Source organism: Triturus cristatus, chromosome 7 (genome assembly GCF_964204655.1).
Source record: "Triturus cristatus chromosome 7, aTriCri1.1, whole genome shotgun sequence".
NCBI classification, from domain to species: Eukaryota; Metazoa; Chordata; class Amphibia; order Caudata; family Salamandridae; genus Triturus; species Triturus cristatus.
The window spans coordinates 956738587-957892019 of record NC_140590.1 but is presented as its reverse complement, the minus strand read 5'-3'; the positions used below and the strand labels follow the sequence as shown (position 1 = coordinate 957892019).

At 44.8% G+C, this 1153433-nt stretch overlaps 3 protein-coding genes across 4 annotated transcripts; 1 reads left to right on the top strand and 2 right to left on the bottom strand.

Moving 5' to 3' along the window:
- Window positions 1-326767: 326767 nt before the first annotated feature.
- On the bottom strand, window positions 326768-817214 carry PCBD2 (pterin-4 alpha-carbinolamine dehydratase 2). The gene is made up of 4 exons (XM_085617991.1): window positions 817041-817214; window positions 734574-734708; window positions 403245-403325; window positions 326768-327792 (listed from the first exon to the last, which is right to left on the bottom strand). Exons 1-4 carry the CDS (start codon window positions 817146-817148, stop codon window positions 327697-327699), a joined length of 420 nt encoding a protein of 139 aa, XP_085474117.1. The 5' UTR covers window positions 817149-817214; the 3' UTR covers window positions 326768-327696.
- A 126576-nt stretch (window positions 817215-943790) lies between these two features.
- TXNDC15 (thioredoxin domain containing 15) lies at window positions 943791-1053405 on the bottom strand. The gene is made up of 5 exons (XM_085617990.1): window positions 1053113-1053405; window positions 1019495-1019991; window positions 992190-992353; window positions 954374-954504; window positions 943791-944114 (listed from the first exon to the last, which is right to left on the bottom strand). Exons 1-5 carry the CDS (start codon window positions 1053177-1053179, stop codon window positions 943918-943920), a joined length of 1056 nt encoding a protein of 351 aa, XP_085474116.1. The 5' UTR covers window positions 1053180-1053405; the 3' UTR covers window positions 943791-943917.
- A 46648-nt stretch (window positions 1053406-1100053) lies between these two features.
- On the top strand, window positions 1100054-1149505 carry C7H5orf24 (chromosome 7 C5orf24 homolog). 2 transcript variants are annotated; one of them, XM_085617989.1, is made up of 3 exons: window positions 1100054-1100304; window positions 1101727-1101878; window positions 1147222-1149505. In XM_085617989.1, the coding sequence occupies exons 2-3, from the start codon at window positions 1101750-1101752 to the stop codon at window positions 1147798-1147800; spliced, it is 708 nt and encodes a 235-aa protein (XP_085474115.1). In that variant the 5' UTR covers window positions 1100054-1100304; window positions 1101727-1101749; the 3' UTR covers window positions 1147801-1149505. The 2 variants fall into 2 exon arrangements, with proteins under 2 accessions (XP_085474115.1, XP_085474114.1); XM_085617988.1 differs by having other exon boundaries at window positions 1100054-1100311.
- The last annotated feature ends 3928 nt before the right edge of the window (window positions 1149506-1153433 follow it).

The window sequence follows — 1153433 nt, the reverse complement described above, 5'->3', positions numbered from 1 at the left end:
TTAATTGATAAAAGTGTTGTGTCAATTATTTGAAGAAACTAGAATAAGAAATGAGTATAGATAAATAAATTGGATCACTAAATCATATATACAACTAACTGATTCATCACCCATTGAGGGGAATATCACAAAGTTGGAGTTAATAAAAGTACTCAATGTGCAGTAGGGTTTAGGTGAAAAGATATTCCTTTCATGTCAGCGTTTGGAAACTTATCTCTCTAGGGAAGCAGATCAATGAAGTGTGAGTGTTGGTGTTATGGGCCCCACCAATGAATGTATTTGAGTGAATGTGTTATTGCGATATTTGGTCTGTGACGAAGGGGGAATTAGACATTCCACGCTGCAACACAGGGCGTGTTTACACAGTGGGGAAGGGAGGGAACGGGGCCTGAGGTGACGTGTGCAAACACGTCCTGTGGCGCGTTTTAAATTGGGGAAATAATTCCCCTTCAATCCTGAGGGTCCCTGGGGGCTGCTAGCCCACCAGGTGCTTCCAGTAAGTGCCACTGCGCTGCGTTGCAGAGAGGTGGACTAGGCCGTGCCCCTTTTTACACCTCTCTGCAACGCAGCTCTGTGGCGCTTACTGGAGGTACCTAGTGGGCTAGTTGGACCCTAGGGACCCTCAGGATTCAAGGGGACTTAATCTCCCAACTTAAAACGGCCACAGAGCGTGTTTGCACATTGGTGAAGGGAGGGGACGGGGCCTGGGGTGACGTGTGCAAACGCGCCCTGAGGCGCGTTTTAAGAGGTCGTTTTAATCCCCCTGCTCTATTATATACGAGGGGCTTACAGAAGAGGTCATGCTAATCACAGGGGGACCCCAACGCATAGTGTTCCCTAGTGTATGTAGGTGTTTTCACTGTATTCTAAGTGTCTTTTAGAATAGCACTGGCTCTAGGCCTGGTTAGTCAGACTCAGTTACCACCAGTATCCATCTGAAAAAGTTGAGGGTACAGGATGATTTTGCAACAAGGCTTCTTTCTGCTCTTCTGTTTGTTCTTTTTGCATGTTTTCCTTATTCCTGCACTTTTCTTCGTCTTTGAGGACTTCTGTTGCTTCTTTCTGCATTTCTTTTTTTTCTTTCAGTGCATTTTTTCTTCTTTCTTCACATGTCCTATCTCTGTAGGCATAGTTAGAAATTAGCATTTAAAAAACCTTTGAAATTCACTGACAAAACCATAGGTTTCAGGCATGTTATAGTTAGGAATTAGCATTTAAAAAACCTTAGAAATTCACTGAAAAAACCATAGGTTTCAGGGGCGTTATAGCTAGCTGGATATTTCACTCATACAAAACCATTGAAATTCCCCCATTATAGTTAGTTCAGCTAACTATAACTTGCGTGCCCGCAATGCACTGCGGATGACGTCACATATTACATCACTCATGACATGGTCAGTGACATCTCTCATGACATCACTGATGACATCTCAAATGACATCACTGATGACATCACTCTTCACATCATCCTTGTGAGAGAGTGGCAGACCTCCTCTCACCCTAATTTAACCTTTCATACACACATTCAAAAATAGAAACTAAAATTTTCAAAACAATGGACATACCAATACCAGTTACAACAACCTATTCAGTAATTATAAGATCCACATACACATACACTCATTCACCAACAGTCCTATACAGTCACTCATACATGTACTCATGCATCATATGTACTCATACACCTATACATCCTGTTACACACCACCACTCATCCATAGAGTTACTCACACACATCGTCACTCATGCTAATACAGAAGCAAACATCTATTTACTTGCATTTACATTTATACACATAGCACCACACTTACTTCTACAGCAACTTACACATACTTAGTCTTTTAAACAATCCCTTATAGAAACACATACTTATTCATACAGGAACTCTTCCAATCTCTCACTCTCACAAATACTCACTTATATACACCAATAGACACATATACTAGTTTAAAACATATGTAGTTACTCATAAAGACACTATTGAGACAGTCATTCACTCACTAACACACCCATACACACACTCATCCACCCATACAGTCCTGCACACATGCTGTCTTCAACACATACAAACAGTGAGTCACTCATTCATGTACCTATGCACTACGTAATACCCCCCACCGAACCATGCAGACACTCAGACTGATACTCAAAAAACCAACTAATAACCTATATAGACACCCATGTAGCCACTCACCAACCCATGCAGCCACTTATACACAAAGTGAGAGACTGATACAGATATTTACATATTTAAACATTACTCACTAACCCATGTATTCACTAAGATACACTTAATCAGTCAGTTTTACGATCAATTTTGCAACAAAAAAATCATCCATTTAGACACTTATATACCCAATCATTCTTCCATCGACCTTGAGATATACATATATAAAACATATTTAATTTTCAGAAAAACACACATTCACTGGATGATGTTACCAGTGATGTCATCAGTGATGTCATTTGAGATGTCATCAGTGATGTCATGAGTGATGTCACTGACCGTGTCATGAGTGATGTAATATGTGACGTCATCAGCAGTGCATTGCGGGCGTGCGAGTTATAGTTAGCTGAACTAACTATAACGGGGGAATTTCAATGGTTTTGTACGAGTGAAATGTCCAGTTAACTATAACTTGCCTTAAACCTATGTTTTTTTCTGTGAATTTCTAAGGTTTTTTAAATGCTAATTCCTAACTATAACTTGCCTTAAACCTATGTTTTTTTCAGTGAAAATATATATATATATATATATATATATATATTATCTACTGGCGGTCGCCAGTAGATAGTTATAGTTAGGACCCTGTTTCCATAGGAAATCCGCAACATTCTATTTGGAATAACTTTGGCGCCGGTCGATGAATCCTCGCAAAATTTTCAAAATAGGTGGGGCGCTACGCTCCGCTCCTACCCTGAAAGTCTCGGGGGGATTCGTCAAGCGGGGGCTGAGAAAAAAGGGGGGTCCCAAAACGCGTTTTTCCCATGCATTTTTCCATAGGACCTTTAGACACAGCTACAGCCCGAACGGCTGAACAGAGTTACTTGAAATTTGGCAGAGAGGTAGTCCTCAGGTCAAGGAAGTGCCTTTTGTAGGTCTGGTGTAAATCTGTTCAGTAGTTCCTGAGAAAATAGCATTTAAATCAATATATATATGTGGGCGGAGCCTAACCACACATCTCATCCTGAGATCTGATTGGCTGTCAGCACTTCATCCAAGAAGTGTTGGCAGCCATCTTGGGACCAATATACATGATAGCACCTCATTAAAAAGCATTGCAGTTAATAGAAGGTTTTAAGACTTTAGTTACATTATAAATCATTTGTTGATGGTACCATACTCATTTTAGGAATTGTGGTATGTTCTAAGGTGATTTCACCATGTGAAAAAGCCTTCTGCTGGGATATCATGATTGAGAGAAAAATATTTTCTCATGCTTTTACCACAGAGGTTTGGAAGGTGATCTATAAGCTAAACTGAGAGCTTATTTTCTGTAAATTCACATTATCTTTCTCAGTCATGTGAGAATGAAGTCTGACATTCTCAGTAAAACATGTACATCCAACAAGGGCAGAGACTGTCAGTTGATTCCTTTGTGTTCTACTGCAGCTTTCCAGAGTGTTCCAAAGAACTACTAGAGCGCTAACCGTCCTACTTATGATAAATGTATGGCACACCTGAAGCCATCTTGCTTGGATTAAAGTGGTAACTCTTAAAACATTTAATTTAAAAAGGAACAAAATGAGGGGGTTCATTTTTCCATAAAAAGTATGATTAGTGCTGCAGAAAGAAAAATTAGGGCACATTTTGAGTGACTTCTCAAATCCTCTTCTCTTACTTTAAAAAATTCTGACATGCAGACTGAAACATGCACTTTCAATACCAGCAGCAGTTTTCCCTGGTGAGCAGTAGCTTTACTACAGTGATCTAATGAGCAAAAAGAGTGCTAACATTCTGATTTTATGGCAAATGTGTGACACATTTGAATGCCTTCTTGATGGAATCAAAGTAAAAAACTGAAAGTATTTCCTACTGAGGAGACTGCAGTAAATGAGGAAATTAGGAAACTTCATAACAAATAAGTCTCCCAAGATGGCCACCAGAGACAAAAGAGCCCAAATGTAGCCCAAATATCACCCAGATGTAGCCCAAGTATAGCCCAATGACAGAATGTCCAAGAATGTTCTTAAAAACAACTAGAGCACTTACTGTCTTCATTATGACAAAAGTATGGCACACCTGAAGCCATCTTGATTGGAATAAACTGGTAACACTTAAAACATTTAATTTAAAAAGGAACACAATGAGGGGGTTCATTTTGCCATAGAAATTATGATTAATGCTGAAGAAAGAAAATGAGGGCACATTTTGAGTGACTTCTCAAATCCTCTTCTATTTCATTAAAAAATTCTGACATGCAGACTGAAACATGCACTTTTAATACCAGGAGCAGACTTCCATGGTGAACAGTAGTTTTACTACAGTGATCTAATGAGCAACTAGAGTGCTAACATTCAGAATTTATGGCAAATGTGTGACATATCTGAATACCTTCATGATGGAATCAAAGTAAAAAACTGAAAGCATTTCCGACTGAGGAGACTGCAGTACATGAGGAAATTAGGAAACTTCATAACAAATAAATCTCCCAAGATGGCCACCGGAGACAAAAGAGCCCAAATGTAGCCCAAAATCACCCAGATATAGCCCAAATATAGCCCAATGACAGAAGTGTGCAAAACACTTATTATTTTGTGTTTTTGCAGTGTTATATAGTGCAGACTTGTCAGGTATTGGAGTGCTTTACATGAGCATTGGTTACATCACACAAGAACAAATTCATTTTGGTTGTAGACATGGGGAGACTAAGTGATTTGACCAGAATCACAGAATGTCGAGCTGAAGCAGAAACTTCAACCTGGTTCCCCAGTTGCAAAGTCTGCAGTTCTGGAAGTAACACCACATCCTCTCCCCTAAGTGCAACATTTAATCAAGTTGTCAACTAGATAAAAAAACATAAAGATAACAAATAATTTAAAAGTGCTTTGTCGCTATTTGAAAACTCAGAAAATATGTCCTTATTTTAGTCTTTTAGAGCACTAACCATAATTTTGATGCCAATAAGACCCTCTCATATATGTAATTTCTAAAGGAATGCTCTAAGTATTACAGTTTTGATTACATCAAGATGATGTCAGGCGTTCCACACTTTTGTAATAAATATAGAATGTTAGCAATCTAGTTGTTCATTAGGATACTGTTGAGAGGCAGAGGCCAGGGGCACGGACTCTGAAAATTGAAGGCAGGTAGGAGGGTGCAAAGGCAACAATTTAACCACACTGAGCAGGCAGGAAGGGCCGTGGAAGCACAACAGACTATGGAGGGCAGTGGAAAGGGGGGCAGGGGCAACAAACCAACAATACAGGACTTGCAAAAGAGGCTGTTGGAGGGAAGATCTATTACGGGTCAAGGAAGCTAGGGGCGGTCCCCAGAGCCCCGGGAGCCACCACAGAACTGAGCAGGAGAGTGAGTCAGGGACAAAAGGGGCACCTTAATTTGAGCCGGGGTGCCTAGGAACGCTTGCTCCAAAAATGAAGAAAACAGACATATGAGACATGGAATTGGAGGCAGAATACAATGGCAGTTTAATGAGAAGATGCAACTTCAAAGAAACCGCAGAATAGAGACATAAAGTACAAAATACAGAATCCAGATAATCATACAGCTGTCATGATATTCTCTGTATCTCAATTAATGGACTGACAGAGAGAGAGAGAAAACACATCTATAAATGCATCATGAGAAACAAGTTACACCAAGGAAAATGTTACCTAGGGACACTCACATTTACTCTTAGAGCAAGCATTCCTGCAATTACAATACAACATCTTTTAAATGCAAAAGTAAAGAGAACAATGGTTAAACATAACATGACATTTCATATAGGTAAAATAGAATAAGATACTTCAAGCAAAGCAGAGCAAGACATTTTAAGCAAAGGAAGACAAGAGCTCCCAGTTCTTGGGGAAAACCTGCACAGCCTGTTAACCTACATACAGACGGCGAGGTTGTCCGTCGATATCTGTGGGTGCTCCCTTTTTATATCATTTTGTGGGCTCCTTTGCACGCTACATCTACCTACGTATGCTACCCAAAAGCTTCGTCTGCAGATTTTACCAGACATTTCGTCATTTACCCACTTAATGCTGACAATGGACTGGGTGAAAAGGTCAGTCTCTCAGGCCAATCGCTTATCGTAAGTTCCATAGAGCAAGCAGAAAATAATGGGTATTGTACAGGAATTCAATATATTCATGTATAAAATCTCCTCAGTTCTCCTAACTTGACGCTCTGCGGTTGCCACTTCCTTAAAAGCGGGAAACCTGCCCAGGAAGCAAGTACCAGTCCAGGATGCAGCCTACTGTATGTCGACAGCTTCAGGGGGATGTTGAACTTTGATACCGAGCACGGAGCACTCGGGTAGGGTGGGGGCTACTAGTTTGGAGCAGAAGGCCTCGCAGACCTGCCTTCAGACTGCTATACACTAAAATTGCAGAGCTATGGTCAATTTAACAAAGAGGCCTACATATTGAACAGAAGGGCCTACACAGGGGTTTTATGCTGGCTGAGTGGTAAGGATGTCTCAGGATAATTATATAGCAACACAGGACCCGCTGGTCAATTTAATACGGCCTACAAATGCGGCTGGCAGGGCAAGGACAAGGGTCTCATACTTCAGGTGTGGACAGAACGGGCCAGGGGCCCCCTGTGATACAAAATCTACCCTCCTTCAAGGCTGTGGCAATGTAATAGACCATTGTGGGCAGAAGGAAGAGGCAATGGTAGTACAACCATACATGCCAACAGACCCGATTCAGCCAGGAAACGTCCAATGTTTTTAAGCTCAAATGGGCTTTATTTGATCTGTCTCCTGTCTACAATATCCTCTTTTTCAATGTAACTCAAAGGGGAAAATCAATACCCCAGTTTTTTTTCAAAATCTCCCTCTTACCAAGTTCAAAATGTTCGCAAGTATGGTACATTGGATCATGGAAGGAAATGGGATAGGGACATGGACTTGGATAACAGAGGACAGGAGAGACATGGAGAGGTGCACCAAACTGACCCTGCAGGGCAGGCATCAGGGTTTGCAGCAGCACAATACACCACACAGGGCATGCAGGACGGGAGTGCAGCACAACAATCCATAGAAAGCAAGAGGGAGGGGACAGGACCATGCACATGGACAACAGAGAACAGAGGGGCAAGAGGCAATGGTAGCTAGCTGACCATAATGGACAGACAGGAGAGAAGGCTGCAGCATAACAGACCATAAAGGGCAGGAGGGACGGATCAGGGGCATTACAATGGAACAGACAAGCCAGGAGGGAGGGAGTAGGGGTCTGCACATGTAAACAGAGGGCTGGGGGCAAGGGGGCAGGGCAGGAGCAGCAAGATAGCCATGGAGGTCAGGCAGGATGGGCACTAGAAGCAAGACACAACATGAAGAGCAACAGTGAGACTGTGATGGCATACACACAGACCATGGAGGGAAGGTGGGAGGGGGTCAGGGGCAGCTAACTGACCACACAGGGAAGGTGGGAGGGGCCATGGCAGCACAGAAGACCATGCATGGCAAGTGGGAGGGTTAGTGGCAGCACAATGGCTATGATGGGCAAGAAGGAGGGTGCAGGGGCATGCACAAAGGACGATGGAGGATAGAAGGGAGGGTCAGGACCTGTGCACAGACAAGAAAGTTCAGGGGAAGGGGCCTCACAACAGACCACACGGGGCAGGCAGGAGGAGCAGTTGCAGCACAACAGACCAGGGAGGGCAGAAGGGTGTGGCAGTACAATGGACCATGTAGGACAGGAGCAAGAGGATAGAGGCATGGCATGTGGACAGGCAGGGTGGAGGTGGCAGGGACAGGTTACAGTCATCTGACAATGCTAGGCAGGTGGGAGGGGAGTGGCAGCTCAACAGAACACTCAGAGTAGATAGGAGTGGCAGGTCCATGGGACATGGTGGGCAAAAAGGATGGAGCAGGGGCATGCACAAAGACATCGGAGGGCAGGGGGAAGGAGAATAGGGGCAGCAAGCTAAGCACAGAGTTTAAGCAGGAGGTCAATGATGGGGCATAGAATTGGGCAATGGAGGAGTGGACTGGTACATCATACTAAATTGAGGGCAGTGGCAGCACATCAGACCATGCATGGCAGGAGGGAGGAGGCTAGTCCATGGATTCACACAACAGAGGATAGGGAGGAGGGGGATGGGGCAGCAAGCTAACTGTTCAGAGAAGGCGGGTATTAGAAACTTTATTGTTTTTAAAACATTTTGTCTGTGCAAACTACTTAAAATATGAACAAGTATGCAGCATAATCTCACTTTTATTCAGGAAGAAGAAGACGTTAGTGACTGTGACTCCGGGCTCACTTGGCAAAAACACCCCCTGACCCTCCACCCCCTATCGCAAAATGTAATGCCCGTGAAAAGGGTAGGTGAACACAGTGTTATATAGAACATAGTCCTGAGAGCACGATTGAAAATGAAAACTAGATATAGTGTATGGTATAAACTATGCACCAAAAAGTGTGATATAAGATGAACCAGGCGTGAAATATAATATGCAATACATTGTGCGCAATGACAGATTCATTGGAGAGCGCGAGATAGCACAGGCACTAGCGCGTGCTATGCGATATGCGCCTTGGAGTGTAATATGCACAGGGCAGTGTTGTGTAACCTAACTAGTCTCTAAAGTTGTAAAATATGTGCTGGGGAGTGTAACGTTGCATATGCACTGTGACAAAGATATGGATCCCAAATTGTAATATGTATGGCATAGCACTGTGCGTTATAACATAGGCATCGAGGAAGGCACGTTAGATGGGGCAATATAACCCGTGCGAAGACAAGTGTGGCATGACATTTTCACGGGGTGGTGTTACAGTGCACATGGGCTAGAGAGTGTCATAGCATATGCACTAGCTAGTGGAATACAATACAGAGGTGTGTGGCACTCGGCAGGCAATGGTGGGTGTAACACAGCATTGGGCTCTGTCAGGAGCGCGCTGTGACTCGCAAGTGATGTTCGTCCCCTTTCCAGAGAGTAAAATAAAAAGTATTACACATCCGGCAGTGGATGTGTGTTTTATTAACTGTGAGGGGGGTTTCTTGCATAGTTTTGGTCGAATTTTTGTCGAATCCCCTTTGAATGGCTTGGTGTGCATGTGTATTAAATGTGCCCATCAATAGCTACCCATGTTTGTATAAATAAACGACAAGGGTGTCTACCGGGATTAGGCACGGTAGAGCATCAGACATGTCAGAGCTTCACTAGTGGTGTAAATACATTCCACGTGGATTAATTGCATGCATAGTCGCCTTTTAATGAATATCACGCAAATCGTCATGGTGATAGGTACGTACGGTTTGTCCAGCATGTCCTAGGTGTGTCTATAAATATATATTTTTAAAAAATAATAAAAAACAGTGGCCGGCCCTGGGGATTGGGGTCAAAAAAATATAATTAGGAGACAGGCCCTGGGGGATGGGGTCATCAGGGCCAATAAATTAGAATAAGAAGGGGAACCACACAGCCCCCCTTCTTAAAAAAATAAAATAAATAAAAGACTGGCATCTTGCCGGAGGCCATGCCCCCTCCATGCAGCACTCTGCAAACGCGCCCCCAACAGGCATCTCCAGTATGCGCCAGGGAGCTGCGCTGCAGACAGGTGTTCTGAGGCCAAGCCCCTTTTTACACCTCTCTGCAACGCAGCTCTGTGGCGCTTACTGGAGGTACCTAGTGGTCTAGTGTGACCCTAGGGACCCTTAGGATTCAAGGGGACTTAATCTCTCAACTTAGAACAGCCACAGGGCGCGTTTACACAGTGGTGAAGGGAGGGGACGGGGCCTGAGGTGACGTGTGCAAACACGCACCATGGCGCGTTTTAAATTGGGGATATAATTTCCCTTCAATACTGAGGGCCCCTGGGGGCTAACTAGCCCACCAAGTGCTTCCAGTAAGCGCCACTGAGCTGCATTGCAGAGAGGTGGTCCAGGCCGTGCCACTTTTTACACCTCTCTGCAACGCAGCTCTGTGGCACTTACTGGAGGTACCTAGTGGGCTAGTTGGACCCTAGGGACCCTCAGGACTCAAATGAACTTAATCTCCCAACTAAAAACGGACACAGGGCGTGTTTACACAATGGTGAAAGGAGGGGACGGGGCCTGAGTTAACGTGTGCAAAAACGCCCTGTGGCCTGTTTTAAGAGGTAGTTTTAATCCCCATGCCCTATTATATACTAGGGGCTTATAGAGGAGGTAAGGCTAATCACAGGGGGACCCCAACGCATAATGTTCCCTAGTGTATGTAGGTGTTTTCACTGTATTCTAAGTGTCTTTTAACATAGCACTGGCTCTAGGACTGGTTAGTCAGACTCAGTTACCACCAGTATCCGTCTGAAAAAGTTGAGGGTACAGGATGATTTTGCAACAAGGCTTCTTTCTGCTCTTCTTTTTGTTCTTTCTGCACGTTATCCTTCTTCCTGCACTTATCTTCGTATTTGAGGACTTCTGTTGCTTCTTTCTGCACTTCTTTTGTTTCTTTCTGTGCATTTTTTCTTCTTTCTTCACATGTCCTATCTCTGTAGGCATAGTTAGAAATTAGCATTTAAAAAACCTTTGAAATTAACAGAAAAAACCATAGGTTTCAGGCACGTTATAGTTAGGAATTAGCATTTAAAAAACCTCAGAAATTCACTGAAAAAACCATAGGTTTCAGGGGTGTTATAGTTAGCTGGACTTTTCACTTGTACAAAACCATTGAAATTGCCCCGTTATAGTTAGTTCAGCTAACTATAACTCGCGCGCCCGCAATGCACTGCTGATGACGTCACATATTACATCACTCATGACATGGTCAGTGACATCACTCATGACATCACTGATGACATCTCAAATGACATCACTGATGACATCACTGATGACATCATCCTTGTGATAGAGTGGCAGACCTCCTCTCACCCTAATATAACCTTTGATACACACATTCAAAAATAGAGACATACCAATACCAGTTACAACAACCTCTTCAGTAATTCTAAGATCCACATACACATCCACTCATTCACCAACAGTCCAATACAGTCACTCATACATGTACTCACTCATCATATGTACTCATACACCTATACATCCTGTTACACAATGCCACTCATCCATAGAGTTACTCACACACATAGTCACTCATGCTAATAAAGAATCAAACATACATTTACTTGCATATACAGTTATACACACACCACCACACTTACTTCTACAGAAACTTACACATACTTAGTCTTTTAAACAATCACTTATAGAAACACATACTTATTCATACAGGAACTCTTTCAACCTCTCACTCTCACATATACTCACATATACACACCAATAGTCACATATACTAGTTTAAAACATATGTAGTTACTCATAAAGACACTATTGAGACAGTCATTCACTCACTAACACACCCATACACACACTCATCCACCCATACAGTCCTGCACACATACTGTGTTCAACACATACAAACAGTGAGTCACTCATTCATGCACCTATGCACTACGTAATACCCCCCACCGAACCATGCAGACACTCAGACTGATACTCAAAAAACCAACTAATAACCTATATAGACACCCATGTAGCTACTCACCAACCCATGCAGCCACTTATACACAAAGTGAGAGACTGATACAGATATTTACATATTTAAATATTACTCACTAAGCCATGTATTCACTATGATACACTTAATCAGTCAGTTACACAATCAATTTTTCAAAAACAAATCATCCATTTAGACACTTATATACCCATTTATTCTTCCATCGACCTTGAGATATACATATATAAAACATATTTAATTTTCAGAATAACACACATTCACTGGATGATGTCATCAGTGATGTCATCAGTGATGTCATTTGAGATGTCATCAGTGATGTCATGAGTGATGTCACTGACCATTTCATGAGTGATGTAATATGTGACGTCATCAGCAGTGCATTGCGGGCGCGCGAGTTATAGTTAGCTGAACTAACTATAACGGGGCAATTTCAATGGTTTTGTACAAGTGAAAAGTCCAGCTAACTATAACACCCCTGAAACCTATGGTTTTTTCAGTGAATATATATATATATATTCCTTGGAGATATATATTTATATGTCCAAGGAATTATGTCAACACTCATTAATTCAGAAAAAACAGACCGTGGTGCAAATTCGATTTCAAGCGTGCTTTTAATCGTGCAAAGATATTTCTCTACACGTTTTGGAGTGCGAGGCTCCTTGTTCATGAGTAAACAAGGAGCCTCGCACTCTGAAACGCGCAGAGAAATGTCTTTGCACGATGAAAAGCACGCTTGAATTCGAATTTGGGCCGTGGTGTGTTTGTTCCGAATGAACGTTGACACGATTCTTTGGATGTTTTAGGGGGCTCGTTACCCCGCCGCGGAACACCGTTACCAAGAGGGTCGATACTTAGCAACACTTGTTTGGTGGAATATATATATATATATGTATATATATATGTATTCACTTAAAAAACCATAGGTTTCACACATGTTTTAGTTAGGTGGATATTTCACTCGTAAAAAACCAATGAAATTCCCCCGTTATAGTTAATTCAGATAACTATAACTCGCGCGCCCGCAATCCTCTGCTCATGACGTCACATATTACATCACTCATGACATGGTCAGTTGCATCACTCTTGACATCACTGATGACATCATCCTTGTGATAGAGTGGCGGTCGCGCGAGTTATAGTTATCTGAATTAACTATAACGGGGGAATTTCATTGGTTTTTTACGAGTGAAATATCCACCTAACTATAACATGTGTAAAACCTATGGTTTTTTAAGTGAATATATATATATTCACTGAAAAAACCATAGGTTTCACACATGTTATAGTTAGCTGGACATTTTACTGATAAAAAACCAATGAAATTCCCCCGTTATAGTTACTGTAGGCAACTATATCTCACGCGACCGCAATCCTCTGCTGATGCTAATACTGTATTTAGACACTTATTTGCCCATGTCTTCTTCCATTAAATTTTAGCTATACATATATTACAAATATTTTTTTTTCATAAAGACACATATGTCATCAGCAGAGGATTACGGTCGCGTGAGTTATAGTTGCCTACAGTAACTATAACGGGGGAATTTCATTGGTTTTTTATCAGTAAAATGTCCAGCTAACTATAACATGTGTGAAACCTATGGTTTTTTCAGTGAATATATATATATATATATATATATATATATATATATATATATATATATATATATATATATATATATATATATATATCTTGATATGTTGAATCATAAATAGCAAATGGTAAAAAGCAAATGTATCATTACACATCTGCAATAAAAATGCATTCATATCTAACTAATCCTTTAAAAATCAACTTGTTTGCACTTTTCTATTTTCAGGGCAAAAGTGCCCCAGTTTCTGACTTTTTTTCCAGCTCATATGAGAGGGAAACATTGTATCTTCCATCCTTCACTTCTCACATTTGAATCCATGTTGGCATCCAACACAGTTCTCAAATTGTTGGCGCACCCGGCACGTGCTTTACTTTTAGGCATGGGACTCTCTTGGTGCCCAGTCCCTTCATTCTTATTAAGGTTCCTCCTGTCCATAGGAAGTAGTTCTGTGGTGCCTGCACGATGAATGGGGGCCTTGTCTCTTGTCAGCGCATGGCATATGCATGCACAGGCCCTCCTTGCTTGCCAGGTCCGGACCTTTCATTGTTTCTCAGCTCCATCACTCCCAGCACTCACTATGTAGTGTACAAGAACTTTTCATTATTGTGTTTGCAGCACCAAAGTATATTATTGCCTTTTTAAAGGATTATTTTATTTTTATTCTTCTATTTTTTTATTCAACATTTTTAATCTTTTAAGACTCGCCTTTATAGGAAACATGTCTAGTGTGCTTGAAAGTTTTGTTTTTTGTAAACCAGAATAATATTATGATTCTAGCCACATCAATTCTAATACTGTACATTGATTTTTAGCAACTAAATATATGTTGGCGTAGCAATATTTATTGTTAAGGTAGTTATTTTACACAATTTCTGTTCAACTTATTATTGTAAGATCTGAGAGTTACTTAAGAATTTGATCTAGGTGGTAGGTTGTTCAAAACAAATATCCAAACTAAAATAAATAAAAAACAAATAAAGTGAATAATACCAGTCTAGCTCCCTTGATGTCTATTTCAGTGTAGAATTCCCTACTATGAGATTAAAACAAACAAAAGCGCAGTGTGAGGCTGTCTTTAGCCCCATACAGAATCAGCCCAGGTTTATTTATTTCTAGACCTCCATTAAAACATTTGCTAAACAGTCCGCGGTCTTCGTGTGACAGACTAGCCCTTGCAGGGTGTTTTTTAAACGATTATGTACTCGAGCCAATTGAAGACTTGAACAATTGCAACCAAAATTCTGCTCTCTGATCAGTTCCTGTGCAAAATTCCACATACACTGGGCCTGATTGGCAAAGGACTAGGCCAGAATGTCTTCTCTGCCTAAGGGATTATTGCTAAATTTGAATAAATTTTTTTAGGGGTAGACAAACAATCCCAAGAGTACTTCAAGAAAATCTGGTGAGTATTGATGTATTGGAGACAAGGCCGTAGGGAAGCACCCGCTATACCAGCGTAAGTGGAGGGGCTTGGGACAGATCAATTGTTTTACAGCCCTTATTAACTTTCATCTGTGGCTGCAATGTCTTTGGAAGTCAGAAGGAGAAACTTATAAACAGTGGAAGAATAAAGTACCAGGATATAACTGTGTCTCAAATAAGCTTAAAACAGCAACAAAAGGAAGAGAATTTATTTAAATAGAAAAGGAAAAATAAGTTAGGCACAAATGAAATGCGGCAGCAGGATGGAAGGAAAGCAGAATGCAAATTAGAAAAGAAGGAAATCTAAAAGGAAGCATGATGGAACATAAGTACAAAAGAAAAAGAGAAAGGAGAATGAAAACCGAAAAAAGGAAGGGAAAGGGAGAGAATAAAATAATGAAGCTTGGAAAGAAGGATAGGAAAAAGAATAAAGAAAGGAACAAACACATTAAAGATGGATGGAGAGAAAGAAAGAAGGAAAGCAGAAAAATAGAATGGAAATTGTAAATGAGTGATGGGTGGAAGGGCAAACGAAGACAAGAAGAAAATGAAAGAATTCACAAATGTAAGGACCACAAAAATAAAGAAAGATGGAAAGAAGGGGGAAAGAAGGCCAGGAGGTTGATAAAAAAAAAGGACGAACCAAGAAGAGAAGAATGGGAAGATGGAAAGTAGCAATGAAAATTAAACAAGAATATTGAGAAGGACAGAAAGCTAGAAAGGTGTAAACATGAAATGAAAAAAGAATGGACAGAAGGAAAGGAAGAGAAAAAGAAGTAATGAGGGAATGGAAATGGAGGGAAAAAATATAAGGTAGGAAAGAAAGACAGAGAGAAAAAAAGGTAAGAATGAAAGAAAGAAGTTAATACTGGTAAATGTGCAGTTTTACCTAATTCTTTCAAAATGATGCTGCAAAATGCATCATTTTAAAGCATTGTACTAAGAGGAGCAAATTCCACGGATACTTTAACCCCTTCTGTGCCCATGACGAGATAGTCTCGTCATGGAGCGCGGTTGCGCTGTGCCCATGACGAGACTATCTCGTCATGGACCCCGCCCGCTAATGAAAGGGCCGGCACAGGAGGGGGAATGGGCGGGGCACTCAAGGGGTTAATAGAAAGTGTTGGTATCAATAACTTTGATAGGATATTTTGTTACTTGAGGCTCAAAGTGGGGGGTGTTTTATTTTGCTGGCTACTCCCTTGCTTGGAGGAATCCAATGCACTAAATTAACTTGTGGATTTTCTGCAAAGTGAACATTTCTGAGAGCATAAAAGGGATCAGAATATGCTTTGGCTGAGGTGATCTGTTTTTCCATTGGCAAAATATTTTTTCCAGCAGAGAAACTCCTTCCTTTCTCACAGCCAACTTGCATGAGATGAAACTACCACCAAGGAATGCTTGAATACTGACAAACCTGCAAGTTTTCAGGTGTTCACCTACTTTTGCAAGGTGCTGCTCCCTTAAACCCCACACTGGTACAATTATATGGCCCCACACTGGCCAAATATCCACTTTTGTATTCCAAAAGTAAAATTCATTCATTACTGATTCTGCGAACCAGGATTTAGACTTTACACTTATAAAGAGCTTTCTTATGCACCTACATTTTAGGTAGGTATGTTAAATGCTTTGTGAACCAGACCCACTGTTCATAATAGCGTTTGCAACATTGGTTCTACAATTGAAGGATCCACTTTCATTCAAAATATACATATATGTATTCTTGCCAGAAGAGTTTGGTAAATTCTTAAGACGTGTGGAAATCATTCCCAGGTCTCCATTACAAACCCTGGAGATATGCAAGTGTCTAGAAAAATAATGGCGCAATACCAAAGACCCCTCCGACCGAACCGCCTTCAAATCAGCCCTCAACAGGTACCACCAATGCATCAAGGACACAAAAAAAGACACCCTCACACACTGCCTCGAACCAAGTGCGAGCCACACCAAGGAACTCTTTAACACATTTAAAGAATTCTCCTGCCCATCAGCCACCAAAAACACGATCGACCCCTCCTAAGAAATCTGCGACACCCTGTCGGACTATTTCCACAGCAAGATAGCCAGCATCTACATCAACTTTGACCCTCAACCCATCGACTTCAACTTCAACAACATTCTCCCACCTACAGACATCTGCCACTCGATCACCACATGGAATCCACTAACCACACAGACCACCACAGCCTTCATCTCCTCCATGCACTCTGGAGCACCCACGGACCCCCGCCACTATCACTTCTTCAAACTTAGAACCAAAGAAATCAGTGAAAAACCCACCAACATCCTCAACACCTCCATCACCACTGTGGCCCTCCCTAACAGATGAAAACACGCCAAAGTCAAGCCCCTCCTGAAGAAACCCTTCTCCGCACGCAGCAAACTAAAAACCACCATTAAGGTCTGCGTGGCACGACTGCAACATTTTTATAATTAAAGCCCCAGGGAGGTGGTGGTTCCCTGGGACCAGGGGTCTGTGCGCCCCCCCCCCCCCACAACAATACATAAATAAACCCTGGGGAGGTGATTGTCCATTGGGATAAAAAATCCCTAGGAGGGGGGCACCATGCGCCCCCTCCTTTATTTTAAAAAATGTGTGCACATGCTCCCAGGACCGGTTTTAGTATAAACAAGTATGTGAGCCTGCGTTTGTTTTGTTTTTTCATTTTTCACAAATTTGCTGCAAATTTTACTTTTTAGAAATGCTTTTTTGCTCTGCCGGGGTATTCCTACCCTGTCCCCTTTTCTTTTTTGTTTTTACAGTTTTTGGGGCGGATTTTTGACTGAATCTGAGTCCCAAAGCGGCTGCCAACTCTTCCTGGTAGAAGTGTTGGCAGCCAATCAGAGCTCTGCATTTCCCTGCATTAGCTTGTTATTATTTGCAAATTAACCACAATCACGGATGAGCAAATTTGGATTTCCTAGAATTTTTCAACTACTACTAAACAAATTTACACCAAACAACAAAAAGCACAATCGCGGGCGACAAGCTACCTCTCTGCTGAAATTGGTGCAATTCCGTCCAGCGGTTCTGGCTGTAGCCATGTTTAAAGCTCCTATGGGAATTAACATGGCCCTCGCTTGACGGATCACATCAAAAATCTCCATGCACAACAAGAATCATTGGCACACATTTATAGGCAAGTCAACATTTTTCCTATGAAAACAAGGACTTAACTATATATATTCCTGAGCTAGCGGCATGAAATACATCACTGCGATTTTTATTGACATTGTACTGCGACTCAAGGTGAATTATGGGAGATGGAGTTTGGCGACAGTGAGAAACTTACCATCATCAATTTCACCTGGGACACTACGCACACGTGATAAGAAAACCTTTGATAAAAGCAGTTTGCTGAAACGCGTCAGGTTTATCATACCTTGTTTGTGTCTGCGTCAATCGAAATAAAGCTGTGTTTTTCCAGAACCGGGGCTTGGTGCTTTGCTTCTTTGGATTGAAACGTTGGGAAGTGCTGTCTCCCACTAAGTCAGGCCCACCCTGCAGGGTTGGGGGCCCCCGACAACAGCGTTTACTTTTGGACTTTAATAAGGGGGGGCTTGACCTGCTCGCCCCATGCAAGCCTTTGGATTTACCAGCGAGTATTGCATTTGGAGGTGAGAAAGGGAGTCGAAGGGGAGCCGAATGAGGCTATCACCTCCATGTGGCAGGTTCTGGACACAGGCGTATTATTGACATTGTGGGGTTACTTACGAGTGGATGTTTGTGCACTAGCTTTATCATACTGGCCATACTTACCTGCAAGGCCATTCCTGAGCTAGCGGTATGCAATACATCACTGCGATTTTTATTGACATTGCACTGCGGCTCAAGGTGAATTATGGGAGATGGAGTTTGGTGGCTGTGAGACACTTACCATCATCAATTTCACCTGGGACACTACGCACACGTGATAAGAAAACCTTTGATAAAAGCAGTTTGCTGAAACGCGTCAGGTTTATCATACCTTGTTTGTGTCTGCGTCAATCGAAATAAAGCTGTGTTTTTCCAGAACCGGGACTTGGTGCTTTGCTTCTTTGGATTGAAACGTTGGGAAGTGCTGTCTCCCACTAAGTCAGGCCCACCCTGCAGGGTTGGGGGCCCCCGACGACAGCATTTACTTTTGGACTTTAATAAGGGGGGGGCATGACCTGCTCGCCCCATGCAAGCCTTTGGATTTACCAGCGAGTATTGCATTTGGAGGTGAGAAAGGGAGTCGAAGGGGAGCCGAATGAGGCTATCACCTCCATGTGGCAGGTTCTGGACACAGGCGCATTATTGACATTGTGGGGTTACTTACGAGTGGATGTTTGTGCACTAGCTTTATCATACTGGCCAAACTTACCTGCAAGGCCATTCCTGAGCTAGCGGTATGCAATACATCACTGCGATTTTTATTGACATTGCACTGCGGCTCAAGGTGAATTATGGGAGATGGAGTTTGGTGGCAGTGAGACACTTACCATCATCAATTTCACCTGGGACACTGCACACACGTGATAAGAAAACCTTTAATAAAAGCAGTTTGCTAAATCGCGTCAGGTTTATCATACCTTGTTTGTGCCTGCGTCAATCGAAATAAAGCTGTATTTTTCGAGAACCGGGGCTTGGTGCTTTGCTTATTTGGATTGAAACGTTGGGAAGTACTGTCACCCACTAAGTCAGGCCCACCCTGCAGGGTTGGGGGCCCCCAACGACAGCGTTGACATTTGGACTTTAATAAGGGGGGGCATGACCCACTCGCCCCATGCAAGCCTTTGGATTTACCGGCGAGTATTGCATTTGGAGGTGAGAAAGGGAGTCAGAGGGGAGCCGAATGAGGCTATCACCTCCGTGTGGCAGGTTCTGGACACAGGCACATTATTGACATTGTGGGGTTACTTACGAGTGGATGTTTGTGCACCAGCTTTATCATACTGGCCATACTTACCTGCAACACCATTCCTGAGCTAGCGGTATGAAATACATCACTGCGATTTTTATTGACATTGTACTGCGGCTCAAGGTGAATTATGGGAGATGGAGTTTGGCGGCAGTGAGACACTTACCATCATCAATTTCACCTGGGACACTGCGCACACGTGATAAGAAAACCTTTGATAAAAGCAGTTTGCTGAAACGCGTCAGGTTTATCATACCTTGTTTGTGCCTGCGTCAATCGAAATAAAGCTGTGTTTTTCCAGAACCGGGGCTTGGCGCTTTGCTTCTTTGGATTGAAACGTTGGGCAGTACTGTCTCCCACTAAGTCAGGCCCGCCCTGCAGGGTTTGGGGCCCCCAACGACAGCGTTGACTTTTGGACTTTAATAAGGGGGGCATGACCCGCTCACCCCATGCAAGCCTTTTGATTTACCGGCGAGTATTGCATTTGGAGGTGAGAAAGGGAGTCGGAGGGGAGCCGAATGAGGCTATCACCTCCGTGTGGCAGGTTCTGGACACAGGCGCATTATTGACATTGTGGGGTTACTTACGAGTGGGTGTTTGTGCACCAGCTTTATCATACTGGCCATACTTACCTGCAACGCCATTCCTGAGCTAGCGGTATGAAATACATCACTGCGATTTTTATTGACATTGGACTGCGGCTCAAGGTGAATTATGGGAGATGGAGTTTGGCGGCAGTGAGACACTTACCATCATCAATTTCACCTGGGACACTGCGCACAAGTGATAAGAAAACCTTTGATAAAAGCAGTTTGCTGAAACGCGTCAGGTTTATCATACCTTGTTTGTGCCTGTGTCAATCGAAATAAAGCTGTGTTTTTCCAGAACCGGGGCTTGTCGCGTTGCTTCTTTGGATTGAAACGTTGGGAAGTGCTGTCTCCCACTAAGTCAGGCCCGCCCTGCAGGGTTGGGGGCCCCCGACAACAGCCTTGACTTTTGGACTTTAATAAGGGGGGCATGACCCGCTCGCCCCATGCAAGCCTTTGGATTTACTGGCGAGTATTGCATTTGGAGGTGAGAAAGGGAGTCGGAGGGGAGCCGAATGAGGCTATCACCTCCGTGTGGCAGGTTCTGGACACAGGCGCATTATTGACATTGTGGGGTTACTTACGAGTGGATGTTTGTGCACCAGCTTTATCATACTGGCCATACTTACCTGCAACACCATTCCTGAGCTAGCGGTATGAAATCCATCACTGCGATTTTTATTGACATTGTACCGGCTCAAGGTGAATTATGGGAGATGGAGTTTGGTGGCAGTGAGACACTTACCATCAATTTCACCTGGGACACTGCGCACACGTGATAAGAAAACCTTTGATAAAAGCAGTTTGCTGAAACGCGTCAGGTTTATCATACCTTGTTTGTGCCTGCGTCAATCGAAATAAAGCTGTGTTTTTCCAGAACCGGGGCTTGGCGCTTTGCTTCTTTGGATTGAAAATTTGGGAAGTGCTGTCTCCCACTATGTCAGGCCCGCCCTGCAGGGTTGGGGGCCCCCGATGACAGCCTTTGGATTTACCGGCGAGTATTGCATTTGGAGGTGAGAAAGGGAGTCGGATACATATATCAATTGCTTTTTTCAGATAAAAGCATATCAATGAAAGGACAAATCACATTTCAACATAGAAAATTTACAAGTGCATCATAATATCAGATATAAAATCAAATCAAATACATGAAAACATTATTCATACAAATGCACATCATATTGCGGGCTAACACAGCAGTTTTCAGAAAAGCGGAATGCCAATTTATCATCTTCCAGGAGGAGGATAGATCTATATGGAATTTCAAGGTGAACAGGTGAATTGTTTTTAAAATAAGGTATTAAAAGCCATTTAGCATACTTTATATAAAGCTTACAAAAGAATAAAACGTGTAATGTAGTTTGCCCACTCTCGCCATCACACGGACATGGCAAAAGACCAAGATTAGCATGAAAACCGAGGGGAAAACAAAGTAAATATTTCCTGGTACCCGCTCTTAAGCGAAAAAGGAGTCTCCACTCCCACCAACCTATAGGCTTTGTAAGGTAGCTAGCCAACTGATCAGAAGTATTATTAATTGACATAAAAACAACTACAGTTGGTTTCTTGGACTCACTGTCTAGTCTTGACTTACTGTAATGCATATAGAGTGCCGTTCGAACTTCATTTTTGCTAACGGTATCTGTCTCATTTGGGCTTGCAAAAATGTGTTCGTAATTAACCCTACTTAGACTTGAGCGTACCTCTGCTAGCCACGAAATGTCCATTGCCTTTTCACATTTAAGGCAATCTCCTATAATCTCTTGTGTGAAGGTCCCGCTGGGTTTTTCCAAATGGCTAGCCAGAATAGGGCGGGGCGTGCCTGTATGTAGTCTTCAATGTAATATAAATTCAATTCGCTATGGCAAGCATATTGGGATGTGGAGATGGGGGCACCTAAAAGTTTATGGCAAAACCTGTTTTTATCACGCTGGATGCTGCAGCTCCTAGAGAAGCCCCAGACCTCCCACCATAGGTTGCTGTTGGAATACACTGAAGTTAAAAAAAAATTCAAATAGCTAAAACAGCCCTGTCATCCTAGGTTTTGGTAGGCTAAGAACCGAGTTAATAGCTTTGGAGAACGTGCTCCTACAAATGCCATGTGGTCAGACCAGGAACCAATAGCAGCAAAAACCAGCCACAGATAGGGGAAAGTGTTTGTGCATTGTAAACTTTCATTTCCCACAGAGATAGAGTTTAAAAGGAGCTTCCTTGGTTCACAAGCCATTCTAAAAGATTTTTTTAAATTAGTGCATAGATCTAAAGTGGCCATAAAATCGACAAAACCCCACACAAAAAGGAGTAGAGCATTAGGTGGGCGGCCCACCGCGTCATCGGCGTATAATAGGGCGGGAAGTATATTGCCATTAACTCTAGGAACATCATTGGTTAGCTCGATCAGTGTTTTATGTAAGTTATTATTATATATGATGAAGACTAGGGGGGCCAGTACACATCCTTGCCTGACCCCTCTGCCAACCCTGATGGCATTAGACACCTCACCCCCAATATTGATCCTAACCTGAGCTCTCAGATCCTTGTGCAAATATGCTAAGAAATGTACTAAGGCCTCGTCTAGCCCATATTCTAATAGATTGACCACAGCCGCGACTGGTTTACATAGTCGAAAGCTGAGGTCAAGTCTATGAAAGCCAAATAAATAGGAGACCTCTGTGCAATAGTGTATTTCCCAATTATTAGATTGAGGTTTAGACGTTGCTCGATGGTGCCTACTCTACTCCTAAAACGTAGTTGGCATGGTTGTAAAAAAAGATTGTCTTCGGACCAAGTTTTATTCTTATTATACTAAACCCTCCCTAGGATTTTCAGTGTATTGTCAATCAGGGAAATGAGTCTATAATAACTTGGTTGGGAGCGGTCGTCCTTCTTAAAAATTGGGATGATGATGCTAGTTGGCCAAGTACCAGGTAATGGCACATTGGTTAAATTGTTAAAAACATTCAGCAAGAGTGGAGCCCAAAAATCAGGTTTGTACTTAATAAGGTCAATAGGTAACCCATCAGGGACTGGGGCTTTATTGCCCAGGCTCTGATGTATGTCTTCCTCAACTTTGGGTAGGGATATTAATCGCCCTATGGGGGCTTGAGGCCCAAACAGGTCTTCTTCATATGGGGTGGCCGTATAGATCTTCGAAAATTGAGCTTCCCAGGACTTACTGGTTATGTTATAGATAATCGTAGTTAGTGATTGTCCCATTGCTCTCATGTCTTTAACGGCAGCCCAAAAAGTTTTCCCATTCCTTAGGCTGGCAGCATTGGCGAGAGCAGCCCATCGATCAGATAATAATTCATCCTTCCTATGCGATGTAACCGGCTTGTACTTCTGTCTGAGTGACTTGATTAAAGGGGGGAACCTTGGGTTAGTTGATTGGGCCTTCTGTAGTTGTCTATTAATCGCTGAGCACTTGCTACTGAACCATCTGGGACCATGCTGCATAACAGCAGCAGGTTTTGATAGCGCAGTTTTTATATTACTAGAGACATAGGTCCCTACTAAGGAGTATAAAAAAGCATAGGCACAGAACCACGAATTAGTGCTGTGTTGATGTATCCAAATGGAAGAGATTATGTTGATTCAACATACATAAAAAGGAACAATACATTGACAGTTTAGTGGGTAGCGTAGCATGATGTGGAAATCAACAGATTACCAGACCTCAGGCATTCACTTATAAAAGTGTCATTAGCAGTACATTTTCAAGCCAGTCACAATGCGAAAGGACAACTCGTGCTTCACATAAATTATCATACATTTGGAGTCACGGTGTGGGTGTCGACAACGTTTCAATCCCTACTGATAGGTAGGGGGATCATCATCAGGACAAAAGGTTATTTTGATACCTGAGAGTGCCTAAATAATGGCAAGGAAGGAAGGAGGGAAAAAACAGAAAAAAAGAGAAGAAGAAAAAAAGAAAATGAAACAGGGTTTGGAGAGGGCGGTTGAGTGGTTACAATAATTGCAAGACCATGCTTCTGTTTGTGAGGGGAGAAGGGTCAAATTGGCCTGAGAGTAATCCAAGGCCAATTGTGAAGGGACACTCTAGTGAGTACACATGCCAACTTAACAAGAGCGGTGAGTTGGGAGCGAAAGTTGCTCAAGTGAATGGGGATATACTATGTCCGGTGTGGTGGCGGAGTAGGGTGTCCTACTACGTGCAAAATAGACAGATGATGGGACCAACCATGATACACACTGCAACCTCCACATTTAAAAAGGCCTAACACAGGTGGTATGCCCCACATCTAAGTCAGTGTCTTGGTAGTTTTTCTGTTGGGTAATGCTGCTCTCACCAGATGGTCTTTGATGTTGTTTTTTCTGAATGCGAACAGAGAACATTCTAATTCTATATTGCCTGCATTCAGTATAGGCCAGTGCTTTAGGATACATTTCCTCACTTGGTTGGAAACTAAGGAGAAAGTGGTCCCACACACCATGCGATTGCTGTCAGCGTTAGATTTGGGGATCAAAGGAGCATCCCTAAGGCAATACCATGCACGTTTTAGAGATTTCTTAACCAGTTTACGATGATAGCCTCTACTGATAAGTTTGTTAGTTAGAGTTTGCGCTTCACAGAAGTAGTCGTACTTGCAAGAACAACTCCTTCTGATGCGTAGAAATTGTGAGAAAGGTAGGCAGTCTCGTAATGCCCTGGGGTGATGGCTGTTGTATGCGAGTAAGGTATTTCGCTCAGTGGGTTTACAGAAAAGTGTAGTGTATAGCTTGCCTTCATGGGGTATTATCAGAAGGTCAAAGAAGGCAATCTGGGTTTTGCTATGTGAAAGTGTGAACTTGAGTCCATTGCTGTGGGCATTGATCCACTCAAGGAACTGGAGCAGTACGGTTTCACAGCCCTTCCAAATCATAAAGATATCATCAATGTATCTTCTCCATTCTAAAATGTTGGGAACAAAGGGGTTAGCCCTTGGCAGGATCATATTAGTCTCAAGCCAATCCATGTATAGAATGGCAAATTGAACACCACCCCCATTGATATTCCTGTGACTTGTTGGTAAAATATGCCATTGAATAAAAAGTAATTCCGGGATAGGCAAATCTTGAGTCGGTGCAGGATAAAGGAAGAGGGAACCGAATGCGGACGGGTTCTTGACTCAAGGATATTTTGGATGACATCAAGTCCCTCATCCTGCGGAATGTTAGTGTATAATAATTCGACATCCAGGGTACATAGAATACAATTCATGGAGTCTAATGGGAGAGCTTCTTCTAAATTGATCATGTCCATGCTATCTTTTATGTAACAGCGTGTGTTTGGGACAAAATCTCTGATGAAGTGGTCTACATAGCACCCAAGGGCTTCTAAGATGGACCCACATCCAGATACAATGGGACATCCTTGTGTAACTTGGGTAGAGTGTAAATAACAGGTGTCTTGGGTGACTTGGTATTGAGATATAGACATTCATTCTGGCTGAGAAACACTTCTGCCGTGCCTGCCTCGGTGATGTCATGAATCAGTGTCTGTATTTCTTTTGTGGAGTCAGAGGTAAGCTTCTTGTAATGATCTGTGTTAGAAAGTTGTCTCAAAATGTCAGTTTTGTAAGTATCGGTATCTTGGAGAATAATCCTCCCACCCTTATCAGCGGGTTTGATAACTATGTTTTCATTCAGTTTGAAAATTCATCAATGCATTATTTTCTTGTAGGGGTAAGTTGTAAGGGAAGAATCTACGTTTTTGGTCTAATCCTAAAACCTCCTTGAGAATGACTTTCTCAAAAGTCAGTACTTCAGTAGGTATGCTACTCTGTGGAGGTGAGAATTTGGAAGGTGGGCGAAATGAAGTATAAGCTGTGTTGATAGTGGTAGGTTTGTCTTGAAAGAAGGCCCTAAATCGGTTCTTTCTAAAGAATCGTAGTAGTTCAATCTGTAGATCCAAAAAGTTGGGTCTGACAGTCGGGACAAACGAGAGGCCTTTGCTTAATAATGAGTTTTCTTCTTCAGATAGTTGGCATTGAGATAGATTAAAGATCGGTATGGTTGTTTGGTCAGACATGTTGCACAGTTGATTGGCTGATGAGGTGTCAGTATTTTGTGATTGTAGAGTACCTCTATTCACCACTGGTAGTATCTCTGTCATGTTTGCAGATCCCCTGGTGCGCTGTACCATCTGTGGGGGGCGGTTTGTTCCGCGGTTGGTGGGGCATCCCTGGTCCTTGTCTAAAAAATGTGCAGTATTCTTATTTCTCAGGGTACTAGAGTCTTCACCTGAGTCACAGTTCCCGGATGACTCAGCAGATGTATCTGAAAAGCCTACAATACTCTGCTGTTTGTTAAATCTTCCCCAGGGGCGTGGTGTTCCTTGGGGCTGTGTATATAAGTTCTTTCAGCCTTGTAGTTCCTAATATCCATTTTTACTTCAGTTGTTTTCTTGTTTTGTTCTATCCTGTGGAATTCTGTAAAAAATAAATGCAACTTTTTCAATCAGAGTTTTAGCATCAGTAATGGTGCTGCTTTCGTAAATTTGTTTCTCTATACTGTCTATTTCAAGTAAGACTTTGCTGATTTCTTCTGTGGCGATGTCAATGACTAGTACCATCCAGTGCCTAGATCAAGTTGACCCAATGTAGCTGAAACCATTGAGATATTTCTTGCTATCTGTAAATACGCCTGGGATGTTCTTAACCTGGAGACCAACTGGTATGACATCTGCGTTGAGGTATTCAGTCAACATGCGAACCATGAGTTGAAGTCTAATGAGTTTTTTCTTTATTTTCTCCAATTGATCAAATTTGAGCTTTCTGTTTGATTGGAAGTGTCTAAGGTCTCTGAGAAGAGAGAGGGACCTTCAAGGATTGTTTTAATGTATTCATCAGAATACAAAAGAACGTGGTGTGTCATGCTAAGGATAGTAGAAGCGGGGGACCCAACCGGAGATGGGGAGTGGGAACAGAGTAGGGGCAGGAAAGGAGAGAGGAGGGATAACATAAAGAGAGACAAGATTTTATGACATCACAAAGTTTAGCAAATTCTCTAATAACCTCAGATTGGATTCCCGTCCGGACAAACTAGAATCGAAAAGTTCCAAGTTGTCCCTAACTACCATGTGGAACAGGTCAGCATTATTAACCCCTCACCACACTAATCTTAATTTGTCATTTGAGGGTACCAGATCCCTGACGCTGCATTCTATTTTGTGCATGATGAATAAAAGCAATTCCTGACACATGTTTCGCTGTCATTACAGCTCTTCAGAGAAGTTTAGCTTTGTCCAGACACAAGGGAGCACCCAGTATAAGTCAAAACAATACCCTTGCAGGCATAGAGTGACACATAAATTATGCAAAAAGAAAGCAAAGAACTCTGAGCAGTTCCCAAGTTTAGGTGGAAGGCAGTATTTTGCCATTTCTAGAGCAAAGTCTTTAAGCATAGGATAAGCACAGTACTATCCATGCTGAGCTGAAACGAATAAAAGTCAAACAATACCCTTGCCTATCTTGGCGTGGATAGCACTGTGCTAATCCTATGCTTAAAAACTTTCATAAAATAGCAGATATTTGAGGTGAGCAAATTTAGAGTGTCGCTGTTGTTGAGGGCGCTTTATACAGAAGCTGCCTTCCACCTAAACTTGGAAACTACCCAGAGTTCTCTGCTTTCTTTTTTGCATAATTTATACGTCACTCTATGCCTGCAGGGGTATTGTTTTGACTTATACTGGGTGCTCTCTTGTGTCTGGACAAAGCTAAACCTCTCTGAAGATCTGTAATGACAGCGAAACATATGTCGGATTGCTTTATTTATTTCAGGCAGGCTTGGATGGTATTTTACAATCCAAAACTGTAATACTGTGCCTGGAGTGGTAAATGACTTTTGTCATTTTACAGCTTGGCATGGCTAGTACTGTGCTAATCCTATGTTTAAAGACTTTGCTGTAGAAATGGCAAAATACTTTGATAGAAAAACAGACATTTGAGGTGAGCAAATTTAGAGTGTCACTGGTGTTGAGTGTGCTCTCTACAGGAGCTGCCTTCCACCTAAACTTGGAAACTACCCAGAGTTCTCTGCTTTTTTTGTGTGCATAATTTATGTGTCACTCTATGCCTGCACGGGTATTGTTTTGCTATATTTGTGTGTAAATAGATAGACAGACAGACAGACAGACAGACAGACAGACAGACAGACAGACAGACAGACAGACAGACAGACAGATAGATAGATAGATAGATAGATAGATAGATAGATAGATAGATAGATAGATAGATAGATAGATAGATAGATAGATAGATGGATGGATGGATGGATGGATGGATGGATGGATGGATGGATGGATGGATGGATGGATGGATGGATGGATGGATGGATGGATGGATGGATGGATGGATGGATGGATGGATAGATAGATAGATAGATAGATAGATAGATAGATAGATAGATAGATAGATAGATAGATTCTAAACAAATGTATGTATGTGCAACATGAAAAAACATAAAACAATATGAGAAAATACATTCCCATTGAAAGAAAAGCTATTTCACATGATTTAGGATTGTTTATGATTCTTAGGAAAGAATGAAATGCAGATGCTCTCCGAAATGCCCATATGTATAGCGAGTACAAAATAAAGCAAGAGTAAATATATTCAAATACCATACCTTGAAGCAACATGATACGAAAATATTCAGATTACGAGGTACACAGCATTCACATTCTACAATGTAATACCAATAAATACCTCATCTCTCCAGTTTATAGAAATATATAGTGCTGCATGTTTTTTATGACCACCTTCTACTTCAAAGTCTGTCTTTTTCCCAAATATGGTCCTTCAATTACATTCACATAAAACATTACAGAGCATATTCGACAACAAGAGGTAGGGGTGAAGGGCACATAAAAATACTTTCAAAATGTCAATGCTGACATTCCAAATTTAGTCTTTATATTCAGCATGCTTTTTTCAGATAGAAATGGAAACTATCACACAGAAAATAAGGAAGATCATCATATGAAAGTTAGACAAATTAGTGAAAAGCTTTGACACTTCGACTTTGATACTTCGATTAATAACAATTTTCAACTTATATGTAAAACACAAATTCACATTTAAATTTAAATAAAAAAACAAAAAATGCCTAAGAAAACTAAAGTTGACAGGCAGTTAAGGATGACTAATCTATTGATCGTGCCTTTGCCAACAGACAGTTTTGATTGTGGAATGGATGCTCTTAGAGTCTGTTGTCGAAAGATCTGTTGTGGACCGTACCGAAACTTACAATGTGCTTTGAGACTTCCAGTCACTTACCATTAGTTGCCTTTCTCGTCAATCTCATGTGCTTACTTCTTTTTCAAAGGAGCATAGCTTCTTCAGGATTCTTTTGACTGTATGAGTTTTATACTCCCATTGGTCACATTGAGGGAACTACTTATTTGTTTTTCTGCGCGCACTCCATAGGAGTGCACATCTTTTCTTACTCTTTCCATTCGCGTGCTACTTATCCTCTCAAATATGCTACACAAAACGTCTCCGTACTCTCATCATTGCATTTTCCTCTCCCTTTGCATTTCATTTGTTTCTCCCCAACCGCTACCTGCCCAGCTTTTGTTTTTTAAACATTTTTACTTTAAATTTTTTTCTACAATTGTCCTCCTCTTTCCACATAAGCTCTGCGTTACTCCCCTGCTCCCACTCCTCTACCCACCCGCATATCATCTTCTACCCCACCTACTACTTCACTGCTCCCTCGCATCTATCATAGATGCCCTTGCTTTCTTCAAAAAAAACCTTTTTCTATTTTTTCTAGGACTCAGCAGCTCCTATTTGCTTCTGGGACGTTCCTTTCCCTCAAATGTACGTATGTGCATATATATATATATTTTTTTACAATTCCAAGATCGGCATCCACCATCATATAACAATAAATTAATATGAGAAATAAGACAAAAAATGGCCACCACTTCATAACACATACGTGCATACGCTTTGTAACAAATGTATACACCATTGCGCTGCAGTTTGTTTTGTCATCCCACATGGCAACTGAGTGTCTTTCTGTTGCTGCTGAACAGAATAAAAAAAAATAATTGGCAAAGGCGAAACCATTATAAGGTGGAGCCTCTTGGTTTTGTCAATGGTTCTAAAATCCAGTGACGTCTGCACAGTGAAATTACAGAGACTGCCCACTGAGCTTAGTCTCTTCACATTGAAGCCAGCCAACATGAATATATAGTAACATAAGCGGGTAGGCCATAACAAAATTAGTTACGCGGTCAGTTATTTTTACTGCTACACTTCTCCCCTTATGTATGGGTAGAGCACACGTGACAGTAGTGTAGATCAGTGCCTATGTTAGTGTTAGACCATTCGCCCTTATGGTTGTCTACCCCCAAATGTTTTCCTTAGTCCTCCATGTTTGCTGATCTTGAATGTTGTTGGCCTTAGGACGCTGTACTCTTTACCACTGCTAACAGTGCTAAAGTGTGTGTGCTCACACTCTAAAACATGGTAACATTGGCTTACATCCAATTGCCACATTGAATTTACTTGTAAGCCCCTAGTAAAGTGGTACTACATGTACCCAGGCTCTGTAAATGAAATTATACTAGTGTGCATGCAGCATTAATTGCACCACCCACTTAAGTAGCCATTAATACATGTCTCAGGCCTGCCATTGCAGCCTGTGTGCACAGTCTGAGCTGCCATTTCCATGCCATGTGAGTCTTCCCCCCAAGTGGTGCCACCCCAGTCCTGAACCCTTGGAAGTGTGCCCAAAGGTGCCCTGCCTGCCGAGCTGTAGTCCTGTGGGCAGAATCAACGCAGCAAAACCCACTGCCTTGCAGCTCTGCTTCGCATTGTGACACATTCCCAACACAGGTCCTCATATCTCATCCCACAGCCTCCTTGTAACCACTGCTGCAAAATGCATCCTCAGCACGGGCCTTCACATTGTAAGCCCCTCGTGGATAACATCCTGAACAACAATGCCAGGCTATGCATCGCAGCCCCACAGCTTCCTCGAAACTACCACTGTGCGACACATTCCTTAATGCAGGACTCTCTGAAAGCTTTTTGACTTACCTACGTGGTCAGAATTGCCGCTGCACGATGCATCCTTGAAGCAGTACCACGCAACACTCCATAACAAGTATGTAAGGTAGTTTGGAACTTGGTTCCTGTATCTGACCAGTGAAAATTGACGTGAGATTTTTCTTCTATTGTGTTTTCACTTTATTAGTGTTTAAAGTACTGAATATATACTTTACACATTGCCTCTAAGTTGAGCCTGACGGCTTTTGGGCCAAACTACGAGGGTTAAGCACAGGTTTTGCTTGTGTTTCACTCTGACAGAGATTCTGGATGCTGCTTGAGTAGGGTTTCAGCCCCCTTTTACCAGTAATCCAATGTCCTACAGTTAGTAATTCTGACCTTGTTATTCTTTGTCTTCGATCATTTCCCAGGTAATACTCTGCATGCTGAAAATAAAATTGCATGACTAGGGAGTTAAGAAACCCCATGCCTGCACTAAATCCAAGGCCTTCAGTATGATTGTGCCTTACACTTATTGGGTGTAATTCACAAAATAGGTTGGAAATCTACCCCTGTTGGTTTCCAACTTTGCATGATGGTTGATTTAGGATTTTTTTTTCCCACAAATTTTCCAGTTTACTCCTGGAAAAATGTTCACCAATCACAAATCTCTCGGCGTATTCCTGGAAAACTTTGAGATTTCCAATTTCTCACACAAAAATATATACAGGAATATTGGCACAAGAAAAATGGTCTCCACAAGTGAAAACTGGGTGATGTCCAAGTGATGTATTTTACTCTAGAGAAAACCCTTCAGATGCACCTATTTTGGGGGTGTTCCCTTTTCCCCTCTCACCCTGAAAAGGTTTACTCCTGTCCTGCCCTTAACACGAGTTAACCTCTGACCTCTTCCAGAATGGGAAGTCTTCGAACACCAGTCTGTGAACATGTACGTCTGTGGGTGTTCACACTAACTTACACACCATTCGAACTCTGTGATGAAAGGTGCCAAAGGTCATGGAAAGGCTTAGAATTGTTACATCAAGATGGCATACCTTCATATCACCTTGTAGAATGAAGAAGGAACATAAACAAATATCTACCTTACAGAGTTAGTCAGTCACCAACGAAGCAAACTGTGTTGTCAGCAGTGTTTAAAAAAAAAAGAAGCACAGAAACGTGCAGCAGTGAAATATGGTTTTGATGACATTTCAATTGTTTGAAATGTTTCCTCCGACTGACTGCAGTGCGCCTTTAATTACTTTTGGAGCTCACTCCAAAACAGCCCGTCAAAGTCACCGGTCCGAGATGACAGGAGCCCTAAAAATATACACTGAGCCCCATTACATTAAGCAGAACATAATCTCGGTTTTATTTCTTTCGGGTAATTTTTCTGTTTAATTCAACATGGTTGTGACCTTGACATTCTGAAAGCGAGTCTGTGCCCAATTAGTCGCTGCTGGTGAGAGCAGCGAGCTCCCCTGGAAGGGCTGTGATGATATAATTAGGGACATTAGGCCTAATTGAAACTGATTGCCAGCTCTGACAAAACCCTAAGAAGCTTTGGCAGCTCTCTGCGATCACGCAGCGCGCTCACATGTTCTTTTGAAGACTACATGGCTATTTGGTATATTTAAATTGCTCAAATTCTCTCCGCCTTTTCCTCCAGATGAAGAAATCTAGTGGGATTTGGGCTGTGAGCTCTTGCAGCAGTAGTGAGTGTTGGCAGGGTTGACTTTAGAGGGCTTTGCTGGTAGTGGAGTTGGGTGGGTCCTGCTAACCCATTCCTGTTGTGGCACCTGTGCTGCTGCTGTGGTGTGCAGCTCTCTTCGGTGACAGGCTGTGGTGGCCAGTGGGTAAACACCCTTCGTAGAATCCACAAAAGGCTTCATAAGAGTCTTAATTACGACTTCATTTAAAAACGCTGAACGAGCGTCCTGTCGTATTTCCATCATTGTTTTCCCGCTTGTAAACCTATCTTGGTGCATCTTAATGGAAACAGCATTAGAACAGATTACCACAGTCAAGGCTGATTTGCATACGGCTTGTCTCTGTCTAGAGTGATACAGTTGGTGAAAAAGAATGGACTGGAACGCAAAGGGCTGAGATGAATTCAAGCATTCCTTCCATCAGTTTGTTGTTTGTTGCTGTAGATGTCTTAAATGTGATGGGTATCCCAGACATGGTTTCCGTGCTTGCTGTGCCACTGGAATCAAGCTATATCTCGATGGTCTGGCCACACTGGTCTTGGCTTGCTTGTGTTATCATCTGGAGGGGACCTGGCCTGGCAGTTAAGGCTCAACTGGTCCTATTGGAACAGGACCAAGAATGATCTGCTGATGGCTTATCTCTGTCTGGAGTGGCACAGTAAGTAGCACACGCCTCGAATGCTCCAAAGTGACTGACGCTGCTTCAAGCACTCCACCCATTACGTTATTTCGTGCAGGTAAGAGAAAGGCTTCGATTTATTAGATCAAGATTCCCCAACCTCATCAATATCATAATGTAGAAAGCATTAGAACAGATTACTGTGGCATGAACCCAAGATCTTGAATATAGAACATAGAACCTAACTGATCATCAGGTATTGCTCCAGGGCAGTTCTTAAAAGTTATTTGCATTCTCTATGACATGCAAAGTGTGGCTCAGTTGAACAGAAGGGCCAGGTGAGTGAATGTGCAGAATAGGGACATATAGTAAGCAGATGTGCATAGTGACTGAATTTGTCTGGATCTTGGGTAGTGGGGAGACAGGCTAAATGAGAGGTCAAGGCGGCAGAGTAAATAACTCCATCACCCTGGCAGAGGACGGGGCGACCACCTAAAGTAAATCGTCCCTAAGTTGCCAATAACCTTCTTCAGTAGGAAATTCATCAAGGTTGAATCAATGTCAAGTCACAGCTTATACATTTTTTAAGATTGCCTAGGAGGTATCTCGAGAAAGTGGCCGTTCTTTACACTGCGTGACAAATATTTTAACAATAATTAGTCTAATTGTTATGTCAATTCCAAAAATTGAAAAAGTCTGAGAAAATTATAAACATCTAGATCATACTATGTCAAATTGGGCAAATTAAAGAATCATTTGACTTATATCACACATCAAAAATCTATCAAGTTCCTTGCAATCCTATAGAGTAACCTCAACCTGTGGGCATTAGGCAAAGTTTTTAAATCAATAATTAAATAGGCAAACTTGCTCCATTATAAACCTCACAGGTCTCCAACACTTCTCTGTTAATGCTGGGGGGTTCAGGTTCCAGATAACTCTACGTAAAAGCATAGCAGAAAGTGCCCATCTGTGACACACATCTCACAACAGATGGATGACTTTCCTTGAGTGGTACTATGAAAGGAAAGTTAAGACAAAATGAAGAAAAATGAAGGAAGAGGATAAGGGGATGAATGAAGGATCTACATGGCCTCTAGGTTGAATGATTGACTGCTAACATGTGCACCATTATTTGATTTATAGTTTTTGTGAAGTGCTGCAGACCACGTAGGTAAGTCAAAAAGCTTTCAGAGAGCATATGGAAGGAAGGCAAGAAGAGAAACAATCAAAGAGACCAAGTTAGACAAATGACTGAGGCTGCTGATTGGAGTGTGCGTCCTTAAAAGCAGATTAATTATTACAAAAAAGCCCTAGTTGTGCGAACCACAATGTCACTTAATTTGTCTTGGTTGATAGGGATTAAACAGTCTTAGGCATCTGACAAGCAGGGGATAAGAGCACAGTATCGAGAATGGTCCATAAACTATAATAAAATCACTCGAGGGGTAATAGAAAGGAGTCTGGCCGTAGGCCTGAATGAACAGGTTATTTTACATGGACTTTCTGAATTTCAGGAAATTATTTCTGAGTCTTCAATATGGTAGTAGACTATAACACAAGGCGGTGTCTTCAACATAGGGAGCTTTTTCACCAAATGTCTTCTGCCTGGTCAGCCCTGCTGTGAGCAGATTATCATTGGCAGACCTTGGCCTTCTGTGAGGTTGATAAGGACTAAACTGCTAGGTTAGGTAACTTAAGCAAAGAACATGAAAATATAACTTTGTGGACAAGGCAGAGGGTTTTGAATTCTGATCTCTCTTTTATCATCAGCCAGTGGAGAGACTTAAGTGCTTGAGTGAACTGTCCTTGCATTGTCAAGCAAAGTAGCATCGACCAGCACAGTCAAACTTTTAGTAAGTGATTTTTCTTGGATTCCTCTGTAGGTGCCATTACAGTAGTCTTTATGGGGCATGATCACTGTGAGAACTAACGTGATTTTCTGAGAAAGATATAACATAATTAGGCATCACAATTTTGTGTCTTTACTCATTTTTACAAAAATGCAGACTGAAAATAATGTGTTTCCCTGTCTGTATTTAATATAAAATCAGAAAAATGTAAAAAGGTTATTATGCATAGTAACTCTACTTTTGCAGACTGACTGCACGGAAAGTTAAAAAGGCATGAGATACTGCTGGTCCTAGAGCTATGTATAGATACAATAAATAAATGTGGAAACATACTAGACCAACTTCAATATTTACAAAATAAATATGGAAAAATACCAACAGCACAAATACAGATGGAACTTTTGAAGAAATAACACTGTAAGACTGGGGCTAATCTGAACATATCAATGTGAACATATATTACAAACACATACATTAATATGTCGTATTGGATTGTTTACAGATGCAAGGGTCCATGTGCTTGCTTTCGATGTAATTACTCTTTGCAAAGTACATACATTAGCATGGATCATCTATGGGATGGTACATGAGCTGCAGACAGCACTGCTTGGAAATGCAACGGAGTGCATGCATGACACAACCCTAAAATGTGATTTCTCAAACCACGCAAGACAATGTTTCACGGCCTGAATAGCTTAAGACATCTGGAATAATGCAACGCAGCGCAAATTCACTGCGTTGCATTACTCTGCCACAGGGAGGCATTCCATGGGCACTGCGTGGGTGCTCCGACACAACACCCATGAATTTTGATTCATTCCCAGACTTCCCTTTACTGGTAGACCTGGGAATGTGCCAAAATGCTATACCTTCCCAGGTGGGATGTAAAGAGGAGAAATATCTATACTTCTCATTTTTTCCTAATGCCTCAGGGGATTGTTTTTGTGCAGCACCTTGCCCCTTCAGGCACAAAAACAATCCTGCATGCAACACGGGGACCCTTAAACCATGATGCAAGGGTGCCTGAGTTGGCGCTAGGAAGCCCATTCTGCGCCCGCACTGGGAAAAGGCTGGAATGCTCTGTATTGTGATCAATACAGCACTTTTTTTTTAATGCAGATTTATATAGCACGAACTTGACCCGAAGGTATTGGAACGCTTTACATGAGCACCGGTTACGTTACACAAGGACACATTCAGGCACGGGGAGATTAAGTGATTTGCCCAGAATCACAGGATGTGGACGCGACCCCGGGGCTCGAACCCTGGTTTCCAGCACCAAAGTCGGCAGTCTAGCCATCAGACCACATCCTCTCCCCGCATTCTTGCCCTTTCTCTGTAATGCAGCGCAGCAAGGTGACTTGCTGTGTTGTGCTGCATTACTTTTTGATAAATATACCCCCTCAGTGCTTAATTTGAGCTGGTGGGCCCACTAGCTCTCATTTTTGGGGATGGGGACTTATTTTTCATCAACGGACACTGACTTGACCTGGAGAGAGAGACAAGCTGAAAAGGAGGAAGGAAGAGGAAAAGAAAGATAGAAACACAGTGGCAAAGGAGAAAACCATGGAAACCATGGATGAAAAAGAAGCGGGGAGAGTGAGTTGTTGGGGCAGGGAGTGGATGGTAGTGGATGAAAGAGGCATGATGTGGAATAAAGATTAGACAGGTCTGCTATTCAGCAAACTCGATTTTTGCCCACTCTGGCGGCCGGCCTCTGACCAAAACTTTAGGACCTGGTACTTATTCTTTAGAAATGACGCACTCTAGACAGAGTAAATGAGATAAAAACGTCCCCCTTCTGCACATGTGTGCTGGAGACATATATGTTACACACCAATGGCCATTGTAAATCACGCAAATAAGGGTTACGTGCATGTAAGGTAAGTCTGCTCTGTAGGAGATTTGTACAAGTGTTGGCAAACGGAATCCATAACTTCCACCTCATGAGGACAGATTCCAAAACAGACCCAGAATAACCCCAAGAGGCCTCTTCTCGGAGGCGGCGCACTCCTGCCGCAACCCCTCTCTGCTCCTCAATGCTGTGGGAGAAAGCTGCAGGAAGATGGCGCCGCCTGCATTTCCTTCCCAGTAGAGCCGTGGATTGTAAACTACTGTTCTTTTGTGTAATTATGCCTTCGGCGCTCCTGCGAAGGGCCCGTGGCACGCTCGGATCAGTATAATTATTCGTTGCCGCACTTCTAGGTTGTAATTGGGTTTTGCAGGAGTGTGGCTCGGGAAGAGCGAGCAACATTCCCTTTTCACTAATTCTTAGTTGCAGCAATTTGCAAACAAACCTGACAGCTCATCTTCTCATTTCCTGTAATTTGCCTGTCTGAATTGTCGGAAAAGGCCAACAAGGCCACACGGAACTATGTATTTAAGGAAATCATGGACGGTAGGTCTGATCTGCAGAGACCAAGTTCACTCTCAATGGAAAGTTCTAGAAGCTCGGAGTTTGTCTTGCTATGACGGATTGGAGTTGACAAACTGGGGTGGAGTTCACCTTTGACTAAGATACGTGTAATGGGGCACCCGGTCGAATGGTAATGAATAAAAACACTCAATTGAGATTTAACGGGGTCTATCCACTAAATAATTTAGGGATTCTTTAAATATTTCCGATTGCACATTTTATGACATGGGCAAAAATATTTCAGTGTGATTCTTGTTGCCATCAGTAATGACTAACCAGGCTGGTATTTGTGCCTAAATGATGAACGTGTACTACTGATGTATCCATGTGCACGTCAGAGCTGGCTGGTCTAGAGAGAAAGCAAGCATTCTGTAGCTTGCCAGAACCTGTATAGGAGCACTTGCGTCTTTTACACGACTCTGACTTTGCACGATTTCACTATTAACGAGCCAGCATTTGCAAAGTACGGCAAAAAATGGGCTTTGTAAGCCCATTTTTTAACCAGTCAATGCCATTTTACCACCGCTCGGAAGAAGGAGCTCCCAGTCTATGAGCGCACTGACTGAGCACACTTATATTGTGGTTACTTACGTGACAGGGTGAGCGCAGACCTTCCTCTATTGCTCTAAGGGCAACAACAAAAGCAAAGTACTTTCTCAGACTGCTGCAACTGAATATGCGTCAGCTCGACTTACTCTGTCCAAAATGTCAAACATGAGTAAGAGCGTTGAGGCTTTTCAGCGGCCGGAGTGATCATAAATCACGTCATGCTGTTGTGGTTCAATACATATTTTTATGTATTTGCATTGCCGCAAACACTCTTTGAAGTGGTGTTTGTGCCATGCAAAACATGTGGCGAAGCAGTTTTCCATGAAAGCATTGCACTAAAGCCACTGCATGTCCCATCACTCTAAAGGCATTTGTAGCCAACGTTGCTCATCTTGCTGTTGTGCATCGTAATTGCAGGTTACAGTGATGCACTGAGCTCAGAGATTCAAGAACATTACGAAAGGCTGTGACTTAAACAAGAAAACAGACGGCCCAGAGCGTTATGATGGTAGTTTTTTTCTGACATTATTCAGTATCAAAATGGCGGCTGAATCAGAGACATGCATGAAAAAAGCGGCAGAAAATAATACAAGGGAGTTCTCCTTTGTGAAATTATAATTTTCACATAATATTCATGAATGATTGCCAGGCAGGTGTGAGAGTGTCTTCCATGATAAATCCTTGACACGCTGCATAGTCTTCAGAACCTGAATGTATTCTCAGGCTCCAGTTCTAACAACCTAAAGTACTATTTAGGTCTTGCCTGTATAGAGCATGCGCTGTGTTTGTGAAATCTCTTGTAATAAAAAAAAAAATCTTAAAAGGGTTCAGAGCCCTCCCTTTACTTACCTTTTCTTACTGTTGGTTGGGTCCCACATCACTCTAGTTTCTTTGCTTCCTATTGGTCTGTGGCTCTTTCTGGCCTCCAGCCTTCTCCTGAGCTTATGAGTCTTCGTCTATGCCATGGAACATGGACCAAGTACTGCTTCCTGTGTCCTGTGTCCTACCACTGGCCGCATGTACTCTTTTTTTAAATCTTCCACATGCACTCTTAGAGAGTTTATGTGCATGCGTCACCCAGATGTTCTTTTCAACCCACCTTGCCTTTGTTTTTATCCCACTCCCACACTCCTCCTCTCTCCATTGTTTCTAACTCACCCCGTTTCACTCACCCTCCTCCCCAGCTTTCTACTGTGTTACCATTCAGCTCCCACATGTTGCTTGACCCCCTCCCAAATCACTAGTGCTCTTTTTTTATATGTCGATGTTACTGCTTCGCTCTTTGCCTTATCTAGACTCTATGCTCTACCAAGCGCGATGTGGGGATGGGCGAAACAGGAAGTGTCATGGAAACTGCAGAGCCGAGGCTGCCGTAAAAAAAGCAACATTTTTAGTTTCTTGTTTCTCGTTCATCAACATTGCGTCTGTTCTGTAAGAGACGGATGGCCTTCCAACCCGGAGCTCCATGCATGAGTCGTTAGTTGGAGTTCTCAGGACTGAGTGTGCCGCGGCAAGGGTAAGAGGCGCGTAAAGAAAAGTGGCCAACCGGTGACTTAAACGCAATCTGGACTAGGAGCAGATGGGAAGGCTTCACCAAGGCCTGGATTCTCCGGTTGTTGGGTAGTTTAGGTACCATAACTACAAGTACCACAGAGACAAAACTGTCCTTGCATACGGTATGACACATGCCACCCTATGAGCCCTCCTCCCCATTAAACCTCCTCGACCTAATAGTACCCATTCTAATGTATTAGATTAATTAAGCAGTTAAAAGATGGTCTGTCGGTTGCAAGTATTGTCCTTTTTTGAACTAACATTTTCTCAGCACTTTTTCCTTTTCTTTCTGTATTCTTACTATTGTTCTTTCCATGAAATATATTTGTATACATTTTAACGTTTATCCCTTTATGAAATAAGCATTTCACATATTTCGCAAGCATAGCATTAGTTATTATTTATAGTTGGACGTTCCTAAACTGCATAATTAAATTCTTCTTTAAACTGGTCCCCCCGGCTCCCACTCTCCATTGCGTTTCCCACCCTTCTCCCTCAAGTTGCTTGACCCCCTCGCGTTCTTTCCCCCCCAGTGCTATTTATTTCTATGTTGCACAGCAGCACGGGTAAAGAGGAGGAAAAAAAACGCTATGATGCTGTCAACGCTGGCCACATCATAGTGCTTTTATTGTTTTTTTCCTTTGAGCCATATTGCTCTGCTGTGCAACATGTGAAACACATTGACAAAATCAATAGATTTTTCATAAGCGAAACCTATTGCTTTTGCCAATGCTTATTTTGTGTCTCGTCAAAATACAAGCATTTTTCTTTGATGCATGTTGGGGCAGCCGCAACCATTTGCACACCACACAAACACTTGCTGACACCATAAAATAACGTGTAATTGTAGACAAAATATTTTCACCGCTCTATAAGAGAATGGCCTGGATTCCTGTGATTAGAGATACGCGGGGGCGTAACACAGGCCCCCGCAACACCCACTGTGCGAGGGGCCCTCCAGGCTCCAGGGGGCCCCCTCAGCACTCAAAACTGTACGAAATCCTTGGGTCTATTCCGAAAGATAGTGAAAGTGTGCGGCGAACCACTACTAAATGATAACTGAAGAAATCACCACAGAACCAATGGCTAAAACCCACAGAAATAACTGTGGGCACTTCCCTTTTCAGGACGAAATCCCTCACTCACCAGAGGTGACATGCTTCATCATATTGGATTCTCCTCTCAAAGGAAACCCCTAGTTCCTTTGAGGGCTACAACCCCCTCTCTGAGAGGGAGGAGCTCAGAGATGTTTTAAATGCCTATGTTAATAGGATATTCTAAATCCACATATGAAGAGAAAACAGTGTTAGTGAGGGCGTAGCGCAAAAAAAGAAACCAGGGCCGGCTTTAGCACTGGTGGCGCCCTGTGCGACAATGTTTGTTGGCGCCCCCCTCAATGACCACCTCCACCACAGTGGTGATTTCTTCAGTTATCATTCAGTAGTGGTTCGCCGCACACTTTCACTATCTTTCGGAATAGACCCAAGGATTTCGTACAGTTATGAGTGTAATTATTGGGGATTAAATCCTGTGTGGTCTTTAAATTTTCCTAGGACCCTCCTGCTTTGAACTTTTCTGTTTGGTGGCCCCCTCAGCACAGCACTCTGGCTGCAGAGCTCCTGATTGAGCTCGGAGGGGGCCCCTCCACGTGATTTGCAGCAAGACCCCTTGAGTTTCATTACGCCAGTGGGGATACGCCTAAATTCTGTAACTTGTTACTCATCAGGCCACAATTCTAGGTAAAAGCTTGCTTTATAAGGTGGATGTTAGGAAAAGACACAATCAGAAATAGTGCAGCAGCGTGCTTGCTTTCAGGCCACAATGCCCCTTTTCCTTTGCACACCTTCTTCGCCCAACTGCCCCCCTCCGAAGGACAAACGTGAGGGGTGAGGTTGTGGCTGGGGTTTGTGTTATGGCGTTTGCTTTTTGTCAATTAGGGGCACGCAGGTAGCGTCTGACTATGTGCGAATAATGGCAAACAAGCATTGGTAAATGCATTAGGTTTCGCCTATGTGATTATTAATAAGCTGTTTTTTGTTGTAAGTTGTAGCTTGTTGAGTAGTTGTACAATATAAGTAATAGAAAGTCTGTGAAAGTGTTACGACTTGTTTATGTACAAAAAGGTACTATATTGTGCTGTTACTAGTGGTATAGTGCAAGATAAGTAACAGCAACATTTTGAAGAATGAAATGAAAGAGCAAAATAATAGAAATAATTGATGTAATAGCCATATTATGTGTTTAGAGGAGTTCTTTTGGGCCCGGTGCCACTGCACCTGCTGCACCATTCAAATCATGGCCCTATTGCCTGTAAGGTAACTGCACTTGTGACTCCCTGATTAGTAGTAAAATATTGCAATATTTGGTATTTAGAGGAGTTATGACATCTTTTGGCCCCGGTACACTGCACCTGCCGCACCATTCAAATCATGACCCTATTGCCTGTAAGGTAACTGCATGTGTGACTGCCTGTTTAGTAGTAAAATATTGCAACATTTAGTGTCTAGAGAAGTTATAAAAACTTTTGGCCCCGGTGCCACTATACCTGCAGCACCATTCAAATCATGACCCTGTTGCCTGTAAGGTAACTGCACTTGTGACTGCCTGTTTAGTAGAAAAAATTGCAATATTTGGTGTTTAGAAGAGTTATGACTACATTTGGGCCTGGTGCTACTGCACCTGCTGCAATATTCAAATCATGACCCTATTGCCTGTAACGTAACTGCTATTGTGACTGCCTGTTTAGTAGTAAAATATTGCAATATTTGGTGTTTAGAGGGGTTCCTAGTGTTTTGGTTGGTGTCTCTGCACTTGCTGCACCATTGAAATCATGACACTAGTGCCTGCAAGGTAACTGCACCTGTGGCTGTTTATTTAGTAGTTAAATATAGCAATTGTTGGTGTTTAGAGGAGTTCTGACAACATTTGGCCGAGATGCAACTGCACCCGTAGCACCTTTGAAATCATGGCCCTAGTGCCTGCTAGATAATTGCACTTATGACTGCCTGTTTAGTAAAATCTAGAAATAATCTGGGTTTAGTGGGGTACCTAGAGCTTTTGGTCCCAGTGCCACTGCACCTGCTGCACCATTCAAATTAACCAAGCCCCTATTAACTGCAAGATAACTGCAATTGTGTCTGCCTGTTTAGTAGTAACATATAGCAATATTAGGTGTTTAGAGGAGCTCTGACAACTTCTGGGCCCGGTGCCACGGCACCTGCTGCACCATGTGAATCGTGACCCTGTTGTCTGCAAGGTAACGGTACTTGTGACTGCCTGTTTAGTACTAAAATATAGCAATATTAGGTGTTTAGTGGGGTGCCTTTAGCTTTTGTTCCTGGAGCTACTGCACCTGCTGCATCATTCAAATCATGACCCTGTTGTCTGCAAGGTAACTGCACTTGTGGCTGCCTGTTTAGTAGTAAAATATACTTTAGCTCTTGTATATTAACTTTATTTTTAACATACATCGTTTATTATAACATTTAGAATTTGATCATATGACCAAATAGATTAAGTTGGAAATATCAATCCGATAATGCCTAAAAAGTGCAAAGAAAGGTACAGAAGCATGAATAGGAAATGCCACAAACATTCTAAGGCTTAATTATCTGCTTTACACAGCTAAATAATAAAAAGCAAGCATTCTAGCATACTGTTAGAAGCTGTCTGCCTTTTCCGTGGGAAGAGATCTGATCTTGACAATGAATGGGGCTTAAACAGTGTGCACAGCTTTAGTAGAAGTATCGTAAATGCGTGCAGCCAGGGGAAGTTAACAAAAAAAGAAGATCCACACAAAAGCGAATGAGCACAGTAATTTGGCTATGGGAACTGATATGAGACCCCTTTTAAGATATGTTTAATATAAGAGATTTCACAAGCATAGCGCAAGCGCTGTGCAGGAGAATCCTAAAAATGATTTGAATGCAATAGCAGTGCATAAAATGATCCTCTGCTGCTTATGGTTTAAGTACACATATATACAAGTATTGTGATGACTTTGGAGGTGCAGTTCGGCACGTAAAATGCACTTTCATTATCTAGGTGTCATACTGGTCCACAGCAGATGTAACAGACACCTTCACCGATGATGCTATAGTTCATGTAGGCCTGCGGTAGAGTGTCCAGTTGTGTCACACCCACTCCCGTGAGTGAATTTTGTGCTCACACAAAATACTGCAGACATGAGAATCGGCTACAGGTCGGTTCTTCAGTCTTTGCAGTCATCACCATATAATTTTCGTAGGCATGTCATTGCAACCACCTCATTCCTGTAAAAGAAGGAAAAACAGGTCAGAGTATGCACCACCTTTGTAAAGGAAGCATATCAAAGAACAATTTAAAGGGCAAAAAAATATCAGTGAAAAGGGTTGCCAATGTCAAGACACCCAACATTAATCTATAGCACAGGTAACAGAGAAAAGGAAAAGAGGAAATATTCTGAGGTGAGGCATGTATGTATGTATGTGGTATTTCTATAGTGCTAACCTGGCCAAAAGGAAGTGAAGTGATGTATAGGACCAAAGACAAGCATAAAGTCAGTGAGTGATAGGCAAGGTAGTTGGTTTTTGGACTGTTAATGGATTGTGATGTAGTGTTCTTTAAAGAGGTGAGTCTTTAACTCTTTCCAAAACTGGAGCAACGTTGGGATGGTCCTGCTGGATACTGGTGCATGTTGTTCTAGATCCTGTGTGGATAGATGCAAAAGACCTGGTGCCTTGGTTCTACCTTTTTCCACATCTTATTGTGCAGGCTGGTGTTTTCCTGGTTGTGGGTGTGCTGGGAACCACAGGTGTTCGTGAGCTTGTCTGCACGATAAGCGGGGTGCTGGTCACGCTGGCTTTGTAAATGATGCAGCTGGTTTTGAAGATGTCGCGGGCCAGTAAGGAGAGCCAATGGTTTCCACCAGGATGGGGGTGAGGTGATCAAATTTAATGTAGTCCTGGATCAGATTTGCTGTGCCATGTAGATCCCCTAGAGGGGTGCCAGTGTGGTGTCTGGGAGTGTATGGAACCTTCCAGGTGCGACAGTACAAGTGCTTAAACAGCAGTTCTAAAATCACATTGCCTATAGATGTTTCTACCACAAACGTTAGATAAGCTGAGCATCTGAATAATGGCATGCTACAGTTAGAGTAGCTGTTTGCTAGTTTTACATGTGCGTTTGCCAAGTGTTTAGGCAAGAGACCAACTAATAATTGTATTGTAAGTCAATAACAAACTAACTCATAAGACAGCAAAGAGTTCTGTGATAAACACTAAGGCCTTAACTACAAGTTGGGCAGTGAATTCCATCCCGTACGTAAACCCCTGTTTACACACGTAACGGAATTATAAATTTGGTTTTATTTAATGCATTCAATCATTATCAGATGCGTTAAATAACCCAACATTTGTCAAATTTCGGCAGGTCAAACCCGCAGAAATTTAACTGGGGAAATGTGTACGGTATTTACTGCAATATGCAGATTTTGGTGTGTTAAAACACCAAAATAAGCATGTTATTCTCCAATAACTCATAATAGGTGCTATTTAGAGTTTCCGGTAAATAACGAACCCCAGGGTATCATTATTTACTAAGTGTGGTATAGAGCTCCTTTACTTGTAATCAGGCACTAACATTACGGCTAAGCATGCAATCACTTTTGTCTGAAAAGAAACATTGCCATTATATTGGTATAACATGTTTAACATCACCTGTTATAGCTGTCTATTGATTGTTCCTTCTCATCCTCTAGGATGTGGACCACAGCATAGTAACTTTCAATCTTACATTTCTTGAGTGCAGCCACACCCTGAAAACTCCATCTACTCGAGTACCATTGGTGTCAAATGATAACCCATTACCTTTTCCCCATTTTCCCCACTCTTGGGCCTCCAAGGTGTAGTTGAAAATCATTGTCAGTGAGTCAGCAGAATGGAGCTTCACATCACTTTCGCAAGGGTCTATGTCCAACTCAGCTTAGTACTTTAATTTGATACTACCAGGCTCTTGAAATCGTTTATGAGACGCATGGCCTTTGTAATTATACTTGTGGTGCACAACATGTGCATGTTCGGCTGAACCCCCCAAGAAAGGATCAGCAGCCCCCTCCTTTGCCCCCCTCCCCAGGGCGTTGAGACCATCAAGGGTGGGTAGCCGCGCTCTACAAACCATGATTGATTGACTGGTTGAATATGTGAACTTAAATCCTGTGCCAACACAGAGCACTACCTCACTAGTATTTGGGTGCTTTTATGTGTCTTCTTTTAGTGCATCCAAACATAACACACAACTACATGTGGCGATAAAGAAAATATGTACCTAAAACTAGGTAGACCTATTAGCTTTGTCAATGCTTGTTAGCACTGCTTGTTCACTAACAGATAAAGGAGTAACAAGAAAAAATTGTTGTGAATAATTAGAACGAAATTTGTTTAAGTTCTGAAAATATATGATTATGATAAAATCTCAAAATATGTGATTGTGGATTAACATTGCTTCTAAGTATCTCAATCAGTCTTGTTATCCCTTTCAAATCAATTTCCTTAATAATCTTGCCTTCTCGATTTGCCACTTGTGCCCTTCCCCCCACATCTCTTTCTGAAGTCCTTCTGCCACCGTGTCTCACACTTTATTGCCTTCCTCTTCATCACTGTACTTTCACTCTCTCTCTGTATACTTGTTTTTGTCTCCTTCACTTTTTCACCCTATCAGACACAGACAACCCATCATCACCTATAAACACAGCATTTTCTTTTCATTTGACATTTTGACAGCTATATACCTCCTTCACAAACTTCCATGATGAATCATAATTATAATCGTCACCAGTGGCAGCCGGTAATTTTGGCAGTGAGGGGTGTGGGCGGGCCACACATACACACTCACTCGCACCCATGCATTCATGCATGTGCACACACACCCATTCGCAACACTCACTCACAAATACACATACATAAATAGATTCATGCATGTGATAGAGCGCGGGTCACCAGCTTGGGTTAAACACACACATACTTAAATACTCACCTGGGCCCAGACCATTCACACAAATGAGCTAGCAAACCCCACTGATATCAATTTTTTACTTTTACCTGTAATTTAATTTCACATTTAACAAGTCTTACCAATTTGATCTCATTAATAATTCCTTTCTCGAAGAATCAGGTTTCTGAGATAGTTTAAGGTAGAAAATGACATTTAACTTAAAACTTAAAATAATCACAAACTCAAAAGTAAAAAAAAAACTTTATCTAAATCAATAATTTTGTGAGTCAGAATCAATTACAGCTTAAACACATTCTTTCAAGAGGCAAATTAAAGTCAAATAAAACAAAGTCATAATAATGATCAATGAAGACGGTACCTGTAAAAAGGAAAAAGAGAAAGCAGGTACAATGACAGTTTTCGCAGAATTATATTTACCTAAGGTGATAGATGAACCCAACTCTTTGAAGATAGGCAAGATAGAATCTGCCAGGACAGGATGAAGACAGAGGATTGGACAGATTCGGATCTGGGAAGGTGACCTCTTCTAAGTGCAACGCCAGCGTCGCACCCCTCTCTGATACTACTCTCCTCGGGTGTCCCTCTTCCGAAATCCCCCTCTAGATGATTAGATTAGCGATCAGTATCTCAATTGTTTGAGCAGAGTTCCTGGCAGCAGCAGGGTCTCAGACAGCATCTCGGACAGAGTCTGTGGCAGCATACGTGTTGGGTCAGTGACGAGTCGGAATGACGGATCTGAGAAGTCTGACAACATTTCTAGCTAACTTACCTCAATTATACTATTCTGTATTCGTGTACCACCCCCAAAAATTGCAATATTTGTGTTTTCCCCTATTCTGATTGGTCAGGGCGAGGAGGTGAGTTCATCACACCACATTAAAGTAATACTTTTTTTTTGGGCTATTGTTCTATGTTGCGCCCCTTAATTTACTTTCCCATAGCTTTATTCCTACTCGCATTTCACATTACGATCAATACATTTTTGCAACAATATTTTATTTTCTTCCTGTGTTCAGGTCAACAGTTCCTTTTCTCAGGTGTCTCAGTTCAATGTGGCCTTGGCTGGGTTTCAAGTGGTGCTGTCACAGGGTTTCAGCAGGTTCTTGTTCGCCTGCGTGAACATCAAGTGGATAGGGATGTTCAGTTACCCTCCGAGGCCCAAACATAACTAATAATAAAGTCAGAAAAAGACACATTAGAACACGGAAACAAATAATTTCACAGAATACCACTTATCTCTACTCTATCCCCATTTACTTATTTTAATCTTTTGCATTAGTGTTTAATAGAACTTACGAGGTTTAGTTCAAGCAGTAGCATATGCGTTAACATGTGAGTTTCAAGCGGCCATATTTAGTGCTATTGCGCAGCTGCACAGTTTACCCCCAAGCGAAAGAAGACATCATACTACGTAGATGCAGTAGACGCATGCGCAATTGAAATCCCGCGTTTTTGGCGGCCATTTTAAGACACTTGGGTTACTGGTTAGTAATACACATAGGAAAGCTTCCCCTAGATACAGTATGTCGTGTGAAATGCAATATTAGTATTTACAAAACGTTTTGGTTCCGTGGTTACATGTTATTTGAGAGGATTGCATACAAGCAAGTTTCTTTAAATACGAAACCTTGCGCCATCAATCCCCTCTCTGATGGCATTTTATGCCATCACTAATTTCTACTAAATCAGATGCCCACTTTAGCACATCTCAATTTCTTCTTCAACCCTTTCATTCCTTTCTTTCTCCCTCTTACACTGTAATCCTCTCATTCTTTTGTAAAAGTCTCCTTTTAATTCTTCTAATTGTATTTCCTCGAATTTTCTTTTCTTACCTCTTTCATCCAATTCATATTTCTTTCTCCCTTTGCAGCATTTATGCCAAAACATTATTGCTAATACTAATAGTGTTATTCCCATTAAGGGCAGTATTAGATAGCCTAGAATACTTTTATCTGGAATATCAGTGCAACAATGTTGTGTTTTCAATAATTTACAGACTCCACCCTCTTTTGCTAATAGTATGCCAAAAGCAAGTCGATTTTGCATAACCATAGATCTGACCACAACTAATTCAGTGTTGATCATTGAAATCCTCCAGCAGTGTCAGTAGATAACCGCTCTACTACTGTAGATAACTGACAAATCTTCCGTGAATTTAGAAGAACTCCCACTGAAGGTATCAATACTCCAAAAATGTAAACTACTATTTCTAAAAAACTAGCTCTTTTTACACGTGTTAGTTCATTATTGCCTTCATTGCTTCCAGTGATTCTCTTTACATGATAAACTTTAGGGAATACTATTCCAAAATAACAACTCCCATACCAGTGGTCAGGCAGCCTAAAATAGGCTTTATTGCCACAAACATAATAAATTCCAGGAAATACTGGATCCGTTCCTCCTTTTAGCCCCCATCCCCCAATTACTAAGAAATTATGTTCACACTCACTGGAACCAATAAACACATTGTTATATTCAGTCTTTAACCTATGAAGACAGATTTTTCCCTTCTTTTCAAAATCCAAAGACATTGCAGCATGAGTCTTGCCATTTTCATAATGCTCTTCCTCCTCAGCCCATTTAGGTATCTGAGGTTTAGGTTCAGCAGCTTTCCTTTGAAAATCCTGTCTCCTTGTCTCAACTAGATTAAAAAATATTCTCTCTTCTTCATGCAATTTACAAGTAAAATTTTGCTTTTGTGCTTCAGCTATATCTATTGCTTTCATTGTTAGAAAATATTCACCCATAAATTGTGAGTCTCTCGTACTAAGGACAGGGTTCATGCTTTTTCGCATAGGAACCTCAGAAAAGATCAAATCTACATTAGAATAATAATACTGCAATTTCCCGGTTCTATAGAATAAACTTGCTAAAACGCTACACAAAATACCATATGTCAATGGTAAATGATGATATTTTACTCCTTCTGATACAGATGTGGGTAATTTCATACATACATAGCAATCACGAACTTCCATGGTTTCTTCATATTGTACTAACAAGTTGGTAAAAACATTCAAGTCAGTATCATTTTTATTAACAGTGTGATGTAAATCTAACTCATCTGGGGCTTGTAATTCTACTTTGTCTCCTTTGATAGTATCTACCTTTTCATGTGTATTAGAGCTATTTTGTACATTTCTAACAATCAATGAAGGAATGGCCACGGTTAGTACTAACCATATTATGACTACTAAAAATATACAACCTATACATATTCTACAACATTTCTTTACACAATTCGGTTTTCCAGCAGCTCTATTGTCAGCCATTTATCAAATGGGATAAGAAGATTTCTCTTCTTTACTTTAGTATTTAACTTCATGACAGAGTATAAAGGGAAATTCTCTTCAGGTTGGCCTCACTTCTTCATCAATTGGTTCTGCATTTAAGCTTTCATCATCTTCTCCAATTATTTCCAAATTTTCGAAATCTACAAGAATAACATATATCCATTCGGGACCCTTGAATTTATTATTTATTATTTTTAATCTTGGACTTCTTTATTTTGGTACTTCAGTTGACGGTCCAGATTGACTGAATACTTTGTCTACTTGTTCTGGTTCCTCTGTTATGGGTTTAAACCGTTACTTCACTCTCTTGATAACACTAGGCCAATTATCGCCTCTCCTGATTCTTTTAGCTTGCACTGCGCTTTCACTTTCTTCGTGTTTTATTTTCACTAAGTTGTGGCACAACTTGATTATTTTCGTTTTCCGAATCCCTCTCTACCTGACCTTGTCCAGGGCTTATTATTTTGATGTCTCCTGCCTGGATGCATTCTTCTCCGCTAATCTGACCCTGTTCAGGTTAAATTTTAATTCGCTTTTCTTCTTCCTTTACCTGAACTTGTTTGACTTTGCCTGTCTGGTCCTGCTCAGGCCTTTCTGTTTCTTGATTTTCTTCTGCCTGAACGTTTTTTCTAAGACCTATCTGTCCCTCCTCAGACACCGGGGCTTTAACTTCAACTTCGTCTGTCTGAGTAAATTGCTGTTTCCTCATCTGGTCCTGCCCAGGTTCCCTAACAATCGTGGTTTCACTTACCCGAGCATGTTCTTCTGTTCCTAACTGGTCCTCACTCTTTTCCTGACTAGCTAATCTAGCTTGGCTCCTTGTTCTTACGATTTCTTCAGGTATCTCAACTATTGGGATCCAATCATCTTGACTGGTGCTTGGTTGTTCCTGCTCAGCTACTTCAGGATTTATTATTCGTGATACTTCAGCTGTACAACCTTCAGCCCCTTCACCTGCTTGAGTCTATTGAGGTTCTTTTTCGTCTGGTTCTGGTACTCTTTTAGTATGGCTTGCATGAATCCAATTAGGCAAACCTGCACATTTTACTGCTGTTGTTGTAACCAATATAACCTGATGTGGGTTTTTCCCACCTTAGTGCTAGGCACGATTCTCGAGTATGATTCTTCACTACAACTCAGTCACCGGGATTCAGATCATGCGCTTGGTTCGGCTGCCTCTGGACTGCGTCTTCTCCAACCTGGTGAGATATAGAACGCACTTGGTCAGCCAACTCTTTGCAATGCTCCAGTACCAAATCATCAGTTATATTTAACAGCTTGTGTCCTGGTATACATCCCTGCCTCATTGTTCTTCCCATGATTATTTCATGGGGACTCAATCCGGTATTCTTGTCTGGAATACTTCTAAGTCCCATCAGAACAAGAGGTAAAGCATCAGGCCAATCCAGTGGAGTGGATGCACACACCTTTCCCAGCCTTGACTTAATTGTGCCATTCAATTGTTCTACTACTCCAGATGCCTCTGGGCGGTATGCACAGTCCAGCTTTTGTTCAATTTTGAATGCTTTGCAAATTAATCGAATTATTTCATTATTAAAATGAGACCCTCGGTCTGATTCAATAGTTACTGGAAAACCGAAACGCGGTATAAACTCTCTTAACAGGAGTTTGGCCACTGTCAAGCTGTCATTTTTTCTGGTGGGGTATGCCTCCATCCACTTTGAAAATAGACAAACGATGACAAGTACATATTTTAATCCTCGACAAACAGGCAACTGAATGAAATCAATTTGGAGTCTTATAAAGGGACCTTCAGCTTTTCCAATTTTCCCCGTAAATTGTATATATATATATACTATTGTTTTCTTGCCGGGATTCCTTTGTTGACATGTCAAGGATCTTTGGCAAAGACTCTCTGCAATGTTCCTGAACCTTGGATTAAACCAATCTCGTCTGAAGAGTATAATCATTAAATCTCTGCCTATGTGGGTGTCTCCATGATACATCCTAGCCATGGGTGCAAGCATACAATCTGGCAATACAGGTCTGTCATCTAAGTAAACCCATACATCATCTTCTGCCCTTCTCTCACAACCAGTTTTCTCCCACTCTTCTCTTTCTTTTGTCTATGCTTCATCTTGGAGTTCTCTTATTTCTCTCCATGTTTGTAATCCTGACAACAGCATAAGTTGGCAACTGATTCCCCAATTTTCAACTTTCCTGTTTACTGCCATTTGAAATTTTGCGCATTGTTGGGCAACCTGGTCAGCATATCGATTACCTGCAGTCACACGGTCATTTCCTGACTTGTGTGCAGCACATTTGACCACTGCTACCTCTTTTGGTAATTGTATTGCTTCAAGCAATTCTTTTACAAAATTTCTGTTTTTAATGGGAGACCCTGAAGAAGTCAGAAAGTCTCGCTGCATCCAGAGCTGGCCAAAGTCATGCACAACCCCGTAACCATACTGACTATCAGTGTAAATGCTTACACTCTAATTTTTCCCATTTTTGTAAGCTTTAATTAAAGCTATCAATTCGGCTACTTGTGCAGACTTGACTCCTGGTAAATAGGATGCTTCAACTATTCCAGCCAATGTACATACGGCATAAGCAGCACTCAACCCTCCCTCCTCATGGCGCACACATGAGCCATCTACAAAAAGCTTGTGCTCAGCATCTCTCAATGATGAGGGATTAAACCCAGATCAGTTGACTGGGGGTGAGTGCTTGCAATGTTCAACACTCCGTCCATCATCCCCTTTGGTTTTGCAGCATCTCTCAAAGGCTCATCTTGTATGTCTGGTCGGGGCTTGGTGCTGAGTTCTGTTACATCAAGACATTCATGTTCAGCTTCATCTTTCACTTCCTCATTGTATGGGTCTGGCAACGAGGTAGCTGAGTTAAGAATGGTACATCTGATTATGGTCACATTTTCTGCTCCCAATATGATCCTTTCAAATTTGGTTAATCTGCTCGGAGTGAGATACTGAGTTAGAGTTCTTGTTAGCAGAATTTCAACTGCATGAGGGACGTATACCATAACAGGATGTCCCATTACAATTGACTCACTATACTTACACACGTTGCAGCCACAGCTTTTAGGCATCTTGGTGATGCAGATGCTACAGGATCTAAGGTAGCAGAAAAATATGCCACTGGATGTCGCATTAGACCATGTCTCTGTGTTAAAACTGAGAGGGCACAGTTATCTCTTTCACAACAGAACAATGCGAATTCTTTCGAATAATCTGGCATACCTAGAGCAGGTGCTTCATATAAACAATTTCGCAATTGTACAAAAGATTGCATGCTCAGATCATCCCACTCTACTGGGTCTTTTGCTCGTTTCTTTGTCATGTGTATCAAGGGTTTTGCCAGTAGAGAAAACCCTACAATCCATTGCCTGCAATATCCCACAACACCAAGAAACATTATTATTTCTTGTTGTGACTGTGGTAGTTTCATTTGCTTTATTATTTTTATTCTCTCAGTGGTCACTCTTCTTAATCCTCGTTCTATTTGGTGTCCTAAATATTTTACTTCGTTTCTGCAGAATTGCAATTTTTCAGGGGACACTTTATAACCACCTTTTGCTAGATGGTTTAAAAAAAGGGCAATGGAATCAGTTACACAATCACTCCTTATTTTAGACGTGACCAAAAGGTCATCAATATACTGCACAAGGACTGATTCCCAGGGCAGCACCAACGTCTCAAGGCATTTTTTCAAAATTTGGTTAAAAATTGAAGGACTTTCTTTGTAACCTTGAGGAACGCGATTCCAAACAGAGAAACGATCCTCAAATTTACAGGAAAATAAAAACTGGCGATCAGGATGTAGTGGGATGGAGCATGGCATGCATCAATTACAGTAAACCATCTTGCATTCCATGGTATTTGGTACAAAATCACTGCAGGGTTGGGTACTATAGGGCAACATGGCACAACAATCTTATTTATTTTTCTAAAATCTTGAACTACCCTATATTTTCCGTTTGGTTTCTTAATGCCAATTATAGGTGAATTACAGGGACTACTCATGATTTCCTTTAAGATGCCCTGTTCAACCATTCGATCAATTTCTGCTGCAACACCAGCCTTTGCTTCGAGACTCATCTTGTATTGTCGAGTATTCGGATAGACTGCACTTTCTTTCACAGTCACTTTAACAGGGTCTACATCTGTCACTAACCCTACTTATTTTCCTGTAAAATCCCATACTTAAGGATTCACTGTTGTTTTGACCTCATCGGGTAAGTCGTCTTTGGTCATCACTGAATATAATTCATCTACCCCTGTTCCTTGTTTGGCTAACATGATTTTATATATTCCATCTTCAACAGGGGTCTGAATGACAAAATATGGTGCAATTTATTTTGCACAAGTCCCTTCTCAATAAATTTACAAGACTAGAACCGCACACTACAAACTTGTGCATTTCTTTAAAATTTCCGAAGGCACACCTCAATTGGTTTTGTAATAGGGGTCCTAATTTGTTTATTAGAAACGCCCACTACTTGGATTGCTTCTCCCGAGAGGGGTAGGTTTGGGATGTCTGCTGTTCTCACAGTAGAATGGGTAGCACCAGTGTCCAACAAAAAGTTAATGTCATTTCCTTCTACCTTTCCATCAATGTACGGACCTGACTGATCTACAGGTAAGGATGCGCCAAGTACGCACTCATCTTCCTTCCCTCTCAGGCACCGTCATTGATCTTGATCTCCAAAATATGTATCCTGCAAAAGAAACTGCGATGTTACATAGTTTTTCTTACCACTTCCTTCTTGGAATCCTGTGTCTGCACTGTTCTTGTCTTGACTCACAAAATTTGGCAAAGGGACAGGTGGCAATTGACTCTGTAGGTTTACAACCTGCTGGGGTTGATTCATTAGCACCTCATTCTGCGTCTGTGGATTTAAATTTTGATTTGGGCCATTATTATGTTGTATGCTTTTACACTCGTTCTTCCAATGCACCAATTTTCCGCACCCATGACTGGGGAATCATTTCTTGGCCTCTTCTCTACTTAACCGCCCTTTCGGTTTACCCTCATTATTTTCCCCCTGACCTTGCCCCCTTCCTATATTTCCTGCCTGATTTTGTAACTGGAGTTCTTGCTGTTCTGCTAATTTCACTTGCGCCCACGTCACTTTTTCTTCTAAATTCTTTCGTCTATTGTCAATTTCATCTCCACAATATTTTGCATATTTTAAAATCTCGTCTATTGGCTTTGCTTGCCAGCATAAATTATGCCGCTTAATCATTTCAGATATTTCTTTTTCGTAACCCTGACACAAACCGATACACAAAATGCGTCATATCCTTATCCCCAATACTCTCAAATCCACTATACTGTTTGAATACCTGTAGGAGGCGCTCATAATGCGCATGTACAGACTCCTCTTTTTCCTAGGTTGTCCTATCTATTTTTATCCAATCAGTTTCCTTTGGGGGAATTTGACCTTTTAAGAAAGTTATTACTTGGTTATATTTCTCCATAACCTCCTCTGATGGAGCTCCTGTTTTCTCATTTCTCGGGTACTCATCATTGGGCCAATAGACTGTAATTTTACATTCAGTCCACAAATCAGCAGGCACCACTATATCAAAGAGACCATCTAAATCTTTCAACAAAACTTTCGATACTTTCACAAATCTTTCAACTTGCCTGTACCATTCCACTGGTTTTTCTCTCAACTTTGGAAAATCATTTGTAAATGACAATATATCCTGTCGGGGCCATGGGACATGTACATCTCCTCCTCCTGGAACCTCTCTCATTGGGTACAACCTTTTTGCCTTCTCTGTTTCTTTCACTAAATATTCAGATGTTACCCGATTTGCCTGGTCTTCCTATTTTTTCTTTGACCACCGAACTTTCCATCTATCTAAATCTCCCCATTTCTGCAATATAGTCATTAATTCTTTAACCTGTAATTTTCTTCCTGACGCATTCATATTTTCTAAATCCTTATCAGAAAATTCTGCTCTATAAGGTTTTTGCAATACTTTGGATCATCCTATTTCTATTCCCATTTCAGAGGTTAAATTTACCAGTTTTTCATGAAATGTTTTTGTGTTTCGGATTATGCTTCTGCAAATGAATAGCAATTCTTCTTCATTATAGGTATTTAACCTATCTAGTCCTACATTCCCAGCTATAATTTCTTCTAATTCAACTCTCAATTTAAATATGTCTACTATTTTCTGTGGTGAATTTGGTTTCTCTATTTCTTGTACCCATCTTTCTATTTCTTTTGGGATTACTATTGTGGTACTTTTCATTCCAGCGGATGTCTCTATTCGTACCTCTTTTGAGCAACCTGGTGTGACTCTTCTGGGTGTGTCATTTATTTGCCCTCTTATTGGTAAGTCCATGAATGAAATTACAGACTCACATTCACTAGCTTGGTCATCAACTACTAGTTTCCCTTTTCTTGGCTCAATAATGGGTGTAGTCATGACAGGTGTTTTAGAACAATATGATTTATCCCCGTACAGTGGGACAACAGCACCTATAGTCACTGGTATAGTCAGAGCTTCGGGATGTACATTTAAATGTGTTATCTTCTGTATTAATTTGTCTCTATTATTATTTATTGCTTCTCTTTCTTTTTCCTGAAGTACCCTTTCCATTGTTCTCTCATGTAATATTTGTGGTACTAAGGGTATGTCTAGGAGTGGGGCACTTGGGGTAACTCCGTTTGGCCCTTCTTGATAAGGCGGATGATTTTTCATTAAAATATCTTCTAAATAATCATCTTCTGAGTCCCCGCAACCAGTTAATGTTAAATACTTTTTCTTTTCTGTGCACTTTCCTCCTGTATGTTCCTCTGCCACCAATACAGGATATAATCCTTCAGTTAACATGGCCTGTCTCCACTGTTTCATCTGCTTATCTCGAGTTTCACGTGGAAATTTTGGATATCTGCTCAAATTTCTGTCACTCCTGGGTCTACCTCGCTCAAATGCCTCAGTCTCCCATTCTTCTAGTGCTTCATACTGAGTTAATCTGGGTCTTGGTTCTAATTCATTCATTTTAGTGCGTAAGTTATGTAAAATTCTTCCATTAAATGTTCCGTACTCTGGGAACGCAAGTATTCCATCATCTTTTGTATATTCTACCCAATTTTCTATCCATACACAAGTATGATAAACTCTTTCTACCATCATATAGGATGCGGGGAGCTTTTGGAGGAGGAATGAGAAGTCCTTCTCTAGTTTGAATGGGTTTATCCCTTTTAAAATAATTCTTAATTCTCTGCATAAATGAAATTTTTCTTTTCTCTCCACACATTTTGCGTGATCTTCCTTTTATGTACTGTTCGTGGGCAAAAATGTCGGATCATGCATACAAGTTCCACTATCTATTATTATTCTTGGGGACTCTGTGGTTATGACCAATCAATTATCAGCTCTTACTTTAATGACTCTCCAATACCTGTGCAACTTCTTATTCTCTTAACCACTCAAATTTTGTTTTGCTATGCGTGTAACCAATACTAGAGGGACTCTCAGTGACGTCAGTATCACTCCTTACTACTGACCCCTCCTTTACAATTCTTCATGTCAGTCACACGCCCGCTGTTTCAACCAATCCCATCGTGGCTCTCTGTGACAACAGTGCAGCACTCGTAACTGACCCCTCCTTTGCAAGGTAATACGAAAACTTATTTTCTCACAATTTTACATAAAATTTTCATTGGTCAACAACATAAACACATTTGCTACTGTGTCTGATCCTCTAAATTCAAAGAATAGTCAACTTTTTACTGCGAGCAAACCTTTTCCGCTTACTCTTCACACACTACGAGTAAAACTTTTCCGCTTACTCTTCACACAAGCATCAGAGAACCTGCTATTCCTTCAGGATTACCCTTTCAAGGTGATACAAGACCAAAGTTTCACCAGCGGACTCCTTTGCTACCAATTACTCTCACTTTTATACAAAAGAAAATAATCCCTAAATCAGTGCTTCTAGTCCTGCATAACCTTCAGCATTTTCCTGATCCAGACAAGTAACCTCACTGCGGTATGGCTTCCATTCACCACTCACTATTCAATATTCCCGGGAAATTCCAGACAACATAAAACAATACATAAACATTTAACAAATAGCGGTTGTTAATGCATAAATCAAATAATTAAATCCAAAATATTTTCTACCTAACTAGATCCTAACCATGCCTCTGCTACCAAAGAAAAACTGATAGAGCGCGGGTCACTAGCTCAGGTTAAACACACACATACCTAAATACTCACCTGGGCCCAGACCATTCACACAAATGAGCTAGCAAACCCCGCTGATATCAATTTCTGAGTTTTACCTGTAATTTAATTTCACCTTTGCCAAGTCTTACCAATTTGATCTCCTTAATAATTCCTTTCTCGATGAATCAGGTTTCTGAGATAGTTTAAGGCAGAAAATGACATTTAACTTAAAACTTGAAATAATCACAAACTCAAAAGTTAAAAAAAAACTTTATCTAAATCAATAATTTTGTGAGTTAGAATCAATTACAGCTTAAACACATTCTTTCAAGAGGCAAATTAAAGTCAAATAAAACAAAGTCATAATAATGATCAATGAAGATGGTACCCGTACAAAGGAAAAAGAGAGAGCAGGTACAATGATAGTTTTCACAGAATTATATTTACCTAAGGTGATAGATGAACCCAACTCTTTGAAGATAGGCCAGATAGAATCTACCAGGACAGAATGCAGACAGAGGATTGGACAGATTCGGATCAGGGAAGGTGACCTCTTCTAAGTGCAATGCCAGCGTCGCACCCCTCTCTGATATTACTCTCCTCGGGTTTCCCTCTTCCGAAATCCTTTTCTAGATGATTAGATTAGCGATCAGTATCTCAATTTCTTGAGCAGAGTTTCTGGCAGCAGCAGGGTCTGAGGCAGCATCTCGGAGAGAGTCTGTGGCAGCATACGTGTTGGGTCGGTGACGAGTCGGAATGACGGATCTGACAAGTCTGACAACATTTCTAGCTAACTTACCTCAATTAAACTATTCTGTATTCGTGTACCACCCCCCAAAATTGCAATATTTGTGTTTTCCCCTATTCTGATTGGTCAGGGCGAGGAGGTGAGTTCATCACTCCACATTAAAGTTAATACTTTTTCTTTGGGCTATTGTTCTATGTTCCGACCCTTAATTTACTTTCCCATAGCTTTATTCCCACCCGCATTTCACATTACGATCAATACATTTTTGCAACAATATTTTATTTTCTTCCTGTGTTCAGGTCAACAGTTCCTTTACTCAGGCATCTCAGTTCAATGTGGCCTTGGCTGGGTTTCAAGTGGTGCTGTCACAGGGTTTCAGCAGGTTCTTGTGCGCCTGTGTGAACATCAAGTGGGTAGGGATTTTCAGTCACTCTCCGAGGCCCAAACATAACTAATAATAAAGTCAGAAAAAGACACATTACAACACGGAAACAAATGATTTCACTGTATACCATTTATCTCTACTCTATCCCCATTTACTTATTTTAATCTTTCGCATTAGTGTTTAATAGAACTTACGAGGTTTGGTTCAAGCAGTAGCAAATGCGTTAACATGCGAGTTTCAAGCGGCCATATTTAGTGCTATTGCGCAGCTGCAAAGTTTACCCTCAAGCGAAAGAAGACGTCATACTACGTAGATGCAGTAGACGCATGCGCAATAGAAATCCCGCGTTTTTGGCGGCCATTTTAAGACACTTGGGTCACTGGTTAGTAATACACATAGGAAAGCTTCCCCTAGATACAGTATGTTGTGTGAAATGCAATATTAGTATTTACAAAACGTGTTGGTTACATGTTATTTGAGAGGATTGCATACAAGCAAGTTTCTTTAAATACGAAACCTTGCTCCATCACATGCACCGAACATCAAAAATCACAAAATTTACCTGCACTGCACCTCTCTGGGAGGAAGTCTCAGAGAATCTAGGAGGGTTAGGATTACTGCATTCGCTCATTGCCTGACCTTAGTTCAGTCAATTAGTAAAAGAAACAGCAGTCCCTCATTTGTCACAGAATGGGATGCGGTCAGTGAGACTGCTGACCCCACCCCACTTTGTGGCGAGGTGTCAATGATTGACACTCAACCCTGGGCACTTCAGGGATTAAAACCGAAGCACCCAGGTACAAGATAATCAGTGACACTGCCCCTTCTCATAAGGGGGAGGGCCTCGAGGCACCTTTGCCAGACTGAGGTCACACCCGCAACGCTGTGAAATCCTCAGCCTGGCAAAGTGCAGCTGAAGCAGCTAGGAGCCTGCACATTAGCACATGTCTAGCTCCTGGCTGCCGGACCTGAACATTAAGAGTGTCTGTCAGGCTGATCTTTGGTCAGCCTGACAGACACTCTTCTTGTCGGAAAAAGGGTGAGGGAGGTGGCCACTTTGCATGTACAGACGAGCCGTGGCTGATTGTCACAAATGTGACCATTGCTCAGTGCTCTCTGCAAAGAGGCCTAAGATTAAATGAGCATGTAGTCCGAACCCTATTATAACCTAGTAACAGATACTATGAGAGATCCAAACTGCTCTCAGTTGTGTTAGGTAATGAATACCCATTCACATCCTGGTCCTCCCTAATCACCTAGAGGCAACGGAGTTTGCAGTGTGTGCTGTACAAGACCAGGAACAACAAAATGACAAAAACATAACATCTGGGAAAAAGACATTCTTTTAGTGAACGAGGACCAATATACCATGCAGTCCCTGTAACAAATTTTATTTCATTTTGCATCAGTGACTGGATTGTCTTAAAGGTTCTAACATCTTTATCAGGAAAGAGACCAGCAAATGAGATATATACTCAAAAATCCAATTTCTGGGGGGCGTGGCTAGAAAACACCCAAGATGGCCGCACTAGAATACAGCTCCTGCCGGCCACCGACTAACTCTCCCCTTTCATATGTCACATTTATCCGTCTGCCCACATTTCTAGACGCCGCCGACGCTCCTAGCGGCAAGAATCTGTCCGATCCGTCTCCGAGGCCAATCTGACCCTGTTTCCCTTTACAATAAGCAGCTGAAGTCGCCGGCTGGGAGGAGAGCGAAGATCCGGCCGTGACGTCGCACGGCTTCTCCTGCCACTGGCTGGTGCGTTTGCGGCATTCGGCCCTGGCGGACACCCAAAGAAAGGAGACTTTGTTACCGGAGGCTGCCGCTTTACTCTCTTCAAGACCGGAGGCTCACGCGGGCCTCCACAAACTGCCGGTGAGCGGGAGAGACCCGTGGTGCTCGAGGCACTGCGCCGGGGCCCATACATTACATGGAGGTCTGCAGCAATCCCTCAGCGGCTGCCCTTGTGCAACACGGAAGGAGACCCCCGTCACTGTGCACACCCGCAACGCCCGCAAGCAGTACTGGAGCCCATTAGTGACACAGACCTGTAAGAGACGCTTTCCTCGCCCCCCTCTCTTTTCTGTGTGGCTCTGTGGGGGGCCGAGTGTTCACTGCGGCGACGAAGGCCCATTTCCCAGCGGCCCTCCTCGAACGCCACTGCTCTGGTCCCATTGTCTCCTCGGGGACCCTGGGACCTCCCGTGACTGTGCCACAACTGCATGGGTAACTATCGCCGCCATTTTATGCTCTGACCTGCTACCTAATAAAGGGACACTGGTGCAGCTGAACTGACCTCCATTGTCTGTTGTACTATATATCCTGTACTCGCCTCTCCCTTGACCTGGCGATTCCCAGTCCGGGGTGTGGAGCGGAACACAATGGCCACAGCAAAAGTCCCCAGACAATCCGCTTTGCAAAAACGGTCAAAATTTGCCCATTCCAAGCCCGATGAAGCAGAGGGAAAGCAAGAAGGTGCGGAGGCGAGGCAGCAATCTGAAGGGGGGGGCCGACACTGCTAGACATCATGGAGGCTGTCCAGGGAGTCTGTACGGCACTGGAACTCAAGATTGACACTGTCTCTATAGATGTGAACCTCATCCGCTCCGATCTGAGGAACATGGGGGAGCGGGTCAAGGCGAATGAAGGCTCTATCGCTAAACTTACGCACTCCACGACGCGGCTAGAATCGACGGTCAAGCAACTGCAGGCTCAGACGTCCAACCTGGAGGCTCGACTGGAAGATTACGAAGGGCACGCGAGGAGGAATAACGTGCGTATCCTGGGGGTTCCAGAATGGGTAGAGGGACAAGCCGCAGACCTGTTTGTTGAAGACTTGATCTAAAACCATCTGCAACCCCGATCCCTCTCCAACTATTTCTCTGTCGAGCACACCCACAGTGTGCCTGGAGGCCCCCAGAAGCCGGGCGCCCCACCCCGTCCCATCCTGGCGCAGATCTTCAATTTTTGCGACCAGGACATCATCCTTCAAGCCGCGAGAGTTGGACCTCCTCTCAAATTTGAGAACTCGAGCATAACCTTTTTCCCAGACTTTACCTATAAGGTGCAGCATAAACGCCGCTCCTTCCTGGAAATAAAACGGGCACTCAGGAGCCGCAATCTGAAGTATACCATGCTTTTTCCAGCGAAACTGCGTGTACAATCAGATGGTAAGTCGCTGTTCTTCCAGTCCCCGGAGGATGCCTGGGACTGGCTGGAGAGGTGGCGTTCCTCCAGAGACCGTGCTGGCTCATTCCAGGATCACCCTCATGGTTCCGACCGTCCTCGGGGAAAGATTGACTGAGTTCCTCAGACACAGGTATCAGCAGACTTTGCATGGCCTGGGGCCCCACCCCATATTTAGTGTTCCACCATGGCACTGACTATACTAGACCATGCCACGATCCCTGGTTTGGGGGGGGGAGGTGCATCTTGCATCCGAACATTGGCTAATGTTTGTGTTGTTTCCCCTAATGAGCGCTCTAGGATCAATGTTAGTGTTTAATTGCAGCCTGATTTTGGGGAGTGGGGGGAGACGTATCGCCCAGAGTGATTGGAGCTATGTATTCATAGTTTGGGGCCTCGCGGTCCTTTAGGTTCCAACTTGGGCAAATGTAATTGTTCTTTAAGGGGGAGGGTCGACTCTTGGGGTAGTTTGGTTGTGCAGCGTTCCCCTCTACATGGTTCTTGTTATGGGTATGCAAGTGCTCTGCAAATTGGGGTGGTGGGCAGATCTGAATCCACATTGCAGGTAGGCGGGGTGGGGGGTTCCAGGGTGTTTTTGTACGTGTTTTTAAAAAATTTTCTTATGTTTTATGAGCAGTCTGTCTATTAAGGTCACATGCAACCTCGGTGGGGTTATCGACACGCACGACAATCTACCTTACACACTTCTGATATGCTTTTGGTGTGGTCCCACTCACGGAGTTCCCTTTATGGTCCACTGGGTCTCCCCGGGGGGCTCTGACGACTTTCGCCACGAGTCCTCTGTGACCCGCTTGTTCCCCTTTCCCGGTGTGGTGGTGTGTCCTATCGCTCTCTTGGCCCTGTAGGAAGTGGGGCTCTTGTTCTCCGACATAAATGAGCAGCATTCCTATCGCCTCTCCACCACTGGGTTGACTCAAAATAATCTCTTGGAATGTGAACAGCCTGGGTGACCGAATTAAGAGGGGGATAGTCTTACAGTATCTCAAACGCCACACCCCGACCTCGTGTTGCTTCAAGAAACGCATATTCCTGGCACCACATACTGTGCACTAAATCAATGGGGTTATAAACTGCTTGCCCAAGCGGGTTACACACGGGGATCCAGGGGGTGGGCATTCTTGCACGCGCCTCCCTTCCTTTTCAGGTTCATAAAATCACACGTGACCCCTCTGGCCGCTTTGTCACGGTGTCCAGACGGTGGGAGGGCCGTTCCCTCAATGTAACCTCATTATAAATACCCCCAGTACGTATCTCCCGTTTCCTTAGCAACTAAACGCGATCTGATTTGGCTCCCTTTGGTATCCTATCTCTCCTCCTTTGCTCCAGCACACGCCTCTCCAGACCCTGACACAGTTGAGGTACGTAAGCCGCCATGATTTTCTTGTTTCTTTAATGCCTTTTTATTATGATATTGCGTTCTACTACATTATACAGTATTTTTCATTCCTATACGTAGGCTCTGTTTATATAAACCTCATGCTTGTTATTTTTGTTTTTGTTGAGAATTTTTATTGAAATGCTTATTCTCTGTATATGCTTACCATGATGATTACACCCCCTCTCCCCTCCCTTCTCCTTCCCTTCTTATTTCTTCAATAAACTCAAACTTAAAAAAAAAAAAAATACCCCCCAAGCTACACTCCACCACCCTGATTGATTTGGGCCCTCACATGTTGAATCTACCTGAAGGCAAAACTTTACTAGGGGGGGACTGTAACGCTGCCCTGGCAGGGGACTTAGATCGCTTCCCACCTCGACAGGTAGAACTACAGGGGAAACTTGTGTCTGACTTTATAACAGCCATGGGACTGGTAGATGCATGGCGCACACACCACCCCTCTGACAAGCAATACACTTTCCTTTCGGGGGTCCATGGTAGTATGTCCCGCATAGACTATTTTTGCCCAGGGGCATCTCTGACCACTCTCCTATCCTAGCGCACTACACTGGGGTGCCTTCTCGCTCTCGTCGGGAGATGGCCCTCAACCCATGGTATCTGAGGGTGCCGGAGATATGGGACAAACTGATACAGGCCACAACAGATTATTTCGCAAAAAATGAGTGCTCTGTCGAATCGGATGTGACACTCTGGGAGGCATATAAGGCGGTGATCAGGGGATGTGGAGTGGCGGCAGTGGCAGGTCACCAGAAGGAGAATTGTAAGCAATTGGAGGATATAGAATTGGAAGTGTCCAAACTTGAACGCGAACTAATTGCATCAGACTCCCCGATACCTCCCATAAACTTACAGTGAAACAAAAAGAATACAGCGATATAGCTAAAGATGCAGCCCAAGCGCATTACCGGACCACTCAATATTGTGTATATGAGATTGGAGATAAAGCCGGCAAACTGTTGGCATGGCTAGATAAGCGAGAGTTGGCCAACAGGTGGGTGGCTGAAATTGTTGATCCTGATGGTGTGAGGCGCTGCAACCGAGATGGGATCGCCGATAGCTTTGCTAACCATTTTGAACGGCTCTACGTCCCCATGTTCACCTCCACGCAGGAAAAAGCAGCCGAACTGCATTCCACCCTCCCCCTATCAAGATTGGACCTTCCGGATGTCACTGACCCCGACACCGCCTTGACCCCTGAGGAAGCTTCTAAAGCGATTGGTGCGTTGCAGTCCGGGAAGGCCATGTGTCCTAGTGGCCCTCCATTTGAGCTTTACAAAGCAGTCTCTTCGAGCTGGCTCCGTTTCTCGTATGGATGTATGAGGAGAGTGTGGATTGTGGAATCCTGCCCGAAACACAGAGGTTAGCTAATATTGCGGTCATACACAAGAAAGGGAAACCCCCGGACCAATGTGGTTCATACCGACCGATTTCTCTCCTCGACCCAGAGGTCAAAATCCTAGCCAAACCTGTGGCCCTCCGCCTTTCCCCTTGTCTCCATAAATTAATACAACCGGACCAATCCAGCTTCATGCCAACTAAAAATAGGGCGCTCAGTCTCTGTCGCCTCTTCGGAGTGCTGGGCAGGGCCCCCACCATACAAGAAGATGCGGTAATTGTGTCCTTAGATGCCAAAATGGCGTTCGACATGATGGAGTGCCCTTTCTGTTTGCCTCTCTAGAAAGGTATGGCAATGGCCCACGTTTTTTGTCCTGGGTGCGTCTACTATATGCTAAACCCCTGGCTCGCATCTCAGTTAACGGTGGCAATCGGCAATTTTTGAGTTGGGGGGAAGGGTACGAGACAGGGTTGTCCCCTGTCACCGTTGTTGTTCGCTCTGGCCTTAGAGCCATTGGCGCTGTGGATTAGAGGTGATCCCTCTATTCGTGGACTGAATTGGTCCCCGGACTGGTCGGACAGGATCTCCCTCTACGCAGATGACAGTCTTTTATATTTCGCCAAACCCCGATCCTCAATCCACGTGGTATTGCATATTCTCACCCTATTCCGCAAATATTCGGGCTACACCATTAATTGGGACAAGTCGTTAGTTTATTTCCTAAGTGGGGAACCCCTCGACTTCCCCCGGGCTGCGGCGCTGCCATAGTCACGACCGTTTTCCGTTACCTGGGCATCTATGTCACGAGAAATGTAGATGTCTTCCACCAGAAGAATCTTCTCCCTCCCCTTCATCGCCTCCGGGCTGACATGCAGCACTGGAAGACACTGCCCCTTACTCTATTGGGTAGCGCTGCCTTCTTTAAAATGATGGCACTTCCCCGTTTCCTTTATGCCCTACAGAATACGCCCTACCACGTCCCGACTCAATATTTCCAAACAATTGATTCCGAGATCCGCTCACTACTATGGAATGGCGGCACGCCACGAATTGCCCTGACCAAACTCACAAGCAGCTGGTATGACGGGGGTATTGCTCTCCCTGCAATTAAAACTTATTACTGGGCCTCACAATTAGTGGTTATCAATCATTGGGCCCACCGTCTTATGGACCCAGCGTACAGGAATTAAAGCAAATGGTACCTGAGAATGAAAAGCGGTCAGTGAACTATTCCTCATTTTGGGGGTGCTTGGGCTAATATTGCTGACAGAACGGCACACATGTGCACCATGTACTTCTAATGGGAGGATAGCACCAGCAAGTGCTGCTACTCGTCCTCAGAAATCATGCCCTATGCTGTGTCACACACCACCCAAGCCATATGTGGAGTACAAGCCATCACACTACCCTGAGGCAGTGTTGTGGGTGCTAGGTAAGAGGTTCTGCTGCCTCTTATCAGAGACATACCTTTGCCACTGAATATGGTGCACTGTCAGCAGGCTGGCATGGCCACCTGCAACCAACAGTTGAGACTAGCAGGTGGTGAAGAAGGCTCACTAAAACATATGTGTATGTTGTGTAGGGGGTGCGGTATGTAGTGGTGACAACAGGTCTTCAAAGACAGCTAAAGTTGCCTGTAATGAGACCTTGAAATGATTGGGACAGACACAAGGAGAATTAGTGCCAAATAATCAAGGGAAAAGCTTGAAGTAATTTTAGGACTAAGTAAACATTAGACTGTGAGGTGAGCAGCTTGGTTGTCCCTGCCACATGTTAAGAGATGTCAAGTTATGTAGAAGTATCAACCGAATAATGTAATCACCGTACCACTATTCAAAAGAATTGCTGGGTGCAGTGTCAACCATGTGTTTCTGTGATATGTCGCTTTTAAACCAAGGTAAGAGAAACCTGCTCTAACTTGAATAGCTGTGTCAAAGAACAGGACCATCTCAGTGATTTGCTCTCCCTCAAGCTTTACAAAAGAAAAACAATTGAAATTGAGTCAATCACAGCATAAGCAAGTATTGAATTTAATATTAGCTAACTATTTTCTTTACAGTGGCAAATGTATGTATTTTGATACAACATTTAAAAATATTACTATTACTGATGCGGATAGCTTTTCCTCCTCCTCTGTAATTTCACTCTTTATAGTCTGCACACTAACTAAACTATAAAGTGGTTTAGCATCTTTTTGCAAACTTTAAAAAAAGCTGAGGTACAGACATTAAGATTTGTTTGTAGTGTCGCCCTCCCTCCCTACCCAGCAGGAATGGGCTATGAAACAAAAGAAGAGTAGGATTTTGTTTTTAAACTGCACTTTCAAGGTCTAACTCTAGGGATGTTCGATTCCCATTAAGTAAGTTACCAAGGTGTACTTTGCATCACTTCTGGGCTCAGTCTCCTACAAGTCTGTAGGAAATGATTGTACTTTGATTTTCCCTTTAATTAATTGTATATAGTTGTGTAGGTTTAGTGTAAATGGTGATATGAAAATACTCCAAAAAGACAATTTTACATAACGTCAATTGCTCTTGTTAATCAAAGAACAAAGCATTGTATAGTAAATTTGTTGCATAATTAAATGATTATGAGCATCATGAACACCATGTACTACAAGTGGTTTCATCTCATACTGCCAAAAGACATAATATTTTGTTTGTTATAATTTTCTGTATTATGAACTTCTAACATTGATGACTGTTCTGGGAGACACACCAAACAAGTAATCAAACTGATGATTTATACTGGAAATGAGGAAACTACTACCTGTAATTAAGAACATTTTGTGACAGGATGCTGAGTAGCTTCCACTCTAGATTATTGGTGTCATGGCATGGTGGTGTCAGAAGGGTCGTGCTGCAGAAGATGTGCTTACCGTCATTCCAGAAGGGCTTGTCATGATCAATGCTCAGGTGTTATTACATGACAACAGTGGATCCTTCAACTCTCTAGTGTGCTACTGTGTAGTCATCTTTTGTATCAGGCATGAGCGTTGTATTTGGTGTGTGGGATATTCTCCATGTCACATTCACATGCAAGGGGCATAGCAGGGGTGACAGCGTTTGCCTTCTTTTTGTTGGAGAAAGAGATAGTGAAGAAGATGTGCATGATGTAAGAACAGGAACAACATCTAGCTGAGCTGCAAACCCAACTTACTGCTCTACTCCTACCGCTGGAAGATCAGGTATAGTAGACTCTTGTTCCTGTTTGGTTTTCTGGGAGGATTCTGCTTGCAGGGAGAACTCCACTTTTGGCTATAGTCACTGCAGCACTGAGAGTCATGGAATTTTGTTTTTCAGTAGTGATACTATTCATGCAAGGGTGATCCCAACATCTTCCTACCCAGAAGAGAGTGCAGGTACACCCTGTTACACTCTTTGGAGGAAAGCGTTCTTTCCAATGGTAGTGACACACTTCTTATACTGATTGGCTCCTTTTGTGGCAGAAACCTGATTCTTTGGTGCCATCTTCTTGACTTCACATTGGTTTGAATTTATCAGGAAGGTCTCTGGTGTCAGCTAATTCACATACTTGTCTCAAACACCTGCAGGCAATGAACACCAAAATGGAAATAAGACTTGGCTATTCTAAGGAATTCATCAAAGTATATAAAAATAATACCTGTACGTAAAATAATTGTTAGACCAGGCCCTACATTAAGCAAAAATCATTGAAAAGCTGATAATAAACTAATATTCAAGCCAGCAATCAATGAAGAATTTATAAAGCACAACAGTTAGTCATAAAAGTGCCCTGGTGCTAATTAAAGTGAAACAATTCACCTCATCCACCGAGTAAAGGCCTCAGAAGGCCCGATCGAATTGGCAACTTCTCAAAGCTTTCCGAAAGAGATATTTCTCCCGATGCTTCGGTGACGAAGCAGGAGTTAATTCCATGCTTGAGCGGCAAGATAGAGGATGACGCTCCTCCCCACTTTTTTCACCTGTTTCTTGGCACCAATAGTACATTGGTGTTAGATAATCTGTGAGCTCTAGATGGATGATAAAGCTGTAGCCTCATCAATAGATAGTGGAGGCCTGTGCCATTGAACGCTCTGTGAGCCAAGACTAGTGCCTTATATAGTATTTTCTCCTTAACAGGTAGCCAATGGAGCTCCTTCAGATGGACAGCAATGGACAGATGCCTGGGCACTTTAAAGAGTAGTCTAGCTGCTGCGTTCTGAACAATCTGCAATCTCTTGAGCAGATTGTCAGGCAAACCCAGGTACAATATTTTCACATAATCTGTGCTAGACATAATTACAGAATGGATTAATGTCCTCTGTGCCTGGAAAGGGAGCAGTCTCAAAACATGTTTTTAACTATATTGATAAGGCAAAGCATGGCCCAACTACAGTGGAGATCTGCGAGGGCATGGAGGGGTTAGAATCAGACCTAGCCCCCAGAGTGGTGGGGGGAGAGGCTCCGGCCCACTCTGGCCAGCATTCCCAGTCCCAACCCAGCACAGGAGATCCAAATAGCAGGATGTCTGTTTTCCAGTGTTACACTGAAAACTGCTCACACAAAAAGATACTGAAAACTGCCTTGATACTAAAAGTTGATACAATGAAACTGACATAATACTACTACACAACCCTCAGAGGTCTACAGTGACAAGAAAAACATTTTAAATATCTGGTGTCCATTTTCAGGGCCCATGAGACCCCTATGAGTGTCAGGGGGATGTTGGTAAAACTCAATGAAATTAATTCAAAATAATAACCATGACACGGCAGGCACAATCACCACAGCAGAAAACGTAACCAACCATTCTGGAGAATGTGAAGTAATATATGTTGTCCCTTCTGGACCAGTACAACCCATATGAGAGTAAGGGGAGCTGGTAAAAACAATTACAGTTATTTTATCATTTTCATCTTCCATTAAGCCAAGTTGCGATGGCAGAATATGCAGAAAAAATGTCTACAAAATGAGAGCTAATACCAGGTGTCCCTAGGTCACCCACCCCATGAGAGCCAAAGGCACGTTGGCTGAAATTGATTAATTAATTAAAAATAATAACTATGTCCCAAAAGGTCCAATTACCATTGCAGAAATTGTCAATACATTTTTATCAAATGAGAAATAAATCTGATATCCCTGCTGGGCCCATAGAATCCTTCTGAGTTGACGTAATTAATTGCTAATAATAACAGTCGACCAGTTGGCCCAAGCACCATGGTAGAAATTTTTTAAAACTCTATAAAAGGAGAAATGACAACTGGCACTCATCGAGGGACCTAGGGACCCATATAAAAGCAGGAGGGAGGCAGGCAAATATTGTTTACACTAATTTCAAATAATACCCATGGTCCACATACTACAACAAGCCCACAAGCACAATAACATGAAATATATCAAAAAAGAAAATGTAAGAAAAATGTATGTGAGCTGATAAAATTCACTTCGATACAATACTTCAGCTTTTAAAAGTGGGAGAAAATAATGAACCACTGGATGTACAAAGTAGCTTAACTGGGTTTGAGCAATTGGGTTGTTGGTTGACTAAGGTGTGAGTCACAATTCCCTGGCAGGGTGACCCACAAATAGTCACTAAATTAACTGCTTAACCCTGGGTAGCTTGGCACATAAAGCAGTCAGGTTTAACTTAGAGGCAATATGTAAAGAATGTATGCAGCACACAAACTGCAATAAAGTGAAAACATAAACCAGGGAAGATTCCACACCAATTTAGAAAATGAGAGTTCATTTAAATACATTATTTGACACCAAAAGGACAAAAAGCCAATCAGTAGAACCAGAGTTTTGAATTCTTAAAGATTTAAGTGAAAACTGCGCCAAAAAGCACAAAGCGCCACTAGTGCCTGCCTGTCTGATTGTGCAAGATCGGGTGAAAGTCACAGGTTCAGGCAAACTGTGAAGGAGTGCGGGCCGGGGACAGAGACATGTCAGTCCCCCTGAAAGAGGTACTGTCACAGTCAATTCAATTCAATTCAATTCAAAATAGGCTTTATTCGATTTATAAGTAAATCATAAAAGCACAGTTTGAAAAAATATACACATTCAAATATATTACATAACAGTCATTTACAAGAATCAGATTTCCAGATGCAGATAAAAGAGCTTAGATTTAGAAAACATAATACATCACGCTTTACCACTTTTTATTATATACACTTTGTAGTAGACGTTGTTATAAACCCATGAGCAGTGGTCAATTTCACATAAAAATCCTAAACCTGATAATATTTTAAAAAAATAAGGCAACGGATTACATAATCATTTCATTATGCAGTAATTGTAATTTCATATATGCTACACGACATTGTCTTAAATCTAGAGTTTTTAAAATGGGAATTATGAACCTTTTCCTTGGAACTGAATAAAATGTACAAAATAAAACAGTATGCAAAGTCGATTGACGCGATATATCATCACATGGGCACAATACTAAGTCTCTTGACCAATCGTGTATAACTGGATGACTGACAAGCCTGTGCAGAATCCCCAGACGAAAATGGGTCAAGAGCATTCGTTCAAAGCATCCCTGAACTTGAGCCAAATATGGCTGAGTGCCTGGGCATGTTAAAAGAAGCTGGTTATCCATAACAGTTATTTTTCCACTTTCTTTAGACCATCTCTTATATTGTAGATGAGCCAGGCAGTCAGCTTGCAATGCTTTTCTGGGGATTAGAGCCATACTCTCTGGTTTCTCATAGTATTCAGGGTGGCCAATTTCATTTCAAGATATTTAATATAGCGAAGCCACCAGATAAAAGAAGCCCTATCCAGTTTTAAACAATCCTTAATGATGTCACGATTAAAGCTGGTCTCTTCAGATACCCAGACCTTGTGCCAAAGCAGAACCGGGTTAATTCTAATTACATCCGAGATGAAAGACAGACCAAGCTCTGAGTGACAAATAAAATTGGCAGTTGAGCTTGGGACAGCCAGCAAATATCGTATAAATGAATTCTCACACAGATGGAGTTGCTGCGCATCCGTAAACCCCCATATACCCGCCCCATACAGGGCTATCGATAGACACTTTGATTTATATATTTTTAATATACTGTCACAGTCCATCATAAAGAGTTCTGTTCATGGTAGAAGGGGCCGTGATGATAAGGGAGAGCGTCACAGATGGTTGTTGTATTACCAAGAAAAGCAGACTGGGCATCGCAGCCATTCGTCGCTAAAGCACGAACATCCTGTTTATGTAGGTGACGATTGTGACTGGAGCTTCGTGTTGGCAGTCACGGCGAGCCGTCAAAGCTGTAGCACGAAAAGTTGGTTCGCCAGAATTTGTGTTGGTGCTTTGTGCGTGCAGCAAGGATTTTGCGCGAACGGGCCAGGTCACGTTTGCAAACCATCCAAAAACTTCCGGAGAGCTCAACTGAGGCCACACCCAGGGTCCAAGACATAAGGGGCACCACTTGGGAGTCAGGAACTCATGTTTGCTGGGTCCAGGTGCTTGCTTAAGATGGTTGGAGCCTATTTGTGTCCCTGGTGGCTCAGAACAGGAGGTCAGTAAAATACCCCTTGGACTCACACTGGTATCCTTGGGTTCAGGTGAATATGAAGGGCTTACACAGCAGAGTTGTCCTCTGTGGGTTGAAGGCAGGCTCTCCAGGCGGCATAGAAGTCCTTCCAGGTGCATTAAGGCAGTCTTTTGGAGTATACAGCAAGCCCACAGCAGGAGGCAGTCCACAGCAAGCCCACAGCAGGAGGCAGTCCTTCCTCAGGTCAATAAAGTGAACTGAAAAGTGGGTCTGAGGGCCCTATTTTTATACCCGGTGCCTTCTTTAAAGTTGGGAGAAGAGGTTTATCTTTGAAGTGCTCTCCTGCCCTGGCTCCAGGCTGGCTGCAGAGACAATGTGGAGGTGATAAGCCCTTTGAGTGAAGGCAAAGCACAGCCTATTCAGTTGCAAATGAGGTTGTGCCCAGCACTGCCCCCCCATCCAGCCAGCAGATGGGCCATCCAGGCACAACTAATCGCTCTACTGTGTGACTGTCTGGGAAAATTCACAAAGTTTGACTCTCAGTTACACCCAGTCATGTGACCCAGGGGAGACTGCAGGCACCAAATGGCAGAAGGCAGGGAAATGCCAGATTTCAAAAAGTGGCATTCCAAAATTGTAATTTAAAATCCAACTTTACCATTTAAAAGGATTTTAAATAAAAACTTCATAGATACCAAAAAATACATGTCTACCGATTCCCAAACAAATGTTTTCACTTATTAAATGTAATAAGTCTAACCAATGTTATCCTATGGGACAGATAGACCTCACAGTAGTGGAAAAAAACAAATGGAAGAGTTTTTCACTAGCAGAACACGTAAAACTTAAATGTACATTTCCAACTTTTTAATTACAATGCACCCTTCCCTATAGGCTACCTCGGGCCTACCTTAAGGGTGACTTATATGCAATAAAAATGGTATCAACCAAAAGGGGGTATAAATTAACATAGGAAATATGGCCCCTGCAATGTGTCGTACTGTAGATGAATGCATCAAAATCAAACAGTGCAACAGGTGAGGGAAAAACCCCTAAAAACCTCCGATTGGGACATTAACAAGGTCCAAAATTACATCAAGTCCAATCCTGTGCACACGTATTCATGTAATTTGATGGTTTTAATCCAAAGTGGCAATCAAAACAATATCGCCTTTTTTGTAAGAATTCTTTTCTTTTATTCCAGAAAACACCACAAGGTCCAGCCGACACGCGTTTCGTCGTTCGGGTAATGACCCTAGACTTCAGGTCTGTATGGCTATCCAACTAGCATTACTATGCCGAGTTCCTGGTTATACTTTCGACCCAGCTAGGTCTTTCCAAATAAGTATTGTGTGTCGAAAAGAGTAGGATTTGCCAATCTTAAAAAGTAAAACTCCTTTGCTTATCCAAAGTGTAGCGGTGTGTATGGGCATGTGTGTCTTGAAAGTCTAAAGCGAGTAAGCTCTGCTTGTCAAGACAACGGGCGGAGTATGCCGCGAGATCTGAAGCGAGTACGCTGATCCTATCTTCACTGCCGGCAACGCGTTCTGAACCAGAGGGGTGGAGGTTTGGCAAGGGGGTCACATTGGCATGTTGAATTGACAGTTTAAAACTGATTCGGGCTGTAATGGCAGGCCTGGAAAATGTTTTAATGGACTGCTTAAGTTGGTGGCACAATATGTGCTTCAGGACTACTAGTGGCATTTAATTTACAGGCCCTGGGTACATGGTAGAGCACTCTGCAAGGGACTTCTAAATAAATTAAATAAGTTAATCAGACATAAGCCAATTGATCCATGCTTAGGGGCTACGTGCCCCAGGGATATTTGGGAGATAAGAAAACTCCCGTCCGTAGTTGGTTGCGAGGCGGTTGGTTTACCCGCGGCGGAATGTGAGTCTTTTGATGGCAAAAGGAAAGTACGTAGTGTAAGAACGAAAGTGCTTGATTCGTTTCAAGATGCAGAGTTTGGACTTTGGTTTCTGTTGAAGGGCATTTACAATGGGAGATAATTACTGATTCTCCGCCGGGACAGATGTGAGGTACAGATGAATTGAGGCATCTGTTGCCAGATACGTTAAGCGGTGACTGGCTCCATTGCGAGTAGTTTTGTGTCGAGGTACCCTTGTCCTGATGAGGCCGGAGTCCATCTAATTGAAATATGGATTTTTGAACATTTGTTAATCATAAGTGATTGAATAGAAAGGCAGTATCTCTCTGTTTATGCAGTGTGTAAAAAGGATTACCTCTCCTCGGATTGCTAAGACATATGCATCTGTTTGCAACCGTGTTTAAATGGATGGGTACTACAAAAGCTTGAACAACTTATGGTTGTGATTATGTGTTTTTGTATGTATCATGGTTTTTGTATGTTAGATTTATAATGATGCAGATATTCATATCTAAAATAAAGTAAAGATATGTTAAAGAATTGATCACACCCTTGTGAGTATACTTTTGACAAGTTAAAATTGGGGACTAGGCTCCCATGCAAGGGATAAATTGTTTTGTCTTTTTGCTGTAGTAACTTGTGTATTTATCCCTGGACATCATTTCCCTTGTTGTTTAGGGGAGAGACCCCAAACATTTTAGCACTAGTTAGCAGTGGTAAAGGACATAGAGTCCTAAGGCCAACAAAAACAAATTCAGCAACAAATGGAGGTAGAGGGAAAAAAGGAAAAATGTTTGGGGTGACCCTGCAGAGAGGGCCTGGTCCAACATTGGGCAGGCTCATGACAAGGCAGTAGGAGGGATAGAGGACAAAAAGAATATGGCTGCCTGATTAGGAGCCCCCCGTTCCCCTACCATCAACAAAAGCATCCAACATTGCAAGGCAAGGATCACGCAAATATATACAACCAAAATGCACCGTGGCCCATCAGTAAACCAGCAATGAGAATGTAAAGAAATCAATTAAAAATAAAAATGGTAAAACATCTATGGTCCTCAACAAGGACCCATAAAACAACTAGAGCAGCACATCGGCAAGGAAACTGATAAAAAAATTGGCTAAAATAAAAGTTGCAGAAATACATATTAATCAATCATCTCAATCACACACACAAAATGATGGATAAGCACATGGTAAGGATGACAAAGCAAAATGGCACACAATCTGGCCCTTAAGCCATTGACTGGCCCATGAACGCAGAAATATCCTGTATGTGTCATGAAGTCAATGCCATTCACAGGCATCTAACACATTGCTACCACAGCAGCAGTGAAAATGTGAGAAATCCGATAATAGCCTATAATGGACTAGACCACAAATAGTTAAACACCACAGTATACTAACAAATCTGACCAAATAAAACAGGGAAAAATGAAGAATCCTATGCCCTGGCCTCCATCACCCAAAAATTCCCATTGCCCTAACACTCATTCTCCTTTACTCCTTACATGAGCCTGCCCTTCATCCCCTAGTCCAGACTCCATACTGCAAGGAAAAATAGAAATCCAAAAAGAAGGAAAATAGTGGTTGTGCCTGCCCTCCATTAAACATTCTGCAGCAACAAATGATGGACGGAATGCTGAATAAATCAAACATTCACCCCCAGTCAAGAGATCTTGGTTAAATCCATTGTTCTTTTGCTCAGTATGACACCCCAGTTTGGACCCCGCCGTATACAAACCAGTCTGTGACCCTGCTCCTCACGGGAACAGTCCAGTCCAAACTGCCAAACTGTGTCTTCCCTGGACTGGAACCAGGCATCCTGGGACCTGTTTCTGGGTATCACCCCTCATCAGCCAAGCTAGCCTAAATTCAGTGATACAGCGAGCAAGGGACCCACGCCTGGGCATATCTATCCCACTTAGGGTGAAAAATGCTGCAGCAACATCTTTTTGTGTGTCTTTTGCTCCATTAATCATTGGCACATCAAAAATAATTATTTTCGCAAAGAAGTGAACTTGCTTGATTTTCCCCAAAAATGTGAACTGGTCAAAGATGCAGCAGAGATTGCAGGCAAACGATGAGTGAGGGTTTCCCTCCAGTATCCAAATCAAAATGACCAAGGACTCAACAAAGAAATGGGAAGAGTCTTCAGGACTAGAAGTGGAAGTTGCTAGTATATGCACAACAACCTGACTCTCTATGGACCTTCCACTGTGCAATAAAATGAACATATCACTTGGATTATCAACATAAGACGTAGAGTTAAATGGAGCGTAATGTAGCAGTCCTCAGTGAGGGAGGTTTATATGGTGGTAGCTGACGGCATTGGAGCCATACTCTCGCTGGATCTGTCATTGGGACAACTGAATACCCTGGGAAGTGTTAGCGACATTGACAATCAGATGATCTTGATTTTAAGGAAGCAATTTTTTGTGGCGACCAAGCTGTCAGTAGGGAGAGGAATCCCTCCGTCTTGGTATAACAAACAGTGTAGGGGTGCCAGGAAGGCACTGTTCAAGTCTATAAAAACACAGAAAAAGCGCCAGATCCAAGCAGTTACAGGAGTATATAAAGCCACTACCATCTCGGCCAAAAGAGAATGGGAGAAAGGCAGGTGAGCAGGCATGTTGAGTGCAGTTAGGATGCAGGACCACAGCTCCTTCTGGAAAATTCTTGCCACAGGCAGCAGTGATGGTCATTACCTTATTAAAAACAATATCTCAGTTGCTCACTGGTTTGATCAGTTTTCAGAACTGTATTCTTCTCTGCCAGAGCTGGAAGCTCCCCGCATTTAACTAGCAGGGCCATTGGTGCAGAGTCTATATCCCAGTTTAGAAACATCAGGGCTAGTCAATCAACTGAGAGGACTAGCTGAGCAGAGTATGCAAACCTGGATACCACTTCTATCCCTACCATCGAAATAAGCAAAGCCATAGAGGGACATTACTGCCAATAAAGCAGCAGTGCTAGACAAGATTCCCAGGGATTTATTTGGTGCCAAAATAGATGTATGGAATCCCTATTTTTTATTCTTCTTCAATGCTATCTTGAGAGGTGCACCCAGGCCCCTGACATGCCCTGGGGCAGAGATTATCCCTGTTTTTAAAAAGGGCTGCAGAGCACTTCCTTCCAATAAGCCTATAGATAGCACCCACAAATTATTCAGTAGGATTATTCTGGATAGCCTACATAAAATGGCTATTTTCTTCTGAGATCCTTTTACCTCTGCAAGCTGACTTCAGGTACCATCATCCAGGTGTTTCGTCTCCAGTTACTTTATTGGAAAACTGTCACACTATTTGGTGGTCGCCTATATGTGGTATGTGTAGACCTTCGGTCTGAATTTGCACTAGTAACAAAAGCCATCTTATGTCATGTGGTAGCCAGAAGGGGGTCCGAAAGTGCTTACTGGATGTTAATATTAGATTGCATTTGAATAACTATGCACAAGTCTGGTGTGGATCGATGGGCGAATCGACAGAAGCAGTTCCAGTCAACAGGGGTGTCCGTCAGGGAATGCTTCCTTGCCGCTACCCTGTTTACCATGTTTATTAATAACATGGTAGCCTTTCTGGAAAAGTGTGAGAATGATGTACCAAGACTACCAGACATCAGGGTCAAAGCCCTTCTGTTTGCAGACAATATGCTATTGTTATCGAAATCACCTATGGGGCGTCAAAAATTATTAGATCGTTTTGAGTGCTTCTGCAAACAGTAACCTGGAGACTAACATTGGTAAGACCAGATTTATGGTCTTCAATCCTTGTAATTCCACCAGAGGTAACCTGTTTCTTAATGAGGTACCACCGAAGGAGGTTCATAAGTTTGTTTACCTGGGGATTTCCTTAACAGAGCAGTTTTACTGGCATACCCACATAGTCCATTGTAGTCTAAAACTGGACCAACAAACCGGGGTAATAGTGAAGATGCAGCGAGGGTCTTAATATCTACCAGGTTCCCCAGCTTTAAAAATGTACAACGTCCAAGCATTAACGGCAGCTCTGTTTGATGTAGTGCTTTGGGGTCTGAAGGATGTTCCTGCTCTGATGGCGATTGAAAATCGATTTGTGTGATCATTGACTGGTCCCACTATCAGCACTCCACTGGTTCCCCTTAGACTAGACCCAGGGCTAAGATCGATCTCTGAAAAGGTAGGACTCAGGCATATTTTATACTGAAGTAGAATCTGGGAGACTCCAGAGACTCTTATCGACAGGGCCTGGAGGAAATACTAGGCATTTCTGGGTCATCTAATATACCCTGGATAAGGTTCATAAAAATGTGCCTTATCCAGATTGAGAATGAGAGTCTGTGGGCTATCCCGGAGGGGGCCCATTGGACATCAAAATTAACCATTAAGTCTAAATATTGCCAGTACAAACTGGGAATCCTACTTGGGCAGTCAACCTCTGGTACTCACACTGAATCTTTCCTCGAACATAAAGATGAGTTTATTGTGGAAGCCTTCTTGGAAGAGATCGAGCCAGTGGAGGCAAAGTGTATCTATTTGAAATTTTGTCTTGGGATATTCCCGTTCCATTCATTTATGGCTAAATGGCTATGTGATCCCAAGGAGTTTGATTGGCAATCTCCCTCGTGTTGCGATGCTGACGAAATGGTGGAGCATGTTTTACTCTTTTGCCTAGCTTATGCGCGTATTAGAAGGAAGTGGATTCTCCCATTGTGCCACATTCTGGGTACAAGGGATTATAGAGAGGTGATTAGAATTCTGCAAAGTGACACAAGGCAGCCCATTGTTTTTGCAGTCTCACGCTTTTTGTTGTCCATCTGGAGAGTAAGGCAAAAATGAGTACTTGCTTAGTTGCCTATGGTAGGGAAACTATAGTTAATTATTTCCATAGGGTAGCGACGATTGTAGTGTTTAGCATACATTACACACACAAGGTACTCTACGCTTGCATCTAACCCTGTATGTGGGCAAGTCACTATAGAGCGGCACCATCTAGTAAGTACTATTGGGCTAGATAAGAACTTGCAAGTGGGTGAAGTTTATTTGTCTTATTTCTCCTCATCACTTTTCTTTCTTCAAGTAATCTGCTCCCCAATCCAGGTGGGTACAGCATTATTGAATGCCAATAAACTGTGCTAGTTGCTGAGACCGTGTTATTATAGCTTTTACATTTATTCTTATATTTTCATGAAGTCGATCAACAATGCTGAGCACTAGCCTAAAGGCTTTTTAAGAAATATTAGCTACATAATATATACAGGTTTTTTATTGGACTTTATACATTAAAATCTTTTTAATTTTATTCCTTGACATGAAATGGAAATGTTAACAGATTGACAGAATGGATACTACTCTATTGAATTGATTGTATATATTTTCCTGTTGGTTTTTAATTGCTTTTATGGCTACATTGTTGAACAATTTTGATCAATAATTAATACCCGAAGAAAAACAACAGCAAATACAACCCTCAGTTTGTTATAAAAATGTCTTCTAACATTGTGGCCATGTCCTTCCCATAAGATTATTCCCTGAACAAAATCTTGTTTTGACACTAAGATGACGTAATATCAGGCATTTTGCATCACAAGCATTATGAGAAATTCCTGATGTTATGCGAAATTGACGGGCATTTTAGAAATTGCACTCAGGCTTAAAATAAACATGTTTTGTATCTTCATGCTATATACTAGACATTGTGCCACCGTTCCCAAACAAAAAACTTTTAACATGCACTTTCCTTGAATCACTAGCACATCACCATACTCCTTTTATACATGACCCAAAAAAACTGCACAAAGGTGAGCAGGAAGGTGTAGAAAATGTAATACAATAAACTGAATCCATGCCACCTCTATTGCATACATAACAAAGCAGTTGGCTTGGGAATGCAATAAGATGGGAATGCAAATGTCACGTAATGTTTGTGAAATTTAGGCCCATATTTATCAAGGGCTTGCGTCGCTCTTGTGCCACGCATGGGGACACAAGGGCAACATAAAACCTTGAATGATATATAGCAAGCCACCCAAGGCCACTTTGCATGGCCTTGTGTCAGTGGCGTAGCAAGGGAGGCGGTCCGTCCCGGGCGGCATGGGTTTTGGGGGCGACGGCTTCTCCCCCGCTCTTAGCTGTGGCTGTCACGGGGCGGTAAACGCAGGAATCACCAGCACCCCCTCCCGATCTTCCCCACAGCAGGGACCGCCATGGGTGGCAAAAGGTTTAGCTACTGCCTTTCGTGACTTGGTAAATGCGCAGTAACAGAAGGCAGCTGCCTTACATTACTCTGCCCCATGAAGGCCTTATATGAGTGGAGCATGGGTGTTCCCAAGCATCCACCCATGTATTTTAGAGCATTCTCAGATTTACCATCAGTGGCACACCTGGGAATGCGTCAAAATGCTACGCCTCCCCAGGGGAGGTGTAACAAGGAGAAATATGTTTATTTCCGTTCGCATTTTCCTCTTTCTACAGCTGTAACTCACGCAGAAAAAAGGAAAATGCCTCTGATGATTGTTTTTGGGCAGGCAGAAGTCCTTTCCTGCACAAAAACAGTCCTGCCTGCAACGTAGGCACCCTTGAACCATGGTGCAAGGGTGCTTGCGTTGGCACTAGGCAATAAATTGGGCACCAGCACAGGCAGACAGCAGGAATGTACCGTATAATGTTTCTGCCCTCTCCCTTTCATGCAGCGCAGCAAGGTGGCTTATTGCATTGCATGAAAATTTGATAAGTATGCACCATAGTTTTTCCAGCATTAGTGAAAAATGTCCTCAATCTACTTTTAAATACTGATATTTGTTTCGTTACAACATCCATAATGGAGCAATTGTCTGAAAAATAATCGTTTCTCTGCCACTGTAAAATGAATGATGTCTTTATTTGATTAACTATTGGGCTATGAATAGTTAATCAAATAAAGACATCATTCATTTCACACTGGCAGAGAAACGATTATTTCCCTCCAGGTCATGCTAACATGTTTTTATATGAAAATATGCATGTCTGTATTAAAATGTAAAACCAGGGAATTAAGTGAATTATAAAAAGCAGAACACAAAAATTGTATCTCATTTCTGCTGTTGACCACAAACTGTAGCTAAAAATCAACATAATAATCACATTTAGTCTTGTAAAAGCAGCAAAGCAAAAACAAGTCAGATTGTTAATATCATAAACATCAAATATATTTTGCTATATATAAAACTGAACCTGCTAAAGTGAATGTTTGTGTAACTGTATGTGCTTGTAGACTGTGCTGATGTCATTTAAGGGAGAGTAAGGGCTGAATGAGCATGCAAGAATTGAAGTGTGGAGCTACATACATTTTGCGCACAGTGGGAAGGCACTATATAGGTATTATCTGATATGCAAAATTTGCACTCAGTTTCCAGCAAAAATTGAGCCAGTTTCAAAATGATAATAAAATATCATTTTAACAAATTGGTACAACATATTGTAGATTATTGCAATCAAAATATAGAGAGACTAAGTAGTGTTAGTATACCTTTATTATGACTGAAATTTAGATTGTACATTTGATTTGGGTATATCCTTCCACAAAACAGTGTTATATACATTAATATGTAAGGCTTGAAGTATAGCATTTAATGGACATATTTATTAGGAAAGCAAAAATACTCTAAGGGAGAGAAATCTGTAAATTCTGTCTGTGTTGGTGGCTAAACAGCCAAAAACACACTGTCACACCCATCCCTCTGTTAGAAGCATTGCCTTTTGCCTACTAGTTTTATGCCAGTCTGATGCACGAGCATTAAAGGCCCATTGATTGGACAAGATGATGTTCAACAATAGGATGGTACAAATTGCTGCTCGACTGGCCCTAGGGGGGGGGGGGGGGGGGAGTGGGGTGGTAGCAAATAGCACCGCTCCCACTTTTGTAACAGGGTGCCGATATTACAGCGCTGCTACAAAACTGGCTGCCAGTGACAAAACCGACCTCACGCGCACAAAACCGGCCCCCACCCCTACGACCCACCGAGGAAATGCCCAGTGCCCACTACGGCCAGTCTGGCCCTGAAAGTAGACAAAGTACAGTTGTTTCATGCCTGTTTCTTTGTTGCACTGGTGTGAGGAAGGGCAACCCTTTCAGGTAAATTATACAATGGGAATAACTGCTGCTAATTGTGCCTAATTTGATTTGGGGTTTTTCTTAGCCAGACCTCATTACTATGATAGATGTATGATAAAAATATGGCACGCTCCTAACAATGTAAAGTGAGTAGTGATGGAGCAAGGACTCGTAAAGAAGAGACTTGCTCGTATGCAATCCTCTCATATAAAACCCGCAACAACGTACTAATAATGTATTGTGTAAATTAATATGCATTTTCATCACATATTTAGAAAGGGAAGCTTGCATATGTGTTATACTAACAAATAACCCATCCAAAATGGCTGCTAAAAGAGCGGGAAATTCTTCTGCGCGTGCGCCAGCTCCCTCTACGTAAAATGACGCTTTAACGCTTTGGAGGGAAAACTTTGCACATGCGCAAATGCAACTAATATGGCCGCTTGAAAACTCACATGTTAGGCACCTGCTTATCCTGAAAACTAAAAATAATTTTCACTAATTGCTAATGCATTGAGACAATTTTTAAGTAAATGGGATTAGAGTAGAGACAGGTGGTATACAGTGAAATCATTCATTTTTTAAACTAATATTCAATTTTCTCAACATTTCTAACAGTTCATATCTGGGGCTCTGAGGGGGACTGTGGCCTGTATCCCACATGACCTGCCATGCACGGGCGGTCTAGAGGAAAACCAAGTCACCCTGCCATCCTTGGATGTCCTCCAGAGGAGAATCGGCAACATACCCTGGGAATTGAACTGATGTCCTGCAAAAAGGAAGAGCACATAACAAATTGTATTCTTTATATTGATAAAATTGTGGACACAGGTGGGAATAAAGATTTAGTAAATAAATAATAAGGGGTGGGAATATTAAACAAAGAACTATAGAAGTTTTGTGAAAAACTAGCATGGTGTGATGATCATCCCCCGTTGCCTACCCAATCAGAAGTAGGGATTCCATAAAGTTGAAACATTAGTGGGTGGTACACGAGCAAATGAAAAGTATAATTGGGCTAGTTTAGTTAGTTAGGCATGGTATGCAGGCAGAGATGCTGATGGAGATGCTGATGCTGCTGCTGTAGAGAGCTCACTTTACAAGAAGATGCTGAGAGTCTGAGATGCTGTCCGAGAGCTGATCGAATGCTGAAGAAGAAGATTTGCTGACTTAGAATTTTGAGCTAATTAATTAGAAGAAGATCACGGAAGAATCGAGGAAGAAATTAGACCATTAGAAGCAGATCGCGGAAGAATCGAAGAGGAAGATAGTGTCAGAGAGGGGTGCGACGCTGGCGCCGCATCTAAAAAAGGTCACCTATCCTGTCCTGAATCCTGTCCTGAGTCCTGTCTTAAAGCCAGGTCCTATGACCTGTCCTGAGGCCCTTGTCTCCTGCTTCCTAATTAGGAGACCCTCCCAACTCCTTGGTCAAGGGGTTGATTTCCACACCATCCTAGGTAAATATAATTCTGTGTAGTATGTCATTGTGCTGCTCTCTCAATACTCTCTTTTCTCAGAGCAATGTAATTGTAATGTTCTTATATTTGGGTGACTTATGATCAGTAATTAATTTTCCTCCAAGGGAAAAACGTACTGTATTTGCTCATTTGAACTTAATAGATAAAATATAAAGCTTTTTCTCGAGTCTGTGATTATTTAAATGAACAAAATAAGGGATATGAATTGCATGTTAAATCATCAAACAAAATCTAACTAGAATGATCTATTGACCTCAGTAGAGAATTATGATCCGTGAAAATCTCAGTTGGTTAAAACAGGTAAATCCATCTCAAAGCATTGTTCCTTAAACTTGACCAGCCGCAGGATTTGCCAGCCTGAATGTGAGTGTGAATGTAAGTTTATGGGCCCAAGAGAATGTATCGGTGATTGAGTATCAGAGGTTGGTAATTTTCCACGCGCTCCATCAGTAACAAATCCTGTTGAATGTGTACTCTGTGAGGCAGGTAGTGAAACAAAAATATGAAAGTGGCAGACCCTAATATATCACATTTGGAAGTATTTTCGAAGTGCATGTCTTTCCTCACCGATGTGGTATGATTGAAATGTAAAACAATGCATACGCATTGCAGCAGGGTGAATGTGTGCTTCCCTGATTATACAGTTATACATTTGGGAATTGCTGTCTCTGCACTGTGCCAATAAATGGGATGTGCAATTATGAGTGGCATCCTCAGCTTCTTATCAACGCAGTTGTAAGTTGTCGTCACCTGTACGAAGGTTTACATTTAGTATGTAAAACAATACACAGCGCATGATTGGTGTCAGCATCATTCTATCCGTGATTGCGATTTAAAAGCCAAGAGCTCTTTCATTAGCCCACAGTTACTGCGGGATTTGTGGTTTGAACCCTTGCTCTAAGGAGAAAACATTTGCAGAAGTGTTTTGATGCTGCTTCATAATTTATATATTCTAAAGTGCTATTGAGTATGGAGTGAATTAACACACTCCGTCAGTTCTGTAATTCACTTTTGTATTTATTACATAGGGAGGCACTAAGGATATTTAAAAAAATCTGTGTTTATGCCATCACACAAGAGTCAGTTCACTAAAGTCCAAGTGTAATTGTCCTTACAGGAGATTGTAACAATAATTTACTATTTAATCACTGGACGAGTCTTTCAGTAGATGATTTCCCAGATTCATTTTGGAATTTTCCGCCCTCTCTTACCGCCAATTGGTGGGTGGTGAATACTAAGCCAAAAAGTTATTATATGTGGAAGTTACTTTTCAAACTAACTTCCTTGCACTAGGTGGGAGATTTATTTTAGACTAACCAGCAAGACCAACCTTTATTGCAGCCAATACAGAAAGTATTATTGATTTTACCTTGTTATTTTGTGAATGCTTTTCCCAGTGTAAAGCATGGGTGTCAATTCCCCAAAATACCAAGGGTAGCGAAAGTGACAGCACACGCCATTTGATCTTTACTTTGACTCACACACACATGCTTACCTACACACACCTTCACACACTCTCCCTCACATAAACACACTTTCCCCCACCAGCCTGCATACAATTTACATTCAAAAACATGTTTTTTCTCACCTTACTTGCCCACTATGCTCATATTACAGCAAATTGAACTCCATTTTTTATTACTCAAATCGTCAATAATATTATTCACTACTTGGGTAATAAGAAACTTGACAAAAACCTGGAAAAGGGAACCCAAACTGGCATCTATTAGGACGAGCTGCCCCTGTGTTGCAGCCACTAATTTTTCCACCTCTGTAGCCAGCGGTCGCCAAGGCAGTGCCAGGGGTCACAAGAAGCTAGCCAGGGGTTGCAGCTGCAAACCCTCGCAACCCCTAAATGACGGCCATGGTGTAAACATTATCAAATTGTACGAAGGAAGGAAAGTGATAATACACAACAAATAACATTGTTTTTGAATTATAATCTATGAAGTACTGTAAATGTGCACTAAGATGGTGCTCTACATTCGACGACAAATCCAAGAAAAATTAAGTTCAAAAACTGTAATCATTAAACAAACAAAATCTGATTATTTCCTATTTCAATTCTCTATGCTTTTCCACTAACTGTTGTAGCGACCTGGGAAAGGTGCTGCGGAAAATATTGTCTTTATTTCCGCACACTCAAGTAACAGATACATAACTTATCCCAAACATAGGTACAATCAATTAGGTACACTAAAAAGGAAACATCAGAAGTAGTTGGGACTACTTTAAAGTAATCAAAGATCCAAAAAGGGAGATGCAATGACAGCTGTGGTCCATGCAGGTAAGAGCGGTGGGGCAGTGGGGCGGCGTGGGGGGGATTTCGAGGGACGATACAGAGGGAAAATAATTATTTATTTAATGTTCCCTCAAAATGCTCTCCAGTCGGCCCCACCGCCCCACCACTGTTACCTGCACAGACTGCGGCTGTGTAATGAGAAAGGACAACCAAAAGCAACATCAACATGAATTTTAAGAAATTTGCAGGTGGACAGCTTGGACGAAATTGTACCTTTCATTTAAAACACATATCTCTAAGCTGTTTTGGTTCCTTGTTGGTTGGGGCTCGGGATTCACTTGGATTGCAGCTGACTACTTTGAATCATATTAGTCTTGTAAACCAATTGTAGATAATCTTTATGCCAGCAGCAGTTTGATCTAAATTGAAACTTCATATTATTCAAATACTGATCTATATATTTCGGACAAAGCTAATAAAAAGTCCCGCTCTGCAAAAGCAGCCGACCTAATGGCAAGATCGACGTGATGAAAGCTTACTTTGAATTGTGGAGCGATCTAGTTTATGACTCATTTGCACCAATTCTAGAAAAGGGCATTTTTCAATTTTCATGGAAAGGGGCTGTTATACACCCCTTGCATAGCAAAGGTTTGAAGAGGAACTCAAGCAATTATCGCCTGACTGCCCTTCTCGATGCCAAAAAACATATAGGGCAAAACCAAAGCGGATGATGGACGGAGTGTTGAACAATGCAAGCACTCACCCCCAGTCAAGTGATCTGGGTTTAATCCATCATCATTCTTTAGCTCACTCCGCCACCCCAGTTCAGACATGGCCATATGCAAATCAGTCTGACCCTGTGCCTCATGGGAACAGTCCAGCCCGAACTGCCAAGCCAAGTCTTCCCTGGACCGGAAACAAGCATCCTGGGACCGGTTTCTGGCTAATCAGCCGTCAGCAGCCAGGCTAGCTTGAATCCAATGGCAAAGTGAGCAAGGGACCCACGTCTGGGCATACCCTGCCAACTTAGGCGAACAAAGCAAAACCAAAGGGGATGATGGATGGAGAGTTGAACAATGCAAGCACTCACTCCCAGTCAAGTGATCTGGGTTTAATCCATCATCATTCTTTAGCTCACTCCGCCACCCAGTTCAGACATGGCCATATGCAAATCAGTCTGACCCTGTGCCTCATGGGAACAGTCCAGCCCGAACTGCCAAGCGGTGGGGCAGTGGGGCGGCGTGTCTTCCCTGGACCGGAAACAAGCATCCAGGGACCGGTTTCTGGCTAATCAGCCATCATCAGCCAGGCTAGCTTGAATCCAGTGGCAAAGTGAGCAAGGGACCCACGTCTGGGCATACCCTGCTGACTTAGGGCGAACAAAGCAAAACCAAAGGGGATGATGTACGGAGTGTTGAGCAATGCAAGCACTCACCCCCAGTCAAGTGATCTGGGTTTAATCCATCATCATTCTTTAGCTCACTCTGCCACCCCAGTTCAGACATGGCCATATGCAAATCAGTCTGACCCTGTGCCTCATGGGAACAGTCCAGCCCGAACTGCCAAGCCATGTCTTACCTGGACCGGAAACAAGCATCCTGAGACATTGTTCTGCATTCTGTCCATCAACTGTTGTTTTTGAAAAAAACGTATAGGAGGCACTAAACTCTAAATTATTTCCTTTAAATCAATCTAGTTTTAAACCTGGATTCTCAACAGTTATCAACATCATAGCGCTAAAACTTTTAGAGGCATATTTATGAACTAATCACAGCGCAGCAAGTCACCTTAATGCACTACGGGATAGGGCAAGGGCAAGAATTCGCCATATTTAACACAATACAGCACATTCCTGTCTTTTCCCAGCACTGCCGAACGATGTGCTGCCTAGCGCCAATGCAGGCACCCTTTCACCATGGTGCAAGGGCGTCTGTGTTGTAAGCTGGATTGTTTTTATACAGCAAGGGACACCTTCCTGAACAAAAACAATGCCTGAGGCATTTTCCTTCTTCTATGTGTGCTGCAGAATGCAATACAAAAAAAAGAGGAAGTAACTAGGAGAAATAAAGATATTTCTCTTTGTTACACCTTACCTGGGGAGGCACAGCATATTTGACGCATTCCTAGGTCTAACAGTAATGGTAAATCTAGGAATACGCTAAAATCCATGAGTGGATGTGTGTGAACATCCACTCTCCACCCATGGAAAACGCAACACAGCGATTTGTGCAGCATTGCCTCACAATAGATTTATCAAGTCATGCAAAGCGACAGAAGGAGGTCTTGCGTGGCTTGATAAATCAAACTTAAGAGTTGCATCGCCATTGCGCCTCGTTGCATAACTCTAATAAATATGCCCCTTGGTAAACAAAACATTAAGGAGGATTCTTACCTTGTGTGCACAATATATAGATTATTCTTCGACCTTTGAAAAAGTCAATCGAAGAAAGATTCAAACTAAATTTTTAAAATGGAGATCAGTTAGTCAATATTGCATTTTTTAATATCTTTGTATGATTATACCTGGCTTCAAACCAAGCTAGCAAAAAATACTTTTTAAGCGAAGATACCAACAGCAAATGACCTCAAACTTTGTTTTTGTCCTCATATCACCCGGGCAAAGGCAACCAGAAACCTAAAAAGGGAGAACTGGTCATAAGCCTTATGAATGAAAAATGTAAAATCTCTGAGAGGCGAGCATTGACAACCAGATCACTTTGGTACAATGGTGTAATAGGATGGTGCTGTATTACAGGACTGGGCCCAACTCAAAAATCTGGCCCAACTAGTATCCGCTCTACTAAGGAATTCTTCAACATCTAATTTACATGTAAGTTCGACAGCATTCAACGAAGACTTAGGAGATGGCGATGAAGGATTCAGACAGTTTTTGCAAATCTCCCTTCTGGCAAGTACCATGTAGATTAACAAGCACCACTGAGAGCTATTAAGGAGATTATATGATGAGGTATCCACCAGTGGAGGCTCCTCCACTATGGCGAAGGAGCGTCGCCCCACTGCTTTTAAGCAGTGCATAGTAGAAGCATAAAATGATAATAACTTTGTGTTATTTTATGCTTCGTGCTGCTTTGCAGGCTGCTACTCTGCTCTCGGGGCAGGGCAGGGGAGGACTGGTTTGCCCACTCTTAAGTGCACAATGAATGTTTGGTTGACCCTCTTGGGGCACCCAAAAGAGTCATGTGCACTTTCCCCATTGTCCATGCAGGCTGCATTAGAGCCCATGCCCCCATTCCCTGGTTGAGTGTCAAACCAAGATGCTCAAAACCAATCACAACCCTGCGTTGCAGCCTTGTGATTGGCCAGGGGAGCCTGGGTGCTTACCAATCACAACGAGTGGAGGCTGCTGTGCTTCCTTTTCCTCAAGTTCCACGAGGAGAGCAGGAGCAGAGACGCCGGACCCGGTGGCAAGATCAGTTAATTTTTTTGTAATCCTTTTAACTTTTTCACCTGCCCCCCACGCGCTAATCCTCACCCCGCGTGACCCCCCACGCTCACCATGCCACCCGCGAGCCTTGCTGGCCGCCACTGGTATCCACACGACAGTACTTCAGAAATAATTTTTATTACAGTCAGCCAAAAGGCAGAGAGAGAAGTGCAAGATACAAACTTATGTTTATCATTACCCTCGGGACATCCACACCTTAGCTGCCTGGACCTGGTTGTTTGCAAACCTTGTAGTCCTCTAAGGGGTCCAAAAATTCCTATGGAGAGTATAAAAGTGGTTCCTCTTTAATGAGGCAGATTTGACAATGCTATACAATAATTTCAATGATATTTGTCATAGGTGCTGTAGCTCCATCTCTGGCATTGCACTTTCACAGATGAAATACGGAGCCTTCGTATTCTCCTGCTCAGCATTGAGGAATTCTCAATACCAGGTGGACACCTCTTTTTTAAAGGCTTTTCATCCTGCACCCTCAGCTCTGCATCCCAGGGTCCTGCAACATTCTGCCTTTCGGTCGCACACCAAGAGACCATCTGAACATATTTGAATCTGGATATTCGCTCCTCAGTCCTTACAACAAGTGCCTCCCATGGTAGCTGAACTTGAACCGTCAAATGTTGTCTCCAGGTTGTGCTACCAGCATCCCTCAGTGAAGAGCTCAAACTATCCAGTAGACACTCCAGGGTGCAGGGGAATCCCAGATAGGGGCAAAATCTAAATAATATTAATGCCCAAAATCTTCCTGATTGTACACCAATGGCTAAAGGCCAACTATAAAACCTTCAACCTGACTTTTTTGAAACATTTTGTAAAGGAGGCCAAGTTTTCCGAAATATCTAGTCATTGCTGTCAACATCCTACCCCAAGTCGAGGCTTCGAGGGAGCCCAGCAGCGCACTACAATACTTAAACTGAAAGGCGTCAAAAGGCAACCTCAGATCTGACAAAGCCAGTCCTCCCGATTCTATCAGGACCTCAACTTTTTACAGTAAAGTCTATTCGCCCTATCGCCCAATTGAAGGATGTTATCTTCCCATGAATTTTTGCAATAAGTGTTTTGGGGAAGGGGAGTGGTAGACAGTTAAAAAGGCATGTCAACTTTGGCAAAACAGACATTTTGATCAAGTTGACTTGGCCGTATAAGGTTAATGGAAGGTACTCCACTTCCTCAGCAATTGGTCTATGTCTTTAGCCACCTTCCCCAAACTGTGTGTTGGTATTACGTCTTGGAAATGAGTGATGAAAATACCCAGGTATTTATTTCCGACTTAAAGTCCCTGTCGAAGCCTACTATATTCCAACACCTAATCCCAGAGTTTACCTTACTGATACAATTCCCAGAGAAGGACCTAGCCTCCACTACTAGCGCCTCCTCTCTAGGGATGGTCTCGATGGGGTCCGCAGTATAGATTATGAGGTCATCTGCATACAGAGTAATCTTATTCCTAAATCCCTGAGAGACAAAAGGAGAAACTTGTGGATCCATCCTAAGAGATTGGGCTAAAGGTTCGAAATAAATATAAAAAGAAGGTGGGAGAGGGGCACGCTGGCTTAGTGCTTCTAGAAATACTAAACTTCCTAGTTAAGGATCCATTAAATAGAATTCAGGCACAGGTGGCTTCATACAGTTTTTAAAGGTTCGTTATAGAGATGGGACTGAAATCCATTTCTGACAGGACCTCCCAGACATATGCCCAGCAGACCCTGTTGAAAGCCTCAGCAGCATTGATCGTAACAACAGCCATAGGGTCTAAATAGGTGGATGCAAGGTCATTTGAATCAATTAAAAAGTTTGGTGAGCTCATGTGTCTGCTATTTTGTAATGGATGGGGTGCTAACTTGGCTGGCCAATCTACTAGCAAGAATATTAGTAAATACCTTATAGTATGAGATTGGCCTGTAAGAGTCAGCCTTCCATGGGTATTTAGAAGGTTTTTAAATTAAAACCAGAGTAGTTCCTTTCCAAGAATCTGGGCATTCTCAAGATATACAGAGTTGAACAAGTCCCCCATATCGGGATGATCATCTCTTTTAACGACTTCTAAAGTTCAGAAGGGATGGCATTTCAACCAGTTGCCTTTCCATTGTTAGCCTTTTTTAGATGTTCCCGAATTTCTCCCCCAGTGATCTAAGCAACCAGAGAATATTCCTCATATCTGTAAGTACGGGGAGACCCCTGCCCCTCATCCATTGCCTTAACTTTGTTAAATCCGGGTAAACCTCTTCAGTGTAGAGAGTCGCAAACAAGCAGACCAGATGTTCCTGCATTTCCCCAGCTTTATTAGAGATATCCCCTTGGGAATTAATTGTCAATTATTTAATATTATTCCTTGACCAATCTAATTTTGCCTTCCAGGCCAATAATGCCCTATGCCTCTCCCCGTACTCAAAGAGCCTTAAACAATTTGATTTTGATTTAATGTTAACATTTATATAGCGCACAAATGCCCTAGGGTGTCTAGGCGCTTATATCAACAAGATCAGTAAGGTGCAGATGGAACTGTATAAGACCTTGTTAATTGGCAAAAAGCCAGGCTTTTAATGATTTTCTAAACACTAACAGCGGAGAGTTAACAATTGACCTGCCACTTCTCTCTACACTTTAACTCAACCCTGTTTTTTGTATCTAGCCTGTAACTCTCCCAATCTCCTTAGGGCAGTAAGTGAATTCTGTGTCAGTATCGTTGTTTCGAGCACCCCTAATTGATGCTTGATTTCACAAGATTCCCCTTAAAAGGGACTTAAAAATGTCAGTGACGATAACTAAGGGGGCTGACCCTATATAATCTACAAAAAACTCTTGACTCATTTTGTCCAAAGCCTGGTGATTCTGGCATCTAGCAAGAGAACCCGATTTATAGTCCATCTAGGATTGCCCCTTCCGGCGGGAAACACCACCTTCATGCAAATGGCCAAATTGTCATAAAGATGCCCTGGCATGTCCTTGATCTCTTTGACTGCTCCAAGATACTTTTATCCACAAAAAAATTATCCAGTCCAAAAAAGTTGTCATATGTCTTAATATAATACGTATAACCCCTCTGCTGCCATAGCTGATGTCGCCAAATATCGTTAAGGGCCAGATCTTGCAACATATTTTTTAAGGCATGCCTCACCTTAGGAGTGTTAATACAATCTCTCTTAGTAAATCTGTCTAAATTGATATTCATCAAGGTATTAACATTTTTCCCAATAACTACTGGTAGTGAAAATTCCAATAATTTCCACTCAAGTGTTAGATAGAAGGGATCGACCATATTGGGGCCATAGAAACCTGTACAGACAAAATTATGGTTGAGGCATTTGATCCACCCCTCAACCCACCTTCCAGAAAAGTCGGTCTTGAAGTCCAACAGTTCCACCGACGCACCAAATTATTGCGACCCCTTGGTGTATTGTGCCTGATCTGAAAAGACATCATGATTCAACCACTTTTGATTTGCAAAGAAGGCCCTACTGTCAAATGTGTCTCTCGTAATATCGTAATATGGGCCTCAATATCTTCTAGATAGTGTAACAAGCATTTCTGCCTCCCCTTAGACTGAATTCCATTTGCGTTCCAAGTTAGGAACTTGATCACTTTACCCACCCCCATCCTAATTCTTGACTAAAGGACAGCAGTTGGGGAAGTGACACCTATTTATATATATATATATATATATATATATATATATATATATATATATATATATATATATATATATATCAACGCTCTTGAGGTTTGCCACACAAGCAGGAAGCACTCGGACAACAGGTAAGGTTAACCTCACAACCTTTAATCTTCGGTACAGACGGACTCAGCACGCAAGAAACGAACAGTCCCAACGCTTTGCCTTACGCGTTTCGAGTATAATCTCTTCTTCAGAGGCTGGACGTTGATGGTTGCAATTGCGAACGCTCTCCCACCATTAATTGGCACTATGACACGCCCCTCGATGGGCCGCCCAGATGAGTTCCATGCTTGCTGCCTTATGGGAAAGAGAGTTCACTCATTTCACCGTGAATCGGTGCTTACTTGTCTGTCGTTTATTCAGGCTCTGGATGAGCCCCTCGCTTGCTGGTTCGTCTTTATCCTTAATGGTGGGAGAGCGTTCGCAATTGCAACCATCAACGTCCAGCCTCTGAAGAAGAGATTATACTCGAAACGCGTAAGGCAAAGCGTTGGGACTGTTCGTTTCTTGCGTGCTGAGTCCGTCTGTACCGAAGATTAAAGGTTGTGAGGTTAACCTTACCTGTTGTCCGAGTGCTTCCTGCTTGTGTGGCAAACCTCAAGAGCGTTGATCTATAGGCGGCAGCCCAGCCGCTAGGAATGCACCACCCTTTGATGACTAGGGGCCACAGGGGACCTGGCTTCACCCGTCCTCGTGTGGGGCAACAGGTTGAGGATAAAGACGAACCAGCAAGCGAGGGGCTCATCCAGAGCCTGAATAAACGACAGACAAGTAAGCACCGATTCACGGTGAAATGAGTGAACTCTCTTTCCCATAAGGCAGCAAGCATGGAACTCATCTGGGCGGCCCATCGAGGGGCGTGTCATAGTGCCAATTAATGGTGGGAGAGCGTTCGCAATTGCAACCATCAACGTCCAGCCTCTGAAGAAGAGATTATACTCGAAACGCGTAAGGCAAAGCGTTGGGACTGTTCGTTTCTTGCGTGCTGAGTCCGTCTGTACCGAAGATTAAAGGTTGTGAGGTTAACCTTACCTGTTGTCCGAGTGCTTCCTGCTTGTGTGGCAAACCTCAAGAGCGTTGATATATATATGTATATGTATATATATATATTATCTACTGGCGGTCGCCAGTAGATAGTTATAGTTAGGACCGTGTTTCCATAGGAAATCCGCAACATTCTATTTGGAATAACTTTGGCGCCGGTCGACGAATCCTCGCGAAATTTTCAAAACTAATGGGGTGCTACGCTCCGCTCCTACCCTGAAAGTCTCGGGGGGATTCGTCAAGCGGGGGCTGAGAAAAAAGGGGGGTCCCAAAACGCGTTTTCCCCATGCATTTTCCCATAGGACCTTTAGTCCGAGCTACAGCCCGAACGGCTGAACAGAATTACTTGAAATTTGGCAGAGAGGTAGTCCTCAGGTCAAGGATGTGCCTTTTGCAGGTCTGGTGTAAATCTGTTCAGTAGGTCCTGAGAAAATAGCATTTAAATCAATATATATATCTGTAAGCGCGCTCCGTGCGCTTACGGTAAGCTTACCGTACGCGTACGGTGCCGTGCGCGAGCTCAATTCTGATTGGTGGTTACATGACTGTAAACATTCGAATCGGTCGAAATCAGGAAATATCGGCCGCCATTTTCTGTCTCTCGCACTGAAAAACAAAGGCTGATAACATGAAAAGGGGGCAACGAAGAGAGTTGCAGACCCCCTAGCGTTCGTCAGGGGGTTCACAAAGGACCAAAAAGTATGAAAAATAAATTTAATAATTTGAAAAAAAAATTGCGGAGTGCGCGTACGGTAAGCTTACCGTACGCGTACGGTAAAAAAAAAAAAAAAAAAAAAAGAATTAACAATCACATTTAATATATAAATCTAAGGACCCCCAAGGGAGGAAAAAACAATTGATATTTTGTAAAAAATGGCGAGGCGTGCACGGTACGAAATGCCTCCGTGCGCGCAAAAATTAAAAATAAATACATAACTTAGCATTTAAAAAACCGTACAAATTCACTGAAAAAACCATAGGTTTCACACACGTTATAGTTAGGAATTAGCATTTAAAAAACCTTGCAAATTCACTTAAAAAACCATAGGTTTCACACAAGTTATAGTTAGCTGTACATTTCACTCGTAAAAAACCAATGAAATTCCACGTTATAGTTAGATCAGGTAACTATAACTTGCGCGACCGCAATGCACAATGTGTCATTTCAGATGTAATCATTGATGTCATGAGTGATGTCACTGACCATGTCAGAAGTGATGTAATATGTCACGTCATTAGCAGTTTATTGTGGTCGCGCAAGTTATAGTTACCTGATCTAACTATAACGTGGAATTTCATTGGTTTTTTATGAGTGAAATGTACAGCTAACTATAACTTGTGTGAAACCTATGGTTTTTTAAGTGAATTTGCAAGGTTTTTTAAATGCTAATTCCTAACTATAACGTGTGTGAAACCTATGGTTTTTTCAGTGAATATATATATATATATATATATATATATATATATATATATATATAATACATCCAACACTCCGCGGGCCAAATTGCTTCTCAAATGTATTTTTTTATTGCATAGACAACTGTACGCGGTTCGGAGCACTAAGCTCCTTGTTAACAAGTTATTTTGTTGCAAAAACATTGATGGTTAAATAACACACCACGTGATCACCAGCTGGTGATGTACAGAGAAGACAGACTTTCACATACTCATTGTCAAATCCATTATCACGTTTAATCCAACCGTAAATAATTGTTATACTGTGTTAGTGCAATTCGTAATAATTACAGGTGGGGGCAAATGTATTTCCAATTTCATTTCAGTGCCGGGTGCACAACCTTCTATTGCAGTCTGATGGCCATGCTGAGATTCCATTGATTGTCTCAATAAAGTTATTTTGCTTTTGCAGAAAGCTTTATGTATAACCCAGAACACAACATTACAATTTGTGCAACGAGTGTTGCTATCGAGTAGCTATTGATACATATCATCATAGCTAATATTTAAAGCTGGTTAGACAAGCTTCAAATTGCGATCCAAAAAAAGTATAATTCAGCCCAAGTGGGCATACATATCTATTACAGGAATCATTAGTATTGAAAACAAGCATCGCTCGTTATTATGTTGCATATAATACAAATTACACGACAATCAAGCCCTAGTGGGCTCTCAACATCATATATTATGGACCTTGTTACTGTACGTATTGTATCAATAGTGAACTCTTAAATGCCATGGCCATAATGTTTGTGCTATCAGATATCATTGGCTCTTTTGCCTTCTATCTATTTCCACAAAACACAGGAAAATCTGAAAAAAAACAGAAAAAAGATGTGAATACATTTAAATGCCTTATTAAAATAAAATCACATATTACTTCATTCTGCAGACAACAAATATTTACAAACTGTAGTGAGGCTTAAAATGTTAAAATCTTGAGATTCATTCTGTGACTGGCTTCAAATCTGCTCATTGGTTTAACCTAAGTGCACTGCTAATTCCTCATCCATATTATGACCTGTAGGGTACGGAGTATTACATTTTATTATAATTCTAGATTCAAGATGCCTGAGTTCTTGAACTCGATCCCCACCTCTCTCTCTCTGATAGGAATTGTGTAATGGACACAGAAGGATAGCAAGTTGCTGTTTTGGTTATGTTGTAATTTGAAATGTCTTGCTATGGGGTATTGTTTGTCATCATTCTTGATGGCTCTAAAGTGCTCCGAAAATCTTTTTTTTGCATTATGTATTGTACTCCCTATATAGTACTTCTCACAGGGCCAACTCAGGGCGTATATCACATGGTCAGTGGTGCATGTTACATGTTTCATTATTTTAAAGGGATGAAGATCTTTGGCCAGTTTAACCTCCTTACAATTGTAACTATACTTAGACGCTTTACAACTACGATAGGTGTAAAACCCTTATATATTAGTCCTCCTTTGATCTGGAGTTGTAAGGGTTCTACAAATCATATTCTTTAGGGATTTAGCCTTCCTAAATGTGATCTGTGGGTTATCTTCGAAGTATGGGGCTAGATCTGTGTCCGTTTTGAGTACATTCCAGGATCTACTTAAGTCTTTCCTGAGTTCTTTAGACTGATTGTGAAAAGTTGTTATGAATCTGATCTTATTTTCTGATTCATTTTAATTTTTGAGTTATTGAACAAGCAATTCTTTCCGTTCCTGTTTATCTACTTTTGCACAGGCTTGTTCAATCACTTTCCGTGAGTAGCCTCTTTTCAGAAATCTTTCTATCATAAAGTTTTTTTCTGTGTTAAAGCCCTCATTAGAGCTGCAGTTTCTTTTTGCCCTTAACAGTTCTCCCAAGGAGATGCTTCGAATAAGGTTCTCAGGGTGGCAGCTGTGGGCATGTAACAAACTGTTACCCGCTGTCTCTTTTCGATACTTATAACTGTCAAGGCTACTGCCATTCACAACTAGTCTTAGATCCCAAAAATCAATGGTCTCTTTGTTCAATTGTCTGCTGAACGAGAGGTTCAGGGTGTTATCGTTAAGAATGTCAACAAATCTTTTCACTTCATTCCATATACAAAATATGTCATCAATATACCGTACCCATACTACTAAATGTTTGTCAAATAGATCAATGCTACTCACGACCTGCTCCTCCCACCAGATGAGGTACAAACCTGGAAAACTGGGGGGGAAGCAAGTCCCCATAGCTGTCCCTTTTATTTGTTTGTAGATCTTTTTGTCAAAAGTAAATAAATTGTGTGTGAGGCAGGTATACATCATCTCTAACAGCATCTCAGCATGAGAAAGATAAGAAAGAGATCTGGTCCTCAAAAAATGACGACACGCCTTAATTCCCAACGTATGTGGGATACATGTGTCCAGACTATTTATGTCCAGACACATGAGTAAGTAATTTTCTTCCCACACAATTTTGTTGATACATCTCAGAAAGTCTCCTGTGTCCTTGATAAAGGATATGAGACCCTGAACTAATGGTTGGAAGAAAAAATCCACGTACCGAGATGTCTTTTCTAAACAACTTCCTCTAGATGAAACTATTGGTCTCCCTGGGGGGTTATGACTGTCCGTAGGCAGTTTAGGTAATAGGTACAGGGTTGGTAACTTAGGAAAGTTGCATGTAAGAAACTCACATTCTTCCCATTCCAAAAGACCTTTGTCTTTCCATTCACACAGTTTCTCTTGGTGCAGTTTTTTCGCATTTTCATACTTTGCTCTGTTACTCAGCTCATACCTGTTTTTATCATTCAACTGATTGAGAGAGAGAGAGAGAGAGAGAGAGAGAGAGAGAGAGGACCACTACATTTCCCCCTTAGTCTGATTTTTTCACAAAGATTTTTGCATCATTTTTTAAAACATTAATGGCCTGAATTCTAGAATCATCCCTTTTTCAAACACATCTATCGCCTCATTTGTTATCTATGGCAAAAAAAATGATTTTGGTTTGAAACTGCTTTTGTAGCTCAAATCAAGTCCAATGTTGTCATTTACCAAATTAATATAGGGATCCTGAATGAGCTCTGGGTCACCCTCCAGTTCATTCGGCAAATATAGTAGTTCGATGTCTCCAATGTTTAAATCACCTGGTGTATCTTTTATGTTGCCCGTCCTACCCGGGCCTTTAGTGGCATACCATTTCTTTATTTTGAGTTTGCGTCTAAAGTGACACAAATCTATCCGACTCTGCGTGTAATCAAAGTGTGATGCAGGGCAAAATGATAAGCCTAAGGAAATAACTTCAATTTCAACAGTGCTGAGGTTCCAGCCTGGCAGATTTACCACTGTTTCAGGATCCATCATTTCGCCTTTCGTTTCCCTCTTGTTCTGCTTTCCACAGGGCTTTCCGAATCTTCGCATGATTTGGCATCTCCTTTGCTGCGTCCTCTTTCTCCTCAACCGCGACCTCTGTAGCCCTGTACATTTTTGTTGTTTTGGGCTGAGAGCCTTCCTTGCGCCATCAAGGTGAATTAGTTAAAAATGTTGGTATTTACACCTGCCTGCTCCGATTGCACAGAGACATCACTCTCGCTGTTATCACTTTCACCAATTTCTATCTGTTGGTTTGTTGCTCTTTGTTCAGTTGGTTTTACTTTTTTGGTTTTGTCACTGCTGCCGTGTTCTGTAGTCTTTTTACTTTGCGCATTATGTTGGAGATGGTCAAACCTTTTAGCGAAAGTGAGGATCTGGCCTTTTCAAAATCTACCTGATCACAATAGAATTTTCTCTGTTTTTTAGCTTTAATTTCTTCCTCTATTTTTTCCAGTTTAGTGTAAATTTTGGCCATATCAGTTTGAAATTCTTCCTGGTCGCATGGGACCTTCAATTTATTTGTTATGTCCTCAATCTCTCCAGTCAATCTTTTACAGTCTTTCCTGGCGTATTTGACCAATAAACCCAGCATAATGGTGGAGAAGTCGTGGTTATTCCCTGCCCATTCCTTAACCAACTCTGGACCAGGGTTGTTGAATGTGGGTGTGATGAAGATCCTTAGGCCTCTTGGGACTCGGCCAACATCGATATATTTTTGTAGGGTTGTAGCCTCCCACCATTTGGTCTGTTCTTGTTTTAATAGTTTCCATAAACTGTACCCATAGTTGTCTCTTATTCGGGGTTGACATAATGCTCCCCGATGATCTAGCTACTTCATTTTACCATTAGCAGTGTAGTTTTAAATTTTTTTACTGCTCCCTCACTCCGTTTCATGTTCCTTGCCGCTGGCTTTGTATACGTTATTTGTTTGACGCTGAAAATTGCGCCCTCGCTTGGGAGCCTCTGTGTTTTAAGACAATCAATGGAATCTCAGTATGACCATCGGACTGCAATAGTAGGTTGTGCACATGGCAGTGAAATGAAATTGGAAATACATTTGTCCCCACCTTTAATTATTACGAATTGCACTAACACAGTATAACAATTTTTAAGTTGGTTTCAACGTGATAATGGATTTGACAATGAATATGTGAAAGTCTGTCTTCTATGTACATCACCAGATGGTGATCACGTGGTGTGTTATTTAACCAACAATGCTTTTGCTACAAATTTACTCGTGAACAAGGAGCTTAGTGCTCCGGAAAGCCTAGAGTTGTCTTTGCCAATAAATCACGCTTGAGAAGCAATTTGGTCCGCGGAGTGCTTGTGTTCAGAGGAACCGGTGACACGCTGTGTTGGAGTAAAAGGGGCTCGCCACCCCACCGCGGAACACCATTGTTAAGAGGCTTGGGCTGGAGCGAAACGCAACGTTGGACTTGGCATAAGACAATGTATTTGCACTTCCCTTTTGCTATTTGCACATTGGTACGTTCAGACATTGAGTGAAACCTATGTATGGTCTGTAACATACCTGACGGTTTAATACCAGCGCAAAGTTTTAGGATTGAACAAATGGTTTTTATTATACGATGTTAATGAATATTACTAATCAAATTGCGTGTAGAGATCGGTTTTAGCAAGGCTCTTTTTTTAACTTTAAAAAAAATCCTTGCCATATATCAATTCTGGTTTTTCAATGTTTGAAACATACAATATTTGTTTTAAATGTTTTCACAATATGTGCTGCTTTGAATGCTATTTATAGGATGATAACATTTATTTATCTCAATTTATATATGCATTTTAAGGGATTGCAATGCTGTTTAAGCGAATTGATTGCAAATTTCTTCTATGTCTACAATGCTAATGCCTTGCTTTGTAAGATATCACGTGTATGCACTGCCACTTTAAATATTTGAGAGCACTCCACATGCGCGCCATGTGATCAAGGGCACCGTGTTGCATGAAACACGTCTTGGCGGTGGTGCAGGACATCCACTAAATAAATCGAAAATTGCACCAAATCTGGGTCTGCGTTCGTCATCTTTTTCGGTATACAAGCGTTACCTGGCAAAGAAATACTGCATATTGTACCAAGTCTGCTTCCTCGGTATCCGCAGACCCCTCCTTCACTCTGGGCCGGTCGGCAAGAAGCGACTTCCTGGTTCTGTTCCGGGTTTCCTCTACAGCCCTCCTGCAAGGAGAAGCCGCAGCAGCCCCCAGACGAGACAACAACCCTGCCTTTTGAAGCAAAGGACGAAGCCCGCGTCGGAGGACGCGCGCAACTCCGTGATCTGCAATAAAGGTAGGGACACGTCATATGTCTGGAGAAGGAGAGTGCGTGATCTAAGCACTGTTATCTGAACACTCAGCTTAGCAACAATATATAAGATCCACCCACACGTTTGCACCATGTCAGCCGAAGCGTTGAGGAGTCGCGAAGCAGCTGCCACGGACATGTTTAATGATCTTCCCAGTGGGGCAATAATGATGACACCCCACCGAGTTCAATACCATCAGCCAACCAAAGTGTTAAGGATCATTTCAAGAAATTAGAAAAGCTCATGACATCAGAGCAATCCAAGTGGTGGGAGCATAAATCTCTCACTCGGCATTTAGAAGTCGTAAGAATCCCAAAAGGGTTGTGGATAATGTTAGCTCCCAGCTACGAAAATCCGGACCCACAAATGTTAGCAGAATGGGCCGAGTCTAACCTGAGCTCTTCACGGCGCCTGGTACAAATCCTGGTGAAGTACGCTGAAAGTAACCGAGCTACCTTACAAACCAAAATTGATGAGATTAATGATGAAATCGGGAAAGTGGAGCAAACGGAAATAATATCTAAATATCGCAATGAGATGCTTGCAAGATTATAAAAGGAAGAAGATATAATTAAAAAACGGAAGACCTTCAAATTTCACCGGGACAAATGCGATTATGAGCAGGGCCGAATGTTCACATTCGCTAAGAAATTTGATAGTGTCAAAACAACTAATATCAATGCCCCGGCAGTAAATATGCAACTTAGCACTAGTGGCAATCCTCCTATGCTATCATCTACATCTGATCTCAGCTCCGCTTTGGATAGTGAATCTGAGACTGACCAGGCAAGATCTTCAAGAGCAATGGGGTTTCCAAAACCGTCCTCAGCACAGGAAGTCGATTACCTGCGCCAGGACAGACGTCAGACTCTCAGATCAAATGCGCAAAGTGCAAACATGCCAAAAACAGGAACCAGAAGTGGAGAGCAAGGCGCCGATGTCGCATTAAACGCCAAGCCAAATAACAAGAAGAAATCCAACAAAAAATGGAAAAACAGATAGAGGCTAACAATGTTAAATCAAATACAATTGTCAACTTAACAGACATGAAATTGAGCGATGAAGAAATGAGAACATTATCGCTGGGATTATCTTTTAGTCCACAGGCTAACTTCGACTATGCTAACACAAGGATTGACCTATGTGCAAATTAAAGCTGCGCAAGTACCATGCAATGCGAGGGGCTTCCAAAGAAAAACAAGCTGACATACAACCATCAGCCATAGATGACTCAAATGAATTGTCAACACAGGAGGCAATTTTACTCAGGGAGCTAAAGGAATTACATGCTGAAAGTACCGCGATTACACAAACACCCTACTATGACGAACCAGAGATAAGAACAATTGTGCGTACCCCATTTAAGCCTATATCGACTTTCTGCCCGATTATGCTGAGAGACAATTTGGATTTGTTTAATGAGAAGGTTACATTGGAGTTAAAAGCGCTCTATTACAAAACATCGCACTCAGCAAGGAAATACAACAAACAGAATAATGATTACTACAGACTGGTAAAAAAACACCATGCGTAAAAAAAGATCATCATTCGCCAGTCTGATAAAGGGGGCAATATCGTATTATGGCCTCACGAAATGTATATGGAGGAAGCACTCAATCAACTGAACGATAGGGACTGTTACAAAAGAAGTAATATGCAATTGGTAACTACAGCACGCTATGAATTCTATAACAAACTGGTGGCATGGAAATCAGCAGGTTTACTTTCCAATGATGAATTAAAAATTTTAAAGAATGACCATCCAAAAATTCCAGCAATCTATTTTATCCCGAAAGTTCACAAGTGCACATCAAATCCCCTGGCATGCCTATTATATCGGCCTGGGGGGGTTTACTGGAGAATACGTCACGATACGTGGATTTCTTCCTGCAAAGCCATGTCAAAAGACTTCCCTCTTACATACAGGACACGGGAGACTTTTTGAGAAAATTGAGTGGAGTTAAATGGGAAGAGGACTGCTTATTGATATCTCTGGATGTTTCTACATTATATATGAGTATCAACCATCGTGAAGGTATTAAAGCAGCAGAATACTATCTTAATACCAGACCTGATGTTATGCACATACACAACAAAATGTTATCTACCATTATTTTAACCTGTCTCAAAAATAATTTCTTTTTATTCAATAACCAGATTTTTAATCAGATCATAGGTGTAGCCATGGGGGCCTGCTTTTCTCCCAATTATGCCTGCCTGCATATGGAGCTCTGGGAGGAGCAGGTCCTGAGGATTGAATATGAAGACATTTTGGTAAACCAGGTTTTATGTTGGTATAGATTTAGTGATGACGTTTTTATGATCTGGAGGGGAACTAATGAGAGAGCTCAGAAATTTGCAGAATGCATCAATTGTAACAATCTGAATCTTAGTTTTACAGCACAGATGAGTAGAGAACACATGTGTTTTTTGGATGTGGATATCTACATCCTTGACAACAAAATGGAAACTATATTGTATAGGAAAGTAACTGCTGGTAACACGATTTTACATACCACGAGTGATCACCCTGCCCACCTGATTAATAGCATCCCCTATGGGGAGAGGCTTCGCATTCATAGAGTTTGTAGTACTGCTAGTGAGTGCAAGATGGCACAATTACAGAAAAAGGATAGGTTCCTGGACAGGGGCTATCCTGGAAAAATGCTTGATAGTGCCATGAAAAAGACTGCCCATCTTGACCAACTTCAAGCACTTACTAAACGTAACAAACCAGATAATACACAAAATGAGCCATCCACGAGACAGATCCTTACATACAATCTACATCACAAAGCCCTGCGAAAAATCATTAATAAGAACTGGGCTTTAGTAAGTAGTGACTCCGTTTTGAGTAGCCAGACCACTAGATCCCCTTGTATAACCTTTAGGAAGGCTCAGTCTATGAGCAATTCCTTAGTAAAAAGTAGCCCGGAAGTGGTGATGGACAAAAATTGGTTGAGTCCTAGAAATAGTTTTACACATTGTAATACATGCAAAGCGTGTAAATATGGGGTTAATAGAACAAGCTATACAACACCTTTCAAACATAATCCTGTACCGATCAGTAAAAGTCTCAATTGCAAAACAGAATACGCTGCTTACGTGCTGGAGTGCTCGTGTAACCTGCAATACGTAGGGAGCACTAAGTTGCAGGTGCATAAACGAGCGCTCCAGCACCTAAGAGCAATCATAAATATTGATGTCACCTACCCGGTTGACTGACATTTTAAAGTGTATCATGACAGTAAGTTAGATAATTTGAAATACTTTGTCGCAGATACGATCCTTCCACAGAAGCGAGGCGGCAACCAGGAAGCCATGCTCAGAAAACTCGAGACTAGGTACATTTTAGAATTGGACAGCAAGATACCCCTGGGTTTAAATTCGAGTGAGGACTTTTATACATGTCTGTGATTGATTCCATTTGCTTTTAAATGAGATTTTAAGTAAGATCTTAGATCCATTTAGCCGCTGCCTTTATGATAATAGTTTTTTTAGCTTTCAATTTTGCACATTTGCACTTCAGTAAGTCACGGCTGTGATTACTATAGGTGAATATTATCACTATTTTTGCACATGCACTTTAGGCGAATTCAACCATGGAAATATTTGCAATTAAGGCCCACTTGGGCAGGACTTGGCTTAAGACAATGTATTTGCATCTCCCTTTTGCTATTTGCACATTGGTACGTTGAGACATGGAGTGAAACCTATGTATGGTCTGTAACATACCTGATGGTTTAATGCCAGCGCAATGTTTTAGGATTGAACAAATGATTTTTATTATACGATGTTCATGAATATCAAATTGCGTGTAGAGATTGGTTTTAGCAAGGCTCTTTTTTTTAACTTTAACCATATGTCAATTCTGGTTTTACAATGTTTGAAACATACAATATTTGTTTCAAATGTTTTCACAATATGTGCTGCTTTGAATGCTATTTATAGGATGATAACATTTATTTATCTCTATTTATATAAACATGTTAAAGGATTGCAATGCTGTTTTTAAGCGAACTGATTGCAAATTTCTTCTATGTCTACAATGCTAATGCCATGCTTTGTAAGATATCACGTGCATGCACTGTCACTATAAATATTTGAGAGCACTTCACATGCGCGTCATGTGATCAAGGGCACCGTGTTGCCCGAAACGCGTCATGGCAGTGGTGCACGACGTCCACTAAATAAATCGAAAATTGCACCAAATCTGGGTCTGCATTTGTCATCTTTTTCAATATACAAGCGTTACCTGGCGAAGAAAAACTGCATATATATATGAAAAGCGCGATCCATGTCTAGTGAATTAGTCAAAAGCAGCCCAGAGACGGTAGTAACTAAAACATGGTTAAACTCCAGAAAGGGTTTCGTTCGCTGCACAAACTGCAAAGCATGCAAATATGCTGTAAGCACACCATCATATAGAACTCCTTTTCACATGAATATGAGATGAATCACAAAGTTGCTAACTTGCAAAACGGAGTTTGCTGTCTACGTGCTGGAGTGTCCCTGTGGCCTGCAATATGTTGGTAGTACCAAGTTGCAGGTACACAAGAGGATACTCCAGCACGTCAGAGCTATCATCAACAGCGACCCAGCTTATCCGGTCGCCAGACACTTTAAAGAAAGCCATGGCAATGCAATTGAACAATTGAAATACTTTGTGATAGACTGTGTAATGCCCCTCAGAAGAGGTGGTAATCGTGAAGCTATGCTACGCAAACTTGAAACCCGCTATATTCTTGAATTAGATACTAAGTAACCAAATGGTTTAAATGCCAGTGAAGATTTCTATACTTGCTTATAGAATTGATGTCATAAACTGTTAGTCTTGCATGTGTTACAATTCAAGAAAATATAAGAATACAAATGATAGACGTTTTTTAGTAGTGTCATTTCAGCCTTCTCTCAGAATCTATTTTATGATTTTTTAGCAAACACTTACAATTTTTTAGCATTGGGTAGCACCTTATTTTTGCACAAGCACTTTAACTTGAAACAACTCAACCTAGCCCATTTGGGCCCAATGTTTAAGCATCAGCACTTTATGTATGACAATAAGTTTTTTCAGCATTATATTTTCAGATCATTAATATTTGATCATAAGTATCAAGCAGACATAATTATGCCAACAATCATTATAAGAAAGTAGCAAATCATAATTGAGGGACATCTATGCAAACAAGTGTTATGAATTATTTATTATGCTTTTTCTATTTCTAATATGAATAATATTTTAAGAAATGAATTTTAGAATATAACCCACTGGGGTTTTATTCTTTTAGCATTTTTAGATATTAATATGAATATTTATAATTATACTTATACTTATTTGTATATTTATATTTATTTTCTTAAACTTGATGCATCTCAACAATTTTATTGACTTGCTTTTACAATGATAACTTGTTTCTGCAATGCATTCTTGATTGGTAAACAAAGTACACCTTTTCATTATGCTATATGCTGATTCAGTAATGACGATTTGCATGAAATCAAAGAACAATGCAAAACTGTACTAAAAGTAACTAGATGCCGAGGATGTTTTCTATGTCTATAGTGCTTTTTTTCATTTTTAACACGTGATCATGCACTGGCACTTTAAAAATGTGGCTCTCCCCTTTACACGTCATGTGATCAAGGCCTCTGGAAGGCCGAAACGCGTAATGGCGGAAGTGCTGGGTGATAAATAAACAGAAATACGACGAGCATCGTGGAAGCTGGTGACGGAGTACACAGCATATATATATATATATATATATATATATATATATATATATCCACAAAATAACATCCAAACTGCTGGTCTCAGTTATACTCCATGCACAGGCATTTGCTGCAATTTTATCTTCATTTTGTCGATTGATTACATATCGGCAGCCAACATTAGCAAACATATATATGGTTTTTCATCATCATGTGATTATGTGTCACCATTGAAAGAGTCAACATACTGTGTAGTTTAAACATGTTTTACACATTATTTTCAATTATTTTCTTTTTTGGCTAAAAGATTCATCCCTGTAATTGAAATGCTTTGTTGCATCTACTTTGCCAAATTATATATTTTCACTAATTAACTTCAATAGTTTGCGTGACTTGATTTAAAATGAAAATGTTTTTAGAAAACAAATTGTGCGCCAGCGGGCTTTTCAAGCATGTCATCCTACTTTTGATTCATTACTTGTGTAAACCCTTGATTTTATTTCAACAGCATGTTGTTTGTCTTCATAATTCAGAAATTGTGCCCAAGTGGGCTTAAAAAGAAAAGGTTTATGTCTAGATTCAATTTTTTAATTTTTGGCGACTTTATCTATAGAGATATAAATGACTCTTCTCTGAGACATGTCTCGACATTACCATCTAAACCATCGACTGGCTAGAAAAATAGCAATAAACAGAGTGGAAAGGAGAAATAAATGATGAGTTTTTCACTAAGTCAACATATTGTGTGAAGGCATTCAGAAAATAAAATGTACAACTTGAAACTTGATGATTAAAATCTACAGTGCTGGTTTATATATAAAGTGCCTGGTGTTTTGTCTTTCAAATGTGAGAATACATTCCTTCATCCATATTTAACCTCATCAGAGCCTTGCTGTTAAATCTTATTAGAACATTGGAATGTGGAGCACTCTATTGAAGACAATAGAGAGGTACGTGCTTCTACAGGCTGGTAAAGGCCCGCAAAGAAACATTCCAATGTTGTTTTCACAAAGGCCCTCGGGCTCCGAGAGGCCTTTGTTTTATTTGTTAGAACATTATGCCCTCCAGTGACAGAATGTTCTAATAGCCTTATTGCCTTTTGTAGCTGGGCTATACCGGCTATTAAAATCCCGCTCTCTTGTTAAACGCTGGAGCGGGCCTTTAATAGCTGGTATAGACCGCTACGGCAGGCTATACGGCTATAGTATATGGCTGGATTCCTATTTTCTCTATATCCTTTCTCGGTTACCTCCCCTGATGAATTTAGGTACCCTATCACATAGTAATTCATGTGTCTATCCTCATAGTTGTGAGTGATTGCGAAAGGACATGCTACCGGGTATGAGGAGTCTCAGTTTTTATGACTCTTATATGTTGCAATATACGCTTGTGTACCGGAGGTTTCGTGCTGCCTATGAATTGTAGCACGCATGGACATTCCAAAACATAGATAGCATAGTCTGTCTTGCAGTTCAAGGCTTCCTTGATTGTGTGTGGCCATGGTTCTAAAGGTGTTGGGTAGTGAACTTTGTTGATTCCATGTTCACATGCCTTGCATTTCGTGCATTTAGGGACGCCTTGCTTGGCCTTTATCCTATTGCCTGTATCTGGCTGTATTAGAGTGGTTCTAGGCTTTCTTTCATTTACCGCACTCTTTTGTAAGTGATGCCCAATCTTCTCTGCATCAATTTGCAGACGATTGCTGTAACTCACAGACTGATTGAAGACTAGGCCCTGTGTCCAACCACCAAATGTGAGCAACCACCCACAGCCTTTGTCCACCACCTGGACTGACAACTCCTGCTGCACAAACCAGTCTTCCCCTATGAGTAGAGAATGCTGGCTGCAGAGCGTTGCCTCTGGTTAGACCTTGTGCCCAAACCCCTTGGGCAGATAGCATTTGCTAAGCACAACCTTCATCCATGCACAGTGGGGCTTGGCCTCCTTCTTTTTAAGTGTTTTAGATGTTTTATTTTCAATTGTTTGTGCAGTTGTAGACCCTTAAATTGCGTTTGTGAACCCAAAAATGTTTCCAGGTCAGTAAACCTGATCTCAGCATTCTAAAACCCCACAAAAAAAAGACACTCTTTACATTTTTAATCTGTGAGGGGGTCTTTACCCAATCACACCTGAGCCCTGGAAGCATGGGCTGCCCAATCTGCCCTCTTATAGCACTGTGTTCTAGAGAATGTATGGACCAAGCCCTGCATCTTGTAATATCTGCTGCAGGAGAAATGTTTTGCTTTTGTGGCCAGCCAATCAGAGCCTTTGGATCCACAGAGCCCACATTAACGACTGGAGTTAAAAGCTCATCCAAAAGGAGAGCTTTCATTTTTTTATTAGAGTCTGCGAAGGGTCTGCAAACAAGCTTTGCATACTGTCTGCAAACTAAAAGGGACAAGATGTACAAAGCTGTTAACCCTTTCAAGCCTACTCGGTCCCTTTGTGTAACAGAGATTTCTCAAAAACTAATAATTGGATTTATTCCATGCTACTTATTGATTGAAATTCTACTTTAATGCAAAGTTTGGTAAAAGACATTTATCTGTCCTTGCTGTAGCTCAGAGACGGGTTGAAGACTGGGCCCTGGGTCCAACCACCAAAGATAAGCAACCAAAGATGGCTTTTGCTAATGACAACTGCTGTGCACACAACCTTCTCCTGTGAGTAGCGAATGTTGGCTGCAGTGCTGGGTCTTTGGTGAGCAACTCTGCCCAAACCCCTTGGGCCTTCAGCAGCTGCTAAGTGCAGCCTTTAACTGTGCACAGCCGGGCTTGGCCTCCTTGTTTTTAAGTTTTTACATTTTCTATTTTCTATTTTTTGTGTGTGGTTGGTTGTAGACTCTTGGACTGCGTTTGTGAACCCAAAAATATGTTTCCAGGTAAGTAAACCTGAGCTCAGCGTTCTCAAACCCCACATCAAAAAACACTTCACATTTTTGATCTGTGAGGAGGTCTTTACCCACTCCTACCTGAGCCCTGGAAGCAGGGGATGCCCCACACGGATTCTTATATGCCTGCATCCTGTAATATTTGCTGCAGGAGAAAATGTTCTCTTGTGGCCTGCCAATCAGAGCCGTCGGGCCATAGAGCCGAAATGGATGGCTGGAGTTAAAATCTCAACCACAGGGAGGGCTTTCATTCTTTTGAGTCTGCGAAGGGTCTGAAAACAAGCTTTGCATCCTGTCTGCATACTACAAGGGACAGATGTACAAAGCTGTTAACGCTTTCTAGCCTGCTTGGTCCCTTTGTGTAACAGAGATTTCTCAAACACGTATAATTGGATTTACACCAAACTACTTTCTGAGTGAAATTCTACTTTCGTGCAAAGTTTGGCAAAAATCCATTCAGCAGTCTTTGTTGTAGCTCCGAGCGAAATTTCTAATGAGAACTAAAACTGGAGGATACAATTTGACCCAGGTTTAAGTTTTCTCCACTGCATAGAACTGCATGAGAAGTTGCATTCCAGATCATAATGCAAGTGCCAAATTTGACAGAGTTCCATATTTGAGATCCAAAATTCTTAACAAATCAAAAATGGGTTTTTAATGGAAAGTACAATTGTATCATAACAAAGTAGTGTTGACCGCCCGTGGTAATAAAGGATGGATAACTGTAACCTTGTAATTAAGGGTGGGCGCAGTGCTCCGCTCCGCCCACGGAGTGTGCGTAGTACTGCCCACTTTGCACTGCGCAAAGTAGGCATAGCAGGGGCAGACTACGCACACCCCGCGGCGTAGCAGAGTTGCCCGCCACCCGCCTCCCTCCCGCCCTCATTTTACAATTATTAGAAACATTAGATAAAGAAAAATTACTTCCTGGATAGCTTCTTCCTCACGAATGCGCATGCACGGGCGCCCGCGCATGCACATTCGTGAGGAAGAAGATATCCAGGAAACAGCAAGATGCAGCCCCGGGACGCGGCAGCTCAGGTAAGTAATTTTTCTTTATCTAATGTTTCTAGTAATTGTAAAATGAGGGCGGGAGGGAGGCGGGCAGCGCGTAGTGGGGCTACGCGAAGTGTGCGGGTGGGCGTAGATTTGCCCCCACTCCGTATTGCTTCACGTAGCCACACTACGCCCACGGTGCCCAGGGTTGCTTGTAATATGGTTTGATGCTGACAATAAGGGGTTCTGGTGAGATCATATATCATGAAGCCAAAGGCAGAGTAGTTTGGGAAGTTCACCAGAACCCTGAGAGTCTGAGGGTGTGTGAGTAAAAGTATAGTGCCTGAGTGGGTGTTTGAGTAGTTTTCTGGATCTGTGAATGGATGTGTAAGTGGCTGCAGGGGTGTGTGAGTGGCTGTGTGGGTCAATGCGCGGCTGGGTGAGTAGACTTCTGGGCCTCTGAGTGGATGTATCAGTGACTGTATGAGTGTGTATACTTAACAGGTTGACACCAAATTACAAAAAGCAGTCTTCCTGGACCAAGATCTACTAGCTTTCTGCCAAATTTGGTGTAATTCCATTCAGTGGTTTGGGCTGTAGTCATGTGTAAAATCACTATGGGAAATTGCATGGGGAAAACGTGTTTTACCCCTTCCCTTTTTCTCAGCCCTCGCTTGACTAATCACCCGAAAACTTCCCAGACAGCAGCTGAAGTGAGTGACAAACTAGTTTTGAAATTTCATGAAGAAATCACCCCAAGCTTTCCAGACAGCAGCTGAAGTGAGTGACAAACTGGTTTTGAAAATTTAGTGAAAATTCATCAAACGGCACCAAAGTCATTTAAAAAAAAAAAAAGGCTTTTCCCATGGAAACTAGGTCCTTACTACCGTACTATAACTATGAAGTGGTGACTGCCACTTAGAGTATATATATATATATACTTACACTTACCTGTGATTAGTATTGATATGGACTCCATTCACCAGCATGCACTGAGCTTATACGCCCACCGGGTGGAACCTCAAAAGCTGGTGCTAACGAGCGGCGGTATCCTGCCTTCATCCAAACTGCCAGTACCTGTGACCAAGAGCGCAAGCACGCTCGAAACGCGTAAGGACTTATTGGCACTATGTATTCTGTGTGCTTCAGAGACTGTTGAGCAGGGCTGCCCGGCCGAATAAATGATTTATACACACCTGTATGTGGCTCTCCATGTTGGGAATTTGTTTTTGTGATGCAAATTGAAGTGCGGCCCACCCAGGTCGTGGAGAGCCCTCCCGCGGAAGAGCGTGTCCGTTAGAGTCATTTACACTTCAGATTACGGAATGATGTGTATTCAACTGGGAAATTTCTGTTCTGCGGCATTCCTGTGAGTCACACAGCCCCACTGTGGTGATTGCAAATTATTTGGACAAAGGCAGACGCACTTACCTGTGATTAGTATTGATATGGACTTCATTCACCAGCATGCACTGAGCTTATATGCCCACCGGGTGGAATTTCAAAAGCTGGTGCTAACGAGCGGCGTTATCCTGCCTTCATCCAAACTGCCAGTACCTGTGACCAAGAGTGCAAGGACGCTCGAAATGTGTAAGGACTTATTGGCACTATGTATTCTGTGTGCTTCAGAGACTGTTGAGCAGGGCCGCCCGGCCGAATAAATTATTGATACACACCTGTACGTGGCTCTCCATGTTGGGAATTCTTTTTGTGATGCATATATATATATATATATATATATATATATATTCCATAAGGCAACACCCAACACTTGGAGGCCCACGCTTACATGTAAAATCCTTCATTCTGCAAGTCTGCATCAACAACAGTGAGGTAGGTACAGCAAGTGCTTGCCATCAAATTTGCAGCGTTTCGGGCGTCCATCCACCCTTGTTCACAACGATGGCTTGTAAGAAAGGCAGCTATGCAGGTGACATTAATAGAGTTCAATTGTCCCGCTCAGCTCCTGTCCTGAGTTTCGGGGTGATTCGTCAAGCGGGGGCCGAGAAAAAAGGGGGTTCCAAAACACGTTTTCCCCATGTTCATTTCCATAGGAATTTTGGAACAGTCTACAGCCCGAACTGCTGAACGGAATTACACCAAATTTGGCAAAAAGGTAGCTCTTGGTTCAGAAAGCACCCTTTTTTTAAATGGTGTAAATCAGTTCAGTAGGTCCAGAGAAATTCCAAAAATAAAAATGTATATATCTGAGCACCAAGGAGGATTCGCGACTCCTCCCGAGCACAAGCTTCATTCTGATTGGCTGCCAACACTCCAAACCAGGAAGTGTTGGCAGCCATCTTGTGACTCGGTAACCGAGTCACAAAAAAACAGTAAAAAAAAAAGGAAAAACAAGAAAAGGGGGCACTGTAGAAACACCCTGGCCCGCTAGGCCTGCTCAGGGGGTCCCATAAGAACCCCAGGGCAAAGAAAAGCATTTAAAAAAAGATAAAACAGCCAAATTCACGCTGGGTGCACAAATCCAGCTGAGGAAATTAAAAAAACGAAGTGTGGGCTCCCGCGCTTCATTTTCCTTCAGCCCCTGTGTAGTAAGGACTCCCTTAATACGTACATACATTGTTAAGTTAGCATAACCACGTCAGAAGTTAGAAAGCCATCTTGCTGCTTTTGCACACGACACTGCGTTCACATGTTATTGCTTAAACGAACTGCTGACTCGAGTTTTGCCTCACACGAGAGCAATCTGTTGTTACCATCCCGAGCTCTGCGAAGCGACCTTGGTCTGCACACGATGTGAGTTGTTAGACAATGCATGTTTTCCACTCTAGGTTGATCGACCCACTATTTAGTCATAACACACGAGCAGCTGCACATACCTGAAAGTTGGTGCTTTTAATATCACGGACATCATGTTTATTATTCAGACCGAAGACGAGCCTTCCTGCGAGAAGACTCCTGATGCTCCTGTGATGTGATTTCACTAAGCTGATCTTTGAGGTATGGGGTCCCCTATTCAAGCCTAAGAGACCTTCTGTTAGTCTAATAATAATATTAGCTTCTTAGTAAAGGGAAGGTGGTAGTATCCACTGTCATTCTAACATGATCACCCCTTTTATATTCTATGGAATTGTAACTATGTTGATGGTTTTGATTTTAATCATTTGTCTGCTTGTATTAGCCAAAGTACTGCATATTAGGACACGTGGTCTATAAAAATAAACTCTTTTTATTTTCACCGTGTCTCTGTTGATTCTTGTTGTGGACTGATGTGAGAATAATATACGAACAGGTATTTCCGATTCCCACCATTCCTGAGTATGTACTGAGTCGCGTGTTCTGGGTTGTCTTTTCATTGGGACCGCCGAGCTAAATCTCGGATAACGAATGGGACACTTATGCTAGCCGGATACTGGGTTCTGGGTTCTGAGGTGAGTTTCTGGTACACCACAACTCACTGAGGTCCTGGGGTTCTACGCATAGTTCTGTGTATAAGCAGAATCCCTGCAACATGGCGCACCTAACGTTTGGTCTATGAGTTGAAACGCCTTAGTAGTACTCGCGTTTGTCCACAACACCCTCATTCTTGTTTCCGGATAACAAGTCTGACGGATTTAAAACCTACCTAGGTCTATTGATATAGGTTCTTTCAAGCTTGATAATTATAAAGGTTAATGCACCCTTGTGCTACTGAATACTTCAAGTGTAGCTTGTCCTTATGGCGGTAGATATTGCGGCGCATAGCCGTGCAGCTCTGAAACGTCATTTGACGCAGTATGGGGTGCCGGACACTGGTATGAACGTCATCTTTGTGGTGGGAGCCGATGCGGCTCATCCCTATGAGTTGTTCTACTCTTGGGTGACGATTCCGGCGGTGGGGGATGATGACACCTTTCATTCTTACACTGCCGCTGCCGTGCCAGCGAACTATACGCCATATAGGACACAGGAAATACCAATATCTGCTTGGCAGCACCATATTTGGTTTAATGGCGCCCTTCCCCATGTGGTTATACCGCCGAGAAGGGCCCTTTATCATTTGCAGGGGCCACTTGGCCGGTACTAGCCGGATTTACGCCTCATCCCCGTTACCTCACGGTGACGGTGGCTGAGTTGCGTGTACTACACACTGCCCTCATTACGGTATATAGGGCGTTAGTGCAGTACGTGTCGCGCAATATGCAGGCGGGGGCACCTGCTGTTGCGGGACAGCCTACTGATCACCACGCGGTGGTCATTAGTCCTGTTATGGTTAATTCTGTTATGGGCAAGCGCCCCCAAAATAGGGATGATTTCCCCTTTTGGCTTGCTGAAAAATTTGACCAAATAGAAGCGGTTTACCCGAATACTACTCCTGTGGAGAAACACAGGATCCTCACCATTAGTTTGCCTAAAGACTTGGTCCCCCACATTGATGATTGTGTAAATTGGGGCAAGGTCTTTGCAGCGACGTACGCGCAGTGCTTTGGCACTCCGTCTATGTTGCAGCTGCCCTCCGTTATCAAAAGAGTTCAAGAGAACCATGGTGCGGAGTCTGCGATAGAGTTAGGGATGCGGCTCCTCGGGCAATTTGACCTGGTGGCTACCATGATAATTGGTAACCTAAAGGGTGATGCTTTGCATTTCCAGGTTCGTAATGAACTGAAGCGAGTTGCTGAGGAGGACAAACCGCAGGAATTTGCAAAAATAATCGCAGAGGCATATCGGGATTTGGGTCGTAGCTCTTTAGGAGTTAAGCCTGTCATAAAGAATCCCGATCTAAAACAGCAGGGTAAGGCAGAAACGTCTGGTAAGGACGAACGGCCCTTTTTTCCTAAACAAAAATGGCAAGTTAAACAACAGGGAAAGCAGCAGCAACAGAAACAGGGCTCTCGGCCTGCCTCTCCCGTACAGTCTAGTAGTGAACGCACTTATGATCTGCGCGATCGTGCTGCTATAAAGTCTCCTGTTAGATTTCAGGTTTCTGAACAGCGCTCTCCTCGTTCTTCACAGGAAACATCGGCTTCACAGTCCGGTGGCGGAGGCGGTGGCAAAGGTCGGGGTGCTCCACAACAGCGTGACCAGCCCCGACAGACTGAGGGTAAAGGCAAGCAGGACGAATTTGCACGACAAAGACCCCCGTTTCAGAAGAAGAAAGTGGCGGCTCTGACGGCAAGGTATGCCTCAGATAGTGCGGACACAGCTTTGGAACCGGACATGGGCGCTGACGCTCCTGGACAGCGCAGCGGAAATTACCATAGTCCGTCAAGCTCTGCGTCCATTTCTGGCGGTGACAGCAACTGATATATCGGTTACTGTTGAAACAGCTGACACCAGAGTGGCTCCCCCTGACAGACTTTATGAAATAGTCTTATTAATAGAGGGTGACATACAACGTACAATAAAAGGGATTTTTTGGGATAATCTGACCACCACCTATGATATCCTCCTAGCGGAGGCAGATTGGCCCCCAGCTTTCATTTTAGAGGCTCCTAGAGGGGAGGAAGTAATCCTCCCGTCCTTTGCGCACACAGTGCCTAAGGACCAAGCTGAAGTGTATGCTGAGGAGTGGGCGCTTGCGCTTGCGCCGGCGGTGTATCGTACTCAGGTGGGATGGGACAGATTGTCCCCCTGCCATGAGATTCCATTGCGGTCTATGCCCCAGCCTCAACCTCAATATCCTATGCGTCGTGAAGCGAGACCCCACGTCGCGGCAATCCTTGAACAATTGGAATATCAGGGTGTTATTGAAACATGTGTGTCCCCTATGAATAACCCTTTATTCACTGTAACGAAGCCTGACGGCTCGTACCGTTTAGTTTTGGATTACCGGCGCCTAAACTCCCATTGCCGGACCTGCGCGGTACAAAATACACATAGCTCGGCTTTGGTCGACAGTCTCGTGCGTAAAAGATTTAAAACGACACTTGACATTTCCAATGGCTTTTTTAGCCACAACCTGTCCACACTGAGTAGCCAGTGGACAGCGTTTACTTCAGGCGGAAAACAAAAACAGTTTACAAGATTAGCCATGGGTTACAAAAATAGCCCTGGCGTCTTTTCTGCTCGCGTGGTTTCTCTCTTAGAAAGAATAGACCCCGAAGCATACTCCTATGTTGACGATATCTATCTTACGGATGATGAGCTGATGCCGCATCTGTCTCGGGTTGACAATATTATCGTGAGTTTTGCTGACTATGGCTACAAATTCAATTTTGCGAAGTCACACATCGCAGAATATACGGTGTTGTTTTTGGGCTACGAGCTCAACAATGAAGGTAAGGGGTTAGCCCCCCACTTTCTGGAAAAGTGTGCACGTTTAAGTGCTCCTACGACACTGAAGAAATTACAATCTCTGCTGGGTTTTCTGAATTTCGGCCGTACGTACATTCCTGATTATGCCCAGCGTATCAAGCCGCTTTACGCCTTGGTACAGCCTTCGTTTTCGAAATCTAGCTGGCAGCTAGAACACTCTGCAATTTTACAGTCTTTACAGGCTGACCTTCTTGCTTCACAATACTTGCTGACACGTGATAACCGCACTAACCTGGTAATAAGAATAGTACCAGGCGCAGTGGGGTTCACGTATTTGACGTTTAATGAGGGCGACACAGTCCCCATTGCGTACAAATCCCACTTGTACACCTCTGCTGAATTACGTTTTTCCACGGTCGAAAAAGTTCTGACTGCTGTGCAGATGGCGATCCTCAAGGAACGCGCACTGTCGCATGGGAAACAGATTCTGGTTGTAACTCCATATCCTGCTTTAGAGGCAGTGACTAAAGCAAGTGTACCAAATTCTAAAGCTTTGCATCCACGGTGGATACAATGGGCCACAACACTGACGTCGCCAGACGTCACTTACATCTTTGATGCCTCATTACAGACTCAAGAGTACTTGCAGTATGAATTCGTTCATCCGGCACCTCTGTCTTTGCGCCCGCTCGAGGAATACCATTGTGTCATATACACTGACGGGTCTGCGCAACCCGCAATTGGATCGAAGCACGCTTATTCAGCGGCTTGCGCAATTGTCGTAGGTACATTCGTAAATGGTGAATTCCAATCTGATGCAGTGCATGCGCAGTCATTGGGTGATTGTACCGCGCAATTGGCGGAGCTCCGGGCTCTGGTGCTTGCACTGGAGTTTGCTGATCCCCGAGTCACTACTCTTATAGTGAGTGACTCCTTCTACTGTGTCCAGTCCTGCAATGACAATTTACACTTCTGGTCTCAGAATGATTATCGAGACACTAAAGGTAGCACAATTAAGCATAAAACGCTTTGGGTTCGAGTGGCAGACTTTAAAGAACGTCTCCCTCTCGTGAGTGTTATTCACACTCTGGGTCACCAACGACTTGGTGTCCATGCTGTCGGCAACAGCTTAGCTGACGAGGCAGCGAAAACAGCAGTGGCTACATACTTAGTGGCAGCAGTTACAAGATCCAAAAGTAAGATTGATGATGACATCTTGGCAGCTATTGCTGCTACAGAGAAGGGAGGAGATTACCCGAAGGGTTTTCCCTCTCGGTATATTTATCATTTAAGTCCTGATAACGTCCCATTAGTGAGGATTAACGACGTTGGTGATAGAATTATTCCCAACGCGGACTGCAGACCAGCACTGATCTTGGCTGCGCACGAGGGGTTGGCGTCAGCCCACGCCGGTGTGTCAGCTACAATATCTCTGCTACAACAACGCTACTGGTGGTTTGGTTTATATAAACAAGCGCGCGCTTATGTTCTTGATTGTGACATTTGCCAACAGATTAAACCTTCTACTGTTGCGCGCCCACCACAGACACAGCTGTACATCTCTAATAAGCCATTTGGTTGTGTTTATTTAGATCACTGCGGTCCTTTTTCTTCTGATACTGCGTACAAGTACATCTTGGTTGCAGTGGATTCGTGCACACGTTTTCTATGGGTATGGCCACAAAGGAGTGCTGACTCGCGGACTGTCATCAGGGATTTGCGTGTCTTTGTGGGAACTTTTGCGTGTGGTACCTTCCATTCTGATCAGGGCCCTGCGTTCGCCTCTAAGGCTTACAAGGAGGCAATGAAAAATTTGGGGGTCCTAGTCAAATTTTCGTCTCCCTACCGACCTGAGGGTAATAGTGTGGTGGAGCGAATGAACCGTGACTTAAAGCAATCATTGACAGCACGTGTTTTAGGCACAGGCCGGAACTGGCTAGCCCATTTGTAGAACGTCCAACGTGCACTAAATAATCTCCCTAGAAGGTCTCTGGGTGGGCGGACCCCGTACATGATGCTCTTCGGAATCAGAATGTTTGTTCCAGACCTTGATGGTCTAGACATTGCGGCGTCGACCGCACCCTTTGACGTAGATGATCACTGTGCTGTTTTGCAGACTCTACAAGAAGCCAGAGACTCTCTTTCGAAAGAACATTTGCCCTCCACGTCTGAAGCTGAGGTTCAGATTCCGGTAGTCGGCTGGCTACCCCGAGTTGGTGATCTGGTCCGTGAGAAGGTGGAGAACAAGAAGGAGTTCGGCCCCACTTATCGTGCACCAGTTCCAGTGCTTGGAGTGCAGGGTACAAGAACAGTCATTTTACCTCCACTTCCTGGTCGCAAAGAAAACAGGTACATCTCTATTGACAATGTCAAACTTCAGCGAGTGGCCGATACTTCTTAGTATGACTCCGGCAGTTTCATGCCAGACGATGCAAAGACATTTAATGTCGGTTCCTTCTTCTACCACCTTGTCTGATGTTGCCATCGAGATGCATTCAGTTACTGATCCCTTGCTGATACCACCTGCTGGTGGTTTGCCCGATGAGACTGAGTATGCTTCTCCTACACGTGGACCTTCGCCTGTTTTACAATCTACAGCACTTGGCCGGTCCCGTTTTTCCTTTGACACTAACTCTTTGCCCTCAACTCCCCCATCAAACATTGCTGTTTTTGTGAGCTGGTTTAAGAAACATTTTTTGATAGCTCCTTGGACATACATCTGGTTGATGCTTTTTGGTATTTTTTTGTTTATGTCCATTGGATTTGTTGTAGATTTCTTCCGTTTGGTGGATGGCCATTATCTCAAAGAGAGATCGACAATTAGACTTATCAATGGAACTTTGGCCCCCCACTCCTCATCCCACATCATGAAAAGGGACCAGACTTTTGTGAATATTACTGCCTGGCCCGTCATGGATGGAATCGCATGGGATGCAGTTAAATTTCAAATTCATGGGCCTACAGAGGTCATTAATGTGCCTAATGTATTTCGTGTTTCTATGGGTGATGTAGTTAAACAGAACATACGTTCTGATGATTGGGATGTACACGCCATTGAAGCACTGTTTTCAGATTTGAAATATTATGCCGCCTTTGATGCTGAGGATTTGTATGAAAATGCGGCTAATTATGCGGAACAGTATTGTTTTCAACATTATGGCAATCAATTCCTGCATAAATCGAATTCGTTTAGAAATTTTGTAAATTTTACCCAGTGGGAACATTGTCCCACCCCCTCGTTTGGCAGTTCACATACATTAGTTGATAAGTTTACTTATTTTACTGATTTCAGTGTTTCAGCCCCGGCTTCCTTTTATTTTAAAGTTAAGCCTGAGTCTGCCTCCAAGGTTAGACTGACACACACCAAATTGCTATATTCTAAGTCCTTTATGGATGAGTTGTCAATAAAAGGTTATGATCTATGGAAGGCTACTATTGATCTTAAGTCGGTTTGGGGTTCCAAACCGTGGCAGGTTCAGGGAACTGAAGCTTTACACCGTGCCTGTCTAGTACCAAATCATATGTTGTTTTTAAATGCAACCATCTTCCAAACCACCTGTTTCGGATTGGCCACTTCTAAAAAACTAAATTCGCCTTCTGTGCCGGATCTGGGTGCTTACCCAAATTGGTATAATCACACAGATCTGTCCCTTCCTGATTTGCAGTTATTGGTTTCCAATTCGTCTTTCAATATTTCGAAATTTAATAGTGAGGGATGGTTAATTTGGCAAAGCAGTTCTGATACCTGTCAACGTCGTTTTCTAGGACTGAAACCGGGGTATACTCAAGATCGCGTGGACCCCCGGTTTGAGTCGTCACATACAGTAACTACATACTCTGTAGGGAAATTATGTCAGTCCTGGCTGCGACATTCCACCTTGGCATCTGTCAAAGTTCATTTATCAAAGTTGCATGACAAAATAGATTTGAATGATTTTGTTAAAGGTCCTGTGGGTGGCAGATCCAAGAGATGGGCGTATGCTATTTACAACGAAGTATGGAAACTGTCGCAAATTGAGGCAGCTTCAAGATTGAGAGCTATTGATCAGGCTAATATGGAAAAAGTATTAGCAGTTATTGATAACAGCATTAACACTCTTTCTTCTCGCATTTATACATTAGATAATATTGTTTCTTCAATTGTGGATATTGTGCAGGATGATATGTCTGTGTTGTATCATGGTCAAAACCAGTTGCGTTCTGTTATGCAGTTTGCATGGACATTACAAACATTGAAGGCAGGGAAGGTCCCTTGGGACTATCTGAATACAACATCGTTATTTCTTCCCTTTAACCTTACTGACAAACAGCAGTTCATGTCCATGAAGGATGCTACATACTCCTTGCTCCATATTGAGAAATTGGAGCCGTTACCTTTTTCTGTTGCGGAAGTCGACTCCGCTGTGTGGCTCTTACACGGATTGATAACTCTACCGTTTGCGCTTTTTAAGTTTACCTCTTGTATGAAACACTATGCTCTGGGTAGATATGAACAGCTGGGTACCGCTTTCATACATGAAGTCTGGTCCCTCCCCTTTACGTATAGATGTACAAGGGACGGTACTGAGGTTTATCTGAAGGGTGAGGAATGTACAACGTCACCTGATCATTCTGTTGTATGTAGGCACATTCAATTGCACGGTGCTTGTAATGTACACGCTCCGAATTTGGCCTGCGTCCTCAAAGGTATCCCGGTACCAGTGATTACGCCATCTTTCACGCTGCTTGCAAACGGTAGTTACTTAATTTTAAACAATGAAGCTTGCTGCGGGATGTTAGTAGGGATCCCGTATATAGTAACTGTAACACAGAGGGTTGTCTGCTGCAATAACGTCCTGTTTCCACCCCCGCATGGGAGGCTGGATGCTTCCATCTGGCCTTCGATTCCAACCTTGAAAGCAGAGTTCAACAAGATGAGCAGAATAAGAGCGCTATTGTCCCAAAAGGAGGTGCCATTGACTTCCTCCCGGGAAACATTTGTCCTTCACGTAGCAAATACGCGCACCGAGGTACAGGCGCTTTTGAATACTGACCTCCCCCTGCATTTTGGAGCTTTGATCCAAACAATTTTCAATGCCTCATCCACGACTGGCCTGGCTCATTTTTTTAAACTTGTGGGCTCGGGCCTCGTGACCTCTTTCCAAACTATTTTTGGTGTGATTCCGGCATTTTTTCATTCTATTTTCTCCAGCGTCTTTGGAGGTGTCCCGTTAATTCTGGCTCTAGTGGCAGGTGTGCTACTTTTACTTTTCATCTTGCGGAATGGCTGCTCTTTCTGTGCCACACGACAGCCTGTCCCGTCTGCAGCTTCTTCGTGACAGGATGCTTGATTACTATGGTGTCCTGCCGTTGGCGACTTTGAGCCTGGCATATGGATTATCCTTCCGGTATTCCTACTTCACCTGCGTGCAACCTGTCTTCCACTGCCTAGATTGTCCCTTTGAATGGCCTATGGATTTGTGCTTATCCAACATGGTGTCTCCGGACCCGGATTATGATCGACTGATGAGGCCCTTAGTGTCTCACGAGTCTGCCTGTTCTGGTGTTCGGATTATGGCCTGCGGTGCGGCGCATGGTATCCTGGGTAATTGGGACATCGTGAGAGCGGCATATGACTTCTTGAATATGAGTTACTTGGAAGTACACGCTGGTTGCCCTCTGATGGTGCTAGAGGCTCCGCTGATAGAAGAACACGTATGTTCCTTTTCTTTACTTAACTGGATGGCTGAAACCTTCAGTGGCCGTGCCAATGATTTTCTGCTGGAAGCAGTGGCCACATATGCTGCATATACTTTCATGGATTGAGTGAACTATCGTCCACTGTGTTTTCCTCACGTGTCTTGAACTGTCCCTGTACGTCTGCACTTCTGCCCGGTGAGGCGTTTTTTCATTTTTTCACCCCCCACGGCACGTTTGAGGTTTTTTGTTTTTTCTTTCCATTTTTGGTTTGTTCCTGTTCGGACTTTGCCTGAACTGATCAATGTTTTTTAAATTGGATACGCCTTGTTCTGCTCTGTCGCGCTTGAACTCTGCGTTCTCTCTTTTCTTGCATACTAAGTAGTGCTTCGATCAAGGGGGCATGTAGTAAGGACTTCCTTAATACGTACATACATTGTTAAGTTAGCATAACCACGTCAGAAGTTAGAAAGCCATCTTGCTGCTTTTGCACACGACACTGCGTTCACATGTTATTGCTTAAACGAACTGCTGACTCGAGTTTTGCCTCACACGAGAGCAATCTGTTGTTACCATCCCGAGCTCTGCGAAGCGACCTTGGTCTGCACACGATGTGACAAACAGTCTGAGTTGTTAGACAATGCATGTTTTCCACTCTAGGTTGATCGACCCACTATTTAGTCATAACACACGAGCAGCTGCACATACCTGAAAGTTGGTGCTTTTAATATCACGGACATCATGTTTATTATTCAGACCGAAGACGAGCCTTCCTGCGAGAAGACTCCTGATGCTCCTGTGATGTGATTTCACTAAGCTGATCTTTGAGGTATGGGGTCCCCTATTCAAGCCTAAGAGACCTTCTGTTAGTCTAATAATAATATTAGCTTCTTAGTAAAGGGAAGGTGGTAGTATCCACTGTCATTCTAACATGATCACCCCTTTTATATTCTATGGAATTGTAACTATGTTGATGGTTTTGATTTTAATCATTTGTCTGCTTGTATTAGCCAAAGTACTGCATATTAGGACACGTGGTCTATAAAAATAAACTCTTTTTATTTTCACCGTGTCTCTGTTGATTCTTGTTGTGGACTGATGTGAGAATAATATACGAACAGGTATTTCCGATTCCCACCATTCCTGAGTATGTACTGAGTCACGTGTTCTGGGTTGTCTTTTCATTGGGACTGCCGAGCTAAATCTCGGATAACGAATGGGACACTTATGCTAGCCGGATACTGGGTTCTGGGTTCTGAGGTGAGTTTCTGGTACACCACAACTCACTGAGGTCCTGGGGTTCTACGCATAGTTCTGTGTATAAGCAGAATCCCTGCAACACCTGGGTGGGCCAAGTCCCAAGAGCAATGTGTATTTATGTAGCGGGGGCCCGCGGGGGCCCCTGCAGCCCTGGGGACCGCCACCTCCCGAGGCTTTATCCATAATTTGTGGGCGGCATACAGCTTTCCCCCGCAGCCCCAGGGCCCGCCACCTCCCCGGGGCTTTATTAAAATAGGGTAGATGGCCTCATGGTCCCCCCCAAGCCACCGGGAACCTCCATCTCCCCAGGGCTTTGACAAATAATTAGTGTGGGGGGACTTGATCCCCCACACTGCCCCAGGGATCACCACCTCCCCGGGATACTGAATGTGTAAATACGGGGTCCCATGCAGACCCCCGGCCCTGGGAACGACCACCTCCCTGGGGCTATTTTAACAAAGGGGGGCCATGTGGCCCCCCTCCTGGAGCCCTCAATGGCCCTGGGGACCGCCCACCCCCAGGGCCGGCTCCTGCAATGTCCTGGGGTGCCCACCCCGGACATTGCCATTTGCTATGGCAGGGCGGTAGCACGGCTCCCACCCTGTCATAGCAAACACTGCTTTGCTTCTTGGAAGCGACAGCAGGAAACCTGCTCTCGCTTCCAAGAAGCAAAGCAGAATTGGTTTTCAGCAAGGGGAGCTGCATGTCAGCAGCTCCCCTTGCCCAAAAGCAATGCTGGTTCCCACAGGAGGAGGGGAGCCGGCAGAGACCGTAGGGGCATTGGGGCTCCCCCACAGTCCCCAACACTGAGGCCAGGCCCCGGGTCCCCGGCCCAGTAGTGGCCCAGGCCACACGTCCCCCCTCCCTAATTAAAAATTAAAAAATAAAAATAAAAAAATCAAGGCACAGCCCAGGGGTATGGGTCCCCGGGGCTAATAATGGCCTCAGGAGGGGGTCCGCGCAGCCCCACCTTAAAAATTATAAATAAAAAAAAGATTAAATATGTGGTCATGCCCCAGGCTGATGGGGTCCCCGGGGCCGAAATCGGTCATAGTAGGTGAGCCATGCGACCCACCTCCCGTTTTTTTTAACCAAAAAATGCTCCGCCCCTGGGGGATGGGGTCCCCAGGGCTCAAACATAATAAAGGGAAGGGGAGGCACACAGTCCCCTTCCAAAAAACAAATTAAATAAAGTCCGGCATATCGCCGGAGGCCCCACCCCCTCCCTGCAAATGCGCCCCCCTAGTGCGTTTTAAGTTGGGGGATGAAGTCCCCTTCATTCCTGAGGGTCCCTGGGGGTAAACTAGCCCACCAGGTACCTCCAGTAAGCCCCACACAGTGGGATTGCTGAGAGGTGGTCTGAGGCCATGCCCCTTTTTACACCACTATGCAAACGCACCTCTTGGCGCACTGCTCGTGGGGCGATGAGGTCCTCTTGCGTCCGGAGGACCTCAGAACACAAGTGGACTTCATCCCCCGAGCAGAAGTGCGGAAGGAGACATGTTTGCAGAGTGGAGTAAAAAGGGGGCGTGGCCTTTGAGCACTCTCAGCAAAGCAGCTGTATGGGGCTTACTGGAGGTAACAGGAGGGCAGTTTACCCCCCGGGACCCTCATGAGGAAAGGGGACTTCATCCTCCAACTAGGAGCGCACCAGGAGCTGTCTGTTTCTGCACCTCTCCTGCTTCTTTCTGTACCTCTCTTGCTTCTTTCTGCACTTCTCTTGCCTCTTTCTGCACCCTTCGAGCCTCTTTCAGCACCTCTGTTGCTTCTTTCTGTACTTCTCTTCCTTCTTTCTGCACCCCTCCTGCCTCTTTCTGTACTTGTCTTGCCTCTTTGTGCTCCTCTCCTACTTTTTCTGCACCACTCTTGCCTCTTTTTGCACCTCTGTTGGTTCTTTCTGCACTGTTCTTCCTTCTTTCTGCACCTTACTTGCCTCTTTCTGCACTTCTCTTGCTTCTTTCTATACCTCTGTGGCATCTTTCAGCAATTCTCTTTCTGTTCTTCTCTTCTTTCTTTCTGTACCCCTCCTCCCTCTTTCTTTAGCTATCTTGCCTCTTTATGCTCCTCTCCTACTTTTTCTGCACCCTTCTTGCCTCTTTTTGCACCTCTGTTGGTTCTTTCTGCACTGCTCTTGCTTCTTTCCGCTCCTCACTTGCCTCTTTCTGCACTTCTCTTGCTTCTTTCAACACCTCTATTGCTTCTTTCAACAATTCTCTTGCCTCTTTCTGCACTTCTCTTCCTTCTTTCTGCATTGCTCTTACTTCTTTCTGCACCTCTCTTGCAAATTTCGGTATCCCTCTTACCTCTTTGTGCACCCCTGTTCCCTCTTTCTGTACCTTTCTTGCCTGCTTCTGCACCTCTCTTGCCTCTTTCAGCACCTCTGTTGCTTCTTTCAGCACTTCTCTTGCCTCTTTCTGCACTTCTCTTGCCTCTTTCTGCACCCCTCATGCCTCTTTAAGCACCTCTGTTGCTTCTTTCTGCACTTCTTGCTTCTTTCTGCACCTCTGACAGAGGTAGTTTAATCCCCCTGCCCTATTATGTACTAGGCCCTACGGCGGAGGTGATGCCAATCACAGGGGTATCCCAACCCATAGTGTACCCTAGTGTATGTAGAGGTTTTCACTGTATTCTAAGTGTCTTTTAGCATAGCAATGGCTCTAGACCTGGTTAGTCAGAGTCAGTTGCCACCAGTACCCGTCAGCAAAACTTTGGGGGCACCTTTGTTGGTTCTTTCTGCATATCTCTTGCTTCTTTCTGCACCTTTTTTGTCTTTCTGGACTTCTTTTGCCTCTGTCTGAATTTTTCTTCCTTCTTTCTCTCCCTTTCATCATATGTCCTACCTATGTAGGCATAGTTAGAAATTAGCATTTAAAAAAACCTTAGAAATTCACTGAAAAAACCATTGTCAATTTTATTGTACTGTTTAATCAACTCAATTTTGACCTTTGCTTTCTCGTTATGAACGTGGGTATGTATGTTAATTAGTATAGTTGATCTAAATAACATATCTTATTAGGCCACATTTATTTTCACTGCATGGGGTCGAATGAGGTTGTAAAGTAACAAAGTAAGGCCTGGAATACCGCATATTAAGGTTTAAGCAGGCAGTGATTAGCTCATTTGGATAGTAGTGTGGAGGAAGAAATGTGTAGAGAATGTGGGAGGAAGAGTGTGTATGTAGGTACATACATATAGAATCAGATCTTGAAAAAAGGAATTAAAACTAAAGGAAGCCAGTTGAAGGGATAGTAGGACCCAAAGAACCCCAGAGTATATTCAGGCCATGCTCAAAAAGGCTGGTCCAGCTCGAAGTACAAGGCTTTGCTAAAGCAAGTTATTATTTGTTGGCACCTTTTATGATAGAAGAATATATATGGGTTACTTTATGACTATAACATACTTTTCAAGTGATCTTCCGGGGGTGTCCTAATATATTCATAGAAAATGCACCTGATGAGAAGCCCCCCACACTGTCCTAATGACAATCAGCTTAATTGAGCCTGGAGCAAACCAAGGCACGTTGCCTACTTCAAACGGTGACTTCTGTTCCGAGCGCCAACCCTCCCCGGACTACAATTTAAGGGCTGCCTTGTTATTCAACAGAGCTGTGCAAAGTGGGGATGAACTTTGTTTTCTTTGGACTTCTTAATACAGCAGGAGCTGCCGGGCCCGCTGATCCCGCAGAGCTCAGGGGATATTCTCTCTCTCGCGCCAGCCCGTCCAAAGTGGAATCTACAGACGAAAAGGCTTTGCGAGGTCTCCGATGACCTTGCAACTTCGAGAAGGACTTCCGCCTCCGCACTGCGAGGTTTATCAGATATTCCGGAGTCCTCTGTAAGCAGCAGGGCGAATTCCGAGGAGCCGGTGCCATGAAGCGTTTATGGCAAACAGCCCTTCTTACTCCAGCAGCACAGCCTCATTATACGCCTCACCTGCTGCTCCAATATGGCTGCCTGCTTCAGCTGATCCCCGATATCAGCCTGCTGTCTGCCGCGCCGCTAAGCCCTCCATATGACATTATTACCCAGCACGCTCTCGTATATGCATGCACTCGCTCCCAAGGTTTTCGTTGCGTTCTTTATTTCAGCGCTTTTAATTAGTACTTAATTGCCAGCAGTGACTCTTCCTTCTTTAACTCGTCATGCACAGGCGGTAGTTTATTCTGTGCTTAATTTTTGCAGGTAGTTGCAGGTGGTGGGCACCCGCACACATTTTTCGGAACCGGAGCTTATATTGTTTTATCAACAGGTTTCGGCCCCGACCAAGAGAGAGAAGAACAGAAAAAAAAATGAAGGAGGAGGAGAAAAATACAATAAGGAGAAAAAAGTAGGGATGAAAAAGAGCGTGCAGAGATTACATAAAGAGGCATATAGCGGAGAAGGAAAGAGGTGTGAGGTGGAATCAAGGCTAGGCCGTTGTGGCATTAATCAGTGAGCTCCTGCTAAACACTTTGGGCCCTTAAAAGTATTGAATTGACCTTTGCCCCGCTCGTTAGCTCTGCATTTGAAGGGCGTGATTCACAAAAATAAGAGACACAAGCCTGATCGCAAGTAGGGAGTAAAATTCCAATCCGAGGGCAAATGAGAGGGCATGGAACAAAATTATGAGGTAAAGATCATACCCACGCTACAATTTTCCCCCCGATAGATTTTTACCAGAAAATAAAGTGTCAAAATGTATCAGAGCTAAACAGTTATAAACAATTTACAATATGTGGAAATCGGAGCAATAAACATCAATTCCGTTTATCAGTCCTCATTTCAACCGAAGAAACTCGCAATAAGAGGTGCATGGAGTAAATACCCTTGCGTGTGGTTCGGGTTTTAACCAGTTGCAGTAAATATCACCCCTATTCCATATCACTCACTCGAAGCACAATTACATCACTTACAAGTGCAAATTCAACACTGAGATTCACAAAATATGAATTTGCCCTTGAAAATTTATTTATTCACCCATGCAATTGCACTAGTATGGTCTAATTTTAGGTGTTATTAAATATCCTCTCAGGGTGACTTGTGGGTATAGATGCCAAAGGTAATCTCTCATCCTATAGATGGTTAGCAATTACTCCTATCGAACATAGGAGTAAATCTGTTTCACAGGGTGGAAAGGAGAGGGATCTCCACCAAAAACGATGGTGATGTAGAGGAAATAGCTTCTCTTTAGAGAGCAAAAAACAGCAGCAAATACACATTTCACACTCGTTTTGGAATCTATAAAGGTTTAAATCAAGTAAGATGCAACAGTATAGCTGCCCTTGTCTATTGCTCAAATTCTTTGAGCATTCCGAGAAAGTCAGAAATTTGCTCCATTCGTTGGAGTAAACCTTTTGGAGTAGGTTTCTGACGGTATTTGTTAATAGGACCCAAAGCTAGCTGTTAAGCCTTCAGGGACACTTAGGGCCTCATTACGATGTCAGGTTGAATCACTTCCCCCCCGAAACTGCATCGGTCAAATGACCGACCGACACCAAGTCAGCGGTCCCGACCGCCTCGTTAGGATGCGACTGAACACTGTTCGGTCGCATTCCTACATTTTACTATGGCAGCATGCATTCCGGCCGTAATACATGCTCCCATAGTAAAATGGGAGGTGCCTGCCACAGGGTGCAGGGATCCTCGGCCTCCAACTGGATGCCGTGCACCCAAGGGGGCCCTGCTGGGGGCCCCCAAAGACGCTTTCTGACATGGTTTCCATGTCAGACAGACCGGCATGGAAACCATGTCGGAAACCGTCATCGTAATCCCAAGGGCAGAAAGACCCGCCCTTGAGATTACTTGACGCATTCCGACTAGAGGCCGGGCTCTCGTAGCCCATCGAAAGCCATCCGGAATGACTGGTCGGATTCCTTTCCCACCGCTTCCATCAAAATGAGGCAGTCGGAAAGGAATCCGACCGGCACATTATGATGCAGAACGGAAGGCTCCAACAACGGTCGGAGCCTTCTGAAATGCATCGTAATCGGGCAGATAATGTGCACAACTCAGGAGAGAGCAGTGTATTCTTACCTCTACAATGAAGTAATCTAGAAGTCTCTACAAGTAATTACACAATGCTTCTTAATTCTTTTGCACAGTGTATATCAAACCTGCATCAAACAGAGCTTTCTTTTTCCAACATCCAATTAGACTGTGCCCTTTCCAAACAATTTATCAGGCCGTTCCCCTTATAATTTCATAAGGTACTTTTCTTACCAAATAACAAAGTTGATTCATATTTGCACAAAACTGTCAAGAAAGTTATTACATCGAATAGGATATAATGGGGTTTTGTGATAAATAGATATTTATGGTCAAAGTTCCTTAAACTGCCATTACATTATAACACCATAAACAATGGAAGGCAATGAACATCCAGACACCACATCAAATACAAGGCGCACTATACAACACACAAAATTAGGTAATAATAAATAAAATATTGATATATGTGAACAACCTATCTCGTACAAAAATGAAATATTAATTAAAAAAATACTCATCCAGGAAATCTTTTCTAGGGTCAATGTTTCAATCTACGGTTTAGACTAAGACTTCTTAACTTCACAATATATGTCTAGATTTTCCAATGAGTGATATCATTACATGAAATGTCAATGGCTTTTATGAAATTGCAGAAAACGTAACAAATTGCATTAATTCTTCACCCTCTCCCCACCACGCTAACACTATAGACATTTTCAAACATGCGAGTCGAGGCAGCATCAGGCATTTAACATTCCCAACAGTTACCTTTTCCAAGAAAACCTACTTTCTATATTTTTGCTAGACACCAATAAGCTATCAGAAGAATATTTGGTGACTCAAGATTGAAGACTAATACTGATCTGAGAACTTGCCGTAGATAAGTTATCTCTTTCGGGTCATTGGTGTAATTCAGTTCTAACTCCCTGTCCATTTTAAGTTTGCGGAACGCTTACATTAATTAGCCTCAGACATATTCTTGTAATCCTCCTCCTGTACTGTTGAGCGATGTTAGTTTGCACAGCTGATGCCTGAAGCTGTTTTACATGCAAGCACTCTGCTGCACAGGCTATCCCTTTCAGTTTTTGAGAATCACATGCACTGTTGTTGCCCATGCTGGACTTTTTCTGTGTGTGAGCGAAACTTGGTGGCCTGCTCCTGTGCTGTACCTCTGCTGTAGTGATGCAAACTCACCTTCATTTATTTTTGCTTAATAATATGTTGACCTGTAACATGTTTAACCATTGCTTATATGTGAGCACACATGATTTTACACATATAATTAGAGAAAGAGGTGACATATGATTTGTTCCACAGTAGTCATCTTAAAGTTGACACGAGTGGTCCAGGTGCCTCACTCCATTTTGGAATCAGTGCTGTATTTCTGTTTGCTGTGCACAATACCTTTTCTGTTTCAGGCACAAGAGTCATTGTGTTCTCAGTTAGACATGTTATTTTTTTTGCCTACAATTTTGAAGGCTGTAGTATAGCCATTAACATGTTTGGATGAGGATTCCCAGCACCTGCATGTTAGGAGAGAAGGTGAATACCACTTGTGAGATATCGTGAAGTTCGCAATGATAGAAGAAGTTGGCATTGTGTTATCCGTGAGAAGGAGGCTGACCCTGAGAACAAAAGGAACTCTGAGTTTTGATTGGTCTTGTTTGATGGGAACCTGTGGGATGTATCAATTGGATGTAACTTTATGTTTTAGCTGTGTGAAGCCTGTTAGTCAGATCAATTGCTCCTGTCCACCTTTGCAGGAGGATGTCTGTACCCTTCTCTTGAGATCAATGCTCCTTACTTTTCATCTCATAGAGATACTCTCGAGAACAAGTACATTCCTTCTCATTTTAAGTTCAACCTTTCTCTGGTTCCTCTTTTGATGCTATGTTTACTTATTCTGGCTGCTTTTAAATTTCCTGGCCAACTCCCAACCTAGTTTAGCTTCAGGTTGTTTCATTTATGTAAACAAGATTGTGCTTTGATTTGCATATGTTGCCTCTAATAACGCAATGTTCACCTTTAATAAACTGAAATACTGGGATCATATTCATGTATGCTGTATTCAGGTGAATCTCGATTTATGACAGACTGATTAGGATTGTAACCTTACTAATTTGTTAATAAACCTTTATGGTTTGCAAACTAACTCTTCCCTGTCGTCCAGTGGGGCAAAATTAGCTTCACTGTCATTTCAATATTACTGAATGTGTGATTGACATCAGCGGAGTCCTGAGTTGTGACAAAACCATCTTTATCTTCTCCGCTATCACATGTGATACCTGTGCTATATCGTTTATGTATTTTAAATAAAGATATTCCACTTATGGCCATGCAACACATTTTCTGTGTGCGAGAAAAGCTTGCACTGCTGTTGCACATGGTGACCTTGCTCAGTGTGTGAGTGAAGCAGTTTGTTCTGCTGTAATGTGTGTGTGAGGAGCTTCTTGAAGTAGCTGTTCTATGTGTGAGTCCAGCTGATATCACTATTATCCATGCTGTGCCTCCAATGTTTGTGTGTGTAAATGTATTAGCTAGTGCCTGTGGTGCAGAGCTCTCATGGTCCCCAGGTGAATGTGTAAGTAGATTATGCAGCCCAGAGTTTTTCTTTGCATTGACAGACTTGTAGGCCAGGTTTTACAGCAGCTGAAGAAGGACTACATGCTCCAGAATGCAAAGCAAAAAAACTAGACAAAATGAACTACTCATGCATGGACCTGGAAACTTGGCAGCTCTGGCAATGTTCACCAATTTGTGCCACACTTTTTTCAGCTATATAATTCAGTCATCTCAACATCTTTCTGAAAATCTACATTGGTAAAAATACCACTCAATGTGTGCCTTTGACAAGAAAAGAGTATCAGTTTGCTGTAGTACAAGTCCATTTTTGTTTGTGCTCCTGGATTTTTCTGAGAAGAACAATGAGCATTTTAATTGTCGGGTTGAAATTCTCCTTGCGGTAGTCTGAAAACACTGTCATTGGGTTATGACTGAACAAATGTTACCAAGTCAATTGTTCTTTGTCAGCAACCCTGCCATGTTTTCCAGTTCCATATGTGACTAGGTGCTCCAGTCAGTTTTTTTTTTTTAATTCTGAGACTTGTAGTCCTGCATACCCAGTATAATACTAGGACTACAAGTCCCAGAATGTAAAGAAACTAATATGCACTGCAACAGTCACATATCAGGAAACTTTACAGCTATGTGTCAGTGATAATATTGCATTTTACTTCGTTCTAAATGGTAAACGCCCCTTCTGAGTTCTTTGTGTTTTCAGAAAAAGAACTAGGACACTGCTGATGAGATGAGTGAGAGATGAAAACATTTGCCAGATTTCCTTCAAGATATTTCTCCAGATGCGTATCATCAGTTTGCCGCACCCCATAACCACACCTAGATGCAGGTCAAGCCTGCAATCAAATTCTCTTCATGTTGACAATGCTGCAGCTTCCTTGGCATGAAATACTCTCTGGAAATATGCAGAATTCGGTGGTACAGTTACAACACTCAGTACAGGATGAAATCCAATACAGAAATGTAAAAGCCTGCTGGAGCTGCTGATGGAGTATAACACATTTAGTTTTATGTGTGTAGTTTTATATAGCACAAACTAGGGCCGAGGAGTTGTCAGAGAGCTGTACACGGATAGAGTCAGAAAGCAGCACAGTCAAAATGCATGAAATAGTGCACTACATAGATTACTAGCCCCATATGGGAATACCTTTGTTGTCTATTCAATCAAAATGCAAGAGTCTTTTTGAACACTGTGGGCCCCACATTTAGCGGCCCTGGTAACTGATGTGGTAATACTGCACCCAGTCTCCCTAATTCGGTATTGGACACACACAGAACACATGGTCAAAATCCCCATGAAGCTAACTGGGAAAGGGCTAGCCCTCCAGCTAAACCGCATAATGCATTGACTACTTCATTGTCACCCATACTAAATTCTTGTCCTACAGCTCCGATAACTATTTCCTAGGTCAACCGGAATTCAAAGCAGAATATCTTAAAAGGTCCCTGGAACACCCCACTGAACAGGAAAAAAACTACAGATGGAACAGAATTTAGCCCTAATCACACGGATATCGAATCATCAAGCAAACCTATCCCGACTCGCCTGCACCCCCCAGCAACCATATCTGTCTCCTTCTCCACTAATGAAGCTAGAAACACTTAGATTCCAAACTGACTGGCTATTTAAGGTCATGCGAAAATCTATTCTAGAAGTAAAGAATATTTTACGCTTCTCAGTAAGTTATCTCTCAATTCAATTCAATGTTTATTAAAGATTTGGATCTCCAATGAGGTCCACATAAAAATATACATACAAATTATTACGTAAAATATAATAAAACATAAGGACAATTCATTTCTCAGTCCATTATTGATTATCAAAAGCCTTCATAGCATGTCTTAAATTTTCCCTTAAATAACATAAGTGAATATTGTCAATTACCATAATGAAGCTCCCAGACTCCTGCGCTCGGACAACGAACGCCTGGCCACTGTCCCTAGATTCAGGAAGGTACGCACCGGTGGGCGACGCTTTGCGGTCAAAGCGTCCTCAGGATGGAACTCACTTCCTCGCAGCCTGCGTCTGGAATCCTGTCACCTCCTCTTTCGTAAAAGATTGAAAACTTTCCTTTTTCCCAAATAGTATCCCTCCCCCTCCCCTCAGATCTCCACTGATTTCAGCGCGGGGATGCCTCCGGGTCACCAGGCGCTCTATAAATCGCTAAATAAATCTATAAATCGCTAAATAAATAATGTTCTCAGCATTAAAACCATTGGCTCATAAGCAGCAACAAAATCCTAAAAGACCTCTACCAAAACAAGTGGCATAAGTTTAGGTCCATACTAAACAATAGCAGCTTCGTGAAGTAATCAGTATAGAATAATGTACATCATATCAGTTGTGCAGGAAAAGACAGAAAAGTATTCTGAAACAATCAGCGTAATTGGATAAACAATACATTTTCCTTTTACCACAAAACCTAAAAAACGAAATCTAAGTTATCTCTCAAAAATCTGTCATACTCAAAAATCAGTACACACACTCCACAGCAAACTAAATACTATTCGCATGTCTCTGACAAACATTCGCCCCCTCAATGTAGATGAATATAAAATTAGAACAGTCCCAATCAATGCAAATAGAGCAGCACTACCAAATAATAGGAAGCTAAGCCTTAATAATCTGAAAAGAGTAACTTTAACCCCCGAAAAGCAAGACATAAAGCCGGGTAAATCATTGAAATCGATTTTTTACCTATTACTCAACTGCCGTTCAGCAGTGAAACATGCCTCAGACATCACTGACCTCATCTTGAGCTATGATGCAACCATCCTAACTGAATTGTGGCTAACTGAAACATCTTCCTCATGCATGGTGAGACTAGACAGACTAAACAAAATCGGTGGAGGGATTGATTGTATTCATCGATCTGACCTCTCCATCACTAAACTACACTTTGACCCCCTTGACTCATGTGAATACCTCTGACTTTCTATAAGATCTATAGAAAACCAACTTTGCAATTTACACGCATTTTACAACTCCCCAGGTACAAACAACACCGTCGTAGACCAACTAATTGAAATCATTACAGCAAATTCTGCCCCTTACTCCAATTATATATTCCTTGGGGCCTTCAATCTTCATTGGGACGATGCTAATGATAATCAGGTCAATGCCTTTAAAGAGATCCTAGCAGACCAATCCCTAGTTTAAGCATGGTCTTACTCTACCAACTCACACTAAAGGCTCTACGCTAAACTGGATCATCTCCAAAGAAAAAGCTGTTAAGATAATCTCGCTCCTTCCCTGCGATTGGTAGATCGCCATGTCATTGCCTTCCAATTACCAGCCGTAAAAAGAAATTAGCTATGCAATCAGTCAAATCAAACAATGGGAACGAGACACCAAAGGCCTCTACAATGAGAAACTAGCAGCACGTTGCCAGAAAGAACTCCAACAGCCTAATAACATGGAAAACGTGATTCAATAGCCCCTTTAAAACTGAAAAGAATACAGGATAAAGATAAAAATCCTTGGTTTAACAGATCTCTAAATGGAGATAGCATCCACCATCCCCACCAACTAAAACTGCTAAGAAAGACCAGAAACGCCTACAACAAAAGTATTCTAAAATAAAATAAATACTTCTTTAGAATGAAACTTGATAACCCTAAAAATAGACCCCGTAAACTCTTCGAAATGTTAAAACAACAATCTAACAAAATGGCTAAATCCTCACAAATAGCATCAAAATCTCAAATAAGCTGTGAGGAATTCTCATCCTCCTTTATAGCAAAAGCCAACTGCTTGGAGAACGATCTCAAGATTGCCATTAATAATCCTGCTAACCTAAAGTGTACACTAGCTAATAATCCAATTCAATCCGTGCAGTCAATGCTCAAAAATATAGCTCAATGTTCAACCTTCAAGGTATATGACCACAAAAATGTTGGCAAAACCCTATTGACTATAAAACCGAACAACCATTACAATATTCCTCTCCCCTCAAAATGTTTGTCAACAATCAACCATCTTGTCATCCCTATTTGGACTAAGATTAAATGCTTTGCTGTCTCAAGGATCCTTTCCAGGCTGCCTACAAACTGGTCAGGTGATCCCCATCATAAAAAAAACAACAGGGAACCCCTCTGACCTGAATAATTTTTGTAAATATCAAAGGGGAGGGAATGAGAAGCAGTGATCCATTCAGCTTCCAATGGTAATACAAAAAATCAGGTTCTCGGAGAATGGATCACTTGTCCTGTGGTATCAGGGTCTTAGTTATTAGGATACTGTATAAGAAAACCCTCATATGAGTACACAGGTCGGGGGCGGTGTATCTTGATTCTCCGCCTTCGTGTACTGTCACAGCATCTTCATTGGGCTTCTTTTGTTAGTATGCTGTCCTCCACCTGGAGGTAGACCAACTGATATTACAGTAGCGTCCAGATATCAAAAAAGAGAGGGATGTGAAAAGTGCTCATTGGTGGTGAAGTTAAAATTCCCTACTAAACTCAAAAAGCTACAATTTTTTTTATTGAGAATACGAGTGAAGTGGGAGATTAAAACAAAGATGATGTCATGATAGACAGGGTTACTAGTCTATTGCATCAGTGGAAAAGGTCTGTGAATAAGGTCAACATGTTTCAGCCTTCTCGTTCATTCCTAAGGCTTTCGTCAGGACCGAAATGTGAAAAGGGGGCCCGTTCTGCCACCTTTTGTCGAATGATCAGTTGATCATATCTACGTTCATTCCTTTGAAGAGTTATTGTCTCTGTAATACAAATTAAATTATTTGCATTTCTTATAATCATTCTACCCTCTTTTCAGCATATGTGATATAGTGACCATTTGTCCTATATAGCCAATGGGGCTGTGACAATGATAACGTGGTTCAATAATCATCGTGCTTGCAATTTGAGCAATTCAAAAGGGGAAGTTGGCACGTTAAAAACAATTGAGCAATCATGGAGAGACTGGCTTGTGGGCTATTCAGGACGGAAGTCGTAAATGTGGTTAAAAGGCTTAATTGGAGTAGCACTTGTGTGGGCATGTTGGATATCTAATCTCAAACAGCACATATACATCATTAGTTAGCTTTTATAAAGATGTGCGTGTCAATAATCCTATGTTAATTATCTTAGTAAATACGCATTTGTTAGAGAAGCGTAGTGGAACTGTGCCGTTCGGGATAATGCTATTGGTTAGGATGTAGTATCAAGAGTGAAAGCACTCGTTGGGGCATATCTGATTGAGTTAGTAGCACGGCATTCTCCCACTCATTCTAATACTATGCGTGTTGTGAACTCGCGTTTAGCCAGTTCATGTTATTCAAGACAGGATAGACAATATATGTTTACTGTGAGTTTGGCCAGAAAAACAAACAAACAAATACGTAGAATGTTCACTATGTCGTATAGGCCCATCATTATCAGTTCGTTAAATGCTCAATTGTTTTTAACGTGCCAACTTCCCCTTTTGAATTGCTCAAATTGCAAGCACGATGATTATTGAACCACGTTATCATTGTCACAGCCCCATTGGCTATATAGGACAAATGGTCACTATATCACATATGCTGAAAAGAGGGTAGAATGATTATAAGAAATGCAAATAATTTAATTTGTATTACAGAGACAATAACTCTTCAAAGGAATGAACGTAGATATGATCAACTGATCATTCGACAAAAGGTGGCAGAACGGGCCCCCTTTTCACATTTCGGTCCTGACGAAAGCCTTAGGAATGAACGAGAAGGCTGAAACATGTTGACCTTATTCACAGACCTTTTCCACTGATGCAATAGACTAGTAACCCTGTCTATCATGACATCATCTTTGTTTTAATCTCCCACTTCACTCGTATTCTCAATAAAAAAAATTGTAGCTTTTTGAGTTTAGTAGGGAATTTTAACTTCACCACCAATGAGCACTTTTCACATCCCTCTCTTTTTTGATATCTGGACGCTACTGTAATATCAGTTGGTCTACCTCCAGGTGGAGGACAGCATACTAACAAAAGAAGCCCAATGAAGATGCTGTGACAGTACACGAAGGCGGAGAATCAAGATACACCGCCCCCGACCTGTGTACTCATATGAGGGTTTTCTTATACAGTATCCTAATAACTAAGACCCTGATACCACAGGACAAGTGATCCATTCTCCGAGAACCTGATTTTCTGAATAATTTTTGCCCAGTGACCAACATTCCCATTCTAACCAAAGCACTGGAAAAATGTGTGCAACAACTGAGGGAAAACATTACCGAATGTAATCTATTAGATGACTGCCAATCTGGGTTCAGACCAGGTCATAGTAAGGAAAGCGACAAAACATCTCTTGTACCCCTTGTGCTTATTAATTTAGTCTTATAAAACACCCCTATTTTTTATTATGTTGTTGCACTCCTTCATATATTGAGGAAACAGCAATTCTCCATATAGTGGATGACGCTCTACTTGCACTTGACCCTAATTAAACTTGTCTTCTAGTTCTTCGTGACCTATCGTCTGCTTTTGACACCGTAAATCATATTAAACTGCTAAAGTAACTTGAAAATAGGATGGGAGTATAGGGAACAGGCCTAGAATGGTTTAAATCCTTCTTAGAGAACAGACCGCAAAGATTTTTGGCAAATCAAAAACTGTCCTAACCATCCCCTAATCCACTATCCCCCTCACTATTCAATCTTTATGTTGAACCACTAACTGAAAAATTACAGCACACGAACATCTCCTTCCACATGTATGCAGAAGACACACAGATTTATATCAAGATTTCATCGCTGGAAAAGATCAAAACAATGAACCAGGCATTGATGTTGACCGTTCATTGGTTAACAAGCAATCATCTTAAACTAAACACACAAAAAACAGAATTCCTATTGATATCCCCCCCAAAAAGCTCCTCAGCGGTAACGGAATAGACTAAGATGATCACTGCGCTAAATTGTACCCCGATCCTAGTGAACTCAACCAAGTCACTAGGAATTACACTAGAAAAGCACCTAAAAATGCGAACCCACATCAACTCGATGGAAAAAATGCCCGCATCCACCTGAGCTATCTTAGAAAACTGAAACCATTCATCGAAACATCAAACCTTAAAATGGCAGTCCAGGCATTTGTCAGTTTGAGGATTGAATATGAATGTACAACGTTATCAGGACTACTCAAGATTTCAACAGCTCCTCTAAAAGCTTGTCTCAATACGGCTGCAAGACTCATAACAGGCTCTACAAAATTCTACCACATCTCTCCACACCTGAAGGCTCTAAACTGGCTGCCATACGAAGCAAGAATCTGGAATTCGCTTCCCCCAAACATTAGAAGAATCCGGACCACTTCAGTATTCAAGACGAAAGCTAAGATCTTTTGTTAAAATGAGGTAGAGGTTCCTTAACATATCATGCCAAGAAGAAGATTACAACATCTTTCTAATGAGCAAACTTCTTCCATAACCAACAACAGACCTAACACATCAATAGGCTAATCAGAGACTGTCCCGATAATCTTTCGATGTATATAATCTGCCTACTCCAGAAGATTACATAAATGCAGTTTAACAGACTATTTCAATTTATAGGAGAGAAACTATCTGAATAATCAGGGACAATAATTTTCCTTGATATAGCTCTATAATTTATAACCAGACTGTTTACTTCTTAGAGTCCACTGTACTAATTGTCATATGTATGTACTCTTTTACGACAAGTATTATTTTAAATTACAAATGTAACCATTCAGATGTTCATAGATATGCTCATTAGTTGTGTTTAACGGACTCATCTAACTAACTGTCGCAAGGATAATGCTATAGATTTGTGAAGTGCTCTGATACCCAATTAGGTCATGTTCGCGCTATATAGAACTCTGAATAAATACATTCCTGTACTCAGACCACTACAAGATTTGGACCCGAAAAAGTTGCAGTAACACAGAACCTATAGTAAGATGTTTTCCCCGACTACCTGGCCTTTTCTGGGCAAAATTCCATCTACACGTAGCAGGTGATTATGTATCCAGAAGTATGGAACAACTTGTAATTCTAGGTCAGCTGCAAACTGTAGTTTCGATCAAAAGATGATGACCGGCTCATTCGTAATGGGGCCGTGTATGGAGAGAGCTGGTGTAACACAATCTGTTGCTGTACACACTTGGAACAAAAATTCACTCCAATTGGATGTATATAAACCCATCCCGTTCGTTCATTCATTCACTGTTTAACATTTGTAAAAGGCTTCCATGGAAACACTAACTTCGCCAGGTAACGTTAAATAAATCAGATATCATATAGACTACATACAGAACCTAAAAACAAAGGTCATGTGTGTTTTGGTTACTTCATCAAGGAAAGTGAGCATATTTGCATATGGCAGTGTGACTTTTGACAATGATATGAAATGGTGGCAATTGTTAACCCAGACATTTAGGCGTTTCATTCAGGCCCCAGCGGAGCAGCCTTCAGAGCTGCTGTAAAGGTTGTCACATAGCCCTGCCCCATTCTCAAAGTATACCAAGCAGAATGCATCTTGCTTGGCTCTCATGGGTGCAGAATATGGAGATACATAAATTCTTTTAAAGTCAGATGAATGAAAACAGATTGATGTGCCCTACCTCCTTCTACTGTGTCATTTGTGGTGCACCGGAAGAGGTTTCTGTAAATATTACCAAAATACTTTCGTTGCCCTTTTACCCCGTCCTATGGCTACTAATTTAGTCCACAACTACATTTTATCTGCTTATGTTTCAAGAATCAACTCACAAGAATTATTAGGTCTGTACAAATCGAATATTAAACGGTAATTGCTATTGAAAGTATGTTTGGCCCTTTTAGACTGGGTGCTGTAAGACGTAAGCTAAGCTCTCCAAGTGATTGGTCCCTGTTTGGGGGCAGTCACAGTTTGCCCATGTTTTGGTCAATGATGCAAACTGATTTTCTTTTTGTAATATTACTGCATTATCGTGTCCATAGTGGCTGATTTTGTAATGGTCTGCCATTTTGAAAGCATTATTTTCATTACAGAACAAAGCTGCTGTGCATTTGTTGATAAGGTGATATAGAACGAAGATCTGATCTTTCCTCGAAAGACCTTTACCAAAGTCCTTCAGAATATTTTAAACGTTTGCTTGTTTTTTGTAACTGTAACCTACATTTGTTATGTGCTCTTGCTCATCCTAACTTTGCATCACTGGATATTCCCATCTCTGAGCCTCGGATGTGCAGCTTCCAGGCACACAAGAGTTGAAAGTTTGAAAACTAGCTTGCTCTGCCATGCTGTTTACAGTTTTGTTACTCGTGGAGGCTAGCTACTAATTTGCATACGCTCATCTAGGCATCAGGTTGTTTCCTTTCAAGAGCATTACTCTACACTGACGTGACCGTATCTCACAAAAACATATTTGCTGCGGTTAGTATATACATCATAAAGGTAATGCTTAAAAGACACATGTTCGGGGGGCGCTAGAGGGCGCACAGCGAGATGGCAGCGTGATAGTGCTGCTCCGCAGGGCCGGACCAAATATCAGCCGAAAATGACCACAGGCGGCACCTACAAACATGCCATTTGAATTTGCTGAGGCATCGGAATGTTAGCGCACCCGAAATATGCTGCGGTGAGCGGTGTCCGATCCTAAAATTGCCCCAAAATGACTTTGTGGCTGACGGACGCGGAGTCCGATATGTAAATCAAGATGGCGGCTACAACCCTCCCCTGATCGCGAGTCGGTGCCGTTGCTCACAAACCGGAGATCCAATTGCTGCTTGGACATGGGGTGAGTGCGATTATGCAGTACTGAGCGCGGCGGTAATGACACTTACCGGTGAAAGCCCCTGGATCTGCCCCGTATAAACATGTCTGCTCTCTCATTGTACGATCCTGCATATCCGGCCAAAAGAAAAGGGCGGCGCTATGGGAGTGAAAACTTTATTGGGTCATTTCACAACATTGCGGAGCTATGTCCCCGGCGCCCTTGGAACATTGCGCATGAATTGAGGTGATTCAACACCAGCATCGGTAACCTGCCCTGCATGGTGCACATCTGGAGGCCTGAGACTGCAGCACCCTAATACGTCTATCAGGGTAGCCACATGGCCCGCGCACAGAATCACTGCGTTGTTGCAGCACTTCCTAGACATGACGCCAACACTGGATGATACCTGCCCGAGCACCCGGTACTGAAGCTGTACTGCACCACTGGGAGCCCGCACACATGCAGCCCCAAGTGCCTACTATTGCGCGTGGCTTGAGAAACTGTCCAGATATTGTACTGCTGTGGAGGGTGCTGTGTTCACAGAGACATAGAGGCAGAGTACCCACCTGCTCACATCGCTGGGAACGACTGACCAATGGCGGCTCCCCAACAGGGGTGCCGGTTGCATGACAGCTCCAGATTAATTGATCTAGTGCCAGTGAGAACACCGGACTGTGAGAAAAGCAAGCAGTACCGGGCTGATACACACCTGAATCTACCTCTAATCCCTCATACAGGGGCTGACACACGCATATCCCCTACTCACAAAACGATACATCGGCGCACACAGCAACATGGGCAAACCAGACAAGCAGCAGCCTAAAATATCATTTGATACACGTCGCACGCCCAGGAACACGCAGGCACTGTCAGACACTGAGCTTGATTCAGAACATAACCGAGAATCTAATATGGAGGCCGCTCTCAACGCCATCCAGCAAAGTTTGCAAGCAATCGACGGCAAAATTGACACCCTGACACGGCGAGTGGACTACATGGCGGGGAAACTCGACAAACAAGGCCTTGACGTAGCAGAATTGCGCATCTCAGCCGTGGAGGACGAATCAGACGCCACAGCAACAAAATGTGCCTCCATGGAAAAAAATTTGGAAGTCATCAAGAATAAAAATGAAGATTTAGAAGCTAGATCGCGACGGAACAACGTACGCATATTGGGTATACCGGAGAGCACCAATACTGGACGTCTGGAAACGTACATAGAGGTTATGGTGAAAGACTGTTTTGGTGCAGAAAACTTCTCCCCGTTGCTCATTATTGAACGAGCTCACTGATCCCTGGCACCACCTCCAGGAGCCCCACTATGTCCAATAATTGCCCGGGTGCTAAACTACAGGGACAGAGACACAATACTTTGCCTTGCCCGTGAAAAGCAACGGATCACGTATCATAACTATGATGTCTCCTTCTATCCGGATTTTACTCAAACAGTACAAGCGGCGCGCAGGGAATTTACAGCAGTCAAAAAGAAACTCAGAGACTTGGAAATACCCTACGCAGTGCTCTATCCCACGAAATTGCGAGTCACCCACGATGGCAGATCGAGAACATTGACTACACCGAAAGCTGTCCAAGACTTCATAAAGCATGTCTCCACTAAACAGAAACCCAAGGCACTCTCTCTCCACTTTGCAGGCTGAAGGCAGTGATAGCGAACTGTAAACGGGATGTACATGGCATGGTAAGACTGCATAACACTAGACGAACTGCTTCTCGATGTCTGGTGGTATCTACTCTCGAACGAATTCGGAAGGGAGGTAAGCTCTGTACATTGGAAAGACAATATCACATATATGCATGGCACCAGGACGATATAGACATCTCCATGGAATGACTGACTGAGTAAAAAGCACCTATTGCTGTGAATGTTAGATACTGCTGTTGTACAGCTGATGAGCGGTGCAAAAGGACTAGTAATAGCCCGCAGACAAACTTGTCTATAGCCCAACTGATGGGACATGAATGGTGCTTTAGTGACTACCGACTATTCCCATTCTCTATTATGGGCGATGCTTACTTGGGCGCCGGACACATCTAATAGAGTGGATTACTATTGTATATGATAACCCACTATAAACGATCAGGTTCTTTGTTCTACTGGTCGACCTGCTTCTGTTGGGAGAACAGACTAGAACGGTAACGTTTGCATTACAACCATTTGTGGGCATTGAATCAATATCTCAGTCTACATGTTTGGCTTGGATAACGATTAACACTTGTGGGTATATGCAGGTGGGGTTCTCGACTGGTCTATGCTAGTGGACCAGATATGAGATTGCACCTAGATACAGACATGTGTGACTATATTCATGCGGAAGAAAGGATACCGAAAAACAAGGCGCCTCCAGACTGATGCTAAAAAGGATAGATATATATAGGATATTTGTTATGACATGACAAATGGCATAATGTTAACTTTTGAAATGTTGATCTTTGTTTGGCCAACTACTCTATCTACGCTCCGGCCGCATCCGCTATGCAGGTGTTCATGTGTGCACTTAGCGGCCCCCCAATGGGTGATCCCCGACAAAGTTGGATGTTAAGTGTTTGGTTTATGGGGTTATGTCTTTGGCCTGATTGGGATGTTAAAGTGGGAGGAGGGTTAATGGGTATATTTGGTTTCCCAGATACAGTTCTAGCAACTACAAGATATTGGTTGTGCATGTATGGAGCTGCATGCTGCAACAACAACCGTCAGAACACATCATTATGTACAGGTACTGCCTTTCACATGACATACTGCAACACACTTTGATACTCACTCCAAAATGGAAAATAGGAAAGCAAGTCTCTGCGCTATGCATTTTAACATGGAATGTCCGTGGGCTTAATAACCCCCGGAAGATAAGACAAGTCCTTGCGTATTTAGATAGGCACCATGCTGACATTGTATTGTTGCAAGAAACCCTTTTGGCGAACGGTACTAAATGTTTATTGGGTAATAGATGGGCTGAGATCACATTGACATCCTCCTACTCCTCTTACGCAAGAGGTGTTCTCATACTTGTAAAAAAAGGGACACACTTTATTATAGACCAAACACTTCTGGATGAGCACGGTAGATATATTATAATCACTGGACATGTGAGAGGTACCCGGATAGGCCTGGTTAACACATACGGTCTCAACATGGATGACTCTGCCTTCTTCAGCAATATCTGGGGCAAGTTGAGAACTTTGCCACAGATGGAAATCCTATGGGGCCGTGATATCAATCTATTGATAAATGAGGAGCTGGACAGATCAGGCACTACAAAAGAACCCCATAATGAAGCAGTCAGAGTAATGAAGGAGGGCATGTCCGAATTCAGAATGTCGGATATCTGGAGATTACACAACCCACACAAACTAGAAGGCACACATATATCTATGTATCACAATAGCTGGACGCTCATAGATTATTGGTTGGCAACGGAAATAGCCAGCACATGGATAAGGGATATACAACACCTCTCCAGGACATTGTCAGACCATAACACTATAGTGATTTCACTAGATCTTCCACACCATACCCCCCGCCCTTCATCTGGCACTTCAATGCTAAGGCATTGCTGGATCCACTTCATAACACGACCATACACCACGCCATAGAAGAGTACTTTGGTATCAATACCAACCCTGAGACAGATGCTGGCATGTTATGGGAGGCTTTTATGACCACTAAACGTGGGGTTTGCATCAGTACAAATGCTGGTATACTACGCAAAATTCTAACCCAATCGCAAAAATGTGAAGATAAACTGAGACAGCTGGAAACAGAATTTGAACGCACACAAAACGCTGCCACACTAGGGGACATAAAAGAGTATTTGGCTGAATATCAGGAATTAGCAGACAGTGAAATACGGTACCTATCACACCGTCAGACGGCTAGAACATATGGGGAAGGAGATAGACCAGGCCGTATCTTAGCGCAAAAAATATGTAATCCACGTAGCAAGCATGTAGTTACTAATGTTAAAGATACACAAGGAGTACAGCAATATGCCACAGCAGACATACTCAAAACCTTCATGGCAACATATAGTGACCTATACGTGACACGTAACACTGCCAACAGTCGAGAAATTCTCGACTATCTTGAAGACATAGCCATTGCTTGGTTGTCTGAAAATCAGAGGGAATATTTAGCACAACCGATTACCATAGAGAAAGTCACAGACGCCATAAAAACACTCCCATACGGCAAGGCCCTGATGGGTTTACAGTAGAGTTTTACAAAGCCTATGTAGGCCTAATATATTGATATCTTGTGGAAATGTGCAGGGATGCGCACGAAAAACAAATTTTACCACCAACGTTACAAGAAGCCCTTATTGTAGCGTTATTGAAACCTGATAAAGACTCCACCTGTAGTGACTCATACCGTTCGCTGTCGTTAATAAATACAGACACAAACATTTTAGCGAAAATAATTGCTACTAGGCTACAACCACTAATGCGAAACATAGTACTACCTGACCAATCTGGATTTATTCCCCACCGCTCTGCATCACATATAATACGCACACTGTTTGCACTATCACACCAACTCAACCCGGAGATGGAGGCAGCGGCGGTATTACTCGATGCTGCCAAAGCCTTTGATTCAGTGGAGTGGGAGTATCTATTTACAGTCCTGCAGAAAATGGGCCTGTCCCCTATCTTAATGCCATGGACCTGAATTTTATACAACAAACCAGTGGCGAGAATAAAAGGAAATCTGCATGTCTCAGACATTATCCAAATACAGCGTGGTACGAGACAGGGGTGTCCCCTCTCGCCGTTGTTATTCGCTATAGCGCTAGAACCGTTAGCATGTAACATACACCAACAGCACGCGGCCTTACAATTCCCTCAACGCCCGATAAGCATATCAATGTACGTGGACGACATGGTGCTATATGTACGAGAAACCCGTATCCACCTATCCCCATTATTACGTGAATATATTAGATTTGGCAGACACTCTGGACTCCAAATCAATTGGACTAAATCCACAATCCTACCCCTTACAGACATTACTAAACCGACCTCGGTAGAATTCCCTCTAGAATGACAGACAGATCCTGTAAACAGTATTTAGGAATCTGGTATCATAGAGAACCGGGTGTAGTGATTAGAGAAAATTATGGTACGGCAATTTCTAAAATTGAAGAACAAATTGATAGATGGATTCACCTCCCATTATCATTAGCAAATAGAATAGCCATTGTGACAATGGTCGTCCTACCAAAAAGATTATATCTCTTCAATAACATCCCAATAACTCTACCTACAACAGTATTCCAGAGACTCACCACATGTATAACTCGCCTTATATGGGCCGGAAAGTCGGCACAAATAGAACTACGCACCTTGACATTGCCATACCCCAAAGGCAGATTTGCCGTTCCGGATTTGTTACTGTACTATTTATGTGCGCAAGCACAATACGCGCATTATTGGTTCTTCCCGATACGATATCTACCGCACATATCTGTGGAAGATGGGGATGCCAATCCGATCCCACTACGTTGTATTCTGCCACATTCACGCCCCCATATCAGCAGAACTGAAATAAACACCATAAAAACTACGAACTCGGCATGGCACCGCATGGGGAAACTGACGCAGAAACAACCTCTATATGCACCAGCTTTGCCACTTCAACATCATCCCGCATTAACAGTGACACATACTGGCAATGGCATGTCAATGCTACAACAGGTGGGTATAACTACTATCGGGGACTTATACATAGAGGGTAAATTCATTGAAGAGGCTGATCTCCATTACATACATAATCAAACAATCCTTTTCAAATTCACCTTCCACAGACTTAGGGGAGCTATTAAAGACCTATACACCAATTCCCCGCTGAGCCACCGACGTTGGCAGCACTACAAATGGTCATCACCAACCCGAACAATGAACATATGGTATCCAAACTATACAAATTATTAGAAGATGATATTGCAGGAAATACCAACAAAGTCAGGGACTGATGGAATTCTCAGTTAGAAACGCCACTACAGGAGGAAGACTGGCAAAATAGCTGTGCGCTAACAACCCTACTTACACCAAACGGCAACCTGCGCATTATTAACTATAAGTATATACATCAAATATACCACACCCCACTCAAAATATTTAAATGTGGATTGAGGGAGGATGCTAGATGCGCCCGATGTGGAGAGGATAATGCCGACTTCATGCACCTGGCATGGAGATGCACAACAATCAATCAGTACTGGGATGATGTTACGATGACACTAGGTCAAATACTGGAAGCAACGATAGATTGTACTGCAAAAGTGTGCCTGCTGGGCATAGTGGGAAAGTTAACAGCTGCCAAACGCAAACTTTGCATTATAGCATTACTGATGGTTAAAAGGTGTGTATCTATGTGTTGGGGTGGTAGAGGGTCACCTAGCAAGAAACAATGGTTAACTGATCTTGTTTATTGTAAAGACACTCTAAAAACGTATGAAGAAGAACTACCAATGGGTGCCAGACCAAAACAATACTGGCTGCCATTGTCCGAATATTTGAGATCCAACCCGGAGTTGATGTCTACTCCAGCTGAATAACGGTATATATTACCCTGAACTGTACTTGTGTAAGGTATTACAATACATCTGCATTATAAGTATGCTTTCTGTATATGCTATTCATACTGCATTACTGTGATCTGGGATGTTCTCTTTGTGTTATATTGTTTCATGACACTGATATAATTTGTATGCATATAATCAAATCTTTAATACAAATTTTTTTTTAAAGACACATGTTCACATTTTCCTGACCACTAGATCACAGTTTAACCCTTGCCGTAAGTGTGCTGCAAAGTCTCTGTATTTCCTTCGATGGTCCTGGTTCTAAGGAAATACCTTTTGGTGAGAAATGCTATACAAGGAAATGATGTGGATTTGGAATGTTAAAAGGCAGAATGCCCACCGGAAGTACCAACGTTATCAATTATTTGTCTTCATAACCATGGGCATTTGGGAAGCAGATAAAGCAGACTGACAGTACAGTTTTTTTTTGTCTCTCCATTGGTGGTGCAAAAGGCACACACACCGCTACTATGAATTCTTTTCACATACCATAAACAACATTTCAACCTAACTTCAGCATACAAAATGTAAGCCTGGCCTGGCTCCACCCCATCTAGGTAGCCTTCCAGGCCCATCATCATCATCATCTTGCTACTGAGGTATTGTTGGGAATAGAAGCTCACCAGAATCTTTTACCGAATCCCAATAAGCAGATTGAACTGTTTTTATTAGTTAAGGAGAACCCCAAGCAGTGGCATCATCACTGGCCTCTGGTCTTAGAGGGTAGAACATCATTACCAACAAAAATAAGTTGGGGCTCATGTTCCTCTTTTACTCTGGGAGTTTAATCCTCAGTAGTCTCTTAGACCCTTACAGCATCATTAATAAAAAAGAGAACAAAGTATGGGGCCAATAGTCACTCAGATAGTCCCCTTATGTCAAAACTAAATTGCCTTGTACTTTCACCCCCACAAACCTAAAGTTGGCATGTAAAGTTATTCTTTGGCTGACCAGAAATTACATCCCTGACTCTAACACTTCCGGAGCTTGAGGTACCATGAAAGACTGTTTCTAAATTGATAAAGGTGATATCTACTAACTCTCTCCAGAAGTCCATGTATTTCACCATAGGCAAATTACATATTTCTAGCCCCATTTTGCAATCTTGCCTGTAAATTGAACAATATTGCATTGCAGATCTATGCTATGCTATGCTTGAGGAAATAGCATGATAACTGACAGTGGATTTGAAATAAATACTTTGGTAGATCCCCAAGCCATGATTTTGGGACAAATCAAGCTTCAGCCATAAGATCAGACACGCATAAGCTGTATATACTTTTTAAAATTTATATATATATAAATATATTGCCTGCTGGCAGTCGCCAGTAGGTAGCTATAATTAGGTCCGCATTTCCATAGACAGAGTTTTTTGGTTTTCTTTTAATTGTGGCCAAAACATAAAATCTACATGCATTTTTCATAGACTTCTATAGACACGGCTACAGCAAAAACTGAAAGGTATTAAACCAAATTCGTCAGGAAGCTAGTTCTTGGACTATAGATTGTCCTTTTTGTCATTTTGGTTGGAATCAGTTCAGTAGTTTTTTGAGAAATTAAGAGTGAAAAAGAATTGTATATTTGGATGGTTGGGCCCGCGAGAGTCCTGCGGGCCTCTCTCGTTAGCGAAAATTTCAAAATGGAGACCTGTGATTGGCCGAGGGGCTAGTTTTTCCCGTCAGCCTTCATGCTCTCATGGGAGCTAGAGGCTGCTGCGAGCCTCACGAGAGGGAGCATTCTGATTGGTTGGCTGTTGGAATGTTAAAAATTAAGTGGTCACCAGGACTGTTTACTGTGAAAAAATTGAGGTGTTGTAGAAATGAAATAAAAAAGCTATAAAGGTGGCAGAAGAAAGGCATGCTGTCCCCCTATGTTTAGAGAGGAGCTGTCTAAGGGATAACAACTGTGAAGAAAACAGATGTATATCGTTTTTAACTAATTTTTACAATCTCGCAGGATCATGAATAGTAAAGAGGGGTAGATGAGTCCTGAATACACTCCATTAGTAGGAATGGGTATTGTGGTAATTGTTTTTGAGAATTAGTGTGTAACAGATAAGTACTGTGATGAGTAGATGGTTGATTCCTATGTTCCCAAAACAAAAGTTACGATCTTGTGAGACTCTCATGGGATTGTAAATACTAGAAAGGAGCAGGTGATCTTTGAATAGACTGTAATGTGCACACTTGCTACGGTAGAAAGGAGTATTACTTGAGATGGTGTTTGTCAGAGTGTGCTATTTACGCCCATCGGCTTTGTAAGAGTTGCCAGTAGGGTAAAGTCTCTTCCCACACTCTACGATGCACATCCACTATCAGAGAGAGGGGTGTTAGCAGGGAGGACAGGCCCTAGACAGAGAATACTATGCACATCAGTCATCCAAGAGAGAGGTCTCACTACAGAGACCAGTCTCTCTCCACACACCCTACAATGCACACCTGTTGTCTGAGACAGAGTTATGACAGAAGAAGCCAGTCCATATACACAGCTTAATACCCACCCCGGTCATCTGAGTGAGAGGTCTGACAGGAGAGGCTAGTTTATGTACATGCCCTACTATGCACAGCCATCATCTAAGACAGAGGACTGACAGAAGAGGCTAGTCCATGTATATACCCTATACGAAGCACACCCCTCGGCTGAAACAGAGGTCTCACTAGAGATGCCAGTCTTTCTCTAGAAAGCCGACCACGTACACCATTATCAGAGAGAGAGGTCTCAAAGGAGAGGGTAGTCCATGTACACACCCTGCTATGCACAGCCATCATCTGAGACAAAGGTCTGATACAATGGACAGTCTTATACATAAACTGGCGAACTGAGAGAGATGACTTAAGGGAGAGGCAGTCTCTCTCCATACACCCTACAACGCAAACCTGTCATTTAAGAAAGATGCCTGGAAGGTGAAGGCAATCCATGTTAACACCCGTTATCTGAGAAAGACGTGTGGAAAGGAAGGGCAGTCCTTGCAGACATCCTGTTATTTACACCTTTCATGTAAGAGGGAGGTCTGAGGGAAGAAGCCAGTCTCTTCTTATACCCTACTACGCACACCCATCATCCAAGACTACTAGAGAGGCCAGTCCCGCCATGTACACTACTACATACACCTGTCATCTGAGACAAAGGTCTTTGTGAAAAGGCCAGTCTCTATCCACATCCTACTACACACACGTGTCACGCAAGAGATAGGTCTAAGTGGAGAGCATACTCTGTTCCACATACTACTATTTCCTTGCAATTTTGGTACAATTCTGTGAAACTCTCACAAGAGTAGCTGACAAGCTTCAGGGAGTGGAGCCTGCAGTATGGACATGTGCGATCTCGTGAGAGGCTCACTAGACCCACAAGGAAAATTACTGGGCTTGCCACAAGGATATTTACGATCCCGCTAGGGTCTTGCGAGATTGTATAGGGAGAAATAAACAAAAAAAAGTCAAGGCTCAACCAATAGTTACCATTCTTATTGCATGGTTGAATAAATGCTTTGATGTGATTGAGTGTAAAACCCGGGATAGCTCAGATTGTTCTTGGTGAGTTGGAAAAGAAGGAAGCCTGTTGGAGTTGTGCTCAGCAGAAATGACTGTATTTGGAATTGAGACAGACTGGTGTCCTCAGCTGAATATAAGAAACTGCTCTAAGTTCAGGTAATAAGAAATATACTTTATGACGTTTGTTGAGAAGTGTCAGTAAATGCACTACTGTTGGTAAATTGATTCTATACAATGTTTATTGAGTCAAAAGCTTTTTCTAGAGGTGCATGTTTAATAATATAGGTTTTGAGAGGTAGACTTTAGAATGTGGAGAGATATCACCAAGTATTGGATGTTGTGTTAAAAAATGAAATGTTAAATCTGTGTGTATTTGTGAGTAAAATATGCAGTATTTCTAAAATAATAACATAAAGCATCTGCAATATGTTAATACAAGGCTTAGGGTTTTTAAGCACATATTTTATCCCTATGAGATGTTTGAGTGGAGATATAAAAATGCTCTGCTTGAGGCTGTGGAACATGAAGTTGGTGGTGCAGTACACATACATATGTGATTATGGGTGAAAAATATAGAAATCTTCAGAGAATGTAGTGATGTATCATTGTTATAAATTACTGTTTGGTATGTAACTTCATATTTTTTGATTGTCTTGTCTCTTTTTAGGGAGAAATTGGAAAACAAAAGCTCTAAAAAACAGAAGAACTGTGTCACACAATATATGGAGGAGTAAAACAAAAATTGTTTACTTTGGAAGAAAGATGGAACAGTAACTGTGTGGAAAGTCAGGAAAGAATTTAATGGCACAACTGGTGTAGTTCTTACTGCCTATGGCGAAATTTCTACCCTTGGAGAAGCTTGTTCTGTGTAGCTCTACTCTATTTGTTTTTAAAGACAAAATGATCTACCTATTTAAGCAGCAAAAAAGTGCTTTATTTATTTAAGGAGGCTTGATATCTGCATGAACATTGAGTATCTGGGCAGGCATAGTGTCGCCAAGTTAAAATGATAAGGATACCCCTGAGGAGTTATTAAGCTCAGCCCAAGCATGGTGTTGAGGGTGCATAGCCCTCAAATGTTGCCACATGCCAATGGTTCTTATGGTGTATTCCTTGTTCTTGCTGCCCCTGCTTAACTGCTTTTTGTATATTTTACAAATCAGCAAAAATTAATTAATCTAAAAGCATGTTGTTTTTAGTGTTGTAGTTTATTAATGTTGTTATTGTTTGTTAAGTTGTTATATTATTTTAAAAATCATTTTCTTTTAAGTTGCTACTGATTTCTTTCCTTAATAGCTTTAAAGATTTGAAAATTAATACAGTCTTCTAATGGTGACAAAATGTGGCAGTTCATTCTCCAAACACTGTAACTGTTCTCCTGCATGTATATGTATGTTTAGGTTACTACAGAGAGATTAGTGCTTCTTCCCACTGTAGAAAAATGATTTTTATATAAGAGGCAGGTTTTGGTACAGAAGCGAATGCATTCTCATAGCATACTGCACACTGCTGTCTGCTGATGGAGAGGGCAGTTCTTTTGCACATCTTAGTATGTGTGCTTGTCATGCTGGAGAAAAGTTTCAGCACAGACCTTTGTCTTTGTTTACACCATACTACACATGCCTGTCCCCATAAGGAGTTGTCTGAGAGAGAGGTGAGTGTGTCCTTGTATTTAAATGTGCACACTGGTTGTGCAAGACACAGTTGTGAATAGAGAGGATACTCCATTTTACATTCTACTAATGATATTCATTGCCATGAAGAAAGGTATGAGCAGAGACAGCAGTCTCCACCCACATCATATTTTTCACATGTATTACTCTGGGGAGGTGTCTCAGCTGAGAGGGCAGTGTGTTTTCATTTCACAGTCTCTATAGTTGCTATGCAAGATATATTTATGAGTATAAAGGTAATTTCAACTGCATACTTTACTTGTACTTCTTTTATAATGGGAAGACATGTGACCACAAAGGTACGCCTCTTGTCACACCCTAATTTGCACAAGCATTATCCAAGAGACACATCACAGGAGAGAGGGCAGTCTCTCTATATACTATACTATGCAGAGTTATCATGCAAGAAACTTGTCTCAGGAAACAGGACAGTTTCTCCCCACAGCCTACTATGGATACTCGTCACCATGAGAAGAGGTATGGTTAGAGCGCTTCATTTCTCTCAAACACTACTAGAGATACCTCTTATCCTGGTAAGATGTGTTAGCAGAGTGATGACTCCTTACCCAGACAGCAATACATATCGCTGTTGTTCTAAGGAGAGGTATGAGGACAGATGCCACTGATTGACTACACTGTACTGTATTTCCAAGTTGTCGTGAAGATAGGTGTTACTGCAGAAAACAAAGTTTCTCTACATACTACTGTATATATCTGTCAGGCTGGGGAGAGCTCTGAGTGGACAGGGAAATCCATTCCAACACTCTAATAAATATGGTTATTTCCCTGGGGAGAGGTGTCTGTGGGGAGGCTAGTACTTCTTATATTTAGTATAAAATAGTGAGGTCCTACATGTGAGGTGAGTACCATCTACACCCTACTATGCATACTACCTAGCCTGGTAATGATGTGAATGGAGAGGCAGTGTCTCTTCACACCCTTATCTACACACCAGTAATATTCATGCAAGGTCTCAGTGGAGAGGCCAGTGCCTCCCTATAGTCTAGTAGTGGGGATTGTAAGACGTAATCCTTGTAATGAAGGAAAATTTAAATTCTTCCTCTAAAGTATTTTTATAATCTCACAAGAGTCTTGTAGGTTTGTAGAAACAAAAGTGGTATGGAAAATCTGGTTCATATAAATGATACCTATTTCCACAGTGTATGTTCAGTGAAAATGCAAATTCCATTATAAAAGTCCACTCTCGTGAGAGGCTTGCAAGCGTAAAGCAGCTAACACTGCCCCTCGGAGTGCACGCAGAAGACTGTGCGCCTGGCTCTCACAAGTGTCTTGCAAGAGTTATCAAGAAGGAAAAAAAGGTGTACGTAGTACAAACAACATACATAATGAAAGCATGGGGCAGCTCTACAAAGAGCATTTTCAAGTAACATTTTCAACAACTGTATTTTTTTTTACATTTTTTACTTTTAAAAAAAGGGATACAACAAAAACAAGAAACTTGCAGTAAAAAGAACATCGCCTTCAAAACAAAGAGGATAAAAATTTAGGAAAAATGTTTAAAAAATACCTATTGCCTAGGTGGACATTTTTGATCCAGGAAACGCCTGTTCCATGCACAAAAGCACAACAGCAAAAAAAGGCTTTGTTCAGATATGCTGGGTTGTTATCTGCTTGCGCGGTAAATATCTGGGAAGACACACTGTTACCAGGTTGGAAAGATGTGGATACCCCTGAGGAGTTATCAAGCTCTGCAGCACAGAAGAACTCAGCCCGAGCAAGGCATTCAGGGTAATGTCACCACATCCCAGTGGTACTCCTGGAATATTGCTTGTTCCGGCTGCCCCTACTGAAGTGTTTTTTGCATGTTACAAATTACATATTTGGCAGATACTTTTTTCCCACCTGATCTCATCTGAAAAAATGCCAGACCAAGGACTCCCTGGGTGGCTGAGATGACTGGCTTGCAGGAACAGGAGTAGGGTTCTCATCTGAATCAGATGATAACATTCTGATCAAAGAAAATTAGCAATTTCAGAGATGTAGCCAAAAAGCAGAGAAAAACCCAAAAAGCAAATGATGCAACAAGGAAGAAATCATGCTTTGCTCAATATAGATATCTATAAGAACAAATCAGAATCCTTACTTGAGCTGTCTTTCCTCTCCCAGGAGTCTCATCGGATCTCGCGAGAGGGCAGTGAGATTGTAAAATACGGAGAACCTTCTTAATATCTTAAGTGCAACAATACATCACGTGTTTTTGTACTTTAAACAACACTTCTCATGTCTTACTTTCGTCAAAATTATTAAAATACACTGTTATGAACTTAATTCCAAATGTATGCCCTCACAAGCAGATCGTGAGAGCAATACAGCCCCCTTGTAGTGCATGCAGGGACTGTGTGTTTGGCTCCCGTGGTCGTCTCTCGAGAGCCGTATGGTTTTAATCAAAATAATAAATATAATATACATACTGTAGTGACTTTATTATTAAACATTAGCATTCAATAATAACTGACTAGTAAAAAAGAACTCTATACAACAGATTTGTTTTTAAAAGGAATGATTCTGCGATCTAACGAGCCTCCCAAGCAGTGTATGACAGGGTAGCAAGTTATAGTTAGTGCTGCTAACTATCACTGGTGAATTTCTGTGTTTTTTAGTTCAAAACGTTAATGTTGTCACCGACAAATTCACCTAAGTATAATGTTACTTTAACCTTTAACCTTTGTTTTTTTCAGTGCATTACTAAGGTTTTTTTTTTATTAAATAAAAAAGCAGATCATTTTATCACACCTAACTATAATGTTACTTAAACCTTTGTTTTTTTCAGTGAGATATATATACACATGCACACATATACTTATATATATAATATAAATATAATATACATATATAATATTCATATATATGTACATAGTTCTCTTGAGGTACATTAAAGTTATTACTTTCTTCATCCTTATTTTTCTCAAAATAAGGGGTTCTCTTTCTATCATGCCCCTATGGGGAATTTGAAAGAGTCCACTTTATCCTATTTATCACTTCTTGACATACCAACATTAAGCGATGTCATTATCCCCTTTCATCTGGAAATTTAGATGGCTGGTCAATTGCTTACCAAAAAAAGAATGAGCTAGGATAACTGGCAATTGTTCACTGTTTTATCATTCTTGCTGGAAGTGGAATCCACTGTATGCAACAGAAATTTCTGAGAGGAATGTGTTATTTTATCCCTCCAAGAACACAAAAACTACCACAGTATTCTAAGGTACGTTCACTTCTAAGCCTAAAGGCATACTGTAAGAGACATCAAAGTATGCTTAGCAAATTGCTTTCTTATACCTTAAATCACATTGCGAAGCTCACCATAATTTTACATGGCCTGGTCTGCAAACAAGTATCTGCGGTACACTAGGATTAATTCCACAACTTTTCCCCCACCTGCACACTAAACTAAACTCCCAAATACTTAAACCCCTTAGAAACCAAAGAGTAATATAAGCAATTCTTCGATTGTGATTGTCTCTACTCAAATACTGACCGAAAAGCTATTGATTATTTATTTTATTTATTTATTTATGTGTTTTATAGAGCGCGAACTTGACCCGTTAGGGTATCAGAGCGCTTTATAGGAGAGCAAAGCAATATACAGATAGGCTTAGAATCAACCAGTAATAGATCGAGTAGTAGGGGGGCAGGGTGCCGGATACATAAGGGAAAGAAGGGCATGTATTTACAGTTTACATAACCAATTACTCAAGACGAGATAACATATTTACAGATTACGTTTACAATTATTCAAGACAAGGCCCCAAGTTTCTGATGGGGTGACTAGGTAGTCCGAAGGGAGGCATTGGACGGCCATAGAACAGGGCCATAGTGGTGGTTGAGGCAAAATTTAAATGAGAAATTTACCTATAAGGAATGTTTTGGCATCCTTTTTGAAGCGAGTCAGAGAAGGGATTCTTCTGATGTCGGGTGGGAGAGAGTTCCATATTCTTAGAGCAGCCCCAGAGAAGGCACAATTGTAATTTTTTTTTGTTTCGAAAGCGTGCCGGTTGGAGCAAGAGGTCTCTGGAAGATCGGGAGTTTCTGATTCCTCCGGAGATCACAAGTTTCTGTGCCAGAAATGCAGGGGAGTTAGAGTATAAAGCTTTGTGCATGATGCATGCTAACTTGAGCTGTATTTTAGCCTCCAGGGGAAGCCAGTTGAGAGCTTTCAGGTGTGGGGAAATATGATCGTATTTCCTTGTGCCGGTAAGTAGTCTGGCGGCCGCATTGAGGCAGGCTTTAAGAGGTGCCAGGGAGATCTTGGGTAAACCCGAGAGGGTAGAGCAGCCATATTCCAGTCAAGTGCTTGGACTGCCATTTTTAGGTCGGGAGCATCGAGGAAGGGTTTCAATTTCCTAAGGTAGCTCAGGTGGAATCTGGCTGTTTTGGCCATCGAATTGATGTGGTCCCGCATGTTCAGGTTGCTATTGAGGGTAATTCCCAGGGATTTAGCCGAGTTCACAATGGTCAGTGGGCAATTTAAGGCTGTGATAGCCTTAATCCATGATTGAATCTCAAGGTTGGTATTGGGAGGGGAGACCAGGAGAAATTATTTTTTCTTTGCATTGAGTTTGAGTTGATTGGATGCGAGCCATTGGATGGTGAGTTTCAGGGCTTCATTTAGGGAGAGAATCTCTTCGAGAGATGATGTTTTGATGTAGATCTGCGTGTCATCAGCATACATATGATAGGAGATTTTAGCAGCGTGTAATAATTTGGTAAGCGTTTCTAGGTAAAGGTTGAAAAGGGTGGGGGACAGGGTTGATCCTTGAGGGACTCCAACCGTGACCGGGGATGGTGACGATAGGGTGCAGTTGATTAGGAATCTCTGTGACCGGTTTTGGAGGAAGGACCTAAACCATTCTAGAACAGTGCCATCCAATCCCATCCTGAGTTTGAGGCGTTTGAGTAGTTTTTCATGGTTGACCGTGTTGAAGGCCGAGGATAGGTCCAAGAGAATAAGGAGACACGTTTTGCCTTGGTCAAGGGCTTGGAGGGCATCATACACAATGTGGAGCATCGGGGTTTCGGTGCTGTGCCCTGGTCTAAATCCGGATTGGAAGTCATCGAGCAGGTGGAAGTTGTTGAATGTTGACTTATCTGCTGTTGCACACATTTCTCCAGCACTTTGGCTAAGAGGGGGATGTTGGAGATGGGTCTGAAGTTGTCGGGGGAGACTGGATCCAGCTACGGCTTTTTCAGAATGGGTAGGACTTGGCCGGCTTTTAGAGAGTCAGGCATCGTTCCCTGCTGGAGGGAGGCGTTGATTATTGTAGTCCAGCTAGGAATAATGGATTGGGCGACGGCAGCTAGGCAGTTGGAAGGGAGCGGGCATTAAAATGGTTGTTCGGGTTTAAGGTAGATAGGATTTTAGAGATGGAGTCTTCGTCATAGTCTTTGTAGACAGGCCAGTGAGCATGATTTTTGGGAGGAGCCTGTGGGTGCATCGTGGTGGGAGGAGGCGGGTCAGGAAGGGGTTGAGGGTGTGTGATGGAGCTGAGTTTATTTCTGAGGGCAAAGATTGTGTCAGTGAAGAAAGTGGAGAATTCCTCTGAGGATATAAGAGACTTCGGGGTTTCTTTCGATGTTTTGGCCAGTTTATTAGATTGGTGTTTGATCAGTTCGAAGAGTTTATGGGGTCTGTTCTTGGTTTTCTCTAGTTCAGTTCTGAAGAAGTCTTTTTTATAATTGAGTATGTTCCTGTTGTAGACATTTCTGTCCAGGCGGAGGAGTTTTAGATGTGTGGCAGAGGGGAGCTGCCTCCAGAATCTTTCAACTTGCCGGAGGGATCTCCTCTCATTATTAAGGGATCCCGTGAATCAGGGGTTTCTCTCTTTGATTTGGGTTCTTTTCAGTTTTAGTCGGGCTAGATCATCCAGGATGTTCAATATAGTCGAAGAGTAGTGATTGTTGAGGCCACTGATTGTTGTGATATGCGAAGGGGGGGAGGTCGGATTTGCAGCGAGCCTCAAGTTCACTACAGTCCAGGTTCTTGGTGTCTCTGAGCCAGCGTTTAGGAATCGCTGGTTGGGGTGCTCTTGCTCTTGTCTTGTGATTCAAACACACTCTCCTTTTGAGCAAGGAGCTGCCTCAAACAAGCTTTCGCATGCAGGTTACCCAATTACATGAATGGGAAGGGCTGTTTGATGTATGAGATTGTGTTGTATCATGCATTTGTGCAGCAGGAGGCCAAGGTGGAATGTTGGAGGTCGCACAAGGAATGCATCTCCAATAATATATTATCTAACTAGTAAGAGTACATAAGTGTTTGTAGTTTCCTTCAGGAACTTTGGTGGCTGTTGAATCCCAAGCAATCATGGCTAAACTCTTGGCAGCAACTGAAGTTCAATACTATAGTAAGAACATTATTTAATACAACCCCAAAAGCATTATACTTAAGCCATATAGGAAGACAGTTTAGGAAAGCAACTGGCTTCTGGTTTTGTGTAGTTCTCTCATGGTATTTCCAGGACACCACAAAAACGTCTTGGTAAATGCATCCTGGTGCAATGCAGTTCACACTCACAGGACTACATATCGATGAATCTCATGCTATCACCGGGGATTTCCAGTTGTAGGTGGCATTAGAAAAAGCACTCCAGAAGAATAAACCAGATTCACTGGGCCTTCTCCAGAAAACACAATATCTTGGAGCATTCCATCAAAGCAGCAGTCAACACTTATATGTGCTGTTCTCATTACCAACACTGATGCCAGCTAGCATGAAGGAGTAAGCCACAAAGGTCATTCCTCCAAGGCCTTCATACAGGCTCTGGCAGTTGTGCCCCACTGATCATGCTTTCAGATGGATGTGACCCTGCATTCCCTGACAGCCACTTGCATTCTAAGAGTAAAGTGAATGCATGCAGACTAACTGAGTAGTATTTCCCCTCCCAACTGAGGTTTTCCCAATGGCATAGAAGTTCAATTCGTTTTTTGAGGTTGTACACTCCAATGATAGATTTAAGTCCAGGAATCATGAATTGACCACAGTTTGCTGATGCAGTGTCTGGGACATTAGGCATGGGAATGGATTCCTTATCATTCTTGTGTTTGAAATATTTATTTGTTGATGTTTCTACTTACCCTAGAACCCTGTAGAAGCTCATGCAGGGGAAGCCTGCTGTTACATGCCCATTGGACTTGAGAGGCCACTCATGAGGAAGGCCCTAACTCTTTCTTTTATTATTTGCTATGACAAATGAGATAGGATTAATGGTCTCTTTCATCGAAACCTTTTCATAAGTGTGGGCTTCAGTGATAAGGAAAATGAGAAGTTCATCCAGATGATGATAACAGAGTTTCTTATCTAAAATAATTAAGTTGAAAAGTCAAAGGCTTGAAAAGCTGTAATACAGGCAAGAGAATATTGGACTTTTTGACAGTGAAAGGGGCAGGCAATATTTTCAACATGTTCTGTGCCAGAGGCACAGAACATGTTTACCTTCAGTGGTGGACAGAGGTTATGCTATATTCCACCTAGCAGATGTGGATAAGGACTAATGTTATTTATTAATTTGAAGACAATGATTTAACCTCCTAAAGGAAACACCAATGTGATCCTGAAGGCAGGTAGTTAATTGTGATGGTGTTAATTCAAGAAATCTGTGTAACTTTGGCATCTGGATGTGTATTTTACATAATGAACCAGAGTGTTATGAGGATCTAAATTAACGGCCTCTATCTCCTTAAATAAGGGTAAGAGATTTCAAGGTAGTCTTGCATGAGGCTGAATAGATATAACCATAAATATCATCCCAGAATTGGTAGACTGAGACTCACTCTTAAGAATTGATGAACGATCTAAATCTTCACGATATTTCAAATTAAAGAACAGAGGAATCTAGAAGGCATATATTTGATCTAAGGAGATATTGCAATATACAAGGGTAGATTAGTATCTGCTTGAAGGCTCACTGGTGAAAGGCGAAAAAGCATTCAGCCACTCTGCCATACACAAATCAGATCATTCAATAGTGGAAATGGTGATAGGAGCCAGAAGAGTGTGTGCATCCAGGGCACAATAAGTATCTATTGAGAGAAAGAGATTTCAGGGAATGTGCTGATAAAAGAACACATGAGTTATTCGCATTCAATTTAGGGTCTGCAACATGAGACATAACGGGATGCTTCTGTGGAGTCTCAACAGAAGTATAATCACCTGAAGTATCATAATTAATAAAGACAAGAGGAGAAAAAAGGCAGAATTAAAAAATAAGATCAAGATACTAAAGGCAGAATCGCCCAAAACAACAAAGAAGAGTCGAAGAGGATGAAAACAAACTGCAACTAAGTAAACATAGCACAGGATGCAGATTGAATTAAAGAATATCATGCTGAGACAATGGGACTATGAGCAAGCTGAACATTTCACAGTATGTAGAGAACATGTGCACTACTTACATGAAGAATAAAGGTGGATCATAGACACAACTGTATCAAGGTAACAGTTAGGGAGAATAAAGTCAAGTGTACAGAATCAGGGAAAGGGATCAAGCAATCTTGTGGGTTTTTTCTGAGTTCTCTATACAGAGGGGTATTAATTCAGAGTCTCAGGAAATTAAAAGTTGGCTGCAAAATGTCAAACTCCTGGCACTAAATCGAGCAGAAGGAGTAGATATTCCAAAACAAAAAGTACGAGAATTCTACTAACAAGCTAACAACAAACAAAGCTGATAGCTTTGGTAGTCTACTATCAGAAATGTATAAAGTATTACCAGGTTATCCTGCCCTCATTATGTTTGGAAATCTCACCAATGTCCATTCCCATGGTCTGAGGTAACCAGCAATCAAACATTGAAACCAGTACAAGCTTGTTCCCTTTGCAAGAGTTAAAGACCCTCCTCTCTCCTTAACCCAGGTCAGAAGGTCTTCACTAGAATACTGGCAAGCAGATGGAGCTCGATTACTCTCATTCTTTTCCACAGTGATCAGAAGGAATGCAACAAAGCTGTTAGATCGAGTAAATTATGTATATCTATGATGAAACCTGCACAGATTTGGCTTTGGGGGAAGCAATTTGGAAGCAATTTGGGGTTTCTATTTCCACCCAATGGCCTGGGTATTATTTAATTAAGCGCTCACCATGGAGATGTCTGTAGAACGACGGGACAAGGCAAGGTTGCTCTTTGTCTCCCCTACTATTGGATTCTATATTGAACCATTGGCATGTATGGTAAGAGATTCCCAGGCAATTCAAAACTTTAAATTGAACATGATAGGAAAAAAAGTCATCTTTTTATGTGGATTATTTAGCCATCATCATATTATGTCCATATGCTAGTAACCCAAAACTAGAGGCAGTTATAAAGTGTTTATCCAGTATTTCTGGATGAAGAAAGATTTTTAAAAAGTTAAACATTTTAAAAGACGTCCAAGACATTGATTTGAAATGCTGATTTTCTAAAGCTAGACATGACGGCTCTTGTAAACCTATGTAGTCTTACTGAAGAAGTTAAGGTGGGAGAAGCATTCAACTCACCCTAATAAATGGGATAAACAAAATTAAGATGACTATCTTTCCCAAGTATGGGTTCATATGCCACAGCCTCCCCATTTCAAACTAAAAGAAATAAAAGGCTGCATTTCCTGATTAATTACTTTGTTTTAATGGTGCACCAGCAAGGAGCCCATGGACCAAACTACCTTCAGGACACCCCTCAACCAATAACAACTCCTGAAATTGACAAAAAGGAGCGCCCTAGCCGATCACATTCAGTTCTAACCACAGTAAAGAACTCTTCAACATAGTCAGGGAGTGCTCCAACCCCTCAGCAACTGAAAACATCATCACCTCTTTCCAGGAACTCTCCAGCACCCTGGTGGACTTTTTCCACTACAAGATCTCCATCATCTGCAAAAACTTCAAACCCACTGCCTCTGACATTCTTAGCCTCCTCCATCCCACAGATTCAAAACCCGACCACTGTCTCACCACTTGGAACCAGCTCACCACACAAAACACCACATCCTTCATGAAATACGTCCACTCAGGAGCACCCGCGGACCCATGCCCCCATCACATTTTCATCCTCTGGAGCAAGATGATCAGCAACAAGCTCATCGCCATTTTCAATGCATCCATCACCACCACCGCCTTTCCCGAAGAATGGAAACACGCAGAAGTCAAACCCCTTCTTAAGAAACAGTCAGCTGACCCCAACGTAGTCAAGAACTACCATTTCATCTCTCTGCTCCCCTTTCCTGCCAAAGTCCTTGAAAAGGTCATCAACTACCAACTCACGGAACACTTGGAGAACAATAGTCTTCTGAACACCTCCCAATCCAGATTGCGCACCAACCACAGCGCCGAAACCTGATCCTCCTGAACCTTTCAGCAGCATTCAACACCGTATCCCACCACAGCCTTATCAAGAGGCTTCATCACATTGAAATCCAAAGAGATGCCCTCAAATGAATTGCTTCCTTCCTCACAGGAAGATCCCAGAGAAACCGCCTACCACCATTCTCCTAGGTACCTAAGAACATAATCTGCAGCATCCCTCAAGGCTCGTCCCTCAGCCCTATACTCTTCAACACCTACATGACCCCCTTGGCAACATCGTCAGAACGTGCAGCACCCTGGCGGACTTTTTCCACTACAACATCTCCATCATCTACAAAAACTTCAAACCCAAACCCACTGCCTCTGACATTCTTAGCCTCCTCGATCCCACAGATTCAAACCCCAACCACTGTCTCACCGCTTGGGAACAGCTCGCCACACAAAACACTACATCCATCATGAAAAACATCCACTCAGGAGCACCCGCGGACCCATGCCCCCATCACATTTTCATCCTCTGGAGCAAGATGATCAGCAACAAGCTCATCGCCATTTTCAATGCATCCATCACCACCACCGCCTTTCCCGAAGAATGGAAACACGCAGAAGTCAAACCCCTTCTAAGGAAACAGTCAGCTGACCCCAGCGTACTCAAGAACTACCATCTCATCTCTTTGCTCCCCCTTCCTGACAAAGTCCTTGAAAAGGCCATCAACTACCAACTCATGGAACACTTGGAGAACAACAATCTTCGGAACACTTCCCAATCCAGATTCAGCACAAACCACAGCACCGAAACTTGATCCTCCTCAACCTTTCAGCAGCATTCAACACTGTATCCCACCACAGCCTTATCAAGAGGATTCATCACATTGAAATCCAAGGAGATGCCCTCAAATGAATCTCTTCCTCCTCACAGAAAGATCTCAGAGAAACCGCCTACCACCATTCTCCTTAAAACCCAAGAACATAATCTGCAATATCCCTCAAGGCTCGTCCCCCAGCCCTATACTTTCCAACACCTACATGACCCCCTTGGCCAACATCATCAGAACCCAAGAACTAAACATCAAATCCTACGCAGATGACACCCAGTTCATCCTTTCACTATCAGAAAACCCCTCCACCTTGATGGCCAATTTCAGCTGGTACATGACTAGTATCGTCGACTGGATGAAAACCAACTGCCTAAAACTCAACACAGATTCAACGGAGGTGCTGATCTTCGAGAAGACCACTCCCCTGTGGAATGACTCATGACTCCAACAGACCATGCCCGCAATGTTGGCATTATCCTGGACAGCAAGCTCACCGTGAAAAGCCAGATCAAGGCAATATCTTCTGCCTGCTTCCTCACTCTTCCAATGCGCCTTTAAGATCTTCAAATGGCTCCCAGTCAGCACCAGATGAACAGTCACTCAAGCTGGCTCGACTATGGCGAAGGCACTCTACGTAGGAAACACCACATAACTCCTGAAGAGACTGCAGACCGTACAGAACTCAGCAGCCAGACTTATCCTCGACCTTGCCAAACGGCCCCACGTCACCCCAAGCAAGGGCCAGCATACATCAACCACCACATGAACTTCCACCAACCCTTCAGACACCAATGCTCTGCCTCCCACTCTCTCAAGCACACCCCTGTGTCCAGCGAAACAACAGTGGAGGATGCTCCTTCTCCTACCTTGCTGCAAAGTCCTGGAACAACCTCCTCCTTCACCTCCAAAGCTTACCACCTCTTCTGGAATTCAGGAAGGGACTAATGACCAGGCTGTTCAACTGGACCCTCTCAGCGCCTGGATACCCTTGTGGGGGATTAGTCGCATGCTACAAATCCTTGATTGATTGATCGATCAATTTGTCTAGGAAGTAAAAGGCCACTGGTTGGCCTGGTGGAAGGTAAAATCATCCTTAAGAAAGGGGGTATAAGTTATCCCCAATATCCAGCTATGCTACTGGGAATAACAAAAGTAGCAGGTCACTTAATGTGTTTGCTGGATGATCAAATCCAGGGGCTGGCTCTAGATCATGACTGAACCAGAGTCTTGGGGGTAATATATGCAAATTTGTTTGTAGCACCCAATTTTTTTTAAACTTAGGTTATTGTATTAAGCATTCCACTGAGAGCTACAAGAAATGCAATAATGACTGATCTACCTGAAAATGGGCAGATCTCATTCCAGGATGATCTAAATGTAACTGAAAAAGGTGATTTATCTAGATTTAAGTTGGTATGATGTTTTAGAGATTACACGCATACATTCCTGAAGGAGGAAGAAACAGCTCTCTTACAGTACTTACCAATATGTGCCTTTGATAATAATATTAGTTATAAGAGCAAATCTTTCTCTTGTTGATTAAGCCCTACATTTACCTTTTTTATAAAAGGAACTGTCCTTTTAAAAAACAAGTTTCTATGTACTTTTAACACATTGAAAAGTATTATACCACTATACATTACAAAATGGCCACAATGGTTTTACCCTGTGTTGATACTATCTGAACTGTGATGAACATTGTCCTCTTTCTAGGACCATGTTTTTAATCAAGAAATGTATGTATTTGAAACAAAGCTTTATGTGTGGCCCAACATCGTGAACAAGGCCGTGAGGAAATGGCCAAAACGCGTGGATGTTATCACACTCGCAATAAAGATAAGCCAGATTAACTAACCTATGGAGTGCCAGTTCCTCTTCTTTGGAGAAATTGAGGCGTTTGTATGAAAATATATATCACTCAACCTCCCGCAATCAGGCGGACACTAAGGGGTCCACTTCTCAGGGAAAGTAAATTATTTGATTTATTAGGCTAAATCACATAGTACTGACAGACGAGTTTCGACATGACATTTTTTTCAATGTCAAGGACATTGAAAAAGGTGTTGCGCTGAAACGCGTCTGTCAGTACTTTGTGATTTAGCCTAATATATATATATATATATATATATATTCAGTTAAAAAACCATAGGTTTCACACATGTTATAATTAGCTGGACATTTCACTCGTAAAACACCAATGAAATTCCCCCGTTATAGTTACTGCAGGCAACTATAACTCACGCGACCGCAATCCTCTGCTGATGACGTCAGATATTACATCACTGTATTTAGACACTTATTTACACATGTCTTCTTCCATTAATCTTTAGCTATACATATATTACAAATATTTATTTTTCAGAAAGACACATATGTGTGTGCTTCTGTCTAATTCCTGGGCAAGTGGACCCTCATCTTAGGGAGCGTTGTACCTGGACTTAGCTGCTGTGCTTGCCATCGCTGTTCGCCTAACCCGCTTCGCGGGTCCCGCTTCACGGAAGGAGCGGTAGAGTGCCTGTGGTTTCAGCGCCGGCTGGGGAGGTCTGTGGCAGCAGCAGGGGCTGCGAGCGCTACTGCAGGGACTCCATCTCCCAGGAGTCCCTGCCTGGCCAATAGTTGACACCTGGCCCGCTCTCCCTGCAAGCCACGCCCCCAGCACACCAGCTGCATTTAAAATCATCCTTCTTTCCCGGTGCTGGTGGGACTGTGTGTGCTTCTGTCTAATTCCTGGGCAAGTGGACCCTCATCTTAGGGAGTGTTGTACCTGGACTTAGCTGCTGGGCTTGCCATCGCTGTTCGCCGGACCCGCTTCGCGGGTCCCGCTTCACGGAAGGAGCGGTAGAGTGCCTGTGGTTTCAGCACCAGCTGGGGAGGTCTGTGGCAGCAGCAGGGCTGCGAGCGTTACTGCAGGGACTCCATCTCCCAGGAGTCCCTGCCTGGCCAATAGTTGACACCTGGCCCGCTCTCCCTGCAAGCCACGCCCCCAGCACACCAGCTGCATTTAAAATCATCCTTCTTTCCCGGTGCTGGTGGGACTGTGTGTGCTTCTGTCTAATTCCTGGGCAAGTGGACCCTCATCTTAGGGAGCGTTGTACCTGGACTTAGCTGCTGTGCTTGCCATCGCTGATCGCCGGACCCGCTTCGCGGGTCCTGCTTCACGGAAGGAGCGGTAGAGCGCCTGTGGTTTCAGCGCCGGCTGCGGAGGTCTGTGGCAGTAGCAGGGCTGCGAGCGTTACTGCAGGGACTCCATCTCCCAGGAGTCCCTGCCTGGCCAATAGTTCACACCTGGCCCGCTCTCCCTGCAAGCCACACCCCCAGCTTATACGTACTTAACTACGCTTATGACCGCGCACGCGGGACGCGCGCGGGTCGAAGCACGGAGCAAAGCCCGGGCAAAGGGCGGGCAGTCTGTGGCAGTCCGGGGCTGTCCAGGGCCGGGTTGGGCCACCCCCCTGATATTATCATTGGTACGTTGAGACATATAGGGGTGTTCTACTATTATTATCATTTGGTCACTGTTATAGCCTGTGTTAATGTCCACCCGCTCAGGGAAGAGCCTCAGGAGAGGAGGTGAGGGTGGAGCCAGTTGTATTATAGGCACTATGGATCAGTTCATCACACGGGTGGCTGCTGTCATAGAGAAGGAGATTGTAATGACAGAGCGGCGTCTCTCCCTAGAACTTCCTCTGTCGAAACGGTCCTCATTGGGTTCCCTGGCACTTGTCACCTCGCCCGTATGTAGTTCAGATCCCCTTGTAATGACATCCCCTCCACCGGAGCCGTTACGGGTTGTATCTTTGAGGGCCAGCATTGATAGGTTGGAGAGCTTGGCAGCCATATCCATTCCCCCTCCTATCGATAGTAGTAGTGCTGACTCATGCTCCAGTGAACTCCCTGTTGTACCAACTTGCACAACTATTCCAACTACCCAAGATAATATTCCTCAGCCGCCTGTGGTACCTCTAACGGTTTCTACGAATATAACTGATACTAAAAGGAAAAGGATTGCCAGCCCATGTAAAGACAGCTTCCCTAAACTTCATAAGAGACTAAGGAAACATGGTATAAGGGGAACAGGAACTAAAGCGGGTGAGGGGTTGGCTACGAAAAATATTGGGTTAGGAAAGGGGGGGATCATTTAGGTCCTAGGACTGAGGACGCATGTGTTGATCCAACATCAGACTGCCATTTAGTTTCATCTAACGACTCTGTGACAATTTCACAACTTGAAGATCTGATGAAAACTTTATTGTCCCCGATTGTGGAAAGAGTAAAAGTGTTGAGAGAGAGGCTGGATAGATTTGAACAGGCAACTTTGGATATTTTTTTCTCTCTGAAAACCCTTATCAAACTGCTTTCTAAAAACAAGGAGGGTGGACAGGGTGGGGATAGTGGCACCCGGATGCTTGCTGCACCCACACAGGACATATCTACCGGCCCTAACACAGCAAACACTGTAAATTTGTCGGCTGTGGTTAATGAACCTCCTACTCAGGTTACGGATATTTTAGGTGATATTAGTCAATTGGGCCTAGCACAATCGAGTGTGCCAAAGCCTCTTATTGTCCCGGTACAGAAGCCTATCCGGGCTGAGCTACCGGGTAGGAAGGGACCTTCTAAATATAAGGAAACCTCGAATGGGATTGCTAAGGGCACTGGTCCTGACCAAGCTTACTCGTCCAGAATTTGCACTAACCCCCCCCCAGAGAAACCCATTCAGAGGAATCTCTCCCAAAAGCGTCTCCTACTTTTCCACCGGTAAATTTGCCCCCCGAGTACCACCCGTATGTTGCCATACTCACCAACGTACCCATTTTGAGAGAAGATCAATATGAATCCTATCAGGCTTTAAAAAATAAAACCATGCACTGGTTAAAGTCTAATAGACCTCTTCCTAGAGGTTAAGATGGGTTGATCCTAGGAGTGAGAAGGGTAGGGTGGGTAGGTTATGGTCGTAAGCACCTAGAAGGAGATTTTGTGGTGGTTAACTTTAAAGATACTAGGGTTGCCCAAACTATTTGCAATCCAGAGTACGCAATTGGGGGGGCAAACATTAGTGTAGTAGACTTAACCTATTTTTACCCTAGGACCGCAGTAAATCACAATGGTATACATTTTGGTGGGGGTTGGAGCAATGATCCTATTCATCCCGTGAATCCTGCTATCCCTCATTTATTTCAACCGGCATTTTGGCCCGGGTATTATGGGGGGCCATCGGGACATTGAACCGACACGTGCCATGGGGTGGTCTGTAAGGATCATTGCCCAGGTGCTGCTCCTGCGCCCAATGTGCCGAATAAAAGAATTGTCTCTTCTCCCTCTCAGTTGGATGAAGCCACCAATTTACCACAGGATTTTATCTGTAGAGAGTCGGTTGTGGCGGATCCAGATATCAAGCTTCTTTGCTGGAACGTCGCGGGTCTTTCAAGGAAGCTGGGACTCCCGGACTGGAATGGGCTTGTGGAGAGCTACTCCATTTGCATTTTCCAGGAAACATGGTGTAGGGAACCCTGTCACAAGGTAGGTTATTCGACTTACTTTGTCCCTGCTGTCCCCTTAGTTTCAGGGAAGGGACGCCCTTCGGGAGGTCTCCTCATATGGGTTGATATTGCTCTTGACTGTCAGGTGGTTCAGCATCCTACCAATTCTCCCGACCTCCTCAACATTACTATAAAGGGTGCACGGGGTGGCCTGTTCTTGGACATTTTTAACGTCTATGCCAGAGGCACGAAGGGTGGTATACTATCGGCCACAATATCCTTACTAGAAGGTCTGCTTAGGCAGCGCCCCAATAAATCTCGCATCTTGGTGGCAGGAGATCTGAATTGCACGTTTGAGCCCCTGGGCCTGGACGATATATTGGGAAGTGGTGAGGAGGACTCCAGGAGGGGTATTCCTGCCCTTGCGATGCCTCCCATCAAGAGGTGGACCCAAGTGGCGGTACAGATCAACTCACTTAACATGGAATTTGATCTTAGGGCTGTCAATGGGAGGTCCAAGTCTGACCTAGTGGGTGCCCATACTTATAATAGGCCAAATCATACGTCCGGAATTGATTACATTCTTCTTGACTCTAGTCTATGGAGCACTCTGAAGGATATGGAGATCATACCTACCATTGAGAGTGACCATAATCTCCTCTCACTCACCCTTTTTTCCCAGTGGTTAACTGCTAAGGGGGGATTATCATCCTATACAGCACCTATTTCCCACGAAGTTCTCCCATCTAATTGTGGTAGACGGCTGAAGTGGGCAAAGCTTATTATGTCCGAAGAGAAAGTGGCGGATATAGGGGCACTCCTGGCTGCAGCACTGTGCAAGTTGGAGTCGCTGACCCGATCGCCCGAGGAGACTACGCAGATTTTCTGCGACTTAACTAGGGCATTGAGTAACCTATTTATTCTCCCTAGCATGGCCTCCCGTGTTAACAACAGGAAGTTGCTGCCGAAATCGCAGGGTTGGTTTACAAAAAAATGCAGAGTCAAGAAAAAAGCGCTGGTAGGGGCTGTTAAATCTAAATCCCAGGTAGCTATCAGGCTTGCAAGGAAAGATTACTCCCAGACTTTTAAGGCAGCAAAAAGAGAGGGGGAGGAGAAGTTCTGGGCGGACCTCCTGGCTGCAAGCCTGGAAAGGAATGCAAGGGGATTTTGGAGTTTTGTAAGATCTAGGGATAGGCCTGTTGACACTTTGCTGACATGTAATATCCCAGCCCAGAATTGGTTTAGCCACTTCCTGTCCCTTTATACCCCTGTCGAGGGGGTTCGTAATGACTCCTTTACCCTGATGGTTGAGGCAGTGGACACTGAGGCGTATCCCTTTACCGACAGAGAAGTGGAGCTCGTAATCAAGTCCCTGGTCCCCCTAAAAGCTGCTGGGCCTGATGGGTTACCCGGTGATTTGTTACGTGCTAATCCTAAGCAATGGGGGAAGTTGGTTTCCACCCTATTGAATGCAATTATGGGGGGAGCATCTGTACCGGAATCTTGGAAAGGGGCGGAGGTTGTCCCGATATTCAAGAAGGGATGCCGGGACAACCCCGCCAACTACAGGCCCATAAGCCTTATTGATTCATCCCAAAAGGTGGTAGGGAAGGTGATTCTGGGGAGAATCCTCCAATGGGTAGATGACAATAAGATTTTATCTGATTTCCAGGCTGGTTTTCGCTCTGGAACCGGGACTATCGAGCAAGTCTTCAGACTGGCCCTCTTGTATTGGAAGGTGGTGGTGCTGGGCAAGGGCAGTCTCTATTTGGCCTTTATTGACCTCAAGACTGCCTTTGACCTGGTACCTAGGGAGGAACTGTGGAGGGTCTTGCAGGGTTTGGGGGTGCCGTCCTATATCCTATCACTTCTGATAAAACTACATACAGACAATTATGCACAGGTGCGGTGGGGTAAGAATGGGGAGAAAACAGATAGAATTCCAGTAAGTAGGGGTGTCCGCCAGGGATGTGTGTTAGCTCCCACCCTATTCTCTCTTTATGTGAATGGGGTGGTTGAGTATTTGCTACAAGAACCTGCTGATGCACCGTCCCTGGTGGGCACTCGGATCCCTACACTGCTTTTTGCAGATGATACCCTCCTTATTGCAAAGTCCCCCCAGGGCCTCCAAAAACTTCTGAAACGCTTCCAGGAGTTTTGTTCCCTTAGAGGATTGGTGATCAATGTCGATAAGACCAAATATTTTATCATGAATCCACCTGGGAAACTGGGGCGCCCTCCTGTGTTGTACTCTGCTTACCTGGAGAGGGTATCAGAGTTTGATTACCTGGGAATCCGCCTTATTGACTCTATGTGTTGGACTCCGCACATCAACAAGATGCTCCTTAACCACAAAAGGGTGGGTGGTGCTTTGCTCAGGGAACATCGTACTTCCACAAAACAATTTATTGCCCCAGTTGTGGAGATTTATAAAGCTAGAGGGGTTAGTGCTGCTTTATATGGGGCAGAGTTGTGGGGCAAAGGCAATCTTGACGTGCTTGCAAAATCAGAGAGCAAATTTTTGAAAGATCTGATGGCTCTCCCTTTGAGTACACCCACAGTTCCAGTTTTGTTGGACTTAGGATGTAGATCAATTGCGGACCAAGCTCGTCTACGTCCCTTGCTCTTGTGGGCCCGCTTGTGGAGGGTCCCTGAACTAGCCTCCTATGCGGAGGGACTGTCCGAGGTGATGTCTATGGGGGGCTGGTGTAAGATTAAATGGTTGAGGGACGTTAAACATCTTTTGGGGGAGTTGGGCCTAGGTGAAGCTTGGGTTACTCGATCTGCCCCTCCCAAAGCCACTCTAAAGAAATTGTATTGGGATTGGGTTTCGTTTAAACTTACTGTTGATCCACGCCAATGTAAGTCAACTGTAGCCTTTTTTAGGATTAAAGACGTGGTAGCTTACGAACCATATCTCGATATGATTTCTATTGCTTTTGATAGGGCCTTAGATTTTAAATTCAAAGTAGGGATCCTACCTGTAGGTGATTTGATATCCCGGTGGAAATTGTCCCCCCGGCCCTCCCCCTTTTGTGCCCTCTGCTCCACGCGGGTCGAGACTGTGGCACATATTCTTTTTGAATGCCCTGACTATTGCTCTCCTAGGAGGTATTGGCTCAGACCACTTTGTAGACAGTTGGGAACTCGCAATCACACAGTCGCCCTGCGTATTTTACTGTCCGACACATCCACTTTGGTGGTTTGTGCTGTGTCTAAATTTTTAAAGTGGTCCTGGTTGATTCGTGCAAAAAGGCTTTCTGTATCAATTTAATTCTGATCTTAACTGTACTAATTGTATTTATTAAGTATTGTTTTTATTGTCTTGTTGGAAAAGTGTTTTTTCTGCTGTTTTTCTTAAATGTTGAATTGCTTTTAAGATATTTTATGTATAGAAATAAAGCCTATCAATCAATCAACCATTAATCTTTAGCTATACATATATTACAAATATTTATTTTTCAGAAAGACACATATGTCATCAGTGATGTAATATCTAACGTCATCAGCAGAGGATTGCGGTCGCGTGAGTTATAGTTGCCTGCAGTAACTATAACGTGGGAATTTCATTGGTTTTTTACGAGTGAAATGTCCAGCTAACTATAACATGTGTGAAACCTATGGTTTTTTAACTGAATTTGCAAGGTTTTTTAAATGCTAATTCGTAACTATAACGTGTGTGAAACCTATGGTTTTTTCAGTGAATTTGTACGTTTTTTTAAATGCTAAGTTATGTTTTTATTTTTTTTTTCAGGTTATACACCGTGCGCGCACCGTGCACTTCGCGCACCGTGCGCGCTCTGTGGGCACCCACGGTTCGCAGTGCGCGCAGGGTGCGCGCAACTCGCGTTTAAAAAAAAAAAAAAAAACCTTTGTTTTTCACCCCCTCAGACTGCGAGAGACAAAATGGCGGCCGACACTTCCTGGTTTCGACCGATTTGAATGTTTACCGACATCTAACAACCAATCAGAATTGCGCTCGCGCACGGCAGGGTGCGCGCACGGTGCACGCGTATAGATATTGATATGCTTTTAAATGCTATTTTCTCAGGAAATACTGAACAGATTTACACCAGACCTGCAAAAGGCACTTCCTTGACCTTATGGCTACCTCTCTGCCAAATTTCAAGTAATTCTGTTCAGCCGTTCGGGCTGTAGCTGTGTCTAAAGGTCCTATGGAAAAATGCATGGGGAAAACGCGTTTTGGGACCCCCCTTTTTTCTCGGCCCCTGCTTGACGAATCACCCCGAGACTTTCAGGGTAGGAGCTGAACGGAGCGCCCCATTAGTTTTGAAAATTTTGCGAGGATTCGTCAGCCGGCGCCAAAGTTATTCAAAATAGAATTTTGAGATTTCCTATGGAAACTAGGTTGTAACTATAACTATCTACTGGCGACCGCCAGTAGATAATATATATATATATATATATATATATATATATTATCTACTGGCGGTCGCCAGTAGATAGTTATAGTTAGGACCGTGTTTCCATAGGAAATCCGCAACATTCTATTTGGAATAACTTTGGCGCCGGTTGACGAATCCTCGCGAAATTTTCAAAATAGGTGGGGCACTCCGCTCCGCTCCTACCCTGAAAGTCTCGGGGGATTGGTCAAGCGGGGGCTGAGAAAAAAGGGGGGTCCCAAAACACGTTTTCCCCATGCAATTTTCCATAGGGACCTTTAGTCCAAGGTAGAGCCCGAACGGCTAAACAGAATTACTTGAAATTTGGCAGAGAGGTAGTCCTCAGGTCAGGGATGTGCCTTTTGCAGGTCTGGTGTCAATCTGTTCAGTAGTTCCTGAGAAAATCAAAAGTAAAATCATATATATATGTGGGCGGAGCCTAACCACACATCTCATCCTGAGATCTGATTGGCTGTCAGCACTTCATCCAAGAAGTGTTGGCAGCCATCTTGGGACCAATATACATGATAGCACCTCATTAAAAAGCATTGCAGTTAATAGAAGGTTTTAAGACTTTAGTTACATTATAAATCATTTGTTGATGGTACCATACTCATTTTAGGAATTGTGGTATGTTCTAAGGTGATTTCACCATGTGAAAAAGCCTTCTGCTGGGATATCATGATTGAGAGAAAAATATTTTCTCATGCTTTTCCCACAGAGGTTTGGAAGGTGATCTATAAGCTAAACTGAGAGCTTATTTTCTGTAAATTCACATTATCTTTCTCAGTCATGTGAGAATGAAGTCTGACATTCTCAGTAAAACATGTACATCCAACAAGGACAGAGACTGTCAGTTGATTCCTTTGTGTTCTACTGCAGCTTCCCAGAGTGTTCCAAAGAACAACTAGAGCGCTAACAGTCCTACTTATGATAAACGTATGGCACACCTGAAGCCATCTTGCTTGGATTAAAGTGGTAACTCTTAAAACATTTAATTTAAAAAGGAACAAAATGAGGGGGTTCATTTTTCCATAAAAAAGTATGATTAGTGCTGCAGAAAGAAAAATTAGGGCACATTTTGAGTGACTTCTCAAATCCTCTTCTATTTCATTAAAAAATTCTGACATGCAGACTGAAACATGCACTTTCAATACCAGCAGCAGTTTTCCCTGGTGAGCAGTAGCTTTACTACAGTGATCTAATGAGCAAAAAGAGTGCTAACATCCTGAATTTATGGCAAATGTGTGACACATCTGAATGCCTTTGGAATCAAAGTAAAAAACTGAAAGTATTTCCTACTGAGGAGACTGCAGTAAATGAGGAAATTAGGAAACTTCATAAGAAATAAGTCTGCCAAGATGGCCACCAGAGACAAAAGAGCCCAAATGTAGCCAAATATCACCCAGATGTAGCCCAAGTATAGCCCAATGACAGAATGTCCCAGAGTGTTCTTAAAAACAACTAGAGCGCTTACTGTCTTCATTATGACAAAAGTATGGCACACCTGAAGCCATCTTGATTGGAATAAACTGGTAACACTTAAAACATTTAATTTAAAAAGGAACACAATGAGGGGGTTCATTTTGCCATAGAAATTATGATTAATGCTGAAGAAAGAAAATGAGGGCACATTTTGAGTGACTTCTCAAATCCTCTTCTATTTCATTAAAAAATTCTGACATGCAGACTGAATCATGCACTTTTAATACCAGGAGGAGACTTCCATGGTGAACAGTAGTTTTACTACAGTGAGCTAATGAGCAACTAGAGTGCTAACATTCAGAATTTATGCAAATGTGTGACATATCTGAATACCTTCATGATGGAATCAAAGTAAAAAACTGAAAGCATTTCCTACTGAGGAGACTGCAGTACATGAGGAAATTAGGAAACTTCATAACAAGTAAATCTCCCAAGATGGCCACCGGAGACAAAAGAGCCCAAATGTAGCCCAAAATCACCCAGATGTAGCCCAAATATAGCCCAATGACAGAAGTGTGCAAAACACTTATTATTTTGTGTTTTTGCAGTGTTATATAGTGCAGACTTGTCAGGTATTGGAGTGCTTTACATGAGCATTGGTTACATCACACAAGAACAAATTCATTTTGGTTGTAGACATGGGGAGACTAAGTGATTTGACCAGAATCACAAAATGTCGAGCTGAAGCAGAAACTCCAACCTGGTTCCCCAGTTGCAAAGTCTGCAGTTCTGGAAGTAACACCACATCCTCTCCCCTAAGTGCAACATTTAATCAAGTGGTCAACTGGATAAAAAAACATAAAGGTAACAAATAATTTAAAAGTGCTTTCTCGCTATTTGAAAACTCAGAAAATATGTCCTTATTTTAGTCTTTTAGAGCACTAACCATAATTTTGATGCCAATAAGACCCTCTCATATATGTAATTTCTAAAGGAAATGCTCTAGGTATTACAGTTTTGATTACATCAAGATGACGTCAGGCGTTCCACACTTTTGTAATAAATATAGAATGTTAGCAATCTAGTTGTTCATTAGGATACTGTTGAGAGGCAGAGGCCAGGGGCACGGACTCTGAAAATTGAAGGCAGGTAGGAGGGTGCAAAGGCAACAATTTAACCACACTGAGCAAGCAGGAAGGGCCGTGGCAGCACAACAGACTATGGAGGGCAGTGGAAAGGGGGGCAGGGGCAACAAACCAACAATACAGGACTTGCAAGAGAGGCTGTGGCAATGTAATAGACCATTGTGGGCAGAAGGAAGAGGCAATGGTAGTACAACCATACATGCCAACAGACCCGATTCAGCCAGGAAACGTCCAATGTTTTTAAGCTCAAATGGGCTTTATTTTATCTGTCTCCTGTCTACAATCTCCTCTTTTTCAATGTAACTCAAAGGGGAAAATCAATACCCCAGTTTTTTTTCAAAATCTCCCTCTTACCAAGTTCAAAATGTTCGCAAGCATGGTACATTGGATCATGGAAGGAAATGGGGTAGGGACATGGACTTGGATAACAGAGGACAGGAGGGACATGGAGAGGTGCCCCAAACTGACCCTGCAGGGCAGGCATCAGGGTTTGCAGCAGCACAATACACCACACAGGGCATGCGGGACGGGAGTGCAGCACAACAATCCATAGAAAGCAAGAGGGAGGGGACAGGACCATGCACATGGACAACAGAGAACAGAGGGGCAAGAGGCAATGGTAGCTAGCTGACCATAATGGACAGACAGGAGAGAAAGCTGCAGCATAACAGACCATAAAGGGCAGGAGGGACGGATCAGGGGCATTACAATGGAACAGACAAGCCAGGAGTGAGGGAGTAGGGGTCTGCACATGTAAACAGAGGGCTGGGGGCAAGGGGGCAGGGCAGGAGCAGCAAGATAGCCATGGAGGTCAGGCAGGATGGGCACTAGAAGCAAGACACACTGAGACTGTGATGGCATACACACAGACCATGGAGGGAAGGTGGGAGGGGTTCAGGGGCAGCTAACCGACCACACAGGGAAGGTGGGAGGGGCCAGGACAAGGCGCTGGAATGGATCATCTCCTTCCTCGACGGAAGAACTCAGAGAGTCCGCCTACCACCGTACAAGTCAGAGGCCTCCGAAGTCATCTGCGGCTTCCCTCAAGGATCCTCACTGAGCCCCACCCTCTTCAACGTCTACATGAGCCCCCTCGCGGCCATCGCATGCCAACACAACCTCAGCATAATCTCCTACGCCGACGACGCCCAGCTGATCCTCTCCCTGACCAACGACCCCGCCACCGCCAGAGCCAACCTACACGAAGGGATGAAAGAGGTAGCCGAGTGGATGACGACCAGCTGCCTGAAACTGAACTCTGACAAGACGGAGGTCCTCATCCTGGGCTCTTCACCCTCCGCCTGGGACGACTCCTGGTGGCCTCCCGCCCTGGGCACCGCACCCAAACCGACAGACCATGCACGCATCCTGGGCTTCATCCTGGACTCCTCCCTCTCCATGACCAGGCAAGTCAACAACGTCTCCTCGGCGTGCTTCAACATCCTACGCATGCTACGGAAGATCTTCTGGTGGATCCCCACCGAGACCAGGAAGACCGTCACCCAGGCCCTCGTCACCAGCCGACTGGACTACGGCAACGCCCTCTACGCCGGTACCACCGCCAAGCTCCAGAAGAGACTCCAGCGGATCCAGAACGCCTCAGCCAGACTCATCCTCGACATCCCACGAACCAGCCACATCTCCGGACATCTGAGAGACCTTCACTGGCTCCCCGTCAACAAAAGAATCACCTTCCGCCTCCTCACCCACGCACACAAAGCCCTACACGACCAAGGCCCGAGCTACCTCAACAGCCTCATCAACTTCTACGCTCCCAAACGCCACCTCCGATCAGCCAACCACGCCCTCGCCGCCGTCCCCCGCATCCGAAGAGCGACTACAGGAGGAAGGTCCTTCTCCTACCTGGCCGCCAAGACCTGGAACTCCCTCCCGGCCGACCTGCGCCTGACCCAAGACCACCTCTCCTTCAGGAAGAAGCTGAAGACCTGGCTGTTCGAGCAGTAGCGGCACCCCCCCTGCGCCTTGAGACCCTACGGGTATGTAGCGCGCTCTATAAGTGTCTTTGATTGATTGATTGATTGGCAGCACAGAAGACCATGCATGGCAAGTGGGAGGGTTAGTGGTAGCACAATGGCTATGATGGGCAAGAAGGAGGGTGCAGGGGCATGCACAAAGGACGATGGAGGATAGAAGGGAGGATCAGGACCTGTGCACAGACAAGAAAGTTCAGGGGAAAGGGCCTCACAACAGACCTCACGGAGCAGGCAGGAGGAGCAGTTGCAGCACAACAGACCAGGGAGGGCAGAAGGGTGTGGCAGTACAATGGACCATGTAGGACAGGAGGAAGAGGATAGGGGCATGGCATGTGGACAGGCAGGGTGGAGGTGGCAGGGACAGGTTACAGTCATCTGACAATGCTAGGCAGGTGGGAGGGGAGTGGCAGCTCAACAGAACACTCAGAGTAGATAGGAGTGGCAGGTCCATGGAACATGGTGGGCAAAAAGGATGGAGCAGGGGCATACACAAAGACATCGGAGGGTAGGGGGAAGGAGAATAGGGGCAGCAAGCTAAGCACAGAGTTTAAGCAGGAGGTCAATGATGGGGAATAGAATTGGGCAATGGAGGGCAGGAGGAGTGGACTGGTACATCATACTAAATTGAGGGCAGTGGCAGCACATCAGACCATGCATGGCAGGAGGGAGGAGGCTAGTTTAGGAACTTTATTGTTTTTAAAACGTGTGTCTGTGCGAACTACTTAAAATATGAACAAGTATGCAGCATAATCTCACTTTTATTCAGGAAGAAGAGGACGTTTGTGACTGTGACTCCGGGCTCACTTGGCAGAAACACCCCCAGACCCTCCACCCCCTATCGCAAAATGTAATGCCCGTGAAAAGGGTAGGTGAACACAGTGTTATATAGAACATAGTCCTGAGAGTACGATTGAAAATGAAAACTAGATATAGTGTATGGTATAAACTGTGCACCAAAAAGTGTGATATAAGATGAACCGGGCGTGAAATATAATATGCAATACATTGTGCGCAATGACAGATTCATTGGAGAGCGCGAGATAGCACAGGCACTAGCGCGTGCTATGCGATATGCGCCTTGGAGTGTAATATGCACAGGGCAGTGTTGTGTAACCCAACTAGTCTCTAAAGTTGTAATATAAAATATGTGCTGGGGAGTGTAACGTTGCATATGCAATGTGACAAAGATATGGATCCCAGATTGTAATATGTATGGCATAGCACTGTGCGTTATAACATAGGCATCGAGGAAGGCACGCTAGATGGGGCAATATAACCCGTGCGAAGACAAGTGTGGCATGACATATTCACGGGGTGGTGTTACAGTGAACATGGGCTAGAGAGTGTCATAGCATATGCACTAGCTAGTGGAATACAACACAGAGGTGTGTGGCACTCAGCAGGCAATGGTGGGTGTAACACAGCATTGGGCTCTGCCAGGAGCGCGCTGTGACTCTCAAGTGATGTTCGTCCCCTTTCCAGAGAGTAAAATAAAAAGTATTACACATCCGGCAGTGGATGTGTGTTTTATTAACCGTGAGGGGGGTTTCTTGCATAGTTTTGGTCGAATTTTTGTCGAATCCCCTTTGAATGGCTTGGTGTGCATGTGTATTAAATGTGCCCGTCAATAGCTACCCATGTTTGTATAAATAAACGACAAGGGTGTCTACCGGGATTAGGCACGGTAGGGCATCAGACATGTCAGAGCTTCACTAGTGGTGTAAATACATTCCACGTGGATTCATTGTATGCATAGTCGCCTTTTAATGAATATCACGCAAATCGTCATGGTGATAGGTACGTACGGTTTGTCCAGCATGTCCTAGTTGTGTCTATAAATATATATTTTTTTTAAATAATAAAAAACAGTGGCCGGCCCTGGGGATTGGGGTCAAAAAAATATAATTAGGAGACAGGCCCTGGGGGATGGGGTCATCAGGGCCAATAAATTAGAATAAGAAGGGGAACCACACAGCCCCCCTTCTTAAAAAACTAAAATAAATACTGGCATCGTGCCGGAGGCCATGCCCCCTCCTTGCAGCACTCTGCAAACGCGCCCCCTGGCGAGTTGTAAGTTGGGGAATTAATTCCTCTTCAATACTGAGGGTCCCTGAGGGCCAACTAGCCCAACAGGCATCTCCAGTATGCACCAGGGAGCTGTGCTGCAGACAGGTGTTCTGAGGCCAAGCCCCTTTTTACACCTCTCTGCAACGCAGCTCTGTGGCGCTTTCTGGAGGTACCTAGTGGTCTAGTTTGACCCTAGGGACCCTTAGGATTCAAGGGGACTTAATCTCTCAACTTAGAACAGCCACAGGGCGCGTTTACACAGTGGTGAAGGGAGGGGACGTGGCCTGAGGTGACGTGTGCAAACACGCACTGTGGCACGTTTTAAATTGGGGATATAATTTTCCTTCAATACTGAGGGCCCCTGGGGGCTAACTAGCCCACCAAGTGCTTCCAGTAAGCGCCACTGAGCTGCATTGCAGAGAGGTGGTCCAGGCCGTGCCACTTTTTACACCTCTCTGCAACGCAGCTCTGTGGCACTTACTGGAGGTACCTAGTGGGCTAGTTGGACCCTAGGGACCCTCAGGATTCAAATTAACTTAATCTCCCAACTAAAAACGGACACAGGGCGTGTTTACACAGTGGTGAAGGGAGGGGACGGGGCCTGAGTTAACGTGTGCAAAAACGCCCTGTGGCCTGTTTTAAGAGGTAGTTTTAATCCCCCTGCCCTATTACATACTAGGGGCTTACAGAGGAGGTCATGCTAATCACAGGGGGACCCCAACGCATAATGTTCCCTAGTGTATGTAGGTGTTTTCACTGTATTCTAAGTGTCTTTTAACATAGCACTGGCTCTAGGACTGGTTAGTCATACTCAGTTACCACCAGTATCCGTCTGAAAAAGTTGAGGGTACAGGATGATTTTACAACAAGGCTTCTTTCTGCTCTTCTTTTTGTTCTTTCTGCACGTTATCCTTCTTCCTGCACTTTTCTTCGTCTTTGAGGACTTCTGTTGCTTCTTTCTGCACTTCTTTTTTTTCTTTCTGTGCATTTTTTCTTCTTTCTTCACATGTCCTATCTCTGTAGGCATAGTTAGAAATTAGCATTCAAAAAACCTTTGAAATTCACAGAAAAAACCATAGGTTTCAGGCACGTTATAGTTAGGAATTAGCATTTAAAAAACCTCAGAAATTCACTGAAAAAACCATAGGTTTCAGGGGTGTTATAGTTAGCTGGACTTTTCACTTGTACAAAACCATTGAAATTCCCCCGTTATAGTTATTTCAGCTAACTATAACTCGCGCACCCGCAATGCACTGCTGATGACGTCACATATTACATCACTCATGACATGGTCAGTGACATCACTCATGACATCACGGATGACATCTCAAATGACATCACTGATGACATCATCCAGTGAATGTGTGTTTTTCTGAAAATTAAATATGTTTCATATATGTATATCTCAAGGTCGATGGAAGAATAAATGGGTATATAAGTGTCTAAATGGATGATTTGTTTTTGAAAAATTGATTGTGTAACTGACTGATTAGGTGTATCATAGTGAATACATGGCTTAGTTAGTAATGTTTAAATATGTAAATATCTGTATCAGTCTCTCACTTTGTGTATAAGTGGCTGCATGGGTTGGTGAGTAGCTACATGGGTGTCTATATAGGTTATTAGTTGGTTTTTTGAGTATCAGTCTGAGTGTCTGCAAAGCATTGAAGTTTAAAAACGTGGTGCAGTGAGCCCTCTGACAACGTTGCACACCCCTACCTAATACAATAATGCGGACTTCACCATTATTTATCCTCCCTTTCTATGCACATGCTCATTAAACAAAAACACAGTTAAAACTGAGTTATGGTTTTGAAACAAACGTGCAAAACCAACTCAACTGGGCTAGGGTCCTTCTCACATCTGTTTTGATCCCATACAAGTTTTTTCTGAGATAATACTTTTTTGCCCATTGTGGCCTCTAGCAGTTTTCCCTGTTGTGGCAATACCTCCAGCATTCAAATCTCCCCCTTAATGGAAGAAGTAATAACATCTTGAACTGCTAGTATTGAGTTGTCTGGTTGCTTTGTAGAGTGTATTTGGTTTGCAATGGTTTAATAGTAATTAACTTGTACCAAGTAATAAAATAAGCTTTGCTCAGGGAAACAATACTGCAGTGCCCTATACTAAACAAACATGCTTGGAATAGAAACACTACAGAGCTCTGCTTAGCCACTCGTGTAATAAAAAAAGACTTCCACAGGAGTGAAGGGTACAAAGGGTGTGCACTATTAACCTTAAAACACCTATCTTTAAGGTACTGAAACACATCAGGTGAGGTGCTTTTCAAAAAAATCATAGTGCTATGACGCAAAATAGATAAAATTGCAGCCTTTGCCTCATCTGTGCGAATAAGTGAGTGTGTTCAGGATATCTGTGCTGTTCATCTGTGCATGCAGCAGTTACCATTCCTGCTAACATCACACTTGTTCCCAGGCCTGAAAGTGGCCGATGTCCTTGGTTGAATCAGGGCCAAAAAGTGGCCAAGGCACCCAAGAGCAAGTGGCCCACTTTTGCAGATCATACTCTTTCATGAAACATTGCTTGGTTAGTAGAAGGGAGCTAATTTGGGGAGGTATTTGTGGTAAATTAAACTTTTCAAATGTTCTAGGACCATTAACATTATCCAATGCTGTAAACACCATTATTGCTCTGCAGCACACTCAAAAGTCTTCCAACGAATGTGTTCCCGAATCAGTTGCTCACTCTTTGACCCTCTAAGCCCTTACTCACCCTCCAATCTCTGAATACTCTCTCGGCAATCAGGCCCTAAAACTCCTGTCATTCTTATGGATTCTTGCTTGGCCTTGACCAACATGACCCCAGAAGCTCATGCGTATCCTCTTGTCTGCAGGATTCTGTTCACACTAAAGAATCTATGGGTGCCGCTTATCCTAAGGCCTCCTGACTCTTGCTCACCATCAGTTGATCTCCTAACTATCCACTTATTAGAAGAAACCCAAAACTAATTTCCACTCTCTTGTCCTCTGAGACTCCTGCTCAGATACCCAAGGTTCCAGCTCACTCTCATGTGCCTTTGAATTGCAGCTCATCATCTGGTCACCTGATTTCCCTATTTACCATCAGACCCTGTAGCTCATATTCACTTTTACCTGAAAGCTCTGCAACATCCTTATTTTCCTGAAGTTTACCATGAGATTCCACAAACCTTATATATCTGAATAGCAGAAGGGCATGAGGTGTACTGTCACTGCCAGACAGCTGAAGCTCCTGCTCACCCTCAATCCTCGCTGTGGGCATTGGGAGTGAACACATACCTCAGGGGCATTGCTCAGTTCAAGTCCATGTGCCTCAAGCTTACTCTCAGGGTCCTGAGGTTTATGCTCACCCCGAGTTGCCCGAAATCCTGCTCACTCCAAGGTTTTCAAGGCTTGTTCCCATCTCTCCTTTTCACCATGGGGGTGCTAAGGCTCCTGCTCAGTGTCATTTACTTGCATCAGAATCATAGACACATCTACTCATCTCACTAATCTAGAGCTGCAAGCAAACAAAGATGCATGTAACAGGAAAGAACTGTTGAAGTGCTAGCAAATGCTCCAAGATAAAGAGGAGTAAAGGCAGGATGCGCCGGATACTGTGTGGAAAATAGCTTGCAAATGCTAGAACAAATAATCATATGCTCCAGACAATTGACACATTACAAACAATTGTTCCCCAGCTTTATTGACATGGAACCACATCTTTACAATTTGCAGGCATAATTGGTCACCCAAAAAGTGATTTGGTTAGCCCTTCGTCTCAGGTTTTCATAAATACTGGAGGTGGAGGCCTGCACATGTTCTGTGGATGCCACTCCCTGATACCTTTTAGAGAAGCCTTGAATTGTGTGATTGGGGAATCGTAGGAAGAATAAATCAAGTGGATGAAATTCTGATTACGTTTGTAGGGCTTAATAAACATGAGAAAGATTTTCTCTTATAACTAATATTATCAAAGGCACATATTGGTAAGTACTGTAAGAGAGCTGTTTCTTCCTCCTTCAAGAATGTATGCGTGTAGTGTATAATGTCACCTTCATGGTCAATAGAAGCGCAAAGGATATATTGGCATGTTGTGGTTGACGTTTTTGAAATGTCATCAACAAAGACTTTTAAGTTGAGTTACATGAATATTAGTCAAATATGGATAATGGTGGTTCTCAATTGTTTTCTGTTTATCCCATGCCAGATCTGGTGTGTGAGGGTGGCAGGAGTCCTCCATCCTACCATTAGGTGGTGCTCACAAAAGTCCTGTGCGGTCCTGCATATAAACCAGTTAATGGCAGTCGACTACAGCACATTGCATCTCTCACGCCACATCACACTCCAGACCTGGTTTCCACACCACTATCTTAATTCATTATAATCCAAGTAGTTCCGTTTGTCGCCAGCCAGTACCCAAGTCATGTCCTGGGGGTGGAGCTCTGTTCAGCATCATAGTGTCTGGATCTTATGGATAAATTGATCCATTTGTGCTTGCTATCTGGACTTTTCTTGCTCTCAGCTCCAATTCACAGTCAATTATGGGAAAAACAAGTAATAATGAATACCCAAAGAAACCAAAAAACTAGGAGCAAACCTTAAATCAAAGCAGCAAGGTGTCCCTGTTTCCCTTCTTGTGCCTGCTGGCTTTCCTAGTCTTGCACTCTCCAGGTCCAAGTGCAGCCTTCTCTCTATTGGAGGTTCCCCAATTCGAAGCATCTGGGTAATTTCTCATACCTGGCTCTCACCTTGCGCACCTGTGCTCCTCCCCCGAGCTTCTAGCTATTTCTGCCCCGTGAACCCCATGCTTACCATTCTCACAACCTTCTTTACTTCTTAAACTGTGCAAAATAGTGCTATCTTTTTTTGGTATATCTTTTTATTAAAACTGATTCGACAACATGGCATAGTATCACAGAATCATAGCAAAAGTGACAGCAAAACAAAGGTTCTTCAAAATACTTTGATGTTACACAGTCGGAATTATACGGTGAGGGAGACATCTTCTTCGAACAAATGGGGGGGGAGCAGATATTACCACGGTATGCGTTCCATGGGGCCCATATTTTGGACCACTTGCGAGGGCAGCCACGAGCAATGTATACAGACTTCTCTCGTTGCATGCACCAGTCGAGATCTTTTTCCCAGTCCGCAACTGTGGGTGCGCGTGAGGCCCCCCAGAGCTGTGCAATATTTCTTTTGGCTACCATACATCCGAGTGTGACCCAGCGCATGGCGTCCGCGTTAAGGTCAGTTGGTTCCCAAATATTAAGGAGGCATCTGGGGGCCTCCGGCTGGATCTCCATATCTAGTGTGTCACTCATTATTTTGTGTATCTTACACCAGTAGTCCTGTACCAGTCTGCAGTGCCATAATGTGTGCATAAAAATGGCCGGTTGTGTACACCCCCCTTCTGCAATTTCCATCCGTCTGGCCCCCCATGTGTACCAGCTGGGGCCCTGTTATGTAGATTCTGTGCAGAATTTTCAATTGCATCAGTCGGAGTCTAGCTGATATTGCGACCGTTTTAGGGGACGATACCGCCTCCTGCCATCCCTCATCATCCAACTCTATACCGTCTTCTGTCCATTTCTCCCGCAACATGGTCAGGGGGTCGCTCATATTGTTTATAAGCTTCCTGTAAGTCAGGGCGATAGCCCGCTCAGGCATGTGTCCGTACAATAGTCTGTCCTCTAAGGGGGAGCTCTCCGGTAGGGGGGCGTCACTAGTGATTGCAGTCTGGAGTGCGTGTCGAACTTGGAGATACCAAAACGACTCAGAGTCCGCTAGCGAGTATTGGCTCTGAAGGTAGCTGAACGGTTTCATTCCCTCCACACCCCACAAATCTCCAATCTTGGAAATGCCGACCAAGTCCCATTTATTAAACCCTTTGGTGTTTCCCAGGTAGCCTAATGCCTGTGAGTCCCAGAGCGGGCTGGCGAGCGTTAGCTTATTGCACCAGCCCAATGACTGCGTCGCCGCGTGCCACATTTTTACTCTGTGTTTGGTGGGCCCTGTAAGCGCGTACTTTGCCGGCTTGGAATACAGAGCTCGGGCATAGGCCCCATTGGGGAGGAGCCAGCGATCCATCCGGAAAATAGTGCTATCTTGCTGCTTTACTTTCAGGCTTGCTCTTAGTTTTTGTGTCCTTTGGGCATTCTTTATTACTTGTTTTTCCCATAACTTGCCTTGCCATTTTCGTTTCTCTATTCCTGTTCCTTGTTGGTTGAGCCCCTCTGTCTCTATTGCATGAACATGATTACTAGTTCAGTCTGCATACTACCAATCGTGTCCTTGCTTGTGTACTGTTTACTTTGTCTTACATACAGGAGTGTAGCTTGGTCAGTCAGATTGGGGGGGTTTGAGCTTCAGATTTTCCAACACTCACACTAGCATATAATGTTAAAATACATTAAACGACAAGCAGGGCACATGAAAGGGGCCTAAGGGGCAGTGGAAATGGAGCGGAGCGTAAATTGGAAGGGGTTCTTAGTGAGAGAAAACATAATATTTTGAAAAATAACTTTAAAAAAAATGAGGACTTTCAAAACAGAGATCGGGAGAGTGTGTGTGCGTTTTTGTTTGTGTGTATGTAAACATTCCTTGTGAAATCTGACAGACACCACCACATATACCCGACTAAAATCACCTGTACCCAACTATTTATTAGAAAATACATTATTTGGATTGTGTAGCACCTCAACTCCCCCCCCCCCCCCCGAAGGTTCGCCCCTGCATATATATCTTACATGTTGGATCACTTTGGTTCTTACAAGTCATCCACCATCACTCAACAGCTTCAGGTCAGTGAAGCTCTCAATATCCATGATCCTTCGCCACATCCAATCAGGTCTGTTTCACTGTTCGTGACACTGTGCACCCACCCCAGCGCCGCCAACCATACTATTAACCCTCCCAACCACATACCGAAAACCCTATCCTATACACTGCAATTCTGAATTGACATAAGTAAATATTTTAATACTCAATATGCAGTAAAAGAAAAGGAAAAAAAACGAAATCATAAATACAAAAGAGCCACATTAATTGCTTTTTCTAGTGAATTTTTGTGTACACACACGTATTAAATTACAATGACATATTGTCACTTAGGCGATTCAATCTCTGAAAAATCTCTGGAAGCCAATTCTGCCTGGCCTATACTTGCAGTACACTCGTCCAAGCAACAAAGAACTTGTTTATATAAAGTGATAGGCACATCCTCAACATTACTATGCAAAAATAACCAGTGTCAACTTGAAAACCGAGAATAAAAAAAGAGTTGAATTAACCTGTAGCACCAAATGTAATTCTTAGACAATTATGCACAAATGCCCTGACTTGCTGCAGCAAAATATGTTATTTTATTAAAGAATAATGACAGAAAGAAACGCGATGCAAAAATGCAGAGGTTTCGAGAATGACATGTGACGTAGCCCGCTTTAATCTTTTGGTTCCCGTGGTTAGAATACACCCTTTGCATTTTCTTGTAGACAGAATGATGTTCTTGATGCAGAAATGCCCATCACAGTGTTTGAGAGTATTTCCATACGCCCCATAACATCAATTCTCAGCGATGAAGTTGCCGAATATAAAATTAAGATGCCAATGTTGTAAAATATAAAAACAGACAACAAAAAATATAATACGGAGAAGGCTGTGAATTCCTGTAACTGATCAAATTTGGGGAAATGTAGAAAAAAACACAGCAGAAGGTAGGACGATAAATGCTGTTTAGGACAGAGCCTAAACGCTTTACTTAATGGTGTGGACAAGTCAAGTCAAATAATCTTTATTCGGATAAAAATATCCATAAAAGCACAGTTCATCACTACCAATAGCAAATACAATACAAGTTTTAAAACGTATAAATATACAGTATCATCCAATACAAATACAAAGTTACAGTAGTAAAATCACAGTAAAAAGGTTGGACGAACCTGCAAAATCTAGCAGCATTAATAACAAAGTATGAGGTTTAGACCAATGTGCAAAGTCAGCAGTATGTTACAAATAAAGTGCGATAACGTGCAATAAATCAGACAATGATAGGCATCAAGGTACAGATATAATTTAACAAAAACCCCATTTTCAATTCTACCAATACTAGCAGCATTATCAAAATATTTAGTTACGGGCAATATTAATGACTATTATAAGGGCAAAGCTAAAAGGTGAATTTCACTAGGCAGTGTTAAAAAAAATTTGTGGCACATTAGGGTTCGTTCATAGAAGCACGTGAGCGTACCGCAGCTTGTAAGAACGTGCTTACTCGGAAAATCAAATCATCACTTCCTAGCCGTAAAATTTTAAAATATGCTAATTTAAAATCAAAGATAGCCCATGCCTTAAAATAAAGAATTAAGTGCTGTTTTGTATATCTGGCGTAAAATTTACAAAAAAGTAAAAAATGTAAAAATGTTTGTTTACTACCAATACCGCATGGGCAACACAACTGCTCAAGGTTGCTATTAAATCCTATCGGGAAGCAAAGTGTACATTTTATACTACCATCCCTAAGGCGGAAAAATAAGCTCCTTTTCCATCTCTCTATATTCTTTCTGAGGTATTTCTGTGGCATATTATTGGTGTGGACAGTTTGAGGAGCATCACAAAAAGGAACACAAATTTCTATAATTCCACAAAGGTCATGGCCGACATGAATACAGCTACATTCAAATCAAGCTCAGAGTGCCATGCATGCTTCCAGACCGTGCTTCTTTCACCTAAAGGCTGGAGCGGTCGGCCTCGAAGCTGGGGAACCAAGTTCGAGTATCGGCAGGGACGCTCAACATCATGTGATTCTGGGCAAATCACTTAATGGGTGATTACGACATCAGGTGGATGTGTAGACTGGACCGACCAACCTCCAGTCGGCAGTCCCGCCCACCCCCTCATTAGGATGCGACCAAACGCTGTTCGGTCGCATTCCGACATTTCCCTATGGGAGCATGCATTATGGACGTAAACCTGCAGTAATGCCTGCTCTCACAGGGAAATGGGAGGCGTTGTTCATCCCTGCACCCCGTGGCAGGCACTTGAAGGTGCCTGCCACGGGGTGCAGGGATAAACTATGGTGCCCCCTCAGCACCCTACTGGAGACGGCACACACAAGGGGGCCTTGCTGGGGGCCCCCCAAGCACGCTTTCCGACATGGTTTCCATGTCGGACAGGCTGGCATAGAAACCGTGCCGGAAACCGTGCATCGTAATCCCAAGGGCAGAAATCGAAGGGAATCCTGAATACTCTTGTGCATGTAGATTTTCTAAAAGGTGGAAAATGTGCATACAGAAATGTACTGCAAAAGTGTATTCACACTCACATCACCTAGTTTCTCCAGAGTGCAAATGATGTCCCGGCTATGGAATCATTTACCCTTTAGTGATGTCCTGTGTCCCTCAGTCCCATATCTGTGTCTGACTGAGTGATTTGATGCTTAGAACGGTGTTGTATCTATACTGTGTATGTGCTATCCTCCAGAATGAGATGAGTTCGCTCATTGGAGGCTGGGCGGACCTCCATCACCGTGGACTTGATGGAGAGTACCAGGAGTAATAAAGATTGTTGCCCAGGACTTACTGACATTTTGTTTTGTGTATCCAGAGTTGGACTATCTTGAAAAAACACCTTTGTTTACGTCCAACTCAGTGGACAGTACTACCATAACACCTACATCTCTATGTTATGTTATGTTATGTTAAATGGGACTTTTATAGCGCAACGGCTACTCCAAAGGAGTGTCCCGGCGCTTTTGTGCTCCAGACCAAAGAAAGAGCTGGAAAACATAACAGTAAAAAGAGCAGGGGCCTAAAGAGGGGGCAGATTATCCAGTGAACAACCAGGTTTTTAAGTCTTTTCTGAAGGCAAGCAGGTTAGCGGTGTTTCGCAAGGACACCGGTAAGGAATTCCATAGCTGCGGAGCAAGAAAGCTAAAGGACCGGCCGCCTAGCCGAGCCCTTTTGATGCGTGGCACCCGAGCCAAAGCCAAAGCTTCTGACCTGAGGGATCGTACAGGTCGATAGAAGTCCAGCCTCCTCTGAAGATATTTGGCACCATTGCCATGCAAGGCCTTATGGGCGAGAGTCATGGCCTTGAAAAGTATCCTCTTCCGCACCGGAAGCCAGTGAAGGGGTACGAGGAGATTGGAGGCACTGGTGCGGCGGTGCAGGCCAAAAATTGCACGAGCAGCAGCGTTCTGAGTGACCTGCAAACGCTGGAGGAGGTATTCAGGCAGACCCAGATATAGGACATTTGCATAGTCCAATCTGGACCCTATGAGTGCCTGAACAGTGATCCTCTCCATGACTAGCGTAGAAATTCCATTACTCCTGCCTTTGACAGCAGTAATTTTACATGCATGTCTAGCCTTGGAAAATACCAGTAAATAGTTTGACACCCACAAATCTGCTATTTTGTAAGTTTTCACCCACTTTTTCAGGTGAATCAACCCCCAGAAGAGGCAGAAATCCTCCCCAGCTACTTAACTTGAAAATGCAGAAATTTCATGGTACTGGCGGATTTCTGCCTTTACAAATGCACTCTGCACACGAAACATTCTCTAAGTCCTTCCTGATTCTGTGAACAGATTGAACCTTATGTGCACCTGCATTGAATTTAAGTGCCAGATTCCCAAAACCATTTGTATCTCAAGAGCGCTGCTGTCTGTGGCTGTTGAATCACTCTCAGTGGAGGGTTTGGCTTATTCTCACACATCTACTTCTGATCCCAGTGCATAGCAATGCAAGCACTCCGTTTCTATTTTTTATTCACTGAGATTTTATTGCGTTTATATTTAGAATTTACAACATGAGAAAAAGGACTCCACTTTCATTGTGACATATTAGCAAGTTACACAATAATCCACAAACAGTTTGAACAAAAAAAACCTGCCTCCACCCCCACTTTCCCCCCTCCCCCCTTCCATCGACCCTCCTCCCCTTCCCCAGGGCGAACATACAGTTGTTTGAGCAGGTGAGACACTCTTTATTAATCTTAAAGGTATTAATCCTCATTTGCGAATTATATGGCGAGTCACAGGTTGTGTAGCCTTCAGCACTGCCTTTCTAACAAAGTCAAAAGGGCCTGTCACAAGAGGCTTCTAATTCCCTATTCGGCCAGTAACCGGAGTTGCTTGTAATCGGAGCTTGTGAAAGGTGCGCCCGACACATCAGTCCGGACGGTATAAGTGACGCACTTTAAAATGTAAGTAATGTCTGCTGGTACAAATGAGAGGCACGATTCAGTGGCGTAATACAGAATGGCGGGGCCTCCCTGCAAAATGTGATGAGGCCCCCGTGCCTTCCGTATTTCATAGATATTTATTGTCCTTGCGATGAATGGGGCTTCGGGGCTGCATGGGGCCTGTGTTACGCCCCTAGAGCAAAACCAAAGGGGATGATGGACAGAGTGTTAAAAAATTGCAAGCACTCACCCCCAGTCACCTGATCTGGGTTTAATCCATCATTATTCTTTAGCTCACTCCGACTGCCACCCCAGTTCAGACATGGCCATATGCAATTCAGTCTGACCCTGTGCCTCATGGGAACAGTCCAGCCTGGACTGCCAAGCCATGTCTTCCCTGGTTTGGAAACAAGCATCCTGGGACCGGTTTGGGGCTAACAGCCCTCATCAGCCAGGCTATCTTGAATCCAGTGGCAAAGTGAGCAAGGGACCCACGTCTGGGCATACCCTGCCAACTTAGGGCACGTTTGGGTGAGAAGGCTGCAAAGCAGCCCTGCCATTATGTATGACGACGGAGTTGGACGTGTTTTGGATAGACAGTGCCTCAAAGGAACAACTGAATTCAAGACAGGCATCACAAATTGGAAAAGAATAAAGAAAGAACACCAACACCTCTTCCCCCATGGACAAACAACTATCGTAGCTCGGGGTGAGTGGCTTTAATCAAGCTTAGCGTTGTCTGACTCAGCCAGATTTTGGGTTTCATGCAAAAAAGTTAAATGAATAAGAACCGGTGCCTTACGCCAGGACTGCCACCGCGGCGCTTCTCCAATGGCGTCATCACCACCGCAAGTAGAAGAACTAGGCGGTGGGGACCTGTAGCAATGAACGGAAGGTGTTTAGTGGCTGCAAGCAGCTGAAGAGAGGGTTTCAGTGCGTTCTTGTAAGGAAGGAAACTGCACAGAGGTCGAGGCACAGCTCCATTAATTTACGCAGGCCTATCACAGTCAGAGCGTGTAGGTGTGTAATTTGCATCCCTCATTTGATAGATCTCTTTAAGTTGACGGAGACGCAAAGGGGGTCAGCAGTAAATAAACAATTCAACTATCATGTTGCCCATTTGGCCCCACAATCAGGGCTAAGAATGAGTAATTGATGTTAAGTAGTTTTATTTCTAATTAATAATCGAACCTTTATATCAAGAGGATATTAAAGAGATACAGAAATATAGCTGGCAGGCTGAAATATCACAACAGGTTAAGTTTCAGTAGAATCAGATTTGAAATAATCACAACCACAGCAGTACAAAACCGAGAAATAGGAATAGACAGGGGCGGCTCCTCGACTATGGCGCTGGAGCGTCGCCCCACTGCTTTTAAGTAGTGAGAAACAGTTTGTGTCCTGCTGCTTTGCAGTGGGCAAGTGGGCGGGGCTGCTCTGCTCTCCGAGCAGGGGAGGACTCGTGTGCCCACTACTAAAGTGCGCAATGGCTATTTGGTCGGCCCTCTCAGGCTGCCCAAACCAGTCATGCACACTTCCCAGTTCTCCACACAGGCTGTATTACAGCCTGCATGGAGAACATGCCCACCCATCCAGCCCTTGGTTGAGTGCCATGTGACGGCACTGAGACCAATCACAACGCTGCATTGCAGCGTTGTGATTGGCTTAGGGATGGGAGCCTGGCTGTCTGCTTCCTGTTCCTGTCAGAGACAGGAGAGTAGGAGCAGAGAAGACACAGGACCCGGCCTCGAGGTAAGCTTTAAAATAATTTTTTATTTCCTAAGTTTTACCCTCCCGCACGAAACTCGGCCCCCATCCCTCACCCACAAGCCATGCTAGCCGCGACTGGAAATAGGGGTTCCTTAAAGAAACCCCGATTCTCTCTCCTAAACATGAATAAGTTCTAAAGTCTTTTAACCAGGTCTCTAATTTTAGAATAAACATGGTTCGTAGAATAGGGACTCAAGGAAATTTGTAAATGCGAGGAGGTGTCAGCATAGTAAAGACTCCAGTATAAGTCGTTCAGAATTTGAAAAAGTGTTTAGCATGAAGCTTCACACTTGCAAGAATAAAGGAAGCAGAAAGTTCTGTACCCCTCAAGATCTAAGGGAATCTGCCTCCTTCTACCAGTGGGAGCAATAATTAAAACCAGTAAAATTCCTACAACAATCATATCTCTTCCCACACCACCAGTAACCAATCAATTCTCTTCTTGCGCTGTGTAATTACAACATTACTAGACTTTCTCATCCCACAGAGCTTGAACAGTTTCTGCAACCTTTAACATTCTCAGTTCCTGATACGCGATAAGGGGGTTCACCTGCTCATTAGGTCTTCACGTTTCTTGACAAAATGTCTCTTCTCATCCCTTACTATCAAGAAACTAGTACATACAACAATGCTCCTTTACTTTAGCTAATAAAACCTTGAAAATGCACCTGCAAACAAAAAGAAAAAACTGGCAAAGCAAAATACATTTCAGAATTAAGGACTTTAGCCATGCTAACTTTAACTAAGCATTTAAAGGTACACTTCAAATACATGGTTATACTTGTGCACATGTAACCCAAAAATAAATGCAATACATGAATAAAAGCATATATAATTACACTTTCAAATATGACTTTCAGATATATGCAAATGTAACAAAGTATAAATGCAAATGTGACTACAGACTACATATTCATGTTAAACTGAACATTAAGGCACACGTCCATAAAGCTCTAGTTTCTACAATGAAAACATTTCATTAATGCGTATAAATGTTCACACACGTTAATAAAGTTATGGCACACCGTAAATATAGTGTCACATGTAGGTGCATAAGGGCATTTTTGTGACGTGTAGAGGTGGAGTCTAAATTGCGCTGCTCTAACAGCCTATTACTACTTGCATTCGGAGACTTAAAATTTCAGACACTCGGATAATTTCCGAACGTTTCCTCTCTCATTACATAATCTGCCAGATGTTTATCCTGTGATATACTATACAATAAAGCATCAATCTCATTCACAATTTGTAGACAGCAGAGAAACCGTGACAACGCCCATAGGACGAAACACGTGTAGGCTGTTATCCCATACTGAAGGCTGTCATCCTATGTATACAAAATCAATCGGCAGTCAACTGACACTTGATAACAAATAAAAGGTCACTCTATTTGTGTCCACTTTTGGACTCATGTGTCATACCTTTGTCAATGCTTACAATTGGTTTGTGCATGATCCGATATCATCTTGTACCAAGGAAGGAAAAAGCATGTCCACCCTTTTGGACCGTCTTAGTCCAGCGACCCATCAAGACAATTGCATAGGTATATCTAAGTGCTCTCAATGGCTCCTCTCCAACTACAAGAATCAAAGGAAAAATAGGGCCACTATGGTTTATAGTTTTAAAACTATAACAGCTGACCACTGGGAGCCAATAGAGCTTTGCAAAATGAGGAAAGAAAGGCAGGGAACAAGGGAGACATATCAAAAGGTGCGCTCCACTATACCAAACCGAGTCTAAGGGAATGCTCATGAAAGCTGGTGCTCCCAAGTGAAGGGATTCGGAGTAAGCCAGCCATGAGCCAAATATTAATCAACTGTGTGCAAATCTACCACCAGGTGGCAGCAAAAGTATGACATTCCTCAGCATTTTAAGAACAAGCATTGGCAAAGCCAATATGTCTTGCCTTGGTAGGCTTGCAATTTTTAAAACGTTTTTGTGTGTTTTTTTGCAAATGTGTGCAGTGGGTATTAAAATTGTAAAAGTAACTAATTAAAAAAATGTTGCTGTCTACATGTGATGCTCATACGTTTTCAAAGTTAAAATAAAATAAATCCCCCAAATTAAAACATTAAATGCAAGCAAAATGTGAGCAGGGATATGCCTACCAGCCCAGGTACAGAAGTGAAGTGCTATTTATGTGGTTTTGCACTTATGCACAAGCAAAATGTTGCCACTCATTCACAGTAAAGTTTCTCTTGTTCGGCTGGTGTGGGTGTAAGCAAAATAGGAATGACACTACAGAAGGCATTCCATTTGTTTTGCTTGTCTGGCGGAGGAGCGTCACCTTACTACTCTTCAGTAGTTAAGAAAAGAAAAAAAATGATAGTAATGTTATTATTATTTTATACTGTCCTCCTGCTGCGGCAGTTTGTGTGAGGGGGTGGGGCTGCAGAGCAGGGGAGGAGTGGTTTGCCACTGTTGCAGCATGCTTTCCTACAAAGGATAACTCAAGCATGAGCTGAAATACAACATTGGAAAATTATTTGCACCTCAATAATTTCTATTTTTTCATGCATTTATAAATTCATGGTTAGCACTCTGTTTTATGTTATCTTTTACTCATAAGCAAGACTATGTTAGATGGAAAAAGCAGACCAGTTTGTGCATTGTAAAATGTGAACACCAATGACAATCCATTTTAACATAACACAATCACTACTTGGGCTAAGCAAGACTCTAGTGCACCCCTGCTCACATTCAAAATGTGCTTTACAGATGATGTACAGTCTTTGCCACTGTGCAATACACTTGTTCATATTAGCCAAACGTTAAGACCGTGGACTTTTAAAACTTTGATGCCGCTTCTAGGTTTCAGAACATTCTACTGAAGAATTAAAAGGTGACTGGTACCAAAGAAACAACACAATTCGGGTTTTATGATCCTGGACTCCAGTGAAGCAAGCCACTATTCTACATCATGCAGCCCATATACATTTAACAATATGGACCTCTCAGCATTTATGTAAGTGATCAGATAACCATACAACAGTAGAAGCTTTTTTTGCGGGAGCATATGTTCCAGAATTCGCAGGAAAGAATTGAGCTAAATGGAGCCTACATTTCCAGGTTCGTCATGTCGGCATAAAAGCGCCAACAAAAGTACCACCTCGATGGTACTCTGCCATCAAAAGCACTCCCGATGTCTCTCTCAGGTGCTGACCACAGTAAATCTGGCAGCTTCATAAAATAAACCAGCAGCATTCACTTTGACATGATTTAGTGGTGATCAGAATTCAAAGGGAAAGAATTACCTGTGGGTTGAGACACCACATCTGAGGATGCATTCAATCTGGCTCACCGGCAATGGGAAAACAAGAAAAAAAAAGCTGCAGAGGGACCAGAAGGGGAAAATATTCCTCCACTTAAGGCGGGGCACTGATTAAGTTTAATCAATCTGGGCCTGGTCCATGCTCCACCGCAAGCATTGGCAGTGATGTTTAAGCTGGACTAGCCAGTTAAGGATGCTGGAAAGAAGCGTAATGCTGAAGCGCACAAATGGTAAGCCCTTTTTGTGAACAATAGTGTCTCACAAGCTAGACGCATAACACTAGCACATGCTCTTGCAGGCTCGATCCTAAAAAAGAAACAAATAGAAACAAAAATAGAAACAAATGTACTAATCTGAAGGGACAAGGATAGGTTTGGGTCAATAGAAAACCCAAAATTGTTTCTGCAGGGTATGGTTCCGGAATATCATGGTCAGAATCTCATCCAAAATATATGTTTTCAAAATATCATTTACCAGTAAATTGTCCCTTTGGCGTTATTAACAGAAAATCTACACCGAATTGAATGATATTTAAAAACAAATGAAATTTAGGCTACGATATTTATATCAGACACTGTTTCTGAACACAATATTCTGACACTCTTCAGCAGGCCATGAAAGAAGGGCCTAGTGTTGATTGCCACCAAATGCATCCCTAAATCGTCTATGAGCCTCCGGTGAGAAAGAAGCACTTCAGTGTTAGAAAACAGAAGTAAAACACTGCATAGCTCCTGGTAGGCTGTGAAGTGAGTGGCTGGCGTCTTGACCACAAGTCCACATGTACATACACAAACTGCCAATTCACACTACATAAAGCTATACTGTCCTTCCCTTGGAATAACAACATTGTCATAGAATTGTTGTAGCAAAGTAACAGCTACATGGACTTTCCCAATTGTGATCTTTGCTTTATATATGGCCCCTAAAACTTAAAGAAAATAATCAAAAGACAAACTCTATAATTTCCTGTGATACCGCAATACAGCAGTGCTGACTCAAAAGACTAATTGCAACTAAGGGATTAATTACAATGTCATACAGAAAACAGTCTGACCAAATCGGCTCCGGAATGCTTTCCAAACGACTCCGGTTCGGTGAGTCCAACCGACCGATTATTGTGTGTCCGAACACCGAACGCCCACTGACAAAAGGGGTGGTTGGGAAAAACCTTGCACGCTCTGGCGGGCACCCCATGGAACTTGTACGTTCATTTAGTTGAACAAAACTGTGTACTTGTGGAGGAGAACCCCTTTCGCAGCCACATTATTGAGTGGAAGCGCTATATAGACAACGTACTTGTCATATGGAGAGGAGACATGGTTACACTTAATTCTTTCCATGTCTGGCTCAACGCACAGAACAACTACCTGAATTGTACAATAGACGTGAGCAAGACAAGTTTGCCATTTCTTGACTTACGCATCTTTCCATCGTGAAGGGGCCTAAAAAGTGAACTTTATACGAAGCCTATGGCAAGGAACTCATTGCTAACATTCGACAGTTTCCATCCTAAATCCTTACGCGGAGGGTTACCATTCGGCCAGTTCCTCCGGCTTCGAAGGAATTGTTCCACCACTGAGGATTTTAGAAAACATGCCACGGTGCTCTCTTACAACCTCCGAGCTAGAAAATACCCCAAGAGGTTGATACGACAATCTTATAAGAGAGCATCAAACAACAATCGTGAAGCACTCGTAGAACCTACGATGCCTAAACCCCCACTCACTTGCGCAAATACTTTCAGTACTCAATCTAATCAGATTCAAAAATTTGTGCGCAGACACTGGCGCATTTTCAATGTTGGGCAGGTTAAGATACCTTTACCTCATTTTTCTTTCAAAAGGAGTAGGAAGCTACGTGACTGTCTTGTCCATACACGACCGAGGGGTGCCCCTGCACTAGGACCTAACACTCTGGAATATGCCAGCAGTCCAGGAACACTATCCGTGTGGCACATGCACAGTATGTCCACAAACTAGGCATACAACTGAAGTGGACATTGAACTCAGAGACCATGGAGGCAAACTAAGCATACCAATTGTAACAGCGAGAGAGAGATATTTATTTAATAACATTCCCTTGCTCTAAGAAATACGTTGGTATGACGACACACAAGATTAAGCAAAGGATAATGGAGCATAAGAGCACCATTCGGTGCAAAAACCTATCCATGTGACTAACCAGCCATTTTCTTGAACAAAATCATAGACCTGAGGACATGATTTGGACCATTCTTGAACAGCCATACATACCAAGACAGATCACTGATGTAACTACATTCCTATTCAGGAAAGAACCACGCTGGGTGTTTAAGTTACGCAGTGATACGGAGGGATTAAATGACGAAATCCCCTGGACCCTAATCTAGTTCTGCAACCCCCAAGTTCTAAGACACTAACTGCACTCCCAGTGGGCAGATTGTGTTGTCTTCTACTTGGTTCCACTTGGAAGAGGGTGTTATTCAATACAGTACAGATATAGCAGCCTGAGTGTCATTATCATGGGGCCCTTACTAAACTCCCCAGCAATCAAACGATCTAGCTGTGAACTCTTTATGTACATCTGGGCTATGAGGGGTGAATGTGCCATATCTATGTCATTTTTTTCCAATTTGGGAATCGCTTGTTTGGATGTGATGTCTTTCTCACGTCCTCAGTGCACCACATGTACGGCCTTATGAGTCTAGTTTAGTTTTGTATACAGATTTGACACTGAATTTGGGAATACTATACCTTTTAATCTTTTTTGAAGATCTGTGCATTTGCATGGGGTCTTGGACCGACATTGCACTGCCCTCGAATATTAACATACATTTGATGGTATTTCATTGAATTGAGTGGCAATATAACTTGGCTCTTATATTGATTTATAGTTCTCTGTTTTAACTATACATCAATCGTAGCGCTCTAACCAATGCCAGACTTCACCAGGGCTACACGCTGAGCTGACACTACATTTCCCAGTTTTTCCAAACTTTGAATTTATTTAATTGAATTGAGTGGCAATATAACTTGGCTCTTACACTGAGTTACAGTTCTATGTTTTAACTACACATCAATCTTAGCGCTCTAGCCGATGCTAGACTTCACTAAGGCTACACGCTGAGCTGACACTACATTTCCCAGTTTTTTCGAACTTTGGAGTAGTTCTCCATGACCGCGTCATTCGCCATTTAATTGCGACGCTTGACGAGTGGTCTCTAGCTGATGCAAATATTTATAAATGCTAGATGCACAGCGGAAACTACAATTCCCAGTTTTCCTTAATTTTGGAGTAGTTCTTGACAACCGCGCCATGCTTCATTCAACTGCGACGTGTGTCACGTGGTCTTGTATCCCTGGTCCTGGCATTTTTACTTCACTTTACCCCTCACAGGTGTGGGCAGTTTGTTACACCCGATATCTGTATTTAAGCCCTCGCCCCGGCTGGACGTCACCGCTAGCGGCTCTCAGGATCCAGTCCGGGGTAACGACGGAGTAGGTAAGGGCAACTGCTGTTACATTGCCGCTCTCTCGTTTTGCTTAAACTTTGGCCTGATACTTTGGCTTATATTGCTACGAGTAGTGTAGATTACTAGACGGAGCGCACCTCTAGAATAGAGGCGTTCTTAGTCTTTAAAGTTTATCTTTAACCATTTGCAAAGCTTGTCCCCTTACTACCTAGAGCTTTTCTGTGGTTGGATGTGCTACATGCATATCCTTGAACTACCGGAATTCCCTGTTATTCTTGAGGAGAAAGGCATTGTGTAACCAACTGCTTATCTCTCCAAACATCTAGCAGTATTTGCAACATACTCATGATGGTGCTTCTGATTAATCCTGATAAACCCTCATGAATTTAAAATGTATTCATAGTGATGTTGCAATGCTGACCTACCATTTCTTAATATTAAATCTCCATTTTCTGTGGGTTTAGTTTTTTTCTTCTTTCTTTCCATTCTCAGAGCGTTGCCTCATGCCCTGAGCTGTTGCCAGGAGCGGTCGGTTTTCCTCCCGATTTGATACGGGTAATGCGTTTTGATAGTGTTCTCGTGCATTCATTTTGAGGACTTTAGCATGTTTAGATTGTAATATAATGTGTTCTCTATATATAGATACAGACTTATTTCTAGCATGTACATATGAACCTTTCTTTTCTCTCAACAGGAGTGCAACACCTATGCCTGTAATGCCAACTTATTGACTTTTACAGGTATATGGTTGTATCGTTACTTAAAGTTTGTGCATATTTTTCACACACTGAAAGTGCAGTAGTTATAACTAGGTCCTGAAGAAAGCCACGATCATAGTAAGATCTCCTGGAACCTGCACTTACTTGAAAGAACACACCCTGCATCGTGTTTATTGTCATCATCATACTTTCCTGTGAGGGGAACAGGAGATGGGCAAAGTGGAGTTGATGTGGAGATCATTAAGACATTTGGCTCCTTTCAAACAGGATCAGCCTCCTTAACCCACTCGTAAAGAGCGATGCTGCCCCACATCAGTAAACTGATCGTTCACTGCCTCCTTCACAGACCCTAGCATATGAGCTTGCACTTCTACATATCTGAACAGAAGCTCATGTTCTACATATGAACGTGTGCCAGGTGATGAAGACCTTGTTACAGGTGAGCTTTCATCTGGTTCCCTTCTAGTATCTAACTCACTCACTGAGCCAGTGACCTCTGGTGTGCTAGCCAGAACCAGCAACAATATACCGCTATTTACACAGTATGCTATTATGTGTTGCTAGTTGTGGTTGCTGACCACACTCACTGTTTTGACTTTTTCACAACATGCTTGGATTTGGTGCTGCTTTTGGTTGCTAACTAGACAGCACTGCCCACTTTTTGCCCTCAAATGTATATTATTTCAACACTCATACTTTTGACGAGGATATCATGCTTTTAGACCCCCTTCAACATTCACCGCAACAATTGTTTGCGCCGACGTAAGTCATTGATCATGAATACAAATGTACAAATCTCAAAGATCATATAACATTGTTGCAACACAACTCTTGTATACATACACTTATGAATGAGGACGTAACTGCCAAAAGATAGCCCGCTCAAGAAAAAGACCAACTGTGCAAAGTTATGTGTCTAACATCATTGTGGGGGGCGTCTCATAGTCTGTGTAGACTACACAGACCTTAAGAAACCCACCACAAAGCCTTTTAAGAACCAATTGGATTGTGGACTGCTGTTCTCAATCTTTAATGATGTTGGACACATAACTTGCCTAAAAGCATGTATCCTCATCAAAAATAAGATCATTGAAATAATATGTTTGAGGGTGGCAATAAGGCCAATAACAATTGACTACTATTGTTGAGAATGAATGTTTCTTGATCCACCCTGCTAGAGCTTCTTTTGCTTTATGTTACGTATCTGACTGTAGATGTCACATTTTGTTCTAATATTTAAATGCAACAGGGGCGGTTAATGTCTCAGTCCTAGGCCTTACTACCTAACCCAACAGTTTACTTCATATGTTGTAAGTGTGGTGCTTTCTTTTGCAAATTGCTCTACCCTACTGTCTCTTCTTCCTACATTATCATCCTCTCATCAGACCAAGTATTGTTTGGTCACATAATAAGTGGCAAAGTTTAACACTAACAACTGGGTGCAGTTTGTCAAGACTTACCAGGTGATTTCTTTACAGGAAACGTGGGAACTAGATAATTGTTTTTTTCTTGAAGGATATAAAACCTACTTTGTTCCAGCTGTAGCATCGGGGAGAGCAAAGGGTGGTTTGGGGATCTTTGTGGCATTAGAACTCTGTGGATATGTTAAAGATTTAAAATGGCACTCACATTTATTTGAAGAAAATGTTTGTTCCAGGATCTACACCGATTGCGTTGATTCATTTCCATAATGCAAAGTCAACGTCAAGTGGGTTATTTAATCTCCGTATCCTATGTTTGGCCATTAATTATCTGAATCGTCAGGGCTTGAGACAGGAGAAGCTCATATTGGTAGGTGATTTTAATTGTCACCTTTGTGCTAGCCCGATAGATCCTTGCAATGTGAGTTTGAGATGCATGATCGAGGAGGATCTCCATATCACACATACACCTTAAGGCAATGCACTTAATACTTTTTTACATACTTCTAATTTGGTATTTGTCCTAGAAAACTTGGTAAACTCACTTAACCGCCATATTACCCCAACATTCAAAGGGAGGGGATGCACATCAATTATAGATTTTATTTTTGTTTCAGCTCCTCTGTTTTTGTTTATTGTTTATTTCAAGTTTTATTATGATGCACAGCCCCTTCAGTGATCATTATCCTTTGGTTTTATGTATTGGGGGTGATAGATGGAGGGTCAACTCAACACCAGCAACACAGGCTGTGCCCACCATCATAGATCAAGGGAGAAGGCTAAAATGCGTTTATTTTGTCGCTTTTTAGTGAGTGCCGGCAGGAGATCTCCACTTGTCTGGGTCCAGGTGTTGTGGATAGGGAGATTTTAAAGGTATTCGCAGGGATTGTACGGAAGGTCTCAGCCCTGCTTACGGTTCCAGCAACTAAGTCTTATTCTGACCATCCTAGATGGTTTGACCAACCGTGTTCTAAAGTGTCTTCGCCTCCTGAAAGTCGCTCTTAAACAGTCCCCTAGAGATACGGAGCTTATTTTTAAATGTCAGAAAGAATATAAGATGGCTTTTATGAATCATAAACAGATGCTATGTAAAGCTGCTTGGGAGGACTACCTTCTGCCGGGTGATTAATAAGCTTTGTTTTACTGAGCCATCAGGTTCTGCTTTGTGCCATCATATTTCAGAACAGCAGTGGGTGGTTCACTTTAAGGGCATATATAATATAGGCCACCAAGATGGTATGGCGGAACAAACACGCTTTATGTTGGGGAGAGCTAACCTGGTCTTTACCCTGGATGAAGTTTCTCAAGGTATCCTGGTCCTACCGTGCAATAAATCCCCAGGCCAGGATGGCATACCCTCTGATCTATTATGAGATAATATTGATGTCCGGGGCATGTCCTAACCTTGGTTTTAAATATTTAAATGATTGCTTTAATAAGCCAGGTGGCCTCCACTTTCATGGTCATCTGCCATCATTGTACTGATTTTTTAAAATAGAGACAAGGATAATGCACAGTGCTACCGTCCAAAATCGCTCATAGATGCTGTTGTTAAAGTGCTGGGGAGGATCTTATTAAACAGGCTCTTATTGTGGGCAGACGAGAACAACATACTGTCTGAAGTCCAATATGGTTTTCGGCCGGGAAGGTCAACCAGTGACCGGTGTGTCAGCCTATACCTACTTATAAACATATACACTGTTGCTCAGCCCAGTTCGTTGCATTTAGCATTCACCAGGGTAAATCGTAATCAGCTCTGGGATGTGCTGCTCTTTTTTTGTGTTATAATTTTTTATAAACATTTTGCAAAATTTCATCACAAGAACAATAAAAGCAATAACATCTAATATTTCATAATAGATAGGCAAGTACATTGAAAGAAAAAGGAGAGATTTATGTACCAGATATAATTTGGTGATATATAAAATGTATAAATAAATAAATGGTTGAATAATTAAGTAGATGAATGATCTAGTTTTTGAGAAGAATAGAAAGAAATGAAAGAAGGGGGAACAATTGCATAGGTATAAAAACAAATCACAATGTGACTTAAGATTTTATGGATTAGATCATTACAACTATAATCAAATAATAATATAGTAAGTCACGCCAGGATTCATGAATAAGTAGATTGTAATGAGAATTGAAATAAAGTGAATGAAAGTTATTAAATGAATAAATTAGAGGAAAGCAGTTTGTGTATATAGTAGAGTATAGTAAAAATAGAATGAAATACCAAAGAGTAAGATACTAGAAAGAATAATGAGATGAAATAAGATGAAGGTAAAGGAAGGAAATAGAGCCAGTGGAGGATAGGGGGAGAGACATTCAAATAATACTAAAAAGAATGTCAGACTAAGGGATAGAAGTATTTGTTGTGGAAATATTGTTATCACTATCACTATTCATATTCAAGAAAGGTGACCAAACCTGAAGAAACATGTCAGTCTGATTTTGAAGATTATAAATTATTCTCTCATGTGAAGCTGTATGTATCATCATTGTCAACCATTCTTCTTGAGAAGGAGGGGATGAAGATTTCCAGTGTCTTAATATGTATATTTTTGCTGTGGCTAATGCTGTATGAAAAAGACATCGTTGCGGTTTAGATAACCTTGGAGAAAGTCTTATGTCATGTAGTAGAATATTAGCAGAAGTTAGTGGAAGGCGTAAAGGCATAGTGGAGTGTAAGACTTTACTGACATAAATCCAGAAATGTTGTATCAATGGAAACTTGCACACAATATGGGTTGTGTCACAATTAGTATTAGACTATCTCCAGCATTTAGCATGGGAAAGCAATCCGGCTTTCTGCAATTTCGCTGGAGACCAATGCCAATCATGTAAAATTTTGAACAGGCAACATTTTTATCTAGCTTCTCGAGTCCCTTTGTCCAATTACTCCACCAACTCTTCCCATTCCTCTTTAGTGTACAATATTGAAAGTCGGGTTTGCCATTTGGAGTGGAGTATCTGAGAGAGAGGTTGAGAATAAAGGTGCAATTTAAAGAGTTTTATATAGACCAGATACTACTCCTTTATGTTTGCCCCATGTACTCAATATGATACAATTGGTGAATTTTGAAGTACCCATGAGGATGAACCTAATTGAGTTTTCAAGTATTGTTGGAGCTGGATATATTTCCTGGATTGATGCAGTGGAAGACTGAATTCCTCTCTTAGTTGTGAAAACGGTTTAGAATCACCGTTATGCAAAATTTGATCTAGGGTTTGGATGCCTTCTGACTTCCATAAGGGCCAGGATAATGTTTTTCTATTGATGCGAACACCGGTGTTATCCAATAGAGGCGCTTTTTCATGAATGTTTGGACTTAGGTCTAATAGGTGGTATGTCTGTTGCCAGGATTGGCGCATAGCTAATAGAATTGGATTCTTGGGATTCTGACGACAAGTTCATGAACCATATAAAGCGGAGAGACCAGAATCTAAAGATAAGAGATGTCTTTCTACATGAGCCCATTGTGGAACATCCCCGGCAGCATATGTGATAATTGGGAGTATAATGTTCCATTGACGGAAGACTCATGCCTCCATAAGAGTGGTGAAGTTTTAATTTTGCTACAGCTAAATAAGGTTTGGCAAACCCCATATAAAGGCTTTTATCTTAGAGTCTATAAGTCACAATGTGGACAAGGGAATATGCAGAGGAAGCATACCTAGGGTATATAAGAAGCGTAGGAGAGTGAGCATTTTAACAGCTTGAACTCTACCCCACATAGATAGATTTAAAATTTTCCAAAGTCACGCTGTATTTTAGTGATCAGAGGATTTAGATTATCTGTAACCATACCTTCCGTACCTTTGTTCACTAGAATCCCCAGATATTTAAGGTGTGATGGCTGCCAATGAAATGGAAGACCAGGTATAGCTGCCTTTGTAGTTCCATTAGATATAGGTAGAGCTTCCCTTTTGTCCCAATTTATTTTATAACCCGAAAAGGAGGAAAAATTATCAATAGTTTGCAACAAAGATGGCAAGGATCAATAGAGGTTAGTAAGGGTAAGTAGAATGTCGTCAGTATATAAGTAAAGTTTGGACTCACCCGCAGGGATGTGTAGATCCTTGACTTCATCTGCTTGACGAATTGTTGACACCAGAGGTTCTATAGCTAAAAGGAATAGGAGTGGGGATAAAGGGCATCCCTGGAGAGTTCATCTTCGGATTAGAAATGGGTCAGATAGAAAACCCCCAGAATTTACTTGTGCGGAGAGGTTATCATATAGTTGTCGTACTTTAGCTAAAAACTGTTCCCCTCGCCCAAAATGTTCCAGTACTTTGAAAAGATATTCCCACTCAATGCAGTCAAACATCTTTTCGGCATCTAATGACAAACGCTAATGCATCATGTGAAAGGCTTTTAGCAGACCATAATCTATGGGTCAAAGTACGTGAATGGTTCCTAGAAGAAAGTCCATGATAAACACTACTTGAGTCGGATGTATTAAGGAAGGTAATACTTTTTTGAGACGAGAAGCTAGAACACCAGCAAAAATTTAATATCACAATACAAAAGTGAGATAGAACGATAACTGGTACAAATCAAGGAATCCTTCCCAGCTTTAGGGAGTATAGCAATTATTGCTTTATTAGAGAGGGGGCCCAGGGAGTTCTCATGGTCCACATCTTGAAATGCAGCAAGCAGAGAGTCAATATTATGTCCAGACCAGCGATAAAATTCAGCTGGAAATTCATCCTGCCCGGGAGCCTCATGATATGGTAAGTTACTGCATGTGAAATCTCTTCTTTATTGATCTCTCCCTCAAGAAAACCTCTACCCTCATCAGAACGATGTGGAGATCCGCCTTTAAAAGAAAGTTATTCATCCTTTCTGAATCAATTTTTGCCCCTTGTGTGTAAAGAGATTGGTAAAAAGAGGCAAATTCATTCACTATGTCTTGCGGCCGGGTCAGTAAGCAACCTTGAGATGATTTAATGGCTGGGATGGACATAGCTGCTTCCCTTTGACGTAACTGTGACGCTAGCAGTCTGCCTGCTTTTTCTCCTTGTTCATAATGTCTCCCCTTCATTCTTTGGAGGGCAAATTCTCCTTTGGACGTAAAGAGGCTGTTTAATGCCATTCGGGCTTGTTCTAATAGTTTATGATTTTGTAACGTTGGTGCTGTTGTATATAAGCGAGTATAAGATTGTATGTCCTGTTCTAGCTCTTTCTGTCTTGTAGCATTCCGTTTATTGGCTAGTGCAGCCTCTCGCATTAATTGACCTCTAATGCTAGCTTTAGCCACTGCCCACATTATTCTAGCTGAAGCCACAGAATCCTGATTTGTGGAAAGGTAATCTTGTAAATATGTTTTTGATTGGGATTTACCCTCAGGAGATTTTTGTCTCTGGATGTTCATGCGCCAATGTTTACGTCCTGGTCTAGGTAATCCAATTTCTAGTGCTAAGAAGACTAGAGAATGGTCAGACAATGCTGCCTCTAAAATACAGGATTCCTGAATCAATTGGACTATTTTTTGAGACACCAAAAAATAATCTAGGCAAGACAATTTACTGTGAGTAGGAGAAGAAAAAGTGTGTTCTTTATCAGATGGATGAGAAAGACGCCAATGATCAATTAATTAATTGTCTGCCAATATATAATTTGTTAGTGCTCCGTCTGCAGCATTGCTTTTGTCTAGAGGGACTGTTTTATCTAAAATTGTGTCTTTTACTATATTCCAATCACCACCTAAGAGATATTGTGAAGCACCTTTTTATGTTAACAAATGGTTCAGGTGGTGGAAGAATGTTTTTTTGCCCCTGTTGGAGCAAAGATTGATCCCACACAAATATAGGTGTCCCCTATACGTAACTTGGCGAATACATAGCGACCATCAGGATCTGTCCATGTCTTTGATATCGTAACTTTAAGGAATTTACAAATGAGGATTTGCGAATGGGGCCAGTATTTGTAGCTACCCCCTTCTGTACACTGCTATGGATAACCTTGCCCACCAAGTATCTACATAACTTTTCAGATTACAAAGGATTGACGTGTGTTTCTTGAAGTAGTGCCACATCCACCCTCTTTAATTGAAGATAGGAGAGCACTTTTTTCCTTTTGATGTAGTGTTTAAGGCCATTTACATTCCATGTTAATACACATAAGGGGTGTGTACTTGCCATGTTAGAAATAGCCAAGGGAGATAAGTGGAGAGAAACAAGTGCGGGTAAATTTTAGAGGCAGGGCTGCAAATCGTCAGAGGTAAGGAGTATACTTTTGAAAGGATAAAAGTAATAGGATAAAGAAATGTAAGGGAAAGCGGGGGTGAGAGGAAAAAGGATCCCTGGCTCTCAACAAGGATATAAGTAATCAATTACATAAAAGTATCAGAAGTATTGGGATAAGAGATCTGAAGATGTGATAGAATTATGAAGGGGAGTGGTAATAAAATGCGTAAATTGCTATATGACAACACAAGCGCTAAAATCACCAAACTGTTAACAGCGGGTCTAGTTCCCCCAGGGCACCACCGCACATACCTTTGCAACAAAAATGGAAGTATTTTGCAGATAAGTATGAAGCCATCACAGAATAGCTGTGTGGTGCTGCTTAAAAAGGGTGGTACTGTCTGCTAGGGTCAGCTAGCCATTAAAATGCCCTAAATGCCTGCTCACACGTACAAATACCAGACATCAGCATGAAAGGTCTCCAGAAACACTCAATTTATTCCAATGTCGCCAACTATACATTTAGGCCGATACTGGCCTTGTTCACATTCATGGAACAGCCATATTGTTATGTTATTTGTGTATTCAAGTGACACTCTGCATGTAAACACAGTAAAAATACTGTGGCATGCCTAATTGTATGTTACATTTCACAAATTTGTTTTAAACATGTCATTTGTGATCAAGTGCTCAATTTGAATAAAACATACTTGAATAAATTATATATAAATGACGATGTCTGGTTGGCACGTGTCGAGGAGCCTCGCTAGATGAATACAATTTGGACCAAGCTTGCTAGTTGCACTCAGTTCTCACTATTAGACATGACAAAATAACTCTATAAAGGCTGTATTTAGCTGCTCAATCACATGATACACACCTGATCAACTCACAAAATAGCATGAGATAGTTGGAACATTGAAGAGCTATAAACACAGGTTGCCAAAGTGTTGGAAACAAGTTGTGAACACAGACAATAACCAGTGCAAATAATACAACAACAATACATGTAATAATGCATCAAATAGAGCCCAAGTGGACTTGTTTTACCTCACCATCATATTGTTGCTCCTCAATCACACATTCAAAAATTCAAAAAGAAAGAAACTCACTCATATTCACATGCAAGCTATTCCTGGCACACAATTCAGCCCACCAAGTATCTACATAATTTTTCAGATTCCAATGGATCGACGTGTGTTTCTTGAAGTAGTGCCACATCCACCCGCTTTGATTGAAGATGGGAGAGCCCTTTTTTCCTTTTGATGTAGTGTTTAAGGCCATTTACATTCCATGTTAATACACATAAGGGGTGTGTACTTGCCATGTTAGAAATAGCCAAGGGAGATAAGTGGAGAGAAACAAGTGCGGGTAAATTTTAGAGGCAGGGCTGCAAATCGTCAGAGGTAAGGAGTATACTTTTGAGAGGATAAAAGTAATAGGATAAAGAAATGTAAGGGAAAGCGGGGGTGAGAGGAAAAAGGATCCCTGGCTCTCAACAAGGATATAAGTAATCAATTAGATCAAAGTATCAGAAGTATTGGGATAAGAGATCTGAAGATGTGATAGAATTATGAAGGGGAGTGGTAATAAAATGCGTAAATTGCTATATGACAACACAAGCGCTAAAATCACCAAACTGTTAACAGCGGGTCTAGTTCCCCCAGGGCACCACCGCAGACAGGAGCCCTGACAAGGATAACATATGCTGCAAATCCGAAAAAACATATCTTACTGTGATGAAAAATATGACAATGCATTAGGCCTATTTAAAAGACCATGAAACCTAATCACATCTATAGTATGAGGGGTGGGGAATAAAACAAATTTCATTGCATTTATTATTTTTTGCAAATGTGATAAATATTTTATGTATTAAATGCAAAAGTAATACTTATTGTGTATATATGCATGTAGGCTAGAAATTAGCTGAATAAATATTTTAAATAGAATACATTAAATAATAAAATTAATAATTAGGTAATATTATATAATATGACATATTACAACATCCTATAGTATAATATATTTCTAATATAATATAATGTAGTACATTAAAGGTAATACTCAGTTGCACGGAGTTTAAGAATCTTCTCACTGCATACCCCGAAACTTAATAACCACCTCCACTCTGATGATAAGAAGTAATAGGTTGTAACATATTTCTCATCTTAACTTATAAAAGTGACAGGAATTGTGACTATCAATTGTATTTTGACATACTGCTGTTGTCAACACGTTTTCGAAGCAGACTTAAGAGGAGAACGGAATTTGTCTCTATGTTGTTCTTGTGTAAAAGCAGAGACAGTATGTAACGCTGAAGATATATTATCTTGGGCACTAATAGATCTTTCAGGGTCTCTTTCTCTTAGTCGCGGATTGCTAACATTATGATGCTTGTTGTCTGGTTCTTGATGCGCGGGATTCAGACTCGTACAGACTGAGTCAGTTGAAGTACCTTGTGTGTCCATATCTTGTATCTTCATGTGGTCTAAGAATTTTTGGAGATCTACCGGATCATAAAAATCTTTAGAATCTCCGAGAAGCGGGCTGGGTCAAATAGGCTATATTTGATGTCCATCTGTCGTAGTTGAGGTCTGATAGACAAGAACGCTTTACGTCTTTCATTAGTTTCTTTAGAAAAGTCAGCTGCCAAATAAATGACATGACCTTGATATGAGAATAATCCTTGCAAACGTGCTGCAGTTAGTAGCTGCCTTGCTTGCTCATGTCTCAGAAAGCAAGCAATGAGTGATCTCGGCATCGCTGTGTGATCCTTTCGTGGAGGACCAATACGATGTGCTCTTTGTATTTCTAAGGGATGATCAAAAGTAATGCCAATTAATTTCGGAAGGATGTCACGTAGAAACATTCTAGCATTCTGACCTTCTATGTTTTCTGGAAATCCGAAGAAGCGAACATTATCCCTTCTAATGCGGTCTTCCAAGTCAATTATCTTGCTGCGAAGGAATAAAAGTTCTTGGTCTTTGCTTTGTACTGTATCAAGGCGTGTCTCCACTGCTGTTAGTCGTGAATCCAAACCTTCAGTTTTTGTATGAAAACCCACAATTTCTGCCCTGAAAGATTTGGCCTCAGTTGCCAGGGTTGAAATATTAGCATCCATATCTTCCAGACATCGACTGACAGTTGAAATTTCCTATAGGATACGATTCATTGTATCACCTTGTGCAGAGGAAGTTGCGCACTGAGGTGATTTGTTTGTGGAAGAGGTGTTCCCTTTCGTGGGCATATTGCTTGACTGCTTTAGAACGTCAGCAAAGAGGGGTGGTGAAGAGGATTTACTCCCGTACTTATTATTTGACATCTGGCCTTGACCCCAAGTCAAAACCACGTAGCCATATAAAAGCAGTATTTGGCAATATACACTGGTCTTAATCAGCAGCACTTAATTTCTTATTGACAAACTCCTTCGCTGTCTTGCTGAAGTTGGCAGATATACATCTAGGGTTACTTCCTATTGCAGGTATATGGACAATTGAAGTTTAAACCTGCTATAATTTATAATAATGTCTCATTTTTCACTAATACAAGTTCTGGCAGGATTCGAAATGAGTGCTATGCTTTACCAGGTTGTCAAACGCAGATAACAAGACTGTATGTATGAATTAGTCCACCACACTGCTGCTCTTAGATTACGTATCGGAAAATATTAAACACAACAGTGAGCTATCAGTACCAATAGAATAAGTAGCAAGCACAGAGACAATTGAACAGTGCAGTTATGTGTAAAAATTAACAATTTATTTTGTTCCTTCCAGGTTGGCCTCAACTGGTTAGTGTATTTTGTTATAATACTGAATATTGAAAAAGGTCCCAAAAAAACAGGGTACTTACTGACAGGAATTGAAATTAATTATTTATTCCAGTCATCCCATTATATTTATAATTATTCCGAGCTAATTGAAAATGTCTCAAAGTTCATTTCTCTGTCTTCCGATGTTAAGGAGTTTTAACTGAATATAGTTATTTTATTTAATTTCATTTGGGAGCCACCACATAGCCACCCGAGCTTTTGTTGTTGAAATGTAATCATTTCTAACCTCTCATCTGTTTATGGCAGTTCTGCCCTGAGACCAAAGAGAACAACGGCCGTGCCTCCAGGGTGGGCGGGAACCTTTACCAGGAGCCACGGCCTCGGCGTATGCGAGGTCTGTGGATGACGAGACGGTTGAAGACCAGACACTGCCTCACTCGTCCCAGGATACAACCTTAGAATGCGACACAGCAGACTTTACACGACTCCGGTCCTCAAGGGAAATACGTCCGCAGGCTCCAGTGATGCAGAAAACATCGGAACCTCAGCCCTCAGGACACAGGTGAGAGCACAGCTCCTGTCAGTGGTTCCTCCCGCGGCGGCGCTCCTAACTCAGGTGGCCATACTTTCTCACGGCCAGACCACGCCCCTGGTTCTGCTGCTCTTGATGGGAGTGGACCCAGAAATTGTCTCTCTCCTCTCGAACCTCAATGTCAGCACTTCAGCTGCAGTAAGGTACTCTCAGGGGATGGAGCTTACAGAGTCTTTTGTCACTAGTAGGGGTGTTCACCAGGGCTGCACACTCGTATCTTTTTTGTTCACTCTTTATATTAATGGGTTGGAACAAACCTTGGTGTCAGCGCAGGTGGACTGTCCAAGGGTAGGTACAAGGCCATTGCCGATATTGCTATATATGCTGACAATGCGGTGCTTATGGCACACACAGCTGTGGGTTTGCAGTCCTTGTTGGACAGGTTTATCACATATATGCATAGTCTGGACCTGGCCGTTTATTTATTCAAGTCATATGTCTTGATAACTGGCCCTCGGTCCACATGCTCTAAAACCTTCAGGGTTGGGAATCATATTCTAGCTAAGGTCCCAGCTATTCCTTACCTGGGGGTATTCTTTGATGCCAAGTTGGACTGGAACCCCCTGGTGGAGTGCAAGATCTGTGATCTGACAAAGACCACAGGTGGGGTTGCCAGCTTTGCCCAGAGGCTGGGCTCGCGGCCACCGGATACCTTAATTAAATTTGATCCGTCTAAGTGCATATCCAAAGTTTTATATGGAAGTCAAGTTTGGGGCCACAGGTGGTTGGACAGGATTCAAATAGTGGAAAACACCTTTTTGAGGCGGATCTGGTGGGTGTTGCAAAGCACCCCAGCGTTTCGGTGCAGGAGGAGCTGGGTCTCATATACATTAGTGATCTTATAGCTCTGAGGCCGCTGCTTTGTTGGGTTAAGATATGGACTGGCGAAGGTTTACAGCTTAACATGTCAATTTTGTCGGGTTGTTAATCTCTCATCCACATGCATAAAATCCCCTGGCTAGTGTATGTAAAGACTACTTTAACTACCCTGGGGAGGGCAGCCATGTTTTATAATCATCATTTGTTGCGCCCCGTGGAGACAAAACGGCTAATAGATCTAATCTTTGCACGTACCTCATTGCAACATAAACAGCAGGAATTGGGAAAACCTATGGTCCGAAAGCATTTATTATTAAATTCAGTGCAGGGCATGAAACCTTATCTCTCCCAGTTATCCAACGACAGAGACAGATTTGTGGTGTCTCAATTTAGGTTTAACTCATTGCATGACCTGTTAGCCTGTCCGAGGGGCTAGGTCAGCCAAGATGCATTTGGGCCCTGTGGCTGTGACAATGTGTCTCCACAGGATACCCTTCATTTTGTATTGCTGTGTAAATATTCTAGTAATCCTGGGAAGTGCTTTCTTTTACCAATTCTGAAAGCTATGGATTTTGCCCAAGCCCGCCCGGCACTCATGTATTTAAAACTACTTTCTAATGTATATGTTCTTGCCGAGGTTTCAGGCTTTTTGCATGCTGCTGTAAGGTCTAGGTGTTCCAGGTCTAATTGATGGGGTTAGGGTCTTATAGCTACATTTTTCATCTAAATATTAATGTCATTAAATGTTTAATTCTTTAATACGCTTATATAAGAAAGTATTTATGGTTTTATTTTATTTTATGATTGTATTTAGAATCGAATAAAGATTTTATGATGATGATGAAGTAGCAAATGCTTCTTTTGCAAATTGAATTCAATATTTTTATTTAAATCTCTTAAAAAGTCTCAGATATCAATAAAGTGATTTAAACAAAAAAGCACCATCAGATGTTCCACACCTGTGCTAAAACAACGTGGGTGGGCTTCATTGTCAGAAAAGTCATACATTTCCACCCACAGGTTCTCTGCCTAATATGGGTGAAGATTCACCATTGTTTGCAATTCACAAAACTTTTCTAAGTCACCCCTGGAAACCTAGGTCTGTCGGCTTTCCAGGCATAATCCTTTAAATGTTTGTGGGCTTCATTGACAAAGACAATTTTGGTCTTAAGCGCTTGTTTAATACCAAAAATGGATAGACGTATACCTTGCATTACACCAGTCAGATGTCCAAAACAGAATAATTAGCAGGCATAAATGCATTTACTACAGCATAATTTCCTACGACTCCTTCAGGCAATTACACAGTAGTAATCACAATGCAAAATATCAGGGGAAACATAATTTACCTTGGGCCTGATTTAGTAACTGGCAGACAGAGTATTCTCCATTGGCCTGGCAGAGGACTTTAAGTCCACCAGGCCGAGACTACTCCGCCCGACAGATTTATAAATGACTGCCTAGCTGACAGTCATTCATAAAGGCACTGGCAGGAACTACCTTCACGGTGGTTCCAGTCAATGTATTTTACTGTTTTCTGGGCTGCATTGGAAGGATGTAGCCCTGCAGCAAACAGTATTCCTTTTTTCTTTTTAAAAACAAAATTCTACCCATGGGAGGCTTCTCCACTGGTGAGGGAGCATTAGAATGTTTTTTCTGTTTCTTATGCCAGGTTTGACCAGGTGGTAAGGAACAGTAAAACAATGACTACATGCCTGCACACCTGAATTGGGTGGGCAGACATGTAGCCATTTCTCCAATGGCACTTACTCTCCAGGGCTTTCGGAGGGGATTAATCATGGTGGAGAAAAAGTAGTCTCTGACATGAATAACCTTAAGGTCCACCCACATGTAAATGTGGCGGGTGGACCACTATATTGGCAGAGAGGGTACTCCGTGCCAATATATAGATCAGGCCCCTTATGAGTTTGTGGGCATTAACAAATTCCTCTCTGACTCTTTTCCACCCTGTAAGTGATCAGACATTTATACCAGCAGAGACTTCACGTAAACCTCTCTCCAGAGTGGGAAGGGGACAGAACACACCCAAACTTTTCCCCATGAAGGAGTTTCTTCATGGAAAAAATGGATTCCTGTGAAGAAAGAGGAAAAAAAAAATTTAATTGAACAGAGATGCTACAATTCTCCAATGCAGAATAGTATCCTACATATAGTTCCTCACTGAGGTAATATCTAAATGTAAAGAAATGTCACGACATTGCTAGTGGCAAGACTCACACAGGCAATATTTTTCAACTGCAATAAGTAGTAAATCTGCACTGGTTATATTCCATATAGGTACCCCAATATAGGCCCGGGTAATATCCCAACCTTATATATATATATATATATATAATCGTCTCTACATTACATACATAACGGGCTGCTCGGACTGACCCTTTACCTACTTTCGGTACTGATTACAGAACATGGGGTTTTCCCTAAGCAATAGCTTCATACAATATGCATGAGGATTCTTGGAAACTCAGCAGGACTGCCATCTCCTGCATAATAACTATGTACAAGGTTCATTCCCGATGCCATCCTAACTCCGACAAATGGCACAGCGAGGTAGAACCCCTGGGGATACCTTTGGGTATATAAACATCACATCTTGCTGCGATAGTCAGAAGAGATCAGGACTTCCCTGCCGACATACTGACGCGAGACGCAGAGGTTCCTGCATGCAGATACTTCAGTTCGCTGTGGTCCCTTGCAGGGTGTCCAACTCAAGACCAAGATGGGGTCCCACAGTCTCTCACTTCAGATAATGGGGTTGACTTTATCCTAGAGAGATTCTTGGCTCAATACCTACATACATGCTAGGTACACTTAGGTACATCTAGTTAGGGTAGCATCGTAGGAATACGCATTTTATTGCCATGTATTTTATATACTTACCTGTATTCATGGTTACAGCAACATGGTAGAAATCTACCATCCTTTTACTTTCGTAGTGCTTCTAATCATTTATATCTGTCTCTGTCTAGTGGTTGTTTCAGCACACCTATTTTACACTAGAATAACGACTGTTCAATAAATGCTTATTGAAAAACGTTCATACCGTTTATTCTGTGTATCACTCTGAGACTAAGTGACCACAAGTGACTGAGATTAAAGTAGTACACTGTTTCCACGATCCTGAGTGATCAGGGTTGTCATGTTCGATAGTTGCCAAGAACTATTCTCTCTTGTTAAGAGGGGTTTCTAGTGACACTCTGAGGTAGCTGGTACACAGGCCAACATACCCGGTGGGAGTGTCTAGAATCAGTCTGACACCAATTCTACAGTGTATGTTGTCTAAACGCGCAGATCCTATATAGGTTTTATAGGAACTACACGACACGGCGCCGCCAACGTTGGTTGGGTACTTATTTAACGGTCAAATCTGAGTAGTTCAGTTGTGCTATTCTCAGAGACCCCTACTCATAGTTCCCCAGAGAAGTCTGGAGTGGGAGGGTACAAAAAATCCGCTGCAGCTGAGTAGGCAAAATCCTATGTATTGGCTGTTGGTTAATCAAGCTTGAAGGACATATTGTTCCTATTGTGAATAACACCTAATCTCAGTTCCCTTGAAAAACTCTTCTTACTAAAAACAATGACTAAGCAGCAGGCTAACGCTGTGCATGACCTAAATCTCTCAGCCGAAGAAGAAGATGCAGATGCAATACAAATTTCAGAAAATGTTAGAAATGCCATCACCCTAAAACTAGCAGCATATGGTTTAACAGCTAGGGGTGGGCCAGTAACGTTCGTGATTGAGGCACACGAATCATATAGAACAGAGGTATTCTATTCATGGGTTAGATTCCCACAAGCAAATGCACGAACAAAAACATTTCATTGCTACATAGAAAATGACATACCGAACGAATATTGTCCATACAAGGACATTGAAGTTCCGCTCACTTACCAGGAGCATATATACTGGTTTAAAGGTGCCCTCCCCATACAAGAAATAAAGTAAGACTCGGTCCGCTTGGAAGAGACGGAGCAACATGGCCGGTACTAGCAGCCTATAGACCACACCCTGACATTGAAACAATGCCAGTAGGAAACTTACATAGACTTCATAAAGAACTGATAAGACTTTACAGGAACAGGACACAGTTTGTGATGAGAACACTCACACTTCAGCCAGCAACGGCTAAACCAACAGGTCCGATTCAAACATCAACAACTAATATTACACCACAAACGTTACACGCAGTGATGGGTAAAATGCCCACTAAACCTGAACAAATGCCATTCTGGATAGCTCAAAAAATAACACCGGTAGAGGCAGTATTTCCACAAACTGGTCCACAAGAAAAGGATACAATGCTTCCAATTTGCTTGCCCATGGGAATAGCTCCCCAGATAGAGGATTATATGACTTGGGGTACAGTCTTCGCTGCCATATATACCAGGACTCATGGTATCCCTTCATTAGCAGTAATACCAGATGTATTAAGACAAATACAGAATGAGTACGGGGCAGAACCTGCTCTGAACTTACTAGGTAACTTTGCCCGGGCATCAGCTATAATATTAGCAAACATTAAAGGGGACGCAGCAGCAGTGGCAATCCACCAATGACTGAGGGATTTCACTCCTTTACAACAGGAGACAGAATTACCTAAAATTATTGAAACCCCAAATGCAGAATTAGGTAGAGATAGTTTGGGAGCTAGACTAGTAAAACCTCAACTGATGGGAGTTCCAGAAAAAGAACACACCAAGCAAATACCTGCTTCTTCAAAGGAGAAATGGTATAATAAACAACAAAAGAGTAGATCTCAATCCAGACGTAGGTCTCCTCAGCAGGAGCCCTCCGAAAGGAGGTATAACCTTAGGAATAGAGATAAAATTTAAAAACCTGACAGGTATCAGGACACTGATACACGTTCCTACCGTTCCTTTCAGGGTTCATAAAAAAACTCCAAGAGGGAAGGACAGCCAGAACACAGACAAGAAGAGCATACAACGTCCAGAGACACGCAACACACTTAGGACTACGCATCCAAAAAGAAGGAGAGCCTAAATCAAAACCTCAATTCAAAAAGAAGAAAGTAGCAGGTCTTAAGATCAGACATGCCAAGAATTCAGAGGACTCAAATACTGAAATGGGAATGGGCATTGACGATGCTAGACAGTGCAGCAGAAGTAGCAATAGCTCACCAGAACCTGATGGAATTTCTGGTGACAGCGGAGCTGAGTGAACATATCACGTGGAAACACCTGATACTAGGGTAAGCGTCCCACAAAGTTTACATGAAATAACACTCCAAATGGAAGGGGATAAGCCCAGAAAAATTGAAGGTCTCTTTTGGGAGAACCTCACTTTTGGCTATGACATTCTTTTAGCTGACAGAGATTGCCCGCCTGCTATTGTTATGGATTGCCCAAAGGGAGAAAGGGTCATTTTTCCAGCCTTTTCTGACCTCGCTCTCATATACTTAAAACACACATACGCGCAGGAGTGGGCAGTAGCCCTTGCCCCTACACTATATCGTAACCATGTTGGGTGGGGTGAAGAGTCTACTCACCACGTGATACCACTAAAATCTACTCCAACTCCACAGTGACAGTATCCAATAAAACAGGAAGCAAAAAAACAGGTCAAGGAGCTCTTAGATCAAATTTCATACCAGGGTGTGCTTGAAACCTGCATCTCTTCAATGAATAATCCTTTGTTTCCCGTAATGAAACCCGATAATTCATATTGACTAGTTTTAGACTACAGGCATCTGAACTCATGCACAAAAACATTTGCAGTACAAAATGCGTACAGTGCCACATTGATGAATAACATTGTGTGGAAAAAATACAAAACAACACTAGATATCTCAAATGTCTCTTTCTGCCAAAATATAGCGCCTTAGAGCAGATATTTGACAGCATTCTCAGCGCTGGGGTTTGAGGGTCAATTTTGTCGACTCCACCAGGGGTATAAAACAGCCTGGGGTTATTCTCAGCTAGGGTAACTGAGTTACTTCACAATCTGGATGAGGAGGCATTGTCCTATGTAGATGACATTTATCTGATGGATGAGGATCTAGAGGAACGCTTGACCAGGGTGATCACCATAATTTGGGGATTCACCTCTGAGGGCTACAAATCCAACTTAAAAAAATCAAAAATAGCCCACCTCAGAGTCCTATTTGTGGGATATGAGCTTTCAAGTGAAGGCAAGAGCTTGGCAGCTAACTTTTTAGAAAAGTGTACCCTGCTCCAACCTCCAAAATCATTGAAAAATGTACAATCCATACTGGGATTTCTGAATTTTGGCAAAACATACATTTTGGATTACGCAGAAAGGGTTAAACCTTTCTATGGCCTCATAAGACCTGATTTTTCAGTTAGGCAATGGACACAGGAACATACAGATATCCTTTGTTCCCTACAATCTGACATGATAGTGTCTAAACACTTAGAGACAAGCGTAAATATCTGCAACCTGGTGATCTGTATAGTTGAGGGTCAATCTGGGTTCATCTACCTTACATACAATGAAGGCAAAACAGTACCCATATCATACAAATCACACTTATACAGGAATGCTAAGATGCGCTTTGCATCGACAGAGAAGATTCTGACAGCTGTACAGACTGCTGTAGTGAGAGAAAGAGCACTGGCTCAGAGGAAACGAATAATTGTCTTGACTCGGTACCAGCCTTAGCGGCTGCTACAAAGGCTGGCGTTCCAAATGCTAAAGCTTTAGATCTGAGATGGATACAATAAGCGAATTCTCTCACCACATCAGTCGTAGAATACAGATATGACCCAAGTCTAAAAACACAAGCATTCCTCCAATATGAACAAGAATATCCTCTCCCTAATGAAATAATGCCCCTAGATCAGTATGAATACATAATTTAAACTGACGGATCTGCTCAGCCGGCCATTGGAAGCAAACAACAATACAGCGCAGCATGTGCAATTGTAAAAGGTCGTATGCAGGATGGAAAGTTCCATCCAAGATGTACAAAAACACAGTCTCTAGGAGACTGAACGGCACGGATGTCAGAATTAAAAGCTCTGTTACTGGCACTGAAAAATACGGATCGATAATTCCCACACTAATTGTGTCCGATTCTTTTTACTGTGTCCAGTCATACAGTGAATATCTTCACCATTAGGGACAAAATGGGTTTAAAGACTCAAAAGGTGGCACAATCAGGCACAATATGCTATGGAAACAGGTAGTTGAGTTGAAAAACGAACTACCAAGAGCTCATGTGATACACACGCTGAGTCATCAACGTGATGGCGTTCACGTAGAAGGGAATTCATTGGCTGATGAGGCCGCAAAGGGGGCAGTGCGAACTGTGTCCGTAGCTGCAATCACTCGTTAAAAAATGAAAATAGATGGACAAAGAACGGTAGCTGTTGTTGCTTCACACAAAGACAATAAGACATTGCCGAAAGGTTTTCCACTCAAGTACTCCTACAAGTTAGACACAAATAACAGTCCATTTGATCAGATTCCAGGAGTGGGGGGGATAGAGTAATACCAAATATGGATCGCAGATTAGGCTTAATATTAGCTGCACACAAGGGTCTGGGTTCTGCACACGCAGGAGTTACGGTGACAGTTTATTTACTGAAACACCGCTATTGGTGGCCAGGCTAACAAAGCAAACCAAAGATTATGTCTTAAAGTGTGACATCTGTCAACAGATGAAAGGCTCCACCATAACACATCCAGCCCAGCCACCATTGCTAATATCAGACAGACTACTCATGTGTGTCCATTTGGACCACTGTGGCCCCTTACAATCTGACGGGGTTTACAAGTATATCATGGTTGCAGTAGATTCCTGTTTGAGATTCCTATGGGTATGGCCTCAGCGCTCAGCTGATGCTCAAACTGTTATCAAAGATTTGCGAGTCTTTATAGGCACATACGCAGTTGGCACATTAAATTCTGACTGTGGCCCCGCGTTTAGCTCTAGGGTTTACAAGGAAGCCATGGGAAGTTTGGGTGTTGCACTGCGGTACTCCTCTCCATACCATCCCGAGGGAAATTCGGTTTTCGAGAGGAAAAACTGGGACTTAAAGCAATCGTTAACAGTTAGAGTATTAGGCGCGGGTGGCAGTTGGTTCAATCACTTATATGAGGTACAGCGGCCTTGAATAACATGCCAAGAAGTTCTCTATGGGGTGTCACTCCTTATAAGGTCCTATTTGGGACGAGAATGTGGGTTACTGTTCTTGATTGTTAAGGCACAGTGGCGAATGAGAAGCCTTTTGACATCAATTAACATTTGGCTGTTTTACAGGATCTGAATGAATCCAGGGCACTACAGAGTAATGAGCAGGTAAAGCGGACCGCCACTGGGGGAAGTCATGCCAGTCATAGCAAGACCTGTCTGGATTCCTAAAGTTGGGGATCTGGTCAGGGAAAAGATAGTGGACAAAAAAGAATTTGGGACATCATACAGAGAGCCTGCACCTGTCCTGGCCGTCAAAGGAACAAGAACTGTACTTCTGCCGCCTCATGCCAGAAAAAATGAAAAGAGATTTGTCTCCATTGATCTGATCAAACCACACTATGTGGCCTATACTGAATAGTAGGCCTAGTGAGGTCCTGGTTAGTCGACACCCTCCTCTCCCTACCATACATGAAATTCAGACAGAAAGGCTCATAATGTTTGAAGAGTCTCCAATACGGAATGATGAACTTTGCAACAATGCAATGGAACTCGTTCCTCTCGAAACAGTATTTCAAAACCAAAAGGAAAGACAAATTTCAATTCGACCTAACACTGATGTCTACATAAAAATGCCTCAACAAGAGCAGTCTACAAGTTCAACAAAAACTGCGGAACTACCTAAAATAGATTGAACTGCATCTGGCTATTTCATCGACTTCGATACCTTTTCCTTGGATCCAAGTGAACCTGAAACAATGCCTGCCCCAATATCTCGTCAACAACAAATCAAAGACTTCTTAATTTTCCTTACAAAGACTTACCTGGTGCCACCTTGGATAGATCTTCTGGATAGGCTTAGTAACTGTCTTCTAGTTACTTATTAATGGAACTTACCTTCGTCAAAGCTCTGCAGCATAAAAAGTGAACTTGATCCTGAAACCTCATGTTTTAGCACATTGTGAACAAAGAGACTTGTCATCAGTGAACATTACAGTAGTTCCTATACCTGATGGTATAGTACAGGACAAGATTGATTATGACATATTTGGCCCACAGACACAAACAGATGTCAGGGAAGATTCCGGGGTACCACCGAAGGGTTTAATACCCATTGGCCAGACCCACGCTATGTACAAAGAGAACATCCAGAGGTGGTGACCATGATCGTATGGTACAACATCTGGGCACACCTTGCCTCTGGGAACTAAGTGCCTCTTGGTTCCTGTCATTTAGACCAGTCTGGATGGACTGCATCCTACCTGTTCTATGATGCCTGTTCTGTGGGGGAAGAATGCGTGTTGGATCTCTGTCTGACACTAACATCAGTCGCACAACCGGACGTTGATGCATTACTGGACCCGATAACGGCCCATGTTCTGCAGTGTCCCCAGCGTGTTCCAATGTTGATGGCAGCATTCTTAGAGCCACCACAGGAAGTCTCTGTTCCTATTGGATCGGATACCGGCTCCTCCACTAACATCCAGCCCTTGGATGGCGCACAGGCTGCCCCAGCATTGGCTGCAAGCAGTACAGAAGATCATCTGTGCTCAATTGACGTAATCTACAAGGTGTTAGAGGAACCGTTGTCTGCGAAGGCAGGCAACAGCAATGTTGTGTCTACCAGCCAGGACACAAACATTTGGCTTATTGTGTGCTGGGAGAATTTCGGCCTTTTTTCTAAAACAACTCGAAATAGAGCTTTAAAACAATTGACACTTTTTATGACCCGCATGGCTTTCTGATACTTGTAGTCGTTCAAAACTATATATATGGACACATTAGAGCTAGTGCTTGGGTGACAATTCCTCTCTTTTAGAGCTTTTTAGATTTTTTTAACATTGTTTAGCAAAACTATTGTTTTTATTGTAGTTGCCTGCGTACTGGTGCCTAGACAGCCTAGTGGTACGTTAGAAATTAATTTTGTCGTCCAGTCGGATGAGGAGTTGTTAGGTACCCCGATATAGGCCCGGGTAATATCCCACACTTTCACCTATATTCGTCCCTACATTACATACATAACGGGCTGCTAGGACTGAGCCTTTACTTAGTTTTGGTACTGTTTACAGAATATGGGGTTTCCTTGAGCAGTAGCCTCATCCATTATGCATGAGGATTCTTGGATTCTTGAAAACTCAGCAGGACTACCATCTGCTGCATAATAACTATGCACAAGGTTCATTTCTGACGTCATCCTTAGTCCGACAAATGGCACAGCAGAGTAGAACCCCTGAGGATACCTTTGGGTATATAAACATCACATCTTGCTGAGATATTCAGAGGAGATCAGGACTTCCCTGCTGACATACTGACGCGAGACGCTGAGGTTCCTGCATGCAGATACTCTAGCTCGCAGTGGTCTAACATCCCTTGCGGGGTGTCCAACTCGAGTCCAAGACGGGGTTCCACAGTCTCTCACTTCAAGTAATGGGGTTGACTTTATCCTAGAGGGATTCTTGGCTCAACACCTACATACATGCTAGGTACACTTAGGTACATCTAGTTAGGGTAGCATCGTAGGAATGTGCATTTTATTGTCATGTATTTTATATTTTATATACTTGCCTGTATTCATGGTTATAGCAGAAGGGTACAAATCTACCATCCTTTTACTTTCTTAGTGCCTTCAATCATTTATATCCGTTTGTCTAGTGGTTGTTTCAGCACACTTATTTTACACTAGAATAACGACTGTTCAATAAATGCTTATTGAAAAACGTTCATAGCGTTTATTCTGTGCATCTCTGTGAGACTAAGTGAGCACTAGTGACTGAGTGAAAAGTAGTACACCGTTTCCACGATCCTGAGGGATCAGGGTTGTCATGTTCAATAGTTGCCAAGAACTATTCTCTCCTTGGTAAGAAGAGTTTCTAGTGGCACTGTGAGCTAGCTGGTACACAGGCCAACATACCAGGTGGGGGTGTCTAGAATCAGTCTGACACCGATCCTACAGTGTATGTTGCCTAAACGCGCAGATCCTATATAGGTTTATAGGAACTACATGACACACCAGTTCATACCAGTACGACTACGAATGAATATGTACTGCTTTTTGGGAACCTGACCCTTTTATTTTTTTTCATTCAGCTGAAAATGTAGGCATGTATATATTTTGCATAAGAAAATTAAACAGAGCACGTACAGCACACTTGGTAACTTTTTGCCTTTTTCCTTCATGGGAAAAATATTTCTATTGTAAAGTATAAATGAAGAAGACACACTACAACAATTTCCCTATGTAGAAATGTCTTGTCCCAAATCCACACCAGTGATGTGAGAGGTTCCCCTTGTTTTTTCCACCCCGAAAAGGGATTTACTCTTGCCCTTGACAAGAGTAAATCTCAAACCATTTCCAGCATGAGAAAAAGGTGTAACATGGTTTGGAAATACCCACAAACAAGTACATGGGTGGATGTTGACAAACTTTAAGAGCAGGAATGCCCTACCTAAAATGCCCACTCTCCACCCAGAGGAGGATATTTACTCACACAGAAATCTCAGTCTAAGTAAATAATGTTACTGATGCAAAACAGAAGTTTGGGAATCTCTTAAGTGCTTTTTAACTCATACGAACGCTATTTGCTAGTGCACGTTACCCTTGCATGTCCAAATAGCTTTGTGAATCTAGTCCCCTTATCTTTTCCCTTTCCCTTTTCTTTTCCCCCTCCAATACCGCCCCTGACAAACTCCACTTCCTTAAGTGCCAATCCCAGAAGTGTTCCCAGACTACAGAGAAGTTGCTCACACTTCTTACTTACAAATAGATTAAAAAGGAACTTCAAATTTCAAATCGGAGGATATTTTAGCTGACTGTGAGATTGCCTAACCAATTTGCTCATACTTTAGAAGCAATACAATTATGCTTGACTGGTAAGTAAATAGTGACAGATTGGAGCAAGTTAAAGTCTAGAAGTACTATGGTTTGATTTTGCAATTAGTCACACATTTCTAGGCTCAATTGCAGATGAATTAATTATTTAAATATGAACTGTTTATAGGTTTATATATGGGTTTCGGCTCTGCAAAGACGAATAGTTCCCTCTCACCTCATGTGACAGGTTATCCTAGATCCTCTAGAGTGTTTCCATTGTAAAGCACGAGTGAGTATTTTACACCTTAAAAGTACACAGAATCATCACACATTACATTCTTTATCACATAGGTGCACTGCATTCACAAAGTAATTAGATTGCACTTTTTTTTAACTGCAGTAGGCTTTTTTAATGTTTTAGCCCTCAAAATGTTCAGACATTTTAGCTTTGCCAATGCTTGTTTAGAGGTGTGAATGTGAGTTTACAAAAATTGTACCTAAGCTTCAATTTGGGGGGCTTCTAATGTTCCTTGCAAGCAATGAGGGTTTTGAAAACTCAAAGCAAACATATGGTGTAATATATGCCATTTTAATGAAGACTCACAAATAACAGCCATGAGGATGGAGTTTGATAAGTTGTGCATATGCCAAAAATGTGAAATCTATATTTATCACAGTCATTTCCATTACAATTTGTAAATACAAACCAGGTGATTTTAGCAAGATGTGGGAATTATGTGGTCGTAATTCCAAAGTGAAGTTGTGGAAAAATCAATAGACTTGGACCTGCTTGGAAATTGGAATATAATACTTCTTATATAGGGTTATGAAGAAAATAAACATTATTCACATGATTGATAAAATTAGTATCTAGTGTGAAATGGGGCTCCTGAACCACCTAGCTACAAGCATTATGTGCACACGGACCTTGATCTCCAATTTATATCAGAAAATGTCTCCATGAGTAATGATCTCCCACAGGACAGTTGGTGTACCTTAAATGTACCGTTGTGAAATGAGCAAGGAACCTTCACTCTAGAACATAGACCACTCAGACAGAACCAGTGGTCGAAGTGGGGGGGGGGGATCTGAGGGGCACAACATGCCCATACTTTTTTTTTATTTAAAAAAAAAAAAAAGTTGCCCGTCCTTTTTGTGAAAGGACAACCATCCTAGAACAGTTAATTCGAACAGCTGAATTGTTTAAGGTGAAGTGGAAGGCAGGGAGTCTCCTATGCAGTGAAACCAAAGAAGGGGGAAGACAGCTAAACAAGAAACGAACCTTCCTTCCAGGGTGCCTGCTTGCCTGAAAGAAATGTAAATGTGAGCAAATGGTTAATCTGAAAACTTAAAGGGTGATTGAAAGCTGGTTTTGGTTTTAATTGATGGAATCCCTTGAAGCTTCCTGATGACACCAAATGCCCTATTACGATGTCGGGCGGAGTTTACTCCGCCCGACACCGTCTCGGTCATGGGACCGATGAGCATCCGGTCGGCGGTCCCAACCGACTAATTAGGATGCAACCGAACACTGTTTGGTCGCATTCCTATACTTTACAACGGGAGCATGTATTCCGGCCGGAATGCATGCTCCCATTGTAAAACAAGAGGTGCAGTTCATCCCTGCACCTGGTGGCAGGCACGGGTACAGAGATCGACAGGGTGGCACCATAGGTGCCCCCTTGGCCTTCAATCGGAGGCCATGCACCCAAGGGGGCCCTGCTGGGTCCCCCAAAGATTGAATTCCAACAGCCTTTCTTTCTCGGAAAGGCTGCCAAAACCGACATCGTAATCCCAGAGGCGGAAGAGCCACCCTTGGGATTACTGGCCACATTGTGACTGGCGGACGGGCTCTCTGAGCCCGTCGTAAGCCAGTCAGATTGATCATTTGGATTCCTTTCCAACTGCCTCCATCGTAATGAGGCAGTCGGAAAGGAATCCGAGCAGCATATTCCGATTCGGTCTGAACGGTTTCCAACCCCATCGTAATTAGACCCCAATGCCAATTTTGAGTGGTATTGCACAGGAGTTACCAGTTGAGTTGTGAAGTGTATAATTTTAATGGGCATAAAAACAATTGCACTGTATACAGTCTGGGTATTACTAAAATCTATAGATTGGAAGAACTTAATTTTTTATCTTTAACCTATTTGTGCATTTTGTAGCCGCCTATTTAATACTGTGTGTGTAAAGCAGGTTCAAAATAATGACTATTCACAGTGCTTTCTGTCACAGGAGAACCTCATAGCACTAAAAATATACAAGTCACTATTAACTTTTATTAAAGGTAGCAGAGAGAACACAAATGAATCTCCACTTTTTGAAAAGGAATATAAAAAAAATCAAAGAAAGGGATAGATAGCGCAAACGTAAATAGATTAAAGATGAGACAGTGGGGAGTGTTTCTACAGAGTTCCTCTTATGGTCCCCATATCTGAAGATTTCTGAAAGTGGTATTAAAGACATTTATCACTGACGTAGTAATTGAGCTGTGGCGTCGCTATATAGATGACGTGCTAATCATATGGAAAGGGAGCGAAGAACAACTGAAGGCTTTCCATACCTGGCTCAACACATGCTCCAATGACATCCAATTCAAGTTAGAGTTTGACAGATTATAAGTCCATTTCTTGGACATTAACATAAAAGCTGAGCATGATAGACTATACACCAGTCTACACAGAAAAAGCAGTGAACGCAACACACTTTTGTGTTATTCGAGTCACCATCCCCGCAACCTCAGGGACAACCTACCATTCAGGCAATTCTTGAGGTTGAGGAGGAACTGCTCCAAGAAAGAGGACTATTTTGAAGAATCTTTAGGTTTGATGTCTCGCTTAATTGTGAGAGGCTATCCCATTAGACTCCTAAAAAAAGCAAGTAAACGTGCGTGGTTTAACCACAGAGAGTTCTTCTTGGTACTGAAACAGAGGAATAATGACAAGCAAGAGCGCATAGTATGCGTTATGACTTTTTTCTACCAAAAGTAACGCCATCAAAAAGATCATTAATCTCGGATTGAACTGTACCTATGTTGAATAATGCTGCACATGTTTAATAAAAAGAATTGTAAAAAAAAAAAAAAAGATCATTAATCACCTTTGGCATTTGATATCAGACAAATTAGGTGATATACCACCTCCGTTGCACGCCTTCAAAAAAGGCAATAACGTGAGGGAGCATGTAGTGAAGTCACTGTTACCCACTCTAGACAAGGACCACCTATCGTCACTATGGGATATCCCTCCAGTTAAGGGTCGCCACAAGTGTGGACAATGTAAAGCTTGCGCCCCTGGTGAAAGAGGTCAAACAATTCACTCATAACAACCATACCCATATATTGCAAGACCACAGTAACTGTAACTCTTCTGGAGTGGTTTATGCAATACCATGCCCTTGCGACTTCATGTACATTGGCGAGACCATCCAGAAAGTTAAAACCCGTATTTTGCAACATTGCAGCCGCATACGCTGCCAGGTACAGGGCGCACCACTAGTGGACCATTTCACTACATTTGGACACACACCGGAAAGCCTAAAAGGGTGGGCTATAGAAAGAGGTAAGCCCAATACCAGAGGAGGAGACTTCTCTAACATCTTAAGTACCTTTGAGTGTAGGTGGATACACCTCTGACACAATAGCAAGAGGCCTCAACGAATATGAGGAAATCAGTAAACAAGTGGCAGTGCTCAATAATGGTTAATGCCACCATCCTCCCATGTACATTGAGACACTTCCGATTTCCACATGAGGTCGTAATACTGTCTGCACAGATATTGAGGATTGATACCTATATGGTACAACAGGATGTCCTATGTGAACACCAATTACTTATTGATACACCTCTATAGTAAATTGTTTGTACAGAGATTGAACAACTGTGCTATTTGGTTTCACGCATCCATCTGTGCGCACCTATGTCACTGGTTGTTCACCATAAATTGTATTATCATATTCATTTTTTCTCTATACGCCATGAACTGGGGAGTGGAGTTAGCCTAACGGCTAGGGCGCTCAACCCTGCACCTGGGGACCTGGGTTCGAGTCTTGGCAATGACGCTACACATCCTGTGATTCTGGGCAAATCACTTAATCTCCCTGTGCCTAAAAAAAGAAAATATATATAATGTGTGTCCTCATGTAACGTAACTGGTGCTATGTAAAGCGCTTTGATACCTGATTGGATTCTGGGCAAGTTCGCGCTATATAAAACTCTGCTACAAAAAAAAAACTGTTGTCCAACAACTGAACTCTCCCGCAGGACACATACATGCATTACTTGATGGGAACAGCAATTGCTGACTTTTAGGATTCCTTGTATGATTAATTGTAAATAATTATTATGTGCGCCACATATTCACAATTGTAAATATTTATTATGTCACCACTGTATTTTCATTATCAATTTTCATTAGGTGGTTTTGAGCATCCAACCCGTTCCTATATCCACACTAGTTAGAGTCTTTCCTCTACCTTTAGCGGCACCAATTGAAGCCGCTCTACCTGCGAGAGACTCATGCAAGCGGAACATTCCATTGAACGTCCTCACGACCGGCAATCCTTTTAAGCCCCCCGCCTTCACAGCACAGCTCCAGCGCGAATCGCCTGTACGAGGAGACTCCTATCAGACATTGAAGGTAAACTATCACGCTCCCCCGGGCCTTCGCATCCTATTGCTTCATATTGTTTCTTGTGTGAGACACACTCCTGACCCCCCCTGTCCTTGTTTTTTGTTTATTTATTTTAGCTGCCGCATTCAATGCCCTGAATTGATCCGATCGCTTTACACTACCCTAACCAGACAGGTAAGTGCTTTATTGAGCACCTTAGCTAAATTCACGATTAGGTTTTATATTAGATACAATATTTACACACACTGATAAGCCTTTTGCTTTCAGATGAGCACCCTAGCCTCCAGTCAAACCATGGACCAGTAAGAGGATATACTCCCTCGCTCCGCAACACCTTGCGGGTAAGCTTGATTGAGTCATCATTCTAATAGCGGCCTTATCCTGTAACCGCCAAAATAACTCATGTGCACAACCCCCTTTTTCTCAATTACTCAGGTGTGGAACACGGAGACCACACACTGCAAATTGGCTGCCCATCCCTGTCCTGAGGAAGACCCGATGGCCGAGGCCCAAAAATTCCCTCTGTGCCCCAAGTCAGGTCGAAACGTCGACGCCCACACCATATAAGACTGGACCACAAGCCCCCAACCCCACCGTGCAAAATGATGATACATCTCTGAAATTTCAAAATATATGTAAATAGATTTTGCGAACAATTGACTAATCGTGGCTAGGCTCACCAAGACTGATGTTCTCCGATCAGTCCAACTCTTGAATTGTTTTAATTATCCTTACCTGAGCACCACTGGGAACCTTTCCAGTTTCCCTACCTCATATCTTTTCACTAGAGCACTCCCTTCTGCACGTTCCCCTGGAGCAACCTTTCCTGTCTCCTTCATTGTTTCTACAATGCAGTAAGATATCTACTGTCAGTCCAATTATGATTAAATAAATATATGTTATTTTGAAATCTATTGGTTGTTGCACATTATTGACTGTTTTGACTACCGTGAGCTGACATTGTGCATGCTCAAAAATTGTATGAAAAGATTATTGTAGGTTAGATATACACTTTTCAAAGAAAGGTTTAGGACCATTGTTTTCTGTACCAATTTACGCTCAGGTCCAAGACTATGATTGGGTCACCCCATTTTCAAAATGGTAGTAACGTGGGACAGAGCAATGATATCTAAATCAGCGTTTTTAAATTTAAGCGACATAGCCTCTGATGCTAGGATGCTCATTCCATGTCGTTTTCGTTGTGTAATTCCATAAGAGAATGACATAGCTGCTGCATGGATGTGAGTTATGAAAACATGGCCTTCTAGCAGGGGTAGCCAGGCCTGGCAGCTGTTCTACCTCGCTTTCCCATCTGCACCGAAGGCATTGCTCTTACTAGGCCTGGTCCCAGAAGACATAAAAGTAGAGGCGTGAACAGAAACCAAACAGGGATCTCAGAACCATCATTACTTTCTTTAGTTTCTGCTGCGTGGCCTCACCCTAGCCTCTCAGCCGCATATAGGAGTCTATTGTTGAGGTGAAGGGTGGGAAAAGGGGGAAACCCTGTGCAGTCATTGGAGGTCAAAGTGAGTGTGAACACTTTCTCTTGCTGCGCCATTTTGGTGAGTTGACGTTGATTATTTTGTTGTTATCTTGCACCGTGTGTTGTACACCCACACATCTTTGACGGCATGGGGTTGTAAGAAATCTTTTACTAAGATTTTAGATGCTTTGCATAATTGGTTTCGCATTTCAGAATGTGTCAATGTTAAGAATGTATCTCTTCATTTTGTATTAAGATAATGAATTATGTCCTCTGTGAGTGAATAACATTTTTCAAAATAAAAGGGGATGTAAAATAAAGTGATTTATTTTGAAGCGTGAAGAAGGCACACTGGTAAATACAGGCAGGATACATCTGAAAAAGAGTAGAGCAAACTAAAAAAAAGATGGCGAGCTGGCAGGCTGTCTAGAAGCTATAATCATGTGAATTTAATCAAAATAAGTGCTCCTACGTTTTTTTGAACCGACATTTAGCTCAAACATGCTGGAACACTTACTTCGATTAAACCCACTTGATTACACCTTGCAGACAGCAAACCACATACCTACTTTGGTGCTTTTTGGTTGGAGACCGTGGTGATATGGGGCGAAAACCATGGCAAATTTTTATAAAATTACAGAGTCCCAGTAGACCGTTCAACATGATTTGATTTAATTGTAAATAGTTTAGCAGATCACCAAACAAAACAGCAGCAGTTGACCTGTTGACTATTCCACTGTTCCAAAAAACCAACAAAAGAACAAAATTCTTCAAAACACCCTTGCAGCTCCTAGCCACTCTGCTCTTCCTGTTGTTGCTTGCAGATCGCAGCCATGTATTTAAAAACCACTGACATTTCTGTACACCAGCTGTGTTATCAAAATATGGAGAACCATCATTACAGGCAGAATGGAGAAATATGTTGAGGTGCAGCCAGTCCAATTGTTCATATTGACTTCACTAACTAGTCATTTAGTGGCCGAGGGCGAACAATTGTCGGAAATTTTCCTTTCACGATGTTTTGCTGTCAAATTATTGCCTGCATTAACACACAGAAAGAATGCCAATTATGTGCGCGCTGTGTTATAGGAAAGCATGCAGTACCCAAGATCTCTAGATCATTTTGTAAACATAGTTGTATACCATCAACTACACATGTGAGGGGAAAGCATTTCCCTTGCTTGTAAGGGTGCCCTGGCTCTTTTTTTAGCAAAAGACACACAATTGATAGACGGAATGCAGAACAAATCAAAACATTCACCCCCAGTCAAGAGATCTGGGTCAAATCCATCATTCTTTTGCTCACCATGCCACCCCAGTTTAGACCTGGCCATATGCAAATCAGTCTTGACCCTGTGCCACATGGGAACAGTACAGCCCGAACTGCCAAGCCAGGTCCTCCTTGGACCGGAAACAAGCATCCTAGGACCGGTTTCGGGGTTTCACCCCTCTTCAGCCAGGATAGCTTGATTCAAGTGGCACAGTGAGCCCAGGACCCACGTCTGGGCATACCTGGCGCACTTAGGGCGAGAAAGCAAAAGACACACAATTGATGTGAAACCGTTCCACACAAGGCACGGTTTCATCGGCTGCAGCTTATGCACGTATTGTTTCTGGGGAGAAAAGCACCAACTGTCCAAGGAGTCCTGCAGCCGAAGACTTCTAAGTGACAAAGAAGACATCCCTCTCTGGCAAAACAAGCTACAGGAAGATCCTGGGTAAAAAGTAAGCAGAAAAGAGAACTGAAAAGGAAGAACGGATGTCTGGGGTTTCTCCTGAATGGTTCCCATTTTCACATATTTTATGGGACGCCTGATTCTAAGGGGTCCGCCAAGCTGGAGACTTCTCTCTACTTAGGGACACCTTTGGCATTCGCGGAGATTGAGGAGACATCAAACGATTCCCGCACACTCTGGTATTGAGAGGAGAGCCCCCTCAATTGGTGGAGCTGCCTAGTGTAGTAGTTTGGGGTACAATAGCTGCATCCAGGGATGATGCTTCTTGGCCTCCACATCTCAATTAGGTCAATTAGTCTGTGATAAATGGCGCCTCTTCGTGTTTATTATTTTCCTTTATGAGTGTGAATGTTCACAACATTGTACACATGGGTTTTACAACACTGACAATCAAGCAAATGCAGCTGGAATTTGCAAGCTCCATCAGTGCATCTATTCTTAGGGGTAACTTCGACAGACAACTCCTTTTGGTTTCAACAGAAAGTACAAGATGGAGAATGGCAAAACTCTTCTATGTCAAAAGAAGTGATTTCAACTGAGACTCGAAGTGTGGTTGGTCACTGTTTTGCAGTAACTGCTTACTTCCTAGAGGGCTGAATGTTGCTAGTCTCAAATATGGACTCGAGAAATCCAAGTGCACCCTACGCGCCTTAGGGCTTCTGAGAACGAGTGGTACTATTCAATCCAAGTTCGTCCTTAAATATAGCAGGTTCCGATGGCTAGCTAAGACCACTAAAGACCATTCAATGGCACCTCTTTTTAGGAATGAATTACTCACAGGAAAGTGCTGGATGAAGACTATTACCAAAGTTTAGCCAAGAAGAAATGAGAGCAACAACCTCAGGGGCACAAGATATAAAAAAGGAGTGAAGACAATGTTAAGAAGAATAAGATTCTGCTGGCGTTTCCAGTTTGAGTTATGGAGGAGAATTGTAAAATTACCAAAATACCCAGATACTTTAGTGTTGGTTTCCATGAATCCACTACACCATCTGGGTAAATCCAGATTTGAATGGTTGCCACAGAGTACAACTTCAGTCTTTGTTGGACCAATGCTTAGTCATTTACAGTAGTGGTTTCACCTCAGTGGTGTGAGTTCCCCCCCCCCCCCCCCCAAGTAATAAGTCAAAAATATTGTCAGGACCAACACACAATTTTAATAAATAAACCTCAGCTCAACCTGTGGCAGCAATGGCACAGACAGACAGGCTTAACTTAAGGAAAACTATGTAAAATACTTAGCTCTGCCAAAAATGTAAAAAGTCCAAAAACAATACACGAAAAATCTTACAACCAATTCCAAAAATAAATGGAAAATGTTTTAATTATAACAATCTCATACAATGATTACAATATAATAAGAGGAAGCACATAAATGAATTTTCAAATGTTTAGGGCAAGAAGCCCCTAGGAAAAGTAAAGCACCAATCAGAAGTCACTGTTTGTGGTTGACTGGGACCTGGGCACAATTTCAGGGTTACCATGATGGAGCAAATGATCTTGGATACCCTTCTGCCCATGTCTCTGAAATGGAAGTTAACAACTTCCAGCGAGGCAAAGTTCAGGGCGGCTTTATCTGGCAAAGCCCTCTTGAATTCGGATTGCCATTGTTGCAGCGTGGAAACGTGGGTAACGGGAATCAGGACAAAACCCCGTACCTAATATCCTCCCTTCGTCACAGACCAAATATCACATTAACACATTCACTCCTACAATCATTGGTGGGGCCCATAACACCAACATTCTCACTTTACTTTTCACTGGTCTGCACTTACAGGAGAGATGAATGTTCCAAGCGCTGACATAAAAGGAATACCTTATAACCTATAGATAAATAATTTTTTTCACTTCTATACATTAATATCCTTATCTCTACACATCGTAAACCTAAACATTAAGATACTCCTCCCACGTGATCAATGGATCATTTAGTTGAATTGGTATTGATGATTTAGTCCCGCTAAAACATACTCAAAGATCCTGATCTATCATCTTTCAATAAATGACCAAACACATTTTCTTGTTACTCAATATTTTTGTTTATCTAATTAATGCAAGAATTTTAGTTCCTTGTAGTAAATTTATTAATCATAACGCAAATCAAAGAACACCATATTTACCTATTCTGGCTATCGGTCGTCCTCTAAGTCATCAAATTTAGTCGTCAGATTGGGTCAAGGACCAGAGACGTGCAAACATTGATCAGTGCCTAGAGATTTTAGGAAGTCCTCAATTCATCAAGAATTTGGGCAGCAATTCAGTCTGTCAAATATTCAGGAACACAGCCGTCACGTAGCGTCACCTTCGTCTCAGCCAGCAAAAAGGAAACAAGCAAACTACTAGTCCTCTCTATTCTACCGTTATTTTATAAAGAAAGTAAGGTATAAAAGATACATTTTAGAAAATGTGGGCTTATCCCGTTGGTTGGGATCGTCTGGTGAGGTTTCACACAGTTCAGGAGGTTATGTCACTATACATGTTCCATCCGGTTTTTGTACAAGTCCTTTGTCAAGATACTTGGCAGGCATCCCGTCGTGATCTTGCTTGGGCACATCGAGTCTAGGGTCATGTCGAGGCCCCTGGTACATGTTGTTGGCGCAGGCGCACTTCGCCCGAAACCTCGTAGAATGGTCACTTTAGCGGCCATCTTGGTTGTAGGCCCAAAGGACAACTTAAGCGAAACAAACACAAAAAAGTAATTAATACATAGAAATAATGAATAAAATGTTAAACCCTATGTGCTTGTAATTATCTAGCGTATGGCGACATTTAAAGCGTTCATATTCACCCATTGATGTCATCTGGTGTGACATTACGATAACGTCACAAAAGCAACATATATCATGCGATATTCTATTTTTCCTAGTATTAGTATGCGTACATATGTTAATTACAAATTATTTTAGCCATGCAAAATGCAAATCCCACGTATATTTCGTACATTAGTAATGTTGGTTAAACTTCATGCAAACACATTAATAGTATTACAATTAATAGATTATTCTAATTAGTACAAACATGCAGAATAGGGGGGGTATACAACATTTTGTATTACCCGCTCCATCACCATTATCCGATATTGGTATAGGATGCACATACCAAATGGGGTTGAATGCTATTACACCTGCAGTCACATATATGTATGTTGTTATTTTACTGTATATGTATATAAATGTGTATTTATTTGTTATTATTTTACATTATGTTTATGTCTAAACCCATAGTGGTAAAATTCTATCTTCATGCCACATTTGGTGCAATTCTGTTGAGCCATTTGTTCTGCATCGTATAGGATATCTCCCTACTTTGTACTCCTCAAGAATGAAGTTTGTGTTTACCTTGCTCATTTTGCACATCGAATCAACCTTTAGACAAAGTATTTATCATTTTTCAATTTAAGAATGAAGTTGGAGAGATTGTTCTAGCCAGCACAATGCACTTTGTGTGCTTAAAATACGAGGAACTACTGGCCCCTTTTTTGCACGTGGAAATAATTTATAGATGCAGTGTTTATTATGTCTCTTCTCAAGAAGGAAGGTCATGTCTTTCTTGCTTATTTTGCACACTGAACCAACTTTTAGATGAAATGTTTGTTTATTAAGTCTCAAGTTAATAATGAAGTCTGGGTCTTTCAGCTCTTGCCAGCCTTATGCATTTTACACTTTTAAATTAGTGTTTTTAATTAGGAAGTTTGGGTGTACCCTGTTTCTTTTATGCCTAAATTGGTATGGTTTTAATTAACTAAACAATAAAACTTTCCGTACCTTAACCCTATGGAAATGTACGTGGTAAATAGCTCTTTTGGGAGCACTACCTTCCTTCTTCTTGGCCCCCACATGATGAATCTTCACAAAACCTGTCGTCAACGACCCAAAGTGGATGAACGTTCATCCACTTTAAAACAGTACAGTTTATTTTCAGTAGGCTGTCCAAACCAGTTATGGTTGAGTCAGCATAGGAAAGACATATTTGTTTTTCCTAATAAATCGACCTCCTTTCAATGGAAACAAAACGTTCATCCATTTTTCCAGCTCATTTAAGATGTCTTAATCAAAGACATAGATAAAATACAGCATGTTATATAAGAATATTTCAACTAACATAGTGAAATACAAATTACATACCACATCAATGTAGTGGACTTACTGCAACTCCCAAATGTATTGTAATATAGGGCATAATGCACTAATATGACTTTGCTGACAATATATTGGTAGTCAAAAAAATAAATAAATATGTTCACTTTGCACAGGTAACTGTAGAGCACCTTCTTTCATATTTTAAAACGTTTTCTTCCTATTTCTATATATATACACATACATATATAGACACACGGTCGGCCCTGTGTAAAAACTTTAGAGGCATCATTGCCACCTGTGTTCTCAATATATATTACCTACTGGCAGCCCCCAGTAGGTAGTTATAGTTAGGACCTAGGGCCTGATAATGAGTTTGGCAGTCCTGGAGCCTACCGACATGGCAGTGCCCCGCTCCAGGACCACCAAAAACGGCCACTGTCCGCCCGCCAGATTACGAGTAATCTCGTGGTCTGGCAGGCGGTCCTTTGGTGTTCCAACTGTGGTGCCTATTAAAAAGGCACCGCAATGGAAACGCCAAAAGTCAGTTCCTGCACTGCATGAACTGGAACGTCCATGCCATGCAGGAATTGGGGTGCATGAACACAGGGGGGCACAAATGTGCCCCCCCTGCATGCACACCATGGCACAGTGGCAACAGGGGGCCCTGTAGGACTTTTGTTTCCTCTCCACCACCATGAAAACCACAGCAGAGAGGAAACTCCTAATATGCTGCAGTACTGCCAAGCATATTGAGGCCTCATGACTGCTGCAACACCTGGCAGTTGCGGTGGTCCTAGGGTGCTCCGTCTGCCCAACTTGTAATAGGGCAGTCAGACCGCAGGTGTGGCAGTGCCCGCACCACCACCGTAGTCATAATTAGGCCCCTAGTTTCCATAGGAAAAGCCACCTCTTTAAATATATGTAGGAGGGGCCGCCTGGACCCCCCTCCTTTGGCTCAAAGAGCCCCAGGGACCATCACGTCCCTGGGGCTTGTAAATTAAATAGGAGGGGGGCCACGCAGACCCAACCTCATTACTCACCACTTGCCCGGGGCCACAACTATACAAAAACAGGAGGAGAATGTCCTCATCCAGGCCATATTTAGCCCCGGGACCACAACTTCCCTGGGGCATGGCCACTATTTCAAGGAGGAAGGGGGACGCATGGCCCCCTCCGGGGCCAATTACGGCCATGGGGACCCCCACCTCCCAGTGCCGGCCCTATGCAAACACAAGGATGGGGGCCCTACAGCCCCATACTGGAGCTATTAATGACTATGGGGACGGCCACCCCTCAGGGCTGGCTCCCTATATCCCTGGGTGCCCACCCCCAGGACATAGCTGTCTGCTGTCACTTGGCAGGAGCTTTGACAGCTCCTTGCAAGGGAGAGCAAACAGTAACTCTACTTCCAGCGGGTGGGAGCAAAGAAACTGCTGCCATTCGATAGAAGCAGGAAAACTGCTCCTGCTTGCTGGGAGCTGAGTTTTTCGACTGTTTTCCTGCCCGCTAGCCTAGCGGGCAGGAAAACTCCATACATGCGGGAGCAATGCCAGCTCCTGCTGGAGCGAGGAGCTGGCAGGGACCGCAAGGGCATTAAGGCTTTCCCTGCAGTCCCCAATGCTTGAGACCGGGTGACCTTGGTGGGCTCCAAGGCACCCAGCATGGAAAGGTCAGGCACCCGGGGATGGGGTCCCAGGGGACAAAATCGGCCCCATCCCCTTTGAAAGTAATAAAACAGGAGAGCATGGTGCTCTCTTTAAATTAAAGTGAGTATAAAAATGCCTAAAATCATCTGCAAGCTCTGCTCATTTTTCCCCGTCCTGTTTTTCTTAGTAGTATGCAAAGATCTTCCTGCTTTTTCCCACGTTGATGGACAGCTTAATAAAAGGCTTACAAGCGCGTCTCCCGCCGATTTTGGTGATGTGCCCTTTATGCAAATAAACAAAAGTACTTCTCCACCAAACAAACAAGCACTTACTTCATATAGTTAAAATAAAAAATACCTGTGCTTGGGAAGATTCATCTCTTAGTAGTCTCGTCCTCTTCTCTTGTTGAGGATTCATGTTATCACAGATTTGTGGATGAAGACGGTGCAGGAACAATCACATTGCTGAAATTACATGCACACAAGGTCACTGGAGACATTACCTTTTGGCCCTTTATGCAGCTGTATTGTAGAATATGCACTGGATATTTACCCAACGAGGTAGCACTTACTAATTAACCAGTAGAAAGTACCCCGGTTGGGTAGGCATTTTCAGCAAAACTGTGGACTCTAAGGTTTTATTTTAGCCCTGATGCTCATTTGAAAGAAAGTAAACCTCAATGGGAAGCACTTGCAAATATAAACATAGCAGGTGCCCCAGTTGAAGCACCACTTACGTAAAGCACAAATGGTCCTAACTTCTTGAGCTTCATAAAGGCAAAGCAAGTGTGTTTCCTCTCATATTCCACGTTGAAAAACTATATGTAATCCTTAATGGAGGTGAATTCATGGTTGAGCTATTGGAGCACAATCTGTTCTGTAGTGACTGTGAAGAGTGGTTTCTTCCTTGCTGTCTCCTGATGAGAGCAGGGTCCATGGTTCTCCCTTTTAAAGACCCTAAGTATGCAAATACCCAAACGCCATAGCACCACGCACACACACAGGCACCAATACACCCACTCATGGATCCACACAGGCACTCACAGGCCCACTCAAATACCCACACAGGCACATGCAGACCCACTAACATATCCACACAAACATACTCCCACAATCACATACTGGCACTCACAGACCCACACAGACACTCATAGACCCACACAGGCACTCACAGACCCAGACAGGCATTTACACCAGACTGACAGACCCGCACAAGCACTTACACACCCACTCACAGACCCACAGCCACACACACACACCCACTCACAGACTGATACAGACACTCACATACCCATACAGCCAGTCACACACCCACTCACCAACCCATACAGCCTCACACACCCACTCACCAACCCATACAGCCTCTCACACACCAACTCACACACCCAACAAAACACTCACTCACAGACCTATACTGCCACCCACACACTCACTCTCAAAGGTGACAGGTTACAGTTAGGATATTTTTTTATAAACATAGAAATTTACTGGGAAGAAACAAGGTAACAGGGATGTTACAGTTAGAAAATAACAAAAAAAAAAGAAATTCACTAAAAAAAAACAAAGGTTACAGAGAAGTCATAGTTAGGGAATTGAATAAAAAAATAGAAATTCACTGAAAAAAACAAAGGTTACAGGGATGTTGCGATGTCATGAGTGATGTCACTGAGCATGTCATGAGTGATACAATATGTGAGGTCATAAGCATTGTGGGGCGCAATTTACAGTTAACTCAGGTAACTATAACTGATGAATTTCACTGGTTTTGCACGAGTTCAAATATATTTCCTTAAAAAACGAAGGTTAAATTGCTATTACAGTTAGTTGAAAATTTCAGTGCCAATGTAACATTTTAAACTAAAAAAAGATTGAAGTCCACCAGTTGTAGTTACCTCTAGTAACTATTACTCGTGCCCTACGGTAACTATAACTCACACCCCTGCCAATCACAGTCTTGTCATCAATTATATTATTTTACTTGTCGCAGTGATGTTATCAATGATGTCATAGAACATGTCATGAATGATGTAATATGTGAGGAAATTAGCAGTACAAGGCAGGGGCGCGAGTAATAATTACCTTAGGGCACGAGTTTTAGTTAGTAGAGATAACTATAACTGGTGAGTTTTAATGTTTTTTTCAATTTAAACTGTTGCATTGGCACTGAGATATTCACCTAACTATCACTGAATTTCTAGCTATCTTTTTAAACGTTAAGTAATATTTTATTATCATACGTAAAGCTAACCCCCTGCCGCACTCAGCCATTGCTATTAGAGGAGGAGAGGCACCTGACCCCCCACCCCTCCCCAAGCCCAAATGGGCCCTGGGGACCCTATTTCCCAGGGCCATATTTTAATATCAAGGGATGGGGTGTGTTGCCCCCATACCGGAGCCGAAATGGACCCCGTGGACCCCATCCCCTGCAGCCTAACATAATGTTAGGGGCTGCATGGTTCTGGAGCTTTTCTGCACTGAAGTCGGTATTGCTCCCACCTGCCGGGAGCAGCTGCTTTGGCTGGCTACTGCTAGGTGGGAGTCATCACAGATTCCCTGCCCACAAGAGCACACACAGGAAAAAAGAAGTGTGCTCCCACCCGAAGGAGCATTTTTAAAGTTCCTGTTGAGTGGCAGCACACCTCTTTACCTGCTGTGGTCCTGAGGGCAGGGAAAAGTATGGTGTCCCGGGGGTGGACTTACCGGTCACAGTTCAAGAGCCGGCCCCAGGGGATGGGGTCTTGTAATGCTCAGGAGGGGGCTGCGAGCCCCTTTCCCCTACTAATATATTTTCACCTTAGTGGATGTGGTCCCTTGGGCCTATTAAGGCTCAGGGAGGGGACTATGTGCCCCCCTTCCCTTTATAATGAATTTGGCCCTGGGGGATGGGGTCCCTGGGACCCATCTCTGGCTCCCCAAATTATTGTATTTTATAAACAGTGACAGGTGTTTAATTTTTTTTCTTACTTACAGTCTTGCGGGATCGCAACTTTAAAATAATGAAACAAATATTTGGTCCTAAAGGGCCTAGGAGAGCAGAGTATCCCTACCCTGCCCTCTTATAATCATCATTTTTAGCAAATCTCAGGACAGGGGGACTAAGTTCCAGAGTCCTGTAACATTTTTCCTCATGTGGCAGGCAGCCAATCCGAACCTTGCTCCTGATGGAGCAAGCTGTCTCAAGGGTAAAAAAAAAGGTCCCTGGGCCAATCAGAAGGGTCTCTTTTTCAAAATTTAATTTGAGGCAATCTCGCAAGTGTCCCTTAAACTCAACTGTCCAATTATACAAATATTTTTGAGAATTATTATCTCAAAAACTACTGAACAGATTTATACCAAATCACAAAAACACACATTCTGGGCCAATATCTAACTTCCTGCCAACTTTTGTGTAATTCGGTTCAGTTTTTGTGGTAGTGCTTATACCCTAAAAGTCAATAGGAAAAGCACAGGGATTTTGTATTATGGGACCCCTCCGCTCCCTCTTTTTCTTGGCCCCTGCTTAACAGATCACACAAAACATTCCATGCACAAGTTAAACAAAACGTAGCGCTTTTTTGGAAATTTGTGAAGATTTCTCAAACGGTGCCAAAGTTATTAGCAACACAAAAAGGAATTTCCTATAGAAACACAATTCTAAATATAGCTACACAGTCATGACCACCACAGTACAAAATACAATTAAAACACAATTCATCCAATCAATAAAATCGAAATCTCCTAAAACAGCATAGAGGATTAAAAGGAAAACTTGTCTCAATTCAATAAAGTTTTCTCAATTTGACTGTGGGAATGTATCAACAGACAGTAAAAATCACCCCATGGCACACGTCACATCATGAAATCTCATTTCTGCCAATTGTTTAATCGCTTGCCCCTATCCTTAATCTATTAAATAAAGATGTGTTTTAAAAATGACTTCCATCGGGCTAAAAACCACACACAATCCACAAGGGTTGTGAATTAAATCACCTTTCGTGTTGAGGCCAAATTTACAAATCTTTCCTTCGATTAGCAGAATACTGACATCAGAACTTGATTTAACCCACATTTTAATCTCAGGAGGCTTCAACAGATCTTAGGTAGTCTCTCCAGATAGAGAAAGGTCTCACCTCCTATCCATGAATTTATCAAGTGAGAGACAGATTGTTTCTTCCTCAAATATATAAGATCCGCCTCCCTAGAGACCTGCTTTGTTGTTCTTCTCAACTCTTCTTCATTCACTCCTATCAGGTGAATACCATTTGCTATTTTTATTTTTAACTCCCTGCAACAAGTTGTGATCCTCCCTCTAACTCCATGGACCGAGGTTAGCTCACTGTGCAATATCTCCCTTTTACATAACAGAGATATTTTATTAGATTTCCACACTATCTATTCGTATCCAAAATGTTATTATCTCTGCATGTGCTAAGTGCATCCACCCAGTCAGGCCCCTTTTCACTCTGTCTGCACCATAGAAGAAGAAGGGAGACAGAGTGGTCTCTTAAGGCACTTTCCTTCTTCGAGGTCCCAACTCTTTTTGCCCCCCCCCCCCCTTATGCCAACCACCTCAGCACCATACCTGAACTGTGACCTTATCAGGGTCTGATAGGCCACCAGCACTGGCCGCGTGGGGGGCTCCCCCCCATTGCGGTTGTCAAATTTCTTCAGCCCCCTACCGATGAAAGCGCCTTGGTTTTTGTCAAAGCAAGGTGATCCTTCCACCCTACATCACAAGAGAACCACACCCCTAAATATTTGGATTTATTAGCTCTCTCAATTTTGACTTTATTTATTACCCAACCTAAGCTTTTCCTCAACTTCCATATTGGGAGCACATTGGTCTTTTCCTGTTTTTATTTAACATTTTTCTATTTGCAATAATTCGCAAATATACCTAATTTTCTCTGAAGCCCAATTCCTGTCAAATCGAAAATCACTTAATCGTCCACATATAAAAGAAAGCTAATATGCATGCCATTCATTTTTGGGCTAAACATTTGATTGATTTAGGACTTTAGGGAGATCAGCCAACAACAGGGAGAAGAAGGTGGGTGTCAATGCACACCCTTGGCTTAGGCCATTTCTTTTATTGATTCTCTTAGAAAGTGATCCTTCACTGTCCAGTTCAACTTGAGCCCAATTATCCCTGTGGAGTTCATGCAAGATTAAAAGCAAGTCTTTGTGGATCGCATATTTCTTTAACGCTTCCCATAACAAGACTCGATCAGCAGAATCAATTGCAGAGCTGAAGTCTACAAAACAACAGTACAATACTCCACACTGCTCTATAGATTTCTTAGCAATGACACATAAACTAGAACAGTGGTCAATCATTGAGTGGCTCTCCTTAAAACCGCCCTGTTCCTGTGGGATGATAGAATTTGCTTCTGCCCACTCGTTTTTTAGGTCTCGCGAGCCAAAGGCTCGAAGAGACATTTTATATGTGGGAATTTCAAAGTGCTACCCACAGTTTTGGCTGGCCTAAACCTTGAGTGCACGATCACATGCACGTGCACAGCTGCTCCCACTCCCCCCTCCCTTCTAGCTTTCTTTCACTTTAGCCACTCTGCTCCACTGCTCCTTCCATTCCCCCCTCCCTTCTCACCCAGCCCTTTGATGCTCTGCTCGATTCTAGCTTTCTTTCACTTTAGCCGCTCTGCTCCACTGCGCCTTCCATTCCCCCCTCCCTTCTCACCCAGCCCTTTGATGCTCTGCTCGATTCGCTGCTCTAGGAGAAGTGGGAAATTGGGTGCTAAACATTTGGTAAAAGTAACGTCTCTTAATTAAAGTGCTTAGACTAAACTCACTAAAGCCTGTTACAGCGCTAAGAAACAGAAGAAATACAATATGAGGCGCTATGTAAAAACAAATTATTGTGTAGGAAATTCCATCCCTCAATTCCGAGCACTAGAGTCCTTGTATTATGCACCATCGACGTGATGAAAACAATGCTTTGGCATGCAAATGGAACATGAATATACATTTCCAATTTTATTTTAATATTCTTGGCAATTTCCAAGCAGGCATACCGCACTGCCTGCGATCCTCTGTCACTCACTCTAACAGGGGACGAATGCCCGCCCTCAGTTTGGTGTTGCATGAACCAGATTCATTCCGTGCTGTTGTGCCAGATACCACTGACCCCCTCCCCCCCCAGCACCCCCCCACCACCACCACCGCAGCAGCCCCTGTGTTGCTGCCCCGCTCTGAGCCTCCTAGCACAGCTAGTCCTTTCAGAATTTAACCCCGCACCGACCTTCCCTTTCTAGTCCCCGGCCCTTCTTGTGAACATGACCCGGGGCCATGTCCTGATACCTCCCGCCTCTCAGACGCCTATTTTCAGGCGCTGGACAGAGTCGTCTGCGGTGCCAAGAGCCAGCGCCTGACATGTCATCGGAACTCCCTGCATTGCCTCGGGCACCGCCAGTGCCCGCACCTCTCCTGGAGCAGTGTGTGTTTATTCCACAGACACACAGTGCAGTTTACACCGTGCACTTCACTCGAGCTGGTACATTTTTTTCAGACAACATTAATCCAGAAGGGTTGGGACCCCAGCAGTTCCTAGCAGCACTTTGTCAATGCAGGGAACTCACGCTGTTCCCTGTATGTAAGCTTTGCGTTGTGACCTAGTGGTGTTAGTTATGTATCCATCAGATATCTGTTTTCCTTAATTGTTGTTAAGTGTAATTTTCTGAATTGCAAATCCTACTACATCTCAAAGAATGCAAGCACCAGAATGTAAACAAGCATTTGCAATGCAATAGGTCTCGCAGTTACACGAGTTAAAGCTATTGGCATTGTAAATGACAATGCCAATAGGCATTGTTATTTGCAATGTCAATAGCTCAAACTCGCGTAAATGCGAGACCTAATGCATTGCAAATGCTTGTTGGTTTTTTTTGCAGATTTTTATATAGCGCGAACTTGACCCAAATCCAATCAGGTATCAGAGCGCTATACATAGCACCAGTTACGTTACATGAGAACACACATTCATTTTTTGTTAGGCACGGGGAGATTAAGTGATTTGCCCAGAATCACAGGATGTTCAGCGTCATTACCGAGACTCAAACCCAGTTCCCCAGGTCCGAGGTCGAGCGCCCTAGCCGTTAGGCCAACTCCTCTTCCCCTAACATCCATAAGAGTTTTTTGTTTTTTTTATGTGGCATCATTTTTCTAGGCCTTCTCTAGAAATTCTACTGACACGTCCTCACCCACGGAACCTGACGGTTGGAATTTCACTTTGTACCAAGCTCCAAAATGTCCTTATATTTTTAGTCTCTATGGTCTCCATCATTACTCGCCAACATTTTGCATTTGATTCTCGCATCTTCCTGGGGCCAGATTTGTAACTTCTTTCTTTAAACTAAGAAGGCGTAACCTAACCCCCACAATTTTATTTCTTGAGTATCTTGTGCATCTTTCAAGCTTCGGAATATAAATTTTTAAAATTCTACATTCTTAATCAAACCAGCTATCCCTGGCCTGCTTCATGAATTTTAGTTCCATTTGTGTGGTTTTAAAGGCCGTCACTTCTATTTTCAGGCAAGCGACAACCTTTTTTATTATTTCATCATACCAAGATAGAAGATCAGAGGGTACACCTTCCCAGATATTAATCCTTCATATTTATGTTGAATGGCCTTCAATAAGCTGAAATGCTTCTCTGAGATGCTTGTTTTCAAACGCTTCGAACATTCAACCTTTAAAGGGAGATACCTTGTCTGCCTAGGCACAATATCCAAATTAAGGGTTTACCTTAAGGGTAACGATCGCTCCTCAGATGGAGATCCTCACATATTCTAATTAGTTTACAAGCCCATAACTGTACAAACACGTAATCAATTGGGCAATTGATTGCAAGTTGCATGTTAAAAGCAGCAAAAAAATCCTCATATTTTTCATCCACAATCCCGTAAAGCAGTTTATGGATAAAATCCCCCATCAAAATGATTACATAGTGGGGGTACAGTGCACCTATATTTACCACATCTCCTTTGAACAATTCTATATTTTCATTATAATTAGAAATACATCTTGAATGCATATAGATGTTCAGAATAATGATACATTGCGTCCCCAGAACGTACATTTGCCAATTTTATACCACACTCAAGTATCCAAATGCACTGTGTCTTAACTTCCCATACCCCAGAGAGCAGTCTTGAAACATTACTTACTACCTTCATAGTGACCCCTCAAAAAACCATCTATCTGAGAAGGCTCTCTGCACAGCCAGGGTTTCTGGAAACACAAAATTGAATACTGCTCTATTAATTCACGAAAACACCTGAAACTTCATGATGTTGTTTAATCCATTATAATTTCAGGAGAAAAAGCTGACCCACTCAAACACTTACATACCCACTCACAGACCCACTCAGAGACTCATGCACCCACTCACAGACCCACTGACACACTCATACACCCGCTTACAGACCCACTCAGACTCTCACACCTACTTACAGACCCACTCACTCACAGACGACTCACACACTTATGGAGGAGTCCCAAACCCATTTAGACACCCACTCACAGACCCACTCACACAATCACACACCCACAAAAACAGCTACCGTGGCACCCAGTCACAGATCCCCTTAACCCCACCCACTCACCCACAGACCTACTCAGACACTCAGGCACTCACTCACAGACTGAGTCACACACACATGGGCCCCAGCAGCCCTGGAGACGGCCAACTCCCTGGGGCTCTTTTTCTTTAAAACAAAAAACCTGTTGGGGGCTCGAGCCCCCCACGTGCCCCGGTGACCACCACCTCGCCAGGGCACTAAAAATGGAAATGCGGGGGTCAGCTATGGACCCCCAAGCCCCGGGGACCACCACCTCCCCGGGGCTTTGTACTGGTAGGGAGGGGGGCCACGTGGCCCCCATCCTGGGGCCCTTGATGGCCCTGGGGACCGCCACCCCCCAGGGCCGGCTCCTGCAGTGTACTGGGGTGCCCACCCACGGGACACTGCTGTTTGCCGCCATGCCATTGCAAACACTGGTTTGGATTTTAGAAGCAAGAGTAGGTTTCCTGCTCTCGCTTCCAAAATCCAAGGCAGATTGCTTTTCCACAAGGGGAGCTGCATGTCAGCAGCTCCCCCGTGTGGAAAAGCAATGCCAGCTCCCGCAAGAGGCAGGGAGCCGGCAGGGACAATGGGGGAATTGGGGTTTTCCCCACGGTCCCCAAAGGAGTGGCCAGGCCCCGGGGGATGGTGTCCCCGGGGCTAGAAGTGACTCATACATGCAGTCACTCATTAATACAACACTATCATATGCACTCATACACCTATACAGACACTCACACACCGCCACTCATCCATGGAGTTACTCACACACCTAGTCAGTCATGCAAAGAATCAATCACACTCCCATTTACTCACCTATACAGTTATACACACACCACCTCACTTATTCATACAGATACTAAAGCATACTTACTCTCTTATATCATCACTGATACAAGCACACACTCATCCATACAGCCACTCTCACGATCACTGACTCAAGTATATTGTCATTTATATACTCCAACTCTCACATACACTGCCCTTTACATATGTAGTTACTTGGACATGTACCACTGAGACATCCATTCACTCACCAACACATCCATAAGGGAAGAGGTGTGGCGCCGCGGCCAGGGCGACTGACTCCGGAATCTGGGGATCACGGTTCGATTCCCAGTGGCAGATTAGCCCAGCACCATGTGACTCGGGCAATAGCTTGCTTAATCTTCCCGACAGCACCCAGCGCCTATAGACCATTATGGGTGATTGTTCACGCTTTACAAATGTGGATTATGATTATTATTATTGTTAGCAAAAACCAAAGGAAATGATGGACGGAGTGTTGAACAATGCAAGCACTCACCCCCAGTCAACTGATCTGGGTTTAATCCATCACCATTCTTTAGCCCACTCTGCCACCCCAGTTCAGACATGGCCACATGCAAATCAGTCTGACCCTGTGCCTCATGGGAACAGTCCAGCCCGAACTGCCAAGCCATGTCTTCCCTGGACCGAAACAAGCTTCCTAGGACCGGTTTCTGGCATTTCAGCCGTCTTCAACCAGGCTTGTTTGAATCCAGTGGCAAAGTGAGCAAGGGACTCACGTCTGAGCATACCCTGCCAACTTATGGCGAACAAAGCAAAAACCAAAGGAAATGATGGACGGAGTGTTGAACAATGCAAGCACTCACCCCCAGTCAACTGATCTGGGTTTAATCCATCACCATTCTTTAGCCCACTCTGCCACCCCAGTTCAGACATGGCCATATGCAAATCAGTCTGACCCTGTGCCTCATGGGAACAGTCCAGCCCGAACTGCCAAGCCATGTTTTCCCTGGACCGGAAACAAGCTTCCTAGGACCGGTTTCTGGCATTTCTGCCGTCTTCAGCCAGGCTTGCTTGAATCCAGTGGCAAAGTGAGCAAGGGACTCACGTCTGAGCATACCCTGCCAACTTATGGCGAACAAAGCAAAAACCAAAGGAAATGATGGACGGAGTGTTGAACAATGCAAGCACTCACCCCCAGTCAACTGATCTGGGTTTAATCCATCACCATTCTTTAGCCCACTCTGCCACCCCAGTTCAGACATGGCCATATGCAAATCAGTCTGACCCTGTGCCTCATGGGAACACTTTGGTTTTGCTTTGTTCGCCATAAGTTGGCAGGGTATGCTCAGACGTGAGTCCCTTGCTCACTTTGCCACTGGATTCAAGCAAGCCTGGCTGAAGACGGCTGAAATGCCAGAAACCGGTCCTAGGAAGCTTGTTTCCGGTCCAGGGAAGACATGGCTTGGCAGTTCGGGCTGGACTGTTCCCATGAGGCACAGGGTCAGACTGATTTGCATATGGCCATGTCTGAACTGGGGTGGCAGAGTGGGCTAAAGAACGGTGATGGATTAAACCCAGATCAGTTGACTGGGGGTGAGTGCTTGCAATGTTCAACACTCCGTCCATCATTTCCTTTGGTTTTGCTTTGTTCGCCATAAGTTGGCAGGGTATGCTCAGACGTGAGTCCCTTGCTCACTTTGCCACTGGATTCAAGCAAGCCTGGCTGAAGACGGCTGAAATGCCAGAAACCGGTCCTAGGAAGCTTGTTTCCGGTCCAGGGAAGACATGGCTTGGCAGTTCGGGCTGGACTGTTCCCATGAGGCACAGGGTCAGACTGATTTGCATATGGCCATGTCTGAACTGGGGTGGCAGAGTGGGCTAAAGAACGGTGATGGATTAAACCCAGATCAGTTGACTGGGGGTGAGTGCTTGCAATGTTCAACACTCCGTCCATCATTTCCTTTGGTTTTGCTATTATTATTGTTATCCATATGCACACTCACTCACCCATACAGCTGTTTCCACATGCTCTCTTAAACCTATACACCCAGTGAATCAACCACTTACACATCTATGCAGAGTCACACACCTCCCATCCACCCACACACACTCTCTCTCTCTCCCATACAAATACTCAGGCAACCAATCAATAACCCATATAGACACTATAGTTACTGACCAAACCATGCAGCAGCTTACACAACAACAGACAGACTGATACAGACATTCACAGTTTAGTCACTAACCCATGCATTGAGTAAGACACACTTATACAGTCAGTAACACACCTACTAAATCCTCCATTCAGACACTTATACACCCACTCATTCTTCAATACAATAAAAAACATATTTCAACTTTACAGAAACACACAGTCACTGGATGATGGCATCAGTGATGTCATCAGTAATGTCATTTGAGATGTCATCAGTGATGTCACTGACCATGTCATGAATGATGTAATATGTGACGTCATCAGCAGTGCATTGCGGGGGCGCAAGTTATAGTTAGCTGAATTAAGTAAAACGGCTGAATTTCTCTGGTTTTGTACGAGTGAAATGTCCTACGAACTATAACTTTCCTGAAACCTATGTTTTTTTCAGTGAATATATATATATATATATATTCAAAATACTCAGCCAAAGATAGGAGGGCAAGGTGGCATCTGCGTAAGACTGTCGCACAGCAGCTCCCTGACCATGGCCACAAAGTAACAATGCTAGAAGGCAGCATGACCGAGTAAAAGACACAAGAACACCTGGAAAAAGAATCAAAGTATTAATGGGAACTGTGTAACCCTACTCACAGTTCTATCCCGGTTCCAGTTGGTGTGGTCCTGCCATCTACCACGTGCTGGTCTGGGAGCTACAGCATTTGTGGAAGGCACTGGTGAGCAGCGAGGAGTGCGGAGGCTGCCGAGGCTGTCAGGGTGCCAGCGGCTGTATCCTCGGTGAGAGATGGGACTGAAGATCCCCGTCGGTGGAGGCGCAAAGGGAAAGTCACGGATTGGTTTAGCGGCGGCTCCCTTTCTGAAACCGGGAATGTCGCTGGATCCCAGCGGAGGCACCAGAGCTGGAACGGGCACAGCTGGCCAGAGAAGAGAGGATGGGCAAAGGCGGGACACTCGATCGAGTCCTGCGTCTTGGAAATGCTGAGAGCTGCCACAGAAGGGAGACAAAACACAGATCAGCAAGTGCAGCCACAAGACAAGCCACAGGACAAGCAAAGTCAAGTGGAGAGCAGCAATGTCAATGCAGGGGACACTGATCAAACAGGACCAGATACAAAGGAAAGAGATAACTGAACCCCTCCACATTCTATGGAAGCAATGTCTGGGGGAGGCTCTGGGGAACTGGATGTTGGGTCTGGGGGCCATCCACCAGGGCAGATGGGGGTAGTGGAGGTAGATGCGTCTAAAGGAACGGATTTTGAGTTCAATGCCTTACATTCCCTGCAGGGAAGTGTGCAGTCAAAAAATCAGACTACTGCGTCAAACTATAGCAAACAAGACACTGAGGCCAATGATTGTTTCTTTTCCCTGTCAGATGGGGTTTGATCGAAGACTGGATCAGACTCACTATGTGAATCTAGTGAGGCGGTATCAGACACACAAAAATGACCCAACTGCCACAGTGCACAAAATATATAAAGGGGCAGGTGGATCTAACTCACATCTAAAATGGGATATTCAGGGGCAGAGTTGCTTTGTAGCACCACAACATCTCCCCCTTAAGACAATATCACTACCCCCGCAGCACCTCAAACGTAGATGCCGTCCTACAATGTATACTTTCCCACCGCAAGGAGACCCGTCAGGACGGTAGGCGGGCACAGTCAGCTATGTGGAAACTTCAAAGGGCAGTAAGGAAAGTGGCAAAGACTTGCAGCGCAATTGTAGAACGTTTGACATCTCTTGAAACCAGAACAGAAGCTTCGGAGAGTGATTTGGCGGGTGCGAGAATACAAACCACTGCGCATGAGGCACAACTGGTCAATATACAACGGAAGTTGGAAGACCAGGAAAATCGGCAGCGCCACAAAAGCGTGCAGGTTCTGGGAGTTCCGAAGGGCAAAGAAGGATCGGATGTCCGGACATATATGGTGGAAATGTTGGCTAAAGCGTTCCCTGACTTCGAAGGCTGGAACTGGGCGCTGGAAGTTCAGAGTGCACATCGGGTACCATTTAACCTATGGCAACCAGTTAGGCCAGATGCAAATCCCCGTGCCATTCTTGTCTACTTCAGCAATTTCCTTTTGCGGCAGATCATTTAGGGTAAGGCTAGGCCAGAGGCAAAGCAAAATGGGGAAGATTATTTCTTTTTTGTTAGGCCGGATTTCTGCCATTTCACGGTAGGGAGATGCTGGCATCTGTGCCCGATGATCAAACCCTTCCAGGATCAGGGAGGGGACAGGTTTTTTTGTTAAATCCAGCCCGCCTTAAAGTGATAAGGGCGACCAAGCCTGATTCTTTACCTCAAAGGTTAAGGCCAAGGAGTACCTAGAGGGATGGGGGTCAAATCCTTAAACAGATTAAAGTAGTATAGGGGGCTAGTATAGACCATGAAACTGCTAGGGAAGGATAGGATATTTACCATTCACACCCTACAGGAAGGTAGCCTTATCCCGTAGTTTCTCCTTCTCGTCTTTTTCTTGGCAGAACTGTCCGGCCTGGGTTTTCTTCTGTATTATGCTGCCATAAAAATGGAGGGAGTATTGGTCAGGGAGCAGCACTCATCACCACAGACTGAGATCAGTCTGGATGCCTATCAGCATGGGATAGGGTGGGGGAGGGTGGTAGGGTCGCTGTGGAGAGGAGAGGTGTCGGAGGGGGGGCAGTGTGAGGGGGAGAGCAGGGACAAATGGGGTGCTGGGTATAGGGGCGGGGGGGATAAAATTAGAGAGAGTGCAAACCAAGTCTTGGAGGAAAATATCTAATCAGAAAAGGGGGGAAAAGGGAGAGGACGAGTATTGACAAGTAATTTGTACTATGTAAATAGGTAAAATAAGTATATGTTCGATCAATGTGGGGGGTCTAAATGATAAGATGAAACGTATTAGGGTCGCAGAAGCCTTAAGAATGCAGAGAGCTGACATATTATGTCAGCAAGAAACAAATATTCCATGGCGGAGACGGGAAACTCTAACGATTAAAGGGTACATTCTTGTAGCATGCTCTACACAAACTTCCACTATAAGGGGGGGTAGCGAGCCACGTGAGGAATGGAATTGGCCCTGTTAAACGTGTGTTGGAGGATAAATGGGGAAGATGGGTTATTTTGTTGCTACCTGTAGGACTGACAGTCTGCACGATATATGGGTCAAATCAAGATGACCCGAAAATATTTAACAACCTAGAAATCGAGTTAGCATTATGGCCAGGCCCACTAGTAGTATGTTGGGATATGAATATTAATTATGAGGTGAGCAGAGACCAAACACAAAAATACTTAAGAAGAAAGCCACAAGTGTATAAGGCTCTGTCCGCCTTAATAGCTAGTCATGACCTAGCTGATGTATGGACTGCTAAACATCCTATCGACCCAGGATATACATATTTTTCATGCCCTCATAAAAAGTATGTCAGGTTAGACTACTTTCTGTTCTCCTCCTCCATGCTCATGGTGGTAGGAATCAAGAAGCTACCTAAATTATTGTCCGATCATAACCCGCTAATTATGGAACTGGTATCACAAGGGGGGGCTCAGGCCCAATCTAAATGGACATTTGATAGAACACAACTTACTAATAAGCTATACGTGTAACATATTAGGCATTGGGTGGTACAATATTTTGAGATGAACCGGTATAGCTCATCACGTGGAATGGTTTGGGATAGCTTCAAGGCAGGCCTGCGGGGGGGAAACAATCAGTTTTGTAGGAATAGCCAGGAAACCAAAAAAAGAGGAAATTAATGGTTTGATTGAAAGACTGGGAGTGTTAGAAAAAGAGCACACCCTAGCCATCAGGCAAAAACTAGAAGCTGAGTTAACATTACGGCAGAAAACAGTGGTAGCGAAAGCTGAAATCAGCAGCTATTATAGTAGGAAGGGGCGGCAGGTTTTCAAGCATATAAAAACGAGAGCTATGAATGGGTAGTCGGTGGGTAAGCTGCTGGCCCTACGTACTAAACAGAGGGCCGCTAGGAAGAATATCACTGGGGTTAAAGGACAGGATGGACGGCAGGTCACACATTTAAAAGACATTATCAATTTTTGAGAGATTCTATCAGGACCTATACTGGCATGATAATCTTGATCCCATCACCTCCGACGAGACTGAAAGAACTATGGGAGATCAACGGAGGGTTGATGAGGAAACAAAGCAGGAGCTGAAAAGGGAAATACCAATCAAAGAGGTCCTACAGGCCCTACATTCTATGGCCTCAGGAAAAGCAGCAGGTCCTGATAGAATCCCTCTGGAACTCTACAAGGCAATTCAGGCAGAGATTGCTCCCCTACTTCTGGACTTGTTTCTTGGAGTGCAATATAGTGGGGTCCCCCCAGAATCCTGGCAGGGAGCAGATATAGTGGTCTTTTAAAAAAAAGTGGAAGCCTTCAGACAACCCCGCATCCTATCGGCCCATATCCCTCATGAATGTGGATGCCAAGCTTTACTCTAAAATCTCAGCCACTCGGTTAGGGAGGATCATAGCCCATCTTGCCTCACCATGGCAACATGGGTTTATACCGGGAAGAGGCACCACTGACCATATCAGGCGTGCCATTGCCTTATTTGACATAGCAGAGCTAACATGAGGGAGGATGGCTATGATCCTCCTGGATGCAGACAAAGCATTTGACAGAGTTTCTTGGCATTATTTGTGGGGTATCCTGGAACAGAAAGGGTTTGGCCCAGGCTTCATAACGGCTATAGGGCAATGTCATTTAGACTTTATGCAAGGCTACGAATTATGGGCCAGGAGTCAAGTCATATCGAGGTAGCCAAGGGGACAGGACAGGGCTGTCTAGGCTCTCCAATTTTATTTGCCATATTTATCGACCTATTTATCCAACAAATACTCCAAGACCCGACAATTAAACCAATATGTTGCAATGGCTTTGAAACCAAGATAATGGTTTCTGCCGATGACATCGCTATAGTGACCACAGACCCTGAAACAGCGATAATACAAATACAAAAGCTGACTGGGCAGTATGGCCGGAAGTCAGGCTACCTATTGAATGCGGGGAAAACACAGATCATCTGTAATTCCAATACCCCCTGTGAGGATACCCGAAGACAGGATGCAGCAGTTTACCTTGGGATCAATGTTAGCAGTAGGGTCTGCTCCGTTTGGAAAATAAATTTGTCTCCCATGATAAACAAGATTAGTACGGACCTAAGGTATATGGATAGGATTCATCTTTCAATAATTGGAAGGTGTAATGTACTCAAATGGGAATCTTTCCCAAGATGATATATCTATTTAGATCTATCCCTCTCGAAATCGAAGGCCAACTCCTAAAGAAATTGGATTTGATTTTCAGTAACTTCATCTGGAGATATAAGAAAATTTGGCAATGCCTTAAACTGCTAACATTACCACAAGAACGCGGAGGATGGGAGGCCCCTAATTTAGGATTTTATTACTACGCAGCTTTTATGCATCAGATGGCGGTACTAGTATCACCAGTAAATTGCGATGTGACTACCAGGAATCAAGAGGTCAGCAGGGATAGCCCCTCCATATATGAGCTGGCTATAGGTAGGGGGGCGCATGGTATACTTCTTCGGCAAGTAGAGGCCAGTTATTACAAGAAGAAGTGGTTTAAGGTGTTAAAAGCAATCTGGAAGATCTGGAGTAAAATGGTCGAACTCATGCAAATACATAAACATGCTAGATACACACCCTTGTGTTGATCCCCTCTATTCCCCGAAACAATATACGACACTTTGGGCAGGCAATGAGAGGAAAGGGGTATTACAAAGGTAGGGGATCTGTATTTAACCAACCAGAGGTCCTCATTTATGGATCTGCAACAGAGATATGGAATAATGGCAGGGACTCACTTCAGGTACAAGCAGATCACTAGTTTCCTAATCCAAATAGGGGCTGAAAAGATTTCAACAAAACAAATTCCCCTAGTGGAAGTTATGTCTCATCCTCAGACTATAATCAAATATATATATATATATAATACTAATGGATACAGCTCCCGACGACCTAGAAAAGGTAGAAACTAAATGGGCCAGTAAATTGGGAAACTCTGACATGGATCTATATCAATCGCACTAGGGATGGGAATATTTCTCTCAGCAAACTTAAAAGCCCAACATTATCAAACTATCTTTGACCTCTATTTTACTCCGGCTAAGCTTTTCTGCTGGGGTAAAAGAGGGAACGATAAATGTCCTCGGTATGATCAAGGCCCAGCGGATACAATGCACATGTTTTTTGGATGTGAGAAATTAGTGCTTCTAAAGGAGGAAATAGAGGAATTTCTGCTAGTGGCATTGGGGTGCAGGGTCTGTATAACTCCATCACTGATGCTATTGGGCTAGGACGACAAGGAACAAATTGATGCAAGGCAGAACAACTTTGTTTTTAATGCTGTGGCTGTAGCTCGGGTCCTTATTGCTACACAATGGAAGGATGTTGACCCTCCCACGTATCACGCCTGGCTGGGTCGCTTGATGGCCATTTCTAATCTTGAAAGATCCTTGTATAACTGTAAAGGCCAGCTTCATAGCAATAGAGGCCGTACAATCTGGGCACCGATGAGCAAATGGCTTACAAGGCATAAAGATGGGAGGGATTGGCTGGCATAGGATGGAGGAGAAAAGAATGGGTAGGATAATAGAAGGATTCCTTAATGCATGATAGCGTAGGAGAAATCGGTATTTCAATCGATCTCCATTAATGGGGTAGCTAGGTGCTATGTTTTATTATCCCTTTCTATGTCTCTAAGTTATATTGTACTGTTTTAGATTTTACCATTTTTTCTCTCTTGTCTCCCGGACCCCTCTCATTGTTCTTTATTGTCTTTTTTTATTATTTGTAAGCTTTACTGGATGTATATATATGAACTCTTCTGGAAATTGATGGCTGAAAATGGCAATATCTGTATTTATGATTGTCTTTTTACTGTCTCCAAATAAAAGTAAAAAAAAATTCAAAAAATGTAAGCCCCACTGCCGCCGCCACCACCATCATCAACTATGAGAAGAAAACCATAATGACCAGGGCAGAGGAGGCAAAGCGTAATTCATAGCCACTGAAGAAATCAGATGGTTTCCTGTTTATTGAACATTCAAATATTATTTAATATCCCCATCAATCTGTGCACTTCAAATGAGGATCTTTGTACTGTTTGTCAATAAATTTAGTGATCTCTATATCTTTTCTAAAAGGGTTATCTGTTTATTATTGAGAATGAGGAAGTTTTTTATTATTTTGTGTACGTTTGAGTTTTGCAATTGTGAGAATGAGTGCATTTGTTAAAACTGCAATGTATAGTTTAGAACGGAGGAGCAGGATTGGTATTTTAGAATTACTATTTAATATATATTTTTGTTAAACTAACTTAGATTTGTATTTATGTAGTTTGCATATATATTTAAAATGTTCTGTTTTTAAAATGTAATTGGTGTTATTAAATATATATAATTGAATAGACCAGACCATATGCAATTAAGTTGAAAAAATATTTTTGCCAAAATGTTTTTTCATTGTTGTAAAACTTTATTTCGATCAATATGACCATAAACGCATTTTTGTACAAAATTCGACATATCATTTATATTAAAAACAAGTAAAAAGATGTACAGACTTCAAGTTGCGTTTTAAACTAATTACATAGTGTAGCCTACAAAGATCTAATTTGCAATCTGTCCCGAGATCACGGTCTGCAATTACCTATATATGCAGTACGTAGGTTCAGTTTACAATAGCAAAATATTTTTCTGAATTTGATGGGACACCCCAATCAACTCATAAACAATAATATATATGTTTATATAAAGTGCTTTTGTCAGTCAATAGGACAATTATTAGTAGCATAACTGGTAACATTAAAATGCTTGTGCAAAGTATGATAAAAAAATTGCAAAACCTTAAATATAAGTAGAGAGTTCATATAATGACAATTTACTTCAATCTTAGAGGAAATAAAACCATTGTCATAGACCATTAGACACCAATTCTACTTCTTGGTAGTCCTAATCACCAGGTAATGTATACCTTAAATAAAATACATTATTAAAATACTGCTAAAATAGATATACAATTCATACAAAATTCCATCAGTTAAGAAGCGGAACAGGGCATACGCAGATTTAGTCACCATCTTTGGGGGGCAATTTTAGGAAAACTCTTCAAGTACACCACATGGAAAATAAAAAGCCTGCCACCGAGTAACCTAAAGGCCTCTGAGCATTGCCTAGTTCCCAGATTTCTGCATATCTGGACCAGCCATCGTTTCCTTGCTTTCTTATGGCCAGTACAGACAAAGAACACGTGGCTTTCAGATTCTTCCGCACAATTGCATGCCGGGCAACCCAGTGTTTGTAGGCCCGCCCATTTATTCGTAAAAGCTCGCAATGACAGTACCCCGTGCCTAAACTGTACATAGAATTTCCTTGCGGCAGTTGGCTTGATGTCATTAAGAGCCGGATCTAGTATGTACTGATCTTTGATTTCCATGAAGGCTACAGTGAGTATCCCCATTAAGTGGTTCCCCTGGAGCTGGGTCAGTTTGTTCTCCCAGTAGCGACCCTTGAGCTCTTTCCTTGGGACTGTGGGACATGTCATTTCTGGGTTATCCCAAAGATTATCCAGACCCGTGAGTGTAAGGGTGTTCCTGACGTATGTAAACCATGGTAGTCTCCGTGCCCCTGGTAGGTTCATCACCTCTCTTAGTTCTTCCCTGAACTTTAGCAATTCTGGAGTGACCCACAGACGCCTGCAGAATAAGAGGGGTCTCAGTGAGACTTCATCCACAATTGGCCTAACCCCCAGGTCTAATCGTAACGGAATATGTGGGATGCTGCGGGGAAGACCAAACAATTGTCTAACAAAAAGATTTTCTGTTTGTATTAGACTGTCGGTGCGGTTATGGCCCCAGATTTCAACTCCATATAGAGCAGCACCTCTTGCTTGAACCCTATAAATCTCTACTGCTTGGCCCACTGGTTTGTGATTAGAATTTCAGAACACCTTGGACAAACCCCCTGTTTGCACTAACTTCAGGCTTGTTTTTTTTTATTTGAGCCCCCCAGTCCATTTTTTCAGTAATAGTAATGCAGAGGTAATCAAAGGTGGATACCCAGTCTAAGGGTCTACCAACTAAACATGGGTTTGATCAAGAACTTTTGGCTGAGTTAAATACCATAAATTTGTTTTTTTGCAAGTTAATCTCAAGCTCCCTTTCTTTACAGAAGGCATCGCATTTATTTAAAACCCTCTGTATACCCATTGGAGATTTAGATAATAGCAGGGTATCATCGGCAAACATCATGGCTGGCATATTTCGTGCTGCCAGCTTAGGTGCGTCTAAATCCTTCTCAGAATTTAAAAAGTCAACTAACCCATTTATAAAAAGAATAAAAAGGGTCGGGAAAGGACGCAGCCCAGTCTACAGGGATAGGTGTGGTGAGTTCCCCATACTTGCCATATCTTATTTGTGCATAAATTCCTTTGTATAGCCGTTTTATGGCTTGGCACAAATATGGTGGAACCCCCCGCTCTAGCAGGACTGCCCACAACTTGTCTCTTGGGACCAAATCAAATGCAGATTTTAGGTCTACAAAAATTAGATAGAGGCTGCCACCCTCTATTCACACGGTCTTCCAGTGTAATAATTGTAGCCTAAAGATCTGGTCTAAAGTGGAAATAGAGGAATTTCTGCTAGTGGCATTGGGGGGCAGGGTCCGTATAACTCTATCACTGATGCTATTGGGCTATGACGACAAGTAACAAAGTGATGCAAGGCAGAACGACTTTGTTTTTATTGCTGTGGCCGTAACTCGGATCCTTATTGCTACACAATGGAAGGCTGTTGACCCTCCCACGTATCACGCCTGGCTGGGTCGCTTGCTGGCCATATATAATCTTGAAAGATCCTTGTATAACTGTAAAGGCCGTCTTCGTAGCAATAGAGGCCGTAAAATCTGGGCGCCGATGAGCAAATGGTTTACAAGGTATAAAGATGGGAGGGATTTCCTGGCATAGAATGGAGGATGAAAGAATGGGTAGGATAATAGAATGATTCCTTTATGCATGATGGCGTAGGAGAAATCTGTAGTTGTATCGATCTCCATTAATGGGGTAGCTAGGTGCTACGTTTTATTATTCCTTTCTATGTCTCTAAGTTATATTGTACTGTTTTATATTTTACCAATTTTTCTCTCTTATCTCCCATACCCCTCTCATTGGTCTTTATTGTCTTTTTTGATTATTTGTAAGCTTTACTGGATGTATATATATATGAACTCTTCCGGAAATTGATGGCCGAAAATGGCAATATCTGTATTTATGGTTGTCTTATTACTGTCTCCAAATAAAAGGAAAAAAATGTCAAAAAATGTATGCCCCACTGCCACCAGCACCACCACCATCAACTATGAGAAGAAAACAATATTGTCCAGGGCAGAGGAGGCAAAGCGTAATTCATAGCCACTGAAGGAATCAGATAGTTTCCTGTTTATTGAACATTCAAATATTATTTAATATCCCGAATCAATCTGTGAACTTCAAATGAGGATCTTTGTATTGTTTGTCAATAAATTTAGTGATCTCTAATCTTTTCTAAAAGGGTTATCTGTTTATTATTGAAAATGATGAAGTTTTTTTTATTATTTTGTGTACGTTTGAGTTTAGCAATTGTGAGAATGAGTGTGTTTGTTAAAACTGCAATGTATAGTTTAGAATGGAGGAGCAGGATTGGTATTTTAAAATTGCTATTTAATACATCTTTTTGTTAAACTAACTTAGATTTGTAGTTATTTAGTTTACATATATATTTAAAATGTTCTGTTTTTAAAATGTAATTGGTTTTATTAAATATATATATCATTGAATAGACCAGACCATATGCAATTAAGTTGAAAACATATTTTGCCAAAATGTTTTTTCATTGATTTTAAAATATCTAATTTCAAATCATCAATGTATGAACAATTATGGAGACCTTTTATAAACAAATAATAATAATTCAACAGCAAAATAAAATAATATTAAATATAAATCCTAATAAAAAACATTACAAATTAACAAAAATGATACTAGTGTGTGAATTATTTTTACAAATAAATAAATGTAACTGATTGATGAAAAGTAATATATTTAAGTGAAAAGATTTGGAACAATTTCTGCTCTTCTGTGACTTTCCTGTGTGTCAGAGTTATATCTTGTTACATATTGTACATTATCTTCAGTGTCATTTTGTAATTCTTCTTCAAATGTTAGGAAACCACAAACAGCTATGTTATGAAGTACTGCACGTAGTCATTTTGCATGCAATTTTTGTATATAGCCTCCTTCCTCTAGACTGATTAAGAGTGTAAATCTGAACTTCCAGATTCCAAACATTCTTTCAATTATACATCTGTTTCTTGATGTGAAGAATTGTATTTTATTTCCTGCAAAGTCCTTGGATCTGGAATGTTACTGCTTAAGCAAGGCCAGAAGGGCATAGCCCCTGGTCACCTATGGTTCAAAATTAGTTAATCAATAAACACAATTTATATATTATAAACGTTAAAATTAATGCAAAAATGTTTTACACTGATTCACATTTATTATAAACATATTTATAACATCAATATTTAACAAATGTACATATATGAACTACACGTTTGGTTAAATAAAACGTGAACAGTCACTATTACCAATATTTAACTTCATTTATAGGGGAAAAAAACTTTCAAAATAAAAGATCATCTCCACAAATACAAAGGTGGAGATCTCCCTATGCGGAAATATATAGAAAATTATTTAGAAACAAAATATTTAAAACAGATTAAATGTAAAACATAAATATAAAAATATTAGAAGAAATGATATTAGTCATTAATTAAATAAAAAGTTACAGGTCTGAAACGCCTCAACGCAAACGTGGATTAAATAAAATTAATTAAAAGGATTAAATAATACAATTAATAAAACATTAATTTATTCTATGAATATTACAACAATAATTTTTAAGAAGAAATAGCTCAACCTCAATACTATTTTTATTTACTGCGTAGTGAACTTGGTTAAAAGTTATTAATGTAATTTACATTTTTATAATGTTGAAAATAAGTTACATAATAAAATATTTTATGTATATATATTGACAGAAAAAACAAAGGTTAAAGTTTGAAGTGACTTTAGAGTTGGGTAGTAGAATAACATTTTAGCTTGCATTAAAAAAAACTAGAAATTCACAGAAAAATTCATGTTAAAGTGACGTTATAGTTACACATTGAAATAAAATAGCATTGAAATTCACTAGTTATAGTTTACTGAGTGAACTATAACTGGTGTCCCAGCCATGCTCTTCTTATATCCTCACACATTAAATCACTCATGACATCTTAAAATATATCTGACGTTGAGAAATAAGCCGACCCTTGTGAAATAAATCTGGCCTTGTATAACATCTTCCTTCCTTCCATTTTTCTGAAATTTTGTGAGGCTCTAGTCGTTCCAAGTGCTTTAAATGGGCTGGTACTCACAGGTACTGAGTACCGGCACTTCTTATTTTTACCAATCAGAGTACCAAACCTTCCCCCACTGTCATGGAGAGTACTGGTACTCATCAAAGGTAAGCTCATTGGCAATAGAGCTGCTGAGCCCGAGGCAGTCAGAGAGGCGCAGATCTGTAGAGCACTCTGACAGACAAAGCGCCTCTCTAGCTCTTAGCTGAGTCACTGCTTAACCATTCAGCAGCAGCTCATTTGGGTTATGCAAGGGATGTCCAAGTAGTGGAAATGTCACGTCCTTCTGTGTTTGATAGAGTAGGGCCCGTTCAGGCCCTGCTATATCAGTCACATTCACACTGTCGCTTGCTGTGCAGGAACACAGGAATAATCCCAAGTGAACCTTTTTAGGGAGAGGGAGAGAGAGAGAGAGAGAGAGAGAATGTTTGAGTGTGAGAGAGGAAGCAAGCTCAGAGAGGAAGAGAATCAGGACACTCTCAGGAGGTAGCTTCAAAGAAATGCGTGGAATGCTTTTGTGTGTGCATGTCTGCTTGTTTCTGTGTGTATATACAAGTATTGTGCAATCAAAAGATGGGGAGAGATAGAGGTTAGGTTCACCCTCCTAACTGAATGAAGTTTAAAAAAATCTGGAATACCAGAATAAAATCCTAACCGTGGGGAAGAACAGGGTTTTCACTGGATATGTATGAAAATCCTCTTTCCAGAAAGGAAAATTATTTTCTAGAGTCCCCTCACCCACCAGGGTTTCCCCTAGGTGGCAAGCTTTATCATTGGGGTCCTCTCAATCCGCTGCGGATTGAGGCGTGCCGCGACGTGCGGAACGACGTAGGAGCACTAAGTTGTAGAAAATGTGTAGTGTAGTGAAAGTGGAGAGGAAAAACAAAAAGTTAAAATACCTAATTAGTGGGCTAAGATTTTATTCCTGCCCCTAGTTAATATGTCTAAAATCAGGGGCTAATAAGAGGGAAAGTCTAGCTATAATGAGTATAGAGTCCCTAGTATTGGATCAACATGTTTTGAGCTGTCCCCTCAAAGCTATACACCAAACACTAAATAAATACGGTTAATCACCGACACGTAGTATTTTAGTTCAGGCAGAATTTTGCCTCATGATCTGGAGGGGTAGAGGGGCTTGTAGTCACACCTTTGTCAAAGCGCACCACTGGCAAATCACCTAATGGCACCCCTGGAGACTGCAACAGGGTGAAAATACTACATGTCAGTGATTAACCGTTTGTATTAAGTGTTAGGTGTATACATAGTAGGTGTGCACCTCATTAATTCCTAATTATAGGTTTGTTTAGGAGTGGCACGCATGGGCTGGTCCTCGTGTGGTCCTGAAGAAGAGCTTTGAGGCATGAAGCATGCCATCTAGGGGAAACCCTGGTAAGTATGGGGACTCTAGAAAATAATTTTTCTTTCTGGAAAGAGGATTTTTATACATGTTCAGTGAAAATCCTGTTCTTCCCCACGATTAGGTTTTTATTCTGGTATTCCAGATTTTGTGAAACTATATAAGTATTGTGCCAAATGCAACCTAGTAGGAACAGAATCACATTTTGGAACCCCTCCCACTAGCCACCCCCCTAGTTCAATTTAACGATCACGTTCACATATTTTTTCCATTTAAAGCACTGGTTGCTCCCACTCTGGAACGTTGCCATCAGTGTTGGACTGGCTTGTCAGGCACTCTGGCATTGCCACATGGGCGAGTGTGAAATGCCAGAGGGTGATGCAGTTTTGCTAATTCCCCTTGGGCCGTCACAAGACCATAAAAAAACGCCCTTTCAAGCTGACCTAGCTAGCAGTGTTTGAATGACAAACAGGTCAGCCCAGCACTGATTTCCTTCACATTTTGCATTTCCACCTGAAAAAAGAGAGTATTGCCACGCTTGCTAACACTGCTAAGTACTAACAAAAGTTCAACAAAGAATATTGTAATGTGGGAAAGCCCTCCACTTACCATCTGTTTATAACCACAGAGAGTGAGGTACCGGTAGTATGCATTTAGTGGCGGCTTCTCCTCTAAGGCAGAATAGGGTCACTCCACTGCTCAAAAGTAAAAATAAAATGGTAACGTACCATTATTATCATTTTATTTTTCCGATAACAGTCGGTGGTGGGGCGGGGCAGGCCAGAGCAGGGGAGGAATAGTGTGCACTCCCTAAGTGCGCATGAACTGCTTGGCCGGCCCTCTTGGGCCGACCAAACAGATCATGCACACTTTGCATGTTCCTATCAGGCTGCATTACACAGCCTGGTCAGGAACATGCACAGGCTCCCTGTTCCAGTCTGAGTGCCAATTCACGGCACTCAGACCAATCACAACGATGAATTGCAGTGTTGTGGTTGGCTGTGGGGAGCCTGTCTGCCCGGGTGCTCCTGCTGCTGCTGGCCGGGACAGGAAGATGACGAAGACTGAGATGAGGCGGCGGCTGCTGGTCGTTAAAGGTGAGTTATTTTTTAAATTACATTCCTCCCCCCTACAACCCTCCTCACCCCCCTTCCGGTCCAGAAGCAGCAGCTACTGTATGCATTTCTAACTCAGCAGCTGATGGCCCTACATCGTATTGTCTAAAGCATTAACCGCTTAAGGCAGATAAGTTGATGTGCATATCCTTACGGTAGATAGGTATACATTTTATATATTCAGTTATAGTCTTCTATATAGCGAAAACTATATCTCATTTTTGTAAAAATAGGTCAGTTTCCTTTTAGGTGAGGATGTTCTAGGTGTGCAATAATGTCTTGTGACATCACTTCCAGGGGCATTGCTGCACGTGACGTTATTGAAAAAGCCAATGACCCCCCCCCCTCTCGTATGCACTAAAATAACAACAAATCCAACTTCACAAGCTGACTTACTCTACTTTCTTCTTTTCTAACAATTCTACCGAGGATAATACAAACTGGGCAAAACATGAAAAATAAACACGCTATATACCGGTACACCGCAGGTTCAAAGTGAGAATGCATGATTATCTCAAAGCAAGAGCAAAGAGGCCATCAAACGAAAGCAACCTGCTAGGCTTTGAGGAAGATTGCAACCCCAAAGCAGAAAAGCAAGTTTCCGTACATCATAACAGAGCCTTAACCAAACAACCACATTTAAACAACCACATTTAAACAAATGTTGTGTACACGGGGGGATGGGGGGGAAGCATTGGCATGTTCCCCTGCAATGTTTTACACGTACGTACCCTCAGTAACATTGGGACGATCTACACACACGGCAGATAAGAGCTCTTTCTCATCACACAAAGCCTTCAGTTACCAACCCTTGAGAACACTACACTGATAGGACGCCATGAAGAGCAGTGCATGCTGGGTAACAAACTTCTCCATAGATAATAGCAATACAATTAACAGTGAATCAGAAGTGGGCACAGCTAACGGTGTCACAATTCATCCTCTGCAGAAGGACACACAATAAAAGGCAAAAATGCAGCACCCTGGTGACTTCTTCTTACGCCCACATTATCACCTACATAGCTCCTAAGATCAGCACGCATTTACAAAAACAATTAAACAGGCTCCCTGCATCAACTAGGTTTGCCATATTAGTGCATGGGGCCAGGAGGCAAGTAGATAGATAGATAGATAGATAGATAGATAGATAGATAGATAGATAGATAGATAGATAGATAGATAGATAGATAGATAGATAGATAGATAGATAGATAGATAGATAGATAGATAGATAGATAGATAGATAGATAGATAGATAGATAGATAGATAGATAATCATGTGGTGAATTAGCCAGCTGAAGGAACTATAATTAAATTTAAATATGGGCTTGTACCTCGGAAAACATGGCATAAGTGGGTTTGTGGTTTCCTTGGGCGGGTTTGAATAGTTACCTTACAGTTTTTCCTTTTCCAATAAAGAGCGATTTACTCTCTGCATTTTGTTCTTGTTCCTCCATAATCCATAAAATAGAACCGGTCAATGATTGGGTTCACAACTATCACATTGAAAGGATGGAATGATGCATCAATGCTCATCCCTGACGCACATAATTGCCAACTCAAAGAAATAGAGAAACCTGATGTACAAAAAATATTATCGGAATCTTTTACTAGGGATACAGAAACAAAATAGTTGTTAAGCACGGGTAACCGCAATAATCACCTCATGCCATAAAAAACTGTGCTGCATGACAACCGTGCACAACAACAAACAAATTATCACAAATAAGACAGCTTCAACCATAACCACAAACCCAACAATGAGCAAACAGCGCAAAGCTTCTATTCAATTACCACACAAGTCACAGCAAATATGTTGCAATAGAAGCAACAGAATAAAAAAACAAAGAATATTTGTGGGACAGCCATGTATGGAATCCATAGTAGATGTTCCATTTGAGCTTTTACTATTCACTCCCCTTCTAACCTTTTCCACCATTTGAGCATACACTTGTTTCATTCACTTTGATGAGAAATGTATAAGGGAACTGCTAGAATATGAAGTTGTTAATATTGATGTCGATGTACGCAATGATACGTGTGCATAAAAACGAACTTGAATCACTGTTGTCGAAATCACCTAAGATGACCTCTCCATCAACCTCGAGTCAGAAATACATGGTGAGGCAGGCCTTGCGAACTAGACCGGAGGCAAAAGATTGACAGATCATAGGTGGGGTGCACATAACCAGCAGAACAAACGCACAAACAGGAAAAGCCCAGATTAGTCCCACAGATAGGCAGCTACACCACAATGGACCAGGGAGATTGGCCCCAATAAAACACATGGCTGGAGGGGCATGCATTACCAAAACATCATAAAGTTAGATGCCACTTGAAGTTAGGAACACTCAGCCAATCAGGACACAGCACATGCAGTGATCACATGCTCCCCATGCCGGACAACTGGACGTTACCCACTGGCCCTCATTGTGTCCACGCCGTCGAGATTCACCTGCATTTGTCATCAGGTAGAAGTAATTTATGGCTCCATTACTAGGCCCACACACTTCTCCCTAAGCAGGATCTATGAATTGTTTTATGATGCTCAAAGAAATGTATATAAAGGCACTCAAAACAATTGTACTTTGAGTCAGATCTCAGACCAATTTCTGTATGCTGTGCTGCCGGCCCCAGTGTTTAATTAAACCAACTGTACGTGTTTGCCAAACACCTCGTCTTTGTTTTTTCAAGGTAAATTCATATTCAAGTAACAAAGTTAAAACATTTAAAAAACAAAGTGAGGCAGACACCTAGTCACACACCATTGTTAGTGAGGGAAAATCCTAACTGGTGCCTTCTGCACAATTTAAGAAAAAAAACTTATAGGGATGTGGTCTGTTTGAGGAGGGAGCAGAAGTTAACCTATGCAGCTCTGCTGTAACCCAGTAATAGGAGTCTACATAAAACATACTCAAAACTCTCCCTCTGGCTGAAGCACAGACCAGTAAATGGAGCACAGCTACAGGTACTGGTGGGTAGCTGCAGGTTTGATGTCAAAGTCACATGGGGAACTTGCAGCAGCATAGAGTGAGATGCAAGTTGCCAGGTAGCTGCTGCACCATCGTATGTGACAGTGGGTAAGCATCTCAGAAATTCCATTTCAATGCAGTAGGACCATGGTAATCGAGCTGCTTAACAGTGGTCCGTGGTGCCTAAAGGGAACATTCAACTCCTACTTAGTGTGGTGGAGGCAATCATGAGGAAGGGCAAAAGAAATCAAGTACCATCTCCCCAACCAACAAACAGCCTGAGCAAAGCAGCAAGTAAGGTGTCAGCCAGCTAGCCAGTAGTGTTTTGTTATATTAAGTGTATATGTATATCACCAACTCACCCAGAAGGTTATCTTGGCTTGTGGCAGAGGCACCGTTGCAGCAAAGGAGCCCAGTAAGAGTTGTGAAAGTACTGCAGAAAACAGCACAATCATTGCCCACTTCCCTTGAGTACAGTGTCTTCAGCAGTGGTCTCCTCCCCAATATCCGCCCATTATGTTGTGACATATCCTCAATACTGTTCTCACATGTGTCCCCATCTTAGGGGAGCAACTTGGTTGTGATAAAGGCAAGTGATTTTTTTAAGGAGGGAGGGTGAAAACTTTGAAAATGAAGTGTATTATTCTGATCAGTCGGATTTTTGTACACCTTTGTGTATGCAACTGTGATGCAATTCAATGAGAAGAGCCAAGTAGTTGATGGATAATTGGCTGATCTTATAGGTGAAATTAATGCGAGGATTATGTTGGTTTATGATGCTAATGCATTCTTCCAGTTGTTCCTTAGAGCCATAACAGTAGAATGTCGTCAATATATCTAAGATATATGAGAAGATTGTCTTTCATTTTGCAGTATATAGGTATATAGGTAACTTGGCCAAGAAAATATTTGCATAAGTGGGTGCCCCTGTAAAACCCATTGATGTTCCATTGTGTTGCAAGTAAAACAAATCCTTCCAAGAAAAATTGCTGTGGTACAAACTGAACTGCAATAGTTCCAGTAAAAAAAAATTCTGAGACTCTTCATAGTTCTAACCAAGCAGCATCCACTCAACTGCCTCTAACCCTTCGGAATGCGGAATAGATGTGTACAGTGCCACAACACAAGGAGGGAACAAAAGAAAAAATCCAGAAAACGTACGGAGGAATCCAAAAGGACCTAGTTATGAATATCTCGGACACAACTCTTACACCATTTTAACTAACAATACTGAATAAAGGAATGTGATTTGTTCCAAAATCTTCCACTAATATTCTGGAAACCGAGATATTGCTGTTTAAATTCATGCGTAAACTCAGATTACGTTGGTTCTTTCATCATCTTGCACAAGACACAAACACATCAATGCAAACCACGGAGAAAGTATTCAAACCAAAAAGCACTTTGATGCCACCAATATTGCATAAATCTTTAGATCTTTTTGATAAAAAAAGGATTTGGAAAAGATGTCTGTCACCACACTCCCGCAAAAACTTAACCAGCAAACAATTTCGCGTATTACGTAAACTGGCAGAAAATGAGAATCTGACATTTCAGTCGGCTGACAAGGGAGGAGCCTTAGTGGTTATTGGTTATGAATACATCTTATTATGAAGCAAAACTACAAGAGCACGTACTCAATAGCGACACTTATATTCCTATGGACTTTTACCCCACGGTGACTTTCCAGAATACCGAGTGATATCCTCACGAAGGCTATAGAACTCGGTTGGATTGATGAAAACACAAAACTAAAGATTATCCATCACGTCCTCATATATACATGCTACCCAAAATGCATAAAGATCAGCAAGATCCACCATTTCGTCCAATAGTAGCAGGATGTGGATCACTATATGAGCCAATTAGAAGGTATTTAGATTACTTTCTACAACCACAAGTACAAGGATGGGTATCACACATTCAGGACACCACAGATTGCTTGAATACATTAACTAACATCCAAGGCATGATTGATGAGAGCACCTGGCTGTGTACCATTGATGTTGTGGCACTGTACACATCTATTCCGCATTCCGAAGTTTTAGAGGCAGTTGAGTGGATGCTGCTTAAGAATAACTATGAAGAGTCACGGAACATTTTTTTACTGGAACTATTGCAGTTCAGTTTGTACCACAGCTATTTTTCTTGGAAGGATTAGTTTTACTTGCAACGCAATGGAACCTCAATGGATTTTACAGGGGCACCCACTTATGCCAATATTTTAATGGCCAAGTATGAGGATACCTATATACTGCAAAATGAATCTTGGACAGACAATCTTCTCATATATCTTAGATATATTGACGACATTCTACTGTTATGGCATGGCTCTAAGGAACAACTGGAAGAATGCATTAGCATTTTAAACCAGCATAATCTTCGCATTAAATTCACCTCTAAGATCAGCCAATCATCCATCAACTACTTGGATATTCTCATTGAATTGCATCAAAGTTGCTTAAACTCGAAGGTGAACAAAAAAAACGAGTGATCAGAAAAATGCACTTTATTTTCAAAGTTTCCACCCTCCCTCCTTAAAAAAATCACTTACCATTATCACAATTTATCAGAACCAAGCCGATCACCTCAGATGGGGACACATGTGAGAACAGTATTGAGGATATGTCACAACAATATCTGCAACGAGCTTACCCTGCAGAAGTCTTAACAATGGCAAAGCAGAAGGTGCAACATATGCAAAGCGATCAGCTGCTAAGAAAAGTGATCAAACCTCAAGAGAAAAGAGATGATTTTCTCATAAAATTTTCGACAGCAATACCCGCAATTAAACGCAGTATACTCAACAGATGGGAGATTAGTGAACAAGAAACAGATTTCAAAGATGTGTTCACTTCTAAACCCATGTTCGCACACTCAAGATCTAAAACTCTAAAGGAACTATTGAAGAAAAGACATTCCGACACAGTCCCTACTCGGAATTTGGGAATGCGCAAGTGTTTTAACTGTCTCTCTCTCAACTGGGGCCTAGGCTGCGCTGAGCAAGGGGCAGGTTGTGCGGGGGCATCCCTGGTTTAATTCGAATCAACTGCTTTGAAACATAAGAACTTCTCTAAAGTGTTTCACGAAAACCCCTACAATGCAAGTTGAACAAGTCTTCAAAACCAGCAACTTTAAACAAGTTGACATCATTACAGCTCTCTGCATTACTGTGACACATTCCTCGCTTTACCATAGCTAGCTTTACGTCTACTATCAGCTCACTAATCAAGCGAAGTGCGCGCTCACTGAAAGGAATGTCTGGTATGCAGCTGGCACCCGGCCGCGCTGATGCTCGCTCCCGAGCTCCCTAGGCCAGGGAAGAAAGAAGGCGGGAAATGCACCCGCCTTTGGCCAATTGCGTGCTGCCTATCTTAGAGAGACGCATGCAAAAGCCAATAGCGGGTGATAGGGAAAAAAAAGCACACGCATGAGCGTGTGTTCCAAGTTTAAAGCCCTTACTAAAAGTCTTGCGGCGCATGCGCACTGGCTCAGGCGAGACCTAAAAAACAGTTTTCCATTCATTACCAACTTTAATACATACATAATTATATCTTCCTCATGAATGCAATTTTGTAAATACTTTTTCCGTACGGACTTCATCTACTGGTACCAAGATCAAAGGCAGGGTTTTGTATTAGTTAGTAGTAACAGTTTCTAGTTTCAGATAATCTACCCAAAGCCTAAGACTATCATTGCCTTTGAACTGCTGGATTAACCCTTAACAATATATTTCCTTAAGATATTTTTTATGGTATTCATTTTCTTTCCTGGTTAAGGAATATTTTTGGATAAGAGGTATGTTAGCATCTGGGATCAAATTAATGGAGCAGTCATACTCCTTATGGGGAGGTAAGGAATCTGCCCCCTTTTCACTAAACACTGAACCACCCAAAAGGACTTAATCAAAGAATATGAACCACCAGGAAAAATGAGTCTTGCAAAAATATGAAGAACAATTTATATTTCCCAATTAATGAAAGGGTTGTCCTGGCATAACCATGATGTTCCAAGCAGTATCAAGTTTGAAGTATCAATTGAATCAAAACAAAAGGATTTGCAACGTCCAAAATCTGTTTCGGAAACCACATTTTCCATTTCTTTGCATCCCTCACCAGATGTTAAAGCTGAACCATTGAGATAAGTTCAGTCTTTTCATTCATTCTAGTAGGGATGTTATTATTTTTGGCACATCAAGTCCAAAAAGCAGCCCAATGCTTGTGAATAAATTAAGGCCATGAGCTCTAAAGGACCACTGCAACTTAAACAACAAACAGTCTTTATGTACTACAGACACTTTAATACTGGAAGTACCCAATCGTGGTCTTCCTGTTAAGATTAAGCATTGCTGTTTCCCTCCAACTGAGGCCATTTGCAGACAAAAGGCCCAGCTTTATCACAGAAGAGAAATAGTACATTCTATCATCATGAATCTCTCACTTCCATGTTAAGCGGTTTGCAAATATTTCCATTTGCAAATACTTCTTTTGTGACTTCTGAAGAGGTGTAAGGAATCTAACAATGAGACACAGGTCGTTTCTCCAAAGGCCTTTCTTTTTGTTCATGATCAATTTGTAAAACCTGGTAGATAAATTCATTGGTAATAGTAGGACGGTACACTGCTGTAGGAAGTGCACCCTTAAGATTCTCCCTAAAACCATTGTTGTACGCTGTAACTGCAGCCTCATCAGATTAGGCTGCATCAGATTTTAATTGTATAACATGAATGAGCTATGAGACAATATCACTTGTACCCTCTTGTAAGTAACAGTATATGCTGCTTGGTTGATTGGTCTACAGTCAAAAACGGTGTTGAACTGTTCAACAAACACATTACAATGTAGTAACAATGACTTTGATTCACAATTAAAGGTGTTGCAGAGACTAAAGCATTTTTATGAGAAATAAATGAGACTTTTAGTCCATGGCTGGAAAACTGGATAGGGCATGACAAAAATGTAAACTGTATTGAGACAGAAAAGATTGGGACAACTGAGTATCTCCTGCAAAGTTTTCTGGTGGAGACATCTGGGGAAGCACTTTCCATGAAATGTGGTTTGGAGGAGTAGGAGTGAGTTCTCCTGGTTTGCCCTTAGAGGTCTCCAGAGTAGAAGTAATAAGCCCCCCAGAGACTTGAGCAATTTGATTAAGATGGTTCAATATATAGGCCCATTAATTTGAGGATACTTTTAAGTCTCCTTGGATTTACACAATGGCCTTATGACAATCCACCTTCACTCCTCAGAACATAGTTCTGCCAATGCACCTTAAATTACCACAGGCATAACAAATTACTAAAGAAGGAGGGAACTGGAAAGAGAGTGAACAAAAAGAGACAAGCAAAACTCCACAGGACTTCTCTCAGATTCAGAACTATGTTTTAAGGCGGAAATATCGCAGATTGGCCTTTCAGATAATGACTTACTGAAGTAAGGATAACATATATGCATCAAAACAGTGCATAAACATATAGATGCATACACATTTTAGTGACAATGCACTTCTCTCAGAATATTCAGAAAGCTAATGTCAGACCAGACATCCTTGGTGTGGTCTTCCCCAAAACCTTTTGACTTCACCCCTTGTTTTCTGAATTTGTTTTTGTTGGCATTAGGACTCTATGTGCTTTACCACTGCTGACCAGTGCTAAAGTGCTTGTGCTGTCTCCCTAAAACATGGTAAAAGTGGCCTACACCTGAATAGCACACTTAATTTACTTATAAGTCCCTAGTCATACATTGTACCCAGAGCCTGTAAATTAAATGCTACTCGTAGGCCTGCAGCACTCATTGTGCCACCCACTAAAGTAGCACTTTAAACCTAAACTGGTCTCAGGCCTGCCACTGCAGCATGTAGTATAGTTTAAACTGCTATTTGAGCATGGCAAAATAAACCTTTTGCCAGGCCTAACCCTTCCTTTTTTAATACATATAAATACATATAAATCACCCATAAGGTAGGCCCTAAGAGCCCTTAGGGCAGGGTGCATTGTAGTAAAGAAGTAGGATGTGTGGTTTAAGTTTTACATGTACTGGTAGTGAAACCCCCTAAAATTGTTTTTGAATTGCTAACCTTTGATTGGGAACAGGAAGAAACATCTTGTTTAGACTCAAATGATTTTTGTAATTTAAACTCCTCTTTAATGGTACAGTTGGATTTTAAGTTCCACTTCTGAAAATGCTACTTTTAGAAAGTTTGCTTTTTTGTCTGTCCTAACCACTTGTGCCTCTGCCAATGTACGAGGACACGTGATGGTAAATGGCTCTGCTGGGGGTTTGTGTATTACTTCCAGACAGTGAGACAATAGGAGACTAGATGTGGACAAGATGGGCCATCCTGAAAGCATGATTGCGTGCAGAGCTGTCCCTGCCCCACTTACACTTCAAATAGGTTTACCTCATGCCCACACAAAAGAACCCAACACTAGTCTTTTGTCACCTCAGGTTTCTTGGAGCCTTGATAGGGAAAGGGAAGAACTATGGAGAACCAGATACGGCGTTTGCAAAGGGAAGACCTCAACTTCAAAGGCTAGAACCAGGTATAAATATTGGACCCTCAGTACACTCCTGGACCTGTGGAAGACTTCAGAAAGACTGTCTGAACCTCCAGTGGACTACCCTGTTGCTACCAGAGAAATGCCTTGGCTTGCTTCCTGGGTGAGCTACGGGGACATAATCTCCTGAGGTCTTGAGCCCTGTACCTGGCCTCTGCTAGAGAGATTCCTAACCCCCCAAGTGGTGCCCCCAGGTCCTGAGCCTTTGGAAGTGATGTCATATACTGGAGGGAAGGAGAGGGAGTTGCTAAATTTACTAATAAACAAAACTAAACTTTGAGAAGGAATCAGTGATATAATTGGCAGAAGTTACCCTGTTCAGATGGCTTTAGCATTAAATTTTACAAACAATAATCCACTATATTAAAACAATAAATACATGAGTCTTACCACAATCTATGAAGGTGGTATTGATTTTAATTGCTTCATTCGAGATAGGTCAACTTGGGACAAGCTCAGTTGGTTGGTCACAATTTTATATCACTAGGCCTCGTAACTCTTAGTTGGTTCACCAACATTGAAAGTCAAAAGTAATTTTATTCTGTCAAATTTCCAATCTTATTTGCAGTTCTTGTATGATTAGAGGGGTTTCATTTTTTTCAGCAACTCATTTTTGCTTATACATCTAGCCAGAATTCATGCTAAAGGAACAGACTTAAGGTGAAAAGGGCAAATAGGCATGGTTGCCATGCTCCCACTATTCTGAGCATTTGGTTTGAATGCCACATGTATGCAATACTGAATTGGTAGTGCAATTCTATAGAGAAAACATACTCATCTTCCATTATGTGGATGACCTCTTGTATAACAAAACCAGACACTGACTAACCTCTAACTATACATCTGTCGGAGGGATGGGCAGAAACAAAATCTAGGAGGCCGAATGTAGTGCTCAATTTTGACTGGTTTATTGACTTTATGGCAGAGTGAATAGCATTTCTCTACATATTCCTTTCTTTTTCTTCTCTGGTGTCTTTCTGTATTTTCATGGGTCCTCTGGTGTTTATTAAATGTTCTGATTCCTTTGGTGCCTTGACTACAGACTTGGCCCTGTTGTTCACGCGTTGATTTTTCTCTTCTCTCTTTTCTTTTCCAGGTTCTCAGGCGGGAGAGGGATGCTCCCCAGGAGGCTCAAAAGAAAAGAGAGATGACTGTGAGTAACCAAAGTTAATGTTGACCCTTTCAGGATTGGCCTCCACCACACCAAGTATGTGCCAAAAAAAAATAGAACAACGTTTATAGAACTCTTTAGTGGGAGGGGAGAGAGTAAAAGTGATAAAGAAAAAAAATATATAATTGTAGTGCCCACTGAGGGATCTCTTTACTTCTTTTATCCTTTTTTTGGTCTTTCTCTCCCTTCTCACAGACAGTAGCTACCTTCCATTAAGGATTTGAACTGGTAATAGTTATTTCCCGAGAAAACTATATATATAAAAAAACTAATGCTAATCATAGGCAAACGATAATAGAGGTTCTCCTCCTCCTTCCCCCCCCCGCCCCCAAGGACGTTCTATGGCCGCATACAAAATAAAAGAAAAAGAACAAACGATGAAAAGACTCAACCAACTCCCTTTTCTGGTTGTTTGCTGCTTATTTCTATTAGCCCTGTATCTTGTTGGGCATTCAAGATACCGTTAGACAGTTGCCCACCCTCCTACCTTTTACGGTCACTCACTGTGGCAGCATTGTACCAACTCTCCTGAAGGGTCCACCATTCCTCTGACCAGCGCTCCGTCATCTCGTCTTCGGTGTCTTCTCTCCCTTGTACTCGCTGCAGGACTTCTATTTCTTCCTTTGGCTCCCGGCGTCTTGCTCTCGTCGTGATGCTGCCGCTCTGTGCTCTGCCTGACTTCCTCCTATCGCCGAAACCGCGTGCCTTCTTCCTGGTGATCACACCACTCCTTGCCTGTGCCTCCCTCTTCTAGGCAGTCCGGGGCAGCTGATTGGATCTCCGGAGAAACAGACTGGGATTTAACCTGTGCAGGGGAGGTCAAAGGGTTAACCTTTTGGATGCCTTCCCTGTTCCTTTCCTGCCAGCGCTCGGCCGTAACGTCGGGAAAGCCGGCACCAGGTGAGTCTTCCCACTCAGGAAGTATTTCCCTCCCACATTCCCCTTCCCTAACTTTCTTGCTTGCCTGATAGGGGGTCAACTGGGTGTCGGGATAAATAGTCAGCATTAATATGGTCTTTACCCTTCCTAGGATAGGTAGTAAACCGGAAGGGTTGTAGGGCTAAAAACTACCTCAAAACCCCGATTTCTGGACAACCACTCCAACTGGGCATGGTCTGTGAACAGGGTAAACTCATTGCCCTCCAGATAGTATCGTAGTGTTTCAACTTCCCATTTTATAGCCAGGCCTCCTTTTTGATAACAGCATATTTCTTCTCCCTGGGAAATAGTTTTCTGCTGATAAACAATATGGGTCTCTCTTGAACTTGTGAGTCCTTGCTGGGACAATACCGCACCCAAACCATGATCGGAAGCATCGGTTTGTAATATAAACGGTTTATCATAGTCGAGACTCAGAAGAACGGGCTGAGTGGTAAGTGCTTGTTTTAGTTGGTTAAAAGCTTGTAGGTGCTCAGGGGAGGGGTGATTAAGTTCACTTTCTGTCTTTGCATTCTTCTTTAAAAGTTGCTACCTCGCAAAAAGAAGGGATGAACCGTGGATAATATCCCAGGATACCCAGGGAGGTACGAAGGTCTTTCCTATTCTGAGGGAAGGGTAGTCTGGTTATGGCTGTCACTTTCTTTTCCTGTGATTAAATAGAACCTTCTCCCAAGAGATACCCCAGGTATGTTACTGACCGAGCAGCCAGATGACTTTTAGCCAGATTTATGGTAAGGCCACTCTCTTTTAGAGATCTGATTACGGCCTCTATATGACTGAGATGTTGTTCCCACGAGTTACTATAGATGATTATGTCATCGATGTAGGCCGCTGCAAATGCCGGATGAGGTTTAAGTTTAAGGTTCATGAGTCTTTGGAAGGTTGCTGGGACTCGATGTAAACCAAAAGGAAGCACTTTGAAGTGGTACAATCCTCCCAGGGTGGAGAAGGCGGTTTTCTCTCTATCCTGTTCTCTAAGTGGTACCTGCCAGTACCCCTTACACAAGTCTAGTGTACTGATGTATTGGGCTCTCGCTAGTCTTTCAATCATCTCGTCTATTCTGGGCAGGGGGTAGGCATCAAACTGGGATATTTTGTTGATCTCTCTAAAATCGATACAAAATCTAATAAAGGCATCGGGTTTTGGGACAATAACAATAGGAGAATTCCATTCGCAACTAGATGGTTCAATAATTTCCATGTCCAACATTTGTTGGATTTCCTTTTCCACAGCCTCCCTTTGAGATGAGGGTATGCGATAAGGTCGTAACCGTATAACCTTTTGGGGTGCAGTTTGGATGGCATGTTCAATCAATGAAGTCCTCCCCGGGGTTAGGGAGAACACGTCCAGAAAGGGAGTGAGATGAATTGTTAGCTCCTGTCGCTGTTCTACAGGTGAATCAGGGTCTATACTTTGCTGGGATAATGTCTCCTTACCATCTGTTTTCCCCATTAAAATCGGTCTGCTACCTTCCCATATTTTAAGTAGATTAATATGGTATATATGTGTACTCTTTGTTCCCTGGGTCCAGCTCAAAGCGATAAGTAACAGATGTTACCCGGTCAATGACCTTATAGGGACCTTGCCATTGTCCTAACAGCTTATGGTCAGAAATGGTTTCATCACTTGCACCCAATCTCCTATTTCTAGAGTGCATTCTTTGGCTTTTTTATCGTATTGTTTCTTTTGACTTTCTTAGGCCCATTCTAAAGAGTCCTTGACTATGCTCGGAAATTTATGGGGGTGGGATTTTAACCCGAGTACATATTTGGGCAGGGATTTAGCCCCCCCTGGTTCTTCTTCCCACTCTTCTCTCATCATGTCAAGCAGGGCACGTGGCCGTCTCCCATATAGTAACTTGAATGGGGAATACCCAGTGCTTTTCTGCTGCGTACATCGAAGAGGAAATAAAGCCAAGTGCAGCATATCCTCCCATTTCTGGGTCTCAAGCTCAAGTAGTTTTTTACAATGTAATTTTCAGGGTTGCATTATATCGTTCCACTAGCCCATCTGTTTGGGGATGGTAAGCTGCAGTGCGTATATGTTTTATGCCTTATTGGCAACACACTTGTTTAATTAAACGTGAAACAAAAGGGGTCCCTTGATCTGTTATGATTTCTTTCGGGAAGCCTACCCTGGAGAAGATAGAAGTCATAGCCCTTGTAATCTGAGTCATGTTGGGTTGTCTAAGAGCCACAGCTTCAGGGAATCTGGTGGCATAATCGACTAAGACCAGAGCATACCAACACCCACTACGGGATGGAAGAAGAGGCCCTATAATGTCCATCCCTACTCTAGAAAAGTATTCTTCTGTTATGGGTAGGGCCCTCAAAGGGACCTTGGTAGGTAATGTATGACTATTTTTTTGACAGATCGGGCACCCCCTACAGAATTTCTGGGCTTGATGATATAACTCGGGCCAGTAGAAGTTCTCTAGGATGGTTTTCTCCGTTCCCCCCCCCCACCAAGAAATGTCCCTCTAACAAATGGCGGTGAGCAAGAATCAAGACTTGCTCTCCGTATTGTTGCAGAACCAGCAATTGTGGGGTTTGAACTTTCCCTTCTTTTCGATACAGCAGCCCCTTCTTCTAAAAACAATTGGGTACCTACTTAATCGGGGTCTTCTTGGGTGGATGACCATTTCCAGGCTTCTCATAGACTGGGGTCTTCGCTTTGAGCAGCCCGGAATCCACAGTCACGTTCCCAAACTTGACATAGTGAAATTGGACAAAGCATCACAGGTTCATTCCTGTTTTTCCCTTTTTTTGTTTTTTGCTCTTCTTTGACTCACTTGGGGTTACGTCCATCTCGTCCACTTGGGAAAAGGGGGTGGTTTCTCTCCACTCTTGCTACTTTCCTGTCTCCTGGATAAGTTGGTTCAAGTGTGGGCAATCAGTCCCCAACACAAGACGTTCTGGTAACTTTGGTATTAGTCCAACCTTAAGGGCTATTCATTTCTTACAGGGTGTATGTTGTACACAGACCTCTGTCGTAGGATATTGTTTTTGGTCCCATGCACACATTGTATGTTCACGTGTCCTGTAATGGTCCGGATCCCTCCTGGAATTGCTCTGGGCTGTATTACACTCTGGTGAAATCCCGTGTCCACTAGCGCCTGTCTGTGCTCCCCGTTAACCTTTACCTTCCTATGGAATGATAGGGGGTCCTTGAGTTCTGTGGGAGTGCAGAAAAAAGACCGTGTGAGCCTAATGTCCATAGTTTCCTCCTTCTGCGGACACACTCGAGCTATATGTCCGTGTTGCCTCCGGTACCACAGTGGAAGCACTGTGGTGCCGGAGGGACGGGAGGTCGTGTAGGTATCGTCAAGGGTCCTGTTGGTACCGTAATGGACTTCCTAAACGAGGGGTTCTTGGTTTTTTCTGGAGAGCTCCCCAGGCAGATTTCCATGGGGCATCCTCTTGTGCAACCTCTCGCTGTCTCCTTCAGCTGCAACAAGAAACCGCTCCATAATTTGACCCAGTTTCTCTTGATTTTCTGCCCTTTGGACTCGCTTCAGGACTTCCATTTCTTCTGCGGCTCCCTGTGTCTTGCTCTCGTCTCGACGCTGCCCCTCCGTGCTCTGCCGGACTTCCTACTTTCACCGAAACCACCCACCTTCTTCCTTGTCATCACACCACTCCTCGCCTGGACCTCCTTCTTCTAGGTAGTCCGGGGAAGCTGATAGGTTCTCCGGAGGGACAGACCGGGAGTTAACCCTTTGGACGCCTTCCCTGTTCCTTTTCTGCCAGCACTCGCCCGTAACATCGGGAAAGTCGGCACCAGGTGAGTCTTCCCACTCGGGCTGTATTTCCCTCCCAAAATATCCAATAATGGAATTTGTATGGTATCTGCGTCTACTTTATTTAACAAAAGAAAGATTTTCTCATTGATGGAGAGATCCCTATAGATTAGCATTAAATTATGTTGCAGGCAATCAACTGACTTTTGGAGATTAAGGCAGGTGTGGTGTACAACAGTGACCATCTCAAATAGGGAATTCAGGAAAAAGGGGAACCCCCAATCTACTTTTGGGGCTTTAGGGGTGAGGGATGCAGCCCAATGCCATGAGGGTCAACTCCCATCCCATTCTTTTCACTTAAAATAAATCAATCCTTGGTCTCTACTCCCTTTCCAATGATACCTCTTCCCTGATGACCAGTGCTCAGAGGGCTGGTTGTGCCCCGATCCCTGAACACAGTGACAATAAAAGTAGGCAACCAGCTCCTCTTCTTTTCACTTTGTGCAATGATGACAGCCGCCTGTGATGCAAACAGAATGTCATTCAGAGAAAAATAAAACGCCTATGGCTGTTGGGGCCGCTCTTCCACAGCAGTCTGAGCAAAAATATAAAAAGGGAACCATTTCCTCCCTTATGTAGGAAGACAAAAAGTTCACATTGGGGAGGTAGAATGGAGAACATGAGTGTTCATCCTCTGCCCTTAAGAGGTGGATGTAAAATATACATGTGAATTGATTCTAATATTTTTTTTAAGCGAGAACTAATAAAATAAAATGTTACAACACATTACCTCATCAAATTAAATGTGTATTAAATAATTAAAATTAATTTATCAATAAGAATTGTTAAACAATAATAAAAAAAACAACCCTCACTAACATTTTTATTTAATATGTAGTCAATTTTGTTACGATTTGTGTGGGATTCATGCATTTAAATTATTTTACATTTTTAAATCAGTTTAATTTATTTTTAAGTAAGTTTACTTTCAACTTTTAAAATAATTTTCAATAGTTATATATGATTGTTTTAACATTTAAATGAATATGTATATATCTTAAATATCAAAATAATTTGATTAGTTTAAAATTACTTCTCATGGGGTGTTATTTTTTTCCGTGCTGCCGTTTTTCTGTGGTACCAGGTTGCAATATCTGTGAGAGGCCACGTGTGGTGCTTCATCTACTTCAAGGATGGGCTGGAGTACTTTTACATCTATTTTGACACATTTAAAGCTGTAGTAACTTTAGAAGTGTAGTTTGAGAATAAAAATGGTCTTACTCCTTTGGAGGTGTATATTTTTATTAGCAAGTCCCTCCTTAAACTACTCTTTAAATTACCCGAAACCCATCCTATTTAGAAGTACGTATTCCACATTTTCCTGCCACTCCCCTTGGTTCTCCCACATTTACTTCTTAAAAATATACCTACATTTGAGAAGATTACCGAACAGAAAAAATAGGCGAGTGGAGATATCTGCCCATGCCAACGAAAAGCATTCGCTGAATAGCCCCCCCCCCTCCACCCACACCAGTATTTGTATCATGGCTTCATCTACAGGCCTCTGTGGTATTCTAAAAAATAACAAAAACATCTGTACCTTGTAGCTTGAGCAGTCTTTGGAGTGTTGCCAATTCCAATGTCTCTATTCACCATCATGACATGCATCCTTCTCTATCACCCAGTGGCAGCAGGCACAGGTAAGAGCAGCGAGGTGAGGGGCGGGGTGGGGGGAGGGGAAGTCAACAGATTACAGCTTAAGTTGCATTAAAGTAAAAAAAAGAAAGCCACTTACTGTGCGCCTACTCGGCAATGTGGCGAGGGCAAGGTAAGTGGTTACTTATCTTGTCATCTGTTGACTTCCCTGACCCCCACCCAGCCCCGGCTCTGCTACTCTTACCTGTGCCAACTGCCAATGCTATCATCAGCTCTCAAGGTCCATCTCTACTGTTGGGTTAGCTGAAGAATGCTCCCTTATTGGCAAAGTATATGTTTCAAGAAGACGTTGATGGTGATGGTATGTCTAGAGCCTAAACTCACTGCGCGCTAGTCCCAATATCTAATGCCATGAGCCAATCCTAGGGTAGTCACTGTTTTGTTCCAAAATTAGCTAAAGAAGTAAAGGAAAATATCTGTCTAACATGAGAGACCAGATCAGGCGACAAGCTGGGAGTTTTCCCCTGATGAATTTCCCAAGATCAAGTGCATGACATTCCAATGAGAATACCATGAAATATTTCTAAGATTTCAGAAAGCTTTTTTTCAGACTTACAATTTTAGGCAAGTATCAGAGGTTTAAAAACCCCGCAGTATGACAAATTAGGTGGGTTTAACATAATGGAAGTAAAGAGACTTTTAAACTGATACATTTTGTATTAGCTTCTCTGAAGGAAGCAAACAGTATTAGGATTTCTCTCTCCCAGGATAACACAGAATGCAAATCACCACATTTGGGCAGGAAGGTGGAGGGATCTGTGTGCATCTCAATTGGCACAGCTCTGTGGGACCATGGTTGGGGGGTGCATGGAAAGTTGGAAGAGAGACTTGGAGAGAAGCAGAATAAAATGTCAAATGTGATTATGAGCAAGAAAAGAGTTGGACTGTTCTGAAGGCCAGGTAAAGGAAATTCAAAGAGTATCGTGTTCAACATGAATAGTCTATCAGTCACTCCTCAACACTCATAATCACAATGCTGCCATAGCTTGGAACACATTAAGTTCAAGATTATTCTGTTCCAAAAGACCCACTTTTAGATCCAAGACAGAATTTCTTCTACATAACTCTAATTATTGACAGTGAATGTTGCACACAAAGGGGCTGCAGTAATGCGGATGACAAATCAATAGTCATTGGTGGACAAGGTCTGTGAAGAGACGTTTGGTTGGTGGTTCATTTTGTATCTAAAAGACTGAACTGTGAGCCTTTATGTCCAGTGATCACGGACTGCTAGAAGACTGATCATTTAAACTAACCATGTCCTCATCTCATAAAAAGTGGTACATTTAAGTGAGACCTTAGGCCCACAGAACAGGATCTTTAAATATGCACCTCACCTTTACACATTTCAAAGCAAGTAAACAAGTACAAAGTCAAGCTCGAATACACTTTATTTTTAGCATCAAAACCTCTGAAATGTCAGTGTGGATTTTTCCCCGTGAAAATAACAGCTTGTGAACAATCACTGACCCACGATAAGGAGAATAATACCCAACAAGAAATATCAATGCATATTTTAACTGAACCAGCATTACTTGAGGTATGCAAAAAAGTCTACTCTGCATAAAATGAAGCATCTGTCCACAAATAGATAGTGTGAGAGGCTAGTCAAACATGCTTCTTGGATATCTCAACTGCTTACGTTGCACGAATATCACCAGAGCATGCAATATCACAAGAAGGAGGCTAAAATGTGAGATTTGTTTTAATTACAAAACTATTTATCAATCTTCCCACAAAGAGGGATCTTAAATAAGCAGGTTATTAGCCTGTCAATACCGCAAAAGAAGCACAAGAAGTCTGAAACACAAAATCCAGGATTTAGACTCTACTTGAATTGTGTAGCAGTAGTAAATAATTATAGCTCTTATAACGAAACATTTTTTACCCACTAATGTAACAAGCTTAATTTTTTTAGAATTAACAGCAATTTGAGATAACAGTACCTTAGCAAGATATTGTGAAACTGGAATTTGTGTAAGAAATAATTTGCACTGTAATACTGTCCTTTCATTTAGGCAATGCTCCAAAGGAAGATGAGCTCCACAACAGTTTTTCCAAATGTCTTTGGGACATTTTGGATACAAGACATTCATACGACCAGGTTATATCGGAGTGTTGTCCGCTGCATATTATTCTTTATAAATTAATAATCATACCTCCTGTAGGAAGGGCAGTGGCATATTCAGGGATTATGGGTAGCCATGATCGTGAAGGGCATATGGAAATGTGATTATATGCTGAAGACATTGCTTTATGTATAAGACAAGATGAGGCATGTTTCAACAAATTATTTGTAGAGAAATTCAACAATAACTTACAATCAGGTTTCCCTGTGTCAGCATTCAAGACCTATTCACCTTGGATTTAGGCATTGTGGTTCATAGAACATGTATGTACAATATCTTGAGAACCAGATATGCAAGTGATGGATCTATAGCTGTGCATCCTGGAGGGACTGAACTTGGTGCTGAAAAGGGGCATTCAGATGGATACCCTATGTGGGAATTTGGGTTTAGTCCATGGGGAAAAGGGGCACTCACAAGAACCTCTTAGGGCCTTCTAAGAGCTGTGGATCCAGTCAACGAGTAAACCAACAGGGTGTTGAACTCCTGCATAGAAACATGGGGTCAAGGGCCCCAACTCTGCATAAGCAAAACTTCTGACACCTACTCCACTGAGGATAGTAATGTCCATATGCTCACACCACCCCGGAGGGCCAGTGGGAACCGTTTTTGTTTAATTGCATGGCTAATAAAAAAACAGTTACAAAAATTAAATGATGCCTAGGTAACAACAGAAGAAAAACACAGCTGAATGCACTACTCCTTGATAATCAAGACGGTGACAGTGGAAGCAATATGCATATGCTAAATAATATCCTATTATACAATAATATCAAATCTTGACCTCTTTGTAGCAAACCTGCCCATTTAGCACCTTCCATGTGTCTATCTTAACAATCCATCATGTGGGACTCATTCATAAAGAGAGACCTAGGTGCCGATCACGATCCGGTAAAAAATGTCCCCGTACGACTCGTATCGGGTCTTTTTACCGTACGAATCGTACAAGTGCCGTACGAACTGGCAATCACGATTCGCATGGTAAAAAGTCCATACGAACCGCACTGGGAATATTTCCCCACACGTCCTCGGGTCGGAAAATGTGTCCGACACGTCCTCGTACGATTCACCGTACAAACGTGAAAGGAGAACTCCGACCGGGGAATCACGATCCATCCCGGGCGTCCGAATGTACAACCGTATGGTGAAAAGACCGTCCGCACCGAACTCCCATAACAACCATGGAGACGTCCAAACAGGTGCCCGGTACGTGCCGTACCCCCCCCAGCCCCCGTAGGTACGCGCCGACCCCCCCCCAGCCCCCGTAGGGACGCGCCGACCCCCCCCCAGCCCCCGTAGGTACGCGCCGACCCCCCCCCAGCCCCCGTAGGTACGCGCCGACCCCCCCCAGCCCCCGTAGGGACGCGCCGACCCCCCCTGTGTGTACACCCGTGTACGGTGCGTACCCCCCGTGTACGCTCGAGTCGAACCCCCCCGTGTACGCTCGAGTCGAACCCCCCGTGTACGCTCGAGTCGAACCCCCCCGTGTACGCTCGAGTCGTACCCCCACCCGTGTATGTACGGTGCGTACCCCCCGTGTACGCTCGAGTCGAACCCCCCCGTGTACGCTCGAGTCGAACCCCCCCGTGTACGCTCGAGTCGAACCCCCCCGTGTACGCTCGAGTCGTACCCCCACCCGTGTATGTACGGTGCGTACCCCCCGTGTACGCTCGAGTCGAACCCCCCCGTGTACGCTCGAGTCGAACCCCCCCGTGTACGCTCGAGTCGAACCCCCCCGTGTACGCTCGAGTCGTACCCCCACCCGTGTATGTACGGTGCGTACCCCCCGTGTACGCTCGAGTCGAACCCCCCCGTGTACGCTCGAGTCGAACCCCCCCGTGTACGCTCGAGTCGAACCCCCCCGTGTACGTTCGAGTCGAACCCCCCCGTGTACGCTCGAGTCGTACCCCCACCCGTGTATGTACGGTGCGTACCCCCAGCGCTACGCGCTGGGGGTACGCACCGTACATACACGGGTGGGGGTACGACTCGAGCGTACACGGGGGGGTTCGACTTGAGCGTACACGGGGGGTACGCACCGTACATACACGGGTGGGGGTACGACTCGAGCGTACACGGGGGGGTTCGACTCGAGCGTACACGGGGGGTACGCACCGTACATACACGGGTGGGGGTACGACTCGAGCGTACACGGGGGGGTTCGACTCGAGCGTACACGGGGGGTACGCACCGTACATACACGGGTGGGGGTACGACTCGAGCGTACACGGGGGGGTTCGACTCGAGCGTACACGGGGGGTACGCACCGTACATACACGGGTGGGGGTACGACTCGAGCGTACACGGGGGGGTTCGACTCGAGCGTACACGGGGGGTACGCACCGTACATACACGGGTGGGGGTACGACTCGAGCGTACACGGGGGGGTTCGACTCGAGCGTACACGGGGGGTACGCACCGTACATACACGGGTGGGGGTACGACTCGAGCGTACACGGGGGGGTACGCACCGTACATACACGGGTGGGGGTACGACTCGAGCGTACACGGGGGGGTACGCACCGTACACGGGTGTACACACAGGGGGGGTCGGCGCGTCCCTACGGGGGCTGGGGGGGGGTCGGCGCGTACCTACGGGGGCTGGGGGGGGGTCGGCGCGTACCGGGCCACCTACTCTGGTCGATTCGCGCCGTACTTCGCTTTTGCGGCACTTTTTGGGTGCCGTGAAAATATTGCCGTCCGGACTGCTGTCGGTTCGAATCGTAATTCCTGGTTCGTGAAACGCTGCCTGAAAGCGTCCCGACGTCACGTCGCAGCATTCCCGGATCACATTCATATGTATATTTTCGTCGGTCGGTGTTTTTTACGATTCGTACGGAAATGGTGTTTCCGTGCGAATCGTAATTCCATGTTTGTAAAGTTTTACAACCGGGTACGAGTCGGACGGGGAATTCGCTCCGACCGACGGTTCGTACGCGGTTTTTAACGGATCGTAATCGGCACCCTAGTCTCTGAGGTAGAGGACTCTACCAACCACTTGACATCATAATTTAGATCCAATTTAATTGAACAGAAACAACAATTCAGGAACCTTAGTACCGGACAAAGTAAAAATGTCATTCATACATTTATTACATCTAAACATATACAGTTTAATGTGATAAAGGTGAATATCGTGCAGACGATTTAGTGCTCACACAGTGTTTGTATTAACAGCATATAATACAAAAGACACTACACAGTCCCCAATGGTTGTATAATTGCATTTAAACAATGAAACATAGGGAAGCTGCAGTGAATCCACAATCCCTTCTTGCTAGTTGCAAATAACCAATTGGGGAGGGTGTTGTTGACTTATCGATTTTGAATTGTTTAAGGGGGTCTTCTCAGGACAGTCTTCTGACTACTACACCTGTATTTATGGAAAACAAAGAGCACTGGTACACAATGTGCTAGAACATGTGGTGAGCATCACCTATGGAGTTACTCGCCACAATCCTTTTAGTGTAAATAACATCAACTGTCTGTCAAAAACATCTGTAACAAAATCAAACCATAAATTACAAAACTAAGGTGCACATGCATCAATATTCGGAAAAGCGATTCCTTAATAGCGAGAAATAAGGAATAGTTATTAAGGAATCGCATTTCGGAATGCATCAACAGATTCGAAAAAAAAAGCGATTTCTTAAAAATCGCTAAAATTTACCGAATCCACAATAGCGAGTAGAGCAAACATCGATTAGCAAAAAGCGAAATCGTTATTTGCGAAATCGGTAATTGCGAAATAGGTAATTGCGAAATCGGGAAAAGCGGGTCGCTCTGGGAGCGGTCTTATGACATCACTACCAGGAAGTCAAGCTGCCCCACCCTCATCCACTCGCCTGAGGAGCTCACAGGAGGAGGCACAGGACATAGGCTGAGGCTACAGAATCCCCACTGACAACCCATCCACCCTACCCTCACCAGGATGGACAAGGATGCACCAGGCACCGCTGAGACTGCCAGGAAGAGGAAGAGAAAGTTCTCTGACCGGGAACTGGAGCACCTGATTGAGGGGGTGAGCAGCAAGCATGATAGGCTGTTCGGAAAGCTATCTCTCAAGGTGCCAGAGGCGGAGAAAAGACGCATTTGGCTGCGCATCAGGGAGAGGGTGAATGCCGTGGGAGTGACACCCCGCAGCATCGATGAACTAAAGAAGAGGTGGTATGACCTCAGGAAGAGGGCCAAGGAGAGGATCGCAGAAAGGGTCAAGGAGGCAGCTGGCACAGGAGGGGGGCCATCCACAGTGCCTGCAAACACTGCCCTTGAGGAGCTAGTCGAGGGGACCATCGAGCCTGAGGCGGTCGTGGGAGTCACGCAGATGGACACCTCCGGCGCAGCCACAACCGAACAAGGTAAGATGCATGCCTGCGCCCATACTCTGCATATCGTATACCCATTCCCATCCCCCCAGATCCATCACAGTGTGCAGCCAGAAGTGCACCACACAGATTCCCTCATATCAGTAGTGCATCATGGGAGTCGTAGTCATGTCAGCCAGGTGTGCAAGTATAGTCATAAATGGCAAAATAAATTGGATCAGCAGTACAAGCATAACATAGACTCAAATAATGTAATTAATAGGAGGACATGTATGAAAATCTACAAACAGATGTAGTAATAATCCAACTAACCCTGCACTGTATCACACACAGATGCATCTCCTGGCGATTCTGATGATAGCGGGCGCCTCATCATCTCGGAAACACCAGCTGATTCAGATGGCGACACTCCGCAGGAGGGTCAATCCCCACCTCCACCAGCAACTATACCACCACCTGCTGCGCCAACTGCAACCAAACCACCATGACGCAGGGCACAAGTCCCCCCCATGCAGGTGATGGATGCATGCCCGAGTCCTGCAACCCCAACTGGGCCAATTCCAACAGTTGTCACACCTCCAGCACCACCACCAGCACGTGGCCGAGTCACGCAGCGGCGCAGGTCCCTGCGCAGTACTTCTGATGTAGCCGACCAGGCAAGCTCCCCATATGGCGGCATCGAGGCGCAGATGCTGCGTGTCCAGCGCCTGCAAGGGAGACACATGGGGACCATTAGCCTACACATGTCACGTCTTGCTAAGCAAATGTGCACCCTGACAGACACAGTGCGGAACATGACCACAGTTGTGGCAGAGGGGAACGAAAAACTGAGCGAGGACCTCCAGGAACTCACCCATGCCATCAGAGCAGGACATCACAGTGAGCGATGGAGGCACAGACAGAACTTGCTCCGTTCCACTGCATCAACCAGGGCCATCACTAGGCTCTGCAACAGCACTGCTGTATTGTCCCGACGCTCCGTGTCACTGCAGGTGGACCTCGCCCATTACTGTGGTGACGTGGCAAAGGCCTTAGGCCAGGTGACCACTGCAGTGGAACACTTGCAGAGCGGAACATTCAGTGGCAGCAACTTGGGAGGGGAGGACGGCAGTGAGGCTGCCTCAAGTGTCAGCAGCGTATCCGTGGTGGAGACACCAGCACCAGGAGGCGCAGTTTGCGCTGCTCCACAGCCACAGGGACAGGCCGTGGTGAGGTGGAGGAGACCGGTGATAGGAGGCTGGGCGTTCGTGGCAAGCACCACTAGTCATACAGTACGGCATCTCTGACCATGGTGGGGTAACCATGGCCCTGTCCAATTGTACTATTGCACACCTGTGACTACAACGGGCATGTTTTGGTCCTCATTGTGTGGGGGAACTATAATTCACATTTATGTGTGACCGCACATACATCAGTGCTCCTGTGCATTAAACAGTAGCACCACTAATGATATCGTCATGGCTAATTCTTACCTGGGTCAGAAATGATGTTGCGTGATGTATGTCTGCCTCCTTTGGCCCTCAGCTGTGTTAGGAACGTGTGCCTGTCGGTGTTGTGCGGGTGGTTGGTCATCCCGGTAGTCGTCATTCCTGTCCACCTCTATGGGTATCCCCCTTCTGGTTGCGATGTTGTGCAGCATGGCACATACTGCTACAATCCTGCAGCAGGTGTCTGGTTTGTATTGCAAGGCACCACCAGTCTTATGTAAGATTCGGAAGCGACTCTTCAGAATCCCAAATGTCCTCTCTATCACATTTCTGGTGCTTATGTGGCTTGCGTTGTAGCGTTGCTCCTGTGGTGTTGCTGGATTGATGTAGGGGGTGAGGATGTATTCACGCAGGGCGTATGCACTGTCACCTATAGGATGGAAGCAAAGGCTTAGCGACAGTGATGAATATACATGTGTGATGCTCATTTTATGAAGAGGTATGTGTACGTACCAAGCAGGAGTCCCTCTCCAAATTCTCCATTGAGTAGGCGCCTGTGGATGCCACTGTGTCGGAATATGTAGGAGTCGCGTGTGCTCCCTGGAAATTGTGCCACTAGGTCCGTGATGATGTGCTTGGCATCGCACACGACCTGCACGTTGATGGAGTGGTAGGACTTGCGGTTACGGAAATTGTACTCATTGGCTGAGGGTGGACAGATGGGCACATGCGTGCAGTCAATGCATCCTATGACATGGGGGAATTGGGCCACCTGGTAGAATGCCTGTTTGGTGTGGTCCAACTGCTGTGGGGTTGTGGGGAAGCTGATGTGGTTATGTATCAATGTCAGCATGGCATCAATGAATTTATGAAAGAAGCGGGATAGTGAGCTTTGTGATACGCCTCCCGCAACGGCGATGGCCCCCTGAAAACTTCCAGATGCCAGTAGGTGCAGGCTGCATAGGACCTGGACGTGCGCAGGAATAGCATTGGTCCGACATATCTGGTGCTGCAGTAGTGGTTCAAGCTCTGCAATTAGGCGCATGATCATGGCACGATTGAGACGACACTTGTCGTAAACCTCATCCTCATTTTGGCCAAGCAATGTGATGCGCACTCTGAAGACTCTCTCCTGGACCCTTCTCCTGCGCTGTCCTGCTGCATTGATTCGCATCCTCCTTGCAAGCACGTAGAGGGCTGCCATTTTGTGCAAGGTAACGGGGTCTCCTGGCCCTATTTGTATGGCTTACTGATTGTTCGCATCTGCGTCACTTTTAGAATTTTTTTTATGCAACTTTACCTCCTGGTTCTGATTCCCCTTAATCTGCTCATGCACAATTGCGATTTTTGGGATTTTCGGTATTTGCGACTTTTGATGCATTCATTAGCGATTCGTCATTTGCGACTGGCACATGCCGGGCGCTGCAAGGGATTTCGGTATTTGCGATTTATTGTTTTGCGATTCTTTATTTTGACAGGGCTTCTTTTTGCGATTCTTTATTTTTGCAGGGAATTATTTAGCGATTCTTTATTTTAGCGGGGAATTATTTAGCGATTCTTTATTTTTTCCCGATTTGCGTTGATGCATTGGGAATCGTTTTTTACCACTCGCTAACGGGTGATTTTTGCGATTCAGAATTTTTGCGAGTTGATTTTTGGTTGATGCATGTGCCAGTTAAAGACTACTGTCTGAAGTTCATGCACTCCACCTCTGTTGAGAGTACTAATGGCGATAGGTGCTCTGAGAGATCGGGTCCACCATTACCCTATTCCCAAACACTCAAGGCTCTAAACCGAGAGTTCAGGCACTCAGTGGATTTGTTGAAGATTCGAATTTCAGCAAGCTTTCCCTTTTTTTCCCCATTAGTATTGGATCACTGAGTAATTTACGAGGCGTGTTAGACTGAGGCTACTAAGTTGAGGGGATAATATTTACGGAAGCAAGACTCTTGGAGATGCAAGTGTTTTTTGCTTTTTTTTTTTTTACATCCAAGGAAATTATAAATCAGTGGTTACACTTGAGACAGGGACCAGGGTGACTATTTATAATGTAGGTACTGGTTGACTCTTCAATCACTAGTAGACGCTCTAGCAGGTATGATGTATTTATAAGTAAATGACCATGTGGATGTGGAAGCGTGGTGTTACTAGCTGTTATTCACTCTGAGAGGAGACACTCGGCATACTGTTCACTCTTGGAGGTGGGGATTGTTCATACACGTGGTGACCATTTAAGGCAACTGCTCTGATTACCGGTTGGCTATTCAAATGCCTCATTCACATTAATGTGTTTTGCTGTCTGAATGTTCTCCTGGTGGAAGGAACTCTTGCGGAAATCTTTAATTTGTATTAAAATGATCGGAAAATAGGGATCCAATATTTTGTATTGCTGCAATAAAATTACATGGGGATTAACCAAAGGCTCTTTATTTGAGTTGGTCTTCCATAAGGTTTAATGTAACAGAGGAGGAATGCTTTGAGAGTCCAATCAGTCCTACATACCTGGAGTCAAGTCTTGGACAACCTATAGAGCCCAAAATTGGTCTGAGGCCTTCCTCAGGATCAATGAGTCCCACCTCAGATGCTACTCCTAGCCTATTACTGAATTGTATGTTGTATGGCATAGGGTATCTGCGAAAATAAGGATGTAAGGAAATCCATTACTCACATTCAGAGGAACACCAGCAGCAAATTAGGTACAACAGCCAGAATGCAGAATAGAGTATATAATATTGCAGGAATGAAAAGCAGTCGTAAATATACTACTGGATTTTGTTATAGGCTTATTTTCACACACCCTATGCCCATGTATGATTAGTTTTTGTGTGTGTGTGTATATATATATATATATATATATATATATATATAACAGCGACAAGGGGGGCAACATCGTAATCTGGCCAATCAGTATGTACAATAAGGAAGCGTACAAACAACTAAACGATCGCACCTGCTACACAAGGATTACTGTGGGCAATATGAAAATTGCGCAAAAAGATTTATCATCACAAATTAATTAGATGGCACAATGCAAAACTGATCAGCAACGATGAACTGAAATTTCTGAAGAATGATAACCCTACAGTACCAACCATCTACTTCATTCCAAAAATCCATAAGAACTGCTATGAACCTCCAGGAAGACCGATCATCAGCGCTAAAGATAGTCTCACAGAAAATACAACGAAATATATTGACTATTATCTACAGGAGTATGTTCAAAATCTGCCGTCCTATGTTAAAGACACTAGTGACTTTTTGAGAAAGATTAATAATGTGGAATGGCACAATGACTACTTACTAATAGCATTGGATGTAACCTCGCTTTACACTAGCATCAATCATGGAGACGGACTTTCGGCTGTACAACACTACCTAGAACAAAGGTCGACACAACACCTTGAACATAATAAAATGTTAATAGAAATGATTGAATTCTGTTTACATAACAATACTTTTATGTTCAACAGCCAGTTGTATCAGCAAACCAGGGGAGTAGCTATGGGGGCCAGCTTCTCACCGAGCTATGCATGTTTGCATATGGGCCAATGGGAGGAGCTGGTCCTCAGAGATCATTATGAGGAATATATCAGGAACAATGTAGTCATCTGGCTTAGATTCATAGATGACCTATTTGTAGTATGGCGTGGATCAGTACAGCAGGCCAATGAATTCATACAGAATATCAATATGAATAATCTGAATTTACATTTTACAGCCACCATTAGCCCATCTCAAATTGAATTCCTTGACACCCAAGTGTATATCTGCAACAATAAAATAGAAACACGACTATTCAGAAAGAAGACAGCGGGCAATTCTACCTTGCATGCCACAAGCGCACATCCAAAGCACCTTATCAATAGTATTCCCTATGGGGAAATGCTGCGCATAAGGCGCATCTGTAGCAATGATCTTGACTTACAAACAGCACAGAATGAGAGTAAAATTCGTTTCTTACAACGGGGCTACAAAAGGTGTATTATAGACAATGCCATAAAAAAAATCTATGGCCTGCACTAGGGATGAAACCCTTAAGGATAAGACAAAGGTTAACAACACTAGAGAAGTTAACTGCACTAATGTATCTCAGGACACTATGGCTAGCACACATGCCAAAGAGGAATTCAGACTTATATTACAATACAGTCAACAACACAAGAGTCTCAACAAAATCTTACAAAGAAACTGGCCATTGGCTCTTAGTGACCCAGTAATAGGACCCCTGCTACCGCAGAGGGTGTCCATTACTTACAGCAAATCACCCTCGATGAGAGACACATTAGTGCACACCAGTCCTGAAGTGATCAATAACAGCAGTTGGATGCAAACAGTGAAAGGATTCTTTAGATGCAAAACATGTAAGGCATGTAACCAGGGAGTAAACACCAGCACATACAGAACCCCTTTTAGTGATTACAACCACAAGATCACTAAACTTTTAACCTGCAAAACAGAATATGCTGTATATGTCCTCACATGTCCGTGCAACTTGCAATACATTGGCAGCACAAAATTACCTGTATTCAAACGTATTTTACAACATTTAAGGGCTATCACCAATCAGGACAACACATATCCCGTTGCAAGACATTTCAGAGAAAAACACAAATCTGACAACCACCTCCTCCAATATTTTGTCATTGACTCAATAGCACCCAACAGGAGAGGTGGTGACCGTGAGAACAAACTAAGAAAACTTGAAACACGGTATATCTTGCAAATGGACACCAAGTACCCTGCTGGGCTCAATGCTACAGAAGATTTATACACATGCCTAGTATAAGGTGATTTAGCAAAGTCTGTTGAAAGAGCATTACAACTAAATATATACACTGGTTAGATCTTGTTAAAAATGTTTTAACATACTGTATAAACTGTCAATCATTGAATTTGAATAATTGTTTTTATCAGGTTTTATTCAAATTTTATATGTATATATATTTAAAAATGATATTTTAATATTTATTCATTTTTAATATGCTTTTACCAATGCGTGATGATTTTATCTTCATGGTATGTAAGCTATTATAATACAATCATCTCCAGTGGCACCTATCAGAATGTAATTTAACACAGATAGGTCAATAGATTTAATTTAAAAGGTCTTATTTTCCTTTTTAACTATTTATTGGCGAAAAAAGAAAAAATAGCTTTTTTTGCACACTCTTTTGCACTGGCACTCACGCACTTTATTGGTGCAGTCAGTTCACTTGCATGTCCGATTTTATTATTCGGTCATGCATAGAAGATTGTAATATACATACAACAATTGAATTGTCTCAAATGAGATATTACAGTTACCCACATAGAGAAAAAATTGCTACAAGATCGCTTCATAAGGGTAACATAAACCTTGGTATTTTACCTACATAAATTCAATGATTTTTGCAAGATCAGCTAATCTGCAACAGTGACAGTGCCCTACTCCCTATTTTATAGAACATATTTTGCTTGCCATAATATTATACATAGGCCCAAGCAACATACACATGTGCATTATTACGAGGTCCAATTTACCTAAATGAATCTAATCTCTCACAATAACAATTAACTGTTCGAATTTATAGATTTTAACTTTTCTTATTCACATAGGGTGGATTTGCACATTGCACTTTTTACAGAAATAATATTTATATATTTTATTACTTCTGCTTTTAATCGAGTACTATGAATCACATATTAAAACACAAGCAAAGGAGTGTATATGCATATTTTATAGATATACCCGTATAAGCATGAGCATACGACTTAAACCATGAACAAATTGATGGTATTTTACAGAATTTTTTTTATTTAAAACAATGTTTACAATTGAAAAGTAAAAAGAAAAGAAAAAAAGAAAAGAAAAAAAACAAACAGTTAATTCATTATTGTTTATATTGAAACCAAGTCCAATTGCCTGTATTAGATTAGGCTGTGGTTAAACTTTTCTTTATGTTCATTGAAAATGTGCGCGCTATGCTTGTCACGTGATCATGATTACCGACACACTGTCACTTTAAAAGTCGTGCAAAATCTCGATGCCATTGTCATGTGATCAAGGCTCAGGCGAGCCGAAACGCGTTATGGCGACATCTGGAATAAAGACGGAATAATTTTGTACACAGTTTTGGGTTTGTGTCCATCCTTGGGGATTGCCGGTGAACAACGGGCAGCGGAGACGTATTCAAGATATATATATATATATATATATATATATATATTATTGAATTTTGAAGGCCCTAATCTGAGCAGATGACATAAGAATCTTCAAGCATACACGGCGCTCTATCATCTAAACAGATCAACAACAAAAGGGACGGACCCGGTACAGGATTCCAAACACAAGGCGACTCAATGCGATGCGCAAAAGTGGAAAAAACCAATAGGTTTTTAAGAAGAACCCTCACCCATCAACCTAGTTGGTGGCATGCTTCATCATTGGGTATTTGTGTGAGAGGGGTGAGTTTTGGTGCAAGTTAAAAGTACCGCTAGGATCCTCTGTCGCGGTTTTATTCCTGAGGTCCTAGGACACGGTTAAAAAAGTAAAGTGGATACTATGAAGTCTTCTTAATTGGTCTTCTTTATCCACATAAAATGGTCGACATGTTTCTGTCTAAACAAAGGTATAAAGGCTTTCTTCAGGACCAGGAGAGTGAGGTGCGTCAAGATTCTAGTGACCACGTGAATTATCAGCACACACACTAAGGTGTGATGTGAGTGCAGGGGTGTAGCCGTACTTATGGTTCCCATGGTCAGGTGTATATCTGGAAGAATAAAACCTAACATAAAAAGCATACAAGGCAAATGCATCAAAATTAGAAATGCTGACTAATGTGCAGCTACCTCGTTCATTTAGTTAAAAAAGGTGCTATCATTTATGTCCAAGCGCAATGGTTGAGACGGTCGAATCGACACCTGGATTCCCAGGAAAGTTGCTTCACACATGAGCATGCAACACACACTACATATATGCTAAGATTTCGCATAGCGGATTGTGCAGTCAGACATGCCACATAATGAAAGAAACAAACATGAGGGCCTCCTGTTGCATCTGCGGGGGAAGCCTTGGTTGCAATTATATGTCAATTACCATATTTAGTGGCATGCGAGTGTAAATATCTGGACAGAAGAAAAAAATAGAAAAGAAAAAATGGCCTCCTTAATCGCCATTTGCGATCGGGGCTATTGAGCCCCAGTAAACAAATATTGTGGGATTGGGACCGGATTATACCCATATAGTTAAAGAAATGGCATGTGTAGGAAGTTAAGTCTTACAAAGGCTATGTAGTTTGAGCAGCTATTTACGATTCCTGATGGGGCAGACACCTGTAGTCAAACACTGCGGGGAAAGAAAGACATGGGATCCCAATGATGAAGCATGCCACAAACTAGGTTGGTGGGTGATGGTTCTTCAAAACCTATTGGCTTTTTCCACTTTTGCGCATGGCATTGAGTCGCCTTGTGTTTTGATTCCTGTACCAGGTCTGTCCCTTTTATTGTTGATCCAATTAATCTGGGGGTAAGGACGTTCCCCCTCTCCTCGCTCTCTCTGTTTTTCTTATCATCTAAACATAACCAGTTTCAGATTATATAGAGAGATTGTGAATGGTCGCTTATGGGTAAAAGGACACTTTTTATCAAATAAACATTCCAGGTAGCCATAGATACAAATTTATATAATAATATGGTGGTAAACAGTATTTTACCATGCCTGGTATGCAGGCCACGCAGAAAAACCACAGAGATTGGTTTATAGCAGAAGAAATACACACAAGCGCTAAGAATGCAGCACATCTTTATTAGTTCTTGTTATTTCGTATTGTACATGCATGATGTAAACTGCATGTTTATCCCAGTTTGTGTAACCACTTCCCCATGGGTAGATACAAGGTTTTTTGTGTATGATTTCTTTGTGCGATGTTTAATAGACGAATTGGTAATCTTAATTAAGTTCTTCACTGTTTTTATGTTAATGTGTTTTGTTTTAGAGATGGATGTATATAATTGGATACCCAATTGCCCCCTGAAGAGGCACAATCGCCGAAGGCCATTGGAGCAATATTTTAAACATTGAGATGTAATGGATTTATTTATGGAAAAATAAATGAAAGACAGAAACTCAGGGGGAATAATTTATCTGGAGTATGAATATATATAAAACACACATGGAATGTTAACTGGTGAATTGATGAATCTGTGACACGAGATGGACGTATGGTTGAAATATGTACTTCCACATGGTCACCTTTAATGCAAATAAAATCAAACTTGTGCTAGTGGGCCTCAAACTAGCATTACGTAGACTAAATTCAATATAAAGTTACCTTAAATTTCCTATAAAAAACAATCAACTTAGTACCACATGTAAAAAATCAAAAACTCAGATGTTTCTATGAAAGAACAAGGTAATCAAATAGCAAACAAATACCAGAATTTCAGTAGACCTCTTACCACACCAACAACTTGTAGAGTAGGGGGCGTGGCCACGACTGCCACCAAGATGGCTGCATCTGTGTGAGGCTCCAGGCCCGGCGGTCCCAGATATTCTGCTCGCCACTGTACTAATCCAACTCTGGGGTCCGCGCTGCTTGCTGGTAGTACTGCGGCTCGTGGGGACTTGTGGGCGATGTCTTCACACAACACTGTGGAGAATCGGAGGGGGGCGGGCGAAGCAACGGCGCTGATACCGCCTCGGAGGCCCCGTGGTGACACGGGTCACAAGTGAGCCTGATGCCGAGATCGCCCGATATCATCGGTGCTGGCGCGTCCCATCTCCTTCTACGATTGGCGGGCTGCAGTGGGGTCAGCTGCTCATGGGCTGGCGTGCGCCCCTGCTCCTGATCCTGGTGGTGTGAGGCTGCGGGCCAGCTGCATGGCCGGAGCACCAGAAACTTGTGGCCTGGGTGGCTGGCTGACTGCCGTGGGCCATGCTTCGCTCCCGGCGGATGACTGCTCCGCGAGGCAGGGGCCTTCAACTGTCCACATCTACTGCATATAGGAGGCTGCCGCCGCCGGAGTGTGGGGAGTCCCACCTGCGGGCCTTAGTCTGACATGCCATAACCAACATAACTGTGACTCTTGGGGCAGCGCGAAGAGGCAGTGTTGCAGCCACTTAATTGCTTGACAACCCCCAGGGACTGCAACCTGGATCATCTGCCACATAGCGGGGGTGCCTGAGGCAGAGACCGCTGTCTGGCTATCAGATGGGGGTGAAAATACACAGAGGCAGTAGATGCTGAGCACACTGCCCCCCCCACTGGCCTGGACTCCTTGTTATTTAACTACTCATCTACTGGGCTGGTGTGAGGAGAGTGTGGGAGCTGGCCCGCTGCTCCACCTGTGTTTACCTGGTGTGAGGGGCTGGGGATGGGCCCCCTGCCTGTCGAACGACTGCGTCGCAGTTACTGTGGCCTATCACCATCACGACATTCACAGACTCAGACATAACACACGATGCACCCCTTTGGTGATGCTTCGCACAATCTGCTGCTGAGGACTTGCTAGCCTGGGGCACTGCCTGGCAAGGGTGGGACCCACCCTGGGTTCTACCCCTCACGTGTTGAGAAGCTCCACGACACTGCCTAAATCTTGAATGACAATTGTGGAGTGGGCCTAGACAGGGGTGAGGAGTGAAGATAACCTGAGTGCAAATTGTCCCCCTGTACTCTGGGTGTTGGTCAACTGAAAAGTCGACATGGGATGATCAGAACCCAAGCAAAGTAGGCTTACATTTGACAGCGCTTGCCCTGCTGGTCACCAGGGCTCCCAGTCAGATTCAGAAGACCTCGGGACGCGGCTGACCCCCATGTGACATTTCAGTTGTGATGGCTGAACTTAAGGCAGTCTTTGACGCCCTGGAGGCACGCTTCGACACACTGAAGGGCTGCATGGACAGCCTGTGCGAGCGGATGGACAGAAAGGGCGTACGGATCGATGGTGCTGAAGAAAGGATCTCCAGCCTGGAGGATAACTCCGCAACAACAGAGAAACGCCTGGATAAAATGGAGCGCCTTTTTAAAACAAGTGGCAATTAAGAAGGAGGACCTCGAGGCACGATCTTAAAGAAACAACATTCATATCTCGGGAACTGCAGCGACTGCCAACATGGAGCATCCTGAGAACTTTGTTGAGCAACTGCTGCTGGCCCTCTTTGATCGCCCTAGCTTCTCCAACACATTTGCTATCAAATGTGCGCACCACTCATAGGGCCAGTGTCCTCTTGGGGCAGCGACCTCCAGAAAGGCGCGCCTCCGCGATTCCTTATAGCTTGTCTCCTTAACTATAGGGATAGAGATACCGCACTGCGGCTGTCCAGGGAAAAGGGACCTCGCCAATACCACGGCTCGAACATTTCCATTTTCCTTTATTTCGCCCCAATGTACAGGAAGCTCGGCAGAAATACAGCAATGTAAAAAATGCATTCGTAAGCTGAACATCTGCTGCTCCATGCTGTACCTGGCCCGACTGCGGATAGACCATAAGGGACGTATCAAGATCTTTGACACCCCTGCAGATGTCGAGGGCTACTACAAATCTATCCGTGCTGGATCTCCCCTGAGTGGTCACACCCCTGGATAATAATGGGACGCAGGGACCCTCTCACTACATCTTGAAACAAGCACAAGAGCGGTGGCTGGTCGCTGGGTTGGATGTCTTTTGCCCTTGTCCCTTTGCTTTTTTATGTGTCAGCAAACGTTCCACATTGTATGCCTCCCCACCTACTGATCTGAATCCATGGTGGCGAGCACCATGCACCAGCTTTGATACTTTGCTTTCTAGGGCCCGCTGGAGTCTGGGTCAGTCCCATGCCCCCATGGTGAACACCAATCTTGTTCGTTGTGGGTTATGTTTTTCTTTTTTTTTTTTGATAGGTCAAATGGGATTCACTGGATAATTCTGAATCTAGTGTGGGTGGGGTACCGCTTTGGGACTGTTTTATTATAGTTGTAAAGTTTTTTGTTGCTGCACGTCACACCTATACTGTCGTATATCACACAGCTCTTGGCCCTACGTATGACCACTGCATGCTAACTCCACAACATGGTCAAGTTCATCAACCTAGGCATACTTACCTGGAATCTACGCAGTAGTAACAACCCCCACAAAGGGAAACAGGTACTGGCATATCTTAATAGACAATTCGCTAAAACTGTTTTTCTTCCGGAGATGCATTTCTCCTCACGTGCTGACCATGCTTTTGCTAGGTATTGGGGCACACATCGCAATTCTCATGTTACAGTTCCTATTTGCGTGGTACCTGTATCTTAATTCATCAAACTGTACCTTTTCTTTATCACTCACATTATTCGGACACAGAAGGCCGATATCTGCTATTACATGGAACACTGGGAGACAAAAGTACATTATTAGTTAATATATATGCCCCAAACACTGATGACCCAGATTTGTTTTTAAAATCTCCATTACAGACTGGACAGTTTCAAAGTGGACCATTTTATTATTGGAGGGGATCTTAGTTTAACACTTTGTTTGCACACCAACTCCACTAGCACACGCCCATCTGACAAACCCAAGGCCCGGGAGGCACTCCGCCACATCATTGACGCATATGCTGCACAATGCGTGGTGCACTCATCACCCTATGCAATCCAGATACACTTTCTATTCGGCGCCCCATTCTGTTTGGACCCGATTACATTATTGGCTATTGTCGGCTACTGCCCACTCGTGGATATCCAAAGTCACTGTGCTTCCAAGAACATTTTAAGATCATAATCCAATCTTATTGAGGCTTGAGATCCCATATGGATGTGGTCTTGAGTTCAGTTGGTGTTTTAACAGCAACTCGCTTCAGGACCTAGTATTCCGTAGTGAGCTTCATAGCTCCATTCTCGAATACTTTGAGATCAATGCCGGAATGTTGTCTTCATAGGCGACCCTTTGGGAGGCCTTCAAGGCCTTCATCAGGGGGGGTGTATTTCCAAGCAGGTGGGCATTCTCAGAGATATCCGTACGCAATTAAGTCAGACTGAAACAAAACTGCAGGAGCTGGAGCGTATGGAGGAAACTGACCAGGAACCCAGACTGGCCCGACAGGCAGAATTGTTGGCCGAATATCGTGAATTCGCAGAGCGGGAAACTGCATACATGAGCAAATACACCGAGGCTTGTCACTATGGCTAGTGACCTGGTTGCACCCTTGCTCATATTCTACGCCCTAATAGATCAATCAACTATGTCACGGAACTTCAAGCGGAGAATATAGAGTCAATTAAGGGAATAGAATGTATCATGGCTACGTTCTGCACTTATCACCAGAAATTGTACTCTTCTCAGGTACCCCATGATCTCGAGACGCTCTCAACATACCTGGCAGATGCTGCCATGGTGTGGCTTGCGGATGGTCCGAGACAATTCCTCACTGAACCACTCACTCTAGAGGAGGTGACTCAAGCTAGAGACACTCTGTCAAGGCCCGGCCTTGACAGATTAACTGAGACCTTTTATAAAACATATAAGAAACAACTTGCACCAAGATCATTGGCATTTTACAACGAGACCATGCAGGTTGGCACTTTACCCCCCACGCTTCAAGAAGCAGTACTCACTTTACTGCTGAAGCCAGGTAAAGATCCAGGTAGCTGTGAGTTATATCACTCATTATTGCTGTTAAATTTAGATAATAAAATACTGGCTAAGGTGCTAGCAACCAGACTGGCTCTGCCAATGGAGCAACTCATCTCTCTGGCACAATCTGGGTTTGTTCCACATTGGTCCACCTCCTTGACTCCAAACTCTCTTTGCCGTACTCAATAAAATCTCCCCCGCCGTCCCTGCAGCAGTGGCCCTGCTTGACGCAGAGAAGGCCTTCGACTCTCTCAAGTGACCTTTTCTTAGGGCTGCACTCGGCAAACGGGGCAACCCCCCCCACCCCCCCCAGTTCATATAATTATGTTATTATTTACCAACCCGACGGCCCGCATTCCAGTGAATGGCGCTATAACGGATGCGTTGCCGGTTCTGCATTGTACTCGACAAGGGTGCCCACTATCCCCCCCTCCTATTTATAATGGCAATGGATCCTCTGGTCCGGGTGATGCAGGAGCGCCACCTTCATCGTGGGCTTCAGCTCACACATGGGCCTCTAAAATGTCATCCGCACATAATGATGTTAGTAATGTTCATCTGCAACCCTCGCCTCAATCTACACCCTATTATGCAGGAGATAGCAAGATTCAGTGACTTCTCTGGTCTCTGTATAAATTGGGCACCAGATGGAACCAAATATCTGGGCATCCACATCCTTAGAGACAAGGAACAGGTTCTACAACGAAATTATGGACCAACATAGACTTATCTCAACACACAGGTGGAGCGCTGGGTAAAGCTCCCCTTATCCATAGCTGGATGAGTTGCCATAATAAAAATGGTTGTCCTGCCTCGCTTTCTGTACCTCTTTACAAATATCTCTATTCCTTTAACACTGCACTTTTTCAATACACTACTGCCAACCCTCCTGCGGCCAATATAGGTAGGAACTTGTCCTGTTATTAGTAGAGACAGGCTTACACTCCCTTACGAGCGCGGTGGCCAGGGTGTCCCTGGCCTACATTTATAATATTTAACAGATCAGTGCCAATACACATATTATTGGTATCATCCTGATGCTTGAATACCCTAGCTACGCCCTAAACAAGCGCTACTCATCGGAATCACACACCCCCAGATCGTACCCAAGGGAATCCCACTCCACGATGCGGACATACAAACGGTGTCTACTGCCTGTTGGACATGGTGCCGTATGTGCCACATATTGGGGGGTGGCCCCCTCTATACTAACGCCATTCCGCTGCATGACAACCCTTGGCCCCCGCGTACCCGGAAGAAACTAGTTCAATGTACTCTTCATAGATATGATTTTCGTACTATGGGGGACTTGTTCCCAGATGGGCATGCTGCACCCATTGTAGAGGGGCCATGGAGCAGGGACATACCATACATGGACCAATTCATTTTCAGGAGACTGCGCAAAACGCTTTGATTGCTTCTTCCTTCCTATCCTCTCCCCCTGACGATTTTGCCCCACTGTCTCTGACAGTGTCGACTACCGAGGGAGGACGTGTCTCAAACTGAAACCTGACACTTCAGTACGAGAGATTTGGGCGACAGTACTCGGGGTAGAAAAAACCAACAAAATGTGGACATATTGCTGCATACAGACGCACCACATTTCTATCTGCCAACGCCACAAATTATTACACTTTAAATTTTAACATCAATATTATTTATCCCCATCGGATACTGCTAAGTTCGACCACACTAGACCGGATACTTGTTCGAGGTGCTGTGGTGTGGGGGCTGACTTCGCACACCTCGCCTGGACCTGTTCAGTTGTACATGCCTACCGGGCGGCAGTCCTTGAACATTGCTCGCGCGCCTGAAGAACCTGGTGAATTAGCAAGCTCCTGACCTGCCGTGAGGGGAACGGCGTTCACCGGAGGAAGTTTCTCCCTACCTTGCGTTCCTTGCACGCTCTCCGCTGCCGTGAGGGGAACGGCCATCCCGGACTTCATTGCCCAGCATCCCTCGCCCCGGGCGCCTGCCTTCCACGTCATCAGGCAGCGCCGGGGAGGGATTTAAGCCCATTCGAAGACCCGCAGCGCGGGACGCGCGCCTGAAGCACCTGGTGAATTAGCAAGCTCTTGACCTGCCGTGAGGGGAACGGCGTTCACCGGGGGAAGTTTCTCCCTACCTTGCGTTCCTTGCACTCTCTCCGCTGCCGTGAGGGGAACGGCCATCCCGGACTTCATTGCCCAGCATCCCTCGCCCCGGGCGCCTGCCTTCCACGTCATCAGGCAGCGCCGGGGAGGGATTTAAGCCCATTCGAAGACCCGCAGCACGGGACGCGCGCAGGACGCGCCGGTGTGAATCCCGGGCCAAGGGCGGGCCCGTCCTTGCCCGTCATTGACAGGAGGAGACAGGAGAGGGCTCCCCCTCTAACCCTGAAGGCAAGATCTCTAAGGTACATTGCTTCGTTGCCACCATCAGGTCTGCGAGTACCCGAAGGGGCGGACTTCATTATTGCCAATTGTATATTTAAGCCGCTGATTACCCTCGTTTACAAGTCTTTCTTTTCATCTTTGTAGTCTATATTTTCCTTTTTCGCCTTCCTCTATTTTCTCTTAAACATAGTTACTGTCACTGAATGGGTAAAAGGAAGGCAGTGGAGGGTGGGGGCATTGTGGGGAGTAAAAAGAGTAAAAAGACCAAAATAGCCAATCATGCAGCTAGCAACTGTGTCTTAGACAGAATTGAGAGTATTGTCACCGACTGAGAGGAAATACTGGGAGATAACATCACGGTGATTGCTGTGGGCGACGAGGTGGGGCCGGGTAACAATCCCCCCAAGGTCATTCCGACCATGTTTAAAAAGCAAAAATAAAATATCACACGCCCTAATCCTATCTCCCACAGCTCACTAATGGACGACACGAGGTTTACATCTGCTCTGGACTCCCCTGCACCCCCGCCCAATTCCTCTGAGTCGGGGGGCCCCGTCTCCAAGAAAATGGGTGATGAGTTCTTGCAATCTATCCCATGCTCCAATAGATTCTTAGTGCTGGACTCCGCAGCGGAGGCAGCGGATAGCCCTTCTGGGAGCAGGTGTGACTCTGCTGAGGCCGCGGCCCCTTTGATTCCCTGCACTTGCAGGGCATCTCTTGTGGGCCTTTCGGAGAAAGTTGAAATCCTTCAAAATGAGATAGTCTCACTTAGAAAGATTATTGAAACTTTAAATGCCAAGTTAAGTCTCTCCCTGCCCTCCCCACCTCTCCAGTTTAAAGCTACTTTCGCTCCTGCGGCTATCCCAATTGTCAGCCCCCAGATTGTTTCTGCTGATATGGCACTCGCTAGGGGAACCGGAGGACTGTCTAATTGTGCATTCGCTCCGCCTCCCATGCCTTCTCCTCCTAATTCCAAGTTAAATCATGCAGTAAAACTAAGCCTTTGTAGGCCCCACCGTAACATTGGAAATTCTAGGGGGGTCATTTCGAGGGCTCCACAAGACCACTTACCTATTGAGCAGCATGTCTCGACCACTAACATCCGTCCCCATGGACCAAACCATACAGACAGGGTGCCAAATAATAGGAAAACAGTATATATGGTAAAAGTACCCAAACCCTCTCCCAACCAGGGGTACGAAGGCGGCGAATCACTCCGCAACAAGGTTACACACTGGTTGCGCCATGTTAGGGGCTGTAGATCCATCATTGGGGGGATATCACCAAGGTAAGGAGGTTATCGGACCACAATTCCCGGCTCAACTGCATCGAGCTGGAACTAGTAGATGCCTCTCTGGCCGAGAATTTAGTGGCCCTGGAATTCCGCACTTCTTCCCCAGAGCATTCATCTATACAAATCAGGAGCACACCTCTCTGGGTGCCAATGGGGGTGAAAACCCATCTGACCCCAGTGGGTCCTAGGGGGGAGTCAGGCCTGGACAGGGTGGATTGACCGTTACAGGCTATAAGCAATGGTCACAGTGTGGTTCCCTCACTTACCCGCCCCAGTGATCATATTGTCCCAGCTGCTCCCTCTTTTCCAGATAATTGTGAGAGCATGGCAATCCATAGAAACTTGACACCTTATGACATTCTAGGAGATGTAGGGCTAACAGTTACATCTAACAAGATCAAACTCAACATTCTCTCCTAGAATATTGCGGGACTAGAGAATAAGTTACTACTCCCAGAATGGAATGCCCTAGTGGGAAAATATGAGATCTGCCTTTTCCAGGAAACCTGGAGTTTAAATCCTCTATACAAGTCCGGATATTCTACTTATTTTTGTCCGGCCATTAGTTCAAGCAGGGGACGCCCATCTGGGGGTCTCCTTATATGGGTTAGTACTTCCCTGAACTGGTCAATTATTTCCCACAATTGTATCTCACATGATATTTTACATTTAACAGTTAGTGGACTTCCTAACAGACCCTCATTGGATCTTTTTAATATCTATGTTAGGGGCTCAAAGGGTGCCCGGGATTCTGCAACTATTTCATCTCTAGAGAGCATGCTATCGGGCATTCCCCCCACTTCCTACATCATTATAGGGGGCGATTTAAATTGCACGTTTGAACCGCTTGGCAAGGAGAACTTTCTTGGCACCAACGAAGTAGACGCAAATTGGGATATTCCTGCCCTTGAGTTACCCCCTATTAGGAAGTGGTCCCAGAGGGTTATCCAAATCAATGCACTCACGCAGGAATTTAATCTCGGAGCGGCAAATGGGAGATCAACCTCCGACCCACATGGGGCTTACACTTTCAACAGGATCAGCTCCCCCTCTAGGATGGACTACATCCTCTTGGATGTTAGGTTATGGCGAGATCTGATAGACATGGTAGTCAAACCTTCCTCAGATAGTGACCATAACCCCCTAGGTCTAGCACTAAATAATGTTTGGCAGGCACCTGGTGCAGAGGTTAGTTCTCGCCCGTTTTTGACTACTAGAGGAGTAATCCTCACTAACTGTTGCAGACGCCTTAAATGGCTAAAAGTTGCCAACCAGGAATACAAAATGGAAAGCATTAAGGGCATTCTAGATGCCGAGATCAACAAATTAATGAATCTTTCTCAATCAGCGCAGGTCCAATCTAAACTTTATCTGACCTACCAAGACTTCATTACCAAACTGAGTGCCTTTTGTTACTGTTGCAGGCAAAGCAGGCTCTAGATGTACCCTGGCAAAGGCTGGTAACCCCTGGTATTCTGCAAAATGTAAGGAGAAAAGGGTGGCTCTTTTACAGGAAATTAAGAAAAAAGATCCTATGGCAGTCTCCAAAGCAAGAAAGGAATACTCTGCGGCCCAGAGGGAGGCCAAGAAAACTTGGGACGAGAACCATTGGCAAGATCTAAAACAAGCATCCAAAGAGAAAGATCCGAAAGGTTTTTGGGACCTTATTAATAAAAGGGCCAGTAGTATCTCGCACCCTATTTCTAATTATGTCACCGCTAATCAATGGACGGATCATTTTGCCAAGTTGTATTCTGCTGATGATATATATCTCCTTCCCCCAGCTACTGAATGCCTTTCCACCACTAGTGCTCCTGCACAATATTCAGATTACTTTGAATTAGTTGAGGTGGTGACTGCAATAAATAGCATAGCCGCGGGCAAGGCAACAGGCCCGGACGGTCTCCCAGGAGATTTGCTCCTGCACGACCCGGAGACATGGGCTGTTTTTATCCTACTGATGCTGAATTTAATAGCGAGGGGGTCACCTGTGCCAGATTCTTGGAAAGGAGCTGAAGTGGTCCCCATTTTTAAAAAGGGGAATAGGGAAGACCCTGCCAACTATCGACCGATTAGTTTAATCGATGTGTCACAGAAAGTGGTTGGCAGGGTCCTTCTGGCCAGGATTGGTACTTGGATGGAAGATAACGGTATTTTGTCACATTTCCAAGCGGGCTTTAGGAACAAAGTGGGAACAATTGACCAGGTGTTTAGATTTTTCACGATCTATTGGAAGACAGTACTCCTGGGGAAAGGCAGTCTCTACCTGGCCTTTATAGATTTGAAGACCGCCTTCAATCTGGTACCGCGGGGGAAACTCTGCTCCATTTTACAACAACTAGGTATCCCCCCCCTTGTCCTTGATATTATACAGTGCCTGCATAATGGAAATTATGCCAAAATAAGATGGGGGTCCCAGGGGCAATTGGCCGAGAGTATCGCTGTGAGCAGGGGGGTCCACCAGGGTTGTGTGCTGGCACCCACCCTGTTCTCTTTATACATCAACGGGGTGGTTGATTTCCTGCGACAGGAACCGGCAGACGCTCCTTCCTTGGCTGGGGAGAAGACCCCGACCCTCCTGTTCGCAGACGATACACTCCTGATTTCAAAATCACCGGGGGGACTCCAGAGGCTCCTGAATAGGTTTGGCATCTTTTGTGAATCACATGGGTTGACAATTAACACCACTAAAACTAAGATCATGAGTATCAACCTGTCCAAACGTTTCAAAAACAACTTCACCTTAGACGCGGTCCCGCTGGATATTGTGGAGGGATTCAACTATCTGGGGATTCGCATCTCCAAGGACATGAGGTGGGGTCCCCACTTAGCCAAGATGCTTTTAAACCATAAGAGGGCCTCCGGTGCTATCTTGAGAGAACAACGCCTATCTTGGTCCAGGCCAGTGGCTCCTGTGCTTGCTGTTTATGAAGGCAATGCGCTTTCCTCAGCCTTGTATGGGTCTGAGCTCTGGGGTTTTCAGAATGTTGATCAACTCGTCATATCTGAAAACAAGTTTATGAGAGATATAACCTCTCTACCTATTTCAACGCCTCTGAAGCCTTTGTTCTTCGACCTGGGTAGGCACTCTATTCAAGACATAGTACGCCAGCGCCCCCTTCTCTTTTGGGCTCGCATTCGAGGGACTGCCGAATTGTCCAACTATGCGGCAGCTCTTGACGAATTACTACTAGCCAACACAGGGAGCAAGAATAAATGGCTATCGGTTCTTGGGAAACTCCTAACCGCCATTGGCCTCAAAGAGGCTTGGTGCAGCCAGACCCGACCAACAAAGCAGGTTCTAAAAATAATTTATTGGGAATGGGTGCAGTCACAGGCCATCCAAAATCCTACATTAGGGAAATTGACTGAGGAGTTTTTTCAGCATAAAATCACTTGTAAATTGGAACCTTACCTGGATTTTATCCAGACCCCTAGAGATAGGGCTTTATACATGAAGTTGAGATTCGGGACACTCCCTACTAACAGTCTAATTGCAAGTTGGAAGGGGTCAAACTTGACTCCTTCTCCCTGCCCGGGTTGCGCTTATCACAACGAGTCTATTGCTCATCTCTTGTTCGCCTGTCCGGCGTACAGGTCTGCTAGATCTAGGTGGCTAAAGCCGGTTTGCCAACTCCTAGGCCCAATGAGCCACCGAAATGCACTCCGCATCCTATGTACAGATGTATCTTCACTAACTTTGATATGCGGGGTGGCCAAATTCTTGGGCTGTGTTTGGCTAATAAGAAGCAAGATTTTGGTAAGGAAGCCAAATTGCCCCACCAGCCCAGGGATGAACTGTGATTAAAGATTAGCTAAATGGGGTATCAATTCCGGGCCTCTCTTTTATATAGGTTTTTTAGCCTTACTATAGCTTTATATTTTTTATGGTTTTTACAAAATTTGCACTGGAAATGGCCTTGCACAAGCTGTACTAGATCATGATTTAATCGTCTTTTAAAAGAAAATGTTTTTTGGGTGTAAATATGTCCCCTTTTTAATCTAAAATAGTACTGCTTTCATGATATTTTATATCGAATAAAGCTAAACTACTACTACTACATTGCTCATCTATGATTGGCAGGGAACTCCCACCTTGTCCTTTGATGGCATTATTAGGATATACCCTTGAGGTGCCAAGCAGCATCCGTAGGTTGGTCTCCATGGCGCTGCTGCTAGCTAAAAGAGAGATAGCACTGAGATGGGGCAGTACTTGCCCCCCCACTGCCTCAGGATGGCTTGAGAGTATGTGTCATTGCGAGAAGGTGGGCCAGGATTATGCACAGCTTCAGCCCCCGACTTCACACCCCAAAGACTTCTGGACCCCCCTTCCGTGCCTACCTATCATCTATTGAGCGTGATGAGACTGAATGAAGCCCAATTCAGTGCATTTATCAGCTTATACATGTCTCTGTTGTACCAGATGGCTGTGTTTCTCCATTGGCTAGAGCCCAATTCCTGATGCATATTTAAGACTTAAACAAAAAAAACAACTCGCAGAGTAAATTGAGAAGCCAAAAATCACCAGGGCTGTTATAGGGTATGCTAGGTTAGCACTCATTTATTAGGTACTTATAAGAATCAGCTTCTAAGACTTCAATGGTGTTGCTTAGAGGGCAAATAGATGCCAGCATTTCAGCAGACATAAGGGCACTTCCCTATTTGCCATTAGTAACCAGGGTGAAGTACAGCAATTCTCTTGCTCACTGGACAGTGGTTGGAGGCAACAAAACAGTACAAATGAAGAGTATGTTGGTAAGTCCCTACCCCACCATTAAGATATTCGGCTTTGAACATGCTACGGTATCCTATTCCTTTAAAGTTACCACAGAGGGAATACATTCTCAGGTTTGGCGATAGTGTCCAAGTTGGGGGCTCCAAAACGTGCTTTAACCCCACCTTCACTCCCACTTGGACAACATTCTGTGATCATGGCCATTACTGTGACCTTCTTTCTGGTCCTTCACTTTCATTGAGTGCCAACATAATCAATCAATCAAGCATTTGTTAAGCGCGACTACTCACCTGTAAGGGTCTCAATGAGCTGGGGGGGGGGGGGGGGTTAGTAGGCTCCAGTCCATCAAGGGGGGGGGGCCCGTCGAAGAGCCAGGTTTTGAAGTTTCTTGCGAAGATGGGGAGCGATGTCTGTCTGAGGTGGAGCGGCAGGGCATTCCAGGCTCGGGCTGCGAGGAAGAAGGAGTGGCCTCCCGATCTGGTCTTTCTGGTGCGGTGGACCACAGCGTAGGAGAGCTGGGCAGATCGTAGGGTCCTCTGGGGTGAGTGGAATTTGAGTCGGCTGTTCAGGTATGCTGGTCTGGTGTCGTGGAGGGCCTTGTGGGCGTGGGTGAGCATCTTGAAGGTGACTCTAGCTTCGATGGGGAGCCAGTGGAGTGTGTGTAGGTGCTGGGAGATATGGCAGTGTCTTTGCAGGTCGAGGACCAGTCTTGCGGGGGCGTTCTGGATGTTCTGTAGCTTGCGGGTGAGGTGTTTGTTTATTCCGGCATAGAGTGTGTTGCCGTAGTCTAATCTGCTGGTGACCAGGGCGTGACGGTCTTTCGGTGTTCAAGGGGGATCCATTTGAAGGTCTCACGTAGGAGGTGGAGGGTGTGGAAGCAGGAGGACAAGACGGAGTTGATCCGGCGGTCCATTTGAGCTAGGAGTCCAGGATGAATCCCAGGTTGCGTGCGGGGTCCGTTGGAGTGGGCGGGCTTCTGAGGGCGGGGGGCCACCAGGTATCGTTCCATGCGTCGGAGTTTGGGCCTATGATGAGTACCTCTGTTTTGTTCGTATTTAGTTCTAGGCAGCTGATTTTCATCTAGTTGGGTGTCGTCTGTGTATGACACAATGTTGAGTCCATAGGTTCTGACTATGGGTGGAGCGGAGCCATGTAGACGTTGAAGAGTACAGGGCTGAGGCAGGACCTCTGGGGCACTCCGCAGGTGATAGGTGTAGGGTCGGAGAGGAAAGGGGGGGAGGGAAAAGAGTCTGACCCGCTGCGTTCTGCCAGAGAGGAAGGTGCAGATCCAGTTGAGGGTCTTGTCTTGGATCCTTGCGTCGTGGAGTCTGCGTATTAGGGTGCGGTGAGATACTGTGTGGAACGCCACTGAGAGGTCGAGGAAGATGAGGGCTGCTGTTTCTCCTTTGTCCAGTAGGGTGCGGGTGTCGTCTGTTGCAGCCAGGAGGGCGGTTTCCATACTGTGGTTTTTTCTGAAGCCGGATTGGGAGGAGTCGAGGATGTTGTGCTCTTCGATGAATGTGGCGAGTTGGCTGTTGATGGCTTTCTCGATGACTTTCGCTGGGAACGGGAGCAGGGAGATGGGTCTGTATTTTCTGAGGTCGGTGGGGTCTGCCGAGGGTTTCTTCAGGAGGGGGTTGACCTCGGCCTGTTTCCAGTTGTCGGGGAACGTGGCGGTTGCCATGGGGGCGGTTGATGGTGTGGTAGAGCATGGGTGCGATGGTGTCAGTGGCTCTGTTGAAAATGTGGTGGGGGCAGGGGTCCGTGGGGGCCCCGGAGTGGATTGACTTCATCGTCTCTAGTGTGTCTTCGGTGGTGAGGGCTGTCCAGTTGTCGATCGCTGGCTTCAGGGTGTTGGGGGTGGTTGGTGAGGGTACAGTGTGTTGGTTGTCTTCGTCGAAGTTGTCATAGATGCTGTTGATTTTGTGGTGGAAAAAGGGGCTGAGTTTGTCGCAGAGGTCTTGTGAGGGAGGGATGTTGGTTGACTCGCTGGTGGGTTGGGCGAACTCCTTGATGATGTTGAAGAGTTCTTTGCTGTTGTGTGCGTGAGTGGAGATTCTGTCTTCAATCGCTTCTTTCCTCATTTTTCTGATGAGTTGGTGGTGAGCGTTGGTGGCGGCTCTGAAGTTGTTGTAGGCTTCTGTGGATTTGGTATTCCTCCAGGCCTTTGAGGCAGCGGCAAGTGCGTCTGGACTCTCGAAGCTTGGTAGTAAACCATCTGTCTTTCTTGGCGTGGGTGGTGTAGTTTTTCTTGAGGGGGGCTATGGTGTTGGCACTGTCGGAGATCCATCTGTGCAGGGTTCGGGCTGTGGTGTTGGGGTCGTCGTTTTCCGTGATGGTTGGGGTGGAGTTGCTGAGTGATGAGGTTAGCGGGTCGTCGGTGATTCTGGTCCAGTTTCTTCGTGGGAGCAGGTGCAGGTGTCTGTGGATGGTGGGTGTTCCGAGGGTGAAGTGGACGCATCGATGGTCAGTCCATGGGAGTTCGGTGGTGTGGCTGAAGGTGATGGAGTTACCTGCTGTGAAGAGGGGGTCGAGGGTGTGTCCTGCTGAGTGCGTGGGTTCGGTCACAATCTGGCGGAGTCCAATGTTGTGGAGGTTGTCCAGGAGGGATGTGGTGCTGGGGTCCAGTTGGTCGTCGAGGTGGAAGTTGAGGTCTCCCAGTAGGGTGTAGTTGGTGGACGCTATGGCATGCAGGGAGATGATGTCCGTGATGGATTTGGCGAAAAGTCCGCGGGGTCCTGGGGGTCGGTAGATGAGGGTTCCTCAGAGGGTGGTGGTAGGGCTGGCCAGTATCTTGAAGTGAAGGTGTTCCATCAGGTCTGTGGGCTCGTCAGAGAGGGTGCTCAGGCGGAGGTTGGATTTGTGGACGATGGCTATTCCTCCACCCGGGCGGATGGGGCGGTCCTTCCTGGAGATCTTGTATCCTTGGGGAATGGCGATGGCGATGTCCGGTCCTGAGGTGGTGTTGGTCCTTGTTTTGGTGAAGAACGCTACGTCCGGGGTGGTGCTGTCGAGGAAGTCCTAGATTTCGGTGGCGTGTTTGTAGAGGGATCGGACGTTGAGGAGGATGCATTGCAGGGTCTTCGGTTGGGTTGTGGTCTTGCGGGCGGGTTGCACCGGGTTCGTGGTCTTGGCGGTTCTGCAGGTGTGCCGGCAGCGGTGACAGCTGAAGGGTCTGTGGGTGTCGGCTGATGATGCTAGCTTGCAGTTGTTGCATCCTGGGTTGAGAGCGTGGAGTGCCGCTGGGTCCTAGCGTTGGCGTTGAGGAGGTCCAGGGTTCCTGGCGCTGGTCGCGGACGGGTGCAGACGGGCTTGCCTTTGGTGCGCCTTCGGCGCACCAGCAGCCCGCATCCGCTGTGCGGACATGCAGCGGCCGCCATTAAGTAGGGGTCAGGGAGGGCTGGACAGCTGGGAGGCGGGAGCGGGGAGGGGAGCTGGATTGGGCCAGTCGCGTTGGTCGTACTGGGGGGGAGGGGCCGCGGGGGCAGCAACGGCAGGGAAAAACAGGCAGAAAAGGCAAAAAGAGAGGAAAGAGTGAAAATGAGGCAGTGAAAGATGCAAGAAAAGTGGGGGAAGACAGAAGGAGAGTGAGAGGGGAAGATTAAATCAGTGAAAAACGAGTTAAAACGGAGGAAAGACACAGAGGGGGAGTGAAAGGGGGAGATTGAAATCAGTGAAAACAGAGAGAAAGAGCAGAGCGAGAGAAATGAGACAGAGGTCCACTGGACCACCGGGGATGAGGCGCAGGTAAAACCTGCGGGTGGAGGAGGGCCTCGAACACCAGCACTTGAGAGTGCAGGGGCTCAGGGGAAGGCCTCCCTTGATTGTGGAGCTGCGAGGGGGGGAGAGCAATTTCACTGACAATGAGTCAGTGGTCTTGCTCGCCTGTCCCCACAGCGGGCGCCATTTAGTAGGGGTCGGGGAGGGCTGGACAGCTGGGAGGCGGGAGCGGGGAGGGGAGCTGGATTGGGTCGGTCATGCTGGTCGTGCTGGGGGGGGAGGGGCCGAGGGGGCAGCAGCGGCAGGGAAAAACTGGCAGAAAAGGCGGAAGAGTGAAAATGAGGCAGTGAAAGGTGCAAGAAAAGTGGGGGAAGACACAGAAGGAGAGTGAGGGGAAAATTAAATCGGTGAAAAACGAGTGAACATAGGGCGCACTTAGTGATCTGTGCCGAGTTGGGGAAGTGCCGTGTGGTACTTATTACGGTTATAACATAAGGGGTCGCCAAATAACTGCCCAGAACCTGGGGCAGTAAAGTCCATAAACAATTGTTCCTAGAGGCATATCTTCAAAATCTTTGTAAATCAAACAATGTAATCAGTAATACAGAGCTCAGTCAATAGTCAGCATACGTACAGACTTGGCCGATGTTCATGATAAACACAGGCCATGTTGCAAAGACTACCTGCATACGTACTTGAGGGGAGTGTACAATAGAAGTATTTCCCTGTATGGTGGTTAGCATACGTAGTATTGAATTTCAATAGTTCATGTCTTCTTTGGTCATGCTTAAATGGAGTGAAGGCAGCAGTGATTAATTTATTTTATCGGTGCCCAGAAACACAGTTCGCCCAACAATTAGATGTAGAGGTGTGTTCAACTGACACTTTTCCAGCACCCACAATGAAATCAGTTAAATTAAATCAAATCACAGGGAAAAGTCAGCATGTATACCAAACTGCTGCCAATTATAAAAGCAAATGAATTCTTGGTCAGACTAGATGATCAAGAATGCAAAGTAAGAGGAGAAAATGACGAAAGGGACAGGACATTTACATCCCTTGTTTGTGTTTCTTACAATGACTATTTAGCCAAAGAATGTTTCCAGAGGGCTGAAACATGACATGATAAATGATGGATTTAGGATCAGATGTACTGAAAGAAAAGGCACAAATGCACAGAGTGCTGCGTTCACGTAGTGCTGGTAGGGAAAATATGGACATAAAACTTTGGTTCGAAAAAGCCTAAGATACATACAGTAACTCCAACAATGAAGAACGCTGATCATATAGCACATTCCCCCAATGTAAAAAGGAAAAATAGCCTTTAAATCTTTAGAATTTTATTAATTTGAGTTTTTGAACACATTCATTCCGAAGGCCAGAAAAGAACAGCAGAACCTAAAGGTGGTTCCAATAAAATTTGCTTTTAAATAACCTCACCACATTTGCCACACTTCATTCCCATGTTCACCCAATCAGGGATCTCGGTGTACAAGCCTGGCCGGTTAACAATGAGTGTTCCTTCTGCATTTCACTTCAGTATTCATTCTTTGCTAGTTGGTTTGAACATTTCCCCCTGTCAAGGAACTGTGAATGTTCCCAAGGAAGGATTCTCAAAAGTAACAAGGGCATGTAAGCTCTCTAAATTCTGTTGCTGCATAGTCTACGTATGGTGTACAGTTTTTGCCAAAGGATTCAGGTTTGTGTTCCAGAATTAAAGTTAACATCCCCATGTCCAAGAGCCCTATCATCTTATAGAGAATTTTTCTAAAGTTAGGACTCTTACATTACCCACAACCCTGTCAAAACCTGTTTAGCGGCACTTAGATAAGCAATAATACTCGCTCTATGAGTGAGTACAGCGGATATGTGTGCCGATTTGCTTGTCCTAAATGTGTACCATGGAATGGATGTGTCAAACATATTATAAAAGTTTACAGGAACTCTTCCCAATTTCGATGAAGTTTTGGGCAGCCCCAATGAAATGGTTTGAACAAGTATATTACATGGAAAAAAGTTATGTCCTACCTAGCCTCCAAATGTGCCGATATTGCCTACATTCAGGAAGTTCACCTATCCAGTACCCAAGCCACTAAGCTCAAATGCGACTGGGTGAATTAGGCAGTCTTCAGCTGTAGAACCTTGAAAGGCCACCATCAGGGGCCAAATTACAAGAGATATAGCATTGAGCAATAGGCACAGGGCGGATCAACAGTTGGCCTTAGGACAAAATATCAAGCTATTGACGTGAGCCCACCTTTCCCACCCAGCAGAGCCAAGAGCCTTCCAGGGTTAGACTAGAAAATTTCAAAATGGACCTCAACACCTTATATAGCATGAAAGCGGAATATATGTTATACAGGCTTTAGGCCTGCCATTATGAACAAGGTGAAAAAGCTGGTCACTTGCTGCAGTCAGAATTAAACAAAGAGAGGCGCTGACAGCCACTACTGCTATATAAGATCTTGAAGGGCAACTGCTTAGACTCACAGACAAATGTCAATAAGTTTGCAGCTTACTATAGGGGACTGTATAGTTCGGAATTGGGATACGATGACTGCAAAGAACGTGCGTTCTTTGCGGGACTAATGCTTCGTAGCCTCAATAAGAAAGAGCAAGCTCCCCAAAATGGGGATATAGCTCAAGCAACATCCAAACACCCGTATAATGAAGCTCTGGTGGTATATGGCTTCTTCTGTGAACTTTACCAATGGGTGAAATAAGAAGCAGTGGAATCGCTCTATGAGGTCTATAAAGAGACAGGGGAGATGGGAAGCCTCTGTGGCCCTCTCTTGGACGTCAGGAAGGCCTTAGATCAGATCAAGTGGAATTAGCTACTTCGTACGCCCCAGAAACTGGGGTTAGGAGACATCATCACCACTAAGGTCAGCTTAATTGTCTGGGTTTTATTTCAGAGCCCTTTCCAATCTGCTCACCCCTTCTATTTCTTGTTGCTCCAGAACCCTTGGCAGCCACCATACGACACCACCCACGGCTCGCAGGTACTCCTACCTGCAGGTGCGTCCAGAATTCTCCTATTTGCTGATGAGATATTGCTCACTCTCACCGACCTGCCCACCTCCCTTATGGCAATCATGTTCACTATTTTGGAATTCTCAATTTTATTCAGTTACAAGATCAACTAGGACAAGAGCAAAGCCCTACCACTCTCCTGAATTACAATGAGGGCAACGCACCTGGACTATAAATTTAAATGAAAAGCAGACTGCCTAAAATATCTGGAAGTGAATTACAAAGAGGCCTGCAAAGATGGTGTCAGACAGCACTGACCCACTCTTAACCACGACTAAGGCGGAATATGCCAAATGGTGGCATCTAAATGTATTATTATGGGGACAGGTGCAGGCAGTGAAAATGGTGAAAATTCCTCGGCTTATCTATGTCTTGGGCTTGTGCTACAAACATCAAGCATGTGGGAAATTGGAAGCGGTATAAAAACCTTTGTGTGGGGATCCATGTGGCCTAAATTGAAACTCGCCACATTGATTGCCCACAGGCGGCGCGGTGGCCTGAGTCTGCCATGCATGGAGCACCATCACACAGCACTCCACCTGTCGCAATTGGTGTATTTGTGGCCAAGGTAGGACGACAATGCATGCAGGATAGGATCTCCGAATTCTGTATAGCACCCAAAACTCATCCTTACAAACCACCCATCCAGTTATAGAGACAATGTTCAACGTCTGACAAATAAAACAAATCCAATTGGTCGTACACTGCACGTCCTACCAGCGTGTTACCCCAAAGAATTATGGTCCATGAAGTCAGCATCAGCGAGTGCGCCTCTGCCAGAGTATTAAGCAAAATTAAAGTCGCGTTGGCCATCCCTGGACACGTGTTTCGAGGTTATTACCTCTCGTCAGCAGGGAATAGGCATGTGTGTAGGGTTGCTGCGTAGGCTGCCAAAAATTGTTCTCAGGTCCAGTACCGCTCGTGGCATTCAGGTGCGTAACCATGAGCTCGTCAGCCCCACCGGCTCAAGGGAGCCTGAATATTAACACAAATCCAATTGGTCGCACACTGCTCGTCCTACCAGCGTGTTACCCCAAAACATTATGGTCCATGAAGTCAGCATCAGCGAGTGCGCCTCTGCCAGAGTATTAAGCAAAATTAAAGTTGCGTTGGCCATCCCTGGACACGTGTTTCGAGGTTATTACCTCTCGTCAGCAGGGAATAGGCATGTGTGTAGAGTTGCTGCGTAGGCTGCCAAAAATTGTTCTCAGGTCCAGTAACGCTCGTGGCATTCAGGTGCGTAACCATGAGCTCGTCAGCCCCACCGGCTCAAGGGAGCCTGAATATTAACACAAATCCAATTGGTCGCACACTGCTCGTCCTACCAGCGTGTTACCCCAAAGCATTATGGTCCATGAAGTCAGCATCAGCGATTGCGCCTCTGCCAGAGTATTAAGCAAAATTAAAGTCGCGTTGGCCATCCCTGGACACGTGTTTCGAGGTTATTACCTCTCGTCAGCAGGGAATAGGCATGTGTGTAGGGTTGCTGCGTAGGCTGCCAAAAAATGTTCTCAGGTCCAGTAACGCTCGTGGCATTCAGGTGCGTAACCATGAGCTTACTTCATGGACCATAATGCTTTGGGGTAACACGCTGATAGGACGAGCAGTGTGCGACCAATTGGATTTGTGTTAATATTCAGGCTCTCTTGAGCCGGTGGGGTTGACGAGCTCATGGTTACGCACCTGAATGCCACGAGCGGTACTGGACCTGAGAACAATTTTTGGCAGCCTACGCAGCAACCCTACACACATGCCTATTCCCTGCTGACGAGAGGTAATAACCTCGAAACACGTGTCCAGGGATGGCCAACGCGACTTTAATTTTGCTTAATACTCTGGCAGAGGCGCACTCCCTGATGCTTACTTCATGGACCATAATGCTTTGGGGTAACACGCTGATAGGACGAGCAGTGTGCGACCAATTGGATTAATGTTCAACGTCTGGTTCAATGCCCACAAGCAGCTCCAGGGTAACAGCAGACTGCATTTGTGAGCTATCTGGCGTAATGGCAGCATGCAAGTGAGTAGAATGGCATATCTTCAGAGACCTGTGCAACAGGAGGGCATACTTATATCGCTTGTTCATATCGGGTACAGAACTCAAGTCCTTTGAGGGGCTATATGAAGAGTTTCAATTACTACGGTCCTGAGTATGGAAATACTTACAACTCAACTGAAACACTGTCTCACTTACATACTGAAAGCACCACCATGGGCCGTAGAGGAATCTCCCCTACTATAGTATCTGAAGCACTAGGGTATGTTCAAAGCAGTGGTCTCTGAATTTTACACCCCTTGCATGGATATGCTCCTTCCTCACAGGGAGAACACAGAGTAAGACTTACACCCTACACATCAGAGCCCAAGGACTTGATCTAGGAAGTCCCTCAAAGATCATATCTCAGCCCTACCCTGTTCAACACTTACACAACTTGCTGATGTCATCAGAGCTCACAGCATCTCCATCATTTCCTAAGCCAAAGCCACCCAACTCATCCTCTCAATGTCCGACAATTCCCCCACGATCAGATCCAACTTCACCAAATGCATGATCTGCATAGCAGTATAGATGAAAACTAAGTGCCTGAAACTTAGCTCAAACAAGATGGAAGTCTTGATTTTCGGGAATAAGAACAGCCCCTGGGAAGCTACCTAGTGGCCGTCAGAGCTTTGCCCAACAGGTATACGCACAAACCATGCAAGAATCCTGGGAATCCTCTTAGACGACAAACACAAAATGGCCTCACAGGTAATTGCGGTGCAGATACTCCTGCTTCTACATACTACCGATCCTCAGAAAAATCCTCAGAAAAATCTTCAAACGGATCCCGATCCCGAAGAGCTCCAGGCGTACCATCACTCAAGCCCTAGTTACTAGCAGACTAGACTACAGCAACCCAATCTATGCCGGAATCTCCAACCATCTCCTCCACCACTGTCAGACCATCCAGAACAACACAGCTAGACTCATCCTGGACCTCCCACAACGCAAACACATCACCCCACAACTCAGAACTCCACTGTCAATTTATACTCCTCACACATGCATACAAGGCACAACACTAGAACAGCATACCTCAATGCCGCCTTGACTTCCACCAACACACCAGGCACCTACACTTAGCCTCACTCTTTCTTTGAAACAACTAAAATCCTGTACATACACTACACATTTCATTTCCCCCAGGAATCACTGTAGGGCAGTGGATCCCAAACATTTGCAACCAGCGGCTCCGTTGACCCATTGGCCTTTGCCCCTGACTCCCAACGGTTACGTTTTTTTGGAGGGTGGGGGGGGGATGTAAGCCCAGCCTTAGGAGTACTTACATTTTCCCCCTGAAAATATTTGGCATGAAGTTGATGAAGGTATTATAATCAAATACGCAGGGTGTTTCGTATTAGTAAGCAGGGCCTCTAATAAAATATTCCTAGTTACACTTCCTTGCCCGTGCCTTTTTAAGAGCACCCACTTACAGTGCTAGATAGCACCCCTATGCATGTAGGCCCCATTACCAAAGTGTTTCTGCACTTGAAGAATATTTGCATGCACTTCCATTTCTACCCATGTCATACATACCAACACACATGTCTCAGCATGGTGACTCAATTGTTTAAACCACATACAGCTTTATTTTTGCTGTCTCCTCCCTAAAATTGCCTCCAAATCAATGCAAATAAAATGGATTCCTCAGATATGTTTTTTGTTTTTTTTTTAAACGTCCCTCGTTCTTGCTTCCAAATGTTGGCATTATGACGTATATGGTGTTTTACTTCCTGTGCTCGAGGAGAGAGCAGGCCTGCCTGGAAATGTGTGTGTACTGAAAGAAATGTGTACTGGAAGTACCTATGAATCAAGTACAAATATCAATACTTATTAATACTTAGTGTGTTGAATAGACAGGACAACTGTACTTTCCTGATAACTAGCATTGGTGTAAAATGCATTTGGAAAAAAATGAAACTATTAACGAGTCTAACAAAATAAACCAGGCATCCTCTGCTTACTTTGGGAGTGTTGGAACGTGGGGATCCAGTGTAATATGGAGGTCATCTCCCTCCACATGCCATCAATTAAACACTACGTTTACAGCTTTAGGCATGTCACTTACAAAATCATCGACATCATGTGTTTAAGTCTAATTAGTTTAACTGAAGCCAACAGACCCTTCAATATTAAATGCATTAAAGTGCTTGGTGCGTGGCTCCCTAGGCTAGGTTTGATGGCTCCCCAGGGAGCCACGGCCCACAGTTTGGGAACCACTGCTATTTGTGTGACATCTATCCTGTCAGCATCTGCAATGCGAAATCCAGGTAATTGGCTTTGAGATGGAGATTTTCAGCCGCCTTTGTCTTTCTTTGTGTATCCAAAAGCTCTTTCTCCAAAGGCCCCATTCTTTGTCTATTGGTGGCTATGATATTGCCTACTGTTCCCTTAGCAGGTACAGGTTACTAAGTTGCACGTTTTGGAACAGCTTTCTTTGAAGCTCTACTGTTTCACTATTCTATTGACAGAGTCAAGCTTGATTCCATGTGCCATTGATGAGTTTCTAATGTGCCCACTTTTTCTAGAGCACCCACATTTCATTATTAATCAGCACAGTGGGTCCTTGACCCTTTAAAGAAAAGCGTTCCAAGACTGCTTACCTTCTCTCTTGTTCAGATGTGTCTCTGTCTGGATACATTTGAGATTATTTCTCTCATTAATTTCACCATTTTATTCTTGTGCCTTTTCTCCAAATAAGTTTATTGTAAGTTCCCTGGACTGTTCACCAGGTGCTTCTATGAACCTTTTAATCCACTTTCCCTTTCCTGTAGATAACGCCCTCGGCTCAGTTTGCATGCACTGGTCCTTACAATTGCATTTAGTTTCCCTTGACCTCAATGTGCGAAGTTAGTAATTCCAAAAGCAAACAGACTTTATCTTTCTAGGAGATCTAATCAGTTACTGTCTGCATTAGGGCATACACTTTGTGCCCCTGCTACTTACAAGCTTGTTAGATTTCAGTATCCACCGGGCCATCTCTACTCTGCTCATGGTTCTGCCTCACCAGTATGAGTGGTGACATTCCTCTCCTCTATTTTGCCTTATTCCGTTGTTGTTCAAGGTCTTTTTTGTGGATCTGAATCATGTCTCTCCAAGTCCCTCTCTTGGCACCAATGCAGGAGAGAATCACCAGTCTCTGGACACCAAGCGTCCCACTTCATTTCATGGAAGGAGGCACAGCTAATGCCACCAGGTCCCATCTCCTCTATACATCATTTGAGGTGAGGTTGTGGTATTTCAATTGGCTACCCACTTGGCCTAGCCTTCACAGATGCATGTGCAGTCTTGTTTCGCCACTGACATTGGCTCGCTGATGGTATTGGAGGTTCTCCAATGTATCTTCGATTTCATCCTTTACTGTGTGAGCGAGGAGTCAGAGCAGGGTCTCCAATCGCTGAAAGGCCAGTGTCTTCATCTCTCTTCATAGAAGAAGACCTGACAAAGTACTTGAGTGGCTGGTTGACTCATCCAGGTCATGGCTTCTTTGTGCATCACTTCATGTATGGCCACAAAGCACACCTCAGTCCCTAGCCTTATAGCCTAGCAGTCATAGGTGAACATATATTCTTTTAGAGCGGGCATTGGCTCACAAATGCTACCAAAACCTCTCCTTGCCATTGCGGTTACTGAGACTGCTACTTTGGACTGCTAATGAAAGCGTTATTGGGGGATATGGTTGTAGAGTCTACATCACAACTCCATATCCGAGTAAGCCTTTCTTCATATTGAGCATCTGTGGAGTAAAAAATGATTGGTCAGACTGCACTCAAATGACAAAACCACTAATCATTTTTTCACAGTCCATAGCTAAAAAAGTTAATTATCTAAATCCGATGGCCACAGTTTGCACTCCCATAAGTCAGCTTCTCTTGCCGTTTGAAGACCATTATAATCAAAGCTTTTCATAACACATCATGGATGTATGGGCGAATTAGCTTATGTAACCACTACTGTTACTCACAAGACATGGTGCACTTGGTGTAGATACACAAACGGATCAAAAGTTGGGTCGACATTATTAGGACAAGGGAAATTATGTAGTACTTGTAATGTCTGAGCCTCTCTTAAATATGCAGAGCTTTGCTAGGCATACTTGGGACCATTAAGAAAACCTTGGTGACAAGACACCACGGGGCAATCTCCGATCACGTTCTGCATGAGACAGCCATGCCTGCAGTCTATTATTCTCTGTTTTGTCAAGACTAGATGTATAAATGTGCAGATAACGAAATGTATTTTAGAACTGTACCATATTCAACAATAATGGAAGAGGTGTATCTTTCATATGTCACATTTGTTGTAACTTCCCAAATGCTATCTGACAGATTTGTATGTAATGCGTCATTGACTACAAAATGCCACGGTTTGCATATGTTTTCCTAAAATACCAATAAAAACAATTTAAAAAAAAAGAATACCTTGGTGCAATGTAACAAGTACACACAGACCTCTGTATACATGTTAATGGCTTCCTTTTGTCTTAATCCTGTTCCCTATCTCAAAAGAGCATGTATTGCCCCATCCACTCAGATTCACTGGTCCTGTTGTGCTTTAATCATCCGATGTTCCTTGTTGGGGCACTTTTAGATACCAGATGTATACATACAAGAATGTGGGACCACATCATCTTCAGCCATCCACAGCAGTCCATTTTACTGCAACAGTATATGCCAAGTACCAGGGAGGTGAGGAACCACAGTGCCTCAGCAGAAATGAACAGAAAAACTGTATAGTCAAAAGATGTGTTTATATTGCAATCCGCATGATTACATATTTATTGCTTAAGCTATACGAATATGAAATTCTAGGCACATTTTCGACATCTCAGATAAGATAGTGTGTACGTTTGTAAGTGGATACAAAAACAAGACTGCATGTGCAACAGTAAATGATTCATAAAGTACTGGTAACATTTCATCTGCATAGAATCCAGTGGAGACTAGAATGTCGAATTTATATTGGTTAATAAACATGATACAGCCCAGAAAAAGGGGAGAAAAAGCCTTTTGTAGACCTGGTCCGTGTCCAGGGTAAAATAACTTTATACTACACAACAGAGCACTTCAGACTGAATGAGTATGACAGATAATCACAAAAAGTGCTGAGCCGCATAACTTGTAATGCGTGTTCATGAACTTGACCATAATACACATTCTCTGTTTTGAAAGGCTCCCAGAATTGCTATAGGAACATTGGCAAGTCTACTTTTTGCTTATTTTACTCTTTAACATGTCTCTTTGCAAAACTGAGATAAACACGGAGGAGGAATTTACCGGGGAAGATTCCAAGGGTTGTGGGACATTCCTAGGTCGTGAATGTCAGAAAGCAGCTCTGACCCTACTACTCCTAGGTGGTTTCTCAAGAAAACCTTTAGCTACAACATGAGATGTCTGTGGGAAACTATGACGATATTTTATATCCCGAGCTGCGCAGAAAACTGATCCATAAGTAATAATTTCCCTTGCCTTATAATAGTCTCAAAACGCAGTCTCTGAAATTCCTTAAGAGGCTGGTTTCCACCACACACAGGGGAAAACATATCTGAACAGTGCCTTTGGCAAGCTTATTTTCCAATAGAGACAAATGCGCTGCGTGGCCCGTTTCAAGTGCAGAGCCTACAAACGAGCATACTAACAAAGCATTGCACTTAAAGGTGATTACACGGAGGCAGCAGCCCTATCAATGAACTGAGCCAGCTTGATGTCCTTTTTGGTCAGTCCTCCAACGTCATGTGTGATGAGGGTTATCTGGACCTGAAAGACACAATTAAATTGGAGTTAAAGCAACAAAACAGGGTTTTTATTAAAAAAAAAGTAATTCTAACTGCATTACATGTTAGGTACACGTTTTCATGTATACATTTAAGTGTTAGATACTGTTGCCACTTAAGAGGGTATGTCAAGACTACGATAATACATTCCAGTTAAAACTGTCTCTGAGGAGGAAAAGATTGCAAGGATGGCAAACTATTTGTGAGTCTTAAGAATATGTTTGCATGAGGCAGTCTGAAAATACAGGCGAAGGATGCAGGGAGTCATGTAGAGTTCATCGCCCTATTGTTGGGTGTAAGAAAGTAGAGTGGGAGTCTGACAAAGAGGCACCCTAGAACTGATCCTTTTAAAGGTATGCTAGTGTTTGTTCTGTCTAGTGGCTAGGTGTCCAATTCACATTTATTCTTGCTCTGGATGGTATTAACAAAAGTGTTAGTCCACAAGTTGCAAAGTCACCTTTCCTCTCACACTGTTAAGGAGATATTTCCGAATTGTATGGGAACTCTCCTCACCTAAATGTGCTGTGAATACAATCTCAACTACTCAAGAACTGACACACAATTTGTCAGACTTTTTCGAAAGCAAGATATCCACCATTCTGGGATCCCTCATTCTGACTAGTGACTCAGAGGCCCCAGGATAGCTCAATATAATAGACAGGTTATATCAAGCCAGATGGGTAGGCAAGGAGGCTCCCAATGCAACAAATAGTGTCAATCTGAGTAGTTGCCACATTTTATTCAATCACCCTGAAATCAGGGTCTCAGTTAGATCCTCCGCCCCCGTCTCAGTGGAAAGCAGAGGCTCTTGGCATTTTTATTCATCAGATATATCCCAGCAGTATGAAAAAAGGCACAGATGTTGCCTTTGTTAAACAAAACAAAAAACAAATGCCAATCCCTTGCTTCTTGCCAACCTTTGACTAATATCCCTATTACCATTTCGCATCAAGAATCTAGAGGGACACGTTAATCAACTCCTTTTAGAGTGGGTAGCTAATGGCCAGATTTTGGATTCAGCACAGTCAGGTTTTCGTCCCTCCTATAGTACAGAGACTGCCCTATTGGCAGTGGTGGATGACCTGCAGATACTGACTGACAGAGTAGAGCCCGCAGCCCTAGTGGTATTGACAGGTCTGCAGCATTTGATACAGGCTTCCACAAGATGCTACTTGATATTCTGCAGGAAATTGGGACTGGAAGCAGGACATTTGATGGGTGCAGATCCTATTTAATTACTATGGCATAGGCAATTTATCTACTTCTCTATGTGCCAGAATACAAGAGTTTACTCAAAGGAATTCCTCAAGGGTCAGCACTGAGCCTGACACTTTTTAACATCTACATCCACCCGCTGGTGAAACAAAATCCTTTGGCCTGTGGTGTATGAATTATGCTGATGACATGCGCTTATTGTTACGCTGGAGAAGTCAGGTGCTGACCCTTTTGAGCCTTTCCACCAGTGTATGACAGCTGCATCAGCATGGTTAGAATAAAAAAGTTTCAGAAGTTTAATGCAGACAAAAACTGGGATACTCTGGATACAACATTCTTGTATCCCAAGGTGTAGCCAGTAGGCTTCTGGTGCCTATCATGACCTGTCCAATCTATGACCGCTAAGGTGATAAGAAATCTGGGCACATAGTTGGAACCTTAAATCTCCTTAGCTACGCAGGTGAATCATATTGTCTCAACTGGTTTCTTACGCTTGAAGGTGCTTAGGAAGATTCTGCCCTTTCTTCCTAAAACCATTCCATGAGTAGTCACCCAGGCAACCATACTTAGTTGCCTAGACTACTGCAATGTTCTTTATTTCGGGATGGGTACAGGGTATATGAGGGTTAGAGAATCCAGAATGCAGCTGCAAAAGGGGCTCTTGATCTCCAGCGGTTTTCTTCCACTTCAAAAGCATTAAAACCTCTTCAGTGGCTTCCTGAGGATAACAGGGTGGCTTCTAAAAATCTCTGCCATGTTTGTAAAGCTATCGAAAGTACTTGCCGGGAATACCTAGCAAAAGAATTCCAGAAATGCATTCCAGAAATGCATTCCTGCACACTGCCTTTGTTCCTCTCATTGTAGAATCAAACGCTGTTGCTCAGGAGGCAAAGTTTTTTTCTGTTTGTGGTTAAATTCCGGAATGAGCTGGCTGGTACCTTGCAGAAGATTCCCTCACTAATTCTATTTAGGAACGCCTTAAAGACCTGACTTTTCTGAAACTTGGGTCGTGTACCGTGCCCTGGATTATCTGAGTTGGGATCTAGTCCTCTTGTTCGAATTACTCTGTTCAGCACCAGGCTACCCATTGGGTAATTTCGATAAATGTCTTAACATGTTTGGACGTATGAGTGGATGAATGAGAGAACAAGGTATGGGTGAAAGAAATGATGGATAAGTCAATACCTGAATGGATGTACTGCTATACATTCATTCTAGAGGACTGAGTTGTACACTCATCCCAGAGAAAAGTGCCCCCATAGGCTCTTTGCACTTAAGTTTCTTCGTTTTGGTGCAATGCCTTTTTAGGTCTCGCCTGACCCAGCGCATGCGCTGGTCTGGCAAGACTTTTTGAGAGAGCTCCAAAAAGTGCTACCAGGCCAGCCTAGAGCTACAGTGCATGTGCGCAGGCGCGCGCGCCTCACTTTCGCGGCCGCACGGCCGCTTTGATGTTTGATCGCGAGCGCAATCACTTTCACTTTCGCGGCCACACGGCCGCTTGTTTATTGAATGTACTTATGCGCACTATGAGCTCTTTCTCTGTAAAAGCTTACCTGTACATTGAAACAACCGAGCGACAGCCATGTGAGAACCTACACAAGGACAATACCAGCATTCATAGCAGCCCCGAACAATACTTTACTTGCTCTCAGAAACAATTGCCTAAACTTTGTGCAAATAAGTCAAATAAATTGAGGTCTAGATGTGTTGTGCATAACTGAGAGGCTCTTAACCCCTTCAGTGCCCATGACGAGCTGGACTCGTCATGGGCTACGGTGGCGCTGTGCCCATGACGAGTCCAGCTCGTCATGAACTCCGCCCGCTAATACAAAGCGCGGCACTGGGCGGGGAAAGGGGCGGGCACTGAAGGGGTTAATGGCAGCCGTAAAGAACCGAGAGGAGGCTTCCCATGGTAGTGCTCTTTTAAGCAAACCTCGTCTTGAAATATTACTTTCATCATCAGCTCTCAGAGAAACCTCCACATGTCAACTGCTCTCTCTCCCCTTCTGACTGGAGTTCAACGTTCCACATTGGCTCCTTTGTCATCTCAACACAAGTACACCAGCCAATCAGAGCTCCCAGGCTAGTGTTTGGAAACACATTTGCTTTTGCCAAGCGCGTTCCTGCACCCATTAAAACCTGTAATCGGGCGGGACAGTAACTTTCGTCCGTCAGACTTGTAAGGGACCACTAACAGCATGGACTTCCACACATGCACTCCCCAAAGTAACTTTTTTATTTAAAAAATGTTCCCTATCTATGCACACAATAAGTTGAGAACCAAACAGGACATCGTTCCTGACAACAATCAGTAGAGCTTATTGAACAATATGGCCTCTCTTCTGTCTTCTCATTATAACACCAACCATTAAGTATAATTGTAAGGTAATTGAATTGTTTAAGAAATAATTGTTTCAATCACAATTTTTCCTTTCAGGTCGAAGGCTATTGGAATTAGTCACATACGCACAGAGTCATCCCCATTTTTAGTGGTAAATCCTTCATGGTACCATCAGGTAGAGTGGTATTTCACACTAATACTTCCTATAAGCACCATCTGAATCTATAATACTTAAGAAGGAATGGGGAGTTTTTAAATTACCTGCTGCATATCGGTGGCAACACTTTGTCAGGATCCAACTGGTCAGACAGGCCGAGAACCTGTATTATCCCTAAATCCCTGAAGTTAGCTGATACACCTGTCAGGAAATAGGGGAAAATAGGCATAGCCAATAGGTCTCGCCTTTGGGGCCTTATAAGTGTTTAACCATGCAACAGATAATGTTGTTGCACCAAGGATATTGTGCTGCATAACTAAATACTTATAAGGTCCCAAAAGCGAGACCTATTGGCTATGCCAATGCTGGTTCATTCTTTCAGAAGAGAATGAGATAGTCTTTCCCATGAGAATACACAATGAGTCCTGTATGTGTGTTTTTTGCTAAGTGAACAAATGCATGCTTATTGAGTGCTGACAATTTATTCTGTGTGGCACCAAAATGGGATACGGTAGCTACCCAGCCATGAGCCGGAGAAAATGGGCATTTTCATTTAATCTCAAACAAAGAGTAATGCACTCCAACGATTATGTGAGTACATTCATCAATGACAGGACTGCCTTGCTGGTCTTTGAGACGAAACCTTCATTGTTGGAAATTCGCCCATTCTGCAGGGTCATCCCAGAGTTTTACCTCATGTTTATGAACCCGCTTTTGTTGGCCATAAGACTCTTTGCACTTTACCCCTGCTAACCAATGTTAAAGGGCTTTGGCCCTCCCCTTCAAACATGTTACATTTGGTAACCCCTAACTGGCACATTTAATTTACTTGTCAGTCCCTAGTATATGGCACCACATGTAGCCAGGACCTGTAAATGAAATGCTACCAGTGGGCTGCAGCACTCATTCCGCCACGCACTAAAGTAGTCTTGTAAAACATGTCTCCAGGCCGGCCACTGCAGCTTGGATGCACAGTTTTAAAACTGCCATTTCGGCCTGACTGAGCCAACTTTTTTTCGGGCCTAAAAGTTTCAGTTTAATACTAATTAGTAACCTCTAAGGTCGGGACCTAAATTCCCATAGTGCATGGTATTTAAAAAGTGGGTCAGGTATGGTTTACATGTCTGGCAGTGAAAATCCTCCAATGTCGTTTTTCACTGTGGCGAAGCTGGCTCTCCAATAGGCTAACACTGGTTTACAGTATTACATTTATAAAGTACTACGCTCAGTTTGGGAGTTGGTAGTAAAAGGGTTCAAGGACTCATTTTAATAGTAATTTAAAATCCAACTTTATTGTCAAGTCGAATTTTATTTTACTATTTTGGAAATTACTCTTTTATCAAGTTTCCTGCCTAAAACCAAAAGGCTTTCCTGTCAGTGTCCAGCTGTCACCTGAACCCTTTTGGCTCCTCATTGTGAAATTTTTATTAGTCCTAGACAGTGGATAAAGGGCTTTGGGAATGAAGGCTGGAACTGCTTGCCTTTAGCCTAGACCCCAGAAGTGATTCCAAGGCTCATTTTTAACATCCTGTTTGATCTATAGGCAAACAGGATTCCAGAGACCTCTTTCCCTGCAACTGCATAGCTGGCCACTTTCAACTAGAACTGCCCTGGACGGGGGGGGGGCGTGGTCAACTGGCGAACATGGCGGCCGCAAGTCCTTGAGGCTCCGGCCGTTACCCCCGCTTTATCCTGCCAGTTATCCTGGGAAGCGGGCAGCCCTGACCCAAATAGCGCTGGTCGGGTGCAGGACGACGGCGGGGACACCCCCTGAAGTCCGGGAGCTGTGAGGTGATCGCTCCTGGCCGCAATCCGCGAGGCAGCCTACGAGGCGGAGCTGCTCGCTAGCGGCGGCCGCCGGCTTGAGGGCGTGTCCGGAGAGCGGAGGACGGAGAGCGCGGTGCTCAGTGAGGCCCTGAGCGAATGCGGCGGGGGCTTCCCATCGGAGACTGCGGGGCGCCTGATGCGCTGAGGCGCGGAGGAGTGGAGGCGGTGGCCTGGGCTGCGCCGCGCGGCCCGTGAGGACACCGAGGACGACGGCAGGCGGAGTTGTGCCCTGGGAGAGCTAGCCTGGGAGGCCCGTGTGCGGTGCGGCCTGCGGAGGACACGGAACAGGGTGCCCTGGGTCGCTGCGGGCCCTGAGGAGGCGGCGATTGCTGAGACGCCCGACGAACAGTGAGTGGCTGGGGGCTGCGGGGCCCGCGAGGCGGACTGCGCCCTCGCTGTGGGGAGAGCGACGGCCTGTGCTCGCGCCTGGGCAGGTGCGCCCTGAGAGAGGTGGAGCGGAGTGGCAGGCCCACGGCTGCAGGGGCAGAGTGCAACAGCGATCGGACGGCCTGGCAGACCCGGCGGTTGGAGGACGCCTGCTGCCGGGGGCCTGTGGATGGATGCGAGCAGCTGTGGGCGCCGCACTGCGAGGGCCGCCATCTTAGGTGGGCCGGCAGCGAACCCCTGGGAGAGGGTGCTCACCGAGGAGGACAGCAGTGCGGTAGGGGCGCCTCTGGCCGGCTGAGCGAGGCGTGCTGGACGCGGGAGGACCCCCGGCCGTCCCTGGTGGCTGAAGCGTCAGACCAGTGCCATTCCGCGTACCCGGGGGCCCAGCAGACTGCCGGCGGGCACCGATCAGGTGTACCCGGCGACGTCGGACGGAGCGCCGGCCTCCGCACAGCCGGAGCCGCAGCAGGGAGCTGAGGGCGCCGGTCGGGCGCGCCTGGAGCGGCTAGAGGGTGCAGGTCGGAGGCCTGGCTGGCCGTGGACGGCACCGGTGGGGGGAGCCACGGGGTGCCCCGCTGACTGGCACACCCCGGTAAGGAGGGCAGTAGAGCGCTGACCAGGGGAGAGGGGCACGACACACTGGCCCAGGAGCCCTGAGGACTTCGGAGTCTGCCGCTTGCCCGCACCGGTGGCCGCACGGAGGGGTGCGCAGTACAGGAGTGGAGCAGCAGCCACCGAGCCGCGTCTGTGACACCGAGATCCGGCCTGCGGATGCCGACGGCCCAACAATACGCGATGGGCCGGCTCCGGGACAAAACACAGCAGGGACAGTCTCGCACAGGGAGCGTGGACACGCAGTCCCGTCCAGGGGGAGACGCGGAGCCACAATCTGCAGCCCTGTCGGCCAAGATGGACATTATGCTCGCGGCGGTGGAGAAACTCGGCGCCAGTCTGGAGCAGACGAGGGAGTCCTTAGAAGTCAGGATCGACAAGGTCACCTCCGACTTCACGCTACTCCATGCAGATCACCGCAAGCTGGCGGAGAAGGTCACGGTCCAGGGCCAGACGCTTCGGGAGCTCCAGCCAATCACCCATAGCCATGGGGCTGCGCTGCAGGATGTGTTGGACAGGGTTAATGCATTGGAAGACCGGGTTGACGAAGCAGAAGGGCGCTCCCGTCGCAATAATGTACATGTCGTGGGCCTTCCAGAGGGCGTCGAAGGCAGGAACCCGGAGCAGTATATCGAGCGCTGGCTGACGGACCTCTTGCCGCAGGGGGCACTATCCCAGCACTTTGTGGTAGAGCGCGCACACAGGGTGCCAGCGCAGCAACCCAAGCCGGGAGCCCGGCCCCGCCCGTTCCTCTTCAAGCTCCTGAACTATCGCGACCGTGATGCGGTCCTGAGGGAAACGCGCAAGTCTGGTGACCCGACGGTTGGCAGTAGCCGTGTCATGTCCTTTCCTGACTACACGGCGGCGGTGCAACGGCGCAGGAGCAACTACCTGGCGGTGAAGAGGCAGCTTCGGGAGCTGGCGCTGCCCTACTCCCTGCTGTTCCCGGCCCGTCTGCGAGTGGTGGCAAAGGAGGGGACCCGCTTCTTCGACTCCCCGGAGGATGTCTGGAACTGGCTGGAGGAGACGGGGCAATGGAAGGGGGAGAGGCCCGCGGGCGCGGCGCCCGATGGCCGCCCGGAGAGAGGGCCTCGGAGGCGTAGGAGACGGGGGGCCCGACAGCAGTTGAGGATGGGGCTGACAGCGCCTAGACCGGAGAGGATCAGAGTGGAGCGGCAGGAGGTCCTCGACGCGGTGGCGACTCTGGGGACGCCGCCCGGTGGAGACTGCATGGAGATTGGAGCGTGCAGCGCCCCGGGGACCAGTGGTGCCTCGTCCCCGTCCACGATGATATCGGAGGACCTGGCCTTACCGGTGGTGACCCCACAGACTGCTGATTTGATTACGTGAAGGGACACTGCTACACCGCACTGAGGTGGGCGCCATGCGGGGTGGGTAAGCCCACGCGATTGGCCTGCAACTGGGCAACTGGAGGGGGGACGGGACCTTGAGGGTGGGAGGGCCCTCCGGTGGGGGGCGCAGGCTTAGCGTGGGGGGTGTCTGGTAGTACAGGACGGCCCGACCGTGGCGCGCACCGCTGGATGGTCTAGTGGGGGGTCCCTACTACCGCGTACTAGAGCCCGGGCAGCGCGACAGTTTCATGCTACGATATGCTGCTGCTTTTCCCTTCCCTTAGAGGCGATAGGGGAGGGGGGACATTGCGCCAGCTAGTCGACACTTTCGCGCGTACCCCATCAGGCACTGTACTGACACATTGCATAGTTAATTAGTTTCTTTGACGTTTGGACGGATGCCCCGTTGGGAATACGCCCCTCTTTGTTCTATTGTTCACGGCAGTTACACTGTTCACATGGCAGCGCAATTATATGCTCCCCTGGGTTGGATGGCTGGCCCCTCGTCCCCCTCCCCGGGTACAGATGCTCTACCTCCAGCCCGGCTGGTTTTCCTACCTTCACGATGGCGCACACTAATGTTATGACTTGGAACATACGGGGTATGCACACACCGTCCAAGCGCTACTCCATCTTCTCCTACTTACAGCGTCACTCTGTCGGGATCGCTCTCCTGCAGGAGACGCATATGTCAAGGCCAGAACTGGACAGGCTTGCCAAGCGGTGGAGGGGGCACACATTTGGTACCGTTTATTCGGCGCACGCGCGCGGCACATTGATATGGGTGCGAGCAGGGGTCCCCTTCCGATGCGAGGAGGCGGTGGTGGACGGCGAGGGCAGGTACACGCTGGTGCGGGGAAAATTGAACGGGCAGGAGATCTTGCTGGGGTCGATATACGCGCCCAATGTGGATCAGCAGTCCTTCCTGGAACGCCTGACACAAGTCCTGCACCCCTACGCGGGGCTCCCCTGGCTACTGGGAGGGGACTTCAATATGGTGCTAGATGTCCAACTGGACAGATCCTTCCCTCCTCTGCGCGCTGCGGTGGTGGAGTCTAACGCTAGGGCGCTGGGGGACTGGCTTGCGCATTGGGCGCTGCAGGACCTATGGCGCACCCTCCACCCGAGAGACAAGATATACTCTTATTATTCGGCGGTGCACGATCTCCACGTCCGGCTGGACAGGTTGGTGGGCTCGCAGTCGCTACTCCCACTCATAGTCCGCTCTGAGTATCTGGGCCGAACGCACTCCGACCATAACCCCTTGTGGCTCCAGCTTAGCTGGGTGGTGGAGCGGCAGCCGGTGCCCACCTGGCGTCTCCAGCCGAGCGCGCTCGAGGATCCGGAATTTAGATCTTCCCTAGGCACGGCCATTCTGGCATACTTTGAAGCGAATGAAGGGACTGCGAGCGATACGCTGGTGAAGTGGGAAGCCCATAAGGCGACCATTCGCGGCCACTGTCTGGGGGCTACCTGGAACATACGAAGGGGCCTCTCGGACTCTCTGACGCGCCTGGAGAATGACCTCTTACGACATGAGAGGGAGGGAGAGGGAGGGGGTCGGCACTCACACACCCTAGCAGACCTTCGGGAACGGCACGCGGACCTCCTGGAGCGGCTCCGGTGCCACAACTACGCTGCGCACACGGCCAGGACGCATGCTGGGGCGGATAGGGCGGGCCGCCTCCTGGCCTGGCTCATACGGCAGGAGGACCGGCGTGCCCCTATCGGATCGATCCACAGAGCGGATGGCACACTAGTCCACACACAGTGTGAAATACACCGGGCCTTCACTGACCACTACAGGCAGCTGTACACAGCGAGGGGAACTGGCCCCCCGCAGCTTCTTGGGGATTTTCTGGCCTCTGTCCAGCTCCCTGAGGTCACAGCGGCACACAATGAGGACCTCGCCGGACCTCCCTCTCTGGAGGAAATCGGGGAGGCGATCCAATCGATGGCATCTGGGAAGACGCCGGGGCCGGACGGCCTGCCCGCGGAATATTACAAAGCGTACCGCGAGTCCCTGGCGCCAATGCTGAGAGAGCTCTATAACACAGCACTGGAGGTAGGGTCGCTCCCTCCTTCTATGCGGGAGGCGTTCCTGGTCTCCCTGCCCAAGCCTGACAGGGACCACACGGAGCTAGGCTCCTACCGACCCTTAGCGATGCTGAATGTGGATTATAAAATCCTCGCCAAAGTGCTGGCGGAGCGACTGGCGCCGGTGGTCCCCCACCTGGTGCACACTGACCAAAATGGCTTTGTCCCGGCGCGGTCAACGTCCCTGAACCTCCGGCGATACTTCAGGGTAGCAACTGAGGCAGTGCACAGGTGGCCCAGGGCAGGGTGCCTTATCCTGGACTTAGAGAAGGCATTTGACAGCCTAGAGTGGGGTTACTTAGCCGAGGTGCTGCTACGATATGGGTTGGACCAGGAATTTCTGCAGATGGTCGACCTGTTATACAGGCGACCCACGGTCCGCGTCCGTCTGGGCCCTCACGTCTCGGAGGCGATACCGGTGGGCCGGGGCACACGACAGGGGTGCCCGCTCTCCCCGCTCTTGTTCGCCCTGGCGATTGAGCCCTTGCCTGTGGCTCTGCGGGCGACACTGGGAGATGGCTTACAGTTGGGGGACGCAGTCCACCACGTGTCACTCTATGCCGACGACCTGCTAGTCTATGTACAAGATGTGGGGCGTGTCCCGGAGGAGCTGCCGCGGCTGCTGAGGACGTTCGCCGCCATTTCGGGGTTACGTGTGAACGCAGCCAAATCATGCCTGTATGCCTTTAACGCCGGCATTGACGACCCGCGATACTGCCTGGATGGCACGCTGGTCCAATGGAAGGCAGACACCTTCCGCTACCTGGGGATCCAAATCTACCGCTGCCCGGCCGACCTCTTTGATGGGAACCTGGGGAGGGCGGTCACGGCGCTCAGGTCGCAGATATGATTCTGGAGCGCACTCCCACTGACGATCACGGGCAGAGTGGCGCTGGCCAAAATGGTCATGCTCCCCCGCCTCCTGTATTACTTCGCCAATCTCCCGATGTACATCTCCCCCGCATTTTTTGGCAAGCTTAGTCAGCTACTGCGGGAGTTTGTCTGGGGTAGTGCCCGGCACAGGCTGGCGCTCGCGAAGTTGTATTTACCAACAGACAGAGGTGGTCTAGCCGCCCCTTGCTTTGAGCACTACTACCTGGCTGCTCAACTACAATGGGTGGCCCGCTGGCTCGCTGATAAGGGCAGGGATGACACGGCCTCGGGGTTGGCACCCTACACACTGGAACAATTAACCAGGTCCTTACATCCCCTTCACAGGGTCGCGCGCCCGCTGCCACTCCTCCTGGAAGTGGCGCACAGGTGTTTTCGGAGGGCCTTGTTCCTCACGCGTGCTGTTATCCCGTATGCGCCGGCGATACCACTTGAGGGCTCCCCTGGTGGAGGAGGGGTGCTCACGGCCCACATGCTGGCAGACTGGTGGGGGGCTGATGTGCGCACGTTGGGAGACCTCTACCGGGAGGGTGAGCTTGTGCCGTACGAGACCCTGGTATCGGAGGACGGGCTCCCGCCCGGGGGGTTCCTGACACACCGCTCGCTGATGGCGAGCATGACTGCCCAGTGGGGAGATATGACCTCGGAACCCGCCCTGCATCTGACCATGCAATACTTGCATGTCATGGGGAGAGGAGGGCACTTGATACGCTGGTTCGCAGCCTCACTGAGGGAGCTGTCGTCCGTCAGCCTGGACCGCCTCCGCGCTAAGTGGGATCTGGACCTGGGTAGACCGCTAGAGAACAAGGAGTGGGAAAGGATACTCAAGGGCCCGGTGCGTATACCCCGAAACTTGCGATTCCGCCAAATCCAGTTATTTATTGTGCACAGAGCTTACCTCACGCCGGAGTTAATCAATCGGTACTTTCACCGCACAGATGCAGTGTGCCCTAGGTGTGGAGAGCCGGGGGCGGGTTTCCTGCACATGCTGTGGAGCTGCTCACGGTTGGGTGTCTACTGGAGATCGGTCAGCGGGCTGCTACTAGAGAGTGTGGGTCGTAGCATCCCATTCGACTGGCCCGAACACATATTGCACCACTTTAAGCGACTGCGCAAAGATAAGGTGACGTCGCGGTTCATTGACCTGGGGCTGGTGGTGGCGGCACGACTCATCACGAAACGGTGGAAAGCGCATGACCCGCCGCGCGTGCAGGCTTGGATTGCCTCGTTTCAGGCATGGGCCGGGGCTGAGGGGACCGCCATCCAGAGGGAGGAAACATTGGGCCTGCGGAGGGAACCCATGGCGGACCACTGGAAGCAGCTGCTGGGGAAGCTCAGACACCTGGGTGCGGAGGGCGCTGCGGAGTTGCAGGGGGCGGCAGACGGCGCCGGCGCGGGTGGGGGTGGATCGGGGGATGCCCCCCTGCAGTGCTGACATGCCCCGGCTACTTCCTGCCTCCCTTGGCGCCACGACACCCACACTTGCATAGCGCCGATTACAGCCGGGGCGCACACGCACACACACACACGGGGGTTCCCGGGGGGGGGTGTGGAGGGGCGGGGGGACTAGACGACAACCGGGAGGGTATTGGGCCTGTCTGTACAGTTTATGCTGCCACTGTTAAGGTTTTGTTCTGTATAATCTTTGGGCCTGGCGGGTATTTTGCCTGTTCTTCACTATCTGAATGAGGCGGGTAGCGCCCACGCATAGTCACGGAACCCAGTTGAGGTACGGTTAATACTGTTACTCCTGTTGAGACCAATACGAGACTGTCAAAGAGACTGTGGTTGGCTCCGCTGAGGGCAGTGCTCGCACGCAAGACTGATTGCAAGTCCTGGCGCAATGGTTGTGGGTTCTGTTGCGGGGTGCTCCCTTGCCTATGTTATCAACTCTCTGCTTACCTATTGTGTCACATGCCAAAGAATGTTTTTGTTTTCTTTAAAACAATAAAAACAGATTTCAACAAAAAAAAGAACTGCCCTGGACGGGGCTGCAGACCTCTACTGGAGTGAGTACTAGACCTCAAATGGTGCCCTCACCCCAAATCCCAGACCATTGGATAGTGTTAAAAAGTGCACTCCTCCTCTCTATAACCTGCAAGAAGTGGGACTGAGAAACCTTTTGTCAGGTTTTGGAGAACCAGCAGAGACCGGGATCACCATCAAAGGCATAACTGTTCAATCACAGGTCTGCCTCAGGTTGCTGGTTTGCCCTGCTGAATGAAATCTGATTTCCAGAAACATTTCAAAGTCTGAAAGTAGAGGGACAGATAATAAGGCCTTCTTAGAGATGAACTTTACTTACTTGGAGCTTTCCCACATTCTTTAATGACTGCTACAGGATCCTGCTCTTCAGCAACCAGCCTTCATCGAACTCCGCTCTGAATCCAGCTTGCAATGCCGATGACTCATCAATGAACACTTTTCCTCCATAAAAGTTTTTAAGTCAGAAGGCAAACTTTCCACCAGGACGAATCTAGTCCCTGTATCTGACCCACGATCCATCACACTCAGCCTTAACTTTGACCAAGCCTATCGCAATCAGATAACCACGGGTGGCCATATGAGCTTTTTGGTGCTATTTTAAATTTAAAATAGAAAAATTCTTATTGCTAGTTCTACTAATTGGATTTTTGTCGTTATGGTGACATTTTATGCATTACAATATTATCTATTTTACTCAATTGGTTAAGGATTTTTCCTGTGTTGTATTTTCACTTTATTACTATTTGAGTACAGCATAAATACTTTACGCATTGCCTCCAAGTTGAGCCGGACTGCTTTGTGTCAAGCTACCATGGGGTAGATATAGGTTTATTTATTGACTTTTGAGGTTCGCCCTGAGAAAAACTTTGATTATTATTTGAAGTGGTTCTCGCTCTAATTACTTACATTCAGTAACTAGCAAAGTGGAGGCATCTTATATTAAGGAGAAATCAGCAATTTATTCTCGCTGAACAGACAGATTGTTTAATTGACGTTGGATAGGGAATTGGCAACAGTAGCTGACCAGAAACGACCACTTTCATCTCATGAAAATTATTTTCACTACACACGAGGATAGCTAAGTGGATTATTGCTCCTGCTGCTGAGATTGTTGATGGTAAAGTGAAAGATACAATACTACATTGTCCAACAATATTAAAAATATTCTCGCTGGTAAGCTCCCACCAGCTCAGAGGAGCTACATAGATTCTGTCTGGAAATCCTAATAGAATACATGCGTGGCTCCTCTTCAGAAAAAGTACACTCAGCAGAGGAAAAATATATTTTGAAGGAAAATGCTATTTGTACTAGTGTTTTTAATAAATAAACAAATTTTATTCAAGTTTATGCATGGTACAGCATTGGCCAAAAGGCCCATACATCAACAGGATTTGATTCGAGTTTTACAGTGTACAAGTTTAGAGTTGAGCAAAAACAATAAACCAATGTAAAACTTGGCACAGATTAGGTACCGCTTACCTCCCCGCACCCCAACTGAGTGTTAAAGCATACTGCTGGGCTGATTAACCGTGTCGGTTTTAGGTGAGACTACGTCGGTTAGATTGCTTTTCCTGTTTGATGAAAGATTCAGGGGATTCTACAACTGGTAAGTCTATACCCCTATATTCGGCCCACTGTTTCCATATTTTCTTGTGCTTCTGCGGGCAACCCAGTGCTTGAAATACTGCCAATTCTATACCCATACACCTGTCCATGGCTTTCTTCCACTTTTCCAGAGGTGGTGGAGTGGATCTCTTACAATGTTGGGCGATGTCTCGTTTGGACAGGGTAAGCCTGAGGAATAGGAGATGTTGTTTGTACCCATTTCCTTCCGATATCGTCTGTACTATGAACTACCACTAGTTTGGATCAAATGGGAGTTGCCATGACATTACCTTTGCAAGACAGGCCATTATCTTATGCCAGAAGGGCTGGAGAGCACTACAGCTCCAAACTGTTTAAAAAAAAGATACCGTCTTCGCCATTGCATCTAAGGCATGCAGGTGACAATATCACTCCCATACGCCAGAGACGAGACAAGACCTGGTATAACAGGCTCAGTGGATGAATTTAAACAGAATCAGGCGCTACAATGGCCGTACCACGAGGACTCACCAGCACTTCCGTCCAATCGTCATCTAAAAGATCTGTAATGTCACCCTCCCAGGTCCTTCGTAACTTCCCGAATGCAGTGCAGTTATGTGTGACTATGGTTTGATATATTGTCTGATCTTGTCTCCCATTAATAATCGTCCTTCTAGTGAGTGGAATTCTGGGAGGTCTGTAAGTGTTTTAGTATATGGTGTCAGAGCATGTCACAATTGTAGGTACTTCTAGAACTGGTTGCGACTGAGGTGAAATTTCTCCTGTAATTGCTGAAAGGATTTGAGTACTGTCCCCTTCATTACATTTCCGAGTGTGGATAATCCAGGAAGGTCCCATGCGCGGAACCCTGATAAAGCCGATACTTGTCGGATATGAGTTTCCCGCCACAGTGGAGTTGTCTGTGTTAGTCATGCCTCCAAGCCCATCTGCCGGACACCATTTCTCCATAATTGAAGGACTACCTTTGTAGCCGAGGGTAGGTGATCCAGCTAGTCCGACTATACAATAAGTCAAGCAGTGATTGGCCATCCATCATACACCTTTCCACCGCAATTGCAGGGTTTGTTTGGGGGTTATACCACCATTCATTAACGTTAAGTAGGTGGGAGGCCGAATTGTAGGCGAATACGTCTGCCGCTGCAATCCCGCCGCCATAGGTGGATTGTGTGCATGTCTACAAGGCGACCCTAACAGCCCCACCGCCCCAAAGTTGGTGAGGGTAGCATTGACTTGTGTAAACCAGGACTGTGGGATATTGTAGGGATAATTCTGCAGTCGATACAGTATCCGTGGTAATGAGACCATCTTGAAGATGGCGGACCTACCATACAGGGATGGGGAAGGTCAGACCAGGCCTGTATCTCATCCCGAATCTTGGGTAACAAGAGTTATATATTATGTGTCCAGGACAGTGTTGGATCCGGTGATACAAAGATGCATGTGTCAATCGTGACGCCCACATGCCTCTCCTCTGATCTCCACAAACTGGAAATAGTACGTATTTAGTCGGATTTGTGCAGAATCCAGATGTTTCTCCAAACACTCTAAGGATTTGCAATATCCCTGGGCCTGTGAGGAAGAACAGGGTGTAATCTGCATATAATGCGATCCTGTCCGACACTTCCCTGGACCAGTCAAATCCGCGCACCAGGGGGTCCCGCCTCACCCATGTTGCCAGTGGTTCTATCGTGAGTGCGAAATGGAGCGGGGTTAGTGGGCACCCTTGCCTCGTACCTCTGCTGATTAGGAATTGAGTTGCCGTTACTCCGGCCACTTGCACAGAGGCTGACAGATCAGTGTATAGGAGACCAATATATGACAAGAATTTCGGGTCAAAGTTGAGGGTTTGTAATAGGAGTAATAGGTACTTCCAATCAAGAGAATCAAATGCTTTGTCAAGGTCGGCGAGTAGAATAGTCGCGGGTCGCCCAAGCTTTGGCACCATAGCCAGGGCATTGTGGACTCACCTGATGTTATGGTTTGTGGATCATTGCGGCATAAAGCCTGCCTGATTTGGGTTGACAAGTTCCGATATGTTTGGAAGGAGGCGATTTGCGAGAATCTTGCCTAGAAGCTGGGCTTCCTATGTTCAATGGTGAGATGAGGTGACATGAGGATGGATCATTTGGGGGGCGCCTTGTCTTGAGGAATACCACTATTTCAGCATGGCACCAGTCAGGCTGGAGAATCCCTTGTTCGAGGTCTTCCTGAAGTGCCCTGAGCAGGTGGGGGCCCAATTGGGAAAGATATCCTCTAGGAAATTCACTTGGGAACCCTTTAAGCCTGGGGCCCGGCTGAGACGAATGCCATGAAGAGCAGTAGTGAGCTCTTCGATTGTGATTGGAGCATATAATTGGTTGTGTACACTGTTCGGAACCAGTTCCGGTGGTATGTCCCTCAGGAATTCTCTAACTTGGTCGAGCGATAGGGTTTCCCTTTTCCTATATAAGTTTGTGTAGTAGGTTACAAACGCCTGGGCGACCGCACAAGGGTTTGTGCATAGGATGCCGTAGTACCGGCATTGGGGTCTGTGACTGTGCTACAAGGCATAGGCTGTGTAGTATATTACTCGATTTGTAACCCCACTGGAATATTCTGTACTGGGTCACCTACCATGCCTTTGAGCCTCATTGGTAAGCAGTTGATGTATTTGTTGCTGGGAGAAGAGGAGACGGCGTCGGGCTTGGTCTCCACCACCTGGCTGCATCTCGTCCTCGAGGGCTTCCTGACGAGCCTCCAAGTCTATAATCTGTGCGAGGCGGCGACGTTTAGCCCCAGCACAGAAGCTGATATCGACACCATGCATAGTAGGCTTAAGGGACTCCCATAGTACCACGCACGAAGGAGCAGTATGTATTAAATGCAAAATAGTCTATGACGGCTTGATGAAGGGCCTTCTTATACAATGGATCTCTTGGTGCCAGGGTGACATTCTCCATCAAAATGAACATCTTAGGGGTCCTATGTGCAGTTTGAGTGTCACTGGGGAGTGGTCAGATAGTCACTGAGGAAGGATGGAGACTGCAGCAAACCTGTGAACTTGGGAGAAACATATAGTCCAGTCTAGATAAGGACCCATGTGTTGCTGGGAAAAAGGTGAATTTGGTGTCTGTTGGATGGGACACCCTCCACACATCGGACCATCCCAGGGAGGATGCTAGAAAATGCAATTTTGATTTGCTTATGACGCGGTCATACTCACCAGTGAGCCATCTTTCTATGGGTTTCGTTGTGTCATTCCAGTCTCCCCCATCACCGACAGGCCATCCGGCAGTTCTCCCCCAAAGGCTTATGACCTTCTCTACAAATGTTAGTCCTAAAGGCGGTGGGGCATAGAAACTGCCTAGAGTCAGGAACTCTCCGTGTAACATGCCTGCCACTATAGTGTAGTGCACCCTCTAGATCTGTCCAGACTTGAGGACATTTAAAGGGTATTCTACAATGAATAATAATGGTTGTGCCCCGTGACCCCCAGGTGAATCCCGAATGATAAACTTGGTCGAATCCATAACGTATCCGGCATGGGGCTCTATTTTCCATCACGTGAGTTTCCTGCATTAGCAGCACAACAATGTTTAGTCTCTTGCCCAGTTTCAGGACTGCCCCCGCTTAATTTTATCCAAGACCCCCTGCACCTTCCATATCATAATGCAAAACCCACCAGGATGAGCAATCAGTGATTCCATCATCATCTAAGTATTAGGGAGGGTACCATGTGTGGGTCAGGTGCGTTGGATCAGATGGGCCCCTGTGTCTGTGCCATAACAGAATTAAACATTTCCTAACTAGGGTGACCATCCCTCTCCCCCTCCCCCACCACAATACCTTTATGAACTTGAAGTATCTGTTGCGGTATGAGTACCCCCCGGACTCCAATGGGGGATCCAGGAAGCCCCGCACCAATGGAGCCCCAATCTCCCAACCCCCCCCAACACAGTTCTTTAGGGCATGTGGGTGGGGTTCATGAAGGCCAACCGTGACTATTAGCCCCGCAAGCGAACCAAATGCTAGGATAATCATTCCACAACCGATATATCAGTCTCTGGAAAAGCTAAGCCATTCCAATTATGAGTCTTCTCCCTGTGTCTGGGAGCGCCATTTGGACCTTGATCTGTTTTTCCGCTTCGGCGAAAGTTTCTTTGGGCTGTTCGGCCTGTTGTTTTGGGAAGAGTCTGATTCCAGTGGAGGCGGTGTATTTGGCTTAAGCGAGATATTATCACCCGTTCACTTAAATATCTCGTCTGGGGTATCAAAGAACAGGGTTTTGGATTTATATATCACCCATATCCAAGCAGGGTATAGCAGCATGTACTGAATGTTAAGCTACCCGAGTCTGTGTTTGCCTGCTAGATAGGATTGCCGCTGTTGTTTGACAAGACGTGTAATCAGGAAAGCTCATGATAGCCCGTGATTCAGTTTATCTTTGTGACCTTAAACAAATTGGAGGGCAGCGCCCCTGTGCATGTAATTCAGTAGCTTGGCGATGACAGGGCGAGGCCACGCCACAGTGGGGGGCCTCTTTGCAAGGGCTCTGTGGGCTTGTTCTACGACAAAGCATGCAAAGAGTGACTCTTCCGGCATGAGTGAACGCAGCCATTGTATTTGGAATTTAACCATGGATGCTCCCTCACAACTCTCTGGAAATCCCACAAGGCGCAGGTTATTTCGTCTGGTGTGGCCCTCTGTGTCCTCTACTCGCATGGCAAGCTCTTGGGTTATTACTCTAAAGGCGATTGACTTTCTGCTGTAGTGATGTTACCATGTCTTCCACGACAGACACCCCGGTCTCCGCCTTGGTAAAACGATCCACCGTATTGCGGAGGTCCTGACGGAAAGATGAAACCTCCGTGCCCACCGCGCCAATTTTGGCATCCAGCATATCGCGCGACAGTGTGATCGCTGATAGTAGGGCAGCATTGTCCAGGATAGCACATTCCCCATCCGACCCGCATGTCACCCCAGTGGTGGCAGTGGCATACTGATCAAGAGTGCTCTGCTTCGTACAGGAGGCCAACTCCTTGTCCTTAATCATGTTGGTAATGGGAAGGAGGCCACCGCGGTCAAGGCTCAGTGCTCCCCAGATAGTATTTACCGGGTGGGATCCTTCGACAGGGGGGGGGGGGGAGAGGCACTGAGAGCCAGACCTCACAGACTCGGCCCACCCTGAGTAGCAAGCCGCACCAGGACTAACACGTCTGCATCCACCACCCATGGGCTGACTGCAAGCAGACCCTATAAGAGGATCTCGCCAGCCGAACCACCAGCCCCCAGCGCCTTCCCCATACCTCTCCAGCACTCCTCCACTTGCCCCCGCCTCACTCCTAGCAGGGTAAGTCCACACCTGTGATGGAGCTGCCAGAGAGGCTATCCGTTTGCGGCCCCTCAGCCCGGACCCTGCACACGACTCAGCGCAAAAGAGGCCACAAATGCAGTCCCAGTGGGCAGGGGGGTGAAGGAGAGGCCCTTGGCAGGATATTTCTGCAGGGGGACATGGGCATCCCAAACTGAGGATGGGAGACTGCCCTGGTCTACTCAAGCCCCCCGGTTCCGTGTCACACGATGTAGCAAGCCGGGCGCTCCTAAGTGACTGCACCTGTCACAGTTTTTTGGCCCCCGCGGGCTCGCCCATGCTCAAGGTTGGCAGTCCAATTGTACCCAGGTCAGCCAACGGGACCCCTGGGATCAAGCCCCATGCGCTGTCTTCCCGCACAGCGAGCCTGCTGATGGCTGACCGCAATGAGTGTAGGGCGGCCTCCGAGCCCTTAATTAGTCGCAGCCCTATGTCGGGGTGGAAGCCAGCCAGGAGGCACCCCGGTTCCTCGGGCGACGTGGTCAGGTGAATTCCAGGTCACCGCTTCATCTGCAGGCTGTGTTGCTGATGCCGGCACCCAGCCGGCAGCTCAGAGGCTGCCCGCCCGCTCATCAGCACGAGAGCACCACTCCCCTCCGGCGGCCCAGGTCCACCTCCACACCAGAGTCGCCGGCGGCTCTATGGCGATGGGCCCACCACTGGATGCGGCACCCGATCCTCCCAGGCTTTGGTAGCTGCGTCAGGACAGCTCCGGCATCTTCGTAGTCAGCCCGCTCAGAGTAACGCAGGGCCGAAAGGCATGCTTATTAGCTGTTGCGGCTCCACCGACGACAGTGATTTTTCCCGTACATTGCTCGGTTGGCTTTTGGAAGTCGCCTGGTCCTCTGATACGGGGGTATTGCAAAGATAATGGTGGATATTTTGCACGGTGCGCCGGAGTGCTATAGAAAGCATCCACCATGATAGCTCGCCCTGCCACGCAACCGTAGTACTAGTGTTTTGGTGGATTATTTTTTTTTACAGTTAAAAGAAGGGACACAGACACTGTAGGAGCATCGGGTGCTTATTCAGCCCAGGCATTTTAGTGGGCGGTTAAAAGATAACCCTTGTGTGGGCAGGGGGCATTTACCTCAGAGACAACTTATTAAAACAAGAGAATTCACTGCTTCCATCAAAGAGCAGCTAACTCCCTATTGAACAATGTCTGACAGATAATTATGCATTTGAATGTCAATAACTGAAGTGAAAAATCAATGGCCTTTTTGATAGACCCCATACAATTGTGCTTGATGCTTCATATATAATGTATAGTAAAATCTGTACATTATTAGGTATTACTGGAGACCCAAATAAAAAGATCTGCTTTGCAGGTGAATGAAACTTGTACAGGATTGTCTCGTGGCCGTGCACCATATTGTCAAAAGGAAATCAGTCAGAGTGGGCCCTGCAATAGGATGAACCTCTCTCCAAAATAAGCCTGAACAGCGTGGTTGCCAAGAAAACAAAGCTTTCGGGCTCACTCTTCGAATGGGAATTCAAAGTGGTGTGAAACCAGACCCTAGGGATGAACATGACAAATGTTTTGCTTATGAACACAGTATTTCATGAAGGCATCACACTGTCCACAGCAAATTGTGGTCAGAATGGACGTTTTGGCAACCCCTATAAAAACATAGTCCTGTAAAATGCTTTGGTCTTCCATGTCACTCACTGGATGTGCTCACAAGATTAGGAAACCCCATAGATCAGACATCAGCACCCTTCTGAACAGTGCCTTCTAGGACTAGGAAAGTCTGCTCATTTATGAGGGGAGAACTGTCAAAGCCTACATCCAGCAAGTTTGTGTAAGCATCTCAATGAAGGCCCAGAGAACTCAAACAGGTATGTCGACAAAGGAAGACCAGAAGCCCATAGATCAAGCGACCAAGTCCATAGTGTTAAGACCAGACCTAATAAATTACACCCAAAACATGAAGAACTTCAGTGAAGTTGCCTCTTACGTAATCCAGCGATGGAGGAATTCACAACCGTACCAGAGTGTGGAATAACGTATAGCAGGCTAATGTCATTGCAGGCACAAAGAACCAGGATTCCCAAGTAAAACATTTTTTTACCATCTATTCCATCCACAAGGATTCCCTTTCAGTGTAAGAAGTAAGGGAATAACCAGCGTTGACACTTGTGTAATTGGGTACGTGGAGCCCCAGTCTCTCTGTAGCCATGTGAGAAGAAAAAAATGTTGGGTCACCCTGGGATAATGGATGTTAACGAGCCATCTCAAAGTTGATGACGTATGCAGAAACTGGTCTACCAGTCTTAAATGACAGAGTCCAACAGCATTTCATTGAAAGGCAAAAGGAGTCCTGGATTACAAAGCTAGCTTACAGAATTTCAGGCAAAGCTCTATCTTGAATAACAGCCAATGGAAAAGGCAGTTCCAGAATCTCAGCTGCCTTGCTCAACACTCCATTGAAAGTTATAAAGCCCTCAGAAAGGACTGTCCATGAGGCAATCAGGAGTAACCAAATGAGAAGTACCAAAAGCAGGCTGGGACCCTGACTGAGGAACCTCGTCCAAGTAAGAACAAAATGGATCCACATCAGCCTCGCATTTTGTGGCCACAAACTTATCTACTGTACCTTCACCCGGAATCTCGAAAGAAAAGTGCCCCATGTGTCCTGACAGCGGAGTGGGAGCCGTTGTTGTGGATGGTGCAGGTCTCGATGCCATCTTTGCCGTCTAAAGTGGCATCAGACTCAAAGGCAGAGTCGACCAGCACCTTGGGGCCGTCCAGCAGCTACATGGTCTAAGTAGCCCAAGGTCCCAAAGGCATACAAGAGCGAGCTAAAAGAACAGTAACCATAATCACCAGAGCCTAGTGAAGCCGGTACCTCAAACGGGTCATCAGGAAAAGAGAGAAGCAACTTCAACAGTGCTAAATGTAAGTCGGAAAAGAGCTGGGCAGAGGTGTCAGACTCATTCCCACTATAGAAGGACATTGCTTCGAAGACAACACCAAAGCAAAGGACAGATATTGAATCCACTAACCCAGTGTTTCCGATTTTTAGTGGGTCGTGCAAATCCAAGAAATAAATTAAGATGCCTTTAAATAGTGTATTTATGTTGTCACTTTTCGTGTGCTTCAAAGATAGAGGCCAAATGTCAGACTATGTCTTCTGACAAATTGCTGCTCATTTGTTTAACATGGGAATGTTGTTTACAAACTTCTCTGATTATGCACTCAGAGAAAGACACGTGAATTATGTGACAATCTTTCTAGAGTACAGGGAGTGTGACAGGAAAGGTTGTAGGATTTCATTTTTTGTAACACAACGAAACGTAAATACCCGAAAATAAACTGTAAACATTAAGGAGTTGGGAAATCAAAAATGAAGCACATTTATTTGTAATTCTGAAGTGTGATGAAAACAAAGATTTTAATAGGATAAAAATAAATAGACACTTTATTTGGTGATGTACAAATGGTAACTTTTTACTGAAATTCAATTTCCACACATTTTGTGTGCAATATAGTTTAGCAGTAAAACAAATTTAGTAGCCATTTCAATGGAAAATGTACTATCTGTAAATGACAGAGCTCTACCACACAATGCTTTAGTTATTGTCAGACTCATGTTCATTAAAACTAGGTGAGTCGCAAACGTTTGTTATTGGGTCGTGGTTCCAAAACGTTTGGGAAGCCCTGCGCTAATCCAAAAACCTGCCTCTTGAATGGGATTAATGTCCTGATGAAACAGTGCCCTCCGCATGCTAAGTCCTAAATGATGAGTGAGAAGACGTCCCCAGGAAAAGGCACCATATTCGTGTTTATCTCAAGATCGGGACCTGAAGAGACACTTAAGTCGATGCTCGCTGAGGTCTCTAGCCCACTTAGGAAGTTCTCATCTCGGCTTCCATGGATGAAAAAAACAGGTGATGCTGTCAGGAAAAAGCCAAGACACATATCCCTGATTCCATGCACAGACAGCACGTGAACCCGAAAAGAGTCTTGGGAATGGCAGGAACGACACCACTGGCAACCTGACATCTTCCTCTGTGGCATTTTATCTAAGCACCGCATAAGAAAATAATATTGGATAATTTGGTAATGGAGAGCAATTCCAGATTCTCGAAAAGTGCAGGGAAAAAAAAAAAGAACTGATGCCAGTGCACCAGGATGGCACAAAATGTAGCTCTGTGATGTCACGTTCAGAGAGGCATCGGAGTCAAGTTTGAAGTGTTACTCCACGTACCGCTGCAGGCGAGCTATTTCAGCTTTTCCTGATCCAGGCTGCTGCTTCGAAGAAAGTGAAGAATACTCAGGTAAAAGAATGCTGGGTTTCTCCTCACCAGCTCTAATTTTAAGTTTATATTGATTTTACCATACATTTCACTTATGAACATACCTCCCTTTTTTGAGCCTCTTAGGGATTTAGTTATTGACCACTGCTGGGTCTTTTAGGGTATTTCAATCTGGACAGGTTAATTGCCTCCCACGATTGTTTTAAATGTTTTTGATTTACAAAAGTACGCTCAAGCCTGTACTGTTCCTTACCAGTAAAAAGTACAACTATTTACCTTATTTTTAATAATATCTCTTCCCAGAGATATCCTTTATATCCTAACACGTGTAATAAGGTGAACCGGTCTTCTATTCGGTTTGTGATGGAGCACCCATCCTCCAAACTCTAAGTCAGGCACTTTGTTACCACAGTGGACTCCCCTTATGAACCATTCCCTTCAGCATGTGGCTTTTCCAATTCAGCCAAGTGAGACACGGGACTCCTCTTTTGAAAAAAGCTACCTTGGATCCAGAAGTCCGACAACTTCACTGCTATTTTAGGTAAGACAACAAGTGTTGCTTTGCTCTTCAATGTCTTTCGAACTTCTTGGGTTTCACTGCTCTTTGAGCCAGGTAGGCTCTAGCACCAACGCAGCTTCTCCTCAAGTAATGGATGAAGTCCACCATATAATAGATAGGGACACATCCCATCTTAGTGCTGTTGACATCTCAATAGTCTTTGATACAGATGAGTATGAGGTTTCACTTATTATTTTTGAGAAAGAAATGAGTTTCAGAAGTGTGACGTGGCAATGTTTTTTCTTCTTCAGCATTCGATCTGAAGTAGTCAAAGCTGGGACATCCACATCTGTAAACTTTCTTGTATTCCTGGGGGTTTGGTACTACCCCCTCCTGTTCAACTGTACGTGGTACTGGCGGGACTAGGCATTGAGGCCCACAGTATGGAGAGAGTATGCAGCTCTGTCGATAGGTATATTCTCATGACTATATATCCTCGGCTTAGGTGTCTTTCTCAGACCATTGTTCACACCTCATAGTTATGCGTTCAAGTACACATAAGTAGGAGGCAAAATTAATTCACTGAACCTTACGCTGATTGCACTGAAAATGTGGCTTTTAAAAGTTGCACTGTGTTCGTATTTCTGCTTATACAGTGATTTTCCTCTCTTCATTAAATAGTCAAAATATTCTGCGGTGACCTTTAAATTTCGCTGTAGCAATTCATGAGCTCCTACCTGCTGTCGCAGGAACTGGAGGAACACACATTTAATGTTTCATTGTTCAAGGCTGATGTTTTTGCTACTATAATTGTGCTTTATTCATATGTTCAAGCAGCTATTGTTTAGTAATGGGATGTCGTTTCCACTTTTATGTAGGTTAAACGTCCTACTTGACTTAATTTTGGGAGTGTTTCTAGAGTGTTGTTTTAAGTATCAACATTTCTGAATGATGACTGGCTTTTACTAACACAACATTAGTAGAAAAAACAATGGTGCACTTCACACCATGCTTATGTCCTTTGCGGCTGAAATGCTATAACACCTGTTGTTTTGGGGATGTGAAAGCAAAAGGCACACAGATGATGGATGGAATGCAGAGCAAATAAAACATTCGCTCAAGTCAAGAGAACTGGGTTCAAACCATCGTTCTTTTGCTCACCATGCCACCCCAGTTTAGACCCAGCCATATGAAATCAGCCTTGACCCTGTGCCTCATGGGAACAGTCCAGCCCGAACTGCCAAGCCAGGTCTTCCTTGGACCGGAAACAAGCATCCTGGGACCGGTTTCGGGGCATCACCCCTCATCAGCCAGGGTAGCTTGAATCCAGTGGCATGGATAGCCCGGAGAGCACAGGACCCACGTCTGGGCATACCCAGCACACTTAGGACGAGAAAGCAAAAGACACACAGATGATGGACGGAATGCAGAGCAAATCAAACATTCACTCCCAGTCAAGAGATCTGGGTCTTAGGCTTACCCGCTGGGGCTAATGTATTATTATGAGGGGGCCTCTCGGACCACTCCCCACCTCGGTCCCGGGGACCATCACCTCCCCGGAGCCATAGTACATATGTAGTGGGCCTCAGGAATCCACCCACCCCGGTCTCCAGGGACCATCACCTCCCCGGGGCCATAGTAAATATGCAGTGGGCCTCAGGGACCCACCCATCCCCGGTCTTCGCGCCTCTCCCCAATATGTATTTTTTAAAACAATTAAAAAAAGGCCGGCCCCGGGGGATGGGGTCCCCGGGGCCATAAATGGCCTAAGGAGGGGGGCAAGGCAGCCCCCCTCCTAAATGCAAAAATTTATTTTAAAAAGGGCCATGGCCCGGGGGGTGGGGTCCCCAGGGCTGATTATGGCCTTGGGAGGGGGGCCACGCGGCCCCCTTCCCTAATTTTTTATTTAAAATAAAAAAATTAGGGGAAGGCCCTGGGGGATGGGGTCCCCAGGGCCAAAATATTAGGACAAAAAGGGGGGCCACATAGCCCTCCTTCTTAAACAAAAAAGAAAAAGCCCAACATCGCGCCCGAGGCCACGCCCCCTTCATGTAGCACTCTGCAAACGCGCCCCCTGGCGCGTTTGCAGAGGGGAACAAATTCCCCATGAATACTGGGGGTCCCTGGGGGCCAACTAGCCCACCAGAAACCTCCAGTATGCGCCAGGGGGCTGCGTTGCAGAGAGGTGGTCTGAGGCCACGCCCCTTTTTACACCTCTCTGCAACACAGCTCTGTGGCGCTTACTGGAGGTAGCTGGTGGGCTAGTTGCACCCCAGGGACCCACAGTATTCAAGGGGAGTTAATCTCCTAACTTAAAACGCGCCACAGGGCGCGTTTGCACAGTGGTGAAGGGAGGGGGCGGGGCCTGAGTTCACATGTGTGCAAACACATCCTGTGGCGTGGTTTAAGTTGGGGAATTATTTCCTCCTCAATCCTGTGGGTCCCTGGGGGCCAACTAGCCCACCAGGTACCTTCAGTAAGCGCCACGGAGCTGCATTGCAGAGTGTTGTAAAAAGGGGCGTGGCCTCTGAACACCTCTCTGCAACGCAGCCCCCTGGTGCATACTGGAGGTACCTAGTGGGATAGTTGGCCCCCAGGGACCCACAGGATTGAGGAGGAATTAATTCCATAACTTGAAACGTGCCACAGGGCGTGTTTGCAGACATGTCACCTCAGGACACGCCCCCTTCCTTCACCACTGTGCAAACACGCCCTGTGGAGCGTTTTAAGTTGCGGAATAAATTTTCATTCAATACTGAGGGTCCCTGAGGGCCAAATAGCCCAACAGGTATCTCCAGTATGCGCCAGGGAGCTGCGTTGCAGACAGGTGTTCAGAGGCCATGCCCCTTTTTACACCTCTCTGCAACGCAGCTCTGTGGCGCTTACTGGATGTACCTAGCGGGCTAGTTGAACTCTAGGGACCCTCAGGATTGAAGGGGAATAATTTCCCCAACTTAAAACGCGCCACAAAGCGTGTTTGCACAGTGGTGAAGGGAGGGGATGGTGTAGGAAAGAGGCTCTATATATACACTGGACCGAAGTAAAATCAGCCGAACTCCGAATTCGGATTTACTCACCTGTTATCAGGAGAGACATCAGTGCTGCATCTTTGAGCCCGGTACTGATCCTGAAAAGTAATTCTAACCGTACTTACCAGTAACTTGAATTTCCTTCCATAGGCTAACATTGACTGGTTTCACGTGGAAATTCTTCTAAGTGTGGAGTTTTGGAACTTTAAAATATTCACCTAAAATCAACCGAACGAATTCCGATTTACTCACCTGTTATCAGGAGAGAACCCAGTGCAGCATCTTTTAGCCCAGCACTGACCCTGAAAAGTAATTCTAACCGTACTTACCAGTAACTTGTATTTCCTTCCATAGGAATCCATTGTCTGGTTTTAACCCTTCCGATGCACATGACGGAGCGGTTCCGTCATGCGCGTCGGTTGCGCTGTGCGCATGACGGAACCGCTCCGTCATGGCCCCGCCCGCGCACCGAACCTTCAGCACAGCGCGGAAATCCGCGCCGCGCTGAAGGGGTTAACCAGAAAAGTTTTTAAGTGTCAACGTTTAAAATACAATAATATTCCTTAAAAATCACTAGTGTAACCAAAACGCTTTTACTCAACTGTTTACAGGAGATGTCCCAGGACTGAATCTAGGATCCAGTCCTGTGGTTAGAAAAGTAATCCATAAAGTAACTAATTGCATTTAACTAGAAATTCCCATTGAGCTCAATGTTGCATTGGGTTTGAAATTGAGTTGCCCATTGCAACAGCTGTAACTACTGTACTTAAAAGTCTATTGCCTATCTGCAAAGTATTTAAACTTAAGTAATTCATTCTGAGAAAGTATATGTTGTAATGTAATGTATAATGTAATTATAATGTAATTTAAAAAATAAAAGATCTAAAAATAAAGTTTTAAAAAATGTAGTAAATCAGTATCAAAAAAATAAATATTAACAATTAATACATTTAAAAATTGTCATTTACAAAACCTTTGAAATTCAATGAAAAAACCCATAGGTTTCAGACATGTTATAGTTAGGAATTGGCATTTAAAAAACCTTAGAAATTCACTGAAAAAACCATAGGTTTCAGGGGCGTTATAGTTAGATGGGCATTTCACTCGTACAAAACCATTGAAATTCCCCCGTTATAGTTAGTTCAGCTAACTATAAATCGCGCGCCCACAATGCACTGCTGATGATGTCACATATTACATCACTCATGACATGGTCAGTGACATCACTCATGACATCACTGATGACATCATCCAGTGAATGTGTGTCTTTCTGAAAATTAAATATTTTTTTATATCTGTAGATCTCAAGGTCAATGGAAGAATAAATGGGGGGGCAAGATGGCGGCCGCTTCTGTGGCCGAGTAAGCCGGTCCTAGCGTTCTCTCCCCCCCAGGAGCTGCCTACCTGTGCATTGCGGTCTATACCTAGCAGATGTTGCTGTGGCGGCTTTTGTGTTCAAGCCGCGGTCTTCGTTCCCGGACCCTGGTGTGCCGTGTCTTCAGCGCGGGCCCGCACGCGAGCTGTCTTGTGCGGGGCATCCAGTTGCACCGGCTTGGGTCAATATTCGGGATGCCGCCTAAGGGTTACATGCGGGGCCCGGCCCGGGGCACTGTGAAGTCCGCGGTGGGAGCACAAACCGCGGCTCCGGTCCGTCGCTCAACCTCGGCTCCGGCTCCTGCTGCTGGGAGGACCCAGGCAGTCACCATCTCATCTGGCAGAGTCCCCAGACCTCCAGCCCCGTTTCCAGCGATGTTTAAGCCGCGGAGGAGTTCGGCCAGCGGGGCAGTCCTGAGTCCTCTTGTTGTGGGATCTCCCGCTCTTTCTTCTGCCCCTATTGCAGCTGGTGTTTAGGCTGCGGATGACGCTGTCTCCTTTTCCCCCGTTGTGCCGTCTGGGAGCACTGAAGGGGGTTCATCTTTGGCTGCGGCTTTCCTTGGAGGGGAGCCGTTGGCTGGCGCTTTGGCAGCGTCTGCTTCCTGTTCAGAATCCATTCAGGGATTTGGTCAGGATTCACATTCGCAGGGGATGCTGGGAGATGTAGTTCCGTCAACCCTTCTGCCTAGCCTGCAATTGGCTAACCCCCTTGCTCCCCACACTGTTTTGTCACAAACCGCTATCCTCCCTCCAGCTGCTGGCGCGGATATAGACGCAGATAATTTATTTTCGCTTTCTGAGCATACTGGTTCTTCAGGTGAAGACGTTGGATTAGACAAGGATTGGATAGAGGATGAGGGCAGTGATACTGGGGACTGGTGAACCAACGATGTTTTGAACTCCATAGGGGCTCTTAGTGGTCCTCCCACAGCTCGTAAGGTTCCTACAGATCTTGGTTTAGATACTGGATCATTGGCATGGGATTATTCTTTTTCTGTACAGCCCGCTCCCCCAGGTACCTCTCAAGACTCAGTGCTTCATCCTCTGGAGCCTAAACCTACCCCCCCTTCTGGGGAGATTTCATTAGCCACAATTAACCAAATAATAATGGCTCATCGGGAGGAGACGCGACAGGAGAGCGCCCGTGCGCATGGGGCATGTCGCAGGGTCCAAAACTCCCTGCGCAGAGTTATCAAGACGTGCACGGACATTGCTTCTAGGGTTACGGAAGCTGAATCCCGGATCTCACAAAGCTACCATTGATTCAATCCAGACACAGAGGGTTGACATTCAAGGGAAACTGATTGATATGGAGAACCGGGCACGGAGGAATAATCTTAGAATATTGGGGGTCCCCGAGGGCTTGGAGGGTCAAGACATCCGCCAGTTTGTTATAGATTTATTCACAGAAGCATTCCCAGAGGTGAAGGAGTGGGACTGGCGGCTAGAGATCCAGCGTGCCCATCGCTTTCCCTTTAAAGTAAAGCACCGCCCGGATCAGTCTGATAATAGACCGCGTGCTATCTTAATATGTTTGCATAATTTTTTGGCAAGAGAAAAGCTTTTCGATCTGGCCAGGCCTGACAGGCAAAGGTCTGGGAAGGGCTGCCAGTTTTTTGTTAGGCCGGACTTCTGTCCAGCTACAGTAGAGCGGAGGTGGCAGCTCCGCCAGTTGATTGCACCCTTTCAGTCTAAGGGAGCACAAGTTTTCTTGTTAGCCCCTTCTAAACTTAAAACTATTTTTCAAGGCCAGACAAGATTTTTTGACTCTGAGATACAGGCTAAAGTATACTTGGATACGTTATAATGAATGTACAATGTAAAGGGAGACATTTTGAATCTTGCAATGTTACTTGGTCTTCTTTTCTCTAGCTTTTTTGGGTCTTTTTTCTTTTTGTATTGGGCAGAGACTCATGGGGGGGGGGTCCTTGCTTATACCGGCTCCCACATCATCGGGATTACGATCCCTGCCCTGTTTGGGGGGAGGTTCGGGTATGGGCGATGGGGTGGGTTAGTAGGGGTGTGGGTTCAGGGTGTATGTAAAAAATAAGCTTGACATCTATCTTTTTCTCTATGACAATCTTGGTTTAAATCAGCGAATTAAAACTGTGATGCTCTTCTTTAGATTTTCTCATGATAATGGATAAATTCTCTATTGCCTCATGGAATGTTTGTGGTCTCAACAACGGGAAGAAGCGAGCTTTATTTGCACAGGTCATTCAAGCTTTTCATTTAGAGGTACTCTGTTTGCAGGAAACCCATGTTCCTTGGAATAATAGAGATTGTCTTAAAATTCCAGGGTTTGATCTGATAGTATGTTCTCGACAGACCTCCATGATAAGGGGGGTGGCTATTCTAATGAAGCGTGGGATTGGATCATGTCCAAGATATAACCAAGATGCTGGGCGCCGGTGGGCAATTGCACAGCTGATGTGAAAGCAAAAGGCACACAGATGATGGATGGAATGCAGAGCAAATAAAACATTCGCTCAAGTCAAGAGAACTGGGTTCAAACCATCGTTCTTTTGCTCACCATGCCACCCCAGTTTAGACCCAGCCATATGAAATCAGCCTTGACCCTGTGCCTCATGGGAACAGTCCAGCCCGAACTGCCAAGCCAGGTCTTCCTTGGACCGGAAACAAGCATCCTGGGACCGGTTTCGGGGCATCACCCCTCATCAGCCAGGGTAGCTTGAATCCAGTGGCATGGATAGCCCGGAGAGCACAGGACCCACGTCTGGGCATACCCAGCACACTTAGGACGAGAAAGCAAAAGACACACAGATGATGGACGGAATGCAGAGCAAATCAAACATTCACTCCCAGTCAAGAGATCTGGGTCTTAGGCTTACCCGCTGGGGCTAATGTATTATTATGAGGGGGCCTCTCGGACCACTCCCCACCTCGGTCCCGGGGACCATCACCTCCCCGGAGCCATAGTACATATGTAGTGGGCCTCAGGAATCCACCCACCCCGGTCTCCAGGGACCATCACCTCCCCGGGGCCATAGTAAATATGCAGTGGGCCTCAGGGACCCACCCATCCCCGGTCTTCGCGCCTCTCCCCAATATGTATTTTTTAAAACAATTAAAAAAAGGCCGGCCCCGGGGGATGGGGTCCCCGGGGCCATAAATGGCCTAAGGAGGGGGGCAAGGCAGCCCCCCTCCTAAATGCAAAAATTTATTTTAAAAAGGGCCATGGCCCGGGGGGTGGGGTCCCCAGGGCTGATTATGGCCTTGGGAGGGGGGCCACGCGGCCCCCTTCCCTAATTTTTTATTTAAAATAAAAAAATTAGGGGAAGGCCCTGGGGGATGGGGTCCCCAGGGCCAAAATATTAGGACAAAAAGGGGGGCCACATAGCCCTCCTTCTTAAACAAAAAAGAAAAAGCCCAACATCGCGCCCGAGGCCACGCCCCCTTCATGTAGCACTCTGCAAACGCGCCCCCTGGCGCGTTTGCAGAGGGGAACAAATTCCCCATGAATACTGGGGGTCCCTGGGGGCCAACTAGCCCACCAGAAACCTCCAGTATGCGCCAGGGGGCTGCGTTGCAGAGAGGTGGTCTGAGGCCACGCCCCTTTTTACACCTCTCTGCAACACAGCTCTGTGGCGCTTACTGGAGGTAGCTGGTGGGCTAGTTGCACCCCAGGGACCCACAGTATTCAAGGGGAGTTAATCTCCTAACTTAAAACGCGCCACAGGGCGCGTTTGCACAGTGGTGAAGGGAGGGGGCGGGGCCTGAGTTCACATGTGTGCAAACACATCCTGTGGCGTGGTTTAAGTTGGGGAATTATTTCCTCCTCAATCCTGTGGGTCCCTGGGGGCCAACTAGCCCACCAGGTACCTTCAGTAAGCGCCACGGAGCTGCATTGCAGAGTGTTGTAAAAAGGGGCGTGGCCTCTGAACACCTCTCTGCAACGCAGCCCCCTGGTGCATACTGGAGGTACCTAGTGGGATAGTTGGCCCCCAGGGACCCACAGGATTGAGGAGGAATTAATTCCATAACTTGAAACGTGCCACAGGGCGTGTTTGCAGACATGTCACCTCAGGACACGCCCCCTTCCTTCACCACTGTGCAAACACGCCCTGTGGAGCGTTTTAAGTTGCGGAATAAATTTTCATTCAATACTGAGGGTCCCTGAGGGCCAAATAGCCCAACAGGTATCTCCAGTATGCGCCAGGGAGCTGCGTTGCAGACAGGTGTTCAGAGGCCATGCCCCTTTTTACACCTCTCTGCAACGCAGCTCTGTGGCGCTTACTGGATGTACCTAGCGGGCTAGTTGAACTCTAGGGACCCTCAGGATTGAAGGGGAATAATTTCCCCAACTTAAAACGCGCCACAAAGCGTGTTTGCACAGTGGTGAAGGGAGGGGATGGTGTAGGAAAGAGGCTCTATATATACACTGGACCGAAGTAAAATCAGCCGAACTCCGAATTCGGATTTACTCACCTGTTATCAGGAGAGACATCAGTGCTGCATCTTTGAGCCCGGTACTGATCCTGAAAAGTAATTCTAACCGTACTTACCAGTAACTTGAATTTCCTTCCATAGGCTAACATTGACTGGTTTCACGTGGAAATTCTTCTAAGTGTGGAGTTTTGGAACTTTAAAATATTCACCTAAAATCAACCGAACGAATTCCGATTTACTCACCTGTTATCAGGAGAGAACCCAGTGCAGCATCTTTTAGCCCAGCACTGACCCTGAAAAGTAATTCTAACCGTACTTACCAGTAACTTGTATTTCCTTCCATAGGAATCCATTGTCTGGTTTTAACCCTTCCGATGCACATGACGGAGCGGTTCCGTCATGCGCGTCGGTTGCGCTGTGCGCATGACGGAACCGCTCCGTCATGGCCCCGCCCGCGCACCAAACCTTCAGCACAGCGCGGAAATCCGCGCCGCGCTGAAGGGGTTAACCAGAAAAGTTTTTAAGTGTCAACGTTTAAAATACAATAATATTCCTTAAAAATCACTAGTGTAACCAAAACGCTTTTACTCAACTGTTTACAGGAGATGTCCCAGGACTGAATCTAGGATCCAGTCCTGTGGTTAGAAAAGTAATCCATAAAGTAACTAATTGCATTTAACTAGAAATTCCCATTGAGCTCAATGTTGCATTGGGTTTGAAATTGAGTTGCCCATTGCAACAGCTGTAACTACTGTACTTAAAAGTCTATTGCCTATCTGCAAAGTATTTAAACTTAAGTAATTCATTCTGAGAAAGTATATGTTGTAATGTAATGTATAATGTAATTATAATGTAATTTAAAAAATAAAAGATCTAAAAATAAAGTTTTAAAAAATGTAGTAAATCAGTATCAAAAAAATAAATATTAACAATTAATACATTTAAAAATTGTCATTTACAAAACCTTTGAAATTCAATAAAAAAACCCATAGGTTTCAGACATGTTATAGTTAGGAATTGGCATTTAAAAAACCTTAGAAATTCACTGAAAAAACCATAGGTTTCAGGGGCGTTATAGTTAGATGGGCATTTCACTCGTACAAAACCATTGAAATTCCCCCGTTATAGTTAGTTCAGCTAACTATAAATCGCGCGCCCACAATGCACTGCTGATGATGTCACATATTACATCACTCATGACATGGTCAGTGACATCACTCATGACATCACTGATGACATCATCCAGTGAATGTGTGTCTTTCTGAAAATTAAATATTTTTTTATATCTGTAGATCTCAAGGTCAATGGAAGAATAAATGGGGGGGCAAGATGGCGGCCGCTTCTGTGGCCGAGTAAGCCGGTCCTAGCGTTCTCTCCCCCCCAGGAGCTGCCTACCTGTGCATTGCGGTCTATACCTAGCAGATGTTGCTGTGGCGGCTTTTGTGTTCAAGCCGCGGTCTTCGTTCCCGGACCCTGGTGTGCCGTGTCTTCAGCGCGGGCCCGCACGCGAGCTGTCTTGTGCGGGGCATCCAGTTGCACCGGCTTGGGTCAATATTCGGGATGCCGCCTAAGGGTTACATGCGGGGCCCGGCCCGGGGCACTGTGAAGTCCGCGGTGGGAGCACAAACCGCGGCTCCGGTCCGTCGCTCAACCTCGGCTCCGGCTCCTGCTGCTGGGAGGACCCAGGCAGTCACCATCTCATCTGGCAGAGTCCCCAGACCTCCAGCCCCGTTTCCAGCGATGTTTAAGCCGCGGAGGAGTTCGGCCAGCGGGGCAGTCCTGAGTCCTCTTGTTGTGGGATCTCCCGCTCTTTCTTCTGCCCCTATTGCAGCTGGTGTTTAGGCTGCGGATGACGCTGTCTCCTTTTCCCCCGTTGTGCCGTCTGGGAGCACTGAAGGGGGTTCATCTTTGGCTGCGGCTTTCCTTGGAGGGGAGCCGTTGGCTGGCGCTTTGGCAGCGTCTGCTTCCTGTTCAGAATCCATTCAGGGATTTGGTCAGGATTCACATTCGCAGGGGATGCTGGGAGATGTAGTTCCGTCAACCCTTCTGCCTAGCCTGCAATTGGCTAACCCCCTTGCTCCCCACACTGTTTTGTCACAAACCGCTATCCTCCCTCCAGCTGCTGGCGCGGATATAGACGCAGATAATTTATTTTCGCTTTCTGAGCATACTGGTTCTTCAGGTGAAGACGTTGGATTAGACAAGGATTGGATAGAGGATGAGGGCAGTGATACTGGGGACTGGTGAACCAACGATGTTTTGAACTCCATAGGGGCTCTTAGTGGTCCTCCCACAGCTCGTAAGGTTCCTACAGATCTTGGTTTAGATACTGGATCATTGGCATGGGATTATTCTTTTTCTGTACAGCCCGCTCCCCCAGGTACCTCTCAAGACTCAGTGCTTCATCCTCTGGAGCCTAAACCTACCCCCCCTTCTGGGGAGATTTCATTAGCCACAATTAACCAAATAATAATGGCTCATCGGGAGGAGACGCGACAGGAGAGCGCCCGTGCGCATGGGGCATGTCGCAGGGTCCAAAACTCCCTGCGCAGAGTTATCAAGACGTGCACGGACATTGCTTCTAGGGTTACGGAAGCTGAATCCCGGATCTCACAAAGCTACCATTGATTCAATCCAGACACAGAGGGTTGACATTCAAGGGAAACTGATTGATATGGAGAACCGGGCACGGAGGAATAATCTTAGAATATTGGGGGTCCCCGAGGGCTTGGAGGGTCAAGACATCCGCCAGTTTGTTATAGATTTATTCACAGAAGCATTCCCAGAGGTGAAGGAGTGGGACTGGCGGCTAGAGATCCAGCGTGCCCATCGCTTTCCCTTTAAAGTAAAGCACCGCCCGGATCAGTCTGATAATAGACCGCGTGCTATCTTAATATGTTTGCATAATTTTTTGGCAAGAGAAAAGCTTTTCGATCTGGCCAGGCCTGACAGGCAAAGGTCTGGGAAGGGCTGCCAGTTTTTTGTTAGGCCGGACTTCTGTCCAGCTACAGTAGAGCGGAGGTGGCAGCTCCGCCAGTTGATTGCACCCTTTCAGTCTAAGGGAGCACAAGTTTTCTTGTTAGCCCCTTCTAAACTTAAAACTATTTTTCAAGGCCAGACAAGATTTTTTGACTCTGAGATACAGGCTAAAGTATACTTGGATACGTTATAATGAATGTACAATGTAAAGGGAGACATTTTGAATCTTGCAATGTTACTTGGTCTTCTTTTCTCTAGCTTTTTTGGGTCTTTTTTCTTTTTGTATTGGGCAGAGACTCATGGGGGGGGGGTCCTTGCTTATACCGGCTCCCACATCATCGGGATTACGATCCCTGCCCTGTTTGGGGGGAGGTTCGGGTATGGGCGATGGGGTGGGTTAGTAGGGGTGTGGGTTCAGGGTGTATGTAAAAAATAAGCTTGACATCTATCTTTTTCTCTATGACAATCTTGGTTTAAATCAGCGAATTAAAACTGTGATGCTCTTCTTTAGATTTTCTCATGATAATGGATAAATTCTCTATTGCCTCATGGAATGTTTGTGGTCTCAACAACGGGAAGAAGCGAGCTTTATTTGCACAGGTCATTCAAGCTTTTCATTTAGAGGTACTCTGTTTGCAGGAAACCCATGTTCCTTGGAATAATAGAGATTGTCTTAAAATTCCAGGGTTTGATCTGATAGTATGTTCTCGACAGACCTCCATGATAAGGGGGGTGGCTATTCTAATGAAGCGTGGGATTGGATCATGTCCAAGATATAACCAAGATGCTGGGCGCCGGTGGGCAATTGCACAGCTTTTGATTAATGGCTCAACCTTGACAGTGTATACTGTGTACAACTCAAATTTGGATGATCCTGAACTACTAGACTCTTTAAACATCGAATTGGCTTTATGGCCACAGCCTATCTGTCTCTGTGGGGACTTTAATATCAATTTGTCAGCCAACTTTAATATATTTGGTGGGCAGGTCTATTTTGGTCAAAAACCCAGAGTATATAGAGCTCTGCAAGCCCTTGTCCAAGAACATTTTATGACTGATCTATGGTTTCATTACTGTAAAGATAAAGACGGCTCCACCTACTTTTCTGCCCCTCATAAAAAAATGGTCCGCCTGGATTATTTTTTTGTTTCGGATCAGTTGGCATCTTGTTCGTCATTCTCAATCTTCCCTAGAATTCTGTCAGACCACAATCCTTTGGTTATTAAATGCACTATGTCAGCTGATATGAGAACTCCAAGACCTTGGACTTTCGAGCGGAAACTGCTATTAGACTCAAACTATATTGACCATATGAGATCTTGGGTAATTGAATTTCTGAATACTAATAGAGGCTCGGCCCCCAACAATATAGTCTGGTATTCGTTTAAGGCTGCTATTCGTTGGGAGACTAAAAGTTTTTCTTTTTTTCGGCAAAAGCAAATACGGGATCAAACTAAGGATCGGATTGATGAATTACGTAGAGCTGAAACTTTACTTACTAGTACGATTAGGGAGGACGGGGATATAACTCCAATTCAGACGCAGGTAGCACGAATTAAAGTCTCAGTGCAGGAGTTTTTTGGGCAGGATTTAGCGGCTAAATACCTGCAGTATCGCTCAACAATGTTTGAGTATGGTGAGAAATCTGGGCGGGTCCTGGCCAAGCGGCTCCAGCAGCGTGGATTAGCTAATCGTATTATTAGGATTCAGGATCCTCTGGGGGTTATTCATGAGACCCCTGAAGGGGTCTTGTCAGTTTTTTCTGAATTGTATCGTTCTTTATATACTGAGGAAGTCGCTTCTTATACAATAGATTTCAAATTTGCTGCTTTTATTGAGAGACTTAAAACAGTTAAAATCTCGGATCATCAAAATACGGTTCTTGCCGCCTCAATCCAGTGGGATGAAGTGGAATTAGCATTGAATTCACTGGCTAGTGGGAAGGAAGCGGGCCCCGACCTTATCCCATTGGAATTCTATGGTATATATCGGTCAGAAATTCAGGAGGATCTTTTAAGGATCCTTAGAGATGCCCAGCTCGGGTCTATTCCAGACTCCTGGCATTATACATCAATTATTTTGTAAAAAAAAAAAAGGATAAACCCGAGTTGGATCCCGCTTCATTTCGTCCGATTTCGTTAATAAATACGGACAGCAAAATCTATTCAAAGATCTTGGCGACTAGATTTGCTTTGGTTATACCCCCTTTAGTCTCTATTCGGCAACATGGATTCATCCCCGGAAGAGACACGACGTATTATGTCCGCCGTGTTATTGCTCTTCTGGACTGGGCGCAAGTTACTCATTCCCCTCTTGGAGCAATCCTGTTGGACGGCGAAAAGGCGTTCGACAGGGTTGCCTGGGGTTTCCTGTGGAGGGTTCTTCAGTGGAAGGGGTTTTCCCCGAATTTTGTTCATGCCCTCCAATCACTTTATATCGCCCCTCAAGCATCTGTGTCAATTTCAGGGACCTCTTCAAGGTCGTTTGCGATAAATAGGGGTACAAGACAGGGCTGCCCCTGCTTGCCCCTGTTATTTGCTCTCTATATTGATCCCTTCCTAAATAAATTAGAGCTCTCTAGTAAGATTTTGCCTGTTAAGAACAACGCGGTTGATTTTAAGGCACTAGCTTATGCCGATGATATCATAGTCATAACTAGTAATGTGACATCTTCATTTTCGGCCATTAAGACCCTTGCGCATTCTTTTGGGCGCCTCTCAGGATACAAGCTCAATGTCCAGAAAACCCAGATTATCCATTCATCAACTATGGCATCTACGGTAATACCGGTGGTACAAACTGCAACGTATCTGGGGGTCAAAATCTCGGCAGCAGTAGAACAGATACCCGATGTGAATATTCTGCCTATTATAGATGCCGCCAATTCTACGTTACGTAGGTTAGATAACTTACATCTTTCCTTATTCGGTAGAAGGAATGTACTTAAAATGCTGATTTTGCCGAAATTTTTGTATATCTTTAGGACTATTCCTCTCGAATTTTCTCAGTCTAGTCTTAGCAGAGCAGAAAGATGCTGCAATAGATTTATGTGGAGTTATCGTATGCCTCGTAGAGCCGCTAAGTGGTTGGTCCTCACATTGGATAGAGGAGGGTGGTCAGTCCCTAGTCTTTTGTTATACAACTGGGCTGCCTTACTTCAGCATCTGGCTCCCCCACTTTTCGGCTCGCGTGGTTTACTTCCTTTATCTTGTAGTCCCTCTATTTTTAAGATCGGTTTAGGACAAGAGGCCAGGGGGAACTCCTTAAGGTTCTTGAGCCGAGTTATTACAAGAAAACCACATTTAATGTTATTGCAGCTATGTATTCTGTTTGGAGGCAGGTATGTCGGAAATGGTCCATACCTAAAATACATTTTTACACTCCTCTGGCTGCTGCTAGGCTTTTACCTTCAATCTTTCAAGACTCAGTTACAATCAGGTGGGGATCTCATGGTATCCTTACGTTGGGAGACTTACTGTATGAGGGTAAGATGGCTTCTTTTGCATTTTTAAAAGATAAGTATGCTTTGGGTTCGTGTGATTTTTTTTTTTTTTTAAACACTTTTTTATTAAGAACCAAGACAGCGAAAATAACCATGACAATGACATTGCAGAAATGCGTACATTAGTCGTTACCACCAGTCCACAGCCCCCTATACTCAGCAGCCAAGCTATTCTCTGCTGTTCCCTATCCAGTGACCTTCCCCCACCTTTCGTCGCCACCATACCATCCCCCATCCCGGTTTACCCCCTTCCAGTCTCCTCTCGGGACTTCCTAGTCAGTGTCCTGCTGATCCAGCGTAGCCCTCCCCTGTATCCGCTTTCGCTCATTTCTAAGTTCAACTGTCGGGGAGACGCAGATATTACCCCTATACCTGTTCCACTTGCCCCTTTTGGTATCCCATTTTCGCGGGCACCCCCTCCCTGTGAACACCGTTTTCTCCGCTAGCATGGCAGTCCGCTAACCTCGGGGCGGTACCAACCCCCCAACGCTGCGCGATGTTCCTTTTGGCTACCCCCCATCCCCCTGTGGCCCATTCTTGCTCGACTGGTGTGAGGTCCGTCGCCTCCCAGATGTTTAGCAGGCATAACCGAGGTGACGGGTGTATGGTCTTGTCGCAAACTCTAGCCATTTGCCTAGTGACGCCGGCCCAGTATTCCCTTATGTGGGGGCATTCCCATACGTTGTGGAAAAATGTGCCAGTGAGTGCACACTGCCGGAGGCATTGCGGGTCCGGCCGCCTCCAGAGTACGTGTAACAATATGGCGTCAAAGTATACCCTATGGAGGACTTTAAGTTGTACCAGTCGAAGACGCAAGGGGATAGCCACTTCTCTAGGGGAGGCCAGTGCCTCCCTCCAATCCTCGTCCGGCAATGCCCCGACATCGGCCTCCCAGGCCGCTCTAAGCTTGGCCATCGGGTCACTCCTATTATTGATCAGTTTCTTGTACGTGAGCGATATGGCTTTTCGGGTCATAGGGTCCAACAAGAGCCTATCCTCCAGGGAAGAGGAGGCCGGGAGGAAGGCGTCTTTGGGTCAGGCCGAGTTTATGGCATGGCTAATCTGTAGGTAGCGAAAGCCCTCTGTGGGGGCTAACTGGTATTTGTCCTGAAGCTCCGGGAACGATGCCGTTCTCCCTTTGACCCACAAGTCGCTCACCCTGGAGATTCCGATCAAGTCCCACTTGTCGAAACCGACGTATGAACTAAGTCTCCCCAGAATGTCCGACTCCCATAATGGGGTTGCCTTCGTCAGGCGCCTCTTCCATCCAGTCTGATTCTGAACCCTATGCCAAACCTCCACCGTGCGCGCCGTCGGGCCTGTCAGCCCCAACCTCCTGTGGCTGGTGTACAGGGCTCTGTTGTACCCCCCTTTACCCAGCAGCCAGTGGTCCGTTCGGAAGCTCGGATCGTCATGTCGCCCAAACACCCAGCTGTTGATAGCCATCAGCTGCGCGGCTTGATAATAACGGCGCAAATCCGGCAGACCTATTCTCCCATCATACCATCCCATCGTTAGCTTGGCCATTGCAATCCGCGGCGGCTTATTGTCCCATAGCAGTTCACGCACCGCAGCATCTACATGTGAAAAGTAGGAGTTGGGAACCGGAAAAGGCGCGTTCTGCAACGCATACAAAAAGCGGGGTAGTGCGAGCATCTTAAATAGGGACGCCCTCCCCAACACAGTGAGAGGAAGGGTTTTCCAATGCGTCACGTCTGCCCGAAATCGCCGCAATGCCCCCAGGAGATTCCTCTTCAAGAACACCTGAGCGTCTGTGGTGATGAATATCCCAAGGTATAGGAACCCCTGACGGGCCAGCGGGATAGAGTAGCCCCTGGGACTCAGGGGAGGTTCGCCCCAGAGGGGGTACATCTGGGATTTAGACCAGTTTATTTGGTATCCAGAATGCGCCCCGAAGATGTGGAAGATGTGGAGCACCCGACGCTGCGATCGAGCAGGGGAGGCTAGGTACAACAAGATATCGTCGGCATATAACGATATACGGTCCTCGTGTCCCTCCGTCCACCTCAGGCCCCTGATCTCGGGGTCCCCCCTTATCCACACCGCCAATGGCTCGAGAACCAGTGCAAAGAGCAGGGGCGAAAGTGGGCAGCCCTGCCTGGTGCCGCGCCCAAGGGTGAAGGAGGAGGATCGATAGTTGTTCACCACTACATGTGCCCTAGGTTGCTCATATAACAGCCGAATCCATCCCGTAAACTTTGGTCCGAATCCCATCCGATCTAGAACTGCGAATAGGTATTCCCAAGCCACGGTGTCAAATGCCATACTTGCGTCAAGCGCCAACAGAATGGCCTCTTCTTCAAGGGTATGTACTCGTCCGATAGCCCCGTTCACCCGACGCAGATTACGTGTTCCGCCCGGCCATAAACCCCGACTGGTCGGGGTGGACCAAGTCAGGCAGAAAGGGAAGCAGTCGGTTCGCCAGAACCTTGGCCAAGACCCTTGCCTCAATGGCGATCAGAGAGATAGGCCTATATGACTGGCATTCATCCACAGGCTTCCCGATCTTGTGGACAACCACGATGGTGGCTTCCCGAATATCCTCCGGCAACAGGGCCAGCTCGCGGCTTTCGTTGTAAAGGCCGAGCAGGTGGGGCGTCAGAATTGAGGCCATCAACTTAAGGAGTTCCACCGGGATGCCGTTTGGGCCCGCGGCTTTCCCGGACCGGACCTCCAGTATGGCCTTATGGACCTCCTCTGCGGACAACTCAGCCTCCAGTGCACCACTGTCCTGTTCGGACAGACCCACCACCTCGATGGTCGCCAGCAGGTCAGCCGCCCATGCCGCCTGGGAGGCCTCCGGTGCCGCATATACCGTGGCATAGTGGCGAGCGAACGTTTCGGCAATCTCTCGCGGGTCTGTGACCTGGGCACCACCGACCCCCCCGGAGCGCACGCACCCAGCGCGAAGCCTGTTCCCTCCGCTCCAACCAGGCCAAGAGCTTCCCAGAGCACTCCCCCTGCTCGTAAATTCTGTGTCTGCCGGCCAACAGCCTTCTACTGGCTTCCTCAACTAACAGCTGCTTGTATTCCTGCCGTTTTATATTCAGTAGGTGTTGTATGTCCACCCCTGACTCCCCGGAGTTCCCTACCTCGAGTCGTTGGACCTCCGCCTCCATCTCCTGCGCCCTCCTCCGGCGTTCCTCACGGAGGCCAGCCATGACCGACAGCACCCTACCCTTGATTACCGCTCCATACGCTCCCCACAGAGTAACCACCGAGGTTACCGAGCCGGTATTCTCAGCGAAGTAATATTCCGTATCTGTTCGCAGAGCGACCCTGATCTCCGGGACCTTAAAGGCCCATGCCGGTATCCGAATGGGACCCGGCTGCGCTGGGCGCCGCAACCCCAGGATCGCACCCACCAGTGAGTGGTCCTAAATACCACGCGCCATACACCGCACGTCCGAAAATTCTGGGGCATGTTGCGCATGAGTAAGTAGGTAGTCCAGGCGCGATTGACTCCCGTGGACCCCCGATTGAAAGGTGAAGCGTGTGTCCCCAATGTGTGCCCACCGCCAGACATCCACCAACCCCAGGGCCTCGGCGAAGACCCGCAGACGGGAACCACTAGCCGGGCCTGGTCTGGGGGGGGACCTGTGCACCAATCCATCCATAGCCAAGTTGAAATCGCCTCCTACCACTAGGGTCCCGATGGGGAGGTCCAGGAGCAGTTTCGATACGTCGGACAGCGTCGCGCTTTGCAGTCCCGGTGGAGCATAAACCGAAACTAAGTTGAGGACTCTACCCTCCCATGTACCCGTGCAGGCCACATAACGCCCCAATTGATCCGTCCATGTTCTGTGGAGTATGTAGGGGCAGGATTTCCTCAGGAATATGCCCACCCGTCTGGACCCCGATGTGAAGCCCGAGTGTGCCAGCATGCGGTACCCCCTCCTATCCAATGCCTTACACAAGTTACCATATAGATGGGTCTCCTGGAGGAGCACCAAATCCAGCCCTTGGCGATGAACCCATTGCAAAACCACACCCCTCTTTATCCTGTCCCCCAATCCGTTGACATTCCAGGTCACTAGACTAAGTCCCTTCCCTGCTGCCATAGTTGTCTAGTCGCGACTGTCCTGCCCACCCCGCAGGTGCCTGGTGGCCGACCCCTACCCGAGAAGAGGGCTGCTTGCCAACCGGACTTCTCCTGGTAACCCATATCCATGGCTTGGCTTCCCCTGTCAACCGAACAAAACCAAAACGTAGGTAACATCTGACTTTACAGACTATGCGTCCCTCTGGTCCCCCCCCCCACCCTGCCTCCCCCCCAACTCAGCAAACTCCCCTGAAACCTCACCCGTGAAAACAACCCCCCCTCCCTGCTTCCCTGCATTGCGGACTTAAAACTGCCCTTCCCCCCCCAACCTGCAGAGTGCCTGTCGCCCCCCCATATACAACTCTAGGGAATGCAGATTACCCCACTCCCTGTGCGGTCGGTAACCAGATGTGACCTCAGCCACCCCCGCCTCCCCCCCCCCCCGCCCCGATCCCGCGTAGTTGCAGTCCCATTTTAGCCCACTGACCCCCTCCTCCGGCATACTGGTCCCAGTGTGTCCATCAAGAGTTTTGACCCTATACCGGCACCTGTCCACAAAGAGCAGTTCATTTCTTCTCCGCCGTGCAGCCCGTTGTCCCCAACAACCATGGTGGGCCCCGGGGGACCACCCCCACAAGTCAGCGGTGAGCATACTCCCCCCCCCCCCCTCCCCCCCGAGTCCATAGGCCACCCCCCGCAGCCCCGGAGAAAAGAGTACCTTCTGGTTGAGTCACTCGGCACCATTGTCCCCAGGTCCTGCGCCCCCATGGCATCGTGGGTTTGGTACGCAAAAGCCTGTTCCCACCTCACCCGGCACCAGATTGGCACCCGTCCTCCTGTTCCTGGTGGGCCGTGTCGGGATGCTCCCCGGGGTGCCGGCGCTGGCGCCAGTCCTCCTCCGAGTCAGCCGCCGAGGGCGTCCTGTGCTGTTTCTTTTCCACCTTGCGCCATCCCTCCAACCAGTCCCAGGCCTCCTCTGGCTGGGTGAAGAACCACAATTTTCCATTCGCCTCCACTCGCAGTTTCGCCGGGAACATCATTGCGTACTTGACTGCCTGCTCTCTCAGCGCCTTCTTGACCTCGAGGAAACTGCGTCGCTGCTTCTGGACTCGCAGCGTAAAGTCTGGGAAGAACCTGATTAGGCTATTCTCCAACTTGAGCGGTGGGGCTGCCCTCGCCGTCTGCAGGATGACATCTCTGTCACGAAAGTTTAACACTCTAGTCAACAACGGCCTCGGCGGGGCCCCCGGCTTCGGCCGGCCCCCCGGCACCCGGTGAGCTCGCTCAATGGTGAAGCACTTGGAGAGCCCTCGGGGCTGCAGATGTTTGAGGATCAGATCCTCGACAAACAGGTCCGCCGCTGGCCCTTCTGCCCGCTCCGGGACCCCAATTATGCAAATGTTATTTCTGCGCATACGCCCTTCATAGTCGTCCAACTGCAGGACCATCGCCTCTTGGGTTGAGCTGAGTATTCTGACCTGCTCCCCAAGCTGGGCCGTGTCAGCGGTTAGATCTTTGGCGGTGCTCTCCACCGTTTCCATCCTCTCGGTCAATTTCTTCGTGTTTTCTCGGATCAAAGTCACCTCTGTGGCCACCGTGTCTATTTTCACCTCCAAGGAGGTTCTGACCCCCACAATGGCCTCCAGCAGCTCCCTGTTGGAAGGCTCCGGGGCATTGCTCCGTGGTGCTGACTCACTTTTGCCTTCCGTCTGCTGTTTCTGCCATGCAAACTTTTCCAATTTCGCCTGGGCCGCCGTCTTGGTCGACCTGCCAGACGCCATGGTGCCGCACCGAAGGGCCACCTCCAAGGTCGGAGCACCCCCGCTAATCGCCGCCGCCTGCCGTGGGATTTACCACTCGGCCTGTCGGTTTTCGCGGGAGGCTCCCCTCCCCGGGACGAGCGCTAGCCGACCCGACCCTCTCTCTCCTTATGGCGATCCGACCTGCTGTCACAAGCCCGAGGGATCACGGTCCCCCGTCTCCGCCGATGGCTCCTCTCATCCCCTACAGCGGACCCCGCCGCATCTGCTGCAACACAGGCTCGGCGGCCAGCACACAGACCCGGGGGCCCGTTCTCCGCTGTCTTCGGCATCTAGGGCCAGACGCCGACCGGGTCCTCCAATGCCGCAAAGTTCCAATCCAGGGCCAGTAGACCTTCACACCGAGCACCTCACCGCCCGCCCGGCTATATGCGGTGCGTACTCCACTCCAGGGCCCCCAACAGTTCTACTCCGGGCGTCGATCCGCGGAAGGCCGGGCGTCTCCACTCCTACGGCTGCCGAATTGTGAGGCCCACACGCACACCGGCGAGGCTTTCACTACCGAAGGTCTTCACCCCTCCCGGGGCCGAGATCTCCTCGTGCGGCACCACACTCGGGGCCAACCCCTCCAGGCCACAGACGCCCTCACACCGCTGTTGCACTGTCCAGGCCGCAGCTCCCAGCAACGGTCGTCATGTGCCGGTCCTGGGGTCCGGATCCCGACCGCCAGGGGGCTAAATGGTCTCCACCCTTGAGGGGCCTGCAGGCGTCTCCCCTTGCCACCATGAGGGGGCGAAACACCCCCTGGGCTCAGCCTCACCTCTTCGTGCGTGCCCTCACGGACCAGGCCGCATCCCCAGGCTCGCGCCCAGCAGCAGCCGCGTCTCGCGGCACTCAGTCCCGCCGGGGGATTTCAGACTCTAGGGACAGCGGAGCTCCGACCGCCGACCTGCACCGATCTTGTGATTTTTTTAAAATACTTGCAGTTACGTAGCTATATAGATCGTCTTGCAATTATTTCTCCTAACGCATTAATTAAGAATATTCTTATGGATTTAATTCTGAGGAAGGCCCGCTTGAGTGCCCTTTACCAAAGCTTATTAAAGGGCCTTCCTGACGATCTTCCATCTCAGAAAGCAAAACTAGAAGCCAAATTTGGTAAGGCAGGTATAGATATTACTCATGCACTGGACTTGTCCAATTCTGTACTGATCTCGGGGAGCTTACGTTCTCAAAGCTATATGGCGTTGTTCGACTTATATTATACTCCAGCCAAAATCTCAAAATGGGGAGGGAGTGGTGTTCAGGGGTGTCCTAGATGCGGGTTGGCGGCAGCCAATGATGTTCATATGTTTTTTACATGTGTTAAACTACGTACATTCCTTTATGATATCCAGTCGTTTATTAACAAATCACTTAACATTCAGATAGAACTCTCCGCCGAATTAGTAATTACGGGGTGTGTGACGGATTCAAGCCTAGATAGACCATTTTTTTAATCTGCTTTTCTTTGTATTGCAATGTCTTCTATTTGTTTGTGCATAAGCTCCGAATGGATTAACTTCCTACCTCCAACTTTTTTGAATTGGAGAGCAAGAATTCTCGCCCTTTATAATTTGGAATCAGCTGTGTTTCTAAAAAGGGGGAAAAGGAGGCAGGAGAAGGGTTTAAGGACTTGGGCGTCCTTTTTGGCTTGGTATAATAAGTAGAATTTGTTGGTTTTCTGTTATTGATGTTGAGACAATTTGTGTTAGCAAATCTATATTTCGTTTTTACTGCCATGATTGTCTATGGTCTGTGCTTTTTTTCCTTTGTTTTTGTCAAGCGGAAATAAAAAAATAAAAAAGGAAGAATAAATGGGTATATAAGTGTCTAAACGGATGATTTTTTTTTTTGTTGTAAAATTGATTGTATAACGGACTGATTAAGTGTATCTTAGTGAATACATGGGTTACTGAATAATGTGTAAATATGTAAATATCTGTATCGGCCTCTCACTTTGTGTATAAGTGACTGCGTGGGTTGGTGAGTAGCTATATGAGTAGCTATAGCTATATGAGCTACCTGACCACCCAATAGGTAGGTGGTAATACCCTTTACTTCACAAATGAAATGGGCGTTATGTGATGACAAAAAACTGCTATTGTTTGTTCCAGTAACATTTATTACCATAGTACAGTCACTTTTCCCCACAGGAATACTGCTCACACAAAGGTCTGCTTGAGCTCTAGTAACAGCTATAACAGGAGACCCATTACCCTTGACATTTCGAGTGTTAGGGAAAACATTGAGCGTGGAGATATTTCCTCGGCGATACTCCTCCATTTCCCATACAGTTCCTTTAGCTTGTGGATCTCCTTCCTCATCAGGGTAACAAGCTCTATTCAGCTTGGCATTCAGTCCACCTACATCAACATAGGTAATGTTAGCAACTTCAGAAGCCCACAACAACGCAAACCAGGCTTTGCAGGAGCAATTGAGTGAAAACAGCAGAGGGATGATGAGCTGGCATCATTCCACACACCCAACAGTTGGTAATGTTCGTAGCATTATGGGTGTGAACATTTGAATTAACGTATTGTTGGGGTAGGACATTCTGTGCTTCTGCTCACGATAGGGAAGAGTAAAATATCGGTGCTCTATGGGGACAGGAGTAGTAGCAGTCAGTAGATTTCAAGCAGGAGCTACTCCCTCTACAACCCATTTTTATTGTAACATTCAGAACAATAAATAAAGTGAGTCCAAAAATGAACCTACTCTTTCGATCACAGATTCTTGCAGTAGTTGATTTCTTTTCCGAAGGCATGCTCATCTCGACGTTGAACAACAGAACAGATGGTGCCCTAAGGTCCTGGGCAGACGTTGGTTTCTTCGCTGAGATTGAGATGAGTGGCTAAAACAGTCTTTTTGAACAACGAAGTGTCTCTCTTCCGGGGTCGCAGCTGATATCGAGATGTACCAGGGATCATGTGGCCCGGGAAGACTTCCGCAGGTTCTTCAGGTGACGTGGCTTGTCCTTTCTCTGTGTCCAGGATGTCGCGATGATCCACCAACACAGCTGTGCTCACATGGGCATGCGGAACCTTTCGACAGTGGGTGGCATGCACCCAGTTCTTCCGGTTGGTCACTCGCACTGCAGTCCTGGTAGCCAAGAGCACCTGCTCAGGGCCTCGCCATCTGGGTGCTAGGGAGCTGGCTCTCAAAGGATTTCGTCAGCACCCAATCTACAGGGCACAAGCAGTGGCCCTCACCTTGTGACCTGTCTGGAAGAGTCTCCCGAACCTGTTCATAAATTGAAGACAAAGTGTCAGTCAGCTGAGACAAGTAATCGTTCATCAATACATGGGGTACATCATGTATAGGGCGTGGCTTAGAAATCCCCCAAATATTCATTGGCCTCCCAAAAACCACCTAATACGGTGTGAGGCCAGATCGTGTATGTGGTATCGATCTAATAGATAGCAAGGCTAGGGGCCGTGCGTCAGGCCATTTTAAAGATGTGGAAGCTTGTATTTTGGCCAATTTTAGTTTGAGGGTAGAGTTGTGACGTTCCACTAGCCCTGCTGATTGTAGGTGAAAAGCAGCATGGAACTTCAGCTTAATTCCCAATCCTTTCATAAGGTAATCAACAACTTGTCCAATGAAATGGGGTTCGTTGTCATTCCACAAAACTCGACAAATGCCAAATCTGGGGGAAAACTCCTTTAGGAGCACCTTTGCTGTAGAAAGAGCTGTATTCGCTTTCATAGTGTATGCATCTATCCACTTACTAAAAGGCACAAACCACTACTAGGACCTACTTTAGATTATTACAGAGTTCAAGCTGGATATAAACTATTTGCAGAACCTCAAAAGGTGCAGTAGGTATGGCAAATCCTCCTGCTGGAGTTAGTGTTCCCTTTCCAGGATTATACTGGAGACAAATCAGACAAGACTGGACTATCGTTTTAGCTGTGCCGGCAATATCTGGATGATCCCAAACTTGCATAAGTTGCTTCGTCATTGAGGATGCTCCAACATGTGCCTGGCCATGTGCCATGTGAATCATAGGATGTAAATAGGCTGTGGGTAACTTCCATTTTGTCATTTCTTTATTCCTCCAACAGCCCTCATCATCCAGTGTTCCCTCCTTAGACCATTGGTCTAATTCATCAACAGAAGCAGATGGTTGCATGTCCAGCACCTCTTGCCTGGCATCATGAAAACGTTCAGCCTGTGACTTAACTACATAAATAGGTGTAGTACTTCGCTGCATTGCAGGCGCACTAGCTGTGTGATCCGCAAAGGCATTACCTTTTCCTATTATATCTGTCACTTTCTTATGTGCGCTACACTGAAAAATTGCCACTTTCTTTTGATATGTCAAGGCAGTAAGGAGATTGTGTACTAATTCCCCATGCACTATTTGTGCCCCATGTAAAGTAAGAAAGCCTCTTTCCTTCCAGAGTTGCCCAAAATCATGAGCCACTCCAAAAGCATATCGGCTATCAGTGTAGATGTTAATGAGTAGATCTGTACTAAGCTCACATGCACTTGTCACTGCTATCAACTCAGCTGCTTGAGCGGATTTCTGTGGGATACGAGCTGTCTCAACTATTGTCTGAAGTGTTGTAATTGCATACGCAGCAGATGTCGTGCCATCAGGCAACTTCAAGCAAGACCCATCAACCCACAGTTCCCTATCAACACTAGAAAGGGGCGTATCTTGTAGATCAACACGACCCTTTGTGTGTTCTTCAGTAAGTGATATACAATCATGTAACCTTTGTGCTGAGACCAAGTGGCTGGAAATGGCACTAACGTAGCAGAGTTCAGAGTCGAACATCTTTTCAGTGCGTTATGAGGGGCCAAAAGTGTCAATTCATATCCTGTCAAACAGGCACTAGTCAAATGTTGTGTTTTCGTTTGATTTAAAAGGGCATCAACTGAATGGGGTACTAGCACAAGCAATCTATGTGACAAGACTATTCCCTTACTATGACGTATGGACACAGCTGTCGCCGCCACCGCTTGAAAACACCCAGGCAACGCATGGGCGACTGGCTCAAGGACAGCTGAGAAATATGCACAAGGGCGCTGCTTATCACCGTGTGTCTGTGTTAAAACTTAGAGATCGCAACCGTCCCTCTCGTGTACACAGAGTGTGAAGGCCTTAGTGTAGTCTGGAGTTCCTAATACTGGTGCAGAGCAAAGAGCTTGACATAACTGTTGGAAAGCATGCTGGCATTTAGTAGTCCATGGGAGAGGCATCGGAGACTCTTTACTCAAAAGGGCCACCAAGGGTTTAACAATGTGAGAAAAACTAGGGATCAACTGCCTACAGAAAGAAGTAAGGCCAATCAGTGCACGAACATCCTCCTGATTTCGGTGCACAGGCGTGTCTAAAATAGCTTGAATGCGGTCTGGTATGAGTGCATGTCCCTCCTTAGACAGGAGGTGACCTAAGTAGGTAACCTGCTGTCTACAATATTGCAATTTATTCCGAGAGACTTTGTGATGATGAGATGCAAGAAATGATAGCAATAACAGTGTTCCTTCTTCACACTGCTCGGGGGTATTAGCAGCCAGCAAGATGTCATCAACATATTGAATAAGAGCCACCCCTTTCAGTACAGGGAAAGAATCAAGCTGTCCTTTCAATGCCTGGCTATAAATGCTAGGACTCTCTGTATACCCTTGTGGAGCTCTACAAAATCTGAATGATCGATTATTCAAAGTGAAGCCAAACAAATAACGGCTGGGGAAAATGCATTTTTCAAATCGATCACACTGAATGTAGTTGCAGTAGGAGGAACCATAGTAAGAAGTGTTGTTGATGTCAGAGACTACCGGGTATTGGGGCACTACGATCTTGTTGACCTCTCGCAAGTCAATGATGAATCTATACATTTTAGAATCAATGTTTTTTTTCAAAATATGAAGAATAGGGCTTTTACAGGTATTGTAAGGGACTTCTTCCACAACCCCCACCTTGATCAAATCCTGAACAATGTGTATCAGTGCTTCCTCGCCTTCCCGAGATATTTTATATTGGAGCGATCTAGGCAACGAAGCACCTTCCTTCACTTGAATATGTACTGGTGGGATAACCATTTGTCCAGCATCAGTATCTGATGTAGCCCACAAGGTACTAGGTAGCGATGCCAATGCAATATCATCTTTAATAAGACCAGACCTCTCAACCACTGGATAGTTATTGTTTAGAATGACACGCACACCTTCTGGGAAACAACGTATTGTAGCACGAAAACGTTTAAGCTTATCAAGACCCACAATGTTATCTGGGGTGTTAGGGGAAAGCAGAAATGGACATGTTGCAGTGAATTTATCAAGATCAAATGCAAGTGGCTAGGACAGTGGGCTAAGGGAAGGTGTCCCATCGAATCCTATCGATGTTATCATTGTGCCAGACAGGGGAGCCCTAGGAACCAATTGTTTAGACAGAGCACTACGAGTAGCTCCTGTATCAACCAGAAATCGATCAGTAGAAACCAAGACATTTGCATCAACATAGGGACGCTTCTGATCTACTGGGACCTCAGCCGGTTCCTTACCCCATCCTAGGCATTCCTATGCATAATCAGAATCCTTAGGACCATGAGCCGAATAATAAGACATTTGGTATTGGTTTTGTCTGCCAAAAGAATTTGGATTGTGGTCAACTGCCTCAATTCTGGTATGATTATCCATGCCTCCCCTATTTCCTGTGTTCCCTGGGCGGCCTCTCATACTTCCTCTACCCCACTGATACTACTGACCTCGCAAATGGGGGCACTCAGAACACCAATGTCCAATCTCTTTACAATAAGCACACTGATCAGAAGACAAAGTTGCTCGGGAAAAAGGGGGTACACCAGGGCGATAAATCGCACGTCCACCTCTACCACCACCTCTAAATGAGAGACCATAGACTTGAGCCAACAAAACTTTCGTTTTTAAATCCTTAACATTTTTATCCTCCTTGCCTTTTGCTTCCAATTCCTGTCGCTCATAATACTGAGCCATAGTCAAAAGGGAGACGGGGGAAGAAGTAGTCCACGAACTCTCGCTGGCCTTTAGGCGACTAGCTATTTCTAGCAACATGTTAGCGACAAATTTGCTTCTTTTTTTTTTATTGAGTTTTCAACAAGAGGAATACAAAGTAACAAAAGACAGCATGGTGTTACAATAGCGTAAACAAAAGGGCAGTCATGATCAATAAATTACATAGGTGCGGGGAGGGTACCGAGGGGCACGCCCCCATCACACTTCAAAATAGGCACAGTGACAACGACTTCAGGCACATATCAACAATATAGAACACAATGCAATCCAACAGGCTATGGAGGGTGCATAATCCAGGAAGGGACAGACAGGCTCCACCCATTGGCAATGGAGAGTCAAACATAGTGAAAATAGCATTGAATGCGACAGGCAACATGAGGTTCACACCATCCCTGCGTCGGCCTCCGTGTGTGCGAGTGTCGAAGATCCAGACTGATTTTGAGCCCAGGTCAAAAAAGGTTCCCATATGTCACGGGGTCTTGAGGACAGGGGCATAAGTTCCCAAAATGTGCTCAGCTGCGTGTGACCATATGTCACATCATTTACCCACCCCTTGAATGAGGGCACCCTCTTTCTCCTCCAGTGTAGTGCAACCTGTCGCTTAGCAAAGAGCAATAAGAGAGCATGTAATTTGCGTTGCTTAGGCAGAGTATCTTTTACATACCCCAATAGGCCCAGTTCTGGGGTCGGAGCGTCAGGCCTGCCAAGTATTTGGTTTGTTGCTATAAAAATTGTGGACCAGAATTCTGCTATCTGTGGATAGTCCCATGCCACATGCAAAAAGGAGGCCGGGGCATGTCCGCATCGCCAGCAACTCTCGTCGTCCCTAAGGTTCATGCGACAGACTCACAGGTGTCCTGTAGTATCTGTGTAGGTACTTGAAGTGGATCAACCGCAATTTATAGTTCGGGGAGAGTACAGCCAACAGCAAAAGTCCCATTGGGCCTCAGTTAGTGGAGTGGTAAGTTCACTATTCCAGCATTGGAGGGATTTAGGCTTCGCCAATGGGTTTGTGTTTTGCATTTGGGTGTATATGCGTGTGATACATTTTTTGGGAGAAGGAGATTTCAACACATTTTCCAGCGCAGGTAGTGATGGAGGAGCTGTAGGGAAACCATCCCATAGGGTGCGACACACTGCTCGCAGTTTATGATACAAGAATAGCTCTGCGAAAGATACCGTCTTATCTGCACCAGACTCAGGAGGCGGCCTGAACGTGTTACCAGGATACAGATCAGCAAACGTGTGCAGGTTCATGTCATGAGTGAGGGCCTTACTGACCCCATCACGAATACAGGGCAGCATTGGATTCTGTGCCAGCGGGCTGGAAGGAGCGTACAGCAGCGGAGTGTCAGCTCTTTTACGTAACTCTCCCCAAACCCATCGCAGAGTCTGTCCCCGTGTGGGCGCCGTGGGGTCTGATAAAGCGCAAACTGAATCGGAGCAGGGGCAACCGCATCGATCTCAACCGCCACATGTGGCTAGTAGGGCGTCGGATGAACCCAATAATGCAAAAATTGGGCCTGAGCACATAGTGCGTATAAACGCATATCAGGCGCCGCTAAACCTCCCTGTCTCAGCGGGAGAGTCAGTAGGTCCCAGGATACCCTAGCCTGCCCCCCGGCCCAGACCAGGGCAATCAACTGCGATTTGAGGGTAGTAAAGAAGTGCTGTGTGAGAGGAAGTGGGATATTAACAAACAGATATAAAAACGTGGGTAAAAAAACCATTTTGACTAATGCTATCTTCCCAGCTAAGGAAAGTGGCATTTTGTACCAGATTTTAACCTTTTCTTCAAGCCAGGTAACCACCCTACTAAAATTTAGCTTCCAAATTTCCTGTGGATCCCGACTCACCCATACTCCCAAATATTTGACTGCCTCAGCTTCCCATCTCAATGGAAATTCAGATACCACCCGAGGTGTGCCATCCGTCAAGGGGAACACAACCGACTTCGCCCAATTAACCGAGACGCTGGCTAGCCCTCCAAAACGGATAAACTCTCCAAGTACCGGTTTTCCTCGGGGTCAATGATATACAATGTCACATCATCCGCATAGAGCGAGATGAGCAGACTTCTAGTACTAAAGCCAATGCCACAGGCTGTGTGATGTTGCCTAACGCGGGCGGGCAGGGGCTCCATTGCGATAGCGAACAGCAGGGGAGAAAGTGGACACCCCTGCCTGGTACCACGTGAAATCGGGAAAGGATCAGAAAATAAGCCATTCACCCTTATCCGGGCCGCCGACAAAGTATACAACAGCTTGATACGGTTAATGAAAAGCGGGCTGAACCCCATGCGATTTAGAATGGCAAACAAATAAGACCTTAGTGGCGTCAAGGAACACAACGGCAGCGTGTACTGACGGATGAAGATAGTGCAACGCGGAGAAAATGGTCCGCAAGTTATGAGCAGTCGACCGCTCAGGGATGAACCCCAACTGGTCGGGCAGCGCAATCATGGGTAACATAGGCCGCAGCCGGTTTGCAATTAACTTCGCAAGGATTTTAACATCCACATTTATGAGTGAAAGCGGCCTGTAGGAGTGAATCTCAGTTTCTGACTTGCCTGGTTTTAATAGGGTAATAATTATTGCTTCTCTCATGGACTTGGGTAAACGCCCTCCTCCAGAGCTTCCTCATAAACCGCCAACAACCTAGGCGCCAATTCCTCCATGTAGGTCCTATAGAATGAAGTGGTCAGGCCATCTGGGCCCGGAACTTTATCTAGTGGCATGCCTTTTATAACTTGTGCTACATCCTCGACTGTAATGGGGAGATCCGTATATTCTCTATGGTTTTGATTAAACCAGACCAGGACTATGGAATCTAGGAATTCCTGCATTCCCTCAGGGCATGTTAGTTGGGTAGCAGTGTATAGGTGTGAGTAGAAGTCGGAAAAAGCATTCAGGATGCCCGTCTGTCCCCTGACGACATCCCCATGAGTAGTGTGGATTTCGTGAATAAACATGGCGGACCATCCTGCCAGCTAGTGTGCGACCTGGGCGAGCGCCCTCGCCATACGTCCGCGCCTCAGCGTATTTGCCCAGGAATTTGACCTCATGTTGAGCCTCTTCGGCAAATTCCAGCAAATTAGCCTTAAGGAGGGCAGCAGTGTCTAGCTCATTTGCGGAATAAAAACGGTTTGAGATCTTTTATTTGGGTTTCCAGGGAGCTGAGTGTGCCCCTAACTGCCCTTAAAACTCCCGCCTGTCTGGCAATGCACTGTCCTCTAATAACAATCTCAGTGTCTACTGAACCTGTATTATGAATAAAGTAGTCATGAATATCTGAGCGTATTTCCTCTTTAAAGGCCTCGTCAAGTAAAGCATACGGCGGAAGGCGCCAAGTAAAGGCACGGGGAAGTGCACCGGGGATTTGCAGCCTCAACAAGCAGGGGGCGTGGTCAGAGAGGGATCATGCTAAATGCGAGACTTCCAAGGACCATGAGGCTACGTCCCACAAGACCAGCCAAAAGTCCAACCTGGACCAAGCACTATGGTGACTAGAGATACATGTACCTTCTCTGAGTGTGGGGTGTCTCCTCCGCGAAATGTCAATAAGATCACCATCAGATATTATGCTATGTAAGGCGGCACTCGCATTTGGGTGTAAGGGACGAGCAGCGCCATGTCGGTCGAGTTCATCATTTAAGACAGCATTGAAATCGCCACCCCACAATATTGTGTAACAACCTGTCATCTTGACCCTAGTCCAAATATCATGGAAAAAGTCTGGGGAGTCAACATTGGGGCCATAAACAGCTATTATCGCTAGTGGAACGCTGCTCAGAATGCCCCCTACGATAATAAACCTCCCTACAGGATCTGTGAAGGTATGTCCCTCCCGCCAGTCCACTCCCCGCCTCCCCAAAACAGCACCCCACGGGCATAATTAGAATACACGGAGGAGTACACGTTGCCCCACCTGTTGTGTCGAAGCCTTTGCGATGGTGTAACGTTGAGATGCGTTTCCTGCAATAAGCAAACGTCAATATTATGCCTGACTAAGTATGCATGCACCAATCTAGCCTTCCTGTTGTCATTTAACCCTCTGATGTTCCATGTAAGGAAGTTCATGGTGTTAGCGTGTCTTCTTGTGCATTAAGCCCATATATATGGCAGGGGCGGTGGCCATGCGACCCCACCGAAGTGGATTTCAAACATCCTGACCTATGATCGACAATCGTACTGGCTATGAACAATAAAACATTCCCTACCCACTGCCCTCCACCCACTCCAACCCCCCCAAACAGGTTGTGAATTAGCCTTCCCAAAACAAAAAGCCAAAGAACTACTTAGCAATATAGGGAAACTTCCCATGGGGGCATGGAAGCACCGGCAACTCCCCTGTTTGCACAGGGTGGCCAGGAGTACTGCAGAGAGGCTGTCAGCATTGTTACCAATAGTAAGTTCTATAAAAAGTCCACAGGCTGCGGAATCCAAGGAGCTACCCAACCGAAGTATATAAAAATGAACCCAATGGAGATATGAATGAAAATAAGATCCCACAGGCATGCTAGCCCCTATCAAGCATTATTAAAACACAAACACAGTTATATAGCAATCAGAGTCACTGAATGCCTGGTTAGTCATTATCACTTCGCTGATCCTCTAGAGATTTCCTTGCCATCCGGTTGTCTTTAAGTTTCCTTCCACCAACATGTTTGGCAAACTTTAAGGCAGATTTAGCATCCGTAAAGTAGTGCGCCGTGCCATCATGGGAAACTTTTAGTTTTGCAGAGTATAGTAGGGAGTATGGGATCTGTGCCTGCATGAGAATGCGCTTGGCGGGAAGGAACTCTCGACGAGCCGCCTGAACCGCTGGGGTGAAGTCCGGATATAAGGAGATATTGTTGCCTTTGTGGGATATCTGGCCTTTTTCCCTGGCTAAGCGGATTGTGGTCCTGATAGTTTAGCAACTTAGCCAGAATTGGTCTGGGTGTAGAGCCGATGGGGGGTCTAGGCCCCAGCGATCTGTGTGCCCTTTCCACTACGAATACTGATGACAGATGAGGATCAAAAAGTTTGTGTAATAGTTCTGACACAAATGTCTCCATCTTGGAAATGGCGGTGGTCTCTGGTATTCCAGTAATGCGAAGGTTGTTCCTTCTTGACCTCGCCTCCAAGTCCTCATTCTTGGCCCTGATGATCCCCAGCAGCTTGTCCATATGAAGCAACTGCTCTTTAGTGTCCACTTGGAATTCATGGAACTCCGTTTGTCTATTTGCCAGCACATCCAGTCGAGTCTCATGTGTCGCCACTTGTGTTTTGACAGAATCTAACTGTCCAGTTAGGGTGTCCAATTGGTGTAGATGCTAAGCAAGCTGGAGCGCATCTCCAGCATAAGAGACCGCAGATGAGGAAATTCGATTTTCGATCTCAATCGTATTGACCCGCCATTTTGTAAACCGCCGCCATCTTGTGTTGCCCTCACTCAGGCAGCACGACGAACAAAGTCTTTTCTGCTTTTCCTGCAGTATCGTGTCAAAATAGCCTTCTGCCTCTGTTTACAAAGCTGGTGTTAGGGACTGGCCGAGTACACTAATCCCTGTCTGGTTTTTCTAATCCCTGTCTCAACTATCTGTTGGTTCACACTATTCTCCTCTGACTTTATCTTATCTTCTGGCCTTCGCTGTCCTCTGCTCGTATTCTCTCGTTTCACAACTGTCCTCCAAAACACACAAATGTATCTCGCCACCTGCGAGTCAGCTACAGACACGTTAATAAATTAACCCGTAAGGAGGAGCGACAAACACAGTTGAAGAAGAGGCTTCTTCGGGTTACTCGATACTTTGTTTTCCAACTCTCCCTATTGGCTCTGTCCTATCTCGAACTTCCCTTATTGGTTCTCGATGTATGTATTAGGTGTGTTTTCTGGTTAATGTATATGTCTCCTATATACTATAAAAGATTGTGCGCCACGGAGTGAAGTGGCAGTCTCCTGAGAACATACCGTGTGTACTTCTAGGACAACTGTACTAGCTGCAGCTAATAAAATCTGATCTTTTACACCGACAGTGTCCCCGTGTCTCTGTTAGCTGAAGCAGGAGAACCCAGGAGATTAAGGCATACCCTGCGCCGCCAGGCCCATAAGGTTCTGGTTCTTCACAGATCTTCTCCTTGGTCGTCTGCTGTCTGCTCATGATGGCCACCCCCTTGCGCGTCCGAGTCCGGCTACGTGTTCCTCGTGGCACGCTTGTTTTCAAAAGTTAGTTTGGGTTGTTTGGCATTCTGCTTCCCCATGATTCTGGTGTTTGGGAAAGCGTACTAAGCTCAGTTATATCGACATTGTGCCTATCCGGACCCTAGTCCCACAACTTGTCACCAAATTGGGAGCACGAGTCTAGTATCAGGGCCTTTCGACCACCAATATAGTACACTACACTGTGGGGATCCCTCAGAGCGAGGCATAGCACATATCTTCAAGCCTCCAAACCAGGCCCGGCAGAACCCCGTCAAGCAGCGAGACAGCGCGGGACAGGCAGCGACAATCTTGGGAATTAAAGCCCACAATTATGCATTCAACAGTGAGCACTCGATTCCCAGCAGCACTCTAGGAATATCCCGCCACACCCCTCGCCCACAGCCGTGCACAAAGTCGTGGTATCGTTATTATGTCTGATTAGGCATCGACAGTGGCGCGAGAGTGGCAATTCGTGCAGCAGATCGGCCGATCCTGAACCTCTGCCCCAATACGCGTGGCACAGCGAGAAGGGTGGAGTTCAAAGAATGTGGCATCCAGGGCGTAGGGCCTTTACAGGAGTGTAGTGCTCCTCACCGGTATCCCAAAACGCATCACCAAATGTCCTCCACATGGGCACGTTCTCACATCCAAGTATTACATATGAGTGACAGCCTCGGCCTTGGCAACTTCGCAAGCACTCACCCTGCTAGGCTTTGTCCGATCTGCAGCTCGTTGTTTAGAGCAGCAAGATGGCGGCCTCGGCCTCCGGATCAACGCGAGCCCAGCGTCTTCAGGCACAGCCACCTGGCAGCAAGGCACACCTCAGTTGTCAGCAGCCATCGGGACCATCACAGCAAGCGGGGCCGCCAGGGTGATGTCAACGGGCCTCACAAGCACTCACCCTGCTAGGCTTTGCCCAATCTGCAGCTCGTTGCATAAAGCCGCAAGATGGCGGCCTCGGCCCCCGGACTAAAGCGAGTTCGGCGTCGTGAGGCACAGCCACCCGGCAGCGAGGCACACCTCAGTTTTCAGCAGCTATTGGGACCATCCCATCAAACGGGGTCGCCAGGGCGATGTCAACGGGCCGCCGCCACTCCACCGGAGTCAGGCCCAGAACGTAATGACAGCCGCAGGCTCGATTATTTAACGGCCCAGCCGTGCCAGGGAGCATGGTTCAAGGGCCTCTGGCGGCAAGTTTGAGGCTGTAAAGCTCGATCCAGAACCAAGCTCGAGCGCCAGGAGTTTTGGATCCCGGGTCCGCCGAACCTCCGCCTCCCGGGGATCGCTAGCAGACGCCTCAGCAACTCTCCGAAGTGTAGGATAATTGTAGGATGTCTGCCGGCGGAGCTCACTCAACGAGCGACCATTCCGCGGCGCAGCAAACCACGCCCCAACGAACAGATGCTTACCCGTGTCATCTGTCAACGACTGCCCACTAAAGTCATGGAATTTCTCTTCTAATCGCGTAAAGAAATCAGAAACTGACTCATCTGCTTTCTGCTTACAAGACGCTAATGTAGTCCAATCTATTTTCTTAGGGGGTAGAAGAGTTTTCAACCTAGTTACAATAGCTTTAGAAAGATCTAATATCACCTGTTGTGGTTTCTGAGCAGGCTCTCTAGCAGCATCTATTCCCTCTAATTGCACCAAAGTATCACCATAGGCTACATTATCATCTACCTTCCGAATTGATCTCCACATATCAGGGGGTAAAATAAGTCCAAAAAACATGTTGATATCAGGCAACTTCGTAGTGCAGGAGCTAATAGCTCCTTCTACTTCTTCATAAAAAGCAGCCGGATTTTTTCGCGGGTCAGGCAAAGCAGCTTTAAGAGCCATTATGTCTGCTCTACTCCGATGGGTAAATCGTAAATAAAATATCCCTTCGCATTATCTGAAGTTTTATCGTCACTCATCCCCACTCCCTTTGGAGGCACATACAAAGGCGCAGCTTCACGCATTGGTTTTACAGTAACTACAATATCACTAGCATCTTTATCTGTCCCTGGAGCGCCTTCTTGTCACACTGGAATCTGAGCTGTTTGTTCAGCTGTAGCTGTACCAGCTGCCTTTTTCTCCTCTCGCAGACTGAATGCGTCAGTTTGCAATTTAACCACTCGCCTAATTAGATTGGACACCTTTGAAGAAAGAAAGGCGCCATCACTTAACTGTTTATAATCAGAATTTATATCAGAGGGCTCTAGATCACCAGAATGTTTTCAAAAATTGAGTATTACTTCCCAAGAAAACATCTCTACAAAATATAACTGCTCTAAATCTGTCCATTGCTGAACCATTGCTATGAGTTCTGGGGCGGAGGCACTCCCACAAGCTGCTTTATGAGCAGCGGATCTAAGAGTAGCCTTGCATTCAGGAGCTGACGTAGAGCGAGTCTTCCACCCTTCTTGTTTATCTTCATCTTTTTTTTCTGAAGACAAATGCTCTTCATCAGAACCTTCATTCTAAGGGGCACTAGGGAATTTATACGGGGTGGAGGTCGATCTAACAAAATAGAATCATCTTGAGGTCTATTAAGTATGGGATATATGGGGCGCCTAATAGGGTAATGGCCAGTTACCTCTAAATGACGCTCCCTATCTTCTTTTTCTTTTATTTCCTTCATTTCCATATTTTTCAATTCCAATGCTTTTTTATATATCATTTTACGCAGTTTTTTTTCTGCTATAGCTTCTTCTTTCCTTACTCTCTCATGCATTTCTTTCTCCCACATTCGTACACCATCAAATATATTTTCTCGACGGGGGGCGCTAGAGGGAGCACGGCAAAATGGCCGCTCTGTAGAGCAGCTCCGCCGGCCTAGCCCATAATCCTTTCAATATCCTTCCCCATCTGGCTCTGATCACTGTCATATCAGCGAGTACTGTGCTGTGAGGTCGGGCGGCACACTTTCGCCAGCAATTGTGGACCGCGGAGCCTTTGTTGGTGCTGATCGGCGGCGAATGAAGCTCTAGGCCTGCGGCAGTAACGTGGTGGGCCGGGAACGGCCTCGCAGCGTGGACTGAGGTAGGCCGTGGGGGCGCCGCCTTTGGGCTGTGGTGTATGCGGAGGCATATGACACAGGCATACTCCCCCCTTCTCTTCGAGAGGCACTAATTATTACTTTATTAAAAAAAGACAAACCGCCAGCTCACTGCGACTCATACCGATACTTGTCGCTCATTAACACAGACGTCAAAATGTTAGCAAAGATACTGGCCTCCTGCCTTCAACCACTCAGGCAGAATCTGGTGTTGCCGGACCAATCTGGATTCATCCCTACGCAGTCCACTTACCACAATCTCTGCACACCATTTGCTCTCTTCCACACTCTTTCTCCTGATCTTCCGGCGGCAGAAGTCATGCTAGACGCTGCCAAAGTGTTTGATTCAATTGAATGGGGATACCTATGGGTACGACTCCTTTATACGCAGCCCACGGCGTGGGTCTGAGGGCAGGGGGGGACACACTTCGGAACCTTTTCTATTACTAGGGGCACCAGGCAGGGGTGCCCCCTCTCGCCACTCCTGTTCGCCCTGACGCTGGAACCTCTGGCCTGCCTCATCAGACAATGTAATAAATGCGTGGCCATAAATTTACATCACCGTTCCCTCATCATCTCATTATATGATGATATGTTGCTTTTTATTCGAGAACCCTGCACTCATCTGGCTCCGGTTCTGCGAGAGTACATTCGATTTGCTAGATTCTCCGGGTTACACATTAACGGGTCCAAATCAGTGGTGCTACCACTGACTGTATCTACGCAACCACATGAACTAGAATTCCCCCTCGAGTGGGCGACTGAGTCGGTTAAGTATCTGGGCATCTGGGTCCACCGTGATCCAGACAGAGTCCTTTGTGAAAACTATGGCACTGTTGTAACATTGTTGGAGCAACAAGTTGACAGGTGGATCCATCTTTGTCTCTCCATCGCAGATCATATCGCCTTAATAAAAATGGTGGTGTTGCCTCCATTTTTATATTTTTTTATTAACAAACTGATCTCTCTCTCACAGCATTTTTTTTATGACAGTACGCTCGCTGCTTCTCTGTCCGATTTGGGGTGGTAAGCAGGCCCAAGTGGGCTGGCACACTCTCACCCTAGATTACAAACACGGGGGATTCGGGGTTCCAGATATTTACATATATTATTTATGCGCAATACGCGCATTTTTGGTTTACTCCTCACAACTTTATCCCGCATGTGGCGGTAGAACACTAGGACGCACATCCTATCCCATTGAGCTCCATTTTAACACATAAGCGTACATCCACGCCCCGTGCCACATTCAATACTATTAATTCGACGATTACAGCATGGCAGGCACTGGGCCGACTGGCCGTAAAGTTGCCACTATATTCTCTGCTGCTCCCTATTGCTTACCATGAGAATATGTCAGTGACACATGAGACGGGAGCTATGCGCATATTGGCCCAGGCGGCCATTGACAAAATGCAGGATTTGTACCCTAGTGGCACTTTGACGTCCACTGACACCGATTATATTCAATATCAGACTTTGTTATTCACATTCTCGTTACATAGACTGAAAAAAGCAACCCAGGCCTATTATCCAATCTTCCCTGCAGAGCCTCCTGAGTCCCTCGCATTGCATACCTTGCTTATTAGCCCCACCCGACACAAACTTGTTACTAAATTATATAGAGCTGCTAGGGAAGATAGGGCCCTCTCTGACGATAAGAGTCTGGACAAATGGAATGAATATTTAAAAACCCACAGATTTCTCCGGACGATTGGGTACGCTGCTGTAGCTTGACTAGCGCCCTTACTTCCAACGGTAATTTGCGTATTATACACTTTAAATTTCTTCATCAAGTTTACCATATGCCCCACAAACTTTTTAATACGGCCTGCGCGACTCAGATGCATGTGCACGATGTGGCGCCGGGTGCAGACTTTTGGCACCTTGCTTGGGCCTGTGGGCGGGTGGGGGCATACTGGATCGAGGTAATTACTAGGCTATCCAAAATCCTTGGAGCTGAATTGCCTTGCTCACCGCAGGTGTGCTTGTTGGGACTTCTCCCTTCACTGAAATGGGCGAAGGGTAAACTGGTGAGGGTGGTTCTGCTTATTGCCAAACGGCAGGTGGCGATGGTGTGGGGTGGTAGGCGGAGCCCTACAGCTAAACAATGGCTCAAGGACTTGACGTACTGCAGAGAGAACTTAGTGTTATATGCGGAGAAGCTGCCGGTGACCTCCCGACTGAATGACATCTGGGAGCCTTTACTGTCCTACTTACGCACAGACACACAACCTACTTCCCCGGATGCTGTGCCTGTTTGAACGATGCTCAGAATCAACCCATATAATGTGTGATGATTGTAATTGTAATCTCAAGGAATTGGAATCTATTTTTGATATATGTATATTGTAGCCACAGGTTATTGTTTGAAATGCTTTCTCTATTGATAATGTCATCAATGTTTTCATGTCTCACATGTGGACTGTATGAGAATTTATGAAAATCCATAATAAAAACATATCTTGTCAACTCTTTCGTTTAAACAGACACTGCTCAACATACTGAATCTTTTTAAAATCAAATGACCCATTTAATGGCCATCGCAGATCATGGTTCCTTTTTCATACATTTGTTCCACAGGGTTCTATACATTATGGAAGAAATATCATATTTAATATACATGTATCGATTAGGTGTCCCCGCTAGGGGGGCCGGCTGACTACTTTCTAACTCCATTTTGGTACCACCAAGACAGCAACACAACCTACGAAGTGTGCTAGGAGCAGGCATGCTACCAAATGTGTAAAATATTACTTAACCCGGATATATCAAAGTAGAGAAAAATCTCCACATTACCTGCCTTTATTTATTGCAATAAACAAACAAACACAACCAGAATCTTGGCCAAGCAAATCCAAAATCAAGAGTGTCACTTCAGCGACCTTACCAAACAAAAGTCTCCAACCTCCAACTGCCAATCTCTTGGTCGACCTAATGGTCACTGCGAAACCTGCCAAAGGAAATCTCAGTCGGGACCGGCCACCACCTGGAGGGTCAGATCGGGCAAACCGTAAAAGCACTTCGGTCTGCAAAGACAAAGGGTCTTCTTGTGCAGGACGTCTCCTCAGTAAGATTCCATTCCTCCGTCAAGACCACTCCTTCGGACGGACGCGTCTCCGATGAGCCCCATGAATCAGGCGCCAAACTGTGGAAATGTGCCTTTTTAGGGGCACACCGGTGCAGAGGTCACCCTTATCTGTCCACGGGTCCTTAGACCAACAAAATAGAGATGGACACTGAAGCTGAAATTCAAAATAAGTTTATTCACTCATGAGTGAGACCACTCTATACAACACCCTCAAGTGTTCCAGGAGGTAGTGGATTGAATACACAGACCATGGTGCTTTTATACAGAGTTTTCTGCACTGGTAAGCATGTAGTTACAAATAGACGGTACAGGCCTACTCAGGAATAACTACCAACAAACATGGGCAAATGGGAAATCACTTAGTCAGCAAAGTGGGAGGGGGAGCAGATGTGCTTATGGCAGCACTAAGAGATTGACAGTTGAGTGTGAGACCAGGGGTTCTATCAGCTACAAACTCTTAAGCATGCATATTGCTTTTAGCTGAGTCAGGAAGTTAACTAAAATAGGCAGCACAGGCAGGGAAAAAGACGAGCAGCAGAGGATGGGAGAATTACATAGCTGACGAAATGGATGCCCCAAACAAGATGGTTTCAGCCTATGCTAACAGAGATTATTTGCGATTTCCACAACTCAGCCCTCTCCCTTTTTTTTATGTAGGACAAGCTCTGGGTAGTCTGTGGTCTCCGGGGCTGCAGGGAGTGGGGCTGCATGAACCACCTCTCCCTTGTTGCTTATTCAGGCTGGCCCCGGGGAGGTGGTGGTCCCCAGAGTTCTAAAGGACCATGGAGGAGGTTTGTGCAGCCCCCTCCAATGCTATTTAATGTATTGGCCTTGCCCCAGGGAGATGGCAGTAACCAGCCTGGGGATGGGGGCCGCACAACACCCCTCCTCCATTTTATTACATCGGCCTGACTCCGGGGAGGTGGCGGACCCTTGGGTCAATATTGGCCATGCAGAGAGGGACCACATGCGCCCTCCTCCTCTAAATTAATAATTAAATTAGTCCCAGGGACCTGGCCCACCCAGAGGCTCATCTATAAACAAGCACAGAAGACTGGCATATTTTTTGTCTATTATGCCACCAATACACAGATCCACACACGATTTCATGGCACAATTAAGAAAAATAAATGCTTTTTGGCCCTGGCAGTGTCCCTGGGGACCCTACCACCAGGCCTAGGGGGTCAGGGTATTCCTACCGTGCCCCCTTCTCTTTATTTTGTAAACCTTTTTTCTCTCAAATTTGGTGTAATTTCATTCAGCAGTTCGGGCTATAGTCGTCTTTAAAATCTCTATGGGAAAAGTACTTTTCTGAAGCCCTCTTTTTCTTGGGCCCGCGTAATGGATCACCCCAAAACTTTCCATGCACAACTAGACAAAGAGGGGCACTTTTTTGGAAAATTTTGTTAAACGTCGTCAGAGTTATAAGCAAGTCAAAAACACTTCTGTGGAAACTAGGTCCTAACTATACCTACTGGCAACCACCAGTAGGTTGTATATGTATGTTGTGTGTATATATATATATATATATTCACTGAAAAAACCATAGGTTTCACACACGTTATAGTTAGGAAATAGCATTTAAAAAACCTTGCTAATTCACTGAAAAAACCATAGGTTTCACACATGTTATAGTTAGCTGGACATTTTACTGATAAAAAACCAATGAAATTCCCCCGTTATAGTTACTGTAGGCAACTATAACTCACGCGACCGCAATCCTCTGCTGATGCTAATACTGTATTTAGACACTTATTTGCCCATATCTTCTTCCATTAAATTTTAGCTATACATATATTACAAATATTTTTTTTTCATAAAGACACATATGTCATCAGCAGAGGATTACGGTCGCGTGAGTTATAGTTGCCTACAGTAACTATAACGGGGGAATTTCATTGGTTTTTTATCAGTAAAATGTCCAGCTAACTATAACATGTGTGAAACCTATGGTTTTTTCAGTGAATTAGCAAGGTTTTTTAAATGCTATTTCCTAACTATAACGTGTGTGAAACCTATGGTTTTTTCAGTGAATTTGTACGGTTTTTTAAATGCTAAGTTACTTTACGCCATTTGTGGCGTGCGCGCCCACTTAACGCAGTTCGTTCCGTGCACGGTTTTTATCAACTTTAATAAGCCCTGTACATTTGGTGGCCTTCGGCCACCAAAAGCACAGGGGGTGAGGTCAATGTGGATAGTGTTTTTTTTATTTCGATTTTATAATTTCATGTTGCCAAAATTAGGTTTTTTTTCTCTATTAATAAGCCCTGCACATTTGGTGGCCTGCGGCCACCAAAAGCACAGGGGGTGGGGTAAGTGTGGATAGTGTTTTTTTTATTTTTATTTTTTTACCGTAAGCGTACGGTAAGCTTACGGTAAGCGTACGGTAAGCGTACGGTAAGCGTACCCCGCGAAATTGCCGAAAAAAAAATAAAACCGTTTTTGCTCTTGGGGGCTGTTTGGGGACTCCCTCAACATGACTATGTGGGAGGGAGTTGTCAAAACAGCCCCGTAACATGTTTTTGGCCATCATGTTTGATAAACAACACTCAGTGCGAGAGACAAAATGGCGGACGCCGCTTCCTGGTTTCGGCCGATTCGAATGTTTACTAAGATCTAAGAGCCAATCAGAATCGCGCTCGCGCACGCCACCGTAAGCTTACGGTAAGCGTACGGTAAGCGTACGGTAAGCGTACCGTAAGCGGGCTCAGATATATATATTGATTTAAAGGCTATTTTCTCAGAATCTACTGAACAGATTTACACCAAACCTACAAAAGGCACTTCCTTGACCTAGGGACTACCTCTCTGCCAAATTTCTAGTAATTCTGTTCAGCCGTTCGGGCTGTAGCTCGTTCTAAAGGTCCTATGGAAAAATGCATGGGAAAAACGCGTTTTGGGACCCCCCTTTTATCTCAGCCCCCGCTTGACGAATCCCCCCGAGACTTTCAGGGTAGGAGCGGAGCGGAGCGCCCCACCTATTTTGAGAAATTCGCGAGGATTCGTCGACCGGCGCCAAAGTTATTCAAAATAGAATGTTGAGGTTTTCCTATGGAAACGTGGTCCTAACTATAACTACCTACTGGCGACCGCCAGTAGGTAATATATATATATATATATATATATATATATATATATATTTAGATGCTCTGTTCGTACTGCGTACTCCTTCAGGCAAACAAACGGATACGGACCACAAATCGGTGCAATAGAATTTATTCGGTGTAAGAGGTCGCCATGACGCGTTTCAGCCCTTTCCACGGGCCTTGATCACATGACACAGTGTGTGAATTAGCATTGGTTTATATAGCATACACTTGCAGACGTAGTCATTGGAGCATGTAAGCCTACAACAGCAAATGACATAGAAGAAAGACTGGTAAAAGAACTACAAAATCGTCGGTTAAAAGATAATTACATAACAAAATTGCTGTAAAACATACATGTAATGCCTAAATATAACAAGATAAATCTATGACTAGTCTAGGCACGTAGTGTAAAATAACTGCACATTATATGTCAAATAACCGAGTTCTTAACAAGTTCAAGTCCTTCAAGAGTGACATGTATACTGCAAGTTTTCATGTTTAAAAACCACACAAGATAAAGTGCAAAATTAGTGCAAAAGTGAATGATAAAATTCAAGAGAGCTAGTTGCTTATCTTTTTTTCTTATTTTTTCATTTTTTATATTTTATGACAAGTATTCGACACATTTTTAATGCCAAAAAATATTATGGGGGCATAATCAATTCAAGTTAAAATACCATGAAACAGAGTGTGTGGACATAACAAATATTATAACTTATACTGCAATAGTATTAGAGATATGTACTCAAAACAATTTGAGCCGGGGGTTTTTTAATTAATTGCTAGGAGCCCCTGCAATTCCCTTTCTCTATGTTTGTCAACACACATAGATTGTAAGATGTCAAATGGTGACTAGGCTAATAATTCACATCATCGGTGATTTGAAAACATGGTTTCACTAGTCATTCCCGGAGGGATATTTTCAAAATAGCCACATGTGGGGAATGCAAAATAGAAGGGAGTGACAATATCATACTTATATTTATAAGCAAGTCAGAAGCTTATACAAATAGATGAAATGACAGCATATAAATATTAAATATTAAATAAGCTAAGAATTCAATCTATAATAGATAAAATATGTATATATGCTTATAAAAATAAATTATGCGTCTTATAAATATGTATAAAAGGCATATTGTGTTATTACCATCTATCTTATTATAACAATTTAATAAATATGATAACATCTCCCATTTCTAAAATCCCACATAAAAGGGCTAAAAGGTGTATGAAAATTTGTTGTCTTTAGGACATAAGGTATAGGAGTCATATTTAGAGGCATGTGTACAGGTCCTCAGTGATATTAAGGCCGAAAGGTTGTTTGGTGTTAAGCTCAAGGATGTACCTCGTTTCCATGGAGCGTAGTTTTTGTTCCCTGTTACCACCCCTCCTACTAGCCGGAACAGAGTCAATGACAAAGTATTTAAGTTCTTTACTCCTAGAATCATGTTTGGCTTTAAAATGCCGGGCCACTGGGTATGTGTTGTCTTGATTGTTTATCGCCCTTAGATGTTGTAAAACCCTCTTGTGTACTTGGAGTTTTGTGCTTCCTACATATTGTAGATTGCACGGGCAAGACAAAACATAAACCGCATATTCAGTTTTACATGTAAGAAGTTGATCTATTTTGTGCTTTTTTTGGTCAAGTGGGGTGATGTATGTGGTTTTATTCTCACCCTGCTGACAAGCCTTGCATGTTTTGCAGTGGAAAAAGCCAGTACGCGTTTGTAGCCAATTTGTGGATTCTATAGTTTCCGGACTGGTTTTAACCAGTTCGTCTCTCATTGAGCGACCCCGGCTGTATGTGATTGAGGGCCTTTTCGGCAAAGTTGGGCCTATCACTGGGTCACTTAAAATTAGAGGCCAATTGCGGGTTATGATAGACTCAACCTTTTTGTGTTGTAGACTATATTGGATGATGATTCTGAATTCCTTTACATTTATCCTAGTGTTGGTTCCTGTACTAGTCTCTGAGGTGTTGGTCGTGGTTGTTGTTTCTGTCTTATTGAGAAGTTCCGCTCTGTTCATGCACATAGATTTTGTGATGGCATTGGTTACAATTTTATCAGAATAGCCTCTTTCTAAGAATCTTTGTTTGCAGTCTATTTGGGCTATTTGTAGGTCACTGTCCTCACTGTGAATTCTTCTGAGTCTGAGCATCTCACCGTAGGGAATGCTGTTTATTAAATGTTTAACATGCGAGCTACTAGCATGTAGTGTTGAGTTTCCAGCAGTTTCCTTACGGTGGAGTTTGGTTTTGATTTTATGATTGCTGACGTACACTTCCGTATCCAGGAAATTCACTGAGGTGGCACTGATGTTAGCAGTGAATTGTAGGTTTAGATTGTTTATGTTAATGGCCTGTAGGAAATCCTGTGCGCTGCTAAGACTACCATCCCATATGATAAAAAGGTCGTCTATGTAGCGTAGCCATAGCTTAACATTATTTTCCATAGCCTCAATGTGTTCTGTCATGAGGACCAGCTCCTCCCACCAGCCCATGTGTAAACATGCGTAGCTTGGGGAGAAGCTGGCCCCCATCGCAACTCCTCTTAACTGCCTGTACAGAAGATTGTTAAACATGAAGATGTTGTTGAACAAACAGAACTTAACCATTTCTATCAACATCAAATTGTGACCAACCAGATTACCCATTGATTTATCCAAAAAGTATTCCATTGCCCTTAGGCCATCTGCATGCTGGATACTAGTGTATAGTGAGCTTACATCAAGGGCAATTAGTACAAAGCTGGGTTTCCAAACTACGTTATCAATTTTGCGTAGGAAGTCACTTGTGTCCCGCACATATGAAGGCAAAGCCTTCACTATACTTTGTAAAAAGAAATCCACATATTGTGATGTGTGTTCCAGACAACCATTTCTCGCTGAGATGATGGGTCTGCCCGGCGGGTTGATGGGGTCTTTGTGGATTTTGGGTATAAAGTAGATGGTAGGTACCACAGGAAAGTCGTTTTTTAGGAATTTGAATTCTTGTCCGGTAATCAAGTTCGTCGATTTCCATGTTGCCAATTTCTTATTGAAAGTCGTATACATTGTTTTTAGATCAGTTCCATTGCATCTAATGTAGCAAGTTCTGTCATTGAGCTGATTGTAAGCTTCCTTCATGTAATTTTCTTTGGTCATCAATACAATATTGCCACCTTTGTCCGAGGCTCGTATTACTATTTGATTGTTCTTCTTCAGTTTGGACATCAAAGTCGTGTAATCAGACCTGTTTTTGTTGAATTTGGGTTTTCCAGCAAATGTCCTCGTTTTTAACTCCTTCAATTGGTCCGTTATTTGTTCGTGGAACAAATCTATTGAATCCTTTACCATGATGGGATTGAATGTTGATTTTGGCTTGAATTGCGTTAGAGGACATTTGTTTGGTAGTATCATCATGTTCAGTTCGGTAGAGAGAGTGTTCAAGTCAGCCTGCGAGGGGATTTGCGAGTTTTCATTCTGTTGAGGATCCCATAGTTCCTGCATTTCATGAAGAAAAGTGTCATCTGATTGAGTAGCATCTGTTGAGGTCGTGGTCATAGTGGCTGCATTGGAGTTGTTCATGTTAAGCTTTGGATTAAGTAAATGAAATTTCTTGAGTTTTAATTTCCGAGTACTCTTGAAAATGTCTAATCGTGTTTTTACGTAGTTGAAATTGTTGGCAGGACAATACGTTAAACCCAGGCTTAATGTTTTTATTTCATTGTCAGTCAGTGTTACTTCAGAAAGGTTCATAATTGTTTTATTCGTGCATGATTGTATACTCTCTTTTATTTCCTCCACCCTCCTCTTTTTTTCCGAAACGTACTTGTTGCGTTTTGCCTTGCGACGTTGTCGTCGCTTCCAGTTTTTGCTTGGCCGTAGTTTTTCTGAGTTCTGGGACGAAGAGTTTGTCGTCTGTCCTCGCATAAAAAAGACAGTTCCTCGTCTAATGTGCGTTTTTGTCTGCCTTGGTTGGATACAGATTCGCGTTCGGAATCGCTTTCTGGTGCTGAGCTTAACTCGGAGTTCGATGTGCTTGAGGATGCTGCGTCTGTTCTAGTCATTTTGGCTTTGGCATTTCCAGCTTTTCTGTTGTCACTGTTGGACCTGAGCATTTCATATTTTTTGGAAAAGGTGAAGATTTGTCCGACCTCATAATCCGTTTTGTCACGGAAAAACTTGTACGTTTTCCTTTCCTTTATTTTGTCTTCTTCTTTCTTGAGTCTTATTGACATTTCTTGCCGCAGTTTGGTTTTTTCCTCCGGTTGGTCCATTGCATCGATTTCCTCGTTAATTTTAGCTATTTCTTCTAGTAGGGCAGTGCGGTCAATGTCTGCATATTTTATTAGAATTTGCATCAAGCGTTTGGAAGAGTCCAGGTTACACTCGGCCCACTCTCTCATCATGAGTGGGTTTGGTGCTTCGTAACTCGGTGCCAACAGTATTCTCAGACCTCGTGGTACTCTGTCCACGTCTAAATACATCTGTAGGGAGCGCGACTCCCACCACTTGCTCTGTTCCGATCGACTTTTCTTTTCTAAGATTTTGAATTTGTCCCTCAGTGTCGTACTTGTCTCCTTTGCTTGTGTGTTCGTATTACTTTCCTTGTCAGTTGCGGCTCTGTTGTCTTTGAACATGGATAATGCTGCCGCTTCCCTTTCCTTCACTGTGTCAGCCGACATTGCACCGTGTATATATATATATACATATACATATACATATACATATACATATACATACACACACACACACACGCACACACACACATATATATATATATATATATATATATTTATTAGTGCAGGGCGAGATGATAAGTACTGGGTCCTATACCATTTGTACATAGAGATATTTATTGCAGGAATTTCATTGTGCTGGCATGCTCCGACACAGCCTCTGCCAAACGCTGTGCGTTACAAGTTAGCAAATTCAAGACAAATAGGAACGTAGTAGTATTTTCTTTTCAAAAGAAGTTAAAAAAACACCATTCACCAATTGTTTTTAACAACTGACTCCAGTAATTAAAATACCAACTGAAATGAAGAAAGAACATTTGGCTCTAGATAAAAAAAAAAAAATGGGAGGTGCAGTAAACCGCATGAAGCACACTGCTGATTGTTTCTGCATTGTATTTTTGTGCAGCAGAGCTCCCCCACAACTGGAGCAGATACATGGATGGTTCTTGCATTTTGTAGGCTCTGGGCAAAAAGGGAATGCGCGTGGCCCCTTTAATTTGCATACAACGTGACGTCATAGGAAATTACATCAGAGGAAGTGCTATCAATTGACTATTAGTCTTCTGGCATCGCTGAAGTAACTTTCATGGAGCGAATATCAGTAAACTAATTAAACCATAAATAATAAACCTAATAAAAAAAGGACATATTGTTTAATGTTATAGTAGGTGAAACTACATTATATTACTCACACTGGGAGGAATAGCATGGCATAGGTCTTCCCAAAACCTATATCTTTAATCAAATGTTACCAAATTGTTTCCAGATTAGTGCGTTATAGAGTATGTATGTGGTATTTATACACTGCAACCTTAACTGAAAGGCTACATAGTCCTGTGCAGGGTCAAAGACGGTCAACATGTAATAGGAGGTGTAGCTGGTTTTAGGACCATTACTGCATCGAGATTTATTGTTTTTTGATGGGTTAAGAATTCAGCTATTTCAATAATTGGAGTTGGGATGGGGCTGTCCGCTTGGATCCGGGGATATTGTTCCAGATCCTTGGTACACAGCAGAGGATGGTCCTTTACCTTGTTTTTTTCTTTATTGCAATTCTTGATCTACCATCTGAAGGTGTCCTATATGAAGCTGTGGGTGTGCAGAAGGTACTAGAGGTGGGGAGCTTATCATCTAAGCAGGTAGGGGTCATTCATATGTATGTGGTATTTCTATGCTGTGAGAATAGCCAGATGGCTGCAGAGCACTGTAGAGTATCAAAGACAACCATAAAGTCAGTGATTGATAAGGACTAGCTGGTTTGTGGCCCTTTAATTCAACATAGTGGTGAGCCGTGATCTCTCTATTTATAATGCAGGTGGTTTGGAAGGTGGTGCTTACCGAAAATTGGAGCCAGCGGAGTTTCATCGTGTGTGTATGGGGGGGATAATGTGGTCATACATATTTGTACCCCAATGAAGTTTGCTGCAGCATATAGGAAGCCATTAAGAGGGGCCAGTGTGGATTAAAATCCCAAGATGGTTTCCCAGATACCCAGTGAGAGATAAGGTGTGAGGCACAAAGTTTTTGAGCAACAAAATTATGAATGCAAACAAACCAGCTGAAAATAGCTTGACTTCTATTGAAGGTATCACTCAAGTCACTATAAAATACCAGAAATTATCAGAAGACAATTAGATCTAGGCTAAAGTTAATGCCCTCTGCCCTGAGCCATGGCTACAAGGCCCTATGAACGTCCTCTGTTGCCTTTAACATTTCTAAGACTCAAATCATACGGGATACTGATTATTAGTATACTTTGGTGGTTCCAGAGTGAAGTCCCTTTTGGGAATTAGCATGATGCAAATTCAATTAATAGTTTTGAGCAGGTCCGAGATATGTTTAAAGTGCAACTTAAGCGGATGGCACAATTAGTGCTGCAGGCCCACTAGTAGCATTTCATTTACAGGACCCGGCATATGTAGCGCCACCTTACATAGCTCTTACAAGTAAATTAAATATGCCAAATGGGTAAAAAACTATTTTAAAATGTTTTAAGGAAGGAGCACAAGCACTTTAGCACTGGTTGCCAATGGTAAAGTGTGCAGAGTCCTAAGGCCAGCAATAACAAAGTCGGCAAAATAGAAGGGTTGAAGGCAAAACACTAGTGGGTAAACCATGCAGCTATATCTCCTTTCACCTCCATACAAATATTTCTCAGTTTTGCAGCGCCCCTGGAAAGCACATGTCTAAATGCAATTAAATGAGGCTATGAGCCTGGTCATGACAAGGATAACCAGGAAACGTGAAACCAAGACACAGGGTTTTGAATCATGCCAACATTTTGGGGAATAATGTTGAAGAGTGATAGTGGCGAGGATTGGGAGGAGAGCAAAGCCAACATGAGGAGTTAAGCACTCCTGTAGAGGGGAAGGACTGTTAACAAGGAATACAAAACTATGAGCTGCCACACCTCTGTCAAGAGGTCGTTTCAAGTCCCAGGATGGCAAGATTTGCCATACTTCGGCCTAGCCACACTAGCCTATTGCATCAGTGTTACATAAACAGTAAAACAATTGACAATGTTGATGGGAAAGTTGGTATAAACTAAGCAAAATTATTTACCTTGTTGTACACATTAAACCATTCTGGATGGTGATTCATTTTTTCGGCTCGGAGGGCCACGCGTGTCATAAAGCCAAATGCCTGGAAAGGCAAAAATAAAGATATTACATACACTGATAAAATCACAACCAAAACATTAAGTTTTTTGCCGAAAAAAGGGCACAGATCAGTGTCAAAGCCCTTTATTTTATTGTAAACACAGTGCAGACCTTTCATGTTTAGAGTGTAGGTTTTTTAAATGTCTGCCTTGACTAGTTGTAGATGATGCGGTGGGGAGAGCGGAGGATTTGGCGAGCAACGTGTGAAAAGAAATCTATATATATTTTGCGTTACAAGGGAAGGCCAGAAAATGAAACGACTGAAGTTATTTTTCATATCGAAATATTTTCAATGACCTTCTAAACTTGAAAACATCTTCCCCATATGACACTTCCATTGACTGCTGCGGAGTTCTATAGAATCATAGTAGACTCAGAAAATAAGTTACATTTTCGCCTGTAGTCAGTTTGTAAATTAGCTTTGGGCTACAACAGATGTGGTGAAACCGGTCATCCGGCAAACAGCAGCTGTGGTCTCACTGTGTCGTCCTTTTTTGCTGTCCACTTCGGGCTTCCAGCCGGACACTGAAGTGCAGGTGATCAATATAAACCGATTAAGAAACTCACTGTAGGATGTGTCTATGGTCAAACAACCACAGACTACATTAAAACCATGGAATCGCTTTAAGTATCGTGCACACGTTTGAAATTGCTGTTTCCCCTTCTTATAGAAATTATTATTCCTCTTGGAGAAACACCTTGCCCTATAAGCCCACATATGTTGAAGGTGCAACCCTGCCATTCTCACCGCTAGGTAGAGGCTTACGTCTCCAGTTGACCAGACTACATAAATAAACAATATCCAGAGTACATAGGTGTCTGTCATGGTTTGTATAACAGAAGATATTCATAGGTGGGCGTGAGTACATCAATTTAAATAGCATGTTGCCCCAGAACAAACAAGACTACGTACGAGGGACCCTGAGAAAGTTAAATGAGTGAGGAAGTGTTCAGGGAATTGAAGTATTCAGTAAAACAGGCTTGACTTCCTACACATATATATTTTAGAAATCGGCAATATGTCCATACATAGATCAAACCCACAGACCAAAAGTATACAAAAAGGTAATTAATTTATTAAATAATTTTCAATTTTTTATATATAATATAATCAAAATACAAAACATCATACACACATAGGTGACAGTGATAAAAGTAGGGCACATCTTAGCCAGCACAAGACATAATAGCGAGAATAAATAACAATATTAAAACATGAACAAATAAAAAATCTACAGATAAAGAACAACCATAACAGTGTGACAAAACAGTGAAGAAAAAATTACAAAAAACAATAGCTAGAAAATGCACAGAGAACAAGCACCTGTTTTACTGAATGTTGCCCCAGAACGCCATAACCCTCCCCCCAAACAGAGATAGTCAGGCATGAAAAGAAATTACACTGATGGAATTTTACGCACTTATAAGTAAATATAGAATTATAAATTAAAAGTTTATTCTAGTCTATATAATTTTATGTGCATCTAAGTTCAACTTGGGTGCGCCAATATCTTCATGGGATCAGGCCCAATGTGTTGAGTGGGACGTGCAGTAAATTATTACAATGAGAATTTGGCCATCTTGCGTCTGTCAGATTTACACAGCTCCATTTTACAGGGAGAATATGTTACATTTAGTGGTTATGGAAAACATTCAGGAGAAATTAGCATCTTATTGTTACTTTCTGTTGGTAGGTGGAGAGGAGATTAGGTATGTACATCTCCTTGGCACTACTATGTAAAAATCGCAACAGGTGGGACTGTTTATTTTAGTAGAGATGGCTTCTCACGCAAAGTATTACCATCTGCGTGATATTTCCTTCAATGTATAGGAGGTTTCTTTAGAAGTAACTTCAAAAGACTCCGTTCTAGAGGCATTGGGAGCTGCTGCCACTAAAACTTGGGTGGCAGCGCGGGGGGGATAGTAATCATTTTTAAAAAAAAGAACTTCCCTGCCAGTCCCGGGCACCTCCTCTGTGCTTCTCTGCTCCCCTTCCCACCCAATCCAGACGCTGCACTCATGCTATTTCTAAGCATGAGAGAAGCACTGGTATTGGCACAAGTGGGCTAAAATGCAGCTCAGTTAGGGACAGGGAGCCTGTGCATCTTCCCCAACCCGGCTGTGCAAGACAGCTGGGATCGGATAGAGAAATGTAAGTGCGCATGTCGTTTGGCTGTCCTAAAATGGCCGTCCAAACAGACTACTCCCCCCTACTTGGGCCTGGCTGCTGCTGACACAGAGCATGGCCCGCCCCTCCCTAGACTCGGCAGACTCAGCCATGTAGGTAAAAAAAAAAATGATAAAATACTTTTATCATCATTTTAATATGCATTTGCTGCCTTTCAGCAGCGGGGCGATGCTCATCAGCCATAATGGAGGAGCCGACCCTGTCTAGAGGATGGCCCAGGCCTACCCAAGATAGTCCCATGGCCCACCCCAAGGCCCATTCACAAGCAGAAAACCATCTTCTGTTCTTTTCATTAAGAAAACAAATCCCACAGGCCAGCAGACTTGCAATCAAAGTGTAGTTATGCAAATTACATCTATTATGCCAATGCCTAAAGCGACTAAGTGCCTGGGGACAGGGGTGCTGTTATGGGGAGGGCTGCTAATACTGTGCATGTATAAACCGTAAGCTCCTGTCACACAGTAAGTGAGAGATGAAAACAGTTTTATGCAGAAACAGTGTGAAGGAGTATTCCATTGTAAGTGAAAATTAGCATATAATCAGTATATATCTTAGTAGTGGTTTGTTAGATGTTCTTTCTGTTGTGACCTATTTCCTAATTTATGGCCAGGGCCACTGAAATTATGTGACTGGGGAAAACCAAATTATGCTGCAGGGTTGAATAAATGTGACAAAAAGGGCAAATAACTAGACAGAATGTGGCATTGATTTTACATTTTTACATGTTAACACAGTTTTGGAAACGTTTACACCTCATTATTACCACTTTAACACCAAAATACAGCAATGGGCAACGGAAATGTAGGCAATCAACTTTTGCGAAGGGCCTTCCACAACGCAGCAACAAGTTGCTGCATGTCTAGTAATTTAGGATATGCTTGAGCTAGAAGAAACATTTTGTGTAGTTAAAATCTGCAAATTATGCAGCAGATGATGGATTATCTGATAAATGTGGCAAATCCATAATTATTTGGAATACACTTCAAGCGCAGAACCAAATAATTCCAGTGGCCCTACTTTTTCTTTTTTTGCAGAGTTTTATATAGTGCGTACTTGACCCAAATCCATCAGGTATCAGAGCGCTTTACATAGCACCAGTTACGTTACATGAGGACACACATTCATTCTTTGTTAGGCACAGGGAGATTAAGTGATTTGCCCAGAATCACAGGATGTTCAGCGTCATTACCGAGACTCGAACCCAGTTCCCCAGGTCCGAGGTCGCGCGACCTAGCCGTTAGGCCAACTCCTCTCCCCATGGCACCATGTTAAGCAGAAAACACTGATAATTGCAAAGGGTTGACTCTTCTTTAGTGAAAGGACTTTTCAAGGTCCATTAATATAACACAGATACAAAATAAGAAGGATCAGTGTATGTGCCTATTGCACAAAGTAAAGTCAGCAACAATGCCATTAGATGTGGGTTAAACCAGATCGTAATCTCCGATGCTCATGGTGCCCTCCCACACAGATAAAACCTGCAAATGTGGCCTTAATACAAAGGGAGAGCTAACACATTTTAGTGGCTTGTTTGTGGTTTTTAGCTGAAGGACAGCTATTATTGGCACTGTTTTACAAAAATATGACATTAGGGGAAGGGGCCAAGCAATTAATCTACTCTTGGATCTGTGATTTTTGGATGCAACTTGTACAGTGGGGAATTTTAATTGTCTGTGCAGAACAAGTTACTTACCTTCGGTAACCATGTATCTGGTAGAGACCTAGGTTTGTTGTAGATTCCTTACATTAGAATTTCCCTCAGGCGTCAGTCTGGATCCTGAGATTTTTTTCTTCAGCAATACCCCTGCGCGTCGGTAGGCGTCTGTCGTCGTGGTCGCCGGGATGAGGTTGCAGTGCCTGCTTAGATATCGCTTCTTTCTTGTTCCATGTCAGCCTAGCGCAGATCCGGAGAGAGCTATGCCGTAACTGTTTTGGCTAGCTTTTTGCGACTTTTTGTCGATGTCTTTTTTGAGTCTTGGACTCCTGGTGCGTGCGGGATGTCCCTAAGTCAGACCTCTTCAAGCCTTGAGGCACCTGTCGCAAGATGATGTCTGTGACGGAACCGACATACAATAAATTGACCATATATTTTTTTTAATCCATCAATCCGATAGATTTTCACAGATACCCCCCTGATCTGCTGAGGCAACAACGCAGGTTGCTCCTTCTAATACCTGGCGGCCAAAGCTTGGAACGACCTTCCCCTCTACCTCAGGACTGCCTCATCACCTCAGCAATTCAGAAAAGGTCTCAAGAACTGGCTGTTCGAATGAACAGATCACCACGAAGCAGCTAGCAACCCCAGCTCCTTGAGACCCTCACAAGTGATTTGCCGTGCTTTACAAATTCTTGATTGATCGAGTAATCAACATATAATTAGAAAAACTGTACAATTCGCCATCTACATGGCTTGTTTCAGTCTTAAACGTTTCTTAATGTGGACCTGAAATTATTTAACAAAATGTGATCATTTTGGCTGTATAGAGACCTGGACAAAATATTGATAGCATAACAATTTTGAAAATTGATACTGCACTCAGGAGCAGGCACAAAAAAAAACAATACCCACTCTGAGCAACTCCACATTATGGGTAGACATCTTTAGACAGCAGAAAGCTAGATCTTCAGAAGCAAAGCAGATGATGTAGGAAACGGGGGTGTTTGATGTTCATATCTTTGTGTGATGGGAGATGCCTCTTCAGAGGAAGAAAAAAAATGATCCCATCCCTGGACCAAAAACAGGAGAATCCTATGAAGTCTGTGGTAAAGAGAATCACGAGGGGGTAGGCACATGAGAATCCTTCTGTCAAATTCATGATGAGACATTCTTTAGGGAACCAAAACACAAGGCCATCAATAGGCCAGTATAGTGCACTTGGGGCTAGATGTACGATATGATAGGCTATTTATATTGTACGCAGCAACTCCAAGGAGTGTCTCGGCACAGAACTTGTAGGAAGTCGAGTTAGGCATAAACAAAGAACCAAGTTTTCAGATTTTTTTATAATAGCCCTAGATCGCTTGTGGACTTTAACTCCAACTGGAGCCGATTCTATGCTGACGAGACCAGAAACGCTAGCGATCTACCTCTTGCTCTCTGTCGCTGAACTCTTGTGATGCTTGCCAGAAATCTGTTGGTGGATCTCAGCTGTCTTGTAGGGTTATAGAAGCTGAATCTGGTTCTAAGGTAGGTAGGTCCTGTATGATACAAAGCATTGTGGACCAATACCAAGGCCTTGAATTTAACTCTCTCGCAACCAGTGGAGACCCCGCAAGTGTGAACTAATATGAATCCACCTCGGAATATTTACCAAAAGTCTAGCAGCCGCATTATGGATCACCTGGAGTCTATCAATTAGGTGCTCCGGAAGTCCCAAATACAGGGTGTTGCCATAGCCAATTTGAGATGTAATCAGCATCTGAACAACTTTTTTCTTAGCAGGTAATGATAAAAGGGGCAGAAATTTCTAAAGGATCTCATAATCCCAAAACAGATTCCTGCCAAGCTTTTTACTTGGGGACTGAAGGTCAGTCTATTATCAGATGCAAGTCTTTTTGAGGACCTGGGGGGAGGCATCATCTGGCCAAAAAGTTTGCCAAAAATGTGGTGGTGTGTAGGAAGCATTTGTGCAGTTGCAAATGGCCCGCTTCACAGAAACGGGCTGTTTCCGACCGAAAAAATGCATTTTGGTATGTATTAATCCCAAATTGTGAATCAGTAACAAGTTCTCAAATCGCAATTTGGAATTGTGAATACATACAGATTCGATATTTGGAAGGGGTGTGTTTAGGGCATCCCTTTGAAATACAGAATCAGAATGGGATGTATGAATGTTTTGTAACCGAAATGCGGTTGCAAAACATTCACACTTTACCACTAACTCAAAGTTGGTGGTAACCCATTCGCAAATGGGAAGGGGTCCCCTTGGTACGTCTTCCCCTTTGAGAAGGTTTAAAATAATATTTTTAAAAAGACCAGGCAGTGGTCCCAAGGACCACTGCCTACTCTTGAAAAATGAAAATGAAACTTTTCATTTTATATTTTCAAATGCAGCCAAACGAACTGCAGTTTAAAAACAAAAAGATAGATTTATTTAAAAGCAATCACAGACATGGTAGTCTGCTGAGCCCAGCAGGCCACCATCCCTGGGACAGCAACAAATCCTAGTGAGTCACAAATTGCGACATACGTCATTAATATTCATGAAGTAGGTCTATTTGCGACCCACTACGAATCGCTATTTAGCGAATAAAGGCTAGGTAACCGCTTTGTACATTAGTAATAGTAGTTACCAAATAGCGATTCACAAAAAGTCACTATTTGGTAATCGCTATTACTACTGTTCGTACAAGTAGCCCATAGTCTGTAAAAAAAAGTTGATCTTGGGAACCTTTAAAGCATTGCAAGCATTGACGATCTAGAAATGGATTGATAAACTATGTATATCAAGAACTAGAAAAGATGTTGAATACAGGGTTCCTTGATAATTATGAGAAGCAAATTAGAATGATCAAATGGTCTATCAAAAGTGTCTTTTATAGACCGGGCCTTGTTAGCAGTCTGTTTGTGCCCAATATGTAGTCTGAGTGGATTGTCATTGAGGACTGAGTAACAAGGGAGACGACCTCTAGCATCTTAGATGACTTGGAGCTACGCATAAAAAGTTGAAAAAATGCCCTACATAACCTTGTGAACAGCCAAGTCCTTCACCTTATAGAATGGACACTAGGAACAACGGGGCAAATTTGCCCCAATCAAAAAAAAACATTTAAAATGTGCAGAAGTAATCTGTAATGGTTAATGAACCACAATACCTAAAACAGCAACAGGAGTACAATATGAGATAGAGGCTGAAGACGTGAGACAAGGAGTCTTTGCATTGAAAAGCCAATTACATATGCAGGGCTAAGTATGAACAAACAGATTTACAAGGCAGACTATCAAAATGCAACAACGTGATGTATGGAATGCTTGGATTAATCTCAGCCACTGGCAATCACTTTGGGGGGAATTTCAGTCTGCCACTCAACTCTAGACAAAGGCTCGCATTATGTAAATCAGTACCAACCTTGCTTCTCACCTGCCAGCCAAGGCCCCCTCCAAAAGCAACCCCAGACCGGTTTTGACCCATTTAGGTCTCATTGGCGAGGTGTAGCTTGAGTCCTATGGGACAGTGAGCAAAAGACCCATGTCTGGGCCTCGGGTTGCTTGTGCTCAAATTCAGGGAGAGCCTGGCCTGACACTTTGGGGTCAACTCTTCCTAATGGAATAGGGTCACAACTGATTTGCATATAGCGGAGTCCAAATTGAGGAGGCATGGTGGGCATATGAACGATGGGTTGGAAGCATTCCTGCCATCGCCTTGTGTGCTCAAGAATGTTAGAACTTTAGCAAAAACAACTGTACTTCGTATGGGTGAGCCTTGCATCAGCTTCCCCTAGACTAAATGATACAGGAACTTCTAGGCGCTCATAAAATGGAAACCCGTCCTGTAGATTAACCTATCACAGTTGGTCCAATATGAACAGATAACTGGGCTAGTTTACCATGTTGAATGTACGTACATGTAAGAAAGGATTAGAACTGGAGTAGTCTAGAACTGTCCTACAATGTGCACATTTCTGCGGCAATGAAATAAAAGCAGGCCACCTCATCTTCAAACTGCTCTTGGAGGACTTTCTCTTCAGGTTACATTTGTTTTGCAACCTCTGATGTAAACTGGGGTGAAGCTTTTTATAATTAGCATGGGATTTATTATTAGCTAAAGTAATGCGTCAGCGAAACTTCTTAGTCTTCTTCACGGTCAGAAGCAGAGAAAGTAGCTCTGGGTTGAAGCGTACATTTCATGTTTCATGTTGGGACTTCCAATTTGTAGTATGTCATTCATTGAAGGTCTAAAGGTCTGAGCCATCCAGCACAAAACAAAGGGATTCGGAACACAGGGATAGTTATCTACCAAAGGTTTTATAATGCTGGCCTCGGCCTTTCATTATTTAAGACCTGTGAGGCACTTCCAAGTAAACTAGTAACTTCAGTTAATTATGGAGGCCTACTTAATGGGCTGGGCTGTTGAATCCTATGATGGCCACTCCTAACGTCTTACCTTTGGTGAAATATTCAATTGGCTGATAATATATTATGAACTTTACTATTCAAGTATTTTTGGTCTCAATTGCAGAATAAACAATTCTTCACATAAGACTATATAGGCAAATAACCTCAGCTAAGAGGGGCTTTATAAACTTCTGCACAGCGTAATCCTGGACATCAAGGGTACAATGGTTAAATGATCTTTTTAGCTATAGTTCTCGGGATTACACTCGAAAGAAGGCTACTGAAGTCGGATCATCTAGTACAACCGGATGTGGCTCACACAACAGTAGAGGAAGATCTGGTTACCATTCCATAACCAACCTTTGATATGCACGAATATTATGCTATATTTCCCATTCCACGGGCTCTATCTGCATGGCTTCCTTCCTGTCACCACTCCCTCTGCTCTGGTTTGGCTCAGTTTGTTCCTGTTCCCTCCCTCTGCCACGGCTTGTCATATAGGTTGTGTGGAGTAGACCTATATTTTCTTGGATAGTCCACTGGGTGTGCCAGGTGGGATTAGGGGACAGGCACTCTGAGAAGGTCAAGGGGTACTCTTATACAGGAAGTCAGGGGGTGCTCTAGGTTGCGGTTTTATTTATAGTGTGCCGATCTGGTGTAGCAGCACCCTGATGAAAAGGGCAGGGTTCTGAATCAGATATTGCTCATACCAGTGCCCGGTATGCCCTCACCAGCTGCTGTCACACTGGCAGGATGAATATGGTACAAATCTAGGTGCAGGACATATCGCGCAGCATTCACTTCTTCTGCAGGAGGGGTCTCAGCGGATCTGCCATTGTGCGCGCTCTCCCTCTCCCCAGGACGAGTGCAAGGGGCTGGTCCGCGCGCAGTCACAGCGGGGTGAGCGTATTGAGCTGCACAGTCCCTGCCCTACCCGGCTCAGGGAAGTTTTGCCACCATTTTGCAGCGCTTCCACTTCTTAAACTAAGTCGACTGACTTGGAAGATGTTTTCTTTACTTTTTAAAGCAGAAAGCAATAACTGCAAGAATATTAAAACATTATCGGGCAATAAAATGGAACTGCTTCTGTTGCCCTGCCATATGAACGCATGACGTACTTGATTATGCCTGTCCTTGTGGAAACGGAGAAATATATTTGCTCATTTTGGTTTTAGGAATTCTGACGGCTTCGAATTAACTATTGATTTGCTCGGTTTCCGTTTTAAAATGTGTCTTAAAAGATGATGGCCTCTGTTACTTTCTTAGAAGGGACGGACCAAAAGACTAACTGAGTATTCTAGACCGCTTTGAGAAGAACGCCCCTGCAGTCACCAAATGTGTACACCATCTCGAAATGGAAATTTGTACATTCAGGTTACAATAGGAGTATTTTCTTTAAACCGAAAGCTTCTTTTTAAATTTATTTTGTTGTCTTATGATGCGCAAATTACACCCAACCGGGCTTTAAAGCGCTGTAAACTGGAGAGGCGTGAGATTACTGTGGTGTGGGTGCACAGCTGGCAAGTTATCGGACTGCTTAAGTGTGGCAGTACCATAGTTTCAGTGCAGTCATGAGTGACATCCAGCTGCCAAATGTGTGACATTTTGAGTGACACTTTTTCGGGAGTAAAACCTAGCAATAAAATGCATAGAAAGCGATAAATATCAGAAATGACACCCCTTTAAGCACAAAGAAGCTCTACAAATATGCTAAAACTGCAGCAAAACCCCCTGAAATGGAAGGTAATTTGTATTTTTTAATGTCTGAAAAATAGATAATAAAGAAAAATATGCCTCTTGTCAGTCTAACGTAATCTAACTGGAAGGGCAGCCTAGTACTGTTAATACACATGCTGCTGAGCAATCAGATGAGTGACTGCACTACTAATATAACAAGCATTTGCAATGCAATAGGTCTCGCATTTACGCGAGTTTGAGCTATTGACATTGCAAATAACAATGCCTTTTATTTTTGTTTTTAGAACATAAATAAAAGGCATTGTCATTTACAATGCCAATAGCTAAAACGTGCGTAAATGCGAGACCTATTGCATTGCAAATGCTTGTTTAGTTATTTGTAGAAAAAGGTCTTTGTTTTAAATAGTGGCATGTAATCACTCTCTGGCCCTGACAAAGTAACATTATATATTCGCTAAAAACATGTTGACCCTTTGTTCTGAGAGATAAAGAATTACATTTGTGGCAAAACTATTTTTGAATATAAAGAATTAAATTAATTAAAGAATTGCAGATGTCTCTGGCGGGATATCTACTTAAAACAAGCATTTGCAATGCAATAGGTCTCGCATTTGTTGCAGTTGGAGCTACTGGCATTGTAAATGGCAGTGTTTTGTATCAATGTTTTTGTTTGAAGTGGAGTGATTATTTAAAAATTACACACTATACCATATTATAAGCTATTCTAGCAACTGTACAGTAAAGCTATGGCTATTTTAATGTAAAGGAGTGTGAATTGATGAATAAAAATACAAAAAACAGGATCTAAAAATTTACGATGGAATGTATAGCAGGGGACAGGGACTACCAATCACAACAAATGTACTTGAAGTGATTGGGGCATCATATGCAATAAAAAAAAAAAAAAAAACTAAAAAATCGGTAGTACGGGGTGTCAGCGACGCTTGTGCAAATGTTGTTCAGCTGGTGAAGTGGTCAGCTCTGTTTGCAGATGCAAAGTGGTGAAAGGTGAAGTATTCAGCTCTGTTTGCAGGCACAAAGGGATGAATGGTGAAGTGGTCACTCTCTTCAGCAGTGAACATGCTCTTTACTGTTGCTCATAGGCATCAAGAGACTCTGCCAGGTCTAAGGCATTCCAGAGACCTTATATGATGGCTGGGGTTTGTAAATGAACCTACATTAAACACCACTAAGAGATGAAGCGATTTCTGCAATATCACATGATTTTTCTCTAAAATGTGTTTTTTCAGTTTTACTTTTTGGATTCCTGGGATGCTCTGGCATAAGATTCCCGGTTCCACCATGATTCATTTGGTACAGTAAATAAACACAATAACACAAAATACTCTCAAACTGCAGTTTAACGGAGACGTGGTTTTCTGTGTAACAGACAAACGCCTGACCATGGTCCCAGCAGGGGCACGTGCCACCTAATCTAGAGACACTTCTCTCACAGGAGTTGTGCCAACTCACCTGCAGCCAAAGCTATGGGTCACAGGAAAATGGGATGGAGAGTAAGGGGGGTACAGGGAGAGAGAGAAAGGGGGCACAGGGAGAGAGAAATGGGGGCATGGAGAGAAATGGCGGACCGAGAGAGAACGGGGGAAGAGAGGCTGGAAGGGTGAAAACGAAAGGGAGAGAGGGCACTAGTGAGGGGGGTAGCGGAAGGGGAAGGAGGTGGACAGGTGATATACATTTTAAAAAGCAGGTCTTTGACAGTAGGTGATGACTGCTGGCAAGGACCAACACCCGGGAAGGAGGTTTGACATCCGAGCCCCCACTATTATAATGTGAAACTATCATGCAACTAAAATATCACAAAAAGGTGTTAGTTTTCCAAAGACACATGACCCGCCTGATGTACACACTACAAGATTCTTATAAGTCCCAAGAACATAAGGACAAATTCATCTGGCACATAGGAAAAAAATTATACTTTTCAAATAGCCCTCCGTATTAAATTTGCTCCACTTCTACGCTCGGTTAACAGATATAACTACTACCCAATCAATGGTATTCAATTGATCCACCTCGGAAGAATGAAGGCTGAGGCAGACTTGCCGGGAGTGTAACCTCTGCCCCTTACAAGTGTACGTCTCACTGAGCCCTTCTGCCGGTATTGTGTTGGACAGCTGGTTACAATTCGCTTCAGTTGAGCCCCTTATGTGTAGCCTTTAAACAGAAACACAGCAAAGCCCGCTTTTGTATTCGCCAGATAACTAGGAAAACCAGCTATACACGAGGCGCGAGCAGCAACCGGAGTCACAGAGGTAGAGAGACCAGCCTTGGCTCCGCCGGTTATGAATAACTTAATATCCACGTACCTACCAAACATGAATGTGTCCTTCGATAATGGATGTGGTATACATGTAAAGTGCTCCAATACCTACGGATTGAGTTTGTGCTAAATAAAAAAAATAAAAAATAAATACAAACACCTAACAGATCTGTTCCAGGTCAGGCAGCGGAGTCATAGTTCGCACGACCCTTGTGAAGACAGAGCAGCCGTCCCTGAAAATCAGCAGGGCAAGGGCGAGGATGTGGTCCGTCAGCTAAACTGCCGACTTTGGTGCTGGAAACCAGAGTTTGAGCACCGAGGTCGCATCAACATCCTGTGATTCTGGGCAAATCACTTAATCTCCCCGTGCCTGAATGTGTAATGTAAATAGGGTGCTCGTGTAAAGCGCTCCAATAAACTTCGGGTCGAGTTTGTGCTATATATTTATGCAAAAAAAAAACAAGTGCAAAGGCAAGTAACAGTACAAGGACATGTCGCCAGCTAGTCACATGCACTCATAACCACACCTACAGGCGACGCAACAGCACAGTGAACCCATCCGCCCAACACCGGACATTTTGCAACTTGCTTTTATATGGTGTACGCATAATTATACATTTGCCACACTTGCCTCATACCATCATCTCCTGCATATTTTTCCTTTTCTCGCATAATTTAGCCAACCCTGCCAGTTATACTATAATAAAGTAAACAAACTAAACAGTTCACAGAACTTACCCCAGTAAAACAAGCGTCTTCAAATAGGTCGTGTCTCCAATGCTCATGGTGCCCTCCCACACAGATAAAACCTGCAAATGTGGCCTTAATACAAAGGGAGAGCTAACACATTTTAGTGGCTTGTTTGTGGTTTTTAGCTGAAGGACAGCTATTATTGGCACTGTTTTACAAAAATATGACATTAGGGGAAGGGGCCAAGCAATTAATCTACTCTTGGATCTGTGATTTTTGGATGCAACTTGTACAGTGGGGAATTTTAATTGTCTGTGCAGAACAAGTTACTTACCTTCGGTAACCATGTATCTGGTAGAGACCTAGGTTTGTTGTAGATTCCTTACATTAGAATTTCCCTCAGGCGTCAGTCTGGATCCTGAGATTTTTTTCTTCAGCAATACCCCTGCGCGTCGGTAGGCGTCTGTCGTCGTGGTCGCCGGGATGAGGTTGCAGTGCCTGCTTAGATATCGCTTCTTTCTTGTTCCATGTCAGCCTAGCGCAGATCCGGAGAGAGCTATGCCGTAACTGTTTTGGCTAGCTTTTTGCGACTTTTTGTCGATGTCATTTTTGAGTCTTGGACTCCTGGTGCGTGCGGGATGTCCCTAAGTCAGACCTCTTCAAGCCTTGAGGCACCTGTCGCAAGATGATGTCTGTGACGGAACCGACATACAATAAATTGACCATATATTTTTTTTAATCCATCAATCCGATAGATTTTCACAGATACCCCCCTGATCTGCTGAGGCAACAACGCAGGTTGCTCCTTCTAATACCTGGCGGCCAAAGCTTGGAACGACCTTCCCCTCTACCTCAGGACTGCCTCATCACCTCAGCAATTCAGAAAAGGTCTCAAGAACTGGCTGTTCGAATGAACAGATCACCACGAAGCAGCTAGCAACCCCAGCTCCTTGAGACCCTCACAAGTGATTTGCCGTGCTTTACAAATTCTTGATTGATCGAGTAATCAACATATAATTAGAAAAACTGTACAATTCGCCATCTACATGGCTTGTTTCAGTCTTAAACGTTTCTTAATGTGGACCTGAAATTATTTAACAAAATGTGATCATTTTGGCTGTATAGAGACCTGGACAAAATATTGATAGCATAACAATTTTGAAAATTGATACTGCACTCAGGAGCAGGCACAAAAAAAAACAATACCCACTCTGAGCAACTCCACATTATGGGTAGACATCTTTAGACAGCAGAAAGCTAGATCTTCAGAAGCAAAGCAGATGATGTAGGAAACGGGGGTGTTTGATGTTCATATCTTTGTGTGATGGGAGATGCCTCTTCAGAGGAAGAAAAAAAATGATCCCATCCCTGGACCAAAAACAGGAGAATCCTATGAAGTCTGTGGTAAAGAGAATCACGAGGGGGTAGGCACATGAGAATCCTTCTGTCAAATTCATGATGAGACATTCTTTAGGGAACCAAAACACAAGGCCATCAATAGGCCAGTATAGTGCACTTGGGGCTAGATGTACGATATGATAGGCTATTTATATTGTACGCAGCAACTCCAAGGAGTGTCTCGGCACAGAACTTGTAGGAAGTCGAGTTAGGCATAAACAAAGAACCAAGTTTTCAGATTTTTTTATAATAGCCCTAGATCGCTTGTGGACTTTAACTCCAACTGGAGCCGATTCTATGCTGACGAGACCAGAAACGCTAGCGATCTACCTCTTGCTCTCTGTCGCTGAACTCTTGTGATGCTTGCCAGAAATCTGTTGGTGGATCTCAGCTGTCTTGTAGGGTTATAGAAGCTGAATCTGGTTCTAAGGTAGGTAGGTCCTGTATGATACAAAGCATTGTGGACCAATACCAAGGCCTTGAATTTAACTCTCTCGCAACCAGTGGAGACCCCGCAAGTGTGAACTAATATGAATCCACCTTGGAATATTTACCAAAAGTCTAGCAGCCGCATTATGGATCACCTGGAGTCTATCAATTAGGTGCTCCGGAAGTCCCAAATACAGGGTGTTGCCATAGCCAATTTGAGATGTAATCAGCATCTGAACAACTTTTTTCTTAGCAGGTAATGATAAAAGGGGCAGAAATTTCTAAAGGATCTCATAATCCCAAAACAGATTCCTGCCAAGCTTTTTACTTGGGGACTGAAGGTCAGTCTATTATCAGATGCAAGTCTTTTTGAGGACCTGGGGGGAGGCATCATCTGGCCAAAAAGTTTGCCAAAAATGTGGTGGTGTGTAGGAAGCATTTGTGCAGTTGCAAATGGCCCGCTTCACAGAAACGGGCTGTTTCCGACCGAAAAAATGCATTTTGGTATGTATTAATCCCAAATTGTGAATCAGTAACAAGTTCTCAAATCGCAATTTGGAATTGTGAATACATACAGATTCGATATTTGGAAGGGGTGTGTTTAGGGCATCCCTTTGAAATACAGAATCAGAATGGGATGTATGAATGTTTTGTAACCGAAATGCGGTTGCAAAACATTCACACTTTACCACTAACTCAAAGTTGGTGGTAACCCATTCGCAAATGGGAAGGGGTCCCCTTGGTACGTCTTCCCCTTTGAGAAGGTTTAAAATAATATTTTTAAAAAGACCAGGCAGTGGTCCCAAGGACCACTGCCTACTCTTGAAAAATGAAAATGAAACTTTTCATTTTATATTTTCAAATGCAGCCAAACGAACTGCAGTTTAAAAACAAAAAGATAGATTTATTTAAAAGCAATCACAGACATGGTAGTCTGCTGAGCCCAGCAGGCCACCATCCCTGGGACAGCAACAAATCCTAGTGAGTCACAAATTGCGACATACGTCATTAATATTCATGAAGTAGGTCTATTTGCGACCCACTACGAATCGCTATTTAGCGAATAAAGGCTAGGTAACCGCTTTGTACATTAGTAATAGTAGTTACCAAATAGCGATTCACAAAAAGTCACTATTTGGTAATCGCTATTACTACTGTTCGTACAAGTAGCCCATAGTCTGTAAAAAAAAGTTGATCTTGGGAACCTTTAAAGCATTGCAAGCATTGACGATCTAGAAATGGATTGATAAACTATGTATATCAAGAACTAGAAAAGATGTTGAATACAGGGTTCCTTGATAATTATGAGAAGCAAATTAGAATGATCAAATGGTCTATCAAAAGTGTCTTTTATAGACCGGGCCTTGTTAGCAGTCTGTTTGTGCCCAATATGTAGTCTGAGTGGATTGTCATTGAGGACTGAGTAACAAGGGAGACGACCTCTAGCATCTTAGATGACTTGGAGCTACGCATAAAAAGTTGAAAAAATGCCCTACATAACCTTGTGAACAGCCAAGTCCTTCACCTTATAGAATGGACACTAGGAACAACGGGGCAAATTTGCCCCAATCAAAAAAAAACATTTAAAATGTGCAGAAGTAATCTGTAATGGTTAATGAACCACAATACCTAAAACAGCAACAGGAGTACAATATGAGATAGAGGCTGAAGACGTGAGACAAGGAGTCTTTGCATTGAAAAGCCAATTACATATGCAGGGCTAAGTATGAACAAACAGATTTACAAGGCAGACTATCAAAATGCAACAACGTGATGTATGGAATGCTTGGATTAATCTCAGCCACTGGCAATCACTTTGGGGGGAATTTCAGTCTGCCACTCAACTCTAGACAAAGGCTCGCATTATGTAAATCAGTACCAACCTTGCTTCTCACCTGCCAGCCAAGGCCCCCTCCAAAAGCAACCCCAGACCGGTTTTGACCCATTTAGGTCTCATTGGCGAGGTGTAGCTTGAGTCCTATGGGACAGTGAGCAAAAGACCCATGTCTGGGCCTCGGGTTGCTTGTGCTCAAATTCAGGGAGAGCCTGGCCTGACACTTTGGGGTCAACTCTTCCTAATGGAATAGGGTCACAACTGATTTGCATATAGCGGAGTCCAAATTGAGGAGGCATGGTGGGCATATGAACGATGGGTTGGAAGCATTCCTGCCATCGCCTTGTGTGCTCAAGAATGTTAGAACTTTAGCAAAAACAACTGTACTTCGTATGGGTGAGCCTTGCATCAGCTTCCCCTAGACTAAATGATACAGGAACTTCTAGGCGCTCATAAAATGGAAACCCGTCCTGTAGATTAACCTATCACAGTTGGTCCAATATGAACAGATAACTGGGCTAGTTTACCATGTTGAATGTACGTACATGTAAGAAAGGATTAGAACTGGAGTAGTCTAGAACTGTCCTACAATGTGCACATTTCTGCGGCAATGAAATAAAAGCAGGCCACCTCATCTTCAAACTGCTCTTGGAGGACTTTCTCTTCAGGTTACATTTGTTTTGCAACCTCTGATGTAAACTGGGGTGAAGCTTTTTATAATTAGCATGGGATTTATTATTAGCTAAAGTAATGCGTCAGCGAAACTTCTTAGTCTTCTTCACGGTCAGAAGCAGAGAAAGTAGCTCTGGGTTGAAGCGTACATTTCATGTTTCATGTTGGGACTTCCAATTTGTAGTATGTCATTCATTGAAGGTCTAAAGGTCTGAGCCATCCAGCACAAAACAAAGGGATTCGGAACACAGGGATAGTTATCTACCAAAGGTTTTATAATGCTGGCCTCGGCCTTTCATTATTTAAGACCTGTGAGGCACTTCCAAGTAAACTAGTAACTTCAGTTAATTATGGAGGCCTACTTAATGGGCTGGGCTGTTGAATCCTATGATGGCCACTCCTAACGTCTTACCTTTGGTGAAATATTCAATTGGCTGATAATATATTATGAACTTTACTATTCAAGTATTTTTGGTCTCAATTGCAGAATAAACAATTCTTCACATAAGACTATATAGGCAAATAACCTCAGCTAAGAGGGGCTTTATAAACTTCTGCACAGCGTAATCCTGGACATCAAGGGTACAATGGTTAAATGATCTTTTTAGCTATAGTTCTCGGGATTACACTCGAAAGAAGGCTACTGAAGTCGGATCATCTAGTACAACCGGATGTGGCTCACACAACAGTAGAGGAAGATCTGGTTACCATTCCATAACCAACCTTTGATATGCACGAATATTATGCTATATTTCCCATTCCACGGGCTCTATCTGCATGGCTTCCTTCCTGTCACCACTCCCTCTGCTCTGGTTTGGCTCAGTTTGTTCCTGTTCCCTCCCTCTGCCACGGCTTGTCATATAGGTTGTGTGGAGTAGACCTATATTTTCTTGGATAGTCCACTGGGTGTGCCAGGTGGGATTAGGGGACAGGCACTCTGAGAAGGTCAAGGGGTACTCTTATACAGGAAGTCAGGGGGTGCTCTAGGTTGCGGTTTTATTTATAGTGTGCCGATCTGGTGTAGCAGCACCCTGATGAAAAGGGCAGGGTTCTGAATCAGATATTGCTCATACCAGTGCCCGGTATGCCCTCACCAGCTGCTGTCACACTGGCAGGATGAATATGGTACAAATCTAGGTGCAGGACATATCGCGCAGCATTCACTTCTTCTGCAGGAGGGGTCTCAGCGGATCTGCCATTGTGCGCGCTCTCCCTCTCCCCAGGACGAGTGCAAGGGGCTGGTCCGCGCGCAGTCACAGCGGGGTGAGCGTATTGAGCTGCACAGTCCCTGCCCTACCCGGCTCAGGGAAGTTTTGCCACCATTTTGCAGCGCTTCCACTTCTTAAACTAAGTCGACTGACTTGGAAGATGTTTTCTTTACTTTTTAAAGCAGAAAGCAATAACTGCAAGAATATTAAAACATTATCGGGCAATAAAATGGAACTGCTTCTGTTGCCCTGCCATATGAACGCATGACGTACTTGATTATGCCTGTCCTTGTGGAAACGGAGAAATATATTTGCTCATTTTGGTTTTAGGAATTCTGACGGCTTCGAATTAACTATTGATTTGCTCGGTTTCCGTTTTAAAATGTGTCTTAAAAGATGATGGCCTCTGTTACTTTCTTAGAAGGGACGGACCAAAAGACTAACTGAGTATTCTAGACCGCTTTGAGAAGAACGCCCCTGCAGTCACCAAATGTGTACACCATCTCGAAATGGAAATTTGTACATTCAGGTTACAATAGGAGTATTTTCTTTAAACCGAAAGCTTCTTTTTAAATTTATTTTGTTGTCTTATGATGCGCAAATTACACCCAACCGGGCTTTAAAGCGCTGTAAACTGGAGAGGCGTGAGATTACTGTGGTGTGGGTGCACAGCTGGCAAGTTATCGGACTGCTTAAGTGTGGCAGTACCATAGTTTCAGTGCAGTCATGAGTGACATCCAGCTGCCAAATGTGTGACATTTTGAGTGACACTTTTTCGGGAGTAAAACCTAGCAATAAAATGCATAGAAAGCGATAAATATCAGAAATGACACCCCTTTAAGCACAAAGAAGCTCTACAAATATGCTAAAACTGCAGCAAAACCCCCTGAAATGGAAGGTAATTTGTATTTTTTAATGTCTGAAAAATAGATAATAAAGAAAAATATGCCTCTTGTCAGTCTAACGTAATCTAACTGGAAGGGCAGCCTAGTACTGTTAATACACATGCTGCTGAGCAATCAGATGAGTGACTGCACTACTAATATAACAAGCATTTGCAATGCAATAGGTCTCGCATTTACGCGAGTTTGAGCTATTGACATTGCAAATAACAATGCCTTTTATTTTTGTTTTTAGAACATAAATAAAAGGCATTGTCATTTACAATGCCAATAGCTAAAACGTGCGTAAATGCGAGACCTATTGCATTGCAAATGCTTGTTTAGTTATTTGTAGAAAAAGGTCTTTGTTTTAAATAGTGGCATGTAATCACTCTCTGGCCCTGACAAAGTAACATTATATATTCGCTAAAAACATGTTGACCCTTTGTTCTGAGAGATAAAGAATTACATTTGTGGCAAAACTATTTTTGAATATAAAGAATTAAATTAATTAAAGAATTGCAGATGTCTCTGGCGGGATATCTACTTAAAACAAGCATTTGCAATGCAATAGGTCTCGCATTTGTTGCAGTTGGAGCTACTGGCATTGTAAATGGCAGTGTTTTGTATCAATGTTTTTGTTTGAAGTGGAGTGATTATTTAAAAATTACACACTATACCATATTATAAGCTATTCTAGCAACTGTACAGTAAAGCTATGGCTATTTTAATGTAAAGGAGTGTGAATTGATGAATAAAAATACAAAAAACAGGATCTAAAAATTTACGATGGAATGTATAGCAGGGGACAGGGACTACCAATCACAACAAATGTACTTGAAGTGATTGGGGCATCATATGCAATAAAAAAAAAAAAAAAAACTAAAAAATCGGTAGTACGGGGTGTCAGCGACGCTTGTGCAAATGTTGTTCAGCTGGTGAAGTGGTCAGCTCTGTTTGCAGATGCAAAGTGGTGAAAGGTGAAGTATTCAGCTCTGTTTGCAGGCACAAAGGGATGAATGGTGAAGTGGTCACTCTCTTCAGCAGTGAACATGCTCTTTACTGTTGCTCATGGGCATCAAGAGACTCTGCCAGGTCTAAGGCATTCCAGAGACCTTATATGATGGCTGGGGTTTGTAAATGAACCTACATTAAACACCACTAAGAGATGAAGCGATTTCTGCAATATCACATGATTTTTCTCTAAAATGTGTTTTTTCAGTTTTACTTTTTGGATTCCTGGGATGCTCTGGCATAAGATTCCCGGTTCCACCATGATTCATTTGGTACAGTAAATAAACACAATAACACAAAATACTCTCAAACTGCAGTTTAACGGAGACGTGGTTTTCTGTGTAACAGACAAACGCCTGACCATGGTCCCAGCAGGGGCACGTGCCACCTAATCTAGAGACACTTCTCTCACAGGAGTTGTGCCAACTCACCTGCAGCCAAAGCTATGGGTCACAGGAAAATGGGATGGAGAGTAAGGGGGGTACAGGGAGAGAGAGAAAGGGGGCACAGGGAGAGAGAAATGGGGGCATGGAGAGAAATGGCGGACCGAGAGAGAACGGGGGAAGAGAGGCTGGAAGGGTGAAAACGAAAGGGAGAGAGGGCACTAGTGAGGGGGGTAGCGGAAGGGGAAGGAGGTGGACAGGTGATATACATTTTAAAAAGCAGGTCTTTGACAGTAGGTGATGACTGCTGGCAAGGACCAACACCCGGGAAGGAGGTTTGACATCTGAGCCCCCACTATTATAATGTGAAACTATCATGCAACTAAAATATCACAAAAAGGTGTTAGTTTTCCAAAGACACATGACCCGCCTGATGTACACACTACAAGATTCTTATAAGTCCCAAGAACATAAGGACAAATTCATCTGGCACATAGGAAAAAAATTATACTTTTCAAATAGCCCTCCGTATTAAATTTGCTCCACTTCTACGCTCGGTTAACAGATATAACTACTACCCAATCAATGGTATTCAATTGATCCACCTCGGAAGAATGAAGGCTGAGGCAGACTTGCCGGGAGTGTAACCTCTGCCCCTTACAAGTGTACGTCTCACTGAGCCCTTCTGCCGGTATTGTGTTGGACAGCTGGTTACAATTCGCTTCAGTTGAGCCCCTTATGTGTAGCCTTTAAACAGAAACACAGCAAAGCCCGCTTTTGTATTCGCCAGATAACTAGGAAAACCAGCTATACACGAGGCGCGAGCAGCAACCGGAGTCACAGAGGTAGAGAGACCAGCCTTGGCTCCGCCGGTTATGAATAACTTAATATCCACGTACCTACCAAACATGAATGTGTCCTTCGATAATGGATGTGGTATACATGTAAAGTGCTCCAATACCTACGGATTGAGTTTGTGCTAAATAAAAAAAATAAAAAATAAATACAAACACCTAACAGATCTGTTCCAGGTCAGGCAGCGGAGTCATAGTTCGCACGACCCTTGTGAAGACAGAGCAGCCGTCCCTGAAAATCAGCAGGGCAAGGGCGAGGATGTGGTCCGTCAGCTAAACTGCCGACTTTGGTGCTGGAAACCAGAGTTTGAGCACCGAGGTCGCATCAACATCCTGTGATTCTGGGCAAATCACTTAATCTCCCCGTGCCTGAATGTGTAATGTAAATAGGGTGCTCGTGTAAAGCGCTCCAATAAACTTCGGGTCGAGTTTGTGCTATATATTTATGCAAAAAAAAACAAGTGCAAAGGCAAGTAACAGTACAAGGACATGTCGCCAGCTAGTCACATGCACTCATAACCACACCTACAGGCGACGCAACAGCACAGTGAACCCATCCGCCCAACACCGGACATTTTGCAACTTGCTTTTATATGGTGTACGCATAATTATACATTTGCCACACTTGCCTCATACCATCATCTCCTGCATATTTTTCCTTTTCTCGCATAATTTAGCCAACCCTGCCAGTTATACTATAATAAAGTAAACAAACTAAACAGTTCACAGAACTTACCCCAGTAAAACAAGCGTCTTCAAATAGGTCGTGTCTCCAATGAATGTCGCTGATTCGCCTTCTTTGAAAATGTTCAGTGCTGCACGTTTAAATAGAGCATTGGATGCACGAAAGATATCACTAATAGCACTAAGTAAACAAAGTAATTGCTAAAAATGTCCTAAAACATGCCGCCCTAATTATCGCTTGCCATGCAGCTTTTATGACTAATGAAGGCGTGGCGGTGGCGCCAGTAATACGCCTGCTCCCGATCACAACACAGAAAGTGAGAATTATCACAGCATGAGACCCCACAGTAATCATTAGCACAGCATGTCGACAGGCGCCCCAGGCTGCTGGAGCACTCAACTATAATTAAAGCGCAGAACGTCTTCCGGAAACGAGCACTCAACTGGAATTAACCCGCACAAGCTGTTCCACTGTGTAGCGCGTTCACAGACCAGAATCGGCTCGTGCCCAGACCAGAATCAGCGCAGCACGTCTTAAGGAGATGAGCACTCAACTGGAATTAACGCGCACAAGCTGTTCCACTGTGTAGCGCATTCACAGACCAGAATCGGCTCGTGCCCAGGTCTGTCTCCCTTGGGAGTAAACACGGCAACAATAGTCTCGTTGGTGGCAGCGCTTTGCGCTGCAACGGCAGCGAGACCTAAAAAGTGACATCAAACTCGGTCTATATTTCTTCCGCAAACTATATATGTTCCTGGCTAGATTAGAGAGGAAGGTGGGGGGAGTACTCTCAGGCTGAGATGTGAGAGATGGAACACAACGGTAGACGCCCGATTTAGCAAGGTGCTTCTATGCTGAAAAATCACAATTTACAATGCAGTTAATGGGTCTGCAAAGCACAGGTCACCACATTCCAATACAAAGGGACCAATTTAATAAGAACACAGCAGCCAGACTTATCCGTGACCTCCCCATACAGACGTACATCACCCATACCTCAGGAAACTCCATTAGCAACCAGTCACGAATAAATGCCAGTTCAAGCGGCTCATCTATGCCTACAAGTCACTACACAAACAAGCATTTGCAATGCAATAGGTCTCGCATTCATGAGAGTTTGAGCTATTGGCACTGTAAATGACAATGCCTTTTATTTATGTGTTGTTTTTAAAACAGAAATAAATGGCATTGTCATTTACAATGTCAATAGCTTAAACTTCCGCAAATACAAGACTTATTGCATTGCAAATGCGTGCTATAAACATTTTAAAAAGCTGTTAGGAGAGCGTGTGTTCTGCCTGCAACAGCAGGCATGACAACACTATTTGAGATAATAGTGCTCGGAGGCTGTAATTAAAGCCTACCGAGTTTACAAAATGAGACACAGCGGTACTAAGGAGGAACTACTAAGTCTTTTGACCAATGAACAGCCACAGTTTACAGTGGACAATGACACAAGCCAATGAAAAATGTGTGCGGAGAGTGGGCGGAGCGTCAAGTCCCTACCTCAATACAGCATGCCTCGCAGAGCAGCGCATGCGCTGCCTAGGCTTGACCTAAAAAGGTACATATGGTACCCAACAGATTCATAGATTTGACCCTTCTCATAACCGGAGGTCTATAGCAATGCATTGGAAGACGCACACTCTCCCAAACGTAAAACATTGGTGCGCGGCAACCATCAAGTTGGGCAGGGCCAAGGCAATTACTTTGTGGCGTGAGGAAGTGCGAGGATTGAGGTGTACTCCAATTGCAGCACTGTGGGAGGGAGTATTGCATGAACTCCAGTTGTTTAAATACTCTCTAGCTGCCTAGTTGGGAAGCCTCCTGCTACTGATCACTGATACTACTGGTGTCTGGTACACAGGTGTGTCTGGTGTCCTTCACATAGTGCTTCTGAGACTCTCTGCTCAAGGAGATGGAGGGGGGGGGGTCAGTCTACATTACCATCGGAATGTAACTGAGTTGTGCTGTGAGGTGAGAGGGGGTATGGGTCTGCACACTGCCGGCTGTTCCACAATGGGAAAATAATGTGGAGGTATGACTACTGATATTATGTGGATAAAGACCAGCTGACTGGTGCAGACAACGTATGGAACTCCCTGATGTGATATGATGGTTGTTAATGTTCTAAACATATTATACTGAACCCACTGCTCCTTACCAAATATTGTCAGTACCAGGTAATGTCTAATACAAGACTGTACTTCGAACACCCCTATGATGTAACACATGCATTGTACTGAAAAACTAATGGAGATTGGTCCAAAAAAAAAAAGTCACAAGTTAAAATGGAGGCAGACTCACTCAGTCATTCATCCTTCTGAGGTCAATTAATTGAGCATGACTGAGTTGGGTAACAATAAAGATTTGTTATTTATCAATAGCGCCAAGAGAGCCCCACCGGGTGTACATTACACATGCTATGTTAGAATGGGTATTAACTGTCCCAAACACCATGGTCTTAATAGGCATAAAATATATTGGCATTACAAGGTAAACAGCCATTAGTACGTAACTTTTACACCGCATACCATTACTACGCAAGCGTAACAACACATGCGCTGTAACAACGCGTAGCCTTTACTACGCATGTTACGACATCGCATGCGCTATTACAATACAAGCGTTGCAATGCGATCCACATCGTTTTGAGGAAACTGAGGCTCTTCAGTTTCCTCACAACGACGTGCACTGAGCACCGCTCCTCCGACGATGCTGGAAGGAGAAGAGAGGAACCACGAGGAGAGAGAGGTAAGAGGGGCTTTGTAGTTTTAAAGGGTTTAGGGTAGGGGGTGGGTGGTGCAGGGGGTAGTCTTTTAGGATTAAGGGTGGTGTTGTGTTTGAGGAGAAGTGGTTTTGGGTTTAGGGTAGTGTCATGGGTCGTGCAGGGTAGTGTTTGTGTGTAGGGACAGGAGTGGGGGTCAGGGAGGGTTGTGCAGGAGGTAGTGTTTTAGGGATTAGGGTAGTGTTGTGGTGTTTGTGTAAAGTAAGGTAGTGTTTTTGGGTAGTGTCGGGGGTTCGTGCAGGGTAATGTTTGCGTGTAGGGACAGGTCGGGGGAAGGGGTAGTGTCTGAGGGATTAGGGTAGTGTATTTGGATGTAGAATTTAGCATAGTGTAGGGGTGTTTTCTAATACAAAAAATGTGTGGAAAAAGTATATGGGGTAAAGGGATCCGTTGTAACGACATTTTAAAAGCATTTCCAGGAACTTGCTATCTAATGGTATGCGTAGAGAAAAATTGCATTGTAATGGTATTTGCAAACGAATAACTTTGTGGTAAAATTATGCTTTGTTTTGCATTGCGGTGTACCGACATATATTCGCATTACAATCTTCCTCCTCATCTTGCCTGACTCATGTATCTTTCTGGTAGTCTCAAAAAACTCTTTGGAAAATTTGCAAAATGGCCAAAATCAGTAGGGAACTAACAAATCTGCATTTTCTGCATAATATTTTTCGCTGCAGGTGTGGACTGTCCATAGTGAAGAGACGCCGATCTTTCCTACTTCCTGTTCTTGCAATGCATTTATGCCTAAAGGAAGGATTGTGTCTTCAGGAAGCCACTCCCTTGGTTCCACCCAGAGCATTTCAATTTTCCTTTTACAGTAATATCCCCAGAACTGGTAACAAGGACTCTTTTGTACAAATGAATCACCTGTAGAGTGACTGGAGGGGGGGGGGGGGGGGGGGCACTAAGGGTACCTCCCTACATCGTCATGATACTAGGTTTCTGGAATTAGGCATTCATTTCATGTGCTGGTGAAGGTGCATTATGGGAATTGTAGTCACAGGTTGCTTCGACTAAAGCAATTGGGCTGACTCGCCTAATGACGATGATTTCAAGAGAATGGGCTGGCCTGGAAACATGATGCCCTGACATCATGGAGTTAGGGGGTAACACACCTAAAAAATATAATCTTGTACCATGGAAATCGGGGGAGGGGCACAATGCTCTCCATCCTGCTCGGGAACAGGCAATGTCTGCTGCTCATCTTGAACTGAGTTTTTTTTAGTGTTTTTAGCTTTAGTGATGGAGCCACATTTTCGCTTTTAAGTAAACATCAGTTGGGAGAGCGCTGCCTACCGGGCCCTTACAGTAGAAGACACTAGACACCTAGCTGCTCCAATTCAGCAATGCTCATAGACTGGTTGGGCTGCACCCATGATTGGGCTTGTTTGCAAATACACAGAGCTGCAATTCCCTTAAAAAAGAAAGCCCAAAATAAAACAAATCCTACCAAAAGACACCCAATTGCCGTGGACATCACAAAGTTTCAAAAATCTAAATAAATACAATAAACAGACGGGAAGGCACAGTGCATGAGGCAGCACCAACACAACTGGCGCGGTAAAAGGACATGGGAGGGAGGAATGCAATATTTACATGTAAGCAGACATGGCGCCAAAGCTGAGAACAGGCACACAGTAACAGACCAGAATTTCAAGAAATAATAGAGTCTCCCTCAGAACACATAAAGACCAATAGCGGAATGAGACATTAGTTAGTCCCTGCTGCCTGGGAGGAACTGAAGAGAAAAGGGAGACACAAAGAGGCAGGGCTGACCACTAGCAAGCAAGGATTTTTAAAGGACACAAACAAACAAATCAAAAGCAGGGGGTTGGCTTTACATCATGAGCCAACATGAGAAATGACAACAGGTCTCGAATGCCTGACCTAAAAAGGACCGGAATACCTCAACAAACAAGTGAATTTCCACCAACTTACCAGGGAACTCCATTCCAGATCCCTCTCGCTAGCATCTACCCAGCATATCTGCCGGGCTAATAGAGGGGACTGCTCCTTCTCCCACCTGGTGGCTAAGACATGGAACACACTCCCCCTGCACCTCAGAGCCTCAACGTCACTCCAACAGTTCAGGAAGAACCGCACGAACTGAATGTTCAACCAATAAGAACAGACAACATGATCCCGCAGCATGGTCCCCCACAGCGCCTCAAGACCCTCACGGGTGATGCAGCTGTGCTATACAAATCCTTATTGATTGATTGATGGATTGATAAGGAAGCTTTTGAGACAGTTTGATTGGTAAGTTACCCAAAGCCTTGAAGCTCACCCATTGCTTTACTAGAATCTCAAATGCAATTATGGTTTGCATATTTGTAAATAAGTCTGAGTGATTTCTAGTTTCAGCAAATCAATCAACAATTGTATAACCAACACAATAGTAAGAAATATGTGATCACAATTAACAGTGGCTTTCTCCATTAAACATAGCAATCAAAATGACTATTGAGATCAAACATTGCTTCTGATAAATCTACATATTTTCCTGTTCATTTAAATAAATCAGAATATTTAAAGATGGCGATACCATAACTTCTAACCACAATTACTTTCCTTAACATGGGAGGAAATAGTATTGACAGTCGAGGTTGAAGAGACTTACAATCACTTTGCCATATATCTTCGATCTGGGGAACAACTCTTGTAGTCATTACTGACACAATGTGGAGATATATATATATATAAAATTCTCTGTGTGAGAAAGCTTCCCACTTAACGTGGGTAAGCATGTTTCAAAAGCACAAATATTCACATCAATTAACTGTGGTTTCATTGTTTGCACAAAGTTGGGCAGCCTCTTATGAGAAAAGAGTGTTGGGCCACTGCAAGGTATTTGATCCCGAATACATTTAGTATTCAGCAACATGTACTTACAGATACATCCTGTTCTGTTTTAGCATTATTATTGCCCTCTAAAAATATTTACTTCCTGGCTGTAATCTTGTAGGCAATATAGGATTGCCATCATCCTCTGAGCATAAATATTACCCATTCCCCGGTAAAGGTTTCGGTACTTGTTCATAGAAGCAGTATTTCACAGATCCACAGTCACGTTATTTTCCAATAGTCATGTTGAATTCCACTTATAATTCCAAACTAAGAATCACTAATATCACAATACATAAAATAAATCAATAAAATAATTACCTGACCTTTGTAAGAGAATTTAACCAAGATCCCCTGGTCTCCATCAGACACCTGTTCTGGGGGTTACCATACCATCAGCAACACACTGAACTCTGGTGCCAAAGCGCAGGCTTTTAAGGTCTTGTTAGGTGGGCGTGATGAGAGCTTGAGAAGTGTATTTAGTCACTGGGGTAGGTATAGCCTAGAGAAATTCTTCTCCTTCAGTCAAGCAAGGCACCGGGAAACTCAGAACTTCTCACCTTGAGGAGATCCAAATTGGCTTAGCGCGAAGTAAAAACAAAAACCAAATAGTACCACCAAAACAGGGAGGAGTTCAGAAACCTAGCTTGTTCATTCCACAAGATGTTGGAATAATAGGTCACCACAAAATAATTTGGTTAGTGCAAACCACGCCACCACCTAAGTAAACACTGCTGCTAATTGATCCAAGGCCTTTGTTTCCTTGCTTATTGGACCAAAGAATGTAAGTGGCCTACTCACTATCGCTGAAATCAGCATGAGACCCTACTTAGTGAACAACCAAGTTGCCCACACCTTTCTCAAACAAAAATGATCACTGGTATTGACAGAATGAGATGGCATTGAGTTCTATTCTTTAGCAAGTAGGAAGACAAATGAGCAGCCTCCACAGTGGGCACAGCGATTCTAGGAAATTGGAGTATGGAAGTTGAGGAGGAACTTAGCTTGCAAGGGTGAAGATAATTAACAAACAGCTCCTTTTTAATACAGGACATTGGTGGTACAAGGTTATATAAGAGATGCAGATATTTACCTGCCAATGATTGTCAATTATTAGCCAATGAAGTTGCCACAAAGGTCCAAGAAAGAAAGTTTGCCTGAGAGGACCTAACTGAAGATGAATGGCTGAGTTCTGGACAATCTGAAGTTGCCTAATATGATATGCAAGTAGGCCAAAGTGGAGAGAATTTCCATAACCTAGGTGAGATCTAATGGCCTGAAATATAATAAAATAAAAAGGTGTCGGCAGGATGAACGAGGGGGAATCTCCTTCAGCATGAACAGAAATTAAACACCGGACTAAGTGACCTTGGAATTTTGAGTTTAACAGGAGAGATACTGGTCAAAAGTAAAGTCTAAATTGCATATTAAGGATACCCAAGTGGGGCATTAGCCACATTTTTTCAGCCACTAGTTCGAGGATAATATTGAAAGGGGTAGTGCATCATTTTTATGTATATATATATATATATAAAAAAACCTTTATGACCCAGTGACTGGCACTGTTAGAAACGTGCAGTGCCTAAAAGATACAGAGCTCTCAGTCATGCCGTCATGAACACCCACCCACTTCTTGAATTCACCCCAATACCTAGCGAAAACTCAGTTCATAGTATGCTCTATACAGCACTAATATATTACGCGAATAACAAAGCTGTAGAAAAACAATATCAGGCAAAATGAAAAAATATATCATGCAACATCAAGTTAAATATAACAGTGAGTGCATCACAGACTTGGATTACCTTAAGGGTTCGTGCACAATGAGACTTGAAGGAAAGGGCCTGGCAGGGGGCTGTTTCTAAGCCTATTTTACAATACCGCTGGTGCTGAGCTTTCACCAAACCAAGCCCTGACTCACTCACATACCATGCTCACATATACTCTCAAACACACACACAACCACTCTCTCTCTCACTCACTAAGGCTGCTACGACACACTTCCCATTGGTGTTACATAAACAAGGGAGCACCACCAGTCTGGCTCTGCTGATACAACACTAAGGGACTGTCAAAGAGTCTTGTTCCCTAAAATGACTTCAAATGACTGCCAGTAGAGCCCACCAGCCCTAACTATTGGCGGAGAGAATGCAAATTATCAGGACTTCTGTCTAATCAGTATTCAGCTGAAAGATAACCCATAGGATTGGATCCTTTTGACAAGCGGGGTTCACATAAATATTGAAAAAGCTGATGCTATATATTGACCCTTGGGGAACTCTGTAGTGTAAATATTTTAAAGAAGATTGATTTGCTGTAGTGATGCAGTCTGTGAATGCTCATTCAGAACTAAGTGGAGCTAGTCAGTAGCCTTGCCACCAACACCGATCTCCCACATCATTCTGAAATGAAGGTTGAATTGGCTAGAGTGTGGAAGGCCACTGGAAGATCCAAAAGGAACACAGCTGCCCTGACACCTGCAACAGGAAGGGAGAGGAGCTGGTTCAGGACAGATATACCTATAATGTGGAGTACGGTATTAACAGGAGTGGTATTGACAAACCAACTTTTCTGACCCTGAAAATGGAGTGATAGCAGGAGTGAATGTTTGTGCACCAATTTCAGTAGGGTTACCCATCATTCTATGGCCGCTTTCCTGGTAAAAGTCTGCCTGCTTTTAACAGGCGAAATGGGTCACGGGGAAAACCCAAAGGGCTGGGTTTCATCGCACATTTTCTACTCCAAATTTAGGTGGAAACACTAGTTTAAACCCCAATTAAAATTTCCAGGAAACTTGTAATGAGGGATCAAGTATTAAAATCCCCATTAGCTTGTCTTGGTTCTTTCAAGTGTGAGATGTGAGCTCTTCCAAAAAGGACCTGTGTTTAGGTCCTATCTTTGGGTTAGTTTTCTCTGCTGGCCCAAGGAAAGTTTTGCTGACAGGATGTTGTAAAAGGAGGGAAGAGGAAAGCCATTGTATCTTCAAGGGTTCGCATAGCTCTTGTTGGATGGCTACGTTTGCTGTCTCCCATTATATTCTAAGGCTACTCTAAAGACATGCCGGGCACTTTAAAAACTTAAAAAAAAATAAGTAAAAAAAACAAACTACTAGTTTCTTGGAAACGCAACCATTTTTTTTGGCCCAGGATTACAGTCAGTCAGTCAAATAATCTTTATTTCGGTCATAGACCCTAAAAGATACATACTTACAGACAGTATCATTACTGGTATTTACAACACTTAAAAATAGAAACACAGAGCAGTTATCATTCAATATATAAAAATTGTTAAAAGTTTAAAAATATAAAAACATTAGAAAGGACACAGGTTTACAATTCTTGATTAGTTTCTGGGAGGTAAATATATATAAAAAGATTTTTGGAATTTTTTTTTTAATAAAAAGGATATTCTCCTGCGCCCCATGGCATCGATGAAACGCGAAACAGAGAATACAAGAGGAGTAGAAGTGTTACATTTAAGTATTCTGAGGGCCTCATTATAATGACTAAACCCCAGATTTCTATAAAGTTGGACAAGCCACCGTTGCCGTATGGATTTTTACTTTGTGCAGAAGAAGAGAACATGGGACTCAGTCACTTCCTTAGCCCCACAGGCCGGACATTCTATTGTCTTGTTGGCCGACCATTTATAGGAGAAAACCCTAAGCGGGAGTGTACCATATCTAAATTGCAGATAAAGTTCTCTCGCTGCACTGGGTAGAATCTCATCTAGGAACGGCTCCACTCTATATTCCTCTTTCATATTAAAAAAGTGGAGGGTAAGTGAGCCCAAGCCGGAATTGCTAAGGGTATCCGTGACTCTATTCATACGATATAAATTGACCAAATCAGCGCGCGACAGCTCAGCACAGGCTACTGCAGGATTGGACCAAAGACCTGATAAACCCAGTCTCATACTTTCTTTTTTTATAAAAGCAAACCAAGGCAATTTCTCAGTCCTAGGAAGGCCCAATAACTCTCAGTTTCAGCTCTAAAGTGCGTCAGCTCAGGGGTAACCCAAAGTCTGTGCCAATAGGTTAGGGGCCGAAGAGCCACTTCTTCTATAGGTCTAATACCCATGTCCATTCTCATGGGAATAAGAGGGGTACTAGATGGAAGAGCCAACAGTGATCTTAAGTATAGATTTTCAGTCTTACTGATGCCTACTTCCGAAGAATGTCCCCACAATTCCGCCCCATATAAAATTGCTCTCCGTGCTTGTGCTTTATATATTTCTATAACGGAAGCAACTGGCTTAGAGGTGGATTCCCTGTGGAGTTTTAAAATACCACCTGTGGTCTGCGCAAGTCTGAGTTTAGCCTTAGCCAGTTGTGGGCCCCAATCCATTCAATCGGTGAGAGTGATACCCAAGTATTCAAATACAGTTACCCTGTCCAAAGCTATGCCTTTCAGGGAGGAATTGGCACATCTGGTCTTTGGTGGATTGCAGACCATAAACTTATTCTTTTGTGTGTTAATCTCCAACCCCCTTTTATAACAAAAATTGAAAGCTGTCCAGGGCACGTTGGATTCCCATTGGCGATTTTGACAATAGGAGAGTATCGTCAGCAAACATTATTGCCACCACCTGATCGTTTTTTCAACTTTGGGGCATCGATGTCTTTGACCCCCTTAAGGTGGCCAATCAATGCATTGACGAAAAGACAGAATAGGGTGGGTGCCAAGACACACCCCTGTCTTACTCCTCTATTGACTGGGAATTTAGATGTTAAGCCTCCCTATTTACCACTCCTCACTTGGGCAAAATTAACCGAGTGAAGTCTCCTAATGATATTAAGGAGATATGCAGGGATCCCCATATCCTCCAATACTGCCCATAGTATTTGACGGGGTACCAAGTCGAAGGCAGATTTAAGGTCAACAAAAATTAAATAGTGGCTGCCACCCTCTACTCACAGTTTTCCAGTACAAAAGCTGAAGCCTTAATAACTGGTCGACCATGGATGTCTTTTCCCTAAAACCAGCCTGATAGGGGCTCAGGATCAGCTGTTCCTCCATCCAGATCTGGAGCCGATCGAGAATGATACGTGCAAATAGTTTTTGACTTACATCGATCAGACTGATCGGACGGTAGTTAGCCGAGAGTAGTGGGGATCCTTTCTTGAACACTGGTAAAATCTCAGCTCCCACCCAGGTATCAGGTAATTTAGAACCCTGAAGTATAGCGTTGAACAATAAACAGAGATATGGGACTCATATCTCTGATTGGTCCTTATAAAGATCACCAGGAATTTTGCTTTACCTACTGGGAGCCTTTTTACAGCAAGTTCAACCTCCTTCAATGTAACTTTGATAACAGATTTTTCATTATTAGTATGAACTAAGGGAGGATTATCGAGGAAGCAATTTGACGTCTCATCGATGTTCTGAGACAGTGGCTGTGCAGAGGGATCATAAAAGGGATTAGCTTCTATCGGAGGGGCATACAGCATCTGAAAGTGCTCAACCCATCTCTCCGGTGCAATATTTGGGTCATCTGCCTTTTGTCCATCCCTACTGCCAATTCATATTATTGACCAAAATTCCCTCATATCCCTATTTCCGAGGGCGTTTTTTATGGCATCCCATTTGCTGTTTTCCCAGTTCTGTTTGGCCTCGGTTAGCACTTTCTTGTATTCTAGCCTCTTGCATTTTATTAAGGGTCTATTCAGGGATTTAATTGCGTCCAGGAGTGCCCCCTTGGCTTTCTTGCAGTTGGAATCATACCATGTAGAGGCCTTCCTATTCTTCCTGGGTTTAACCATTGGTGGATTTAATACTTCAGCGAGAGCGGTCGCTAGACCTGTATGTATATTATATATTTGGTTAAAAAACACTTCCTGCCCATGGTCTATATGACCACTTAGTTCAAAGAACGCCTGATGGACAACTTGGTAGAGGGTACTCATTTTATCTGGTGACTTTTTCACCGTTGGCCATTTAAGCCTTCTTCTGTCGTTTGAAAGAAGGGGTGTTCCTCGGTTATCCAGTCTATCCCCCCTATTTAAACCCATCTCAGGAAGGCTTATATCAAGTACCAGAGCAGTATGGTCACTATCATGACGTGGAAGGATCACAAAGTCAATTACCTTAGTGCAAGTCCTTGCCTCTACCATGATGTAATCTATACGAGAAAGCTGACCTGGGTGATTAAAAGTAGCATTACCCTCCAGGTCGGATTGGGCACGACCATTACAGGCTCTCAAAGAGTGAGCCATAGTAATGGAGTTCATTTGAAGAGCAAGTGGTGTCCCTGCCTTAATTGAAGGTATTTGAAGATCTGGAATGGACCAAAGCGAATCCTCCTCGCTAGTGATAGATTCTATGATGCCCGGCAAAGGTTCATATTGGCAGTTGAAATCCCCTGCAACAATCAAAGTACTCTCCCCCTGTACTGCAGATATAAAATTATCTAAGATATCAAATGTTGGTGATTCTTTTCCCATCCTAGTGGGACGGGAATAGACGTTAATAAGGATCACATTAAATTTAGATAGGAAGGAAAGTCTAATACATTGAAGATCTAGGGTTGGGGTATCTAATTGCGTCACTGTGCATCCTAAGTGCGAAACAATCGGGATGGACAAACCCCCAAGGGGTCTACCCCTCTCGCCAATCGATCCAAATTATTAACTGACAAAAAGCCCAACCTAAAGAAAGGTTCCCTAGTCCAAGTCTCCTGAAACAGGCAGACCTCAAACTGGTCAATGAAAAGTCCCCATTCGGGGCAGGACATTTTATTAAAAAGCCCTGCCACGTTCCAGGACAAAATGGTAAGTCTATTATCAAATGCCAACAGCCCTCCACTATCATCAATTGATACCCTTGTCGCCGTAACTGGACCAATGGGAGGGCTATTATTATTTTCACTAACAGTATTGATAGTTTCATTCTCCTTATATGGCCATAAAGGCAAAGCAGAAGATGACTGATGCAAACCTACAGCTGCACCAAACCTTGTTATATCCACATTTATTGGAGTATCCGTATTATGTGAGTTGATTCCAGTCCCCAAGATACTAGTAATCTGACCAGAATGGGTGGATGGATCAGGAGGGCTTGAAGGATATCTACCTGTATTTAAGGCGTCCAGCCTTCCCAGTCAATCTACGTCCTCCAGTGGGGCGTATCGATTAGATACAGGGATATTAAAGAGAGAAAAATGCTGATGGGAACTAGAGGAAGTAATATAAAAATTCATACCCCGTCTTTCATAGTCAATTGAAAACTGAGGGGCGCCCGCCCTCTGGGAACATGGGTAAAAGAAATCTAGGGTAAGGGCTCGGATAGTCGTGGGATGTTCCCTATGAAACGGGGATTGAAATGCTAATCTTTGGATAGTTTCTGGGTGCCTAGAATTAATAATCACACAATCCTCACAGATGAACTTATGTGTAGGGCCCACCCAAGCAACCCTCCTTACCATCAAGATCTCACCTGCCTTATCATATGGGAATTGCTTATTTTTACCCAGCCAAAACAGAATCTTATTGCGTAGTTCTAACTGTGATTCTCTATGCCCTTTCTTAAGTTCCGGTATTCCTGCCAAAATTATTACATAAGGGACAGCCTCAGGGGGGAGAATGATTATAGGAAGACAGGATTGTTGAGTCACACAACCACCTCTCCCTGCGTTCCCCATAGCAGATGGCAGGGCACTTGTATCAGTAACGGTTGCATTTCTGCCCGTTGGTAAATTGCGGATTGGCGGCGCCCTCACAATATTGGGATTGTTCTCCTGCGAACTTTGGGATGATAACCGGGCGAGCCCTTGTCCACAGGCTGGAGTTCCTCCAATGACATTTACACTGCTAACTTCATGATTTAGAAGAGCTTGATCTTGAGGCAATTTACTAACTTTAGATGGCTGCAATACCCGACTGGGAAGTGATTGCTGTATAATAGAAAGCCATCGTTATGTAGGAAAGCTGTAGGATTTGCCATGAATTCCTGGTTAGGTTGGGCTTGCGGTAAATTCTTGATGAGTGCAAGGTTCTGAAGATGTTGGAGAATGGGGGCGATCTCTTCCCTCACGATCACTCTACACTGGGCTAAAAAATCGACCATTAGGACTTGGGCCCAGGGGGGATAGGTCTGGTGAAGCGGGGGCTTGGGAGAATTAGTCTGAGGAGTTCCACTATCGGTTGACCTCACAGTACCTCGAGTACCTTTAGGGCCCCCATTATTACCTTGTTTTCTTTTCCTAGATTTACGGCCCTTAACAGTAGTACTCTCAGTACTAGATAAGTTCAATATTAGATGGAGCCACACTTTGACAATCATTCTGTTCTAAAGAGTTTGTTGGATAAATTAAGGGAAGTGGCGTCAGATGAAAGCAATCGGGCGTAATTGGAAGACGTCTTTCAGTCTGTTATATATCAGATGTAACAACTCCTATCGCCTTCTGGAGCATTAAGTCAATTGCTGTGGGCACTAATGGTGAAGGTGGATTAGGCTTTGGCCCCGACCGCTTGACTGCACAAGCACGTCTCCCCTGGATACGTAAAGGGGGATTTGGGGGAGCCATCACAACAAAAAAGAGAATAGATGATAGTTGCACAGACAGCGGGCCAACCAAGTAGTCTAATAAGACTCACAGTACCTTATATTTAACAAAGAGATATGGAGCCCAAGGATCCAGGGGTTAGAGGGGTAGCCCAGCCCAGCTTCTTCCAGGCGATGACGGGCAAGGACGGGCCCGCCCTTGGCCCAGGCTTCGCCCGTGCGCTTCCAGCGTTGCGGGAGCCCTACATGAGATTTAAAGCACCTCTCGGCGCAGAAGGATGATGCAGCAAGTAGGCGCCCCCGGGGACTCTGGGAAAAGGAGTCCCGGGCGCTTTTGGCAGCGTAGCAGTCCCCCGTGAACTGTTCCGGTATGGAGCAGCAGGCTAGCGTGGCAGTAGGTGATTTTAGCGTCCCGCGCTGCGGGAGCCCTGCAGGAGATTTAAAGCCCCCCCGGCGCAGAAGGATGATGCAGCAAGTAGGCGCCCTCGGGGGACTATGGGCAATGGAGTCCCGGGCACTTTTGGCAGCGTGGCAGTCCCCCGTGGACTGTTCCGTATGGAGCGGCAGGCTAGCGTGGCAGTAGGTGATTTTAGCGTCCCCAGGTTTACATTAAATTTGCCCCAAAAATTGGAGCTCCATATGAGAGCAAGAAATACCAATGCTTAAGAACCCTCTCTCCTAAAGGACAAAGGTGCTCTATGGCTATCAATTTCAAAAGCAAAAGGCAGATGCTAGCGCTCCTGAATCATGCAGAAGACAGTCGCCTAGAGGAAAAGGTGGCATGAAGAGAAGAACATGAGAGTCAAAGAAACAGAGCAGTCCAAGCGCAGGAACCCAGCTACTATTTCTTAAGGCTGTCAAAGCACTGTTTCCAGGTCTCCTTGCCACCTAAGGAAGCTATTTAATGTGAACATGAAGACTCATTATGTACAAGTTCAAACTGTGTGTAGTTAGAAAATCCCTGTTGACATCTGAGAGCAATAAATGCTTACGGCTTACTTTTATAAGCAAAGCTTGGCGGACCACGGAAAGAAAACATGGCATTAAAATGACTGCAAAAGTGAAAAATTGTTAATCTTAAAACATGGCGGGTCTCTTCAGTTTCTACAAGGTCTTTTGATGCAGTAGTGGGTTGGCTAAGAAATTAAGGAACTGAAACTCGAGTAGACCACAAATGCACCATATTTAGTCTATCACACGTCTGAGAAACATCTTTGAGGTTTACCATCCGACCCCTCGCCCAGCAGTCCTTGAGGTATGCCATCATACCTCTGGCAAGGAATAAAGATTGGAACATTGGAAGCTGCTCAAACACAACCATCAGAGTTTTCCATGAGCACTTTAAATAGTAAAAACTAATTATATGAGTAAAAAAAAAAAAATACGAATTTTATGTACTGAATGCAATACGATTTGGTATACCGTCGGCCACGTCACAGGCAGGATTTAGGGCACAGACTCAATCCATCACTGGGAGGAAAACATAACAAACTACTGGTTGTGTGTCTGCAGCACTCATCTCCTTCAGTGGGTTCCTGTCACTATGCTCTTTAAGTTCCAAGCCAATGGAAAAATAAAGGCAAACAGCATCAGGAAAAGAAAAGTGTGACGGGGATAAGAAACTAAAGCAAAAATAATCCAAAAGCTATGGTCTTGGCAGGCTGGTGCGATGGTTATTTTTTTATTGCAAGTATATGGCACAAAAATCAAATACATAAATACACAGCCATATATGGCTGCCATTTACTAATGTGGTTGTATTACTGATACCGGCTTAGAAATAACAAGTCTTTAGTAGGACCGTGCAATTTATTAGGATGATTTGAAAAGGAGAAAAATAAAATCACCACTTTGCCGAAGAACTCAGATTGTGACCAGTTACAATGTTATTTAAAGACTTTATAAAAACAACTTTAAAAAGGAGACCTAAATCACTATGTAACTGAGCAGCCGATGTGCAGGCTAGATAAACACGCATGTAAAGCTAAAATTAAAAAAACTAATTAAAACACATTTTAACCAGATTTTTTGCTGAAGAGAAATTAGCTATTTCAGGTGGACGTGAACAATATGAACAGAATTTCTCCAATGATTCAAAGTGAAGGGAGTCAATGGGCAAAACTGACTGACTGGTTGCCCTCTTCCCTAAGTTGTGACAGACAGAAGCAAAATAAACTTTAAAAAAATATTAGTCTGGATAAACAGCCAAAGTTGTCTCAAACGTCTGATCTAAAATGCAAAGCAAATCCGTTTTACCACTACAGAAATTGAAATACAAAAAAGGAGAAATAAACAAAAACCTCAGAACTGGCATTGACCAGAAATAATATGTTTGGCTTTTGTGTGTATTGAATGTGAGCGCACTGACATAAATTTAAGCACGCAAATAGCACATTAGCGAGTCATGGACATGAATGTACAGTGATGGGCAGAAGACAGGAATAGGGATGACTGGATTGATGTAGGCCTCCTGTCCCGGAATTTACATCTACAGGAATCTTGTGAGAAACCTCAGGCATCAAGAGAATATACCCACACACAAATATTTCTAAAAATGGCTCTAGTATTCAACGTTCATAGATAGGTCAGTCAATTGCTCTGCTAATGAAAAAGTCTTGCCGAAGTACAAATCCAGGCTTGGTGCTGGAAATCAGATCCATCCGGATGAAAAGGTGAATAACTTTTGGACTTTGTGGTTTAAGAAGCTGTTGTATGCAGTTTAAATTTCCAGCTTCAAAGGAATTAAAAGTGTTTGGCATGAAATTGTACAGATATTCATATTACATTTTCACTCTACTGCTACTAGGTTTTACAAACATTTTCATCAGCCTCTCTTTCCATTTTCTTGGAGACATATATATGGCATACCTGTTTCACCAGCCAAAGGTAATGCAAAACACTTGTGCACTCCGTTACTTTGTCACTGCCTTTAGAAGGATTAAGAAACCGAGGTACAGGGACCAATGATTAGCAACCAAAGAAGTTAAAAGATAATGCCATTCCACTCCAAATTAACTGGTGCTATGCATACAAGAACCCTTTCATCCACAAATACAGAATATAGGGGCACATGGAGCAAAAATGTGTTTTGCGATTCCGTAATAGCGAATGCTAAGATGCATGCATCAAACAAGTTGCTATATTTTAGCGAATCTGTAAATCTCGCAATTTCAAACTGCGAGCCTGCTATTACCGAACCGGTAATAGCGAATTCGCTATTACAGAATCGCTAATAGCAATTTACCCAGATTGCTGCATTGGGATGACATCACAACCAGGAAGTGAATCAGGGAATGCACACACCTGTTCAGAGAGAGAGCCAGAGGAGGAGGCAGACTTGTGGAGCTCAGCAGGAACAAGCTGGTTTTGCTGCAGAATCTGTTTGGATACAACACCCACAGAAAAAGGGGAAAACAAAGGTGAAGGGAGGAAAAGGAAGCTGAAATTCAGCGAGACAGAGCTGGAAATCCTCACTGAGGAAGTGGTGTTGAGCTATAATAAGCTCTTTGGGAAACTGTCCCTGCAGGTTGCTGAGTCTATGAAAAGGAAAATCTGGCTGGCAATTCAGGCAAAGGTAAATGCTGTGGGTGTCACACAGCGCACGATTGCAGACCTGCGCAAGCACTGGTACGACCTGGGCAGCTGAGCCAAAGAGAGTGGCAGAAAGGCTGGCAGATGCCAAGAAAACTGGAGGGGGACCATCTGCGGGACGTGCAAACACACCCCTGGAGGACATGGTGGAATCCACACTGCAGCCTGAGGCAGTTGTTGGAATAACACAGATCAACACCTCTGTACAGGTAGGGACCTCACAAGGTAAGACCACCGCTAAATATCTCCCAATGTTAAATGTACTTACAATAGCCCCTAATGCAGGTCCTTCGTAGGGTAGCACACCGGAGTCCAGTCCACATTTTACTTGCAACACCCAAATGCATTCTGGGACTAGTATACAGACAAATGTAAGGGCAAGGCAAAGAGGGACCAAAACAGCTTTAGCGCAGCAGAGTACAGCAAGGTAGTGACTTAAGTAGACTTTGACCATGACAAAACTCAATTTATTAGACATTGGCATGCGCAATCTCACAAACACGTGCAAAAAATAAAAATAACTGAACTTGCACTGTTCATAATCACAGATGCAGCTGCGCAGGAGAGTGACGTGGAGGATGCCCATGAGTCACAGGAAGCAGATGCACAGCCTGACGAGGAACCTGAACTCCCAGCATTCTCACCCATACCGGCTACCACTCCACGCAGGCGAATAGTCTCGCCACTGCCTGAATCTGAGAGTGATGATCAGAGGCAAACAGGAACTCCCACACAGCAGGCTGTCCACACACCACCAGAGGTAACAATGCGGCGCAGGTCTGTCCCTTTCCGCGTCGCAAGCCCAGGTCGATCCTGCCAGCTGCTGAGGACTATGGGGCTTTTGCCTGTAGTGTGCTTGAGGGCAAGATGCTCACAAACACGTGCAAAAAATAAAAATAACTGAACTTGCACTGTTCATAATCACAGATGCAGCTGCGCAGGAGAGTGACGTGGAGGATGCCCATGAGTCACAGGAAGCAGATGCACAGCCTGACGAGGAACCTGAACTCCCAGCATTCTCACCCATACCGGCTACCACTCCACGCAGGCGAATAGTCTCGCCACTGCCTGAATCTGAGAGTGATGATCAGAGGCAAACAGGAACTCCCACACAGCAGGCTGTCCACACACCACCAGAGGTAACAATGCGGCGCAGGTCTGTCCCTTTCCGCGTCGCAAGCCCAGGTCGATCCTGCCAGCTGCTGAGGACTATGGGGCTTTTGCCTGTAGTGTGCTTGAGGGCAAGATGCTCAGGGTCCAGCGCCTGCATGGCAGAAACATAAGGATCACGCAGGGCCAACTGGGGACAATGGCAACACACATGGTGGACATCCATGACTGCCTGAGAGAGCTGACCACTGCTGTTGTGGGAGGATAAAGGGCACACAGAAAACTTTGCTAGCGTAGCTACAGCTATGCAGGATTTGTGCCGGGTCCTCCAGGGTGACCATGCCTCCCATGGTAGGAGGTATCGCAAATTGATGGAGCGCCTGGACGGTTACACCAGGGCCATCAATAGGCTGAGCACGACGACAGCTCAGCTTTCCTGTTGTGCCGTCAGCATGCAAGTGGAGATGAGCCACTGCTGCGGGGATGTGGCCAGGGGCCTCATCCAGGTCACAAATGCAGTGGAACAACTCCAGACTGCTGCAGCTGGTGGAAACAACATGCTTGCAGGAGGGACAGTGAGGAGGCCTTGAGCCTCAGCAGCCTACTGGTACCTGTGACAAATCCCAGGAGGCGCAGTACCAGGAGCAACACCGGCACAGAAGGGTCAATGAGGAATGTGGGTAAGCCTACTGAGAGGGCCACTGGAGTGCGTGGCAGGAAGTAGTAAATATATGGACAGGTACAATTCTGGTGCAGTAACCAGAAGCATGTAAATAGTTCCCACTGAAGTTTAAGTGCCAAGGCAAGGACATTTAACTGTCTGTACTCGCACTGCACTTGTCTGCACCTGGTATGTGTGCATTAACACAACCACACATTTGTCACATTAAACCTTTGAGCACATACTGTGTTTCGGGATTACCCACCTTAAAAGTAATGTTACGTGATTTTTGCCCGTATCCGTCTCACCTCTGCTGCATTTGGACCACGTGCCGCTTTTGGTGGTTGTCTTGGTTGGATGTCTACGTCAGGTTCGCTGTCAGTCTTCCAGGGGAATGCCTCTATTAGTGGCTATGTTGTGCAACATGGCACATGTGGCGACTATTTTGCAGCAAGTCTCCGGCCTATACAGTAATGCACCCCCAGTTTTGTGGAGGCAGCGGAACCTAGATTTTAGTAAACCAAATGTCCTCTCAATCACGTTGTGTTTGGAGAGGTGTGCCTCATTAGATCGCTGCTCACTTTGTGTAGTAGGATTTAGATATGGAGTCATGCTGAAAGAACGCACAGCGTATGCACTATCACCTACAAGATGTAATGAGAAAATACATTAGTCACTGCTATGTGTCACCATGGCAGACAGGTGTGCAAGAGAGTATTACATATGTTTACCAAGCAAATATCCTTCTCCAAATTCGACGTCTGTGTATGCCACTATGCCGGAAGATGTAGGAGTCATGTGCATTGCCAGGGTAACTAGACACTATGACTGTGATAATGTTTTTAGAATTGCAGATTACTTGAATGTTCAATGAATGGTAAGATTCTCGGCTGCGGTAAATGTACTCATTCACTGATAGTGGGCAAATGGCTACATGCATCCCATCAATGCAACCAATGACATGTCGGACATGGGCAACATTATAAAAATCTAATTTAGTTTGCAGCAATTCCTGCGGTGTTGTGGGGAACCTGATGTGGTGGTCTGCAACATGGCATCAAGGAATGCGTTAAAAAAATCACGCTAGGGCACTTTGAGAGACACCTCCAGCTGAAGCAATTACTCCCTGGAAGCTCCATGAAGCTAGGAGGTGCAGTGAACAGAGGACCTGCATGTGAGTGAGGATGGCATGTGTCCTATGAGTCTGACGCTGCAGTATTGGGACCAATTCAGCTATGAGCTCATAGATCGTGTATGCCTTCAGCCTATATTTATCATAAATCTATTCCTCAGTCTGCCCTAGCAAAGTAATGTGCACTCTGAAAATGCACTCCTGTGTCCTCCTTCTCTGTGCTGCTGCTCTTAGCCTTATCCTCCTCGCCATGACGTAGAGCGCTGCCATTGTGAAGCAGTCTGATGCCTTCTGGGACTGTTTAAGTAGTTTACTGATAATTTGCACCTGATTTGCTCCATTTGAAATGGTTACCACCTGATGGGATTTGTTCTTATTTAAGAATTGCTAGTTGCGATTTTTAACAGATTCGGTATTTGCAAATGTTTAAGGCATAAGGTTTGCGATTTCTTAATAGCGATTACTTGATCCTGAATCGCAATTACAGATTCGCTATTTAGGTAATTGCTATATATTGCGGTTTTTTATAATATTCAGCGAATGAGCTTCATGCATTGGAGTGAGCTATTTTACGATCAAAACTGCCTTTTACCGATTTGCAAATCAGCTTGATGCATGTGACCCATAGTGCTGAACAGTAACTAACTGGAGAAGGAGCATTTCAGGCGCAAAAATATTTTGCACTGCAGCCGGATCAAATTGAAATGTATGGCTGTCTAAGAATCAGTATCTACGTAAAGCTTCACCCCAAAACCCTGTATGGTCATCTGGTTCATCTGGCCGCATGTGTTCCGACCCAAAGTACCAAGGACACAACTATTTCCTGTTCTTTATAGAAGGTCAATTTTCACCAGTCCAATTGAGCAATTGAGCTTCTTTCCAGTGAGGCAGTCTCCGTGATCAAGAAACAGACCTCCGATAGTGGATGGATGACCAAATGATATAAATGATCAAGAGAGCTAGAGTGATGAGAATCCATGCTCCAATTCAAGAGTAAGATTGATGGAAATCCATGCTCTGCTCCGGAACTGGCTGTGTTGATCCTCTGTACAGTCATTCCTCTCTCTTTTCTCCTGTGCTGCCTGATACTAGACCCCCAGTTCTTTTGTGTGTGTAATTTAGTTAGTTATGGGGATTGGAACGTGGGTAGGTCATTAAATATTTTTCCCTTAGACCCTAGTTCTTTAAAAGTAGTTCAGATGTAAGTTTTACCAAAGTTCAAAAAACATTAGAATGAGGAAGATTTTGACAGTACTGGTGATCCTTGATCCACATGATGAAAGAATTGGTTTAGTCTCAAATTCTGGTGATATGATGAGCTGTGGAAAGCTTTGGAATTTTGGAAAAAGTCAAAATTCTATTTCTATCAATACAGAATCTCAAAGTGTTCAAGAGGAAACTGATTCATATTGTTCTCTTGTATTGTATTATGAGATCTTTGAGACTGAGCAAACACATGAAAGTTTATCAACATCAATGGTACAGGTACATCAAAAGGAGAGAGGTCCTTCTCGTTCTTCTGCGATGAAAATGTGATGATTTATATGTATTGAAGATACACTGTAAATTTTTGCTGTTGACCATTTCTTGTGTCACCTATTAAAAGTCATTTTTTGGGTGGGTTGAAGAGATTGATGTTTTAATGTACGGTATTGCAGATTAGATCAGAGCTTGTTTTTCTTTGGATTCACTTAAGGCAAGACTTTACTGTTTACTTGTTTATGTATTTAATTTAATATTCTGGAGTTTCAACACTAGAGTGCCTTCAAGTGGCAAGTAACATTGCTGCTGCAGTTACTGCCACTACGTGCGATGGATGGTCCTGTCTGATCGCAGATTATTGCACTGGAGAATACATTTGAGGATACAAATCTTAACTGATTTCCCTGTATTTCTTTGCCAGCAACCAGCACTTCAGCCTACTAAGAAACACTGCTTCTCTGTTTCACTATGAGAACACACTGTTCTGTTCAGCGCACCTACTATGCCTTGCATGGACTACCCAAAGTCTACATGGCAAGCTCATTTTCTGCCCCATGGTCAGGCTACAATACATCCAGAATAAGATTACAAAGCCCATTTTCAGCATTCCATCAGGACAATATATATTACGCCAAACTCAGTAACTGTTTCGAGGCCAAGGGCCAGCTCACTGTGGATCCATGTAGTATTACTCTAACTGAGATATGTTTTGCTATAGCTCATTGCCTGCAAATTGTGGCTATTGCAAAGCTCCATTACAGGAGTGCAGAGAACTAATCTCCATACTGCTTAGATGCATCCTTGTGGTCTGACACAGCACATTTTAGCAGTGGAACATGTCTGAAGGCACAACTTTTCAGACGAGTTAAGCTGTGGAACCCCTACCATGAGCTGCCTCTTATATGTTCAGCCTGTCTCAGTTCAAGAGTTGGGGACAACTCCTCGAAATAGCTTGTTAGGGTGCATGCAGAAGCCATAACAAAACATACAAGGCACCTTGTTGCCATCATGGGATGGTAGAATCACTGTGGTCACATTCTATATTGGTGCCTGATTTGAGGCACGTGAACCAGGTATCAGACCCACATGATGAAATGAGCTCACCCTCTTGTGGAGAAAATGATCACTCCTCAGAAGAGGGGCAGATGTTTTTTCTTGGCCTCACTACAGCCCCACTGCCCGCACTTAGCTCTCTAATGATTCTCTTGCCTAGGGACATGAGAACTGAGCAGACGCATTGAAGGCTAGCCTTTCACAATTAGCAACAGCATGATCCTAGCTTCTTATGGCTGGGTTAGTAAGCATGCTGGAGCAATCAGCTAACTGGCACGGTAAAAGGCTCTTTAAAAGCAATTTGAAAAAGTGAGTGCCCAACTTGTTTTCCCCATGGCATTTACTCTTGATCCCCTGGTCAGCAGTGGGCAAAGTCTTGAAGAAATTTGCAGCCTCTGAGAATAGGGGAAGAATGGGGAATCCATCACTGGGAGTGGCACCTAAAAGAAAACCAAGAGCATTCAGTGATTCCTTATTAATTATCAGACATTGCCCATGATAGCTTACAGGCAGAAGCGCCGGAAAACCGGTTGTTTTCCGGCGCTTCTGCCTGTAAGCTATGACAATAGAGCTCTTGTCTAGTACTCAGGAATAGTAAAAAGCCTGAGAACCTTGGGCCCAATTCACAAAAGGCCTCCACACTTGTGACAAAGGCCCCGCAGCTGGGGCGGGGGCCATGCACTCATGGCGGGACATCCGCATTGCCGTTTGTCATTGTGATGGTCCCGCCATGAGTGCAAACCCCACCACCACGACTGCGGGGCCTATGCCATGACTACGGAGGCCCTTTGTGACTAGGTCCCCTTATCTTGCCTGCATCAGTCAGGGGCAGAACAGAGAAGGTTTGCCTTTGCTTACGTCCTTTCACAAATACACCATCAAGGCGGATTAGCACTCCCTTCCTTTCATTCAGTTTATCATATACTGATTCAGCCCCCACAGTCAAATACTGCAAGCATTACTGGATCTCCTGCAATAAAAGCCACCAACCCGAATATTATGCAGTGGTATGGCCGCATCGATAAAGAGTTTAACCTTGTATACATCAGAGCAATCCAACAGAAAAACACACTAAGTCAGAACTGAAAGTGTCCCAGCTATTCAACAAAAGGACATTATATTGAGCCCAACGAAGAGGAGCTATCATCACAAAGAATGGGATACATGACCACGCCTGTGTTGCATACGCCGGCCACACAGAAGAGTGGGAAACAGATCCAGTTGTTTAGGCGGCATGGCTAAGGACTGCTTCCTCAAACCACTGCGCTGCTGGCGGTGCTGTGCACTGGCTACAGGCGGTGATGAGCTGCTGGCGGGAGATCTGAGATACAAACTCTAGATCAGAGGGAGTGGAGAACCAGCTGCTGCCCATGATGTGGCGTTGTGTGCAGCATCTCTATGTGGACTAGAGCTGTGATGCCCTACACAAACTGCCACAAAGGGTAAGGACCAAATGTTTGCCATTGAATTCAGGTCCCCTGCCCTGAAGGGACTTACACCAACTTGGAAGCAATATGGGACATTCCTTCCAGTCCCCTTCCCATATCAGCTTGAGGCCATGACAGTGGCTTAATCTTTCCAAATGATTCGTCAGGTGGATGGCAGGTTCAAATGTCATGGAAAGTAGCACATGGGTAACACTTTGAAGTAGAACACCTCAGCTAATGTGCGCACCTTTGTAATCCTGCTCTCCTACCTAAAGAGTTGGTAAATGGGGAGATACAGCACCCTCCAGCTATGAGATAACCAGCCACGAGTGAGGAGTGGGACCCATGCTGACTCAGATTGAAGCGCAGGGGTGTCCTCCTGGGCACATATCTTCTCAATGTCTGGTCTGGATTTTTTATCTGCACCACACAACTGATGTCAGTTGCCATGATGCAAACTGCTTCACCATGGTTAAAGATAAGACGGCCTACACATCCCAGGCCATCTCTTCCACTACACAGTCTGACTCAATTGCATTTACAAATGTGATATTGAAGGTAATCCAATACTCCCATGCGGAGTATAAGGAGAAGATAGGGGATTAGAGCCTGGATGTATGGCTCCTGCAACAAGAACTCTGTCACTCAGTGAATAAAGTGAAAGACGTGGAGGTATGAATCTGATAACTGTAAGACACAGTTAAGTATCTACAAACTCCCATAACTCATCTCGCAACAATATCTAAGGCAACAGACTAAGGTGCCGAAGATGCTGAAAGAACGTTGTGGTGCAACAGCCTGCGTTTTGTGGCCTTCCTGGAGGTCACAGAAGTTAACAAGCATTTGCAATACAATAGGTCTCACAGTTACGCAAGTTTGAGCTTTTGGCATTGTAAATGGCTATGTCTTTTATTTTGGTTTTTAAAACCTAATTAAAAAACATTGCCATTTACAATGGCAATAGCTTAAACTCGCGTACATGCGAGACCTATTGCATTGCAAATGCTTGTTAATATTCTGTAGAAGCGTGGTGGCAGAAAAGGAGTAGTAGGGATTTAGCCTGCTCAGCTCCGGCATGGTTAGAAATTACACCATTCCACCCAGTGCTTAATTTGAAACGGTGGTTGCACGTGCATGCTGCATAATGATCAGTCGTGTTGTGAGTATCAACAAAGTGATATCAGACACCAAACAGGGAAGAACAAAGAAGCCGAGCAGGAAGGCGGAGGAGAGGAGAGCGCCCGTGACCAGCATGTTGTGAGGTGGCGGTCGTTTTGTTGGGGAGGGGGGTGGAGAGTGCCCCGGATGGTGTTCGGCACACAGACAGTCCCACCCACATGGTGAACAAGCATCAATCTCTTCTCTTTATGAGGCCATGTGTTTCTAATTAGAAACATATGGCACCATAAAGATAAGAAAGTGCTTTACGACAGCTGCAAAGCAGGCGACCCAGTCCGGATCGGAGGCTAAAGGGCGTCAACCAAAAACCCTCATTTCCAATGGCAGGCCACCGTTTAGCATAAACGGTGGCGCAAGCCAATGGAAATGAGGGGCGGGGCTTCAAGCCCTCTTTTCAAAGTCCTCCTAAACAATAAATCTCGTCGAGCGAGCAGCGCATGCGCTGCAAAGCTAGGCGAAACCTAAAAACCTGGAACAATTTCTAGAGATGAGGTGCAGATCCATGGTTCCAGAACCTAACCTCTTTTTGCTTTATTATAGAACAGACACCACCAAACTGCTCATCTACAAAGACAGATATAAAATACTGAAGGTAGCCCAGGGCATAGCATTATGATCTTCCCAAACTACAGTACAGCAGTCCAAAAACAAGGAAATCTTTAGATGGAGTCAGGCACAAACTAGGAATAGCGTTTTTTCTTTTATTAATAACTTTAGAATTAAATCCGTTTTTATTAGCAGAACACACAGCATAAAAATATAATGCATTGTTGCCTACAACCCAGCGGGCCAGCTGCATAAAAGTCAAAGGCAGACAAGAGCCAATGGATTACAAGCTGTCTGTTTAGATAGATTACTCAGCATGTAGGCTACAACCCATCCTGGGCCAGCTGCTATGAACAAACATTAAGTGAGCCAGGTTCCATTGAATTGAACATTGGAAAAGGTCTACCGCTTGCTGAGCATGCAAGTGCCCGATGACCCAAAGACTCGCTATGGCCAGCCTGGGGCGTTTAAGTCTGCCTTTTAAGAAAATAAGAACTGCAAATAAGGAACAATAACAAGTCCAAAATTAAAAGACTCGTAACCCTCCCTACACCCCCACCCCCCCTCTCCAGGTGAGCCAGTGAATGCGCTTATGCGAGTGGATGTGGTCCGGTGTGGTAGTTACCAACAGCGTGGGGGCCGAGGAACCCATCTGGGGCCTGTATGTACTAACCACCCCATGAACTTTCAAGGAATCAGTTTCAAAATTCGAAGGTAAGCAGGGCATGTCAGTTCCCGAAACTCCGTGGATAGGATTGAAATAAAGGGGGCCCATATCTTGGTGTATTTGGATTTGTCCCCTAGGGTGGCCATGGACAATCTCTCCATGCCGAAAAGGGACCACAGCTGGTGCAACCATTGCGTGTGGTCCGGGATCCTGTCCGTCTTCCAACCAGATAAGAGCACTCGGTGCGCGGCATTCAGCGCCAATGCAATCTGCCTGCCTTTGGTAGAACGCAAGGGGAAAGTCAGGGCATTGGGAAATCCTAAAATAGTGTAGGCAGGGAATCTGGGGATGGTAGTGTCAAACGCCCTTTCGATCTCATCGAGGACCTTATCCCAGTATCTCGTAAGCTTCAGGCAGTTCCACAGTAAATGAAGGAGGGTGCCCAGACTCCCACAGCGTCGCCAACAGAGACCATCGCACTGTGAGTTCCATTTAGTTAAAAGAGCCGGGGTGTAATACCAGTAGGATACAACTTTAAATGCAGTTTCTGTGTGGCCGATGGAGTGTGCAGTGTGGTGGGTCCTATAAAAAATATCCTCCCATTCCTTGTCCGACAGGGCTTATCCAATTTCCACCTCCCATCGCCTCTGTCCGGCTGTCCGAGTCCCCCTTAGTACCCTGGGAGAGGAACGTGTAGATTTCTGAGATAAGTTTGCGATCATCTTTTTTTTAAAAAAAAAGTCACTTTTCAAACGGGAGCATTGGCCTGCTGACCAAGGGATGTATTTGAGGGCCAGTCACCCAATGCAGCATTTGCACATGAAGGAAGTGATCCGAGGCTGCGAGGCCATGGTCCGCCTGGAGCTGCTCAAACTGGATATGGTCCTGGAGGTCAAACAAATGCCCCAAGCACTTGCACCCACACTCTAACCACTGTGATCCAACCCCCCTATCCGTCCCGGGAGGGAAATCGGGATTCGAAAAAATGGGAGACATAGGCGAGGGAAAAGTTGTGAGGTTTGCCCGTTTGGACACTCTATCCCATACTAACATGGTGGGTCGAGTGACCGGCAAAGAGTATAGTCCCCTGGAACGCGAAGGCCTAGATAGCCATACTGCCCTCCAGATGTGATGGCCAGCCACTGTCTGATCCATAAATACCCAGTGTTTCTCCGTCATTGGACGGTTCCATTCCACTAGGTAGCGCAACAGCAAGGCTTGAAAATATAGAGTGATATTCGGAAAGACAAGGCAGCCATAATTTTTAGGGCGTTGCAACATAGACTTCAGCAACCTGGGAGAGACCGAACCCCAAATGATACGCTCTATATCGTTTTATATGTTCAAGAGCGTATTCGATGGAGGCAATAAGGGTAGGGTTTCAAAAAGGTATAGGGCAGGCAGTAAAACATTAATTTTGACCGCGGCTAGTCCCCGAGCCACTATAGGGGCAGACGTCGCCACTGTGCTAGATCCTTACAGATGCGAGAGAGTAAAGCAGAATAATTTACTTCCGCTGTCCTACCTAGACTCTTATGAAGGACCAGCCCCAGGTATGTTATGCCATCCGTCACCCAGTCACAGTCAAATTGGACGAGCAAGGTGTCCACCGTCATTTGCGTTGCGGTGAGGTTCAGTTCCTGTGATTTCTGGAAGTCCATTTTAAATCCTGAGACACGACCAAAGGTCTTCGGGTCTTTTACAATGGGCGGCAGAGAAGTCAAGGGTTGCGTACTGAAATAATTACATAGTCAGCAAAGAGGCTACTTAAATGTCGATTGGCGCCAAAGGGGATTCCCTGCACGTGTGGATTGTCCCAGAGCTTCTGAGCAAAGGGCTCCATATACAGAGCGAAAAGCAGGGGGAGAGGGGGCAGCCCTGCCTGGTGCCTCTCCCCACCGCAAAGTCGCTCGAAAGTATACCATTTACCCTGACTGCTACAGTTGGAGAGCTGTAGATGCTCGCCACCCATTTGCGGAACTTTACTCCCAGGCCAAAGCGCTCTAGAGTGGCCAACAAGTACGGCCAGTGCACGCGGTCGAATACCTTTTCGGCATCGACTGCCAGTAGCAGCGCCTCCTCCTTGGAGTGTTGCACCTTGTCGATTAGGTGACAAATTAGTTTAGTGTTGCCACCACATTGTCTATTAGGGATAAAGCCCGACTGATCCGGGTCAATCAAACCGGGCATCAGAGGGTTCAGCCTGTGGGCCAGAATGCTAGAGGATAGTTTTGCATCAATATTTAGCAAGGAAATCGGCCAGTATGAGCTGCAAAAGACGGAATCTTTCCCTGGTTTGGGAATGACCGAAATTGTCGCCTGTAACAGTGAGGCCGTAAGAGTGTCCGTGTCTGCGAATGAGTCAAACAGTCGAGTGAGCAGCGGGGCCAACACTGCGCAGAAGGTCTTATAAAACAGCGCACAGAAACCGTCCGGATCCCGTGCCTTCAGACGGGCAATAGCAGATATTACCTCTTCGATCCGTATAGGAGCTTCCAGACCATCCGCCTCGTTGGGTGGAAGGGGGTGACCGCAGCCTCGTTGACATACTCACAGGGGTCCGCAAGGTTTGAGGACTCAGCGGAGTAGAGATTTGCGTAAAAGGTCCGAAAAGCTGCCGCAATACCCAAGTCGTCCGTTATCTCAGAACCCCGCTTCCCCTGCACCAATTTGATTGCCTGGGCCGGTCGTTGACTGTGGAAGAAGTGTGCTAACATGCGACCACCCTTGTTAGATCCCACAAAGTATTTATGTTTCCGACGGATCACTGCGTGTTCAGCCCTGTCCAGATCTAAGCACTTCAACTGGAGCTGATCCTTCTCCAGTTGGCGCCAGACCCGTAGGGCGCCCGTGAATTGCCTCGAGTTCCTTAACTTTAGATTCTAGTTCCTCTTGTTTAGCCTGTTTGGTTTTATTTTCATAAGGCGCGTTAGCAATCAGGGCCCCTCTCGAGACCAGCTTAAGGGCCTCCCAAACGGAGGCTAAGGCCATGGAGCCGTCATCATTAAGTGCTATGTAATCAATCAATGGGTGCCAAAGGTCCTCTACCACTTGCGGGGACCACAGCAGGGAGTCCCTCAGGCACCAGTGTGAGGGGGACGAATGTAAGGGATGCAGACATAGTGTCAGCTCTATGTGTGCGTGATCGGAGAGAGACCGGGCCTCGATGGTAGATGCTTAGGTGCATGGCCACGTGGCCTGGGTGACGAGAAAGTGGTCCAATCGGGGGTAGGACGTATGGGCCACCAAATAATGGGTGTAGTCTCTATCATTGTGGTGGAGGCTGTGCCATGCATCCCTGAACCCGCAAGTCTCCAACCACTCCTTACCACTCCCTGACATAGCTCCTGCCCCTCCGTCGATAACTAAATTTAAATCGGCAGCCCTCACCATGAAGTCAGGCATGTGGAGAACCTCGGCCAGGGCCTCAGTCAAGAACTTCTCTTGATGTTCATTTGGGGAACAGATTGAGGCTACTGTGAGGTACGAGGTGCCGATTTGTAGCCTCAGCGCTAAGAGGCGCCCCTTGATCTCTGTCACAGAGCCCACCATGGAACCTTTAAAATGTTTAGAAAACAGTATGGCCACCCCGCCCTTCTTACTCTTCCCCTAGGACCAAAACTGCAAAGGGAACCCTCTGTGTTGCACACGGTGCGTGTCTTTGTGAAGCAGGTGAGTTTCTTGGATTAGACATATATCCCCCTCCGAATGCTCGAGCAAGGAGAGCACTGCCTTCCGCTTGGTAGGATTGTTAAGGCCTCGGACATTATAGCTGACTACCTTAACTTCGATCAGGTGGGAAAGAACCACTGGGAAATATGGCTAACGCTATGAAGCTGATAGAGAGCACTAGACCATAGAAGGGACCCCACGTGCAAATGTGACAAAACAGACCCAAACAGAAGGGCCATAAGTAAAAAGCTCACCGGAGAGAGGACCCCACCACCCAAAAACAGTGTAAACAACACCTAAAACAATGAAGCAACAGCAATGGTATGCACACAAAGTCCATCTCGACAGAGGGTCAGGAAGAAGTGGAGACTGTCAAAAGAGTGAGGGACTCCCCCATCAAGAGAAGAGAAAGATCCCCCGCCCCTGCCGGGTCCAAGGAAGAGAAAACAAACCCACATATACGTTACCCTCAGCCATTGGAGTCCAGAGAGTCCCCCTCTGTGCCTCCAAGGGTCCAGAGAACTGCTGAACGCTCTTTGATCATCGTGGTAGGATCAGGGCGAAGGCGATCTAGGCCCCAGCCAGCCCAGGGACCACGCCTCGAGGACCCTGATGTTCCTGGCCCGGAGGCATCCGGCTAGATGGTCAGATCGTCGGGGTTCAAGTTCAGCACCTTACAGGCCTCGGTCATGGAGTGTACTTGGTCTAGCTTCCCGTCATGACAGAAAATGAGACGAAACGGGTGCCCCCAGGAATATGATATACTCATCGATCGGAGGTGGCTAGTTACGGGGCGAAAGTCTCTTCTCTTTTGAAGGGTACTGGCTGCCAAGTCCTGGAATAGATGTAGTGTGTGTTCACGGATATGTAGAGGTTGACAGGAACGAGCCGCTTTGAGGACCTCCTCTTTCACCTTAAAGTCATGCACGCAGACCAAAATGTCTGCTGGAGTGTGATTTGGTTGAAGTGGGGGGTCGACGATGATAACGGTCGATCTTGACGGAGGATTCCGCCGTTGAATTCAGAACCGCCCGGAAGAGACCTTGAACATATCATTCCAAATCTTCCCCTTCTGCTCCTGTTGGAACAGCACATATACGGACATTGTTCCGCCTCGACCTATTCTCCAGGACTTCGGAGTGTGACTGGAGATCCAGTTGCTGATCCCGCAGCCGTAGGATTTCTTGTTGGAGTGCAGCGATCTCTTGGTCCCTGGCAGTTGACGATTCCTCCAGGGTGGCCACCCATTCTCCGACTGCGTCCACATCTCTCCGTACTTCCTGGAGATCCACCTGGAGGTCTGTCTTGACGGCCAAGATATCTTCCCTCTGGGAGGCCAACAGGGCTTCCAGAAATTCCCCTGTGACCGCACTTTCTGAACTATCCCCAGCTAAGACCGGGCCGGTTCCTTGAGCATCCCCAGCCTATTTCAGGAGAAGATCTCGGACAGTCCTGAAGCGGTCCCGCCCGTGGAGAGAGGTTGCGTCAAGTGGAAGGAATGCGCAGTCTCCGGACGACCCCCGGATGGACGAGTAAGCGCACTTGCTCCCTAAAGCGCCTGTGTTCAGACTCTCTACAGGCAGCACCGACAGCGTGCTGCAACAGGACCGGGCCCCGATGGCCCCACTCGCCACATGTCGACTGCAGTCAACGGCCCTTATGCAGCCCCTGGGGACTGCCCACGCCCCGGTGTGGCTGAGATCAAACTCCGTAAGACGATGGTACCCCCAATAGGTCCGCCGCCTTGCAGCCCCTGGGGGTCTCTAGGCTCCAGTCCCACAGGAGCATTGCCGAGTATCAGTGGCTCCCAGTATCCCTCGGTGTCACTGACTTCTCATGCTCGTATACTGCGCAGAATGGACCCAGCAAAGGGGGGGGGGAGAGATTTTGGTGCTTCCGCTGCTCTGCAGGCCGCGCTACTGCTCAGCCCAGGTCCCTCTCCGTGGGTCCCCAGGCATCAGGAGGCCGCAGCACCCTCTGACGCGGTGTCAGGCGCACAGCAGGGGGCTGCAGAGCCACCGTCACAGGTCACTCGCTCCCCTGGCCCGAATACCTCTTGATAGCGCACCAGCAATGCAGAGAGTGGTTATGCTCCACAATTGCCCGGCTCCTCCTCTGATTAGGCCTTCTGGCACTCTCACAATTCCCGAGAGGCCCTGCCTGGGATGAATGGGCCTCGTGGGCAGCTGGCGTAGTGCTAGACGGGGCTGGCGGGCACTCTCCCTTCCCCTAGGCGGCCTCCGGGTGTTGCGCCTCCCACAACCTGGCCCCCCAGACAGCAGGGAACCAAGCGGGTCTTCTATTACGACCCACGTTGCGTCGCAGGCCGCCTCACAGGCACGGGAGCTAGTCACAGCATTTCTGTGGGCCGGTGACATTGCAAGGCAGTGTGCTTCAGTAGGGGGCCCTTCCGGACTTGCAGATGGGGTCCGCGTGCCACTATGGCTCCCGTGGCCACTGGGTGGGCCCCTATAACGGCCACCGCTCCTCACAGTCTCGTGGCGCAGAGGCCGCAGGAAAGCTGGTGGTCACCTGGCTGTTTACCGGCGAGCGTGTAAGTCGTCTGTAGCTCCTAGCCTGGAGCGCATCAAAGCCTTCGGTATGGGATCCGGGTGCTGTGAGTGCTTTAGAGTGTGCTGCAGGCCTGGTGGGAGATGAGCTCAGGCAGGACATGTCCGCTCACACCGTGATCTTGGCCAAGCTCCTTGTTAATAACTTTAGTGCTGTTTGAGGAATCTTCATGAAATGTACTACTTTACCACTCGCATCAACTGCTGCTTGGAAAGTCTTGGGGTGATTCGTCAAGAGGAGGCCGGAAAAATAGGGTGGGTCCCATAACACATTTTCCCTATGCAATTTCCCATAGGGATTTTAGACACGACTACAGCCAGAAATGCTGAACGGAATTACAACAAATTGGCAGAAAGTTAGATCTTGGTCCAGAAAGAGTCCTTTTTGTAATTTTGTGTCAATCCGTTCAGTGTTTTGAAGTTACCTAAGAAAAAAGATTTATGTATTCTTAGGTACGGGAATCCTCTGCGGCTCCAACAGATCTCAAAATGAGATCTGATTAACTGCCACCGCTTCAACCAGGAAGTCGACTAACTCGGATGTCTTCCATGAAAAATCAATTAAAAAAAAAGTCAAGGGAGCAGGGTAGGAATACTCTTGCCTCATAGGCCTGGTTGTGGGGTCCCGCGCTTGTGTTTTACAATGCCCCAGGGTGGGCCAGGTCCATGGGAGTATACCTTATTAAATATATAGGGGAGAGGGGCACATGCATGCCCTCCCCCCTCCCCAGGTCGTTGTCGGCCCTGGGGACCCTATCCCCGGTCCAAAAATACACTGGACCGCAGACAATGGGGCCAAAATCGGCCTAGGGATGGGGACAGTGTGGATTGGCTGCATGTGTGGGGTTGGTCGCAGGGCCTGGCCATGCATGGCCTGGGTTTGGCTGCATGCTGGGGCCAGGCTGTGTGGCAAATCCCCCACCGTGCTTGGACTAATGTACGGTAATTAAATATCGCTATACGTAAAAAAAATCTAGAAATTCACTGAAAAAAACTAAGGTTACAGGGACGTTATAACTAGGAAATAGAATTTTACAAAAACTTGGAAATTCACTGAAAATTGACATTGCTAATCACCCTACATTGTACTCCCCTCATAACATTCTCTCTATGGCCCTGTTGATAATATCACTGCAACATTTGCTGTAAAATTGATGAGAAAACAGTGCATGGCGGGGGTGTGAGCTATAGTTGCCTTACGACACAAGTTATAGTTACTTGATATTTAATGTGAATTGATATGATATGACCAATTTTTATAAAGTGCAGCAAATGCCCGAAGGCGTGAAGGCGCTAAGATATAACCAACTATAACTGCTAAATTTCTATGGTTTTGTGTGTTGAAAATCTGAACCTAACTATATTATCCATTTAACTTTTATTTTGTGAAAAAAACCATCTATATAGATATCCCATATGTCTAGTGATCAATTCATACAGGAACCACCGCGGAACTCCAGGAGTGGAAGAAATCACCAGTGTTAATTGACTGTATCATGCAGATTAAAAACTAGCACAGGGACCTGGGGGTTGCGTTTCAGCGAATGCTTTCAACCAGACCTTAATCCCACTGCCCAATTTGCACCCATATGTAGGTGAAAAATCTGTCTTTAATTTCTTCAATTAGTCCAACCAATAAACCATGCACTTTTCAAACAGTGAATGGAGAATTTGCCACCATTTTTCATTACTCTGTTTCTCCTTGGACATTGATTTAACTCTGATTTCAATTTAAGATGAATGCACCAACGTCATCTCTTGATGTGAAACTGTAGTGTCCTGCTCAATTATTATAAATGTCATGATAACAATAACAGTTTCCTGCACTTTGACCTACATTGACAAAATTGCTCATTTAGATCTCATAAAATGCTAATCTATTCTAATTATAACTGTCTCCAAATGGCTCTTCATATCTCTTTTACATTCATCCATTTAAAGTGCTTATGCAATGTGCCAATGACTACAAACGATCTCCACCTCCTTATTCTCAATAAAAAGAACAATAAAGTGACAGTGCATTAAACTTCTAGACGTATTCTAACAATCAAAATAAACAATAAGTTAATACATGATTCTTAAATGACTGCTAATTACAGTACTAACTGAAGTGCTAATACAATGGGAAATAGCATAAGAAAACATATTGTAATTTGTTTGCACAATGTGCATTCAGGTGAATTGATATCATCAACAGCAACCATTTAATCACTGCAGCAAAATTTGTCTTCTCCACCCTGTTCCCCCTTTTGCCACACCTGCTGGTTTTGAACTTTTACCTGACTTCCAATGATACCCTATTGGAAAGTGCATGGTGCATAGTGCTAAATGTACCAGCAATCCAAAAATGTCCATAAATACCATAGCTCCTGCAAGCATAGCAATACTTAAAATGAGTACCATCAATTTCATTATTTTTTTTACATAATTAGGAGCAAATGATGAATCAATATTCCAATTGCTTTCTAAACAATACCCCTTTTAAGTAACACCACGCAAATTGTTACTGTACACTATACAAGTTTATAATCCCTTTTGGATCTAAGTTTATGATCTCCCCTGCCATGCACAAACTTGTCATCAATAATGTAATTTAAGATTTGCAGTCGTCTTATAAATGATGTGATAGATTATGTCATGAGTGATCTAGCATGTGGGGTAATTAGCAGTGCGTGGTGAGGGTGCGAGTTATAGTTACTTTATTGCACAAGGTATAGGCCCTCATTATGATGTTGGGCGAACCACCACCGGCAGGACATCGGTGGCGCTCTGTCTGACATACAGGGCATCAGTCTGACTGCAGTATTATGAGGCAGGCTGTCGGAGCAATAATGTCTGGGGGATCCAAGATCCTGTCAGGGCGGCAGTTGGACTCCTAGCCCTACAATGGAGGCAGGCACCGCCGTAGTGATTAGGATGTCCCTTTCAGACTGCCTTCTCATAGCTGTCCCTCTGACATGAAAAGACAGGCGGAAACGGACTTTGGGGGCCCCAAGTAGGGCACCCGTTCTTTGTGGGCAACTGCAAAGTGACCAAGGGGCGTACATGTAGGGCCCGCCCCACACATCCATGCACCGTGTTCCAGGCATCACATGGTGCTGGCACACGTTTCATGCATGTGCACAAAGTGACTTTTTCTACAACGGCTTGTGCTGCTGCCCTTTTCCAGAGCCACACCACAGGCGACAGTAGAAAGGGCATTGTACGACTACCTGCACTGCAGTCCTATCCTAATAGGGCGGGATGACCGCCATTGTTTTGGGCAGGAAGTCGGAGGTCTGACCTACTGCCATCGTAATAAGGCCATAGTTACTTGAGATAACTATAACTGATGGATTTCAGTGTTTTTTATTTAGATTTAAACGTCATCTAATTATAACAATAACTTAACTTCTGGGTTTTTCCAGTGAATTCCGAAGGTATTTTTAACATAAAGTAAAGTTTTATTACCGTACATTACACCAACCCCCGGCCATGCATCCAATTCCTCGAGGACCACTAATTCCATGCCATAGACAGCCTTAAGCCATGTGGCCAACCCCTCGCAGGCAAGCAACCCCATGTAGCGCACATCCTTTGGCCAGGCCCTGCCCTAAACCCCTGCGAGAGCCCTACCTCCCATGCTGATCATTTATTATTCACTTTAAAAAAATATATATATTTATATTTTGTTGTGGGTATCCCGGTGCTCATTCAAGACACTCACTTTATAAATGTTGTTTAGGGGCCGCAGGGGGAACCCGAGGAACACTGCGGCCTTAGATGGTTTCCCTGGCGGGAGCCAGTTTAAAGATAAATATTTTTATTTTATTTGTGTTGGGTGCCCTAGTGACCACCCAGGGAACCCACACTGGTTGATGACTTGCGGGGGCCAAGGCGCCCGAAGCCATAGTCATCTCCCCAGCCAGCACCATACTGGGTGCTGGCGGCTGCAGTACTTTCTCTATGCTTCCACCCAGGAAGTAGCAGCATTTGTCTTTACTGCTCCCGCCGGGCAGGTGCAAAGTTGAGTTCCCTGCATGGGAGAGTGATGGAAGGGTATCTCTGCACTCTCCCAGGCAGTGAACCACTGTGTTCCGGGGTGTGCTCCACAGGTCACTCTAAAGTATCAGGCCCTGGGGGATCGGGCACAGCAAGAAACATGAACCCATCCCACTCCTTTTAAAATAAATTCTGCCCCGTAAATGGGGTCCCTGACTTTAGCAGACACGGCTCAGGTAGGGGGCCCGTCCCCTTCATTTGTATATTGACCCTGGGGGATGAGGTTCCTGGGTCTGTAGAAAGATTATAATATATTACAAACCCTGGGGGATGGATTCACCAGGGCTGAAATCAACAAAGGTAGTGGGGCCCCATATGCACCCACCTCCGAAAATTATAATATATACTGAGCTCGGTCCCTTGCCCATCCCAGTGTCATATTTGTTTTATTTAAAGGCTGGCTGCCATTTTTTTCCCCGTGTTCCTGTGAGAGATGCCCAAAAAGATTAGGGCCAGGGTATTATTGCGCTGCCCCCTTTTATTATTTTTTGTAAACATTTTCAGAACAGGGGACTTAAGTCCCCAAGTCCTGTAATGGCCATTGCAACATTTTTTTTTCATGTGGCAGCCAGCCAATCAAAGCGCTTACTCTTGCAGGTCCGTCAATCCCACGCGAGCAAGATGACCTAATGGGGAAAAAAAGCTCCCTAGACGATTCAGAATGCTCAGTTTCTTAAAGTTGTGCTCGTGGCACTCTTGCAAGACTTCCCTCAAACCCAACTGTCAAGATATACAAATATGTTTCCACTTTATGTTCTCAAAAACGACTGAGCTGATTTACACCATATCACAAAAAACATGCTTTCTGGACCATATGTATTCATATTCAAAATGTTTCTTCAAAGAACAAATGGTCACAGGTTTGAACCTTCTGTCCTTGCTGTATATTGCCAGGAAGCTGTCAGAAGCTGTCAGATATATATCGGAAATATGCTGTCTTTTGATCAGTTGGATCTCTTTGATGTACTCCAGATATCCCAATATCTGTTAAGTGGCCTAGTTAAAGTGATTAGTGATCGAATACCTAACCTGTATACATTTGCACTAATTTAACATGTTATGGGGCTGATGTGACTCTGTAAATGTTCAGTTAGGTCACTAGTGTTTTCCGCCCGCTATCAGGCTGATATGACCCTACTATGCTCGATCAGGTTGCTAATCCATACCGTTAGTTACCCATTCTGCTTCATACTGCTAATATGCTTATACGTTTATATGCACAGTTTGTGTATACATAGCTGTGATTCTCATCACATTACGTTTTCAGCTTTGATGTTCATGCCCTAGGGCACAGACTGCACTCATGCGTTCAATGTACTCCAATCTGGTTTCCATGGGAGTGGAGCTCTCTTCCCCATCACCATGCCAGTTCACTACTTTGAGGGATGGGTGGGAGGGTTTGGGGTTTTGGATCTTGTTTTTTTCTTTCATGTACTTGTTTTGTATTTCTTTGCCTGTTGTCATTATTATTCTGATTATTATTATTGTTTTCTTCATTCAAATGTCATGATTTGCAGTGAAATCTTTGTGCTTTCAGGTGGCCCCTCATCGGGTGGAGTGCGTTATATGTACATAATCTTAACCAAGTTAACGTTTGAGCCATTGATAATTCTACTGCAGATACAAAATGGTGATACATACCCTACCCAGCTAGACAGGAAACGACACAAAACGACTCCTTTAGATAGAGACTCACTTATTATGATCATAGCACAACTATAATGTCTCAGACCTCACCGATAGCTATGGCCCAACATAATTTCAAGATAGTCTCACTGAATGTTAAGGACTGTAATCACCCCATCAAAAGAAGGAAGATCCTTGACTATCTCCACAAACAGAGGGGAGACATCGTCCTGTTACAAGAAACTAAAATTGATTCCAAACAATTCAACTCACTTAGAAATAGGTTTTACAGCGAAGTTGCTGGTTCAGATGCAATAGGTAAATAAAACGGTGTCCTGACTTTGGTAGCCAAAAAAGCCAACATAGACCTTGTGTCAAGCTCAGCCGATACTCAGGGAAGGTGGTTCACAACAAAGCTAGTAAAAAATTATACGGAATTCTACTTCACAAATATCCATGCACCCAATAGGGACGACTCGGCCTTCTGGGAAGATCTTAGTAAGCAAATGGAATCAATTCCAGATACCGCCATGCACATATTTGCAGGCGACTTTAATCTACCCATGGACCCAGCCTTAGATAGGGATTCACGCTGTCCTTTTTGTGCCAACAAGTCACACAAAGCCCTTATCAATCTATTCATTTGTTTTAATTTGACTGACACTGGAGGGTACAAAATCCCACAGGTAGGGAGTTCACTTTTTATTCATCTCCACATAATTCTTATTCACGCATTGATTATCTACTTATTTCCGAAAACGCTGTATCCAGAATAGATCAAACCTCCATTGAGCCAAGAGTGATCTCAGATCACTTATGTATCAGTTTGTCCATAACTGATCCGAAACCTTTTTAAAAAACAATCCCTTTGGAGATTTAATAATGAGGTATTAGATGCAGACTCAAACAGACAGAGTACTGAGAGTGCGATCCAGAACTCTCTTACCTCAAATACAACTGGAGACACATCAAACCTTACAAGATGGGAAGCAGTAAAAAGCACTCTTAGAGGTGAGATCATTAAAATTAGGACTGCCATAAACAGGGACACCAACAGCAAACTTCAAGAATTAGAAAAAGAGATTTCTATTCTGGAAGGAAAACATATTATATCTAGAGATACCTCAGTTATGAATGAAATAGTGAAAAAGAAATAAGAGTATAATAAAATAGTGAAGAACAAGGTAGGGTATGGATTTATAAACAAAAAAGCATTAGGCTTTGTGAATCCAACAAGGCGGGGAAGAGCTTAGCTTCCTACTTAAAGTTCAAATTACAGAACAATCCGATTAAGAACTTATTGGACCAAAAGGGAATAGCTTATTCTGACCCTGACAAAATAGCTGACATTTTTAAGAATTTATACAGTGCATTGTATAGCAAAAATCAAGACTTGGAAACCGGGGGGCGTGGCTTGCTGCCGACGGGAATGGCCGCTCAGTAGCGAAGCTCTGTGGCGCCACTCCCGCATTCCGATTATCCGTGCCCCGAGGTCCCTACCCGTGCTGTGAGCTGTCCCTGGTGGTTCCGAAGCTTCCGCCGACCCGACAGCGAAATTTAGGGCCGATCGGAGGTGGGGCCGAGACTGGGCTCCATTCCCCGGGTGCTGGACGATTGTCGGGCCGGAGGAGGCGCTGCCCTGACGGGCGCAACGACTACGAGAGGCCACGGCCGCGTGTTTCCGGGAAGTAGCGAGCTGATGCACGGCGCCTCCAACAGCGCGGATGCTGGTTCTGCGGTGCCCTGTGACTTCCCGGCACCTTGGAGACTCCTGCGGCGACAATGGGTGACCTCCGACACCACTAAAGGACAGGCGCGGCGAAGCCCCGGGCCTGGTGAGTTGGCCAGTGCGCAGTCGGTGGTGGACGCGCCCCGACGGGGGTGCGACAGAAGTGAGACTGTGGTGGTGATTGACCGCTCCTAAAGGTGGAGTCGGGGAGCTTGGTGGCTCTAATCCCCGAGTGCTGGACGATTGCCGGGCAGGAAGAGGCACTGCCCAGACGGGCAAAACAATCACGCGGGGCCGCGGCGGCGGCCTGGTATTTCCGGAGAGCGGCGAGTTGCTGCGCGGCGCCTCGACCGGTACGGAGGCTGGCTCTGCAGGATCCTGTGGCCTCCCCGGTACCTCAGAGATTCCAACGGTGACATGGGGTGATTTGCGGCGCAATTAAAAGGACGACGAGACGGAGCTCCGGACTGGGTGGTCTACCCGGTGCACTGTCGATGATTGAGGCGCCCCAACGGGGACGGGAAAGCAGTGAGGCAGTGGAAGTGATCGGCCGCTTTTAAAGGTAGAGTCGGGGGGCTTGGTGCCTTCGTGATACTGTGGGGTGAACCGGTGGGCGCGGACGGGCGCTCCGCCAGCCCAGCTCTAGAACTTTGGCGGCAGCAACGAGGACCCAGGGGGGAGTGGAGAGCTCGACGAACTGCGACACCTGGCTCCCCGGGTGGGGGCTCCCGGCTGGAGAGCGACAATACTGCAGAGGCGATTTGGGTGCGCAGAGGACAGAGGCCTGCCATATCCGCGTTCCATTGCAGGGTGTCAGGGCCTAGTGGGGTGTCCCGGCGGCTGGGGTGTGGCCAGCGAAAGCCGACAAGCCAGGTGGAATTTTCCACCGCAGGCGGCGGGGATTAGCGGCTGCGCCTTATAGCTGGGGGTGCCCCCTGAATGGTGATCATGCCATCCGGGCGGAACAGCAAGACGGCGACAGAGACCAAACTAGAGAAATTCGCATGGCACCATCCGCCGGACGGTGAATGGGTTGGGATGTCGGCCTCGGACGGTAAGGTAGACCGGACGAACAAAGACCTCCTAGACGCCATCACTGCCTTCAAGGTGTCCCTCGAAAATCGGATAGATACTGTGGCCACCGATGTGGGTCTGATCCGTGAGGATGTGAGAAAGCTCGCCGACCGCGTGGGGGCAGTGGAAAGTGTCACCAAAGAACTGTCAAATGATGCTGGCCTCCTCAAACGAGAGGTCGCTGACCTGCATGCCTCCCATGAGGTACTTGCCCGGCAGCTGCACGATTATGAAGGCAGGATGCGCCGGAATAACGTTCGAATTATTGGTGTTCCGGAGCGGGCGGAGGGGCAGGCAGTGGACCTCTTTGTCGAGGACCTGGTCCTCACACACCTACAGCCTCGGGGGCTCTCCAAGTGTTTTTCCATTGAAAGAGCCAATCGGGTGCCAGGGGGTCGCCCTCGTCCGGGGGCCCCCCCTCGACCAATTCTTGCCCGCGTGTTTAATTTCTGTGACCGAGACATTATTCTTCAAACGGCGAGGGCGGCTCCACCCGTCACTGTTGAGAACAGCAAAATCACGTTCTTTCCTGACTTTACCTTAAGAGTACAGAAGCAAAGACGTAGCTTCCTGGAGGTGAAAAGAGCTCTTTGTGACCAGGAAGTCAAGTACGCAATGATGTTCCCTGCCAAGTTGCGAGTGGAGGCCGACGGCAAATCGTGGTTCTTTACGCGCCCGGAGGACGCCTGGGACTGGCTGGAGGGCTGGCGCACTGTGGACAAACAGAAGACGAAGAGACCTTCGGCGGCAGATGCGGCCGACGATTGGCGCCAGCAGAGGCGCTCTCCTTCATGTTCGGACTCTGGTGCCCCGGGCCCTGCGGGGGAACCCTAACTCTGGACGCTGGTAAGATGGTAAGATGGTATAGGGTCTAGCATGGCCGCATCGGAACTCCCCTGCAGGTGTCAGGAGGCGGACTCCTATCCTCACGATGATATACTGTCTAGTATGGGAGGGACCTGAAAGGGGGGGTGAGTTCATCCCTTTGTTACGCTGTCACCAGGGTCCAACACAGCAGACATCTGGGGGGCGATACCCGGGCCTCCACAAGCATAGAGTGACTTTCCTCAACTGTATACTTATTCGGTTGAACTGTCTTCAGGATTGCTTGGGGGGGTCCCATATGGCATTCTTTATCGATACGTGACACTGAGTATTCACCTACAGGTCCCTGGTCTCCTCTCCATCGTCTTCATGATCGGCAGGGTGGCGGCTGGTGCTGTTTTTAGGGTGCTGGCTACAGCCCCTCTCTACACTGATCACTCCGGCCATGCATACCGGTTACTATTAGGATCTTCTGGCTATGGATCACGGACTTAGCCTAATGACCTGGAACGTTAATGGGCTGGGCGACAAAATCAAACGGGGTATAGTGCAACAATATATTCACCGACACCGCATAGACGTGGTGTTGCTCCAAAAAACGCATCTCATAGGTAACTCCTGTCAGGCCCTAGACCGCAAGGGGTACCGTATGGTAGCGCACTCGGGCTTTAACTCGGGATCCAGAGGGGTGGGGATCCTCCTACGGAAGAGCTGCCCCTATGTGATACACACCACTCGGACTGAACCTCAGGGTAGGTACGTTGCTTGCTCAGGTAGCTGGGAGGGGGAAGGTCCTCAATTTGCTCTCAGTGTATGCGCCGCCGGGCCTTCAACGCCAGACCCTAGCAGATGTAGGGACAATCTTAATGACCCTGCCTGAGGGTGCCATGGTTTTGGGCGGTGACTTTAATCTGACGATGGACGGGACCGTAGATCGCACTCCGCCCGACGGGACGATCCGCGGGGCTCGCAACTGCGCAATTTTGCGGACGCGTTCGGCCTGGTAGATATATGGAGATGGTCACACCCCCGAGACACACTACACTTTTCAATCTGGTGTGCACGGCAGTCACTCACGGCTTGACTACCTGTTCACACAGGCACAACATATTCAACACTTCACGGATTCTTCGAGCTTGGCGCGGGGGATTTCCGACCATTCCCCGGTAAGGTCTCTCTTTGGAGCCAGTAATGTACGGCAACCTGGTCCCATCCTGATTCAGCCCTGGGTGCTGAAAATCCCGCACATTAGAGATGCCCTGCGGCAAGATACTGATTACTATTTTGAAGAGAACACGGGTCGGTGGCATCGGCAATCACACTGTGGGGCGCGTACGGAGCGGTTATCAAGGGACGGGCGGTGTCCCTGATAGTGGGACACAAGACAGAACGTAGGCGACGGGTTAGCGAATTGGAGGCGGAGATACTACATCTTGAGCAGGGGGTCTCATGCACCCCTACCCACGAGACCCAACACCTACTCGATGTTAAGAGGCAGGATTATAAGCAACTGCTCTTTGAAGAGGCCAACCGACGCACCCTCGCTACCCGGCACAGAATTTATGAGCTGGGGGAGCGCACCGGTAAATTGCTGACAAGGCTGGAACGTAAGGAATTGGTGGCGCGATGGGTGGGTGCGTTCAAAGGGCCGGACGGAGTGCTGATCACTGACCCTCAAAACATTGCCAAAACGTTTGCAGAGTATTATGAGCAAATATATACTCCGCCACAGAACTCGCAGGCACGTTGGGCGGCAGACCTCCTTGCCACTATAGAAATGAGAAGCGTCTCCCAGCAAGATAAGGAGGCCCTGGAGGCAGATATCTCAATTGAGGAGATTCAAAATGCCATCCGAGATATCCGTTCCGGGAAGGTCATGGGCCCCAACGGAATCCCGATAGAATTTATGAAATCTATGGCTCTGCAGCTGGCACCCCACTTGCTAAATTTGTACAAGGAGTGCTATGTGACGGGCGTCCTCCCAGCCAACATCCACACCGCCACCATAGTGGTCATCCGCAAACCCGGAAAACCAGCGGATGAGTGTGCATCGTACCGACCTCTCTCTCTGATCACAGTCGAAGCCAAAATCCTGGCTAAGCTGCTGGCTAACCGTTTGCTTCCATATCTCACGGCCCTAATTCACCCGGATCAGTCAGGTTTCATGCCAGGCCGTAATACCGCACGTAATTTGCGCCGCGTCCACGGGGCACTGGGCCGTGCCGCCACACTCCAAGAAGAAGCGCTATTGCTCGCACTTGATGCCAAAATGGCGTTCGATACGGTGGCGTGGGAGTATCTCTTCGCGGTCCTGGCCCGTGTGGGGCTGGGTCCCCGGCTGAACGACTGCTATATAACTTGCCCACGGCTCATGTATCGGTCAACAACCACCGCTCGAGCTCCTTCTCCCTCGGCCGTGGCACGAGACAGGGCTGTCCACTGTCGCCGCTCTTTTTTGTCTAGGCACTAGAGCCACTCGCGGTCTGGATCCGGAGTGACCCGGAACTCAGGGACCTTAAATGGACAGCAGATCATGAAGACCGTATCTCTTTATATGCGGACAATATTTTGTTGTATCTGGCTTCCCCGGCGCGTTCGGTCCGTCGGGTACTACATATTTTTCATATATTTGGGGCCCATTCGGGGTACCAGATCAACTGGTCCAAGTCCCAGATGTATCCCCTCTGGGGTGACCCGCCGCACAGCCCTAGGGGATATAACATTCCGGTGGCATTACAGGGTTTCCAATATCTTGGTATTTTCATAACAATGGACTCATCTCTATTCTATGAGCGAAACCTAGTGGGCCCACTGCAGCGGTTCATAGCTGACGTGGCCCACTGGAAGACATTGCCCCTTACACTCCTGGGCCGGGCAGCCCTTTTTAAGATGCTAGCCCTCCCCCGTTTTCTCTATGCCCTTCAGAATACGCCCATTCCGATTCCAGAAACCTATTTTTTGAAGATTGATGCAGCACTGCATGTATTTTTGTGGGATACCGGGCCGCCGCGTATCGCAATACAAAAACTGACGATGGGTTGGTACGACGGTGGGATAGGACTACCGGACTTACGCCTTTATTACCAGGCAGCACAATTGATCGCAGTCAACCAGTGGGTGTTCGGGTCTCGTGATGACCCTAGCTTCTGCACGGACCGCTGGCTTTTGGGGAAGGGAGGCTATAACAGGGCATTGTACTCCAACCCGAAAAAACTGGGCTTGACTGGCCCTACGGCCCGAACGGTGGAAATCTGGCACCCGCTCCAGCGACGCATGGGATGGTATGGGCGACTGACTAAGGCCACCCCACTCTGGGAACCTGATTGCTTGGGACGGCTGAACACCTGCGCAGGTTTCGATAAATGGGACCTTATTGGGATCTCTACGGTGGGGGATGTATGGGGTAAAGGCAGGCAGGCGTCCTTCGCTGAGCTCCAGCTTAAATACCAGCTCGCGCCCTCGATCAGTATCGTTATCTACAAATTAGCCATGCTATTGACAGCGCCCTGCCCGTGGGGGCACCCCTTCCAGACTCCTCTCCTTTGGAAGATAGGCTTTTGCTAGATCCAATGGACCGCAGGGCTATCTCCCTAACGTATAGGAAGTTAATTAATAATCGTGCTGATACAATGCGGAAAATACGAGCCAAGTGGGAAACTGATGCGGGAGAAAGGGCTGACGAGGACTGGAGGGATGCGCTAGCCTCCCCTCGGGAAGTGGCAATACCAATGCGACTCCGCCTAGTTCAGCTCAAAGTTCTGCACCGTGTGTATTTTGATGCGACCCTGTTGTGTAAACTGGGCAGACGTCTAGACGAGTTCTGCCTGCGAAACTGTCATCAGATAGGTACATTTAAACATATTCTGTGGGCTTGCCCCCTCATACAGCGCTTTTGGACAGAAGCCACCCGACAGATGGCGAGGTCCATAGGTAAGCCGGTCGCCCCCTCTCCTGCGCTCTGCCTCCTAAATGTGTGGGAAGATACGGACCTCACCCAAGCGGAGCAGGAGTGGGCGGCGTTGGGTTGGGCCATTGCTAAAAGGAATATTGCCCAGAAGTGGGGGGTGGCCGCCGTGCCGCCGCTGCGCGTCTGGGCCACTGATATGGATCTAGCTATGGTGGCGGAGAAAACGGTCTATAAGAGTCGAGGCTGCCCTAAGAAGTGGGACCACAAGTGGGGACACTGGAATAGATATCGGGGGGACATCTGTATCCCTCCTACGGCGGAACTTCGACGGGAGAGACAGGCTAGCCTGGATAAAATAGGGGCAAGTGCAGTGACCTGAACTCTTAAGGCCACCTGGCTTAGACAGTGTGCGCCGGGGCCCCCGGGTCCTAAAATGTACAGGGACCACCTTTGTAATGTTCCAATGCTGGTTTGTTTCAGTGCTTGCTGCCCTTGCTATTCTACTGGTCGTCTCCAATGCCCGAATATGTATTCCGCCTATGTAGGTGCTAATTAAGTGTCATGACTGCTGCAATGTTGTGGATTTTGATTTCAATAAAAATGTTATTTAAAAAAAAAAAACTTGGAAACCACAAAAGCCCAAGACTATAAATGCAAATGCACCCTACCTAACCTCTGAGAACAAGAAAAAGATTAAATTAATGGGCCAATAACTGCAACCGAAATTGAAAACACGATAAAAGCCCTTAAAGTAGGAAAGGCGCCGGGACCCGATGGTTTTAATGCAAAATTTTATAAGTCATTTTCCACTGGTTTGATCCCCCCTCTCCTAAACATGTTCAACGAATTTAGTGAATCTGGCCAGATTAATGGGACACCGGCTGAGGCAATCAGCAGTGATTCCCAAGGAAGGGAAGGACCCAGCACATCCTAAAATCTATAGACCTATATCACTGATTAATATAGACTGCAAGATCTATGCAATGATCCTTGTTAAACGTCTCCAAAAATATTTACCCAAACGTATTCATCCCTTACAAGTTGGATTTTTAAAGAACAGACTCAAGTGACAATACTCTTACTTTATGTCACGTTCTGGAGAAAGCCAAACGAACAGATTCCCCAACAGTGGCAATCACGTTGGATGTCGAAAAGGCTATCAACAAAGTTGATTGGTCCTACCTTAAGGCAACACTCAATAAATGTAACCTGGGTGACAATTTTACCCGCATGGTAATGGCACTGTATTTTATCACTTCCGTCAAAGTTAGAGCAGGTGTAAGCCTCCCCTCCTCGTTTAAGCTAGAACAGGGAACTAGGCAAGGATGTCCTCTTTCCCCTTCCCTATTCCTACTAGCAATAGAACCGTTTCTTTACCAACTTCGGAATAATGACCAGATCACAGGAATACGCTTCAACAATCGCACAATCAAAATAACAGCTTACGCACTGAAGCAGCTATTACTGCACTGCACTTATGTCCTCAATAGAAGACTTCACTGCAGTATCTGGTTATAAGCTAAACAAGGACACGACTGAGGTAAAGCTCCTAAACAAACTTGGCGGCAAGGAAATAATTAGTAACTCAGGCCTTTCATGGCAGCCTAAAAGTTTCAAATACCTAGGCTTAGACTTCACGAGAGATCTAATTTCCACCCTACAGACTAATGAGAATGCCCTCATCCAAAAAATGTCTTCGCTATTAGATAGCTGGTCAACAAAATTTTTATCCTGGTGGGGAAGAGCAGAGACTTTAAAAATGATGATTACTCCACTCGTAAACTATCTAGCCAGTATGTTACCGATGACAATCTCTAATGGACTCTTGACAAAGATTTATAAGATTTTCAACACGTTCCTCTGGCAAGGTAAGAGACCCAGAATCTCTATGAAACAACTTCAACTATCCAAAGAAAAAGGAGGTTCGTGCCTTCCAAGCTTTATGAACTATCAAACTGCATATCTTTGCAAACAAGGAGTTAACTGGCTATTCCCCCACTCTGACTACATTCCAGTTTGGATGGACATAGAAAGATTAATCATCAACGAAATGCCTTTACCTGCGCTCCTCACCATGGATATATCCTCCATTCCCCACTCAAAATATATCCTTTTAAATACTAAAAGAGCCCTGCTATGCCTGGATCAAATGTCTGCGGTAAAAAATAACAAATCCAACGTAACTTCTCTTTGGCATAATCCTTATCTGAGGGTAGACGGAAAGATGCTTCTCTGGGAACATTGGTCAAAAAGACTGCATAAATCTAGTCAAAGACCTCTTTATCGGTATGATCTAGACTCCATAGATTTTTATAAATTTCTAAAACTAAAGTCACAACTCACGCTACGATCTATAAAACCTACCAACCCTTCGATCCTCGCAAGGATGCTCCAGCTACTAAAGTCAGGACACACGGTATCTAAAATCTCCAAACTTTTATCCCCTAAGCCTTGCAAAACTCACATGAACAGTGAGGTAAAATGGGAATCCGAATCTAACTCCAGAGAAATCCCCTTCGACTGGAACAAGATACATATTACTCCCTTCTCAAATAAAATCTCACCAATATTATCCCAAACAAAGCTTATGCTAATGCTTATGCTAATAAACAGGACATACTGGACCCCCGAAAGGATCTTTAAGCTTAACCTCAGACAGAGCCCGACATGCTGGAATTGTAATACTCATGCTGGTAACCTGGCCCATATGCTCTTCCAATGCCCGTTGTTACAAACATATTGGGACAAAATATACGAGTGTATAAGCAATTTTAATATCGACCCTCCACAAGGGAATTCTCTTATTTTCTTCTAGGTTTTCTGGACCCAAGGCTCACAGATGAGAATTACGTTATTTGTTAGACCTTATGCTCACACTGGCCTGCAAAATAGTACTCAATAAGTGGAAGAGTTCCAAAGAAGTCTCCTTTAGGATGTGGCAAGAATGGGTGTCCTTCCTAAGAGGGGCTGACAACATCTCTCTACACTCCTCTCCTTGGCGCACACCACATAGAACGTTATGGAGGTCCCTTGATGCCTTTTCCTTTTCATATGACCCACCGTGAAACTTATCCCACTGATTACCATCACACAAACACCTTGCCTAGGTATCTCGACGTGGCCTCCCACCTGTCCCTCCCCCCTAAAGAATTGTTTCGTATAGGATCTGTTTCTCGATCTCCTATATTGTATCGTATATAAATTGCTATGTCCTATTGTACGCTTGTAACGTATATTTATTATAGTACGAAGGTAGATTGTATATCTTTCTACATAACTGCAACTCCTACTGCAACGCACCTGGATAACTTGCTGCCTTCTCTTATTTTGAAATTTGTCCTTGTTTATATTATTTGTCAGTATTTTTATATAATCGTTATTATTATTACTGTATTTATCAATTCTTTGTTCTTTTCCTGCCAAGGAATCAGATATGATCCTGGGTGAAAAACTGATGATGTATGAACATTCCTATGGACATCTCAGTTTTTGTGTGGTTGCTTTTCCATCTTGCCAAACTGCAACATTCAACCCGACCATTTTCTCACTAGTCTCGTCAGTTTGTTGGGTAATACATTATATCATCAGTGTAGACTTTAGTGTTAATTTCCCAACCATTTCACTGCTCCATGGAATGTTTCCAATTCATTAGGTCAAAGGTTCAGTTGCAATATTTAAGTAGATAATTAGATTGGATATATAAAAACAGAACTAAAGATTCTTCTACATTATACAGTCTATCTTGCAAAAGAAACTGAACATTTAGAAACATCTGAGGTGGAAAAAAATAAACATTATTGCTTTCTATGTACAACGGGTCTATGATATATATGAGGTTTATATATTTTAACGTGTGATGATTTACTGTACTTCTGAGATCTACAATTGTCAATGAAGCATTTCAATACAAGCACTACCAAACATACAAAAGAATGCACTGAAAAATAAATACCTCTCTTGGCAAATACCACAGAGTGTCTATTTCAATGACGTTTAACAACAGGTTATGAAGCAGCTACGCTGTCAAGGCAGACCTAAATAGCCATAAGCTTAGAATAAATCATGCAACAGAGGTAGCAGCTCAAAGGATACTGCCATTTCTGGGAGAAATCTTTCTATGTAAAATTTACCAACCAGTGACACTATTTGTTCGCTCAAATCCCTGCATCCTGACAAGGACCAAGAATTTTCCTACTGTAATGTCACCAGGGTCAAACCAGAAAATGACAAATAGGTACTTTTTAGGTTGAAGCCTACCAGACAGCATGGACATTGTTGCTAGCTTACCTAAAAAGCAACTCTGCCCACTACTTTCCATTGACTTTTTTTTTTGTTACTTTTATTTTCTTGCTTTCCATTTGATGGTCTTGTTTGTTTCTCTCACTAGTTCTTTGTATCCTTCCCCCAAATGTCTGCATTTTGGAAATGTATTTTATTTGGAAAACTTCTCCATGAAAGTGCATGTGTTTTCCTCATATTCTGTTTCACCTTTCTCCCACCATAATGTTAAAAATAAAAACAATTTCTCCTGCACCTTTCGTCTACTTTGTAAGAACAACAGTGGCTTGTGCAACTGTTACTTGCCCACAGCATAGAAAATGCTTATAAAAAATATTGTAATCTTTGTTTACAAACAGCACTTTTTATCTAGGTCTGTTTACATTCAGCAAATGTAGGCTGGCTGCTCTTGCTTAAAGGCAGCACTTCTCGACTGCCTGTGCTTACATGAAGCACTGCTTACAAACTGCGTATGTAGTTTGTCTCTTCTGACAACCACCACATACATGCTGCCTGTATTTAGAGACAACATGCACACTGGGAATGGTAGTACGCTTTTTCCAGCGAGGGTACACTTCCAATCTACTTCTTGGTGCACCTTATGTGGGAAGCCATGACAAGAATAAGATTAAGTGGGGATGGTGGCGTTATGGCAGTCCAACCTTCTGTGCAGTCTGTAATTTAATGCCTATCTGGGAAAATTGCAAACTCAGAGAGTAAAGTTGCAGAATAGCCACTCAGTGAGCTTCCTGTTTTTGAAAACACACAAGTGCTTTGGAAGATCGAAGTCATGCTGTCAACATAGTCAGACTCCCCGTCCCTACAAACACACTTTTATGCCATTTGACATTCTACCTAAGCTCAAAAGTTCTCACTCTCACACTATACCTATATTAAACTCACAAAAGACTCGTCTATGACTGTTTAACACGCCTGAGGGATTTCTATCACTGAATTAAAAAGTTAGATTCGGGCAGCGGCAGCGAGACAAGATGGTCACTCGCTTGAGCCCCTCCGAAGCACCAAGGACTCATCTTTCATAGAGGGACGCTTAATCCGCACAACGTGGCCGCAAAATCATGAAAAAGGATGTCGGAAGCTCCCGGGAGAGGGCGAGGTAGGTTATTAGACCCCTAATTGGTCTAATTGATACCTTTTTTCTTTTGCCTTGCCGCTCTCGGCATTCACCACATATCGGCCGCCATTTCACATGCTCCGACGTTCGTTTCTCCTCAGGAGCCAGCGTATCTGTGATTTCATTTTGTATTTCACCACTAGAAACGTGGGCTTACTGGCGAGAATAAGAATATCCAATTGGAGGAACACATTCTTTTTTTTCTTGCCCTCCTCATGGTTTTTGATATTTTTGAGCAATCTTCAAGGAACTTCTATGAGAGCGTACTGGTTCCTATTGATCAGTCAGCTCATATGGTGACTACATACAATATTTTTAACTAAATAAGTCTATCTTTTTCAGACCACTGGTCAACAGCTGCACATCCAGTTTCAATTTCGCCTTGGTGGTTAGTGAGAGACTATACAAATTATCCTGTTGCTTTTTGGCGGATATAAACATGGATTCTACTCATTCAAGTAAATCAAGCTTCGATCAATTCTAATGCAAACGGGCACAAGGAATCTGGTGGCAACGCTAATAAAAGGGTTAAAAAGGCCCCCTCTTCTACAAACAAATCACCTCTGCCTTTGACACTAAAGGACATTATGGAGAGCTAACAAATATACGACCTTTTATGGCAGATACTATTGCGATGCTTCAAAGAATTGAGGAAAAGTGGTCGTGCTTGGATTCAAGACTTACTGAGGTTGAACAAAGGATTAGTGACACATAAGATGTCGCTAAGGGGGATATCTTATCTAAAGAGGTTACTCAGTTAAAGAAGTTATCAGAAGATTTGGAGAACTGTAACAGACGCAATAACTTGCACATTTTTGACATACCAGAGAGCTCGGAGGGTCCAGACAATCAGTTTCTTGAAGATGCATATACCAAAAATAGTAGGCTTGCCGAAACCTACAAATCTCAATATTCAGAGGGCACACAGGATTGGTCCTCTCAACGTCTCAACCTCGAACAGACCACAAGGGATTGCCTATTTTCTTCAGTACTCTGATTTAATGATGATTCTTACAGCAGCCAAACAGCGTAAACAAATGCTATGGTCTGGTCTGAAGTTATTTTTCAGTCAAGATGTTTCAAGGTCTACTGCTACTAGCCAAAAGGACTTTTCAGATCTCAGACCTACGCTTTGATCCATGAACGCTTGTTATGGTCTTATCCATCCTTGTTTCTTCAAAGTAACATATAAAGACAGGACAATTACTTTTGAGGATCCTGCAGAGCTCAAGAAATGTATACACATGCACAAAGAAGAAGACATGGAACTTAGTAAACGTTCCACATCTCTTATTTAACAGTTTGTCTTCTCTTTTTCTCTTTGCAGTTCCCTACCCTCCCCTTATTTTGATGGAGAGGCCTCTGTTCAATATTGTCCATCTATTCAACTGTCCATGTTTTTTTTCAGCTACGCTGTCTCCTTAATGTATGGTAAGTCTCCATGGTGCCGTGTCGGTTATGTTTTCTTCTCCAACACATTGTCCTTCCACTACTTGTTGTCATCATGTGTACTTATTCTCTGGGTTTCTTTTCTGAGCAATGTCTGTTTTTCTTGTTCCCCTTCATCTCAATATTATTGTTCTTTTTGTTCTGGACTTTCATGGCTAAAGCTCTTTGGCTTTTTGTCATCTCTCTTTTGTATATATACCAGGGGAGCCCATGTTCTCCCCTTGCTCCTCTGGTCTTTCCATCATCTTTTTTTCTCGTCTTTCTCTTTCACTTCCTTCTATTCTATTTTGTATTGTTATACAGCAAACTTTTTTCAATGCAAAATAGCTTGTTTGGTTCTTTATCACGTTGTACCCAGTCCCATAGGGTTGGATAAAAAGGTTTACTCTTTTGACTTTTCTTCTATCTTTTCCCTTACATCTTTTCATATACTCATTTTCAATACTGCTTTTTTGTTTATTGGTAATCATGTGTACTCAGATTTCCACTATTTTCTCTCACACTTTTTTTTTTAAACTCTGTTTATTGAAAAACTAAGAGACAGCAGCTTTGATATGTCATTGAGCAATAAAACATATATCAACAATACAACAATCACGAATCATCAAGAGAAGCACACATGGTTAATCACACTTTTGGACTCAAGAGGATAAGTCTTCATCATCAGTTGGCACCAATGGGGCGTCGCACATATCACCTCTGTATGAGTTCCATGCCCCCCAAATTGTGGACCACTTTTTTGGACAACCCCTTGCAACATAAACAGTCTTTTCCCAAAACATGCACCAGTCCATTTTTTGTTTCCACTGAAGCAGTGTGGGAGGAGTAACGGAGCCCCAGTGCTGCGATATATCCCTCTTGGCCGCCGACAAACCCAGAGTTACCCAGGTCCTCTCGGAAGTGGTAAGGTCAGTGGGCTCAAAAAAATTGAGGTTGCAATGTTTCACCTCCGGGTGTATATGTTTGTGCAGGACGGACCTAAAGGTTTGGTGTATCGCTTGCCAAAACCACTGGATTCGGTCACAGTCCCAGAGGATGTTATTTTCTCTCACACTTGTTGTGGCTTGTTAAGATATTTACCTATTTCAGATCTCCTATGCGCTTTTTAATAGCTCATTATTATATCCCTTTGATGAGTGGTTTACGTATTGTCTCATGGAACGTTAAAGGCATTAGTAACCCAGTCAAAAAGCAGAGAGTGTTGTCTCATCTATCAAAATAGAAATGCCAAGTGGCTTTATTAAAAGAAACACACCTTAGAGAGCAAGATACCCTCCTTGCACAGACAATGGGTTGGGACTGTTTTCGCCTAACCTGCTGTGAATAATAAGAATGGCGTTATAATATTATTTAATAAATCGCTATGTACTCATTTGCTGAATGAAGTTAAAGATGATAATGGTAGATGTCTTTTGTTAAACATTAGGATACATGTTACCCAGTTTTCTATATGCAATGTTTATGGTCCTAATGGTATAGATTTAGTATTTTGGAATTAATTTTCTACTCCACTTTCTTCCCATACATCATAAAATCTTATAGTGGGTGCCAATTGCAATCAACTTATGGATAATTTTTTAGATCGGAAATCTCAAACTAGGTTTGTTTCAAACAAAATGCAAAAGACCTTTCAAAAATCTATATCTTCTAGAGGGCTGATAGACGTCTGAAGAACTTCACACCCTGATGTTTTAGAGTTTTCTTTTTTCTCTCCAGTTCACAGATCCAATTCTAGAATAGATTACATATTTTTCACACAATCCACTCCAATTCTTGACACATGCCGAGATGGGTTCAATACTTATTTCAGATCATGCTCCTGTCATAGTAGATTTGGATTATCCTACTCCTACACCCACTTCACGTAGATGGAGATTCATTAAAGTTCTTCTGCTCGACAACCATTTTACAGAGCAATTTACATTATTCTTACAGGAATTGTTTAAGAATAATCTTCCCTCGGACTCACAAATGAATTTCATTTGGGATGTATTTAAAGCTACTGCTAGGGGGTTCATAATAGAGTTTGTTGCAAATAAAAAGAGTAAGGCACTTAGGGATTCTAGGCTACTCCTAAAACAAATTAAGTTCCTAGAACATCAATATTTTTCTTCAAACCACACAGATACCTTGTCTAAACTCATTAAAGCTAAAATGCAATATAATAAACAGTTCTGGGATAGTGCCTGCAGCAGTTTGCTTAAGTTTAACACTAAAATGTATGGTGGTAGGAGTAAAGCTGGCAAATCTTTGGCTAACTACCTTAAAATTAAAAAACCCAAATCCAAGATTGTTGCTATAACGGATAGTGCTGGGGTCAGACACATTAGTGACCCCAAGATTTGAGAGTGCTCCACAGAATACGACACAAATTTATATACCCCTGAGTCTACTCCTTCAAATGATCAGATTGATGCATATTTTCAATCCATTCCCAAATCTCCAGAAAATAATGTTGACTTGTCCACACTTGACAATTCAATTTCTAATGCTATGTTTCACCTTCCAAAAGATACAACTCCTGGGCCGGACGGTTTTTCTGTACCTTTTTTTTTTCTTCATTTCAAGCACCTGTTAGTTCCTAAGTTACTGCTGCTCATTACTCATTTTTCTAATATAGGAAGGACACAAGGCTCCTTTATTCAGCCCATGCTTTTTCTCATCCCTAAAAAGGACAGGGATCTATCTCAGTGTAGTAACTACAGACCTATCTCATTAATTAACACGGATTGTAAGATTTTTGTCAAATTATTGGCTCTCCGTATTAATCAGGTCATCCCCGATTTAGTTGATAAACATCAGTCAGGGTTTGTGAAGGGATGTTCTATCGCTGGCCATTCCAGAACTTTCCTTAATATAATTAATTTGGCTTCCAAGTTGAACTCGCGTGTTTCTGCCATAACTCTAGATGCGTAAAAGGCATTCAATAGAGTAAACTGGGAGTTCATTTTCGGAGCAATGAAATGGCACGGCTTCAGTCCTCACATCATTCAATGCATTCAGTTATTATACTCTTCGCCCTCCACTTCTATTTGGGTTATTGGTCATCAATCTAATTATTTTTCCCTGCAAAGGGGAACTGGACAAGGTTGCCCTTTATCTTCACTTTCATTTATTTTAGCTTTAGTACCCTTCTTGGGAAAAAAATGCAGTTCTGCTAAGTTCACTGGCTTTCAATTTAACAACATTGACATTAAATTTACAGCATATGCGAATGACAACTTACTATATCTATCCAATCCAAAAACGTCTGTAACAGCGTTTTTCTCTTTATTAAACGATTACTCTATAGTCTTCAGACCTAAACTTAATATAGATAAATCAGAGGTCCTGCCCCTAAATAAATATTGCCTCACAGATATGTTTAAAGACACAGGGTTTACATGGAATTCAAAATGTATTAAGTGTTTAGGTATCCTATATACAAATAACATTACAGAAACCATTAAAATGAAGTTTAATGAAATCATTACAAAAATCACGAGATTGATGGAGGGTTGGTCCCCATTATTTCTGTCTTGGTGGGGTAGATTAGCAACGGTTAAAATGATGTTGCTACCAATAGTCAATTTCTACTTATCCATCCTACCTGTTACCCTCCCACTCTCTTTCTTTAAAACCATTAACTGTTCTTTTATCAAACTCTTGTGGAATAAGCACAAGCCTAGAATCTCACTAAATCGTCTTCATCAACCCAAAGACTCTTATGGGTTCAATTTTCCTAACCTTAGGTGTTATCATTGCACCTTTACATTGAAACAGATTTGGACTTCCCTTTCAGTTAACCCCCATAAAAAACCTACTAACTACCTGGGGTCAACTGGAGCAAGCCCAACTTACCCCATTTTCTTTAAACGCAGTGGTTTATATTTCTCAAACTCCCAGGACCTTTTTCTCTCCTATTCTTACTCATTCCGTAGCTGTTGCTAAACCTTTAATTGCCTCCTCTAATTCCCATATAGACATTATTTCACAAACTCCTATTTGGTACAATAAGTACTGAAAACTAAATAACAGTGTTCTTTCTTGGAAAGAAAGAATTAACAAAGGTAATATAACCATTGGCCATATACTAACTGACAGGTCTCTTATGGACTTTTCTGAGATTCAGAAAAAATATTACACATTCTCTCACCATGCCATTCATTATCTACATCTTAAGACTTCCCTTCTCCTCTCACAGGATTCCTCTTTGGTTCCACAAAGTCAGCCTCCCTTTCACACATTGGATTTCTCCTCTCATATTATAGCATCTGGTATTTATAACATTTTATCCCGTCCTTCTGATTTGAGAACCAAATCCAAGGTGGAGCTCTTGTGGGAGAGGGATCTCCATCAGGCGTTTTCTTTCCACACCTTGGGTTCCATATGGGCTAAGATCCATACTCCCTCTCGCTCAGCAAGCACAACACAAATGTTATATTATTTTTATAGCAGGCTTTTTCTGACCCCTGAGGACCTACATAAAATCCAGCTGCCTAATATTGCGAAATGTTGGTATTGTTCTCATGATAAAGGTGATCTTTTACACATGTTTTTTCTTTGCCCTTTCGTTAAAAAGCTTTGGCTGCTCATATGGAAGAAGCTGAACGACTTTCACTTTTGATATTTTGCATATTTTCCCCCAAATGGTGTTCAAGGGAATGTAGCAACGTTTATTGATTTGATTATAGCTATCGCTCTACAGATTATCACCACGAATTGGAAAGACACCACTAAAATTACTTTTACTGGTTGGTGAAATCTATTGTCATCATTAGAGATTGGATCGTTCATGCACTACTTCTATTCCTTTAATGATTAAAAAATATTTATTATGGTTACCACTCACATCATTCTTATCCAGAAAAGGTGTTCTATCCAAATCTAATGTTACCAGTTTTGAACCTTAATCAATGCTGGAAAATCTTTATGAGGTTAAAACCGTTATTACTGCAATGCTGTTATTGCTTATTATTTGCTCTTTCTTTTTTCTTTTCTTCTCCTTCCTCTTTCTTTTTTTTCCTTTTCCTTCTCTCTCTTTCTCTTCTCTTAAAACTTTCTAAAACTGCATATTGTTTTTTAAATTGTTTATATCGTTCAATTTGAGTTCTGTTTTATGGAATTTATGAGCGTTCATAGTTCTCTCTTATTCACTGTGCTTGAATTGAATCAATTATTGGCGTATATTTTATCTGTGTCTCCATATAACTTCAATAAAGCATTCTAAACTGAATTAAAAAGTCAGATTTTATTAAATCAAAAACTCCACCTCTGATCCATGGCATTATTCAGAGGGAGGTCTGCCAGGGAATGCCAGAAAACACACAGTAGCTCTTTCTCTAGTGAAAAGTGCACATTGCTAACTTCTGTGCACTCCCAGATTCAGGTCACTTTCATTTACAATGCATGTTAAAGTGGATGAGGTTTTATCATTTTCATTACCATACCCCTGAAATTCTTGGGTACAGTGTTTTTGTTTGTTTATGAACAACTACCAATATCTACGACACAGTCTCCTCCAGTACTAACTGAATGTTCTAAAGGGCAATGCCCTACGATAATCCTACACCACCCAAGCTCCTCATCCTGCACCACTGGCAAAGATGCAGATTAAGATTATCGGGCATGATCTCACGGATAATTCCTTCTGGAATATGGATTAACACTATTACAACATTATAATGTAGTGAAAGTCCACTCTCAAACTTAAAAACCAGCTGGTGCAAGCTCTGTCTTTCTAATGGACCCTCTACACTGCTCCACTGCACATGCATACAACATGCTAGCTGGGAGCAATTAGGATTTAGGAAACCACAAGAGTTTTATTTAAAAAGTGTTATCAAGAAATGTCAGTGTTTGCTTAGTGTACTTGCCAAGCTATGGCACCCTGGTATAAGACTCAACAAGGACACCAAAAAGCACAAAGCAACAGGCAAATTTATGGCACTCCGAAACTGATTGGGTGGTGGAGTATTATTACACAACAGAGTCTTAAAAATTGGGTTTATTAGAAATTATAGCTCTCAGTAAGCATTCTGACTGGTCAATTAATGGGTGGCATGCTATGATTGATATTGGGTTTACCAGGATGCAGGATGTTATTTAAATGTTACCATCTCTGCCTCAAGAAGCTGCTACCTCCATTAAGCAAGTTTTAGCAGCAGGACATCATTTTCCTGGGTAGATACATGCTTTATAATTCATTTAGTTCAATAATTCATTCTTAAGGTCGGCCATCACAACCCAACTCTTGCTTCACCTGATAAGATACATTTAGTTTTCCTTTTTAGGTCTCGACTAGGATAGCTCATGGGTTGTCTGTTGCGAGACATATTGCTAGCTTACAGAACTAGTTCCGGTATAGAAAATGCAATTCACATTTTTATCAAGTTATTGCTATAAAGTTACGTTTCCAAATCAGATTTTGAAAACTAAGGAGTAAATAAGTTTGAATCACTTTTCAACATTCTATCAGATGGAGATGTGAAATAATTGTAATCATACCCAAGTCTTGGAAGATGTGGCCTAAACTTAGATAATGGAAAACGCTTTCAGGCATTTAGTCATTCTTTGGTTACCTATTTCAAATATGTATTGTGGAACTGTGAGAAATTGGGTTGTTGGTTTGAGAGGGTGAAACCCCCTGAAGCAACAGCCACAATCCTGGTCATGGTGAACAACAAAACATCTCTAAATTAGCCTGTGCTTAATCCTCTGGTAGCTTGGCACAAAAGCAGTCAAGCAGGACTTTGAGAAAATGTGGAAAGTTTTTATGCAGAACCTAAACAGCAATAAAGTGAAAATATAACATGAAAAATCCCACACTAATTTAGAAAAACAGTAAATTGTAATAGTTTTGACACCTAAACAACAATAACCCAATCAGTAGAACCAGACTTATGAGCTCTTTAAGTTTAAATTGAAAAATAGCACCTAAAAAATGAAAGTGCTAACAGTGGATATCTAGGCACGCAAAATCGAACGTTCTTGCCAAGCGCAATGGAGCACGGGTCAGATATATAAAGTGGACTGGGCCTGGTCTCTGCTTACCTTCAGACTTAGAAGAAGTTTTGGTGAAAAATGTCTGAGAATATAAAAGCTCAGCGAGGCATGGTAGCTGGCGATGTCTGGAGAGGAGGCAGCATAGTAAGGGAGCCTCTGGATGAAGTCACAGTGAAGATTCCTAAGTGAGGACTTGGTCTCTTTTTAGGAAATTGAAACTCTCCAGCGGGACAAAGCTGAAGGCTGTATTTGAAGTGGGCCCCAAGAGGCCAGATACTCCTTCTGCAAGGAGCTGCTGAACAGGATTTGCTGATGCAGAGAAAAAAACAGAACAGGAGCTGCCACAAAGTCAGGCTAACCACAGATTCACCGTGGGAGGATCGGCGAGCAGAGAGGTTCCAGTCTCTTCCCCGTTCTCAGAGCACATTTTAGTCAAAAATATTTAGTCCCAAGTTTTGCATTTGGGCTATCTGGGTACCTTTGGCACCACTTCCAAGGGAAAAAACAGTTGATGGACAGAATGCAGAACAATGTCATACATTCACCCCAGTACAGAGATCTGGGCCTAAATCCATCGTTTTTTTGCTCACCATGCCATTCCAGTTTGAACCCAACCATATGCAAATCAGTCTTGACCCTGTGCCTCATGGGAACAGTCCCGTGCTCACTACGCCACTGGAGTCAAGCTATCCTGGCTGAAGAGGGGTGAAACCTCGAAACCGGTCCTAGGATGCTTGATTCCGGTCCAGGGAAGACATGGCTTGGCGGTTCGGGCTGGACTGTTCCCATGATGCACAGGGTCAAGACTGATTTGCATATGGCCATGTCTGAACTGGGGTGGCGTGGTTAGCAAAATAACGATGGATTAAACCCAGATCTGTGACTGGGGGTGAATGTTTTGCCAATGTGCAACATTCCGTCTATCATCTTATGTATTTTGCTGTTCGCCCTATGTGGGAAGGGTATGCCCAGACGTGGGTCCTGTGCTCACTAAGCCACTGGAGTCAAGCTATCCTGGCTGAAGAGGGGTGAAACCCCGAAACCGGTCCTAGGATGCTTGATTCCGGTCCAGGGAAGACATGGCTTGGCGGTTCGGGCTGGACTGGTGCCATGAGGCACAGGGTCAAGACTGATTTGCATATGGCCATGTATGAACTGGGGTGGCGTGGTGAGCAAAATAACGATGGATTAAACCCAGATCTGTGACTGGGGGTGAATGTTTTGCCAATGTGCAACATTCCGTCCATCATCTTGTGTGTTTTACCACTTCCAAAGGCTCACGACTGGAGGGGCTTCGTCGCTCACTCACTCAGGCAGAGGCTCTGATCAGGAGGCCAGCCAAATAGCACTTGGACTCACTCTGGAAGTCCTGGATTAAATAAGGAAAGCAGGTCTCGAGCAGTGGGAAGTCTTCGGAGGAGCAGTGTTCAGGCAGCAGGGCAGTAGTTCTTGATGCAGCAAGACAATTCTCTGAAATACACAGAAGGCCACAGCAGTAGGCTGTCCTCGGAGTCCTTCTGCAGATCCAGAAGTGAACTGAAGAGTGGGCCTGGGCGTCCTATGTTTATCCACGGTGCTGCCTTTGAAGTGGGGGAAACATAAGGAGGAATTCCCCCACAGAAGTGTCTGGTATTTCCTGCCTCCCTGCCCTGATCTCTGTCTGCATGCACAATAGGCTAGTATGAAGAGCTTTGTGAGAGAGCTGAGGCACAGTTGTTGTAGAGCAAGTAGGGCTGTGCACAGCTCCAGTCCCCCCCATTCTGCCTATGATGGTCCAGCTAGGCAAAACCTAGTCCCTATATTCTGTGGCTGTCTGGGAGGAATAGACAAAGGCCAACTGTACCTAGTCATAGGACCCAGGAACAGGCTTCAGGCACCAAATTGTTAGGACAAGAAAAAGGCAACTTTCTAAAAGTTACATTTTGAGAATTGGGACTTAAAAACTGACTTTACAATTAAAGAGGGTGTTAAATTACATTTCCTTAAAGACCAAATTTGACATTCTTACCAGCTCCGATCAAAAGTTATCACTTATTAAATTAAATGTAATTAGGTAACCCAATGTTAGCCGATAGAAGAGGCAGGTCTTGCAGTAGTTAAAAATTAATTTAAGAATACTTCACTACCAGGACATGTAAAACTTAAAAGTACATGACCAACCTTTTACATAAAATGCACCCTGCCCTATGGGCTGTTTAGGGCCTACCCTGGGGGTGACATATGTATTAAAAAGGAAGGATGGCAAAAGATGTTCGCCTTTGAGGAGAGCCTTCCACGACCAGGGCATTTTCAAGAGAACTCAAGAATGATTTTATTAAGCATTCACAGTAATTAACATACTAGTCGCGTGTTTGTGATTGTTAAACAGCTTTGAAAGGAATAACATCATATTGGATTCCGGCTATTACATTATTCCGGTCGCTAGTTTAACTTATGAAGCCAGAATGCAAGTTTTTATAAGAGAGAACATGCACACACATCTTTCGCTTGCATCTTGATTCAGACAGGGCAATCTGTGCAGAGATGTTTCCAGAGAATACTTCTTTACTGCCGATAATGCCAGTCAACCTCAAGAGTTGGTATCATAAGACCCAAGGCCGCTTCAAATGAGCCATGAACAAGCCACATGTGAAGTGAAGACGTTTTATGCTTTTGGAGAAACATACTAATTTCCAGAGTATATATAAATACGGCCCGCCCCGCCCAGTCAATCTGTAACAGGAAATGATTACAAATCACAGTGCACAATGAAAAAAAACGTTATTTACATCAGGAATGAAAATGCCTACTTCTTTAAAAAAATATATATATATCTCTGCGCATTTAGAAATAACCCCCTGAAAACAGGTGAATTGTAGTAACTCTTATACAACATCCCTGGAAAACACTTTCAAAAAGCCAAAATTCCTGAAAGACTGGGGGGTTGCTCTTGATTTATGTCAAATGAATTAACCCCTTAGTGCTGTCACCTTTTTCTAAAAATATTCCAACATACATGTGCACTAAATTCATATACTGGCTGAACTGGAAACCAACCCGATTTAGTACTTACAATTCACAGCTCCTAAAATCACAAAAACAATATTCTTTTCTTTCGAAAGTACCAATCTTCCTGAATTCCTCCTTCAATTACTCGGGAACCACTTTATATTAAAATAAACCTTTTCTAATTTTGTGTCACTTAGAAAGCAATCAATATTAGGAATCAAGACACAGCGTGTCAAAAACACAAAAAGGTGAAATAAACACTGGCAAAGTCATCAGATTTAGGCTGTTTTAGGTGAATGTGTTTTGTTATATTAAACATTCTTAGTCAGCGCATGTCCACTTGACGGAGTAGTTTTGGGTATATTAAAGGAATAACAAATGTGTATATCTAGGCGGAGCCTAAGCACAGATCTAATGGTGGGATCCGATTGGCTGCCAACACTTCAACCAGAAGTGTTGGCAGCCATCTTGGGACGGACCAATATACATGATGGCAACCCACTGAAATGCATTGTAGTGAATGGCAGGTTTTGTACGTCACAAAAAGGAGAACGTATAAAGGGTGATAACAGATTTATGTTACAATATAAATCATTTGTTGGTGGCACCATACTCATTTTAGGAATTGTGGTGTGTTCTAGGGTGATTTTACCATGGGGAAAAGCCTTCTGCTGGGATTTCAAGAATTCCGTTTGAGAGAAAACTGTTTTCTCATGATTTTCCCATAGAGGGAATGGAAGGTGCTCCAGAAGCTAAAATGAGAGCATATTTTCTTCATATTCACACGATCTTTCTCAACCATATGAAAATTAAGTCTGATAATCTCAGTAAAACGTGTACTTCCAACAGAAGCAGTATACTAAATGATTCCCTTGTGTTCTACTCAGTGTTCCCAGATTTTGATACCCGTCCCAAGCCCAATGCTGTCCAAGTTTAAGCCCAAATTCAGCCCAACGCAGATTAGTTTCACCCCAAAAACCAGCCCAAAGTTGCCAGGGAACATTATACGCATAATACTAATTTCCATTCAATATGGTTATAGTGGGAGGAGATTCAAAGGACACCTGTGCACTTCTGCAATCATGTTCCAATTCATGTAGTAACTACTGATTTTGAAGATCGGTCCCATTAGTACCTGTTTCTTGGTTCACCAAAAATCCAAACCTGAACCTGGTATTGGTGAACAAACTTTACAAGAGCAGACTGTAACCCATTTTAGTGAAGTCCAAATGCTGAAAAGTTGAAACTCTGTCATGTAGCTCCTCAAACAGGACATTTAATGCATTTCATGGATCTCACAGGATTAACACCACACAATGATGCACATATAAAGTAACCACCTTGGCATTAAAGTAATTTCAGCACAACTTGTTTGGCAAGTTGCGATTAGAGGCCCACTCCCTTCAGTTAAAATGTACAAAGGCCAAATGGGAGAGTTACTTACTCTGATAACTGCCTGCCTTCCACCTCAAAATCTTTCACCATTACCACCTACTGTGACACTAAAAGTTAAACAGGGGGGGCGTGGCCAAGCCGAGTGACAAGATGGCCGCTTAAGCTCTCGGCTCCGCCGACCGAGCGACATATCCATCGAATATCCACAGTTTATTGCCCAATATAGGGCTCTCTCACCGTTAGTCAAGCACCGGAGGGGCTGCTTAACAGTTTGAAGCCACCCTCGGCCAGATCGTGAGTTTGGAGCAGCGTTGGCGATCTCTGCGCCATCGGACTGAAGCAGGGTGAAGACTCGGCCTGCCGGCCGGGATTATCATCGGCGGCTCTGAATCATCTGCGTGACCGCCTCTCGCTCAGGGCTGGTACGCGTGTGTGTGCGACACCCCCCCTGAGCCTCGCGGGGGGTCCTGGACCGCGCGGACGGGCCACCAATTGCCGCCGGCACCCTGTGGACTCAAGGTACTGAGTGCGGCGTGCGCAGGTAAGGAGCCGCCAGGGGCTGGACATCACTATCTGTTCTGCCATTGCTGACGGCCTCCGCCGGAGCATGTATGAAATCGGGAGTGCCTGGGGATCATTTGTTGAGCCTACACCCGCCCGACTCGTTCACGGACATACGGGGTGGGGATCACTGTGCCGCTGCACCGCCGGAGCTGCCACGCGGCCGCCGCTGCGGCCCTGCGCCTGAAACAGTGTGGATTGGGACATTTTATCTGAGCTGAGGCTCACTCTTTTGGGGGCTTGCTGAACTGGATGCTTCTGTGCCCGCCCAGGGCTGCTTGTGGACGCCGCTTCATCATCCTGTCCCGATACCCGATGAGAACTGCTATATGGTACAGCGCCAGTAACCGCCAACAAGCACCAGCGGTGTGCCCCCCCAGGTGTCACTATTGCCCATACTGCGCTGCTGAGGTGCCTTCTCGTAGAGGGGGAGGTGCGCAATCGCTCACATCCTGGTGGGGCGTCATATGCGTGTCTCCAGCGGTCGGCGCTGCTGCTATTCACAACCTGACTGGGTGGGAAGAGTGGTGCCAGGCTGCCCACTAGATGTGTTTCGTGTGATCCCAGGCCTCGACGGAGACGAGGGGCCAGTGTCGAGGCACCACGGTGTTTCCCGTCCCGCAGTTTGACTGTATGACCGCTGCATTTGCTCCTCCGTATTGATAGATGTGACCTGGGACTGATCTTCAATCCGCTGTTTAAATCGGTCAGGGGTCTCACTGACCTGGGCACTGCTGCCACCCTTTACGGTTACCTGTGTGGAGGTGATGCCCATTTGCTTCGGCTCTGGTGGTGAAGACGTTGCCGGATGCGAGATCTCAGAGGCCCGCACTTCAGAATACTGTCAGTCTGCATAGCATGGGGAGGTGGGCTTTGGAGTTCTGCTGCTGACTATCACACGGGGCGCTGAACACCAACCGCGAGTAAGCCCCCTCGGAAGGTTTTGCATAAATCATGGCATGCAGTTCGCGCACAGCCCTCCAGACTAAACTGACGAAGTATGCATGGGATGGAGGCCCCGGCGCAAGTCCCAAAGGGGGATCAAACGCGACTGTCAAGTCTGAACCTGGTAGGAAGCAGAAGGAACCAACTCTGCAGGATATCCTTGAGGCCATCACCACCGGCCACACGTCACTGGAGACGCGCATTGACTCAGTGTCCACCGAGGTGTCCCTCATCAGGGAGGACATGCGCTCAATGAACTCGCGATTGAAGGACGTCGAGATCAAGGCATCCTCCCTGGTGGAGGACACGTCTGAGCTGCAGAAAAAGATGGAGGAGCTACAAACACACGCTACGAAACTAGAAGCGCAGATGGATGACTATGAAGGGCACTCCAGGCGTAACAACGTCCTCATAATTGGGGTGCCTGAACGCGCGTAGGGGCCCTTGGCAGACCTTTTCGTGGAGGAGCTGATCACTACCTATCTCAAGCCCAAGAGAATCTCCAATTTATTTTCGGTGGAGCGGGTGCATTGGGTGCCGGGGGGCCGACCGCGGCTCCCCCAAGACCGCTTCTTGCCAGAATCTTTAACTTCTGCGATAGTGATGTCATCCTACAATGTGCCCGGTCCACCCGGAAAGTGAAATACCAAAATAGTCGCATCACTTTCTTCCCAGACTTCACCCTCAAGGTGCAAAGACAGCGACGCAGCTTCCTGGAAGTAAAGCGAGCACTCCGAGAGAAGGAACTGAAATATGCAATGATGTTTCCGGCCAAGTTGAGGGTGGAATCGGAGGGGAAATCCTGGTTCTTCACCAGTCCGGAGGAAACCTGGGACAGGCTGGCAGGCTGGCGAACGGCGGGCCTCCACATTCATCGGGCCCAGGGCGTGAGGATGGATGGAGACGCCCGGGCCTCAGGTGGTGGCTCCCCACTTCCGGACTGTGACAAACCGGCAGGTGGAGCCGAATAATTGGTCTGTATACCTTTCCTTTGGGATGGATTGACTAATTCCAAGCAGACTGAGGGCTGTGGGATGGGGGTCGGCTCCGACACTGGCCTCGAACTTTCATTGTATTGAGCTGAACTGCCTTGGATTGCTTGTTGATTAGTATTCGCTGACTTTTGTCAGTTCCCTTGCCACATGTGTGAGTGACTGGAGGTATACATTAGGCCCTGATCGATGTTGTTAGTACAAGCCCATTAGGCTGTAGATGTTAATGTTGGAACAGAAATTCTTAGAGATGTGTGCTCAGTTGGGCTACACGAACCTATAAGTTCTTGAAAGGGTGGGCGATGGGCACTCTGCTAGTTTGGGGGGGTGGGAAGTTTTGTTACCGCCGAGCAGGGAGGCAGGGTGGGGGAGGGTTTGGGGTTTGCATATTGGGTCTGCGGGGTGGGGGGGGAGGGGTTTGGTTTTGTGTTCTGGTTTGGGCATTGCTGTTATACAGGCATGACTTGTATTCTCTGATTCAGATGTCAGCAGTAGGCACGGTGTTAGCAACACTCTTCTTGACCATACAATTCAGCAGTGTAGGGAAATTCGCACGTCTACTCCCCCAGGCTCGCTCCTACCCGGAGTCTCTTACGTCTCTACTTTTGACCCATGGGTACTTTGCGTAGGCAGAAACTTACTTTGCTCTAATGGAATGTGAATGGGTTAGGGGATAGAATAAAGAGAGAGGTGGTACTCCAATTCCTGAAACGTCACTCACCGGACTTCGTGTTTCTGCAGGAGACCCATTTGTTAGGCAACGGTTGTAAGGCCCTGTCACGATGGGGTTATCAGATGGTGGCCCATTCCGCTTTTGGTTCAGGCTCCCGAGGGGTGGGCATCCTTGTTCGCAAATCATTCCCTTTAACGATTACCACAATCTGCGAGGACCCACTGTGAAGATTCATAGCTCTGTCTGGCACCTGGGAGGGAGCCATTCTTAACTTGGTCTCAGTATACATTCCACCGGGCCTCCACACGCAGGCCTTTATTGATCTTGGCGACCTTCTCTTGGGCCTCCCCGATGGGCGATTACTGATTGGCGGGGATTTCAACTCTATTGTCTCGGACTCCCTGGATCGCTGGCCTCAGAAAAACCTGCCACGCTCGCGTAAACGGATCCATAGCTTCTTGGGTACATTGATAATGGCGGATGTCTGGAGATGCCTACACCCAGAGGAACTCCAATACACACATCTATCAGGTCCCCATGGTACCATGTCACGCATTTACTATGTGCTTACTCTTACTCATCATCTTTGTACCATCAAAGAAATACAACACTTAGCCAGGGGCATCAGATCACTCCCCCATATTGTGCAGAATGGAGGCTGGGGAGCCCTACCTCGGTCGGCCGCATGGCACCGATCAACTCGTGGTGTCTTATGAACCCCCCTATTAGGGATAAGGTTCTGACTGAAACAGACCTGTATTTTCAAGAAAACCTGGAGTCAGTCAGCTCCTCCGTCTCGCTTTGGGTGGCCGATAAGACTGTTCGCTGAGTGGTCCTGGGGCAAATCTCAGGGCAACGCAGGGAGAAGGCAGCCGCCGTGACGCGTATCGAGGGGGAGGTCCTAGAATTGGAACGCACAGTTAGATCGCGAGACTCGGAAGAAGTGCGTCAATTGCTTCGTATTAAAACCAAGGAGCTCTCGGACCTGGCCACGGAAGCCGCCAAGGCGCAGTACCGGACTACCCTTAGCAGGATTTATGACGTGGGTGACAAAGCAGGTAAATTGTTGGCCTGGCTGGATCGCAGAGACTGGGCACGACGTGTGGTGGCTGAGATTGCCATCAATTCGCATTCCCGAACCACAACTCCGCAAGACATAGCGGATGCATTTGGTAGATACTACCACTCCCTATACTCTTCCAGCATGACCCACTCAGAGGAAGAGGCTTCTTCCCTCTTACGTGATATACACATGCCGGTGGTCACAGAGGAGGAGAGTCTTGACTTAGACCGGGACATCACAGCGACCGAAGTGGAAAGGGCCATCCACGATCTGCGGGGGGGGCGTGGAGGGGGAAGCGTCAGGCCCCAACGGGATCCCCATAGAATTATTCAAACTGACGGCGGGCATGACCGCCCCTTTTATCACTGCCATGTTTAAAGAAAGTAAAGAGCTAGGTATTCTTCCTGAAGATCATAGAGCAGCTAACATTTTTGTTATCCACAAAGCTGATAAGCCCGCCGATCAGTGTTCCTCATATAGACCTATCTTGCTCCTTAATTGCGAAGCTAAGATCCTTGCAAAAGTCCTTGCCACTCGCTTACTAACTGCTCTTCCCAATTTGATTCTCCCGGATCAATCCGGGTTCATGCCCGCAAGAAATATGTCTCTTAACCTCCGCAGATTGCACGCAGTGCTTTGTAGGGCCGATATGATCAGAGAAGATACGGTAGTGGCGTCCCTGGACGCTGCCTCGGCCTTTGACACCATAGAATGGCCATATATGTTCGCGTTGCTATGCAAGTTAGGATTTGGTTCGGAATTCGTTAACTGGGTGCATTTATTGTATTGTCAACCATTGGCGCAAGTGGTCGTAAACAACCGAAAATCCCCTGTTTTCTCTTGTGGTCGGGGCACCAGGCAGGGTTGCCCCCTATCAACGCTCCTTTTTGCTTTGGCCTTGGAACCTCTCGCAGCCTGGATCCACCAGACCTCGCCATTCGAGGCCTCAACTGGCCACCTGGATGGGAGGCTCGTATATCAATGTAAGCAGATGATATCCTGCTCTATCTCGCCTCCCCGGTGAAGTCCCTTAATGTGGTGATGGATATATTTCATAGCTTCGGCAGATTCGCAGGCTATAGGATCATCAGGGAAGAGGTGTTGCGCCGCAGCCAGGGTGACTGACTCCGGAATAGGGTAATCACGGTTCGATCCCCGGCGCCGGCGGCAGATTAGCTCAGCACCATGTGACTCTGGGCAATAGCTTGCTTAATCTTCCCGACGGCCCCTAACGCCTAGAGACCCTTACGGGTAATTGTTCGCGCTTTACAAATGTGGATTATTATATTACAAATGTGGATTATTATATCTGGTCTAAATCGATCCTCTATGTCCTTAGTGGGCTGAGACCTCTGCTTCCCCGGGGTTGTCAGCTGACAGAGGCCATTGATGGCTTCAAGTATCTGGGTATCTAAACACCAGACGCGATTTTACGACACCAACCTCTGGCCTCCACTTGAGTGTCTCAAATCTGATGTCCAACACTGGAAATCGCTCCCCCTGACCCTCCTTGGCCGAGTAGCCCTATGCAAGATGATGTCCCTCCCCTGTCTTTTGTACGTGTTGCAAAACACACCCCGTCCGGTCGCGGCATCCTACTTTAAAGAGCTGGAGGGCACAGTGTGAGACTTGCTGTGGGAGGGCAAACCACCCTGCATAGCCACACAAACTCACGCTGGGCTGGTTCGATAGCGGCATCAGACTCCCAGACATGAAAAGATACTTCTGGGCCTCACAGCTAGCTGCCATTAACCAATGCACCTACAGGCGACATGATGACCCGGCATTTCGGATTGATCGATGGCTCCTCCCGGGGGTGGGTTTATGGGTGCACTGTACACAAAATCTCAGAATAACGCCCTGACCAGCCTGACCAAACATGCTGTGCATGTATGGAAAGAAAAGCCTGGGTTGAGAGGGTAGGCTTACTCAGGCCACGCCACTTTGGCACTGTGACCAACTGGGTCAGCTGTCGCGCTCCTTGGGGTTCGACAAATGGGATACTATTGGTATCTCCAGAATTGAAGACCTCTGGAAATCCGGGAATGTCATATCGTTTTCTCAACTAAATCAAGAGTATGAAATGGCCAGTTCCGGTATCTTCAAATTAGGCACGCACTACTATCGGCTCTCACTAAGGGTACGGCCCTCCCGGATTCCTCCCCTCTAGAAGACAGGATATTAGATGGAGATCTGCCGGAAAAGGCCATATCCCTCATATACAAGAAGCTCATTAATAACATGACCGATCCCCTGACACGGCTCAGACTTAAGTGGGACCACGACGTTGCCGGCTTGGAGGATGAGGAGTGGCAGGCTGTGGTGGCTTCCCCCCGTGAGGTTGCCATCTCCTCTAGACTCCGATTGGTTCAGCTAAAAATCCTCCACAGGACGTACCAGTCTGGACCCTCATTGGTTCACATGGGGTACACCCAAGATGGTGGGTGTACGCGACAGTGCGGCCAAGAGGGCACCTTTATCCATACACTTTGGGAATGCGACAATTCAGAACTTCTGAGAGGGGGTGGTATTAATGATGGAGGAAGTAATGGGGTGGCAGATACAGTGCAATATCAAATTGATCTTGTTGAACATATGGGACCCCAATGATTTTACAGCCAGAGAGAGGACATGGGTCACATTGGGCTTCATGGTGGCCAAGCGCAACATCGCACGATTGTGGGGGCTCCGACCTCACCGAACATTGTGGATTGGGCCAAGGATATGGACTGGTGCATGATGACTGAGATACCTATTTATGTCTCCAGGGGCTGCCTGAAAAAGTGGTCGCAAATTTGGGGGCCTTGGAACACTTTCCTGGGGGAGATATGTGAACCACCAAGAAGTCGGGGGTAGGAGGCTATTAATTTTGAGTAATGTGCTTTTCCTGATATCAACTATGCTGCAGAAAAGAGAAAAGGTTCTGATGTGCTGTCACAACGTGTGCTAATGACTACATGTGCTGATATTTAACATGCCACTTTTTAAATAAAAAAGAGTTTAAAAAAAAAAAGTTAAACAGAACCTACATCATTGTCTTTGTGTTTCAGCAAAAGCTTGACTAAAGGCAAGAAGCAGATGGGTTTCAGGATTCATAACAGGGTGGTTAGGGTTGACTTTAATAAGGATTTATTTCTAACAAAGCAAACCTTTCTTAGCAACATCAGGATAGAAAGACTGGGAAAAAACATAACTTTCTAACCTGCACGATGCAACTCTTGGATGTCAGTTCATAGCTCGCTGTGCTAGATTACGAATGTAACTTATGAATTGCACAGTAACATAATCTCTATGACAAAAGCAGTAACCCATTGAGCTGTGCACATAAAACATTGTTCTCTGATATGCATGGCACAGGTCCTTTGCAGCAGGCAAATTACAGTCCTGCCAGGAACCACTCATCAGGGGTTGGACTAAATCTTTTTTGTACTGATGTCCGCATCACCACACTAAAATGAGTTTGTCACGCATACTACAGCTCCTGAGAGAATCACAATACGGCGCTTCATATTATAACAAAAGTACATGCTGCGCTACGGATTGTCCGGCCCTGCAATTAGGAGCATATAACTGACTCTGCTCTGGCTGTTTGGGAGCAGCGTTGTGACCTATAGTGTCATAACTTCTCTAAAAACGCACATATGACTTCCACCCTGCAGCTAAAATAAATTTGCACCAGGCCCGGCCCTCCACCTGGTTATCTGGTGTCACTACAGAATGTAAACAACAGCCAGAATCTGGCTTTTCTGTACCATCACCAGAAAGCCTACAATGATTATCCCAGCCAGTGGCTGAATTTTGATTTGTTTTCCTGTTACCATGCTTGCCACACAAACAGCACTGTGTGACTCTCACAGTGGCCTCTCTATGGTTGTGCTGATGGTAGGCAGCTGGCACTGGCACAGCAAAGGGAGATTTTTCTGCTGTGCACAGCCCAGATTTTGCCCCATGGACAGTTCAGCCTAAAATTAGAAAGCAACTTAGCCCTCACCTGCACCTGGCCTTTGATCACAGAGGGGTCCCTGTAGACCGTCCAGTGGGCGGTGGCGGTCGCAGTTTAAAGGTGGCACTGCTAAGCAGCACTTAGGAGCACCTAGTGTAACAGCAAGAGACAGTGACTAAGGCGGTCAAAGAGCAGCCTTGTCTGGTAGGCCTTGGGCCTGTAGGTAACCTCAGCAATGTCTGCAGGCCAGACCAACAACCTGGGTTTGACCACGCGCTCTGCAGGCTTCACCTGGCAGCACCTTCAGGATACCACAGGTTAGTCGAATGGACCGGATCACTCGACAAACTTGATTGCTGCAGTGGGGGCAGTACTAGGCTGGACGAGGGGGGGAAGAGGGTTGGGAGGGGCAGGAAGTTAAAGACATAGATGAAAGGACAAAATATGTTTATTCAGTCAGTTTTAATTTTCTTCACCTTCAGGTATCAGCATATAAAATAAAAGGTGCACTGCATATTTAAAATATAAGATAACTCCGAGTTAAAGTGATCCATACGAAATGCATTTGTTTGCATTACGAAACCTTATTGATTGATTCAGTCACTGCAGATGTCTGCGAGTGTAACCAGACAGTAAAGGAATAGATTCCTGGTTGGCAGAGGGATAAGGAGTGGTGGTTACCGACTACTGTATTTATAGTGCTACGAGGTCCCAGCATATGACTTCAAGCTCAATGAATGTTCTATTTTAGTATAAACATTTGTGCTTGTTTTTTTGCCTTGTGGCCGGCTGACGCCGCTGCCGTCTGTTTTGTTTTTGCTTTGCTTTAGTATAACATTTGTGCTTGTTTTTCTGCCTCGTGGCCGGCTGACGCCGCTGCCGTCTGTTTTTGTTTTGTTGCTGGATAACATTTGTGCTTGTTTTTCTCACTGTATTTACTTCCCTTGCTAGCGTCATGCTTAAGCATTTGTGCCCGTTGTCTTGGTCACTTTTGCCCGTTTTCACGTTCTCCTTCCTGTCTGCCCGCCTACCGCGCCGCCCTCCGCCTTCCCTCCCCGCTCCCCGCTTCCCGCCACCACCGCTGACCACGCCCCTTTCCCTTCTGCTCCCGCCTCCCAGCTGCCCCGCCCACCCGCGCACTTGGCCTTAAATGGCGACCGTGCGACGCAGGTGAGTGTGACCCACTTGTGGGACACCCCCGCGCCGCACGGCCACCAGCTGCTGCGTGTGCCACTCCGCTCTGCCCTCTGCCTCGCTGCCTGCCTCGTTGCCGGCTGACGCCGCTGCCGTCTGTTCTGTTCTATTTTAGTATAAACATTTGTGCTTGTTTTATTGCCTCGTGGCCGGCTGACGCCGCTGCCGTCTGTTTTGTTTTTGCTTTGCTTTAGTATAACATTTGTGCTTGTTTTTCTGCCTCGTGGCCGGCTGACGCCGCTGCCGTCTGTTTTTGTTTTGTTGCTGGATAACATTTGTGCTTGTTTTTCTCACTGTATTTACTTCCCTTGCTAGCGTCTTGCTTAAGCATTTGTGCCCGTTGTCTTGGTCACTTTTGCCCGTTTTCACGTTCTCCTTCCTGTCTGCCCGCCTACCGCGCCGCCCTCCGCCTTCCCTCCCCGCTCCCCGCTTCCCGCCACCACCGCTGACCACGCCCCTTTCCCTTCTGCTCCCGCCTCCCAGCTGCCCCGCCCACCCGCGCACTTGGCCTTAAATGGCGACCGTGCGACGCAGGTGAGTGTGACCCACTTGTGGGACACCCCCGCGCCGCACGGCCACCAGCTGCTGTGTGTGCCACTCCGCTCTGCCCTCTGCCTCGCTGCCTGCCTCGTTGCCGGCTGACGCCGCTGCCGTCTGTTCTATTTTAGTATAAACATTTGTGCTTGTTTTTTTGCCTCGTGGCCGGCTGACGCCGCTGCCGTCTGTTTTGTTTTTGCTTTGCTTTAGTATAACATTTGTGCTTGTTTTTCTGCCTCGTGGCCGGCTGACGCCGCTGCCGTCTGTTTTTGTTTTGTTGCTGGATAACATTTGTGCTTGTTTTTCTCACTGTATTTACTTCCCTTGCTAGCGTCTTGCTTAAGCATTTGTGCCCGTTGTCTTGGTCACTTTTGCCCGTTTTCACGTTCTCCTTCCTGTCTGCCCGCCTACCGCGCCGCCCTCCGCCTTCCCTCCCCGCTCCCCGCTTCCCGCCACCACCGCTGACCACGCCCCTTTCCCTTCTGCTCCCGCCTCCCAGCTGCCCCGCCCACCCGCGCACTTGGCCTTAAATGGCGACCGTGCGACGCAGGTGAGTGTGACCCACTTGTGGGACACCCCCGCGCCGCACGGCCACCAGCTGCTGTGTGTGCCACTCCGCTCTGCCCTCTGCCTCGCTGCCTGCCTCGTTGCCGGCTGACGCCGCTGCCGTCTGTTCTGTTCTATTTTAGTATAAACATTTGTGCTTGTTTTTTTGCCTCGTGGCCGGCTGACGCCGCTGCCGTCTGTTTTGTTTTTGCTTTGCTTTAGTATAACATTTGTGCTTGTTTTTCTGCCTCGTGGCCGGCTGACGCCGCTGCCGTCTGTTTTTGTTTTGTTGCTGGATAACATTTGTGCTTGTTTTTCTCACTGTATTTACTTCCCTTGCTAGCGTCTTGCTTAAGCATTTGTGCCCGTTGTCTTGGTCACTTTTGCCCGTTTTCACGTTCTCCTTCCTGTCTGCCCGCCTACCGCGCCGCCCTCCGCCTTCCCTCCCCGCTCCCCGCTTCCCGCCACCACCGCTGACCACGCCCCTTTCCCTTCTGCTCCCGCCTCCCAGCTGCCCCGCCCACCCGCGCACTTCGCCTTAAATGGCGACCGTGCGAACGCGCAGCGGTCACGCACAGCGGGTGCGCCGATTGTGCGCCGAAGGCGCGCCAAAGGTAAGCCCGTCTGCGCCCATCCGCGACCGGATCACGACCAGCGCCAGGACCCCTGGTCCACGAAGACCCCGACCGACCCGCCTGACGTACTCCGCCGCCACCCTCATCGCTCTCAACTCCGGCCGACTCCCAGAATGCCATCAAGCCACACCACGACACACCCACGGACCTTTCAGCTGCCACGCCTGCAAATTCACCTGCATCCGGACCTGCCTCGCACCAGCACCCGCCAAGTCGAACACCAGCAGCAACCACCTCAAGTGCATCCTGCTCAACACCCGCTCCGTCCACAGACACGCCATCGAACTCTGGAACCTCCTAGACACCACTGCCCCTGACGTTGCCTTCCTCACAGAGACCTGGATGAACGCCTCTTCAGCTCCCGACGTCGCCATCGCTATCCCAGAGGGCTACAAGATCGTCCGGAGGGACCGCAACGCCAACCAGATGGGAGGAGGCATCGACATCATCCACAGGAACACCATCCGTCTCACGACCAGCACCGACAACACCCTGACCACCGCCGAACATCTGCATTTCCAGATTCACACCGACCCGAAGACCACCCTCAGAGGCACCCTGATCTACCGACCTCCGGGACCACGCACCCAATTCAGCAAGGACATCGCCGACTTCGTCAGCCCGCACGCCCTCCCCTCCGCTGACTACATCCTCCTGGGGGACCTCAACTTCCACCTGGAGAACAACAACGACCGCAACACCAGCACCCTGCTCGACAACCTCGCCAATCTTGGACTCAAGCAACTGGTGTCCACCCCCACCCACCTCGCCGGACACACACTCGACGCAGTCTTCTCCTCCAGCACAGACATCGACTTCAGCCACGCCACAGAGCTTCAATGGACGGACCACAGCTGCGTCCACTTCACCTTCAAGAGAACGACGGCCCACCACCACCAGCATCAGGCCGCCCGCAGAAGCTGGAACAAGATCACAGCAGACCAGCTCGCCGCTTCCCTGAGCCAGCACCCTCTCGCCAGCTCAGCGAACCCCAGCCAGGCCGCCGACAACCTCACGAGGTGGATCAGCAACTGCGCGGACGAACTCGCCCCGCTGAGAACCCCGCCCAGCAGATCCGGCAGCAAGAAAGCCCCGTGGTTCACCGACGAACTCAAGAGCTCCAAGAAGAACTGCCGAGCCCTCGAGAAAGTCTGGAGAAGGGATCCTACACCAGACAACAGGACCACCTTCAAGCTGGCCACCCGGAAGCACCACCAGCTGATCCGCGCCGCCAAGAAAACTGCTTTCAAGGACCGGCTGGACAACAACGCACACAACTGCAAGGAACTCTTCAACATCGTGAAAGAGCTCTCCAACCCCAGCGCAGGAAACAACGACATCACCCCATCGCAAGACCTCTGCAACTCCCTCGCTTCATACTTCCACAACAAGATCGCGGACATACACAACAGCTTCAACAACCAACCAACGAACACCAAGACCGAACAACCACCCCCCACCACCACCCTCCACGCCTGGACCCCGGTCAGCACCGAAGACACCATCCGCACGATGAACTCCATCCACTCCGGATCACCGACCGACCCCTGCCCTCACCACATCTTCAACAAGGCTGACGCTGTCATCGCACCCCACCTGCGAGACATCATCAACACTTCCTTCAACACCGCCACCTTCCCTGAGAGCTGGAAGCACGCCGAACTCAGCGCTCTTCTCAAGAAACCCACAGCGGACCCCACCGAACTCAAGAACTACCGCCCCATCTCGCTCCTCCCGTTTCCAGCCAAAGTCATCGAGAAGACCGTCAACAAGCAGATGGCCGCCTTCCTCGAGACGAATGGATCCCTCGACCCCTCACAGTCCGGCTTCCGAGCCAATCACAGCACCGAGACCGCCCTCATCGCCGCCACCGATGACATCCGAGCCCTGATGGACAACGGAGAAACAGCGGCCCTCATCCTCCTAGACCTCTCCGCGGCTTTCGACACTGTCTGCCACCGCACCCTAGTACAGCGCCTCAGCAATATCGGAATCCAGGACAAGGCACTGGAATGGATCATCTCCTTCCTCGACGGAAGAACACAGAGAGTCCGTCTATCACCGTACAAGTCAGAGGCCACCGAAGTCATCTGCGGCGTCCCTCAAGGATCCTCGCTGAGCCCCACCCTCTTCAACGTCTACATGAGCCCCCTCGCGGCCATCGCACGCCAGCACAACCTCAACATAATCTCCTACGCCGACGACACCCAGCTGATCCTTTCCCTGACCAACGACCCCGCCGCCGCCAGAGCCAACCTGCACGAAGGGATGAAAGAGGTAGCCGACTGGATGACGACCAGCCGCCTGAAACTGAACTCGGACAAGACGGAGGTCCTCATCCTGGGCTCCTCACCCTCCGCCTGGGACGACTCCTGGTGGCCTCCCGCCCTGGGCACCGCACCCAAACCGACAGACCATGCACGCAACCTGGGCTTCATCCTGGACTCCTCCCTCTCCATGACCAGGCAAGTCAACAACGTCTCGTCGACATGCTTCAGCATCCTCCGCATGCTACGGAAGATCTTCTGGTGGATCCCCACCGAGACCAGGAAGACCGTCACCCAGGCCCTCGTCACCAGCCGACTGGACTACGGCAACGCCCTCTACGCCGGTACCACCGCCAAGCTCCAAAAAAGACTCCAGCGGATCCAGAACGCCTCAGCCAGACTCATCCTCGACATCCCACGAACCAGCCACATCTCCGGACATCTGAGAGACCTCCACTGGCTCCCCATCAACAAAAGAATCACCTTCCGCCTCCTCACCCACGCACACAAAGCCCTACACGACCAAGGCCCGAGCTACCTCAACAGCCGAGTCAACTTCTACGCTCCCAAACGCCTCCTCCGATCAGCCAACCACGCCCTCGCCGACGTCCCCCGCATCCGAAGAGCGACTACAGGAGGAAGGTCCTTCTCCTACCTGGCCGCCAAGACCTGGAACTCCCTCCCGACCGACCTGCGCCTGACCCAAGACCACCTCTCATTCAGGAAGAAGCTGAAGACCTGGCTGTTCGAGCAGTAGCGGCACCCCCCCCCCCCCCCCCCAGCGCCTTGAGACCCCACAGGTATGTAGCGCGCTCTATAAATGTCTTTGATTGATTGATTGATTGATTTTAACATAGTATAAAAAAAATAAAAATCGACGTGTCATTTTGCTTTGGAATTTCACTCATAAATCACTGCAAAAATGGAAAGGTCACACATTAGTAGTCTGAATACTGGCAGCTATGATATTAACCCTCTGGGATACCTTACACAATTGAAAATTGCCACTAGACAAAACTCCCATCTCTCTCCAGCAGGTACATTAATTACCAAAGTTAACTTGACAGTTTATTTGTTGCCCGAAAACTGCTAAATATACAAGAAACTTTGTAGTGTTTTTAAAAACAGCTGTACTTCTAAGACACTGTGAAGGAAAAGTTCCAGTACTGAAGAGGATAATATTTAGAAGTGCAGGACCAATAAAAACACTGCCCCTATTACTGTGCTGTTGTGTCCCCATGTCCAGTGCTTTAAATGGAAAACAGTAAGTGCAGGTACGCACCAACTTTAATGGTGGGGGTGGGGCTATTGGCGTGGTTGGGAGGAAAACATTTCATTTAGGATATTCTTGGTGTGCAACTGTGCACAATAATACAACAGCACTTCTGGCATCTGTAGAGTATTCCTTTTGTCTATGCTTGTACAAAAGGGTAATTTTAAAAGAAGCTTTTACATTTCCTGTGAGCAATATAAAATGACTCTGCAGATACGGGACATGAGAGCTATTTGTATTTTCACATTATGCACAATTATTGATACTGTGAGCAATTTGTGAAAGAAACAAGCATAATGTTAAGCAATGATCCCTTTTTAGTTGGAAGACTGGAAAATCGTGAAGGCAACAGAAAAGTTGACTCACTGCAAGTTAGTAGAAGGAGTGATTTGGAGTGAAGAGACAGTGCAATGTGCCATTGAAAGAAGCAGAGTACAGGGGCAGCTGTTTTGAAGGTTGAAGCTGTGGAACAGTTATTGGTGAGAATAAAACTCAGGGAAAAAAATGTGTTTTCCATTTGGAACAGAATTTATACTTGCATTTAGATCAGCATTCAAATAATAGCAGCAACGCGTACAATGCACCTATATTATAATGGATTGCTTGCACCCCCACACAATTCTTGCAGGCCTGGTATTTAAAAACGGAACCACTTAAATGTTATGTTAGAGTATCCAGATGAGCAAGTTAAAAAATAGAGCCTTTGCTAGAGACTCCCCTCCGGATGCATTGCTACATGATGTCCACAGACATTTTCCCCTCGCTTTCTTCCTGCTCCCTTACCACCACCTGCTGTCTCCCCTTCTCCTACCCATGAAACGTCTCTTTTCCTTAGCACTTAATCCCTCCGCTTGCGTCTGTCTCGCATACCTAAACCTTTCCCATCCCAATTTCTCTTTCTTGTCCCTATATTTTCTTTATCCAGTCCCCCTTTTTCTCCCCTGCCTTGCATGTCCTACTCTCCCTCATCCGGTCTCTTCATGGTCTATGATTCTCTCCTCCTCCGCTCAGTTGCCTTTCTTCATTCTCTTCCCTGTTTTACCTCTCACTCCGTCCTCTTTATGCATCACTCTATCCGTCTACCTCTCTTCCTTTTTCTCTTTCTTTATTCTGAACTGTTGTTGAGAGAAGCAGGCATACCACTTTCCTCTATGGCCAACGTGAAGGCAAGACAAAGCTCAATGAAGATTAGTGTCAGTGAGAGCCGCAGCCAGAATACCTGTGGCTGTTAAAGTGCGCCCTATGGTGGGGCACACAGTCGGCCTGCTCCAAGGCACACTGCACAGAGCAGGATGGGCAGTCAGATTGTGCAAACAGTCTGCGCATCAAGCCTACTCTTCACATCATAAGGCAATGGGAATTGGCGGTTGTGTGCAGAATGGCAATGCAAGACACGATTAACGTGCACACTGTTCAACCTTAGAGGCAGATGACAACACTGCTCTCTGGTGACTGTAGCGCAAGCTCTTCTGTGCGATCACAGACTGCAGCTAGCCAATTAGGTAACCTATGATTCAGCCACAGACAGACCTGGAGGCAGTAATACCTGCATGTAGTAAGGCTCCGTTTGTGGGGTCCCAAGGGTGAAAAGCGCATGTATGAGTGGTCACTCTTTCAGCCTCCTGGCCTCCAAATTATGGAATACCCTTCAGTTGAACCTGAGGCAGGAATGTTCAGAATCAATCTTCCGGAAGAAGTTTAAGACCTGGTTTTTTTAGACACGTTTAGTTAGGTTCCTGTTGTGTGGTCAACTAGCGCAGGGACACTCCGTTTGGAGTAACCAGGCGCTCTATATATTGCTCCCTCCAGCCTTTTCTGTCAGCTCTTGTACCCCTGTTCCCTCCCTCCTGCCATTCATGGTCTGTTATGCTGCAACTGTCCCTCCTGTCTATCCAGTATGGTCAGCTTGCTGCCCTTGCCTCTTTCCATTCTGCTCTTTGTTGTCAATGTGCATGGCCCTGTCCCTTCCCTATTGCTTTCCATGGAACTTTGTGCTGCACTGCCATCCCGCTTGCCCTGTGTAAATTGTAAATTGATACTTGTATAGCGCACTAATCACCCGCAAGGGTCTCAAGGCGCTTGTATGAATACCGCTGTGGAACCCATCCTGGCTTTCCCTGTGAGGCATCCACTCCTGGGCACCCCCAAGGTGGAGGCCAGGCATCCTTAGCGTTGTGGGGGCCGTTGTGGAGATTAAGCAAGCTATTGCCCAGAGTTGCAGAGTGAGACTCCATGATTGGAATAGGCACCGAGGCAAGAATTGTCAGGTCCGTGGAATTTTGAGCCCAAGACCCGCCGAGGCGGGGAATTGAACCCTGGTCCCGGGCCAGACCTCTGCATCAGGGTCTGTCGCTCTAACCAGTGAGCCACACTTCTCCACTGTGTGAAGTATTGTGCTGCTGCAACCCTTGACACCTGCCCTGTAAGGTCATTTGGTGTGCCAACCCATCTCTCTCCTGCCCTCAGAGTCCATGTTCCTACCCCATTGCTCCTACCCTTTGTGATCCAGCGTACCATACTTGCCAACATTTTGAACTTGGTAAGAGGGAGATTTTGAAACGCACTCGCACACACCCATACAACCACTCAGACACCCTTTCATGCACTGATAAAGACAGTCACACAGGTACTCAGATCACATAGGTTACAAATAGTATCACTCATCAGTAGTACAACTGGTATTCTACTCTAACTTATGTCACTGACTATGTCATGAGAAATGTAATATGCAAGGTCATAAGCATTGCAGTGATATATATATATATATATATACATACATACATACATACACACACTCTGTGCATGGCGGGGGAGGAAGTTGTAGTTAATTTTGGGTATGAGTTCTAATACCTTGAGATGACTATAACTGGTCACTTTCAGTGGTTTTGTTAGTTTAAAACAGTATGTTTTAACTGACATTTTCACCTAACCAGAATAGATAGATAGATAGACAGATAGATAGATAGATAGAGACAGATAGATAGATAGATAGAGACAGATAGATAGATAGATAGAGACAGATAGATAGATAGATAGATAGATAGATAGATAGATAGATAGATAGATAGATAGATAGATAGATAGATAGATAGATAGATAGATAGATAGATAGATAGATAGATAGATAGATAGATAGATAGATAGATAGATAGATAGATAGATAGATCTTACAGAGCGGCTTTTAGCCAGCCCTCTTCATCCATTGACCAGATGTGTGCCATTCACATTTTTCCTTGGCCAAGTGCAGCATAGAGCATGGGCACTGCAGCCATTTGCTAACTTAACTCTGAGCAAACATCATTCTGCTCTTTTACAAGCAGCACATCAATATACAAAGTAGTTCCCATCCTTTCAGGGACCATAATGGCAATTAATGTTTTTTGAGACCCACAAATATATATATTTTTTTTAACACTTTTTTATATTAGCGAGAGCCGGTCAGCTCCCTCAACAATAAAGTTACACAAAGAACATGAAAAAACAAGCATTTATAAAGCCAGAGGCTAACAGCCTATGCCAGAGCTATTGGCTTCTCTAATTTTAGTTTTATTGGTGCATTGTGCTTCAGAGCCAATCTACACTTACACTGGACTTTAGTGTAAAATTGTGTTTGCAAGGGTGAACTCTTATTTCTCCTTAAAATGCTCAATTTTCCTGCTCGCAAGGTATTTGTCGTTCTGATTAACTGAAAACTGGGAGACAAGCGAGGTAGTATCCACAATTTTCCAAGGATTCAAACTTGCACTAAATCAATGTTCCAAAAACCAAACTTTGCGCAATGTTAAATTAGACACGTTTCCATACCATCTGCACTTCCATCTGGCGTGAAACTGACGATTCTATAACGGCCCCATCCGACCGTAAACATCTATTATGATGATGCCCAACAATTTATCCAAGAGCGTGAGCTGTAAAATGTACTGAAAAATGTAACAGCTGCTGACATCTCTCAGTCACTAGACTGGCCCATTTATCCAAATCATATTCCTAAAACTAGATTAAAGAACCACCTCTGATGCTAATTAAAAATGCATGCAGAAAATAAGTAGGGAGCTGGATTTGTGGAAATGGTAAAGTGTTATTCCAAATAGCTAACCGAATGTAGTACGAGTGGCCACAATTTAATTGCTTTAGATTAAATCAATGGAAGATAGTTGTTTACATCTGTGCACCGAAAATCTGCTTGAATTAACTTCATTGAGAATGTCTGCTAAACGTTGCGTTCCTTTTTGCGAAAACGAAATTAATTACGAAAAGGACACCTGTACTAACTTTAACAGCAGCTCCAAAGTACGTTTTCATCAATTTTGCAGCTGATGTAATTTGGTTCAATAAACCATTTTCTGGTGCATTTTTTCCCAGCCGATCACAGGTATTTTACAGTGCTGATTTCTCCTGTCCAACGCTAGTGGTGCTAAAAAAAAAAATAAACACAATATTGACACTCTATGTATGCATTTTACTCAGATATTTTTTGCGACACTCCTTAGTGAATGAGTGTTTCTTGTGCACATTCTTCAGTATGTCCCCAACCAGATGCTACTTGCAACGCTTCATTTACTGAACCCTCCTCTATAATACAGAGATCATCAGCTCAGCAAATGTAAAAATGTGTGATGCCTCTGAAATGTGTCCTAGGAATCTCAGACACTTCGCTTGGTTTGCCCCTAAACAAACCTTTAATTCCGTGGGCTGTGTGCGCACCAAAAACCGTGACTGCAATCAACATATATGTGGTTTACAAAGTGTGACACTTATTTATTTATTCACTATACTGCTTTATTGTTCTTTCAAAATGTTGATGTCAAGCATGATTACAAATGTCACAACCAATCTGCGACTGAGATGTACCTTATGTAGCTATTGAGATGTTCTTCTTCATTAACCATTTTTTCTAAAATGTTGAAAGCAATAGAATGTCTTCATTTTACACATTGTAAGCATGAAAACGCTTCTTGCATTTTTTTAAGTTATGTCAAATACCCCAGAAGCGTATTGCACAAAATTTGATTAAATAAAGCACAGAAAGCATCTCCCCTAGGAACGAGGGTAGAAGTAATTACCCTGTTGCAATCTTCATTAATACTCCAACTACTTCCTCTCAGCATCAAATGCCTCGGTCTTTTCGAAGCACCTTAGACATAAATAGAACGCTAACCCTACTTTTGATAAAATACAATTGGCAATGGAAGGAAACGATATTTATCTTTGATTATATAATCCTGTTTCCATTCCTAAATCAGTTTTGGCATTTCTTCACGTCTTGAAACTTGATCGACAATTTGCTGTAATTGGCGATCAAGGGAAGTATCTGCAGATCAATTAAAGTAATTACCGGATTCCGGCATCACAGTCTATGTTAATTTTGGCTGGGGTCTGCACTTCTTCAACTCCAGTTACAAATGATTTATATTACTTAACAGTCTGCAGGGCAACCTTCCGCCCAGCCACGTGTCATGTGGCACGATGGCCTCCAATGCTTGCCACGCTGCTTCCTGGGCTTTCAAAGCAGCTATTGGCAGCCCAGAGGATGCCCCTCCTGCAGTAATATTAAGATGCCATTATATTTTGCCTTTACACCAAGTGCTACCAACATAAATGCTACATGATTTAATAGTAATGACGACAATCTAAGGCTTTGAAGAAACGTATTTTGAGAAATAATTTGAGCATCGCAAACATCAGTCTATGAAATGATGTGTGTTCATTACTTTATTTCGAACTGATCTACACTTCACTTTGATAAATGCTGAGCACGGGGGCTTTTGACAGTGAAATGTATAGTTTCCTAAATGTCCCATTCATTTAGTTCAGTTTGCATTTAGGAAAGCTGTGTTGTGCAGATTTGTTTTTTCCTGCACAAAAAACAAAATCAACATCCATCCATCCATGCAATCATTCATTTATTCATTCACTCCAATCCATCACCACTCCATTTCACAGAATCCTAAACTTGCCAACATATCCTGCTCTTTGCTAGCGCAGCAAATAAGACTCCAGGCAAAGATGGGGAGCAAAACCAGACTCAATCACGTACCAGTGGGGCATTGTTAAAATGCACTCTGATCGGGGGAGGGGGGGGGGGGGTAGTGTAATACACGAAAGAGGTGACCCACAAAACTCAGACAAGCAAACCAATGGACAAGACAATGTCGGGCAACTTTCACACCTGAGCAGGCAGTAGACAACAGTTCTCAAGACCTGAGCTACCTAAGCAGAAAAGCAGCAATGGCTCCAAACACCAACCAGAAAGGATCAGGCAGTCAGACTGCTATGTGAATGAAGGTGATCTCCCATTGGCCTGCTCCATCCCGGACTCTTTCAAACATAATAAGCCAACACATGTTTAGTTTAGTTCAGTTTATAAGCTTATATAGCGCGTGAACCACCCCCTGAGGGGTATCTCGGCGCTTGTGGATTTGCAGAAGTTGTGACAGTGGGCTGATCTAAAAAAAGGGCGGTTTTCAGAACCTTTCTGAATTTCAAGTGGTCAGAGCATTGTCTTAAGGCCAATGGAAGTTGGTTCCATATGAAAAGTGCCTGGTATGAAAAAACCTTTCCTCCTATTTGTGGCTTTTTTAATCCTGGGGATTTTGAGCAGGGATTTCGACCGTGATCGCAGGTCCCTTAGGGGAATATATTGATGAAGCCTCTCCGCCAAATAGGAGGGTCCGTTTCCCCATATTGCTTTGTGTGTCAGGCAACAGACCTTAAATTTCACCCGGTTCCGTACAGGTAACCAGTGTAGCTGTTGTAGGAGAGGGAGAGAAGCTGATCTGTAAGGTGCGTTTAAAACTAAACATGCTGCAGTGTTTTGTACCACCTGAAGGCGATTTAGAGCGGACTCGTTGGCCGCGATCAGTAGAGCATTACAATAATATAGTTTACTCAGTACCAGGGTTTGAATAAGAGTCTTTCGCAGGGAGATAGGGGAAAGCTCTTCTCAGCAGGTCCAACATATGGAAGCATGCGCCAACAGTGTGGGCTACATGCTCTTTCATTGTTCGAGTCTGATCAAGACGCACCCCTAGATTTTTTGCTTTCGTTTTTGGGGCTGGAACAGTTCAACTATTTATTTATTTAGTTATGTGTTTTATAGAGCGCGAACTTGACCCGTTAGGGTATCAGAGCGCTTTACAAGGGAGCAAAGCAATATACAGACAGATTTAGAGTCGACCAGTTACAGCTCAAGTAGCAGTATAGTGCAGGAATATATAGGGTAAAGCGTAGCATGTAATTACAGTTTACATAACCAATTACACAGAGCGAGAAACCATATTTACAGAGTACGTTTTCAATAATTCTGACCCGGTCCCAAGTTTCTGGTGTTTCGGGAGACCCGGTAGTTAGGAGGGAGGTAGTGGGCCGCCATAGGTTAGGCCATAGAAGTAGTTGAGGTAGTGTTAGACGAGAAATTTGCCCATAAGGAAGATTTTGGCATCCTTTTTGAAGCGAGACAGTGAGGGGATTCTTCTGATGTAGGGTGGGAGAGAGTTCCATATTCGTGGAGCAGCCCCTGATAAGGCCCGATTGTAAGATTTTTTTTTCCAAAAGCGTGCAGGTTGGAGCAGGAACTCTCTGGCGGATCTGGAGTTTCTGGTTCCTCTGGAGATCACGAGTTTCTGTGTCAGATATGCAGGGGAGTTAGAGTGTAAAGCTTTGTTCGTGATGCATGCTAGTTTGAGCTGTATTCTTGCCTCCAAGGGAAGCCAGTTGAGAGCTTTCAGGTGTGGGGAAATATGATCGTATTTCCTTGTGCCGGTCAGTAGTCTGGTGGCCGCGTTGAGGCAGGCTTTTAGAGGTGCCAGGGAGATCTTGGGTAAGCCCGAAAGGGTTGAGCAGCCATATTCCAGTCTAGAGATGACGAGTGCTTGAACTGCCATTTTTGGGTCGGGAGCATCAAGGAAGGGTTTCAATTTCCTAAGGTAGCTCAGATGGAATCTGGCTGTTTTAGCCATGTAGTTTATGTGGTCCCTCATGTTAAGGTTGGTGTCAAGGGTAATTCCCAGGGATTTAGCCGAATTCACAATGGTCGGTGGGCAATTTAAGGCTGTAATAGCCTTAATCCATGATTGAATCTCTAAGTTGGCATTGGGAGGGGAGATCAGGAGAAATTCTGTTTTCTTTGCATTGAGTTTGAGTTGATTGGATGCGAGCCATTGGACGGTGAGTTTCAGGGCTTCGTTCAAGGAGATAATCTCTTCGAGAGAAGAGGTTTTGATGTAGATCTGGGTGTCATCGGCGTACATATAATAGGAGATATTAGCTGCGCGCAATACTTTGGTAAGCGGTTCTAGGTAGAGGTTGAAGAGGGTGGGGGACAGGGTTGATCCTTGAGGGACTCCAACTGTGACCGGGGATGATGATGATGAAAGGTTGCCATTAATCAGGAATCTCTGTGACCGGTTATGGAGGAAGGACCTAAACCAATCGAGAACAGAGCCATCTAATACCATTCTGAGTTTGAGGCGTTCGAGTAATTTTTCATGGTTGACTGTGTCGAAGGCCGAGAATAGGTCCAGGAGGATTAGGAGACAAGTTTTGCCATGGTCGAGGGCTTGGAGGGCATCATCCACGATGTGGAGCATGGGGGTTTCGGTGCTGTGCCCTGGTCTAAATCCGGATTGAAAGTCATCGAGGAGGTAGAAGTTGTTGATGTGGTGACTTAGCTGCTGTTGCACACATTTCTCCAGCACTTTGGCTAAGAGGGGGATGTTGGAGATGGGTCTGAAGTTGTCTGGGGAGGCTGGGTCCAGCGATGGCTTTTTCAGGATGGGGAGGACTTGGCCGGCTTTTAGAGAATCTGGCATCATTCCCTGCTGAAGGGAGGCATTGATTATTGTAGTCCAGCTGGGAATAATGGATTGGGCGACGACCACAAGGCAGTTGGCAGGGAGCGGGTCATTGAAATGGTTGTTCGGTTTTAAGGTAGAAAGGATTTTGTAGATGGAGTCTTCATCATAGTCTTTGAAGATAGACCAGTGAGCGCGATTTTTGGGAGGAGCCTGTGGGGATGTCGTTGTGGGACACCAGCTTGGTGCCCATAATAGCGGGGCCTCTCCGAAAAGCATGATTTCCGCCTTTCCGGCATTCAGTTGTAAAAAGTTATTTCTCCTCCATTGTGAGATGGCCAGCATGCCGGAAGAGAAGGAGGCTTGGGCTGTCTGGGATGACTTGTTAAAGGAGAGGGTAAGTTGGGTGTCGTCTGTATAGGATATCGGGACAAACCCGTAGTTCCTTAATAGTGAGGCCAAGGGGGCAATGTAGATGTTGAACATGGTTGGGCTCAAACATGAGCCCTGAGGCACTCCCTTGGTCAGTTCTTTTGTACTGGACCGATATGGGCCCAGATCAATAGTCTGGGTGCGATTAGAAAGGAAGCTAGTCATCCATTGCAGTGCCACTCCCCCAATCCCTGCTTCCCTCATTCTTCTGAGCAGAGTCTGGTGGTCGACGGTATCAAATGCGGTGGAGAGATATAAAAGCACCAGGAGGGTTGATTGGCCCTGATCGGACGCAAGCCTGATGTTGTCTGTTATGGCCACCAATGCAGTTTCCGTACTGTGATTGGGACGGAAGCCTGATTGAGATGGATCTAAGTAGCCGCCCGATTCGATATGGTCAGATAAGTGTTTATTAACCTGTTTTTCCATAACTTTGCTCAGGTAAGGTAAGAGGGAAATAGAGCGAAGGTTTGAGAGATCTTCCATGGAAGCTTTGGTGTTTTTCCGTATTGGGATGGTCTGAACAGCTTTCCATGTTAAAGGTAGGTGGCCTTCCTTCAGAGATAAGTTAAAAAAAGAACATATGGGATCAGATAGCAAATTGGCAAGAGAGGCTGAAATTCTTGCAGGTAAGACATCAAGAGGCGAGCCCGATTTTACCTTGCACATTAACGTTGCAGTCTCTTCTCGCGATAAGGAGGAGGAAAGGTCAGCAGTGTTTTTGGCCTGATGCGAAGGGGGGTACTGATGTGGTATCCAACGGCAGAGAACAACTTGTCTTAGTGATTTTAATATAGATGGTGTATTTTCTGTATGAAGAAAGCACTCATTTTATCGCAGAGAGACTGGGAGAAATGTTCTTCTAGTTCGCAGGCTTTGGGGCAGGTGAAAGCTTTCAAACTCTGGTACAAGGCTTTCGGGGTGTTGTCAGCATGTGCAGTAGTGCCAGCAGGAGAACCAGGGTCGGACTGGGAATCCAGAGCAACCCAGGCAATCTTTTCAGACCGGCACCATCTCCCAGGTGGTTGCAAGTGTGAAGCACTGCTACTTAACAAGTCCACCCTTCAGCACTGCTGCTTTTGTTACTGGGGGCCGATATTGCAGCATTACTCCAAAACAGGCCTCCAATAACAAAACTGGCCCCCACTGCTCCAAAACTGCCCCCCACCCTTCCAGCCTCCGGGGCAAGTGTCAGATGCCCACTACAGCCAGTCCGGCGCTGAGGAGAACTCTGAAATCAACGAGGAGAAAGAATGAATGACACCAGGTTTCCAAGCAGAGGATTTCACTATATAGAAGTGTGTATGTGGTTTTAAGCAGCACAAACCAGACACTTTATGTCAGACCACTGTTCATAAGTGTTGGTGGGGGGTTGGGGTCAACAGGGTAACAAACAGAACAAGCATCGAAGATGCTAAAGTATGTTACGAATTTAAAGGATATTACAAAGCCCAGTAGTCCAGTGAGTAGGACCTCGGATGAATTACTTTGAAATTAAAGCTCTACAGCCTGTCAGCCATTACTAACAGAAGGAATACTGTGACAAAATTAAATACTCATAATAGGTCATTTCCATTAGGGTGTTCTTGAAAGTAAAGTTCAACAGTCATTCAGAACAGATTCATTGTGTGAAGCAACAAAAAAGCTCTGGGACTGGAACTGTATGTGTTGACTGCAGATGTTGGTACAGCTTGGGTGCAGGAAGCAGATTTCAACATGGTGTTAGGTTTTTGACTATAGATGAAGGAAGTCCTTACCAATGCCAAGAGTGACACAGTTAGTGTTTACATCTGGGCAGGATGCTGGTTGTTTGTTAAATTTTATTTATGAGAGGAAAGTTGTCTTCCAAAACCAAATTGTCTCTCTTGGATAGCTTGGAAGAGGAGTCCAGGCCTATCTCTTAGAGGGTGGTGTGACTGTTGAGTCTAGTAGAACAATCGCAGTAATGTTGGGATGTTCAGACAGTTGTTACATCGTTAAAACAAACAACACGCTAGTGATACGTAAAAAAATAGAACCAGCAGACGAGTTGGAATTACACATTAGGTACAAAACGTACCAACGATGAGAACTAAGTAATGACAATGACTACCTAAGTTCAATCAAAATATACAGTTTGCAATCATCAGTATAATCATGATAACTGTGCTGTTCATATTCAAGAATTCACACCTAAAAGGACCTCGAGCCTCTTTCATAAGTACAAAGACCACCGGAGGCTCCTCCTCAACAGTGGAGGAGCATCGCCCCGCCTGCTGCAAGCGCAGCAGGCACACACAAATAAAATGGCATGCAAATGCCATTTTATTGCCATGCCATTTTATTTTGTGCTGGCTTGCACGAGTGAGGGCGGGCCTGAATCCCGCGATTGGAGGATTACAACTGCACCTTCAGTATCAGTATGCATGTCGGGTTAGCCAGCTGACTTGTTACAGCCAGTTCAAAATGCGCACTGAAGACCCAACAATCCCATGGCTCTGAAACAGCCGGGGTTTTCTGGCACAGGTGCCCAGCCTCAAAAAGAGCGCTGGGTTAGTCTGCTCCCACCAATCTTGGAGCTGCTCTCATGCTGATGAGAGCAGCTCCAGGACTTGTTGGATTGGTGTTCTACTAAGCAGAAAGGAAGTCTTTCCAGTAATGCTCGTGGACGCCCAGGAAGAAGGCCACATCGGGGGAAGAGCATGTTTGGTGAGTTTGGAGCCAAAGCACACCACCATACATTAATATTGCTAGCTGCTACTGACAAAGACCAATGTTATCCTCTGGAAGAAGAGTGGCCAACTGATCCTGCCACCCAAAAAATTATGACTAACCATAGTTTTGTGCTCATTATAACAATATAATATACCCTAGCTACGCAGCAGTGGATCTTATCCTAAAAGGTGGTGGGGAGGGACGAGCAGAAATAAGACTTGGGAAGCTTACTTGTTAGGTGTTTAGCAATGTTGCTTTATTTCACTTTTACTGAAGTTAGAAAATATTGCACAGTTCTTTCTATGGAGCTCGCATACAGTTTACGTCTATTAGGATTCTTTCTCATCTCAGTTGGTCTTGACTCTTTTCCTTTCTTTCTGGGTGGCAGCAGTAAATGGCCGCCCAATGGTTCCCTCGGAAAACAACAGTACAGCCACAGTAAGTATAAAATAATAGAATGGTGAATTTAACCAAATTAAACAAAACAAGGTTTTAAAAAAATGGTGTTATTAGTTCAGGAGTGAGAGAGCCTCACACAAGTAACAACCACAATCCTTGTCAGGATGAACAACAAAAGTCACTAAATAAACCTGTGCCTAATCCGCTCGTAGCGTGGCGCACAAGCAGTCAGGCTTAATACTGAGGCAATGTGTACAGTACTTATGCAGCACTCAGTCAAAGTAAAAACACAACACAAGATAAATCCCAATCTAATGTAGAAAAATAGAGTAAAATGTACTAAATAAAACGACGCCAAAATTAAAAAAAAACAATAACAAGAATTTGAATTTTTATAGTACTAGGTGAAAATAGCCCCAAAAGAAGAAAGCGCCACTCACAAATATGTGGTTGCATGGACCCATTCAAAGGCACATGTTCAGGCTGACCACGAAGGAGCGTGTGTTGCACACTGGGACTAGGTTTTCCCCGGTGAGGAGTTTACCTTCTCAAAGTCCAAGTCCATGCGTGGAGCCTCGGTTGGAGCTTCAGGCTGGCAAGGGCCACAAGGAGTCCGTTTTCAGTGCGAGGTATAGGTCTTCACTGGTGCTTTGCACTGGCAGTTGACGTGGCCAGTCCCTCTTTGGCGTGAAAAGCAGGTTAACGCCGGAGGGTCACGTGGAGGGAGACGGGGTGGTTGTTGCAGAGGTGGACTGTCACAGCTGACAGTCATAGCGGACGCAAAGAGTAGGTCATCCTTGGAGCTTCGCATCGGCGGACATCATAGATGTTTGTTTCTTCACGCAAAGAGTCTGATTGCTGTCACAAGGAGCCCAAAACGTCAGCTTTTTCATCTGAAGTTCTGTTTTTGAGGCAAGAGGAACATACACTGATACCAGTTAAGGTTCCAGGACCTGGGGGGGCTCCTCTTGGGGATCAAGACTCACTCCAGCAGAGGCCACTAGCACTGCCCAGGTAGGTCCAATTTGTGCTGGCCAGCCGGGCAGTTGCAGGAAAGGCCCCTTGCCTCCATGTCTGGAAGAAATACACAACACAAACCAGAACGGTCTTTCATAGTGACGTGACCCTGGATACAGGCAGAAAGGCATATTTGGTTGAGGCAGGAAAATGTCACCATTCTAAAAGTGAAATGGTAGAGTGGGACAACCCAATACACCCTTGGAGGCTTGGGCGATTCTAGTAATATCAGGTAAAGTGTGCCAACAAGGGATTTTGTTCAGGAAATATAATTTATGAGTTATATTTAAAACAATTATTAGATAGTTCAATGTTGGCAAATCTTGAACCAACAGTAAAATAGATTGAATAACTTGTGCAATAAATGCGCAGAAAATAAAAACAAAAAAATATAGACACGGGAATATCTTATAATCAATATATAAATGTATTTGGGAGGGTACAATCAAAACTGAAGTTAATTCAATGCATACACATGAAAAAGGTACAGAGCACTTTGACCTGTAGTTCATGAGTGAAAAACATCCATTCCTAGTTTCATCAAAAAAGTGACATATCTCCTAATGAATAAAACAGTCACTTAAAATACATCAATTATTGGGGAAATGGACAGTACAGTCGATGTTTCGGTCTTCAATGAAGTGAATCCCTCAGACCATCTTCAGGACAAAAGAAACTGCATATAGCAATGACCCTTTTGACAAAAAGGCCAATCTGTAGAAACTTTAGCAGAATTGGTTCAATTTCTAAGACACTCACTGGTGCTCCTCACCCCACTCTGATGTATCAGTTGACAGAGCAGTGATGTCGATATCTTTGGATGTAAGAGTTAGTCTCGAGATTCAATCTTTACGACAGCCAATATTTCTTTCGGCAGACGGACAAACGGGCAGCAGTCCTCCAGTCAGTGGGTACATCCAGTTACAAATATAACTCATATGAAATTATATTTCCTGAACAAAATCCCTTGTTGGCACCATTCTAAAAGTTGCATTTTCAGAATAGTAACTTAAAATCGGACTACACCATTACATTACAATTCAAATGAGTGAAAGAAGCATGCTTCTATCTGTTTCCAAACTGAAGTTATCACTTAAGTGTAAAAAGTTAACCCAGTGTTCGTCTAACAGAGAGATTGTCCCTACAACAGTGAAATACAACTTTAGATGTCTTTTACTGCCATGACATGTAAAAAGAAAATACACATGTCGAACACCATGCACCCTACCCAATGAGCCTTAAGGATCTGCCTTGGGTAGGACTTAAAAGTGTTAAAAAGGAAGGCTTAGGCCTGGCAAAAGATTTATTTTGCCCTGTCAAAATGGCAGTTTAAAACTGCTCTACAGGCTGCAGTGGCAGGCCAGAGGCACAATGAGTGCTGCAGCCCACTAGTGGCATTTAGCTAACAGGTTCTGGGTACACATAGTACCATTTACTAGGGACTTTATACCTACATTAAATGTACTAATCAAGTGTATGCCAAGTTTACCTTGTTTTCTAGGGAAAGCACAATGCTTTACCATTGATTAGAAGGAGTGAAGTGCAAAGAGTTTCAAAAGCCAACAAAAGAGGGTTCCGCAAAGGGAGGCAGAAATCTTGGATGACCTTGTAGAGAGAGCCCGGTCTAACATAGGTCTTTTGGCTTTGACCTATATGCCAGATATTCAATCTTCTTCTGGATCCCCTGAACTCAAAAAACAAATACACCCTTATGAGTGGGGTGGTAGCTTAGTGCAAAAGGCGCCTAGCTGGGGGCCCGGGCGGGAGGACGCGACCATTTCATCTCAACCTGCCGCTCCCCCTTTAACGCAGCAGAGCACCCTGCATACCACGAACCTAAGCGTAGGCGTTGCGTAGATGCTTTGGACTCTCAATCAGCCCGGGGGCCCCTAAAGACCCCCCCCCCCCCTCCCAGCTGCTATCTCCCGCGCACAGCCCCGCTGTGCCCCGCTAGGCGGCTGCTGACCCTTCCGCACTGGCGCAACATGATCTCCCCCCCCCCTTCCCCCTTGACCCTGTTTGAGTTAATAACCCTCAACCCTATTCCCCCTATCGCCGCATAAGCGTCGGGAGCAGCTTGCTTAACGGCTGCGTTTCCCGACTGGATTCCTGATTTATCGCAGATAGCAAATAGTGGCTGCGCCGTCTGGCATCCCCGGAGCGTTGCCCTGCTTTGCGTGCCCTGCTCTCAGACGGTGGAGCGGAGATGACCCACCTGCCCTGCCAGGGATGGGTGCGTCCGAAGCTCGCAGTAACCTCTTGTCGAGGGCGCGCAGCGTGGAGAGCTGGGCATGCCCCGATGACCAGTGGATGGAGGGATACAGCGCTTGGGGACTGGGCGTGCACCACACAACGCACACATGGACCCGAATACGAGCTGGCAGGCTAGAACTGCCTGACTTCAGTGCAAGGTTTTTTTTTTTCTTTATGCCACAGTGAGCTGTGCTGGCGCGCTGGCGCCGCACCCGGCCCGCGTTGCGGATCTGACGCTGGTGCTGCACCGACTAGGGGCCCCCCAAGTCTGAGATTCGTAATGATGCCCTGCACAACTTTAGATGGGGCCTGGGAGGAGGCTGCGGTGCGACGCTAACCCTGCTGCCGACACTGCGACTCAGGAGCACCAAGCACACACTAACAACAAAATAGACCTACCACTTGCTCAGGTGCGCGTCCAAGGACTGCAACAATGCCACCATGTACAACGCCGCCGGACCCCCGGGTTGTCGGCTGAATGGCTGTGTCATATTGTTTGAAAAGCATTTACCTATTGCATAGCTGATTTGACACCATGGGTGGTGCATGTACACTATATGATGATGCAACTATGAATAATAAAGGTTTTCCAAAAAAAAAAAAAATGAGTGGGGTGGTAGCTTATAATATTTTCTTAGCCTCTGCTCTTTTAACTTATAAAACTCTACCTCCACCCTTTGGGCAATATTGGGGTCTGAAGGGTTTACCCATCCATTAAAAAATGAAGTTCACCAGTCTCGCATTGGTGTACTTTCCAGCAAACACAAGTTCTAGGGACAAAAACTAATTTAATAAAAAGATTACTTGCTTGTTATTTGTAGGTGGCTTTTTCCTGAATTAACTTGGGGACCATCAGGCCATTAAAACATAAGTTATCTACAAAGAAAAATATGGCATACTCCAGTCTCCTTCCATCTTTCTCAACTCAATAGAAAGCACCCATGAAGCCACAGGCCCTCCAGGACAGTGGCACACTAGTTGGTATCCGTTGGCGGAGTCCAATTGATCTCACCCAGATAGCCACAGTCATAAAAGACTGTGGCACACTAGCTGGCACCTATCAGAGGCGTCCACCAGTCTTCTGTTTAGATGTCCTCAGTGCCGTCCGCATCTTTCCAGCTGTCTTAATCCTCAATTCTTTCGGTGTCTGCGTTGACAGGTTTTCCTTCTCATTGGTGTTTTATCCCGTGTTCCTGGGTCTTCCTCACCTCCTCCTCTCTGGCATCTCCCTTTCTGTAAGACGTAGTCCTTTTTCAATGTTTCTGCATTGTCTTTCTCCCATTTACCCCACCTATCCCTGTCTTTGTTCTTCCTCTCATTTCATCTCGCATCTGACATTGTCCCCTGTTTATTTCTATTTTCCCAAGGAGCAAGTATGTGGGCTTGAGAGGAGCAGCCGCAGAGCGCCCAGTTAAGTTATGCCCTCTCTTTATATTTTGTACCCTCTCACAGGCAGACACTGACAGTTAGCACTCCCAATCCATTATAACAGAGTTTATAGTGACTGATACTCAGACTCACTCATGGAAGAAGCCAATAAATCAGGTAGTCGAAAAAACAAAAAAAATCCAGCGGGATTAAATTGGGCAGAAATTATTTCTCACAAGGTTGCTGATATAAAGGCCATTCGACGTAGAATTTGCGGGGCATCAGACATTTTTTAAACCGTTTTGGTTGAGAATGCCGTGTTCTTAGGATAAAGGAAGTTATGACCCCATGGCATTCTACTCTCAATGGCTGTTTGAAAAAAGTAAAGCCATTAATGGCTTATTAGTGCAGATGACCGGCAATGCACCTTTCAGTTCATCGATTCGTCAGCAATTGGGAAGTATCGAGCACATCATCCAATTATTCTCATCTTTTGTGTATGCTACACAGACAGGGAAATGTTGCAGTATTACCATGAACTCTGTCATCCAGCTCATTCATTCGCTGACGAATAAGATGCAGGAACTGTAATAAAATTCCCAGATAACAATGATGTTGAAGAAATGGCTTAGACAGGCAGCATACTCTTCCACCAGGTCTCAAAAGCAAGGCTGAACAAGAACGTGATGGTCCCCAATGAGCACATCCAGACTGCTTTACTGGACCAAAGTTAAGCTTTGCAACTTTTAAGCCCTATTCATAGGATGATGTTGTTAGGTACAAGGGGTAGATCATGGAGTGAGGGCCAGCACATTAGTCTCAAAAATAAAAACGTCAAAGCAAAGGTCTGGAGAGGTGCCTTTTTCATCGATCTCCAAAGAGTTCATTCAGTCTGTGCATGGAAAGCAGCTCAATTTCAAATAAATCCACCTTCTGAGGGAACTGGTTGCCTCAATTTCTCTCGCATCAGCATTATCCAAAGTGCAAAGCATTCTATTGGAACTGTGTTTCAAAAGCTTAACTCTTAGCAAACTCACAATTGCAGAAAACGTGGAGGGTAAAGTGAAGAAAGCCAGCAAAGAAGGTGGCATAGGAACACTTGCGTAAGGCATTCATATGTATTTCTAATGCCAATCACATTGTGATCATATTTTACAAGCTAAAATAATCAAAGGCAAATAACTTCACCAGCACTGAGTTGTCAAGAGCTAAAACAGGAATCTGCTGCAGTTCTCACCACTTCCTCCTATCAGTGCGATCAGAGTAACCACATACAGTGCTTGCCCGACACTACCCACACCCCACCTCACCCAGATTCACAATGTACCTTGTGATGCTATAAATTCATAATACCAATAATCAGAACTTCATGTGATTTTGTTCCTATCTGTGCCACATGGCCAAAACCAAAAGGTCTGCCCACAAAGGACATACCACCCTTAATGAAGCGAGCGTCAAATTAACCACCACCGTTATTCATGAGTAAAGGGCAGTTTGGTCTATATTGAGACAATGGTAAAGTGGTCCAGAGCAGTAGTTATGCAGACTGCCATTTTCTCAGAATATACAGCAAACTGCTCTGCGTTTAGCCAGTGCTATATGCGCTGCGACGGGGCATAAAATTAGACCTGACTAATAACTGTACAAAACATGATCCTCCTCACATGCTTGAAAATGTGACTTTTTTTTCAAGGTTGTAAGTTGGGGTTACTCTTATATTGTAGGTTCCCTAATAATTTTGTGATTGTGTAACGCTTCTTTATTACAGGTGTGAGCCATGAGTACTATATTGATCGCTCAATAGTGATCAAAAAGAAGTGACACCCAACATAAGGGTAAGACATGGCTAGGATAACTAGGCACATATTAGGAATGGGCTGGAGTTTTCTGACGTCTTCTCACACCCGTTGGCTCACTGGTCGGAATTTCACGCTGTGAAGTAATTATCACACCTCATAATTAGCGGGTGAAATAAAGTCCTCATCCTTAGTTAATTTTTAGCAGGTCAAACATGCCGGTATTTAACAGGGGAGTACAGTATTTACAGTGACATGAGGATTTAGGTCTATTAAGCAACAAGATCAGAATGTTATTACCCCAAAACTAAATGTAAATGTTCACACTTGATAAATTCCAAACCTCTGTAAGTCAGTTTTATGGGGTGTCATAAATAGTACTCAGCCCGGCTCTTGGTTGGCTTCCAACTGTTAAGTAAATGTTGCACTACATTGAGTTCTTTTGTGACTCCATTAAGGTTAGATTGTCTGTCTGTAAATAAGGTCACTTCTGGAGGTTTGTTCACTAATCATGTTATTAAGTTTGGTTTCATGTGGCGATTCTGTTTGGTTGAAGGGTGGACATGTGTAGGCTTGTATTAGAATAGAGTTACTGGGGAAATATTAGACCTTTCAACTGAGGATCTACTAGTATAACTGGTCTGTCTAGACCGATATTAAAATCAGTCCATTATGTGCCAAAGAAAAGTGTTTGTATAAATTGAACATCAATTTCTCTCCCCACTTTACATAAAAATTCTCCTCATTCTGAAATCCTGGTTTTATTTGTTCCACGCAAATAGGTTACAAATAATAGTTTTTAAATCCAACCCGCAGAAAGCAGCCCTTTGGATTATTTCACATTTTACATGTCATTTTCTTTCACAATCCTGCCAGGTTTCAGAGGGGAAAATGCAAAAACCTGTCCGTATCCCGCACTAAAACCAGATGCATGAACGCATTTTCTTGTCATAAACCCTGAGATTCGGTAAATTACCCGATTTGAGACAAGAAAATGTGTTTTTCAAATGTACAGCTCTCATTTAGCGAATCAGTGATATGTTACTGAAATGCAAAATTGGTTTGGGAAACTGTTAGGAAACGCTATTTGGAAGAAGCATGTTTAGGGCATCACTTTCAAAAAGTCATTGCTTATGGTATGTATTAATGTTGTACACCGAACTCTGCTCGCAAAATGTTAGTATTTTACTGACTGCTAAAAGGTAGTGGCAACCTATTTGTAAACAGGAAGGGGTCCACAAGAGAACCAACCTTTAATGAACGGTAAAACAAACAAAAAAAAAATGTAGAATAAGCAGTGGTCCCTGAGACAACTGCCTTTAAAAATTGTTTTTAAAACTTATTGTTAAGCGCATTTAATTTTCCTTTAACCTCTTCAGCGCTGCGCGGATTCCCGCGCGGTGCTGAAAGTTCTGAGCGCGGGCGGGGCCATGACGGAACGGTTCCGTCATAAGCACAGCCCAACCGACGTGCATGACGGAACCGTTCCGTCATCGGCGTCGAAGAGGTTAAAGAAAACAGGCTCCATTAAAAAAAAAAAAAATTGCTTTATACTAAAGCAATCACAGACTTTGTGATCTGCTAACCTCAGCATGTCACCATCCCTGTGATGGCAGTGAATAGTAGTGGGTCACAATGTGCGACTTACCTCAATAATATTCATGAAGTAGGTTGAATTGTGACTCATTGTGATTCGGTACTTTATGAACCAACATATCAGTACATAGATCGGTTTGCAAAATACCATACAATTTGCAAAATGTCTGTGCTCAAATTCTGATCATATTTTGTCATTCCTATCTTAGTACATCTGGCCCTAAATCTCGAAAGAAAATTGAGGTCCAAGAAGAAAATTTTGTGTTGACCTAAAGAAATACACTCACCACTTTTGTCTTTCCCTATGAAAGCAAAATGGATTAAAAAAATATATAATTTATAAATGTGCACACCTCCTTACGGCCTAGAGATGTCTAAAACACGAGGTAATTCTGAGCCATTATGTACATGAAAAACACTTGCAAAGGTATTATCCTTTACACTTCTACGAACAAACACAGTTTAAAAAATGTATTTGCTTTACTGCATGCAGCACTGAAAACTTTACTTCCACTGAAGCCTGTGGGCTTCTGAAAAAAACAGATCCTGTGTGCTTCAAGCCCTTTGCAAACTACTATATATTTAAGGAATACCATGCGATTTGAGTTTCATGTTATATTTTATATTCTAGTATCCATGCCAAAATATTATGATGTGCCTAAAAAAAAATATATTCCACCTTGTTGATCTTGCATGGAATGAAACATACTGTAACAATCTTCATAATTTATGTCCTGTTGGGACACAATGATTTAAAGTAACATAATACAGAACAGCATCACCACTAATCTGAACCACCTGACCAGATAAACAACCGTTTCCCTTCTCTCCACACTCACATCATTTCTGTTTATTGTCGTAATTTTGTAATTTCGGACACCCAACGGAGAAATGTGGTGGCCCAGTATTCAGGCCTGGACAGCCACCCTTTCCGCTGCAAGCAGGAGGCACTCACATACAGGAATGATCAGAATCTTAAAGTTTGGGTCTCTGATTTTAAGACCTCCATGCTCAAATCGCTTGCGGTCAAGAAAAGGATCTAAGGAAGAGGGAGCTAGGGGGACTTTGTGAGTACATCCAGTCCGGCCCACACCAAACCAGGTGCGAAGCCATAAACTATACATCCCTCCTGTCACTATAGCTACAGTCTTAGAAAACAAATTACAATACCTTAAAACAGACACGCTAGGGTCAGAACTTCTTGCTTATTTGGCTAGCAGACCCCGAGGTACTCAGGAGCGGTTATATTTGCGATTCGAGTTTCCAGTGAATTGGCATTTTTCAACTTACCTATAACCATGTCTGGATTTGCACGAAAAGTGGAAATTGACCTAAGCAGTCAGTTAAATTTGCCATGTTAAATGTAGTTAATATCCGTCACAGAAAAAAAACATTAAGGGAATGGGGCTGGAGGGGACGGTGGCGTGGGGGAACTGATTTTCCATTTTTGCACTCATAGGAAAATTTGCTCACATCTGCAGCCCGAAAGGCTGAAGGGATCAACACCAAGCTTGATATGAAATTATAATTGTATTCAGATCGTAATTTCTTTTGGGGTCTAGTGTAAATCCGTTCAGTAGTGTTTTAAAATATGTGCATTTTAAAAAGTTACCAAGCGGGCATTAAAGGATTGATGTACATCTGTCGTTTTAATCATGTTAATTATATTGTTCGCAACATGGGATTGGCTGGTTTAGGGTTTCATTTTATCACTCAGGAACAGGCTGTAACTTGCAAGTCTTGAGTTGTGAAAAAAATGTTGCAGCAGCAACGAGGGGGGTTAACCCCAAAGCTGACCGGCACCAACTGTGGGTACCACTGACCTCAGCCCTGGCGTCCGTCACCTTTGGGTTGGCCTTGCTAGCAGCCCTCTTCGGTCCCAGATTCCACTGCCATTTTGTGCCTAAATCAAGAATTTCAGGCACTCAAAAACACAAAGAAGCAAAGACACACATTAAAACGAGTGCCTGGCCTTTGCTTGGAAGGTACGCGGTAGGGCGCTGGGCCTGGCTGCACACCAGGATCTGTGCCCAACCCCTGCAGCACACAAAGATCACACGCAGGGGAGGTGGGCATTTGCAGTAGACAAGGCATTGGGTCTGGCCTGCACCGAACTCTTGTTGTGTGCAGTCCAAGGCAGTGCGCAACAGGGATTGAAACTTTAGTACGTCATGAAAAAAAACAATGAAATTCCCTGAAAAAAACACAGGCAAAAACGGAGTAATGTTTCTGGTTTGAGCATGTAAAACCACCTGTGTATGTACGTTAACAATATAGCTCACAGTCGTCCTCCATGCACAAACTACCTATTTGATGACGAGACATATACATAAAAAGTTAACAGGAGAGCATGGCAGATGACATTGAGTTATGTCGTGTATTGTTTGCATTCCTGAACATAATAGGTGAATTTCCGTCCATTTTGTGTGTTTGAGACAGAAACCTAAATCTGTTTTTAGGTCTCGCCTGACCCAGCGCATGCGCTGGTCTGGTGAGACTTATTGGGAGGGCTCCAAAAAGTGCTACCAGGCCAGCCTAGAGCTACAGTGCATGTGCGCAGGCGCGCGCGCCGCGCTTTGCCTCGATTACTTTCTTTTTTTTTTTTATTTTTTTTATTTTTAATTTTTAATTTTATTTGGAAATCACAGTTGCATAAACATAATGAAGTAACCAATGAAATACATGTTTTTGCGCTTAAATCATAAAAAAATTCAATACATAAAATATATAGAATAGTAATGATGTTAAGGAAAGCACATTAAGACTTAATATACAGAAGAAAAGGGCATGATTAGAAAAGATGAATAATAGTTACATCCAATTTAAGCTTATTTATATACAATTTACACTATCGTTTTTCCAATCCTCAATTGGTTTCCAAATTTCAATACCACGTGCTTTCGATTTAATTCCTTTACAGGCAAAGATCGCCTTTTCCTGGTTATACATCCCTAATAGCCTAGAGATCCAAATCTGAAAATTTGGAGGCTCGGTATCTTTCCACCGGGCGGTAATTATTATTCTATAGACTGAAGTACCCAGGAAAAGAGATATTTCTTCTGCCTTAGTATGATTAAGTGTGTTATCTTTACCCAAAATATATAATGTAGGAGATTCCGCTACAGGGTGCCCAAACACTTCCTGCCAGAATCCAGCAATCATTGTACGCAACATTGTTAGTTTATCACATTCATATAACATATGTATTAGATTAGCTGCTGTTCTACCACACCTTGGACAGTCTGATGTAGGCCTTTTCCCCCAGGAGTGAAGTTTGGCCGGAGTAAAATATAAGTCAAAGATGGTTTTATAAAGTTGAGCTTTCAAATTAGATGACATAAACACCTGGGTCGATAGGGTCAGAGATGAATCAATATCAACATTAGGGTTATTTAATTTCCGAGACCAACCTACTTCGGTGGATTCCAAATCATCTTGCCTGTTTTCTATTAATATATCATACAGAGTGCCAATCCTTGACTTGGATCTTAACATACAGTCGATTAAAGCGATAGTATCCAAAAATATATCAGCGGCTTTGAGATTTAAGATTGTGTTGATTTGTATGAATTTGAATACACTATTTATTGGGATCGAAAATTTGGATTGCAGTTGTTGAAATCTAGGCCCTTGGGGGGTGAGTAGAAAATCTCCTATCGTTAATACTCCTAAATTTTCCCAGAGTCTAGAGATAGCGTCATACATATGAGGTGGTAATATTGATGAATGCCATTGCCATAAGGAAATATATCTGTTATATTTTGGTATTTTCATGTGTCTCATAACTTTCCTCCATAAAGACCAGGCGCTTGTTACAACTTTAAATTTTACTTTCTTGAAGTAGGACGGTTCAATCTGTTTTATTAGCAAGCCATTGGCCCTTTCTCCAATAGATAATTCAAATATTGAGGGTATGTAATTTGTCACTCCTTCCTTTCCAGCCGGTCTAGCCTCGAATAATGGCTTCATCTGTTGAAGAAGTGCAGCCCATAAGTATAAGCTCAAATCCGGAATTGCTAACCCTCCTCTAATAATGGGTAGGGAAAGCTTCCGGGAAGATCTCCTAATCTTCCCATAACCCCACATGAATTTACCCATATGGGATTCGAAGCCCCTTAAGATTATATCATCAACTAGAAGAGGGACCGCACGAAAAAGATAAAGAATCCGGGGTAAGATATTCATTTTAAGATAGTTACCCCTTCCTATGATCGATAAGTGTAGTCCGTCAATCCTTTTCAGGTCTATCTTTACTTTCTGCAGCAATGGTTCGTAATTGATATTAACTATCTCATCTATTTTGGCGGTTATTCGAACTCCTAGATAGACAGCAGAGTCGACCCTTCTGGAATCAACAAAGTTAACATTGCTAGTGCAGATAACCATCGTTTTATCCCTATTTAAGGAATAACCAGATATCTTGCCAAATATTTGAGTGATATGCTCTATTTCAAGTATAGCCTCCGTTGGTTGTGGTGTCATTACTGCAACATCGTCAGCATAAGCTAATATTTTTGTATGATGATGGCCCAATATTACTGGTTTGATAGCCTCTGATTTTAGTAATTTCAGGATAAGAGGGTTTATATAAAGGGCAAAAAGGAAAGGTGAGCATGGGCAGCCCTGCCTAGTCCCTCGAGATATTTCAAACAGTCCTGATTCTTGCCCCATTACCACTACCCTTGCCCTTGGTGAAACATATATTGCCTTAATAGCTTTCATGAAGCATGGTCCGATGTTTGTTTGTTCTACTATGGCCCACAAAAATGCCCATGATACCCTATAGAAGGCCTTTTCGGCGTCTAGGAGGATCATCGACACCTGATTCCCCGTAGCATTCGCAGCATCGAACAATGTAATAGCACGTCGGGTATGGTCCGTAGTACCCTTGTCCGGAATAAAGCCATGTTGCCACGGGGAGACCAAGCGTTCGACGACCCCCCTGAGCCGATTAGCCAGGATCTTAGAATAAAGTTTCGAGTCTGAATTTATAAGGGAAATGGGTGGATACGAGGAGGTCAGGTGAGCCGGTTTATCTTTCTTTAGGAAGATTACTATGTTCGTTTCTTGCCAAGACCTAGGTGGAATTCCACATACCTGAATCCCAATAAATAAGTCGAGTAATAGAGGCATTATACTATTGCCCATAATTTTGTAGAACTCAAGGGGTATTTTATCCGGCCCAGCTGCCTTTCCCGTTGCGAGTTCTGCTAGGGCAATTTCCAATTCAATTTGAGTTATATCTTGATCTAAATCAAGCCTTGTGATATTATCTATACCTGGTCCGATTTCATGCTCGATTGCCCATCTAGATAAGATTTCCTTAATTGTGTAAAAATTTAAAGAATCCTCATTTTTATATAATTTACCATAATAATTTTGAAAAACTTCTAGAATCGATTCTGGTGTAGTGTATTCTTCGCCTTCTTGTTCAATACGCGTGATAAAATTAATAGATTGGCTCTGGCGAGTTCGAAGTGCCAGCTGCTTGCCCACCCTATCCCCCATTTCATAGATCTTATTTCGGTTTGATTGGTATATCTCAGCCTGCCTTTGGGTGAGTTTGGTATTAATCTCAGCTTTAAGTAACGCCATCTCCCTTACAATTGGACCACCATCCCTACCTTGTGCAATAAACTTAGTATGTTTCTCTTCTATTTCCGCTAATTTTCGTAGCTGTAAGTCATTATGGCTTACCTCCTCTTTCTTCTGTCTGGCTACATAACTAATTGTCTCCCCTCGTATTGCAGCCTTGAAGCAGTCCCACACCATGCCTCTGGATGTGCTATAACTATTATCGTCAATAAATCTCTGCGCCCAATTTTTCATATAAACTACGTAGTCGTTGTTTACCAGTAGCTTCCTGTCAAAAGACCAACTTGAGCGGGGTCTATACATGTTATTTATATATACGGTGAGTATTAGAGGATTATGATCCGAAATAATCTTTGGTAATTTACTAATTTGTGCAGTACTTGTCTGAGTTTTTGATATCCAAATATAATCAATGCGGACATATTTCTGATGTGGATAAGAAAAGTATGTAATATCCAGGGTCAAAACCATGCTTCAGATCCCATAAATCAACCAAGCCTAAACTCTCTTTTAGTTGGACGGCGGCATTAAATACCCTCGGCTTATGACCAGCATATATTAATTGATTTTGTGTCTGTAGTGTATTTTTTCCAGGGAAAGAAATGTTAAAGTCTCCACAAAAGATCAGCTCCTGAGGCCAGCTTGAAAGTTCAATCTCGAGGTCATTAAACATTGTAGGATCATCGTAATTAGAAGCATAGATAGAGCATATTTTCATTCCACTTTTGAGTTCAACAATCGCCCATCTACCAAGAGGATCAGCCAATTTACGCGTTGCCTCCCCCAAAAAGGTTCTTGCTAATATGGCGACCCCCCCTTGTCCTTGTTGTTTGACTAGTACAGACTAATAGGTTAAACCCCGGAGCCTTTAGAGCTTCTCGCTCTGCCCAAGGTATGTGGGTCTCCTGGAGACAAATTATATCTAATGAGTTGGACCTTATTAACCCCCACACTTCATCCCTTTTTTTCCTGTTATTTAACCCCGCCACATTCCATGAACACAGTTTTATTTTCGCCATATTATATTGTAGTTGAATTTCGAACCAAGTCTACTTATCGAAAAGATGAGAAAAATCTTAACATCTTTAAATTTAATAGCCCTTTTTCTATTCTTAACACCGTATTTGCAACTGTGACCACCAAAAAAGTTTCTAATTTTTAGCTCCCTCCCCTCCCCCCCCCCCACTCAAGGTCCCACCCCCTAGCCCCCCACCCCTTCCCCACCTATGAGGCAGCCTGGGTTTTGACTCACCCAGTTGTAGATGGCTGTGTGGTCCGTGCGCCTAAGCTTGCCCCCTGCCTGATTCTGTAACAGTATATAAATTGTTGTCCCTATAGTAAATAATAGTACATAATCAGCATATTCAATTAGCTTGTTATTTCGATATTCATTGCCGAATATTTAGATCATATTAAATCTATTTCGTGTTCGTATCATTTATATAAAAAGTTTGTGAGTATCGACAGATAATTGTGTCGTATCTATTCCATGGTGCTCTTCCTTGTCTCTTTACTTATCATTACTTTGCTTCGCTCTCTCTCCCAGATCCTTGAGGTATGCCTCCACCTCAATTTCACTTATAAAAGTTCTCGTGGAGCCTTTGTAGATTACCTTTAGTCGTGCCGGATTCTGCAGAAAGACGGTAGCTCCCAGTTTTTCCAAAGGAGTGAAAAGTTGGCGCATACGCCATCGTCTTTCCACGGTTGAATGTGCGAAATCCGGCCTTGCGAAAAACTTAAAGCCCTTATATTCTCTTGTCGCCGTGGGTCTGGCCAGATCATATAAAATGTCACGCAATAGATAATTTCCAAAATTAACCAAGAGCGCCCTGGGATATTGCGATGGTTTATCTGAGCGTTTAGGTAAAAATAGAGGGAAGCGATGTGCTCTACAAACTTCTCTGTCCATTTCCCAGGAGTTGAGCTCCGGGAATGATGATTTTAACAAATTACACATGAAGCCTCTCGGGTCGTTTCCCTCTGAGCCCTCAGGTATCCCAAAAAATCGAAGATTATTCCTTCTAGCTCGATTTTCTTGATCTTCAGATTTTATCATTAGGTCCTTAATTAATCCTTCATGTTGTTTAATCTGTTTTTGTAGTTTACCCACATCTGATTCCAGGTTCTCTGCCCGGGTTTCAACTGAGCACATTCTGTCGGAAATCTCCAGACATGTGCTGCCCACTTTATTGATAGCACCTTCCAGCTTTTTGATGGCGATATGGTTCCTTTGGCTATCTTTTTTAACGTCATGATGAAGTTTTTATTGAATTAAGAACTTCGCTAAGTAAGGGCTCCCTTTGTTTCGTCTTCTCGGGATCTTCCCGTATGTCTATAGAGTTCTCAAGTCTTTTGGATTCAGGATTTATTTTCCCGTGAGGGCTTTTTCGTGTCGATTTAGATCTACCTATGATTTGTTCGGTATTACTGCCAGGATCTGTAGTTTCATCATAGTTTAATTTTGGATATCTCTTGTGTCTATTTCTTTTTTTCCCTAATTGTTTTATTGGTGTAATGTCATGTATGTTAATATCTCTTTTATCGATATCTGTAGTAGAGGATTTTTTTCCAGCTAGTTCCTCTAATCTCGACTCATCACTCGTATCGCTCTCCTCGCTCGATTCACTTGAGATAGATACTCCTGTTTCGTAAATCTCAGATTCGGATCCATCGGAGATTGCACTTGTGACAGGTCCTTCCATCGTTAGTTTTTCCATCGAGTATGCATCCATGTTGGGACCTGGACTTAATTCTTTTCTCAGAGCGTCCCTCTCAAGATGGGCTTGAGTATGTATTGCATGGTTTGTGCCTTTGTTTCTATCATCTATAGTTTCCTTTTGCTTGTCTTGCATGTTTTGGATACCTTGCTGATCCGTTAGCGTCCGTGCTGTTTCATTGAAAGAGCAAGTTTGAGGTTTGGCTTTGATCGCTGGGCTAAATATATTTGTAATTCTTGGTTGAGAGTCTGACATATACCCGGTGGTTTTAGCTGCAGTTTTTAAGTTCTTAATCATTTCTAATCTTTTTTTTTTTCTTTGCCAAAAGGTCAAGATTCTCATTACTTGTTTGTTCCTTTTCCGTATTTTCTTCCTTTTCTGCCTCTTTTGCTTTTTTTCTTTCCAAAGCTCTTCTTTTTGACTTTTCCTTTTCTTTATGGAGTTTCTGTTCATACTCAAGGGCTCTATCTTTTCCTTCTTTTTTACTGGCTCTTGTGTTGGCTTCTTTCATTTCATCGTTGCTTTCCATTGGCTTATAACCCCTGGTTTCGGGCCGTCTTTGCATTTCTTTTATTTTCGATGGTCCTTGCATATTGTTTGTCTCCTTAATATTTCCACGGCCGCCATCTGAGCTCTCTGCTCTCTTGATTATTTTGTTTCCGGTGTTTCTCTTGGTCTGCCAGGGCCTGGGTCTTAGTTTGGACATTTGTGTGAGTTAGAATCTGATTATAAGTTTGATTTTGAACAACATCTTCCAGACCAGGGATCTCTAAGGTTATCAATGTGTCTTTTCCGCTGCTAGCATTTGACTCTCCTGGTTCATCGGCCCCCTCGTGAGTATCGTTTTCTACATTTGATGAATCATTCCAACTTGCCATTGCTGATTTCGATTTGTTCCTGGCCATCCTTGCTGCTGATAAGCGGAGCGAGATCCGTGCTGCCTCTTCAGCCCTTTTATTTGTTTTCCTCACTTTCCTTGTTCTCGCCCTAGCCGTTATTATAATTATCTGACAGAGATATAATAATGGGTGAGAGCCGGGCGAGGAGCTAAATAAGTTTGCTGTATTTGAGGTATTTGAGGGATCTCGAGCGGTCAGAGTCTCAGACGAGGTCAAAATCTCTGATTTAACATTAACTGCTGTAGAGATAACCATTGGCAATGCTCTAGGATTCTTAGCTCTAAAATCAGTGCCAATGCCGGTGCTGGTGCCGATGCCGGTGCTTGCTCCTACGACGCCTTTTGTAGCTTTTAGTGAACACACACCAGTACCAGCTTTACTTCTCCCAAATGCCTTAGCTATTTCCACTTTATTTTTGAATAAAAATTCACTCATGGTACCACTCGCAGTATCAGGAGAGTCTCACAAAGGTTGTAAAGCGTTGTTATTAAGCAAACATATATCTTCGTTGCTTTTTTTCCCCTTTATTTGGTTATTGCCATACCTTGATTTCGCTGCCTGTGATGAGGTGTATGGAACGGTGTATGGAGCTTGACAAAGCCGATTATCACTCATCGATGCCGTCGATGCCGTCAGAGCCGGTGTCTATTTTAAGCACGTCTGGAGAGTTCGCGGATGACGTACGACGCAAGGAAAGGCCAGACCAGGCCAGGAGGAAACCAGCGGAGACCAGGTCAGGGAGAGACCAAGAGTGAGAACGAGTGAACCGGGAAGTAAACTGGGAAGCAATGCGAAGCCAACCTGGACCTAGTAGACAGATAGGTACCTTACATTCTTCGCTTTGCTGTCATGTTCCCCCCCCCCCGCTGATCTCACTACTTATTTTTTTTTTCCCTTTTTTTCCTTTTTTTTTTTTTTTCCCCCCGCCAGGCCGCCGGGCCGCTTGTTTAGGGATTAGAGCTTCGTGCCTTGGCGATTTGCTTAACTGGGTTTTCGCAGGTTGGGACCAGGTAGCCGGTTAGCAGAATAACCGAGTACAATCGGCCTCAATCAGCCACATTGCCCCATTGTGTAAGGCAAAGTGGAGCAAAGTACATACGTAAAGCCGATACTTTTGGCTTTTGGCTATTCCGGGCTGACAGCAAGCGGCTGCGAATGATAGATAGATTGATTGATTGATTGATTGATTGATGTTGGTGATGTTGGTGTTGGGGCAGGCAACGATTAATGGAATTACGATGTTTATATTCTGATCCATATACCCTGTACCCTTACATCTGCACATCCCCACACATTTCCCGGACAGTTCTTGAGCCAGAGCCCTGTACTCACTTTTTGCTGAGATAGACCGGCACTAGCACAATGTAGTCTGTTCAGTTTCAAAACTCCGGTAGGCTCCACTAAAACAATCCATAACAAATCCGTAACAAATCTGCCAAGATCCAGACCCACATCCTCTTGAAATCAGAGATCAGGTACAGGGTAAGTAGTATCTTTTGATCTGTTCCTTTCCGCTTCCCGCTTTTCGCGATTCCACCTTCCACATTCCACTCCTTCAGTCGAGGGGCTTTCCTCACTACCGCTGCTATAGCCGTTAATGCTATTCTGCTCCCATCACCTCCATCAGCACAGGGAGCGCTGGCCCCTTCTCTCTCTCCGTTCTCTCTCCATTCCAAGATTCTGCTCGTTTATTCAGAGATGTTCAGAAATCCATAACTCTCCGCCTTAGATACATTCTTCAAGCCGTCTAGAATCCGAGTATTTCTATATGCTAAACAAGACACAGGACGACAGCGTAAGGACTAAAAAAAAAAACTGACATCAGGGCAGGAGCAAGCAGCAGCGACCTCTCACAGCGACGCCATCTTGCCTCCAAAGCCTCGATTACTTTCACTTTCGCGGCCGCACTTTGATGTTTGATTGCGATCACTTTGGCGGCCGCACGGCCGCTTGGCATAGCCAATAGGTCTCGCTTTTGGGACCTTATAAGTATTTAGTTATGCAACTGTTGCATGACTAAACACTTATAAGGTCCCAAAGGCGAGACCTATTGGCTATGCCAATGCTTGTTAACTGTGGAGCGAGTTCAGCTCCATTCCATTAGTGAATATACTTTGTTATGTTATGTTATGTTATAGACCGCTGGGGAACCCGTCCTGGCTATCCCTGTGAGATGGTCCCTTTCTGGGTATCTCCAAGGTGAAACCAGGCATCCCCGGCGTCTGTGGGGGTCCGTTGTAGAGATGAGGCAAGCTTAATGCCCAGAGTTGCCGAGTGTGTTCCTGGTTAGAGTAGGTACCGAGGTGAGAATTATCGAGTCTGTTTTTGACCCTGGTCCACGACCCTGCCGTGTCGGGAATTGAACCCTGGTCCCTGGCCGATTCTCTGCTTACGGGTCTGCCGCCTCTAACCAGTGAGCCACACCTCTCCACTTTCTTACATCATCCACTTTCGTAACCAAACCTAATTTTAAAACCATAGCTCTAATAAACAAAAGCAATACTTTTATTATGTGCATGCATGTTAAACTTTTCCAATATGTTAAATGTGTTCTATAAAGGAAGCCAAGGTGAGAGTCCGAAACACACAACACACAATCTATGACACGGGGGACAAGGCCGGTAAGTTGCTGGCCTGGCTAGACAAGAAAGAGCGCGCTAGTCGCTGGGTGGCCCATCTGCATTTACCCTCCGGGGAGGATGTAACGGACCCTCAAGACATAGTGACAGCCTTCGCAAGCCACTACGATGGCAGTCTACACACCATCCACAAACGCCACAGTGGCGGAGAATTTAGATTTTCTCAGAGACATTCGGTTGCCCACTTTGACACCCTGAGACGCCGACACACTAGACGAGCCATTTACGGTGGATTAAATTATTGCTGCACTACAGTCTACAATCAGGCAAAGCCCTAGGTCCCAACGGCATTCCGGTAGAGTTCTATAAAATGGATGCAGAAAGACTGGGACCCCACTTACTGAAAATGTACGGGAATATTGCCCAGAGATCAGAGGACAGCGATCTTAGTGACGATCCCGAAACCTGGCAAGCCCCCTCAGGATTGTGCCTCATACCGTCCTATTTCACTCCTCAATGCGGAGGCGAAAATCTTAGCGAAAGTCTGGCCACTAGGCTTCAGCCACACCTCGCATCACTTATCCACCCGGATCAGTCCAGGTTTATACCTGGCCGCAACACGGCAATGAATTTAAGAAGGCTCCACAGGGTGTTGGCTCGAATGTCTACGATCCAAGAGGAGGCAGTCATTCTATCGCTGGATGCCAGCATGGCTTTTGATCGGGTGGAATGGCACTTCATGTTCGCAGTATTACAGCACTTTGGTTTTGGGCCCAATTTTCGTGCATGGGTCCGGTTACTATATACACTACCCCTGGCGCATTTTGTGGACAATGGGTGCATCTCTGAGGACTTCCGTCTAGGGCGCGGGACCAGACAGGGATGTCCCCTATCCCCGCTCCTATTCGCCCTAGTGCTCGAGCCCCTAGCGACCTGGATACGAAACGACCCAGTGATACGAGGTCTGCGATGGACGGAGGGCTGGGAGGGCCGTATATCACTGTACGCGGATGATATATTATTATAGATGTCCTCCCCCAGCCGCTCCAGCAACTGTCTACTAGACATTTGTGCCGCTTATGGCAGATGTTCGGGCTACACGATTAACTGGGCGAAGTCGATTCTGTTTGTCCTCCACGGTTCCCCTCCACGTCTACCCAAGGGAGTGACGATACAGCTGGGGGAAGACGGCTTTAAATACCTGGGTATCCACATTACCCCAGACCCTGCTCAATTTTACGAGAGAAATCTTAAGCCCCCCCTCCTGAGATTAAAGAACGACGTAAAGCACTGGCATACACTACCCCTGACCCTCCTGGCAGCCTTATTTAAAATCATTCCTATACGCTCTGCAAAATACACCCACCCTGGTCCCTGACTCTTACTTTAAGGCAATCGAGGCTGAGGTGGGACTGCTCCTCTGGGGTGGCAAACCCCCCCGCATAGCCCTGTCCAAACTTACTAGGAGCTGGTACGATGGTGGAATAGCCTTGCCTAGCATACAGCTGTACTACTGGGCCTCACAACTTATTATAGTGAACCAATGGCTCCATGCCCCTCAGGAGGAACCGGCTCTCCGACTCAACCGGCACCTCTGAAGGCGCTTTACCACAAGAACAAAAAAGATACATGGATGGGTCCCACCGCGCATACAATACGCACATGGTTCATAGCGCAGCAGGCGCTCGGATGGGAAGGAGTCCTGACAACTCACACCATTGTGGGATACACCCAAACTTGGTACACTCCGCAACAGTAAGGGGCTCGCGCAGTGGGACCTGATTGGTATCTCAAGAATTGGGGACCTTTGGAAAAAGGGAGAAGTAGTGGCTTTTACTCAACTGCAAACGACATATCAAATGGCTGACACAGAACTATTTCGCTACACACAAATTAAACATGCACTTACAAGGGCAATACCTAGAGGCACGGTTCTCCCCGAATCATCCCCACTTGAGGACCATCTCCTTACAGACCAGCTCACTAAGAGGGCCATTTCCCTCACTTATCGTAAACGTATTAATAAATCAGAAAGATCCCACACTAGCCTTGCGAGACAAATGGCGGACGGACCTTGGAGACAGACGACCAGGACTGGCAAGAAGCACTAGCGTCCCCAAGGGAGGTGGCGATCCCATCCCGGCTACAGTTGGTGCAACTGAAGGTCTTACATAGGACATACTACACTAGAACTATGCTCCACAAAATCGGCCGAGCTGAAACACACCTCTGTCTGCGGGGATGTGGGACAAGGGGCACATTCTACCACACGTTCTGGGAATGTCCACACATAACACACTACTGGGAGGAGGTGATGGACACAATTACTCGGGTGTGTGGTTTTCAGGCTCCCCTGGAACCAAAAAGGTGCCTCCTCAATATATGGGAACCAACTGACCTAAATCACGCAGCACAAGACTGGGCAACCCTGGGGATCATGTTGGCAAAATGCAATATCGCACAACACTGGGGTGTGCCAGCAGCCCCCCAGCAGAGAAGATGGTGTCAAGATATGGATAGCTCAATGGTGGCCGAAAAAGCAGTTTTTATACACAGAGAGTGTCCCAAAAAGTGGGAACGGGTGTGGGGTAGGTGGAATTCATTTCGGGGTAACATCTGTGCTCCTCCGGCATCAGACTCGGATCCAGACTTGAGCGACTAACCCACTGGGTCTAGGGGGCATAACAATGGCCAGGATCAGTGATCCAGACGTTTTGATACATCCAAAATGTAAAATACGACAACTCTTGACAATGCATTACATGTGTATATGACCTGCAATGAAAGTAATACGGTAACAGACACTACCCAATGTAACCAGCTTTTTTGTTATATTGTCCTGGTAAATGAAAATAAAGTAAAAAAAAAAATGTGTTCTATAAATAATAAACCATTTTCCTGATTTGTGTAAAGACACCCATATTGTGGACGGATCTAAAAAGTCTGACCACGAGACTCTATCCCTCACACGTCTGAGCGCTACATGCTGTGCTACAACAAGTTCTCCACGACAAGTTCAGAGAAGACATGCCAGTACCACACCAGACAGCAAAAATCTTCCACAAAAAAACTTCGATGAAAACATTACCAACCATGCTCAATAAATAGATTGTTCAACAGAACAGTGGTTCCTCCAGGTGCATTTCACAGTAGACTTCTTAAACGGCGACCAGAATGATTGGTAATTTAATGGAAAGTGGACAAAGAGTAAAGCAAATGCCACATTTTATAAGTAAGCAACTTTACGCATCCACATTTCATCCAAATATAAATGTGCTACATGAGTGAAGGGTCAAGTGGTGCAGTGCTTCTGTGAGTAGATCAGGCAAGGGTGTGATGAAAATTTTTTTAGCATATCGGGTGAACAGAGGCAGTCACAGGAGGTTAGAATACAGGTGGACTGCACTGATTACCCCCTAGAAAGGTCCTGAGAGAAAGATTATTACTGTCCAAGCTGTAAGGAATGCCGACATTCGGAACCACAGGTAATCAATTAAACAGGGTCATCCTCATGAAAATGTCGAGGACATTTGAAATGTGGAGCACATTTGAAATGTGGAAACCCTTCTGAAAAATGAAGGCAGGGTTCATTCAAGGTGCAGATGTATTAATTATATGTCTGCCCATAATATGCTTGTGCAAAATTCGAACTATCCAGCATCAAAAGAAGGAGTTAGGTTCATGTAAAATGGGAACAACTCACTGCTGGTCAGAAGGGGGTCTATTAGCACCTTGAAATTAAATGGAGAGTCGCTCGTGTGCCACAAAACCTAATAAATCAAGGTTAAGGCCAAATAACATGAGGCTGTATCTTCCGAATTAAGTGAGGCAGCATGAACCGTCACTGTCCTTAATACAATGTGTACGTGGAACGGCAGTGCAAGATGGGCCAGTCTGACAGGTCAGTGCGTGGACCAGTTTTGTGGTACTTGGTCAGATTTCTGGCTATATGTGGCCTACTGTTACAAGTAGGGTGACCAAATGGCATGGGTGCAAATTCAGGACGGTTAGTCTAAAAATTCAGGACAAAGGGTCAAAATTCAGGACAAAAATTCAGGACAGGAGGTCAAAATTCAGGACAAAAGGTACGTTTTACAGACACATCAGAGGAGGTCGCAGAACAGTATATAGGTAAGTCCATCCATATCCAAATATATTCAACCATTTGCAAACCTATCCATCACGTATCCTTCCATCTATAATTTCACTCATCCATCCCTCTATCCACCCTTCCATCCATCCATTTACCCTTTCACCCATCCAGCCATCCTTTCACTGACTCATCAATCCACCCAGTCACTCATCCTTCCACCCATTCACCCTTTCAGTCATCCATCCATCCTCTCTATCGACCCTTTCACTTCGCCATCCTCCCTTCCATCCATCCACTCACCCATCCATCTACTCATCCACTCATGAATCCATCCATGGACCCTATCACTCATCCATCCTTTCTCCCATCCATCCACCCTTTCACTCCTTCACTTATCTATCCATCCTCCCTCCCTTTCACTCACTCATCCATCCTTACATCCACCCTTTCACTCATCCGTCTATCCATTTACCCCTTCACTTATCAATTCATCAATCCATCCATCATTTCACTCATCCATCTATCCATTCAATCGCCTATCATCCACCCTTTCACTCATCCATTTAGCCTTTCACTTATCCACCCACCCTCTCACCCATCCATCTACCCTTCCACCCATACATCCATCTATCTATTTACCTTTATTCTCATCCATCCTTCCACTCACTCATCCATCCATCCATCCATGTATCCTCTCTCATTATCCATCCATTCAGCCTTTAATTCATCCATTCACCCTTTCCCTAATCCATCCAGCCAGCCATCCCTTCACTTACTCACTCGCCCACCTTTTCATTTTAATTATGAGCTGAGCCTCTGACTGCAGAGTTGCAGACAGAAGAGGCCCATCAAGAATTTCACCCTTGCTGTAGATCCTAAAGAAAGGGATGGGGTGGGGGTAGGGTTCAGTATGCCCCTGCACATAGGCAATCTGAAAAAGTGGAAGTCATGAGTCATGCATGATGCACAGTGCCAGGCCATGAGGTGACTGACATGGTGTTGTTTCCAGGGCTTTAGGTGGAATGATAAAACTGGGGGTCAAAGAGGGGCGGATCCGAGCTGGTCCCAATTATCTTGTGTGTTGCTCCGGGTGCCGGTGAGAGACGCCTCACTGCCTCCGGACTTGAGGGTGGTTCGACAGTGCTGGGCGCGGTTGGCTAGGAGGGCGCGTGTGATCATTCCTTACGCACCTGAGATCCCTCTGCGAATGTGTGAGGCGCTACCCCACGGGGGAGACTGGAGCCGGTTATTGGCCTGGGAGGAGGCGGAAGTTATGACATTGGGAGACTTATATGAGGATGGTAATCTGCTCCCTTTTGACGACTTTAGGGAGCGGCATGATCTCCCGCGGGCGGACTTCCTATTACATGCAGCCTTGACTGCGGCAGTCAGGAAGCACTGGCGGAAGGGGATGGTAGAGCCGGACACCTCTCTTGCCTGTCAGTATGTAGTGATGGCGACGGGTATCTTTAAGGTGGTGACTTGTCTCTATAGGCGGATTACTGGAGATATGCGGCAACCCCTGGCTGCCCTGCGCGTCAAGTGGGAAGCGGACCTGGGAGCGCCTATTGCGGACAAAAACTGGGAGGAAATCATGGAGCGCCCTTGGAAGTGTACACGAAATGCACGCTTCCAGCTTATTCAGTTTTATGTTTTTCATAGGGCATACCTTACCCCTCGCAAGATAGCGGAGTACTTTGGGGGGCCAGATGCTTGCCCCCGATGTGGTCATGGTGGGGCGACTTTTCTTCACATGTTCTGGGACTGTCCGCAGGTGACAGGGTTTTGGGAGGAAGTGGCGACGTTACTCCTGACGGTGACAGAGAGGGATTTGGAGGTGGGCCCGGGGGTCTGTTTGCTACATGGATTCCCGCATACTGCAAAGACTAAGGTCACCAGTAGGTTTATTGACCTGGGGCTGGTCCTGGCCAAGCGGGAGATTACTTCCCATTGGAAGGCGCGGCAGGGACCTAATTTCTTACGGTGGACTAGGGAAATGGAGAAATGGGCGGGAAGTGAGGGGACTTATAGATTATGTCTGGCTCGACGTAGTGAAAATGAAAGATCGCACGAATGGGCCCGGGCATGGTTAGCACTCCTGGACTTGTTCAAACGCTCGGCTGTGGGGGATGGGGGAGATCCGGTGGGGGATGATGGGACCCCGGTTCCTTGAGCGCCCTGTAACAGGCTTCCCCCTATGCTCTTGAGGCACTCTCTGTTGGGATTGCTGGGCGGCGGATCCGACGAGTGGTGGGTGAGGCTTTGATGTACATGTAATTCTGATAGATACTGGCGACATGCTTGGGTGGGTGGGTAGAGTGGGGGGGGTTCGTTGGGGGGGTTGCTGGGGGATGGGGCAGGGGGTATTTTGGCTTTATCGCACACTCACTGTGGATTACTCCTGTGGATGCACTACCTTGTAACACAGATACTGTTGGGGTGAATGTTGTATAGTTGTGGTCAGTGTGGTGGGGCGGTCACTGCACTACGTCCTGATTTGGCTGGAGGGCGGAGTATTGGGGGCGGGGATTGACTGCATTTTGTTCTATGACCTAATAAAGTCTGTTTAAATAAACAAAAATGATAAAACTGGGGGTGGTCTCTCCAAAGGGGGTGTTCGATGTAATTAAGGGCGTGGCTTAAAACACCTAAGCTAAAAATCTATGTTTAGTATAGTGCGCCGCCCCACTGGTATTTTGCCTCTTCTGTCATTGTATCAATCAATCTTAGCATTTGTAAAGCGCACTACTTACCCGTGAGGGTCTCACAGTGCTGGGGGTCGATGGGGGGGGAGGGAGGGGGGGAATGCTGCTACAGCTCAAAAAGCCAAGTCTTGATGAGTCTTCTGAAGGTCAGCAGGCCTTGGGTCTGCCACAGGTGGATGGGGAGGGTGTGCCAGGTCTTGGCGGCGAGGTGGGAGAACGATCTACTGTTGGAGGTCGTTCTTTGGATGCGGGGGACGAGGGCGAAGTCGGCGGAGCGAAGCTGGCGGGTGGGGGTGTAGAAGCAGAGTCGTCTGTTGAGGTACGCTGGTCCGGTGTTGTGGAGTGCCTTGTGTGCGTGGGTGAGGAGCTTGAAGGTTATCCTCTTGCTGACGGGGAGCCAGTGCAGGTCTCTCAGGTGGGGTATGATGTGGCTGCGGGGAGGGGTATCGAGGATCAGGTGTGCAGAGGCTTTCTGAATGCGCTGAAGTAGTTTCAGGAGTTTGGCCGGGGCTCCTGCGTAGAGGGCATTTCCGTAGTCCAACCTGCTGCCGACGAGGGCTTGGGTGACCATTCATCTCGTTTCGGTGGGGATCCACTTGTAGATCTTGCGGAGCATGCGGAGGGTGTTGAAGCAGGAGGAGGAGACGGCGTTGACCTGCTTTGTAATGGAGAGGGTGGAGTCGAGGATGACCCCTAGGTTGCGTGCATGGTTGGTGGGTGTTGGAGCTGTTCCTAGTGTGGTCGGCCACCAGGAGTCGTCCCAGGCCGAGGGGGTGGATCAGAGGATGTGGACCTCCGTCTTGTCTGAGTTCAGCTTCAGTCGGCTGTTCTTCATCCAATCGGCGACCGCTTTCATTCCTTTGTGGAGGTTGGTTCTGGCGGTGTGGTCCTTGGTGAGGGAGAGGATCAGCCGGGTGTCATCAGCGTATCCAGATATATAACACAACAAGTAAAGTTACACCTACAACAAGCAATACTATTGGCTTTGTCCATGGTTGTTAGTTGCATAAAATAAAAAAGCAGCAACCATGGCTTCGTTGAATATAATATTGAAAATGCATCTGTTCTAAAATGACAAGACTGTGAAAAAACTCTAGGCCCTTCTTTTTAGGTCTCACCTAGGCAGCGCGCATGCGCTGCTCTAGGAGAGGGCCGTTAGCCATCGGTCTTCACTTTTCAAGCACTGCACTCGTGCTTGTGGCGGCATCCACCTTGCGGGAGCGAGCAGCGGCGCGGCCACGTTAATTACAAACATATGGCCGCTGCTCGCTCCCGCAAAGTGGATGCCGCCACGAGTGCGAGTGCTTGAAAAGTGAAGACCACTTGTTTACTCATGACCCAGGGCACCGTTGTGATCATTGCTCGCATTAGGGCAGAGGCGCCCTTACTATGCCACTGCTTGCAACTTCTGGGTGAGGCATAACATGCGGTATCGAACTCTGCGCACTGGGTTATTACATAGTTTGAATTCGTCCAGCCTGGTTTCCCCTCACAGATTTTGCCAGTGCTTTTCCCGGACGTAAGCAGAACATTCTAACCTTTTATTTTTGCTGAGACTGAACTTGCATTGTAAATAAATAAATAAACCCATGCAGGATTCCAAGGTGTTTCTTCAGGGGTGCTGCGGAATTCCACAACCTTGCACGCCTGCTTCCTGTAGGCCCCCCCCCCCCCCCCCCCCCCGGTCCCTGTTTTCCTATCGTACTCCCTTATATGTCTTTCTCTCTCTTGATCTGGAACCAGGTATGATAATGAAGAATACTCCCTGATCCCTAGACATGAGCGCAGGTGGCCCATCACAGGCACAAATTATACATGGGCAAAGGGGTGTACATACACAAGCATGGCTGACTAGAGATGCCTGTACTCCTCCTGGGTGCCACAAAGCTGCTCTTCCTCACTCACTCCCTGTGAGGCCCGGCTCTTTCTCAGACAACCGTGTGCTCTTCCTTACACACATCACTCCCGGCTACCACCGAGACAATTGCTGAATGTGGCTCATATCTATGTACCTTGGACACGGCAAGGAAAACGCCTCAGTGTTTCATGTCTCCACTGTCACTCGGAAAACATGGACTTGTAAAACAGGCGCTGGCAAAGTCAATCAGTCACATCTTTTTCCTTTGCTACTTCAGTCCTATTGGTTTTCCTAATGCTATTGTGAGATGCGGTGCAAAAATTAAAAAAAAATAATCGTTATTGTGGATATTGCTTACCATAAACAAATTAAGACAAGCATTGGCATAGCCAATAGGTCTCGCCTTTGGGACCTTATAAGTATTTAGTTATGCAGCATAATATCCTTGGTGCAATAACATCAACTGTTACATGGCTAAACACTTATACGGTCCCAAAGGCAAGACCTATTGGCTATGCCAATGCTTGTTAACTTGTTTCACTGTCTTCCATCTGACTGAATGCCCTGCCCTAGAAGGAGGCTGGGGAGGCCCACCACATGCTTTGCAGCCCAGACTGGCCCATTGTCATTCTGTATGGGGCAATCGGCCACATAGAGAATGACAATGGGTGGGTGGAGATGCTCTCGTACTCCGAGGAGGAGTGCAAGTCGGCCCCATCAGGGAGCTGAGGCTTCATGCAGGGAACTGTGCTGTTCCCTGCAATGCCTAAAATTACGGACAAAAGGCATCCGTAAAACGGATAATCACGACAATGGATGTGAGATCCAAATTACGGACGGTCCATGAAATTAAGGATGATTGGTCACCCTAGTTACAAGCATCTTTATATGAAAAGCAGGATGCAGTAGCAGACTGCATTGCCCAGGTGGCGGTAGGTTGCACTGAGCACGCAATGCAGCACAGGGTGGGTGTCTCACATAGTATGGAACAAGCTAGATCATCTCCTATCAGGGCAGCTGCAGTGGACTGTGAAGTTCTTTTGTGTTCAAAATATTTTAATGAGTTTTGTAATATAATGAATTTTCCGGTGCTGGGATCTTACTCTCCTCCCCAGACGCCATGACGTGCAGTGTTTGTCCACGCCCACTTGTCCACACGATCTGCACGACCGGCATCGGAACGCAAGGAGTTTGTGTTTACCTGCGGTTAGAGTTTTAGCCAAGGCTGTGATTGAGCCCACTCGGATTCAATGAAAACAGAAGATCAGTGTGCTGGCGAAACCAACTCGAGGGTTGAAGCCTTGCCGCGTGAGTTTCCCTGAAGGTTTTTTGGCACCGTAGTACCGTGCTGCTGCTACGGCCACTTTATTTTGGTCACTGCCATCTCGCCTTGCCGTGTCTTTACCTTCTCGCCACCACTGAGCCCGGCTTGCTTGAGGAGACGGGCGAGTGTGAGGCAGGGTGTCGGTAGGTTGGTTGTGTCCAGTTGGGCAGCAGATGGTGTTGCCTGCAGCTCTTCATGCGCATTTGGTGCTCCACTCAGTTTCATGCTCATGCCTCTTGCTATAGATAGAGACCCTTGATCCTCATGTCCCATCTCTCTCTGCAGCATATTTCCTGGGTGGTCTCAACAGGATTTTGACTGGGCCCTTGGAAATTGTACTTGTGCTTTGGGTTTTGGACGCACAATAAACCTTCATTATCAACCCAATACAACTGGCATCCCTGCAATGGAGTTCCTGCAGCCTCCTGGTATATATATGGAGTTATTTTGGGAGAACTGAATTTCCTCCATGTAGGAGGTGGCAGCAGCTCGTCAAATCCTGGGGAGGAGGCGAGTGGTTAATTGCTGCTGTCACTGCTGTGCTACTGTGGTGTTTCTGATTTGCAGTGCTACATTGTCACATTGCCACCTGTTTTACCACACCCCTGGCACTGTCTCATTAACCTATCTACTAATTACACTCTCATCTCCACCTGGACCTTGTTTCCACCAGACCCGAACCCGGATCTTGCTTTTGACCCTGCTTTTGTCTTATACCCATATCTGCTCATTCTTCCATCGCTGCCTGTTGCTTGAAATAGCCTGCCCGGTGCAGACGGCTACCCGGCTGCCCGCTTCTTGGGTGGTCCTACTGCACAGTCCTGTGAAATCCCATGGACAAGCACAAATGTGCTGGGGGGGCTGGGGAGCCTCAATAGACCTGATGTTTGAGAGGGCAATCAGGGTCGTAGCCTCTGAGATTGAGCTAACTGAAAGGAAACTTTCCTTCGGCCGAAAGGGTTATGCACATTCACTGCCTGGCCCCTGTGTTTCCTGGGGGAGGGGGGGGGGAGGGAGGACTGCTGTGTTCAATGATGACCCTCCAACTGATACCACTCAGAAGACTCTCACCCCCCAAATCATTAATGAGGAACCCAGGAAAGACGAAAAAAACCAGAAAATCTTCCCGCAATAAACAGCCAAAGAGCAGTATTGTTGTTAATTCACCACTCTCCACCCCTGTTATGGCTACTCCTGATTGTGCTGTGGGTGATGTGGATGGCAGCACAAAACCGAAATGGGTGGCTGATCCAGTAGAGGATCTAGTTGGCGGATTAGAAAGGATAGTATGAAGTGAACTCTCGCCTGTTCTGTCACGCTTGTCAGAAATCGATAGGGTACTGAATGACATCTCCAAACCCAGGCCATTATCACCTCGGCCAAATGTCAGAGTAGATCAAGCTCCACCTTCACCTCCACCTCCCTCAGTAGCCAAAACTGGAAAAGACAACAAGAGTATTGTTTTTGTGGAAGCCACACCCATTACCCAAAGATCAACTAGCAGTTAGGATACATTGAATACAGAGGTTAGTTAATCTGGGCAGGGGCCTGCGACCAGGGCAGTTTCACTATCAGGGGGGCATTACCGGTCGAAGGGGGGTGGGTATACTTCTGCAAGAGACTAGGAATCTTCCTGTTAACTTACCCTCGGCAGCGTGCCCCTCTGTAGCAAATTTGTCAGGAGTACCGGGACTGAGCAAAGAGCAGAAAGAGGCACAGGAAAGCTTGGCCAACAAGTGTCTGAACTGGCTCTCCAAATACATGAATTTCCCAACTTCCATGGCTCATAATATCCTTCTTACACTTAGAGTGTGCTGGACTGGGGAGAGTAGGAAGGACCGTCCAGGGGAATGTGTCATCATGAATTTCAAAGAGCCCTCACTGGTACAAAAATTGCTAGCTAGTGTGGTGCACATTCAAGTGGATCAAAATAATATTGGCCCACTCCCCTTGAGGTTCTTTAATAAGCCACCACCAGGTACTGATTCGGCTACTTAAATCCCTCCCTTGCTATGTCCCCAAACAGGCCCAAGTGTTCCCATCCCTAGACAGCAGTGGTCAGCTAGGCGTTAGTGTTCCTGTGCCCAACCAGTTTGAAGTTCTGGAACAAATTGATTGACTTCCCAGAGAGGCTCCCTACTCAGGTATTAGGCAAGAGGAAGCCACCCCTGCTTCTGCCATCAAGGACAGATGTCCTTAATTTGACCACAAATTCCTCGCAACCAGGGGCGACTGCTCGGAGGTACGTGCAGGTGCCAACAAACCCAGCCTCTGCTCTCCACCTGATCTCCTGGAATATTGTTGTGATTCGGTCAGAAATGGATGACGGGACCTGGATATTTTTCATAGATAACTTTGATTTCTGCATCTTCCAGGAGACTTGGGCGCTGACTGAGGTTCATAGACAGGGTTTCTTAACTCATAGCATTGAGGCACTACCTTCGGTAGCGGGTAGGCAATCCAGGGGGCTTTTAATATGGTCCAAAATTTCACTTGAGTGTTCAATTAAGAAAATCCTTATAAACTCCTGTGACCTCTTAGCGTTTAGCCTGAAACCAAAGTCTGTTGATTAACATCTACAACAGGTCAACTCCTTTTTCCAAACCCTTGCTGCGTCTTAAGAACCTTGAGTGCATTTCTGGAAACTTTTGCCCTGGCCATAAAGTGATCATAGCAGGAGATTTTAAAGCATTCTTCGAACCCTATACCCCATTCTTAGAACTAGTTAAGAACGAGGATGAATCTGGTAGGAGACTGTGTGTTCAAAGGAAACCACCTAAAAAGAGTTCTGCTGCCCTCCAGATTATTGATATATTGGTCTCTTTTGGTCTGAGGCGATGTAACTGTCACTTTCCATCAGATCTTGACGCAAAGCCAACATTCAGGAGTGGCAATTAAAAGAGCCACATAGACTATCCTTTCGGACGTTCTGGTTTGGTACAAAATCAAAGACATGGCAGTACTTGATCGACATTATAGTGATCACTTTCCTATTACACTACTCTGGGATAAGTCACAGATTAAAGAAAGGCAAAGTTTAATTTCTCCTCATCCCCATAATTCTGTGATGATTAATGACAACAACGCAAGGTGAAATGGGAGGTTCTTTTAAGATCCAAAGAGGCCATATTTGCAATCTACAAGGTTGTTTTAGAAGAATTGCAAACTCTAGAGTACCATGTTTTAACCCCCACGCAGATCACGATAATGCACTATTAACTTTTAAAAATTGGTAACCTGCTCATAATGGACTGCAAAATTGGAAGGGGATTTCAGAGACCAAGAGTAAATGGATGGTTTAATGAATCATGCAAAATCACTAAGGCCCTATTAGATGCTCTAAAGAGTAACCAAAGAGCACTCCTAATTTTGTTGAGAATGGGATATTCCGGGGTTAATAAAACCAGCAAAGCCCAGTGAGAGACCAGCATATGGGATGATCTATCAGAGGTGGTAAGGCTTAGAGACAATAAGCGCTTCTGGCAGTTAATTACATGTGAGGGCAATAGAGATTTATCTCGCCCAGACAGCCATATCCCCCAAGAAGCCGGGGTGATTCACTTCTTGACACTTTATGAGGAGGCAAGACTGGGAGATGGGATATTAGAGACCCTGACATCCCTTCCCACATATTCTCCTGGAGAAGAGGTCAAGCCATTCACTCTAAATGAAACTCTAGATGCAATCCAGGCTCAGAAATCTGGCAAAGCCCCTGGTTTGGATAGAATACCAGCAGATTTATTCCAGAATTAACTCCAGATCTGGGGACCCTATATAAATTCCTTGTCAAATACACTGATGGCTGGTGCACCAAACCTAGGTCTTGAAAAGGAGCACAAATAATCCCTATTTATAAAAAGGGTGAAAAATCCTGACCGGAAATTACAGACCAATAAGTCTGATAGACAAAATTCAGAAAGTCTACAGCATGCAAATCTTATCTAGGCAACGGAATTGGCTTGCCCAAGCCAAAGTGTTGTCTCACTTACAGGCGGGATTCAGATCCAACATCAGCACCATAGACCAGATTGTCCAATTCTTGTCCATTAAGTGGAAGATAGTAGACATTGACAGGGGGCTGCTGTATTTTGCCTTTGTGCATTTGCATGCTGCATTTAATCTTGTCCCTAGGGCAAAACTTTGGGTGGCTCTGCACAAGCTCGGGGTCCTGCACAGACTACTTGCCCTGATCCAGGCATTATACACGGAAAACTTTGCGAGGGTTAGGTGGGGCCTTGCAGGGGAATGGACGGAAGATATTCCAATTAGGAGAGGTGTTAGACAGGAGTGTATTTTAGCCCCCACACTCTTTCTCTTGGATATAAATGGCTGCATCCCCTATCTTTTAAACTGTGAAAATGATTCCCCAAAGGTGAAGAATTCTAAAATTCCCTGTCTCCTTTTCGCAGATAACACTTTGTTGCTATCAAAGTCCCCTCTTGCTCTATCTTCTCTTGGATAAATGTAATAATTTTTGTCTCGACCACGGCCTAGAAATTAAGAAAAACAGAACTTGTACTTGGTCTTTGGTAATAGGAGGAAAATACCCAAGAGTAAGGTATTCCTTGAGAGGGGGGAGGCTTTAGATAGGGCCCATGAATTTGACTATTTGGGCGCAAGACTGAAGACTCCTATAGATCTATAGCACAGGTCCAGAAAAGTGTCATGATTTTAAAGCAAAGAACCAGGTCTATCTTAAGATTTGCCAATAGATCACCCACTTTTGCTATCTCCCCTCCCTTGGAGATATAAGATTCAAGCCTGTGGTGTGACCATGTATGGGGCAGATTTATTGCGGCACTGTAATCTTAACACCCTTGAAAAAGATGAAAATGCCTTTATTAAGACTCTGTTGAGACTCCCAACCAGTGCACCGACCCTGCCTATTCGATTCAACCTGAACCTAAGAACGATTTCTGACATTGCTGTTTTGAGACCTACCCAATATTGGCTAAGGCTCAGGCCAAAGAGGATCTAGGTCCCAATAGGGACGGCATTAGAATGATACGAGATGGCCACCATGCTAGGAATATCCCCTGGTTTGTATACAACAAAAATTGGCTATTTAGGTTAGGATTGGAATTTTTCTGGCTACAGCTCTTTGCATTACCCAAAGGTGCTCGGGAGAAGCTGAAAACGTCCTACTGGAATTATGTATTAGGTGTAAAATTCTCTGCGGTTTCTCCTGGAACCCTGGTAGACTCCTTCCTGATGTTCAAATGTGCACCTGAATATGAGCAATACCTGAACATGGTTACCAACACTGCCACACGTGCACTTTATGTTAAATTCAGATTGGGCATATTACATCTAGCTTCTTTTACCCATTCCTGGCCAAAAACGAATAGTTTCTTACCTGTCGGTGTAGTTTTGCAGCTTGAAGATCTTTCTGGATTAACTATGCTGTGCATTATTCCGCGATCTTGTGGTTGGGTCCGGATTCGTAGTCTTTTCTTTGGTTGTTTTTGTTTTTTTTTTGTAGCCCAGGTGGGCGGCGACGACCCACCATTTGGTGTTCCTCCCGTGACGTCGTCGTGCTTCCTGCGGAAGTCCCACCTTTGGGGCGCCATCTTCGGATTCTTTTTTCCCTTTTTTTAAATTTTTTTTTACCCATGGCGATTGATTAATCCTTCTTGTCTATTTTTCTGCACGTTTTCATTCCTTCTGATCTTTTCCATTTTACCCCCTCTTCCTCCAGCCTCATCTTCCTGGCGGAGGTGGGTGGGTTCGCTAGTGAATCCAGAAAGATCTTCAAGCTGCAAAACTACACCAACAGGTAAGAAACTATTCGTTTTGCAGCGTGAATCTTTCTGGATTCACTATGCTGTGCATAGACTTTGTAGCGGTTTTCCTAATTTTGTGGCGGCTGGGTGGTAGATGAGCGTTGGTCGTTGAAAATGTGCTGAAGCACCTTCTGTCCAACCTGTGCTTCCTTGTTCATCTGAATGTCCACGCAGTAGTGTTTCGTGAACGTGTGCACAGATGCCCAAGTTGCCGCCAGACATATGTCCTGGATGGGCGTGTTTGCCAGGAAGGCAACGGTGGCCCCCTTCTTCCTTGTGGAGTGAGCCTGAGGCCCCTCCGCTAGCTCCTGTCCAGCCTGTTTGTGGCAGAATTGAATAGTATGGGCAATCCATCTAGCGATTGTTCCCTTAGTCACTGGCTTACCCATGAAGCTAGTAGCAAAGGACACAAACAGCTGTTTCGACTTCCTGAGTTCCTTGGTTCTCTCAATGTAGTGCATCACCGCTCTTCTAGCGTCGAGGGTGTGCAGAGCCTTTTCTGCGTTTGAAGTCGGGTTTTGGAAGAAACTTGGTATCTGAATACTCTGATTCATGTGGAACGCAGACACCACCTTGGGCATGAAGTGTGGGTCTGTCCTCAGGACTACCCTGTCCTTGTGAATCTGAAAGTAGGGTTCCTGTAGTGTTAGTGCTTGAAGCTCGCTCACCCTGCGTAGCGAGGTTATGGCCACTAGAAAGACCGTTTTCATCGTCAATATTTGCAGTGTGGCCTTGTGAATGGGTTCAAAAGGTGCCTTCATGAGCTCCGTCAGAACCACGTTTAGATTCCATGCCGGCGGCGGCAACCTTTTCGGAGGGGCCATTCTTTTGGCTCCTTCCATGAATCTCTTCACCACCTGCGAAGTGAAGAAACTTCCACCCTTTTCACTTCTGGTGTAGGCAACGATCGCCGCTAGGTGTACCCTTAGAGAGCTCGAGCAGAGGTTACTCTTTAGAAGGTGTGTGAGGTACCTCAGTACTGTTGAGTCTCTTGTCATTCTGTTTTGCAGGCCCTTCTTTCTGCACCACACAGTAAATCTCTTCCATTTTGCGCTGTAGCATTTTCGTGTAGTTGGTTTCCTTGCTTCTCGTAGCACGCGCATGGTGCTAGGAAGCAATCTAAGGTGCGCGAACTCTAGGTCTTCAGGAGCCATGCCGCCAGGTTGAGGGTCTCTGGCTCTGGATGCAGGACCTCTCCGTTTTGCATGGAGAGCAGGTCCCTTCTCCTCTCGAACCTGTATGGATTGCCTTGTGCCATTTCTTGAATTTGTGGAAACCAAATCTGCCTTGCCCACTGCGGAGCCACTAGGATCAGAGTCATGTTGCTGGTTCTGCACTTGTCGAGCACTCTGTGCAACAGGGGTATCGGTGGAAAGGCGTAGGCAAATGTCCTCGACCAGCTTATCCATAGGGCATTTCCCTTGGATAGCTGATCTGGTTGCCTGGACGCGAAGCTTTGGCATTTTGCATTTTGGAGTGTTGCAAATAGGTCTATTGTGGGAGTTCCCCATCTCCGGAAAAGCTTCTCCGTTTCCTGGCCATTGAGCTCCCACTCGTGCGATGCCGAGGTCTGCCTGCTTAGCCAGTCTGCCTCCACATTGTCCTTCCCCGGTAGGTGAATTGCCAGTAGATCTATCCTGAGAGGTATGGCCCATCTCCAAATCTCCTGTGCCAGAGAGGAGAGAGGGAACGACTGTGTCCCCCCCTGCTTGTTGATGTAGAACATTGCCGTGGTGTTGTCTGTTTGAACCAACACCCTCTGGTTGTACAGGTGCCTCTGGAATGCCTTCAGGGCTAGCAGGATTGTTTTCAACTCGAGGTAATTGATATGGCGAACCGCATCTGCTGGAGCCCACAGACCCCTCACTCTGAGGTTGTCCATGTGCGCTTCCCATCCCTTCTGGGATGAGTCCGTGGTAATGGTCATTGTTGGGTTTGGTGGTGTCAGGCTTCTCCCTGCTGTCATGTTGTCTCTGTTCCACCAAGTTATCTCCTCCTGCACTGCGTGCGTAACAACCACTAGATCCTCCCAACTTCCGTTTGCTTGTGACCATTGCCGTTGTAGCCATTCCTGGAATGGTCTCATGTGCAGGCGTACATTCGGCACCAGCTGGATACACGACGCCATCATCCCCATCATCTTGCTCACTGACCTCACTGTCAGAGCTCGCCCCTTCTGGTAGAGCCTCGTCTCCTTCAGTAGGGCATCTGTCCTCCTGTCGCTGGGCACCACTGTGCTGTTCAGGGTGTTGAATTTTGCCCCCAGGAAAATCTTCACCTGCTCCGGTTCCAGCGATGACTTCCCCCAGTGAATCGAGAACCCCAGATTCGTCAGAGTGTCTGTTACGCGTTTTGCGTGCCTCTCGCACTTCTCGCGTGAGTTTGCCTTGACCAGCCAGTCGTCTAAGTAGGGGTAGACATGGATCCCCTGCCTTCGTAGGTGGGCCGCTACTGCCGACAGGCATTTTGTAAAAACCCTTGGCGCCGATTTTAATCCGAAGGCCAGGGTTGTGAACTGGTAGTGTTCCTGGTCGATGTTGAATCTTAGAAGGCCCTTGTGTCTTCTGTTTATTGGGATGTGCAGGTAGGCATCCTTGAGGTCCACGGTGACCATGAAGTCCCCGTCTCTTATTTGGGGCAGTACCTCCTGCAGCGAAGTCATTTTGAACCTCTGCGTTCTGATGAACTTGTTTAGGTAGCGCAGGTCCAGGATGGGTCTGAGGTTTCCGTCTACTTTCGGGACCACGAAGTAGTTTGAGTAGACCCCCTTGTTGCGTTCTCTGAACGGCACTGCCTCTATGGCTCTTTTTTCAATAAGTTTCCGTGTTTCTTCTCTGAGTAGGGCCAGTTCTTGAGCCGATCTCTGCCTTCCCTTCGGTCTTATGTTTGGAGGCTTTTTCTCCAAATCTACGCAGTATCCGTACTGCATGACGTTCAGTATCCACTTGTCTGTGGTTATACGCCGCCACTCCTGAAGGTGGAACCTCAGTCTTCCGCCTACTGGTGTTGTATGCTCGTAGGCCTTTGAATCTTCTCTCCCCCCTGAGGTTACTGTACCGCGCCTCACCCTTGGGGGCATGTCGAGGGTAGGCGTCCTCTTGCGTGCTGAGTCACTTTGATGAGGGCTGGTCACCCCCTCTCCTCCTCTGGCCACGTCCGTTCCCTCTCCCGCGAAAGGACTGACCCCGAGGTTGGTACTGCCAGTTTTGCTTCTGTTGACCTTGTTGTCCGTGACTATCACCCTGCTGGAACGTCTGGTGCGACGCGCCCTGCTGGCTTCCTCCCCTACCGTAGGGTCTCCTCGAGGGATTGCCTCGCCTCATTCCCCTCAGCTGTAGGGCCCCCATGGACCTCGCCGTTTCGTTTTCTTTTTTCAGCTGGGTGAGTTGCTCGTCTACTGTTGCTCCGAACAGTGTCTCTCCGTTGAAGGGGGTGCCAAGGATGTTGTTCTGCACCTCCGGCTTGAATCCCGAGATTCTTAGCCATGCATGCCTTCTCTCTGTGACCCCTATGGCCATTAGTCTTGCTGAAGTCTCTGCCCCGTCCAACGCCGTCTTTATACAAGAGTTGGCGATGTTCTTACCCTCGTCTACCAGGTGCGAGGCTCTCTGGCGGTATTCTTCGGGGAGGTGCTTTACTAGCTCCCCCATCTCGTCCCAGTGTTGGTACTGGTGCCTATTGAGAAGTGCATTGGAATTCGCCATGCGCCAGTGCATTGCGGCGTTCCGCTCGACCTTTCTTCCTGTGAGGTCTATCCTCCTGCTTTCTTTATCAGGTGGTGGCCCCGAAGTTGCTGGTACGTTGGCCCTTCTCCTGGCCGTCGAAGCTATGATGGAGTCGGCGGTGATGCTACCCTTGATGTAAGGGGGGTCCAGAGAAGAGTGCTTATACTTCTTCTCCGTCCTGGGCGTGATCGAACGGCAGGTCGCTGGTTCCTTGAAGGCTTCTCTCCCCTGATTCATCACACTTTGTAGCATGGGGAGGAATTGGCTCCTCGTCTGGATGGGGAGCAGGGTCTCGAGGAGGAAATCTGCTTTCGGCTTCTCTTCGTCGAGTTTGACGCCGAAGGCTGTCGCTGCGCTCCTGACCACCATGTTGTACACCCCGATGTCGTCGGGTGGCGAAGGCCTCGAAGGATACGTGTCCACGGGCTCTTCCGCGTTTTCGGTGTCGAGATCGTGCCATACGATGTCGTGGCTGGTAGATGGCGCCGAGCTGTAGAACGACTGCTGGTCTTCTTCCTCGGCTTCGCCTTCATAGTAGGTCTCGTCTTTCTCTTCGAGATCTCTTGTCAGCCCCTCGGTGTCGAATTTGTCCTAGACTTAGACGACGTTCGTCTGTGGAGCCGTTGGAATCTTGAATTCCTTCATCTTGGCGTCAAACTCCTTCTTCCTTTGAAGGATGTTCTCCATTTCGGCCTCGAGCCGCCTCTTCTTTTTCTCCATCTCGGAGATGCTTTCGCCGTCGACCGCGGCCCTCTTCGACGGAACTTGCGTCGGCGTCGACCGCTCTTTCTGCGTCGAGCGACCCGTTTCCTGGGTTGACTTCGACGATCCTTGCCTTTCGGCGTCTTTCGGCACCAGGGAGTCCTTCTCGAAGGATCCGCTCGGCCTCTTGTCCATGGTTCCCCCCTTGGTCGTCGAAATTTTCGGCGCCGGGGCTCCCTTCGAGGACTTGGACTCTGATTTTCTCGATTCACCCTCGGGTTTTCGAGGTATTTTCTGTTTTGAGCTCGACGATTCTCTTACCTCGTCTTCATTTTTCTTGTCGGTCTCTACGACCGTGAATTTTTCGGGTCCCTCGGCGACGTTGTCCTCATCGTCCGTGGATAGGCCCAGATCGTAGAGCGACGGGCCTTACCCTTGCCATCCATGCTGGCGTTGGCTCTTCTCTGCCGATCTCTCACACGGAGCGTCTTCGGCGCGAAGGCTGAGCAGGCGTTGCAGTCCTTACTCTGGTGGTCGACCGGTAGGCAGAGGTTGCAGACCGGATGCTGGTCCTTCTGCGCGAACTTGTGGTGGCAGTTGGGGCAGAACTTGAATGGCGTCTTGTCCATTGCGCTCAGGGCCCCTGAGTGCGCATTCTCCTTTGGCGTCGAAGAAAAAGTCGAAAACTTCCTTTCTTCGCGCTCCTGATGTAATCTATTCCTTTCCTGTGATTTCTTCGTAGTAGTTATCGACGAAACTCGCTTTTCTTTCTTCTTTCTTCGATTGTAACTCTGGAGCTTCCCGATGACGATCCAGACCCAACGGCGGAAAAAAGAATCTGAAGATGGCGCCCCAAAGGTGGGACTTCCGCAGGAAGCACGACGACGTCACGGGAGGAGCACCAAATGGTGGGTCATCGCCGCCCAACCTGGGCTACAAAAAAAAACAAAGAAAAGACTACGAATCCGGACCCAACCACAAGATCGCGGAATAATGCACAGCATAGTGAATCCAGAAAGATTCACGCTGCAAAAAGGGAGACATAACAAACCTGTGCCCGATGGGTTGCCTAGTCCCAGAGAACACCGAACACGTACAATTTTTTTGTAAGGCATATGTGAAACAATGGCAAAAGGAACAAATGATGGACGGTATGGTGAGCAATGCAAATATTCACCCCCAGTCACATAATATGGGTTTATTCCATTGTTCATTTGCTCACCACGCCATCACAGTCTGGACCCAGCCTGATGCAAATCCGTTTTGACCCGGTCCCTCAAGGGAACAGTCCAGCCCGAATTGCCCAGCCAGGTCCTCCCTGGACCAGAAACAAGCATCCTGGGACCTGTTTCAGGGCATCGCCCCTCATCAGCCAGGCTAGCTTGAATCCAGTGGCGCAATGAGCACGGGACCCACGTCTGGGCATACCCTTCCCACTAAGGGCGACAAAAAGCAAAAGCAACAAATGATGGACGGAATGCTGAACAATGCAAACATTCACCCCCAGTCATAAACATCTGGGTTTAATCCATTGTTCTTTTGCTCACCACGCAACCCCAGTCTGGACCCAGCCATATGTAAATCAGTCTTGACCCCGTCCCTCATGGGAACAGTCCAGCCTGAAATGCCAAGGTAGGCCCTCCCTGGGCCGTAAACAAGCATCCTGGGACCGGTTTCAGTGCATCACTCCTCATCAGCCAGGCTAGCTTGAATCCAGTGGCACAGTGAGCACAGGACCCACGCCTGTGCATACCCTTCCCACTTAGGGTGACAAAAAGCAAAAGCAACAAATGCTGAACAATGCAAACATTTACCCCCAGTCACAAAGAGCTGGGTTTAATCCATCGTTCTTTTGCTCACCACGCCACCCCAGTGCTAAACAACGCTTACGTTGGATTATTCACCTTTGTAAACTTCTTGGGTTTAGGGATCGCTATACAGCTCTTAGACTAAATAAAACCAACACCAGAGACTGTGTGGTTTATTCAATTACGAGATACCTGTCTGCAATATGGTACACTAGGTCAAATGCTCCTTAAAATAGCACCTTTATGTATGCTGTATGTACTCTATGTACAGCCCCAATTGTTTTTATGACGTTTTATCCAAATCTCTAATCTTTTTTATAATATCGATCTTAACAAATGTATGATGAATATTGTATTGATAAACTGAAATTCCCTTCACAACAAAGTTTTACCTATAAATAGTGTTGCACAATTAAATTGCAAGTTTTTCTACATTACCAATTTAAATGTTTACATTGTACCTTTTATGGTTTACTTAACCGAAATAAAGGAAATATGATAACAAGAAGATATACATAAAATAACAGTAAAAGTCATACTTCATAGTGTACATTTGAATTAATTGAAAATGAAGTATTACTCAATACAATCATTATAAATTCCATAAAAGAAGCTAAAAGGGCTACATAAAAAATACTATCTAATACAAGCCAATTTACTTTAAGAAAATTCACTAGCATTAAGAAAAACATCCAAAGTCTTCCAAACTGATGATGCGAGATAAAGCAGCTTCTTATTCTTATTGAACGAAAATTAAATCCCAATTCTCATATATAATATCCAATCCCACCAGGCAGTTGAAGATATATTAACAGAATACCAATTCATAGTAATAGATTTGATAGCAGAAGAGATGAGTAAATCAAAATGTAGCTTCTGTATACAAAAGTGTGAACAGAAAGAGTGACCATTTACCGATTACAATTTATGTAATGGGATGATCAATATTACAAATTTGGGAGACTTTACACCAGACGTTAGATCAAAAATTGGATATTAATGGACAATCAAATAACAGATGTTTCAAGGAGCCTTGTTCAGTTTTACAATTCCAAGAAGTAGGATTACCAATTAAGCTAACCTTATATAATTTAAAAGGAGTCCAGTAGCGATTGTTCAATATAAAAGTGTTGGTCTGGCATATGAAAGACAAACCAATGTGAAATGCCACATAACTAGATGTGTTTCCAAGTTTGCAGCAAATAGTTATTATTTACAACGGGTTTCCAGAATTCACTTATCTTTACCAAACTGAGTTTGTATAGGTTATTTTTTTTTTAAATACATTTTAGAGGCAACATGACTAGCGAGACTATGTATACCAAAAACACCTCAATTCTGAACACTGAGAACCAGGTATTGAACTATTGTATGCATTGAGAATTGTATTACATAATATCACAAATCTATGATATTCGAAAGCAGGTAACTTATATTTAGATTGTAGATCTGAAAAATATAAAAAAACACTACTTATGTAAATATCTGAGGTACAAAATATACCAGCATTGTTGGACTTGGCCCTTTTTGCAGGGTCATCCCAGAACTTTTTGCCTTCCTCCTGTATTTTTTTCTGACCTGTTGTTGGTGGTTTTATGACTCTGGGCACTTTACCACTTCTGATCAGCGCTAAAGTGCATATGTTCTCTTTGTAAATTGTGTTATGGATTAGTGTTTCCATGATTGGCTATTTGATTTACTTGTCAGACCCTAGTACAGTGCACTGTGTGTGCCCAGGGCCTGTAAATCAAATGCTGCTAGTGGGCTTGCAGCACTGATTGTGCCACCCACAAAAGCAGCTTGTAAAATGTGACTCAGGCCTGCATTGCAGAGCCCGAGTGCAGTCTGGGACTGTCATGTCGACTTGGCAAGTGCACACACTTGCCAGTCCCTAAACCCAGAGACGTAGCTAGAGCTTATGGCGCCCGGGGCTATCCCTCAGATTGCCGCCCCTGGGGGGGAAGGGGGCGCTGGGGAAAAAGGACGGCAAGCACTTGAAAGAGGACCGAGAGACACGTAGTATCGCCGCTAAAAGTTACCTCGATCATGCAAGTTACATGCACATACATGACACGGTCCAAGGCTACACAGTTGAATACACCGGTGACTGGCAGTACAAAAGAGAACACACAGACTGCATGATCTATCTGGGGACTCCGAAAAACCGCATGTGACATCCATCAGAGAGCTGCGTGAACAATTACCTGGTAATCCCCTCAGCACAATGCAAACATGCACATACATGACACTGTTCAGGGATCCATCATCTACAGCTGACATTAAATGACCATTCATCATGGTCCCCCCATTAAAGCAGTGCACTTTGTGATCTGCATGGTACATGTTCTTTGCAGCAGGCATATTAACCCTCTGTGCTACCTTTCCAGGAGTCAACCCTTCCACTAGACAAAACTCGGATCTCTCTCTAGGAAGAACATTAATCACCGAAGTTATCATGACATTTTTATTGTTTCTGAAAATTGCTGGAGGCCAGGAAGGTGGCAGAAAGCTTTTTGTAAAACCATAATATACTTGCAAACACTACGCACCAACCCGAAATAGGTACCCAGTGCGGTCACACCGTTTGCACCGCCCTAACCTGCTCAAGGTTCATGTGACCTGAGTGACAGAGTCACAGTGACTGGATCACAGTTGCTCTAGGGTGTGCTGCTTCGTAGGCCTGCCCGCAAGACTGGAGATGAACTTCAGTATGGATTGTGGTGGACAGGCCTTCAAGGTTAACTCCCAATTGACACCACTATGGTACACCTGCTTGTGCTAAGACATCAAGCCTTCTAAGGTCTAGTGGGGCCTTGTAAGGTCTAGCATGGGAAAATGCTCCCTCAGTAGAGTGGTCTGGTGGACTGGTCATGAAGGCTGAACCCAGTTCCCCAGTTCCAAATTCGACAGCTCTGGCCATAGTGTCACCTCCTCTCCCCCACTGAACATCATACTGCCCCACTGAGAGAAACTCGCACTGCCTTCAGCTACAACCTAATTGTGCCTGCTATAAACACTTGGATGTGGCTCAATTCAAATTATGCGCTTGATTAGAGTAATATGCTGCCTAAAAAAAAAGTAAAAGCAAACACTCATAGGGAATGCAAGATTAAGTAAAGCATGTGAAATGTAAGCAGAAACAACATGGTTACCTTAACGATCTCTCACTCACTATTCATAAATCAGCGAGTGGTTTTACCTGAAAAGTTAAGGACATGACTACAGGGCCCTGAAGGGAACCGTTTTAATGTCCATTGCTTATATCCTTAATAAACGTAAGCAGTATGGTTTAAAAAGACCACATCCATAAACAGAGCCATGGTACACATTTTGTTTTCCAATCCATCCATCAACCAGGCATTGCAGTACCTCCAGGAATGGTGCACTTCCCCACCTGGGGACAACAATGCTGTTCAAAGAAAGATGAGAAAACAAAAGTAGCGCTTCACTGCAAAGGCTGTAAAGTGATGCTGATGTGTTTGGATGTGAATAAAACCAATCTGGCCACTTTGCAACCACTCTGTCTTGCTTTATTTAGTTATGTATTTATTTTTCATATTTAAAACCTTCTATTTCTCTCCATCCCGCTGCACTTTGGAATAGAAAAATGTCAGAAAATGGGCATGTGTTTTTCTTTTTTGGATCCATTTCACAGGGAAGCAACTAATTGAAAGAAGGAAAGAGGTTGTGAACCGTTTCTTCAAGTTACGGTTTTCAGTAAGTGAGGAGCAAGACAGAAAGAGAGGGAATAATAGGAAGAGAGGGGGGGGGGGGGGGGACAGCTGCCAGCACAAAAAAGAAGAGGACATTGCCAGAGTCCTATTCCTTCTCTGCCCGTCCCCGAACGTCCACGAAAGCAAGCCGAGCCTTATCTAAATGCCTTTGTCCGCCCCCAAAATATTGCCACCTGGGGCGGACTGCCCCCCTCTAGCTACGCCACTGCCTAAACCTTCCCTTTTCTACATATCAGTCACAGCTAAGGTAGGCCCAAAGTACCCCTGTGGGCAGGGTGTATTGTTTGTGAAAGGTAGGACATGCCCTGATGGGTGTGGCATGTCCCGATAGTGAAATACTGCCAATTTCGTTTTTCACTAATGCAAGGCTACCTGTTCCCATAGGACAGAATGGGGAGTTTGTTTCTAACACCTCATAAACATAACTGACCCTGGGAACAAGGTAGAAAAATAAAGTTTAGTATGCCTGAACTCAGAATGTTAAAATACATATTTTAGTGAGGGTGATTTTTACATTCTGTGTTTGAAAATACCACTTTTAGAAAGTAGGTATTTTCTTGCCTGACCATCCAGTGTGCCTCTACTAGGTTTGTGTATTGCATGTCTGGCTTTTGGATGACAGGGGCTGGAGAGGGGCAGAGGCTCCAGAAGTCTGATGAGTCAGGGCTGGGCTGAACAGGCCTGGTCTGTATTTGGAGTGGTGGGAGGAGTAGCACCTTCACCTGAATAGGGCTGTGCCTGCCTTCCACAATGACAGCTCCGCCCCCCTGTGGTGTGTCTGGAGCCAGGGCTCACACTGACAATGGAGGTTGTTGTGCACTTGCAAAGTGCCCCACGGAACTGGTTTTGGCTGGATACAGACACTCTCTGCCTTCTGAGAACAAAGGATTTTTGGGTATAAAAAGAGGGGGCCAGACCTCAGACTTAGATCACTTCTGGGAAATCAAGAGGAAACCTTTGCCAAGGAGAAGAGCCGGATAAGCTGAGGAGGAATACTGCCCCTGTGAGGTTTGCTCTCTGGGGTTGGCCTACAGGGGCTGCTTACTGCCAAGGAAAGGAGAAAAAGGAATTTGCTGTTTGCTTTGTCACCTGCTTGAAGAAAAGATCTCCAAGGGCTTGAAACTGAGCTTGCCTCCTGTTCTGAAGTCTGTGACACAAAGACTGCACCACCAGCTCCCCTGAATTTCCTTGCTGGATATTCCAACCTGCAAAGAGGTGCCTGCTGCTGTTTAGGACCTCTAGAGACTGTTTGTCGCTGGGATCTGGAAAATCGAAGAAGCGTGTTGCATCCGCACCTGTTTTCCGATGCATCGCCAAAGAAACCGCCGCAGCGCCGCAACAGCTCGAGAAATCGCCGCACGACGCATCGGGTGCAACGATCTCCGAAGTCCAAGATCACCGCACCAATCCAGATGCAAGCCTTCTGTGCAGCTGCATGAAGCCACGCATCGTACCAAGACTGTCGCATCGTTGGGGGACGCAGTAAGAAACGGACGCATCAACTTCCCACGCAGTACGAAAAGGACGCATCACCTCCTCTCCGGTAAGGAACCAATGCATCACCTCCCCTACGCTGCAGTAAGGAATCGATGCATCACCTCCCCCAAAGCAAGGAACCAACGCATCACCTTCCTTGCGTGTAAGGAACCGACGCATCACCTTCCCTGCAGCCATTAAGTTTGTTTTGCATGACGCATCCCAGGTACTCTCTGAGAAATGTGTCACATTTACAAGTTATATTGAACTGACCTATTTCTACCATTTGAAAGCCTTATTTTTAATACTGTATAGTGGATTTTTGTTGTTTGGTCTTGTTTTGGTTTAGATAAAGATTACTTATTTTTCTAAACTGGTGTGGTGTCCATTTGTAGTGTTTTCACTGTGTTACTGTATGTGTTCACAAATGCTTTACACACTGCCTCTAAGATAAGCCTGTCTGCTAGTGCAAAGCAACCAAGGGGGTAAGCAGGGGTTATTTTAGGAGTGTATCCCTCTTACCCTGACTAGAAGTAAGGGTCCCCATTTGGACAAAGGCACCTACCTCTGCCAACTCGAGACCCCCATTTCTAACAAGCATTAATCCAGTTTCCCAAGTAAGAGATCGGTAAATTTAATCAAAGGATTATTCCATAGAGATATCTTCTTAGATAACAAAATTAGATTACCAAATGTTGCATCCAAACCTAAGATAGCATTTTTAGTAGTGTTGATAATTGGCGAAGAAAACGTCACTTTTTTAACATCCATAGAAAGACTGGCTGGTAGAGGGAATGATGCAACAATATTTCTCTCTATTTAGATCCAGGAGAGTGCCAAGTCGGATCCTAGATTTGAAAAACAAGAAACACTTTGCACAGTTAAAAAGGAGTTACGATTTGTCTTAAAAACTGGAAACCCAAAGCCTCCTTCTAATTTAGCAGCTTGTAAGTAACTGTATTTAATACAAGAGGGTCTATTTCAAATAAATTTAGCAAGAGATTTAATATTCGTGAAAAAGAGAAGGGAAAAGTAACGGGAAACACTGATAATAGATATAACACTTGTGGGGCTATTACCATTTTAATTGCCTCAATTCTCCCCCACCAAGATAAGTAAAGGGAAGACCATTTGTCCAATTTTTCTGAAATTTTGGTCAAAAAATGTTTGCAAGTAAAATAAACTATTTTTAATTGTATTTTAAAAATAAATAGTAAGATACTTTAGAGCAGTATTATTCCAAATAATGTCTGTGCCATGTAACATATCAGCAGTAAAAATATGTTTAAAGAAAACTGTTTTATTAATATTGAAAGTGTATCCAGATACTAATGCATAATCAACAACAATATTTAATATTACTGAAATAGTCTGTAGACGGTCCTTAACATATAACAGTGCATCATCTGCATATGCAGACATTTAAAAAACAATATTATTGATGGTAATGCTTATGTTTTTTCTAGAAGAACAAATAATGTTAAGAGTGTTCAATAACCAGCATAAACAGCAAAGAAAATTAAGGGCATCTCTGCCGAGTGACTCTAAACAGTGGAGAAGGAGAAGTAATGCAGTTAACAAAAATATTTGCTGTGGGTGAACGAATACAATGCTTTAACCATGGAAATAAATGTATCACCAAAACAAAAAATTTGCATAGTTCTAAATAAACATTTTCAATTGACTTTATCACATGCTTTTTCAACATCTAAAGCTAATAAGCCTATGGGGCATTTAAATATCTTAAGGGAAGAGATAGTGTGACATAGTAATCGAGTGTTAAATGAAGATAGTCTACCTTTCAGGAAGCCAGTTTGGTGAGGATGAATAATATGGTGTAGAATTGGAGTGAGTCTATTTGCTAGAATTTTAGCATACATTTTACAATCCTGATTGAGTGAAATGGGGGGATAATTAGAGAGTAATGTAAGATTTTTATCAGGTTTAGGAAAGACAATTATTGTTGCTTCTTTAAATGAACCTCCTGCAGAAGCTTTACAAAATTCTGCAGGAATGCCATCAGGACCTAGTGCTTTTTGGTATTAAGAGATTTACTGGCATTGCAAACCACTTCCATATTTAAAGGAGCATGAAGAGTACTTCTGTCAGATTGTGATAAGGATGGCAAGTTGCACTTACGTAGATAATTATCTAATACGGAATCATGACTATCTTGAGGTTTATTATAGAGATTCGAATAAAAGTCTAAAATTGAGCAACAATTTCTGTAGCAGATAGAAATAAAGGTCCATCTGAATTATGTATAGCATGTATCTGTTTTTAATCCTTTTTGATTCGGAAGTAATTAGCAAAAGTACTGAAGAAAAAGCCTGGGCAAGCCACTAGTACCATAGGCAAAGGCAGAGAGATCCAGAACATGAATCATACAATAACATGTACATAGAAAAACAGGCAAAGTAACATACACTAATGTTATCGAATTATTTATTCGTCATTTTTATTAATATAAAAATATTTGAAGAGCAATTATGTGTTACTAATTAATGTGATATAGACATCAAAAAAGAGAAAAAAAACGTTATCTTTTCCCTTTTTATGTGAATGTATTACCTGTGCAATCTTCCATGTATTCACTGTGAATCTGGACAACAAAAAATTTACAATATTTAAACAAAATATCAGAAATATACGTGTATATTTATCATAAATGATTTTTTTTATATTTAAATAAATAACTAATAAATAATTAGATATCAGTATATGTGACTTTGCCTGGTTTTCCATATACAGGTTATTGAATGGTTCATTTTCTAGATCTTTCTACCTGCGCCTATAGTACTAGTGCCTTGCCGAGGCTTTTTCTTCAGTTCATATTTTCCTTGTTATGGGTAAGTTTATCTTGTAAACAGGGGCCCCGTTATTTCCAAAATTAGCAAAAGTGCGGCCAGATGTTTGCATCAAATTGGAAATTGACTTTTTGTTTGTAAATAAAAAGACCTGCTCTCTTACTAAGCAAAGTATTATATTCATAGTGTAGATTTTGTAGTGAAGTTTGACTTGAATGTCAGAAGAAGATAAAAAAAAGCCTTTCAGTTTTGAAGATTTGCTGGACCAGACTATTACATTTTAAGTTGAAAATGTTATTCTCATGTGCCATAATAGAAATAGCAACACAAAAAGGGGATGGATAGAATGCTTAACATTGTCAAACATTCGTCCCAAGAACAGAGATCGAGCCTAAATCCATAGTTTTTGTTCATCATGCCATTCCAGTTTGAACTCAGCCATACACAAATCAGTCTTGGCCCTGCTCCCCATGGGAACAGTCCAGCTCATACTGCCAGGCCAGGTCCTCCATGTACCAGAAACAAGAATCCTGGGACCAGATTCAGGGTATCACCCCCATCAGCCAGGCTAGCTTGAATCCAATGGCATGGTGAGCACGGGACCAACGTCTGGGCACACCCTTACCACTTGGGATGACTACAGCATCACAAAAAAAGGATGGACGGAATGCTGAGAATTGTCAAATATTTACCCCTAGTATGGAGCTCTGGCTCTTAATCTTTTTTTGTTCACAATGCCATTCCAGTTTTGACCCAGCCATATGCAAATCAGTCTTGACCCTGCTCCTCATGGGAACAGTCCAGCCCGAACGGCCAGGCCAGTTCCTCCCTGTGCCGGAAACAAGCATCCCGGGACCAGTTTCGGGGTACGTTTGTTTAGGAGTTAAGCAGGTGTGGATATTTTAAGGCACAACAGCTAGTAAGGTTTTCTGGGTAGGTGGTTTGTTACCTAAGATTTTGAAAGCAGCAGATTGGTTGAATGAAAATACTTTTGCAAAGTTCTACATAAGACATGTGAAGCATGTAAGCTGTGTGGCGCTAGATGGCTTTAAACATGCATAATGGCAGCTTTCGGTCTTGTAATGAAATGGCGATTCTCCTAGTAACATGCAAAGAGAATCTTGATTTCATTGAAGACAAGAGAGGCTAACATTTTCCCACCCTCCTCGCCCTTTGAGAAGATGGAGAATGGCAAAAAATAAAAATAAAATTGAAAATAATTTAAAAAAATTAAATTATGGATAAAATATCCATAATGTACAAGTATGGTAAACTTTAGTTATACGAATTTGATGATTTTGCTTTTCTGAATGTTTCAGGATTTTTTATGTTATGATGGGTTCATGGATTAATCCAGGTTTTTGTGTTGCCAGATAATTCATTATAGTTTACTAGGAGAGGAAGCAGATGTTATCCTGTTTCATCGCAGCCTAAAAGAGGAGGATGTCTGTGTGCATTGGATGTTTACATTTTTCAAGCATTCTAAATGCTTTGTGATGCATTACTGTTCTTTCACGGGCAGCATATTGGGTCAGCAATAAATGTTACTGTATAATGTTAGCCTCAGTTGTCTTTAATGAAAGCAAGATTCTCTTTGCATGGTGACAGGAGAATCACCATTCTCTGCAACATTGTCAGAGTGCTGTACTTCCGTTTCCTAAGAGCTGAAGAGACTTTATGTGGCCAATTAAAAGTTGTGATATTCTGATAGCTATGACACCATTCACATTCGAAATGGGATTCTAGATGTGCCAAACGTGACCCAAGCAGTGTCTGTTTCCTAGTGAATACATCAATTTCTACAGGAATATCTTTTAGATGGATGTGCAGTTTTGTTAAATAAATGGAATAAAACTAATTCAAATGGAAAATGTCAACAGTAATTACAATAGCTATGCCATCACATGAACAGAAATTGTGAAGATTCTTTCAAGCATGGGACCAAAGGTAACGATAATAGGGATACATGTTTCTGCCCAAGTAAACAGTTTACCCTGCTGCACTGCTGATGCCAATGAACCGAGGTTGAAATATTCTCTGGACAATTAGACCTCTTTTCATATTTACATCAATGTACAGCCTCATGTTGGAAAAAGAACAGTGTGCGCTGAGTGAACGAGTATTCCAATGTGAGAGAGTGAGACAGACGCTGCATACTACAGACTAGGATGTCCCATTTAATTGTTTACTAGACTCTCTCAATTGAACTTCAATTCATCAACACATGGTTCGCACTTCGCAGTATTCAGCGTTGCTCACGCTGCACACCTCATCCTTCAATTAGAGATGGACTGCGTGTTCATCACTCAGGCTTTACTAACTAGTAACCAGATACAATCAAGTTAGTATCCAACTATGTTTACCTTAAATCACTAAACCAAGCCCATATATGGGATGGAGATTTAAGGGCAGGGTAAACTGCATGCCGTATTTGAATCTCGCCTACAGGACAACAAAATGGTCTCTGCCTCAGCCTTCAGACTAGGATTAATTTCTACCATTGAATACTTTTTCATGAAATCAACTGTAATTTTGGTCTTGGTATGTTGCCAACCAGCCCTTATTAACCTGTTTTTAGGAATTGCAATAGGCCCTCAACAGTTACTCCTTACAAATGAGTAGACTGAAGCCTTTAATTTCCCAACCTCGCAGTGCTGATGGATGTAAACATCTTCTGCACGGTTGTAAACCCCAGGCTTGCTTGAAGACTTCGTGCCAGCACCTGCGGACAGAGAACATCTGATATCTAGCACCAGCTCCAGGCCCCTGCCATGATTGAATTGACCAACTGCTTGCTTAGGGCGCGAGTGGTTTTATGGCCATGGTTGTAAAAGCCCACAGTGGATTCCACTTCATGTATTCTTATGTACACGTTGAAAGTCTCCCTTACCATGTTGGGTTGTATACTGAGCCCTCACTACACTAATAACTAGAAAAAACAGCTTCTGCCTGACATATTTGTAACCTTAAGACAGAGTCAAGGAGTGCCTCAAGAGGGAATTTCCATAAACAGACCCTCGACTAGAGGCCAGGCACCAAATGGACAAAGAAAATGGGCAAGTGGTTTGACACAATTTAACTGAGGTCCCACAGGTGCATTCATCTATGGAAAGTAACCAGTAATCCAGCCTGTAGGAGACATCATGCATTAATCAATAGAAGGTAAAGTCCTGCACCTCGGGGAATCCTAGCCGTCCAGATGTCAACAATGCTGTACAGGCATGTCCGGACCATTAGTACTCTGAAAGTAGTTATGTGTGTACGGGCTGCGGTCCTGGAAAAATCAATTGAGGGTTCTAACACCATATTGAAATATCCTCCCCCAGCTACCGTGGTAGCAGTTGATATTATGCTATATATATATATATATATATATATATATATATATATCTCATCACATCACACCAAACCAACTTCCGAAAGAAGAGGCACGCACTCCGGTCTGTAGATATGGGGCTCATTTAATGAAGTTACAAGTCCCCCACAGCCCTGCAGTAAAGAGAGACGCGTTTCGCCTGCGCAGCAGGCTTTATCAATCTCTATATATATTCATTCACTGGAAAAAAGCAAGATTACAGAGACATTATAGTTAGGCTCAGGTTTTACTCGTACAAAAACAGAGAAATTCTGCAGTTGTAGTTAGCGGAGTCAACTAAATCGCGTCCCCGCATTGCACTGCTTATAACCTCACATATTACATCACTGATGACATGGTCAGTTACATCACATCACTGATGAAATAATCCAGTGAGTGTGAGTGATTTTAAAAAGTTTATGAGTGTAAAATATATATACCAAGGTAAATTGGTGAATCGGTGGCTGTATAAGTGCCTGTATGGATGATTCAGTGTGCGTGTGACTGACTGTAAAAGTGAGTGATTAGGTTTCTCAGTGAATGTATGGGTGAGTGACTGGTTGTGTGAATGTCTGTATCAGCGTGCCAGTTGGGATCTAATTGACTGTAGGGGTGTGTAAGTGGACAGGTCAGTGGCTGTATGGGTGAGTGAGTGTGTGTATGGCCGAGTGTGTGTATGGCCGTGTCGATGAGTGAGTGGATGTGTCTGTGGTTTATGGGTGAGTAACTGCATATGTAAAAGGCAGTATAGGTGAGTGTTCAGGTATATGAGTGACTGTATGGGTGAGTGTGTGCTTTGGTCAGTGACTGTTTAGGTGAGTATGTGTTAGAATCTGTATGAGTAAGTGAGTGGGTGTGTGTGCGCCAGTGTATGGGTGAGTAAGTGGCTGTGTGATTGACTGTATGGGTGAGTGAGTTGGTGTGGGAGTAGCTCTATGGGTGACTGTGTGAGTAGCTGTATGGGTGCATGAATGGAATGTCAGTGGCTGTATTAGTGAGTGGGTGTATGAGAGGCTGTATGGGTAAGTGGATGTGTGTAGTCCTAGGAATCAGGGAGTGGCTTTGTAAATACTGGTATGGGTGTATGAATGGGTTTGAGAATAGTAGTGTGGGTGTATGAAAGGTTATATTGGGGTGTGAGTGAGTGCGACAGATTCTGTGGATGATGTCATCAGTGATGTCATTTGAGATGTCATCAGTGGTCACGGACCATGTCATGAGTGATGTAATATGTGAGGTTATTAGCAGTGCATTGCGGGGCAAGGAGTTATAGTTAGCTCAGTTAACTAGAACTGCTGAATTTCTCTGGTTTTGTACGAGTGAAACCTGAGCCAAACTACAACGTCTCTGTAACCTTTAGTCTTTTCAGTAAATTTCTAATAAAAAAAAAAAATCAATTTCTTAACTATAGCGTCCCTGTAAAGCTTTGTTTTTTCAGTGAATTTTTATGGTTTTCTAAGCAGTAGTTGTGTTTGCTAAGTGGTGGAGAAAGGGGGCTAGGCCTTCGGCCAGCTCTCAGGAATCCCACTGTGTAGGACTTGCGGGAGTTACCAGGAGGGTTTCTTGGCACCCAAGGTCCCTCATGAGTAAAATGAACTTCATCCCCCAACCAGTAGTGCACCATACGCGTTTGCAGAGTGGTGGAGAAAGGGGCGTGGACTCCAAAGACATCTTAGAAATTCTGCTATCTGGGACTAACTGGAGATAACAGGAGGGGCAATTGGCCTCCAGTAAGATCCACACAGCTGGACTGGTGAGAGGTCCTCAGAGGTCATGCTCCCTTTCTCCACTACTCTGCAAACACGCCTCCTGGAGCACTGCTGCATGGTGGAAGAAGTCCACTTTAGTTCTGAGACCCTCAGGAAGCAAGGGAACCTCATCCGCCACCAGCAGTGTGACGAGAGGCACGTTTGCTGAATGGTGGAGAAAGGGGGCATGGCCTCTGACCACCTCTCAGCACTCCTACTGTGTCGGGCTTACTGGAGGTAACCGGAGATCTTGTTGGCCCCTAAAGACCCTCAGCAGCCAAGGGGACTTCATCCACCAACCAGCAGCGCCCCAGGAGGCACGTTTGCAGAGTGGTGCGGCCCCCACTTAAATTTCTTTGCATTTTGCCCAAAGAGGTGGCATTTCCCGGGGCTGCGGGGGGCGGAGTCCCACCCCCACATTTCAGTTATGTTTAGCCAGGAAGAGGAGTCGGTCCCCGGTGCTGTGGGGAGGGCCGTGCGGGCCCTCTGCATTATTAAAAAACATGCCCTGGGGAGATGGCGGTCTCCAGCGTGCGATGGTTGTCGCAAGGGCAACCCTCACATAAATTATTAAACATGCCCCAGGGAGGTGGCGGTCCCTGGCACTTTAGGGATTCTAGGATGAGGCCCCGTGCACCCCTCCTACATATATACACATGTTCCCGGGGCCTAGCCCACCTGGGGCCGACAATAAATGAAGCACTTTTTTCGTCCAGAGGCAAAAAATGTAAGGAAAAAAATGCTTTTGTTTTCCCTTAGGGGGTCAGTGATGGTCCCTAGTCAACGTTTTATAACCTGCATTCTCAAACGATACTGACACTGAATGTCATATATCCAAACCCTCAAACAGAAACATAAATGTCCAAAATAGCACTCCTAGAAACAATACTGGCACTACATGCCATATGCCCAAACCCCTAACTCTGGGTCCAAATGCTTGAACTGTGTCCGAGAATGCTATTTGGGAAGGCAATTTGTCTGTTTTGAGTGTTTGGACCCAGAGTTGGAGTGGATAGAGGCCTCATAATTGCTTGATTTGGGCCTTTAGACTACTAGCTGCACTACCGATGGACTGATGAAGAGCTTGCGTGAAGGCTGGCTTTAGCATTGGTGGCGCCCAGGACAACAGTCTTTGTAGCACCCCCCAAAACTACTTCATTCTCCACTGATGCCACCACTTCCACACTCCATTGGTGTCCCTCATCTCTCCTTTGCTTCCTCTCACATGTATTTAATTTGTTTTTAGCTCTACTCGCCGCAATGTAGGGTGTCCCAGCACTTTACATCATATACTCTTATAAGACAAAGACAATGAATGACACAGCTGTGGGAATTCCTTACCGCAATCCCTATTCTTTTTGCATTAACAAATGTATATCAGGTAGTCTCCGAAAGTACTCTACTCAGAATTTGTGTTCAGCAAACAGGATAAGTACGTGTGTACACACATTAAACTGTGGTGGAAGTCAACGGCGCACGAAGCACTCACACGAGCAGTCTTTCCCAGAGCATGCTCTCGCATCAAGTGTACATGATACAGGACTGAACTCATGCACCGGTACGGTCTTGAACAGCTGGGCATGTGGTACATATATTACCATCAGCCATTAGCATATGTAGTGCAGAAGGCTCAAAACGAGCTTCCAAGCACTGCAGATTAAAGTAAGCTGGTAAATCTAATCAGGAGAGAGCGATGCTTTCAACGTTTTCCTAAACACATCAACTCACGTTGAGGTTGCTAAGACTCTAAGCAAATGTACAGGTACACACAGATTTACAAGCAGACATACAGTGCACTCAGCCTCCTCACGCAGACATACTGACGCGTCTCAAATACTCAAATACTGATTTACATAACCACAGAGTCACACAAACACAAAGAAAGATGTGATACATGAACATGCGGCCACATCGTAACACTCAACCATGCATCTAGAAACATGCATACTTACACACCTACAAAATGCATAGTTGCACACCTACAAACATAACACAGATAAAGCCGACAACTTTACATGCAAAGATAACAATTTCCCTTCATCTAATTAAACACAGGTATGACAACACAGATAAACAGATGTTGAGCTGAAGAGAGGTATCGCAACGATACCTCCCCCTCACTAGGGAGCCGCAGCGGGTGCTTGCTTTCAACTCCACTTCTGTCATCTAAACCAGAATTCCCTGTACATAGTGATCAGAAAAATAGCAGCTCTTGCTCCCCGCGCACTGCAAACTCACACAGGTGCTGCCTGAGAAGATGATTGCTGCCCTCTAAGGAGACAGATGGGCTGGGGTAGAACATTTGAAACCATACTAAAAGTTCACGATATCAGGCCAAGGAAAAAATATAGGCTAAGGAGAAAAGTCAAGTTTAACGTCTTTTAAAGCTCATTTCATTCTAGTATAACACTCCTAAAACATAAAAAAGCATTGTAAATAATTTAAATATATATTTAAGTATACTAGAACGTTTTCAAATGAGGAATGCACATAAAATGTAGAAACAAGAGAAATAAAGAATGAATATTAAGAACACACATGGCTCATAGGGCTTTTCACTTGCATGTTAGATACATATTACTAGACGGATTTCTGTCCCTTTGGAGGTATTGAACCCAATGGGACGGTTTCTTTTTTTAAATTTGTTCTCGACTAAGTGGTCCTCCCCCTAGTTTTAGTTTAAATGTATTCCTGCATCACACTGCATGCAATTTGGTCGGGTCCCCCTCTGCGGTCACAGCCTGGAGCAGCGACTGGTGATGGGTATCCATTGTTTGATAGTCCTGCCAAGCCCCAAGTGCCTTATTTGCATTGAGAAGGTGTTTAGCTTTCTTGGCGTTTGCTTCCTCCATGGTGCTGTAAAAAATGTCTAGAACATGCTCTCTTCATCAGTCAACAAAGCCCATACACTGATAAAACGCAAGAGAGGCTAGGACCTAAAAACCTGTAAACGGGGAGTCTAGTATAGATGATGTGCCCCCAAAAATCCACAGAGCAAAGACCGCCAAAAGCAGCTGCAGCGCCTCACATGATTGTGCATATACAGCTCCCTAGGCCACCCCACTCCCGGAAATTCAGCACTAGTGATATTGGACCAGATCAGGCCATAGCAGCGCTCCAAAAATACCTTCCAGCACGTATCTGTGACAATCCATTGATTCCCTTGAGGACTGACTGTGTACATACAGGCTTTTCACTACTCTGGGATGACAGCCGCCATTTTAAGAGGCAAGGTTCCAAACTTCTGCCCGGACAACTAGGCCGCAGCCACTACATCCCTCAAAGGCACTTTGCTGCAGTCGCTCTGAAAGGTGAGCTCCATTCCTGGTTGAGTCTTAAAATGGGTAGCACTTAAAGTCAGGCAGCTGCCACATCAACACGGCAGTGGTACGGAGCTCAGCTTTCAACCGACCATGTTTGCAGGTGTCGGCCATGATCCACCAAGCTTCATGTACAGCTGCCATCAAGCAGAATGCACAAAGTATTTTCTGAATAGTCAGCATACAGTGACCTGCTAAGGATATCCTTTTACTCTTTTACTATGAAGAAGAAGATCTGACCGTTGCTGGTACTGGTGTGAAAACGTACACCAGGGTTGAACAATGAATCATCGAGGGGCTTGGGTAAACATTAACACAGCAGTGATAAGAGTGCTAGCAACAATGAAACCCACAGCAAATATTTCACATGTTTAAAAAGAGGCAACAGTAACTTGTAATTTCTGTTGTGTTACGCAACTAATATACGTTAAGGCATCTTAGTATCAACCGAATGACAACTGTGTACAATTCCAATAACTTACTATTTGAGTAAACAAAATACTAACAGCCCTTGTTTTTCAGTAAACAATCTCACTCAGTTAAAAGCTCAATATTTCGCTGTTTGGCATTTAGTGGCCTATACCTGGCCATACATCTTACAATCGTGGACTATCATACACAAGATTCTGTTTGAGCACATCTTAGTACTGCTCCGGAAACCACTTCCTTAGCACAGAAGCAAATTTGATTTATTGTGTGTCATACACTTCAAAACCCCATATCCCACTTGAATAAAACCTTCTCTAGTTAGAAATCGAAGATTTATTTTTCAAATTGTTGTCATAACAGAAGCAATCGTAGAAATCATGATTTTTTTTAACACTATCTAAATGGTAGGTGCATTCCATTCACTATTGTGACCGAACCAAACCCATGGGAATAAAACCACAAATATGCCTAACTAATATCTGTTCTATGTTTGCACATATTGGTTGTTTAAATGTGTGATTTTTTATTTTATTTTTAAATAATTTTTCTATTAAACTGATGGAGTCACTTTAACTTGAATATTTTGAGTGTGTAATGCTCAATTCCCACCTCTTGATGTTATCCACACAAAGAAAACCTTATTATACATATACAGTTCAGGTTTGCCATTCATTTAAGTTACAGATATTTACATATTTTACTTTCCCTGTAGTGTCCATTACTTTACTTACTAGTGAACGCACACATTTTTTTGGTCCTGTTTCAAGGAGGACTTTTGTGGTAAACTTCATGAAAAGTGATCAGTTTTCCCAGAAAATCGGGAAGTGCGCATGTTCTATTTTGCTTATACCTCATCTCTTACATAAGTTATAACTCATGTGTTATTATACTTAAGGCTCCTGATTTTATAGACTATTTTTTTTACATTTAGATTTGTATTTATTCACATTTAATTTCCCTCGTTTTATTGGGTATTTACCCTTTTTTTTCGGATGAAAAAATGCAAGCTTCAACTACTGCATTTCCACATTCATTTAACTGATAAATGTAGACGTTCACTTTGATGCCGGCAGAATTTTAGTATGCAACGAAGCTATGAACAATAAAATAGTAAATTTTCCTAGAATAATGACATGGAGTAGTACATGACCAGCTCTGAAGATATTTAAGCATCATTAGCAAAACTCATCCTATTTTTGTTGAACTTTTGATGCCACAAAAATGTACAGCTATTGGCTATAGAGTTATGTTTGACCACATGCAGCGGAACTCAAATGAAGACCTAATTTCCGCATTTTCCGTTTTTTCAAAATAAATACAAGCAGGGAAATAGACTGTTTTCTGTCTATATTTAGATGTAAAAAAACAAATCAGTAAAAACAGAAGGTGGATCCAGGCATGGCTACCTCTTTACCCTGGTAAGAGAGACAATGTAGCATGTTCTACGCAGAAGGATGCGAGACTGGTATGTGTGGAAGACAGAACATATGCAAGCAATTCAGAGGGGTATCTTTGGGACCAAGAGTTGTCGGTCCCAATTCTTTTACGTGTCGGTGTTGTGCCTTTTTAGGGAGTTATCTGGACTAAGCATGAATCAGGATTAGTAAAGGCTATTTACCCTGTGAGGTTTAGGAGGGTTGGAATAAGGTAACGTTCCTGAATTGGAAATCCAATGGGAACTGGTTGGCTTCAGCTACCGTGGCATTCAAGTGGCACGCTCAGTGGACGAGCAGTAAAGACTAAACAGGAGATGGATTGCACAGTACTGAAAGAACTCAGTAGCTTTCTGTAACACTTTTCCACAGTCTGTTGTCAGTAGGGTTTTTCAGTCCTTTTGCCCCGTTGTTTAAACCATATGCAAGGTGCATTTATTCTGTTGCCAGCACTATTGTGTAAGTAATTAGACAACCTGCTGAGCCAATTGGTTTGGGTAGGAAACCGGAGAAGAGTTAGGCTCGACATCATGACGCCTCCCTGGCAGATGTACCGGGCATAGGTTGACAGATCTAAAAATATATTACATGGTTTCGCAACAATATCATGTGATCTATTGGAAAGAGGATTAAAAAGTGGAAGACGGGGCACTTTAATGGCCCCCATGGATGAACAAGCCTGTAGATATTGCATATGATACCACCAAAATATCAAAAAATAATAAGACATGTTGGCAGAGCCCAGGAGGTAGTAGACAGAGAAAAGAATTTAATGCACCCAAACTGAGCATGATCTACAGACATTTAAGAGGATAAAAAAAGATATGGAGGTGACACAGTGACACAATGGAGAGAGGGAGACTGTCTGACAGCCAAGAATATATATCCTGAAGGGAGGGTCATAACGCTTGATGATGCACGCACACCATTTGAGAGGGGGCCCTGCCAACTTTCACAATACGCAAACCCGCCAAGGAGATATGGATGGTGCTTTTAGCACCAGAGAGAACACCGATACCAACAACAAAGCATAGTTTGACATCTGGCACTGGTTGGTCACAAATAATATATATATATATATATATATATATATATATATATATATATATATAGTGAGAGAGAGAGAGAGAGAGACATATATATAGATATATCATTGAAGTAGAACCCATTCGGGGATGTGGGGGCGGGGATCTACCAGGACTAAAAAGCATTGGCAAGATGCATGTCCCAAGCCTATAACTGACGAAGAATAGGAGACACCATGCAATCAAGTCAAGGAAATATCCAGTAATGGCAGGTTTAAGATTGGCCCAATTTAAGTACTTGCTCATATCATATATGACTCCTGAAAGCGGTGTAGTATTGCTAACATGACATGGTCAGTTATAAAAGCTTTGTGGAGACAAGTACTTCACTGTATAATGAATGGGGGCAGGGGGCATTCCTGCAACCAACAGGGAGCACTGATTATTGGGAATTATCACCAAACCCAAACAAAGCAAACTGCCACAAAAAGTTGCCTTACTGCCAATCATCTGGGCAAAAAGGTACATAGTGATTCATTGGATTACATAGAGGGAACCACAGCTTAACCGCTTTGTGAGGGATTGACAGAGTGGTCATTAGCAGAGGAAGGTCACATGAAACTCATTAGTAGGGATCATAAACAAATGAAAGGCCTAGCTGAGTGGGTCATGTTGCGCAAGAATTGACAAACGCTCTGGATACTAGGTCGCCTTCAGAGAGTAGTAGTTAGGGGACTGGTCTATTAGCTTTGAGTTATGCAGGAAGAATGTGTGAATAGAACAAGACCTAAGGAGCTAGAATTAACAGAGGGAGGCTGGAGGTGCTGATCGACATGCATGGACGCAGTTTCGATGTGATACACAAAAGTAGGATTATATTGACAGGATTGAGCTCAACACAAGGGATACATTTTGTGGGAATGCGACCCTCATGAAGTGTCCAAAATGGAAAGAGCGATAAGGGTTCCCAGTTCATCAGAGCAGGTCTATTTGATTTAAAAGGTAGTGTGCCTTTACATTGTATGGGGAAACTATCTGAGGGGGAAAAGGTGTTTGCACACGATTAGAAATGTTGGAATTTCGCCTTTTTACAGTACTCCACATGGTATACGGTTATGCTTTGACTGCTGAGTTGATTTTAGAGGCATTGTGTATATTGTTGAGGAAAGAAACTGAAAAATAAAGATGTTAATAAAAGAGAACACTGATACCATTACACATTAACATTACACAAAAATCTTTGGACACAGTATTTCCTCATTCTATCATTTTCATTGGACTCTAAACATGTATTTACCCGTTACTCTATTGTTTCCTCATTCCCTGGCACCGAAAACATACTTCTTATCTCTTTGTTATACTCGTAATATAAGGAATCATTTATATTGTCACCTCACTGTTTACATTCTCAATCTTATGTGGGTGTGACCTTCTGCTCCAATTTTCGCAAAAGGAATATTTATCACCAGGTGATTCTTTTTAGATCATTACAGATGTGGGAGTTTAGAAATCCTGGAGGACACCATTTTCTATGTCCCTTCTTCCTTAATTAGAATGATAAAATGTTTGGAGCTACTACTCCCCTCAAATGAAAGTCTGTATTATAATTTGCATTCACATCTCTTCTCTTGGGAAATTCGTCTGCTCACATTTTCTTATTTTATAATTTATTGTTGCAAAGATCTATTGATTGTGTTACAATCTTCCCAATCAGTTAAATACTGGTCAAAATCCATAATCTGTTGTATTTCCCTCTTTTATGGTTTGTTCCACCTGTTCTCACTATTTAATTCACTGAATTGTTGAAATGTCTTGTATTTTTGTCAAAAAAGCTATTAAGTCATAGCTCATTTTTTTCAATCCATCATTGACAAACCCACGTTCCATTCAATTTTCCCATCACTTGTGTTTTTAGACACTTAACAAATCCCTCCTCAGATTTGTGATCATGTCTAAAATTTTGCCTGGGGGTTCCTGGTTCGCAAATATCTCTGGGTTAACATGCTCTCTTGAAACCATAAAGGGAAGACTATTATTTTTCAAACAACCCATACATATGCGATACTACTATTGGTATTCAATCTGGATGTTTTTACCACATGATTAGCAGGATCAATTCAGTGGATCTGTTCAATCCGGTCTCCCTTTTCATAAATCAATTTCTTTTATTGACATATCAATCCCTCTATTCTATTTTCCCTTCTGGGGTCACTCAATATTCTTCTTAACACTAACCATTTAGCTTTGTTTTCAATAGGTTCCTTAGAAAGGAAGTGATTGTCCATTGTAGCTTTTTCTAGTCAGTTTCTGACCACTGATTAATGCTCCACCGTCCTGGTTCCTACATCTGGTTACTATATATCTTGTCTAATCAAAATATAATTTCTCACAGGGTGATAAAACTCCACATACGACAGATTCACTGTTACAGTTCATGTGTGTGTGTGTCAACAGTGTTCGATGTATTTATACTGAACGCTTTTTTTTTTTAAATTTAAGCAGTACCAACATTACCCACAACTTTAATGATCGGTCATCAAATTTAAACTACGCTCCTAAGGGAGTAACAATTTAGGTGCATTATGTGGAAGGGTACGCACTAGTTTATTTCTTAGTGTTTATCCCTGTCTAAACAAGGTTTTTCATATTTCTAGTTACAAGTTCAAAATTTCCCACTTGTTTATTTTTTTGTAATAAATCACAGTTCTAATTTCATCACTGTTTTGATTATTGGTAGACATTCCTAAATTTGTGTTTTCCAACATTATTTTTACTATCAGGAGATTTTTTCCATGTTGTACTCTGCTCTCTTACAGGAGATTATCATAATTTAGCATGGGGATTCCCCCAATCCAAAATTTTATTTCAGCTGCTTAGTGTGTTTCTCATATTCCATATGGCTACTACGATTTCTCCAAGCATTGTGGGACTTTCTGTAAGGTAGAAATCGCTTTAAAATGTTTTTATTGAGACTAGAGTAAAGTTGGGCGTTCCTGCAGGATGCCTTTGTATGTAAAAGTGAAATTTACCAGCAAAAATTAGGAATCCAAGAAGTCAAGATAGGCTCATTACATTATTACATTTGAAAGTAAATTCAAATTATTATTTCTTCAATTCGAACATTTCAATAAAGAATTACATCACTTGTTTTGTGCCCTTCCATACGACACATATCTCATTCATTAACTCTGCCCCGTCCCTGGGTCTGCAATCAGAATTGATTTATAAAAAGGGACTGACCAAACGATTACCCTTTAATAGTTCCCTTCTTTGTAGATAACATTTATCTTTGAAGAGAAAAGTGTTCTCTTAACACCACACTTGCAAAACCAATTATGAAGTCAGCAGAAATTTCAGGTAGGCAATTAGTCTTATGAAGCACCTTCCTCAAAACTTTGAGGGCAGCTCCCTGGGGCACGTTTGCATAGAGTCCTTCGACATCACTGGCTACACGTACACTACACACATACCCACCAGATGTTGGTGCAGGTTTGAGCATTCACATAACAGTGGAACTTTACACAAGAGTGGACTGTAGTCCCCACACTCGATGATACAGATCAAAATGTCTGGTCACACTATCAGTCTCAAACAGGGTATTTTGCCATCGCCATTTTCGAAACTTTACCCAGGACATGTACAGTAGACCTTTGTCCAATATCAGGGCATGCTTGGTACGCCCCTCCAGTTCACAGGACAGGTCCATGACCTTGCCTAGTCAGGGGCTGGCCTGGCCCACTGCGCTCATGCTTAGATAAATTTGATACTAGGGCCAAAAAAGTAGGATACCAGATACATGCGGTGGAACACTCAGAGCAGGGGAAAATGCTGCACTGCCATGCAGGGGACATTCCCGTCTCAACAAACCAAAAGTGTAATACCATTTACGACAACCCCTACAAAGCGTTCAGCAATGTTTGTGGCAAAGCCAACACTCGCTGGTGTGATACACTCTCCCCCACGCATACTGCTCGAAAATTAGATACAGGAAGAAGGAACGTCTGAAACTCCTTCAAACTTGATATTTTTATGTAAAACAAATGAAAGCGTATTCTTATTTCACACTAATAAGCCGAGAGCCTGCCAGTGGTTTTCATAGCGCATGTTACATTTTAGGAAACGTGATTGTTTGTGAAAGAATAATTCTGATCAAAAAACGAAATGGCAGCCAGGGCAAGCCCTGCACTGTGTCACTGTAATCCGTCTTGACAAGAAGCAGTAAGTGGAGATTCCTACTGTGAAAGAAGCAGATGTGAAAGGTCAGAGTCGGCACAGAACTTCAAAACCGTGAACGTGTAAACACAGTGTGCATTAAAGGCCGAACAGCTAACGCTGGATGAACGGATGTCCGCCAAGAGGTTCTGATGTCCTATTGGCGAATAATAGTTAACATTTAAATAGGTCCATAGAAGGGTTTGCACAATTTACCAAAGCCTTTTTTTTTTTTAATTGCAAATGAAGAAGCCCGCAAATATGTTTTTGTAAATATCTTGTTGGCCGCCTGGAAATCCCCCCCCATAATATACAGTTTCTAACATTTTGCTCTCACTAGAATGCTCTGGAATCCGAACTAACACAGGGCCCTTTTTTCTGATCTCACATCACCTTCCATTGCCTCGGAAACGATAGCACGGAAATAACATACTACCCACAAACCAGTCAGCTGACCCAGGGCTGTGCCAAAAAACACAACTGAACTTGAAAGATGGTATGCTCCACAGCGCGTTTTAAATCCGCCTCAAAGACACTGGGCAAGAAAGACTGCGACTTGGAACCCAACTGAACTTTCAGTCATGGAAGAGAAGCATAGATGAACAGGTCTACTGAAGCCAGCACCTCGAAATGTCAGAATTAAAGACAACTGAGAACATTCAGTGCCAAAGCCTCTGTTATGGCTAGGTAGTCAGTAACCATTGCCTATGTCCTGAAAAGGAGCATTTTGCTGCGTGAAGCCATTCGCCATTTTGTCAAATCTTGAATGTGAGCTTGCCAATAATGGATTACATTGCATAAAGTAAATACCGCAGAGGCACTAATAGAGTTATTACCCCTGCTTGGTCCCCAAACACAGCATAAGGGAGGTATTAGGGGAAACCGGATAGTAGTGAGTCTAAACCGCAAGAAAGATGGCTCAGAAGCAGACCAACTACCAAAAAACCAAAAACATGATGATACACCTTAAGATAAGCTTCTTTTCTTAACAAATTGATTTTCATAAGGAACTTGCAATCCATAGACAACCTGACATTTCTAGAAAGCCCTCCTTGTCTTGAAAATAAGAAAGGGCCTACACGGAGGCCAACAAGTCTATGGAGGCTCCGCAGACAAATACCGTCCCATGCTTCTAAGGAATAATACAGTTTTGAAAGAACAGGGACCCACTAAAAAGCAAGGAAGTTACAAAACGTGGAGATTTTCAAGATCACATTTTACAACACATTGGGACAAAACACCTGCTGATGACCATATATTTTCATAACAAAATAGACATCTGAAAATACCCCAGAAATTATAGCACTACAGTAGAAACGCGATATGTCAAAGACACACCCACAGGGATTTATGAGGAATATATATTGGGTTTGAAATAGAGAGAATCTCTGACTATTCATCAACCTCTAATAATTCAATGCTCACATGGTCTACAGGCATTCTAAGACAAAGAATTCTTCTGCTAAAAGACCCGCTGCTTGGTCTAAATTTAAACCATTAAGGGGAAGCAGATGAGGATAGGACGAATATATATGTCTTTGTCCCGCAGTCTTTTTCCCCGCAGGGATTCACAACGCGGTTGTTACAACGACCGCCTTGTGATTCCGCATACCATTACTCCACAAGTCGGAACAACGACTTGCGGAGGCGCTGGATGTTGGAATAGTATAATTTACTATTCCAACTCCAGTCCGTGCGGACACTATTGAAGGTGTTGGATTTTAAATCCAACCCCTTCCCCACCCCCCGCAAGTTGTTGTTCTGACTTGCGGAGTAATGGTATGCGGAATCACAACGCGGTCATTGTAACGACCGCGTTGTGAATCCCTGCGTGGAAAAAGTTTCGTCATTAACGAACGTTGTTTACATTATTACACAGGAGGTGGAAATTCTATGATCTGCCTTCACAAGAAACTACCCCATTCCTTCTCCAGTTTAATGTCTGCGTTACAATTAGACTCGTAACTTAGGGTGCATAACTAGCATGGGTCTCATACTGTTACTCCCATTAAGTGCAGAAATTTCAGGTTTCATACTGGTTAAAAGGCAGGGTCAAAACGTTTTTGATTTGCTAATAACTTTGGCACGGTTTGATGGCTTTGAACAAACTATGGTAGAGATTTAGTATATTTACCTTATGCTTTGCGTTCTTTATGCACGTTCATAGAGACGGTGAGATTGGGGGGCGGTAATAGGCAATTTCAAAGTGAGAGTCAAAGAAGAGTTCCTTTGCCAATAAATCCGGAAATTTGATGAATCTGCTCATTAAATTTGGCAGATGTTTAGCATGTTTTGCTTTCTGTTGGTATGTCAAGTTTTGAACAAATTCATTATGGTAGTGGGCAAAGACAAATGAGAGATAATAAATGTTTCATTAATAACTTTGGTGCTGTTTAATCAATTTGCATGACTATAAGCAAATTAAACCTGGTGCAACAATATTTGATTTCATGCACATCAAATAGTGAAGCGAGGGTAAAGTTAAAAGGGAGAGACAAAAAAGCTAGGGATTCAGGCACTCCTCCCTGTGCATGGCTGAAGGCTTTGAGCAGCGTGTGTTGTCTACCCACAGGGCTTGAGCAGAGGGTCCTGGCCAAAGGCTCAGAAAGGTACAAGGCATATGAATGCAGTAAATCAAAACACAAACCTAAAAGTCACTGAATAAAACACAGTTAAAGGTTAGTTATGTTTCAGCAAGAAACAGACGAAAAAGCCACAAAATTTGCCGGTTATGGTATGCTATGCACAATGCACACCATAACTGCCCCCACTCTCCCATCTTGCGCAGTACACCACGTTGCTCATGGTAAGTGAATAAAAAAAAAAAAAAAAGAGAAGAATGAGTTAAGGTGTGCATTGCATGGGTGAATTTCAGGGTTTTTATGCTTTTTGCTTAACCACAGATAACGTTTTAGCTGAGTGTTTGTTTTAGGAAATTTGTGTATGCATAAATATAGTATATACACAATTTTAGTTTATATTTAAAATAACAATGCAAAATGAGAAGCCCATAATATGTTAATACTTCAGAGTAGTGGAAAATTCAATAAATTAAAACATGAAATGTATGCAAAAGCTAGTTCAATCCAATTCTGGAAAAAGCTAAAAAAAAGTGCACAGTAGATTATTGCCATTAGAATAGCAACTTAAAATTCTGATGTACTCGTTTTTTTGGTTTATATTAAAATCAAGCAGCCTTCAAAGAAGCAGTTGCAGATTAAGATCTCCTTAACCACTGAAAAATTACTTAAATAATTATGATCCACCCTCCTCTTGTGGGCTCGTTCTTCAAACCTACGATTTAGAGGTAGGTCTAATACAAACTGTCTATGCGCAATGATTGCATACAAAATGCAGCTGGTAGGCTTCTTTTCAAGATCCCCAAATATCACTCGTCATCCAATGCTGTAAGACAATTTCACTGGCTCCCCATTAGACATAGTATAACCTTCAAAGTACTCTGCATCGTCTATAAAGCACTGCATGGACAGAGCCCTCTCTTTTTAACAGAGTTTTATACGGTATACTCCAGCTAGGAGCCTACGATCAGCCTCAGCTAAACATGAGGTGCCTTCCAGGTTCAAGCGGGCAATCTAGGGAGGGAAGAGCGTTGTACTGGGAGCCACAACAGCTTGGAAGCAACTCCCGCTACATATGAAGGTGGCCCCCAATGTAAAAGTCTTCAGAAAATCGCTGAAGACCTGGCTATTCAAGTCCCTGCAGCTCTTTTTCTCCAGGTCCACTTGTTACACTAGTAATCTTGAAGCCAGTGCCAAGACACCTCCGGGTATTCGAGCGCTAAAGAAAACATCATAACATAACAAATATTAACACTAGTTTCCAGTTCATCCAGATACAAACTGCAAACTCTCATGCCCAATGCCACACTTCCTGTAACTGTAGAAAAGGCACAATTCCGCAGTGGAACGGAATTTACTTCCCTCTCTTTTCTACTTTGTGAAATTTGAAGCTTCTTGCCCATGTGCTCAAGAATAAGCAAAATATCTTTGTTGCAGCTACAGTCAAGGAATCTACTACTTGATAGTTTTTTGACTGCTACCTTTCATGTATGCCTCCCTAGGTAACCTGTAAGCGTTTGAGCTACTAAGAGATGATGGAGAAAGTCACTGTCCAACCTCATTCCCAGCTCCCTATCGTAACCCAAACGGTGGGGTTTCCAGGCAAACGTATGTTTCCCTAACAAGCACCAATAGTGTACCTTTAATAAAATCATGCTAAAACTTAAATTTAGCAGCTAAACAAGTGCCCAAAAGAAAATCTAAGTCCTGCTCTACTTGTATCACCTCTATTGGTACAAAAGGGCCAGTCTCTAGTAGTGCTCTTTCACACTGCTACTCTCAAAGAGTCAAAATTAGCTATCAGATGTAGAACCCAAACAATCCCCCATACCCCTGGGCTATGTGCATAATTTGACTCCATCAATTCGAGGCCACCAAACTCTTATCAGAAATTTCATAAGGCATTCACAACATTCCTAGTCCATATGATTACGCTTGGTCTTTTCAATCAAGCATCAGGAGAGAGTGTTTTTTTTTTTATAGGGGCACTATGTACGATAACTTGTAACATCAGATTTCCAACCATCCAATGCATATATTTTTGTTGTCCCAAAAGTTAGCAGCCAAGTTTTCTTTAATTTAACCATCAACACCACACCTACTCTAGTTAGGTCGATTATCATTTGTGTAATCTACTGCCATAACTGCCTGTCCCGCTAAAACTGGTACAGTGAAGTGAAAGGCCATAAAGGCAACAATGACATCACTCAAGTAAATATGAAAGTGAAACATATGCCACAAGATCTCTCTGGCAAAACTCCTCTCCCACACTGGACCAGTTTAAGTAATATTCCATTTCAATCAGATGTACCCAAGTACTGTTATTAGACAAAGATTACTCATGATTTTAACCAAATTGGTTGAGCAACCCAGTCCCTCATTTTGCGATATTACTGACTCTTTCATATCTAAGCATCCGGAAAATTAAGCGAATCCACAATGTAGTGGCACAGCACCACCATGGAGTGTGCCTTCCACCAGGAAAGTCAATGATGTGTTGCAGATCGACATTTTCCAGCGAAAGCCAGTTATGGTGATTGACAGACCTGAAAACCATGCTACATTGACAATCAGATGTTTACTCCGCATCCTTGCTAAAATCCTTGCAGACTGAGAGAGCATTGAAAAGAGTAAAAAATACACCATGCCTTTGCAAATACCTTTTTTTATATAATGAAACAGAAATAACTCTCTACACATCTGGGACTATACCATTGGCCAAGATCACAGAAACAACCTTGCTACAAAGCGAGGCCTACCACCTTGGCTGGGTGTGAATTACCCTAAACCTTATATGGGGTCAGTGCTGTAGAGTTTTTGGACGCCATAAGGGGGTCAACTAGCTTGTGGATGCTGCAAATGTCCAATGCAAGAGAATGGTCACTATGCAACAACCTCCTCTGACAACCCAGGAAAGTTTAGAAAAGTTTGATATTTTACTGTTCAAGGATTCTTGAACAAATGGGAATAGTCACTGACCCACTAGAAATGTTCTTTGCTCTTTGTATGGCCTTTGGTCATCCTTTGAAATATATTGTTTCTTCTTTGACAATTTGCAGGTCTTATCATATCAATATTTTCTTTTCCTTACCCCTTTTTAGGTCTCGCTTATGCAGCATGCGCTGCATAGGAGAGAGACCTTTAGCCATCGGCACAGCTTTGGGGGCTAAAACGTGCAGGTGTTGCATTGCTTGCAATGGCGTGCATGTTTGGCGATTCCCATGCGGGAGCACGCGGCACCATATGGTGGCGCTATATGGTCGCAATCATTGCGCTTTGCTGCACGCTCCCGCAAGGGAATCGCGCAGGCCCCCTCCCCCTGCTGCCGCTCGAGGCGCGCGCTTGTGCTGGTTTCCATTTCCATGGCAAGGTTAAGCATTTTTTTTTTTAACAATCTTTATTTAGAACAACTACATGAACAGTTCCTGGACCCAGGGCCATAGGTGAGCCGCCCCGAGAGGGCTACCTAAAGAAGGGGTCGATTGACGAACCCCGTTGTTTATTCCTACGATCTGTACAATAATATGATCCGCCGGTTCGGTTATGGCGATAGACAATGGACTGAAATAGACAAAGCAGTAAAGTGCAATTGTCAACTTTCTTTTCCCGTTGTCCCACTCTCAAAAACGTTTTCCGTTACTGGTTCAAAATGTTCTTTAAAAAAACATGAAATGTTACGATTAAAGCAGCCGGTACCGGCAGATATTTTGGCTGGAATCGTGGCACTCTATATCTGCAGTCCAGCTGCATTTGGCTCTTTCATGTTTCACATTAAACGTAGTAAGGTGTTTATTTGCCCTTTTCTGCAACAGAAACCATCATATTTGTAAGGATAATCGCCAGGTTCACATTGACCGTGACTGGTAGTTTGGTCCGTCCTTCAGATTCCTGTAAAGGACATGTTCTTAAACACAATCTGGTATCAGTTTCGTTTTCACATAACCTAACGTGTATTTGTAAAGCGCACATTTCACCCAAGGGCAGGGATCTTCGAACTGAGGGCAGGCCCCCCTAGGAGCACCTCAGGGTCCCGAGTAAATCGACCTCCTGAGGTAGACTTACTAACTCTGCCCATCATGTCATTTTAAATGCTGTTTTTACCGTAGACTCTCACTCAGCAAGTCTTCTGAAGATGGTCTGTGTGGGTATTTTGTGGGGTGCGGGTTGCCCTTCTCAACTTCCGAAATCGTCAAGCAGCGGTTAGTGAGGTGAGAATGGTGGGATAGTCTTCTGCTTTTCCCGTGTCTAGCTTGTGGGTGAGTTCGGCAGAGCTGTTGTCTTCACTGCTCACTTCGTACACTGCCTCTTTCCATGTGGCTCTTTAAACTTTCTATGGCTGCGTCAAGTTTTATTTTTGATTTGTTTTTTTACAGTCCAGGCTGGGGTGTGAGCCGGTCAGTGTGGATGAGGCTGGAGACCTGCTCTCTCTCCCCTGTGATCGCCTGAAGGTGTACAGTAGAGCCCCCCGTGGGTCTATTGAGGCTTTGAACGAAAGCTTTGATGGGCTAAATGAAACGACCCACTGTGGTTTTGAGGGTACCACACCTCAATTCCAGGGTTTTGCGTTTTGGTAGTTTCTTAGTCTATGTGCAGGTGTAATGCGGGAGGACTCGTTTTTTTTTTGTATACTTGCATAATTCCATTCGAAAGTTAGATCCTCAATGCTTCAGGCTTTAAAATATATTGATTTCAAATATCTCCTATGTTAAATGAAAAATACTTATACGGTCCCAAAGGCGAGACCTATTGGCTATGCCAATGCTTGTTTGTTATGCAGCTCCCTCAGTTAAACAATCATTGTATCTAACAATAAAGGTCTGGCATGATAACTGGGCTCTGGTTAAAGTGAGCTCGTGGTTAGTACCTTATTAGTCAATTGCTCTAAAGTATAAAGGTATCAAATGTGTTTGCATCTTTAGTAACGCTCAACAAGACCACGTAAAGACACTGAAAGATGTCTGCGTTCAAACAGCTCACTGCCTACATCACAGAACAGCTACTCTCACACTACCAATCATGCTTCTGATTTAGTTACTCTTTTTCTCAATTAGTGGAAACTGGAAATCAGTACTCAAGTTGAGCTTCTATGCTGTGGCATTTTCCAGGGTTCCATCTTAGAATCAACTCTTTTCAACCTGTAGCTCCAGCCCCTGAACTTGCTATTCGATAGATCAGGAGTCTCCATACATCAATATGCAGATGACACCCAACTCTACTTGAACACATCCCTCGTGAATTATACACTTTCCACTCTGACCTCACCAAACATAGATGGCTGACAAGTTTCTAAACTCAATTCTCAAGAAGCTGAGTTACCAATACTTGTCCCTATAAATGAGAACATATTTGATGCAGTACTCATTGACAGACTCAGAAGAAAAGACTTTCATCATTCTATTTCTCCAACAGTGAAAGCCTTAGGTTTCCCTCTGTACTCTTGTCTGTCAGTGGTGCCCCACATAAGAAATACCCTGACACCTGCCACCTTTCACGCTCTTCAAAGTAATTAAACATCTACTGCTGCTGAGCCACCCAAGATGTGCAGCCCAGGCTGTAGCAATTTCATGCTTAGACAATGCCATTGTTGTAGGGGTGCCCCAATGCTTTTCATACAAGTGTCAAGGTAAAGTCATCTGAAGAAACCTTCCTGCCTGTCAGGAAAGCAATGCCCATAAATCTCTAGAACCTGGTCGGTCTATGCCCATAATTTGACTGGTCCGTAAACATCCTGATCCTCCATACACCTCAGTCAGGAATCATGTTTTAGAGCTCACTTACATTCTCGACCCTGACCCTGGTCCTTTTGAGCTGCTGCACCCTCAGGGAGTGTGTTCTGTCTCTTCCCTTTATCTCAGAGGCTGGTCTAGTGAGAACTCTGTCCCACAGTCTTAAGGGAGACAGATCCACAATAAAACAGGTATCCACTGCCTTTGATCCCAGGTTGATCAGGTTCAAGATGCTATGATGTACACTAAGTTGGACCTCTGCAGGGCTCTTCTCTTGCTGAATATCCAAATGGTGGCAAATGGAGAATGGCTTTCCATATGAGACTGAATACACCTGGTCATGCATCTAGTGCTGTGAAACACCCCAGCATCAGTTCAATGTTTCTTCAATTAGGTCCTTTGTGATTTTCTAGATGTCTGTGCAGTCCTGTATATTGACAATATCTTGATTTACTTATGCACTATCAACGACCAAATTAGAGACATTCAGGCCACTCTCCAGTGCCATCATTCTCTCAGCCCTCAAGGTTGAAAGGTATCTAAAAAAAGGTCAAAGCAATTTTGGTCTGGCATTGCCCCCAAAAATTAAAAGAAGCCCAAAGCTTTCTAGGTTTTACAAACGTCTATCATTGTTTCGCAGAATATTTCTCTACAGCTGATGCTGCTATAATACAGCTTCCGAGCACACGGGTAAGCTTTACTTTGACATTTTCATCTGAAGAAGCTTTCATACTCTTAAAATAGCACAACACTACCACTACTATCTTGCAACATCCTGGTATTACCCAGCCTTTAATTGTAGAGGCAGGTGCATCCCAGGTGGTCGTGAGGTTGAATTCTTTTGCAATGTGACTAATACTTGAATGCCATTACTTGGTATCAGACAGAAAATTCCTAGAGATTGAGGTTGTTTTTGGGGAATGGAAACACTATCACCTGGGTACCCCACACAATGGGACCATCCTTACTGATCATAAAAATCACCTTCACCTAAGAGCAGCCAGATAATTCCATTTGACACAGATCTTTAATGACTATGACTGTGCCATTCAATTTCAATCCCTTTGAAAAAAGGCAAGAGACGCTCTCTTGTGTTACGGTCAAGCTGCTTAAGAAGATTCCTCAGAACCACCTCTGGTGTGAGCAACAGTCTAATAGGAGCAAGGACTAGCAACTAGACTGATCACATAAAAGACAGTCATTAAATAGTTGACCATGACGGGATCATGTCCAAGAGAGAAAATCTGGTTAATAGCTTATGGTAAGTAGATGAAACAGACCTACATACGCAAGTCTCACAGTAAAGCCACACAAGTGTGTTTGCTGGTCATCCAGGAGAGGAAAAATAGACCTTTTGAAGAGATATTACTGTTGTGGATGTCAATAGATGCAAAAAAAAAAAACTATGCCGCTACCTGCACTGTTTGTGCCCACAGCAAAAGTTCCATTCTGTACCAGAAGACTTTGTTTCCCATTCCAATAGCTCCAGGACCTTGGCACACAGTGCAATATGAGTTTATTGTCGCGTTTCCTCCATTAAAAAAAGGGTCTACAACAGTTTTGGTTTTTGTCAATTACTTTACCAAGATGGCACTTGTTACTGTATTCCTTTCAACAGCCAATCTAGGTTCTGTATAATTACAGGCCGTGGAATGACTTCACAGGTTATCATCAGTACTAATTTCAAAACAGAACCTAACCTGTGACCAGGCTCTTTGCATATTATTGGACAGCAATGTATGCCTGTCATCTAGTCATCACCTCCAGACAGAGAGGCCGTTCAAAATGGTTAACCAGGACTTAGAACAATCTCTACAATGCTATTCACTAAATGACTGACATTTGGGCAGAATAGATGAGGGAATCAAATCAATCCTACCCCTTTGTCCCTGGGGCATTTGCTTGGTCTATGTTCTACAGGTTTATATCCTCGCATGATAAGCGATAATAGTGCACCATCACAGAGCATCCCTGAAACTCAAGAGTTCTATAAACATATACTAAATATCCAGCTGCAAGCAAAACAAAATCTCATTTAGGACAAAAACATTTACAAGGCTGTCGCAGACAGCTGTTGTACCCATGCTGCAAAATATTGCATGAGGGATAAAGAGTACCTTTCTAAGAAACACATTACATTAAAAATCAGTGCTTAATCCAAGCAATAATTTAATGGGCCATCATGTATGCAGTAGCAGTTAAATTAGACATGCCACCTCCTTGTCAACTCATCCTGTGTTCCATACTTTACCAGGCAAACCAGTTGCTTAAAGCACCAGATTGCCCGGAAGGGATGTACTCCCACCTCGTCAGTGAAGCTAATACTCATAAGCATCACTCTGCATTGACCTCACAACTTCATTTGTCTATGCTCACAGTATGTCTGGTACATAAGCATTTTGAGGCTCAAAACTCCTCAGTCAGGAATCGTGTTCTAGAACCCATTGCCATTCCTGACAGTGTCCCTGCTCCTGATCACCAGCACTGATCAGATAAGCAGGACAACTTCAATGAATAGCGAGCCTTGCTCAAAAATCTTGTGCGTTTCACAGAAGGGTCTGGTTGTGTCAATTACGTGACCTCTGTCTAAGACTATCTGGGTTTGTGAACAGAACTTCACTCCTTAGCAGTTTCACAAAATACACCACATATGCATCACAATGTGTACAGGAGACTAGTTTGACTCCAAGGCCAAGCAAGAGAGTTTGGTATTAGAGTTCATAACAATGCGGTTCAAGTTACAGTGAGGAGTGTTTGATACACAAATGAGTGAATGTGACTTCTTTGTAACTTGTGCTACTACAGGTTCAAAATGCTAGCTCGTGAAGTCGCAACAGATTGCATTCACGCAGGTCCCAGTGTAGTTCCTGCCCAGGTCATTGCAAAAGATTGCATATTTCGGTTGACAAATATGTGTGTGTTATAGTCTAAAGTCTTATACAATAATTACATCTTCCTTTGATAACCTGCTCATGAGGCTATCTGAACACAGCCTGAAAAAAGTCAGAGAGAATGCAGACAACTAGACACGCGTCAATCATGGGCAGTATTCTCTCGACTTATCTCTCCCCTTAGCAGCGTACTGAGGGTACTGTGTATCAGTCACAGAGGCAAGGGTACACTGAGAAGGGCATTGGGGGCCATAATGCAAGGTTAGTGGCTTCCATATTCTGACACCTATTTACTGTTTGTGGAGGACAAGGAGGACTGCAAACAAGGAACCTATTGTGCTTAGACATACCAAGAGTCAGATGTGTCCAAACTGAAAATCAACCCTTCTCAACATGCAACAACTTTGTGGAATTCGCCTCCTGTTGGCTTTCAAAGATCAAGCTTACTCTTATGTTTGTCAGGTGATATTTTAAAGCTTTATCTTTTCCAGTTGTATCAGAAACAAGAATATACCCTGATGTTTCAACCCTTCTCTAACATTTCTCACACCCCACCCATCTGATATTTCGCAAAAGTCCTTTCTGAGTGTTGCATCGAAATATAAGCATATTGTTCCTATGGAAGGCACTCAAATACATTAGTTACTGAAGGAGAACATACAGTATTTGTTACCATTATGCTGCCATTAGGGAGGAAAACATAGGGCCCATAGTTAATCCACAATAGCAAGACTATACACTAGGCCTTGCAATTGTTTTTAGTCCTCTCAATAATTCTTAAATGTATGCAGTATTTATTTGTCACTCTATTTCCAATGGTGATAATGAAAGACAATATTTGGAGGGAAGAGGTAGATGGGAAAACAGAAAAAAGGGATGGGATGGGATATTGGAAAGTTTGAATATACCCCACAAAAAACTGTTATTCACATTTGAGCGCAAATTCTATAGAGCTTTCCCTGTGAGTTTTGCATGGTAATGTTTTGTTTGGAACCAGAGACATGTATTCACCAAGCACAGTCTGAACGTTTATAGTTGCCCAATTAATTTCTGAAAGGTCTAGTGGGGAATGCACAAAATAAACCAAAATTATAGCCATTCAAAAAATGTAGCTCCCACTGGACCTTTAATCTTTGTCAGACCTTCAGCAGATCAGAATACCTTTGTGATAACCATACCTTTCTAACTTCTTCACTACATTCACAGGTACACTACCTTAACGTGGGCAGATTATTAACAAGGTTTCCAGTCATCTCCAGTCAGATTTAAAGCATGGGATTGGAACTGTGCATCCACAAATCATCAACAACAGACAAGATCTAAATGAAATGGGGTTTCCCTATTTCTCATGGATTTTCAAAAATCTTCAACTGGATTGACTTGCAAATAAAACTTCAATTTGAAGAGACCTCTAACTGCATTAAAAACCTGGCATTGAACTCATTGGTGTCGTTGCAATCAGTAGGGAAATTGGGGACACTGGAAAATGCACAACCTAGGAACAAACATTTTTAATTCTCCGAGTTGTCGTTTTCAAAGGTTTGGTGAAGGTTGGTCAAAGAGGGACTATTGTAAGGACGTACAAACTAATATGAACTAGAGTACCATGTAGGAGTAAACTAACCAGTGTGATATGAGGGCCTGCTTAAATCTCTTACGACAATGGGGAAAAGCAGAGAGTGAAATGCAGCTAGCCTAATGACCAAAGTGAGGAATGGCCTCGGACTGAAAAGGAAAGTCAGTAAGTTGGGAATTTGGCGTATTTAACACGTTTAATAATTTAACATCACTAACCCTACATAAGAAACGCTCATTTTGTGTTCTAAATATTATATTTCCAAGATTGTTTTCATGTTTTCTAATTCCTAGAGTATTATGATGTGTGGTTCTCGTTATTCGGCGGTTCCAGGCACATTTTACAACCCGGATATGAAACCAATCGCTGCCGGAGTTGAGAAGATTCACAGGCGAAGAGTGCATATATCAGGAAGGGGGAGTGTTCCCATTCTAAGGCAGCCACGGTGCTTCACTCTGACCTCTATTTAACAAATCAAGTTAATGGGCACTGCGAGGGCCATTACCCGAGAACAATGGGCTGATTTTTCCTTTCAAAAACCAGTTATGAAACAAAATGTTGGATAACTCTGACAATGCTGGAAATCAAATTAAATCTAGACATTTTTTAACAGACTTGACAGGCATAATCCTAGTTACCATGTAAATTTATGATAAGCTGGTGGGATATTAGCCGCAGGTGCTACTTTTAATATATAGGCTGCATCTGGCTGGGAATAATCTCTCTCCGAGGACTTAAAATGACCTCACTATCAGACCAGAGAGAGGAAAGCCAGCACTGCTGCACCACATGAAAGGCAAAGATGTAGCAAATATAGAAAACGAAATATATATATAAAAAAGAAAAACAGATTGCCATCGAAGGGCTAGTGTCTTGTTTGTGCCCGAGAGCATGTCCGTGCAAGAATATCCCATTGTTACACGAGGGCTAAACTGACGAAAATGCCAGGACAAATACCGCAAATACATACAAGATGTAGTACACTGGCTAACTAGAAAAGCAACCCAGACTATCTGCACTGGATATGAACAGACTACTTCTTAGCCACTTAAAATCGCTGTTTAGTTTACAAAAAATATCGTAGCAGTGTTTAAGAACAACACTAATATGTTTCTGGCTTGCATCTCAGAGCGGTTTTGCGGCTACTGATTTTCATAAACTATTTGCCATAATCATGATCAAGAAGTTATTAAAAGTAAGGCAATGCCTCCACTCCAGAGAGACCTCCGCCTCTTCATCCTTATAATGCACACTGTCCTTGAAAAATGAAGCAGCTAGCTTTATTTTAAATACCTGGAGGTCCAAAGAAAGTCCAATTGTATTAATGCACAGTTCCACTTTTACAATTAAATGGCTTTTATCAAAAAACATAAGCTTATTGTAGTATGCAATCCGGGATAATGGAGATGTCTGGCTCAAACTGCAATCAAAGAACTGACACCAAAAGTACATCAATCCACCAAGTAAAAAAGTTTCAAACAGCAAAGAAATCGAGTGCTGCGATTTCGATTTCCAAAGGCAACGTTTTGCAGAGAAGACACGGACTTTGACTTTGCATTGCAATGTCCATGGAAAATAACATGTGAGGAAAACTCTGCTAGTAAATCACACTACAACTGTGGCGGAGGAGAAGACGTCAAATCACATTTACGATTAACGACGATTTCATAATTCAACTTATTCTTGTTACCATTATTTATAATGTTTTGCCCCTGCACGTTTAAGTATATTCTGTTAAGATGACAAATACATATTTGTTATTAGTTCAATGTTTAGTAACGTTTTGCAACTAGCCAATGCATCGAAGTCTACACTATAAAGGTGCTATAAAAATATCACCGGTATGGATGGTCGCCCAGTGTGACACAAGGCAAGCGGAACAAAAGACAAAAAAGGCAACCCAGCCCTGTCAGGCAAAAAAACACAGAAGTGCAAGTCATCATGGTGTACTAAGTACGTCTATATCTGGATGTTTGACAACTCTGTATCTTAGCCAGGGGCGGCTCCTCCATTCAGCAGAGTAACGTTGCCCCACAGGCCCCAGAGCTGAAAAATAAAATGGTAATACGTTTATTTATTACAATTTTATTTTTCAGCAACCCGGTATGAACTAAGAAGTCCATTAGGATGGCAGACGGACTTCAGTCCGCCTGCCACCCTAGCGGTGCTGGGACAGGCCGCCAGCGGTGCGGCGGTCCCGCACCGCCAATTAGGATGCGACCGCCACAGTGGCGGTCGCATCTCGCATATTCAACATTGTGGCGGGCGGTGCTGTGAGCAGCACCCGCCACAATGTAGAAAATGCATGTTGTGCATTGGTATGCACAACGTGACAGGCACCGCACGCTGCCTGCCACCTTGTGTATGCCAAAGAGTAGGGGGGTACCATGGGTACCCCCCAAGTGCAGCCCCCTCCCCCCCCCCCGAGGCCCACAACGGGCCCCCAAAGCGATTCCCGCATGCCTTTCCATGGCGGAGTCTCCGCCATGGAAAGGCATAACACCACCCACATAATATTGTAGGCCTTTTCCGCCCGGTAGGCAATCATGACGATTGCCTACCGGCAGAAAAGCAGCGGACGGTTTTTCCTTCCGCCGCGGTACCCCGCGCCATGCTAATGTGGCGGGGGGTAAAAGGCCGTCCGGCAGGGTGATTTGGCGAGCGGATCGCCAGTCGGGCGGTGGCAATCCGCCCGCCATGCTAATAGGCCCCTAAGTGTCAGGACAAGGTGGGGCCGTGCTGCCGAGTGGCAGCAGCAGGGAGCTCTTTGGTCGGCTGCCTTGGGCCGGTCAGGCAAACAAGCACATTTTAAAGTTCTCCAACCTAGCTGTCGACAGCTAGGTTGGAGAAAGCACTGAGAGAGCCTGCTCTATCCAATCCTGGCACTGCTCTCATGCTGCGAGAGCAGGGCCAGATTTGGGTAGTGCAGTTTCCTGCTTCCGGAGCTTCCAGAAGACAACCGAGGGAGGATGACATTGCGCTGCAAATTAGGTAATTCTATATATTTTTTTTATTTTTTGTGCCCCCCACCTCACCACCCTCGGTCAAGCCAGCCGCCATTGATCTTAGCTATAAGGTGCTACATTGGCCTAGAGTCTGCCATTTGCTGCTGTACTGCACATGCAATGTATTTGTTTATTCCGTTATCTTTTACCTAGGAAATGAAGACTACATTTTTCAACAATCCTCATTTTGCAAGCAACAAAATATTGAAATAAAAAGTGTACTTATTCATTTGCAAAATTTTACCAGGGACACTCAATTTGAGCGCTCTGGGCAACTATAAATCATAGCACAACAGATGACACTGTATGAACAAGGGGAGGGGGGGGGCAAGTGAGTGCCGTGCATAAAGTGCAGACGCAGTCACAGAGGTTTAGCACTGGGACCAGGGTGAAGATATTAGTGCAGCAGCTGCATTGGCACTTGGTCCCTGAGACCAGCAGGGCCCATTTTCCTTGCTTGGATTTGGGAACACTGCCCCCCTGTAACACCTATAGTGGGATCCAGTGGGGAAAGAAGCATTGGCAAAGTCAGTAGGTTGCCACTATGCAAGAGCTATTGGCATTGTGGATTTTAGCCATGTTGTCCACCAGCGTGACTGTTGTTCAGCATGGCTAAAACGTAGGGGTGTCTAGGAGAGTGCTGTGGAGTGTCAGAGTGGAGTGTCAGAGTGGAGTGGCAAACAGTGAAGCAGAGTGGCAAATAGTAAAATAAAGTGTAGTACAGTGAAGTGTTGTGGTAGGGAGTGTTGTAGAGCAGAACAAAGTGCTGTAGAGTGGAGTAGAGTCAAAGTGGAGTGGCGTAAAGTGGCGTATAGTGACATCGAGTGGAATAGAGTGTCGTAGAGTAGAATGTCAGAGCTGAGGGGCAAGAGAAGATTGCCCGTAGATTGAAGGGGCATATAGTGGAGTAAAGTGTCGCAGAGTTGAGTGCAGTAGAGTTGAGTGAAGTAGAGTTGAGTGGAGCAGAGCAGAGTGCAGTAGTAGTGGCGTGGAGTGTCGAAGAGTGGAGCAGAGTGACCTAGCGTGAAATCGCATAGAGTGTTGTGTGGTGGAGTAGAGTGTTGTGGAGTAGAGTGGAGTGTAATAAAATGGAGTAGAATGTCTGAGTGGAGTGTCGTACAGTGGAATATGCATGGTATGTTAGCGCATTGCCATTGCAGACAACACATTTTCAAATAATGACACGTTTAATAATTGGATTGAGGCATCACTAAATCAGGTCCTCCCCAAAAAGTGGGCTCTTAATACTCCTGAAGCTAACAGAACAGCATGGTACTCCCCTAAGCTCTGTGAGCTTAAACAAATCTGTAAGAAACAGGAGAGAATATGGAGACAGGATTACTTCACGGATAATAAAATTAAATACAGGGAAGCCGTTAAAATCTATAAAGAAGAAATTAAATCCGTGCAAGCATCATATTATGAAGAGAGAATTACCCTGGCATCTAATTCTCCCCGTGAAATTTTCTGCAATGCAAAAAAAAAAATTCCTTAAGCTATCCCCTCCCCCTATGGCCTCTGATGATGCTTCCTCCCGCTGTAATAAATTGGCAGAGTTTCTCTTAATAAAATCCAAGACATCTTTACCTTCTTCCCCCAGGGGGTCGACCAGAAGACCTTATTACTGCTGGATAGTGTGCCTCAGCCCACTGAGAATTCTTTGGAGGAAAGCCCCCCCTTAACCCAGAGCTGCTACAAATTACTTCAGCTCAGGTAAAATCCGGCTCAGCTAGAGACTCAGCACCTCCGACCATCCTGTTCCAAGTTTTTGATACAGTTTCCCCAGTGATACTTGGACTGATTAATGCCTCGTTCTTGGCGGGAGTGGTCCTGTCGCCTTGGAAATGCGCCATGGTGAAGGCGCTGTTAAAAAAGCAGAGTCTTGACCCTGATCTGTTGGGGAACTACTGCCCCATCTGACTTCTGCCAGGGATCAGTAGGATCGCTGAGAAGCACATTAACTCTACCCTTTCTACTTTTCTGGAGTCTCATAGTTACCTTCACCCATCACAGACTGGATTCTGACCCCAACAAGGTACCGAGACCGCCCTCTTAGCAGTGGTTGAAGAGACTAAGAAAATCACAGCCATCATTCTTTTGGACCTCAGTGCTGCCTTGCCTTCGACACGGTTAACCACCACATTCTGATTCAGAGACTTCGAAGGGTGGGAGTAACTTGGAAGGCCTTAAAGTGGCTGCAAATCCTTCCTGGATGACAGGTCATTCCAGGTCTTTAAAGGAGACGCCACTTCGAAACATATGCCTCTTGGCTGCTGTGTTTAACAGGGGTCGTGTCTGAGCCCCACTCTATTTAATGTTTACATGAGCCCGCTAGCGGAGATAGTGAGACTGTTTGGGGTTCAGATTTTCACCTACGCTGACGACACACAACTTGTTGTTGCTCTTAACCATTCCGACAATTCTTCACTGAGCTTATGCCTCTGCTTGGAGAAGGTCGCAATCTGGAACAGTCATATTTGAAATTGAATGGTGACAAGACGGAGCTTATGCTCCAAAGTAACTCTTGCACCTTTAACATCGGAGTGCTATGGCTGGTCTATCTTGGTCCACCTCCCATGCCTAAGGACCAGATCAAAAGCCTGGGCATCTGGCTGGATCGCAACCTGAATTTTAAGCAGCAGGCCTTGAAAGTTGCAGCCAGCTACTACGTTATTCTCGGGATGTTGTGAAGAATCCTCCCCTTCTACCTTTTCTTGCCAGAAGACTTATGGTCCAGGCACTGATTCTCTCCCGTCTTGACTATGCAAATGCTCTCCACTTAGGAGCTCCACGTGCCACCATCATTAAGCTACAGACTGTACAGAACTGCGCAGCGTGTATGCTCTTGCAGATCCCGAAACGTCAATCAGCGAAACCAGCTCTTGCCACTCTCCACTGGCTCCCCATACAGGAGAGAGTTAAGTTCAAGGCTCTCTGTATTGCATACAAGACAATAGCCGGGAAGGGACCACCTATTAATCGGTCCATCTTCTCACCTTATTGTTCGAACAGGGGCCTGCGCTCGGACAACCATCGCCTTGCTGTAGTCCCCAGATTCAGAAAGGCAAAAAGGGGAGGATGTCTGTTTTCTTTAAATTGCCTCCAGGTTATGGAATTCTCTCCCTCTCCATTTTGAATCTGACTATTTGGCTTTCCGGAAATCTCTTAAGGCATGGCTCTTTCCTTAATGTTGCTGGTAGTTCTCTCTTATGTGCAGCTATTAGCGCTGGGATGCCCCCGGGTAGCTACGTGCTTAAGAAAGGTTTTATTCATCCATTCATTCAAATACATTACAATTGCACATACCGTTTTACAGATAAAACTATACAGCACATAAACAATGTGTGGAAATGGCAGCAGGTAGTGTACTGATATGTTTTGATCATATTAAAATTTTTGCTCCCATCACACTTCCTAATTATTAAAAAAGTGCTTTGTTTGTGCTTTCCTAATTCTGATATATTCTGAAATATTTGCACAGTTTATGTATGGACGTTAAAATTTTGTTGCGCCCTAGAAAAAAAACCTTTTCTTTTTCAGTATGAAGTAAGAGATAGAAAATTAACCACCAAGCTCCCTAGGAAGACAGAGACCGAAGGGCAACTACCTCGAAACACGTGTCCAGGGATGGCTAATGCGACACTTACTTTTTTCCAACACTGTGGCACAGGCGTACTCGCCGTCGCCACTACATGGACCATAGTTCCTTGGGGCAACTTGCTGGTAGACGAGCAGAGTGCGGCCAATTGGATTTGTTGTATTTAAGGCTCCCTTGAGCCATTGGGCCGACGGGCCATGGACCAGCACCTGCGCACCATGAGTGGTACGTCACCTGTTAATACGTTTTTGGCAGTCTACGCGGCACCCCCTTACACTCACCTACTCCCTGCTGACGAGAGGCAACTACCTCGAAACACGTGTCCAGGGATGGCTAATGCGACACTTACTTTTTTCCAACACTGTGGCACAGGCGTACTCGCCGTCGCCACTACATGGACCATAGTTCATTGGGGCAACTTGCTGGTAGACGAGCAGAGTGCGGCCAATTGGATTTGTTGTATTTAAGGCTCCCTTGAGCCATTGGGCCGACGGGCCATGGACCAGCACCTGCGCACCATGAGTGGTACGTCACCTGTTAATACGTTTTTGGCAGTCTACGCGGCACCCCCTTACACTCACCTACTCCCTGCTGACGAGAGGCAACTACCTCGAAACACGTGTCCAGGGATGGCTAATGCGACACTTACTTTTTTCCAACACTGTGGCACAGGCGTACTCGCCGTCGCCACTACATGGACCATAGTTCCTTGGGGCAACTTGCTGGTAGACGAGCAGAGTGCGGCCAATTGGATTTGAAGCTCCCTAGGAAGACAGAGACCGAAATTTGACCTCTGTGTCTTTGAACACACAGCAAAAGTGACAAGATAAGAACAAAATGGAAAAGGTCTATATGCAAAAAGCAACTATTCGTGAAAGAATAAAAAGGTGAGATGGTGAACAAGCTTTTCTCCATTGGAGAGACAAAGACATGCTGGACAGCTTAAAACGAATAAGGCTAGGAAATAGAAAGCCAGAAAATGGGAGTTACAAACAACAAAGTGAATGGCAAACAATGTGTGGAATGCATTCCCTGGGAAGCTTTCAGAATGCCCACAAGAAGTCTTTTCGCAGCCAGACAGCTGCGCTGTCTGGTAGGCTTCGACTTAAAAAGGGGAAGGCCATTTGGAAATGTTTGAGAGGAAATAAACCTCCATTGTCTCTATAAACATGGTTGTGCTGTTCGAATTTGGATGGGTGCAACAGGATGTTGCTACAGTCGGACTGGCCTACAGCGCAGTTTTTTTTCCAGCAGTTATGGGCCGGTTTTATGTAAGTAGCCCGGTTTTTTACTGTTGATTTCTCAGTCATTGGCACTTTTTTAGCTATCTGCGCCGCTAATGGGGCCACTTTTAATTTGGTGCCTGGGTCTGTTTTTTATCCCATTCCGGACCTGGATGTCGCATTGATGCTGTCACTATACGGAGAATGCCCAGTGTGGTCCTATGAAAGTCATGGATAGTAGAGAAATGAAAGCAGTCACTAGCTGGATTCTCTGCCCTGGGGGTGTTGGGTAATGCAAGCCACAACTAATATGCTTAGGCACTCGATGCTGCAAGCATTATTGCTGTTTTGGTTCAGGTGCCAATGCTGGATTCCTCCTTCTTGGCAGCACTGGCATCAGGCACTCCTCTACTAGTCAAGGCAAGCATCACTGTTTGGAATTTCATAGAAGCAAGAAAAGGGGCTCTTCGGTGTTAGCACTTACTGCTAGACTGTGCATGGACAGATTGCTAACCGATTTGGGTGTGCGGTCTGGATGGATTCATGAACTTACGCCAAATATTTTATTGGTAGAATGGCACCTTAAAATGACAGGGTCACATGGACACTACTCCTTCATCGGAGGCATTAATCCCGCTTGCAAAACCTATACTGCAAACATGGGACATGATGGACTTCAGTACTGCTCAGCAGAAGTCAAAACTATATTTTGTGTTCTTGTTATCTTTCTTAATAATCACTCGATTTTTTTTGTTGCATTACAGTACATCATTTTCAGCATTGCCACATTTGTCATTGATACATAATTCACACTTAGTGATGACTGCAGAGCTGGGGGCGATTAGGAATCTACAGGCCAAGGTACTATTTATAGTGGACATAGTGACTATTTATTTTTGTGAACTCCCGATTTCTTTCTTTTGAGGATTTAGTGGGCACCGATTGCGCTAAATCTATGAACATACCATTATAAAATAGGCTCAGTGGCTCCCTCCGGGCTACATTGACAATTTCTTGCAGGACCTCCCGAATGGCCACTTTTGACTACAATATTGACAAACCCTAGCCCAACTAAGCTGATTACCCGAATGTATAACTGCGCTATCCACTCAATGGCATATACCAATCTGACTTTTAAGGTGGGATGGGAACTACTGTTGCGAGCAAACCAAGAAGATTTTGTCCAATGGTAGGTTTCAGCTTATCCAGGTTACATTTCTCCATAGGGCCTATTATACGCCGAGCTCTACGGCTCATTTTGCTCTGACAGTGGAGTCAAACTGTTGGAGATGTGGCGATTCTACTGCACATTTTCTACATATGGCCTGCGAGTGCCATCAGATCTACGCTTATTGGTCTAAACTTTATCAAGGACTGAATAAAACGGTATCCTGTGATTTAAGGCCTGTGCCAGTGGTGGTCTTTTTGGAGTATGTCAAAGATGCTCCCAAACCTTTCTGCCAGTTTGTAGCTATGGTCCTAATGTCACGCAAACAGAGTTTCCATGAACTTGTGAAAGTAGTCTAGTCTCTTACCCACTGGATAAGAGACTTGACTACTTGTTAATGTAATTCTGAAAAATATAGAAATGTATTGCCACATGCTTCCCGCCCCAGGGATGCCTGGGACCCACTCCACAGTTATCAGCTGACTCTACAGCAGACCTTCTGGATGCCTGTAACAGCATACACTTAGTAATTATTAAATGCTACTGTTGTTCGGGTGCAATGGGTGTGCTTGCTGTGTCCTCATTTGTCATACTGAATTATTGTGATTACAGCACTGATGGTAATGTATTGAAATGGTTGATTGTGTAAGTTTCTTACATGATTATTTTATATGTTGTATAATGTATTATACGCCTAGGTTTTGGTTGAAAATTAAAATAAAAGTAAAAATAAAATTCTTAGCATTGTAACGTCACTCATTTTATGTATAATTTTTATTCGGCATTTTAGAGTGCTTTTAACCCCAAACCCTTTTTACCAATTTAATAACTTTGGGCTCTTTGGCAGGCAGTAAATTCTTTCATTGTCTTCATGCTCCAAGGGTGGGCCTGGTGGCCCTTTGAAATAATCACTTCCAGCCCACAGCTGTACATCAGCCGTGTAATTCCCCCAAACCTAGCAATAATGAGTTAAGCTTCTCCCCCAAAGCCAATTTTACAATTGTTCACTCTGTCGTGTGTCTGTCACTACCAGGGTTATCTGTCACAGAGCTGACGCTGATCTCGGCACACACTGGATCCCCATCGGCAGGCACAGAATATACGGCCCAGAAGCACTGTGTGAGGTTGCATTGATGATATTGACACAGTACTTCGTCGGCTCCACACAACCTTTCAGCTTCTTCATCTAGAGCATCATCTCAACATTCTGGTCATCTCAGGGGCTTTCTAGGCCACAGTTGCACACAGTATGGCAGAGGACGAGGGTAACTTTACTTTTACCCATCTAATAGACAGGGACACTCCAGAGGAGTTGGAGTTTTAGAAGAGAGTAGCTCAAATATATCAGGGACAAAGCAGGGTTTTCTGAAGGGTATTCAACTACTTAGACGTGTGACCCAGTAACCGACAATGTGGTTACCAAAGCGACCCATCCACATGCACCACCCAGTTTCTAACTACGCAATATGGAGTACAACCCTTGCAAGCAGTAGGCTCTGCAAGCCCATCTCTACAACTGGAAGATATTGATGCATTTCTTAATTTACATGGACATTTTCTAAATAAAGCTAGTCTCCTTGTGATGTCCAGTCGAGGACCCTCAAAATTTACTCACAAAAAAGCTTTGTCTGACCACTCCATGGACGTCATTTAGGGGTTCAAGTCCCACTGCTGTACGTCAGGCTCCTCATCATAATATCCGAATATAATAGAAACATACACTTCGATTTTGCTCTACGAAATTGCTTCAACATGTACATAAACTCTTGGCTTCAACATGTTTGAGCTGGCACTCTTGCCGAGGTTCCGTTTTACATTCATCTTGACATCTTAGATACGGTTCGTATTATTGTTTGCAGCTGTTGCTTATTTGGCCATACCACCATCGTCAAGCCGGTACACTGCTTGCATCCTGTTCTGTCTTTTCTGCGGCTTTGGATACATTGCCACACAACTCCACAAAGTGTCTTCAGTAAGCTACGGACCCTCCAATTTAAATCAGGACGATTACCATCGGTCACTCTCCACAATCTTTGGAGGCCTGAGACGGGTACCATCCAACCCTTCCTTTGTTAGTGGCTTCCCTGAAGAAGGCGCTCCTGTGCCGAAACATGCGTAGATCGATGTTTGAAGATAAAAATTGTCAAGCCACACATTATCTTTCTCAATGGAATATTATTGTATATAAATGCCCCGCAGCATCAGCCTTTACAGGGCATTCTTCAAATAATCGTGGGTCTTTCTATGCACCTTGTTTTTAGAGGTTGGATGAAATCAGTAGGATTGCAGACGCGAATAATGTGAATGTGAAATTATAAATTTTTATTTTGTCAATTTGGATTTCAAGATTATATATTTATAGATATTTGAATAAACATAACGCTTTTTGTATACTTAATTCTTGTGCTGCCCTCCTCATTGTTATAATTATATTTTGGAATTCAGGTCAATACAAGTATATATGAGTTGCCTTAGGTTACTTTCGCTTACGTCATTTAAAGGTCTCCAGGGTTCGCAGCTGCAACCCCAGCTTACCCTTTGCTACCCCGGGCACTGCCTATGCGACCCCTGGCCTCATAGGTGGCAAATTCAGTTACAAGAACACAGAAGCAGCTGGGGCACTTTTTATTTTCTGTCATTTTTTTATAACACTAATTGTGAATACATAAAATATATTATTCACTAATAATGTAATAACAAGCATTTGCAATGCAATAGGTCTCGCATTTACGAGAGTTTGAGCTATTGGCATTGTAAATGACAATGCCTTTTATTTATGTTTTGGTTTTTAAAAGATAAATAAAAGGCATTGTCATTTACAATGCCAAGAGCTTAAACTATCGGAAATGCGAGACCTATTGCATTGAAAATGCTCGCTTCTTTTAGTTACAGCACTCCCTACGAGTGCATTTGCATACAGACAGTCTCCCTTCAATGCCAAGCCGCACCAGCTCCATGTTATTGCTTGCCCCCTTCACTCCAAGTATTATTGGTTGCCCCTTTCACCATACCGCCCCAGTCGGTATTGTTGCTTTACCCCATACCACAATTCCAGTGTTATTGCTTGCCCCCTACAACACTCCATTACCAGCAGGAAAAAAAGCATTGGCAAAGCTAATAGGTCATACTTGCACCAGAGCTATTCGCTTAGTATTTTGCTTAGCTGTGTAGCATCGTAGCTACTGTGCAGCGCTGCGGATGATAAAGAAAAAAGCACTATGATGCAGCCAGTGCTGACCATGTCATAGCGCTTTTATTTCCTTTACTTTCTCTCTCACACACACACACACACACACAAAAACCACACACAACATACTGACAAAGCTGATCACCTTTGCGTATGTGGTACCTAATGGCTTTGCCAATGCGAGTCAGTATTAGCAACAAGCACTGGCAAACCAAAAAGGATGCCTAACATCTTTCAATGGTGAGAACTTGTTTGCTTGCCTAGCTATTTCTCCTACTTTTGTTTGGGTTCAAAGCTTCTTTAAAGACTGGACCTCTCCCGTCTGTAGACACCATTAGTTCTGTGTGTCACAGCTTTCTTCCAGTGGCTCTTAAGGTTAAGACAATTGCTCACTGTACTGGGTTACACTACTATCTAGTTTTCGTTTATTAGTTAAGACTTGAAAGTCCGTAATAATCTCACCGTCTAAACAAAGAGCCCCCCCTTCCCTCCCGCAGCAAAGAAAGGCAGAAGTGCCCAGTGTAAAGACCCCCACGTGTCCCGCTATTACCAGTTCTAAAGACATCTGCGAATACCCCTCCCTCCCTCCAACTAGAACTGTGTTTGTGACTTGTGGGTAAGGAAGGTGAGGCAGTGGTCCGGTTATGTTCAGCCGCCTCTACGCTGATCTTGGAAGTTAACCAGAAATAACAACCCGCACCCCCGCCCGCCCCCACAACCTGAACGAGCCCTTCCTCAATGTTACTATCAGCCACTGGGCGTAGGTTTAAACGTCTCATGTTGCAGATCACCGAACACGGGGAGATGCAGTCCCCGCCCTCCGTCCTGCCCCGAGAACTGCCGTCACACTAGGCAGGGAAACCTCCCACCGTCAACAAGAATGCCCATAAAGCACAACAACGTTAAGGAGGGCCTCAAACTGTAGATGCACAAGCAAACTTTAAATCTGGCGTATTGAAACCGATGCTTTACCAATATATTAAATGTACCATATTTCCACCTGCCATTGTGTCATCATAGAAAAGCTGTGTTCACAGCAGCAGTGCCTGCACCGCATTGTAAACAACTTACTTTTCCGCTCAGTGCCCCGGCATGAAATCAACAAATTGACTGAAATGTTCATTTTCTATCAGTTCCTTTGAACCCCGTTAAACAGTCAAGGAAGCTGAAACCCCTGAAACACTCAAAGCCAAATACGCATAAGTAACTTTGGCGATCATAGAGATAAACACATTTGTTTTAGTCTTACATAGCAGGAAACAAAGTTTGTTCATCGGAAAGATAGCTGCAGTTCAGCTGTGAAACCACGGGTGTATTGTATTCTTATCCCGGCATCCCCACCTGACCACAGTGTGATCTTCGGCAAACCTCTTCATGCCCTTGCTTCCCTTATTCCCCCCCCCCTTTACATGGACTGAAAGCAGATGCAACAAATAACAGTCTGTATCAAGGGCATTTAAAACACAAGCCGCAGCGGGGCCTACCTGATCAGTATTCAGCGACCGACAGGTATATTCCACCTGGTTCCAAAACAGCACCATGGTCAGCTCAGCCCTGGGTTCAAGAGACGAATAGCCGCCCGCAAGACACAAGAGAGCAAAGCTCAAGGAAAACCGCCTGTAAACGACCAACTCACAACAATAACCGATGTAAACAAAGAGTCCCCACCTCTCTGAGGCAGGAGGCAGAGCCACAAAAATGTAGAAACAGACCCGTGGGCCCTCAAACACAGCGATGCCCTGCCTGAGCGTGCCTAAGAATAGCCGGGCGCAGATAAACACGCAGAGAAAAACAAACGCGTCTGCTACAGCAGGAACAGAACAGCACATTCTCGCCATCCCAAGGGCTAGGGTCCAAGCAAACTGTACCAAACAAGCGCTCCCATGACATTTTCGTTTCGCTTTTTCTGCCGTCCCACTTGGACGGCCTCGCCTGTTAAAAGGTTTCTTGTCTTTATGGGGCCATGTGTTTGGCCCCATAAAGATAAGAAACCTTTTGAAACCAACGCAAAGCAAGCGAGTCGGTCCAAATGGGACGGCTCAAAAAGCCAAGCAAAAAAGTCATCGACACCTCTGTTCCAATGGCTGGCCACCGTTTAGCATAAACGGTGACGCCAGCCAATGGAACAGAGGGGCGGGGCTTAAAGCCCCTTACAGAAAATACCCTGTTAACACAATCTTGCCAGCGAGACTGCGCATGCGCGCAGCCTTCGCCAGGCGAGACCTAAAAATGGAGTACAATAAGCTGGAATATGCTCTTCCATGGCAGCTGAGGTAAGTAAAAATGCTTTTAAATGTAAGTTGTGTGCTTGCTCGCGGTTGAGAGTGTGTTTATGTGTGAGAGAGTGTATATGTGTGAATTTGTGTGCATGTGTAAATATGTGTATGTGAAAGTGAGGTCAAAGGGCGTGAGATATCACTTCTGCTACCCCTGGCATTTAGGTGAATTGAGGTCCATTGACCACTCCCAATTGAAAGGAGGGGGGGGGGGGGACACATAGAAAACCCAACAGCTAATAGTGCTCAGAGGAACAGGGTCTACAATCAACAGAGCAGTCAAGGGTCCCATCGGATCATCAAGGCATAAAGTCTTCCCCACAAAGGCCCAGTAGCCCAGTCAAGGTGACTATTGCAATATCATAATATTGCTGGCTACCTGTATAAAAGACACAATTGATGGACGGAATGTAGAATAAATCAAAACATTCACCTCCAGTCAAGAGATCTGGGTTAAATTCATCATTCTTTTGCTCACCATGCCACCCCAGTTTAGACTTGGCCATATGCAAATCAGTCTTGACCCTGTGCCTCATGGGAACAGTCCAGCCCGAACTGCCAAGCAGCACCCTCATGTTTTGAATAGAAATGTTTCAGTGGCTCCCGCTAAGCTCTAGGAGAACTCGGATTCAGGCATTCATTGCAAGTCGCCTTGACTATGGAAATGCCCTATTAGTAGCTGCCTATGGACTCACTCCTTTCTAAACTGCAAGTGGTTCTAGATACTGCTGCATGTTTGGTCTGTAAGTTCCCTTCTGGGTCTCCTTTAGAGCCGAAACCTGAAACTCCTTCACTGGCTCCCTGTGAAACAATGCTCCTTGTTTAAGCTTGTCTTGTTCATAAATCTTTGGCTAGGGCCCACTTTATCTTCAAGAGAAGCTTCTTGCTTACTTACCCAGTAGGAATCTCAGATCTAAGGATCAATTGCTGCTATGTCCCTGCCGTATCCGTACTGCGAGATACATAGGAAGGACAGGCTTTAGAGTGCTGTACACAATACACTTCATGCCCAATCTGGTGCCACTAAAACAACTGGACCCAGAGAGACCTGATTTTCTGTAAAAGTCGCAATATAAGAGGTATAGTTGGGAAGGCATACAAGAGTCCCAAATCCCTCCCCTAGGAGGAACGCGTCTCTGAGCGAGAGATGAATGGGAAACTCCAATGAGCAGAAATGCTGACATTGCGCGTTCTTGGCAGTGGGGAATATATTGAGCCATGGTTCCCCCCTTTTGCAGAAGATACCTTGCTTCACCTCTGGACGCAATTGTCACTTGTGATCAGTTAGGCATCAGTCACTGAGTTCATGCGCCTTGGCATTCAAAGAACCTGCCAGGTGGTTCACCACTAGGAAAATTCTGTGATGTTCCAGCCATTTCCAGAGGAGAAGCGCCTCCTGGCACAGGGTTCATTATCCCACCCAGCCCTGTTTGTTGCAATACTACATGGCAGTGGTGTTGTCTGTGAACACCTGCACCAGCCCCCCTCAGATGCACGGATGAAAGGCATTCAACGCCAAGTGGATGCCCCTCAGCTCCAGAAGGTTTATATGCAGCAGGGACTCTGCAGGAGACCAGAGGTCTCGGATTTCTACCTCTCTCAGGTGGCTGCCCCAACCTAGAAGTGACGAATAGGTCACCACTGTCAGTTCTGAGCAAAGTAAGGAGAGGGCTCTGCTGCTAACCCAACCACAGTCCAGCAACCTCCACTGCAGATCTTTTGAAGTCTCCTCTGAAATCTGGACATGGTCAGAGAGGACCCCTTGTTGGGCCCACTGAGAATTCAGATCAGACTGCAGAGCCCAGATATGCCACCTGGCGTGTTTAACCAGTAGTTTGAAGGAGGCCATCAGTCCCAGCAGCCTCAGAACAGACCGCAATGAAAGCCTGGATAGAGGCTAAAACAGCAGGATCATAGCCTAAATGTCCTGGACTCTCCTGCCAGGAGAGAGGCAACGAACCAAATAAGAGCTTCTGAGATGGGAGTCAAGTGTGACTTTGCCAGTGCAAAGACCCAAGGCAACTCAAAATATAATCAAGAAATGACAATAATTCATAATTGAACCTGAAGGAACATGACCTCAATAAGTACAAAATATATTTTATTAAAGTAGTACAATAAATATTAAATATGAATAAATCTACATTGTTACTAAAATCATGTCTGCATTTACTCCAGCATTCTATAAAATGAAGAGAAAATATACATAAACAATCACAATAACATGAACCAAAGAATAGCGTGCATTTTCTTAAAACTTGATACACATGACTGGTCCTGAAGTAACTGATCAGTATACATTATATGACTATCGTTAATTAAAACGATGGGTTCAATACAGCGACAATGGATGAGTGAGCCAGTGGCTAAGAACCAAATGGTGTCTATACGCGTTTTGGCACAGAAGTGCCTTCATCAGGAAAAGCCACACAAGACCATTTCTTGATACCCAAAGGCACAGGAGTCTCGGAAGCGAGAAACAATGATGGGAGAAAAAATTCTCTGAGGCACAGTAAGGAAGGATCAAGGGATATCTCACACCCCGACTGGAGTGGTGAATAGTCTGGTTTCAAATGGAAAGATGAATTGAATGATACCATGCAACTGTGTGGAACGACTGCTAAGCAGTTAGCACGTACTCAGAAGAAAGGGAAAGAATTCAGAATTTGCAAAGGAATATTCGGTACACGCCAGTCGGTAAGCCAGATATAAACGGTTCAGCCTGATATGTAGATTAACAAAAACATTTTGATGATAACCTCTTGATGTCACAGACATAACTGCAGACTCAATTGTAGTAAGAATGTGGATTTATTTATATTTAATGTACTACTTTAATAAAATATATTTTGTACTTATTGAGGTCATGTTCCTTCAGGTTCAATTATGAATTATTGTTATTTCTTGATTATATTTTGAGTTGACTTAGGTCTTTTCACTTGCATTTATTTTGAACCCTGCCTAAAGGAACTCATACCGAATAGAAGGGGGCCCTTGTATATTTACATTGAGTCAAGTGTGACTTTAGTATGCTTATCGTGAAACCCAAAGATGGCAGGAGGTTCACTGTAGTCTGGAGGTGGTTGATGTGTGCCTGGGGCAAGTCCGCCTTTAAGGACCAGTCATCGAGATAGGGGAAGACTGGCACCCCTGACCTTTGAAGATGTGCAACTACCACTGCCATCACTTTCGTGAACACCCGAGGGGCACTGATGAGACCAAAGGTGGGTACACAATGAACTGAAAATGCTCCTGTCCCGCCACAAACTGCAGGCGGTGTAGATTGGCACGCAGAACAGTTATATGGAAATCGGTGTCCTGCAGGTCCAACACAATAATCCCGTCTCCAGAGTCGAGGGCAGACAAGATTTAGAAAAAGGCCTTGAGAGGGGGCAGGCCTAAAATATGACTGACCTTCTTTGGCAGCAGAAAGTAGTGGGAATAACAACCACGAACCTGCCACAGTACAATAGATGGTTCTCCGTCAGTCTGGGGCAGGTAGAAGGTGCGGAGGAGTGGCTATGAAAAGTAAGGTGTATCCCTTCCGGACAATCTGCAAGATCCACCTAGACGGTGACTAAGAAATACTGTATGGAACACAGGATATAGACAAAGCAGTCAGCATTTCGTCTTGGTGCGTTCAGTCAAGACACTTCTGTGAATTCAAAAAGAAAAAGAATGAGGGGTGAGTAAGTGGCCTCGACCTACTGAAGGTGAAACTGTCCTCAGTTTAACAATCTTAAGAACTAGGCACAGTAGTAAGGGAATCTTACAAATGTTCTAAGCGATTTTTGAGTTCTACGTCAATACATGATAAAAGAAGCCTATGCTTAAACCAACATGTTGATAGTTCTTAAATCAAACATTTAGCAGTGTCCAGGAACACAATCACCCAAGTATAGCCCTCTAAGGGGCTGACTCCAGGAGCAAAACAAGATACAGAAGAGGATGGTTGCTATATGACAGAGTGACCCAGGACGTCTCAGTACAAAATCTTGTCTTCAGATTTCTTTCTGAAGATCAAAAAGTTCTCCAAGAATTCAAGATACAAAGACAAAATATTCCAGTAATCATGGATTTTAATAAACAAGACATTTCCTAAAGAACGAAATCTCCATAGCGTAATATAATGAGCCAATTAGTCCATTAAGTTCCTGACTGAATTTTTTCTGCCGGACGGATCTTCCATTCCATTTGCCTGGGTTATTCATCAATCCAGAGTCTTATTAAAGCTTCTCAACCACCAGCAAATAGAAAAACAGTTTGCTCCATGGAGTTGTGCTTTAGAAATAGAAGTCATGTAGGAAAGGCACAAAGAGATGGACAGGCAAAGGCAAAGCAGGCAAGTAATGAATTCATACTCAGGCAAATCGGATGTATGAAATTAGTTACTTAAACCATTACGTTTCATGCAATAAACAGACACTAACACCTTAACATTCACTACTGCCTTTGTTTCACTTATCCTGTTTTAACATAGGGAATGCAGTTGTTGTTTGTGTAAACAAGTCCATAATCTTACTCCACATTGAGAAAAAATGGTGTTCTGATGGGGATCTTCTATCTAAGGCACGTTGCAAACAACGCAGACTGTATATTAAGAAAATAAAAAACATTCCTTACCTCGCTCAAGAATGGACAGCGGTCTCAACTCTCTGAAAGAAGACACCCAACAACAATGGAAAACAGACCATGTGCACGCCTTTCTTTCCTGACCGATGTCACCCAGAAGATCACACAAAGAAATGCTCACACGATTTTGATAGTGAAAGGCAAATCGTCACAGGGACTTCGTGGAAGGCAGAGAAACCGAGGTGAGTGCGCGCGTTGGAAAAGACACGCGCTTGAGTTTTCGAAAAACCAATGAGAGGTTGAACTGCCAATGTCCGCAAAGGAATCCATCACGTTGAAATCTCGTAGTTAGTAGCACACAAAAGAAAGTGTACGTGAGGTTCCCCGTGGCAGTAACCAGTCCATGACAAGACACAATCCAGTGGACACACTTTTAAAGTCAGAACAGGGTTGTGCCATTAATGTTTCACCTCTCCTTGCCTCAGAGTCCAGGGACACGTAAGGCGTAACTGCTGTGTGGCCTCAGCCATGTCCACTCACAGGTTTTTAATCTGTCAGCCACAATTAACATCGCAACTGGCGATTTGGATGCCAAAGTCGACATGAATCTGATTGCGCACCCTCATACGTGACTCTGTGCAGGTCCCAGAGTGTAGGGAACGCTACTCCAACGCAAGCAGAAGTGAAGTACGCAATCTGGGCAGCGTCATTGTAGTGAAATTCTGTTTCAACGCAGGCAGTTATCAGGCACACACTCTGCGCAATACCAATGAAGCAAAGTGATTGGCTTACTGTAGATGAAGGCTCCGTCTGCACAACATCACTGTAGTGTGTGAAGAGACTTAGCGTACCTGTAGGTTCACTTTGCGCAGCTTTCATGACGCATCTTGTAGTAGCCTCTTGAGATGGAGTACAGCACGCTTGTGTTGGGGCTGCCCGATGTAATGGGCACCGGTGGGGCTGCACTGCGTGCCGTAGTTGTACCTGTATCATTTGTCTTTGTAGCTTAATGTCTTTAGAGTGACACTGTTGTGTGTCCTCTTGTAACTCTTGTTTTTTCCGTCTTGTACATGTTGCTTGCGTTAGTTGGGTTCTCCATGTAGTAGCTCCTTCCCAGCTTGATATAGGAAGCATCTTGAAGTTTTTCTTGACGTCCTGAACTACTGTAGAGCGTGGGGACGTCCTCAACTCGTCACCAAAAATAGGTGTAGCAATCAGGAGACGACACTGGAGTGATGATATCAACGTAGGTTTATTCATGTAGCAGGTAAGCAGGTAAACCGGTAGAAAAAGTCCAACAGCAAGTGTGAAAGTCCATATCCTAAGCCCCACCGGGAGCAGCCAGCTAGCTGCTCAGCCCCATCCATCCAACTGTCACTCCTCATCCAGTCACCCAAGCATTCCACTCATAGCCCACACACCAAACATTCTAATCAGAACACTCACACAGGCTGAGCAGCCAGGGACAGGGAAACATGGGAGAGGCAATCCATAGTACCAGGATACTACAAAGGACTTACCTGCTGCATTTGGTTGTACTAAGTGATTCAATGCTACCATTTTGCCCTTTATCATTCACTTCACAAGGTCAGTTATAGCAGGACCAGCTCGGACCTTCAGCTGTCAGATGATGTAAAAATGGATATTGTACATGATTCAGAAGACATCACTCTTAGCGCTGCATTGGTACATAGTAGAGGTGGACAAGACAACAAATTAACAGGGAGAGTTGGCTCGGATCTCAGAGCCCATGCACGAGCTAAGCTGTGACAATGTGTGTTTTGTAAACCACACAACAAACCACGTAAAATATAATAAAGTCTCTTAAAAGTTAAAAAAAAAAAAAAAAAAAGTGTATTTCTATAACACATTAAAGATTTGACATTAATAGAGCACATTGTAGCACTGCATTTTTGAAAGTGATCATTTTGTACAACTGGTAGTCTGAACACACATACTCGAAAATGAAGTAAAAAAGTTTTGGTGGAATAAAATATCTGCCTAAGAAGACACATTTTAAGCTGGGATGCCACGATTTAGCCAGGTTTTCAGGTTTCACTCTGTACAAATCAGCCAGTAAATGGGTATGTATGTGTCTTTTTTATGTTAAAATTTGTTTGCACTTCTTAGTGAATTAATTCTAATGCAGTTTGTGAAATAGGTATTATATGAATGGGGAGATTAAATGATTTGCCCAGGATCGTATGATATTAAGCCGATGCCGAGAATTGAACCTCGTTCCTGAGTTCCAAAGTCAGCAGCTCTTCCTATAACACCACATCTCGTGTAGAGGGAGAGAACTAGAGGCCACATGAAACCTAACAGGGCCACAAGCTGAGCCATAGCCAGGCTTGAGCCTGACTCGAACTTGTAGTAAACAGTAAAAACTAAGGGGGTCATTACGATGGCAGTCGGACTTTTGTGCGGTAGTGGGACCGGCAGCCTACGAGGCGGCCTACCCACCAACCACATTACGATGCGTCCGCCACTGCAGCGGGGATGCAGTCAGCAGCAACTACCGCAATGCAAAGAAAGAGGCACTTGCATATCCCTGCACCATATGGCAGGCACCGCATGTAAGGGGGCACCATAGGTGCCCCCCAGTGCCCTTGCCCCAGCAACTATGGGGGGGCCCGCAAGGGGCCCCCAAATCTGTTTCCGCCAGCTGTTTTGTGGTGGGTTGACTGCCGCTGAACGACTGGCAGAAAGGGATATTATAATCCCTACAATGGTGCCGCAATACTGGCCTTCCGGAGAGGTCTGACAGGCGGTCAGAGAAAGACCGCCTGTCAGGAGGACCGTGGCAGTTTGTCTTTCCAACCGCCACCTGTCCACCCGCCATAGTTATGTGGCGGGCTGAAAACCTCATTACGATGGCGAAGGGCCCGCTACCAACAGACGGGCCCTCTGCCATCGTAATGAGGCCCTAAATCTCTGTTTAGAAAGAAGAAGAAATGTTACTTACCTGTAAACTGTGGTTCTCCAGTATTGGTGTCTCTCAGATTCACATGCTTGAATATTCCCCGTCGTCGAAGTGGGAGTCCCACGGTACATAAAAAGCAATAAGTCACATGCATATACATAAACAAACATAACTATATAAGAATAAAATACATATATAAATAAACATTATATATATAGTTTGCAATAACATACCAAGTCAAAAGTACCATAGGATAGCATTGACGCATAGGAAAACATTGAAAAAAGGAATCACTTTACTGACATATCCAGGTCGTTTTATAGTCCAAACTGCAGCCAATCAGGCGCAAGCACCCTCTAGAACCTTCTCCTCAGAGGCTCAGGCCCTCAGATTTTCATAGCACAAGAGTGACAAAAGAGTCTAATGAGGAGAAGAGAGCCTCTGAGGGGAGGAGGGTGGGTCGCATGTGAATCTATGAAAGACACAAATACTGGAGAACCACAGTTTACAGGTAAGTAACATTTGTTCTTCTCCAGTATTGGGGTGTCTTTCATAGATTCACATGCTTGAATAGAATAGTGAGCAGTACCCTGCAGCCTGAAAAGGCTGCATCAACGTTGCATGAAATATAATGACATTGCATGATAAAAATACGCAACTGATAACACCCAAGGAGGAGGGAAGTAGCAGAGGCTCACCTTATTTAAAGAGATTTCGAAGAACTGCTTGGCCCACAGCCGTATCAGCCTCATTGATCGTATCCAGGCAGTAGTGCTTCGTGAACGTGTGCCTGCTGGACCACGTAGCCGCCCGGCAAATCTGATGGATGGGCACACCGGCGAACAGGGCAGTGGAAAAGGACATTGCTCTCGTAGAATGCGCCCTCACTCCAGAAGAAAGAGGCTTGCCAGCCTTCTGATGGCAGAAAGATATTGCTGAAGAAACCCAACGTGCAATTGTTGGTTTGGTAACAGACTGTCCCTTACAGGTGTGCCCGTAGGCCACAAACAGCTGATCAGACTTGCGTGCACTGGATGGATGTGAACCGACGCACACCAGTGACAAAAGCGCTTCCACTTTAGCTTGTAGGTCTTCACTGTGGAAGGCGCCCGCGCCCTAGCCAAAACTTCCCTGCAGGCCGGTGGGATGTTCAAGTGAGCAAATTCAGGGTGCTCAGGTTCCAAGCAGACAAGTTGAGTGAACTGGGATTCGGATGGCAGATCCGACCGTCGTTCATCGTTAGAAGGTCCGGCCTCGGGTGAAGAAGGATGGGTTCGCATTGGTAGAGGAGGAGCAACTCCGAGAACCATGCCTGCCGAGGCCACCGTGGAGCAATCAGAAGAATATGGCACGGTTGTCTCCGCATCTTCCGCAACACTCGAGGAATCAGAGGGATCATCGGAAAAGCGTAGGCAAATATCTTGCACCAATCTAGCGAAAGGGCATTTCCGCACGACCCTCTGTGGGGAAACCAGCTTGCGTAGGACTGGCATTTGCTGTTCTGTGGGGTTGCAAAGAGATCGAGACTCGGGCGACCCCAAAGGCCGAAGACAAAGTCTAGAGTCGGCTGGTGCAATTCCCACTCGTGGGTCGATGACGTTGACCGACTGAGTGCATCTGCGAGAATTTTGGAAATACCGGGCAGGTGGACTGCAAGGAGCGTAATCCGATGGAGTATGGCCCAATCCCAGATCTTCTGAGCCAGCTGGGAAAGCAGCGGAGATTTTGTCCCACCCTGCTTGTTCAGGTAGTGAATACTGGTGGTGTTGTCCGTCTGAATGAGGACTGACTCCCCTTGAAGCTGGAGCCGGAAGGATTTGAGCGCAAGGAAAATTGCCATCAGCTCCAACCTGTTGATGTGCCAGGAACGTTGAGCCAGTGTCCACTTGCCTTTGACGGACAGATCTTGAAGATGTCCGCCCCATCCTTCCAGGGATGCATCAGTGGTCAGAACGAGTTCTGGGGTTGTTGCCAGAAAAGACGTTCCGGCTGCGATGTTGCAAGGACGAGTCCACCAATGCATAGCTTGAGCCATGCGAGCGGTCACAACAATCTAGTCGTTGAAAGAACCGGAGACCTGACGCCATTGCTTGTCTAATTACTCCTGAATGGTACGACTCTTCAGTCTACAATGTGGAATCAAAGAAATGCAGGAGGACGCCATCCCCAGAAAGGACTTCAATATGCGGACTGAAACGGACTGCTTTGATCTGATAGAAGTTGCGAGCTGCAGAATCCGTGTTTGCTGATCTGCAGAGGCGAAAGCCATGGCCATGGCAGTATTGATGGTAGCGCCGAGGAAAGTTTTGCACAGAGCTGGCGTGAGCTGAGACTTTTGTATGTTGATCGACAGGCCCAAAGAGTGAAACAGAGTCTGACAGTACTGAGTGTCGAAGACTGCTTGGTGGGAGGACTGAGACTTGATGAGACAATCGTCGAAATATGGGAATATTTGGATGCCTCTCAACCTCAAATGGGCCACCACCGGGGCAAGGACTTTTGTGAAGACTCGAGGAGCTGAGCGAAGTCCGAAGGGCAGAACCTTGACTTGAAAATCCCTGTGGCCTACACGAAAACGTAGGTATTTCCTGTGGCGTGGTAAGATCGGCACATGGAAGTAAGCGTCCTGAAGATCGATTGTTGTCATGAAGTCGCCCTGAGAGAGGAATTGAAGAATGTGAGCATGCGGAATGATTGGTCCTTTAGAAACTTGTTGAGACCTCAGGTCGAGGATGGGGCGCCACTCCCCCGATTTCTTTAGTATGAGGAAAAAACGGGAATAGAACCCTAGCCCCTTCTGTGATTTCGGAACCACTTCGATGGCCCCTTTCTTGAGCACAATGTGGATCTGATGGAAAAGTTCCTTTAGATGAGCGGGAGGAGGTCCGGATTGAGGGGTGTTTCGAGGGATCTTTACAAATTCTAAGGCATAGCCCTTTGAAACAATGTCCAACACCCAACGGTCCAAGGTGATTGAGGACCAATTTGAAAAGAATAGGGAGATCCGTCCTCCAACTGGGGAAGGGGGAAAACTGAGTAGAGGGGAACTTAAACATAGACAGTCATTGTTTCTTGGAGGAGTTTCCTCTATAATTTGACTTGCCTCTATAGGATTTACCAGTCTGTTGTCTGTAAGACTGTTGAGTCTGGGATGAAAAACGTTGGTGTCCTTGGTTGTAGGAGCGGTACTGAGTGGAATTCCCACGAAAGGAAGATGTGGTGTCGCGTCCGCGAGCACCCCGAAAAGGCTGCTTTCGAAACTGGAGCGTGCCGAGAGAACGAACCGTCTCCGTGTCCTTTTTGATTGTTTGTAAGGCGTCCTCCACATGTTGTCCAAACAAGGATTCCCCATCGAAGGGCATATCAAGAATCTTGGCTTGGACCTCTTGACGGAAAGAAGTGGAACAAAGCCAGCCCTGCCGTCTTAAAACAGTTGCTCCAGCCAGCTGTCGAAAACCAGTGGAGGTAATGTCTACAGAACAATCAATGATTTCTGAGGAAGCTCTTTCACCCTCTTGCAAGATCTTTAAGGCGTCCGCTCTAGAAGGTTCTAGAATTAGTTTAACAAAAGCCTCCATGTCCTACCACATTTGTCGATCGTAACGGCCCAGGATGGCCAAAGAATTTGCCGCTCTTACTGTTGTGGAAGCCATGGTAGAGAACTTCTTCCCGATGGCATCTAGACGTCGGCCGTAACGGTCAGGCGGAGACAAAAGTAGAGACGAGGGATTCTTCGAGCGACGTTGTGCCGCCTGGGTGATAACTGAGTCCGGCTTAGGCTGGGACACCAAGCAAGCTGGAGTAGAGTCCAGGGCCTTGTACTTCTTCTCTAATCGCGGGACAACCGCAGGGACTGAGTTAGGAGTTTATCAGCTTAATTCCCTCGTTCCAAATAAAGTCAATAATGGGCACAGCCCGAACCTGTTTTTGTGGTTGCGATTTGAAGTCGTACAGAAAGCAATCCTCTTCCCTGACGACCATGGGAAGATGAAACCGCTGAGCCGCTCTTTCCATCAGCTGATGGAAACCTGTAATGTCGACAGGTGGAGAGTTTACTGGCGATCTTGGAGGTGATGAAGGCGAATTTATTTGATAGTCATCCCAGTCAGCCATAGTATCGTCATCGTCTTCGAGCTCTCCGTCCTCCGTATCCTGAAAAACCTCACCAACACTTTCTGATGGGGGATTCAGTGAAGGTGCGGATGGTGCCGGCTCTGTTGACACCGCAAGAGGAGACGGTAAGGTTGATGGCGCATCACGTGGAGAACCATGAGATGAGGGTGGAAAGCGACGATTATAATCTTCCAACATAAATTGGAGGTTGGAGATGAGCGACAAAGGAAGTTGCGCCATAGGAACCTGTGCGGGAGGATCTTGTTCCTGTTCCTGATTGTAATGATCATGCGAATCATCATCATCCTCGAAATCCTGGCATTTAATGAAGAGTTCAGATGGACTGCGAGCAGCCCGGAATGTGGGCTGAACGCCCTCATCAGAATCAGAATCATCCTCGTCACCAGAGGGAATTAACTGATGAGGTGGCTGAGTGGCCGGTGGCAACATAATGGAGTCCAGCACAGCATGACGACGCTGTAACAAGGATTCGTCAACCGGAATAGATGTTGGCGTAGACATTGGCACCAGAGGCAAAGATGCAAAATTTGACACCACCGTCGACGAAGCCACCGTCGACGAGGCTCGCGCCGACGAAGCTGCCGTCGACGACGAGGCTGCCGTCGACGATGTTTTAATCGTTGGCGACGACGATTTCTTTTTCTTCTTCATCATCGTCGACGAAGACTTGGACGTCGACGGGACAACACTCTTCTGAGCCGTCGACGAGGAGGATATCGGGATCGTCGACGAGACGGCCTTCAAGGACACACATACCACCGTCGACGAAGTTGTCGTCGACGACATAGGAAATCTGCTTGAAACAGTCATCACCGTCGTCAACGAGGTTGAAGAAGTAGCAGATCTCGTCGACGGAGGGACCGTCGACGGGCCCGTCGACGGTTTTGCATGTTTTTGACCAGACACATGCACTGAAGGAGTCATAGACGCCTGAGAGTGAGATCTCGGGGGCGTTGGCGTAGTAGCAGAAGGAACTTGTACTGCAGAAACTCCCACAAGTTGAAGTTTTTTCTTTTTCAGAAAGGGAGAAGGCAAGTCCTGAACACTACTACGCTTGGAGGAGACTCCGGTGCGAGCAGAAGCCACACTTTCCACCTCAGAAAGGGGATTATCTGTATCCTTCAGTTTTTGGAGCCACAACAAGAGACAACCTTCCCTGTCCTTTAGTGTCTTCTGTGAGAAAGTTCTACAAGTCTTACAGTTGGCTACTTTGTGGTCAGGGTAAAGGCAGTAAATACATTTTTCATGAGGGTCCTCAGAAAAAAGTCTTTACTTCCCACAAGAGGCACAGGGACGAAAAAGAGACTTCTTACTTGAAGATATGATGAGCAAATTCAAACCAGAGAAATAAACTGAGCAGAGCTCAGGGAGACTCCCTTAACACGACGTGCGGTAGAAAATCTGAGGGCCTGAGCCTCTGAGGAGAAGGTTCTAGAGGGTGCTTGCGCCTGATTGGCTGCAGTTTGGACTATAAAACGACATGGATATGTCAGTAAAGGGATTCCTTTTTTCAATGCTTTCCTATGCGTCAATGCTATCCTATGATACTTTTGACTTGGTATGTTATTGCAAACTATATATATAATGTTTATTTATATATGTATTTTATTCTTATATAGTTATGTTTGTATATGTATATACATGAGACTTATTGCTTTTTATGTACCGTGGGACTCCCACTTCGACGACTGGGAATATTCAAGCATGTGAATCTATGATTGACACCCCAATACTGGAGAAAGTTAAATAGGACTAGCGCTCTATGAAGGTTAACTGGGGCACTGCAGACCCTCAATGCTAACAGTACAACACATTACAAAAAAAGCAACTTTGAAAATGACTTTATATACTTTTCATGCACCCTGTCAATAATGAGGAAAACTGTTAACATTAACTGAAAAGAAACTAACCTGCATGCCACCTTTCCAGTCGATTTAGTGCAGTCCAGCTTCTTCATGGATTCTCTCCTCTGATCCTACGGTCCTTCCGAAGCCATGCATCTCAATATCATGTGCTGATTTCCGACTGCCAAATCAAAAGACTGGATGCGACGGGGGACTGGCCATTGTTAACTCTGCTGCATCCTGGCATTTGACAGAGCATGGGGCGACTGTGTCAAAAACACATCACCGCCTGAACAGGATGCTATCTTTAGACATGCTGCACTACACTAGACATGCGCAGCATATCTAATGGATGGTCAATGTGATTCGGGAGCTGAAATGAAGAGCGCAGTCCATGTGAACTCCTGCTCTGTTCTGCGCTGTGCGTTGACATGCACACTTTCAGCTGTGTGAAGTAAAGGGCCCTGAAAAGTAAACAGACGAATTGTTAAAGCTGTCAATTAGTCTGCTTAAATTCCTGTTGCCCGAACTGCAGTGAGCAGTTTCTTTTTTAGTAGCTGCTAGTGGGGTGCCGCTCTAGTGCCCCCATGGACCAGCCACCTCTGATTTCGACGTATTTTTTTATGGAAAGGGAAGCTTCTCCAGCTCAGATCACTGGAGGAAACCTTCAAGGTATTGGTTATTGACCTGTCGATGGATGGTGCTGCAACCCCGGACTACCCAGCACTTTCCACTGATGGTCCCCCTAGGTGGCAAACCTGCGGGCCCGGGAGGAAATCTGTTCGACCAGACCCAGTCACCATTGCCAAAGGTCAGCAGGCTGCATTGGATTCGATCCCGAGGGTATTAGCTAAGACCGACTCCTCATGATACAGCTGGGCAAGTATCATCATAGATTGCACCGACTGTGGTTGGGTGGTGGGCTCCATGGGGAGGGGGATGTGGTAACGAACTAACCCCTATCCTTGATGTCTGGAACTGTGGACTACCTCATGCTTGATCGAACATTTACATTTATGTTTGAATTTTTGCATGTTTTTTTTTTTATGAGGTTTTGTTTGATTCAGGAACACGCTCTTACTTACAGCAGTTGCAACATGGGACACACAAACAGGAGTAGAGCCCCTTGGGATGCCCAACTAGTTTTTGCTCTACACTTTGGATACCATTGGGGGTAGCTGTTTATTTTCCAGTTGCGCAATGGGAGACACTCCTCTCAGGGTACCCTCCCGTAACGTAAAGGGCCTTCTTAACAGCCGGGTGAAACATATGGCAGCCCTCTCTGACCTTGAGGATTAGAAAGCAGATGTCTAGCTACTTCAGGAGACACATCTGCTTCCGCATAACTACACCAGGCTCCGTTCTCAAGCCTTCCTGCAACACTTCTCCTCAGGGCATACTAAAACAGCAGGGGTGGCTATCCTGGTAGCTCACACTTTTATGGGGCACACTGGACATAAAGTGGCAGAAGTGAAGGGATGCCTTCTTGCACTTTCTCTCACTAGTAATGGCTGATCATTTGTAATAGACTCCATTTATGCTCCCAATAAGGGTCAGGAAGCATTCCTGGCACAGCCCTGTCAGATATTTTACATAGTTCAGAATGGAGGGTTCTAGTGGGTGGCGACCTCAACCTAGTCTTGGGCAATGACCTGTATAGGGTCACACATAGGCATGGCCAGGCAAGGGCATTAATGAAAGAGGGGCTTTGATGGATCAAGGACTCTGGGCTTTAGATATCTGGAGGACACTTCATTCCCATACCCATGAGTATTCTTACATTTACCATGCACACAAGACATACGGCTGACGATCACTTCCTGGGCACAAAAGATATCCTCACACTCATCTCTGCAGCGGATATTCTCCCTGCCACACTCTCAGATCATGCAGCAGTGACGCTGGAGATGAGGCTTCCCCCCATGACACGCCTGACACAGACTTGGCGGATGAGGCACAGCCTATTACAATGCCACAAGTTGTGCAGCAAATTCACGGTGCTATCACTGACTATCTTGCTCTCAACGACACCCCTGATATATCCATTGCAACACTTTGGGGGGCCCTTAGAGCGTTCATCCATGGGGAATTCCTGATTACTTTTGCTGCGGATAATAAGCTATGCAGAGAAAAGAGGGACCAGCTATCTAGGCAAGTGGGATACCTCAGCGTACGAGTGCCCTGAGAATTTGGCGTCAGCGAACTGCGGCTCAGGCACAATTGTCCAGAATTGACCTTCACAGAGCGCAATATGCAGCACTACGCCTGCATCACATTTTTTACGTAGGAGGCAACAAGGTTGGCCGCCTGTTGGCAAACAACCCGCGCTCCCAGCAGCAGAAAATGGGCATGCACTCCCTCTATGATGCCACAGGGACACAAGTTTCGGATGACGCAGCCATCGCGGACCCCTTTAGGGATTATTATGCAGAGGTATACACTGGCCAACGCCTCAACGCCTCGACCCTGCTAATGAATCCTCCTACCTTTCGGATTCCAACACGTCCTCCCTATCTCTCAACCAGGTTGACTCTGGACGCAGAGATCCGGGTGAAGCTGGTCATCTCAGCGATCTCCCGTCAAAAGACTGAAGGCCTCGGGCCAAGACTGATTCCAGTCTATATTCTATCAAACATTTTGAAATGTCCTAGCACCACTTCTGACACGACTGTTCAACTCCTTTTCTGCTCCATGGGCTATTCCCCAGTCAATGCTGACAGCATTCATAACAGTGGTCCCCAAACCCGGCAAAGATAAGCACCAATGCAGCTCATACCGCCCAATATCCCTATTGAATGTAGACCTCAAACTGTTTACCTGCATCTTAGCATCCCTACTGGGTCCACATATACAGTCTATTATAGACCCAGACCAGGTGGGCTTTATTCTTCAGAGCCAGACTAGTGACAATACTAAACCGGTGTTGCATATCACAGATAAGCCCTTGCGATCGCAGGGAGAGTATATGCTCCTAGCAATCAACGCTAAGAAAGCCTTTGATAGGGTTCACTGGCCCTTCTTAGAACAGATTCTGGCCCGTTTTGTGGTAGCCAGGAGATTTCGGTCTTGGGTATTGAATTGCTACCGATTTCCTGGTTGGGAAGAGTCGCAGCGATTAAGATGACTATCTTGCCCGAAATTCTGTACCTCTTCCAAACACTGACCCCGACACCCCCTAAAGGGATAATTTCTACACAGCAGTCCGAACGGCACAATTTGTCTGGCTGGGAAGCATTCAAGAATGAGGAGAGAAATCGGCTATCTCCTGCCAGGTGCTGGGGGGCTCGGGATATCGAACCTCCAGCTATACTTCCAGGCAACCCAACTACGATACTTAGTAGAATGGAACAAAGAGGAATCAGAACAGCACTGGCTCTTCCAGGATTGGGCAGTGGCAAGTACTTCCCTGTGGAAGATTCCCTTCATCGATACGCCACATGGACCCTGGAACCTTTACCTCTCCCTGATTACGAAAGTCACAATGGAGGCCTGGGACCGGTGTGGCACTAGATATGGTCTTTCTTCCTTCCCCTCGCCGCAGACACCCTTACTTGATAATGCAGACTTCCTGCCGGGAAACAGCCCTGGGGCACTCAGCGGGACAAATGGACAAGGAGGGGGTAATCCCCTTAAAACAGGTGCAAACAGACTACGCCATCCCCGAGATGGAACGGTTGCATTATTGGCAACTTCGACACTGGCTTCTTCAACCTGACAATCAAGAGGCGGTGCAGAGATGCCTTACCCCATATGAATGGTGGTTGGTCTCCAAGACATCTGACAGATAGTTACTATCTGACCTCTACATCTTCCTAAACCAACACTCTAAACATATCTATAAACCTAATCAGATTCGCTGTAAAAAGGAACTAGGGAGACACCTGACCAGTAAGGAGTGGGAGAATATATATTACAGAGCGCGTCATACCGCCCGGAACACTGTCCTCACTGAAACATTTACTAAGGTGCCACATATTGTTACTTGACCCCAGGACGCTTACATAGGATCGACCCGAATAAAAGCGCGACCTGCTGGAGGGGGTGTGTAAAGGAGGGGGGCCCTGGTGTACCTCTTGTCGGATTGCCCACATACCCAGACACACTGGGCACAAGTACTAGATGATATTGACAAGCACTTAGACACACACATTCCCCGATTTCCCTCTCATATACTCACTTTGGGTCTGCCTAACCTGGTTACTTACCCCCTGAAATCTAGACGAGGGAGATTGGTCTGGCTTTGGGCGCGGCGATCCAGAATATAGTGTTACATTGGCGAATGACACATTTGGGTTGGCTTCACCGCCTTTAGCTTATACTCGGCATGGAAGAGATCACTCTTTCCATTACCAGTCAAGGGGAATCCTTTGGAAAGCTATGGTGCCCAAAACCTATCGCTCCTATCACAGGACCTCTGAGAATTAACCTGCCCCGAGAACCTTCATATCTTACGGCTGTCTGAATTAGCACCCACCATTGGAACTGAGTCCATCTCATCAACTGAGAACTGATAACTCTGCTAAAGCAACTTAATAGTAGCATCGTGAACGCTTTGAGGGGGAAGGTGAAAACTGTTTTTGTTTCATTTGTTGACTACTTAAACCAAGAACCGTGGATTCTCACTTAGGTGATGCATATTATGTCGTTTTACAATGTACTTCTTAGTATAAATGAATAAAGAGGTTCAAACCATAAACTGTTTTTGGTTCCCTCACCAAACAATGTTTACAGATTTTTCGCTTCTGTCCAGTGGGTGAACTGCTCACCTCAGACTTTTCTAATCATGAGTACCTTTGGTAGCACCTAGGCATCATATAAAATGTGTAAGAAATTAAATTATTGGTTGAAGGCAGGGGAGAACCCACTTTCCAATAATAATCATAATCCTTGTCACAACAACAGTCACTAAATAAGCCTGTGCTTAACCGTCTGATAGCTTGGCACAATGCATTGAGGCTTAACTTAGGGACAATGTGTAAGAAAGAATTTATGCAGTACTCAAATAGTAAAGACACCAAAACAACAAAAATCAAATCAGTTGATTCGGAGTTATGAATTTTTATAAATGAGGTTCGACTGAGAGTATCTAGTCACGACGGACCAGGACACAATCACAAGTTCAGGCTGGCTGCGAAGGGGCGTGGGCTGGATAAAGGACCTGGTCCATCTCTCAGGAAGTTTTACCTTCTGACTTCGATGTAGGGACTGTGCAGGGAGGCTCAGCTGGGCTTTGCGCCATGTAATGTAATTCTGCATTGGACCCAGTGAGGCTTATAGTCAGGATCTTTGCTGCTCTCAGGGGTTTGGCATTGGATTCAGTGAAGCCTTCAGTGAGCAGCTGCTTGGCAGGGTACTTTGCCGCTTTATGTTGAATCTACTCAGGTTTCCAATCAGGAGCAGTGCAGCGCAGCTCTGAGTTGGATGCAATGACTCCTTCAGTGAGGATTGCGTGGCTCTGTGGGGCTTTGTATCACTTTGCATCAGATCGGGTGAAACCTTCTGTTAGACGGGGAGAATTGAATGTTGACTCCAGCCAAGGGCCCAAGACCTTGAGGACAACACTTCTATAGAGGCCAGCAGAGGGGCCTGTTGGATCTGGTCAGCTGGGCAAGTACAGGGAATGGGCCTTTGAAAACTTTTTATGTCCCTGTAGCTTAAACAGGAGGTCAGACAACTAACTCTAGGTGTCACTTCTGGGGTTCTAGGTTCAAGACAAACAACCCCGGTCTTCTTTCTTCGGATCTACACAGGTCCAGGAGTGATTGGATTTCAGATTCTGCAGATGCCAGTTTTATGCCCAGTGCCAGCCTGTGGGTGAGGGACGCCCCTTTGCCTAACTCTACAACAGGCTCTGGTCAGTTAGTCTGGTTTTAGCTCCAGCCTGACAAGTGAAACAAAGGGCAGGCAGGGCCAGGTGTGAGATACATCTGCCAGTGACAGGGTAAGATTCTTCTGAAGTCAAGAAGGGCTGGATACAGCCCCCAGGCTACCCTTTGAAGTGCAATCAGATACAGGCCCTTTGTACACTTTATGGGAGGAATGAATAGACTTCACAATACAGGAGAGCCATTTCCAGTCAGGTGACCATGGACACTGGCAGAAAGGCACGTTTGGTTTAGGCAGAAAAATGGCAACTTTCTAAAAGTGGCATTTACAAAACAATAATAATTTGAAATCTGGCTTTTCTGTGGGAAAGCCAGCCTTGACACAGAAAAAACTTTAGATGACATTACACAAATCAAACAAAGCTTTAGAACATCATTATTTTCTATGATCTTTAACTCTTGTGGTCAAAATTCTGAAGAATTACTCAGAATAAGTTGCTCATCTTTTGACTGCATCTCTTGCACATTTGGTGTTGCTATTGGTTTACAAAGCAGACTGCAATCGTACTCCTGTAGCAGTAATCTTCTCCTTTGTGGTCCAAAATAGAATTCATTGCCCGTGCGTCTCAATGCTTCCGAACTCAATCCTCAAAAACTAATCTAAATCTGGTGCCCACAAACTAGGCATTGTAGGCTTAAGGTTGATGTCAAGAGATAAACTTACTCCAATGGTTAACGCCCAAAGTAAAACTTTATTTTTTACAAAAGAACATTTCTGGATTCAACCTTTGATTGTGAATTGATGCGTTCATGCACCAAAATTAATTTAAAAAGCACATAATTAGTGTTATCTGCAGAACATTCAGTTAAGACTTTCAGGACATTATGTAAGGTTAAAGAGGCACGAACCCACTGCATTTAAGAAACAAGCACCACCGACGCCGGCATTTTCGCGTCAGGAGACGCGCATAAAATCAATACCGGGCTCCCGCAGCGCTGGAAGCCCGTAATTACTGCTGCTGCTGTTGCCTACCCGAGGGAGGGGGAGCGGAGCTGGGGCTACAAGCTCCAGGCTTCCTGTGGCCTCTGACGTCACCACCGACACCGGCATTTTCGTGCCAGGAGGCGCGCATAAAATCAATACCGGGCTCCCGCAGCACGGGACGCTCGCGGGACGTCTGCATCCGTCAGTGACCGATCGAAGCCGGGCATCCCCTCTTACGTTTTGGAGCCAGAATTGGTAAGCGCAAATTGCCTTCCTCGAATATGTTGAAGAAGAAAGCAAAGGTCCCCCGTAACTGTGCCTCCATAATATCTTACCTAACGACTGCTGTGGGTGCCATCACATCTGAAATTCATAATGTGGAAGCCCAGTTGGCTATGGGAGGGGAGGCAGTTGTTAGTAACCCCCATCAGTTGGTAGCCCCGTTCAATGAGACTTCAAATCCTGATCCTGCTGAGTCTCCCCTGGTGGAAGCTTGTGGTTTAACACGAGACAGTATCTCCTCATTGAAGACATATCCGGAAACAACAATTAGAGATGTTGACAGCCCGGATAAAATCCTATCTAAGAAGTCTGTTTCTGCTCCTGTAAGGAAAAAGAGGAAGAAGGGCACCAAACTGGGATTGATCAATAAGGAGCTGGTAATGCAGGAGGGGGCAAGAAGTCGTTTAACTGTGGAGGAGCGGCTGCCCATCCAGCCTGTAAACACGATGGACATGGAGTTAGTCTTAACCCATTTTGACACTCAGTTCGACACATTAAGAGTAGAGATAATTAACTGCACAAAATTTGGGGTTGAGGAGATCATGAAGAAATTATCTTGCTTAGAAAGAAAATGGGAAGGCGTGACATGTCCTCATGCTATTACCAGAGAATTGGATGGAAGTACACAATGTAGTAAACCGCTTAGCAACAAGAATACTCTACAGGTTACCAAGGTGTCACCCCTGGGGGATGGTTGTGCTATTGCCTCTCACTCAGGGATTACCCATGGGAAGTCCTCCCAAAAAGCTGAAATAAGTGAAAACCAGGTTGGGTTACCTAGGAAGTCGGAAATAAGATCAAAGGCACAATTTAAAGGGTGGGCAAACCAGATTAGGCTCCATCTGCCACCAGAAGCCACTCCACTGGTGGCAGTTTTAACGGGGGTACCCCCTCTTAAGGAAAATGTTGTGGAAGCACCTGAAGAGTTATTCCGCAAAGTTAAATTCTGGTGCGCTTCGCACTCTGAAGGAGGATTTAATCCATCTTCACATATTATCATGGCCAGACAGGTTGGGTGGGTAGGTCCCTGCTCTAAACAGCAGGAGGGTGATTGTGTTGTCATCAATTTTGACCAGAGGGATATGGCGGGTTTGCTTTTCCATGGTAACAAACACTGGGGCAAAGAGGGCATTATTGCACTCCCTTTAGGCTTTTTTTACCCGACTAAAAATTTTGATCAACCAAACTACACTCCCCTTTTTAACCGGCAATTAGACACCCATAGGTATTAGTTCTAGGCCCAGGGGTGACCATCACTCTAAGAAAGGATTAGGTGGAAATCCTGCTGCTCCCCTAACTTTGGGGAAAGATGCAGGAGTAAGCTCAGTTAACAACAGGCTAAAATTAATAAATATATTTTCGCCACTGAGCCGTTTGGATGGGAATGACTGACTGATTGCTGGCGCCCCTATACAGGGGCAGGTGGTAGATACTCAGAGGGTGGACCTGAATATTCTGTCCAATAAAGATGTGCCAAGTGCTCCAGGTCTAGTTAAAATACTCAGTTGGAACATAGCAGGACTAAGAAATAAAAAGGATGACCCCCATATGGAACGATTTACTACGGGAGTATGATGTTATCGGGCTCCAAGAAACTTGTGAAGTTGATATTATTTTTGGGCTGGATGGTTCCGCAACATATGCTGAACCAGCAAGGCCCTCTATAGCTGGCAGATCCAAAGGTGGTCTAATAACTATGATCTCTCTGAAGGTTACAGGAAACCATATTAAATAGGATTCCGGTTTAGCGAACCGTCTAGCTGTTGAAATTGTTCCCATTAATACATCCAAGATTTTAATTGTGAACTTTTATAATTTGTTTGATAGATCTAATGCTATAGAGCATCTATCTAATCTTGAATTGTTTTTGGAATCCTATAAGGAGAAACAAGTCGCACCTTATTTGGTTATAATTTTGAGTGATTTTAACATTCATTGATGTAAAACAAGATGCCATGTCACAGATAGTTTAGGTCCTAGCAAACATATGGATACACATTTTGACCATGCGCAACAAGGGGAATTTCTTGATGACATCTTGGCGGAGTTTGGTCTCCTATACCCAAATGATTTGATAGGGGAGGTTGCTGTACCTTCTTTTAAAGGTAGGGGAATGAACACAACTATTGATTATATTTTTATTAGCCATGCCCTGGAAGTTTATGTTAAAGATTTTACTGCCCTGTGGTCACAGTTTAGTGACCACAATCCTTTACATTTGATTTTGGCCGAAGGAATAGGGCTTAATCTTGAGTCAAACAGACGTGCCCCTAATCTATCCATTAAATCGAAACATCAGGGTCGTAGACTCAAATGGTGTAAGGTTATTCCTTAAGAGTTTTGTAACAAGCTAGTCGCTTAAGTGGGATTGGAGTTAGAGCTCTGCGTGACTCTAGGACTATGGATAGCAAGATCCTCGCGGCCTATGTCGAAATATGCAACCAAGTGGCTGGAGCTCTAACATTTTCCTGTAAGGAATATCCAAACAGAGGTGAGAAATGGTTTGACCATAACTGTACTAATGCTCACCAGAAGTTGATGGTTGCTTTGAAACAAATATCACATGACAAACCCCTTATAGCCAACCTCAGGAAAAGTTATAAATTAGCAGTACACACTCGTAAAAAAGAAATTAAAGAGGAGGCCTGGAACTAGTTCCTTTCCGTTGATGTAATTAAAAATAGTGCCAAATTCTGGCACGTTGTCAACAAACAGTTATTTTTAAATAACAACAACGGTTTATTGGATTGCAACATCCCAGAAGAGGAGCGGCTTAACCATTTTAAACATATATACGGGGATCAGGGGTATCTTGGGTCCCAAAGTACACCATTTATTGTGGAGAACTACAACTTAGTGTTTACTAGGAAGTACTTACGGCCATCGAACAGATGTCAAGTAATAAAAAACCTGGTCCAGACGGCATTCCGGAGGATCTTTTTAAAACCAATGTATTATTATGGTCTAATATACTTGCAAATGTTTTTACTGCGGCCTGTAAGTTGGGCCTGCCACAATCTTGGTCACAGTCAGTTATAGTCCCGGTCTTCAAAAAGGGAAATAGAGGAGACCCTCGATGTTATAGGCCTATCTCACTGATAGACTCTGCAGTGAAGGTTTTAGGAAGAGTTATCCTGGGTAAACTCACTGATTGGTTAAACGACTCAAACATCCTCTCAAACCTACAGTATGGGTTTAGGAAAGGGAGAGGAACCATGGACCAGTGTTTACATTTATTTTTACTGGCCGGGAAATACACGATTGCGAAGAAAGGTTCACTTTATCTGGCTTTTATGGACCTTTCTTCTGCCTTTGATAGAGTAAATAGATCAAAACTATGTCACTTGTTATTAAAACTTGTCTAGACAAGAACATTGTTAATTTTCTGGCCGATTTACACAAAGAGCTAACTGCCACAGTTAGATTTGACCAAAAAGACAACCTTACAAGAAGCATCCGTATAGTGAAAGGTGTGAGACAGGGATGCATTCTAGCACCAGTCCTATTCACCTTATATATTAATAATTTGGATTCTGTTTTAATAGGGGTAAGCAAGGACATCCCGCATGTGGGAGAGCGGTTAATTCCAGCTCTCCTATACGCGGATGATGCCGCCTTGATAGCTATAACTGCAATTGGCCTACAGCACCTTTTAATTTCCTTTGGCAATTTTATGAAGTCATTAGACCTTGATGTTAATTTTTCTAAATTTCACACAATGACCTTAGGGCTTAAACCGAGGAAACAAAAGACTCTTTTTTTGTGAAAACAATGCGATATCACGGGTAAATTTGTTTACTTATTTAGGGGTTTTATTTCGTGGATACCACAAATGAAAGCTGAAAGAAATGTAATGGCCAGATCCACCTTAGATGTTCTTGACTTTGCCCGCAGATTGGGAGCAAAGCCAATACAAGCAATGTTAAACATATATAGGGCCAAACGTATCAGTATAGCATGTTAAGGATCTGAAATTTGGGGATACAGAGAAGCGAGGGACATCCAAATAGTTGAAAATAAATTTCTTAGAAAATTGTTATCTGTCCCACAGTCAACATCCTCTTTTGTAATTCATCAAGAAACCGGGTTAGGTTTTATACCCGACCTATTTAGCATAGCACCTTTATTAAAGTGGATAGGCATTTGGACAAACCCAGAGCTAGGGATGAATCGTGAAATTTGTGATTGTTTAGCGCTTGATTATGCAAGCAGTATCCCTTGGCTAAGCTACGTAAAAAAGCTCCCTACCAAACTAGGAAGGCCAGAAATGTTTAATTCCCCAGAAAATCTGATTAAAGTGGATTTGACTTGGGCTAAAAATATGTTTTTGCAGGTTACTCAGATGGATAGGGAGGGCAGGGAACTTAAAAAACCATTGGAGCGGACACATCAATGATTGTCCACCTAAAGTACCATGGAACCCTATTTAAATATTGTGTCAAATCAGCATCATCGTTTTCTTTTAGTGAGATTTAGATTCAATCAATTACATCTACTTCTTGCAGAACTGAAGGGATGGAAAAAGATTGAGGGCCTGGGTCCTTGTTCATGCGACTCAGGACTTTTACTTTATTCTGCGAGCATTTTATTTATATCCGGGATCAGTTTATTTTACCTATTTTAAGGGGCAAAGGATGTTTACAGGCTAGACCTGCTTTTATGTACCTACAGATGCTGACTAATGTGTGGGACATTTTTAATATTGCTAGTTTTCTGACTGCAACGGTCAGAATAAAGAAAAAAGGAGGGATGACTATGAATTAGATCATTTTTAACCTTGACAAATTTTAACTTTTATATTATGACTTGTCTTTTATACAATTACAATATATCTTCTCTGTATCTGGTTGGTGTTTGTGTAATTTTAATATTTAATGTGTTTTCTGTAGTATGCTTTTATGGTTTAAATTAACCGAATAAAGTGAATTTGACTGAATGACCAGCATTTGCAATGCAATCTGTCTCACCTTTGGGACCTTGCATGTATTTAGGTATGCAGCACATTAGCCTGGGTGCTGAAACATCTACTGTTCTTTAACATGGAGAGAAAGTAAGCATCAAACTGCGTGACACGCCAGGTATGGGAACACATGGAGAGAAATATTGCCTTTCAGTGGGAAATGGTATAGTCCAAAGCTCAGTTTTTAATATGAAAGCAGGGCCTTCGTGGTCATAACACTAAAAATAGATTTGAAAAAAATATTGTCTACGGCTGCTTGTGGAAGACAATTTCCATGGACTGGAATCTAGAGAATGCTCAAGTGATTCTGGTATTTTACTGACCTCTGCTGGTCGTTTTCTATCAAGACCATTAAATAGAGGCAGTTGAACAGAAAAAAAAGTATCTAAGCGGAAACCGACAAGTCCTAGGGCTGATCTCCAGAGCCCACAAAGTACATAAACATATAAGTATATACTAAAGTCAGGGCTTTAAGTGGGCTGGGTCTCTCCGGTGCACCGACAGTTTTTTAAAGGGGGCCTCGAAACGGGTCTCTATCGGCCTCTGTTTTGTACCCAGGCACCCGCGGTCCGTTTTTTCCAGACTGCAGTGACTGCAAGCACATCGATGTGCGCTGCTCTCACTGCTCACTTCTCACTATGGAGAAGTTACAGCAGGACATCATGCCAGGGGAGCGTTGTAGGTGAAAGGAAATCCTTAAAGAGTCATTTTTAGGTCTTGCTGAGCCAGCGCATGCGCTGCTCTGCGAGACATTTAGTTAGTGGATTTTTAAAGTGCTACCAGAGGCCTTTCCTGGCCTCAAGCTTGCATTCACGAGCGCGTGCATGCGCGCAGCCGCCATCTGTCTTTCCTCCATCTGGCCGTCATGGCTCATAAAGCCTTACAGCGCTCTCCCAAGTGCCTCACTCTGCCCCTCCCCCAACACAGAGCACGTCCCTGCGATCACTTTCGCAGACGCGCGCCCGCGCACTTTTATTTTCTTTCCTGTTTGTCTTTTCTTTCATTTTTGTCTTTTCGCTCCATCTTCTCTTCCCCTGCAACATAAACTTTCCTGATCCCCTCCTAAGCAAAGCTTCCAAGTCAGTGGGCAGCCTGGGCCGCTGGTTACAAGTCAGAATGACGGCGCTAGAATTAAATGGTCTGTGGGCTTTAAGAAAGGCATTGTTAACTAAACAACAACTTAATTCGCAAGGCAGAGATATTGGCTTTGTAAATTCTTGTTTGTTATTTATGTAGTTGTACATTGGTTACAGATTATGTTATATTAGGTCCGTTATGTCTTGTGTGGGTTTTATTCGACCAACGCCTCAAAATTTAGCGCTGCTTATTAACTGTTCTTGGGAGACTGGGTTTGTAATGGTTTCACCTTCACGTAAACTGCTTAGTGAGGTCAAAATAAGGAATGGCGACTTGTGAAAAGTGCTTCTGAATAGTAAGGTGGCACAGTGCACAACAGTTTAGTGTCACTAAAAGCAAGCACACACTTAAGGTGCAATTTTCAGGTCGAGCCTGCGTGAGCAGGCGCTCTTGCTTGCAAGACTCGGGTTCAGTAATGGGCTTGGAACCCACTCATTTCTTGCCATTCTTTGACATCATTGTTGCTCTTATTTGCTACCTTGTAATTTTGGCAGCTCTTGCCATGCGTCGCTTCCTTTTCTTTCTGGGGCGCACGGAGCAAACACAGATTAATTGTTATGTTTGGTTAGTGTCCTTCCTCTAGCCATCCGCTGCTCGCACCGTGATTCAGGTGAAAGTACTTACTTTTAAACAAGCATTTGCAATGCAATAGGTCTCGCATTTATACGAGTTTGAGCTATTGGCATTGTAAATGACAGTGCCTTTTATTTATGTTTTAAAAAAACCAAACTTAAATAAAAAGCATTGTCATTTACAATGCCAATAGCTCAAACTCGTATAAATGCGAGACCTATTGCATTGCAAATGCTTGTTTTACGGAGACACGTGCATTGAAAAGAAGAATGTAGAACATGTGCACTTCACCGGCCATGCACCTAGTGTATCGATGTAGAAAAGTAATTAGGCGTCCATAGTAAAACAAAAGCGAAAGATCTTTCCCCATGTGTTTCAGGGGCTTTGATGTTCCGGTTTGCTCCAGTAAATCACACGCAGTGTGTTGTCCCCGAGTCTCAGGGCAGCCTTAAGATCACTGAATGAAAGGGAAGATTAGAATGCCCGGTCTTGAAGCTGACAAGGAGGGAGTGGGAGGGGGGAGTGGGGGCGGGCATGCTTTACGACGCGTGGATTCTGCTTTAACAGTGCATTAAAGTAGGAAGGGAAGCGGCCGTATGGCCGCGAATGTGAAAGTGATTGCGATCACGATAAAACATAAAAGCGGCGAAAGTGAAAGACAACGAGTGCTTTCAGGCTGCCAAATGGTGCGCGCGCCCGGCACACATGCACAGTAGTTGGCGGCCTGAAAGCACTCGTTTGCACTTCCAGAAGTGCTTACTATAAGTCTCGCCAGAGCAGCGCTAAAGCGCTGTCTCAGGCGAGACCTAAAAATGGCTACAGGTCCACCTGTGTCATTTAATTAAGTTATGCTGTCCTGGCACATAGCATCCTTGCTGGGTAGACTGATGATACTCGTGCGGACTGACAGACTTAGTAACAATCTAGTGCCTTTGAGCAGCCTTGTAACTTTTTTGCACTCTCCTCTTCAGTTAATCTGCAACCATTCTTATGTTTAACCATTTCCATGTGACGTTTTTATGCCTTGTAAATTATTGGTGTTATTGCAGAAGATGCATTCACCCGAAGCCATCGTTAATGCCTGAACATCGCTTGTTTCATTCCGCAGAGCGAGCATTAACGCCTGTTTTTTAATAAAACTGTCTGCTGCCTTTCTCACAAGGCACACATTTAGTTCTTTCAGCGCCCCGCTGAAAAGATGCGTCCTGACCAGTTATACAAGCATAGGCATAGCCAATAGGTCTCGCTTTTGGGACCTTATAAGTATTTAGTTATGCAGCACAATATCCTTAGTGCAACAACATCAACTGTTGCATGGCTAACACTTATAAGGTTTCAAAGGCGAGAGCTAATGGCTATGCCAATGCGTGTTTCTTTGGATTTCCCTTCTCTTTTTGAAACTCAAGAGCAGCAACATTGTCGTGGTGTCACCAGGGCTTTAAATGGAAGCTTTTTCATTATTATATACAAGCCATGGTTGCTGCTTATTTATCTCATGCAACTAACAACCATTGACAAAGCCAATAACCCTGACTTGTAGGTATGATGTTTATTGTTCTATCATATATATCTGGTTGTAATGACAAACAGCAAAATACAATTTGGCCGGCACACTATGCTAAGCACAGATTTTTAGCTGACGTGTTTTTAAGCCATGCCCTTAATTACATTGGCCACGCCCCTTTGAGAGACCCCCCAGTTTGTTCACCCCACTTAAAGCCCCGACTAAAGTATATATACTAAAGTATATAGAAGAGGTTAAAAAGTTCTGCTCCAAACAAAAAGGCTTCGAAAAACTGTTTACCACATGATAGTAATAATGGGAAGAGAACAAGCACTATGTCTAGAGACAAAACTCCCTGCTCTGTGAGCTTGTTCGGACCATTTTCGCTTCTTCTGACCTGCACTTCTGCTTTCATTCTATGGGCTGGAAAGCCCGAGTAAATTAACACCCCAAAACAGTGCCAACATTCACTGTTAATGGCACAGAAAGCCGATAGCTTATTATAAATTGTGAGAAATCTGCCATTTGAATTATATGCTTATACATTAAAAATGGATTTTCATTCACCTTTTACGTTAAAAAAAAAACGCTGTGCTTTACATGCCCTTTGTTCAGTGCAGTCCATTTCACAGGCAAAAGCGCACTTTTCAAGCTTGATAACAGCTTCTAATCAAACCATGTTCACACATTGCTCACGGATGAATACACAGGCAGGAATCTATTTTCGGACAGTGATAGAAATATGGAATTGAACTAATGTGTATAGCGGGCCGGACAGGCCAGCCATGATTACGCTCGTCCTCTACGTGAGTTTAAAAGACCTCGGATCTCCTAAAAAACTGACTGGCCAGCAGCCAATCAACATGCCACATTCTTATACTCCATTGGAGTGCTCCATCTTTACAGATTTCGGTACATTTTAACAGGGCACGTTTCATACACCTGCCTAAAACAATTAACTTCGGATGTTCAGCTTCTGTTCACCTCAATTCCGTTATCACTCGAAAGGAGAAAATAGTCACTTTTTCAAAACTCAATTACATGCCTGGTGTCATGTCAGGGCCACCACACCCATAGTTTCTCAAGACTGAATTCTGGGCGTTTTTACAATAAATTAAATAAGCTCATGTATCCTGATGAAAGTTTAATAGAAAGGACAACTATAGAAACAAAGAATGCAGAGAGCACGAATGGATGCATAAAGATGTGAGGCATGGATGACGTTTCCATTTACAACTTATTTTACAACAGCATTTATTAAACCAGGGGTGTAAAGATTACCACTTTTAACTTATTCATTCTGAAATGAAATATAGATGTAGGTTAAATAAGATTTGAAATGCCAGAACCTAAAAAGGATTATTCTGAAGACATAACTCCCTACATTATTTTTCATTTCTTCAGTTATTACAATATGTGGATTTGGCTTGTCAAGACGAACTAACACATTTATTCACGCAGATTCTCCACATCTGCTCGAATGCAAGGTCCCAGTGTATTAAAACCCCTGGCTTGCAGCAGTCTCTCATTTTCAAAGGGCTCAGGGGCTTACCCATAATCCAAGTATGGTGAAAGCCCTTCACTGCAACCCTGTGAAAAAGTGCTTAGAAATTTACAACTTCCATTATTGCAGAAATAAAAAGGATCAGGAAAAATCAATTTTAAGGATTAAGATAACATATGTTTATTCATCCCTTGTTAGCAGCATAAGCCTTAACAATACGATTCTTAAAAATCATTAAAATCTAAAATAGTACATCTCATAAAAACACTCCCGAATTAATTGAATAATTAATTACTATATAATCAATAAGTTGAGCTGAATAGTGCAACCAATAAACAGGTCTAAATCCGGTACAATCAATCAATTTCGCCATCAAACAAGTCAGTATCTAGTTATGTGATTATTTGAAAGAATGTGGAATAAATTAATGACACCGCTATATACAAGAGAACTCTGAAAAATAAAAATTCACACATTAGATTATTCTGGCAAACTATCCTATTAAAAGAAGTGCAATAAATGTGCAGCTGAGCTTGATTGGCCCATCTCAAACACGCTCCGATCAGTTCAACTTTTGCTTATCTTTAGGTTTGCCTGTCACAATACAAGCAGACCATTTAGAATAGCCAACAGCATTGACAGGTTCGTTATGCAGTTAACGTCAAACAACAAAGCAAGTCATTTTGTAAGAGCAGTTGAAGTCTTAGGAAAAAAATAATAAATTGGACAATAGATTTGCTGACCCCCCCAGAGCACAATCATACCGATCATCACAGGAAGCGTGCTTGCTCCATAGCTATCTAGCTTTTCAATAGGAGTATACCCAGGCGAAACTTGATGTATAAAGTACTTCTTACTTCGGGTGAATTTCATTTAGTTAAGGCTTCAATCTAGCGCACTTTTTTGTGCTTAAGATATCTATTGACTATTGGATCACTCTTAACAGAATTAAGAATACCTCTCTGTTTATGCTTACACTTCTATAATTCTTTTAGTTGTTCTGCTATCTAAAGTTGACAGATCTGGATAGTTTTAAGGATTATACCTAGGAATCTTGAATGACCTATTAAGAGCAATTACCTCCTTAAGGGAGTGTAACTATATATCGATATATTGGTTCTTGAGTATTCGAATCCAGGACAAAAGTGTAGCAAGAGAAATAATATTGACAATTAGTTTACTGCCTAATTCAAAGTAGAAAGCATTCGAAGGGTGTACTTGGGCCCAATGATAATAGTGTTCTCGCAAACTTATTCTTACTTTTCTGCACAGCAGAGACTTCTACGTAGCCCCACACCTCAGCCCCAAAGAGAGTCACAGCCACTGCCTTAGATCTATATACATCTAGTAAGGTACTCGGGATTGGTCCCCAATCCTTGGTTTACATCTGATGACAGCAGCTGCAGCTATGTTGATTCCAACCAAGCATATTAGCAAAGTGTAAGCCCAAGTAATTAACTGTTTTATCCATTTTAATAATTCAAAACTAACATGAAATAGGATCCTCCAGACTGCCTTAGATTTCATCATAGTGACATTCATATTTGTAACGCTGATAGTTGCATCTGTGTGTCGTATTCTACAAAGCCTCTTCAAAGTTTAGGCACAGAGAGCTCAGTCAGTCCAAGGAGAACTGCATCATGTGCAAACATTAGTATCAGTATTCTACTGCTGCAGAGATTTGGTTATTCAATTTCATATTCAGCAGGTAAAGGCCAACATCGTTCAAAAACAGCAAGAAAAGAAGGGGAGGCAAAACGCATCCCTAGCAGACACCTGGGAGAATGAGAAACATCTCAATAGTCTCACCTCTTGGCCCATAGCGTGCCGCTGCCAATCTATCAGTATGTAAGCTTTGCAGTGCTGAGGAGCCTAAAACATGGTGTTCCAATGTAAGCCATAGCTGATCTCTATTCACCAGATCAAAGTCTGATTTAAGCTCAATAAATGTCAAGTATAAGGGAACTACTCTTTGTTTTACATATTTAGTACAAATTAAATACAAATGCATGACCTGCTCGTTTCTACCAAGAGCTTTCATAAAGCCAGCTTTGTTATTGGCACAGATGTTTCTTGTATCAACCCATTCTTGTCTTCGATTAAAAAGAATCCATTCAAAGATGTAACCCACCTCATCTAAAAATGATATAGGGCGATATTTAGATGGACTGGTTTGAGAACCATTGTTGAGGATCAGTACAATTATCATCAAGCCTTAATACTTGGAGAGAACCTGTATGATCGGAGTTCAACAAATAGGGTGGGAATCAAGGTTAATATCCTCTCCAAAGCTTGCACGGATTCTGATATAATGCAGTCATTGCTAGGATTTGGCGAACAGAATATATCAAACATGTCGAAGTGATAGATAACCCAAGCCTAGAGGACTGACGCTTTGAAGCCCACTCCTGGTGTTTTATTATAATTGAGTGTTCACCCATCACCTCAGGTGTAATTCTCACCCGAGTTATAGGTAAAAAAAATTCTAATAAGGACTGGTACATCAGTCAGTAATTAATCCAGCTGACTAGCAGATGTGGTTTGAGTGAATTCCCTTATGCCCTCCTCATGTAAGGCAATCCTACAAGAAAGATTCTCACTGTTCCTGCTTACGAGTACCTTCACATGTTTAGGCTCTCCCCCAGTTAATGGTGAGAGGTAAAATTTGGGACCCTGATTTATTTACTAGGCCCTCTTGAAAATGGCCAGTATTAGTTACGAAGCAGGCTCATTTTGACTGACGGCTATGATAGGTCTGAAGTGCAGATACAATAGCTTCAGATAGACCATTAGATAATGACTAATTGGTATCTTACACCCTTCGTGGCTATGGAGGAGTTGGGGCTCCCTTCTTAGATTGCATGGGGGTGCCCTTGACTCTTTGGAAACCCACATTGACTTATTAAAAACCCTCTGCATGCGCATGGTTAAAATAGTACCTGGGTGAACTTGCTTTACTGTCATCTTAAGTGTTGAATCTATGTAGCAGGGAAAAAAAAGGCTTGTACACCAGTTAGGGTGATTTTTTGTCTGTATTTTATAGAGCTCGGTTACTCCTAAGGTTTATAGATTATAACATCTTTAAGTAATCAAAGAAAAATGTTTCCACATGAGGCTGGTAAAACTGCACCATAAAAAAAACTTTATTATTAGTGATGCAATATTGTCCCACATTAGAGACATACAATAGTAAACAATTGTGAATGAAGCAATACCTAATTTCAAAGGTTTTCGGTGCTGCTCGTCATTGGCGCTTCAGGACTCCTCTTGAATGCCTCACCTAGGTAAGGTGGGATTCAAATGAAAGCACATAGTCTACGGACTGATTTTCTGCTTGACGGTCTAGTGACAAAAGGTTAGCCACTTATTCTTGTTTAAGGCAGTAGTATATTTACTCCTGGCAGCCTACAAGGTTATCCTCAGCGAGCCCAAACTATAGGTTTGACTCACGTACCCGGTGGCTAAGCCGAAAGATCGTTGGCAAGTGTGTATCATGAGACTCTTGAGATAAGGTCTCGGACACAAGATCAATCAAGTTTGAGAATCAAAAACCGTGTGACCACTAAAGCGACCAAAGGATCATGGAGCTATCGCATCACAGTAACAACAAGGCAAATATTGGAAGATTGAGAAGGAGCAAAAAGGTAACAAGGCTAAACCCAACCAGTTAAGAAGCAACTCCACTGTGTTTACCTTCCGTTCCATGAATCTGATAGTACTGACAGTATACTTACCAATCCAATGATGAGATTTTCCCTACAAAAATGAGCAAGAAGACAAATGTTGTTTATTTAGAGCCCATCTATGTGCCAGTCTCTTAATTAAATTCACTTGGGTGTTGAAACATCCCGCTAGATGAATCTCCAAGAGCCTTACGCTTTGCACTAGGGCTCAGACCCCTAAAGTGACTGTCAGAAGACACAGCAGGGGGCAGAGGGGATGAGTGCCCTATTCCTGGTTTTTGGTACAGAACATAGTTATAGTGTTTTCCAGGAGGATAAACACTCTCTTACTATCCAACGAGAACAAAAAGCGCACTGAGTTGGGGGTAGCCTTCCTAGCTCCATCATGTTGATTCGGACAAGAGAAATCACTAGGGACAAATGTTATGTACCAGAAAGTAACCAATGGCACAGCACAATTCTTATCCTAAATAATCAGTGGTAAGAAACGCCTGAATATAATCAGGACAGGTGAAAGAAAGACACACCAAAAGGTTAACTCTGAGCCCACAGAAACAGATAATTTAGAACTTGTTATGAGGCTGGAGAAAGAGTTGACAGGAGTTCTATGTCACAATGTTTGTTGTGTTTGTTTTGTTTGCATCCTCAAATTCTACTAGACACAAGAAATAAAATAATGCTTTCCCAAATCACTGCAAAGCGAAAGGAGGTGCCTTGATTTTGTGCTCATGCCCAACCGGCTAACAATCCTCTGAAAACCATTTTTTTGTGCGTTTTTTTTAATACTACAACTTAATTGCTTTTATTGTAATTCTACAGCAAGTATATTCATCGACATATACAGTAAATGTTGTGCATGGAATAACACGTTAAAGACCTATCATCGTCTCAACAAGCAGCATCAGTTACTTTACATTGATAAACCATAGAATGAACAGCATTTCAACCAAATCTTACATGTTAGTGGGGGCATCCACACACAGCATAAACAGCTTTCTCTAGTTGCACACACCAATCAACACTGGATTGAGAGGGTAGGGGGCCCTCTGGCTGCTTCCATCCGTGTGCCATATCCCTTTTAGCCACCAGGCAGGCCACCACAAGGAAGGTTCGCTCAGCCTGAGGGTACCCCAACTCCCTAACAATAGGGCAGTTTGCGGTTCCAGTTCAAGTGGGTGCCCAAAGAGCTCCTGACCCACCCCGTCCCAGAAGGGGTGCAGCACTGGGCAGTCCCAAACCATGTTGAAGAAGGCCGCGGCGGGAAGTAAACATTGCAGACAGGCAGCCAGGGCATTAGGCAATATGTGGTGTAGGCGGAGAGGAGAGATAGGTCGCATGGAGATAATTGATTTGTATCATGCGCATACAGGAGGAGATTGCCAGTTTGCATGGTGCAAGGCAGACCTCTCTCCAGTCATCTTTATTGAGATGTCCCACCCAATTAACCCATTTCTGCTGGCGTAGATCAAAGCCGTCAAGAGGGGGAATGACCAGAGATAGGTAGATCGTAGAGATGGCTCCCTTCCCGAGATGTCCTAGAAAAATCTTAGCCTCAAGTGGGCTATATTCAAGAAGCAGGGTGGTTGGCGGAATGTGTGATTGTGAGGCATGCCGCAGTTGATGAGAAGCGAAAGAACTGTGAGTTCACTAGTGCATATAGATTCTTCAGGTCCTAGAAGGACATCAAGTTTTCTCCTTTATATACATCTCACAAATAGGAGATGTCCATTCGATCCCATTGAGCGGAGTCCTCTAGGGGAGAGAAATGATGAAGCTGTGTTCCCTGCCACAGAGGAGTCATCCCAGTCAGACGATGGTCCCATGGATAAGGCGTAAAGCTGTCTTGAAGCAGAGAAGTGACACCCGTGCTCCATAGAGGAGACCGAGCAGACCATCAAGACCCAGTCTGAGATGATAAAGCAGGTCGTCCCAGCGCACCAATCACCGATTGGTACTAGGTGCGCCACCAGGTAGTGTGTATATCAGCCCAGTAACACCATCAAAAGGCAATTTACGTGCCGAGAAAAAGCCACCCAATAACGTCCAGGAGCCCATAAAAAGTTTGTGAGTTTGGAGGTCAAGGAATGAAACCACCTATGTAGTGTGGCGTAGGGAAAATTCCACAGGACATATAAATAACCAGGGACGCATACCATTTTGAAGAGCGCAATGCGCTCCATGGGACTGAGGGGTAAGCAGGCCCAGTGATGCAGGTCCCGGGCAAGAACCTGGGCTAGGCCTTGAACATTGAGAGTCTAAGCCAAGTCAGGGAGGTAGGACACATGAATCCCCAGGTATTTAAAGGGATTCCACTGAATAGGGATGTCAGGGCACCAGCAGCGCCCACCCGCCAGCATTCCCCCTCACTTCCACCAAATTAGATTTACTGGCATTGATTTGAAGTCCCAATGCATCGGCATAGAGATGACGGATTTCCTGTTATTTATACGAATGTCAATAGTGTACATGTTTGAGTGCAACTGATTTCATAGTAACCAACTACAGTAATGACAATGCAGAGACGGCTGAGATCGTAGTTCTCGGCTGTCCTACTCTTGTATGATTTGACAATGACCTATAATCGACTGTACAAATGAAAATGACATGTGTATATGTACTGACAATAACTATAAAAAAATGGTGTTAAAACAAAAAAAATGATCTCAAGTCATCGGTGTCTGGAAGTCTGGGGATCGCGAAGAAACAGAAGAATGTCCTCAGCATACAATGCGGACCTCAAGCCCATCCCCCCACCGCCATCCCTGCACCTGGGCATCACACCTTATGAGATGCGCTAGAGGCTCTATCGCAAGAGCGAACAGTGAAGGAGAAAGCAGGCAGCCCGGCCACATACCCCACCGGATGGGAAAGGGGGCAGACAACACACCATTCACCCGAACCTGGCCTATCGGAGACAGACTATCTTAAGGAATGCAGCTCCCAGGCCCGCCTGCAGGAGGACTGCATTGAGAAAGTCCCGAGAGACCGTATTGAAGGACTTAGAGAAGTATATTAGGAGGAGGGCAGGGGGCCATCTAAGTCCTGTAACTGAGCTAATACCGCCTGGATTCTACGAATGCAATGGCGGGTGCTCCTGCCCGGAAATGAACCAGCATTGGTTCGGGTGAAAAGGATATGAAAGAGCACGGGTCAGGTGGGTGGCTAGATCCTAGACATAAATCTTTATGTCAGCATTAATGAGTGAGATGGGGTGGTAAGAATAACATTAATCCCAGGGAAGACCATACTTAGGAAAAACCACAATAGAGGCGCAGTTCTGCTCCGGCGGGAAGGATCCCAGTTATATTGCGATAGTATAGAAATGTAACAGTTGAGGGTTTAGGATGTCTTGAGACTGCTTAGAATATAGAATCCACTGCTTCAATGCTCCTTTGGTAAGTCAAGGTTGGCAGCGGACAGCAGAATGTGGTCCTAGAATGGTACTGTGGAGACAGTTCAGAGTTGAGGTGAATGGCAGTAAAGAAGCTACACTTTCCCTTCCCCCACCTGTTTGTGGCATGGCCAGAGTTGAAGCAGAGGCAGGAGATAGACCGTGTGCGCCATGGCTGCAGGTTGTAGAAGAGGTGCAGTGGTGTGGGAGGTAAAAAAGAGATCTGTCCCGGACCACCGGAACCGCAGACAAATTCAGAGAGCGGTCTGACTTATCTGTGAGACAAATGTTCAGGCCATGGCTCCCGCAATGCATAGCGCTCTGGAAGTTCACAAAAGCTGCATCCAAAACCTGTGAATGCACTGACAGGAGTGCATTTGTGTGAACAACTGCCGCATCAAAACTAAACGAAAAAGGGTCACACACGGAGAGAAGATGCATAATAATTGTGTAGTCCTAGCCTGACCAGTGCCTGTTTGATGCAATACGAACATCCTGTTCCAAAAGACCCCAGACCCCCTAATAATTATCAACACATGGCAGGAACTACACTATATACTTCTCCTATTTCATAATTAGAGGCCAAGGGTCAGCAGCAAGTACCCTCACTGCAGGCTTTGGGAAATCACAAGACAAACTTTAATCATCATCAAACTGGTGGCCTGACGGATACCAAAAGTGGAATTGCACATCAAAATTGAGAAAGACACAAACACACTCCAACAACAGCATAGACAAGCATGCATTTACCAAATCAGCACAGGGTGACAACCAAACCATTACCATGAGAACAACTTGATACCAATGAATCAGAACCTACTACTGAACAGGTATGATCAGGAGTCCATATCACCAGAGCCGTATTGGGACATAAAACGAAATCTAAGATTGGGGATCTCAGCATCCTGCGAATTGACTATGCCCAGCCTTGTATTCCCATTAATGAACACCACCAACTGGGCAAGAAAAACAGTCTTCTAGAAAGCAAGAAGACTATACTATAAGGACAGGTACAAATGGTGCCTAACCCATATGAGAATACCTCATACATCTTTTCCAATCTTTACTCAAGCAGGGTTGGCACCGAAACTCCATATCTCCCATAAAATATTGATAGCTAAGTTTGGTAACTGCTTGGGACTGCCTGCAACATGTTTAAAACACAGTTTGTAACTGAAGAAGACTTCATAACAACCCTTCTATGTACAGTAACATATTGTTAATCATAACCTTATTTCCTACGGATGAGTCGCAGGGCAGCTTAGGTCCATTTGAAATTGTTTTTGTTGTGTGGTGATCTCTACTGCACCGTTGGGGTTGGATTCCCTGTGTGTTCATGTTCACTTCAGTCTGGCCAGCTGGTATGTTTGTGGCATAAGGGGTTGGGTTGGTTATGTGTGGTGTGGTGTAGTAGAATGTGTGTTTGTTTGGTTTTGTGTGGAAAGGGAGAAGATGTGAGTAAGTATAGTTATTTTCCATTATTTCATATCTTATGTTAACATTCAAGTCAATTGTTAAATTCCTCTGTGCTTTCTTTGCATTTTGATGATAACTTGCTTGCCCATTGTACTGTGCTTTCTTTGCTTTTGATCTTAACTTGAATGCCCTTTAGTCATCTTCAGGTCTGTGAAATCGGTCCTCTTGTATTTTCTATGCATGTACCTTTCTCCAATGGGTACTTTTCCTTGGACCATTGCATTGTGTTCTTGTTCACTGTAAAGAAGGGAGATGTGTTATACTTGCTGCTCAGCCAGTGCGGTGTGGACTGTTGGTGCGTGGTGATGCTGTGAAATGCTGGATGAGTGAGAGTGTCAGTTGGTGCATGGGCTGAGCAGCAGAAGGCTGCTCCTGTACTGGCTCTCTGTACTTCTACTCTTGATCTTACCATCTTAATAAATACAACTTAAGCTACCCTGGAAGTTGGATCCTCATTTCCATTACAACAGTCTCCTGGCAGAAGACCTTTAAACTGGTATAATACAAAATTCACTTTTGGCATAAAGAAGCAGCCATTTCAAGAGCTAGAAACAAATGCTGGCATGGCCTACAGATAATTAATAATATAGGGTACAATTTGATATTTTGAAAGCCCCAGAGACACCAAGAACCAGTACTGGTGCATGCAAAAATGTACTCCTTAAGAAGCAATGTATAAAATGGTTTACAATAAGTCATGACCTAACATCGAAAACAAAAATCTAAGGCATGAAAATAACAATACAAGTCAGTTTTGTAGACTCTCCCACAAGCAGAATTCAAATAAAACTGATAGCAGGAGCACCAGCCTGTTGGGCGGACAAGATGTCCTCAGGACACGCTAGAGGCATTTAATATCAGACATCCAGTGCGGTTAGTACTGCATTCTGCAGAAGCGTCTGGTGAAGGGCTTCTAAGAAATTGTGCTTAGCTCGCTGTGTTTTTAAATTGGGCACTTTGTTTTAAAATATTTGCCACCCTCTGGATTAAATCCTTTTAACCACTGTCACAATCTCATTGTCTTACCCGTTACATTGCTTCACTTGCGTGTTCCCCGGCCCACCACGGAAGGTTCCGGTTGTGTGGAGGGAACGAACGCACACAGGAAGTACTCTTAGCATACTTCGGTTAAAATGCGGTGGAGGTCAGCGGTCTAACTGTATACCTTCCCCATAAAAAGATAATGCCTGCCTCAAAGCGCAGCGGGCGCGCCGCTGGCGCGCCAAAGGCGAGCCTATCCGCAGCCGACCGGGGCCTGGGGCCAGAACCCCTGGTCAAATCCGGACTTACTCCAAGGCAGACCTGTACACTTCTGCTTCAGGCAGTCACGTCCTTAGTAGAAGAGTGGTAGATAAACAGAGTTGAAAACCTGCAGAGTTGTACCCAACCCAAAATTCCGGATCCACCCCCCAATATCAGTACTATGCCTAGTAACCCATCCGGCCTGAAAGTGGCAGTCCTAAATACTCGATCCTTACAGAAGCACCACCTAGAAGTTTTCTCACTCCTCCAGGATTGAGATTTAGACATTTTAGCCCTCACTGAAACCTGGTTAGGTGATACCTCAGTCCCAGACATTATCGCTGCTCTTCCAGGGAACTACGATGCTCTCTGGCAAAACAGACAAGGAACTGACCGGGGAGGGGGAGTAGCCATTATCTTTAATAAACGGATAAAGGCCACCAAAATAGTGGCAGAGAGTATTGCCCAGGCAGACATTCTAGGGGTTAAAATCCCATTTAAACCATCTTGCCTTTTAATGCTGGTCGCATACCGCCCCCCCCAAGGCTAACCCCTAGCTTTAACTAACTATTTTTGGAAATGGTCACTGATCTCTGCTCCCGGTAAAAACGACTTCTTGTAACAGGTGATTTTAATTATCACTGGGACACTGTCCCGAAAGAGCTGCACGCTAGCCAGTTTGAGACAGGAATGTGCACAATGGGGCTCCACCAATTAGTAAATGCCCCTACCCACCTGAAAGGGCACACTCTTGACCTCATCTGGACCTCGCATCCATGGGCCAGCTTAATAGATATTTGTCCCTGCGCTTGGTCGGACCACGCACTTTTAAACTGCTGGGTCCCAATGGACAGCGAACTACTACAACCACCCCCAGAGTGGAGTAAGATGCGCAATTGGAAGCAAATTGTTGCCATCAATCTAGTAGAAACCCTACTTAGGTCCCCCCAGTCACCCACGCTCAATTCAGGAAACCTGGACCAGGAGAGCGAAGCCCAGACTAACACCTTACGCCGAGCCATAGACAAAGTAGACCCGGAGAGAAGAATCAGAGTGAGAAACAAAGGGAAGGGAGCGCCCTGGTTTAATGAGACCCTGAGGGTACTAGAGCAAAGCCTCCGCCATGCCGAGAGGATATGGCGGAAAGCCTATGAACCAGAGCAGCTGGCAATATATAAATCCCGACTTACCCTATATAAAAAATCCATTATTGCCAGGAAGGCCAAATACTATGAGGCGAGAATCACCATCGCTCCTAATAAGCAGAAAGAAACTTTCAAAAGATTGAAAGAACTTAGTCAAAAAGCCGAAGTGAAAACTACAGATGCCTCCCTAGACTGCAACACCTTCCAGTCTTACTTCTTGCAAAAAGTCAGGGCTATTAGCCTCGAGATCGATAACACCCCAATTAACCAGAACAACATAGTTCAACACGAGGTATCCCCACCCTCTGGCAACCAACTTACTGCCTTCCCTCTATTGGATCATACATCACTGACACAACTAATGAATTGTATTAAAATCAGGTTCCCCTGCCGACCCCTGCCATCGAGGATCTTCAGAATGGCCGTTCCTCGCCTGGAAAACCAGTTTCTCTCACTATTGAATAAATCCTTGGTGACCGGCCACCTACTCTCCAACTTGAAGGAAGCAAGAGTAATTTCATTACAAGACCGGAGGCTACATTATACATTAATCCTTTAATGCAGCCACAAGCAGCCGCACTACATCAGAAAGAAACAGTTCTAGAATGTAGTGAGCAGGGTACAAATGGCATGAGGAACAAACAGACTGCCTCTTTTAAATGCGGCTCACAGGCAGATAAGTAACAACTCTTTTCTCTCATTAGAAATTGCCTTTTAAGAACTTTGCTTGCTTAATTTAAAAAAAACGAGAAAAAAAAAACAATCTACTGTTTAACATCCTAATTGTTATCTACAACGATTTTCTGCTGCTAAAATGTTATGCCAACATACTTATCTCTTGTCTAACGCGGTTTACTCCAACAGCTCTCCGATTTCGCGTGGGTGACTATGGGCTCTCCCCCACCCCCCCTTCCCCATCGACTTCCTATTTAGATTGTCGATCCTTTTTTTACCCTGCCCGCGTATAAAAATCTATCATTTACCTTGTCCATATTTAGTTTCGTACCCCGTTATCCCTGCTCTCCTCTCCCATACTAGAGAGTTTTTTGCTCGCCGAATTTTAACCTTTCTTTGGCACCTCTCCGACGCGCTCGCCTAGACCGGGCGAGCGCGTCACAACCATTAAAGAAAAGCACCTTAGCAACGGTGCACACACGCAAGCCTACCCCCTAGGAACCTTCCTCTAAGACAGACGGCTTCTCCGACAGCAGCTGAGCTCGAGCGAGAGCTTCAGTTACTCCGCTCCGATCAGCTGCTGCCGGAGATCGCCTTTGAACGCTTTTCAACTGAGAAACCTCCCTGAATGATACAAAACAACCCAAAGAGCTTCCACATCCGCTCTAAATAGTTTATTAAGCAACCTCTTCTGCCATCTCATTGTTACCTGGTATTTTGGAGGTTGATATATTTATATATATTATATTTGCCATCTCATTAATATATTTATGTTATATTTACCATCTCATTAGCATTAAAAAAAAAAAAAAAAAGGGGGGGGGGGGGATTTTAATATTGCCCAAAAATTTTTTTATTATTACCACAAATTAATATAACTAGTCTTCAGAGCTTATTTTATTCTTCATTTACCGCCCAAATGTCAGACCTTGACTCTGATGACGCCACTGCTAGTTCTCCCCATCACAATAATGACTCCTTTAAACAATTTTTGCAGAAAAAAATGCGATCTTGCATGTTATCCTCACTAAAAGAAGTCATGTCTACCAAAAGATCTCTTCCCTCTGATCACGATGATCCTATCTATGACCCCACAATTCCTGGCAAAAAGAATAAAAAAATCAAAAAACTACAAACATCCTCTTGATTGCATTATGGGAGGTCGTAGCACCTCAGCTGATCTTGGAGGACCTAGCACCTCATCTATGTTCGGAGGCCCTCGCGCCTCAAATGGGAATGGTGCCCCTCGCGGCACAAATTTGATGGGTGTCCCTAGTGGCACAAATATGACAAGTAAAACTAGACCTAAAGGATGCCTATTTTACCATTTCTATGGCACAAGAACACCAGCGTTTTCTCCAATTCACCTGGAAAAAACGTCTGTACCAATTCCAAGCTCTTCCCTTCGGTCTTTCCTCCGCCCCCTGGTGCTTTACCAAGATCATGAGAACCATTGTCTCCATCCTGAGAGAGAGGGGTATTCGACTGATTATTTACCTAGACGACATTCTCATCATGTCTCAACTCTACTCCCAAATTCAGACAGACCTCAATACCACCATCCACCTTATCGAAAGTCTCGGCTTCATTATAAACAGAGAGAAATCTATCCTTACACCCTCCAAATCTCTAGAATTCCTCGGATTCACTGTAGATACTTCGAACTGTCTTCTCCTTCTCCCTACCAAAAAAAAAAAAAAAAAAAAAAAAATCGCAAAAATTTGGTAAGAGATCAGGTACATTCTAAAACAAGATTCTATAACCCTACGAGAATTAGCCCGACTTTTGGCCTCCTTTCCTCCAGCATCCAAGCTATCTTCCCGGGCCCACTGAATTACCGTGCCCTTCAGAGATTAAAAGGGAAAGCTCTCAAGTCTGGTATCTGGTACGGAGACTCCGTGACCCTGGATCAGGAGGGCAAATTGGAACTTTCCTGGTGGCTGGAGTGGCCTGGATGCCTGGAATGGCAAAGCAATTTTTGGCTATGTCGGCAGGAGGAGCCTAGCGCGCATCCAAGATGGTCGCGTGAGCACAGGGCTCCCCGGACCCTCTCTGCTCCTCGGAATTTATCCTGAGAATATCCTGACGTGGCTTATGGAATCTGGGAGATAAAGACCAGCTGAGCGTATATCTCTTTTCAAAACTCAAATCGGACCTGGGAATCCTGAGTTGTCGTCGTCGGAACTTTTGGGACCCACCCGACGGAGGTGACCGGGGGAAGGTGACCCGAGGGACCGTGCTGCAATTGAACAACAGCGGCTTCAGCGCGGTGCCAGCTGCCGATCCACCACTTTCGGTTTCGGTTTTGCACTTCAGGAGACCGGCAGGGAGGTGCGCTCGGGGTGGAGAGGTGCTTCCTGGGCCTCTGCATGAGGTTTTCTTTCATCTGCCACTAGAGCGCCTATCGCCTCGGCCCCCCTATGCCGACACTTTGTGGTCTTCTTGCTGGTGCCTTACACCTCTTGGTTGGAGGTCCCCTCGGGTGACCGTGTTCACATGGGGGGCAAAGGGGGTCCCGAGGGCCGCAAGACCAAGGCTTCCCTCCGCGGGGGGGCAGTCCAGAGCAATAACATGGACCGCTACACCCAGGGCAGGGGGCCCTCTGGCGCTGCTGGCCTCCCCTCGGATACTGCGGAAGGAGGCGCGACCGCCACTACGGAACTATCCTTGCAGGACATTATGGGCGCCATTGATGGCATCAGGGAAACCATCGCGACGCAATATGAGGCCCTGGCCCGTAAGATTGACACTGTCGCGATCGATGTCACCCTGATCCGGGCCGACCTCTCCAAAACTAACGAGAAGGTCCAGGCTCTCGACGCACGGACCTCCACCCTCGGTGCGGATGTGTCGGATCTGCGGGCCGCGCTTGGAGACATCAGGGTGGTTAACGACCATATGGCCCGGCGGCTTGAGGACTTCGAGGGACGGGCCCGACGCAACAACATCCGCGTCATAGGTGTACCGGAGTCCTCTGACGGCCGCCCGGTTGACCTCGTGGTCGAGGAACTTATCCGGAAACAGTTGTCCTCGGCTGGCCTAAGTAAGTTCTTTGCCGTGGAGCGGGCCCATCGAGTTCCGGGCGGTCGGCCACGGCCGGGGGCCCCCCCGAGGCCTATCGTGGCCAAACTGTTCTACTACAGGGACCGCGACGCTATTCTGCAGGCCTCACGGACCCACGGCCCGGTTCGTCATGAGAACTCGACCATCAATTTTTACCCGGACTGCACGCAACTGGTCCAGAAACAACGGATGGGATTCCAAGGGGTGAAGCGTCGTCTCCGTGAGCTGGGCCTAAAGTATTCGATGCTCTACCCTGCAAAACTCCGAGTGGAACATGGGGATCGGACAGCCTTTTTTGACTCTCCTGTGGCTGCAAGTGACTGGCTGGACTCTCTGCCGGACGGAGGTGGCCGTCCCGGACCCTCTGCGGGCACCGCAGGTGATGGGTCCCCTTTAGAATGACTTTTGGTCCTTGATTTTGCCTTTTTGCATTGTACTGTCGGGTCTTATTTCATTTGCATATTGTGTTTTACCAGGACCAGTGAGGGGGGCGGGCGGGGACGGGTCCCTTACCTCCTCTGGGTTCTTTTCGTAGAATGGGGTTAGTGGGGCGACAGGCACACTGCAAGTTGGGGGGGTTTTTTGGCCCGCAGGGGTGCAGGGTGGGGGGAGTTGGTCCTGGGGTGGGGTTGGGGGGGAGGAGGGTTTGTTTTGCAGTGTGTTTTTTGTTTGCAGGGCGAGGTACTGATTTGTGTCCACATTTGGGAACTGTGCTGCAGGCTGGGGGACCCTTGATCTATTGGGGGGGATGGGGGGGGACGGGTTGAGGCTTCTGTCATGGAACGTCAATGGGTTGGGGGACCGTATCAAGCGGGGTGTAGTACTGCAATATTTGCGTCGTTTGACTCCTGATGTGGTGTTTCTCCAGGAGACGCATCTGGTTGGCAATGTTTGCCATGCAATGAACAGGGGGGGATACCGCCTCGTGGCCCATTCTGGTTTCACAACTGGTTCCAGGGGGGTGGGCATTCTGCTGCGAACCTCACTTCCGGTGGAGATCACTAAGATAGTCTCGGATGACAGAGGGCGCTATGTGTGTTTGATTGGGAGGTGGGAGGGGCAGCCCCTTGCCCTGGTTTCAGTTTACGTCCCCCCGGGCCTCCAGAACTCCGCCTTCACTGACTTGGGTCGAATGCTGCTTGACCTTCCGGACAGCCTCCTGCTCATGGGCGGGGACTTTAATTCTGTGGTTTCGGGTGAACTGGATCGTCACCCACCAAGGACCCTCCCCGCTGCCCAGGCATGGCTGGGTGGGATGCTGGAGACCTTCGGCCTGGTGGATAGTTGGAGATTAATGCATCCGACCCAATGTCAATTCACCTTTCACTCGGGGGCGCATGGGAGTCTCTCTAGGTTAGACTACTTCCTTATGCCCGCGGCGCAGACTGGTCGGATTCGAGAGGTCAGGCACCTGGCGCGGGGTATCTCCGACCATTCTCCGCTGTGGCTTGTTTTTGACACCGGGCCGCGGTCTGAAGGGCGGATCGCTCCCATTAACCCATGGTACCTGCGAGACCCTACGACTCGTGACAGCCTGGTTAAGGCTATGGACCAATACTTCCTGGATAACGAGGGGTCGGTGTCTTCTGCAATGTCCCTGTGGGAAGCCTTTAAAACCGTGATCCGCGGACACGCCCTTTCCCAGATAGTGGTGGCTAAGAGGGTCAAGAGTGAGGCAGTGGTGAGGCTGGAGACTGACATCTTGGGGCTGGAGTCGGCCTTGGAGGCGAATGTTACTCCGGACGGGCTCCATGCCCTCAGCCTGAAACAGTTTGAATATAGGTCCCTGGTCACTGACGCGGCCAAAACTATGTATAGGGAGCAGCAGGGTCGACTGTACGATGCCGGGGACAAGGCGGGAAAGTTGATCGCGTGGCTGGACAGGAAGGAGAGAGTGAATCGTGTGGTCCCGGAGTTGCGTGCTGCGGATGGTGTGTGTGTGACGGAGCCTGACGAGATTGTGGAATGTTTTGCCGACCACCTCCGGGCTGTGTACTCCCCAGTGACTGACAGGGATGAGGACGACTCTCGCCTTCTACTGAGGGATATCGCCTTGCCCTGCCTGTCCGTTGAGGACCGTGAGCGGCTGGACGCCCCCTTGTCGGTGGATGAAATAGCGACCGCGATCCGCTCCCTTCGCTCGGGCAAGGCTATGGGTCCTAACGGTCTGCCCATTGAGCTATATAAATTGCGCCCTGACAAGCTTGCGCCCTTCCTCAGTCGCATGTTCCGTGAGTCTCTGGCAGCGGGTTCCCTCCCGGCCGATCAGCGTTTGGCCACGATAGTTGTTATCCCCAAGGAGGACAAGCCGCGAGATCGCTGTACTTCTTACCGGCCTATTTCACTGCTAAATGCGGAGCCTAAGATCCTGGCGAAAGTCCTTGCCAATCGTCTGTTGAGCGTCGTGTGCGATCTGATTCATCCGGACCAATGCGGATTCATCCCGCATCGTAACACCGCTCTTAACTTGCGGCGTCTTCATGGCGCCCTTGCCAGGGCGGAGCTCCTCTCCGAACCGGCCGTGCTGGTTTCTTTGGATGCCACGATGGCTTTTGACACCATCGAGTGGCCATTCCTCTGGGCTGTCTTGGCTAAATTTGGCTTTGGGGAAGGATTTATTGGCTGGGTGAAGCTTCTGTACACGGGACCCATGGCCCAGGTGGTGGTGAACGGGCGGGTCTCTCGGCCCTTTGCCCTCGGCAGGGGCACGAGGCAGGGATGCCCGTTGTCCCCTTTGCTCTTCGCTCTCGCCCTGGAGCCACTCGCGGCTTGGCTCCGCTGGGTGCCCTCGCTTCAAGGGATCCGGTGGGCCCCGGGCTTTGAAGATCGGGTTTCGCTGTATGCGGACGATATTCTCCTATATCTCACCTCACCGCGGCAGTCGCTCAACGTCCTCTTTGACGTTCTGACTTCCTTTGGGAATAATTCGGGTCTCACGATCAATTGGTCTAAATCCTGCGTCTATCCGATCTCCGGTGGTCCTCCACTCCTACCGCCTCGGCTTCCGATCCAGGTATCACTGAGCGGCTTTAAGTACCTGGGGATATACGTTTCGCTGGACCCGGTGGCTCGCTATGAGCTGAATCTCCTGCGTCCGCTTCGGCGGTTGCGAGAGGATACGGCCCGGTGGTGCAGGCTGCCCCTTTCCCCGCTGGGTCGGGCCGCGCTGTTCAAAATGATGTCCCTTCCCAGGTTCCTCTATGCACTCCAGAATTCCTTCGACGTCATCCCAGTGGCCTACTTTCGGGAGGTAGAGAGCCTGCAGAGGAGACTGGTGTGGGACGGGCGGGCGCGTATTGCTCTTGCTAAGCTTACTCTCCCCTGGTATGACGGGGGCATCGCGCTTCCCGACATTCGCAGGTATTATTGGGCCGCGCAGCTTTCGGCCATCAACCATGCCACGTATGCGCCTGGCCTGAACCCGGCGTATGAGATGGACAAGTTCCTGCTTCCCGGCGGGGACTATAACAGGGCGCTGTACTCCCGCTCGGCTGGCCGGACCCTTACGGGTCCTACTAAGATTGCTGTGCGGACCTGGAGGGCCGCCACTGCGGCTACGGGCTGGGGTGAGCGACTGACATGTGCTACTCCTTTGTTTGCCTCCGATCGCCTGGGGAGCCTCTGGACTACGAAGGGGTTTGACCAGTGGGACACGATTGGTATCAGCAAAGTGGGAGACCTGTGGCATAAGGGCGCGGTTAAGACTTTCGCGGCTCTTCAGGCCGAATATGAGCTTACGGACAGGGAGTTCTTCCGCTATGCCCAGGTTCGACACGCCCTGCTCTCGGTCTTTGGAGAGGGGACCACGATCCCGGTTTCCTCGCCCCTCGAGGACCGCATACTTGACGGACATGTCCCGGACAGCACTATTTCTTTAATTTATAAGAAACTGATTAATCATCGGGCTGACCTCTTGGTGCGCCTTCGGGAGGCTTGGACGGGGGATGGGGTGGAATTGGACGACGAGGACTGGCAGTCTGCACTGTCGTCCCCCAAAGAGGTCGCCATTCCAGCCCGTCTCCGGTTGGTACAGCTTAAGATTCTTCACCGGGTGTATGTGACGGGTCCTCGCTTGGTCTCGATGGGATATTCCGACGATGGGCTCTGTAAGCGGGGTTGTGGGCTCAGTGCCACCTTTCTTCATATCCTGTGGGAGTGCCGCGAGGTGGCGGACTACTGGCGCCGGGTACATACGGTTATGGGACAGGTCACTGGGGTTGTGCTGCTGCCGGAGGTGCGTCGCTGTGTCCTGAATGTGTGGGAGCCCAATGATTATAGCGCGGCTCAGACTCGGTGGGCGGCCCTGGGGAACATGATTGCCAAGAGAGATATAGCGCAGCTTTGGGGTGCCCAGCGGCCGCCCACCGTGTCAGTATGGAAGGAGAATATGGACTGGTGTATGTTCAGGGAGAAGACTGTGTATGTTGCCCGTGGTAAGCCGGGGGCATGGGGCAGAATCTGGGGGCAATGGAATGCTTATCGCGGGGGTATCTGTACGCCCCCCCTGGTGGACACCGATATCGCCATGTCCCCCTGACCCTTGACGGTTCCGGGCACCTTTTGGAAGGACTACATATTGACGTTCAGTTCCCTTGGCCCCCCCCCCGTCCCCAGCCTCCCGGTACTCCTTCCTTTCGTGTGCTGCTTAATGGTCTGACCTGGAGTTCCCCGGGGGAAGCCTGACCTGCGCCGTTTGTCTTTATGCCTCGCCTTTTGTTTTTCTTTTAGTTTTCTGTGTTTGTTTGATCTAAGTCTCCTGTGCCTCTAGAACTATCCGGACTCATTACGGGGCCGACCCCCGGGAACCGACTGCAGCTTTGATAAATGTATATTTCATTCTGTACTTAGCGGCCGGCCCTGGTGGTTGTAGGCCCGTGCTTGTAACCGAATTATTGTTCAATAAAAACTTTTAAAAACAAAAAAAAACAAAAAAAAAAAAAAAAATTTTTTGGCTATGTCCCGGAATTTGTTCTGGAATCAGACGCCAGCCTCCACGGTTGGGGCGCTCGCTTCCTCGAACAAAACATTGGTGGCGCATGGTCACTTGCGGAATCTTCCCACCACATACATTTCTTAGAACTTACAGCCGGTTTATATGCCCTAATGAGTTTGACACTCTCTTCAAGGCAGATCTGTTCTTCTCAAGATGGACAACAGCAGACTTATCTGCTTTAGCGAAGAAACTCTGGAACACAAAATTTCTCTGAAGGCGGAATACCTTCCCGGGAAGTCAAACCTCTCTGCAGATTGGAACTCAAGATTCCTCTCAGACCGTACAGATTGGAAACTCAATGTGAACATTTTCAATTCTCTCTCTTTTTTGGGGTCCACTAGATGTGGATTTGTTCGCCAGCAGACTGTCATTCCAACTCCCAAAATATTTCAGCTGGATGCCAGACCCGGGAGCTCTAGCGGTGAATGCCTTTCTACAATGCTGGTTAGACCTTCGGGGTTACGCCTTCCCTCCCTTTGCTATGATACAAAGGGTCCTACAGAAGGTCAGAATAGACCAATGCTCCATGGTTCTTATAACCCCATTCTGGCCCTCTCAGGCATGGTTCCCGACCACTCTGGAACTTTCCTGCGACATCCCCTTCCTCATTCCAGCTAGCAAGGGTCTGGTCACAAACGCAGACGGAGAAGATCACCACCTAATCACTTCAGGGAATTTGAACCTTCTTGCTTGGAAAGTGTCAGGCAATCCAACGAACTGTCTGGCCTTTCGTCATCAGCTCTTTCCCTCCTCGGAGGATCATGGGCACCTGGAACACACTACAGATACAATAACATTTGGAAAAAATGGGTTTGTTGGTGCATGGAGAGGAACTTGGATCCCTTGGAAGCTCCTATCGTCAATATAATTAATTTCCTTGTCGAACAATTTGACAGGGGATTATCTTATAGATCTATTAATTGCTACAGATCAGCTGTCTCTGCTGGACACTCCTTCGTCAATGGTAAAACGGTAGGTAAGAACAATATTATTTGTAGAGTTATGAAAAGTATTAGACTAAAAAGACCTCCCAGACCCAAGTACCAATCCAAGTGGGATGTTAAAGCTATCTTAGACGTTTTCTCTTCTTGGCCAGATAATGCTTACCTTAACAGAAAATACCTCTCGCTTAAACTTGCTACTCTTTTATGTCTAATCTCTTGTCGTAGAGTTTAAGATGTGAAATGTCTGGATATTTCTTATAGATCTTATGATATGTTTGGAGTTAAATGTGATCTATTTAGAAGGACTAAAACCATGTCGGATTCTATTTTTTATCCTCGTTTTGATTTTTGCAAGAAATTGTGTGTCGTAGACTGTATGAGAGAATATGACTTGAGAATGAAAGACCTTCGTCCTTTAGATGCCAAACAACTCCTTATCTCATTTGTTTAACCCTTTAAACCTGTTGCTTCCTCCTCCATCGCTAGATGGGTCACGTCAGTAATGAATCTAGCTGGAATTGATCTTTCTAAATTCCAAGCTCATTCTCTCAGAGGTGCTATGGCAAGCAAATCCTTTTGGTCTGGAGGTAAGTTGGATGATATTCTTAAAGCGCCGATTGGTCTAATGCTTCAACCTTCGCTCACCATTACTGTAAACCTATTGAACATATGTCTGATATGGTACTTCATGGCTACCAACATGCATAATGTAGCCTCCGGTCTTGTAATGAAATTGCGATTCTCCTATTAACATGACTAGAGGATCTGGATTTCATTAAAGACACGGGGGCTATCATTATCCCACCCCCTTTTTTTCCCCTCCCTTGGTTGGTATAATTCTTGAAATATTTATTTTTATGATGTGTATTTTGCATTGAATACTAACTCATGACTTTATTATCCTCTTACCTTTTTCTATTATCATTCTCCTCTTTCTTTCAGATAATTTTGCATGATCATCTACTTTCACCTTACCTCTCTTCGGACTTCTCACTACCTTCAGTTTCAAGATCAAGTTGGACCTCACCTCTGAACTTTATTTACTTCATTGCATTTAAAAGAGGCAGTCTGTTTGTGCCTCATGCCATTTGTACCCTGCTCACTACATTCTAGAACGGTTTCTTTCTTTGTGATGTAGTGCGGCTGCTTGTGACTGCATTAAAGGATTAATGCATAATGATAGCCTCCGTGTCTTTAATGAAATCCAGATTCTCTAGTCATGTTAATAGGAGAATCGCAATTCCCCTCCTAAAGAAAGCGGGAGCTGATGCGACCAGTCTCAAGAACTATAGGCCTATTTCCCAGATCCCCTTCTTAGCGAAAGTGGTAGAACATGCCATTAAAACTCTCTCACTTTTTCTGGAGGAACACCAAATGCAACAAGCGGGTTTTAGAGCACACCACAGTACAGAACTGGTGATGCTCTCTGTCCTGGACGACCTCAGAACCATGGCTGATAGAAAACAACCGAGCACCCTGATTCTATTAGATCTATCAGCGGCGTTCGACGCGGTTAACCACACTCGGCTACTGGATCGACTAACAGCATTAGGTATTCAGGGGCCGGTACACCAGTGGCTGGAATCCTTCCTAACAGGGCGGTCCCAGAGGATTCAGGTGGGGGAACGGGTATCGAACAGTGGCGCCCTCACCTGTGGCGTCCCCCAGGGCTCTGCACTATCCCCGCTCCTCTTTAACATCTACCTACAGCCCCTGGTGACTGCCCTGGCCCATATGGACTGCCGTGTCTTCAACTATGCAGATGACACCCAGCTCATTTACCGGATTGATAACTCCACCCATGCCCAGGAAGCGGCACAAAATATTCTTAGATTCACTGTAAATTGGATGACCGCAAACTCATTAACAATTAACCCTGAGAAAACTGAAGTCCTTGTCATCCCCACAAAAGGTAACCCGTGGAGCAATCATTTCTGGCCCCAGGAGCTGGGTGCCACCCAGACTCCAGCCTTCGTCGTGAAAAGCCTAGGCATTAAACTGAACCAAGAGGTCTCCATGGCTAACCAAGTCACTACACTGGTAGGCACCTGCATAGGGCTTTTAAGACAGTTACGGAAACTTGTCCTCCTCCTCTCAACTGCCTCCCTACAAATGATTGTGTCAGCCACAATTGTTTCCAGACCGGACTACGGAAATGCGTTGTATATAGGCCTTCCTCAAAAGCTCATCAATAAACTTCAAGTAGTACTTAACGATGCAGCTAGGTTGATCTTTAGGCTGCCCAGACGGGCCAATGCCTCTCCCCTGCTGTGCAAACTCCACTGGCTTCCCATCAAGCAGAGAGTAAAATTTAAAGGCCTCTGCATTGCCCAGAAAGCAATCAATGGCAAAGCCCCGACCTATAATAAGGAACGCTTGAAGAACTATGGTCCGGGACACACACTGCGTTCCTCTGAGGCCTGCTACCTGGCCACCCCCAGATGCAACACTACATCTAAAGGGGGTAGAGCCTTTTCCGTACTGCTCCCACAACTCTGGAACAAGCTGCCCGACCAGCTGCGTAAAGAACCAGCTCTTCTCCCATTCAGGAAACAACTCAAAACGCTCCTGTTTAGGGAAGTTCCGGACACTGTCTAAACTCACCACACTATGGAGCTTTCATCTGCCCACGACCTCTAGCCACTCCTCTGAAAGCGCTTAGAGACCCGCCGGTGATTACCGCTATAAAAAAATCAATTACAATCAAGTACAATTACAGGACTTTTCCTATAAGAACAAGTGATTTGTGAGAAAAGGAAGGTGCTTTATAAGGGCACACCGGCCTGTCTACAGGATTCTAGATCTGGGAGGACCATGAAGAAGCAGGAGGCAGTGGACAAAATTACAAATTCTTTTACCTTTCCTGCCAGCCAGTTGTGTTCTCGTTTCCCCAAGCCTGCCAGAATCTTCCATTTTCTTCTATGCTAGACATATTGGGTGTATGCCTGCAAACTCATTGTGTCACATTCTATACATATATTGAAAATCTCTCTCAGAAGAACAACCTTTGGTTTACATCTGAGCTACATACCTGTAAACTCCAAGCCAAGAGAATGGAAAGGAAAAGCTAGACAAATTGCAAGGAAGAGGCAAAACAATCATATCAAAGCAATAGCCTGATACAAAAAACTAATTAATTTGGCGAAACAAGCCTACTATTCCACCTGCGTTTGACTACACGTCAAAAGAGATCATCAGGATTATTGTAAAACTGGCACAGTTCCTTGTTACCTATATCAATATCTTCTGATCCAAGATTGAGGTGCAAGCCTCTCTTAATAACACGGTTTCACTTTACCTAGTGTTAAGGCAAAACAACTCAAACTCACCCATTTTGCAGAGACTCCGTATGCACAAGACGTTAAGATTCTATACCACGCAAGAGCCTCAGACTCACCAGCTGATATCTGCCCAGCTTCCACATTGAAACTACAAGGTCCACTCCTCATCTCAAATACACTCAGGCAGTTCAATCATTTCCTAACTCAAAGTATCATTCAGTTAGAGTACAAAGCAGAAACCGTAAAAGCCATGTTAAAAAGCCTTCCTTTTAGTAGAGGACAACTTCTGTCTAATATCCATCCCTGTTACCATATCTTGGAAAACATTTGGGAAAAGTGGTAATCACACTGTTATACACCATTATCAGAAGCCATGATGTTTTACGTCACCTTCAAACAGGCTTCCTATTGGATTATAGCACAAACCTGGGAATGGCTTCTGCCATGGGTGATCTTAGGAAGCTAATGGACCATGGTTTAGAAGGGGCTGTGGTCCTTGAACATTTCTGCAACATTTGAAACCATAGACCAATCACTGTTGCTTTCCAGACTGAACAGTGTTTGCCATCGATAATCTTGCACCAAAATGGTCCACGTGTTTTTGACAGATTACACACAGTTCTTCTGCTACCTTTGAAGGCATTACAAGTCAGGCTGAAAGTGGAGTGCCCCCGGGTTCTGTACTTTCCCCTCTACTTTTTAATATTTACATGTTTGATAAGCCTTTTTGAAGTACAGGTTCGTATCTATGCTAATGGCACCTAACTGTTGTTTAAACTACCAGTTCATCAGGCAAACCCATTCACAGCTGGTTCCCTACAGGAGAGGGCAACTGATGTCCTAATTAGGGGTTCGCGAAATTCAGATAATTTGCTTTTGCGCAGTTACGGCGCAATTACATGAAATTATGCATAATTACTTGAAATGTAAACATATCATTCTGTGCTGCATTTTAGCACAAAATGCTTACGTGTTAATTTTTGGTGCAAAGACACATTAAATAAAAGCACAGCGAACAACAGCTACATTGGTCTGTTGTTCCTGGTAAGTTTTTACTGTAAATTGCGCAATTTTCACTTTTTTACCGCGAACGGCACGTAATTACACAAAGTAGCATACTATAGTAATTTTGGGAATTTCACATAAGAAGCAAAAATCGACATTACCAATATTAAGCGAGTTAAGCAGGTGTAATTAAAATTTCGCCGAGGCCTAGTCCAAATCAATGCAAAAAACGCAGTTTAAAGTCCTTTCTGTGATTTACAAAATCATTCATAATTCTTCTCCCCATTCCTAACTTCAGTGCTCTTAAGGTAATCCTACATTTCATTTGCCATTTAGTTTTCATATACTGCCACAAGTTAGGATAAAACCGCCATCAAGGCATACATTCTAAATCTATGCACATTTTCATTCCCTTTCCGGATTCATATTCTTTCTGCCCCATCACCTAAATACCTTTTGATGGGAGCATGCAATATCTTCAGCTATAGAAGAGGTGTCTCAAGATACTCAGCTGTAGATGTGTGCAAAATTAGTTTCCATGTAATTACGTGAAAATGCAGGAAATGTACACGAAATTACATTAAATGCAAATCTGCCATTTAGCGCTACGATTTATTGCAAAGTGCTCACTTGCGTCAAATTTTGACATAAGGACACGTCATGGTAAAAGTATAGTGTGAAACACACAAGTGGTGTGAACAATGGCAGCTTGCGTTCTGCCGATCGAGTCATTCCCAACCAATTCGTGTCATTTCAGATAAGAATTGTGTAAATTGTACGTACAGGGATCGTTTTCTCTAGCAAGCTGGCCCAATACAGCATATGGTGTCATGTGACCAGATGACGTCATTGTCCTAAGCCCAAACCATGTTATTTTACTTCGTCATTTTGAAATGGCTGCACACTATTTGAACAATTAAATCCCACAAAACACGAAATAAAACTAGAGTCGTTTTCTCGTTTTCACGACGGATAGGTGTTCGCATAAGCCTAGCACAAATGCAAGCTTTAGACGTTTTAGGTTATGTTGAGCCGAAACGTCTGCAGAGGTCGTGCCCACAGGAGATTTGCAAAAGTTTCCATATGCAACTTCAAATAGCTATGAACACCTGCAATTTAATGCAAAAGTCAAACCAGTATCACATGCTAGATATAAATCTGAAAAATCCTGCATTTCTGCTCAACAGCTTGCTGATTTTTCGCTTTCAGTTTTCCTTTTTCCATACATCTGATTTTAAAACACCTGTATGGGGCTGGAGGGGGTCGAGGCTTCATACCAGAATGAAAATTATATATCTTAACTGTTTGACTTTTCTTGAGTGCTTCAGCTTTTCGTTATGTAAATAAAAAAGAACGGAGTGCTGCGAGAACGGAAGAGGTTATGAATCCAGCCCAGGCAAACCCACGCTGCAGGCCACAGTGGTGTCCCCGTCGGTGCAGTTACAGCAGAGGGGGCGCCAGAGGGGGCTAGAGTCTATGGTCAGTGGACCGGACCAACTCTCACGAGACACTGCGATCTGCATTCATGAACTCTTGAACTGAACAATGATGATGGTGCGCGGTTGCTTGCTAGAAAGGCTAAGAAGAAAAGGCTGCTAAGTAAGATGGGGAGACGTGTTTCTCGTAAAGATGCCCCAAGAAGAGTCCTATTTATTGACGTTGCTGTTAGAGGAATTATTATTTTCTGTGCGACCCTCATTTGAAGGTTTTTAATTTTTAAATGTTTTATAGGGGGACCATACATAACAATATGGTCCAAAAGGGCGTTAGTGTCTCTCCTATGCATACAGGTATTTTCATACAATTGTAGCAATTATTTTTGGAGGCAACAGTGGTAGGGCACAATTAACAAAGGAAAGAAGTGCTCTTAGGTTAATTCACATTTCCAAAAATTATGGTTTGATATAGTATTTCCGAATTTTCTAATCAGGCAATTAAAAGGCTTATAAAAAAAAGTGGGTATGCACTGATCATTCAGGGTCAAATGGTCATTTTTATGCTAGAGTACCAGGTTTTCAGGCAATGTTAGAGGACTCACATCAAGGTGCTTCTCAAGAAGGTGTATTTTTGGCAATTGCTGCATCCTTGAAAGAGACAACTATTCTAATTGGCAAGAGTGAAGAGTTACATATCCAAGGCGCATGCCCTGTAAAGGTTTGAGAAACAAAGACTCTTTTCTTACATCTGTGGATCCATAGCCAATGGTTTCTTTGCTTCTGGCTTTGCACAATCCCCAAAAGATGGTCAGTTTCTGCTAAAGATATTTAGGGGTGGTTAGGTGCAGAGCCTTGTATGTTAAGCAGATAGTTTTGCAGAAGCATCTTTCCTCAATAAGAAACCATTTTAAATAGGATAGGGCTGGTTTAATATGGCGATATTTACTAGACTTGGGGGCTACCCTAGCTGCAGCATGGAGGTCGGTGTTTATTGATGCCATGATCTTCGGAGGGAGACTGATGAGAAGGGCTTTGTCCTAGTCAAGGTGGAACAGTACAAGAGATCTCACAGCAATTTTTAAATAAGCAAATTGTAAAAAAAAAAAGGTTGCAGTTTCAAAGTAGTTTGAATTGGAAAAATTACCCATTTGTTCAATTTCTGATGTGGGCTTCGGCATCGAGTTTTTTGCCCAATATGCATCCTAGGGATTTGACTGACAATACAATCTGAAGTTAAAAGCCAGCAGCCTGGATCACACTAATGGCATTTTCATTCAAGAGGAAATTTGAGTAAAGGAGAAGAAATTAAGTTTCATGTTCATCAAGTTTCAGGCACATGCTTTTCACCCACACTTGGATGAGGATTAAACAGGAGGAAGAGGTGGAATGGCCGGAGTTTGAAGTAACTTTGATGCATAACTGTGCATCATCAACTTAGGAATTAAATAGATTTCCTATTTCCATCAGAAGTGACCGAAGGGGTTCAATATAGATGTTGAACAGTAGGAGTTCCACATTGAGCCAGTAAGAGAGGTAGGATGTGAACAAATGTTGTACTGCTTTATTAACTTCAGCCTTTATTTGAGGGTGTGCAGTATGTTTTCGTAGTCCACTGCATCAAAGGCCGAACATATGTCTAAAAGAATCAAGAAGTAGATGTCATTTTTGTCAAAAATATTTAGGGTATTGCCTACAGTGGCCACCATAGAGGTTTCCGAACTTTATCTCAGGTACAAACTAGATTTAAAGTCATCTGTGAAACTGTACATTTCCAAGAAATTTGCGAACCGTAAGTGTGAGAAAGTGCAATCTTTCTTGCATGGTATGCCCCAACTTTTTGCTGAATTGCTGATGTACTTTGAGTGTGCCATGGGCTCCTGCCAATCAGGTACCCAGGGCCTGTGTTCCTTCCCTAAAACTGCATGACAGCCTAAACTCAATTGGCATCTCTGGCCACAGGTCAGCCCCTGGTAAATGGTACCATAGATGCCCAGGGCACTGTGACCAGAGAAGACCCCTAAGGGTTGCAGCACTTATTGTGCCATCCTTGGAGGCCCTGTACCCTGACACACACACACACACACACACACACACTGCCTTTGCAGGCTGCTTGTCTTGGTGCAGAAAAAAACAGAGTCAACATGGCACAGAACCCTGTGTGCCATGCCCCCAACACACACTGCCCTGGCATACCTCAGTCACCCCTCTAGCTGGGTGCCCTATGCCAGTGGTGTGGGTACCGGTGCATGAGCCCTGTGCCCCTATAGTACCCAGGTCCATTCCTGGGCACTGTAAGTGCAGTGCTGCCATTAAGAGTATATGGTGCTGGGAGGTCGTCAACACAAACTCCACAGCACCATGATGGCAACACTGAAGACTGAGAAGTTTGGAATCAAACTTCTCAGCACATTTAACCCGCACTGATGCCAGTGTGGGATTTAATGTACAATGCACGACAGAGGGCAACTTAGAGTTGCCCCCTGAACCTAACCTACAATCCTCGTCTTGTCTGAGGGGCTGCCTAGACTGCCGCACAGCAGACATGTTGCTGGACCCCTGGGTAGAGAGCCATCAGCGCTCCTGGGCCTGCGACAATGCACATCCTGGGCGAGGTGCTAGGTCTCCTCCCCCAGGATGGGCAAGGGAAGCTTCAAAAGCATGCTGCCTTTGTGAGCTTCTCCAGGCCACTTGCTGTACTCAGCAACTGGCCCCCACCGGTTCTGACCCCCACTCTGGCGGGAAGACTGGCGGGAAACCCCAAGGGAGAAAAGGGGGATTGACAGCCTCTGCCAACCCCACCCCTCAGGTGGGGGAGGCGGGGTGAAGCACATCCCTGGGCTCTCGCCATCTTGAAGATGGGGAGCCCTGCCCAATCAGGATTAGGCTACTGCCCCCCTCCCACAGGAGAGTAGCAGGATAAGGGGTGTACCCACCCCAGGGAAGGGACCCATTGGTCCCTACCCTTTACCTACCTGTAACGCCCCTAAATTTAGTATTTAGGGGCACCCTGAACCTTCCTTCCGCAGATCCCGATTCCGAAACAAGCAAGAAGAGCAAGAAGAGCAAGAAGAACAAGAAGAAAGAAGACCTGCCGTGCAGCTGCTAACAAGAGGAAGACACCAACTGATTTGGCCCCAGCCCTACAGGCCTGTCGACCCTCAAACCTGCTCCTGCTGAAACCCGGTGTCTCCAGTGGTCAGCAACCTCAAAAACCCCTGAGGACCCGACTGCCTTGTGACTCTAAAAAGACTGGGACTCCCCCGAGCAGTGGTTCTGCTCAAAGCAAGTAACAAGCCCCTGGTGCCAACCAGGAACCGCGACTCCTGCACACTCTGCACCCGCCAAGCCTGGCCTGTGCCGGAGTGGACAAAGACCACAAGGACATCCCCCCGGCGACTGTGACCCCGAATCCAGCACCCAAGCACCCACCTCGACGCTCCTGATGACGCCTGCAGCCTCAGAACCAGGGACCCCCTCCAACCGCGACCAGCTGAGGGTAAGATTTCCCGACACGAAAAGACATCCCTGCACCCGGCGCCCTGCGGCCCCCTGTACCCAGCTCCTGGGTGCCTACCTAACCTACAGCTTCCCAACTTACCTCTCGAAGTGGTGGTCGCACCTGAAGATTCTTCGTCCCCGAGCTTGCAGCCTTTGTTCGTCACTGAGCTTCTCCACTGAAATCCATTGAGCGCCCCATGGCTCAAAAGCACCCTGCACCCAGCCGCCCGAGTGACCCGGGGAGTGCAACCTCTATCCTAATCTACTTCGCCACTTTCACTGAGTAAGTGACCAGGAGCCCAGCTCCCACAGCCGCATGGCCTGCTTGCCAGCAGCCACCGACCAAAGGCTCCCTGCCCGCCATAGGATAACATTGGGCCTAACTCTCTCTGCACCCGGCTGCCTCTGTGCCGCTGAGGGTGTAACAACTGTACCTAGCGGACCCTGGGAGACCCCTAAGTCTATGCCCAGAACCTTAACTCTGCCAGTCGAGTACTTACCCAAAAGCCGATAACTCACTTTTCTTTCATAGGGTAACATTGACTGGTTTCACATGGAAATTCTTCTAAGTGTCGAGTTTTGAAACTTTAAAATATTCACTAAAAATCAGCCGATCAACGAAAACGAAATTACTCACCTGCTATCAGGAGAGATCCCAGTGCTGGATCTTGGTGCCCAGGACTGACCCTGAAAAGTAATTACAACCGTACTTACCTATAACTTGATTTTCCTCCATAGGATAACATTGCCTGGTTTTATCCAGAAATTCTTTTAAGTGTCGATTTTTCAAACTTACAAATATTCTTTAAAAATCGCCTGAGAAACAAAAACGATTTCTTTCAACTGTTTACAGGAAATGCACCAGGGTTGAATCCAGGATCCAACCCTGAGTAAGAAAATCATTCGTAAAGTAACTAAAATTGCATTTACTTAAAAAGTCCCATTGAACTCAATGTTATGATTGTGTTTGAATTGTGTTGCCAATTGCAACAACTGTAACTATTGCATTCAAAAGTCTATTGGAAGTATTCATCTAAAGCATCACATTCTGAGAAAGTATATTTTGATACCCATTGTTGGTTCTAAAATAAAACAACCATATATTTTTATATACAAACCATTGGCCTAGAGTTCCGTTCGAGTGTGTGAGACCATTTGCTGACTGAGTGTGTACAACAAATGCTTTACACTGTCCTCTGATACTGCCTTACTGCTCGACCAAGCTACCACTTTAGAGAGTAAAGTTATATCTAACTTTAGCCTCTGCCAAACCTCTGGGGACTGTGGACTCTGTGCACACTGTACCTATTTGGGAACACTATATACAGAGCCACTTTCTTACAGTAAGAGAACCCAGTTTTCAATGACTTTCAGAGCTAATGAGAATTCTGGCATATGCCTTTAATTCTTAAGTCGGTGTGGGTCATCTCATGAATTTTTAGCAGACATTTGGCATGCCCTGATTTTTTAAGGGTCAGGAATGTTAGCAAATTCCAAAAGTGAGTCTTATCAAGTCACTACAATATTGGTACACAATTGATTTTTTGACCTAGGCTTTGGAGCTACGATGTCTGCCTCATATCCCGAGGGTGACATGCGATTCACAATGTCTTTTGGAGACACCTCCAAATCGATCCAAGCTGTGTCCATGCTGTCTTACTTTTCTTTGTGATTGCGTTGATGGAAATATTTTTAGAGGAGCACAACTAGTGTCTGATCAAACGTCTTTTGATGTTGAAAAACGAAGGAAATGCGTCACATTTGGCCATCCTGATTATGTATTTACTGACTTCAGTGAAAATGTATTTTGGAGTTTGAAGTAACTCAAAGTTAGTTCTTTGCCTCAGTTCTTTAGGTATTAAAATAGTTTGGTTTTGCAACAAAAAAAAAAAATATTTCTATACATTTCGTTTAGTTTTGAATCTGTTTTAGTTTAAGTAGAAGAGAGTTTCTTTCATTTCTTTCAGTGCTTAAAAGCTTTATTCTTTCAATAATAAGATCAGCCGAGTACCAGCTTGTGGACAGTTTCACCTTTTTCAGTTTCTAGAAGGGACTACGTCGTCAAGCAAGGTTAACTCAGTTACATTGTTGAATGAAAAACCGAATGGGTTGGGAGGTGTGTCTGCTACCCCATGTCTGTGTGTTCACATTGTGTTAAATTAATTATCTCCTGTAGTTCATCAAAATTTGAATAAGACATGTAGTGCCCCGACACAGATCAGTTTTCTCAAGGCTTGGGTAATAATTTTTGATTGTATATTAACCCCTTCAGCGCTCATGACGGAGCCACTCCGTCATGAGCCACGGGTGCCGTGTGCTCATGACGGAGTGGTTCCGTCATGCTGCGGCCGTTGGCCGCCGCTCCTCCCACGCTGCGCTGATTCCCCGCCTGTGCTCATGACGGAACCACTCCGTCATGAGCACAGCTCAACCGTGTCTCATGACGGAGTGGCTCCGTCATGAGCACAGCGCCACCGCGCTGCCCCCAAACCCCCCCCAGCGCTGCGGCGGAATTCCTGCCGCAGCCAAGGGGTTAACCCCTTCAGTGCCCGCCCCTTTCCCCGCCCTGTGCTGGCCGTTGCATTAGCGGGCGGGGTTTATGACGAGCTGGACTCGTCATGGGCACAGCGCAACCGCGGCCCATGACGAGTCCAGCTCGTCATGGGCACTGAAGAGGTTAAAGAGAGTGAAAGGGATCACACAGTTATCATTTCAATCAACTACTAGTAAGTTCTCAATAATCAAACAGTGAGGTTTTGCAATAAAGCAGTCAAAGACCCAGCCTTGGTTTGTGTTGGCTAGACAGAACCACTTACTGTAGCATGTTTGGATAGACACAGAACCTACACACTTAGGAACTGTTTAGTTTCTGGCTAGTTCACATTCAAAATTCGAAGGAAAAAGTGTCAGCTCAAGGGATGTCGCTTTTCAACTTTGAAGGAGAGGAGGTAGTGTCTAGTGAGTAGATCCTTAACTAGCTGAAGACTTTGATTCCAAATTCAGATTCAATACTGTGTGAGCCCACGCAAACTGGAAAATACTCGGTTGCTTAGAAAAAGTTACGATTTACAGAATGTAATGAAACATTTGTAATGTAAATGGGTAAGAACCCCACTTTAAGTACACAATACAAAATGGTCTTCCAAAACCTCTGGGATGTAAGCTAAAAAAAAATACCAGCACAAAGAAGAGTAAAAAACTAAATTTAATTTGTGTTTGTTAATGCTGCATTTATAATATGATCTAGCAACAGGCAACAGTATGTTCTGCCCAGATTGGCCCATGGAACTTCAACACAATAAGCCTTTCAAAGTGGAGTCTTACACCGTCAACACCATCGAATATGCACAGCACGCAAATACCAGAGGCACGCCAGCATGACAACACAATGTCTGACCCTCTTTCTTTGTACTGACTTTCATTGGAGACTAACCACATACTCAAAGCAGCGAGAACTTCCTACAAAGCACTCACTATAACATACCAAGTACCTGGAAACAAATATCTCAGATGGCTTTATTCTATCCCTCTTCTCAGCAACAATCTTATGCACCTGGAACTCAAAGAGCAAAAAAATAAACATAATCAATCTTAATCAGCCTGTGGTCCAAAAATCTGCAACTGTCAACATACCGAACGGAGATCTGCAGGAGACACTCTTCGAAGCAGTGCTAAGAACATTAATGTCTCCTCAGTGTGATGACATGAATGTCAGAGAATGGCTAATCTATGTTGTTTATTATCAAAAAAACAGGTGCTCACATAAGTAAGTGACAAAGAGGGTGAGGTGAAAATGTGAGAGTGACTTTAAAACAAACATCGCATTGACAAGGGGGGCGTGGCCAAGCAGGCTACGATGGCAGCTGTGGTCTGCTGAGGCACCGCGATCGGGCCTGCATTTTGCCCGTTTTCAGGCGTTGTTCTCAGCGGCGAAACCCGATTTAGACGCCGGAATCTGCCCTGCACCCATTGATGCCCTCACCTTGTTGCCACCAAGGGACCAGTCCCCTGCAGCTCTGAAGGTGCCGGATCCGGGCTCCGAGCCACAAGATGGCGGGCGCGCATCCCTGGAGGTGTATCTAGCCAGCCTGGACGAACGCCTCTGGACCCGCACTGGCTCGCAACCACAGCGGACCACCCGCGACGGAGGCGGGAGCATAGGGGCTGAGCATCGGGGCGAAAAGAGCCGCAATAATCCCTGATCGTGCGCCTGCAGCCAGCTCTGAGGAGACGCGAGAGGGGACGGACGGCCATCTTGCATCGGACGCGGACTCTCCCAGACGGCGAAAGGTCCGAGCTGGGACTTCATTGGTGAGGCAGCCAGGGGCGGCGCCCCCCCCCCTCGCCGGTGGTCCGAGAACAGGGAGCCGACTTTCGCCCTCAGCTCAGCGGTGATTCCCTGGACGGGCCCCCCACCCCACCCCTCGGCCGGGGCCGCCTGACTCCAAGATGGCGCCCGGAGTTCGGCGCGACCGGCGGGACTCGAATTTGGGGATCCTGTGAGGCGCATCTCAGTGGCAAAGAGGTGAGCGGAGCTCTCTTACCCCCACGCATGTAAGAGACCCCATAGCTGAATGGCTCACAGAACTGGGAGTATCTGAGCCGAAGGCTGCCTGACCTTAATATGGCGGCATAGTCTCCATATCTGTCACTGCATCAGGCAGCGCACCACTACAACAGGGAGGCACGAGACTCGGACCCTACACCAACAACGACCCCCGCCCTACCCCCGCTTATCGGGATATGGGCAAAGGGTGCTTGGGCCACTCTGGAAGTGCTCACCAATGGCAGTGACGGAGACACCGGCGGGGGATCCCTCTCTCTCTCCGGACGGCTGCACCCCGGTGCTTGGTGAGTGCCGGCCCGCAGACAGCTGGACCCGGCGGGGAGCCTCTTTTTCAGTGGATCGTAAACCCCGCTCTCCGCACCAATGCTTCCATCACACGCAATCTCCCTAGCCGCTGCCATGGGGAAACCGAGGGTGACCCAACACACATCAGTGCCCGAGACTGCCCCGGAGAACATGCCGAAGACCCGGACATGGGTAAATGCTGCTGTGCCACAGACCGACCCTACGATCTCGGACAAACTAGACCAGGTACTGGCAGCCATCGAACTCTCCAGGGTATCCATGGAGGAACGGCTCGGTACCCTGGCAACAGACATTAGCCTTATCCGCGATGACCACCGCAAATTGGCGGATAAAGTGAAAGACGGTGAAAAGACACTGACCGACCTGCAACCCGTAATCAAGACGCACCAGAAGACGCTACAGGATGTCCTGCACCGCCTAACCCTTATGGAAGAACGCACGGATGATTTGGAAGGGCGATCGAGGCGCTGTAACATTCGCGTGCTGAGTTTGTCGGAGGGAATTGAGGGCTCGAACCCGCTGAACTACATGGAGGCATGGGTGAAATCCTTCAACCCAGAGACGGACCGGACGGCATTCTTCTCCATTGAGCGCACACACAGGGTCCCGGCCCGCAAACCGCCACCAGGAGCTGTCCCGAGACCGATGCTGGCGAAGTTCCTACATTTTCGCGACAGGGATGCGGTGCTGCGAGCAGCAAGGGTGGCAGGCCCCCTGCAGGTGGAAAATAAGCAGATAATGATATTCCCGGATTACGCACGAGCAGTACAGCAACAACGATCTTCGTTGAAACGCCGACTCCGAGAGAACAATATCCAGTATTCCCTGCTCTTTCCAGCTCGCCTCAAGGTCATCCATAACGGCTCTACTGTCTTTTTCACTACCGCCGAGGAAGCACATGATTGGGTGGATCATCAATGCCCACAGCAATCCAGAGCCGAAATTACACAAGACCCCACCCTTAAAATACCACGCACCTGGAGACGCACCCAGAAGCAGCAACGCGGCAGAGTAAATGGCATGACCAGGTCACGTACCCAAGACTCTCCAGACCTGGAACAAATCGTGAAAGAACGACGGGAGGCCCTGCAGGCAGTGATCGACCTTCAGGCATCCCCCCTACAGAGGACATAGATCAACCCCCGCACATTTTTTCATCGGAAGGGGAGAATGACAGCGATGGAACATTATCTGGCGAGGACTCCCATACACCCCCTCTGGTTACTCCTCAAACAGCGGACAACATCCTAGATGGACAAACGAGGACCCTCTCGGCATGAGATGTGCTTGCTGAGAGATCTGTGAGGGCAGGTACACCCGGAACTCACTAGCTAGATACACGCACCATAGCCATTTCACGGCATGCCCTGAGCAACGCCCACAGATCCTACAAAGGCCCGATCAGCGATTGGCCTCGCGCATACACACTGCCGCCCCCACTATATATTGTTACACCCTCCTCGCTAGGGAGAGTAGGTTTGGACGTATCGTCCCCAACGATGGGTCCTTGGTATTGGGACTGTTTCCCGACCTCAGTTGTACGGTTTGTTATCCCAGTTCAGCAATGCCCCAACCCCCCTCATGGAACAACATACACCCGGGTACTCGAAATACATAGACGACCGGCGCGATGGGTCGCGCGTGCCCTCACCCGACTAGGGAGGTCTCGATTACCATGCTCCACCAGACACATGTTCCCCTTTTGTTGCACACTGACACCGAGCCATGGCAATAACCACGCAACACACTGACATCACCATCCTCACACTCAATGTCAGAGGACTCCACACACCGAGCAAACGGTATGCAGCGTACTCATATGCAAAACGCCACAATGTTCGGATAGCATTCTTACAGGAGAAACATCTCATCGTGACAGAGGTGGGAAAACTAGAGACTAAATGGCACTGCACTATATGTGCCACGACATACTCAGCATACGCATGCGGGGCACTGATCTGGGTTCGGCCGGGAACTCCTTTTCAGGAACTCCAGAGGGTGGTGGATAAAGAGGGCAGATACACCTTGTTAGCGGGACTCCTCGATGGGCAAGTAGTACTCCTGGGTAGCATATACGCCCCAAATGTAGAGCAAGACAAATTCTGGGATCGCCTCACCGGGATTCTGGCCTCATTTGCCTCTATTCCCTGGATTTTAGGTGGGGACTACAATTGCACGCTCGACCTTGCCCTGGACCGCTCCCACCCCCCTCCCGCACTCTCCCGCCTCCAGACAAACCAAAAGATTCCGGGCCTGGATTACACAATGGGCGCTCACTGACGCGTGGCGAATGCGCCACCCACAGACCCGGCTGTACTCATTCCATTCCATCCCACATAACCTACGAGTCCGCCTAGACAGATTCCTATGCTCAGCAGCGATTTTACCCAAAATTAGTCACACGGACTACATGGGCAGGGTCATATCTGATCATGATGGCCATATCCTGCGGTTAAACTGGAGACCCCAACACCCCCCCCGTCCCCAACTGGCGTCTACCACGGGATTGTTTATCAGACCAGGTCTTTAGGCACGAACAGGGACGTAGCATCCAAGACTATTTTGCACACAACGCAGGCACAGCTTCCTCAACATTAGTGGAGTGGGACACATTCAAAGTAGTGGCCCGAGGAGAATGTATTAAACAAATCACAGGGGTCAAACGAACACTAGAACAAGCGCTCACGAAGGCCGAACAACTTGCTGCAGCTACTAAACGGGACACCACATCTGCCGAAGGGGCAAAGCGGATGGCCACAGCAAAACAGAATACCAAGCCGCCTGCGCTGATCTCCGCCGGTACAATTTTAGATCGTATGCAACCCGGATGCATAAAGAAAGGGATAAAACAGGCACATTGTTGGCATGGCTAGCCAAGCAGGATGCCGACGTGAAGCCCATAACAGAAATACTGGACCCCCAAGGTAATTTAGTGCGATCCCAGGCCGAGATTCTCTTAGCGTTCCACTGCTACTATGCGGAGATTTACAACAGTCTGGCTCCAACTACACAGGCCATAATAGATTGTCTCCTCGACCCCTTGACAATACCCAAAGTCAAGAAGACGGCTAGGACGGCGCTAGATACGGCGATAACCTCCACAGACATAACCCAGGCTCTGCATGCCCAAGCCCGTAACAAGGCACCGGGATTAGATGGGCTCCCGCTGGAATATTACACAACTTTCTCCCCACAATTGGTCCCTCGACTAGTAGAGATGTTTGCGACCGCGTTAGAAAGGGGAGAGCTACCGAGATCCCTAAGGGAATCCGTAATCGTGACCTTCTTAAAGCCACACCGCTATCCGCAACAGATGGCCTCCTACCGCCCTATCACGCTCCTCTCCGCCGACTGTAAACTCCTCGGGAAGATATTAGCGGACAGATACACACAAATTATACGACCTCTGGTCCATCCGGACCAATGTGGATTAGTTCCCGGGAGACGCACATCCCAGAACATACGCTGAATATACCACGTCCAAGACCAGGTGAGCGAGACACATCCCCGGTCAGCTTGTCTCATCCTAGACCTCGAGAAGGCCTTTGATTCCCTCACTTGGCAGTATCTCTTCTCGGTCCTGCAACGGACGGAACTTGGTCCCATCCTCTTAGCATACACACAACTCTTATACAGCAAACTCACTTCACGTGTCCGCATAGGACGGTACATCTCGGCAGAGTTTGCGGTCCGGAGGGGCACGAGGCAGGGCTGCCCGCTGTCGCCCCTACTCTTTGCCCCAGCAGTCGAACCCCTAGCTATACGATTGCGACAAGAAGGGACACACTGGGGCATTCCCATAGCAGACACCATACACAGCGTCTCCATGTATGCCGATGACCTCTTAATATACGTACGAGACATCACAGAAGATTTAACTCCTATCTGGGTGACACTAACAGAATTCGCAGCAGCCTCCGGGTTAAAAGTGAAGTGGGATAAATCTGCAGTATACCCACTACATCCAAACCTACCCCCCCAGGACATATGGCTAGGCAGCCAACAGGTGGCCTGGAGCGCGGAAGCACCCAGTTACCTTGGGATCCGTCTCTACCATTCCCCAACTGACATTTTCGAGGGTAACCACCGTAAGGCATTGGCGGATGTCAGAGCCACAATCTGATTCTGGAAGAGCCTCCCACTGGCCCCGATCAGCCGGGTGGCTTTAGCCAAAATGATAATGGTTCCGCGATTGTTATACCACTTCACCAACTTACCAGTGATCCCGCCTAGAACCTTCTTTCATGACTTAGACCCGCTTCTCAGTACGTTAATCTGGGGTCCCACCAGACATAGAATAGCACTGAAGAAACTACAATTACCCACCACACAGGGAGGACTGGGCGCTCCCTCCTTTGAATCTTATTTCCTAGCGGCACAACTACAATGGATATCCTACTGGACAGCAGATAGGCACACAGACGAAACGCACACCATGACTGGTTGGGTACGCATATCGGAGCTCCATCACCGATTACTACCCGGCACTAAACCAAAACGTACAGATCCCTTACAAGTAGCAGTGGTGCGCAAGTGTATGCAAAGAGTACACCGCATGTCAACGGAGACACCCCTGTACTCCCAGTTATTCCCGTTGGTTGGGTGGCCCAAACGCGAACACTATTACACAACCAATATGCTCATCGCCTGGACGAACTGTGGCATTACCGAGATGGAGTCCCTTCGAGGACAGACAGCTGAGACCGTTTCAAAGCCTTATGGACGACTACGGTCTTCACCCAGGCCAGTTCCTACTCCACCGTCAACTTCTTGAGAGTTACCGACCATACCATGACCTCTCGCTAGGGGAGCCGAACACACACCCAGTCCTACACACGGTTTTACATATGGGAAGGGGGCGACACTTAACCACTTGGCTATATAAAGCCATACGAGAACTTACTAATAAACCATTAGAGACACTGCGAACCACTTGGGAGGAAGAAATCGGACGCCCACTACATGAGAAAGAATGGGAGAGGGCCCTGGAATACCCCAAGAAGGTATCTAGAAACGCATGCTTTAAAAATATACAATTCTACATACTCATAGAGCGTACCTGACACCGGCACGCCTTCAGCGATTCTATCCAGACACACAGTTTCTTTGCCCCAGATGCCAATCACAGGAAGCAGACTTTCACCACATGTTTTGGAGTTGCCCCTCAATCCGATCCTACTGGCAAAACATTCATGCCTATCTAAGGGACCTCACAGGTCTCACATACATGAACACATGGGAGGCCAGTGCATTAGGTATCTTCCGGAAACAAAAACAATATAGAGTGCACACTCGATTTATTTCACTAGCCGTGTTGCTAGCTAAGCGGAATGTGGCCATGCACTGGCGTTCCCCCACAGGTCCCCCGCTCGCGGCCTGGGTGGGAGCAACACACAAATGGGCTGCGGCGGAAGAGGAAACGTTGCGGGAGGAGGAGGTGAGGGGGATACGCAAGCACCCCATTTCTATGGAGTGGGCCATATTACTACATCGCTTCAAGCAATCGATTCCTGGTGAGGACCCAGGCGGCGGCATACATACACCAACGGTCCTACAACTACAGGATCAGACCATAACCGACCATACCAGACCTTCTCCGGTGGCGTGATCATACCACTGGCAGTAGTACCACACACTACGTCACTTTAGACGACTGAATATGAGAGTTAGACCGACCGAAATCCACTTTCCAATAACACACAACCATATCGACTACCGGGACGCGTAACACCCACACGCCTATTCCGACGTCCGACATCAATACCCGGGGACGAAATTCCATGACCATTCCTCAGTTCTTGTGTTATATTTCTGTTTATGTGGCATGCACACAACCGGAGACCCCAGGGTTAACAAAATGTCTCTCCACCAACCCTCTTTTTCTGAATAGCGTTATACTGTAGTATGAGATGTAACATGCAATTCAACTGAACGTATCCTATTATTGCTATTTGTCAAGATAAACTATAAATGCCAATAAAAATATGTTACCAAAAAAAAACATCGCATTGACAACATCTATGAGAACTCCTCAATACTTTTATACAGAGTGTAAGGAGTTCTTGTTGTAGAGGTTCGAAGGCGTTTCCATCTCAGTTACTCGAGATCATCTTCAGGACATAGAAATAGGAGCAAGCTGAATTAAAGGCTGGGTAGAGCCGGAAAGGTTCCAAAATTGAAGTGAAAATGCCACAGGGAGCAGTAGCTGAATCCAAGTAGTTGTCAACTTAGAGAGAGACTGTATGAAGGGGCTGAATGAACCGATTAAGGGGGATCCGTGCGAGCTGGGGCCACTTGGTCTGGCGATGTCTGAACAGCGCAGCGTGTTGCAGCTGGTCAGATCTGAAGACGCTGAGCCAGGAATTCAATTAATGTGCCTGAGGGCGAAGGTGCTGCGTGTCCAGTTAATCTGCAGGGAGCGCTGAGCCGATAGTCAGAGAGAAACTTCAGGGCCAGTATTTGCTAGATCAGGACTTCAGTAATTGAGTCTGAAGGTGGAGGGCTACGTGACTTGCTAATTAAAGCGGGGCGCTGAGCCGGTTACTTTGTTTGATCAGGGCTGCATAAATGTGCCTGACGACGGAGAGCGGAGCTGCGTGTCCAGCTTAATCCGAACCACTTGGTCAGCCGCTGACAACTACTTGGATTCAGCTGGAATATGTGACGTTACAACGCGGTCATTATACCGCAGTTCGTTACATCGCAGGTATTACAACGCAACTTGCTCTGAAGGGCGCTGGACTTAGGAATAGTATGATTTACTAGTCCAACTCCAGCCAACGTAACAGTAGGGAAGGTGTTGGAATAGTAAATCATACTATTCCTTAGTCGTTGTAACGACTTGCGTTGGAATGACCGCTATGTAAACGTACCGCTATGTAACGACCGCGTTGTAAAGGTCGTTCGCCTTCAGCTGCTGACCCCTGTGGCATTTTTCACTTCAATTTTGGAGCCCTTCCGGCTCTTTCCAGCCTTTAATTCAGCTTGCTCACTATTTCTATGTCCTGAAGATGATCTCGAGTAACTGAGATCGAAACGCCATCGACCCCCTACAACAAGAACTCCTAACTGTGGGACTTGGTCCTTTTTGGCTAAAGTTCCCTAAACTTTTTGCCTAGACCTTTATTCTGACATGTGTTGCCAACTTAGATGTTTTGGACACTTTGCCACTGCCTATCAGTGTCAAAGTGCAAGCGCTCCCTGTGTACAGTGTAATGGTAATTGGTTGTCCATAATTGGTATGTTGTATTACTAGTGAAGTCCCTAATAAAATGCACTATGTGTGCCAGGGCTAGTAATGCAAATGCTACTTGTGGGCCTGCAGCACTTATTGTGCCACCAACTCAAGTAGCCTTAAAAAGAGAACTCAGGCCTGCCATTGCAGGACATGCGCACAGTTTGTGAAACTGCCATGTTATTCTGTCAAGTGAACTCACTTGCCAGACCTTACCCTTCCCTTTCTGTGCACCTAAGACACCCCTATGGTAGGTCTAGGGTCTCCCCTAGACAGGGTGTAGTACATGTGAAAGGTAGGACATGTACTAAGGTGTGTGTGATGGCCTGACAGTGAAATAATCACCATTCTGTTTTCCCTGTTGAAAGGCCATCTTTCCGATTAGAATAGAATGGGAAGGTTGTGTAATATGTTTTCCAGCCTATCTTCCCAAAGGCTTAAGATGGAACGGTGAAGTTTAGTATGCCTGAACTCACCCTGCAATAACACATCTTTTTATGAAGATGGTTTTTGCATTATGTGTTTGTAAGCCACCCTTTCAGAAGTGGCTGGGTTTTTGTGCTTTAAACATTTATGTGCGTCTCTGCCTGGTTGTGGATTGACTGGCTGGATTTGAAAGCGATAGGATCTGGGGAATGTCTTGACCCACAGGAGAAGGTGAGACAGCACAGGCTGACCTGCATCTGGAGTTTAGGGGAAGGAGAAGCCCCTAGAGGTGAAGATGCCTGGGCTGGTGCTATAAAACAATTGTACCATCTCCTGCTGAGTGATTGAGAATCCAGACCCCCACCAATCAAAGAAAGAAGGTGTCACTGGTAGGGAGGCACCCAGAACTGGTTTGAGCAGGGGTCAGTGCCCCTTGTAACACAAAGACTTCAAAGCCATTGAGGGCTATAACTATGAGCTGAAGCCCCGGAACTCTGGAGAATGGCTTGACCAAGTGTGGACAAGACTGGAGCTACTTCGTGGTCAAGAGTACCTTTGCCAAGGAAGAAACAACTGAAGAGACTGATGGATAGGACTGCTCTTGCTGTGTGATCTGGGGCTGGCCTGCAGTTTGCTGTTTCAACCAAGGAAAAGCTAAAGGGATTTTGCTGTGTGCTGTGTCCCCCTGCTTAAAGGACTTTGCGGTGTGCTGTGTCCTGAAGTAACTGTCCCCAAGGACCTGAGGTGAGCTGGCTCCCAGTTCTGAAACACAGGAACACAAAAGTTTCCAGAGAAGACTCTCAGAGACGCTGTGTGTGTGTGCTCTGTCTAGCCTGAGACCTTTGTAAGTTGCGCCCTGAGATCTTGGGCATGTGGAGATGCAAACGAGACTCAGGCACGCAGTGTGCATGTGCTTGGTGCAACCTGAGTCCTTCGAGAGGATCGTCCTGTGAACGTGTGCACCAGGAAGCCAAGTAAGTCTCAGCGACGCAGTGTGCATGTGCTTGGTGCAGCCTGAGACCCTCGCCAGAGGTGCCCTGTCATCGGGGGCACCCGAAGATCAACCGTGTCTTGAGCAACGATGTGAGCGTGTGCTCTCTACAGCCTGTGACCTGCGCAAGTTGTGCCCTGAGATCGGGGGCGCAAGAAGATACAGTGTGTCTCCGCGACGCAGAGTGTGTGTGCTTTATACCGCCGGAGACCTGCGCAAGTGGTGCCCTGTGATCGTGGGCACGAGAAGATCATGTGTGTCTCAGCGGCGCTGCGTGCGTGTGTCGTGTGCAGCCTGAGTCCCTTGTGAGGAGTTGTCTGGTTATCGTGCACCCGGAGTCCAGTGAGTCTCATTGACTCTAAGTGCGGGTGTAGTGTGCAGCCTGGAATCTTCCCATTGCCTGGAAATTCAGAGAGATTGCATCGGAGGCCCAAGTCGCTGGACGAAGAGAGGAGAGCGGGGTGCGGGCTCGGAGGGAGGCGCTCTCGGCCTCTCTCTGTCCTGCAGCGCGAGCCTCTGCTTCGGCTCGGATCGCGGCCTGTGTGCCAAGGGAGTGGCAGCACCGGGGACGGAGTGCTAAGCTGCATTCACTGTGTTATATCTTACCCGTGTGGGGTGGCAACTATGGCCGGAGACTAACCGCAAATCAGCACGAGTGGCGGAGAGACCGCCGGAGGTATCGTGAACGGTGCTGGAGTAAATTACGTATTGCATTAGTCCTGCATAACGGAGTATCTGAGGAATGTATGACGCATTGCCTTATTTCTGCACAACGAACTGTCTGTTGGTCGTATTGCCCATTGCATTAGTTTTGCATAACGAACTGCTTGATAGGTGTGTTACGCATTGCACTAAGTTTGCATAACGAACTGCCTGATAGATGTGTTATGCCTTGTCTTAGTCCTGCATCACGAACTGCCGGATTGTCGTATTACACATTGCATTAGTGTTGCATACCGAACTGCCTGATATATGTGTTCCGCATTGCATTAGTTTCGCATAACGAACTGCCTGATAACTGTATTACACGTTGCATTGCTTTTTACTAACAGAATATCTGAAGGGGACCGTACGCAATGCATTACGGGGGCATAACAGTTTACCACGTTGTTGCATTACGCACTGCATTACAGTAACTGTACAAACCGCCAAATAACCGTATTACAATCTGCATTATTCTTATGTTGTGAAATACCCGATTGTTGCAGAACAAACTGCATATTACGACATTAGGATTACATAGGATTGTTTAGTTTAGCTCAATAGTAATAGGCCAGGGGGAGCTTTATCCCGAAGCATTTGTTGGTTTAGTACTGTGTGGTCGCATCGTATATCTTTTTATACACATATACTTGATTTTCTATGAAACTCGTGTGGAGTCTATTTGTGGCGTCATCATTGGGTTTCTGTGAGCGTAATTGCAAATACTTTACACATTGGCCTTGAAGATAAGCCTGGCTGCGCGTGCCAAGCTACCCAGGGGGTGGAGCTGGGGCTATCTCTAGAGGCGACCTGTCTTTCCCTCATGTTGGGGGCTCGTGGGTCCCTGTTTGGCCTAAGGTACCTACCCCAGCTAACCAGGGATTCGGGGATTGTAACAATAACACTCTGTATAAAATTGAGGAGTTCTCATGGATGTTGTCAATGCGATGTTGAGGTTTTGAAAAGTCACCCTCACTTTTTCACCTCACGCTCTTTGTCACCTGTTTTTTTTTTTAATAATCCTTATAAAATAAACAAGAAGCATTATTTTGACTCATATGTCCCTGTGCATACTATTTATCGCTCCCTGAGATATTAATTATCAATCACGACTGTGGCTCCTTGTCCCCTTTATGGAGACTACTTACCCTGGACCCTCTTGGGCCATTCTCGAACCATTGTTTTCTAAAATATTTATCCACCCCAGGTTCACATATCGGGGTCCCCTGGTTTCTTTACTACATGCCTTGCATAAATACAGTCAGTTATAGTCTGCAAAACTTTCTGAAGGATCGTATTCATGTGGGTGTGCCCAAAGATGAAACAGGAGATGGCCTATATATACACTTCCCCTAACCGGTCTAACCCACAGGCTTCCTGAAACCACCATTGCTGACGTGTACACAGCTCTCGGAATAGAGCTGTGTTTGCTGAATCTAAACCCTTCATTGAGGAAGGGAAGACTTTGTTGCGTTAAGGGCCTAAGATGGTCACACTGACAGCCTCTATGACAACTATAGGTGCAACTAAGGTTGGTTCACTGCACCACTAGCGGGTGCAAGGTCTGAATGATCGCACAACGGGTGAAGGGTTAAGAAAAAAAAGTCCTATCATCCAGATGTCTATTTAAAGGTTACTTTATAGCTAGCAGTCGTGCAGATGTGCCTCTACAGCAATCGGGCCCTTGGTAACCATCCGAGGGGCCCAGTTTCACTGAACACACAGGGTAGAACTATGCAGCTACAGTGCTGCATCCTACAAAGACTGATGAACTTATGAGTTAAGATGTGAAACTACGAGTCCAAAAGCTTTACACTGCACAACTAGCCTCACTATTGGACGTAGAATATCATTTAGTTCATGTCTTTACGTTTTTTTACAATGAGCAATTTTGAATAATAATGTGTGCTAAATAAAACTTTTTATAATGTACATAGTTGTAACTGATAAATGAATTCTGTTTCACTTAATACAAATTAATAGTAAGGTTAGAAGTGTGATTAAAAATGTAGTTTGATTATGCCATATTTTCGTGAGCCGCACAATTTTATTAAAATGGATGCAGCTTCTAGTGGTTCGTTCATCTTGCTCCTGCTCATTCCCACTCCCATCAATGTCCCTCTACGAGTCTTCTTTCCCCACAATCTCTGCGGAGCACAGAGCAATGTGACGCAACTGACCGTTTGCTTAAAGAGCATGTATTGTGAATGAAACTTTTTATTATGTCCCTGATGCAACGCTTTGAAGGACACTTTCGCTGGAAGTTCCAATGACTGCCTGCTAGCATATCAGTAGATTTGTCTTTGTTAGAGAAGATTTCATAATGTGGTTTGCATCTCTGGATTTCTGTTGCTGCGGAAGGTAACAGAAGATTCTTGATTATTCTTAGAAGCAGGCTGGTGTTATAACCTTTATTATGACAATCCAATTTCTATTTTGTCTATAATGTGCAGTCAAAAAAACATGCCATGCTGAATTTGCACTTTTTTCTATTTGTTTATATATAAAATATATGTAAAAAGACCTGGTTTTATGTAGATGGTGCAACTTTTATTTTTCCTCATAAACTATGTCCATTTAAGCAAGTCTTCACATATTTTCTTACAACTCCTACTTTATCGAAAGACTTCCATCTAGAAAATGCTATCAGTGTTCTTTATGGACCTAACATATATTGATACTGATTTTGTATCCCAGATTTTGTGCTTCCATGGCGAGTAGAATTCAATATTCTGTATTGCTTTTTCTAAATTTTTGTAATAAATCTCTTTAACTTTGTATTGATCTAGAGCTCAGTTCTTGAGTGGTCACAGTCACTATTTCATTTACTCTACTACATTTTTGGGCCCAATGTCAGGTGGGGTGGTCTCTCACAATGCTAGATCAAGGGTGCCAGAGCTGAATCGCCAGAAGTAAATCATGCAGTGATCAAAATATTGGGGGTTCAGTAAATTATTGGGGTTCAGGCGCCCACACAAGGCTGAGGATAGTATTTTGACAAGTATGATTCTTTTTTACTTCTCAAGTAGCTGCTTTTAATGCTGCCTGTGGCATAGCACCTCTGGTCATTATCATTTTAATAAAACCTGATGTCTACTGGCTGTTCAAACAGCCATGCTTAAGAAGTAACAAGTCTTACAGAGCAGCTCCCCTGTAATGTGGCGATCTTCTTGGCACCGCTAACCTGAATTATATGATTAAATGGCTGTCTAGAATATTTTTGAATCTGGTGCGCTTGCCCAGCTTCCGAATGATGCAGAGTACTAGGAGAGCAGCACAGTGGCAAGCTGGCACTTGGAATCCATCACTGGTGAGTGTTTCAAAGTACATGCCATCTCTCAAGAGGGTCAACACTGAAGAGATCCATATCCTCGCTTCCTAGCGGGTAGCTAATGCCACACATGACCGTTCAATGAAGCGAGAGGCAATGCGAACCCCCTTATTTACTGTTATTGTGTTTCGTCAAAAAACGGCGAGGAGCTAGAATTCTTCCATATCTCCATAATATCCAAGGACTCTGATGATTCCTGCGAGGCAAGGGCCTCTTGCTTCCGGTTCCGCTCAGTCTCTTCGGGCGCGAGTCCTATAGACCGATGTGTTATCTTGGATGGCGGATATCTTTATAGTGTGGCATTTTCCCCCCAGGTACTACCCAGGATACCTGCCTCTTCATTGGTGTCCCTGAAAGGAGTTGTCTGGGAGTTAGTGCGGTTTCTGCATGAGTTTGGATGGTAATCAACTATTTCCTGCTCATAGAGACAAGAAATGTCCCTACTTGTCATTCATCAAACAATGCTGCCGTGTTCTGCTCTTTGCGAGGGACGGGTACAAGTGCGTGGATGTCTATGGTCGCTTCTAGTCTGATTCAGCAAGCCCTTTAGACATTAAATAGAATTCCATCACTCCGGCCTTTCGACTTATGGCCGCTCTGCAGCATTGGTTGTGTCACAGAGTGGATCACAGTGCGTCGTTGGATGAGGGCAGGTACAATGTGCAGCCCAGCCAAGTAACACGCATCAGACTTGAGATTAACACATTTCAGTGTGGTGGTCCGCATCACCACACTGACATGTGAAGTCACGCAATTAGTGCTTGTGGTCCTCAGCTGTCAAGCGCTGCGGTCGAGATCTGGCCTGTTTAATTACTAATGTAGTGGCATAGCATCCGGCTGTGCAGCACGCGCTGCTCGGCACACTTAGAGGCTGGCCTGCGTAAGCTCACTACAAAATCAGACAACACTGCTCGATTGTTAAAATAATCACCGCGCAACCACGCGCATTCCGCACTTTCAAGACTTCACAGACAATCCTTCCAATGAAAAGACACCAGGTGGCAGTTGAATTCTGCTCTGCACTGCACTGTGAGCCCGCTCGCTGTAAAATGAGTCATGTGCCCCACAGGAGGTCGCTCCCCTCCCACTGCTGCTGCCTGACGCCTGCCTGCTGTAGCGACCGCTGCGCCGCTCCTCCTCACCTCTGCTGACCTGCTTGGAGGTACAGCCCTCCGCTCGCTCCCTGCTGCGGCTGCCCATTTCACTCGGCATCTTCTTGGGCGCCGCTGCCCCGGTCACTCTCCTCCCTGGTTCCCGCCTGTTTCCCGCCGCTGACCCCGCAGCCCCGCCTCCCCTCCTTGCCCATTGGACACACAGCCTCCCGCCTCCCAGCTGACCCTCCCTCCCGGCTCCTTACTTATGACGCCCCCTGAGCGACCGCGCAGCGGACGCGTGCAGCGGGAGCGCCGAAGGTGCGCCAAAGGTAAGCCCGTCTGCGCCCATCCGCGCCTGGACCGCGCCCAGCGCCAGACCCCCTGCCCCCCGCAGACGCCAACCCACCCGCCTGACCTACGACGCCACCGAACTCAACGCACTCAACGCCGGCCGATTCCCGGACTGCTTCCAAGCCACCCCGAGACGCACCCACGGACCCTTCTGCTGCAACTCCTGCGAGTTCACCTGCATCCGGACCTGCACTACACCAGCACCGACCAAGACCAAGACGAGCAACAGCAGCAACCACCTGAAGTGCATCCTGCTCAACACCCGCTCCGTCCACAGACACGCCGTCGAGCTCTGGAACCTGCTCGACACCACAACCCCAGACGTCGCCTTCCTCACGGAAACCTGGATGAACGCCTCCTCAGCGCCCGACATCGCCATCGCCATCCCGGACGGCTACAAGATCATCCGGAGGGACCGCGTCAACCAGATAGGAGGAGGCATCGCCATCATCCACAGGAACACCATCCGCATCACGACCAACACCGACGACTCCCTCACACCCGCCGAGCACCTGCACTTCCAGATCCACATCAACCCCAAGACCACCCTCAGAGGCACCCTCATCTACAGACCCCCGGGACCACGCACACAATTCAGCGAAGACATCGCCGACTTCATCAGCCCGCACGCCCTCCCCTCCGCTGACTACATCCTCCTTGGGGACCTCAACTTCCACCTGGAGAACAACAACGACCGCAACACCACCACCCTGCTGGACAACCTCGCAAACCTCGGACTCAAGCAACTGGTGACCTCCCCCACCCACTACGCCGGACACACACTCGACCTCGACCCCATCTTTTCATCCAGCAAGGACATCACCTTCAGCCACGCCACCGGACTCCACTGGACGGACCACAGCTGCGTCCACTTCAGCTTCAGAAGGACCACGATCCACCACCACCAGCAACAGGTTGCACGCCGAAGTTGGAACAAGATCACAGCCGACCAGCTCGCAACCTCCCTGAGCAAGAACCCACCCACCAGCGCAACGAACCCCAGCCAAGCGGCCACCAACTTCACGAAGTGGATCAGCGACTGCGCAGACGACCTCGCCCCCCTGAGGGCCCCGCCTAGCAGACCCGGCAGCAAGAAAGCCCCATGGTTCACCAACGAACTCAAGAGCTCCAAGAAGAACTGCCGAGCCCTCGAGAGAAACTGGCGCAGAGACCCAACACCTGTCAACATGACGGCCCTCAAGCTCGCCACCCGAAAACATCACCAACTGATCCACGCCACCAAGAAGACAGCATTCAAGGAACGACTGGACAACAACGCACACAACAGCAAGGAACTCTTCAACATCGTTAAAGAGCTCTCCAATCCCAACGCCGGAAACGACATCACCCCTTCGCAAGACCTCTGCAACTCCCTCGCCTCCTACTTCCACAACAAGATCGCGGACATACACAACAGCTTCAGCACTCTACCATCGCACGCCACGACCGAACCACCGCCCTCCACCACCACCCTCCGCGCCTGGACCCCGATCAGCTCCGAAGACACCGTCCGCACGATGAACTCCATCCACTCCGGATCACCGACCGACCCCTGCCCTCACCACGTCTTCAACAAGGCCGACGCTGTCATCGCACCCCACCTGCGAGACATCATCAACACCTCCTTCGACACCGCCACCTTCCCGGAGAGCTGGAAGCACGCCGAACTCAGCGCTCTACTAAAGAAGCCATCAGCCGACCCCGCCGACCTCAAGAACTACCGCCCCATCTCGCTGCTCCCGTTTCCAGCAAAAGTCATCGAGAAGACCGTCAACAAGCAGCTGGCCGCCTTCCTCGAGACGAACGGTTCCCTCGACCTCTCGCAGTCTGGCTTCCGGGCCAACCACAGCACCGAGACCGCCCTGATCGCAGCCACCGATGACATCCGAACCCTGCTCGACAACGGAGAAACAGCGGCCCTCATCCTCCTAGACCTCTCCGCGGCTTTCGACACGGTCTGCCACCGTACCCTAGTGCAGCGCCTCAGCAATGTCGGAATCCAGAAGAAGGCACTGGAGTGGATCATCTCCTTCCTCGCTGGAAGGACACAGAGAGTCCGCCTCCCCCCGTTCAGATCAGAAGCCACCGAAGTCATCTGCGGCGTTCCTCAAGGCTCTTCGCTTAGCCCAACCCTCTTTAACGTCTACATGAGCCCCCTCGCAGCCATCGCACGCCAGCACAACCTCAACATCATCTCCTACGCCGACGACACCCAGCTGATCCTCTCCCTCACCAACGACCCAGACACCGCCAGAGCCAACCTACACGAAGGGATGAAAGAGGTAGCCGAATGGATGAAGAACAGCCGCCTGAAACTGAACTCAGACAAGACGGAAGTCCTCATCCTGGGATCCTCACCCTCCGCCTGGGACGACTCCTGGTGGCCCCCCGCCCTAGGCAGCGCACCCAAACCAACAGACCATGCACGCAACCTGGGCTTCATCCTGGACTCCTCCCTCTCCATGACCAGACAAGTCAACGCCGTCTCCTCGTCGTGCTTCAACATCCTGCGCATGCTACGTAAGATCTTCCGGTGGATCCCCACCGAGACCAGGAAAACGGTCACTCAGGCCCTCGTCACCAGCCGTCTGGACTACGGCAACTCCCTCTACACCGGAACCACCGCCAAACTCCAGAAGAGACTCCAGCGGATCCAGAACGCCTCAGCACGACTCATTCTGGACATCCCCCGCCGCAACCACATCTCCGGACATCTGAGAGACCGGCACTGGCTCCCGGTCAACAAGAGAATCACCTTCCGTCTCCTCACCCACGCACACAAAGCCCTACACAACCAAGGCCCAGGATACCTCAACAACCGCCTCAACTTCTACGCTCCCAAACGCCAGCTTTGATCGACCAGCCACGCCCTCGCCGCCATCCCCCGCATCCGAAGAGCCACCACAGGAGGAAGGTCCTTCTCCTACCTCGCCGCCAAGACCTGGAACTCCCTCCCGACCCACCTCCGCCTTACCCAGGACCACCTCGCCTTCAGGAAGCTGCTCAAGACCTGGCTGTTCGAGCAGTAGCGGACCCCCCTCCCCTAGCGCCTTGAGACCCTCTGGGTGAGTAGCGCGCTGTACAAATGCTTTGATTGATTGTGGTTTTGCGACTAAGCTGGAGTCCGACCCCCGAGGACCCACCACGGGGGCCACCGTGGTCTTGGTGCCACCCGAGCAAACGGGCCCGGGACCCCTGACTGCAGCTCTCAGCTGACACGGAGGGCTGTCAGGCATCAGACAAGTGGAGGCCGCGGGCCGGCGACTGCTCTCTCGGCCGTCACTACATAAAGTAAGTGTGCGCGGAAGACAAGTCCTGGACGCATAACATATTTAATTGAAGTAAAATGTTAATTTGAAGTTCCAAATGTTGTGCTTCCCATAATTTGGAGCCTCTGCCTGCCAGCAGTGTCTATTATTTAGTGATCGGAAATACTATTTACCAAATGTACTGGAGTGTTGGGGTAATCTTTGCTACTAAACATGCCTGGTACCGTCGGAGCGAACACTTTCTGGGTAGAAACACACACATTCTGACGGTACCGGCTTCTTTCAGCTCCTGCCTCTGGTAAAGCTTTATATTTTCTAGTCTCGGCTTTATACTCCGGGCACCCTGTTCCCCTTTTCCGTTCTGTTGGCCTCTGGAAGATTCCCTCGGGTCGCCTTCAGAGCCATATCTAAATATCCTTTTATTCATGAGACTTTTACTCCTGAGTGTTTACACGGCTCGAGCTCTAGACGGTAACTGTGGATGGCAGCACTTTGTCAATCAAACACGATTACAATCCATTCGGAGCCAATATCTTAATTATAACTACAAGTAGTTTTCACCGTGTTAGCAAGTTTTAAGTTTAACCAGCACCGCTGTCGCCTTCCTTTCCTCCAGAAATATTCATACAACAATAAAAATGTCACGATAACTCTTGTCTAGTGGAAGTTTTGACTGATTATAAAGTAGCACAGAGGGTTAATATGCCTGCTGCAAAGTATGTGCTCAAGGCAGATGATCACGGAGTGCATATAATGAAAATAGGTCACTGCTTTTGTTAGAGGGGTCCTTTTTTTTTTTACTTGAAGTGCATGTTAAATTCCCAGTATAGAACAGTGAGCTAATAACTGTCATAAAAGAGCTGTAAGCAAACCGGAAGGTATAGATTAGAGCACTATGATTTCCTCCCAAGTGTTTCATTATTATAATGTTGCAAAAAGGGATCATTTTGATAAAAAATAAACAGTTATTAAAGAGAACCCCCAACCACGGAGTAACGTTTTGAATTCTGAGTTTGTGCTTCTCCAGACCAAGTACTCAAACTATACTGTCTATCAGTATGGATGATAAATCACTCCAACACCTGTCTTAAGTAACACTCCTATACACTGATTTACACATTTTGACTGTCTGTGTGTGATGTAAAGTGCTCTAACACCCTACACTTGTATTAGTGGCGCTATAAACCTAATTAAATGCATCTGAGGGAGAGTGGTTATGGAGACTTGAGGGGCACTGTTAAAGGCTGGTAGTGCGGGGATCCGCAGCGCAGTTGGTCATTGGGGGTGTCTGCAACAAATGAGGTGGCCCTAGATAGAATATTATAGGTACAGCTGACAACAAGCAGAGTGCTCTTCTGCATTGGCCAAAGTCATACAACTGAATTGAATTACCACCCGTCTTAGTGACTCCACTGTTGATTGAGCTTTCGCCCAGTATTAACAGGCTTGAGAGCAGCAATGAGCCTGGCTGACTGTAACCTATGTGTGCATCAGCCTCACTCTCCTGAGGCTTGCCTGATGCGGAGAGTCTTTGGCCGCTGACTGATCAGGTTACAAGGGCACTAGGTTAGTGCCCTTCCATTTCTGGTGCTTTGCAGATTTATTTATTTATATAGCGCGAACCAGACCCTTGCGGGTATCAGAGCGCTATACAGGGTCAGTGTCTTAGTTACATAGTACAAGGTAAATAACAAAGTTCAATGCAAGTCAATGATAGTATAAACATGGTCTCGTAGATCCATAGGTATATGGTACATAACAAAACATTCCCTGTGTATCAAGCATAATGAATATACAATATCTAGCATACCTGGCTGGACAGTAGACATTATAAAGTTCCATGTCGAAGATACGTTGGGTCGCAAAATAACAGTAGTCCATGCTCAGGTGAATTTAGCCATGAGAAGCAATTTCCCTTCTTTTTTGGAAGATGCAGTAGATGGATTAAGTCTAGTTTCTGGGGGTAGAGCATTCCAAATTCTGGGCGCCATCCCTGAAGAGGTTAGGTTATATGTTTTCTTCTCGTTGAATCTTTGCGGTTTTAGTAGAAGGTTTTTGCACTTCTTGACAATCTGACCCCACATGAGGGCGCCAGTTTCTGTACCAGATAGCTGGGCGAGTTGTGATGAATGGCTTTGTGTGTCATACATGCTATTTTCAAATTAATTCTGGCTTCAAAAGGTAGCCAATTAAGGGATTTTAGGTCAGGGGATATGTGGGAGCTTCTTTTCGAGCCAGTGATAAGTCTCTGCAGTGCTGATTGAGGCTCTTAGGGGGGCCGTTGCAGCTCTGTGCAGGCCGCAGAGAGAGAACTTATACTGCCAGCTTGAAATCCTTTTCCGGCAGGAAAGGTTTCAGATTTCTCAAAGTATTTATCTGAAAGTTAGCTCCTTTTTTTTCGTTGCTGATTTTGTTTTGCATATTGAGGTTAATGTCCAGTGTTATTCCCAGTGATTTCGCTGAATCAACGATGAAAGGTTGGCAGTTGAGTGCAGTAAGGTGTTTGATCCAGCTTTGCATTACGGGTACTTGGGCGGGAGGAGCGATTAGGAGGAATTCGGTTTTGAGGGCATTTAGTTTTAGATGGTTTTCTGCCAGCCAGGTCTGAGTTTTTCCCGAGAGTTGTGTTGAGCGATTTGATGTCTTCTAGGGTATGGACCTTAAGGTATAGTTGTGTGTCATCAGCGTACATGTGATATTGCACGTTAGACGAGTAGAGAATTTCAATGAGTGGTTCCATAAATAGATTGAACAGTGTCGGAGATAGTGAAGACCCAGGTGGACTCCTAAAGTGACTGGGACGGGTTTGGACAGGGAGTGGCTGACCTTGAATCATTGTGATGTGTTTTGGAGGAATGAAGTAAACCAATTTAGAACTGATCCAGATAATCCCATTCTGTGTTTCAGAAGGTCTATCAAGTTATCGTGTTTGACGGTATCAAAGGCCGAGGAAAGGTCTAGCAAGATGAGTAAGCAGGCTCCGTTCTGATTTTTTTTTTAAAATATGTTTTGATTGAATTTTCCATTCAACTACAAAGGCTCCGTTCTTGTGGAAATTTAGCTTGCAAACTGAACATTATCTGCGCCATCTTGCCTCTCCTCAGCGCCACGCACAGCGAGTACACGACAGCCATTTTAGGCACCCCACTCTCTCCCCCGCTCATTGTCAATCGCCAGCACGTTCCCCTGGCGCTGCAAGCATCCCCCGCGCACCGGCCACCCCCGCTCTCTCATACATGGGCCATAAACCTTCTCCTTCTGCGCGACCCTGCCATGGAACCACATCCCACGCCTGACCGACATCCCATACATGGTCATGCCTCTCTTTGATAACCCCCTTACTCTGCGCCCCATTGTCCGAACTGATCACAGGCCATCACCTAGCCCTGCGGATGCAGTTTATTGCCCCTACTGTAAGGGAAACACCCCACATCAAAGGGATTACAGTGGATCAAAGCCCCTACCCCCTGAGACCCGGCCGGTTGCACACATCCCCGGGAATTGGCGGAATGTCCAGCTGCGTGATAGCCATCTCCTACTGTAGATATGTGTGGGAACGAGTTCGAAGTGGGGATTCCGAAAACATTCTTTTCTACATCAAAGTAATCTCAAGAATGTGCCATGTACAATAAACCTGCAATAAAGTCATAAACCTGTGTATAAGAGGCCAGGCCTCAGAGATGCAGTTAGAGCACCTTGTGACGATACCTTGCTGTCTGATCTGATGTGTTCTGCTCCGACGGAATAAAACTTTGTTTCCTGCCTTCCAGTCTCCGGCGCCTGCCTCTTTCATTGGTAAATTATCGAGTGGTATGAGAGGCGATTACCGCCGGGCAATACTTGAAAGGTTATCGACTGAAACTGCCGCTACCATTTAACATTCCGATCTAGGATTTGTAGAGCATCGTCAATTATATGGGTCATGGCTGATTCAGTGCTGTGACCTGCACGGAAACCTGATTGGTATTTGTTGAGTAGGTTAAAATGTTCAATATGTCTTACCAGCTGGAGGTGTACACATTTTTCTAAGAGTTTGGCCAAGGTAGGGATGTTGGCTATAGGGCGGAAATTGTTTAAGTCCGCAGGGTCAGCCGTAGGTTTCTTTAGAAAGGGGGATACCTGCCTGGCTTTGAGGGTGTTCGGGATGCAACCTTGGCGTAAAGAGTTATTTATGATCTTGGTCCAGAGAGGCAGCAACAGCGGGGTGAAGTCTTTTACGAAGTTTGCTTGGAGAGGGTCAGTAAAGTGATTGGCAGGGTTCAGGCCAATAAGCATTTTGAAAATAGATTCTTCATTAGAGTTATTGAAGGATGACCAAGATGCATTATTTTTTAGGTCGAACTTTGATAAGATTCGATGTGGTGCATTTAGAAAGGATGGTGAGGTGTTTGTATGTGGGACAGAGTGTGTGATTAGATCAGAAGAAGTCTGCTTTAGTGCGCTTGATCTTTCTGTAGTGTGCGTTTCTTTTCTTTCTTAGTATCTTGAGGTGATTGGCGGATGGAGCTGATCTCCATGTGCGTTCAATTATTCTTAGGGATAGTCTGTCTTCGTCGAGTCTTCCATCGTACCAAGGCTTAGAATCTTTTGTGGAGACTCTCTCTATTTGAAAGGGGGCTACCTCATTTAGTATCATGTTCATGGAATTGAAGTAGTGGTTGGTGAGATCATGAACATCGGATATCCCTTCAGGGGGAAGAAGTAAGTTGTAGCTGGAAGTTGTGATTATGTTAGGGTCAATGTTTTTCAGATCTCTTTTCCATACTTTAGGTCTTGTGGGTTGAACCGAGTTAAGTTTCACTGTTTCATTGATGAAGGTGATAATATGATGATCAGACCAATCACATGGACGGATCGTATCTAGCTGGATGGAATCAACTTTAGAGAATACTAAATCAAGGATTGATCTTTTATCGTGTGTAGAGCTGTTGCAAATTTGGGTGAGGTCGGGGTCAGAAAGGACGTTTTTGAGACTATTGACCACTGCATCGTTGGGGTCATTCCAGTGGAGGTTGAAGTCTCCGAGAAATATTTGGATATGTTGATGTCCGGCATTAGTAGAGAGACTATGTCCATGAAATGTTCGGTAAAGGTGAGGTTATCACCTGGTGGATGATCGAGGGTGTGTAGAGAGCATATTGGTTTGCCATTGCTAGTAATGTCGAGGCATATGTATTCACAAGACGGGAATACAGGGGATATGGATCTGTTTACTGAGATATTACGGTGTATGCAGGCGATCCCACCCCCGTCTTATCAATTCTATCCAATCTGATGATGTCATAGTTTGGGGGTACTAGTATGTCAATGATGGGCGTAGAAGAATCCTTTAACCAAGTTTCGGTTAAAATTAGCAAATACTGTTCTTGTGTGAGAATGAGGTCAGCTATGTCAGCTGCGTGTCTTGCCGATCTATAATTTAGTAGTATACACTTAAGACGGGCGTGATGTGGGATGTATTGGGTTCCTGAATGAGGGGAATTTGTCTAGGTTTTTTTTCGATGACGCCTCTAGGGTTGGGTTTAATGGGCCTGTGAGTGTTGGGGGAGGGGGAATAGTTTGGATTAGAGCCATTTTGGGTGGGTTATCTGGAGACGCAGTTTTGTGATTCCCGTGTGAGGGCTCATAGGAATGGAGTAGAGAGAGTAAACCTTTCTCCAATAGCGGATTAGTCCTGCCGGATTGGGCGGGTTGATTTATTGTGAAAAGGAACTGATTTCCACCTGGGCGTCGAAAATTTCGAAGTGACTACTGAGTGGGTCAAGTGAAAATTTGATTTAGCCTGTCGTGCAAATCTAGTGTTCCAGGGTTGGCTCAGAAGAACCTCAGATAAAGCATGTAGTTCTTTGATTTGCCATAACGAGAGTATGATCTCGTCAAGTCTAGGGTCTGGTGAGGGTGGGAGCACGATTGGTGGATGTATTATGGGTGTGGGAGGTGTGCTTATGTCCAGTGGGTGGTAAGAGGGAGGCACGTCTTCTAGGTTGTTGTGGGGCGTCCTATCTGGTTCCATCTCCAGATCGGGGAGGAGTAGACCGGAATGGGGAGTGGACGTAGGAGGCGTAGATGTGTGCAGTGGGGAAGTGGTCGTGGGAGTGATGGTTTTGGTAGTGTTGACAATGGGGGGAGATATGTTCGTTCCAGGGGAGGATGCTGAATTTGTTAGGGGTGTAAATGCTGGTGCAGAAGTAAGGGGGGGGTGTCTTATGGAGGAATCTAGTGGGGAGGGGAGCTTAATTGTAACTAATGGTTGTGATATCAATGTGGTGGAGTGTGAATCTGTGATGGGTGTAAATACTAGTGCAGTAGGAAGGGGGGGTGTCTTATGGGTGAGTCGAGTGGGGAGGGGGGTAGCATAGAGCTCGGAGGTAAATATTGTTTGGGATAATTGAGGAGCGTGGCTAGAGGTAGAATTTGGCGGTGTGATAGGTTGTGAGCTGGTGGTGGCAGTTGCCTGGGGAGGGGTTTGCGGTTTAATCACTTGTTCTTTGATAATGGGGAAGATGTTATCCAACAGGTTTATGCGGAGGTCTGTTGATTGCATGAGAATGGTTCTGTTATTATAAATGGTGATGGTTGCTTTGAAAATTTGGGCGGGGGAGATAGAGATAATGAGACCATGTGCGGTTTTCCTAGTGGAGGAGATCGCAAATATAGCTAGGAATGCTTTCCTCCATTCAATCCAGATATGTTTTAAGATCTTCTTAGGAGTTTCTTGTTGCTCAAATGGGTGTCATTTCTGATAACTGTATGTTTCCCTCGTCTTCATTGCTTGATTTTGCTTGTGAGAAAGTGTCACTCATAGTTGTTTAAATGTCACTCATAATTACACTGAATTTATGTAAATGTCACACATAGCAATCTGAAACCTTGGCAGCTATGAATGTGGTGATGAGAGAAGGCTCTTAGGCGGGGGTGGAGAACTAGGCACAGATTTCAGGCAGGACCTCATGGCGGGCATTTGTGTACCCGAAGGCTTTCTGATCTCGGGTCTAGAAAAGGGCCCACCCAAAATAAGAACAGACATAAAGGCGGCTCGTGATGCAGAGTATCCATGGACTCCAGAGGCAGAGTTGGAAAAGCTCCTTCAATATTTCAGTATCTTTTGCGAGAAGGAGGGTATTGCAACAAACAAAGCAAGGCAGGCAGGTTAGAAATAAGTAGAACCAGAGGAGGTTATTTATCAAGCCCAATATTTTGGAACTTTGTAAGCGGACGAGTAGCTCGTCAAAAAGACAAACACGGAGCCTCAAGAGGCACGGCAGAAACGCTCACTGAACAGCCGGAAAACTTATAACACGGTATTTTTTTATCGGCAGTACCACACCTCCCATGGCGTCGAAGGCCATAAATCAAGTTGGAATAGGGTGACCAGATCTTGTGATCCAAAACCCGGGACATTTCGCAAAGATAGAGCAAGGACTACAATTTTACATTAACGAAGTGGCCTTCTTCAACATAGAAACACAGAAGACGCCCAAAGCAAATAAATAAAAGGTAATTTTTAAAACCAGCATCTTACCTGTTAATAAACGTGCTTACTTATAACCGCTGCTAACTAGCCCTACTTTGAGAAACCTACAAAAGTGTATCTTACGGTTTTCAGTTGACCCTCTAAAAACAGGGACATTAACCAAATCTGCCTGAAACGCTGTTGGAAAACCGGGAAGCCTGGTCATCCTAAAATGGAATGAAACTTCAGGTACGGGTGAAGAATTGTCTGCCACCGTGGCAAGTACGCATGCGTCACGACAGGGAAGCTCCAGCAACCGCTCGAACAATATCAGGAGATGGGGAGCCAAGCTTGAATGTTTCCAGTACTGAAAGCCAATACTGGTCTTAGCACCGTGCACATGACCCCCCTTACCTATGCAATGCAATAATCTAATAACGGTGGCACAACCCCAGTCCAGGCACCTTCGAAACAGTGCAACGAGTCACTCCTAGGGCGCTCACGGGAAAGATCCGAGAGAGAGGCGTGGACCGCACCTCTAGCCTCACCGACTGTAGCTTTGACAGATCCTTTCACTATACACAAGGTGGCGCTATTCCCACACATTGAGAAGAGAAAGAGTTGGAGGTAAGAGTATACAGGGTATTAATCATTCAAAGATGGATTTGCCAAAAGTGGTGACGAGTTAAAAAGACGAAAGCGGAAAGTGTGTCAATCTAGAATTAGCGCTATTCTTAACTAAGGCAGTCTCATTCACCCGGCAGCCACACTGATTCCTTTCAGGATACAATTTATAACGACATTAAATTTCAGCTCTCGAATTGAAATCACAATATTCGTGGATACGTTGCCTTATTTTGTAGCATCACTTTTAAAATAAATCCTTCACAAGTACCTCAGGTTCGTGTGCTCTTCAACCGCTGTTAGTGCATCTGCTTTTTCGCCTAACATTTATACATTTTCAGTGCCAAATTGTGCGAGGAAAACACTTATAGTAGGAAGCTTGTTAACCCATTAACTGCTGGCCTCCCCACCAAGTCTTAACCCCACCCCCTTGCTGAGACCTTTTTTGGCTATTTGGAATAGTTTGCGCTTACCCAACACTGAGGGACCAAAAGAGGTATCCCATTTTTTTGTGCTCTCATCCTACTTCCAGTTAGTGGTGGAAAGGAGTGTGAAACACATGGGTGATCCAGAAAAGCTATACATTTTTCAAAACTAAACAAAAATCTGAACTCAGCAAGGGTTGCGAGGGGACTCCCATTGACCTCATTTTGATCCATTTTTGTCGCGGGCACTAGGCCCAACCACACAAGTCTGGGAGTTGGTGCAGTTTGTGCATGAGTTTGGATGTTAATGAATTACTACCTGATCATCTTGACAAGAAATGTCCCTACAACAATGCTGCAGTGCGTTGCTCCTTGTGAGGGACAGGTACAAGTGTGTGGATGTCTATGGTCACTTCCAGTTGGATTCAGCAAGCCCTTTAAACATTAAATAGAATTCTATCACTCTGGCATTTCACCTTATGGCCCCTCTGCACCATTAGTTGAGTCACAGAGCGGATCACGGTGCGTCGTGCGAAGGATGCATCTGTTCCAGGTACAAAGTGGTGTTACCTATGTTTTGACTTTTTGGAGAAAAATAGGGGGAAAAAAGTGCTCCAGATAAAAGTGTTTCCCCCCCCCCCCCCCCTAAAAATGGCATTAAAAAACGGTTTGCTGGGCTAAAGTCACTATCTTTCCAGCTTTCAGGAACATGCAGAGCTGAATAAAAAAACGATTTTTTTTTAAAATCACAGTTTTGTCATTTTTCAAAGAGGTAGCCCATTTTTCCTATTTTTTGTGCTCTTAAACTACATCCAGTTTGTGGTGGAAATGAGTGGGAAACACATTGATGATCCAGGAAAGCTATACATTTTTAAAAAAGTAAACAAAAATCCGAGTTCAGCAAGGGTTGCAAGGGGACTCATTTTGATCCATTCTTGTCGCAGGCACTAGGCTCTACCCCACAAGTGTAGCGTTTTTATCGACCCAAGTAGGGCACTGCTGCGTGGTAGGACTTTTGTGGATTCCTGCAGATTCCCAATGTTTCCATCACAAAAATGTAAGGGAAATGTATGATTTCAAGCAAAGTTTGAGGTTTTCAGAGCATAGGGGTTAAGACAACCTTGTGGAATTCACACAAGGTGCACTACCCTGGAATCCCCTAGCTGTCTAGTTTTTAAAAAGGTCTGTGATTACTAGGTTTCCATGGGTGGCGTCCGAGAACCGCCCCAAAACCCGCAGCTACCCTTATTGCTGATCTCTCCACATAGAACTTTAGGGCCTTTTGCGTCATGGTCTCTTGGCCCACCCACACAAGTGAGGTACCGCATTTATCAGTAAACTTGGGGGAATGCTGTGTGGTAGGACATTTGTGGCTTCCCACATATTCCAGAAGTTTTCCTCATAGATGTGTGAGGAAAAAGTGTGTTTTTACTGAAAGTTTAAGGTTTTCAGGGTATTGTGGGTACAGATATCATGTGGGATGTATTTTGCAACACCGCGTGTCTTTTGTGCATACCAAAAGGCAGTTTGGCAGTTAACAGCCCGAAATAGCGATTTAGATTGTTAAGAAGTGCAAAATTGGTTCGTACATATGGGCCTTAGAGACTAAAACTCTTCTAGAAGTAAACTGACCTATGGAGAAACCTAACTTACAATGCAGGTATTCATAAGAGCAAAAAATGATGGCAGGACCTTGGTGAGAAATCATATAATTAGAACCGAGCATTCCTAACCTATTACAACAGTCAAAGTAAAAATTATATATATACACATGTGACTGCAATCATCAATATACATTTGAAAAACAGAAGTATAATAATATGGTCCTCAAACAAATAGCAACATGTTGACTTTTTAAAAAATACAACTTTATGCTTAAATGAAGGCAATTACAAGGATGAATTCGCATAAAGACAATGTGTGACTGAAAAAAATCAAGGTCTACATTGACTTGCACGAAACTGAAGATCCATATTTTGTAAAGCCAAAGAATACATAGGAATGAAACAAATACGTTTATAAATTCTTTATTTCCGCACTGAGTTGGTTTAACATGGAATATGCCGGGACTGAAATAAATGATTCATTATGAATACATTTCTTGACTAAATGTTAACAGTGAAAGGGTTTACAATAGCGCTGTTTATCAACTTATAATATTTCAATGTTGATGTTCCTTGTGGTTATAAAACAAAGCTGGGGAGTAAGTGATGATGAATAGGGTATTTTGCACTGTAGTTTGGGGGTGCATCAGTCACCTACTGAGGGCATCTTGTCACGGAAGCATGGATGGGCAACTAGACAGAGATATGATTAACGTACAGAGGCTTACCTCTCTTAAAACCCAAAGGGATTGAATATATCACAGGACAAAATGGATGAAGTTCAAAATACCGTCTTACAGATAAAAGAAAACCCAATTTCTCTCTTTACCCTGATGAATTGAATAAAAAGTTTAGTAGCCAATTGTAAAGAAAGACTCAGAGTAAATCTATTGCTCTTCAAGGGCATAAAATGGGTGCCGTGGGGGCAGAAGGCGCGAAGGTGTTGCTGAGTCTTGAAAGTAACTCTCTGCTTAATGCGAGCCAGTGCAGAGTCCCTAAAGCTGAAGATGCAGCGGACTGCCATGGCAGATTCAAAATACGGGAAGATGAGGGCTGCATGCTCTGTAAACAAGCCACAGGCTGTACTGGAAGAAGCAACATAATGTCAGTATCATAACCTAGGCTAAGTTAAGAGCTCGCACTGCTCCTATCTAAAGGACTTTAGACAATCAAAAATATGTCCAAGGCGAAACGATGGCACGTAGACATTCGAAAGATGTATGTAGTATTCTACTCAGAAACACCCCGACACCAGAGGCGTCCGTTCTGTGGCCAGCCTTCATCCAACGGACTCACGTCACCGATGCCCAAAGCTCTGATAAGAACTTAACATCACAATACCACAGGTACAGGTGGGCAGTAGCTCCACGAGTCATGCAAAATACATAACATTTCAAAATGTAGTTAAAACACAACCCCAGGGATCTTAAATCTTGGCAGAAAACTTCTACGGCAAAGGTGACTTGTGGGAGGAATTACAGATTATTATCACAAAACACTTTCAAGCTCTTTGCTTGAAAACTCTAGCGTAAAGTGGAAGATAAGCAGGTTTGAGCTCAGGGTCCAGTGAGGTACCTGTGGGCCGAATACTATAATTCGATGTTGAAGGACTGAGCTTAAAGTGGGCATCACATTCCTACAGGCTGATTTCTAGCAGACAGACAGTCATGCATGTTCCTTGTGGATACAGGCAGCCGCTGCATTATCTAGATGTCATTCTTAAAGACTGATAGACTAGCCCGCTATTCTTGAATAATATCTGAATTGGGGAATATAAATATTTTAAAAACGAGAAAAAAAAGTGAGACCAGATCGCTACAGGAGTTTAGCGGTTAGATGTACAAGGATTGGAACTGGGAGGTCTGAAAGGAAATTCAATAGGAAGTACTCTTCCCCGGATACCAATCTGGTACAGGTGGAAAAATAGTCTTTATCCACAGTGTTAAAAGTTGCTAAATGATCCAGCAGCACCTGGTTCAACACCTCCAACATCTGCCACTATGCTCGGGCCAACCACAACAATTACAAGTAGAAATGATTCAGTTCCTGAGCCGGTTTAAAACAAGACTTCGTGCCAGTCAAAGAGATTGTGTCCCTCTACGAATACCCGTAGCTCGAAAATACAATTTCCTCCAGGTTTTTAGTTAGAAAGAGACTGTTCAAAATGGATTGAGAACGAATTAATTTTATGAAACCACGTGAGGCTTCGTTAATACTGGGGAGACCACAGTGTGCTTAGACGTTTCAGTCCGGGAAACCCTAAAGCAGTCTGCTCACAGATCTTTCATGAGCAGGCATGGATTTCCTCACCTCCCCGTTATGTTTCCTTCCCTCTTTCTTTCTCCTATGTCTATACTTGGAATCTGTAACTGAAGTAATCATGTAATCTGTAACTTGTTGATCATCATGTAAAGCGCTCTGATACCTCCGGGTCAAGCCAGTGCTATATAAAACTTTGCAAATAAAAATAAATAAAATAAAAGACTACGATTTGGACAAGTGATTCGAAGTTTCTAAACTCACCTTTAATTTAAAATGGTTATTTCCGGGGTGTTTTAGCCTCATTAGTACAAAGAATGGTTTTGCCCTCTGGATGCTTTTTTGCCACTTTGTAAGTCTTTAGTTGGCTTTTGTGACCTCAGAATATTGCCTTCTTTAATTTCTTTTTTCAGCAACTGCAGATGTTTTTATTTTTTTATTTTTTTTGAAAACCTTTATTTCGAAATTCAGGACACAGCTATTCAGCCGACAGCCCGAAGGTTCGGCAGCATTGAGAGTTAGATACAGTGATGTGTCCCCAATACAGTTCAAAGAGTAATGCATAGGTCCAATTTTAAATAAACACAGAAAAAACACACAACAAACCCCAGCAAGGCAGAACATTGAAAGCCCATGGCGAAAGCCCCCAGGGGAGGCCGGACCCCACTCATCTACTAAGTATAAGACTGTGTGCGGAGGAAGAAAGGGAACAGCAGAGGCCCAGAACGGTTACTAAAACCAAACTGTGCTGGAAAGTAGGTCAGGGGGAAAGCTGTTCCTCGGGAGGTTCCAGTTCCGGGGCAAGACATATTCCCCCCCCTGTATTGGTTCCACCGCCCCCAGATGGCATGCCACTTCCGGGGGCGACCTCTAGAGCAGTAGACCGTCTTCTCCCTAAACATGCTCCAATCCATGTTCTCCTTCCACGCGATCAGTGTAGGGGGTCCCGAGGAGCCCCATAATCGCGCGATATCCCTTTTAGCTACCATGTTACCCAGAGTCACCCATTGGGTCTGCGCCTCATCGAGGTCAGTGGGCCCCCAGACGTTCAGGAGGCAGCACCGCGCCTCCGGCTGTACCACAATGCCCGTCACCTCCCCCATAACTGCATGGACTCTCCTCCAGAACTCCACAATGACACCACATTCCCAAATGATGTGCAGGAAAGTACCCACCATACCACATCCCCTTCTGCACAGGCCGTCCTCCGAGAATCCCATGTGGACCAGCCTTGGCCCCGTCACATACACCCGGTGCAGTATTTTAAGCTGCACCAGCCTCAGACGCGACGGGATCGCAACCTCCTTAGGCGAAGAAACCGCTGACTGCCAGTCCTCATTATCCAACTCAAGGCCATCCCTGGTCCACTGTTCTCTCAGCCCCATTAGCAAGTCTGCCCGGACGTTTATCAACTTCTTATATATGAGCGAAATCGTGCTCTCGGGCATATGACCATCAAGGACTCGGTCCTCAAGGGGAGAGGACTCCGGCACCTTCTCACCCTCCACGAGGACTGATCGGAGGGCGTGACGCAGCTGGATATACCTAAAATACTCTGAGGGCCCTAGCTCAAACTCAGTCTGCAACTCCTCGAAGGACTTCACCCTCCCCTTATGCAGCACATCTCCCACCTTGGATATACCTATCAGATCCCACTTATCAAAGCCCTTCGTATGCCAGAGTCTTCCCAATCTTTCCGATTCAAACAATGGGGTAGCGAGGGTTAGCCTATCCTTCCAGCCCAGCGAGTCGGTCGCCATCTTCCATACGCGCACCGCCACACCTGTGGGCCCCGTGAGGGACGAGTCTAAGGACCGCGAATACAACGCCCTGTAGTAGTTGCCGCCGCGCAGCAGCCACCTATCCATGGCATACCCAGGGCTGAGGGCAGGGCCATAAAACCCATGGTTGATCGCGCTCAGCTGCGTGGCCCAATAGTACCGTCGGATGTCCGGGAGCGCAATGCCCCCATCGTACCATGGGAGCGTCAACTTTGAAATAGCTATTCGCGGCCGCCCATCCCACAGCAACGTCCGTTGGAGGCCTTCGACCTCCCGAAAGTATTTGGCCGGTACCCAGTCCAAGGTGTTCTGGAGGGCGTAGAGGAAGCGGGGAAGAGACATCATTTTGAACAGGGCCGCACGCCCAACAAGGGAGAGCGGCAGCCTCCGCCAACCTTCAACATCTCGCCTCAAGCGTGCCAAGGGGGGGAGCAGATTCCTCTCATAGCGCACAGCAGGATCCATGGATATAAAAATCCCCAAATACACGAAGCCCTGCTGGGCAACCTGTATCGAACATGTTCTAGGGATCGGTGGGACCTCGCCACTAAGAACGTACAAGTACGATTTGCCCCAATTAATCACCAGCCCCGAGTTCCTGCCGAACGATGCGAGTACGTCACAGACCACTATAAGTGACTTCTTAGGTGAGGCAAGATACAGCAGGATATCATCGGCATAAAGCGAAATACGGTCCTCGTGATCAGGCGACCACCGAAGACCCCGTATATCCGGGTGCCAACGTATCCACGCAGCCAACGGTGCGAGGGCGAACAACAGAGGCGACAGGGGGCAGCCCTGCCGAGTACCCCTACCAAGCTGAAACGGAGTAGATGCCCGACCATTCACCACAACATTCGCTAGTGGCCCCTCGTACAACAACCGAACCCAACTCACAAACCCGCGACCGAAACCAAACTTGGCCAGCACGGCCCATAAATATGCCCACTCCACCGTGTCAAAGGCCATCGTGGCATCAAGAGATGCCACAACAGCCGGTTCACGCAGCGTGTCCGCCCTGGCGATGACGCCATGTAGCCGCCTAAGGTTCAATGCTGTGTTTCGGTGCGGGATAAAGCCAGATTGATCCGGATGGACCAAATCGCCAAGTACCCTAATCAAACGGGTAGCCAGGAGTTTGGCCAGAATTTTCGGCTCAGCGTTGAGGAGTGAAATGGGCCGATAGGAGGCGCATCTATCTCGGGGTTTACCCTCTTTATGTATGACCACGATCGACGCCAGCCGCTGATCCAGCGGAAGGATCCCATCCCCCCGCGCCTCCAAAAACATGGCGCGCAGGTGAGGGGCGACCCTATCCGGGAACAATTTGTACAGGTCGATCGGCAGTCCGTTCGGTCCAGAGGCCTTACCCGAGTTCAACGCGCGAATCGCCCCCGCCACCTCGTCAATCGTGATGTCACCATCCAAATCGTCCCTATCTATGTCAGAGAGGCAGGGCAACTCGATATCACGGAGGAGATCAGACGAGTCCTCGGGCGGCCTGTCCGACACAGAGGAATAAACCCTATGAAAATACTCCGCGAAACACTCCACAATCCCCTCAGGTTCCACGATCGCCTCTCCCCCCTCTCCAATCAACTCTGGCACCACTCTATTGACCCGTTCTTTCCTGTCCAACCACGCCAGGAGTTTCCCTGCCTTATCCCCAACGTCATAAAGGCGGCCCTGTTGTTCCCTGCTGAGGGTCTTGGCGGCGTTCGTCACCAGGTCCCTATACTCCGCCTGCTTCAGGCAAAGCTCATGCAATGAGGACTCTGTAACATCCTCCTCCATATTCCCCTCAAGGGCCGCAATCTCCTCCTCCACTTGCCGCACCTCGCAATCCCTCCGGTTTTTGGCAGCCACCACCAGGGAGAGGGCCTCCCCCCGAAGCACGGTCTTAAAAGCTTCCCACAGCGACACCGCCGAGTCCACGGTTCCCAGATTGTCCTTAAAGTAATTATCTACCTTCTTTACCAGGGCGCTGCGCATCTTGGGGTCTCGGAAATACCATGGGTTGATGGGGGCCACCCTCCCTCCTCCCTCCCGACCTAGATCCAGCCGGATCCACACTGGCGAGTGATCAGAGATACCACGTGCCATGTGCCTCGCCTCGGATATCAACGAGGCATGTGCGGCCAGAGTGAGCAGGTAGTCAATCCTGGAGAGGCTACCATGCGCCCCGGAGTGAAACGTGTATTGACTCTGTGTGGGGTGCCGGAGCCTCCAGCAGTCTATCAGACCAAACGTATCCAGGAAGTCTGGAAGCCATTTCTGAGCCCCCCCTGTGTCCCTGGGCGGGTATCTATCCAACAGTCCGGAACCCACAGCGTTGAAATCCCCTCCCACTACCAGCATTCCCCCCGGGAGAGTCAGCAAAGCCCTGCCCAGTTCAGCAAATGTGGAGGCCTGCAGGGCCGGCGGGACATAAACCGAAACCAAAACCAAAGTCCTTCCTTCCCACCTCCCCGCCACCGCCACAAACCTCCCCCTATCGTCAACAATGGTGGAGTCCACCTCCAAAGGCAACGATGCTCTAACGAGGATGCCCACACCCCTGGACCCAGAAGAGAATCCCGAGTGTGCAATGAATTTATACCCCTTCCTATTCAGGGCATAGCACGTATTGCCTATGAGATGCGTCTCCTGCAGCAGAACAACGTCTGGCATTGAACGTTTCAGAAATTGCAAAACAATCCCCCTCTTGATGCGATCCCCCAAACCATTAACATTCCAGCTTATAACACTTAAGCCTCTACCCCCCATCCTCAAACGGAAAGAGGCCCACCCCACACCCGAGGCGCCACCATGGAACAGTCCTGAGGATAATCATCATGCCTTGCAGAAATAAACCCCCCCCCAACAAACTCAAAATCCCCATACCTCCCCCCACCCTGCACCCCTGCTGCAGCTTAAAAAGCCCCCCCAACTTGCAGTGTGCCTGTCGCCCTACAAAAACAAAAATCTACAAAAAGTACCCTAAGGGAGGAAAAGAGCACCCCTCGTCCTCCCGCAACCCTCCACAGTTACTGCACTCTGTTCAAATCTTCAAGTATGGTCAAATCAAGTCAGGCCGGCTTTGAGATTTCAGCCCTGTCCATCCCGGCCACTGTCTCCATGCTCGGCTGTATCGTCCCCGGTCCGTCGCCGGGGCAAAGCGTCCAGCCATTCGTCGGCCATAACAGGAGAGTCAAAAAAGAATGTCCGATCTTCATGCACCACCCGTAGTCTGGCGGGGAAAAGCATGGCATACTTCAGGTCCAGTTCCCGAAGTCTCCGCTTCACCCCCAGGAAGCTCGGTCTCTGTCTCTGTCTCTGCACCTGCTGGGTGAAGTCCGGATAAAAATTCACCGACGCATTCTGGAAGGGGACTGGGCCCGTCACCCTCGAAGCTTGCAGGATAGCGTCCCGATCTCGAAAATGAAAGAGCCGGGCGACAATCGGCCGCGGCGGGGCACCCGCCTTGGGCCGTCCGCCCGGCACCCTATGGGCCCTTTCCACCGCAAAAAACTTTCCAAGGCCCTTAGGCTTCAGATGATTGAGGACCAAATCTTCCACAAGCAGGTCCGTCGAAGCCTCATCCGAGGACTCCGGGACCCCGATGACGCGCACGTTGTTGCGCCTGGACCGGCTCTCGAAGTCCTCCAGCCGGCGGGCGGCTAGGTCACTCTCGGCCCTCAGCTTCCGGACCTCGTTCTGCAAATCCGCAACATCATCAGTGAGGCCCGTGGTCTTGTGGTCCAGGTCCTTAACACGTTCGTTTGTCTTGCCCAGGTCCGAGCGGATCAAGTTGACATCCACCAGGATGGCATCCACCTTATGCGCCAGGGCCTCGAATTGCCTCCCCATCGAGGTCTGCATCCCATCAAGCGCGCCCATGACATCCTGCAGGGAGAGCTCCGGTGTCCCAGGCGAGTCCTCCTTCTGGGCATCCGGCGCCTGGCTCGATCCACTCGGCGATGTCTTCAGGAGGGCGTAGCGGTCCATACTGTTGACTTGGGAATACGTTCCCCGCCTGGTGGACTTAGTCTTCAGCCGATCCCCTTCTGCTTTGCCCGACATAATGGACTCCAGGCAGTCCAATGCAGTGAAGACCGTTCCCTCTCAGAGAGAGGAATAAGGAGTGAGCAGGTCCGCCTTGTGCTGCCAGAGTAGCCCGCCGAGCGTCCTTGGGGTTATAAAGCCACCCAGAGCTCTACAGTGTCCGGGCAGACAAAGGGAACGAAATCGAAAGTGAAAGAGCGAGGGCCTCCGTCCGACAGTTCACACCTCACCAGGCCGTTGTTGATCAACTAGGAGTCGGGCATCCTGCCAACTCTAGCCCCTGACATCTCCGGGAGTTAGGCCGCAATCTTTCGCCAGTCATAAGTCCGGTTCCCGATGGGCGATCCGACCGCGGGTAGCATCAATCGCCTCCCTGACAACTCAGCAACACGGCGCCATGCATACCAGCAGGATTAGAGACAGGATAGTCGACGGAGGGCGCGAGGGTCTCGGGAGCTCTAAGCTCACGCGGCCATCTTGGTCAAGCGCTAGGCTCCTCCTCCAACTGCAGATGTTTAAGCTATCTAACATCAGCAGTAAGCCACTCTCTGGAGCATTTCTTCAAAACGGTAGCCTCAAATCTTGGTTAAGTATTTTTAAGGTTGTTGAGAGACTATTGTAGTGCTCAAGGGTGAGTGAGGACGCGTAGGGTAATTTCGAGTTTGATCAGAGAGTGTCTAATTGCTGATGTCAAGACAGTATAGAATCAAATTGTGCGACTACTGTAAATCTGGTGCACCAGTTTGTTTTGTTGTTGATTTTCAATGATACTTTTTTTTCTTTCTCAACAGAAGGAAGCACATTGTGGAACAAGAGGGCAGGGGAAATCAGACTATTCCTCAAAGGATTTTCAGCCACAAGATTCCTACTGAGAGATAAGGTCATAACAAGAGGGTGTCATGCTGTATGTGGACAATTAAATAAACATGAAGGACAATTAACATCCACAAACAGGTAAATCCGCCCACAGCAGTTATTGCAGAATAATCATCCTACAGGAGGCAATGTAGCTGCAAGGACATCATGAAATAAGAGTGGTGAGCCAGGTGGGAGACAATACTGAACAAAAACATGCGAAACTGCAGGAGAGTATGTGGCTGATACAATGAACCATTCACCAGGTCTGGGAGCTTCAGCAGGTTCGATCTTTAACAGTACATGTTCATTGTAAACTACATTGACGCTTCTACTGGCGGTATTGCGCAGATACTGGGACGCTGAGTTATCCGTCACCCTTTCGGACAAGCAGTGGCTGCAATGTCTTAACTACCCAAAAATCATATCGAACAATGCCAGATTGAAGTATACTCAATTTAATTATGTGCACCACACATATCTCACACCCCACAGATTGGCACGCATATACCCTGCGGAAGCAGACATATGCCCCAGATGCCGAGACCAGGGAGACACATTTACACACATGGTGTGGAACTGCACCGTTATTCAAACATTTTGGTCCGCGGTGACCGCTTTGCTTGCAGAGGCGACGGATACACAGATAGAGGCGGAACCTCTTCATTTTCTGCTGGGCGTCACAAGACGTAGCGCGTATAGCAAGGGCCTGAACAAGTTATTATATCTAGCCCTGAGCTTAGCCAAGCGCAAGATAGCCATGGTGTGGAAGGCGCCATCGGGCCCCAGTGTGCACGCGTGGATGCTTGATCTCTGCAGATCATTGGTATCGGAACACACAAACCAATTGGAGACAGCAGAGCGAGCAACGGCGCCCCCACGCCGGATTCCTCCACAATGGCACGATTACAACTAGGTTGCCTGTAGCAGTCCCTCCCTCGTAGATCCTGGGTTTCCTAGGACTCGCGGGACCCATATTAATACGTGGACACACACATGCACGTGGACACACACATGCACGCGGACACACACACACGCGGACACACACACACGCGGACACACACACACACACACACACACACCATCCCCCCCCCTCCACATCTCTTTCCCTCCATCCTGCCCACCCCAACTTCCTCCCCCGCATGTATTTATTTTATTTATAAAGTTTTATATAGCGCTGGCAAGACCCGGAGGTATCAGAGCGCTTTACATAAGGATCAGTGCGTTACAGGTTACATAGTTACAGCAATTAGATCAACTAATAACGGAGGGAGGGGGTGGAGGAAAAACAGCGAGGGGACGAGGAAAACAATGTCAGATGTCTGGCTGGGTAGGTGACGGCCAAGGGGGTGAACCAGAGCCAGACTCTTCTATAGCTGCAAAGAACAGCTCCACCGGGGATCAGCCAAGGTTGCTCGGGCTCCGCAGTAGGTACAAAACAGTTTTGGAATCAGCCCAGGGGGCATCGTCATACCTCCATCAAAAAGCACTGGTCCCGGTATTCCTGGGGAGTGCCGTCAGCCTCGTCTTTCAGCTTACCCCCAGGACACGAGTGGTGGGTGGAGAGGAGGAAGGGATAGTTCCAAGGTCTAAAGAATTCACACAAAGAGCTGACCTGGGAACACAGCATAAGGATTCCTGAAATCAACGCCCGTACTCCATAGCTGTAACCAGTCCGGATAAGAAGAAGACCAGGGAAGCAGCGCTGGGACACCTGAAACCAGAGCCCATTCTCTGTGTCTGAAGCCAATCCGGAAACTTGCAACCCCTGGCCTCACTGGATTGACACTGGCGATCGCCATCTTGAGGAGTGAAATAACTGGCGGATCGTCGCAACTTCAGGAACAGCCCTTTGGTGGGGTTGGCGATCAGGAGAGGAAGCCCGCATCTCACATATCTTCTTCCCCTCCCTCTTTTTCTCCCCCCCCTTTCCGGGCACGCTCGCCTGCAGCGACTTAACACACCCCTGCGGGTCTATGGAAGACACCCGCTGATAAATCATATCGCCAGCAGCAATTACATGGGCAGCTACAGAATGGGACCGTTTTCTTTCCCCTTTTCTTTTGTTCCTCTTGTTCAGGTTAAGGTTATTTAATGCAAGTATATGATTTGATGGCGATATGGTCTTGAGGAACAATGACGGTTTCTCCTTAATTATTCTAATTTCGATAGAAAAACTATATTTGAACTCTACCACAAAGTGAAGCGGCGAACCAGCCAACAAGGTGGACTTTAATGTATCCTAACGGAGTCCTTTTTTTCCCTGCACTCCGCTCATGCCACCCCGATTATTGCCATTTAGTAATGTTAGTGTTGGATTGACTGGTCATGTAAATGTCAATGATGTTTTCTTGTTAAAATCAATAAAAATCATCTACAAAAAAACAAAACTACATTGCAACTACTGGGAGGTTGCAATCGCAAGTTGGAATTTTAAAATGAGATAAGTGACAACAAGGACAGCAAAAGATAGTGCAGAGCTACTGGGAGAAATTCAACTGACAGTACTCTCGTTGAAAGATAGGGAGGACATGGAACGAGACCAGACAGTGGAGGAAGTGGCCGGAGCTATACGAGACTTGCAGTCAGGTAAAGCGGCTGGCCTGAATGGACTACCCACGGAACTGTTTAAATGTGTCACTGACAAGGTTGCTCTACCAATGCTAGATATGTTCCAGAGGGCTCTAGAGGAAGGGATCTTGCCGGAAGATCTGCGAGTAGCAACGATAGCAGTCATACCAAAAGAAGGAAAACCCCCAGACCAATGCAACTCCTACAGACCACTATTGTTAATCAATTTTGATGCAACGGTGTTGACCAAGGTCCTAACAAACAGAATACAGCCGACAATATCAATGATAATCCATCCAGATCAATCTGGCTTTATACCGCACAGTAGCACCAGCTTAAATATCTATAGACTGTTGGGAGTTCTACATGAAACTGCGAAGAAGCCGGAAGTGTCAACGGCGGTATTGGCCCTAGATGCCAAAATGGCATTCAATAATATTGAATGGCCATACCCATTTGCGGTGTTCGAAAGAATGGGATTTGGTCCGAAATCGAGAGAATGGATTGCCCTGCTATACAGGGACCCACTAGCTAGGGTGAGAGTTAACGGGACAGTCTCGAGACCCTTCCAGTTACACAGATGGACTTGCTAAGGATGCCCTCTCGTCCCCTTGATTTTTGCAATGGCAATAGAACCTCTAGCGGCCTGGATAAGGAATGATCCAATAGTAAGGGGCATTGACATCGGAGAAAACTGGGAGGAGCGCATCTCTCTCTACCAGATGACGTTCTGTTATATACCAGTAAGCCGAGGCAAACGATACACAGGCTCATGCACGTGGAAATGCTCTTTAGCTGCTATTCAGGGAATCAAATTAACTTGGGAAAAGTCAATGGTGTTCCCACGGACAGCAGACCTCCCACCCCTCTCGTCCGCCTGCGCTGCGTTAGAGCGAAGGCAGGAATTTAAATACCTGGGAATACATATTACTAGGTCTGAAAGAGACTTCATGGCCCTAAACTTGAACTCGTAAGTGGCGTGATTGCGAGAGGACGTGGTCCATTGGAGATGGCTTCCGGTCTCATTGATAGGTAGAGCTGTTCTATTTAAAATGAGGGTGCTCCCTCGCCTGCTGTACGTGCTACAAAACACCCCATATCAGATCCCAGATGCATTCTTCTCAGCAGTAGATGGGGCGATTATAAGTCTATTATGGGATGGTGGAGCCCCGCGCATAGCGCTTAGAAAGTTACAGTTAGGAGTGGATGAAGGTGGACTGGCGGTCCAAGATATCAGGGGATATTACTTAGCGTCACAACTAGTCAATATTAATGACGGGGTCTTTTCCACGGTTTCGGAGCCGGCGTATCGGGTGGGCAGAGGGACGATGGGGTCACGTAGCTGGTTAGCGGCCCTATACAGTAAAAGAGGGGGGAACCCTTTCCAGTACACACCCAGACTGTGAGACAGGCATGGTGGGAGGTAACTAAAGGACTGGGATGTGCAGGAAGAGCGACCCAGCAGAGCCCGCTTTGGGAGAGTGATATGCTGAGAGAAGTGAGGCATTCGAAAGGCTTTCGTAAATGGACCCTCATATGCATAGAAAGACTCTGGGATGTATGGAAAAAGGGCTCTAAGATGACATTCGAAGAGATGCAAGCTGAATACCAACTGGGGGAATCGGAAAGATACCGCTACTTACAACTTAGGCATGCCTGACAGAGGTACATAAAAGTAGGAGAGGTGCTGCCGGAGTACTCTCCATTGGAAGATAGGTTGTTACTAGATCCAATGAAAATCACTGGAACTCCTTTGTTCCTCTCTTTCAAACCTTGTGATTGTTTGCTAATTTGCACAGCTTAAGATGGCGCCGTTTTGAAGCGCTAGTCACTGACTCCTTTAGGGTCACGTGACTCGCGAGCCTATCAGTTTGCACCGGCCTCTATTTGGACTACCGGATGCAAGCGCGCAGCGCGCGCGCTCAGCAGGCGCGCCGATGGCGCGCCAGAGGCAAGCCAGTCTGCGCCAGTCCACGCCCTGCCGTGCCCAGTGTCAGGTAAGAGCTCATTGCTTTCCATCTCAAGGCCTAATATTATTAAATATTCTGCGGCGAACCTGAAGTCATTACGAGCCCTGGCCTCTCCCAACTGTACCGTAGCCACATGTCTACCACAAAGATTTGTATGTGCCAAGTGCCACTTTGCTCTAGGCCGCGGCCTTAAAAAACGCCAGAAGCCTTCTGTCCTGTCAATTCCAAAGATTAAGTCTCGTTTAGGAGCAGACAAGGTTTTTCACTTCTGGAGCTTAAACTGTCGCTCTCTCCCTAAAAACAGGGCTCATGTTTATGATTTTTTACATGCAAATAAACCTGACGCCCTTTTTCTTACTGAGACTTGGCTTCATGATGGCTCTGGGCCGGATATTGTTGAGGCTCTCCCCTCTGACTATGTCATTGTCAGGAGTGATAGGAGTATGGGAAGAGGCGGCGGGATCGGGATTATTTTTAAATCTGTTTATTCTTGTAAATTTGAGTCCCAATCCCTCCCAGGTTGCGAGTCCGCTTTATTTAAACTTGCTATTTCTTCGCAACTTACCATTTCCGGCCTACTCATTTATCGCCCCCCTGGCTATGCTAAACTTTGGTCATCCTCCATGCCAGATTTAATTGCCCCTCTCATTCTACACGCTGCTAATTTTCTGATTTTGGGCGACCTTAACCTTCATTTGGAAGACCTAACGAGTTCGGACAACTCTACTCTTCTAGCCGATCTGGAAGCCCTTGGCTTGTCTCTCCACAATAAGGGACCTACACATCAAGCGGGCCATTTACTAGACCCTATTTTTTCAAATCTTCCCTTTGTATGTAACTGCCCTGCTCTGCCCCTAAGTTGGTCTGATCATTATACGGTCCACTTCCAACTTAAGGTTCTTGACTCTCCAGTGTCTCGGCCAATATTTAACTCGGGCGTAAGAGACCCTGGCACAAGCTGAAACTAGACACGTTAAATGATCTTCTTGAAGGGAATCTTCCAGATATGACACTTCCACTCACCCCTTTAAACAAGGCAATATCGGACTGGTTACTCTCCTCTATAAACCTTTGCCTGCCTCCCTCGTCAAAAAGTTGCTCTTCCCATCGCACCCCAGTTCCATGGTTTAATGAAGACTTGAAGATTCTAAAATCACAATGCAAAGTCTTAGAAAGAAAGTGGCGAAAATGTTACGCTCCTAACTGTAAAATTGACTATAAGACAGCTCTTCATAAATATCATGCTGCCTGTAAGGCAGCAAGAGCAATGCATATTTCCAAAACCATTACTAACTCATTGAACAAACCTCAAGTTCTGTTCTCAATGGTTAAAAAACTGTCAGGGGCTAATACTCTTCCTGTACCCCCGGCCCTAGATGCCACCAAATGCAACAACATTGCCAATTTTTTTACCGAAAAGGTGAAGACAATATATAGTAAATTTGTTCCTACTTTGTCTCAGGATTTAAATCCGTCTGACACAGATACGATATACATGGATTCCCCTCTGACACAGTGCAAATGGATTCCCATTTTGCCACAGTGAAAATTTCACAGTGGCCTCTCTTTAATGAGGAATCATTTAATTACTGCCTATCCAAGGTAAATTCAGGCTCCCCTTTGGACCCCCTACCAGCTAATATTTTAAAACTACTTTCCCCTACCATTTTGGGACTTTGTAGAGACCTCCTAAATACCTCATACGTGAGTCACATGTTCCAATGGATTGGAAACATGCGACGGTGATTCCTCTCCTGAAAAAACCCAACGCCGATTCCTCGGTCCTAGCGAATTACCGCCCTATTTCACTTCTACCAGTATTTTCTAAAATTCTGGAAAAACATGTCAACTTTCACTTATCCACTCACATTGAAAAATCTGGATATCTGCACCCTTCTCAATCGGGCTTCAGAACACACCACTCTACTGAAACTACCCTTTTGGGAGTAACTGAAAAACTACGACATTGCTTAGATCAGGGTGAGACCATGGCGCACAATTTATTAGATCTGAGCGCAGCTTTTGACACCGTGTCTCACCCTATCCTGCTGAAATCTCTTCAGTTAGCAGGTGTGGAAGGCTCAGCCCTGCTTTGGCTGTCCTCTTTTCTTAGCGACCGTTCTTTTCAGGTATTCTCTTCTGGTTTTTCTTCCACCTCTCGAGCTTCTGCATATGGGGTCCCACAGGGTTCTACTTTGAGTCCACTACTTTTTAATATCTATGTGCGTCCCCTTGCTTCCATCATTGAGGACGCAGGGCTCACCCTATACTCCTATGCAGATGACACTCAAATCATTTTTTCCTTATCCTCTTCTAAAGACAATACGATATCTTCTCTAAAGAATGGTCTGCTTCAAGCTTCGAAATGGATGAATACCAACTGCCTTAAATTAAACGGGGACAAAACGGAGGTCATCATCTTGGGGAAAGATAAACATCTTTGGAACTATTCTCATTGGCCTCAACAAATGGGTCTATTTCCTCAGCCGGTAACCCAAGCCCGTAATTTAGGTTTCATTATTGACAGCCAACTTTCCATGCGGCAACAAGCAGTGAGCACTGTGGGTACCTGCTTTTCCATACTAAAATGGCTGCGCAAAATAATTTGGATGCTTCCTTTTTCCACACAAAGAACCGTAGTCCAATCCCTTATCAGGTCTCGATTGGACTACGGAAACATACTCTACTTAGGCTGCAATAAGGAACCTTTGAGGAGACTGCAAATGGTCCAAAATTCTGCAGCACGCCTTCTCTGCCACATTGCAAGGAGAGCCTCGGTTACTCCTTTTTTGCAGGATCTCCATTGGCTTTGCATTGGCAATCGCATAAAATTCAAAGCTCTTTGTCATATTTTCAAAATAAAGCAAGGTGCAGCTCCAGTGTATTTACGGGAACTCATCTGCCCTTACACACCGCAACGCGCTCTGCGCTCCTCCGCCCAGGGTAACCTGACGCTTCCCAGGTTCAAATTGACAAGAACGGGCGGACGCTCCTTCTCATACCTTGGACCAAAACTTTGGAATTCCCTTCCTAATCATGTGAAGCAGGAACCTTCTTATTTAAAATTTCGCCGAGACATTAAGACCTGGCTCTTCACTCAGCAATTGGCCTAGTTACTTAGTCTGATTCAGACTTACCTGCGCCGGGAAACCCTAATAGGGTAGCTGTGCGCCTAACAAATTCAATAATAATAATAATAATAATAATAATAATGAGCGAAAAAGAGGTGTCTCTCACCTACCGCAAAATCATGAATAATTCTCCGGATCCCCCAACCTCTCTGAGGGAGGCGTGGGAATCGTATGTAGGGCTATTAGAAGAAGAGGATTGGAGGGAGGCGGTCCAGAGCGATTGCTATAAGGTCAGGTTTAGATTAATCCAATTCTGCATACTCCATAGGTCGTACACCCCTAGAATGCTCCATCACCAACTAGGATGGAGCGAATCAGATCATTGTGTCAGAGGGTGCGGGGAGAAGGGCACCTTCTTTCACATACTCTGGGACTGCCCAGGACTTAAGCGATTTTGGAAAGCAATAATTCATGAGAAGGGTGGTGGAACAACAGGTCCCCATGGATGTCAGATGGCATTTGCTGGGCGTCACAGGAGACCTAAGCTGGCCCAGTAACACCAGAAAGTGGCTGATGCTAGCAGCTGGGGTTGCCAAATGGAACATTGCCAGGAAGTGGGAAAGTGCTGAACCTCCAAGGATTAAAGATTGCGGAGAGGACTTAGATTGGTGTCAACTAGCAGAGAAAGCGGTATATCAGAGCAGAGGATGCCCAGGGAAATGGGAAAAGATTTGGACCCCATGGGAGGTATACAGGAAGGGCATAGGGTGAAGCACAGGGAAAGGCTGTTGACAGGAAGTAAGAGCAAGTGAACAATAATGACCACGCTGATGTGGAAATGTATCTACAATGCATTGATTCATACCTGTCCAGTTTGATCATGTGTATAATAACAATGTGATACGGTGTACTACAAGTTGTTAATAAAAATAGTTATTAAAATAAAATGAGATGATACTACTATGTGCAAGATTGCTGCAATGGGGGTAGGTACACACGCTCCAGGTCTGTTCCTTGCCTTGAGGGGCTCATACGGGCTTATATTTTTGTGTGCCACTGGTAGTGTTGTCAACTCTACGATAGTTCCTATCTCAAATCATCTGTTTTCTAAAGCATGATTTGTTCTCAATTCAAATGTTATATCTATTAGGTGTCAAATTCCTCTTCGAGGTCGACTACATGGATGCCCCCAGTGTAAACTGACATCTTGTCCTCTTCATAATGGATGCCTTCATTGTAGACGGATGTTCGATTATGCACATGATTTTGCACTTACCAAGATGGCAGCCACCTTAAATTTTAAGGCCAGTATGGCGCTGCCCATTAAGGTAAACATGTGGGGTTCAGCTTACGTATATTAGGCTGCGATACTTTCAATACATCTATTTTGAAAACATTGGTGCCAAAAATCTCATTAAAAAACAGATTGGGGGCGTGGCTTAGCAAGCCAACATGGTGGACGTGCGTTGAGCTAGCTCCGCACCGCCCGATAGCATAATCCTTCCCGACATCCTGCCCACCCAATTCCGCGCAGACATCTGGCTGGCTGGAAGAGCAGCGGACCGGTGCCCCCCCGGTAGAGTGGTCCGGTGAGCGATACGGGGCTCGGACGCCAGCGGAACCGGGGTTGATATCCTGCGGCCTTGTGCGGCCTATTGACGGAGAGGAGGCGGCGCCCTTGCGTGGCAGAGGCGGCGCCGTCATCGCAGGAGGCCTCAGTGGAGCGCCGTACGGGGTCTGGGAGCCCGAGGTGACCTGTGCAGCTTGGGAGAGGCGGCGGCGCTCGGAGCGGGATGACGGCGTACTGGTGAGTGCCGCAGGGGGGGGGCGTTGATCCTTCCCTGTGCCCCCCGTCACCAGCCGTGCCCGGAGGAGGAGGGGACGCGTCGCATCTGGGACCCCGAAGGAGAGTGGCGGCGAGGCTTCGGCTGTCTTGCCTGGATCCGTGGCGGGGAGTGCGGCCGGGGGGACGCCCCCTCATGAGCTTACTACAACCGGAGCGGCTGGCGAGGCTGGGAGGTGAGAGTTCGGTGGTCGAGCCGGACCACGGGGAAAAAGGGCGATCCCCGCATCGCGGAGGGGCTCTCTGGGTTGTGCGCTGAGAAGGCCGGCAGACGGACGGGTCGCTGGGGCAGCGGGGGTCTCGGCAGCTAGATCGGGCTGCGGTGGCCAGACCCGTTCCCCCCCGCCCCCCCTCCCCGATGGTGCGATAGAGGTAGCGCTGCCTGGAGGCCCCCGGACAGAGGGTCAAAAACTGGAGGGGGTATTCCTCGGCTCACCTGCTCACCGGGGCGATCAAGCATTGGTGTTGGAGGAGAGCGGCGGCGAGGGACGGCCAACCATATTGCTACCGGGGGGGCGGCCCTCGCGGCGGTGGAGAGTGCGACCGGGACAGGGTGGGCCACATCCTGCGACGCACGATGACGAGAGATGGCAAGGGAGGCGGCCAGGCCAAACAGGGCCCGATAGACAAGCTCACAGGGTCATGGGGCGACCGCAGCAGTCCCGAGCACGTCGCAGCCAGTTGGCCCCAGCAATGCTGAGCTGATGGCTGCAATTACACAGTCAAGAGACATGCTAGACGCCAAAATTGGGGCTGTGGGAGCGGATGTGATGCTGCTCCACCAGGACCTGCGGAATGCCGTGGATCGTATCACGGAGGCCGAGACAAGGGTCTCGGGAGTGGAAGACGACGTGGGGATACTTAAGAAGCGAGTCAAGGCGTTGGAAGTGGTGCAGAAGGGCCTGGCGGAGCGAGTGGAAGATGCGGAGGGGAGGGCCCGACGGAACAATCTGCGCTTTGTGGGCTTTCCGGAGGGCTGTGAAGGGGGGGACATGGAGCGGTTCTTGTCGGGATGGCTGGAGAGCTGGGTGCCATCGGACGCCCTCTCCCGCTGTTTTGTGGTGGAGCGGGCGCACAGGGCACTTGCGCAGAAACCGCCCCCGGGCTCCCGTCCACGGCCTGTGATTGCCAAAATACTGAACTATCACGACCGTGACGTAATCCTGAAGCAGGCCAGGGTGAAGGAGCCCCTGCTGTTTGAGAACACACGCATTCTTATATTCCCGGACTATACCCGCCTTGTGCAGCAACAGCGCCAGTCTTTCTTGGCGGCAAAAGCTCGGCTTCGTGCCCTGAAGCTGCCCTACGCTCTTCTGTACCCGGTCAGGCTGTGGGTGGTCTACAGGTCCCGAACACATTTTTTCGATTCACCCGAGGAGGTCTTTAAATGGACGGATGAAAATGTACGCCTTCGGCCACAGTCGCCCCTGGGCTGGGGGACCAACAACGAGGCCGCTGATGCGGCTCAGGACAGTCAAAAGTCGAAAGGGAAGCACCCCAGGCGTTCTAGATCCCGGAGGTGCTCCAGATCCCGTGGCTCGGTGTCCGGGACTGGCTCCACGGGCGGGGGGGGCAGTTAAAGAGTTACTAACTGACAGTTCTGCATAGTGACTTGTCTTGCGGCTTCGTGTATTTTTGGGGAGTGGGATCGGGGGGGGGTACGGGACTTCTGCAGTGTGGGTAGCGTAGCACGGGCGGGGCACCGGTAGTTTTGGGCGGTTGGGGGGATCCATTAGATGGGACGACCCAGGGTTCCCAGTTAGAGCCTGGAGGCGAGTTCCACCGCGACAGGTGCTTCAAAGTTTTTGAGGTATGGGGGTGGGGGGGGGGGAAGGGAGGGTTGCGGGGTGTTGGAGGTTTTTATGGTTATTGTTGACCGCATGTTTCCCATGGTACGTCTGGTGCAAGAGGTATGGCACAAGATACCGTTAAGGTAGTAAGTTGGAATGTAAGGGGGGCCCTAGAAAAAATTAAGCAGGGCGCTTTTGCGATACGCCAAGCGAGTGGCTGCAGACATACTGCTCTTGCAGGAGACGCATCTGCTAGGTACGAAGACTCCCTGCCTCCAGAGGTATGGGTATACCCAGGTCTTTCATGCGGGCTTCACACGGGGGTCTCGGGGTGTAGCGATCCTAGTGCATAAGCGGGTCCCGTACACATATGCTAGGGTGTGGACAGATACTCAGGGACGTTATGTCTTTGCTAAGGGGCAAATAGGGAGTGACTGGGTGGTGTTTGGAAGCGTGTATGCCCCACCCCCGATGTCCTGGGCACTGGTGGAGAAGATCACCGCCGTCTGGACCGAATTTTCAGAAGTGGGATCGGTGGAGGGAGTGCCCGATAGTTCTACCTGTACCAAACTGAGAGCGTTGGTGGAGGGCCTAGACTGGGTGGATGTCTGGCGGCGCCTTCACGGCGCGCAGCGTGCATATACATATATGTTTCCGCAGTGCATGGATCGTTCTCGCGGCTGGACTACATTTTTCTGTCCCGAGACCCGTCCGTCAGGGCCATGAGGGCAAAGATTCCCCCGCGGGGCCTTTCAGACCACTCTCCGGTGGCGGCGGTGTTGCGCCTGGGGCACTCGCGGCAGCCGTTCCGGTGGCGCATGTCGGTGTGGCACCTGCAGCAGGAGGAATATGGATCGTGCATGCTCGAGGCGTTGGATCAGTACCTTTCCGTTAACGTGGGCTCGGTCCCCGGGACCGCATCGGTGTCGGAGGCGCTTAAATCGATGCTTCGCGGGGTGGATATCTCGTATTGTGCCATGGCGCGACTGTGCAAGGGGGAGAGGGCCGCGCAGGCGGAGGACGAGATTGCCGCCCTGGAGAGCCGGAGCTCCGGGGAGGGTGGAGGCCAGGCCAGTCGTCAGCTCCTATTCGCGCAACAGAACTATGCCTCGATGTTAATGGAGGAGGTGCGCCAGGCATGGTTGGCAACCCGTAGTCGGGTTTATCAATGGGGGGGATAAGTCGGGCCGGATGCTCCATAGGCTGTGTCAGGGCATGAACCATTCGCGGGTGCTCCCGGGGCTGGTGGATGCAGCTGGGGGGCCCATCATGGATCATAGTGTGCTGGTGGAGAGTTTTGCGGTATACTACGCGGACCTTTATGGTCCGCAGGAGGTCCTATCGGTAGAGATGAATGAGCGGTTCCTTGCGGACATTCCTCCTCGGGCCCTTTCGGATTCGGTACGAGAGGAGTTAGAACTCCCACTAACGGTTGAAGAGCTGGGAGAGGCGCTGGGTGGCCTCAACCCGGGTACGGCGCCGGGCCCGAACGGATTCCCCGCTGAATTCTTTCGGAAACATTTCCTGCAGCTTGTTCCACCAAAGTGCGGCCCTTGAGGAGGCTCGCGAGCGGGGGATATTCCCGCGCGATTGGCGACACGCCGAAATAGTGGTGTTCCACAAGCCTGGTAGGCCCCCCCCGAACTCCCTGCATCATATCGCCCAATATCCCTCCTTAATGTGGAGGCTAAGATCTTGGCGAAAGCCCTGGTGAATCGCTTGCTGCCCCATATTACGTCCTTGATCCATCTGGATCAGGCCGGATTCATGCCGAACAGAGCGACGCACCATAATATTCGACGAGCGCACGTAGCGATTGCGGCCGTGCAACGATTGGGAGTACCGGCAGCGCTCTTTTTGGCGGACATGGATCGGGCCTTTGATTCCTTAAGTTGGCAGTACCTCTTGGCCCTAGGTTCAGGCGTCTCAACAGGGCAAAGATGGATCCATATACCCTACACACGATCTTATATGCGGCTCCCTTGCGTTCGGCGTTGCCGCCGGTGTCTCGAGTTATCTTCCAAATCTGGAGACAGGCCCTGAGGCGGATGGGCTGGTGGAATAGGCTCACGGAGACCCCACTGTGGCATAATGGTCGCTTGCCCCAATTGGCTGCGTTGTCAGGCTCCGTGGGCTGGGACCGCATCGGCATATCCACGCTTGGGGATGTGGTGCAGGGTGCAACATTAAAGTCATTCCGGTGCCTGCGGGGAGAGTTCGGCATGCACTCATCGCAGTTTCTCAAGTATCTACAGTTCCGGCACGCAATCACTCCATATTTGGAGGGCTTAGATGAAATAGCCGAGTTTAACCCGCTGGAAGCCAGGGTCTTTATGGGGGACCTCCGGGAGCGCAAGATTTCTCGGATATATCAAGCCTTGGTCATTCATGGGGCCCCAACCCTGCAGACTCTTAGAGACCGGTGGGTGAAGGACGTAGGCCCATTGGATGACAGACTGGATGGAGGCGCTGGCGTCGCCTCGCGGGGCGGCGGTTGCGATGCGCCACCGCCTGATCCAATTTAAATTTCACAGGATATATTATACTAGGCAGCGACTTTGACGGGCGGGCCTGATCACCTCCCCGGAGTGTCTCCGCTGTGGACATGCGGAGGGGAATTTCCTTCATACGGTGTGGTCTTGTCAGGGCCTCTCCCGCTTTTGGAGGGGGGTCCTTGGGTGCCTTGCGGAAGTGCTGGGGTGGGACATACCATCGGATCCTAGGTTGGTTCTTCTCCACGTGATGGACGCCGTTGGGGGCAACATATATAAGAGGCATTTGTTGTTATTAGGTCTGACTCTGGCTAAAAGAGATGTGGCCAGGGCATGGAAGGCAACGGCTGCCCCTTCTGTCAATGTATGGAAGAGGGGTCTGGACTTTAACATGGGTCTAGAGCTCCCGGTGTTTGAGGCTAGGGGGTGCCCCCGCAAGCACTATAAAATCTGGAAGCGCTGGGCTGACTACAAGGGGATATTTCTGGAGCCGCCGGCGGTTGGACGGGACGAACAGCGGGTGTGAGTGGTCTGTGGTGGAAGGTCCCCCGAGCGAAGCAATGAAGGCGGTGGGCCAGCTGGGCGAATGGAGGGAGAGCACTATATTTCATTGCCAGCCATGGGTAGGTTAGCGGTCGGGGGGTGGGACCCGGGGGTTGGGGGGAATTTCAGATTCCACGGGGCTATATTTGGTTTGAAATGCCCTGCATTATTTTACTATACAAAGAAAAATGTCAAGATATTGTGATGTGGTAATGATTGGGCAGTACTCTCTGGGTTACAGGGACCTGCATGATATGTGTTCTTGATAAATAAAATATGTTTAAAAAAAAAAAAAAAAAAAAAAAAGATTATTGCCCATTAATTAGGAGAGGTCTTCGCCCAACAGATTATTGCCAGAGGTCACGTGAATATGCTGGTTCCAGATCCAGACTTGACTCTCAATTGGAGAGATACATCGGGAGAGCCGGCTGTAGATGCCAGCAGCAGCCATATGGGGAGTCTTGTCCTTGACAAAACACAAGCCTGTTCTTCCGTGACAGAACTCTGATAGCAAACAGCTAGCTTTGCTGTTTTCAAAAGGTAGGATGTGCGCTCCATTCCAAATATTCGACAGGCAGGAATGTCTAATGTTTTAGCCTAATAAATTAGCATAAGGTTTAGAAATAGCATTAGGATCTAAGATGTCATTTAATATGCAAAATAATATTTAAAATATTCTTATTGCTTCCAGTGATAACAATTTTAACTGCAATTTTATGCCCCTTTGGTGTCATTACTCTACACTATCTGCATAAGATTAAGGCTTTTAAAATATACTTTAAAACTACTAGTCCTGATTTCTTTGTGCAAAGTTCGAGTGCGTTGTCTGCAAGACAAACAAATTGTTCTTGGTATTCCACTATGTCCCTGAATGAGTAACCTGAAAACACTGCCTGCACGAAGAATAGCTAGGTGGGTATGTGTTAGTGCTGCAGTCCACTGGGCTGCTCTGGCTCAGTGCATGCACCAAACTGAGTCCTTGCACCACGGGTCTGAGTCCCCACCCCTGCAGTTCTAGAGGAATTTTCCAAAATTCATATCAATAGGACACCAGCCGAGATGTGTCAACAAAAAAAAGAAGGAACGTGTCCAGGGCTAGACTCAAGACTCAACTGAAAGTGGCATTCTGTACATACATAAAGTGTGTAAGACAAAGTTGCTATTGACCAGATCAGGCGGATGGGATTCATACTGTAACTAAGCCTGCTATGCTAACTCAAAGTAGGCATTCAAAATACATGTTATGATGCAGTTCGCTAAGGAAATCTGCATGAGGGCAGTTTAAACCATGGTGTGTCACTCAGGCAGGGACTAGACAACTAAACAGCCTACTGTACAACAAAAGAAAAAGTACCATAAATTCCTTAATCAGGGGTGTGGAATTTTTAAAATAATCTACTTGGCCAAGAGACAAAATGCTACTAAGATCTACATGTCCTGAAAAATCCACTTGTCCCACCAACTCCCAACATAATTATAAGAGCTGACAGAGAAACATTCACTATATTTTTATTTTGTTTTACACGTTGTTGCATTTCTACAGCACCGGGTGCTCCGGTCAAGGGCCTGAAGGAGACTCTGGATTTTCTGAAAAGTTACCACCTCGTTAGCTTTGCATGACCGGTAGATTTATTAAGTTGATTTAAAGCACGCCATCATGTCCTTTAAAGCATGAATTTTGTAGACAGTGGGTTTAAAATATCTGTTTTGGATGTTGCAAGGGGGTTTTGAAAGTGCTCCAGTTTTGTTGTGGCAAGCTTGCAGTTGTATTTAGGCATGACGTGAAACAGGATGGTGCATTTTTGGTTGCAGGGTATTTGATCATGCTGATCATACGTCATGTCACAAGCTTGAAACCAAAATTTGAGTAACAACGAAGGACACCTTGCAGTGGTCTAAGCTCAGCACGCAATGAACAGCATGGTAATTTGTAACATTTATAAGGTGCAAACTAAGTTACAGGTAAGTAATGTTTTTCAATTCTTTTGTTGGACCTTCTGCTGGTAAAGGATCATGTGTTTGGGAGGTGCCAATTCTTTACCGCTGTCTAAAAATCTGGGTATTTTTGAAGTATCCGTATTCTTGACTGGGAGATTTTCCAGAGTGTGACTCGCAAGGCCAGTCTGTATCAGAGACACATTCTTTAGCAGTAGGTGTGACGTTTGAGTTGAAGGAAGATCGGTCCTGTATAATGGATGGTCTCGTGTGCGATGCAGAGAGCCATGAATGAGCTGTTTCTTGCAGCCAGTGTCATTCTTGAAGAATGTGAGTGATAGGATTATGCATACATGGGTGTTGACATTGTCTGATGCCTGCATTCATAATTAGCTCAAAGTTGGGGAGGAAAAATAGCATTGGGCACCAGTAAATAAACTCTTGGCATAATGTAGGTGTGACTGACCCAAAGCGATGGTGGCCATCTCCCTGTGAGGAAACCCCAGATATAGAAAGATGTGGCATTGAGTTCACCTTGAGTAAAACATGCCTTAGTCACTTAGTTTACCTAAGCAGTGGGTCGAGGCCATAGTCCCCATCATGTTTCGCACTTCATTTGATAGCTCTGGTTCATGCCTGTGTCTAGATGGTGAAGAGGTGATACTTTGTCCAAGTTTGTTTTACGTGCGAGAATCTCAGTCTTTGACAATATGAACTTGAAGTGATTGAGATTGAGATGCTGAAGATGTGTAATAGCGTGTTAGCACACTTTGAACAGCTAAGGCATAAGCTTAAATAAAAAACATTTTACTTCTGTCTTTTTATTGATATTTTCCTTAATAAACCTAAACAAAATGACTTGCACTTCTGTAAATGTTGGGCATAGGTATAACTCCTGCAGGGATTAGAATACCCTGTGTTTACAGTAAAAGACTCACAGACTGTCACTAATGCACCCTTGGAAATGACAGGGGGCAGTGTTGTTCAATTATTGTAGTGCCCAATATATCACGATCATTAGTTATCAAGGGGTGAGCTGCATAAATAGTCTCAATTTACATGGAAGAGTACCTTGCTCATATAGGGGCATGTGTAAAGACGCCATATTTGCGTGACATAACCACAGCCATAGTGAACAGAATACAAGGTTTCCGTGTCAACATGGAAGATGCGAGGCCGCAGTTAGGACTAAATATGACCCAGTCTAGAGCTCTCCAGCTGCAAAGTACACCCAAGCTAATGGGCTCACGTGACTATTGAATCCATTGATCACGGTCACTGGAGTGCGGCCTTTCAGCAAAGGGAAAATAGTTGCCCAGCACTAACTAACATAATGTCGTTATGCGTGATAAATTCATACCCTTGCTGTAAATTACCTTTTGACCCCCTCCCCATGGTCATTGATCCCGGCCCGTAGCATGCAGCATCACAGTTTCCGTATATTTCTTAGTAAATGGTAAGGTTTTCTGCAGATAATTAATGTGTTTATTCAGGGTCTGACTTACCGGTCAGAGACGCCTGCCACTGACAATTCTAGAAAGACGAGCGCCTGTGTGAGGCTGAAACGGTCACTGCATGATGGGGGAAATCGAGCCACTCTACAACCGGCAGCAGAGAGACCACACGGATGCCGTGTCCCACGACGCTTGGACCAGGCAACAGAGAAAGCGTTTCCTGCCTCGCCCCACTCTTTGCATTTTCGGCAGCTTGGTTCAGAGAGTGGGTGGGCTGCACCAGTGTTTAACCCGCGCTTTTCCCACTAAAGAAACAGTGATGTTTTGCTGGGCTGAAGACTCCCAGACAATCACTGGCTAGAGCCCAGACATGGGCTTTTAGCCAATCAGAAGCCTCCAATGTTCTTAGGCTTTCTGTCAGCATGTCTAATCGCCGCAAGTACCCGAGAGTGCACGCAGCGCCAATCAGAAGCATCCAATGTTCTTAGGCTTTCTGTCAGCATGTCTAATCGCCACAAGTACCCGAGAGTGCAAGCAGCTCATATATTTTTAGTGATTTAATGTCTACTTGTCCGTCGGACAAAGTAGATATTAAATCTTCTTGGCCAAAATAAAAATCAACATGTTTCGGGTGTCGGGCGATATGATTCCCCCACCCCTGCTTAATACATTCTTGGGTCCAAGATGAAGACAGAACAAAGGATCTTTGAAATACAGTAATTCATGTGTGACAGCTGGAGTTATTGCAAAATGCAATAGTTGAGTAATTTCAGATTAGAAAATTCATTTAAATAGATGTAACCCACCCACTGGAAAGTCCACTCCTGAAGATAACTCTCATGCCTGGGATCCATTTACCGGAGTTTAACGACAGGTAACACAGAACGAAAAGAATTAACACTAAAGACCACTGCATGCAGCAAATGATACAAGCACAATGCTACCTGAAAGGACTCTAGTGCACACAAAAGGATTTTCATGAACTCATATTTCTGAGGAAAGCAAATAGAAACACAGTAGCACAGAACATCGGTGGATTTGGCATGGTCGATGAAGGTTTATAATGCAATTATGAAAATTATCTCAATCAAAAACAATTTTTTATAAAAGTGGTCAACCCAATACAGGGCACCCCGGAGGTACCTACTGATACTGCATCAGATGCAGTAGTACCTGGGCCCGGAGTGTTAGGGCTTACAGCGGCTCAATTATGCCTATCATGTACTACCAAACAAGGTCCATTTGCCTTGCTTGCATTATGGCCCGCAGCATTCTTGCTAATCTCTGACAGTCAGGGTGTTCAGGTACCACCTCCTCTATTTTACCTCTGTTAGACCTGGCATAATTGGTGTGGATTTTCTCTGTATTTTTGCCTTTGAATCCTGTGTTTTTACCACCCACACAAGCAGCTTTGCAACAGAGTCTTAGGCCTACCATCACGGTGCCTGTGTGCAGTCTAGTACTGCCATGTCACCCTGGCAAGTGCACCCACATGCCAGGCCCTAACCTTCCCTTTTTGTTACATGCAAGTCACCCCTAAGGTAGGCCCAAGGGACCCCTGTGGGCAGGGTGCAGTGTATGTGAAAGGTAGGACATGCCCTGATGTGTGTGGCATGTCCTAATAGTAAAATACTGTCAATTTTGTTTCTTCACTATTGACAGGCTACCTGTCCCATAGGAGAGAATAGGAGTTTATAACTAATGTAAATATAACTTCCCATTGGGACAAGATAGGAAGATAAAGTTTAGTATGCCTGAACTCAGGATGTAAAAATGCATATTTTAGTAATGATGATTATTACATTCTGTGTCTGAAAATACCACTTTTAGAAAGTAGATATTTTGCTGCTTGGCCATCCTGCGTGCCTCTGCTAGGTTTGTGTATTGATTGTCTGACAGGAGCTGGGCTGTGCATTCTGTTCAGACAGCCACTTGGGAGGTTGAGGTGGGTCCTGCCTTTCCAGGGTGAGTCAGGGTTGGGCCGAATAGACCTAGACTGCATTCAGAGCAGGGGGAGGAGATTTCTTTCACACATGAATGGGCCTGGTCTGCCTTGGTCAATGCTGTCTCCACGTTCTGCCAGGAAGCTGCACCAGAGAGGACAGAACTGGTTTTGGAAGGGCAAAGAGCTTCTCTGCCTCCAGAGAACAAAGGATTTTATGCTATAAAGAGTGGGGCCCAGACCCCTGAACTTTAGATTACTTCTGGGATTCAAGAGGAACCTTTGCCAAGGAAAAGAGCTGGAGAAACTGAGGAGAAGTACTGCCCCTTTGCTGTGTGCTGTCAGGGGTTGGCCTGAAGTGGCTGTTTCTGCCAAGGAAAGGACAAGGACTTTGCTGTGTGTTGTGTCCCCTGCTTGAGGAAGATCTCCAAGGGCTTGAAGTAGAGCTTGCCTCCTGTTTTTGAAGTCTCAGGGATACAAAAAGACTTAACCCCCCCAGCTCCCCTGAACTTCCTTGCTGAGAGTTCTGACCTGCCAAGAGGTGCCTGCTGCTGATCTGGGCCTCTGGAGGTTGTTCCTGCTGTTGGGAGCTGGAAAAGCAACCAACTAAGAAAAGCGCTACGCATTCGCACCGGTTTTCAACGCCTCGCCGATGAAACTGACGCAGTGCCTGCCTGCGGCTTGAGAAATCGGGGAACACCGCATAACGTGCACCGATCCACGGAGTCAGAGATCACCGCACCGATTTAGACGCAGGCCCGGCTGGGCGGCTGCAAGAACCAATGATACCATGATGAAAGACCCAGACCTCGTTAGGCATTAAAGCAGGGCTGAAACATGACGACCTAAAAAATCTAGCGTCATAGGACCATAATAGCCCACATTACCCACTAGCCTTATTTTAGTTTTCCCCACCCTCTCCACGAATAAAGGATACCTAGGAGAAGATGAGGGATTTTTTTTATCTCTTGTTAAGCCCCCTGGTCACCCTCTCTTTCTGAGTACTTCCTGAAACACGATTAAGCCCACCCTGACCTTTAGGAGTCAGGGTGAACCCAATGAAGCATGACACTACTAGAGTGTGTGCGGGTTATATATAAAAAAGGAATTTGTTCCTTCCCCGCACTAGTCATGTGGAGCCAGCATACCCACACAGGGTGACCAACCCCTCCAGTCCATATTCCGTGTATTATATATCACAATCCCCATGACCCTTGGCGGGATACCTTATTGTTGAACTGAGTTATATCGGCAGGACGTATCCCACCACCCCCTTCGTAACCGAAGGGCCCTCTCAACCCTTCAGGTCCAAAAGGTTCCTTTTGTCTGGATCTTGTTTATCATTATCTAGGAATCTGCCTTTTCAAAAACAAGGTGGTGATGGATAAAATGCTTGAATTAATCTCAGCCACTGACAATTGCTTGGGCAGCATCCCAATCCATTGTTTTTCGTCCACCGTGCCACCTCAGTTTGGACCCAGCCATATGCAAATCAGTCTTGGCCCTGCTCCTGATGGGAACAGTCCAGCACGAACTGCTAGGTCAGGTTCTCCCTGAACTGGAACACATGAAACCAAGGACCAGTTTTGCCCTAGTTAGGGCTCTTAAGCCAGATATAGCTTGGTTCCAGTGGCACAGTGAGTCCAGGAACCATGTCTGGGCATAATTGGCGCACTTAGGATGTCAAAAGCAAAAACAAGTTGATGGACAGAATCCTTGAATTATTCTCAGCCACAGGCAATCGCTCTGGGCCAGATTTCAGAATCTGCCTTTCCTGCACAGTCTCCCCAGTTGTTTTAGCTTTTTTATAGATCCTATTTTTGCTGGCTTTAGAGCTGTGTACAAAGTGACTGTGCTCCCCCTTTAAACATGCTGAAATTGGCTTAAACCCGATTTGCGTACTACCTTTCCTATAAGGCTATCTTATATGGTGCAGGAACAGTGCATGGAAAGTTAAATGCCACCTGTAGACTACAGCACCTATTCTACCATCCACTACAGTGACAGTGAGCAGCCTGAAACCTGCTGCAGAGCTCAGTCAATATCACCTTTTTGAGAGGTAAGAAAACTATTTTTAAATATTCACCCCTAATCACACCTTGCTGCCCACAAGATAGGGTGCACATTGTTTTAGAGTGAAATGTGGGACATTAGAAATGGCATCCCCCCCCCAGTGACTGGGCCCAAAAAGACATGGTCACTAGTCAGGTTGTAGCAAGCCCATTGGAATAGTCACAATATAGATTTTACACATTAATCTATAACTTTTGACCTATATCAGCAACAGATTAAATTGAAAGACCTATTTTTATATTTAACAAAAAACAATCTAAAGGTCAGATTTTTATTAACTATAATTGAAATATAAAAAGTTGCATCTACCCGGTCTGATGCTGCTGGTGCTACTTTGCATCAGCTCTGAAACAGCTGGCCACTATATACTTGGCCTGAAAGAGGAGTGAAAGAGGTATGCTCCTAGAGCAGAGACAATGGTCTGGAAGTAGGGAGGTGTTTTTCTTCCTCTTGCAGGAAGACCAGTGATAGGTGACTGAGAAACTTCCATTAACTTGAAAGGGGATCTGCCCTTTCACAAGTAAATGTAAGGGAAAGCCTTTGTCCCCATAGTCTCAAGTTGGCACAAACCTGGTAGGAGGGTAGCTAGCCCCAGAACTGGTCTAGAGTGGACACGGGAGGGGACAGCTCACCTCCCTCCCTGGTCACATATCGGGGTGGGCACACATGGGCTGCACAAGGGGAGAAGGGTTTTCCCATCTTGGATTTTGGGAATAAGATACACTGTAAGACTGTCTTAAGTGGAGCAAACTGGACAGTTTTAGAACTTTTTGGCATCCAGACTTTCACCGGTACCAATCCACTTGGTGTATCCGACCCGTGCTCCATTGAAGTCTGCCTCAAATCACACCTAGGTCTCGGTCTAACCCTTCCACAGACTGTCATTGGCGCTTATTGCTCTTTGGCACTATTTCTACTTACAGCTTTAAAAACTCATCTTTCTGACTCCCCTTATTGGATTTGTATTGTTTTGGTGTCATTCTGTTTATTACAATTTGCTCTATTTTTCTCATTTGGTTTCAGATTTTTAATGCTTGGTGTTTTGAATTTATCATTGTTTTGGTAGTGCATGAATCGTTTAGATATTGCCCTAAGTTAGGGCCAACTGTTCTGTGTTATAGCTACCGGGGATTGAGCTCAGTTTAATTTAGTTACTTTGAGGATTCATCCTGACAAGTGTTATTATACCTTGGGGTGGGCAGTCACCCGCCCCAAATATTAATCGACTTTCTTACAAGTTCTAAATATGCTTGAAACAGATCAGCAAGTTTTGTGGTATTCTTAAGCATTCACAAGATTACTCCCTAAAATGTACAAACATCATAGCTGTCCATATGCGCTGGCCAACACTCCACTAAGTCTACTGTGTCAACATCATAAACAATACTATGTTGCAAACACTAGCAAGAACAGGAAAAGCAACACATCTATTTTATACAAACATAAAATATAAACAACCCATACACTGTATACTGCAATATGATTTTGTTACAAGAAGTCCTGAAAGCATCACGTCTGGAATGTGTCATTTCTGGTCCCCCTCTACCTTTACAAGTGAATAAAAAAATAAAAAAAATAAACAATCTAATTATTTCAGTAGTTGAAGACTGTAGATTTTTCTTCTCCTGATTTTGCACAGACCTCGGTGCAACGGGTGTACGATACAAAGACACTGCTTCTGTAATAGAAACATTTACCTGATTAAATGTTTTGAAGATGAACTCTTTGGAAATGGCGTCTTTTGACGTTTCCGCCGTCCATCCTGTAGCTTTGAGGTCAGTTAAAGCTTGAGTCTTTTCCTCGGGTGTCAGGCAGTGAGCCTCCGACGTCGCCTGCATACAAAGAGCATCCAGGAACAGATACGTTTTTTTTACTTCATAAAATATATAAAATATATAAAGTACTATGTATTGTCACAAGCAATTATCACTATGAAGCGACACAATAAAAATATCACTACAAAGAAACTAGGACAAGTAAGGGGATATTTCACAAAACAGTCACGAAGAACATGATCAATATCAAGGCTTCAATCTCTGATTGAACTGCTGAAGCCCAACCAGGACGAAGGAAATCCCCCCCCTCCCGCCCCCAGGTGTCAATTGCGTACTTAGCTGTGGGATCAGATCCAAGCAACTTCGAAAAACAAGCATTGGCAATGCCAATGCGTCTCTTTTAACCATGCTGTGCAGCATGGGTGAAAGAAAAACAAATAATATGCCCATTGAGCGTTTTTAGGGGCGGGACTGGTGGGGCAAGCAACAGATGCAGGAGGAGGTAGGAGGGAGAGAAGCATGCAACAAAGGAATGCGGGGATGGGAATGATGGGAAAAGCAAAAACAGAATGCAGGAGGGAGTGGGAGAGACAGGAAAGAACAATAAAATGCTGGAGGAATGGTAGGGATGGGGCAAGCAACAGAACGTAGAAGGTTCTGTAAGGGACGGTGGAAAGAACAGCAGAATGAGGGATGGGGTGGGAGGGTCGAGCAGGCAATACCAGAATGCAAGGAGTGAAGGGAGGGCCTGGGGCAAACAATAACAGTATGCAGGAGATGGTGAAAGGGCAGAGTACAAACAACGTCAGACTGGGCCTGGAGGAGAGACGACTTGCAAATATATGCAGTCTTATGGAGTGCTATCACTAATGGGGAAAACAAAGTACCTAAAAAAAAGCGCGCGCAGTGGAAGGACACTGGGCGCCTCAAGGATCCAGTACTTGGACCATGCTCCAGAGGAACGACAAACCAATGAGGAGGAAGTGAAGGCAGTAAACGCTGACAAAAGAGAAGCTAGGAATGGAAGTTTTACAACTCTTAAGCAAAGGGCCAGCTCCAAGCACCCTGTATGTAAACAAAAGGTCTCACAAGCAACAGCACATGTGCTTTGTCTGGTGAGACCCAACAACCTATTTGCACAAAAAGTAAACGCTTTTGATATGCTGATAAAGGCATTTATCCATGGCTAAACAATGTATTTAAACTCTATAAATAATTCATAACAGTACATAGTCATTTGGGATTTATGGTGTACAGTCGTTTACCTTATTTTATAGGATATACAGTGTCACAACCTCATCTGGCCTACCTCTGCCCACCTTTGTTTTTCATACTCTTCCAAACCTTGTTTGTAAGTTTCATATGTATGGCATTTGTGCTATTCATGGCGACCATAATGAATGCTATATTTACTTTGAAAAGCTTTCAGCCACTGGCTCCTTTTGCTCCGAAACAGTCAGCCATTAGCTAGAGACACTGACAATCAAATCCTAGATTAGCCCGCTGAAGTATTAGCCAATAGGAGTCTTTTTGTCTCATTTCTTCAATCAGCTGTTTGGTTGTGTCCCTCCATCGCCACTAGAACACTGGATGAGCTATTTTAGATCTGAAATCAATCAGTGGCAGCCTGGTAGCACTGGGAAGGGAGCGCGGACAATGTCATCTGAAAAATTGATGCTCCTAAAAAGAAAGCAATCCATTTTTGTAGCATTTATTTTGGATGTTTCTGCCTGTGCACATTCCCCAGAGCAGTGAAGCAAATAAGCACTGGCAAAGCCAACTGGTCAGTTGATTCTTCAGTGGGCTCACACCCTATTTGTAGTCTATAAAACATCATACCTATCGACTTTTTCAAAGCTTATTTCTGTATTCCCCAAAACAGGTGCACAAAGAATTGCAAGCTTGCTACATTACCATATAGAACTCTGCCATAATTGTACTAAGATTATGTTTGTGGGCACTTTGCAATTGATCGTGTCTGCTACACCGGTAATTCAAAAATGCCAATAAATTTGATATATGAATATCTTTTTTTAGGATTATAAAAAAAAAAAAAATCAAGTAAAGGAGTCCAGTTAAAAATAGATGAGTTGCAGATTGTAATCGGTTTTCATAAAGAAAACATTCATGGGTGGATAGTGTTACAACATCATCCTTTTATAAGTCTGCTTGGAGAATAGTGTGGTGCATGCTTCACTGTATGTAGCAGCATTTTGTATAGTGCATCGTACTAATGACAAAGCCACAAAGTGCTCTATTTTGCATTGGGGTCTAGCACCCTTTCAAAGTGCTTGTTTGATAGGATTCTGGATGACATTTGGCCAATTTAGGCGGTATGCACTGATGTGTGGGGTTCAAAAATGCTTCAAACAAGGTCAGCAAATGGAGCTGTGCATAACCAGGAGGTGTTGAAGAGTGTGTGAGAATAGACAAGCTACACATACCTGCTGTAGGAGGCTTGCTTAGTATATGGTGCACACGGATGTAAGTGGGAACCCTACACTAATCCAGACCACCCTAATGGTGATGTTAGTGGTCTTAGACAATCTTAAAAACTTGCTTAGTCCAGAATGAGTGTAAAGCAGCTTGTTTTACTAGAACGTAATTGTATTGCTATAGATTAAGTGAAAAACAACCACACAGTATATTTATAAAATTAGGTAGTTATTATAAAACACTCACTAACACATACAAATATCTCCTACCCAGAATTATGCACAAATGCACAAAATACTTTCCAATAAAAACAGGTCAGAAACAGAAATACACTGTGGTTGCCAAGGAGTGACCAAACCATGTACTAAAATAGTGGTATGCGAACCACGACTCAAGTCAACACTATACCCAGAAGATGTAGAAGTGCTGGGGATCCAAGGAACAACCTGAGATAAGTACCTAGGAGGCCATGTGCAGAGAGAGAACATGACCACGCACTCAATTCAAGTAAATGGATAAGTCGCAGTTGCAATTTTCAAAGAAGAAGGACCCTTCCCAGTGGACCCTTAAGAAACCCTGGGGAAACAGAAGGTTGGAGAGCCACCCCACCCGTGGGTACCCTGGGAACCAGGAACTCAACACCAGAGAAGCTGGGTGGATAGGTGTGAAGTGGCATCGGAAACCGCCGCCAAACTCAATGGAGAACTTCAGGAAGATGCCGCTTCTGGAGAAAGTGAAAGTGTCCGGTGGAACCCACAGATAGATTCAAGTTGAGAAGTACCTGCAAGCAGGGGGGGACAGAGTCTATGCCACTTAGGATTGACCAGGAGGCATGGAAGACAAAGATCCACCGATGTTGGGTGTTGCAGGAGAGTTGTCGTGACTTTGGAGCTGCAGCTGTGTGGACCAGGCAAAGCTGAGGAAGACAAGGAGCCATTCACGAGCTGTCTCACGTTGGATGTCCAGAGTTGAGGGGTCAGTGTTCGTCAGAAGCACTCACAAACCTTGGCAACTGCAAACAATTTGGAATGCGAAAAAGATGCAGTGTCAGGACCAGCGACTCACCACAAGCAGGGGACTCAGGGCAGGCCCCAAGCAATCAGGGGAGCCTGCTTGAATCAAGGAAGACCCTCAAGAGGACCCACAGGCTGGAGTCACTAGAGTCGCAGGAGGACATCTAGCAGCTTACCAAAGATGCAGGCCCACGGTGCAACAGATGCGGCGAGGACAGATCTTGGCCACAGGAAATTCTTGAGGTGGAGGCTATTTGGAGCCCAAAGATCTTTGAAGAAGAGAACCAACAAGCCTTTGCAATGACAAGTCAACGCAGGGCACAGGGGTATGGTTCCTGCGGTTCCAACGAGGGATACTGGCCTCAAACTTGGTATGAAGACAGTGTATTATGTGATAGAAGGGGAGGGGCAGAGATCAAGTTTAAACAGAGGTGAAAAAACGCCAAGTAAATCTTTTGGTGCAAGATGAGAAGAGGATGAGTTTTTAACAGCAGATATGTGAGGGATTTGAATTAGAAGTGGGTTGTTTTCTTGTAGTGCACAGAGGGTTGATCTCGAGAGTTTGTAGAGGGGAGATGAGCATATAGTGGAGAAGTGTGGCTCACTGGTTAGAGGAGGCATACCCTGAAGCAGAGGTCAGACCCGGGACCAGGGTTCAATTCCCGACGCGGCAGGGTCTGAGCCCAAGTGTCCATGGACTCGATAATTCTCACTTCGGTGCCTACTCGAATCATGGGTTCACACTCTGCAACTCTGGGCAATAGCTTGCTTAATTTCCACTGCGCCCCCCCCCCCCCCCGCGGCGGGATGCCTGGCTTTCACCTTGGGGATGCCCAGTACGGGTTATCTCACAGGGAAAAAGCCAGGACGGGTTCCCAATGCAAGCGCCGGGATGCCCAAGGGTAAGTCGAGCGCTATATAAGAACACACATACATACATGCATACATTTGATGTAAGGTGCCGTTATGAAGGAGCGGTAGGCTGGGAAAAGAGTATAACCAGTATCGCTTATATAATTTAATGAAATTGCATGTATATGATATATTGTTGGGATTGTAATGCATACTCTATTGTTAATTTCAGTTACCCTTGACAAAGGGCCCCCGAGGCCCGAAATGCATTGGGTGTCAATAAACTGCTTTTAATAGACATGGCCTTAGTACGTGTTTTTGAAGAAGAGGTTCGGATGGCCCACTTAAACATGATAAACTCAGGAACTTGCAGTTCCTTGCATGAGGTTCAAAAATGTTATAGTGAAAGAGTGGATGAAATAAGGAGTAAAAATGAGTAAAAGGGAGAAAAAAGGTTAAAGTAATATGAACACTTGCAAATGCAATAATTGCTGTGCCACTGGTTTTGGAGTTTAAAGAAAACCCCATTAGGATGTTGTTTAGTAAAAACGTGCAGTTTGGGCTAGGCACGTCACCAGTGAAAAAGCACGCATAAAGGACGAATTTTGATGGTCATAACAAGAAGAATTTCAGGAACTGAGGTGTGCAACCCGTTTAATTATGATGTTGATGAAACAGTGCAGGCCTCGAGGGAATTGTAGAACCTCCACCTGTGTTCCTGAGCCTTTCGGAATCCGTAGGAGCTCAGGAGCAGTAGAAGAGTTAGATTGGTTGTGGTGCCTGCAGATGCAGGGAAAGGACTCTTTCACTTCAAGGAAGATTCCTTTAGGTGTCATGGATGTCCACAGTCCTTGAAAGGTTCGTATATGGAGCACAGGCACAGACGTTGCAGCAGACAAGCTGGGCGACGAGACCAGGAGCAGCAGGAGTCTTCCAAGTTGCAGCCTTTGTGCCCAGAGCGAAGTCCAGAGTGCTGAGACGGTCAAAGATGAAGTAGTATCTTGATCTGAATCTTGTGCCATGATGAATCAAGTGACCCACCCAAAGGTAAGCCCTTAAGTACCCTAAGGAAAAGTTTGGGACGATTCAGGGGTCCCTCCCAGAGGAGGGGCTGGACATTGGTGGGGGGATCTCCCATGTTCTCTGTCCAGTTTTGTGCCAGAGCGGGAGCCAACGTCTCCTTGAACAGGTTTGAACTGGACTATGCAAGGAGGGCACCAAATGTGCCCTGAAAGCAGATTCAGGGGTGCTGGCCAGCGCCCCCACCCTGCCCAATACACTAAACCCTGTCTGGGAGGTGGTCTCACCTCCCTGTGACAGGATATCTTTTGTTCTGCCTTCCCCTGCTCGAGCTTGGCTCAGCAGCAGGAAAGCAGAAAAATGTCTCTGGTCACAAGCAGCCCTAGCTTGCTGTCTGGTTCTGAAAGACTGGTACCGGGCACTGACGGCCTCCCGAAGGAGCTTTACAGCGCATGGAGTCATACCTCCACACCGTTTACAGTGTAGAGGTATGATTCCAACCTGTTTGACACCAAACATAACAGGGTTCGTTACAGCCGGTTAAGAGATGGTCATCGTGTAATAATGCATGGCCTCTCTATAGGTTATATGACCGATGCACTTATAACTCGGGAGAATGGACTCCGTAGGTTATAGGAGTGCCCCGCTCGGGCAGGGGCACCCTCCTTCTTAGAACAAAGCACCCTCCCTTCGGGATTGAAAGGCCTACCTTAGGGGTGACTTCTAGGTTTTAAGTACAGTGACCTCCGATATAGGGAAACCTATATCTGTCATAAGTGGTGCTAGCACCAGCTTACACAGGCTGCAATGGCAGGCCTCTAGTTACAGTTGGAGTGGTCACCCATGGGTGGCATAATACATGTGTTAGCCCATGGGGGACCCCTGGTGTACCTATGCCTAGGGTACCTCAGTACCATACACTAAGGACTTATAAGGGTACACCAGTATCAAAACTGGAATGTACCTTAGTACTTACCATAACCAATTTAGGGGAGAAGGCACAGAGACTGGGGTCCTGATTAGCAGGATCCCTGTCAGACTAGTCAGAAACTGCGTAACAGCAGGCAAAAAGTGGGGGTAACCACGAAAGCAGATCCTACTTTCCTACACCTAACAATTTAGGAGTGGACAGCATCCTTAAGTTGAGTTTGTTAGAGTACATGGAATGTAGAAAGGCATAGTGTACCAAGTAGTCGATTATATATAGTACAAATCAGGAGCAAAAGAGACCCAGATCTTGGAAGCACAGTTAAACAATCATGGTATACACCGCATAGGTTCCAACCAGATGAAAAGAGGTCCACCCAAAAATGAATAAAGGCATCTGGAAGTGAACGGTGCCTAATAAAATGTATTGGGTGTAGTGCAGTCCCAAGGGGGGGATAAAACTGATAAGCATATACATAGTGTCAATCTAGACAGATGAGCAGTGTGGCACTGTGTCCTTTTAGACCAAAAAGGGGACGTATTGTGGAGGTATAGCCGCTGCCAATGTATACTCAAAGTATTCCACTTCTCATCTTTTGATCAGTGATTGGTGGTTTGACCAGTAAAGCGACCCAGCACATGCAGTTGAGAAATGGGCAACGGGTGCCACCTCCCTGCTCGACAATTTATATGATGGGAGGAGAGTGGGGTCTCTCCCACTGGCAACATGGGTGGTCCTGAACGTATTTAAGCGCTACCTGCGGCAGATGGGATGGTGGGGGAACTTGAGTGGACGCCACTATGGCATTGTAGTGTGCTCAAACAAGTGACCCTGCTAGAGGGCTTTCGGATATGGAATATTATTGGAATCTCCACCCTTGGCGATGTGATGCGGGACACAGTCTTGAAATCCTTTCAAGAGAAGCAAAACAAATACCAATTCACTGCAGCCAATACCACCGGTACTTGCAAATCCGTCATGCTCTTACTCCCTACATTAAGGACCTCCTAGTCCTTCCAGAATTTAATCCGCTGGAACGAAAGCTACTCCTGGGGGACCTGGACGCTCACAAAATAGCAAAGAACTACCAGTCACTTGTTACAAACAGTTTAAACCCATTTCCTGCACCCTGGGAGGCCGATATTGACATCCTAAATGACAAAGATTAGACAAGCATCCTGGGACGAGTTTCAGGGTATTGCCCTTCATCAGCCAGGCTAGCTTGAATCCAGTGGCAAAGTGAACAACGGACCCAGGATGCTTGTTTCCGGACCAGGGAGGACCTGGCCTGGCAGTTCAGGTTAGACTGTGCCCATGGGGTGCAGGGTCAAGACTGATTTGCATATGGCTGGGTCCAAACTGGTGTGGCATGGTGAGCAAAAGAATAATAGATTTCTTGACTGAGGGTGAGTGTTTGAAAAGTTTCAGCATTCCATTCATCATGGACATACAAGTTGCCTTCAGCCTGGGTGGCACAGCGAGCTCAGACCCCCCACGTCCGGGAATACCCAACGCATTTAGGGCGTCACATGCAAAAATAACAAGGTGATGGATGGAATGCTTGCATTAATGTCAGCCACTGGCAATCACTCGGGCCACATCCCAATCCATCATTGTTTGCCCACCATGCCACCTCAGTTTGGACCCAGCCATATGCAGATCAGTCTTGATCAAGTTCCTCCTGGGGCAGTCCAGACTAAACTGCAAGGCCAGGTTCTCCTTAAACCAGAACACAAGTAGTCCAGGACCAGTTTCACCCTTGTTATGGGCTCTTCAACTGGGTATAGCGTGGTTCCAGAGGAATAGTGAGCACGGGACCCATGTCTGGGCACACCTGGCACACTTAGGTTATCAAATGCAAAAACAACAAGGTGATGGATGGAATGCTTAAATCAATCTCAGCCACTGGCAATCGCTCGGGCCGCATCCCAATCCATCGTTTGGCCTGGCAGTTCAGACTGAACTGTTGCCATGAGAAGCAGGGTCAAGACAGATTTGGATATGGCTGGGTCTAAACTGTGGTGGTATGGTGGATGAAAATTGAGGAGTAGGGTGTAGCCCCAACCAATTGCCAGTGGGTGAGATTATTTCAAGCATTCCATCCATCATCTTGTTTTTGCATTTGATGCCCTAAGTGCGCCAGGTATGCCCAGATGTGGGTCCCGGGTTGATGGTGCCACTGGAACCAAGCTATACCTGGCTGAAGAGGCCTAACTAGGGCAAAACCGGTCCTAGGTTGCTTGCGTTTCAGTTCAGGAAGGACCTGGCCTGGCAAGTATAGGCTAGACTGTTCCCATGAGGAGCAGGGTCAAGACTGATTAGCAGATGGCTGGGTACAAACTGAGGAGGCACGGTGGGCGAGAAATGATGAATTGGGATGCAGCCCAGAACGATTGCCAGAGGCTAAGGTGACATATTTATATTTGAAGTGAAAAACCACAGACCTGATGTAGTAAATCGTGCTTAAAACTTAAAAATATTTGTACTGACAATGTACCTCAGAGAAGAGATTTACTGATAGACTCATGGTGTGGTCAAGGAGAATGTCTTGTATAGCTTTGATGCAAGGAGAATTTTGATTGTCTTGGTATGAGGGTGCATTTGCTCATTGTTATGTTTGGTTGAGCCACGCCCCGAGCTGCGGTGTCCACTGTGCAACTGACTTTTTGCCATTTTGCTTTCTTATTTGCACACCCTGTCAAACCGTCTTTTGCTCCACTGTTGCTTTTAGAACTGATCCACGGTTTTCCTTCTTGGTGAACGTTTCACTTGTTTGAACTTTAACCTCTTCAGTGCCCATGACGAGATAGTCTCGTCATGGAGCACGGTTGCGCTGTGCCCATGACGAGACTATCTCGTCATGAACCCCACCCACTAGTGTAACACCCGGCACAGGAGGGGGAAAGGGCGTGGCACTGAAGGGGTTAAGTAGCTTGCACTCAATTCCCACTTGCTAATATTTTATTTATTTATATACCATGAACTTGGCCAAAGGGCATTAGAGCACTTTACAAGATAACTGTTTACAATACACAGTTTGTTTTTTTTAGGCACAGGGAGATTAAGTGATTTACCAAGAATCACAGTTTGTTGAGCAGAGGCCGGGATTCGAACCTGGTTCCCTACGCAGCTCTAGTCACTCGGCCACATCTCGTCTGTGCACTGTTACCCTGTATATTCTCTCAAATAGTACTATCACACATGCAAATAATGTGGTTTCTTTCTACAGATTTACACCATCGGATTGAATACTACCATAAAGCTCCTCACTCTAGATTCCTAAAGCTCTGCAGAAAGAAATGACCTTAACTTAACATTTTCTATTGGTTCCTCTCCTTTGGCTTTCGAATGGCACTCTTCTTGCCTACCTACCATCCTCTGTATGCTCCCTCTGAGTATAGCCTACTCTAAATTGCATGTCTGTCTGCCTCAACCTTCATCTCTATTGCTGCACTTCTGGAAACTGCCCACACCTCAAATCATAGATCACAGCCTCTTCTTATTTGAAACTACATCCCTGCACCCTAACAATGTCTGGTCTCCTCACACATATTTGTTCTTGCCACCAATCATTTGCATGAACTCACATGGCCTGCAATAATGATCACACCTAATTGTAGCTTGACCTAATCCAGGCACATTATCATGGTCTAGATTAAGAAGATAGGTCGTTTTTTAGGTCTGGCATTAGTACCTTTTGTTTTGAGTAGAAATTATACATATAATATACTTAATTATAGGGACTTTCAGCCAGCTCTCTTCATCTATTGCTCTGTTGTGGAATCATTTGCATTTTTTCCAACAAAAAAGCACCCAGCATGTGGCAACGAGTAAGCCCACTTCAGCCAATGGCTAGCTTCACTATAGGTAATGGCATTGAGCTCCTTCACAAGGAGCACATCCGTGCACAAATGTAGTTCCATTCAGTGCCACAGAGTGTTATGGTAATGTGTGCTTTCTGATACACAACATTTTTTTAGCCTTCGGACAACATTTTTTTTTATATTGGCAATGGCATGTAAGCTGCCTCAACAATAATTTTTTGGGTTTTTTTTGTTTTACTATATAACCATGACAAAACAAGCCTTGATAAACCCAGGAGGCTGGGAGTCAACAGCAGACTTCTGGGCTTTGCCAATGCGTATTTTGCTTGATGGTGTTAATGTGGATAGCTCTGACTTACCACTCCCTTTGAAAATATTATTTGCAATTAAAGAGTTCTGGTTTTCCTCGCTCATATTCTCTTCGATGCTACATGTACGGCTGTGCCACAGTCCTTGGCACAGACTGGCTTTTCACTAGTGCTTTTGCATACAAACCTACCTGCTACGAATGATCCCATTTACTCACTTGATCTAGGAATCTTTTACATTAGTTTGAGCTGTAACAGGTGGTCTTCTCTCCCTTCCCAGCATATTACATGGAACGCTTCCGCATAGGCCTATTTTCCACAGCCGCCTGTGCATAAGGTAGTGCTTTTAGCGCTATGAAAAACCTGTGACAGCTTTTAAGTGATTTGAAATTCAAAGCTTCATAACAGACATGGTCTGTGAAAGTAATGGTGATTATTTAGAGGGAATGTGGATGGAAATGTGTAAAAATAACCAATGTGCAAAAAAGAGGTTGGACTGGATAGTGAATTTAAAAAAGGTGTTTGAAGGCATCCAATGTTTCTTTGAAGATCCGATTCCCTTTTCAGTTCTTTTTTTTGTGCCTCAACTCACAAAAATACAGCAGTTGAAAAATAATGTTTATCACAAGTTATTTATAGAAGGGAGATGAACTCTCACATAAGCCCTCACTACGAATGGCCTGTAAATTCCGATGGGCCCCGATAACAGAGGTTACTAGGCCCATCGTACTTTACCACGGATGTTTCAGCTTCTCAATGCAGTCAAAATCTCCATGTAAAACCCTGGGAAAAAACATGTGGAAATAGGTATGGAAACACCAATTTCCGCATGTTATTCCCCAAAATCTCACAATAGTCTTCATTCTGCTGCCCCTGAAAATACCATGACACCCAGTAACTGCAATTTGGGGATGGGGAAACAAAAGGGCTTTTAACAGGCCACTCATAATGAGAGCCATAACAGTTGGCACCTCCAGTGACTTTCCTATAGTCCATTCATGGAGGTTTCACTCTTGTCCCACACCAACCTCACGAGTGGACATTCCAGAGGATTATGAACTCTTTGGTATAACAACAAATGTTCCCAAGCGTGGTTGTAATGCAAGCCATGCAAGCTTATCTTTTGCTATGCAAGCACAGCTCTTGCTTCTCTTTCCTCACTAGAAACTACAAAATTCAAATGGGACTATCCAACTACTGTACTCAGCACAGGACAAGGGTTGAACACTCGATACACACAAAAAATACACAAGGAACCTGCAGAACGACCTCATAGCCACCAACTAATGTAAATCACACGCAGTCTTATCTCACACTCATTTTTCCTTCTTCACACTGCTAAGCACTGCAACACACGACAAGATAAGAGCACCACTCCGAGTACTCATGCACAACACCGAAGCATTTCCCACATAGGCCTCATTGCAAGTACAGCACCCTTCCAACCAAGCACTCCCCATAACATTGCGCGCTACCCATTAGATGAAGTACTTTGGCACCTCACTATGAGGATGAGCAGCTATCCAAATGCAGTTGCGATTACTCCAGTACATAGCATGAAAGGACATGTACAGCAGCTGGGCACATGTAGTGAAAGAGCCACTCTTGTGGTTTGGCACCCTATGATGACCTCCGACTTGCCACCATTTTAACTGACTTTAGTGTGTTATATTACCTTAGCCTTAATGTAGGATGGTCCTGCATATATCTGCTTCTCTTCTATCCTGTCATCTTGCTGTCTTTCTTTGACATGGCCTCATGTCATCCTGCTTTCTGACTTTACCTTGCTTCAAACTTTTCTGTGTGCACAGTGGTGCTTGTAAGTTGTGTGGATGAGAATTATAGGTGCTGACTATTGCCTTTGACAGGGCCTCATGTCTGACTCTGCCTTGCTGCTAAGTGCACAGCAGTGCTTGCAAGTTGTTTGGGTTATTCACATTCAAGGTCTTGCTGTTTTCCTGAGCGATTGTTTTTCTTTAGTGTACTGTGGAAGGCCTTGTGAGAGCTTCGTCAAGACAGAGGCTGGAAGAAGTGTGAATGGAGGAAGAGACTTTAGGGCTCCTTACTGCCATGAGGATGCTTGCTGTGCCAGGGGTGGTAAGACATGCTCAAATGTGTATATTATTCAAAGGTGCAGTGGTATATTTCCTCCCAGGTGGGAGTGCAGAGATTGGGTGTGGCTTATTGGTGAGAAGCCACATTCAAAACAGCACATACGAGCAATTACTAATGCAGTATCTGCTACAGCAGTTAAAAACAAAAGTATCCTGGTCTGATAACATTGCAAATTTTTCTGTCTCCATTTTCAATGTACTTAATAAGATCTTCATAATGCGTAAAATAATTTACCAACAAACCAAAACATGGCTTTAAAAAAAAACAATAAAAGCAAGCCACCAATATAATCAATTATTTGAATGTAGGAAGTGCTGGGTTTCTTAAAATAAAATGGCACACTAAGAAGACACTCTGCTGGCTGCCTCTCTGGTATGGTCATGAGCCCGGTCAATACTCTGCTGCTGGGCGGCAGAGGAAGGATCTATACAGCTCCAAACACAACAGTGATGCCTGTGCTGGGACGCTTCCCGGCAGCATCCAGCTCCAGATTAGTCTTATGCACTGGGCTCTTCACCGCACCACAGAGCCCCAGCTTTGCCACTGACACTGGGTCGGATTCCCTGTGCAGAAGTAAAAACTTGATAACGAGAGGCCAGACAAATATATGGTCCAACAGGGTACAGACTGGTGAGACTTTTTGAACTTTGCCAGTGCAGGCAAAGGCAGGACCTGTCCACTTGAAGACCTGGTATGAGGTAGAGACTATTGCAGATCTTGTTGACTGATTCAAGTGTCGCCTTTGGAAATTATGCATTTGTGCAGAAAGAGTTGGTCTGCATTTCATCACTCGGTCCTTATAGTTTCGATCCGGTATTCCCCATTTTCTGGAATGCAGCCTCCTATTTTGCTGCTAGATTCTCAAGGAGTTCCATAAAGTCCATTCATTAAATCCTTCAAAGCATTTAACAAATAACGTGTGCCTTTTTGAAGGCCTGTGAATTGCAAGCTTGACTTCCTTTCTAGTCACAGCAGGTTGCAAAAGATCTTTGCGACAGTAAAAACGTCACGTATTTTTAATAAGACTGTATACTCACTTATGACCGCTTGATGGCGCTGCAGCCCAAATAAAGAATGAGTGTAAAGTCGCATCAAGATATCAGTGGTTTGAAAAATGAAATATACGTTATTATATATATTGTGGTGGATCTCTCAGGCACGTTTTGTTTATAATCTTAGCTTGGTTGCAGTTTGCTCTCACTGTGGGGTGGACTTTGGTATCACTCGATGTTGCTTCCGAAAATAAATCCCACCAACATAATTTCTGGACTTGAGGTCACGTTCCGTTCCAATGCCACGATAAAATAGAACAGAGAGCGACCAATGTCCCAACTGGAGAGCTTGGCCTGTAGACGACTACAGACACCTTTGTCAAAGACAGTGAGTGCTGCTGTCGGTGAAACAGACATGCAGAGCTTTCTTCACTGTAATGGTGTTGTTAATTAACAGGGTGAGAGCCACAATATTGTCTGAACATCCTTTCCTAAAACCAGTGTGATTAAACAGTAAAAAGACCAGCGTCCGACAACACGCTGGTGAAAAGTCTGTTCAGTAGAAAATTAGCAAACACTTTGCCGTCAACATGAAGAAGCGGGACAAGACAATTTCTCGGGCTTTTGGGCCATGTATGAGATTAACAATTGACACTTTCCATGCCAGTGGAATAGGGCCCAGCAAGGCACAGTACATTACAAAAAAGGTTGTGATGTAATATGCTCCACGTCATCACATCAGTTTTAAAAATTGCTACAGGAATCGCCACGTGATCGCGAGGACCTGCTGCTTTTTATTCATTTGTATACTTCTACTTGAGAGATGGAAAGAGTGGTTACGAGTGAAACCCGTGGGTGGCCTCCAAAGTATCAGATGTACCTGTGAACAGCTCACCGATGTAAGTTTCCCAGTGAGGGTTAGAAATAAAGAAACCATTGTTTGTCTTATGATCTTCAGTACTGAGGCCCACCAAAGACCAAAATTTACTAGAAAAATTTGACTTGATTACCTCCAGTAGGCCGGACCAAGCCTCGTTGACCGGGTTTGCTTTAATACTTCTTCTTTTAGTCTTGTACAGATGTTTGGATTGCTTGATCAGCTCATTGCAGCGCTCTGCGGGGGCTGTTTGCGGCAAGCGTCTCATGGCTTGCTGATGATGCAGTCTGTCATAATTTGCCTGGAACATGCATCACTGGGCAGATAGTCGGATCCATAACTATTACTGCCCAAGAAGCATGAAGACAAAGTTGGGAGTAGCATGAGTGCGCTGTTCCCAATCACGTATCCAGGATCATGTGGAGCATGCGGCGTCCGTGTTAGACTCCATATGGCGAGTTATGAATATCTAACTAGTTAGAAAAGCGAGTTTAAGACAGAGATCATTGAACCATTGAATACCCAGTTTCTGGATTACAAGGTCCTTGTTGGTGGCCAAAGCTGGATATGTTAAGCATTGATCAAAGGTGATGCTTAATGTAATGTGTTGAGGGTTATGATCACTGTCCCTTCAGGATATTAGTTCAAACTGAAGACAATAGAGGAAATAAGCAGAGTAAAAAGAGGTATAATCAATAGTTGGTGAATGGTTGGGTCCCTGTGATCAAAGTAGGTTCCGCAGGCCGGTCATTAGAAAATCCGCTGTTTAGTGACCGGAATCTGTGCAATAAAACAAAAGGTCTGCATTAGATGCTGTTTTGAGTTTGGTCTTACTGGTCATCAGAGCAACGAAGTTGAACACAGAACCAGGTGAATTGTCAGCCGCGTCCATCGGCATGGTCCGAAACAAATGATCATTAAAATTCCCTGTAAGAACAATAATGGCGATTGCGTGTGCATCTGAGATGTTTCCAAGTTCATCCAAGAAGGCACCGAATTTAGCTCCTGATTTATTTGGAGATGGTGGAAGGTAGATCACGTTAATAGATCATGTTAATAAAATGAGTGGATTGCTTGCCTTTAGTTTTTAACTGTATCACTAACATTTCCTTTGATGCATTTTAAAGGGGAATTGCTTTCGTTGAGAAACTGTTGTTAATAAGAGTTAAAAGCCCACCACCGTGTTTACCCATTTTTGGTTTAATAGCTAGCTTCTTAAATGTTGAAATGTTAGAGAAGGCAAACAGTGCAATTGTCACGACTACTGAAAGCAGATCAAATGAAAGAAATTGAGAGCCGCGTTACTATGAGTGAGTTGCCTGTCTATCCCTCGATATTTCACGAACAGATTTGTACAAGAATGGTCCGAGTGACGAAAGTACTGTTAGGTTAAATGAGACCTCATCACAGGGGGACGATTACAACTTGCTGGAGGTAAAGAGGTGGTTCATCTGTTAAGATCAGAGTTGTTGTCAAGAATTATTCGCACGTTTTCTGACCATTAAAGCTGGGATAGACTGGGCCTTTGAAATTACTATTGTTGTACAAGAACCGTTTAGACAGACAGAAAGTTAAAAAAGTAACTGCAGGCTTTAAAACTTCAGGTTATTTAACTTTTGGTGGTTGAGAAAGCAGGATAACCCATGGCTTACTATGTATTCTGAGCACCTAATGACGGCACTGACTGGCACCGAGAGAAATTCACAGTGCCTTCAGCCTCAACTCCATAGCTCTCAATGTGGCCCATTATACACACCTGCAGAGACTAAGTTCAAAGTATGCACTATACAAGATTAATATCCTGCTCAAAGCAAAAATACCATCAGAGAACAGGCTTGAAAAAGCAAACACTCTTAGGGAATGCTAGAGTAAGGAGAGCATGTTAAACCTAAACAGGAACAACATGGATCACCTTAACGTTTTTCACATTAATTGTTCTAAAAACGATCAGTATTTTTGCCGTAGAGTTAAGGACATGATAGGAACCGGTTTAGAAGTCCGTTTTTCATTACTGCAGGGTCTGAGACCCAGAGGGGCCTGGCCCACTTAAAGCCCTGGTTAGAGCATACAGTTGTGTCATGTTTCTTTCCATTTACCTGATTGAGCCCAGTACCCAGGTCAAGTGGCATTCAGTGCTGGAGGATAGAAAGCCGCCTCATGACTAGCGTGAGAGCGGCCAGACACAGTGGCAGCCTCTCTCAGCCCCTCCCACCAGACCACTACAGGGTATGGATCCATCGAGTGCGATGGACATGAACATGAACTGAATATGGGCTCCTATAGAGCGCCCTAAGTAGAGGGGCTCTTGGCATTATCAGCAACCTCACTTGCAAATAAAGATTAACAGGCCAACGGATAACTAGAAGAAATTATTTTTCAGTTGCTTTCTGAAAGATAAGGTAATTGACAGATTACCACGGTAAGAAACTGTCGCACCTTGGTAACTGAAATATCTGTTGCCAAATATGGATCACCTAAGAGAGAATTACACACAAAAAAAAACTGTTGCCTTGGAATACTCTTTTTAGGACCTGATGCATCATCATAGACACGACAGAAATCAGTCTCTTATACACCAATTGGTACTTATATTGCTTCCCTGGGGTTTACTTTGACGGGGTATTCATAAAAGGGAATCATTTATGGTTCAGTTACTTACTGGTAATTGCATTACTCCAGTGTCTACTCTTGCTTGGGTTAATTACATAAGGAGAGACCACTGCGCCTCACAGACACACCCAACAAAGTTTCTTAATTATAAAAACTCCTCCCATGCCCACCACAGCCAGTTTTAGTTGTCCCAAGCCTTTCAGTGCACAGTTGGCCTGGTCAGAAAAGGACGGCAGGAAGGGGCTAATAAACCAAAGCAAGAGCTAGACTCAGAGTATTGCAATTACCGGTGAGTAATAGACACATTACCCCCTCGTAGCTTTGTATAATTACATAATGAGATATAGCAACCACTACAACAACAAAAAAAGACCAGCATAACTGAAGTTCTTTGCTTCACTCAGTTTCTCTCATTTGCAGATAGTTCCTCTATTACTTCATAGCCGAGAGGACCCTTGGTCCCAAAACATCCTATAGGTCCAACACTGTAATACGTGATGAAAGTAGAGGTGTTGCCCAAGTTGCCACTGTACACATTTCTGTAAAAGATGCTTCTTCTGGCTCTGTCCAATAGTAGGCATGACCCTGGTAGATCTACCTATCACTCCTGCTCTGAAAGGTATACGGACTTCTCTGTATGCTAGGGTTATTAAGGAGCAGACCCATCTGCTCAGAGTATGCACCACGGTTTGAAACCCTTACTAGCTCGCCAACATTTACAAATAGAGAAGAAACTATAAACTCTGAAACTCTGTCAAAGTAAATAAGTACAGCACGCCTCTCATCTAAAGTGTGCAGGTCTATTTCCTCAGGAGTCTGAGGGTTTGGACAAAATAACAGGAGAATCACCTCCTAGTTGATGTACAAGGAGGAATTTCCCTTGGGGACAAAAGACATGTCTGGGCAAATCCCGGACCTCAAATACCCAAAAGAAGGGGTGCGTAAATGAAAGAGCCCAGTTCACCTAACCTTCTTCCCGTAATGATAATCACCAGAAAAAAAGTTTTCAGTCTCTGAACTCTCAGGTCCACTGAATCCAGAGGCTCAAAAGGTGAGCACTTTAATGAGTTAAAGAGCAAGATAAGATTGCAAGAGGGAAAGAACAATCGAGAGGGAGTCCTGTTGTTATTAAAACACTCTTATAACAACCTTATAAGTCGCTGATCATCCGGATGATTCCCTCAGTGAACTCTAAAGGCTCAAACGGCCATCCACTTATTTTTAAGCGGATGACACCTAAATGCCCAAGACAACCTGCCCTGTAGAAACTCCATAATCTGCACAAGTTCCACTGTGTGAGGTAATAAGGTAACAGTGGTCTCGAGACACAGCATCTTGTAAACGAAGACCAATGTCTAGTATATGATGAAAGAGTTAAAGTTCTTCTAGACGCCTGCATGGAAGAGACTACTTTTTCTGACAAAACCCTTCTTAATCAACTTTGCCCTCTCACCTCAAAAACATTAGTCTGAGCATTCTCAATGTCTTGGTTGGGGGGGGGGGAGAAAAGGAAAGAGGAGAGTGAACTATCGGAAGGACCCACTACCTGCTGATCTTCATTGCCACAATCAAATGAAACATAGCAGAGTGGAGCCATGCAGGAACTATCAGGATTACGGTCGATTTCTCCGGTCTCAATCTGACCAGACCTCTCAGAATTAATGGAAAAGGGGCAAAAAGATAGAGGAAACCATTCAGCCAAGTACTGGAAAGTACATACACCGCTAAGTAATTGCTCTTCTTTGTTCCTGAGCAGAAGATCGAAAGAAGAGCATTCTGCATTGAGGAAAACGTCAAAAATTAGACAACCCCATCTCTGACAGTGTAGGGCAAATGTTTGCTGACTATGCTTGTTGACGGAATGTCCCTGCTTAGCCTGTCTGCTCTCACATTCACTGTCCCCTGAATGTAGAGTTCTGATAAAGATTGGAGTCTGCTCTGGGCCCACAGAAATATCTGATGTGAAATCCTTGACAGGGCTGGAGATATCTTGCCCCAGTTTGTTGAAGTAGGCTTTTGCCGTATTGTTGCCCGTTCTAAAAATTACAGCTCTGCCCATTAGAAGATGTGGAAAAAGGCAGGAGTGCAAGACATACGGCCTCCTACTCACTCCAACCGGAGGATCTCAACTGCTGTGCTCCCCATCTAGTTGCACTGGCATTGGTTATTAATATTACTAATTGCTGCAGAGATAACCAGACCCACTTCAGAAGGTTTGTGGACTGCATACACCAGGAAACTTCATTTCTCATGTCCTGTGTTAGTGGAATGGTAAGAGACACGGTCCTGGGATGACCGACACCAACAGTCCAAGATATGTCTTACAAGTTTGTTCAGGTGATATCTGGACAATGGTACAAACAAGATGGTTGCTGCTAGGTCCCTCTTTACCTGTACCCAGGCAGACACGTTTGGATTGTCAAAAATGTCCTGAGTTCTGTCACATGATTGTGGATCTACAGGACTCTTTTCTTGGGCAAGGTGACTAGACCCCTGCTAGTTCTGAACCTGGCCCGATGATCCTGGGATGGAGTCAGAGGAGATTTCTTCAGATTCACAATTTTTTTATTTTTCCTCAAAAGAGGTTATGCAACCTGAATCTCCATGGTCTCTCTTGATGGCAAAGATACTAGTCAATCGTCTAGGTATGGAAGAATTAAGATTCCTTCCTGATGAAGAATGGCCATCAAGGATGCCAAAACCTTAGTAAATACCCAGAACATCGACTTTAGGCCAAAGGCTGGAATTCTGAATTGGAAATTTCAAGAACCAACTGCAAAATGGAGAACTCTGATGCATTCTGTGAATGGGGATGTGGAGATGGGAATCCTTAAGGTCTATTGTGGAAAGAAAGTCATGTTTCAAGATCAACTTAATGACTTGCTGTAATTACACTCTCCCGAAGTGAATGATCTTCACCAAGAATTTACCAACTACAGATCGAGAACTGGCCTGTACTCCCCAGATTTCTTCATTATGAGAAATAGTACAGAGTAAACACATTTTCCTCTTTCTGCAGGAGGCACAGGACTAATCGCCCTCTTTTCCAGCATGGCCTGGATCCCTGAACACAAAGAAGCTCTTTTTACTGGATCTCTGGGGATGGACCGAGGGATGAGTCCAGAGCCTGAAGAAAAACTGTTAAATTCAATAGCATAGCCTCTCCTGACTAATCTCAACACCCTTTGATCCTTGATGGACAGTTTCCATATTTTGTAATAGTCCAGCAATCTTCCTCCCACAGGCACTGGATGCTAGTTAGGATTGATGCTTACTACATTCAGCATGGCTTGCAGACTTTGAGGATTTAGAAAACTTCTTCAGCTGAATTTTTGTTCTTAAAGGACAAGTAGTTCGAGACCTTCTTGAGTTCCCCTTCGAGTACTTGTTCCAGGATTTATACAATCTCGATGAAGAAGTCTTATAAGGTTCTTTATATGCTTCCTATCCTTAAAGGATTTAGTTACGATTGCATCCAATTAGTTGGCAAAGAGTTTATTTTCTTTGATGGGGATCATTCTTGAAAAAGGAAGCTTTTGCTGAAGAAGAAACAAAAACAACAACAACAACAACAACAACAAAAATCAGTATATCAATCACCCATCCAAATGTTTCTACAAGCCACAACAGATGCTACTGGGGCTACTGTGGATTACCTTATGATATCCAAGGATGCATCAGCCAAAAACGTTGCTTTCTGCTCAGTTTGTAAGAGAAAGTCCAAACAGTCTGTGCTCTCTTGTATGGCAGTGGAGAAGGATTCAAAATCTTTAACCAAAGATTGAACGTTGCATGCTGCACACTTTGCAGCTTTCAAAGAGATATTATTTGTTAAGAAGGCCTTCTTAACTGCACGTCTGCACCTTGTATCTACTGCGCTGGATGGAGAACAATCATCTGGACTAAGTTCTGACAATGAAATGTGCCAAAATATAGGCCATTCTTATGGTAGGAGGAAAGACCTCTTCTCCCTCATTCAGATCATACCTCTTCTGAAGGAATCTTGCTATCACCAACTGATCCACTTCTTCTAGCACCTGAATATCTGCTTCTTAACCTTATTGAGTGGTAAAGCCAAAACTGGTGGTTTAGTATGTTGTGGAAAAAGTCCTTCTTCCTCCTCCTGGCTTGGGGTCAACTCGAACACTAAGTTGCTTCTAACATGCTCAAGAAGCTGCATCAGGTCTTCTTTAGAGATATTTTTACCAGAAGTAATAGTGCTGGGTTCCTCTGAGGTCCCCCTGATAATATTTACAATGTGCAGCTCCCAGGCCCACTATCTCCGCGAAGCAGACAACGGAACTATCTGAAAAAATGTATTCCGACGCTGGAGTTGCCACTCAGTAATGATTCATTAATGTCTAACATAGACAAAAGTAAAACAGGATGTGATGGGAGGGTTCTTATAATTCAGAAATTTCATTAGATGTGTCCATGAGATGCAGCAGCCTCTCATTACTTAATTAATCCAAGTGAGTGCGACAAGGAGGTAATGGCTTTCTGTGCTGTTGAAGGATGGAAAGGTTAAGTTACCCGTTAGCTCAAAATGGAAATCTGTAATGCTGGACTCTGCCCCATTTGGCACAAAACTATTTGGACTGTTGTCCGGTTACCAGTTCAACTGGCATAGTTGCTGCGCTGTCCCACTCCAGAAAAAAACAGTTGCATTTGCATCTCGCTTGCGAACGCAAACTGAACAGCACTTTTGTGTCATCAATATGATAGTGCTAGCAGCAGCCTGGGGTCTAGAATATTTTAGAACTTCTGTGGGGTGTTCAGATTTCCATTTGCACACATCGTAAGCAGTGAATGAAAATCTAGTCACCGAGTGATGCCAGAAAAAGGTAAGCCCAATTGGGTAGACGAGCAGCTCACCTCCAGTAGTATAGATATGCCATAGAATACATTCCTGGATAGAGGAATGTCCAAGTAGACTGCTTGTGTCATATGCCATTGAACTGGGAAATTGTGGATAAAGAGGTCGCTCTATCCAGCAAAAAGGAAGGGATAGTGCCAAGTGTGAATGATGTAGTACAATGAAGTCTAGGGACAGTATCGAGCGAGGAGTGGTCCTATGAGATGGATGCGGATGATGTCCTGAGTAGAGTAGTTCAAATGATTACAAAGAGTTGGCGAAGAGAAAGCGCTTTACCATGCGCCTTAAGAACATATCTCACATTTGTGGATGAATCGCCGTTACTAAGAGAGGAAGCGATACTGAAGGAGACAAATGTATACTACCTGTTAGGGTGCATAGAAAAGTTGTTAATATAGCGCATGAATGTTATTTGGGACAAACCGTTACAAAGAAATGATTGAGAGCAGAGTTTTGATCACCAGGTATGGACAACAATGTGGTATCTTAGATAAAGAGATGCACTAACCACAAAGATGGTGAAATGAGATTGAAATTTGGGTGCAGAACAAAGTTAGGGACAATTTGTAACCTTGGACAATTGTTGCTTTATAGGTCCATTGTCTGGGCTCGGGAAGGAAAGGAAATTTGCTTTGGTAAAGATGGAAGTACTTTTAAAATAGTTTGTGGTATAATTCTTGTCAAATATTACCATCAAATCAACTATTGGCACTCTGAAGGAGGTCTTTAGAAAGTAAGGATTTTCCGAAGTACTTTTCAGCGACAATGGTAAACGACTGACCTCACAATATATGAAAGAGTTTTGGTCTATTTGTGAGGTTAAGCACTCATACACAGCATTATACAATCTTCAAGCAAATGGTAAGGTTTAGGGAGCCAACCGTATGATCAAAATTTACCTAGCGCTTCCCAACAGGTTAAGTCGTTTCTGATTTAGTATGGGCCTATTGCATGATGGAGGATGCCAATTCCTCACCTCCCCTTCTGCAATGATGAAAGGATGGAAACCAAGCAGAAGGCTTATCCTAGGTTGGATGAAGGAGTTGTTGAATATGGATAATATGTCACACGAATCCATTACAAAACATGGGATAGGGATAGTACCTGGTGATTAGGTTAATGTGAGGTCTGGATGCGCAAAGGAAGGTCTGAGTAAGTTCTGTGGACGTTTAGAAGTTAGAAGTGCTTTGCTGGTATGTGGTATTAATGAATGCTGAAAAAAGGGACACAGGAGAGTAGCTTTATATGTGAAAAAGGGATGTATGGTGAAGTCTGCAGATAGAGATGAGGTGGGCTTATGATGATGAAAGAAGAGGACTGTCATTTAAGCAACAATAGATTGGGTGATCGTAGTCAGAATGACCAAGGTTACAATGAGCCAATAAGTGATATGCTTGTCCACCAAACAAGGACACAAAGGATATGAAGAATTTTCAGGAGTACCTAAGGTAAAATAAAAAAATATATATATAAACATTTTTTCCACTGCATATTTCTTACTATTTATGATTTTTGTATTATTAAGGAAGGGAAATATGTTGTGATTTTGTTTCAGCTTGTGTGGGCAGAAACCACAGAATTCTTAAATATTAAATGTTCTGATTCAATCTATGTTTTGACTTGAGCAGTGGGATTCCATTGGGAGTCAGTTACCTACTGACCGGCAAAGGGAAGAGCACACTCGAGTCCACTTCTGAAAGAACTCCTCAAAACAAAAACAAGTTGAAGCTTGGTCATTACAACATTGCAGTAATCTAGATCAGTTTAAACAGAAGTAATTCCAAAGCTCATTGTTATATAAATATAAAAAGCCATTCATGCAGCTAAAACTCTGTTTTATGAGAGTATGATTAATTGTGTTGGCGACGTCTGTCACGAATTATCCAAAAATATTGTGAGCCAACTGTAAGGTTTGCTGGTGCTAACTCAGATGTAGCCTTTCATTTTCAACTCTTCAGGTATTTTTTTTTTTTTAATAAAAAAAAAAGTGTAGACTTAAAGATTAAAATAGAAGAATAAGCAAATGCTGCCAATTACAAAGTAGGTGCCTGACCTCAATTTTTAACAATGGAGTAACACATCTTTTGATCTTTTTCAGCCATTGTTCTGAGCACAGCTACCAGCATGTGTCCTTCTGAATGAAATATGGATATTATGCCTACAACATATGTTTGTTGAGGACATCTCTTTTAGTGAATGCATCTGTTCAAAGAGATATTTAGCCTCAAAAACTAAAAAAAGCAACTGTAATTCCCCTCAAATAAAGGAAGGCTGAGACCCTACACTTCCAAATAATTATAGGCCAATTTGAACCCTAACCTTTGTCTTTAATATATTAGAATCAATTGTCATGGTTGAGAAACAGAGTCCTTGTGCTCTGATTACCAGTCAGTGGAAGGGGGGGTGCAAGGGAGTAAAGACAGCTGTTTTGGATATCCATGAGCAGTTGTTTGAGCTCCCAGAGAAGGCAGAAGCAGCGATCATCATCCTTCCCCTTCCCCCTGGAGGCACTTCACAGCATGGATCATGGGCTTCTCCTTATACACCTTGAACATTTCTTGCGAGTGAGAGGTAGGAACTTAAGTTGAGTATGGTCTTATTTATCAAATCACAAATGAGAAGTTCATTAAATAAAATATTTTGAAACATCCCCTGAAATATGGTGTTCCTCAGGGTTCAGCATTACCCTCACCTCTACTTAATACATACATGCTTCCTTTTGAAGGTGTCATGTTGGCACATGGTCTATGTTGTCACATGCACCATGTGGATACCCAGATTTTGGTGGCTCTCAGGGATAGGTCTGTCAACAGGAAACACGTTTTAGCTTGCTTGATAGCCATTAAATACTGCATGGCAAAGCCATCTTTGCTTTGGTGAGGGTAAGGCGGGGGTTCTAGAACTGATATTTATGTCATTCATTTAATTGGCTATTTTATGGCTTTATATAGAGGCCGAAGGGCTTTCATTTCATGGACCAAAGAAGCAAGTCTCACCTCTGCAACCTGTCTACATGGTTCATAACTTGGGGATGAAGCCTAGCTCCGTATCAAAAATAACCCCAAAGTCCTATCTGATGCCAAAACATAATCTATCTAATATCTGCCCACTGTATGGCATTGAACATAGGAAAGCTCTAGTTCAAGCACTTGTGTTTTTACTTGATTTTCTGCAGTATGGCAAAATACCTCAATGCTCCATGGCAACGTTCAGTGGTTCAAAAACGTTCTTTAAGGAAAGTGTAAGGATTACCAAAGTATGACCCACCTCAAGCTTAAGAAGGAATGTTGGATGGGTATGTATGGTAAATCGGATATGATGAGAATTTCTGTACTGTCTGAAACGCTTTGCCAAATCATCCAAGTACTCACCTTTACAAAACATCAGTGTTACAGTTGATTCCACCCTATTGGTGTGAAATAGTGACGCTCGTAGCTTAGACTATAGCCACTGGGTGTAATTGGTTCACTGTTTTAAAATCAGCTTCTGGTTTGCTTCGTACCATAACTAATTTTTTCAGTTTTGAAGTCAATTTAAAGATTAGTCAGACACATTTTGGCTATTTATACTTGTTTTATCGGAAATGATTTTTTAATGAGGAGTTGAAGTTTTGATGCTTAGACGTTTCAGTGTTATATGCAGTTCTTTTATATGTAATTTCAGTGGCATCCAGAAGGTTGGTCTTTCCCTAGTATGAGTGTGTGCAAGGAGAAATAAATATTGTATTAAAACATTGAGTCATGTTACAAAGATAGTTACATTTACAAAATTATGTCTTTACACAGACTCACTCGAAACTATCAGGGTTACTGTACATACATATATAATACTACATAATTTTTTTTATGTACACATTCCATGCCACAGAAATTTTTTCACTTACACTACATAGGATATCTGAATTTATTTTTTGTAGCATATTTAATTTGTGTTACATTACTACCACTTGGGTCATCATACACAAAATTGCTGTGAAATGCTTGTGATATTCTGGAAGCACATTCCACAGGATTTACCTGAAACACACTAACAGACGGACACCCAGACGTTCCAAACAGCTGGCTACATGACAAACATTTGCAGCAGGGCACTCAGTGGAGGCTCACCGCTAAGGCAAAGGAGCGTTGCCACCCGCGCAAAAAGGAAAAATAAAATGGCAACAACATGTCATTATCATTTTATTTTTCCTATTGCATGCAGTCAGTGGCCTTGTTCAACGTGGGGTGGGGCGGGGCTGGCCAGAGCAGGGGAGGAGTTTGCATTCCCTAAGTGCGCAAGAACTGGCTCCCTGTTCCCGTCTGAGCGCTGAACCACGGCGCTCAGACCAATCACAACGCTGTATTGCAGCATTGTGACTGGCTCAGGGGAGCCTGTGTGCAGGGTGATTCCTGCTGCCGGCGGGACTGGAGAAAGGAAGAAGGAAGAGAACGCATGGGAGGCGGCGGCCGGCCGTTCCAAGATAAGTGGTTTCTTTTCTTAATTAAACCCCCTGCCCCTCCATCCCGTCCAGTAGCAGCCACTAGTGAGGGCCCTGAAAGAAGAACACAGAGAATAATTTTAACGTGATTCAATATGGCGTCAATATGATAAGTAAGTGAGGACTGGTGTATTATGCAAGAAATGTGTAACATACCTTAACATACTGTTTCTATAGTACAGAGCTGCAGATGCTCGAGGTTAGTACCATAGATATTGGCTGCAGGAGAGACCAAACGGAGCAGGAGAAGCATAAAAGTTACCATGCAAAGTCAGACTAGCAGGGATATGGAGAGGTAGGAAACGAGAATGGCGAGAAGGAAAACCGAGAGAGGTTGAAAGTAGGAGCATTGAGACAAAAGGTTCAACAAGAAAGATCGGAGATTGGATGCCATGAAGCGTAGTGTCACAGACACCAGAAGTGAGGAGGGCAGGATGGAACTCATTGATCTCTTCATAAAAGTCTGAAATTTAGTGCCATAAGGTTGTTTCATTGATGGAGTGGATCTGCAACTTTTCTGAAAACCTAAAATAATTCAAGGTGTAGTCAAGGACATTTCTTTAAGTGAATGTGCAAGTATTTCCATACACAATATTATAACAGATGTACAATATTATAACAGACATACAAGTCTGCATCCACGAATTGTATTCAAATATGCATTTGACTAGGTGATTTTTTTCTTTTTATATTTCCGGGTGAAATAATTTTACGTTGCTATCAAAATACATCCAGCCACACCCCTAATGCTTTTGAGGGTGTCTGGTATTCCATTACCTTTCTGGAAACAGACTTAGCCTCCCTTTGGCACAAATACCTTCGTGATTTTCAGAGTGGAAACTACTCGCAAATCATTGGTCAGTCCCCAAAAACATTCGAGGTTTTGGGTGTTTAGCAACTTTTACAAGTTCCACAACCTAAGCATGTTCACAAACATGCTGCAAACTCTGTATTGGAGAATTACCATTTCGGATTCTCAGACTCAAGAATGTTACTTTACCCAGGTAAATGTTTTTCTTTTGTGCACAAAACTAAACTAAGATATACAAAAACCCTTCTTTCACCGCAAGATCGCAGACATCCACGACAGCTTCAACAACCAGACCCCCCTGACAGCCGCCGACACCTCAGACTCACCGCCCCCCAGCCACACCGAACTCCTGCTCTCCTGGATCCACGTCAATGACGACACCATCAAAATCAAGAACACCATCCACTCCGGCTCACCTTCCTACCCCTGCCCCCACCACATCTTCAACAAAGTGAGCTCCATCATTGCACCCTATCTCCGGAAGATCTTCAACAACTCCTTCGAGACCGCCATCTTCCCAGAGAGCTGGAAGCACGCCGAGATCAACCCCTTACTTAAGAAACCCAAGGCGGACCCTAAGGACCTCAAGAACTTCCGGCCCACCTCCCTGCTCCCGTTCCAGGCGAAAGTCATCTAGAAGATTGTAAACAGGCAACTGCCCGCTTCCTCGAGGAGAACGCCGCTCTGGACTCGTCCCAATCCGGATTCCGCAGCAACCACAGTACCGAAACCGCCCTCATCGCCGCCACTGACCACATCAGGACCCTGTTGGACAACGGCGAAACCGCGGCCCTCATCCTCCTGGACCTTTCGGCCGCCTTCGACACCGTCTGCCACCACACTCTACGCACACGCCTCCACGACACGGGGATCCGTGACAAAGCCCTGGACTGGATCACCTCCTTCCTCACCGGCAGAACCCAGAGTGTCCACCTCCCTCCATTCAGTTCGGGAGCCACCAAGATCATCTGCGGCACACCCCAAGGATCATCCCTCAGCCCGACCCTTTTCAACGTCTACATGGCACCGCTCACCAACATTGTCCGATCGCACGACCTCAACATCGTCTCATACGCCGACACCCAGCTGATCCTCTCCCTCACCAAGGACACCACCACTGCCAAAAGCAACCTCCAAGAAGGAATGAAGGCCATCGCCGAATGGATGAAGAACAGCCGCCTTAAACTGAACTTGGACAAGACGGAGATCCTCATCCTCGGCTCCACCCCCTCCACCTGGGACGACTCCTGGTGGCCGGCCACACTGGGAACTGCACCGGCACCCACCAACCACGCACGCAACCTGGGGTTGATCCTAGACTCATCGCTATCAATGACCCAGCAAGTCAACGCCGTCTCTTCCTCCTGCTTCAACATCCTTCGCAAGATCTACAGATGGATCCCCACCGGAACCAGGAGAACGGTCACCCAGGTTCTCGTCAGCAGCAGACTGAACTATGGCAACGCCCTCTACGCAGGAACCACAGCCAAACTCCAGAAAAGACTACAATGCATACAGAACGCTTCATCCTTGACATCCCCCGCCACAGCCACAACACAGCCCACCTGAGAGACCTGCACTGGCTCCCCGTCGACAAGAGGATCACCTTCAAGCTCCTCACCCATGCTCACAAAGCACTCCACAACGCCGGACCAGCAGACCTCAACAAACGACTCACCTTCTACACCCCGAACCACCAGCTTCGCTCCACTGACCTCGCCCCCGTTCCACGCATCCACAGATCGACCGCCGGCGGCAGATCATTCTCCCACCTCGCCGCCAAGACATGGAACACCCTCCCCATCCACCTGAGGCAGACCCAGGACCTGCTGACCTTCAGGAGACTCCCGAAGATGGAGCAGTAGCAGCGACCCCCCCTCCTTTCCTCCCCCCCACGGCCTTGAGACCCTCACGGGTGAGTAGTGCGCTTTACAAATAATTGATTGATCGGTTGGACAGAAAAGCCATTTCATAGCAAATAACACAATTACAAACTAGCCAGTGTAAAGCCATGAAATTTAATTAAATTGGTAATACAACCATACATGCAAACATGCCAAAAATAAAATGTAGAGGCCTGTCACATGCTCTAATCTTCCCCTCCAAGAATGAAGGACAAAGAGTTAAGCTTTGATGTTAGAGGTAATTCTTGGCGGAGGAGATTGGAGACTGCGTAAAAGATATCAACGTTTTATTTTTGGACTTTATACAAAACTTCGAATTGGGTTTCTGCATGCAGGTATCAGGAGGCGGGCGACTAGCCATGAAATCGGTAGTCTCTCGGCTGAATAGGGAGGGTTGGCATGTATGATACAACTAATAGCAAATGGAAGCTGTGATTGCACCTGATCATGTTGTGTATGAGTTTCGTTGGTCACTACAGAACATAGCAGAGGAAATGAATGACTACTTAATACCACCTCTGCAATGGAAAGGGATTGTTTTCTAGTATCTCCAATATTGACACACCATGTGCCATATTACCTAGGTGTCCAGGGCGTTTGTCTCTGTGCCTGCGCGATATAGTAGATGTCGTCGCAGGGGCAAACAGGCTCTCCCGGTTTCACATTGACAGTGCACCACATATAAAAGTAGCATATAGGGACTCCCGTACCCCAGGGCACCCCCATGGATGGGGGAAGGTGGTCCCAGCACCCACACCCTCCTGCAGAATGCCTCAACACCCTCTTGAAAGGTTCTCCAGATCCACTGGCAGTGAAAGACCAAACAAAATGTTTGACTTCTGCTCCACCTTTCACTGTTGAGCTCTCCCCAACACAGGGGAAAACTGTCAGACTTCATAAACCCACTAGATGTACGCAGCACTGGTCGAAATTTTCAACCAGTACTTCTGCAATCAGTGTGATAATTTGCAAACCAAACTATGTCCTAATCGGTCGGTTTGCAAATTCCTAATGGGTCATCATTAGACCTACCTCGCAAATATTAATGAGGTAAGTCGCAAATTGTGCCCCACTACAATTTGAACTTATCACAGGGATGGTGGCCTGCTGGTGTCTGCAAACCACCACATCTACGATTGCTTTTATATAAAGCAGTTTTTTTAATGCAACTTGTTTTAACCTAAAGAAAAAAGGAATGCGTTAAAAAAAAATTGACACTTGGCTGCTGAGTCCATATTAATGGACTGGCGGTGTTAAAGTTGAAGAAAATCGCCAGCGCTTCATTTTTGGGACCTGTCAAAGCCGATAAGAGAAGTATCCTTGTGGTGAGCTGGGTCGGTGAGTCACCAGTGTCCTTCCCCATCAGACGGCCTTTGGCAAGGCGTGTGTTTGGCTGCCTAAATTCAACAAATTCAAGTTAAGCAGTTGTTTGGCCTCCGATGTTTGGTAACTCTTACAGGACAGTTTTGTGCTTTGTGGAGGCGATGTCTGAATAGACTGCATCCGATACCTGCGGCTGGAGGCCTCATGCCAGGATCAGATGTGTACTCTGTGTTGGTGAAACACTGCCCTGTGTAAAATAAAAAGTTTCTCTTGGGAGTTGACTCTCAGGGAAGTCAATACTCGCTAATAAATACCAATCATACAATCACAAACATTCTAGTATGCCCAATCCATTGTAAATTCAGGACCCATCAACCAATTCAAAACCATAGACACACAAAACCTATAGGAAATCATCACAATTTATTTAATAAAATTACAATCAATGGGTAAAACCACAAATAAGGACAAATACCAAAACAATTAAAGAAATAAATACACAAATGTAAAACTACATCAAAACTTATATTGATGTGTGCAAGAGACAAAAGACAACTGAAATATTAAAAATCATCAAAAACTGAGTTAATTCGACTGAATTAATTTTTGAGGAGTCTATCACAACTATTATGATTAGTCTCAATTGTTCCTCGAATTTAACAGTACGATAAGCGTCGAAGCGTTTCGGTGGATTATTGTTAATTCCAGACCACCTTCAAGACATTTATTTATATTGTCTCTTCTAAAAAATGGTATACATTTCATATATGCTTTTTTATGGGCCCCTTAATAGGAGCAAGTTTTTCAATCCATTTATCATAGGTAAATCGAACAAATCTAAAATTTGACAATGAATATTAAGTCAAAAGAAGAAAACATGGATAATTTAAAAATTTAATTGTCAGCATATCTTGCATATCGTTATCCTCTAATATTAGGTAGTCTTTCATCAGGATAATCAATAGTCCATTTATATATAGACCTACTGCATGTGCTTTGGAGATGTCCTGCACTAACTAAATACTGGAAAGCAGTGGCAGACTATCTAGCACGGTGCACAGCCAGGGGCATCCCCCTAGAGTGGCCCATCATATAAAGTTATATTTTTTATAATTCCTAAAGTACCTCCCTCTCCTTGCCTATATGGAACGCATTTCTGGGTTCTTTCATGGAATGGCATCACTACTGGTTTACTCCCTCCTGAAATCTCCCAATGTTAGGGCCACCACCATTATCTTATAATAAAACACTTTATGATCTTCAGTACCGACAAATGCCATCAGCTAACAGTAAAAATATCCAATGCATACATCTGTGCAGCACAGTGAGCTTACCAACAGCTATCTAACTCTGCCCCCACAACCTCTACCTTTCTCACAGTGCTGAGAACATGTAAATATTTTGCGATTGTTTTACACCAAAACTATTTTTCACCTACAAGAAGGGCACCAGGCCAACAGGTGAGGACATATGTAAACAAGAAGAAACTGATGAGATCTGCATTTCGAAAAACATGAGCAACAGTCCCAAACGCTTTGTTGATTGTTGACAGATTGATGGCCCCGCCTAAATTCACTGTCTATTATGCCATTGCTGGTGTGGTTTCATCTACTTTCTCCTTCGAAGTACGTTAGCACAACTAAAAGGACGAGTGCGTATGCACTTAAGATTATCTTTGCACAACCCCCTCCAGCAATAGACCTCATTCGGGGGACCTAGACGGCAAGAGTAAGTCTGGTATTAGTAGGTGGAAGGACCTGTGACCAACCAAGGTTTACTAATTAATTGTAGCCAAGGCCTTTGAGCATCCACTGAACCTGCTGAAAAAATGGGGACATCCTCCGTTCCTTTGCCCAAAGTCAGTACTCCCTACCTAGCCCTATGTCCTTTTGATGTTTTCAAAAAGCCACAACCTGAGCCAGCTGTCTGAAAATGTCTGGTAAGTTGACATCAGGTAACCAACGACAGCCATCTTTGGTTTTGGGAACCCTCTGTATTGTCTATTGTGGGAGTGGCAGTCTTTCCAATACATTAGCCTTTCTCCTGGCACAGATACAAGGGGGTAAAAGTTCCACAACAAAAAGATTTAATGGTGTATCTAACGCAGATTTGCTCAAGCCAATGCCTTCATGGGTTATGGGCTAGTGGTGTGTGTGATAAACCTCCTTGCTTCAATACCCATGAGGTTAGGTGTATGCCCAAACTGGGCAAAGAAGCAGCTCATCAAAATTGACGATGTCCTAGGACATCATTGACACTGCTGAAAGGACCATGAACACTATTCTGTCTGCAAGCACGCTGGCTTTGGTGAAGCTTTTAACACATAGTCTCAGGCACATGAAAAGATAAACGACTGTCCCATTCAATATGTTATCCCATTAAACATAAATAGCCACCAAGTCTCTTAGTAACGAGGTACAGCTGTTTATTACAGCTCCTCCAACATCCTCCATCAAGTCATCTATGCTTCGGATAGCATGCAAGAAAGGTGCCCCTGCTTTTAGAACTAAAAGTCCTGTCACTCCTTCCTTGTAAGGAAAACGTGTGGGTGACTATGCTCCATCCCCAATGTCCCTGTTAGTTTTGATTTAAGTGTCTCTCTTCTTTAGAAGTTTCCAAAACAGTAACATGCGTTTAAAAACCCCTACAAACAGTATGAAGCACTATACAAAAAGTAGCTATTGTTCTTATGGCCTCTTAATAAAAACGCTGTTTCATCTGTTCGGATGGCTGATCTTAGTGTCTCATTTTTCCATTATTAGCGTTACAATATTCCATATTTATTCAATGTCACTAGCACAGTCTTATTGGATGACTGCATCAACCTGGATCACTGCATCAACTTGAATGTCTGGGAACACTAGCGCCTGGACCCGAGCCAAGGCAGCCTAAACAAGCAGTGGCGTCTGTGTGTGGGGGATCGAGGCACATGAGTAGGCTCATCCCCAAGGCACACTTTGTTTGGAGGTCGGCTCTCCCTTCTGTTTTATCTTTGCCACATCCTACCTATGAAAGGCTCCTAGCCAGCACCAGATGAGGGACAGAGAAAAGAACAGAATCGCAAGTTGGTTTACCAGTAAAAGCAGGAAGTAGCTTGAGGTGCTATGATAGTAGTCCTCTTGTTTGTCTATTCCTTAACCACTGGTTTTTTGTGCCCAAGTCGGTTGATGAAAGATGTGAGGGGCGAACATCCTCAGAGTTTGGCGTACTCGACCAAAGCTGGAAGGAGCCATATTCATCATTTGCTCAAGTGCACCTATTCTATAATTGGATCCCATTTTGTACCTCCTAACCTGGAGATCTGGTTTGAGTCCCTTTTCCCAACATTAACAGATTGTGTGATTTTCAGAAAATAACTGGCGCCTCATCCCTCAGTTCTCTCATTTGACATTATATGTGAGCATCAAGATTGGCCCCGTTGGATCGCTGCCTGCGGCTCACCTCGTCGGAAAGAGTGACTACAATGGGGCAGAAATAGTAAGCAGCTGTTTGGTGACCTCAGTGGCTGGCTTTCTTTTTTTGATTTGTGAGGGACTCGTGCCAACTGTCAGGGGCAGAAATTAGGTGTATTTATACGGCACAGTCAAGAATTGTGTTCCAAAGCCTATATCCCGGTTATAGTCACAAAAGTGTACTTGGGCCTCAAAACAAAACGCAATACACATACCAGATCAATACTCTGACCAGCTGATTCTCCTTTGTTGGGAGAGAAATGGCTTTTGCAAATTATTCTTCGTCTCTAACCTCCTATGACCCATTGTGCATTAAACAATCTGCATAGGATATAAAAACAACATTTCTACTTGACTTGCAGCGCAAGTGCATCTACTGTTTCATCCTTCAGAACCGGTTTGAGGTGGTCCTCCTTTCAAAAGTCCTCTACAGGCTGCGCCCCAGATACAGCCTTTGTGTAGTGATGCCGCTCATAGCAGGGTTATCCAGCCTGGAGCACCCACAACAGAGCCACAAAGAGGTGAGAGATTTCATGCACTCACAGTATGATCAAGGATGACAAAACACTGACCAGAGTCTAAAAAACCCCCTTCAACCTGCACAACAGAAGCTACAATTCCACACCTCCTCCGAAGAGTGGTGCTTTAGGAGACCCAATCAGCAGCTCTTTGCTAACAAAGTTTACATTATCCTTCTCACACTAGTGTCTGCATCTCCAGCCTCCAGCTACTGGAATGCAGGCAATACATGTCCAGTAACTGGTTAACTGTCTGCACCCCCCCAATCATGTGCCAATACAGACCAGATGGATAGATGGATCCCACTCCCGTTTGTAATTAATACTGTGAGCCAAACGTGAAGATGAACATCAGAAGACATCCGTTCCAGCATTTGTAGGATCTCCTTTTCAATGTATTCATTAACTGCTCACGTATTTTCTAACATTGCTAAGATGTTGAGGTTCCTGCTTTCTCAAAGTGCAGTCTAACGCTCTTGATGTTTCTGGAAATATGCTTTTAGCCATTACTTTATGTCCAACCCTTGAGCAGATCAACCGGCCTGGCTGGTGCAGTGGTCTAACAGTAGCCTAGTAGTGGACAGAGTTTTCCTGATTCTAGCGCCTATCAAAAATGTATAACAGCACAATCTTCACTTGTAAATGTTTCTTTTCTACAGTTTGGCATCCTCGAACTGCATGCTAATCTAAAAAATATACCCTATAACTATAATCATATACCTGAAATCTGGCACAAAAAAAACTGACCTTTAGTTAAGACTTCAGTTTTTCGCCTCCACTTTTTAGGTCAAGCCAAGGCAGTGAGCATGCGCTGTCTATGTGACATGCTGTATTCAATCTATGGGCTTTGTACACGCCCTGCACTTTTGGTTGTTTGGGCTGCTTTTCGAAATTCCTTTGCTTTGGGTGGTGAATAGTGTAAATTTGTCCCAATCTTTTGGTCGTTTTGTTCCCGCCCTGGAGACTGCCCTTGCTACATAGATCCTTTCACTATCGGACACATGTTAAGTTTTGGCACACTACTTTTTTCTCCTCACCACTCGCATAGTGCTTATTTACACCTGTAGGTTTCCCGTGATAGGGTGGCACACCACAATTTATCCCTTCATCAGCGCAGCAAGCCGCGCTTCATCTTTAAGTATGGCGGCCACGCATCTTTCTTTTGTTCTGCATGGGAAGCTCACCCACCTCTAATTTTAGCCTCTGCAATTTTCCCGGACTGATTAACAACTTTGCAAATATTGTATACTTTTTGCCAAGTGTAGCTGCCATTTATTTCAGTACCCATTCTTAACCCGGTTAAATTAAGCAATGGGACAGAGAATATTGGGAACGAAAGTCCAGACTATGAAGAGCCCAAAGCCCTCTGTACAATTGCAAATCAATCTAGCGGTGTACGTATCCCAGACATCAAAATCCAATCTCATCTAGACCCCAGTCTTTGTAGTCACAGGTCGTTGCTGGCTGTGCTATAAGGTTCACAAATACTGAAACTTCACTCTCGTACTCTTCTGACGTCACTGACTGTCGCCAGACCGATCGCCGTTTACTGCAAAACTAGTTCACTCTCTACGAGACCCTACCCTATTGGTTACCTAGACACTACGTGATCTGTGCGTAGCAACAGCCCTTATAGGCTTCACAACGATAAGAGATGAGAAGGCTGCCACTGAGCTTCCGCTGTACTCTTTTTAAAAAAAGAATATTTTTGCTGTCCAATACCCTCTCCCACCTGCCTTCCAATTGCCGACTCCTACCCGCGATTGGTGTTGCTGTTGACGCCATGTTGTTATTGGCACCACTGCGTAGAATCCCATAGGAGGTGGCTGGGACCCAGGAGCAGCAGCAGGCGGCAGATTAATAAGGGCTCGGCGGATCCTTGCAAAGCAGTATCGGAGCCAGATTGAGTTATGCAGAGAGAGACCATCCAACCCAGATCTTTTAAAATGCATCTTTCTGAGTTCTTTCATGTGAACCGGCAGCAAGGGTTAAAGCATTCTAGTTAACTTTCCAAGGGTGCCTCCGTTTCCCACCTCTGTGTTCACGAAACAGGGAGGCGTCTTCAAAGCACATTTAACAAGTAGCAACACAAGGTGATGCTTCTCGTCTCCTCCAGCTTCATCTCTTTCGCACTGTGTCTTTGCCCTAAACATTACCAGTGCTTCTCTACACAATCCCTCAATGTCTGAACTCTAGTCTACCTCCTTCCAGAGAGCCAACAATCTAGCTTCCACTGCCCTTCACACTCTCAGTGTTCCTTCTGTCCCTGTCTGCCCGCTGCCACCTCTCTCCTTGCTCTGCGTCTGCTCACTGCCTGTTCAAATCTTACCCTTGTTTAATAGGTATGTGCATATAGGTCCGCCGGTAGTTTCTTATGTACACAATTGCTTCGGGGATATGCATGTCCTTGCTTTGCATGCATTTGGTGTTTGTGATCGCACATGTAATTTGAATGTAACTTGGGTGCTTGTGTTTGTATGTGCACGCGTGTGCTTTGAGACTGTATATCTGCGGTGCTTATGTTTGTATGTGCATGCGTGTGATTTGAGATTATGTATATCTTTGGTGGTTGTGATTGTATGTGCACACATGTGATACTGTGTGTATCACATGTGTTTGTATGTGCACAAGTGTGATTTATGAGTGTGTATATCTATGGTGATGGTCTGCTTTCTCCCCGTGTTTGATCATCTTGGTCAGGGCCTCTTCTCCATGGACTACCTCTGCCCCCTCCCCCCCAAATCTGGCACCTCCCTTTCTGTGGCTGCTTCTGCTCAAGCACTTCCACGTCCACATCCCCCCTGAACTCAAAGATGTACAGAGCATATTTTGTGCGCTTGCAGAAAATATCTTCTCAAAGCAGAAACCCACCTTTGGAAATACCCAGCAGCCTAAGGGGTCACGCCTGGTGCTCAGAACGAGGTACTTTCCTCTGTTCTTCGACCCCAGATGCCTCGACTTCCCCTCCAAGCGAATAAAAGTGGTCTGCAGTGCCTCCAGCCAGATCGGGGGGGGGGGGGGGCAGAGATACTTGGCAGACACTTGGTGCTTCCTCAGGAGGAGATACAGAGTGTTTCACTCCAAGCACACAGACTTCAGGCATGGAGCAGGAAGACAGGCTCATCCTACTGTTGGCAGAGCTGGCGAGTCAGCCGTGCACTGGTCTTGTTGTGTGGTTCTACCTGCTGACTGTATGGCGCACGTCTACCATGCGATTGCAGCCTATCGTAGCACTTATTTTATTTATTTTTGAAGGTTTTATATAGCACGAACATGACCCTTGCGGGTATCAGAGTGCTTTACAAGGGAAGAAAGATAAACAAAAGAACATTGTATGCCATAGTTATGTCCTAGTATACAAACATCTGTTATGAGGGTTAGATACATTGTTCATGTGAGTTTACTCAGGAGTAGAGACTTTACTTATTTCTTGAACGAGGCAGTAGAGGGATTCAATCTGGTTTCTGGGGGCAGTGCATTCCAGATCCTTGGAGCGATTTCAGAGAAGGCCCGGTTGTATGTTTTCTTTTTGGTAAATCGTTGTGGTTTCAGAAGAAGATTGCTGGAAATTCTGGAGGATCTGTTACCACATGAGAACTTAGAATGCTCATAACCCTATTAGAGGTGCAGAGGGGTAGAGAAAGGATGACATTACACTGCTTATGTTTTTTGCACAGCAGAATTCTGCCACACATTTTATCCTGACTTTATGTCATTTTGTCATGTTGGTTGTGTAGTGCTTAGAATGCTTATGGTATTAAGGGAGTAGAGAAGGGGCGAGTGAAAGTGCACTGCTTGCTATGTTTCTCTGTTTTTGCATAATGCACTAATGTGACTTATGGCCTGATAGCGCTATTAACTACTGCCTCTTGTTTTATACTGATGTTGTCATCTCATATTGGTAGGATAGTGCTTAGATAAGTTATGGCCCTTTGGGAAGCACCAGGGGGAGACAAGGGGCATTAAGTGTTATGTTATTTATTGGTTCCATACTTCAGCTATTGATATAGCTCCATAATACTCTAAAAATCTGATATTAATTCTCCCCTAATATCCGTCTGCTACTCATATTATAATTCACTTACTATTTCCCAACCTCTACCCTCCCATTGTTTAAATCTCCCGACATCCAAAACAACAACAACAAAAAAAAGCTTTAGAACAGGCAGGATAAAGTTGCCAACATTAAAAAAACCAAAAAAAAAAAAAACATGGTACACACAAGCCACACAACTCTACAACATAGCTTAAACACATTAGCAAGGCCAATAACTTTGGCTGAACACTTCCAAGGTCCCAAAGGCAAGACCTATTGGCTATGCCAAGGTTTGTTCCTTCAAGTGGTCCTCGCATTCCCATCCACCCTCTGTAAACCTCCTCTCTCAGAGTACAACCTAATCTCAGTTATTATATTTCTGCAAATTACCCTCAATTCACTTAGATCACAACCTCTCCTTCTTTCTCTCAAGTACATATCCCTACAACATAATATCTAAATCTCCTCTAGGTCACCTATTAATCCTACCAACCAGGTGCATGAACACACATACCTGCCTCCTCTCCTACTAATGATCACACCTAACTGCTATTAAGTTAATCCATCGCAAAGAAACTGGAGTGAACGCATGGAATTGTTTGCTTGAGCACACAAGGCTAATCCCAGTAGCCATCAATCAACAATAATACTGGACTAACCACTAGCCGTGGTATCCAGAAAAACATGCTGTCTGGCATAAGATTCAGCACATCATCAGCGGTAGTAAGCACTAAATATGCAATTGATAGTGCAAACATTTATAATGACCCTCTCACATATGACGATAGGAGACTGTAGCACTGCATGGCCAATTATAGATGGATAGTCCTGTAGAATGGATAAGTTTCTTTTATTTTGACTAAAGGATATCACTAGACACAAGTCCAACCATGCCCCAAAACAAGCACTTTCAATCAACAACGTTGCCCGATGGAAAGTCTCTGAAAATGTGAAGCAATAATGAGCTCCTTGATTGAATATATATTCTAAATACAGTCTCTGAAAATGTGAAGCAATAATGAGCTCCTTGATTGAATATGTATTCTAAATACTGTGCAAGCACAGATCATATGAGAGGACAACGCTGGCTCCGGATCAGCTGACCTACTATTAGGATAAGCCACATGGGACGCAAACTGCAGAGAAACAGCTTAAACAAACAAATAACTTATCTAAAAACAGCAGTTCTATAAAACTAACTCCAAAGACTAACTAAACATCTACTTTAACATTGAGCATCGTACTGCTCCTTAATATTGCAGCTGCTTAGGAAGTCGGGACAAATAACTCTTGATTACTGCTTTGCTGTGCACTTTCTGCAATATAACAGAATAGCTTCACAAAAAAACAGAAGGCTTTAACAAATTTCATATATTTAAAATAGGGATGAACCAACCTTATATGCTTGGCTTGACTCATGGTTTGAACCACTGCAAAAAGTATTGGTAAAGACAAAGGGTCTGGCTTCAATGGGCCCATGTATACAATCAGCATTTTTTCGTGCCTGTGATTTCAAACATATGCGTAGTAAAGTCAGACCTTTTAGCTTTGACAATTTTTTATCATATAAGCTAGACCTGTTAGCTTTGTCAATTTTTTAGGATCTGGGTAAAGACAGCTTTAGTTGTCTGCTGACAAACACCAATATCACAGACCCATCTGTACAGGGTACTGGCATATCGAAGGTGGTTAGAGGTTAACACATTGTGGTATTGATTTCAAACTATAGCTTTGTCGTGACATAAAGGAACACCCATATTTATGATGAACAGATGAAGGTTTTACCATGGAGGACAATGAGCATATACAGGCATTCAATAAGAACGCAAACCGGACACACCGCATTTTCTAATGTTTGTTTTTATTTTGTAAATTGGCAATTTGTACTCTTTGAAGTTAACTATTTTGCTTGTGATCCTGCAGAGATCTCAGACATGCAAACTGTAATTTGATTCCAACAATGAGAACAAAAAGTCAAAAGTATTCCAGATAACAGACTGCTAAGTCCCCAAACGACTTTCTTAGCCGTCCACCAAGTACCTCTAAAGCCTCCAACCACATCCATTCCCACCCCTGCACACACATCTGTGTCTCCTCAAAGGTTCACTACTTGTTGTCAAACCCTGTATGGGAAGCACATCTCCGTCTTCAGCTTTATCGCTAAAAAGTAGATTTTACATTTGCAAAGCAAAATACACTGGCAACACCATTAGTGACACCTGTGTTCTGTGGCATGACCATGTCCTAACTGTGATTCAAATAGATACTGGGGTTTTGTTTTATTATACTCATCAGTTGACATGGCAATGATGTGGGTGCATTGTACTATGTACTGTCTAAAAGAGCTGTACTCTGGAGGCTCTTGGTTAGACCTCAAGAATTTGGAAACAGTAATCTTGGCTGTCGTCCTTTTTATGGTGGTGTTATAGGCTAGTGACAAAAACACTAAATCAGTCATTGTTTTCTGCAAAAACCTTTTAGTTTCTCCGCAGCAAAACAACAGGGTTTGCTGCGGTCTTAAGATCATAGATGTGTTAAGGCACAATTGAGAAGCAAGTGCTCCACCAGAGTCTCACCTCATATGCATCACAGCTGTTCATGCAGTGGGATGTATGACTGAAGATACCTTGCGGTCTTTCTTCCTTTCTCAGTTTTCCACATCACTTGCAACTATTTTTTAGAATTCCTTTTTCCAAGCAGTCTGGAGCTCCCAATACATAGTAAAATGATTATTGCAGTATTTTTTATTGCCTTTAGAAGTCATATTTTTACAAGGACCAAGATTCAAACTTTGTTTTTATCCTTTAGAAGTTATTTTTCTGGTGAGGGAAAGATAGCGTTGAATGTAGAGAAAACTATCATAAGTGCTGCAGAGACTCAGCAGCGCATGAGCAGAGGATGAGCACACACTTAAATAAGCTTTGTAGCCTCGTCTTCACAAGCCACTTTATTCCCTGCAAGAGCCACAGTGCTAAATCACAAAAGGTATTTATGATTACATGCAGACCTACTCCTATAATAGTTTGTCAATTAATCCTAAATGCCTTCACGAATTGGTCCAAAAAACGTCTAAAACAATGATATTCCGGGAAGAATCATAATTAGTGCTACCCGAAAAGACTGTGCCTTCCTAGCGTTTTCATCAAGAGGGAGTTGGATATTTCAGGGCCAATTCACAAAGATATGTAGGAGTTTTTGAAGTAGAACTTCTGTCGTACTACTTCATGTACTCCTAAATGCTTTTGTAAATTGGCCCCCTAATCTGGTCTCCCGTGTGCCTTCTGCGAACTCAGTATTCCATGTTTCTAGGAGATCCGGTTACTGTTTTGGCATTTAATGCTCTGCTGAAAGTTTTCTAAAGCTCCCCTTTTGTCATCCATTTTTGTTTGCAGCAGAGCAAAATGAGGTTTGCAGATAATACTTCACAAAATATCTAAAGATTCTATTGTTTTAGAAAAAGGACTTTTCTGTCCAAGCATTCAAGGTTTCCCTTTTCTTGTGTCCTGTATTACGATACACAGACAGCAAAAATATATATATATTTTTTTTAAGTCCACGTATCCAAGGGTCAGCATCACCTTCACAACTTCTACATTCTTTAACAATATCTTGCTAATCACTGGTGGGATATCTACAGCGCCATGGCTACCAAGCCAAGTCTGATTGCCACCTGTCTAAGTATGACCCAAATAATGCGGGGTAAGTATGGAATGCGCAGGTCAAAACAAGTTTGTCACTGAGAATATCTAACCAGTGTATAGACCAATCTCTAAAGACGCTAAAATAACATTGATCAGGTTGTGTTCAACAAATGGTCTCACACCTACAACTAGCCATTGAACAATACACAGACAAGGTAATATAAGTTCTATGTTGGGTTGGAATGTATAGCTTGTGCTCATGGAATGTTGTCTAGGGAGCATTCCAGGAGACGTGCAATGAAGCTGGGTGAGAAGAAACGGAGGAGGTGGAGTGCTGTGCTCCCTGTGATCGAGGTTTTATTTTACGATAAAGTGATCCCTTCTCAACCAACCTCCATGGTGTCTACATCACATGGCGATGACGAAGTAACCTCGATCTACACCGTCTGCGCAGAATAAGCGGAATTGAGCTTTCACAAAGCATCAAGTACTGCTGTGGAGAGCCACGCTAGAACTTTCTGCTTGCTTATGTGCAGGCGGGTGAATTACAGGAAGGATTTGGCATGCCGCAACCTTGAATACTAAAAGGTACACACCTAAAGCTAACACCGTCACACCACCTTCAGTTGGAATCCACGTATTAGACCTCTTCATATGCGCGTGACTCTCTTGATCATAGTCTCTCTGCCCCTGGACTGTGACGTGGGCACGCTACTTGACCCAACGTAGGCACCATCTTGGGACTTGGCTCGTGTATGCATTTCTGTACTGTTAGTGCACTAATATTACTGCACTCACAGTTCTTCTTGGTTTGCTCCAGAGTGACTGGGGTTTGTTTCCAGTGAAAGAATTCCGGTAAATTCTTATATGTACACGGTGAGAGTTTGTTTCCTCCCTTGCTTCAGTATTTTTCTTGAATCTCTGTATTTCCCACCTTTATAATTATCTGTGAATCAAACATTGCGATGTGTGTTCAAACCTTTACCTTACCACCTTCACAACCTTTTCTGACTGCTCCTGAAGAGCCCTTAATGAAATGGCCTCAGTGGAAGGCCTCTTTTTTGAATTACAGTTCTACTATGGAAGAGGAAAATGATCAGGGGGTTTTGGCTAAAAGGAAGAGGAAAATTTGCTTACATACTCTTAGCCCGGAAGGTTTGAGGATGTATGAACAAATGGATAAAAATTTTAGAGCGGATGGTGACGCAGATGTGTTTGTCAATGCTCTAGAGACTAAGATAATTTTTTCACACCTTCCATATGCATATCAGTGGAAGGATTCAGTTTCTTTCAACGCCACTAAGGAAGTCAGAAATGTATCTATTGCTGATTTCCCTGCAGACTTTAAAAAAAGTTGGCGATACCTTGTAAATTTGGACATTTGCCTGCTTATCTGATTATGCTTATTAGGGATCAGATAGTCATGCACACTAATAATTCACAGGTAAAGGTACATTTATGGGTTTATGGTGAAGCCTCATTTAAAGAAACCATTGCCAACATAAAAAAGGCAGAACCTTCTAAGCGATGTGCCAGAGCAGCCTTAGTTAAAGGGGAGAACAAAGATTCGGTCTATGTTGTGAAATCCATGAAGTCTACTGGAAACAATAATAGTCTAGTAGAAGGGTTCCGATAACACAATTACTAAAGTAATAAGTTCATCAAACAGGTCAACAAAGCTAAGAAAGATGGTAAAGTGTATTACAGATGTGGGCGTAAGGATCCTTTGATGTTTGACAAGAAGTGTCCTGCAAAGAAGCAACAGTGCTCAAACTGTGAAACAGTGGGCCATTTCTCAAGGGTATGTCACAAGAAAAAAACGTCAACTTCAGTTAAATGTGTTTTGAACTTGGATTCTTTAGAACATGAGGACGTTTAATGTGTCTTATTTATTGACTATTTTGTGCTTGGGTTGGATCGAGGGAAAAAGAAAAAAAAAACGTCTTGCAATATTAATTTAGGTGGTGGTGTTGCTCACTCTGGATCCCCATACACAACAGTTAACCACTCTGCATGGAACGATAAGTTTCAAAATATTTTAGGAGATCTCCTTTTACCCTCTGATGTACATCCTGCAAGTATTACAGGTAAACCCATACCTACAGTGGGCTTTTGCAACGTCATGTTTGAGTTTAAGAGAAGAAAAGCAGAAGGCAAACAGTACGTAGCAGAGAACGGCCCATCAGTACTTGGGTGATGAGAACAAGGAAACGTAGGGATTACCCTTGATCCAAATAATCAGGAGCAAGTTTAACTTACGGAGAGTTTTTTTTAACAATCTTTATGCCTACAATTTTCAAAGGTTTTCCCTGGGAAAGGAGGATAGTTTGAAGGGGTTCCAGCATAGGATAGTTCCCAAAGGAAACAACAAGCATGTTCCGGATAGAGTGAGAAGCATTACCTTTAACATCAGATATGAAGTGAAACAGGAGCTGGACAGGCTTACGGAGGTGGGAATCATTGAAGAAATAGAGGCCAGGAATTAGTTAGCTCCCTTCGTGATAGCAAGGAAGGCCAATGGGAAGATCAGATTATGCATCGACTTGAGAAATTTGAACCTTAAAATTTGAGTTAACAAATTTCCACTCCAGAAAATTTGAGAAATGCATTCCAAGACTAAGTGGGTCAAATGAGGAGAGGAGAGGAGAGGAGTTGGTCTAACAGCTAGGGCGCTCGACCTCGGACCTGGGGAACTGGGTTTGAGTCTCAGTAAAGACGCTGAACATCCTGTGATTCTGGGCAAATCACGTAATCTCCCCATGCCGAATAAAAAAAATGAATGTGTGTCCTCATGTAACGTAACTGGTGCTATGTAAAGTGCTCTGATACCCAACTGGATTCCGGTCACGTTCGCGCTAGATAAAACTCTGAAAAAAACAAACAATGGTTCATGTCTTTAGATTTGGCTGCAGTATACCATCAAGTTCCTTTCCATTCCGATAGTAAGCACCTCACCGCTTTCATCACACCGTATGGATGCTTCAAATTCAACCGTATGCCTTTTGGCCTAGCATCAGCAGCAGCAGTATTTCAATGCCGGATGTATCAGTTGTTTAAAGATTTACCTGGTGTACGTTTTTTTCCAGAATTACATATTGGTCATAGGGAGGAATGGAGAAGAACATGACAACAGGCTTAAGGAAGTCCACGTATTTTGAGTGTAAATGGTCTAACTGAAGAAATTAATAAATGCAAGATTGCAGTGAACTCAGTAACTTACCTGGTACATGAGGTGACCAGGGATGGTATTTTCCCGAAGGCAGAGCTGTTAAATGCAATTTGTAATGCTCCCCCACCTTCTTCTAAGGATGAGGTTAGGTCCTTCTTGGGTCTAGCGGAATTGTATTCGAAATGTGTTAAGGATTTTGCCACAAAAATCTTTGAATTAAGATAGCTATTGAGAATGCCCTGTTTATTTGGGAAGAAGTCCATCAAAAGCGTTTTGGAAGTATTAAACATGACATTTGCAATGCAATTACCCTTTAAGGGGTTTACCCTATGGATAAAACGATCATACCCACTGGTGCTAGTGAGAAAGGGTTAGGGAATGTTTTGACCCAAATAGGTTTGGATGGAGTTGAATCAATCTTCTTGCTTGCCTCTCATTTTTTTTCCCCCTGCAGAATCTTTTGACAATACAAAAGGAAATGTTTGCTTGTGTGTGGGGCATATGGAAGTTTAGGCAGTATGTATGGGGCTCACGTTTTGTTATTCATACCGACCATAAGCCCCTTACAAAAATACCTACAACACTGGAATGGAGAATTCAACGCCAAGATTAGCCTGGTTGTCATTACAACTGCTAGATTTCGATTATAATGTAGAATACCTGTCTGGGGTTAAGAATGGAGTTGCAGGTTTTCTAGGAAGATCCCCTTTTTAGTCAAACTATGGATACAGAAAAGTTGAGTGAGGGGTATATGGTGGCTGTAATTGAAGTCTGGAGTGTGAGTATTTCAATGATAAATTGGAAGAAGGGTTTAAATCCGACTTACAAAGTGGCTGGAAGTTTGAGTCAGGATTGATTTGAATACTGTGATAAGATTCCTGGATGATGTGTTTTTGCGAGAAGGTATACCCAGATCTATCTAATAATGGTGCTTGGTTTAAGCCCAAAACCTTTCAGGATTTCTTAGCCAGAACAATATTAAATGGATGCATACTTCAAGCAATCAATCTTTATTCTATCATCATATGACCACAGAAAAGACATAATATGAATAGCATAAAAAACATACAAAAGCATTACAAAAAGTATGTTTAAAAGGCATAAAAAGAGTTCTTAAATCACAATATAATTGATGTCCTCTGCAATATAGAACACTGTATAAAAGATGCAGATAAGAAGCTGTTGACAAAGACTGCTAGCACGGCCGTACAATATCTGATACTGGCCTGTTTTAAAAAAGGTAGAATATACAACTTTCATAATGATGAGTAAAATTACAAAAAAGCAGACAGTGCAATGCGCAGGGCAGCCATCACATGGACATACAGGTAGGTTAGCAATATAGCTACCATAGGTACCCTCCTTAGGTTGAGTCACTAGGAAATGGACATTGTTCAAGCTTAGCCTTGTTAGCAAGAAACTGTGGTGCGAGTTACTGACACAAGTTAGATATGGCTTAATGCCAGGGGCAGTACACATTTTGACATATGCAATGGGCTTGCTGGCTTCTTTCCTCATTCTCTCCTCATTACATTTGGCTAGAAACTTTCGATGTTTCCGAAAAACTGTCCTTGTAGGTTCCTTGTAGGTTCCTAGGATCTTAAACAGGTCAATATAAACACTTCACAAAATATTAAAAAGCATGTTAAAAATCGCTTATTAAAATAAATGCAGTTACATCTTTTCCTCCCAGAGTTTAATGGCCTTTTTCCAGAATTTTACGAGGTTACCCACTGCTTTTACAGAACCACCTTTGAAGCATAATATCACCCCCTATGATATTGTTTTTATGCCCTCTGCATTAAACAATGGTTTTAATTTTTTTTCCACGTGTCAAGTAGGGCTGGACATAGGCACAATTATGTGTTCAATGGACTTTTTGGCAGATTACACATCTTACACAACTTGTCAATACAGCCCTTTAATTCCACACACCGTCAAAAACCAAAAAAAAGTGAGATAATAAAATGCTAAAACGGATGAACGTGATCTTCTCCTGGGGCCGCAGATTAAAATCGAAATAGGGTTGCCTAAATCTAGATAGGGTTTCTATAGTGTATCTAATATGCTTATATCTGAAGGCTGCGTCAATGTCCCTACACAGGATTAGGCTTTTCACTCCCTTTTTTACCACTAGTTTGCGCACTGCTCTAGACATAGATGCTATTGCTACCAACGAGGGTAGCTTGTATTCTTCCAGCAGGCCTTCAAATTGCTTTTCTGAAGGGAATGCTCCTTCCCAGCATGTGGTAAGTGCTTTGCCAATAAGCGATCTTAAAATGCTGGTTCCTGCACCTCTAAGACGTATGTGATGAGATTGCTATCAACCATAGCAGATAGCTGCTTCAAACCTAGTTCTAGCCTTATGCGGGTTAAGGGGTTGACTGCCTTAAGTAAAATAATTTTCTAAAACAATTTATGAACATGCGATCTAGGATTTGCACAAACTAGTCCCAACTAGGGCCCCGTATAAAAGTACAGTGATAACCTTTGCCTTTAAAAAATCCAATAGAGGACCTAACAATCCCCCGTCCCCATGAAGGGGGCAGCCACATCAAGCAACACCTTCGACAACTCCACTGACTCCCAGTCAACAAAAGAATCACCTTCAAAGCTACTGACACACGCCTTCAAAGCTCTCCATGATGAAGGACCAGCATATCTAAACCACCGCCTCGCATTCCACTTACCCACCAGACAACTCAGCTCCGCCCAACTCGCCCTAGCCTTTGTCCCCAGAATTCACAAGAACAGAACCTGTGGAAGTTCATTCTCCTACCTCACCACCAAGACCTGGAAAACCCTGGCCCTCCACCTCAGGCAATCCACATCGCTGATCCAATTCAAGGAGGACTTCAAAACCTGGCTCTTTGAATGATCCTACTACCAGAGGGACCAGCAGCCGCCGCCACCCCCTGCCCACTCTAAGCGCCTCGAGACCTTCATGGGTGAGTAGCCGCGCTTTACAAGCTATTAACTGATAGATAGATAAAGAGTGGAAAATCTTTTTAGAGCTTCACAGATATTAATAATACTAATTTTTAGGTTGTCCACATCACAAATCCTGTAAAGATTTTTGTCTAAACCAAATCCTAAATTTCAGTATCCCCCGACCTCCTCTATTTTAATGGTATCTGCCACACAAACACTGAACTATTTTGAACAAAGGACATTACTTTGGTTTGCAGATATTTGAAAAAAGGTTATTTTCTAGATTACATGCTTGAATTCAGTGGAGTTATCTTCGAAGGCCAATCTCGGTTGTCACCAGGATGATCAAATCATCAGTGTAAGCTTAAAAAGGGACTTTAGTTTTCTCTAGCTTCAGAGCATCGTCTAGGCTGTAGATGATGAGTACATCTGCTAACTTCGATATATACAGGTTAAAGAGAAGTGAGGCTTAGATGTATCCTTGCTTTAAGCCATAGAGGGTAGGAATTTCTGGTGAAATCCCATGACCATCTGACACCTTCACTGTAACCCATGTGTTGATGTGGAGCTGTATTATCAGGTGCAAAAGCCCTTGGAGAATACCCTACCCCCAAGGCTTCCTCTACAACTTAATCCTATTCACTAAGTCAAAGGCTGTTGAAAAATCTTTGAAACAAGCGAAAAGGTTGTTGAACACATTATGGCTGCGTCTCATAGCCATCCACTTTTGTGGACACACCATTTAAAACCCAGCTGTTCCCTGCAATTATATTAGAGCAGTGGAAAACAAAGCTTGCTATATAATGGAGTTATGTAACCATACTTACATGCCAAGTCGAAAATTAGCAGACAAGAAGTAAAAAGAAAGCACAACCAAAGGCCTTTCTTTATTCAAATAGTCAAATGACTAAAACTAAATTTACACACCTTTATTAACCATCAAAAATCTACTTTTTTATATGCAAGTTTAAAATATTACATAGTAATGCCATTTTTTTAAAGCCGTTTAATGATAGTGTACAAGTATTTGACCCAAATATAACAAAATCTTAGATGGGATGCTATGAATAAAGGGGATGTTTTTCACCCTAGTGTTATGAGTGACATCTGCTTGACAACTAGTGAAGCTACCATTTTTCAGATGCCCCTCAGAGCCTCTCTATATAAAAACACACCCCTATTCATACCAATCTGTAATTATATAAATGTTAATGATCCACGTGTTTGAAATAATTTCAATTGAATTCACTTCCACGCTCCCTTCTCAAGATGTATTACCCAGACTCTGAAAGCTTAGAAAACAAAACACTGGTAAAGCTAACAGGTCTGGCGGTTTTATTTGTCAAAGTGCTTCTACGTTAATGTGCGAGTTTGCTTGTGGATCTGAGTGAATGGTTGAGTGGATAATTGTGATTCAGTTATTGAATGGATTAGTGATGGCTACATGGATAAATAGTTGGCTGTCTAGGCGCATGGATAAGTTGCGGGTGAATGAGGGCAAGGATGAATTGAAGGACAGCCATGGCTTATGTCAATAACTTGAAGAAATAAGCAATGACAAAGCTAGTAGGTCTGATTTTAGAGCACTAATGTTTGCAAGCAGACTTACTGGCTTTGCCAATACATGTTTAGAATGTACCATGAATAATAACCCAAATGCAGCCAATTAACAAATACCTATTTTGGAGGCACTAGACAAATGCTTGACCTTTATTGTCTTTTAATGAAAAACCTTCAAAGTTCAAGCTGCAAAGGCAAATAATAGGAGTATAGCAATAGTTGGTGTAGATAAGCACTCTAAACATTGGGGTGTACCAAAGCTCCAAACCAGGAGAAGGAGTGTGCAACTAAGGAAAACAAAATAAAAAAATTAATAAAATAAAAAAAACAATGTACTTGCCCGGAGGACAAAAGAATACTTCTAAAGTCTACTTGTCCTGTATGTGAAACGGATCCTTTACTAAGCATTATTGCTAGCCTACTCTCGTTCAGCTCACGTCTCTTGCTATCAATGGTTCCAGCTCTACAGCACTAATTTAGGACATTACTTCAATGCACTCTAATTTTTCCACCAAACCCTGTAGATCCTCTTTGCATACTGCAGACCGGAGTGCTCTTCCCTTCGAATTTCCCATTCGAGGTTCAAGGGGGATTACACAGGTCATTGGTTTCCGTTTCATATGCCCTGCTAGCTTACTACCTTACTAAATGTAAGCCTTTCATTACTTTTGTCCATTACCTGTCGAAAACGCTCTTCACTAGGATATCAGATCCCCTTTTGTTAGTTAATTCTGCAAAGATATGAACTGCATTTGGGAGCTGCAACAAGTCCATCATCCGCTTGTATACATTGCATGATGGAAATGTAGTTGACAAGATTACATGAACAAAACATGCAGTACACAAATAACAAGTGGACCTTCAAAAAGCAATATATTATACCCATTACAAAGAGGTGAAACAGGATAGCCCTCTTTATTATATCCTTTCTGCCTCATCTAGGGCTCTGGAGAAAGGCGTTTGTCCTTGGCCTGTCTGAGAAAGCAGCAGTTCCTCATTGTTGCCCATGCATTTTACTGAAGGACTGGAGAAAGCCACACACTGTGAATCATTCATTTCATAAGGGAAGCTGGAGCAGACCCCAGAATGTGCCTTTTTATTTTTTTTTAGAGTTGTAAAAGATTTACTACTTTGTAAATGGAACAAGACCACACTGACCAATTCATCCTAGAAAGATACAGCAGACCCCAAACTGTGTCCTCTATTTTATTTTCTACATTTCTTCCACCCCCCCCCCCTTATTATGTGGGTGCAAGATGTTTTTTATGCACAACAAAACGCTTTCAAAGTTGCAGTCAGTTCCAAAAAGTTATAGCGGTAAAGCACTGCATTGTGAGGTGAATATTGCCCCGCATTGTGCCTCATTCTCAACATTAAGGATCTTTAAGTGTTCCTTACTGCTAAATGCATTCTTGGAGACACATACAATGCTTAGTAGTGCCCTAGTGGTATTTTGTGTCTAATGGGTTTGAATACAATGTGTGCAAATGTGGATGTGCATTGGTGGATTAAGAAGTTGCGCATGTAGTGTGCTTTTTTTTGTATGATGTAATGCAATGTGTCTCTTGGCTTTGGAGACCAGAAGGGGATGCAAACGCAGGCGCGAGAAGCATAGAAACGAAAACAATGATGGAGAACCATTGCTTGATGATGACAAATGAGAGAAGGATGATAAGTCGTAGATTTATATTGGAGAGAAATGTATACAAAAAAGAACAAAGAAATGAAGAGGCGCATTATCTCTGATGGCAAATATAATTTTACTTTACCTATTGTGGAAGTTTGACAGAAATCGCTGTTAGCATGAGCTGAATCCATTCTATTTTAGCGGCCATTTTGATTGACCATGTGCTCGCCATGTGCTTTGTCGGTCTTTGCTGTTGCCTACCCCTGTGCTCTGCTGAAGAGACTGTTTATATTTAGCTCCTGCATTCAATGAGCATGCTCAGAAAAACCTGTGAATGTCAGGCTGTTTCAACTGGTGTCAGCAACTCATTACTCCTCCTACTTTGTTGACTGAGCGTTTTCTGTATGTTTATGTATGAGAATAGCTATTCTTGTGTGTGCTTGTACCACCCCCTTTTTAGCTCCTGAGTGGGTATAAAAGACCCACAGTCTCAGTACTCCTTGTGCTACCTCATACACTACCTGAGGGTCTTGTATAGATGTAGTTCCGCTCATGAGGTTTAATAAACTTGTTTCTTGATATTACAGCTTCCGTGCCAATCTCTATTTATTGGTCTGAGGACTAGTGTGCAAAGAAGGGCGAACCCCTAGCACCGGTGGGCCTTGGTGAGGTCCACTTCTACAAATTGGCGCCCAACGTGGGACTCGTCTGCGACTTGGATGCCCGAAGGAGTGGTCTTGACGGAGGATTGGAATCTCGTGGCAGATGTACACTGCGTGAGTTGACCCTTTCCTGGCAGACCAACACGTTTTCCCGCTTTTCCTGATTTGACCCTCCAGGTGGTGCCGGTCCCAGACTGAAATCCCTTTGGCGTATGTCTGGCAGAGATCATTTGGTCGATTCAGAGCTTGGCAGTTGGAGGTTGGAGACTTTTGTTTGGTAAGGTCGCTTGATTGGCCAATATATTCGTTTTGTTTGGGTACATATAAATTGCAATTTATATAGGCAGGTAATGCGGAGATTTTTCTCTAAATTTTAAATTCTTGAACGGTACAATTTGTGTTAAGTGCCGTTTTTTTATAATATTATATATGCTATAATATTTTCGGCATGCCTGTTTCAAGCACGCTTCGTAGAATGTGTTGCTTTCTTGGGAGGTACCAATATGGATCTAGAACGAAGTCAGCCGGCTCCCCCTGAGGGGACACCAAACAGGTATATGTACATTAAAAACTGTATTTTTTCCATAATGTATAGTGCACTGTGAAATAAATACACTAAAAAGGATCCTGATTTGCGATGGCCGATAAATGGGTCGTTTGATCTTAAAAAGATTCAGTACATGGAGCAGTGTGTTCAAGCGCAAAAGTATACAAGATATGTTTGTGTATGAATGTGGGAGAAAGAAGCGCATGAGAGAGTGAGGAAAGAGCAAGCTTTAGTAGAAAAAGAACAGCGAAAAAACATTTACGCGAATGCGCAGGACCTGAAAAAATAAAGAATTATAAGAAATTAAGGAGAAAGAGGATAGGGAGCATCGACTACAGGTAAATGGCTAATACCCTGTCCGGCGCCCTCTCTATCCTCTACTTCATCAACCTCAGGATGATTCCATTTTGTTAGCTCGATCTCCGCCTCCTTATGCTTTTCCCTCTGACCCAGAGGGTGATTCTGATGACGATAAATCCTCTGTAGATCAGAAAGGGACAGATTCAGAAAGTATACAGCAGACTCGGTCTTTCTTGACTGCTGACCATTCAGCCACTCTTAGATCTGCTGCTCGTAAAGCAGCTTGTGGTACCGCTTCTGCTCCAGATATCATAGCAAGTATTCAGCAATGGCCAGAATCAGAGCAGTTGTATTTTACCGAGTCGTTTACTGGAGAAGTAATTGAGAGTTTTAGGAAACATTCCAAAGAATTAGAGCCTGTTGATATAAAAACTAATCATAAGCAATTGAGTGACTGTCTTTTTCTCCATTCTCAGGTGGCTGACTTATTAGACCCGTGGTTAAATTACGAACTGATGCCTTCCGTTTGCGAGAGGAGAAAAGGGCAGCTGCCGCCGCTGAGCAACCAGTTCAGACCCCCGTGCTCCATGAGGACGATCCAGGGACAGATTAGGATATTGTAGTTCATGAGAACCCAATGCGTGAAGCTGCGTCTTTATATATCCCTCCTAGGGGTGCAGGGACAGATGATAATAAAGATTCACTTGATGCGAAGGGGTATTTTGTTTACAATTGGGTCTATACTCCTTGGAGTAGAGCGGATGTCATGGCTCTTAAAGCTGCTTTGCCTGATCTGCGGAAAAATCTGGCTGCTTTTTATGAAGTTCTTGCACTATGACTTTGTCTGATATTGACATGTTTTTTGGGCTCATCTTACCCTCCGATATGTGGAGGTCTATTCGTAAAGTAGATAATCGTCCTGCTTTTGGAGATACCTGAGGGGGAAAATAGAAAGGAAAGATGCAGAAAGGGAACCCGCACAGAAACCACAACAAGAAATTTTAGACATCCCAAAGGCTATAATAACTAAGTTGAAAATTCTCATACCTCCTAAAAAGATAGATTGGACTATGTTAGTATCCTGTAAGCAAAAGGCAGACAAGTCGATCTCTCATTTCTTTACACGTTTTGAGGAGACATTACATGACTTTAGTGGCCAGTCATTGACAGATGACACAGGCAGACATCCGTTTGTCGACAAATTTGTCACAATCATGTTTCCAGGAATAGCTAGTCACCTAAAGGCCAGCGAGAGTTCATGGACTACATCTTCCCCAGTCTCTCTTTTGACTATAGCTCAGTATTATGAATGTCAGGAATTGGAAGCTAAGGGTAACGAGGATAAAAAAGCTAAGGATTTAAGAACAAAGGTTATGTTAGCTCAGGTTTATGGTTCATCTTATAGAGGTAGTGGTAGAGGTGGACGTGCGATGTTCCGCCCTAACGCACCCTCTTACCCTAGAACAACTTTGTCTTCTGATCAATGTGCTTATTGTAAGGAGATTGGACATTGGCGCTTTGAGTGTCCACTTTTGCGAGGTCAGCAGTATCAGCGAGGTAGAGGACAAATGAGAAGCCGCCCAGGGAATTTAGGAAATAGAGGTGGAATGGACAGAGGAGGCATGGATAATCAGACTAGGTTTGAAGCAGTAGAGCACACACAAAATTCTTCCAATACTTTTGACAGGCGAAATCAATACTAAATGTCTGATTATTCGACCAATGATTGGAAGGATTCTAATTATGCATAGGAATGCCTAGGATGGGGTAAGGAACCAGTTGAAGTCCCAGTAGATCAAAAGGGCCCCTATGTAGATGCAAATATCTTGGGTTCAACTGATCGGTTTCTGGTTGATACAGGAGCTACTCGTAGCGCCCGTCTAAACCATTGGTTCCCAGGGCTCCCCTGTCTGGCTTAACAATCACATCGATAGGATTCGATGGGACACCTTCTCTTAGCCCACTGTCACAACCACTTGCATTTCATGTTGATAAATTCTCTGCTGCATGTCCATTTTTGCTTTCCCCTAACACGCCGGACAATATTGTGGGTCTCGATATGCTCAAACATTTTTGTGCTACGATACATTGTTCCCTAGAAGGCGTGCGTGTTATTTTGAATGATAACTATCCTATGATTGAGAAGTCTTGTCTTATTAGAGAAGATATTGCCTTGGCATCACTCCCTAGTACTTTGTGCACTACATCAGACACCGATGTGGGGCAAATGGTTATTCCACCAGTTCAAATGCAAGTGAAGGAGGGCACTCCTTTGCCCAGACTACCTCAATATAAAATATCTTGAGAAGGTGAAGAGGCGCTAATACGTCTTCTTCAAGATCCGATTGTAGTAGGAGTAGTGGACATTTGTAATAGTCCTATCCTTCCCATTTTGAAGAAAGATACTGATACTAAAATATACAGGTTTATCATTGATTTGCGAGAGGTTAATAAGATCTTAGTGCCCCAATACCCGGTAGTCTCTCACTCTTTACCATGGTTCCTCCGACCGCAACTACATTTACTGTGATCGATTTGAAGAATGCTTTCTTCACGATCCCTATTCATCCTGACAGCCGATATTTGTTCGGCTTCACTTTGAATAATCAATCAATCACATTTTGTAGAGCTCCACAGGGGTATACAGGGAGTACTAGTATTTACAGCCAAGCGTTGAAAAGACAACTGGATTCTTTCCCTGTGTTACCAGGGGTGTCTCTCATACAATATGTTGATGACATCTTGTTGGCAGCCGATACCCCTCAGCAGTGTGAAGAAGGAACACTGTCATTGCTTTCCTTTCTTGCATCACACCATCACAAGGTTTCCCGGAAGAAATTGCAATATTGTAGACAGCAGGTTACCTATTTAGGTCACCTCCTGTCTAAGGAGGGATGTGCACTTACATCAGACCGCATTCAAGCTATTTTAGACACACCTGTACCCCGTACTCAGAAGGATGTCCATGCATTCATTGGTCTTACTTCTTTCTGTAGGCAGTGGATCCCTAGCTTTTTGCATATTGTTAAACCCTTATTGACCAAAGACACCCCAATGCCCCTCCCGTGAACTACTGAATGTCAGAATGCTTTCCAACAGTTGCGTCAAGCTCCATGTTCTCCACCAGTATTAGGCACTCCAGACTACAACCACCCACCCACAATCAGCAGGGTTAGTGGAACAATATAATTCTAATCTCAAGCTTAAACTAGCTAAAATACAGGCTTCCACATCTCTGAAATGGCCCGATGCACTACCCTTGGCATTATTGTCCATTAGATCGGTGCCCCATGCACAATCTGGCCTTACACCGTATGAGTTGGTATTTGGAAGGCCCATGAATATTTGGGGGGGATCCCTAAGCCACGCCCCATACATGATGTACCTTGTGTCTTGATGAGTCACAGTTGACTGACAGCTTGCTTTCTATTCATCAACAGGTTCGAGAAGCTCTTCCTGACAGGTCGGGAGGTGAGGGCCACAATCTCCGTCCCGGGGGATCAGGTGATGGTCAAAGTTTTCCAGAGGTCGAATAGCCTGGAGCCGAGGTGGCGTGGTCCTGAGCAGGTGCTCTTGGCAACGAGGACTGCAGTCCTAGTGACCAATCAGAAGAATTGGGTTCACTCCTCCCACTGCAAGAAAGCCATATCACCTGAAGAACCTGAGGAAGTCTTCCTGAACCACACGATCCCTGGCACATCTCGATATCAGCTGCGACCCCGGGGAGAACCTGCATTGCCGAAAGACTGGTTGAGCAACCGTCCTGGGTTAGTGAAAGACTGAAATGGTGAGGGGGTGGGGATCTTTTGCTTAGTGACACCCGTCTCTGCCCTCAGTGAAGAAACCAACGGCTGCCCAGGACATTAGAGCTCCATCTGCTTTGTTGTTTCAGCATCAAGATGACCATGCCTATGAAAGAGACATCGACTGTTGCGAAAAATCGGCAACAAGAAAGCTATGAGCATTGCTGGCTTTACTGTCACTGTGATCATTATGGCAGTAATAACTTGAATTGCAGAGGAAGTGGCTCCTGTTCGACAGACGCTGATTGCCACTACTCCAGTCCCCAGTGACCATCACTATTTTACTCTCCCTTATCATGAGAAGAAGCATAGACAGTTATCTTAACAACACGTTCATTCAGATGTTGCACCACACACACAATGCTACGAACATTACTGACTGTTGGGTGTGTGGAATGATGCCAGCTCATCAGAAAAAGGGAGGAACACCTTTCATTCCACTGCCATTTTCACACAATGGTTCCTGCCAAGCTTGGTTTGCTTTGTTATGGCTTCTGAAGAAGCTGAAGTAGGTGGATTGAATGCTCAATTGAACAGAGCTTGTTATCCTGATGAGGAAGGAGATCCACAGGCCAAAGGAACTGTGTGGGAGATGGAGGAGTATCGCCGAGGAAACTCCTCTATGCGCTAGGTTTTCTCAAACACTCGAACTGCTAAGGGTAATGGACCTGCTGTGATATCAATTACTAGAGCTCGAGCAGACTTGTGCGTGAATAGTGTTGGAAGCATTCCTGTGGGGAAAAGTGATTGTAGCCAAGTATTGAACATTACTGGACTGAACAACAGTAGTTTCATGTCATCGCATAATTCATATTTCGTATTTGGGGGTAAAGGGTACTATCAGCTATCCATTGGCTGGTCAGGGACTTGTTAGGTTTCCTTTTTGCTGCCGCCTGTGTTTTTAGCACCTGCATCATATCACAAGGACTACAAACTGTTTAATGACATTCCAAGAGCAGGTCAAAGAGGACAAGAAACCATGATGAGGTGGATCAGACTGACACTGCTCTGCAGCAATATGTTATACGGCTCTGGTTATAAAAGTAAGAAAACAACATCTTTGAAAGAACAACACGGTTCAACTTAAAAGTCAGTAGTTTAACTACAATATTAATGGATTAATAAAAATAACCTTACTAATTGGATGGTCATTGAAAGTTAACCAAAAATGCAATAAAATGACATCTATTGTTTCTCAGAGTTTCCACAAAATAAGGCTTATAAACACAAGCAGAACCTGGCATGTAAATAGAGAACTAAAAGTTAACACGTACGTAAGCAAATAAGTCTTGCTTTACACTTTGGAGTCATACTTTCAGTTTTCCATTTTTAATTGCATAAATAAAACAAACTTCAGAATGCAACGAAAAAACAGGAACGAATGAGCTACTAAGATTCATCTTGAAGTACGTTAAGATGTCCTTTTGCTTGAAATACATAATAACATCAGTCAAAATACACTGTTGCTCCCACACACCCGTGACACCCACTGTCACAAGCTCTGGGTTGCGGAAATCGGAGCCACGGACAGCCACTCCAGAAGATTTTGAATGCTTCTCCTACTTGGTCACGATTACTCAACTTAGCTGCATATACCACTACCTGCATCAAGATTTAAGCTTGGTGCAAATCTTTGCCCTTTATTGACAATGTTCCTTATAGTCCACATCTGAAACTTGCGCTCACATGTTATCACCTTCACCTCAATACTAATCTGCACGACTCCCCTGTCGTTAAGACTGCCTACCTACGCCTTCTCTTTACCATTTCCATCAGAGCTAGGTTACAGGCTGTTCCTGATAAATCACCCCGAACGTCCTGGAGCACTATGAGGACATTTGGACACATGCAGCAGTGCCCGCACACTTCATCGTGATTCGAAGTGGTGTCCTGTTTGTAAGCAGACATCAAAAGAAACTCAGCTGAACGCTCACATCTTACTACTACACAACACCCTATCACAGGAAATAAATACTCTGATTTGGGATGTCACTTTGCAAGCTGACAAGAGATAACCTGCAATTTGAAATGGTTTTGGTTTCCTGAAGCTCAGCGTGTGGTGTATTTTGCACAAAATATAACTATTTAAAGAACAAATAATCCAAACTGAATATTTTTGTAACTTAAGAGTTTATATCTAACCGGACTGGTCAACCTCACAAATATAAAAGTTTGAGGTTAAACGTAGAAAGATTCAAATTTACGCATTGAAGGGGACGTACAGCTGGTACATAACGCACTGAACTATTTTCCCATGATTCCAATCTGTGAGTTACACATTAATGTCTTCAGCAAATGCCATTTACCCACTGAGCTATCTAGCAGTGAATATAAAATTGCGTCATAAATGATACATGCAATACTATACAACAGACACATTAACCCAGTAACTTATGTTATAATAATTCAAGCCTGTGACAAGAGATTACTACTCTTCCTACCATGAAGATTAACACCCGACCTATCTTAGTACAATGAGACTTGTTGCATAGATATAGATCTCTGTTGCAAGTGCTTAAGACACTTAGGGACGGATTAAGAGTTTGGCGGTCTCGTAGCGGGCCGCCATGCCAGCGCCCCGCTGCGAAACTGCCAAACATGTAGTCCGACAGCCCGCTGGATTCCGAGTTGAAACCGGTACAGGCAGTCAAAGGAGAGCCATCGAAAAGCAGCACTGTGGGAGTGCCACAGCACGTTCCTGCACAGGGAGAAATGCACCATGTCGTGCATTTCTTCCTGTGCAGGAACTGGGGGTTCAAACAAGCATGGAGGCACAACATGTGCCTCCCTGCATGCGTTCCCCTGCATGACCCCCCTGCACAGACAAGGGGGCCCTTAAGGCCCCTGAGTAGCCTATCTGCCACACTTTACATGGTGGGCCAACTGTCGTGGATAGGGTCGCAATGAGGCAACTCGTAATGTGCTCGGTGGTGACGCATCGGCACCGCCAGCATACTGCAGCCTCAGACTGCTGCATCACCGCCAGGGGATCCATGATCCCCAGCAGCTGCAGCGGTCTTAAGGCGGTCCCACTGCCGCACTCGAAATACGGCAGCCGGGCCACCAGTATAGCGGTGCGCAGACCACCACCACAGGTTCGGCCGTCCGATGGCCCGCCAAATTCGTCATCGGGCCCTAAGCAATTTGCCTCCACCTGGAAAGACCATATACATGGCTCCTGGATGCCCCCAGAAGCACAGTAAAATATGGAGGGGCTGAGCGCACCACAGGGGGATTCGTCTTGAACCGTTGGGCAAAGGGCCTTGGAGATGGGACTTTCGAACCTCATATATGTTCACAGACTAGACTGCGATGAGTGACATGGGATGGAGAAGCGGAGGGCATATTCCTTGGATAGAAGTGATGTATTATGCGACATATGCCTGCTGTTGAATCACCATCAATTGTCTACAGGTTGTTGGCTGCGGGGTTTTGTTATACATTAAAACTCTATAAAAAGTGCTATAAAAATTACCCTAAGCTATTTAAAATACATTCCATGTTATGAATTAAGTAATTCAACAACATTACTAACTTTTTCTTTACTCTCAATTTGTTTGGGGGCAGAGTTTGCAAAAAATAAAGCATTTTTGTAACACAGTTTCCAAAAAATATGTTACAGCCAAATAGAAGGAAGCAATCTTTTGAGATCTCTGAACTTGTCCAGTTTTCCGTGTTATACTTCAGTAGCCTATCCAATTTTTTCTTTTCCCTTTGCAATCTGGTAGTTTTTTTGTTTTTAAAAAAAAATGTTTGTTTTTTTAAATATATTTTTATTTGATTTTTGAAAAGGAATACAAATGGGCACCAACATGTACCCATGATTAACAAATGAACATTGCAGACAAGAGCATTCCAGGCAACAATCATAACTTTTTTTCCGCAATAGTATAATAAAAGCAGATAAAGAATTGACACATGAGGGGGGGGCGCTAGCGAGCCCGGAGCAAGATGGCTGCGCCGTAGTGCAGCTCTGCTGGTCGAGCTGATTATCCGTTCATAATTCGTGCATATCTACGCCATCCGTGGCCACTGATGACCGCCACCTGGCTATAACTGGCTCCTGACTGCACGGGGTGAAAGATTGAACTGCTCCGCTTTCTCCGTCTCCAGGAATCGGAGTTTGAACTGGCGACCCGTGCAGGGAAGAAAATGGCGGCTGTGTGAGGGCCCGGCTAGCGGCCCGCCTGAAGATAGTCCTGCGCTGCCTGATGGTGCGCTGCGGTGCTTGATTGCTGGTGGCTCTCCCTGGGCTGCGCGGTGCTGATCGTGACTTACCCTGCGGTGACTGGCGGCCCTGGCGGCGTCCCTCCTGAGGCTGAGTGCGGAGGCTGTCTGGCGGCTGCTGTGGTCGGGGGCTGCCGCGGGACTCCTGCATCGGGCGGCGCGGCGGGGCTCTTGCCTGGTCTCCGGCGCTGGACCTCGGGCTGACCCGGCGGCACTCGGTGAGCGGACCGCCTGAGGGGGGACTGCACCGATGCCTGGGCACTGCGGGCTGGGGCTTCTCTACGTCGTCATTGCCGGTGAGGCCTGAGTCGGCAGTTGGGGCCTGTGGTGTGGTCTGATCCCGGCGGCGGATCCGGGCGAGAGAGCTGGTGAGTGAGCGCATGCTGGGGCGCCGGGAGAGATCTACACCCGCGATGGCCTGAGGGGGCCCCCTGGATATTCTTGCGGCCTGGTGGGGATCCTGAAGTGCATCTGGCCGGCGAGAGGGGAACATACTGAGCGCAGCGACAGACGCACTGGCCTAGTGGGGGTGTGTGGACCCCAGTGCGGTAGATGGACAGTAACTAATCCCTGGCTGGACTGGCAGATCACTGCTTGGATTGGGGCTACGGGGGCTGGGATACTATTGCGCCCTGTACAGCCTGCCTTCCTGCGGAGCGCCGGCCTGCTTTGGTACTGGTGTGCGGCCTTGCCCTAGTGCATAGCGCGGCTACTGGTACCGATTTAGGTGGCAAACCTACTTATTTGGCTGGGGAGCGCTGCGGGTATGGGTCGCACAGATAAGCAGCAGAGTAAGCTTCAGTTCGAAGCTAAAACGAGCGCTAAAGCTCCTATGCCTACCGCCCCTGGCTCGGGGTCGGAGATGGAACAGGACCCGACCACGAGGCTGGAGCAAATGATGCTCACAATGCAGCAGAGTCTCCTAACTATAGACGCGAAAATTGATGGGTTAAATCTTCGCATGGACAATATGGCCTCGAGACTAGACAAACATGGTGCGCAGATGGTGGAGGCAGAAACCCGCATTTCAGCGGCGGAGGATCGGATGGAGGTTGTATGTGCCTCTATGGAGAAGGTGCTTGAAGTTATAAAGGCCAGAAGTGAGGACATTGAAGCTCGTTCCCGAAGGAACAACCTGCGCATTATTGGGGTGGCCGAAACGATCAACACTGGTCCAATGGAATTGTATGTGGAGTTGATGCTCACGACACTACTGGGTGTTGAAAATTTTTCCAAGGTGTTTGTTGTAGAGCGCGCCCACCGCTCCCTGGCCCCCAGACCTGTCCCCGGTGCCCAGCCACGACCGATAATTGCCAGACTCCTTAATGATAGAGATAGGGATCTGGCCAGGGAAAAGGGGAAACTCGAATACCAGGGAATGAAAATAGAGATGTTCCAGACTTCACCTTAGCGGTGCAGCAGGCTCGTCGTGAGTTTCAAACTGTGAAAAAAAAGCTGCAATCCCTTCAAATACCCTATGCCATGCTGTACCCGGCCCGCCTGCGAATACAGCACGATGGAAAGGCGAGCATCTTTACGACCCCAAAAGAGGCAATGCAGTACGCCCGTCGATTGGAGCGGCAGGAGTCGGCCGGCAGGAAAAATGGACATTCAGATGCTGATGACTGAACGTTGAGCACTAGGTCTTCTGGGACACTTACTGCTGTTCTGGCTGGTGCTCTAATAGCTCCTCACTATATTTGTGTTGTGATTGGCAGCTGCTGCCCTGAGGTGCAGGCGGGGGGGCACGTTTAAAAGGCTCTTCTACACCTACTGATATTGCCAGGTGGTTATGCATTTTCGTTTTTTTTTTTTTTTGGGTGCAATTCACGAGGTGGCAGTCGCCCTTCTTCTAGCTCGACCCACCCCGCCTAAGCGGGGGGCCTGGAGCCTCTAGTGACCCCTGATATGGGAATTTCCCGCAAAGTTTTGGGTATTTGTTGGTGCCAGGTTGGCGCCATTGTTGGGGTACGGATTTTATCTGATCTCTGTTCATTGTGTGTTAAGAGACGGAGTCTGTCCCTTTTTTGTTTGGTTCAAACTGTGGAAATATGGATTTTCCTTTTCAGTCATGTCCCCTATCTTGGACCCCAACGGTTCTATGTGCATGTTACAAGTACATGTATGTTCCCTCCAGTGCCAGTTATGAAGACGCAAATACATGTGCGTCCACCGTTAACATGTCCTCTTTCAGATCCGCCATGAATGGGCCGGATATTCCATTCCTAAGTACGAAAGGCCACCGCCTTTATATGGTTCACTTATGCCATTTTACAGTCCAGGCAAGTAGGCCCTGATTCTGTCATCAAGCTTTTCTTGCTTTCTGTCTCTGAAGCTCCAGTCCGAGCCTGCATCTGTGACCATGAACTTTGTCTCATCCTCTGCGCGGCTCACGATGCCTGACATCAGCTTGCTGCCTGCCAAGAACTGTATTTCACCTTCGAAATTATCTGCTCCGCTCCCTGCCCAATGCATTCCTGTCTAGTAGTTTAAGTAAACATTCTGCTAGCTACCGAGCAAAGGCCCGGCTTCTCTGTCTTTATACAAGTAATTCATAGCCCTATTACCATGGAAGACTTCTGCCCTCGCATCTAGTGTAGACACTTAGACGCTTGTACACGCACTAACAGTCAGTATAGTCAGTATAGAATAAGATTCTACTCCAAGAAGGCCTCTCTTTTGGATAACATAGTTCTTTAAACATAGGATGTTAGATATGATTTGGGATTAGGTTGACTTGACCCTCCAGACATCTGTCGCCACATGTAGAGCTAAATGTCAAGTCCCCTTCACCCCCTAGCTGCACGTCAATCACACGTCATGCTGCTGCGCGCGCATTTCTGCCAAGTAATTCTGCTGACATTGTGAAATTCTTCCATGGAACCACCCCATTATGACATCATACCTGATGACGTTCCTTTGTTACGCCCAATCACGCCCATTTTCATTACGCATGAATAATGTTATCTTCCTTATCAATTGTTACGCCTCTCGCATTTGCTTCACTGTAATGCCTATTGTATAAAAGTGATTAATTATCAATAATGTATGTACTTCACTTCCTGAACCTCCGTGGTGATGGAACCTGGAGGCCACGATTCCGAATCGTCCACTGGAATAAAGCCCATTCCGAACCTCTAATACCACGGATTTTGCCTCTTATTTATTGAGCTATTTTTATTATGTTCTGTATCAAATTAAGTCCCGGTAATTAAATTATTTACCACATAAATGGCGCCCGAACAGGGACACTTTCTCATCTCACGCGCCGGCGGTGCGTTGCAGGCCCGGTCTCCTGCCACAGCTGGACGGACAACAACGCGTACCAGCAGGATTTCCTGTATCTCCCTCCGGTCAAGCGGGGGCGACTGAGGCTGCGATCAACACCCAGACGAGGCGGTGAGAAGTGCGAAGTATCCCGACCAGAGCCTAGCTGAGAGAGCAAGATCCGAGGTATACAGAGGCCCACCAGGTTTCCGATGTCCTGAAGTGTCCGAAGTTGTCGAGTCGAGTCCAGTTCGGTCCAGTTCAGTTCAGTTCCGTTCCGAGGCCTTCCGTTCCGAGCTACCCGGTGAGTACCATTACTGGGGAGGCGTTCTGGCGTGCACATAAGTTGTGCCGGTCCAGACGGGTTTGGGTACACAAATCCGGTCTGCACTGTTTTAGCAGTGTATCTGTACTGTTTAGCAGTATATCTAGTATATCAAGTATATATAAATTCAGGATAATTTCCGTTAAATGTCGAGAATTATGTTTTGTAATTAAGTTTTCTTAGATCGTCATCATCATCGCTGCTCATTTAAATGTTAAATGTTAAATGTATTAATACGTCCTGCATATTGTGGTGTGAATGACTGTTCATTATCGTGGTTTATTGTATTAAGTTTGTTCAAGATCAAGTATCAGACCAGTTCTCAATATGCCGCTCTTTTCGAAACTAAGACAGATCACAACTAGAAAAGGGGTGCTCGAAGAAGCTGTTCCCATTCCTCCTAGGGACACTCCAGGGTACTTCATGTATCATAAACACGGCCTAGACGCTATATTATTTCTTGATCTATGGGTAGACTACACTAAGGAATTACCAGAAAGTCAGAGGTGGCCCGCAGCTGGGACCTGGGATGCAGATTGCATCGTGAAAGTAGAGGAAGAATTATGGAAAAGGAAAGCCAGACAGTCACAGAAAGACGCCATTGAATTATGGCGTAAAGAATCGTATAGACGCACAGAAAAAGCACGTAGACAAGAAGAGAAGAGTAAAGAGAATTCAAATAAAGTTCGAGAAAATATATTAATTGAAGAAGGTACACGAGTAAAATCAGAACAAGTAGACAGACAAAGAAATGCCCTTATGAAGGGTATGTATCCCCTTCTGGCCGAAGGATTACCTAAGGCTACTCCGGGGATACCAAAAGACTTGCCACCCCCATTATTTCCAATAAAAGTACATCCTAAGGGGCATCCTAGAACCGCAGAAGATGTTTTCCTTTCCTCATATTTAGATGACGCAGCTCCCGAGTATGCTAACCCCGCCCCACATAGACCGTCGGCCGGGGAGGTTCAACGCCAAGATCCTGTATCTGTATCCTTACAGCATCAAATCCTGACACAAGTTCCGGCAAGCACGTCCGTTTCCACATCTGTTCCTACAGCTACTTCTATAGCTGTGTCCACACCTATAGTTGCTGTATCGCGTTCAACGAATCCTTTCACGCCCGATACCCCAGACGGGGCTACTGGAGGTGCTACCAACATTTTTTCTACGCCACCCAGAGTAAATAAACTTACTTTTCAAGAGTCAGCACATCCACGTACCCCCAAACTCATAAATGCCCGCACGCTTAAGGAACTTCTTATAGATTGTAGATATGACCCTGTGCCCGGCAAAGAGGACGAAATGATCATGGCATCATTACGTATCAGACGAGCCGCGGTGTATTTAGGGAAGTTACCAGGAATGACTGTGCATCTAGATAAAATATATCATTATGTCCAAACAGGGCGAGATTCTGAAAGTATTAACAGAGCTATGGAATACCAGAAAGTGGAGATACAGGGGGAACTGTTACGTTTCCTCATAAATTGCGTAATCAGAAATCAAGACAGACCGGGGGTAGACCCGGAAACAATGGAAACTCTTACCAGATGGAGCCAGAATATATCAGAAGGGAGACATGATAGGCAAAAATGTATAATAGCCATGTGCAGAAAGATCCGTAAAGAAATAGAACGCCTACACGAAGAAAGATTAGCGGTAGACCAGTTTGAACAAAACGAAGAGGAGGAAGGATCAGGACTGTCCACAGGACAGTCAGAAACCATAGCCTATGTAGGTAGAGGAAGATCTTGTAATAGTACTAGATGCTTTACTGACCCGATACGTCCGATATGTCCAGATAATAACAGGAATTTCCAAACACCTATAATAAATATGAGGTCCCCCGAGCATTCGTTCCAAGCCGCTGATAAATTACTCCGAGAACGAAGGGGTTATCATTTACTCGATTCTATGGATGAACAAGAATTAGCCAGGTCAGCCGTTCATTGGGTTGACAGTCCCGGAAAATATGGTGATGATACAGTAGCACACACATTTTTGAACCTCACCCCAGATGAACAGCGTTTAGCTGGGATTTATATGATTCAACAACTTCTTATACTATATAAAAGCCAACATTCAGATCCTGGTCCCTTACCTGATATATTGACTGAATTACTCACGAATAGATGGAGAGGTTCAGGTACTAAGTTAATTAAGGAAATACTAGAATCCAGAAAGCAGTACATTCTTTTTGTATGTCCAGAACATGTTTCACTGCCCATCAAGGAAAGACCGATGTATTACATGGACAGACAGAATCCCTTACGAGAAGTGCACCCAATAAAGGGCGAGGACAATCAGTTTAAACGTGTATATGTATATACGCCCATATCGAAAATAGAATTGTTAGAAATGAAGAAAGTGGTACCCAGTCATGACAAAGACCCAGCGGGTTTCCACCGAGAAATTAAAGACATGTTACTCATGGGAGAGTATACCTATCCCGACATTATGACAATATTAAAGGTATTAATGCCTGCTGGCATTTATGAAAAACTTAAGGAAAAAGAGTGGGAGGTAGGAGACCAAAAGATAGATTGGACAGCATTAGAAAATGAAGAAAAGGCCCGAGGTCCAGGTTCGGGGCTTGGGGACAAAACTAAAGCACTACCAGGTTTACTAGTACAGGTACTGCCACGTTTATTAACTACGAAAAAGGAAGACTGGGGTGCAATCTCAGCCTGTAAACAAAAGCAAGATGAAGACACTAGTGATTTCTATGCCCGATTCGAAAAATGTTTTGGTATAAATAGTGGTATAAAAGCAAGTAGCGAGTCATACCCACATCTGTTTGTGACAAAATTAGTTGAAAATTCCTTGCCCCAAGTGAAGAATAGAGTATTAAAATTCGAGAGTACCTGGCAAGGTAATACCCCATCACAAATGTTACAAATGTTACAGTACCATTACAATAGAATTAGAGAAGAACAAGAACATGAACAAAGACGCATGAAAGACACGAAAATGAAAATGCTAGTCTCTCAGACAGTTCCAGCTGAAGGACATAAAAAGGGTACGACACATTCTGGTGAGTCAGCAGGACCTGTAAAAGGGACATGCAACTATTGTAAACAGCCAGGACATTACATACACGACTGCCCAGTCCTGAAGCGTAATATCGCCACAGGTATTACAAAAGAAAGACCACGGCCACCTAGACAGGATCAGAATGAACAAGGAGCACCGCAGCATGCACAGGCCATGCCAGCTCCACAACAGTCTATACAGTTTGTGCCAGCCGCACCAGCGTTGCCTGCTGCTGCCACACAAACCACGACACGACAGCTGTACCAGACCGCACAGTATGACTATCCTGATTATCAACGATATGCATGAACCAGCCTAGGGAGGGAAGTTGACTTACCCCTTATCGAGGTCCCTGTAGACCAAGAAGGACCTTATGTACATAGTGAATTATTAGGCCAAGATAGAAAATTTTTACTTGATACAGGGGCAAGTCGAACAACTATAAAACGTAGTGAAGTTCCAGGGGCACCCCTCTCAGGCTCACAGAATATTTCCCTTGGTTTTTCAGGAAAACCTATTGTTAATGAAGTATCACAGCCTCTTCCACTTACGATAGGACCCTTGACCAGAACTACAGATTTATTGCTTACTAAATCATGTCCAGAAAACTTGTTAGGTATAAAAACACTGAAAGCTCTAGGAGCTATAATATGCTGTTCTCCGGAAGGAGTAAGATTGTTTTTACGTGATTTCAAAGGTCACTATGTGTCTCGAGATATGGATTCCCGACTGCAGACTTTACCCACACATTTATGGGCACAAGGCCCTACAGATGTTGGTTGCATGAACATTACACCATATCGAGTCACACTAAAGGCAGGAGTGGTACTACCACGAATGCGACAATACAAGTTGCCCCCAGATGCTGTAATGGCTTTACTGCAAATCATTGACGAGCTTATTGGCCAAGGAGTGGTTGTGGAGACCGACTCCAATGTATGTAATTCACCGATAATTCCGATTCTTAAACGAACTGATCCAAAGGCTCCCCCAGTATATCGATTGGTTATTGATCTGCGCGAACTAAATAAATGTATTGTACCACAATATCCCGTAGTTCCAGACATCTCTTCATTACTGACAGCTATTGATTCCGAAGCAACATTCTTCACTGTAATTGATCTCAAGAATGCCTTTTTTAGCGTCCCAATAGATCCGGAAAGCCAATACTTGTTCGGATTTAGTTTAAATGGACGTAGCTTTAAATTCACACGCGCACCTCAAGGATTTACAGAAAGCCCCAGCATCTATAGCCAAGCACTGAAACGAGAACTTGACAGTATACACATGCCAGTCAACACTGCTCTGCTTCAATATGTCGATGATCTGCTGATCACCGCCCGAAGCGAACCTGAATGTGAAAAAGCATCACTGACGGTTTTACAATTTCTAGCCAAAAAGGGGCACAAGGTGTCCCCTTCTAAGCTGCAATTCTGTGTCCAGCGAGTTATTTACCTTGGTCACTCGCTGTCCAAGGAGGGAAGGCAGCTTACACCAGATCGCATTCAGTTAATAGCTAACATGCCAATACCCAAGACACAAAAGGAGGTGCGGGCTTTCATAGGCCTCACTTCATATTGTAGGCAGTGGATCCCTCAGTATGCATTTCTAGCAAAACCACTCATTCAATTAACAACACAGGAGGCAGCCACATCGACTGTCCTCCCTTGGACTCAGGAACACACACTAGCTTTTGAAAGCTTAAAGAAAGCTCTATGCCAAGCACCTGTTTTAGCAACACCATGTTACAGAAAACATTTTACACTCTTTGTTATAGAACGAGAAGGTACTGCCTTGTCAGTACTCACACAGGAACAAGCAGGATCACACAAACCGTGTGCTTATTTTTCTAGTACATTAGATCCCGTAGCTCAGGCTCTGCCTGCGTGCCTGAAATCAGTGGCAGCGACAGCTTTAGCAATCAGACAAAGCGATGCCATAGTGTTAGGACATCCATTGACAGTACAAGTACCACATGCAGTAGAGGTTCTTGTGAATCGAACGCAAACACAACACTTGACTATAGCGCGACTTACAGGTTACGAATTAACATTGTTTCAGCCACATATAGAAATCAGACGTTGTAACACATTGAATCCTGCCACACTTTTACCTGTAAATGGAACAGACCCACTAGCTCATGATTGTATTGAAGTTATTACAATAACGACGAAACCCAGACAAGACTTGACAGATGTCCCATTGTCAGACCCAGACCTGACGTTGTATGTAGATGGTTCATGTATGAGAACAGGTACAGGAGAGTTAGTGGCCGCTTACGCAGTCACAACAGACACTGAAATTATTGAAACCAAGTGTATAAATACCTTGTCCGCTCAAGCAGCAGAGCTCGTCGCTCTGACACAGGCCTGTATTCAAGCCACAAATAAAAGAGTCAACATATACACTGATTCACGTTATGCATTCGGAGTTGTACATGACTTCGGCGTGCTGTGGCGAGAGAGAGGTTATTTAACTTCTCACGGTGCCCACATTCAGCACGGACCCCTCATTCATGCCTTATTAGATGCAATACATTTACCCATTGCAATATCGATCATGAAATGCAAAGCTCATACGAAAATTACTGATATCATTTCTCAAGGCAATGATCTAGCTGACAGAACAGCTAAACAGACTGCTCAAACTCAAACATCCGATATGACAAAGACAATAGTCCAGACGCCAACACATTGCATGATGGTTAAGGATCCCACTCTTGATGTAATTGACATACAGACACATGCTACTCCAGACGAAATAAGGAAATGGACTGAATTAGGAGGGATCCAAACGGGTCAAGGATGGATGACGAAAGAAAAATCTGTGTGGTTCCTTCCTGATTCAATGGTCCAAGTCATTATTAACACTGTCCATAGTCCAGCGCATCTAGGAGAGAAAGCTATGCTAGACAGCATTCAACACATTTGGTTCAACAAACATTTACGAGCAGCAGCGAAACAAAAAGTTCGTACCTGTATGATCTGTTGTCAGTTCAACCCAGGAAAAAGCATCCCCGTAGAGCAGGGTGGATTTCAGCCTCCTGATCACCCTTTTGAAATCCTCCAGATGGATTATATCCAGATGGAACGATGTCGAGGATTCAAATATGTTCTCGTAGTTGTCTGTGCTCTTTCCAGTTGGACAGAGGCATACCCGGTTTCAGATTACACTGCCCCGAGTACTGCCAAACAGTTAGTTCGAGAATTCTTCCCACGATACGGTTTACCACGTGCTGTCTACTCAGATAACGGCCAGCCGTTCTCATCCGAACTAATGAAACACGTTTCACTTTTGTTAGGCTACCAGTGGAAATTCCACTGTGTCCGACACCCCGAGGCAGCAGGTCTCGTGGAAAGACATAATCAGACCCTGAAAATTAGATTGTCCAAAATATGCAGGGAGAAAGGCGTCGACTGGGTAGTAGCATTACCAGTTGCACTCTTTTACATGAGAATGGTAGCACACTCTCGAACAGGGCTATCCCCGTATGAGGTGATCTTTGGCAGACCACCAAATATGTGGGGGACGCCTATACCACGTAAAATAACTGATATTGACTGTAATATGCTGACAGATTATTTGGCTTCCTTGATGTCTGCACTACAATCTTGTCGTTCACAGGTAGCTGCAGCTTTTCCTGACAACACTGAGGTGAAACCCCACGACGTAATTCCGGGGGATCTCGTTTTAGTGAGGAACTTTGATCGAAAGACTCAGCTGGATCCTAGGTGGAGGTCGCCGCAATTGGTCTTGCTCACCACAAGGACAGCCGTGAAGATCGAAGGCAGAAAAGGCTGGGTACATTCAAGTCATATCAAGAAATTTTATGGACTACCATCGGATGTAAAAACTACACCTCGCGTGTCTTCACCCATTGACTCAAAACTTCCTTTGGTTGAATCAAGTAGTCACGAACAATACAAACTAAAACTCAGATCTAATCAGTCGGGCAATTTGATTGTTTAAGTCCTCTCCAAGGTGAAGCGGTTGAATTTGTCTCTGACATGTATCCCTTAGATCTGAATAGAGGAAAAACCCGAAAAATGTTGAAACGACATGCATACTGTAAATCATTGCGTAGTCATTGCACAGTGACGTTATTAATTTTGTTCTTCTTAAGTCTTTTAATAATTATTGCAAGTATATTGTTGCACATATATTATCCTATTTCTAGACACGTTTATAATGTTACTGCTGAACATTCTTTTAGTGAATTACCTCCGCATGAATTGTCATACAGATTTGCGCTGCGCAATAACACTTTTATTAGTATGTTACATCATTCCCATCAGGTTAGCAATGCTACAAATTGTTGGATATGTGGCCGACTCCCTCCCTATCAGAACTATAAAGGAATTCTACCTCTTTTTCCATACCCGTTCACACACAACGGCTCCTGTGGAGCATGGTTTAGTTTACTTAATTCCCAAGATTCGAACTCCGCAGTTTATCAAGACAACGGGGTATGGGGAAATCTGAACTTAGTTTTACTTAAAGTCTGCCACCCCAACAAGGAGGGACTTCCCAAAAGAACAGGAACTGATCTAGAAAATGAAGTATATGGATTAGGTAATTTTACGCTTAATCTCCTGATCTTGAATGTCGAATCCGAAGCTAATCCAAGTTTGCCCGCCATGTCAGTATTTCCAGTAAAAGGTGAATTATGTGTAAGAAAGAATGGTTCCATACATATGGGCCATAGTAGATGCACCATTGTAATAGAATTCAGTGATCAAGGCAAGTCGACATTTAGAGCTTCCCGCCATTCCTATTTTATATGTGGTCAGACGGCATATGTACGTTTGCCTCTAGACTGGGATGGTACCTGCTACATTGGATTCCTTTTGCCACCTGTTTTTCTAGCTCCTCCTGATTATCACAGAAATACTCATTTAGTACACAATAGAGAAAGGAGAGATCTCCCAATAGTCGATTACACTGAAACAGCATGGGAAAAATACACAGATTTCAATAAAGGTCTCTTTCCCTATATAGGTACCGTTACTAATAGTAAGCTGATACGTAGATTAACTAGAACGCTTGAAGCAGTAGTGAACGAAACTATTTCCGCCTTAGGCAATTTAACAGAAGAGCAGTCTGCCATGCGGATTGTTGTGCTTCAAAATCGTCTTGTCCTTGACGTCATCCTGGCTGATAGGGGCGGAGCTTGTAGGGTCATCGGATCAAGCTGCTGCGTATTTATACCAGAAAATTCGCCATCTGTATATAAAGCTATAACCCGCCTTCATAAGATTGTGAGCCAGATACACCAGAATCCAGGCACTTGGACTTGGTCCGGGTGGTTTTGGAGCGTGTTATCAGCCTGGGGATGGAGAGTTCTATCCTTCCTAGGTATTGGCCTTCTCATACTATTCAGTTGCTGCTTATGCCTGCAATGTGGACCAGCGATTTGTGGTCTGTGTGCCACATCGTGTATTCCACATCAAGATTTTCGTTCAAGATCCCGGAAGAAGAAAGAAGAACAAATGATGCTATATGAACAGATCAATGGATTGATGAAGATTGATATCTCTTGACAGGCAAGTAGGGGACAAGGAGGGAATGTGGAAATATGGATTTTCCTTTTCAGTTATGTCCCCTATCTTGGACCCCAACGGTTCTATGTGCATGTTACAAGTACATGTATGTTACCTCCAGTGCCAGTTATGAAGACGCAAATACATGTGCGTCCACCGTTAACATGTCCTCTTTCAGATCCGCCATGAATGGGCCGGATATTCCATTCCTAAGTACGAAAGGCCACCGCCTTTATATGGTTCACTTATGCCATTTTACAGTCCAGGCAAGTAGGCCCTGATTCTGTCATCAAGCTTTTCTTGCTTTCCGTCTCTGAAGCTCCAGTCCGAGCCTGCATCTGTGACCATGAACTTTGTCTCATCCTCTGCGCGGCTCACGATGCCTGACATCAGCTTGCTGCCTGCCAAGAACTGTATTTCACCTTCGAAATTATCTGCTCCGCTCCCTGCCCAATGCATTCCTGTCTAGTAGTTTAAGTAAACATTCTGCTAGCTACCGAGCAAAGGCCCGGCTTCTCTGTCTTTATACAAGTAATTCATAGCCCTATTACCATGGAAGACTTCTGCCCTCGCATCTAGTGTAGACACTTAGACGCTTGTACACGCACTAACAGTCAGTATAGTCAGTATAGAATAAGATTCTACTCCAAGAAGGCCTCTCTTTTGGATAACATAGTTCTTTAAACATAGGATGTTAGATATGATTTGGGATTAGGTTGACTTGACCCTCCAGACATCTGTCGCCACATGTAGAGCTAAATGTCAAGTCCCCTTCACCCCCTAGCTGCACGTCAATCACACGTCATGCTGCTGCGCGCGCATTTCTGCCAAGTAATTCTGCTGACATTGTGAAATTCTTCCATGGAACCACCCCATTATGACATCATACCTGATGACGTTCCTTTGTTACGCCCAATCACGCCCATTTTCATTACGCATGAATAATGTTATCTTCCTTATCAATTGTTACGCCTCTCGCATTTGCTTCACTGTAATGCCTATTGTATAAAAGTGATTAATTATCAATAATGTATGTACTTCACTTCCTGAACCTCCGTGGTGATGGAACCTGGAGGCCACGATTCCGAATCGTCCACTGGAATAAAGCCCATTCCGAACCTCTAATACCACGGATTTTGCCTCTTATTTATTGAGCTATTTTTATTATGTTCTGTATCAAATTAAGTCCCGGTAATTAAATTATTTACCACAAAACAAGGGAATGTGTGCAGAAGCGGTTGCTGACTGCAGTGGGGGGATAGGGTGGTTGGGGATCTATGACTCAATATGTTGACTTGGTGCAGATGCTCAGTATGCATGCTATGTGGTGCTGTGGCTGCTATCCAGGTGCTTTTCCATGTCCCGAATTACACTGCTATGGTGGTTAACTACAGGTCCACCCTGAATTGGCTGAGCTGGAATGTCAGGCGGCTTAACAATGCTAGGAAGGTAAGGCAGGTGCTCGCCTATTTGGACAGGCATAATGTGCAGGTCGCACTGCTGCAGGAGACGCATCTCACGCATCAGTCCGCCTTGAAGATTGCTGCTGGATGGGCGGGAGTGCGGCTGGCTGCGTCCTACTCCTCGTATGCTCGGGGGGTCATGATACTGATCAAAAAAAAAATTCCCTATACGCCTATTCGGGTGGATGCGGAGGGCCGGTACATTATAGCTCAGGGCACACTTTATAATACCCCGTTAACTATTGTTAATGTATACGGCCCAAATACGGATGATCCTGGTTTCTTTGACACCATTTGGGGTAAACTTTCCAACATCTCCTGTGGGACCGTTATATGTGGTGGGGACTTTAATGTGGTGCTTGACCCTGCGCTAGATAGAAAAGCAACGGCGGTCTACCCCTCTCGGAGGGCCCCGGGTGCAATACGGAAGGGAATAGGTCATTGGGGCTGGTTGATGTCTGGCGACAGCGACACCCACAAGCCACGGAAGGAACATGTCACTCGTATGTGCGACAGGCTTGGTCCCGTATTGATTACTGGCTGGGGACACCGGATGTTTGTAGTTGGGTAGCACAGATCAGGCATTTGCCTAGAACACTGTCGGATCATTCCCCATTGGCGATGGATATGGAAATGCCCTCTCGGATCCCGCCTCCCTTCCAGTGGCGCTTGCAGTCCTACTCTCTGCTGGACCCAGTGTTCACGGAGGGGGTTCGAAAGGCTATAACAGACTATTTCGCAGTAAATGCAGGGTCAGTTACGACGATGGGGACACTGTGGGAAGCCTTTAAGGTGACCATTCGAGGGGAATGTATCGGTCTGCAGGCTGGAGTCCTGAAGTCTCTCCACCGCACCATGGTGGTGCTGGAGAGGGAGCTGGGTGATCTGGAACATTCCTATAGTGTCAGGCCTAGCCCGACCGTCCTGGCGCAAATAAAAGAAAACATTTCAGCATATAACGACACTGCAGATCAAGAGGTTAGGCATCTCTCCCGGCGAAGTAGGGCGCGCTATTATGGAGAAGGCGGACGACCGGGGAGGGCACTGGCTTCCCGCCTCCTTGATCCGCATCGAAGGGCGCATGTAGTGCAGGGGATTAGGGCCGACGGGGAGGTCCGGCATGATGCTGACGGTATTTTGCGAGCGTTCACTGAGTATTACACTGCAATGTATGATCGCCGGCCAAGGCTGGCCCAGAGGAATTCGAACAATATCTAGATGACAGTGCGCTGGTATGGCGGTCGCGCAGGCAGCAGGAGTTTTTGATGCTCCGCCTAACACTAGGGGAAATATAAGATGCTATAAAAGCGCTACCGGGTGGTAAGGCAGTAGGAACTGATGGGTTGCCAGCTGAATTTTACAAAGAATACGCTGACCAGTTGGCACCGTGCCTTTTGCAGCTCTATGAGGAGGCGTACGAGACCCAATGTTTGCCGCCGACCCTTCGGAAGGCGCTGGTAGTCGCCCTTTTGAAACCTGACAAGCCACCTGAGCAATGTGATTCGTACCGCCCATTGTCCCTTATAAATACCGATGTAAAAATTTTGGCAAAGGTGTTAGCCACGAGGCTCCAACTCTTGCTTCCGGACATGGTGCTCCTGGACCAGTCGGGATTTATTCCCGCTCACTCCACGTCCCATAATCTACGCACCATATTCGCGGTTATGCATGTATTGAAGCCCACGCTTCCGGCAGTGGCAGTGCTACTTGATGCTACAAAAGCGTTCGATTCTATAGCATGGTCCTATATGATTACAGTCCTTCATCGTATGGGCGTCCCATTTGTATTCACAAATTGGATTCAGTTGCTGTATACTAAGCCAGAGGCCAGGGTTTGAATTAATGGTCACCTTTCTGACAAATTTGCGATTCACCGGGGTACTCGGCAGGGTTGTCCGCTGTCGCCCCTGCTGTTTCCGCTGGTTCTGGAGCCTCTGGCTTGTATAATACGGCAGAGGCACGCTGCGTCTGCGTTGCGATTTTTGCAGCAACCGCTTGCTGTTTCCATGTACGCGGACGACATGGTACTGTATGTGCGCGTGCCGGAGCAGTATCTAGCGCCGATTATTCGTGAATATATTAGATTTGAGCGCTTCTCTGGGCTGGGAATCAACTGGTCCAAGTCCACTATACTGTCTCTCACCGATGGCACCCGGCCTTTTGATATGGAATACCCGTTGGTATGGGGGTTGGAGGCAGTTAAATATTTAGGAATCTGGCTGCATAGGGATTCGCAGACGGTCATTCAGGAAAATTTTGGCACGGCGGTGGCCAGACTGGAAGACCAGGTGGCTCACTGGATCAAACTGCCGTTCTCCTTCACGGATCGAATCGCCCTGATGAAAATGATAGTGCTTCCGCGCTTTCTATATTATTTTTGCAATGTTCCGGTGCGTCTTAGCAAGTCCTTTTTTGGCACTCTGCGCTCCCTCCTGATCACACTGGCGTGGGGAGGGAAGAAGTCCCGCCTTCGCTGGGAAACGCATACATTACCATATGCCCAGGGTGGATTTGCGGCGCCGGATTTCTATCTCTATTACCTCTGTGCTCAGGCGCAGTACGCCTATTACTGGCAGCATGACCCTGCATTCATCCCACATGTTGCCGTTGAGGCGGGTGCGGTCCATCCTCTGCCCCTCAAAGCGATGATTGTAAACCCGTATACGGTACATGAGAAGGGGGAATTTGACACGGTGCAGACCACCGCGGGCGCCAGGCGGGCTTTGGGGCAGCGTGCGGGTAGGTTACCGCTCTATGCTCCAAACATGCGGTTGCTCAATCACTCGGATCTCTCGGTGACTCAGGAGACGGGTACGCTGCGAACACTGGCGGAGATGGGACTCGGCACTATGGCGGACGTGTATCCTGGAGGTCAGTTTATGACCCCAGCAGACCTGGCGGCCCGCGGCGAGGTCTCGGCCATGCAGCGCTTTGTATATGCTAGACTGCGATCTGCCATGCGTGCATTTACCCACACTTTCCCTCTGAGCCACCGACTCTTGGGGCACTTCAGCTTCTTTACACGACCACCTCTAGAGCTCGGCTGGTGACCAGGCTCTATAAGGCGTCCCAGAGTGATGGGAGCTTAGTGGGAACAACGGCCCTGGACAATTGGAATATGGTACTCCCGGAGCCCCTCACGGAGAATGAGTGGCTGGATAGCTGCAACTTGACGGGCCGCTTGTCGCCGAATGGCAACCTGCGCTTGGTGCACTTCAAGTATCTGCATCAGATGTACTATACACCGGCGCAATTGTGTAAATTTGGGCTCCGTCAGTCTGATACCTGTAGGCGATGTGGTGCGTCTGGGGCAGGATTTTATCATCTGGCGTGGGAATGTCGAAGATAATTGCTTATTGGGGCGAAGTGGTGAGAGTGCTTGGTCTGATGATTGAGGAGCCGCTGGACTGCCATCCACGGCTGTGCCTAGTGGGAGTGGGGACTAAGGTGCGCCCTTCTAATACAAAGTTAGTCTCCATTGCACTGCTCATGGCAAAGTGAAGAATTTCTCTCTGTTGGGAGAGCCGCTTGGCTCCTACGGCAAGCGTGTGGCTGCATGACTTAACACATTGCCGAGATCAGCTTACCTGCTATGCGGAGGAGCTGCCGACGGCCTCAAGGCCAAGAGACATCTGGGGGCCGGTCACATCGTACCTGCTGTCGCTTAATAGTAGCTGATGAATGGATTGGGGTTTATGTGCTGCCCTGCTCATTGTTGACTTTGTGGGTTGTTGCCTGTCTTCTGGGACTGCTTGGGACTATGTCATTGCAGCAATGTAAGTTCGCTGTACCACTGCTACTTGTGTCATTCATTGTACTGAAGTCTTGAATCTGCCAGTTTGCATTACTTTGTATTGTATCTGAAAAGCACGAATAAAATTTTCATTAAAAAAAAAAGAATAAAAAAAAAAAAAAGAATTGACAAATGATAGGCCATTACAATCAATGTGGGGAAACCAAGCATCAGACCTATACAGGCACAGACTCAGATTCCTCATCTGAAACCTCGAGATTGTGTCACCCCAGACTTTATTGAACCGTCTAGTGTTATAGGTGACTTTCTCAGCAGCCATTTAGAGGTCCGTCCTCGGTCTCCATTCCAACCTAGTTGGCGGTTCAGGGGCTCCCCAGTATTTTACCACATCTTTCTTTGATACCACTAGTCTGAAATTACAGGAAAGTAGCTTCACTTGGGGAATATTAACCTTTTGGGTATACCCAACAATGACATACTTAGGGTCAGCAGGGAGTGTTCATTCTTCAACCTTACCTAGTTTATATATCACTTTCTTCCAGTAAGCATGTATGATTGGGCAGGTCCACAGGGTATGTAGGAATTTTCACCTCAAACATTCCGGGGACACTGCTCTTTCGATTTTATGGAATTGTGTACGATCAAAGTAGATCCGGTGAAGGATTTTAAATTGAATACATTTTAATCTCGACTTTATCGCCACTTCTTTCTGGTGCATTAAGGCTGACAACCAATCAAGACCATCCAATTTCCCCAGTTCTGATTCCCACTTAGCCCTCAGGTTTTTTATGCTGTCCGGTGCTTTGGTATTGATGGTTTTATAGACAGAGGAAACAGCTTTTTCGGGCAGCTCTTTCCATTAGGAGACTACCCTTCAAAAGTGCATATTCCAGAAGATCTGAAGCTATACTCTCTGCCCTCCATGCATGTCCAAGTTGTAAGTATCTGAAACGTTGTGTCATGGAGCTGATAATCCTTCTAGAGTGATTGAAAGGAGATAAAGCCTCCGTTCTCAATGAGGTCTCCCACTTTGGAAATACCAATTAAGTACCAGGTATTAAAGCCCCAGAGTTTCCCTAGTTCTTTGAAGTACGACCCCATCCATAATGGGGTGTCCCGAGTAACTCCACGGGCCCTGCCAATGAATTTATTTGTTCTAACCCATGATTCAAACACCGCTTGAGTCGCAGGAAGGAATCGGCTCACCCCCTTCCCTACGTATAGGTAATGTTTAAAGGGAGGCGCATGTAATTGGATCTGCTCAAGCGCATAAGGGGGATGATCCCCTGGGGCGTGACTACAATCATTGATAATGATGAGGTGGGATGCCCAGTAGTAAGTTTGCACATCTGGGAGGGCAATACCCCCATTATATTGGTTCTGTTGCAGTGTTTTAGTGGCTACCCTAGGACAAATGTCATCCCACAGCAACGTCCTGAGTTCTTAATCTTCGTGAAGAGCTCCTCAAGGATTCAATAGTATGTGTTCTGCAGGGCATATAGGTATTTCAGGAGTGTTACCATCTTGAAAATGGCCGCCCTTCTTAGTATAGTTAGGGGCAATTTCCTCCAACGTTCCTCATTAGCATGGAATGCTGCTTGTATTTTGAGGAGGTTCTGCTCTAGAGTCCTCTCTTGATTCAGTGCCACGTATATTCCCAGATATTGGAATCCCTCAGGGTCAAAGCGCAATCTCCCAGGGAGTACCAAGGGGTTCAGACAGCCACCAGTAGGGAACAGAACCGATTGATCCCAATTTATGGTGTATTCTGAGTGGGCACTAGATCTGTCAAATGTACTAAATGTCACGCAAATCGACTCTCCTGGACGGGTGAGATATAAGAGGAGGTCATCTACGTATAACAAAATCTTTCCTCATAGATCAGGGACCTGGGGGCATGGAAGTCTGTGATAGCTCGAACTAAACACGCTAATGGCTTCAATACTAAACCAAACAGGAAAGGGAACAGAGGGCAACCCTGCCTAGTCCCCCTCCGTATAAGGAAGTCCACAGAGCGAGCCCCATTCACACGTACTGCGGCAAGAGGGCCATGACATAGGAATGTTACCCATTTCAGAAATTGAGGGTCTAAGCTAAAGTTCCACAGGGTCTGCATCATAAAAGGCCAATGAACTGCATTGAATGCCTTTTCTGCATCCAATGAAATGAAAACATAGGGGTCAGGTTGCTTCTGAGCCTCCACTAACTAGTTGGGGAGCCTGCGAAGGTTATACTTAGGTGATCATCTAGGTATGAAGCCAGATTGGTCTCTGTGTACAAGGAGGTTTATAATACCGGCAAGTCTCATGGCAGTACCGTAGCCAGGATCTTAGTTTTTATATTTAGCAACGAGATGGGGCAGTACGATCCACATTTAGAGGCGGTTTCGCCACTTTAGGTATAACCACTATTGTGACTTTGCACAAATCCAATGGAAGTATCCCATCATCTAGGGGCTCCTAAATACATATTAATGAGTTGAGGAGCTACTTCTGTTGCGCTGTTCTTAAAAACCTCTTCTGGGATACTATTTGGTCCTGGCGTTTTACCCGGGTTCAGCTTGTCTATGAGCTGCCTTAGTTTTATTTTTATTATTAAAAATACAGTACTACATTTATGTGAATGCAAACAAAAACAGGGGTACATTTATCAATACTGCCCCAATGTGCTGCTTGTAGTAAATGGTCACTGGAGGTTTTACGCATAAATTATACAAATGTCACCTAGATGCAGCTACGATAGAAATACCACACATAAGTACAGCAGTCTCCAGAAGTACGCTGCCCTAAGACTGCGATTAAATCAGCTGGAGGAGCAAGCAGGAAGTTCCATGAGCGCAAACTGTTAGCTTAGAAGCTCTTTATTTTAGCTGGGCCGACTGGTCTTGTGAGCACTGCCGACATCCAGACCAAGACCCCATGCAACAAAGCAGCACATGCCTAGCAGTTGGGGGCATTCAGTTGAGAAAGCCAGAACCCTGCAAAGAGATCTTCATCCGGCCCGTGGAGTCTGCCGATCCTGGAATGTGGGAGGACGTGGATAAAGTCTGGGAGGTGTGAGAGCTAGGGAGCAAAGGGCAGTTCCTGAGGCTATGACCAACTTCACTAGAGGAGTTGGGGTACAGCTGCTTTGGCCGGTTACTCAGCGATCCTATTGAACTCCTGGTCGCGATTCGTAGCAGAAAATGAATTGCTCTTTTTTAACTGTACTTTCCCGACAAAACATGGGCCCTTTGTCTCCAAAGCACAGCCAAACTTTTCATCACAGTGTTTTTGTTTGTTTAATGTGTCAGAGTGATGAGTTAACGGCTGCTGTTGATGGATGCACAAAATATTTGCAAAGTTTGACCCTTATAGTCTCTTAATGTTGTATTATAGGCTAGCGCCTTGAGACCCTCGCGGGTGAGTAGCGCGCTTTATAAACCCTTGATGGATTGTATTGCACATGCAAATAATGCCCTTTCTTTCTACAGTTTTGCACCCTCAAATGGTATGACACCCTACAGCTTTCAAACACTATATTCCTAAAGCCGTGCACGAAAATTGGCCTTGCTTGAAACTTTCGATTGCTCCTCTCTGACTTTCAAATTACCCTCTCCTTGCCTTCCATCCTCTGCACGCCTCTTCCATCTGAGTGTATCCTACTCTAAATTTCCTGCTATATGCCTTAATCTTACTTCTCATTACTGTACTTTTGCAAAATGCCCACACCTCTATTCACAGATCGCAACCTCTCATAGAAAACCATTTCCTAGCTTCCCCAACACTGTTGTTATATCCTCTTGGGTAACTGTCCATGCCATTAGTCATCTGCATGAACTCATAAAGTCCGCACTAAATAAAGTCCTCCTCTAACTCTATTGATTTAACCTACAACAAGAAACTGGGGTATATTCGTGGAATGGTTTCCATTAAAAGGGGTTAACCAGCAATAATTACTATGTTAAAGTCTAACTTTGGGTTCGGGAGTAGCGCCCTACACGCCATAAAGCGCCTCAACGCCTCATCAGGGGTAGTACGCGCTATATAGATACAAAACAATGCCCGTTGTGAACTGCATTGCTCCGTGTTCCCTGAAGGGCACCTAAAGAGAAAAGGCTGCTCTTTCAATACTCTTTCAATTCTGTCACGCCGTGCTAGCGTTCACAAACCTCTCCGAAACTTACCATTGTAGAAGCGCCCCTTGCACAGCTTCCAACCACACGAGCTATCTGCAAACCAGGACACGCCAGCACCGCCTTCGCTGCTCTGCTTGTAAACACAGCCCACGGCATGACTCCAAGTACAACGTGTAGAAGACGCTGTCATCAACATAAACGACAGACTAAACCAACTAGGAGGCGAGTGTTTCTGTGGCTCACAAAGCCCTTTTGGAGGCACCTTTACAAGCGATATATATATATATACCGTGGTATACCTGAAGTGAAATATCGATAGTACTTTAGCAGATATATCCAAAGTCAACTTTACTAAGCTCGACTTCTTGAAATCATATGTATTAGTTCAATATTTATAGAAGATATTTGTTGCTGTTATAATATATATGTGATTAGAGCGGCATTTTGTAAAATAAAAATGTAAAACTAAGTGTTTTACAATCGTATTTTTAAATATTTTCTCAAACTGAATTCTTTTATATAGATTTTAATTGTTTGACACAATCGCTGACAGTGAAAATATACCTATTTAAATATGGCCGTCACAGTTTGGAAAAGTTAGGAAGCGTTGCTTTCACGTGTGAAGGATCAACACTAAACAAGCCTTTGCAATACAATAGAGTTTAAGCTATTGGCATTGTAAATGACAATGCCTTTTATTTATGTGTTATTTTTAAAACAGATAAATTATCGGCATTGTCATTTACAATGCCAATAGCTCAAACTCTCGCAAATGCGAGACCTATTGCAGCATTACAAATGTGTGCTTTAAATATTAAGACTACTAAGTCTTTTGACCAATGAACAGCCACAGTTTACAGTGGACCATGACACGAGCCAATGAAAAATGTGGGCGGAGAGTTCAAAATTTGCGAACATACGTGACAAGAATTTTCAATTCTATTAAGGACACGGAGGCGAGGATTATGCTTCTCATTTCTTTACTAAGAAATTGCTCAGCAGCCAATCATATTACAATAAAATAAAACCAAGACTACAATACCCATGAACCCACTGGGTATGACGTAATAACCATAAAGTGTCTTCCTATAAAAGGTCCCCAAGAGAATACCACATCCTCTTTCTTTGGTAGTTAGAACAGGTAGTAGAAGAAAAATAGTCCAACATCTGGGAAGAGCTTGGAAGAAACTACGTAGCTCGATCACTGCAACAAGAGACCAACAGGTCGGAACAGCTGACTTGATGCTTGAGTCGAAATCCCAAAACCGGAACCAGCAGGTATCCAAAAGATAGTCCAAGAAAAGTAGAAGAGCGCAACTCACTTCGGATCAGAACCTGAAAAAAGATATAAAGTCGTAATATACCATCCCTATATGATGGAAAAAAGGTATAGATACTAAGGTGGAGGGAAGAAAAAAACAAGGAATTCATCCAAATTACATCATAAAAATACACAAGAAATATAGAGTGGAAAAATAACCATATGCAAAGATATGTATGAACATACATGACAGAAAAAATGGGTGGGATAATCCTCGCCTCCGTGTCCTTAATAGAATTGAAAATTCTTGTCACGTATGTTCGCAAATTTTGAATTCTATGTCAGGACCGGAGGCTCCGATTATGCTTTTTCAAAGCTGCGCCACCACAACAGAAGCAATATCCAAAATAGGTTTATAATAAAAAGTTTTAAACATAGAATCAGTTGACCAATCAGCAGCTTTCATAATATCTATTAAAGTCACTCCCATAGAAAACGCCTTGGAAGCCATTGCTCCACGAGTTGAATGCGCACCAAAAGCTGTCATATCAATACCTGCTTCACCCATGAGCCATCTGACCCATCTTGCTAAAGTAGCCGGGGTCACAGGGCGAAAAGGTTTTTGCAACGCAATCAATAATTGACAATGCATATTCTTTCGAAATTGAGCAGTACTTACCTCATAATCCTTAATACATTGCACTACACAAAGTTTTGGATTATTGGGAAAACTCGGGTAAGTAACCGAGGTAGTATTACACTTAGTACGTCTGGAAATAAAAAAAGTAACTCCTTCAGGTGAAAAGGTACGACCTGCAGGATTTAGCGCGCGAACATCAGAAACGCGTTTGCAAGAGACCAGACATAACAACATAGTCAATTTTGCAGATAACTGCTTGCGGGATAAGGAATTGTTGGAGGGCCAAGCCTCGAAGAAACGTAAGACAATAGAAGCATCCCATAGAGCAACATATTTCGGACAAGGTGGTTTAACCAACCTGATACCCCTGAGCAATTTAGAAACCAAAGGATGTTCACCAGCAGGTTTACCATTAATAGGAATATGTCCTGCAGAGATGGCAGAGCGGAAATTATTGACAGTCCGATATGCAAGCCCGGAGGAGGCAATAGATGCTAAAAAATTTACAATCAAAGAGACATCTGCTGAAGAGGGATCCACTTCCCGTTGAGCGCACCAATCACACCAACGTTTCCATGCTGCGGCATAACGTTTGTGTGTGTTGGGAGACCAAGCTTCATTGATAAATCTGGAAGCGTCTCGCGAAAGGCCAGGGATTTGCCAGCGATCCCCGAAACCCGCCATGCCACCAGAAGGAGTTGACCCGACTCTATTAGAGGATGAGGATTGTTGAGAGGGTCCAATAACAGATTCCACAGCTGGGGAAGAAGGAGTGGAACTGCACAAGACATCTGCAGAAGAACTGGGAACCAAGCCTGAGCCCTCCAGAGAGGGGTGATCAGAATCAACTCCGACTGATAAAATTTCATGCGTGCCAGAACCCTGGATATCATGACAAACGGGGGAAAGGCATAACACAGAAGAGACGGCCATGTCTGTAGAAATGCATCCGTGGCCAGAGCCTCCGGATCCGGACGCCAACTGAAAAACCGAGGAAGTTGAGTGTTGAGTCGAGAGGCAAAAAGATCGATCTGGCAGGGACCTCACATTCGAGACAGGTATCTGAACACCCAAGGGTGAAGCCTCCAATCGCTGAAATCCCGAAGATGACGAGAATTCCAGTCCGCCACCAGATTGCTGTGACCCGGAAGGTACTCTGCAATCACCGTGATGTTTCTCTGAAGACAGAAGTGCCAAAAATCCTTGGCGATCTCTGCCAGAATCTTGGAACGAGTCCCCCCTAACTTGTTGACATATCGAACCGCTGAAACATTGTCCATGCGGAGGAGAATGCAACAGTTCGTCATGCGTGGAGACAGACAACGGATCGCAAAAGACCCCGCCAGAAGCTCCAGACAATTGATTTGGAGAGATAATTCCTCCGAAGACCACCGGCCTCCCGTGGACATTGGACCGCAATGGGCTCCCCATCCCCACCGACTGGCGTTGGATTCTATCACCACCTCCGGGGACACTCTGAATAGGGCTCGGCCATTCCAGGACTCCATGTGTTCCAACCACCACAACATCTCCCACCTCGCTTCCTCTGAAAGAGGAATCTGATCCGAATACCGGAGGCTTTTCTGGAGATGACGGATTTTGAGTCGCTGAAGCGCCCGATAATGGAGAGGACCCGGGAAGATGGCCTGAATTGATGAAGCTAACAGACGGACAATCCGAGCTATAGATCTCAACGACACAAGCTGTTTGTGTAAAATCAATCTCAACTCCTGTTTGATCGTTCTGATCTTCTGAAGGGGCAAGAGAAGTTGGCAAGAGAGGGAATTGATCAGAAAACCCAGAAATTCCATCGACTGCGAGGGACGGAAAATAGACTTCTGAGGATTCACTAGAAATCTGAGTGACTGTAAGAGATCTATTGACCACTCCAAATGGAGCATTAACAGACGGGGACAGTGAGCCATGATGAGAATGTCGTCCAGATAGATTATCAGACGAACACCCCGAGCTCGCAGTGACTCCACCACAGGCCTCAGAAGCTTCGTGAAGCACCAAGGTGCTGACGAGAGGCCGAACGGGAGAACCTTGAACTCGAACCAGACACCCTGCCATTAGAATTGGAGAAACCGGCGATGAGGACCATAAATGGGAATCGACAAATACGCATCCTTCAAATCGAGACGGATCATCCAGTCCCCTTCCTGAAGAAGATCCCTCAAAAGATGGATGCCCTCCATCTTGAAGTGGCGATAGACAACCCAGCCGTTGAACTACTTTAAGTTGAGAACTAACCTGGAACCGCCTCCTTTTTTCTGAACTAGAAAGACGTTGCTGGAAAAACCCTGAGGATGATGGGAAGTCCGGACAATAGCACCTTTCCTCAGGAGGGAGTCTATTTCCGCGGAAATAATCGCCTGATCGTGAAGGGAAAAAACTAGGGGAGAAGGAGGGGAGGGTTGACGTGGGCAACTGAAAAACTCTATTCTGAAACCCTTGACAGTCTCTAACACCCAAGCATCGCTGGAGATCAAATGCCAATTGGGAAGAAAAAACTGAATCCTGCCCCCCAACACAACTTCTGTAGCCGAGATCAAGCTCACCTGAAGCGGAGGAATCGTGATATCCTCCTTGATTACCGCCATAGCGTCCTTTCCGGAATTGGTGTCGACCTTTACGGGATGGGTAGAAGGAAGGCTTGTTGGTGGTGCAGTTGGGATCTTGACCTCCTCCACGGTGGGACTGATAACCACGCTGCGTGGATTGGTTAAAACTGCGGCCGAACGATCGTCCCCTATATCGTCCGGCCCGTCCAAAAACCGGGCGAAAAGCCCGTCTAATAGAAGCTTGAGCCTTATCAAGTCCACTGAAAGGGGCCACAAATTTTATTAGTTCCTTAAGGTAAGGATGCCCGAACAATAAACCCTGCGCCAAAGGACCAGACTCAGAAGTGGAGAGTTCTGCCAACTTTGGGTCCAACTTCAACAATATAGAACCTCTACGCTCACAGGACATGGCACAATTGGCGTTTCCTAATTGGCAAATAGCCCTCTGAGCCCTACCAATCAGGTCATCTGGGTCAATGGCGGAGGAAGACTCCTTGGCCCGAAAGCCTAAGTCCAATATTTTTGTGAGAGGTCCCAGTAAATCCAGTAACTTGTCTTGACAAGAGCGCCATGCTCTATCAATACCTCTTTTTGGGTCCTTGGCATATTTTTTAAGATAGGTCACCATAGTGGGATCCAACTCAGGAGTGTCCGCCAATTTGTCTGCCAAATCAGGCCGTGGACATTCAGATCGGAGACGGGTACGCACATCCTTGTCAAAAGGTTGACGAATGTGTGTCTGGACGTACTCCGCCACCTCCTGAGACGGGAGCCAAGAAGAAGAATTAGGATGCATAATGTCGGAAGGTTCAAAGGTAAAAAGTTGGGGATGCGACAGCGCATCAACAAAATGCTCCTTCCGAGCCCTCTTAGAAGGAGGAGGAGAAGCAACCTCATGGTCAGAGGAGGAAGAAGGAGAGGTACCATCATCGTCTGTCTGGCGAGCCGGAGGGGACGAAGGCTCCCTAGAAGGCTGATCATAAGAATGCTCAGAAGAGAGGGCCTTAGCAAGCTTCACAAAATCAGATTTATGCAGATTAGCCATTTTGGAAGATTTTGAAGACCTGGAGGACTGTGAAGATTTTGAAGATTTTGAAGAATTAGGCAGCCAACCCTGCTGCACCGCATATTTGGACAAATGACGCTTTAAGAGTGTAATAGCGCGAACCAGCGCTTTATTTACTGACTTTTGAACACCCACATCAAGAGCCTCTACCAAATCCTGTTCCATAGAGCCAGAGGCTCCCTCATCATCATAATAATAATATTCATCTTCCTCATAATATTCAGCCATGGCAGTACCTGGCGCTAATAAAGCCCACAAGAGGAAGTAGTAATCACAGGAAAATCAATATGCCAAAGCACAATAAGGGGGGAGCAGCAGAACCCCGTAGGCAAGACCAAACAACAGGTGAAATAACCTGAAATATTTAAGTGTGGAGGGAGGGCTTGCCAATAAATATAAGCCACTCTAGGCAGCGCCTATGCAGTATTATCCAGCCCCAACTGTGTCAGAAATACAACAGGACGTCAGTAGGGGCAAGAAAACAGGCTGTGGGCAAACGAGCAAAAGAAGCGCTGCTCTCGCGCTAATTTTTGAGGAGAAACGTTGTTGGTAAACAAACAAAACAGCCGCCGCGCATGCGCGGTAACGGCCGCCTGAATTCAGCAAAAGAAAGGACTACGCGACCACGCACGTAGCCTTTCAGCCCCTTTTTCTCCCACTCCACTTAAGAAATGAAGGCGCGGGCGCACCGCGCCCGAACCGGGGAGGCGGACACACGCTCCCTGCAACGCTGAAGCGAAGTATTAAAAGCAAATGCGCACACGCGACCACAATGAGCAAAGTGGAATGTGCACACCGCAAGTAAAGCAAAACACAACGCTAGGCTCAATAACAGTAACGCCGCGCTGCAGTAATGGAATACAGATAAAGTAACAGTAGAATAAAAATAAGAGTGCCCTTAACTGGCTGCGGAGCAGCAAAGAAAGAGGATGTGGTATTCTCTTGGGGACTTTTTATAGGAAATTATTACGTCATACACAGTGGGTTCATTGGTATTGTAGTCTTGGTTTTACTTTATTGTAATATGATTGGCTGCTGAGCAATTTCTTAGTAAAGAAATGAGAAGCATAATCGGAGCCTCCGGTCCTGACATAGAATTGGTGGAGCTTCAAGTCCCTACCTCAGCATGCCTCGCAGAGCAACGCATGCGCTGCGCAGGCTCGACCTAAAAAAAGAGTGTGACAGGCGCAGAGAGCTAATGATGAACTACTGTTATTTAAGCAGCGTCTTTGGGCACTGCATTTCCAATTTCACCACAATTAGGCTCTAAGGTACCAGTATGGTTGTTTTGTAGTATTAACTAGGGGAAATGTGAAAGAGTTCCACATAAATCCGGAGTGTTTGCGTGCATGTTCCATGCATACCAATAGACCAGGGAAGATTTGCGATTTTTGAAGTCCAAATTGGCATTTACTGTCTCCCTCCTGAAATTGTCTCTGCTTCAATATTAACCAATGGGGATAATCCACTCTCCCAATTTTTTTTCAAAATCTTCCGCTTACCTGTTCTAAAATGTCGGCATGAACGATGCTCTACTGGTTTGAACGTTTCAAATTATTAAATCAATAGTAAGCAGAGGTCAAAGTAGGCTGGAATTTCTGGGAACTGATCTGCCACGCCTTAGTGTGAAATTCATTTTCATAAAAACATACATTTTGAACATAGGTTTGATTTTAGTTAGCATAACCAGGAAGCACTAGGCCACATTATCGAAAAAAGCATATTTAAATGTTTTGCATAAGTATTGTTTTTCATTTGATTTTCAGAACATTATCAAAGTTCAGCTGCAGCCAGAGTGCACCTGCAATTTCATTTTGTTCTAGTTTCCTTGGCTGAAGGGAGGTGTTTTGAAATATTACTACAAGGTTATGTGCTGAAATCTTTGCTGCTATGTTGACATTATAGATGTGCAGAGCAATCCATTGGATCAAGTTTAATTTCTTGTGTATTTCTTCTGTGCAACAAAATCATGAGAGATAATAGCCAAAGAAAGTCAGGTGCAAGTAGGCTTAATTTGGGGTGGATTGGAAGCTAATATATTTTTGGGTTTACTACGCAAGTAACATTGTAGTACTGCCTTTCTATGCAATGTCATGCCATGAAACTGTGTGCTTTTATTGTCAACACATTCTTTATTTGTACAAAAATGTTCTTATTCTCTTGTAAAACATTCCTGAACTTCTGTTGGCCTGAGTTATTGGCCACCAACAGAGGAAAAGCTTCATTGGGGCTGTTTGAAAGCTTTCAAGGCCATGCAGCATATATATCTATATATGTATGCCTATCTATCTATCTATCCATCTATCTATCTATCTATCTATCTATCTATCTATCTATCTATCTATCTATCTATCTATCTATCTATCTATCTATCTATCTATCTATCTATCTATCTATCCATCTGTGTGTGTGTATATCTGTATGTATATATATATATATATATATATATATATATATATATATATATATATATATATATATATGTATATATCCAAAATATCTCTCCAATAGCACGGTATTTAGAGCAGCTGTACTAATAAACACACATTCACATACCTAGTATTAAGGTGCAAAGGTCAAATTCAAGTGTATTACCACGCTACAGCAAAAGTGACATGAGAAAACACTTTTTATTTTCTCATGCATAGCATGTAACAGTTACTTTACACTCAAGCAACTCTCTTAACAGTAACCATATATTCTAAGTGTGATTTTACATTACTGAACAAACTTAATACCTTGAATCCTTGTTTTGGTAAGTTTTGGCTAAACACATTTGTTAAAACAAATACACATGAACAAATGGCATGACATGATCCATATCTGCAGAAGCGCAGGGTAAAATGTGCTATTTATTAACCTTGTTGAGGAAATAGAGGGGTATCATGACCTACTTGAGACTTTGCGACTCGTAAGCCTTTCCCACACTCAACAATGGTAATATGGGAACTGGACATAACAAACTGAATCAATCGCAGAAGAATATTAGTCTGAGTTGATCTACCATGATCTGAGAAAGCATTACGTGACCAGACAAAAAGAAACAACATTATTATGGTATTTATGCTGGGAAGGGAGGAGTGTGCAGATATGCAAATACACATCCCTCTGCACTTGCATAGCCACATAACACACAATAATTTGTTTTCAGCTATGTGCTATTTCCTGATTGTTTTCTAAATTCTGTGAAGTTAACAGGATGCAGCACTCAAAACAGTTTTTCTCAGTACTTGTTTTGGTGATCTCTGGGCACTTGGCTGCTGAATAACTAGAGTGCTTGATGCTGACTCTGTGTTAAGTTCCTAATTTAGAAAATGTGTTTTATAATAATAACAGCATAACAGGAGGGCAAAATAAAGCATTTCGCTGCAAATTAATGTAAAACTAGTAGGGCTGGACAGGCCAGTAGTACAAATTCTGACAATGTTTTTTAAAAAGCCCTGGATTACATCAAGTGAACAAGCAGATGGAAGTTTGAGAGTGGACGGGGGGGGGGGGGGGTTGACAGACGCACACAAGGACAGTCTGACACACACATTAATTAGTACCGATAAACACAAGCACAAGGGCAGACAGGATGACCAACTCACAGGAACGCACATACAGGCACACACAGAAGGACAGACCAACACAGATCCAGAGACAAAAAACACACACAGATATCCAAACAGATACATTCACTGACACATTGACACAAGGACAGACACACACACACACTAATGCAGCAATGAAATAAATAAGCACCGTATGTCATTAGATCTATTTGTGTATCCTGTGGACCACAGACAGTGTAGTGGGTTAATGCGCTGACTACAGATATTTGTGTGTAATATGCTGGTCACAGGGTTCAGTTGTAGTGAGACTGATTAATCCACGTACTTTAGAGATCTTTGTGTAATTTGTATGTCATCGCAGGTTACGATTCCAGTAACACAGCGCTATCCCAGCAATCTACCAAAAGCGTCGAAAGCTTTGTGACCAGTGATAATAAAGGGCATGCTTCTCAAGTTTAGATGCTGGTAATCATTGGTTTATAAATAAATCATTAAAAAAAACTTCTTAAGTCATTCATTCATTTCATTTAAAAATCTTTATTCGGCTGCAAACAGCCATAAAAGCACACATAGCAACAAAGACATTTCAATACAAATTAATAAAATCATTGATTCGATTATAATAAAAGGGTTAAGCTCCTAAAACAAAATCAACTACTAGGCCCAAAGGAGGCTGGATCAGCAATTTGGGATACATCCAATCCGCAACGTCGGCTAGGTGATGCAGCCAAATTACCTTAAAAAAGCATTGATTCCCTCCCGCGGGCAGACAGCGGCATGAAGAAAAAGCTCCACACACACTAGTTGTTTAAGAAAATAATAAGCTCTCCCACACTGTCTAAAATTTCTTGCTAAAATTTCTTGCTTTCAGCAAGTTTACTAAAAACTTTTGGGTAAAAAGTTTATAAAAACCATAGAAGAATAAAAAACGCATATTGATTGTTTTGAGGCTCCGTTACACTGGCATGTTCTCAGTTCGAGGTTATGTTGGTATCCAGCTGGGAAACATAGTAAAAACGTAAGTGTATTTGCCCTAAAGCAAAAGAGCAAAGAGCGCTCCCAATTATTTCTCGACTCCTGTATATAACTAGTCGAGAACTGGGCTTCGATGTTAAGGCTCAGATAAGTTACGACCGTTGGCTTCAGAGATTCAGCCTTAATCCTAGCTTCCTCGAATATGGCCATCAATTAGGATAGTACCCACTTTTTATCCAGGGTAGAAGAGCATGTGGTGGGATCCGTGAAGACGTGACCAATACCGATTCCCTCCAATGTTTTTTGACATAAGCCATCCAGGGTATTGTTAGCCACTTATTGTGAGCTTCTTAAGTCAATTAAGTGTGAAAGTGGCCCTAAAATGTCATATACTGTTACCTTAAAGGCCAACAGAATTTGTATAAAATATTTTGCTTTATTTTAGCCACACCACTGCACAACCTACTTCAATCCCCGAACCAAGCCCCTGGTGCCCTTCTCATTGAAGATTACAGTTCATATACGTTTTCTTTAACACCTGACCGTTCTAGAAAGTAACCTTAACATTGGAGTACATTTCAAAGGACCAGTGGCGTAACGAAACTTAAGGGGGCCCCTCTGCAAGGTACGTGGAGGGCCCCCTCCGGACACAACCAGGAGCTCCGCCCCAGCGCAGTCCTGGAGGGGGCCGCCTGGAGCTCGGGCTCCCCCTTCACCACGGGGGCTGGAGAGGCTATTGTTACACCACTATTACCTATAGAAACATACCTTCACTATATTTTTGTTTTCGATATTCTGTCTAAATATCTCATTTCTGTTACTCCAACTTTTCTGATTCTTCAGCAAAGCTAGAAGCGTATTACATTTTGGAAATTTAAAAATGCAAACTTTCTATATCTCAATTTCCATTTAAGGAGCAGTACAGGCTTGGATATTATGCCTGCAACCATTGGTCTCACATCAGTCTCACTATGTCAAACCACATAGGTTGACAAAGAGTCCAAGATGATTTGTCTCGACTGTTCACTACAAAACACACACCAGACAAGACCAGTGACAAAAATCTTTGAGATATGGGATGCGAGAGAAAGCAATCTATGGTGCCCCGTGCAATAGGGGCTGAGGATCTAGATAAAGATCTACATCTTAGAGATAATAATATGTCATAGGTTGAATGGCTGTCCTTTGGAGAGTGTAACCCCGTGGGCCCTCTGTGTGGCTTACTCTGATGCCCCAATGGTCCCCTGACCCTTGACCGCCCCATATGAACTCCCAGCCACAATCACTGTACAGCCAAACCTGACATCGAACCTGTTTAAAAAATTTTTGATAACAAGAATGTGCTGGTTTTCGAATAACTCATCAGAAGCTCAACTTACCCCGCCGGCTACGATTCACAATTTAGTATTCATTCACGGGATTAACACGTCTAACATGACCGCGCAGCTGTGCAACAGGCTACACCTCGTTCACAGCATCTTTAGGGTTAAGATACATCCAAGCCTGGGTAGAAAGCTGAATAATGAGGTGGCAGAATTTATTTGACGATGTATAAAGCAATAAAGGTGAAATCTGGAACCAGTCTTTTCCTTGAATGTGGCCAAGAATAAACTTTCACCATTTTAAAAATGTATGCTTTGAGTAAAACATGGAAAACCTATTATTTTCAGATTTACCTATGCATAGCGTAATGTTGTTACTGGAGATGCGAGTAACAATTTGTTTTCACTATTCAAAGTTGCGGTGTTATTTCTTTACTTTTTATGCAGTGATAAATATTTACTTTGTGGTAAAGCAGTTAAATGTGTTCTGGGAATGGCCAGTTTACTCTGATCCAATCTAGATGATCAAGCGTATTGTAGCCTATGAACCTCCAAAGGTTGATGGGTGGCAAGCCTAAGGCTCTGTTTTTAACCCAGATTTGAGATCAAACCCAGTCACCTATTCTGCGGAAAAGTCTTAAAAGCTAAGTTAGCCAAGTTGACCTGTGGCTAATAGCTGAACTTTGTGCTAGTGAGTGGAAAATACTGGATAGTTGTGTTTAGCAGTCAACTGGACTCCTACTATCGTTTAAATTTGTTAAATTTTGTAACACATTTTATTTCTTTATTTATAATTAATACAACATGGCCGGTGAGACCCGTGAACATAAAGAATACATCTGTATAGAACAGCGTATTAAGAATTGGAAACCTAGCTCACATATCCTTTAATTTTTTTATATTTACTTGTAGCTTGACATTTTCAGTGCTCCGAAGAGTGCGTAAAATTACATAGAGTGCTCTATTAAACTTCTAATATATATCTATAAATATGCGGGATTAAATGGAAACCTTTCCGCCAAACGAATTTTCACACATAGAACGGTGGAGCACAGAAAGCAGAGGAGAGATGACCAGTCTGAATGGCATGTAATCATACAGGTACTGCAAACGTTAACCATGTGAAACTAGATACCTTTTGTACTGAACAGGAATAGATTATGTTGTTGAAGCATGCGTAGGCAGCAGATTGCATTAAATAAAATAATTATAGCAGGGAGATATTGATTAAAGGTCTGGAAAGGTGTCATTAAGCAGACATCCAGCTCTCCGGCCAGAGTACTCTGCTGAGGGGCCTCCCTGGAGCTTGAGGGCCCCCTGCACCGCGGGGACTGTCGGGGCTGTGTTACGACCCCGGAAAGGACGTTCATTATGTTGTCAGTCTGTTACCAACGTGCCTAGTTCATACTGATTATTCATTGTTAAATATACACAGTTCTACATGTACTCAGCACTGTAAAGTGAAGTACACCCAGACTCACTCAAGATGGAAACAGGAATTATATAGACACATGCAATGCAGTCCATCTGTCCCAAACGGTTAAAAAATGCATTGGGTGAAGAGAAGTCTGGAGTGTGCCGATTTCACTCTGGTGCCCCAATGCAGTCTCTCAGGACTTATTTTTGTCCCGATGTTTTGCATATAGCAGGGCCAGCAGGGTGAGATGGCATGACTTCCAGCCACTGCATATTCTTGCTCCACCAGACTCCATGCAAGAAACTCTGAGCCGTCCTCCAGCTTCACAAAAGGCTGCCATTAGTTACCATAAAGCTAAGGGGTGGGTTCAAGTTGACTCACCCTGGATCACAGGCAATTCAGCGCAACATTTCTCCTGTTCCTACCCATAGCCCACCCAAGCCTGTTATTGCTCAAAAGTAGTACTAGGTTGGTTTTGTATATATGTGTCTTTTGGAAAGAGCACTGCGGTCTTGAAGAATAGATAGGTGGGGATTAGCAGCATCGCAGTTTAAGTGCAGGCTCCTCCAACCTCTATTACTTCCAGACATATATTTTGATCTCTAGCTTTGAGAATCAGAGATGTTTTAACGCATGGCAAAAGTGGGCTCTGGCCTAGTGCCCCAGCCTTGCAGGGGCCCCCCTGATAGATCTGGCTCTGTTCTCCACACAGTCCTGCTCGGATGACCTTGAATTATTTTTAAACATACATTGTTTTAAATACCATTTTCCTCTAATTTATGTTTAATAAGGGTAATCTGTGGGAGTATATTACAGACATATTGCAGAGAAATATTGTGTTTGTTTTTCAACACCATGCAACATCCATTAAAAAGTTTACTTTAGATCAAAACAGGGCCTAACATCTAATTATTTTTTATTTTGTGGGCTTACACAGAATAATGATGTTAGCAAACAGATTAGTCCTTTAAAGTGAGGGGCATGTGTGTTTTTTCTCGGTTCGGTTTCATCTAATGAACTGGCTCCACAGGATGTTATCATTCAGGCGCCACTACATGTGTTTTGAGTTTAAAGTGTCGTGCCTTCCAAATCCGAGGGATGTATGACGTTACAACGCACACTGTTACAACGCATGCACTTACAACGCATTTTTTACAACGCATAATCCATTACAACGCATGACATTACAACGCATGACACTACAACGCATTTTTAAAAAATACCTTTACAACGCACTACCATTACAACGCATACTACCTTTACAACGCATACCATTACAACGCATAATATTAAATTACATTTAAGGTAAGTATTAGATAGTATAGGGGTAAAAATTACTATTCTAACTCCAGGGGGTGCAACAGTAGGGTAAGTGTTGGATAGTGTAGGGGTAAAAATTACTATTCTAACTCCAGGGGGTGCAACAGTAGGGTAAGTGTTGGATAGTGTAGGGGTAAAAATTACTATTCTAACTCCAGGGGGTGCAACAGTAGGGTAAGTGTTGGATAGTGTAGGGGTAAAAATTACTATTCTAACTCCAGGGGGTGCATCAGTAGGGTAAGTGTTGGATAGTATAGGGGTAAAAATTACTATTCTAACTCCAGGGGGTGCATCAGTAGGGTAAGTGTTGGATAGTATAGGGGTAAAAATTACTATTCTAACTCCAGGGGGTGCATCAGTAGGGTAAGTGTTGGATAGTATAGGGGTAAAAATTACTATTCTAACTCCAGGGGGTGCATCAGTAGGGTAAGTGTTGGATAGTATAGGGGTAAAAATTACTATTCTAACTCCAGGGGGTGCATCAGTAGGGTAAGTGTTGGATAGTATAGGGGTAAAAATTACTATTCTAACTCCAGGGGGTGCATCAGTAGGGTAAGTGTTGGATAGTATAGGGGTAAAAATTACTATTCTAACTCCAGGGGGTGCATCAGTAGGGTAAGTGTTGGATAGTATAGGGGTAAAAATTACTATTCTAACTCCAGGGGGTGCATCAGTAGGGTAAGTGTTGGATAGTATAGGGGTAAAAATTACTATTCTAACTCCAGGAGGTGCATCAGTAGTGTAAGTGTTGGATAGTATAGGGGTAAAAATTACTATTCTAACTCCAGGGGGTGCATCAGTAGGGTAAGTGTTGGATAGTATAGTGTAATATTATGCGTTGTAATGGTATGCGTTGTAATGGTAGTATGCGTTGTAATGGAATGCGTTGTAAAGGTAGTTTTTAAAAATGCGTTGTAGTGTCATGCGTTGTAATATCATGCGTTGTAATGGATTATGCGTTGTAAAAAATGCGTTGTAATGGTAGTGCGTTGTAAAAGTTGCGTTGTAAAGGTTGTTCCCCAAATCCGAGTCCTCAGGGCTGTGTCGATGCTCTATGGGGGCCCACCTCTGAATCGACCCAAGTCTGGCACATGTAGAATACACAGACTCTTGGGGCAATTGAGCGGGGGAAGGAAAGGATGGGGACTGCAGGGAGGGAGACCTGTAAAGAAAAGAAAAGACAGCCTGGAACACAGTCACAGAAACCTCCAATGTGGCAATGTATGAGAGTCACCTGTAGCAATCAAACCCAAGAGGCCAGGGTTCTCTACAAGATTTTTTCTTGTTCGTTCCTGAGGAAAATGAATACAAATAAAGAAAACAACACTTCTGCACAATAGTGGAGCACGCTTAAATGCAGGTATATGGCCCCACCTGGAGCTTTGCTAAATGAGGGAACTCAGAGGTCGTCGTCCCTGACCACAAGAGTTGTGTGATTAACAACCACATTCTCACTCTCTCTATAAACTAAACTATAAGGATGAAGTCGACGGAAAGTATACTTAATCAAGGTGGTGTGTTTCTTCCTCCACTCGTAAGTCTACTCACACACCCACACTGACTGCGTTGAGCGGTCGCTCAGGTATGTACCGCACTTCCCAAAGTTCGAAAGGCAAAGCACACTGCACGCTCACCAACGACTTGTTTATACGAATTTGCCTGTCTTTCCAGTAAGCAAAAGGCACTGCTTACTGCACGCTCACCACTCAAGGCGTTATTTCCATATGAAGATAACTCGCGGGCACCACTCCCTCCCTGCAATAAAGGAACTCGAGTTGGCCTTTGTCCAACAGGGAGAAGGTAACCCACGCGCCACTACGGGCGACGAATCCCCTCTGCACGTAACGGCTGGATAGCCCGTTACAGCCAACAGAGGAGAACTTGGAACTAGGAATGTCCGATACCGGACCAAAGATGACTCGCGGGCACCACACCCTCCCTGCAATAAAGGACCTTGAATTGGCCTTTTTCCAACAGGGAGAAGGTAACCCACGCGCCTCTACGGGCGACGAATCCCCTCTGCACGTAACGGCTGGATAGCCCGTTACAGCCAACAGAGGAGAACTTGGAACTAAGAATGTCCGATACTGAACCAAAGATTTAGGAAACGGCGGTTCCGAGAGAACCACTCTCCAGAACCCTCTTACCGCTACCACGTAGACGAAGACCTCCTTCCTGGCACTGGAACAGTCACGGAGAGGAATAATCGGCAACGCCGCCCGGGACTCAGCCTCCTTGTATCCCGTTTCCGGGTCTCGGCTCCGCCCCTACGCGCGCACGTCGCGTTCCTCGGGGCAGTCTGGGGAATGTAGTTCCTGGCCGGATATACGCGATCACAGCTAGCGTAACACCCGGCCAGGGAATCGTGACAGGACATCCCCCTTCCCTGAAAACGCTAGCTGTCACGAGGGGCATTCGGATGAAGTTTATAAAACTGGGCCATCAACTTAGGCGCATGCACCGCATCCTTGGGTTCCCAGGAGTTCTCTTCCGGGCCATACCCTTTCCATGCGATAAGGTACCACAGTTTGCCACGTACCCTCTTAGCGTCTCGTATCCCCTGAACTACATATTCAGGCTCCCCCTGCACCAATACTGGACCTGGCCTTTTCTGTATCTTTCCCTGCACCGGTTTCAGGAGGGAAACGTGGAACACAGGATGGATGCGCATATGCGAGGGAAGTCTGAGTTTGATTGCCACAGGGTTTATGTGTGTCACAACTTGATACGGACCTATGTATTTAGGATGGAATATGCTATGTCTCTTGAATCGTATATGTTTTGTGGCCAGCCATACCCACTCCCCCTTCTTATACTGGCAATTGGCTCTTCTGTGTTTATCCGCTTGTTTTTTATACTGCTCTTTAGCTTGGATTAAATTGTTTCGTGTTTGTATGAGCGTTTTCCGCATATGGATCAACTTCTCTTGAACAGTGGGAAAGCGGACTTGTGTACTAGGAAGGATCAAAGGAGAAAAGCGGGGGTGAAACCCATAAGTGCTGTAGAAAGGAGAGTGTTTTGTGGATGAATGTAGTGCACTATTGTAGGCGTTACAACAAACAAATGATGGACGGAATGCTGACAATGCAGACATTCTCCCCCAGTCAAGAGATCTGGGTTAAATCCATCGTTCTTTTGCCCACTACGCCACCCCAGTTCAGACATGGCCATATGCAAATCAGTCTTGACCCTGTGCCTCATGGGAACAGTCCAGCCCGAACTGCCAAGCCATGTCTTCCCTGGACCGGAATCAAGCATCCTAGGACCGGTTTCTGGCTATCAGCCGTCATCAGCCAGGATAGCTTGACTCCAGTGGCGTAGTGCACTATTGTAGGCTATCTCTGCAAACCATAGCCAATCGACCCACTCATCTGTGTTTTCTGTGACATAACATCGGAGGTATTGTTTGAGTGTCTGATTCAGACGTTCGGTTTGGCCGTCCGTCTGAGGATGGAAGCTGGTGGACAGGGACGAGGAGATTTTGAGCTCATGACACCACGTTTTCCAGGACCCCGCGGTAAATTGAGCCCCTCTGTCTGATACAATGTCTGTGGGCAGGCAGTGAAGACGTACTATGTTGATTAACAACAGCTTGGCCAATTGGCTTGCAGTGGGTGCTTGTCTGCAGGCAATGAAGTGACCCATCTTTGTTAAAAAATCAATCACTACAATTATGGTTGTGTTGCCTTGATCAGCTGGCAAACCTACCACGAAATCCACCGAAATTCTTTCCCATGGGATCTTTGGAGTGGGCATGATTTGTAGCTGTCCTTGCATTTTCTGATGATCTACCTTCATCTGTGCACATTTTGAGCATTCCTGCACCCAAGTTAGAATGTCGGAGCGCACCGTTGGCCACCAGAACTGTCTTAGTATTCTCTCTAGGGTTTTCATACCTCCCAGATGCCCTGCCCAGGGGAGATCGTGACACCATGAAAATGCGATCTTGCGTAATCTTGGAGTAGGAAGCAGTACTTGTCGTTTTTTTACCGGGAGCCCTTGCCTCATTCGCCATTCGGGATGACTCTTGATCCAGGTTTTCCATTTGAAGGAACAAATGCCTCGACGTACTTCCTGCAGGAACTCGTCAGTGCGGACTGCACACAAAACCCTACTGGGTTCAATTATGGAGTGTTCATTGGGACTCGTATTTGGAATCACAAGCTCTTGTCTCGTCAGTGCATCTGCTTTCTTGTTCTGGATCCCTGGTCGAAAGGTGACCACGAAATGATATTCTGCGAAAAACAGCATCCACCGGAGTTGTCGAGGGGTTAGATGTCTAGCTGCTCGCATAAATTGCAGATTTCGGTGGTCGGTGTATACCGTTACTTGATGACTCGCCCCCATCAGCCAATGTCTCCATTCAAGAAACGCATCTTTGATCGCCAAGAGTTCTTTCTCTGCGATGGTATAATTCCGCTCTGCGGAATTGAACTTTCGTGACATGAACGCGACAGGATGGAGACAACCTGTCTCTTCGTGTCTTTGTGACAAGACCGCTCCCAATGCCACGTCCGAAGCGTCGGCCTCCACTACAAATGGCAAAGACGGGTTGGCATGTCGAAGGACTGGAGCCGTGGTGAATGCGGTCTTGAGGCCATCAAATGCCTCCTGGGTGTCTGCAGTCCACACGAATGGTACTTGTTTTCTGGTCAACCGAGTCAAGGGGGTTACCAAATCCGAAAACCGATGAATAAATCGACGGTAGAAATTGGCGAATCCTAAGAGACTCTGGATTTCTTTCACTGAGCTGGGACGAGGCCAGTCCAAGATGGCCTTCACCTTTCTTTCCGCCATGATTTGTCCCGAGGGGGTGAGCATAACCCCTAGGAACTCCACAGTGGTGACATGGAACTCACATTTCGTGATTTTGCAATACAGGGAATGCTCTCGAAGGGACTGTAATATCAAGCGCACATGAGCAGCGTGTTCTTCTTTGTTGTTGGAATAAATCAAAATGTCGTAAATATAAACGATGACAAACCGATCCAGATACTCCCGCAAGACTTTGTTTAAAAAAAACTGGAACGCAGCGGGAGCATTACATAGCCCGAAGGGCATTACCAGGTATTCGTAAAGCCCATAACGCGTTTTAAACGCTGTCTTCCATTCGTCCCCTTTCTTTATTCGAACCAGGTGGTATGCTCCCCGAAGATCCAATTTGGTGTATATCTCTGCCGTTCGTACTTGCTCCAGAAGCACGGGTATCAGGGGGAGCGGATACTGGTTTTTTACCGTGATGTCATTCAGCGCCCTGTAATCGATGCAACAGCGTAAATCTCCGTTAGCCTTCGAAATGAAAAACAGTGGGGACGCAGCAGGCGAACGAGACGGTCGGATGAATCCCAGTGCTAGATATTTGTCCAGGTATGTACGGAGATAAGTCGTTTCTGGCATCGTAAGGGCATAAACTCTCCCGCAAGGGACGACCGAACCTGGTATCAGGTCTATCCGACAATCATATTCCCTGTGGGGTGGTACCTCTTCTGCCTTGGTATCGCTGAATACGTCCATAAAGTCTTCGTAGCAGGTCGGCAGTTCCACCTCCTTTTCGGCCGCTGTTGTGACGTGTTGAATAGTGGAGAGAATTTGAGCTGGCTGCGGACCATGGGTAAGACAATGGGTTTGACAGTACTCGGAGTTAAAGGTCAGAGTCTTGGTGGCCCATTGGATATTTGGATCATGTCGTTGTAGCCATGGGAGGCCTGATATGATCCCATAGTGTGGTGCTTGGATTATTCCAAATGACACCGTTTCTCGGTGTTGACCGTCGGATACTAATCCACAATCCGGGGTGTTATGGGTGATGGGGCCTGAGTCCAGTTCTTTCCCATCCACCGCATACACTCTTTCTGGTCTTGGCTTGGGTACCAAATAAATTCCTAGTCTAGTGGCCTCTCCTTTATCCATAAAACAACCTGTGGCTCCTGAGTCGATCATGACCATTACCGGAGTGATGGTTTGATTTATTTCCAGAGTCATTGCGATAAAGAAGGGGTCTGTCTTGGTAAAAACAAAGGTATCCATAGAAGGGATAGACTGACCGCTTGAGACCCTCCCTTCTTGAGCGCTCAAGCTTTGGAGTTTCCCTCCTATTTTTCAGTGGATATGGCTACCACTTGTCCTTGTCTGAGTCTACTGAGCTTGGGTTTAACCGGACATTCCCTCAAAAAATGACCCTTCTTCCCACAGTACAGACATAATCCTTGTTTCCTTCGATAGTCTGTCTCGCTGACGGTTAGCGAAGCTCTTACTGTCCCTATTTCCATCGGTTCCGACGATGAGGTCGGTTTTTCCATAGGGTGTACTCGCTCCCCATTGGTAGGATGACGATCTTTTTTCTTATGATCTCCTCTGCATTCTCGCAGTCTATGATCCAACCTCAGGGTGAGGTTTATGAGTGCGGAACAGGTTCGGGGTTGAGGATCTATTTGCGCCAACACATCTTTTAGGTCGTCCGAGAGGCCTTGATAAAATATCGCCGACTGTTTTGCTTCTGGCCAGTCTGTTTCGGCGACTAACCGTCGAAAGCTATTCAAATAACTGATCAGGTCGGAAGACCCCTGTCGTAGTCCCAACGGATCTCTATCCGCCGAGAACGTCTCGGCTCTTCTATCAAATGTCTTTTCGAAATTCTCGCGGAACTCATCCCAATCATACAACGTCGGGTCATCTCTTCTTACTATGGGGACCGCCCACTGGGCTGCTTCTCCCCCTAGGTACGAAATTAGAAATGCCACCCGAGCTTGGTTGGTAAGAAACATCTTCGGTTTGCAAGAGAAATGTAGAAGCACCTGAGTGAGGAATACTTGAACTTTCTTTATATCCCCATAAAACCTCTCAGGGGGTGCTAAAGGAATTTGTGCCGGCATTTCTACTACCACCGACTGTGGGTGCGAGGTACCACTCACATCAAAGGGGTTCTTTTGCATTTTGTCTATTCTGGTGTGGAGCGCTGCAGTTTCCTGACGTGAGGTGACTAATTCTGCTTGAACCTGTGCCAAAGCGGCCACTACGTCTTCTAACGTGGCCATCCCTACATTCAACACAACCGGGAGGAAACTAATTCGTGGGCCGATTATTCTGTCGTGCCTTCCAAATCCGAGTCCTCAGGGCTGTGTCGATGCTCTATGGGGGCCCACCTCTGAATCGACCCAAGTCTGGCACATGTAGAATACACAGACTCTTGGGGCAATTGAGCGGGGGAAGGAAAGGATGGGGACTGCAGGGAGGGAGACCTGTAAAGAAAAGAAAAGACAGCCTGGAACACAGTCACAGAAACCTCCTATGTGGCAATGTATGAGAGTCACCTGTAGCAATCAAACCCAAGAGGCCAGGGTTCTCTACAAGATTTTTTCTTGTTCGTTCCTGAGGAAAATGAATACAAATAAAGAAAACAACACTTCTGCACAATAGTGGAGCACGCTTAAATGCAGGTATATGGCCCCACCTGGAGCTTTGCCAAATGAGGGAACTCAGAGGTCGTCGTCCCTGACCACAAGAGTTGTGTGATTAACAACCACACTCTCACTCTCTCTATAAACTAAACTTTAAGGATGAAGTCGACGGAAAGTATACTTAATCAAGGTGGTGTGTTTCTTCCTCCACTCGTAAGTCTACTCACACACCCACACTGACTGCGTTGAGCGGTCGCTCAGGTATGTACCGCACTTCCCAAAGTTCGAAAGGCAAAGCACACTGCACGCTCACCAACGACTTGTTTATACGAATTTGCCTGTCTTTCCAGTAAGCAAAAGGCACTGCTTACTGCACGCTCACCACTCAAGGCGTTATTTCCATATGAAGATAACTCGCGGGCACCACTCCCTCCCTGCAATAAAGGACCTCGAGTTGGCCTTTGTCCAACAGGGAGAAGGTAACCCACGCGCCACTACGGGCAACGAATCCCCTCTGCACGTAACGGCTGGATAGCCCGTTACAGCCAACAGAGGAGAACTTGGAACTAGGAATGTCCGATACCAGACCAAAGAGGACTCGCGGGCACCACACCCTCCCTGCAATAAAGGACCTTGAATTGGCCTTTTTCCAACAGGGAGAAGGTAACCCACGCGCCTCTACGGGCGACGAATCCCCTCTGCACGTAACGGCTGGATAGCCCGTTACAGCCAACAGAGGAGAACTTGGAACTAAGAATGTCCGATACTGAACCAAAGATTTAGGAAACGGCGGTTCCGAGAGAACCACTCTCCAGAACCCTCTTACTGCTACCACGTAGACGAAGACCTCCTTCCTGGCACTGGAACAGTCACGGAGAGGAATAATCGGCAACGCCGCCCGGGACTCAGCCTCCTTGTATCCCGTTTCCGGGTCCCGGCACCGCCCCTACGTGAGCACGTCACGTTCCTCGGGGCAGTCTGGGGAATGTAGTTCCTGGCCGGATATACGCGATCACAGCTAGCGTAACACCCGGCCAGGGAATCGTGACATAAAGACCCAGCGGCGTTCTCGTTCAAATAATCTTGGTTCAGAGTTCACTATGTCATTTATGTGTTCAAAGATTGTGGAAATGTGCTTTTCAATGAGCACACCGGTGCAGGGGTCACCCTTCTCTGTCCACGGGTCCTTAGACCAACAAAATAGAGATTGGCACTGAAGCTGGAATTCAAATAACAAGTTTAATCACTCATGAGTGGGACTACGTCCACACAGCACTCTCAAGTGCTACCTGAGGTAGTACAGTGAAGTCAAAGAACACAGACCTTATATACAGTTTGTTGCAAAGTAAGCATGTAGTTACAAATAGAAGGTACAAGCATACATAGGAATAACTACCGACAAACATGGGCAGATGGGAGATCACATGGTCAGCAAAGTGGAAGGGGGTGCAGGAGTGCTTATGGCAGCACTAAGAGATTGACAGTTGAGTCTGAGACCAGGTGTTCTGGCAGCTACAAACTCTTTAGTATGCATATTGCTTTTAGCTGAGTCAGGAAGTCGACTAAAATAGACAGCACAAGCACGGAAAAAGACGAGCAGCAGAAGATGTAAGAATTACAAAGCCAACAAAATGGATGCCATAACCAAGAGGTCTTCCGCTCATGCTAACAGAAAATATTTCAGATTTCCACAGACGACCCTTTTAGCATTGGCTGAAGACATCTCTATGATTTGGAAGGAGCATGGAAGATATCATGTACATCTATCTGCATTAATTCAGTAATTTCTTGGTCCATTGCCAAGCGAGCATTTACATTTGTGACATTTTGTTTAGTCGGTATACATGAGGTACAGTAGAAATACATAGGGAACAGAGCATTGGGCCACATTGAATACAGAGGCAACAAGTAAAAAGAATAGCAACAATTATACATAGGGCTGACAATAGTTTCCAACCCCATACAGTAAACATGTTCCATAGCCATCCAGTCAAAGTCCAAGTCCATGAATCCTGGTGGATTTCAGTAGCTATTTTGTACATCTTGGAAATTGCATCAAAAACAGAAGGGGCGTGGTCAGGGATATAAACGCAGCAGCTACTCCCGATGATGCGACATGCTCCACCACTGTCAGCCAGGATGACATCGAGCACCATCCTATTTTGGAGCGCCACAATTCTCGCAATTTGTAGTTCTTCTGTGATATTTCCAAGCGCCATTGCTGTCTGATTGGTTACAGCCTCTACAACTCGTGTCAAACGTCTGATCTTTTGACTGTTTAAGGCTGCTCCAACAAAGAAGAATAGTCCCAAATTAAAGTCAATATACTGCTGTAGTGCAGTATCAGTTTGATACACCTCATCATGATTTATTGTCCTCTTGAATCGGCTCTTAGAAATGTCATTATACAGTTTATAGTCTTTATGGTAGGATGCAGGTGCCAAAAACACAGGTGGAAGTAAAAAGGACACAAAGCAGCTTCCAGACCACCCAATAGGTAGGTGGTAATAACCTTTACTTCCACAAATGAAATAGGTGTTGTGTGAGGACAACAAACTGCTATTGTTCATTCCAGTAATATTTAACACTAAAGTACAGTCACGTTTTCCCACAGGGATATTGTCAATACTGCTTACACATAGATCCGCTCAAGCTTCAGTAACAGCAATAACAGGAGGCCCATTTCCCTTGATGGTTCGAGTGTTGGGGAAAACATAGTGTGTGGAGAAATTTCCTCGACAATACTCCTCCATTTCCCATACAGTTCCTTTAGCTTGTAGATCTCCTTCCTCATCAGGGTAACAGATTTTATTCAACTGAGCGTTAAGTCTTCCTACATCAAAGTTAGTAATATTAGTGCTATGAGAAGCTCACAATAGTGCAAAACAGGCTCTGCAGGAACCATTCTGTGAAAACGGCAAGGGAATAAAAGGCGTTCCTCCCTTTTTCGGATGAGCTGGCATCATTCCACATACCCAGCAGTTGGTTATGTTCGTAGCATTGTGGGTATGGTGCAACATCTGAATGAAAGTGTTATTGAGGTTGGACATTCTATGTTTCTGCTCATGATAAGGAAGAGTGAAGTAGTGGTGTCCAATGGGGACAGGAGTAGTAGCAGTCAGTAGATATTGGACAGGAGCTACTTCCTCTACAATCCATGATATTATAGTAACAATGACAACAGTCAAAGTGAGTCCAGTAATGATCGTGCTCTTTCGATCACAGACTCTTGCAGCAGTTTGTCTCTTTTCCTTAAGCATGTTCATCTCGTGTCAGACGACAAAACAGATGGTGCCCTAAGGTCCCGGGCAGACGTTGGTTTCTTCACTGAGAGTGAGACGACTAGTCACTAAAAGGGTACCCCTCTTTGTAACTCAGGCTTTCACTACCCAGGACAGTGGCTCAAACAGTCTTTTTAAGCAACAACGTGTCTTTCTTCCTTGGTCATATCTGATATCGAGATGTACCAGGGATCGTGTGGTCCGGGAAGACTTCCTCAGTTCCTTCAGGTGTCGTTGCTTGTCCTTTCTCGGTTTCCTGGATATCGCGGTGAACTGCCAACGCAGCTGGGCTCACTAGGTCTTGCAACACATTTCGACAGTATGTCGCATGGACCCAGTTCTTCCGGTTCGTCACTCGAACTACAGCCCTGGTAGCCATCAGCACCTGCTCCGGTCCTCACCACCTCAGTGCTAGGGAGCTGCTCCTGCGGAATAACTTTACGACCACAAAGTCACCAGGGCACAAGCAGTTGCCCTCACCTTGCGACCTGTCTGGAAGAGTCTCCCGATCCTGTTGATAAATAGAAGACAAACTGTCAGTCACCTGAGACAAATAGTCATTCATCAATACATAGGGTACATCATGTATAGGGCGTGGCTTAGGAAACCCCCAAATATTCATTGGCCTTCGGAAAACCATCTCATACGGTGTGAGGCCAGATTATGTATGTGGTATTGATCTAATGGATAGCAATGCTAAAGGCAGTGCATCAGGCCATTTCAAAGATGTGGAAGCCTGTATCTTGGCCAATATTAATTTTAGGGTAGAGTTGTAACGCTCCACTAACCCTCCTGATTGTGGGTGAAAAGCAGCATGAAACTTCTGCTTAATTCCTAACCCTTCCATGAGGTAATCAACAACTTACCCAATAAAATGGGGTCCATTGTCACTCCACAAAACTCGGCAAATGCCAAATTGGGGAAAGAACTCCTTTAGGAGCACCTTTGCTCTAGTAAGAGCTGTATTATCTTTCGTAGTGTATGCCTACACCCATTTACTAAAGGCACAAACCACTACCAAGACATACTTCAGGTTGTTATAGTGCTAAAGCTGGATGTAATCCATTTGCAGGACCTCAAAAGGTGCAGTAGGTGATGCAAACCCTCCTGTTGGAGTTTGTGTCCCTTTTCCAGGATTATACTGGAGTCAGATCAGACAGGACTGGACTATTTTCTTAGACGTACGGACAATCTCTGGATGATCCCAAACTTGCATAAGTTGCTTTGCCATTGAGGATGCTCCAACATGTGCCGGCCCATGTGCCATGTGAATCATAGGGTGTATTTTTGTCATTTCTTTATTCCCCCAACAGCCGTCATCATCCAATGCTCACTCTTTAGACCATTGGTCTAATTCTTCAACAGAAGCAGATTATTGCATGTCCAGCACTTCTTGCCTGGCATCATGCCAACGTTCAGCCTGTGATTTGACTACATAAATAGATGTGGTACTTCGCTGCATTGCGGTCTCTCGAGCTGTGTGATCCGCATTGCCTGCCCCTATTTTATCGGTCACTTTCTTGTGTGTGCTACATTTAACAATTGCTACTTACTTAGGATAGGTCAAGGCGGTAAGGAGATTATGTACTAATTCCCCATGCACTATTTCTGTCCCATGTGAAGTGAGAAAGCCTCTTTCTTTCCAGAGTTGCCCAAAGTTATGAGCCACGCCAAAGGTGTATTGGCTATCAGTGTAAATGTTAACAAGCAACTCTGTACTAAGCTCACATGCTCTTGTCAGTGCTATCAACTCAGCTGCTTGAGCTGACTTATGTGGGATACGAGCTGTCTCGACTACTGTCTGAAGTGTTGTAATTGCATTAGCAGCAGATGTAGTGCCATCAGGCAATTTCAGGCAGGATCCATCAACCCACAATTCCCCATCAACACTAGAAAAAGGTGCATCTTGTAGGTCAACACGACCCTTTGTGTGTTCTTCTGTAAGGGGTATACAGTCATGTAGCTCTTGTGGCTGAGACTGGGTAGCAGGAGGTGGCAATAATGTAGTAGGATTCAGAGTCAAACATCTTTTCAACATGATATGAGGGGCCAAAAGTGTCAATTCATATCCTGTGAAGCGAGCATTAGTCAGATGCTGTGTCTTTGTTTGATTTAGCAAAGCATCGACTGAATGAGGTACTAACACACACAATCTATGTGACAAGACTATTCCCTCACTCTGACGTATGGACACAGCCGCTGCTGCTACCGCTCGGAAACAGCCAGGCAGCGCGCGAGCAACTGGATCAAGGACAGCTGAGAAATATGCACAAGGACGTTGTTTATGGCCGTGTGTCTGTGTTAAAACAGAGAGGGCAAAGTCTTCCCTCTCATGTACATAGAGTGTGAACGTCTTAGTGTAGTCTGGAGTTCCTAATACTGGTGCAGAACAAAGAGCTTGACGTAGCTGTTGGAAGGCATTCTGGCATTCAGTAGTCCATGGGAGAGGCATAGGAGTGTCTTTAGTCAAAAGGGCCAACAAGGGTTTAATAATGTATGAAAAGCTAGGGATCCACTGCCTACAGAAAGAGATAAGGCCAATCAATGCACGGACGTCCTTCTGAGTACGGGGCACAGGTGTGTCTAAAATGGTCTGAATGCGATCTGGTGTGAGTGCACGTCCCTCCTTAGACAGGAGGTGACCTAAATAGGTAACCTGCTGTCTACTAAATTGCAATTTCTTCCGAGAAAGTTTGTGATGATGAGAGGCAAGGAATGATAATAGTGACAGTGTTCCTTCTTTACACTGTTCAGGGGTATTGGCAGCCAACAAGATGTCATCAACATATTGAATAAGAGCCACCCCTTTCGGAACAGGAAAAGAATCAAGCTGCCTTTTCAATGCCTGGCTATAAATGCTAGGATTCTCTGTATACCCTTGTGGAGCTCTACAGAATCTGTATGATCTATTATTCAAAGTGAAGCCGAACAAATAACGGCTATCAGGGTGAATAGGTATTGAAAAAAATGCATTCTTTAAATCAATTACACTAAATGTAGTGGCAGTAGGAGGAACCATAGTAAGGAGTGTTGTGATGTCAGAGACTACTGGGTATTGGAGCACCACAATTTTATTAACCTCTCGTAATTCTATAATTAATCTGTAAATTTTAGTGTCAGTGTCTCTTTTCAAAACAGGAAGGATAGGGCTATTACAAATGTTATAAGGGACTTCTTCCACAACCACCACCTTAATCAAATCCTGAACAATGTGCGTCAATGCTCCTTCGCCTTCCCGAGATATTTTATATTGGGGCAATCGAGGCAATGAAGCACCCTCCTTCACTTGAATATGCACTGGTGGAATAACCATTTTTCCCGCATCGGTATCTAATGTAGCCCATAAAGTACTAGGTAAAGATGCCAGAGCAATATCTTCTTTAATGAGACAAGACCTCTCAACCATTGGATAGTTATCATTTAAGATAACACGCACACCTTCTGGGGAACAACGTATTGTAGCACAAAAATGTTTGAGCATATCGATACCCACATTGTTATCCGACGTGGTAGGGGAAAGCAAAAATGGACATGCTGCAGTGAATTTATCAAGACTAAATGCAAGTGGCTGTGACAGTGGTCTAGATGTAGGTGTCCCATCGAGTCCTATCGATGTTATCATTGCGCCAGACAGGGGAGCCCTAGGAACCAATTTTTTAGACAGAGCACTACGAGTAGCTCCTGTATCAACCAGAAACTGATCAGTAGAGCCCAAAACATTTGCATCAACATAAGGTTTCTGATCTACTGGGACCTCAACCAGTTCCTTACCCCATCCTAGGCATTCCTATACTTAATCAGAATCTCTAAGAACATCAGCCGAATAATCTGACATTTGATATTTATTTCGTCTATCAAAAGTATTAGAATAATTTGGCCAATGTTCAACTGCCTCAAACCTGGGACGAGTTCCTATTACTCCCCAATTTCCTGAATTCCCTGGGCGTCCTTTCATGCTTCCTCGATCCCGTTGATACTGCTGACCTCGCAAAAGGGGGCACTCAGAACGCCAGTGTCCAATCTCTATATAATAAGAGCACTGATCAGAAGACAAAGTTGATTGAGAGAAAGGGCGTACACCAGGGGTATATACTGCACGTCCGCCTCTACCACCACCTATGCATGGTGGACCATATACTTGAGCCAACATAATTTTCGTCTTTAAGTCCTTAACCTTCTTATCCTCTTTGCCTTTTGCTTCTAATTCCTGACGCTCATAATACTGGGCCATAGTCAAAAGGGAGACTGGGGAAGACGTAGTCAATGAACTCTCGCTGGCCTTTAGGCGACTAGCTATTTCTGGCAACATGTTAGCGACAAATTTGTTGATTAACAGATGCTTACCTGTGTCATCTGTCAATGACTGCCCACTAAAGTCATGAAATGTCTCTTCAAATCGTGTAAAGAAATCAGAAACGGACTCATCCGCTTTCTGTTTACAAGACAATAACGTTGTCCAATCTATTTTTTTTTTTTTTGTGTTTTTTTTTTTTAGTTTTTCAAAAACCTTTATTGAGATATAGTAAATAGACATAGCAGACTGCCGTATGCTCCTTATGCAATGGGTTACTTCAGAAAACACGTCTGTTACGGTCCTGCAGCTCTCACACAGCCATTTAGGCGACATCCCGGAGGACCGGCGGCATTGCAGTTTTACATAGTACAGTTCGGGCCGAAGCACTTCCAACGCATATGGTACGTATGCCCCCCCAGCCCACGCCGTGGTTTAACCAGCCCACTCATCCAACCTGCAGGCAGTCTGCTCAAGCACCCGTAGTTTCGCACACCGTATCTCAACACCCAACCCCCCACCCCGTTCGCCATCATGCCACTATCTTCACTCGTTTCATGCGTACTCATGCACACTGTCTCTAACCAGGGCGCCGAACTCCGGCCGGACATCACACCCCATGCCTCCAGGCCTGGCCAATCCTGCGGTTCCAGTGCCCGCTTCGCATGCACGCCGCAAGGTAGCACACGCCTCATACAGGGGACATCCCGTCCCTCCTCCCGCCAACCAGTCGCTCTCTCGGACATCACACTATCATCATAGCCTATCTCACCTCTATCGAACTCTAATCCGGTGGCGCACCCTCCACTACCCCACCGCACACCTCCAGGGCTGCATGCTGCGTCTCCCCTTGACCAGTCTCCTCAGAGTCTCCCGCTGTCATGTAAGTGCTGTACAGCGCCCAGAAGTTCTTAGGGCGACTCCTAGGGGGCAACAGTTCGCTATACGTTTCCGCCTGTGTGCTACAGTACAGCATATCCCTGGCCCATCTTTTCTTAGTGGGAAGAGGCCCTCTCATCCAGCAGGCCGCCACGACTCGTCTCGCAATCAGCAACGCCACATCTGTCAGTCGCCGCAGCGCCCGCGGAAGCGGCTTGGAGTAGCCCAACAGCGCTAGAGCTGGGTCAGGGGGGATCTCTCTTTCCAAGATCTGGCTCAACTCACGGAATACCGCCGTCCAGAACCGGGCCACTCCTGGGCAAAGCCAGGCCATGTGTAGGAAGTCGGCCACAAGAGCATGGCAACGCTCGCATTCCGCCGTGGGGCGCAACCCATATCTATGTAGTCTTTCAGGGGTGTAGTAGACCCGCTGTAAGAACTTAAAGTGTATTAATCGGTGTCGACCGTTCAAAGAGACCTTTTTAGTGCTGGAGCAGCAGTATCTCCACATCTCATCCGAAATGTCCATTTCGAGGTCCGTTTGCCAGGCTCGCCGCGCAGCAGAGCACTGGGGCTCCCTGTGTTGATCCCCGATCTTTTTGAGTATCGAGACCAGCTTGGACGGCGCCGCAGTTTTAATGACATAGGTAAGCTCCGGGATCTCGGGCGGCTCCGCCGCAGTCGGCCCCAGAAGAGACAGCAGTGCGCCCCGAACCCTGTGGAATTGAAAGCGCTGGAGTAATGTGCACCCCGGTTGTGCCGATACAACACTCTCCAGCGTCTTAGCCACGCCGTCTTGGAACAGGTCAGCCATCCTCACTATACCCAAAGCACCCAGCGCCCGCGTCACCCCCGCTTCTCGCAGAGGAGGGAGCCAAACTGCCCACTCCACCCGCATCAGCGGGGAGTATAAGAGGGCACATTCCTGCCGTTTCATAAGCATGTGCCACGCATGGTTAGTAGATCCGAGCGAGTCCAACAGTCCCGCCCTCCGATCCACAGGCAGAAAGATCGTCGCCGGGAGTGGTACCGGATCCGCGAACAAGCGCTCCAGTAGCACATGTGGGACATCTGGGTCAGCGTGTATCCACGAATGCAGATGGGACGCCTGCGCTACCCTGTAATAACTCTCCAGGTCCGGAGCTCCAAGTCCCCCCATCTCGTATGGCAACGTTAGCACTTTCCACTGGACTCTCGGTTGTCTACCACCCCATGCCAGCCGGATGAGGGTCTGAGTCAGCTGTGCAAAGAAAGACCTGGGCAGCACTATAGGAATGTTGGTAAAGAGGAACAGAAATCGCGGTAGGATGATCATTTTCATAATGGCTATCCTGCCCATCAGCGAGAGGGGCAGCCTGTTCCACTCTTCCACCTCATCCACGAGTTTGGAATAAGCCACCCCATAGTTTTCCCTCAGCAAGACCTCCGGGTCCCTGTGCAGCCGCATGCCCAGGTAGCGGATTGAGTCTGTTGTCCACTGCAGAGGGTAGTCCATAGAGAACGGCAATGTTGCCGGGGTCAGCGGAAATGCCAGCGATTTGTTCCAGTTGACTTTGAGGCCCGACAGCGCCCCAAACCGGACAACCTCCCGCAGGATAGAGGCGAGATTCTCCTCCGGGTCTCTGATGTACAGTAGCGTGTCGTCCGCATAGGTAGAAATACCAATCTTATAAGAGGGAAAATTAATACCCTCGAATCTGTGGTATTCCCTTATTGCGCACGCTAAGGGCTCCGCCTCCAGCGCGTAAAGAAGTGGGGAGAGAGGGCAACCCTGCCTGGTCCCTCTAGTGATTGCAAACGGCTCCGTGACACGATCTCCAAGGCGAAGCCGGGCAGTGGGTCTGAAATACAATGCCCCGATCATCTGCAGGAAAGGCTCTCCCAGCCCAAGCTTCCTCAGCACCCGCACCATAAACGGCCACTCCACGGAGTCAAACGCTTTCTCCATATCAAGGAAGAGCGCTATGGCCTTACTCTCTGGGCGCACATGCTGCATGACGCCAAGGACCGTGCGGATATTGTACGTGAGATTCCTGGATGGGACAAAGCCCGCCTGCTCCGGCGCCACGAGTTCCGGCACCAGTAGCGCCAAGCGCGTGGCCAGCACCTTCGCATATATTTTGGCATCGACATTGATCAGTGAGAGTGGCCTATAGGATCCGCACTGGTTGGGAGGCTTCCCGGGTTTTAGAATTGTAACAAGCAGGGCCTCTCGCATCGTGTCGGGCATACTACCTTCGAGGCAAATGTCGTCAAAAAGGGCCATAAGGTGCGGGAGGAGCTGGTCCTGGATGGCTTTATAAAAGGCCACCGTCAGCCCGTCTGCTCCCGGGGCAGTGCCCGCCCGCATACTTCCCAAAGCCTCCAGGATCTCGTCTTTTTGTATGGGCAGCGCCAAGAATTCCCGCCGCGAGTTGGACAAAAACGGCATTTTGAGGTAACTGAGGTAGTCGTCTATCTCCTCCTCCATGCGCGAGGACTGCGATTTGTACAGTCCAGCGTAATAGGCCCTAAATTCTTCTATGACCCCCTCCTCCTCGGTAATCACATCGCCCGAAGCAGTGACAAGCTCATCAATGACCAGGGGCCGCCTAGAATTGCGCAGTATTCCCGCTAGTAAGGATCCCGGGCGCTCACCCTCCCCGTACGTGCGGGCTGTGGCATACTTCCCCATGTGTTGCACCTCTCGGTCCGCTTCACTATTGAACTCAGTGACCAGGTGCTGCAGCCTCGTGGCCACCTCAGGGTCCACCGAGGCCCCCTGACTCACCTCAAGTTAAGCTATCTGCGACTCCAGGGCCCCGAGTCGCCGCCGGATGGACTTAAGCACTCCCGAATGCTTAGTCATCGCTACACCACGAATATAGGCCTTGAACGAGTCCCACACTATTTGGAAACTCTGGACTGTGCCTGTGTTGACCTCAAAGAACGTGTCTATTTCGTCCGCCAGTTCCCCACGGAACACGTCGTCCAACAGCGAATACGGCGGCAGCCGCCACGTGAACGGCGGTACTCGCCGATGCGGAGTGGTCAGGGCCAGCAGCAGAGGAGAGTGGTCCGACAACGTGCGCGGCAACACCTCGCAGTCCGCAACGCACGCGAGCAGTGACCGGGACACCAACCAGTAATCTATTCTGGTGTGCACATCGTGAAATGCCGAGTAATGCGTGTAGCCCCCTTTACCCGAGTGACGATGTCGCCAGACGTCAAGCATGTCGAGCCTTATCAGCTCCGCCTGCATGTGTAGGGCGGCGGTCGCTGGGCGACGGGCTGGCCCCGTGGAGCGGTCTAACTCCGGATTGAATGTGCAGTTAAAGTCGCCTCCCCACACCATGCCAGTGGGCACGTGCAGCCTGCATTGTGCCGCCAGTGCGTCGAAGAAGTCAGGGGAATCGTAGTTAGGGCCATACACATTGACCACAATCAAGTCGTGGCCCTTACCCACGCACCGCGCTATTAAGTATCGCCCGTCCGGGTCGGAGAGCAGCGACGTCAACCGCAGTCTCGATCGTGGGTTCACCCAGGTAATCACCCCCCTGGAGTGCGATGTAAAGCCTGCTGCCTCGCTGGAACCCACCAGGCCCTTCGCCGCTAACAACTTACTTGTAAGTGGGAGATGAGTCTCCTGGAGCAGTGCCAGGTCAATGTGATGTCGGTGGAGGTAGTTTAAGACTTTTCTGAGTTTGCGATAGTCATTCAGCCCTCGGACATTCCACGTCAGCGCTCTAAGAGCTTCCCCGTCAGAGTCACCCATTCGTTCAACCGTTCCAGTCATCCCGGTTACGCATTCTAATATCTCCTCTGCACTTAGGGCAGCAGGGAGTCCCCGCCCACCCCTCTAGTTCAGACAATCTGAAACAGCCACACACCAGTAAATCAAATGGCTTGCCACGCAAAAAACAGTGCTTATCACAAATGCACAAAGCAGAACGTCCCCCTAACTTCCCAGCCCCCCACCCACAGCCGACCGTCCCCAACCTGGCCAGACAGTTCCCTCGTCCCTCCCCCCTCCCTACCCCACAACAACAACCATACAAAACCATCCCTGAACCAGCCCCCGTGGGGGCCAAGAGAGCTATCAGCACTGGGGTAGGGGCCTCCGTTGAGCAGCTACTCGAAACTCTCAAGAGTCCACCATGTGGCCATGCCCCCGCCTCTAAACCCCCAATCTAAGTGCAGCTCGAGCAAATATCGCCTCCCCTCCAGTAGGTGCGGTGGGGGGGCACCCCCGCCCGCCCATCAGCGGCGAGCTCCCCAGTCTATCCGAATCTGCACAGCACCCCCCAACCTCCCCCGGACAGTCAACCAGGCCGTAGCCCATTTATCTCACAGCTCAGCCCATGCGGTGCGCTCCAGGCGCCATCCCCACCAAAGTCTCGCAATGCTGAGGACCACCGGGCTATTCCGCCCCTGATCAGAACCGTGGAAGAGGACCAGTCTCTCGCCCCCCCACCAATTCTAGGGCAGCGACACCCGGAGCTCCCCCAACACAACAGAATGTTCTCACCCAGCCGCAGCCTCAGAGTCCTCCATGGCGTTCGTCGTCTCCTACACGCCAACAAAGTTCCAGCTGCCGCCGAGCCGCCAGTGGAGCGGCAGTCTCTGCAATAGGGCGGCGTCCCCTCACCAGGAGACAATGCATATCAAGCGGTCACCGCCAGTGTTCTAGTCCTGGTCCCCCAGGTCGGAGACCTCCGCCCGGGCAGTCGCGTCGTCCTGTATTCCACGCCGCTGCTCCCTCGACCACTCTTTCAGGGATCGCTGCAGCTCCCTCGGGTCTGTGAAGAAGTGCGACTGCCCCTGCCTGTTGATACGGAGCCGCGCCGGGTATAACATTGCATAGTCCAGGCCCAAGTCGCGGAGCTGTTTTTTGTAGGGTGCAAACTGCCTGCGTTCCTCCTGTACCTTCGCCGTAAAGTCGGGATAGATGGAGATATCCATCCCTTCATATTGCAGCTTCCCCTTTTCCCGCGCCACACGCAGGGCAGTGTCTCTGTCTCTATAATTTAGCAGTTTTGCTATTATAGGTCTGGCTGGCGCCCCGGGCTTGGGTCGAGGGCCCAGCGAGCGGTGGGCTCTCTCAACCACGAACATTGGGGAGAACACCTCCTCTCCAAGCAGGGCCCGCAGCAGTTTTTCCACGAAGAGCTCCATTCGACCTGTGTGCGTCGATTCCGCCACGCCGGTGATACGTCCAATCTATTTTCTTAGGGGATACGAGAGTTTTAAACTTAGTTACAATAGCTTTGGGAAGATCTAATATCTCCTGTTGTGGTTTCTGTGCAGGCTCTCTAGCCGCATCTATTTTTTCTAAATGCACTCAAGTATCACCATAGGCTACATTATCATCTATTTTCCAAATTGTTCTCCACATATCAGGGGGCAAAATAAGTCCAAAAAACATGTCAATATCTGGCAGAGTCATAGTACAGGAGCTAATAGCTCCTTCCACTTCTTCATAAAAAGCGGCCTGATTTTTCCGTGGATCAGGCAATGCAGCTTTAAGAGCCATAACATCTGCTCTACTCCAAGGAGTATAGACCCAATTATAGACAAAATATCCCATTGCATCATCTGAATCTTTATCAGCACTTGTTCCCGCACCCTTCGGAGGAACATACAAAGGCGCAGCTTCACGCATCGGTTTTACAGTAACCACAGTATCACTAGGGTCATTGTCTGTCCCCAAAACGTCTTCTTTCTGCACTGGGGTCTGAACTGTTTGTGCAGTTTTAACTTTACCAGCTGATTTTTGTTCCACTTTTAAACGTAGTGTATCATGTCTTAATTTAACTACTCGCCTAATTAAATCAGGTATATTTGAAAAAATAAAAGTTCCATCATTTAGTGCCAGATGCAGGTAGACAAATTGCAATCGCAAACGCAGAAATTCGCAGACTTTCCACGTGTGCGATTGCAAATGACCCATGTGAAATGTAGAGACAGAAAAAGTGAATCGCAAAATAAAGAATCGCTAAAAGTAAAGGAAAACAGTTAGCGATTCTTTATTTAGCGAATATGCCACAACGACTCCCTATTTTGCGCTTCGCTAAAGAAGAAATCGCAAAAGATATCGCTAACCAATGTACAAAAATTCGAAAATTACGATTATTTGAAAACTCGCTATTTTGGAGTCGCAAATTAACACTGACTCAAAGAAGGTGGTAACCAGGTGCACTTCATAAAAACAGCCCCAGAATGCATCTGCGTGAACACAATGGCGGCCCTCTATGTCATTGCAAGGCGGATGCGGATGCAAGCAGCAGCACTGAGGATCTGGAGACGACAGGAACGTGTATACAGAGTGCGCATTACACTAATCGAACTCACAGAAGCAGAAATCCGTGACTTGCACCCAATCCTGGAGCACCAGACACCAAGGGCTCACGCAATACCACCACATGTACAGGTCCTCTGTTGCCTGCACCTACTTGCATCAGGTAGTTACCAGGGATTTTTAGCTGTGGCTGGTGGTGTCTCACAAAGTTGCCTGTCACACATTCCTAGATGCCATGATGCAAAGAATGCACCACTATATCTGGTTCCCCAGGACACAAACGGAACTGCATACGACAAAGATGGATTTTTATCAGAAGGCCCAGTTACCACAAGTGATAGGGTGCATCGATGGGACACATATCCCAATCTGCCTCCCCTCTGCTACTGAGTATATATATCGAAACTGTAAATCAACACATTCAATCAACGTACAGGTCATTTATGATGCATTTCACATCATCACCGATATAGTAGCAACATTTCCAGGGAGCATGCATGACTCCTACATTTTCAGGAACAGTGGGATCTATGCATGTCTGGCTGGTGGTGAATTTGGAGAAGGATACCTGCTAGGTAAATCAATGTGACACACCCTGATGTATACCTCGGATGTATCTGTTGCTGACTGTTAATAATGTTTGTTACTTTACCACTTAGGTGATAGCGCATATGCGGTGCGGGCATTTATCCTGACTTCATACCTCAACCCATCTACCCCAAGTGAGAGGATATTTAATGTGGCCCATAAATCAACGCGGAATGTGGTGGAGTGTACATTTGGACTCCTGAAAAGCAGGTTCCGCTGCCTCCACAAAAGTGGAGGTGCACGGCAGTACCACCCTCTGATCTGCTGCAAAATAATAGCAACATGTGCCATGCTGCATAACCTGGCCACAAAGAAGGGAAACACCCGTGGAACTCACTGAATCAGAGGATGAGGAATGTTCACAGCCACTGCACCGCGCAGCAGGTGTCGTAGCAGCGCCAGATGGGAGACACAGACGGGCTGAGATCACACGCAAGTATTTCTGAGTAAGTAATGAGACAAAGTGAGTAATTGCAATTGTGTAACGGTGTTTTATTGACCTTACATCAGGCAATAGGAATTCACACCCCAGCACCATATTGGCCACTCAGTGCCTCAAAAATACCAGCATGGCATTGATACACTGCATGCTCATTGTCATCCCTTATCATTTGGTTACATGGGTTACTTCACCCATCTCCCAATGTCAGATGTATAATGGTTTCATTTCCTGCGGGCACGCACAGCACTGCTCCGCTCACTTTGCACACTGCCCTCCCTAGAGGACTGTCCTGCGGCTGGACCTTGCCTTCCACTGCACCTCCTAGACACTGCAACTGGTGGAGTGATGCTGCTGCGGCTTGTTACCTCCTCACTTTCACAACCATCAAAACAAACAAAACCATAATCTTGGCCAAGCAAATCAAGAGTGCCGCATTAGCGACCTTACCAAACAAAAGTCTCCAACTTCCAACTGCCAAGCTCTTGGTCGACCTAATGGTCACTGCAAACAAAAACAAAAAACGCCAAAGGATACCTAAGTTGGGACCGGCCAACACCTGGAGGGTCAAATCAAGAAAACCGGAAAAACTGGCTGCAAAGACAAGGGTCTCCTCATGCAGGACGTCTCCTCAGCAATATTCCACAATTCCATCAAGACCACTCCTTTGGACGGCCGCGTCTTCGATGAGGACCCACGTGTAAGGCGCCAACTGTGGAAATGTGCTTTTTTAATAAGCACACTGGTGGAGGGGTCACCCTTCTCTGTCCACGGGTCCTTAGACCAACAAAATAGAGATTGGCACTGAAGCTGGAATTCAAATAACAAGTTTATTAATCAATCATGAGTGGGACTACGTCCACAGAGCACTCTCAAGTGCTGCCTGAGGTAGTACATTGAAGTCACAGAACACAGGCCTTATATACAGAGTTTGTTGCAGGGTAAGCATGTAGTTACAAATAGAAGGTACAAGCATTCACAGGAATAACTACTGACAAACATGGGCAGATTGAAGATCACTTAGTCAGCAAAGTGGGAGGGGGAGCAGGAGTGCTTATGGCAGCACTAAGAGATTGACAGTTGAGTCTGAGACCAGGTGTTCTGGCAGCTACAATCTCTTTAGTATGCACAGGCAGGGAAAAAGACGAGCAGCAGAAGATGGGAGAATTACAAAGCCAACAAAATGGATGCCATAACCAAGATGGCTTCAGCTCATGCTAACAGATTTCCACAAGATGACCCATTGGTAAACACACCCTGTGTGTTTAATTTCTATATCATGGGTCGACATGATTGTGGTTGCTCGGCCACATCTCAAATTGCTGTGATGTTCGCAGATCCTGGTTTTGATCTTCATGGTTGTCATCCCTACATAACGTAGGTTACAGTGGCATATTAGTAAATACACCACTCTTTGTGTATTGCAATTGGTGAAATTCCTTAGTTGCCAGGTCATTTGATTATTGAAGACCACTGTTTGTGTTGTTTTTGTCAGATGGCAGACACTACAGCTGCCACATGGGTAGTGGCCCATGATTGGTGTTGTGGTGCTCTGTCCATTCACTGTGGTATTCTGTATCTTGCTGGGGGTGTGTGTACCAACATATCTTTCAGGCATTTTCTGACCCTGTGGGAAAACATAGGGTGTGGTATTGATAAGGACCCATTATTCAACATACGCCAATGCTTGCTGATGATTTTTTTTCACTAAATTTGATGCTATATTGAAAGTGGTGATACATATTGGCTTTTCCTCCTTGTCTTTCTGTAACGGAGGCTCCAGAAGGGCTTCCCTGTTATTTTGTGCCCATTTTCTTGCCCGGTAAACCATCTTCCTTGGGTATTTCCTAGCCTTTAGTTTGCAAGCGAGGTGGTTTGCTTGAATTTTATAGTCCCATAGCTCAGAGCAGTTTCTCCTTAGTCATAAGAACTGCCCAAAAGGTAAGCTCTCTTAGGTGTCTAGGATGAAAACTGTTAAACTGTTGTACAATAGAAGGCAGTTCTTTCCAGTGGGTTTCGCATGAGTAGTGGTTTTAAGAGACCCCTTGTCCACTGCTATATTTAGGTCTATAAACACCAATTCCTTTTTAGGTCTCGCCTGGCGTTAGCAGCGCGCATGCGCTGCCCTCGCCATGCGAAGGCCTTTTGCGATCAATACAGCCAAAGCTGAATGCACGCGCGTCCAGATGTACAAAGATGGCTGCTCTCACCATCGTGTACGGACAAAAAATGCACGCACATGTGGACAGCCTGATGCCATCTTTGTTTACTTTAATTAGCGTAGACATGTGCACACGCGCGCGCATTTTTTTGTCCGTACACTTTCACTTTCATTCTTTCACGGCTGCTTGAGTCCGCCAGTAGGGTCTGATCATTGACACGCACCCCCACTTCTTTCTCGACCCTGCCTCCCCCGCCCCCCCACCCTTGCTTATCTCAAGGCCATGCACCCTCCATGTTTACTCTTGGGATGCCGCTTTGTCTCATGTCTGTCTGCGCTGTTCAGTCGCCCCCTATCTGATTATCGGAGCTCAGGGGGATTAAGGCTCGGACAAACAGCGCATCCGTTTGCACTACTCGACGAGTCGGTGTGCGGCGCCCAGGACACAAGGAAAAGCATCTATAAATGTTACGTGTGCAGTTTTAATGTATACTCCCACCATTTTTTTGTCCGTACGGTTTCACTATCATTCTTTCACGGCCACTTGAGTCCGCCGGTAGGGTTTGATCATTGACACGCACCCCCACTTCTTTCTCAACCCTGCCTCCCCCGCCCCCCCACCCTTGCTTATCTCAAGTCCATGCACCCTCCATGTTTACTCCTGGGATGCCGCTTTGTCTCGTGTCTGTCTGCACTGTTCACTCGCACCCTATCCGATTAACGGAGCTCGGGGGGATTAAGGTTCGGACAAACAGCGCATCCGTTTGCACTACTCGACGAGTCGGTGTGCGGCACCCAGGACACAAGGAAAAGCCTCTATAAATGTTACGTGTGCAGTTTTAATGTATACTTCCGCCACTCCACTTTTGATGTTATCTACCTTTTAAAGATATATTTCATTTTTTCATTGACAAGGGGCGCTTGAGTCTCACATTTTTTTTCAGAACAAATGTTCTCGGATGAGTTACCCTCCTGGATGGCGGATGTGTCATGGGAGGATTCAGAGATGTGTAGCTAGAGAGTAGGATGGATGGATGGGTGGGTGGGTGGGTGGAGGGACGCATGAAGAAATAGAAGTACTGAGAGAAGGATAGATGTAGAGAAATATGCAGACAAGAGTGGATGTTAGAGAATAATGAATAGAATGATGGATGGAAGGAAGGATGTATGGATGCATGGTAAGAAGGATGAGTGGCTAGATTAAACAAGCATTGAAAAAATCAATAGGTCTCGCCCTGATTAAGTTAAAGCCATTTGCTTTGCTAATGGTATTGTTTAGCAAAGCAAATGGCTTTAACCCCTTGTGTGCTGATGACGAGCTGGGCTCGTCATGGCACACAGTCGCTGTGTGCTCATGACGAGCCCAGCACGTCATGCCACCCACCCACAGGGGAAGCGCTGGCGCTCCCCCGTGGGTGGTCGATCGGCGTTTTTGCTAAGGGGAAGGCAGGGGAAGACCTTCCCCTGCCTCCCCCGCCCTCCCTCCGCGTCATCAATGACGTCAGCGCGCGAGGCGCGCTGACGTCATTGAGGGTTCCCTTTGTTTACCGACGCGCAGGAAGCCATTTGTTTCCTGCAAGTTGGTGAACAAAGAGGTACGTTTTGGGGCTGGGGAGGGGGGCATTTAAATGAAAGAGGCATCGGGGGAAAGGAAAGGGTTTTCCTTTCCCTCGATGCCTCTTTTGTGCATTCCTGCTGCACGATCATGCAATCGTGCAGCAGGAATGTCCACTAGCGCCAGGGATTTTTTAATTTTTTTTAATTTGGGCACTGTGTGTTGGTTGGGGGAGCGGCCCCTTGGGCAAGGGTCGCTCCCCCTTTTGGGGGCATATGTTTTGGCTTTGGTTGCCACCCTGGGGGGGGCAGCATTTTTTTGGGGGCCATAAAATCGTCCCACTGGGCCAATGTGCAGGGGAGTGGCCCCTTGGGCAAGGGTCACTTCCCTTTGGGGGGCATTTTAGGAAGCCCACTATATTAGTTTTTGTTTTGGGGAGTGACCCCTTAGGCAAGGGCCGCTCCCCTATTGAGGGCCTACATTTTTGCTTTTTTTTACCCCCTGGGGGGGCAGATTTACATTTTAAAAAATGTATTCGGCCCACTGGGCCAATTGAATACATCTATTGGGGAGTGGCCCCTTGGGCAAGGGTCACCCCTCTTTTTGGGGCATATATTTTGGCTTTGTCTGCCCCCGGGGGGGGCAGTTTTAATTTTATTAAAATAAATTGGCCCACTGGGCCAATGTAATAAATGAACTGGGGAGTGGCCCCTTGGGCAAGGGTCACTCCCCTTTGGGGGCCAGTTTTGTATGCCCATGATGTTAGGCTTTGTTTGGGGGAGTGGCCCCTTAGGCAAGGGTCGCTCCCCTTATGGGGGCTATGTTTTAAGCTTTGTCTGCCCCCCTGGGGGGCAGATTTTCTTTCTAAAAAAAAAATGCCCACTGGACCACCAGGGATTTGGCCCCTTGGGCAAGGGTCACTCCCCTTTGGGGGCTTATGATTTTGGCTGTCTGCCCCCATGGGGGGGCAGATTTCGCCCTTTTTTAGGTTGAGCATTTGAGACCTCTTGTATATTCTTTAGTATTTACTTATATATTTTTATGGTTTGTGTGCTTTGGAGATCAGCCCTAGGACTTGTCTGCTTCCGCCTAGGGACTTTTCTTTCTGATCAACTGACTCTAACTTTTTTGATAGAAAACGACCAGCAGAGGTCAGTAAAATACCAGAATCACTTCAGCATTCACTAGATTTCAGTCCATAGAAATTGTCTTCCACGAGCAACCATAGATAATAATTTTTTTTTAAAGTCTTGTATTGTCATTGATATGACCACTGAAGGCCCAGATTTTATATTAAAAACAGAGCATTGGAATATACCATTTCCCGCTGGAAGGCAATATTTCTCCCCATGTGTTCCAATACTTGGCGTGTCACGCAGTTTGGTGCTTACTTTCCCTCCATGTCAAAGAACAGCAAATGTTTCAAGGCGCAGGATAATGTGCTGCATAGCTAAGTACATATAAGGTCCCAAAGGCGAGACCGATTGCAATGCAAATGCTTGTCTAATGTTGGGCCCACTAGGCCACCAGGGAGTTATTTGTGGAGAGTGACCCCTTGGGCAAAGGTCACTCTCCTTTGGGGTCAATCTTTGTGGCTGTGTCTGCCCCGCATGGGGGCCAGATGGCCATGTTTTTTTAAAATTGGGCCCACTAGACCACCAGGGATTTTTTTGTGTGGCGTGGCCCCTTGGGCAAGGGTTGCTCCCATTTTGTGAGTATTAATTTGCCGTTTCTGCTATCGGCTGATTTGTTTATTTGTAGGGCCACTAGGCCACCCGTTTCTTTTTTTGTATGTTGTTGAGCGGCCCCTTGGACAAGGGTCGCTCCCTTTTATGGGAGGATGATTGTGGTCATTTCTGCCCTCTTTGGGTGGCAGAATAGCAGTATGTTTTTAGGCCCATCTGTCCTCAAGAGGGGCAGAAGCCACTAGCTACCTGCGTTTTAAAAAAAATAAATTGGGGTTTGGGAGTGGCCTCAAGGGCAAGGGTTGCTCCCCTTTTATGGGGGTGAATATTTTATTTATACTCTTAGGCTCACCTACCCCTTAGCTTGGCTGGTGATTGTGTGTGGACTGGTGCATTATTTGCATATGTGATTGTAATGTTTTTTTCTTCTTTTTATTCTAGTGTAAAGCTTTTGATTCCTGTTCGCGATTTCGACAGTGGTGTTCTGCAGTTTTGCGTAGTTGCATTTTTTTGGGTAAGAAAAACATTTTTGTTGTATATACTTCAAATTAGTATTTTTGTCATGTATGAATGAATTTTTTTGTAAGTGGTGTCATAATGGCAGCTTATTTAGTTAGTGTTTTGTGCATAGAATTCTTTGCGATGTGTTTTGCATTGTCTTATGTGTAATTTTCTTTTCTCTTTCTTTTTTTTGTCTTTTTTTTTTTTTGTCCTCATATTCAGCCCATTTGGAGCCACCCAGGCATTGGAGCGAGAAGAGAAGAATGACACCGCCTCAGTGCACTGGATTTGTAAACTCTTTCTTTTTTAGTGGGATATTGTTGATCCATACTGTGTCTGTGCAGAGTAGGTGGTGGTGAATTTATCTGCTTCTGGCAAGTGAGTGGTATCGTTTTGGAGCATATAGGTATTTCTGATAAAGGTGCATTTTGTTTATTACTTATTTTACAAAGTGTTTGTTGTTGTTGACTTGTTTGACAAGTTACTTTTATTAGTAAGCAGTATGGCTAGCCGTAGAATGACAGCTCAGCAGGTGGTTGGTATGCTTCTTGAATCTTCCTCTGAGCAGGATTATGATACTGACAGTGTGTCTGAGGGAGAGGAGGGAGGGGAAGATTCAGGCAGTGAGTTTTCTCTCCACATGGAATCATCGGATGATGAAGGTACTCTCATTGCAGATGAAGCTACTCTCAGTGCGGATGAAGTGCCTGTTTTAGAGGAGGATACTGCTGTGCCGATGGTGCAAGAGGCATCTGGATTGCAGCCTGAGGCTGCTAGGCTTCCTACTGGAAGTGCTGGACTCTGGGTTGATCCAAACATGGTGCAGCCGGTGTTGCCTGCCTTTAGTGGTGATGCAGGGTGTAGAGTGGATTGTGAACATTTTTTGCCTATACAGTTTTTTCAGTTGTTTATGGATGATGTATTTTTGGGTGAGATTGTTGAGAAGACTAATTTGTATGCTGAACAGTTTTTGAGGGACAACAGTGACAAACTTAGGCCCCACTCTAGAGCTACCCGGTGGACTCCCACAAATTTGGAAGAGATGAAGAAGTTTTTGGGTTTGACTTTATTGATGGGTTTAAAAGGAAGCCGTCCATGGCTTCATATTGGTCTACCAGTCCCTTGATGGCAACGGCCATATTTCCTGCAGTTATGACTCGTGATCGGTATTTGCTTTTGCTACGGATGCTGCATTTTGTTGATAATTATTTGGCGTGGCCACGAGATCACCCTGACTGTGACCGTCTTTTTAAGATTCGGCCTGTTCTTGATCACTTTGTAGATCGATGTTCAAGGACCGTTTGGTTTTTAGGCAGCACATCCCTAGCAAGAGGGCACGCTATGGAATTAAGCTGTATATGTTGTCTGAGAGTAGGACAGGATATGTTTTTAATTTCCGTGTGTACACTGGTAGGGATTCCACTATTGACCCCCCTGGTTGTCCGTCCACTTTTGGAGTTTCTGAGAAAATTGTGTGGGATCTTGGTAGAGGACTGTTTAACAGAGGCCACCATTTGTACCTTGATAACTTCTACACTGCTGTGCAATTGTTTAAGGAATTGTTCAAAGTGGACACTTTTGCTTGTGGCACAATCCGCTCTAACCGTAAAGGTTATCCAAAAGAGCTTGTTTGCAGAAAACTTCAGAGGGGACAGTGCAGTTCCTTACGTAGTGATGAACTACTAGCTGTGAAATTTGTGGACAGGAGGGATGTGTACATGCTGACTACAATCCATGATGAGAGTACTTCACCTGTGGCTGTTTGGGGTCAGATTTCTGAAGTGCGCAAACCTGTGTGCATTTTAGACTACAATAAGCACATGGGTGGTGTTGATAGAGTAGATCAGATGTTGGAACCTTACACTGCTATTCGTAAGGCTTATGTTTGGTATAAGAAGTTGGACATCCATCTCTTTAATTTAGAAACTTTCAATGCTTTTGTTGTGTTAAAGGAGTGTTCTCCTGCATCAAAGTTGACTTTTGTTCAGTTTCAGCAATCTGTGATAGGCAGCCTTGTTGTTGTGGAACAGGCAAGGGTTCCTAGAGTTGGAGTGGTGGAGGATGTGGCTCAATTGAAAGATCGCCACTTTCCTGATTTCATTCCTCCCACATCCTCAAAAGACTTTCCCACTAGGAGATGTAGAGTCTGTTGGCGAAGAGGTACACGGAAGGAGACTCGTATGTACTGCCCCGAGTGTCCTTCTAACCCTGGGCTGTGTGTCCCTGCTTGTTTTAGAGCGTACCACACACAAAATAATTTTTGGGAGCATCCATGAGTGGTAAAGTGAACTGCCTGGTCTGTATTCTTTAAAAAATTTGATTCTGTTTCAAGGTTGGCATTAGTGCAATGTATTTAGTTTCAGATTTTGTGTTAGTAGATTTGTATCTATTTGCAATTTGTTTGTGTTTTTATTTTTGTCTAAAAAAAATCCTAAATGTGATGGCGGTGTGTGTAGGCTGGCGCTTAGCTGGCGGTGTGCGTGGACTGGTGCTTGGCTGGTGGTGTGCGTGGACTGGTGCTTGGCTGGCGGTGTGCGTGGACTGGCGCATGGCTGGCATTGTGCGTGGACTGGCGGTTGGCTGGCGGTGTGCGTGGATTGGCGATTGGCTGGCGGTGTGCGTGGATTGGCGCTCGGCTGGCGGTGTGTGAGTAGTGACTTGCTGCTGGTCACTACACACTGCTAGCTGAGTGCCACTCCGCGCAATCCATCAGCTTGTGTGGTTGCTGTGTCAAGAATGTTGGCGTGTGAAAATGATGGGCCCTTGAATGGCGCTGTCTGCTGGTGTGAGTGTTGCAATGTGATGGGCCCACTTCTGGCGGTGTGAATGGTTTTGTATGTGTCACACGTATGAAAGGTGTATGAATGGCCTGTAAAGAGGTTGGTGCCTTGTCGTTGCTTTACAGCTCACGAGCTGTGAGTCAATGGTTCAGTTTCTAGTCCTTTCAATTATTAACAGTGCATTTCATTTTTGTGAAATCACTTGCTTATACAATTGTATATATTGAACCATCACTCGCCCTCGTGCCAAATCCAACCAGTATGTGTGTGTGCTTGAGGATTAGATGGCTGTGCAGTAATATTTGTCTTTCTGAAACAGGGTGTACCGTGTCCCTTTTTGTGAATGTTGTAATGTGTTGTTTTTGTGCCTGGTGGTGTGAATGGTCTTGTGTGTATCACGTATGAAAGGTGTGTGAATGGCCTGTAAAGCGGTTGGTGCCTTGCCGTGGCTTTACAGCTCCGAGCTGTGAATCATTGGTTCGGTTTTTTGTCCATTTAATTATTGACAGTGCATTTCATTTTTGTGAAATCTCTTGTTAATAAAATGTAATATACTGAACCATCACTCGCCCTCGTGCCAAATCCAACCAGTATGTGTGTGTGTTTGAGGAATAGATGGCTGTGCAGGAATCTTTGTCTTTTTAGTTTCTCTTCCAAGGTGTACGTTCCATGTAAGAATAACCCACCAACTGTAGCTATTGTCGTAAACTCATGGGAGTTCATGGTGATGTCTCTCTTGTGAATTCCAAAAAGTTATTTTATCCACAATGTCCTGCAAACCTCAAAATGTCTGTCACATTTTCCTTGCAGTATTGTGTCGAAATTCTCACGCTGTAGAAACAAACAACTAATTATGTCAAAACAATTTGGTTTTTCAAGGGGGGGTCAACTGTGTTTTTGGCCCCGTGCTCGGCGGTCATTTGGGAAACCTACCAAACCCACACATTTTTTAAAAGTAGACACCGGGGGCTTCCAGGGAGGTATGGCTTGGATCCCCCAACGTTTCCTTACCGGGAATCCTCTGCAAACCTCATTTTTAGTTGAAGAAAATCACTTTTTTCACAAATGTTTGTGTGGGAAAGTTGTGGCATCACTGGGCTCACTCAAATTTCCCACCACCCAGTGTTCCCCCAGGTCTCCTGGTAAAAATGGTGCCTCACTTGTGTAGGAGGCCCAAGTACCCGCGACAGGCAAGGCCCCAAAACGTAGTGAGGCAACATCAAAATTGCCTATCTCAAAACCACCTGGTTTTGCAAGGGGGGTCACCTGGGTTTTTGGCCCAGTGCTCGGCGGCCATCTAGGGAAACCTACCAAACCCACACATTTCTGGAAACTAGACACCCGGGGGCTTTCAGGGAGGTATGGCTAGCGTGGATACCCCAACGTTTCCTTACCCAGAATCCCCTGCAAACCTCAATTTCAGCTGAAAAAATCACTTTTTTCACACATTTTTGTGTGGGAAAGTTGTGGCATCACCGGGCTCACACAAATTTCCCACCACCCAGCGTTCCCCAGGTATCCCGGTAAAAATGGTGCCTCACTAGTGTGGGATTGAGCAAAAATAATGGGTTGACCCGGTGTCCCTCAGAACCTGAGTGGGCGTATTATATAAATACAATGGTTCTGTCGGGAATTTCTAATTTCTTTTAGAAAGTTCAAAAAATATTCATTACATGTAACAGATATCAGATAAATGAGGAAAAAAGCACACACCAATAAAAAGTTTGCAATTTGGTAATTTAAGGGAATAAAGTATTATGGGCTGTCGTAATACATATGTTCAAAAGAGCAAAATATTGGTGACTTGTGGTGATAAAGTGACATGTGATGATAAATAGTATATACAATATATTCCAAATGCGGCAAAAGTGAATAAGTAGAATAGAAAGGTACATTATTTCTTGATATGTCTTTATGGTTTTTCACATATGCTACAAGATCCTATGTGAATTAATCTGTGATCAGAAGCATTGTGTAGACATATAAGGGTGTGACGATGTTTCGACCCTGTGTACTGCGCAAAATATAATAAGCGTCACGGCGGGTCTTCCTCAGGACAGTGCACATGGGTATACAGCCCAAGCGCAGATTTTGGTTAATATCTGCGGCGTGAAGGTTTTCTCAGTCAAAGTTGTAGTCCTGGTGAATCAGGAGGAGGCCTTGAAGATTTTTGAGGTAAAAGGATGATGTCTTCAATAAATTTGGGATTTTAAGCCAGTCGCATCACTTACGCGATCTGTTGTTCAGCACGTCTTGTCAGCTCTCAGTCCGTTGGAACTACGTTTTGGGCCCTTTCCTGTCACGGGTACTTGGGCCTCCCACACAAGTGAGGAACCATTTTTACCGGGTGACCTAGGGGAAATTTGTGTGAGGCCGGTGATGCCACAACTTTCCCACACAAAAATGTGTGAAAAAAGTGATTTTTTCAGCTAAAATTGAGGTTTGCAGGGGATTCTGGGTAAGGAAACGTTGGGGGATCCACGCAAGCCATACCTCCCTGGAAGCCCCCGGGTGTCTAGTTTTCAGAAATGTGTGGGTTTGGTAGGTTTCCCTAGGTGCCAGCAGAGTTTGGGTTCATAAACTACAGCTAGGCACTTTGCCAAAAAAGGGTCATTTTTCACTGCAAAATTTTTTAGGTTTGCAAGGGATTCTGGGTAACAGACCCTGGTGGGAGGCAGTCAAGTCACCCCATCCTGGATTCCCCTGGTTGCCTAGTTTTAAAAAATGTATAGGTTTGCTAGGTTTCCCAAGGTGCCCGCAGAGCTAGGGTTCAAAAACTACAGCTAGGCACTTTGCCAAAAAAGGGTCATTTTTCACTGCGAAATTGAGGTGTGACCACGTTGCATTTTGTGCCGTTTCCTATCGTGGGCACTAGGCCGACCCACACAAGTGAGGTACCATTTTTCTCGTAAGACTTTGGGGAACGCGGGGTGGGTGGAAATATGTGGATCCACGCAGATTCCAGAACTTTCCACCACAGAAATGTGGGGAAAATGTGTTTTTTTGGACAATTGTTTAGGTTTGCAAGGGATTCTGGGTAACAGACCCTGGTGGGAGGCAGTCAAGTCACCCCATGCTGAATTCCCCTGGGTGTCTAGATTTCAAAAATGTATAGGTTTGCTAGGTTTTCCAAGGTGCCCGCAGAGTTAGGGTTCAAAAACTACAGCTAGGCACTTTGCCAAAAAAGGGTCATTTTTCACTGCGAAATTAAGGTGTGACCACGTTGCGTTTTGCGCCGTTTCCTGTCGCGGGCACTAAGACGACCCGCACAAGTGAGGTACCATTTTTCTCATAAGACTTTGGGGAACACGGGGTGGGTGGAAATTTGTCGATCCATGCAGATTCCAGAACTTTCCACCACAGAAATGTGGGGAAATTGTGTTTTTTTGGACAATATTTTAGGTTTGCGAGGGATTCTGGGTAACAGACCCTGGTGGGAGGCAGTCAAGTCACCCCATCCTGAATTCCCCTGGGTGTCTAGTTTTCAAAAATGTATAGGTTTGCTAGGTTTCCCAAGGTCCCAAGGCACTAGTCAAAACTCAACACTTCACCTGGTGCAAACACTGCATCTTAGCCCACTCCTGACCGGGGGAATTAAACAGCCGGAGTTAACAGCCTCAGCAACCAGGGTCCCGCTGAATTGGACGAGCCCGTCCCCGTTCGGATTCCAAACTCCCAGTTTCTAAGTCACCAACCCTCAGTTTTATAATATCAAAACACACTAGCAGGTTCGAGAGAGACCTCCCTGGAATAAGGGAGACTAGTGGCGTAAACAAGGATTTTTACTCGTATCCCCGTGTAACCTAGTTGTTCATCCTGTTGTGGTTTTCCCTCCAAAAAGGCCTTCAGTTTGATTTTTCTGATAAATTAGTTTACCTCACAGCTGAGTTTAAACTTATCCAAACTGGCTGTAGGGACAAAACCAAAACCTTTCTCCAATACCCTCATCTGTGGGACTGAGAGGATTTTGTCAGTGGGATTCACCACTACAAACCATTAACCATAGATATGACCCAAGTAGGTAACGAGACAGAGGCAGAGCCTTGGAGTGCTAAGCGCGGCTTTTGTCACTTGCTTTTTCCTCTTTTCTCGCTATCTGTGATTACATACAGACCTTACTAAAAAATCAAAAATATTGATTACAGAAACTTCTTTTCCCCACCGCATTTCTCCCCACAGAGTGTGACTACAGGTTACCCTCTCCGCCGGAGGAACTATGATGCAATATATATTTTATTTTTAAAGATTGTTTTATTAACAGCACCATTTAAGACAGATACAACTATTACAGTAAACTATGATGCAATATTGAAGCATCTTATATGTATGTGATGTGTGGTTGTTATCGTATTACATGTGTGTCTTTATCATATTATATGTGTGTGCCTTTGACAAGATATCCAGAGACCACAGTTTGTTTGATTCAAATAATTTGTTTTGAACTACACTAGATGTGCCCATCCACAATATGTTTTTATCTCACACTTTTCTTCACTTGGAGGTGCCCACAACGATGAAATTGAAGTTACTGAATCTAAAGGAAGGAATATGTATACGGCCACAGGGCTGTAAAGTCTAACTCTCCACTTATATCTCCACAGATATACAGACAGTGATCGCCTAATTAGGTGGTAAATGTATATACACCCTTTTATTTAGCATGCAATGAGTGTGCGTCCAGTGTGAATCAGCAGGAGTGGTACAAGGGAGATAGTTTCCCTAGATCCTGATGAAAAGCCAATAGGAGTACGGCTTGAAACATGTCGACCTTTTAGGAAGCAGGTACATAACATCCTCCTTTCATAATCCTGCCCATTTTAATCATACCGACTGGAGGCCAGAATAAATAGGATACACCTACTAGTCGGGTATTTTTAAGTTATACTCCAGTATAACCCTCCCCACTCCTTTTTTAAACACCTTCTTTATCAGTGCATAATCGCTAAAGCGTTCCTGGGTAGTCCATAGGTCTCAGCACGCCTGCTCCGTACTGGAACGGGATGGACCCGATGTTGAAGCATGTCACCAAGTGTTAACCCTGGTGGGTGAGTTTTACAAGAAAACAGTTTTCTCCAGTGGAGGGTTAGTCCATCAGGGTTTTTGCGTGATGGACAAATTAAACACCACTAGCATACTGCATTGCAGTCTTTTGCAACAAGTCATTGTGGTTTATTGTTGCGCATACACAACACTGAGTAATTGTACCCCCTGAATTTAAATTGATTGTTCATCCCCCGCGGTGTGGGCTAGCTAATAAATATTTGCTGTTGTCCTTGTTTCAGGACTCAGGCATGCTGACATTCTAAAGGAAACACATCTCTGTCCAGTTATTCCATGCTTTTCAGCACACATGACAAGGGACAGGCCTGGGACCAATAACGTAGCATGGATACAATGTGCCCTGTTGCAAGCAAGGAAAAAGGGCCCTTTGACTGCTGTTGAGGTAGTAAAATACAGCATTGTCAGTGTTCAATGGCCTCTCAGGGCTCCAGGCCCTGCTGCTGCTGCACCTATGGTAAATATGCCTCTGCTTCAGACTCGCCTGCTTCGCTGCTCAGATTTTGCCATGGTGCCCGGTAGCTACAATATCTCTTTCTTCTATGGTACCACTGCATGTTGGGGCCTGTTCACTATCCAGTTTTGTGCAGTTGGGCCAAATGGAGTCCAGTCCATCTCTACTTCTAGGTCCAGCTATGAGCGTAATGCAACAGATACAGCCACTCCTGTCCAACAGCCTCCTGGACATTTGACAGCCTGTTCCTCAGGACCTTAAAAGCTTCCCCATTGTTCAAACACTGACCACGCCCTATGTGTGGTTTGCTTACCCTCATTGCAGGCTCTTTTGGGGGTCCACATGCAACCCTGTCCACTTACACCATTATATGCCTCAAAGATGAATGGTGCCATGACTGGCTTCTTCAAAAAAAGGTCTGTGGCTAGAGTGCCTATCTAAGAAACAAGAAAAGGTAAGAAAAGGAACAAGAAGGCAAAGCCAACCCTGAATGTCTGAATTAGAGCTATTTAGCTCTCATGCATCTCATCACACTTTTGTTGAAACCACAGCTTCAACGCTGGCTGACTCTGCCTGAACTCCACACATAACAGTGAGGTACGTAAAAAACCCTGGGCTATCTAGCAGAACTTTTTAACACACACCTGCCACTAAGTCACATTACTGTATACACAACCTTGAATCCCACATCCTCTGCTGCTTCTTTCTAGCCACTGTCACACCCTCTATTTTATCTACTTTGGACACAATCTCAAGGCCAGCATACCATCTATGGATCTCTTCATACTGGATGGTACACCCTCATGCCAAAGTGGACACTGAGCTGCACGCCTTGAAACATGGTTAGACACCAAGCCACTAGAGGATATCAGAAAAGGGACTATGCTGCTTCACCTGGATGGTAAGGGTATTTTCAAGCTCCTATGCACATTGACTGACATTGACCAATCTCTCACCTATGCTACTGCATTGCAGCTCTAAATTCAAACCCAAACTACAGTTGTTCCCTTCTACGTCAAATCAAGCAACATTGAGATGAATCAATGGATTACTTCTACTCATGACTAAAATAGTTAGCAAGCAGGTGCACACTGCCCAAAGAAGTGAAGAAGATTAGGGCACAGACGGTTCAGGGATGCATCTCAGCTCAAATCAAATGACTCATCTTGAGGAAACCTGGATTGCCATTACTCATTATTCCCACACTGGGACAGGCCCTCAAACTTTCACCATCCTGCGCTTTCCACATGGAAACAACCCTCATTGGCAATACCAGTAACAATGAACTAGCTACCAAACAGCTGAGATAACCACAAAAATCCAAAACTGTAGACCACCCAAATCGAATGAGCTCCTGTGATCCCTGCATAGGCTGCTACTCCACATACCAAGAGGGATGTTCAGCTCAGGGCAAGAATTCTTCTGCTTACAAGAAAGTAAATCATTTTTCAAAGGTGTTTCTTATCAATTATGTCAACAAGCCAGTGTCTCTGGCACGAGCATCCATGTGGTATATACTTTCGACATGTGTGAAGCCCATCGCCACACCCAGCTGAAGTTCACGGTCACAATCTGTGACCAGCCGGTCAATACCTTAATAGACCCAGGTGCCTCCATAAACATGGTGGCAAAATCACACTACAGCAAGCTCAAGCCACCACGCATCTTCATCCTACAGAGCAGTACGCATCTAAGCACCATCTATCTTGAGCTTAAGGTGAATTCTAGTCATATATCTCTCCCATAATAGGGCTTTGAAAGCCAGGGTCTTTGTTACTGGCTTTGGGTTTGGAACCCTCATCGGGGCACTCACTGCTGAGTGAGTGCCTTCGTCTCTTCCAATTTCCCCTCGGTGTTCGTGCATGTGAACTTGATGATCTGTTAGACCAATTTGTGTGACTGCTTAATGTTTTCTACGTGCTATCTTTTAAATTCTTTAACAATAAATCGGAATATGGCCACTGAACTGAATGACAGCGCGTTAAATTGGAAAACACGTCATAGGAAAATTGCAACACCCCGAAGAAAAGCGGGAGGCAGCAGGCGTGAAAGAAAACAGACCCCAGGCCAGGGCTCGAGTCGGGGTACCACGCGGGTGGACGGCGTCCCCCCACTTATTTTACCAGGTTTTAATGGGTGGATGCCGTCCCCCCTGCCCAAAAGCTGGACTTCACTCTTTGGCCTCTCTGGAGCGAGATCAGAGCTTATTCAGAACGTCTGTCTACCTGCATTCACTGCGGGGGGATTAAACGCAGCCTCCGCGAGGTAGGGTGCAGACCACCTTTCATCTAACGGCATATGAATACCCATGAGATTCCTGTTGTGACGTCACTTCCGGTGACAGCGTCCCCCCACTTCTCGTCACTTCCGGTGACAGCGTCCCCCCACTTCTTTTTTTAGGACTTGTGCCCTGCCCCAGGCCACAAAATATTCTTCCTGTGTGCTGGGGATCATCCCACAGGTGGGTCGGAAACTCCTCTTTCTCCCCCCCCCCCCCTCACCACACACAATCTTCATGCTTAGTAAGCAAAATGAAAACGGGAAGCCATTCGACGGCAATAGTCACAATACCGCACTGGTCAAGAGAAGCCTGGTTCACAAAGAGCCTCCCCCTCGTGGTGGAGGTCCCGCAGTCATGGGGGCGGCTGCCCACTCGAGGCACAATCTCCGCAATGAGAACTGCGCCCGAGGGCAGAGACTTCCCCATGACTGCAGGGCCAAAAGCCCAGTGTCTTTAGAGCAGAGATCTTCAATCTGTGGGGCGCGCCCCCCTGGGGGGGCGCAACACCATCTCAAAGGGGGGCGCGCACTCCTCTCTAATCTTACCCTCATTCCCTGCCTTGCCAGTCTTCTTGGAGAACTCCGGTATGGTTGGAGGGGGAGGGAGGGGAAATCGATGGGGCACTACGTGCCATGCTTTTGTCTTGCTAACTCTCCCAGGGGTTAATTCATAAAACGCTTCAGCTGCAGTGGGAGGCAGGATGTCTCCTCTGCTAAAACCGAAAGCAAACGAACAGACAGTCCTGTTCCTTCACATTCCATATCATAGCAGAGGAGACCCCTTGCCTTCCACTGCAGCTGAAGCATTTCAGCTCTATGAATTAACCCCCTCCTGGGAGAGTTAGCTCTTCCCAGAAAGGAGACAAAGTTTCCAGGGACGATTTAAGGCATGGGCAAGGTGGGCTCTGGCCCAGGGCCCCAGTCTTTTAAAGTGGGTGGGGGGGGGGTAGGGGGGGGCTGAAAGAGCCAGCTCTGTTCTACAGTCTTGCCCTCATGACCTTGACATTTATTTTTAAACACAATGTTGTAAATAGCGTTTTTCTATCATTCATTTTTAATGTGTAAGAGTCTATTACAGACATTTTGCAGCCAAAAGTTGTTTATGCATCATGAAACATCCATATGATCAACACAGGACCTCACATATGAGAAATGGGAGGGTGTGACAGAGATTATTTGCAGTAATATTAGTGAACTGCTGTTGTGTTACATACTGAAAACACACATCACTATCCCTGAATATCATATGTACACACATTTAGTATTTGACCAAAGAAGGCATGAAAGAGCTGAGACTGGATCATAAAATCAAAGCTGGTCCGAACAGGGGCCCCCAAAATACATTTGGCCCAGGGCCCTCAAAATCCTTAAAACGTCCCTGAAAGTTTCTTTCAAAATTACACAGGCAGGCGCGCAAAATGCCAGCCAGCCATGTGTTGTTTAAACAGCCTGCAAATTGCTTGTCTTGACACTAAATATGGTTATAAATAAAGAAGTATGTATTCATTTGTAATGTGACTTTTCGGTTTTTGTTCCCTTTTATTATCAGTCATGGATCATTCAGGCAGCTCTAGAAAACAATTAAAAGTTCTTCCTATTTATATTTGCTGTTCAAAGTATGCACAGACAAGTGCTGAAGATACGGATTTAGGTGACTGCTTATTTTTATACCATCTGTGACATCAAAATAATGAGCTGGCTACCCTAATCATAAGACTGGAAGTTTGTTGAGGTATCAGCACATTATTTCTTTCCTCCACCCTGATCCCTAGTTACTGCCATAATAGCAATAGTTTAACACATTTGAAACCCTACACTGCGGTCAATAACATGCTGAGTTACTTCAAGTGTCTGGGATTGCACCTTGCATTCAGACAACTCGCTCCTCATTGTCGCCCTTCATGTTCACCCTCACCCTGCACTCACACTGATCCGATACACTCACACCATTCACCCACTTACCCTCCACTCACAGTGATCACCATGCACTCACACCATTCACCCGCTCACCCTGCACTCACACTGATCACCATGCACTCACACCATTGACCCACTTACCCTCCACTCACAGTGATCACTCTGCACTCACAGCGATCACAATGCGCTCACACTGATCACCATGCACTCACACCATTCACCCACTCACCCTGCACTCACACTGATCACCATGCACTCACACCATTGACCCACTTACCCTCCACTCACAGTGATCACTCTGCACTCACAATGCACTTGCGCTGTTCACCCTGTACCTCACCCTGCAGTCACACAAGCACACTAGTCAACCTGCACTCGTGACACTTCACTCAACTGTCCCCCTCACTGTTCAATCTGCAATCTCACTCAAATAAGACCACCATTAACCATACATTCATTCGTCCCACACTGCACCAACATGCGCACCCAAATTCATATGGTCACCTGACTCACCCCTATACACAGGTATGGGCATATCCTGCCCCATCAAGGTTTTCATCCTAAATTACAAAAGGAGACATCTAAATGCACAGCAATCCAGCCTTTCAGGAGGTTCCTTGATAGAGGCAGCTCTGTTTTTGCCCTGATGGCCTGGAATAATTCTTAAACAGATTCTTGCAAATACCGTTTTGTTTAATCTCTTTTTAACGTGATTGATGTGAGGGAGTCTATTACTATTTGCAGAGAAATGTGTTTGTTTCATGCAACAACCATAAAAAAGTTAGCTCCAAGCGGGTCCTCACATATGAGAAATTGGAGGATATCACAGATATTATTCACTGTAAAATTAGTGGGCTGCTTCTTTGTTACAACAGTGAAAACACATCACTATCTCTGAATATTAGATGTAAACGCTTTTAGAATTTCGACTACAGCGCCTGTGCACCGTTAGTAGCCTGGCTAAATAGGGTATGGCAGAGCTGAAAGTAAATCATTTAAACTCAAAGCTGTACTGAACAGGGGCCCCCAAAATAGTTTTGGCCCAGGGCACCCAAAATCCCTAACATGTCCATGCCATCACAAAGTCTGTCAGACAACATTACTCTGAAGTAAAATAGACAACATGATTAATTTATTATTAGTTCAATTTTTTTTTAAACATAAGCCCGACGTGTCCTAAACCCCCACTGCTTCAGGCAAGTAACTTATCGTACCACTAAGGAATTCTCAATTAGGTGTTCGTTCAACGCCCTCTCTGTGGACTTTCAACTGTCTTCGGATCCATAACTGGTTGGTGGGCAATTATCCCATTATAATGCTGCCTAAAACGTTTGTGAATGATTTCTAGAGAAGATTTGTTTCTCGTGTACCAGCTCTGAGCTAGGGAGTGCTCGAAAAATCTGACAACACTGTCTCCCTTACAGTCCCTGTCTTTGCGGAAAATGTCTGCAGAATATTCAGCTTTGGGAGAAACTGCCATTAAAACTCTCTTGCCTTTCAGCTCGTCCTATTTATGTGAGATTGGGTTCTCAGCACTTGCGGTGTTAAATACTAAGTACAGTTCAAGACTGGATGTGGAGCACAATCTGAGGATGGCAGTATCAAAAATCCATCCACAGACTGACTGTCTTTGAAAAACAGGCACACCTTGTCACATTTATGTTGAGGGTGTTATTATCAATCTATGTCATGTGTAAAAACAATCTGCGCACATTTTATCTCGAAAAGTGGTGTTTTGAGCTGTGTAATAAGCCTCTGTCATTTCACCACACCTACTCACAAACCTGCAGTTTACTAAACACTCTTATTGTATTGAACATTATTTGCTGGATATGCCCGGAATATTCACGTGGCGGTCGATTCCTGAAATTTCTGACAGGTGGTGGGGGGGCCCAACATCTAAAAAAATTCAGCTGGGGGGCTCAACGTACAAAAGCTTGAAGACCTCTGCTTTAGAGAGTTCAAATATATCAAGGTCTCAGCATAGAAGGAATAAAACACTGACCTGGTTATCCATAGTGACAAGGTATTTTCGCTGTGTTTTCATGTGCCTCCGTTCTATCAGCAGTAGCCGCTCTGACATCACGAAAGAATAGCAATCAGCGCACGAGTCGGGGGTACACGAGGGAGGACGGCGTCCACCCACTATTTTCACAGGGTGAACGCCATCCACCCTGCCAAGATTTTGGGCCCCACTGAATAATCTGCTGAACTGGTCCCGGGACACTTTCAGCAGCGCCTGCACATTGTCTGCTTTCCATCTGCAACAAGCAACAACGTGCATATTACACGTACAATACATTATATAGGTTTGTAAATAAATGTACAGGATGTGTTACATAAAACTGGGGGACTGCAAGGTGTAGAAGTCACATATCATCTTCCATAGCTCACTGTGCTATTATCCTCGCAATGGGCTCAAACGTTCGCATGATAGACCTGCTAAACATATATGTGGGGCTTTAGATGTCACTTCTTGTGATGCCACCTCCTGTAAAGTCGTGGCTTGTGATGCCACTTTTTATGATGTCAATTCCTGTGATGCCATGTGTGATGTCATGGGATGTGATGTCGCGCACCGTGATGTCGGGCGCCGTGATGTCTAACTAGGTTAGTCCCCCCACTTCTGTTTTGTAGGACTTGTACCCTAATAGCAATCATTGACTATGATGCATGACTGGACCCTTCTTGTCTCATGAGCAGTTCATGCTGAGATGTCTCCAGCAGTCTCAGAAGTACTATGCCCCTCCATCACGGTTCTGTAGTTCCTCATGAGCAGTGCTTTTGACAATCACGAGGCGAACATTTGATGCCCTCCTACGATTTTCAAGCGTTTCTATCCTGAAATGTATTTACTTTTATTGCTTGGCATTTACAGAGCGCACTATGACCTCTAGATATCTTGGTGCTAATCAGCATGCCAAGAGATAGTATTCAACTCAGTCAGTCCCTTAAGTTGAGTTTTCAGGGCTTTCCTGGACAGAAACAGAGCCGGTTGCAGTCGGGTAGAGATGAGTAACATGTTCCACTTCCACCGCTTCAAGTGAGGCAATGAAGAGCTCGGCATCACTGCCTTACTGTCTGGAATTTCGAAACAATTCACCAGATTTTTATTTTTTGATCTTTATGTTCCCAGCAGCGACATAACTCTAGAATTTTATAGCTAGAGGATTTTTCTGATTGAGGTGTAAAGTCTTTACACTAAGCAAAGTGATTTGACATGTGTCCCCTGTTCACTGGTAGTCAGGACAATGTCGAGTCAGCTGGGGAGATGGAGTTAAATCTATGAAGAGTGCGCCCCTATTACGCTGGCACATTTTGGACCAGGTGCAATTTTATATTATCCTTGTTTGGCAATGTAAAAGAAAACACGATCGCAGTACTCCAATCTCGATGCAATTAATGCATTTAAAGCAGGGTTTCTGCTAGCAGTTAAACAGATAACACTTCAATGTGGAAGAAACAAGTCTTTTCGACTTAATTTATGTTTTCAGTCATGCTCAATTGAACATCAAATTTAACCGGTGAGTTCTTAACAGATTGTACTGATCTTGGCTTCGCCTCTAGGCCAGGCATGCAAAGGGGCACTTCTAAAAGATGTTAAGATTTCGGTTTTGTGAACATTTAATTTTAATTTGTTTTCCCTTATCCAGCCTTCAGGTTTGTGTAATCCTTTCTACATTTAATGATACATATTAATGAGACTCTGAATCGTATCTCCTTCAATTTTAAAGATTATCTAAATGTCATCTGCGTACATAAAAATGTCATATTATATGCCTGGGCAACAGACGCCAGTAGAGCCATGTGTAGGAAGGTGGAATCTGACTGCAAGGTTACCTGGGAGACCATTCAAAATGACACAACAGGTCTGCTACTGTAGCCTGTGTAAGGTGGTGTATGCACCCCTTATTTAGATATAGGTTCACTATATCTATCCATATCACTGCACATATAAACCTATCAGTCACCCCTATGGCAGGCCTTATCAATCCTGAAAGCAGGGTGCTAGGTTTTATGTGAGCGGGTGCCCATGCATGAGCAGAGCCCCTCTGCAGCCTTTCAGGACCTTCCGGGGTTGTTTGTGATGCAGCCAAACCATATACTCGTAAGTGCATTAGAACCTCGCGGTAAATGCTAACTTTGGAATGGCTGCATGGAAACATGTTGTGTTTGGTGTCAAACACCTTGGAATCATACCTCCACACCAGTAACTGGTGTGGGAGGTATGATTCCACCCTACTAGAGGGAGAAACATGACTTCACTGGTACACCCAGTACCAGCTTCACAGACCCTGGCATCACAAAATGGATGCTGCCAGCCACAGACACGAGTCTGCCCTCCTGCTGCTGGATGAAACTCCAGCAGGGGAGGCCTGGACAATTGGTTTACTGTCACAGGGAGGTGTGACCACCTCCCAGACAGGCTTTAGTGTATTGGGGCTAGGTGGGTGCACTCCAAGAGTGCTTTGATGTCTGCAGTAGGGGCACATTTGGTGCCCCTGTGCATAGTCCAGCTCAAACCGGTTGCAGGGGCTACCAGCCCCTGCTTTGGTGCAAAACTGGACAAAGGATATGGGTGTAGCCACCCCTCTGTCCTGACCCTCCCATAGGTGGGTCCCCAGAGTTTGTCCCACCCCTTCCTTGGGTATAAAAGTAGGAACCCCTGACTACAGGACTTTAGATTTACCTGGACGAAACTCTGCTACAGAATCCCAGAATTTCTACTATCTACATGACTTAAGAATCCCCCTTGGAGTAAAGGAGTTACTCCCATGCAAGGCAGGCACCAAAGACGCATCTGTCCGGTTTGCAGCTACGCAGCTCCTGAAGGACTCCGAAGACTTTGCAACACAGGAGTTGGGTTTCCAAGCTTCCCCAAGGCCGATCCGTGCTCTCAGGAGCAACCCAAACCCCTGGACGCAGTGCACATTTGCAGCAGCATATGCTTCTTGGTGAACCCTGAGGCTGTGCTTTGGGCTACTTGTAGTCCAGACCCCGAGCAGTGATTCCATTGAAGATTACTGGCCTACACTCCTCGAGTGATCCGTGGGCTGGTATTTAGTCATTCCTCTTGAGGTCCCTTTGTGATCCCTTGTCCGTCAACTTGTGGGTCCCTGAGAAGGGTACTTTGACTTTCAATAGGCTTACCTGGATGCTCCAGACGTGCTCTGACTCTCCATCGCTTGGGGAGTCCACAGCACCTTGCTGGTCCGCACCGAAGCCGTTTTACTCTCACCGCGTGGGTTGCCATTGCCAAGGCTTGTTGGTCTCCAATCCGGACACCGACCCCCAGCACTCGACATCCTTCATGAGACAGCTCGCCTGCGGACTGTGGTTGTCGTCGACACCTTCTGGTCCCCATGACAGTGGAGTCAAGCTTCACCTCATGGGCACCTGAAACACCCGACATCGGTGGGCATTCGTCTATCGTGCCCCTGGTCGCTGGCAAGTGACCCAGGCTCTGTCCCCTCTGCTTTCAGGTTCTTCACATCTTTGATCCAGGCTTGGATCACACCGGACGCTTTTCCTTTCCATGGCAGCAGCACTTTGCAGCAACTCTCCATTGAAGACAGCAAAGATTCCCAACATCATTTGACACCTATGCACCTGGCTTCCCTGGGTTAGGTAACACGAGTACCCCAGTGCTCTCGTGGGTTCTGGCCTTAGAATCTTCTAAGTCTAAAAGGGTTTGCTCCAAGTCCTCTCCTAAGTGTCCTTAATCTCTAAAATTCCAACCACGACTTTCCCATAGGATTGTACGGAGCTCGCGGCTGTGTTCTCACACTGCACCCATCCCCCGTGGGTCCCCTGTGTCACTACCTTGGGTGGTTCCTTGGGGTCCCAGTAATTCCAAGTGCTCTAGGCACTGTGTCTAGTCAAGTCGTGGTTCCTATACCACTTTCTTAATATATGGTTTGGTCTTCCTCTGGGGCTCATTGTATATTGTGCTATTTACTGTTGTTTTAGAACTGTAATATTGTGTGCATTGCTCTCTATTCTCATAGAGAGTTTAGTAGAGAGTGTTTAGTAATAAATACATATATTGTATATATATACCTTGTGTGGTTTTCCTTTCATTTAGTCTTTCAAGAGGTTATAATCTGGTAAACCAAGCTGCTTTACATTCCTTCGAGACTTAGCCTGAAGGCTCCTCTCCATAGCTACCACTAGGATAGCTTTCAATTAAGGTTGTCTTAAACCTAATCATCAATAAGGGTTGTTTGGACTGGTGCAAGGTGCCCACTATAACTAGTGGACAGCATATACCTGGCCAATTTCTCACACCATATACATACTAAAAAGTGATGGGGATTGCAGTGAGCCTCGAACACTGCATCCAACAGGCTTGTTGTACGAAAGGCAACCAAACTGAACTCTAAAGGATCTCTTCATTATAAAACTTCGTAACCAAGCTCTAGCTGGTCTACTAAGACCAACATCAGCTAAGAGTCTCAGGCCCAGGGTATCAAACGCAGCTGACAAATCTAAGAGCACCAAGGGGGCTAGCACATCATAATTAGCAGAATACCGTAGGTCATCCAATGTTAATTTCACAACCATCTCAGTACTACAATCGTGTCTGAAGCCTACCTGGAAGGGGTGCAGTAGATTATTTATATCTATATATGCTAAAGACAATGCGCTCTAATTGCTTTGCTATAAATGGCAACTGTGACAGAGGTCTATAGTTTTGTACCTTTTTTCACATCTAGCGAAGGCTTTTTTAGTAGCAGGCAATATGGGCTAGTTTGAGTTCAGTCGGGATAGCCCCAGACACAAATGAGGTGTTATTAATTTGCATAGAATAGTTCTGGAAATCCAAAGATTAGGTTTTTGAAGATCTTTTCTGGCAACATCTCCACTCCTATTCTCGATTTTCTGCTATGACTGATCAAAATGCCCCACTCATTCTTACTGGAGTGAAGTGGTCTAGCTGGCTAGAGGCAAATGGTGCAATAGTCTCCCTCTTTTATGAAGTTGCTGTTGTTCTACAGCATTCAACAGATTTCCACAATTTGTTCTTCAAAGAACTTTGCAAATTTATCACAATTACTTTTTGACACTCGAATGCAATTAGTAATTTGCATCTGTTTTATTCTTTTATCACCACAAAGATACATTTTGATGTATTTGAGTGCGGATAAGTCTTTTTGGCAAAATTAATTGGTTTTGCTACTTTGATTACCATTTTATATTTATTATTGAAAAGTTATCAATCATTTTTATCTTTTATTGAGTACTCGCATCTCAAGACTCTCAAAGTGACGGAGCGTACTCTTCATTATTTTAAGTTCCTTAGAGAACCAATTTTGATGTGGCTTATTAGAGTGTACATCCTTCAACTGAAGGGGGGCTGCTTCTTTAACTAATGAGTTAATATAGTCTTGGTATTTGGCTTGTAGACAGTTGGTGTCTTCACCAGCATTTAAGTCTATACAATCTAGTGTGGTTTTTGCTCTTTCCAAATTAAGACTTTTTCTATTGCTGAATTGTCTCATGGTCTGAAATGAAATCTTTGATGCCAGACTTGAGGGCACTAAAGAACCAAAATGAATTAGGTAGACATCAGAATAATGTATAGGAGTAACAGATGCAATTTTACATCAATCGTTGTTTTTGCTACATATTATGACTAGAAAATGCCGTCTACATGCGCCAAGATAGTACACTTGCCACTGGAACTACCGATATCCAGTCCACCATACCAGAGTACTACACTGATTTATACACCACTAAAATAACCCAAGATGCTCAACATCCCACGCAGTACCTGGAAGAATTTGCAATGATGTGGCTCCCTGAGGCACACCAACAATTTCTAGCCGAGCCCTTTACGGTGGGAGAAATTCAACAGGCCATTGATACCATGGATGGCTCTAAAGTGCCTGGACTAGATGGCTACACTGGTACTTTCTACAAAACATATAAAAAGTTACTGGTGCCCCTCCTACTGGAGGTATACAAAGAAGCGATGGAAACAGGCGTACTTCCACCTACCCTTCGTGAACCTGTGATTATCTTACTCCTTAAACCTGGGAAAGACCCAACGCTATGTGGGTCGTACCGGCCCTTATCACTACTAAATTTTGATAATGAAATCCTAGCGAAAATGATGGCCACTCACCTATCGCTACTTATGGAACAAATAATCTCCCCTGCACAGACCGGATTCATCCTGCATAGGTACATGGCCCTAAACCTTCGTTTCTTCTTTGCAGTATTACATAGTCGACCCTTTGGTACCTGCAGTAGCACATTGTTAGATGCTGAAAAGGCATTTGATTAGTTAGAGTGGGATTTCCTTTATGCCACACTACAAAAATTAGGAATGCCTCTTGGATTTGCCTCCCTTATCCGATTACTATACACACAGCCCACAGCACGTTTTCGAATCAATGATGCGATTACACAAACATTCTCAGTATTGTGAGGAATCAGACAAGGATGCCCTTTGTCGCCGTTGTTATTCATCTTAGCACTAGACCCACTAATTCGACACCTACAAACAAAGCATATACATAGAGAACTGCAGTTCAAACCCGGGCCACTATTAGTTACGGCGTATGCAGATGACATTATCCTTTATATAAGACACCCCAGCGACAATATGGCACCAATCCTCCGGGAAATACCACGCTATCAGAACTGCATACTAACTGGAGCAAGTCCGAACTATTCCCTCTGACGGCTGCAACGAAACCCATGGAGAACGAATTCCCCCTAGTGTGGACTGTCATCGCCACAGTATACTTGGGAATACACGTACACACGGACAAAGAACAAATACTAAGACTTAACTACGGCCTGGCAATAGACAAACTAACAAACCGAGTGGAGCGCTGGATCAGACTCCCTCTCGCAAAGGCGGGTTGCATCGCTATCATCAAAATGGTTGTCTTGCCCCAGATTATATACCTCTTCCAGAACATACCTATACCTCTAACGAATACGCTCTTTAGCGCACTCCGTTCCATACTGTGGGGGGGGGGTAAACAACCACTCATAGGCTGGGCCACGCTGACTCTCCCATATGAATAAGACGGATTTGGAGTCCCTAATCTAAACATATACTACTTGGTAGCACAGTGCAGTTTCGCAAGGCACTGATACCATCCAGCCGCACCTTTACCATATGCCAAACCCGAGGCAAACCTGGCTTCCCCAGTAAGGCTTGCTGCCATACTACCATCGGGTCTGCCGCGCAACTCGCAAGACATTCAAATTATATCCATCACCAGCTTGGCATGGACGAGATTACTGCACAAGGTGGGTGGACGAATTCTGTACTCCCCGGCAAACCCTCTAAAAGACAACCCCTGGGTACCCATTACCCAGGAAACGTATTCTCGCAGGATACTCCCTACACACATTCGGAGATATATTCTCTGAGGGGCACATCTTTTCGCATACCGAAGAAACACGTTTCCAGAAAGCCCCCCTAATAGATCACTTTGTCTTGAAAGGACTGCAAGACACGGTAAAAGCCCAGATGCAAACCTTTCCCCTAGAACCAGTAGAGTTTCAACCCGTTATAATGCTTATAACCGACACAAACGGGGACCATCTCATATCCAGATTGTACCACACTAGTTTAAAGCTAATCCCTGCTCACTACACTAAAATACAGCCTGAATGAGAACAGGGCCTAGGGCACACTATAACTGACCAGACGTGGTACAGCTGTTGTGCACAAAAGAAACAGGTCACCCCAAACTCCAGGCACAAACAAATTCATTTTAAATTCCTGGGGCGAGCATATGTTACACCAGCCAAGCTTTACCTGGATTGACCACCCATTGGCCTGGATGCTGTCCAAAATGCCAGACGTCCATGGTAAACTTTGCCCACATGACCTGGACATGTCACAAAGTGGCTGCATACTAGCAAGACATATTCACGCCCATATCCCACATGGTGCAACTACACATTGACCCTTCCCCACTATCTGTGTTACTAGGATATGTCAAAGAGGTCCCCAAATCCACACATAGATATGTAGCCATTGCTCTCTTACTAGCAAAAAGGGACACAGCTATACACTGGGGCAGCAAAAAAATGCCTGACAAACAAACATGGATCAAAAAACTAATCCACTGCGACACAACTAGTAAGATTTATGCAAAACTGCAGCTGCCCGCGACCAGACCTAGAGACATATGGCAGCTGCTAAAATCCCACCTACTAACGATAGATAACACAGATGATGAACAGCCAGAATTAGACGAGTAGTCTTAAACAGAGCACTAAGAGGGGTGTTGAGTAAACAACTAGTTACGTCGCCCTGGAATGTTTGGATATACCCCTTACACAGCTGATGATTTGTATGCACCCCTGCTGTGATGTCTGAAGATACATGAATATGCTCGGGACAGATACAAACTTGGTAAAACATGAAGGCCTGAGACACGGACCCTTCATAACTGCATCCTTAAATGTTATACAGCTACATGTTTATTTCTGAAAAATGAAAAATAAAGTAAAAAAAGAAATGCCATCTTCATGAGCGGACAGGCCAAATGCAGCAGCTGAATATTTACTAGAGCTAAGGTCTCTTTGAAATATATTTGCATCAAGTTCATGGGATTGTCTTAATGGACATTCAGATGTCCCAAATATTATATGACTCATTTTGTCTGTATTGGAATTTGTGTAAGCAATAGGTTGAAAGCTTTTCACATTCACAATGGAGGCACCGGCATACCATTGGAAATACCACTGGAAATTAGCTTGAAACTCATTTATTTCCCTTTCTGTCACTGTAAAAAACTCCATGTTGCTGTGTCCCATAGCCAATGTCCCTGGTGCCTTCCCAGCCCCGTTCCCTTGTGGACATACCCTCTAGACGGCCCTGCAACGAGATCACCTTGGTTTCGAGGCTACTCATCTTCTTGCACAGGCGATCTAAAGAATCCGTCTACATCATTTCACTTGCATAGATGTCAATTGAACAATTGTCTGATGCCCTTTCAGATTCAGGTACCTCTTGACCATGAAGACGCAGGGATTGTAAGCAATCCTACTGTGTGAAGGCTTTCCCCATCCTGGCAGACCCTGAAAGTCCACTTTTCTGGGATCTTCTCTGTGCTTTGTGTAGAATCCCAGTGTTCTTCTTGAACTACCTTTCAAGTGCACATTGTTGCTATGAGAGGCCAACAAACTCTCAGCTTCCTGATCTGCCCAGGCTAAATGAGAGTGAGTGGACAGATAAACAGCTAAAATGCAACATAGCTCTCAGAGATGACCATCCTCAATTACAGTGGCGACGGTCCATTCAGTATAGGAGCGCCTGAAAGTTCAGGCATAGGTGTACCTTCTTCCCGGTGTCTGCTCCTCTCGTTCCGCAGGGTGCTGGCAACCTTTCACTACCGCCTGGTCTCCTCCTCTTCATTCAAGATGGAGCTCCCCACCACGTGGAAGCAATGGACAGCCGGGTTCGAGATGGATTCTCTAACGAAGATCTCTGACGAGCGCAAATTACCAAAGCATCCATCCCTCTTAACAGAAGCTTCACAGTTCTACCCAGAAACTGCTCTCAGGCTGAGGTTCATCAGTGTTGAAGATGGCACGAAATGCGAAGAGAACATATTGTCCATAACGCTCTTGGCAATGCCCGCTCCCCCAAAGGAAACCCTGAGTATCCGCAACTTGGTCCTATAGATGATTGTTACTCTAATTTCGGGAAAACAGAATATTTGAATGAGGTAGAAAGATCCTATTCCCCATGTAGATTGTGTCAATTACATAAAAGTAAAAATGATTATTGGAAACGGTCGAAGGTCTAGCAATATGGCCATACTTCTGTGACCTTCCTGCTCAGGCACTGCAGATGATGAAGTGGAGCACACTTATGAGGGCCCAGGAGGGTTAGCTCCGCTCGAGCTTGCCGACGGAAGGGTTTTCCTTTGCTGGGCAGATTGGTGTGAAGCAAATCATATCTGGGAGGTATACATGACACCAGTCCTTGGGGAACTGGAAATCTAACTATAAACGCCAGTGAGCCCAACAAAAAATGTTTGGCTCCATGAATGAAAAGAGTTCCACTTAAAAATGGCAACTTGAGGAAAGGATGAAATGCCATAAACCTTGCATCGGCTCGAGGAGGAGGAATCTTTTACAACCACAAACACCTGGCCATGAGGGACTACAATATGTGAGCCTCACAGTGAAAGACATTGCATACGGGTCTCTTAACAGGAGTCGTGGCTCTGGGGAAATTAGAAGAGAGATGGGACTTCAATATTTGAAGAATTCTTCTGAATTACTGTGAAGATGGGTATAGCCATTGAGGAAGCACATAATCCGATGAGCCCAAAGGAGGCCACGGACAAGTGTCGGAGAACCATATTGTGTCATCTACTGACCTGTCAGCATTTAGAAACTATCCTCCAGGGCTATAGATTACTTCAAGAGGAGAATAGGAAATACCATGCTGAGAACCCTTGAAAGATTAATCAGTCGAAATGAGGTGCAGAGGATAGAAATGAACCAAGGGTTTGGGCACTGAAATTCTTAAGTCTAAAGTTTGTTTCCCATTTTCTTTCCATATTTTACCTGTGCCAGTCCCACCCTTGGCATAAACTCACAGTAGGTCTTCGGCTTCCCCACTTCACTATCATTACCCACCTTTAGATCCTCTTGACACTTTCGCTATGATTCTTCACCAATTGAGAAGGACATTCCCACCTGTGGTACTCAGTGGCTATTGGATGGACGCCTCCATGTTTAGTGTTCCCAAATAATATGTAGGTGGTGCTGCATTGTACCTGCTTCCATTCCCTTTGTTCCTATTTTGTTGTAGTGTTTCTTTGGGTTTTGCAATTGCTGCATTTGCTATATAAATGTAATCAGGTTTGCAAAGATTCATTGTTACATGTACACTTCTACTTCAGAGCACAGAATTACAGAGCACCCTTTCCTAATGATGTAGGGAGTTCCGAACATAGGTGTTTAACGTGCTGAAGTGCTAAAGGACAGAGAGTGGATCCATCGAATATTTAGCAAATACGTGTTATTCCTAGAGAAGCCATCAAGGACAGGAAGAGCTTGTTAGATCAGGTGTACAGTCTCCCATCCTCCTGTAAAACAAGAGCATCTTTATATTGATAAGAAAGCAGGTACACCACATTAATGTAACATTCTCAAGGGTATATTAAAAGGCTGGTGAGTGTCACCTGGCATGAGACTGAATTTAAAGGCTATGGGGGTCTGTACCTCACAAAACAAACAGTTCTTTAAGAAATGCTCCCAGCAAATCACTCCAAACACTGATATGGGAGAAAATGTAATTATAATATTATTTTTTTTTTAAATTTTGTATTAAGTTTTCATTTTTTAAATTGATACAGTGCTTAGGTACGTAACATGGTACAAATAAGAATAGAGATCCGATAACTCATTCAGAAAGTGGGAGAGGTCAGCGCATAATGTCTATACATACTTGATTTACCATCTCAACAATCCGAAAAACGGAGACTACAACGTCTAAACAATTCGTTCTCTTTCTAAACCGATATTTTAGAAACGCAACCCAATGTACCGCAGTCTACAATAAAACTAAACCCCTTTTTCCACCCTCCTTCTAGTCCTGTGTAAGAGAAAAACACATATTTATGTAATGTCTTGTTCATCACACAGACCAGCAATGCACATCACTTGTCTACAGTAAAAAAGGGGATACATCATCTGTACACGATAAATCTGTCCCACTATACATATGCATACATTTCGTTCGGGATAGGTTTTGCCATATTTACGATTGTGAATTAATATGGGTATCGCTAGGGTCCAACTCTAGTGTTTTTAGGGCTACCAACATGATGTCCCATTCCATAGCTATTGGGAGTTTTCGTAAACCTTTAGCTTCCTCCCGTCTTATTGCAGCACTTTCGGTGCTGCCATAACGGGTTAGCTCGCTATGCCAAGCTTGTTCCGTGGGCTGTTTCTTTGATTTCCAGCGCATAGTGATGACTCGTTTCGCTAGTATGCGTGCCAGATTCATACATTTCTTTGTACTTTGTGTTTGGACAAATTCTTATGTAGGCTCAGAATACATTCCTCCATAGTGTTGCCTATCTCTCCTTGTGTGGCCGCCTGTATATGTCGCCTAATAGATTCCCAGAGCCCTCGTAGGTGAGGGCACGCCCACAGCTTGTGTGGTAGGTCAGCACCCTCCAGCTGACATCAGGGGCAGTGATGTTGCGTCTGTGGGAACATTTTATCTAATCTTTTAGGGGTGAGATAGGCTCTGTGGAGCAATAGGTCTGTATGAATTTAAAATTCGCATTTCTAGATACCTTCTTGGGGTGTTCTATGATTTTTGCCCATTCCTTATCATCTAGATCCCGTCCCAGGTCCTCTGTCCAAGTGTTGCGCAATGTATTAAGTTCTATCGCTGCATGTGCACGTATCCATACGTAAAGCCACTTGATTAAGTGCCTGCCTCTGCCCATGTAGCATAGCGTTTTAACTAGTTCATGCGTAGGGGGTTCCTGTCGCTGTGGAGCCTATTGTGTCTTACTATATTGTAATAGTGCAGCATGTAATAAGTATAAATGGTCAGGTGCCCCTGTTTCTCTCACAAAATTGTCGTGGTCCATGAGTGTCCCATTATTAAATAAATCCGTCACCGTGCTAATACCTTCCTCTAGCCAGGGTACAATACAACGCTTTGTTATTCTTCCAACTGTGGTAAATAAAATCTTCTTTACCGGACTGAATTTCATACGGAATCTCAAAATAAAGTAAAATAGCTCAAAATAACAAGAGGCAGAATCCGTGGTATAAGAGGTTTTCTAAATGGGCTTTATTCCATCAAAAATGGCCGACTCGAGTCGCGGCCTTCAGGTTCCGTCACCACGAGGGTTCAGGAAGTGAAGTACAATACTTTATTGACAGACATGCATTTTTATAATAAGTACATTACAATGAAACGAATGTAGAAGGCGTAACATTTGATAAGAAAAGTGACAAAACAGGTACGTAATCGAAACTAGGCGTAATAAGGAATAAAAGAAACATGATTGGTTAGGATTATCAGACATAGGTGGATCTATAAGATAATACTTGGCATAGATGCGCGCGCAGCAGCATGACGTGTGAGTGACGTGCAACTAGGGGGTGAAGGGACTTGACATTTAGCTCTACATGTGGAGACGAGAAGTCTGGGGGGTCAAGTCAACCTAATCCCAAATCATATCTAACATCCTATGTTTAAAGAACTATGTTATCCACAAGGAAGGACTCTCGGACAGAATCTAGTCTATACTGACTGTGTGCGTGCACAAACGCCTAAGTGTCTATATGAGATGCGAGAGGCAGAAAACTTTCCATGGCAGCAGGGCTATGAATCACTTGCAGGAGGACGGAAAGGCTGAGTCCTTTGCTTGTGAGCTAAAGGAAATGTTTACCTAAATCACTAGACAGGAATGCATCGGCTGAAGAGCAAGATAGATAATTCGAAGGTGAAATACAGCTTCTTGGCAGGCAGGCGAAAACTGGCCGAGGCAGGCACCGTTAGCTGCACAGGGAGTAGGACAAAGTTCATGGATACAGATGCGAGCTCAAGCTGAAGCTGTCAGAGACAGAGAGCAGGGAAAGGCTTTGAGGACAGAATCGGGCCTACTTGCCTGAACTGTAAAAATGGAGTAACTTAGCCATATAAAGTCGGTGGTCTTTCATACTTAGGAATCGAATATCCAGCCCATTGATGGCGGATCTGACAGAGAACATGTCGACGGTAGACACACATATGTTTGCGTCTTAGAAACTGGAACTGGAGGGAACATACATGTACTTGTAACATGCATATAGAACCGTTGGGGTCCAAGATAGGGGACATAACTGATCAGGAAAATCCACATTTCCACATTCCCTCCTTGTCCCCTACTTGCCCTTTAAGAGATATCAATCTTCATCATTCCATCGATTTGCTCATGGAGCATCATTTCTTCTTCCTTCTTCTTCCGGTGTTTTGAACGAGAACTGTGATATGGAATGCATGATGTGGCACACAGACCACAAATCGCTGGTCCACATTGCAGGCATAAACAACAACTGAAAAGCATAAGAAGGCCAATACCTAGGAAGGATAGAACTCTCCATCCCCAGGCTGATATCACACTCCAAAACCACCCGGACCACGTCCAAGTGCCTGGATTCTCGTGTATCTGGCTCACAATCTTATGAAGGCGTGTTATAGCTTTATATACAGATGGCGAATTTTCTGGTATAAATATGCAGCAGCTGGATCCGATGACCCTGCAAGCTCCGCCCCTATCGGCCAGGATGACGTCAAGGACAAGACGATTCTGGAGAACAACAATTCTCATCACTGATTGTTCCTCTGTCAGATTGCCTAGGGCGGCTATAGTCTCGTTTACTACAGCTTCAAGAGTCTTGGTGAGTCTGCGTATCAGCTTACTATTTGATATGGTACCTATATAGGGAAAGATACCTTTATTGAAATCTACATACTTGTCCCATGCCGTCTCAGTATAATCGACAACTGGGAGATCTCTTCGCTCTCTATTGTGTACTAAATGAACATTTCGATAATAATCAGGGGGAGCTAGAAAAACAGGTGGCAAAAGGAATGCTATGTAACAGGTACCATCCCAATCTAGAGGCAGACGCATATATGCAGTCTGACCACATATAAAGTAAGAATGGCGAGAAGCTCTAAATGAAGATTTACCTTGATCACTATATTCTACTGTAGTAACGCATTGGCTATGGCCCATGTGTATGGAACCAACTTTTCTTACACATAATTCACCCTTAACTGGAAATACTGACATAGTGGGCAGAATTAGTTCAACTTCGGTTTTGACATTCAAAATCATAAGATTAGGCGTAAAATTACCTAATTTATACACTTCATTTTCTAAATCAGTTCCTGTTCTACTGGGGTGACCCTCCTTATTAGGGTGACAGACTTTGAATAAAACTAGATTCAGATTTCCCCATATCCAATGTTGTTGATAAACTGCTGCGTCTGGGTCTATGGAATTTAATAAACTAAACCATGCTCCACAGGAGCCATTGTGTGTGAACGGATGTGGAAAGAAAGGCAGAACTCCTTTGTTATTCTGATAGGGAGGGAGTCGGCCACACACCCAACAATTGGTGGCATTACTAGTCTGATGGGAATGATGTAACATACTAATGAAGGTGTTGTTGCGCAGCGCAAGTCTATAGGACAACTCATGTGGGGGTAATTCACTAAAAGAATGTTCATCAGTTATATTGAAAGCACGTTTAGAAACAGGATAATACATATGCAACAATATGCTTGCAGTAACTATTAAAAAACTCAAGGAAAACAAAATTAATAAAGTCACAATACAGTGGCTACGCAGTAATTTACAATAAGCATGTCGTTTCATTATGATTCTGGACTCTACATCATTCAGACCTAAGGGATACATGTCGGGACAGATTCAACCGCTTCACCTTGGAGAGGACTTAAACAATCAAATCGTCCGACAGTTTGGATCTGGACCTGAGTTTCTGCTTATAGAGTTCGGTGCTACTGGCTTCAGCCAAAGGTAGCTTTGAGTCAATGGGGGAAGACACACGGGGAGTACTGTTTGTGTCAGGAGGAAGTCCATGAAATTTCTTGATATGGCTGGAATGCACCCAGCCTTTTCTCCCTTCGATCTTCACAGCTGTTCTGGTCGTCAGCAGGACCAACTCAGGAAGCCTCCACCTTGGCTCCAGTTGGGTTTTCCGATCAAAATTCCTGACGAGAACATAATCGCCGGGAATTACGTCATGGGGTTTCACCTCGGTGTTGTCGGGAAAAGCTGCGACTACCTGTGAACGACAAGATTGTAGTGCAGACATCAAGGAAGCCAGGTAATCTGTCAGCATATTACAGTCAACATCAGTTATTTTACGGGGTATAGGCGTCCCCCACATATTCGGTGGTCTACCAAAGATCACCTCATAAGGGGATAGCCCTGTTCGAGAGTGTGCTACCATTCTCATGTAAAATAGCGCAACTGGTAAGGCTACTATCCAGTCCACACCTTTTTCCTGACATATTTTAGACAATCTGATTTTTAAAAGTTGATTATGTCGTTCCACGAGACCTGCTGCCTCGGGGTGTCGGACACAGTGGAATTTCCACTGATATCCCAACAAAAGTGAGACATGTTTCATTAATTCGGATGAGAAAGGCTGGCCGTTATCTGAATATACAACACGTGGTAAACCGTACCGTGGGAAGAATTCTCGAACTAGCTGCTTGGCAGTAGTCGGGGCAGTGTAATCTGATACGGGATACGCCTCTGTCCAACGGGAGAGAGCGCAGACGACTACGAGAACATATTTGAATCCTCGACAACGTTCCATCTGAATATAATCCATCTGGAGGACTTCAAAAGGATGGTCAGGAGGCTGAAATCCACCCTGCTCTACGGGAACACTCTTTCCTGGATTAAACTGACAACATATCATACAGGTACGAACTTTTTGTTTAGCTGCTGCTCGTAAATGTTTGTTGAACCAAATGTGCTGAATGCTGTCTAGCATAGCCTTCTCTCCTAAATGTGCTGGACTGTGAACTGTAGCTATAATGGCTTGAACCATGGAATCAGGGAGAAACCATACAGATTTCTCCTTCGTCATCCATCCTTGATCTGTCTGGATCCCTCCTAGTTCAGTCCACTTCTTTATTTCTTCTGCTGTGGCATGTGTCTGTATGTCAATTACGTCAAGTGCGGGATCCTTAATTGTCATACACTGTGTTGGTGTCTGAACTATTGGCTTTGTCATGTCTAATGTGCGATTCTGAGCAGTCTGTTTAGCTGTTCTGTCAGCTAAATCATTGCCTTGAGAAATGGTATCAGTAACCTTCGTGTGTGCTTTACATTTCATAATCGATATAGCAGTGGGTAGATGTATTGCGTCTAACAAAGCATGAATGAGGGGTCCGTGCTGAATGTGGGCACCATGGGAAGTTAAATAACCTCTCTCTCGCCACAGCACGCCGAAGTCGTGTACAACTCCGAATGCATAACGTGAGTCAGTGTATACATTAACTTTCTTATTTGTGGCTTGAATACAGGCTTGTGTTAGAGCAATAAGTTCTGCTGCTTGGGCTGACAAAGTATCTATACAATTTGTCTCAATAACTTCAGTGTCTGTTGTGACTGCATACGCGGCCACTAAATCTCCTGTATTTGTTCTCATGCACGATCCGTCTACATACAACGTCAGGTCTGGATCTAACAATGGAACGTCTGTCAAGTCTTGTCTAGGTTTCGTCTTTATTTCAATGATTTCAACACAATCATGAGCTAGTGGGTCTGTTCCAATTACAGGTAATAGTGTAGCAGGATTCAATGTATTACACCGTCGGATCTCTATGTGTGGTTGAAACAATGTCAGTTCATAACCGGTAAGTCTTGCTATGGTCAAGTGTTGTGTTTGTGTTCGGTTCACAAGAACCTCTACTGCATGTGGTACTTGTACTGTCAATGGGTGTCCTAATACTATGGCATCGCTTTGTCTGATTGCTAAAGCTGTCGCTGCCACTGATTTCAGGCATGCAGGCAAAGCCTGAGCTACGGGATCTAATGTACTGGAAAAATAAGCACATGGCTTGCGTGATCCTGCTTGATCCTGAGTGAGTACTGACAAGGCAGTACCTTCGCGTTCTGTGACAAAGAGTGTAAAATGTTTGCTATAACATGGTGTTGCTAAAACAGGTGCTTGACATAAAGCTTCCTTTAGGCTTTCAAAAGCTTGTGTATGTTCCTGAGTCCAAGGGAGAACAGTCGATGTGGCTGCCTCCTGTGTGGTTAACTGAATGAGTGGTTTTGCTAGAAATGCGTACTGAGGGATCCACTGCCTACAATATGAAGTGAGGCCTATGAAAGCCCGCACCTCCTTTTGTGTCTGGGGTATTGACATGTTAGCAATTAACTGGATGCGATCTGGTGTAAGCTGCCTTCCCTCCTTGGACAGCGAGTGACCAAGATAAATAACTCGCTGGACACAGAATTGCAGCTTAGAAGGAGACACCTTGTGCCCCTTGTCGGCTAGGAAATGTAAAACTGTCAGAGAAGCTTTTTCACATTCTGGCTCGCTTCTCGCTGTGATCAGCAGATCATCGACATATTGAAGCAGTGCAGTATTGACTGGCATGTGGATACTGTCAAGTTCTCGTTTCAGTGCTTGGCTGTAGATGCTGGGGCTTTCTGTGAATCCTTGGGGAGCGCGTGAGAATTTAAAGCTGCGCCCATTTAAACTGAATCCGAACAAGTATTGGCTTTCCGGATCTATTGGGACGCTGAAAAAGGCATTCTTGAGATCGATTACAGTAAAGAATGTTGCTTCGGAATCAATTGCTGTCAACAATGATGATATATCAGGGACCACAGGGAATTGTGGTACAATGCACTTGTTTAGTTCACGCAAATCAATAACCAATCGGTACACCGGTGGGGCAGTAGGATCAGTTCGTTTAAGAATCGGAATTATCGGTGAATTACATACATTGGAGTCTGTTTCTACAACTACTCCCTGGGCAATCAGCTCATCAATGATTTTCAGCAAAGCCACTACAGCATCATGCGGTAACTTGTATTGTCGCATTCGTGGTAGTACCACTCCTGCTTTCAGTGTGACTCGATAGGGTGTAATGTTCATGCAGCCAACATCCGTAGGGCCTTGTGCCCATAGATGTACTGGTAAAGTCTGTAGTCGGGGATCCATGTCTCTAGACACATAGTGACCTTTAAAATCACGTAAAAACAACCTTACTCCTTCCGGAGAACAACATATTATGGCTCCTAGTGCTTTCAGAGTTTTAATTCCTAACAGATTTTCTGGGCATGATTTAGTAAGCAATAAATCTGTAGTTCGTGTCAAAGGTCCTATCGTAAGTGGTAGAGGCTGTGATACTTCATTAACAATAGGTTTTCCTGAAAAACCAAGGGAAACATTTTGAGAGCCTGAGAGGGGTGCCCCTGGAACTTCACTACGTTTTATGGTTGTTCGACTTGCCCCTGTATCGAGTAAGAATTTTCTATCTTGACCTAATAATTCACTATGTACATAAGGTCCTTCTTGATCTACAGGAATCTCGATAAGCGGTAAGTCAACTTCCCTCTCTAGGCTGGTTCATGCGTAACGCTGATACTCAGGGTATTCATACTGTGCAGTCTGATACATTTGTCGTGTTGTGGTTTGTGTGGCAGTAGCAGGCAACGGTGGTGCAGCTGGCACAAACTGTATGGGTTGCTGTGAGGCTGGCATGGACTGTTGTTGAACTGGCATGGACTGTCCATGTTGCATAGCTCCTTGTTCATTCTGATCTTGTCTAACTAATCGTGGTCTCTCCTTTGCAATACCTGTAGCTATATTACGTTTCAGGACTGGACAATCGTGTACATAATGGCCCAGTTGTTTACAGTAATTGCAGGTTCCCTTTACAGGAACTGCAGAATCACCAGAATGTGTCACACCCTTTTTGTGACCATCTGCTGGTACTGTCTGAGAAACTAGCATTTTCATTTTTGTATCCTTCATGCGTCTATGCTCGTGTTCTTGTTCATCCCTAATTCTATTGTGATGATACTGTAACATTTGTAGCATTTGCGACGGAGTGTTACTTTGCCAGGTACTCTCGAATTTCAATATTCTATTCTTTACTGGAGGCAATGCATTTTCCACTAATTTTGTCACAAATAAATGTGGATATGAGTCACTACTTGCTTTTATACCACTATTTATACCAAAACATTTTTCAAATCGAGCATAATAATCGCTTGTGTCTTCATCTTGCTTTTGTTTGCAGGCTGTGATTGCACCCCAATCTTCCTTTTTTGTAGTTAATAAACGTGGCAGTACCTGTACTAGTAAACCTGGTAACAGTTTAACTTTATCCCCGAGCCCTGAACCTGCAGTTCGGCCCCTTTCTTCCTCTGCTAATGCTGTCCAGTCTATCTTTTGGTCTCCCACTTCCCACTCTTTTTCTTTCAGTTTTTCATAAATGCCAGCAGGCAGAAGCACCTTTAATATCGTCATAATATCAGGAAAGGTGTACTCTCCCATCAGTAACATGTCTTTAATTTCTCGGTGGAAACCCGCTGGGTCTTTGTCATGACTAGGTACTACTTTCTTCATTTCCAATAATTCCATTTTTGATATGGGTGTGTAAACAAATACACGGTGAAACTCATTGTCTTCGCCTTTTATTGGGTGCACTTCTCGTAGGGGATTTTGTCTATCCATATAGTACGGCGCTCTTTCTCTGCGGGGCAGCGAGAGAGAATCCGGACTTACAAAAAGGACATACTGCTTACGTGACACTAATATCTCTTTAATTAGCTTGTTACTAGAACCTCCCCATCTGTTTGTGAGTAGTTCCGTTAATATATCAGGTAAAGGACCAGGGTCAGCATGTTGGCTTTTATATAATATGAGGAGTTGCTGAATCATATAGATTCCAGCTAAACGTTGTTCATCTGTACTGAGATTAAAAAACGTGTGTGCTACGGTCTCATCACCGTATTTTTCAGGACTGTCAATCCAGTGAACGGCTGATCTGGCTAATTCTTGCTCATCCATGGAATCGAGGAGGTGGTAACCCCTTCGTTCTCGTAATATTTTATCTGCGGCTTGAAACGAATGTTCAGGAGACTTCAGATTCATTACAGGCGTCGGATACGTTCTGCTATTATTTGGGCATACAGAGTGTATGGGATCAGAAAAACATCTAGTATTTTCACAGGATCTTCCTCTGCCTACATAGGCTATGGTCTCTGACTGTCTTGCGGAATTCCCTGATTCGGACACTTCATCTTGCTCAAACTCGTCTGTTCCCAATCTTTCTTCATGAATACGCTCTATTTCTTTACGGATTTTTCGGCACATGGCTATTATACAATTTTGCTTATCGTGTCTCCCTTCTGATATATTCTGACTCCATCTTGTAAGAATAAGCATTGCATTCGGGTCTACCCCCGGGCGGTCTTGATTTCTGATCACACAGTTTATGAGGAAACGTAACAGTTCCCCCTGTATTTCTACTTTCTGGAATTCCATAGCTCTGTTAATACATCCTGGATCTCGTCCTGTTTGAACAAAATGATATATGTTATCTAGATGCGTAGTCATTCCTGGTAACCTTGCTAAATACTCTGCGGCTCGCCTGATACGTAATGATGCCAGGACCATTTCATCCTCTTTACCAACCACCGGGTCATATCTACAATTTACAAGGAGTTCCTTAAGCGTACGTTCACTTACGAATTTAGGTGTACGTGAATGTGCTGACTCTTGAAAGACAAGTTTATTTATTCTAGGTGGTGTAAAGGTAATGCTAGCACCTCCCGTGGCCCCATCTGGGGCGTCGGGTGTGAATGGATTCGTTGAACGTGACACAGCAACTATGGGTGTCGATACCCCTGTAGGATCGACTGCGGAGACAGATGCAGAAACAGATGTGCTTGCCGAAGCTTGTGTCGGGACTTGCTGTTGCACGGGGACAGATACCTGATCCTGACGTTGAACCCCTACACCAGACGGTCTATGTGGTGCGGCGTTAGCATACTCGGGAGCTGCGTCGTCTAGATATGAGGAAAGAAAAACATCTTCTGCGGTTCTGGGATGCCCTTTTGGATGTACCTTAATTGGAAATAATGGGGGTGGCAAGTCTTTTGGCATCTCTGGAGCAGCCTTAGGTAGTCCTTCGGCTAGAAGGGGATACATACCATTCATAAGAGCATTTCTTTGTCTATTTACTTGTTCTGATTTCACTCGGATACCTTCCTTAATTAATAGATTTTCTTGAACTTTATTTGAACTTTCTTTACTCCTCTCTTCTTGTCTACGTGCTTTTTCTGTTCGTCTATGAGATTCTTTACGCCATAACTCAACAGCGTCTTTCTGTGACTGTCTGACCTTTCTTTTCCATAACTCTTCCTCTACTTTCATGATGCACTCTGCATCCCAGGTTCCCGCTACGGGCCACCTTTGACTTTCCGGCAATCCCTTGGTATAATCTACCCATAAATCAAGAAACAATATGGCATCTAAGCCATGCTTATGGTACATAAAATGCCCTGGAGTGTCCCTAGGAGGAATAGGAACTGCTTCTTCAAGCACCCCTTTTCTGGTAGTAATCTGTCTTAACTTCGAGAAAAGCGGCATATTGACAACTGATCTTGGTACTTACTCTTGAACTCACTTAATACGAAAAACACAATAATGAACAGTGAACAATGAACACTCATTCATACCACAATATTTGAACACTTTAAACATTAAACATTAAACATTTTAACAACGACCGACAATGATGACAGTCTGCCTAACTAATCACCACGCTGAATTCTTGACAGTAACTGAATACTTCGGAATACTTGATATACTGCTAAACAGTACATATACACTGCTAAACAGTGCAGACCGGATTTGTGTACCCAAATCCGTCTTGACCGGCACAACCTATGTGCGCGTCAACACGCCTCCCCGGCGATGGTACTCACCGAGTAGCTCCTTGAAACGGAAGGCCTCAGAGAATGGACAGGACTCGATGACTGCGGACAGCGGACCCTCTGGACATCGGGATTTCGAGAAACCTGGTGGGCCTCTGTATACCTCGGATCTTGCTCTCTCAGCTAGGCTCTGGTCGGGATACTTCGCACTTCTCACCGCCTCGTCTGGGTTGATCGCAGCCTCAGTCGCCCCCGCTTGACCGGAGGGAGCTTACAGGAAATCCTGCTGGTACGCGTTTATGGTCCGTCCAGCTGTGGCAGGAGACCGGGCCTGCAACGCACCGCCGGCGCGTGAGATGAGAAAGTGTCCCTGTTCGGGCGCCATTATGTGGTAAATAAAATCTTCTTTACCGGACTGAATTTCATACGGAATCTCAAAATAAAGTAAAATAGCTCAAAATAACAAGAGGCAGAATCCGTGGTATAAGAGGTTTTCTAAATGGGCTTTATTCCATCAAAAATGGCCGACTCGAGTCGCGGCCTTCAGGTTCCGTCACCACGAGGGTTCAGGAAGTGAAGTACAATACTTTATTGACAGACATGCATTTTTATAATAAGTACATTACAATGAAACGAATGTAGAAGGCGTAACATTTGATAAGAAAAGTGACAAAACAGGTACGTAATCGAAACTAGGCGTAATAAGGAATAAAAGAAACATGATTGGTTAGGATTATCAGACATAGGTGGATCTATAAGATAATACTTGGCATAGATGCGCGCGCAGCAGCATGACGTGTGAGTGACGTGCAACTAGGGGGTGAAGGGACTTGACATTTAGCTCTACATGTGGAGACGAGAAGTCTGGGGGGTCAAGTCAACCTAATCCCAAATCATATCTAACATCCTATGTTTAAAGAACTATGTTATCCACAAGGAAGGACTCTCGGACAGAATCTAGTCTATACTGACTGTGTGCGTGCACAAACGCCTAAGTGTCTATATGAGATGCGAGAGGCAGAAAACTTTCCATGGCAGCAGGGCTATGAATCACTTGCAGGAGGACGGAAAGGCTGAGTCCTTTGCTTGTGAGCTAAAGGAAATGTTTACCTAAATCACTAGACAGGAATGCATCGGCTGAAGAGCAAGATAGATAATTCGAAGGTGAAATACAGCTTCTTGGCAGGCAGGCGAAAACTGGCCGAGGCAGGCACCGTTAGCTGCACAGGGAGTAGGACAAAGTTCATGGATACAGATGCGAGCTCAAGCTGAAGCTGTCAGAGACAGAGAGCAGGGAAAGGCTTTGAGGACAGAATCGGGCCTACTTGCCTGAACTGTAAAAATGGAGTAACTTAGCCATATAAAGTCGGTGGTCTTTCATACTTAGGAATCGAATATCCAGCCCATTGATGGCGGATCTGACAGAGAACATGTCGACGGTAGACACACATATGTTTGCGTCTTAGAAACTGGAACTGGAGGGAACATACATGTACTTGTAACATGCATATAGAACCGTTGGGGTCCAAGATAGGGGACATAACTGATCAGGAAAATCCACATTTCCACACAACCGTCAGTGGTATTCCCAATAGTGGAATATTTCCGGCCTATGTACGATGTAGACGTGCGTATTGTAACGTCGCTTTCCAGCACAGCAGTGCTGTGCGCAGTAAGGGTGGGAGGTTCTAGGGAGTTTTGCAATGCGGTAATAAGAATGTATGCAGGGCTCCCCTATCTATATCTTGTGTGGTGTATCCTATTTCTTGTATATTACGGCCAGCTGTCCAATACGAGAGCCACTGCGATTGTCTTGCATAGTAATAGGCTCTAAGGTCCGGTACTCCCAAGCCTCCCCTGTCTGTGCTGAGTTGTAGTTTTTTAAGGCTTATTCTCCGCCTACCAGTCCCCCTGTAAGGTCTATAAGCATGGTGTCCAATAATTTAAAAGTGGTGTGTGGTATTAGAATTGGTAAATTGGTAAAATAATATATCAGTCGTGGGAGGACCACCATTTTGGATATGGCTGCTCTGCCAATGACCAACAGCGGCAAGGTAGTCCAGAAGGCAATACTAGAGCGTATAGCTCTGATCCCTCTGTTGAGGTTGCCCTCTAGCATGTCTGTATGTGTCCGATATACTTGGATGCCCAAGTATTTGAACGTGTGTTGTGCTACTGGGAGCGCATAAGATCCAAACGCAATTTCTGTAGGGTACTCATTCCCCTGAAAGAAGAAGGCGTGAGACTTCGATGGGTTAATGGCTAGACCCGAAATTTGTTCAAATTTTTGAAAAATATCGGAGATAGGATCTAGGGTGGCCTGGAGGTCTCGGATTTACAGAATAATGTCATCTAAGTAGGCGGAAAACAAGTGTGTTGTGGCCCCTATCTTTATACCCCGAGCATGTGCGTATATGCGCACTTTGAGTGCCAGTGGTTCTAATGCCAGTATGAACAGGAGTGGTGACAGCAGGCATCCCTGTCTCGTGCCCCTGTATATCGAGTATTCGGTTGAAATATGTCCCCCTGTGCGAGCATGGGCAGTAGGGCATCATATCATAACCGGAGCCAATTAAGGTATTCTGCGGGTAGCCCAAATTTCTCCAGGGCCTTGAACATGTAGTCCCAGTTGATTGTGTCAATGTAATTATAATATTAAATGTGAAGTTAGCTAGGAACACTTCTGTGGGTTAAGGGACTGCTCAAATGCTGGAAAATCTAACTGCTCAATTGAAACGAATCGGCGTTTGGTGGCATTTACATCCTGTAAAAGAAATTCACAGTTTATTCTCCTTCACGTAAAAAACATTCCGGGTAGACCTCTGGTGGGTCCTGAGGAAAGTACAACAGTGCCTGATTAGGCAATCTTAGACCACTCTGTTTTCCAAGTCTCTTTGTTTTCCAATTCCTTTTCAAGCAGTGCCTTGATGGTGCCTCAATTTAGCTGTACTTAAGAAGTTTCCAGTGTTTGCCCAGAAGGTTGCTTAGGAGAGCTAAAAGTACTAGCAACTCAGTTTTGCCAGTGATGATCAAACAGCCACCTGTGATGCACTAAAGACATTAGGTAGATGTCATTACATGACCTCTAAGTCCTCCAAACCCAAAAGTTTTAAAGCTAAAAACCAAAAAAGACGTTGGTTGATGATCTCCATCCTTGAACACCATTGTTAAAATATCTCACAACAGCTAAAATAAATATGTGTTTCTTGAGAAGCAAACATTTGTTTGAGGAACAGGAGAAAACTTCATGACTGTTGGGGTATGTTTTAAGATGAAAATAACAAGTTAGTTGCGTATGGCCAGTTTCCCACAGCCTTAACAACTTCTAATCCCTTAACCATCAATTCCTGAATCCAGGAAATCAAGTATAAATTATGTAACCGGCTCCCTATGCTACCTCGAGTAAAGTGTTAGGGCTTTTACAACAACTAGTGATCCCCCGGATATCTCAAGAGATTAAATTTTGTCTGCTTCAATTCAGCAGGATGATGTAAAGGCAGTCAAAAAAATCATACAAAATTAAAGGCCAAATGCTTGGATGGGCTTGCAATAGACTTCTTGCTACCTTTCCACTAGTAATATTCCCCCTCGGAGACCGTAATTGTACTTTTTCCTATGAAAAGTCATAATACTACTCTTTGTGGCTCATGTAGGCCGATATTCTAGAATACTGTACTGGAATACTGCAGATACCAAAGTACATGCTAAGTGCCTTGCTGTGCACCTGTAATGGATCGTCTCTGAAACGGTTCACATTCATGGAATAGGCTTTATCAGGGCAGACAATACCCAGACTTCAGATGTCTTCTCAACATCCTAGCTTTCCATTGGTGAAATTATGAATGTAATTAGATGCTTATAAATTGTTTGCCATAGTCTATTCACAGGATTTATTTTTTTGGTATGAATGGCGCCTTCATACAGATGTTTTGGGCTACATATTTGTAATCAACTTTAAGAGTGCTCATCAATAGGCCTTTCTATGCTCGATTCAAGGTGCATTTGTGACCAGGAAGAGTGTCCCTTTGTCTGTGCCATATCTATAGAACCCTTAGCAGCTACAGTTCAACAGTGGAATGGTTTCACCAGGATCCCGAGGGAGGGAGGGCATCTTCTATAAATATTTCATTGTATACTGTGAGAAAGAGCCCTCTTTCTGCATGGTAGCCCCCACTCTTTGCTGAACTGCTGATGTGCTTTGACTGAGTGTGCCCTGTGCTCCTGCCAATCAGGTGCCCAGGGCCTATGTTCTTTCCCTAAACCTGCATTAAAAACAAAACCCAATTGGCATCTCTGGCCACAGGTCAGCCCCTGGTAAATGGTACCATAGGTACCCAGGGCACTTTGACCAGGGAATGCCTCTAAGGGCTGCAACACTTATTGTGCCACCCTTAGAGGCCCTGTACCATTACACTCACACACTGCCTTTGCAGGCTGCGTGTCTTGCTGCAGAACAAAGTGAAGAGTCGACATGGCACACATCCCTGTGTGCCATGCTTACAACCCACTGCCCCACTGGCAGAATAGGGGGTGTACCCACCCCAGGGAAGAGACCCACTGGTCCCAACCTTTTACCTACCAATAATGCCCCGGAATCTAGTATTTAGGGGCACCCTTGAACCTTGCTTCCTCAGACAAGAAACCAGAAGAAGAAAAGAAGAAGGACCGAACAGCTGTGACGAAGCTAACAAGAGGAGGACGCCCACCGACTTGGCTCCAGCCCTACTGGCCTGTCCCCACCTTGAACCTGCTCCTGCAAAATCCCGATGTGTCCTGCAGCCAGCAACCTCGAAAAACCCGGAGGACCTGCCTGCCTTCAATCCCAAAGACTCTGTCTCCCGTGAACACCGTATTTGTTCAAACAACAGACTCCAGCTCCGCAAGGATCCGCGAGTTTGCACCACTCTGCACCCGATGCCCACGGCCTGAGTTTGAGTGGCCCAACACCAAGAGGATGTCTCCCCTGCGATCCTGACCCAAGATATGGCGACCCCTGACCTGCCTCAAGCCTCCAGCTGACGCCTGCAGCCTCAAACCGGAAGGTACCCCCAACCGCGACTAGGAGCTAGTAAGAAGATCCGACCCTAAAAGGCACCCCTGCTCCAGATGCCCCACGGCTTTGGGTGGCCCAACCGACGGTGCCTAACCAACCCCCAACATCCCAACTTACCTCTCCAGATGGTTGTCGCACCCATTGAAAGCAACAGGCACCCAACGCCAAAACAGCACTCTGCACCTGGCCGCCCCAGTGCCATTGAGGGTGCATCTTTTGTGCTGGCCTAAACCCCCATTTTCCCTGAGCTTATGTCCAGGAGCTTTGCTCCCACAACCCAGTGGCCTGCTTGTCAGCAGCCACCAACCGGAGGCCATCTATCCCCCATTGGATAACACTGGGCCTCAGCACTCTGCACCCGGCCGCCCTAGTGCCGCTGAGGGTGTAACAAGAGTGCATCCTTGACCCTGGGGGACCCCTGAGTCTAACCGCAGAATACCAACTCCCACAACAAAGTATTTACCTTTGAACCGATAACACTATTTTCCTCCATAGGATAACATTGACTGTTTTTCTATGAAAAGTTTCTAAGTGTGGAGTTGGAAAATCTAAGAAATCCTTTAAAACTGTAACTAAATAACCATAACACTCTTACTTACCTGTTTACAGGAAATGTCCCAATGCAGTATCCAGGTATACTGCACTGTGTAAGAAAAGTAATCTAAAAAGTAACTTGCATGCTATTCTTCTTAAAATCCTATACAACGTATATGTACTGTATTCTGAAAAGCATTGCATTATCAGTAACACTACTGTAATCAAATCAAAGTACATTTACAATTTGTAATTCAAACTGTTTACAAACTGTATATTTACTGCAAAGTATTTATCACTTACCAGTGCTAGGCTTGCTTGGTTCTAGGAAATAAAATAACTAAAAGATTATTTGTATACAAAAACAATCGGTCTGAAGTTCAGTCTTTAAGTGTGTGAATTCATTTGCTGACTGAGTGTGTACAACAAATGCTTAAAAGTGTGCTCTGATAAAGCCTTACTGCTCGACCATACTACCACAAATAGAGAGCCAGTGTAAGAAACTGGCTCTATATATACTGCACCAATGTGAGGTACAGTGTGTATAGAGTCCAAGGGACTCCAGAGGTTTGGCAGAGGTTAAAGTTAGATAGAACCTTACTCTCTAAACTGGTAGCTTGGTCAAGCAGTAAGGCAGTATCAGAGGACAGTGTTAAGCATTTGATGTACACACTCAGTCAGCAAATGAATTCACACACTCAAGAACTGAACTCTAGGCCAATTGTTTTGTATAAACAAATATACTGTTGTTTTATTTCTAGAACCAAGCAAGCCTGGTACAGGTAAGCATAAAAATACTTTTCAGTAGTAAACTACTTGTATGAACACAGTTCAAAATTGCAGTGTAACTTGTACTGGTTTTGGTTACAGTTTTAAGTAAGCAGTTTGCAACACATTGCAGGTATAGTACATTCGAATGAATGGTCTTTTTAAGTAAAATGCAGTTAATTACTTTTCAGATTACTTTTACTTACGCAGGGCTGGATCCTAGGTTCAGCCCTGGGACATTTCCTGAAAACAGGTGAGTAAATGCGTTTTAGTTAGAGGTACGATTGTTAAAGAATATTATTGCATTTCAAAAGTTGACAGAAACTTTTTCACATAGAATCACCAATGTTATCCTATGGGAGGAAATTCACTTAGCAGGTAAGATATGTTAACGATACTTCTTCTTACTCAGTGCTGAATACCTAGGTTCAGCACTGGGACATTTCCTGAAAACAGTTGTGAAAATGCGTTTTGGTTATTCGGCTGATTTTTAAGGAATATTTGTAATTTCCAAAAGTCGACACTTAGAAACGTTTTGGGAGAAAAAGTGTCAATGTTATTGTATGAGGAAAAAGAGGTTATCGGTTTCCAGGTAGCTAATCGGTCTTTGGAGTTAGGGTCCTGGGGTTAGACTCAGGGGTCTCCCAGGGTCAGTGATGCACAGTTGTTGCACCCTCAGCGGCACTCGGGCGGCCGGGTGCAGAGTGTTGAGGCCAAATGTTATCCTATGGATGATAGGGTGACTCCTGATGGTGGCTGCTGGCAAGCAGGCCACTGGGTTGTGGGAGCAAAGCTCCTAGGGTTAAGCTCAGGGCAAGTTGGGGACCAAGTTAGCACCAAAGGGGCACCTTCAGCAGCACTAGGACGGCCGGGTGCAGGGTGCTGTTTTGAGGTCAGGTGCCCTGTTGATTTCAATGGAGATTCTCCGGGACAAAGATACACTGCAGGCTCGGGGATGAGGATCTTCCAGGAGTGACCACCACTTTGAGGGGTAATTTGGGATGTTGAGGGTTGGTTAGGCACCGCTGGGTTGGGCACACAAGGCCGTGGGGCGTCGGGTGCAGGGGTGCCTTGGGACGTCAGATTTTCTTACCCGCTCTGGTCGCGGTAGGGGTGGTCCTCTGGGTTGAGGCTGCAGGCGTAGTCAGGAGGCTTGAGGCAGGTCAGGGGTCATCGGATCTCGGGTCAGGATCACCGAGGGGACCTCCTCGTGGTGTTTTCCACTCAAGCTCGGGCCGGGCTCGGCAGGTGCAAAGTGGGCTGGATTTGCGGTTTCTGGCTGGCACCAGAAGCTGCAGTTCAAACACGTCCGGTGTTCTCGGGAGAAACAGCTTGGAAAGTGAATGCAGGCAGGTCCTTTGGGGTTTTGAGGTTGCTGGCCGCTGGACACAACGGGGTTATTGCAAGAGCAGGTTCGAGGGGAGATAGGCCTGTATGGCTGGGACCAAGTCAGTGGGTGGCGTCCTTTTGTTAGCTCTGCACGGCTTCTCGTCCTTCTTCTTCTTTTCTTGTGGTTGCTGGATCTGAGGAAGGAAGGTTCAGGGGGCCCCTAAATACTAAATTTAGGGGCGTTACAGGTAGGTAAAGGGCAGGGACCAATGGGTCCCTTCCCTGGGGTGGGTACACTCCCTATTCTGCCACTCTCCAGTGGGAGGGGGCAGGAGCATGTCCCTGGTTGGCTGGGTCCCCCCCATCCTCAAGATGGCAGGGACTCGAGGTTGTGCTTCACCTCACCTCCCCCACCTTAAGGGTGGAGTTGGCAGAGGTAGGCACACCTCTCTTCCTCACTTGTTTTTGCCGCCGGTTCTCCCGCCCAAAGTGGGGGTTAGAACCAATGGGGACCAGTTGCTGAAAGCAGCAAATGGTCTGGAGAGGCTCACAAAGGCGGTATGTCTTTGAAGCTTCCCCTTCGTGCACCCTGCCCATCCTGGGGGAGGAGGCTTGGCACCTCGTCCCAGGATGTGCATTGTTTCAGGACCCCGAGAGCAGCAAGCTCTCGACCCAGGGGTCCAGAAACATGTCTGGTGGTGGCAGCCTAGGCAGCCACTCAGTCAGGTCACTGGAGGTTGGTCGAGTTTCAGGGGGCATCTCTAAGATGCCCTCTGTGGTGCATTTTACATTAAATCCCACACTGGCATCAGTGTGGGTTTAATGTGCTGAGAAGTTGGATACCAAACTTCCCAGTCTTTAGTGTAGCCATTATGGTGCTGTGGAGTTCGTAATGACAACCTTCCAGCACCAGGTGAGAGAAGAGAAAGTGAAGGGGAAGTGAAGTGAAGTGAGGACAGCAGTAGGAAGGTGTCAGATTTAGGAGGGGACTAGATAGGGGGAAGGAGAGTGGGGGCATACTAGAGTAGATGAAATGGGATCTAAAGATGATAGAAGGGCGGAGGGAGACGCTTGAACATCGATGGAAAAAGAGGAAGATGGAGGGTGGAGACCTAAAATGTGATGAGATGAGGCAGGATTGGGAGGGGCGAGTACAGAAAGAGCAGAAGCTGTGGAAAGAGAGAAAAAAATAGAAATGGAGAAGCATGGGGAGGGGGCAGGAAAGAGATGGAGAGGTGAGAGAATAACGAGTGGGAGAGAAGGACCAGGAGAAAAGGATGGAAGGTGGAGAGAAGAGGGGGGAGTGGCTGAGATAAGGGTGAGGATGTAGGTGGAAGAAAAACTAAAAAGAGATGGGAGTGGATTGAGACTAGAGGAGAGGGAGGCTGGAGAAGAGAGGGGCAAGAAATAGATAAGGAGGGCGGGGGAAGCAAGGCCAGAGAAGGGGAGGCAGGAGAGGGGGCAAGAAAGAGATGAGGAGGGGAGGAAGGGGAGCGAGGCCAGAGGAGAGGGAGACTGGAGAGGAGGGAGGCAAGAAAGAGATGTGGAGGGAAGCGAGGCCAGAGGAGAGGGAGGCTGTATAGGGGGCAAGAAAAAGATGGGGAGGTGGGAGAGGCCAGAGGAGAGGGAGACTGGAGGCTGGAGAGGAGAGGGGCAAGAAAGAGAGATGGGGGAAGCGAGGCCAGAGGAGAGGGAGGCTGGAGAGGGGGCAAGAAAGAGATGGGGAGGGGAGGAGGCCAGAGGGGAGGAAGGCTGGAGAGGAGAGGGGCAAGAAAGAGATGGTGAGGGGGCGAGGCCAGAGGGGAGGGAGGCTGGAGATGACAGAGGCAAGAAAGAGATGTGGAGGGAAGGGAGGCTGGAGAGGGGGCAAGAAAGAGAAGAGGAGGTTGGGGGGGGTTAGCGAGGCCAGATGAGCTGTGAAGCATCCAGACTGTCCTGAAGGAAATAAGGTGCGAGGTCGGGGTGAGGCCAGAAAGAGTTGAGAAGGGAGTATGTAGAGGAGGGAGAGTAGATGTATATGTGGAGGTGGGGACGGCAAACGTGCTAGAAGCGAGCAGGGAGAGAATAAAAGAGGTGTGCAAAAGAGAAGGGTTTTACGCAGGTAGAGGGGTAGAAGGACGCTGCAAGGCGAGAAAAGAACATCGGAAGATGAGAAAGAAGGGTGAGGGAGAATAGAAGGAGATGAGGACGGATAAGCAGAGGGAGAGAAAATAAGGACAATGAGGCGAGAGAGGAGAAGATAACGAGATACAGATGAGACGATGGCGGTGGAGACGAAAACAATGAGATACGGATGAGAGGATGAGACAGAGGCTGGAGAAGTGGAGGGCGGGAGAAGGGTGGGGGAGCGAGCATAGGAAATGGGAGAGAAAAGGCTTCCGAGGGAATAGTGGAGAGGAGAAGAGGAAGGCCGTGAGGCGCAGAGGAAGAGGTGAAAGAATGAAATGTGGAAGCGTAATAAGGGAAGAAAAGAAAGTGAGGGAGGGGGCTCAAGGGTGGGATATTGAAAGAAATGGGTGGCAAAGAGAAGTGATGGGAAGGAAGAAAGTGGAGGAGAGAACATTAAAAGAGAGTGCTGCTCTAGAGGGGACATGAGGAAAGGGAGTACAGGGCATGAAAAGGGTGTGTGCACACTTAAGAGTGTGCACCTGAAGATGCGTAAAGGTGGTGAGAGGGAGCAAAGGGAGGGCTGGGGAAGTAATGATGTGGAAGATGTGAGACGTAGGCTGAGATGGGGGGTAGAGGAGTAGGTGCAATGGCATGGTATAATGAGGGGGCGTGACGTAGGAGAGAAGGAGCATGAGAGAGAGGGACGTGTGGTGGTGTGCATCAGGAGGTACTGGGACAAAGGCAGTCAAAGAACGAGGGAAATGAGACAGACCACGTGTAGAAAGAGACAGCAAAGTGGGGAGGATGGTTATAGGGTTGGAGGCGGCGCAGGTAGAAATGTGGGGAAAGAGGTGAGACGCGGAAGGACTGAATGGTGCACGCGGGAAGGAGGGGAGGAACAAGGGAGGGGAAGGAAGCACATTAGGTGGAAAGGGGGCAGGAGATATAACGAAAAAGGAAGAACAAAAACGGAGGTTGGATGGGCAAAGGAAGAAAGAGGCGACACGTGAACTGGAATAAATAAAACTAAAAAGTAGGAAACTGGAAAAACAAGCATTGGCCACGAAAGTCATTGCGATCACGATCGATGTGAAAGCGAAAGTGATTGCGATGACGCGCTAAAACACGCAAGGGATGCGCGCGCAAGCACGCTTGCTTGTTGCGCGTTCTGGCAAGCTGGCTAAAAAGCTGGGGGGAAAAATGCTACCGCCGGCCACAGCTTGCGCGTGCCCGCACACATGCACTGCAAGCTGTAGCCGGCGGTAGCATTTTTTGAAGCCCTCACTTAAGGTCTCACCAGACCAGCGCCCAAGCGCAGGGTCTGGCGAGACCTAAAAATGTGTACATGGAGCTCCTGAAGGTTCTACTGTATGATATTGCACCTAAAGGTTACAGCCATGACGTTAACTGCCTCACCACGACCCACATCAGGAATATCTAAAGCCTATTTCAAGACTATTACAGAACAACGGAGGAACCCAAAGAGGCCGTAGGACCTGGGTATATTCGTTACAAAAAACAAAGTGGTCCCAACCAGTGCTTTAAATGGGAAAAAATAAGTGCAGGTACTCCTTAAAATAAGCTAGAGGCGTGGCAAGTGGGCGGAGTTAGGGGCAGGGCTGAGGGCAAGATATGATGGTACATAATGGCTTGTGTACCAGTTGTTGCACATATCAAAACACATGAAATGCGTTTATGTAAACAAAACAACTTAACTCATTACAAATAACGAAAGACAAACAGGATGAAATGTTACATTTCCTTGTTTTGTAATATTTGCTGTTTCTTAATACCTTACTGTTATTTATTGTTCTTTGGCATAATACTATATATTCTCAAGCGCATACACACAGAAAGAAACAAGCTGACATGTACACAAAAGCATTGCACACATTCCCTTTAAAATATATCCTGAGAGTGCCCTGATAATCTCCCTCTCTCTTACTCAAAAACAGGCACACACAAGCAGGCAAGCACACAGATATAAGCAAACACTCAAGCTCATCTCCCATGGCTTTCTTAATTGCAGCTGTCAGTGTGCTACCTCCATACCTGTGTTTGCACAAATTCACACCTGGGTCCTCCACATGGGTCCTCTACTGTCAAACAGGGTGTGATGGTGAACACATGGACATCAAGCATATAAGTCTATGCTGAATATGCGTCAGGAAGGAATTCAATAGATTTTTTAAAGTAAACACGTTTTTGTTAAAATACCATTTCTAAGTCTATTCATGACTTCGGAACTCAGCAAATATCTGCCATTTTTATCTGAAAAAGTGGCAATTCTAACTTCCTGTCACCTCCAGGGGCGTAACACAGGCCCCCGCATCCTCCGCAGTGCGAGGGGGCCCCCAAGCTCCAGAGGGCCCCCTCAGCACTGCACTTCGACCGGAAAGCTCCTGATAAGAGTCCAGAGGGGGCCCCTCCACGTACCTTGCAGGGGGGGCCCTCAATTATCGTTACGCCACTGGTCCAGTACCCTGGTCAGTCCCTGTTGTCTTGTAAATGCAGCCATTAGTGTTTGCGGGGCACAAAGGGAAGCAGCTTCTGTGCTGAACAAAGATGGAAAGAAACCCCTCTTTGATAAAGGTGGAGGACTGTATTGTGCTGCCACATGCTTTAGTAGGCCAGTGCAATACACTACATGGGTCAGGATGACTGTCTGGCAGTCCCAGCCCATTTCACTCACCTAATGTAGAGGGGAGGGGGCAAAATCACTTTCAGCCGAATGGTCGTTGCGCATCTGATCGCCAGTGCAGGGCCTGTCTAGACCCTGTTCTGTTAATCACAGCGTGATGTGAGTCTGGGACATTCAGGTGGGTGCTACTGGAATCTCCAGCAGTGACTCTGCAAAAGGCCACTGAGGGGCTCTGTGACTTACAAGCTCCTTGAAAGTAGAGCGGCGTCTGCCCTGTGCTGGAGGAGATGCCTAACATGAACCTGCCGTGCTGTGGATCAGGGTACCGGTAATTTTCGGAAGTGCCGGTACTCCGTACCGGTGAGTACCGGCCTATTTAAAGTACTGTTCCCAACAGGAAAAGTTAGTTCAATTCAACATCAAGTACCCAAAAATGTGAAACACGCAGACATTTTTTAAAGAATTCACGATTTAATAAATTGATAACTATATTCAATACATGGGCTCCTATATTGATACTGGTTGAATTCCAATATTAATGCATACAATTACTGATAAGAGACAGTTGGTCCGTAGTAGATCAGAGTAAGTGTAAGGTAGAATGCTCGTGATTAGGTGAAGAAAATGAGGAAAGATAAAAAGAATTCAGCAGTATTTACAATGTCTAACATGTGCAGCCTGTCTGCAACATTTTATGCAATTAGAAACTCCACAAGATACAGATGCAATAAATGCCCAATTGTTTGCGCACAAGTGGATGAATGTATCAGTACAGGCTGAGGATATGGGAAGTGTCGACATTTCGACCACACATAAGTGAAGAGGACCAATTATCCCTCAAGATGGGGTCTTAATCAGGACAGGGGAGCAACCTGTAAAGATACATTACGATTCATCTAGTGTGTCTCCATTCATGTTTAGATAGCTCATTTAATGTGATAATGTGAGCGATGCGGGTACTGTCAAAAAAGGTGAGCTCACCTTTTGTCCACCGTTGAATAATCAGTGGGGTCCATGGTGTGGTCTTGGAAAGTTCCTATACAGAGGAAGAGCGGGGGCCTCTTCAATGGTCGTGGGCGAGTCACAATGGACCATACGCTAGGAGTTTCTAATTGCATAAAATGTTGCAGACAGGTTGCCCATGTAAGAAATTTTATAGACTGTAAATACTGTTGAATTCTTTTTATCTTTACCTAATCACGAGCACTCTACCTTACATTGATCCACTACGGAGCAACTGTCTCCTATCAGTAATTATATGCATTAAAATTGGAATTCAACCACTATCAATGTTGGAACCCATGTATTGAATACATTTATCAATTTATAAAATCGGTTAATTCTTTAACATTTTTCTGCGTGTTTCACACTTCTTACTTCAAGACCAAGCCAGTGATAACCAGTAAGCCGCAGCAGGTGCAGAGATGGCTTGATGAAATGAACCTATGTGACTTCACACCGACTCTTTGGTAGCTCCTGGATTTTCATATCAACGCCATACTTAGCTTCAAACCACACATAGCACGCAAAACCAAGACTGCCTGGCACTAACTGTACTTTCTATACAAAGTAAAGCCCTGGAAAAGGACATCAGAATGATTGTGCAAGTGCTGATACTATCTCACCCCAATGGAACCAACATCTATCTAGCTGGCATCCTTGAACTTCACGTACCACTGCTTAGGAGCTTTCTACATGCTGTGATGTAACAAGGCATCTATACCTCTACCCAGTGGATGAGTTTCAGAGCCCTTAGCTTTCTGCCCTTTGGTACCTGCATACCACACTAGCCCACCTCTGAAGAGGAGTTCGTGCATTTGTATGCATGTATATGGTATTTCTGTACTGCAAACCTAGCCAAAAGGCAGCAACAGACAGCTGTATTAGGTGAAAGACTAGCATAAAATGACAGAGTGAAAGGCGAGGTACCTGGGTTGTGGACAGGTAATGAATTGTAATGTAGTGTTCTTTAAAGAGGTTAGTCTTTAGCTCTTTCCTAAATTAGAGCAGGGTTAGGGCGGTCACATTGGATACAGAAATGATTTTCCACATCCTGGTTGCATAGATGGAAACGCCTGCTGTCTTGTTTCATTCTTTTTTACACTAATTAGTCTGCAATCTGATGGTGTCCTGGCTGCAGCTGTGTTGAGAACTACCAAAGATGCTGAGCTTGGCTTCAAGATAGGCAGAGGTACAGGACATGAAGGCTTTTCAAATGAAGCAGCTGTTTTTGAAGATGCTGTGTGCTGGCAAGGGCAGACAACAGAGTTTCTTCAGGATAGGGGTGATATGATCATATTTCTTCTGGCCCTGGATGAGACCTGCTGAGGAGTGTAAGATACGCTTATGTCATGCCAAACAAATGCAGTACTTAATTTTAGCCGGTGGTTTCCGGTGCTCAGCACCGGTACTGAATTGGCAGCACCTGCATTTATGACAGTCTGTCACATGGTGGCGCTGTTTGTCTGATTTAGAGTGAGCACAGCAACAGTTGTTTACTAATTCAATATACCTCAAAAATGACTTATACCGGCTACCCCTGCTAATCTTATAGCGTTTGGGGCCCAGAATAATCTGAATTGTCACACTTGTAGGAGTGTGATGGTTAGTATCTAGTTTTGTATTGTCATTGGTAGTGCTAGCAGGGGCAATTTGTGGTGCAAGCTGCAGTGGCATGCTGATGAGAGCCATAACAGTTAATTGTTTTACAAATTAAGCACTGGTCAAATGTGGGGTCTGGGATGCCAATGAGCATTGCGTTACCACTATCCGGATATAAGAGTAAAAGAGCTTGAACACCACTTCTGAAGTCACTTACTGGAAGAAATGGTTTTGCTTTCTTTAGTCGAGAGAGCTGATACCAGGCTGTCTTTGTGTTTTTTTGGCAATGTGTTGCTTGAGGGTGAAGATTGTGTCCAGGATTAATCCAAGTCACTTGGCATTCTGTGAAAGTTGAGGTTCGAAGCAGCCATTGTTCATGTCATTGAACCAGGTTTGTACTGTTTCTTATTCTTAGCAGGAATTCAGTTTGGTTGGGTTAAGCTACTGATTGGTGCCAGACATTTAGGTCCGAATGATGAGCAGGCAGTGTTTAAGCTGTTGGATGTCTGAAGCAGAAGAGATTTTCAAGTACAGTTGTGTATCATCTGCATATTGGTGAACCTCAATGCTTTTTCTGTTAGAGCACCAAGATATCTGTGTTATCGTCCACACTTTCTAGCTACTCTGCTAGACAGGAAAGTGGATGCAAGAGGACAGAGATACCACCCTCTCATTTCTATATCACAGACACTTGGCTCCCCATCAAGAACTGTAAATTTGACCAGTGCTGCATTTTCACACCTTATTTGGCTGGTGCATTGATCATTGCTGTCCAAATAGCTATAACCTGTAAAATCTGTCAAGCATTTACTAAACTTGCAGGCGATTTCAGCAGTCACTGCAAGAGAGCTCTCGGTAACCAAAATGTTTGGAAGAGAGAGTACTGAAAAAGCAAATTTTTCGCACATGCCCCAACACAAGCCACTATCAAGAGGATGCTTTTGGCGCATAAGTCATAATTGAGAGTAAAGATAAACACACCTTTCCTGCTTCATTATAATGGTGGTTGAAGAGAGTGGCAAGGTCATGGATCCATTTTGGACTATTGCACAGACAATCACTAGATTACAGATAGCTAGATGCTGCCTTCTGCCAAACTCATGCTCTGATAAAGACTGTTTCATCAACGATTAGAACACTTCTTAATAGAGAAGAAGTTGGCCAGAATTGTAGGGCCAAATTCATTTTAACCTGGTCAGAAATGTATAGCCATATTCATTTCCAGATTCATTTGATGTCCTTAAGATAATGCAAAAAGAACATTTGATGGACAGAATTTCATCCCTCATCAGCCAGGATAGCTTGACTCCAGTGGCATGGAGAGCACAGGACCCATGTCTGGGCATACCCGTCACACTCTGGGTGACAAATGCAAAAAGAACAATTGATGGACAGAATGCAGAACAATGTCATACATTCATTCCAGTACAGAGATCCAGGCCTAAATCCATCATTATTTTGCTCCCCATGCAATTCTTGTTTGAACCCAGCCATATGCAAATCAGTCTTGACCCTGCGCCCAATGGGAACAGTTCAGCCCGAACTGCCAGGCCAGGTCCTCCCTGGACTGAAAACATGCATCCTAGGACCGGTTTCGGGGTTTTACCCCTCACCAGCCAGGATAGCTCGACTCCAGTGGCATGGAGAGCACGGGATCCAGTGGCATGGAGAGCACAGGACCCACGTCTGGGCATACCCGTCCCAGTTGGGGTGACAAATGCAAAAAGAACAATTGGATAAAATGCAGAACAATGTCTTGCATTCATCCCAGTACAGAGATCTGGGCCTAAATCCATCCTTTTTTTGTTCCCCATGCCATTCCAATTTGAACCCAGCCATATGCAAATCAGTCTTGACCCTGCGCCCAATGGGAAAAGCCAGCCTGAACTGCCAGGCCAGGTCCTCTCTGGACTGGAAACATGCATCCTAGGACAGGTTTTGGGATTTCACCCCTCATTAGCCAGGAGAGCTTGACTCCAGTGCCATGGAGAGCACGGGACTCATGTCTGGGCATACCCGTCCCACTTGGGGTGACAAATGCAAAAACATCATTTGATGGACAGAATGCACAACAATAAAATGGCATACCATTATCTATATCCCTTCATCTCGATGATTTGTTTGATACTGACAGGAACACTATAAACATTATGGAACCCTTGTGAAATAAGGATTTTTAAAAAGGAGTGGAGTGATTAGAAATATTTTGGAACCAGAACTGGTGCAACCACCTCCATGCGGATCTTCAAAGCGGACCTCAAATCTCTTCTATTCCAAAGACATTTTCAGAACTAATTCCTTCATTCTCAGACCCCGCCAGGAAGTTCGTTAGTCATTGTAAATTTGTTATATTTATTTATTTATTGTACATTCCTTGCTTGCTGTGTTTGATATTGTGTTCCTCTTGCCTGCTGTGTTTGATTCTGTGTTCTGCTATTTTTGTACGTTCTATTTTGTAACATTTCTCTCATGTAACGTAACTGGTTCGATTGTACAGCGCTCCGACACCTTCGGGTAAAGTCCGCGCTTTATAAAAATGCATAAATAAATAAATAAATTTCCTTTCTAACATCCCTATTAAGGAGGGTATTTTAACTACTTCTAGGGCCAATTCGTCATCTCCCTCCTGCTTCCTTCATGTGCTGGTGGTATTCCCAGCAGCCAAGTAGTGTATTGTACCCTAGAATTTGCCCTTGGTGCAACCTGGAAAAGATACAGGTTGCCACATCTTAATCTGTCCCATGAAAATTAATGCAATCTCATCTTCCTTGCTATTTATGCATTTATTATGGATATTTTAAAATGTGCAGTGCAGCTGCCAAACATCTAAGTAGCCAGTGCAGAATTTTAGGAGTCAAATGATGTAGTGGAAGAAACTAAATTCAACAAGGGAAAGATTATGTACTATAATTTCAAGATATGTACAATGGTCTCCAACGAGAAATAAAGCTGATCTTGTAGAGAGGGTAATTAAGGTCCATGGAACTGATGTTTCAATCCGATCATCAACATGTATAAATAATTTAAAAAGAGCTTTGTACTGTGACAGTGGTTGTCATTGTTATTTATGGAAGCCTGGGTTCACAAGGATTACTTCTTAAATTATTAATCAATGTTTAATATTGCATGCACCACTCTGCTTAATCAATAACACAGAGATGCAGAAGCCTTTGCACCAATATGGCTCATGCTTCGCACACTGCTCTGTTTCTAGGAAGTGGCAATTAAATGAAAACGCAATATTATAGTTTAGCTGCATATATAAAGAACAACTAAAAACACAGAGAAACAATTCCACGTCTCGACAGTTTGGATATCACAGGTCTGCCCCTGCACCAGCCTGTTTGTGTCATTTGTTTCAGATTAAGAGTGTAGAAAATGTAGGCCTCAGTCAAGTAATAACAAAGGAAGGTGGTGACACTACACAGAGACACAAGCAGCAGCGAGGCTTGGGGAGTGCGACGTTTACTAAATGCGCATGAAGCTTTGCAGGGATCTCCATGTTGGGTATGCCCGCAAGTCGCATATTTTACTCCTTTCCCTGTATACGCCCTGGTGTAGGTTCTCTCTGCAAGCTGGCAAAAATCACAGGCGCGTGCCAGTTGCCGCTGACAAAGCATGTTCCATTTGTTCTCAAGATTGTTTTAAAACAATTTCCTCATGGCATTTAGACGGCTAGGATATCGGAGATCTTTTTCTCTTGTGACATTCTAAAAAGGGCGCAGGAGTCTCAATTCTAACAGGAAATCCACATGCAGAAATCTTCACGAACTATGCTATGGGCAGTAAGTGAAGTATTTATTAAAATAACCTGAGTTTTTACTAGGGCACGATTGTGGCGGGCGGGGCTGATCGCTTCCCCAGAGTGTCTTTGCTGTGGTCGGGAGGAGGGCACTTTCATACATACTGTCTGGCGGTGTACATCCTTAGATCGCTTTTGGAGGGGGGTCTTTGCATGCCTTTCAGAGGTCCTGGGGTGGGGGCTCCCTCGTATGCCGCAGTTGGCCCTGCTTCATGTCATGAGGGGATAGGGGGCAATGTCTACAAACGACACCTCACGCTATTAGGTTTCACATTGGCAAAGCGTGACATTGCTAAAGCATGGAAGGCGACGCGGGCCCCCTCGGTGGCTGCATGGAAGAATGGTTTGGATTTTTCCATGGGGTTGGAGCAACCTATATTTGTGGCCAGGGGATGCCCACGCAAGCACTAGAACGATGGGCAGACTATCGGGGCCTATGGTTGGAGCCACCAGCGGTAGCGGAGAATCATTCATTGGGGTAGTTTCTTGTTCTGTAAAGGCGTGGGGGGGGGGGGGGTGCATGCTACCATGCTAGGATTCTTTGATTATATGTCTAGGCTGTGGACAGGTCTATGCAAACTTAGTGCGATTTCAAGGTAGTGGGTTGAGGGGGGAGGGAGTTTGGGGGGATTCTATAACATTTAGTATGTCTTTGTTATGCATTTTTTGATTTTGCTCACAAAAGTCGATTGCTTTCATGGTTACATATGGTCTGATTCGGCAGGTGTGCAGAGCCCTGCGATGTATATGCAATTTGAGGAATAAAATATGTTTTAAAAGAAAAATAAATAACCAGAAGTTTGCAAAATAAAATCTTTGCTATACTATCGTACAGACGCAGCCACACGGACAATGGATAATGGATGAGGATGCATGAATTAAAAAAATACCCATTTATTCACACAGTGTCTGGATTTGCGACCGCCATCCCCTCCAGAGCCAGGGCTAGGCGTGGGAGAGCTCAGAATATGTGGGACATACAAGGCATTGGGCAGCAAGAAAGAGGGTGAAGCAGCAGGCACTTGCTACTGCACTGGGTTGACAAGGAAGGCAAGGGGGTTAAAGCCCAGAATATCGAAAGAAAGCTCGAGCAAATGCATGCTTTCATTTCATAACTAAAAGGGGTGGGAGGCGCGCTAACTCATTCTGGCAAGGAGACGCAGTGTGAAGTAGCCAATAAGAAGAACTCGTAAGCATGCCTGTAGGTGGCGCTGGTGATCGAAGGTCACAAACGTTCATGAAAGTGGGTGGAAGAAAGCGCCAAAAATGTGCAGTTCTTTGGATTTTCTGAAGAAAAACTGCCCGAGAGGGCCAAGAATTGAAAAATACACAAAAAATAAAGCAGCTGAAGCTTCATTGGTTATGGGAAAAAGAGCTGAGGATTGTCAGCATCAAAATACACCAGACACTTCCTGGCAGCTAAACTATGAGAGATGAAAGGTTCAGATGAAATGCTGATGAATGCAAGAGTTGCTGTACATATAGGCAATTTTAGATTGAATCTATAATAAGTTATACAATTCCACCGAAAGGTCCTTATCAGTGTAAACAAATAAACACCTTTACAACCACAAACTAAATGCTATTCTAAGGAAGGGAAGTGAGGGAGAATAACTCATTTATTCCTTGAAGAGGACAACACAATGTAACTTTGTTGTACAAGGGTTCGCAAGAAAGACTAGTCTAAGATTATTCTGCTTGAGTTTTTTTCTTCCTGTTGTTGCCTATATGTTTATGTGGTTGAATTAAAGGTGCAGGGGTTAGAAGCATGTTGTAGGTCAGATCTAATTATTTTATACACTGGTGCAGTGATTAATATTTACACTGATTGGTGAAATGGCTGGTTCATAAGATTCTTTGCCAATATGTACTATCACATTTACCCCCAAATACGGAATGAGTAAACCCTTTACTACATAAGCACCCTTTTCTAACAAGTCAGTATTAATAGCAGGCCAACTGCCAAACATCCAATGATTTAAACATTAAATGCAAGGTGTAGTGATAAGTACTTGTGAAAAGAGTGCGGTCACCATGTACACAGGACAGTGGTGAGAACAGTACAACACTTTTCACATCCCAACAAAATTCATAGTTTGCAATGTGTCCCACTGTTATGTGTGATACCTTCAGCTAATCCTGGCTTTTTACCCACTGTAGTGTACTGTTGGGGGGGCTTGAGCCTTTGGTTACACTGTTACCTGTAGGAACTTATGCCCCAGAGTACAGAGGTGGAGAGGTGTGGCTCACTGGTTAGAGGCGGCCGACCCGTAAGCAGAGAATCGGCCAGGGACCAGGGTTCAATTCCTGACGCGGCAGGGTCGTGGACCAGGGTCAAAACAGACTCGATAATTCTCGCCTCTGTACCTACTCTAACCAGGAACACACTCGGCAACTCTGGGCATTAAGCTTGCCTCATCTCTACAACGGCCCCCCACAGACGCCGGGGATGCCTGGTTTCACCTTGGAGATACCCAGAAAGGGACCATCTCACAGGGAAAACCAGGACGGGTTCCCCAGCGGACTTCGGCGCCAGGATACTCCATGGAGTCACAGTGCGCTTTACAAGTACACCCACATTTACATTTACAATGTGATGTCTGGTAAAAGCTCAGCGCTGGCTTTAAGTGAGATATGTGCCAAGGAGACATTTGGCAGCTATGGATGTCCACACAACAGCAACACCATTCTAATGCAGTCTGGCAGTTTGAAGAAAAGCAGTGTCGAGAGTGCTTAAAGCCTCAAGTTTCAGGTGCCTTAGAAAGCAGGGCTACGGATGAATCTGGCGTCATTCTAAATTTCAAAGGTTTCACAAGGTACTTTGCTATTGGCAGGATTGAGCAATCCTACAAGGTTATACTATTCAGTAAGGGTAGGTGAATGCCCACCATCTGTGTCCAGGTATTTGTTTATTAAAACATTTGAACATAGCACTCTTTGTTTTCAATCCATTAATAGTCCTGTAAACCAGACCGAGTCCTGCCAGTATGAGAGGTACTGGAATGTGTGAGAGACAGTGCAATAGTCTTTCTATGCTTAAAACACTCTACCATAAGTCTATTGGACACACTGCCAATGGGACGATACTACATACCCTGCATTACTTCTTTAAAAAATAAATATGTGCTGTATAACAATCAATGCAAAACAACGCGTTGTAAACACTGGAAAAACAGTGTGTCTATTTCTGGGAGTAGCTTGCTGAATAAACACTGCTAAATGCCGATTTCAAAAGATTTGGAAAACCCTAAGAAAGGGCCACTGAAATCCATTAAAAAAACTATGGAAACAGAAGAGCCTATGTATATAGCAGGTGGAGTCACCAAAGCCAAAAACAAGGTCTTAAATTTAAAGAAAACTGTTACAAAACTAGAAGTGCAAGCATACAGCACAATGGCTACAATCAATATTTAGAGAACAGGGCAGAGCCAATTAATAAGATAAGTACTGTAATTTTTTCAGAAGACAATGTCTTGAGGCTGCATTAATTTTGAAGCTGGGAGATTATCCATTATTTTCATCAAGAGTGCACCGGTACAGCACATGAGCAGCCTCAAGAGAAACTAACTCACATTCTCTCACTTGCTCATTCATACTCACTCCCACTCACACAGAAACTCACTCACTGATTCTCATTCTAACTTACTAACACTTACGAACACTCAATAATTCTGGGCCCTGGTGCAACTGCACCATTGATGGCTACACCCACGATGCCCTCCCACTCCCTCTCACAACCTCCTATCAATAACACGTTCTAACACTCTTAGAAGCCACAATTCACTCCCTCGTAGTCATGTTCACTTATTCATGCACACTCCCTAACTCGGATTCTTACTTTCATTCTCAAACACATACACTTTCACTCAATCCCATTCACTCTCAATCACTCACAGGAACACTTACTAACGCATAGAGAAATAAAAAAGTAGTTTTACTTACCTGGCAACTTGGGAGGCTCCGTGGCAGAAGCAAAGGCAGAATCTGGTGCTGGCCATAGGAAAAGGCAAGCCATGATTCCCAACAAGGAGCCTGATGGAGCAGCTGGGGCAGCATTGAAAAGGGGAAGACCCAACCTCAATACCCATCTCAGTTTTTTGATAGGCAGGGCCACTGGAATTATGTGTCAAGGAAGGGCCAAAATATAGCTAATTTCGATACATTTTGTGATAGTATCATTAAATTATCTTGTCATATTTACACTTGTTAACACCAGTCAACCTTTGCAAAGGGACTTCCACTGTGCAGCAACACGTCGCTGGGGTTTTAGTAACTTTTGAAACGTTTGAGCTAGCAACAATTTTTTGTTACAATCTGGAGATTAAGCAGCAGATGATGGATTATATGGCAAATGCGGCAAAAGCATAATTATGCAAAAAAACACTAGAGCTGTACAATCACATATTTCCAGTGGCCTTGTTGATAGGACAGGAAGCACATGCTTATAAGAAGCTGGGATGATACTGAGGATACTGTCCCTGCTGCACTTTGTGGCTTTTTATTGGCTTCAGCGATGCACTGATGTGTGCCTAGACAGCTCCATTTTAGCAGACATACTGTGCTGCCAGAGGCATGTGCAGTATGCCTGCTAAATAAAAAATGGACTGTGCCTGTTTTAGGGGATCATAGTTGAACTACGCCCCTCAGACATTTCACAGAAAGTCCTTGTGTGCCTCCTGCCCTTTTTAGGTCTCGGCTAGCGAAGGCTGCGCTTGCGCAGTCTCGCTAGCGAGATTTAATGACTTGGAGAAGAGGGGCTTGAACCCGCCCCTCTTCTCCCCTGTTCTCCATTGGCTGGCCTCTTCAATGCTGGCCAGCCATTGGAGAAGAGGTCCCGTCACTCCGATCATGCCCCGTCCTTTGCGGATCGGGGGGCGTGTTTTTTGCAGAAAGTCTAATTATCTCCTCCAGCCAATGGCTGGAGGAGATAACCGCAAAACACGCCCCCGAATCCGAAAAGGACGCTGCGTTTCTCCGAGGCATTTCAGCTTCGCCTCGGAGAAAGGCAGTGGTGTGCTTGTCTTCTCCCCCTGCTCTCGGCTCCCTCTGCCGCTCACCTGAATAGATTTCCTGCACGATCGGTAAATATTCTGTTTTCTCTCTGCCCACGTTGGGAAGGAAGTGTCCGTGCATCGTAAACGAGGCGGTTTCCCCAAGTCCGCACATGTGCACGGCCGGCTTCTCACTTTTGCAACGTAACTGTTGTTTTTAGCACGTCTGTGTATTTTAGTCTTGTTCATGATGTAGCCTGCGTTACACCCCCTCCCATTCCCCCTTGATTCTTCTGGCGCCTGGCCTCAGGCATGTCAAATCTGCCCAGAGACCCAGTGGTTTATGGTTGATATCTTAGATAAGGAAGTGTTTTGAATACAGTGGCTCTGGCTCGCTGTTCGCCTCTTAACTTACAGCCGATCGATCCAGTGAAACATCAGAGCAAAGTCGGAAATACAACATCAATCCTACACACACGTTGAACAGCGCAAACGATGACCACTAAAATCGCTTTAACAAAACTCACAGTAATAATGATTCTATCATTAAAAGGAGCTGCTAGCTTCTTTCCATTTTTCCAAATGTGTTTGTCAGGAAAAATAAACATCATAGTGTCAGCTACGCGAATTGAAAATGGGGCATGTTTAATATCTCAAATCAGTGCCTATTTTATTCGAAGGACTTCGGTCTGACAAAATAACACTTTTCCTCAATCTTCCCGCATTAGCATTTGGTGTCGCTGTGCCGGTGAGCTAGCAGGCTTTCAAACGTTTTTTTTTTGGCTGTGCTGGAGCGCTGTCAGAGTGCCACGCAGCACCACTTCACAGCGCCTCACATCATCACTATGCACAGCGCTGGCCCCGTCCTCGAAGCACACCAGCATCTCCTGTATGAGCCGTACTATATAAATACAGCGGGGCACGAGAGATGTCGACAGCCGACATCTTGTTTAATTATTTTTTTGAAATATCTTCGATCAATATAATAACCTAATCTGCGCTCCCTGTCCAGCCGAGCCTTAGCCCCCGCTGCCCCACCTAAGTGCTGAAGAGGCAAGTCATGATTCCTGTCCTCTGCTACGTCACATTCTGACATCCCTCCCAAGCGACCCACAGCTCTTGGGGCTGCTTCGTGCAACAGGCATCCGTGCAGGCTCTTTGGGCTGGAAGAGACCAGCTCTCCATTGATGAAACTTGTGTGCGTCACTTTGCAGTAGCAGCAACAACAACACAAAGCCGATTTGAAAGCAGAAGTTACTAATACAATCTATGTGATCTATGTCACCATTTAATTTGTTTATTTATTTAGTGCATTTTTATACAGCGCGTACATTACCCAAAGGTGTCAGAGCGCTGTACAATAGAGCTGGTTACGTTAGTGAGGAATTAGCAGTTAAAAGCCAATTGCTCTGTTCGTAACCACATGCTGTGATTTGTTAGACTTCATGGCGCTTTCAGTTTCACAACACCAAACAACAGAGCGAGGAACAGAAAGGAGCAGTGTCTAGTTACTTACTGACCTATAGCCAAGCACCATTGGATCATAACAATAGATTTATAAAGTGAAATATATGGTGGCAGGGATCCTGCTAGCTAAGTCCAATGCAGGTAACAGCGGTTGTAATGTTCTGGTTATGTAATTTTATTTACTAAGGCGCACAACAAATATATTTGTTTGCTAATGCCCAAGCACAACCATTCCCAAGGTTGCCAAAGCAAACCATTTACACTTGTTATCACGCAGCAGTTAAGGGGACAGCATGCGCAGTCACGGAAAATCGAACACATCGGCGCATGTTAAGGACACACTAAGGCATACATGCCAACATTTCAGAAGAGCAAAGTGGGAGAATTTTTGAAAAAAATCGGGAGAATGGGGCCGTGAATCGGGTTACTGTCCCGTATGGGCTTTGGAAGTGTGCGGCTGCAGGATCGGACATTTGAAACGCAAATGCACGTTTTTGTCTTACCTTTCAGAAGCATGGAGTGCAATGGCAGGCGGAGAGAGGGCGATGCAAGTGTTGTGCACTGGCCTGGCAGGTTGCTGGCAGCGCATACACCAACCCCCCTCCCCCCCCTCCCTCGTGTGTGGCACCTCGGGCTAAAACAACTTCCCGGGCACCCACACAGCCACCCCCCAGTACTTCATAGGTCTTTAAAAGACCATTCCCTTGTTAATGGGGCTTTGTTGGATTTTCACCCCTCCTAGAGCCCCTGCATCGCCACTATTGCTGGAAGAATTAGCACGTTACATAATACCAAGCCCTGTCAGCTGAAACCCCGAGGAATCGGGTTTCTGGAGCTTGAATCGGGAGGCGGGAGACTAGCCTTGAAATCGGTAGTCTCCCGCCTGAATCGGGAGGGCTGGCATGTCTGCTAAGGGTCACAAAGTAGGCGTGTTAGGGAGAGTAAATTATATTGATGTATGCAGCATATTTAATTTTGCACAGTTTCTTTTACTTCTCCTCCTATAGCTCGTTTTCCTTTACACAGCCATCTGAAACCACTCTCTCCCGTGTTTACATAATTGGTTATAGACGCGATACAGTGCAATGTTGCTCCCTTCCCCAGACTCTCAATGTTGAAGACAAAATACTCTATATTTTCCTGAATGTGATGCCACAGAATGTCGTCTGACTCAAAGAAGCTATTTCACTTCCACTTCCAAACTTCGTGTCAGGCAATCTTCCAACTTTCATTAGGCTTTGTAATAAAACCAAGCAGGAGGCTAATAATCGAAGGCTTGTTTTAGGATGTAGCCTTATTTGAGATACCTCGCGATTACCTTTTAAGGAGCCATTGCTTTCCTGTCTCAGACTCTGCTTTTACATTTTCAACCCTGTATTGGTTAATTATGGTGACTTCACCCCAGCGCACCTCACAGGTTAAATGCATTTATTTTCTGTGGCAGACGTGGAGTTTACAATTCAACTTTGCATTGCTTTCCTGTCCCAGACAGTTGCTAGAGGCCGCTCTGCTCCTCCGTTGTGGCCTCTCAGGCTGTGCGGGCGAGGCCTTTGGAGGAGGGGGCAGGGTAGAGCTGGGGCCGCTGTATCTCCTTGGCTCTCAGAAATCCCAAACGGGTAAATGCAGCTCCTTTCTGCTAATCCCTAATCTAACTTTCCAAAACGGTGAAATGGAGACCAGCTCGCTGAGTCATTCTTCGGTACTCTGCTAGTCTAATACATGTTTGCAACATTTCTTCCGTCAGCCTGATTATTCTTAAATGCATGGTGACAAGAGGCTTGGATACGATTCTTCCGGATTCTCATTCTAAGTCATAGAGCGGCCATTGGGGGAGGGGTAGAGCCGGGGCTGCTCTTCAAGATGCTCACACCCTGCATAGCTCAAGAAGCGCAAAAAATAATGCCATGGCTTAACAAGAGAAGCGCAAGAATGTTATCTGAGCTTTTGTCACCATGCATTTAAGAATAATCTGGCTGATGGAAGAATTATTGTAAAAATTTATCGGACTCGCTGAATAACCAAGAATGGCTCAGCGAGACGGTCTGCCTCTGGCACTTTTGGAAAGTGGTGGAAGGATTACCAGAACCAGCTGCTTTTACCCAGAGCAGTGAATCGCCATTACATATGGAAATGCGCGATGAGAAAGGGACATTCCATTTGGGCTGCATACATTGCCTCGGAGAAAGGCGGTGGTGTGCTTGTTGGTCTGAGCAAGCATGGTGGTTGAAGGGCGCTATTCTTACTTCGAGTTGTGGGCCTCGAATTGCTGATCTCCCCATCAGCAAGGGGCTTTGGGGTGCTCCTTGTGACCCGCAGTGAGGGCGCTTCCTCCTCCATCAGCTGAATTTCTTGGGGTGCTACGTAAACCTCAAGTTATGCAGTCCGAGATGAGGATCGCCCCTTAAACAGAAGTGTTGACATTATATTTCGACTTGCTCACTTTGCGCTCCGCGGGAATAAAAAGTCGTCCACCGATGCGCTACTTCCGAATCACATGACAGCTAATCCCACGCCTGAATGTATACTGGCAGTCGTCCGAGAGTGGAAAAGACTCTTAATCTGTAAAGTGACACAAGATTGGAGCCTTTTCGGCACCTCATCCAATCCTACGCAGCTGCACAGAATTCGAATGTGCTCATTGCCTTTGAAGTACGCACGTGCCTCTGAGGTTACTATAAACAGTCCGCTAGCTGGTGGGAAATTGGGAACTATTACATTTTCAAGCGGATTAAACGTGAGTAGCTGCTAGTGTAAGGTAAGTGAATGTGTGACCGAACGGGCAGTAAAATTTTAGCTGAACGGTAACAAACTTCTTTGCAAACTCCTCTGTGACAGCTCTCTCTTCCCTGTTCTTGAGTTCTCTTAATGACTACGTTGCATCGTACACGTACACGTGCATTCTACTCTGCATTTCCCTACTGGCTAACGCTTGGATGAACTCAACAGTTCTTGCCATATGGGCAAAAGTCCAGTGTTTTAGCGGTGGATATATATCTGGGCATGCAGTCGTTTAACTGTCTCATGGCTAAGGCCCACTTTACTTGCTGGGCGACGCTGGTGGTTGTGTTTGGAGAACTCGTTCCTGCAGCAGCTTTGAGGAGGCAGGACTGCTGTTCTGGGATCTGTGTTAAAAACCTGCACGACAGGCTCTCAATTTCAGCAGTCGAGGCAGGGCAGACACAGACAGGTGCTTGACTTCGGTAGGCTTTTTAGGTCTCGGCTCGAAGGCTGCCCCTTTTTACAGCCACTCTGCCTATGGCTGGAAGACGTAGCCCCCCCCCCCCCCGAAATTTGGCTCTAGTTGCCCACCTGCATAGATCTTATGTGGGCTACACTTTGCATCTGTCGGTGTTCGCTGTCAGGGCTTAACAACAAGCATTACAATGCAATGGTCTCGGCATTGGTAAAGTTAGAGCTATTGGCATTGCTCATGACAATGCCGTTTCTTTAAATGTTTTAAAAACAAAAACATAAACAAAAATAATGTCATGAGCAATGCCAATAGCTCTAACTTTACCAATGCCGAGACCATTGCATTGTAAATGCTTGTTTGTTTGGTGGCCAGATGTATAATAGACTTAGGAGGCGGATCAGGATATTACTGTGGATAGACAGCACCTGAAACGTCTCCCACCAAAGCTTTCTGCCATAGCAGCATGGTACATTCCAGTCTGCTTTGCTCTCATGTGCGCTACCTATTGGTCATCTTTAGCATGCCTGCAAGTGGCAATTGGTGGTTGGAAAACCTTGAGCCAAAGATAAAATAGTGCCTGCTCCAAATCCAAGACAAATTCACATTTCAAAGGATCCAAACCAGTAAGTGAAGTCCCGTGGGTTAACACACCTATTTCAGACACATGGTCCACTGACTCGCCCCATTTCAGAGTCCTTCTCTTTTAAAGCTGAAACCTGGTGCTCCGAGACAAGAGTTAAAATGTTATGTTTTTTCTTTAACTTTGCTTTTCTGCTCAGGCCTCTCTTGCCTTCCCATGTGCTACAGTGCAGTTTAATTTCTATTGCATTGCCCATAGGTAGTCACCTGGACCTTACCACTGTTCATCCTGCCCTATGTCCCTCTTGTCATTCTCTGCATATGTTCATGCATTCTCTCCTGTTCCCTTTCATCCTCCCTTTTCATTTTTCCAACCCATACATTTCACCTTTGTCTAGTTTCATATTCAACATTGTCTCCTTGTCTCAGCCTGGTCTTCCCTGCTCTTTCTAAATTTCCCACTACAAATGTAGACCAAAAGGACATACCAAAATAACATTAAAGCAATGAACATCAAAAAGACATGCACAACAAATCGCACTCTGTGAAAAAAAGAGTGTGTGCTATTGAGAGGGGAGAAGAAGACAGGGTAAATCGAGATCAGCACCATGTGTCCAAACTCTTGCAGTGCAAAGTAAATTAAAAATTCACCATACAAAAGGGTGAAGTCTGCTCAGTATCAAGAAGCTCTTTTCAGTGACTATTTTATTACGGAGAGGAAGATGGTTGTTCTTCTGGAGATAGGCTGAACACTTAGAATAGAAGACATAAATTCCACAGAAAAGTAGGTTCTTGTTCATACAGAGTGTGTGGAGCTCTCCCACAAACATACCTAAACATCTTGTAGAGCTGAACTCACTCCTCTGCCGATAGAGCTGAGCTCTAGCACAGATTCAGCCAACCCTCTGCATACATAGTGCTGAACCCATGCACAGATAGAGCCCAGACCGTGTACCGATAGGTCGTTTTTTTCATGGAGTTGGAGCTGCAAACATATCACTGCGACCCTGGGCAGACAGCTGAGCTCTTCCAAGTATGCAACTGAGCTCCATTGCAGACCGTGGTGAGCCCCTGCGCAGACACAGATCAAGGTGGGCCGGTTTACAGCTACAGTTGAGCTCTTTCAGCAGACATTCCTATAATGTAAAACTCGATGTTTTGCGGGAACTGAGAAACCAGGACCAGCTAATATTCTGTGGGAATATCACACATCATTTACCCAGGTTCATCTTCCAGATAGGGAGTGAGAATGACAGTGAGAAGAGATTGAGAGAAGCAATTGCAGAGAGAGAAAGACCAGGTACATAGTAGTGAAAGAGAATTAAGCATGTATGTGATTATGGACAGAAAGCTGAGAAAGAAATGATGACAATGTGACTGAGATGGAAAAGAACAGAGCCAGGCTGTGAAACAGGAGACACCAGAAAGAGAGATTTATGAATAACGCCACAAGAAAGCTAAGGCAAACTTTATGGTATGTTAAGGGTATTTGCAAAGTGCACAGCTTTCTCTGGAGATTATACTGTTGCTGAGACAGCAGGGGTTATGTCAGCAGTGACTGGGACTTGTCCAAGTGAAGACTAAAGTTTTCAGTTTCTTACGGAGCTCAAGTACTGAGGAGGCAGTCAAAGATGTAAGGGCAGACTGTTCCAGGCTTTGAGCAGGAGGTAGGGGAAAGCACAACAGTCGACTCTGGTTCTCTGTATGAGGGGGATATGTGCAAGCAGGATTCTGACTGAGTAGAAGTGCCTGGTGAGTGTGTTGCATGTGGGTTACTAAATGGGAGGGTGGCAGTGGAGGCCTTTGTAGGGATTGGCAATGTGAACCCAGGGGGAAGCCTAAGTGTGAGTTTGGCTGATGGGTTTGTGTGGTCTGAAGTCTTCTAGCAGTTAAATGGTGATTCCGACAAAGTGCGTTGCCGTAGTCCAACTTGCTAGAGATGAGGGCCTGGGTGACCATTTTCCATGAGCTGAGTGGGTGCCAACTGAAGATTACATTGAGCATTTTGAGGGTGTGAAAGCAGGCGGCGGTGACTACAGCAACCTTTACAGCATATCTCACCCATTCCTTTTGCTCCCTACATAAGAAGTCTGCCTTTCACTGTCACTGGGCTGTGTTGGTGCAGGCTGTGGATGGTGCAGAAAACAATCTGCTCAAAAACATTTCGGTCACCAGCCCACATTTGGTTTTAGCCATTTAGGCACTGGGTTGGAGGGAAGGTGTTGCACGTGTGACAGATTCGCTTGGCAGCTATATTTTAGAATTGTAAAAGATAGTCTAGTCAATTTTGAAATTGTGTTTCACGTGGAAATCAAACAAAAATCCTTCATATACTGAAGGAGTTTGGCGTTTTATATATTCACTTCCCTGGCGTGGTTGAAGCAGGCAAACCCCAAAGTGAATGAATGGCTCTGAGGAGATCCTGCGGAGAGCGCCGCGCTGCATTGGTGCCCCATTGGTGCATTGGCCCAGGGACATTGAGTGGGCACTCCTTTGGGGCCTGCGTGGCTGTGTGCACACTGTGATGGAAGCCAGACGAATTGCTGCGGGGAAAGGAGGCCTTTCGGTTGGGTGGTTCGTTGGACCCCTGCTATCCAATGGAGTGTAATGAATTTGGCTTACTGATCTGTTGAGGCCTAGCTGCAGTGTCTACATTGTCCTCTGGAGGAGCGGCTTATACAAAAGGATTTGTACCTTTCAGGCTGCACAGTGAAAGTAGTGCTCCACAAAGGCATCAACATTTCATTCTAGACCTCTGATGAGGTTACTGAGGGGAGGCTTTCATTGAACCCTGTGCCACAAGGAACGAGTCCATACAGTGGGCCTGCAGGGCGAGCCTAGACCCCCTTCCTACTCACTGTTGGCAGGCTTGCAGCCGGAGGAGCAGTAAGGAGGAGCTGGTGGATAAAGTGGTCACTTCAAGATACAACAAATAGACTGCCCATGGTCTGAATAGAGATACTGTTGATGGGAGTAATGAGCAACCTGCTCTGAGGTAGACTCCAGCTCCCAGACTGCCGCAGCCCGGTAGTGGGGTCACCATGTTGTTTTCATTGCAGGAGCGCTATAATTTACGGCCTAAGACTCACAGCACAGGACCCACGAGCAACCTGCCAAGCTGTTTCCGGTGAAAGGGGAGCAGGTAGAAGAAGTGGTCTATCCCTCCCTACATGTACTTTGTATCTATCCATCTTGTCTGGATGAAGCGGAGGGTGGGGGGTGGAGTACATGGCCAACCCACGTTGTTACTTAATGATAGAGGTCTTAGGCATAGTGGGGCAGATGTATCAAGCATTTTTGAGTTCGCAAAAGGGCAGATTTGCAGAATCTGCCCTTTTGCGAATGCAAAAATAGCTTTCCCGATGCAGCAAACCTAATTTTCCAATTCGGTAACCTGTTACCGAATCACAAAATCGGTTTGCGATTCGGTATAAGGAAGGGGCGTGTTTAGGGCATCCCTTCCTAATACTGAATCGCATCGGTATGTATGAATGTTTTGTGACCACAATTGCGATCGCAAAACATTCGCATTTTACCACCTACTTCAAGTAGGTGGTAACCCATTCGCAAATGGGAAGGGGTCCCTTGGGGACCCCTTCCCCTTTGTGAATGCTTGTAAAACTGTAAGAGCAGGCAGTGGTCCCAACTTTTCATTTTTCGTTTTGTAAAGCATCTTCTTTTACTTTAAGGAAAACGGGTTGCTTTACAAAAAAAAGATTGCTTTATTGAAAAGCAATCACGGACATGGTGGTCTGCTGATCTCAGCAGGCCACCATCCCCTTGATTTCTGCAATTCCTAGGGGGTCGCAAATTGCGACCTACGTCATTAATATTCATGAGGCAGGTCATTTGCGACCCCATAGGAATCGCTAAAGGTGTACTATACACCCTCATACATTGCATTTTGCCATTTCTTAATTGCAAATCCTTGTGATTCGCAATTATGGAATAGAAAAATGGTAGCTACATACATCTGGCCCAGTGTCTCCTAGCTATCTCAGCCAGCCAGCTTCATACTCACGGTCCTCACCGTAGCCTTGTAACATTGAGACAGAAATGCGGAAACGCAAGGTGGCCACACTGCAAACGAAGGTCTTTGCGGGTACGGTAGTTACTAAAGACTCTTTTTGCAAAGGGCGGCCGGGGTTCTCGACAAGGATATTGACCTGGTGACTCAGCATGTCTCTCGCTCTGCCGTTACACGTTTTACCTCAAGTCCCTCTAGAGAGTGTTGGCAATCCCTGATTTTGTTTCAGGACTGTCCCCTGCATCGCCAACGCAAGATCCTGATGTTAGGTCTAGCTGTGAGGCTAGCCACTCCATACTGCTTTCACCCCCTATAGCGTCTACTCGTGCCCCTGTGACCAAACCGCTTCTTCCCCAGGGGCGGGCTAGTGACAGCCTGTCAAGTCATCGGCTGCCCTTCCCTCAATCCCGGATTGGGGGGGGGGGGGGAGGGGGGGGGCAAAGGAGGGGCAGTGGCTGACACAAAAAGAAAGGGCTCTTTGATTGGGGGGAAAGCTAAGAGACCGAGAGCCGAGGGTCCACAGCAAAAAGTATATAACGAGCAAGCCTTCGCAAAGGTGGATGTGGTGGCTGCACTGGAATCCTTTTTTGGCTTGTTGCGGGCTATACTAGACTCAAAACTAGATCCAATTAAGCAGCGCCTCACCTCTATAGAACTGGGACGTTTTGATCCTAAACAATGCACCTCATTGAGGGAGCAGGCACCGCATTTGGAAAACAATTACTTTACCGGCCATATTATGACCATAGCCTCCACCCAGTATGTTCAACACACAAGTTACAGGGAGCAGCCACTACCACAAAATCCTTTAATAGGGAGCACTACTCTTCCTCCGTGACGCTCGCGGCCTCCGCACCCCTCACAGAACCACGCGGGTCCATCAGTAGGGCCAGCAGGAGGACCCTCTTTCTCGGAACCATCAGATAGGGGGAGGGGAATTCAAACCAGAACCTAGTAACCATACACCTTCCACCCGAATCAACACAGTATGTTGTGGTCCTGAGAAATGTGCCAGCTCATAAACCAGGTGTCACGGAAGACTTCTCTCAATTGAACAACAAAGTCATGCACTGGTTGTCTCGTAATATTACTCTGGGCCTACGGGTGGGAAAATAACATCAATATGGTGCGTAGGCTTAACAGGGTAGGGATATCTAAAAAGACATGCAAGGAGACTGTGTCATCATTAACTTTAATAGACCTCATGTTGCGGAAAGGATCTTAGCTTCCAACCACCCCTAGCACCCACTTTGGCTGTCATTCAACCATCATGGCCCCTCCCCTAGATTTCTTTTATAAACCTGTTCCCACCGTCTGGAACCTTACGAACTACACCAAACAGGCCCTGCATGATGGACAGATGACCGCTTCCCCCTTTTTTACGCTTTCTAACAGATTTGCACCTCTTGGTTTGATGGATGCCTGTGACTGACTGAGTGGGGCAGTTCCTGTGGAAACGGAGACATTAAACAACCAGCATGATCAGTCCTCACAAGGCTGCAGAACCCTGAATGCAAAGGACTTTAATATTATTATTTCTTGGAACATCTGTGGCCTGGCGAACAAGTTTCAACATGGATTTTATTCATAGAAAAGTTTAATGTGATTTGTCTACAGGAAACGTGGGCCAACAAGAATAGTTTCCACTTGGAGGATTACAAGTCCTTTTTTGTACCTGCTACTCCCTCGAGATCAGGAAGATCAAAGGGTGGTCTAATGATTTATATCCCTCCAGCCATAGAATGCAGTTTGTCTGTGTTGCCCACAGACAATCCCTGTTTGCAATCATTGTTGCTGAGTAAAGGGTCTTGTAAATTGGGGCTTTTGAATTTTTTTTGTTGTTGAAAAAACCTTTATTGTTTACAGTTGCATCATCTTACAATGCACAGTCACCGTCCAGGCGGCGAAGCAGTTAAACAAAGCGCACGTTTCCAGATGGTAGGACACAGCCATTCAGCCGACAACCCGGAGGTCCGGCGGCGTTGTGCAGGTTAGCATGCATACAGAAAGGAGGTGCGTGCGTTGTGAAGAGAGTAGGTTTGCGGCGCAGGGCTTTTGAATTTTTATAATGCCACTTCCATATCTTTGTTGGGCTCCTTTTTAAGGAATCAGTTTCCCTCAAATTACAATAATCTTTTGAGTGCAGGAGACTAACACACATTTATGTGGGGATCCAAGGATAAGTGGCCTTAAAGACCTGGGTTGCCCACGAGTGAAGGGCATTCATTTCGAGCACACCCCTCAAGGTGATTATCTTAACACCCTAGTTGATTAATTTGATTTAACCTCGGATTGGCTATGTGCAAAATGGAACCTGCAGAAAGGATCTTAACCCCTCTTTTTTGGAGAGGAGAAGTGGATCATTTATCGATTTTATTGTGTCTACCCCTCTTTTTTTATCTGTTCACCGATAAATATAGAGTCTAGCATATACAGCGATCATAACCCGTTATGTGCTCAAATTACCTGGCCATTATTAGTACCTACTATGGGGCAGGGAAGAGGGTGTCATTGAATGCTATGGATGGAGGCAGAAAGCTAAAGTGGGGTCAGATAATACCAGAGTCATTTTGGGAATCACTATCTGCTCTGTGTCAGAAAGAGTTAATAACTTGTATAGAACCGTTGGTGGAACCACGTGACATCATAGAGGCCTTCAAGGTCATTTCTTGCACAATAACAGGCCTCCTTAATGCCCCAGCGCGGCGACCTTCTGTCTCGGCCCCTAGATGGTTTGATTCGGACTGTTCCCATGCATCCAAGAATCTGAAAGATGCCCAAGGTCAGAGACTGAGGGATATTGCATCAATCAAGATCTGCCGAAAGGCATATAAAGCAGAAGCAGCCAGGAGAAAGGTAGCGCTGAAGGAGGAAGCATGGAGGGAGCTAATCAACGCAAGCACTCTAAAGTGTAATGCAACGTTTTGGAGTATTATAAACAGCCCCTTTTTAGCAGAGAATGCAAGAAATGTATTGGGGGCTCACATAACGGAGGATGAATGGGTGCTCCATTTTGAGGACGTTTAAGTGCCCCCCAGCAATACACTTATTAGTGGCAGGAAAATCTGCCTTGTTTTTACAGTAGACGAGGTTAAGAAGGGTATCTTTGGGTTGTCCAGCAATAAAGCGCCAGGACCCGATGGCATCCCACCGGATCTCTACGAATCCGATCTGAATCTCTGGGCACTAACTCTTATAGTTGTCATCAACGCCGCAGTTAAAACAGGCCCCCCAGGGTCCTGGGAGACATCTACTATAGTCCCTACATTTAAAAGGGGTAACAGAGAGAGCAATCATTGCTACGGGCCAATCTCCCTGTTGGACTCTGTAGTCAAGGTGGTTGGGCGTATCCTATTTAGATCTGATCCTGTTGAGCAGAAGATAACAACATCTTATCCAATGGCCAGTATGGTTTTCGGCCGGGACGGTCGACCGTGGATCTGTGGTTAAACTAATTTTTGATCCTTAACAAGTACACAGTCGCTAGGTCTGGCACTATCCACCTGGCCTTCATGGATCTGTCATCCGCGTTTGATCGCGTAAATAGAACCAAGCTTTGGCAGGCCACATTGTCCATGGGGGTGGATGGTGATATTGTCTATTTCCTGCAGGATCTCCATAGAGACAGCAAGGCTGTGGTTCATTACAATCAAGACATAGAAGTTACTTGCCAGTTCTGTATAAAAAGAGGAGTCAGACAAGCATGTATCTTGGCCCCCTTTTTGTTTCACCTATATATTAATAAACTGGAGAGGGTTTTAGCTGAGACTAAGGTGGACCATCCCCAGGTGGGTCAGCGGGCCTGCCCATTTTGTTGAACACGGACGATGCAGTCCTCATGGCTCGGACCGCAAGAGGGTTGCAGATTTTACTTAATGCATTTGCCTCATTTATGGAGGATTTGGATTTGCTGATAAATAACTCAAAATCCTATGTGATGCAGGTAGGATTATGCACAAGAAAGCATTACCCTTTTACGGTTGGATCCACCCAGTTCCACGCACGGATGCCTTTTCCTACATGGGGGTCCTGTTAGATGACAAGATGAAATGGAGACCATTAAAACAGAGAAACAGACTTAGTGCATGTCAATACGGCCATTTTTAACTATGCCTCAAGACTAGGGAGAAGACAGATTGGGGCTCTATTGCAGGTTTATCGGTTAAAGTGCATCGCTAAAGTCTCCCATGGTAGTGAAATCTGGGGCTAAACTGCCCTGGAAGAACTCCAATCGGTTGAAAATAACTTACTGAAATGACTATGTGTGCCCCAGTGAACCTCAAACTTAGCGGTCCTTGAAGAGCTGGGGGAATCCTATCTCTCTGACCTGTTGGCCTTTCGCCCCCTGTTTTTGTGGTTAAAGATCTGACTGAGTCAGGGAACAACTTTAAACAAACTTTTCCTGAAGGATTGTATGGCCCTTGACCATGCCCACCACATCCCCTGGCTCAATTATATAAAGGGCTGCTTCTCGAGCTTGGGAAGAGCTGACATTTTCCAACCCAGAATTAGCAAACAGGAAAGACCTGGGGTGGGCAAGGGAGTCCCTTTTTAGACAGAGGACCCTAGACAGAGAAGATCGTGAGCTGAGAAAGCCTAGTGTACATAGATTTGTTATCCTGAAAACTGTGTAATCTACCAAACCTTATCTTTTGGGGCCACTAAGTGTTTACGAGCGATTTTTATTGACTAGTTTCCGTTTTGATCTTTTACCTCCTGTTGGCGCAGGTGTAGTGGGAGGCAGAGCCTAGAGTCCTGTGGCTGTGACGGGAAGTCTCCACAGGACATGCTTCATTTTATAATGTTTTGTAAATATGACGAGGTACCCAGGAACAACTTTATTGTCCCCATTCTGAAAAACCTCGAGTTCAGGCAGGTGCCTTCAGCTTTTCACAAATGTTATCTGGTAACACTGTTTTTTATGTTCTTAATTGTTTTAAAGCAGCTGTCAGGCCTGTTGGGAATAATTATCAGTGGCTTACAAGGGTTGGTTGGAATGTGTTTTCGTATGCATGCTAGGCCATATCTAGACGGTGTAGGGTTCTTGTCTTATCTTTTTTTTAAAGAAATTATCTATTTTAATAGTATTTGATGTCATTAAGCAGATTTGTCTACTGTGAGACCTTTTTATATATTTAGTTTTATCTGACTTTTATGGATATATGCAAAAACTGAATAAAGTGATATGATGATGAATGGAGGAGAGGAGTACATCTTAAAGCTTGTGAGGGCAGCTTGACTTCAAGGGTGCAATAGGAGGATTTCTTGCAAGAGTCTCTGTTCGTGCATGTGCGCTCATCGTTAATGTATGTCTTAGTGGCACCACAAACAAAGGGAAGGACTCCAATCATGATGCTCTCAAATCATGGTCCCGTAAGTGGACAAAAGCTTGGTGCACTTCCCTATGCTGCTATCTGTACCTTCCGAGAGAGAAACAGAGAGAGACAGAGAGAGAGAAAGAGCACCAAGCATCTATTTAGGTGAAGTAATATGAGCTCTGCACTGGCTGAGGGTGTAGACACTATGCACCTGCAGGAGTTACAGGACCCCTTTGAAAGTGGAGCAGCAGGGTTAAGGGCATGCACACACTTTAAAACATGGCTGGACCTACTCACAGGTCTCCTTCTGGCTAGATCAATCAAATCCTGCAAAAGTGTCTTAGGCTGTTGATGCTCACCATTACAAGAATAAATGTAATTTTCACATGGCTTCAGCTCCTTCACTAATATGGCCGCCAACACTACTTCCTGTGATGAATTTCTGTTGCATCCTGCACACATTTGAATCTGTGCATCTTTGTCTAACGTTCTTTCAATTGGAGATAAAGAAACAGTGACTGAGTGCAAGTTTGGTTTGGGTATGTGTGTATTTTTTTATAAGAAAATTAATTTAGAGCTTACAAAATGGGATCTGCTGAATAGTTGTAGGTTACAATATGACCTCATTGCTCTCACAGCAGTGTTTAGCCATTTTAAAGAAGCATTCCAGGGCCAAAAACTTAAAAATGATTTATCAACCATTTGAACACTACCGTAAATAACAGAAAATACATTAAAAAAAAGATATTCATCCCTACCACAATCTCTGCTCCACACTGATGGGTACAATAGAGATTATTTTGGCAAGTCATTACATCTTCGAGTAAAAATGCATGTATTACATGTTTTTCTGCATTTGTTGCTCAAAAAGAAGTGGTATTAAACCCACATAGTTTTAAGGAACCGTGAACTATGGGAAATATTTCACGGTTATGTGGGAAATATCGATTTTGTTGCCACTGTGCAAAGGTTTTACATTGTCCAGGCTCATAGGATTATGCAGCTTGCAGGACCAAGGTTAACGAAATTAGGCAACAAAAAATACTAATTATGTGGCACTTTGTCTGGGGGTATTATTTTCATCCGTTTGAGCTAGAAACAACAATTTTGGTGAAATCTGCTTATTTTGGAATTTATGTGGCAAATTCAGTAAATCCATAATCATGCTGTAAACGCTACAGCCACAGACTCACATACATCCTCTGATCTCACCATTGCCTATTGTTTTTATCAAGAATTCATTTAGTGACAGGTAAAAAAAAACCTCAACATTTTAATTACAGTCATTGCCCCTTGTTAGCTACACTTTGAATAAAAAAGTTTCGTAAATACATCGTGGGCACCATGTCATTGCCATTTCAGGCTTCTGGTGACATTTGCAAACTACAAGGCCAAAGATATCATCAAAACCCCTCAATGATAATGCTGGACCCGATTACACAGTTACCCATTGTGCATGCTCTTTATTTGCTTAACTTCAAACCATTGCATAAATGCAAATAGATAAACATAAATAGAGTCAACTCGTTTCGGTGTTAACCATGAATAACATAAGTACCAAAATAATGTGCATTCGGTCCACTCACTAGACAGCATGAGGAATGCGTCCTAATGGCTTTATTAAAACAGCAACAGAACATGAGTGTTCACAAGGAGTCGTGAAATTGAATGTTTGAAGCTTATTTGAACCTTCTAGTACATCAACTAAGGAAGTAGATGTGGTCTGGTGGCTAAGCTGTCGATTTGAGGACCTTAATTTGAAACCAGCTTGGCACTGATTGAAAGTTTATCACAATGGGCCTATAATTTAAATTTGTGAGATACTAATTCAAGTGAGTGTAACAGAAAGATATAAGCCACCACTTGCTGAATACAATCTTGCATCATTTTCCATCACCTCCCATAATGGGCAACGCTCTGTGCTCTCGGTTCAGGTCCATGCTGTAGCAAAACAAGTGCATGCTTTTACATTGCGAGCAGGTACCAGCTTATTATTCTCAGCGGATAACCCTTCCTGTTGAGCCCACCTCCTTTTGTGATAGTTAGATAGAAGCTCCCACGATTTTCTTCATCCCGTTTTATTCTTCACACCTCAAGTCCACTGCTCAATTTCTGAGGGAGCACTATATTGGGCACATTGGGAGATTCCCCCACACACATCTTTTTGTTTCCTGGAAGCAGGTTATCTTTATGCAGTTCATGCTACTTGTAATCAGAAAAGACAATTTTCCAGTAAGCCTTCAGTGCTTTCATTTCTGACCTGCCCCGACCATCTAGCAGACATCTGATGCTCGCTGGTCTAGTGGACACTCCCTAAACTCCAGCAGTGCTCGGTGTCTCAGGGGAATGTATTGGCGAAGACAAAAGATCTGGCTTTAATGTACTACTGCACGTAAGAACAGGCCTGGAGATGTGCATTTTCCATATGTTAGTGTATTAACCCGGACCTATTGGTCAACACAACATGTATTCGAATACTGTCTCAGCCTCCAGTGTTCGAAATGGTAGCAACACTGTTTAGTACTAGCCCTCCCCCTCATCCCACGAAGTTCGGTTCTAGTTGCACCCCTACTGGTAGTGCGTGGCCAGGACAGAGCCACGGGGAGGCTTTGTCCTGGACAGACTGACAATCAGGCATTGAACCATTTCCCTCCTCACCATCCCCAAAGTTTGGATTGACCTAGAGCAAAATTGAATCCCTTTACAATGGCCTTCCCTGGCTACTTGTGCCTGCTCAAGGGCCGGGAGTGGACAGAGGCCTCGTTGGCAGGCTGAGGAAAGCAAACAAAAAGGCTAAAGCTGAGAGAGGGCAGTGGGGCAACTAACCCAAGGGCTTCCCCCTCCACTACATGTACGGGGAACCCTGGTACCTGTGAAGTGGTGGTAGCAACAGAGACAGCTCTACACCTTATGGCAGTCTGGGAGGCAGGACATGCTGGGAGGTGCTTCGGTGCAATAGAAGTAGTAACAACACTTAACCAAAAAACGACATAGTGCAGCCTCTTTAGCTCTCTTGACAAGGTTCAACTACCTGAAAATTTATGAAATAAAAGCTTAAATCCCAATTGAGAACCTGATACCAAAAAGTGTGGAGTTTGTGGGCGTCACTGTCATGGACTAAAGGCGGGTCTCTACTCTGGGGGTGGTGGGGTGGGGTTCAAGGGAGGAAAGAGGGGCAGGTGGACTGCTTTGGCAGTAGAGTGGAGGACGGAGTAAGTTTTCTCTTCTGAATAGTGGGGCCTTTTGGTTGGCCCCATGCCCACTCAGTACTCAGTCCAACAGTCGGGAGTCAGATGACCCGATAGTGCCAATGTTACAAACCTGCGGCAGCTTACGGACATCAACACCAGTTACCAGAGGTGGCAACTGTGTTGACAGCAAGCAGTGGCAGATACCCCCCCAGTAATACTTCAGGCTATTTGTGACATGGGCATAACAAAGCAAGTGCAGGATATGGTCGAAAAATGTGTAGGTACGAATAAGTACTTCCAAATGCCTTTGAGTTACATTAACGCTGTATCTAACAAATTTGTATCCTTCCTAATATTCCATTTTTTTACTATATTGCTTTATATCCTTTAACATTCATCATTTGTAAACTGTTTTTATTAATACAATATAAACTGGAATTGAACCTTTTGTGAAACCAGAGCCTCACTCAATAAAAGAGATCTACAGGACAGTACAGCCTTTGCAAAACTCAGCGACCTGACTTAAGGAAACAACTAGGAACCTTGAGAACTGAGTGTAAGAAGCCGAAGAGAGGTCAAGACACAACAACTTCTACTTTGTGGGAGCAGGACTTCAACTAGAACAATTTCTACGAACCTGGCTTCAGTCCTGGAAGCCAGCAGATAAGCTTAACCCTGCCTCATTATTGACTTTCTCAGCCTTTGAAGTTTTATTTTTTAGTTCGGCTTCCTTCAAATAGTCCATTCCTCTCTTCTTCTTGAAAAGCAGTCTGGCACAGCAGGAATGACTCCAACGCTGATAATCCCACAACACAGGCCATAGGAGGGACTAGACTTCACACCTGGATGTCAGTCATAGTGCTATATTAATCAAAAGGTTAGCCCAGGACCCCAGCCATACTCTTTATGATTCTCTTGTCAGCCCCATCTCTTTCCTGAGACGTGGCCTGGCCCCTTCCTTGTGACCTCTCATTGAATCAAAGAGCACCCTTTGAAGTGTACATGGGAAGCCTGGCTCTCCCCTCCCCAGTGTGTCCCACTCAGTTTACTGGAATGCAGCAATACACAAATCTGCCTGGGAGAATTTCTCTACCTGCTCTCCATGTTCCAACATGTATGCCTGGGTCTCCCAAAATAGAACCCAGGACTCTCCATGTATTGTACCATTCACAGGCACACATTCAATCAAGTGCATGTATTTAATCCGCACATGCTGCATAGCACAACATCCTTCATGTACTGTACAACTCGTAGGCACACATACATCCAGCACGTGCATTTAGCATGCATGCACGCACTGCACAGTTCTGCAATATCGCAATTTTGTAACCTCCTCAAGCACACATACACAGAGCGCAGATACATCATCCTGTGCTGCGCAGCACTTTACACCGAACTGATGTAGGCCAAGGGTGAGTTAAGTACATACCAGGAGAACTTTAAAAATGAGCACGTCAATAGGACTCCCTCCAAAAGCACAGGTTAAAAAGGACCTCTTCACTCCTACTGATCAGTACACGGTATGCTGCCACCAAAGTGCTCGTGCTGCTTATTTCCTGGTGAAGGCAGTTGCCTTCCCCCACTATAAGTGTAGAGTTTTGGGCACCCCTCCAGGTCCAACATCACAATCTGCGAGGCAGACTTATTTCATAGCGCACATGCATGATTCGCATTTGCCTAGGACAACAAAAATCAGCATAAGGGAACTAGACATCAGAACATTTGGGTGCTCAAGCCATGGGTGCATGTCGATTACCAGGCAGATGACTTTTTTGTCCTGGCAAATATAGTCTGACTGCATGATTAAACAAAAGAGGGAATGGCAACAAATTACACGTGCCCGCAAACAGCTGTCTTTGTATTTAGCGTTTTTTGGGAAACATAACTCCTGGGTGAAAGTATAGGAAGAGGGAGCATGGGACATTGTTACACTTCAGAGAGTTTAGTCGTTCTCTGCCTTTCCACAGCAGATCAGGTCAATCCGCTTCACCTTTCAAACAGTGAGTCAGAACACATGGTGGAGAATACCCCTGAGGCAAAGGAATACAGTGTCATTTTCCGGAACACACTTAATGACTGCATTAAATAGGGAGACAGTACTGCAACACATTAGACACTGTTCCCCCAGAGCAAGTACAGTTGTAAGAAATTCACCAACCAGGCACAAAATATAGCTTTCAGAGAAGATACAGATACTCTTGAGTTTTCAAGTCAGTCTTTACTAAATGAATGAATGAAAACAAACGTACAGAGCTTCCGAGAGTGTCCTGGCACTAACTGCTCTAGCAGAGCAGCAGTTCTCTTAATCACAATCTCGAAAGTAAAGATAGATAACTCAAGGAAGATTTGTCATAGCGACTGGCTCTCACGAGGGCATCCCCTGGAAATTGTTGAGAACTACCCTCCTGTCCTAATGAACAGCACTCTCAAGGCCCTCACTGACCTCCTAAATGAGACCCTTTAAGCAAGTCCATTATGAACCCCAAATGAGACTCATTGAGTCCAAAACTACATAAAGCTCACAAATCACATACCCTACCCAACTGAGTTACCTTGTTGGGGCTATGTGACACTTGGAGGGAAAGGGCTTAAACTTCGACTCTGCGGCTCAAGTCCTTCTCTTGCTTGGACAACTTCCTCCCTGCCACTGGCATGATCTGAGTGACAGGGTCCTGTTACTTCGGGGCATCTCGGAACACTCACCAGGAGCTGCAGCATAACGGCAGATGAGTTTATCCTGAGGATAATATTACAGGCATTGCCAAATGTAGCATTTGAATACCTGGTGGCTAACAGACACAAGCTTCTCAGCATACCTCCTGGTAGAGTGCCTACGTTAAGCGAAACTCCCGATCATTCATCTCTGCCCCAGTACAATGGAAGGCCTTCACCGCTACCATCAGAAGTCCTTTCTGTAAACAAAACATGGAAGCAAGCCCCCACAACCCTAGAGTCGGATGTCCTTGAATCAGAACAGTTATATACTTCTGTACCCATAGAGGTCAACAACATTCATAATACTCGAGTTGACAAAGACTCAGTTAAAACACCTGGAAAAAGACAGCCAAGTTCACCTGGATGACACTGCAAATATGAACTGGGAGACAAAACCGAGAAATTACTAAACTGACTCGTTAACCAGGAGGACATAACCAGGATTAGGCCATCAATATACACCGTTGCATGTCAGTACAAAGCTCCTTAGAAATAGCTTCAGCCATTACTAATTAATAAAAAACTATTTAGGCAACACAGTGTCCCTGAGGCAGAGGTGACCTGACACATACTCTCAGAATTCTCAATGTAAGCTCTGTCATACCATTAGTGCAAATATGTGGACCTTATCATAACCTTTGACGTAATTCTAGAAGTGATAATTGGGGTGCAGTCAGGTGTGGGCCCAAATGGCCTTCTCGTTGCATTCTTTAAGTAATTCACCACCCTCTTGACACCCCACATCCTATAAGTATTTGCTGAGGCTTCACAATCTGGTTGCCTCTAGTGCATCTAGACGAAGATTGCTTTATGCCAGGCCACTGCACTAGGCACTGCCTTAGATGACAAACTCACATCATACAACTCGCACCATACAACACACACCATACAACACACACACACACACCATACAACACACACACCATACAACACACACACACACCATACAACACACACACACACCATACAACACACACACACACACCAACACACACACACACACACACCAACACACACACCAACACACACCAACACACACACACACACACCAACACACACACCAACACACACCAACACACACCAACACACACACACACACACACACACACACACAAATTCACTGGCCCTACATATTCATTTTAGTGGATTTCAAACATGCCTTTGATTCCATTTGTTGGAAATTCCTCAAAAAATGAACTTCGGCTTGAGATTCCTTTCTTGGTTACAAGTCCTGTACAGTATACTCTCCATGGGCCCTGGAGAGGATGCATACTTCTTAGGAAGCAGCTTTTCCAAACTGATAAACAGTTTAACTTTTAAGAGTGACTTTAAACACTTAGTTATTGATACTCACAGCAGGAAAATCACTGACACGTTCTGTGCTGGTGACTGTCCGATGGTGAAATCGCTTCTCAGCTCACCCTGCATTTACCTTTTTCACTTTTGCATTAGTGAAACCCTTCCCGGAGTGTCTTTGTGGAAAAGGTGCGGCAGATCTTGCAGTCTGGTGCCTTGTGGTCCGGATACAGGCAGTAGATGCAGTCTTTATGCCCATCCTCCACATACAACCTTTTCTTGCCACAGGTCGTACAAGCCTTAAAAAGGGCTTTTTTCTCTTTGTCAGATATTCCAAAAAGAAATATCAAACAATTCTGAATAAAAAACTTCTGAAAAAACTGTAGAATAGAGTTGAAGTGAGCAGAGCTCAAAGAAGACTCCCTTAGCACAACGTGCGGTAGAAAATCTGAGGCTCTGAGGTGCTCTCAGGAAGGTTCTGTGGTGTGAGGCTAATCTGATTGGTTGTTGCATTATTTTGATCTCTTTTACAAAAAGAGGTGGATATGCTACAAAATGAGATGAGGCCTAGGCCTTTTCTTCTTTTTTGTTCCTACTGCTATGTTATTTTTTATTTACCAAGACTCCCATTCCGACGACGGGGAATGATACAAGCTATGGGAATCTATGTAAGTTCCAATACTGGAGTAAAGAGCAGCTTCCTGCTTTCTTAAATCTCTGCATTGAAGCATCCCGATGAGCTAAATGAAATGTGCTATTTCCAAAATGCGCCATATCAATCCATTCATCCCTCTTAAGTAATAAAGGCGGGAAATGTCTAGATGTGAGAAGTCTAACTCATTTACAAAACAGAAACCCTCACAGTATGGCATAAAATAGCTAAACAAAAAGGTGATACCAGTAAAGCATTGAATATAACGTGTATAAAATCTAAGGTGCCTAGTTCCTGCAAAGTAGCTGACTGCTTTTAGCTTTACCCTACCCCTCAATGCCTTGAGTTTCACTTCAAATAGGTTTTATGCAAAATCCTTTCGCCTTAGGTTCATAAAGCAAAAACATATGTTTCCATATTTGTTCACAGTCTTTATTTTTGACAGCACAAACTTTGGCAGTTAATGTTTCTTGAGTAGATTACCCAGGTATTGTCATTTCTTTGTGGGCAATGATCTCTCCTTTCCAAATGTGTCCTCTTGCAAATCATTCAGGGTGTTCTTGTTCTGGTCCAGGTAATAGCCACCGAATGCTTTCCGTCCGTAATGTTGCGTAAATAATAAAACTAGCCACAAACATCATTGAAAATACCAGTAACCAGTCAATTCCTTGCTGAGGTTTGCTAGGCAGCGGCCCTTCGTTGTCTTCAGCAGTGACAGCCACATCACTATTCGCGTCTATACCTTAAAGAGAAATAAATCCATAGCATTAACATAAAATCAATACAAGACATTAGCATCAGACTGGAGTTGAAGCCAATTTCTAAACAAATGTCAAATGTGGACAATAATGGTGTTTACGATACTTAGTAATAAACAGTCTATCAATATTGTCAATGCCCTACATAAAACAGCCATCTCCTTCTCATACACTTATACAGGCTCCGCCATTGAAACAACGTTATGTAGGGAAAGCCTACACTCTGTGGCCAATTATAGATGCCTGCCCCCTTCACAAGATATTTAAAAGATACAGACAAGATTGGAAGGACTGTCTGAAGACCTTTTGACAAATTTCATTTTATTTAAAATTGTGTAAAATGGAGATTTCCTCTGACAACTACATTTTTCAGTCAGAGTGGCCATTTTGAAAACATAGTTTTATCAAAATCATCACAAATGCAGACCCCTCTTCTTTCTGTGGAACTGAATACCAGTGCAAATGATAGGGAAGTCTACAGTTGGTATATGATCACTAAAACCATTACCACAAAAGGTAACAGCAAAAATACAAGTACAAATACATTATGAAGGTCAAAATGGTGAAGCCATTGCAAAACATGTCATTAGAAGGTGTCGTCTGAACTACATTAGAGATGTTTTGGTCCTTAGATCTGTTTGGAGAGTTCCAGAAAGTAGTTATTGTACTTAAAAAAGATTGTCTTTGAGATTAGGTAATTTTTTATGTAGGTATTTGTAGGCAGAGACAATGAATTGAGGGGATATAGTCAAATCTTCTTATTGAAGACAAGAGTAGAGTGTATAAAGCCTTTTGCTATTTTGCTCATGTGAATAACCAAGAAAAGAAATGAATCTATAATTAAGTTGAAAGATTTTACTGTGCACGACAAGGAAGGAAAGAAGTTGCATGCCATCCATGTTTAGAGTTTGGTGAGTGAGGTAGGTAAGGGGAGAATGTCAATTATGGAGAAAGTTATTAAGTACATTATGGTATCATTTGTATATTGATGTATGGAAGCTGTTCCCCCTGAATAACAAACTAGACAGCTTGCGATATAGATTGAGCAAAGTGGGAGCTAAAAAGGAACTCACAAGGTACCACAGAGCTCCCTCAAGTCATCTTCATCAAATGAGAAAGATTGGTTAGAAACAAGGAAAATAAACCCAGGATATTGCCATGAGGCAATCCAAAGTGGAGATCATTCTGCTATCTCCAGTTGTGTCAGATAGTGATACGACATGAATGAGGAAGCAAGAGTCCCCCTCCTCCATTCAGTATGCAGTGCACATCATCTAATATGTTTAATGTGGCAATCTCAAGGCTACAGTAGTTTAGAATTAATACTGATGATCAGTCAAGAGCTGCTCTTTGTTAATGTATTCCATGAGTTTTAATGCCATGCAACTCTCCATGCCAACAGAGATTAGAGACATGTCTATACTTGGAAACGATATTGGGGTCGGTTATTTGTTTCCAGTATGGAGTCTTGTGGCAGGATTTCAGCAGGTCGAGAAAGATTCCATGGGTAAGGGAAGCGTTTAGCAGATTGTACCAAACTGAAACTGGCTTTTACAATATAAGTAATGTTGGTTTTGGGAGGAGGGAATCTGACAGATAAAGGTGTGAGGGATGATATTTTGCCTGTCAAGAAGAGCAGAATTTCATTGCATTTGTCAGCTGAGGGTCAAGGCAGGGATTAGGTGGGAGGACTGGCATTATACTGGATATAGTGGAAAGGGGATCCAGCTTCATTAAAGGACAAGTCAATTTATTTTGGAGAAGTTTGGCTTTGAACAACAAGGATGACATTTTCATAACTACTTTCCAGGCTTTTAACTTAGTACACAACAGTGGGTATTTGGAGTTCAACCAAACATTTTCCATGAAGGCAATCTATATGCTTTTCTGAATGAGAAACTTAGTGTATTGTTGCTTGACTGAAGCGGGCTAATGTATCAACAATTGAGGCAATGCTGCTGTTATAATTCTTTGATACACAATTAAGAGCTTCCGGTTGGGTAAGGTGAGTACATGTTAGAGAGATGATTCCATTGATAGCAGAGAGGACAAGGTTTATGATAAGCCATTTTCAGAGCATAAACTCTAGACATAGAGAAAAAATTGAAGAGGGTAACTGGAAGGAAATAGAAAATATTTCATTGAGAGCCGCTTCGTGCTTGGAGGAGGTGACAAGGACTGCAAATCCCAGGGGGCCTGCTGTTGATTGCCCGCACCTGAGCTTGCCATCCACTATTTTACCGCTCGCCGCTTCGTGCTTGGAGGAGGTGACAAGGACTGCAAATCCCAGGGGGCCTGCTGCCGATTGCCCGCACCTGAGCTTGCCATCCACTATTTTACCGCTCGCCGCTTCCGCGTCACAGAACGCGCGCCGGGCGAAGCCCGGGCCAAGGGCGGGCCCGTTTGAGCCCGTTCGAGCACGATCGAGACCGGACAGGACCGGGCCACCCCTCTAACATTGGACACACTATGTAAGGCTAGTTACAGGAACTTGTACTCCTTGGTTTTAATTGCAGTACCATAGCATTGAAGGGTTATACATTCAGATGGCCATGCAAGAGGGCAAGGGGAGAATGGCTACAAAGGGTGGAAGTGTGGCAGGGACGCTGGATCAGTTCATTACCAGAGCCTCCAAAGTCCTAGCCCATGAAATTGCCATAACTGAGCGACGGTTGTCATTAGACCCAATGCAAACAAAACGCTCGTCACTAGGAGACTTAATGCTTGTACAATCTCCTGAACAATGTCGTGAGCAAGGAACAGAAACTTCACCTGTAGAAGTCCTGCAATCTCAGAACCCCAGTGAAAATGCAGTAGTACAAGCAGGCTTATTATGCTCCCAACACCCGGTCCCAAGTGTAAAGGGGGGTGCTGCTAACAACTCACCGGCCTGTGCTAAAACTAGGTCCATGTCTACTCCGGTGGCAGAGAGTTATGTACACTCGACGGACATGACACCAGCTGCTAAAAGGAAGCGGAAAGGAGGCCCACAGAGGGAGGAAAACCCAAATGTATATAAGTTGGCTAAAAACCATGATAAGACTAAAAAAAAAGAAAATTTGGACTTAATTGAAGAACAAGAGTTAGCTACCAAAACCCGAGATGCTTCGAATGTGAATGTTATAAATGAGGTTTTATTTAAACCTGATGAGGCTTTCTGGGGTAAAATGGCGGCTTTAATAACAGACTCTCTATCTCCATTATCTAAGAGATTGTCAATAATTGAGGAAAAACTTTTTTCGCTTGTATCAGCTCCCTGTAACTCTGGAAGTGTACCGATGGCTGTACAGAATAACGTAAATTCGATATTGGCGCGACCCCAGCATCAACTACCTGAGCCACTCCTGATAGAAGTAGCAGGGGATGGGGGAGGTTCAGCCCCAAACATGGCTAGCACACCACCAGGGGCCCAGTTAAACAAGCCACCGAGTGGTATGAGACTAGCTACACATGCTGCTGGCAATGACTTGGAGTATGTCTCTAGGGAATCTAGAGCTAAAAGAGGACCTAATATTGTACATAGTAACCCCAGAATTGAACCAACTCTAGTAAGAATTGACCTACCACCAGCAACTAGCCCATATGTGGTGGTTTTAGCAGGGGTCCCGGAGCCAACCAAAGGTCTAGAGGAATATTATTTGGCATTGAAAAATAAAGTCACTCACTGGTTAAACAAGAATAGACCCCTTCCATCTAATATTATTAGTGAAATTCTGTTTGTTCGTAGAGTAGAATGGGTTGGCCAGAGAGTAAAAGATATTAAGGGAGACAAGAGGACGGTCAATTATATTTGTGAAGGGGGTAACCTTTGGTCAGCATCAGGTATACAAAGCCTTCCTCTAAGCTATTTCTACCACCCGCGATTCATAGGACAGAGAATGAGAAACTTAAGCCCCGATTCATAGGACAGAGAATGAGAAACTTAAGCCCTAGGGGGGAAAGGGAATGTGACCCACAGATGCTGACGGACATTCCTCTCCACAATAGATTTAGGGGCATATGCATCAACATTAGCATTTGCGATTCCTTATTAGCGAAAAATAAGGAATCGCTAATAAGGAATAGCAAAAGGCTATGCATGTAGGAATCGCTATTCAAATAGCGATTCCTTAACATTCCTTATTACCGAATCGGTAATACCGAATCGGTAATAAGGAATACCTACCCATTCATTCCTATGGGCTTGGAGGCCCATAGGAATGAATGTAAAGCCATTCTGTATTAGCGATTCGGTATTACCGAATCGCTAATAGCGGGAGCACTTTCAAGGGTGCCAGGGTGTCAAAAGGACACCCTGTTGCACCCCTGAAAATGATATGTGCACATATGTTGCACACACACATGCTCTAAGGGCATGTGTGTGCGCAACATGAAACTTTGAAAAATGCACAAAAGTGCATTTTTCAAAGTTTTTGCAAATTACCATGCAGTTCATCTTCATGGTAATTTGCTCCCCTTATTAGCGAAATCGCTAATTTTTTAACTTTGATGCATTGCATTTCAGGAATCTCACTTTGGGATTCCTTAAATGCAATCGCTATTTAAGGAATCGGTATTTAAGGAATCCCTATTTAAAGAATCGCTATTTAAGGATTCCTTAAATACCGATTTCTGCTTTCGGGTTGATGCATTGGGATTGGGTATTTTTTACTTAATACCGGGAGCTAATAAGGAATCGGTATTTTACCGACTGGATTTTGGCTTGATGCATAAGGGTGTTAGTCCCTTAGATCAGGTAGATTGACTGTATCATAATAATCAATATCCTATTCCCGAGGGCATATATTCTGGTTTGTCTCCACAGGGTAATGGATATGATATGGTGAGCTGTCTCTATACATCTAATGAAAATAATGGAGCGCCCTACACTGCTAACTCACAGGGTCCTTTGAGTTCATTAATAACAGAGAGGAGGCGACCCTCACTCCTAAGTACTAAAGAAGTAAGGGCTTCAGAAGAAACAGGATCACTACAGTATTTGTTCTTAACAACAGAGTCCAATTTAATTGAGACAAATAAGGAAGCGACCGATAGCCACCTATCATCTGTTAGTATGGATCCTAAGCTGAATGGTCTAATCTCTACAACCCTATACGATAAGGATACTTTCACTAACCAAGCAGTAACACAGAAGGGGATAAGAATTTTATCATGGAATGTTGCCGGGCTGAAATCCAAGGTGGAACTACCGGACTGGGGAGATTTTATAGATGCACATGAAATCTGCCTGTTCCAGGAGACCTGGGCCCTGGACCCAATACATAGGGTAGGGTACGCGACCTACTGGGAGGCGGCCAGCCAGGGTGCTAGGGGCAGACCATCAGGAGGACTGTGTGTATGGGTTCGAACTCCTCTGAACTGTATGGTTGGAGGAGTGGATACTCATTCCCCGGACGTCCTGTGTTTGCTTATCTCCCATAGGAACCCACCTAAGGTGGCGATTATTAATGTGTACTCACGCCCGGCTAGCTACGGCCAGATTTCTAAGACACTGGATAGCTTGGATACCTGCTTGTCCTCACTTCCAGACAGAACACAAATGGTTATTGGAGGAGATTTTAATTGTCATTTCGAACCTCTTAATGGCCTACAAACCCCAATCACACATGAAGAGGATGTTGCTTGGGCTATCCCTGCATGCAATGCATATCACACTGCCACGGTCTTCCGTGATCTTCTCCTCGGGATGACACTGATGCTAGGTATGGGTCCCCCTCCCATCCGTCCCCAGCCCGGAAAATGTACTATACACGCGGACTATGGAGACGGGTGAGCGAGGGAAAACGGGGTAGGAACAGCTGGGAGAGAGAGACCTGGAAGAGAAGCAGCAAGGGGTCAGACGAGGAGCTAGGTCACCTACACCCCTCCCAATAACCCCCTCGTGGTGGATGGTCCCTGGTACCTGGTCTTCCTGTCCCGCTGAGGCGGAGGATCTTCAAGCAGAAGGGTGAATTCGTGGGGTGAATTCGTGGGTCACCACGAAAGGAAGAAACAAGGTTGGATGGCGCTACCACTTCCACGCCCGGAAATCCATGAGCGGAGGAGCGCCAAACAGGTAAGGATCTCTTCCCCCACGGAGTGTGATCTAGGGTTGGTAAAGCGTTCCGCTCGGTTTCACCCGACAGTCTGGAGAGAAACTAACAGAAGGCTGACGAGGTATTGCGGAGAATCCCCCGGGAGATGTTCGCGCTTCTACTCTATGCTCGTAAATCCGGCGTGAGCAGAGGAGCGCACTCCAGGGTGTTGTCCGCCCGGAAATCCGTGGGGTTTGATAGGTTCTTCAGGGCTCCCGGAGGGGAGATGGCCGCGAGGGTTCAGACGGGCCGTGGGTCCGGACTTGCGGAGTCCAGGAGGCAAGCAATGAGCGTCGAGTCACTCACCGAGAAGCGACGGCTCCGGCAGCGTCGACGGCAATGGAAGGCAGGAACTCTAAGGTCGGCTGGAAGCTCCGACGGTCTGCAGTAGCTAGCGGGCTGGAAACCGCGATGGTTGCAACAGAAGAGCCATTGCAATGATTACGAGAATCATAGGCAACGCCCCCTGGGTGGCTGTGGGTTTTTATTCGCTGTGGGGAGGTTACGTGCCGCGCCTCCTGGGACTTGTAGTTCTTCCAGGTTTCTTCGCGCTGGCGCCGGTGATCACGAATCATGACACACACGAGGGGATGGTCTCCGCTAGTTCTCCAGTTGACTTCACTCACCCTTAATCACTCACTTAGGGCTTGCAATGGCAGGTTTTCAGCTGATAACCCTGGGAATTACACCTTTCAGAAAAATGCCCATGCCTCCATAATAGCCTACATTATGGGCAGCTTGGAAACATGGCACACAGTTCTAAACTTTAGGGTGCAACCACGTGGGGAAAGTGATCATAACCCTGTAGTGATAACACTGGATGGTTATCAAGAAGAATTAATGCAGGTAAATGTCAACCCCCAATCCTCTAATTTGATAAATGTTGAAGGTGGCCGACGAGTCCAATGGGAAAAATTAGTTCAATTGCAGGAAGAGTTAGCTTGTATGTACGATCAGATTGTTCCATTTTTGGAAAGGGCATTTGATGTCTCTGACAGTAGCGATGCATTAGAAACACATGTCTCCCTAGGGAAAATTCACCATGACCTCTTTGAAACTATGGCGGGGTTCTTCTATATTGCTAAAACCTGTAATAGCTCGAAAACTAGGGGGGAAAAATCCCTGGTATAATAAATTATGCAGGGATACAAAGAGTGCACTGCTGATGAAACTTAAGGAAGGAGAAAGGGTGGCCATAAGGGAAGCGAGGGCTCTCCTAAAAAAAACTCTATTAAACACAAAAATTGAATGGGAGACCAACAATTGGCAAGCCATAAAGAAAGCATTAGACCAAAAAGATACAAGGAGTTTAAGGAACCTGGTTAGAACAGGGACAGCGGAGGGTTCCCCCGCAGTACAGCCAAACCTTGGACAGGAGACTTGGCGAGTATATTTTGAAACTCTATACTCTCGCCAACAACCACCTCTATTAGAAACAAGCGCCCTGGACAGTGATCTCATTTATGAGATAACTGATGAACCCCCGCTATGCACGCTGGAAGAGGTTCAACAGGCACTGGGGAAGGTTCTGCCAAATAAAACACTAGGCCTGGATAGGATATCAGGGGACCTGTTTAGGAACGAACAGATAGTGTGGGCTCCGTATCTCCAAATTCTTTTTAATGCTATTTTCAGAGGTATGGCTCTCCCTCCCACATGGGTTGGAGCAGAGATCATCCCGATCCATAAAAAGGGCTCTCCAACTGATCCAGCTAATTACAGGCCGATCAGCCTTATTGACGTGGCCCAGAAAATTTTTGCCCGCATTTTGTTGAGCAGACTGCAAGAGTGGATAGAAGACTCTAATATTTTAACCCCACTACAGGCGGGCTTTAGACCCAAGACCTCGACAACGGACCAGCTGTTTAGATTACAGCTGATCCATTGGAAAACCGTAACTTTGGGAGGAGGAAGTCTTTATCTCACTTTTGTAGATTTAAAATCTGCATTTGATATGGTTGATCGCCAGCAGTTGTGGAACTTGCTAATCGATATGGGAGCCCCTGATTATTTGTGCCATCTTCTGAAATGTTTACATCTTGATACATTTGCCAGAGTAAGATTTGGCAAAAATGGAGAGTTAACTGATCCCTTTCCGGTTGAGAAGGGAGTGAGACAGGGGTGCGTTTTGGCGCCAACCCTTTTTTCCCTCTTCCTAAACGGCCTCATTAAGGAACTTTTGGCAGTCAAAGACATTGACTCTCCAAGGTTGGCTAATCGTAGAATTCCCGCTTTAATGTTCGCGGATGACACGTTGCTCCTGTCTAAAACACCAATGGGAATGCAACGTGTCTTAGAGGGATTCAGCCTCTTCTGTAAGAGGAGGAACTTGGTGATTAACATACAGAAAACCAAGTATATGGTATTCCACGCGGACACAACCAATCGCCCTCACCCTAAAATGGATCACAGGTTTCTTGAACGAGTACCCATCTTTGATTACCTGGGTCTTACATTAAATGACAGGATGGAGTGGGGCCCGCAAATTCATAAAGTAAACCTGAAATTGATCCAGATGGCTGGGGGAATACTGAGAGTCTATAGGAAGTGTGCTGCCAAGGTTATTGGACCCCCGGTAGAAGTATATAAGGTCCAAGCAAGGGGGGCAGTTGTCTATGGAGCGGAACTTTGGGGCCACTGTTCATCTAAAATTTTAACGCTCACTGAGAATAACTTTATGAGACAACTTTTGGCACTCCCTAAAAGTACTCCACTCATCCCACTAAGGTTGGATCTAGGTATAGTCCCGATTGCCGATCTGGTTGCTGCCCGCCCAGTCTTATACTGGAGACGACTGTGGAGCACTCCAGAGTTAGACTGCTATAAGGAGGAATTGAAATCGGTTATTTCAACAGTGGGAGCAGGGAATATTCCCTGGTTGTCCTTTGTTAGAAATTCCCTACAAGCAATAGGCAGAGACGATTTATGGTCAACACCGGATGTGTCATGCCCGGTTACGTCAAAAAAAACTTTATTGTATGCCTTGAAAGAACATCAATTGCTTCGAATCCTCAAGACGGCAGATTCCACCACTTTAACAACTAAGTTGGTGGAAGTCAAATCCCAATACTACCTAGAGCCGGCACTGGACTGGATTCAACCCTTAATGGCAAAAAAGCTCTACATCCAGTTTCGGCATGGTACACTCCCGCTGAATACATTTACCAACAAGTGGGTAGGCGCCACGAAGCACCCATGTCCAGCCTATTCAGTGACGGAAGAAACTGAAGCCCATGCTATTTTTTTCTGCCCAGCCTATGTTAGGCCTAGAAAGAAATGGATTATACAACTCTGTAAAAATCTAGGCATAAGTAATCATAGAGAAGGCTATAGGATAATGAAATATGACACTCAAACCTGTTATCACTGTAGCAATCTCTAAATTCCTCTTTGCTATGTGGACTAGGCGACGGAATATTATGAAAATGTCAGCGCAGAACCAAATATGAATCATAATGTTTTTGAATTATTTCTTTTGTTGGATATGCATCCTTTTAAAACTCTGAACTTTATTTATTATTTTAATGGAAATATGTAAATTATTGATTTGTGGTTCTTATTTTTTCATTTTTTTCTTGCGCATATTTTATATGAATTCATATTTGCTTCGAGGTTGAGAGATTGATTTTATTCTTCAATGTTGGGATGGTTAATAATATTTTACTATATTTTAACTAAATAATGTTTAATTGCAATTGTGTATATTTTGTGCTTTTGTGGCTGCAATGGCCGAAATAAAGTTTTTTTGATTGATTGATTGATTTCATTGCAGTCAGGCAGTATTAAAGAGGACCAAAATCCTTTATTTGATGTGGGTAGGTGGAGAGGAGCACTGACTAAGGTTGTGCATTTGAAAGACCCTGGAGAGTTGTGAAGAATTTGTATCTAGTTTTAGATCTCTTCTGTCCTACCTATGGCACACGCATTTTCTAACCATTTTGAAAGAGGAAAGAGCAATTAGACCAGGTTACAAATTTGGACTTGTGCATATTTCTACTGAGCCTTGGTAATGTTTCAACTGTGTCCTAAAATGAGCAGGTCCCTAGAGTGGATGTTTTAACTTGCCAAACCTTCTCTAGGAAGCTGTGCAGTTTCTACATATATGTGCAATGACAGTCAAGATGATATATGGCAAATAGTGTAACAATTCCATTCTTCCCCCTACTGACCTGATTGATTGAATATGAAGGATTTAAGAGTTTCCAGAGTCCGCTCTGTATGGTTAAACCTAGCCATAGGCTTGGCTCCTTGAAACAGAAGTATGTTGGGAACAGCTACTGTGCCGAATCTTGTAGAAAGACTGAAGGAAGCAAATAAAATATACAAAATTAATGTAGCAGTGGAAAGTATCCTTTTACATACAACTCCCTTTTAAAGTAATGGATTAAACCTATATCAGTACTTTACAAATACGAGAAATTATAGGATGCTCAGTGAGTTATTGTGTGTTTTATACATCAGTAAATAAAATAAATCTGCCAACAGGTATGCACGGTTGAAATGTGGAATAGCAAGTATGTGGAATCAAGCATTATGTAAAAAAACATAAAGATGCTTATGGTGAGACTGTTACTATGTTACTCTTATTTAACAGAACTCTTACCTTTATAAACTCGAGGGTGCCTCTGCAACTTACTGGAAACTGCACGTATGCTTTTAAAAAAATAATTTGAAATACAAAGCTGTGCACATTGGTACGGCTATTAATACGCTGCATGATTCCATTACTGTGCCTATGGGCATCTTTGTAAGTTTCCACTCAGTTTAAGCCAATCTCTGTGTGCTGGCCAATAAATGAAGGGCCAGCCAGACGGTACTGATAGGGAGAAAGAGCCCAATGACCAAGGAGAACGGAGTCACCATGAAATGCACTTTATCATATCCTTACATCCTGGAGCAAGAACCCCTGGGCTCTGCTCTCCTTGCATGCAGCGCCGCCTCAGCCCTTCTGCTAGTGCCCCTGCCTCCCGTGCAGCAGTGCACGGGTTCGAGTTCCCAGGACTCTTCTCTCTGCCTGGTGCCTCGCTTCTGCTTGTTTTTCGTTTCTCTTTTTGCTGTGCTTGCTTATTCTGTTCCTAGTTATTGTGCCTTGCCTATTTCAGTTTTCTCCTTATTGTGTTCTGCTGATTTCAGTCATTTGATCGTATTGTGCCTATTGTTGAGCTCTTACAGCTGACCTTGCTTTCTCCAGCTTCCTGCCGCTGCTGCCCCCGCAGTCCCTCCCGCTCCTGCCTCCCAGCTGTTCCTGCCCTCCCCTAACCCTACTTAATGGCGGCCGCGCAGCAGACTCGCCTCTGGTGCGCCAACTGCAAGCCCGTCTGCGCCCGTCCGCTACCCGCCCGCGACCAGCGCCAGGAACCCTAGTCCTCCGACCCGCCGGCTCTACGACTCAGCAACACTCCACTCCCTCAACCCCGGAAGAAACAACAACTGCCAGCTGTCTAATCCGAACACCACCCAAAGTCAGTTCCCTGCCGACACTGCCACCGCACCTTCACCCACCTCCGGACGGCCACCGCCACCAAAACACATCGGCACAGCGCACCCAAACCCCTGAGCTGCATCCTCCTTAATGTTTGCTCACTGCACAGATACGCAGTAGAAATCTGGGACCTCCTCAGCACCCTCTCACCCGACATTGCCTGCCACACAGGAACCTGGATCAACGCCAGTTATGCACCAGACATCGCAAACGCCATTAATGATGGATACAAGATCCAGAGGAAGGACCGCCTCACCCACCCAGGAGGCAGACTCGCCATCGTACACAATAACTCCCTCCGACTCACCTCATCCGGCACGAACTACTCCGTGTCCCCCATGGAACACCTCCATTTCCAGATCCAGATGAAATCTAGAACGACTCTACGAGGCACCCTCGCCTAAGTCCCCCCTAGACCGCGCGCCACGTTCACCACGACCATCGCAGACCTCATCGCACCCCACGCAATCGCATCCACGGACTACATATTCCTCGGAGACCTGAACTTCCACCTTGACAACCCCAGCGATTCAAACTTTACAGCCCTCCTGGACAACCCCGCCAACATCGGACTGAGACAGCTTGTCACCACCACTGCGTCCACTTCTCATTCTCCAAGCCCAACACACACAGGCTCACCCCTCGCCTGCCGAACAGGAACTGGAGCAAGATCACAAGGTGCACCTCAACTCTGCCCTCAACCATGCTCCTTCCCGCCACAACCAACGCAAAGTCTATGGCCAACGCACTTCACAGATGGATCACTGACTGCGCAGACACTCTCGCCCCCCTCCGGAACTCCGACAAACAACTCACCATGAAAGCAACCTGGTTCACCACCAACCTCAGAGAATCCAAGTGCACGTGCCAACGACTCGAGAAAGCATGAAGAAGAACTTCATACAGAACAGAATATTCACCAACTCCTGCAACTCTACCCCCCCCCCCCCCCCCATCCCCAGCGATTCCTCCAACATCCCTCCCTCCCAGGACCTCTGCAACAAACTGGGCTCCTACTTCCATCTCAAGATCAGAACTCTCTACAGCAACTTCGACGAGCAGAACCTAGACACCGACCCTACACCTCCAGCCGACAACTCCACCCAGCCGACCATCACCGACTGAACCCGTCGCCACCGAAGACACAGCTAAAACCATGAGAAGTATTCACTGAGGAGCGCCCACCGCCCACTGACCCCTGCCCACCCCACATCTTCCACAGAGCCGCTCCACCCTCACACTGGAACTGCAACGCACCATCAACTGCTCCCTCGAAACAGGCACCTTCCTTGCCGATTGGAAACGCGCATAGGTCAAGCCCCCCTCAAGAATCCCACCGCAGACCCGACTGACATCAAGAACTACTGACCCATCTCATTCCTCCCCTTTGCAGCCAAAGTCACCGAGAAGATAATCAACAACCAGCTCACTAACTTCATAGAAGCCAACTTGATCTTCGACGAGGCCACCCTCCGAGCCGCCATAGACGACATTCACACCCTTCTCGACCAGGGCCACACAGCGGTCCTTATCCTACTAGACCTATCAGCAGCCTTCGACACAGTCTCCCACCGCACACTAACTGCCAGACTCCACAAGGCCGACATCCAGGGAACTGCCCTCGACTGGATTTGCTCCTTACTCACTGGCCGAACCAAAAGAATCAGACTCTCACCCTTCTTCTTCGAACCCACAGAGATCGGCTGCCGAGTACCTCAAGGATCCTCACTCAGCCTCACGCTCTTCAACATGTACATGGCCCCCCTTGCCACTATAATTAGAAAACACGGACTTAGCACAGAATCCTACGCCGATGACACCCATCTCATCCTCTCCCTCACCAACGAACCAACACCACCAGACACAGCTTCCAGAAAGGTATGAAAGACGTCACCTCCTGGATGAGCAACAGCTGCCTAAAGCTCAACTCAGAAAATACTGAAGTCCCCATCCTCGGATCCACCCCCTCAGCAAGGGGCAACACCTGGTGGCCCACCTCCCTCAGCGAACCCCCCATGCCCACAGTCCGCACTCACAACCACAGCATCATACTCTACTCTTCCCTGACCATTCACCGACAGATCAACGCCGTATCCTCCACATGCTTCAACACCCTCCGCAAAACCTTCAAATTAATCCCCACAAAATCCAGAAGGATCATCACCCAGGCACTCATAACTAGCAGACTGGACTACGGGAACACCCCCTACGCTGGAATAAACATATCTCTACTAAAACTCCAGACTATCCAGAACACCACTCCAGACTATCCAGAACACCGCAGCCAGACTTGTCCTCAGCATCCCATGACAACACCACATCACATCACCCAACACCTACAAGATCTCCACTGGCTCCCCATCGAAAAGAGTGACCTTCAAGTTCCTCACTCACGCCTACAAATCCGTCCACCACATCGGACCGCAATACCTCAATGAAAGAATCTGTTACGCGCCCAAGAGAAGCCTCCAATCTGCCGATCTTGCCCTAGCCAAAGTCCCACGCAGCCACAGAGCCAGAGTGGGTGGGAGATGCTTCTCCTACATCGCAGCCAAGACCTGGAACAAACTCCCTCTCAGCATCAGGCAAACCCCAACACTGCAAGCCTTCAGGAAGAGCCTCAAGACCTGGCTCTTTGAAGCTGCTCGAACCCTCCCCACCCCCTCCCCCCCCCCCCCCAAGCGCCTTGAGACCCTTGCGGGGAGTAGCGCCCTTCACAAACCCCTGATTGATTGATTAATTGGCTCTTTCTCCATTCCCAACCTATGGATTAATCTCATAGCAATTGAGGATAAAAAAAAATCAGAGACAGAATAAAGGCAGCATTTGGCAGCCAGGGACAACACTAAATGGTTCTGCAGAACTTCACAGGAAAACGTAGCACTGCTCCTGGAGCAATGCCCAAATGTGACTAGGATAACCAATGTAGCCAGTCAGCATGTCTCTGACATGTGCAGGTCTCGGGAATGCCACCAATGCAACCTTAGTCTTGCTGGAGGGTGCCATGACCCTGGATGGAGGTTTGGCTCTGTGCAGTGAAGTGATGGGTGATGAATGGCGCTATCCTTCTGGCAATAATGGCCTTACTAGACAGTAGGTTGTCCCTCAGACGGGAGGCATGGGGAACTGGAAAAATAGTCAGAACAATATCTTTAAGAATGAACTCAGACAGTAGTTTTGCAAAATAGCAAGGCTGAGTTCAAAGAACCATCTTGGCACAATGTTACACTGTGCATGGTTCTGAGAAACCAATGCTTGCCGCTTAATGGTCTGGCTGATGTTATGGCCACAAAGAAGGCAGTTTTTCAAGCCTGACTGTTTATGCCTCAGGATACCATCAGGAGACCTAGATGGGGGCTGCAGCTGCTGAATATGCCCATGCACTGCATATACATTTGGTCCTATCAGGAGCTGCCATGGCCAGAAAGAACTACCTATGATGTGCACCACACCAGCCCAAAGGAAATGAAAGGTCCTTACATGACAGATATTATTCTCAAAGAAAATATAAATGTTCAACTACAACTCTTTAGAATAGGTATTTTGACCTTCATTTTATAAAAGACCGAACGTTTCCCCTCTGAGACCAAGCAGCATCTCTGATGCCATAAGTTAAAATTGTGAACTTGGCCTACAGTATTACCCTGTCCACATCCAACTACCTGGCCAAAGCAGGCCCTAATTCCTTTAAGATATTATATCCACTCAACCTCTCTGAGAATTATGTAAAACCAAATTGTAAACATAAATGCCTAAATGAATACCCAAAACTATCATTGCTGACCAGTACTTATAATTCTGTTCTATTTTTAAGACACTTGAAGATATTCAGAAATAACAAATTCCATAATGGCATGAACTCCCACCTTCACCTTGTACATTACTGCTGGTCAAAGCCAATCTAGCCATCTTTGATAATGGAAAGACTTTAATTCACTCTGTGGACAATAATCTGGAATTATTTCATCTAAAATGCCTGTCCCTCCTGTCCTTGAAGAAAACTCTGTTCTTCTCCTTAACACCCCCCCACCCCTGCTGACAAGAATCTCTCTCACCTATGGAGTCCATAGTTAGGCTAACATCCTCTTTCCCATCAAACCCCTCCCTCGCTGCACAATTTACATTAGCCAATTGTTTCCAGTATGGAACATCCCCCTCTTTCCCCTCCAATATATATGCCAAACTCATCCAGTGCTCACATTTTCTCTCCCCAGACAGTTCAGTTTATGCAGTGGCAGTACGTTCACACCCTGCATTTGACACTTACACTATTCCATAAAAAAAGCAAGGTTCATATTTCTCCTTTGTATTGCAGATATACTCTTCCGAAAGAATTCCTCCCTCTTCAAGGTCATCAGAAAATAGATATTCAGAAACCATACCGATAACATTCTCTTAATTTACCTACTAAAAGTCTCTGACTTTTAGCTACAAATTCAGCTCTTCTACTTTCCTCATCTATTCTGGTAACACTGTCCCACCAGACTACCCGTTATGGGGTGCAATCCTTATTTACCCTTCAAAAAGTGATACAAGTGACATTTGACCACCAGAAAAGAATCAGCACACACCTTACAAAGGCAATGAGTAACATGACACCTCATGATGACATCATGACCACAGATATCATTGCAAAAGTGAACCATCTTGCAACCTCAAAAACACTTCCACTTGTGTATCTTCCCTTGAAGACATTGAGTAGCACACATTTCGTCCAACGCGTGCACAATTACCATCCATTCTAACAACTGGTGCAAACCACAATGTAAAATCTAAAAAACGGTCAAATTTAGATCATTGCAGTGTCGTCAGAATTAAAAACAACTGATGCGGTCCCAAAGCCATATCACCCTCTTGAGCTCAAAGGTGATAATATCTTCCTTGGGGACTTTAACTTATGCTGGAGATGGAGCCCGCAAACAATTGTGCTCAAACCCCATCCCCTGCAAAGGGGCTGTCTTAGACATGGTAGCTCTGAAGGGTCTGTCCAAGATGCAGAACTGTGATTGAGAGGGAGACTATGGTCAGGGCAACAATTCCTGTCAGATTGCCTCATTAATCCTTTCTTTACCTTTTCCTCTGTAATCCTTCCATTGGGAGAGACCTGAACAGTAAGTCTAAAATCTTAATAAGATTAGATCTGCCACTCTATCTGAAAATATAGTCCTATCTGAAATGCAACACCTCAGACCAAGAATGGAACAGGCTTTCCAGCCAGCCCTCTGAAAACCTTGCAGGAGGAATCATGGACACAACAGCCTCAATAAAACTAAAAAGACTTAAATCCAAAGAAATCAACACAAATGTAATCAAAATACTTGAACAAAGAAAGGACTACTCTCAAAGCTTCTTGGCACATCTGACACAAAAATCTTTGACAAGACCTCTAGCAAAATCAAGGTACTTAAGAAATACAAATTGCACAACTTCTATCGGAATAGAGAGAGGGCAAATCAAAAAAAAAGTCTTTCTTCAGAGGGAACACACGCTAGTCCTCAGAAAATGCTGAGAAAATCTCTTTGAAACAAGGTGAAAAGAAAGAAGCCTCCCTAAGGCCTCCTGACCTGGTACATAAGTGCTGTTAACATGGTCAAGACACCAAAGGTCATATAGTCCTCATTCAGAGTACTGACCCAATCATAGAAACGTTCCAACATCGCCAGGACCAAACAATCCTTTCATTTTTTTATGCCTAGAATATCGACATCCTCAACTAAGAGCTTCAGTTACATCATTTCAGACAAACCTAATTATCACTGCCTTGGCTCTAGGTACAGTTCCAGACTGACAAAAAATTGGTCAGATCGCGCCTCATATATAAATTAGGTGCAAATCCAAGCGCCGCTTTGTTGCTATAGCGCTCCTTCTTGCTAAGCGTAAAATAGCCCTTAAATGGGCATGCACACAGAGTCCTACACTTAATACATGGCTGCATAGCATGACCTATTGCAACACCACTAGTGATGAGTATGCACAGTTGCAGCCACCGGCCTCCCGACCCGTGGATATATGGCAACCGTTTTCAAGCTATTTATTGGCAACATGGGTTGACGTCGAGTCCTCCCTCTCAGGTACAACCGGTGTCTACAGGGCCTGTGTGATAACACTGCAGAATTATGAGTTCCCTTTGTTCTCCTTAACTTCCATGCATTATTGGCTGTTGTCAAGCATAAACTGTTAGGGTACCACCTATACTTGTTGCTGCTTTGTAATAGTTAAGCCAGCATTGTCTGTACTGTTGTGTATGCTATTGCTATGTTCTCATCTGTACTGCTCCACTGTATTGTACTGCTTCTAATACTTTTTCTTTACTGTTTATGCAATTTTGAAAAATCAATCAATAAAAAGAACAAGCATTGGCATAGCCAATAGGTCTCGCCTTTGGGACCTTCTAAGTGATTAGCCATGCAGCACATTACTACACGAGAGCTGTCGGCTTTGTCTATATGTTTTAGCCATGTTATATAGCAGTGTGGCTGAAAGTAAAGGGAATAACAAACAGCAAAGAAATAACAGCACATCCAGAGAGACAGCAGTATCAGGAAAAAGCAAGATGAATCAGCAGGAAAGACGGACTGGAGGTAAAAGATGAGAGGTACGCATGAGAGGGACATGAGGACATGCGGGTGAGGGGATGGAGGGAAGCAGAACGAGTTATAATAAGCAATACAAATTGGGCCCGAAATGAGGCAATCAGAACAAGAGGAGGCAGACCGAGAATGGGGGATGTCTGGGAGTTAGTTAAAGCGAGGTAAATTCATAGCTTTAGGGACCCAAAGAGAGAGATCCCAGAATGGGAGATTGGAAAAGACATCTGCTAAGCAATAGCTCAAAAATCTGATTTTTTTTTGCCTAATAAACATGTCCAGATTAGCTTCAGATTAAATATTTAGGTCAGTTTTGAAAAGACCCAGCTGTAATCTGCTCTGACCAAAGAACATAAAAAAAAAACCACTATGGAAGAGACCACTCTACAGCCTTTAAACCCCCTGCCAGTGAACCCACTTTCCTGGCTGTACGACCCATGCTTGTCTAGCCCCGCCCCTCCTCGAACATCCTTCTTGCATCGCCCTACTTCCCTTCTTCGGTAAGTGTCTTTAACTTGTATTCGCTCCTAACTCGGGTCACTCCTCAGTGACCTCTCAATTACTACTGGAAAAATAATATTGTTTGCGTATTTTCGAAAAGGTTATCAATGATCACTGTAAAGTAGCGCCAAAATGTCCCGTTCACCAAGTCTGGGAGGAGTCCACACAGCCCTGCAGATGCCAGAGCACGGGTGACTTGCAAGAGCTCTTTATCAGGCAGCAAAAATTGTTTACATACGGGGCAAGTTGACGGCCACGTTCCTTCAGAAGCGGGGCTGTGTACAGTGGGGCGTGTCAGGCGCACAGCTCTGGGAAGAGTTCAAACCGGAAGTCACGCCTCTCGCGAACACCAGCAGCGTCCTTAACATATTTTGATTGAAAATTACAGGGACGCATAGGCGTTCTCTGCCCTTGCACTCTTCCATCCATTCTAGTGTACCCACATGATACGAAACCTTGAATTCAGCGCCTACAAGTGTATCTAGCAGAACATTCGATCGCTTGCATCGATCAGCTTCAGCCTCGCTTGAAAGGAGTCTGTCTACTCGAATGCCGCCAACCAATGAACAACGCAGTCGATTGATCTAAGTGGCCATGTGACACAGTGTCCATCATTCATGCTTTGAAGGGGCCCTTTCCAACTGCATGAGTGTCACAAATAGAGGTGAGCACACCACCCCAAACTTCACAAAATCAGCGTATATCACCTACATTTCCCAAACAGCAATGTTCCAGGCTTGATAAAGACCGCACGCCCAACATTGGTCCACGAGGGGCAAATACATGGCAGATTATCAAGGCAGCCACAAGAGAAATGTGTTTACAATGCACCGCGCTGTAAGTGATTTACATAGTTAGCCTGAAAATGTGGTGTGGACCTGAGCAAACACGAAAGTTAAAGCTCATTAGGAAAAAAAAACAGATGGCCCCTGAACGCGCCGCTGATCGAAAAAGCATGAAAGTAAAAGCTCATTTGACAAACAGATGGCCCCTATGCGCACCGCTGCTCGTTCCCGCAAGGTAGATGCCGCCATATGCACGAGTATGTGGAAAAAAGCTGACCAATTTCTAAAGGTCCTCTCCAAGAGCACCGCATGTGCGCTGCCTAGGCGGGACCTAAAAATAAAAAATAGATACATTTGGTGCAGACTTTAATAATGTAGCCAATTTCGGGACAGTTTCAAACCCACCATTTCTGGAGAAATGTATGGAAAGCAGAAAAGGGCCTCAGCTAATACTTTTCATAAATGAGTCTGTCTTCTATCAGGATGCAGAACAGGAACAGCAATTCTAAAACAAACAGTAGCTGATGCACTACACAATCTTTATAAAGGCAATGCTTGCCTTTTCCTTGTACATAAGTCAAAAGCGTTTGGCACAGTAAATGGCTTAACTCTACTTCAATTCCTAAAGATATAATAGAGCGAAGGTGTACATGTCCTGAGATGATTCTCATCTGACCGCGAGAATCTTTATCAACATGTAAAAATGTCCAACTTCCTCTCCCATTCCTCAGTACTGCAACAAGGTGTTCTTCAAGGTTCCATTCTATCTCCCCATGATGGTTCTGAGCTAGTAACTGGCACTGCTGTTTAGCGGGAAGCGTCAGTACAACCACCATTTAGTGGAACTTTATTCATAGATAGCAATCAAATACAGACTCCATTTGAAAACGGCCACCCATACCAGAAGGCATAATTTTGGTATCTTGATTTCTGGGAACAGCTCCTTTCTGTTAGATGGTTTATGTTCTGGGGCCAACCCTTCCTGTCAGGTGGTTCCCGTTTTACCAGTATATTAAGGGCCTCTGGTCACTATACCAGTCCTTTGACTTGCTCCTGCTGCTGGACTTTTCGCTTCTGCTCCAGTCCCGACAGCTCCTACTGTGCTCCAGGACTCCCAGATTCAGCTTTGCTCCCTACTCCAGCCCTGTCTGATCCAGCTATACTCCAGTCCTACCAGCTCCGCTCCAATACTGGTGGAGCCCTGATCCAAAACTTTAGCTGTACAAGAACTGCCTTGCAATTGTCACCCATCACACTGGAGTTTTTTGTACCTGTAAACAGTAAAATCTCGCTAAATCTAATGGGGGCACTGTAAAATCTCTCCAAATCTCACTCATTGCATACAACATGTGTACCACTCAAACAACTAAATTTTAAAACATCACCTAAAGATACTAAAACTGCAGCCCAAGTGCTATCAGATATCCTAATTAGGATTTATAGAAAAAGAAATGTCAGTGGTTACAAGAAAGGTCAGCACCTCCGTCTCTGTCTTATCCCGGTATTATTACAATACATAATTTATAGGTGTGTTCTATGTAGAACACCGTGCCATCTAACAGTGTCCGTCCTATATACAGAAAGGAATTCTCTTTCCTATATATAATGCAAACAAATATAAATTACAGAGCACAACCACTGATGTATCTTATTATCTGACTTAGTATGGTTTAATAAACCCAAATGCAAAAACAGTACAAGTAAAAGTTGATAGAAAAACAACAAATGTCAGTAACAATTTAGAAGACAAATGGAAGGTCCATTGGAGTCTTGATGTGGATGACTCAAATGGCGAGTTGGAAGAACAAACAGCCGACACGTGTTTCGTTATGTTAATACGACTTTTTCAAGGCTCGCAATTGTTTTACAACAGTTGCTGGAGATATTCTTCTGAGAGACCCCGTAGAGTTTTCTGGGGATCTCAAATGAACTAGGAACAATCAAACAACGCCAACAATCCTCTTTGCATATAATGCATCCAAAGTAAAATATTCAAGATAGGCAAAGGTCCGTGTTCTGTTCAAAAGTAGTCAGAACGTCATGAGTTGGGCACTAGGAATGGAGTTATCAAACCACAAGACATTCGGTGCAGTTCAGGGCAAACATCTGATGCACTAAGGGTAGGAGTTTAATAGTAGTCAGAACGTCATGAGTTGGGCACTAGGAATGGAGTTCTCAAATCACAAGACGTCCGCTGCAGTTCAGGGCAAACATCTGAAATATTGTAGAAGTACGTATCTTCGTGCTGAATTTAGTTATAGATTGAAGACTCGTAGTTAAAGGTCCCATCATACGATAGTGATAGACCCGAGCGTCTTCATCCTACTCCGCGCGTCGCGTCTTCCAGAAGTAGTGTCCTCCAAATTGTTACTGACATTTGTTGTTTTTCTATCAACTTTTACTTTTACTGTTTTTGCATTTGGGTTTATTAAAACCGTACTGCCTACTAAGTCAGATAATAAGATACATCAGTGGTTGTGCTCTGGGATTTATATTTATCCTAATTAGGATGACCATCTATCATCTCATACTCCAGATCCTTTTAATATCTCCTCTGATCTGAGAAAGCGAAATCACGGCTCAACTCGTGCTCTGTACTAAACTGCCATTCTGTCACAGTGAAATGCAACACTGTGTGGTCTTATGGGCCCAGTCGGAGATAAATAGAAATGGTAATAAATAAATAAATCTTCCTTATTATTCTCTTGCTGGTACTACCTGATCAGGTGGGGATTTTCCTTGGCAAATCTTCACCATGTATCAAGCAATTTTCCTTAATTAAAGGATATTACATCTAATGATCTTTACAACGTTAAACTTCTTTAAGGTAGAAATCGAAATGGGCATCCTTATCGTACAACTTGGGCAACTGACTCCCTTGCATCCAAAATCTACGGAAGACAGCCAGATCTAGGTTTCAAAACCAAAATATCTATACAAACTTAGATGAATTATAATAACCATGCTCCATATGTCTGTTATATCTGAACTGATCAGGCTAAGCTACTTCAAGAGGCCTGAGCAACCAAGTCTAAAAAATACTGACAATCTGAAAATTCTGATCCAGAAAGATCAGTCTACTGAACAATTAATTACATCAACAATAATTGAACCAGTACTTTCAAGAACCTCAAGCTTTCCATATACTTCCCAACACTAGTCACCTAACATTCAGTACATATGACTGCTCATGGCTTGGTTAGACAGTTCGGGCTGTACTGTTACCATGAGGCACAGGGTCAAGACTGATTTGCATATGGCCAGGTCTAAGCTGGGATGGAATGGTGAGCAAAAGGATGATGGATTTACCCAGATCTTTTGACTGGGGGGAAATGTTTTGATTTGTTCTGCATTCCGTCAATCAATTGTGTGTCTTTTGCTCATGGAATACGGCAGGAATGGAGAGACAAATAAAACTCAGTGGTGAAAACATAATTGTTATATCAACACAAAGTATTCTGCCTGCAAATATTTTGGGAGCACTCAACGTGTAACTTGCCTAACTTTAAAACATTTGAAAATAAGGGAGTCAAAAAATAAAATGGCCAGGTAAGTGAAGGTTCACAAAACTTTAATAACAACTTATATATGAAAAGCAATGCCATCAGCTCATTATCAAAACATAATAATTGTCGTTCTGGAGGATGGAGAAAAAAAAAAGCTATTCATAGTTAACATTATCTTCCACTGATACTAAAAAAGGACAAGTCTAAAATCATCCTATCTTTGAGGAGCTTGAACAGACTTTAGGAGCTTATGCAAATGCCACCACTATTTTAACAGGTGACTTCAATGAAAATCTTTTAGTATTATACACTACGGAACTCCTTCAGATGATTCACCAGCTGTGGCATATGACACTGAACTATCCCAGAGGAAGGGTATATAAATAAACACTGTTAAAAATGCAAATTTCATTTTTCTATCTTATCTGGAATATTCACACTCAATGGAAATGTAAACAGGTTTTTGATATAAATACATTATAAGTGATTACACTTTTGTACACTGTTCCAACTTTCACTTTTGTAAACACTTTGAACCAATCACAAAACCAGAAAGCGATTATAATCAACACAAATATCACTATATCATTACCCTAAACTACAAGACTCTCCTGCCAATTAGGATTATTCATACCCTTTTTTCAAATAATCGAATTATCAGTTGAACTGGGACATTGATCTCAAATTATAACAAATGAGCGAACAGAACTTTATTATAGCTAGAATTTTAAGCAAATGTCATAGCAAACAATGACTATGCCTGGATGCTTGAATGGGAGCCACTGCTGATCGTGACATTCAATTTTATTTCCAACATATCAGGCGATAATTCTCTGTCCATAACTTATAATCAAGACCGTAAAAAGATCTGTCATTGAATAACTCTTGAAAAAAGGCAGCATCGGAAATCCGTGCAATACATTTTAGAGAAACCTTAATCCGATAAGCCAGATTAAATAGTTGAAAAATAAACACAGGCTAACTAGAAAATAAATTTAAAAAAGCAAGAAAAAGTATAGATTAAATAAACTTAATGAGGCAATAAAAACACGAAATTGCAAATTGCTATGGTCTCCGATTGGATCTAGTACCTCTGCGTATAGAATTTCCGATTATTTAATTTCAAATAATATTTGGGAAGTGTACATAAAAGAACTCTTTTCCTCCCCATTCTTGATGGATACTTACTGTAAGAACAGCCTTACTATTACTTAAGCCGAAATTAGTACCCTGATAAAAAAAAAAGCCGAACATTGCAAACTGCCGGCACAAATGGGATGCTTACTGCTGTACTGAGAAACAAAAATGGGGGGTTGGGACAGTTTTTTATCAGCAAGGCGAGGCCACTATGAATTATGCATCAAAGATCCGCCAGTACGGATATAAACCCTTGAACAAGAATCTTTTGATTTTATGGTCATGACACTTAATTAACGTGATCACAGTTTTTTAGTCACTAGTAATTCAAACACATTTCTTTCAATCTATGAAACGGTCATAAACATTAAAGCATCATGAAAAGATGACAAACATTTAAATGCATTTTTTACTGAAAAAATTATACTAAAAAAAATCCTACAAAACAAATGCCGAAGGATGTTTTTTGACACAAGACAAAAATGTAACAACATAAACAAAATAAAAACATAAATATGTCCCATTTCAAGCATTTAACAGAACCAACGAGCCTCAAGTGAGTGAACCAATAGTGTGGGCTCACTTTTAAAGCGTAAACATCAAGTGTCTCTCCTTTATTTGTTGTTACAGTGTCCCATAGTTCGCAGTCCAGACGAGAACCCTCAAATGGATAAGGGTACGAAATGCGTTGATAATTAAAAAACACCAGGGAGGTCTTTCTTCAGAAAATATTTTGGCATTTCAGGGAACCCCTGAATGTACCTTGCAGGACTTTGCTGGAGGGTCCCTTTTTGTAAAGCTTAAAAAACTAAGTGTTACTGCAAAAGCCCAGGTGTTTATCCTTTGAAAGTGAGCCTACACTATTGGTTCAGTCACTTTTTGGTTTGGCCCCTGACCGCGAGGTACATCTTTGCGCACCAGCCCGGCCGACCAAACCACTCTGCACACGAGCTGCCCGACCCCCGATGAACTGGCTGTGCCCCCTTGCTCCAAGACCCCTTCTGACCTAGGGCCCCATTTGGGAGCCCTCAAACCTGTCCGCAAGTCCCTCTGTGCAGTCTGTTTTTGCCCCCACCCCCTTTTCACCGCAGCGCTCCAGCTACCAGCCTCATTAGCACCCTGCTCTCAGTGGACCCCTGGAAGTTTCAGAAGAAGTGCTGGTAGTACTTTGGAACTTGTGCATTGTGTGTAAAAGCGCATAGGTTTGAACATTTTACTTACCTGTGACTGTAGATATCGAAAACAGTACTTACCTTTGAACACATTTCTCAGTTCTAAAACACATATAAAAACTGTTATTTTTCGAATTTGGTCTCAGATTTATTCTTCGAGTGTGTGTCTCATTTATTGCCTCTGTCACTACAACAAAATGCTTAGTACTATACTCTGATAAGCCTAACTGCTCGACCACACTACAACAAAAGAGAGCATTAGTTTTGCCTATGTACACCAATTGGGGACCCATTGGACTCTCTGCACACTGTACTTCATTCGAGTACACTATATGGAGAGTCAGCTTCCTACAATATCATTTCTATGCATGCATCAAATTGCTCTGGAAACTTTAACAACTTTTGGAATCTTACTGGCTGTAACTGGGATGCAAGAGGTACATGCACGTTAAACACAAACTAGCTTTACAATATATATCACTAACTGTACTAATAAATCTTTAACACGATTGTGTTCATGAGGAGGAATTAAAAATTCAAGTTCCTTAAAGTTTACTCAGTTAAATTAGTCTTCCTATGGCCTGCACAGCCGACAGTTCATTTTTGGGCACAAGCTACATTTTAACCATTTTGAGCCAGCCCTCTGCATAATAAGTAATAAAATACTACATAAATCACCCAATCAATCAAAGGGAGATTTATTTTCCTTAAACTGGTAGTTGGATGAATAAAAGTCTAGACATTATTTGTTCCTTAACATTTACAAATGGGGCAAGTAGAGAACAAAACCTCAACAAAGAAATGTAGAGTAATGTTGAAACTAAATGAGCAATGAGTATGGCACAGAAACTGGAAATGAAGCAGTAAGCTCTTCAAAGTACAGCAAGTTCAATACAAAACAGGCATAGGTTTTAACCTTGCTACTGCAAAGGAAGTGATGCCCTTCAATTTCTCCAACTGCACAACAGTCGTTCTGCCTTCCTTGCCCTGATGCCACCTGGAACAAATTGCCCAACCGTTTTTCTACTTCAATCTGGAGAGGCACAACATCCATTAAGCACCAAGGAGAAATGATCAAAAAATAAATAGGGAGTAGGCAGCCTGCCCAGGCTTTGGACCGTACCCCCACATCATAAAAGCACCCAATGTCTCTCTGCTCCTCATTAGGGGCATATGGGGAGGGGTTACCCTCAATCTGTCCCCCTAGGAGTAAAAAAGGAGGCAGAACCCTCAACCCCTCCCTGCCCCCCCCCACTAGACACCAGGGAAGGAAAATGTTACTTACCAGTAGATAAATGTTCTTGGCATGTAGAGCTGTAGAGTCACATGCTGTGCATAGATCGATATCTTGTGTTGGGTCCGGATGTTTGCAGTTTGTTTTTCTTCGAAGAAGTCTTTCCAGTCCAGGGGCCGGTGACTCCTCCTTTCGGTCATAGTGCGCTTGGGCATCGACACCATTGTTAGATTGTTTGCCATCATAGGGTGAGAATGGAGTTAGTAGTGTATCAAGAGATGACCATGCGTATGTATGTGATAAGTATTGAATTACATTTTTTTAACTGCAACAGGTATAGGTACCCGGGGAGCTCTACATGCCAAGAACAGATGTCTACTGGTAAGTAACATTTTCCGTTCAAGGGATGTGAGCTGTAGATCACATGCTGTGCATAGACTATATAGCAGTTGCTCCCAAAGCGGTGGTTAACCTGTAGCTGTTGCAGTTGTCTGAAATAATGTTTTGAGTACTGCTTGGCCTACATTAGCCTGTTGTCTGGTTAACACATCTATACAGTAGTGTTTATTAAATGTGTGTGGGGTGGATCATGTTGCAGCTTTACAAGTATCTGCAATGGGAATGTTTCCTAAAAAGCCATAGTAGCCCCCAATTTGCATGCGGAATGAGCTCTAGGGGGTGTGGGTAAAGTTATTTTTGCTTTAGCATAACAAATTTGTGACATTTTACTATCTATCTTGAAATGCCAGACTTTGAAATTACATTGCCTTTATGCGGTGGTGCAAAATCAACAAATAGTTATTTGGTTTTACGAAATGGTTTTGTCCTTTCAATATAGTAACGTAATGCTCTTTTAACGTCTAATGTGGCTGCCACTGAATCTGGTTGCGGGAACAATACAAGCAACTCTACAGATTGGTTCAAATGAAAGGCATAAACTGCTTTAGGTAGAAATGTTTGGTTGGTACGAAGAACCACTCTTTCATTGTGTAAGCGAAAAAATTGTTCTTCTATTGAAAATGCCTGTAGCTCACCAACTCTCCGCAGTGATGTAATGGCTACTAGGAAAGCAACTTTCCATGTGAGAAATTGCAGCTCACATTTGTGAAAAAGGTTCAAATGGTGGACCTATTAACCCGGTAAGGACAATATTTAGATTCCACGTTGGTGCTGGTGGGAGTCTTGGTGGAATCACTCTTTTTAGCCCTTCCATAAATGCATTAATCACAAGGACTCTAAAAAGAGGAAGATGCTGTCTGTTCTGCAGATATGCAGCAATGGCAGCTATATGCAACCTTATAGATGTGCACAAGAAATGTGAGCGTTGTAAATGGAGTAAGTAACAAATGATGTTTTGTACTGCAGCATCAAGTGGGTTACTGTGGTTGTTTTTGCACTATATTACAAATCGCTTCTATTTGGTGGTAGGTCTTCTAGCCTCTTTAATGATGTTCATACAGTCTGTTGGGAGTTTTAGATAATCAAACTCTAGGACTTCAGGAGCCAGATCGCAAGATTGAGCTCCTTCGGATTGGGATGCCGTATGTCTCCATGGTTCTGAGTGAGTAGACTGGGCGTGAGGTCTAGCTTTTGATGTGGTACTACTGATCATTCTAGCAGGGTTGTGAACAATGGCTGCCGAGCCCAGGTAGGAGCAAACAGGATCAGAGTCAGGGATACTTGCCTGAGCCTCCGAACCACTAACGGAAGGAGTGGGAGAGGTGGAAAAGCATAAGCAAACCTCCCTGACCAGTTCATCCATAGGGCATTGCCTATGGATTGTGGATGTGGATACCTGGTGGCAAAGCTTGGGCATTTTGCGTTGAGGTGAGTCGCAAACAGATCAATTTCCGGAAACCCCCATATTTGGAAGAACGGAAGGAGGACTTGAGGAGGAATTTCCCACTCATGGATCGGTTGCTTTTGTCTGCTGAGCAGGTCTGTTATTGGATTTCTTTCTCCTGGTGTCTTGCCATGAGATAAATCTTTTGAGGAATGGCCCACCTCCAAAAAGTCTGTGCAAGACGTGACAGTTGGAGAGTGTGTCCTCCCGTTTTTGTATGTAGTACATTGCTGTCATGTTGTCTGTACGAATCAAGACAGCTTTCCTCTTGAGGTGGGTCTGAAAAGCTTTAAGTGCTAGGAAAATTGCAAGCAATTCTAGGTGATTGATATGCAGCTGCTTCTGTTCCCGACTCCACAGTCCTTGAATGGTTAGAGTCTGGAGACGTGCTCCCCAACCTGTTAGCGATGCGTGTGTGTAATCGGTTCGATTAATGGCCGCCCCTTGGACAAGTTCTGTGGATTCCACCATTGCAGAGAGCGATGAGTGCGGCCGTCCACTAACACAAGATCTTTCAGTTGACACCCTGTGACGGATTCCACTGACGAGCTAAACATTCTTGAAGGGGACGCAATTGGAGTCTTGCATGTGGGACTGTTGTGATGCAGGACGCCATCATTCCTAGGAATTCCATGAACACTCTTGCAGGAAGTGATTAGTTGGCTTGGAATTGGGCGACTAGGTTTTGAATATTGTGTATTCTGGTCACAGTTGGAAATGCTAGGGCTTTTTGAGTATCTACATCGGCCCCCAAGTATGCCTGAGACGTGGAGGGCTGCAAATGTGATTTTGCCAGATTGACTGTGAAGCCCAGACTGTGTAACAGCTGTAGAGTAGTCTGTGTGCGCTTGAGACACCTTTGGTGGGAGTTAGCTTTGATGAGCCAGTCATCCAGATATGGAAAGACATGTATTTTTTGTCTCCTGAGAGGAGCTGCGATTACTGCCAGACATTTGGTAAAAAACTCTGGGAGCAGTGGTGTCTCTGAAAGGAAGCACCTTGAACTGGTAGTGATGACCCGCTACCACAAACCTTAGATATGTGTGATGAGCGGGATGGATGGGGCTGTGGATGTATGCGTCCTTTAAGTCCAGAGTGGACATAAAGTCACCCTGTTGAACCAGTGGAAGCACTTTTTGTAGAGTGACCATATGGAAGTGGTCGGAATAAATGTAGAGGTTTAAGACTCTGAAGTCCAAAATAGGCCCGAGTGATCTGTTCTTCTTGGGAATCAAGAAGTAATGGGAATAGATGTCAGTCCCTTGATATTTTAATGGGACTGGGTCTATTGCTCTTTTCTCCAGAAGAGATTGGACCTCTTGTTTTAACAGGTGAAGGTGTTCTGGAGACAGCTTGTGTGCTCTTGGTGGAATGTTTGGAGGGCTGTTGGTAACCTCCAGGCAATAACCAGATTGGATAATTTGTAATCCCCATTTGTCCGATGTGATGGTATTCCAGAATGGGAGAAATTGAATAAGACGTCCCCTGATAAGAGTGGAATGGTCTAGGGGTAGCACTAAAAAGTCACGGTTTGGTATTTGTGGGAAAGGTGCATGTTGAGTTACCTTTACAACTTCCCTTTCCGTGGTTTCTTCTAAATCTACCTCTAAAATAGTTTCTTGAGGAGGGCGATTGACTGTTGCCCTTGTAAGAGGAGGAGGGATTTTCTGATGATATACTCTTGGAGCCTGCCCTACAATAGGAGCAACAAAAGGAACCTCTACCTGAAGGTGATTGAAAATCTCCCATGGACTTAGCGACCTCAGTGTCCTTTTTCATCTTTTCCAGCGAGGGGTCAACTGCTGGACCAAAGAGGTGTTCCTTATCGAATGGTTGGTTAAGAATGGAGGCTTGCACCTCAGGTTTGAAACCTGAAACTCTCAACCAAGCATGTCTGCATAGTAATACACTGGTGTTTACTGCTCGGGCCGCTGTGTCTGCTGCGTCCAAGGTACATCTCCTAGAAGTATTAGTAATGAGCTTACCCTCTTCAATAAGATCATTAGCTTTAGATTTGTGCTCATCAGGTAAAAATTGCATGAGCTTCTCTAACTCATCCTAGTGAGCCCGATCGTAACGAGCTATTAAGGCTTGAGTATTAGCAATGCACCAGTGGTTGGCTGCCTGCGATGCCACTCGTTTCCCTGAAGCATCAGTTAACTTAGACTCCTTATCAGGAGGAGGGGCTTCAACTGTGGTCTGTAAATTAGCTCTCTTGCATGCATTGGAAACTACAAGAGAGTCTAAAGGCACTTGACCTTTGATGTAGACAGGGTCAGTAGGTGCAGGTTTGTACTTTTTATGTACTCTAGGTGTGATAATTCTTACCCTTCGAGGGTCTTTCAAAATCTCGTTTGCGTGTTTAAGCATTCCCTTTAACATAGGTAACGTATGAGTGGCACTCCGAGTACCCCTAAGGGTTTCAAATAGAAAATCCTCTTCTAAGTTTTCTTTATATAAATCAACCCTGTGATAATGAGCAGCCCTATTAAGAAGCTCAATGTATCCTATGTTATCATTTGGTGGAGAGGGTTTAGACGGATATAGGTCCGGATCATTATCAGTGGTGTTGTCATTATCATAATTTTCCCATGGGTCAGGGTTTGCTGGACTACCCTTATCATCGTCCCCATCCCATTGTTCCGTGGGTCATGTGATGGTGTGAGTTTGTAGGTGAAATAAGCAAGTTTGGATCAATGGGTCGAAGAGATAGAATGTAACGTGGGGAAGGGTTAGTGCCCAAATATTTCTTTTTTAGAGGTATGTGGTTATCCTTTGGAAAGCTCATTTTCATCTTTTCAGGTAACTTGGCAAATAAATGTCCAGTATCTGGATTTAATTCCAGCTTTTTTTGCTTCTGATCCGAAGAAGGAACGTCTGAGCGAAGTTCTTTAGAGAGAGCTGTAGGAAGCTGGCTCTGTATATACTATACCAAAGTGAGGTATAGTGTGCAAAGAATCCAGTGGATCCCCAAAGGTAGGCAGGGGTAAAGTTAGATAGCACCTCACTCTCTATTTGTGGTAGCGTGGTCGAGCAGTAAGGCAGTATCAGAGGACAGTATTAAGCATTTGTACACACTCGGTCAGCAAATGAATTCACAAACTCAAAGACTGACCTTCAAACCAATTGTTTTTGTATAAAAATATTCTTTGTAATTTTATTTTCCTAGAACCAAGCAAGCCTGGCACAGGTAAGTTGATAAATACTTTGAAGTAAATATACAGTTTTAAATGCAATTGTAAATGTACTTTGAAATGGTTACCGTGTGAATTACTGGTAATGCAATAGTGTGGAACGCTGCACATATATTTTGTATCGATTTTGCAATAAGAATTACAGGCAAGTTACTTTAACATTACTTTTGAGATTACTTTTTCTACTCAGTGTGATATGCCTAATTATCACACTGGGACATTTCCTAGAGAAAAGGTAAGTAAAGTCAATTTTGCACAGAGAAAAACAGTCAATAGGTTCCTATAGAGAGAAATGAAGTTAACGGTTACTAGGTAAGTAATCGGTCTTTGGAGTTGAGCTTCTGGGGTTAGAACCAGGGTTCCCTCAGGGTCAAGGATGAACTCTTATTACACCCTAAGCGGCACTAGGGCAGCCGGGTGCAGAGCGCTGAGGCCCAATGTTATCCAATGGGGGATAGGGGCCTCCGGTTGGTGGCTGCTGGCAAGCAGGCCAATTGGGTTGTGGGAGCAAAGCTCCTGGACTTTAGCTCAGGGCAAATGGGGAAACAAAGTAGCACCAAAGGCGCACCCACAGCTGCACTAGGGCGGCCGGGTGCAGGGTGCTGTTTCAACATCGGGCGCCCTGTTGGTTTCAATGGGGAACCTCCGGTTTGCAAAGGCACTGCAGGCTCGGGGACGAAGGTCTTCTGGGCGCGACCACCAATTCGAGAGGTAAGTTGGGAGGTTAGGGGGTGGCTAGGCACCATCGGTTTGGGCACACAAGGTCGTGTGGCGTCAGGTGCAGTTATGCCTTTTGGGGTCGGATCTTCTTACCAGCTCCTGGTCACAGTTAGGGGGCCCTTCTGGATTTAGGCTGTAGGTGTCAGCTGGAGGCTTGAGGTAGGTCAGGGGTCGCTGGATCTCGGGTCAGGATCGCCGGGGTGACCTCCTCGTCGCGTTTGCCCACTCAAGCTCGGGTTGTGGACGGCGGGTGCAGAGAGGGGTGGATCTGCGGTGTCCGGCCGGAGCCTGAGATTGCAGTCTTTGTAGTTGAAGGCAGGCAGGCAGGCACTCCTGGGCTTTCGAGGTTGCTGGCTGCAGGACACACCGGGATTTCGCAGGAGCAGGTTCGAGGGGGAGGCAAGCCGGCTGGGGCCAAGTCAGTGGGCGTCTTCCTCTTGTTAGCTGCTGCACGGCTGTTCGGTCCTTCTTCATCTTCTTTTTGTTGCAGGTTGTTGTCTGAAGAAGCAAGGTTCAGGGGTGCCCCTAAATACTAGATTTAGGGGCATTACAGGTAGGTAAAAGGCAGGGACCAATGGGTCCCTTCCCTGGGGTGGGTACACCCCCTATTATGCCACCCTCCAGTGAGGGGGGCATGAGCCCTTCCCTGGTTGGCTGAGTCCCCCCATCTTCAAGATGGCGTGGACTGAGAGTTGTGCTTCACCTCGCCTCCCCCACCTGAGGGGTGGAGTTGGCAGAGGTGGGCACACCTCTCTTCCTCACTTGTTTTTCCCACCGGTTCTCCCGCCCAAAGTGGGGGTCAGACCAGTGGGGACCAGTTGCTGAGAGCAGCAAGTGACCTGGGGAAGCTCACAAAGACGGCAAGCTTTTGAAGCTTCCCCTTTGTGAACTCTGCGCATCCTGGGGGAGGAGGCTTGGCACCTCGTTCCAGGATGTGCATTGTTTCAGGCCCCAGAGAGCAGCAGGCTGGTGGTGGCAGCTGAAAGCAGCCACTCAGGCTGGATACTAGTGGTAGGTTAGTTTTCAGGGGGCATCTCTAAGATGCCCTCTGTGTGCATTTTTCATTAAATTCCACACTGGCATCAGTGTGGGTTTAATGTACTGAGAAGTTTGATACCAAACTTCTCAGTTTTCAGTGTAACCATTATGGTGCTGTGGAGTTCGTAATGACAATCTCGCAGCACCATATACTCTTAATGGCAGCCCTGCACTTACAATGTCTAAGAATGGACTTAGACACTTTAGGGGTACAGGGCTCATTCACCTGTACCCTCACCACTGGAACAGTGCACCCAGCTAGAGGGGTGACTGATCTATACCAGGGCAGTGGGTTGTAGGCATGGCACACAGATGTGTGCCATATCGAATCTTCACTTTGTTCTGCACCAAAACACGCAGCCTGCAAAGGCAGTGTGTGAGTGTATGGGTACAGGACCTCTAAAGTTGATACAATAAGTACTGCGGCCCTTAGAGGCCTTCTCTGGTCACAGTACCCTGTGGTACCATTTACCAGGGGCAGACCTGTGACCTGTGGCCAGAGACGCCAATTGGGTTAAGGCTTCAATGCAGTTTTAGGGAAAGAACATAGACCCTGGGTACCTGATTAGCAAGAGCCCAGGGCACACTCAGTCAAAGTACATCAGCAATTCAGCAAAAAGTGGGGGCAACCATGCAGAAAGAGGGCACTTTCTCACAACAGTCTTTTCTTTAGCTGCCGTTTTCGGCGTTTAAAGTTACAGTTCCAAGGTTTTTTGGCGCTGAAGCTTTAATCTTGGATAAAGATGGACGATGTACGTGGACATGCTTTGATTTCGGCGCTGAAGCCTTCGGTTCGGTGCCGGTATGGGGCCGACTTGAGCCTGGCCGGAAGGCTTTTGTTTATGTTTCGGCACCGGGCCTGAAGGTGTGGTGCTTGGAACTTTTTGGCTCCAAGTTTCTTGGCGCCCTAGCTTTAATCTTGTATAAAGATGGAAGATGTGCGTGGACACGCTTTGATTTTGGCGCCAAAGCTTTCGGTTCGGTGCCGGTATGGGGCCCGACTCGAGCCCTAAGGTTTTGTTTGAGTTTTGTCGCCGGGCCCAAAGGTGGGTTGCTCGAAACGTTTGGTCAGTGCCGACCTTGGCCCGAGGGCAGAGGAGGGACTGGAGCCTTTTTGTGGACTAAGTGGCAGGGGAAGGAAGTCTTTGTACTCAACCTGGCGGGATTTGGTCTTCGACATCGGAGTCGGCTCCAGACACAGAGATGTGTTCTTCCTTCACTTCGGCATCGGCTTCCGGTGCGTTGGACGCTTCTTGATCGGAATCTTCTCCGAAAAGATCCACCGTGGAGCCGCTTTGCTGATGCATTTCGTGACATCGGGCGAGACGGTCTAGCAGCGTCTTCTTTGATCGAAATGATCGGCATGCATCGCAGTCCTTCTCGTCGTGTTCCGGAGACAGACAGAGGTTGCACACTTCGTGCAAATCAGTGCGCGGAAACTTAGCATTACACCCAGGACATTATTTAAATGGAGTATGTTCCATCGACTGCTATGGAGCCTGACGCAGGAAGGCCCGACGGCCCTCCACGAGTCTTCCGATCTAAGGTTTTCGACTTGAAACGATACGCGGAGAAAGGGTAATGTGTTCGATAAACAATACTGTCGAGGGTAGTGGATTGCGCACCGAGGGGAACCCGAGAAACGGTGCTGAACCCGAGCGCAAATTTTCAGGTCCAAACCCGATGGCGGAAAAAAACAATCCAACAATGGAGTCGATGCCCATGCGCACTATCACCGAAAGGAGGAGTCACCGGCCCCGTGACTCGAAAGACTTATTTGAAGAGAAACAAACTGCAAAGATCCAGACCCAACAAAAGATGGCGATCTAGGCACAGCATGTGATCTACAGCTCACATGCCTTGAACAAATGATTACAGAAAAAGGATGAAAGGCACGCCATGGCCATAAGGTATGAAGCAGTCTTTCTGCCCCTCCACTAGTGCAGAGTAGGGGTATCAATATTAGAGGGAAGGAGATGGCCAATAACTAACCAGACACCAACGATTAATAAATTATTTTAGAAAAATATATTTGTGTAGGCCACACATTCTGGGATTGTGCCTGACCTCCCCTATACCTAAAGCCCCAACAGTCTCACTGCACTATCGTGGAAGAGGACTGGAGAATCGGCCCCCACCTGCTCGATACATGAACAGACCAGGAATGATGCGAAAACCACACAGACTTGATATGTTACCAGTTTTCATCTGTTCCTCTCGAGGGCATTAGGCCCACCTACACAAGTGAGGTACCTATCCGATAGTTACTACTAGCCGCACATTCCTTAACGTAGAATTATCCCCAGGCGTGAGACTGAGCCCGGAAAAACTTCTTGCCCAGCATCTCTGCGCGCCGGGGGCGGTACCTCGCGACTCCGCCCCGACGTCCTCCGCGGGCGTGACGTCAGCGAGGTCACATAAGCCCCACCCCGGCGCGCTGACGTCAGATTTCTTCTTTTCCGCGTGCCATGTGGACCATGATCGTGTTCCTGGCCTGTTTCAGGCCTTCTTTTTACGCTTAGCGGTTTCTTGGGTACAGTATGCAAATGCCTTCGGGCTTCAAGGCGTGCTCGTCTTGTGCACGCCAGATGTTGGCGACTGATCCTCACCCCATCTGTATGTGGTGTTTGGGGGAGCACCACGACTCAATGGACTGCGAGGCGTGTCAGCAAATGAAGCTGAAGTCCCGGCGGGAGCACCGGATGAAACGCCTTTCAGCACGCATGTCCAGGTCGGCGACGTCGCCACGTCCGTCCCCCGCGGGCAGCTTCAAGAACCGCCGCTTCCGTCTCCGACATCGTCCTTCTCCCAGACCGCAAGGGTGTCGCTCACCTGTTGGTAAGTGTCACAGTTTGTCCTCGAGGCCCGGTCGCTGGCCTGTTGGGGGCGTGGATTATCCGCTGGTGGTGTGACCCCGCGCGTCGCCACCCTATCTGCCGTTCCCCAGCACGGGGGCGACACGATTTTCATATGAAGGGCACCCCTGATCAGCTGTTGAGTAATATCACATTAAATCGGCAGAATGGGTATGCACTAAAATGGGAGAAACTGGACCCAGAGGTCTTTGTTACAACTATTGTCTCAAAATGCAAAAACATGTTCTATTCCTGTTTAGATGAGAAATCCTAACATCAGGAAATTATCAAGAGCTTTTTGAATATTGCTGCTCATATTAAAGATACCCTATATGTAAAAACAAGAGGGAAGAATCCACGCAATGAAGGATGGTTCGACTCCCATTGCACTAAAGCTTATACTAATCTTAAACATGCTCTGAATGCGGGGGTCAGGAACCTGGACCACATCAGGGAAACTAGAAGTAACTATAGGAAGGCCTTAAATGCCAGGAAAAAGTCCCTGAAAGAGGAAGCCTGGAATGCTTTGCATGAGGCATCAACAAACCGAGACCCTACAGCCTTCTGGAAAGCAGTTAATACCCCTTTTTTGGTTCAGAGCAATAAAGCAAGCATAGAAATTGCTATAACAGAAGTGGGGTGGATTTCACATTATTCTAACCTATACAATAATATAACTAGAGAGGAACAAGAAATTAGAGTAACTGGGGTTGACCTCGAGTTTCTCCCTCCATTTTTAAAGTTACCTTTGGCCTTTACCTTGAGCGAGGTCAATAACGCCATATGCGCAAGTGTGGGTGGTAAGGCGCCGGGGCCAGATGGTATCCCGGTGGACTTACTTAAGGCAAATTTGGCCCTATGGGGTCCAATATTAACGCAAGTTTTTAATGCGTGTTGCTCACAGGGACTTTTAATGACCTGGTACGACTCTAGAATTGTACCTATTTTTAAAAAGGGCGATAGATCGAGCCCCGCCTGCTATCGCCCAATTTCATTATTAGATTCTACTGTGAAGATCTTGGGACGGGTGATATTAGAGAGATTGCAGGCCTGGGCGGATTAACACAGCATCATAAATGACTTACAATCTGGGTTCCGCAAGGGTTTGGGCACTATTGATCAGGGACTAAATTTATACATTTTATTGGAAAAATACACAAAAGCTAAAGGAGAAAGACTGTTCTTAACCTTCGTTGACCTAACGGCCGCTTTTGACTGCGTTAACCATGAAAAGTTATGGTCAATCTTAGGGACGCAGGGGGCAGACCCTGTTTTAATCTCATTCTTAAGGCAGCTTTATATGAGTGCTAGGGCTAGGGTGCGTTTTGGGAAGGACGGGGAATGTACGAAAAGTTTCAGAGTTAAGAAAGGCATCAGGCAAGGCTGCGTCCTTGCTCCCTTCCTGTTCACTATGTATATAAATAACCTAGAGGCTACCTTGGTAAAGGAGTGCAGGGATTTAGCATCAGCCGCCACCCGCTCTATCCCTGCGCTCCTTTACGCAGACGACGCAGTTCTCATGTCACGTACACCTCTTGGCTTACAAAGGGTAGTCACCTCTTTTACAAACTTTATGTCTAAATTGGGCCTTACCATTAATTGCTCAAAAACATTCGCTATGAACTGTGGTAATGGATCCAATAAAGAGAGTAACCCTATTTTTTATTAACAAAAAGGTAATTGAACGCACCAAAACATTTTCTTATCTAGAGCTTTTATTCGAGCGATCAGGATCCTGGACTAGTGCAGTTAAATCCAGAAGGCTTCTCTTTTGTAAGTCTTTGATTGCTTTAGCTAATTTTAGCAGAAAATTAGGGAAACGCCCTCCAGGAGAATTACTGCACATTTACAAGGCAAAATGTATTACGGTCGCTACCTATGGGGCAGGAATTTGGGGTTTCTCTAACGTCAACTCACTACAAACGGCTGAAAATAGGTTTTTAAAATACCTTTTGTCTGTACCTGAAAGCACATCTAACTTCATCTGTCATGCCGAACTTGTCTTACCCTATCTGGAGGACATGATTAAGATCCAGCCCGTCCTCCTTTGGCATAGGGTTTGGACCAGTGATGAGTCAGTTTTTAATCACCTTATATTAAAAGACGCTATGGGGCTTGACGGTGTAAAAAGCATGGGTTGGCTAGTATACGTTAAATTATTCTTAAGCCAGTTAGGCCACCAGGAATACAATAATGATCCCAACACCTTCTGCAACGTTTCTAGAAAGGATTTAAAAACTGGTTGCATGAGATATTTGAGCGAAAAGAGAATTATGATTGGACCGTGGGTTCATCCATTTCAATCACACCATCTTACCTTGGCCTTTGAGCATATCCAGCCATATATCCTGATGGTCCTTAGCGAAAGAATTTTGCTAACGCGCTTCAGGTTAAACATTATTTACAGGTCATTGAGTTTTCCAGAACTGAATGATTGGTCGAGAACGTTAAGCAAATGCCCGTGCGATAATCTTTCCGCACAATCCTCCAAACACATTATGTTCTTTTGTACATTTTATCTTGACCCTAGAAAAAGATGGATTGTACTAGTGCTTAAAAAACTAGGATTGAGGCAATGCCGCCCAGCATATTTGGTACTACAATTCCTGGACAGTGAATTTATAATTGCCTCCATTATTGCCTTTTTAAAGACTGTTTTTAAATTGCATAAATCAATTGTGACATGATCTGACCGTGTTATAAACTGCTTTCTTTTTATAATTTTTAAATTGCATAATTTATGAACTGTGCTTTTATGGAATGCTTTATCAAGTATCCGAATAAAGTAATTTGATTGATTGATTGACTGCCTTGCCCTCGGTGTTGTCTCCCCCATCACAGGAGGCCCGCTGGTTAGATTTCTGGGGGTGCAACATCTTCTCCTCCTCCTCCAGTCCTCCTCCTCCAAGTCCTCCTCCTCCAAGTCCTCCTCCTCCAAGTCCTCCTCCTCCAAGTCCTCCTCCTCCTCCAAGTCCTCCTCCTCCTCCAAGTCCTCCTCCTCCAGTCCTCCTCCTCCAGTCCTCCTCCTCCTCCTCCAAGTCCTCCTCCTCCAGTCCTCCTCCTCCTCCAAGTCCACCTCCTCCAGTCCTCCTCCTCCTCCAAGTCCTCCTCCTCCTCCTCCAAGTCCTCCTCCTCCTCCTCCAAGTCCTCCTCCTCCTCCTCCAAGTCCTCCTCCTCCTCCTCCAAGTCCTCCTCCTCCTCCTCCAAGTCCTCCTCCTCCTCCTCCAAGTCCTCCTCCTCCAGTCCTCCTCCTCCTCCAGTCCTCCTCCTCCTCCAGTCCTCCTCCTCCTCCAGTCCTCCTCCTCCAGTCCTCCTCCTCCTCCAGTCCTCCTCCTCCTCCAGTCCTCCTCCTCCTCAAGTCCTCCTCCTCCTGTCCTCCTCCTCCTGTCCTCCTCCTCCTCCAGTCCTCCTCCTCCTCCAGTCCTCCAGTCCTCCTCCTCCAGTCCTCCTTCTCCTCCAGTCCTCCAGTCCTCCTTCTCCTCCAGTCCTCCAGTCCTCCTTCTCCTCCAGTCCTCCAGTCCTCCAGTCCTCCTCCTCCTCCAGACCTCCTCCCCCTCCAGACCTCCTCCTCCTCCTCCTCCAGACCTCCTACTCCTCCTCCTCCAGACCTCCTCCTCCTCCTCCAGACCTCCTCCTCCTCCTCCAGACCTCCTCCTCCTCCTCCTCCAGACCTCCTCCTCCTCCAGTCCGCCGCCTCCTCCAGTCCGCCACCTCCTCCTCCTCCAGTCCTCCTCCTCCTCCAGTCCTCCTCCTCCAGTCCTCCTCCAAGTCCTCCTCCTCCAGTCCTCCTCCTCCTCGTCCTCCTCCTCCAAGTCCTCCTCCTCCAAGTCCTCCTCCTCCAGTCCTCCTCCTCCAGTCCTCCTCCTCCTCCAGTCCTCCTCCAGTCCTCCAGTCCTCCTCCTCCTCCTCCAGTCCTCCTCCTCCTCCAGTCCTCCAGTCCTCCTCCTCCTCCAGACCTCCTCCCCCTCCAGACCTCCTCCTCCTCCTCCTCCTCCTCCTCCAGACCTCCTCCTCCTCCTCCAGACCTCCTCCTCCTCCTCCAGACCTCCTCCTCCTCCAGACCTCCTCCTCCTTCTCCTCCTCCTCCTTCTCCTCCTCCTTCTCCTCCTCCTCCAGACCTCCTCCTCCTCCAGTCCGCCTCCTTCTCCAGTCCTCCTCCTCCTCCAGTCCTCCTCCTCCTCCAGTCCTCCTCCAGTCCTCCTCCTCCTCCAGTCCTCCTCCTCCTCCTCCAGTCCTCCTCCTCCTCCAGTCCTCCTCCTCCTCCAGTCCTCCTCCTCCTCCAGTCCTCCTCCTCCTCCTCCTCCAGTCGTCCTCCTCCTCCAGTCCTCCTCCGCCTCCAGTCCTCCTCCGCCTCCAGTCCTCCTCCGCCTCCAGTCCTCCTCCTCCTCCAGTCCTCCTCCTCCTCCAGTCCTCCTCCTCCTCCTCCAAGTCCTCCTCCTCCAGTCCTCCTCCTCCTCCAAGTCCACCTCCTCCAGTCCTCCTCCTCCTCCAAGTCCTCCTCCTCCTCCTCCAAGTCCTCCTCCTCCTCCTCCAAGTCCTCCTCCTCCTCCTCCAAGTCCTCCTCCTCCTCCTCCAAGTCCTCCTCCTCCAGTCCTCCTCCTCCAGTCCTCCTCCTCCAGTCCTCCTCCTCCAGTCCTCCTCCTCCTCAAGTCCTCCTCCTCCTGTCCTCCTCCTCCAGTCCTCCTCCTCCAGTCCTCCTCCTCCTCAAGTCCTCCTCCTCCTGTCCTCCTCCTCCTGTCCTCCTCCTCCTCCAGTCCTCCTCCTCCTCCAGTCCTCCAGTCCTCCTCCTCCAGTCCTCCTTCTCCTCCAGTCCTCCAGTCCTCCTTCTCCTCCAGTCCTCCAGTCCTCCAGTCCTCCTCCTCCTCCAGACCTCCTCCCCCTCCAGACCTCCTCCTCCTCCTCCTCCAGACCTCCTACTCCTCCTCCTCCAGACCTCCTCCTCCTCCTCCAGACCTCCTCCTCCTCCAGACCTCCTCCTCCTCCTCCTCCAGACCTCCTCCTCCTCCAGTCCGCCGCCTCCTCCAGTCCGCCACCTCCTCCTCCTCCAGTCCTCCTCCTCCTCCAGTCCTCCTCCTCCAGTCCTCCTCCTCCTCCAAGTCCTCCTCCTCCAGTCCTCCTCCTCCTCGTCCTCCTCCTCCAGTCCTCCTCCTCCAAGTCCTCCTCCTCCAGTCCTCCTCCTCCAGTCCTCCTCCTCCTCCAGTCCTCCTCCAGTCCTCCAGTCCTCCTCCTCCTCCTCCAGTCCTCCTCCTCCTCCAGTCCTCCAGTCCTCCTCCTCCTCCAGACCTCCTCCCCCTCCAGACCTCCTCCTCCTCCTCCTCCTCCTCCTCCAGACCTCCTCCTCCTCCTCCAGACCTCCTCCTCCTCCTCCAGACCTCCTCCTCCTCCAGACCTCCTCCTCCTTCTCCTCCTCCTCCAGACCTCCTCCTCCTTCTCCTCCTCCTCCAGACCTCCTCCTCCTCCAGTCCGCCTCCTTCTCCAGTCCTCCTCCTCCTCCAGTCCTCCTCCAGTCCTCCTCCTCCTCCAGTCCTCCTCCTCCTCCTCCAGTCCTCCTCCTCCTCCAGTCCTCCTCCTCCTCCAGTCCTCCTCCTCCTCCAGTCCTCCTCCTCCTCCTCCTCCAGTCGTCCTCCTCCTCCAGTCCTCCTCCGCCTCCAGTCCTCCTCCGCCTCCAGTCCTCCTCCGCCTCCAGTCCTCCTCCTCCTCCAGTCCTCCTCCTCCTCCTCCAAGTCCACCTCCTCCAGTCCTCCTCCTCCTCCAAGTCCTCCTCCTCCTCCTCCAAGTCCTCCTCCTCCTCCTCCAAGTCCTCCTCCTCCTCCTCCAAGTCCTCCTCCTCCTCCTCCAAGTCCTCCTCCTCCTCCTCCAAGTCCTCCTCCTCCAGTCCTCCTCCTCCAGTCCTCCTCCTCCAGTCCTCCTCCTCCAGTCCTCCTCCTCCTCAAGTCCTCCTCCTCCTGTCCTCCTCCTCCTGTCCTCCTCCTCCTCCAGTCCTCCTCCTCCTCCAGTCCTCCTCCTCCTCCAGTCCTCCAGTCCTCCTCCTCCAGTCCTCCTTCTCCTCCAGTCCTCCAGTCCTCCTTCTCCTCCAGTCCTCCAGTCCTCCAGTCCTCCTCCTCCTCCTCCTCCAGACCTCCTCCCCCTCCAGACCTCCTCCTCCTCCTCCTCCAGACCTCCTACTCCTCCTCCTCCAGACCTCCTCCTCCTCCTCCAGACCTCCTCCTCCTCCTCCAGACCTCCTCCTCCTCCTCCTCCAGACCTCCTCCTCCTCCAGTCCGCCGCCTCCTCCAGTCCGCCACCTCCTCCTCCTCCAGTCCTCCTCCTCCTCCAGTCCTCCTCCTCCAGTCCTCCTCCTCCTCCAAGTCCTCCTCCTCCAGTCCTCCTCCTCCTCCAAGTCCTCCTCCTCCAGTCCTCCTCCTCCAAGTCCTCCTCCTCCAGTCCTCCTCCTCCAGTCCTCCTCCTCCTCCAGTCCTCCTCCAGTCCTCCAGTCCTCCTCCTCCTCCTCCCAGTCCTCCTCCTCCTCCTCCAGTCCTCCAGTCCTCCTCCTCCTCCTCCTCCAGACCTCCTCCTCCTCCTCCAGACCTCCTCCTCCTCCTCCAGACCTCCTCCTCCTCCAGACCTCCTCCTCCTTCTCCTCCTCCTCCAGACCTCCTCCTCCCTCCCTCCTCCTCCAGACCTCCTCCTCCTCCAGTCCGCCTCCTTCTCCAGTCCTCCTCCTCCTCCAGTCCTCCTCCAGTCCTCCTCCTCCTCCAGTCCTCCTCCTCCTCCTCCAGTCCTCCTCCTCCTCCAGTCCTCCTCCTCCTCCAGTCCTCCTCCTCCTCCTCCAGTCCTCCTCCTCCTCCAGTCCTCCTCCTCCTCCAGTCCTCCTCCTCCTCCAGTCCTCCTCCTCCTCCTCCTCCAGTCGTCCTCCTCCTCCAGTCCTCCTCCGCCTCCAGTCCTCCTCCGCCTCCAGTCCTCCTCCGCCTCCAGTCCTCCTCCTCCTCCAGTCCTCCTCCTCCTCCAGTCCTCCTCCGCCTCCAGTCCTCCTCCGCCTCCAGTCCTCCTCCGCCTCCAGTCCTCCTCCGCCTCCAGTCCTCCTCCTCCTCTTCCGCCTCCAGTCCTCCTCCTCCTCCTCTTCCGCCTCCAGTCCTCCTCCTCCTCTTCCGCCTCCAGTCCTCCTCCTCCTCTTCCGCCTCCAGTCGTCCTCCTCCTCCGCCTCCAGTCCTCCTCCTCCTCCGCCTCCAGTCGTCCTCCTCCTCCGCCTCCAGTCCTCCTCCTCCTCCGCCTCCAGTCCTCCTCCTCCGCCTCCAGCCCTCCTCCTCCAGACCTCCTCCTCCAGTCCTCCTCCTCCAGTCCTCCTCCTCCAGTCCTCCTCCTCCAGTCCTCCTCCTCCAGTCCTCCTCCTCCAGTCCTCCTCCTCCAGTCCTCCTCCTCCTCCTCCAGTCCTCCTCCTCCAGTCCTCCTCCTCCAGTCCTCCTCCTCCAGTCCTCCAGTCCTCCAACTCCAGTCCTCCAACTCCAGTCCTCCAACTCCAGTCCTCCAACTCCAGTCCTCCAACTCCAGTCCTCCAGTTGTCCTCCGCCTCCAGTCCTCCTCCTCCAGCTCCTCCTCCTCCAGTCCTCCTCCTTCTCCAGTCCTCCTTCTCCAGTCCTCCTTCTCCTCCTCTAGTCCTCCTCCTCCTCCTCCTCTAGTCCTCCTCCTCCTCTAGTCCTCTAGTCCTCCTCCTCCTCTAGTCCTCCTCCTCCTCTAGTCCTCCTCCTCCTCTAGTCCTCCTCCAGTCCTCCTCCTCCTCCTCCAGTCCTCCTCTCCCTCCTCCTCCAGTCCTCCTCTTCCTCCTCCTCCAGTCCTCCTCTTCCTCCTCCTCCAGTCCTCCTCTTCCTCCTCCAGTCCTCCTCCACAGGTAGCCCAGGTTGTGTGTTCTGTCTGGTTGATATGCCTTGGGGTCCTTTTGTTGGGCCCTTGGCGCTGTTGGCTGCTGGTCCAGCCCTTTGTTGCCTTGTGGTTTTGGATGTTGATAAGCCTGAGATTAGGCCTTCTGTCTCTTCTTTATTGGCTGCTTGGTAAGCCGTCTGCGGGTATTTTCTGCAGGTCTTTCTGTTTTGTCCTCTGCTGCAGAAATGTTGTTCCTACGAGGTGTTCCCAGGGTTCTTGGGACGTAACCTAACCTATGTGGGGTAATTGTAGCTATTACATAGCTCTGTCATGTGTTGGGGAGGTGTGGTCACCCTTTCAGGTTCCTTGCTCTCCTTGGCATCACGGTATGTCGCAGGTGCGATCTTCTTGCCACTTGTCTTGGAGCCCCTTGCGCTAGGTCCGTCCTTCTCCTTGTCGTCCAGCCGGTCTGGCCTATTGTCGGCGGCATCGTGTTGTGGCGGTTCTGCACTTTTGTACTGTGTTCTGGTGGCCGGCTTGGTGCCAGGAGCGATATACACAAATGACCCCGACCCCTTTCTGAATTCAGAATTTTGCCTAGTTTTCTGAAATGTACGGCTTGCCAGGCTCACCCATGGGTTTGCTGACTAGTTTAAGTGTGAAGTGCCTCAAACTCGAAAAAGTGCCTAGGGGGAGTGGGTCAGCCAAGATGGCCATGTGGACGTGATCCACAATGGCTCTGCTACCACCAATCGATAAAGGAAGGAATACAAATACCCAAGGCGAAACCCACCATCGGAAACGACTTCAACTCACCCAGCGGTCCTTGCCGGTGCAAATTTAGAGCCCTTGGTGGTGAAGATGTGACCCGATGGTGGTGGATGGCGAGGGGCCTGGTGAGGTGCGGGCCTGGTGGAAGAAGTCCCCCGTGGCCGGTCCAACGGTCTCTGGGACGCACAGCAGCATGGATTGGAGCATCGCCAGAGGCGGCGGATGGCTGACAACTACCCCACTCACTGAAGACGCTTGAGCAGACTCCTGACCCCCGAAAAGTGATGGTAAGTGGGTGGCGAAGGACGTGGGCCTCATCAGTGTGCTACCGGCCTCTGAGATACTTCCCCCACCTGGCCAGTCTTTTTAATCATATAGCAGACACCAAACGTGTGACCCATACAATGACGAGGCCGGATCACAGTTATCCCAAAACAAGGAAAGGATCTACAGCACTGTGGCTCCTATCGCCCTATAGCTTGCTTATTTTAGACACGCAGTTATACTCCAAAATCTTGGCCTCGCATCTGGAAGACTGAATTCCTGGTCTGATCCACTTGGATCAATCCAGCTTTATTAAAGGCATACAGACGCATGATAATGTACGAAGAATGATCCATTTGATTGTGAAGGCTACCAAAAAAGCACATTCCGGTGGTTCTGCTCGGCTTAGACGCCGAGAAGTCGTTTGATCGAGTGGACTGGTCCATTCTGTTTCACACTCAGAGATTTTGTTTCTGCGAAACTTTATAGCAATGATACAGGCCAACTTTACCGCACCAAGTGCTAGGATACTGGTCAATGGGGTGGGATCGGATCCCTTCCTAGTAGGCAGGGGGACGAGACAGGGATGCCTGCTTTCCCCACTCCTCTTTGCGCTCAGTATTGAACCCCTGGCAGTAAAGATAAGAAAGACCCCAACGATTTCACTGTCTGCTGATTACATTTTACTGACACTTACAGATGCACAACAATCTTTGACGACACTGCAAGAGGAACTGAGACAATTTGAAGAGGTGGCGGGCTTAAGCATTAATCCACCTAAATCCGTTCTCCTTAACTTGACGCTGACCGACAAGGAGATGGGGGCGCTGGTAGCTAAAACCCCCTTCCAGTGGGCAAAGAAAGAACTCGCATACCTGGAAATAAAGATAACTCCCAAGATCTCGGGTCTGTTTGAGGCTAACTACCCGCCACTCCTCTGCCAAATAAAAACTGATCTTGAAAGATTAGCCCCTTTGTACATGTCATGGCTTGGTAGAATACACACCTTTAAGAATGTAGTCCTACCAAAATTTCTTCATCTCTTACAGAGCTTGCCTGTTGACTTAGAACGGGATTACTTACCTGGCGATCGCACTCTTCTTACAAAATGTATCTGGCAAAATAAAAGAGCAAGCCTACCTTCTAACCTCCTACAGAAGCCGAAGGATGAAGGAGGTCAGGCACTCCCTGACTTTGCTCTTTATTATAAAGCGGCCCAACTCTGAGTCATTACTGAGTGGTCCCTTCGAGGGTCGGCAAGATACTTGCTGCACGCAGACAGGGCAACAACGGGAGGGGTCATATGGGATGTTCACTGGAAACCGAAGCCAGACCGCCTTCCTAATTCTTACATAAGCACCCCCTCGAGAACGACCTTAAAAATCTGGGATGAGGTGCTAAGCTTGGCTGCGTGGATAACATTTCCATCACTGTTTACATTATAAACCGGCTTTCCCACCAGCAATGCAGCCAGGCACATTTGATGTGTGGAGGGAGTGGGGCTGCCTCACTCTGTCTGACGTCTTCCATAACTGGGATATATTGACTTTAGAACATGGTCAGCGAGACTTCCACCTTCCGACAACAGAATACTTTCACTACCTTCAGCTACGTCACTGGGCCCTACAGTCTGAGAGTCTGGAAGCGGCGGCCAAGGAGCTTACACCACTGGAACACTTTGAGAAGGGGGCTGGGACTATTAAGGACGCCATTTCCTTTCTATTTTCTCTCCTGTTGCACATGCTACCATCCCGACAACCACGTCACCTTCAGTTCTGGGAGGGCAGACTGGGGCTCGACACCCAATGGAAGGCACTCTGGAAAGACAACGCAACACAACCACTCTCTAGGGCTTAGTGAAGACTATCATAAGATATTTTATTATTGGTACCTATATCCCACCAAACTGAGAAAGTTCTTTCCTAAAACATCTGACTTATGTTGAGGGGTTGTGGTCTAATAGGTGATTTTCGTCATATCTGGTGGGACAATCTGCCCCTTCTGGACCAAACTCTTAGCCTAAATCAAAGATATGTTAGGATATCCTATCCCAGACACCTCTGACTTCGCACTCCTGGGCTTACTGGATAACTGCCTGAAAGATCAGGGATGCACGGCCCTGACACAATGGCATGCATATCTATGGCAAGGAGTTATAATGGAAAGAACGAGTGACATTTTTAGAGGTGACTTCCCAAAACTCTGAATACACTTGGGGTTCTCTGATCCGGTACCTCTCTAGACGTCTTCCACTAGTGGCCTGCCAATCACGGGTGAGAGCGCTCGATCTCTTCCAATTCTAAACAGCGAGATCCTACCCACTAGAGTAATGATTGCAAGATTTAGATCAGAGCCTTCTGCTAGGCCTTCTTTTTTTTAAGTTTTAGGTTGGAATTTCCTGCATTTTTTCCTTTTTCTTTTTCAGTTCAAGAGGGTGGAGCACGGGGAGGGTAAAATTTGGGGGGGCTGTTGGGACAAGGTTTACTTATTAACCCTGGCAATGCTTAATGAGAATCGATAGGAAGGGGTACCTTGAATAACTGAAAAATGCTGTGTCTTGATATAGATACAGGAAAGCTATAATGGGATTCCTTTATTGAATGTATTGCCATGTTCTATACCGGAAAATCAATAAAAACATGTTTGACAAAAAAAAAGTGCTCAGCATTGGGATGAGGGGAGGGGTAGTGGGTTGGCTCAGTAGCCAAGTGGTTAAGATGTATGTAAATAGAATTAAATCAATCAGAAGAAATCTACTACCTCTCCCCCATTGCCAAGAAAACATAACCAAACTGTTGCTTCATCATATTAGTCATGATTGCTACTTTAATTTCCGTAGATGGGGGTGCAGGCCTCTCATTCTGCCATGTCCAACTCCAAAATTCCCCAAGGCGTTATGGGAATCTATTTGGGATTATGTTTTTTTTTGGTTAGGGTGCAGAGACGTTCCCCTAATGATATGTTTTGACACCTAAAATGAAACTTTAATCATAAAAACATTAGGTTATGATTGAATAACATTCAAACACTTTCCAATACTCTACATTCATTGAGAAATACCTGCTATGCTGAGAGGCATCGAGCGCCAAGAAATGGAGGGTGGGAAAAGCACGTGGCAGAGAGTTGAAATGAGGAGCCAGTCTCGCTGAAAAATGACACCATGGTGTATAGAACAAAACCAGAGTACATTCACTGCTGTTTGAGTTCAAAAACTCCATCAAGTCCTGCAAAAAAAATAGAATAATGATAAAAACTTCAACGGATGTGTCTATAAAACGGGCCATGCCAGCTACACACAATTTCAGTCAAAAGTACCACAAGTATTTTCAGATGAAACACTCAACATATTCCTCAACTCTCTGGAGTACAATTATCAAGAAGATGCATCATTCATATCTTCTGCTCAGAGGTCCTATCCCCAGACCATTCTGCAGTAGATGGCTAAATGTATCAGGATGTCTTTGGTGGTTAGTAAATAACTCAACAGGGCAATGCAATGGGCTCCCTTTGGCATTACAGAAGCAGCCTAAATGACCTACAGCTAATTAGGCATTATTTCGAGAGTTTTTACATCGCAGGTAAGTACATCTAGAGTATACAACTCGAATCCATGTTTAGGTTTTTACTTCGCAGCTCTTCATTGAGCAGGTAAGTGCATATAGAGTGAGTGTGTGTGTAAAAATAATGTATTGTGGTAGTAAATTAATTGTAATTAAAATAATGATATACACAATTAAATTAATATTAAGATATTGCTAAAAAAAATTACAAGTTAAAAATTACTTTAACATTAGATTTAACTTAAGTTTAAATAATTGTTTTAATTTACAAAACAAATAAATAAGTCATTCACTTTTAAAGGTACTGTACAGTGGTAGTAAGAGGTTTTTAAGCCTCGGGGAAGGGTAGCCTATATAGGCAGTAAGGAGATTTTTAAGTGTGGAGATAGTTCTTGTGTAGAGCTAGTAAGGGTATTTAAAATGTATAGGTAGTGGTAGTCTAAAATTGCATTTGTCACCCAGAGTGGGACGGGTATGCCTAGACGTAGTTCCCGTGCTCTCCATGCCACTGGAATCAAGCTATCCTGGCTGAAGAGGGGTGAAACCGGTCCTAGGATGCTTGTTTCCAGTCCAGGGAGGACCTGGCTTGGCAGTTCGGGCTGGACTGTTCCCATGAGGCACAGGGTCAAGACTGATTTGCATATCAAACTGGAATGGCATGGTGAGCAAAAAAAAGATGGATTTAGGCCCAGTTCTCTGTACTGGGGTGAATGTATGACATTGTTCTGCATTATGTCCATCAACTGTTGTTTTTGTAAAATTAATATGTTAACAGAAGTATGAAATACTGATATTATAATTTAAAAAGTAATTAACATGTTAGGATTCAAGTTATATTAAATTTAATGTAAACAATAAAAATGTTAGCATATTTCTTTATGTATATATACATTTAAATATATATATAGCATATACATAAATGCTAGTTATATACATTATATATGGATATATACACATACACAATATTTGTATATATACATACACACACATTTAATATTGAGATAAATAAATTAAATGAGAAGGGGTTAAAAGTAACTTACCAACAAAGTAAAGTGCTACAGATGTAAAGGAATGCGATGTAAAAGGTACTCCTGATCCAATGACAAACTTGTGCTGTTAAGACTCCCATGTAATGATGTTCGATTTAACAACTAAATTACTCTGTACACTGTCCTTTACATTGGAATTTTATAGTTTGTCAGTGCCATTACAGGCCTGGGACCAACCAAATGCATAACAACCTTAGTCAGGTCGCTAAAGTGATTGTACAGCCCAAACCGCTAGACCACAGGAGCAGGAACCCAAACAAATCTTGGGTTGGGTTGTACTAGCCCTTACAGGAGGAGGGCTGGGGGGAGGGGGGGGCAAACAAGAACTACTGAATTATGCCCATTAGAAGTATCAGTGGTCATTCAGCCAATTGCGTATGAACTGGCACTTCTGTACCAGTAAAGAAATGCTAGTTGCAACAACTTTCATTCAATTGAATAAAAACCGCTCCTAAACATTTTTGTCCCTTATACCCTAATATACAAGAAATCAGTGAGTTGAGACCTACGAAGTTACTGGAATACCAAATATTATGTAATGACCATGAATGAACAACTTTAATTTAAAAAATAAAAAACATCCTACACACATCATAAAGCATTTTGGCCCACACAAGTACCATTGCTTAGGGGATTAAGAAAAGTCATGTTAAACATTTGAAATCTTTATAATTCCCTTTGAACCAGAGATAGTATTTAACTTAATAGAAAAAAATATATGTTAAAATGATTACAACATAAGATATGCAGGTTCTGCATTTCAGTAGCATAAATGGTCCTTCACCAAGGTGATTTAGATTGTTGAGACCGGAATATCCCCAGGCATGGTAAAAGGGCATTCAATCCTGGCTTGAGTGTCCAACTGTTGTTTCAACTGATATTGTAACTTTTTGTTTTGCCATGATAATCAAGGTCCCAGGACCTGTTCTGTGACCTGGAGAGACCACTAAGTGTGCCCTCATAGCTAGCATGGTTGAGTCACATAAAGCGATGGTGGAAGCAAACTGAGTTGTAATGAATCCTTATAACCAGACCGGTTATCTTTGTCAGTATACAGTGGTGTCTAATGTTCCCAAATGTGTGAAGTGCTGCTTTAGATTAAACTCAAGATCCTTGTGCTAACATTGCATGTGTATAGTAGGACTCTGTGTGTTGTGGGAGTTTGAGTACGGGGACGAGTTAACTAAAAACTTTGCCTGTTCCACTTGGGCGGTGTGCTCAAAATTAACACATTAAGGTTCATCCCCCAAGGGAAAATCCTAAAAAATCTGGCAAACTTTTGAAAAAGAATGTATATTGAAGTCGTCCATTGCCATAATTGGAGTAAAAGAGATATGACATGAACCGATCTCTGGGGATCATGTTTCGAATTTCTCAATCACCCTAGAGGCAATATCATCGGAGTAGGCAGATTGGCTGTTTGAGTTATAGATGTTTAAGACCAAGAGATTTTTTTCGCCAGGAAACGTATGAAAAAACGCTCCAAATTTGGAAGAGTTTGTCTCCAACTCTTCCTTTAGACAATTCAGAGTCAGTGATATTAAGATGCACACCCACCCCTTGGCCCGCCCAGAGGATTCTGGTATAGTCGGGCTAATAAAAAGTTAACAAAGCCATCTAGGAAAGGTGTGCTTCGGATTGACCAGGTTTCTTTAAGGGCCAGCATGTTGTATTGCATGATAAAATCTAGCCAATTCTGATCACCGACCTTCTCCTCAAGCCCAGTAACATTCAAAGACAAAAAGCTAATCTGATCGACAGCATCAGCCATTACAAGGGGAGAATCAGCTCTCTTACCCTGCAAGACATTTGCAATATTGCAACTCATTAGGGGTAGTCAATCCACCTCCTCAAGAGTGTTAAAAACATCAAATCTGTTAGAGACAGAGAGGGGAGAAACAGTTGCCTTAATAGGCCTAGGATGGGGCCCATCATGCACATGACTCAGCAAAGATGGGGTATGCCTGGAAGTAGTCAAACGATGCACATTGCCCAGTCTATAAAAATCCCCAGTGGCCGCATCCCCATGCTCACAGTTGGATCTTCCTTTCTCTCAAAAGAGTTAAGAATTCTACCCGCAGCCCAACTGTTGCTAAGAATTAATCACTATGCAATCACTATAAAAAGATTTGGGGACCAGTTATTGAGGAACAGTTATTGAGTGCCTGTGAGTGCCGTGATATCCGTGATAGTGCCACCTTTTGAAGGGTCCTCAATAGTCCAATCCTAGCAGCTGAGGATGTGCCAATTTTGACCTTAGTGATAGACAATAGATGGTTTTGCCATTTTTCTTCTCATATATTGAATCAGGTATAGAATCTGGACCCCAATCTACCAAGGTTGTATAGTTTTGAAATAGAAAACGGTCATTTTCTGCTTCAGAAATTGAGAGTGCCATTAAGAGATTTGTGGGAAAAAAGACACTGGGTCTGCCGGTGTCCCAGCAGAACGTTTTAAGACTGATCCCCTTAACTCGGGCCCCTTGTTATCCAAGGTATTAAATGCTGCTGTGCAATTTGGTCCTTCGACCTCAGGGGCTCAGTCCAGATTTTCACCATTTTTAAAAAGGGTGATCGAGCCAAGATGTTACAGATCCATGTGATCTTGGAAAGGCTATCTCTATGGGCCAAATAGAACATCATATCCAACCTGCAGTATGGATTCAGACCTGGGTTAAGTACTATCGACCAGTACTTGAACCTAAATTGAATCATCCAGAAGTATACTATGGCTCAAAAAGGCACGCTGGTCTTGAGTTTCATGCACCTTACTTCAACATTCAACGTGGTAAATCGCACAAAGCTTTAGGCAATGCTGTTGTCAACGGGGGTAGACCCAATATTGGTGTTCATCTTGGAGGACATACACAGAGATATGTCTGCGTCGATCAGGTATGGGCGGGATGGCTGTTATATAGGATCTCTTCCAATAACTTGTGGCATTAGGCAGGGGTGCATTTTGGCCCTATTCTTGTTTACGATCTATTAACCACTTAGAGGCAGTGCTAACAGACAAGAAAAGAGATGTTAATCGTGTGGGCCCCCATCGAATACCAGTTCTGCTTTATGCAGGCGATGCCATCCTCATGTCGATTACTTAACAACACTTTTTCAGATTTTATTGATCACTTAGATCTTTCCATAAACCATATGAAATCATACGTAATGATTGTCGGAGCTAAGCCCAGTAAACCCAAAGCTCTCTTTTGCAATAAAATGAAAATTGCACAAGTGCACACTTTCAACAATTTGGGCAATTTGTTTGACAACAGAACGCATGGGGTCCACTGTTTACATCTAAAAGATCAATGCTTGCCGGTTCATGGGTGGCGGTCACGGATTTTTGTGCAAGGTAGTGCAGGAAACCAATAAGCCCCTTCTTCAAGTTTATAATGCTAAATATGTGTCCGCTACATCTTATGTTAGTGATGGTTGGTGGATTGCAGTATCATCCAGGTTGAGAAGAGCTTTGCCAAATGTTTCTAGGCTGTCATGTAAAGCACTTCAACTTTTGCCGTCCATAAGGAGTTGGGTCTCAGATATATCTCAGATATCTTTGTATTAGGACCATTGCTACAGTGGATAAAGCCAACCCTAAATATAATAATTATCAGGGACTGTCTTACCCTGGATAATGTAAGAGTGATTTCATGGCTCGGCTATATAAAAGCTGAATTTACTATTTTGGGTCACCCGGACTAGTATTTATGCCTTGATAAGAACACTAAAGCAGATTACCAGTGGGTTAAACATAATTTTACTATGCGTGCTTCTGCTTTAAGGGAAAATAATGAGCTACAGAAACCTACCATCCATGCCCACTGTTCAATAAAAACTGTACCCTCATCTGAATTATATTTAACCTGGGTGACTAATGTCTAACACGGTTAGTTATTGACATGATTCAGTCTAAACCTTTTTGTACAACTAATAAGTATTCCCATGGGCTTGTCTGCTCAGGGCTCTTTGGGTCCCTGTGAGTGTGATGACTTATCAGCCCAGACTATTGTACATTTTGCACTGTTTTGCCCATTTTTTTAGCTGGCCTAGAAAAAGATTTTTAATATCTTCAAACAATTGAAGCCAGCCATGCAGCCATGCAGCAAATCCTGCTGTTCAAGGATGTCTATACTTCTGTGTGTAGGCAACTTTTTGTGTAGTATAATTAAGCTTCGGAGGTGTGGTCTTAATTTTATTGTGGGCTTGAAACAGTGCTGTAATGTTCTAAATGCAGACAGGAACTTACACTACGTGTCCAATTAAGTTTTTTGTCTATGTGTCTCTATATATGTGTGTATGTTTTTATTGTCTTTTTAATGTATTTCAACTCTTTTCTCATGTATTGTATTTGGTGTTATGGCTATTCACTGCTAATATTCATCTTATATGGTCATATTTTAACCGAATAAGATGACTGGAGATAGGACTACCCAGACAAATTCAATTAGGACCTTGTAAGTAACAGGCTGCTGACTAGCTCTTCTTAAGCACTGTCATTTGGTAGATGGTAGGGCTGAGGGGTGGGGCTGCAGTTTCTGTTGTTCAAGGGAAGTAAGTTTCAAGGCAGTGCATGCCATTTTGCAGAGTTCGGACTACTACTTCAAGAAGGCTGATGACAGCTAGATGCAGCGATCACACACTTCATTATGCCTTAGTTTTGCAGACTCCGAATTGGAGCTAGCACCATTGCTACCTGCTGTGAGAGCCATCACCTTACACAAAGGCTGTATTAGACAGTAGTTCTTGGCCAAGAAATGAAATGCTCTGAAGAGAACTTGGACTGGTGTGTGATCAGGGCTGGTTCTTGCATGACAGCCAGACTTCCAGAAGTGAGAGAACATCATCTTAAGTCTGTACTTCCCAATGGCAGAGCCGAGTGTCTCTCTAGAACCTAAAAGCAAGCCTGCCTGCTGAGAGCTGAAAAGTGAGTGCCTGACTTTGCCGGAAAAAAACATGTCCAGGAGGAGAAGTCCAGCATGTTCCAGGCCCAAGGAACACCCAGAAGAAGCAGACTGCCTGTGGGAGCGAAGCCATTTCAGACCCTTGTGTGTTCCGGATCTCCCTGTGAGATTGCGATTGTGAGCTGCACCAACCTACACAAGTAAGGAGAAACACTGGGTCGTTGATCGTCAGGCCTTGTGTTGAAAACTTGTGCTGCCACTACCTGACATCTGAACTGCCCAAAAAAGAACTGCTGTCATCATCAATGCAGAAGCCCTGATTGGTCTGGGAGGCTGTCACTTCCCAAAAAAATTATTTTATGAAGACCCAGCTGGGACGCTGCAACTGCAGTGATGGAGATACTGCCTACAACAAGCCTAGAAGGCCACAACTGCCACAGATGATCGTTCAACCATTGAAGACCCGGCCCTGAGGCTGCAACTGCTTAGGCCGAGTGCCCGCCTGGAAATGGCAAGGGAGGCCAAAACTGCTGAAAACAAGCGCTGCCAAACCAGCCTTGCATGCTGATTCCAGCAACTGGTCTGAGACCCGACTGAGGCGGATACTGCTGCAGTACCACATCTCTGCAACCACTGACACAGGAATGGGTACACTGTATGCGCCCGCCACCATCCGAAGAGCTGCAGTTACAGCGAGAAGTAATGGCAGGCCCTAAGCATAAATCAACTGAAAGACGAGCACATAGAGAAGTATGCCACTGAACGACGAGCACATAGAGAAGTATGCCATGTGAGCAAGAGACCCTTTTATCCTGTGAACTCTGTGTGGCGAAAGCCACTGAACTGAACTGTGCATTAGCCAGAATGGTAAGCCAGAGTGAACTGCACAAGTGGTCAAATAATGCCTATGTCTGTATAACACACCAAAGACCATAGAATTTAGAAATCCTAAAGAGGGAAGAGTGCACTTGGAGAGGGCCAGCGTCTTACTCGGGATTTTAGATTGCAACCCTGTATTTGCACCTTGATTGAACTGTGTTGTACTTTGTTATTCTCTGAGATTAAAGTTGTTTCTTCTTAGCTAAAGATAGAAATTGTGCTGGACATTTCATTTGTTCTTTTGTTGGTGGACTGTTGAGTTATGAGCCCTTGCAACCCTAACTCGCACACGACCTTCCTAAGAAACTTTTGACTGCTTACAGTCGCTACACTAATAGTCAAGTACAGAAGGGGTGTACTTGGCCCAGTTAGCAGATCCCAGTGGCAAACAACAATATAGTAATTTGCAGATAAAATTAAATATGTAAGCAAATATAAACTACAACACTGTCCAAGAGTAATAATTACTCTTCATTATATATTGAAATAACGCAGAGGGCCTGACTGAATGATAATTCCATGGGATTTGTCTGCGGCAAATAACTGTGACTACAATCCGACCAGGAATATGAAATAGACACAAATAAGATAAAGTTCTGCCACACCAGGTTAGTGAGCCATACCTGCATTACATCAAATGTGTATTTGCAAATTTAAAAACACCAAAGTACACATTTAGTAAACTATTTATGCACCTTAAATATGGAAATAGCATTGTTTATTAGAGCAAAATCCTCTTCCTGGATCAGGGAACAACAACTGAAAGGACTTTTGTTCTCTTAAATAGATTTAATCACTCTTAAAATTGACAATTGTTTTAAATATGAGGAAACCTTCTTTATTTTAACTCTCTACTTTGTTAATCTATTTGCAAAATTTCCACACATATTACATATTCATAAAAACGTTACAAAAAGAATACATTTACATTTATAGAGCTTAAAAGAAAAATTCATACAATCGATAAATACTAAATAGTATATACAATGCTTCAAAGTAAGTTTGGACCCACATTTCTTCCTATTGGAAGACTTCCCGAATTATCATTCGTATAGAAACTTCTAACTTTGACTAAGATTGGATTGTCAATAAAATTGCATTTCTCCCACTCATACAAGTTATCAATTAAAGTGTAGTCTATTTGTTTATACACAATGTAAGAAATCGTCAAAGGAAGCTTTTATGTATGGACATTTTTTCAAACCCTAACTTCATCATAATTGTACTAGCCTGAGACAAAATGTCTTCCTTATTTATTTCTCAATATTTTAAACGTCAAGAAACTGATTTTGGACACGAGTAGTACTCCAAAATAGCATTTAAAATGTAATTCCATAATAGATTTTTAAAATAAGATACATTTTGAAGTTTTAAAAAGATTGTACAAATATAAAAGTACTTGGGAAATTCCTCTGAAGCTTTAAGCTGCCAGCCCTATTTCCAGCCTTATTACTTCTATTGGATTTGAACACAGCAGACCACAACAAGCCTTCTACAATTGTGATTAGACCTTCTTAACTTTACCAATTAAAATAAAAAGCTGAGTCTCATGGCATGAAGTGCAATTGGAGTAATCTCACCAATATAAATTTGCATCAAGGGGGGTGTGGCCAGGACAGCAACCAAAATGCCAATGAGTCCCCCCGCATGCCGGGATAATTCCAATTCAGGGCATTTTCATCGGCCCAGGGGGTGTCTTACTTGCCTGCGACTCGGCTGAGGAACCCCCCCCCCCCCTTACTGGTTGCAGATTTTGAGTCATAGCCGAGGCGCGGAAGATCCTCCTTGGTTGGCGCAATGGTCATGGCGCACCTCAGAGGTCCTGCACGACGGGGCTGAAGGCGAGCCTGGGGCTGGGGCTACCGAGCCCTGCCGGGTCCCACTGCCGTGCACTGAACTCTGCAGGACGGCAAACAGCAGCAGAGCGGAGTGGCACTGCTTAGGCTGCACTGCGTCATCCTTTCGGTGGCCGAGTTGGGCTGAGGACTGTTGCACCCGAGCTGTCGGCTGCCTCCTGTCATCGGGGACCGATGCGGAGGGCATCACTCTAGCTCTGCCTGCAACCCCCACCACAGCCGGCGCCTGCACGGGTGAGTAATGCCCAGGGCTGGGAAAGGGTGAGCGGGTGGTGACACTAGCCTGGGCCTCGGGTCGGGAACCGACCCCTCATGTTTCTTGGGAGTGACTGCCTGCCCTTCCCCTACCCCCACTCATTGCTGACCACCCACTGCTCAGCTATGGCTGCGACCGTACTTAGCTGTACAGATCCACACTGCAGCGCCCTGTGGAAATACCCTACTTCTGAAGGCCTGAAGCTCCTCATTACACCCCAGGAACAGGATTGCGTGTGTTCCTGCATATGACACTGCCAGCTCCCGCGGATCCACAAGCAGAGTGTACCTGGTCTGGACTACACGCTTTTCATCTCATCTGTCCACCATCGCAGGGCCTACTGCGAGATTCCCCACATACGGAGGTCCTTGTTGCCCCAGCCCCCACTTACTGCTCTACCAGCAAGGGCTGAGCAGACCCCAAGCATCATAAGTTACCTTTTGAACCAGCTAGAGAGATGACCAAGGCAGCTGGGGGTCCCTCAGAGCTGACGCAACCTGCTACAGTGGAGGCCTTGATGGTGGAGATTCGTGTGGGCTTCAAGGCCATGGATGCACCATTTGCTGGCCTGTCTGGCAGACTGGATGGAATGAATGAACGCCTGGACTGCCACCAGATTCGGATAGAGGGGGCTGAGGAGCAGATTTCTACGCTGTAGGACAGTGTCGCTGCCATGTCGAAGTGCCTGGAGAAGCTGGAATGCCAGGTCAAGACTGTGGATTTGGAAGTCAGATCACACCGCAACAACCTCCGAATAGTTGGACTTGCGGAATCCACAGCTACGGGCAAAATGGAACTGTTGAACAACTCCTGGTCGACTTATTCGGACATTTACTAAACCGATCCCCCAAAACAAGCCTTTCTAAACTCTTCCCCTCCACATCCCTTTTTACTCATCCCAAGCCTCCTCCTACTGCTATGACCTCCAAACCATAAGAAAAAGTCTAAAAACTTCACTCTATCCTTTTCAATTAAAATAACAGACTAATATGTCCACTTCTTAAATTTCATATTTCACTTTACTAATTTACCACTAATCCTTTATGGGTTCCAGAGTAGCGTGCTACTCACCTAAAAAAGCACTTCAACACCCCATCAGGGTAGCAAGCGCTATATAAATGCAAATCTTTTTCCCTCCTCTATCCCGCCACTACCCATCTCTATCCAAATAACTGACTATGCCATCCACCACTCAAATTACTTTCATATTTCACTATACTAATTCTGCACTAATCCTTTATGGGTTCTGGAGTAGCGTGCCACTGGACAAAAAAGCGCCTTGTCAGGGGTAGTAAGCGCTATAGAAATGCAATTACAATACAATACAATGAGGCATTCTCATCAGTGTTTCTGGTGGAGCGTGCACATTGGTCAATAGACCAGAGACCCCCTGCGGGGGCAACGCTGCATCCTATTTTTGTCTGAATGTTGAATTTTAGGGATAGAGACAGTGACATCTCCTTCTATCCATACTTCACCTTGATGAGCCAAGAAGCCCATCAGAAGTTCACGGGTGGAAAGGCCTGGCTCAGGAAACTGGGCTTACGCAACGGCATGCTGTACCCCGCCCGTCTTCGTGTGGATCTACAGGGTAAACCGCGCATGTCTGACACCCCTGCAAATGCCCAAGCATTTTGCAAGTTATATGCTAAGGACCAACAAAACTCTCCGGGGAAGTTCTCCTGCGCAATCCCCTTCGGATCTCCATGCCACAAACATTTCAGATCTCTTCCCCGTAGACTGACATGAAGTATAATGTGTTGCTACAGTTACTTTGAGCACCACGCTCTTCTCTGCAGCCTCCAAGGATGATTGGCGGTACTTATGGGCCCTGGTTAAATGTCAAGGCAGTTCACGAACTGTAGCGGACTCTTTGCGTGGTCCATGTGTTTGCGGTTGGGGGGTGCCCATGAGTTGGTCCCTACATAAGTCGGATATTGCCGGTTGCTCATATGTTTTCCCCCTTCTATTCCCTACAAACATCCCTTATCCCAATTGTTATCTGTTAGAATGAGTCTACAACAGGCAACTTGCTGTTGACGTGCTGCCCACCATCTGTGGTGTACACCATCACGTTTAATTGTTCCTATTGGGTATTTTGTTGTTTTAGTTTTTGCACAGGTCATTGCTAGGCACAGGTCTGCCTGGGTTGCGGGGTGGGGGGGCGGTTGGGACTTGGTTGTTTTTTTGTGTTTATGATTACACACCATGTTGTGAGGATGACTGTGATCCTGCTCTTAGCTGGTCCAACAAGACGATTGTAGATAATGCCCCTGGACCCTGTGTCAGGTGGACTAGATATCCCATTCATGACCTGGAATATTAGAGGTATTTACAATTCCCGTAAGGGCAAACAGGTGCTGCAGTACCTGGTTAGGCAAGAGGTAAAAATGCATTCTTGCAGGAGACACACCTGTCTCTGGGCTCCACCACGACCTATGCCTCGGCTTGGGTTCCGCATAGATATTTCTCCAACTTCAATTCGCATTCCCGTGGGGTATGTATCCTGATCCCCCACTTTGGCCCCTTTTCCTTTCTAGACAGTAATATAGACACAGAGGAGAGATATGTGGTGGTTACCGAATAGCTGGCGGGACAAACTATACTGCTCTTAAATATATATGCCCCTAACATGGACTCCCCTGATTTTATTCATGACTTAAAGAAAAGTTTAGAGAAAGTGGACACAGACCATATCATAGTTGAGGGGTGGGGACCTTAATTTATGTTTCAACTCTGCGGTGGACTCCACGGCATCTGTCTCAGATGGAAAGACTCACTCAACACACATACTGTGTGAAATTTGCGATGTAAGGTGGCAAATCGCGCCAGTGGAAAGATGAAGGGCAATGGAGGGGAGTGAAGAGTTTAGTTTGGTGAAGGGGGTGTAAGCATGGAGGGAGATAGATTAAATCGGGTTGCAGAAATGGAAGGGTTTAAAAGAAGGACTAGGGAGGTGGGATGGCAAAGAAAGAGATGAGAGAACAGAGGGTTGGAATAAGGGATAAAAAACAGGGGTCATGATACTGGAACTAGCAACTTAATGACATTGAGTCTTATAGCAATAAGAAATATGCAAGGGACTGTGCACTGCTATAAGTACCAAAGGGATATCTATGGAAACGTTGTAAATACGTAAACATTATTAATGAATTTTATGAATGTTAGCCAAAGAGTAGAGAGGTGCAACCGATATTATAAATAACATTTTGTATACACATGGAGGAATGGTATATTAATGTAAGTTTTATTGTCATTTTCAGTTTCCCCTGACGAAGGGCCCCCAGTGGCCCGAAATGCATTGGGTTCTAATAAACTGCTTTGATGAACTTGCACTTGTACGTATTCTTGAATAGAGGTTCGGACGGCCCATCTCGAATATGAGAAACCTTGGAAAATGCATTTCCTTGCATGCGGATTTGAACTAATTTCTAATGAATGACTGGATGATCGATGGAGAAAAAGTAGCTAAATGGAGATCAATGAAATAAGAAATCAAGCAGAGGCAGTATGGGCTGTGCCATGGGTTTGGGGCGAAAAGGTCGCCCCATAAAGATGTTGAAATTTGCGATTCACATTCCCTTAGAGAATGCGCAGCTACCGGGCCACACTTGCTATTCTACACCCCAGGGCACTTGGTCGCGACTCGATTACTGGTTCCTCTCCTTTTCCCACCTCCCTTGGCTTAGCGAGGTGACATGCCCTCCCCGCACACATTATTGGACCATGCCCCAGCGTGCATGGTTTTAAATACTCCACTTCCAGGCAGCAGGGCCAAAACATGGCGTTTTCCTTGCCATGCCTTGCTCGACACGGCCTTCTGCAAAGAACTTCAGATTGCCGCCACCGACTATTTTGAATTCAATATAGGCTCAGTGGCCACACAGGCCACCCTCTGGGAGGCCTTCAAGGCCTACATCCGTGGGGTAGTTATAGCTAAGCAGAGCAGTATACCACGCAATATACGCCGTTCCCTGGAGCAAGTGGAGGCAACTCTTCAGCTTATAGATACTGCTGCCCTTGATGGTCTTGTTGATGAGCAACCCCACCTCTGCGCTAAGGCAATGGAGGAATTCTGTGAATTTGCTGACCGTGAAGTGCATTTCCTATGCAAATATGTGAGGGCCTGTCGCTACGGCACGGGCGAGTGCCCGAGCCGCACGTTGGAGAGATTTCTCCGCCCACAGAGGAGGTCGGATTACATACCAGAGCTCACATTTGTAGACGGGGGGCCAGACCTCAGGGTACTGCAGAATTGCAGCGCTTTTATACTCAACTATACACTTCTGAGTGTGCGGAGGATGACAGTGCCCTGGCAGACTACCTCTCCGAGGTGGTTATGGTTTGGCGGTCCACCCTACAGCAACTATTTTTGAGTGAACAAATATCAGTTGAGGAAATCATGCCCTGCAATACAGATCGAAGGCCCCCGGTTCTGATGGACTTACAGGTTAATGGTTTTTTTTTACAAAACATACAAACATCTTCTCAACTCCCCACCCTTTAGAGCTTTACGCTATATCACTTTAGACTTGTATACTACCGTGCTTCACGAAGCGATCATAATTCTGCTAATAAAACCCAGGAAGGATCCCTTACAATGCCAATCCCATAGACCATTGTCTTTATTGAATTTTGACAAAAAGATTCTCGCTAAGGTTCTAGCCACTAGACTGGCCCTCCTGCTTGAAACCATGATCTCCCCTCTTCAGTTAGGCTTCATTCCGCACTCATCCAAGTCCATAAATTTGCGTATGTTGTTCTCTGTTTTGAACAGATTATCACCAGAGGTCCCGGCAGCAGGGGCGTTACTCGATGCAGAGATAGCCTTTGATTCTCCGGAGTGGCCTTTTCTTTTTGAAACATTGACGAAGCTTGGTCTGCCGCACAGGTTCTCAGCCCTGCTCAAGGTTTTATACGCTCAGCCTACGGCTCGTTTTCGTGGCAACGGTTCATTGACATCCGCGTTTACACATGCCACATGCAATAGACAGGGGTGCCCATTCTCCCCACTCCTATTCATTATTGCCATGGACCCATTGGTGCGACATCTCCAGGAGAAATATCTTTGGCAAGGGCTACAGTCCACCACAGGACTGCTGCTCTTATTGCTTTACGGGGATGATATATTCCTTTTTCTTAGACACCCCTCTCCGTATTTGTATCCATTATTCAGGTGATCTAGAGATTTGGTCGTTTTTCAGGTCTCCTAATCAACTGGAGTAAATCTAAGCTCTTTCCGCCAGAAGCGGCCACAGAACAGTTTCAAAGCAATCTCCCATTGCAGTGGTGAGATGATACAGTCAAATATCTCGGTATCAAGGCCAGCAACATGGCTGAGTAAGCCGCGCTTTTGCCGAGCTCCGGCCGAAAGCTTAATCCGACATTGAATCCGGTGCCCTGCAGACCCGGAGACCACGAATTTCACCAGAAGAGGGCCATAGTAGTTGTCCGCAGAGGCAGCCGCGGCATGTAATCCCGTAAGCGGAGCCCGGAGGGTTGCCGGGTCCCGGACCGCTCGAGCGCCCTACACATACCCAAGATGGCGCTGCAGCACCGCTGAGAGAACGCAGAGGTCGGGGATTCCGTGACCTCTGGGACCCATCGGCGTGCCGGCCGGAGCAGCCGCGACGGCTATATACCCCTGGTGACGAGGTGGGGATTACCGGAGAGCACCGGATCCAAGCGTGGTGCCCCTCCCCCGCCGAGATCGAAGGCCGCAGCTGTGATCGAGAGCGGAGCCGCGGAGACGGATCCGCATGTGGAGGTGCGCTGGAGGCCCGTGATTAGTGGAAAAGCCTCCGTCTCTACATACCGACGGCAGGGCTCCCTAGCGGACCTGCAGGAAGCGGCGCAGGGCCACGACCGGGAGACTGGAAGGCGGAGTATGAGCGGAGAGACCCTCTGAGGTGACGAGCGGGGAAGGACTGGGTAGAGGAGGACCGGACCGGCGGCGACAGGAGGCAGCGCCTTCCCCAGGAGTACCCGATTTGTTGGGGTGCAGCATGGCAGTGAGAGGTCACACTGGATGGGCCCTTCCCATTCCCCAGCGTACAGGACATTCCCCCGGGCCGGACGAAGGGGCCTCAAGAGGACGCAGGTGCCGGGACTGGACTGGAGGTGGCAGATACGTGGAGCAAGAACACTGGCAAGATGAGCTGATCCACCCCCCCCCCCCCACCCACCCCTCCCCTGAGCAGCATACAAAGTGGCTGGTATGTGCAGCAGTTAGTGAAGGGGCGGCCGAGTCAGAGAAGAGGGCCGGGGCCTGGGACTATACCCCTTGTATCTCCCTCCCACCATTTCGGGGACACCGCCGCAACTCCAGCGGCAGAGACATTGGAACAGGTCTGGTGGTGGCGGCAGAGTTGGGGCCCTCGGAGAGTGAAACAATCTACGTGAGGCTGAGCATTTGAACTGCTGTGGCGGGGCCTGGTGTGTGCCAGCTTGTATGCAACTGACTGCCCCCCCCTACGACACAGCACCTTAGTGGGGAGCGTAGGCCTGTGTGGCGGATAACAAGTGCCCTCGCCCGCAAGACGCAGGGCAGTCCCGGCTGACCCAGGCCCAGGCGCTTTCACCATGGGAAAGGATAGGGAACTGAAACCACCTCGCCAGGGCAAACTGGACCAATATGCGAGGGTCATCGCCCGCCCCCCAGGAGGCCCGCGCGGCCAACCGCTCGGATACGGATACCCTCCTCCAGGCGATCCAGGATTCCAGGACTGCGCTAAAGGGTCAGATTGGTGCAGTGGGGACAGAGGTGTGGCTCCTCCACCAGGACCTCAGAAACCTTGCTGAAGGGGTCACTGAAACGGAGACCCGCTTAGGCGAGACGGAAGACTCAGTAAAAGACCTTCACAAAGATATGAAGGAACTCCAAGCCTCACATAAAGACCTACTGTGGAGGGTGGATGATGCGGAGAACAGAGCGAGGCGCAATAACCTCCGTTTAGTGGGTTTTAGAGAGGGAATCGAAGGGACGAATATGCCGGAATTTCTACACACTTGGCTACGAAACACCTTCCCGACAGACCAGTTCTCCTCATGTTTTGTTGTAGAAAGACCCCATCGGGCGTTGATGGCCCGACCGCCTCTGGGGGCACAGCCCAGGCCCGTGATTGCACGCTTTCTGAACTTCCTGGATAGAGACATGATACTGAGGGAGGCCCAGAAATTAGGGGAACTCTGGCATGAAAACACCCACATAATGATCTTCCCAGACTATAGTCGAGAAGTACAAAAGCAGAGGCGCACGTTGGACTCCGTAAAAGCCAAATTGAGAGAACGCAAGATACAATATATGCTACTTTTCCCCGCCAAACTGAAGGTCCTGTTTCTGGGCAGATCGCACTTTTTCCAGACGGCGGAGGAGGCCTGGCGGTGGTTAGAGGAGCGCCCCCCCCCCTTGAGATGCACGGAGACACAGGCACGCGGCACGGCCCCTTCGGACGGAGAAGGCAACAGGCCTTTGGACTCGCATCGCTCGCTTAGAACCCGGCAGTTGCGAGGGGGTCGTGCCATAGAGACCACCCCGTATGCCCCCAGAGGCACAGGACGCCGTAATAGACGCACTGGAGGATCACTTGACTCTCGGCTCCCGACGAGCGCCCGCGAGCTCGGTTCTCCCGGACTGCCTCGGATGGATAAAGACACTGGAACTGCAGCTGAAACTGGCAGCAGACACTCTTCCTCTGGGGAAGAGGAGGTAATGGGCCCCTCCCTACACCCCTTGGCGGCTGAAATCATGGCGCTGGAACAAACGACGTTCGCAGAGGATGGGACGTCCCAGAATGAACCACCTGACTCTAACTCCTGAACAGGGGCCTGCAGGATTGACCGTGGGTTGGACTACTGCGCCAGAGCAGGCAAGCTGGACACGTACTCCCACTTCTTTACGTCCTTTATTGCTCATCTTGACTCTCTCCCTATTTTCTTTTCTTTCTCTTCTTTCCACATTGTCATTGGCGGAGGATCGGAGATAACCTGGTGACTGTGTTCCGTGTGGTCCATCTGGTTTCCGATCTCCGTCTTTAACTTCATATTCTCTTGATGGTTTCGGGACTGCCGCAGGAGTTTGAACTTGTGGCATAAGTTGGGACACGGGAGGGCGACAGGCCTCCGTCTGCCCTACAGTCCACTCCCCGGCATCTTGCTGGGGATGAGTCATGAGGGAGGGGGGAGGCGGGGTTGTGTTCGTTTTAGGGATGGGAAGGTTTTGTTTTATGGTTTTTTTCTTACATGTTTGTTTGGCACACGGTTCGCAGGACCGCACAGACGGGCGCGCATGTCACCGACCCCCCACTAGAGGCAACTTTGCTATACACCACTCCATGGCCTCCCTGACTGATTATGGGCCCCCAGAGGGTGGACTAGTGAGTGGCCCCTACAAGGTGCTCACATGGAATGTGAATGGTCTAGGGGAGAAAATTAAAAGAGGACTGGTGACGGCATATGTTAAAAGACTACACCTGGATATAGTCCTCCTCCAGGAGACCCGCCTTAAAGGCACGAGATGTTGGTTTCTTGCACGAGGAGCCTATAAAGTATTGGCGCATGCAGGCTACACGGCGGGCTTCCGGGGGGTAGCTATTTTGATAAAGTCTCCACTCTTTACGGTGACCCGGACATGGACGGACCACCAGGGCACTTATGTAGGGGTATCAGGAACGTGGGGGCGACGAAGGGTTACATTAGCCTCGATTTATGCGCCCCCGAAACTCCAGGCTAGGACCCTCTCTGGTCTGGCCGACATCTTCCTCGACACACCAGACACGCTACACATCATAGGCGGTGACTTTAACGACGTTATGTCCACCCCATTGGACCGATCAGGGTCCCGCGCCGACAGTTCCACGTCTACGCTCTGGGCTAGGATAATGACTACACTGGGCCTGACTGACGTGTGGCGACGGCAGCACCCGGATATCAGAAGCTATTCCTATTACTCGGGGCCCATAGGGTACACTCCAGATTGGACTACATCTTCCTCCCCCGACACGCACTAGGGGCTGATGATGAAGTAGAGTATTTAGCAAGGGGAATCTTGGACCACTCCCCCCTTCTGGTTCAACTGGGTGGGATGCCCCGGGCCAGTACTAGAGGGTGGAGACTGACGGCATGGGACTTACAGAATAGTGAGATAATGCAGGGCCTTAGGGCTGACACAAAAGTATACTTTGCGGACAATGTAGGCTCAGTGCAATCGGGTGTTATCGTGTGGGAGGCATACAAAACAGTGCTCCGGGACCGGGCCCAAAACCAGATATCCTGGGAGAAGCGGAAGACGCAACAGGAGCTGCATACCCTGGAAATTCAAATATTAGCCTTAGAGCGGCGGTATCTGTTGGGGAGGGACACACAGGTGCTCCGACGCCTGACTGATACTCAGCAGCAATATAAAGCCCTGGCCACGGACGAAGCGAAAGCGCAGGCACTAGCAACCCTACACAGACTCTATGATGTTGGGGACAAGTCCGGAAAGCTGCTGGCATGGTTAAGCCGCAAGGAAAGGGATGCAAGATGGATAGACGGTGTGGTCGATGGACAGGGACAGCTACGGAGGGGGGATGCCCAGATCATTCAGGCGTTCGCTTCCTACTTCCGGGAATTTTATAAAGCCAGTGAATTAGGCGAATCAGAAGAGCTCAGGGCTTATTTACTTACTATCCAAACCCCGATCTTAGTGGACGAAGACAGGGATGCCCTCGAAGCCGACATATCGGCCACTGAAATTAGGGAGGCAATAAACAGACTTCGACCAGGGAAATCCCCGGGGCCCAATGGACTCCCAGCTGAATTCTTCAAAAGGGGTGCTGATTTGTTGACGCCCCATCTCTTAGAACTCTTTAGGGCCGCAGCCCAGGAGGGTACACTCCCCCTTGACCTGCGACTGGCCACGATAGTACCTATAAACAAACAAGGCAGGCGCGTCATATAGACCAATCTCCCTCCTGAATGTGGAGGCTAAGTTGTTAGCGACGATCTTGGCCTTCCGCCTGCGCCAGGTGATTTCCAGCCTGGTACGCCAGGACCAGACTGGATTCCTGCCAGATAGGGCGACTAGGCAAAATTTAAGACGGACTCATAACTGGATTATGGAGGTGAAGGGGCGGGAAGATCCGCATATGTTCCTGTCTCTTGACGCTGAAAAAGCGTTCGATGCGGTACATTGGCCCTTTCTGGAGGCGGCTCTGACCAAATTAGGCGTTGGCCCTAACTTTAGGAAATGGGTGGGACTTCTATATGAAGACCCCAGAGCCCGGGTTAAGGTAAACGGGATTCTATCAGAAGACTTTCCTATTAGGAGGGGGACTCGGCAGGGGGGCCCCCGGTCTCCACTGCTATTTGCCCTCACTATTGAAATAGTGGCCTGTGAGGTCCGGCAGGCGGAGGAGATACGAGGTTTTCAGATATCGCAGACCGACACACAGGAAGTAAAAATATCGCTGTACGCGGATGATATTCTGTTATATGTAGCGCAACCGGCCACCACAGTCCCCGCACTGTTCAGGCTCCTTGATCGGTATGGCTCCTTTTAGGGGGTAAACGATAAATTGGCATAAATCAACCCTATATAGCCCGCGACGGGAGGTGGAGTGGCCCCCTCTGCCTGGCGACGTACAGGTCACCCAGACGGGATTCACGTATCTGGGGATCTACCTGACGACAGATAGACACCGGTCCTATCAAAAAAACATCCAACGAGTGATTAGGAATTTTGCGGACGATGCCCTTAGGTGGAAGACCTTGCCCCTCACGATACTAGGCCGCGCCACAATGTTTAAAATGCTAACATTGCCGCGCTTCCTCTATGCCCAACAGAATTAATATTTCCCCCTCCCCAGACAGACATTTAAAGTGATCAGTGCGGAAATGCGCTCTTTGCTGTGGGTGGGAAAACAACCAAGAACAGCCCTGGACACACTCCAGAGAAATCAGTATGATGGAGGGATTTCCTTGCCAGATGTGGAGGCATATTATTGGGCTGAACATCTGGCACTGATAAACGAGTGGCTACACGCGTCAGCGGACCACCCGACATATAGACTGGAAAGGGACACAATGGCGCGCCGCACCAGCCTACATTATTTGTATGGGGGCCCGGGAAAACGGAGGTTACTCTCGGCCACGCAGATAACCATAGAGGTCTGGGAAAAGTCAACGAGGAAGGGCACGTAAACCAACAAAGCAGATGCCGATATGGAATTGCCCATGGCTGAAAGAGCTCCACAAACTCAGGGGGTTTGAAGGCTGGGATAATATCGGGATCTCCACATTAGGAGACCTGGTGGCAAAAGGGAAGCTTAAACCTTATGGGACCTTGGTGGAAGAGTATGGGCTGCGCCCCACTCAGCTCTTCAAATATGCGCAGCTGCGCCACGCCTGGAGGGCAGAGGCGACACTCTCCTCTCCCTTGCCAGAATATGCTCCACTGGAGGGTCGCCTGTTGCAAGAACGGGTACCCAATAAGCTAGTATCCCTGACATACAAAACCATGAATAACAACACCCCGGACAGACTAGGGAAACTGAGAGCAGCCTGGGAGTAGGACTTGGGCGAGATGGACACACTAAATTTGGAAAGCAGCCCTGATGCATCACAGAGAAGTCGCGATTAAATCCCGCCTACGACTCATTCAGTATAAAATATTGCACAGGGTCGACTATGACAGGGTTAGGCTTCATCATATGGGTCGAGCCAGTGACCCCAGTTGCCTTCGGTGTGGACACCCGCGGGGGGCCTTCTATCATATTATCTGGGACTGCCCAATTATCCATACGTACTGGACACAAATACTAGGAAAATTAAGCAAGGTGCTTGAGGTAAAGCTCTCTGTAGAACCAAAATTCGTCTTATTAGGGATAACTGCTGATGTGGCTCTGAGCCGCCCACACCTGAGCTTTGCGATGCTAGCCCTGGTGGTGGCGAAAAGAGACATGGCACGCGCGTGGGGAGCGCCATTACCGCCCCTATTGGGGGACTGGAGGAGGGGGGATGGATATGTATATGGCGGCGGAGAGAGTTACCTAAAAAGCAAGAGGCTGTCCCTGGAAATTTCGTAGAGTATGGGGAAAGTGGAGAAGGTATCATGGGCTTGATGGAGGTCTGGGACCAGATTGATGCACTGGGAGTCCTTCTGCCCAAGACTTTGTTCCAAGCGGCCAGAGGGCGGCCCAGGGGCCCTAGACCTAGTAGACTCATGTGTGGTGGGAAGAGACTGGATTTAGATGGGCAGCGGCTCACAGTGCGGTCATTGTGGATGATGGATGGGGGGGTGGGGGGGCATCTGGGACTGCGGATAATCACCTGTGACTTGTTAATTGTGTCAATGTTGGTCAAAATGCAAATAAAAACATTGTTTTTTTAAAAATATCTCGGTATCAATATCCATCGCAACAAGTAAAAGGTCCTTCAACCGAATTATGGTCCAGCTGTGAGTAAATTAACAACACAAATCGAAAAAAGGATAAAATTGCCGCTGTTGTTGGCCGGTCGCCTGGCCATCTTTAAAATGGTCATCCTTCCTGGATTTATTTCTCAATATTCCCATCCCCCTCACTAACGCTTTCTTTGTCACGTTACGAGGTCTTTTGTTGAGATTAATATGGGCGGGTCACAAATCGGAGGTTGGTAGGCGAGCGCTAGTCCTTCCGTACGCAAAGGGCGGCTTTGGTGTGCCACATTTTTGCATTTATTACCTGGTCGGCAAGTGTCAATACGCATATTATTTGTACCACAGAGACGCTTGCCATTGTTATGACAGTGTTGACCGGAATTTGGTGGGAGATACACCACTGAATGCCATCCATCCCACGGGCTATCAGGACATACAGCCACTTTCCACTACCTGTTGGGCATGGCACCGTTTAATGTGCCTTCTGGGAAAGGGGTGGATACTCCTTCTTACCGCTGGCTCCCCCCAATGGCAGAAATCATTGTCAAGCATACTCTGAATTGCTATGGATTGCACGCTACTGGAGATCTGTTCCCGGGAGGCCATGCTATCGCTTGGGCAGAACACACACGCTTTGTCATTGCAATGCCACTCAACAGCTTCATTTTGCATCGTATCCAGAGTGCCCTACGCTACGTGAACCAGATACCCTCGTGTCCCATTGCCCCTTACAACTTCACCCCATCACTCTTCTTATAGAGGATGACAACGGTGAGCACTTGGTCTCCAGGTTGTATCACGCATGTCTAGACGTGTTCCCTACCACGGACGACAGACAGCGGAAGGGAGAGGGGGGTGGGGGGGAAGAGGATCTGTAGCACCCTTTGCCGGACTCCGTTTGGTATTACTGCTGCCTCCAAACCAAATTAGTCTCCCCAATCCATCATAAAATGCTGCATTTTAAATTTCTCAAATGCGCCTATGTGACAGGACATGTTCCAAATGTAGTGCCGGGAACGCGGACTATTTTCATCGAGTGTGGACGTGCCCACATATCAACAGTTTTTGATTCAACATCTTTGTATGACTGTCTCAGATGCTGGAGGTGTTGTGGCAGTACTGGGATATGTACATGGCATCCCAAAGGGGTCCCACGCAGATTGCCACAATTACACTTTTGCTGGCGAAGCAGGAGATTGCGCTGTGCTGGGGCAGCAGTCACTGCCACACAGGGGCTTAAAAGCCTCATATTTTGTGATACAACTAGTGAGCTTTATGCCCTGATGCAACCACCCACATCTCGCCCACGTAATATCTGGCAACCCCTCCACACTTACCTGCAATGCACAGGTGCATCCTCGCAGGATTGACTCCCCAGGGCCTATGCCCCCATGTCATGTACGCATTACAAACGATGTTACGATTTGTATGCACTCTGACCCATGCCGCTTTCCTCCCCTCTAGATCCACTGAGGTCGCAGCAGACCGACTCACCATATGGCAATGACTGCCAGGAGTGCCGGTTGGGCACTATTCACAGATACTGATTCAGACAATGTGTAACATGTCTCCTCACTATGCCAGCAGAATAATCATGTGACTTACTGTTCCTTATAGATGCTTTAACCGCAAACTGTCCAACTGTCACTGAACGTGGTGGTGTTTTATGTAACTGAAAATGATAAATACATTTTGTTTTTAAACATTTGCATCAAGCAAGAAACATCTTTTACCTTGCACCCATTAAAAACTGAAGTAATCCTATGCCAACAGAATAAGGTTTTGCTTACTGATTTTTACAATAACTAGAGCAAGATAATTTATTTATCACCATAACTCCCAAATAGCCATATGTTTTTACGATCAAGACATTAATGGTGAAAATACCAATTCTACGAAGTTAAAATTCCATGAGTCCCCATGATCATTATCTTAATTATTCTTTTCATTAAACAACAAGTTATGTTTATTAGCATGTATGGCTGATCATTTATCTTTGGAATTCCACTAGAGTTAGCGCCATTAGGACCAAATAATCTGCATACTACAGAGTGGATATTTTTGGTTGACCTAGTTTTAGACCAAAAAGAGGAGAATGCTTTTATAAAGTTTGGAAAATCACACATAGAGAGAAAAGTAAAAGGTGCCAAAAAGCATCCTTGTTTCAGGCCGTTTTGAATGGGAATTCTAAAAGAAAATTAATTTGTTGAACCCATAAGTACACTGACCTGGTGTTAGAAAGAGGGTTTATTATTGGTGGTAATAGGTGATCCGGGCTATCTAAATATTTTTAATTTATGCCATAATTTGGCACAATCCACCCAACTGAAAGCATTACAAAAATCTAACGGCCTAACTCCTATAGCAGTCAACCTCGAAGCTGGGGAACCGGGTTTGAGTCTCGGCAGGGATGCTCAACATACTGTGATTCTGGGCAAATCACATAATCTCCCAGTGCCTAACAAAAAATTATTGTGTCAGTCTGTAACGTAACTGGTGCTCATGTAAGGCACTACATCTACAAAAACCACATATTTTCGTTTTTTTCCCCATTTTCATATTTTTCGCATAGAATTTGTAGGCAAAAGGCATGGTTGATAGTGGAACAAAGAGAGAGAAACCCCACTTACCATGCAGTCGCAGTGCACAGAAATTGTTAATGAGTGCAATTATATGAAGAGTTCCCTTCATAGTAAGTAATTAGATTTGTCTTGTACTATTTTCGGTTCTACCTTATCTTGTGTAAGTAACCTGATATATATATATATATATAACTCTTAAATACATGCTCCAGCTATCACAAGTTGTCTTTTCGTTAAATCTTTACCCAGGGGTTTTGCTACAATAAACAAAAAATCTTGTAAATGTTGCAGTAATGGCTTTTCGCATAAAAGGCAAATATCTAGCCTATTGGTTTTCTCCTTCAAGTCCATTTGGGTGTTTTAAAAAACTTTTCTTCTTAATGGTTTGAATGTCATTATTAGGGATCTGAAAATTAGTAAATGAACAATGCAGAATTGTAAGAAGATCCAATACAAGTACCAAAAAAATGGAGAAGGAATCAGGATTAATCGTGCGGAGTTGATAGAACTAACTATTGATTGGATAAGCAGACTTTTTCGTTCTTCTCCAGAGTTACCATTTAACACTGGTATATTTTTAGAACGATAATTGTAAATAGGTTTAGGGAGCCATTTATCAAAAGACTTACATGTTGCTTTTCACAGAGATGGACTATTGTGAATCACTCCATTCTGTTGGCACTATTTTACAGTTAGTTACAAATGTACTTCCTGCATATGCAATAAAAATATAATCATTGAACATCAACCCCTACTTTTTCATATGACATTGCCAGTTTTGAAAATCTCCAAATTCACCATTTACGAGGACTAATTTTTATTTCAAAGCCCACGATAGCAAGTCAGTCGCTCATTTAGCACTATGTTTACTGGAAAGAGATGGAGGAGGAAGAACCCAGGCAATATCCAAGTCTGACACTTTGGTTAAACTGAAATTTGGTAATATGAGCATTAAAATCGCCAACTATAATGAGAAAAGCAATTGGGTTGATGTCACAAAGAATAATTAATTCTCCCAACAATTTTGCTAATTCCGTATTAATATTACTCATGAGCAGACATGTAATTTAGTAACAATTTTACATTGGACCAATTAATATCCGATCAGTAATATACAAAGATACCCATTGGCATGGCCTTTAGGTGATGCTGAAACTCATTGTGTCAAAGCAAAACATTTCACCAACCATGTTTCTTTAAACAGATTAATGAGGAACCAGAAAAAATATTACTTAAGCCTTCCATATTCAGAACATATTCCAGCCCATCTATGTTCCAATTCACAGGATACCAATTTCCATTAGGGACACTTTGGTGAAATATGTGATAGAGAGGATGATGATAAAAGCAATATGTATTACGCACAGCTACTCCAAGGAGTTTCCCGGCGCGTTGCCTCGGCAGAGAAAAGGTGACACCATTTGCCATTAGTCCTGCACAAAAAAACAGGTTTTGAGTTTTTTTTTTTTTTTTAACATTGCAACATTATTCACAGTGCACAAGTCCAGAGGTAGGTGATTCCGTGCTACTGAGCCTAAGTAGGTGAGAGACCTTCCTCCTGTTCTAGCTCCTCTAATTCTGGGAGTCACGGCTAATAATTTATTACAAGACCTCAGATTTCTGGAAGAAGCGTAGAACTTGAACCTGGTTCTAGGGTAAAGTGCCACGGTCTGGTAGAGAGCACCGTGCACTAAAACAAGGGCCTTTAACATGAGAAGTTGAAATCTGTGTTCTAACTGGCAAGTTCAGCAGAACAGGAGCTGCCGCATTTTGGACAACTTGAAGCCGGTTCCTTAGATGTTCCAGTAGCCCAAAGTAAAGGGAATTTCCGTAGTCCAACCTGGTGGTTATTAGAGCCTGAATAACAGTTTTTTTGCCAAGGACAGTAAGTGTAAAAACTTAAAGGAGCGCAATATACCGAAGCAGGTGCCTACCACTACCGTGATTTGAGGCTTAAAGGACTGGCAATCATCAAATTTGACCCTTAGATTTCATTTTTAACTGTGCCACCCTGCTGGCCTGAAGGGGTGCATCTTCATGTCAGACACGTTGCCAAAATTCTGGAAGAATATTGCGAGAGAAAAAATAGAATTTCTGTTTTTTCCACCCATGACAAGTTATTATCTTACCACTAACGCATACATGTATTATTATGTTCAATTTCCTCTAATTTTGTAAGCCCACATTTTGAATTACATTCAAATTGGCAGAATGTGATTTTATATGAAATGGGAGGTGATGCTGAGACATGGGACATTTATGATCTTTTAAACAAATCTTAGATGGATGAGTAAATGTTAGCTATTCTTTCAAATTTCTAAACATTCTCAATAGCAAGTAGTTGTGGACCTTCCAGCGTGGAGACAAATGCATACTAGCAGTAAACATTCACAAACTCTCATGTTTATGGGTATCCATAAACCTATTGCATGTAACTTATGACTCTGAAAATGGCTGCCGATATACACTTATCACACAGGAACAAACAGGTCTTCAAGCTAGCAAAAAAAGTGGCACGCCCCCAAAACTGGTGGGGGGTGTAGTGATAATGGTTTCTCCATTTCCTTATGAATAAAAGAAAGAAGCTGTTAAACAGTGCAAATACGGTGATGCATTACGTTTATTGAAGCAAGTTAATATTTATGCAAGTCTCCTACTGCACAGTTGCACCAGTCACAAATAATCAGGACTACTGCGGTTGAATTATTGATAAAATTAAAGAAAGGAGGATATTTGCTCAGCTGCCCTGCTTTTCCTGTGCACTCCTTCCTCACTGTATCAATTTATTTCCTCAATGCATCACAAAATGGAAAGTATTATACATTTAGTACACTTAGAAATGCTCCTAGCGTGCATGGAAAGATAAACAAACATAAAGAAACTTACTTGTGAAACATTTAGTATCTGTAATGTGAAGGTGTCTATGCCTGTAATGTTTCTCTCTTCACAGTTGACTTTTGGGCTTTTGGCACTTTCTGTGGTGTTCGATTCCTCGGTTTTTGCAGAGCTCGCCTGCGAGGATTCAGGTAGTGGATCAGCAATCATGGAGTTTTCTTCTCCTTGATCACCTGCAGCAAGTTTATCGGTAGTACTGATGCTCTCGGGGGCTCTGCATTCACCCCCTTCAATTATGGCTTCACAGGTGCCCTCCTCAGACTCATTCTCATACACATTTCTGGAACCTTCAGGGATCATGGAGAGCGGCAAGTGATACGGACTGTCAAACTCTGTGCCAAGCATTGCATCCGCCATTTCGGCAGTATTGTACTGGAGGGTCTTGGAAGGCGGACTGTCATCATCCCTGTTACCAGATTCTTTGTCCAGGTTGCGAGAGACCTCTATTTCAACATGTTTTTCAGGTGTTGAATCATAACTTTCATGTCCTGCAAAAGTAAGACGAAAACAGCATTTGAGATTTAACATTCTCTATTGCTACAGATTATAAGACATAACAATAGCCACTGAAGAAATGTTTTTTATTTTTGCTTAAGGAAGTAATTCTAAGAGGCTTTAGAACCTTTAGGGCCTGGCCTTAGAGATTCTGAAGACCCATTTCAGGTCCAATATGTTTTGATTGCCACTATTAAAAGGTTTGATAGCCCACAAGATCCGATTTTGTGGAGTGACATTCCCAGATAGCATCTATATGTCAAATACATTTTCAGGGGGTTGTTTCACCCTTAAGGAAAAACAAACTCCGCACCAGGTATAGATGAAACAGAAAATGCATGGAGAGGACTTTTTCATAAAGTTGATCGATAATATGGTTTATTTCAGAAATGTCTTCCTTTAAACATACATACAGGTCACTAATACATACATGACGGACAGTAAAATGTTTTCTATGGAAAAGATTAACAAAAATATAACTGAAAAGAGCCTTAACAGTTGCACCTTTAAACAAGTAAAAAAATCTTTGGACTGTTCCCGCCCTTTTAAATTCAAAATAATATACTTGCAATTAACTTGCTTCAGCTTCACACCAGGGGATATCACATGAAATTGCGGGCATAACTCTTCCATTACTGACCAGGTGAGAACTATAAATCTCGCAGTACAAAACTGCACTATACTGATCTCAGTATTTTAGTGCAACAGTAAAGAATGCAATAAATAATGGTGAAAACCACATAATGCTTTGTACCAGGGGAAAATTAACCAAAAGTGTTGTAGATCATCTTGGATACAGGAGCTGATTGGTGCATTATTAGAGACAAATTGTGTAATAAAATAAATAAAAAACAAGATTGCAAAAGCAAAATGCTCAATCTGTTTTTGAGCTACAGCTGTTCCAGGAAGTGAACATTTTAATGCAACTAGTTGTCAGAGCCTGGGAGTAGTTCCACAGACATGTAGTTAGGGCCCATACAGGATTTAAAGATTAAGTTAACCTCCGCACCATCTCTATATCTGCAGTAGTTTTCTTGTATTTAAGGTTTGTTTTCTTATGGAGGTCAGATCTAAAGAAACATGGCTTAGTCCAAACCACTCTCCCTACTACTAGAGCTTTATCTCAGCATATGTGGCAAAACTTTTTATATGGCAAAATACTTTAATTGATACTGTAGAGCCCTTTTGACCAGGCCAAGCACATCGCATCATCAATAGACGAACCTCAGGGACTCTTCATCTTCCATTTTGCAATCAACAATGGTTCTTTATTGTGATAGTTTCCAAATCATTAATGAAAATCTTGAAGAAAAAAAGTTGCAACTGCTAGGCAGCCTTCCCTAATCCCGTTCGGTGCACTGAACTAGCTAGTGGAATCACATTGGGATCTATAATGCGGTGCAGAGGTTTCTCATTAAACAGGTTTGTATTCAATCAGCCGAACACAGAAAGATGAATGAGTCGATCTTGCTGAGATTGGAACATACAACCTACAGATCACAACAATGAGCTTATCTATCTTGCCAGCATACTTCTTTACTGTACTGTACATTAAAAGAGTTCAACCCATCAAGGTGGGTCGGCAGCCAGATGACCGGGACTTCCTAAAAAAAAAATCTTACCTACTCCCTCTAGAAGCTAGATAGGTCAATAATTATGAGGAAGCATCCCATTTTAGTTTTCAAGACAGGAAATAAGATTGCAGTCAACAGTTGAACTTGTCCTGTCATGATGACTATATTGAACACATTAGCAATGGGCAATAAACCACATTCAGCCATTAGTTAAAGTTGTTGGAGAAAAAGAGTTTTGGAACATAACTTTATATGGTTACAAGTATACCTTTAAAGACAAGGGTTAGCTATTCCACACACAACATGATCTGTCATCTCAAGGGACTTTAGATGATGATTTCAAGAAGAGACTAGGCAACCTGTTTAGTATTTTTGACAAAACAATATTTGGTCTAACAAACACAATGGTCTATGCAATAAGATATCTCAATGCCAAGGCCTATATATTTTAATATTTTCCTGTTTACATTAGGTGTAAATAATGGATACTAAGCAGCCATAATGACCACACTATTTCCGTTTACACACTGGTAAGAACATGCAGCTACTGCTAGGGAAAGCCTGGTGGTAAGAATCAAATCATAGTTGAGCTAAATAAAGGGCAAACATTTTCTTGGGAGGGACACAGCTGGTAACCCTGTGAAAGACGTGCTATATACCTCAAGAAGGCAAGGTTTCAAAGTTGATAAGGCGTTGTCACTTACTTACAGAAACTGATACAACTAGGCTAAAGCCATCTTAAAGGTAATATGTAAAACAGGTTCATGACAGAGATCAGGTTGTTTCAATAAATTATAAGAGACATACACAAACAAATTACCACATTCTCTGCAATTCCGTTTAAAATGATTTCTGCGGGGGAGGAGCCAAGATGGCGACCGGAGCAGACGCTTGAGCGCCCGGCTCCGTCGGTCCGTGGCCTCGGACTACTATCCTGATGCCCATCCTCGCCGATTTTCGAGGTGCAACGTGTGCGAAGACGCGCTGACCGTGCTGCCGCTTTCCCGGAGTCTCAGCCCGCCCGGATGCCCGAGTTCTGGGTGCTTTTGTCCGCGGCACTGAAATCCTGCGCCATTACGGCCTTTGCTGGCCCCCTGGAAGCTCCGCAGTTACCGGCCCAGCGAGCGCTAACCTGAGCCCCGCGGTCCCGATCTCCCCTCGCACCACGGATCGCTGCCGGAGGAGCCCGGAGAGGGACGGCCGGACACCTTCTGCACCCTGTGCCGGACGGGCTGGAGCTGTGGGGTGGGCCCCGGTGCGGCGGGTCTCCTGCCCCGCTCTGATGACCGCGCAGTGGGATGCTGCTGCCCCCTTCACCTATTGCCCGGCCAGCGGCGAAGGGAACCTGCGAGAAGAGAAGCGACTGTCGGCCGTTCCCGTTGCGGCGTAGACCTGAGGGGAATTGACTCCTTGCCACGACTCCCCCCCCCCCCGGCCATTGCAACGTATAGCGGCAAAGCATGGCGCTGAGTGCCTGCTCGAGGCTGGGGGGTGCTACTCCGGTCTCGCCCGCTGCCCACTTCGCCCTCCCTCTTACGGACACCAGCTCCACGGTGCCATCCCGGATTGCTGCCGCTGTGGGGGCCCAGCCTCCGCCGACATGCGGCTCCGTTCTGGCTGCCCTGCGGGACCTCCAACTACAGATGTGCACTGGCCTGCAAGCGCTGAGTGAGCGGCTTGACCCCATACTGTCGGCTGCGGGTCGTGAGCGCACTGTTTGTCATCTACAGGGCGTGGGTCTCCCGGTGCTTTTGTCCACTTGCGGGGACGCAACGGCGGTGTATGACTGTGCTACACTGATGCCTTCACCTGGCGCTCCCGGCGCCCAGGGTACACCGCTCTACACCTCAACTGCGGATACTTTGTCCCCCTGGTCATGGCTGCCTGCTTCATTGTTGCCTGCCTCACCGCGTCCGCTGGACTATCCTGTTGAGCGATACCTAACGGCGTCGAGGAACCGTCCGCGGTGGTCCACGGCTTACTTTTTGTGGAACTCCTGTACCTTAATTGCCAGGTTTGGATTTTATGTGGTGCAAAGAGGGACCTCAACCGATGGTCGGCGGCCATTTCGTGATCCTACTTCACCATCCTTTCACGAGCGGCCATCTTGTCTTTGTCTGCCCGGGACACGGGGCCTTCATGCAGGGGCTGGTTTAATCCCAAGCCCGCGATCGGGCCAGGGCTAGACTGACTTCTATTGCCAGGGTTTATGGACGGGCTGGCCTGGGACTGGAACTGTATGTATGTTTTGCGCGCACTCATCGCGACTTGTATCCATTCGCTTACACTGTGGTGCCGTGGTATCTTCGCATGCCGTTTTTTGGAGTAGTGGGCTCCCAGTGTGTGGGGGCCATGACTGGCTGATGGTTCGGGGCGCTCTGGTGTCCCGTGGGCTCCTCCCCACCTTCTTTTCTGTTTTCTTATTTTCTTTACTCTATTCCCACTTTCTCTCTTCTCTATATTTCGGGTTCATTGGGCGACAGGCACTATGTCGGGGGGGGGGTAGGCCGTAGCCTCCGCATTGGTGTAGGGTGGGGGGGTAATACTCTGTTCTTAATTAGTTCTATGGGCCTTTTTTCTTCTATGTCGCTGCGCTCTACTTTCTTCGATTCGGGGTCCGGGTGTGGGGTGGATCAAGTGGGGGCGGCTCCGGAGGGGTGCGTACTTGCTTATGTGACTATCCTGTTATATTTCTGCACCACCTCACTGTTTGAGTTTTTTACTTCCATTGTTGTTCTTACGGATGTTGCTGCTCTCCCGTGTGGTGAGGCTATCTTGCGGACTCGAATCTCCTTTGTTCTTATCCTTCATTGACTTTTTTCTCTGATAAAATAATCTAAAAAACTTAAAATTAACCTTCACTTCTCCTTCCCCGGGTGTCAAAGATATCTCCAGTATGTGACTCATGACTCGTTGTTAATCCTGACCATTGACGCACGGGGGATGTAATGTGGGTATCAGTGCTTCATTGTATCGTGGCCGGCCTGACGGTTGTAGGCCCGTATTTGTTCTTTTAAGATGCACAAATAAAGGTTTTTTAAAAAAAAAAAAAAAATGATTTCTGCACCAAGAAATAAGCTGCATCCTGGCCTGAGTTCACCAGAAAATAAGCGTGGAGTCTGTTGGCACTCTTGCTGTCATTGAAGTATGTAGTTAAATGTTAGGTCTTCAGTGCTTTTCACAGAAGAGTGATAGCATCTTGATGAACTCAAGTAAAATTCCCTTGGGCTTAAAGTTGAAGTTTGGTTAAATTACTGGTTCGATTACTGCTGATTTAAGATGTAAAATAACTAACCAAATTCCAACTTTATTCACTTAAAAAGCAAATGCATTATCTCACAGTTTGACCCCTAGTGCCAGACTGTGACATGAGTTTCCAGTCAGGCTTCTTGGTAATATGCTCGGCATCCTGACGGATCAGCATGATTATCGCCTGCCACAAACAATTACGCCAGGAATGTAGTGCTTCATGAAAGGTTCTCAATTTCTAAAACACGACTAAGTCTGAAAAGGTTTCCCATCTTTATATGTGGTTGATGAATACATTCTTCTTGGCAATGACTGAAGAACCCAATTTGAAGAGGCGATTAAAAACTTATGCCATGTCATTTAATTCATTCACATCAAATTTTCTACAGGATCTTGAGTGTCTCAGTCTTCCAAGGTGCAAACTCAATACCTTTGGGAGGCATGCATGGAAGGCAATTGTCTGTGGGCCTGTGAACAGTGATGGATGGATGGTGCTGGAGTTAAATATACTCTATGACTGAGCTAGCTATATTTGACTGCCTGCTCACATACCCAAACAAAATTGCATGGGCAGCAAGTGACTCTGATCAGCCTCTGGCAAGGAAAGTGGGTCCACCCATCCCCCTCTGCCACGTCCCACTGATTCGCGAGACAGTCGTATTCTAGAAGTGACATACAAGAAGAGAACTGCTGGTACCATTAATTTATAGTGGACCATTATCCGTGACTTTAGGTACAGCATATTACCAGCATTCTCTCAACTCCTACGATGCTTTCAAAGCCTTATTGGGTTGACCATCGTGTTCATAGTAATGTCCTCTTCTTCGGCTCATCTAGAACTCGACTGCTTAGCCCTGCTCCTACCTGAAGCTGTAAACTGAACTAACCGCATGTCATGGGGTCGTGGTTATAACTAGGTCTCTTGTTTGTATGCTTTTCTATCATATTTGACTGAATTTATCTAGATTTATTTTTAGCTCATCGTCTCTATATTTATCTATATTTATTGTGTGTTCTGCAAAAGAATAAATTATCAATTAGTGTTTCTCACATTTAATTAACTGGTAATAACACACTCATAGTTGAATACCTGTCAGCTTTCATCCCTATCGGCAGTGTTATATATTGCAACTATCGAGTCATATGAAAACATGTGCATTATAGTACTAATATATGTGAACATATGTTGCCATTTGAGAGAATTCCTTTTCTTTCTTTTTTAACTCCCCATGCTGTCAATCAAGGATTTTGGATTGGCAAATCAGTACTGATAGCACTGAGGGACGTAAAAAAAAAATCCAAATCTATATACAACTATCAGTAAATACAGAAAACTGGCAGCCTTATTTATAACGCCTTGTAATCAGATCGTTAATTATAGTGGTGCATTTTTTACTTGACTGGGAAAGGCCTCAATGCTCAGACAGAGATCAAATATTTAAGAAACTATGGTACCAGGAACAACTGAGACATAGTATTCTATTTATCCTTCAATAAAGCCTCACCTACATTAAAGCAGGAGTTTTAATGTACATCCTTTAATTGGCATTTCCACATTTGAAAACAATTGTGTCTTTGTTACACAATGTTGTTGACTTTTTTTAACTTTAAACATTTTGATTAATATACAATTCTTTGGTGAGTACAAGCTATGATTTTCAGATGAAAACACAATCTGTTCAATGTCAACATGTTTCAACCCTTTGCTGATACAGCATGGGCGTTTTCAGGGGAGGGAGCTGTGAAGGCAATACACAACAAAAAACACATTGTATAAGCTAACTCTTCCACTGCTCTATTAGTATGGGACATAGACCCATGCGTTTAACTTAAAAGAAAATTCAAGCATGATCAATAAAAAACATACATAAGCATGATGTAATAAAGTTCCTGAAGTTGACTTGAACCTCAAGTATCCATATAACATTATATGATAGTATAATGAAGACTATAATGCAGAGTATATTCATATGAACATGCTTGCATAATCTATCAGACATGAAAGCAAAATTCTCCTGGTGCATTTGTTTGCTTGATTGTAAGGACTCTAAAGATATAGAGAAGCGAGAGCGTCTGGTCATGTTTGACTCACTTACTAAATAACCCTAGTTATGTACAGGTTTAGGATATATTTCATTTGGTCTGTCTCAATCAAGTCTGCAGGAACGGTTGGCACAACACCATGTACTAATACCTTTTTTATTGGGACTATTGTGGAAATATATGTTTGTAGTGTCCATATGCAAATAACGTCACAACATCTGGATGACAGGAGTCATCTTCGAGTGGATAAGCAATCGAATTAGCCCAAGTTTAATATGCATTAGCTCTCTGTTCTGTTTCTTATTATATGGTGTGAGACCAACAGTCGGAGCCTTTCGGGCCGCATCGTAATCGGCCGCTCGGTTTACTTTCCGACCGCCGCATTACAATGCAGCAGTTGCAGCTGCTGACGGACTCAAGAACGGAACCAGCTAGTAATCCCAAAGGGCGTGCATTTCCACACTTTATGATTATATTGCATGCTTTCCGGCATGGTTTCCATGCCGGCCAGTCCGACATGGAAACCATGTCAGGAATGTGTTTGGGGGCCCCACAGCAGGGCTCCCTTGGCTGTGTGGCCTTCAGTTGGGGTCGAGGGGGCAGCTATGGTGCCCCCCTGATGATGCATGCATCCCCTGGAAGGCACCTTGAGGTGCCTGCCACGGGGTGCATGGATGAACAGCACCTCCCATTTCTCTATGGAAGCATGTATTATGGTTGATTTACCGCCGTAATGCATGCACCCATAGGGAAATGTAGGAATGTGACCAAACAGTGTACGGTCGCATCCTAATTAAGCGGTCAGGACCGCCGACCAGAGGTCGGTCGGTCCCAGGACCGAGAAGGTGTCAGGCAGACTTAAGTCCGCTCGACATCGTAACTAGCCCCTATATATTTATCTAAATGTTTCAATTTAAAAAAAGCAAACAGCACTGAGTAACAGAGGATAAAATACCTAATATAGCCGAGTTGATCCCTGTACCAAATGTTCCTAAATATTTAATAGTTATGTTATGTTATGTTAGGAACATTTGTAGTGCGCACAGCTGCCCCAGCTAAGGGGCGTCCTGGCGCATGACAAGGTAAAACACAACTAACACTGAGCATGGAAACAAAGAAAAGGGCGCAGCTAGTAAGAGGGAAAAAAATTAAAACAGGAAGGTTTTTATGGCTTTACGGAACAAAAGAAGGTCTTCCATCGAGCGAATCTCAATCGGAAGAGAGATCCAAAGCACTGCTGCTTTTACCCGGAAGGACCGGCCACCAGCTCGGCTGAGCTTAAACCTCGGGACCACAGCGAGCGCTTGGCCCAGTGATCTCAAAGAGCGGGTCGGAACATAGCAAGACAAGAGATTCGAGAGGATCTGGGGGGCTGATCCCTCCAAGATCTTAAAAGCCAGACATAAAACTTTAAAATGAATTCTTGTCTTAACCGGCAGCCAAAGCAAAGATCGAAGGGTACTAGAGACAGAGCAGGACCTGGGCAAGCCAACTATGGCTCTAGCTGCGGCGTTTTGGACACGTTGAAGGCGGGTGATTTCTGCCTGGTTTGCCCCTACCAGGAGAGAGCTGGCATAATCCAGACGAGATATTACTGTTGCCTGAACCACCAGCTGCCTGGTGGGGGGGGTCAAAAAACTTCAGGACAGGTCTTAAGCCCCGTAGGACCCCAAAACAGCAGGCCGCGGTTTTCTTAGTGTGCCCGATGAAGCTAAGAGTGGGATCCAACCACACTCCCAAATTTCTCAACTCCGTTACCGGAATTGGAGACGGCCCAAGCTCCGGAGGCCACCATCTGTCCCCCCAGAGTTCCTTCCCCTTCCCGACAATCATGACCTCGGTCTTCTTGGCGTTGAGCTGGAGACAGTTGGCATTCATCCAGCTCGCCACCGCCCTCAGTCCGCTCTGGAACCTAGGGGCATCCTGCTCAGCATCCCCGCTGATAGTAACCGCTAGCTGAGTGTCGTCGGCATATGAGACCATAGTCATGCCCCACTGCTTGACGACATCAGCCAGCGGTCTCACGTAAAGGTTGAATAACGTGGAACTCAGCGAGGATCCCTGCGGCACCCCCAGGCCCAGAGGATGGAATTTGGACTGGTACGGTGGTATGGCAACGCAGAAGGAACGGTCGTCGAGAAAGGAACGGAACCACTGTAGGGCGAGCCCACCAATGCCTATCTCCTCCAGGCGCTGCAGAAGGATGCGGTGTGAAACAGTATCGAAGGCGGCGCTCAGGTCTAATAATACTAGCGCCGCCGTCTGTCCCACATCCAGCACCATACGCAGGTGTTCGGCCATGGCGAGAAGGGCTGTCTCCGTGCTGTGCCCAGCACGGAACCCGTTCTGGGTAGCATCCAGAATGTTGGCTCGGGTAAGATGGTCAGAAAGAACCTGGTTGACGTGGGCCTCCACAACTTTTGCCGGCCAAGGGAGCAAGGAAATGGGCCGGTAGCTCTCCGGTTTTAAAGGATCCAATGAGGGTTTCTTCAGGATAGGAGAGACCACTGCCCGCTTCCATTTAGCTGGAACCGTGCCCGTAGCCAGCGAGATGTTAATCAGGGAGCTCACCATGGAGCGTCCCACAAAAGACTGGTCCCTGAAGAGGGCAGGTCTTAGCGGATCCAAAGGTGATCCAGATTTGATTTTCTGGGCCAACCTATCAAATCCCTCAGGTAGAAGCAGGGGAAGAGAGTCCATAGTGGGGAGGCCAGGGATAATATCCAGGGCCCCCGGTGGTGGCCCCCGTACAGGGAAAAGCCCGGTAGATGCCCTGCACTTTCTGCAGAAAGAAAGATGCCAAAGCCTCACAGTGAGAGGTAGAAGCCGTTGCCGGGGAGGAAATTCCGTTGCCGGGGAGGAAATTCTTTTTGCCAAAAGATCTTTGAGGGCCTTAAATATGGATTTAGACGGGTTAGTACTGTTGCGGAATTCTACCGAGTAGAACGCCGCGCGGGCTCTACAGATGGCGCGGTGATAAACCTTAACGGAAGCCAGATACAACGCTTTCTTGGCAGTATCATAAGACCTCCGCCACTCTCTCTCGGCCCGCCTACAGCTCCCTTTCAAAGCACGAAGGGCGCTGTCATACCAGGGGCTCGACTCTCTGGAGCTAAGTTTGCTTGCCATGATGGGAATCAATGAGTCAAGCGCCCTGGTAATCCACTGACAGAACTGGTCATAACCCGTTTCTACGTTGTCCAAGGGTCCTAGCGGATCTACAGCCAAAACATGGTGTAGGTCCTCTAACCTAAGTTTGTTCCAGTGCCTTCTAGGGACTAATCTAGCTGGGGAAATAGAGGGGATCTCAGGCAAAGGGGCCCGGATAGCCACTAAAAAGTGGTCCGTCCACCCTAGGGGTTAGATGGAAGAGACTGTGGCTTCCGTTAGATTGGTAAAAAAGGGGTCCAGTGTATGCCCTCCTACGTGGGTGGGTTGTGATACCTTTTGAGACAACTGAAGGGCCTCGAGATCAGCTAGAATATTGATGACAGCCGGCACGCTCTGATTGTCAAAATGGAGGTTGAGATCTCCCAGGATGGAGAAATTGGCGCAGCCAATTACCAGAGAGCCAACGGCGTCAGGGAAAGCTTCTCTGAACGCAACGTCGCTGCCTGGGGGTCGATATACCACCATCCCCGAGATCGAGAACTGGGGGCTGATCAAGTAAATGTACATGTTGATTCTTAAAGATTCATTTTTTAAAACATGAATAAATTAGATCTACAAAGTTAGCTGAAGGGCTAACTAGCTCCAAAAAATGTATAAATAGTTTAACCAATGTATCAACACAGGAAGATTTAGCATCATTATATGTCCCGTGGTAGAAGTGCTAATTAATTCTTTTTAGGCGTGGAGTTTTTAGGTCTCGCCTGAGCTAGCGCATGCGCTGCCCTGCGAGACATTTAGTAAGTGGGTTTTGAAAGTGCTACCACAGGCTTTTGGTGGCCTCAAGCTTGCGGTTACGCACGCGCAGTCGCCATCTGTCTTTCCTCCGTCACGGGTCATTAAGTGCATAGCGATCACTTTCGCGTGGCGTCACTTTCCCAGCCGCGCGGCCAATGGTTGTTTGGCTCGAGGTTCGAAGAGGTTCGAAGAGGACCTCGGGCTGATCCATGTGTTTGGCACTACCTTTGTCCTAGTCTTCAGTGGTTCGCCCAACTTTACCCGGGATTGCGAGAGTACTTCTTGATAAAATACAAGGCCACTTTAAGCCGTGCGCACTGGCATCGCCTCACTCTCAGTCATCTTCCTAGCCCCGCTCCTCGCACTGTACGGAGGCTGAGCGCGTTACGAAGGCTCGAGTAAACGCACATTGTCAAACGCTTGAACTGAGAGCACCTTCGAAACGCTGCTTTGACAGTCTCACGGAAACCCTCCCCGCTCTTCACCCCATTAAGAGGATCCTTTTCCCACCACTATTCGTAGACCCAGCACATGGTGGTATAAATGTCGCGAGTATCTCTGTTTACTGGTTGTGGAGCATAGCTAACTGTCGTCACCCACCGGCATTCCTTTCCGTGCTAATCTCATTTCCGACCTTGGTGCACCCAGTTTCCCCCTTTCCTTTAAACCAGATGGGTACAGTAGGGTGAGCTCGAACTTGGGCTTTAATAACTGCCAGGTGCTACTCGTCTCTCGGGGTTCTCGGGGCTCACAAACCACACTCGCCTGGTAAGGGCGCCCCGAACTGGTGCACTGCTGTAGGGCGCAGAGTACGCATGTCCTCCATCATGCTGCATGTACACAGCTCACAACTTACTACATTCATACAATGGCAGCCAGGACTATGTGTGTAATGAGTTGTATAAACCATAGGCGCGCGCGCACACAACTCCGGCTTCTCCCCCTCCTCCACCACAGATCGCGTCTCGCGGCCGCACACACGCGCGCGGCCAATGCTTGTTTTTTGTTGTTGTTCGTTCCACTTCACAGGAAGCTGGGCAGTGGAGCGCCGGCGCGCGCCTTCGGAGCCAATTTTACCTTTTTTGACGCGGACAATGTCAACATTCCATTTTGAACAGACATCTGAGATCCAGCCGCTGCCATGGAAGTTCAGGCGCAGACCTTTGAAGCAGCAGAGAATTCTTCAAGTTTATTTTCATTAGAACGCACGCTAAAATGGTGCTGAGGAGAAGACACTGTATATCCTTAACGCCAGCGCTCAAGTGCAGTCTAACGTGGGCACAGCTAAAGCCATTTTCTTTGCAGCGTTGGTGTTTTTGTATGAAGCGCAAAACTCGTGCAGCACCGTGCCCACAGACGCCGGTGCGCAAAATCTGCCCATTATTTTTAATGGGCTGTCAGAATGCGTGACCCACATCCAGCAGCTCTCGCGCGGGACGCTTGTTGTTCAAGTGAAAACAGTAATGAGGATGATACCTGTACCGGTACCTGCTCACTGGCATGCAACCCGCTAATCGTAATGGCAGATAAATGCATGGAAAGTCTGCCTATCAGACTACACTTGCTCTAAAGCCAGAACCATGTCAGGCCTTTTTAACAAGTTTTATGCAAATTATCCGCTTCCCAGGAGGCCCCGCACTGAAACTGTTTTTGCTAATGGTTTAACTGACATTTAAGGGCAAATTCCGTGAACAAAATACAGCAGGCCATACTTGACACAGTTGCAAGTCCACCCCTAATACTTAAATTCGGATTCAAGTCTTTGTTCACATTTGATAGGTCATAGCTATTATTCTGATTAAAGAAGTAGACCTCATGATCATTCTTTGAGGATTCCCAGTGAATGACTATCAATGAAATTAAAATGCGGCTGAAAAGGTAAGGGAGCTGTACACAGTCATCCTATCCTTGGAAAAACATCAGTGGTATTCTCTGTTCTTCCATGTTCAATGAGTAAATTCTTTGAGGTATGAGGATGTGCTATGCCATTGCATCTGCTGGGTGTTCATAGACTGAAATCCGTCGAGTTCTTTCCAGCTTACCTAAAACATGTATGCTAGCACACATTTTTTCAGGAAGTTCCAAAATAGGGCCTGAACATTTTCTGTATTTTGACCATTTTTGCAATTTTCCGAAGGTACTGCTTTAGGAAAAGCAATATATTTAGGTCTGACTTGCACTTGTTCTGTGCTGGTTTCTGAGAACGATGAGAAGTGTATTATCATGACATTCTTGCAACATCAGTCCAAAACATGCCACCCATGACATCCAACAAAATTGCACCACACACTCCTCAAACTGTGCCACGACCTATAAAATTACAATATTTCACTACTTTAGCCTATAAGATATATTACTACAACACACCACAACAACCATCACTGAATATCTACCACGTCATACCCATTCTAGCGAAACCTCACAATAGTACTCCATGTAGCATAGCACCATATAACCCTAATCGACACCCAAGCAGACTATCACATATCCCAGCAAAAGACCATAATACTGCACATCACAATGCGGTCTGCATGCCACAAACTGACAGAACATATATTTCACACATTTCTTCCGATCACTCACTTCAAAGTATACAATACAGCAACAGAAAACATTGCACCATACAACCCCACACCAAACAGAACATTAAACCTTACCTAACATACAATAACATATTTACCAACATCACATCAATTTCCATTATGTAGGAATATGCACAATATCCTCCCGATATTGCCACATAACATGCAATGCGAACACCATTTATTATAGTGGGGTGTGCTCAATGCAAGTGTTAAATCCATGGTCTTCTGGGACCAGAATGCCTTGCTGTAGTTTTGTGCGATACTGCAGAAAACAACCCAGTGTGTTGCATCTCATTTTAAGACCAGTGACGTTCATTCAGTCAGCTAGTAAAGGTTGTAACTCGTTGGCGGTAGCCGCCTGCTACCTGCAGACTTTGGCATAGGTTGATTTGGATTACATAGTCCTTTGCGTGTAATGGGGCTGACTGATGGTATACACAGTGCTTGTTTACATTTCGATCAATATATATTTTGATAATCACCTCCCACGGGTGGAGGCTTAGTTCATTCAGCCTCAAGAAGCCCTGCTCTTTCCTTTGTCTACAGAAGCAACAAGCATTGTGGGCAAAGTCTCTTAACACAATAGATGCGTTCTTGCCTGCACTCGCGTCCCTCCTTTATTCTTATCACTTTCTTGCTTCTCCCTTCCTACCTTCTTTCTCTCTCAACCACCAGCTTTCTCTTGCCCCCTGCCACCCTTTTAAGTGTCGCCTAGCGAAAGACCTAAAGTGGGTTAGAGCCCATCCATTGTTTACTATTCATTGCCTTTATTGTCACGCATTTGATTGCATCATATTGAATGGGGTGCCTTTCTCTGGAGTATAACCTCTTTACAATTGTTTTGATCGACTTCTATCCTTACACTGTTCTCATTTGGGGTGATCATTTTTTTTCTTTTTCATACAGCTCTCCGTGAGAGTCGACGCATTTTCTAGATATTTCCCTTGTATGTTGCTTCCTCCCCCTCACATGCCCCCCCCCAGCTTGTCTGTAAAAGTAGAGCAGCATGGATATTTTTTGTTGGGGTATTGTCCAGGGACACTTATGCAATGCAGAAACGTTTTCTGCATACTTATGGATTCGTTGCATGTTCCATATAATCCATCATCTGTTGTATAACTTGTAGATTTTAACAAACAAAAAAAATTTTTGTAGCTCAAACAGATCAAAAGTCACTAATAACACAGTGAAACGTGTAGCATCGCACTGGTGGACCCTTCACAAATGTTGACTGGTCACCTTTCAGTTGCTTATTGTTGTTTTGGGGTGTTAAACTAGTGCTAATAGGGTGAAATCTTTGCCCGACGGTGATATGGCAAAGAAATTATGTAGTACTGCCATTACGTGCTGCATTATGCTTATTAATTTGCCTTTTTTTGACGCATAATTTAATCAACCCAAACTCGTAATTTGGTTCTCCACTGTTGCATAATTACAATGACCAAGAGCATCGCCGAAGAACAGAATTTAACATGGTTTTACTTCTCCTCTACTGCACATATTGCAGGAAAGCACATGCTTTGACACACAAGGACTTTTATGGTGCTGGAGGAAGGGCCATCTACTGCACTTACTCAGCTGGTGTCTAAAGTAAAAGATACACTTAACGTGACACTTCTCCTGGAGGCCCACAGATCTCCTTCTCCCTCAGCTACTAGAAAGATCAAATGGCTGAATCATGTATAAAGTAAATTGAGCCTTGGCAAGTGGTTTCATTTTTCATTCTGACACAGCCTTGTTATTTTAAAGTGTGATTCCTGATTGAAAAGTATTTGAAAAATAAATCATACCATTTATAACGGTGGAGCATTGAATTCAATGTATTGTTTTGAGATACTGAAAGCTATGTTTGCTTTTTCTCTAGAATTTTGAAAATCTTTTGTTTTTTACTTTGTTAAACAATACTTTATAGATAACAATTGGCAAAGCCAATAGCTCTGCACTTGCATTTGGCAAGACCGTTTGGGAAAGCCAATGCATGTCTGAGCTCCTTTTCGCTCTTTCTGTCCCCATTTCTCTTTTGTGCTCTCTCTGCCTTGCCACCCACCTGCATGCTCATTTACTCGCCCCCAATTTGTCTCATTCCCTCCACTAGATTACAAGTTGAGGAGTTTTAAGGGTTTGAAGATGCCAAGAGATCAGTGGCTCTCTCTTGACCCAGCAAGTTTAAACTATACATGTATATAAAAATATTTTTATAATGTAACAGTGGTGGCTAGCAGTGGGTTATTTTTGTACACTAGAGCTTCCAAACAATAATTTAGAGGCAATTTCATTGGAACCTTCATTTGTATTAGACTTTGTTTTGCACATGTCCTAACTAGTATTGAGCTTGCATTCGATTTGGGCAGCCTAGTAAAGTTACTTTTACTACCTACTCTAACCGTTTTTTTGATAGGCTCCAAATACAGAGGTCTTCATTTTGATACCCAAATGAACCTTCAGCCTTCCCAACCACCTATTTGCTTCCGTTATTGTCAGTCGGCTAGCCACAGACCACTCAAACTTCATAACTTCGAGACACTACTGTAGTTTTCTTGCCCCATTATCTCTACCCGAACCCTTCTTCTTATGTCCCATTATAATCACTGACCTGCTGACTCAGACCCAGGAAGTCAAGTGCCTCCCTAGAAATTGAGATCATTTAAATTACTTGTATCATAATGCTTGACCCCCAGTAATCTTCAGTTTGAATCCTGCCTTTAAAATTTACTTTTAATGCTCAGCTCTACAGTACCATGAACCTGCGCTATTCTCCCACCCTGTTGGTTCTCACCCAGTGGTCTTTGCTCCCCAGAACACTGAATCTTGCTTTATACAGAAGATTTCACATGAATGATATTATTGCTGCTGCAGTTACCAAAAACTGTGGTCTATTATCGGCATGAATATGGATTTTGTAGAACTTTCCTTGTGTGTGTTGCATAACATGCAGTTTTCAACAAAACAAGACGTTTAGCTCAAATGCATCAAGCATTATCAAAAACTGCATGCAGGAGGGAGGGTGCAATGCCCAACTAGGCACCTTCTAAAAATTAAGAGGTGTCAATTTAGCATGGATGGTGTTAAAATTCCCATATGATTAACAGGCACAATTCCAGTGGGAAGAACTGAATGATTCACTCTTTTTCATAGACATTTTAATTTTGTTGTTCATTGTTATTTTGCTGATCTTGTTCTGAAAATGACCCTTATTTCGCAAATTCTGTTCTCAAAGAAGCTGTTATGTCTTGGTGCACTCTGAGGTGGAAGAATCCCACGCGTGTAGAATATTGAGTTTTGAAATCACAAACCTCACAGTACCGCCTAGTGGGTCTCTTGCATGATGAATGTTCAATGTAGACTCCTGTCCTGTAAGGCTATCCCTTAATGGACCATAAACTAAACACTAACTGAACAGTTTTAAAGCATACCGATAGGTCTCGCCTTTGGGACCTTATACGTTTTTAGCCATGCAACAGTTGATGTTATTGCACCATGGATATTGTGCTGCATAACTAAATTCTTGTAAGGTCCCAAAAACGAGACCTATTGGCTATGCCAATGCTTGTTTCATTCATGTAGCAGTCACTGGCCTTCTTGGAAGTAGAAGGATTTTACAGAATTAGTACTCTGGTTAGGAACATTGATAATTAAGGGGGTTTCGTTGCAATAGTAAATCAAGAAAAACATTGTTGATCTTCAAGTGAAAAACATTCCTATAAATATTGTTCTTCTGCACAGTAGCAAGAAATCTCACTCTACAGGATGTGGTACAACATTATTTAAGACAGACAACAAAATGAATGCACGTTTTAAAATGGTGCCTGTGAATAGTAAGAGCGTATAAAGAGCATTCTGCCATAAATGAGGCTAAGCAAAATTTGAAGGCAGGCTTACTATGAAGATCTTATTAGATCTGAAGAAACATTTCTTAAGTAAGCAGAGCTAAAACTCCAGAAGAAAAATAAATATTTTGAAAACTATTAGCAAACCTTCATCACTGAAACATAACGTTATATTTCCTGATCTTAGAACTCTACAAGGAGCAAACATCTGGCAAGACCTTTTTACATGAAGGACTGTGTGTAGCATTTGTAACCATTCAGGATACCGGTGTACCTACCTGGATATTTGTAATAGCAAAACAAGACTACTCGTACTTCAGTCTAGTTCCCTGAAAGGCTGGCCACAGGAAGGTTGAAAGGACCCCTGATTGTGCTTTCCATTGTCCCAGCAGGTGCCCCATCAGGCTGGGAGTACTCTCACTGGGCCTAAAATAAACTTGCCAGAATTCCTTCAAGGCGCCAGTGCCCAAGTCCTGGTAATGCAGATATCAAGACTGCTGCTCTTGGTCAGGCTGTACATAGCTCTGTGAGTCCTCGGAGGATCATGGTTACATTGCTGCTTCACAAGTAAATCTCGTCAGTGAGTAAACATTTTCATAGAAACAAGAAACCCACCTTCAACTAAAAGCTGAAATCGATGGAAAAACAGCAATTGCGTTAAGACGCGAGACCTGACAAAAATGAAATAGAAGATGTCCTAATTTCACTCAATTTAAATAACTTGATAGTTGGAGGTGACTTCAAAAATACAACAGATGCTCCATTCGCGACCCTCAGGACACAATCGGCCACTTGAGTGGGCCCCCTCAATGACAACTGGAGGAAGGCTATAATGGCCCACCAGATGCTGGCAATGTCGTCTCACATACACCACAACCAACTTAATTATCTGCATACTACTTACTTTACCCTTCAAAGACTTCAGCGAGCAGGACGGCGTCCACTGCGGAATGCTTTAGATGCCTAGAGGCGGAAGGGAATTTATCCCATATAGCATGGGACTGCACTGACATCACATTATATTGGCAAAAGATATTGGACACCCTATCAAGGGCTCTTGGGCGCCCCATTGACATATCATCATGTATTGCTTTGTTGGGTCTCTTAGAGCAGATGGGGGCCCAGGAACAACCAACATCGCCAAACAGTAGTAGTCAAGAACTCCACCCACCCTCAAGAAATGGAAACTGGCCATGGACTGGTAAGCAAAAATGGAGGAACTTGTTTATAAAGCATGGGGCTGTCTTCGAAAACACATGTAAATTTAAGGGAAATGATGGGAATACTCTGGATATCTTATTACAAACAATGTTTCCTGCTCTGGCTTTCGGGAAGGATCTTAATACAGTGAGGGCACTGTTTATGTCTCTGTTTTTATTATAATATCAATACAATTCTTATTTTTTTAAAAAGGAGTACATCAGATGCTCTTTTACATGAAAGTTCCCCAGTACAAATTAAACGTACAAAAGACAGAACCAGATGTATTCAATTTTGTAAAATACTGGGAATGGAAGATTTGTGCCAGAAGAATCTAACAGCACACAACTCTTTTTTCCACATGCCCATGGATAGTTCTTAAGACCAAATGTTAAAATAGGGAATTTAACACTATTCGGTATCAGCCCATGCATCAACCGAGATTGTTAATTCATCTGGAAATGGAATACCCTAGGGCGGAGGTAAGGTTCTGCGTAGACACGCTTTCTCCAATATGTGGGGAAAGGTGTCTCGGAGCATTGCAGAGTACCCAGATCGCCCAAAGTGAGGGCTGAGGATGTGACTGAATCACTGAGAGTGGATGAGTACTTGAGGAGTGAACAGGTCCTCACCCAGTGAGAGTGATGTTTTATGGTGGGGCATTCAGACATTGGAAGACATGTCTGTGGATATATTGATGTTTATCTCAGCGGGAACAAAAAGCTGAAGAAACTGCTGGGACGCAACACAGTGCTTGTTTGTAATTATGTATTGTTTTTTTCTGTAAGCCAAGAACCTCACTCAGGTATCTAATATTATTTTGTTACATGTAAGAAAATTAGTAATGCTACGAAATTTACAAGATGATGTATGATATACGTAAGTATAAGCCCTACGGCAGTCCTTTGTGGAATCCTGATGCCATTAATTAAGGACTAGAAGGTTTGTTCATGGCAAGTGTTAAATGAATTAGATAGTTTCTTCCAGTACTGAAGCTAAAATGTCCAAGAAACTACATTCATAATAGTCACTTAAAGATACCATTACTCTTACACAGCATCCCTATCTCTGTGATCTGTGTTGATGCCCCCCCTCACCCCTAACATCTGGTTTTTAGGCTAAAGTAGGCTGACGCCTGGACCACTGGAGCCTTCAAATGGAAGAATTTAGGGAAATGTGTCAACACGCATGCCAATGATTCGTTATTGAAAACAAGAGATCAGTGCTTTCCCATGGTACAATGTGGGAGCCCCAGAAGGCTACTGTCCTGGGAGACACTATTAGCTACTCCAAAAGCCAAAAATAGACTTTGGTAAATTGTGCAAACCCTTCTATGGACCTATTTAAATGTTAACTATTATTCGCCAATAGGACATCAGAACCTCTTGGCGGACATCCGTTCATCCAGCGGTTAACTGTTCGGCCTTTAATGCACACTGTTTTTACAAGTTCACGGTTTTGAAGTTCTGTGCCGACTCTGACCTTTCACATCTGCTTCTTTCACAGTAGGAATCTCCACTTACTGCTTCTTGTCAAGACGGATTACAGTGACACAGTGCAGGGCTTGCCCTGGTTGTCATTTCGTTTTTTTATCAGAATTATTTCTTTCACAAACAATCACGTTTCCTAAAATGTAACATGCGCTATGAAAACCACTGGCAGGCTCTCGGCTTATTAGTGTGAAATAAGAATACGCTTTCATTTGTTTACATAAAAATATAAAGTTTGAAGGAGTTTCAGACCAGGGGCGGCTCTAGGCTCATGGTGGCCCTGTGCAGGGAGCGCAGGTAGGGGTCCCCGGAAGAGGGGGTCCGGGCGGGGCGGAGCTCAGGAAGGTGTTTTAATAAAACGTCCAGAAAAGGCGTTAGATGACCAGTAACATGGTAACAGAAAAACGACTTTACTTTTTGAGTGCTCATCACTTGGATACTTTGTTTTAGAATCTGGGTCTCTGGAGGGACCCCTTTCAACAAGAAAAACACGTTGCCCGTCCGTAAGAGAGTTCGGCCACAAAGTAGGATCCCTCCAATCACATAAATCATATTCAGAACACGGGTCGGTAACATGGTCTTGCTCTTTGGCTTCCTTTTCAATAACAGCATCATCCGTCTGTAAACTCTGAACCTCCTTCAGAATACCAGATGTTGATGGACCGATGAATGATGTTTGAGTTTCTCTGTCTGAGGGTCTTTTGTAATAATCCTCATCCTGAGTTGGTAATTGCTGCATGTTTGTATCAATTTCAGAGTCACCTTGTTCATTTTCATTGGTCTGCTCATGAGTATCATTCTGCTCATGGATATCATCATTTTTTTGTTCTTCTTTATGGTCGTCAGCGCCTGTTTTACCTAGTGCATCAGCAGTACTCTGGCCAGAGGATTCTCCATCTTTAGGTTTCCCTTGGGTGATAAAGTTCAGGATTGCTCCTTCCTGTGACACTACGAAAGCCTGCTGAGCCACCTTTCTCTTTCGTTTTGAATAACCAGATTTGTGTACTCTAATTCTCTTCATTTTGCTTGCAATGCAGCGGGCGAGGCTAGCAGTGGGTAGGGAAAAAAAGAAGACAATCAGCAGTGGCGGCTGCTGAAAGATTTTGATGTGTCATTTTTATTTTCTTGCAAAAACAACAGTTGATGGACAGAATGCAGAACAATGTCATACATTCACCCCAGTACAGAGATCTGGGCCTAAATCCATCGTTTTTTTGCTCACCACACCACCCCAGTTCAGACATGGCCATATGCAAATCAGCCTTGACCCTGTGCCTCATGGGAACAGTCCAGCCCGAACTGCCAAGCCATGTCTTCCCTGGACTACACAATGAAGGACCAGCATACCTTAATGAACGAGTGAAGTTCCACCAACCTACCAGGAAAATATGTTCCAGAACCATCTCCCTAGCAGCCACCCAATGCAGCCGCTGATAAAACAGTGGAGGCCGCTACTTATCCCACCTGGCAGTGAAGACCTGAAAACCCTCCCCCTGCACCTCAGAGCCTCACCATCGCTCCAGCAGTTCAGGAAGGACCACAAGACCTCGCTGTTCAACCAACAAGCAGCATGATCCAGCAGCATGAATCCCACACCGCCTCGAGACCCTTGTGTGTGAAGCAGCTGAGCTTTACAAACCCTGGCTGATTGATAGTAATTACCCTTCCCACTACATGTATGACACATTATGAGGACTAGCCACATATGGAAGGTTTATTTGAAGAGTGTTATAAAAACTATAGGGTAGATCATGTGACTTGGCATACAAGGTCTGTTTTCTCAGTCCACTGAGAACAGTAGAGCCTGGAGAATAGTTCATGATCTATTTGGGAAGTGACCTTAGCAGGAAGAGAGTAAGCTACCTTGAAATCATGGCACACAGAGACCTGTCTCAGTACGTCACTAACTGAACCTGAAGACAGCCTACAGGTAACCAAAGACTCGTCCACTGTACCACATTGTCAAAAGACAAAATACAATATATTTAATTAAGGTTTCTTGTATAGTGCCATATTCCAGCAACCAGTTCTGCTCGCTTTCAGAGCACCTATTAAACAAGGATTAATTACAGTGAGTCCTAAGGCTATGAAAAGGCACTAGAGGTTCACTGAAGCAAAATTAATGTGCAAGGAACATCCAGTCAGGAGACAACTTTCAAGCAGATGTACAAATCACTAGCACAGCGTACCAACGACCCCATGGGCCGTGGCATAAGCAAGGAAAATGGCCCCTTTGGCTGCTGCTCAGGAAGTAAAATATAGCAATTATCAGGGTTCAATGGGCCCCTGAGGGTTTTGGGTCTCAGTACCACTGTACTTGCTGAACCAATGGTAACTATGCCCCTAGTATGGACAGAGAAGGCTGCTTCACCAATTGCAAACTGAGGACTAGTTAAACTAGTTTTCTCTGCTAGTCACATGACAAGCACTGGAATGTAATTAAAGAAATGATCAAGAAGCCAGTCTCCTACCAAGGTCTCTGCAAAAGGGCATTAGATTGAGTTAACATGGGTAGGCACTGCCATCCTATTCCAGGCGTCCATCCATAGGTGCTTGTATTTCATGTCTGCCTCAACACCATATAAACAGACATAACCAAAAGCCAAGTTCATTCGAACACTCGATGTTTTAAAAGATTTGTGCAGGCAGATCCACTCATTAGATCACAAGTATCAGCTTCATACTCTGTTTTCATGATTGTTGATAAGTAATTGTAATCATTTTAATGAATCCTTAACATTACGTCTAACACCTCGTACCCTGCTCTCCTCTTCCCCCCAATACGACCGTGCCTCCCAAGTTACACCTCCAAAAGTCACCATGCCTCCCCTCAGCCACAAGTAAACACCGCCCCTGCACTCCTGACTCACTCTTCCCTCCATATACAGCGCCGATCTGTACCATTCCCTACCCCTGGCGTACGGAGACCACCTCTCCGACCCGCGCCCTCTCAGAGATGAATCGTGAGAGAGCGGCTCTCTCTCACGATTCATCATGCCCTCCCTCCCATGACCACCAGAATACCTCCAGCTCGCCACCTCACATGGCTTACCTCCACCCAGACCCAAAGCACACACCATCTACAATAACATCCTCACCCAACCTTCCCCACGCCCCCGGCTCCTCACCCCCACGGGCTGGGATACATTCCTACGCCTGATCTGCCCTCCTCCCCAGGGCTCCCCACACCCTCGTCCAATGGCTCACCTTCCCTCAGGTTCACTCTGCAGTGGCACACGCTGACCTCCCCACTCCCCCTCCCCATGCCCTGACCCTCGGGCTGCTCACCTCGCAGCTGGCACCAAACGTTGCACACTGGCATGCAATCCTCTGCAAGGCGGCCTTTCTTGCCCAGGGTCTCTAGGCACGCCGGTGCATGGCCTCGGCCGGTCTCGGTGCTGCTCGCTGCACGCCGGGCACGGGTGCTGCCACCCCTCCTTCCGCCAGTGATGCGTGGTGCTTCTGTAACCCCTTCGCTGCGGGACTCGCGGGCACTGCGCATGCGCGCGCATGTGAGCCTCCGGAGGTGCCAGATCTGGACTATTAAAACAAGCTCGATTCTCCTGGAAAAAAGTTCTAAACAAGCACAAGACCTACCAGAAGAGCCCGAAACAAGGCCGACCCCACACAAAGATGAGACTGGGTTAGAAAGGAAAAGAGTATAAGAACAACCATTCAGCGTGCATCACATTGGATTTAGCACGCCTCAGTCGTAAGACGTTCCTTCTTCCTGTATCTAATTTTCAAGCAGTATGCGTGGGGGAGAGTGTATCACACCAGCGAGTGTTGGCTTTGCCACAAATATTGCTGAAGCTTTGTAGGGGTTGTCGGAAATGGTATTACACTTTTGGTTTGTGGAGACGGGAATGTCCCCTGCATGGTAGTGCAGCATTTTCCCCTGCTCGGAGTGTTCCACCGCGTGTATCTGGTATCCTACTTTTTTGGCCCTAGCATAAAGTTTATCTAAGCATGAGCGCAGTGGGCTAGGCCAGCCCCTGACTAGGCAATGTCATGGACCTGTCCTGTGAACTGGAGGGGCGTACCAAGCATGCCCTGATATTGGACAAAGGTCTACTGAACATGTCCTGGGTAAAGTTTCGAAAATGGCGATGGGAGTATACACTGTTTGAGACTGATAGTGTGACCAGACATTTTGATCTGTATCATTGAGTGTGGGGACTACAGTCCACTCTTGTGTAAAGTTCTACTGTTATGTGAATGCTCAAACCTGCACCAACATCTGGTGGGTATGTGTGTAGTGTACCTGTAGCCAGTGATGTCGAAGGACTCTATGCAAACGTGTCCCAGGGAGCTGCCCTCAAAGTTTTGAGGAAGGTGCTTCATAAGACTAATTGCCTACCTGAAATTTCTGCTAACTTCATAATTGGTTTTGCAAGTGTGGTGTTAAGAGAACACTTTTCTCTTCAAAGATAAATGTTATCTACAAAGAAGGGAACTATTATGGGGTAATCGTTTGGTCAGTCCCTTTTTATAAATCAATTGTGATTGCAGACCCAGGGATGGGGAAGAGTTAATGAATGAGATATGTGTCATATAGAAGGGCACAAAACAAGTGATGTAATCCTTTATTGAAATGTTCGAATTGAAGACCTAATAATTTGAATTTACTTTCAAATGTAGTTGGCCTAACGGCTAGGGCGGTCGACCTCGAACTTGGGGAACTGGGTTCGAGTCTCGGCAATGACGCTGAACATCTTGTGATTCTGGGCAAATCACTTAATCTCCCCGTGCCTAAAAGAAATGAATGTGTCCTAATGTAACACAACTGGTGCTATGTAAAGCGCCCTGATACCCGATTCGGGTCAAGTTCGCGCTATATAAAACTCTATTAAAAAAAAAAAACGGGCCAGGCATAGGATCAAAGACCTTGAGGAATGCGCACTCAACCTAGAAAGCCCTTATGTGGCATTGATGAAGAATTCCCTTTTACAGGATTCACTGCACACGCAGACACTGCTTTGGCAGGAGCTCACATAAGAAGCAAGGGACGCAAGGATGGCCACTCGCAGCAAAATTAATCAATGTGGCAGCAAAGCGAGTAAGACCCTACACTGTAATTACTTATACTGTACCTACATAACACCAACCAGACTCCATAGCATTGACCCGAGCAGGGGAGCAAGTTGGCATTGTTGTGGGGAAGATGTGGCCACATTCTTACACCAGGATTGGCACTGTGAGGAGGTCCATCATTTTTGGCAACTAATGGCACCCAGTGTCTCGGCTGCGATGGGCATGGTTGTCCCCTTAACCCTTGGTGCTTGTCTGCTGTGGCTAACAAAAAACCCAGGGGGCGTAAGATATCATACAAGCTACTCCAGTTGGCATTGCTCCTTGTGAAGAGGAGGGTTGCAATGGGCTAGATGGGTCCGGGAATACCAAGTGAGGGTTTGTGGATAAAAGAAATGCTGGAATGAGGAATTGGTGAGGAACAGCACTTGAACATCTCCTGTACAGATGATAAAGTGGTCCAGGATTTGGAGGCATGGGGGCAAGACTGCCTTTAATTATTATGTTGCAGCTGGCAGAGCTTTAGATCAGGAAAACCAGAACTGAATTGAACACTGACATCCGCTGTAGGTATTTGACTGACAATTATAGTGAACCTGGGTTGTGACTCATTCCGCTAAACAGTGCATTATGTACTGGGAATCAGTGGGAGGGATAATTGTACACTTGTATTTTCTGGTTATACTGATACCTATGGCCATGCACTTTATACAAGAATCTACACTGGCTGTGTACTCCTAGAGATACCAGGGGCCCAGTGGATTATCTGGTGGACTAGGATGGCTCACAAGTGACTGGGACTAATCCAATTGTGCGTGCCTGTGCATCAAACTATCGGGAGTTGTACAGTGTGATCCCTTGAGCTTCGTGCAGACTTACATAACTTTGTACTGGACCTGTCAATGCCTTGTCTGTCCCCTGAGGAATGCAAATCCCTGGAGACTGATGTCACATGTGATGAGTTGCACGCAGCCTTGGCACAGCTACAAGGAGGTAAGGTGCTGGGACCTAGTAACTTTCCGGTAAAGTTCTGGCACTTGGTGTGGCCTCAGATGGGTCCTCTTTTACTGGAGGCCTTTCAGGAGGCTGTAGAGAACAGTAAATTACCTACAGACCTTAGAACTGCAGCAATAGTTATGATACCGAAAACGGATACAGAGGGCATGCACTGCAAGGACTTTCGGCTGATCTCACTGTTGAATTTTGAGGTGAAAATCTAGGCCAAGATGTTGGTCACGCCAGACAAGTGATGCTTGGGGTCTGGACAGCAGCCACAAAATCAATAGGATGGATCGGTAGGTGGATGCTGAAGACCCCACTGTGGCAGGGCACTCGGATCCCAGAAGTTGCAGCCGTACCAGTTTTTTCTGGCGAGGATGCCATAGGCCACACTGAGGGACATGATTCACAGCGGAACGCTGAAGTCTTTTCAAGACTTACAGGCAGAATGTGATATGCACTGAACACTCCTTGCAGGTTTACCACATACTTTTACCATTAAGATCAATGGGGTCACCCTGTATCCCTCGGAACCTCGGTTAATAGCTATATAGCTACAAGTGATTCCATTAGGTAAGTACCACGGGGTACTGGTTCAGAACCTGATTATTTCTTTCACAATCAATAGTGTTTTTGTACTACACTTTTATAAATGTACCACACCTCAACGTTTTTATCAAAAATATATATATGTATTGCATTATTAGTTTTGTTTCTCTATTTTTCTCGCTAATTGTGTAAACAATTTTATACAAAGGGATTATACCAAGGGGGGTTGTCTGACAGAAAACACAATAACAAATACACAGACAATTCAATGGGTGACTATGGTGACCTTTAGTGCAATTGGTTGACCTTTCAAATACAAACAATAAACAAGACAATAACATAAATTCCCCGTCCTTTGCAGGTCTTTCACTTTAGCTAGTCCTATTTTTTTAAATTAATTGCTATAGTGAGCCAGGACACGAGATGGTTGTACAGCGACGATTTTATATTATATATATATATATATTTGTAGATACATCAAGTAGGGTCTTCTTCAGGACAAAAGAAGGAAGTGTGATAGCCTATTCAAAGGAAAACGAAATTCCTATTAGTATGGTGTGGAATAAAAAATGTACACTGTGTAAGCCGCCATACTCTTGGGGTACTCACCCTTGGTGGTTGGTAATTTACAAGATTAAAAACTATTAACTCCTCTGAGCCCAGAAAGAGTTCTTTTTCAAGGATCATCTGCAAAATGATGAGCTTGCCAGTTACTTCCTGCATCCCTACATGTGTATAGCTACTACTCTATGCAGTTGCTGCATCCGTTACATGTACTTACCAATCAACCAGCTATTTCAAACTTTAGCTGTGTCCCCGTAATGAGAGGAAAAGACCAAGTGTACTCCTCTCCCTTTAATAAAAACAAGTCCACACATGGACTCCGAAAGGTGACCACTGAATAAACGGTCTTAGAAACTCACCCCTCTGGATGTGCTAGTTGGCCTCCAGGGGGTAGTGGGTTCAAAATGTTAGTAGTATTCAGTCCTTAGAGATCGTCATGTATTGATGCCAAAGTCCATCAGTGCTTGCTTCCCAAACCTCCTTAAATACTGGAGGCAACATGGACATAAAATTAATAAACAAAACTAATAATTTAATATATATATGTTTGATTAAAACTTACAGAGGTGTGGTACATTTATAAACGTCTAGTACAAAATCACTATTGGTTGTGAAAGAAATAATCAGGCTCTGAACCAGTACCCCGTGGTACTTACCCAACGGAACCAATTGTAGCTTTATAACTATTTACCCAGGTTCCGAGGGATACAGGGTGACTCCATTGATCTTAATGGTATTGTTGAGGAGGTAATACCTGCGAGGGTCTTTGATTCTTACCGATTGAAGTCAGATTCTTTAATAATATGTCAGAGAGAGAAACTCTCTCATATAGCAAAGACTAGATCAATAAATTGATACAGGAACAGGGAGTCCACTGTTTCCTAGGTGTGGGTACAGCCAAACTTGATGCCACATTGAATGAAAAATTAGCGAAAATAGTAAGATTAGATGAAAAACTTATAAGAGCAAAGTTACATGGACATGTATTAACAAAATACCTACAGTCCAACATTATACCGAAAGGCCTCCAGGTAATAAACGAACCAGCCATTTTTATCAAAGTCCCAAAATTCCGGGAGGGGTTTAGCTTTGTAGCGAATACGTGCTCAAGGCACTGGATGGCCTTTGGGGTTGAGACAGCCATAGAATACGTCAAGAGTTTGACCCAAGAGATGCATACTTGAAAAAATAAATCATTGACGATAAGGCACTCACAAATGCTAAGGAATTACTAGAAAGCGTAGAGAAAATGATTGCAGAGTTCAACACCATAACACTCAATAGGAAACTGGATAAACTTGCACAGGACATTAGAATCTATGACAGGAAATTAATCTACGCCTATCTGTCTGACGATTACTATCAGCAAGACAGTCAGGGTTACTTTACCAACAAGGGTAGGCAGGGACCTAGACGTTTCGCCACTTTTTCAGATTATTCGGCTGGAAGAGGCCCAGAGAGGGACACAGAACGAGCAGGAACCAGTTATCGCCCTGTAATCAAGCTAGCTCCTATCAAGATTCAGCCAGTGGTCAACATTCTTCTTTTTTTAGGAGACAAGACATGGAACCCGAACAGGGGATGAGGGCTAGAGCAGAATTGGGGCAGGCCACGGGGGTGGAACCTGGGAGGCAACACTCAGAGTGGGAACAACAGAGTCAGGTTCTTCCAAGAGGAATCACACGACGAAATACAGACCAGCAGACAGACATACAGATGGTAAATCTTGAACAGCCACCCATACCTAGTCTGTCCAATGACCGCATGAACCCCTTCATGAATCTATCAAAGTACACTCTCACTGAGTCAGAAACAAGCATCCTCAGTAAGGGATTATCATTTATCCCCACGACCTCTGGAGATTCATTTAACACCAAGGTTGAATTACAACTTTTTTTTTTTTTTTTAAGAAAGATCACACTAAAGTATTACTTTATGACAAACCCTCTACAGCACAGGCTAAATGCTGCAACGCCATTTAGAACTACCTCTCTTTTCATGCCAGTGGCACACATGGTATCCCACAAAATCTTGGCTTATGAGCAGATTGTTTTGAAAGAAGGAATGGAGTCTTTGAAGAACAGAGATTACATCAAATACAATGTAACGAAGCCAGAGAGAGAGACAGCTTAATGACCATGAAAAACAATCAAGACACTGTCATAAAGGCAGCTGATAAGGGCGGTGCAATAGTTATACAAGATACAACAGATTAGGTTCAGGAAATTGTGAAATAATTGGGGGTTCAAGACAGTTACCTTAAAATTGCAAGAGATCCTACATCAGAGATTCAGGAACTTATACATGATCTGACAACAAGAGGGGTAGAAGGGTGTTACCTGACAGAACAGGAACAAGGCTTTTTAAACCAAAAGGATCCCTGTATACCAACAATTTACACGGCTTTTTAAACCAAAAGGTACCCTGTCACCAACAATTTACACACTACCTAAGGTTCACAAGGTAGACCCATAGTGCTGGGGTGTGGTTCTGTCCTGAGCCTATCAACAAATATATTGACAGCTTCCTTAAACCTACAGTGACAACAACAAGATCATAGATAGAAGAGGCAATGCATATCATACAGCTGGTTGAAGGGCAACCATTTGATGAGACTAAACAATTCCTGGTGACACTAGATGTCACATCGCTTTATACAAGCATTTCCAAAAGAAAGCTCTTCAAGTCATGCAAAAGGTACTTGACGGGAGGGAACGTCCGCACTGGGTACCGACAGAATTCTTATTGGACCTCTTCTGTGTGGCAATAAAAAATAATTATTTTCTCTTTCAGAACCAATTTTACATCCAGTGTAAGGGAGTAGCAATGGGAGCCGGATTTGTTCCCAGTCTGGCGAACCTCTTTATGGATGCCTATGAGGATGCACACATACATGAACATGACAACCCCTTCCTGAATAACATAACGATCTGGAAACGATTAATTAACAACGTTCTCATGATCTGGACCGGTGATGAGCCGAGTCTCATTGACTTCTCTAATTGGATCAATGCAAGATCACCAGATATCCAATTCACTAGGACGTACCACAGAGACACAATCAGCTTCCTTGACATATATCTTAAGGTAGAAGACTCCAATCTATACACCACTTTATACAGAAAGCCTACAGAAAGGCTCACATTACTCAAATAGGATTCTCATCATCCCAGAAATCTAAGGGACAATCTCCCGTACGGACAGTTTCTGAGGCTGAGACGGAACTGCTCGCGCAGAACTGATTTCTTTCAGGAGACTAGCACTTTACTTGAGCGCCTAGGCAAAAGAGGTAATCCCAGGGGCCCCATTGGTATTATCTTTTTGTATAACATTTTTACACAATTAGCGAGAAAAATAGAGAAACAAAACAAATAATGTAATAAATATTTTTTTTTAATAAAAACAGAGAGGTGTGGTACATTTATAAAAGTCTAGTACAAAATCACTATTGATTGTGAAAGAAATAATCAGGTTCTGGACCTGTACCCCATGGTACTTACCCAACTGAGCCATTTGGAGCTTTATAACACACTTTTACCAGTCATACAGTCAGAGGAGGCCATCCCCAATGGAAGCAAAAATTCTTCTTAAGGACATTAAAGACCATAAATTGTCTGAGACCTATAAAATGCTTTTCTGTACTTTGCCAGATCAAATGGGGTGGTGAGGAGGTCGTGGGAGGGGGTGCTGGGTCAGATAGACGACAACAACTGGAGGGAAGCAGTGGAGGCCCCTAGCATCCCAATGTAGACTGATAGCTTTAGTTGCTCCACCGCGTTTACCTTGCCACAACACAGTTACATCTCATGAACCTGATAGGCATGAGGAAATGTCAGAGTTGTGATGACTCACAAGGAGCTATACCTCACATATTCTGGCATTGCCCCATACTCTCACTTCTGGAAGGTGGTTCTTGGACAGCTGGAGGGTGTTCTGGGATGGAATATCCCCCTGGGACCTCAAACTCATTCTTTTACACATCACAGATGAATTAGAGGGCACTTGATACCAAAGGGCTTTATTCGGGCTGGGTTTGATTGTTGCCAAAAGGAATATTGCCAGAGCCTGAAAGGACACAACGGCTGCCTCACAGAAAAATGGGCTAAGGGTTTGGATTGTTGTATGGGACTGGAGCACCAGATTTACTCTTTACCAAAAACACTATAAAATCTGGAAGGAATGGGCCGGATTCAGGGGCATACAGTAGGAACCATGCACAGACAGGCCATGGTCCACTTTCAGATATGCACACCTACGCAGCCTTGACACACTTAGCTCACACGTGGGATGAGTGGCTCAGGACTCGTTATATAGTTGAGTGTTATTTTCCCATTTTCTTTGCATTGTTGCTTTACTGCTGTTGTCATGCGACATGTGATGTATCCTTTACCTGTGTCGCGCCAACACTCACTTTATTTGTAAAATCAGAAGAAAAAAATAAATAAATACAGTCTCAGCAAAGAGGCACTGGACTGAATGGGTAAGGCATCTGTAATGCCATATTAATTCATTGGACTTTGGGCCGAAATTCGACTTCGCGTCTTTGGACTGTCTTTAAAGTGATGAACCATGCATGACTCGTGTGTGACGATTACAAATAAATCTCGCACTCTGGTCGCTTACACTGGTTGTAATTGTAATTGCATTTATATCCGCTTACTACCCCTGACGAGGTACTGAAGCGCTTCATGCAGGGCAGCACGCTGCTCCGGAATCCAAGGTTAGTGGTTTGTTCAGTGTTATTGGTTACAGTTAGTTTTTGGGATTAGTCTTGTGCACTCAAACAAACCATTCCATGCAGTCATTTAAGTGTCTTTATGGTGAACTAAATTGAAATGGGTTATTGCAATCATTAAATGGGGGGGGGGATGTTCGCTCATGCACATGGCTGTTATGTGTTAACTAGCTGCTAGTACGGTGTCTGTGCGATGGGCGAAAGAAACTTGAAGTGTGACTACACAAACTATACTTGTATGTATGGAGAAGATAGTAGAAAAGGGGAAATAATGCAAGGTAGAAGGTAAAGTGTAAACAAATACAAAGGCACTGTAAGTATTGTATGTTCGCGTTCTACCTGTATTCTGGAGGTCAGCTGCTGTAACCCTTGCGAAATCGTTTTTTTGTGGAATTATCGAGTGTCTGCAAAAACCCACCTCTATCCCACAGGTCACAGCCTCTAATATTCTAATCAGAGTTAGAAAGCTCAGTGGGAAAATACGCCTACTGCAAAGATATGCACCATGCAGTCCAGAGATTCTGATCACAATAAGAAACATGGTATGTTAATATAGCTAATATTTGTCTTTGATATATTAGACATCATAGGCTCCAATCACTCAGCGACAGATCAATGCGTGAATGTACTTACTGCAGATATCTTTGGGTAACCAGTTTGTCACAAGTTCCAAACTTAGTAAGCTTCCTCCCTCCTGACAATGTATCAATTCTGCAACATTCTGTGGCTGGTGATTTAAAATGGCAAGCTTTCTATACCTTGCATACGTTTTAAAGGCAATAATGTATTATTTAACAATCAAATACAAATATGTTTACATTTCAGTGAAGTTTATAGTCGGACCGAGTAATTTATATGCAGTTACCGGTAGGTGAGAGTCCTACAAAGTTAAATTGCATTTTGCTGTCGGTGACCTTGGTCCCCGGACTCATCCACCCATTGCATGCCACCAGCTTCCGGACATTATGAATAATTAATAAACCATGCACAAATATCGTCTCGCAATGAATACAACTAAAAGTAAGGCCAACATAAATAAAGCAAGTACAGGCGATACTATTGCCGGGTCGGAGGTGCCCGTCAACCTGTTCAAAACTCTATTGGGCTAAAGATGGACCAGTCAGGAGACGGATAGCACTATCATCTTGCTGGTGCCGCTGTCAACCTGTCTTTGTCAGGTTTTCTATCCTTTTGGAAGACTGGTTGATAGGGACCAGGTCCCACTCCTGGCCACCCTGATCAGTTGACTTGCCCGGTCAGGTTAAATGGGATCTCACGTGGAATACTGTGCCCTTGTTCTTATTCAGCCAATGCCACCACTCCTTGAGTCACTGAGAGATATATCCCTTTGCTGGCACTTACCTTGGGGCCCGGCCAGGAGGACGCACAGGCTGCAGAAAATGGCCCGACATAAGAGGGGCCCCATCATCACGGCCCACGTAGCCGCTCCATGCAAGAGCTGTTCTGCTACCGCACGATTCCAAACTTCTCCACTCAGCCTCGGTTGACACTAGATCATGTTGCAAGAAGAAACCGTGTGATGTTACAGGTTACGCGATGACGTCGCTGTGACCAGTGTTTTACTAGCAACGCCGTACATCACAATAACTCACTACGCATGTGCAGCATGGGTCGAGTTATTCGTCGCTTGCCAAGGAAACGTCGTAGACCTCGTACCTATTTGTTGAGTTTATAAATGCTAGACCGCGTATTTTTTAGAATGCTGCTCTTCAGTCAGCGTCCATGTTAGGTGTAGGTCTATTTTTTCGTTTGCAGTTGTACGTAACACGAACTCGACCCGAAGGTATTGGAGCGCTTTTCATGAGCACCAGTTACTTTACACAAGGGCATATTCATTTTTAGTAGGCACGGAGAGATTCAGTGATTTGCTCAGAATTATAGGATGTTGAGCCCATGCCGAGGCGTGAACGTGGTTCCCAGCTCCAAGGTCGGCAGCCTGGCCGCTAGAGCTTTAGCATTTGGGATTTTCATGAAATATTAGATTGCTTGGCTGCAGCCGATTACCGAGAAACTACAATGTCCAATTTTCAATGTCATCTCAAAATGAGACTTATTTTGTCCAGTTCTTAAACAGACAAAGTCAGATCTTAATATTGAAAAGCACAATTTATTTATTTATTTTTGCATTTTTATAAAGCGCGGACTTTACCCGAAGGTGTCAGAGCGCTGTACAATAGAGCCAGTTACATTACAAAAGAACCGTGGAACACAATATAACATTGCAAAGAAAAACAGTAGTGCTGTACAATAGAGCCAGTTACGTTACAAAAGAACAGTGGAACACAATAAAACATTACAAAGAAAAACAGGAGACTAAAAATGAAGGTTACATAGACACAAATGTGCTTAACACCTATTTCAGTGATCCTGTATGATAGCAAGTAACATGATAATACAGTGATACGAATTGCAATGGAAACAATTGAAGGATTGCTCAAGTGATCACAAAATTGTAGAAGTTTCATGTCGATCGCTATAGAAATCGTGCATTAAGTGCATCAGGCTACCTTAGTATCAGTCATGTCACATTTCCCAGGTCCATGTGCTGCTGCAGTCCGTGTTTTTTCTTTGAATTTGGCATTCGCCTTGTTTATTGCATTGTAAAACAGGATTACAAGTCCCAACATTTCAAAGAAAACCTGAAATGGCGTAGCACATCACACATGGCAGCTATGTAAGCACCTTTCATACATCTTTAATGTGACAGTGTACTACACCAAGTGATTAACTTTGCGGTTTCATTTTCTGCTATGAATATTTCTAGGCTCCATCACTGAGCAAGTTGAAGACTTTGCTGAATGTTCTGAACAAATGTAATTTCCTCAAGGCTGAGTGTAGTTGTCTCAGACTGAATAACATACTATGTAACCATTGCGTCCACATGTCCTTGATGCAGTGAACACAGAATCCCATGTAGTGTATGTAAGTAATAGTGAGAAAATCTTCTAATGTATTCTGTTACAGATGTTTCTCTTTGGCCATGTACTAATGTAGTGAATCTATGAACCTTTTGTCTAAAATCCTATAAAAGAGTGTGATTTAATAATGTAAGAAGGAGTCTGTTGTGTTTACATTCTTAGTGTGTTTCCTCGTTCTTAATTCTGTATGATGATAGTTAAGTGTTCTTATTAGAATGTGTTGTGTCATAACAGAATGTATCTTTTGAGTAGCGCAGACAGTTACTGGGATTGAGAAGGACTGTTTGTATGCTGGTCAGCTCTTCGACTTATTAAAAGGATATTACTATTATTCGTGATTCCTGCATCTTCATTACACTGGCGACGGGATGTCGAAGAGCGGATGAACCCACATCAACCTCGGAAGCACAATCTAAGAAGATTCGCAAATGCTGTGATCCGAAGTTGCCGACAAATGCTGATTTGACATCAGAAGTTAAAAAAATAAATAAACCGGAGCAACTGGAGCGGACACGTGAGCTGAATCTCTAAAGAACTCGAACTTAATTTTTAGCAGATATTTAGGTTTTGTCAAGAGAATCCTACCGCTGTGGCTCGAGCGCGCCTCCGCTACTGCTGTGTCTCGAGCGCATCTCTGCTGCCTGCATTTTGTGCGCGATCATCAAGCTGCTGTTTGTGACTGCCTCGAGCGAGTGAGCGTGATAGCAACGTGCGTGCGTAACCTTGCGTACGCGTTGCTAGGATACCGCTAATCCGAGGCACAACAAGAATATAACGCGTACAACTAGGAAGACGTTTTCTACATAATTAATGCAGCGCCACAAGTGTGTAAGTGATTCCTGGGAACTTTAAGTCAACGCTACGTTTGCACTGGATCTCTCAGCGGTATTTATACCTTCTCTAGTAAAAAGCGTGGTGGAAACAGTTAAGAGTTTTCCTTTGCTTCAAGCTTAAGTCATTGTTCGTTAATTCTTTCCAGCAAAAACAGCGTATGCTCTTGCCTTTAATTAATCCTGGTTTTAACGAGGAGTACTTTTCATAATTTTTACAGATTTCAGGAAAAATTTTCCTTAAGTATTTCAGTCAAGGCAAGAAATAAATTGACACATTATGAGTCAACCTAATTATAATATTACTCCTCCACAAGCATTTTGGATTTCTGGAACAGAACCTCCTTTGAAATGGTTGGAGTGGAAACCTTATTTTTGTAACTACATTGATGCACTGAATGAAGACGGAAAAATGTCTCACGCGCAAAAGAAAAGATTACTGTTACATGCATTGGGTCCAGTTGGGTTAAAAGTGTATGAAGGAATGTCTAAACCTTGTTTTCCAGGTGACCTGAATGTATATGCTTTGACTTAACTTCATTTGGATACTTATTTTGCGCCTAAGGTCTGTATTGGCGTTACTAGTTATAAATTCTTTTCCAGGAAGCAAAATAAGGACGAAAGTATTGATCATTACTTAGCGGATCTTAAAAAAATGGTTTTAGATTGCAGATTTGGTGTGTTACAAGATGAATTAATAAGAGACCAAATAGTAATGCATGCCTTTAACCCCACTATACAGGATAGACTTTGGATAAATGGTGATGCACCTTTGGATGATATTCTCGCTATTGTGCGTAAAGCAGAAATTTCTGGCAGATGTGCAAATGTTCTCAAACAGGATAATAGTATTACTGATGTTGTAAGTAAAGTCAATGTGAATGAAAAAAAAAAAGGGAATTTGAATGTTAAACCTGCTTTTACTAGGTATGCACCCTCTAGTGGATCTAAACCTAAATGTTACAGATGCAACAGTTTGGAACATCTTGCTGATAACAAAATTTGTCCTGCACTTAAATTCAAATGTACTAATTGTGGGCTAAAGGGTCATTTTGCTAAAGCCTGTAGAAGACGTAAAAATAGTGTTAGGTTTGTCAACAACTCGGATGAAAACAGTCAAGGTGCAAGTGAGACTGAGGAAAATGGAAATGAGGGTGATTTGGTTATGAATTTACATGATAAATTAGTACTAAATATTGATGAGGGAACCATGGTTAACAAACCAATTTGTTTAATGGATATTGGTGGTGTAGATATCAAAATCTATGCAAATTCAGGCTCACCTTTCACAATCATAAATGAAGAATTATGGAAATCTTCGTTTATACAAAAGGTGGGTGCACAGTTATTGGAACCTGACATTCACCCTGAAGGGTATGGTGGAGAAACCATTGATCTTCTTGGTTATCGTTGGTTTGTTTTCAAGTTCAAAGGAAGAGAGTGCAGAGGGAAATTATATTTTGCAAAAAAGGGACCACCAGTTCTCGGATGGTTTGACCAAAAACAGTTACATATAATTTTGGACCCCAACAGTAGAGAACAAGTGTTGGTTGTTGATGACAGTAAGGCAGTGAGCAATGACATTTTAAAGAAATTTCCAAATGTTTTTAGTAGTGTACTAGGTAACCTTAAAAGATTTGAGCACAAAATTATTCTAAAACAAGGTGCTTCTCCCAAAGTACACAAATGCAGGAATATTCCTATTTTGGTAAGGGAGGAAGTCAGTAAGGAATTGGATAAATTGGTGTCTAATAATATTATCGAACCGATCGAGGCCTCAGACTGGGTTTCTCCGATCGCCGTAGCAAGACGCGGTAACGGAAAAATTCGGCTCTGTGTAGATTTAAGGTACCTGAACAACAATATTGTAGTGGACAGGTTTCCGTTACCAAAAATTAATGAAATGGTTTCTAATCTAAACAATGCAAAATGGTTTTCGACCATAGATCTGTCATCTGCGTATCATCAGATCTCCTTGTCCCCAGAATCTATGAAATTTACATCTTTTATCACCCCTTTTGGGTGTTTTCAATATAAACGCATGCCTTTCGGGTTGGCTTCAGCTGCATCTTTTCAAGGAGGAGCAAGGCGTTATGTTTTTTCAAGATGATAATCTTGTTTTTGGCTGTGATGAGGAAGAACATATGGCTAGGCTAAAAAAAGTGCTAAGCATATTGCAAAGTAATGGTCTTACTGTTGAGCATTCGAAATGCAAATTTGCACAAAAAAGTGTGACCTATTTGGGTCATATTATTGATGAAGAGGGGGTGAAACCCAAACCTTCTTTAGTTTCTGCTATTTTTGAAGCACCTACACCGTCCAGCAAGGATGATGTTAGATCCTTTTTAGGCATTGCAGGGTTTTGTTCAAAATATGTGTTAAATTTTGCCACAAAAACATACAATATTCGTCAACTGTTAAAAAAAACCAGTAGCTTTGTGTGGTCACAAGATTGTGACACGGATTTTAAAGTCATTAAAGAAGCTATAGCGAAAGCAACTGCACTTCATAGTTTTGATCCCTCATTAAATAGTGTAGTTACCACAGATGCTAGTAACAAGGGTCTTGGTGCAGTTTTATCACAAGTTAACAACCAAGGCAAAGAAAATATTATAGCTTACGCATCCAGGTCATTGTCACCTTGTGAGGAGAAGTATCCAATAATAGAAAGAGAAGCATTAGCGTGTGCATGGGCATTTCAAATCTTTTATTTGGGGGAAACCATGCGTTCTTCGCTGTGACCACAAGCCTCTGGTTAAGATTTTAACTACAGAAGGTGCTATCACTGCTTCAGCAAGATTAGCTAGGATCTCTATGAGAATGCAAATTTTTTTATATAAGGTTGTTTACGTACCGGGTAAAAGTAATGTGGTTGCAGATTTTCTATCAAGAATGCCTTTGATGTTGGAACAATGTGAAAACAGTGAATGGAATGAATTACATATTGCCTTTGTACAAGATCAGGGTTTTCCTGCATTCACTAGAGAAGAGTGGGACAATGAATATTTGGAAGACAACATTCTCCAAGCTGTGATTTCCTTTATTATTAATGGCTGGCCCAAGGATAAAAAATTATTGAATGCAGATTATAGACCGTATTGGGAAGTTAGGTCTGAGTTATCTATTTCTCATAAGTCCCTTCTGAGGGGTGAGAGAATAATTCCTCCAGGAAATTTACGAGAAGGAATTGTGGATTTATGTCACGAGGGTCATCCAGGAATTGTAAGGACTAAGTCATTGGTTTAGAGATTGTTTTGGTGGCCAGCTTTTGATTCCCAAATTGAGAGAGTAGTAAGAAATTGCACTCTTTGTTCCTCTTCAGATAAAATCTTGCAAACCTTCCGTCCTCCTATGGCTAAAGGTTTCATTCCTAAAAACCCGTGGGAATGCATTGCAATTGACATTATGGGACCTATTAGTAAAAGGGATCGTTCTCATTGTTATCTACTTGTCCTCATTGACCTATTTTCTAGGTGGCCAGTTGTTAAAATTGTTGAAAGTGCAGATACGGATTCGGTTCTACTATTTTTGGACGAAGCATTTGTAACTGAGGGTATTCCTTCATATGTACTTACTGATAATGGGGTACAGTTTCTATCGTTAAAAGCTACCATGTATTTCAAAAAGTTAGGTATTACACATAAAACTACTTCACTCTATAACCCTAGTGGCAATGGAGTGGTGGAAAGATTCAATAGGGTTCTAAAAAACACCATTCAATTATCATTGAATGGTAATCTCGATTGGCCAACTCAAGTGGGGAAAACAGTGTGGAGTTATCGAATTACTGTAAATGAGTCTACTGGATTCTCCCCCTTTATACTTATGAAAGGGAGAAATCCTAGGTCTAAAGCCATTCCCACGTGGTTATTTTCAAATAAGGTTCAACCTTGGTCCACGGAAGAGGTGAGTGCACGTATGGAACTTGTGCATGATAAAAACAAAACTTACTATGACATGAAACACAGTACTAAAGAAGTTGTTATAAATGTAGGTGATTGGGTACGTATAAAAAAACCATACAAGGTTCAAAAGGGTGTTTCTCAATTTTCCGAACCTATTAAAGTAATTGAGGTTCTACTTAATTCTGTACGGGTTAGTGATGGTAGGGTTTGGAATTTAACCAGAGTTGCCAAGTGCCAGAATAACCTTGCTCATAATAATTGGATGACTGATGATTTTGATGTTAATATTTCTAGGGAAGTTCCTTCTACCTATACCCCTGACAATTGTTCAAATGCTACCATGTCAGATTCTAATGCTGGTTCTAGTACTGGGGTTTCTTCACAAGACCCTGTATCCTCGGATTTTGCTGATTCTTACTCCTCTTCTTCGAATGATGAATCAGATTCTCATCGTCGTTCGTCAAGGAAGAGGGTGGTGCCTTCTTGGTTAAAAGATTACATTGTTACCAATAAGTAGGTTTAGTATCGCTTAAATGTTCATAACCATTAGATATTAAGTATGGTGTTAACCATTAGCAATTCTAGTTTTTTTTTTGTTTGTATTTATGATTATTTATTTTTATTTGTTTTTATTCTTGCTTTTGTTTTGTTTTCGTTTTGGAGAAAGGGGGATGTGTTGTGTTTACATTCTTAGTGTGTTTCCTCGTTCTTAATTCTGTATGATGATAGTTAAGTGTTCTTATTAGAATGTGTTGTGTCATAACAGAATGTATCTTTTGAGTAGCGCAGACAGTTACTGGGATTGAGAAGGACTGTTTGTATGCTGGTCAGCTCTTCGACTTATTAAAAGGATATTACTATTATTCGTGATTCCTGCATCTTCATTACAGAGTCCTTTCCCCAATACTTAGAAGGTGCATCTCTGTCAGTTTCGTCCCTGAACTCTCCCGAGTTAATGATTCTGTAATTTTAGGCTTAGCTCTTTGAATTTCTTTTTGACTAACTGCAATTTGTACCTTTGTACTTTGAATATTTTTGAAGTAAACCTTAAATTTGAGACTTTCGTGTCTGTCGTTTTCCAGACTCCATTGTGACTAAATGACAAGGCACTATTGAATTTCCATTTACAAGAGAGATGGGTGCATCGGGGCGCACCAAAGTCTGTATCAGGACTATACTACTCCCAGTCTCAGAAAATCAGCACATCCAGAGGGTAAAGAAAGAAAGGTGTGGGTTTCACACGGACAGATTTGATAGTAGAGCAGATGGTTCTGATTGGATTTGTCAAGTATTGATTGGACCTTCAGACGTAAATTGGTTTTAGAGTTCAAGAACTGTGCCTTAACAGTACTGATGGCCGTGCCCCGAGATTCAAATTTACTCAGTCCATATCCCGATCCTGATCTGTGGGGACTGGAAAGAGGCAGAAGATCCTGCTGCCCGAAGCCAACAAAATGATTGTCAATAGGGATCAACATATGTGAGAAGGTGCAATCAAGCCCAAGGCAAACATGGTGCATACTGAGATTCGTAGTAGAGAGCGAGCAGTGAAATTAAGTGGTCAGATTTTGAATTTACGTATTACTTTGTTTTGATTTTTAGGCTTTTAGGGACTCTGATCATTGGTTTTTTGATGCTTTTCCTTTAATTTTGATAACAGTGCTCTACAATTGCTTTAGTTGAACACGAAGTACAAAGTGGCAGTTAGGTTGTTAGGATTTTTAGAATTTGTAATCTCGAGATTTGTTTAAGGGTATGTAAAGCTGTCTGCTAGGGTGAGGTGTACTGTGAAGCGCTATCAGTGGCTCCAGAATAGGGACTTAATATCCCTATGAGTGAAAGTACTAATTAGATGATTGTTGATTCTTCTGTGCAGGAGGGTGAAAACTACTGAAGACATTCCTTTAATTAGAAGAAGCAGACAATTCTATGTCAGGACCGGAGGCTCCAATTATGCTTCTCATTTCTTTACTAGAAGCTCACAGCAGCCAATGAAAACACTGATAAAAAACCATGTGACAACCATAGAGTTTCAGGGTATATAAGGTCCCTGTAGGCACATAGAGTCCTCTTTCTTTGATGCTCTGCAGACAGTTAAGTGCCCTTTATTTTTTCTCTTACTGGATAGTGCGTAACTGCTATTTGGCGTTTTGTTGCTGGCGTTAATTGCTGAATGTACACGCTGTCACTGGTGCACGATTGCTGCGAGGTGAGTTGTAAGCTTATAAGCTTAACTGCATAGGATTATTGGTGCTGGTGTTCTCTGGAGGTTTGCGGGGCCTCGGACGCACTGCGTGCGCTTACCGGGGTGTCCGAATTCCTTTGGTGCCTTAGATTTGCCGCTTCAGTGCGGAGCGGTTCCCTCGCATCGCTGGCTTCGGGCTCTGGTGGAGCGGGAGGATTTGAGGAGCGGGGACGCGCGTCTGAGTGACGCGCAGTCCTCTTTTTGTTTCAGCGAGCCTCGGCCAGCGCGCATGCGCGGCGGCCATATTTGCCCATTACCGTCATTGGGGGCATTGAGTGAACGCCGGAGCAGCATTGTGGATGCTTCTGACCCTGTTTTCCTGCCAGTTTACAGGCAAAACGCTTGTTTCTTCGCTCCTCAGACGCCCTACTGTTGTATCATGCAGAGGGGCTGTACAATTGAGCATAGGCTTTGCCTAGAGTGGAGTTCGCAAGCCCTCCCTCCCTCCACATCCTTAACTGTTATTTTGCTTCACCTGTGTGGTGAATGATCTAGGGCTTGCCTGGGGTTAACACTCCCCCTGACCTCCATTTGCATATCTTATCTACCTGGTTTGACTTGACAGAGTCACAGGCGGTCCTCCTGGGTTGGTGATTGCACACTGGTGTGAAAAATGTCTGAGTATTATGAGGAGGACTATTATTATTATGAGGAGGAACCCTCTGGGTCTATCGAGCATGACCTCGTTGAGGCATTGGACGCGAGTGTCCAACAGTCTGTGAACTCTGCGTTGGTGAGAGCAATTGCGCCCTTAAAACGTCACCTTTGTACTTATGCCAGGCAGCAAGGTTGGCTTCCCTCGACAGGTTCCCGAGCTAGACCTGGGGGTAAAGGAAGAGCGAATCCCCACACGGCGAATTTTGCTAAACTGGCTAAGTCAATGGCGGACCAAGAACGCTCTACTTCAGGTAGAGCGGCCACAATTACTGAAATATCTCAGGAGGATAATGGCCAAAGCACCACCTCTGACCCTACCACTGACGAAGAGGAAGCCCCTCGTCCTTCCAAGAAGGCAAGAAAGGAGAAGCATTCAGTTCCAACCCCGTCACCCAAAGTTCTCAGTTTTGAGCCTGCTGACATTATCCACCCTAACTCCACGTCTTGGCTTCCATCCCAAGAAGTGGCAGACTATGTCCAGTCCCATCTGCGTCAGGCGTTTGATACGGACGTGCGTGCTCGACTGCAGTTGGAATGCCCAAGGCCTGATCTGGCAGATAAAGTGGCGGTTACCCCGGAGGTGGACCCGTCAATGCTAACTTATTTGAAGAAATATTCTAAGGATCCCAAGAAAGGCCTGGACAGGTCTTGGCGGTCCTGCCAAGATAAGCTGCTGGACGTAACAGGGCCACTAACAAAGATTCTCGAACTTGGCTTTAGGGCCAAAGAGTCATCCCTTGCAATTGACCCTGACGAGCTGATTGGCTGGGCCCAACGGGCGGTGTGCCAACTTGGCAACGCCAACTGTGCACTGTCGACAGAACGGCGCCGGTCCATTCTCTTAAAGCTGGACCCCAGGCTGGCCAAATTGTCCACATCGGAATCGGGTCCTCTAGCCCAGGGTATCCTGTTTGGTCAGCCCTTCCTGAAAGAACTAACAAAATTTGTGGCCACATTCAGTGGGCTAAATAAAGCCCAGGGTTCTCTCAAACGGGCTTTCCGCCCGGTTTTTGGCAGGGCCGGACGCTTTCGTGGGCGCTCGTTCGGCCGGGGTACAATCAAGGCGCCCAACGCGGCCAACAAAGGGGAGGTTATCAAGAGAACACTTCCAATACCTCCAACTTTTATCCCTCTCGACGTGCACGAAACAGGTTCCGCAAAGGGGGCAGATTTGGTGGCAACTCCAATAACCAGCATGATACCGGAAGCTCAGGTGAGCCTAATTCCTTCTTCCGAAGTGACGTTGGGGGGCAGAGTGGGATATTTTCTCAACAGCTGGCGCGAAATCTCGCAAGATGCATGGGTGTTGCAGACCGTACAGGGGTACAGGCTAGAGATGTACGCCCACTCCCTCTGTCTTTTTCCCAACAAGATCAGAGCTTTATCACAACAGAAATCGAGTCCTTGTTGCAGAAAGGCGCGATTGCGCCCTCCGTGATTCACCCTCATGGTTTTCTGAGCAATGTCTTCCTAGTGGAGAAGAAAGGGGGTGGGTCCAGATTAGTGTTAAACCTCAAAGAGTTCAACTCATGGATTGTTTACAGGCATTTCAAGATGGAAGGTATCCATCTGCTACGCAATCTCCTCCAGGAAGGGGACTGGATGGTCCGATTGGACCTGAAAGATGCGTATTTGTCCATTCCCATTTTTCCCCCCCACCGGAGGTTCCGTCAATTTGTATGGAACAAGGTGTGCTACGAGTACAAAGTCCTTCCGTTCGGTCAGTCGTCAGCACCGTGGTGCTTCACGAAGCTTCTGAGACCGGTAGTGGAGTCTCTCAGAGCTCGGGGAGTCCGCCTCATAATATATCTAGACGACATCATAATTTTGGCGTCCTCCCCTCAGACAGTCCAAACGCACCTCAATTGGGCGATAAGCCTGTTGCAGAATTTGGGGTTCATTGTCAACCCGCAGAAGTCGATATTGACCCCTTCGCAGTCCATCGAATTTCTGGGCTTTCTGATAAATTCTTTAACTTGTCATCTCTTGCTGCCAATGCCAAAGATCAGGGCCATCAAACGGGAATTGCGGTCTACCCTTCGTAAGCAGACGACATCCCTGAGATCGTTAGCCCGCATAGTGGGTCTGTTGGCTTCTTCCATCCAGGCGATCTTCCCGGGCCCCCTTCACTACCGGGCCTTCAGAGGCTCAAGATCCGCCATCTCCGGAAAGCTCTCAGCTACTCAGAACAGATTCCTCTCTCAGAGGAGGCGAGGCTGGAGATTGACTGGTGGTTAAATCACATGGAGGCCTGGAACGGCCGAGCGCTATTCGGATCAACACCGGATGTGGTAATCGAATCGGATGCCAGCCTGTGGGGTTGGGGAGCCCGCTGCAGCACATTGTCCACAGGTGGTCGATGGTCGCCGGAAGAACTACATTTGCATATCAATTGCCTGGAACTGTTGGCTGGTTCCTTTGCGATCAGATGTCTCTCGCCTCAGAAAGCGGATTGTTGTATCCTTCTCCGGATGGACAACATATCGGCGGTACGGTACATCAACAAGTTGGGTGGTACCAAATCGCGAATGCTGGCAGAGATCGCCAAAGGCTTTTGGCACTACTGTCTTCGGAACAGAATTTCGGTGGTTGCGGAATACCTGCCCGGTTCCAGCAACCAGGTAGCAGATTGGAACTCCCGTCATCTGCAGGATTCCAGCGATTGGATGCTGTTACCCAGAGTGTTTCAGAGCCTAATCCATCTTTGGGGCCCTTGTCAGATAGACTTATTTGCGTCCCAACTCAACAGACAAGTTCCCCAATTTTTCAGTTGGAGGCCGGATCCAGAAGCAATGGCCACGGATGCGTTCCTACAAGAATGGCCGAGGTCTCTATGCTATGCGTTTCCCCTGTTCCTCATGATCCCCAGGGTTCTAGCGTGAGCAAGGGCTTATCAGGCAGAACTCATTTTGCTCACTCCTTTGTGGAGGGCTCAGGCATAGTTCCCAGTTTTGCTGGACATGAGTTGTGCGATTCCGATCCTTCTTCCCCGGTTACAGAACCTATTGCTGGACCCTCTTCAGAACCCTCATCCTTTGGTGACATCGGGCCATCTCCCGCTAGTAGCTTGGTGGGTTTCAGGGACAGATGGAATGTCCCGGGCCTTTCAAGCAAGGCTAACAACATTATCAAGGAAGCTTGGTCGGCCAACACCCACAAAAGATATTGCTCCTCTTGGAGGAGATGGTGTGATTGGTGCGCTCAATGGGACGTGGATCCCTCTAAAGCACATGTGTCTTTAGTGGTCAATTTTCTAGCCTCTATTGCTTCCTCCGGTTTAGCCTACAGGACGGTCAACAACTTTCGGTCTGCTATATCGGAGGGGCATTTACCTTTGGAAGGTAAGCCCATAGGAGAACATCCATTGGTATGTAAATTGCTTAGAGGAGTCAGGATGGTGAAACCTCCTTGCCCAAAATATTCTCACTTGTGGGATGTCTCTATTGTCCTTAAATTTCTGGAGGCCTGGCCGTCCAATAGGTTCTTGTCTCGTAAACAACTTTCGGCCAAGTTAACTATGCTCTTATGTCTGGTTTCTTGCAAACGGGTGTCTGACGTACGTGCGTTGGATTTAGCGGGGCGTAGATTTTCCCCAGAGGGTGTGACCTTCACCGTGTCCAGGAGAACGAAGTGTAACACTACTTCTGTCACGTACCCAGCTTTTCCTAATAATCCTAAGCGGTGAGTTGTCCAATGTCTTAAGGATTACGAGGTAAGTACTGAGAAGTTTCGTACTAATATGCAAGGTCAGTTGCTAATTGCTCTGCAGAAGCCATTTCGCCCAGTGACTCTAGCTACCTTGTCTCGATGGTTGCGTTGGCCCATGGGCGAAACAGGAATTGATATTTCCAAATTTGGGGCTCACTCCGCCCGCGGAGCCATGGCTTCGAAGGCATATTCGGCAGGTGTCAGCCTTTCAGATATCATGAGTGCAGCTGACTGGTCTAATGAGCATACATTTAAAGCGTTTTACTATAAACCTATTGTGGATGTTGCTTCAATGGTGGTGGCTCAGCTTTGAACAAGCATAATCGGAGCCTCCGGTCCTGACATAGAATAAAAAATGTGCCAACATTCGTGACAAGAATTTTCAATTCTATTAAGGACAACGGAGGCGAGGATTATCCCACCCAGAAATACACATTGTATTATGTGATGTTATATGTTTGATCATGCTATATATTTGCATTGCTCTGAATATTCCCGCCCCCCTTTTTTTTTTCTCATATTGGTTATGTTGTCTTTTACCAAACAGTCTGGAATGGATTTTACAGGGTGTTCTTCTCTCTTTCATGTACTGACAGCAAGTAAATCTGAATATGGTTCAGCTGTGATTAGCTGGTTTATAGTGCTGTGTTCTGCGCACAAGGGGGTTGTCTGGACCGGGATCCAGCTGGAGCGTTCGGCCTCGTTGGGCTTTCAGTTCGTTGGTTGGAGAAGTCCTTATCTGTCGGTGATCCTTCAAGAACAGGTCGTGCATGGACTTAACTGTTGTTACAAAGAAAGAGGACTCTATGTGCCTACAGGGACCTTATATACCCTGGGACTCTATGGTTGTCACATGGTTTTTTATCAGTGTTTTCATTGGCTGCTGTGAGCTTCTAGTAAAGAAATGAGAAGCATAATCCTCGCCTCCGTTGTCCTTAATAGAATTGAAAATTCTTGTCACGAATGTTCGCAAATTTTAAATTATAGTTAAGAGGAGTTTTCAATTTGAAAAAATATAAGAAAATCAACTGCTGATTGTGTCAGAGCGTCATAGGGTGCTGCGCAGCGATAGTTTGGCAGAAGTCAATACAGTGCTATGATTGGTTGATGTTTGACTGGGTTGTGCTGGTGTGGTGGATGAATCGTGAGCTCCGTGAGGGAGAGAAGTTTGTGTGAGGAGCGAGAAGTGGGACAATTTCCGACATTTAAGATGAAAAAATTGGAATATCTCCGTGAAGAAGTCATCAAATCAGAAGGAGAAATTTCCACCCAAAGGGACACCTGCTAGGGAGGTGGTGGTGAAGAAGGGATACACGTGTGTGTGGCTCAAATATCGGTATCAATATAAAGAGAAGGATGGTGAATTAAGATTCCTGTTGTGTGAAACGTTTCACATAGCAAAACTAGAGAATTTAAGAAGGCAAATGTATGACTTAAAAGCCCAACCTAAACCCACCCAATTCAATGCTTTAAACCTCTGGTGGCAAGAAGCACATGAGAAGAACAGGAAAAGATTTTGGCTTAAGACTCGCAAAAAGGTTTATTCATGATTACACCCCTAGGATAGAAACAGGCCTAGAGAGTGATTACGACGATCGCTTTTTGGATGAACTTTTGAGGACAAGACTACTTCCATATACTGTAATCTTGAGAGAAGGGACAACACCTCAAAACTCCCCAGAGAATTAAATCACAGCATCAACACCTACTGAGGCCAGTGTGCCCCTGGGTTATACCGAGACCGCAGTTTCACAGACCACAACAGCTCAAACTGTCCTTACCACATCTCAACCCTGACTAGTTTGAGTCTTCCCTCCACCCCATAGTCACGAGTACATCCCAAATCCAACCTGCCCTAAGTATTCCCCACTCAACTGTAGACTCACCAAGCGTTGCGACCCTTAGAAGTCATGGGGGGGCACACTGATACCCCTGCTGCAGAAGGAAGTGACTCAACTGTAGCCTCCCAAAAAAACACCACAACGAGACACAGTATCGCACAATTGAAAACGGAGTTGGAAGAGATAGTGAAGGGAAATGTTGGCACAAGCTTTTTGGGTTATTATAGCGAGCACAAAGTAGCCAATTTTGTAAGGAAGCCGCAACAGTGGCGCGCGTGGGGCGTATGCAAGAATGGAGAAGCTGGTGGATGAATGTGGCTTTAAAATGACTGAGAGGAAGAAGCTGCTAAAGAATTTCAGGGCGACTATATGTGATAAGGACTTGAAGTCACTGTCATTGAAAGGGTTAATTAACGTTGCATGTAAAGGAACTGATTGAATGCATCAAGTAATGGAGTAATCTGGTTAAGTTCAGGAAGCAGTGGTCGAAGAAAGAGAGATCAAAGGTGAAACAGAAGTTAGAAACCACCGGGAGTGAAAATACAGAAAAATCATACAAGAATACCATTTGAGGAAGGTGCAGGGAGGTTACATACACATTCCCGGCTCCAGAGCAGATCTCTACCACTTAACAAACTCTTTCTCAAAGCTGAGAGAGAACCCAGAAAAATGGCACACCCAATTCGTTCAGATTGTCACTATTCCAAAGGTAGTGTGGGAAGATGTAAATATGCTTTTTGAAGTGGTAATCCGGAAAGTCTTGTGTGCTGAATGCATGCATGCTTTAAATTGGACCACTCAAGAACCTTCAAGAGTACAGACACAAACACATCACTGCCAGTAGCGAAAGCAAAATATTGTACACTCATTGCCCACCTCAAAACAAAGGTTACACAGAGAGAGATGAATTGGGCCAAGATGTTTAGGACAACAGGGGATATTCAGCTGGCCATTGAAGCTCCTTAATGAGATTTTGCAGTCCACAAAATAATGCAGTGACACGCTAGAGGTAAAGCAAAAGTGACAGATGGAGAAGTTCATGATTGCGCGAACAAAGTTGTAGCAGAGCGTCAGCGAAAGTGGCTTGGGTACAGTGAATTCAGGGTAAGACTCCAGTCCATCACCGGTTTGTGATTTGCGATTCGTGTCCCATGAATCTGTTAGGAAGGGACCTGCTTTGGAAGCTCAACTGCATGACGTATTGCACACCTGACGGTGTAGCCATTGCTTCCTGACCCACAAGCAGAGCAGAAGCAAAGAGCAGAGTTGCGGGACGTGGTGGCAAGGTCCTTCAACTATAGGACCCACCAATTGGATTGGAACCAAAAAATTGAATATTGGATACTATGATAATATACAGAATGTTTTTGAACTAATTACTGGATACAACAGTCACTGAGTCTCATTCCCTGAGTGAGAGCCCTGATGAAGTCTGTGAGGACGAAACGCATTGGCTACGGTTCTTAATGGAATGTGAAAAGAAGAAAATGAATAAAGGATTTCAAATCGAATATGTTTAATTGATAATATGTATTGAAAAAGCATGTTTTGAATGTGTCAACTATCTGAAGAAACTTTGTTGAACTTCTATTTGATACAAGTGATATAATTCACATATTTTAGGGTGCCAAACCATTGCAGATCGATTGGGAACAACACAAGTATCAATCAGGGATGTGGAATTTAATAAAATATCTACTTGTCCATGGGGCAGGTTGCTTCATAAATCGACTTGTCCTGTAACAAAATCCATTTGTCCCTTTGGTGCCATGTAGTGTGGAGACAAATTATGGCAGCAATCTCATTATATAAGAGCTCTGATATAGCCTCTCTGATTATTCCAGGGCTCATACCATAGTAGTGTTTAAATTCTTGCAATCCCCTTATGTTGCCACGTTTCCACAGATCTACATACTGGGGTTGAAGGTAGTGGTAAGCAATAGTTCCAGGGTTAGAATGCCCTTTTGAATCTGTGCAAACCTACCAACTTGAATGTTTTAAGGGTTTTCAACAATACTTCTCTAATCTTTTCCCATACTTACAAATGTTGGAAATTTACTCCTGACAATGGCAGATGTAAACCTTCTTCCAGAGTTGTGAAAAAGTGGTTGGAGGGAAAGTGAGCTTGCAAACACTCAGATTTTCGCATGAACAAATCTACACATGCATATTTGCTCATGCTAAAATGCAGTTCACAAATATTTTCTAGGACTACTATTTCACGTCCTACTTCTGTAAATTCTTGGGAAATCACGAAAGCTGTATAGCTGCACTTAATGCAAGGGCATATCCATGGGGTGAACTTTTGAGACTTTCTTTACTAATTGGGCCCCTAATTTGGCCTGGCGTTGACCATGACCTTTTGAATTTATTAAAATTCTGTCTCTCTGTATCGGCTGCGTGTGTGTGCAGTGTGTGCTTTTTGAGACTAAAAACAACTTTTGCTTTTGCCAATGTTTGTTATAATGGTGAGGGCCCAGAATCTCCCACACTGATAAGGTTTTACATAGACCATGCCAAAACAAGTCACACATTGACAAAACTAAAAAGCTGACCACCAATTTCAGACCTACTGGCTTTGCCAATGCTTGTTTATTTCTGTTTCCCATAATCTTATTGAAACTGGTTACACTGATTTTCTAGTATGAATAATTTTGGGAAATACAGCATGCATCAACACATTTTACTAAATGATGCTGCAAAGAAATGGTACCTGAAATTTTACAGTAGTTTAGTGAAATGTTTTTTTTCCTGCTTTCAACTTTTTTATCAAGATTTTATTTTGAAAGCAAAGAATCATCAGTCTTACTTTCAAGCTTCTGCAAATATTTGCATCAAATCAGAGAGCATTCTGGGAGCATTATACAAAGCCTCATATTGCTAAACTTTGAAAACGTGTGTACACATTTTTATACTGGAACCACTGTCAGTAGTGCAGTCAAAGCTTACAACATTTACTTAGAGCGTTTACCCTAATAATAAAGGCTTTCAATTAATGAATCATAAATACAAATTTGAACAGCATTAACATATGGACAAAAATATTACCTTAACTGCTGACAGTGCCCTTCGCTGATAAAATATTGTGGTATTGAAAACTGGTAGCCAAAGGGTTTGTGCTGTGAGGGGTTTGGCCTACTTGTCCCAAGGACAAAATTTACATGAAAACTTGATGCCCTTGTCCCCAAACAATATGTCCTGGGCGTTGGGCTATAGGAATTCAACATCCCTGTATCAATGTTTTGAAGAAAGCTACTCCATGTCACATTTGCAACACGGTCAGCCACTGGAAGAGGGAATGTTGCTACAATCCTTACCAGGTGCAGTTTAATGGTCAAGTACAAAGCTTCATTGTTAAATCCAATCTGTCCATATAAATCACCACGAGAAGATCATAGTTGGATAGGATAAGTGGGTCTTTATTCGCCAATCACGCAGCCCCAGGAAAACCGTGGTGATCAGGTCCGGAGATCCCAGTGCAACTGTCGACCTACGAACCCGAACACCAGAACCTGGAGCACAGAACGCCAGAGTATTCCGACAGAGAATACAACACATCTTCCCCCTTAAACACCAAACACAAAAGTTCCCAAATAAAGAGATGATAAACTAAAATAACAAACCCAAAAGAAATAATAATAACAACAAGTAAATGCCACAAGAAATGGGAGCAGGCAAGCACTTGCATTACAATCTGACATTAGAACTAAACAACAAATCAATCCTAGAACAATGTAGTACATCAATGTAGAACATAGTCTTTCAAGTAATGAGGGGCACGAGTGACTCTTGAGCTACCTCTAATATCTTGGACTAAAGGTGGAAACTCCAAACTCTCTTCTCTTTCTGGAAACAAAACATCTGAATCATTACCCACATTAAGGTACTCATCAACAACCTTATCTTGAGCTACAACATTGTCATTCCTGCTTATATTACTTTGGCCAATAGAACAATTAGAAAAATGCAGATTAGAAGAAAAGTGTTCATTTACATGATTCTCCCCAGTAGACTCATGCTGAACATCATTCTATATTAAAACCACATTCCTTTTACTCCACTATTTCCCATTTTCAACCAGAACTGCATGTTTGGAAACTTTGACAATGCGAGTAGTAGGAAAAAACTTAGACTTGGCATTTTTAGAACCAAGGGGTCTTCTAACCTTAACCAAATCCCCCAACATAAAATGAAAATCTGTGACCTTTTTATTTGCATCATAAACCCTTTTCATTTTGGATTGGGCCTTTTCTACTGATAAACGTACTTGGTTGATGTCTGGTAAATTACCAGCAGAATTTGTTTGTTCCAAAACCCAGAAAGGGGACAACTGAGACGACCCAAAACGTCCTTTGAGAAGAACAAAAGGTGGTGTACCTGTAACAGAATGGGGAGTATTGTGATAACTCCATAGTCTTTCTTGAATTGCTTCATTTATGTTGTCACCTTGCACAGACGCAAGCTGGATAGTTTCTTTGATCATCTTGTTAACCCTTTCCACCATCCCATTACCTTGCGGACTGTATAGAGCAACAGTCAGATGTTTAATTCCTAAATTCCCCAAGAAGTGTGAAACAGCATGAGATTTAAACTGAACACCATTATCTGAAATTAAATTCTTAGGAATTCCATCCCGACGAAATAAATCTTTTAATAAGTCAATTACAGCTAAAGTGGAGGGTTGGGGAAGAAATTTGCACTCTACCCATTTTGAAAAATATTCGACAACAACTAAAGCATATCTTAAATTGGAATCAATATTGTACATGGGACCAATGAAATCAATGCCTAACTTTTCCCATGGACCATCCGGGAAGTCAACAAGGTGAAGAGGTGTGTTCCGAACTTTTAAGGACTTGTCAGACATAGAACAACTATTATAATGACCAACAAAATTTTCTACCTCCACATCCATCCCAGGCCACCAATAAAATAGTCTTAAACGTTTTTTGGTACCTGTCATAACCAGATGACCCTGGTGAGCAAAATTGATTAACCTGAGCCTTAATTTAGCAGGAGGAACTAAAAGATTCCCTCTCAAAACAATATCACCTTCTATGGTGAGATCCTCTTTGATTTTATGAAAAGGTCTTAAACCTTCACATAACATTCTTTCCTGTGGCCAACCATTCACAATGAATTTCTTAATCAAACACTGCAGATTGTCTGACACGGAGCATTGGATCCATTCAGAATGAGTAATGCCCCCTTCCAATACCACTAACCCATCAATTAAGCCTACTACACACTCATTTTAATCAATCAAATTGAATGATGATTCGTCAGACAAAGGACACCTAGAAAGGAAATCAGCACGTGTATTTTTCCCTCCAGGAATGTGCTTAATTAAAAAATTGAATTCAAACATTTTTGAGAGTAATCTAACCAACCTGGGACTACGTTTATCATGATCACTTTTAGACAAAAGAAAAACCAAAGGTTTATGATCAGTGATCAAAAGGAACCTCCTCCCCCAAAGAAATGTTTCAAAATGTCCGACAGCCCACACGCAAGCTAACGCTTCTCTCTCTATAGTACTGTAGTTGCGTTCAGATTGAGAAAGAGATCTTGAAGCGAAACCTATCGTATGTTCCACGCCCTCCACCAATTGAGTGAGCACAGCACCCAAACCAACACCACTAGCATCCACTGTGAGAATGGATTGAATGTCATCCCTAAAAGAATGAAGAGCAGGGGCTTTCAAAATTTGTTTTTTTAAGTTAGAAAAAGCCACAGCCTGGGTTTCATTCCAAATTAATTCTACATCTTTCTTGAGTAATCTCCTTAAAGGCTCAGTTTGCAAAGAAAAACTGTCTATAAAACGTGAATAATATTCGCAGAGTCCAAGAAAGGATCGAAGCTGATCCTTATTAATTGGAGTGGGACTATCCATGACTGCTTTAACTAAATCAGATTTAGGTTGGATACCTATGTCTGAGATATGGTGACCTAAATAATCAATGTTGTTAAGAAGAAACCTACACTTTTCTTTTTTTACTGTAAACCCATTACTTTCAAGAGTGCACAAAACATCACTCAAAATTTCAATATGCTTGTCACTAGTTTTGGAGAAGATGAGTTATCATCTTGATATGCCAACACATTCTTAGAGTCCCCAAATAGATTGAACATCAATTTTTGAAAAACCGAAGCGGCCGAAGCAAGGCCGAAAGGCATTCTCAAAAATTGAAAAGCACCAAATGGGGTGTTAAAAGCAGTAAGGGAACATGATTCCATTGCAAGTTCAACTTGATGGTATGCTGATCGAAGATCTATGCAAGAAAAAAATTTAGCATCACCCAAACGAGCTAACATTTCGTGGATCTTTGGCAGAGGAAAACAATCAACTAAAATATTCTTAATTAATGATCTCAAATCAATGCAGAGTCTGATGTCATTGGTATACTTTTTCTTGGCCACGACAATCGGAGAAATCCACTCCGAAGAATCTATCGGTTCAATAACTTTCTCCGAGACTAGCTTTTCCAGGTGTAGTTTAAGTTGATCTCTAATCGAGAGGGGCACATGTCGTACTTTGTGAATTACAGGTATTGCATTCTTCTTCAATAAAATTTTGTGTTCAAAGTTATGGACGGAACCCAGTCTATTTTGAAAAAGGGGTTTATGAAGAGACAGAAGCTGTTGAAGATCGTTGTCCGGATTAGGAATGTCAACCAATGAAATAGGGCAGGAAGTGCCTGGTCTGAGAACCATCCCAAATTTCCCTTGATCTCTCCAACCTAGTATATTATATCCTTTCTTTGCCACGTAGATTTTTGTGAAAATAGATCTGTCTTTGAATTTGATATTGTCAGAGAAGAACCCTAACATATCAATATTATGTCCCCCAAAAGCGATGTAGATGTAAATGACTCCAATGTTTGAAGAAAAGAACATCTGTAATGAAGGTAACCGGCGAACCAGAATCCACAGTCACCTGTAAATCAATATTATTTATAGAAATGTCGCATGACGGACCACCTTCAGAAGGCTCAGCATCAACTGCTAAAAAAATGTTCTTCGTATATTTGATGGAACAAACTTTAGAATCAGGTACTCTTACTACATTTTCAACAGTTTCAATAGTAGCAACCTTACGAGGTACTTTACACATTTTTGAAAAGTGTCCAACTTTGTTGCAATTGACACAAAGTTTACCCAAAGCTGGACAATTTTTAGCATTGGCCCAATGAGAAGAAGAGCCACATCTATAACAAACATTTTGTTTTTTTGCATCTTGAGTTTTATTAAAATTATAACCTTTGGATTTGGCACCTATAGCCATCACAGGTTCAATAGGGGATTCATTTGTATTTAACTCTTTCTGTGCAACTACTGATCTCTCAATCCCTCTAGCTAATTCTAAAGTTTCTTCTAACGAGGGATTCCTGCAGCAGAGGAGTCTTTCTTGTACCATTTTATTAAAGCAGTTGACTACTAATTGATCTTGCAAATAAGAATCAATACTACCATCAAACTCGCATGTGGCCATTAAGACTCTTAGTTCAGTTAAGAAAGTGTCAATAGTCTCAAATTCAAGTTGGCGTCTAGTATAAAACTTATGCCTTTCCACTATAACACTAGTTTCATCTTTAAAATGATTAGAGAGTCTGCAAACTGCCTCTTTATAAACATCCCAATCACTCTCACTAGTTTGAGTGATAACAGGTAAGTGATCAAATATGTGTTGTCCTTCAGAACCTAAATTATTATATAATAGAGCCAACTTCCTGACAGGATCGAATTTTGTGCCATCTGAAGCTATTATATAGCTGGCAAAACCCTTGAACCACTGTTTCCATTTTATTTTGATTAAACCAGGTTCTGCTAAAAAATGAGGAGGACAAGAAATATTTTGCATTGTGGCCATCTGTAGACTTATAAATAACTCACTTGAAAATTATATATTTTTTTAAAATAACAAATACTTTTAAAATGAGAAACAAGCTTGAAATATACACCAAGTTCTATTTAACATTTTATCTGTAAATTTTCAGGTGTGCGCATCACCGAAGGTGCAGAATCTTCAATGCGCTGCTTATAAGTCTTTAAATAAGAGGTGTGCGCGTCACCGCGCTGATTGTAGCTTAAATTAACCTCGTTTACAGTGCGTTCCACTGCGCTAGGACCCAGCGTGAATAATTGCTCAAAAATGGAGGCACGTAAGGTTACGTACGTGACCTCCCCGATGACGGTGACGTCGAATTAGCAGAGTTCGAGAGTAGAGCATGTGAGAGGAGCGCGCGTATGAATGCGCTCGCGCTAACGCACGAGAGAGAGCAGTTGCTGATCAAAGTAACGCGCAGCCTCAAAATAGAGAGAAAAATACGACCTGTCACCAGGATCAAGGTATCTTCCGGCCGTTTTTCCTCTTGTTTCAATTTCAATTGTTCCCAAATTTCAAATACTTATATGTCCACCAAAACATAGAATGGATGCTGCACGGGTGATTAGCGAAATCCCGATCGTCGCCAAATGTTAAATCCAATCTGTCCATATCAATCACCACGAGAAGATCATAGTTGGATAGGATAAGTGGGTCTTTATTCGCCAATCACGCAGCCCCAGGAAAACCGTGGTGATCAGGTCCGGAGATCCCAGTGCAACTGTCGACCTCCGAACCCGAACACCAGAACCTGGAGCACAGAACGCCAGAGTATTCCGACAGAGAATACAACACTCATGTTTTAGGAAGGGGTCCCTAGAATTTTATCCGAAAAGTCAAAATTAGGGTTACCCCATGCTCCGCAGATACCAAATAAGATACAAAGGGGAAACACACTATTCCAGGCCCAAGCAAAGGCTCATTAGAACCCTTTTGCAACTCACGTCCTCCGGTTCCCCATCATGTTCTAAAGTCCCATGGATTTGAACAGGCCCAATGACGGTTCCTGAGGGGAGGATTGTGGACTTGGAGCAGTGCTGTAAGTAGATCAGAGTGGTCTGTATGTGGAACGTGAAGTCAATGGACACACTATGTCTTTTTTAATTGACACCGGAGCTACTCAGGATGGTTGAGGTCCAGAACCTACCCCTCACGGTAAAGAAAGGGCAAGTTGTAAGCATTATAAATTGGCACCTCACCAATCAGGTTTGAGCCCCAGTTCCAGTGAGAATAGGTACCATTCAAGATCATCACCAGTTTGTGATTTGCGATTCGAGTTCAATGAATCTTTTGAAGCTCAACTGCATGACCTATTGCACACCTGATGGTGTAGAAATAGAGATCCAAGCAGCGGAAGCTGAATTCAAATTGAAATCACAATAGTCCACAGTAAGATTGTACCCTGTCCTTATGAAAGAAGATTTACATCCCAGCCTCAAGGAATCAGTCAGAGAGGAGATGTTGGATTTCCCCGGCAGGGAGAAAAGGTTAATCTAGAATGCAAAGCCTGTAAAGATTACCCTCAGAACCAGTGCAGTTTTCCCTCAGACACAACCCTTCAAATTGACCCCAGAGTCAACAGCTGGTATCACCCCAATCATTGAGGATGTCCATGTAACTCTCCAATCATGGCCTTGCAAAAAGCAAATAATAAGTGGAGAATAGTGCAGGACCGCCACAAAATAAACAAAATAGTTGTCCCATGCTCTCCAGTGGTACTGAACCCAGTTGTGATCCTATTCCAAATTCCCTCAGAAGTCGAGTCATTCCAAACGAAAACTCTTGTGTGGTATTGTGCTCCTCAAGGGCATACAGAAAATCCCCCATACTTCAATCAGATTCTGAAGAAAAACCCAGAGACCTTGCAATTGCCATGTAGCCCAACTCTAGTACAGGATATTGATGACCTGCTTGTGCTGTCAATAACAAAGGAAGCCTGTCGAAAAGACACCATTGCCTTGCTTAATCCTTTCACTTAGAATGGACATAATGTTTCCTCAGAGAAATTTTAATACAGATAGAAGGAAGTCAGATACCTTAGACAACAGATTGAGAAGGAAGCAAGGAGATTGTCCCATGAGCACATTGAAACTATCCTGAAAATGAAGTTCCCCACCACACAAAGAATGAGAATGTTTTTGTAAATGGTCGGATTCAGTCAACAACGGATTCATGAATTTTCCCTTGTGGCGAAGCCCCTACTGCTGATACACACTGATGTCAATGACCTAGTGCCAAAGAATAACAAAAGCATGAGAGCCTTCCAAGAGCTCAAAAATGTGTTGTGTAGTGTACCTGCTCATGGGATGCCAGACATTCAGAAAATAATTTGTACTGTTCTGTCATGAACAAGATGGGTGTATATTAGCTGTGCTGACATAGACTCATGGGAATGCCAAACGTCCTGTTGCCTATCTTTCTGCTGCCCTTGACCCAGTAGCGGTAGCATTATTTGGTTGTCTCAAAGTGGTCGCTGCGGTTAATCTTAGTATCCAACAGACCGAGGGCATTGTAATGGGTCAACTCCTGATTGTCAGAGTGCCCCCATTCCATCATATTTGTCATGACACATACACACACACACAGCATCTGACCAATAGCTGTCTAACCTGCTATGAGAGAATCATTTTAGCTTCAGAAAATGTGTCATTGCGGAGATGTAATGCCCTCAAACCTGCTATCCTTTTGCCCACACCGGATGAATATGAGTTTGACCACAACTGCATCGAAATATGAGAAAATACTAGAAATATTGGATGTGCCCCTGGCTGAATCTGATCATACATTGTTTGTTGATGGTTCCTGTTTGAGAGACGAACGTGGCATTTTAAGAGCAACCTATGCCATCTGTACCCTGAGTGGAAGCATCCTACCAGTGCAATGTATCTTTGACATAAGTAGCATAATTGATTGCCCTTACCAGTGCCTGTTGCACCTCTGAGGAATGAAGGCACCATTTACATTGACAGCCAGTATAGGTTGGGCATGGTGCATGATTATGAACAGCTGTGGTCACAGAGAGTATTTTTGATGTCATACAGTTCTCCCATTTGGAACGGATTGTATATTTCAAACTTACTGAATGCACTTCAATTGCCATGGGAGCTAGCCATTGTCAAGTGTGTTGCACACAAAAGTGGTGATGACTTTGTCCCCAGAGGTAAAGAGTTGCAGACAAAGTCACTTGATATTGCGCCCTTGAGTCCAGCACATTTCACTTGGACAAACTATGCAGTACGGAGGGTGAGGCATGTTATTGAACACAGTGCAGACCTTTAATGAGCTGAGAGAATTGCAACATAAAGCCCCTGACATTGAAAAAGTAAAATGGGAAAAGGCGGGTTGTGTGAATGATGGCAGTGACATTTGGTTGTCAGGGGAAGGAAAACTAGTCTAGTCCGATTCCATGTTGCCCGCTATGATGAAACACATACATGGTCAAGATGGATGTTGGTCAAGATGGAATGCTCTATACTTTCAAGAAGTATGGGTACAATCCTCAGTGGAATGATGTGTCAGAGACAGAATATGATAAAAAGAGTTGTTATGACAATGAGTCACATAGGGAAGTCTGATGGTCCTTTTTACAATTTCCAAGATCAACTTTTGGGAATGCCCCGATGCAATCAACTGAGATATATATTAGTTGTCATGTGCTTCTTATTTTCCTGTTGCATTGAGGCCTATCCCACCATGAGATGTGATATTCTAACAGTTGCCAAGCTACTCCTGCAGGAATTGATGCTGTGATTTGGGATGCCAGTTCATCTTGAATCAGATCAGGGACTCACTTCAAGAAAGAGGTGATGCAGCTACTATGTACAGACTTAGGGACTAACCAGAGATTCAATTGCAGTTACAGACCAAAAGTCTCTGACACTGTAGAGAAAGTGAATGGTGTGATCAACACAAAATTAGCTAAAGCATGCGCTTCCACGTCTCTCAATTGACCACATGCCCTCCCCTTGGTACTCATGAGCAGTCGAAGTACTCCATGCAGAAGAACCGGATTCTCCCCACATGAAGTATTAATGTGAACGGTGATGAGAATTCCCTCCGTTCCAGCAGCTGCACTTGTAAATATCACAGATGACCCTTGTTCTTGAGTACTGTTAAGGATTGGTTGATGTGGTGAATTCTTTTTCTCACAAATTTGCCAGTCATGCCTGGAAAAGCGTTGGCATGGGCCATAACAGGTCATCTTAGTGACCAACACCATCATGAAATGTGCAGGCTTGCCTAACTGAATTCACGCTTCACATATAAAGAGGTGAGGCAAGAAGAGGAAGAAGGCGAGCCAACATCCACCAATTCCTCAAGTCCACCTGAATTTGAAGTTTCTGAAGCATCAGAAGATAATGGAGAGGGTCAGCCTGAGAATCCTCAACCCCATATGCCAGAGTCACGGTCGGATCAAGAACGTCGTGTTGAGGCAGAATCCTCAGCAGCAAGTGACAGCTGAGATCACAGGCTAAGACTCTGGATACACCAACAATGAGGAAATACCTGGTGAACTGAGATGACACAGAATGAAGGGAGTTCCTCAGGAGCATAGAATGGAGCTGGAGTGACCCCAAGGGAAGCTCAGGCGCCTGACAATGAAAAAGTGTCTCATGAGCCTGAAATATCTAGTACCACAAAGAAAGAGTGCAGTGCAATGCAATATGGCTGAAAGTTGAAGCAGAAGAAAAAGAGCGCTGTCCAGAGTAACAAAACCAGAGACAAGTAACGAAGAGCCTGAAGACCAAGAAGACCAAAGACTAAGGGTAATCAGCGATGATGACTTAGAGCAGATAGGGAGTACAAGACCAAGAGAGAGAGAGAAAACTCAATCAAGGTCATGATTTGCCTTACTTTATGAAGAACAACAACGAGTCGGATGACTGCTTGACTTACCATGACGAACCTCCATGAATTTAATCAGAGAGACAAAAGACATTCGAGACGTCTCAGAACATTCTGCCAAAAGACAGACACAAGTCAAGGAGCGAATCAGCAAGATTAGGATAACGGTCAGACGACCTTAGAGCCTTAGGCATCCAGTTGACGTAGCTGATTGCCACAGTAGATTTTGAGATAGGGTAGAGACAATAGGGTATGAATAGAGGACTAACGCATTGCAAGAAACAAGAAGAAAATACTTTCCCTTGACCTGAAACAAGATTGACATGGAACTTAAAAGCTGTAAAACTGTCCTAGTAGCTTTGGTGGTTGCCATAGCAGTATCTGTAGTTGAGTAGATGTTAGATTTCTAACTCCTGGAGGGAAATGCTTAACCAACTTGATTAATGTAACCAGTGCAATAACCGTTAACAAAGAAACTCATGAAGGTAGAATTTCTTACGTCCCAAGTCTGGGAGTGTTTATAAGTATGACTTTTACTTTCAAATGTTGGCTGAATATGTAAAGTTGATGAAGATTGAGGATGTCTGCTCTTATATTCCGGCTTCAGTTGCAGAGAACTCTCCTTACTTTGATCTCAACTTGTCGTTTGATTTTTCTTGCAGCATGTTTCTAAATCTATTCTATCATCAGTGCACCATTAAGGTATTTTACTCAAACTATGTTTGTCCCCTAGGGAATGTACCTGTGTTAAATAGTTCATATTTGTATACATGGAACTAAACATGCTTAACAATTTTCTAAAGCGCATAAACAAATGGACAAGTGTAAGAATGTGATGACATTTTTCACCCCGCTGACTAATGCAAACTTCATTAACACTGGTCAACATGGACTAACTTGTAAGCTTGGTCCAAATGAAAGAGTCTTTGTAGATGAACTGAATGAAATTATTCGGGAAGACGAAAAAAAGGTAAGAAAGTTAAACTACAAATAATGGAAGAACAAAAGGAGAGTAAAGGAAAGAATCTACACCCAAAGTTCAATTTAGACTTGGTCACGAAGGGAACTTTTTGCATAGTGAAGAAGGGGATAAAACTGTTGGAAATGCAGCGTGAAGTGAGCGTACATAACATACTCCGTGGCATTGTTATTTATCAGGGGCAATAAATAATTGCTTAGCTCATACTTAGTGCCTTAGTGTTGCTGCAGCCAATATGTTATTCAGATTTGAGTTGTTCTTCTGTCATCAGCGGTCACTAGCAGTACATATTTTTGTATAGATTTATTAAATCATTCACAATAAACAATCAGTATAAATAGAAAACTACAGTTAATTGAGTAAAAGGTGAAAAAATGAGTATCTAAACAGTGCATTAAAATGTTGGGGTATCCAGTAAATGTCATGAATAATTATAGTTAAGGCTCCCAGTTTTCCATTTTTACAGATAAAAACAGACAGAAAACAATATGTTGTCTGTCTGTATTTATTTTTAAAAGCAGAAAAATACTGAAATTGTGCTTCTTGGGAGAGACTGTCCATGCTGTTGTTCATGAATTCCAGGCAAAAGCTGAGCAAATAGACAGCATGGGGAGTTGAAAAACAGTATGAGATTTCCTTAAATACAGGCATATTTTAACATATATTTGTAGTATAATGCCAATATGTACCTATGGGTGTAGTATTTTGTTATATGTGACTGCTTAATTTGCTAAAAAAGCGATAGGAATTCACGAATTAGGGCAAGTCTAAAAGTTAACAAAACGTGGAAATATACCACTTTACGACTCTATTCTCAAAAGACAAGATAAATATGGATAACTACCAATAAGATGGTCATAAAATATATATGGATAAATACAGATGAAAATGTTAAAAAAATAAATACCATAAACCCAGGAGCCCTCATTTTTGTATAATGATTTTTCATACACATAATACCACCATTCAATTCCTCCTTATTATAGAATGAAATAGTTGCTTTAATAGTTCCAATCTTGGTAGCATTAAATAGCCTAGAATATGAAAACAGTTGATATGACTTATGCCACATATATATAACCGTAGTGATTTTTAGAAATGTCATTAAACATGCAATAAAACAATTTGATTGTTCTTGGAAGCAGAATGAAATGGCATCTTTAACAGTTCTTATGTAGGCAGCATTGGAATCTTTTATAGGTATGTTTTCTGAATCTGGAGCAGTATATGACAAATACAAATGATATGTTCTAAAGTTAATTTTGCCTGACTGCAGTATAACCCTGGGCGTAGTTCCCGTAGTAACGCTACGCCTATCTACGCAAAGTGCACTTCGCACTACGCGAGATACGCATAGCACTACGCAAACTGCGTAGTGTGCTGTTCGTGATGATTGCACAGTGCCGGATGCTTGTCTGCACTGTGCAATCATTGAAAATGGCGAGCTGTCGTTTTCTGCCGCTTAAGTAGATTTTTACTCAAGCGGCAGCTTTCTCAACGCGGACTGGTAATTTCTCATCGCGAGCATACACGACCACTCGCAATGAGAAACCTGACCTCCCCACGTTGAGAATCTCGCCAGGAGGTCTATTTTCCACGCTCGCGATCGGCAGCTTGATGTTGCTGATCGCGAACAAGGAAAAAGTCTCGCCGAGATGTCATTTTGCTTGCTCGCGGTCGCCAACTTGACGTTGAGGACCGCGAGCGAGCAAAAAATGCCAACTATGCTATGCTACGTGTTTTTGCACTGTGCTACGTGCAATTCGCGTAGCGCAAAGTAGCACAAACTACGCAAGCGTAGCGTAGGGGTTCGCCCAGGGTTACTGAGGAGACAGCAAATCGAATTTTCCCTCTCTGTTCTAATTCAGCCTCCCTTTATTTGCAAAATTGGGATATAAAGGAGTATGAATAAAATGTCTGTATATCTGTACTGAGGGGAGAATCCAGCTATACTGTCTGTTCGAAATATAAGAGTCTTGGGGCCATATTATGAGTTATGCAGTCTGTGGACTGCCGTACCAGCGGTTGCTGTCTGACCGCCCGAGCTCGGCAGTCCTACTGTCTTATTATGAGTATTATGAGTTGGGCTGACTGCATTTGCAAGGACTGCGGCTGAACCGATGACACTGCCAGCAAACCACAGACCGTTGAGTTTGTGGTCGGGAAAAAGCAGCTGCTATCTGACTGTACAGAGAGGTTTCACTGCTCTCTGTATTATGAGTTGGCTTTTCCATGAGCTGACCGCGGCGGTGAGGCACCCAGCTTCAAGTCGGCGGAAACAAAAGATTTGGGGTGCGTACTCACCACTTACCTGTTCTTCCCATCAGAGTTCGACGTGGATCCCTTTCTTTAAGGTCTCCCCTTCACAGCAGCATCTTCACCCGAGGACTGTGACTCTGCAGCGATCTACAGGCGAGCCCTTTTTGTACCATTTACCCATTGCCTCGACTTGCCTCATATGGGCTGAACTCCAGCAGTGGGTAGGTGGTATTCTCCACATGCATCATGCATATGTGTGCATTCAACACATATTCAGTCAAAATGTTCATACAGGCATCGATACATATGGAAAACCAATCACCACCGCCACAGATTCTCCTCTGCCACACTGCAGACACCGTGGTAAACTAGTAATATGGCGGTCTGCAGACCTCCAGTGCTGGACTAGATAAGCATTTCTGTATGAAGAAGATAATGTTAAATCGTTAATAAAAGACATTTCTGTTAATTTCCTACAGACCAGTTGTTTGTAACTTCATGTATTAAATTCAACTAAGGAGGTTAATGGGGGTAGATTATATCTGTCAATAATTATGGCAATTGCTTTCTCGGTTTGATGTCTGATTCGTTGGTTATTGTTGGTCATTTCTTAAAAAATTCAATTCTTAAGGCCGCTGTCAACTTCTTTGCTACAGTCACATATATATTTTATGAGAACCCTACAATGTAAGGAATTTATGTACGTTAGTCCAAATTCAAGTCCAATGTGAGAATGTGGAATTCATTGTCTTAAATGAAAAACTTGATGGATGTTTTTCATAAACATTTAATCCTGACTGTCAACCCTCTTTGGCTGATAAAATGTGAATGTTACAGTCAAATCAGAATAATTTTTGTTTTGACAGTAGTGACTGTTTGGTTCATACCCTACCTCCATACAGGCAAGAGAATAGTTTTAATGCCTTTGTGACCTCTCTGCATTTGTTCTTCATGTTCTGTAGATGTTCCGCCCGCTGTCAGTGTTTAACAATAATGACTCATAAGTAAGGGTATGAGTCCGCATGTTCAATTATTCAGTTATTTATTGTCCATTTAAATTGTTCAGGTGTTCGGCTAAAATGTATCATCTTTGTTTTGGATAGATTCACTGTTAGGCCATTATTCTTGTTGTACTGATTGAGGGTCTGGTTTAGATCTCAGTGGACGGGTTACTCCGTCACAACGGTGACAGATATTCGGTCCACCCAAATATAAATCCCATAGGATATAATGGGATTTATATTTCAGCGGACAGGATATCCGTCGCGGTTGTGACGGAGAAACCCGTCTGCTGAGATCTACATAAGGCCCTAAGGCAATTAAGTTGATGTTGAAGACTGCTTTGTGTTTTAGATATGATAATAAAGCAGTGCTTAATTTGAGCCTGTGGTTTCCAGTGCTCAGCACCGGCACTTACCTGTCACAAGTTGGCGCTGTCTGGCTAATTTAGAGATGACCACAACAACAGTGAATTATTAATTCAATATACAAACTAGTACCTGCCACCCAAGCCATTCTTATAGCTTTGGGGACCTGGAATAGTCTGAACTGTCATACTAGTAGGTGTGTGATGGTTAGTAGTTGTGTTGTTAAGATCATTGGCAGCATGGCATTTAACAAATTAAGCACTGTAAATAAAGTCATTGCATAGGCTAAATAACTTTTTTTGAAGTGACAATTTAGGTCGAAAGACTGCCAGGAATCAAAATTATTTGGGAGATTGTCTAGATACATAGACAGTAGTGATAGAGCATGCACCCCATTGTTTAAGCCTGTTTTCTGATGGAATTTTAGAAGCCAAAGCAAGACCTTTAGTTAGTTTCACTTTTACCCATGTTCCTTTCTGGTAGTTCCACCCAAAAATGTAGCAAGGTGTTGCCAGTGCCCCAGGTATTTAATTTGTGCCAAAGCCCGATTATATCAATTTTAACAAAGGCTGTTAAATAGCATATGAAGCAGGCAAAAATATTATTTCTCTTGTTTCCTATATGTTCTTATTAAGTATACTGAGGACCATTATATTGTTGGGTGTCAAGATGGCTGGCCTACAATTAGTTTGACTGAATTTTATAACATTTTTGCTTTCAGCCATTTTTCTAGTTTTTTTGTACAAACTGTGCAAATATATTACCATCTGTGTCCAGGAGGGCTATTAATCGGTAGTTACTTAGTTTACTCCTGGGACTTTTTTTTGTGTTGTGGTTGAAGTATTGACCCTTTCCATGACTTAGGAATTTATCCGGTCTCCGTGATGTTGGTGAATAGGTGTGCTAAAGAATTGCTCCAAAATAAGGGAATTTGTTTAAAAACAACTATTGGAATTCCATTCACCAGTCACTACCCCACATTTTATGTGCATTGTACCATTTTCTTTTTTTCCTTTGCAATAACTTGTTTTTTAGGATATTGATTATTTCTAAAATCGTATCATAAAAATGTTATTTCTGATATAGTGCTCAATGGGGACTACGACTTTTACGACAATACATGTTTGTTTGTGAATACATTTATTGGTCCCTGTGAGAAAAGTGGATTATTAGTTGGGGTGGTTGTGAGACCCCACTAAGTAATAATGTCACTAATCTATATCAGGTTCAGTTAGGTTTCTTTCAGTCAAACCTTAGCTCAGTCCTGGATTGCTGTGGTACAGACAAGTCAGGTTTAACTTGAAGGAAAACAAGTGTAAAGCATTTATCAGTAGCAAAATAGCTAATAGGTAAGAAATGCAACACAATAAAAACCACACTCCAATTTGTTGAAGGGTACCGGAGTTATGATTTTAGCAAAGTTTTTATAAGACACTATTTCTCACTCCTAATGGTATCCTATGAGATTCGAACAAGAGGATCCAGGGCAAAGTTTCAGGCCAACCGTGATGGATTTCGGGGTTGGATGCTGGTGCCGGATTGGTCCCAGTCCAGATTTTATCTTTGCACTCAGAAACTTCTCTGGCTCTTTTTTCCATCGACGGTCATGTCGATGGGGTCCTCTTCAGCTTCAGTTCGGCTTTAGGTTCGATGTTGAAGGATCCGTAAAGTCCATGGGTCCAGTTAAGCCATGGTTCTCAATGGCGTTTTAGGATAAAAACGAACCGGCAACAACTACAAACGAACCGGGGCCACTGGCCTTACTACAGTGAAAACGAGAATTGCGAGTTTTTACTTTCATGACATGTATAGATCTATAGGTTTAACATGTCCTTCTGGTTAATATCCAGCCCACTGCCATTGGGGTTTTTAGTCCTGTCTAAGGGGTGACTTATAAACATTAAAAAGGAAGGTTTGGGCTTGATGTAGGAAAGTGCCTCTTTACCATGGTTAGCCCCACTTTTTGCTTGATGTCTTATGTGATTTAGAACTATAAGTGCACTGGGTCCTTGCAAACCATGTTCCCAGTGCCAGATGACATTCCCAAAACTGTACCACGATTGGCACAACTTCAGCCACCCCAGTAAGTCCCTAGTAAAGGGTACCCCTGGTACCTAGGGCATGGGTACTGTAGAGAGTCCACTGGGGCTGCAGCAAGAATTGCACAACCCCAGAGACCCCTCACCAAGACCATGCAAACTGCCACTGCAGGCTGCGTGTCTTGGTGCAGAGAAAACTAAAGAGGCGACATGGCACACGACCCTGTGTGCCATGCCCCCACATACTGCATGAGGTATAGGTTAGTCCCCCCTACTGCAGGCCTTACAGCCCAATGGCAGGGTGCACTATAGCCCATGTATGGACATAATTGCATAAGCAGATATGATCCTGCAATATCTGAGCCATTCTTGGATATTGTAAGTGCACAGGGAAGCCATAGAGAGTACATGGGCTGAATACTTGTCATTACGAGTTTCCTACCTCCATGATGGCTCCACTGTACCCTTAGATGTTTGGTACCAAACATCTTGTCTTAATAAATCCTCACTATTGCCAGTGTTGGATTTATTAATAAATGCACACAGGAGACCCTTTAGAGAGTCTCTGAAAACCTACCAAGCACTGGTGTGGTCTCTGGCTAGTCATAGCCAGCCTGCCACCACCAGACCTGTTTCTAACCTCATGGGGTGAGAGCTCGTGCTCTCAGAGGCCAGAAACAAAGCCTGCTCTGGGCGGAGGTGCTTCACACCTCCTCCAGACCAGAATGGTCTTCCAGGGCTGGAAGCTTCAAAGATGATGCCGCCTTTGAAGTGCTATCCAGGCTTCCCTAGATAGTGGGGGATGCCAACCCCCTAGCCAGCTCCACATTTGGCGGGAGAACAGGTGGGAAAAATTAGTTAGATGAGGTGGAGTGTCCACATTTAGCCAGCAGCTCCCCTAAGGTGTGGCAGGCGATGTGAACCCCTCTTTTGAAAATTCACCATCTTGAGATGGTGGGAAAACAACCTGTCAGGGGTAGGGTAGTGACCCTTCCCACAGGAAATGGTCACTTAGAGGGTGTAGACACCCTAAAGGTTGGTAGCCCATTTACTGCTACCTGCCTCCCCCTTTAAGGTCCCTAAATGTAGTACTTAGGTGGCATCCCTGCACCTTGAACCGGAGATTCGATGGACAAGAAGATACGGACAAAAAACACTGCTGTCCAAGAACTGAAGCCATGCTGCAGAGAAATTGGCACCAAACCCTGCCTGCTGCCTCAAGGTTTCGACAATCATGCTTGTACAGTCTTGTCCTGAACCTGTAAGGACTCCAAGAACCAATGCTCCTGCATACCTTCAAGAAACTGCCAAGAACCTCCCTTGGAAGGTATCACTACCCTGTACACCGCAGGCACCGAACCCGGTAAATCCGGTTTGTTGACTTGCTACTCCCTGACGACTCCGACACAGCCCCAAAACAAGAAGAGGTACATCTGCTCCGGAGGGTCAAATCGGTCTCCTCGCCAAATTTGAAGACACCAGGACCTACCAGAGCTGCACCATACCAATACCGGACTTCCTTCAGCAAAAAGTGCAACCAAGAGTCCACTCCAGACTCCAATCATCTCAGAAGCAAGCACCCGTTAAGGGACATCGAAACCCCGAGGCCCACGCCTTGAGTGGCCCAGCTGTCCCTGAATTGCCTCTCCAAGTTGCCTAACCGCGAGGACATCTCGACACACAGCGCCTGGCTGATCTATCTGCTCTGCACCCAGCCTGACTAGACTCCGGTAACGAAGATCCAGCTGTGCTCCTGTGGTCTTGAGATCCTTGTAACCTCCGCCCCCTATTCGGAACCCCCAGACTTACTACTAAGTCCTACTGTGCAGTGTCTTTTCAAGCGGCCCCCTTCGTCGTAATGCACCAGCTACCAACAACCTTAGCACCGTGCTCCCTGTCGAATCCGGGATGCTCCTGATCTTCTGCCACAGGAAAATCGGACCTGGTCCTGCTATCGACTTAAAATGAGAAGGTTAAAGCAATGCCTGATTTTAAATGCACTTTTCTCCATTGACTTCAATAGTGCATAATTGCACACAAAAGTGATATATTTTACGAACTGTGAAAAGTTGTAACTTTAAAAGTTCTTACTGTAAATTGAAGTTCTTGGCTTTAAAAATTACATAACAATTGATACTATTTTTATAAATTCGGCTTTAATTTATTCTTGAGTGTCTCATTTATTACCTCTGTGAGTACAACAAATGCTTAGCACTACCCTCTGATAAGCCTAACTGCTCGCCCACACTTTACTACTTTAGCCTCTGTAAACCAATAAGGGACTCACTGGACTCTCTGCATACTGCACTTCATTTTAGTGCACTATATAAAGAGCCAGCTTCCTACAGTTGACAAAAGGGTCATTGTGCCATATCGAGTAGGCAGTTTAAAAGATACCTGACAATGCTTAATGGCAGACCTACAGCTATGTTTTCACTTTGTCAAAGCAGTATTGGCACAACAAGGTGACATTTAATTTACTAGCCCAGAGTACGCTTGTTATCATATATTATGGACTTATATGACTTAAGATATGCCAATCAGGTATTAGTCAATTGTACATATTCTTTTAGGGGGTCAGAGTGCATGCACTGCGGCCTGGTCAGCAGGGCCCAGTGCATTTCAGAGTCAAAAAACAAGCAATATCAGTCCCAAAATGTGAGGTGAGGGGTGGTCAAAGATCTCTTTCCTTACAATCCCCTTAAATATTACCAAAAATGCAATAACTAACTTCCAAGGAACCATAGGTTTCACTATGTATAATTCTACTAGGTGCCCAGGAATACAGGGTTGCCACTTATATCCTCAGCTATTGTTCTCCAGTTAAACCCAGTCCACTTTTAAAGTAGTCTAACCTCATCTGGGTTGCCTCCCAAGGGTTTATTCTAAAGGGTCTACAGCATAGGCATCGAGCACAGACAACCTCTTGGAAATGATCATAGAGTTTTATATTCAGTTTTTCAGATGCTAAGATTTCTGGCTGAGAAAATGTACCAGGACAAGTGTGTATTCATAATAAATTGGAGAAATCCTTGTAGTATACACAGCTGGTATGTATTTCTCAAGATCAAAGATGTGAGAGGTGATTCTTAGTGTATCAGAATTACTGAAGAAAAAATGGAACAAAACTATTGTGACGCACAGCCAACACGTGTTCCGCCCCCTAGTGGCTTGCAAGCTCTTCAAGGCTGTAGTTTTGATGATACCAAGCTATAGAATAAATGTGTACACAAAACAAAAAAAGTATATAGTGATAAAGGTGTGTCCAATAATGTCAATCCATTTTCCAAATAATAAAGATTGTTTTGTATATATGCTGTTGGTATTTCAGATCATACCGTAACATATGAACAGTGAAGGGAAAGGGGGAAAGTAAGAAGTAAGGAAAAAACGAATATAGTACATTATCAGAATTACAAGCATGTGCGAAAGAATGTTAATTAGCATTACATGATAGTACATTTATATCCATATTGTATTGGATCCATTGTGGCATGTTAACAGTGTTTCCAACAAGGTAGTCAGACCCAGAGACGAGTAGAGCCACAATCGAGAACATTCGCTAATAAATTGTAAAATAGTAAGCCATATACACATGTTCATGAACGTATGTATATGGCTTCACTTACTATTTTACAATAATTTTTCCGATTTATTATGAATACACTCACTTGTCCTGGTACATTTTCTCAGCTACTGAACTAATGGGTGAGGGGTAATGGGTAAGGGGTTTCCCACTACCAAGGGCAAGTGTCAATACAATCATCCTAAATAGTACGCAGGTTGGGCTAAAAATCTGGATATCACTCCTTCGAGCCTTGCAGCACTAAGATTTGTGGGCCTTGGCCAATCCCTGCACGCTCATCGGGGTACGTTAGATGAAACCTTTCCAAGCCCTATTGAGCTGGCGTCACTGATGGTGGGAAAAGGGCTGACAAAAGGAGTTATACAGCCATGAAACTGCTGTAGCTCACTTAGGGCAAGAAAAGTTATATATTTCATACTGTCAGAAAATATGATTTCTGTGAAACCTGAGTACAGATTATATCACCACACTGAATTTGGTTTATTGTATATATTCTCTTATACAGGAAAGGTCTAGCACGGAGGGGCTGACAAGCTCTTCAGTTTGGTCAAACTGCATGACAATAATCTGAGGATGTTGAAGTAAGACTACTTCTTTCACAGCCTCATACTGGTAGAAGAATTGTAACCTTACATGGCACCTGTATATTGACTGTTGGTTTACAATGGGCTCATTATTATTAAATGCACCCACTAAGTGTCAATATATTGTCAAATGAAGTCATATTTTCAATAGCAACGGCTGAGTGCAAAAGGGCAGAGCACATCATTTTAAGCAGATCACACGGGCTTCAGACCATTTTAACAAGCATCAGACCACAGGAGACATAAACAATCAAGAAGTCCAAATAAAAAACTCAGGAGCACCCATAAAGCAAGTTGATTTTCAACAGTATGCAATAGAAAAATATGCTTGCAATTTATATTGCCATATAGGGTTTGGCCTAAACAGACTGTGTGCAAGAAATCATCAAGTCCAGAGAGCTCAAGTCATACAATCATCAATTACACAAAGTATGTGTGTCTTCGGTATGACATGAAGATACTGAAGCTTGGCAATCTTTATGTTTCCTTTAATAGGTCATCAGGCAAGAACACAAACAGCCAGCCGACACGTGTTTCGTCAGAGAAATAGTCAAACTCTGACTCTTCAGGGCTAAAGAACAGGAAGTAATCCAAAACAGGAAAAATATAATACTCATACGTCAAATCAAGACACGAATAATTGTTCAATCAGCCTTGTAAGACAAAAAGACTGGGCATATGGCTATAAACAAGATCCTCAGGAGAAGAGATATTAATCCACGTAAGTCACACCAGTGCAACACCCGAACAACACGGATCCTTCCAATAGATATCAATACATGTTCCAAAATCACAGGGTTCTTTGCATCGCTTGGAGTGTCTTGGTAGACACACACACGTGTCTCCAAGCGATGCAAAGAACCCTGTGATTTTGGAACATGTATTGATATCTATTGAAAGGATCCGTGTTGTTCGGGTGTTGCACTGGTGTGACTTACGTGGATTAATATCTCTTCTCCTGAGGATCTTGTTTATAGCCATATGCCCAGTCTTTTTGTCTTACAAGGCTGATTGAACAATTATTCGTGTCTTGATTTGACGTATGAGTATTATATTTTTCCTGTTTTGGATTACTTCCTGTTCTTTAGCCCTGAAGAGTCAGAGTTTGACTATTTCTCTGATGAAACACGTGTCGGCTGGCTGTTTGTGTTCTTGCCTGATGACCTATTAAAGGAAACATAAAGATTGCCAAGCTTCAGTATCTTCATGTCATACCGAAGACACACATACTTTGTGTAATTGATGATTGTATCTTGGTAGACACACACACGTGTCTCCAAGCGATGCAAAGAACCCTGTGATTTTGGAACATGTATTGATATCTATTGGAAGGATCCGTGTTGTTCGGGTGTTGCACTGGTGTGACTTACGTGGATTAATATCTCTTCTCCTGAGGATCTTGTTTATAGCCATATGCCCAGTCTTTTTGTCTTACAAGGCTGATTGAACAATTATTCGTATCTTGATTTGACGTATGAGTATTATATTTTTCCTGTTTTGGATTACTTCCTGTTCTTTAGCCCTGAAGAGTCAGAGTTTGACTATTTCTCTGACGAAACACGTGTCGGCTGGCTGTTTGTGTTCTTGCCTGATGACCTATTAAAGGAAACATAAAGATTGCCAAGCTTCAGTATCTTCATGTCATACCGAAGACACACATACTTTGTGTAATTGATGATTGTATGAGTGCACGGGACTGTTCTTATATGTTCAAGTGTGGGTTTCTCCCATACTGATTGAGGGGTTTTAGGGCCTTCCCCTCCCTGCTAGCACCATACTATTTACCTATTTTGCATTGGTGATACTATTGCGTATATCTGGTGTGTGCGCCATTATCTTCCTGTCCATAAAACCCTTTCTTTGTGGTATTTAGCTCAAGTCATACTCATCGCAAGTGAGACTTACATATTTTAATGTCAGGTTGAAATCTCACGCACACCAGGGCACATTTCTTATGATGAGGAGGGTTTGAACCTAGTATCCAGATGTGACCTTTCAAAGCTCAGCTGAAAGCTGGGTCATTGTAGCATCTTCGCCCCAGCTGATGAGCTTTTGCAGCCCTTTCAGGTGAGAGGAATAAACACTTCAGACACAGAAGAGTTATGCCGCCTTAAGGTAGGGATGAATTGTTTCCTCCATTTAATTTGATGACCTGCATATATTACTCCTTCAATGGAATTATATACTATATGATGACTTTAGCAAGGTTTGTTTCGATTTAACAAATGTTTCATTGTTTACCGACTATAAAGCAATTCATATAGTAATACATAAAGAATTAAAAATGGTTATGTCGGAATCCCTTTCAGAGGGCCATGTGGCAAGCAGGAGTTAATGAGCCCAACTGTGATGGTTGAAGCATTTTACTCCTGCTGTCCGATGGCCCAACCTACTATGGATCCTGAAAAACTAGGCCAAATACCTCTTCAGCACTTCACTCTCAGTGGTAGTGCAGGTCGAGCAGTCCAAGGCATCTCAGGAGAGGTAGGTAGATACGGGGGTGAACACAGGCTGACAACCTAAAATACGCAAAGCAGCACCTATAACTGATTTTCCAGTCAGATTCTTGCTTTATTGAAACAAAGGAGTATTTATGTAAGACCACAAAGTAAAATGTGACATCCACAAACATACCTTACAGTCCCCTAAGGTCAGGACTCTAGTGTCTCATAGGCAGGTCTCTGAGTCCCACACCCCTCCAGCTAGTGGTAGTGTTTATTCTCCATTCACAATAGGCAACATTCAGGTTAAGCCACACTAGGAGTCCGAGTCTCAGGAGTCCGATTCTGACTCTCGGTTAAAGTCAAAAGTGTTCCAGCACCAGCACCCTATTTGACCAGCAAGTTCTCAGGTCATCTAGCCCGAAAATCAGTCTTACCCACACCAGCAGGATTCAAGTGACTGGGGTTTCTGAGTGCACCTCCTTCATAGGTACCGAAGCTGCAGCAGATGTCTCCAGTAAGTCTTTCACACGTGGCCCAGAAGTGTCCTTGAGTTCTTCACACGCTGCCATCCAGCGGCAGCAGCCAGGGGGTTCTGGATGCTCCTCGGTTGCTTGATAATTTCCCGGAGTTCCTTTTTATGGATAATAGGGATGCAACAATTCTGGTGCTAGTCCTCAGTTACAGCTTGGGCTCGCTTGGGTCACCACTATGGCCTTCTTCCTCTGTCGACAATTTCGACCAGACCACATTCTTGCTTTGGACCAGTGGCACCCCTCTGCAAATGGGCTATCACTCGATCACTACAGCAGCACACTGTACGGCTGCCACAACTGGCATACTGGGGGGGTCTCAAACTTGATACCACACACGGGCTATGGCCTGATCATCACTGCAGCAATCCTCACGGCAGCTCCACCTGGCATAAGGGGTTGCTGACATGATACTGCACATGGGCTGTGGTCCGATACGCATTGCAGCAATGTTCACAGTGGCCCCAACGTTGAATATCGAGTTGCTTACTTAGGTCTGTGCACGGGCAATGACTTGTTCGGTGCAACAACGGTCCCGACTCACTTCATGGAGGTCCTCCTTTGGCATATGGAGGTTGCTGACTTTTCCCTGCACACAGGCAATGACCCAATTAGTGCATCTGCCGTCTCCTCATACCTCGCTATGGGGATCCACTCGCCAGGAACCCTCCACTGGACCTCGCTGCCTGCAACGCTCTCCTCTTCCTCACAAGGCACACTGGTCTTGGTAAGCAGGCAGGCGCAGGTGCTGCAGGCTCCCAAGGCAATTGGTCTTGGATTTCCTAGGTAATGTCCTTTCACCCAGATGGAAGACTAGCAGGCTTTGGCCCCCAGTCCTGGTCACAGGCATAAGTCTTGCAGAGCTTCTCTCCTCCTTGCACAAACTAGCTGCCTGCTTGATAGTTGACAAGCTCTCCTTTTTGTCAATTTCCAGACACCAAATGTGATTTAGAGTCTGAGCCTTTAAACTTTATGTTGGGGCCAAATAGCTCCACAACACAGGCCATGGGAGGGACTACAGGTTCACACCTGGATGTCAGCCACAATGATATGTGTATCAAAAGGTTAACCCCCCACGCTCTTACAGGCGGCAACCACAGGGGCCGTCACGGGCGGCACAGGGTCTAGCTACGCCACTGGCCCAGGATGATGTGACTTCTGTGGTTGTCACAAGATTTTGTTACTGAGAAGCAGTTGCAAACCTTAAACATTTACTAAAAACACACATTTTACTCATTTCCGTGAGGTAAATTTCTAGAATCAAGCAAAAACCAAAGGAAATGATGGACGGAGTGTTGAACATTGCAAGCACTCACCCCCAGTCAACTGATCTGGGTTTAATCCATCACCGTTCTTTAGCCCACTCTGCCACCCCAGTTCAGACATGGCCATATGCAAATCAGTCTGACCCTGTGCCTCATGGGAACAGTCCAGCCCGAACTGCCAAGCCATGTCTTCCCTGGACCGGAAACAAGCTTCCTAGGACCGGTTTCTGGCATTTCAGCCGTCTTCAGCCAGGCTTGCTTGAATCCAGTGGCAAAGTGAGCAAGGGACTCACGTCTGAGCATACCCTGCCAACTTATGGCGAACAAAGCAAAAACCAAAGGAAATGATGGACGGAGTGTTGAACATTGCAAGCACTCACCCCCAGTCAACTGATCTGGGTTTAATCCATCACCGTTCTTAAGCCCACTTTCTAGAATCTGCAGGATCCACAATTTTCCTACCACCCAGCGTTTCCAAACCTAGACATTTTTGAAAAACAGACACCTCTTTAACGGTTTTGCTGCCAACATCTAATATTTGCGAAACCAGTGCTTTAAATGGGTTGGTACTGTCAGGTGCTGAATACAATCACTTTTTAGGTCTCGCCTGGGGTAGGCTGCACGCATGCGCAGTCTCGCTGGCGAGACTTAATGATATGGGGTAATTTCTGTAAGGGGCATTAAGCACGTCCCTCTTTTCCATTGGCTGGAGTCACCGTTTATGCTAAACGGTGACCAGCCATTGGAAAAGAGCTCCTTGTGACGTATTCGCTCAGCTTTTTCGGCCGTCCCATTTGTACGGCCTCGCCTGCTTTGCGTTTGTCGCAAAAGGTTTCTTATCTTTATGGGGCCAAACACATGGCCCCATAAAGACAAGAAACCTTTTAGCAGGCGAGAAAGCCGAGCAAATACGTCATGGCAAGCACGTGTTTATTTTATATTGAATAGGATTACCTTCCCACTTCCCTCCCTCCCCCACCCCCCGTGTAAACTCGCCCGCATGTTTCGCCGGCCGCAACTGCTTCAGTTCGCTTTTTGGTTTTGTTAATCTGCCCTTTCCGGTCCTCTGGAAATGTGATTGTGGTCAATCTATTAACAACTTTTGACAGAAAAGCCATATATCTACCACCAGGCGCTTTCAAAGACTCACTAATAGGTTATTAAGTCTCCAAGAGCTTGTGACCGGAAGCACGTTAGGTCATCAGCGCCGAGAAGCACAAATGGACGTTTGTGCGCTATATGTGTTCTTGGTCGGTTAGTGAATCTCGGATATTTTTGGGAGCTGAACGAGATCTGCTGCTGTCTCATGGTAGATGTCATTTCATTATGTCTTTAAGCACTTCGCATGAAAACATTAGCTTCTTGGTGCTGCATTTTTTCAGAAGGGTTCTTTTCCTCAGGGGAAAGTGTTTATGTCAGGAAACACAACCTTGTGTCAGTAGAATAGATTTGGGTTTCCATGAAAAACATCACTCAGCTTATCATAAATAATCTTATCTTAAATAAACATAGAAGATTTTTTTAAAACATGTGGTCATCAGAATGTGCACGGCTCGGTTATGCGCAAACTCCCGTCCTACCCGGGCTGCATACCTCGAGAGCGTGCGTGTACATTTTTCAGAACTCGAAGCCTATATTCGGATGACTCAAAGTTTGGCCGTCCATACAAACTGTAGTTTTCAAATCCTAGAAGATAGACCGGTCTGTTAACACGCCTAGCACTAAAATGCTCCACATTGTCCAACAGCACTAAAGAAACACTTAAATGCAATGACACTATATTTTGGGCTGGTGCCGCTAAGCCTTTCTTTCCCAAGATGTCCTAAAATCTGAGGTGTCTCGAACAGTGCGCACCCAAATGAGGTATAACATTGTGTGTAAGGTTATCACCTAAACACAAGTTTCAAGTTGATTCAGTTTGATTCAAGCCAGTTTACCAATGCAAATATTACACCCAGGACCCATCAACAGACTTGCATGTTATTTGTTGATTGTACAGCTCAACTTATTGGTCTGCTGTTTGGCTTGAATTGCTGTTGTGATATTGTTTTAGATGTTAAAAAAGTGCAGTGCATGAGGTGTTCTCATCCTCCCCTCCTCTCAGCATTAGGCTGGCACTTGACATCAGATGCTCTATTGGTTTAGTGCACTGAATGTGTAGCTTTAATGTTCTCTTGGTGTGGCACGTTATATGACCGGCTGGGCATATGGATTGGGTGATCTTGCATGGTATGCTCCGTGGTGCTGTGTTCTATTGTTGCAGTAAAGTCCTGATGGTGTAGTTCAGTCTACTAAAGCTTGGATAATATACTGGAGCAGTGATTGTATGTTCCATTGGTGCAGTGTGTTCAGTGTTTTGTTTGTGCTGTAGGTTCTGTTGGTAAAGTGCTGAACAGTCCTGTCGGTGCTGTGCTTGGTATGTGCTTTGATTCAGTGCAACTAAATGTTTTTTTTAAGTGGTGCATTCAGTGTTCTGTTTGTGCAGTCATTCTAAGTGCTATCTCCTCAGGCATTACTACATATTATGTTGGTGCAGTGCTTGAAAGGTTCTGGTAGTGCTGTACTTGGTATGTTCTCTCGTTTGGGGAGCTTAGGTGTCCTTCTGATGTTTCCTCGTGCAGTGCATTAGAGGTTCGTTTAGTGCCAGTGTCTTAATGGGCTCGTCGCTCCAGGAAAATATCGCCTGGCCCTCAATTTGTTTTAATATGGACTCTCTGAGCCAAGGGGAGTCAAATGCACACTCATCGTTCAGAATTGCCAGGAAAAGGCAGACCCATCCATCTAAATGTCCCCACGTTTGATTTGTATAATGCAATAGAGATCACAGGGGTGACCTTAGTAGGACCCACGGGGTGCGGGGTGTTGAGGGGCCGGGCCGGGGACTGGACAGGGTCATCAGACCTCAGAGTGGTTGACACCTCGCTGCTTTCTCAAATTTGCTCAAAAATGCACAATTTGCCCACTCTTTTTTCAAAATTTTCTCGGGGGGAGACCCACCCTAAACCCACCGTAGGTAGTTCGGGCAAGCGAGCCGGGCTCGCTCGCTCCACACTGTGCAGTATGACAATTTGTTTACACCCCGAGACATTCAAATGTCACCATCCACCACTGCCTGCTTGTCTCGGAGAGGAGAGATACCGGGGCTGACCAGCAGCATCGTGATCTGAGTGAGTTTTCGGTGCAGGTTTTTAAAGTTACTAGCTGCCCCTGTGTTATCTGCTGGAAGCTGCTGTCATAGTGCAGGGAGGTGACGGTGTTTGGCACCACTACCCTGCTTGTACGCAACCAGAGTCCCCACGCTGGTGATATATGACGGAGCAGCACCCATGAAAATACATTATGATGAATGAAGAGGCTTAATGGTATATGGTGCACCGTGCGAGCTGGCGCGTGCGTGCCTTATCACAATGCAAGAATCTAAGCCTCCTCCTCCTCTGGCCAGAACTCAGCGTCCAATCACTTTTTGTAGAGGAAGAATCCAAGTTAATGACCAGAAACTGCACAGCAGGAACGAAGGAATATTTATTGAAGACTAGCAATGTAAAGGATACAGATAGGCCCCCCAGCAATGAATTCCGTTATCATCCAGCCCAGGTCTTTGACATACTCCCCGCATCTCCAGCAGGGTCCCATCATACAAGGACTGCGTAGCAGTTGCTCAGCCAACATTTCTTAATCCACTGCACGAGCACGCCACAACAGGTGCCAAGCGTGTGCTGGCCTGGCAGATCATCATACACCAATTTGAATGTGCACAATAAACATTTAAAGCAAGCATGAGCACGACAGCATAAACAATGTCACCATGCTTTCACACCCTCTACTTTCAAATTCCACCGGCCACCACTGAAAACTGCATAAAAAGGAAAAAACAAAGCATAAGCATAACAAACATTGAAAATGCAATAGGTCTTGCCTTAGATTAAGTTAAAGCCATTTGCTTTGCTAGTGGTATTGTATAGCAAAGCAAATGGCTTTAACTTAATGAAAGGCGAGACCTATTGCATTTTTAATGCTTGTTATTTTGAGAAGGAGAGTATCTGCACTTCTCAGCAGAGCTTTAATACTTTTAAACGGAGTGTACAGGCACTTGTCACAAAGCAAGTAGAATACTCTGGTACAGTGTACCAGCACTTCTGTTTTTCCATTTCAAGCAGTGTGTGACAATTGAAACAAAGTTTCCTTGTAATTTTAAGAGTTTTACATTCATTTAGAAGCATCTGGGAACCCATTGGGCACCGGCCGTTACGGGAGAGCAGTCCACAGATGCGATGCCTCTTTGGTAAATCTGACTACGCGGTTGTTCTGGCAACCTCGTCCCTACCCCCGCCCTTCCACGGACTATATCACAGCCGAAGGCCCAGGCAGCGGGCAGCTGTTCCCGGACTCTCCGCCAGTCTTAAAATGGCCGCCGTGCCGAGGACTCGCTGAGCAGTGCTCCCCCCTCCGCCGCCGCTGCTGCCACCTTTCCGGCTTCCTCCCCCGCCCGCTGCTGCCGGAGCTGCCTTCCCTGGAAACCTCGCTCCGTATAGCGCAGCCTCGGAGCCTTCTGCGGCGCGGCGCTCCGGCGAGGGCTGGGCGGCACCGTTAGCATCGCGACTGTCAACGGCGGCACATCCTCCCCAGGCCCAGCAGCAGCCGCACCGGTGAGAGGTGAATGCGTCTCCCGCCGCTATTGTCCTGAGGGTGTCTGTTCAGGCTCTTCTCACCCCACTTAAGGCACGGGCACTAAATGAGGGCCCTTTTCGCAAACAAAGGGGGGGGGGGCGTTGACAAGTTTCATTATCTTCTGTCATTGTTTTTGTTTAACGGGCAGTTTTATTATTATTTAAATTTTTCTCCTTTAATTTTATTTCCCTCCCACTGCCAGCAATGAAAAACAAAACCACCCATCCGCTTCTGTTACAGATGAAACTTCCTCTCCCGAGTGACATCCATTACTGGATGAGCATGAACTGTCACCACTTTATGCCCAATTCCTTTTAATTAACGATGCATGTTTCACAGGCCCAGCAAAGTATGATCATGTCTAGCGGTACGTTTTAAAAACTGAATCGCTAGGAGAAATAAGCCCACGGGATAAATGTTTTAATGCGTTTTTATTTTGTTGGTAAAGGTTTTCCATACAACAGACTTTGTTGTGGTGTTATACGTTGCATTTGGGCAGATGGTAGTTGTATTTGTAATGCTTTTTGTGCGTAAGATGATGCCTCCCTCTCCCATTCTGTAAATACATGAATAATTTATATGTTGAATGGCTACCGGTCTGCATGTGAAAATGGTGTCGTAGTCCTTGGAAACACTGCCATTCCGAGCACCGAAACGCACATTAAGTATGCTGTTGTTGCTCTTATTCTATGGAGTGGTCAGGGGCGCATTTATTCGAGAAGCTCACGTTTGACGCGGTAGATGGCGATGAATGCACCTTGCCTGCTTATTGGATGCTATGTTTATTATTTTGTCTAGGTTTTTGTGCCACCACCATACGTTCGCTTCAGAGCGCTTAGACGGGAACCGGGGGTGTGGAGGGGGGCGGATGGAAAGTTGGAATAGCTAGTTATTGACTACTTCGTGGGTGTATAGAAAAACTCGTCTTATTCTGTTTGTATTTGAAGACCAACTGTGTTTTGGAAAGGTCTTGAAAATTAGTCAGAAAGTGGTTGTTTTTATCCGGTCGGCATTAATCAGTGCCGTCGATATTTATTGTCAAATAGGTATAATCGACAGTAGGCTGCAGTCTTTTTCTTGCACACTGTTGTTTCACATAGAGCTGTCATGTTGAAAGTAGGATGTACTTACGTTTCTGTAAGCCACCTAACACCTTTTGGAAAGAAGAAAGCACTTCCTTTCTGCAGTACAGTGATCTGCATAAAACTCTTAGGCAGGGTACCGAGCCCAGCCCTTTAGAGGCACCTTCTGCCCACTTGAAAGTGCATAATTTGCAACTGGTTATGTCTAGTGCTGTCATAAACTGGAAAACAAATCTACAGGCCCTCCTCAAATCAAGGTCAGATTACTAGCAGCATGTAATTTAATGAAAAAATGTCTTTTTTTTCTACTTTCTTTAGAATAAAACTGCAGTCCCCACAGAATGGAATGTTCAACATCGTTTCACACTGAATGCACTGATACGTTTGTTGATTGGTCAATGATTACTGAAAAACTCATCTATACTGAAGCTAAGAATTCCATGAAAAGGAAAAAGAGCAAGAAGTCTGAGGTGGGTTTCTCTGGAATGCTTCCTCAAACAGTCAGGAAAGGTAACTCGCCTATGTATTAAGTTCATAGCCTTTTTTCTATTATCCACCTTTGTTTCCTGTGTCCCACTTATTGACAGGACCAGAAACGACACATTGTAAGTAAAAAAACAAAAAACTAAGAGGTCAGGATGAAGAGGGAGCTTGACCACATGTACCCTAACCTGATCACTTTACTGTTGTATATCATGCATTTCGAAAATGGAATGCCAAACAAACGTACCACCAGGACCTGTGGTGGAAGGAAAGTGTTGGTAATGCAAAGAAACATATAGGGAAAAAAGGTTGTTACCAACATGTACATTGTCCTTATTTTCATGCCTGGCTCCCTTCTGATTCCCATTATTTTTTGCTAACAATAAATTAAAGGTGGGAGGGCTTGTGTGCGTAGATCAGATTAGTTATAATGTAGTTATATTATGAAAGATCACCAGATAACATTGGCCTACCGTTCTTTACCTTGCAAAGCTACTGAAGCTGCATTGGCTCCAGTAGAATGGGCAAATATCTTTTTGAGACTGGATGAGCAATTAACAGTCATGGCAATGGGAGAATGCAGGTATCAATACATTAAGTAAAGAAGGTGCGGAAGATCGACAACTAGTGAATTTACCCCATAACAAGAAGCATAACAGTACTTCTGAATTCCTCGTTTCAATAAATATTAATCCTCTTCGTTTCACAATTTTCTAAGTTGCGTATCCTTCGAAATGCCTACAGGTGTGCAGTTTAGCATACAAATCTGAGAGAGATTTTGCATGTGTATGGAAATCTGAGCTGAGCAAGAATAATATAGAGAGGGAGGCAGATAAAGGACATCCCCATATCCATTTAGAAAATACCAGAAGGATTTCAGCGCGAGGAAAACCTCCATCAGAATAAACATGCTGATATGTAAACTTTTGTCCTACTGTTACCAAAGGCTGTGGGTGTCAAGAATACACAAACAAGTTCTCGTCCTCCACTTCTGTCAAGCTTGTGCAGAGGACGTGATTGTTGTAGAGATCTGCTATCTGCGAATCTCAGAGGGTTGTTTTTTTAGGTCTCACGTGGCGTTAGCAGCGCGCATGCGCTGCTCTCGCCATGCGAGGGCTTCTTGGAATCGATACGATTCTAGAACTCGTGTCTCAGCTCCGCCTGCAATTTTTATTGGCGTACGTCGTTTGTCGTCATAGATTATGGTAAACGTAGTGTGATGATTGCACCGGAGGCATTTTAGTGCCTCCTGGTTGGGACCCTGTCCTCTTTTGGCCCCGCCCAACGGGATTGGATCCTTTACTGGCGGCGTAACACGGTGGGTTTCATAATGACTGTCGGTACTTTTTTGTTATCATTCTTTCCGTGTGGGCTGTGCGTTAGGTGCCATTGAACTGCTCCCTCTCTCTCTCTTTTTAGGTCTTGGCCTGGCGAAAGCAGCACATGCTGTGTTCTGCCATGCAGAGGCCTTTTGGAATCGATACGATTCCAGCGTGCACGTGGGGAGACAAATGAGACAGAAGATGTGCACGCGGGGATTGGATGCTTTACTGGTTGCGTGATACACTGGGGACTTTTTTTTTCCGCCACCAGTAAAGGCAGTCCCCGCGTGCACATCTTCTGTCTGCCCTGTAAAGAGCCCTTCACGTCCCATGACGGGCAGTGCTTGTTCTCTAGCAACTTAGTTAAATTCAACCTGAATTATTGCACACACATAATTTTTTTTTTCATTTCTTCGTTCTATTACTTTATTCATCATGCTTGTTATATTGTTAGAAGAGGGGGAGCTGTGCTATATTCTTTGTCCTTTTTGGACATATATCTTCTGTGTTTGCCTCAGACTAGACTAGCACGTGATATGTACAGTATGTAGGTGCCTCGGGCGTCCAGTGCGAGGTACAACATAGAAGGGTGTACAAATAATATATAACATGGATTTACAAAGCTGCATGCAAAGAAAAATAATAGTCAAGGCAGAAATAGGATAATATCTGAACCTAATAACATGTGATGTTTCCTCCATACAACTGCTGTTGGGCTGTTCTTGGCATTCATCTAGAATGGCCAACCGTCATTCATACAGGGTGACCCCGCCTTATTGTGGCCCCTCCTGCTGTTAAGCACCGTGTTCCTTACCATTGCGACTCACATGTGATGTCTCCATTTTCACTGCCCCGGGGCCTTCACTCCCACTCATCTTGAACGTTCTACCCCCACCCCACCTGTCAGTTACTCACATTGTAAGTCTTCGCCCTGGCAGTTGAGCTGCAGACTACATTATCGGAGCCCATACCCTGTAGGCACATTCAAGGTATCCACGCCAAATACCACCCATTCTCCGATGGACTCATCTTAACTAATCTGTTGCTTCTCATTTTTGGATGCTTTCTCTACCGCCTAGTACCTGTAGAGCAATAACCGCCAAGGGGGATATTCACATCTTTTGGAGCTGCACTGCTGCCATTGTAGTCAAACTAAGATTGGTGTGCAGATAGTTGAAAAAAATAGAGTAGAATGGCGAAGGGTGAAATAAATTTATCTGAGATTAATTCTAACATTCAATAAGTCCACACTTTTTTTTTTTAACGATTCTCCGTTACATTTCTGTAGGCAGACCTATTGTTTCCAGTGCACATCATGTACTTGTACAAGACTTTAGGTCAGACCCTTGCAATGAATGGATGGCTTGATCTAACTTGCTTGGTTTCTCTTGATCTGTTGGCTTTCCTCAATATTCTTTTCTTTTGTCCTGCCCAGGAGCATTTCTATCTGTGTTGTAATTGTGCAAATTGTATCCTCACACTGCAGACTTTAATTAATCCATTCCGCCTCCTACATTACAGTGCACAAATAGTATTTAATTTTGTGTATAGCCACTGGAATTATGCGGCAGGGCTTACTAAATTATGTGGTAAGAAAATGCAAATTATGCGGGATAATTCTGCACTTTTTTGGCAGTATTCATTATTTAATAATATTTAGCCAACATAATCCTCTGGGCAAATATTTCACATCATTAGTACCAGTTTAACAACCAGGTACAGAAGTAAGCAACTGAAAGGTGACCAGTTAACCATTGTGAAGGGCCTTCCACTGCTATGGAACACATTGCAACATTTTTAGTAACTTTTGATCCTTATGAGCTAGAAACACATTTTTAATCTTAATTTTCAGATTATGTAGCAGACGGTGGATTAAGTGGTAAATGCGGCAAATCCATAGATATGCAAAACAAACGTACGGCTGCAGAATCACATAATTCCAGTGTCTCTGACTATGTGGCAGTGATGTTTTGCTAAATGCGGCAAACATCTTGAAGAGAAGGCTTTCACAGTAAAAGCAATGCTTTCCTAGTGATAAATGCTTGCTTGAATATATGCATGCACTGCTATACTTTTGCCTAAGAAAATGTTTGGGTTGAGCAATTCTACTACATAAATAAGATCATATGAGATCTGGCAATCACATAGTGTTTGTATACTTCTGTTGAAGATACTTGTGGTAAGCCTTTTGTATTGTGAAAAGAATGAAACCATTTATTTTTATGAGGTGTTTTATAGTTGAAAAGGCACTCTGACAGGGTTTTACATATATTTTCATTGAGTCAGCAGATTACGGTATAATTACTCAAGCAAATTTAGCAAAAGAAAATGAAGGAGAAAAAAGCAAGGCAAAGCAAATGAGACATGTTTATATGTGACTAAGATAAAAATAAAAAAAAAGGTAAAAGTGAACATAACCTTGGCGTGCCTGAACTGTAGACAGTCAAACTACAGCCTGAAGGGAATGCAACTATGCCTTACAAAACTGTAACAGAAGAACTGTATTATACCCAACCCTTTTCTGTTCCATCTTTGTCCATCTGACAGTATTACATAATTACCCTTCACTATATGTACTTCGTAAGATTCTCCTTAATTTTTAGAGACCTACACCCAATATTCCCTGCTTCATTTTAATCACCACTATCTAGCCAACAGTCTTTCAACCACTCTGCCTTTTCTGATGTCTTCTTTTTCTACAGCTTGCCTATTCCAACATGGAACCAATTTGGTTTGTCCCTGCCATCAATATAAAATGCATTTGACATGTCGCACCGCTGACACATGCACAATGTGCCAATACAGCCTCCAAAGCTGCTTTCTTAACATTCAGCTTGCCCTTTACGCCCAATTCACTTACACTCTTGACCAATCTGTTTGCCTTCTCCACAATTCCATTGATTTGCAAGTTGTATAAAGATGTCCTAGTATGAATCACTCAATTTCGAGATAAAAACAATTTCATATCACATGTTGTCAATTGTCTACTATTAATTCAAACACGGGCAACTTGGCGAAAGAAGGGGAAAAGGACGGAGTCCAGTTGGGCCACCACTTCAGTCCTACCTAGGAATCCAAAGATATTGGAATAAACTCCTCACTCACTTAATCGTGACATGCTTCATCATTGGTGCCTATCCACACCCTGGTAGGGTGGTACCACCAGGGTGGACTCAACCAAAAGAATGGGAGTACTTAGATAATATTTTTTGGGATAATGCAGGGATCCAGATAAAAGAGGGAATATTAAAAATACCTCCCGGTATACCCAAAAGGATTCCATATCTGTAGGGTACCAGAGGTATTAGTAAAATATGTCCCAGAGTTTTAATTGAGCTTTAAATTCTCAACTTGCCCTAATTTGCCAGTGGTAACATGTTTCAGACCACACCAAGAGACCGACCGGGTCTGAGACCCTCTTCAGGGCTAAGTTCGTATTCCTGCATAGCTATATATGCATTCCATGCATATACGTGAGGCCTAAGGCGCTCCATCAGTTAGAGATACCCTATCTATGGATTGTTTAAGGGTCATGGCCTCTCAGGGCCGGCTCTAGGGCGGTGCGATCAGTGTGACCGCACCGGGCGTTGACTTTGGGAGGAGGCGTCGCTTTTTAAAATGGGTATTACCATTTTAAAAGCACCTGCTGCCGAGTTCATGGCCTCCAGCAACTGTCAGACATCAATTAAAATGTGAAGAGAAGTCCGGTGATTAATCGCCTTCCTGGATAGGGATTGGAGTTTTGTCTAGTGGAAGTTTTGACTCTTCCTAAGGTAGCGCAGGGGTTTAAAATGCCTGCTGCTAAGAACGTGTACCAGGCAGATAAGGAAGTGCATACAATGTAAATAGATCAGTGGGTTACTGCTTCTGTAAGATAGCTCTTTTTGTTACTTGTCTTTTATAAGTCAAAATCCTAATATAGAACATTGAGCTATTAACTGACATCCTAGAACTGCATGCAAACTGCAAGGAATATGTTAGAGATGTATGTTTTTTGCTCAGTCTTTCATCATCCTAATCTTGTGAAAAGGGTTCATTTGGGAAGAAAACCATTCTTATTATGAAAGAGAACCCCTAACAATGATGCTAAGTTTTAAATTCTGAATTTGTGTTTTTTCTGAATAAGAACTTAAACTATATCGCCTACCAGTATCGATGACATGTCACTCCTACACTACACCTTATAGTACTGTCTGATGTTTTCTATACACTGATTTACACACATATGATTGTCTCTGTGTAATGTGTGTGTGTGGTGTAATGTGCTCTGACACCTTACACTGGTATGAGTGGCACTATAAAAGTAAAAGAATCTGAGGGACAGTGGTTATGGAGACTTGAGAGGCACTGTTCAGTGGTGGTGAGGGAATCTGTGGCAGAGGTGGTCATTGGGGGGGCGCCAACAAACATTGTCGCACAGGGTGCCACCAGCGCCCTGTGTGCGTTTGGTGCCCGGTGCCATCCTAGAGCCCCTCTTGTGTCAAGGTACTGGCACGTCACCTTCTATAAAAGGTTTTGGTCGGTTCTTAGGGTCACATTTATCTCCTGTACATATGTCCTAAAGTACTGCATGGGCCAACAGCGGCTAAGTCCTCCGTCTCGATGACAGAGTACTTCCTTTCTACATCTGTCAATGACCGGGATGCAAAAGCCACTGTATTTTCCATGCATCTGGGAAGGACTACTCCCACACTAAGTGCACTTGCATCTCCTGTTACCCAGTTTTTTTAAAATATCAAATTGTTAGAAATACTGACTTCACTATGTCTTTCTTAACCGTTTCAAATGCCTGTTATTGCCCACCCAGCCATACAGATGATTTGCCCTTTCTCAACAATGACCTCATAAGTTTTGTCTAGTCAGCAGATGTTTTCACAAATTTGGTGCAATACACCGCAAGACCCATAAAGGACCTCAGTTTGTCCTCATCTCGTGGTCTTGACGCCATTCTGATGGTTTTCACTAGGTTATCCTTTGGCCTTATACCTTGGGCACAAATAGTGTAGCCTAAATATTCCACCTCCTGCTGTAAGAATCAACACTTGTCCATTCTCAGTTTTTTTGAAAATGCAATAGGTCTCGCCTTTTATTAAGTTAAAGCCATTTGCTTTACAATACCATTAGCGAAGCAAATGGCTTTAACTTCTTCAAAGGCGAGACTTATTGCATTTTCAATGCTTGTTGGTTGTTTAGTATTACTGGCATGTATCACGTTTATTAAAGGAGCCACTCCTCCTGCAAGCTCTTAAGCACTCCCGCGCCACTTAAAGGAGCCGCTCCTTCTGCAAGCACTTAAACACTCCCGCGGCACGCAGGGGCCGCCATAGCCGACCCTGTGTATGCCAGACGCGAGTGTCCCTCTCTAGCCAGTTTAACCAAACATAGGCTTCCCGAGGCTGTAGTTGCCGGATGGTGCTTCAATGTTCGTCCTGATAACTACTGGTCCCCATGCGGCGTTCTAGATGCCTCCGTGACCGCCTCCCGACCCTGTTGCTTCTCCTGTTGTGGACAGCTTCGGCGGCTATCCATTATTATGATGGATCACAATCGCCCCCTCTTGATACAGCCCACCCGGCCGTGGCTTGCTGTTGCATCTGCACAGAAAAACTGCCTTGTGTACCCCTTTCTGTAGCCATATTAGAACAAGCGTCGGTAGCTGTCCGAAAACCTCTTATGTCATGAACGGACGAGTGGCAATGTGGAGACTGGGAGCAATAATGAATGCGACACAACTTTATTTGTTTCTACCATATACCATTTCTACCGCGCCTTTCTTTTTTTCTTATACTATGTCCGCACCAATAACAGAGCAGACTGCTGTTACGATCCGCTGCCTAAAATGGCTTTGATCTGCTGCCAACAATGCATCAAGTGCTTTCACTTTTAATTTTCAGCCCCCCTTCATCACAGTATGGCGGATGTGTCAGGAGGCTGCGCACCTTTCTGTTTTTTCGGCATGGCGCCTGCAGCTAAACTAGAGCAGGCTGCCTACAATGGCTTCCCCGGCTGCCAGCAATGGAACAAGCACTTTCACTTTACAGCTGCTTGGGGAGGTTGCATACTCCGGCAGCAAAAACAGAGCAGGCTGCCTAAAATGGCTTCTACCCACTTCTGGCAACGATCAAGTGCTTTAGCTTTTAATTTACAGACCCTCGTAGCAAGTGAGCTGGCGCTACTCCGCCCACTTTTAGTGCAGACCCTTTATTTTACAGCCAAGAGGTCTGGCTAAAAAGGGTTGGCTCAATTCTTTGACAGATGATATTTGCAGTGTTTTTGGTAGTTGCCAGTAGCTTGTGTGTAACACTGTTTTCAATACGCTGAAGCGAATCTGCATTTTGGTACCTCCCCCAAATCCCAGCCCCATAAATAGCGACTGATATGCATTTTGTTTTGAAAAAAGTAATCATCCCTGGCAGTGTTTTTTGATTTAGTATCTTTGAGATGCAGAAGTTATCCCTATATAATTAAAATCTTTTGCCTTTCTAAGTATGCTTCCCCCCCCCCCCAATGCTAAGGTGCCAAGATTTTTGGATCATGTACCCTCATGTCGTCATATAGGATTTTGACTGATTTATTTGAAGATCCAATCCCTCCATAAACTCTGTGAAGTGATCTAACAGTCCCTGAAAACTATTTGGTGTGACCGCACCATCTGTGTATAAGAGAAAAGGCACTGGGAGCCCAGCCATCCTGGGTACGTCCGCCCCTACAACTTCTAAAATGCAGCCCTGTCTTACTCTTTATGGGTTTCAATTTGCTAATTAAGTTCCCTTTGGGGGACCAAGGCAGACTGTAATCTTTTTAGGTCGGAGTGAAAATGCATTAACAAGATAAGGAGGTCTAGTTCAAAACCCATTTTCTGCATTATTACCCGCAGTTTTCACTGTGAACTACCTCGAATGCACATGATGGATCAATAAAGACCAGATGAATTACCCCACTTTTTGCTTTTACATATTTACTGATAATAAGATGTAGCTTCAGTATTTGCTTGGTAGTACCAATACCTGGTTAGAACCCATATTGTACAGGAGTTAGATCTTATTCTCATTGCCCAAGTTTCTAAGCGTGCCAAAATGACCCGCCTCAGGGTTTTAGCAGTGGCGTGTATTAGGGAGATCGGCCTGTAGCAGGTTGGTGATAATTTGTCTTTAAAAAAAAAAAAATAAGCACCAAAATAGCCTGTCTCCATGAATCTGGAATTTTTCCCTCTACAGCACTTCTCGGAACGCTGTTTAAAATTGGACCCCACAGGTGAGTATCTGTTTTAAATAAATCTACTGGGACCCTGTCCGGGGGCTTTTCCTGGCGCTGATATTTTTAAGGCACTCACTACCTCATCCAGTGTTATGGAGAGGATAGGGAAACTGGTGTTAGATCTGTAATCGGCGGCCCAGAGAATTCCATAGCAGGTACCCTGGCTAACCCATGCTGCTGAAAGATACCTGCGAAGTGAGTTACCCACTCAACTTTGGAGATCAAGGCTTCCACTTTGGGATTATCATGATCAGAAAAGAACGGGTGATTTATAATTTCCCAGAACTTTGAGATGTTCTGTGAAGCAGCTGCAGCTGCCAAGTCTTCCCAGGCCTTAAACCTTAACTACCTTTTTCTTTCCTCAAGTACTTCCTTATATTCACAACAGGGCTATACCCACGTCTAAAGGACACCTGGGGACGCTTTTTAAGGTGTGTTTTAGGTGTTTATGGGCAGTGGAACATGTATGTTGAAACCATCGGTGTAGAGGGGCACCTTTTGATGATTTTTGAAATGTCAGGCACTTGCCTCGTATCATTTATTAAAGCCTTCTAGTACAGCCTGATGCAGGGGATCCTCTATCAGACATGCTTTATTAGACTCCATGTTCTCCCGTACTAATTTGTGAGTAACATGTACTGGATTAATATGTTCCCCTTTCACCCTCATGCCTTTATTTTTGTTAAATACCTGATTTCCCCCTATCTCAGGGGGTTTCTTCTTTGTGTTTAAGTCCAAGTGTGGTGCAGACCGGGTTGTAATCACTGAGACAACTTGGGTTGGTTGTACGATCTAGAACCAGGGGAGTAGCGTCTGCTGAGATGATCATGAAGTCTATTGTGCTCCCTTAGGGCCTCCCTGTAAAAGTAGGGATGTTTTTGCAGTGGTGACAACTAAGTTCCGATAGAATTTTGAGATCTAACTTAAAAATAAAGGCATTCAAGGTATCGCCCAGTAGTTTGTGTTTGAAATGTCCCTATTCAAGCCACCATCTTCACGTGGCATGTCACATAGCTGATTATCTCATCGGATACAGAGTGTTGGCTTGAAATCACCAACCCATATCACAATTACTTTCTTAATTAGGTGCTTAAAGGAACCATCCAGGAATTCTTCAAGATCCTCTGTTGATTTGTTTGCCTCAGTGCTAAAAATGTTTTTATAGAAGTTAATTAACAAAATGTCCCATTCACCAGGGAGAGATTTGCTCAACTAAAATATGTGGGGATGACCATTTGGGGGAAACATTTACTTTATTGATTTTTACAGAAATGGAAGTTGCTAGCCCGCCATGTGGTCTGCCTGCAAGAGAAGCCAAGGCAGATTGGAACAAAGCATAATAACCATTTAAGTGGGAAGAGTTTGTTATCTGAGTCTCTTAGAAACAAATTAGGTCAAATGAACACATGAAGTTTAACCAGTCAAGGTCATCTAACTTGCAACGAGCCCCTGCATTGTTCCAAGTGGCCATGTATAATACTTCGTGGTGATCTTGTAGGGCTGTAGGGGTGCTGGTTGCGAGGCTTGTTTAAATGTGACTTTTGTACCAATATCCCTCACAGGCGACTGTGGAGCAGTAGATGCCTGAAAAAGGTTCAGACAAGGTGCTGGATTTCCGCCCTCTATGTTTGCACAGTCCCCGATTTTATTCGGAGATGGATAATATACCCAAAACAGGAGGCAGTTTTTAGCCTTTGACATGGTGTTATGATCGGGCGTGCCAGCAGTGAGGGGGCTAATACTGGGGAGAGTCAATCACTTTTGTTCAAGGAGGTGAGAGCAATGACTGTTTCCTGCTAGCACCTGTTGTCGTCTATATTCCTCAGTTTGATGTGGCTGGTTTTCTGTGCCCCTCCTGTTTAACTGCTTAAGTGTCTATAAAAAAAAAAGCCAAGAGGGAGTATTGCTATGGTGCTGGGTTTTGCCATCCCAGTACTAGCCATTTCCAGGATTTCCTCCACGGTCCTTAGATTATTGAAATTTATAATAGGCACTTTAAAAAGGATGTTTAAGCAGGCCAATTCCTCTCACGCCGGGCAAAGATTATGCCATTAAACAAATCCCATTTCCTACTAATGTTTTGAGTTAGCCAATGGCCCACTTTGTCCATGAGGGCTGAAGTTGACTTGACCGCATTGTCCCATAAGAGAGGGACAAAATAGTCCCCTTTGAACTCGGAAGGCAGAAAAATACATTTACTTGAACATTGTTGAAAGAAACATTGGCGTGTATAAAATGCTACACTTGTCTTGGAAGACTCTTCTGTCATGACTAAAGGGCAGGGCATGCTTTAGTTTCATTAAAAAAATTACCTACCTATTCTCCATTAAAGCTAGGTGGGTCGCAAAAGTTTGTCATTCGAAAGTGGATTGTAGTTCTAAAAAGTTTGGAAAGCACGGCTCTAAACAACAGAGGGGAAGAATTTTTTTTTTTTTTAAATTGATTATTTTTTATTTTTAATCGGGTATCAAGCAATTCAATACAGTACATTTCATGTAATGCATTAATTCATATCAGTCGCAGTGCAAAGATGCAAGAAAAAAGTGTATAACCTTGGTCGCTCAACTTAGTTCACATTTAGAGGGGGATAAGCAGAAGAAAATTAAGGGAAAATCATCTTCAGGTATGACATTATCCCATATCCCCCTAATTTTTTTCATTGCACCAATCCTTTGCGCATAAAGCTCCTCTCTTTGTTTTACCTGGTGCATTTTCATTGCCCACGCTTCAAAAGTAGGAGGAGTAGGGTACTTCCACCTTTGAAGAATTAGCGATTTAGCAACCAGGTACCCAATAAAGAGATACTGTTGCTGTCTTAATGTTAAATGGCAGTTGGAGGTCAAAATCCCAAATAACGCCTCCTGTAAATGTGGCTCTATTTGAACTTGTAATTTTTCACTAATTGAAGTAAAAGTCTTGGCCCAAAAGATGGATAATACGTGTCAAAAAAATGCAACATGAGGCCCGTCACCTCGTGAATACCCGCATCAAAAGGATATCGCTAACGTAGCTGAGAACATTTTCGGCAGGCGATGTGGGGTATATGTGCCTATTTGGAATAGAAGGCCATTATTTTGAAGATCGTTCCTCCGTCAGCTTTATGGGCCATGAGATAAGAATGGCCGCAGGAACTGAAACCATTTTTCCCTCCGTAATCTGTGAAATCAAGGCCAATGCCGCAGGAGCGACCGACTCTTGAAAGTAAAAATACAGTACCCGGTACCAGTTGCCCAATCCTGTGAGCTTGCTCATGAAACGGGATTTGTAATATGCACTTTAACTGCACTGGATACTCTTGTATAGGAACGTAATTGATCACCAAATTGAATATAGGAGAGTGCGAGGCAGAGTCGATATGTTGGTATTGCCCACAGTCACCTAGTCCCAAGATCTTTGTGTCCAGCCAGTAAGAAATTGCTGAACCTAAAACAACCTGCCCTTTCTCACTTTTCGATAATATTCTCTTTCAGGGGTAAGCCTAAAAGCCCGAAGTCTATCAAAGGATGTAACAGGGGGAACTGATATTTCCTCGGAGTCGTACAAACTTGCTAATCAAAATATGCAGGAATATTTTATCATTTTGGCAGTTTCAGGATTTTTAAAAAAACAGGAAGCTGGATATCGGCCTCATTAAGCATGCAGTTAAGGTAAAAACAGTTTGACAGGTTATTCTCAGTCACAGCACGGTTTAACCAATCCAGGATGGTGGCTTGACAATACTTCTTCTTGTGGAAGTGGCAAGCCTCTGTTTTCTATGATGGAGGAGATCATGCATGCCCTTCTTTCTATAAATTCCTCTACTCCAGTCTAGGCTCTTCAACTAGAGCTTAGCCTATCCAGAGTGTATTCTGTCTTGCACAGCTGTAGTGAAAGGGGGCTTCAATTTATTATACACTAAGGCAGGAGCATCTATTTGGGTTCCTAAAAATGAAAGGTTTTCAGGATCACTCTGGTCAAATGTTGTTTTTTTTTTAATGTCGAATTTTAATGATGCACTATCACAATTAGAGCTTCCATCTGAGTATTTTAAAAATTGTCCTTATAGCCATCTAAAGCTTCCTCTTAAAAGAACAATTTCCAATTGATATTCTTATAAGGTCTGTGATGTTATCACCAGTTGAGCTACTTTGGGTAGAAGAACACTATTTCTATTAAGGTCAAATAAGCTTCCAATTAAACCAGTTCTAGGCACATGGAAGGTTATTCATACTGATCCGATGATAGGCCCTTTATGCAATAAAGTAGTACATAATGTGTAACATCTTTTTATGTGTCCTGTCCTTATCGTGCTACATTATAAATCCTAGCTTCTCCTAATAAGCTCCTCGAAAATTCACTGACAAAATGATATACTTGCCTATATTTGTCTATAATGAACGAATCTGCAATAGCATTTACACATTTTTAAAACTTTAACAAACAGATGTATTAACTTGTTTATTCTTCATCCTGTGTTGTGTTAGTTGTACCTGGTTAGATCCCTAATCATCCTTATTTCTCCAACTATGGTTGTGCTTTGAGCCATACATTTTTTATTACTTAATCCTATGTTTTCATTTATGCATTTATATCTTCTACTCTAGTAATACTTTTAGCCATGATTAGTTTATCACATATTGTACTTTGTTTCATATTATTTATTTGTATATCTTCAATGAGTTGGAAACATTTTTGAGTGCTCTCCAGTCTCCGTATAAACCTCGAAGTCGAAAATAATCCCAATCGGGAGACTGACACAGGTGTCAACCGGGGCTCAGCCAGAGGTGGGTCTGCCATGGAAAATCGAGAGAATATGGTATTTGGGGGTTCAGTTGTGGCACTCGCTCCCACAATTCCTGGAGCATAATAGAGGGAGAATTGTAGAAGGTATTCGAGCCTCAGTGGAATTCTGGAAGTCCCTGACCCTTTCCTTGATGGGAAAAGTGGCCATCATAAAAATGATAATACTACCCGATGCCTTTACACCTTACAACATTCCTTTTATGAAATTCCTAGGTCCTATTTTACGCTTTTAGACTGCTTAATGGTAGAACTACTCTGGGGCAACAAACCTGAAGCGGGTGAAGCTAGGAACCCTCCAACGGAAATGGGCGGATGGAGGATTGGAGATCCCTAATATGAACCTTTACTACATAGCGGCACAATTGCAACATGCAGTCCATTGATCAGAGAAGAATACTAACTGGGAAAAGACACTACTGGCGGGCCCACTTGGGAGAAACCCCCTACCTGAGTTGCTTAGGATAGGGGCTGCGATCCCGAAAGAATACTGTTACATAATCAGACATGTGACAAGAGTGTAGGAGGATACAGTTAGGAGAGTAATCCGGAGGACTCCCTATTCCCCAGATATGCCATTATAGGTTAAGATCCTTTAAGAAAATTGCAGACTCCATGTCCGTCCAATGTTAGAAAGAAGGGGGATGCTATACAATGGAGGATCTGTATAGTAATGGCTGATTTCTGACGTGGAAGGAGGCTATGACTACTTTTGAACTGGGGGCGGGAAAATTCCTGCAGTATGGAAAAATTGCAGCTGTGGCCTGGGAGGTATGGACCTTCTTCACGGAGGAGCCCCATAGGACAGCAGTCCTCATGACCCTATTGTCTATGGTAGGAGGGCGCTGCTTAGTCTCCCATATCTATAGAGCCCTTCAAGACGATACGCCAGTCACAACCCTTCCGATACAAGCAAGGTGGGAGGGGAACTCAGAGGAGCCCATATCGAAATGGGATTGGGTAAGAGTGCATGAGGGAGTACGAGAAGTGAGTTCCAATGCACGTTTTAAAATTAATTAAATATAACATAGTACAAATATATTTAACCCTGTGCAGATTAAGTAAAAGTTAACCAGAACGATCAAATGCTTGCCCTAGATGTGGTGAATCGATGGCTCGCTTCGTCCATATGGTGTGGGCATGCTGGGCTTGAGTCACTTCTGGGAAGGAGTACTAGAGAAAATACATAAGACTACCGGATGGTCCATTCATAGGACAATTCGTTCAGTCCTGCTGGATCTAATTCCCAGTCCTAAACAGAAAAAGCTCAGCAGAAAATGTGTACACCTGGGGCTGGTACTAGCAAAAAGAAGAGTGGCAATCTCATGGCTAAGCCCGACCCCACCACTTATAAGTAATTGGCTAAGAGATCTGAATGAATGGGCGACAGCGGAATTAATTCAGATGAAAAAAATTAGGAACAATGAAAAACTCGAAGATGATGAACAGGTGTGGTCCGCAAAGATTGCAGACCAGAGAGATGCTCCAAGCGAGGAGATAGAAGAGAGAGACAATACACAACAAAACCCGGGTAACGAAGGGGTGGAGGTGGGAAATTCTGAAGCTGAATAAAATGTGCTGCATTCAGGATGATGGTTATTGAGCTTTAGAATAGAGCGCAAATAAAGGACACCGGACACGAAGGGGGTGGGTGGGTGAGGGGGGAGTTACTTATTAATATGACTGGCACAGAAGTTATTATAATTGTGTTACACTGAGAATTTGAATCCTGTTAAAGATTGTACTACCATCATTATATGTGAAACACAGTATTGGATTAATCAGTGAAATGCCAATAAAGATGGTTTAAAATAAAAAATAAATTTTTTACGTTTTCATCGTATTGTTGGCCTCAGTTGAGGTATTTATCAATAAATATGAAATTGATTGCCTTTTATAATGGTGGCATGCTTTTCAGAAGTAGTTCCAACAGGAGCTGCTAGCTTTTTAAAACATCCCATCGACTTTTTTGATCATTGATAGTCGGTAGGGTTGATTTTGCTCCTTAGTCTTGCATATATACTATTGTTAGTTGCTTGTTTGAAGTGCCAGGCGCTGAAAGTGTGGAAAAATTTAAGGGGATTGTTGGACTTGGCCCTTCTGGCAGGTCCACCCATGAACTTTTTGCCTTCAGCTCTGACATATTGGTAGTGATTTTTGGCCTCTGCGCACTTTAGCACTGTGGCCCAGTGTAAAGTGCGTGCGCTCTGAGTGCGTGTGCTGAGATAGGCCTGCCCTCCCATAGAAATGCATGGGGGATGTGTGTCCATGGTAGTTCCTGATGTGAGGGGAGTGCAGGGTCAAGTTTAGTATGTGTGAACTCGTAAGAATAAATGCTGCACAATGATGTGCGCGGATTTATTATAACTATAGGAGAAGTGCCACTTCTAGAAGTTGGCATGTCTGTGTGCTGTATGATGTGAATTGCCTGTCTGGCTTGTGATTGACAGGAGCTGAGAGGGCTGGGGAATTCCAGGAGCCAGGGTGAGTCTGCCCGGTGGTGAATGGAGAGATCTGCATGTAGATGGGAGGGAGGAGTTGCACCTAGGACCTGAATAGGACTGTGCCTTCACTCCACAATGCTGGCTCCGCCCCCTGTGGTATGTCTGAGCACCTAGCCTGTCCTGTGAAACGGAGAGAGGACCTGAGCAAAACCAAGTGCTCAGGAGCTCCCCTGAACCAGTTGTATCTGGTTCTCCCATTGCCTACAGTTGTAAAACAAAGGATTTAGCTGTATAAATAAGGGGCTGTGACCCCAAGTAAATGTTCTTGTTCTGGACTTGAATCTACCAGCTGCTGGGGCCCAGGGGAAGGCTTGCACTGCCCAGCCCCTGGATACCTGGAGGACTTCTTGGACGTTTTGCTTTCCCTCTGATTTTGCCAAGGCTTGATACAGCCTTCCAGCGCCCTGGGAGCACTTCATCTGGCGCTTTTCCCTAAGAGAGGGAGAGCCTGGGGGCTGAGCAGCGCGGAGCTGCAGCCCTTGCCGAGGGAACCCTGATCGTAGGGATTCCCTCCCCTCCTTCTGATGTTTTGCGGGTGCCCACCCCGCGTGTCTGCCGAGTCTTCCTTTAATACATACACCAAGCCGGAAGAGGTCGCTGTGATTAGTAATGCGGGGCTCCCATGCTCGAGGGAGAGCCCCGCGGTGGTGGCCGGATAGAGGAGAAGCCCCGGGTCCCAGGAGGGGGCCCGGGTTAAGCGAGGAAGGCGTCCGAGGCCTCCAACGAACGTGCGGGGCTCCCCGGAGTCCAGGGAAGCCCCGCAAGAAAAGTACTGCCGCCGCCTAGCGGAGCCCTCGCCAGAGGAGAGCAGCCCGGTGAGTGTGAAAGTGCTGGGGGGCTCCGGGTGTGCATCGTGGTGTCTGATCGAGCACAGTGTCCTGTTCGTGCTCTGAGCGGCCCCGTATCGCAGCGGGCCGTTCTAAAAGGGGGCACCTTTGCTTCAAGAGCCCCGAGTGGCTCCCACAGTGAGCCTGTACTGTTTTTGAGCGCCAGTCCGCTCCAATGCGGCCACATATGCTTAGAGGGCCCCCATGGGGGTCCCAAGGCCCCGTGGGTCCGTGCCACCCATGAGGGGCGTTATTCACCAGCTGCCCCATTGTTGCAGGGGTCAGCTGCCACGTTGTGTTGGGCATAGAGTATTTCAGGAGCCGGTGTGCCCCAGGGCACCATGATTCCAGTGCCAGATGGCTCCAACGTTTTGCACAGTTATTTCCAGGGCTGGTAAGAGCCCATGCCGCATTTTAATTTTTACAGCTGCCCAGCAAGTAGTGGGCAGCTGCATCGTTTAGGTCTTTTTCTTTTAGGGGACATGGTTAAGCCAGGAGGGAGACACACTCCTTCGCCCCCATCCTTGCCTGCACAGCTGCGCAGCACTTAGTGCCAGCTGCAACGTTTAGGTCTGCGCTGAAGTGCGCACCTTGACCTTCGCTGCCTTTGCAGCGCGCCTTGACTTTGGGGACACAGGCCATTGGAGCCCACTTCCTGAGATGACCAGTTGGCCAGGGGGGATTGTTAGATTTATAGGGCGACCGGCCCTAATGCGATCTATGTGCTAAAAATATTATGGTGCTAGGAAATGTAATTCATGGAGTATGTTTTACGCACCCAGTGTTATACCTCCATGCCCCTAATGTAGTTCTACTTAGGAGGTTAGGGTCTAATGTGTTTAGACTAGTGAGAGAATTGTATAATGTGGTTATACTGCTGAGGTTGGCGTACAATGCGTTTGGCGCCTAATGTGATACTGTGCATAATGTGGTTTATGTTACAGGCTGATGCTAAGTGCAGTGATTACCAGTAGTACGGATTGTGTTCTATGTTTATGCTAAATTCTACATTTACTAAGTTCACTTTGAGATGGTACTGACAGTGGTCCAGTGGGCCCTGTCAGGTGTAAATAATCCCTTGTAAATAGTGCCCAGAGCCAGTTGGCACAGTGTATATGGTGTGATTACTATTCTAGTGCGTTATGATAATACAAAGGCTATTTTTATATATAACCTTGTGTGGAGTTTCTTTTGTGGTGGGCCTGGGATTTTGATGCTGGGTGCGTGTGCAAATGCTTTACACATTGCCTCCGGGATAGGCCTGACTGCTCGTGCCAAACTACCAAGGGGGTGAGCAGGGGTTATCTTTGGCGTGTAACTTACTTGCCCTGACTAGAGTGGTGGTTTCTGCCTGGCTTTAGCGCATGCCCCTTGGCCAGCCAGAAAGCCCATTTCTAACAGGGATGTAACCTAAAAAGGCACAAGAGAAGAACAAGCATATGGAGATGATGGCTAAGGACTTGACTTTGATACCAAACCTGAATTCGTTAGGCACATAATCTGTGATTTTGAAAAAGTTTGTTTCCATCAAAAGGCAGGTTGAGGAAATGTTCTTTTTTTTTAATTTTTTTTATAACAAACTTTATTGATGACTGTAGCAAATTTGAAATGTATCAGTCAGTCAACAGTGACAGTCTTTTACTTTTATATGAATAACATTACAGATATGACTTATAGTGGCAATGGGCGGCATTTCGTAAACGATGATGAGGAAATGTTCTTTAGTTCTGTTTTATAGGGGTGATGACATGTTGCATAAAGGTGAATGCAAAGAATATATAATCAGAAAGATAACAGTATGGTACATGTGCTTCTTAGCTAACTGTTCAAACCCATTTCTTATTCTGCTTTATTTGCTGTGTTTTGCTAGATTCAGTCATCCCGATTTGTGGAGTTGCAGACTGCTTGTCCAATTAATAAAAAGGGTTATCTGAGTATCTCTTTAAGATATATCATTTGTTAAAGGCAACTGCCAAGGTATTTGCAAAAACGTTCATTTTTCATTTAAGGAGTGGGGTCCAGGCAAATAATCATATTCTCATTCCCCAATCTGGGTTCAGGACAGGCATCATGGGCACTGGAAGTAGGGGCACAGAAGATGCTGCAGAACCCCCAAAATAACCGTGCAGCAATTCAGTAGAATGAGCCAAGAGGCTGCTAGAGTTTGTTCTATCACGCTTTGTGAGAAAGTGCCATCTTTCTTGCATGGTATGCCGCCACTTGTTGCTGAATTTCTGAATGTACTTTGACTGAGTGTGCCCTGGGCTCTTGCCACTCAGGTGCCCAGGGCCTTTGTTCCTTCCTTAAAAACACTAAACCCAAATTGGCAAACCCTGGCCACATGTCAGCCTGTGGTTAATGGTACCCAGGGCCTTGTGACCAGGGAAGGCCTCTAAGGGCTGCAGCACTCATTGTGCCACCTTAGAGGCCCTAGGCCCTGTACCCTTACACACACATACACACACACACACTGCCCTTGCAGGCTGTGTGTGTGGGTGAAAGACAAAACAAAGAGTCGACATGGCACACATCCCTGTGTGCCATGCCCATCACCTACACTGCCATGGGATACATCAGCCCCCCTCTAGCTGGGTGCCCTATGCCAATGGTGTGGGCACAGAAGCAGGAGCCATGTGCCCCTACAGTACCCAGGTCCATTCCTGGGCACTGTAACTGCAGTGCTGCCATTTAAGAGTACATGGTGCTGGGAGCTCGTCAAACGCGAACTCCACAGCACCATAATGGCAACACTGAAGACTGAGAAGTTTGGTATCAAACTTCTCAGCACATTAAACCCACACTGATGCCAGTGTGGGATTTAATGTACCCAGCACCCCAGAGGGCATCTTAGAGGTGCCCCCTTAAACCTAACCTACAATCCACGTCTGTTCTGAGGCTACCTAGGCTGCTACACAGCAGACATGTTGCTGGACCCCTGGGTAGGAGAGCCCCTGCTCTCCTGGGCCTGCAACAATGCACATCCTGGGCGAGGTGCTAAATCTCCTCCCCCCCCCCCCCCCAGGATGGGCAGGGGGAAGCTTCAAAGGCATGCCGCCTCTGTGAGCTTCCCCAGGCCACTGCAACCCCCCCCCCCCTCTGGCGGGAAGCTTGGCTGGAAACCCCAAATAAGGACAGGGGATGTGCCAGCCTGCCGAACCCCACTCCTCAGGTGGGGGAGGCGCGAGGTGAAGCACATCTCCGGGCTCTCGCCATCTTGAAGATGGGAAGCCCTGCCCTATCAGGACTAGGCTACTGCCCCCCTCCCACAGGAGAGAGGCAGGATAGGGGGTGTACCCACCCCAGGACAGGGACCCATTGGTCCATGCCCTTCACCTACCTTTAGCGCCCCTAAATCTAGTATTTAGGGGCACCCTGAACCTTCCTTCCCCAGATTCCAAAATCCGAAGAAGAGCTAGAAGAAAGAAGACCTGCCCTGCAGCTGCTAAGAAGAGGAAGACACCAACTGCTTTGGCCCCAGCCCTACCGGCCTGTTGACCCTCGAACCTGCTCCTGCTCCAACCCGGCATCTCTTGAGGCCAGCAACCTCACAAACCCTGGAGGACCTGGCTACCTTTTGACTCTAAACCCCTGGGACTCCCATGAGTAGAGGCTCTACTCCAAACCTACTTCTAATCCCTGGCAGCAGCCCGGAACCGCGAACCCAGCACACTCTGCACCCGCCAAGCCTGGCCTGTGCCGGAGTGAACAAAGACCACGAGGACGAACCCACTGCGACCCCACGGCGACTGTGACCCCGAGTTTGGCACCCAAGGACCTCCCTCGACACTCCTGAAGAAGCCTGCAGCCTCAGAACCAGGTGCCCCCCCAACCGCGATCAACAGAGGGTAAGATTTCCCGACATCAAAAGGCACCCTGGCGCCCCGCGGCCCCCTGTGCCCAATCCCGGGGTACCTACCTATCCTCCAACTACCCAACTTACCTCTCGAAGTGGTGGTGGCACCTGAAGAATCTTCGTCCCCGAGCTTGCAGTCTTTTTCTAAACCGGAGATTTCCCATTGAAATCAATTGAGCGCCCGAAGGCTCAAAAGCAACCTGCACCAAGCGGCCTGAGTGGCCCTGGCAGTGCAACCTCTACACCTATCTACTTCCCCACTTGCCCTGAGTAAGTGACCAGGAGCCCAGCTCCCACATCCGCATGGCCTGCTAGTCAGCAGCCACCAACCAAGGCCCCCCTACCTCTCATAGGATAACATTGGGCCTAACTCTCTCTGCACCCGGCCGCCCTTGTGCCGCTGAGGGTGAACCAACTGTACCTACCTGACCCTGGGAGACCCCTGAGTCTATGCCCAGAACCTTAACTCTGCCAGTCGAGTACTTACCTTTAAACTGATAACTCAATTTTCTCCATAGGGTAACATTGACTCGTTTTTTCTGAAATTTCTTCTAAGTGTGGACTTTTCAAAACCTAAAATATTCACCAAAAATCAGCCGAGTAACGAAAACGAAAATACTCACCTGCTCTTAGGTGAGCTCCCAGTGCTGGATCTTGGTGCCCAGCACTGACTCTGAAAAATACTTACAACTTTACTTACCAGTAACATAATTTTCTCCCATAGGCAATCATTGACTGTTTTTCTGTGAAATTTCTTCTGTCAATTTCTGCAATCTTTAAATATTCTTTAAAAATCGTATAATATCTGAAAACGTAATTACTTACCTGTTTTGGATAAAGGTCCCAGTACTGAGTCTAGGCACCCAGTACTGGATTACAAAAGTAACAAGAGCATACTATACCTGTAACTTGAATTTTCTGCCATAGGGAATCATTGACTGTTTTCTATGAAATATTGTCTAAGTGTCAACTTTCAAAATAGCAAAATATTGTCTAAAAATGATCACAGTAATTAAGTCGACTTTTATCACTTGATTCCAAGTACTGACCCAGGACTGAATCTAGGATCCAGTCCTAGAATTCCAAAAGTAATCCTAAAAGTAATCTGTGGCAAATAACTTGAAACTTCCATTGAACTCAATGCATTATTGTGTTTAAAATTGTGTTGCCTATTGCAACCACTTGTAACTTTCTACAAAAGTCAATTGCATATTGCAAAAGTATTTATATAAAGCATCTCATTCTGAGAAAGTATATTTTAATACCTATTGTTGGTTCTAAAATAAAACAAGCATATATTTTTTTATATATAAACCATTGGCCTAGAGTTCAGTTCTTGAGTGTGTGAGACCATTTGCTGGCTGAGTGTGTGCAACAAATGCTTTACACTGTCCTCTGATACTGCCTTACTGCTCGACCAAGCTACGCGCTATAGAGAGTAAGGTTATATCTAACTTTAGCCTCTGCCAAACCTCTGGGGACTGTGGACTCTGTACACCCTGTAACTATTTGGGAACAGTATATACAGAGCCACTTTCTCACACGCTGCATTTGTTGTTTGTTCAAAGACTGAGGTAAAATGTCAGCCAGAGTCTCATGACAAACTGCTGCTTCTTATTTTAACATTGAGATTGCAGTTTACTTTTCCTTTTACTTACTGCAAGGTGAGGGAAATTTCTAATGTGAACCAAGTGACTTGTTTGCTGGGGTGCATGAAGCTTGACGGAAAACTTTAGGATGTCATATATTTTATAACACTTAACAAAATACTTGCAAATTAAGTATACAAATGTTTCAAAATATATCAGAAGCAGGGAAAGTACGAATGAGACATGTTCGTGTTTTTTTGTAATTCTTAAATTCTGTTGGGAACAAATATTTTCATAGGATCTAACATCCGAAAACTTGTGTGATGCTCAAATGATAAATTTGTGTTGAAACCGGATTACTGCATGTTAACAATCGTGCACCATATTTGTTTAGCTGTAAAGCTGAATATCTTATTCAAATTAGTGGCCATTTCAATGGAAATTATGCTCTTTTTACAGTACATATTGCACCATACATTATCATGTATTTGGAACAGAGTGCTCTAAAATGCACATCTGAACTCATACTTTTCTCCTATTAGTCTCGTAACATTGATGGCAGCTCCCCCACTCTCAAAGTTGCTCCAGCACCACTGACGGGAAGAGCAACCCATTTTAATTGCCGTAGCTGGCAACCAAAGGCTCTTATTCCCACAATCAACTTTGGGAACTGAATGGTAAGCAGCACGGTTGGACCATACTAAATTTGAGCAATAAACCTCCCGGTTGGCGTGTGATCACTAAGGAAGCTGCTTTGGCTTTACAGGTAAACAGTCCTGCAAGAACAAGGGAAGTAACTTAACCCCGACTGAACAGTGAAACGGGGGAAGTGAAGAAGGTTAAGGGCTATTTCATTTATTTAAAACCTATTTTATTGGTTGTTAGTGTTCATGAGGCATATAATACAGTTATTTTGTTTTCTGTCTCATTATGGAACTAAGCCATGGAAACTCATTTGTAATAACGATTCATAACGTAAACAAATCTGCTAACTTTCAATTCCCCCCTTCCCCCGCCCGTTACAGATTATTGGCATGATCTGGGGATTAACATATTGCTGTTCTCATGTTTATCTGTCGTGCTATCCCATCTTTGCCATCTCCCACCTTCGTATTCGAAGTATTCGTTATTCTCGGATGTGTCTGGGGCAGCTTGGGGTCCCCTGCATCCAACTTCTGTTACATTGGGTTCCTCTGAGGAGACAGTCCTATTGGAGTGGATTCCCCTGATTCGTGTTCTGGGGCTTTTGTACTATCTACCAGTGCTTCCCAGGGACTGACTCTCTCAATTGACCCAATCCCCCAGCAGGCAATCCTAAGGATGGTCCTCCCCTCACATCCTACCCATTTTTCCAACTCTTTTTTTTTTTATTTTTTTCCCCATATTGGAATTCGAGGTCCTTCAGGGGTCCTCCAATGCCTTATTCTTTCTTGTTTTGCCAATATCAGGGCCAGGTCTTCACATCTGCTAGTGACCCATGTTTTGGGGGTGTGGGGGAACAGGCCCAAGATACACTGAGCAGGGGCACAGGGAACCGGGCGCTCTATAATCGCCTCAATTGCTTTTGTGATTTTGTTCCAGTATTCCTTCGCATCGGACATGTCCAGAGCATATGGAGGAGTTCTGCCCTCAATTCTCCACATCTTGGGCATCCCATGTCTCCCCCGTGAAAAAATGTGTTACTGTGTCTCAGGGTGAGGTATATCCTGTGTAGTATAAAGAAATTAATAAATCGGAAGCTGGCATTCCTCGAGATCCTAGGGGTCCCAGCCAGTATAGTTTCCCAGTCTTTGTCTTCCAGACGAGTATTCAGGTTCTCTGACCATCAGTTTCATAGAACAGTCAGTGGTTGGAGGGTATCCTTTTCCAGTGCCTTTCGAAAGGCACGTGATCAATTTGATTCTCCCCCCGCAGTTCCGAAGTATCTACAAGTGTCATGATGCGGAGGTTCGGACATTCCCGCCCCCCCAGTGTTCCCGAATCACCGCCACAACTCCCCATGTAATAAGAAATGACCGTGGGGGAGGTCGAAGTCCTTTCTATAGTCTTCGAATAGGAGGAGTACCCAGTTTCTGTATAGGTCTCCCAATCGTGTTGCCCCCGCTTGTATCTAGTCCCGAGACCAACCCATTGCCCCCCATGTGGTAGTATTTACAGTAATGTTATTGGGAAGTCAGGTGAGCAGGGGATCCGTGTTTGCGTTTTTTGGAGACAGCGTCTACAACAGCGCCATATCACTTGTACCTCGCCGGTGTCGTCAAGCGGAGCTCTACCTCCTCTCACCAATATTTTCAATTGTACGTTCAAGTCTGGTGTGAATGGTGCAGCTGCACCTGTCTGCGTCTGCCGATCCGCTAGCCAGCGGGCAAACCACTGCAGTTGCCCAGCAAGATAATATCTTTCAAAGTCGGGGACTGCAAGGTCCCCCCCATCTGCAGTTGGGCGCTGCATTGTTTTCAGGACTACATGTCTACGGCCCGTGCCCCATAGGAGATTCGATACCAAGGAAGTCGTCATGCCACTTTGAGGGTTTCCATATTGGAAGTACAGTGAAACAGTACATTAAGCACTAAAGCACCACCATTTTTAAAAGCGCCACACTCCCCGCCAATGACAGCGATAGGCCTTTCCAAAACTCCCTAAGGGGTATTTGATTAATGCCCGCTCCTTGATTAGGAAAATCTAGAGTTTGCTGAATTCATCAATACTCAAAACCCGGGCTTTGTATGGCAACAGAAACCTAGGCCCGCAAATCTTCAGATTCTGATTTAGCAGAAGCTCAGAAAAGATGGAGAGGGTAGAAGAGGTCCTGGCCATCGTTTATAAAAATACTTTCTACTGCTCAATGGAAGCAGCCAAAGGGTCTACTCTATGTGAAGCATTGAGTTTTAATCTTAAAAATTCATCATACAGCATCCTTTTCTGGGTTTCTGGTCTACCGCCCTCCTGGACCCAGATCCAGTGTCTCACTCAAAATAGGGCAACTGATTGAACCTTGCTTGGACAAATCCAATTGTACAGTTTATGGTGAGTTTCATTTTTATCTGGAGGATTCAATAAACAGGGATTCAGATACTCTTATTGATACTTTAGCAAGTTTTCAACTCAGTCAATGTGCCTACGCATTCTGCAGGGCATACACTCAATGGGAATTTCTCCACTCATGCAATGTTGAGGAAACACTCCTACTAATGTATCAAGATCCTCATGCTGTCTGCTTCTCATTGTCCTGGATTCACTCTAGGGAGGCCTATAGAAATTTGAAAAAGAAATGTTTAGGGTATATCCCAATGACTTTCTCAAATGCCCTAAACAGTAAAACGTTTACTGCTCAGGAAGATGTTACTCTTGCTGCCGAAGATATTCAGTATGGCTTAGCATGGCCTGGGATAAAGTTGCCCCTTTTATGACTAGAGACTGCCATAGGTAATCCCTTTCTGCACCTTTGTTCGCTGACCGACTTAAATCATGGAGGCAAACCTGTTGGGAGACGAGAGCAGGTTTGGCACAGAGATTACGATCCAGAGGTAAAAAGTAAATATTGAACCCTTATTAGAGGGTATAAACTGGCTATCTATGTGGAGAAGTCTAAATTCTGCACTGGGAAAATTGCTAATGCCCCCAACTCTTCTAGAGAGCTATTTTAAACCATAAATACTTTGTCCTCTTTTAACAATCCAAATCACCCGGAAGGCTCGCAGACTTTCTGTGATGACATGGCCTTGTTCTTTGGGGTTAAAAGGCCTTACCATTCATAATACATTGCTAGAAAATTAAGATCAGGCGCAGACTCGGGCCCTTAGTAGAGGCAGTATATATATGATGTTTAGAGTATAATGGGAAGGAACACTCTAGGGGAGGTCAACATTCCTTCTCCTGCTGCCAACCTATGACAGAGGAAGAAACTATACATTCCAAAAAACTACAGTCCCATATCCCTCCTTCAGACACCAGTTAGAATTCTGGAAAAACATCATAATAGGCAAGTGATGACGATGGCACAGAAACCACCCTGGTCTCAGTGGTTGATAACATTGAGTGATAGTAGATGCGGGTCAGGCTGCGGTACTGATTCTGTTGGATCTGGCTGCGGTTTTTGACACAGTCTCCCCAGTGATCCTTACATCTCACCTAGCTCAGATTGCATTTAAGGGCACAGCCCTAAATATTCTGAGATCCTTCCTAATGGACAGGAACCAGATAGTGAATATTGGTCAGCTCAAAACCCAAACCCTCAGGGCTCCTCATTAAACCCCATGCTATTCAATCTTTACATTTCTCTATTATCCAAACTTATTCGATCATTTGGTCTTTAGGTCTTCTCCTATGCTGGTGATACACAGATCATTGTATCTGTCGGAGGATGGATTGGCTAGGCACATCAGTTTTGACAATTATATGAAGGCAATTTCCAACTGGATTTGGGAAAATTGTTTTAAGCTAAATGATGAGAAGACAGAGGTGATCATCTTTGGAAGTCAACCTTCTATCTTGAACAGAAATTAGTGGCCGAATCATTGAGAAGTTTGCCTTTACCTTAAAAGTTGCAAAAAATCTTTGACGTCCTAGTGGATGACCAACTCTTCTTTGACTCACAGGTAAACAGGACAGTATCCTCCTGTTTCAACTTGGTCACAATATTGAGTAAAATATTTCCCTACATTTCACAATCTGAGCGCAAAACAGTAGTCGTGGTGCTAATTTTGTCTAGGATCGATTACTTTAATGCCTTGTACCTGAATCTCAACAAGTTCTCAATCAAGAAACTGCAAACTGCACATAACCCACAGCAAGGCTCATCTTGGACCTCACCAGGCATCAGTTGTTGGCTGCTGAATTGGTCAAGCTCCACTGGTTGGCCATAAGTAAGCAAGTCACCTTTAAAGCCTTGTGTTATTGCACACAAGGCATTGCATAGCTCAGATCCCAGGGCTATTAGAACCACATTTCAGTGTGACCAACCAACAAGACCAATATGCTCTACTAAGAAAAAACTGGTGGTCATTCCTAAATTTCAGAAGGCGAGATGGGGAGGAAGATCATTCTCTGTAGCCACGGCCAAACAGTGGAACACTCTTCCTAATTATCTTAGTGCTGTGGAAAATCATCTGGACTTTAGAAAGGCTTTAAAAACGTGCCTATTGTCTTTGTAGACTGATGTTATTTTCTTCTTAATACTTCTATTCCCCACCTTGAGATTGTTTACATGGCTCAAAGTGCCTTGATGCCAACTGATATTTGAGCTCTTTATACATTTATTTTCATTTCATGATATGTTCATGCCTGACATTCCCGGCGGTGTATCTTACCTACTGCTGTGTTATTGTATAGACCTATTTGACCAGGTTGGGAGTAGCTTTTGGACCTAAATGTGGAATTGGCCTCACCTTAAACAGTACTCTTACACTTTCACGTGCATAACATAGGATTCACCCGAGTAACCTACTTTTTGATAACTCTGACAAATCCTGCCTAAACACAGCACATCAAGCGTACCGCACCACTTTGCAGTTGCCTTCCTGAAATGTGATGCCTTGCTAGAGAAGAGTTTACTGTGGCCACACGATGAAAAACCAACTACCCACGATAGGAAAAACAAAAGCCCTTCAGTACATTCACCCATATAGATAAGGCTCTACAAAGTCTTCTCAAAATTGAAGGCAATTTTTAACTTCACACTAACCTACTCAAATTACTTACAAACATTGAAAATGCCATCTTCTTATCTCTCACATTCAGACACCAACAAACACCAGCGACTATTGATTAATGGCCTTAATGTTTCCGTACGAAAGCGTTCCCACCGAGAAAGTGTTATGATGCCACGTAAATGGTTATTATAGCTATGCAAATGTGAACAACATACCATTGACACCTGTTTTCTTTCATTGATCACATCTTTTGCTTACTAATACCTAGTTAAACTTAGCTTCGGTAATACAGGTAGCGGCAGACAATTTGAGTTTATAGTGGACTCTGGATTTGGAAAATGGGTGCAGAGTTACATCCTTTTAATTTCAACTTCATCTGCCTGACCTTCCAGATGTGCCTACTAAGTTCCTTTTAAATTCAGTAAAATCCTACTCCAGTTGCTCACTGTTTCTGATAATTCAGTTCTTCTAAACCGGCAGCTGGGAGACTGCACAATGCGATTAATGGTATAGTATTTTATTTCAAGAAAGTAGTTTGGCCAGCAAAGGAGTATTAAATGCCATGTGTTGTGGATTGGTGTAGAGTGGAGTGTTGTAGGGTAGCATAGCGTGTCGTAGAGTGGAGTGGCGAAGATGGGAATAGAATGTTGTGTCACGGAGGGTCATACAGTGTTGTAGAGTGTTGTGGCGTAGAGTGGAGGGCTGTAGGGATTCATTGAGTGGAGTAGTGTATCGAAGAGTTGAATGGAGCAGTGTGTCATAGAGTGGAGGGCTGAGGAGTGTCAGAGTGGCGTAGAGTGTAGTGACATAGGTGTTGTGGAGTAGTTTAAAGTAGAGTGGCATAAAGTAGAGTGGCATGGAGTGGAGTGTTGTAGAGTAAAGTGTTGTGAGGTGGCACAGCGTAGAGTGAAGTGTCAGCGTGGAGTAGAGTAAAATGGCTTTAAGTGGCATTGAGTGTTGAGTGGCATAGTGTTGTGGAGTGTTGTAGAGTGAAATGGCGTGGAGTGGCCTACAGTGAAGTGTTGTAGAGTGAAATGGAGATGCCTAAAGTGGAGATGCCTAGTGTGAAGTGGCCTAGATTGAAGTGCCATGGAGTGGCGTGTAGAGATGTGGTTTGGAGTGGCGTAGAGGGAGCAGAGTGGTGTAGAGTCAAGTCGCATAGAGTGGAGTAAAGTGGCGTAGAGTGGAGTAAAATGTCTTAAAGTGGAGTGACCTAAAGTGGAGCGGCCTATATTGAAGTGGCATAGAGTGATGTACAGTGGCGTGGCGTAGAGTGGCGTGGCGTAGAATGGAGTGGAGTAGAATGCCTCGGAGTGGAGTGGAGTGGAGTGGTGTAGAGTAGATTGTTGTAGAGTAGAGTACAGTGTCGTAGACTAGTGTAGAGTAGAGTTGCATAGAGAGGAGTGTAGTGGTGCTAGAGTGGCCTAGAATGAAATGGCATAGAGTGGAGTACCATGGTGTTGTAGCACGTTACTATTGCAGACAACAAATTTTCATTTGAAACAACCATTACATTTGCACAGACATACAGGTTTACTGATAAAATTATACAGCGAACAAATGATAATGTGTGGAAAATGGCATAGTGTATTGATGTATTTTGATAATATTAAAATATTCCTTTTCACCACACTTCAGAATTTTTAAAAAAAGTGTTGAATTTGTGCTTTTCTAATTCTGATTTATTCTGAAATATTTACAGACATTAACATTTTGATAAATGCTAGATTAAAATACCATTCTACAGCCTTGCCTTCAGCACACCCCCAGTACCTAGCAAGATTGTCACATAAATCCTCTCACTTTGAAGTCAGAGAAAGAAAAATGTGAAGCCTGTCTTTAAATGCACAGCAAATGTAACAAGAGAACAACAAAATTTAAAGGCCTGTTTACAGTATGCGAGCACTTGTGGAAGAATACAAGGAGCGAGTCAGAGCGGTGGCAAACGGGCTACGCTCCACGGGGTGGGAAGGGACAAAGGCATGCTGGACAGCCTAAAACATATAAAGCCAGCAATTAGAAAGCAAGCAAATATTAGTTACAGACCACAAAACTACCAGATATCCTCCTATTATCAGAAATGCATCTTGGTCTGCCTTCGGCGTACCTACCTCTATGCCCTCATGTAACAAGGTGGAACCAAATACACTCAACACAATACAAAAACAAATACATTCAATGTCGGTATATGGATATCCAACTATGTACTCTGGATTTGGTATTGAGTGTTCTGATTGCTTATGGAAAACCCGCCACTGCATCAAATCTGCACCTTGGAGGTTCTGCACAGAGTGCTGTGCCAGTCAGTCGTTTAATCAGTCGTTTGTTTCATCAGAAGTACCACATTAAACAATGGATATTATAAAAGTACTTATTAAACTCAGATGGCATTTTCGTCTGTTTTTTGGCAAACCATACACAGTCTTCGGAAGTGTTGAACTGCACTGTTAATTTCAGGATAGTAAAGTAGTTTGAAAGTGATACAGAACCTTTTGATATCTTCGATGAGCTCAGTTTTGTGATTGTGGGCTAGTTCAATGACTCGTAGACATGGCAACGTCTGGACTAACAATTTTTTGTTCCCGAATTTCTCAGTGGAATATGAATGATGCGGTGCAGAGATAGTTTGGTGAGGGGACTTTTGGTGCCAAGGTTTGGCATTAGGTGAATGTCCAGCTGATACACCAGTGGGTTTCAGAGAAGAGAGGAAACAATTTCGCTATGCATCCAGGCTGCTGAACATATTTTACAGTCAGTTGGACATAGCAGATCGGTACAAGTTGAACTGCAAATAATTGTCCTCCCATGTAGGGTATGACTGCTGTTTGGTTTGTGAGTGTGTCCACTAAAGCCTCATATTCTTGGACTTAGTCCTATGTTCTCTCCCTATTCCTTGGTGGTGTAATTCCAACAATGTCAGGCTAGGTTCTCTTATTGCCCTCTTTCATTGTAGCACTGGGGTCACTGCACACAGGCTGTTTCTTGGGGAATAGATCACCCACAGACCTCCTAGAACCATGGCGATCTTGGTGGTTCTTGGGTCTTCAAATGCACGGTTCCTCGCCTGAGATTTCCCTTCTGTGCGGTAGAGACAAGTTTCTGTGATCCCACTGAAAGGCTGTTACCATATCTATCACTTCATGCACGTTTATCTAGAGATGGTGATGTATCCAAGTGAGCATCTCTCCGGAGAGGGACTCGAATTGTTCCCTATAAATCAGCTCCATCATTTTCTGTTTCATATGAATGTTCAGGTGGAGCCACGGGTCACATGCATCCTTGATGGTTAAAAATAGAACCATTGGGGTACCTTTAACAGCCTCTCTCGTCCTTAATCTTATAGTGTCCCAGGTCTAAATTTGGTTGATCCAAGAGAGTTCATTGTACTTCTGCACAGGTGTTCATGCTTGTAGGGTATGCAGCCTGTTAAACTGTTTCTAAAGAGCCAGTCAACAATGGTGCTATATAAAAGGCTCATTGGCTCTTAGTCCAACCAGCCTGACTGGCTAAGTGCTCAAAAGAAGTAAAAAAGAAAACAAACAAAAAAATCACCATCTTCCTAGAATCGGGGGACATGTTGTTTTGTAGGCACTGGTGGCCTTCATCTAGATTAGGTGAATGCTGCAGCTATCTGAATCGAGCTGCTAATTCTGATAGTATATGTGTTCCCGGTTAACCCAGGCTTCTTCCTGAAGAGTTTGCTGCTCTTCTGCTAGGCATTTGAATAACTGCCACATGCTCCTTCTGACATTGCATGTACAGATGTAGGTCACAGAGGGAAGAAAATAAATCACAGCCCTGGTCAGTATCTTAGCATCTTCTCTTTATTGCGAAATGGTTCAAGACCTCTGGTCTTTGACTTTCTGATGCAAAACATCCAAGAAGAAGAAATTTAAAAAAACAATACAGTTGAGTTGCGGTAAAACAAAGATTGTTATTATTTTTCGAGGGGAAGAAATTGTTTCTTGGTTGGTAAACGTCTCTGGTGTGGTGGATGTCTCTAAATATCTGCCTGCGGAAGAGAAGAAGAAAGGAGCAGCCATTGTTCTGAGCAGAAGCTTTATATACCCATCTCCAACCTCCTTCCACTGACTCCCTTGGCTTCTCCCATTCCTCCTCCTACCTGTACAGTAGCCTCCGCTTACAGTGTTTGTCGAGGAGAGAGCTTGCCTTTTATAGGTGGAATAAGTTGAGGTAGTACCCAGTCTACTGAATCTCAGCATCTTAAATTTATGGAAGAAACTGTTAGCCTTGGAAGAACATCATATAGTTTACTTAACTCCGAGTAATTTAATATGTATTGTGCAAGTAATTAAACTGAATGTATTTAAAATGGCATGATGCTCTCCCAGCACACAACAGCACACTTTCACAGTTCCTCTCACTAAGGTATTGACATTTATATATCTTGTGGCGAAGTCAACCATCAGTCAGTCCAGTGTAGTTGTGAGGTGTTGAGAAAGGTCGCTGCCTTTGTTCCAACCCTCCAAATCTGACGTCTGGTGAACTTCATGGACCTTTGATTCCGGTAATTCTTCCCCTCTCTCCCCCAAACGATTTGACCATAGAGCAGGCACTGCTCTCTGGAATCTGATACCCCTCTCTAGACATGTGCACAATGCTGCTAGGATAAAGGGTCTGGCCATAGGAAACCCATCTCCCCATTTATTTGTGCTATTATTTCAAACGGACAGTTCCCATAGAGGGCGCTACAGCAATTTGGAGTGTTAGTGCCCATGGTCTTCAAAACGTTATCAACAATTTCAGACTACTGTTGTCAGTTTTGAGACAGGCAGGTTGTGTCTCTGGTTGTAGGACAAGGGTGCCTTCCTGTAGATTTGTCAGATCTTGTCTAGCAGTAGAAAAGGTTGTTTAAAAAAAAAATCTATGGTGTTGTAGTTTACTGTGCCATATACATCGCAGTAGAACATCATATTTTTCCACCTACAGTTGAAGGAGAGAATCGCGTTGTTGCAAAACATTTTGTGAACCTCCTAGCGGCGTTGTGGACTTAACCCACAGAGGCATTTCAATTTTGTTTTAGTTTTTGCTCCATTTGACATGGATGTATTATATGGTCTGCTGAAGCCTCGGTTTTGTTTTGTGAAAAAGCCAAACTGTTATTCTTTTTCTTATTTCTTGGTAGTTACTAATCCTTCTTATTTTCTTCATCGGGGTGTGCCATGTTTGCACTGAGAAGGGTCTTCTACCTAAAATGAAAGTTGATTAGAAGCAATGCCATACTCAATTTAAGGTCCTCTTGTAGAGTTTGCATTTGGGTTGGAGAAAAAACGCTCTAGATCGGTCTTTCCCTGGGGGCAATGTAGAGGTTTTGAAGAATATCCTCTTTGCGTCGGGGAACCAGTAAATAGCCATAAGGTCAGGGATGATGTGCACACTTCAGTTTGATGTGTGTAGAGGCAGTCAATTGTTCTTAGTGTACGTGACACTAGTATTAAATACTGTTGCAGATTATTACTGCTTTATCTGATTTAATTGTGTGCTTGATAGGAGACGTCACCCCTAACACAGATAGTAAGCATATATTCATAAACTAAACAGTTGAGAAAATTACTAAAAAAATACATTTTCAAAAACAGGATTGCTTGGAAACATCCTTGATGAACTCCCATCTGAGTCCGTAACCAATAAAGAGCTGTGTGAAACCTGAAGGTCACATGTTCTACTTCCAAAGGGATCTCATCTCTCTGAGGTTAATATAAGTGCATAAATTGTTTTGCATAGTGATCATTCTGATAATTTTGTAAAGCACACGTAAACGTGCACTGTTAATGTATAAGTAGAGCATCAAAGGTTTTCTTTATTCGGTTTCATATTACATAATAACCATAAAAGCATAATATAAAAACCGGGATAACACTAATGTGGTACAATGTGTGCAATAACAAAGGCAGGTCTGTGCAAGTTCATTATTCGAGTAATATGTACAGGTGGGAACTAATCCCAAACTCCGGTTAAAATAAAACATCTAAAATCAGTACGTAAAAGCCAATGACTGGATCCGCGCCCTGATAACAATACACATACCAGATTTCAAGGTGTTAGTAAGGGACAAGCCAACTAATCACAGCTTGCCCTAAGCTTGATGGCGGATTGTAAAAAGTTTAAGACATAAAATACGGTGGTACCCATCAACATCTGTAAAAATGTAAAGGGAGGGCGAACTTGATTGAAATTGGCCTGTTTCAAGATGGGGATTAAATATGTTTTTCTAGGGGTTGTCCTAAAATGGACAAAACATGGTAAATTGTAACATTTCCTGCGGAGATATTCCATCGCAGCCGCAGGGTGGAAAGGATTGATCTCTATTATTGCCTCTTGGGTAAGTAAGGAGTAAATGAAACAGATCAAACCGGAACCTGGTCAGAAGGAATCTATCATAAGAATTCACAAAACCAAGTAAATAAAGCTAAGCCTTCTCAGTCGACCTTAATACAACAAAATGGCGAACACTTTGCTTCATGAGCTCCCTCTCCTCCCTTAATATAGTCTGGCACGTATTAAACGCCGTCTTGAGAAGGGATATTTCTGCCTTTCGAATTCCCTCAGGATTTGAAAAAAGATCGCCTCTTCCCAGGTTCGATAGACTCCTCATGATATATTTTAACCATAGAATCCTTGAAGCTTGATTCAAGGCCAGGCAGTCTTTCAAGATTGCCTTATTTAAAGAGTCCCCTTCCTTAATCCATATTTTTAACCAGAGTAACAGCGGACGAATGGCTATATGGTCTGTGATATAGGTAATTCCTAATTCTTCGTGGGCAATAAAAGCGGGGATACCCTGGGGAACTGACAGCAGATGTCTCATAAATTTGTTTTCTGTTATTTGGACATTATTTACTTCAGTAAGATGTTTTGGGAAACCGGATAGACCCTACCTTAAAGGTGTATGATCTGCTGGGCCGCATCCCCAGTTGCATAGTGTATGATTTTGAGTTGTTGACTTTTAAGTCCAAATCTCCCATAAACTGTGCGAACGTTGATAAGAGGGTTTGTAAGCCCCTCTCTGTCCTGGCCATCAAAACGGCGTAGTCTGCATATAGCAGAACAGGGAGACCTCGCCGTCCGATCCGGGGATAATCAGCCTTGGTCTCCAGGAGGATTTTCTCCAAATTGTTAATCTAGATATTAAAAAGAAACGGGGCCATTATACAGCCTTGGCAGACACCACCCCTCACGGGGAATGAACGAGATACTTTCAAACTCTACGAGTATCGCACTACTGCCTCGGTGTTCTGATGGAGGTCGTGAAAGGAAGGAAACAGTCTCCCTGTCTACCCCTAATGCTAAAATGATCTGTCCTAATTTACCCCTGTTTATGCAGTCTAATGCGGATGACAGATCCATAAAAGCCAGGAAGATGATACCCCTACGGGCGACTGTGTATTTACAGGATAAAAGGAATAGATTCAAAGATTGATCGTGGAACGGCCAGGGCGAAACCCATATTGGGCGTCCGGCAGGATGTTATTGTCTGTAGTCCGGATCGATAACCTATCCAACAATTTCCTGCCAACCACTTTTACCACCGTATCTAAGAGGGAGATCGGTCTATAACAGACAGTGCTGTCCCTATCACCCTTTTTAAAAACTGGCACAATAATAGAGGTCGTCCAAGAAGACTGGGTACCACGCCTAGCAACAGCATTCATTACGGACGTGAGCACTGGGGCCCAAAGTGCCACGTCTGACAAATAAAGATCGGGTGGAATTCAATCCGGGCCCGGGGCCTTATTATGTGTCAGTCCTGAAATACCTCACCTTACTACTTCTTCCAATACTACTAGTTTTTTGTGTGTACCACTAGGATTTAGTATAGGCGGCAAGGCCAAGTCTCCCTTGAAAATATCCTCAAAATATCTTACCCATTCTTGTTCAGTAATATGTGCTTCTAGGACATTAGCTGGCTCTTCTCCCAGAATGGGGCTATTTATAATACTCCAGAACTTTACACTGTACTTATAAGTTGCTGCGTCCATCAGTTTGCACCAACGGAATTCCTTCAGGGCCATCTTGCGATTACTGAGAGCCAGTTTGTACTGATTTCTTCTAATTTTAACTAGCGCTGCATTCCTCAGAGAGGCATACAGAGCTTGTTTCTGCCTCCTGGCAGCAAGTGAGCATTCTGCGTTAAACCATCTAGGTCCCCTCTCCCTCTGGGCCCCCTGAGAAGGAACAGACAATAATTTAGTGATGGCACAGGAAATTGATTCGAAAGCATGGATGATAGACTCATCTGATTCGTCCCTTGCGTTCTGACACGTCTGAAATTCACTCTGGCACATCTCCAAAAGAGACCCGTACGGGGTGTCTGGAGAGATCCGCCCCCATCTAAGTCGTCTCCCTCCGCCTGCTGCCCGTAAAACCCCTCCTCCTGTGGACTGCGTTTTAAGTAAAAAATGAGCCATATGCCTTTTAATACACAGGGGGTTGTGGTCGCTGTAGCTACTGGCTATTATTGAAAACTCTGAGATCAAATAATAGAGGGGGGTAGAGATGAGAATAAAATCAATAATCGAAGGTTCCCAGCCCGGCCCAGCCCCTTAAAGGATCCAATAAGATAACGCCTTGATGGAGTCAATTTCCCTAGGGAAAGTTGCAAGTCCAGCTTGCAAGCCAAAGCGATAAGTTTCTCCCCCTGCCTACAATGGTCGAAGTGCACACCATCTACAAGAGGGCAAAAGGACTCTTCACTAGCCCCTGTTCCCCCTGCCTTAAGGCCCCACAGATGTGCATGTTAAAGTCTCCTACCAGGACCATGTTACCAGGCTTCTGTGTCAGTCTGCCCATTCAATAAAAAAAAACATAAGCGAGTGACGTTACACACCTCATGAAGAAGGGAAGTAGCATTATAAAAATTCAAGAGCATTAGACTGTGAAACCCTGAAGTGAAGGTTAACGCCTGGAGACACGGATTATCTGTGTTCAATACCCCAATATCGGCGTTTAGCCTAAGAGACCCATAAACTGCGAGACCCCTTTTGGACGTCCTGCCCTAGAAGGGTAGCAGGGATGTTAAAAAGCTTTAAACCCTCCAAGTAATAGATGTTGTCAATGGTCCATGTCTCTTGGAAACAGATAATGTCATATTTGCTAATAAAATAGTACAGATCTAATATATCAACATAGGTTTGCTGAAAAAGAATAATAACTGCACATGTTTGAATTTGCAATACCTTTTCGTACAGTATACAATTAACATTTATCAGTGGTACATTCTGGGTGTTACCTTCTTGGCAGGTCCAATTAGTAGAGCTTCAAAGGTTAATGCTACTTTAGGTAAAACATTTAAATGAAAACACCCAGAATACACAATCAATCCGAAATGGGCATTCTGTTTAAATCTGTATAAATTTTGGAGACATGGTGCTAAGTATCGAAACACATGTAGACCAAGACCTTGATATGCTTGCTGAATGAGGAAGATGTAAAAAGAATAGAAAAAACAGAGTTTGCGCACTCGATTTCAACGGGATAAACAATGTATAGAATCGGTAGTTGGTGCAGACGAGTAAATCCCCCTGAGTAGGGAATTCAAAGTATACGAAAAGTCAGCACGCTCCTAGATAGGAAGGTGTCACTCGTATTGCACTCCATATGAGAAACAAGTTCTCTTAGTTGGTAGAACAAATTGAACAGAAACTTGTTCCAAGGTCAATTTAATTTAATGAACCCTTTCTTCAAATAATGCTGTACAATTATATTCATTCTTGTTCAATCAACCATTTATCCAAGTGCCCAATGCATTTCGGGCTATCTTAGCCCTTCTTCAGGGAAAACACTCTAAAAGGATAAGACCAGATGTCAGTTTTAGTATTCGATGATAAGCTTGAGAATAAACAGGTAGAGAAAGGTGCTCGAGGGAATCCCAAGTGAAAAAACTGGTGAAATGAGCTGTTGCGGAAAGGTACCTGATGGAAACGTGGACAATACGCTCGCGGTGAATAATAGTGAATCGAGAGCAGGTTAGTAAGTTACCCGGGTGTTCGCGAAAAAATAACGCGATGGTAAGTGACTGAGAGGATTGAGTTATTAATAATGATAATCGATTCAACACGGGAAACTTAACGTGTGTTAAAATCTAACAGTGGTGTCAGTTTATTTTTTACAAAAACGTGCAGAATACCAGGTGGGGTGAAGAAAGTAAATATGGCTGTGAAAATCAAAGAGACAAAGGAAACTGTAGTGGTTCATAAAGTTACCGATGGTAAAAATAAACTTACGGTTGGTAGTGGCAGTTACAAGATCTCCATGTAGCGAGAAAAACGCTTCTGTACGTTCCGGTGAGTGTAAAGTTCAGCGGGTAGCGATCATGTGATAGTGCAACACGTGGGTCTATAAAGGCGTGGATAGTCAAGAACTACGTGAAAAAAAGACTTGTAGTTCTGATACCAAAACGTAGTGTGAAACGGAAAAAAGACTCATGTGTGTTAACGAAATATGGTAGAAGTGTTCTGATAATGCTACTTTAGGTAAAACATTTAAATGAAAACACCCAAAATACACAATCACTCCGAAATGGGTATTCTGTTTAAATATGTATGAATTTTGGAGACATGGTGCTAAGTATCGAAACACATGTAGACCAAGACCTTGATATGCTTGCTGAATGAGGAAGATGTAAAAAGAACAATTGATGGACAGAATTCAGAACAATGTCATACATTCACACCAGTACAGAGATCTGGGCCTAAATCCATTGTTTTTTTTGCTCCCTATGCCATTCCAGTTTGAACCAAGCCATATGCAAATCATTCTTGACCCTGCGCCCAATGGGAACAGTCCAGCCCGAACTGCCTGGCCAGGTCCTCCCTGGACTGGAAACAGGCATCCTACTACTAGTTTCGGGGTTTCACCCCTCATCACGATGATGGATTCAACCCAGATCTGTGACTTGGGGCGAGTGTCTGAAAGGTTTCAGCGCTCTGTCCATCATCTCCGTTGTTCTGTAGAATAATAGGGAAAGTGATGGAATATGCTAATCTTTTCAAAAGAAATCAGTAAATATCCAGTTTAGACACTGATATGATAGCAATGGAACAATGTTAACATATAGAATTATAGAAAGATAACAGTGAATTATAGGAATGTTTTTCACCAAGGTTTTCTGGGTAACCTCAAATAGACAACTCAAGCTGTTTTTGCTTTCACTGAGGACCCAGAGGTGAAAAACAACCCCGTAATTCACGTTAAAATCATAGATGGGTTATGTCATGCATGGCCCCCAAAATCATCTTCCGCTGTCTTTAGCTACTGGTCAGGGGCAGAGGATAATGGGAGAGCTATACATAATATGCCCTCTCCTCTCTGAAGTAAATGTGAAAAGTAAATATCTTACCTGCTATCATTAACTAAAACCCACTACTTTCCCTGTCTTCCTTACCCCTCCTGCAGCTGTGCTTTCTGCTTTCAGTCAAAGCAGAGAAGCATCACTGCGCTGACAGGCTCTCCGAGAGCCCCATCAGCTGGCCTGGAAGATCTGTATGACCTCACAACTGTTGATAACCAGTTTTGTTACAAACTTGTGATGCTAATTCAAGGCGTTATGACTTTCAGAAACTGAAATAAACAATAGAGGCTCTCTATGAGAGCCATACATAACAAAGAGGATTATTAGAAAAAACGGTGAAAAAACATCGGAAAATGTCAGCTGGAAAGAAAAGCCTTAACGGACAAGACTGCGATGAATTTACATATTTCCAAAAAGGTTTTTCAGAACCACTGTAAAAACAAAACAAGAAGACATGCAATTGCTGCAGTTTTGCCAAAAACGACCAAGAGGATGAGTTTACCAGGTTTGAGGAAAAAGTATAACATAAGGGCCAATGGAAGGTAATCAGTTATGCACACCATACAATTAGAATGGATATACTAGTTGACCTTTTTCTTTACTAGTATTATCAAGCTGAGTGGCTATTTAGAATCCTGTTTGTGTGGGCTAACGGGTATTGGTTTTCATTTTCTTTGACATGTATTGAGGAGAAAATGACTTCTGGGGTGTACAAATCACCGGACATGGCGTAAGTGAATCGGTTTGCAAACTAGATCGAATAGTCATCCCACAAATGTGTGCTCTCAACTTGAGCAGTTACCTATTTTCACGATGTTAGTCGTATCAAAGTGGAACTTGTCCCACTCAAGCCCTCACGTTACTGATTCCACGTGATCTTTTGTTTCACCGCTGCATTTTCCCCTGCCTCTATGGCATGGAAAATATTGATATTCTCCCTGCATGATACCGTGGATAAGGCTGGTGTGAGAGGAAGGCTTACTGCAGTTTCTTGTGTGTGCACGTAAGTGATTTGTGCGCACACGCTGGCACAACTTTCATGTTTATAATCAGCTTGTAACCTTTTAATCCCAGGGATCTCGAAAAAATGGAGGGAGGGGGGAGAAGAATTAAAAATTTGCGAACATACGTGACCAGAATTTTCAATTCTATTAAGGACTACGGAGGCGAGGATTATGCTTTCTCATTTCTTTGCTTTATTCAGCAGCCAGTCAGATTTCTTATATTAAAAAAACTGCATATCCCAAGAGCACCCAGTGCCAACAACAACCACCATAGAGTCCATCCTATAATATGTCCTGACGAGGTAAGCACTTCCTCTTTCTTTGCGTAAACAACATAACATAAAACCAATTCAGTCCGAACTCCCACTTGAACAGTAAAACCTGGAGGAAGAGTTCTTCACAACCAATCGACATTCCAATCTTCAAACGTGAAGACGATTCCTCGGTATCTGGCGAAACCGTGGGCAGCCGCAACGAACTCCGACGAGGACACTCCCTGTCGAAAACTCTGAAGAGGGTAGAACCATCACTTGCCATCCAAACCTGAAACCGAAATAAGAATCCGTAATACCGGAAACTTACAGAGTGAAAATTGAATCAATAGCCACAAGGGAGGGAAAAAAATATTCATACAATACAAACATTTCAAAATATCACATGTCGACCTAATTAACACCGGGTGGGATAATCCTCGCCTCCGTAGTCCTTAATAGAATTGAAAATTCTTGTCACGTATGTTCGCAAATTTTTAATTCTATGTCAGGACAGGAGGCTCCGATTATGCTTGTTCAAAGCCGTGCCACCACAACTGACGCAACATCCAGAATAGGTTTATAATAGAAAGTCTTAAACATAGTTTCAGCTGACCAATCCGCAGCATTCATTATGTCTGATAGTCACACCCATGGAAAAGGACTTGGAGGCCATTGCCCCACGTACAGAATGAGCACCAAATCTGGAAACATCAATGCCTGCTTCACTCATGAGCCAGCGCACCCATCTAGACAAGGTAGCTGGAGTCACTGGTCTGAAAGGCTTTTGTAATGCAATTAACAGTTGACCATGTAAATCAGATCTGAATTCATTTGTACTTACCTCATACGCCTTAAGACAATGGACAACACACAATTTAGAATTGTCCGGAGAAGCCGGGTAGGACACTGAAGTGAAATTACTCTTAGTACGTCGGCATATAGTAAACATCACGCCTTCAGGGGAAAATTGACGTCCTGCTAGATCTAGAGCGCGGATGTCCGAAACTCTTTTACACGAAACCAAACACAGTAACATCGCCAGTTTTGCCGAGAGTTGTTTTCGTGACAGATATTTGTTATCTGGCCAGGATTCCAAAAACCGAAGGACCACTGAAACATTCCAAAGGGCCGTATATCTAGGTCTTGGTGGTTTCACCAACCGAATACTACGAAGTAATTTACACACTAGAGGATGTTCCCCCACTGACTTACCATTTACCTGGACATGCCCAGCCGAGATAGCAGACCGGAAATTATTAACCGTTCTATACGCTAATCCCGATGATGCTAAGGAGGCCAGGAAATTCACAACCATGGAGACCGATGCTGTAGCGGGATCGGTGTTCTGTTGAGAAAACCAGCTACACCATCTATTCCATGCTGATGAATATGTGTATTGGCAGACCATGCCTCATTAATGAACTTGTGAGCGTCTCTCGAAAGACCTGGGATCGCCCATCTGTCCCTGAAACTCGCCAGGCCACCAGAGGAAGTTGTCCCGATTCTACCAAAGGATGGGGGTTCTTCTGAGGGTCCAGCAATAGATTCCATCTCAGCGGAAGGAGGGGCGTGGCACACAACATCTCCTGTACTGACAGGAACCACACTTGCGCCCTCCACAAAGGAGTTATTAGAATCAACGCCGCCTGTTGATGTCTGGTCTGAGCCAACACCCTGGGTATCATCGCAAACGGTGGAAATGCATAACTCAGAGTCTGGGGCCACGATTGAAGGAAAGCGTCCGAGGCTATCGCCTCCGGATCTGGACGCCAACTGTAAAATTTTGGTAGTTGTCGATTGAGACGCGATGCAAACAAGTCCAGATGACACGGACCCCATAATATGTTCAGGGCTCGGAACACTCGCGGATGGAGCCTCCAATCGCTGAGGTCTCTTAGATAACGAGAGTGTCAGTCGGCTACCTCGTTGTTGCGTCCCGGGAGATATTCCGCTACCACAGAAATTCTGAGAAGAAGGCAATAATGCCGAAAGTCTTTGGCTATTTCCGTCAGTATTTGGGAACGAGTCCCCCCTAGTTTGTTGACGTATCGGACTGCCGACACGTTGTCCATTCGCAGAAGGATGCAATAATCCGTCTTGTGAGGGGAAAGACTGCAAATAGCGAACGAACCTGCCAGCAGCTCCAAGCAATTGATGTGAAGGGACAGCTCTTCCTGGGACCAACAACCTCCCGTGGATATCGAGCCGCAGCGGGCTCCCCAGCCCCACTGGCTGGCATCCGACTCGATTACAACTTCGGGACTGGACCCGAAAATGGCTCTGCCGTTCCACGACTCCATGTGATCGAGCCACCACAGCATCTCCCACCTCGCTTCCTCTGAAAGAGGAATCTTCTCTGCATATCCGAGGCCTTTGCGGAGGTGCCGGATTTTCAGGGGTTGGAGAGCCCGATAATGAAGTGGGCCTGGGAAGATGGCTTGAATTGAGGAGGCAAGGAGCCCCACAATCCGAGCTACGGAACTCAACGATACAACTTGTTTGCTCAACACCGAACGTAATTCTTTCTTGATGGTTCTGATCTTCTGAGAAGGAAGGAGAAGCTGGAAGCTCCGAGAGTCTATTCGGAATCCTAGAAACTCTATAGACTGTGTGGGAGATAGCACGGATTTATGAGGATTCACTACAAACCCCAAGTCCTGCAGGAGAGAGATCGACCATTCCAAATGCTGGATCAGCAAGCGAGGGCAGCGTGCCATGAGAATGATGTTGTCCAAGTAGACGATTAACCGCACCCCGCGCGCTCTCAACGACTCCAACATTAGGACGAAGCAATTTCGTGAAGCACCAAGGTGCTGACGAAAGGCCGAAGGGAAGAACCGCGTACTTGTAACAAACGCCTGCCCAGACGAATTGGAGAAAACTCCGGTGAGGGGCGAAAATGGGGACTGAAAGGTAAGCGTCTTTTAAGTCGAGACGCACCATCCAATACCCTTCCTGTAAGAGGTCGCGCCACAGATGGATACCTTCCATCTTGAAATGGCGATAAATGATCCAGGCATTGAAATCCCTTAGGTTCAAGACTAGCCTGGACCCGCCCCCTTTTTTCTCTACGAGGAAGACCTTGCTAACAAAGCCTCGGGAATGTATCTGGGACTTGACAATGGCCGCTTTCTGTAGAAGAGCGGCTATTTCTTCTGCGATAAAATTCCGCTCGAGTAGGGAAAAATATATTGGAGGGGGAATAGGGCCCTGGGAGGGTGTGTCGTACATCTCCAGCTTGTAGCCTTGTACTGTCTCTAAGATCCAGGGATCTTAGGATGCCAATTTTGAAGAAAAAACTGAATGCAAACCCCCCCCCCCCCCCCTCCCCTTAACCTGACCTCGGAAGCTAAAATCAGTCTCGCCTGAATTTCCTGTGTTGTGTTGACTGTTTGAATTGCCGTTGTACCTGCCCCTGTGGAACCTGTTCCGTGCTCTACGAGTGGGGTAGAAGGAAGAGCCGGAGTCCTGGAAGCCTCCGCAATGTTGCTGTTGGTGATATTGCCGATACTGGCCTCGTGGGGCTCCTCTTTGGAGGAAGCCGTTTTGGCGGGAGCAGTAGTGGACGGAATCCAGCCTTGCTGCATTGCGTATTTATTAAAGTGGCATTTTAATGGCGCAATCGCTTTAACCAGAGCCGTATTTACGGACTTCTGGACTCCCTTGTCCAAAGCCTCCACAATGTCCTGCTCCAGAGAATCCGAAGGATCCTCCTCGTAGTAGTCATCATCATAGTATCCAGCCAGGTCAGTAAAAGTACAGATATATATAGGCAAACATGAAGTTTTGAATGTTTGCACACCAAGCTGAATCACCCAAGAGGAATACCTCAATCAAAGTCCACTGTGGGACACTCCAGGGGGAGAGGCGGACCCCAGGCAAGCCAGGAGCTACACACTGCTCTGAAAATATATATGTATATGGTGGAGGGCGGGCTTGCCAGTCACCCCTCTAGGCAAAGCCTATGCGTATTGTACAGCCCTCAGCTCATACACGCTTCGGGTGTAATTGGGGGCGAAAATTGGGCACAAAATAATGTTCACAGGGCTTTTAGCGCGCAAAAACGCTCATCGGTATGCCGGTATTCAAACAGGCACTCAAAATGGCGGCCGCCCGAGAAACAATTAAAAGAGGACTATGCGAGCGCGTGTCCTCGCACCAGAACTCCCGCTCCACCGAAGGACTGCGGCGGGCGCGAGGCGCCCTGCAGGGGAGGCCGAAGCGCTCCCGAACGGAGAAAAAAACACCGCGCTGCCCGCGCAGCGAACTGCGGGATACACAAGCCAAGTAAGAACCAATACCCCACGCCAAGCGCAGAAACCTAGAATAAGCAATGGCAATATAGATAGAACCACAGTAGATTGGTCGCTTTGTAGCGCGCGTCCGATAACATACACTTGAAAAACCTCACAAGCACACAAAACATGCAGAAGAGGATAAAGGCACTTAACTGGCTGCGGAGCAGCAAAGAAAGAGGAAGGAGGAAGTGCTTACCTCGTCATGACATATTATAGGATGGATTCTATGGTTGTTGTTGTTTGCACTGGGTGCTCTTGGGATTAGTAGTGTTTTGAATATAAGAAATCTGATTGGCTGCTGAATAAAGCAAAGAAATGAGAAAGCATAATCGGAGCCTCCGGTCCTGACATAGAATGTAGACTGCTCTAAGCCGGCAAGTAAAATATAGGATACATGGAATTTAGGTACATTTTTTCTGTAGTACGTAAAACATGTTGGGGGAGAAATATATTTAGAACAAATGCAAACACTTTTAAATGATGTGACATATGTCGTAGTTTGCACGTGGGATATAATAATTACTGTACTTGAAATAAAAGTCATATTCCATGCTTTAATTGATGGCTCTAGTACGTTTCGCGACAGACTAATGTATTGTGTTTTTGAACAGAAAAGCATTTGTACATTTTGCAGTTTAATTTTGTTAAGCTTGTTTTTGCTTGCGTGTTTTTTACATATAGAAAATGATGCACCCCGTTTCCAGCAGTGATGGAGATTTCCTTGGGAATGAAAAAGCTTCATGCCTGTCTGAGGACAGCAGACGAGCGGCAGAGCAGTTTGACTTGTATACCATACAGGCAAGTAATTACAGTCATAAGCCTATTTCCTGTCAAAGGCAAGACGCAAAAAATGAAGCACACTTGCAGGCAATCGGTGGAATGAATTTAGAGAAGAAAAATGGTGTAAAGAAAAAGAAAAGCCTCAACAAAGCTGGTAAACGAGGAAGACCTTCAGGAACCACCAAACTGGCAGGATATAGGACCAGCACAGGTCGACCTTTAGGGACAACCAAAGCAGCCGGATTTAAGACAAGTCCTGGCAGGCCCCTGGGCACAACCAGGGCTGCAGGATATAAAGTCAGCCCAGGGAGACCTCCAGGTAGTATTAAAGCCCTGTCACGGCTTGCAAACCTAAGTTTCACTTGTACCGGTGCTGCGTTTCCATACACTGTGACATGTTCCAAAGAAATGCATGCCACTGCTGATGAAGACGAAGAAGAGGAGGAAACCGATATCAAAATAAAACAAATCCTGGAGTAATCTATGCGTTTGGTTGTGTATATACGTTAAGAATTTATATGGAAATGCTCAACATTTTTTACTTCATTTTTTTCATGCCTATTTGTTTTTCTCATTGTGATTTTTATTTAAATGACCTAATTTTAAATCTTAGATAGCAAACGCTTGCTTTTAAAAGCACAATGTCTCAACTCTAAAGTGTATTTTATGCCACCTGATTTTGTGGATCGTTTAAGTCTCGTTCACTTCATACCTGCACTGAACACCTTTTAAATGTTTTCAAATGACTGGCACTTGGTTCACACATTGGCTTATAAAGTCACAATAAAACTTTCATTAAAAATAAAAATGAAACTGTAAAAATTGAGAGACAAAGATTTGTCGATTAAGTTAAACATAATCAAGTTCTCATTAGTGCAGTTTTCTTTTCACGTTGTTCGAGAATTTTGAATAGATTTTTTAAATTGTTACTATTCTGTTTTTTTGTTTGTTGAATGCACTTATTGATGTTCCACTGCATTTTTGTATTTGCTTTTAAGAAATTGCAGATCGTTTTCTTAATATTGTACTTTGGAAACGTATTGTATGTTGTAAAATAACCAAGAACATGAAAAAACGCTATTCCGATAGTGCACATAAAGTTCATATTATTTATAGAGAACTGCTCAGTTTTTCTGTTTAATACTGTAAGTTCTAACACTGCAGCATGGATTTTAACATACAACAAACTTTTTTGTAAAAACTTTGCCTACAACCTGTAGATCAGTTTAAAGTCTGCTTCAAGTGTGAAATTATTATTGAAGTCCAGCTTTTCAGAAATACAGATTGACAGTTTTACATACATATTTCTGACTATTACGTGGACACACCAGATGTAGGTTGTTCATTTTCATGCATGCTCTTTAAATTAAAAAATAAAAAGGCAGAGGACATATTTTCCATCCCCCATATTCGCGATTGTAAATCTGATATAAATAGGCTACATGTTATTGCAATGTGAAGGTGCATCCACGGTAAACCATTATAAGTGAACTTCATCCATGCATGCGTTTGGTTGAGATCTAGTTTCACGGCTAAAAAATCCATAAGCTCAGAGCTCTACAAATCGGATAAGTTGTACATTTTACAAAATAAAGACTGTATTTCAAAGTATGTTCTTCAATACTGCATACCTAAGGTAAACATTTTCAATAGAATAAAACATTTAAGGTATTATTCTAGTTTATCTATAAATCATTTAATTCTCAAAAATAGTAAAAACTTTGGAGTTTATGGAAGCAGAAAATATCTAAAGTCACATGTTTTCCATTTATGTAGCTTTATTTCAGTGAAAAATAACCTGAACCTCTTCAATTATAATTTGAAAAAACTAATTTTGGTTTTGGTGGAATATACATGTCATGTTTCATAACCTTTTTATTTAATAAACAGGAAACTGCAAGCTTGAAGGAATTACACCAATTTCTAAAAACTATTGAGTGTGACTTAATTTTATACTTTACAAATAAAGGGTATTGCATTTTAAATGATGATTGTACTTGTGCACGCTGACAACAGAGAAAATTACTTAACAAGTCTTCGTGTACCACACATACCACAGAAAACCGTCGACTTAATTTTGCAATATTATGGCAGCTCAATCTAACGGCTACAAAGCTATGTGTTTTCCATGCTCAATCTCTCAGTTATATGTTGCGTTCCTTAATAAATTTGTATTTTAATCCGACTGGTGTAAAGTTTGACATAAAAAGTCTGTCCTGCACTTCAAGTAATGTGGTTTAATATTTTTAGATCTTACAATCCGTTTTAAATCACTTCTTTGAAAACAAATGCACTGACGTGCATTGCTATGATATAAGTGAAAACTTAATTTATTCACGAAAAACAAGAACATTTGACACTTTGATAATTTTGGTAAACAAAACTTGAGCATTCATAGTTATCGGAGTTGCATTCATTCTTTTTTGACCTTTAATACTGTACAGAAGCTTTCATTTAAGCAAAGGCTGTCTTTTTCATTTCCATATGTGCTGGATTGCAATTTTAGTTAAACCAAATTGCCCATGTGCTTGTGCAATAAGCTATTTCCACTGTTTGAGAGTGAAGAGGAAACATCATTAGAGGCAGAGCCTCAGATGTGTCATATACCCCTTTGGTTCCCTCAACAATCATAATAAACAGCACATTAATTGTTCTCTGCAGATATGCAGATATGGTTTATGCCTTGGTGTTTTAGGTCTGGCATTAGCCAAAATCTTTTGATTTTACTAAAATTATATGTATAATATACTTACTTGCAGGTGCTTTTATCAGTCCTCTTCATCCATTGGCCTGCTGTTGTGGCATTCAGATTTTAATTCCGCCCCCTACAGTGTGGGGCAGAGACTCAGCCCACTTCAGTTATGGTTCAACTGCACTTTCCATTGAAAGTATTTTTTTGAATACGCTTATATCTTTGGCCCCATTTGATGAATCTGCAAGAAATCCGGCACTCACTGAACGTAGCTGAAGGTATGTGCATGTCAAGTAAAAAAGAAAAAAAAAGCATTTACAGGGTAAGCATTGTAGTAAATTATGCTCTCTGCTAGAGGAAAATCTGCTGAACAATTTTACATCGAACTTTGGCATGAAAGCCAACATCACTCAAAGTGTTCTATTTATGTATTTCCATCAAGTATTTTATGAGATATCTGCATTTAAAAAGGTTATTCAGGCTTCGAAGTGTTAAAATTTAGAAATGTCTTGGCAGTTCGCAAGCATGAAACTCGTGAGTTCTGTCAGTCAAATTTGAATGTTTCCAAAATGGAGAGTGCCAAAATACACGTAACCTAAAATGACTCTCCAATGCATGCAGAAAGCTTCTTGCTTTCCAAAAAACAATTTGTGAATTTTGCCAAAACAGTATTACTCTACACAGACCACCCTGGGGATCTTGTAAACTGCTGCACATGTGATATTTAATACAATACTAAATTGGTATTCAGTCATCACATATAAACTTCTTATGGAGTGATATTCCCCAAAACACAAAATGTGGCAGCTCTTATGAAACTATATTAGGAATAATCAGCAGAAGAGTGCATGACGCGAATAAATGTAATCCGTAATTTGAAGCACATGACTGCGGTCTATCATCTTTTGAGTAACCTAATAGTTATTACTAAGTGCTTCCAATCTTACTTTGTTTTCATAACTAAACAGTGTTGCCAGTAGAGGTACATGTCCATTTTTAGGAGCTAGAGGCGTGGACTTGGGGGCTGAACTTATAACATTTTGGTTCGTGGATGTACCACGTTTTTGGCACAGCCACAACTCAGAATAGTATTTGTGATTTACAAAGCCACGCAAATCAGATTTGCTTGGGATTTTCCCCAGATAACAATGAAAGGTATCCCACAGCAGTACGTTGCATTATTTTGCTTTAGGGATGGGTTCCATCAGTGAATCGTGGGCCTTCCCATGCATCCACCCATGGATTTTGGAGCATTCTCTGACTTACTAAAGCTAGTAAACCTGAGAATGATTTAGAATGCTATGCATCCCTTAACCAGGCGTAACTAGGAGAAATATCTTTATTTTCCCTCATTACTTACTCTTTCTATGTGTGCTGCATCCTGAAACGCACATAGAAAGAGGAACATACCTTTAAGGATTGTTTTCGTGCAACCATGGTGCAAGAGTGCCTGTGTTGGCACTAGAAGACAGCAGAAATGTGCCATATCTTAGTTTGTGTGGTGGATTTCTGCTGTCTCCCTTTCACTCAACCGTGGACAGCAAATTTGCTGTGCTGCCCTGTGTTACGTGAAATGCAAGAAAATATGCCACTTAGTGTGTCGAACACCTATAGTCATGGTTCCCCCAATCTTTGTGTTTGTGTATGTGTATATATATGTATATATATATATATATATACATATATATTTTTATAAAAAAGAGGATTTGCTGTGTTTGTTATTCAGTCCATACCGTCAAACAGTCCCAGAAGATCAGACAAAGCAGCACTTTTCCTCAGCAAAGAGTTTCAGGCAAGTTTAAGTTGTTTTGGCATTTATCATTTTTATTTTTTCAGATATTTTTCTTCATTCAGTTTCAAAAGTACAAGATATCAAGTGCATCAGGAAACAAACAGAACGACCTACGCGTTTTGGCCAAAGGCCTTCGTCTGGGAGGTATATAAATATCTCCAACCAGCCGGAGTCAAGAGATAAAGAACTCCAGAAAGACTTGCACACCACAGATTCCGATTCCAGAAAGATTTATTGTGGCCGCTTTATCTCTTGACTCCGGCTGTCTGGAAGTATTAGTGGGTCCTGCACCCATTAACTTGCACTGATCCTGGTTGGTGGACGCAATTGTGCTGCTGCAGGACTTTCGAGATAGAGAGATATATAATCTACTGGCGGTCTCCAGTAGATAGTTATAGTTAGGACCTATTTTCCATAGGAAATCTGCAACATTCTATTCCCAATAAGTCTGGCGCCGGTTGAGGAATCTTCGCGAAATTTTCCAAACGTTTGGCCAGCCCCGCTCCGCTCCTACCCTGAAAGTTTTGTGGTCATTCGTCAAGCGGAGGCCGAGAAAAAAGGGGGGTCCCAAAACGCGTTTTCCCCATGCAATTTCCCATAGGATCTGTTGTCGCAGCAACAGCCTGAACCGCTGAACGGAATGACACCAAATTTGGCAAAGAGGTAGTCCTCAGTTCAGACTCGTGCCTTTTGCATAAATGGTGTGAATCTGTTCAGTAGTTCCTGAGAAATTTAGGGTAAAAAAGTTAGTGATATCTATGGCCGGGGAGGATCCGCACACCCTACCCGCACCATAAGCGCACACTCCCCGAACCGAGCACGCACCCTCCAGATCGCGTGCTGAATGCTAATTGGCTGTCGAGTGTCTGTCTACATTCGAAACAAGGAACTGTTGGCGGCCATTTTCTGCCTCGGTAGAAGCGAGGCTGAAGAAGCAAGGGGAATAAGTGTGTAAAACATATAAAGGGGGCAGAGAGGAAATACTCTGACCCTCTAGAGGTGCTTAGGGGGTCCCAGAAGGACCCCCTGGGCCCCCCTTTAAAAAAAAAAAAAATAGACTGCGAAATGCGCGCATCCTAACGCGTTGGGTGCATGGATTCTCTCGCGTTGAGTGCACGGATCCAAGGAAAAAAAAATTGAAATTTTTGGGAGATAAAGATCAAGCTTAAGTGTTTTTTTCTTGAGTGGCTCTAAAAAGAGCCGTTGTGTTCATTGAGAGTTTTTGGTACTTATAAGTAAGTACCTATACAGAGTCTAAAGTTGTTGAGGAAGACTCTGTTTCCTTAATCAGTAAAGTGTACTCCATCTCTCCTATACATCTCTTGCATATGAAAGCGCAGATGGTTATTGTAATTGGACCCCATTCTATAGTCTCGGAGAAAAGCAGAAACAGATTTATTCACATGTTTTCTAGCTTTCTCAATTTGTGGACAAAAATGATCGGACCAGTTCCATTTCTGCCTTTGGCATATGTTAGAATACACAAAGGCAGTTTTGGGGAAAAGTGAAATCAGTTCTGCAAAGGTGTCCTTCATAAGGATTTCCAGCCCTACCCCAGTCAAAGTGCCTAGGTCATTGCCACCACAGTGCACTATTATGAGGTCAGGGTGTTGGATATGCATGAAGGAT

Excerpts from the sequence above, each read along its gene's own strand:
- TXNDC15 (XM_085617990.1), bottom strand. The coding sequence starts at position 1,053,179 with ATGATGGGGCCCCTCTTATGTCGGGCCATTTTCTGCAGCCTGTGCGTC. Across the intron at positions 1,019,992-1,053,112 it reads CCTCCTGGCCGGGCCCCAAG|GACATGAAAGTTATGATTCA; the intron begins GTAAGTGCCAGC and ends TTACTTTTGCAG. Across the intron at positions 944,115-954,373 it reads CTTCATATTCAATCAATCAG|GTATAGACGCGAATAGTGAT; the intron begins GTCAGTAGGGGG and ends TTTCTCTTTAAG.
- PCBD2 (XM_085617991.1), bottom strand. The coding sequence starts at position 817,148 with ATGCCGTGGGCTGTGTTTACAAGCAGAGCAGCGAAGGCGGTGCTGGCG. Across the intron at positions 734,709-817,040 it reads CAAGGGGCGCTTCTACAATG|GCGACGTCGGAGGCTCACTG; the intron begins GTAAGTTTCGGA and ends CTTTGTATGCAG. Across the intron at positions 403,326-734,573 it reads TCTTCAAAACATTTAATCAG|GCATTTGGCTTTATGACACG; the intron begins GTAAATGTTTCT and ends TTGCCTTTCCAG.
- C7H5orf24 (XM_085617989.1), top strand. The coding sequence starts at position 1,101,750 with ATGGAATGTTCAACATCGTTTCACACTGAATGCACTGATACGTTTGTT. Across the intron at positions 1,101,879-1,147,221 it reads AAAAGAGCAAGAAGTCTGAG|AAAATGATGCACCCCGTTTC; the intron begins GTGGGTTTCTCT and ends TTTTACATATAG.